This window comes from Myotis yumanensis, unplaced genomic scaffold, assembly GCF_028538775.1.
Source record: "Myotis yumanensis isolate MYYU_CA2020_CCGP unplaced genomic scaffold, mMyoYum1.0.hap1 SCAF_8, whole genome shotgun sequence".
Classification (NCBI taxonomy): Eukaryota; Metazoa; Chordata; class Mammalia; order Chiroptera; family Vespertilionidae; genus Myotis; species Myotis yumanensis.
In genome coordinates, this window is record NW_027223759.1 from 28,725,340 (window position 1) to 29,714,406 (window position 989,067).

A 989,067-nucleotide genomic window follows, 5' to 3' on the forward strand; every position below is an offset into this window, starting at 1 on the left:
TAATTATACAAATAAATATGTAATTAAAAACTGCAATGATTGACAGGAAAGGAAATTACAGGATGCTATAGAACCCTGTAATGAAAGGATTTGATTCTGAGTTTTCACATGTCTTGAAAAAAAAGAAAAAGAAAACATACATCCTGGTGTTTTAGGGGTGGAGAGAGTATTTCGTCTGTTAATCTCAGACAATAAAATACAATATAATAAATAAAATAAAGTGCAAAATCTCATATGATATTGTGCTGAAATCAAACTTCTTGTGCCTTTGCTTTTAAAACTCTATTGCCATCAAAAAGACTTCAAAAATGAAGAGGCAACGATGTTTATTTATAGTGGTTTAGTATGTTAATTTAAAATAAGTTAAAGTGTTTTAAGAGGAATGGAAATAAATCAAAAGTGGTGGATCTTGCCCTAACCGGTTTGGCTCGGTGGATAGAGCGGCAGCCTGCGGACTGAAGGGTCCCAGGTTCGATTCCGGTCAAGGGCATGTACCTGGGTTGCGGGCACATCCCCAGTGGGGAGTGTGCAGGAGGCAGCTGAATCGATGTTTCTCTCTCATTGATATTTCTGACTCTCTATCCCTCTCCCTTCCTCTCTGTAAAAAATCAATAAAATATATTTTTTTAAAAAAGTGGTGGATCTTGCCTAAACAGAGCAACAGCCCTGGACCAGAAAGAATTCAGTGGGTTCTAGTTACCTTCCAACACATCATAGCTGTGCTGTCTTGGCCAATTCTGTAACCTCTCTGAGCCTTGATTTCCTCATCTATAAAGTAACTGTCATAGTCACTTGCAGGGTCCTTCTGAGGGACATCTGAGTGAATGTGCACAAAAGTGCCTTGTGACAGTCAGTATAGAAAGGAGAGTACAGAAAGGAGAGAACCATTGAAAAACATTAACGCCAGTGTGAACCATCCCTCCCTGGGGAATTAGTATTGGCTCCTCCAAAAGACTTCATTAGCTATTTGAAAGATGCCGTTGTGTATTTTTCCTTAAATTGCTTACTAATCATCTCAAACAAAAGCTCCTGCCAATATTATCAGAGTCAATTCCTTAGCACACCACACCACACGTAGTACCCTGAAAAAAACAAACAAAAAAACAACAACTAGCAAATGTTTTCTGTAATAACTAATCATATGTGCACTTGGGATTCAACTTGTACTGATAGAGGGAAATTGCATTGTTTTGAAATATATACTGGCTGGGTTTGTTATTGCTTTTTTTCTCCCCACTATTAGAAGCATATTCAAGGATGATAGAGTAAACCTGAAATTGAAAAGAGTTCAACTTGAGAGAAAATGCCATTTTAATTAGAAGAGTTAGTTATTCTCAACTTGAGTTCATGCCTCAGGAGGCACCATATCTTCACTGTAGAGGCTCCTACATTTGTTAATGATTCACAAAGGGCGTTGCTCAAGACACACAGACTCCAGGACACCTGCCTTGCCAGAAAAACGGGCCATTCCGGGAAATCACGGCCTGGAGGAAACATTTTTAACCAGTCGTGTCAAGAGGAATCACTCCATGTTTACCTTCCGGGATTTCAGTGCGGGACTCCAAAGATGTAGGTGAAATTTTACAAATTCCAATCATCTGCCAAATGTTCCTGAAGACTCTCCTCTGAAATCAGTTCAGCACCCTAAATAACTGTGTTCATTTTTGAACATTTCCATCTCAGTTAAGGGACAGCGATCAAATATAAATCGAGTGTTAGAAAATAAAATGCAGCCACGGCTGGTGTTGCTCAGTTGATTAGGCACCATTCCAAGGTTGTGGGTTCAATCCACAGTAGGGGGTGTGCAGGAGTCAGGCAGCCAATCCATGTCTTCATGTTTCTCTCTCCCTCTCCCTTCCTTTCTCTATAAAAATCTTTTTTTTTTAAAAAAAAAAAAAAGAGAAGACACAATTTTTTAAACAAAATCAAGGAATGGGTTATTTATGACCAAGTTTGAACATGTGCTTAGATAGAATTCCTTATATACTTAATTTGCTCTATTTTTACATAAATAGGAAAGACATAAAGTAGGAAACGCCTCAGCTTTATTAATGCAAACATATTTTATTAAAGAATGAATGCATTTATGCTAAAGAATAGTTTACATGTGTTGGAAAGCAGCAAGCATATCTCCAAGGGGCGGGTTCTCCTCAATATGACTCCATGCTAATTCTACATGCCTTAAACCCAGACCCACACATGGGGGTACATACACAACACAGGTGCATATAGGGACACACAGATACAAAGACCAAACACTAACACTGTTGCTCTCCAGATGCTATTAACTCTCATTTAAGGCTTCTTTCTGTAAGGTACCCCAGTGCCCCTACCATTACCAGGATTAAAAACCAACTTTAATCAATGAGCATTGCCTGGGAAACTAGCCATCTGCTCTCAGCCTTAAATGTTTGTATTTTAACAAATCCTCTCAATTTCATACAATGATGACCCTTGGCATTTTATAACATTGAAAGATCCAAGAAACAGAAATCTCAGCTTTAGTGAGAACTTCTCATGAGAAACAGTGAATGCACTGGCGATCCTGACTCTGAGATGTTCTCGATTTGAAGGTCACTGGGTCAGATTTCTCTTTAGATTAAGTTGAACGTAGACAAGCCAAGTTTAGAGAACTCACTAGAGTGCAAGGTTGAGTGATGGCAGCAAGGCTTCCTTGGTGACACCAAGTCAGATTTGAAGCTTGCCTGGAAGGACTCGTTAGACAGGACCATAAGTTACCACAAATGGGGGTTGAAAGAAAGGACGGCCTGCATGGAGTTTGTTCACTTGCTGATAACTCATTCCCTTTTTCCAAGGTTTCTGTTGTGGTGGTGGTGGTTTTAAACTCCTAGCTGGTTTGACGGTTGATTTCATCTGCTCGGTGATTTTCCTCCCTTTGGGTGTCCTGCAGTGTATGTTGAGAATCCACCCCTGTGTGGATATTGGCATGGGTTAGAAGGGGAACAAGGGTAGATGGGGCAGGAGGAGGGAAGGGTCATTAGTAGTTGCAAGGATTCTAAGAAAATAGATGAAGTGAATACAATAAGAGGGCACTACTTGATATATTTATGTAAATAAAAGCATTATCTTTAACTGTGAATTAACTGCCAACTATCAGACGGTTAGTTGTAAAGCTCAATGAAGGCTGTGCTGATTGGCTTACTGAGGAGAGGATCTGAAACATCGGAGAGGAGTCTCAGGCTCAAATCCACCTGACTTTTCCTTTAGCCCTGCGACTTCCGCACCAGCATCAGTACTCACCCCCCTGCCCCCTTGACTAATGATCCGATAAGTGCATCTAACATTCTTGTTGGGTTTCATAAGGCAAACTGGAATTGTCCATCACATAACAGCCTCAGTGTCTTTGCCTGAGAATGGTGAAAATCAGCATGGAGCTCTCCTACAGGGAGGCACTGGGGAATGAGCAAAGAAAAAGAGAGAGTCTAGCTAGACCTTTCCTCCCCATCCACACTCCCACCCTCCTCACAGTCACAGCAGCAGCAGATTTCAATGTAACGTAATTACTTTAATAATACATTTCTTTAGATTTAGAGTTGCTCTTCTGAATTTTAAAAGCTTGGTCGGCCAATAGTTTGGCAGTCTTTCATCTGAAATTTGAATCATTGCATATTCATATGGTCTGGAATTCCTGGACCAATGCTGCCTTTTCTGAAGCCCCCTAAATTCCTTCAGCCGTCATCGGATTCTAATCCCTGGGAGACCTCCTCAGAGGAGCTGTCCCTGTGGATCCGGCCATCACTCTTCATACTGTGGAAAGTCTTCTTAAAAGCCTCCATCATGGCATGGGCCAGCTTCTTGGCCTCCAGCTTGCTCTCGCACTCAACAGCATGACAGTCCATCTGGTAGGACAGGTCGTCGTTGATCTCCCTGTAGACCCAGGCGAAGATGTTGGGGCTCACGTTGTGGTCGGCAGTGCAGTAAGCGATGCGAGCCACTTGGAAGGTATCCATGTGGACCGTAGCCTCCCCTTTGTGGTCAAGATGATGAAGACACACTTGGAATGGTCGGATTTCCAGAAGGACATTGGCTGGAAAGATATCTTCTCGGGCTAGTGTGTGCTTCTTCCAGAGCTCAATGACTGGCTTTTCTGTGCAGCCTGAAAAAAACTGCATGCCTGTGGTAGGGACTTTACCCAGATAGGTAACCTGCAGAGGAAATAGAGGAAGAAAAAGGGAGAGGTCAATAGTAAAGTCTTTGTGCTAGTTGTTCATTTCAATGTTCTCATTCATGGTGTCACATGGGAAGGTGGAAAGACATTTTTCTGGCTCCCTAAATGTCATAACTGCCATCAGAATTTTTACCTTTCTCCCTAACAAGTGGCCCACTTGGCAAAAATATTGAAATTCTTTAAATATTAGAGTTGGAGTTTAAAAATCTAGTTCTAGAGAACTACTCTCCCTACCCACTTTACAACTCATATTAGAGTAATGATGGTATTTTTTATAATTTGTCATTTCTTTACAATCATACAGGCACTTGAAGTTTATTTTCAACCAAACACAAGCAGAATTTAATGATATAAAGGAGTCATAGGATGGTGCATCTGAAAAAACAAAATCCTTATTAAACATCTCCTAGTCTGGTTCTCTTTCCATATCTGTCAATGTTCACTTTCCCTTTGAGCTTCTTGCTTCTAGCAAATGCCAAGGACACAGGAAAAAAATGTTCTGTTTAAATTATGGCCTAAAACATGATTGGTTTCTTTCCAAGGTAATTTTTGAAAATATATCAATACAGTTGTTTTTCAATCTAAACAGTTTTGGAATAGATGGGCACCATCTGGTTATAGTGATAATAAATGAAAGATCTACAGATGGTTGGAGACTGAGAATGCTTGCTTATCAAATAGCTAGATGGGCAGTACGAAAACAAAAGAAAATAATTCCAAGTGATTCAAATAGTGACTTCTTAAAAACGTGTCTAAGAATACCAATAAGGGATTTTTTTATTCTTTCATTTTTTTATTCATCAAAATAGATAGAACTGCTATCATTATGGAAATGCATAACACTGAAGATATAATTTAAGAAATAATACAAAATAGTATATGATTTGGTGCAAAATTAGTGACACAGATATAAATACTATGGATTTGAGGAAGAAAAGACCAGAAAAAAAGGTCCATAGAAATGGTGAGAAAGGAAATTTTGTCACAGTGATTCCAAATCAATATTGACATTTAGTGGGACTATAAAGGCTACATACAAACATTTTAGCGCACAGAAGTAAAGTAGTTACAACTTCTTGTGCTTTATCTCTTAAACAAGAGTTAATTGGATACTCACTTTAAAAACATAGCTCCTTAGTAAAGAGGCATAAAAGCTGCACATTCTAGAAATATTCAGAACTTATTGATAATAATAAAATCATAATATGCTAATTAGATTGGACAGCTGAACGACCTTCCAGACGTCCTCCAGGATGACCTTCCAGATAAAGCTAGGGTGTCTGCGAGGGCTGAGGCAAGCCACCAAGGCTGCAAGGGCCAAGCCCCTTGTACGAATTTTGTGCATCGGGCCTCTAGTTATACATAATGGCAATATGCCAGGTGGGCATGTGAGAGGGGTAAAGTGAAGATGGGGTGGCCCAAAAATCAATGGAAAGCAAATGGATATTTGTTCAGACGCAGGCAGGGTCAAGATTTAATCTTAGCTCCACGGTTCACCAAGTGGATGGATCATTCTGGACACCACTAGCCCTTTGCACATGCACAGACATCATTATAATCTAAGGAAGACCATGAAAAGGGTGGCAAGGAGTACTACATAGTACCCTGAACATTCAGGGGAAGGAAGTGTGGTTCCCTGCTGGCAGAAGGCCTCAGAGGGAAGGGCCATTGGACTTCAAGGCATCAAAATCCAGATAGAAGCCCAGCAAGTCAAGGTGGTGTGAGAAGGAGGGAGCAGAAAGGCAAGCAAGGGCTGCAGTGGGAAAAGCCCCAGGTGGGCAAAGGGGCTGCTTTGGCCTGACCACACATTAATTAGGTTGTGGCATAAGCCAGAGTAGGGACTTCTTTCCTCTTGATGGAATGCCACTAAAAATCTACAGCCCGAGGAAGGCCTGGATTTGATCAAGGCTGAAAACTTGGAAGACCTGATGATGCCACAAAGAAAGATGTATGGAGAAGGCTGACTAAGAGCAGAATGCTCGGCAAGATGTTGTAGCAACAACCCAGCCCGGAGGCAAAGGTGAACTGAATTACGAGTGTTGGTGGTGGGAAAGGACTGAGGAGACACATGGCAAAGATATTTCAGAGATAAAACTGACAGTATACTGTAGGGGGAAAATAACTCAGAGACTGCAAATGCTCAAGCTCCCCAAAGAGGGCAACTGGTTGAACAGCTCTGTGTCTCTCTGGATTGGAGTCAGATAATAAAGATGGCTTTGTGAGCAAATGCACAACACAGGGTTCTTCAATACCATTTACTAAAAATGTACCTTCTATATGTGGTACTTTGTGATATCTTTATTATTTTTAACAGCTTTATTTTTTACTGACGTGAAAATTCACATCATATAAAACTTAACCATTTTAAAGCATATGATTCAGTAGCATTTAGTAGTCAAAATGTTGTACAACTATCTGCTCTAACTGGCTCCAAGATATTTTCATCACCCCCAAGGCGGCATAGTGCCCATTAAACAATCTTTCTCCATTATCCCGTCTCCCAAGGCCCTGGCAACCACCAATCTGCTTTCTGTCTCTATGGATTCCCTGTTCTTCCTATTTCATATAAGTGGAATCATACAATATGTGGCCTTTCCTGTTGACTTCTTTCACTTGGAATAATGTTTTCAGCATTCATCCAAGTTGTACCTGTATCAGCACCTCACTCATTCCTATGACATCTTTACTTCTGGAAGTTTAAACGCAAGTATTGGGAAAATAAGTTTCAGTGCTTGGAGTAAAAGCATATTCTCTTTTACGCTCCACTGAAACTAGGAATAACTTTATATTTCTACTGAAACTAGGAATAACTTTATATTTCATACAAAAATTCTTCTGATGGAGGAAAACTCCTTTGATTTGCCAATAGGATCACACCTTTATCCCACCTCCCACACACAAGTTTTAAAAATTACAGTGTCTTCTATTGCAATGTAACCAAAGGATGAGCTTTAAAACAACATTAGAAGTGGTAAATGACTCACTCCAACAGGAAGCAATTTCATAGTGGTAAAATTTTGACAACGAAGACAAAATATAATCCTCCCTTATAAATATTTATTACTTAAAAACTAAAGATTTTAAGGGACATAAAGTTTTATTGTTAAAGTGTGCTTTAGAGAAGAGTAGAGCGGGGATTAGTAGCTCAAGAAGTTTATTAGGCAATAATGAAAGCTACAAATAATATGCAGACATTTATAAAAGCAATTTTGAAACACTGAGGTACAACATAATACATAGCTGTAATCTCTTGAAATTAAACTTATTATGGAAGTGTCTTTATTCAGTGGTCCCCTTTCACCATGATCATCTGACCAGCACTCTACACATTAAACCATAAGGTCCTAAGCCCCTACTGACATACATCCTCAACCAAATCAAGCCACACAGACACTGAAGAGTAGTAACAAATATTTGTGTCACAATTCAAGGAAGAAGCACATGGTATATATAGGTTCACTGTGGTTCAGGATCTAATATTATTATCACTAACCCATTTTAAAAGACAAGAACCTTAGGTGAGGTGGTAGCACTGGGAGACATAACTTATACTTCCGAGTGTTGGGATTTCAGGAGTATTTTGATTATTTGCGAAGAAAATTGCTTAGAAAAGACAGCCTGAAAAGACACGTGTTGAATTCCTGGACCATTTTGCTATTAGATGAGAGGCATTTACAACTGATTTCACTTTCAGCCAGTTATTCATTTTTCCCATCTTTGTACTATCAGAGAAATTTTGGATTTATATGAGCATCCAAATATAGTGGGTCTTTCCATAGAATGAACATTTTTTTTGTCTGGTGCTTTTGCCAATGACACTCTTCTTCATGACAATATAGGCATAGGCAGTTCTTTAAAAATGCATTCTGCTTTATAATTGCAGAAAGTAAGAAGCAAAAACCCTAGAAAATTGTCAGGGAAATGGTGTACAAATAATAAAATAATACATGTATATGATATACTATTATATTTTATATAATTTATTTATATTATATCATCTGTTTTCTAAAACAAAAAAATGTAGAATATACTTAAAATGAAATCAAAGAAAATAAAAGTTAATCTCAAGAACTCCAGACTTTTGGAATTTTCCCACAAGTTTTCTGTGCAAAGAGAAGCCTAAATATGTTCTTAAATATGATCCTGAATATTCCATTAGCTTCATCTTGCAGAGTGTTACTAAGCCTGCAGATGGAGGGAAGCTGTAAGTGGATCATGCGATGACTCTGCTCCACGGGGATACTGACAAGGGCCAGCAATCACACCAAATGTTCCCGGGAACCACAACTGAAGTCTGCTCTCAATTTGTAATGAAGGCCACAGAGGTGGTGGTGGACAGACAAGTCCTTCCTACCAGCACAGAATTAGCAAAAATGCCCCCGAAGTGCCGGTTCCCTAGTGACAGCAGCTCCGGCTGCTTGAATGTACAGGGGTCCCCTCACCTCAGGCCTCGCAAGGCTCTTGGCTGAGTCTTCCCTTGATTCCAAGGAGCTAACCCTGCCCAAACCTTTCTAAACAGTCCCAGTAATGAACTGGTTCCTGCAGGATCTGCTCAACACAGAGCAGGAGTCAGAGGGTAGAACTTACGCTGCTGGGTAAACCTTAGTAAGTCAATGAAACTCTTGTTGGTTGCCTTTGTGGAGCAGATAACATTGTCTAAAATCCCATGAGGTTATGTAAATACAACGACATAAAGTCAACAAGTTGAGACTTTTTAAAGACATATAGGAAAAGAATGATCTGACTAGATTTTCCCTAGATATGGAATAAAAATAATTATCTAAATAGTTTCCTTAAAAATGGAATGTGACATGATAAAATGACGTCCCAACATAGCTTCCCCTCAGAAGGATCCCTGGCTTTGCCTGTGCACTTCCCCTCGTCAGTCAATTACTTGCTATCTGTCTGCCCATTTCCTAAATTTCCCACTACTAGTAAATTCTCCAGAGTCTGGCATTAATCCACGTAGCTGCCTATAAGTCACTGAAGAAAAAAGTGAATATATATATACACACTAATAAAAAAGAAACATGCAAATTGGTGTCATTCTGCTATACCCACCAGCCAATTGGAGCAACTATGCAAATTAACCCAACAAAGATGGTGGTTAATTTGCATACACAGGCACAGAGCAAAGACTGAAGGCTCTGGCTAGAGTGAAGACTGAAGACTGAAGAGGCTCAGCTTCTCTGTTGTAGCCACAGAGGAAAAGCCAAGCCTCACTGAGGCTGGACCAAAGGCCTGGGTCCTGGGTGCCAGAGGAAAACCGGTGCCAGCAGCCAGGGCAAGGAAAGCCTATTGCACAAATCTTCATGCTACGGGCTTCTAACTTTATATATATGGTTTAGAAGGAAGATAGTGTATGGCTCTGCTTTTCAAGGGAAATGGAGTAAAAACTTTTTTAAAATTAGTTGTCTCAAGATACCAACGATTTGCTCTTGCTGTGCATGCAGCCGTGCCCTCTGTGGATAAGGGACCACAGAGTACATGTGTCTTTCTGCAGAGAAACCCTAAAATGTAGGTGTTATTCCTGTATCCTCCTATGTCATTGCTGTTTCAGGGACTTACTCTAAAGGTGTTGATAAATCACTTCTGGCCACAGTATTCCTGTGGGGGACTTCTTTGCACACCCTTCTGTGTTCACTTCCTCCTTGTGGGTAAGAACAGAGGACTCAGTATTCAAAGCTGCTTCAGGAGGACCCACCACCAACACAGCTATGCACCCACCGATGTCAGGTTTGGTTAATGAGGATCTTGTTGTCCTGCTCGCCTATGAAAGAGGTGAATGTCTGCTAGGTGAATAAGTCCCTCTTAGCCTCATCCGTAAGAACTGCAATCTTCCATAGCCACAAAGTAGACAAGAAAAAATTGAGTCAAGAAATTGGTCACTAAATATGTCCAAAAGGGTAGACAGATTTTTTTTTTTTAGCTGTCACCTCCCAGGGTGCTGGAACAAGGGGAATTGGAAGATGACAAGAAGACTCTTTAGGAGTAAAAATCAGGTGGAAATATGCAGTAAATACTAGCATCTTTTCTCTGGTTGCAGAAACAGATATTGGGCAAGAAATGTATTAAGAATGAATCATTCTGAGAGAAATCAACAGAGCAAAAAATAAAAGTTTTTCCCCATGTGTCATTCAATGGCATAAACCAATGCCCCAGATGCAGACAATGTGTGAATGTGCTAAACCCAGGCCCAACTAAAGACATTTTTTTTAGAATATTCACAGCATGTGGAGATACATAGAAGCCATGGAACCGTCGGGCGCGCCAGAGTGTCTGCAGCGTTAACAGTGTCAGATCAGGGAAGACCAGTGTCCTGAGAACCTCTCCTTCTGACCCATGAGTTTTCCAATATCCCAGCCAGCTCTCCATTCATGAGTTACCATTCCCTGCTCATGTGTGGCAAACAAACCCTGGTTGCCGAAATGCATCCTTCAAGCTGAGCGGACACCATTCCATTCCTTCCTCTGGGTGGCCAGTCCATATTTCATTCTAACCTGAATCTTTAGGATCTTGACTAGCCTCACCCTAAAAAGGGCAGTCAGATGGAGTGGATAATGATAAGGTCCCCTAAACAAGAATGTGAGGTGAGATGGATGATCACAGACGACCCCAAGCACCTGGTTTCCTGGGAATCTTCCACCTTCCAGGCTGGATAAACCTGGCTTCCAAACCTCATGAGCCCAGCTTTGGTTTGGTTTACTGTGGGGTTTCTCTGGGATGACATGACAGGAACAAAGACTCCGTCAAGGTCTTTCTTAGGATATGAAAGGTCTTGGTGTTCTTTCATTGTCTGTAGGAGACTTCCTTTCCCCATCTGACATAAAATCACATTACATGAACACAGGATGGAGACACCTTAACTGGGCATCCTAATAGCCTTTGGGCTACAAGACAAAACATGAGAGGAAAAAAAAAGAGCGTCTCTTAACCTGGGGTCAAATACTAGAGTCAAGTTCTTTGCTCCCACATTAATTCCCACCTGCACATTTCAGAGGAAGAGGGAAAGACAAAACCCTAAGATTTATGGCCCAGCCTGAATACACTCCTTCTTTGCCCACCACAGAGAAACACAAATTCATTAACACTTTGACAAGTGGAGATGGACCCATATACCAGTCACATAATCCACAATGCAAACACAAGCACAATGCTAATCATGACCTTGAACCTGTATTACATGCTTTAGGCCATGAAGAAGGTATTAAAGGATAAATGTTGGTTACAGTGAAATCCATGAAGTCATTGTGAGAAATATAAAAGTGATAAGTTTTGGGCTTAAAAATTAAATTTCTTTATCTGTACATTCATGTCATAAGTGTTTGTTGAGCACCTACTAAGAATCATGTATCTTAGTGAACAAAATGGACAAAACTCCCTGCTGTCTTGGGGCTTACATTCCAAGTACACTGACGATGCTTAGCACTAAGTTCACAGAACTCAACATTCCAAGAGCAAGGCTGACCTTAGGGAGAAGAGCACACAGAAGCCTCCCTGAGTACTTTCAATGAATCCAGAAAACTTCTCTTGGGTTCAAAAAGGTCTTAACTCTTATATGGCATAAGTAGGACAAAAGTACCCCCAGTTTGGAGTTCATCCCTTGGATCAAGCTGTGTTCAAAGAAGGTTCATTCGTCTTGGTACTCACTGTAGTTTGGCTTTCTGAGATGCTGCTGCAGTAGAAAACCAGGCAGGTGAGGGCTTTAGAAGAGTGCCAAGGGAGAGGGGAAGGCAGATGAGAGCAAGGAAGACATGGAGGTAAGAGATGAAGGCAGACTTGTCTCCCAAACAAAATGGACTGGCAGCAAGAATGCCATTGGTGACTTTACATTTGCCCTGACTGGACAGTTAAGGTAATAGACACCTGCGTTTTCACTCTTAGGATGTTTCCATCTTCTCTTCATTGTAATCTTATAGCAAAATTATAAGTTGTTTCAGGCTGCCCAGGATCTATTCTACCTTTCTTTGGTATCTTCCTTCTTTATTTTGGAGACCTAACTAGCAAATTTTCTCAGGATTTAGACTCAAAGTACTGATATTTATTATATTTAATTAATTATTGATGATTCAAAGGTATATCAGCATTATGGGCTTTTTAGAGCTAAATGGTGACATTCATGCCAATCAACACCTTGTCTGTGGTGCAGTGACGATGATTCTAATATCCAAGGAGATAAGGACATTTGCCCCAAAGAGCAAGACATGGAACACAGGTCCTCCACCCCAAAGCCAAGAACCTTTCCACTACTCCAATTCTTTCCCTGAAGGTTACAATTCTTTCCCTTATTTTTCATTTTTATACCATCTACTTTCTCTTTGGTCATTTCTCCAAGCAAACACCTGAGATCGAGTCCTGGTCAGGGACATGAAAAGGTGTCAGACACTCTACTGGGTCTTGTTAAACACTCTGAAAAGGGTTTGGAGTCAAACCTTTAAAGAGTCCTTAACCTGAGATGTGTTTGCATTGCCCAGAGATTTAAATTCTGATGCTAGCATCAATAATTAAAAGGAGATAAGAATGCATACTTAATATTCAGATATCACATTCCTCAAGAACTTTGAGATGGTGTTTTACAAAGCAAACAATCCCCACTTTAAAGAATAACTCTGAAGAGCAAATATCAAACATGTGCTCAGTTGGCCCCAACTCTGCTCTTGTGGGTCAATTACCAACAGGCCAGACAACATATGATGCAGAATTGCTGTGGGCACCAAACGCCATGCTGGGCAGGGCTTTGCACATTCCTCAACAAAGGCAGCTGAGAGCCTGGAAGGTCAGCATGAGAGGCCTGGCCTCTGCTCAGAGCACACCTGGGCAGATAGCTCTGGGTTCCTACCCTCCAGCCCCCCAGGCTTCTGTGGGTCATTTACAGGAAGCCCAGATGATTCTGAAACAAAACGAGGTGTTGTTGTTTTTTCTCCAAAGTGAGTCATGGGAGCCATTCTAGGGTCTATTTTTTGGCAGATGTACCTGACACTCATCAGTGTAAGAGTGGACCCAACTGCCCTGTGGCCAGACTGGGATGAGGACCAATCGTTACTGTTCCCTATAAGGCTACCCTTCAAAGTCTTCTGCCGAATATCTGCTTGGCCTGGCTTGGTTGGCTAACCAAGAGGCAGCAAGAGAGCCGACTGCCTGGGGAGAACCTGCCTCAAACTTTAACAGCATACTTTTGTTAATCCCAAAGGAGATGGTGATGACCCAGAAAGGCTTACAGACTTCTTCTTAATCCTTTTTTAATAGTAGCAACAATGTTGGCAGTAGAATGCAGATTTTCTAAAGTCCATTATTTTCTGGGACATTTTTACACATATGCCTTTGTTTAGTGATTTGTCTTAAATTCCAGTAACTTTCCTACAGTCACAGATATTGAGAATACTTTTTTATTGTTTAGCAGTTCTTTCCAAGTATTTTCTTGGGTTATGTTTATTGAATCTGTGAAAATATTAATAGAAATATAACTGGGGAATATGTTTTCTTTTTATTATGTAAATGTATACCATGGAGGAAGATAATTACTAAGACCCAATGCCAAGGGATAATTAAGGACCGTTTTTGCACTCTAACCGAGATGAAGGTTGCTTCAACTGTGAAATATAGCATATGTCTCACAATTAGGTGTTTAAGTGACAGATTTATTTCTGTTATTCATACTGTAACTTAGTTCCAATGATGCAGAGTGATTGGAAATGTTGTGTCCCATTTGTGCTTATCAAAGCAGTCCCCATGTGCAATTTGTCCTGTCAAATGGCTCTTAGATGTGTGAAGACAGAAGTGATTTATCTGAAAGGCACCAAAGTGCACTCCTGAAGAAAAAGTCACTTAATAAAAATGACACCGCAATGAAACACACATTCCCTCATCTGGCCCCTTCTGGTGAGCTTGCCCAATGGTCAAACCTGGCACCGTTCCACTCAGTGGCAAAGAACAATTTATTTCTCGACAAGTCTGATCTCTTCCCTACTGCTTTCTAAACAGTAGAGTGTACTGGAAAGAGATAGAAATTCAGCAGATCTCTCTAGGCCCTAAAATGTTCACAACAAGAATATTCTCTCAATGATAAATCACTATCAAACACACTGCTTGAGAGTTATCCTGACAAATGGATTCACGGGGCAAGCAATGTGGCAGGTGAGAAATGTTACCAATTTTTGTCTTTGTAGCACTTTATCAATTCATTTTTCTTAGTGCACATCTCATTAGGAGTAGACCAGTGAAGGCACTAAACATTTAAAAAGAATAATGTTGAAGCAACATTTGCTTGGAGTTAATAAAATAAACACAATAGTCTATTGGCTACAAGTCTACAGCTCTTAACAGAAGGCCAATAGAAGTTTGAAAAGAGAGGTAATATGGAGCTTAACTAAACATGGTATTACCAAGCATTCCAAAGAAATGAAAACTTATGTTCCAACAAAAACCATTATATGAATGTACACAGTAGCTTTATTTGTATTCATCAAAAACTGGAATTAGTTCAGATGTCTTCAATAGGTGAACAGTTAAGTAAACTGAGGTACTAGCATATCCATTCCATGGAATATTGCTCAGCAATAAAAGGAATGAACTATTGACACACCAAACAAGTTGGATGAATTTCCAAAGAATTCTGCTGAGTAAAAAATAAACAACAATAACAAAAAAGATCTAAATTGTTGCATACTATTTTATTCCATTTATGCATCATTTTTGAAATGACAACATTTTGGAAATGGAGAACAAATTAGTGGTTGCCAGGGATTAGGGATGGGAGAGAGGTGGGAGTGGTTATAAAAGGGCAACAGGAGGGGTCAATGTTGTGAAAAACATTTGTAGTATCTGAGTGTTGACTAGATGTGAAAACATGAATTTACACATGTGAAAACTGTATAGAACTAAGTAAAAACATGAAAAAACAAACAAGTAAAACTGGATAATCTTAATAACATTGCAGGAGTGCATAAATGTGATATCCTATATAATAAAAGGCCAATATGCAAATTGTCCCCTTGACCAGGAGTTCGAGCAGAGGGCAAGGCCAGCTGGCCAACCACCCGGGGCCCCACCCCCGGAGCCCCTCCCCCTCCCTCAATCGGGGCAGGCTGGCCAAACTACATCCATCCACAAATTCGTGCCCTGAGCCTCTAGTTATACTATATTTTGCAAAGTGTTATCATTGGAGAAAACAGTGTAAAGTATATATGGGATCTCTCTGCATTATTTCTTAACTACTACATGTGAGTCAATCATCTCAATAAAATTTTAATTAAAAAAGTCATCTCATCTATCTCATTCAGCATTACTTTTCTTTTTTTAAATTTATTTTTATTGATTTCAGAGAGGAAGGGAGAGGGAGAGAGAGATAGAAACATCAATGATGAGAGAGAATCATTGATTGGCTGCCTCTTGCATGCTCCACACTGAGGATAGAGTCCACAACCCAGGCATGTGCCCTTGACCGGAACTGAACCCTGGACTCTTTGGTCCGAAGGCTGACATTCTACTCACTGAGCCAAACCAGCTAGGGCAGCATTATTTTTCTTAAAAAATACCTTTTATTTATAATTATTTATCAAATTTTAAACATATTTAAACATATTCTAATCAATGGGTATGCATACTAATTATAAAGACAATTCAAACAATTAAACTCAAAGATATATGGTCACAGAAAATAATTTTTGAAAATTTCAATTATTCATATTGTTTTCTTGCACAGGAAATATGATAAGGTGGAATGTAAATGATTAAGCAACAGTTCTGAAATCTGTTCTCTCCCTTCATTGGGGAAAGGGGAGGTGACCCAGAAAACAAAGAAATGACCTGGTCTAATCTCCGTTTTAACTTGACCATCTGTTGTTTGCTGGCAGGCAAATCCTGACCTACCGAATGCTTTTTGCAGGATGTACCTGCTTGCCTAGAATTGCTGATGGCCAACAAATCCGAAATCTGTGGAGTTATGGAACATGGCTTCCAGGAAACTGTCTCATACTCTGTGCAACTAAGTATAAAATAAAGATGTTAAAGATTGAAAGGGCTCTCTTCTGCATAACTTACGTAAGTATGTACAGTATTAGGTATCTTCTGTGTTAATGTGGGCGCTAGACCATTTATGATGCTGTGAGAAAGGGCTGAAAGCCACACAGAGGGCCCCGGATGTCACCATGTTTTGCTTGTGCCTTCTGATTATTTGTGTTCCCAAAATTATTAGTAAAGTTTGGTACTAGAATGATATTTCTGATCTGAATATCTAATTATTTGTGTAATCTCCGAGAGTAATCAAGAGAAGACTTTCCAGCATACACTTACATATACTAGGATGACACTGGAGGGGACGGAAGAGTTATTAGAGACCAGGAAGGAAAAGAAAACTCATAAAATGTGATTGTTAAAGAAGAGCTTGTTCATGATGTTTTTAAAAGAGATCCAGTTTGGTTTTTAGATTATATTGACTGTATTGAAAAGATCCATGTAGAAATTGTATTTAAAATACAGTATTTACAATATGATAGAGATTATATCCTTTGCAACTATTTTTTTTATCTTTATTGTTGAGAGTATTACAGCTATCCTCCCCTTCTGAAACATATGATGGAAATATCTTCTGTACAGTTAAAACTGTGATCAAGTAGAATACTGATATATTTTATAGAAAACTAAATGAAACTCATAGACTATGTCTTACCTGACTGATTTTTACTTAAAAGTTCTACTTGTAATTAGAGAAATGAAAAATAGCCTGGCTGGTGTGGCTCGGTGGTTGAGTGTCAACCCATGAACCTGGAGGGCACATGTTCTGGGTTGTGGTGCATACAGGACACAGCCGATCAATGATTCTCTCTCATCATTTATATTTCTATCTCTCTCTCTCCCTCTCCATTCCTCTCTGAAATCAATAAAAACATTTTTAAAAGAAAAAGAAAGTGCATTGAGATACCTATCAGATAGATGAAAATTTAAAAACATGGTACATATTATGTTGACAAGGGTATGGAGAAACAGAAACTCTCACATATTGCTGGTTGGACTGCAAACTGATACTTTTTCCCCCCAAGGGATTTGGCAACATATAACAACACTACGCATGCCTTTTGACCAAGCAATGCCTTGTATGGGAATTTACGCTGAAATACCCTCCAATAATGTGAAAATATACAATCATAAGTTTAATCCATTATGACATGTTTTGTAATTATAAGATATACAGTAAATCTAAATGCTCATACAAAATCAAACAGTTGAATAAATTATAGTACATCCATCTAATGTACTATTACAGCTATGTACAAAAGAATGAGAAAGAGCTTTTGTACTTATATGGAGTGAATGACAGGAATATTATGTGAAAAGAAGCAAAGTGAACAAACACTATCTATTTTATGTAAGCAAAAAGGGGAAGTAAAAACATACATTTTATGTCTGTTCATTTCTGAGAAAAGAAACACAAAAAGAAACCAGAGATTAGTTACCAACAATGAGTGGTTGAGAGTAGGGTTGAAATGAGGGGGGAGGGATGGTGTAGAAGGAATAGAGAAGTGACATTTCTCCAAGTACATCTTTTGTGTAGTTATGACTTGGAATCATACCAACCATATAATGTAATCAAGAGATATGGGGAGAAAAATTCCAAATGGAAAAAAACAAAAAATGAATAAAGCTAACCAAATGCAAAGAAATAACACAACTTCAGCGAAGAGAGGAAAAAAATATCCAAGAAACATTTTAGCAGAGTATTTTGACTATTTGCCCTCAGGTTAAAGACAGAAAGGACTCTAAACCAATATTGAGATTGTTAGTAAGCCTGTTTTCCAAAGTGGTATCTATTTGCAATTCTGAGCCTACTCCATGTGCATTAAAGGATTAAGCTAAAAATAACAATATTGCAAATATTGAAAACCGGGTTCCTCATCGTCAGAGAAGTGCATTACAAATATGAAAAGGAGAAAGTCTAGAAAAAAACCCTGTGGCTTCAGACTGGAATTGGAGTAATCCAAACAAATTATGGTTTTCAACATATGTAGACAGGTAGATATTGACACTGATATAGAGGTGTGATTTTGTATAAATGCATTCATCACTCACAAACATATTTCTTAGGAGTGCCTACTGAGGGACACTGTAAGCAGTGACGTGTCACTAAAGCAAGCATATCTGAAGCCCAAATCCAGTGTTCTAAGTATCAGTCTACATAGCAAGGAACCAGCCCACCCTCCTTGGAGAAACATCATGCTGTAACAGAAAGTAGCAAAGTATTCAAACAATGACAAAAACTTCTCCAGAGGAGAGTCAACTTAAAGGAGTTCTTATTGGCCAAACTGGGGGACAATGTGACAGAGAGTCAGCTTAAAGGAGTTCCTATTGGCCAAACTGGGGGATAACTTGACCATCAAAATAAATAATAATAATGATTAAAACCAACAATAGAAGAAAGAAGCCATGAGTTAATATTGATATAGTTTAAAAACAAATTAATGGAAGGAAAAGTTCTTACAGCAGAATGCAAACCTATAAAGTCATAAAGAGATGATGAGATTAGAAAACCAGCATTTGACAACTACCACAGTAACAGTTGTTTCAGGCAAGAAGAGGTTCCAATGAATGCTAAGACTAGGAACTACAGGTTTGATGAGAAACTGGATATTTATATAGCTTCAAAGTACCTCCCCACAAGATACCTATTAATTACAAATGGGAAGTAATATCTTCAGTGGAGAATCCTAGCAGACACCATTACAGCCAAGTGATAAAGTAGTGTACACTGTGAGGACATACAGACATTTCAGTGACCTCCCTGCCGATCACCTGAACCTAATCATGGAAATGTTGGACACACCCAAATGGAGGTGTGTCCAACATTTCCAAAATATAAGAGACAAAAAGACAGAGAAATAACAAGGATCTTCTCCAGATTAAGACTATTAATAAGGTCTGTGGCTTAGATACTACTATTACATAAATGTTAACTTTCCGATTTTGATAATTATATAAGAGAATATCTTTATATATGAGGATATATATATATATATATATATGAATGAATATATCAGAATGGTAATATAAGAGAATATCCTAGTTTGTAAGAACTATACTCCAATATATAGGGGCATAATGTCTTATCAAGAGAGAGAGAGAGAGAGAGAGAGAGAGAGAGAGAGAGAGAGAGAATGAATAAATAATCAACTAAATACTTGGGGAATATAGGTGAAAGGCACACATGGAAATATTTTATAAGAACATTTCAACATTTTTGTAGCTGAAATTATTTCATACCAGTAAGTCAAAAAGAAGATCAATTAATACATTTGCCCCTGGTTAAATGCTAATTTAAAATAAAAACATTTCTATGAGTATATTTAGTTGACTAAACAATGTTTATATCTTGAAGAGTAAATTTAGTTTTAAGATACATCCAACCAAGGACCTGTTTGTGATCAAAGTCCACCCCCTCAAGATGACTGGATCAATCTATTTTAGTGTCTTATGACACATTCTAGTCTAAGTGTCCTGGTGCACCTATATGCAATAATTGAAGTGGACATATTACAGGTTAAATTATTTTCCATAAGCAAGCAGCAGCTCTTCTGAAATAATACCGCTGGCAATCAAATCTATAATCGCTCAAGAGCTTTAAATGTCACATTTACTTTCTGCTTCCAAATAAAAAACAAGGCATGATGTGAAAGTAATTTTTAATGACTAGCCCATCGCGTTTTTATATTCTTAGTTAAAAGTCATCTTGGAATCATATCGTTTTTGTTTTCTAACTACTGAGCTCTGCCCAAGGAAATATTGTGACTGACCGTGTTGTTACTATTTTAGTATTTATCTCCATACCAGAATTATCACATTGGAAAAAAAAATCCTACAGCATTCTCCTTCTAGATTTAAGAAAGGAGAGTGATGTCAAATATTTAGAAACACAGAAGTACTTAAAATATAGAAGCTTACGTATTGTGGCTTTGAAAGATGTCTGGTTAAAGTCACTACTGATTAATGTATTCTTAAAAGGAGAAAAAAAATGAAAGTTACTTTCTTTTTGAACGTTGGGAAAATAAGAATAAGGAGTGAAGCAGACTCATAGGATAGTTCTGAGATGAATGAGCACTTGAGTCAGAACATTTAGTAAGAGTGCATTTTCACTGGAGCAAAAGTTTCAAATGTTGATGGATTAAGAAAAAGCAAGAAGCTTTTCTGTTATTTTTCAAGAAGCACCTGCTCTGCAGTCAAGAGAGTCTTACTCTCAGCCCCAGTAGGTTGCTACTAGCAGGTGTGCAATCACTGTCCAGGAGACATTGAGAATGCTTCCCTCTGATTTGCCCAGCAAAGAGCCATGGAGGCCATTACCCTAGGTAAGCAGAAGATGTAGCCCAGCAATGCAAGGTGGAGAGCTGTGAACAGCACCAGAAGGGAAGTCTGTGTGGCCAGCAAAGGAGCAACAAGGAAAACATTCAGTCTGTATCCTTTGAATCCCCTTGAAAGGTGACTCTGACTTTCTAAACCCTGGGACTTCATACACCTAAAGCAAAGATAGAGAAACCATGACTCACAAACTCAGACCAGGAAAGCAGACCCCTTTTTAAAATAATAAGTTTTTCATTGTTTTAAGAACTATCTCTTTATTTTTTAAATATATTTTTATTGATTTCGGAGAGGATAGGAGAGGGAGCAAGAGAAACATCAATGATGAGAGAGAATCATTGATCGGCTGCCTCCTGCATGCTTCCAACTGGGGATCAAGCCTGCAACCCGGGCATGTGCCCTTGATTAGAATCAAAACTGGAACCCTTCAGTCTACAGGCTGATGCTCTATCCACTGAGCCAAACTAGCTAGGTCAGAACTATCTCTTTATAAGGGTGAAAATGTCCCTGTAAATCCACTAGATCTTATATAGTACATGGGTCTTGTATATGGACTCTTTGAGTTCTCCCACCATTATTCCAATGGGTTACTGGTATATTCCATGTTCTCACATTCTCTCCATCACAGCCTCACAAGAAGCTGAGATGCTAGATATGATACAATTTCCAAAGACCTACAGGACAACACATAGACCTGCAGGCGGACAAAGTCCCATCACTGACAGAGCTTGTGCTGGTTCATCTCATTCCTCCTCGTTCTACCAGGAAGGTAGTGTGATGGTTCATTTCATGTTACCTGACTGAGCCATGGAGTGTCCAGATACTTATTTCAACATTATTCTGGGCATGCCTGTGAGGGTGTTTCTGGATAAGATGGACATCTGAATCCTTAGACTGAATAAAGCAGATTACCCTGGCCAATGTGGGTGTGTCCCATCCAATTGAAGGCCTGAATAGAATAAAAGGTGGAATAAGGGAGGATTTTTCTGTCTGAATGTCTTTAAACTGGGACATTGGTTTTCACAGCAGATGTCTCGAGCCCACACTGAGACACCTGCCCTGCCTTCCCAGCACTCTCCCTCATGGATTAGCTCTTCTCATCCATCTCCTACCACCTTCTCTGTCAGTCACAGTCTCTGTATCTTATTGTCAAAAGCAGCAAACCCCTACACTGTCATTTAACGTGCCTTAAATTTGTGCAATCCCAGAATTGGCAGATGAGGCTCTTTCTGTGACAGGAAGGCCTGCCTAGAGTGTGCACAGCCCAAATCAAACTTGAAGTCGTTCATCTCTGCCCATTCTTCTTGGCCTGGTGGCAATTCAATGCAATGGTAAAAGGAGAAAAAAGGCTCTTGGAGCACCTCACTGATTCCATCAAATAACCCTCCCACCCTACCAGGAATCATATTGCAGCAAGATAATATTTCCTATTGTAGCCACAGCTACAAGTCTTCCTTGTTGGGACTCAAGAAATGGGAAATGGGATCTTGGAAACTCGGGGATGTAATTCCACATAAATAAAAATCACTTATTCTCCTGTGCAAGCCTCAGAAAATTCTTTTTCTAGGGATATCACAAGAACTCCACTCCCATGAACAACAGGTGGAGATGAAGTCCTCCTCACCCCCGAAAAATATAAGGTATTGTCATTTTGCTGGAATGTGCCAATCACCACATGATCAGAGAAATTCAATGCAAACGCTATATATTGCATTTTTCTATTGTACATCTGATTTTCACTTTAATCAGATTTCAAAGGGATTAGCAATGCAAAAAAGAAAAGAGGCACTACACATAGTAAAGTCTTAGAAGTAGAACTATGAACTATGAAAGCAATGAATATGCACATTTTTTCAATTTTGATGTATATTTTAAAATTGCCTTTTAAAACCATCTTGCCAATTTTTATTCCCAATAGCTACTTATGAGACCCTTTCCACATACCAGACATTTTCAATGATAGCCATCATCATTTTTAACATCTTTCCAAAGTTGACAGATGAAAAATGCTACCCTGTTATTTTTTTATTGCTACTAAGATTAAATTATTTCATATGCTTAATAGAAATCTTTATTTCTTCCTTGGTAGATGACCTGTTGAATTACTCTGCCCCCTTTTTTGTTTCTGCAGAGGGCTGTTCATCTTCTTTCCAATATCTATCTGTCTCTCACTTGGTTTTACATCTCACTCCATTGGTCAATATGTCCAGAACAATGATACCTAATACAAGTGATGATGGCAATCCTGGTCTGCAGCCTGAATTTATTGGAAATGCAGCACAATTCCAGAACATCAGAAACACACCTGTGAGCATATATAAGCAGCCAAATGCATTTCACCAACTTATGAGTTACCTAGTAATCAATTATCAGTAGCTTAGATAACCGATAACCAAGAACTTAGGATACAAGAGGCATGTTTTCATTTCTTTCCCAAGTTTGACAACTTAGAAATCCTGAGATTAATTTTCTAGCACTCAGAAGATCATAAGAAATGTTCTGACTGTATTCATGCTGTTTTAAAATGCAACCAGAGAGGGAAATCAGAAAAAGTCATCTATAACTCTGGGAATAATTTGCTGAATTAGAATCATGATATTGACCAGTCTTTTCTAAGAACACTTAATTCTCTAACAATCAACTTAGTTTATCATGATTTTAGAAAAAAATATATGCACTCAGATGTATAATACATATACATATAAGTATGTATATACACACATTCATATCTACATGAACATAGTTAACCTTGTGCAGTCAAAACTCTATAAATATTGATTGTGGAAGAGAAAAAATATAAAAGAATGCCAAAGCAATAAATAATTTGGCTATAGAACTTCTTCCAAATGACGGCTCCAATTCTTCAAGTTATCTTTCTGTGAATCTCAACAGAAGTGTGTTTTCTGAAGCATTCGGAGACTGTGAAAATGTAGCCAACCATACAAGAGGCACTGCAGCCATGTCTGTGAAATCCTGTTACAGCACAAGGCATCTCCCTTATATGTTACAGTGCAAAAAGAGGGCCATGACTGATGAAAACCCTGGTACCTTCTCCAGCTGTAAAACTATAGCCTCTCAGCAGAGTCCTGAAACCCCACCAGTTCTAAACTGGGAACTCAAGGGCCCGGGATTGCTAGGGCAGCAAATTCATGATGCTCAGGTGAGACAGACTGTGTACATCAGGAGAGTTTTTAAGCTATGCTGAACTGAGTCATGGGTCCTTAACAATATTCCCTTTTAAAAAAAAAATCTGTCTTTCCAAATATTTACATGATAAGTATACTCTCAGTTCACAGCCAAATAAAGGTGGATTTGGAAAAGTCCCAGGAAACTGTGGCCACTCTACATAAATGCTGCATGTATGCTGGTGTGTATTATACAGTATACAGATTTACCTAGACTAACCATGGGATTATGTCCTGATAAAACCATCATAAGTTGAAAATATCTTAAGTCAAAAATGCATTTAATACACCTTTACCTGCCAAACATCATAGGTTCACCTAGCCTACCTTAAACATGCCTAGAACACAATATCCAAAAAAATACCAGCAACACAGTACACTGTAGAGTACTGGCTATAACCCTATAGCTCACTGTAACTGCCCATCATCATGAGAAAATATCACTACTCAGGAAAAGATCAAAATTCACAATTCAAAATACAGTTTCTACTGAACACACATCACTTTCACATCATTGTAAAGTCAAAAAATCATAGTCAAGTCAATGCAAGTCGGGTACTTGTATAAGACTCTTTCAGAGACATACCTACGCTGCCTTTAGCCACCTGGCCATTCAGTGTCTCATCTCCAACTAGCAGTGAAGCTGGATATAAGTCACATAGGCCCACTAATGAACAAGCTATGGCACCATTACTAGTGTGGCATTGGAATCCGTGTCATAATGTCAATCACTGCTCTTCAAATGAAAAGTCTTTGAGAATCTCCTAAGATCTGCTATGAAGAAAATAATCACTTGTTATCCGCCTAGATTAGAACCTGCCAGGCCTGTGATGCCTATAACATAAGAGAAAAGCTTGAACAGAAATTGGCAGAAGGACCAATTGGAAAAAGTGATCTGACTCTAGTATTTCTTAGTTTCTAACTGTCTTTTAGGGTTCTCCACATGCACTTTCAACTGTCAGGAGCATGCTTTAGTCTCCAGCTCCACTGGGCAACAGAGAAATGTGAGCTGAGTCCCACAAGGGCCCCAAATGTTCCTGGCTTAGGATCCTGCTGCTCATCATGTCTGGAGGATCCTGGTTAGTTCCTGCCCTCCACTTCCTACCCCCAAAAGATAGTCTTGCTAAAGTGATTTGACAATATTATAATGTCAAATAGTCAGGAACAGGAATAAACACAATTTATATAGGGAAGCACCTGTGGATCCCAAGGTCACCACTGCTGAGAAGAAAGTACAGGCAGAAGTCATCTTCCCGAGGCTGCTGGAACTGCACACGGAAGTGCACAGACATGTGAAGGTGCCCATGTTTGAGTGTCCCTGTCAGAACTTTTAGGCATGTTTTTAAGGCTGGGGATGGGGACATACGCTCCATTTTACAGATAGTTTTATTCTAGCCAGTATGGTTAGCAATAAGATTCCACTTTTAGTCTGCGCTCCTCTAAAGAGTGAATTAACTATTTCTACTTGCGCCCAAGGCACTTCCTAACTAATTGCTGTTTTAGTTGGAGTTTGGCTTAGAGTTCCTCTTTTTCAACAAATGGAGATCGATAAAGTGCTTGCTGCTTCGAAGACAAATTTGTGTGTTGGGCCATTTTCTCCCCCAGAAGCCATCATAGCTGAAATACATTTACTTGGTTATCCGTTGTCTAATTTGACCTATGGGAAATGCTCATGTCAAGCAGGAAGAAAAAATATTGGCCTGAAAACAACTTGAAGGCTACCCAGCATCTAGTTGACACAAGGGAGAAAGGTATCCAATAATAATTCCAGCAGCTGGTGGCATTTGGATATTGATAGCGGATGAAGAATAAGAAATCACAGAATTTTACTTTAAGCCATCTAAAAAGTTTCCTTTATAGTGGGAACTGTATTCAACAAAAGTATCTAGTACTAAAATCTTTGTCTCAAAATATTTTTATTCTTTTACGTGTGACAAATATAATTATTGTAAAAGCTGTATATCAATAAGCAAACGATTTCAAGTGATATTTTCACCAACTATGATAGGAAGGAATAAAAGCTTGTGCCACAAAAATCTAATGGAACATTCATTAGTAAACATAAATATAATATGACTCCTTCTAGGTAGAACACAGATTCCTACCAATTAAAACATCTGTAGGCATATAAGAAAGTATAAATGTGTAATACACATGTGCCACATTTTGGCTCAAATTATATTAACTTCTCTTTTTCTTGACTGGACATTTGTCATAAAACTGGGATTCTTGTCTGAGTTTCTGTATCCATGAGGGGAAACAGTTTAATTCAAACACCACCAAATCAGGATTTTCAAACACTGTAAACTCAGAAACTATAAATACAGCATGTTGATCAGAGAATGAAAAATAAGCATTTGTTTGTTCAATTTTAAACATTTTCAGAGCATCTGAAATAGGCCAGAGGTTGTTATAGGAATAGAGAGACACATGTGAATAAAATAGACAAAAATCTATGCTTTCTTAAAGAAAGAGAAAACTCTTCCTTCTCATTTGCTGTGGAGCAAACCAGACCTGGTGGCATCTGCCACTCCCAGAGGCTGCAGCAGCCTGAGTGAAAGGTCTCCACAGCGAGCCCAGACAGGAAGGACAGCCTCCACTGCGGCCTCTCTTCCCGCATGCAGTCCAATCACTTCATTTTGTATCAAGGTGAACTTTTTACCTTACAAATTGGAGTATCACATTTGGACATAATATAAAATGTAATTTTGTGGATTATTTACCTTGAGCAGTTGCTCTGATAATGAAATATCAAGCGACTGCTCCCAAGAAATACATTCTTTCTAAGGTTAATAAACCCAACCAAAAAGTCAAGGCAGACCCATGATATAGGTTTCAGGATCTAGGGGAAGGTTTAAGGATTAAGATTCAGAAAAAGTCCTTTGTCTCTATCTCCCACCATTTATGTAATTCTTACTTTAATCATACAAATGAATGGTAACCAAGGATGGGATAATCAAAACTTATATGCATATATGCATAGCCCGTGGACACAGGCAATAGTGCAGTGATGGCCTGGGGTGCAGCAGGGGTTGGGTGGAGGTGGGCAAAATAGGGAGAAAATGGGAGACACCTGTTATTCTGTCAACAATTAAAAATAGATTTAAAAAAGAATCAATAACATTTTTAAAAAGAAGTATATAACGTATGGTTTTATATGCTCACATTGTGGCCATAGGTAACTGAAATACCCTGTCTTTTGTTAAGCATTTATATGCTCACAATGATGTTAGGCAGGGTATAATCAACAAAACAAAAGAGTTTGCAATCAAGTTGGACTTGGCAAACATGAAGTGATTCTAAACAATACAAAGGTAGCAGGTGACTAAGTAATGGTTGTTTGGTACCATCTATATACCCAACAGGAGGTCAGAAGAGACTAAGTTTAACAAGGTTGAAAACTAGCCATGAACAGGGGTTGAATAGGTTAAAAAGGAGAGAGTCCACAGAAGGCTTGGCTGAGAAATTACACATGTGGAGGACAAGAGGTAACCTGACTAAGGCAGGGTTTGGGTTTTAGAGAAAAGTGGCAAGCAATAACAGGTGTGGAAAAGATTACAAAGAACTCGATGAATGGTAAGGATTCACTCTAGATAGAATCAGTGACAGGAAGCCAAGGAAAATTGGGTGGGGGTGAGTCAAATGATGAAAGCAGTATTTATGGACATATTATCTGGTAGAGGTGGTCAAAGTCAACCACAATCTGACCAGGCAGTCACAGAGAAAAATGCTGTGTCTCCATAGAAAAGTAGGCATTTTCTAGATGTTAGAAAAACAGCATTCTGAATTATCAGATTCTGGTTTTATGGGAAGAACTTCACAATTCTGTAGATTGTAAGAAAGTAATAGCAATGTCTAATAATTCTTGTATATTGATGTGGAAATTCTGTCCTGTCCAGAAATGGTTTGAGTGACTTCCCATGCCCCCTTCCACCCCTGCCCAGCAAGGGAAACAATTTTGCTTCCATTTGTACATTCATCTCAATATCCCTCATATAAAATTCCAGTGAACTCTTAATAAAGCAGAAAAGGCTTACTGTACTGTGTACTGTATATAATTCTGAGTGATAGGGCATTTCTACTCATAGATACTGTTTCTTATTCTCAAATGGAATCTTATGGCTATTCTCAGGGACACTTTTCAAATCTCCTAGATCAAGATTAGCCCAAGAATATTGTAAAACTATGAAAACTACAGAGAAAGACCACCCTATGGGAGACTGTCACACTCATGGTCCCAACTAACATTCAAACCCTTTGCCATGTAGGTCTACAATATTGCTGCCTAACCAGCCGCCAAGTTTTGGGTGATTTGTTATGCAGCCATATTGTGGCCATAGGTAACTGAAATACTCTGTCTTTTGTTAAGCATTCTACCTACCTGTCTTTGGCCTCCAAACATATCTTTCTGAAAAGAAAGACTTATTTTGACAATTAATTGGCCTCTCTTTAGGAAAATGGACTCTACAATGCTAAATGTAGCACATGAATAAGGCCTTAGAATAATATAATATACATGAATCTTTTTAAAAAAATAAACATCTATCCTTGACTACAGCCCAGAATCAAATTATTTTCATCTGATTCGCTCCTTTTTTTCCCCTTTCCTAGAAAAATCAACATGTTATCTGATAGTCACAACTTGTTCACATGCTTCCTGCTAAAATCAATTCCAGGGTAATAAATTGCACTGCCAGCATGATTAAAATGAACTCACATCAGTGTCCCTAGTGGTTCATCCTCTCGTACACTCTAATATTAGAGACCCTTATTTCTGGGATGTTCATCACCTGAAAGGAACAAAGGAGAGGTGGAATTGCCTGCTCCCTCTATGACAAAAGAGGAGCTGTTCTTCCCTTAGTAGGAAAAAGAGACAGAGCTGTCCATTCAGCTGAAGGAGGCCAGCTATACTGGACACAGTATTTTTCCAAGATATTTTTTCCCAAATAAAAAGTCATATACACAACTTTAACCTCACAGACAGAGATGATTATTTTTGCTGCCCTCAAGATGTGCTAAACACCACTGTGGCAACACCAGAACCAGGCAAACACCAACAAGCCAGAGGAGCACACAAGTTAATAAAAACACTCATTTTTCATCTTTGGTTCTGTCTAGTGCCCCTTCCTCCTACAAACAAGCTGCTGCTTTTCACTTCATCTAAATAAAGCTAAATACTGAAAACAAAATTAAACCTGAATGAGAAGATGCCCGACACCATGATAGCTAAAATTATCTATGAAAAAAATCAAAATCTAACAAGTAAAATACCTACATATTATATTAGAACTATCACCAGTGAATGAGAGTCCGTTAAAATAATGTTGTAGATTTGGTCAGTTGGTGGAATTGGTCAGCCTTAAGAACTATCTATGGGCCCTGAATTTTCCAGAGGGAGGTTGTGAAGGCACACACAGAATAATGACCTTCTCAAGATGATCACTGCACAGAGAAGGATCATAGCCTTTTCTAAGAGCTGGTAGGAGCAGAAGACATTTTAAATTAGTATTCAAAATGCATTGGAAATGGGACAGCGATATTTTGCTGACCTAAATGTTTACAAAAGAATTAAAAGGCAATTAGAAATTCAAAGCCTTCCTCCCTTCTGAGGCAGATACAATTAGCAAGGTCAATTACGCCTTGGTGAATGGCTATGTGTCCCCATGGTAGAGTTGCCAGAATAAAAATCAATTCCCATGAGCTTGCAAGAACTGCCTCTTTACATGGACACCTGAATACTGGAAAACCACTTCCCAAATCTCTCCATTACATCATCCCCGGATGAATGCACAATAGACTATTGTTGAATGTCTCCTTAGGAAATCAACAAAAACAGAGTCAGCATCTTTGCCCACTGCCTTTAATGTGTTCTATTTCTCTAGTGGAAACTACCACATTCTGAAAAGAAGAAAAATAAATGGGTTCACAGCAGAAACTCTCCAATGCTTTATCCTTCCTTTATCTGTTTTAGTTTCTGGCTGTGGCTAGTCGTTTTTCTAGCAGATAAGTAGTATGATTACTAATTACAGCTCAGGTGTGTGTTAGTGTGGAGAACAGGGATCTCTTCCGGTTAAATGACTGTTCACATTTAGGAATGATGTATACTGGGATGAGGCCTATCAGATCGATGCTGCTGCTAACATGCATCCCAGAACATTTTTAGGGGGTTCTCTCCAGTGCCTATGTGAGAACTATAGTTCTCTGCTAGCCACTCCTCTTCTTCTAACCTTAGAGTCATTGTATTTTCAAAGATGCTTGGGAAGCCCTAACTGGTTTGGCTCAGTGGATAGAGCGTCAGCCTGCGGACTGAAGGGTCCCAGGTTCGATTCCAGTTAAGGGCATATACCTTGGTTGCGGGCACATCCCCATTAGGGAGTGTGCAGGAGGCAGCTAAATTGATGTTTCTCTCTCATCAATGTTTCTAACTCTCTATCCCTCTCCCTTTCTCTCTGTAAAAAATCAATAAAACCTATTTTAAAAAAGATGCTTGGGGAAAAAATGCCAACTCAAAAGATGTGTCTTTTATCTTATTCATTAAGCTAATTAAATTGAAGTAAGTTTAAAAAGGGGGGGATATATAAGGGCAAAGACTAACTGTTTTTCCTGCCATTGACATATCTGTCGACCATGAAATATGCTACAAAGAAAAAAAACTGTTAGTACTGCTTCAAAAATCTATGAAAAGTGATACAGTCAAAAACAAACACAGCACAAAAAGTGTGATAATACTTTAAAATAGGAGAAAATACATGTGAAATTGCCTGTAGGGTAATAATGCTAATGTCTTTCTTCAGTGTCAGTATAATTTTTAAATATAAATTTGAGTTATTTCAAGCTTCCCTAGCTCAAAACAAAATAAAACAAAGGTAACTTAGAACAGGGTTATTCCTCTCCTTGAGGCTAAATTGTGCATTCCTATAGGAGAAGATACAAAGGGAGAAATGGGTAAGAAATAAGGAAATGAATAAGAAACAGAACTGATGAAAATGGTGGGGCTGTGTGTGTGTGGTTGTGTGTGTTTGGTTAAGTTGGTTAAAGCTGTATTATTGGTTTTCAAATTAAAATGAGAACATTTCAGAGAGGATTGGTAAATTATGTCTCATAGTGACTTGAATTCATGTAAAAAATATTCAAATACCTTGACCAACAGGAAATGCATTTCTTAGCTCTCACTCCTTATGATATATGAAACTAACATTTACTGAATACCCAGTTTGTTCTGGGCACCAGGTTAGGGGTTTTCACAATTTAGCACACATGCAAATTTCAGGATCATTATCACCTTCATTTAACAAAGGAGGAAACTGAGTCTCAGAGTTGTCATTTGATTTGTCCTGTCCACAGTCTAAGGCTTGACCCAAGCATTTTGAATCTAATTTCAGTGTGCTTTATACCCAACCATGCTATTTTACTTAAGAAATGAACACTAAATAAAATCAAATGGTCCTAGCTAACAAGTTTACTATGTCCTCTAGGACACTTGACTAACAAGTTTACAATGGCTTCACTTCACATGAGGATTCCAGCAAATATAATTCAATAAACCAACTGCAAAATCTGTTGAATGACATGCTAGTCTCACCTTGTAACATCCCCAAAAGTGAAACTTCCATCATTTAACAGATACTTGCTTAGAGAATACTAAGCACCAAGCATTTTCTCAAGTGCTAGGAATGTAACAGGATGCAGAGTGTCTTGTTTCAAGGAGCTTACAGCCCAGTGGATGATACAGACACACACATACACTTACAATTAGTATGATAGGTGCTGTGCTCCAGGAAACACTGGGCACCATGGGGCTCAGAGGAGGTTCCAAACCTAAACTGAGGGAAACAGGGGTCATCCCAGAGAAAGAGATCAAAAAATCGGTGTGCAAGTGACGTGACAAGGTTTACAATCTATCCTACACTCAGTGGTGCAGCCACTGAAGAGTTTCAAGCAGGCAGACAGCATTCACACTTCTTTTTATCTGAAAAGTATCCTTCTGATTGCAGTGGGGTGAATGGATCCGGAGACTGGCAGCAGGCAGGCAAGGTAAGAGGCTATTGCAATAGTTAGAGTAGAAGAGAGCGGTGATGAAAATTAGGGAGGTGAGGATGAGAAGTTGGTGGGAAGTAAAATCAAGCTGGCTAATGATTGACTAGATGTTGTGGATCATGGCGGTAATGACACAGGGTGAGATGTCCTCTAGGACACTTGACTAAATGTGAGGTACTACCTCTCACAAAAGAAAGAACAACCTAAGGGGAAATGATGAATTCAGTTTTGGATAAGCTGACTTTCTGTAACTAACAGACAGTATAAAGAGAGAACAGGGAGATGGTCTATGCTTCATATAAATAACTAGAGGCCAGATGCACGAAAATTCATGCAAGAGTAGGCCTTCCACTCCCAGCTGCTGGCACCAGCTTCCCTCTGACACCAGGGACCCGGGCTGCTTCCCTCCAGCCCCGGCTTGGTCAGGAAAAACATCTGGAATGATGTCCAGTCTAATTAGCATATTACCCTTTTATTACTATAGATAATGCTTTTTGCCCAGCCTGTGTGGCACAGTGTTTGAACATCAATCTATGAAGCAGGAGGTCATTGTTTGATTCCTGACCAGGGCATGTGCCCAGGTTGTGGGCTTGATCCCCAGTAGGGGGCATGCAGGAGGCAGCTGATTAATGATTCTCTCTCATCATTGATATTTCTAACCCTCTCTCCCTCCCCCTTCTTCTCTGAAATCAATAAAAAATTTAAATTATTATGCTTTTCAAGAAACTCTTTTGAATGACAGTAAGCATTGAACTTTCAACTTTCTCAAAATATGAATAATCAATTGTCTCAGGATTATTTAAATCTGTAAATTCTACAATTTTTGACAAAGAAAAGTTGCCTTTTAAAAGGGATGAGGGTGGGGAGGGTGAAGCTAACTTTTTGATGTTTTTAAACAGCTGCATTGCAACTGCCCATGATCTTTAATGGCTTAAAGTTATTTAGACTATGTCCATTCTCTCTTTGATGAAGATAAATTTTATTTATTTAATCTATTTTTTCTTTCTTTCAATATATATATATATATATATATATATATATATATATAATTCTTTATTGTTGAAAGTATTACATATGTCTCCTTTTCCCCCTATTGACCTCTCCCAATCCACCTCCATCCCCCAGCACAGGCCTTCACCCCCTTATTGTGTGCGTCCATTGATTATACTTATATGAATGCATACAAGTCCTTTGGTTGATCTCTTACCCCCTACCCCCACACACACACTCTCCTGCTTTCCCTCTGAGATACAGCCACTATGGAAAACAATGTGGAGTTTCCTCAAACAATTAAAAATAGAGTTTCTATTTGACCCCACTTCTAGAAATATATCCCAAGAAATCAAAAACAGCAGTCGGAAATAATATATGCACCCCTATGTTCATAGCAGCACAATTTACAATAGCTAAGATTTGGAAACAGCCTAAGTGCCCATCATCAGGTGAGTGGATTAAAAACTGTGGAACATCTACACAATGGAATACTACACTGCTGTAAAAAAGAAGGAACTCTTCCCATTTGCAATAGCGTGGATGGACCTGGAGAGCATTATGCTAAGCAAAATAAGCAGTTGAAGAAAGATAAGTATCACATGATCTCACTCATTTATGGAATACTCGAGGCCTGGTGCACAAAATTTGTGCACTGGGGGATGGGATTCCCTCAGCCCAGCCTCCCCCTCAGTCCGGGAGCCCTCAATGGATGTCCTACTGATGGCCACAGTCTGGCAGCAGAGTCTCAGAGCAGGCGCCCCGTGTGTGTGTGTGTGTGTGTTTGTGTGTGTGTGTGTGTGTGTATGTATGTGTCTTCTGGGGCCTGCCCCCAGCCGCACCACATAAGCTCGGAGCAGTTGCTGTGTGTGTGTGTGTGTGTGTGTGTGTCCCCACTGGGGTTCTGCCCCCAGCCACCCTGGAGGCTCAGAATAGGCACTGTGTGTGTGTGTGTGTGTGTGTGTGTGTGTGTGTGTCTGCTGGGGGCCTGTCCCCAGCCACACCGTGGAAGCTTGGAGCAGGCGCCCCTCTCTGTTGATCTCTCAGGCTCCTGGCCTCCACTACGTGTTGTACTCTCCCTTGAGCTGTGGCCAGGGTGGGGTGCTGCCTGCAGGCCGCCCTTTCCTGCTCTGGGGTCTCCACAGCGACCCAGGATCAGGCCTTGCTGGGTGCTGCCTACAGGCCACACTTTCCTGCTCACCAATCGCTGGATCGCCAGGGCACCCGGGGTCAGGCCCTGCTGAGTGCTGCATGTGGGTGGCACTTTCCTGCTCTCTAATCGCCATGGGGTCCCGGCTGGGGGAGGGGCTTAGGCGGCGCAGGGCTTAGGCAGCACGGGGCTTAGGCAGCACATGGGGGTCCCATATGGGGGCAGGGCTTAGGCAAAGCGGGGATTAGGCGGCACACGGGGGTCCCGGCTGGGGGCGGGGCTTAGGCTGCACGGGGCTTAGGTGGCACATGGGGGTCCTGGCTGGGGGCGGGGCTTAGGCAGCGCAATTGCGCCATCTAAGCCCCACCACCCAGGGCTGCACACAGGGCCCGGATGGCGGCTCGCGCAGTCCAGCCCTGCCTGCACTATGCAAATTAGCCACCATTTTGTTGGCGGCTAATTTGCATATCGTGTTGATTAGCCAATGGGAGGCGTAGCAAAAGTATGGTCAATTACCATCTTTGTCTATTATTAGATAGGATAATGAACAACATAAATGGATAAACAAAAATAGATCCAGAGACATTGAAGCATCAAACAGACCATCAAACCTTATGAAGAGAAATTTTAGAAAGTAATGGGACATAATGATACAAGAATCTTCTAGACTAATTTTTTACTTCTTGGATTAAACACGTAACTAAAAAGAAATAAAGTCTACTTTACTTGGATGCTGATTGCAAAGAGAGCCCATAAAATAATGTAAAGCCAGCATAATGGAAAATGTGTAGGAGTCCTGGAATGCATGGCAATTCCATGTAGTGAGCAGATGGTGACCATGAAAACTGAAAGGCAATGAGCCTAGAGTAGCCTTTTAAGTGAGCTGGGCCCTAGAGACCTATAACCACATGCCAATCACTGGCCCCTTACTGAGAGTTTGTTTTTTACTTTAACAGCTTGCACTGATGAACAGCACATTCCTCATGGTGCTCGGAAGGAAAGACCTTGGCTGAGTGGTATGTACCTGGGACTTTCAGAAACTATTTTCAGTGAAAACTACTCATTTGAGTGCCCTGAAGGGAGATCTTCTGACTGCCAGCAAGAATCCAGGATTCTAGAGTTCCCTTCCTGTGACAAATATTGTTAAGTTACATGACAAGTAATGTTGGTGACTATTTTTCTCACTTTTGTGACCAATTTTGATATTGTACAGAGAGTCCCTAAAAATAAGAAATGGTTGGCATTGTCATGAGCTGCTGGTATCTGCCATCATTATGAATATTAACTCTGTATGTGTTACAATTTCTTAAATCCTTCCCCATTTTACACACACATACACATGCAGTGCACACAAACACACAGCATAGCAATTTCTAAATTTAAAAAAATGAAAACCATAAGGATACTTTTCCAAGGTTTATTGAAGTCATAATATCCTCTTAAGTAATGATTTTTTTCACTATATTTATTTTTAAATGAAAGCTACAAATGGACCTTTTGTGATTTAAAAATGAAAAACAAAGTGAAAGTTAGAAAAAATCAGAGAATTGTGTAAAGGCATGAACCTGGATGTTAAATTCAGCAGCTGCCTTCTTGACCACTTCATAATCTCTTCCAACACGTTTCCAAGAATTCTGCTCCCCTGGTCACATGTATTCACCAGTGGTTGATGAAAGTAATCTGTGTGCTTGACAGTAAGCTATTAATTCAAGTATAGGCCCCAACTATAATATTTCATAAGTACAGAAACAGCATAATTTTCATTTTTTCATGTAACCCAAGAAAATCCACATGATTCACAAGCAAACTTACTACTTCTAACTCCATTGCAGCTGAAGGAAAACAAGCATATAAAACTGTTTTAAGCCACACACACACACACACACACACACACAAATCCTATCTAATAAATAGGGAATATGTTAATTGACCCTCATGTTGTCACAAAGATGGTGGCACCCACAGCCAATAAGGAGGGAATATGCTAATTCTGCCCCACCCTCAAAGATGGCAGTGCCCACAGCCACAAGATAGCTGACAGGGGAGGGCAGTTGGGAGGAACTGGGCCAGCAGGGGAGGGCAGCTGCGGGTGACCAGGCTGGCAGGGGAGGCCAGTTGGGGGGGACCAGACCTACATGGGAGGGAAGTTGGGGGTGACCAGGCTGGCAGGGGAGGGAGTTGGGGGCAACTGGGCCAGCAGGGGAGCAATTAGGCATCGATCAGACTGGCAGGGGAGTGGAGTGGTTCGGGGGTGATCAGGCTGGCAGGCAGAAGGGTTAGGGGCAATCAGGCAGGCAGGCATGCAAGCAGTTCTAGCCAGCAGTCCCAAATTGTGAGGATTGGGCCTAAGCTGGCAGTTGGACATCCCCCGAGGGGTCCCAGATTAGAAAGGGTGCAGGCTGGGCTGAGGGACAACCCCTCCTCCCCCAGTGCATGAATTTTGTGTACCGGGTCTCTAGTTTAAAAATAAACAGCACCACAGACCTGGCGCCAATAAACCAACACTTGGCTTCCCCCAAGTGAGACACAGACCCCGCCACCACCCCAGAGCGACACCCCACCAAATTGCAGCCAACACTGCAATGGTGCAAAATTCAGCCCTCAGTCCAGCCCAGCCTGGAAACAGTCACTGTGGACACTGGGTAATGACATAATGTAGCAATACCTAGCTTCCTCTCACTAGCAACTAGCCTCCTTGGAGTTTCTTCAGCCCAGGAACCCCACTTGCTTTACAGCCAGGTGCAAACATTTTACACTTTAATCAAATGTCTATGAAGTGTTTTCCTGTGCCTCATCTCATTTGATCCTCACAGAAGTCCTGGTGTAGGTAGACAGTAGACTCAGTAGAATCCTATTTTATTTTCATTAGCCAGAAAACAGAGATTTAGAAAGTTTAGAAACTAAACTAAAAAGAAGTAAGAAATGGTGGAACTTGAAAATGACTTCAGGTTTTCTCACTGTGCAGAATATAGTCCAACACTGCTACAATTAAATATTTTACCCTTTGTTCTCCCTGCATGATTTACAATAATAATCTGCTTCATGTTGATATTTACTGCTGTGTTGCTGACAATTACCTGAAAAAGAAGTTGGGGTGCTTCACTGGGCTGGAAAAAGTTTAGCTAAATCATAAAGCAGGTCTAATTAAGCAAGTTTATCTCTATAAAAGGCTAAGTTGACTTGCACATGCAGGATACTTATAAAGCTCTCACTGGTGCCAATTGCATGCGTGTGTTTTGATCTGTCATTGTCGATTGTGAATTTAATTGACACTTCTATTATAGAGAAGCAAACAGCGATATTAAAATATTTCTTCTAATTAATTTCCTTTAAATGTGTATGAATCCATGCACCAGGACATTAGTAAATAAATAAATGCCCCACATTATCATAAGTAAATTATCAAAATGAGCACAATAGGAGCTGGCATATGGTAAAATCCAAGATTCTATTCATTCATTCATTCATCCATCAAATGCCTGATTATGCCACACACTATCTAGGTAATCAAAGCACAAAAATCAAACAGGCCCTGCCTTAGGAGACCTTGTGATCTCTCAGAAAGACTGGTGAATTCCAATTCCATCAGCCACGTGTTGTGTAACAGCAGGGAACTGTTTCCATGGGACTGGAGAAGTCAAAGCAAGCCACTTGGAGCAGGTAACACCTGAGCTGGAATTTGAAGGATACACAGAGGCTAGCCAATGATTTAGAACTGTCACTTCTTGAAAATCATTCTTGATTTTACATGTGGAAGAATGCTCTAGCTCTGCCAGTGTGGCTCAGTTGGTTGGACAGTGGTACTACACCAAAAGGTGGCAGGTTTGATCCCCAATTGGGGCATGTACAGGAGGCAACCTATCGATGTTTCTCTTGTCTTGTCTTGTCTTGTCTTGTCTTGTCTTGTCTTCTCTTCTTTCTCTTCTCTCCCATTCCCTCCCCTCCCCTCCCCTCTCATCCCCTTCCCCCTCCCCTCCCCTTTCTTTCCCCCTCCTCTCTTGCTCTCTCCACTCTACCTAAAATAAAATAAAAATTTTAAAAATGCTCTAAAACACTGGCAAAATACACATGGCCTTGCTATCCTTGAAGTCAGAGGCACTGTGACTGCTTCATTGTGCTGAGTTCTTTTTACAAAGTATGATGATACTTGGGCTCAATTTGAACACATCCAGAACTTCCTGCCCCTGATCCCCTGGTCCTTCAGAGACAAACAATTTGAAAAACAATTAGTTTACATTTGGGGGCTGCATGTATACTAAGGACTCCTTCTTGAATATTAAACAATAATCCCTTCTCCACAAAGGCATCAACTGGCTAAATATCAAGCATGGTTTGCCTGACCCACACGTATTAGGCCCATTAATACCCACAAACCTCTCTATACATGTTCCACTAATTCCATATGAAAGGATTGTGAAGAATAAATAATGGCCCATTATAGAAAGCCCTGTTTTATTTCTAAACATCATTTCTCAATGAATAGAAACATTTCCTCTACCCTCCTCACAAAAGTAATCTAATTTCTCTAACAGCCACAATATTGAAAATTTTCATTTGATATTTTTAAATGGTCAGGATCACTCTATAGCTTTGAGTCTCCATGCATTATACACAAATATACACAAATAATGGTTACATTATTCTCTGGTCTGCGGAATTTGCATTTTCAAAAGTATAATAAGACTAAGTACATCAATATAGCACTAGGAACATAAGGAATCAAATGATGCAACTATTTCATTATGAATCGGGCATTTTTCAATACTTTTAAAAAATCTTTATTGTTGAAAGTATTACATATGTCCCTTTTTCCCCCATTGACCTCTTCTACACTGCATCCATCCCCCACCACAAGCCTTCACCACCCTATTGTCTGTGTCCATGAGTTATACATATATGCATACAACCAAAGGGTTGATCTCTTTCCACCCACCCACTCTCCTCTTCCTCCCTTCTGAGGTTAGACAGTCTGTTCCACATTTCTATGTCTCTGGATCTATTTTGTTCATTAGATTCCACATATGAGTGAGATCATGTGATACTTATCTTTCTCTCATTCAATACTTTTTAAAAGTTTATAAACAATAACTGGCTAAGAAAAAATAATATATAAATGGAAATAGGAGTCTTAAAAGTCTTACAAGTTTTGAAAGTACTCCTCCAATACCTTTTACAAGCTCCTTATTTTCCCAGAAATAAATTACTATAATAAGTTTAGTATCCGAATGTCTACTAACTTTGTACAAGCCCATAAATGTGGGTTCCAGTGTAGAGACAGACTTTCAGGTTCAATGCTGTCTCATGGGGGCTTCCCTTTAAAGTTGCTACATTGAAAACACATATTCTCATGCATTTTGAAGTTGGGCTTCTGCTGTTTCTAAGCTAATGCAATCGCCAAACTTAATGTCAGCTTTGCACACACCTCCAACCCAGAGACAGGAGTTAAATCAGGTGGGAAAGATCATGACAGGGTGCAAAAAGATGTGCTGGGAAAATAAGGAGCTTTAAAAGGCATTGGAGTACTTTCAAACCTGGAATCCAAGCTTAAAAGCTCTCTCCACCATTGCAGCACTATATTACAGGCAGCAGTGCTCAGCAGGGTACTTACACCAAATTACAGGGCCTAAAGTGAGGTTATCATCACAGACTGGGTAATTGCTGCCATCTTTAAGCTGGTGTTTGACTAAATAACTATAAGCAGCTTAAAAGACAATTTCTCACAAAAACTAAGCTTTACCCCAAAATGGGAGGGTTAGATCGGGATGTACTGCACAGCCCTCCTCTACATTGCTGGGGTTTGGGATAAGCATGTGTCCTCACATCACCAATGTTCTCTTGTCTTGAACACAGCCACCACCATACCCTCACGGGAGGCAGAGGATGTGCCCTGTCCTAACGTGTCAACATCCCATAGGAAGTCTAGTCATCACAGGTACGAGAGAACCAGAATCCCACCTTTTAAAGAAATCAGCAAACACTAAGGCAGATCCAAACAAACCTCTGCTGGGTGTAAGCACAATTCAAGTTACCATTACTTGTCCCAAGTTGGTGAATAGATTTTTTTTTTTTTTTATCATTTAAGGCAATTTTGAAGGAAGCCATACATTTGTTCAAAAAGAGGTCTGCAGACCACCTACAATCCAAAGTCAGGAAGGATGCTTAGTTAAACATGCAGATTCAGAAGATCTGACTTTGGGTGGTGTGCACACAATGCAATACAGATGATGTATCAGAATTGTACACTTGAAACCTATATAATCTTATTAACCAATGCCACCCCAATAAATTTAATTTAAATAAATAAGTATTATAACAGCAAAAAAAAAAAAAACACCCCAAAAAACATGGCTTCACTAACCCACAAAAACATGGCTTCGTTAACCCACACCAGACCTCCTGAAGCACAGCTTCTTTGAGTTAAGCCAGGAACCTGAATTTTTCATAAGTTTCCAAGATGAGTCTGCAGTAAATTTTGAGAAGCACTATTCTTTCCTCAGCACCTGATCCCATCTTAATAGTCCCAGTTGTGGCTTCCGCTTCTGAAAATTTTCCGAATCGTCTCCCTGATCCTCAACCACCTTCCCACTGTCAAATCCCACGTCATCTTCCCATTCACTCTCCTGGACCACTTTATTGCCCACTGCAAAACTCTCTGTTTCTTGTTTTGACAGATGACACCATCCTTCTGTTTCTTCCCACCTCTCAGAACCTTCTGCCTTTGATTTCGACTTGTCCTTCCACTGTGGGTGGTCTCTGTGGCTGCATCAGGCTTTTTCTTCACCCTCTTTCCCATTTTTCTTTGTCACCTAAAACTTCTTAACCAAGGAATTCATCCACTTTTGACTTTCTACAACAGTGGTTCTCAACCTTTCTAATGCCGCGACCCTTTAATATAGTTCCTCATGTTGTGGTGACCTCCAACCATAAAATTATTTTCGTTGCTACTTCATAACTGTAATTTTGATACTGTTATGAATCATAATGTAAATATCTGATATGCAGGATGTATTTAGGCGACCCCTGTGAAAGGGTCGTTCAAACCCCAAAGGGGTCGCGACCCACAGGTTGAGAACCGCTGTTCTAGACTTTCACATTGCCAAGTCACAAATGCATATCTCCAATGCATACATACCTTTCCCTTAACTCTAGTCTTGGATCCCAAATGACCTATTTGACATTGACTTGCCCTGATTTATCTGCCATCTCCTCCCACTTTCTGTATGCAAAGTATATTGTAAATCTCTTCTTCCTTAACCCCGTTTCTCCTCTGTTGTAATTGAGAAATGTACATAGGCAACTCTGGGAAAACCCATTCATGAATTTCTCAAAGCAGTATTCTTACTTGACCCAGAGTACCATGCTGAGTGCAACCAGGTACCCAAGAGCCTTAGATCTTGCTCTTGAAGATAACGTTAGAGCAGGAGATGTAACGTGTAACATAAAGACCACATAGATAGTGTAAGACCAGAACAAACACAATGCTATGATTTTTCAGAGGCAAAGTAGCTATAGATCCAACTAGCCCAAGTCATATGGCATGATATCAAATGTGGTAATACTAAACTTAAGTTTTTCCAGGGAGGTAAAACTTGAAAACCTATCTTATTGGCTGGTTGCCAAATTAAATGTGCATTGATATCAGGTCATAACAAATTGTTACTCTTCTTCCCCAAGCTCTTTGCAAAGAAAAAAATTACTTTGCAGAGAAAAATTGGCAAAAATGCTGATGTAAGTGGAGTTTAATAAAAATGCCTTTATAACATTGATTAAACAAAACAAGTAGTGCTAAGTTTCCAAGGTAAAACTGTTTGCAATATCAAGTACCTGTGGGGATAGCTGTTGAAAATATAAAAGCATAAAAATTGAAAATAACAAACAGGAGTTTATTTAATGGACCTAGTTCTATTATTCAAGTTTTTGTAAATCAGAAACAAAAAGAAAGTTATAAACCAAAGCCCAGTTGTGAGGGACAAGAGCACTGTCCCTAGGATCCATTTCAGCCCCAGACAAGCAACTGGGGAACATTTCTTGTCTGTCATGACTGCTATAAGGTTTGTTTTATTCAAAATATTCATTCATTGTCCCAATTTTCCCCTATTTAACAGGACTGTTGAAGGATTAAAGGGTGTTTTTTTCTCAATAAAAATAAACATATCTTCAAATGAACAAAAGATTGGGAAGCTTTAAAAAGGTTTCCTGAAAGCATGTCCTTTTAGTCCCTTTCCTTCCATCGTCACCTGACTTCCATCAAGTTATCTTCTTGGGTTCCATCTTAGTTTTTATCATACGTTCACCAAGTTATCTGTTCGGGCACAGTTACTTCAGGAGCACTTCTGAAACTCAGGTGTGTGCAGGAAGGCTGAGTGCCAGGTGGTTCCTGTCCTACCCTGAAGTTCAATAACTTGGACTTTAAGCATCTCAAGCAGTTTCATTTGAGGAAATGAACAGTGGTGTGGAAGGAAATAAGACGAGACAAATCTTTCTCTGTGTTCTTTCAAGAATCTATAAATCCTGAAGTTGAAAGAACAGTGCCCTGGATCACGTGACTGAATCTCACACTTGTTTCCCAAATGTACTATCAGGGAAGAAAAAAGCAGAAACAGAATTAGATGCTCTGCAGCAGAGCAGTGAGGTCGAAGCCACAGGAAGCAGAGAGAAAGGAGGTGGATGAGGAGCAGTCAGCACAAAAGATGTGAGGTGGGCTCAAGCATGAGGCTGTAGAGGACTCTGCGGGCCAGAGTGAGTGAGGGAGCAGAGATCCAGGTGGCTGTGTAGCCTGAGGACAGGAGAGAGCAAGACAGGACCAGTCATGCCCAGCCTGCATGACTCAGTGGTTGAGTGTTGACCTATGAACCAGGAGGTCAAGGTTTGATTCCTGATCAGGACACATGCCCAGGTTGGGGTGTGGTCCCCAGTGTGGGGTGTGCAGGAGGCAGCCAATCAATTATCTTGTCCCATCATTGATGTTTCTATCTCTCTCCCTCTCCCTTCCTCTCTGAAATCAAATACATACTCATATAATCCTGCTTTTGCCTATTCTTGCAGCCTCATCTTCACCCTGGCTCTCAGGTCCTAACATAGTATGTACATTACCTTGATCCCACCACACCCTTACACACACTGTGAATTCTCATTCTGGCTCTCCCATTCTCCATCCTACCTTTGTGAGTCACTCTGTGGATGCCCTCTCGTCCTGACACTGTCTAGACATCACCTCCTTCAAGGTGCCTGCCCAGCCTTCCCCAAACCCACCAGGTGCAATCAGGTGCTTTGACCTCTGTGTGCATAACTCAAACATGCAGAATTATCTAATTCATATCATCTTCCAGCACCCAGGATCTTCTCAAGGCCAAAATCATATTCTATTCACTTTGCATCTTTCAGCCATGACCATGGTACAGGAATACAGCAGGGACTCAATATTTACTAAATGAACTTTTGATGGTTACATTCAGATAAGTTTACCAATGTTTTATGCGTGTTGTCCCCTGGCAGACCTATACAAACCCCAAAGCTATCGAAAGAGGCAAGACCTGGTTACTATGCTTGAGAAGCTTTATGTCTTGCAGGGAAGAACAAATATGCAAAGGCAGAATAATGATGCAACATAATATGCACAATGCTAACAAATATAACAGATTCAGAATAGTACATGAGAGAAAATGTTGAGACATAACCTGACTATAGTAGAAGTTTTAATCTAAGAAACAGGGAGAAGTAAATTTGGCCAGGAGGCTTTGTGCTGATTTAGCAGCCAGCAGAGCCCCTGAAGAGCCTGGGAGGGGAACAGCACGCTGGGGCAAATAGGATTTTAGCAAGAACCATTTGGCAGCAGCAGGAGGAAACCACTGGAGCAGGGAGAAGGTGCAATGTGAGATCCCCTAAGCTTCTTTGTCCTGAATTACAAAATAAGACTTTCTACTTTGTGAAGCCACCTCATTCCTGCTACTAACGGTGTTTCTGTCATCAAGGGAAGGCATGCTGCAGGAAGTCCAATGCTGGACAGACAAAAGGTTGGTGGTGTCGGCAGAAGGTGGTGCATGTCAGCTAAAAGCAGGAGGATTTGCCAATAGCTCGGGAAAAATACCTTGGATTCTCAAAGCCAGAAGAGACAGGTGAGAGCAAAGGGCCTCAGAAGCCCTTTCAGTCTGTGGTTTCATCTGGCTTTTTGGAGACACTGTGTCATCTCAGCAGTACTTAAGGCAAAGGAGGAAAACACAAAATTAGAAGCTTAGCCTAACAGAAAATGTGCATGAGACCTCAGTATTCTTTAAGGCATTTCAAAATTATATTTCTGCCACGGAGTCAATACCAGTAGTTCCTGAAATGTCAGTATGGATCCCTGAGCAACTGCTCATGTCTGCAATTCCGAGTCTCTTTTGGACTATGCAAGCAAAGACCACGAAGCTGAAATGAGGACTGTTATTTTGAAGAGGAAGAAACAATTCACATCACCGTGAGTTAAAAGAAAAACTTTCTATGCACAGTTAATCTGGTATTTATTGCCCCACGCCTCCTGTAATAAGCAAAATTCTAACTCAGAGATGGACCCCCTGACCTCATTCCCTGTTGCAACTCTAGTGATTCTGTGACATTACAGGACAAAAGGAGTTTTTCCAGTGTCATTAAGGTTACTTATCAGTTGACCTTAAAAAAAGGGAAATTCTCCAGGTGGGTCTAATCACATAAGCCCTTTAGTAGAGAATGTTCTCCCACTGTGGAAGAGCAAATAGAGAGCTTTGAAGCATGAAAAGAATTCCAATGTTGCTGCTGGTTTGAAGACAGAGGGATGTAAGTAATCTCCAGGAGCTGAAGGTGACCCCTGGTTGATAGCCAGAGAGGAAACAAGGACCACAGTCCTACAACCCAAAGAAACTGAACTCTGCCAAAACTTGAATGACCCTGAAGTGAATTCTTCTTCAAATCTTCCAGGTGAGAACCTAGCTCAGCTGCTATTTTGATTTGAGATTTGTAAACCTAAGGCACAGGGCCAGCCAAGTCCACCAGAACTTCTGACCTATTGAACTATGAGATAATTAATGGGTGTTGTTTTAAGCGACAAAGTTTGTGTTTATTTGTTGTAGCAAGAATAGAAAACTAATAGGCCCTCCAAAAATATTATTAAATTGGTGCATATTAATGGATGTGCATGAAGGTCTTTTAACTGAACAAATACATTTATCTCTATGAGATTTCATAAAGCAGGTGAATGGTACAGAAAACAAAAACCGTGAGGTACGAAAAGAAAAGTGCATTGAGGATAGCAAAGATGGAAAAGGTACACAGGAGAAAATGTGGTCCCATAGGCATAATCTTTGCCCTGCTGTTCAGAAAACTCATTCTTTTCCACAGTCCAATTTAATTCCTTATTTTCTGATAATATGGGCCCCATCCAATCCATCATTCGTTCATGCAACATGCATTTGAGTGACTACTTTATACCAAACAATACTGTGATCATATCCACACTGAGTGCAAGGTCATGGAAGCCTACTTTTCTAAGCTGCAATTCATCACTGTTCATGCTGGGGAAAGAAAAATGAAATTCAATGTTACCAGCAAATAGGATGTTAAATCAGATAAAGAAAGAGTTTCAGAGTCTTCCCAAAGACTGAATCAATGTTGGCATAAACACTAGTGTGAATGCAGAGAACTTGAGGCAATCAAAATTAAAATGAAGGTAAATGTTTATTATTTAAAATCATTCAAAATATGTAGGTGTTTTGTCATCCCTTGATGACTGCCAGAAGTGATTCTGCTATGAAAAGATCTCTTGGTCCAACGAAAGTGGAACTGACCCAGGGAGGATATTGGGATCCGAAGATTATCTGTTCAGAGCCAACATGGTTCTTCCAAGCAGAATCACTGCCTATAAGCCCAAGCAAGCTGTCAAAGATTTTTCAATTGCAACACCCTCTGTCACGTGCATTAGCTCAAAAAAGCCAGCATCACATGGGACCTGACACAGGGGCAACCCTCATGGCAAAAAGATGTGAAGGGTTGGCTGGATATTGAAAAAGAAGTTCAACGGCTGCCAGATTTCTATTCTTCATGTTACTCTAGCCAGGGAGTGAAGTTCGGTAACCTACCACATGCTGTCTGTATAATAGGAAACATTTACTTCAGTGAATGATTATAAACAGAAGGCTCTTGAAACAGCTCACTGCCAATCAGACCCTTTAAATATTTACATTCTGCTGACTGACACAGACCCAGTGTTTATTACTGTGGTTGCTCCAAGCAAGCTCCAAGCTAGGTCTACACACAATGAGGGCATTTGGTCATGCCACTGGCGATCTCAGGATTGAGAGGGTACAAAGTCAGACTGAAAGCCAAAGAGTACCCTTCTTCCTGCTATTGGTCATCTCTTGTGTTATTTATCATCATCATTATTTATTAAATGTCCACATGGCCATGGTTGCATACAAAGTGAAAATGTTCTCTTGGCATATCTGTATGGGACATTTTCACTGTTCATCATGCCAATGAATGTGCGTGTGTGGGAAATATCTTCTTTCTAACTGATAATGGTGTTGACAGTTCTCTCTTTTGCCTCCAGGTTAACCTGAAATGATGGAGTTGGCAATAATGATTTCACTCAGCTGGTAGGTTACAGTCATATGAATTGGGACTGTCTCATCCTTGCCTGCCACGATAAATGATTTCTTTTCCTTGCTCCAAATATAATTATGTTCCTGATTAATAGCAAATGAGGAGATGCCGACTCTGAAGCAAGGCTAAGGCAACCAATTCTCAACCGCCACATCTGTTTTATAACTGTTTAAAAAAAAAAAAAGGGTTCTTCTAACTCAGAGAAGAGATGGCAAATCTTTCATCAACAAAGGGTAAGATGGGGACCCAGCGGCAAACTCTGACGTAACATAATGAAACATTGCGTGTTAGATGAAATGCAAAGCATTAAGTTTCAAGCTGCCTTGAGAAAAACACATATTCTCTCTCTGGTGCATTAATGCTGCATAATTCACAGCTAGCAAGCAGTTCATCCCCTCTTAGGATGCAGCCCAAGAAAAATATTGCTGTATTTTCCTTAGTAGTTCAAAGGAGATTGTTCATGCCAGTAGGGAATCAAGTCACCTCTTTCTAAAAAGATGTTTTCTTCTTCCCCTTTCCTCATCGTTTCTGGATTCGAAACATCTCTCTCTCTTTAAAGAATTTAAGACAAAGCTCCCTAACTAGTAAAATGAATTAAAATAATGCACCATATTTTCTCTATAGATAAACTATGATAATTTCATCTATTTTATGTTAACGATACAGACGGCTTAAAAAGATAATGCAATAAGCCTATTGCATACATATTTCTCTCATGCTCACCCTATATATCTTTGTGAGAAACAAAGAATGAGTATTGTCTTGATGCAAATGAAGAAACCTTAATCACACAATTTTGATGTGACTTCCTTGGTCTTTCAGGAAGTTCAGGAAAGATCTTATGGATTGAGTCTAGATTTCTCTGATCTCCAAGGAAGCATAAATGTTTATAGTCAGGAAAGCTATCTCATTCATCTCTGCATTTGTGCCATTAAGCCTGTGCCTTGTACTTTTAAGAGGTACTCAATTGAAATTTGTTAGGTTGAATTAAACGAAGAGAGAGCTGATGGGCCTACCAATCATGGCATTCAAATTCTGAAACATTTAGAAGCTTTAGGATCATGTGACTGACTATTGCGGAAACATCAGCCAAATGGTAAAGTTTCCATGAACAACCATTGCTTAAAATATATGTTTGTGATGTCTTGATAACACATGACCTGTGACATAAATGGAAAAGCAAATTTCACCAATCAACATGCTCCTGAGTCATTCAGTGAGTCTAGATACATTATTTGTCAGACCACAGAATTCCTTCCATATAATTCAGTTGATCTGAATTATACCAAATCGTAGTAATCCAAATGATACTATCAATTGAGTATATTTGAAAATACCAGGGGCATGCGGAGTCCTTCAAATATAGCTTCAGAAAAAATAAATGAAAGGGAAAATTGCCTGTTATTTCTAATACATACAATTATATTCAGATCAACAACATCCTGTATAATAAAAGGCTAATATGCAAATAGACTGAATGGCAGAATGACTGGTCACTATGATGCACACTGACCACCAGGGGGCAGACGTTCAATGCAGGAGCTGCCCCCTGGTGGTCAGTGTACTCCCACAGGGGGATCACCACTCAGCCAGAAGCCCTGAGCCAGGTTCACAGCTGGCGAGCACAGCAGCAGTGGCGGACATCCCCCGAGGTCTCCCAGACTGCGAGAGGATGCAGGCCAGGCTGAGGGACCCCATCCCTCAGTGCACGAATTTCATGCAACAGGCCTCACGTTTAAAATAAGAGCTAATGTTCTATAGCCTCTACAATTCATATACATTTTTGAGCTGCTTAATTATATTTAAATTCAGGACCTATTTAAAAATAGTGGTCATGAGATAAACATATCTTTTTTTTTAAGGATAATTAATTTAGGTGATTCCTTATTTTCTATTAACTTTTGTTTCTACTATTTTTAAAGATTTTGTAAAAGTAAAACAAAGAGAGAATTTAAATGACAGAAACTTCTATTTCACCTACATAAAACAACTAAACTGAAACCTTACTGGAAGTGAGATGTAAGTCTCTACTAAGATTTTGTTGTATCAACCTTGAATAGACTGGGCTCCTTTAGAAAGAAAAGGCAATAATCAAACCATTGTAATAACCTTGACCTCTGGACTTGCATTTCCCTCACATGAGCAATGCTACCATCACATTAATTAAGTAAAAACATAAAGTCTTCCCCAAAGCTTTACACTAGGGAACTCTTCTTGCAGATTTTATTTTATGAAATCTTTAAAGTACTAGGGGGAATATTAATTAACAGCAGCAATGCTAAACATACATGGAATACATAATTAATTACCAAATAGGATGCACTTAATACTTGAAATACTAAAAAGCCAATTCTCCATAATTTGTCTAGGAAAGGAGCTTTTGCTTCTGAAGAAAGGCAATATAGATTGGAGACTGCAGTGGTGATTTCTGTTTTGCCAGCTGGAAAATGTCAGTTGTCAGCAACTAAAAGGTATATTTCTGTGTGGGTTGCAGTGAAACACTCCATGTGGATAACTGGGGGCAGAGGGTAAAAAGAAGGAAAATAAATGAGAGCGAGGAAGACTGAAATTGAGATTGATTGTGGCCTGTGGTACTCTAAGTAAGTAAAATGCCAATTTGGTAGAAACAATTTTGCACCCAAATATGTAACATACGTGAGTAATTCCCACTGCTATTTCCTGGTCAGAGGTCATTATTTAATTTATCCCAGTTAAATCTGATTTCAGCTGTAATTACTGTGCAAAGCTCAAACTTAATCCAGACCCTTCAGTTCAAATCTCCCTACAATGAAGACAATGGCCCCAAATACTAGTAATATTCTTATGCAGTCCCCACTCAGAACATCTGAATGTTAGCCTACTTCTGTGTTCCTCATTGCTATTCATGTCTAGTCACATAAGTTGATTAACTGAGAAATAAAAGCACAGGATCTGTAATAAATGCTCAAGACAAACCTGAAGTCTGTGGAATACAGCCTAATTTAATTACATTTATTTTAACCAACTTTTATTGAATACTTGAATACATTCAAAGCTCTGGTCAGGCTCGAATAAGGTCCTATCACTCCCTATCCTCTCATGACACCTTGAAGGGTGGTAGAGATCACTGTCCAGCTGCTTTTGACTGGGTGTCCTTTCTCCACCTCATGGTAGGAGAGTGGTTTAAAGGGGCAATTACAGGGTCAGTGGCTTGCCACTTCCTCCTTCCTTGATCAATGTTCTTGAACTCAAGAGTACACATAGCCTCCCAAATCCTATTTCTCCAGCCATTCCAGGAGTTTTTGAGTACTCAATTCCCTGCATTAAATCATTTTCCAAGCAAAACAGAGAAAGACTCATAGATAGAGAGCAGGCAGACAGCTCTTGGGTTGTTGGTGGTGGAGGAATTGAGCAAAAAAGAAAAAAAGAGAGAGAACTCATGGACACAGACAACAGTGTGGTGATTGTGGGGGAGGGGAGAGAGCAGTAGAAGAAGGCATAGGGGAGATAAATGGTGATGGAAAAAGTAAAATAGAAAACAAACAAAAAAGCAATCATTGAGGGAAAAATCCTTTTCCACTTAAAATACTTAATGCTTTTTTTTCTGTAATTAATTCTAATTAATACATGAGTGCTATATTTCAGTGAACTAGGGTTGAAATGAAAGCCAGGCAAGAAATGAGAGCAAAAAGTCAGTTGATGTTTTGTCCTCATTCATTTACTCATGCATTCATTTATTCCATGATTCATCCATGCAAATATGTATCAAGCATGTACTATGTGCCAGGCACTGTGTTACTGCCAAATAGCTTTGACTTTTTAAGAAACCAGGATGGTGATGGGAGTAAAAAAGAATTTGAGCATCCATTCATGTTAAACCCTTTTGCTAAGGCCTCTCGGTTGGGTACCAGGTCTGAAAGCTCTGATAACTGGTTGATGCATCTTCATCTCTGTATCCGTTATCTATTCTCTTGGTTATCTACTATAGTTTCTCCTGTGCAACACTTTACACAAAAGAAAGCCCTGTGTAGGACTTTAAAAGAGATTTTTCTTTTCTACATTGATTATCCATAAATAATTCCTTATACTATATATCTAATAACACAAAAATAAACATTCCCATTTAGACACAATTAACATGATATTGTTACTCATTAGGGATATAACAGTCTCTTCATTCTAGAAAATAATTAAGCTATTTTCTAAAAACAAATGTATAAATTCACATAATGATTACTAGCAAGAAGGACATGCAATTTCCTTTTAAGATAATTTATTCAAAGTTAGAGTCACAAAACTCGCTCTGGTAAAAAAGCTGATGTGCTCCAGCCAGTTTGGCTCAGTGGATGGAGCATCGGCCTACAGACTGAGGGGTCCCGGGTTCAGTTCTGGTCAGGGGCACATGCCCAGGTTGTGAGCTCAGTCCCCAGTATGGGGCAGGGCATGCAGGAGGCATTCAATTGGTGATTCCCTCTCATCATTGATGTTTCTATCTCTCCTTCTCTCATCCTTCCTCTCTGAAATCAGTAACAATATCTTTTTTTGAAAAAGCTGATGTGTTATTACATTTTTAGAAAATATCAACAAACTCTACATAATTTATCAGTCACATTAATCGGACAACTTGAACATCAGCCTTGATATTTGCAGTGAGTGGCAATGAACCCATTTACATTTGTCATTGGCACCTGTGAGTAGCAAGCATCTGCTGCCCAGGAATTACCCTTATCCTACTACTTACGCTGCCCTTCATGAATCTTTAACTCCCAGTGCAGACCAATACTGAAGATGCAGAATTTCATATTGCATGTGCACCTCGCCTTGAAAGCCCTATGCCCGTCAAACCTCTTCTTGAAACTAATTCCACCTGCTCGGGGCCATACTGACCTCTTGTTGTTGTGAATGCCTATTGCATTCATAGACAGATCTAACATGTTTACCAACAAGTTCTCTCCTACTTTTTTCAGGTGTGGTTTATAATCCTCAAACTAATGTATTAATATTTAAGCACTTATTTAGCACCTAGTCACCCACCTAAGGGTCTCCACTGCAAGCCAATGGCCCAAGAAGGAAAGACGATACCATGACTAAAAAGGTGTACGTCTAGTAAGGAAGTCAAACAGCCCAGCTCTGGGCATCTGTCTAAAACAAGTGGAAAACAAGGATGAGAAGGGCTTAGGCAATTCAATTTACCATCCAATCCTTATGTTTTCATATTGCTAAAAGGGAAAACATTAATGAGGTGAAACTAGTTAAAAAGAGAGCCATGCCTTCTCTCTCTACTTCCTGTGAACAAATGGCACACTCCCAGTGGTCCAAACTGGGATGACCCAAGAGCGCTGTCCATTGAGTAACATTTCAGCCTTTCTCTTTTCTCCCAGTGCCGACTGGAGCTCCTGAGCTCACAAGCACTTTTAGCCCATGCTTCTGGAATTAACATGGCTCCCAACAGTGCTCTTGGAGATTGCTTAGAGTCATGCCTAAATATGTCCTTAAAAAAATAAAAACCGAAGGCATTGCTCATGACACCATTTCATTTTAAGTAACAGGTTTTAGTGTCTATATATCTTTCTGAAACCTTTTCTCCCTTGTCAAACTCGGTGAGAAGAGTCAAGTCCTGTTTAAACTTTTTTCACTCTCTTATAACCTTGTTTTTGTTCTAATCTCAGTGCCCAACTCCATATCAAGGTTAAAAATTATGCCCAGGGAACACACTGCAGGTCCTCTCCTCATATCAGCCCCCTTCTCATGGTTTGTAATATTCTCTCTCCCCCAATCCTCCTTTCTAAATCCTTTTTCTCCCTCTGCTTTTCTGGTATTTCTTCTCCTTCCTTCCCTGAATTATCTTGTTTTTGCCATGTAATACAAATATCAGAACCACAGTGAATTATAACAAGAAACATTTCTTACCCATCTGCTCATTGGGGTTCAGTGGGATCAATGAATCTCAATTGAACTCAGTCATGTATCTTTATATTAACACACACACACACACACACACTCAGAAAAGAAAGTGAGAAAGATTTTCTTAAATCTAAAAGTGATTATTGGCTACTCCTTTGACCATTATGATCACTGGTCTGGGGATGGTCCCTGAATCCACATTTCTCAGAGCTAATCCAACTCTCATCTGGCCAATCCCACTAATTGGCTTCTCAAGTCTATAAAAAAACAAAAACGGACTCTAATAGAATTGATCTCCAACTCAAGTCTGGGGTCCTGGTTTTCCTGTTTCTATGATTGGGCACCATCATTGGCCTAGTCACCTCAGCATGGCCAAAGGAGAGCATGTGGGTTTGGAGTAATGGGTCCTAGATGTAGCTAAGTATCCACAGTTACTAGCTGTGTGTCCAATAGCCAGACTTTCAGCCTCTTTCAGTCACAATTACTTTATCTGTAACATTTCCTTTCTCAAGGTTGACATAAGCATTACATGAATTGAAATGTATGAAATTCAGTAAATATTAGTTCCTTCCCATATATAAAACTTGGGTTTATCTTTGGTCCAATTAATTACCAACCTTGAAAAAAATCAAGAGCTATCACTCTTGAAGTCTTCTCATCTTTGCATTACACCACATTCTGGGCACTGACTACACCTTAAAGGAACCACTTGTTCTGATAAACTTTGGGTTATTTAATTGTATCTGCTCCATATGATTGCTGTGATGTAACATAAAATGGCAGAAGAATGAAGAGCCTGGTATGAAGTAAACACTCAATAAATGTGAGCTTCTATTCTGGTTTGCTCACATTATCATTATTTGTTGGTATTATGCATGACAAGGCACCTACAAAGTTACTTTTTGCCTCAAACTTTTTCAAGTATTATCCTTTGAAGATTTTAGTTGGGTCATTATTGACTACAGACCAGGTGCTATGTCATACATTATGTTACATGTATTATCTGATCCAAATCCCAGGACATGCTGATGGAAGATAGCATCCTACAGATGAAGTCAGTAACAACTGAGGAATTAAGTAACAAGGCAGACTGTGCTTCCCTTCCCTTTGCTGCTTCAAAGAACAGGGAAGCTACAGGTCCTGTGCTTCCCTAATCCCTAAACTATACAACACAGGAGACCCTGGCTTCCTCTCTTAGAGGCCCATAAATAAATAAAAATTTAGGAAGATTGAGAAGTTAAAGATTTGGTATATTACCACTATCTTGTATTTTTTGCATCTCAAGGCCAAGGTGAGAGAAAAATGGTGGACACAAAGAGATGAAACTTTCAATTCTCTAATGACAGAATTTAAAGTCTCACTGAGGATTACATATCATGGTAGGTAAGTCTCCCTCAAATTATAACATTTAGGGAAAATTGTCCATTTTGCAATTTAGTACAAAGGCTTCATGTCTTCATTTTTATTGCACAAATTTGGAGGGATTTCCCATTAACAAGTTCCTTTTAAATGCATGTTCCTTCAGAAATCCAATTATAGTGCCATTATTGAGGAGTGAGTTAGAAAGTGAAAAGAATCTTGCATAAAATTAACACACCAGTGGTTTTCCTTGCATTGATAAGCAAATTTCTTTTCATATCAGAAACCACTCATTCAGAGATGCTCATTATAGACATTAGAGTCTGTCAGTACATCACACACTGCACACACAGGATGCACCCAGCGTTTTCCCAATTCCAGATAGACCCATCAGTCTTTCACCGAAGGCTCCAGACTAAAAAACGCTTCTTCTGGTTATAAGCATAGTCATAAAACGCCTTTGATTTATCATCATGAAGTTACCACTCACCTTTAAAAATGTGATAATTATAGGCTTTTTCTGATCTACTTGTATCTACTGGATTTGATTTCCAAGTTTTGAATTTGAGAAGAATCAGGCATCTTGCATTGGTACAATGCAAGAGAAAATAAATCATAATATCTTCATATTACATGTGACTTTTAACATAAGAGAAATCTGGAAGCATGCCAAATGATGTGGAGAATACATAAGTACTAGATAAGGATATGTCTATAAGCAAAGTCTATTAGTTTCTTTATAAGCTAACATGTCTAATTATCTATAAGCAAAATAGCCAAATGAGTATTAGAAATTGTTCTACAAGTTTAAGCAGACATTCATTTAGAGGCTGGATCAAAGGGAATATTGTGCTTTTACTAACATATTCTTTTATATTCTCATCTTATTAAGTAAAGGGGTATGTCACTTTTTTGGACATGTCAGCATTAGTCTACATAATCTGTTTGAGAGGCAATATCCCTGCTAAATGAAGTGAAGATAATTTGTAGTCTTCATTTAAAAGAAAGGCTCTTTACTCAGCAATAGTCCCTTATCATATCAACAGTAAAGACATCTTAACCCACCCACTTAAGGTCCATGTCATGGGGCAATTTCACTCAAAGTTGACCACATGACATAAAGAAGGGAGCTTTGCAGTTACACATCTGACTCAAACTGCATTATAGTTCTTGACTTAAGCTTTGGAATTCTTTCTTTCTCTCTCTCCTAGTGGTTCAGCTAGGAGATAAGGATGCATGTGAGGCTCTGTAAAGAGCATCAAATGGGTGATATCAAAAGCACTGAAGTCCTTTGTACTCAAAGCTTTCAGAAATTCAAGTTTAGGTTATATCTCCATGGGAGGAAAATATCATGCATACGTTTGGTCAGAAAAGAAAATAATTTCTGAACCGTGTCTCTTAACCCCTCACTAAGGATCCCTGTAATGAGCCCTTGTACTAATAACCCCACAGTTGGATTTCAAGAAGAGGGTCCTACTTACAAGAAAACATTCAGATGTGCTGTGAAAAATAAACACGTCAAGAATGGAGAACTAAGTAAGAACATATGAAACACACCATAAATCTCCAGCACTGGGGACTCAGCTGTGAAAATAGCTTTGTTCTAATTGGCCTGTGTTTGATTAAAAAATAAAACATCTCTACAAAAACAGCCATGTTTGAAGTCCACCACTGCTACAAGATAAAATGAACCCTTTAAGGACCTTTTAAGATAGAAATACATGAAGTATTTATGGAAACAAAGTTCTGTTGACCGCATGTGTGAAATCTCACTGGATGTTAGACTTACTGGGGAGATCACTTTGTAAATTATATAAATGTCTAACCACTATGCTGTACACCTGAAACTAACATAAAATAATACCAAATGTCAACTGTAATTGACAAATTAAAAATGTTTAAATTTTTTAAAAAGTGCCTTATTGAAGACCTCAAGTTAAAGAAGTTTGACTACTGGAGAACACTGCAGAAGTAACAAGAGCCCCTGTCTTATGTATCACCCAATGTTCTGTTACAAACGAGAATACTGGGCTTCAAATTCATTGAAGAAAGTCAGACTGGATATAAATTAGGGTCTCAAACATTTTGACTAAAAGCCCAAACTATGCTAACATAGCTGTCTCAGGTTGCCTTTGCAGTTATGGGAGAAATATATGCCTTTAATTAGAAGTTGCTAAATTTTTTTCTTTCCCAATTACCTTCACCTAGAGCATGAAAATCAGATACTGCCTGAACACTACAAAGTTTCTGCCTAAGAGAATTCATTTAGTTGACAATGTCAAATACAGTTCTGAAAAAATCAAGTAGCATCTTAAAGTGGGAAGCATCATTAGGGATGGTTTCCAATGAATCGTTAGAGTGACTTGGGCTATATCAAGTCAACCTATAGAAACACCTTCTAATTAACATTTCCCCCTATTAGTAGTATGTATAAATTCTTCTTTCCTTTTTTAACCTAACAAGCCTACAGCTTTCCTCTTTATTCTTATGAACGGGATTTGCAATGAAACCACAATGGTCTGATTCTACAAAAAAAAAAAAAGAAGCAATGGAAGCCCTCACAAGATCTGCATTCAAAAGGCTAAAACTTTGCACCAAGTTGGATGGAAAGTAAGGTTTCTCTGAATCGTTCTGAAACGAGAGCTAGGAATTCTATGAAGTCAAGCTCTTGTCATATCGCCAGGGCTTCTTGGGCCTCTTAAAAAAGACATGAGTTTTGGGTCCAACAGAAGTTTTGCTCAGGGCAAAACCATCCTTCAGGGTCCCTGAAGCATGAACCCATGTTGTATGACATCCAAAGATTGCTCCTGTTGGGGCTGGGACTCAGATCACTCTCACAGGCCAACAGCTAACAATGGCTGGGCTCGGTACAAAACAAAGGGATTCTAATCTCAGCTCAGTCCTTCAGAACAAGGAATAGTGGACAACATTCTCTTCTGGCCCATCACCTCACTTATAAAATGATAGGCGTAGACAGCATTCCTGTTCAGTGTGTTTCACCAACAAGTGCCTCTGTAAAAAGTGAAAAATAAAAAGAGGGTATCATGGGTAAATTAATTAAAACTGTTGTAAAGGGGAACTATTTCTTCATGACAAGACTTCTCAGCACCCTGAAGTAAAAATCTCTGTCCCATGTTCTCAAATATAAGCCATAGTAAAGCATTCTTCAGTAGTTTCCACATGTGAAAGTTTTAAGTGCCCACTGTGTGCCCCAAATATCCTATTTTTTTTTCAGACAACACATTTCCGTTGTGGTTAAACACGTAGTAAATGTTCTTTTCTGAAAATGGTGGGGAAGAAATTGGGATAATAAAATATCCTGAGTAAAATGTAATATGCAAGAGTGAAACTCCGTCTCCATTCACTGTCAGCCACCTTGATCTCATAACTCTTCCTCTTCTGAGATCAAGTTCACTTGCCCTTTCCAAAGCTCCTCTCCTTCACTCCGTCTGAGACAGCAGCTCTCCCACGATCTGAACCACAGGTCTCTTATTCAAAGCGAGTCAGGAGTTAATGGACTATTTTCTTTGGAAGCCTGGGGCAATTTGCTCTCACCGAGCTCATGCTTTTTTCCAGTTTTCTTTATTCCTTTCCCCCAATTGAATCTCATCATCATATTTTGGCTTTCTGCTCCACTGCATTTCTCTGAGGCTAAATGGATGCCGAGGACTTTCTCTCTTTCTGCCAGAACAAACAGCTAGAGGACCAGGTCCTGGCCAGCACACGGTGTTGCTCTGGGGAAGTGGGTGCACGCCCAACACCTTTTAGCAACCAGAACTCTTTCCCAACAACGTTAGCATCGTTCAACCTTGGACACAATTTAAAAGATCAACCTCTACCACCCTCACCCACACGCCAAATCTTGCACGATATAATCATTAAGTTCGAACATAGCTGAGGAATTCTTAGAATATGTGTCTACAAGAGAAAAATATTTTAATTTTAATTCAAAGAGGAGGAGGAGGAGGAGGAAGCGAGGGTAGAAACAGAACCGACTCCCACTTTTTTTCCTGCTTTCCTAAGTATTAGGCAGCAGATGTGGTTTCCACTAACCACCTTACATGGGCAGGTTTGCACCCACTGGCTCTGATGCAAACTATTGTGAGGCAGGAAATCAATACCAGAAGGCAGGGTACCAATAGCTTAACTTATTGCAGGATCCTGAGAATATGGAAGTGAATATTTACAAAGAAAGAGACCCAGAAGTGGGAGAGCTCACATGGTTAGAAACTTGGATGAAGCATATTAATGTAACATGCACTCTCCTTGAACATGACTGTCTGATGTGAGCTAAAATCCAGCCTGAGAGCAAGCGGCGTAGAGAGGCAGACCATTTGAACAGAACTTGACATTCTGAGTTCCTTTCTAGGAGGAATTCAAGAAATCCTTTCATTGCCTAAAATATCAAATTGAAAGAAGTATAAAATGGTTGGAGGAAAGACTTCATTGATCTCATTCACATTTTAAAGTATATAATGATCCCCTTTCTTCTCTATAAAAGTTTTTCTTCTTATACTGTAAAACTAGAACATCATACCCTCATATTTATTTTACACTCTAAACTTAACTTCAATGGCATTGTAATAGTAAGATCATCTATGTTAACAGTTGAATGAAATGCTTATATATGCTGGTTTACAATTTAAAACAGGTTCTGTTTAAAACATCGAACAACATTTTGAGTAAAGGGAATTAGAAAACTACAAAGGAAATGATGACTCCCTAATGATTCAGCACATTTTTTCAGAGGATAAAAACCAGGCTTCTCCATAAAACAACAATGCAACACAGATTAAATTTATAACTTCTGGTACAGGCAACAATTTAATAATATACCACACACACACACACACACACACACACACACACACATATATTCTCTCCTCTTCTATCAACTACTTCTATAGAATTTAGAGAACTCACTCTCCATTGCACATTCATAAAGAGGTAGATCCAAGATCCTCTAACTCCCCAAGATGGTTTAATCCACTAAAAACCCTCAGACTTAGATAAAATCTACCCCAGACCTGCTTTGGCCATAGGCAACTATGAAAATTAGAGGCACAGTTGGAGTCCCTCTCCCAGAAATGATCAGTAACAAAAGGTTCCAACTCAGAGCCCTCCCCCACTCTTTCCTGCTCCTTGGCTAGCCTGACGTCATAAAATAAGGTCTGGCAGCTAGAAAGCCCTTCTTTCTATCAAATACACCACTGCACTATCTATATTCCTCATAGAGCACAGCTGTCTGTTCCTGCTGAATAAATCCTCAAGTTCTCTGTTACCCAAGAGATAGTCTTGTTTTGCACAATCCAACCGGTTGGTGAAATTGGTGAACAAGGGCTTCCTTCCCACATAGAATCTTGGGAAGATGGAGAAAAGGTCTCCACTTTGCTGTGAACACAGGATACTGGTTCGGGATAAAAACCATCACTATGCAGTATCAGCACAAGGTAGCAAATAAAAATAGTTTCTACTTCTAAAAGGACTTTCATGCTTCCAAAAAACAACTTTGCCTCCACCCAGAGAATGCAAAAAGCCAATGCAGGCATGTGTACTAACTGAGCTCTGCAGGACACAACCATGCCCTGGGTGATCAACAACAATAATTCAACAATAGATCAACAGTAACAATTACTAACAGCTAATATATTAGATCTAACTATGGCCCAAACACCATGCAAAATGTTTTGGTGTATTATCCCATTTAAAACCACGATGACACTATGAGGGCAGTCCTATGATCATGTTCATTTTATAATTCAAGGAACAGAGTCCCAGGGAAGCTAAAGTTTGCCTAAGGTCACAAAGATAGTACTTTACAAAGGCAAGAAACCCAGTCCCTGTGATGTCAGATCACCTGCTTCAAATGCCTCCTCTTAGTCTCAAACTGGGTTCACCTAAGACTCGAGGGTTTGTAGGCAGAATAATGGTCTCCCAACAGATAATCACATCTTACTCTCTGGGACCTTTAACACGCCTCTATCATGTAATGTAACATTCACAGCTTCTGGGTTCACAGGTTGCTAACCATGCAACCCCCAAACAGGAAAATTCTCCTGGGTGATCCAGGTGGGCCAGAGGTAACCATAAGGATCCTTCAGTGTATAAGAGGAAAACAGAAAAGTGAGTGTCAGAATGATGTGCTTTGAGAAGGACCTGATGGGCCATTGCTGGCTTTAAAGACCAAGGAAGGGGCCACACACCAAGGGGTGCAGGTGCCCGTACAAGCTGGAAAAGGCAAGGAAGTGGGTTCTTGCCTAGATCCTCCAGAAATGGACACAGCCATGCTGACACCTCCACTTCAGCTCACTGAGAACCATTCAGACCTATAGAACTCTACTATAAAAATGTGTTATTTTAAGCCATTAAGTTTTTAGTAATTTGGCACAGCAGCAGTAAGGAAATAATATAGAGCCTGAGACTCAGTAATTAGGGTCTTGAAGCAAGAAGCTAATTAAGTGGAAGTACCACGTAGGCCCACCAGTAAGGAGGAAGGTAAGACCTTAATGGAGACAGTTCCTCCCCAAACTAGCTCAGAGCTTGCACCTTTCTGCGGGGAAGAGAAACCGAAAACGCATATGAAAAGCTGCGCTGCATTGTTTCCAGTGCTGACTGTAATCAGGCAGCCTGAGGGCTCAGTCATTCTCATCAAACCCCTCTGCCATCCAAATGGAATCCACAGAAAAAGAGCCTGCTGGGTATTTTTCTAGATATATAGCATCTGTCCTGGGAGGCCCCTACCTGACAATCAGAGTCAAAACTGATGCTCAGAATGGGCAAAACCAGGCACAGAGAACTCTGGAAGGACTGAGGCCAGCAAAACGGATTTCCATCTGCCAGGCAGCATGTGATACAGAATGGCTTCCCATGAAGCCTTCAATAAGGGAAAGGAGAAATGTCATCTCTCAGGGACTGGAGCCTCAGGGTTCCTCACTGTTTTATCAGAGATTTTATCCAGTCTCTCAGGACCAAGGAACCCGAGGAAGACGAAGTAACCCACATGTTCAAACGTCAGTTCTGACAGCCAGGTGGGATAAACCTTGTTCATCAGACATCAGATATTAACAGAGCTTAACCCTTAAAATTCCTCACATTAAGGTAGCATGTGCCCCAGAGATGGTAGATTTCGATATGATAACAACAACTCAAGGTGTGGGAGAGACTTCTGGTGTCTACCAACATCCGATCCCCTCTTGGATCTGTGCATTCTGCTGGATGACAGTCACTAGGAACCAGTAGCCAGGTGGGGTCATGTGACTGGCCAATGGAATGGAATGAGGGCAGAGCTGATGCAGGTCACCTTGAGGAGGAGGCACACGGTCCATACTTTTTCTTCCTTTGTCTGTGGGCCAGATGCAAAGGATGCAGGGGAGAAAGCCAAGGCCCCAGGGCAGGGTGAGTAGAATAACCAGATGGCAAGAGCTAAGATTCTGAATCCTGGAGAAGAGCCCCTCATTCATTGAAAGTCCACACTGGACTTTGCTGGGTACAAAAAAAACCAACAAAACAACAAAAAGAAAAACAACAAGGTAGGTTCAATATGTTAAGCAACTGTGGTTTCAAGGCCACTGGTTACAGAAATAGCCTGGACTTACATGCTAGATTTTACAAATCAAGGAACTTCTCCAAGATTGATGGTGCAGCCCTTGCTGAAAGCCTTTCCTGCTCTTGGCTGATCAAAGAAAGCAAGATGGTCTCCTGTATGAGACTGATGTTTCTTAGCAGGCTTTTTATCTCTGTGTTCAAGGAACTCTACCTTAACTGATCTATTTATCTTTTCTACAAGACTCTGAGTTTCTGGAGGCAGCTACCTAACTTATCCCTTCACTTCCTCCTCTGAAGCAATGTTACCAAATGAGTTGGATTCAATCAATGACAAATGAATTAATGAATTTGTATCTCCTGCCACAGGTTCTTGTTTATTTGGTTCAGCCTGTATTATAGACAACCTTTCAATGAAATTGCCTCTGAATGGTCCCTGCACATAAAGGCTATTAAGTAGACTGACAAAGCAACACTGTAAATGTAAGTGTTTGCAAGAAATGTTTCATGTGAGTAGATATGCTATAATACTATTAAGAATAGATGAAGACTTGACATCCTGGTAGAAAATGTAGAGGGTTGTGAAGCTGTGAATAGCCAACTACATGTTTTAGCTGATGTTTTAAAATAAATTGGACTCAAATTAGTCTGAATTTATATGGATATTATTAATGGTGTCACTCACTAGGGATTAAAAACACACTATCTTATGGCAGATCCCCTGTTTCTTTGGACCCATAGTAAATTGTTAATCACCACTGCAAGGTTCTAACTTACAGATACCCAATACAGGCAGTGCTCACTCCGAAATGTCCTGCTGAGATTCTCAGGTTCTCATCTTGTCACTACTGCTTCTAGATATGAAGCCTGGGAGAAGTGACTTCCCCTTCTGAGTTGAATTTCTTACCTCTAAAATGGGCATCATATTAGTATTTAACTCATAGGGATGGAATAAAATGAGATAATCCACATGAAAATTGCATATCATTCTAGGCACAAATAATAGCTATAAGTGAGGGCATGTGGTTTTAGTTGAATTCCCTACTCTGAATTTCTTCACCTCAGAAAATAGAGCAAGGCACAGACACCGATATCCCTCTGGCATCACAGACCCACCACCCTCACAAAGTCCTCTAAGAGTAAACAGAATGTGTGGTAAAACAGTCAGATGGTCCCCACCACCCACAGGATGGTCAAGTCCTGGGTGCATTTTGTAAAGCAAAGATTTTTTTTTAAATTGGCCAATGAGCTTTTGAAACATCTTCATGCAAGAAAGCCCAGATGTAACATGTTATTGCTTAACTTATCTCAGTTTTAGAATAATAGGAAGCAATTTCCATAAGCCCTGTACCCTGGACTCCCATCTGAGCTGGGCCAGTTCACTCCAACAGCAGCACCACGTAGGGAGGCAACAGCCCTCTCTCCCTCCAGAGGGAAGGCTCAACCAGCAACACAGGGGAATAGACAATTCAGCCACACTAAACCCCATCTCTCCCCTCAGGACAGAAGGAAATAGTCCATTTGAACAAGGATTAGGCCAAATCTCCTTTATGATCATATACGGGAAGGAAAAAGAGTCCCTACCTAAATGTGTGGGAGGGGAGGGCCAAGGACTGTGGGCTCTGAGGAAGTGTGTGCTCACCTACTATTGGAAGTGTTCTCGCACTAGTGACTTAAACTGGTACTGCCGGTTCCCCAAGTTACCCAGGACCACACACATGTATGATGCCCAGCACAGTTCCTGGAAACGAGGCCAGGCCTTGAGCTAAATGCATTATGTCCATCATTTAAATCCATCCTCACAAAAGCCCAGTCATACACATATCAAGGGTCGATGTTCCAACCACTGAGCCCAACCTCAGGCTCTTTTTACTTTTAATGAGGCTATTAAAGAATATAAAATTACCGATGTGGTTCATATTATATTTCTACAGAATGGAGCTGCCTTAGTAATGATAAGCCTATGCTTACCATTTCACATGCATTTCCCTATTTAACCATCCCTAAAAAATGGAGACTCTACAAAGCCCCATTTGTCAGATGAAATAACTGAAGCACAAAGGGTGGAAGGACTTTGCTCAAAGCCATAGAGCTAGTGAGAAGTGGAGCCCAAATTTGCTCTAGGCAGACAGAGCCCAATTTATCCTTAAACACCACACTGTACAATGTATTATTTCTTTTTTGTGCAATGGAAATTGTGTATGTTGGATAGATAAGGAAGTGTCTAAAGAAATAAATGGCTGTGCCTTATTTTACTAAATGATCTACTACCGACACATAAATTCAAGTTAATATGTTAGGACCAAATAATTTGAAAACTGAAAGTAGCACCTTTTCCTTGATGATGGAGTATTTCAATAGTAGCAAATCTGGCATAAGATACATACTCTCATCTTTCAAGGCAGCGATTTAGCATCATTTGATTTTGGTTTCGCTCTCAACAGTGAATGGATATCCTATTCCTTTTTGTGGACACAATTAGAGTCTTGGAATTCACTCTATGCAATGGTATTGATTTCTGGAAATTTTGGTTTCAACTGATTCCAGATCCCGAGATGAAGCCTAAAATAACAGCTAACTCCTGTGGCTCAGTGCATGAAGACACAGTGAACCACTCAAGAAGGCACTGAGTTGCCCTCCATGAATTTTCCAGCAGCCACTTGTTAATTCATTTGTTATCCAGCCATTGATTTCAAAGACCAAATTCCCTACCTATCTATTGGCGAATAGCTGAACAATTCATTTCCACCTTCAGGAGACTTTAGAGAAAAGATACAATTAATAATTTACTTCACACCCACCATCTTGCCCCCTATAAAACCAGCTAGCCGAAGAGATAGGTGCTGAAATATGAAACTCACTAGATGCAAGGTGAAATACATCATGTTGTGTACAATCTGCTGACACTGAAAATCTGTACATAGGCGGAATTTTTGATCAATTGAATGATCTTTTCCAACTGCCTTAGAAATACTTTACCTTCCCATTAATCAGTGTTGGCTACTAAGTTCTTATTATCTAAATAATGAATGAGCCACAAATCCAGACTTACAGGCATTCATAATCTGGATTCATAAAAAAATGCCTTCATACTTTCTGGAATGAGATGGAGTAAAAATAATGGAATAGATCAATCGAGATCAGGGTAGACAGCTAGGGAGCTTGGTCAGTCGGTATCAGAAAGGGAGGAGAAAAAGGGGAATAAAGAGGTTGGTTCAGAGGTAGAAAATAGATTATTAAAAAGGGGAAAAGAGTAAGAAATAAACAGGGGCTAATTATCTAAAAGAAAACTTAAAAATGAAGGAATCAATTTGTAATATTCAATAACAGATATCTCAGTCGCAAGGATTAAGTAGAAACTTTGTAAAAATCCTTTGCAGAGGCTTCGTCACATTAAAATCGAGCACATGTTCACTGCTGTTTCTCTGATTATCACGGAAGTGACTCGGAGGGCTGGAACAATGACCAGGCACCTTCCGAACCCCCAAAACACAGGAACAAAGCACCTCCCACTCTGCTCTGTACAGAGTAGTGTTTGCATGAATTATTCTCTTGCACCAACCTCGGTATCTTGGGCCCACGATGGATTCAGGGAATTAGGGTGCAATGGATTGAACAGTATCCCCCCCACAAAAAAAATATGTCCTAACCCCTACCCCCAGTACCTGTGAATATGATCTGATTTGGAAATAGGGTCTCTGCAGATGTAATTAAGGATCTAGAGATAGAAGCATCCTGGATTCTGGGTGTGTCCTAAATCCAGTGACCGGTGACTTTATGAGAGACATGAGAGGGAGATCCAAGACACAGAGGCACACGGTGGGGAAGGCCATGTGAGGGCAGAGGCAGAGACTGAAGTGATGCTGCCACAAGCCAAGAAATTCAGGAGCCACCGGAAGCTGGAAGAGGCAAAGAAGGATTCTCCCTGAAGCCTTGGAGGGAGTGTGGCCTCATGGCCCTATGGACACCTGGATGTCCCCTCTGGCTTCCAGAACTGAGAGAGATAGATTTTTGTTGTTTAAAGCCACCAAGTTTGTAGTACTTACAGGGATTTGGAGGGCCCAGTAGGAGAGGCTTCCTAATCTTAGGATACAAGGATATTCTCCTACAAGGGTATTCTAGTCCTGGGAATGGGAGGCGATGAATTGGTTTGGAAAATGCCACAAAATAACCAGACTCTTTTAGGGAAATTTTACTCAGGAGAATGGTGAGATGGGCCTCCTTTCGATCCAAACCTGACCACCAGGAAAAAGAGCTGAAAGTAATTCTGATGCTTCACATGTTGCCTGTGACATGAACTTGCTGAGACTCCCAAACACCCTGCAGAAGCCGGACAGACAATAATATGAGCTTTGCTCAGATTTCCTATAATCAGCTTATCTGTGGTGCTTTTTGATTTGAGCATTTTGAAACAGAAGGGAGCAATTTTTCTGCAAAAGTCTCAATGGATGTAAATACTGACACACCATCTGAATGCTACTGCCTCGCTGCTCTAACTGTGGTCAATGGACTGGCTGCATCGCTGTCCCTGGGAGCTTATTAGAAATGCACAATCCCAGGTCCCTTGCCAGACCTAGTGAGTCTGAACCTGCATCCTTCAAAGGGGCCCAGGTGTCTGGCTGACACATTAACATTGGAGATGCTCTCCTCCAGAGTATTTACTCGACAACTCTTTCAATGGCCGTGAAATCATGTCATCTTCAAACAAGAGTGACAAGGAATTCATGAAACATGTGCAGGCACACACATAATTGCTTTACCCTCTCAGAAAATATTGTGACTTTGTGACTTTAGCAAGAACTATACACAGTTTTGAAACTAAAAAAAAAAAAGAAAAGAAAAAGTGAAAAAGAATATTTTTACATATTCCATATATTTATTGAGTGCAATATTTTCTAACTGGGTTAGACTCCTGGGAAAGGGCTAGACCCCCAAATCCAAGGGATCAGAGGCAGTACATTTTTAATTATCTTTTCAGCTGTGGCTTTGATCTATTATTAACTCAGAAGAACACAGTGCTCCCACGACAGCTCAGCTGGTGATCACCCTCTCAAGCCACCCCTGAGGAGCACACTGCACAGGATGACAGATGACACCCGCATTGATGAGCAAGAGGTGAGCTCACCCTGCACAAAGCAGAGGCGAGAGGGACACAGACTATTTCAGCACAATGAGGAAGTGCTATAGAGAGAGGCCCTGGGTGCAAATAGAGCCCATGGGGGTGGGGGGAGCAGGGACCACTTCCTGGAGGCAATGCTGTCTATGCAGAGTCTTAAAGAATGAGCCAGAGGAGTCCTGGCAAAGAAGGTAGGGAAAGGCAGTCTAGGGGGAGGGAACAGCATAAGCAAAGACACCAGGGCGTGGAAGAATTCGGGGTTCTGGAAACTGTGGAGCACAGAGTAGAAGTCAGAGAGTGATGGAAATGAAGATGGAGGGGCAGGTAGAGGCCAGTCCCTGGAGAGAGCCATGTGGTCCATGCTAAGGAGCCAGGACACTGCTGTATGACTAACAGCAGCTCCTCTTCCTGCTACTGGTGGTGGGAAATAAAAAGCTTGAATCTGCCTTTCTGGAGAATCTCACAAAGCAGGCTCACTAGTGGAGTAATAAAATGGTATTATTAATATAATATTAGCAAAAATCGGGACACTTCTAAAAGGGACACCTCTTAAATTAAATGTTATGATAAAATATAAGACAGAAAATGTTTAGGTCCTATCATGTGGTTAATTCAGTGAACTAATAATAATAATGATAATTCCTGGAAATGACAGGAAGCTCACTAATACCAACACTTGTAGATCTTGGTGACTATGTAGGAATAAAAGCAGGCAATGGATTTTAATCCTCAAAATCATTTTCTGCTAAAAATTCAAGACAGTCATTGTGGTAATTCAGCAGACAGATCACCTATTTGCGGAGATTCTTTGAACCTTTTGAAAATAAGGCACTGGAGAGGCCTTAGGGGGCATGCACAAACTCAGTTTCTTCAGGCTGCAAAACCCCCTGAGTTCTAACCCAGTCTGCATGTGGGTGTCCACGGAGAGGAGTCAGAAAAACACCCTGGAATTTTCCAGGCGATTAGGAAAGTAGACAAGCCTGTGTGTCAGCCACACACTAGCTGTCATGTGAATGCATTGAAGGCTGTGGTGCCACGTGGGCCCGTCCACAGACAGACTGCATCACTGCCTCCCCCCAGCTGTCTAGCAAGTGCTGCTCCCCATCACAGAAGGCACTGGGCAAGAGACAATGGCTGACTTATGACCTCCTTCTTTACACACACACACACACACACACACACACACACACACACCATCAAAACAAACATAATTGCCCAGATTATTGCAAAAATCTCTTAATAGTTCTCTTGTTTAACCCTGCCTTTCTCCATCCTTCCTTTCTCTGCAGCCAAAGTGTTGACACCCACATCTGTCAGAGCTTTTAAGTAACTTCCCATTATTCTACAACAGAGGTCAAAACCTTCTATAGCATCATCACAGCTCTTCCAGGACTGAGACCAAAGAGAGTCAGTGGCTCTTACCTGCTTAAACCCATTGTTTCCTCCCACTTGCTCTCTCACTTCAAACCTCTCTGTGTTTCAAATATACAAAGATTATTCCTACCTCAGGACCTTTTTTCATACTCATCTTTGCTTAAACTAGCCCTGCCATTCCTGGCCCCCAGCCTCCACCACCTACCACACTCCTACTCGGATTTCTAGTCCTAGGTAAAGGACACTCCTTCAGGAAACTTCGCTGAACTCCCATCCTCAGTTGAGATACCCTGTTAGAGGGCTCATGGTATCCTATACTTGCCTGGCAAGCATTTGCCCTCATTGTAATCACAGATATTGAGTGATTCATGATGCACTGGCCGGCTGTCTCTCTTGACAGACTGAAACTTCTATGAGGCTGGAACAGTTGCTATTTTCTTTATCCCTGTATCTTCAGTGACTCAAACATAGGTTAGCTCATAGTATGCACTCAAAAATGCTTAATGAGTAAGTCAATGAATGGATGCATCAATGAGAAGGGAATCAGAATTGCTCAATTTCTGTTTCTATTTTCTTCTGCATTCAAACCATCCTTTTCACTCTCCCAATGTAGACACCAATTAATGAAAGGAAAAGGAAAGTCTCCCCCATTCAGAATTGGTGATAATAAACAATATTATTTTAGAGGAGCATTAGAATATTAATCTGCATTTCTCCATACCTAAAGGACTTGCTGTTTGTATTTATTCACCTGCCTGTGTACCAGAAGAATGATAAGAGGATGTCATTATTATAACAGGAAAGAAAAAAATCCTAGCTCTGTCACTAAGCAGCTCTGAGACTAAGGGTAAGTCAGTTAATAACTCTATGTCCCAACATTTTTTCTATGAAAGGAGAAGATAATCCTATTGATCCCATATTTTGAGATGATATTATGACATTGCTTTATAATGACAAAGAACAAGGGACAGAAACCACCAGCCATCCTGTGCAAATGAGAAAGGGGTCAAAAGCCACAAAAGTGTCTGCTGGCCTATTCAAACAACATTAACATGTTGCTTGTTTGGGGGAAAGTAGTACACATAAAAGGATTTTAAGTAAAATAAGTCTAGAAGGCAAAATCCCACCGAGAAAAGCAGGATCTCTGCCTATGAAATGCTGTCTTTTTAAGTCAGTAAAATACCAAGATTTGATCAGTGTAACTTTGAAAAGAAAGTATATCTCAGGGGCAAGTCTTGAACAAAAGTATTTAGCCAATTTTATGAAACTACACTTACCTGCTAAAAAAAATTCAATTGGAGCAGACTATTTCTAAGTTGCATTCTAACTTATTACACATAATTCATTCTCTTTACCTGAATTGCCTTTTTCACTCCAAAGGGAATATCGTTTTCAGAGTTTCAATAGTAAGAAATGTCCTTGGACAGGAAGCTTAGAGAATTCATGCAGTCATTTTCTAAAGAACTGAAACTATCATAGAAATGGGTGACATTATTTGCATGTACCCTTCTATAACAAAGCACTTTCATATATCTTACCTCATTTATTTTCACTACCCTTTAAAGTAAGCATTATCTTTTCCATTTTCCAATCAAAAAACCTATGGCTTAGCAGGGGTCCTCAAACTTTTTAAACAGGGGGCCAGTTCACTGTCCCTCAGACCATTGGAGGGCCGGACTATAGTTTTAAAAAAAACTATGAACAAATTCCTATGCACACTGCACATATCTTATTTTGAAGTAATAAAACAAAACTGGAACAAATACAATATTTGTATTTGCATGTGGCCCGAGGGCCGTAGTTTGAGGACCCCTGGCTTAGAGAAACCAATTAATTTCTCTAGAATTATATTGTTAGTACATGGCAAGGCCAAGATCCCCACCAAAGTCTGTGTACTGTGCATTGTACTCATCTCTACAGGAGTAACCTATTATTTATTCAGGATAGTGGCTGAATAATTTAGCACCTTAAAATAGCACCCTAAAATAGTAGTGTTCAGTGGGTGAAAATAATTCAAATGTTATGTTATCTATTTCTTATTTAAAGCTATCACTGATGGAAGCCACTCTTGCTTCCTAAGGCAATGATATAATTTCTCCTTTGGTTTAGCAAAATATAGAGAGAGGCCACTTGGGGACAAGATGAGGTGGCAATGGAACAGTATATACAAGAAAAGGCAATGAGCTTAAACTAATTGGGAAGAAGTAGGAATATAGAGTCTCCTCCCCCTACATTTCCAAATTACTGAGATGGAGTCTCAGCCAGTTATTTTTTAATCTCAGAGGCACAAGATTCCCCACTAACATCTGGGTTATAACTACTGTATAATGCAATTTTCATCACTTCAGAAAGAAACCCCATACCCACACCCCTTAGCCACCCACTCTACCCAACCCCAGGCAAACATTAATCTACTCTCTGTCTCTACAGATTTTCCCATTAAAAAACATTCATATAAATGAAATCATATGATGTATGGTCTTTGTGACTGGCTCTTTCTCATCATTTGATGGATAGTTGGATTGTTGGCTTTTTTTTTTTTTTGGCTATCATGAATAATGCTACTATGAACATCTGTGTATGGTCTTTGGAATTTTTAATTACTTTTGGAATTCTTTCTCTTGTGTGTATATTGCCAAGAGTGGAATTGCTTGGTGACATGATAACACTAATTTAACTTTCTAAGGAACTGCCAGAGTGTTTTTCCAAAGTGGCTGTACCATTTTACATTCTCACCACAGTGTATGAGGGGTTCGCTGTCTCCAAATTCTCACCAACACTTGCTATTACCTGTCTTTTTGTTTCTAGCCATTCTAGTGGGTATGAAGTGGCTATCTTGTGTTATTTTTGATTTGTATGTCCCTGCAATTGACTTTGAGCATCTTTTCATGTTTGTTGACCATTTGTATATATTTGGGGGGATAAATGTCTATTTAAATTATTTGCCCATTTTTTTTAAATTGGGAGTTTGTCTTTTTTATTGAGTTGTAAGATTTATTTATATATTCTAAACACAAACCCCTTGCCAGCTATATGATTTACACAAAGCAGACCAATGCCAGGTAATGAACTTCCCCTAGGGAATGCTACCTTGATAGGTCAGATTGCTGTCAGGCTCTGCTATATGTTAAATAAAACACAGCCAGACTTGATGGTAGCTTGAGAGACTTTCTCTGTGTGAGTTTGATAAATTAAAACCTGGGGCAAAGACAAAGTAAAACTGAAATGTTTGCTCTTCAGTCATCATGCTGAGTTAATTTTATTATTTTCCTTTTGATCTAATTAGTAGTTTGAAAAGAGAAGTTTTGGAGTTTTGTTTTTGGTGGTGGTGGCATTAGATAGATCTTAGCTAATTAATCTCCATAATTATCATCTATCCATCTGCCCTGGCCTTCCCCAATCTTGAATAGCTCCATCTTACTGCTGTGCTGTTCCTTTTGACTGCTCTCGGGCAACTGGCACTTCGCTTTTTGGCAGTAAAGAAAAATTTCTTATACAAATTGTAACAAAATAATAAATTTTTTATGTATAAGAAATTATCTTAATGCTTTACACAGTTACAAACAAGAAAGAACTGAGATTATGTCTGTGGCAGTAAATTCTGATCACATCACCTTTAACTCTCTATGCTTACATGTTTGAAGTCTTTCTCTCATGATTCATATTTGCCTTTAGTCTGTTCAACAGGCCTTGAAAATCTGATTGAGTGAAAATGTCTCACATATGTGGATACATTTCTCATTGAGATTTGACCTTGCTGGTTAAAAGGAAAATCAAAATTTAGGGTCAATGCAGGGAGGGGTGGGGAGACATCTGTAATACTTTCAACAATAAAGATAATTTTTTTAAAAAATCAAAATTTGGTCTGAGCTGTACTTAGGTTTAAAAATGAGGTGACCAAATTAAATATTTTTCATTTCAGAGATTATATTGTGCTGCTTCATAACTGAGTATAAAGTAGAGAGGTGGCCCATAAAACAAAATACCTTTCCAACTGCCTGTTGGCTGAAGATTCCTAAATCAGGAGAAGGATGTAATTTTTTGTGTGTCTCCTATTCTGAGCAACATTTCCAAAACTACTCTTAATGAGACTCCCTCATTTTCTATTGGGTGCCAATTTCATAATTGTGTTTAGAGTTAAATGTCTATATATGTGTGTCTGTTGGGATGGGACATGAAGTAAATATCACTACTATTTACTAATATCTAATTTCTACATTGGTATTCAGGATAATCACACTTTTCTCTCTCTTTTAAGTCAGATTTTGTTATACTAGTAAACCTTGCTCTCACCAATAAAATTAAGCAAAAGGGGCATGTGGTTCTCCATGCTCTATTGCCCATTACTGTGACCTGTGAAATTCCATAGGGAGGAGCCTCCTCAGCCTGGGTCTAAGAGTAAAGATCACACAAATCACAGCCCTTCTTTAATGGGTATGTAATGTAAATAAGAAATAAACCTGCATTGTTTTTTTAGTACTGACACTTGGGGAATGTTTGTTACTGCAGCATAACATTCCATCCTGACTAATACAGGCAGCAAAAATAGCTGTTTCCATTTTCAGTCCAGTTCTTCACACACTTAAAAAAACTCTATTAATTACTGAGGCAACTTGCAATGCAAATAAAACTTGATCTGACCATGCCTTTTGTAACATGAAGAAAACACCAAGAAAAAGCTGCCTAGAAGATAGGTTCTGCTATACTGAAGTGTCTCAGTGGCTCCCCTTTTCCTTCACCTCCTATGCCCTTAAACTATATATCGAAGCCTCATACTTATGAAAATAAAATAAAACATGAAAATAGACAATTTTGCTGAAAATCTCACCCCTTAAATATTAAAATATGGTACATTGAGGATTTACCATAACTGATATGCACACTCCATGCACATTTCTCCATATGCATCATATATGCCTGTGGGAGGCTGGTGTTCACACAGGCAGCTGGCATACCATTGGAGGATTTCTCCATCAAAGTATACAGAGCATATTGAGCAAAATTTAAACTTAGTTTCTTGGCAACAAAGCTCCTGCTAGGTTGTGAAATGGCCATGAACAGCACATTCTTCAGGTGCTATTTAGGGAGCAAGAGAGGATAATCTACCTGTAATGTGTTTACCAGGTCAATTTCCTGCATAGTTACAAAGCCTAATTTCTCCTTACAGCCATTCCGCAAAGATTTTTAAATGTGACTTTAGCACGAGTTTGAAAGCCCCACCACCTGCCAGAGGCAATGGCAAATGTCTCTAAAAAGAAGAAAACAACAAAACTGCAGTAAAGCAAAGAGTTTTCTTTAAAAGATGCTCCTGCCCAAAGTTTCCATCAAATAATGACGACACAGCCCCCTAAGGGAGCTAGGATTTTGGAGAGAGAAAAAGAAAAGAGAAACATATTTGGAGCCAAAGCATCGAGAGTTTTCCCATTGTGTTACATGAAAGAGATGAGTCTGGAGACAATTTAACAAGTTTAAATTACAAGTTGGAGAGTAATAAACTTTGGCTCCTGAGATGCGCAACCAACTGGGAATGGTCTGGCAAGAGAAACTGTGTATTCCACATTTCTCTGCTAAATCCCAGACTCACATGCAACATTTAGCATTTAAGGGAGAACATGCTAATTTATTTATTTTCATGCTAGATTCAGGAACTTGAAGTCACTAAAACGACATCCTAAAATAGAAATAATATTTCTCCTATCATGTAAACATACAGATAAAGGGGTTTTCATGGATACTTTGACTTCAAAACATGATTCAGATGACAGTATGTACAAATATGAACACCAACTTATAAAGAAGCACCGTTCATTTTCTACCTTTGTACATCTGGCTGAGGTGAATTTCTCCACATAGCCCCAGACAAATGGCCACAAGCCAAGTGTCCCCTAGTATTTGCACTTATCTACTTCATTGTTTTATTAGAGCAGGTTACCGACTTCTTTAACTAATATTTAACATTTTAGTGGCTTAACAAAATAAATGTTTATTTTTGTTTATGCAACACTCCAAGGCTAAGCTTCCTGGTCAGACAGTGGTCCTCCAGGCAGAAGGTCACACATCAAGGTTCCCTGGGCTGCGGCCCCACCGTCCTCTCAGGACTTGGAATCTTCCCCATTTGGATGGCAGGAGGAGAAGGAGAAAAGATCATCTGCACATCTGATGGGCCAGGCGTGGAGAGGACTGTAACAATTCTTCCCATAGTTCAGAGGTCAGGACTCAGTCATATGGGACACCTAACTGCCAAGGACACTGGGAAATGTAACCTAGCTCTGTGTCCAAAAGGGAAAGAGACAAGACTGAGTCCTTTACTCTCTTGCTTGCTAAGACATAACCTGTCTGTTTTCTGTTCCATAATATGGTCATAGAAATTCTACCTACTTACTATTACCTTACATTTATTTATTTATTTGTTTGTTTTTCTACTTTTTTAAGGATCCAAAACTGACCAGACTCAAGGATGACTTGATTTAAACAGACTTATAAGTGAATAACATTGTCAGTTTATTTCTATTGAAGATCAGAAGTTAGTCACAAACTAGGACACCCCTGTTACGGACTGAATTTTGTATCCCCCCAAATTTATATGTTGAAATTCCCAATGTGATGGTATGTGTGGGTGAGTCTTTGGGGAGGTAATTAGGTCATGAGGATGGAGCCCTCGTGAATGGGATTAATGCCCTTATAAAAAGGAGCTAGTGAGTGAGTCAGCTATTTCCACCAAGTGTGAACACAGCAAGAAGGCAGCCTCCTATAACCAGAAAGAGGGCTCTCATCAGACACCAAAATGACCAGCACCCTGATCTTGGGTTTCTCAGCCTCCAGAACTGTAAGAAATAAATATCTGTTGTTGATAAGCCACCCTACAGTTCATGATATTTTGTTATAGCAGTCCAAGCAACTTATGACAACCCCTTTCTTGATTCGAAGTGTCTAAAATGCAAAAACAAACAAACAAAAAAGGCCATCAGAAGGTGACATGCTGAGCAGGAGTAAGAGAAAAAGGATGAGCTAGTCTGAAAGTGTGCTTTCTGTGTAGACCATGTGATCAGGATTTCTCAACCTTGGCACTAGTGACATGTTACACTGCACAATTCTTTGTTGTAGGGCTCTCCCATGCATCAAGGATGTTTAACATCTCTGTTCTCTACCCACTAGATGCCAATAACACTTCCCCGGGCCTGGAGACCAAAAATGTCTTTGCCAAAGTATACTTCTCATTTTTGAGGATCTGAAAAAGGTTCTAGATTCTGAAAAAGTATAATGAACTAACACAATCAACTATGTGTCAGAGGCAATGCCTGTCTGAGTGTCTGTCTGTGTGTCTCTATCTCTTGGATAGACTGGGAAAATATTGCCATATACCTGCTCTTCGGCTTCCCTTCATCTAGCCAGCCGTGGGCAAACTACGGCCCACGGGCCGGATCCGGGCCGTTTGAAATGAATAAAACTAAAAAAAAAAAAAAGACCATATCCTTTTATGTAATGATGTTTACTTTGAATTTATATTAGTTCACACAAACACTCCATCCATGCTTTTGTTCCGGCCCTCCGGTCCAGTTTAAGAACCCATTGCGGCCCTCGAGTCAAAAAGTTTGCCCACCCCTGGACTCTAGCCATGGAAACACATCCTCTTCTGTGGACACACGCTTCCTTCAGGGGTGCTGGTGCCACTGATGAGGCCACAAGCTCTTCCTATACAATGAGAGCTGTCATGAGCTCTGTCTCTGTCCCCCATGCCCCCAGGACCTCAGTGTTACACGTTTTGTTAGGGGAGAGATTACTAAGCAAACTTATAATCAAAGGTAAATGGGTTGGAACTTTTACACCAGAGTCCCCCAAACTTCATGTATTCTCAACAGCTAAAGAGGTTTCTGGGGAGGCAGTTAATAGATGTAACATTTGCTTCCTCATCATGGCACTTAAGAAAATACATTCCCTTTAAAATTCCCTCTAAAAACTCAAACAGAAAACTATTTGAAAACCCTGGTCTGAATAGCAGCCCTGCATGTTGTCCCTTTAACCAGATTTAACCAGCTACTATATGGCAGCAATTAGGGAAAGGCTCTCTGACATTGGTGCAACTGTACAAAGTTCTAAAGTAATAGGTATGCTTCATTGCCCTGAAGTTCTCCTCAACTGGGTAATACATTAAGTCATGAATAATTATATTAAATCCCAGCTAGGTGGACAGTATCTATTTATTCCTATCTTGGAATAGTAGCTTATGCAAGCAGCGTTACTAAGAAGCGCATTTCTAACAATGATCTGATTTGTCTTTATTCCCCAAGTTGGTCATGGTTTCTTCCCCAAAAGTATGAGCGGAGGGAACAGAATGAAAGGGAATGCTTCTCTTCCCCATGTCACCCCGTGCAGGGACTGCATGAGCTAATGAGGGAGGTGGCTCCTCAGCACCCACGGCTGGGCTGTGGCGTTCACACTAATTACAATGAAAATCTGCCCAGCTGCCCAGTGGGCTCAAGTAACCATGGCAACCTTCCAGCAACATCACTCACACAAATGACAGCAAAGGAGCAATGGCTGGCTCCGCCCGGAAACTAAAGCTCTCACACAAAGAAGGAGATATTTCTCAAGGACACTTTGCTCTGAAGTTGCCACTGGCACTCCTGCATCTGTTCGGCTTTATCCCCAAAATAAATGTCCCTTCACTTTAGCCGATGGTGTTTAAAGTTGTTAAACATAATACACACGAACCTTAGTTACAACGGGAATGTGAATGAAGCGCTGAGTAACGATGTCATGAGGGCAGGAATAGTTGTCTCTGAGCTGGATTGCCCTCAGCCCATCTGGAACTGCAGACACACATGTGCCCTCGTGTCCCACAGCGGGCAGAACTTTCACAACTAAGTGTGCAAGTCCCAGCAACACGTCCCAGGTTGAGAAGCTGGGAGTCACAGGAAAGGCAGCAAAGTGATACCTGTATGATGTTGACAACAAGGAAGGGAAACTCAACCCCTTTGGGAAATGTCTGTTTTCTATCCTTAAGGAAAATCACATAAAATTCTTTAAAAGAATCATCATTTGGCCCTAGCTGGTTTGGCTCAGTGGATAGAGCATTGATCTGCAGAGTGAAGGTCCTGGGTTCAATTCCAATCAAGGCCACCTGCCCGGGTTGCAGGCTTGATGCCCAGTAGGGGGCATGCAGGAGGCAGCCAATCAATGATTCTCTCTCATCATTCATGTTTCTATCTCTCTCTCCCCTCTCCTTTCATCTCTGAAATCAATATATTTTTTTTAAAAAAAAGAATCATCATTTAAGAAATATCACATGGGAGGTAGTAGAAAGGCGTTTGTTGAGTGCACATGAGGACAGTGGTGATTTGAATAGTCCCTGTAGAATGTGGTCAAGTTAATTAGAGAACCAGTAGGCCTCTTAGGTAATTTCATGGCTCTATTTACAGTTGGTGACTATGAACTTAGAGGGACTTCAAACTTCCCAATCCATTTCTGCCATGTCTCCCATGAGATGGGGTTCCTGGAAGGTTGGATTCAGTTGCATCATTGGCACCTAGCTCAATTCCTGGCACCGGTACACTCTCCTAAATGTCAATGGAACTTAACCAGCAATGGCAAAGTCTGTAATGTCTCAGGCATTCGCTCCCTGGAGCTGCCATATGAAATACCACAAACTGAGTAGCTTCAACAACAGAAGCTTATTGTCCCACAGTTGAGGAACCAGAAGTCTGTGATCAAGGTGTCCACAAGGCCAGGCTAGGGAGGGATCTGTTCCAGGTCTCTCTCCCAGATGCTGGAGTTCCCCTGGCTTGTGGCAGAATAACTCCAACCGTTACAAGGCACTCTCCCTATGTCTATGCCCAAGTTTCCTATTTTTGTAAGGAGACCAGTCTGATTTTATTGGAGCCTCTCCTTACACCAACATAACCTCACCTTAACCTAACTAAGTACACGTATAACAACCCTATTCCAAATGAGGTCATATTCTGAGGTACTGGAGGTGAACACTTCAACATATTAATTTTGGGGAGGGATATAATTCAACCCATAGCACATGGGCATAAATAAACTTTAAATAAATACTAGATCGTTCCATGCAAAAAAAAAAAAATGTGTGTGTGTGTGTGTGTGTGAGAAAAGAGTAAAGAAATCCCATTCACACACAAAAATTACCATGACAGCCAGACTTTAGGAGTGATTTATTTCCTCTGAAACTATAGGTCAGGCCAAATGTCCATTCTCTCAAAGGGTACCAGGAAATACTCATGCCAGGCATTTCACTAATTAATCCCACTTCGCAATTAAAAGCCAAGGTCTCAGGTGTCAGCATTGTTCTGAATAACCCACAAGGGCAATCAAGAAAAATTCAATTCTTTAGGGACTCAATGTTTTCTGAAACAGGCCACAGGACAGCCTCAGTTGAAAGAAGTACTGAGTATTTATCTATCTCAATAATTAATCACTGTCAAACTACTTCTATGAAAGTGGGGGGAAGGTCAGGAGCAAACCCTCTCTGGACGGGTATGGAGCACTCCTGGAAAGAACAATTCCGACACTGGCATCTGTATTGTCCTTGCAGTCAATCCTTGAGTATTAACTTCTGAGTTTCCCAGAAGTCCAGATGGTGCACTATTTTTCATTTACTTATTGGCATTTAGTACACTCGTCTATAAAAAGGTACACAGACTGCTGCTCACTTCTGAGAGAAGAAAGGGTTACAACTGGCTGCAGGAAAGGAAGCACTGATACGCTTATCTCAGAGAAGAAAAGATTAGAAGATGAATATGGCCCTTTCCCATCTTCCTCAAGTCCCGTCTTTAATAATCTGAGGACCACAACACCCTGTACTTCCAAGTACGATGTCATGTTTACTCATGTTTACTATTGACATGTATGCATTTAAAATATACAAATCTGGAACAAAAATGCTAGAAATTCTTAGTGTCTCTCTGATACATACCATTTGAATGTTTTATGAATGAGCTTTTAGGTTCAGGTTACACATTAATGTAAGCTCATTTGTAATTAAATGTTTGATTAAGAGCAGGAATTAACATATTGCACAGAGGCATATAATTTTATGAGACAAACTCTTTAATCCCAAGAAAGATATTCACTACGATAACAAATTATATGACCCATCCAATTCAAAATGTAGCTCAAAAAGATTTTTTGAGTTATCTAAAAATGCACTCATTATTAAATAGAAATATTAAAATGTATGCACTGTACTGTAGAAAATTTTTAACTATTTAGGTAAAAAATGGGGGGATTTTAAATGTACATTAAAAATATACAAAGAGTGAAGATCAAAGCTGGAATTCTGAAAAAAAAAAAGAAATGTTGACAATTTTTGTGATGTGCTTTAGTTTCTATTTTTACAAAACCTGATGACATTTGGGAATGGTGCATTTAATGCATTTTTTTAATAAATTTTGTTTTATTATTTTAAAAATTTTCCTGGTTACCTTGGTAAAATGGGACTGGCTGGTAGCATTCAAACCTCCATGGAGACATTTGTTTTAACTGCCCGATACGATCTCTGTGAATCCATCCAAGGTCTTCAAGTACAATTAAGTTTGCTACTTCAGGAGCTGGATGGCATGCAATGCTCACAGCTGTTTCTAATTGCACCTGGATCCAATAATAACTAAATATTGTTTAAAATACTGGCGGCACCTGCTTAAGAAAAGGCTCAAGATCAGTCATTAAGAGGAGCACTTGCAGGCACAACCCTGCACATGTCAGAACCTGGAGAAAACACAAACAGTTCAGTAGGTGGCACTATTCCCTCAGTCAGAGCTCTCTTGTCACCATGCGTGACTGGAGTGCTCTCTCTGTGGTGATTACCTGTCTTCCTTTCTTCCATGGAATTCTGTGACCTAAATGAGTAGCACCATCCTAACCTCAAACAGATTGCCTGGCTTCTTCTCTTTCAGATACACAGTCCAGATTTTAAAAAAAAAAATCATGCAGATGGTAGGTATAAGAGTAGAAAAACAATCTGATTTCACCTCAAGTCCTCAGATAATTAGGTCATCATTGTGTTATTTGAAAGTAAATTAATTCTTGATACCCATTAGAGACAACCCAGGTGATTTGTCTTCTTTCATTGATATTATCCAATGAGCTAATTTAAAATATTTAAACTGGCCAATAAGCAGGTTTCTCAGCCTGGGCACTACCGACATTTGGCCTAGATAATTCTTCATTGGTGGGGAGGAGAGAACACCATGTGCAATTTGAACATAGAGTAACATTCCCAGCCTCTCCCCTGTAGATGCCAGTAGCACCCCCTAGTGTGACAGCCAAAAATGTCTCCAGACATGGTCAAATGTCTCCTGGGGACACAACAAAATCGTCCTCTTTGAGAGCCCTCAGTCAATGAGTGTTCTTTGGTTATCCTAAAGCAGTGATGGCGAACCTATGACACGCGTGTCAGAGGTGACACGTGAACTCATTTTTTTGGTTGATTTTTCTTTGTTAAATGGCATTTAAATATATAAAATAAATATCAAAAATATAAACCTTTGTTTTACTACGGTTGCAAATATCAAAAAATTTCTATATGTGACACGGCACCAGAGTTAAGTTAGGGTTTTTCAAAATGCTGGTACACCGAGCTCAAAAGGTTCGCCCTCACTGTCCTAAAGACAGACCTCTGGCTTCATGGCCAAGGATGAAGCTAGCCCATTGGCATACTGTCAAATAACAAAGTCTGTTATCCTTTTTATCTGATTCCAAAGGTTGTTGTATGTGCACTGCTGAAAATTTTGAAGCTAAAGAAAGCACAAAGAAGAAAACTAAAAGCCGCCAGTAATTGTCCTGTATTATAAGCCTACTATAATTTTACACATATCACCTTATTTTTCTGCATTAATATGCACACAGGGTATATGTAATAATTATTTGAACTATTAAAATTGGAGAAGCATATAACAGTATTATTTTGTAAAAAGGTCTTTTCATCTCTAAATATATACTCTGTCATGAAAGACAAAATTAAGCGTGATTTTTCACGGCTATATAGTATTCTTTCCAAGAGATATATCATCTTTTAAAACCAATTTCTTATACTAGACTTTTTATGTGACCCCAAAGGTTAATGTAAATTACTTTTGCTATATCCTTGAGATAAATCCCCAGAAAGAGAAATTTAGAGTACTAACCTATTATAGCTCTGCCTTTACACAAAGAGAACAGAAGAAGGAATAAAGAAACAAAGAAGGAAAAATAAAGAGGGGGAAGTAAGGAATAGAAATAAGGGAAAGAGAGAGAAGGGGGAACTATGAAGGGACAGGGAGAAAGGGAGACAAGGAGGTGCAAGAGAGGGAAGGGGGACAATGGGTGGAAGAACTTGGCAGGGTCAAGGGAAGTGAAGTAGTTTCAGTAGAAGCTGATTTAGAAATAAATTTGCTGGCATCTTTCCCACTTTTATTTTCTCTCCATCCTTAGAAGGCTCATGGGTTTGTCCTCTTACAAAGATGACACTACTCATGCCAACCATTCACCTTGCCAAGTGAATATTATTTCAATTTTACAGATGATGTAAGAGACTCAGACCTTACCCAGTTTGGTTCAGTGGATAGAACGTCGGCCTGTGGACCAAAAGGTCCCAGGTTTGATTCTAGTCGAGGGCAGGTACCTTGGTTACAGGCTCCTCCCCAGCCCAGGCCCTGTTAGGGCTCATGCAGGAGGTAACCAATTGATGTGTTTCTCTCACATCAATGATTCTCTCTGTCTTTCCCTCTCTCTTCCACTCTCCCTAAAAATGAATGGGAAAATATCCTCAGGTGAGGATTAACAAAACAAAAAAACAAAGAGAGAGAGAGACTCAGAAGATTAATTTGCTCAATCATAGGTAACTACCTAATTAGAATTTTCTTTTAAGTCCAAAATCCTCTGGCCAGGAAAGGAGTCCAGATTAAGTAGGTGGGTAAAATTCCTAAATATGGTCTTACACATGCATTAGCCTAGAGAGAGGACTAATCACAGATCATCCACATAGCCATTTAGGAAAGGAGGAAAGTCCCTTACTATCTGCCTGATTGAAATTTCTCATCTCAAAGAAGGCACTATTTCTCAGCAGAAAAAGAAATGAGATACAGAAACAGAACACACTATTCTAAACCCTTCATTCACAACCCTTCATTCTAAACCCTCTCATGAGTACAGCAAAGCCTTAATCTCCCACTTGTGCCAAATGAGACATAATCAACCAAATTAACTAGCTACATCATTGGGGTTAGGAGTGAACATCATGAAAAAAAAGTGTTTCGTGCATATATGACTGACTTTGGAAATCATATTTTCTCTTGTCATCTCTCCAGCTTTATTTCTGTATAACTGACATAACATTGTGCAGGTTTCATGTATAAGTGTACTGTGTGTCATGATTTGATAAACATAGATATTGAAAAATGTTTACCACACTAAGCTTGGTTAGCACATCCTGCACCTCACATAATTATCATTTTGTTATTGCTGTTGTTATGGTGAGAGCATTTAAGATATAAACTCATTGCAACTCTCAAGTTTACACTATAACATTATTAAGTAGTCACCATGCAGTACATTATATCTCCAAAACATTCATTTTATAAGTGAAAGTTTGTACCCTCTGACCAACATCTCCCTGTTTCTTCCACACCCAGCTCCTGGTGCCATCAATCTGCTCTATTTCTATGCTTTTTTAAAAATTCCACATATAAGTGACATCATACAGTATCTGTCTTTTCTGTCTGACTTATTTCACGTAGCGTAATATCCTCAAGGTATATTCACATTGACACAAATGGCAGCCATAAAAAGAAGGAAACAACTTAAATTTCTTTCTTTTTATGGCTGAAGAATATTGCATTGATAATAGGTATATACCACATCTTTACCCTTCATCTATCAATGGAAACTTAAGTTGTTTGTATGTCATGGCTATTGTGAATAATGTTGCAATGAAACAGGAGTGCAGGTATCTTTTCATGATAGGGAAGAAGTCATATTTTCTCATAACACTCATAGCCAAATGGCAAACAGACAGGAATGGTTGATGAACCAACACACCTCACAAAACTTAACATTTCATGAGTACTTCATTAGCTCACAATGGGTCAACACCTTGGTCAACTGCCTATTTTCTCTCTGTGTTACAGAAAAAAAGCAATCTAGCCAATGCATCCAGCATTGACTTGCTAGTTACCTACTTATCATGATTTGGACAGTGCTCTCCAATGTGGTTCCTGTTGGGTTCAGGTAATCATCACTTACACTGGAGCTATCTTCTAACCCTGATGGAGATTATTGGGGCTCTGAGTACAGAAAAACCATAGTACATCATAGCTTCAGAATGTCAGCTGTGTGGCCTGAAATTTTTACCCAAATACAGTCTTATGAAAGGGTGTCATATTTCCTGGTAGGACCTGATGCAAAAGTACTCTACAAAGATAATTATAATTACACAAAAACCTCACGCTATAGAAAGACCAGTCTCCAGGATATCCAGTTATTCATAATAACACTGAATTAGAATAGGAGTGAGGGTGGAAGGATGTGCAGGGCATAAAAGCAATTCATTGAGTCCAAAAGTAACCTCAGAGCAGCAAGGAAGACCTGATGCTAAAGATGGGCATGACTCAAGGAGAAAGAAGGGCAATCATATGAAATGCAGAACTCAGATTATTAGACTGTGAGCATCAAGCTCAATTTATGTTTGTTGATTCATTAGTGAAACAAGGTCTGAAAAAGTGTTCAGCAAATATGGAACTCAGTTTCTACGATAGCCCCAACTATCCTTACCTCCTAGTACTCATGCCCTTCTATAATCCTCGCCCTTTGGGTGTGGGCTGGACCTTGTTATGATTGGCTTCTGAGATGTCACTTCCAAGTTTAACTTACAAAAAGACTCTATTTTCTGTGTTTTTCATCCTTTCTTGCTCTCTCCCTTGCTTGTTCTCAGGGAAGCAAACTGCCATGTGGAGAGGCTCTTGCAGCAAGGAACTGAGGAGGTCTCTTGCAGACAGTCAGCAAGCCCTCAGTCCAACCAGCAGTAAGGAACTTAGTGAGCTTGGAAGTGAAACCTCCCTCAGTTGAGCTTTCAGATAAGAATGCAGCCCCAGCCAAAGGCTTGATGGCAGCCGCAGGAAAGATCCTAAGGCAGAGGCAGCCAGCTAAGCCACCATCAGCAACTGTGAGATATAAATGTTTGTTCCATTAAGCCTCCAATTTGGGGGTCATTTTTATGGACCAAGAGATAACTAGTACAATGAAGTTCTCTAACATTTTACTAGAAAATAAAAAGAATCATTTCAGAAATGTAATATTCCTCCCTCTTGTACTTGGCCATATTTTAATGACTCCAAACAAGTTTCCTACATATGAAAATAGCTCCTTCTGCCTCTTTGTGTGAATTACAGATAATGGACTGTTTGCCCTCCACTAAAAAATAAATTAAGGATTGGTAATTTCTCTCTTTGATTTAAATCTATCAGCTGACTAACCTGAACTTCAGGGTATAAATAGACCAAGGAAACTATTAGTACTATCGACCTCCTGAGAAAAATCAGACAAATATTCCCTCAAAATTGTCAGCCCTGCCTTAACTGGAAACCGTACCCTGAAGTAATAGGGAACACTGCAGTGATGAAAAACATGGGGTAGCAGGTGCACATGTCCTGTTCCAGAACTCATCACAGATCTTTATGGTAAACATGTTTCTCTGGGAGAAATGAGCCGTAAACTAAAGTCTATGCAGCAGAAAAATCCAACTCCCTTAAGGCAAATGGCCATTTCCTACTCCGAAGTTTGCTTATGTCATGAAGACAAATGTAGAGAAGATGATGGACTTTTTTTTTACATTTAAGAGCTTTAATAAATTAAGGTCATGATCTTTTTCTTTTAATCACAAACTTTTGCATATGTCATCAATTTCAAGTAAAATAAACTGCACAAGGCAATTCCCTTTTCTGATTCTTCATTTAAAAATAAAAGGAAAAGTTGCTCTCTTTAATACTTGAGGCAGTCCCAGGAACAAAAGAGCAGAGAGAATAGAATGATTTCTGTTCAATTAGATTATGCATATCTGTATGGGTAAGTAGCTTAAATGTGATGTATGCATTTTAATGAAAAGAACTAGGGGCCCTGAGTGCATGGAAGAGAAAGCATTGCCATTTCTCCTTTTATCATTCTTTACCATAAAACATATGTAAGTTAATTTCTAACAGAAAATATGACATTTATCTCTTATGAAAGATCTAAATTTCAAATCAAGGACATTAAATTCAGTGTAATGTTTCCAATTGGGTATTGATGCTTTAAATATAATATCCCCGAATCAAGGCAGAGACATGAACAAAGGCTTGAACTCAATACACTCAAAAATAAATCAATATTCTAGGGTTGAAAGATAATAATAAATAAAATAACAATAAAGACAAGCACATATTTCCATGCAGGAAAGGATGGGATTGGTGGATTTATGTCCAGTGTAGTGGCCTCAATTATGCAGGTAACTGAGGCTTCACAAACAAGCACAAAGACTTATGTGTTCAATAAATGAAGCACTTTGCTTGGCTAATTTATAAATAGATGCACATCAAGGTCACTGAAAGCTGCACTGGATGGGCTTCCTATTGTTCTGTTTGAGAAAGTAGAATAAAGCAAGGAACAGACTTTGTTGGGGCAAAAGTAAACGTATTGGCTGTGCACTACTTGGAGCAGACAAAGCTTTTCCTTTGTGCAGAGACCTCAGGCAAAGGAAGAGAGGCAGATCTCCCTCACGCTTCACTCCACAGAATTCATTGGACCTGTGACCAGAAGAAGTAAGAAACCATGTGCCTGGAGAAAGGTGAACAAGTTCTCAGAATCCTGGGTGACAACTGACAGTAAATGGCCTATTGCCTCCATTGTCACATCAGTGCAGACAGCAGCCCCTGCCCTCTGTCCTGAACCCTCGGAGGGAGGGAGGGAGGAAGGAAACTGGAGGAAACTGTGGTGATGTTCACGTCAGCAGGTGCAAAGACCAGAGGAACCGGTGTACGAGTGTGTACTAAAATACCCCAGCGCTTATAAAAATGTTATCAAACTATGACTGAGTTTTACTAAAGTATACCTGACAGATAAAAATTGTATATATTTAAGGCCTACAATTTGATGCTTTGAGATATATATATATATATGTATATATATAGTGAAATGATCACCACAATGATACTAATTAACATATCCATCACCTCACATAGGTTCTCTTTTTGTATATATACTGAGAACACTTAAGATCTTCCTTTGTAGCCAATTTTAAGTTTCAATACAGTCCTGTAAGATACAGTCACCATGCTGTACAGCTGAACTGCAGAACTTACTCACCTCGCATAAATGAAACTGTGTACCCTTGACCAATATCACCTCATTTTTCCCACCCCCAGGCCCTAGTGACCACCACTGCACTCTGTTTCAATGATTCCGACTATGTTAGATTCCACTTGTAAATGAGGTCGTGCAGTATTTGTCAATTTGTGTCTGGCTGGTTTCACTTAGCATATTGTCCTCCAGGTTCATCCCTCTGGTTGCAAATTTCTCGGGGATTTCTCATGCAGGATTTCTACTGTACCTGTCTATCACCAAAACCCAACAGAAATCCATACTCTTCTAAACAGGTCCCAAGAGCCTCTGGTAAAGTTCCCTGCATATCATCTCCACATTCACTAAAATACCCATTTGACTACTGGGTGATCCTTTAACCAAGACTGGAGAAGAAATGAGTTACCCTACAGACTAAAATCTAATGTTCTACATCGTAACCTCAAAGGATATAATTGTATAAAAGGATTTCCTCCTCAGCAAAGCTATGGTGTTATTTACTGTAGACATTTTCTTATTGGTCTGCAGTGTCCATTTCCCGCCTCTACAAAATTATTTGTTTAGGCTGGGCAGGTAAGCTAAGCCTAACCAATCAGAGGAACTTTATGCTCTTGCTGGACAGATGAGATCCAGGGTATAGAGTAGGAAAGGAAGCAGGAAGTAGAGGAAAAAAAGAGATAAAGAGCAATAACTAGAAATGGGAAGAAAGAGGAAGTATAGAAAAGAGATGGAAGGAAAGAGTAAAATAGAGAAAAAAGAAAAGGGCAAGAAAATAAGCAGGGAGGGGAATACAGCTTCCCTATACCAAACACTCCCTCAGAAAACACAGTTGTTTTTTTAACTTTATTTATTAATTTTTTAGAGAGAGAATAAGGGAGACAAAGAGAGAGAGAAACATCAATTTGTTGTTCCACTTATTTATGCATTCATTGGTTGATTCTTGTATGTGCCCTGACTGGGGATCAAACACACAACTTTGGTGTATTGGTCCGACATGCTAACCAACTGAGCTACTTGACCAGGGTAGAATACACATATTATTAATCTTGCTTCAACATCATTATCAAGGAAGGCACTTAGTCTATCTTTAGCCACACTTCAAAGAAAGAAAAAAGAGTATAGTGTCCCAAACACCTCCTAATTCCCAGGGACAACATAATCATTACTAGTAGATAATGATTCTAGTGCTGAAGCCTAAAGATAAACCACTATGGATTAATGAGCTAAGTGAAGAATCAATTTATCCTGCAAATTCAATGAAAATAACATTCTGCTCCTTTCCTAGACTGGAATTTTCCATATTTCAGATAGTGCTGGTCTGAACATCTTCCTCTTCTAGAAACATGTATTGTGACCTATTGAACTAGAATTTAAAAAACTAAAAAAAATTAAAAAATTAAAAAATATAAAACACTTAAGTCTAAATATCCCAGCATTGAGAAAGTCTCTTGTTCTTCCTGCAAAGAAAATAGTTTTTTAAAAATTTAAAATGTTTTTATTGATTTTAGAGGGAGAGGGAGAAAGAGATAAAAACATTGATGAGAAAGAAATTTCTATTGATCAATTATCTCCTGCATACTACCTATTGGGGATTGAACCCACAATCTGGGCATGTGCCTGACCAGGAATTGAACTGGTAACCTCTTGGTGCATGGGATGACATTCAACCAACTGAGCCACATCAGCCTGGACTGTAACAAAATCTTGATCTACCTGTCTTGTACCATCCCGTGAACAGACTAACAGTAAAATGTCTTTACAGTAATGGACAGCACCTCTGGGTCCTAACAAATAGCAATTGGCCTGGCTAGATGATGACAGAGGAGAATTCTAGCACTATTCATAAGTGTCACAAAAACAAGTTTTAAAGAGAACGAATTAATCTTTCAATGTGGGGTGAGGGGAATAATTTCAGTAGGATCTTTAGCTACAAGGTAGCTTTCTTGTTTCCCAGGATAATAAAATCCATTTGTCCCCATTATTTCCTGAGTAAATTATTTTATGATTCCTGGATTTGGCTGGTGAAGACGGCTAGTGACTCACACACACCAATCTGACTAATGTCTCATTTAGAGAACTCTACGCACAGAAGCCCAGATGTCATTTTTCTTGCCAAGAAATGCATGTATAATATTTTCAATAAAAATAAAGAAAGGAACAGTCAGCACACCAAGGCACACATCTGCACCTGTTGTCAGAGTTGTTTTTTATAATTTCTTGCTGGGTAGTCAGTCAGGAGTTAAAATTCTCAGAGATGTAATAAGAATAGCTATTCATATTTAAGAAAAATGTTTTTGACCTTTTTATGATCTGGGTTATTTATTGCCACTTTAACATCCATTCCTCATTTGCTACCATTTTGTCTATAGTTCATTGACCTTTCCATTTAGACGAAGGGGAGCTATATCTGAATAACAACAGTGTTTTACTTACACAGCTCTACTCTTGTGAAAAGTTCAGAGTATCCTATAAATATCTCTCTATACTTGAGTGTAAGTTAAGGATCACTGTTTCCATCTTGGATAAAGATTTAAAACAAGGAAAGTTCAAACAGCTAAAATTAGCAATTTACAGAGGGTCAAACAATTCAGAGAGGATTTCTGGATAAAGATGGCAAGTTGACCTTAAATATTATCTCTTCTCCAAACCCCACTTAACTGATCATAATGGTCTTTTTTTTTTTTAATCCACACCCGAGGACATGTTTTTCATTAATTTTAGAGAGAAGGGAGAGAGAGAGAAACATCAATGCCAGAGGGAAACATTGATTGGCTCCCTTCCTGGGTATGTGCCCTGACAAGGAGTCGAACCTGCCATCTTTCAGTGCATGGGATGACACTCCAACTGAACCACACCGGGAAGGGGCCGTAACAGTCATTTTTAAGTCTTAAGCACAAAAGGACAAAATTAATGGAAGATAAAACATTAACAAAGATTTGAAACTTTAGAAAACCCAGTAGGTTCACACATCTAAGCCAATTTTATAAAGTTTTATAAAACTGATTATTTTTATCTGATCTCTCTGAGTCACATTTCTTATTTCTCAAATGGTTTCAAAATTGGGGAGAATGTGGGAATTTCACTTAAGTTTTCCTAAAACACCAAGAAATATGAGTCCCCAAACTGAAAAGATCTACCCTGTTCCAGCTGGATAGATTCAGGGGAAAATTCACAAGACACAGAAGTCAATGGGCAGTGCCTTTATGACTTTAAGTTGAAATTACTCCCAGTCTATCTTTCTATACCAGGCCAAACTTTCAAAAAAATGAGGGTAGAATTAAGAAATTTTTAGACATACAAAGACCACAATTTTTACTTCTTGAACATGTACTCCAGCCAAACAAAATGTTTTCTGAAATGTTCCATTTAGAATAGAGTTTCTTACAGATATCTTTCCAGGCAAACTTCTATCCAAAGGAAATATTTTTCTTTAATAATTACTTTTAAAAAGCAATTATAAAAATAGTGTTTGTTCACTGATGACAATTTAGGAAATGCAAAAAATAAGAAAACCAAAAGTTTTACCCATAATCCCACTATCTATACATCACTTCTGTTCAGATTTTAGTGAGAGCCTTCTTTTACAAATGTTGGCATATATTTTAGGAATACTTTATTTTTAAAAAATAGGATTCTAATAACATTTTTTCAACCTGCTTTTTATTCATTTAATGCATTATGAACATTTTCCACATTGGTATAATTTCTACAGCAGAATTTTTAATGACCACACCTTTTCCATAGTGTTATGGAGCAAAAATATTAGATCTCTTTTAGACATTTAGATTGTTTTCCAATTTTTCACTAATAAATCTTTGCTTCTCTCCTAGGTTTTTAAAGGGAGAAGTAGACTAAAGTAGGCAGTGACAACACAAATTTGGAAATACAGGAAGACTGTCTTTGACAGTAGTACAAAGTTAGACTTCAATGCCAAATCTGGTTCCCCAGAGGAAAATGATCATTTTCAGCTGCAGCCTTCATGCTGTGTGGGGCACTAAGAAATACACAGTTTGAAGGTGTCAGGGATCCCCAGATAATTCCTCAATGGGAAAAACAGCTCCACTACCCATCAACCAGGGGAAAGAGTGACCCTTTAAAAAAGTTGGCACTCTTACTCAACAAGCATTCAGGCAGAATAATAATCTACATTCTCAATGCTTTTGTCAGATGAAATAAAGACACTCCCAGTAATTTAAAGATTTTCAGTCATTAAATAACGAAAGTGAGTTCACAAAGGATAAAGAACGTTGCTGAAGCCTAAGCCACCATGGCTCTCAATGGGAAGACGAAAGCATAGAATTCAAAGCCTTAACGGAGGACTCATGGCCAAGAAGTGTACATTATAAGCACAAATAAAATACCCTTCCCTGCAGTAGCATCAGTAGTCTTGTGTCTGGAACATAAATACTAAGACCAATCCTAAAACCTTAATGCTGGGGCTTCATCTGTCCCTGGAGTAATAATCTTTTTCTCTGCTTGACTAGCTTGGTGACTAGAAGAGAGAGGGACGGGCTGAGGACAGTATCAGTGCCTGGCGGAGAGGAAGAACTTAAACATGAGAGGTGGGTTCCAACTTCTTTATATGTAAGTGTCTGTGTGTGTGTGTGCGCGCACGCACGTCTGTCTCACTCCTTCCTCTTTTCACAGCCCATTCCAGACATCTCCAAGTTCACACAGCAAAGGTGCCCTTGGGTTGTTGCCCACTGGTGCGCCCACAGACATCACCAAGTTTGTAAGCATGAACTCAATACCGCTTCTGAAATCATGTTTCTCTTTCTCTGTCCTCACCTTGAACTATGGGCTGGAATGAAAAGCCTGAAAAGGGGGCTTTGGGTTTCTCCAGTGCATGAGAGCACCCTCCGCACCCTACATGTGGCACCTGACCTTTACTCATGACTGCCTGCACAGGGAATCTAGAGAGAGCAGCCTGTCCTCAACCTGAGGCTCATATCATCTAGGGAATAACACCCTCCACAACACCAGGGGAGTGGGTGGGGTTCCAACACTGCAGGAAAGTGTACCCTTTGCTCAGCGTCCTGAGAGAACGCTGCATTTTCCCTCCTGCCACTGCTCTTCCTACTGGGTGGACTTGTCTCTTTCCAGGTCATGAAGCTGAGCTTTTCTGTAGTGGACACTCTTTTGTGTCCCTTTAGCATCTCTTTCCCTCTGGATTTGCAGATTTGAAAGCAAATAGATTTCAATGATTTAAGTCAATTCAAGTTGGGCTTTCTGTTATTTCAACCTAAAGCATCCAAACCCATTATGTTTGTGTCCCTGTCAACACCTGAACATCCTGAGGGTATACAATATATTCTTGTGGGCAAAGAAAGACATAAAAAAAAGGAAATTAGTGAGAGAAGAGGGAAAGAAGTAGGAGAAAGAATGTCAGCAAATTTATAAATGGACAAAGAACAAAAATTGCAGAAAATAAAAGCTTATCTCTTAACAGACATTAGCTCATCTCAACTTTTACCTTCCTAAATTTGTGAGACAGGCAGAGGTAATGTGCTTTGATGTTTACAAAGAAGTCTGAGACAGAATGAAGAGAAAATAAATGAGAAGTACCATCCACTCTGAATTTAGAGGAAAATAACCAATAAAGGCCAGGGTCCTTAATATATTATATAAATATATAACATGTATTCTGTCTTGACATCAAAATCTGAAACTTATTTTGCAGGAAAAAAGTATGTACAATTGGCATAATTGATTCATGCAATGCCCAAAGGACCTACAGCAAGATAGGGCTGCAAAAAATGCATTTGAAAAGCATGACAACATGATATAATTAATGTTTCTTCCTTCTGTTAATGGGTAAAAAAAACTGAGGCTTTGGCCAAAATTAGAAAACATAACTGTATTTCTAATTAAATACATTCCTGACCAAATAAACACAAAGATATAAGTATAGGCAATAGATACAAGAGATGCTAATTCTCAACATATTTGCATTCAAATCAGGAGCTCTTATTATAAGTGAGATTTCTGGAATTCACTTCTAAGCTGGCTGTTTAGCACATGCATGAAATGGTAGCATCTGAGGGTTGCCTGGCAAACCTTCAGCTCAGAAACTTCTCTTCTCGTCCCATGAAACTGTAAACCAACCACATCCTCTCTGAGAGCTAAGGGACTACTACTGTCACTCCTGATTGCAAAGGATCTCAAAAAGAGTAATATAAAAATTGGTATGCTTTAACAATCATGAAGTTCTTTTTGGAAATTAGACTATTTTAAGGTTTCTGCCCTTGCAAATGGGAAGAGGACAGCAGGGCCTAAGACAGGGCTTCTCAGGATGCTAAATCACCTGCCTCACTCAAGAGGAGGTGAGGTTTGGGAACCAGAGCATCATCCCAGGTAAGATCAGGCCCTAAGGCCCTTGCTTCAACATCAGCCCCCTGAGCAGCTATGTAGCAAACCCAATCTAACCCTACAAGTGCCAGCTAGCCCCCACATACCATTCCCCATCCCAGCTCCCACCTGAGGACGTGTACACATTTACACTTACTAGTACATTGCCCTTATCACCCACCATCCTGTGCTTCAAGTCCCCAAGTTCACAGCAGGGTCCAAGCACCACTTCATGTAAATTCATGGTCGGCATTTAAGTGCAAGCTCTGTTCCCATCACTAAGTGGAATGCCTCATCAAAATTTCTGTAAAGAAGGTCCAGAAATCTGCCCCAGGGGTTTCTGATACACACGGGAGTCAGAATCCCTGGCAGTTTGGGGCGGCACACTCACCTTTTTGCACCTACTTGGCTGTAAGTTGCATGACCCACCACACCTACTTTGATTCCTTTCTCCACAATCCCATGTCCACAGTAGGTTTTCAATGACTATTAATTAAATAAGTATTTTCTAAGAAGCTGAAGCTACCTAGGATTGCATTGTGCTGGGCAGGAGAAGGCAGGAATGGCAAGCCATTGTTGCTGCAAAATCAGACACAACATCTCTGATACTGCAAAGGGCTCTTGCAAGGGTTCTGGTGGGAGTGTCTTAATGGGATGCAGTGGGCTGTGCAGTTAAAGAACTCCACCGCAAGGGGAAAAAAAGAGTGGCAGCAATAGAGAAAACACACAAAGCCCCAGCTGCCCACAACATGAATGGCCTGGCCAGGCAATGCCATCAGGACCCATGGAGAATACAGATCAGGGGAGGTGGGTAAGCAGAGAGGAGCCAGGACCTGACCAGGGCTCACCGTAACCCATTTTCAACTCCCCTTTCCTTTGCTTCTTCCTGCCTCTCTCCCTTCCCCAAACCTAAAGGTATGCAAGTAGGGCTTGAGGGACCTTGGGCAAAAAGAGAGACCTAGCCCTGCATGAGGATGGAAGGTGCTGGCCCTGTACACTGGCCCTGCAGCTGGGCCCGGGCTGCACCAAGCTCATTATTCCTGGCAGGCGTGAGCCCGAGAGAGAGGTCCTTGTGCAGCTGGCATTTCGTGAGCTAAGTTATTCGCAAGAACCAGAGAGGAAACACTGCACTTTGTTCCAAGGGACAGTCAGAAAAACTGGGGGAGGTCTGGAGATGCAAACAGAAATATCACGGTTCAAAATCTAGCCTTTTTTGTGTGTTTTGTTTTTTAACAAAAGAATATGACTCTGAACACAAATGCAACACTGTCCTTGAGAGTTAAAAGCTGTAGCTCCAATAGGTTTACAGTCCATTTAAATGTAGGAAGCGCATTATAGTACACAATTTGGACAATGATACATTGGAGGTTTACTGCCATCAAATAAAATCATAAAGCTGGAAAGCAATTCAAGAGGTGTTGCCCCAGATCTCTGATTCAGGTTTACAATTCTCTATGCCTAGACACCCCTCCTCAGGGTTTCTAGAGATGGAGAACTTGTCATTTTTTTTCTAGCCCACGAGGATGTGTTTTTCACCTTGAAGGCAGAGTTTTTTTGTGTCCAGCCGAAATCATCGTGATTTCCCTTTCTCTACCAGCCCCACAACTACACCAGGGCAACCCTCACTCCCTGTGGCCTGTCTTCTGATCTATTGTTTTCAACATCCTTTTAGAGGTGAAATAAATGAGCATGACCTGAGGCAGTAACAGAAAATAAAATGACACCATGAAGCTTAAACCCTATACTCCTTTTCAGAAAAATGATGGCTTTTATTCTACTACCAAATTTCTCTATCTCTTAGAAAGTGTGTATATTTGTGTGTGTGTGTGTGTGTGTGTGTGTGTGTGTGTGTGTCTTTCCTATCTGGATTGGATTGTTAAATCTCCTTACTCTGTAACTGTATTTTCCCCTCCCATTTAAATATAACCTAGACCTTATCAAACTAAACTCTTCTCCTTACACTCATTCCTACTTACTTCATCGTGCTTTTAAGGGACTATTTTCCCCAACTAGAACAGGATATAAAATGACTTAAGGAAATCTCTAAAGGATGTAAAACCCAATCTCATTACTTTTAACTTTAGTGAGTATTGTTACAATTCCTTTATATCATCAAGTCACCAACAGCACTGGATCCAACGTCACCTGCGGCCAGTCTTGGGTATCCACTCTCTCCAGCTGAAAGGGAGTCTCTGGCAACTGCTCTGGGGAAGCTGGAAATTCACCTTAGCACAGTTACCATCTGAAGTCACTCTTTCACCCAGAAGTGGAATCACTGGGTCCTAAGTTCCATTTTTAACTTTTTTTGAGGACCCTCCATACTGTTTTCCATAGTGGCTACACTAATCTGCATTCCCACCAACAATGCACGACAAGAAAATGGTAGGAATATTAGTTGGCCATAAAAAGAATGAAATCTTACCATTTGTGAGAGTACTGGATGGACCTAGAGCAGTGATGGCGAACCTATGACACGCGTGTCAGAGGTGACACGCGAACTCATTTTTTTGGTTGATTTTTCTTTGTTAAATGGCATTTAAATATATTTAAAAATATCAAAAATATAAATCTTTGTTTTACTATGGTTGCAAATATCAAAAAATTTCTATATGTGACACGGCACCAGAGTTAAGTTAGGGTTTTTCAAAATGCTGACACACTGAGCTCAAAAGGTTCGCCATCACTGACCTAGAGGGTATTATGTTCAGTGAAATAGTTTAGTCAGAGAAAGAGAGAAAGACAAATACCATATGATTTCATGTAAGTGTATATGTGGAATCTAAAGAACAAAATAAATGAACAAACAAAATTAAAACAGACACAGATTCAGAGAATAGACTGACGGATGTCAGAGAGAGGGGGGCTGGGAGAAACAGGTGAAAGGATTGAGAACCATAGATTAGTAGTTACAAAATAGTCACGAGGATGTAAAGTACAGCATAATATTATAATAATAATAGAGGCCCAGTGCATGAATTTGTGCACTGGTGAGGTCCAGCTGGCCTGCCCAATGGGGGCCATTGGGGAAGGGCCGACTGGGGTAAGGGGCCGTGGGCTGTTTGCCAGCCAGCCCAGCTTCTGATCAGGGTGGGGAGGGCCCGCTCAGGGGTGGGGCTGGCCAGGGCAAGGGCATTCCGGTCATTCTTACGTTTGGTCAATTGCTTATTACCCTTTTATTATATAGGATTGTAACAACTATGTATGGTGTCAGGTGAGTACTGGAATATTGGGGGGAACACATTGTAAAATATATGATTATCTAACCACTATGCTGTACACCTGAAACTAATGCAAAATAACATGGAATGGAAACTAACTGAAAAATAAAATCACTTTTTTAAATGGATTCATATTACTCGCCGGCCTAAATTCCTCTGATGGTTTCTGATAATAATTAAAACAAAAACTCCTTGCCATGACAATGAGGCTCTTTATAGTCAAACCACCACCCAACCCCACCACTCAGCACAACGTTCTCATCTTCCCAGCCATCCTGGCCCCTTGCTCTCCATTTTAAAGCATGCAAGACCATTTCCACTCTGAGCATCAGCACACCCTGTTCCTTCTGCCACAAAGATTCCTCCACAAATCCTTCAGACTGGCTGTGATGTTTCTTTACCTGTATTTCCTCCTCCCTCCTCTTCCCAGGAGCAGTTAAGCCCCGTGAAAATGCTGTTGGGTGCTGGCACTCCGCCCCCAGTGTCGGGCAGACAGTGAGCACCCACTGAGTCCTGGTGGAGTGAATGGACGTGTGGGAGGTTTTGTGCACATCGCCATCACTCAAGATTGTGGGAGGCTCCAATGTGATCACTGCTGCAAGAACTGGGGAGGGGACAGAAAACTCTGACAGGAACAGTCAGTGGATCTTTGCTTCCCTAACGGGGAAAGCAGTAAGGAGCGTATCTCCAAGGTTATAAAAGAAATCCACGTGCAAACAAGCATTCTCCTGCCCCTCAAAATTCAGAACAAATTTCTGATGACAAAATATGAGTAAAATATTTTCTTTGTTACCTCTACGCTGACTTCTATACTAATCCAAGTTACACACTTAATTTCCAGGGTTTTTTTCCCATGTTGGCATTATAGTTTACATAAACAAAACATGTGTTTAATGCATTCTCAGGCATGAATATTAGTATACATTTTGAGAGCTGAAGCAAAACAAAAATGCAAAATTACCCCCACAGGACTCACAGAGTACAACTGTTGAGAAACTTGTTTTTTTTTTCGCTTGTTAAAATATGTATTATTCAGACAGAAAAGACAAAGGGAGGAACTGTCCTTATAGAAAGAGCTTTCTTGTGAAGTTCCCCAGGGCTATAAACAATATGGCAAGAACACTACTTTTTTTTTTTTTACCTATCCTTAAACTTAGGTCTTTAATGTTCCCCTCAAATTATGAAGAGTGCTATATCCTTAAGAAAAATAAAGCAGGTTATGAATTCATATGACCATCAACCAATCAGCTTATTTTGTTAGTTATTTAACACTTTCATTCTTTAAAACTGTTACCATTGCGAAGCAAGAGTCTTAAAGCTACAGGTCCTTTCCTCTGCCCCACACGAGGGCCTCGAGGGCCACGGGCCACATACCTTGCAGCCGCTGTGAGTCCTGCTCTTCATCAGGGGTGTGGTGGTGCACAGCTCGATGGCCTCGGGCTCATGGAAGATGACGGCTGGGAGAGGCTCCTTTTTCAGTGTTAGGACATTCAGTTTAGACTTCAGCATGGTCTGAAAGTGCTGGAAAGAAGAAAGGGAAAAAAGAGCCAGCTACAGGTAAATTGTGTGGAACAATACGTGGTGCCATTGTCCATAAAACCTAGTAGCAAAATCTTTGTTTCATTCTCTCAGTCGTAATAGAGGAGGCCAAGAGATGCTAGTAAAATGGAGGGGAAACACTGTAAGGACATTGCTGGTGTGAAACTGTGGGAGCCAGCCAGTCCTTGGGCAGACATCATGAGAATGTGGGGTGGTGGTAGTCACCCATGACCTTGCTCTGAGAGGGTCTTCCAAGGTGACATAGACAAAGGAAATCCTGGGGATGTAGTCCAGGCTGAATTTTCTAAAGAAGGGAAGATGCTCCAAAGGGGATGCTAGAGGAGCAATTTGGGGGAAAGTTTGAAGATAATGGAAAAGGAAAAAAAAACTGATGTTAAGAACACAAGACTGCTGCTCTCTGCCTCCGTTCTGCTCTGCCTGGGCTGTGGAGCTCTGGGAAATGTACTACTTCCCTATGAACCACTTTATCTGCTGTCTCAGGCCAGGACTCTAAGGAAATATCCATTCTGTGTGCAACTCCTGTTGGCACTAGTTCTGAAATACGCGCAGAATCCAAGCATATTTCATCACCACTATCTATACAGCCAGTCCAGGCCCCATCTTTGTTTGGTCAGCTTCCAAACTGGTCCCACCACTTCCAGCCTTGCCCCTGTGCAGAGTATAGCCACACAATAGCCAGAGGGATCCTTCTAAAACCGCACATAGGGGACAGTGTCCAAAGCACCTCATTACTTCAACGTCTGAGTCACCCTCTCCTTTTTCTTCTTCATCAGCAAACCAACTTGGCTCTCATTCTCAGTGACCCATGTTTCTCTCCCAGACCACTTTGAAACCCCCAAACCCTACTCCCTCCATTGGACTGGGATCAATGAAGAACAAAGACAGAAACTTCCAGATTAGTATGAATATTCGCAGTACATGTTTTAAAAATACAAATCAATACTCACCAGGAAACAAGGGCAAATCTCTCTCCCATTTAAAAACATGCCAGGCCTGGCAACTTTGTACTATCTTAAAAGGTGGCTGTATCAGTCAGGGTTAAGTCAGAGAGATATAACTAGTAGGAGGTACATATTGAGATTTATGCAAGGAATTGGCTCATGCAATTATAGGGGCTGAGTAGGCAAATGTCAAATCCTTAGGGGATGCTGTCAGGAAGGGTGGGCTGAACTCTTAGGCATGGACCAAAGCTGCCATCCAAGGGTAGCATTTCTTCTTCAGGGAAACCTCAGCTGACCTGCTAAGGTCTTTCGCTTGATTGAATCAAATCCACCCAGTTTATCTTGGAAGTCTCCCTTCCTTCAAATGACTATGGACTTTAATTATATCTGCAAAACGCCTTCACAGCAATGCCAAGATTGGTGTTTGATTGGATAACTAAGCATAGTAGCCTAGCCAAGTTGACACATACAACTGACCATTAGCATGGCAAGTTTATGTTGCAGTAGATACCATGTGGACTAGTAAACTGTTGTAAGCCCATGGGATATTTTATTGAACAAAACAGATTATGCTCCTATGGCATTCATACTCTAGTGGAAGATAACAGACAATAAACTAAAGTACATAAAGTTATAGTGGTGATAACATCATCATAAGACTACTATATCAAGAGAAGGGAATAGACAGTGATTGGTAAATATACATAGTTTGAAGGGCCCTGTGCAAAATGAAAATTCATTGTTACCTCTGTCCTTTCACAGTGGGCAAAAAGGACAAAACCACTAATGAAAAAAAATACTTTTAAAAAAGAAATCATTTTCTCTATTTCCCTTTCAAATATGATCTTACCCTCTCTGCTTAGCTTTTCTAACAAAATTGTCACAAACATTTGCAGTTGTCATTTGGTTTCACAGGCTCCACCTCCTGTGAGCAACCCTTTGAAGCAGCGTCTAGTGCTTTATTGCTGATCCAGTTGTACCTACCCAGTGTCTGGCTGAAAGCAGGTGTTCAGTAAGGGTGTGTGGAGTGAACTGGTGAGCAAATGCATGGCACACACCTGCCCAGCTGGAGGTGCCAAGGTTTAGAAGAGGGAGGTAACTGAGGTTTCACAACTGATTTTGTTGAAGTTGGAATTTGAACTCTATTATCTTCCTATCCCCAATTCAGGGTTTTTAAAATGCTTGTTTATTTCTTTCACCTGACTCCCCAGCCAAGTAACCAAGGGGGCCATATGAATGCCAGTCTGGAACTTTCAGTCCCTCTGTGTGCTGAGTGACTGAACCAATTAGACATGGGGTCCCGTGATAGGGACAGGAAGATGGTCTCAGAACTTCTGGGCAGGGTGGTTGGCCAACCCTTTGAGAAGAGAGTCACTTCTAGTGCCGTCTTGAGGAACTTCCTGTGTAGAAGAGATGCACTTTGAACAGGCTGAGCCTTAATGATAAAGTACCACATCATAATCTGAAGGAAGTATTAAGAATCGCCAGGTTATTCATGTCTGTGATAAAGCCCTCTGAGCTACTGCTAAAATGGCATAAATTCCAAGTCTCAAGGGATAGCCACAGAGTGACCCTGCAATGACACCCAATTTGGTGGCAAACTCTCTTGCAGGGTAACAAAGAGCCAGAGCTATCACCTGCTGCTCGAACTGCATGGCCTTGTGTTTTCTGGGCCTCAGTTCCTTCATCTGTCAACTTTAAAATGCTGTGTTATGTCACATCAAAAATGGTACCGCTTGTTCTTTGCATGGGCACACAAGGGCAATAAGGACAATGCAACTTAAAATATCATAATCCAGTAGAATTATTTTTAAAAAGGTCATAAAAGAGGAACCGAATAGAGGAGCTTGGAAAAGTTACTGCTCCCAAATGAAAGATGCACAGAGTTCCATAAAGAAGATGTGTTATTCATTCTTAAGAAAGAGGAGTGAATAGTGTTGTAGAAAATTAGGGCACTGCCCCAGACAAATTAAACAAAGCTCGGCTTTCTGCATTTGGTGCTGTATGTGTGATCTTAAAATAGAGCCTCTAAATCAAGCCCCATTATGCGGATGGAGTAATGGTCTTGCCCTGTAAAATTTTACAGTTGGGGCTTCCTGCTCCTACTTAGACATTAATCTCTGACACTTTAGCAGGCAAGGATTTACATATTTTACCAATTCAAATCTGGTGGATCTCACCTTTGTATATTGATTGTGTATCCAAAATATAAAGCATCTTTGGAAGGCAAATGCTGCTTCCTCTTTCCCTCAAATAACTGGGTCACTATCCTCACTCAAATTAAAGTGAAGGCATTAAGGTTTTCATCCCTGGTTGCATTTTGAAGGCTGGCTACAATGGTCAGTTTTAACTTGCAAATTACTGAGTCAGTAATGCCCTAATCACACTTCAACAATACTGCAAATGTTCTCCTTAGGAGAACCACAAGGAACAAGTGGGCGAATCAAATTAATGGAGAAGTTCAGGTCCCCATAGAACTGCTAATTTGTACAAGTGTACAAAAACCAGTAGGACTTCCACATTTGTTCATAATCAAATTTCATTTTATTCCTTTGGGGGTATGTAGGAACTCACTTCAGTCGTACTTTCATAACATTTTATAGCGCTTACTTTTTAAAAAGGGATATTCATGCCTCTCACATGAGAAAATTAATAATTTTAATATTGCCCTGACCGGTTTGGCTCAGTGGATAGAGCGTCGGCCTGCGGACTGAAGGGTCCCAGGTTCAATTCGGGTCAAGGGCATGTACCTTGGTTGCGGGCACATCCCCAGTAGGGGGTGTGCAGAAGGCAGCTGATCAATGTTTTTCTCTCATCGATGTTTCTAACTCTCTATCCCTCACCTTTCCTCTCTGTAAAAAATCAATAAAATATATATTTTTAAAAAAATAAAAAAATAAAAATAATTTTAATATTCTTTTGTGACCTTTAGTAAGATCTTTCACGTGTCATTTTTAATGTAAATTCTTAGATTTCTGCTTTTAAATAGCTGTTCTAGCATTTACACACACACACACAAAACATAAAAGTACGAAGTATATTTTTCTGTTAAATAATAGTTCACACTGGAACTGCCTAAAATCTAGCTGAACTAAATCCTATAACTAAGGATATAAAAAAGAAGCCACATCAAGATTGGCAGGAGTGGAGACTCAATGGAATCTTACTCAGCCATAAAAAAGAATGAAATCTTTACATTTGCAACAACATGATGGACCTACAGGAGATTATTCTAAGTGAAATAAGTCAGAGCAAGACAAACACCATATGATTTCATTTATATGGGAATCTAAAAAACAAAACAAACAAACAAAACAGAAACAAACTCACAGATATAGAGAACATTTTGATGGTTGTCAGATGGGAGGGGAGATGAAGGGATGGGTAAAAAAGGAAAAGTGATTAAGATGTACAAATTTCTGGCTATAAATACAGTCACAGGATGTAGAGTACAGCATAGGGAATATAGTCAATGTTATTGTAATAACCATGTATGTTGTCAGATGTGTACTAGCCTTATCAGGGTGATCACTTCAAAGGTTATATAAATGTCTAATCACTATGTTGTAGACCTGAAACTACTATAATATTGTATGTCAACTGTAATTAAAAAATAAGAAATTCTTTTTAAAAAAAACTTTAAAGAGTGAATAAAAGAAAATTTAATTAAGATCAACTTTTATTTCAATATATTTTCTCTTTTTTAAAAATCTTCACTGTTGAAAGAATTACAGATGTCCCCTTTTTCCCCTATTGTCCCTTTCTAGCCTGCACCCACCCACTTCCCCACACTATTGTCTGTGTCCATGGTTTATGTATATATGCATACAAGTTCTTTGGTTAATCTCTTCCCACCCACCCAGCCACCCCTCACCCCCACCCTGCCTTCCCTCTGAGATTCAACAGTCTGTTCCATTCTTCTATGTCTCTGGATCTATTTTGTTCATCAGTTAATTTTATTCATTGGATTCCACATATGAATGAGATCATATGATACTTGTCTTTCTTATTTTGCTTATTTCACTTAGCATAATACTCTCCAGGTTTCTCCATGCTGCCTCAAAGAATTTTTTAGTTTGTTTGCTTTTGTCCTTTTTAGAAAGTGAAACAAGGTTGTTTGAATAGTCTCCCTAAATCTAGCAGGCATATACAAAATTGCACTATTGATTTCTAGGATTAATTTTTTAATTGATCTTGTATTCCAAGAAAAGAAAGACCTACACCAACTTGGCATTTGCCTTATGGCTGCAGATTATCTTAGTAACTGCTTTATTCAAAAAGTTCCAGCTTAATTTAAAAAGCCTAAATCCAGACACTTATAACATTAAAATACTGTCTATATCTATTAAAGTGATAGCTATTATTAAACTAACTGAAAATACTCATGTTCACACACCCATACTTATTCATGCAGTTTTAATTATGGAAGCATTTCTTTTGAATATCACAGATTCTCTCAAGAGATTATGTGGAAGATGCACAAAATAACTCCATGCCCAGTCTATGCAAAAAGCCCCCAGGGCTTGTGAAAGACTCCCTCGGGGGAGTGTGTGTGTGTGTGTGTGTGTGTGTGTGTGTGTGTCTATTCATTTATATTTTTTGTTATTGATCTGAAATACACACACACTTGCTATATTCCTAGTTTAATTTGTTTGTCATCTTCCAATCTTCCAAACAATTTTTCTATATAATAGTTAAACTATTGTAAAACACAGATTGCAAGCCCTCAACTCAAAGGCACATTTGGCCTATAAATGGTTTATATGATTTGCAGAGTTCTTAAATTTAAGAGTATTCGAATATTGGGGTATATATGATTAAAATTTGCATTTTCACTTCTCTTGATAGGTCAAAAGATCTATAAAAGCAACCAACACTCCTGGCAACAATTAGCTCCAGCTGGTCATGCAATTACCCTTATTTACTTAGATATTTTCCTCTGCAATTCATCAGGGTGCCTCTTTCCTCTACTATCAGCATTATTTTCTATACTGAATACAAGTCACTATTTTTTTAAAATAAATCTTTATTATTCAGATTATTACAGTTGTTCCTCTTTTTCCCCCCATAGCTCCCCTCCACCCAGTTCCCACCCCACCCTCTGCCCTTACCCTCCCCCACTGTCCTCATCCATAAGTGTACGATTTTTGTCCAGTCTCTTCCCACACCCCCCACACCCCTTTCCCCCCCGCACCGAGAATTGTCAGTCCATTCCCTTTCTATGCCCCTGATTCTATTATATTTGCCAGTTTACTCTGTTCATCAGATTTTTTATTCACTTGATTTTTAGATTCACTTGTTGATAGATATGTATTTGTTGTTCATAATTTTTATCTTTACCTTTTTCTACTTCCTCTTCTTAAAGAATATCTTTCAGCATTTCATATAATACTGGTTTGGTGGTGATGAATTCCTTTAGCTTTTTCTTATCAGTGAAGCTCTTTATCTGACCTTCAATTCTGAATGATAGCTTTGCTGGATAAAGTAATCTTGGTTGTAGGTTCTTGCTATTCATCACTTTGGATATTTCTTGCCACTCCCTTCTTGCCTGCATAATTTCTGTTGAGAAATCAGCTGACAATCGTATGGGTACTCCCTTGTAGGTAACTGACTGTCTTTCTCTTGCTGCTTTTAAGATTTTCTCTTTGTCTTTTGTCCTTGACATTTTAATTATGATGTGTCTTGGTGTGGTCCTCTTTGGATTCCTTTTGGTTGGGGTTCTCTGCGCTTCCTGGACTTGTAAGTCTATTTCATTCACCAGATAGGGGAAGTTTTCTGTCATTATTTCTTCAAATGGGTTTTCAATATTTTGCTCTCTCTCTTCTTCTGGCACCCCTATAATTCGGATGTTGGTACGACTGAAGTTGTCCCAGAGGCTCCTTACACTATCTTCGTATTTTTGGATTCTTTTTTCTTTTTGCTTTTCCGGTTGGGTGTTTTTTACTTCTTCATATTTCAAATCTTTGACTTGATTCTTGGGATCCTCTTATCTGCTGTTGGATCTCTGTATATTATTCTTTATTTCAGTCAATGTATGCTTAATTTCTAGTTGGTCCTTTTTCATATCCTCCAGGGTCTCACTAAATTTATTGGCGGTTTCTAGAAAATTCTTGAAAAACCTTATGACCATGGTTTTGAACTCTATATCCAGTAGTTTGCTTTCCTCCATTTCTGTCATTTGTGATGTTTCTTTGTCTCCTCATTTTTTATGCTTCCCTGTGTTGATAGAGTGGCTTTCTGTGCTAGGTGTCCTATAGGGCCCAGTGGCTCAGCCTCCCCAATTACCTGGGGTGGACACTCTTGGTGCACCCCTTTGTGGGCTGTGTGCACAGTCTTGTTGTAGTTAAGCCTTGATTGTTGTAGGTATCACTGGGAGGCAGTGACCTCCAGGCCAATTTTCTGTGAGAATCAGCTGTGTCTACAGTGGCAGAACTTCTGTGCTGAAGACACCCTTCTGGGGCAAGACTTGCTTCAGTGGGGCTTTGGTGCTCACTGAGTCTGCCCCCTGAGTGTGTCCCTTATGGATCTGAGGAGTTGTAATCTGGATGGTCCCACTCTGACCACTGGGTACACGGGCTCTTGGATCTCTAAGGAGGTGCTAATTTAGCCTCTGCCTGAGGCTACCCAGCAGGAGGTACAGAGAGATCTGCAGGTTCTTCTTCCTTGTTTGGGTTTTGGAGGTGCCCAGATGAGGCCCAGCTGTGAAGCAATGCAAGCTGCTGTGGGGCTTTGGGCCTTCTTTTGGATGTTCTGGGTCTTTCTGACCCAGCTGCAGTTTGTTAGGTAATTTTCAGATTGCAAAGGGCAGGGCAAAAGCCTCTGCCTCAGCTTGGGTGGGGTGAGGTCTCAGGGAATCAACAGGGTGGAGCAAACAGCTATGGCTGGTCCTCAGTCCTGCCCTAAGAGGCCCCCAGGTGTCAGTGTCTCACGGTAATCGCTGCAAGCACCTCTGAGAAAGCTGCCCTCGAGTTCCACCCACTGCCAGACAGTCCAGTTTCTCCTCGTATGAGTCTGGGTCCCCAGAGACTCGCCCGGAAGTGGAGTCAGGGCTGTCGGGAGCTTGTGCCTCCCTCTGGATTGCAAAAGACACCAGCGTCCTCCGTTGCCAGCTCCTTTCCGCACACGCTTGAGCCTCCGTACCTCTGCACTTCACTTCTGAACCTCCTCTGAGTCTCAGTGTGCTTTTCTCTTTCCTTCTAGTTGTAGAATTTCCACTCAGCCAGCCTTCCTGTGGTTCTGGATGATGTCTGTTTTGTCTTTTAGTTGTATTTTTGAAGTGGTTGTTCGAGGCAGCAATTTCAAGTGTTTACCTATGCCACCATCTTGGTTTCTCCTCCAAGTCACTATTTTTATAGTCATTTCATGCATACCAACTTCCGTTCCATATGCTACTTATTTGATGCTTATAGGTATTTGAATTGTAACCCTGATGTAAAATGACAAATTCTAGGAGATCAGAACAAAAATTTCACCCACTCATGAAAAAAAAGTTATGTACAGTTAAATTTATTCCTGCCACTATTTATTTATTTTTTATTGAATTTATTGGGGTGACTGGTCAATAAAACCATACGGATTTCAAGTTTACAACTCTATAACACATCATCTGCATTCTCATTGTGCACTTACCACCCAAATTCACACCAATATTTAAATTATGAAAATTCAACTAAAAGAGTGTGAGTGAGTGAGTGAATGAGTAACAGAAAGAAGTAACCCAACATGTCTGTCATTCCACACAATTAGAGTGAACCAGGAATTAGGAATTTATTCTGCTCTGTGTAAGGTATTCCCACATGCTCCTGGTGATATATCTTGTTGCACTACATATAATTAAATTGCTAAAGATCAATATTTTTTACTTCCACTTCCAAATGAGATAAAGTAACAGGGATGAAATTGACACATTTATAACAACCAAATAAACTGGGGGGAAATTATGAAACAACAGTTTGTGAGACAATGGGTATCAATCAATGAAAGACAGTGATCACTGAAAGATGAGACAAATGAGGTAGCTGCACAATTGTCCAACTTATGAACTTGAAAGAGTTTGCAGGCTGTGATGCAGAGAGGAGAAATACAGAAAGGACCCAGCAAAGTCCCAGAGTTGAGGAGACAGAGATGAAAGCCTGAGAGACAAAAACAGAGAAGAAATCCACACACAAAGAGAACTCTGGACATCTGCAGAGGGTCTCCTTTAATATTCAGCTGAGTAGTAATCAGAGAATACATGAAAGGAAACTAGCCAGTGGAAAGGTTTGAGATTAGAGTGCTGGTTCACACAGAGTCAGCAATATTACCTGTTCCTACCAGCTAAACTGGAAAAACTCATGAGTCATAGGGCACTGGGGTGAGTACTCACGATGGTCTACTCTCAGTGGTGGGAAATAATTAGCACTGGAATAAGTGCACTCTGCTTCCACCTGCAATTCTTTAAAAGCAGATCCAAAAGGATCAAAAACCTTTGAAATAATTGAACTGAATTCCACACCAAAAAATTCAAAGAATATTTATAGGAATAACGAAAATATCCAGCAACCAACAAGAGTCAAAATGCCTTGCATCTAATAAAAATTCTCCGGAAATGCAAATAAGCAGGAAAATAGAACCTATAATAAAGAGATGAATAAATTAATCAAAACCTACCCAGAACTAACACAGACATTATAATTACCAGGCAATGGCATTAAACTGTATTTCATATATTCCAAAATGTAAGTTGAGATATTTAAGATATAAAAAAGTCCAAATCTAACTACTAAAGATAAAAACTACACTGTCAGATATGAAACACACATTGGGAGCTAATAATAATGGAATTCATTACAGCAAAACAGAATGGTAAACTTGAATACAAAAACAATAGAAATTATTCTAAATTAAACAGAGAGAAAAGAGGGGGGAAATTTATCAATGAGCTAAGGAACAACTTCAAATATCCTCATATATGTATAACTGGAATCCCAGAGAAAAAATAGGGAGAAATAGAAAAAAATATTTGAGGAAATAACAGCTAGATTTTTTTCCAAATCTGAGAAAATTGTAAACCCACAATTACAAGAACATAAACAAGTTCTAAGCACAAGAAATAAGAAGAAAAATACATCAAGGCTCATCATAATCAAATTCCATAATATAATAAAAGGAACAAAGATGGAAATGACAACTGATTTATCACTGAAAAAAATGCAAGTGAGAATACAGTAGTAAAAAAAATAAATTAATTAAAATATAAACCCAGAATTCCACATCCAGGATTCTGGATATAGAATAAAGGTGAAATAAAGACTTTCCAGACATATGAAACTTGAAAGAGTTCATGACCAGCAGACCTTTCCTATGACAAATGTTAAAGGAAGTCAATCAGGCAAAACGAAAGAATGAAAATGTGGATGCAGGCCTTGGTCTGGTAGCTAAGTTGGTTAGAGCATCGCCTTGATACGCCAAGGTTGCAGGTTCAATCTCTAATCAGGGCACATACAAGACACAACCAATGAATGCATAAATAAGTGGAATAACAAACCAATCTCTCTCTCTCTCTCTCTCTCTCTCTCTCTCTTTCTCTCTCTCTCTCTCCCTCCTCCCCCCTTCCTCTCTCCTTCCCTCTAAAAATCAATTTTAAAAAATGAATCCACACAAGAGAATGAAGATTAATATTTAAAATTCGTTGAAAGCTATTTTTAATTTTTAAAATGATAACAATATGGTAGTGATTTTAGCATATATAAAAATAAGATACGCCGAACCGGTTTGGCTCAGTGGATAGAGCGTCGGCCTGCAGACTCAAGGGTCCCAGGTTCGATTCCGGTCAAGGGCATGTACCTTGGTTGTGGGCACATCCCTAGTAGGGGACGTGCAGGAGGCAGCTGATCGATCTCTTTCATCGATGTTTCTAACTCTCTGTCCCTCTTCCTTCTTCTCTGTAAAAAATCAATAAAATATATTTAAAAAAAAAAAGATATATTGCAACATTAATACAAAAGTCAGAAAAGGTAAAATGAAGATGTACTACTGTAAGGATCTGACAATACATGTGACATGGTTTAATATCATTTGAAGATATACTGTGATAACTTAAAGATATATACTATATACACTATAAACCATAAAGTAAGGACTAAAATAACAAACCAAAGAGTTATGCATACTAACAAAAATAAAATGGAATAATAAAATAGAAGGCAGAAATAGAGAAAAAAGTAAACACAAAAAAAGACCAGAAAATAAAATAAAATAATAAAATGATGGATTTAAAATCTGTAAAATTAATCTGAGAGGTATTTTAAAAGCCCCTATTGAAAAGCTGATAGAGTGATATTTATTATAAACAAGACCCAACTCTATGCTGCCTATAAGAAATTCACTCCAAAGTCAAAAAGCAAATAAAAACTGATAGATCACAAGGATAAACAGATGAAAACTACAGATATTGTTGGAGATTTCAATACCACACTCTTGAAAACTGATAGAATGAGTAGACAGAACATCAGCAAGGATAAAGAAGGTTTAATAACACCACCAACCAACTTGACAAAATTAGCATTTACCAGTACAGACCCACTCCACCCCCAAAACTAATAGAATACAAGTGTAAAACATTTACCAAGATAAACCACAGTCTGAGTCATAAAGGAAAAAAAAACACCTCAGTAAATTTAGTATTCAAATTATACAAAGTAACAACAGAAAAATTTCTGTAAATTTTTCAAACATGCAAACTAAGTCACACACTTCTAAATAGCCCATAGATGAAAGAATAAATTAAAAAGTAAAATAGAAAGTTCTTTGAACTGAATGAATACGCAGCATGTCAAAAACAAGATGCCACTAAAACAGTACTTATGGGAAATATTAGAGCACAAATGTCAATATTAGAAGAGAAGGAAATTTTCTATGCAATAAAATCAGCTTTAAACTAAAAAAAAGAAAAATATATGAAACCCAAAGTGAGTAGAAGAAACCAAACAATAAAGTTTGGAGGAGAAACCAATGAAATATAACACAAAATCAACATAATCAATACAATGGTCTATCTTCTAGTTCACTTATTCTTCCTTTGGCTGCATTTAGTTTACTGACAAGCTCATTAAAGGCTTGGCCTCTGCTACTCTGTGGTTGCTGTTCTTTCCCTGGCAGTTTCATTTGATTCTTTCTTACAGTTTCCATTTCTTTGCTGAAATTCCCCATATGTTCATGTACGCTCTCCACTTTTTCCACTAGAACCATTAATATATTAATCAAAATTATTTTCAATTCCACATCTGAGTAATCTCTGAGTCTGGTTCTTTTAATGGCTTCATCTCCTCATAATGAATTGTTTTCCTCTTAATTTTTTTTGTGTGACCAAATAACACATGAGGACACAGAAAAGAGGATAAAAACTAATTTAGCATAAACACACTTTTTAAAAAATGGGGGGAACAAGTCAGATAAAACAATGTAAGATCTGGAAACCAATCACAATGTTATGAGTTTAAGATTCCAAAGACTGTTTCTCACATTCCCTGAGGGGCTACACTCAGTCCCTGAGTTGAGCCCCAAGGGCACCTTCAGGGTCCAATTTGAAATGCTGGGCTTTGTGGTGCCAGGGAATACCCAGCTCATTAGGACACAGCAGATGCATGTTGCAAACACACCTTACATTTACATCCACACACATTTGGTTTTATTTTCATTTCTTTTTTGCTATACAAAATTCCTCTGCAGGACTCTGTTTTGGTTGATATTGGATTGAACATTGTCTTGGCAGGTAGGGAGGAAACTAAAAATAATTTTGTCCTTAGGCTTCAAGTGATCAGGGAGGTGACATGCCAGAGCTCACTTTGATGGGGGCTCACTGGAGAGTGCTGGGCTGCGAAGCCATCCACCGAGGCTTTTCCGAAACTCCTCATGTCGTACCTCTGCCTGCTTTATGCCTGAACTATACCTTGTACAATAATCAGCATTTTCATACCACCTATACCACCTGAATGTACTGTTTATATGTTGACTCTTCTTTGTTTCCCTGACAGGGAGTAATCACTAAATGAATGTCTAATGAGTAAACAAATGATTAAGCGAGTGAAGAAAAACAACATTACTGGAATTAGAAAACAATGGCTACAAACTGAACACACACTGCTCTTATCTGACCTGGCTCCTTTCCAGCCCTTGGTTACATTTCACTACCAGCTCGCAGCAACTAACTGCTCCCGTTCTGAACATCACCTGGGCAATGGACTCTGGTCTAAGAGCACAACCGGACAGACGTCCAGTCTCACTAGTGGGAGGCTGACGACTTCAGACACAGAGACCGTAACTGGTGGCCTCACCAGGGTTCACCAAAACCACACAAATTTCCTTGAAAAGGAAGGCTCTGTGCCTGTACCACAACCGGAAACCCCATGTAGGAGGTGCAGACCACCTCCTAGGCCAGCCTTGCCCAACTGCCACAGCGGCAGAGACTCATTCCCACCGCATCCTGGCAGGGACGGTAGACCGTTTCAATGAGGAAAATGACTCCCTTTACAGCAACAGCCAAACATCTCAAGAAAGACTTCTCTGTCCTCTCCAGTGGTTTAAGAATGGAATGTCCTTCCTAACCTGAGGGAAGCCACAAGTAGATGTCAACTATTACTCACTGCAGCGTACATGAGAAATCAAGCAAAAAGGAAGAAGAAGGGTAGGAGGGGACAACCATTTGAAAAAGGTTATTTTTTTGGTCAAAAATAAAAGAAGAAAAGAAAGTGTACTACACTACTTTCCTAGGGCTGCTATAACCAAGTACCAAAAACTGGGTGGCGAGAAACAACAGAAATTTATTGTCTAATGGTTCTGGCATCTAGAAACCCAAAGTCAAGATGTCAGCAGAGCCATGCTCTCTATGACAATCCTGGAGGAGCTCCCTTGCTTCTTCTGGCTTTTGGTGTCTGCTGGCAACCATTGGCTTTCCTTGGCTTATCGATGTGTCCCTCCAGGCACATGGTTACCTTATCTCTGTGTCTTCACATCATCTCCTCTGTATAAGTCTGTCTCTGGGTCCAAGTGTTCTTTTTCTGTAAGGACTCCGTATTGGATTAGGTCTCAACCTAATGACCTCATTTGAACTTGACTACCTCTGCAAAGACCCCATTTCTAAATAAGGTCATAATCTGAGACACTGGGGGCTAGGACTTCAACATACATGGGAAGCAATTCAGTCCATAACAGAAAAAAAAAGAGGTTCTCACCATGTGGACTCTCCATGTGGTCAGATATTTCACTGGCCACCCATCAATATTGCTTGTTTTCGCTGCACTTGATCCCAGAACACCGTTAAATGCCTCGGGATTAGACAACAAAGCATGTGGGCAGGACCTGGCCTGGACCTGGCTGAGTTCAGCGAGCCTGAATCTGACTCTAGGCTCCTCAGTCACAAACATGTCAATGGTTCACTAAGCAGTCAAGGCCACCACCCGGAACAAATCCACCTTGTGGTTAGTGTGTTTGTTTTCTAAGAGTTCTTGAAGGAAAATAGAACCTGGCACTTGTCAGGTTTCATTACCAGCTATGTCTTACCTGCTCTGACCTCCCTTGAATTAGAACACAATAAAAAACACAGCTCTTAAAATCCTAGTGCTGGTTTAAGCGCCCTTTATTCGTAAATCCTCCCAGTGATTGAGTCAAGGACTCTGCTGGGTATTTAGTGTTGACAGGTTTGTTTCCTGTCTTCATGGAGCTGAACTTCAATGTCAGGGAGACTGACATTGAGAAAGTAAGAATTTCCCCCATTTCAAACAAAGACCATTTATCGCCTTGCTTCTGACCATTTTAGTCATAACGTTCTAAGGAAGCCGACAGCTGATGCTCTGGGTGCCCTGCCCTTAACCCTCAGCGCCCCCACACCCCTGGGCCTCCCATAATTTCCACCATCGGTACCTGCTTCTCTGTGTCTGGGGCTTTTTCCAAAGTCACATATGGAAGCGAAGTGCAGCAGATGAACACCCCTGGGTGGCCTCAATCAATGAATAACAGAGGGTGAGAGTAAAATACCCCAGCTCCTCAGCCCTACAAGTGGCTTAATTCTGAGTTGTGGGGCTGTATTTCTTTTTTAATTTGATGTTGGTTTTGTACATTTCTGAGAATTTCCCCACAGGAGTAAGCTCCACTCACACTTGGTGGCTGGCTTGATAGCACCCCCTCTGGTCGCTTCCTCTCCTTCCCTATCCCCTTTCACTGCTCCCACTAGTGTTTTCTGCCCATTCCTAAAGGCTACTTGCACTTAAATCCTCATCTCAGTGTCTATTTCTGGAAGAACCTAAACTAAGATAAAAATTTCCCCATAGTCCCTTTTAATTCAATTCACTAAGTAATTATTACTGGCATTTATAGATCCATGGTGTATGCACCTAAGAAGCTCTAATAGGTAAGAAAGAGGCATCAGACAACCAGCTTAATATATTGCAGATACACAAATAAAATGGCTACAAGTACATAAAGGGGAACAATTAAGTTTGCTGGGATTGGGTTGGGACAGGCTTTATGGAAGAGAGGATAACAGATCTGAGCTGGAACTCAAGAAGTGTTTCTTAAAGTTTTTTACATTATTGCCCCCAAGGAGCTTTTTTAAACCTTTTTTCCCCTAACTGCCTCCCCAGCCCCATGAAATTTTAATACCACATGTATATGGTATATATGTTTATGTTCTGTGGTACAGCCATTCTCATTGTAATATCTGAGAGTTTTTGCCTCCCACTTCAAGAACCAATTTTTGTCCCCATTGGAAATGCATAAAGAAAAGGAAAAAAAACCACAAAGTGGTTGGGGAGGGTGGTTAATAAAAGTAAATAAATACCTTAAGAAATGCCAAAAAGCAGGAAAGCAAACAGTTTATAGAGACAACGGTAAGCAGTCCAATCTGGTCCATGGTAGATTAAAGATGGCTGCAGGTTTTTGACACCCCTCACCTCAAGAGTAAGGGTCTAGGTCCCTCCTAATTCAAACTTTAAGACCACAGCTGCTGTCACTTGCAACACTGTTTTGGAATCCAGCCACCATGCTGTGAGAAAACTCAACCCCAAGGAGAGGTGCATGTGGAGAAGAAACAGGACAACCCAGATCAGCTCCCAGCTGACCACCAGTACACACTTGCTAGACAGAGGAGTAAGCCACATTGAAGTGGATCCTTCAACCCAGTGGATCTGCCTCAGCTGACCTCACAGAGCCCTATCCCAATTGCAGATATGTGAGCAAAATAAACGGCTCTTATTGTTTTACACAGCTATTATTGGAGGTGACTTGCTATACGGCAATAATTAATCAGAACATGATACTTGTAGACACTACTCAAAGCTACCAAATTTCACAGCAAAGTCATTACAAATTCACACACACGCACACGCACACACACCAGCCTTAACCAGGCCTTACTCATTGCTTTTGACTGTGCTATGTACTAGGAAACTTAAGCAAACATTGGGTAAACAAGTAGTTCTTCAGGGACTGATTCATTATTAGAGTCACAGGTCATACATATATCTATTTTTTTAATTAAAGCTATTCTTTTTATGAGTCAACTAGCTTATCGATACAAAGGATCAGAAGTCTCTGTGAACAACAGCACTGCTGTATTTCCAAGAAGCAGAAAGATAAATACTTTCAAATAAAGAAAATAAACAGCCAGCCCTAAAAGAGTAGTCCCCTCCCTCATCCTAGAGAACAAAAGAATGAGGGACATAGGAAAGGAGTAAATGCACTCCCACTGCCATGCTATACTGATCCCTCTATGAGGATCACTGGTCTTAAACAAATTATCTTTTGATTAAAACAAGACCATTTCTTATCATTGCTTCCACTTACCACCTTCAATCAAAATACTGACTTACCCATGGGCCATACAGTATGAAAGCTACCAAATCTCACAGCAAAATCACTACAAATTCAATCAATATTATGATTCAGAGTTATTAAAAAAGATATTTTTACAGTGCTAACATAAATAACCATGGTATTACAACACTCATGATTCAAGTGACACATATTTCATTCATTTCCTCGCCCAAGACACAAACCTAAATGGGCTTTCCGGTATTTTGCAGCCACAAAGTTAAGTCTGGAAACGCTGGGTGCAATATCTCTCATAAAATTTCCTATTGATGTGAACTGGACTCTCAGGGGGGATTCTGTGATTGCTTAACATGGATTTCACTCTCTCCATGCCTGTTGCCTTCCATCATCTGCTTCAAGTACAACACAGACCCCCTGAACTTATTCCAAAAAGCAATATCAATCAGAGCTACAAATTCAAAACAGGTGCATATTTCTCATGTAAATTTAGAACAACTTTATATTTCCTTAGTTGCGTTCAACATGCTCATAAAATCTGGATTTTTTGCAGTTTGGTCCCAAGTTCCTACAACCTTTTACTTTTGTTAAAGGCAATCACTAAATTAAATTACAAACAAGAAGGATAGAGAAACTTGACTCTCCACCCATGAATGGGCTTGGTAAACAACCTTAGGTCCACATCCAAGGGTACTTAATTGGTTCCATTTGGCTCACAACTCCCCTGTCTTGCCTCAGTTCATACTCACACACCCAGCTGACTCTGCCCTGGGGGCATATAATTTTTCGTTCTTGGATTCAGCACACATTCCCAATACAGTGTGTGCTATACAATGTTTTTATTAGATAAGTAGGCCCCCAGATTTAAAAGCCTGTATTGTAGCAAGTTTAGAAAACTCTTATTGGCCCTGATAGCTCTGATGATACTTCCTAAGGCAAGAGCTTTTCCTCTAACATACAGTCTGCAGATTAGTCATGCCTCACTTCAACAATTCTTGATGGGAGTCTACAGCTACCATGTCATCCGATGACATTAATGTTTTACTCAACCCTATCATGAAAAGGAGGAAGGAATTGTGTAAGACCTAAGCACCCAAATATTTCATGTATATGACAGATGATTTTCATGTGCTTTCTTCCTAATCATGCAGTTAACAAAAAGAAGCAAAATTAGTTATTGTGGGCCAGGAAGAATCCACCAGTAGGTCAAGAACTCATTTAAGAAGCTCCTCTTCTTCCACAAAAGTGAGGGTTTCTTGAATTTGAATCCACCTTTTACTAGATGCATGAACTTGGGAGGTCATTTAACCTCCCAAACTGCAGGATGCTCAACTGTAGATGGGAATAGTGTGGTACCCACACTTCACAAGGCAGCATACGGATTAACTGGGTGAACCCAGCAGGCAGAGCATCCAGCACAGGTCCTGACACAGGGCAGAGCTTGGATGGTAGCCATAACTGTAAGGCAAAATCGTTACTATATAATTAAAGACATTCATTACTAGGATTATTTTCTTCTTTTATCCCTTTGGTTTTTGTTTTGTTTGGGGGTTTTGCTTTTCTCATTCTCTCATTTCTTTGTCATGTTATTTTTCTTTCCTTTCTTATTGAACAATGATTTCAATATTTCTTCTTTCCATATCTGTGAAACACCAGGTGACCTATTTCCATTAGAGACCTATTTATTGATGGATGAATTCTGTAGACTGGTATTTTTGACCTCAGATAAGGAAAGGATTCACATAAAAAGATGTTGAACAGACAGGCTAGGGGGAATGACTACACATTAAATCCCTGACATCTTACTACACCTTCACCACCACCATCATCATTATCTTAAGCGCTATTTTAGGTGTAATGACTCAGAAGATGCTGACAACAACTCTCCGAAGTGGAAACTATAATTAAAACCATTTTGCAGAGCTCAAAACTGAGGAGCAAAGAGGTTAAATAACTTAGCGCATATGTATCCAAAGTCAAAATGCCCAAAAGTGAGCTAGTTGTCTTCTCTCAGGGACCACCCTTCCTCCCACAAACCTTCTCTCTCCAGGGTGCCCACCTCAGCCCAGCATCCATGAAAGGTCAAAGTCAGAGACTAGGGCTGCATTTTTACTTCTCCCTCTTTCTTAAACTGCATATTCACTCAATCAGAATATCTAACCAATTCTTTTGATCAAATCCCACTACTACTATGGTTTTATATTATGAGAAGCTACTTAAGGTGATCAAAAATTTATGTCATGATTCCCCCTTCAGGGTTCTCCATCCTCTGAGAGTGCCCACACAGACCCAAACATCACAGTGGAGGAGGCCATCTCTGGGCCATGACCCTTCTAGCCAAACCAGTGAGCCAATTATCACAAAAGACATCTTGATTAAAAAGTGGTATACAAACGTTTTAGCACATTTGTTTTGATTCATCTTTTTAAAGAAAAATACTGGTAATAATCCTTTGGTTGGTGATATTCTATCTTCTAGTTTTTAATTTATATAATACATACATCTTTCTTTCTTACTCAATCCTCCTTGAAACCATGCCCTAAATTCCATCGTTTGTTCATTTTCTATATACGTGATAAAAACCTTCTGTTCACTTCTTGGGTATATCTATTAATTATTTTTAATTAAATGAATTTTATTACTTATAAAGACATGTGAATTGCTCAAATTGAAATTAATGTTTACCATTTCAGTTTCAACTACAGAGAGTCAAACAATGAGTTTGAGACTATGCATGTCTACACAGCCATTGGAGGAAAGGCTCTCTGGTGGTCTGGAGGCATCAGAAAAAGTCAAAAAGTCATGAAAGAAGAAATGGGAGGGTCCCTGTGCTCTGGGCACAGGAGAGGGAGTGACAGCAGGACACAGGCATTGACAAAGCAAAAAAGTAGAGCCAACTCAGGGTGTGGCTCAATTTGAATTTGCAGAGACTAAGGCCCCAGCCCAAAGCTAGACCCTCTTTGTAAAGGTCAGCTACAAAAACTCTGTCCAAAGAAAGTGCATGTAATCCATTTAACCGCTGGCTCCTTCGCACACACTCCCCTCTGGTTTCCACATGTTTGGAGAGGGTAAAAAAATTCACCCCTCACTTGGTCCCAAGACCTCTAGCAATTCTCTCCACCCCTGAGCTCAATCCTGCCTCTCCTCAGCCTAAGGCTCTGTGCCCCACCCCATTCCCACAGGAAGGTTTGCCAGTCCAGTTTCCCACGAGCCAAGGCAAAGGGAAGGGGATGGACCAGAGGATGGTTGGTTCTCAGGACAGAGCCTGCAGACTGAGACCCTCTGGGCTCCTATCAGCCCCCACTTCGTCTTCAGAGACAGAGCTAATTCAGTTCCATCACTTCTAAGACATTAGCAGAAGTCTGGCTCCGCAGGCTTCGATCCTGTGCCCCATTAGGAAAACGCTTCCCTTCCAAAGCTGTAAGAGCCAACTGTTCAAGGGGAGTGATGAGCAGGAAACACCAAAGGGAGAGACGCTATGGGAGACAAACGACTCAAAAGGAAGCTTGCAATAAGAGACATCCTTTAATTTTTACACCATTTACATACAGATGATAGCATTTCTTTTAAAAAACCAAACCATCCTCATTACTAATCTATCAGAAATTGTGTTTTCCCTTTAATGCAACATTATTATAAAACTCAATCAAGCCAGATTCACAGCTTTTTTTTTTTTTAAGCAAAAGTCAATAGATACAAAGTAAATGCCAGATTTTATCTGGCTTCTGAGAACACAATCTGCTGAACTGAATTAAACAAAGGCAGCTGCGGGTAGGTCATTTGTTTGTCCTGGATTCAGCCCTGAATGGAGCAACACAACGACACCATAGAGGCTGGAGCCTGCTTAACCACAAGGACCTTTGCTCAGAAAGAGCCCAACCTGCTCAGACTCACCTTGTTCCTCTTCTCCTCAGCAGAGCCCCCTCATAGGATGTGCCCATATCTGCTCCAAACACAGGAGCCAAGTCCAAAGGACTGGCTAAACTGCCTCTATTGCTAATAAATGCCAACAACTACCTCCCCATGCACTTAATATACAGGTTGCAAATCTGTAGTCTCCGGTCTTTTAAATCTCTGCTTTATCAGCTTTTGCAGAAAGTTCAAATGACCTAATTTTTTCTAGAACATCATAAAATTATGATTGACATTCATAATAATACGCTGCAGAACATGCATTGAACAGAGGTGCCTGTTGACTCATCCAAGATTAAATTACATTCAATATGATTTCAAGTGTTGTAAATATTGTGGTGTGTTCGCCTTGAGTAATCCATCTAACATGCATAAGCTGTGTGCATACAGAAGGCACTATTTAAGTAAATATTTCCTAATAACTATTTGCTACTATTAGGTTTGCAGTGTGCCAGAATGAAGCTTTAGGGGGAAACAGTCTCAAAAATGTCAATGTAATTGGTAAAAAGACTTTAGCCCTATAGCATGGCAGTTCTCTAAGCGTACATTCCAGACTATCAGCACCACCTGGGAACTCTGTGATTGCAGGTTCAGAAACTGCTATCAGAACCTCTAGGGATGGGGCTGGGTCATCTACCCTCGAGCAGCGCCACCAGGTGATTCTGATATGTGCTAATGTTTGAGAACCACAAGACTAAAGGCAAGCCTCTTAAAGAGTTGTCCCTTGATCAGGGCCTTGAAGATCAGGTGACATAACAGAATGTTAACAGACAAGGCCAAGGACAGAAAGAAGTAAAACCCAGCAGCAAGAAGGGCCATATTATTGGGGAACCAGCAGGTAGTCTAGTTTGGCTGAAACACACTGTACAAAAAGTGAAGAGCAGAAGGTGATGCTGGAAAAATTAGATATGGGTCAGGTTAGAAAAAGTCAATGAGAATTTGGGGAAAGGATATGACAAGACCAACAGTACCTATCAGTAAATATATTTGGATATTAGGTTTGCTACCACATTGTAAATAACAAAAGATGACAGTGAAGCCAGTAAGTTACACTTATCTCCAAGTATTCCTCCATGGAAGGAATCTCCATTGATAATCAAAGGATTCCAATTCATAATTACAATAGCTTTAGCACCTTATATTACATATAGAAGTCACGAACCACTAAACCGCAATAGAGCAGCTCAGAAATGACACTCATTTATTTATTTCTGTAAACATCACTAGAGCTATCTCACACTTATGAGACAAAGACGAGAAATCGAGCTAGCATCACCAATATGAACAGATTACTGTTTTGTAATGAAAATTATTAACCCTCTGAATTTGCCTAGGGCAAGGAGATGAAATGTCATAGTTAAAAGTAACAAAAGAGACTCCCTAAAACAACAGTGGAATGATTTTAGGAAATTTATTTAAAATCTTAGGTACTTAGAAGCCACTCGTCCTCAGCTCCATTTTAAGCATCCAACTCTTGGACCACAATCTCTTATTTCAGTCAACTCCCAAAAGTATATTAGATTCCCATCATCTTCAGCCAGACAGAAACATCAATCCATTCATCTTCCACCTGTTCCCTATGACCCACCCTCTCATATCCTCTCAGCCTTCCTTACCCAGCTTAATATCCAAGGTCAATCATCATAACAAATCCCTTTCATAACCCTTTAATAACCACTTCATCAAACTCACTTGGAAAACCAACCCTGGTAAAGAACCAACTCTCTGCTCAAGTCATGCTGCATGCACAGAGATGCCCATGGTTGGAAAACCCACACAACCAAGCTGGCTGGTGTCACATGCAGTGCATGACCATGAACCCCAGTTCAAGTGGCTCAGCACTGTATCTGCATGTCATGAGGTAGGTGTACTCTCCCACTCACTTATATGACTATTTGATACCTTCCCGTCTCTTCCCCATCCTCCTCCTCAGCTGAGGGTCTCACTTCCTGATATGGGTTGAATTGTGTCCTCCAAAAATATATGTTTGAAGACAAATCTTGTGAGTGTGATTTCATTTGGAAATAAAGTATTTGCATGTGTAATCAAGATAAGGTGAGGTTATACCATATTAGGGTGGGCCCTAATCCAGTGTGTTCTTCTAAGAAAAAGAAAATTCAAGCACACACACACACACACACACAGGAGTATGCTATCACAACCAAGGCAGATTTTGGAGTGATATGTCTAAAGAGCCAAAGAATGCCAAGGATTGACAACAACCATCAGAAGATAAGGAAGGGACATAGAACAGATTCTTTCTCACAATCTTCACAAGGAATCAACCCTGTGAACACCTGGATTTTAGACTTCTGGCCTCCATAACTGTGAGAGAATAAATTTTGGTTGTTTTAAGCCACTGTGATGGTTAATGTGTCAACTTGACCTGGCCATGGGATGCCCACATACTTGGTCCAATACCATTCTGGGTGTTTCTGTGAGAGTGTTTTTAGATGAGATTTATATTTAAATTGGTAGACTTTGAGTAAAGCAAATAGTTGAAGACCTGATTAGAACAAAAAGGTAACCTCTCTAGACAAAGAAGGAATTCCTCCTGTCTGGCTATCTTGACCTAGAACACCGATCTTTTCCTACCTCTGGACTAGAACTGGAACATCAGCTCTCCTTGAGTCCTGAGGCTGCCAGTTTTCTGTATGGAACTTACACCATCAGTTCTGGGGCCTGCGGACTCAATAAAACTACATTGTCTGCTCTCCTGAGCCTCCAGCTTGCCATCCACAGATTCTGGGACTTCTCAGCCTCCATAACAAATCTTTCTATATCTGTATACATTGTATTATTCTGTTTCCCTGGAGATCCTGACTAATACAGCCACCTAGCTTATGGTGCCTTGGTAGGGCAACCCTAGGAAGCCAATACACTTCGTATTCTCTGAGGGAGTTAGGGCACACAGAAGAGAATCTCTCTGTGCTCACATCCCTCAGTGTCTGTCCTCTAAGACCCTTCCTCGCCTCATCTTTCCATAGATGCCCCGCCTATACTCCTCTAAGTATCCCTCATTCATACCATCCCCCACCCCTGACTCAGAGACATCATTCCAGCAAATTTCCCCCCTTACATCATTTATGTTCCCCTATCTAGAAGATCATTGCCATAAGCATTAAACAGGCTATAATTTCCCTTGGCCAAAAATAATTAAATAAAAATCTGTGTTGAACCTACCTCTCCAAAACCCTCCTACAACAGTTATTTCCCCATTTCTGTCATCCCCTTTGCAGCAAAACTCGGTTTTCTAAGTTTTGTTCACCCTCTTTTCTGGTCCCAATTGTTCCAGGCGCTGGGAAACCCATCTGATCAGGCTGTGCCTCCTCACTCCACTGAACTGGCTCAAAAGTATTTGCTGAATAACAAACTGCAACTGTTCCATCACCGGGACTATTTTCACCCTCTCCTTCCTCTGCCTGCTATGTCTATTAGCTTTTAGAACCATAGTTACTTCATCAATCATGATACACACTACAAATAACACATAACAAAATACGAATGACCAAAGCCACACAAGCTGTGTGACTGATATCTTTCAATCTCTCTCTGTTTCCTCATCTCTAAAACAGATACGTTAAAAGTTGATTCTGGCCCTAACTGGTTTGGCTCAGTGGACAGAGCGTCGGCCTGCAGACCGAGGGGTCCGGGTTCGATTCCGGTCAAGGGCATGTACCTGGGTTGCGGGCACATCCCCAGTGGGAGGTGTTCAGGAGGCAGCTGATCAATGTTTCTCTCTCATCGATGTTTCTAACTCTCTATCCCTCTCCCTTCCTCTCTGTAAAAAACCAATAAAATATATTTTAAAAAAAAAAGTTGATTCTGAACTGATTCTGCTCCCATTCATTTCCTGGGGGTCGGTCACAGGCTATCAGTAATGGATCCATGAGGAAAACAGTCAAAGGAGACTTTGAAAGAAAGAAAGGGGGAAGAGGGGAGAGGGAGGGGATGATGGAGAGGGGAGGAAGAGAAGAGCTGAGTGAGGAGGAATGAGAGGAGAGAAAGGAATACAGAAAGGAAGGAAAAGAAGAAAGAAATGGAAGGCAGCACCAGTTGGAACATTGTTCTGTTAAAGAAATATGGGTTTTTATATCCTTATCCTATAACAAAAGATGATCATATGAAATCATTGCTCCTTACATCACCTTGGTCTTTAGAAAGCATATTTTTAAATATTATGTAAAGTCTATTTTCCTTGTATATTGAATTTCAGTTACTGTTATTCTAAAGTGCTCCTCAGAATAGAGAATACATCAAAGGCATACCGAAAAAGTCGAGCTTTGCCACTTTCTCCTCATCACAAAGAGCATCTGCAGAAGTCCTCCCCATACCCAGGAACCCACATGCCCTTTACCTTTATATGGGGCAGCTGGGTGTGGCTGGGAAGGCTGTTCTTGCACAAGGGGACTTCTCAGCCAATGACAGCTGGAGGCTGAAATCCACCAGAAGCCCTGCTCAGCCCTGCACACCCATGAAGCTGCATCAAACCCTGATTCACAGCAACGCGACCTGTGAGCTAGCTGGGGCCATGGACACATGGTCAGTGAGGACACATCTTCATTCAACCATGCAAGTGACATGAATAGTGGCTGCTGCTCTGTGCCAGACATGGTGTGTGGCACCAGGAACACAGAGGGAAATAAGAAACATCAAATGATGGCCGAAACCGGTTTGGCTCAGTGGATAGAGCGTCGGCCTGCGGACTGAAAGGTCCCAGGTTCGATTCCGGTCAAGGGCATGTACCTGGGTTGCGGGCACATCCCCAGTGGGAGATGTGCAGGAGGCAGCTGATCGATGTTTCTCTGTCGTCAATGTTTCTAACTCTCTATCTCTCTCCCTTCCTCTCTGTAAAAAATCAATAAAATATATTTAAAAAAAAAAAAAAAGAAACATCAAATGATGATAGTAAACTCTCGATGATACCACATGGGGCAGAAGGTAAAAGGGCAGAAAAGGGAGGGGCACACAGTTCACTTAGCTTAGCCTGATAAGTGTTTCTAAAATGTACCCCTAGGGTATATGAGATGATTTTAGGTAGTACACAGATACAGCATTATAGTATTCAATCACCTCTCTTGAGCAAGTTATGCCCACTTCAATTCTCTCTTGAATAATATCAGGGAGAAAGTCTCAATGTATCTTAAACACCTTTCTTGAACCCTGATCTTCCTTTTAAGCCCAAAGGTTACTGACTCCAAGCTTAATGCCATCAGAAAGCAATAATATCTGATGGACTTTATCTCACTTTATTTTTATTGTTTTATTGTATTTATGGCAAGTGACATTGCAAGGTTTCCCATGCAAGCTAATGACAAATATTTCTTTTTAAATACATTTATTTCCTAACTAGAGGCCCGATGCACAAAATTTGTGCAAGAGTAGGCCTTTCTTCCCCCGGCTGCCGGCACTGGCTTCCCTCCGGCACCTGGGACCCGGGCTTTCCTCGCAGCCCTGGCTTTGTCTGGAAGGTCGTCCAGAAGGATGTCTGGTCTAATTAGCATATTACGCTTTTATTATTATAGATAAGATATGTCAATTTAATGACAACAGAGAGTAAATATTTCATGGAGCCCACAGTTATGTAAAAATTGTGGAGGTGGCATAGGGATCAAAGTATTGTTAATTGTGTTGTGCTAATAAATAGAGCTGGGCCAGCACTGGGGACATCACAGGCTGCAGGAGGGGCAGGTCCCTGTCTTCTGCCCATGACATTCCCAGCATTTGGCACACTGCCACACATATAACAGATGTCACTAAGTACTGTTCAAATGAATTACAGAAAACAAAGATGCTCACTCCTTGACCTACTATGGGGGAGATGGGCACATAGAGAGAGGATATGAAGTCCTTTCTACTGATTGTGTGGAAGGAGACTTTGGGGGGATTTTTTGTCTATTAAGAGGCAAGAGAAAGAGAGAACGAGAATTTTTTTTACCCACCTACCCAGCACTCATAGTTGACCATTGATGACACTGCATCTAGCTGAACTTGTGCTTCCAGGCATTCCCATGAATGTCCTAGACGTTCAGACTGTCCCTGATTTGTTGTCATGTCTCATGCAAGGACTTACTGTGACCTGGGTTCTTTATGAGCCTACCACTTTCCAAGGGCATGCACTCTCAGTGGAGGCCAGCTCACCCCCAGTGGGCAAAAAAGGGTTTTGGTGGCTAAAAAAAAAAATCTTATTCTGTTTGCATAAAGTGCAGACATAATACAGTACATAAACCATTATGTAATACTAGTGTCCCAGTGCACAGATTCATGCACATTGAAAGGAAATGAATTAGAAGAAATATTTTAATATCACTATTCACATCTTGCTAATGAAAAGAAAATAGGATTCTACTGAGTCTCCTATCTACCTACTCCAGGACTTCTGTGAGGATCAAATGAGATGAGGTCAGGGAAAACGCTTCACAGACATTTGGTTAAAGTGTAAAATGTTTGCACCTGGCTATAAAGCAAGTCAGGTTCCTGGGCTAAAAAAACTCCAAGAATGCTAGTCGCTAGGTAGAGGAAGCTGGGCATTATTACATGACGTCATTACCCAGTGCCCACAGCAACCGTTTCTGGGCTGGGCTGGGCTGTGGGCCGCATTTTGGGCCATAGGGTCTTGGCAGCGTTGGCTGCAATTTGGTGGGGTGTTGCTCTGGGGGGGACGGGGGGGGGCGGGGCCTGTGTCCCACTTGGGGGAAGCCGAGTGTTGGTTTGTCGGCGCCAGGTCCATGGTGCTGTTTATTTTTAAATGGCCAGTGTGCATCCTGGCAGCTCCTGCATTGAGCACCTGCCCCCTGGTGGTCAATGCATGTCATAACTACGGGTCAGATGGACGGACACTTAGCCTTTTATATATATAGATATTAAAATTCACTGGGAAGGGTGTTATTGGGGGGGAATGTCTGAAAAGGCTCCCTAGGGGGGCAATAATGAATAAAAGTTTGAAAAGCTCAAGTAAGTTTTCTCAACCTCAGTACTACTGACATTTGGGCCCCATCATCCTTTGTTGCAGGCTGTCCTGGGGTTGTTAGGTGTTTGGCAGCATACCTGTCCTCCACCCACTAGATAATACTTGAATCTCCCAGTTGTCTCCAGACATTACCAAATATCTCCTGGGACGGGGGCACAATTGCCTCCATTCGAGAACAACTGGCCTAGAGAAAACAGGTGTCAAACTAAAGTAGCCAGCAACTCAGCCACGAGGCCCAGAGCTCTGAGAAGAGGGAGTTTCCAAGGATAAGAACATCCTCTCTCAAGAGAATGGAAGGCAATTCTTAAATAACAAAGATCCTCTCCTGGGAGTCATTTGGCATGGTGCAGAGCCCAGCTCCATTCTAGAGCATCAGTGCTTCAAAGAGATCTTCACAATGAATAAATGTGAGTTCAACAGCTAATATACACCCTGCCACAGAAGCCTAAAAGGCTTAGGTATATTTTTCAATCCACTCAGCAAGTTCATTCATGAGCTTATATTTAGACACTCTTAATACTTCAACTGAAATTAATAGGCTCAGAGCACCAGGGAATGCTATGCAGTCGGTGAATCAGTACTCTTAAATTGGATTAAGATTTTTTAAAGAACTGGTAAGTCAAATGTAAGTAAAATAAATCTCGTCAACTAAAGAGCAGGCTTATGAGAGATAGTCAGGTATATTGTGTTTTAGAAACAGGGGTTTAGGGTATGGATTTAAAATCCAGTTCCACCTTTTACTAGCCATGTGGCTTTAGAAGAGCAAATCAACCTCAAAAATGTAAATGTTAAATGTTTTAAAATTTAAACCTGAAATACCGTATGTGTTATGCTAATAGCAGGTGCTAGCAACTAGCAGAATACCTGATAAATTAAAGTTACCCAATGAATTAATGTATATGGGTGGTTTTCCTTCCTCACTTTCTTCCTTCCTCCCTCCCTCCTTTCCTCCTTCCTTTCTTCCTTCTTTAAATGAGCATGACACACACTGTTTATAGCCATGAATATAAAGAGAAAGAAAAAATATTAGAAAAAAATAGGGAACATAAAAAAAATCCAAACAAAAAATATTTAAAATATAGGAGCGATTTATTTTTTACTAACAATTAAGATGAAGACATAGTTCCTTCTCTCCACAAACAGTTCACCAGTTGTCCCTGCAGCACCTTTCTATCCTTCCTCCAAAGTCCATTTCTATGGCCTATGTGTGAACTGCTGTGGCTTGTAAGTTTCTGTTCATAAGGTGTGTCCCACACTTTCTGATGTGACTTCCTTACAAAATGACTGAAAACCAGAAAAAACATTTGATGTTTCCGTTCTTTCTATTGTCCCAATATATTAACAGAATCAGGATAAATTGTGCTAAAGACTCTTGCAGTCCCTTTGTAAGACTGATTTTGTACTACTTTATAAGTATAACATTTATTTTTATATAATAGAAATATACTCTTGAACTATCACAAATAAAAACATACTTCACAAGCAATTATTCAAAGAACCTTAGAAACAGAATATAGAAGACTACAGATTAAAAAATAAATATTCTACAGAGCAGGTCCCTCATTTCTCTGAGTCTGTTTCCCCATCTGTAAACAGACATTAATAATAATAATAATAATACCTATAATTTACCAGGTTGGTATGGGGATTAAAGTAGATAATGCATTAAAACACTCAGTTCAGTGCCTTGCACATTTACATTCAATAAGTATTCGCTTTTATTACATTGAGATTTATTGTTGTTATTTTTGTTGTTATTTAGGTCAATTCTCTTGTTTTATATCTAAAAAAATATAGAGTATGAAGAGGTCAGGTAATTTTCTCATAGCTACACAGGTTATTAGGAACAAAACCAGAACTTAGACCTACATCTCCCAGCTCCTCATCCATGATGCCTTCTCAATATCCCATTTACTCACAAGACTAAAACTGCATTTAAAAGATTAGCATACGTATCCTATTCTGGTTACCTCTACAATTTAGTGAGTTTCACAATTTAGTTGACCAGGAATTTGGGCAGGTTTCTGCTGGGTGACTGTTATCTTTTAGATCTAGGAGATGCAGACAATGACAGTGACATTCATCCAGTGGATGGGCTAGTGGAGATAGGTCAGTCACATTTGGTGCCATGCCAGGGATGGCTAGAGGGCTGAGTTCATGTGGGACTTTTTGCTAAACCCCTTGCATAAGACTTCTCCAGGACACTCAGGGTAGTCACCCTTCTTACCTGGTGACTCAGAGCCCCCATGTTTCAATATGCCCAGAGGGATGCTGTGGCTACAAGACTTCTACCCCAGCCTCAGAAGTTTCACAAAGTCACTTCCTGCCACATCCTGTTGATCAAATTACCAAAGCCAACCCAGATTTAAGGGAAGTGAAATTAGACTCCAGCTCCCAGTGGCAGAAGTAGCAACTCCCTTCCAGCCATCGTTAGTGATTCCTGTAAATCTATCACAGAGGGTAATATCACCTCTCTTGTGAGTCAAGTCTCCAAGGAGTTACAAAAAAGGGATGTGTTTTGTTATTCATCATGTCATGTGCAAGTGAGTGTTTGTGTATGTGAAGAATGTAGTTACTGTGTAATAAATAAATAGTGTCCACTTAATGAAATCATATTGTAGCCTTAGTGAAAAATGGCCTTTTGAAGTCGTTTCTCCAGAAATAAAAACAAGTACAATTGATGTCAAATAAAATTCGCTCCCAGCAAAATTAAACATTGGTTTCACAAATTGAAAGGGAAGCCATACGTTATCTCCAAAAGGGCTTCCCAAGAGGGCAAGCAATATTGTGAGGAGGCACTGAAGCCGCAAAGAAACACCGTCAAAGGGACTTATTACCTCTATACCTAACGAGAATAATCTCCAGTCCCTTGCCACTGAGCCATGGTCCAGAAAACCTAATGAAAATTCTAGGAGGGAATTAAATGTAATTTATTGTTCTGGGCTTAGAGCAGACCCACAGCTATTCCAACGGTATATTGAACTTTCTGAGATTTTGAAAAACAAATTCAAAATGACCAGTTAATCTCAAGGTCAAACGAAGGGGAAAAAATTACACATACATAAGAAACAACTAAGTAATTGAATTAAAGCAGAAGACCTAAGATTTATTACCAGCTCAATTTTTATAAACTTAGGCATGTCATTAAAAAGAAAAAGAACCCAGCCTTTGAAAAATATCCTAAAAAAAGAGAAAGAGTATATCATTCCAAACACTTAAAGAGGCAGAAAGATGACATCACCTCTAAGAAACAAAGAATTTAAAAACTAAAGAAAATGTGAAGTAAAGTGTGAAATAAGATTACATTAAATAGAGATGTTTCCAATTTAAATTTAAAATTAAAAGGTTTACATTTCATTCTTGGAATGTATATTTAGTAAAACCTTGATTCATTGGTGACATTAACATAATCATTGATTTGTTTTATTTTATAATGTATGCAGAATAGACATAATAGAATATCTATCCTACTATATATTTGTTATTGTGTGTGAGTGGGAGCATATGAAGAATAAAATAAAATAAGTAATAGAAAATAGAATACTGAACAGTAGAATACATTAGAATAAAACAATGAGTACTTATACATGCATTATGAATATATGCATATACACATATGCTATTCATATATACATGTAAATATTATACACACACATATAGACATATACACATGAATAGGTTCAGAATAACAACACCAATAATGTTACTATAGAAAGTTTAGTAAAACAAATGATTACTAAAATATTTTAAGATAGCTTTTCAGATTTTTTTCTGTTTTCTGGTTTACCTCACTAGTAATGGACAGTTAGATGAATGTGTTTTATAGTCATTTGGAATAATTCTTCTCCATGAGGTTAAATCATTAACCTGATAAACAGTTACCTTCTTGTTTAGATTTTGCTTTAAGTTTTTAGAGATCACACATTTTCTTTGCTTTAATATTATCTATAATTATGTAAAAATATTTACATGGCTCCACAAATTTTTTCTATATTTAGAAAATTCTAGTTTCTAACCCTGCCCCTCTACCTGTCCCTCCTTTGCCCACAGTAATCCCATTTTTTAGTTCTTTGGTTTATCTCATATATACATACATATGTATATATATATGTACACAAATATATACTCATACACATATTCATATATGTATACTAGTGCATACTACTATACATATATACACATATATTCACATTTCTCCCTTCCTTTCTTAAACAACAGAATACTATACACAATCCTCCCACTACAGTTATTTTTAACTTGGCAATATGCCTTAGAGATAATTCTTAATTTCTTTTCATAACAGCGTAGAACTGTTACGTGCATAAGAGCTCCATAGCTTATTAAACTGGTTCCTTCCTTATGGATTTTGAGATATTTCCAGCCTTTCGCAAAGAATGGCCCTGGGATTATGTCTTTTTACATTGTCAACCAGAGAATTACAGAATTTTTAAAAATATTTTTACTGAATTTTAGAGAGAGGAAGGGAGAGAGAGAAATATCTATGTGAGAGAGCAACATCGATCAGCTGCCTCCTGCACACCCCATCCTGGGGATCAAGCCCACAACCCGGGCATGTGCCCTGACCAGGAATTGAACCAGCAACCTTTTGGTGCACAGGACAATGCCCAACCAACTTAGCCACACTGGCCAGGTCCAGAGCATTACAGAATTTTGATAAAATAAAGAATCCATACAAGAGTTCATTTATATAGATAGCAAGTTTTGGAATGTATTTCACCCAAATTGCCTTCTCCTCTTATAAGTGCACTAAAAGATACAAACTAGAAGAACTAACAAAATTAAGAATCCAAAGATAGCAAAGGTGTGCTATAAAAGGAATGGTCACTAAAACAATTCAACATTAAGGTTAATCTAAAGATACAGATTGTGATAAAAGTGAAAACTATTTCTTGAATGCAAATATGTATAATGCAAAAATAAGAATTCAGTAATAGCAGTCTAGCCCTATCTGGTTTGGCTCAGTGGACAGAGCATTGGCCTGCGGACTGAGGGGTCCCAGGTTCCATTCTTGTCAAGGGCACATGCCCAAATTGTGGGCTTGACCTCCAGCAGGGGATGTGCAGGAGGTAGCCAATCAATGATTCTTTCTCATTATTGATGTTTCTATCTCTCTCTCCCTCTCACTTCCTCTCTGAAATCAATAAAAGTATATTTTAAAATAACAATAATAGTCTAGATATAAGCCCATTATGTTATATTTTCAAAGACTGAAAAGTTGAGGCAAAGAAGAAAATAGAAGTTTGCTGAATTCCATTTTATACTTGGAGTAACAACATATAATTTCACTGTTAACTTTGATAAGAAAAGAAATATAGGTTAAAATTTTCTAAAACATTCTTCAAAGATAACCTAAAGATCTATATCTTCAAAGATAAAAAGTTATCTGTACCTTCAAAATCACTGGAGAAAACAAAATTAAAAGTAATTAATTAAAATGTACAGTAATAGAAAGCATGTCAAAAAACTCAAAGATGACTGAAATGGTTATGAGTATCAGTTGTAACAATAAATCTAAATTAACTTGTTAAAATTTCTCAGACTGGACTACATAAAACTCAGAGTCATACTGCTTATAAAACTGCCTGCAGAGACAACGCAGGGCAAACTTCCGGTCTGACAGACCTGCTTTAAAAACCTAATTCCACCATGTTTATGCTTTGGGGTTCATTTCCTTTACCCATGTGATGGGATACCTAGCTCCCAAATTTTGTGTGAGGATTAGAAAGGATGTGTGTGGGCTAGAGTTTTCTCTCAGCCAACAACCAGCAAGAAACCAAGGCCCCTAGTTCTTCATCATGCTAGGAAGTGAATGCTGCCAACAACCACATGTGCTCAGAGGCACATCCATCACCACTTGAGTCTCTGAATGAGAATGCAGCCCAGGCAACACCTGAAATTACAGCCTCATGAGACCCTGAGCAGAGAACCCAAGCCATGCCTGGACTCCTGACCCACAGAAACTGTGCTCTGACAGTTGTGAGGAAGGAAGGAAGGAAGGAAGGAAGGAAGGAAGGAAGGAAGGAAGGAAGGAAGGAAGGAAGGAAGGAAGGAAGGAAGGGAGGGAGGGAGGGAGGGAGGGGAGAGAAAAAGAGAGAGGGAAAAGGGAGGGAGGGGGCGAGGAAAGAAGAAATAGAGGTGAGGGTGGGAGGCAGGAAAGAAGAAAAAAAGTTATGTACTTTCCTTAGAGCCAAGTTAGATCTTTTATTGAATCCTTACTAATAGAATATTATAGTATGCAACACTGATACAGTATTACACAAGTGAGTTAAAAATCAAAGAATGAGAAAACAGACAAAAATTAAGATAATATCAATTTTAGAATATAAGACAAAAACACCTATTGTATATTGACAAAAAGCACAATTTTCAATGAAACTAGAATGATTGTGTATCTTTCTGTGTCAAATAATATGCCATCAAAAGACCACAAAATACATTAGAATGCAAGGGGAAAAAATGACAAATATGGCAAGGAGACACTAACAAACCACTTTCAGAAATTGTGGAATCAAGCAGAAAAAAAAGAAGTAACACAAAGAATTTGAATTATATAAATAACAATGTTGATTTAATTGATATAAATCAAAGTTGATAGCCTTTTATGGTACATGGAAACTTTGCAAAAGAATTATAATAAAATTACTAAGGGAATAAAAAGCTTCTTGGACATTATTTCTTTTTTTAAAAACCCCTGGAAAATACATCCACTATCCAGTGAAAAATCATTAGGTATCAATATATTAATCTACCTCTAACAAAATTGAAAAAAGATACATTATGAGAATGTAGCAACATTTAACAACAGTAATTAGGGGTTATACTTTACCTCTCTTATGTAATTTTGTACTATAAGTCATATATATTTTTTCATCACAGATAAAACAAGACTTGCTATTATACATGTCAAATATAACATAAGCAAAATTATAGAAACAATGCACATTTAGTGTTAAACATATCATGGTAGATAGTAAATGATTATAGCCTGGTACCATGACAAGATAAAAATCTCTTACCATATCAGAGGACAATTAATATAATTCAGCTTTTATTTCTGAGATTGTCATAGTGGAGGAATGAGGACATCATGTCTTGCCTAAGCTGTACATTTTCTTTGTAATTCTCCAAACAATGGAATGTTGCTATTTATTAAATAATGTTTCCTTTTATGACTGCTTTATAACCACTTCAAATGATTTTCATTCTTAAAAAAAAAAAAAGACAACTATGAAAAACTCAATTCAACATCTAGTATTATGGCTCAAAATCCAACTTTTTAGAGTGGTGGTAGTACTGAACAACTAAAATGAATTTTTCTGAGTCTTTGGTGCAAATCCAACAATTACAAATAAAGATCCTGAGAGCTTTCATGTTTAAAGTAACAGGAGGCTATAAAATATTGGCACACTGGGAAAGCAATCTCAGCTTTTCAAACAAATATTTCTTGGAAACTATACGCACAAATCCTCCCAAAATGTATTATCCTTCCCATTGTAGTAGAAAGAAAATAACACACATGAGGTTTTTGCATAAAAGATTCAAAATCAATTGGGGATTTATATATGCACCATAAGTAGCTTTCAAACATTCACAAAATGCAAGGCAATAATCTGTTCTCAACATCTGTCCTCAGCAGCGGTCGATATGGTAGGACAATGCTTCAAGGTCTAGTTCAGGAGTATCCAGCAAAGGAGCTGGCCTCTCTACCCACACTCTTTCCAGGGTAATTCCATTCTGCTCCATGGTTTCCAATCCCGTCTATATTCCAATAACTCTCAAACACATATGCTTAGATAAGACCTCTCTGTGATCTAGATTTATACATATACTTGCCTTCTCAATATCTTTAACTTATGTCTGAACCAGTACCCCAAAATTAATATGGCCAAAACAGAGTACACAGTTCTTTCTCCAAAAATATGCCACCATCTCCTCCCCAGAACCCTTCCCATCTCAGGGAATGGTACCACCATTCTCCTATTGGTTTAAGCTAAGAAACACTCTTGACTCCTCTTTTTCTCTGAGAGTCCACTTCTTATTCATTGATAATTCTATTGTATCTATACTCGAAGTAGATCCCAAATCCAACCATTGCTCACCATCTCCCCTGATAAAGCATCACCTCTCCTCTAGACTTAGTGCAACTGCCTCATAACTGGCCTTCCTGCCTCCACATCTGTTTGCTCCAATCCACCCTCCAAAACAACATTTAGACAATGCTCTTTCTGAAAGAATAGATCATAGGTCAACTCTGTGTTTAAGACCCACCTCCAGCTCACCATCATTCCTGGGATGACATTCCAAACTCCCCACCATGGCTGACAAGGTCTAACTCCAGACTCATTTTCCCCTTCCTGCCTGTTCCTCACAATGTTCTAGACACTGTGTCTAAGCTTGTTCCCATCCTAAAGCCCTTGCCCATGCTGTTTCCTCTGCCAGCAGAGTACCTCCTCTAAATATTTATGAGACAACCTCCTTTTCTTTCTTTTTTTTTTTAAATATATTTCATTAATTATTTACAGAGAGGAAGGGAGAGGGATAGAGAGTTAGAAACATCCATGAGAGAGAAACATCAATCAGCTGCCTCCTGCATACCCGCTACTGGGGATGTGCCCGCAACCAAGGTACATGCCCTTGACTGGAATCGAACCTGGGACCCTTCAGTCCGCAGGCCGACGCTCTATCCACTGAGCCAAACCGGTTAGGGCACAACCTCCTTTTCAAGGGGCACCTTCTCACAGAGGTAAAGCAGCCCTCACCAAGTATCACATTACCTTATTTTATCGTCTACACACTACTAGCACTACCTGATGTTAGATCACATAATATTATCATACTACATTATATTACACTTTCAATTCCTGCTGGTATATTTACTATGTGTCTCCCAACATGGAAATTTCATCCCTGGAGAGCAGGATTCTCCATCACAATTCCATTGGGCCCACTGTTCTGGTACCTAGAACAGTGCCTGGCCCATGGCAGACTTAATAATTATGCATTTTTGTGGTTGACTATAATAAAACAACAAAATTAAAATTTTCAAATAACAAGCATACAGATAGTGGAGCAAAAACTAAGGTTAATCAGGATATGCTCTCTTAAACAGGAGTGTTTTGGATTTATAACATCTATACACTAACTCCATGACTGAATTTAAAGAGAGCTGCTTAATGTTCCAAAGAATATATCTGTTTAAGATTAATGGGATATCCAGTATTGGTGGTATAGTGGTGAGCATAGCTTCCTTCTAAGATGAATGGGACATTTCAAATTTAAAATAAGCAAATGTGAAATCTAAAAATATTTTTCCACCAAAACCAATCAATTCTAACAGTATTTCAACAATATTTCAGTAATCTGCAAGTCAGAGCTTGCCTGTATGATGAAACATATAATATGTATCAAAGAAATTTTCTTTTGATATCAAATAGCAAAATAGTTTTACATATACTACATACATACACACACACACACACACACACACACACACACATAATTTTAAGGGAATTATACTGTTACTAACACTTTTAGAAGGTCAACTTGAAACTCAGGCCCAAACTGCTCTCCATTCTGGCAGGTGGCAGAGACTGTACCACGAGGGAGAACTTGGCGAAGGAAATTTGGTTCATTTGTGAAGCTATTTAGCTAAGTGGTCACTCTGTTGCTTCACTCCCCAACTCATCCAGACCCCTGCAGGAAGGAAGTCCACAGCCAGCTATGAAGTTACTATAATTACTTCTATGGTAAGCACAACTGCTTACACCTCCCTTCTTTACATGGGCCAAATAATCAAGTAGATATATACAGACAGTGCTTTGGGGAAAGTTTATCCCAAAGTTTTCTTTTTACCAAAAAAGGCACTGAAAAAATAATAGATGGCTGAATTAAGACCAATATGGGCCCTGTGCCATAATGATGCTGTAAAGAAACTCTCCCCCGTCTGAGGTCTGCCTGATCTGTTGAGGTAGTTGTTGAGAAGCTAGTCTTAATCTCTGTATATTGCATATCCCACTATAGCATAATTATGAGTGACTATATCTCCCTCCTCTACTACACTAGCAGCTCCTCTGGGAAAAGGAAAAGGTTTTTCAACCCAGTATTACCAGAAATAGCACACTGCTTAGCACATGGTAGGCACTCAAGGCATATTTGTCAAATGAATAAAGAATTCAAAACTAGACTGACTGCAAGGCTCAGCATCAAGAAGAATTCAAGACCTCTACTAGGTCTCCTGTTAATCAGCTGCTGTTGCCTCTGATACCAGCCTGAGTTCCAACACCCACCACAGAGCTCCCACTCTGCTATGTGTCTTCTAGCACCTCCTCCTCCTTGCATTTCAACCACGTTGCTTCTTTACCATGACTTAATTTATCTTCACTGTTAGAATGATATGATGCTCCCTGAAACATCTAACGAATTTTTAAATTTCATTCCAGCCATTTCTTTCCTGGCCTGGTGGCTTAATTGGTTAGAACTTCTTCCCATACACCAAAAGGTTGTAGTTTCCATCCCTAGTCATACAACATGGATGGATCTGAAGAACATTATACTAACTGAAGTGAGTCAATCACAAAAAATATAAATACTGGATGATCCCACTTATATACTAGACTGACTGACAAGGCTCAGCATCAAGAAGAATTCAGATGCATTTTACATGTATCATGGTAAAGAAGCAACGTGGTTGAAATGCAAGGAGGAGGAGGTGCTAGAAGACACATAGCAGAGTGGGAGCTCTGTGGTGGGTGTTGGAACTCAGGCTGGTATCAGAGGCAACAGCAGCTGATTAACAGGAGACCTAGTAGAGGTCTTGAATTCTTCTTGATGCTGAGCCTTGTCAGTCAGTCTAGTATATAAGTGGAATCATCCAGTATTTATATTTTTTGTGATTGACTCACTTCAGTTAGTATAATGTTCTTCAGATCCATCCATGTTGTATCAGGTATCAGAATTTCCTTCCTTTTAAAAGCTGAATAATATTCCCTATACAAGTAACACTTTGTTTATCGACCCATCCATCAGTGGACACTTGGGTTGCTTCCATGTTTTAGCTGTTGTGAATAATGCAGCAATAAAGATAGATGCACAAATATCTCTTCAAGACTCTACTTTGAATACTTTGGGGTATATACCCAGAAGTAAAGTTTCTGAATAATTTATAATTCTATTTTTAATTTTTTGAGGAACTGCCATCCTGTTTTTCATAGTGTATCATTTCAACAATATTTGAACATGTATCATTTTACATTCCTACCAACTATGCGCATAGGTTCCCATTTCTCCACCTCCTCAACAACACTTGTTATTTTCTGTTTGGAGTGTTTTTGCTATTGTTTTGTTTTCTGACAGTAGCCATCCTAATGGATATGGGTGCCAGGTATCTCATTATAGTTTTGATTCCATTTCCCTAATGATAAGTCATATTCATCTTTGCTTCAATGGCTTTTTTATCTGACTCTGAAGATGAAAAATGTTTCCTGTCCTAACTAGCCACAGCCATAGTACTGCAGCTCCCACGATATTTTTAGAGCTGTATTTCCCTCCCTGCCACCTGCTATTATGTGAAAAGACAGAAGTGAAGCTAGTTCTTATGTTGTGTGTATCTTTACTCACAGAGAAAAGGAAACAATTGTCAAATATTTTTAAAAGTGAAAAGTGCATCTAATCCCTAAAGAAAAACTACCTATTAATTTCACTGTCTGGGAGCATAGAAAACATGTCTGAGGAATATGAGGTTCTATCACTACTCTGCAAAAAGTCCTCATTACCAAGAAGTTCTAGAAAACTAACGAAGCTACGAATCCAGGGCAGGCATCAATTTGGCTTCTATTCACATCTCTCTTTGAATCTGAAAAGAACTGTTCTTTGAATTCAGGCCAATTACTTCAGTAACATGATTATTTCAGCTATGTCTGCCCTGAGTTATTAATCCCTTATTACCATTATATTCCTATGAAAATGAGTGGCAGATGATGGATTTTGCAAGAGCTGGAAACTTCCAGGGGTATTGGGCTAGGATGGTAAATTGTCTGAAAAGGTTTTTCAGGTTGCTTCTTCTACCAAAGGAATGTAGGTGTTGCACATTCCACCACACCTGGCTCAGTTATGGTATTTGTAGGGTACTTCTGCATCTATAACATTAGCTTAATCTTTCCATAAATGTCACCTGGCCATCAACTTTTATGATGTTTTAAGTGCTACTGACAAAGTGAACAAAATTGTATTCCAAAACTCTGATTTAGTTTGAAAGTAAAAATGGTTTATTCTAATAGTGTTTCAGTTACAATATGATTTCATCACACTGCCTGTGAATTCTATCCATTTACCTTCCTAACTCTAAAAATAACAGGTATATGGTTACAATTAATGTCCTTTATTTGGCCACAAGAACAGTAGTCATGAACTCATTTTGGATTTTAGACACCTTTGAGAATGTACATAAAACTATGAATCATGTCCCCAGGAAAGAAAAATGATCAGAAGCTTTATTTAGAAAACAATTTCAGGGGCTTGTGGTCATTCCTCTATAAGGTCCACACACAGAACCCCTTCTGCACCATAATCCTTTTGGGTGCTGGGTAGGCTAGAGGATTCCTGAGTAGAGAAATGCACCTCCATTTTAACAAAATCCCTGATGATCCTAATGAACACCAGTATTTGAGACCAGTGTCCTTGAGGGTTGCAGACCCTGAGGTAAATAGAGCCAGGTGAAAAACTGATACCAAAGGTAGGGCGTCAGGGTAAAGAGATGGGTTTTTATCTTTTTGAAGAATTGATCTTATTATAATCACATCTATGGAGCAGCTGGGGAAAGAAAATCCTAAAGCCAAGATATGTGAATATAAGAAGAATAAATAGCCACATATTCATAAATAAATAATGTAGGTCCGTATTCACTCCATGCCATATATAGTATGCTGTACTACCATAATTTAGCATTCTAGTAGTGTTCTTACCTTGAAATGCTTAGTGTGCTAACATTTAAGGAATGGAAGTGTGAGCAGTGGAATAAGAAGGAGCCACACATGCAGATGAATCATGCACCAATCTATGTATGGTGGACATACTCAGTCCCATATGCATCCTGCTCAGGCCCCATACATTTTTTTCTCACCCCCAAGTATGGGGAATAATGCCTTTCTCATAGTGGGTGTTCAACATATGCCCTTTGGGTTTAATTTTAATCTGTCTCTGCTAACAACTCTATTTCAAATCCAACCATTTGCCTAATGATAACAAACTTTATTGAGGTCCATTACAGTATTCAAATGGAATTTAATAAAGTTGACAGACCACACTTGTTTTCTTAATTCTATAATAACCCTGATCAATACACACTTGCCTATACTCAGTCCTTTCCAGGGTGATGAACTTCATAAAAGTCAGAAGAGGCCAAGTTTATACATCTGTTGCTTATTGCCAGAGTTGTTGGTTAGGGGTAGAGTTTACATAAAGTATGACATGAAGTATGAGAGCAACTTGTAAAGAACTCCTTAGAAAGATCAGTTTCTTAACTTCAAAATCACATTTACTATACAAAATAATAATAATAATAATAATAATAATATGATGATGATGATGATGATAATGACAAAAAAACAGGTTCATCCACTCCAGTATGATCAGACATGCACTGAGTTAATAATTCATCACATAAAAACATATTTTGAGAGATAATGGACCCCTTGAAGAATTATATAAAACCCAAGGAGCACAAGCTTGTCACATTGTGTCAAGGAGGTCTTGATTCCTAGAAGGCCATTGTGCCCACCATTTTGTTTCACTATCATTCAGTAGGTTTGTCAATCTACCTAGTTCCCTAGGTAGCAGCTTGAGGAAGATAATCCTAAAGCCAAGATATGTGAATATAAGAAGAATAAATAGCCACATATTCCTAAATAAATAATGTAGGTCCATATTCACTCCATGCCATAGATAGTATGCTATACTACTATAATTTAGCACCTTTAATAGTATCCTTACAGAGGGTACAAGGGAGACACGAGGGATGAGGCCACATGGGCTTTCATTCTGTGATACTGAGCAACAGAAAGAACATGAGATCTGGACCCCAATGTTCCGAATGTGAAGCTTGACTCCCTAACTTTATAACCACAGAATAGCCAGGACTTCTGTAAGGAAAAAGTGAATTATGGGTGCTCTCTGGTTAGTAAAGGCAGATCTCACCTTTATTAAAGAAATATTGCTCATTTTTTGCTGACTATATAGGAGCCTAGACATTAATATCCTTTCATTCATATTTGTGGTCTGAAATTTCTCAAATTCCAATTAAAACTTTATAAAAACTTTCTTTGGTATTTAAGTTATTAAGACCCTTTGAATATAAGTCAAGAAAAACTTGACTATACTAATTCTAAAGCAAAGCAAGAAGAAGTTAATATTCTTTATATAAATAGAATAACATTTAACTTTATATTTCTTCTTAAGAGAAAGCCAACATCATCATACATAAAAAGGAAAATGTTTAAAAAGTAGCTAGAATATACATCATCAAATTCCATCATAAACATTTACACTGCAAGCCCTATACATGAACACTCATACACATCACACATATATACTATACACACACGTACACACATATATGTACACATATTTACATCCATCTAAGTATGGGACTATTAGTCATTAGATAATCGTATTTTTCATTTCTTGTACTCTACCTGGCAATAAAAATTAGATTCAATGCTAACTGGATTTCTGTATATTATACATCAAGACAATTTAGAGTTACAAGACCAGCCATAGCAAGCACAGGACTTCGTAAGGTAAATACCACCACTTTAAATCCTCAAGTCAATTCGCAGTAGGGATTTAAGAGATGCAAAAGGCCTGGCAAGAGTATTTATTTCCTTCGAGGAGCCTCTGCAAGCAAACTGTCCATTCAGCGATTCTGCAGGCTACTGTTTCACCATGTGACAGGCCCACTTATTCATAAACAAATCATTAACATTCTTGACATAAATCCATAGTGGACCACTAATCCCAGCTATGATAATGTTTTAGTGCATTTGCTCTGCCCACCATGAATGGGAGTGTTGTTTCCCAGAGCCCATCCCTGACAAATAAGAGACAAATTATGCCCCGTGAGAAAACTTGGAGAATGAACGGCTTACACACCAATTACTGTCTCATTAATAGGCCGATGCGGAAATAGATCCTGTGTGCTTTGGGTGAAATGTAGATTTTTCTTACTCAGACCCAAAAATACAAGTATATACAAAAGCATTTGCCAAGGTGATTTTTGTTGCTCAGGTTCATCAGCAAGCCACACTCTGGGGACATTCCTCATAAAAGCTACTTTACAGTTATTATGTAAAAAAAATAATTATTACTTCCAAGTTATTGTTAGCATAACTACAAAATACAGCAAAGATTCTAACTATAATGACCAATGATTAATGTGGATTTTTATTCAATGTTCATTATATTCTGCCTAAGAGTTATCAGGAAAAGGATCTGAGTCACAGAGAAACAATAATTAGGGCATAAGACACTTACTTAAATTAAACAAACTCTATGATCTGACAAGTCTCTTAAATTAAGTTTAATGGAACTTCCAACAATGATCCTCTTGATGATCAAAAAGCACTGGATACTCACCCATACATAAGAAGTACTCTGCTGTATGTTTTTATGCTCTAAGTTCAATGGACCTAATTCTAGCTCTTTAACCCTGGCGTCATAAATTAAATATATCTAGTGACAACTCCACAAATACAACAAAGCAAACATTTTATTTCCTATATCAGTACCCCTAGTTCTACCTACAGAACTATCTGCTGGGCTGAAGCCCAGGCTTGCGCTCTGACAGCCATCTCTTCACACATTAGCATTGGCAGGAATGAGACTGAGCTTGTTTATTTCTTCCTGAGGTAGCTGTTTATTTCTTCCCATACCTTTGGGGTAACACAGTGCTTCTCAAGTTTTATGTTAGGAATGGCATGGGAACTGTGTTAAAATGCAGATTCTGGGTCAACAGGTGTGGGGTGGCACTTCATCATCTGCATTTCTATCTATCACTTGGGGTTGCTAACACAGCACTTCTTGGTCCACACTTCCAGAAGCAAGGCGGGGGATGGCCAGGTTGGGATTAGGGCTTAGTACATGAAAAGTTTGGTCCGGCTATAGTTGCTCAATGGTTGAGCCATCAACCTATGAACTAGGAGGTCACAGTTTGATTCTGGGGTTGCAGGTTTGATCCCTAGTGTGGAGGAGCATGCAGGATGCAGCTGATCAATGATTTTCTCTCATCATTGATCTTTCTATCTCTCCCTCTCTCTTTTTCTCTAAAATCAATAAAAACTATACTTTAAAAAATAAATTTGGTCCTCTTTAGGCATGAAATGGAAATGCTTCTCTTTAATTTTGCTTTCCCTGTTACTAATATAATTATTAATTTACCATAAATTAGTAAACATAAAAGTTAAAGCCAGGTTTTACATGAATTAATTTAGAAAATACTCACTAGTGGTATAAGCACAGGATGAAATAAAAACACATGAATAGTGCTTTAGCTCAGAGGTCCTCAACAAATATGAGTTCCTTTTCTTGCTATCTTTGATTATCCTCCAAAATTATAAAACAGTCTACCCCTGGCTCCGGCAGAATGAACTCAATCTATAGTAAAATACACAGTTGGGTTTGGACCTGGCTGTGCTGTTAGCTACTGATCCTTGGGCAAATCACCACTCAGGATTTCTCAGATGTGGGTTGTCTGACCTGCCCCAAGTTGGCCATGTAGTCATCACTTGATAACAATTCAGGTGCCTCTGCCTGGTTGGTTCTCATACATCAGGTCTGAGATGGAACCTGGGATCTGTAGTATCAAATAGGTCCTGAGTGATTCTGATCTGAAGTGAGGACTGGAAACCACCGCCTTCATCTTTAGAGCCTCCCCTCTATTATGGCAGGGGTGCCCAACCACCTCCCACTGGGCTCTTAGAACAGGGCTTAGTAAACAGCAAACTGTTACCGGATATGAGGCTGCAGTCACTACCCTCATATAGAGGCTCGGGAATGAACTCACAGTGACTCTCTGGAGCTGGTTCTCCACTGTACCACTGCAGTCATCTCTGGACCGAAAGCAATGGTGAGCTCCAGTTCCTGAGGTTTTCCTCCTTTAGTCACCACCACAAATTGAGTGGTAATGGAGATGGCTTCCCTGAGTCAGAGCTCAGTGAGTGAAACCCCATCAGGGACTTCTGGACTCTGGCTTTCTCGGACATGTCTCTGCAAAGTAGGACAAGTGCCCCGTCACTGCCCAGTGACTCAGTGCATGTCTAGTGCAGGGACCTCAGCCAGCCCTGTGAAGAGTCTTTTAGTCTTTTAGTTGGAATGGCACGATTTTCTCAGGTAACTGCTATGTCTTTAAAAAAAAGAACATTTATTCCTATACGCTGAGTTTAGACATAAAATAGCCCATTTCTAATCACAAATCTTAGATAGAATAGAAAAAGGTGATTACTTTTTATAGAAGCCCCTTCTCTAAATTTTTACTTATTGTCCTTTCTTCCACTTGAGATGACCTCCCAAAAAGTTAGTATCAAAAAAGGATAGGATATGTAAAGACATTGGGAAGATGGGCATTGTAGACTGGAAGGAAGAGTTTGCCACACACACACACAGACAAAAAAAAAAAAAAAAAAAAAACAGAGTGGAAGAAGTAAGAAGACTTCAACACACCTTTCCCAACACAAAATTCAAAGAATGTAGCTTTTTGCCTTATAATGTCTGTATGTGCAGATAATTTATTGGAAAAGTGAGAAAAGGGCCAACATGATACAGCAATATGGCGCCAGAAGCCGGTGGTGACCCGTGGCCAGCCAGGAAGTGAGTCCCCTGCCTCCAGACAGGCCCTGTCTGCCAGCAGCAGCTGTCCCTCCAGGCGGGGCACCTGAAAGCCTGGCGAAAACAGCTAAGGATGGTTAATCACTTTTTCCATTTGCTTTCAGCCAATAGGATTTAATTAAGTATAGTTTAATTAAAATGTAATCACACTTCTGGTGGCTGCAGACATCCTCTGCTGAAAATTTCATTAACTAGTATTTTCTAAAGCCCCTTTCCAAACAAAGCTGCCTTACCATGAAGAAATATTTATTGTGGTGATGTTGTGTTCTCTCCTCAAATGTGGGAGAAGGATGGGAGGGGTGCAGTGAAACTATACAAAGGAGCTTATACGACAAAAATGTATGAATGAAATGAGAAGCTGATTTGGGACAACTATCAATAAATCAGAGAGCCTGGCCGGCATGGCTCAGTGGTTGAGCATCAACCTCTGAACCAGGAGGTCACTGTTGGATTTTCGGTTGGGGCACATGCCAGGTTGTGGCTCGATCCCCAGTGTGGGGTGTGCAGGAGGCAGTCGATCAATGATTCTCTCTCATCACTGATGTTTCTATCTCTCTCTCCCTCTCCCTTCCTCTCTGAAATCAATAAAAATATTTTTTAAAATAATATATAAATAAATCAGAGAGTTTGGCAAAGGAGCATTTGCCAAGTTCAACATTATAGTAATATTTCATTTAGGCAAGTACAGAGAAATGAGGTGTTCTGGTAATCTAATGTCTACCTTCCTTCTGTCCCTCACTCATTTACTCATTCAGTACATTTATGGGCAGGACCTGTTCAGGGGACAATGGTTTAACACCAATGTTCAGTTGACTGTGATGAACAAAAAATCTTTATTTGGGTACTTGTAATTTTCTTAGAGTGTGTGATTAAAATGGAAGTCTTTATTTATCACATTTACTACCGATGTGAATATTAATTACATTACAAGGCTTAAATGAAGACATACCTCCATGGGCCCCTGAGAAATGTGTGATTCTCTGTCCCTAAGCTAAATAGTATCACCCTACATTTTTTATACGCATTTGTGATGGGTCTCAGAAATTAATTTTAATTTTATAGTTTCTCAAGTATATAGTGTCATACTGCTTACTGTGTAACAACCATAGACCTACTTAATTTGTGTTTTACAGTTAAACATTTAGTATGGCCTCTTTTTCTTAGAATTTGCATTTTTGGGGGAGGGGATAAAAAACAAAGAAGAAATACTTGATTAAGAGTTCTAGCTATTTTGTTTCCTTTTTCCTATAACAGTGTGCTTCCCAAGTCATGTTTAAAACAGATTGTCCTCCATGCCCTTGAATCAGGTGTCCTAAAGTTTCTTCTGAAGAAATTTATAATTCCCTTTTAAATGACAACTTTCTGAAATTCTCCTAAAGATTAAGCAGGAAGCCATCACAATAAGATCCTTTACACTTGTCACATATTATGTGATTTCTCTATTTTTCCTTCCTCTGTCAAAAGAAACACCCTGAGTTCCCACAGAGCAGAAAGAAGAAACTCCTATGAGAATGTCACTAAGAACTGAAGACAAGCCTTAAGCAGCTCTCTGTTCCACCTAGAGCTGGAAAGGGGACAAAATTTAGAAGTATCCTTTCCGATGTGTTATTTTAAGTCTATTTCCATGGAAAGATATCCTTGCAAAAATGCTAACAGGAATAGGCCACGAAGATACACCAGAAGGTTTCTTTGTCAAGGGCTGGACGTCATGGTCATTGCTGCCATATGAAGGTTTATAGAGCAGAGTGGGGGCAATGGATTTGGTCAGAAACTAAATGGGGCCATTGACATTTACTTTTCACATAAACCCTGTCAGACAGGTAATTTTATTCCCCTTTTGCATATGAGAAAACTGAGGCTGAGTTACTTGCCTCAAAGCCCCTCCAGGCCATTGGAGGAGATAGAATCAGAAGGCAGGATTTCTACTGGTAACCTCATATCACAGGTATTCTCCTTGCCTTGCTTCCCAGCTGACCACAGTCAAGTGCACACTCACCTCACCCTCGTTCCTTAATACTGAGCTACTTTTCAAAACTTGGTGTCAAAACTAATCCCCTTTGTAACTAATGACGTCAGGGGAAGGGGTTATGTATATACTCTGTAGTTCATGAAATAAAAGAAGTTAACCAAGGAGACTAGAGGGAGAGAGAAAAAATTAAATGAATTAAGGAGTAGGTCAGAGTTGGGCTCCATCCAATCTAAGCTCAGTGAATTACCAACTTTGTAACTTTGGGCAAATAAAGGAAATTAATCTCCTTTATGGCTAAAATGCCCAACTTCCAGTGTGTCTGTGAGTATTAAGTGCATAAATAAGCCACGCTCAGGAACCCAGCATACAGGGGGCAGCCCTCTCCCCATTCTCCACACCTGACCCAACCACAGCCCTCATTCGACTTCTCAGGCTTCCAGCCATTTCCAACATCGTTTCTCTCAAGGAATATGTCTGTCCACAACAACCATATGGCTTTTTTCAATTAGGAAAATTAAATTCAAAGGATCTGAGTCAAACACAAAGGCAAAACTTAGAATCCAGAAAGGTAGAGAAAGTGTTGGTTCAGGGAAGGGCAATTTCCACATCTTAAGCTCCAGGGCCCCCTGCAAGAATAACAAATTGTTCACAATTTTCCTCTAACCACTCTCTCAGTCAATAACATGTTGACTGACATAGTCTATTTTATGTTCAGTATCCCAAAATTCTACAAGCCATATTCACCATGCCTTTGAGAGCAGACACTCTGTTTTCTTTGCATTCTTAGTCCTCAGTACAACAAATACTGGCACTAGTAGGTACAGAACATATTTGTCAATGGAAAAAAACAAAACCATAAATCATATAACGTGTCATCACTTAAGCCAGCCAAGGACCCTTGATCCCAAAATCACTACCAAACATAACTAGACAAAATCTTAAGCCATGTAGAACTTAATGAAGAATATGCCAGAAATACAGGTGTTAAATCATTAAAGTTTGTACTGGAAGAGACTTTTAATTTTATCTTGTCTAAATAGTTTCATTTAAAAGAAAACTGAAATATAGGGGTGAGGTGGTCATAACTATAAACATAAAATGAAAAAAATATATATCTTATGTGATTAGGACTATGCTCCAGACTCTAGGTGTTTTATATGTACAACCAAGTACAATTGGTATTATAAATATCCCCAATGTATAGATGCAGAACAGAGGTTGAAAGAAGCTAAACAATCTGCTCAACAGCATATCTCCAATAGCTAGTAGAGCCCAGAGATTTAAACCCAAGTCATCTGACCCAAGAGTCCACTTTAACAACCATTTCTCTTGACCGAGAACCTGTCCCATGGATTTGCCCACTGAGAGCACCCTGGTGATCTTGTACTCTGGCTGCTCCTGCTGCCCAGAATCCAGTGAGAGTCAGGAAAAGTCAGTCAAAATGTAATTACTTCTTAAGTAAGTATCCATAGGCTAGTGAAGCCTTGGTCTACTAAAAACAAATCTACAAGTATTTACATTTAAAAAAATACAATTCTAGAATCAGATAAAAGGAAGGATTAGGGTATTATTAGAGAACTAGAAGCTTGGTGCACGAATTCATGCACTGGTGGGATCCATCTGGCCCACCCTGATGGGGGCAATTGGGGGCAGGCCGCTAGGGCGAGGGACTGGGGGTGGTTTGCCAGCCGGCCCTGCCCCTGATTGAGGTGGGGGTGCCTGCTCAGAGTGGGGCCGGCTAGGGCAAGGGGCCACAGGCATTCCAGTCATTCTGCTGTTTGGTCAATTTGCATATTATACTTTTATTATATAGGATGATTGAGAAGAAATGGAGGGTTTTTTTATTAAATAGTTTTCCTATCACAGAGACCCACATGCTCCATGTATAAAAGGAAACTGAATTACCAAAGAAGGCCACACAGTGAAATATAAAAGACCCTTTCTCTTTCTCTTAATTTCAATGTCAAATCCCAGAGTCAATCACTCTCAATAGAGTTTGTATTGTGTTGCTTCAGTTGTTTTCTTTTGCATCACTTTCCAGAAATTTTCAATTCCATTAATAAGCATAAAGAGATTTTTCTTCTGTTTCCATTTTTACATAAATGTGATCACACAGAATTAGTGTTTTACAGCTTACCTTTTTATCTTACTATGTGTTGAACATTTTCCCCCTAACAGCAGCACAGCAGTACATCAAATAATGAATCACTCTCTCATTCTTTCTCTCCCTCTCCCTTATTCTCTCTCTCTCTCTGTCTTTCTCTCTCCTCTCTCTCTTGCTCCCTCCCTCTTTCCTCTAAGCTCTTCAGTGTTGCATTAAATCATGGTACCATAAATTTACTATACATGTATTGATATTTAGGTTGTTTCCAGCAGTTTGAGTATATCACTGTAATCATTACAAACAACATAGAGAACCCTTATTTTGGGCAACTGTAAAATGAAAAGGAAACTGCTATATTAAAAGAGTGTGCCTTTTTTCTCTTGATACATATTACCCAAACCCTCCAAAAAGGGATTATAGAAGCAATGTGCACTCCTACAAATAATAATAAGGTATGAAAGTGACTATTATCCTTTAGTCCAACAGCACTGGGTTTTATCTCACTTTGTAACCACCAACTACTCTTATTACCACTACATTTTTCAGTTTCTTAAGTGAATGAGGATGAACATCTTTTTGCATGTTTACTAGAAATTTGTACTTTCTGTGACTCGATTTTTTAAGTCTTTTAGCCATTTTTCTACTAGATCACTGTCGTTTTCATATTGATTGTGAAAGTACTCTGAATATTAACAAAATAGACCCTTCATTGGTCAATTTCTTTCCCTACACTTTCCCCAATGTGCCATTTATCTTTTGGTAGCTCTGCCTTATAGTTTTAAATGCTTAGTTAACCAAGTATACCAGATTACAACATGCTTCTTTATTCTCACAAGGCCACTTGGCCATGAAGGAGCATGGACCAGGCAGGTGCACTGGGCCCTCCTGACATTCAGTGGAGCCCTCAATCATGGCACAATCAGGTGTTGTCATGACAAGATTATGTACACAGACAGGAGCAATCTTGAATTAAAAACAAACTGTGTAGAGCTTACTCCTAGGCAGGGACACATTTTATCATAAGCCCAAATATGTGTATAGACCAGACAGAAACACATTTTATTGTAAAATCAGATTATTAAACTAAAAACTTTAACTTGTACTCACAGTCTCCATATAATGTACGGTGATCCCCAACCTGTTAAAGTGTTATCACAATCAACCCATTGTGCTGCCTTGTTATTATGGTTTCTAAGTAATGACAATATAACCCAAATGAAAGTCATTTGTGGAACACCTGAATCACCTCTATGAGCATAGTCTGAAAACCACTGAACACCAGGAAGTGACTGGACACCACTTTCCGGTGGATGAGACATTGGCTTTAAGAAGAGCTCTCAAAACATGAAATCTTTAAGACTTGGCCTTAGGACCCTGATTGCAGGATTCTAGGCTGCAGAACAAAATACAAAGATAACTTTTTTATGTTGTTTGCTAATCCTCACCTGAGGATATCTTTCCCAGTGATTTTTAGAGAGAGTGGAAGGAAGGAAGGGGGAGGAGGAAAGAGAGAGAAACATCAATGTGAGGCACATCTACTGATTGCCTCCTGCATGAGCCCTGATTAGAGCCAGGGATGGAACCTGCAACCCAGGTATGTGCCCTTGACCAGAAATCGAACTTGTGACCCTTTGGTGCATAGGCCGACGCTCTAACAACTAAGAAACAACAGCCCAGATAACTTTCTCAAAAGGCTAACAGCAAACATACTGTCCCCTCAACATGCTCTGGGACCATGAGTCAGGACAGCTGTGTAGAAGCAGATGCTCATACTCATCTGAAGGTTTCTCCTTCAAGGTCAGGGTATGATAATGCCAGTCAGTTCGCCCAATCCCAACATCCAGCATCCTTGAACCTTATGGGACTCCCAAAATGATGGGCTGGAAAGCAACACAAGGACTCAAGAAAGAAGAATATCCCACCAACAGGATGTCCAGCATGTGAATAACCACACGATCCAGAGAAGAGAGCATAACACTGATAAAGATGCTATGAATTAAAGAGTCATTATTAAGGCCTTTGATTTTGGGCTTTCAAAAAATGTGTGAATAATCTTTGAGTTGGTAAGTTCTTAAAAAGTAGATACTATAACTCTTGCTGCTTAAACTGTTTTTACAAATATTCACTAAATATGATTCTGCTATGAACAAGAGTCAAAGTAAAAACAAACACCTAGCATACCACTTTTCATATGAGGAAACTGATATACACAGAAAGTAGAAGTAACTGACCAAACCCATAAATAATATTATTATTGTCGTTGTCCCTTTAGTTTTCAAAGTTCTATCCTGAAAAGGGAACCCGGAAGTTCCCATTTTAAAAATATTTTTTAATAAAATATTTTTTTACTTAGAATTTTTATTGAGTTATAATTTGCACAGAGTGTAATGTACCGATCTCAAGTACAAATAGATTCAACTTGTAAATAGATAAATAGATAAAAGCACTATTTAACCCGGGCCCAGAAGTCCATATTCAAGTATCCTGGAACAGCCTCCTGGGGACAGAGCTCATTTCTACAGGGAGACCCGTCAGCGCTCTGGGATGACTGCAGAATATACTGTTTGAGGCAGTAAAGAGAAGCCCAAACACTCCATCAAAATGAACAGCTGTACTAGATAAGCTCCAAATTTAATTTATTTTATGCTGATGAAGTGTAGGGGTCTTTGAAAATACAAAGCTCAGCTGTTTAGCATTTGCTTTATTTGTTGGCGCTTTAATTAATGATAGTGCCTTTCTGGAGAGAAAACAGCACATAGAAGAAACACAGTCTGAACTGATCTATTCACAGCCTCTCCTTTGGCCCTGGCTCTGAAGTGAATGAGATTCGCTAATCTCCCTCAGAGTCACAGAAGGGGGAGAAGGCAGCAGGTGGGCAGGTGGCTCCCCCTGAAGATAGGGGGGTTGCCAAAGACAAAATGGGACACAGGCCGAGTGCCGGGCCACTGGGAGGACATCAATGTATGATTGAGGACTGTGGAGAGGAGCCAAGATGATTGGCCTTATAAACAAGACCTTCAAAAGCTTCAAATGATACTGAGGCACCAACATGAAACTACCAATAGTCAATATCCCCAGGTCCTCATAGTCAAATCTCATTGACTCAACAGACTGCAATAATTTCCCATCACCACCAGACAATCTCCTTATCCCAGAGCCTACTAGACATGGCCCTGACTCTGTATCTACAGCTTCATCCTCCACTTCTTCTCAGACACCCTCCAGTCACCCCAAACCTGCCCCTTTTCTAAACATGCCAGGTAGACCTTCACTCCTCCAAGCCCTTCATGTCCAAGATTTGGAATAGAGTGAACAGATTCCATAAACAGAGAAACCTGGGACTCTGGAAGAAGAGAGGAGTGGACATAGGGCCAAAGTCCAAATGCACCAGCCACATTCAGAAATGGGGGAGAAGGAGCCACAGCAACAGATGGAAAGATGGATAGCAGGGATGCAGGCCAAAAAGCCCCACATTTGTCCAATTTATTTTTTTGCTGAACAGACACTCTCTGCATGGATCTTTGTAAAGTCAGATTAACTTATCTTGATCCACACTCCCTTCTCTGTAGCCTCCTTAAAGTCTTTCTTCCTCGATTAAATTCTCATTTTCAAATGTCAGGAGGCGTTAAACTGAAACTGTCTCTTGAAGTCAGTCTCTCACATCAACACACACACACAAGTATCAATCCTCCACCCAAGCTGCCGACATTAGAGAAATGCATTATTCAAGAACTGGACAGGAGACCCTAGGGATCATCTAGCTCAGACCTTTTTGTAGATTTGAAAAAAAAAAATGGAGGGTGCCCTGGTTGGAACATCGTCTGGTACACCAAAAGGTTGCAGGCTTGATCCCCAGTCAGGTACATATGGGAGGCAACCGATTGATGTTTCTTTCTCACATGGCCGTTTCCCTTTCTCTCTCTCTCTCCATTCCCTCTCTCTAAAATCAATAAACATATCCTGGGGTAGGGATAAAGATATCCTATATAATAAAGAGCTAATATGCTAATTAGAACAGATGGCAAATGACCTTCCAAACGACCTTCTGGAACAACCACTGGGCAGGGGATGGGGCCACGGGGCCGTGGGACCATGGGGCCACAAGGCAGTTGGGGCTGTGAGGGCCACGCCCCTTGCATGAATTTCATGCATTGGGCCTCTCATATAAAAATATTTCTCTTCTACAGGAAAACTGAGTCCCAGAAATAGTGAGTGACTTGTATAGAACTAGCAAGTGACAGGGAGCCAGGTAGAAGAGCCCTAGACACAGGGACATCTTTGTCTCACAAAGATTGTATTTCATTCTAACAAAAGGATGGTACAACCAATGAGGAAACTGAGTTACAAAGAGTCACAAGTCAGGACTCCAGTGGCCCACACTCTCCATTGAACCAATAGGCAAGATGAGGTTGGGGATCTGAACCAGGGACTAGAATTCCAATACCCAGGAGGTGGTGGCAGTCAGATGCTATATGAACCCATTGGGCTTGGGTCTTTTCTGTGACCAAGGCTCTACACATTCCATGTCTTTAAACTCAGCATTTTCACTTATCAAACAGCACTACTTCTCCACTAATGCAAATTAATGAGGTGTTGTTACAGGTTTTTTATTCCCCTCGGCGTAAAATTAAAACTAAATAAATAAAAGAGTAATTGGAAAACGCAAATGAGGAAGCCATTTAGTTTCAAACTGTCAATGTTTACACCAATGCTTTACTTCCTACAGTTTTATTATGCCGCTCTGGCTTGATTTTTTTTAACTAAAAATTTAAAAGAAAAACAACCTTTCTTCCTCCAAACTTCACCAGGTTGCTTCAACCCAAAAATATTTTCAAAAATATTCCCAAACTCTCCATCCCACTGCATTGGCAGTGCGGCATGGACTTGTCCCTGTGTGTCATTACTTAACTGCATTATGTATATACATCTGCTAGCCTCATCCAGCTTCAATCTCTCCCAGAGAACAGACATTTTAACTTATATATTTTTGTGAAAGTAGGGTGACCAACTTGTTCTGGTTGGCCCAGGACTTTCCTGTTTGGGGCATTGAAAGTTCTGCATCCTTGGAGTGCCCCTAAGTCCCAGGCAAATGGGACAGATGGTCACTCTATCTCTGAGCCTCCTCAAGCCTTGAGTACTTCAGAATCATGAACATACCTCACCACCTCCCTTTAGCTTCTCACCACATTGTCATCTGGATTTTGTGTCCTCCTCCCCTCACTCCACTCTCCACTGTAACCTGTACTGTCTAAGGTCCAATGACCTAACCCAAGGTCTTCATGGCACTATAGCCTTGTGGTCCCGCAGGCATGTTCAGCTGCACTGTCCATTTAATTCCCTGTTCCATTTCCAATGACCTTCAACTGCTCCTTCTCAACAGCTTCATCAATTCTTTCCAATCATCTCTAAACCTCCAACCCTTCCAGGGTCTTGCCCTCAGCCAGCCTCTTTTTCCTGAGAAACACGTTCCCTAGGCATCCTCCATTCTTCCAACTTCAACTATGCCCAAAAGCCAACCATTCCCTCTCTCCCCAAAGACAAGACTCATGTTCCAACTGTCTATGGATGCTTCATAATGACCTTACTTCCAACACATTCAAAAGGAAACCATCATCTTGCCTCTCATTCCCTTAATAGCTCCCCCATCAAGCAAAAATGTCATCCTCTTTCTCCTCTCTCTCCCACATTCCCACATCTGACACTTGACAAGTGCTGGTAATTCAGCCCCCAACATTCCTCTCTAGTAGCTCCCTCTACTCCTCTCCATCCCACCCTGGCACCCTGATTGAGGCTCTCATCACCTCCTGCCCAAGCAATTCAAAGGCCTCTAAGTGGCTCCTGCCACTCTGAAGCATAAATTTAGTTCTGACATTTTCAGTGGCTTTCCAATGACTCTAACAACAAAGTACAAACGCTTTAGGGCGGTATCTGAAACTTTTTCTGACTTGGCTTCAACTTACCTATCAGTCCAATCTTGGGACACCGCCCTTCACAGTGCCAGAACGCCACGTGCCGGTGCTGAATATCCCACACGCTAACAGGTCTCAGGTGAGTCACTAACCTCCCCCGTGTTACACCCATTATCTTTATTTTGCTGTATTTACTCTCAAAGCTAATCCCTATGTGGACTTTTCTGCAAAGTACAGTATAAATATAATTTTCATTCCTTTTCCAACTAACATCATTAGCATAAAACTTCATTAATATATTGTATAGCTTCTATCATTAATTTGATGTCTATAAAGACCCATCATTTACTGGATCATTTCCCTGTGGTAGGACCTTTGACTTCCATTATTTTTTTTTGTTATAAACATGACCGCAGTGAATATTTTCTAACACATGGCTTTTGCTGTCTTTTTAATAATTGCCTGAGGATAAATTCCCAGGAGTGGGATTGTTGGGTCAAAGGGTGTGGAAATTTTATGATTCTTGATAATTGTTGCCAAATTACTTTTCCAAAGAGGCCATACAAATTCCACTGCCACCACACCAATAATTCTGCATGTTCCCCAGCTTTGGGTCTTAAAAAACAAACAAAAAAGCTGTTATTCATTTGAAACCTATAAATTATTTTATTATTTTAATTTGCATTATTACTTTAATTTGCATTTATTTTATGATTAATAAGCTTAGTTTTTTTCAAACTTGCTTACTAAGCATATTCTAATATTTATTCATACCCTTTATCCACTTATCTACATGGTGTTTCTTATGCCTCAGTTAAATATTTGTTATAAAATTTAACCCTTTTTCATCTTCAATGCAAATATTTTCCCAGTTTGTTTTACTGTTTGCTTTCAGCTACATTATTGTTCATTTTATGGAAATCTAACGGGTTTTCTATAAAATAAACTGCCAATTTCTTCCTCCATGGTGTCCTCCTGGTAAGGATGGAAATTATCCCAAAACCCCACAGTGGTTAATGCCTTGAATCCAGAGTCAGAACGACGAAGGCTCTAGGGCTGCACCACCATCTGCCACAGGTCCACAGGCAGCCTGTGGGGCCTCAGTTTTCTCATCTGTGAAGTGGGGAGTAACCTCCTGCACAAGGCTGTGGGAAGCCTTGAATAATAAAACCCTTATAAAGTCCCTACTCTGCACCTGGCATCCAGTAGGCATGGCCCCTGCAACATTACCCTCTCCATCACACCGTCTCCTAGAGGCTCTTCATACGTTAGCTTTTTTAAAAAATTTTTTTAATTGATTTTCAGAGAGGAAGGGAGAGGGATAGAGAGAGAGAGAAACATCAATGATGAGAGAGAATCACAAATTGGCTACCTCCTACATGCCCCCCACCCCCACTGGGGATGGAGCCCACAGCCTGGGCATGTGCCTTGATTGGGAATTGAACCATGACTTCCTGGTTCATAGGTCAATGCTCAACCACTGAGCCATGCCAGCCAGAACCATACATTAGCTTTTACATCACTCTGGTGCCTACCTGGAATTAATTTTGGTGTTTGATATAGCATATAAATTTTATATTAAGTCTTTGTTTAGAAAGTGCTACTTGTTTATTCAACTACTAATTTCTTTCCTCTGGTTTTTGATTCACATGTTATTTATCCACCTCATTTCTGATGGGCCATTCCTGTTTGTGGGCTTTTCAATACGCGCAAAATGACAACATGATTCATAAGGCAAAATAGATATTTAAGCAGAATATCTGTATAACATGGTTTTCAATTCACTTTACTTTGTTTCTTGGCTTAATATAATTAAACTGTGCTGTTGCCAGCATTTTCTAATTAGCCATATGGTATGCTTGCCTCGCCGATGGATTCAGAATCACAAAACCTGTATTCAAATGCCAGCTCTGAGATGCTGTCTTGCAGCAGGTTCTTTGGCCCAAACCTTTGCTGTTTCTTATTAGTAAAGTGAGGATAATAATACCTAACTTGGTTAACTCCCAAGAACACTGTGAGGGTCTCATGCAATAATGTCAGGAAATGGAAGGCAGGGACATTCTCATCGCTATGTAACCACAGATATGGTTTCCATATCGCTTCAACTTCTGACACATGACAGTCCCTCTCACAGAAGTTAGAGCTAGGATGCCAGAGTCTGACTTGACCGACTATTGGATTTGAGGAGACTTGCATAACTTCCCTGAGCTTCTGTCTTCTTTGTATTAGTGAAATAAAGCCTGTAGTGAGGATGGAATTAGCTAGTGTGCATCTGAGTATTTAATAGCCTGGGCCATTCTCACCCTCTGTGGGTTGTGTCCTTCACCAGCCCTCAGGGTTAGGCAGTGATAAGCATAGGAAGCAACTGGAAAGAGTTATAAAGGTATTATTACCTCTTCTCTCATTCTTCTTGCAGGACCAGGGTGTTCCCAATGGCCACTCTCCCAAGGACAAAGCTCCCATTCAGCAAGGAGAGGCCTGGGCTCCACTGGGCCCTGTTTAGACCCAGAGGCTATAACAGCATCCTGCCATGCTGGTGTTTCATCATCTCGTGCACCCTCTGAACCCTGTCTCCACTTCGCACACAGTCCGTTCTTAAAGTCACCTCAGTTGATCCTTAGCTTGCCATCTGTTTTTTCAGCTGGGACACTTACACAAATCTCAGTTCTTGCTTTAATGGACAAGCAAACCTGTCATAGTACTTCCAGCACCTGGTCTGACAATTAGGTGGCTGAGTCCACATCCCACCTAGGTCTGTGGCCCAGTCATATTTCTCAACTTTCTAGAATTAGTTTAAGGGTTACTTTTAAGAGCTTGAGCATGTCAATACTTTGATTCTGACACACAGAAAGCAAAAGGCACATTGTTGTTGAACCGAAGAGTAATATGAACATTTTAACTTGGAGGATAAACTGACTGGTTGCTGTCACACTTGACAAAACTTAGCACAAGATGACACCTCCCATTCCATGTGACCCCACCCAAGGCTCTAGACCTCCCAGTGCCAGTGAGGTTTCCCATCAGCACATGTGCGTACTGTTCCAACATGGACATCTTCATTCCATCAGGGCTTTGGCCATCAGAGTGTGGCCCCCAGAGCTTGGCCAAAGAACACTGCTGGGATGTTCAGCCACAACCACGTGGATGAGGAAATTAGAGCCAGAGGAGTCCCAGCACTGAAAACTCCCTGGTCTTCTCTAAGACTTCTTTCTCATGAAACTTGCCAGGAATAAAATTAAATCCAAAGTAAACTCACACATTTCAACAACTGGGGCTTCGTGATGGAGGGGTGGAATACTCTTACAGTTTATACAACAGCAGATAACAAGGAGCAAAACTGTCAAGAATGACCCCCTTTAAGGATCACTTTATTCCACTCTTTATTCCAAAGTAGAGCTGACCTGCACAAAAATGGGGTGTTTAAATTTTACTTTTTACATTTGCAATGGTGTCATATTTTCTTAACTATAAAAGAGCATTCTCCAGCATAGAAATTTTTTTTTCAAAGAAATCTGTGCTTAGTCAGAGAAACTGATCTTTGGGCTAACTTTATAAAGCACAAATAAATAAATACAAAATAAAGACAAACACATGAGGAAACAGCCATCTTGCAACATGCATTTTTTATAACCACACTTAACCACAAAAGAGCTTGATCTTTCAAATGTCAACATTGCTCCCCAAAATTATTCAAATAGGTTTAATTATCAAACTTGTGATGCCCAATATGGTAACCACGAACCTGGCCACATATGATTATTTACATTTAAATTTACTAAAGTTTAAATACAATTTAAAAATCAGTTCCTCAGTCACAATAGCCACATTTCCATTGCTCAAGAGCTGCAGGTGGCCAGTAGCTACCACACTAGACAGAATAGATTACTAAACATTTTCATCATCACAGAAAGTCTATCAGTCGGCATTGGGTCAAATGACTTCATTCTATGCACTATGTCCATCTATATATTCACTGATGGCCAAGCAGGAGCAGCAATTACAATTTATTAATGTTGCAGATCCTGTTGGCAAGAGCAATTCCCCACTCCCCTTTACCTCAGCCTTCCTCTTCCAAGGCTTGAAATGCTAAATAGGCTTGGTAGGCTTGCAATACAAAGCCAGCCAATGAGAGGTAAACAGACTCTACTGGGAAACCTTTAATTTCCCTCCAAAAGGTATAGTACCTTTTGTTCCTCCTTCATCTCTAAACATAAATATGATGACTGGAGTCTCAGCAGCCATCTTTCAAAGCATAAGGATGAAGGTCAACATACCAAATTCAATATAACAGGAAGACACAAAGAACCTGCCATTACATGGCACAGTGGAGGAGTTAATCCAACCAATACCAGTAATCACTCATCTCTACACTTGTTACATGGGGAATTGTATTCCTATTTGTTTAAACCAATGTAAAAAGTGTTTCTATTAGAAGCAGTCGTATTCCTGTTAAAATCATCAGTTTACAATGGTGAGGTTCTAGCAATTTAGTACCCTAAGATCTGAAACAACCCAAGTCATTGGAATTGAGTCCAGAACAACCTAACCACAAAGAATACTTATATGTATGTTGACTTTCATGTCAAGGTTCACACATCTTTAAGTAGATAACATAACCACAAAAACTAATTAAAATTTACATTTACTGTTTAATATGTGCATATATCTAACAAATATATACTTATATTTTTTCAAAAGTATGATGAGAAATTACACCTTGAATGGCAATGCCCCAAAGAATTTTAACAAATATCTTTGAGTGTGAATGTAGGATTAAGTTTTCTGCTTTAAAAATGTTTTTTAATGAGCCCATGCTTCTTTTGTGTGCATATATATGTAATTTATAAACACGCAAGAAATGTATGTGGATAGAAATTTTCACTCTTTCATATTTAAGCAAAAAAATGTATCTGATAAAACCATGATGGTAGTTATTTTCCTGAAATAATCTTAAAGATTAATGAAAAGATTCATTTCTACACAGAAGTATCTTCTGTTGGTGCCTGAAATCTCACCACAAGAAGTATCTTTGGCTTTAGCAAAACAGGAGTTTTGAAACCTGTTAAAAATGCATTTCTCCTTGAAGAGAGAACATATTGCTTGTTGGTCCTTTACATTATTTGCTGTGAGAAATACACCTTATCTCCAAGAAACACCACAAAGTCTTTCTAGAGGGCAATAACTTGGAGTCTCATCAAAGTGGAATAACAGAGACATGGTCTGCTGACTTCCCTTTCAACCTTAGCCATCACTATGTTTGTGTGTTTAATAAAGACTGATTCACAGTAGGGGCTGGATAAGGATTTGTGAGTGAATAAATGAATGACCAGGGAATGTTTAAAAGTGATGCATGGTCAGTTTATGATTCATTTTTATATAATTTTCCTCATATCAAAGTGATCCACTATACAGACAACTCAAATTAGGATATCCACAGATTTTCAGGTGATTTTCAGGTGGACATCTTGCATCTACCACCTGGCTTCTCCCATATGTACCTCTTTCTTGCTGGAGCTACAGTTCATCATCAAAATCCCAAAAGTAAGAATCCCTCTTTGCTTCATGTATGCTATATCACGACATGGTGATTCTACAAAGAGCACATTTCAACTTGGCTTAATGCACATGTTTCATTCAATAACTTCATGCTGGTTATCTATTAAGTTTTAGTTAGCCCTTCTATTTACACATATGGTACATATTAAGACTTTCATGAAGACATACGGCTTGCCACGAGAAAGCTCTGTTAAGACATCATGAAGTAAAACCACTGTCTCAGTACACCTGATCATGTGATATTTTTCTGACATTTTAATTCATTGCTTGTACATTTCTCTGAGTAATTGTTTAACCTTGGCCTGGGAAAGGGTGCCAATCTAAAAACAGACTAATCATTTCTAATACATGGTGGTGAAGGAGTTTTAGGTGTAGCTGCAGGTAAACTAAAGGTATCTAGAATTGTTATTTGGTGCCAAAATCAGGTACCACATTGCACTATGCCATCAGGGGGACAAAAGGGGGGGCCACATACTAAGCCTGAGAAACTCAGGGGAGGTCTGCATGGCAGGCCCTACAAACTCAGAGACCAAAAGTAACTATATTGGATGGTCTGAACATAAAAATTCCTAACTAAAAGCAGGTCATAGTGGGTACTCATGTCCTGTGGCTTCCTTGACAAAAGTTAATCTCTATCACAAGTGAGCTGTCTATTGTCTTTTTGCATCTGAGATAACATTCCTTTGAAATTTCAGAGTAATCTCATTGTCCAGACCCCTTAGGACCAAACCTGGACACCAGAGCAGGGACCACAGAACCCCTCTTGTTATCTTGTTCCCCCCATGCATCTCTATGTTCTGTAAATGTTAACTATCCTGTACCCTCAATGTAAAAGAACTCTGTATCTCTCCCATTTTGCTTTTTCTCCAATCCCAGAGATCTCCCTGCTTTGCCTTCTCCTGCCCCCTTAACCTACCACCAATGGATTTCATGCAACCCTCCTAATGCCTTCTCCTTTGATTTCAATGTATAATATAAACAGCAAAACTGCCATTCTCCAGAGCATTATTTTAATCTGTTAAGATTTTGCTTCCTGGCAATTTGCTCAAATAAACTCATAAAGTCTCTATAGGTTTAGATATTTCTTACATCAACAGGAGAAAGAGAGAAAGAAAAATGATGAATTTGGTCAGTGAAGCAGAGACCACTAGGGTTTTAAAGGGCTAAAATTCTTTACTGCAGCCTGTGTTTTGCAATCTAAACCCTTCTTGGTCCTGATTGCACACTCAGATTAGACACCATTCAGATTCAAAGCTTGCTTATCTCTTAAATTGGAAGTTCTGTGAATAACTTCCATAGGATGGTTTGGTATAAAGCCCCCTTAAGTCATCTGGTTTGTCAGCTATACAATTTCAACATTTGTTTCACAAGCTTGAATCCTAATGGAATTTAAATCAACAAGAGAAATGTATTGCTGCCTTTGGGGCTTTAGTAATATCTGCTCATGAAGCCTTGTACGAGTTACCGGGGATGAAAAAGATTGTATTTTCAGTTTTTATATCAAATCACAGTCTTCTTTTCAAAATATAGCTCACTATAAATTGAATATATTTTACACACACAAATACAAACTCTAGAAACATAACTAAATATATAGTTATGGCAGACCTTTCTTGCACTTCCTCCCAGGGCCAGACTGGAAGTAAAACTAATGTGGGGAATATACACCCAGAATTACCAACTGAAGTCCAGCTGAGGAGGATAAATATCAAGGAAGGACAGAAAATACCTGTCGACTGGTAGAAAGGGTGAGGTTGGGAGAGAGGCTAACCCAGCTTTCATGGGTGGCAGGCTGAGAATGAGGAGAGAGTGCTACTGGAGGGTCTTTTCCCGCAGAAGATAGAGGCCTGGAACTCAGGCTGGGATTCACAGCCTGGAGCACCAGAGCCTAGACCAGCAGCTCATGTAACATCCAACCTTGAAAGGCAGCAGGGCTGCTGGCCACTGTGGAGTCTGGAGCCAGTAGACCTGAGCCGATCAGAGCAAAAGTCTGTGTGTGTGTGTGTGTGTGTGTGTGTGTGTGTGTTGGGGGTTTTTTGTGTGTGTTTTTTTAACTCAGAGCACAGGAAGTACATTTATAGCTACTCATTCGAGGCTTTGGTGCAGAGAGGGCAGTGTAGAAGCAAGGTACCTAAGCAGAAGTGTTGAAAAAAAGAGAGAGAGGAAGGTAGAAATGAGTGGAAGAGTATACCATGTTCATGGATTGTAGAATAACATCATTAAAATGTCCATACTACCCAAAGCAATCTATAGATTCAATGCAATCCCTATTAAAATACTAACAGCATACTTCACAGATTAAACAAACCCTCCCAGATTTATCAAGAACCAAAAAAGAGCCTGAATAGCCACAGCAATCTTGAGAAAGAAGAACAAATTTGGAGGGATCACCATATTAAATATCAAGTTATAATACAAAGCCACTGTACTCAAAACAGCCTGGTACTGGCACAAGAACAGGTATATAGACCAATGGAACAGAACAGAAACTCCAGAAATTGACCCAACCCATTGCACTCAATTAATATTTGACAAAGGAGGCAGAGGATACAATGGAGTCAAAACAGTCTCTTGAATAAATGATGTTGGGAAAATTGGCAGGTATGTACAAGAAACTAGACCACCAACTTACACCATACACAAGAATAAATTCAAAATGGGTAAAAGACTTTAATATAAGTTGTGAAACAAAAATCTTGGAAGAGTCTATAGGCAGCAAAATCTCAGACATCTCGTGTAGCAATATGTTTGCAGATACATCTCCTTGGGAAGGGAAATGAAGGAGAAAGTAAACAAAATGAACTACATCAAAATAAAAAGCTTCTGCACAGCAACAGAAACCAACAACAAGATGACAAGGGAGCCCAGTACATGGAAGAACATATTTGGCGATGACACATCTGATAAGGGGTTAATTTCAAAAATATGTAAGGAACTCATACAACTTAACAAAAAGAATACAATCCAATTTAAAAATGGACAAAGGACCTAAATATACACTGTTTGAAAGAAGACATACAGAAGGCCAAGAGACATCTGAAAAAAATGTGGAGAAAAAGGAACCCTAGTACATTGCTGGTGGGAATGCAGACTAGTGCAACCACTATAGAAAACAGTATGGAGTTTCCTAAAAAAATTAAATATGGAACTTCTACTTGACCCAGTGATCCCACTTATAGGAATATATCTAAGAAACCCAAAACACCAATCAGAAAGAATATATGACCCTATGTTCATAGCAGCACAATTTACAATAGCTAAGATCTGGAAACAGCCTAGTGCCCATCAGTATATGAGTGGATTAAAAAGCTGTGGTACATATACACCATGGAATACTATGCAGCTGTAAAAAAAAAAAGGATCTCTTACCATTTGAGACAGCATGGATGGATCTGGAGAGTGTTATGCTAAGTGAAATAAGCTAGTCAGAGAAAGATAAATATCGCATGAACTCACTAAAGAACAAAATAAACTGGTGAGCAAAATAGATATTGAGACATAGAAGCATGGAACAGACTGTTGAATCTCAGAGGGAAGGTGGGATTGGGTGGGTAGGAAGAGATTAACCAAAGAACTTGTGTGCATATATGCATAACCCATAGACACAAACAATAGTGAACAATAGTGTGGTGAAGGCCTGGGGCCGGGGGCGGGGACAAGCTAGAAGGGGTCAATGGGGGGTGGGGGGGGGCGATATACCTGTATTACTTTCAACAATGAAGATAAATTTAAATATATATAAAAGCAAACTCAAAAAGATTCACCCAGCAGCATTGTGCAGGTGGAGCCATATAACACCTTCACTGCTGTGGCATCTCTCTGACTCAGCCTGAGAAAGCTCTCTGCTTTTACGGGCTCAAATCATCTGGCCCAATCTGGATGATCCACGATAATCTCCCTAATTAAGGTTCATAACCTTCATTATATCTGCAAAGTTGCTTTTGCTATGTAATGTGCTGGGCAGAATACTGACTCCCAAAGATGCCCATGACCTAATCCTCAGAAGCTGTCATTGTGTCATAGTAGAGTGCAAGGGGGAATTAAGGCTGCAGGTGGAATTAAGGTTGTCAGTCATGACCTTAAAGTAGGGAGAGTAGCCTGAATTACCCGGTGGGTCCAGTGTAAACACAGGGTTCCTTACTAGGGAAAAAGGGAAGCAGAAGGGTCAGTGTCAGAGTGATGCATTGTGGATAAGACTCGACCTGCTTTGAAGACAAAAAGGAGTCATGAGCCAAGAAATGCAGGCAGTCTCTAGAAGCTAGAAAAGGCAAGGAAACAAATTCTCCTCTTGAGCATCTAGATTCTAGAAGGAAGCCAGCCCTACGAACACCTTAGTTTGAGCCCAGTGAGACCCATTTTGGACTTCTGATCTTCAAAACAGTCAGATAATAACCCTGCGCTTTTAAGCCACTAAAGGTGTGATCATTTATTTCAGAAGCAAGAGGAAACTAACACACAGGACATTCTTCAGTTTCAGGTATTAGAATGTGGACATTTCAGGAGGTGGGGGATGGAGGGCATATACAGATGTGTGCTCATCTCCTTTACTGAACAGCAAACTAACATGATCAGGTAGGCAAGCCTGAAATTATTGATGGCCATGTTATTGTCAAACAAGGACCTATTTTGAACGGCTATTATTATTATTACAACAGATTGAATACTTTGAGTACCTAGCATGGTGTCTGACTTATAACAACCCTCACTAAATATTAATGGTTACTTTTACATTGTTAGTGACTTCAAAGTCCCATTTTCCGCATCCCGGTCATCCAACAGGTCATGCTTTAAGTACTGAAATGCTAGTTGTGATACTGTTAGTTCATACGCTGATCAGCAGCTTCCCCCCTCCCTGGGCCTTCTCCAGGCTTTCCTCCTCCCTCCCACCCTCAAAGCCTTCTCTGTTCCTCTTTACCTCTCAGCTCCTACAGGTCCAGTTCACCCCCGACCCCGCATCATCAAAACATTGATACCTAGGGCAGGAGGAGCCCTGAGAAGTAGTGTGTCTCCCCATTGGAGAAACGAAAAGTAAGATCCAGTTCAGGAGAAGAAATTAATCAAAACGAACACAACTCTACCCAGAGCAGCAGGCAGAGCAGAGGAGCTGCCCAGAGGTTGTGGTCCTGAAAGTTACACTCAGGGGAGCAAAGCAGCAGGCAGTCTGGAAGCAGGCTGCCCAAGTCAGCAGAGACAGCAGCTTCCAGGAGACACAGCGGGAGGGAGGGTGCAGGAGAGCCCACAGCAGCCAGATGGGTATTTCCCAATCTGGTTTTCTATTTCCAGTTGAAATTTCAGATTATTTTCACTGATTTTACCTGACTTTTGAACACTTCTTTTTTCAATGCTGATATTAATCCCTGAAATAGTCACTGGCACACTGATGTCATTTTCCTGACATCAGTTGCAATGACTAGTTTTATATCATTGTTCTTGGGCAAGGGGGTAAGGTCATGACAGGGACACTGGAATCCTGCTAGGGACTTCAAATGGATGGGCTGGAGGCATGAGAGATTAAAATCACTCAAGGAAAGCAGATACTAGCCATTCTAGCTTGAAGTGAGGAAACCTAAACTAGAAGGATCTCTCTGAAAAGAGTCAATGTTATGGCTTCCAGGTACCCTCAGGGCAAGACAAAAAAGGACAGGTGGTTTGCTGGACACAAGAAGCAGCTTGTGGCAAAGTTGGCAAAATACAAGGCATTTCTTCTTTGGGAGTTCTTCAATGGAGCAGAAAACCAAAGCCTGTGTTTTGGAGGAAACGGTATGAACATCATCTTGGAACAACACTCCAGGAGATCTAGCAACAACATATCACCCCAAAGATGACCTGCATGAGGCTGCAAGCAGTTCACTCTATGGTCATTTTAGTAAGGGGTGTCAGCTTTTAAGAAAATTATAGACATGTAGACAGTCACTGAAAGGGTCAATTTGCATATTCACTTTTAGAAAGAGGCCCTCCTTTAGGTTTATGTACCCCCCTAACATAAACTCACCCCAAAGAAAAGCAAGTAACAGAAGGAAGAGCAGGGAGAAGCAGGAAATACCTCATGATGGTAGGCCAAAAAACTCCCAGGGGATTCAGAAGGGCAGGGAGGCCATTCCAGATAGAGAGGTCAGTCGGAGCTTCATGGAGATGGTTCTCCCAGAAGCCCTGCTGTGGCACAGAGCAAAACCACCACTTCCCCTTGACCAACAAACAGCCTCCTCTATCTGAGAAGACCATACTTTTTTGTTGTTGTTAATCCTCACCAGAGGATGTTTTTCCATTGATTTTTAGAGAAAGTGGAAGAGAGGGGAACAGACACAGAGAGAGAAACATCCATGTGAGATAGATATATCAACTGGTTGCCTCCCACACGTGTCCCAAAGAGGGCCGGGGATCAAGCCCACAACCGAGGTACATGCCCTTGACAGGAATTGAACCCGGGACCTCTTCAGTCCATGGGCCAATGCTCTATCCACTGAGCCAAACCAGTTAGAGTGGGAGAAGACCACACTTTTGCACTGAGAGAGCAACTTCAAGGGGGACCTTTCTGGAATGGCAAAAGATGAAGGAGAAGCCAGTAGAGATGGTCAAACTAACTGAATAAACCTTGGTTGTCAGTGGAGAATAGAGGCTGCCACCAGGTCACCTTCACATCCTAGGAGCCTTCAAGGAGCAGCATTCTGTTTGAATAGGTAAGAAAGGGTTCTAGGCGGGAGGAACAGCTTGAGCAAAGATGGGGAAGAAGGAAAGCACGTGATCCTCTTCAAAGAGAAGAAATGGACCAATAGGTTGAATTGGAGGAAAACAAATTATGGAGGACAGATAAGTCCACAGCTATTAATATAGAACACTAGAGGCCCAGTGCACGAAATTCATACGGGGGGCGGGGGGGAGGCAGGGGGAGAGGTTCCGCAGCCCGGCCTGCATCCTCTCGCAATCCAGGACCCCTTGGGGGATGTGAGGCCTAAACCAACAGTCGGACATCCCTCTCAAATCCGGGACGCTGCATGCACCAGTGACCATACTTTTCATACAGGTGAAAGGCATTTTACTATTGTATGGGCAGCTACATTTTTTTTGCCCTGATTATCAAAAGTAGTACATAACATGATCCTTCTGAGGCAGTAGTACTATTTTCCCCATCTTATAGGCGGAAAAACTGAAGCAGAGAGAAGTTAAGTAATTGACTTTGTCACACAGTTATAAGTGTCAGAATCAGGGCTGACTACAAAATGTGCAAGCCAGAGTCCATGCATGTCATTGCTTCATCTTCCTGTTTTTTCAGTGTTAGAGTAGCCTTGCCAGGTTTTAATTTTTAAATCTAAGAGACTGTTCCCAATATATAGGGTAGGGTCCCTAGGCCTGGCCGGTACTCAGGGCCATCTGTGGGGCGACCAGCAGGCAGGGTGATCAGGGTGCCCCCCTGCCAACACCCGCCTTGACTGGCGGCCTGGTGCCACCCACTGGCCAGCCTCATCCCCGCCCCCCCATCACCGCAGCTGGTTGCCTCCCTCAGGGCGGGGCAGGCGGTGGGGGGGGGGGGGCAAACGCGTCTGCCCCCTGGTGTCAGTGCACGTTACAGCGACCGGTTGTACCCTAGATCATTCCACAGTTCAGTCAATTTGCATATTAGGGTTTTATTATATAGAATGAAACAGCAGACTACAGCTTGGGCCATATCAAGTCACCACTTGTTTTAATATATAAAAATCTTTTGCAATACAGTCATGTCCATTCCTTTATGTACTGTCTGTTTTCATATGACATCCGAGTAGAGTTATGGTAGAGAATATTCCATAAAGTCTAATAAACTTCCTGCTCAGCCCTTGTGCACACACAGGCACACACACAGACATATAGCTGACCCCTGATATAGATGATGATGTAATGTTTTTAAAATATTCTAAAACCTCACCCTAACATGAATAAATTAAAGCAAATAGAAGAACTCAGTGGTAGGTCATGTGTAAGTAAGACAATGATCCACTTCAGGAACTAAGAAATCCCTTTACATCCAGAGAATAATAATAATAACTGAACCCAAACTTTTATTCATTCTGAGAACATATTAAAGAGCTTAGGAGAAAATATGCAGTCATCATCACTTCTCAGTGTTGCAGAGAGAACAGCAGACCCATGAAAAGAGCACCACAGTGCTGAATCACTTGGGTGGGAAAGAAGTAAACCAATGTCACATGAACACTTCCACTTACCACTTTTTTTTTCTTTTTCATTTAAGCGTGTCCTCTAAAAATACTGCCATACCAAGTTGACCTAACAAACATTATACTCTAGGTAGCATGCAATTTTGGTTGAAGCTGAAGCATTGAAGGTCAAGCAATTTGCAATGACCCAGTATGTGCATTAAAAAAAAGAACAGTCTTTGAATCTCAGGCAAGTGCAAAGCTGTTCATTTGTTCCATGTGTACGTGATGTGAGAAAGAGGAAAGAAATAGACTAAATACAGAGGGAGAAGAGGAAGGAGAAGGAGAAACATCCATGGATATTCTGCTTAAAATTAAAAGCTCCCTTAACAGAAATAAGAATTTGGAGTATATGTGACATTTTGTAAGTAACTAAATTTGTATGCCCTCCACCCTATTCTCCCCCAAAACACAAAGGCTTTTTTTCTGAATTCTTAAGAATGTCTGATAAACTCTCAATTACTGAAACAAACCATGGAAAGGGGGCCTATGGAATTATTAACACTGCAGTTAATTTATACTGACATTGGAATCAATTTACTCTGACTTACACATAATCAAATTAATCATCCCAATTTTAATTAATGTCCGTCTTTTAGACTCCTCTACTAAATGGAGTCTACATGTTGGGAGGGGTGGAGCTAGCATCAAATTAATTAGTAACTTTGAAGGTTCATTTAAGTTCTTACTTTCATGTTAAAAATTGATGACATTAAGTTTCAACTTAGAGAGCCCTTTCTCTCCATTTAATATAGTTTGTCTTACTTCTTTAAAATATTCTATTTCCTTGATGGTCAAGAAGACAAAAATATCTTGGAGGTAAAATAAATCCCTCAATTACCAGGAATGGAATTTAAAAGCCTGCCTCTAATCATCCAATAAAGTTTTGTGTTTTTTTTAAAGAGAGGCACCATAACTCAGTAGGATACAGACTTCATTCAAGCTTTAATTACTTTCAAAATCATCCAGCTTGATACTCTATTCACTGTTTAAAATGCCAAAACATATCATTGTTCAGTTGATCTTGGAAAGTTTCAAAAAACCACAAACTAGAGCCCAAAGATAAAAGGTCAGTGAATTGGTTACTTCCCGAATGAGATAAGCTTTTGAAAGAAAACAGGCTATAAAAATTTGTTTGTACAGGCCATAAAGTATAAGATTCATCCTACTGATCAAAGTAGCTTTGAATATTAATTTGGGAGAGGGATAAGTCACAAATGAGTAAGAAAGACATGAATTTATCTGCAAAGACATGAACTCTGACTCCACTTCTTGAATTTGCAAATAGGTCTCTAGCTTCACAGGGGAGAGATGGGCAAGGACAGATGGAGATAAGCTCTGTGTGAAGTGTTCACATAGCATTACGAGTGGGTCATGACGTCACTGCTAGTACAAGTCTGACCAGCACCATAATCCTGGCTGTCCTACTACACATCTTGACCTTGGCCAACATCTTCCCTAAACCTGATTCCTTCCTGGAAACAGCCATCACATTAGTACTGACCTCAGGAATATTATAAGAATTGATGGAGCCCATTTGGCGTAGCTCAGTGGTTGAGTGTCAACCTATGAACCAGGAAGTCACGGTTCGATTCACAGTGAGGGCACATGCCAGTGGGGGGTGTGCAGGAGGCAGCTGATCAGTGATTTTCTCTCATCGTTGATGCTTCTTTGATCTCTCTCTACCTGTCCCTTCCTCCCCGAAATCAATAAAAATATATTTTTAAAAAATTATTGGAGATAAGACATGCAAAGGACTTGGCCCAAAGAAAAATGTACTCTAAATATTAAGTCCTATTATTTCTTGGTAATTAGCACTAATTATTTTTATTGCTTAAAATATTCCACTTGGGTCTGGCCGGGTATGGCTCAGTGGTTGAGTGTCAACCCAGGAATCAAGAGGTCACTGGTTCAATTCCCAGTTGGGGCACATGCCCAGGTTGCGGGCTCGATTCCCAGTAGGGGCTGTGCAGGTGGCAGCCGATCAATGATTCTCTCTCATCATTGATGTCTCTCTCTCTCTCCCTCTCCCTTCTTCTCTGAAATCAATAAAAAAAATATTAAATATCTATATATATTCCATTTGGTTTGAAAGGGACTCATTCAACACCCTGCCACTACCACCACCAAGGACTTAAATTTTGTTGTTGAAAAACCAGCAGGGTGGGAAAACTATTCAAAAATGTTTCTTTATTTAGGGTACTGGTTCTCAAACTTGAGTGAGGCTCAGATTCACCAAAAGAGTTTGTTAAAGCACAGATTGCAGGGCCTACTCCCAGAGTTTCAGATTCAGGGTCAGTGGGAGAAGCCAATAATTTGCATTTCCAACAAGTTTCCTAGTGATTGATGGGAAAGGTCTGGAGATCACCAATTAGAGAACCACTACTATATAAGAAGTTTGTGGTTTTTAGTTAGGAATCTTTGGTTTAAAGGGAAAATAAAATGAGAGAGAGAGACAAATAAGACAAACAAGCACAACTTCATCTGTCAATCGATGTTAATGCAATGGGAGCATCAGCGTAGTCCTTGTGGAAACGGAGTAAGTTAGTCATCTAGGGAAGCTATTATTGGACTTAAAAATGGGAAATGAGCACAACAAATAAATATAAATTCAAAACAAATTTTACATGATGATCTTAACCTCAAGCTCCATTTTCTAACATACAAGAAAAGGTCATATTTAGTCAGTAGCAATAAAATTTAACTCAATCCTTCACTAAATTATTTAAAGAAGTTGAAATTTTATTATAACTAGATGGCTTAAGTCATTTAAAATATAGTTCTGGACTACCTTTATGACTTGCTTTTTTATAGCACTAATTTACAACACTTCATTTTTGAACTCCACATAGGAGTACACATAAATACTCATGCAACAGAGACACAACCGATAAGGTTTTCTTGTAATCCAAACCAACCAATATTCCTGGCAGTATTATACTCATAAAGTATGCAATGAGAACTCAAGGTAGGAATTCTACTTTCATCTATATCAAAGCTGTCTAAAGAGACAACACTGAACAATTTAGCCCTGCTGGAAATAACTTCCCCTGGCAACAACCCAAAGGCATTCAACCCTAAAAATATGCTATTAGAAGAAAGAAAAAATAATGTAAGTAAAACTTCATTCACATTTTCATTATTACAGATTTAAAAAAAATCACTTCATCCTGAGATAGCAGGAACATAAAAATGAGGAACAAATAATATCAACTTTCATTCCTGGAGTTAAGTATTTCCAGAAGTGTTTAACAAATAAAACTAATCCCCCCAAGACATTCTGTGAATAAATGATTTATGGTATAAAGAAAAAAAGAGAGAGAAATGCTTGGAAATTGATGAATGTGATAATGTGATGTCCTTTTGTAGAACTCAATTTACCATCAAGTCATAATAAAGTATAGAAACCTGTTTAACTCAAACTAACCTATTCTCAAGTACATGATATAGCTCCCCTGGATACAGAGTTCTAAGTTGACAGAGTATTCTTTTCTTTTAGCACTTAAAAAAGTCATCCCCAATGTCTCCTGATCTCCGTAACTTCTGATGAGAAGTAGTAATAACTCATATCACTGTTTCCCTGTATGTAGATTCTCAGTAAACAGATTGTTTTCCTCTGGCTGTTTTTTTTTATTTTTCTCATTACTCTGATTTTCAGCATTTTGATGACAATTAGCCTAAGTGTAGTTTACTTTGGATTTTTCCTACTTGGGGTTTCCTAAGGTTCTCATCTCTGAAACTTGATGTTTTACAATAAATTTGGGTACTATTTAAACATCATTTATCATTTGTTTTCTGCCCATCTCTTCTCTTTTTGGGACCAAAATGGCAGGTATCTTATACTGTGGAAGTGTCCCCCAAGTTGTTGAGGCTCTGTTAGTTTTTTCAATCTTTTCTTCTTTCTGTGTTCTTCAATTGGATTGTTTTCCATTGATTTGTTTTCCAGTTCACTGACCTGTTCTTCCTACTTCTTCAATCTGCTGTGAAGTCCATATAGCAACATTTTTTAAAATTTTAGATATTTTATTTTTCAGGTCTAGAGTTTCTATTTTATCCTTTTGGACAGTTTCCATTTCTCTATTGACATTTTCTATTTTCTCCCTCATAAATCTTTAGTTCCTTAAACACATTTTTAATAGCTGCTTAAAAGTCTTTTTTTGCTATTCCAACATGCGTCTTTTTAGTGTCTGTTTTTATTTATTCCTTTTTCTCTTGGCTATATGTTTCATTTCCTTTCTTTGTACACTGATCATCTTGGACAATACATTTTAGAACTCTGGATTCTATTGTCATTCTTTGACAAAACTGTTGATTTTTGTTTATAAGTACTACAAAAATCACAAAATGCATAAACCAAGCTTTATTTTTCCCATATGGGCAGAAAAGTTTTAGTGACCAGCTTAAATGACCAAATAAGAACCAAAATACCATACAATTTAGCTGCTGCTATTAATGTAGAATATTTTTTATGTTTTTCAATATTTTTCCCATAGAAGTTATCATTTTATAAGAATCAAATATAAGACTTTTTACATTTAATAAGACATGATTTGATTCCATCTGCACCACTCCTGGAAAATTTGTTAGCCTCTATAAGCATCTGTTTTCTCACCTGTGAAATATTTGCAACAACAAGTACCTCTTAAATATAATAGCAGGTAGAGAGCTACTGCTCAGTAAATAGTTATTTTAAAGGCAGAGTTTTCTGCCTTTGGATCATGAGGTGGAAAAAAATTTAATCCAACAACTAAAATATAGTTTTCTGTTCTGCCTAATTATAGACCAGCTAAAATCAAAACTCACACCACTTTCTATGACTCAGCATACTCCACATAACAACTAGAACGCTATGCCCATAAGCTAAAAGAGTTGTAAGTCCAAAGAGAAAACTTGGGATTCTGTCCCCACACTGGTCCCACCTGAAATCTGTCCATTCTACACAAAACCTGGCTGGCTAAACTCAGCTGCCCAGACTGGGAACCTCATTATCATCCCCCACATTTCCTCTTCTTCCTAACCTGATGTCAATCTATTCTGCCTCTTAATTCACTCAAACCCTCTGCCACCTCCTCACCCCAACAGTTACTGCTTTAGATGACATCTCTATCCCCTTCCACACCATTTCCAACAGCCTCCTCATTTCACTGCTTTTAGTTCCTTTTCTCTGCCACCCCCAGAATGATCTTCCTAAGACCACTCATCTGAGTCCTCTGTCTCCTATAAGCCACCAGTGGTTTCCCAGTGCTTGGAAGATGAAGTCCAGGCTCAGGAGTATCTCATACAAGTCCCTTCCCAATCATGCCACATCAACATTTTAGTTTCTACATTATTTCACTTCGTCCGTCCCCGCCTCCAGCCTCACATGGTGCACTCACTCTGGTTGGGAAGAACCTGAATTCATAGTTCTACACACATTCTTACCCATGCCGAAGGTAGCCTTCTCTACCTAGAAAATCCCTGTTCATTCTTGAATAGCTGACATACCCTCTTCTGTGAAGGATCTCCATCTAGGACAGTCTTCATAACGGTTATCTCATGTACTATAATGACATGTTTACATGTCTGTTGTAGTCTTAAGACTATGAGCTCCCAGAAGACATAAACAACATCCAGCATAGCATCTGGCTTATGTCAGGTGCTTAATAAACACGTACTGAACTAATAAATGACTGCGTGACATTTGAATATTAAAGACCAGAGATGAAAATCAAGAATGAAATAAAATATTTGCCTCACAGAAAATCCCACCACCCAAAGACAGTAATCAAAGAAAACAGGAAACAATGTGGCTTACTATTAAGCTCATTCATCTTTATCTGCATCTCTCCAATAACAAGAGGAATGAAAGTATTTCATTTTGATGAGATCAAGGTCATATCTATACTGGTCAAAGCCCAATTTGGTAACTCTCAACTTTTCCTAGCTCAGACATTTTAGTTATAATGCTTTCTTTTTACATCTTGAAAAGTAAAAAAAAAAAAAAATTAAAGTTCTTAATTGGGCTTTTGTCAAGCAACAATTAATATTGAATGGTTTAATCACAAAACTCATGTTTGGCAGTAGGTCTTGGCAGCAAGCCCCGCGTGTATTTTCTCTGGGACCAAATTACTCATTTCTAATACAAACATAAGAATAAAGCAAAAACCAGCATTGTGTAAACAAAATATGTTTCTTTTTAGTTCTCAACCAAAAATTAGTGCAACCTCATTTAACCACTATTTCAACTGAGATTTGGAGTTTTAATATAAGGCAAAGAAACCAGGATTTATTGTTAGGCACTCAGCATATCCGAAAGAACCTCATACTCAGTAGCCTTTTTTCAGTCACATTTTTAAGCAATAGAGCATCATTTTTTTCCAAATACAGAACCAAATATCCCTGATTCTTATCCTCATCCAAGCAACTGCAACCAGCTGTGAAAACTAGAACTGGAAATCAAGTCTGTCTGCAGGGAGTCCCCTTGAAGCTACCAAGCCTGACTGTTTTCATCAACAAATATTCATGACCCTCATTCCCCAAATTCAAACTCTGCAGACCACCTCATAATTTTTTTTTAAATCAATCCTTCAAAGTCCTTTAATTTTTCTTCATTTTAACTCAATTAAAATTATGTAACTGCTCCTAAGAAGGCTGCTTATCTTCTCTTTTTTGTTTGTATTTTTTTATTCCCCAAATAATGTGTTTAGTACAAATGCAAAAATATCTCTTTCATCCCCATAATCTCAAGATATTGCCTAACCAGTCAAAGCAATTCTCCATTCTTTTAAAATTAAAACCATGCAGTCTTCCTTTCTCATTTCTCCTAGGAGCCTCATTTCCCAGACTTGCTCTCTGAATTCCCATCAGAAGGTTCCTACATAATCCTCCCCAAACCATGCACTGCTGCTGGCAGTATTAGGTATGACATCTGCCATGCCATTAGTCACTTCTGATGCTCAGAGAAATAGGGAAACCATACTGGAGAACTTCAAAGCTCCACAGTCAGAAGTTTCAGGTAATAAAAATGTAATGTTATTTGCTTTGCAACAGTCTAAAATCAAAATCCCACATTGTAGGTCTGACCTGTGACAAAGCCCATCTCTTGCCAGTAGACATGTTTTTCTTTACACTTAAAAAGAGCTGTTCAACCTAATTATGGCATTGGCATCTTCTCCCTGATGACACTCCTAAAAACCCACCTGTTGTTTAAAACTCTTGTGCATGTAAGTCTCCCACACTCCACTTCCTCTGTGCTGTTCAGAACACACTACCTCATGAAGTTTCTCTCTTGGACACATGCCTCTCTCTTCCAAGCAGGGCCAAGATGAAATGATGTTTCTTGCAACACCCCAAGCCTCCTGGTAGTTATAGTTGTCTATCTACTCTCAAGTGCAAGGGAGACAGGCGACTTTGATTTACTTTCCCTAATTTCTCTCATAAACTTTCACCAACAGGAGTAATCCTGGGAGTAAAGAAATGCTGCTCCCTCTAATCAGAATATAGCTTTGCACATTATATAAAATGTTTGACAAATCCTTAAAAATCACCTAACCTACAACACAGAGTACAGGAAAATCAGCATGGGAAGTCTGGGGGAAGGGCATACTGATCCCTGAATTAGCAACTGCTAAAGAATATTTGGACATACTTCCAGGTTACAAAACACTTTGACATATATGATCTCATTTCACATTCAGAAGAACTCTATTATTAGACTCACTTTACTACGTGAGGAACCTGAGGAGCAGAGGTTGGTGTAAGATGCCCAAGGTCATACAGAGATGACCTCGTGGGGCTGGAACTAAATGGAAATTTCCTTATTCGTAGTTCTGCCCAGTTCCCATTATACCAGAAACACTTAGGCCAGGGAAATATTTAAGTCATTCTTATCATGCATCCCCCTACAATTTGGCTTTAGTTCATTTGCTTGTTGATTTCTTTTGATACTTTGTTTTATTTTGCAGACAGAACTGTGACAGGGACTTCTTCAGTTGACCCTAGAAAAATAAGCTATTTGTTCTTTTTTCTATAGGAATAAAATAAAATATATATATATTCCTGATTCCTACCTAAGCTAGTGGGAGTTTAAAGAGCTGGAAGACTTAATTCATGGCAATTCCAAATACAAACCTTTACATTCAAGTGATGACCAGTTATCATCCAGAGTCATAGGAGCCAGGGCACCAGTAATCAATACCTCCCACCAGAAGGGAAGTATGCTTCAAACTACAGTGCCCCCAGGTCGTGAAATAACATTACAATGGGAATTATGCAAGTATACACAATCTTCATTCATGTTACATTTAAAAAATGAATACATTAAAGGAACTAACAGAACACCATGCAATATCCCTACAAGGTCCATTTAGAGTTCCCGAATTTCACTGCACAGGAACACACATACACATAATTGCAGCATTAAGCCCGTTGCTTACATACCAGCCTAACAATAAACAAGCTGGGAGTCAGCTCCTCTATTTATGTTGTGCTGTGGGCACACACACCCTTTTATTATCTGAGGGACCAAAGGCACCGCAAACCTTAGCGGCAATAAATAGTTCCAAAAGAAGAACCATCCGCTGAACAAGTAAAAACATGAGTGGATTCCAGAAAGTACAAAGATTTGCTAAACAAAACTGCCCGGGCAGAAGGATCACTTTAAGAACCTGCTCCGAATCCTTCAACTGAAGTTAAATGTTTTTGACAACTGGCAATCGTTAAAATTTCCCACTTTCTGATTATTCCAAGTGCTTACCTCTGCACATCCGGTCTCCAGCTGGTTCTGTCAGGACAAGAAATCTCCCAAGGAAAGCCTGTTCTCACAGTCTTTTCAGGCCAATTTAGCAAATTTGCAAATGGGAGAAGGTTTGCCGTGACAAGGAAAGAGGAGGGTACTTTCACCAAACCACAAATACTAACCCACCAACTCAAGGACAGCATCCCTATCTCAATAAGAAAATGTCTACTCCAGGAAAACAGAAGGAAGACAAACAGTTTAAAGGCCACAGGATTTCCATAGCTAATGTGTTTATGGGACAAACTGAATATAAAGCTCAGAGAGGAGCACAAATTCAATGGTGATGATTTTTAGAAAGCACAGAGTATCATTTAGGATTAGCTTCAGTTGCAAATGAAAGAAAAGGCAAAATAACAGTGGTTTAAAGAAAACAGACATTTATTTCTTTCTCACAAGAAATGACGTCTGGGTAAGCAGCCTGGGGCTAGTGTGGCAGTTTCCTGGCATCGAGGTCCAACCGCCTGGCTTCCTGCTCCACCATCCTTAGAGCAGGACTCCCTGAGATGGGCTAAAAGAGTCTTCCAACCTCCAGCATTGCATTCTCATTCCCACCAGAACAGAGGAATGGGAGACAGAGAAGCAGGCCTCCTCCCTTTAAGCTCCCATCTGCTTACATCCCACTGGCTACAACTAACTAGCTAGATGGCCATAACTAGCTGCAACGGAACATGAAAATAGCTCACACAAAATAGGCATTTGCCATTGTAAAGATCAACATGCCACAGTTCAAAAGACTTCAAGGCCCTGGGTTCCATGCAACCTTCAAATATTTCAGAATTGCCTACATGAGCCAGCCACTGGGCTCTGCGCTGGGTGCCTGGTGAGGATCAAAACAGAACAGACACTGCCCCAAACCACCAGAAACGTCATTTGTGAACATGCATGCATAATTTGTTTTTCTTTACCATTTTACTTTGAAATAATTTCAAATTTACCAAAACATATCAAGAATAGTTATACCCTTTACCACATAACCACATTTGTTTTTAAATATATTCTTGTTCTCACCATGCATTCACTTTCTCCCTCCTTCCCTTCTCCTTTTCTCCTCCTCTCCCCCTCCTGTCTCTCTCTCTTCTCTCTCTCTCTCTCTCTTCCTCTCTCTTCCTCCTTCCATCTTTCTCTCTCTCCCTTCCCTGTCTCCTCCCTTCTTTTCTCCTTCCATCACATGCATTGGAGAGTAAGGTACAGATGATAGATGTCATTCCCCTTTCATGCCTAGAAACTTCAATTTATATTTCCCAAGAACAAGAACATTCTCTTGAATAATCATAGTAAAACTATGTCACCAACCAACTCAATGAAGTCTTATGTTATTGCAATAATTTTCCTGGTCCAGCATCCAATTCAGGATCTTGCACTGCACTTGGTGGTCATGTCTGGAACAGTGTCCTGGCCTTTCTTCATCCGTCTCAGCATGGGTATCTTTAAGAGCATGCGCCAGTAATTTGGTAAAGTGCTCCTGGACAGGAACACTCTGCAAGTGGTCCTTTCCAGTGCCCCATATCAGGAGGCACAGGATAATGGTTTGCCCCATTCTGGGTGACGCTAAATTTGATTGTTTAAGATGATGCCCATTTGATTTCTATTTTCCTTTTTTCAATTGATAATTTGTGGGGAGATACTTTAAGATGAGGCAAATATCCTGTTCTTCATCAAATATCCACCCATTCCTTTTAGTATTCAGTAATGGTTCTTGCTTGGACCAATTATTATTATGATGGATGCAAAATAGTTATTTTCTAATTTCATCATTTTGCCTTACTTATTAGTTGACATTGTATAATAAAAAAGAGCTTTCTGCCCTAACCGATTTGGCTCAGTGGACAGAGCGTCGGCCTGAGGACTCAAGGGTCCCAGGTTCGATTCCGGTCAAGGGCATGTACCTTGGTTGCGGGCACATACCCAGTAGGGGGTGTGCAGGAGGAAACTGATCGATGTTTCTCTCTCATCGATGTTTCTGGCTCTCTATCCCTCTCCTTTCCTCTCTGTAAAAAATCAATAAAATACATTTTTTTTAAAAAAGAGCTTTCTTTCTTGCCTATTTACTTGTTTTTATATCAGTTTATAATAGTGTGGCCCCATAGATTCTTATTTTATTCAATGATCTATAATCCACAACACTTGTTATTTATTCTGAGGCTCAACATGTACCATATTTGGCCAATGGAAACCAAGCCAGCTTCTGTGTCCTTTTGACATAATCCTTTTAAATTTTTTGAGAACTTCCTTGCTTTGTAGCACAACAAATAATGTGTTGAGTAATCCTGGAGCCCTCCAGGTTTCTCGATGATGCCCAGCTGCAGTTCAGTTTATCCTACCTAAGGAAAAGCAATCTAACAATTTCTCCCATCCGAAACTTCACCATAATCAATTACCAAGAAACAGATGTAACTCTAATAAGATAGTTTCTATATTCCATATTTTAATTAATTATACTTTATTATGAATGGCTCTGACTGTTGATGTCTCTTACATTCCTGAAATTAAGTATAACAAAAATAAGCAGGCAATAACTTGGGTACAAGGTAGATATTTTAACTTAAATGTCAAGGAGACTCAGGACATGTTCCAAAGAGCTAAATATGGTCACATGGAATTGTGCACATCCCTATTAATTGCTGGCTCTAAAGATAAACGCAGAGTCAGTCTCTCTCTCTCTCTCTCTCTCTCTCTCTCTGTCTCAATACAAAAGTCAATGTCTACTCTTAGCATTCTTACTGATTTATAAAGGCATGTATGCCATACTACTCACTTTTCCTTCCACAGAAATTAAGAGAGTTGACAAATAATTATACAATGTCACTCATTTACTGGAGCACTATATAAATAAATATGTTTCATGGGCTTGTATTGTGATCCCAGCTTTATACTCCAGGCATTGGGCTGGGTACAGTGATACATGCAATGAGGAATAAAGACTCAGCCCCTAACTTCTAGGGCTTAAAGACTTATGAGATTGAAGCAGGGGGTCCCGCGGGGGTGAGGCCGACGGAGTCCTAACGAAGCATGCCCGACTCCGGAGATCAGGTTCAGTGACGCAGATGCAAGTTTATTGTGTGAGTGCAGCAACATATATAACATTCCAGACCAATCAGAAGTTTACAACATCCATAGGGCAACCAATAGTAGGAAAGATCAGGGTACTATGTAGGGGCTCTAGGGGGTCTACTCAGGTGGGCGATGCCACTTCCTGGGGTGCCGAGGAAGCTTGTGCAGGCGGAGCGTGCTCACGCCATTGTATCTGCCGCAGCACTGAGATAAATCTCCTGAGCTCTTCCCACATGAGATGAAAGCCCACAAATAATTCTAATAAACACAACAACTAGAATGAGCTAAGGAATATAATTGCAACACAAGAACAAGCTGTGGATCACCAGAAGAAAGGGATGATTGATTGCAATAGGAGATCAGGAAAGGCAGAAGAGGGACGGTTTCCTCTGCTATGGCAGGACTGTGGTCCCCTGGGCAGAGCATGTGGGTAATGAATAATATTTCAACTAAGGAAACAACACAGCAAAGGCATCAAACATCAAAACACTAAAGTGCAGTGAATGGCCCAGGGTTCATGAAAAGATGTAGAGAGAGGTGAAGATGGTGGATGAGTTTGAACCCAAGCATCAAAGCAACTCCTTAGCATCTGATAAGGACACTTCTTCACAAACACTAACCACAAAAGAGAGGAAGGAAAAGGTTCTGCCTAATCACCAACATTTTAATTCATTGGCCTTGTTCCGCACAGTCTTCTCATATCCGATGTGCAAAAGACTGCAGAAAGAGGAGGAAAAAAGCAACAAGAGATATAAACTAAGTAACATTTTCCCAAACAAGAAATTAGCCAAATAGCATCTGTCCAAACAAACATAAAAGTTCTAAACCTCTGAACACTGAGATGAGATTTTTGTTTTCACCACAAAGTCTCTTTTTTTCCCATACTTTTGGCATTCTCAACACATGCCATTGGACAAGATGTTTTTATTGAGAAATGGGCTAGAAAACCATCTGATACCATATCAGACCAGCAACAACTGATCGTTCATGTCAGAGGACTGTGTCAATTTCAAGATAACTGCACCAAACCAATGGGGAAAAGCACCAAGGTTCTAAGGCAAAAGAAGAAACAGAATCTGGGGATATCATCTGCCATTATTATAAAGTTAGCACCTGTAGTTGAGACAATATAATGCCTGCCATTTTCCCCCTTGGCCTTGCTAACAGAACTCTGACTCAATTGGGGGTAAAATGTGCCCAGTTAAATGAAATATTTGTTCTCCCAAGCAACATGTGGCCAGATAGCACAGCCCTCGCCCCTAAGTTGTTAAGATCCTCCTGAGTAGGATGCGAGGGAAAGCTTTCGTTTCCCAACAAAAAGGACCTCATCTTTCACCATGCACCACATCTCAGGATGGAAATTTCCTCCATGATAACAACAATCGACTTTATATTTAACTCCCTGAAACCTTCTTGAGCATGTGGAGTTTCTGTAACCACTTCTTTAGACCCACCTTATAATTTAGTTTGGTTCCTCACCCCAAAATAAAATATCAATAAACATTTGCTGAAAGTAAAGCCTGAGAGAAAGGAACATGAGAAGAAGCACTGAGACCCATTTCAATGAAATTCAGGGTGCTTTAACCCCTCCCCCCCACCCCCCGTACAAAGCATTAATGAAATCCATAGTGTCCAACTCTTTCAAATATCATGATCTCTTTTAAATCCAAAAGATGCTGACCCACACATAGTATTTTGGTAACCAGTAATTGAAAATATGCATAAAGTTTAAAAGCCATGATGAATCATTAATGAGTTTAAATAAATATTTATTTTAATAAAACACACAGGATTGGAAAGGTGGTTGATATATTTGCAAGGTCCATATGTTGGTCTATAGGGTATGTATATATAATGCACATAGGGTTCACACATATCTTGAAATAATTCCATGACCCTCCTGAGTTCTAAGATCCATAGGTCAAGAATTATTAATCCCTAATAAGAGCATTTTAGTTGGGTCTACTCTCCTGTCAGTCACTACCCAGAACCCCAAGGATATGAGTTGTAACAAAACTATGAGTTTGCTTTCTGCTTTGGCCAAATTTAATCTAGTTTTAAATTTTTGAGGCAGGCCTCTGCTCCTATTTAGATTGTGAAGTTTAAAAAACATATTAACACTATAAAATTGTTATGCCGCATAAAAATCCCCCTGAGTTTGAGATGCCCAAAGAAATGCAAGAGATGAGAAATAATTTGCTCTATCACACATTTTTTATTTAGCAGTAGGCATTAATGGCATCAAAGCACAGTTAAATGTCCCACTTAGAGGGTCCAATGATTGAAACAAAAATAAAAGATAAATAGCATCAGATCCTTCACATACCCAAAACAGGTATGTGATAAGTTCCAAGGTAGACTTTTTAAAGTGCAATTTATTCCAGTTCTTGAATCAAAATGACTCCATTTGTTCTCTCAAGAAATGAGTTTTGATGACCATCTAATGGAAAGATAAATGCCCTCTTAATCAAAGCAAAAAAAGGGACAAAAGAAAGATTTTTTTAAATAGCCCCCCAAAAAAGAAATGTCTTTGAAGCAACAGCCAAATTTGTTCTTGTCCAATTCAGCTGTGACTTCAGCCACTGAAAGGAAGATGGGAGAAAAGAGAGGTGGTGATCACCCCTTGGGAAAGCTATAAAAAATGTCTAAAAGACTCCGCAGTTAGCAGGAGAGTTCAAAGAAATTCAGAAATGGAAAGAACTTCACGCTCATTAATTGTGAGGAAATGAGGAAGAGAGAAGCAAGAAGGTTCCATCCCCAGTCAGGGCACATATAAGAATCAACTAGTGAATGCATAAATAAGTGAGACAACAAATTGATGTTTCTCTTTTCCTTCCTTTCTTTCACAAAAAAAAAAAAATTAAGGGGAGAAAACACAGATGTTGCCCCAAAACACAGAGTAAGCATACCTAACATGTAGAGTTGAGATCCTTGCAAGTCAAGTTTTATTTCCAAAAGACTCTCTCCAAGTTTTCATTGAATGCTTGCCCTGTTCCTAGGTACCCTGCCAGCACATGTCCCCTCCTCTTCAGGACACGCACATATCTCACGGGTCAGACTCTGTTCTACAAGGGCATTAAATTACCTTATGAAGAAAAACGCCAGTTCTCTGGGCCAAAGAGTAAAGAGATCAGCAATGAGCTGCACTATTTGCCATTAACACAGCAGAGTCTAAAAACCTACTGTTTTTAGGCTGTATTCTTCATTCTCTAGACCGCCTTGCTTCCAGAAAACCATTGAGCCGTATCATTCAGAAAGTCTGTCAACATGCAAAAAAACAGATATTGGCTGTACTATATATGGGAATATTTAAATATAATTTTAATTTCCCCAAGAGGATTCTCACAGGGGGACTACTAATTTGAATTTTCTTTGGTTGTACAACACTCTCCCAAATTTGCACTTTTGCAAAGCCATTCACTTTCCACAAAGCATGGAGCTCCTAGAGAAAAGACAAGGGGGTAGAATGGGGAAGTGGGGGGACACCCAGCTAACTGATGCCAGATGAACTTTCCTGGATCCAGAGAGCTTTGTTTTGAAGATTTCCGCCTTGCATTAAATCAAGTGGCAAAGCAGGTCCTGAAGACTAACTAGGGAACTACATTCTCTACCCAGAAAGCCAGGACTGCCAAAGTTGGAGGTATTTCACTTTCTGGATTAAAGAACCCACATTGTCCCAGAGTGAACTTAAGGAGACATTCACATTTTTAACCAACAACTACAAATGTTTCTCAAGATCTGAGTCTCAGACAGCCTGAGACTGTGTCTTTTCAGTTACTTTGGCCAAAACAGCTGTTTGTATCCCTGAAACCATTTCTACCCCAGACTTATAGACAACAGAGATTCATTTTATAATGTGTACCAAAATTACCTTATTTATTTTGGATGCAGTAAAAGCATCATTACTTAAAATGGCACTCTCCTTTTTCAGTACAGAAATTTGGCAGGAAGGCAAGAGTGACATCCAAGTTATAAAAACCTTAAGATTTATAGCAGATGCCAAAGTCAGGCTACACCCTTGTAAACAACGAAGACAAAAATCTTTCTCCAAGGATGGGCCAGAACATGGGAGCCGTGAGCCAGGACTATAGGATAATTAGGATTATTTTTGTTCTGTGGCACTTACTAAAGGAAGGGTATGTGCATTAGAAATTCCAAGGAAGAAAAAAATGCTTGGAGACTTTCTTCATTCCCAGTTAAGCAGGCATACTTTTTGCAAGAAAAGTAGACCCATCAGGAGGGACATGTGTGCATCCATGGGTTTCTAGTTGGTGTCTTAGCGATCCTTTAAGCATGACTCCTTTGCTTTTCTCCACACATGTGCTCTGCTCCACACATCACATTTCATGAATCAGAATCTAAATACTGCATATCAATGGGCTCATGGAAAATTCTACCTGCATAGCAATCAGAGTTTGTGGTTGCAAGCGCTGGACACCAATGGCTCACTCGAGCAGAAAAATAAACAAGTGATTGCAGTGACACTGGATTGAAAGGAGGGCAGAAAGACCAACTCCAAAAGGACAGGGATCAAGCAGCTCCTGGGTCTATGCAGCAGGATAAGAGTTTCTTCAGATCACAGTGGTCAGAATGATCGGTTTGGGCTATTTTCAGCCTTTCGTCACCCTGCTCAGGATTCCAACTCCTGAGAAATGTGTCTGATCAATCTAGACATTTAGGACACACATCAACCCCCTAGCTAAAGGAGGACACACTGGTTGACAGTCCCCCCTTAAACTGACTGAAGTTATGCCTCAACTGGAGTGGGGGAAGAATAGTCCCCAAAAGCAAAATCAGGGCGCTGTTACGAGAAGATGGGAAATGAAGCTAGGCAGAAAAAACAACACAGATGTCCACTTCTACTTCTACATAAACACTCTTCGCATTCCTACTGACTTGTTTATTTTTTCAACTTCTAGAGACAACTTTGGCAAAAACAACAACTAATGTTATTGCCCAACAGCCTGTGTTACAATGTCCCACATAAAGAGCCACATGATAATTTCCAGGGTCTTCAAATTAGGGAACAGTTGGGGGCTCCAGATGAGGTGACATACTTTCTTCTATTAGATAATGCAGGCTAAGTAACTTGTTATGTTTCCTTTCTTACTTAGGCTGCTAGGAAGCTCAGAGCTAAAAGCTTCAGGCTCAGTTATGTCAGCTATCCTTAGTCTGGGTTCTCAGGCACAACTAAATGCCTCCCTTCCTGATTCCACTGGTATTTGAAGGTTTTACTTCAGTTTTAGTGTAATGTTTCAATTTTCTATATTTAATTAAAAAGAATTTCAAAGCACTTGAATTTTTTTTCTTACTAACCAAAGCCAACCTCTTCAGAACTAGATAAGCATCTAATGTATCACTGCATTTTCTGAACTTTTATATTGGCCAGGACCTTTGCATTCAGCACCATCTCTCCTTGTTTGCTACTTCAGAGTTAACCTTGTGCAGCAAAAACTATTTCAGATGCATTTCTGGTTGTAAAGGTGCTATAGGAAAAAGTCAGATTAGACTAGATGAGAGAATGAATAGCTAGATTAATAATAGATAGACCTAACTCTGAGTCTGATTATAGGATGCAGTAATTTTTAGAATAGTTATCAATAAAATCCATATAAGTTTTACTGAAAGGAGGTCAGATGGAAGAGCAACAGGCAGCTTTCTCAAACCTACAGCTTAGACAGGCTAACTCAGAGGGATGTGGGAAAGCTGGGGAAACAGGAAGCATAGCTTTGTGCTTTCAGGAGCCAAGCAGATTGGTAGAGTGTGAGAGATCCAACTCATTGTTTGATAGCTCAAGCCACTTTCTGGCGAATTCCATGTACACTTTATGCTAAACATCATCGGAATCCCAAAACTCTCCAGGACATGGCAGAATTAAGTAGCACGGTGGCATTCCTGGCAAGATAATCGAGTGCGGCTGCAGATCTGCTCCCAAATTGACCAGGAAACATGGGCAAAGTACTTTTGAGTCTTTTTTTGGGGGTGGAAATGGGGATTCTTAAATATAAAGGTGTTGCCACCATTACAGACGTCTTTCAGTTGGGTTTCCTGAAAGAGCATTTGAATGGTTCTTTCAGGCTGATAATCTGTAAGGAAAATTTGAAATCCATTAAATTAAAAAACTACTCTCCACCCTGCAAATGTCCCCTTTTTGGGGAAGTAATCTGTCCCAATGTTTGGCAGTTACAATGCCCCAAATGAGCCGATACCCCAACAATGAGAAATTTCACTTGCCTGGCTTGGGCTATCCAGGAAACAGATCTGCATTTAGAGAAAAACTGGCAAAGCCTCCCACCACTGCCTAAAAGCCCTCCCAGATGCTCGAGATCAGAAAACGGGAAAGGCAACGGAACTCTGATTCCTGTGCATGTCTTCCCGGCATCCCCCACTCAAGCCACACAAGCTCCGCAAAAAGTGGGGAAAGAAATTGGGTTCCGGGCAGCTAAAGGTGAGTCATGAGAGTTGTGCCTGGACAGCAATGAATGGTACTGAACAAATAAACTTAGTCGCACAATTGTTTATCACCTTGGCCTTTAAGAGTCAGGAGACCAAGGACCCGGTCCTGATTCCAACGCTACATGAACTTGGGATTCAGTTCTCCCATCAGCCAAGAGAAGGACCTGCCCTAGACTTTGGTCCCAGACTCAAGTTCCCAGCAGGTTATGTGAATTAGTAAGATGTGCTCTGTAAGGCTGGGATGAGCTGGAAGCCAAATCCCATCCCAATGGAACACTGGCTGATCAGTGGTCACTGTGAGAATCCAGGCTCACCGTGCTGAGACCCTCCCATTTTTGGAGATAATCAGCAAGCCCAGATTTTCTTATAAATTCCTTTAATTTTTCAATCCTAAAGACTGATTTGTCAAGTTTTTATATACACTGAAGGGGGCCAAAGGAAACATTTTTCTAAGCTAGAGCCAAACCTCAGACCCACAGTCTGTCAACTTAAAGTTCAGGTTCTGTATTGAAGCGCCCGGAACTGGGGGAAGCTCCTTTACAAGGAACAGATTATCCTCTCTCCAACCTGGAAATTCACGGGGTATCAGCATTGTAAAGGCTATGAGAAGTCCTGCAGTAAGCCAGACTCAGTTTGTTCTACCTAGTGTTTCCCAAACTTATTTAAAGACTGAACCCTTTGTGGCAAGACTAACATGAGCAGCTCACTGAACTGGTGAACACACTTTGGGAAACACCAAACCTCTCTTAGCCGCCTGACTCTAAAATGCTGTGCTGCATTTTACCTAGTTTACCCCTGGATTTGAATTGGGGGAGAAACTAGTATTTACTTGTTCCCGACAAAGTGCCAGATACCTTACTAAGCACTTTGCCTTCCTTATCTCAATCGGCAGTCAGGAGCTAAATGCTGTTACCCTCTTTTTAAAGTTGAGAAAATACAAATCAGAGGCTGAGGTAACCCCTAAGTAATTGACTCAGCCGAAATTTGTATCCATGAGTGCCCAACTAAAAACCCCATGGTCTCTCCACTCTTTGGCAGACTGTGTAAACCACAGGGAGCCTCACTTATAGCCTAAAGAAGCGTTCCCATCGCCTCCCATTTCCTCAAACTGCCCACCCCTGGGCCTTTGGATATGCTCTATTTTTCTCCACAAAGTTTCCACAGTGCTGGCTGTTGGGGAAGAGCCTTTAGATGAAAAGCTCTTCATCTAAAAACATTGTATTTCCAAGAGAGCCAGATAGTCCACCAAAGTGTTCAAAACACTGAGCAGGTGTGAGCGTCCATGCCTTTGCTGGAAGGAACTGGAAGGAAGTATGCATCCACTGCCAACAGCTGCACTGACCATGTGACAGACAGCTAACTTTTGGGGGGCCTGCACACATGCCAGGAGTGTTGCGTGCCTGTGCAACTCCCTCCACCCTGCCATCTCTTCCTCACTTTTTGTCTGCACGTCCTTTACCCCCTCAACTCCCCCATGGCCCCTCTCCCTAGCTTTCTAATCCATCTGCTGTCCCTCACCTCAACCTATTTCATTTCTTTCCTCCACCCTACAAAGCAAATACAGTTAGGAAAAGAGGTTGAGCAACTTACCTGCCCCCCTACATGGGAGTGACCACCCATCCTGGTGGCCAGGAGATGTTCAGTTTACAACTGCTGTTCCTGTTCATTGTTAATAGTATCCCCATCACCTCGACAGGACCTTAGATTGGACAATATGCAAATAATCTCCTTATATATTGACTGAACAAGCCTTATACTTCTTGTCCTTTACTTTAAAAGAGATTAAGTCAAATGCCGCAAATTTTCCTCCTTGAGGGGAAAAACATTTTTAAACTAAAGTTACTTTTGTGAATGCTTCTCAATATGCTCTTTACTAAGGTTTAATGGCCATTGGTAAAGTTGTTGAACCCTATCTAAATTTCTGGTGACCATATTCTTTTAATCCTCATCCGAGGATATGTTTTGTTTTGTTAGATTTTATTTTTAGAGAGAGAGGAAGGGAGAAACATTGATGTGAGAGAGAAACACTGATCAGTTGTTTCCCATATGCGCCCTGATCAGGGATTGAACCCAAAACCTAGGTATGTGCCCTGACCGGGAATGGAACCTATCACCTTTTGGTACATGGACTATGCTTCAAAAAACTGTGCCACGCCAGCCAGGGCCGGTGGTCATATTTGTAAGTGAGAAAGGGGCCATGCTGAGTGAGAAAGGATCAAAAAGGCACAACTTGAACTCCCACTTCCACCCCCTCCTTTAGTCTGGCTTTTGTCTCTTGCTCAACTAGTAGTTTTGCTAAAATCCTCGGGCAAACTGGAATTGACGAAAAATATCATTTCAAGAACTAAATGAAATGTTTGAAAAAGAGAGAACGGAACTCTAAGAAAAATAAAGAATATATTATTTACATTCTGGGTTAGAATTTTAATTTCCAGTTAAAGAAAATGAAAGCTACACAGAATTCACAGACGTGAGGGCAGACACTATGTAGTGTTTAGTTTCCCCAACAGCCAGCACTGTACCTGGCATACGATGAATATTTCACTGACTTTAACAGCTCTATGTAAGTATAGTTGACATATAATAAACTGCATAATTTGAGAGTTTTGACAGATGTAAATCTCATGAAACCATCACCATGATCAAGATGTTGAACATACTCCACACCCACAAAAGTTTTAAGCCCTTTCAAATCCCTTCCTCCCATCCCAGCCCCAGGCAACTCCTACTCTGCTGTCAATCATTTTACATCCCCACCAGCAGCGTCTGAGAATTCTGCTTCCTCCACATCCTCACCAACACTGAGTACAGTCAAAGCCTTTTTAATGGTAGCTATTCTCTAGTTGTCCAGTGCTATCTCATTGTAGTTTTCATTTGCATTTCCCTACTGTCTTATGATGTTGAACAACTTTTCATGTGTTTGCTTCCTAGTCACATACCTCTTTTTCAAATCATTTGCTTATTTTTAAAAAATAATCAGGTTATCTTATTACTGAGTTTTGAGAGTTCTTCATTTAGCCTAGGTACAGGTCCTATATTATAGATATAAGATTTTCAAATATTTCCCCCCAGTCTGTGCCTTATCTTTTCATTATCTTACAAATATGTTTAAAAGAGCAGAACTTTTTAATTTTGATGAAGTTCAATTTACCCAATTTCTCTTTTATTGAATGTGTTTTTGTTATTGTTCTAAAAAATATTTGCCCAAACGAAAGAAACGTTTGGGTGTGATGGATCTGTCCATTATCTTGATAGTTTATTTTTAATATGTTTTTATTGATTTCAGAGAGGAAGGAAAAGGGAGCGAGAGAAAGAGAGAAACATCAATGATGATAGAGAATCATTGATCAGCTGCCTCCTGCACCTCCCCCCGCCACTGGGGATCAAACCCACAAGCAGGGCATGTGCCCTGACTGGGAATCAAACCTCAACCTCCTGGTTCATAGGTTGATGCTCAACCACTGACCCACGCTGGCCAGGCCATTATCTTGATACTTTACACAGATGTATTCAAAGTCACAGGGATTCTCTGCTGTTTTTGTCTAGAAGTTTTATGGGTTTAGATGTTACATGTGCGTCTATGATGCATTTTGAGTGAATGTTTGTATACTGTATGGGTGAGCTGTGGATTGAAATTTTCGGGGTTGTTGGTGCTGTTATTTTGCATATGGATATCCAATCATTCTAGCATCATATTGTTGAAAAAGACTATCCTTTCTCCAGCGAACTATCGTTTTTGCACCTTTGTCAAAATCATATGCTTTTGATCAAAAAGCAGAACTCTCAAAAATGTCCTCAAAAAAGTGTTGCTAAAATTTAAAACATGTATACGCTTTGATTCAGCAGCTCCAATTTTAGCAGTTCTGTCTAAAGAAATACAAGTACAAGGATAAAGCTCAGATCCTTATAACAGTATTATTTAGGGGGGGGGGGGGGAGGAGAAGGAACATAGACATGACCAAAATATTCCCCTAAAGTGAGAGGACTCAATAAATTTCTGTCTAGCTCCACCACAAAATTCTATGTACGTACCAAAAGGAATGATTTGGAGCTACATGTGCTGATCAGAAGAGAGAGTCTTAAAACCTTTTCATGGATAAAAAAAAGTGCAGAGTGATTATATATATATATATATATACACATTCCAAAATGTATACACACACTTAGAATAATTATAAAGGCAGTGTTTATTAACGTATATTTCATTTTTAAACTTGAGTTGTTAAAGTATATATACATTTTTGGGACAGCCTGTATATATTTAATATATAAATATATATAAACATATATATATTTATATATTTATATATTTATATATTTGTTTGTTTATATATACATACACATATATAGAGATAGTGATTATATTATTGGGATATATGAGAAAGCCTAAGTATATATCTATACATTTGTATGTTTGCAAAAACCTGGGAAAGTTTTGGAAAAATAACACCAGACAGATCATATGAGTATCCTTCATGGATAGAATTGAGAATGAGAGAAGGGACAAAGATTATTAACTTCTTTATAGACTTTTAAACTGTCTGATTTGTTACCTTATACCCTAAGCAGATATTATTTTGTATTTTTTAATCAAGTATAAAATAGTAGTCATGACCTCATGTCATGTAACAGATGCACCACTCCATCCATTTCACATCGGTACTACTACTTGGAAAAAATTCTCATTGCTTTTTTTTTTTCTTGGATGGTTGGTCCCAGTAGGGAGAATTATACTGGTGAATGGAGGATACTAAAAAGAACTCCACACTGAGCGTTATGGGTTGAATTTTATCCCTTAAAAATGAATACATACAAGTCTTAGCCCCCAGAATGTGATCTTATTTGGAAAGAGGGTCAATGTGGATGCAATTAATTAAATTAAAATGCGATCCTACTGGAGGAGGGTGGGCCCCAATCTGATATGACTGGTATCTTCCTTATAAAAAGGGGAAATTCGGACACACAGGGAGAATGCCATGAGAAGCCTGGAGTGATGCTGCCACAAGCCAGGGAATGCCAAGGCTGGCCAGCAAACCACCAGAGGCCGGGCGGGAGGCATGGAACAGATCCTCCCCCACAGCCTCAGGAGGAACCAACCCTGCCAACACCTTGATATCAGACATCAGCCTCCAAAACTGTGAGGCTGTTGCTTAAGCCCTCCAGTCTGTGGTGCTTGGTTACAGCAACCCTAGGAAATATGCTGAGCTACCAAGAAGTTAAGTCAAAGCCAACATAGCTACTCACCAGTCCCATGGTCCCAGCCCCTGCTCAGGCTGCAGGGAACATCCACAGAAGATTTAGAAAGTAAACAGCAGTTTCCACCACCCGACATGACAGAGGGCGTGTACAGCAGGATGTCACACACACCTGAGGAAATCCAGCTGTCCTGAGGGGAAGGCATCAAAGCCTGTGGTAGGCAGAAGGGCCTTCGGAAGCTGTGTGTTTATCCTCAGACTCACAATTACAAAGAAACTGAAAGGATTAGGATGGGTCTATTCTTGAGGAAGGAAAACAATTAAGGAGTCCCTCTCTCCTGGCACCTCTCCACTCCTCTCCCTTCCCACACACACAGGCAGTATTCACTCCCTCCCAGGAGGAGAGTAAGAAGTAAAACAGCACTGTAAAACGTGAGCCACTCCACCCTAAGAAATGCGACCCAGAAGAGCTGCTCTGTAGTGACCAGGCTCCTCACCCTCGTTGGGACTGCAAACAGCACCTCCATGGCCACTGCATGAAAAGGGGGCGTTTTCATGACAACTCCTTTTTGTCTTACAAGTGAGTTCCAGAATAGGAACGGGTTCTTCATTAAAAGAACTGATACCGTTACCAAGTGAAAATGAAAACAACACAAAATATTCAACCAGACACAAATAATCAACCAGACACACTCGAAGGCTGACCTGGAGGCGGATCTGAAATGGATTATAAATCAATCTACCCTTTTCATAATTGGGAAGAGCAAACCCCAGCGGCCACCACCCGGAGACCCTGCACAGACTGGCTTGTCTTGAGGATGCACCACCAGCCCTCCCGTGGTCTCGGCCTGTCTGAAAAAGCATCACTGAGATCTGCTTTACATGACTGGCTTTCACATACCAGCCATATATTTCTTTTTTTTTTTTAGACCTCATCCAAGGACATGCTTAGAGAGTGGGAAGGAGAGGGAGAGGGGGATGGGGATGGAGAGGGAGAGAGAAAAATATTGATCAGTTGTTTCCCATGTTCACCTCAATCAGAGATTGAACCTGCAATCCAGGTGTGTGCCCCAATAGGGAATGGAACCCACAACCTTTAGGAGCACAGGGTGACATTCAACCATCTGAGCCACTCCAGCAGGAACCAGCCATAATTTTAATTAACAAAGTTAACTTTTTCTTGAAGCAGGTACAACTGTATTTTCCAGAGACCCTCCATTCGCTGCCTTTTCCTAGGATGTTGACCAGTAGCAGATAAGGCAGAGAGAAGCCATAGTTTAGTTGCTCCCTATTGTCTGTTGTTTATTTTCAAACCCTTGGTAACTAAATTCACACTCAGCATTAAAAAGAGTGCACTACATAAGCACATTCATCATGTCCCAGTGTATAAACTTTAGGCATACCCAGGCCTCAGAAATACAGGGGACACAGCCAAAAGGCAATATGGTTTCATTAGTGTATTTGTTTCCTAGGGCTGTTCTAATAAATTACCACAGATTGGGTGGCTTTACACAACAAAAATGTATTCTCTCGCAGTTCTGAAGGCTAGACGTCAGAATTAAGATGTTGGTAGGGCCGTGCTCCCACCAAAGGCTCTGGGGAAGAATACACCCTTCCCTCTTCTTGCTCCTGGTGGTTGCCAGCAATCCTTGGCATTCGTTGGCCTGTGATAGCATAACTCCATATTCCGGCTCCACCTGCAAATGGCCTCCTGTCCTGTGTCTCCTCTGTGTCCTCAAGTCTCTCACTGAATTTAGGGCTCAGCCTAATCCAATATGACCACATCTTAACTCTATTACATTTGAACAGACTCTCTTTCCAAATAAAGCTACATTCACAGGTAATGGGGTTAGGACTTCAACATACCTTTGGGGGGGACTCCAGTCAACCCACCACAATGAGTAAGACGTGGAGACCAGGGTTTGAATCTGAATCTTGGTCCCTTAGTAACCATATGAGTTATGAAAGCCAAAGGTACAAGTAATTAAAAACCCAACTAGTATACAGGCTTTAACAAGCAGAGGAGATGGTATTTGTCTCACTATTGCAACCTCCTTTATCAAAGTGAGACCTGCCTGCCACAAGTGAAGGAAGGGAGAGGAGGCCCTGGGCCCTAGGGCCTGTTGAAAGAGTCCTCAGGAAGATAAGCAACCCAAGTGCATCTGCATTAACTGAGAGAGCTCGTTGAGACTTCGGCAGCATGGAAATATACCAAAGGCACAAAGCCAGCCTGTGCCTTATCCCTGACACTGTCCTTTCCCAGTTCTTGGCCTGAGGGCTTGGACCTGGTGAACACTCTGATGCTTTATCATTGGTTAGCAGCTAAATTGGGATGAAAACTTTTTTTTTTAATTTACATAAAATGATAGCAACTAATTCCACTAGTTTCCAAGGAGGTCTGTGGACAAACATCTCAAATATTTCTTCTTGCTCTACTTAAACAAAGCCTCCGTTTAGATGTGTGCCCAAGGGGGCTGAGGGAAGCACACTGTAGTCATTGAGGGTTTCTGGACTAGTTTTATTTGCTGACCACTAACGGGTCCCTGAACTGCTGCTATTCGGAGTCAAATAGTCCTGTGGAAGGGCGCCTGAACCCCAGCAGCCTTGGTGCTGTCCAGGGCCACCACTTCCAGGACCCGATTTATAGGACTAATAATTTACATGGTACAATGGAGTCAGCGCTTGGGAAGTGGGCAGGAGAGAGCTAACCTGGAACATCAAAGAAAGTGCAAAAGTTGCCTAAATCACAAGATAATCCAGTAGAGTCAACATTAAGCAATGGGTAAACAAAGGGCAGAGAGTTTTTTTCCAAAGCTAGCATTTTGCAAGTCACTTGGTAGAGATTTTGCTGACAAACTCAGGGAAAGACCCAAATGATAGCATTTCACTTCTGAGAGAAGTAAATTAATGATAACCCCAAGTTGTCTTTACGAACGATAAGGCCCAATGCTTTGTGCTTGCTCAAAGGGATGAAGAAAAACAACAAAATCTAGAATTGATTTAGTGAGAGACCAGTGCCTCTGTACAAGTAGTTATTGCTTATTCCTAAGAAATTGCTCCTGAACTCTCCAACCTCCTCCCTCCCTTTCCCCCATTTTTGGTCTATACGTGGAATGACTACAGACATGATCCAGCTTGATCACCAGCTTTCAAGGTCTCTAGTTTGAACAAATGCTATGTGTTCCACTTGAAGAGATTCTTAAATGGCACTTGGAATTTCAGTATAAGTATGACACCGCAGCTTGCATCCCTCAGAGATTTGGGCTATCAAAAAGAAGGTAGCCCTTGGTCAACATAGGAAAGCACCTCTCTGAGCCAACAAGTCCACCATGGTGCTAATTCTACTTATTAATAACAACAGCATCAACACAGGACACAGGTAGAGCATCCTGCTTTGTGTTAGCCTTCTGTACTACAGAGAAGTGGTGACGAGGTAAGCTCCGGTGACAAACCTCCTGGTCCCATTGTCAGCCCAGTTCACTTCTAGCTGTCTGACCCTGGTCAAATCATTTAAACTCTCTAGCCTTCAGTTTCTTGACCTATAAAATGGGGGATAAAAGTGGTTATGGGAGGTAAATGAGCTGAGTAATTCAAATAAAACTCCAAAGCACAGGCCACACACACAGCATGTGCTCCATAAAAGGGAGCCGCTGCCACTATCTCCCTTGCTCCATGTTCCTTTTGTCCATTTGGTCTGCCTAGAAATGTGTCATATCTGCCAAGGTTTTTCTCTCAGTCTGGGGGGCCAGTTCTAATGGTCTCCAGCTGACGATCTGGATGGTTCTTCTATCTCACTTTTCAGGGGAAAGTAGAAATCCAATTTCCTTATATCTAAGTGAGCTCACACTCTGACATGGATGAGTCTGTCACTTCTTATAGATCCACCCAGCCCAATAATCAAGACAATCAGAATATTCAGAAAAAATTCAAACTTTAAATATTGAGACCAGAGGTAATCTCATCTATTTTTTTTAAATCCATACTTAGCCTTTTTCTATTCAAAAGTGCCCTTTACTTCTCTGAGTAGAGCCTATTTCAATGCTCTCTTTAAAAATGTATAACTTCCCTCAGTCCTTCCAAGAACAAAAGTCTGCTGCTCAGAGGAGAAGGGGGAAGGGAAGAATTCAGATTTCCTTCAGATTTAAAAGTTGGGGTGATCATGTAAACCTTCATATCCCATTTGATCCTATTATATTTTTCATGGCAGAAGCTCGCAGCGAGGGCTCGAGTGGGATGCAGCAGAAGTTTTAACATTCAAGGGAGCAGACGAACTTGCCGCGGTCTGTGTGACTGAATGGGAAATTTCCCAGCTCGGGCCTGCTGGGGTAACAGGTCGCTTTGCCTGGACTGGATTTGGGTCAAACAGCAAATCTTCAAATCAGAAAATACCAGCATGTTTTGTTTGGCAAAAAAGTGGGTATTGATCATGATATTCCTACTGGATCAAAGATGCCATCTGTTCAATGCAAATTAGAGGGTGACCATAGCCTCAGCAAAGTTCTGCCACACTCCCTGGACCACAGACCCTTTGCATGGGCCTCATCAAATAGGAGCTAATAAAACCAAGTAAGAAAAGATGCCGTTCTTTGCTTCCCATGCCTCTTTTGTTTCTAGGTGTCTGAACAATAAATTGACTCCTTAATCCTAACAGGAAGCTCTGGGAAGGCATCCTTGGAGCATTTTCTTCACTCCAGCTCATCTAAATTAGCATGTTTGCATTAAAAATTAATGACAAAAATTAATGAGGTTACATGAGAAGGTCAAGAAGATTTGTATGGGAAGGGTGGGGCTTCGCTAAAGAGCAGGACTCATCATTTATTTCCCTATGGCCACGGAATCTGGGCAATCTAAGGCATCCAGTCCACAGAGGAATCGGAAACCAACGTTCCTATATGGTGGTGCCTTGAGGGCAAAAAGGGGAAGAAAAAATCCCAGACATCAGAGATCGTGACAAAGATAACCACAAGGAATGTAAATAAAATATTATTACAAGCGGCTCACTCACCACCTCACACTCAGCATCTCCCTCCCCCAGAGTGAGAAGTAAAAACATACAAAGTGTGTGTATTTTAAAGAAGTGTCGAGCTGCTCTTTGGGAAGAAGCCATGATTATGAAGAAGTTTTTTTCTCCATGTGGCTCACTTTGATAATCACAAGGCTTGAGACAGTTTTAAGAGCCCCGGGCTGGTTACTAATTTAAATTTGGGGAGCATGAGGTTGAGCCCCATATTGATAAGTACCTTCTAGTGGTGACTTGATCTTAAGTCAGTGATAAGCCCTGTTTACCTCAGCTTTGGAAGCCCACACCCGGGCCCTCTCAACATGACATCTCAAAATGAAACAAATTCATTGCAAACACAAACTGTAACACACCAAACGCTTGCCAAATGGATATGTGTACATTTCACAGAAGAGCCAAGGGACATTTCCAGCAAGCAACGCTCGCCATGCAGAACGCAAGCCAGGGCTCTCTCCTGCCAAGGGTCCGGGGCACACAGGAGTCCATAAAGGAAACAGGCCGGTAGAAATAACTTCAAGGGACAAAATCTGCCAAAGCACTGACCACCGGGTCATAAGAGCCATCTTAAAGAACTGTGCTCTCAGCTCTCTAAGGATGTCCCAGAGCTCCCCACCTCACCTGATGGGGAACCCTCCACCCCCACCCTTGAGTTACCCCTTCTTTAGAACAGAATCCACACCCCAAACTGAAGGAAAAATTCCAATGCACCACTGGTGTCACTGGTGCCACTGCTGAAATCCATTTACATCACCTTTGGCCAACCATTCAGAACCCAGTGTTGACATTCATTCTCTTACTAAGACAATGAGGGTGTTAGAAGATGGTCACTCTCCACTCCATTTCTAAGGCTAAAGGTTCCTTTTCTTGGTTAGTCTGTTTGAGACCCTGGGGGGTGGGCCCGATGGCTCCGGTTCTGTTCCTGGGAGCACCACATGTCTCAGGCCAGAGAGGCGTGGACAGGGGCTGTCGGGCATCGCCTCTGTCAACTGCAGTGGTGCAAGCAGGTGACTCCTCAGTGTGAGAACTCACAGACTAATTTCTCCCAGCCTCTAAGGAGCAGTCTGCAGCTTTGTCTTTTCATTGAGAAACCTTCCAAGCCAGCCAGGGCGCCTGGCCTTCACCGTCCTCACTCTTCAGACACACTCCAACAGTGCTATATTTTACCACTTAAACACTTCTTCAAACTTTACTACGGAACAATGTGGCTCTGAGCCTGCCAAAAGTTTAACTGCAGGACTCCGTGCATTTTATCTGGCCGAGCAGCTGCCCTCCCTCTTGAGAATATGTTCGGGCAAAAGGAAGTCATCAAACCTCAAGTTGGGGCCGTTCTGGGGTCCCAAGGGTCCCCTCTGACAACACAGCTCCCTCTCACTGTGACCTCTTTCCCAATTCCAGAGCTTCAGGATCCAAACGAAAGGGGTCTCAGTAGACAGCTGTGGAAAACTTTGATGGGATGACCCGGGACATATTTATTCCTGGCGGGACCTAACTTCTGATTTTCAAATATCTGGGGGAGCTGAGGTTCAGGGGAGATGAAGGGAGAGCGCCAACGAATGAGGAAGAAAAAGGAATAAGTAGCATACCATGACCAAGCCAAACCAAGCTTGATATTTCCAAATTATTGGCAAATGGATGCTTTCACAAATCATTTGTTCTATCTTTCCTGGAGACAAAAAGAAGAAAAAATGCAAAAATCCTAACCCCAGACCGGTGGAATACAATCTAAAATTGCTGGTCAGAAAGTCCAACCTTATCTATTCCAACAAGCACCCCTAAGCCGAAAGTTGTGATATGTTGCTCAGTATATTGCCCCCTCGCTCCTGCCTGGCACTAGGTTAAGCCCACGGTATCATGCATCTTACATGATATTTTGGGCAAATCCCTGCAAGTGGGCAAAGGCGCCAGCTCGGCTCCTCCGGCCCGCCACCTCCTCCTCCAGGCTGGCCCCTGGCTGCCCCGGTGCCACTTACCTGCAGGCGCTCCGTGGCCGGCTGCCACATCTTCCAGCCCTGGGGTTTGGCAAAGGAGACACCGGCGAGACTCAGTTGATGCGCTTGGGGGCGAGGGGCTGCGGGTCCGCTTTACATCTGGGGTCGGTGTCCCAGGGATGTGTGTCCCGGAGCCGGCCACGGCCGCGGGGTGGGCGAAGGGGGCTTGGAGCAGGAGGAGGCGGCACTGGGCTCAGCAGCCGGCAACTTGTGGGCACGGCTGCGCGCCGGCTGTCCTGGCGCAGCAGCGAGAAGACTGCGCAGCTCCGCCCGGGGCCGCGAGCGCACAGCGGCGGCGGCAACCGCTCCCTCCCCCTCCCCCGCCGCCACCGCGCCTCCGGATCTGCGCGCTCTGAGCATGCCCAGGCCCGCGCCCGCCTGATAGCCCACAGCCTCAGGGGTCTGGGAGCACAGGGCTATGGCCCCCAGATCCCGGGGAGGGGACAGAGGAGAGGCCAGAGCTGCGGGCCCTGCTCCCCGCGGACTGTGGAGGGAAGGACCTAGAGAGCATGCCTTCCTGGAGAAAGAAACCAGAGCCCCCTGGGCTCCCAAGCGTCAGGCAGCAGGGATCTCTGAGCTGCCTGCGACTAGCCTGGCACTGTGCTGGGAGGCAAACTTCCATTCATCCAACTCCAGTTAACTGAGCACCTATTATGCTCCAGTCTCTAAGCTGGGGTCTGAGAACAGGGCCGCACAGAATAGAAGACAGTGCTCCTGGTCCCCTGAACTTCCATTCTATTTGAGGAGGCAGTCCACCAGCCCACCCAGAAAACCTGGAGCCAGTGTTAGGTCAAGTGGTGATGAAAGCTGGAAGAGAAGAAAACAGATTGATGTGGGAAGAAAGGGAGGGGAGAGCTGGTTCCACGGGGCCCTGGACATAGTGAGGGGTGACGTGCCCCCCCAAGACTGGATGAGGAGGACAACCCAAGATCCTCCATTCTTCATCCCTGAGATCTGCCAGGTGCTGCAGGGGGCTCTGGGAACCCCAGATAAACCAGGGGCTACCTTGAGCTCCCAGGCGAATAACCACTTTCCTAAAATGGCCAGGCTCTTCACATCCTCTCCACAACTGGGCAAGACAAGCATTGATATTCCCGCCTACAGATAGAACAAATCAGGCTTGTGGAGTTTAGGTCGCAGTCCAGGTCACACTGCAAGTGGTTCACAGCGCACACTCAGATGACTTCCAGCCAGAGCTCTTGCCATGCAGCTCCAGCTGCTCTGCCCGTGGAAACACCTGGATAAAAAGCAGCCACCTGGGGCTGGGGGATGGGGTGCCCAGCTGCTTCTGGGGGGCTGACGAAGAGTGTGGGAGGAGAAGATGGTGGGACAGAAGTTGAAGGGAAGGAGAACACAGTGTATGGGGTGGGGGCGGGCTCAAGGCTCTCGAGAGGGGTCCTGAGCCTCAGGGCTGGCAGGAAAAGGGTCCCGATGACACACCACAGTGGGACAGGAGCATAGCCTGTGCGCTGTCAAAAATCACTCCCCACGTCCAGAAGGCTCTGTGCATTACACAGAGAGATATCAGAGCCAGAGCACTCCAGAACCCAGCACTCAGCTCATCAGATCTTCCCAGCAGCAAACTGACTGGTTGGGGAGGGAAGGACCTAGAGGGACAGAAACCCATATCTCCCAACGCTGTGCAGCACAAGATCCATGGGGTGGCCCAGAGCGAGTCACCCAGTAGTGCTTCAGTTCCAGACTCCCCCACCCCCCAAGGTGCTCCTTTCCAGGACCCCAGGCAGCTCCTTCAGGACCACACAGTTGTTGGTTGGTGCCACCCACCCAGGCAGGGCCAGGACCCTCAGTGCCCTAGGAGTCCCTCTGGCAAAGGGATGCCACAGAGATGCTTCTGAGAGGCTAGGCTCCATCTCCCCAGTTGGCCACAGGAGTCTTCTGCTTCACTCACACCCATCCAACTCCCCTATACACCCCCAACTCCCCCTCCTGCCTGCAGAACAAGGACTTACTTTCTCAGCTCCTTCCCCAGTCCCTGCCACTTGCGCTGGACCCATCAATTAATCCCTTGTGATGAGGTGTTGGTATGTCAGCCTGCATGGACACACATCTCAGACACTTCTTTTGAGACGATATTTTTACTTCTCCTATAACTCATCCGTCCTGCACACCTCCTACACCTGAAAAATTTCTCATGGAAATAATAGACCTTCCCAACCTCCTAGTTCTCTTTGATCAAATCCCCAAACAGAAGGAGATGCCCTTCATGATGAGAATCTGGTAAATCCAAATGTGCATATTAAAACATTCAGTAAGCTAAAACAGGAATATTTGGTTGCCAGGGACATCTTTAAACTTGAGCTTTGAAACCTTCCTTAGTTGCAGATGCCTCTGTGGAAAAATGATTTTGTTTTAAATAGCAATGGGGTGAGATAACGGGCCTAAATTCACATCCCATTAGAGCGTTAAATCCTGTCTTCTCACCTCCGAGTGTAATTAATTGTGATGACTCAGTAATACAGCTTTTAGTTCAGAGTATGGTACTATTTAAAGGCACTGTCTTGGGCTCTGTAGCTTTCCCTTCCCAGTCCCATGGCAAATCAATTTGGTAACGTAGGGAATGTGTTTAAACTCAAATGATACTGTTGTTTCAATTATCTTTATGCCACGGATCAGAAAACTGGGGGAGGGAGTGAGAGTGAGGGAGGCAGAGTGAAAGTGGAGGCTGATGGAAAGTGACTAAAGGGATGGAACAACCTTCCAGCCATCAGTTTTGCTCCCAAGCTTTCCCATTCAGGAGGAACCTACCCTAGAGGGTGAATGAAATAGAGACATCTACTGGCTAGAGGCAGGACATGCATGCTGATCTCTCCCGGCTGTGTTCTGGGACATCACCTCCTGGTGAGTCTGAAGGTACTGCTTTACAGCATAAACCTATTTTTTCTGAGCAAAGACTCATTCTTGGAAAAAGCAGGAGGTGTTTGGATGCAGTGAGTAGAAATGTTCTGCACATAAATGGGTGCCTAATTTCATGCCCTTAACCCCCCATAATCATCTAAATAGGTCTAATCTTAATAGCATTTCAAGGAAATGACCAAAAAAAAAAAAAAAAAAAAAGAGTGACAAGGCCCAGATGAATTATAAAAATAATGTTTTGTCCAGGGGAATAATTACAACCATCTCTAGAAATCTTTTTTTAAACCAGATTAAATCTCGGCCATGATTCTGGGCCCTAAGGTAAGAAACCTAGATGTCTAAATCAGGAGAAAGGTGAAATACATTGTGGTCCAACATATCAAACAAATATGAACTAGTATGTAGCTATTAAGGAGGATAATTATGAAGCTGTGTTGCAGCTGAAAATACTCATGGTATAATTATAGATTTCTTAAGTAGACTAAAATATGCATAATTTGAATATATGTATAAAATATGTATCAATCTCAGTAAATATCAGAAAGGAGCTAGACAATGGGGAGTGACTCAGGTGGAGTCCCAGCATTCGAATTATTTGAGTGATTGCTTTTAGCAAGTCATCTGCCTCGTGGGACTTCAGATTTGTCATCTGTAAAAAGGGTGATAATATTATTAACATTTAGAATTATTAGGAGTCGTGATGGAGTGAATGTATGCAACAGGCCTGGCACATAGATGGTGTGCAGAAAACATTAGTTTTCATCCTGTTACTTTCCTCCCCCCTTTTGATTATTGAAATTATCAAAGTCTCACAAAGTTGCCCATGTTTCTTGTGATTAAGTAATTTCCATTTGGAATATTTGTGGATTTCACAAATTACCTGCTTTAGTTTCTTAAACAAAAGTGATAAGCCATATTTAAGCTCATTTACCTTTCTAATGTAATCAGATGGCCAGCAACATTTATTATGGTTGCATATTTAGCAGAGCAAGCATGGGAATGTCCTTATGGTATCATTAACTTTATTTCAAAATCACCAAAACAGCTGTAGATGAGCAATATAGAAAAACTTGTGACTGCAATAAACATCTTTCTATAGTGATGGAGCCACTGGCTCTTGTCCATCCCAAGTGATAGGTGTCTATTAGGGTGCTCACATAACCCTTTTCCTCCCTTAAAAGGAAACCTCCACAGTTCACCTGCAAACTTGGTTAAAGGCAAAGAGCACAAGACTGGTTAACGCCCAGGATGCACGTTGCAATTCTTCTATTTTAAACTTCCTTATACCTTCACGCACCTTGGAAACGTGGTAGGTTAATTTCCAAGATGGCCACAAACATCCCTCTCCCCCAGAAGTTCTGCCCTTGCCTATTTCTCTCATCATGAGGTGAAATTTATCTGCACCCTCTGAATCTGTGCAGACCTTGGTTTGTAAATGGGATCCCCATACACAGTGGTCATGGAGAGGCGGAAGAAAGAGGCCGACCGCTCCAGATTGGTAGGTGGCAGGTGTAATAAACATGGGAACTTAACTGCCAAGACAAGTAGATCTCTGCACCCACCCACCAGAACTTTCAGACTTTATATAGAGGCCTTAATGGGGTTCAGTCACACATTCTGACTGGATAGTCTCAACAACACAGTGCTCTCTCTCTCAAAGCTGCATCGTTGAAAACACTCCCACCATGGGGGCAGTGGGCGAAGTGTACCTTCCATGGCATGTTAGGTAGTGGTAGATACCTAATCCATTCAACATCAATAAGTATTAGTCTTTCCCACTAAATTTCACATCCTTTTCAATATTCCCGAACGACTAATTTATCAGAGTCAGCACTAAGTGAATCCTAACAGGTTAACCTAAAGACATAGTTCTCTTTTTGTTTGTTTTTCCCTTGCTTCCCACTTCCCTCCTGCCCACCTCTGTCCTAGTCTCAGATTGTGGACCATGCTTCCAACTCATGCAAGCTACGTTTTCTAGTAAGTCCTTCTGAAAGGAAGATGGGCACTGGATTGTGCTTCAGGTATATAATGATCTAGGTGGCTGTTTTTCTAGCACCATTAGCAGTGAGCATGAAGGTACTTCCTCTGTCACAGCCCTTCTCATTCTCTCTGGGGCACTGTGTGAACGACATCCCGCCATTCTTCCGCAGGGATAAATTCAGCTCCCATTCCAGCGAGAGCCTGGAGAAGTGAGACCAGATATAGGGTGATGATGGGATCTGCCTTCCCCACATTTAGTAGAGACAGAGGCAACAACGTTCTTGGCAAACTGGTTTCTAAGGGTCCTTATCACCCTCTATCATGGCCCTGACTATATGGTTAGCAACATGAGCCCAAATGCATTTTCACTGGGGCTGGTGAGAAGCCACACCTTACGTAGTGGTTCTCAACTTTCTGGCCCTTTAAATACAGTTCCTCATGTTGTGACCCAACCATAAAATTATTTTCGTTGCTACTTCATAACTGTAATGTTGCTACTGTTATGAATCGTAATGTAAATATCTGATATGCAGGATGGTCTTAGGCGACCCCTGTGAAAGGGTCGTTCGACCGCCAAAGGGGTCACGACCCACAGGTTGAGAACCGCTGCCTTACAGTCTCTTCCCACCCACCTCCTCACTTCTCCATTTGAGCTGATTGCACACAAAACCATCTCTCTGGGCACTGCCTTGCCCAAGGTTATGCTCCCTCCCTGGCAGCGACCCACTTCCAATGCCTGGTCAATGTGAGCTGCAAAGACCTCAGTGGGGGGCAGATGTTGGCCATTCTAGCTCCAGGCCTCCTCCTGAACCAGCCGAAGCCTTGGTGGCAGCCACCTCACAGTCACCTTTCTGTTCCTGCCCAAACCTGTGTCTCTTACTTCCTTTCAGATGCTCAAGTTGGGATTTGGGAGCCGGACCACCCACTCACTCGATGACAGTAGATAGAGTACTGATCATCTCTGGAACCCCATAGCAGGGTGATTGTTAACACTTTTACTGGCGATGAACTAAAATGGATACACATGGAGGGGGATGCGCTGACGGGTGCAGTGTCTAAGGCATTAGCCAGGTTAAGGGGAAATAGTAATTATAAGGATTATGGAATCGATGGCTATTGCTGAGTGCTGGATGTGCACTGGAGGAAGACAAAGAAATTCAGTTGCGACTACAGCACAGAAAGAGACACATCTCCTGCAGTGAAATGGTGGGAAAAGCCGAGGGTCAGGACTCAGAGTTAGTTCTATGGGGAGTGGAGCCAGAGAAGATTGAAATCTCTACTCCAGCAAGTGCTGCGCCAAGTTCAGGACCCTGAGGGGAAGGAGTGAGACCCCGAGGACTGGGCTGGGAACACAGATCGATGTACTTGGAAACTTTGAATTCCCATACTCTGTGACCCTTCTGTACCAGGAGAATTGCCGCTCTCTTTGCTCAGGAAAGATGTATTGAACTCTGCTTGGCAAAATAAGTAATGCAATTGATTTCTATAGAGCACCGCATGCAATACAAGCAGATTCACATTCTCTTTTAAGTGCACATGACTATTCACCCATATAAACCATACTTTGCTCCACAGCACAGGTCTTTATATCTTTAAAAGAATTGAAATCATATCGAATATAGTCTCCGACCACAACAGAATTAACTCACACATCAACCACAGAGAAATGCCTAGAAAATTTGGAAATTAAATAACAAATTGTTAAATAATCTGTGGATCAAAGAAGAAATCATCAAGGAAATTTTTTCATATCTTAGCTAAATAATAATAAACATCAGCATATCAAAATTGTTGCACATAGCTAAAGCAATCTTTAGAGAGGAATTTACCATTTTAAATGCTTATATTTAGAAAAGGAGTCTGGAGTCAAAAATCTAAGCCTTAAGGATGTAGGGGGAAAAGTGTGGGATAACTGGTTCTCTCCAACACTGCTGCTTGGGATATACAATGGCACAACATTTCAGAAAACAGTTTGGCAGTTCAGTTTCTTATAAAGTTTCTGATTTGAAAAAGTAATACATGCAGAATTCTTAAAAATTGGAAAATGCAGAATATTATCAGGAAGAACATAACTACTTTACTAATCCAGTCAAGCAAAGAAACCCATTTTAAAAATATTTTGGTGTATTTTTTCAGGCATTTGGATAGTTAAACAGATAGAAATATGATTCCTATCAATATTTACATAGTTCAGCTTATACTATGTCTGCAATTTTGAACCCTGCCCTTTTCCCTTTATGCTACAGGCTAGGCTTGTGTAAATACTTTCAGCTGAAGCACCCCAGAGGGTGAGTGGGCACCGGTCAAACGAACAGCCCCTCTGCTTACACAACTCACCCTGGAGGTCCGAGTTTACCCCTGGACCTCCTGGACCACGGACAAGCCCAGTGCCAGAATTTTAACTTAGGATAATATTTTCCCAATATTATTCTTCCTGTCTTCTCTAAAATGTTTTTGTGCTTATTTCTCATAGCTGAAACGAAAGCCACACTCAATGTGGAAAAGAGTGAAAAACAACACTGAGCACCCCATAAGGTCTCCATTGGTCTGAAATGGAGCCTGGTGCTGGCTGCTGGGTTGGGGGGGTGGAGGTATAATCAGGGCTTGTTTCCCAGCCCAATTGTTCAGAAAAGACACATAAAATGAGGGAGTCACTTCCACCAAGCCTCCTTCCATCTGACCACTTCAGTTTCTCTACTTCTCTTAACTCAGAGGTTTCAAATCATTTTTCATTGGTTGTGAAATCAGTTTAATGAGTCATGGTCAGCATTGTGTGTGTGTGTGTGTGTGTGTGCGCGCGCACACACACGTGTTTGCATGCTTGTGGGTATGTAAATAACACATGATGCAAACTGTATTCTTACTGTGACAGGAAATATCTCCAACACCTTTCCCTCATTCTCTGCACAACTGTTGAAAGGCATCACTTTCAAAAATGTGTCCTATCTGTCAAAGATTTCATATTTTTCTCCAGGTCCCGTACTTCTGACCCCCTGACCACACACACACACACACACACACACACACACACACACACATCTCTACCCCCAGCTTCATTCCTACCTATGATTTTTTAAAATTACATAGAAATAGGGATAAGGTTGGGTGTAGAAGTAGAGATAGAGATAAGCAAAAAACAAACAAACAAACAAACAAATTTTTAAGACAAAAGAAAAAAATAACATAAGAAGGAAATCTACCAAATGGTTGATAATGGTTATCTCTAGATGATGGTTCCGCAGGGAATTTTTTTTTTATCCTCACCCAAGAATATTTTTTTCATTGATTCTTTAAGAGAGTGGAAGGAAGGGAGAGGGGAGAGGGGAGAGGAGATAGGAGAGAGGGAGTGGGAGGGAGGGAGGGAGAGAGAGAGAGAGAGAGAGAGAGAGAGAGAGAGAGAGAGAGACATTGGTGTCAGACAAATGGTTGCCTCCCACACCAAGGTCGGGGATTGAACCTGCAACCAAGGTATGTGCTTTTGAACCTGACACCATTTGGTCTACAGGCTGACACTCTAAGCACTGAGAAAACCAACCAGGGCCAAGCAATTTTCAATCACATTTTTCACTTGTTCTATACTTTTCTCAACTTTCTCTTGCAAGTAAGAACTCTGGCGCCAAAATCAGACAGTCCTGGGTTCAACTATGATTCCAAGAACTCATCAGAAACTAAAATCATAACATGATTCCCACTGCATCTATAGCTAAATACTAATCAATGTTAATAAGCACAATGTTCCATAACTTTTATAAATTTGAATATTTTTATTTAAGGTCATATTCTCTCCCACGGCTAATACATAAACTTTGAGCACTCCATGTATGTTCCCACTGGGAGTGTGACAGTCAACAGAGAGCCACTCTCACTTCCCTTAGGCAACCTACAGTGAGTCAACTTCTTCATCTTCCCTTCTCTGATGTCTAATTTCCAATTCCGCTGAAAGTCAGATTTTAGAACACTGTGTTGAATTAAGGGATATAGTGGCAATGTTTCTATGGTTTGAGTCTCTGATGAGTTATTGAGTTTTTCAATATTAAGTTTCAGGGCTGATATATTTTGCCACAATTTTGATATGTTTTTCCCAGAAAAAAAAAACTCATCAATAATGGCAAGAGTATATAACAAGAAAGCCCTTGCTTTTTTCTACAATATATTTCACATGAATTCATAAGTTCATAAACATCTCTTGTTCCCCAGATCATCAGAACACAGTGATGTCATCATGAAACATAGAAAAGCTTAATCAAGGTCTTCAGACATCCATGAGGCCACCAATGTGTGTAGAGCCCAGTACTGGGCACTAACCCCAGCCCTGCCACTGTGTGACTTTGAGAAAGTTACTTCACTTCTCCTAGTCTCATTTCTCTCATCTGTAAAATAAATGGTGTGGGTTAGTTTACCAAAGCTTTGTTCCAGATTTAAAATTTTATTATTCTGTTATTTGGCTAATGATCCCATTAAATGTGTATAATGTAGGACATCAATAACACTAATGGAATTCTTTAAGACCCATTGGTGCCTGTTTCAAATTTTGTCACCATCATTCAAATCTTTTTTAAGAGCAGGAATAGCTTTGTGATTTGTCCTTTGGGATCCCTAACACCAAATAAGATGGTTAAGGTTGAAACGGGGTGGGGAAGAGTAATAGGAGTGAGGTTAGAAGTTATTTTATATTCTAATATGTTGGTCCAAGGCAGATGAGACATTACTAGAAAAACAGGAAACTTCATCCCATAAACAATGACTCCTCCATGTTTGCTAAGAGCATGGTGGTGGTGGTATTCATTCCAACAGGTTCCCCAGAACTAGCTAATCCCAAATACATGAGCTCATGTGTTTCCCACTGGAATATATATGGAGAGAGCAAGAAAGAGAAATATTACCTATGTATATTTCAAACCATCCTCATATTGAAAAATTAACTGTTGGGTAAGCACAACAGAATTATTATCTATGCTTTAGTTCTATCCCAGTGGTTTTCAAGGTGAAAAATAAAGAAACATGAAAATAATTCCCAGAGTGATAGGGGAAGACTATTATGGAGAAATTCTTTCCTGATGAGGAGAGAAGGAAAATGAGAATTAATATACTAAGGAAAAAATGTTAAAGTAATGCTTACATTGGATTTACTAAAAATAGTGTGTGGACGTTTCCAAATCTTCCACTTCTAACATTCTTATATTAACTTTTCTTTCTTCACTCTGAGACTTTTAAATCAGACCTTGCAAAAAGAATTTGTGGAGGCAGAAAACAGGTGAGAAGGTAGAGGTAGAAAGAAACCTCCAGAACACTTGTGCACAGCTCCTCACTGAATCTTCCCAATGACACTTGGAGGTAGATATTACTAGCTCTGTGTTCAAAGAAATTCATGTTACTCAGACCAGATGTGTAAATGGCTAAAGTAGACCTAGGTACTTGAGTTCTGGCTAGGAAAAGAATTCAGAGCCATGACTCAAACTTGAGGGAGAAGATTTATTAAGCAAGCCAAGAAAAAGTACACTCAAAAAGAAATTTCAAGCAGGTGGCTCAAGGAGCTGCCCTGTGGTGTGGGCTAGAGCTCCTTTAACCCTTGGAGGGGAATTAACTGCTTTCTTCTTAGAGCTGACCTATTGGGGCCTGTCCAGTCATCTTCTGTCCTTGTATGGAAGTGAGTATCTTTCCTTCAGCCCCCTTGTTCTCCTCTAAGGGTGGGGGTCTACCACATGACTGGATACATGCCAGGGGAGAGAAGGTCAGGGGGGAAATCTGACCTGCATGACCAGAGACAATCTTAGGGTGAGGTCCTGATGAACAATACTTATCCCCAAAACTTGCTCTACCAGTTTTACACATTGCTAGGTGTCTGGGACCTTCTGTCCTGGTGACCTTCTGTAACTAGCCCATTATTCTTGCTCTGCTCATGTCTGCCTAACTGACTACCACAGATGGACTCAAAAGACTGGATTGTAGCTTTTTAAGGAGCATGTGCAGAAATGCCTGTGGATGCAAAGGAAGGAAGGACGCATTCCTTCAATCACAGCTGAGTGGGGTAGCTTTACAGCACCTCTGGGAAGAATTCCTCTGCTTACTTTCAATGAGCCGATGAAGCTGGCTGACCTCAACTTTCCTAAATTGCACTCAACAATTATTTTGAAAAATGAACTTCCCATCCCAAGTGAAAAAGCCAAGCAAGAAGAGAAGATGTAAGGCCTGCTCTGGCCAAATCTCCCATCCATGTCACAAGACTTGGCTGACTTGTGACTGTGCCACAGAACCTGGGGTATCACAAAGATGAACTAACTGGGAAGGGTGCCTCTCTTTATTTCACAGGCTGGGTTCTGCAGGTGACATTAATATGCATGTTCTCTCTTTTCCAAAAAAAGAAAAAAGAAAAAGAAAAAAGCTACATTTAAATTGAGTTAATTAAAATAAATGAATAAATAATAAATGGATGGATGTCACATTTTCATCTTATTTCACTTACTTCAGCTTTTTCTAAATCTTTGTTTCACTCCTCAAGCCTTGAATTTCTTTCGATGAAGATGGAAACAAATAACTTGAAAAGACTTAAGATTTTTCACATTTTCTACGTCATTGTCCGAAAGGTCAGTATTTTACACATGTTGTTCTTTTCCTTCAAACACCATAGCATGTCCACGGCATCCCATTATCTAGAATTAGCAGCCATTTACCTGCGATCTGTCTTGTTGAAATGCAGGCTGGCTGTGCCTTTTCCTTTGATGCAAATAACAGCAATTTGTTTCCTTTAAGAAGCATAATATTTTCTTTCATTACCTTGGAGAAAATACTGGTGAAAAGAATGTTTAAAAGTGGTTTGCGGCTGCTCGGCCCAGGCTGATGTCTCAGCAAATAGGCTCTATGGTTTCAGAAGGAAGAAGTGGGGATCAAGAGAGCCAGAGCGGCAAGGAGATGACAATGACTTGTGAGAAAGTGAGATGGGAACAAGCACATCAAACGTGTTCAAACAAAGCCTTGGTGATGATTCTTTAAAGGACATCCAGCCAGGTTTCTGGCAAACACTTCATGGGCTTCCTTTTGTTGTCACCTCAACTGCATCACCACAGTTCCGTGTAATTAGGTATCCTTTAATCCATGTCCTATTGTGCCAAAAACAAAGGGTTTGCATTTCCTTAGATTCACTGAAAAAGGCAGAATGCAGGGAAAGAATTTGGAGAACATATATTCTCATACTGAACAAAAACAGCTGAGGAGATACATTTTCAACCAGCTCAGTAAAGGATTTGCGGCATCCAGGGGTATGAAACATGTGGTGGGTCAGAGAGATCCTAGAATAGGGCCTGGGGCCAACTGAACACTCTGACCCCAATTTCTCCATCAATAAAAATGAGGGGAGTGGATGAATGGCTTTCCAGTTATTATTTCCAAAGGTCATTTTTATCTGCACGTCTCTTGAGGAATATTTGCTTAAAAATATTTCTACACCCACCCCCAAAATAATGGCTTACAAAATAACAACTCATTTGTCTTTTCATTTATTTACTCAAAGACAAATACAACTATTAATCAGAGCTTCTAATCAGCAAGAGATGAACAGGGTTAGCACATCAGGCTGCTAAAATATTTGCCAAAAGCAAATAAGCTTAGCTCAGTTATCCTGCATGATCTGATCATGAGAAAATGTATGGTTTCTGCTAAGTTGTCAGAAAAACTGGAATAAGCTTATGGACTCCCTTTATCACCAAGGCAGACTGCGAAGTCTCGTGACTTTGGGAGAGCTGATTATCCTGTTTCAGCTCCAGCAGGAACTTCTGCAGTTCTGTGATTCTTCCCTTCTTGCCAAATTGGGCAAGACAAAAATATGTAAAAAATATGTTACATTATTGTTATGGTCACAATAATGATCTTTACTATCAATTAGCAACCAATCATTTTTTGCAGAAAGTTCAATGTTAAAAAGAATAACTTTCCTCAGTTTTGATAAGCCTGTTGCATCCATTTCTTTTACAAAGCAAAGGGCAACTCAGAGAGAAACTTGAGCTTCTAAATATTCCTTGGGCTCACCCTTGACTGATCTTTGACATTATAACCAATCATCAAAAATAATGTGTCAAGAAAAAATATATTCATGCAAGATACAGTACTGAGTGACATTGAGCTTTACCATGTAAGTCTTACCTGCTAGAAGTTTATGAACCAAGACAAATAGAATGAAATTTTTGATCAAAAAACTTTCATGCTGTTGATTCACCCCATCATATACCCAATCACCCCAACAATTAAGACAAAATCCAAACTTGATCTGTCAATGAATCTAACTTCAATCTACATCTTCAATCATATCTCCTTCTCTACACAATTCAACTGAACAAATAATCACTGGTACCTTCTTTGTGCCAGACCACGTAATGGACAATAGAGATACCAAGATAAATAAAGCACAGTCCTGCCTGCGAGATGCTCACAGCCCCTTATCTGAAGAGGGAGGCTATTGACACAGATTTAACAGAAAGCACATTAGTGTCTTGTTGGATTGTTATGAGGATTAAATGAGATAACACATATAAAGCGCTTAGCACGGTACTGGGCACAGAGTGACAGCTAGCTAAATGGTATGATTAGTTGTGATAAGTCTCTCTTGAGTGACTTTGTTTTCCCCTATTATCCCCAACCCATACTCTCTCACACTTGTACACATACAACCACCACCACTACCACCACCACCACCACCACCACCACCATGAGACCAATAACCCATTGCCCCATCTTCCAAACAGTACATTGGCAAGTCATTTGGATTCTATTGAATATTTCACAAAGAGATGGGAAAGAGAATTAGCAACAAAATATAAGTTCTCCACCTGACAATTCTGTGCTTCCTCTAAACATGTCCTCTCCAAGACCTGCCACTCCATCTCTCTACCCACCCCACTCACCACTACCCCCAGACAGAACCCAGCCTATTGATCTGAGCTCCAGCCCTCCCTACTCATGGAGGGAAAACAGCCTTATAGTTTAGAGGCTCAGCACCTTAGAAATCACTAGAACTTCTTTGTGTTACAGAAACATGTTCCTTTGCTGTTGTTTTTTGGGGAAGTAGTGGTGGGTTCAGTTTCTCTCCCTTATTAAAATTTTCACCCAACAAGAAGCAGATCTGTTGCAGGCAAGGGGGACTGATATTGCTCTTCTAAGAAAATAAGATTTCCTCTTCACTTTTGGGCTCAAAAACAAGAAGTACCAAATTTGCTTAAAACTGAAAATCTCACCAGACATTCTCTGTAATTGACTGTCAATTGAATCTGGGAGAGCAGAGAAAGGGTCAGGCAATAGGCAATTTTCTCTGATGAATTTCCACCCCTGAACATTATCTTCCAGAAACAAAAGCCCAGCCTTTCCAGCTTGCCCAGGACTCTCTGAACAGTCCTGACCCCTCAGACACGCCCTGGATGCATCTCCACTATGCCAGGACTTCACTCCACTTCCACAGTTTGCTGATGCAGCCAAGCAGAGCCATGTTGCTCAGAGAAGAAAAGAGCATAGTCTTCTTAGAGGCACTCTGTGATTTCTCCTGCAGCTGCATGCTCTCTATCCTCTCTCATTCCATCTCATGGAACCAGGAAGTTACAGCAGTACTACAACATAGCATACAACATAGTTTTATGACAAACCTCCAAATTTCTACAAGCAAAAGCACAAAAGAAAACTTACAGATTGACAAATAATTATAATTGTGGTGATATATGCATCATTTGGGCTTTGTTACTTCTTTTGATAAAACAGAAACAGCCTTCTAGAAGGTGGGCCAGGGGAAGGGTTTGGGGGGTATTAGTAACTGGGCCCCCTGACCTTCAACCAAACTCAGACATTTCCCACTACCATTTGCCTCTGTGCCCTGTATACATGACCCATAACTTAATGCTAGCAAAGGCTGAATCAAATATGCCCAAGACATCTTTTTTTATTTTTTTTCTTTATTGATCCAAGACATCTTTTGATTAGTATTTACTCCTTATCTAGAATCATCAGGTATATAGTAATCTGTTTTTCTATGTTTTTAATTTGATTTGGCTGCTGTGAGACTTACATGTCTTTTCTTAGGTACGGAAAGTTCATGGATTGCATTTTAATGCTGAAATTGCTGTTGCACTAACAGATCCTCCTAGGGGTGTTGGAGAATGCTGGTGAAGAGAGACAGATATCAAGTCATTTCTTTTTCCTGTGTCATCTTAAACTTTTGGAAGAGCAAAGTGAGGATTATTGCTATAGATGTAGTTTCTTCATCTTCATTACAGTATCATCATACATCTGGTGCCTCTATGTGGTTATTCTATTAAATGTGTTTTTACTAAAACTAATAAATTGATACTTTGAGAACTTCTGATCAATGACTATTGGAGTATACAACAATGAAGTCAGAAAATTAAACATGATGATTATTGATCAATTTGGTGAGGGCAAGAGGAAGCATAAGAAATAAGCAAAATACTATGTACCTGGAAAAGACACTAGGTGAGTCATCTATCCATTAAAATGATTCCCAATTTTTATTACTTTTCCCACATTAATACATGTTGGTTGCACCCAGCAAAGTAAAGATGGGTTTTGTCAGAGTCTTTGTTGCTGAAAAAAATTAGAAAGCAATTTCTTTAACAACAAAAATTTGCAAAACTTGAAAATATTTTTGTGACCTTTACACCTAAGGATCATGAGAGCAGCAGAGTTGTGAATGCCAAATAGGGAAGTGAACTGGAGAGCTGGCTTTTTCACCCCACCAAAAAGAGAAATGACCAGATTACTCATATGTGCAGATTCTCCGTTTCCTTTCCAAATGTCATTCCAGAAGTCAGCCTGTTCATTGATCACAATGAGTGGCTCACAGCAGTTCTGGGTAAAGGATATAATAGAATTCTGAACTAATATTGGGACTGCAAATAAGGTAGGCCAAGCACTTTATAGGCTAAGCAAAGTACAGAGACAAATTCACATATTTCTGTTACTACTGTGTGTTTTGAGCAGTCCCTATTAATGCTAGCTCATATCTCCATTCAGGCATGACATATCACTGAGCCCACTCAAGGCAACAGACTGGGATGATAGCGGTGTGAATATAGAAAAATAAAAAGCATAGTCCCTGACCTCAAAAAAAGGGGATGTAGGAAAGAACAGAAGGTCTGAGAGAGGAAGGAAATCTAAGTGGGATACAAAAAGGAAAAGGAGAAGGGGGAAGAAACACAAAGATATAAAGATGGATCTATAAGGAGTTTCCTCCATCAAAAACACAATTTATGAACCTTCCATTTCTTCCTCTAATGACATTTACTTGCCACATATATAAATGGCAGTGAGCACACAATTGCACACCCTTCTCTCATCTAACCCTTTACCCCTTTCTAACTACTGCCCTGTTATTCACTCTCCCTTATTCAAGTGTGAAGGTGAACCTCACCATCTCTAGTTCTCCAAACCTCTTCCCTCACACCCTTTGACAATTAGCCTTTTCCTCCATACCTCCCCCTGAAGGAGTATTTGCCAGTGTTATTGCTAGCTTTTGCTGAATCCAAATGAAATGTTTTAAGTCTTTAATCCTGTTAGCATTATTGATTAACTCCTCTTGGAACTGTCCACATCTTGGCCTTCTGTATCACTAACTTTCTTGGATTAACCCCCCATCATTCTGGCTGTTCTCTTCTTCATTACTTTTGTAGGCTCTCTTTAACCACAACTTCCTTGGTTTCTCTCAGACTTCTGTTCTTAGCTCTCTTCTTCCTTACATAATAGTCACATTTTTGGCTTCAACTTCAACCTAGCTGATTGCTTTCATGCCTTGTACCAACGTCTATATTTCCAGCCAGTCTACGTGAGAAAAGAGCTTGAGGTACATTCAAATCTTGTATCAAACTTAGGAATTATGTACTGCAAACAAAAGCCCTTACAAAACTCAAGATAAAGAATAATTTTGAAGCAAGGTCAGTGCAGGGGATTCGCTGAGTTCCATCTTGTCAATGATCATGAAGATCCAAATGGGCAAGTATTGAGCAGCTGATTCAAGGACACAGCCAAAGGGGCACTGGAGCTCAGGGCCATAGACTATGGAAAAACAGGGAGGAGCTCTGTTATTGTGAACATTGTGTATAGGAAAGGATTGCAGTCATAACTCCAGAGCTAGTCCAACAGCATGAGTGAAAATACTGATAAAATACTTCCTATATTTCCACCTAAGACCAGGGAAACTCAAGGGCATGCTAGTGGAGCAAAAGACCAGAGACATATGATTTATTAGTCAGAGTTAGAGCCTGAGGGGTTAGAAGTTTAGGCAGATCATTAATAGTCTATATCCCTGAAGTTTTAAGTATATAATTTCACATGTATCCTTGTTAAATTTTATCTTACTGGTTTCTTCCTAGAGTTCTAGATGTCAAAAGAATCTTGAATTTCAATTCCTGCATCTGTCATATTAGCTCTTTTGGTTGTGTGCTTTTGTATCATCTGCAAATTTTATGTGGCCTTCTATGTCCTTTTCAAGCAATTGATGAAATGTTGAAATCTGCCCAGCCATGTGACATTTCTCTCAGCATTTCCTCCAGTTGACATCAACACCTTTTAGGAAGTCATTGTTCACCTAGCTATAACTCACCTGACTGTCCCAACATCCAGCTAATAGTTCATTGTTGTGTTTACCAAGCTATCATGAGAGTCTTTGGCAAATGCCTTTTTGAAACCAAAGCAGGCTTTTCTGAAGGTTTCCCCAATTTTTCCTGTTTCACCAATCTAGGAGTATAATTAACAAAGAGGGTGATTATTAGTTTGGCACGACTTTGCTTAATGAGTCACTGCTTCCTCTTCTCTGTGCTCACAAGCCATCTGTTTAATATTCTATTTTAGAAGCTTTCTCTGGAATAAAAATCATATTTGCCAATGTGTAGTTTGCAGAATTCCTCATATTCAAAATTGGAAGAGCATTTGTTCATTACTAGTCTTCTGGCCTTGTTTTCATTCTTGATCAGATGGTTCAAAGATGCCTGATAGTGACTCTGAGCTCATAGAATCCTTATAAAATAAAATCTTTCAAAATTCCTAAATTCTCTTAATATTTTCCCACTTATCTTCAATTTTTCTTGCCAGCTTTTAATGAGATTATAGATAAAACCAGTTTTGTTTCCAGTCTTATTGGAGAAGCTAGCAACGAAAGTGGCTCTCCCTTTTCTTTGTTATTAGTTGGAATCTACCATCTGTCCCAAGCAATTGGTTTTCATCCATCCTATTGGTTCTGAACATACCTTGTATCTTTATTCATTTACTCTGGCCTCCGCTAATTCTGAGCTTTAGTCTCCTGAAATATTCTCACCATGTTCTGGTTGCCCCATCTACTTCTGAAACAAGACCTTTTTAAGTATGGTTGCATTCCAAGGCTTTCTGTGTAGCCACACCAATCCATACTCCTCAACTACTCTGAATGCCACAAATCCCTCTTTAGAGATCTCTTGCTCCCTAAAATAACATAACAGCATGGGTCTAATAGCCATGATCTGTTGAAATTATATATATATATATATATATATATATATATATATATATATTGATTTCAGAGAGGAAGGGAGGGAGAGAGAGAGAGAAAAAAACATCATTGCTGAGAGAGAATCATGGATTGGCTGCCTCCTGCACGCCCCACACTGAGGATTGGGCCCACAACCTAGACATGTTCCCGACCGGGAATCAAACCTGGGGCCTCCTGGTTCATAGGTGGACACTCAACCACTGAGCCATGTCGGGGGGCTGTTGAATCCTCTTGGGTCCTCTTCCATCGAACGAGAGTACCAGACAAACCAGGAATGCACTGGGCCCGTTTGTGCTAGTGAGTGACAAGATAAATAGCAGTCAGGTACCATGCCTAACATGCTCTCCATAGTCTCTTCTCAGACCCTTCCCATTTCACCTCAATCTTGTCTCCAAAATGAAAACATGCAGATTGTTGCTTCCTTCCTTCCAACTTTGTAATTCATTTGCAGGTGGCTCTGCTCATAATAAATCATTAGCCTGAGGAAGGACTTCCATTCGTGTTTTCCAATTGGGATCTTTGACCACTTGTTCTGACTCAAACTAAATTCCTGGCTCACTTGTATGCTGTGCTCTTAAGAACATGGAATCTTGACAGTTTTGTTTTTTTCTCTTTCTCTAGCCAGTATCTTTACCTACCTCACTGACCCACACACATTCCTCTAAATAACATACTTAGTACATTCTGTTTCTACTAACTCAATCTACAGAATAGTCTCAAGTTTATATAAACATTTTAATTTAGCTTTACAGAGCGCCAACCAAATACATTTTATATAAATAATTTAATGCATTATTCTCTGCCTGTTTGGTAGACTTTTCTTCTGTCAATACTATCCCTCGTATCAACTTTGAGCCAGATTGGGACATCTAAGAGAATATATTTTGTAGAATGTTCTTTTTTGAAAACAGACCATTTATTGTGAAAAAGACATATCTATTTGATTATAAGTAATTGCTTTTGCATTTATTTCCTACAAGCCACCATATTGAATGTGGGAAAATGAAAGCATTTTATCTGACTTACCAACTGGGTTTTAGCCATAGCCTCCTGGCCTGCCCTACAGATCTACAGATTATGGACTTGCCAGACCCCTCATTATATTTACACACACACACACACACACACACACACACACACACACTGTCCTATTCGTTCTGGTTCTCAGGAGAACCCTGACTGATACCAATTTTGGTGTACAGTCATAACTCTAGATCTGCAGTGAAAAGATTTTTCTGTCAGTGAAATGATCAATTCCTGAAGAAGATGGTCCAATGCTACACACAAGCACGGATGCAAGGCTGCTTGGAAATCCAGAGCTGAGGAAGGGAGGGAAGAGTAGTCACCAGCAGAGAAAGGTCAGGAGTCCATGAAAAATCCACTTTGAGCTGGATTGGCATCTATCTGGGGAGATAGCCGTGGGAGTCGTGAGACTTCTTTGACGTGTCCTAGTAAAGTCTGGGAAATCCATGTAAGTCAGAGTCAAAACCATCAGAGTTGGGGCCACTCATGAACAAACTTCACGGGGATGATTTGAAGAGGGCAGTTCATGGCTGTGTTCGGAGCTGAAGCAGAATACTCAGAGGCATGGAGAAGTGACTTCAAACCTGGCCAGTCTGGCTCAGTGGATAAAGTGTCAGCTCACACACTGAAGGGTTGCCAGTTTGATTCCCAGTCAAGGGCATGTACCTGGGTTGCGGTTTGATCCCCAGCCCCAGATTCCCTATTTTAATCTTTCTTATATATAGTCATGTCTAATGTACAGCTTGAAGTTCAGGAGGTTATTAATTAATGTGACTTTCTCACATGGATATTTCTCTCTCTCTCTCTCTCTCTCTCTCTCTCTCTCTCTCTCTCTCTCTCCCCCTCCCACTCTCTCTAAAAATCAATGGAAAAAATATCCTTAAGTGAGGATTAACAAAAACAAAAAAAGATGCAACTTCAGGGTGGACTGGCCTCCACAGAGGGGACAGGTAGGGAACTGGGAGCCCAGAGCCAGTGTGGGCATCATGACCCAGTACAGAAAACTATATCTAAATTACAGACACTATCCCTAACTCCTACTCTACTACCTCAGCCTTAATACAGGAGACACTAATACAGACCAAGCCAGATTCTCCATGGTTCAGACTGGGCAGGCTGAGGCTGCTGAAAGCATGTCATAACTCTAACCAGGGGAGCTAAGGCAGGAACTGAGAAAGTTAAGGGATGTTTGATGCTGCACATTTAGCCCAAATTTCCAATGTGTACAGGAACAGAACTAGCTGAGATTGCACAATTTTAGAAATGTCTTCACATTCAAAATTATAATAAAATTTAAAATCATGATTTCTTTTTTTGGCTTGGGATAAACTCATTTCAATGTTTTTCTTCACTGAATTATCATGTTGATAATTCTATTTACTCAACCTTTCCCATTTTTATTTGAGAACTATACAAACATACTTAGCATTTTTTATTCTATTTTCTTCTGCAGATTTTTAAGCAAAAATAACAAATATTCTTGTCTCTCCCTGGATTAACAGTTGAGCTATTTCTCACTCAAGTATTTATTTACTTGTACAGACATTTGTGAACTATCCACTGGTCCATGACACTGCATCTGGTGTTGAGACTGACTCTTACGAAATTGCAAACATTGTCCCTCCCTAACAGATCAAATGTCCCCTATTTATCATTCCCTAATTGTCGTATTAAAATGTATTTTTAAAGCCATTGCTCTTCAGTCCTTAGGAAATGTGGATAACAGATGTCTTTGAATCAGATTATCCCTGATGTTATAAAAATAAACTTTTAAAAATCTTCAACAAGATGCCACATGTCCAGTTGGCATTATACAGGTTTAGCTCTATTAAAACTGACCACCTTCAGAGACTTTCCATTCTCCCCTTTCTTTCATCTCTTTTATCATTTGAGTTTGTACTCAACTTTTTATGGGTCTTTCTAATGCCTTGATGTCTTCCAACATTTTTTACCATTTTCCTTCGCAAATTATTCTGTGTTGAATTATATTGAATATGACACTCCATCACTCTTGAAAATGAAGCTGTACAGTGGAACCGTGGTTCTCAAACTTAATTCGTTCCTAGAAGGCTGATCGAGAAGTGATTTGTTTAAAAATCATTTTTTCCCATTAGAAATAATGTAAGTTGAATTAATTCATTCCAGACCCCAAAATGATTCCCTGTGTGGACGAAAGGGGCCACATGCTGACCTGACAAGCTCAGGAGAGGCCTGCATGGCAGTTTTGCAGACTCGGAGAGCTAAAGTAACCACAAAGGATGGTCTGAAATTAAACTTTAACTAAAAGCAGTTATGGTGAGCAGTTACATCCTAGGACAGTATCTTCTCTGACAAGGTCAACCTTTACGGTAACTGAGCCTGTCTGTCTTTTTGCATCTATGATAACATACCCTTGAAATGTCTGGGTAACTTGTGACTTCCCTGTATCTGGAGCCCCTGGGGTACAACCAGGTGTGCTGGGTCCCAGGACAGATACCACAAATTCCTTCATCATCATGTTAATTGTTCCTGTACCCACCTAAGTATGTGTCCATCATTTTACTTTTTATCCAATCCCAGGGGTTTCCCTGCTTTGCTTTATCCCACCTCCTTAATCTATCACCAATGAATTTCATGTAACCCACCTATGTTCCTCCTTCGATGGAATGTATAAATACAGATGTAACCCCGCCATTCTTCAGAGCACTATCTCAATTCGTTGAGGTTCTGCTTCCTGGCATATGTCGACAGTTTGGCTCAAATAAACTCACAAAAATTCTTTACAGGTTTCAATGGTTTTTTTACGCTAACACCTGTTTTAATCTTTCTTATATACAGCCATGTCTAATGTACAGCTTAACCTATAAACACTGATTAAGTTTATCAAACCACGCCCTCCTAGCCTTAAACAAATCACTTTCTAGGGGTGTCTTTCAGGAGGTCAGGATGCAACCTCTATGCTTTTTCACTTATCACTGCCTCTGAAATGCTGTCACTGGCTAACTGCTTTTTGTTTATTCAAATCAACAATGATTGGGTTTTTTACCTCTTGGATTGCCTGTGATCATTGTTTCTTTCACATCTTTCTCAACACTAGCACTCTTGATGGCCTCTTTATGTTTTGAAATTGTGCTAATAGTTGATTTCACCAGCAACAAAAGCATTCAATCTTTTGTTCGTTGCCTGAGAGATGCCTTTTGTCATGCTGAGGTACCCGCATGAAAGAAGTAGCAGGATGAAAAACAAAGTTTGGTTCAACAACCTCCTAAACTTGGTTAAGAATTGAAATGTTCAAGATGGGAGATGTTAGAGAAACAAGGTTTGACTGGATTTCACTTTGGTCAGTACCTCATGCCTCCTGCTCGTGATTATACTGGACTTTATGGGAGACCTGGCCTTTTCCTGATATGACCCCCACTGCCTTTCTTTTTTTTCTATATATGTATATTTTATTGATATTTTACAGAGAGGGAAGGGGAGAGATAGAGAGTCAGAAACATCGATCAGCTGCCCCCTGCACATCTCCTACTAGGGATGTGCCCGCAACCCAGGTACATGCCCCTGACCGGAATCGAACCCAGGACCCTTCAGTCTGCAGGCTGACACTCTATCCACTGAGCCAAACTGGTTTCGGCCCCCACTGCCTTTCTTAAACCCCTAAGTCAGACTCACCAACACAGATGTAAGCTCATCCACCTTTCCTGTGGCACCCTAAGTGCCTGCCCTGGGAAGGGCCTTCACCTTCCAGCTGGATGAGGTCACAGGGCAACCCAACCCCTGAGTGGAACTTCCCCCTCCCCGCCCCCCCTCCCCCCACACTGTCTTAAGAAGGTTCCCCACCAGCCTGGCTTGCCTGCTCATTTGTTGCCTCACTGGGCCTTGTGTTTCATTCCACAAGCTACCCTTCCTGGTTTGATGGTAATAAATGCCTGCAAATATTTTTATAGTACAAATCCCCAGTAGTTAAGGAGCCTGTAGTATTTTCCTAAATTAAATGGGCACTACTTATTTTATTATAGACTTTGTCATTTCCCCCTTTTCCTAAATTTCATCAAAACCCTCTTCCTTTCAACAAAGGAAGCCGTCCCAGCACCTGGCAGTAAGCCCACCTGGTCCAGAAACAAGCAGTCTTCAGCAGCTTTCAACCACCCAGGGGCTGACTTCCCACTAAACCCACCATTTCTTCTTAGGGACCCAGCAACTCCCCATGCCTTTCTGGGTCCCATTTTCTGAGGAATTTCACCAGTTTTGTCTCTCATTTTAATTTTGAGGTGATCTTGATATCCAAATTTTGTTCTCACTTATTTTAACCACGTTTTGTTTTGTTTTGTTTTTTTGCTTTCTTGGCACAGTCTGTGTATGTACAGGTAAAAATACAGGGAGTGAACATAGGGAAAATATATGCCAGAGTGCTCCTGGGACATAGATTGGCTCACGCTTTGGTTATTGATATCATCAGATGGTGGAATTCCAGGAAGGAAACTTAAAGATCAGCTACATTGTAAGCCTTTTTAGTTTTAATGTAAGATATACATTGCTTAATTTATCTTCAATTGCAACCTGAGATTTCAATACTACTCCCTCAATAACTGAAAGAATAAGCAACCAGAAAATCAGTATGCACAATCTTATCAGGCAACTTGACCTAACTGACATTTATAGAACACTCCTTCCAGTGACAGTAAATACACATTTTTTTCCACAGCCTAAGGAAAATTTACCAATATAGACCATATGCTGACCCATTAAGTAATTCCAAAGAAATTTAAAAGGAATGAAATAATATTATGTGACCACAAAGGACTTAAGTTAGAAATCAATACCAAAGGTTTTCTAAAATGAATCTCAAATTTTATGAAAATTAAACTGTATCAGGGCCAAAGAAGAAATAAATTAATTTAGAAAAAATTTTGAGTTAAGTAAAAGTGCAAACAAATCATATCAAATATTACAAAATATAGTTAAAGCAATGCTTAGAATGAAATTTACAGCTTTGAGTGTTTATATTTAATGGGACAGAGGCCTAAAATCAATGAGCTTAGCTTATATCTTAAGAAAACACAAAAAGACGAGCAAATTAAGCACAAAGAGAAAGAAAAAATAATCAAGATTAAAGAAGCCAATGAACTAGAAAATGGACAAAGGATAGGGAAATACAATTAAACAAAGAAAAATTTTAAGATGAGTGCAACTGATGAGCTTCTACCTAAAGCAGTGGCTCTGTAAACCTTAGTGTATGAGAATGGCCAGGAATGCCTGTCAAAGCACAGATTGCTGGACTCCAACCCTAGAGTTCCTAACTCAGTATGTCTGGAGTGGGAGCCAAGAATGTTCGTTTCTAATACGTTTATAGGTGATCTAATGCTTCTGAGGATTGCATTTCAAGAAGCAGAGTGTATAAAAATGTAATTCCAGTTTGGTCCTGGGAGGAAGTGAGTGTAGCTTCCACCTAATCTTGGATGTCCACATGGGGTTTTTATTGCCACTCAATTCTGACCAGTGGTTTGTTCTTCATTTTCAGTGTCCATCTCCATACCATTGTTTTAAACATGATCCCAGCTTTTGTGAAGTATTTGGAGCAAAAGAATGAGTTCCATATCTTGGGCAGAGTGGAGCAGAGGAAAAGAAAAGCTGTAGAAATTGAGACACATCATCTTGTGAGTCTGACATTTGTCAGATTCTCAGAGTCAGAGGGAACTGTGAGACCGTAAGACTGGAAATCGACAGAAATTTTGGAGAGGGCATTAGCTGACCCTAGTCATGAACTGTAGGCTGGAGTCCATTTTATTTTCATTTCAAAGGACCGCTACATTTTACTGACCATTTGAGCTATGAAATCACTTTGTTTCTAAAGCTCTTGTGTCCTGTACAGAGGCATGTGGTTATATCTATTGCACTGAGTATGCTGGGCATGTTAGAGACAGTCCCTGGACCAGACAGTGAACTTGGGGCCTAATTAATCTTTATTTCTCCAGCACTTTGCATGGGACTTGGCATCAATGAGTCATTCAATAAATGGATGTTGAAATAACCTTTTGCTTCTTATTACAACTAAGACTTCCCCTCATTGATCATATCATAACCCTATTTAACTGTCAACAGTACCCAGATCAAGGTTTGTTTTGGTGCTTCCTCCTCCTGGCTTCCTTATTTCTTTTCACTTACAGATGGTTCTGTGGTTTCACTTCCTGTGTGATTTCTGAACTCTGAGCATGGGACTTGGAGACATGGAGTCCTATCACTTCAGCTTTTGTAACCTTTTTTGGAATGATGAGGTCAGTGCGTGCACTGCACAATTGCTGTGTGGGCACTTAGCAAGTTCTCCCCCTGGAGCCTTGCTGAGAGCCACCATCCTGCTGAATGGCTCTGGCACATGAGAGAGGAGAGAGGACAATGATCTGGGTTGGCAGTGTGTTGTGCTTGCCATGGCCCTGTCTCTTATCTGCTGTGAGACTTTGGGCAAATCATCCGGTCTCCCCCTTCCTCCATCTGCTGGTGGACTTTTTGCTGTATCTCTTGAGTAGCTCAGAGGCCACCAGAGATCCCAGGCTCGTCTTCAGGGTCTCAGTATTGTACATTATTGAAGGCTGACACCTAAGTCTGGCTAAATTTGATTCAGAATTTTTTTTTAATGTGGCATTATTGTACCTGAGTACTAAGAAGAATGCCACACCTTTCACACCTGAGGCCATGAGAATTGTGGCCTCACTCCTCAGCTGGATGGTCCCTGTGCAGGTGGTATCCCCTTCCTGTCCTTTTCATGGGCATGATCTGGGCTTCTGGGCTTCCTTAGTGGGAGTCTTCTCCCAGCACCTAAAGCACATCTGTCATCTGGACATTGACATGGAATGCACAGGCAATGCTCACCTGCCCCACTGGTCATCACCACCTTTTCCAGCACCTCCATTGTGCCTGCCCTTCTGTCATTGCCTTCACCAACACAAGATTTGCAGGAGAACTCAAGTGTGGCTTCAACATAGGATTGTATCCAGTTGTATTTTTATTAAAAGCTTAGTTCTCTAACAGCTGGGATTCCAAAGAGGCCTCATTTTCTCTCTCTGTTCAGTCTTTTTAAAAGGCAAATTCAATCAGAGAGGAATGTTTTTGCCTATATTTAGGATGGGAAATCTTAATACACATAACCTCAGAGGTGGTCATAGAGGAGACTAAATGTTTGTCCTGCTTATGGTTTTTGTTGGTGGTGATTGGTTTGTTATTATTTTTAAATGAGTCAGATTCATTTCAAGAAATAAATAGGGAATGGCTTCTATGCTGTTGTAGGCACTGTGCAAAATATATCAAACATTAATGAATGTCATTAGATAGTGTTCATATTTACTGTCACTAGTACTCATTAATTTCCTGTGCCGGGAAAGGAGCCCTTCAGGGCATCATTGCTGCAGGCTACAGCATCTCTATTCCCAGTGTGAACCAACCCCATGTAATTTGCATCTCTGCATTGGGAGTGGGACAACCCATAACCTTCTTCAACACCATCCTCGGTAGCCCCCCAAAGTTCATAACATTTCTGCCTTCCCGCTAAGCAATGGGGGATCTCATTCAATTCATTAATAAAGTTCAACCAACTTTATTAAGATCCTTCTGTGTACCAAATACTGCACTCATGATAGGAAGCCAGATAAGACATATTCCCTCTCCTTGAAGGAGTTCACAGTTCAGTGGTACAGATAGAAAGATAAGCAAACAATGTAGATTCTGGGTGATGTGTGTAGTAGTAGAAAGATATACAAATGTTGTTCAGGAAGAGGAAGGAGGGGCTTTCTCTGCAGGACTAATGAAGGTCACAGAGAAGGCAATGCCTGGGTTTAAAGGATGAATAGAAGTTTCAGATGCAGGTGTATCAGAGAAAAAGCACTGCTACCTGAGGATCCATCACCTCTCTTCTTCCTCATCCCCACCTTTGCTTTAGTAGGAGACTAGGGTATCAAGGAGGTGGGAAATGTGAAGACAGAATGGCTGAGGGGTTTTATTTGAAAAGGGAGGACACTACTAGCTGTTAGAAAGAATAGATTGAGAAATAGAAAGACTAGAAAGAATAATAAACCCATACCTAGCACTTACCTTGTGCCAGGCATAGCTCTAAGTACTTTGCATATATTAATTCATTGAAATTTTCTCCCCATTTTATAGATGTAGAAAAAAGACTAAGTAACTAAGGAATACTTAGGTTCAAATTAAAAAGTAGAGACTGAAACCCAGGCAGGCTGGCTCCCAATCTGAGAACTGTGAAACTACAAAGTCAGGGGTTATCAGGCCAAGTTTGAGGAATGTTTTCACTGGGAGCTGAGATTGAGAGGAAAGAGGTGAAATTCAAGTGAAAGATACTGAGAGAGATAAATGTACCAGGAGGGTATTTTAAAGAAACATTATATTTTTTGCTCCCACCCCCACCCCCATCAAACTCAGCTTTAGGTTTTTGTTTGTTTGTTTGTTTGTTTGTTGTTTTGTTTTATTAATCCTCACCCAAGGATATTTTTCCATTGATTTTTAGAGAGAGTGGAAGGGAGAGGGAAGAGGAGAGAGAGAGAGAAACATCGATGTGAGAGAGACACATCTATTGGTTGCCTCCCGCACACAACCTGCACATGCCTTTGACTGGGATGCAAACTTGTTACCCTTTGATGCTCAAGCCAATGCTCTAACCACTGACTCATGCTGGCCAGGGCTAGGTATTTTCTTAATAGTCTCTAACAAAGATTAAAATTGCCTCTCATGATTTTGTTTTCTGCGGGGATACTTTTACTTTAAATGTGACTCTGTATTGAGATTAGTACTTGAGGATAAAACAAACTTGTCAGACAGAGGTGGCCAGATTGGGGAGAAAGTGACAAAGGAGCAGGAGAAGGGTATTCCAGGGATGAAAGGACGGCTTGTGCGTGGACATGGGAACAGCCTCTAAGAGGGAACGCATCTGTAACAGACTATGACAGAACTCCTTTCATTTTCAGTCTCTTCCAGATGTCCCAACAAAACCCTATCAGGTACTCATGTGGATCTTGAAGATGTCTCCAGTGACACCTTCTTCATTTTGGTGTCTCTTTTCTCTGCACAAATCCTTGATTCACACAATGGTTGAGCTGAACTGCATTAATTTTCTTTGGAAAACATGGCTCATTCCCAGGCAATACACCAGACGACAACAGACATTTACTTTGTTAGGGATCGGGGAAAGGAAACACAACTTTTTGATATTAAAAGAGCATCGGGGCTTAAATGAAGAACATTTAGACCAGAAACCATGGGGTGAAAATAAAAACTGCAGAGTCAGGGACAGTGGTGGCTGTCGATGTGGGAGTCCATTCAGTTTTCCCGGTGTCAACAGACTGGCCATTCCGAGGATCTGTGTTTCCTCTGTGGACCTGTTTACACATTGGTTTCTGGCAAGGGTGAAGTGGTTGCATACAACCTTCAGGAAAATGCAGACATCACCTCATTCAGTCTCATCAAAAGCAGAACTTGTCCTCCCATTCATCTTTGTCAGACCAGCCGGAGCAGCCAGGCTAGGTCACCCAGACCACCATTTCTCTCCCAGTGGAGCCAAAGATTTTATCCTTCATTCTTCCAATTAGACTTGGGCACATTTTAACCCCTGAGATAGTAACGTTCCATTAAACCTCAGCTTCTCTCTGTGGATCCTTTCTCACTAGGACCAGGAAATCACATGTGCCATTAGGGTAAGTCTGGGGTTGGCTTTTGGGGAACAAGGGAGGCTTAAAGGATACAGCCCCAGCACCCTTTTGTAACCGTCCCTTATTCCATTTGGAGACCCTCTTCTCTTTTTAAAAGTGAGGTTCCTGCCAAAGATTCAGGCTTACAGATTTTCTGCTCCCATTGTGGCCCCATCTCCAGCATTCTCGACTCTACCATCTTTCAGAGGAAGATGATGAAATGCTTTGGGAGAGAGTTCAGTGGGGCTGCTACCAGTCTGCAAGGCAAAGGAGAACTGTTTATCCTATTAGCAAAACCAGCAGAACCTTGCTTCGTTCTCCACTGAAAATTTCCCCAAGGCGCTGAGCAGGCTGTGGCAGACTGTTTTGGAAACTACTACAAGAAGGGATCTGTTCAACGTTATTTACAGTTCAAGAAACCATAGCATTTCCCTGCCAGTTTCCAGACCAGACCAAACTCTACAAAAACAGTCTACCACTCAGCAAATACGGTCAGCTCACGGAAGAGCTGTCTCCAGGCCAGCAGCTCAGCCCTAGTAACAGCCACCGTGGCCCCAAGTGACATGTTCACATCTACAGTCACACTCAGTCTCGATTCTGTGGGGACAGGTAGAAGGGACATGCAGACATAGGATGGTGCGAGAACTGGGACCAACAGGGATCCAAGAAACTGCTGGACCCAGAGTGTGAGAGGCTGACTTAGTCAGGTACAACCTACTCTCCGGTTCTCTGCAGAGTAATAGCACAGGTGATAGAAACTTGCTTTGACTAAAATAACAGTTATGGACATTACATAGATAATTAACCTTACAAACACAGTTTCAAAAGTTTTTAAAAATTTCATTCATATACTGTAAAAAGAATCGGTGGTATTTTTACATGTTGATCAACCCAGAGGGTCTAAAGCAGTGCTTCTCAGAATTGACTGTGTATGTGAATTACCCAAGGATCTTGTTAAATAACAGATTCCAACTGGGAGGACTGGGGTGAAGCCTGAGATTCTGCATTTCAAACCAGCACCCAGGTCATGCGGACAGTGCCATAATGAGTCTAGTAAATTTGGATCTAAGAAATGTAATCGTCTCTCTCCCCCAATGTAGGCAAGGCCATCTCATTATATTTCAGGCTATTTTATTCTACAATCGGCTTTCCTCACTAACTATAGAGAATAAGCATACTTCCAGGTCAACGCCAAAAAAATATAACACCTTCTTTTTACTACTTACACAGAACTCCATCGCTGAAATGCCACAATTTATTTGCCTTGCCTCTTATAGATGAAGAGTCGGCGTGTTTCTAAGTGCAGCCATTTAAAGCCTGCTGCTACTCACCAACTCTGTTACTGAGACAGAAGGAGGAGCCTTAGCTGATCAGCAAGCTCACCTGGGCCTAACGCCAAGCTCTTATTTCTCCAGGTGAGGAAAGGCAATGAGATGTGCCTGCGAATGAAATCATTGAGCCAAGCTCCACAGCACATGGGAGCGTAGCTTCTGTGGTTCCTCAGACATCGCGTGCTTCCTGTAAGAGATCTCACAGGTGAACCAGGGGCCCATGACTTTGTGGATAAAGAGTTCGTCTTTCTTGTCAACTTTATGTGAACATCGTACAGAAAGAAACAATTCCTCATTTTTCTATTAAGACACATACGTGTGTTATAAGAGGAAAACACAATATTCACATGGATATTTAAGATTCAATCATGAGAGCTCAAAAAGGTTTCCTTGCTTGTGACTGGCTGCTTTAGACCCTTTTGGATAGAGCACACACTTCTCTGCATTTAGGGGCAATTTCATGGATAATGTTGAAGATCAGCCATTAACCTGGTTCCATTCCCTCATCTACAGTTGAGAAAAACAGGCTCAAGTGGCTGACTAGCCTATGGTGTCAGATTAACAAAAGCAGGTCATTAAAGGGCTCTAGACCACTAAGATGAAAAAGCACGTGGTATGAAGCTTTGCAAAGCTGAGGACAATTTAGAAGTCACTGTTTTAGCCCAGTGGCTGTCAAACTTTCATGCATATTCAAATAAGAAGAGAAGCTGTTAAAATCTCCAGCGTTCAGGCCCAATCAAAACCAACGAACAGATTTTCTTGGGATGGGACCCAGATATCAGTACTTTCTGAAACTCCCAGATGATTTCTATATTGAGCCTTCAGTGGCAAATCTAGCAAATAAAACGACTACAGACCCAGTCAGATTTGAATTTCAGGTAACTAATCATTTTTAGTATGCTTCCAAATATTGCATAAGACATACTTATACTAAAGATATATTCATTCTTTGTCAAAACTCAAATTTGATTAGGAATCCTGTATTTCACCTGGCCACCTCAAGCCCAGTTTGAGAGCCAAGCTTTAGGGAAAGTCTTTGACTGCAAGGGCTGCCTTCAAGGTCAAGGAGTCAGCTGTCTGTACTGATTGGTAGTCCTCAACCCCAGAGAGGGTCAGTCTCAGACAGGATTCAGGGGTCAGGTGGCTGGCATCTCATGGATCATCAGGGCCCTGGCCTGACACTTGTGACTTTTCTCCAAAGAGAGAAACAAGATGTTATTTAATGCCAACTGAGTGCAGCAGGTGGTAGATATTAACGGTTTGTGATTCTCTGCTGTGTGTAGCTTACAATTTTCCAGAGCAACCTTTCATGTGGTTCTGCACACATAGACACAGAGTAAATACCTTAGCCCGGACCAGACCCTGACAAAGGCTTAAATGCTCCCAGCAGGAACGAGTTCCTTCCCATAAACATCGATTTCCTTCACTCGGGACTAAGAGCAGCTCGGCAGCTTCTGAAAGTGGTATACAGGCTCTTGCTGCAACCCGCCTTCTTCCTACCAGCTTCTTTTCTCCCAAACCTGGTGAACAGTGAACTGAGATACGCTGTCTACTTTTGCAAAAGTCCCTCAGGATTTAAAATGTATCCAAAATAGCAAGAAACAAAATACCTGTATCTCAGTCAGAATAGTTAACACTGAAATGATGAAGAGAGAAAGGCCAGCCGCGGGACCCAGCTGCTTTCTTCCTGGGGCAGGGAGGTCTGGGTGCCAGGTGAAATGCTGACCCGTGGAGTGGGGAGCTCCCTGGGCCAGAGCCTCCAGCTGGTGGCTTGATTTCAGCCATGGACTTGCAGGAGTGGTCCAAGGAAGTGACCCCATAGGCCTGACCTCCCAGACCTCCCAGAGCTCAAGAATTTCCAGAATCACTGGGGATTTGCAAACTATGAACTTACTACAAAGAATGAATCCTGTGAGCTACCAGTTTGTAGAATTGCTAAGGTCCTTATGCACTGATCCCACAGTTCCACAGCAAATGGTTCTTCCCAACACACATTTTTCTATTTTGCTACCAGTTTCTAACCCATAAATGGTACCCATGGAAAATAAGGGGCTTGGTTCTGCATCGTTCAAACCAAGACCAAGTTTCATTCAAACACATCCCAAATCCAAGACAAGCAATGTGTGGGCGAGGGGAGAGAAAAGTGATGACTGGGACTTTCAAAAGAGCACATGGGAAGGAAGTGGGAAGGAACTCTGGCTTTCTTCTTCATGGTGTCCCAGGCTCCCAGCCCAGGGAACGGGCCACTGCCTTGCCAGCCCGGATCTCCAGCCAATGTTCAGAGATTTCAGCCTCCCACCACATACACACACAACCTATTAGCCCTTGTCTTGCCTCCCTCCAAGAGCCCCAGATGGCCTCTGCCAGGATGTCCCTGCGGTCTTGCTCCAAACATGATCAATTATAGCCTAAAACACTCTTGAAGACATTTGTCGCCCCTGAGGTTAAGGCTATGAAATCTCTTTTCTTCACTAAGGTCCCCTCTGATCCTTGAAATCCACAAAATGCTTCCTGGGGCAAAAAGCCCATTTCATTAGGCTGCCTGAGCTCCCTGGAGGTTCTCTGTGGCCACAATGACTCATTTGGCAGCCATCCACCCACAGGCCTCCATGGGCGAGGAGACCATCTGGACATCAGGTATCACATGCATGGTGCCAGGCCACCTTGGCCCTGGTGCTCCTAGAGGGCCTATGAGACAGGCTCTAAGTCCCATGGGTTACAAAGTCTCCTCTGGTTCCACTTGCTACTTAGCTGGTTCATTCACCAAACATTTTCTCAAGCTCCTGAGATATTCTGGACCCTATGCTAAATGAATATGACAGAGTCTCTAAGAGAGAACTCCACTGCAGGAACCTCCATACACTGACCCACAGGCCACATCTGGTGACCTGGCTGAAGGAAATCCTTAAGGAAACAGAGGAAGGTTTATTTATAGAGGTGGTCATTGGAGTTTTACTGACAAAGTGAAAATCTCGAAATCTCTTGTCCAATGAAAAATATATTAGAATTCTCGAAAGTAACTATTTGATCATTTATTATGTAGCATTTTTTCATTCATTTATTTATTCAATAAATAATCACTGAGCACCCACTCTGCCTGTCTGAAGTCCAGGCCCTGAGGAGACAGATGTGAGCAAAGGAGAGAAGGACCTGGCCATCCCACAGCTTATAGTTTAGGGGATGTACACATTTGTGTGTGTATTTGTAAACTTGGTGGTAGTTAGTGTTAGGATAAAACAAAGTAGAGAAAGTGGACAGAGAGTAACAGGGGCTTCTCTTTAGTATGGGTGATGGCTGGTCTCCCTGGGAAATAAATATTTGAACACAGAATTTACTGATTATGTTTAATGAAGGGAAAATGCTTCCGAAATAATGTTAAATTTAAAAATTGGTTAAAAAACAGTAATCAATACGATTCCAGTTTTGTGTTTTATAAAATACTAGAGGCCCAGTGCATGAAATTTGTGCATGGGTAGGGTCCCTAGGCCTGGCCAGCGATCAGGGCCAATTGGGATCTTCTGGCTGCTGGTCAGTGCCTTCCTATATTCTGAACTGCCCCCTGGAGGTCAGTGCACATCATAGTGAGCGAATGAACTCCCAGTCTCCCAGCTGAACTCCAGAGGGGATAATTTGCATATTAGGCTTTTATATATATAGACTAGAGGCCCGGTGCATGAAATTCGTGCACAGGGAGGGTAGGGGGTTATGTCCCTCAGCCCAGCCTACACCCTCTCCAATCTGGGACCCCTCGACTGGACATCCCTCTCACAATCCAAGACTGCTGGCTCCCAACCGCTCGTCTGCCCGCCTGCCTGATTGCCCCTAACTGCTTCTGCCTGCCAGCCTGATCACCCCCTAACCACTCTCCTGTCAGCCTGATCGACACCTAACTGCTCCCCTGCTGGCCTGATTGCCCCTAACTGCCCTTCCCTGCTGGCCTGGTCACCCCCAACTGTCCTCCCCTGCTGGCCCGGTCACCCCTAACTGCCCTCCCTTGCCAGCCTGGTCTCCCCTAGCTGCCCTTCCCTGCAGGCCTGGTCACTCCTAACTGTCTTCCCTTACAGGCCTGGTCTCCCCCAACTGCCCTCCCTTCCCTAACTTCCCTCCCTTGCCAGCGTGGTTGCCTCTAACTGCCCTCCCCTGCAGGCCTAGTCCTCCCCAACTGCCCTCTCCTGCAGGCCTGGTTCCCCCCAACTGCCCTCCCCTGCAGGCCTGGTCACCCCCAACTGCCCTCCTCTGCCAGCCCGGTCACCCCTAACTGCCCTCCCCTGCAGGCCTGATTGCCCCCAACTGCCCTCCCCTGACGGCCATCTTGTGGCAGCCATCTTGTGTCCACATGGGGGCAGCCATCAGGTGGGTTGGAGTGATGGTCAATTTGCATATTACCTCTTTATTATATAGGATATATATGTACACTACACATGCACACACACACACACACTGAATCAAAACCTGGGAAAGCAATGGAATTACCTTGGCACACCCACCCTTTTCTTCCCCCTGACCCTATACACCAAGTCCATCCTTTGGTCTCCCGGCAGGCATCAGACCCTCCAGGAGGCTTGCTTCCCCCCCCCCTTCCCGCCCCCCAATTCTCTTCACACCTGGTTCAAGTTTGACTCTTGCCCTCAGTGAACTGTGAGTCCTTGCAGGGCAGTCTACACCCCTCCTGGCAGAGTGCTTCCTAGAATGACTTTCTTCTTTTGGGGCCCACAGGGGAGCCTAAGGCCCTCTTCTTACCATCATTCTTTAATTTGGTTAATCAATGCTTTCTGCTCAATCTTTGGACACATGCCAACTAAACCTAAATTTACAGGAGGTTTTCCAAAGCTTCTCCTCCCCTCTCTTGCCCCTCCATCTCACTGAGGCTTTTCTGGGGTAGATTTCAAGGAAGCAACTGCTGCCCCCCAGGCACAGCTCCTGCAATGTCACCTTGGCACTTTGTACTTTGCTATTTTTATAAGAGAAAGTTAGCATTTCATTATTTTACTTTTACTTAGTATTTCCTTACAGGTGAATTGATATCTTCACAGGAGAATTCTACCAAACATGTAAAGAAGAATGAGTACCTATCCTTCTCAAACTATCCAAAAAATTGAGAAGGGAGGAATACATCTATACTCATTCTATGAGGCTGGCATTATCCTAATACCAAAACCAGACACCACAAAGAAAGAGAATGACAGGCCCATATTCCTGATGAACATAGATGCCAAAACTCTCAACAAAATACTAGCACACCGAATTCCACAGTACATTAAAAGTATAATACACCATGATCAAGTTGGATTTATACCAGGAATGCAAGTGGTTTGACATCTGCAAAATAATTAGTGTGATTCATCACATTGACAAAACCAAGAATAAAAATCATATGATAATCTCATAGATGCAGAAAAAGCATTTGGCAAAATTGAACATCCACTCATAATAAAAATTCTCAACAAAGTGGAATAGAAGGGACATACCTCAACATAATAAGTCCAAGTCCATATATGACAAGCGTACAGCTAACATCATACTCAATGGTGAAAACCTGAAAGTTTTTCCTCTAAGATCAAGACACAAGACAAGGATGCCCACTTTCACCTGTATTATTTAACATAGTACTGGAAATCCTAGCCACAGCAATTATACAAGAAAAAGAAATAAAAGGCATCCAAGTAGTAAAGAAAGGAATAAAACTGTCACTATTTGTGGATGACATACTGAATATAGAATTTTTTTTGCATTTGTATTTCTTCTGTAAATTGTCAATGTTCTTTCCCCACTATTCTATTGAATGTTAGGACTTTACATACTGACTTTTCTAAACTTTTATATAATAAAACTGTGATCACTGGTCTAAAGACATTCTGATAGGTTAGGCAATGGAAGAAGTCACAAAGGGAAAAATAAAGTATTTGTGTAAAATTTAACATCTGCAACTTAGAGAAAAACCACTGAACAGTTAAAATGCAAATACATTTAGGAAATATATTTGTTGGAAGTAATTTTTTAAGTACTTATGTATCAACTGATGATGGGAAGGGAATTTCTGGACATTTGGACAATAAACAGAAAACACATCCCAAAACTCAAGGTCCCAAAGGGCTACCCCTTTTTACAAAGGAGGAATCTGAGAACCAAGGAGCTGATGAGCCCTACATTCAACCACACAGCTGGGAAGTGACTCCAGGAAGCGACAGTACAGGACAATCACCATGATGAATCACCTCTCCTTGATGAATAAAATGAAATGTCCAAAAGAAGGGGAAGTGGCCCAATAGTAGCTTCTGCATTCCACACGGTCTATGAAACCACAAAACAGGATGCTATGAAAATGCAAAATTGTCCAGTGACTTAAAATGCCTGCTTTGTTGCTGGAGTGGAAATCCACATGGAGAAAAGCCTTGCAATTTTAGAGAAGCCAAGCAGAGTGGACTTTTATTGATGAATAGCTGGTAAAGAACCTTATTGGAAACAGATGGACTGTCTCGCAGGCAGATAGTGGGTAGACACAAAGGATAAGTGCAAGACCGACGCCCTCATCAAGGTCCCTTTGACAAATGTCAAGCTCTGGTCAAGGGTCTGTATGTCTGACTTTGGAGAAGGAGGTCTTTTGTAAGTATACTAGTGTATCTTAAAAATATGACTCTGAAAACAGAAGGTCAGTTTCCTGAAGAACAAGGTCATTTGAACAAATGTCATGGGAATAAAATAGAACTTTCTGGCTAATAAGAAGAAAATGGGCCCCTCTTTGGAGGGATTCTCTGGGGACTTGCTGGATGCTTTGGAATCTACCTGCATGTACACAACATGCCCACTTTTCATTCCCATCCAGGAAGGAGGAAACTTTCTCCTAGAAGTAAGAGCAAAGAGATGCTTTACTTTATGGAGCAAAGGCAAGATGGAAGAGCAATGGTTTCCAGAACTTTTATTTAGTGAGTAACCAAAAAACAAACCCACTTCCAGGGCAAGGCTCAGAGAAGACAAGTGGAGTCAAGTCCAAAGGCACATCTGGTTCAAGATTCCCCCACTCTATCTCATGTCCCCAGTTTAATCAGCCAGCTCCCAATCACCTTAAAGGAACCCCAAAACTCTGAGGCAAACCCAAAATAAGGAGCCTAGCTTCTGCCAATTTCACTTGGTCTACTTCCTTGACATGGAGGGATCAAAAATTAGTTATTTCAGTCTGAGAGCAATATAAACAGAAAAATATATATATTTTTTAATACAAATAAATTCAATATACAATTTATAGATTAAAATTCTGGGATTTTCGGAAAAAAAAAAGAGATCAGGGTTATTTTCTGTCACAATTAGATTTACATGTGCAACTGAGTTGAAAAAATTCTCCTTTGTTGAGCCTAGTCTTTGGCACTTGCAAACTCACTGCAAGTGAGATAGACCTTTAAGAATGCCCTGAGGGCCCCAGTCCCTGAAGGTGAATTGCTCAGTATTAATTTCTGTGTCAATAATTGGGCAAGATCCAACTTGATGAGTAGGGTTTAAAAAGGACAGACAAGGCTGGAACAGAAATAATCGGCAATCATTTGTTTTATTACCTTCTCCTCAAGATAGAAGCCTACCTACTTGGAGCTGACCTGAAGGCCCTGCTTATGGAACAGGCCCAGCCTTGAGCCCACAAAAAGCGGTTTCTGGATTTTCTACTTTCTATACCCTCTGCCCACTTCCTACTCAAAGCTTTCAACACATCCCCTCCCCAACTGCAGTTTCTTGAAGACAATGGATCTGAATCAATATGCTCACCATAAGCTATTAGGACATGGTCCAAAGTTTAGCCCAAAGCAGGCCCAGAACAGATTTTTGTTGAATCCCTCTCCACTGAAGAAGGTCACAGAGCCTATTATTTTTACAAGCATGCCAGGGGTTCCCATAGTGAAGCAAGCTTAGGAAGATCTGATTTTATGCAAACACACTATTTTGGAATAATGAAAATACAGGAATTGGGTAAGGGAGTATTGGGCTGGGAAGAGCTCACTGACACTTTTCAACCACCCAGATGATATGGGGTAGGAGAGGCATAGAAGAGAGTCTCCTAGGATAACAAATAATGGATACTTTTCATAAGTGGGACAAGCATAAAAGGTGGAGTTTCCACCCATAAGGACCATTCCATCTAATCAAGTAAGCATCTCCAGTGGTTCTCAACCTTCTGGCCCTTTAAATACAGTTCCTCATGTTATGACCCAACCATAAAATTATTTTTGTTGCTACTTCATAACTGTAATTTTGCTACTGTTATGAATCATAATGTAAATATCTGATATGCAGGATGGTCTTAGGCGACCCCTGTGAAAGGGTCGTTCAACCGCCAAAGGGGTCGCAACCCACAGGTTGAGAACTGCTGATAAACAAATCAGCAGAGGCTAAAGGAAAAGCTGTTTGGTGCCTTGCAAGCAATGGATCTAGGAGTGAGTCATTCTTAGAAGAAAATAGCTGGAAATCAGTCCTGTCTGTGTTAAGTGCTGATTGCCTTCAAGGAAAGTACAATGAGGAATGGTGTAGAGATCACCGCTTCCTTATGGAGATGATCCAAATAGTTGCAGCTTTTCAAGAAAGGTTGATTCTGCTGAACCCTGAAAATAAGGACTGGGAAAGCACTCAACCCACTTGTACAGCAACCATGAACTTAACCTTAGTGCTTTAGATTTACCCACTACCTCCAAAAAAGACAATTAGACATTTAAAACTATTTGAATTGCAATTCTTATTCTATTATGTAATTCTTTCTCATCACTAGCACCTGAGATTATCTGAGAATTAAGGTAAATTCATTTGTGACACACCTTAAAATTCATGTGAAGAACATGAGTCATGTCCCTAGCTGCCTGATATTTTCCACTTGAATATTAGCCTGTGCTGTAAGCGTTTTGCACTTAATCCCCTGAGTTCAGAGCTGAAGCACTTATAAGTCTTCTGGAAGATGAGTTGTGCTAACATGTTCATGTGGCAAACAAGCAAAGTTCCATAAAGTGATCTCTCCTCATCTCTGTGCAAAACACCTGTATTCTGGGCACTCAGCTGGCCTCAGGATGGTCCATGGAGACAAGGACCCATTAAATATAAGGAGTTACTGTTTATTGAGTACAATGTGCCAGGAGATCTACTGCCCTTCCTTCCAACTACATGAACCCATCTTCTGCTTCCCAATAGCACTGGTGTCCCTCTGACTTTGGGAAAATCATCTTCTAGTCTTCCTGTGCTCCATTTGGCTCATCTGTAGAGTGAGGGTGAAGCAGAATATTTTCCAAACACCCTTCACCTCTCAACCACAGGAAACCTACATCAGTATGAAAAGCTTGACTGTCTCTCTGAAAGTACCCTCTGGGTCAGGGGTCAGGAGCCAGGAGCAATCCAGTAGGGAAATTGAGAGGACAACAGCAAAGGCCCAACATCCCCCTTTCTCTGGGGTAGCCTCACCTCCAAGCACAAAGCTCAGAGCCAACTCTTGTTCTTTGTCTTCTGAATTGATACTCAGAAGGGAGCTTCCCTATAGCCACTACTGTTAAGAGATGTAGACACAACATCCTTGATGAAGCTTATGATATCCAGGAATGTGAGCAATTCCTGCTGTCATGGCCCTCCTCCCCAATAAGGGAAGGGTTTACTGGTCCATGGTAGGCATTTAATAAATACTTGCTGAATGAATTAATTGATGAAGATCTAATGAATTAATGATGGTTAGGTAGATGGATGGATGGGTGAATGGGCTGAATGGATGGGTAGATGGGTGGATGGATAAATAAGGACTATGAGCAGAAGCTCTGATTCCATGTTTTAAAACTGTTTCTATGTCTAAAAAATTGTGGGACCTTGAAAAGCTATTTAAAATATCTGGGACTTAATTTCTTCCTAAGAATGTCAGTCATTAAAGTCTCTACCCTCGTTGGGTTACCGTGAAGATTAAAGCAGATAATCTTCATAAATTGATCAGCAGTTTGGCCAGCACACAATCAGCATTAATAAACATAAGCTATTTTTATTAAAATATTGAGTGCAAGTCATCTTATTACAAAGAAAATCTTTAATCAGTCTAAATCATGAAAGCAAGTCTAGACAAAATTGAAACCTATAGAATTAGCAGCACATTGTTGGCTCTCCACCCCTACACTCATCATGAAGCACCTGTGAGTCACGAGGAGGCGTTTGAGAACACTACTTGTACAATGCACAACACAGCTCCTGTAGATTTGTAATATGAACAGATGGAATAAACTGCATGAGTGAGAGAATAGGTGAACAGATGGGAAAAAATAAAAAGGAATGAGAGATTTTCTAGTTCAGTGGTTCTCAACCAGGGGTGATTTTGCACACCAGGGGATATTTGACAATATCTTGGGACATTTCTGGTTGCCACATACTGGGAGGTACTATTGGCCTCTAGTGGGTAGAGGCCAGGGATGCCCCAACAACACACAGGACAGTCCACTACAAAGAATAATCCAGACCAAAATATCAATAGTACAGAGCTTGAGAAGCCCTGGTCTAGTGAATTGAATTTAAACTCAGCTCCTCCATAGTATGTCTGTGTCTCCCTGTGTGTATATGTGTGCACGTGTGTGTGTGTGTGTGTGTGTGTGTGTGTGTATGTTTGGGTAGATCTGCCTAAAATTCAGCTGATCTAAGGACCACTTTGTATGTCCTTATGTATTTATATGCATCTCACTGCAAGAAAGATCCTGCTATCATGAGTCAAATTGAAATTCCCCATGGGAGTCACATTTCTGAAAGACTGTAAAAGTTGCTTGTTTTCCAATATAAGGAAACCACAGTATCAGAATTTCAAATTGTTAAGGGGCCTTTTGACTTGGGAAAGCTGGAAATCACCTTATTAAAATGTAATTTGGCCATGGAGTATTTTCCACATGGACTAGTTTAATAATAAAAATATTTCAATTTTGTGGACATTTTCTTTAGCAATTTGGAGATTTTCAAATAAGCCAGCAGAAAGATGACAATGCTTGGCTATCTATTGGCCTCTACTGCCACACAGCAGTCTGGGAATGTGTCTGTGGGTTAAATTTTAATCTGCGAATTAGAAAATTTTAAGAGCTAGCATGGAAATTCATTCTTGCAAAACCTCCATTATAAAATTATGGGGTTGCTGATTCAATCCAGAAACTGAGGTCTATAATGCACTAACTGAATTTCATTTCTGCTTGAATTTCTGCAGCATGGTCATCCTGCCCCACCAACATGAGACTTTGAGACTTTGCCTTTCTTCCTGTCCTTGCCACCTGGACCCATTAGGTATAAGGAGTTACTGTTTATTGAGTACAATGTGCCAGGAGATGTGCTGCCCTCCCCCCCCCCCCCCACCACCACTATTATAACTATTGACATGGATAGTTCACATTGACATTATTTTGGAGAACCGCCATTGTTGTATTTTTATTTGTAGAGAATACTATCTGGCTCACAATTACGACATTGTTTTTTCTGAGAGTTTGAGCCCCAGAAATAATGTGTTTTATGTGATTTTAAAAGAACAAGAGACAAGTGTTTCCTTGACTTGGTAACATTTATTCAATATTCCTTGAAATTAGCAAGAATCAGAAGAAGCACATATCAATCAAATACAGCCACAAAAAAAGTCCTCATATAAATAAAGATGCACTATGAGAGATACTCGCTACGGAAGGGGCTGGTACCCTCTTACATTTACTATCTCTTAGCAACGGACATCTCCAACGTAAATGTAACTTGCTCACAATTAAAAAGACCTTGACTTTTGAAAGAAAATATAGATCCAATTCGATTGTAATTGCCTCACTAGGCTCTTCCTTTAAGTACGTTTTCAAGGCCTAGCTTGACGACTGTTACAAAAACGACCAAAAACAAACTCAAAAGAATGTTCCACAAGGTTCAACAAAACAGTGCAGAAATAAGTTACTTACCCATGCACAGAATAAGGCAAAGGCTAATTTCATTCGGGTTAGGAATAGTAAAGGTAACTACTTTCTTTTTCACAAAACAGACATTTCAGACTTCTTTTTAAGTCACAGGGATACTGTACTATGCGTCATTCTCTACGTGTTTCCTAACTCTACTCAGAAAGCCACACTCACACGTTAACTAGTAACTTCTCCTTGATTAGACTATTTCTGTCACAGCCACGGAAATTAATCTGGGTGTCATGATAGGGTCTATCGTGAAAAGACCACACACTACTCGAAGCTTAGGGTTTAGAGGGATGAAAGTACATTAAGACGTAGTCTATGGACTTCTCAAATTCCATGTTTAAAATATGTGTTTCAAACTAAAAGCTGCAGAAAATTAGTTCTTAGATATTCTACCGAAAACTCTTGAGCAGCTAACATTTTAAATTTCTTAAGCTTTTTATTTTCTTAAAAATATTTCAATGAGTGTAGTATCCCATCTTTTTGAAAAATAATCCAAAAAATGACTACAAATCTTTTGTTTTAATCAGTGTGACCAAAGGTTTGTCATCGGGGCTGTAGTCCTCATAGGCGATGGGGGTCACGTCGTACATCGCAGGCCGGGATTTCTTTCCGAACCTATAATCACAGGAGAGAGGACTCTAGTTAGGTACATGTTGGATCTCAAGTCCTATGAAAGGCAAATGGTAAGAATAACTTATATTCAAGAATCAAATGGAACTATAAAAATACCCTAACAAATATATTCTCTAGCAAGTACAGAAATTTAAGACTTCCTCATAGTAACACTGAATGAGTAAAAATATTAATCTTTGGTGCAAGAGGCAAGAAATGGATTCCACAAAACACAGAGTCCAAATTAATGTTGAAGCTTGTAGGTTAAATCTTGGCAAAGCAGTCAGGCGTGACGGCTCTACAATAGGATTTAAAAGAACATATATTGATTTATCTTTTTCTTCTGAGACCTGTAAGGACGTGGAGAGGCAAGTTTATTTTACATTCACTCTGGAGCCTGGAATGCACAGTGACAGGGTGGTCTACCCCAGACCATGGACAGACAGCCCCTCCTGTGAGACTTGCCGGAGGGCTGTGAAGGCTCAGTGGTCTTCTGAGGCCCCAAGACATGGAGAAGGGATGAGGGAGGAAATGACTTCAAATAGGTGTTTGTCCACAAAAATGTGCCATCCAGTCCCACCTACCTATTACTCCCTGACCCCCATGTACACACACACCATTGTTTCTTCCCTGAGCACAAAGCCATTGCCACAACAGATTGGTATATTTCAAAATCTCCTTGACAGCAGGACTGACAAACAGAAGCCCTGGGCGCCAAAATCCAATTTCGGGACTTCCTGAAAAGTCGGTATCAAGATGGTGATGATTACAATACAGCCAATTCAGCTCCTGGGTGGTCTCTTCCCATTCAAGACCTCACCTTCCACCGAAGCCCCTGCAGTGCAGTGGGATTTAAAGGATCTTCCACACGAACCCACTCCCCACCTGCCTTTTATAGAAAACAGGTTTTAACTATTTCAAGTCCACTGGGGCCCATTAGAAATGAAATTTTAAAAGAAGCTAAAATTTTTAAAAGGTGTCGAGGATAAGCACCCTAAGACATCAAGGGCCTACTTTATGGTGGCTTACATGTCATCCCCCTCCCTTTCCTATTTCTTCCTTTGAAAAGTCTGTCTTCTCACGTACAGAGATGAAAAGGAGAATCGCATGGGAAAGGAGAAACATTGTATTTTCATGCGATATTTTCTTTTTAAATGTTTTTCTATCATGTATTCCCATTCATTCAAGATTTACTGGCCTCCAGGAGCACAAAGGCATAAAGTATGCCCGGTGGGTGCCAGGCACATGCAGAGACAGAGAAGCATACTGCCAATGAGAAATCACAGCTATTACTGCAACACTGAAGTCATCAATAAACTCGTGTCTACAATGAGAAGCCTCACCAAAGGTCCAGGATTCTGTGTGCATAAATGTGTACAGCCTGCTGCGGTCTGTGTATCTCACTTGAGTGAGGCCTGCATAATCTGAGACTCGGAAAAGGGACACCAGTGTAAAAGCCAACTGGGTCTTAACACTTTCTCCCAAGTCTGAAAATGTCAGAGAGTACCTAAGGTACAAATATTTGGACAATGTATTTCTCATAAAATAGCCAGCTACACTGGTAATGAGATACCACCAATAATATTAATTTAATTAATTTTAATTGTAAATTTTTGAAGCTATAGAAAAGTATAATGTGGACCAGGGGTTAGCATACTACAGCCTGCAAGCCAGTTGCAGCCTGTTGCCTGTTTTTCAAATAAAGTTTTATTGGAGCACAGTTGTGTCCATCTGTAGTGCCTTTGCGGCTACAAAGGCAGAATTGAGGAGGCACAGAGACCTAAAGACTATATGGCCCACAAAGTGTAGCATTTTACAGCCCTAGATGAAGGCCACAGTCCCCCTCTCCAAAGGATTTAGTGTAGTACTGGCCATGTTAACCATCATGGAAGCACTAACAGAGTCATGGCAACAGTATTATCTGTGTGACAGGCATCTAAACATCATATTTGGTGACAAGTCTTCTGTTCCTTATTTCACTAAAAAAAAACCCAACTAGTTATAAGGCAGATCACAGAGTGCACATTCTTCTAGTTCATATTCCCCTGAAAGTCAACAGCTAAAACAATGCCACAAAGAGTATCAGATGGGTCTGACCTTGAAAAAGGCCCACATCAGGAGATGCTGTTTGAGAGAAAGTGACTGTTTCCTCTCATAGCTCTCTTTTCTTGTTGTTTTCTGGGATCAGGCACTTACAGCTGGTGGAGCAGCGAGCAATTAAATGTGACCAGAACTTGGAGAGTCATGTCATCGCTCCCGCCAGCCAGTCAGTCAGTTATAAACTCTCTCAACCTGAAGGTAAGCAAAGCAGCTACAGAGCTGATGACTCATAGGATAAGAGAGAGGGGCTCCTTCTCAACCCAGCACCAGCACCAATCGATTGCTGACATCACAGTCACCACACACTTCCTCAGTCACTCCTGAATGTCACAGATGACCCACTCAGTTTCGTCCTGTGTGGTTGCTGAGCTACAGTCATTCTTATCCAATGTCACCTCCAGACTAGCGACAGGAAGACAGGCCATGAAATGAACATTAGGCATAGGCTACTGCTGAAGACTAGGAGGAGGGTAATACCACAAGCATTGTGTTTTGTCAGTGCTTTCTAGGGTTTCCAAGAAAAGGGAGCAAAAAGGGCCCACCAGCCAGAGACCCAGCCTGCCTCCAGAGGGCCATGCTGTAGAAACCACAGGTTGTAACAACAAAAACCTTTGGATGGGAAAGTTCCCAGATATGTGGAAGGTACTGTTTTGACTTCAATGGTTTTATTTGCAGTCACTGGTGCATGTAGGAGCTTGTTGGTTAGGAATTCTGCAGTAAATATTTTTGATAAAAATCAGCACCAAATAAGAACCAGGTTTGTAAATGCTTTCAAGTTTATCCTTTCCTTCCAAGAATATTTGGTAAATATCTTCCCAGGGGGCTCTATAATCAGGAAGCCCAGAAAAATCTATTTTAAACTATTCTGAGGCCAAAATAAAATATTCTTCCTCTTGACTGCAAAAGCATCTTACTTAGCTAGGGATCCTCTCACAGTGGAAGAATCCAATTTCTTGGGTCTCCCAGTACACCCCAGTATAAAGTGGTGACATCTGTTCCTTCCTGTTGAACTGAACCCCTCTGGGAACTCTTGAACAACTGAACTTGTCTATTCTCTCCTTTTCACATCTTCTGTCATTCAATGATTGCAGGACACTCACCAAGCTAGTGTCTGAAATGAATCTCTCTCTTAGGCAGATGAAGGCATCTTCCATTAACCGCTAGCCAAGATCATCCATCCATTTCAGACCAAAGTTTAGTAAGATCTCAAATTTTAGTAAGGTCTGCTATGTACCAGGACCCACTGGAGATGAAGTAATTAAAAAAATAAATAAATAAACCTCTGTTCTTGATGCACAAACTAGTGGAAAAATTAGTCAAATAAACAACTGAGATGAGATTTGCAGGGACCGATCTAAGGCAGTGGTTCTCAACCTTCCTAATGCCGCGACCCTTTAATACAGTTCTTCATGTTGTGGTGACCCCCAATTTCATTGTTACAAATTGAACATAATTAAAGCATAGTGATTAATCACAAAAATAATATGTAATTATATATGTGTTTTCCAATGGTCTTAGGCAACCCCTGTGAAAGGGTCATTTGACCCCCAAAGGGGTCTCCACCCACAGGTTGAGAACTGCTGATATAAGGGCTTCCTGGAAGCTATGTTGTCCAGTTGACTCTTAATGGAAGGAGCAAATGACAGGCATCTGTGTAGGGCTTGATATGGGGAGGGATGAACTCTTTTTCCTCATAGTTGTAGAAGGCAGGCTCAGGCTCGTGCAAGTCCCACTAAGAAGCTGTCCTTACCCCGAGGCAAGGGGGCAGATGCTGTCTCCTAACTCCTCTCTTTCACTGGCTCCTCTGCCTGGAAGCTGTGGGCTGGCTTCTGCTTCCATTGACGTGGCAAAATTTCTGTAAGATCTAAGTGTTGGGTTTGGGGGTTTCCTTTTGAAGAAAGCAAACTTTCTGAATTTGTGAGCTTCTTTGCCATTCAGACAGAATTTGGATCTGCTTGTATCAAAACCAATATCAATATACAATGACCCAATCAATGCAGCTAAGAGTACCCTTGAGCCCAAATCTTAAGACACCAAGCTCAGCCCACTTGTTACTGTAGCACTCTGACTTTCTGAATTGTATGCTTTAGCTTGTTTTACCAATTAAAAGAAAAGGCGATATTCTTTAACACACATCTCATTATTATTTTTGTAATAAATATTCTTTGCAAAAGTCAACAACATGTTAGATTAGCGATATTTTTAGTGTTATAATTGATTTGGAGAGGTTAATATGGTGTTATCTGTTTACACAATCCTTTATTATTTGTAAGTTAATTTGATTACCATAACTGTCTTGGAAGGAAGGGTTATTCTTTCTACAGTTGAGGGAACTGTATTGTGGAAGGTTAAATCATCTAAAATCCAGAGTCAGGTAATGGAATAATTGGGCTCAATGAAGTATCTCAGACACCTAAACTCACATTCTTTCTGTGATAGCACACCAAGTCCTTGTCCCTTTCTGAGTCTTCTCTCCAGTAAAGGACACTGTTTTATATAATACAAACTCCATTTTTAAAAATAATTTCTTATTTTTCAATTACATTTGACACACGGTATTATATTAGTTCCAGGTGTACAACCCAGTGACTAAATCCTCTATAATAAAAGGGTAATATGCAAATTGACCCTAATGGCAGAATGACCAGGAATTACTAGTCGCTATGACACACACTTACCACCACGGGGCAGATGTTCAACGCAGGAGCTGACCCCTAGTGATCAGTGCGTTTCCACAGGGTGAGCGACATTCAGCCAGCAGCCGGCTCATGGCTGGCCAACACAGCGGTGGTGGTGGGAGCCTCTCCTGCCTCCGCAACAGCGCTAAGGATGTCCAACTAACAGCATGGGGAGCGGGCCTAAGCCGTTAGTCAGATGTGACATCCCCCGAGGGCTCCCGGGCTGCCAGAGGGATGTCTGACTGCCAGCTTAGGCCCAATTCCCTGGGAGCAGGCCTAAGCCAGCAGGTGGACATCCCCCAAGGGGTCCCAGACTGCAAGAGGGCGCAGGCCGGGCTGAGGGACCCCCCCCCCCCCCCAAAGTGCATGAATTTTTGTGCACTGGGCCTCTAGTATAATATAATTTATTAAGTGATCATTCTGATAAGTCCAGTACCCATCAGATACCATATATAATTATTATAATATTATTGACTATATTCCTTGTGCTGTACTTTATATCCCTGTGACTATTCTGTAACTACCAATTTGTACTTCTTTTTCCCTTCCCTTTTTTTCACCCATCCCCCGTCCCCTTCCCCATCTTGCAATTGTCAAAATGTTCTCTGTATCTATGAGTCTGTTTCTGTTATGCTTGTTTATTTATTTTGTTTTTTAGATTCAACTGTTGATAGATATGTTTTTATTGCCATTTTGTTATTCATATATTTTATCTTTTTTTTCTTCTTCTTTTTAAAAGAAACCCTTTAACATTTTATGTATATGGGTTTGGTGGTGAACTTTTTTAGCTTTATGTTGTCTGAGAAGCTCTTTATCTGCCTTCAATTCTAAATGATAGATTTGCTGGGTACAGTTATCTTGTTAGTAGGTCCTTGCTTTTCATCACTTTGAATAGTTCTTGCCAATCCCATATGGCCTGCAAAATTTCTGTTAAGAAATCAGCTGACAGTCTCATAGGAGCTCCATTTTAGGTAACTAACTGCTTTTCTCTTGCTGCTTTTAATATTCTCTTTTTTTCTTTAGCCCTTAGCATTTAAATTTGATGTATTTTGAATTTGGCCTCTTTGGGTTCATCTTGTTTGTGACCCTCTATGCTTCCTGGCCTTGTATGTCTAGTTCCTTCAGCAGGTAAGGGAAGTTTTCCATCATTATTTTTTCACATAGGTTTCCGTGTGATAGCTGTTAGCCATTTTTAAAAGTAATAAAATGGAATGCTGACTGTTTGGAGAGTAATACAGCTAAAGACATTCCAAAAATAAATCATCTAAAATTTTTCATACTCAGTGATTAAGAATCAGATATTTATCGCACAGATAAACACAAATTGAAGGAATGTACCAAATAAAATCAGAAAGCCAGCAACCAATGAAAAGGGGTTTGCTTATAAAGCAGTCTCATTATCAACCCCAACAATGTTCAATAGCTTCAACAGCACCTTGAACCTAGGTTTATTCTGTGAAACCCTCTTTGTGGGTGTAAAGTCCTATTTACAACATAACCCTGGTCCCAAGAGTACACATGTGAAAGCAGCCAGTCCCTTTCCCCTCCTGCTGCCCACCTGGCGTGCCGTATGGAGGCGATGGCGTTGCTGAACTCGCTGTCGATGCTGCGGCAGTTGTAGAACTCCTCGTAGGCCGGCCTGGAAGAGCCCTGGTACTCGATGCGGCTGATGCGGCAAATCCCCACAATCAGGATGATCAGCATCAGGATGAAGGCGACGCACAGGGCCCCGATGATGATGTAGAGGGAGTGCCGGGGCATGTTGGTGAGACTCTCCGCCATGTGCCCGGACTTCCACTGGAGGTCTGAAGGAAAAAACAAGCAAATAGCCGGAAATAAGTTGTGGCCTTTAGCATGGGAAGGTCTTTCCTGTCCTTGCATGGGTAACTTAAAATGTAAGGGTCATCCTCACTGGGGAGGTTTATTTTCTAAGGATTTTCCAGATCCAGGGCTAATATATAAAGACCTCTTACAAATCATTAAGAAAAACTATGAACATGTCATAGAAAAATGGGCAAAGGATGTAAAAGGAATTCACCAAGGAAATGCATATAGAAAATTATTTAGCTTCATAATTATTTTTTAATTCTATTTTTATTGATTTCAGAGAGGGAGGGAGAGGAAGAGAGAGAGAAAAACATCAATGATGAGAGAGAATCATTGGTCAGCTGCCTCCTGCATGCCCCTGCTGGGGATCAAGCCCACAACCTGGGCATGTGCCCTGACCAGGAATCGAACCTTAACCTCCTGGTTCATAGGTCATTCCTCAACCACTGAGTCACATCAGCCAGGCCATAATTATTTTTTAAATGCAATTACTCTCAGTTCCCAAACATAATTTAAATTTTTGATAACCACAATTGATAACAGTACAGAAATGGGGGCTGTGTAAATTGATATACAACCCTTGTATGGTCTAATGGTTGTGAGTGCAACAGAGAGAAGAGAATTTATGCTGGGGAATTGGTCTCATAGGATACAAAGCCCTGTGTACAAGGATGTTTATCTCAGCATCATAATGTTTAAATGTTAAATTATCAACTATTACACATTTAGAAAAACATTCAGAAAATAGGCCCAGAAACCCATGTACTCACCAAAGTTAATAAGTGTTCATATTTTTCATTTTTACTTTAGTGTTTTTTTTCCAAGGTTTTTTTTTTAAATAAAATGTTACAGATATAGTTAGAATCCCCACTTCCATTCTCTCTCTTCATCCCACAGTAGACAACATAATTTATAAAAGCAAAAACATGGGATGCCCTAGCTGATGTGGCTCAGTTGGTTGGAACATCGTTCCATACACCAAAAGGTGGCAGGTTCAATTCCAGATCAGGGCAAACTCCCAGATTGTAGATCAATCCCCAGTTGGGCTCATGCAGGATGTAACTGATCGATGTTGCTTTCAAATATTGATGTTTCTTTCTCTCTCTTTCTCTCATCTGTCTCTTTCTTCCTTTCTCTAAAAAATCAATTAAAAATGTAAAAAGGTGGGAAACAACCTAAATGTTCAACTCTTAGTGAAATGAAGAGATGTTCATCAAATAGCTAAAGAATTAAAGAAGGTTATCAAGCAGGACTGGTTGTATAGTACAAGCACATGTAAGCTTAAAATGTCTGTCTACATACTAAAAAGCTTAGAAGAATAGAGTGATAATAGGGATGAACATTTGTTGTTTTCTTACTATGGACTAAGCTCTTTGAAAACATCTCATTTAATCATTATAACCACCAGAAGATGTATTACTTTCTCTCCCCATTTAATAGATGTGGCCTAAGATACTGATGTCACTTCCTGGGTGTGTTGTCAAATACAAGTCTTGATATAAGTTCTTGGCCTCTGCCTCGATGTGCTAACAACAGTGATCTCTAGAAGGCAGGGATTTTTATTTCCTTCTTTATACATCTCAGGCATTTATTTCCCAGCTTTTTAATAATGTATTCCTTTTATAATAATTTAAAAAGGAGCGATACATTATTTGAAGAAAGTACCCATGTATTATCTTCCAATGTAACTAGTGGAAAGAGTGTGGGCCTTGGGATCATACCAACCTTGCTTTCAATCATGGCTTCAACATTTACTTGACTTCCCTGAGCCTTGGTTTCCTAATTTATAAGAGGAAAATAGCAACATATACCCCATGGGCTTGAGCTGAGCATAAGTTAGGAAACATGTTTCTAAAAAGTAAGAATGTTCACTGCCAGGCATGTAGTGGTTGGTCCCTATAGAGGAGTGGGTGATGGAAGAAGAAAGGATAAAGTGGCTGGTGCCTCTGAGGCACATGCCCTGAGCTCAGGATTGTTGAGCACTGTCCTGTGCCCTTCCAAAAAGCACCAACCTGTATGCACAGGGAAAAAGTGAAGAATGGAATGTAATCTCAGTGTCTGGCAGAAGTCCTGTTTACAGACCTGCACACAAATGGAATGCTCTGGATAACAGGAGCAGGATTTGAAAGAAAGCTGTAAAAATTTAAAAGGACTATGCAAGACCAAAGAGAAGTTAACTCATGTGAAAAGAAGATGCCTTCTCTGCTCATACCATCACTACCACCTCTCGGCCATCACTTCCAGATTAGGACTCTGGGTACCTGAAAATAGGATTCAGAGATGGATAGGAATGGGCCTGTCTTCCCAGGAAATCCTCAGGACTCTTCTCACTGTTGCCCTCATAGCCTCATCTCAATGACATGGAATCCGAGCGTCAGCTATTCTTTACCTGGAAAAGTTAGTTTGCAGAAGAGCACAAGGACCCCTTTCCCAGAAGCCTAATGGAAAAATGACCCATGCCCCAGGCCTGGAGGGTTCCTGAAAGTTTGAGAAGAATGGGACAACAGAAGAGACAGCTCTTTGTATCCAGATCTTCTGACTCCTGAGCTTTTCACCAACACTCATGCTTGAAGTCTCGCATTGCCATTGGAGCCAGCCTGCCTGAGCTCACAAAGCCTAGGGAGCCATAGGACTGACCATTAGTGCATTCACAGCGCCTTCTGTGCCAAATCACACACAGGCGGATGGACCAGCAGAAATCACTGCAAACAAATGGCCATAATGGAAGAGAGAAGGTGTTTTGTGAAATTTGAACCAAGACTCAATCCTGAAATCGGCAGTCATTGCATTTGGCATTACCTGATGCACACTGAGAGAGACAACTCATTTTTCTGGCTGAAAGAGAAGTGTGACTCACTTGATTTCCAAGTATTTTGACATTCTCTGAAAAAAATCAGTTGTAGGATGGAGTCCAACACTCACAGAGTCTGCTCTAACACCCATTTAGCATCAACACAAAGGCAGCCAGTACTGCTTTCTGCTCCAACTTGGTGGAGGGCTCAGATCTGATTGCTGCAGCAGGGCCACACGGGTTGTGAAATCTTATGGTTGATGCATAACCACATAAATAGTTTACACATCATATTAACTGTGTACACACAGGGAGTGCACAACCAGAAGGCCAGGACAGTGGAAAGACAACTGTACCGCATTATGTGCTCGGCACGTTGTCCCGGGCCTGATGAGCTGCCTAAACTGCTTGTGTTTCTGACCATCGGCTCTGTTTCCCAAAACTCTAAGTTCCAAGTTGATTGGACTTTTAGGAAAACTCAAAATTTCTCCTAAAACCCCTGCTTCCCTCTGCCTCGTCCTTTGCTTTTCCCAACTTTACCTTCATCTAAAGCTTCTCTGATAAGTGAATGTGGCTGCTTCGCACACTAATCAAGTTTGGAGCCAAGGTGGATCTGAATAAATCCAACGCTTGGTCTGAGAGGCAGCAAATCTATCTGCACCAGGTGGCTGCAGCTGCCGACTCCTGGTCCGGGAGTGCTCCTCATAAGTCATTGCTCTGCTGCATCCTGGGAGTCCCACTGCATGAATCATTTACTATAATGGCTACAGCGTGGCTGGGGAAGAATTGCACACCAGCACATGCTGAATGGGATGGTTTCACAGCCCCAGCAGGTGCATGACCAGGAATGTATGCACATGAACTGTTCAGGAAAAATGTCACATGTATGGGTCTGAGGGATAATTTGTGTTTTGGTTTAAATTCAATTTGTTTGACATTTTGTATTTTCCAAAGTGCTTTCACATTTAACATTTTCACTGGTTGAATGCATAAATCCAAGATAGCCTAGTCTCCTATTTCTCACCTGCAGAATATCAGTAATCCAATAGTTTGACCACAGATTCAACTGTTCAGTGTCTATCGTTCAACTGTCGGTCAGCAAGGTTGACTGTAATTCTAACTGTATGAACCTTATAGCTTCTATACAGATGATACAAAACACCACTAAGTAAAAATTTATAGGAATTTTGATTTTTAGACCTTGATTCTAGGAATGCAAACATTTTATAAAAATACACATACACACCCCAAAAATTACGATCAGTTCCAAGGTTGTAAGAATAAGTTGCAGTAACATTTTACCAGGGTTGTTTGTTAATTTCAAGAATTTAGGGTTTTCATTTGCCTCAGAATATATACAGAACACCAGAGTTATTTGAATGATCATTTTTGGGTAATTCTAGATCAACTTTGTTGATCATTTTGATAAATCTGTACGGTCTGCTTGATTATTGCTTCTTATTACTGATGGGGGGCCAGATAGTATATCTACTGGGGCAAATTTCTAAGAAACATAATTAGGGTGAACACTGGCACAGAAGGTTGACATGAAAATGGAACCACTAAAATGGTATTAATTTGCATGTAAATCCTATTGAGGTATCAGGATCTCTAGTGATGGCTGCTGGAAGGGCTGATTCTATTTCACGTGTAGTGCCCTTCACTGTGAGGTCTCAGATTTCAGGATGTGATGAACTCAAGCTGAGATCTGTCTGCTGAGAAGAAGATACTTGTGCTAAAATCTAAGGAAAGAGAGCTCCAGGCATAAGGAACAGCACAGGCCAAGACCCTGAAGACAGGAATAAACCTGATCTGTTCAAGGAAGAGAAAGCGGGACCATGTGGCTGAAGCAGAGTGAGTAAGAAAGGGAAGTGGGTGATGTGACCTCCAGAGGCAGAGGTCAGGCCAATGGAGGCTCATTTACTGCCTTCAACAACTCAGTAGCTTTCCAGACCACATAGCTGTGTGGGCTTCAGATCTCTCTGTTCTGTGTGTATCTGAGCTTTCCTGTTGAGATCTACTGACCTGAACTTGTACCATCCAGACACCCTCTTCGTGGTTTCTGGCCACTTCAGAAGCTCACAGATGCTCAGGGTTAGAAAGAGACCTCTGTGGGTCCATAGCTCACACAGGACTGGAGGCCTCTTAGACCTTCCCTGTCCACTGACAAGCCAGATTCTGCTTGCACACCTGGTCCTTGGATTCCTTCCATTTGATTCAGATCCAATTCTCTAGACCAGGAGTGGGCAATGTCCGGCCGTGGGCCTTATTAGGTCCACAGAATCATTTTGTCTGACCCTGGCAAGGCATTAGGGGTGAGTTAATTAAATGTTTAACCAAATATAGCAGGCTAATTTTTAAGTTGATAAATTTGTATGCCCCGTGAATGATATTATAACTATCCAAATGGCCCTTGGCAGGAAAAAGGTTCTCCACCCCTGCTCTAAACACTGTACACCAGTTCCAGCTATATGTGATCACAACCCTCCCATGCATGTTCTCCACTGTTACACTCAGGCCAAGGGTGAAGTACCCAACACTGGAACCCACAGAGCCTAATCTATGATAAAATTTATTTTAACACGTTGGCTTAATGGGGAGATGCAAATGAGATCAAGTGGAAAGTGCTCTTCTAGGCAAACAAAGAGCCCAAGTGTGGACCAACATGTGTGATGTGCCCCAACACCTTCGGCTGCTCATGGTGGCCCATGCCCTGCAGGTGCATTGGCTAAAAAGACAATTGCAAAGGTTCATCTTCCCAGGAATAGCTCATAGCATAAGAGCTAAATAGTGTAGAATTAAAGGGAAACTAGCATTTATTTAATGTCTACTGCATAGCAGAAATATGCACATATTTGCCTCCTTTAGTCTTCACAGCAACCTTACTATAACCATCTTACAAGTGAGAGAAACGAGGCTCTACGAGATAAATGTGTTTGTATGGGTCACATAGCTAGAATATGAAGCCAGCTTTTGTCCTTTTATTATTTGTGCATGTTTTACTAATGTCATCATCACTGGGAGGAAGTAAAATTTAGATTTTTTTGTAATTACAGGATTGTATTTCAAAACTTCTTGAGGGCATCCTATGTGTTCCTGACTTCTTATTCATACTGTACTATGTATTAATCTTTACAATTAAAATTTTAAAGTTATAAATAGATGTTATTCTGAGAAATGTGTCATTTCATACAATTACCAAATTTCAGAACAAAATGTGGTCCCATTTTATGGATGAGTACACTGAGGCTCGGCACAACTAAGTAAAGCTGCACAATGAGTACCATGGTCAGGGTGAGAAGCAAGGTCCTACTGACCCAGGCCTGCAATCCCTTCCACCAAAGATCCCAGCAGAGTGGACTTAACATCCTACACCAATAATAGTTTTAACATCTTACCCAAATCATAGTGCTCAGCATTTTTACTATTGGAAACTCTTTCTGTCTCTTTCTTCAATAAGAGAGTATTTCTCATCTTCAACAAGGACAGTTGGTCTTAAAACCATTCTGTTTCGGAGCATTTGAGAAAGTTGAAGGAGAGGCCTGAAAATAATTACCTTCTTTCCCTCTCAAGCTCTGAGCCAAGAGCAAAGACAAAGAGTGAGCAGATAAGAGCCCAAAGGGTACCTTCACTATTGGTCAAGTTGATGGAGAATGTTGTCCACATTTGTGAATAACAAGGCTTCCTAACACTGACCACCCCGCACCTTAGACACATACTAAGAATTAGCCATCCAGCCACAGGCCATGTGGACCACCAGTGAGGGGGCTATTCTTAAAGCAGTTACAGCATGGATGACTACAGGCAGCAGAAAGGCCTGCTCAGGAGGGAGACAGACAGACAGGGACAGACAGACAGGGCTCCGTGTAAGTATTTGCCTCCTTCCAAACTCACACAGCAGATAAGCTGTCTTTACCTGATGATGATTAGGCCGGGGGTGAGAGGCCCCAGGAGGGAGCTTTTATGAAAGGTTCAATTGCCTTGACCCATTTAAATAAGAAGAAAGGCAGCTTTCAAAGTTGAATTTTTAGCAGTTTACAAACCAGTGGAAACCCCAATGCCTTGTCAGTTCTCATTTTCACCTCAATCCTAGTAGACATGGTATTTGAATGTATAAAATCTTGATTGTGACATTTTCAAACTTCTGTTAGTTCATCTTTAGAGAACACTTAGCTCAAAATGTTTTTCAGATTTTCTTTTCCACTCATCCTCACTGGATTTTTTTTCTCCAGGCAATTGATGGAACTTAATATGTTTGAAGACACTTGAAGACATAAATGCAAAGTGAATTTACATTTGGTGTGTGTTTTTACATTTTCGACACAGAGCCTCTGTTTTGTGCTGCGATTCTAACGCGTCTCTGTTGAGCGCATTTTTGGCTGTAGCAGCAGCAGTGAACTCTGGATGACATCTGCACATTCTCATCCATGGAAGGGCTGCCTTCAGACTCAGGAAGAAGTGGGAGCAGCAGAATGTGGGGGTGGGGGTGGGGGCAAAAGTGTGACACTGAGATGCGGGCGGCATGGCGACTCAGGCAGCACTGCCTCTGAGAGTGACCGCGCTGGGCACAGTCAGCATCCCTTTCTTGGTGAAAGAAAACTGGAGGTTAAATATAATAGCTGAGAGGCAGAAAAACTTACGGATTTCACAGTTTGCTCCCACCCAGCCATGTGGGCAGTGGCAGGTATAACCATTGGGCTGGTCCAGGCAGGTGCCGGCATGATGGCAGGGGTTACTGTCACATTCATTTATGTCGATGTCACACTCTTCGCCTAAGGAGATAAAGAGAAGTAGCTGTGAGACGATCGGCTGCATCATCCATCGCTTCTCTAGCCAAGTAAAGCTCCAGATCTGAGCCCGGAGTTCATGATCTCCAGCAATGGAGCCCGATTGCTGTTTGTATAAAGTGCAGAACTCTCCCAAATTCTAGTCAGGGGATCTTTTACTTAAATAAAACTTCTTAAAAAAGAAAAAAATAGCCTTGGTAAAAAGACTTTTCTTTAATCTAATGAACTAGTTAACTAAAGCTGATTCCCGTGTCTGAACAAATTTTCCAAAGTTTATTGGGAAAGCAAATTTGGGTTCCTGATTTCATTAAAGAACTCTATTTTGTATTTAGTCAGCCAAATCTTATTTTTCTGAAACTCCAGATAGTTGAGAACTCAAAGTTTATGATTGTTTTGTAGCCAAGTGTTTGAGCGTGAGTCAGGACCTCTAGTTTCTGGATACTTGTAGAGCACAGCTGTGTGCCTAGATTGAGTCAACTATGAAAATTGACTCCAAATTCCAAATTCCTGGATATGTTCCTGGGGTGGACCGAAATGCTCAGGGAGGGCATTAGCCACAAGCGGTGACAGTTGTGAAGTCTGGGTTGACCTAAGTTGGACATAATCTTCCCAGAGCAATGATGGCCCAAAGGAAATTCACAACCACTCCAGACTGTCCTTTCTCCATAATGGAAAATGTGCCCTGGAGTCTCGACCCCACCTAGACCCAACATTTGCCCCCCTCAGGGAGTGCCTGATTTAAACTTATAAACCAGAACATGGGAATATGTCACTGTGATTCAAACACCAATTTACAGGAAATAGCTTATTATTAGCAGTTACAGGAACAAAGCCATCTTCCTGTGAATTAAAGCCATAGGATGAGTCAGTACCAACTGGGTGTGCTTATGAAATTTAAAGGTAACTCATCAAAGCTGAATAAAAGAGGGTAACTCAAATTGAGGCACTCTCTCTTAAAAGTTTGAAAATGAGAAAAAAAATTGTTTTGATATACTCCTTCATTTGTTTAGATAAATGTAAAAAAGCTCTTCTTAGCACTGCGATAGTTGTAGACTAAAAAAATTAGCAAAATCAATATTTTGTCCATTTTCAAAAGGCAATATTTCAGTGTACACTTGGGTAATTACTTCCAGGCTGACTTAATTAGCAACGAAGTGCTTTTCTGTCTGCTATTGGTTTACCTCTCGTTTATAAAACCACCATATGTCACCCACAGCCACTTTAGAGGAGGAATCTCACACTAAAATATTTCACATCTGTTTCATTTCACACTCTTTTCATACCTAGCATATGACTCTTTCATTTTTAAAGTGGAATCTGTCCAACAAAACATTTACTACTTCTAGATCCTACTAAGTTGACTATAATTCAGTAGTGTCTAAGTTGAGTTTGTTTCCTGCAGTAAATATAGTCATTTACATCAATAGAAAAGACATAAAATTGATTTCCTCTTACTAACCTATTTCAAGGGTTTTCTTTTTATTAATGGGGCAATTGCTCTAAGTGAGAAGGGTATAGACTAAACAGTTACAAACAGCATTACAAAGTAGACTAGTAAAAGAAGCATAAATAAGGATGTACTACGAAATATTAAAAGGATGAAATCAAAGGCCTTGACAAATATATGCATCCGTATTACTTTCCAACCATTTAGGAAGACGAGATTAATTGAAGTATCTACTCAACAACAGCTTTCTTTAGCTGGCAATGGGAATACTACATATTCTGAAATAAGATGTTCCATGGTCTTTGCAACAATAGCAGCAGAAAATACCTAACTTCTCCCTACTAATTCCTTAAATTACAGGTAGTCCCAGGGCTGTATGTCCAATCCATCCAGTCCTGCTCTGGTCCCGAGCTTCCCCAGGGAGGTAAATGCCAAATTCAGGACCCAGAGCCACCTTAATGTGTGTATTGGTTCTTAGATCTCTACGGGTCTCTAACACAGTCAGGAGAAATCCAAAACCCCTAGATTTGTCTATTCTTGGCACTCAGTAGATTGGATTTGGGAGGTATAGAGAGCAGCAGGAGAAAATAGGATGGACTCTTTCTACAGACACTTATCAAATATCTAAAATCCAGAAAGAGTCCCGAACCTATTCCAGTCTGACTTTTATCACCACAGTGTTCTTAGAGCTCTACTGGGGATTAGATGACATTAGTTAATGATTTAAACTCCATGCCAGGCAGGGGCCCAAAGAGCTAGCAGCTATTTCCACAGCCCATGTGCTCTGGGAGAACCCTGGAGCGAGGCACAGTGCTCAGAAACCTGTAGATTTACTCTACAGCCTATTTCACAGTCTAACACTCCTATGCTTCTGGTTGAGTCAGTTATCCCCCAGCTGGCTCTCTGATGCCTTCACTGTGTCACATGCTGGTGGTAGGAATATGGAATGATTCTGATGATGGAGCCAGTCAAGAAAAATGTCAACCAGAAGACTCCCAAAGAGGACTGCTCTTCTCTGCCTTACTGAGCTCATGTTTACTGCCCATCAGTCTTATGAGAGGTATTTGAAGAATTATTGTGAATGATGAAGAGCAAGTTTGAGTTCATTTGCATTTTCCCATATTGAGAATATTATATGTTTTTATGCACTTCAACACCCCACCATTCTAGCTCCAAGCAATGTGTATACTAGCTTATTTTACGAGAAAAGTTCTTAGTATATATATTATATCATCTTTTTTTTAATCATATTTGACTTAATAAATCTTTATGCTTTTGCAGGCTTGAGCCAATGACTTTTTCATTGACTTGCTTACTTTTTAAAAAAAAATCTGAGTTGGAGAAAAATCAATTACTTTTAAATTGCTGTTGTGCACGAATAACGTTTGTAAAGAGAATACAAAATGAAGTTTCTACTTCACTAAGGCTGGAAATCACAGTCTGAACTTTAAATCTTTTCAATTGATTTTCAATATACTACTTTCTAAGAGGCAATATGTAGAGTAGGTATCAAATTTGATAGTATTTATGCAAGTTTACAAGTGTACTGTTTGATTTTCTATGCTTTCCTCAGATAAATTAAAATTTTAAAAAGATTTAAAAAATCAAAACTCACTGCTATTAGTAAATCCTTGGGCTAACAAAGCCCACATTGAATGATATCAATGAAAATGATTATAATTGTAATACATATTATTAAGTATATAACTACTATATGCCACTCACTGGACTGGGGGCTTTAACTATGCCTTCATACTTGACAAACATTTTATTCCAGATGAACTGGATCTAAAAAAAAGTATTTGGAACTTCTACCATGATGGAAAAACTGGAACCTGTCTTGACCTCCCACCATAAAAAATTAGACAAGTGGATGAAATATGTATTTTTAAACAATACTTTTAAGACATTGGACAACAGGCAGAGCATGACCGTGACTGCTGAGAGAAGGGAAACGAAACAGCTGAGTACCGCCAGCATCCTGGCTTTCTGCCTGGACCCAATTTAGAACACAATGGTTTCACTGAGCTGCGGAGAACTGGATTTGGTGGAGGCCAAGATAGTTGTAATTTGCAGAACAGACTAACACAGAAGATAAAGCCACTCAGAAAATGAGCATCAGAAATATGCCATGTCCCTTGAGTTAGTTATTGGATGTTGCATATGAGTAAATGAAACTCCATGGGCCTACAAACAAGATGAAGGATGAACAAATCCCAAAGCTCACACAGGACTAGGAGGGATTCAAACTTTCACAAGTCAGAGTGCAGGTATTTTATTGACCAGCCAGTGCATTTGCCTTAGCAGTAGGGTAGGACTATCCCCTGAGTAAAAGCTCATCCTCCTAAATATAAAAATCATCCTTAAAAGGATCAGTCAGATTGCCAAGTAACTTACCTACCTGCCACCAAAAAAGGCAGCTCTCTGAAAAGAAAGACAATAAATCCAATCACTCAACAACTTAACAATGGCCAGCGTTCAACAAAAATTATTAGACATGCAAAGAAGCAGACATATGGAACCCATAACCAGAAAAAAAAATCAGTTCGAAAGGTGGAAATCCAGAAGTAACAGATGATGTTGAGCAAACAAGGAATTTACTCAAAATTTAAAGGAAAACATGAAAGAAATAAGGGTAAAAATGGAAGATATAAAATAACTGAATGGAATTTATAGATATAAAAAATATAATATCAAATTAAAAACAAAATAATATAGAGTGAGAGTAATAGATTAGATGCTGCAGAGTAGAAGATTTATAAACTTGAAAACAGAGCAATAGAAGCTAGAAAAGCTAAATCTCAGGGATAGAAACTCAGTGACCTGGTGTGCAAATTTTAGTAGTCTAACACAGATGTAATAAGAGTTCAAGGACAGGAGGAAGAAGCATAAAATAATATTTGGTGGAATAGTGGCTACATATTTTCCAAATTTGAAGAAAACTATAAAACCAGATCCAAGAAGTGCAACAAATCCTAAGCAGGATAAATATGATCAAAATCACATCAAGGCACATCATAATCAATTTGCTAAAAGCCAGCAGCAAAGGAAAAATTCTAAAAACAGCTAGAGTGATGGAAAAAAGATGGAATGTTGCTCCCAAAAAGATGGAATATTTTCCCTATTCCTCCCACTAAGTACAAGCAAAAGCCCTGGTCATTATGTATAAAACAAATATGAGAAGAATCTGAGAGGTCAAGAGGAAACAGACTGGCTAGGAATCTTGGGACCCAAGAATGGTGATGGTGAGCATCCTGCATTTTCTCTTTGCCTCAAATATTCCAGACTAGGTGCTAGAGAAGCCAGCAGCCTAGAAATGCCAAAAGGTGCAAGGTGGGGTCAGGGGCCAACTATATAACACACTTAGAGATAATCCATGGAACAAAGAGAAAAATCTAAAGGAACTTAAGAACAAACTAACAAAGACATTGAACTGAATTAAATGAAAATACAACATAAAATTTGTGGGACACAGCCATAGAGGTATTGAGGGGATAACTTATAGCACAAAAAATATATACATTAGAAATAAGGAAAATCGGTCACGTAAGGTCCCATCTAAAGATCCTAGAAAGAGAAGAGCAACATAAACCGAAACTGAAAAAGCCATTCTACAAGTTAAAGGTGACATTGGATTGGGTATCTAATTATATCATGATAATTTGCCCAATTCACTCCACTTAGTCAGTGAGAGAACCTTCTGAGCACTAAATAGTTGGCCAAGAGTAAGTTCTGCTAAACCTCGGGTATAAAGAAAGAGCATTTGGTTCCAAGGTAGCAATTCAAAGAGCAGCGGCACCACTGTTCCTTAGTGGTGGAAGTCCACATTTCATCAGCCTCTACAGGTTCTCAGAATACAATCAGTCCTTTTTAAAGGGAAAAATACGGTTCTGTGATTAAATGTAGTTGGAAAATAAACAAAGGCAAATAAGAGTCTTTACTGTGAGACCTCGCAGAGCCTTTTGCCTGCAGACACCCCTTATGAATCTCCACATGGCATGTACCATGTCCCAGGTTTATTTGGCCACAGACACTTTTTCCATGAAGCATCTCATGGGAACAGTGTTCTGTAAAATTCATTAACAGAACAGTTCTCCAAACAACTTGAGGAACTATTCTATGGTCCCTACAGTTTAAAAGATTATCAGGGCTGAATAGAAATAGACATCTGTTGTTTTCAAACATCAATTAATGTGATTTTTTTTAACCTACTACAATGGAAATGCCCTCTGTGGTCAGTATGAGTACCAGGAAGAAATGCCTTGGGGTGGAAAGTGGAGGTGTGGGGGAGCAGAGGGGACTGGGCAGCAGGAGATAGAAGGGAAGAATATTACCAAGAAGAGCCTGGCATGTGCTGTTCATGAATCAGCAGGTAGGGGAGCCCAGTATGAAACTGGAAAGGGCCAGACCACTCAGGTCTTGAAGATCAAGAGCTTTGACCCTCTTCTTAAAAACAATGAAATGCCAATAGGGAATTTTTAAGTAGGGAACAACAAGATTAGACTTTCATTGTATAACATCTCTATAGTGTAGAGAATATATCAGGGTATCAGGAATGGGTGTGGGGAGGGCTGACCTGGTGCAGGCAGGATGTGAAGGCAGCCTGGTGTTGGCTCCATAAAGAACTGAGAGAGTGTAGGAGGTTTTGGGGCTCCTTGATACCTGGATGCAGGTAAGGGGAAGAAGAGGAGGGTACCAAATGATTCCCCAGTTTCTGTCCAGAATAACTTCATGGGGCAGTAATACCATGTAAAGAGCTAGCAAATATTTAAAAGGAAGAAAGGAGCCCTAACCGGTTTGGCTCAGTAGATAGAGCATCGGCCTGCAGACTGAAGGGTCCCAGGTTTGATTCTGGTCAAGGGCATGTACCTTGGTTGCGGGCACATCCCCAGTAGGGGTGTGCAGGAGGCAGCTGATCGATGTTTCTCTCTCATCGATGTTTCAAACTCTCTATCCCTCTCCCTTCCTCTCTATGAAAAGTCAATAAAATATATTTTAAAAAATAATAAAAGGAAGAAAGGAGAAAGAAACCTGTAAGTTTGAGGTGTCTCTGAGGTATGTCTAAGAGTAAATGCTGAGTAGGCAGTTGAAGGTTTGCTAAATATTCTGGAGAAGAGATTGCCTTTTATTTCCCATAAGATACCAAGATAAATTTCAAATAGATTAAACATTTACATGCACTAAATTAGCTCATGCCCGGCCAATTCAGTGATTGGGCTTCGACCTATAAAGCAGGAGGTCATGGTTCAATTCCCAATCAGGGTATATGCCCAGGTTGTGGGCTCAATCTACAGTAGTGGGCAAGCAGGAGGCAGCTCATCAATGATTCTCTCTAATCACTGATGTTTCTATCTTTTTCTCCCTCTCCCTTCCGCTCTGAAATCAATAAAAACTATATTTTTTAAGAAGATTAACTCATGAGTGATTGGAATAATATAGGAGAATATTTATAAAATCTTAATACATAGGATCTTTCCAGCATAAAAAAGGAAAAGTATCAAGATTTAATTATGTAAATTTAAATATGCTATATGAAAAACAAATACTTTATATACATTTAAAAGGCAAATGACAGTGGGAAAATATTTGTAATCTGTGGCAGATAAAATGTAATATACTTACTATGAAGGACTATTTCAAATCAAGAATGAAGATTGACATAAATAGGAAGTTCATAAAAGAAGAAACCAAAATGACCACAAATGTATTTTTAAAGTAGGAATAAAAAACATACAAGTTCAAACAACACTTAAATGGGTTTTGGCCATCAGAATGACAGTCCTCAGTACGGGTGTGAAGACGAAGAAACAGATGCTGTGCATTCTTAATAGGAGAGAATACTGTTACAATGCTTTTTCCTGGAGAACAATATGGAAATATGTAAGTATCCTCCTGCACCCTGTGATCCCATTCCTGGGACATTAGCTCGAGGAATAATCAGATAAGTACACAAAGATGTACATACAAGAATATTCATTACAATATTATTTATAATAGGGAAAAATTCTCAAAAAAAGTTAGCTACCCAAAAGCTGAATTGACAATGGGTTAAAAAAAAAAAAAACATGGTATTTCATATCATGGACTAAAAGACAGCCAGTAAAAATGATAAAACAGAAACACATTTATGATATATATTTTAAGTGAGAAGGAGGTGACATAATATAATATGAGCATTATAATTCCTTTCAAATACATGTGCTTATTGTATCAAGATGTTACCAACAGTTATCTCCTAGCTCCTAGTAGCGCAGTTTTAATAGTGGGTTGTTTTTTTCTATAACACAGTATTTTCTAATTTGTCTTCCTTGCTTTTTAGTATTTGTGGGATAAAAATACCTGGAAAAAATAGGATGCTTCCCCAGTATTATTTTTTCACCCATTGATGAGTATACCCATCTGTGTGTGTTTGTAAGACAGTCTGCAAAACAAAAACATCTATGAGTGATTTTCTGGAGTGACCCTACTCCTCAGTTCCAGGAAAACACAGCATGTGACACAGACAAATATGAAGATAACAGAAGTTGCTTCTCCCACATCTTGACTGTTGACATCTTCCCTAGAAGCACACATGAGACTCCCCAGGGATGGACCCGGGACCCGGATGCTGGGAAATTCTCCAGGGGAGAGGTGAGCATTCAGGGTGCTCTCCAGCCAATGACAACATGGTTTCCTGCATCTTAAAAACGCATTCGCTTCTACAGGCTCCTTCCAGGTCACCCTTTTCCAATTTGCAAACCAGACTGACTCCTGTTGAGCAAAGCTCTGAAAACACAGATTTGCCCTGCCCTCTACATTTTGGGACTCCTGGGCTCTGCTGGCAAAGCAAAGGATGGAATCTTTTCTACCCCAGAAGTTCATGGTTCCTTTTGAGAATATGATGAAGATTTGAGAGCCTCCCTTCAGCAGATGCACATACATTCAACATTTCATAACTGTTTCAGGTTCACAAACTCCCAGAAGCCCATAAGGAGTTATTTAGAAGGAACCCAGGTTAGCGTGGACCCCCTAGTCTAGAAACAACTCTCTCGACTCATAGCTCTGTGGCCACTGTGGCTCCTTTGGAACCTGCCCTTGTCCTCCCCACCTGCTTTTCCCTGGGGCCACCTTCTCTCCTCACTCTCCCCACACCCATAGCATCCCTACCTTCACTAACAGTCAGTCTGGAACCTGGGGTGTCCCAGTACTTCTCACCATCATCACCATCTCTTTTCATTTTTCAAAACCCACTCCTCTATCTTTCAATAAAAATACAAGTTGTGGCTGAATGCAATTGCTACAGAGAATACATGTGATCCTTCCTTCCCTTCTTCCACTAACACAAACCTTTCAGAAGTTGGCATAATGGCTCATGTCTTGTGTTTCACAGCAACAGCACTGTCAGTCTCAGCAAGACTACATGCAAATACTGATTTCAGAAGAGCCTCATTTAATGACAAACAGTGGATTATTTTTAAAAAGACCTTCATCTAAATGCAACGCCCACTTACATTTTGTAGCAAGGCTCCTGGGTTTTATAACAATGGTAATCTCAGGAATTTTGTGGTAAATTTGAAAACCCAGTTCCTGCGTCACTTGCCTATAAATCCTGGTGTGCAGACACACGTGCCATTTAGGCCTTCACTGTCACAGGTGCCTCCGTTCAGACAGCTGACGTTAGCGCAGGGGTCCTTGTAGGCTTCACAGTGAACTCCTGTGGAGAAAGACACAAAAGGGGTGACTGATTAAGGAATCTTCAGCTCCCATGGCCTTTGAAAGCAAAGTGTTTAAACATGCTAGAATGGTATGTAGGCAGATTCCTAGTAGCACGCGTGTGTGTGTGTGTGTGTGTGTGTGTGTGTGTGTGTGAGTGAGAGAGAGAGAGAGAGAGAGAGAGAGAAAGAGAGAGAGAGAGAGAGAGCACATGTCCAGTCTTGACTTTAGGTTATTGTAAAGACATATTTTATGAGAAAATAACAAATGCAATCCCTTCTCTGAGGTCCTACCATAAGTCTTTCACCTGGACTTTCTCTGAGCACATGTCCCCAAGCCTGGGGACCAGAAAGTTAAAGGCCTCAAAGATCAAATTTATCAGGGACCAGTGCTTTCTGCGTCTCCAAAAGAAACAGAAAATAGCCAGGCAGCCTTCATAAGATATCAAGGTAATTGATGACCAGCATCCTGAAGGGAAGAGTTGGATTCAGATATGTAAGTGAGCCTCAGCTACTTTGGGAAACTGTGGGAGAGAGAGGGAGCCCCCTGGTACTCAGTCGGCAAAGACCTCATTAGTTCCCCATGTACTACAGTTAACATGTATGCACATACTACATTCCAGACCTTGCACTGTGCTTTCCACCAGATTTGATCCTCACAGCAACACTATGAGACAAATGCCCTCATTCTGTCCTTCTAGGTGAGGGAACAGAGGAAAGAATTCAGGTCCTAAGGATGCAGGGGAAGGAGCTGGAACTTGAAACCACAGGCAGTCTGCATCTGAGTCTGCTTGCAAAGTAGTTCTCTTAGAGTGAGCACAGAGTGGCATGCACACACACAGAATTCTATGTAACTCAGCGCCCACTTAACAAAAGAGAAGCATTTAAAAAATCATAATGAAAATGGTAAGTTTCCCATTGATATTTAAAAAGGTCTATGTGTGTGTATGCATGCAAATACCCGAAGTGGGACTGAGAGGGAAATGAATTACTTTGATTTTCACGTTATGTGTTTCTATAGTGTTGGAATAACTTTACAATGAGTACCTATCCTATATAATAAAGAGCTAATATGCTAATTAGTCCAGACGGTGAAACGACCTTCCGGAACGACCTTCCAGAATGACCAGTGGGTGGGGCTGAGGGCCATAGGGCTGTGGGACAGCCATGCTGTGAGGGCCGGGGCAGCTGGGGCTGCAAGGGCCGAGCCTCTTGCACAAATTTTGTGCCTCGGACCTCTAGTTGTTTTATAATTTATAAAAAACTAAAAATGTGGCTTTTCCTAAGGCAGGATTTCTGCTGTTGTTTCAGTGGAGTGACAACATGCAGGCCTGGATTAAGCTCCCTCTCTCCCACTCCTCACTCTCTGGAGAGGAAGATAAATTACATGATACTCTGTATAAGAATCTATATAATGATATGCTCTTCCTTCCCGGCAGCATCATGAAGAACAAGCATAAAGCAAATAGTAACTGAATGGTATTTACTTAATTTACTATCCACTCATTACTTAGCTCACATTATAAAAAGGCTGCCACACCCCATGACTCATCATTTAGTCACTGAAATTACTCTTGTTGAGATTTTTCTCTCATTTCTTTTTCAATGCCTTAAGAAGTAGGGCTCAAGAAAGAGAAAAATATATAAGAGAAAATAGAATGAGAACTGCCTCTCTGTATTCACATTAATGACTTACTTGAGTCTGGTAAAGCATTTTAAAATGGATGTCTTTTCATTTCTTTTTATCCATTGCCCCTCATATCCAACCCATGAACAATAGTCTGCCAGATGTTTTCCTAAAGTGCCTTTCAGATCTTTGCTTTATTTTGCTCCCTGCAACCACCACCCCGATCCCATGGCCCTGTGCTCAGTGGGATATGGACCCTCTGAGCCCTGTCCTAGTTCCCTGCCCAGCTCCAGTGACTTGTGGGAGCCTCAGACTTCCAACATCCTTAACAAACCCAGGAGATGCATGTTAATATACAAGCTCAGAGTAATTTAAAGATGAAATTACTTATTAGCATAAAGCTAGTGATTCTTTGAGAGAGAGGGGTGAGGAAAGAGAGAGAGAGAGAGAGAGTGAGAGAGAGAGAGAAATTGAGAGAGAGAGAGAGAGAGAGAGAGAGAGACTACCTCGCCCACCTAAAACTCTGTTTCTATTTCTCACTGATTCCCAAGTAACGCAAAATCAACTGAAAGATCAAAATACAAAAGGGCCCATTCTGCTTCCAAGTGTTTATCAAAAAAAAAAGGATTCACATATTTACAACCTCAGTGTTCCCCTGAGGCTGGTTAATGCGGAACCAGCTGACAAATAAGACTTTCAATTATAATGGGAAATGCAGCCAGGACTAAGGTTCAGAGATGTCTGAAGCCTAGAAAAATTTCCATGAGCAATCAAGGATGATCTTCACTGAGTTTCTAATGGTTGTCAGCTAATCTCACCTGCATGATATTAACATAAATAATACATTAACATAAAAATTACCACATTTTCCAAATAAGGCTGAAGAGCAAAATCTAGGCTAAATATTTAAACATCTTAGCCTTAAAAGCCTTCAATATTACAGATCTGATTAAAACATGCAAGATAATAAGCACTTTCAATGTTTTGTGTGTTTCTGGCAATAATTCTATCCCTTGTTATGTCTCTTTTTCAAGAGATAAGATATTTGGTCACTTGTGACTCAGTGAGAGTTTTCTGGCAGCAAGATGGAACAAAAGCCAATCTTCACAGAAACACGATGACTACGAAGCAAGATGGTCTTCAAGTCCCCAGTGAGCACTCTGGTTACTCACATTTCTATACTCTGAGCCTTGCTAATCCCTATATAAAAATATTTGTCATATTGCTCAGCTTGGCGATTAAAGCTATGAGCTTGAAATCTTAAGAAGAGAGATAAACAGTCATGAACACTGCTGAGCTGAGGCGGCCCCCACTCCTGCCCTTCTCCTGGGGCCCCAGGTCTTGCTTTCCTGAGCTCATCATTCCCCAGGGGTCCCAGGTGCTTGTACAACACGGAGTGTTGGGCATCCTACGTCCTCTGACAAGAACGCCCTCCTTGATCTTTTTTTCCCACGCTTGTCATCACCTGGCACATCCTCACTGTCCAAGGCCAGCTCAAACCTCCTTTGTCCGGAAAGCTGAGCCTGACTCTCCCAAGACTGAGCTCCATTCTCCCACCATCGTGCATTGAGAGCATGCTAAGTTCACGCCGTTACAGAGTTTATTGTGTTAAACCATGGCTTATCTGTTCTTCTGCCTGATCCCGCCCCAAATCTCCGAGGTCCTTTAAAGCAGAGGCCATATCTTAATGCATGGAAGAAATTAAGGGTATACCACCAGAACCCTGTCCTTTCAGGAGGGGCGACGGGCCGTGTACTTTGGCTGACACACAGGTAGGATTGCCAGAGGAGTGAGAAGCGATTCCAAATCCGCCTCAAAAACACCCTATTTTGTCAGGGAAAACCAGGTCCACACTTCAAACCGAGTCTGTGGAATGACACATGCATCAGCCATTGGCAAGGGATGCAGCACGCACTATTACAAAACTTATGTTTAGTCTCAAGTAAAAATAAACTGTAATCCAGTCAAAACTAATAAAAATTCATACTTTTCATATTAAGGAATAGAGAGGCAATGTTTCTGAAAAGATCTCTACTCCAACAGGGTTCTTCATAGAAGTTAATTTTAGAATTAAAATGCACAAAAATTCAAAGAGTCGTGTACCAATTATAAATCTTTGTTGTCATCATGATTAGTCATGATTAAGATTTGAAAACAAAAATCGTTATTTTTATCTCCAGGAACAAAAGCAGGCCAGGTAAAGAAAATTAGATTGAAGTGTTCTTGGAACATATTATTCCCTTTAAACCATTATTTTATATTAAAACTTATTTCCTCCATGAAAACTTTTCTATTTTATCTACCCTCACAGAACTCAACTTTTTCCAAATTATTTCAGAAATTACAATTGACTTCTCAGCCTTAACCTCATTATTCCATGTGTGTTTCAGCCTCAGTTTGCTCTTCTGATTAAATAATAGCCTGAAACAGGAAAAAATCTTGACATTTATTTCTGCATCTATCTCACTACATGAGAGGAGTTAGGTAGACAAAACATCCAGAAATTCTGGTTCCTGGTTACACAGAGGAAATAATTTTAGCCAACAACAAAAATTCTCATCTTTTCAATTATAAATTCTATGGACTTTAAAAATACACAATAATATGATAATCACCAGAGGGAAGGGGAGTCAGGGAGGTAGGAGAGGGTAAAAGGGGATAAATAGTGATGGAAAGAGACTTGACTTGGGGTGGTAAACACACAAAACAATATATAGATGATGTATTGCAGAATTGTATACCTGAAACCTGTATAATTGTATTTACCAATGTCACCCAATCAATTCAATAATCCCATATAATAAAAGCCTAATATGCAAATCAACCAAATGGCGGAAAGACTGGTGGAACGACCGGTCACTATGACATGCACTGACCACCAGGGGGCAGATGCTCAATGCAGGGGCTGCCCCTAGCCCACAGGCCCCAAGCCAGCCAAGGCAGGTGTGGGAGGGGATGGAAGAGGGCCTCCCCCTCCCGATTGCTCTGCCCATCACCCCGCAGAGGGAGGCAACCGGCAGTGGTGGTGGGGTGATGGGGGGGCAGGGCAGGCCAGTGAGCAGGTGGCATCGCCCCCTGATTGCCCCACCTGTTGCCTCCCACAGAGGGAGGTGACCAGCAGCAGTGACAGGGGGCGGGGGGTGGGGGGGCTGGCAAGCAGGGGACGGGGCTGGCGAGCAGACCACCAGGTGGCAGTGGGAGCCCCCGCCCCCCAAAATCACCCGCTGGTAGCCCCACAAGTATGAACAGAAAATTGTAGGTGTACTCAATTATAACTATAAAAATGTAGATATTAGAAAAGGATGAAACAATATAGATGACTATTCCTCTTGTATTCTGTTGTAAAGTAATGAGGTATTTTGAAATTTCTTTTTTTCTAAATTTTTTATTGTTGTTATATTATTTTCACAATTAAAGAACACAGTTTTTTTTCTTTCTAACTTTTGTCACCAAAAATTCCAAATGAGTATATTGTTGTTCATTTAGTTTGTTTTGATAGAAACAAATGGAGCGGTCACTTGACTTTTTGACAATATGAAATTAGGAGTCCCGCATGAACTAGTTGTGAAATGGTTTTGCAGGAAGCGTCAGCATTCTGGTATCTCCGAAAGGAGGTTACTCTGAGTCCCTCTGTGCAGTTTGTTTCTAAAAATTTCATGATCCACAGTGGAAATTTACTGGGAAAATGTTCGAGATGGTTTCCCCTAATTAGTATGTCAAGCAGCAATTTCAATTCAAGTCAAGATAGCTACTTAGCATTTGCTTTGTGCAAGCCACCATATCGAACTCTGCCGAGAATTAAAAAACAACAACAAACAAACGAAACAAAAAAACCTATGTAGGCACTGCCTTTCACTAAATTCTGATTTAGTGTAAAGGAGAAGAAAGTCTGCGGCCAGAAAGAATCGACTACAAAGCTGGCCGTAATTGTCATACAGATACAGAGAAAATGAAGGGAGAGTCCAAGCAGAGAATCTGTTTGGGGATCAACATTTCAGACAGTGGATACAGTCAAAGGATGGAATGAGAGCAAAGAGAAGGAACGAGAATGGGGTCCAGAAGAAAACCCTGGGGACTATTTGTGGTGTCCCAAGGACAAGGACGAGGATGAGGACGAGAACTCAGTGGGGGCTGGGAGTGCAAAGTCCAGGGGGCAGGACTGCACCTGTGGGAGCTGAAGCAGGGACCCAAGCGACCAATGGAGCAAAGGGGCAGGAACACAGTCGGAGTTAGAGGCAGAAAAGGCTTCATGGATTCACTGAAAAGACTCTAGTTAAGTCACCGCTAAATCCATGTTAGCAGGATGGTATGGACAAGCTCCAACTGAGGAGGGTTAAAAAAAAAGATAAAACTTAAGGAAATAGAGGTGCTGTCTATACCAACTCTAAGGAAATTTCATTGAAAAGAGAGACAAAGGGGGGATTACTATATTGAGAGTCAACTTGTGATTTTTAAATCCATATGGAATTTATTTAGAAGTGTGAGAACATTTATTTTTTCTGTTTAGCAGCCCAATTTTTCTAGCACCATTTTTTTTAAATGTCCCATTCATAGCAAGTCCTCTTCAAGAGTCACACATTTTTATATGTCTATTATTATCGACAAGGGTTTTTGGACCATTCCTCAATTTGGGTCAGCTGTCCAATCTTGCACCTGTAACATGGGAATTTATAATAATAAAAGGGTAATATGCTAATTAGACCAGACGTCCTTCTGGACAAGGCCAGAGGGAAGCCCAGGTCCCGGGTGTCTACAGGTGGCCTGAGGGAAGCAGTCCGGGTCCCGGGTGCCAGAGGGAAGCCAGTGCCGGCGGGGGAAGGAAGACCTACTCTTGCACAAATTTAGTGCATCGGGCCTCTAGTGTAATAATAATTGGAGCATTTAAATGGGTTTTAATATCTGGCAGAAGTTCCACTCATTGATTTCCTTTTGCAAAATGTTCTTAGCTATAGTTGCCTGACTTCCTATTAATGCCATTCTTTTTAGACAGTTATCATATTCATTTATTTAATTTTTAAGAGTAAAACTCATCACTTAAAAATGCATATGGAGTTCAGATCCTAACCAGAACTTCGCTGGAGATCCCAACCAGAACTTGGCTGGAGATCCTGGCTAGAGATCCTGGCTAGGCTGCTGATCAACTGAAGGCTGTCTCCGTGTCATTCCTTCTTCGCCGACTCTGTCCACACCTTTGGGGACAACTGGACCCGCTGGGGTTGGACCCCAGCAGAGACACAGGGGTACCTTGGTTACGCCAAGGAGATGCTGACTTGTTAGAATAAACCCCAAGAAAAGGAAAAAAAATGCATATGGAAAATAAGAAGTTAAAGTCCCAAACCTCCCCACCAATACACCACCTATGCAAGTTCTAACTAGTTAGGAACTGAAGCCCACCTATCTAATACTTTCCTAAGTTTATACATACATCTTACATGTAAGTATATATCAGGTGAAATGCTTCCAAAGAGGTAGATGATGTACATTCTTCAAGGAGAGAAAGGCACAGGATCTTGTGACCTCTGTCCTCCCCTCACTCATTCTTCCTCTGAATTGGAGAGCCTGATTTAGCCCTTTCTGCTTCTCATTTAATCCCTTGTACACCACCACCACCGCTGCCCTATCACTCTTACTTTAGATGTCCTATTTATTGCTATTTTCCTAGGGTTTACCTTCCTGTTTCCAGCAGTCTTATTTAAACCTGAACCTAAATGTCTCTATAAATGCACCAAAGTTAAATAATCAATTTACCTGCCCACTGGGACGACATCTTTAACACACGTGTATGTCTTCCAATATTTCCTACCCCCATTCCCTTTAACACATAGATTTGCTTAAAATTATATGAAACTTTAGTGTGGTCATTTCAATTTTTCCTTAATAAGAGGTGTGATAGACATACTTTTGAGTGACCCCTAATGAGTCATGCCTTTGTGTACTCCCCTCCCCTTGAGCATGAGCTTCTAGCCAAAAGCATATTGCAAAAGTTAAGAAATTTTGAAGATGCAGTTAAGGTCCTAATCAGTTGACTTTAAGTTAATCATAAGTGGGCCTGGCCTAATCAGGTGAGACATTAAGAGGGTGCAGGCCTCTCCTAAAGTTAGATACATGAAGCAGCAGAGACTCTCTCTCATAACTGCTGACTTTCAAGAAGCAAGCAGTCATCAATTTGACAGCCACAAGGATATGAATTTGGCCAACAATGCAAGGGGACATGAAAGTTGATCCTTCTTTATTCAAGCCTCAGATGCCAATGCAGCCCAGTCAACCTGTGAGACCCTGAGCAGGGAGTCCATTAAGCCAGGCTTAGATGAACAAAACTGCTAAATAATAAAATGGTGTTGTTTCAAACCATGACCTTGTACTAACTCATTATGCAGCAATACTAATCAGTATAAAGATAAACCTATTTTTCAAATGACTTTTCTTCACCATTGAATTATCATTCACAATCACATCATCTCTTTAAGTTTTTCTCTGCATTTAAAGCAGTCTTCTCAACCCTATTCCTCTTGTTCTCTACCTTCCTCTATCTGGCTATCTTTGTTCTGATTTAGTTACTGAGAATACTTTTAAAATAATTTTCTTAGAGAGGGTGTTACATTTTCTGTATCCTGAAGTGTACCAAATGTCTTTCTTTTGCCCTCAAATATCAATGACCTTTTAACTACCAGTCCTTTCCATTGAAAAGTCTGAAACACTTCTTCACCATTATTTAGTTTCACTACAGAGAAGATCAAAGATGGTTTGATTCTCTGTCTTTTGTATGTAACCTGTATTCCCTGTGAAGACTCTTATAAAAACAACCCTCTTTATCCTTGGATTTAAAAATTCCATCAGGAAATCTCAAATTGTGCATCTTCTCCTTCATTAATCCTCTGGCACTGAGGAAGCCCATACTATGTGAAAATGTCAACGTTCTTCTGCTCATAGACTTCTCCTTCTAGTAATGGGTTCATTCTGGTTTCATATCCTTGTTTCCTTCCTCCTTCTTCTGGAGCGTCCATCACTCAGACGGAAGCAGAGCTCTTGAATCTTTTCTCCACATTTCCTATCTTTCAACTCATGGTTTCTATTTCCTTTTGCTTTTACTTCTATCATGAATTAGTTCCTCCTTTTGCTTTCCTAGATTTAAATTTAATGTTGAGTAGCATACATCAGTCTTTTCACTTCCTCTCTTGAGTGTTTAGTGTTGTTATTATTCCAATTTTGTTTATTTTGTTTATTATTTCCTAGATTTTTCCCCTCTTTGGATTGCTGGTCCAGGCTCCCTGTACTGGCCAGACTGGAAGTTGGCAATGCCAGACAGAGACAGATGACATGGGGGATTCTCCTCCAGTTCTGGACAGGCCAGCCAACAGGGTCCTAAGGCTTGGGGTAGAGGCTTCCCTGTTTGGGTTCTCCAGGTGTGAACAGGAGACCATTCCCTCCTAGCCACACAAAAAAGAAAGGTCAGCCCCACTGTGCAATCCTCCTTGAGAACAGCCAGTATCTACTCAGTCAGAGCCCTCTGCCTCATGGAGTAACGTGTGGCACATTCACGGCATGTATGGCCTCTTCACAGGCTGAGGGGTCCTTTGGGCTGAGCTGGTCATTGAATCCTCCATTCTCCTCAGAACCCTGTCCCCTAACCCTGCTGTATGCAAAAGCGCCCAGCACCTGCATCCTTTTCTTAAGAACCCAAACCCTCAGATGTGTTTGATATCTCCTTCAGGGTCATCCACCTCCTTGAAGCATCCCTAGCAGAGTCAGTAATTGAGAGAAGAGGTCACAGAAAGGTAGAAGGGAAGGAATTTAGAACATACATGGAAGGCTTAATCTTAAGCAGGATGAGGAGCCATGATCATCTAACGTGGAAGAGAATAAGGTTTTAGTGGCTGTGACTGCAGAGAAGTTTGCAGGGCAGGGGCTCTCAATGGGTGGTGCATGGGCCAGCACAGCAACATCACCTGAGAACTTACCAGAAACTCAAATTCTTGGGCCCCACCCTAGGTACACTAAATCAGAAACTCTAGGGGTGAGGCATAGCAATCTATTTTCACAAGCCCACCAGCAAACTCAGATGTAAACTTAAGTTTGAGAACCACTACCATAGAATGTGGAAAATTAGATAAATTTAAAAATGTTTACAAATGATAACCTTTCTTTTATGCCATGAAGATGGAAGTAGGTGATTTACTGTGGGTGAATGATTTACTACGGAGCTTGGGGTAAATGGAAGAAGTTGGGAATACCCATTGAGAAAAATGAAAGGAGGAGGTGAACAAGTCACAGTCTATCAATCTATAGAGACACTAGTCAGTCACTGTGCAATTGTATCTTTTGCTTCTTAGTCACAATGACATGAGCAATACCTCAAAGACGGGAATGTTAGGGGCATATTCAGAATACACCCTAGTAATGACTTTGTCATTTATAATAATGAAACTTGCTTCATAAAATTTTATCATACATCCTTGTCCTTACTTTATCAGCAAGATAAAGGCCAGTAATTTTAAGAGATTTATCCAGGTTCATAAGGAAGTCAGTGGCACGATTGGGATGAGCCACTTAGGTCTCCGGATTCATTGCTCATTTATTCCTCTTCCCGGCACTCCTATTTCCCAGTTCTCTGACAAACCTAGAACTCAGAAGCCATGTGGATAACCCAGCACGTCAGCTCTGTGGAAGTCAGTGGAGTCTATCTCTAAATGGGCATCTCAGGCCAAGAAGCATCAGATCTGCCAAACATAGTGCATAGACTTGGCCCAGCTTCAGCCCTTCTATCCAGGGGTTGGATCAAGTGCATCCCTGTGGCCATCCACAGAGAAGCAACAGGGGCTGCCACACAAGGTTGCCAGGCAGATGGATGGTATCAATCAAGTAAGCAGTGGAGGGAGCAAGAGGTTACGTGAAATGGTTATAAATAGAACCCACGAAAGCATTACAAAAATCTAAACCCACCCCTGAAGTTGTGGCTTAGAGAAATGTGGGCAGCTGCTGATAAACAGACTTTCCTGGCACAGTGCCTTCTGAGGGTGTCTGGGCTCCAATGAAACCACACCATCCACCAACTGTGGCCCGGGGCCCATGGGGAAGGCAGATGCAAGGGCTTCAGGGACCATGCTAGCCAGGCTCATGAGGGATACCATTATCTACCACCTCCCAGGGTGGGAGTGGGGATTTATGAGTTAATGCACAGAAGGACTAAGAACAGAGTCTACACATTAAAAACACTCAGATGGTGTCAAATGTTTTTCCAGAGTGACTTTGACAGGCATACACTCAAATGAACTAACATTTCCCTCCCAACTGAATCATTTCATAAGAATTCACTTATATGCCAATACATGAGATTCCACCTGTCTCCTCCACCCAAAAGCACAACACCCTAACTTTGCCCAGCAAGCACTGAGCTAGCTGCTCCCCTCTCCCACCGTTTCCACAGCCGGGTCCTCAGATCTATGCCTGATGGCCCATTTACTAGCATTCTTTATCCTTGGCTTTTTGCATATTCAACAAAGAGATGAGGATGTAGAAGCAAAGAACAGGGGAGAGATTTTTCAGTTTATTAACAGAAAACCTGAGACTTGCCAATTGGTCTCCTTGGCCCCATAAATCATCCTACCACCACCACTACTTGATTTTTATTTGAAACAATTTGTGCTCCAATGAGAGGTTTATCCATTTAAGTTGAGAAATCTGTGAGGTCATGTACAGCTATTCTGGCACAAGAAGGCCCAAGGGCCACTCACCTTTGTATTCGGCCAGGCACACGCACTCATAGCCATTTACGAGGTCCCTGCAGGTGGCCGCGTTCAGGCACGGGGCAGAGAGGCACTCATTATACTCTTCCTCACAGTAGAGGCCGTGGTAACCTGAGGGACAGAGAGAAAGGACTGCTGTCAAATGTGTCCCATTTCCACCCACTCCGGACCAGCCTGCCAGGGAGGCACCTGAGGATTCACAGGAAAGTGAGGCACAGACGGATGGGATGTAGGAGTGGGTCTCTTGGGGTATAATTGAAATGAAGATTTCTGGGAAGGCTATGAAGAATCTGTTCTCAGCAACCTCCTTCATGATCCCCAGATTAAAAGAGGTTATCTCTGATGCTCCAGATACATACATCAGAACTCACAAGCAGTGGGAAGCGTGTTTTTCTTTTGAAAGTGTATCCTGCTATGCTCTGATTGATGCATGTTTGATCATGAGGAATTGCTTTGTTTGATGAATGAGTGAATTCAAACCAGAGAACAAAATTCCCCAATAAAGTCTTTTCACAGAGACGTAGTCTTGACTCTGCTCGTTTCTCTCGAGAGGAGAATATTCATCAGTAAGTGAAATTATTATTTTCAGCCCAGCCGGCGTGGCTCAGTGGTTGAGCATCGACCCATGAACCAGGAGGTCATGGTTGGATTCCTGGTCAGGGCACATGACCTGGGTTGTGAACTCGATCCCAGTAGGGGGGCATGCAGGAGGCAGTTGATTGATGATTCTCTCTTATCATTGATGTTTATCTCTCTCTCTCTCCCTCTCCCTTACTCTCTAAAATAAAATAAAAAAGAAACTGATCTCTCTTTTTTTTTTTTAATATATTTTATTGATTTTTTACAGAGAGGAAGGGAGAGAGGTAGAGAGTTAGAAACATCGATGAGAGAGACATCGATCAGCTGCCTCCTGCATATCTCCCACCAGGGATGTGCCCGCAACCCAGGTACATGCCCTTGACCGGAATCGAACCCCCCGGGACCTTTCAGTCCGCAGGCCGACGCTCTATCCACCGAGCCAAACCGGCTTCGGCAAGAAACTGATCTCTTGACTGCAACTCTATATTCTTTAAAAAAAAAATAAGAGAAGTTATCCATTTATCCGCCAGATGGTCTCCTTATTACATCATGCTCAGTGGCACTGATGGTTGCTGAATATATGTGTTGTGGCCACAGGGCACTGATAGCAGCAGGACTTCCATCTCCTCTCAAGGATGTAGACCACATTTTTCCTCCAATCAATTCAAAAAATATATCTATCTGAAGAGAATTCTATTAAAGGAGAAAAGGATCAATGTATTTGCTTTGCATTTCAAGTCAGGAAACAAACTCAGCTAAGCAGGCTTAACTGAAATTCCTGAGGAAATGTGGGCTATCTTTTTTGTTGTTGTTTATTTAAAGTTATGATTATCCACATTCTAATATTTTTAATTGTGCTCAAATTTTTAATTCTTAAAAATATAATCTTGAGACCTGACAATTTCTTAATCAAAGATGGTTTCTACCCTCCTAGTTTCAAAACAGGTGTTTATTCCAAAGGACAAGAAGACAACATTCTTTGAGATTCACTCATGAGTGTTATGCTGTTTTTTACTTTCAAAAACATGTGTTACTGCCAATTTGCAATGAAACTGGATCATTTTTGTCTGGCCCTGTCCAAACAATGAAAAACATGTGAGTGCTCTCAAAAATCACCCTGCCTGTGTTGGTTCTGAATCCAGATAAGCAGAAAAAATAAACCCTTGCTCAAGTGGGAACTAGAACCTCTAGCTTATTTTCAGCTTTCCAACTCCTAGCCAACCCTCAAACTCAGAAAGTCCCCTTAGGCCCTGCTGAAGTGTTGAACTGTTTTGCTTCTTGTGCCCATCACAGTAGGTTAAGCTCATATTGGCATTGTTAACCAAGCATTTTTTAAGCATTGGCCATTTGAGTTGCTTTTTGAACTGCTTTCCAAACTTAGGTGGTGATAAAGACTCCTTTGAGGAGACCTTGACCTACTTAAGACAAATAGACCATGGTTCTCAATTCTTCTACCTCCCCCGTTTTGTAATTTTAGGGAAATATTTTGCATTCCTCTTTTTTTCAAAGCTTGGATTTTTTGTTGTTGTTATTAAGCCTCACCTGAGGATATTTTCCCATTAATTTTTAGAGAGTGGAAGGGAGGGGGAAGAGACAGAGAGCGAGAAACACCTATGTGAGGGAGACAGACACATTTATTGGTTGCCTCCGGCATGCACCCCAATCATGCCTGGGGATTGAGCCTTTAACCGAGGTACATGCCCTTGGCCAGAATTGAACCTGGAACCCTTCAGTCCATGGGCTGACACTCTATCCACTGAGCCAAACTGGCTGGGAGCCATTACTCTTCATCAGACTGTTTTCTTCATCTAGATCAGAGTTACTAAATTAACAGCAATTTTGTCCCCCAGAATACTTTGGCAGTTTTTGGATGTATTTTTGATTGCCACAATTAGGAGGGCCATTATAAATGTGTGTGTGTGTGTGTGTGTGTGTGTGTGTGTGTGTGTGTGTAAACATATGTTGGCAAGGATGTGGAGAAACAGGAACCCTGTGCACTGTTGGTGAGAATGTAAAATAGTGCAGCTGCTTTGGAAAACAGTATGTAGAGTCCTCAAAATATTAAAAAAAGAACTACCATATAATCTACAATCCCACTTCTGGGTACTTATCCAAAAGACTTGAAAACAGAATCCCAAAGATATATTTGCATTCCCATGTTCACTGCATCATCATTCACAATAGCCAAGAGGCAGAAACAACCTAAATATCCATCAACAGGCATGTAAATAAAGAAAAAGGGTATATTCATACAATGGGCTATTATTCAGTCTTTGAAAAGAAGGAAATCCTGCCATGCTATAACATGGATGAACCTTGAGGCCATATGCTAAGTGAAATAAGCCAGTCACAGAAGGACAAATACTTCATGATTCTAAAGTAACTGAACTCATAAAAGCAGAGAAAAATGGTGATTGCCAAGGGCTGGGGGAAAGGGAAATTGGGAGTGGATGCTCAATGGGTATAAAGTTTAATTTATGCAAAATGAAAATGTCCTAGAGCTATGTTGTACAACAATGTGCATACAGTTAACAATACTGTACTGTAAACTTAAAATATGCCAACAGGGTAGAGTTCATGTTATAGGATTTTATTATGTGTGTCATGATACATGATTTTATTATGTGTGTTTTCTGGCTTCTCTGTGTGAAGAAATAACCACAAGCAGCATCTTTTCCATTGTATTTGCTCTCCTCGAAGATGTTTTAAAAATCAACTGGGAAGGAGCACATATAACCCTATATGCATTTTGGCCTCTGAATTGAGGTGCTATTTACAGAGACAAAAATCAAAAGAAAATTTCATGAAATCATCTATAAGCATTTTTTGTTTTCGTAAAACAGTATCACTATCTTTTTCTACTAGCAACATGCTAAGCAAATGAGGAAGTTATTTTACAGAGCTAATTAAACTGGTGATGTTTTTATTCCTTGGAGGGGGGGGAAAGATAAAGGTTTTATATGCTAAAACTGTTTCTTCAGAGACAGTAACATTTAAATGTCTTTATGGAAATGTCAAGGCACCCTTTAAACTTTGTGCCAAAGGACCTAAATTCGACTGTTTGAATGAAAAAGGCCATCCTTCCAAAAGAGAAGGATTCTGCAAAAAAAACGAGGCTGCCGCCCCTGCTGGTAATTAATTTGGAAAAACAAATGCGCTCAGGGTAATAGGCCCAGGGTCTAGAAAAATTAACCTAGCCCAAAGAACTTTTAAAAAATAAAATAAAAGATCAGAAGCATGGAATCAGAGTGGCTCTTCCCAGGGCACTGACTTTCATCACCACCACTCTGCTTTGTGCATGACTTCTCCTGAATATTCAGCTCCAATCACTTCCTTACAATTGACAAAACATAGCAAGTGACAGGAGGTGGGAGTGAGACAGAGTGGTCCAGATGGCTGCCATGCTTAGGTTGAGTGAGTGAATGATGCTGCCCTTACCACAAATAGATATGTCCAAAGAAATAACAGGTGTTCAAGTAAGTTGACCAGTTGGACATGTTTAACTTGGGGCCCACTTATGGAGGTCTAGGTGCAGTTGGAAACAAATGGACTCCAATAGCATGGAAGCAGCACTTTGAGAGTTTAGTTGCCTAGAAGTGGTGAAGTTTTCCTAAAAAAAAAAAAAAAAAGAATGGAGAGGAAAGAAGAAGGTCAGATCTACATGGATGGGCAGGAAAAGAACAAGAAGCCAGATCAGGAGAACTGGGCAGGGATGGAGCCAAGGAGAGGAGGAAGACCAAGGAAGGCAATGCCATGGAAGCCAGGAGAGGAAAGGAAACCAAGGAGTCCTAGTTAACAATGTCAAAGGTTCCAGAGAGTGAGAATAACAACTAGATGACAAGACTGAGAGGTCACTGAGACCTTTAAAACCATGGCTCTCAATGCGGGCTGTGCTGCCCTTTTGAGGGTACTTTAGAGATTGGTGGGCTGGTTATTATAGTAATTGAAGGGTTCTACTGAAATTTAGTTGGTTTGGGCCAGAGATATTAAACATTATGTATTGTCAAGATTCCCCTCCACAATAGAAAACACTCTGGCATCCTCACAACTGTGGACGGTCCCATTGGACATCCACATAGGTGAAAACTTTGTGGACCACATTTCAGGTCAAAAACCCAACTGCTTCACATATACACCACAGTTTTTAAGATATATTGAGTTTTCCTAGAATAGAACCACTGGGTATATCAAGAGGAGATTGTACCAAAACGTGTTCACCATTAGGAAAAATCTCTTCGTAAGAGCAACAGAGGAATTTAAGTCACCAAAAAAGCACACCTGTATCAGTAAACAAAATAAAACTCAGATCTTCAGATAATTTTCTGACAATACCATCCAAAGTATCTTCCCCCACCAGTTACTCATCACCACACTCTATTGACTTCCATCATAGCACTTATAACTGCTTGAAATCATATTACTAGCTTAGTACTTTAATTGCTTATTATTTCTCTTCTTCAGCTAGAAAATAAGCTTGAAGGCAGAGGCCATAATTGTGGTCTTCACAGCTGTACCCACAGTATCCAGTACAGAAAAGACACTCAAATAATAGTCACTCAGCACCCAAAATGCCATTGATTAGCTCAACACACATTTAAGATGTGCCTGTGATGTGCCTGGAATGTCCAGGTACCATGGGTACAAAGCTAAATGGCAGAGTCTTTACCTTCAAGGACTTCGAGCAAGTTAGCAGCATCTGCTTCTATCAGGCCTTTTGTGTGTGTTAACTTGTTTAATCCCCATGACAAAATGATAGCCATGACTAACCCAATTTATACATGAGGAATTAAGAGTCAGAGTGGTAAAGAAATGTGCTCCAGGCCACACAGTTGACCCTGTGTGTTCTTCCTACTGTCCTAGGTTGTCCCCCAAATGCATTACCTAGAGTATTAGTTTGGTAGGACCACCATGACCAAACAGTACAGACTGCTGCCTCCAGCTTTCAAGAGGCCCTTGATTTCTATTCTCTCAACACTGTCCCAAGACAACATCATTGAAACATTCATACCAACATAAGAAAGGCTCTGCCCCACCCTGGGTTTACTCCAGAGCTCTTCCTCCCCTCGTCCATCACATCCCACTCTGAAAAATCCAAACCCCATGACTCTGGCTCTAACCAGATGGCTTGCACACTCTGTGTGACAAATTGGGACAAATCATTTTTGTATCACCCTAGGGGCCTCCTTGCACTTCCCACTGCCTCAGGAAAAGCAAGCTAGAAGGACCTTCCAAAAACACTGGTGTGTGTCCAGACCACGCTGCTCACTCCCCTAGCACAGACCTAGTTCAAGGTGAGAGTGAATGTGAAGCATTTGGGGAGTTTTGTTTTGTGGGAGTTTTTTTGCTGTTTCACTTTAAGATCTGCTGAGTGGAGAAAAGGGGAGCATTTTCTTAAAGGCTGTGTTGCAACTCCACAGATGGTTCCCTCATTTCAGGTTGAATAGATAAGTGTGAGAACCCAAGACTCCCTACTTCAAGTCTAGGCTAGTTCCCAGGAAATAAAGTCTTCCAAACACCTCACCCATAGTAGTTAAAGTGGACAAAGAGAAAATAGTGCTATTATAATACTATGATTGTCTGTGAGCTTCCAAATTCTGGCTAAACTCACTGATCGCCACGGAGCCCTTCAGCACTGCAGTGTCCCTGGCAGCACATTCATTTTACTGAACAGAAAGTTTTGCTGCAGAGGAAACTGTGTGTGTGTGTGTGTGTGTGTGTGTGTGTGTGTGTGTGTCCATCGCATTCTCTCTCTTTCCTGGTGTGTTCACAATAGGAATCTTTTTAAGAACAGGGAAAAAATGTACCAGGCATGCCTGCTCAATTTAATCCTATCAAGCATACAGATGCTCTGCTCTAAATTGACCTGTGTACTGAGTGAGATCTTACAGGCTTCTGTGGGATAACTACACTCTCCTGTTACACACACACACACACACACACACACACACACACACACACACACGAGAGACCACCTATGGACATGAGGGAGCTGTGCAAGTGAACACAGAGCATTAGTTGGTATGTGGGGGGTGGTGACTGCTGATATTCCTTCTTTTGCTCCCTAATTTCTTATCCTTTTATTGTGAGGGGCATTGTGGCCAGAGAGGAAATATATGTGAAATGACCCAAATCAGTCAATATTTCCATTGTTGTGGTTCTCATAAATATTACGTTGAAAGGAGAGTAAAATAGAGGCTAAAATAAAGTTTTAGGCTCTCCAACCAAGCCATCTACAAATTTCACCTCCCTCCCTGGACTGCTGAAAGGATGGATAATGGAGAACTGACTCTAAGTCCTATCCCAAGTGTTCAGGCGATGGTTCTCTATTGCTGCAAAGACTGCTGCCTTCACTAGTCACGAGGGAAGGCTGGCGAACCCCTGGGTCTGCTGTTTGCCTCATCCGTTGATTCGTTCTTTAATTCAGCAAACAGTTGTTAAACACCCACAATGTGCGAGGCACTGTACTAATCACTGGGGCTTTAAGGCTGTGCAAAAACAGACATAATGCCTCTACTGGGGCCATTTAAAGGAGAAAGACGCCAAATAATCATCCAATAAATGTAAAATCCCGACTGGATTTGCCTCCAGAACAAGGTTGAGCCACAGGAAAAAAATCAATCTCCTCATACGATTTTTTAGCCTTGTCTTATAAATGTCCTTTTTTTCATGATTCTTTTGGCCACTAGAGGGTGGATTCTACCTATGATCTATACTGGCTAAAAGAAAGGGAAAGAAAAGGTTACTCAAGAGTTTAACACAGATAGATGTATTTAAATATAAAGATTTGTTTTACAAAAGGGAACTATAGGGCATCAGGATGCAAATACATAAAGAAGAAATGTCATTTGCTTTAATAATAAAACTTAACATTCATATATTTGTTTATGGCTTATAAACAAATTCACTTCTAAGCATATCACAGCTGCAGTTAAAATTTTCCATTATAACGAGGTCTATTTTTCTTACTAACTCTATAAAAATTACTTTTAAAAATGCAAATGCTTACAACACCATAACAAAAGCACCCAGATTCAAGATTAAGTATAATGACAAGATAATATTTTACAAGTTGATTTTAAAGATTATTGTGGTATGTGTGTTTACTTATAAATAATAAGTAAGATGCTTTAATGAAATAATCCCATAAACTCAATTGATGAACATGTTTATACATGGGAAACTGGCTTGGTTTATAGTCAAGGTAAGAAGGATGATGAGCATATTTGGAAAAGAAAACATAAGTTAAAGCCCTCACAAAAAATTCAAGAGGAAGGAACACTTCCAAGCTCATTCTATGAAGCCAGCATCACCCTAATACCAAAACCAGGTAAAGACATCACAATGAAAGAGAATTACAGGCCAATATCCCTCATGAACATAGATGCCAAAATCCTCAACAAAATCTTAGCAAATCGGATCCAGCAGTACATCAGAAGGATCATACACCATGACCAAGTAGGATTTATCCCAGAGATGCAAGGATGGTACAACATCCGTAAATCAATAAATGTGATACATCACATAAACAAATTGAAAGAAAAAAACCACATGGTCATATCAATTGATGCAGAAAAAGCATTCGACAAAATCCAACACCCATTTTTGATAAAAACTCTCAGAAAGGTGGGAATAGAAGGATCATACCTCAACATAATAAAAGCCATATATGACAGGCCCACAGCCAACATCATACTCAATGGTCAAAAACTAACACCATTTCCCCTAAGAACAGGAACAAGACAGGGATGCCCACTCTCACCACTCCTGTTCAACATAGTACTGGAAGTATTAGCCATTGCAATTAGGCAAGAAGAAGAAATAAAAGGCATCCAAATTGGAAAAGAGGAAGTAAAACTGTCCTTATTTGCAGATGACATGATATTATACATACAAAACCCTAGAGACTCCATCAAAAAGCTACTAGACTTAATACATGAATTTGGCAATGTAGCAGGATACAAAATTAACCCCAAGAAATCTGAGGCATTTCTATACACCAATAGTGAACTTTCAGAAAGAGAGATTAGAAAAACAATCCCATTTACCATCGCACCAAAAAAATTAAGATACCTAGGAATAAACTTAACTAAAGAGGTTAAAGACCTCTACTCAGAAAACTACAGGATGTTGAAAAAAGAGATAGAGGAAGACATAAACAGATGGAAGAACATACCATGTTCTTGGATTGGTAGAATCAACATCATTAAAATGTCCATACTACCCAAAGCAATCTATAAATTCAACGCACTTCCCATTAAAATACCAATGGCCTTCTTCAAAGATCTAGAACAAACTCTCCAAAAATTCATCTGGAATAAAAAAAGACCCCGAATAGCTGCAGCGATCCTGAGAAAGAACAAAGTAGGTGGGATCTCAATGCCAGATATCAAGCTGTATTACAAAGCCACTGTTCTCAAAACTGCCTGGTACTGGCACAAGAACAGACATATAGACCAGTGGAATAGAATAGAGAGTCCAGAAATTAGCCCGAACCAATATGCTCAATTAATTTTTGACAAAGGAGGCATGAACATACAATGGAGCCAAGATAGTCTCTTCAATAAATGGTGTTGGGAAAATTGGACAGATATATGCAAGAAAATGAAACTAGACCACCAACTTACACCATACACAAGAATAAACTCAAAATGGATAAAGGACTTAAATGTACGACAGGAAACCATAAAAATTCTAGAAGAATACAAAGGCAACAAAATCTCAGACTTATGCCAAAACAATTTCTTCACTGATACAGCTCCTAGGGCAGTTGAAACTAAAGAGAAACTGAACAAATGGGACTACATCAAAATAAAAAGCTTCTGCACAGCAAAAAAAGAAACCATCAACAAAACAACAAGAAAACCCACCTCGTGGGAAAACATATTTGCCAACGTCATATCTGATAAGGGCTTAATCTCCAAAATTTATAGGGAACTCATACAACTTAACAAAAAGAAGATAAACAATCCAATCAAAAAATGGGCAAAGGATCTAAATAGACACCTTTCAAAAGAGGACATTCAGAAAGCCAAGAGACATATGAAAACATGCTCAAAGTCACTAATCATCCGAGAGATGCAAATCAAAACAACAATGAGGTACCATCTCACACCTGTCAGAATGGCCATCATCAACAAATCAACAAACGACAAGTGCTGGAGAGGATGTGGAGAAAAAGGAACACTTGTGCACTGCTGGTGGGAATGCAGACTGGTGCAGCCACTATGGAAGGCAGTATGGAGGTTCCTCAAAAAATTGGAAATGGAACTCCCATTTGACCCTGTGATCCCACTACTAGGAATATATCCCAAGAAACCAGAAACACCAATCAGAAAGGATATATGTAACCAGATGTTCATAGCAGCACAATTCACCATAGCTAAGATCTGGAAACAGCCTAAGTGCCCATCAGTAGATGAATGGATTAGAAAACTGTGGTACATCTACACGATGGAATACTATGCTGCTGTTAAAAAGAAGGAACTCCTACCATTTGCAACATCATGGATGGAACTGGAGAGCATTATGCTAAGTGAAATAAGCCAGTCAATGAAGGAAAAATACCACATGATCTCACTCATTCATGGCTAATAAAGACCATTACAAACTTTTGAACAATAATAGATACAGAGGCAGAGCTGCCTCAAACTGATTGTCAAACTGCAGTGGGAAGGCCAGAGAGAGTTGGGGGGCAGGAGGGAGGGGAGTAAGAGATCAACCGAAGGACTTGTATGCATGCATATAAGCATAACTAATGGACATAAGACACTGGGGGGTAAGGGAGGGTTGGGGTTTGTCAAGGGCGGGGGGGAAAAAAGGACACTTATGTAATACCCTTTGTAATACTTTAAGCGAAAAATAAAATAAAATAAAATAAAATAAAAAATAAAACATTCCTGGTTGGAAAAAAAAAAAAAAAAAGCCCTCACATTCTAGGGATTTTCAGTATAAAATGCATCAACATGGACACAGAGCCCACCACAGGCAACAGAAGAGTATTGGGGCAAAATCAAAGTTTAAGATTCTATTACAGCACTTTGGAGAGAGAGAAAAAAAAGAGTTCTAAAGTATTTCATTCCTTTAATTTATTTTACAAACTATTGGTTAAATCTGATTTTAATTACCCCTTATCCAGTTATCACAATATGTTCTTTTGAGGTGTTTGCCCCCGAAAGGGCTTGTGTTGTATCCATCCCATTAGACCAGTGATGGCGAACCTATGACACGCGTGTCAGAGGTGACACACAAACTCATTTTTTTGGTTGATTTTTCTTTGTTAAATGGCATTTAAATATATAAAATAAATATCAAAAATATAAGTCTTTGTTTTACTCTGGTTGAAAATATCAAAAAATTTCTATATGTGACACGGCACCAGAGTTCAGTTAGGGTCTTTCAAAATGCTGACACACCGAGCTCAAAAGGTTCGCCATCACTGCCCTAGACCAATGGGTCTCACAGTGTGACCTGTGGACAGGTAGCAACAGCATCACCAGGGAACTTGTTAGAAATGCAAGTTCCCAGGCCCTATCTGAGACCTACTGAATCAGAAACTGTGGGCGGGGCGTAAAACTCTGAGATTTAATAACCCTCTACTTCAGTGGTTCTCAACCTTCTGACCCTTTAAATACAGTTCCTCATGTTGTGACCCAACCATAAAATTATTTTTGTTGCTACTTCATAACTGTAATGTTGCTACTGTTATGAATCGTAATGTAAATATCTGATATGCAGGATGGTCTTAGGCGACCCCTGTGGAAGGGCCGTTCGACCGCCAAAGGGGTCATGACCCACAGGTTGAGAACCGCTGCTCTACTTGATTATGGTGCACACTTAAGTTTTAGCTATAGATTAGCAAAGAATGCAACATCTCCCACAACTTCTGATGCAGGGAAATGGTAGCAGTTACCTATGGCAAGTGCTAGATATGGAACGGAAATGTTTGGGTTGTTGTTTTTATAAGAGGGTGGAGAGAGAGATTTGCTGTTCCCCTTATTTATGCATTCATTGGCTGATTCTTCTATGTGCCCTGGCCAGGGATTGAAACCACAACCTTGGTGTATGGGGTTGACACTCTAACCATCTGAGCTACCCAGAGCTGGCATGGGAATGTTTTTAATAGCCATGCCTTCCCCTCAGCATATCAATACACCAAAAGTAAAACAACCCGTCACAGGCAGAGAAATAAACCAACAGTGCAGCACACAAAGGGCCTGCCAGCCAAAGACATATGGACTAAATGAAACTATATTCCTCTTGGTTGGGGTTTGATTAAGGGGAAAAAGAAATGCAAAGAAATCTCAAGATGACAGCAAATGCCAAATAGGAAAAGAAAGGCCAAAATGAGGAAATGTAAGGGTATGGAAGTGACATTTATAATCCTCCCTGTATGACTGCGAGTCATATATTCCTACTCAGAATGAGAAGAAATAAGCTTAAATTCAGATTGGTGAGCACAGTTTTCTTCACTTCCATGATACAGCTTCCTTGACCCACAGGAAGAGCATTCAGCTAAAAGGAACACAATCAGAAAGTGGCAGACAGAACTCACAGAAACACAGAATAGAATGGTGGTGACCAGGGGCTGGCAGTGGGGGAAATGGGGAGAGGTTGGTCAAAGGGTACAAACTTCCAGTTTTAAGATGAGTAAGTTCTGGGGGTCTAATGTACAGAATGGTGATTAGAACTAATAATATTGTATTGCATACTAGAAGACTGCTAAGATTATAATCTTAAATGTTCTCACCACAGAAAACAAATGGTAACTATGAAAATGTTAATACCTCGGTGGTAATCATTTTGCAATATATAAGCATATCAAATCAACATATTATACACCTTAACAATGTTATATGTCAATTATATCTCAATAAAGCTGGAAAATTTTTAATTTTTGAAATAATAGACATTCTACAATAATAATTTTACAAACCAACAATTGAGAAATGTGATCTAACAAAGCTGTGCTGTTTTCTAGTGACAAAAGGCATCCTCATGGATACATAGTTTGGTACCAAAGGACTTGTGTGATGGAAGACAAAACATTGTGATTGGGTCTTTTCCAGACAATTTAGGTGCATGGAATATGCAATGCAGACCATAGATCCCTCCCTCCCCTAGGGCAGGGAGGGTGGGTATTTTCACCCTCATATCACTGGGACATTCAAAGGAACAATGCAAAAGTGCAATCCTCTAACTCCCTATTAATCATTGCCATTCTCAAGGAAATATGCTGAATCCTAAAGATTGTTAAACACCAAACAAAGTTCTCATAGTCACTCAGGAACATTTTTAGAAGCACCTATCTCCCACTTGGCAACCATCCCTAAGGGCTGCAAACTCATAAGGGCTGAAGCTGACTCTTAGTCAGGACTTCAGCTAAAGCTAAAATTAACTACCGGAATTGCACCTTGAGGCAACTGCACAGCAAAGAAAATTTCAAAGTGCAAATAATATGAAGTCAGAACTCAAGTATTCAAGTAAATCCCGGATTCTCATCCTATTGCTTCTACTGAATAAATATTAAAGATGTCTAAAAATAAGACATATATTCATTTAAGAGGTCATAATGCAGTAGAAGATCAAAAGTGTGTGTTTTGTTTGTTGATTTAAGATCCTAGTATAGTATTGCATTAATAATCTAAAGTGGAAAATAAAACTTCCTTGAAATAAGCAGGGATGAGGTTCAGTCTACACAGAATTTTATGAAGTGAGAAAAGCTGTTGACTCACAGAATTCCTTATCACTTGAGTAGCAAGTACAGTGGGGCCTCACCTCTTTTCCCTCAAGCAATTGATGCCTACACACTTTTTGTATTTCAACTTTCCTTCTTCTCCATCTCTCATATTTGTATGTATGTATATGTGTGTGCATGTGTGTGTGCACGTGTGTGTGTATATATAAACTCATTTACATTCTTCACATACTGAAAAAAAAATAGCCACAAATTCTTTGTAGCTCTTCCCTTCAAGAAATGGAGCTATAGGCTTGCCCTGTGACTTGATTATGACAATGAGACAGTAGCAAACATAAAAGAAGAAACATATTTTAAAAGAGTATGTGCTGGGCCCCAACCAACGTAGCTCAGTGGTTGAGTGTCAAGCTATGAACCAGGAGGTCATGGTTCTATTCCCGGTCAGGGTATATGCTTGGGTTGTGGGCTTGATCCCCAGTGTGGGGCCTACAGGAGGCAGCAGATCAATGATTCTCTCTCATCATTGATGTTTCTATCTTTCTCCCTCTCCCTTCCTCTCTGAAATCAATAAAAAAATATTTTTTAAAAGTGTGTGTATTAGGTCTTGTCCTTTCTTACTGCTTTTGGAACCCAGCTTCCATGTGAAGAAGTCCAGACTGGTCTGCTGGATGATGAGAGATGTGTGGCCCAGTTCCCCCATCACTCCAGCCAACTACCAGGCAGGTGAATGAGGCCATCCAGGACCAGCCAGTATCTAGCTGACTACAAAAGTATAAGTGAATATGCCCAACACCACATGGAGCAGAGAAGAGATAGCCCAGTTAAGCCCTGCCTAAATTATCAACCATAGAATTATAAGCAATAAGTGGTCATATCAAGCCACTAAGTTTTGAAGTGGTTTGTTATAGCAAGAACTAACTGATATACAAAGGTTTAATTACAAGAGACAATGCCTAACCTAAAGGAATAAAGCCAAAGACATAAACTTGTAGGCATCAGAGAACTAGAAGGAAAGGTATTCTTAGGGGGATGGTGAATAAAGGAGAGTCATCCCAAAATCATACAGCCAGGCACTGTACATTCCTTGCTTTCAGTTGGCTTACCCAACCTAAAATAAACACTTTAACCAATGACTTGGGACCTTCACTCTGATCTATATCATTAGAAACCATCTGGTAGAGTAAAAAAATGAAACATGGCCCTGGTAATTATCAACATATAACTAAGACTTCAGTCTAAACAGCTAAGGATCTGCCTAGGCAACCCTTATAAAATAAAATGGGGTTTTAAGTGGAACAGTGGAACATTGTATAAGGAGGCCCTTCATTACACATAAAAGGACATGCTGTTCTACAAAATCAATAAGTGCTTTGAAGTGACAATGTCCTGGAACTAAAAAAGAAGTTGCCTTTCAATCCACTCAGGCAAACCTAAGAGCTCTGAATCTTCATTAAAACTGAGGCAATTTTGTAAAACTACTCAGTATATGAAGCAACTTTCATCATGTACTTTCAAATTGAAAATTAATGGCTGTGATTTTAGAAATGGAATAAATGCAGGGCACTGTCCCCAGGTTTTTATACAAATCTGAATCAATGAAGAACTCAAAGCACATTGAAGGCTAGGAGGTCAGAAAAAAGTAGAACATGCAGACAAATCTCATTATTGGTTGTCTAACTGGGACTCAGGGTGCATGTCACCCCCAGTCACAATACAGCTCAGATATCACCTAGAACAGCACATTGTCATAGGGTTCTGAGGCCCATTGACACTGAGCCAGTCCTATGCGAAGGTGTCATGTTGAAAGGGGAGGACATCAGTTATCTCAAGGAAATGAACTAAAAAAAATTACAAAAGTTAAATATGAAGAGGAAACAATATTTCAGGGATGTCACCAGTGCCAAGTAAAAAGAAACAGTACCAAAGGAGTCCATCAATACAATACAATAATCAACATGGGAGGCTTTCAGAGACCCAGGTGGTAATAAAATAAATAATTTTCTAAAAAAGTTCATATTGCTACTAGGCATTAGGGGCTCCAGAGTGGAAAGCACCCATCAAAAAAGACTGCCAACCTGGCCAATGTTTCTCAGTGGTTAGAGCATCTGCCCACACACTGAAGGGTCGTGGGTTCGATTACTAGTCAAGATTCACAAAGTCCATCGTCAGCCTGCAGACTGAAGGGTCCCAGGTTCGATGCCAGCCAAGGGCACATGCCTGGGTTGCGGGCTCGATCCCCAGTGGGGGACATGCAGGAGGCAGCCAATCAATGATTCTCTCTCATCATTGATGTTTCTATCCCGCTCCTTCTCCCTTCCTCTCTGAAACCAATAAAGAAATATATTTTTTCAAAGTCCACCCGGGTCCAAGGTGTGTGCAGCAGGCAACCAATCAATATGTCTCTCTCAGGTCAATCTCTCTCTCTCTCTCTCTCTCTCTCTCTCTCTCTCTCTCTCTCTCCTTCACCCCATTCCCTCCCTCTCTTCTATTCTCTCTAAAAATCAATGGGAAAAATATCAGGTGAGGATTAACAAAAAAAGACAGGGGGGGAGGGGGAGAGAGAGAGAGAGAGAGACTGCCTAAGCTGATTTGTCATGTGGCTGTGTCTGTCTGTATTTGAGTCATAGGAAAAGAAGTTTCTTTAATTGGGTGCATACAGCAGACACCAAGTCAAATGAAATCATAAGTCTCAGTCACAGGTTGCCCTCAGCATCTATTTTGAAGCAGTTGAATCTGCAACGAAACAAAAGCAAAAGTGGGCCCCCTACTGCCAGGCAGTTCAATTTCCTTGGAAGTCAGCATTGCCTCTCTGTGCTGGGAAGTAAGAAACTATTGGTCAAGAGCCACTCTTCGGACCACAACCAAGGCCACTTTTCAAACCTGCCTTTGAGGTGTCCACTTAGACACCCATTTCAGGAGCTGTGCTAAGATAAGAGGAGTCTAGAAGCTTCTTCCTATGATTGGCTCAAGCATAAATAAGCGGCCAGGATATCACACATAACTTGGGGTGCACAACTAGGCTCCTACTAAGTCTAGCCTATTGGTCAAGAGCTTTATTATCAGGCAGACCCAGGTTGCACTGGGGTTTCTATCACCTCCACCTCCTGCAATAGAAATACTATAATCTGGGTTAAGTAAGAGAAAATGTTTGTCAAGGATTTAGCACAGTCTCGATGTAGGAAGTTCTCATAGATGGAAGCTGCTCAGGGCGAAGCCAGCATGGATAAAGTGCATTACCTGCGTCAACAGAGCTATATCAACGTTTTGATGAATCTCAATTTAATGTAGTCATTCGAGGTGGCTATTCAGACAACTACCACTTAGGAATCTGGTGAAATGTTTCATTTTTCAGTCAGCTATTCACTACTGGTGAGTCAGGGTCAGAGTTTGACCCCATTTCCTGTTCACTCTAAGATAACAGAAGCTCCAGATCCCAGCCCAGCTTCATCCTTAACTAGCTCTGGAGTCATGGGTGGAGAAATCCAAATACCTTTTATCCCACTTCACAAGAATTCTAGGGATTTGAGAGCCATCCAGTTAAAGAGCTCTGCCAGGCCTCTGGCACTGAAATATTTATCAGTCACAGGGCCAAGGCAGCGAACAATCCTTTAATCCCATAAGTAGGACCCGGACCCATTATTCAAGAATGCTCACTATGGCCAATTTTCATGGCCATGAAAATTGATCCCACCTTTAGTTCAACTCCAACCTTGAACCTCACAAGAGAAGAATCAGAGCACATATTTAATAATTTCTCAATGGTCTTCCCCAGGAAAAGGGAAGTAAGTATCTGGCATTGGCATCATCCTCTTAGAGATTCTGCAGGGCATGATCACATGCATCATCTCATTTGAGCTTCATTACATTTATCCCCATTAAAAAAAAAAAGAAAGAAAGAAAAAAGAAAAACCAAGGCTAACAGAGGCCAATTGCACGGCTGTTCAGTAATAAAGCTGGGACTTAAGTTCAGCTCTTCTTAACTCTAAGCCCTCTTCTTAGCTTTAAGCCCAGGCCCCTTCCCATTACACCTGGGGAGAAGGCAAGGCATGCCAAATTTCAGGTCTCAATTCCAGATGTGTGAAAAATATTAGCCATGGGATCATAATTTTCAACCACAAAACAAAATAAGAGGCAATGGCTTAGTCACAAAATAGTTCTAAATAAGTCCCCACATGACCTCCATGGCCATGAGCTTAATGAGACTTTCCCAAAGTTAGGCACTGCCTAGTGCTTCAAACAGAGCCATCCTCAGAAATGTTCTGGTTAGTGACAACAGCTGCCATTTCTGACCTTCCTTCCAGGTAAGATGATGTGAAACAATTTGCTCACAGACTATGCTATATCCTGCTGCCAGCAGGTAAATCTCATACCTTTACAAAAACTGTTCAGTCAAGAATGTGTTTCAAACTATTTGAATTTTAAGGGGAAGCCAGGAGCAGTGGGAGCAGAGGGAACAGAAATCCCTTCCAATTAAAGGCAAGTTCATTAACACTTTCATACATATGGATTAGCCATTTAAAGCAAGGTTAAATGAGTGGCCTTGTGAAAAGATTTTTAATGTCAGGAATCTCATAAAAATTCCGTATGCTGCACCAGCCAATGCCCTTGACTCATTACCAGTGTCCTTTGTCCCCTCGGATTAATCCCTCAGGTCACTAGCCTAAACAAGGTGAATATCAGGTCCCCAGTGAGTGCCCCCCCCCCTAATTAGATTCCAAACATAATGGAGAGGAAGAATGATCATGGAAGAGGTCTGAACACCATCAGGATGTAGCATTTCTATGCTTAGGTATCTCAAGTCTTATCTATAGAGAGGGCAGGCAGAGCAATGCTGAAGCTGCAATTGGGTGAAGATGCAGCTGGCCTTCGATTTATTTATGGGAGAAGGCGATGTTTAGTATTTTATTTTTATCTGTACTTAGACAAAATTATGAAATGGTCTTGTTTGTCTCACTTGATCATGGCCTAAGTGACCATGCCTGATGTCAATGTTCTGTGTGATTGCTTATATCCTGATGTCCAACAGGAGACACAATGCCAGGCTCTGAGCACATAACCAACAACCCCAAGGCCTACCTGTGAGTGTCCAACAAGCTCCCAGATATCAGGGGCTGCACTTTAACAATGTGGAGATTTAAACTTTTTCTTAGGGAAAGTACAGATTATGAAGGGTATTGACAGCTGTGGTTAGGTAGACAGGCTTCTACTTGGGATCCTGATGGTGGGCAGATATATTTTGGAATATAACAAAGGAAAGGCCTGGTAACAAGATTAGGATGCAGGGAAAGGAGAAAATATATTCTGCATGAGCTATAACTCTCAAGAAGAATGTGACATGCATGTTAAATGCAAGAATTGTCTCCATTCTAATAAACCTGGTAAAGTTTTCTGGTTAACAAAAGATGACAATTGCCCACTGTAGTTACCCAAGAATCTAAATGCAATTGGCATTCATTAGTGAGCTAGATGTCTTCATATCTTTGCAGTTGTACTTTTTTCTTTATAGCTGTTGAATGGCTATTAAAATCCTGACCATTGAAGTCTTACCTTAGATTCTGTTCTCAGCAGACATTACCAAAGTGCTGATAGTATCAAGTCTACATTAAACAGAAGGCAGCAATGCCAGCTGTGTCTTTAGCCCACACATCCCAGTAATGCAGCCCACATGTAGAGCATATGCAAAAAAATTAGTAAAAAAAACAGTACTTGAAATCAAGCAGTTTCCTTTTTAAAAAATTTCATTTGGAAAAAGTCTAACCTTCCTTTCTTGTATAGCCTGGAAGACCTATTGAGTCCCCAGCCTGTGGTAGAGAAGAATCCGCATGGATTCACAATGGGTAACTTGTCCAAAGTCTAGTCTGTAACAATTCGTGAGCATCTAAGGTTACTCATAAAAATAAAAACTGCTACTTATGTTTCCATGTAAAAATCCTCTAATGCCTATACTTTAAATTCCTTCAATAGTAACTTAAGGCACATTCCATAGTGGCAGGGTTAATTCAACTCAATGAATAAGATTAGAATAACTCAAGTGTATTAGGCAGGGACGAGGACCAGTGAACTCAGACAAACCATCTCCTTCTTCACCCGGGATTCCTTCTGGTATTGGTCATCATCCAAATGGCATCTCCAAATGCCACCATTGTACCAAGAACCCATGAAACACATGGCTGTCACCTACACAGGTGGTGTCATGCTGGCGGGTGACTCCCTACACTGTGGTACTGCCTCCTGTAATGTTTGCAGGCCTCCATGTTCTCAGTATTTCCAGCCTTTGAGAGATTTCAATTTGCTGTATTTTTAGAGTACATGTGGCCTGTCACTTAGCAGCGACACTGAAAGATAACATCTCAGTGATTACACAGTGCTGACGTCTTATTATTTGATATTAAAATCCCATCCAAAATCCCAAGCCTGATAAGCTAAAAGTGAGGTTTGAAAATAAAGCACCTGGCAGATCTGATTGCAGTCACTCAAATGGCATTTTGTTAGCTGGCAACTCATTAGCAAGCTGGCACGGTTTCAACCCGCTGCCTTTCTAGGAATGGGATCCCTGTGCTTTCTATGAAGGTGATCAGGCTGGCCACACTTCAGCTAGATACCCCATTTCACCTGTTCTCACGAGGGCCTTCTGTTATGCAAACTAGTGGGAAAGCAATTACATGCTCCAAAAGATTAAGACTAGAAATTTCACATTCAGAGAACTGTCATTTTCACCTCCTAAAATGTAAATTCTTACCAGATATTAAGATATATTTTTTCACATAATGTCACCTAATGATTGGAGGAAGCAACACCTCAGAAAGGAATGCTATCTCCCAAGTTCAATGAGAGTTCAGATTCCAAAGCTATGAGAGACTGCCTAATAGATGAAGGTATCATGGGATGGAATATATGCTCCTTCAGCTTTTCAAGGCCACTTGGAGGCTGGACACTGGCTAGTAACAAGCTAAATGCTCTGAATGGACATGAATGAAGTTTGAGCAAAGAGCAGCAGGACAGAAAAATGGAACTTAAACAAGAAATACACACACACACACACACCATGGCTTGAGGAGAAATCTCCATGCATGGAAATAAAGGGGAACAGCTCATACTACTCCATGCCAGAAAATGTGCTCCACGCTCTCACACAACAGAAGAACATGGTCACAACTTGTCCCAGGTCTAATCTGGGACCCCAACTGTAATTGAATGGACCAGCAACTAAGATGTTATTCATGAAAATGAAAACTGAAGCCCCAAGATGTCCTGGTAATTTCCTATGGTGACAGTCAATAAGTGGAGATCTCAGAAGGAGGTCCCTCTACCCTCCTCGGCCTCTTCTCCTAGTGTAGAGAGAAAAACCCTAGCAGAATGGTTTCCATTTAGGACCATGTCAGCCTACTCACACAAGCTGAAACCTCTCTTTATGTATTATTGTTAGGCAACATCTTAATAATATTGAAGCATATTAAGTAGCATTTTATATTTAAACTAGAGGCCCAGTGCATGAAATTTGTGCACTGGTAGGGTCCCTAGCAGCTGCCGGCTGCCAGCTGCCAGCCGGGAAATCCCTCCCTTCCCCTGGCCAGGCCCACCTCCAGGTTGAACTCTCAGAAGACCTCCGAGTCAAGGGGACAATTTGATTACTATGCTTTTATTATATGGGATAACTACATTTAAAGGATTAAAAATAAACCAACTAAAATATAAGGGAAATTTTCCCATAGTTAAGAAAGGAAGTCAGAGGAGAAGGAAAGGAGAAAATGAAACAGCCTTTTGGTCTTGTCAAGAGGGCACAGGCCAGGCTGAGGGACCCCTGCCCCACCCTCAGTGCACAAATGTCATGCACTGGGTCTCTAGTTGTTATATAAAAGTTACTAATAAAACACACTTCCTATAGACTGGCATAGCTCAGTGGTTGAGCATCGACCTATGAACCAGCAGGTCATGGTTTGATTCCCAGTCAGGGCACATGCCCAGGTTGCCGGCTCGATCCCCAGTGGGGGATTGTGCAGGAGGCAGCCGATCAATGATTCTCTCTCATCATTGATGCTTCTATCTCTCTCCCTCTCTGAAATCAATAAAAATATATTTAAATAAATAAGTTAATTAATTAATTTTTTTAAAAAAAACCACTTCCTCTTACCCCCAGGAGGAGAAAGATACATACAAAGATAAGAAATATGATGTTTTAAAGATAAGACAAGTGATACTGGGTGATAGCTGGAACTCAAAGGAAGGAAAGCTGATTCATCCCCAGCAGGAGAAGTTTGCAGGTGACATGGGAGAGAAAGGACAGGCATTCATGGGAGAATACTGCATGAGCAGAACCAGGAGTCAAGCAAAACCGGGGAATTGGCCACCCGTGCTGGTGGGTCAGGGACATTTGTGGGGAATCATGCTGGGAGTATTCTAAAGAGCAAGCTAGTGCAAGGATTGAGACCCAGGCAGAAAGGAAGTGGAGGAAAGAAAGTGGGCGGGCACTGTTTTCAGACCACACCAGGAGGCCGATCAGACAAAGACTAACTAGTAACCACTATGACTCTGAGTATCAAAACTCACACAACAACAAAAAAAACACAGGACAATGCAGAACACATTTGGAAAATAAGTGATAGAACTTTTGAACATTCACACAGGGAGCTGCAGTTCCTATAACATACTGTGCATGGAGTAAGAATTTTACTAGAGGATAAAATTCTGAACAGAGAGTATTCTGTTTTTTATGTGCATTAAAACAGAAAAACATATCCCATTAACCTAAGGACCCAGTATTAAAAAATATGCAATACAGCCAAAGCTGTAGAACGACCTTTAATAAAGTGTTTTAAAAATAATTAAGCTGCTATAAGATTAGGCCTGTTTTTAATTTTCTTTATTTTGCTTACTTGTGTGTTGTTTTTTCTACGATCATGAACTGCTCATAAAAAGGGGAAAGGGTATTTTGTAAACCCTGCCAAGAGTAAGTCTACAAAAAAAGTGTGTCATACATGAGTGGAGGTCAATTACATTGACAAGTCAACACTTTCAGCAGGCCAGCATTTGCTCAGATGCAAGAGAGAGTCAGAAGCCTGAGATTGGGGAGTGAAGGACCTGCAGTGATGGCCGGTACCCACCTGGGTCACAGAGGCACTTGTAGCTGGTGCCCACGCTGCGGCAGGTGCCGTGAGCACAGGGGCTGAGCGCACAGAAGTCCACCAGCTGAGCACAGGTGGGGCCCGTGAAGCCAGCGCTGCAGCTGCAGCCGAAGCGCACCCCGTCGGCGTAGCAGGTCCCGTTGTTCTGGCACGGCGATGAGGCACACGGGTCCACTTTCTCTTCGCAGGCGGAGCCGAAGTACCCTGCCAGGAAACACAGACCCAGAGGATGGGTTAAAATTTTTTAGACTGCATTTACACATAACAACTTGTAAACTGAGTACAGAATTCTTTTCCTCGTTGTGGACTGATTAGCCAATTAATACATTAATAGTCTGCAGGTATAAACAAAGGCAGGTACGGCAGGTTTTCTTGGTGTGGGTAATTGGGGGTTAAATTATTACTAAGTCCTGCGCTTCCAGTTTTCTTGCAATACAAAATATGACTGCTCAGATGTATAGACATGCAGGGACATGAACACATTTATATACGCATACATATGTGTGTCTATATATACTATGCAGGGGTGGGGAACCTTTTTCCTATCAATGACCTTTTGGATATTTATAACATCACTCGCTTAATATAATTTACTTACTATAAATTTATGTTGCTATGAAAACAAGCTCCTAGATTTATTGAATTTCAAGTCCTGCCTGTGGTTGCCTTGGCAGGGCCAGACCAAATGATTTTACAAGCCTTATGTGGCCTGCGGGCCAGACGTTCCCTACCCCTGATTAGAAAGATGTCAAAAATATATTAACAGTGATTACCTTCAGGAAAGTGGGATTGGGGTCAGTGCAGGGCTTTCACCTCTTATTTTATACACATTGCTGGGGAAAGATATTCCTCACTTTGCTTTAACAGGTAAAGATATAATACTGAATTTTAAAAATTAAACCCATGTAAAATAACACACAATAAAAAAACCTTTCTCCCATCTTTATTCCTTTGTCCCCCATTCCCTTCTCTAGAAGCAATCACTTTTGGCAGTACTTGGATATATATAAGTTGGCTATTGCACTAAATACACTGTGGTATATCCATACAGTAGGAAATTATTCAGCAATGGAAAGGAACTAAGTTATGACTCATGACATGACATAAATCAACTTCAAAAAATCATGGCTGGTGAAAGAAGCCAGCTACACAACACATAATACATACTTCATTTATAAGAAATGCCCAGAAAAAGCAAGTCTAAAGATATAGAAAGTAAATCAGTGGTTGCCTGGGGCTGGGGTGGGAAGAAGAGTTGACTTCAAATGGCCATGATGAGTCTTTCAGGGTTGATATAAATCCTATCTAATAAAGACAGAATATGCAAATTGACTGTCATTTCACAACAAGGATGGCAGCACCCACAGCCAATAAGGAGGTAATATGCAAATTAATGTGACAAAGATGGTGGTGGCCGCCCGGAGAGAAGGCGGGAGGTGGCTCCCGGCCCTGAAGTGAAGGCGGGAGGCAGTTCCTGGCCCCAATGCGAAGGCGGGAGGCGGCGGCCAGAGCAAAGGCCCGGGCCCTGGGTGCTGGAGAGAAACCGGTGCTGGCAGCCAGGGGAAGGAAGGCCTATACTTGCACGAATCTTCATGCATCAGGCCTCTGGTGTTTTAATATTAGATTGTGGTGATGGTTGCACAACTCCATATATTTATTAAAATGCATTGAACTGTACTCTTAAAATGAATGAAATCTATGATATGTAAATTATACTTCAATAAAGGTTCTAAATTGCATTCATTTTAAATGTGTTTAATTGTATAGGTGATTTTTTATTGTGTGTGTGTGTGTGTGTTTCAGTATTTCTCATTTTTAAAATGTCACATATTTATGTGTGTGGGTCTGTAGGCTTGTGTGTCCATGTAGGTGTTTAACAATGCTTTGGGTAAAATCTATTTTTCTTTTAATATTTTAAGAGAAGTTTAAAAATTAAATGGAGATTATTCAAATTTTAGAAACAAGAGTTAAAGAATTTTACTCATATACAGTTTTTATTCCAATATTCTATTTCATGGTTTTTACCTCCTTTAAATTTATATTTACCCATCTGCATGCAGAACTAGAAATGCTGGTAGCTTCTGTTGCTATTGTTAAGGACATAGGGAATATACACAACAAAAGTTGTCCCCAGACTTAACCATCTGAAGCATCATCCAAAAATTGGCATAATCAACATGGTATTCTTCTGTCCAAAATAGAAAATTCAAAAATTATCTAATGCTATCCAACATTTTATAATGTTTTGGGTAGTTTTTAATTTTAGAAATAATCCTAAGAATGTATCACACAATCAGTTTTAATAACACTTCAATTCTGCCAAGAGTCCCCTTGCAGCCTAGAGTGGAATACAGTTCTATCCTTCATGAAATGTTTTCCATTTCATTCTGATTGCAAAGGAGACACTTAAGCACACCGTTATTACCATAGGACAAATAGAGAAACCAGGGCAAGTCCTGACCCTTTTAATCTACTACTGCCCTGTCCCTGCAACAAGGCAAAATTACTTTCTCCATAAAGTTGTTGTGGGTTCTAAAAAGATATACATCAAAATTCTTAGAACAGCTCCCAGTCCAATGCTGAATGACTGAATAAAAATGGTAATAAGAATAGAAACAGCTGACATCCTCTGGGGGCTCCACATTCATAAACACATTTGAACTCCAAAACACAAAGAGCTCAATATAGGAGAACAAATGGAATACTGCTTTGTGGAATTTATAATAAAAGCGTAATATGCAAATTGACTGAACGGCCAAACAGCAGAACGACTGTCCAGACCACCACACTATGACACGCACTGGCAACAGGCCAGCCAAGGCGGGTGCGATGTGATTGGTCAGGGGGCCCCACCATTGCCCCATGATCGCCCTGCAGAGGGAGGCCCAGGCGGGGTGAACGATCAGGGGGCTCCGCTATCAATCGCCCTAAAGAAAGAGGCCCAGGCTACCCAGCTGGCAGCGCTGCAGTGGGTGGGTGGGGCCTCCTTCTGCGGGGTGATCGGTCATGGGGCTCCCAGTCTGAGAGAGGGTGCAGGCCCGGCTGAGGGATCCCCCCCAGCCCCCGAAGTGGATGATTTTTGTGGACCGGGCCTCTAGTATTGTAATATAAGTAAAAAAAAATAACAATAGCAGTGTTTCTAAAATGACTAAAAGATGGATAAATTAGCCATACTGAAGGAATAATGTATAGTCCTAATTGGAAGCTAACATATTTGAATTAATAATCCCACTTGAAGGTAGAAAATGAAAAACTATTTGATATGTTAACCAAAAGATGCATTGAGAATAACGAAGATAGTGATATTTCTTGTTTGGAATAGTTTATTTCAAGTCATACAAACCTCATATGATGGACATCAGGAAATACTAAAATGAAAATACCAGAGCTCCAGAGAGAAACTCAAACACATGGGAGAAATACCAGCACTGGAGAGCTTTAAAAACAACTCACTGTAATAAGGGGAAGTTTAGAAAAGGATGAAAGATTAAAGGATTAAAATGGAGAATAAACAAAACAGAACTACAAAGGAAATCTCTAAGGAATGCAGGGATAATGCAAAAAAAAAAAAAAAAACACACACACACACTATAATTTACTTAGTTGACTGTTACTTCAAGTTTTATATTTGAACCAGTATTTATATATGCCAGCTGACCATTTATTCTGTAAATAAAAAAGAAATCAACACCCCTGAGATATACACATTACGGAAATCACATATTTAAGACCCAAAGAAAGCACTTCTGGGAGACTTTAAATTGCAAAACAATGGAGTCACTCTATGGAGAAAGCTATCTAGATGTCAGAAGTTTCTGCAAGATTGATAAGGGGGGGTATGGAATAAAGTAACACTGGCATTTTTGCTGACCCTGTAAAGATCATTTATATAGAAGAAACGATATGTGTGGGCACTTAAAACCAAACACGTGATTTCACTGACTTGGCAAATGGTTCCAGTCAGAAATTTAGAAAGTATACCGGATTGCTTCTTGTCCCTTAACCCCCATAGCTAACCAATCAGTGGATAGTAACAGGTTCTATTTCCAAAATAGTTTGTGAATCCGAATGTTTTATATCATCTCACCGCCACTCTACTAGTCAATTATCTTTCCCCTCGTCTATTATAGGTTTCCTCTGGTGAGCATCCCTGTTCTATTTTACCCCTATAACCAATTTCCCAAACAGCAATGAAAACGATTTTCTTCGAACGGAAATACCATCATCGTTTCTCCCTTCCATGGGCAACAAGTCCTACAGGCCTTGACTCAGCTGACCACTCTGAGCCCTCTCTTTCCAGGACCTGGCCATGCTGTCTTCCATGCAGTTCCCAGAAATGACAAGCCATCCCCCACCTGGAGCCTTGAAACATTCCAGTGCCTGGAAGTTCCTGCTCACACAGAGGGCTCCTTTTAATTCTCAGCCTCAGTGCTGGACAGACAGGCTTTCCCTGATCACCCCATTCCAGGTACATATATCTCTTGCTTATTCTGTATCACAGCACTTTCCTGACTTTGTGAGATGTAGTTGTATGTTGGTTTACCAGAAAATAACCAGCTCTCATCCCCAACAAGATCCAAGGCCTCCTAAAGGAGTCACATGGGTTCCTCTCACCCTAGAAGCTCAGCACCCAACAGAGTGGCCACGCAGTCAAAATTTGTGGAATAACTGAGCAGATGAAAAAATGGACGAGTGACAGAGGACATTTTCTAATAGATTTATTCCACAATTTTAAAAAAAAAGTAGATTGAGAAGTATGGGTTAGGTTTGGGGAGTTACAATAAAGGAATATGAAAAGGGTGAATATTAGTTACTATCTGCTCTGATTACAGATAATATAAATAATCAGTGAATCAAGACAGCAGTAGAAAATTTGGTGCCTTGATGAGTTGCAAAGGGAAACAAAAAGAAGGTCTGTAGAATCTTGACTCTCAAAGAATTTAGTCTTCAACAGTGAAGACCAGAAGGACATATTTGCGATGACGCGAGAACAATGTGAGGCCATTTTTTCTTTCTGCAAACACGGAATGATTCCCGCATGAAGTGAGGTTGCAGGGACAGGCCCGGCTGTCAGCAGGGGATCGGTGTGTGTGGCACAGGCTCTGAGAGCAGCAGTGATTGAAAAGAAGGAAGGATTGTTAGGGGTGTGCAGGCCAGGAAAACCTCACAGAGAGCTGGAGTTTGCACTGGGCCTCAAAGAAAGCCCTGGATTTGGTTGGGCAGACAAGGACGAGAAATGATATTGGGATCAGAGAAGAGGTTTTGGCTGATGTTTATGGAAAACGTAATTGGGACCACATTTGTTCCAGTTCTAAGAAAGTAGACAGCTATGCATGATAAAGAGGAGAAGGGGGAATATCCAGGAAAAGCAATTACAAAACCATCAGATGTAAAAGACCCAAGACAATCACATTTAAAATGTGACTTTTAATTTTTAAGAAAATCCATGTGAGAGAGTAAAAACCACTTTAAGAACTTCTTAGCAGAACAAAAGGATGAATTTAGATTTAAGACAGGAAAATGAAAAATAACTAGGAAATAGAGGAATATTAAGTTAACTTCTCCCCAGTTTAGACTAAATATATAAAAGTCAGAAGAAATGAAACCTAAAGTAGATGAATTATATGAACAAAAATAATTGGCTATTAACAGTGGAAATTTAGAGGTTTAGTGAGAAAGTTCTGCTATTTCCTTTGGGCATTCATTTATCTAACATATTTATACATAACATATAATCATTGAGGCCAGGCACTGCTTCAAGACCTTGCATGTTATTGAGGAACTAACTTGTAAAACACTGACCAATCTGTTCCACAGTCTTTACCCGTATTGCTACAAATCGTCCCTCTTCCCTTCTCACCTCAATTACATTAGTAAACACCTGATTTCCTACTTCAGTCTTGACCTCCTCTAATTCACTTTCTATACTGCTTGCAATTAGGGAAAGCAAAACAACACAAATAGATGATATCCAGTAGCCTCAGAATGAAATGCAGACTTAGTGTGGCTTATACGACCATTCGTGATGGGGCCTCTGAGTAGTCCCCTCATTTATGCTCACTTTCCATACTCCTCTTGGCCTTACCGAAATATTGGCTCTCCCCCAAATCATGAACTCTCCGCATCTCCTTGCATTTTTAACACATCTTTCTTTCTACTTAGAATATTCTATGTGGATTATGAATCTTTGTAACTGAGTATATCTACATGAATCTAGAGTGATTGCCTCTCTAACTTTCGACTATCATGTGCCAGCCTTTAACTGGGCATCAGAATGGTTCCCAAAGCAAAGAGCTCAAGGTGAAGGGTAGGACCCAGGCATTCACTAGAAGTGAGCGCTGCTGGCCCTCACTGCTAATGGGAGAAGCAGGCAAACAAAATTCCTTCCAGTGTTTTTATTTAAACCATCTCAGAGAAACTGTGCTGTGGGGAAAGAAAAGGGAGAAGAAACAAAAAAGAAATAAGGGCTCAGTTGTAAATCACAAATTAATGAGCATGTACCAAACATAGAAATAAAATTTTACACACACTTAGTAAGTCTTCATATCCTATTTTGTTTCCAAAAGGTGAAACCACATAGCACTGGGAACTCCAAGGATCTCAGCTGCTAAAATTCCTAAATGAAGTGGTGGTTTAGGGATAAAGCCAAATTTTAAAAGAATAAGAACAGTATTTCATTCAGGCATGGTAATTTTATGAGGACATGTTACATGTTTCTTACGTAAATACATGCAGTTTTATATGGTCCTAAGAGAGGGCTTTCACCAAACTCATACATATCAGGATTCTGGGGGGAAACCAAACAAATCCTAGAACTGGATAACTCATAAATCCTATTGGAGAGCATGCCCACTTCCTGAGCCATACACATTAATCTCAGAGATAATTTTTATGACAAGTGTGACTATTGCCTGTAAATCCCTTTAAGATGGGAAGCATCACCACTGACATGAGTTGAACAAAAGGATTTACATAGCTAAATTACTCAAGGCTATAAAATGTAGAAAAACAAAAAATTGTTTTGGATAAAACTTTGGAGCAGGTTGCAATGGGATTCAACCTTCAGGGCCTTTGGCTCAACATTAAGTTTCAGACCCAGACCTTCCTTAGAGTCGCTTAGAGATTTTAAAACTTTTCTCTATAAACATTACTTGAATAAACAAATGGATTTAATATCTCAGTAAGGGGCTCTCAAGCAGATATATCTAAATTGGAGACTTTTAGGAATGGGGTTCCTTAAAGGTAATAGTCAACCCTCATCATTTTATAAGGAAACAATGTCTGGAAGAGATAAAAATTTTATGACTCACCCAAGGTGATATGATTAATTCTCCATAATCATCATCATCATCATCACTAATATTTATTCAGCACTTACTATTTGCTACTTACAAAGAGTATACTAGTATCACCCCCATTTTTTAAGCGAGGAAAAGGAGCCTCAGAGAAGCAAAGAGCTGTAAAAGGTACATCCAGATATCAAACCCATAGTGTGACCCTAAAGACACATTTGTAACCACTCCACGCTCCTGCTGCATCATCAGAACCAGAATCAGGTCTACTGGCCCCCAGGCCAGAGAAAGACACTAGCTCTCACTTTGGCGATGGATTTTCCAAGTTGTAAGATCTGTAATGTCTGACAGTAAAATCCAATGTGGCATTCTAACAGTTACAGGTCTGAAGGAAAGGAGTCCCTAACTGTATACAATACATGTCTTCATGGCTGCCGTACAAGAGCAGTTACTATAAATGATATGTGTCTATAATCCTCTCAGGAGTTTAGCACTAGAAAATGTCTTTACATTCATGCTTTAAAACAGCAGTCGGCAACCTTTCAGACCTCGTGGATCACCAGTGGTCCACGGACCACGAGTTGGCGATCGCTGCTTTAAAACTCATTGGAGAAATGTCACAGGAAGCTTCATATTCTCACTTTGGTCTTTGATTACCACATGCCTTCTATGGCAGGTAGATTTCAGGAGGATGGATAGATTATATGAGAGGGGCCCTGTGTGATGAGAATGATCACAGGTGCAGAACTGACAATGTTTTCATTTCCATTAATTTATTTTTATTCCTCATTAATTTATGTTATATTCTACTTCTTCAAATCACAGGTCTAGGGAGAGAGGATAAAAATTGAGATGCTGAAGCAAAGATGATGGCTAGACAGTAATATTCAGATTTTATTTATATACAGATTTAAATATATTCATGTATGTAACTACAATGGGCAGTAATGGTAAGTATAAACAATTAGATATCTGCAGAATTAAAACGCACTTAGTTCTCTAACATATATGAGCTTCTCTCCTTCTCAAATCCTGTCCTTCTACATCTCTTTCCTGCACTTCTACAACAGCTCCCAAACTTTTCTCCTTATTCCCATTCTTGTTTCCCTCCAATCTATAATGTTCCAGGATGAAATTTTCAAATTCCCATTAAAATTCATTAATGGTTTGGCCGTTAATATTGATAAAGCAGCTAATATTTATTGAGCTACTTTCTGGTAGCAAGCAAAGCAATAATAACAAAGCATTCTGGGGTTTTAAAGTTCTTGCACAAAAATCCCTTGTGATTCCAGAATGGCCCTGTGAAGGAAGCGGTATCATCACCTCCCACATCTACTAATAAAAGAACTGGGTCGGAGAGGGGGATTAATGATTTTTCAGCAGCCGATGACCCTGAAGCCCACCCCCGGCTATGGCACAGCCTGCAACCAGAGTGGATGGCAACTGTGGAGCGCAGGGTGAGGCGCACTGTGAAGAACTCGGAAGTGTTCTACGGGCAAGTGATGATGGGTGCTGCTGCACGGCCATCAGCCCTTCCAGTGTTTCTAAGTTTTCCCATTTGTTTCAGAGACTCCAGTGGAGGGTGAGGAGCGGGGCTCATCCAGCACATTTAACTCCATCGTCATGCTGACCACAGTCATCACAAACACATCCAGCTACAAAGGAACACACCAAGGCCGGCTGCGACCACCCAGCTCCTGCACCCACTCAGGTGAGCAGGAGCCAGGAGACAGGATTCATCTTTAGCTGATGCTCAGGGCTTCACAACATTAATGAATATGAGACACTGCTGATATGAAACGCTGCCAATCACAGGTGCGGCTACCGGCAGCCCCGAGCCATCGGGTTACTGGGTGGTCAGTGGCCTTTTATCAACACCCACGCAGTACCACTGCCTTCCTGCTACCTCACAGTCAGGGGCAGCTTAGGGTCATTTTGTGCACAGATATGTTTCCTTCCACACTCACACTCCTCATGCACCCTCCACACAGGATGGCATGCTACTCTGTGTGGTTGTCAATGTCACTTCAGTGGATCGGGAGTTTACATGCTGGTTTTAAGAAGTAAAACCTCTAAAACGTGCTATTCTTGCAACATCCAAGATTTCAAGTAGTTCCTTCCATAACATTCCTCCAAGCAGAAACAGAAACAAAACTTCCTCTAAGCACAAAATCATTCCTTGAACACCCGCTTGATAGCTGTGATTACCCGCCTGCTTCTTCACATGAAACTTCACAATGTAGAACTATTTTTACCAATAAAAGTAGGACTGAAGAAGCATTTGAGATCTTACTTCTCAGTAGCTGTCATCAGTTTGGTTAAAATAAACTCTTACAAAACAATTTTTTTAAAACTAGCTCTAAAGCCTTGGCTAGTATGGCTCAGTTGGATGGAACATTGTCCGGCGCACCAAAAGGTTGCCGGTTTGATTCCTAGTTGGGGCACATACCCAGGTTGGGGGTTTGATCCCCGGTTGGAGTGCATATGGGAGGCAACTGATCAACGTTTCTCTCACATTGATGTTTTTTCTCTCTCTCCCTCTCCCTTCCTCTCTCTCTCTAAAATCAATAAAAATAGATTTTTAAAACAATAGCTTTAAAGATGTGGCTTTCCAGGTGACTCGAAATTTCTGAGATGTTATAAAGTTGATTTAAAATCAAAAGCAGGTGAACTTTACCCTGAATATTTTTCATGTGAACTGGTATAAAAAACCAATAATTTAACAAAATATGAATCTTAAGTGAAATTCACCATTAGAAAGAAATTCCATTTTATTATAGTTATACATTTTCAATGTATACATAAAAATCACAGGAATTCCTAGATTATCTCTAATAGTCAAACATAATGTTCAAGCCATTCTAGCACAGAACTAAAAAAATATACTAGTATATAATTCTTTTAAAATAAACAGAACAAAATAGGAAGTTCCCTTGTATAGTGTTTTTCAAAAATTCAAAGTACAAAGCTCATCAAATAAGTTCATGATTTAAAATGGAAAACAAAGGTGCTGCTGGGGCAATAACATTTACCTTCTGGACACTGGCAGGTGAATCCACTGAGATTAGAAATGCACGTTGCTCCGTTTCTGCATGGGTCTAGGATACAATAATCAATCTTGGATTGGCAAAGCTCTCCGGTATAACCTGAACAGAATAAGAAAGGTATTTTACATAATATGTTATGCCAAAGCCACCATGAACCATCCCATGAATTGATGGAGTCAGCTGGTGCCCACCCAACGAAGGCAACAGCCCTGAGCGCACATTTCCCACCAACAGCCCTGTCCAGGTTTCATTCCTCAGGTGAGTGGTTCTCCACGGGTGACTCTTTCCTTGCAGAACATCTGGCAATGTCTAGAGACATTTATTGTCACAGCGATGGGGGTGCTATTGACATCTAGTGGGCAGAGGCCAGGGATGCTGCTAAACATCCTACAATTCACAGGACAGTCGCCAGCAATAGAGCTATCCAGCCCAAAATGTCCCTAATGCGGAGTTAAACATGCTGGTTTAGGTCAATGAGACATTGATCTTTCTGAACAAAAACACTCATTTTGTCCCAGTGCCTCTCATCTTTCATTAAACAGAACCTGGTCCTTTACAAAGCAGGGAAATAGCTCCTTCAGAACATTTTTCAGAATCCTTAGGAATATTTACAACCTCTAGAAAGTTAAAGATCATTTTACAATAAATTATTTGACTACAAAACTTTATTACTAAGGAACTTATAATTGTGATATTCAATGAATAAGTAAAATAATTAGGTCAAAAACAGGTGACCATTGGAAGCACTGATGTCTCCTTATAGGGAATTAATCACAAAGATCTATAGTTTCTTTGAAGAACATTCTAGCAAACAGAAAGGATATAAGAAAAGTTGTGCCTCAGGATATACAGTAAGAATGTCTTTCAAGGACATATGGGATGAATGGAGAAGCTCTAAACTGAGGCTTGGTGCTTTTAGCAACTGACCCTGAGAAATGACATTAGATAAAATCAAGTTTGTATGCTAGTACACCATCAAGGAAATGCATTGAGCTATAAACTTATTCAGTAAGCTCACTACCGGATTACATCTGGTCTGAGGTAGACTTAGAGTATTTAATTCTATACTAGTTTGTATTTAAGTATAAAAATATAAGTTTTAAATCTATCAGTGTTTGGAGAAAATAAAATAGCTAAGTTCCCTGTGAATGTCAGAATGGCTTCGAAGAAAACTACATCCTGGTGATCAGTCTTTTGACTGTTTTCAACATAACAAAAAACCCACCCTACTCCCACCAGCACCCCCATGTCAATATCTATATTGCCTGTACTCTTCCAATGAAGGAAAACCTGGAGTTTAATGGCAAATTGCAGGGGCATCCTCGAAGTTGGCCAAGTGGTCCGATTATTAAAAAACAAGGCAATCGACCAGTGCTTTTCCTAAACTTCTCCTTCTCTGCACAACTGTTGTTGTGTATTATGTTTTCTTCACGACTCTGCTACTGAAATAAAAATAGGCCTCTGCTGTTGCCTTCACTCTGGAGGCAGAATGTAGTGGTTTCTTCAGAAGCTTCCAGGGTGAGAATTGTGCTGAGAGCTATTTTTAACATTCCTATCTTTTAATAGCCTGTCCTGGGCAGTGAGGCCGGCTGTTGGGTTTGTCCTGAGAGCCTGAAGCCCCTGGAGAGCCCACCAGCCCCAGGCCTTGCCCTGGGGGGATCTGAGCAGCCAGGGCCAGGACTCAGCCACTGCTGCTGAGACAGATGCCTAATATTAGCAACTGAAGTAAGAAATAAATAGCAGGGCTCCACGCGCCATCAACACGGTCCATCTCAGAGGCATCCAATATCAAAGTCGGAAGGCAGGAATTATTTAACAGAAAAAAAACGAGTAAGATCTGCTGGCAGGGGGAAAAACAAAGCCATCTGAACAAATGGAAGCATGATTTTAAAAACAAAGGCAAAGAAAAGAAGAGCTAAGAGGCCCACCTGTGAGAAGAAATTAATAAAGTATAAAATGGGACGATGGGATAGGAAAGCATGAGAGAAAGCTGACAGCACAATTAGGAAAATTAATCTCAAGTTTAGAAAAAAAGTAACACATCCAACAAGTACATAGGCAAAAGGCACAGTGGGAAGGACAGAGGTTGGGGAACGAAAGGTCCGGAATGATGACGCACCAATCAGCTGAGTGAGCAGGGCAAAACCATGGCCTTTGCCCTTCATTTCCCTCGGGGTGAAACAGGGGTAATAATACCTGCTCCCTCCAGGGTGGTTGTAAGGATTGAATGAGAGCAACTCCAAGGAGCAGGAGCCGTTCCTATCAAGGGCAGCCTTGAGTCCACAGTGGCTTGCACCACACCTGGCTCAATATTTTTGAATGAATGAATAATTTATGGATTTTAACACTGCCACCAATGTGCCAATATTGTTTGATCTCCGCTTTGAACAGGCAGCTTAGAGCAACGGTTCTCACAGTGTGGTCCCCAACCAGCAGCAGCAGCCTCCCTGGGAACTGGCTACCAATGCAGAGTCCCCAGCAGCACCCAGACCTGGAGAATCGGACTCCGGGAGTGGGGCCCAACAATTTGAGTTTAAGACACCCTCCGGGTGATTATGACACAAAGTACATGCTAAAGTTTGAGTATATGTACATGCTAAAGTTTCTGATCTGGAAAACTAGCAGAAAACAGTTTTTAATAGCAAATATGAATATTAGTCATTAAAGAATTACACATACAATGCAGATAACAGAGGAAAAAGATCAGAGTGAAGGTCAAATAGAATGTATCATGTCAGAAAACCCTCATGGACTGCGCTGTCCACACATGCTGTTTCTTTTCATGAGTAGGAACCTCTAAGGCTCAGTTGCTGTGCCTGCCATTGCATTGTTGGCGGGTTTGCTTCCCTATTCTTTAAGAGCAGGTGTTAGTGATTTTTGTCCCCAGCTCCCAGCACAGAGCCAGGGACACCACAGGTATCCATTACACAGTCATTAACGACTGTCTAAGCACCGTGCTTTGCTATTTTTTAGATAATCCCTTTCATTCTACTTTCCTTAAACCTAAGTAAGAAACTGTGATATTGATATAGGCCAGATAGCTTATGACACCTGAATCTTCTAATCTGGTGGTTACAAAGGGGAAGAGATTTCAAGAACATTCTTTTCATTGAGTAGGTCCTGATGATTCCCTGAGAAACTTAAATCAAAAAGGAAGGAAACCTGAAGTTAATTAAGAAATAGGCCGTGGGACCAACAAGCAAAGGGATTGACTTAAAAATATTCATCAGTTGAATTCTAAGTCTGTATTATAAACCAAACTACAGAGGGGGCAGTCCGTCATTCTTTCAGAAAGAAGGTTTGTGAGTGAAAACTCGGGGGATCTAAAGGAAGTCTGGAAACAGTTCCTGCCTGCAGAGAGCTTGCCCTATGGTGAGGAGAGAACCACGTTCACATGAAAGGAACACATGGTGTGAGCAAAGCAAGGGAATGGCACCGAGTCAGGCACATTCAGGGACAAGGCTGGGCCGACTGAAGTGTTGGGGGACAAAGAGAAAGGCTAGGCTGGGCGCAGGCCCTGACAGGCCTCAAGGGCACGTGCTGAGGCGCTGGGGTTACCACACGTGGTAGTGTCTGTGAAGGTTTCTGAACAGTGTGCGGATGTGAGAAGGCACATTGCAGATTGGTCATCCCCTGTTCTCATCCACTTCAATTTTAGGGGGGAGCTTGAGTCTCCCCTCCCTTCTCCGTGGGAACAGGAGCTCTGGTATAGACCAAATGAGGGAACTCCCGAGGGGCCATCAAAAAATTGGATGTGGGGTAGTGGGCAGAGCCTCGAGGAGAGAAGGAAGAGAAGAAAATTCTAATCTTTCTCCTCTGTCAAGAGGCTATGAATAGGTGCCCTTTACAGATCACCTATTCAATGCCAGTTGGGCATGTATGTATGTATAGATGTGCATTTGTGTGAGTTCATGTGTGTGTGGGCATGTGTTTATGTACATGCTTGTGTGTATATATGTTATATTACATGTTTGTGTGTGGGTATGTATGTGCATGTGTTGTGTGCATGTGTTGTGTGCATGCTTGTGTGTGCAGGTGTGTATATGTGTGGGTTCTCTCGAACTCTTATAAGGTCAATACCATTATTCTATTTCACAGAGAAGTAAACGGTGGCTCAGAGGAGCAAGGTACAGCTGGTGAGTGACTCCACCTAGACTGAAACCCAGGCCTGCAGACTCCAAACCCCACACTCTTTACTCCTCCCTGTGTCTTTTCTTTCCTCTCATCAGGCTTGTTTGAAAAGACTGTGAGAGCCAGCAAGGCCAGCCCTGAGGCAGGAAGAGAAGGCAGGGAGTGTCCTGGTCAGCCTGGATCTCCAGGTCCAGCAGAGGAGAGAAGGACGTGCTGAGGCCCCACGTGGTCCAGTGTGGCTCACCAGTCAGGGAGACCACAGAGCTGAGGGCAGATCTCCGGCTGGAGGAAGTAGCACGGAGCTCAGTGCAGGCAGCCAGCTATGGCCTGACAGTGACAATGACAGCAGCTGACACCTGCTGAGCGCTCGCTCGCTGTGAGCCAGGTACCTCTGTGGGCACTCCACACCCATCAGTTTATTTAACCTTCACAACAGCCACCAGATTGTGATGCTTGGAATTCTGTCACCTATTGCAATTTACCCAGTGAGAGTAATTTCCCCGAAGTCATGAAGAAAATGGGCAGTGAGTGCAGGCTTGGCACTGGCAGCCCACTGGGCTCTCCCAGTTCCGGACTCTGGGTGAGCAAAGCAGCATGGATGGCAGAGAGGGTGGGCAGGCTTTGCACAATCATTCCAGCAGCGGATGACAATGACTCGAATCAGGGCATTGGCCAAGGAAGAGAAAGCAAATGAGGATCATCAGAAATAAAGCAAACCTGGTGGCTATCCAAAGACAGATGAGCTGAGGGCATCCACCTGTGAAGACTGAGCTTCCAACCTGGGTGACGAGGGTGGTGATGGCACCGATAGAAACTGGAGCCCATCAGAAAAGCCAGGCTGGCAGCGTGTGTGGGAGGCGGAGAGGGGAACACAGTGGTCGGGAGATGAGTCTAACGAGGGTTGAGGTGGTAGCAGACGCCCCGTCCAGTAGGAGTGCTGGAGCGGAGGTGACTCGGGCTGGAGGGAGGGTCTGGAAGACATCCACTTAGAGGTGACAGCTCAGAGTGAGTGACTGCTGCTAAGGAGAGCAGTTGGAGAGGGATGGTAAGGACTGAGCTCTGACAATAGAGGGGAAAGGAAGGAGGGGAGGGGCTGGGGAGATCTCAGGAGACAGGACACGGGGCAGTGTCTGTAAGCCAGGTAAGAAATGCTTCCAGAGAGATGACAGTCATGGGCAGGATGAGGAATTAGTGAGGACACCGCCCATGACCTTGGAGAAGCAGTTTCATGATATAAAGAGAAAGAAAGTGCAAGGGTGTGGGTGGAAAACTGTGCATTGGGTGTAGACCACTGTGTGGTGGAGATGAAGAGGATGAGAGAGGAGGAGAAAGAGGTGGACACAGGGAAACAGCAGCAAGGACTCACTACAGTCTTGCTTGTTTGAGGGGCTGAAATTCAGATGAGAGCTGTGAATCCTGTGGACGAGAGGCCAGGGAAGGGTTGGGGAGGGAGATGGAAGACAGCAGGGAGAGGAAGACAGAAAAGGTTGGAAGGGTAAGATCCTGGAGGAGGAGAGAAGGGAGAGCATGTGGAGGGTGGGGTTCACAGCAGCACTATTCACAACCACCAGCAGGTGGAAACAACCCCAATGCCCATCACTGGATGGACGGGTTAATGAACCTGGTGTATCCATACAATGGAATATTATTCAGGTGTAAAAAGGAGCAAATTTCTGACACATGCCACAACATGTGATTACCCATTTTCTTTTGTTCTCTGCCCCAAACATTGGTGAAGGCATTGTAAGCAACACATTCACAGCCAAAGAATTCCATGCCTCCTGCTCCCTTCATCACTCACAAGGAATTCACTAACCTTGAATATGTTGGTAAAACATACTCTGACCCAAAGATGGGCAGAGAAGGAAGTGACCAGAATTCCCGTTTCTCTGTGAGCTTTGTGACCTTGGGCAAGTCCTTCAGCCTCAGAGTCACCATTGCTTCCCACACTCCACATACAGAGACAAGTCCCGAGATTCCTCCCATTCTGAAACTCTGACCTAACCTGCTTTTTAAAAACCACACTCATGACCCGCTAAGGTGCTCCCTTCCTGAGCCAAGTGAGCCTGGGTGTGAGCACGCCCTGCAAATCTGCTCAGGATTTACCTCCAAGAGGAGGCGACCCCTTTCTAACTCACAACGCAAAGGCACCGCGAGGCCATCTGAGCAACACTCGGTGTTTAAACAAGCAAAGCTGGGCAGGAACACTCACTCGTTCCCCTTGCGTCCAAAATAACAAGGTTTTAAAAATAGGCTGAAATCACCAATTAGCTGAACAATGAGGTGCTCTGAAGTTGAAAAATGCTTTGCACGGTGCTGATAATATTTTGGCAGTGGTGACTCTGAACCTGTATCATAGCTATCCTTTTCAGAAAAAAGAAATAGCTCCTTTGAGGAAAAATCATATTCTTCAAATTAGAAGGCTTTTATGAAAATAAATCATAATTTAAAAAGCTAACTTTCAAGTTAATCATTTATTGTGTGTCTGTTACATGCAAGGCACCGGGCTTGGCACTGGCAGGGAGTGGAGAAATAAAGAATAATGCAATATGACGTTGCTGCCCTCAGGATAGCCATGACCTGATGTGGGTGGGAGGCAAAAAACATGTGTGCCATCGGGAGGAGCCCAGGGAGAGTGGGCAGAGGGAGGAGAGGCAAGGGAATCGAGCCTCTATAGCATGACTTGCATTGAATTTCATCTCATTCTAGTCATTCATTCATTCAGGAAATCTTTATTGAGTAACTCTGTGTGCCAGGCTAGGTACTGGAGATACATGTCCACAGAACAGACCACAAGCTTATATTCTCATTTAATACTCATAACCAGCCATGGCGAGAGTTGTTGTAATCTCCTTGCAGAGTGGAAAAAGCAGGCCCAGAGAGATTAGGTATCTTGCCTAAAGAGCCCAGCTAGAAATGGTAGGGATGGAAGCAGGATTTAGATTGCTGGCTCCAGAGGCTGTGGTCAGTGGGACATGCAAGGGTCAGGGCTCCAGGGGAGGTGGTACCGGGTCTCCTGCCTCTGGTGCTTAGTGCTCTTGTAACCTCAGGCAACAAGCAGGGAGGGTCTCCAGGACGCTCATCCTTGTGGTGATGGGAAATAACCCACATTTAAGGTACAATTGTGTGGGATGTATGATTGTCATCTGGGCATCTGGCTCTAGAGCCTGTCCTCTTAAACAATATGCCATAATTTTAAAAAAATCAAAGAGACCTTTCTGATTCTGTTCCTCACATTAATGTTTCTACTAATCTTGTCTTTACAACAGTCTGTAGCTGCTGCTCATTCATTCTCGCATCCTGCCCATGTCCTCTGTACCTCATCCCTGCCAACCACTGTCACTTGAGAAAACTCTTAGATCAATAGAAACTGAGCGGCAGTGACTATCGCCGAATATGCTGCTGCCCTCAGAGTGTTTGATAAATTCTAGCTGCCCTCCCTTGCTTTGTTCCTGTATGTAGTCTTAGAGAGACCTCAGAGCTCATGTAGCCTTTATCACATCCCTGCAAACAGGAGGCTGCCAAGGCTTGGACAAAACCAATAACCTCCTGTTGGCAAAGCCAATAACCTCCTCTTAGATTTTCCTACAGTATTAATGCTGTTGACAATCCCCTTCTTTTTGAAAGTATTGCAAGAAAGTTTTAAAAAAATCAATTACACCTGCTAAAAACTTCCTCCTCAAAATAGAAATTTTACCGACCATATTGTATTATTAATTTTATATTGCATGTACATGTATATGGCATTAATTAACGTTTTACTATCGATCAATGTTTTACTATTTTCTGCTTTCCAATAAATTGTATTAAAAATGAAAACTATAACAGTTTGTTACTTAACCAACTCAACATTCAATGCACCATATTCATTCACAGATTACCCATGACTCAAAAACTTCTATCTGTACTGGCATTTGATGTAGAAATTAAAGCAAAATACCAAAATATTAGCAAATTTGGAGCTGAAGCTTCTTGGCTGGAAATAATATTTTCACTTGCCAAGAAATGTTCTCCTCTCAAGAGAAACGAGCACTGAGTCAAGGCTACGTCTCTGTGAAAATACTTTATTGGGGACTTTTGTTCTCGATTTGAAATCATTCATTCATCAAACAAGGTAATTTCCATGATCAAATGTGCAACAATCAGAGCACAGCAAGATACATTTTTTAAAAGGAAAACATGCTTCCCACTGCTTGTAGATCTGATGTATATCTGGAGCATCAGAGATCAATGAGTTGATGTTAATTAACCTGTACATAGTTCTTCCACAAAGGAAATGTACTTTTCCTATGGAAAATACGTTTTCAACACACTCAGAACTAAATTTAGTGTAAAAATCCTCATTTTGAGCTACCAGTTCCCTTTCTGGACAAAATTGCCTAATATTTCTTCTTTTAAGAAGAGACCTGTTTGAGATAAGGAAGTTGAAAGGCATGGGCTTGAATCGCATAGTTGTACCATGAAAGGACTCAGCACACAGTGTGGCTGCGTGCTCAGAGTATAATAAGATGGTTGAGAATATGGGTTTTGGAGACAGGCAGGAAGATCTGGGTTCAAATCCCAGCCCCAGCAGTTATTGGTGAGACCATGAGAATGTTTACCTCTTCCTAGGCAAAGCTCTAGGGACTAAGTGACCAAATTCTGGCTAATGACATGTGGCGGAAGTGATAAAAGACACCTCTAGGCACTGCTCTCAGAACATCACAGGAGACCCTCCAGATCCCTGAGTGACCACCTGGAGGCAAGTGCCTTCATCAGACTACGACACAGCAGAAATTAACCTTTTCTTAGAAGCCACTGAGATATGGGGATTGGCGTGTTAATGCAGCATAGTCCAGCATTGTCCTGAATAATATTCTTGGCCAAGTTACAAAATTCCCTGTGCCTCAGTTTTCTCAATTGTTAAATTGGTTTAATTAAGGCTTTTAACTCAGAGATTGCTCTACAAACACCCTAAGAAAGTACTTATCACAGCCCTGCCATGTGTTAAACACTCAGTGAACATTACGGGTGTGTGTGTGTGTGTGTGTGTGTGTGTGTGTGTGTGTGTTACAGTGAAAAGCTTATTGAGAGGTAGAGTTAGGAAGGAGAGAAGAGGTGTTTTTCTATAAGATATAGAAACTGACAAAGTATAAACCTGCTTAAGAGACTTGCAGGAATAAGTCAGTCGATGATGAGCAGAGAGAGTTCGGGTCCCAGGGTAACATTTCCTAAAAATCTTCTACCTCTGATTAGGATTAGTTCTGGAGCATGAGGAAGAACAGCAGCTATGTGGGAGAGGTCAATAATCTGTTAAATAAATGGTTTAAAGGGCCTCCACCCTGGAGATACAGTACAAAGTTAGGAGACACACCACAAAATTGTTAAAATGAATGAGGTGGCTCCATATGTACTAATATGGAAGGATAGCTATAGCTCTAATCTACCAGAAAAAAAACGCAACTTATAGAACAATGTGTATACTATAATCACTTGCTAAATACATACAGAAAAATACTCATCCAATCTGCAAGGGAAATAGACACATACACACACACATGCACAGGTCTGGAAATAATATACCAAATTATTATCATACCCCTATGAGATGATAAAGTTTGTGTTAATAGATAAGTAAAGGGCTTTCACTTTTTCATTCATAAACTTCTCTATTGGTAGGTGTTGTTGCTTACAATGAGCATTTACTCTCCCAAGGCCCATTTCATTCCACCCCTCTCTTTACCCCCAACCCCTACCTCAGCCTGAATCCCCACCCAGTAGCAGAAGTTGGCAAGAGAATGAGATAGAAGAGGAAAGATGATGTCAGTTTTGAAGGATGATGTCATGTTGTTTGATAATAAAAAAGGAGTAATTTGGGGCTTGCTTTTAAGCTGCATCAAAACAGTTGCATCAGCGTGTTCACTGGTAAATGCCATTCCTGCTCCTTGAAGGTCTAGAATCAGTCGGCTAAGCTGAAAGTCAGTTAAGATGATTGGCAGAGCACAGAAGTCTGTGGGCACGTTGTCTACCACGATCTCTCATTGTGCTCCAAAGATTTGAAAGTCTCATGTAGTATCCATGAATCCCTTGTACTAATTAAGGAATCCCTTGCCTCATTGTGGAGAAGAGTGTACCAAGAATTCGGTCTAATGAATGTACATGAACAAAAGGAAATTAACATAAGCAGAAAGATTAGGTGGCTTTACGTAACAACCTGGGTAGTTGATACTGAATTTTTCTTATTATTTAGCATAATCAACCAGCACAACGCCAGCCCACACTCAGTGCCTATTTTGCAGAATTGTTTTTGAAACATCCAGGCCTCTATTTGATCAAGAATATCCTCAGCCCAAAACAAAAATGGTGGAATGCTACCATGGAAATGTCAGAAAGCCAGCCAAGAGGCAGAATGTGTATCCCTATGGGAACTTCCTTCTCCTGTTCCCCGATTATATAAAGCACAGACTGATAGAATCAAATGGGACCTTGAAGTCCCCTTGTCCAACAGCCGGACCAAGTATTGTTTAACCACCATTAATTAATAAGCGCGTATGTTCTACAGAGTGATATATAATAATGGTGAGCTCCGGAAACCATACCAGCAAGGCAGACGCAGGTGAAATTGCTCCCATCTTGCTTTTCCTTTGCGTCAACACAGCTCGCGTTGTTCTGGCAGGGTGTCCTCTGGCAGGCATCAAATTCTTCACAGAAAGTCCCCACATATTGCTCATCGCAGTCACAGGAAAAAGTCGCCTAAAACACAAATGCATAGTGTATGTTACTGGAGTCCTCTAAAGCATAGGCTTCGGCTGTGAAACTCAAAGTTGAAAAGCACCACTTCTTTTTTTAATTATACCAACACTGAGTATTTTCACTCAATTCACTCATATCACTTATATCATGATCTGATTAAAATCATAGCTTTAAAAGGGATGCTATATGGCCTGGCTTGTGTGGCTCAATGGTTGAGTGTCGACCTATGAATCAGGAGGTCACAGTTCAATTCTGGGTCAAGGCACATGCTCAGATTGTGGGTTTGATCCCCAGTGGGGGGTGTGCAGGAGGCAGCCCATCAATGATTCTCTCTCATCATTGATGTTTCTCTCTCTCCCTCTCCCTTCCTCTGAAAGCAATAAGAATATATTTTTTAAAAAGAAATGATATGTATATCTATAGTTTAATTTCAAACATTTTTAATGATTCTTTACTCATATTTATTTCAACCATTTTCAATCTTCCTAAAATAGAAGTGGAAAGGATAACTTTATTTTAAGGGGGAAAAAAATCAGTTTTGTTGACTTCACATGAAAATAGCAATTTTGCTAGAGCAGATATATTGTACTACAGTCCTTAAACTAGATGTTACTCCAAGCAAATAAAATCCTGCAGCATAGACAGCTCTTGTGACAAAACATCATCAAATGTCCTCCTCAGACCACCTTCCAGAGCAAGGAATTTACTGAATCAGCCTGTAAATTAGCTTCGATCTATAGCCATGCGGATGACCTCAGTGCAGGGGAAAATACAAGGACTGCAATTCAAGTCACCTGTTGCCTTTGGGGTTTATGATATTCACTTTCTCCTAGTAAAAGACTGTAACTCAGACCCAGAGGACTGAATCTAATGAGAAGGTTCATTTCTGAAAAAGGTGTAAAATCCAAATAAAACAGAGCCTTCCTTCTCTCTCCTTCTTACCACCCTCAGGCGGGTGCAAGTCTACAAGAAATGTAACTGGTTCCAAAGCCTGTGTGAGCAATGCAGATGGTTACTGCAGATTTTCATGAAGAGGGGAGGAAAAGAAGCACAGGAGAGCTGCATAAGCAAATCTTGCTGCTGAAAAAAATCAAAATAAAACAGACAAAAGCACCTTTCCAGCTCTTCCAAGCCCCACACAGCAGGCAGGTGTTCAAATCTCTGTTCCACAGCCCTGTCCGCAGCCCCTCCTGGGCCCGCCCTCTGTCTCCAGATCCCCAGCCTCCTGCCCTTAAACTTGGAGACTCTGTCCTCTTGTGTAGGTATGTTCGCCCAGATCCCCACCCAGTACTTCCCGCCCAAGCACAACAGAATGCCTTCCTTCCTCCTGAAAGCAGCCTTGTCCATTCTTTCATATTTTTTGTCTCTCAATCAAGTTTTAGAGTTCTTGTCCAGTTCTTGATAAATCTATTGCTGTATGTTTAGACTTCTTTGTGGCTCTTGTTAAGGAGATATTTTCTCATCCCTTCCTTGTAATACCCATCACACTAGGCAGTGATTATTAATGACATGGAAAATACTAGAGTTCTGTTACGACATCACCCTGCACTCTCATTACAGGTCAGAGAGTTTTTAGTGGACTTACTTATGTTTTCTAGATAAGACAACTCCACTCCCACCCCAAAGTGCATACCAATTGCAAACAATGATCACATCGCTTTCCCTTCTCCAGTCAGCATGGTTACATTGGTGGCTCTTCCAGAATAATTCTGATTTCAAAGAAATGTTTGTAGAATTTACCACTAAGTAGAATGCTAGATGATTATTAAGTTTTATCAAATGCTATTTTAACTTATATAAAAGATAAGATGATTTTTAGATAGCTTCCTAATTTAAAAATTATCTTTTTTTTTATCTTTAACCTACATATATGTGAGTTGAATATTTACATTTCCATGTAGTGACTCAAACCTGCACTCCTGGAAGGAACACCCACAGAGGTCATTATGCAAAATCACTTTATGATTTCATCATCCTATTGGAGCCGTACTGCTAAAGCCTCCCACCTAACTTGTCCTGTCCCCAAAGGTTCCTTTTCTAAGAAAAACTGTCCCCTGCACAGTGAGGTCACATTTTACCCCATAAGAGGACGGTCCTTGTCACCGTGACTAAACCAGGAGTGGATGCACCATTGACCTCAGCAACCAACCAAGAGACCAGTCAAACATGACATTCAGCTCGCCCCAAACTGCCGGATTTTATATAGGTGTGTTTCCTTTGTTCACTGAATATGTTTTAATTAAAGGAGTATGCCAAATCTGCATAGTCAAGTCTCCTTTAGTTTAAGACTATATTCTTCAATTATATCTTAGAAATCTGAGCAATTGGAATAAAAGCAATGGCTGTTTCTTCTTACATGAGAGCCAAATGTTCTGCCTCCTATTTCTGCCATCTCTCACACCTCTCTGTGGCCAGTGGAGGTTCCCTCTGCATTCCAGCAATAGTTGGCTTTCTGTCTGGTTTTTCACGAAATCCTGAGTGTTTTCCTTTTGTATGCATTTGCATGGACTTTGTGGTTGAAAGCTGGGAGAAGCTACATCAAGGACTATTAGAAAGGCCACCTTTTAAATAGGAAACTGCTTTTCTAGGACTTCCAAGGAACATCTTGTCCTTGTGCACATGTACAACAGAGTACACTGTTGCTATTTGCAGGGGACGTGTCTGGAACCCTTTGTGTATCTGGAGATTTGTGACCACCTTTGATATGTAAACACGGGTGTGCCCAATGCATACAATTCCAAAGTGGGTCTCAGTATCTTAATCAATTACTAGGGGTCATTATTTTCGGCAGCTATCCTATAAAATTTACTTGGTTGGTAGTTAGATGTTCCATACTGCAGATAAATTTATTTGGTTATTTGTGGATTACATTTTACATATAATTTATCTGGTGAATTCCATGTAAACTATGTTGCTTATGAAGGTAAATTATTAAAAGCCACAAATCAAATATCTTTGATTTTGTTTTGATTGATTTAAAGATAAAACAAAAGCCATACATTTTGTTTTACTTTTTTTTAAGCAGGAACCTTGAAAAATTTTTTAAATATATTTTTATTGATTTCAGAGAGGAACGGAGAGGGAGAGAGAGATAGAAACATCAATGATGATAGAGAATCACTGATCAGCTGCCTCCTGCACGCCCCCTAATGGGGATCGAGCCCGCAACCCAGGCATATGCCCTTGACCAGAATCGAACCCACGACCCTTCACTCCACAGGCCGATGCCCTATCCACTGAGCCAAGCCGGCCAGAGCATTAAGAAATTTTTAAGAGACTGTTGAAACAATTGCTATTGACTGAATTAATTCTTAAACTTTTAATTGAATGAGAAAGATGAAGAAAAATGTTTACAGACCCTTGAACATAAAATTTTAGTTAAAATTTTGTGTATTCTGTATGCCATTCATAAAGTTAAACTTCTTCCTAGTCTATTTTCTAACAATAAGGAGCTTTCCCATAAATATTAAAAGGTTTCTTTTTATAGTTCCTAGACTGTTGACTTATAAGAAGCCATGAATATACATTAGGAAAGTATGTTTTTAGCATATTTCTTGTGGAAAACTGTTTGATCACTGAAAGTTATAAACTGTTATACCAAGCTGGAGATATTTAACCCACTGATGGCAATGGCATCGCTGATCTAGTTCAGATTAACTTAACCAGCACAAGAGACAAAACAAACTAACTTCAAATTAGTAGCTTAGCAAAATTACAGAACAGTACTTCCCTGCAAAATTATTGTATATTCATATGTAAAAGTCTATCTCAAGTAAATGAAAAGTGACTCTCAGAGATTAATTTAAAAACCCAATGCAGAATCTCAATTTTCCTCAAGAGCTTGAAGTCAAACATTCCATTTGTACATTAATGAAATGTTTTCAGATCATGGTTAAAAAGCTTACTTTGAAAAGTTCTAGGTGAAAAAAAATGTTAGTCCTCCCTGCATTCATTTATTCACTCACTCAACAAAGCGAGCACTTAACTGTACACCAGGCACTGCTCTAGGAGCTGGAGACACAAATGTGGACAAGACTCTTCCATGTGGAGTCTGCTCCACTGGGAGTGACTGACCACACACAAAATGAACAAGTACTAGGGTAGTAAATTAGGTGATAGTGCTATGGGGAAAAGTAAAGTAGGGGCAGGCAAGAGAAATGGCGAGGGTTGTGGAGGGCATGCTGAGAAGGTGGTAATGGGGCAAAGACCTGACAGAGGTGAGAGGGTGCTCCATGGAGGAGTCCCAGGAAAGACATTCTAGGTAAAGGGGATTGTCACTGAAAAGACGCCAAGAGGGAGCCTAGCCCAGCCAAAAAGAGCCAGAAGGCTAGTGTGGCTGGAATAAAGCAAAGGGCGGGGACAGTTGTGGGACATGAGAGAAGAGGGTAATTGGGGTGAGGCAAAGATCGGCTCAGGGCAGTGCTTCTCAATGGGGGACCACCTCACCCTTCAGGCATTTGGTGATGGATGTCTGGAGACATTTTTTGTTGTCACACTGGGGGCTTGCTACAGGCATCTAGTGACTAGAGATAAGGATGCTGCTAAATATCCCACAATGCACTGAAGAGACCCCAGAACAAGGAATTTTCTGGCACAAATGTAATAGTGCTCAGGTTGAAGACCCTGATAGAGAGCTTTATAAGCCACAGTAAGGATTCCAGCCTGGTGTAAAACGTTGGAAACCATGGTTCATGTGCCCCAAAAGGCCCAATATTATATTGTACATAGTAATGTTGCTTTACATTACATGACCTTGTTTCATTACTATAATTGACTTTATTCTTCTAGCACCCTAATCCTGACTGAAAGTAATCCCACAGTAGTGAGATAAATGGCAGAAGTTGATAGCCATTTATTCAGGCAAACTTTACTTCTTCAATTATCATATTATGTTAGCGCTACCATCTGAGATGATCTTCCAAGTACTTATTCAGCATTATAGCATAACTGGCTCTTACCGGATAATTTAACAGAAGCTGGAGGCCCAATTTTTATGCTTTAATCCCACTCACAAACAGTTTTTGCACCCTACCATATGCCAAGCAGTACTGTGAGTATTAGGGGTGTGGGGAAGGACAGAAGGAGACAGTCTCTGTTCTCATGGAGCTCATGTTCTAGCTTATATCCGAGAGTAACAACAAAGAAATGCATAATACCCTGTCACATAGGGGTAAGTGCTACAAAGAAATGTAAACTGATATAATGAATAGAAATGGTGGGATATAAGTTGACTTTTATCTCAATCTAAGTCTAGTGGGAAGGACCGATGTTTTTGAAGAATTGTACCTACACAGAGCTCAACCCTTCCTCCACATTTTCCAGGTTTTGCTTTACATCTCCTAAACCCAACCATCAGAAAACTGAATCCTGTGCCACAGTCTCTGCTCCCTCTTGCTCCTTCACCGAGTTGAAAGTGAGTTGTTTCCACTGAGTTGCTATTTCACCTTATGCTCTCAACTAAATAGCAAAGGGTCCTGTCCGAAACATCTCTACTAAACCTACTATTGCACTTACTCTGAGGCCATTGATGAGAAAATTATATACCTACATTTTTGTGCCCCATTTATTATAAAGCTCTATCCAAGAAAATGCACTCATTTCAGAGCCAGTAACAATTTTGCTAGTCGTGAGAACCGATGCTTTGTCCTCATGAACAGTGCAGGTCACAGGTCATGTGACTGTCCTTTTTTTTTTTCCTATTTGATTTGGCTGCAGTGAGCTTGCAGTCTGCTCAAGGTTCAACTTTAACAGCTGCATAGGGCTCCGTGACCTATCAATTTCCCCTTTCCAACCCGAAAATGGCTTTCTAACTTATATCTTCTGATGCCAACTTTTGTTCTGTATTTTTATATTTCAATACTCTATAAAATACACAGCCAAATGTATAAATAAATAATTGAAACTCTTTCTCATAGCACACAGGGAGGGCCCTTAATAATCTGGCCCCAACTTACTTTTCTGTCTCATTCTCTATAATTTTCACCTCTCAGTAAAGCCTAATTATTTTGAACAAATCATCCCAGAGAGATAAGTTTTCTGAGGAGCTTTATTTCTATCTTTAAGAATAAGAGTTTATTTTGCTTTGTCCCTTAAACGAACTATACAGAAAATACAGTTATATTTTTCTGCTATCCCAGTGACATCAGTATCAACATAAAATCCCAGCTGACCAGACACTGAATCTCATTGTTCACAGAGCTTACTTACATTCAATTACCTCATTAATCTTCACCACATCTGTCAGGTGGGTATTGTCAGATCCATTTTAAGAGTTGAGAACAGACTTGACAGGAAAAGTCAGATAAATTATTGAAGGTGTCCCAGTAGGCAAGTATAAGGTCAGGCCTTAAAGCCATTACCATCTGATTGTAAGTCCTTTCCCACTCTCAGCTGCATGCCATCCCATCATCACTGTGATGGTCTCTGCATACCATAAAGGCACATGGAGGTGCCCTTCACCCTAACTCTAAAATTACCCCCCCACCACAACTGTAGTATTTTAGATCCTGTTCCAAATATAAGTCATTTTTCTACCTCCCCCCTGCTGTCTGGCTGCCTTCCTTGCCAGCATGATTGCCTGTTCTTAGAGTTCACTGATTCAAATTTCCTGTAGCTTTAAGAATAATACCAAATTTATTCAAATAAGGTGTCAAAATGGAATAAAAATATCCTTCCTGAGGATTGAAAGCTTAATCACTCATGCATAGATTTGGAAACTTCACCAGAACTGGAGATCCTTCACATCTAGGACTTTAGTTACTCATGCATAATAGACGTCGTGTTTGTTGAATGAGGCTGTCTCTTTAATAGAATGCCTACAGGTAGACTATCAGGGGGTCCTGTGCAGGTACAGCATCCTCTTCTCCAACTCCCTTGCTATCTCTAAAGATCTTGTGTTTTGTTAAGATAGCATCTTAGCCCTTCTACATTCTTCAACTACATGTTAATTTTAAAGGGGATACTAGAACAAGGATTAGGAGGACAATCCCAAGCAAAAAGGTGACTAATGAGGCCCAAATACCTCTGAAAATGGGGGAAATTTTTCTTTAAACCACTCCTGGCTAACAGACTTTGTAGGCCAATTTTAATTTCCATTATGGGCCAGTATGGTCCAAACAACATCTGGGCTATTCATAATTAAATGTCTGAACATCTGCAAGGTCAAAACTCTGGCTAATGAGTTGATAATTGTTGAAGCTAAGTGATGCAGGCATGGTGGTTTGCCAAATTAATTTTATATATGTTTAAAGTTTTCTATAATAAAACAATTTGTTGCTTTTATTTTAAAAATCTGGCTAAGTCCCATGAAAGGAAAGATAAAACTTGGAAGCATTAGAATTCCATTTCAGTGTCCTGTGTCTAGCTCCTCCTTCCGGAATCTGCTAGTGCATTCACCGCAGAGATGTTGCAGAGAGCATTGTGTGCACATCGCCCAATCCCCCTATGTGAAGTCCCACTCCAGAAATTTATTTCATATCGAAGTGCCAGGAAAAGCACTGCTCATCCTAAGGGACCCATGAGTTTGCTCCTGTGGGCAACACGAATCACATAACTGAGCACATTTCCCTCGGAACAACCGAATCTACTTAAAGATTCCTACGCAAGGGGAGGCTTGGCTGCCTCTCAGCTTCCCCAGCATGACGGGGTCACAAGCAAGGCACAGCCAGTGCAGACCTCGATGGGGACAGCAATTCCTGCTTATGCTCTAGAGCCTATGGGTAAAAGTGCAGAAGACATCTCAAAACTAGCTCACCATACACTGGCAAGGTCAAGAAGTAGAGTCGGTTTCCTAACTTAGGAAAGCTCTGGAATGTTTTTGCTCCTGGTTAATGAATGAGCTCCAGGTGCAATTGTCCAGGAAGAAAGTGTCCCAAGTAGGGGCTTTCTGTGGCCCCCTTCACCCAGAGCTTATACTGTTCTATGCAGACTTTGGGAAAGGAAGGCCGTGAGGCCCGACCAACTCATGTAACAATGTAGCATCAGTCACATTGTAGCCCCAGTTGTCCCATCACCCCAAATGCATTGACCCTGAACCAGTGGAGACAGAGGCCACAAATGCATCGTTCCAGTATCCTTAGCCAGAGACCTATTACCACAACTCCTAGACAGACATGGGAACCAGACTGGGTAGTCATTCAGGCCTGAAATTACCAAGTTGAAGAACACTAAAATCTAGATAAAAAGCAGTAAGCATAGCATACTCTTTCATTTGATTCTGCATAGGTGAGCTATAACTAAATCAATCCAGCATGCTCTTTTATGCCTTTTGCTAAATCCAGATTACATATTTCAAGAAACAAAAAGAATTAGATGCAAAATTTAAGACATTATATGAAAATTCTATTTATGATGTGAAAGTGATTATGAAAGCCTTTCCCTGAGCCCGGGCCACACTGCCACACCTGGACTCCAGCCATGAAGAAAAATCGTTACCTCTTATTGGGACACAGTGAGCCATCTCAAAGGAAACTGGGTATAAATTACATTTTTCAAATTCTTGCCTATTAACTGGGTCTTTTTCTATTCATTACACATGTAACTTAAACAACATATTTTCATTGCTTATTACCTTATTTTCCCATTAGACAGTAGACATACCATTGTTCTTCTATTTGGGTTCATTAATTGCAAATGTAGCAGCTTATTTTTTTAAAAAAAAGGGCTTAGAAACACGCAGATCATCTAAACATTAAATTCAAGACTTGACATTCATGAATTCGTAGAATTCATTTCTCTGGCTTAAATGTTAAATTCTCAATAATAGAAACAATAATGAATGACAGTCCCACTCTCTGCTTTCAAAGGACATTGAAGTTCACTTTATTACTCAGGGGAGAAAAAAGTAAATGTCTTTCAGGAAATGTTGTAAAGGACTTTCTTCTTAAAAATTGGATGTATGCATGGGAAAAATGGAGATGTTCAAACGCCATTTCCAACCACATTCTGCCAACTTATGTGTTCTCAGCACTCTGAGCATGGCCATAATTAGGCATAAGATTTCCATGCAGTCAGCCTCCATCTTCAAGTCACGGCCATCTGTGTTTGCTACAACATTCCAATCCATTCACAAAAGTCTAGTTTCAACTTTGAAAAAATGAATGTCACTGCAAACTCATCTTTTATTGAATTTCCCTGAAAATAGCCTGATCCCACAAGTAGATGACATATCATTCTAGTTTCTCACTTTAAAATTCCATTATTATACCAAAAGAAAATGGTAAGAAAAAGGCTTTAATAAAATGGGCATTTTGATGCATAAGTTATTGATGAGAAGGAGAATAGAGATCCTTCCCTGCTGGAGCCGGTCCATCCTTGCTGCTTGACACAGTCGCTGCAGGAAAGAAACATCAGCACAGCATATGTTTCAAGGGACCTGGCATATATAGCATATTGTTCTTAATATGTTTGCTCTCCTTAGTGCCATGTGTTTTAACCAAGGTCACCTCTCTGAGAAAGGTTGTTTCCCCAGGTGGGGATTTTTCCCTGAGGTTAGGGAGGGGATACAACCCCTTAATTAAGTGCCAGGCGGGTAGTTAAGCTACATAATCTTTACTCCCTGGATCTCACTTCAAGTGATTCCATGCCATTCTGAAATGGAGATAAGAAACGCCCTAACCTTTGTAATAGAAATTGACAGGATTAAAATCGGCTGGTATAAATAAGATGTAACAAGACAATAAACATCAGAACCTCATCAGTTCCTAACCAGAGTTCCGACCAGAACTTTGGCTGGAGATCCTGGCTAGAGGTCCTGACTAGGCTGCTGATCAACTGAAGGCTGTCTCCGTGTCATTCCTTCTTCGCCAACTCCGTCCACACCTTTGGGGACCCCTGGACCCGCTGGGGTTGGACTCCAGCACTTCCCAACATCTTCCTCAGGTGAACTCAGGTGGAAAACTCATTCTGAATTACATTTCTAAATGTAAAGCCGAGATGAACAACAGTGGTAACTTTCTCTACAAGTAGAAATCCAATGGGGATAGGACAGGGTACAAAACCATCATTTACTGAAGAAAGCCCCATCATATGCCAAGCACCACACAAGGATTCACTTAATCCTCCCAACAGTCTTGCAAAATCAATATTATTTTTCTCTTTCTCTACTGATAGATCAGAGAATTTCGATAGCTTGCTCAAGGTCATACAGAGGCAGAGGCAAGCAGATTTGGTCTCATTGTAAAGACATTCTTACAATTTAAGATATTCAGAAATTCAAAGAATTTAGTTACAAAGTCTGCGAAGCAGAGCTCAAATGACATTCTGAGAAAGGGGATGTGGGGAGCATTCATGCACCGAACAGGGATTTGAAGGGGTTGATCTCCAAAGGTCTCTTCAACTCCTAGGTTTAATGGACCTAAGTCTCAGTCCCATGTGAACCACAAATCCCCAGTGTCATGATCCTGCTTCAAGTGATTCCATGCCATTCTGAAATGCTAAACAACACTGGTGGGCTTCTTTCCTACTCTACCTGTATTCATCTGCTGAAGCTACCACACAAAGCACCACAGACTGAGTGGCTTAAATGACAGAAAGTTATTTTTTCACAATTCTGAAGGCTGGTAACTCCAAAATTAAGGTGCTGGCAGAGTTGGTTTCTTTGACGGCCTCTCACCCTGACTTACAGATGGCTGTCAGCTCACTCTGTGCATGTCTATGTCCTAATCTCTTCTTTTTGGAAGGAACCAGTCATATTGGATGAAAGCCCACCCATAGGACCTCATTTTACCCTTAATCTCCTCTTTACAGGCCCAATCTCCATAAACAATCACATTGTGAGGTGCTGTAGGTTAGGACCTCGGCATATGAATTTTATAGGAATACAATTTAGCCCATAACATCCATCCAGTCCTTCTCTAGCTGTTCCTCCAACTATTTTCAGAGCAGTCTTCCTTACACGTTGTTTTCAGAACTCCACAAATACTTATTTGATGCTTACTATATTCAACTGATTATCCTGGAGGACAAACAATATTCATTGAATAATGGCTGTGTGAGCAGGTTGGCATTGCACATACAGAGGCATATAGCTATAGTTCATGTGCTCTAGGAAACAACAAACTAGTTAGAGAACTAAGTCTGTTATTGTCATCATCACTATTGTCTTCATCGTGAACAATTTATTGAGCATTCAGTAAAGGCCAGGCCCCATTCTAAGGGCTTTGCAAAATGCAGTTATCCTCATTGCTATTGTTATCCCAACTTTATATTTGAGGAAAATTAGATACAGAGAGGGTGATTACATTGACCAAGTTGGGCCAGCTAATTAACTAAAGAGTTGAAAGTTGAGCACAGATCATTTGATTTCAGGACTCGACCTGTACACACACATACACACACACACACACACAAACACACACACACACACTATCAAAAGTGAACCACAGACAACCGTGTAGACCAAGCATGTCAAACTCTCGGGCCACGGCCACATGTGGCCCACTACAAATATTTTTGTGGCCCAGCCGATATAACAGTATGTAAGAAATGTTTTAATAAAAATTTTGTAACTTAATTTTTACACTATCCTCTTATATATAATTATGAATAACGAACTACAACATTCACTAATGACTGATTATTATAATTGTGTTGCATTCATTTCCCTTCCATGCCTTACGTGCAGGCTCACCATTTCTCTCCACTAATACTAATAGCGAATATTTTAGTAGCCGATTGCCATGTCATTAGTCTTGGACTGACTTGTTTGATGTGCGCAACAGGAAATATTTCGCTTTCAGAGAACAAGAGAAATAAGTTTATTTGTGTTAAGCTTATTAATTTGTGTAGTTATACAGTGTCTGGTAAGTTAATGTTCAAGAAAAAAATATTAATTTCTATTAAAATGTTCTATTATTTTATGTTAACAATTACTCATTTATTTCAGACCTTTATATTCAGCATGTCTCCATTTCCATAGAAACCTACATTTCTTCAATGAAAATTGAAGCTTTTATTTTTTTGCTCCCACATAAACTTAAACCTTGTTTATTTGGCCCATGGTAGCCTTTGAGTTTGACATGCTTGGTGTAGACAGCAAGAGGAAACCCTGTATTGCTGGCTCAGATCCTATTCCAGGTTCGTCTACCTCCCTGACTTTGGGCAAATAGTTTATATTATTTATAACTTTGTTTCCTGTTCAACCTCACTTCAATAATAGGCAAAAAATAAAAGGAGATGTGCTATGACTGAAAGATTCTATTATTTATGTTGTGATTTTTAAAATTTAACTGTTGAAAGATCTAAAATGATACAACAGATATTCGACAACACTTATCCCATAGGATTCCCGTCTTCAGCTGGTATTCAGGTCTTCCTCTGGTCATTCATAACTTGAACCTAGATTTACTTTCCCATTGGATCTATACTTCTCCTTTGCCTTAGTCTTCACATCTATTTTCCTCTAAATAGATCATTTTATAGTTTACATACCTTTCTGAATAGTCTGAAGTCCAATCCAAAGAGAGAGATTGTAAATAAACAACAAAGTAAAACATAGAGAGCTGATATAAGGGATCAATTCAGCCTTCTTTACGGAGAGTGAATGCAATTATTCAACCCCTTGTTTTCCTACTGAAATGAGAATATACATATAAATCTAGAATACTGGTATCACAGCTTAAATTCCAAGAGGTTTGTTTTGCTTGACTATACAATCCCTGATACTACTGACTTTGATTAAAGACATTTCTTCAGCATTTGGAGGAGGGGAAAAATGATATCTTTATTTTACCATGAAAGATTTTTATTTATATTATAGAGCCCCTGCTCTGGTCAATGCATTTCTTAATTTATTGAATTTATACTCACACAAATGGAAATAACACCAGCAAAGGAGAGAAGGTCCTATCATTCATTTTAATTAAATCTTATCTCAATAAATGTTTGTTGCTTTCATCATTTTAATATTGAACAAATGGGAGGTTATATCTAATAAATGTGTTTCTACAGGAGATTCAGAAAGGAATCATTATAATTTCCAGACTAAATTAATCCAAATATATAACTCAGAGGTGGCAAAAGGTAAGTTCACAGGCAAGGCGAATCTTGAAATTTTCGGCTCCACCCCAATCCACCAGAGTGGGGAGATAGACAGGAAATGGAGTTAATAACTGAGCATGCCTACATGATGAAGCCTGCACAAAAACCCCAACTGTACAATGGTCCGTGAACTTCCAGTCTGACAAACACAAGGAGGGTGATGTACCCCAACTTCACAAGGACAAAAATTCCTTGACTCAGGACCCTTCCAGACTTCACCCCATGAATTTCCTCATTTGGCTTTTCATCTCTATCCTTTATCATATTCCTTAATAAACAGGTAAATGTAAGACTTTTGTCACTGAGTTCTGTGAGCTCTTCTAACAAATTAATCAAACCCAAGATGAGGTCATGGAACCTCCAATCTATAACCAGTCAATAAGAAGCTCAGATGACAGATAGCCTGGGCTTGCAACTGTCATCTGAAGGGGTAGGGGCAGTCTTGTGGGACAGAGCCCTTAACCTGTGGGATTTGATGCTTTCTCTAGGTAGATACAGTTAGAATTTTGTTAAATTGTTGGATACCTAGCAGGTGTCTGAGAATTGCTGGTTGGTGTGGGGAAAACCTCTACAGATTTGATGACTACAAGTGTCAGAAGTGAAGTGCTCCCTGCAAAGGCAAAGAAACCCACAGAAGAAAGAAACACATAGTAAGGAAGAACTGGGTTTTCTCTACACAGAAAGGTGGAAAACTAAGTTTTTCTTTTAGAAGTTCTTTATTTGGAAAGAAAGGAAAGGCATGTTGAATTCCCTAGAGCTCGGTATCCTCATCAGCAGATGGGATAATGAAATTGTCCATGTCACAGTGCTGTGGGGTGTGGAAGTCCTTGAGCCAGCACAGATCTATCTAAGTGCTAGGGAAAAAACATTAAGCTCACTTCCTCTTTCATGTGCTCAGGTGCTAACAAAGGCTGATATACCTAGTAGCATGGCTGCCATGCACAGCAGTCCTTGGTGCAAAACCAATCTTGAACACATAATTTTTTGCAATTATAATTTTTAGATGCACATGTTAGAAGGAAATAAAGCTCCTATGAGCTGGCCCAAATTTCTGTTTTCTCTGAGGGCCGCATAAATGGACTTCTGCTATGGAATGGGCTCAAGGTCATTTTGTTGCCAGATAAACACTTCTCGTAGAGCTTCTCAGGCGCTAAAATAAAAGTAGTTTTGTTTATTTGGCACAACAGCTGTCTGAGAATGGCTCAAATGCCACCTGCCTCCCCTGTCGTTAAACGAGGGAGACATGAAAACCAAACCAAGGCTCAGATTTGCTGCCAAATTTGATAAATCTCACCTCTCCCAACCCTGGTCCTTGTTCTCATACCCAACACCTCCAGGAGGCACCTGACTTCTAGAATTATCTACTATTCTCTTTCCTACTGAAATCAACCCCTGACTGAACTAAGTTATTCTAGTCTTAATGACAGATAACACCTTAATGGGATACCATTTTAGGGCCATTTGCATTTAAATAGGAAATCATGCTGTAATTACATAGGAATGAAGCTCAAATAGCAGGATTACAGGCATCCTGCCATGCGGATGTGTCAAGGAAATTTGGGATGAAGGAACCTCCCTAAATATCCTTGAATCTTACACCAAGTAGGCACCCCCCAACCCACTGCCTTCTGTCCAAAAGGATGGGCAACTTAATTGTACCAATGTCAAGTCACTTTTATTTTTTCGAAATATTTCTTAAAAGGTGTTTTCGTTCCGAAATAAAGACCTTCAAAACAAAACATTTTTAAAAAATTATCTCCCAGTACTACTGCTCGTTGGTAACTATGGTTTTGTCATTTTTTAGAAGACCCTTTTATTAGTATCCTTCTTGGAGAATAATTATATATTCATGAGTATTACTGGCTACAGTTGATATTTGTCAACAATTTTATTTAACTACAAAATTAAAAATACATTTAGCTGAGAAGTGCTTCAAAACAATAGGTAAGAAGACAAGGCAGTTGATTGCCCATTTCTTTTGTGTTTTTTTTAAATATATTTTATTGCTTTCAGAGAGGAAGGGAGAGGGAAAGAAATATAGAAACATCAATGATGAGAGAGAATCACTGATCCACTAACTGCCTCCTGCATGAGCTCCACTGGGGATTGAGCCCACAACCTGGGCAAGTGCCCTGACTGGGAATTGAACCATGACCTCCTAAGCCAACCAGCTGGTCCTAATTGCCCATTTCTGTGGCCAATAGCCCCAACACTTGTCACAGGATAGATTTTAAAAGCAAAACAGCAACAAACAAAATGTTAGTATATAGAGTATGTGCTATTGAGTTTGATTCAGAAATTCAAGTATCAACTTTCTCCCAACAACTGTCTTTCAAAATTAGAACTCTGAGAAGGAAATTAAACATGAGTCTAGCCCCAGATGATTTCCACTAAAGTCAGTCAAGTTCAGTCATGCAGGCCAGAAGCATTCTTGGGTAGTTCAAAAGAAGATGAGTGGAAGCACTTCCAAGGACAACAGGGCTGGAATGCCAAGGGCAACAGGGCCATTGGAAGGTGGCTCTTGATGGAGGCAACAGAAGCCATTTCCATTGGTTTGTACATCACAAGTGCCACCTATAATTTGTAAAGTTCTTTACAAAATGCTTCTGTGGTAGGCAGTTAGACAGACAGGAGCAGAACAAGGAGATGGGCCAGGTACAGAAGGCCACCAGGGTGGAAAGCCTGGGTGCCTAGCAACAGGCAAAACTGGACATTTAAACCAATCAGAATTTTATGGGGTATATTCTATTAGATTGCACAATGAATTATTCTTATGGTAGAAGATGGAAGTATAATATGATAATAACCTAAATATGGAATCTCATACTTCTTCCATTTTTATTTATTTTAGCAACCTAAAGAAGCCCTAAGACAAAAGTCAACTTTAGCTGCTGCTTCTGATTTTAGATAGCACAACATATTATCTTTTCTAACCCCAAAATCTTCCATGTGTTCAGAGAAACTAAAAATAGAGGAGCAGGCTATGATTGAAAAATCAATGAAAGTAATTCAAGCTTAAAGAAAAGTGACCAGATTCCAGTACAAGTTCCCACAGTCTGTGACCGTGGGCTGTGGGACAGTCACACCCTTAATCTAATCAAACTTCCAACTAGCCATGGCCTTTGCCATTTGTCTTGCTGAAGGTTCTTTTTCCATTCCAGACCCTACAAAACTTCCTGAGCAGATTGCTTCATCATCACTTCAACTGATGCTTTCCTGATATGTAGCTCGTTCTTTTAATATTTTAATGTGCGCTGACCATTAATTCCTCTTGCATCAATGTTTAATTTGCCTGATTTATATAATTTTATTCAACTGTCTGTTACTGACACCATCTGATGGCAACTATCTATTATACTTTGCTTATCAGCACTTAAATATAGACTAAATCAAACCGAGACCAGAGAATACAAAGAAAAAGGCTAAAGGTAAAATGCAATGAAGCAAGCATGTAAAGAAATGGAAATGGTTAGTAGAAAAGAAAAATAAAAAACATGGTAGTGAAGTTAGAAAAGCACTTACTTATTAAATTATAATACGGAAAGAGAATAAAAAGTGAAAAAGTAAATTTTCTAAGTTTTTTCTAGATGTAGACACTAATACCCATGCATAATTATTTGTGGAATGTATAAATGCTACTGTATAAGGTGCCACCAGGATTTCTTCTATTCATGTGCTTCATTTTCCCCTAGTCTCCTGCCAAAATATTGTGACTGTGCTAAAAACAGATGTGTGACAGTTCTGATGTCCTCCGTAATTAATGACCTTTGATTCTGGACAGCTCTGAAACATTCCACATTTGCTGGCCTCTGCTGACTCCTAGAAGGAGTCAGCCCTTGTCCTCTGTGCCCTTCTTTCCACACTCAAGCGTTACATGATATCCCACTGCACATGTCACATAGTCACCTCTGTCTGAGGTTGAGACACAGCTCGAATTTCCTGCCCGGAATCTGGGTGGAAACCAAGTACAGTCATAGAGAGAGGGTGGATTGTGTTCAGGGCAGCAGTCCAAGGGCCTGTGGTAACCTTGCTCCATTTATCCATCACTGCACAGCTGTTGTATTCCAGGGAGAGCTTGCTCGTTCCTTTCTGGAGCCAGATTCTTTTTCCCTTATTGGTTTGGAAATATCCTGCTCAACTGCAGAATTATCATTAAACTACAAAATATCCTCCAGTGTTAAGTTGGAAAGGATTAATGCTCGTGGCTCATAAATGCTTATCTTAGCCTCAAAAATGCCCCTTATGTCAAAGGAAGTGGAGTACAGAATGAGGTCCTTCTTGCTGATGATTAACAGACATGGAGGTTGGGCCAAGTTTCTTGGGATTATTCTTGGAATACAAGAAGAAGGCAATCTGAAGGAAGAAACCCTTACAAGGACTCAGGTCAGTCTGACAGGTGTGGGGTGATGATGGTCCTACCCTTTCCTCACAGAGGTGGTGGGTTCCTGACCAGTTTCCAGTCGAGGCAATATTTGAGTAGCATCTTCCCTGAATCTGCCTTATCTCACATTCCATAGAAATAAACCAAACTTTTAAATGGATGTCAGGCCAAGAATAACCTGGGATTGAGCTGATATCCCAGTGCTCACTTAGCCTGGACCAGTATCAGGTGGCTCAGGTGAACAGAATCAGAGGCAGAGCCATCTCCAGTCCCCAGGAGCTGGACTATGTTATGTCTGCAATGATTTCTTTCCCTATAACCAAGATTGCACAAAGGTGATATGACTTCAGTTTTGATGGGAAAATTAAACGTGTTTTTTTTCCTAAGACATAAAGCACAGAGTATGAGTTTTTAGAAAACAAAATAAAAAATAACAAAAATCTTTCTCTGATCAACATTATTAGTCATTAGGAAAATGTAACTCAAAACTACAACCAGATAACACTGCACGCACACTAGGGTGGCAAAAGTCAGAAGGGAAAGGAAGGGAAGGGAAGGGAAGGGAAGGGAAGGGAAGGGAAGGGAAGGGAAGGGGAGGGGAGGGGAGGGGAGGGGAGGGGAGGGGAGGGGAGGGGAGGGGAGGGGAGGGGAGGGAAGGGGGGGAAAGGAGAAAGGAAAGGAGAAAGGAAAAGAAAGGGAAATGAAAGAAAAGAAAAGAAGAGAAAAGAAAAGAAAAATAGCAAGTGTTGGTGAGTATATGGAGAAGTTTGAATTCCCATGTATCGCTGGTAGGAATGTAAAATGGTTCTTTGGCAACTGTGAGAAACAATTAACATTTCCTCAAAAAGCTAACATAGAATTGCCATATGATCCAGCAATTCCACTCCTTAGGTATACACCCAAAAGGACTGAAAACAGATATTCCAACTAATACTTGTACTCACATGTTCACAGCAGCACTAGTCACACCAGCAAGAGCTAGAAACGTTTCAAATGTCCATCAATCATAAACGGATAAACAAATTATTGTCCATCCACACAATGGAATATTACTCAACCATAAAGAGGAATGAAGTACTGACACACGCTACAACATGAATGGACCTCGAAACATTGTGCTAAGGAAAGGAAGCCAGATGCAAACTGTCATGTATATCATTTATGTGAAACATCAAGAATAGTAAATCCATAGGGACAGAATGCCGAAGGATGTTGCCAGGGGCTGGGGAGGGGATGGGGAGTGACTGCTGAATGGGTACAGCGCTGCCTTTGGGGAGATGAGAACTAGATAGATGTGGTGGTCACATCTGATTGTACTGAATGCCATTGAATTGTTCACCTTAAAATGGGTTAAATTTGTATTAGATGAATTTCACCTCCATTCTTTAAATTGTTTTAATACTCTGTTAAGACTGGTGCCTGACATCTCTTGCCTCAAAGAGGGGAGTTTTGTTCCTTTTTCTGCAGATCTCTGCATCTTCTCTCCTGCAACTCCTTTTGATTCCATCTTCTCTGAACCTTCCTCCATTAACTACACCCCTCCCCTCACCTGTCACATCTGCCAGTTTCTTTCCTTCTGTTTATTTCAATGTGGCACATCTTCTGCTCTAGAAATAAAAACCCTCCTTTTGACCCAGTTGCCCACTCTCTCCCTCCACTCCGTGCCAAACTTATCAAAAGGGCAAGGCATGTTGGTGACCCGAGTCCCTCCTTGCCCCTATGATCTGGCTTCCTGCCCACTACCATCGCTGCCCTCCCAACAGCAAGACCCTGGCTGGATTCTCCCACCTCCTGCCCAGGGAAGCAGCCAATTTTCTGAAAGGCAATCCCTTCATTTCCTTGCTCCTCTTTACTATCTAAAGAGCTTGCAACAATAACCAACGAAAAGGTTGCAGAAGGAAAAATGCCAATTTCACTTAGAATGTCCTTGAAGCAGTAAAATTAAAATGTGATGAAATCTCAAGCCTTACACATCTTTTTAACATTCTGGTAACAAAACGGCGGGGCGGGGGTGGGGAACATAAAGCATTCCTGCTGCTCCCCAAAGCCCAGGGGTTGTCTCAGTAAACACATGCAGTTCTTTGAGTCAGGACCTAAGGATCCCATTTTTCATGGAACACCCTTTCTCCTTGAAAGAAGGACTCACAGGCAAACTAGGCTTCTTCGGAATTGGCCATTCAGCAGACACTTTCTCTCAAATGAACCGAGGAAGATTGCCACTTCAAGGAAAACAACCAGTAGTTATTGTTGTCAGAGATAACATTTGAGCTTTAAAAGCCTTAAAGGAGAAATTAGGATTTTGGAAAACTTTTATCTTTCATTATGAGCTTGACAAACCCCCAATACCTAAAGACAATTTTGATGTGATTGGTGGTGATATTAATCTCGATGTGATTTTTAGGATATTATATAATGAAAGGTATCAACATTTGGAAGCTCTGTAAAAGTCCATTACTTTCCAAATGACCAATCTGTGATGTTATAAAAACCATTCATCAGTAGGAAATCCAAAATGCAGAACAGACCAATGGATTTTAATGTACCAGAGTACAAGAGATCATTGACATGGTTTCAGATTCCACATTCAATTTAACTTTATGAATCTGCCGCTTGTCCAGTTCTCGAGTATTTTCAAGATACTCAATTATCTATCAAGGCTATTAAAACACTTCTCCTCTTTCCAACTGAGAATCTGTATGAGGCTCAATTTTCTTCCTATACTTCAATCAAAATAACACTTCAAAATAGATCACATAGAAAAGCAAAGGTAAAAACCCAGCTCTCTTCTTTGGAGCCAGATATTAAAGAGATTCGTAAAAATGAAAATGGTGTCTTACTTCTCACTAAATTCTTTTTTGCTTTGGAAAATATAGTTACTTTTCATAAAGAAGGTGTCATTTTTGATAATATGTGATGGGTTTATTAATTAAAAGCAATAATAAATATTTAATACCTTAGTTTTAATTTAATGTAATAAATATCAGTAGATGGAGCCCAATAACCAAGAGTTCTTTGGGGACCTCAATGATTTTGTAAAATGCAAGGGAGTCCTAAGACCAAAAAAAATCAGAAAAGCACTGGGCTAAGTGAAGTCAAACATATTTGTAAATAAAAGTGCAAACACCACATCCACTGGAGGAATCTTCACATGAGTCTGTAGCTATCAGCAGCGAATGGGGGCCAAGGTCTAGAGACTGAGGCACAAGGATGGCCAGCAGGGAGCTATTCTGAAAGGGAGGGGAGATCTCTCTAATACCAGGAAGGAACCTGGACTCTGTCTGTCATTAAGACACATTCTGTCCAGTTGGGGGGGAAGTTATGCTGGACAATCCCCTAACACACCACAGGTCATTCTGAATTACCTAACACTCCCACTGGAAGGATAAGCTGCAAAGGCAGGCTGCTTTTAGAAGCTCAGAGGATGTCACAAAGGAAAAGACAAATACCATCATCAAACTAAAGCTCCAAACTGTCAGACTTCAGGGAGACAGATGAGTCCATTTGTACTTTTTGTTATTACTATTTGCACTTTAAAGCCATATTTGAGGTAATTGTCAAAAACAGAAGTCCATGATAGGGAACATTTAAATGATTTCTTTCCCCCTACTAATATGAAAGAAATACCTCAAATGGGCACTGACTAGATATTTAATTAGAGGAAGGCTGCAGAAGTTGATGTTTCAGAGGAGATTTGGGCATCAGGTGAAGGTCAAGTTCAATGATTCCCGATGCCAGTGTTTTGACTTTCAACATCTGGAGATCAGGGAGTCAAGTGGTTTTCCTCCCCTGTGGTTTTTGGGGGTGAAGCTCCATGCCTAACACATAGAGGTGCTCACAGAACGCTGGGTGAGAGAATGGAAATGTGCAGAAATAAATGACTATCCAAGATGAGGAGTAGCATAAACTCCTTTGGTGTGTGTGAGCAAAGCACCGCGATGCTTTCCAGATCCCTAAAGGGGATGCCCTCCTCAGGCAAAGCCATTCAGCTTCATTATTCCCAGCAGCTCATGCTAAATTCATTGAATTATGGACTGAAAAATAGGGCAAAAGGATAAGTATTTTATGGAAAGACAAGGAAAACAGGCCTGCCAAGTTCCAAGTGATGGTTTTTCTTCTCTGAGACATCATTTAATCAGTGCCTTATTTCCATGTTCTAAAAATTATTCATTGCAATCTCAGAATGATAGTTATCTGACTTTGATGCAGAATCATGAGTATGTCTCCTCTTTGTAAAGTCTGAGGGATATAATGAACTGGACCGAACTGTGAGAAAAGGGCTCCACACCTGAGTGCCTAGGATACAGTGAGGCCCTTCTTTGATCTTTTGAGGGGCTTCCTCTGCTACACTCCCCTCCCATTTCTTTCTCACAGTGTTACCAGGTCACAGTCTTTTTGCAAGGTCTCTTGAGGGCGCTTATGTTTGCGCTAATGACAATCAAAAGATAAGCTCTGAGAGAAGTGATGGGTGAGAGAATGCGACATCCATTCCTGCCCTCCGGCGCGCTGCTACTGCCTGAGAGAGGTTCACAGAGGATTCAAACCAACAGAAGGATGACATCAACGATTCCATTGGTTCCGATTATTCTGACCTATTTCCTGTGGAAACGACAGGGAAGGGATTGGCAGCGTTGCTTAAGGAGGTCCTCAGTGGTGACTACAGCGTCCTGGGTCACACTGTCTGTGAGAACCTCAGGACAGAGACTATTTTCCATCCGTCACTTTATCAAATGAAATTCACCATGCCCTTCCCGTATTGAGTTATTTACCAGATAACTCAAATTACATATCAAATTATATATCTAACTCAACACTCGGAGAACTGGTTTCCCATCATATTTTTGTTCTTTTGTTTGTTTTGTTCATTCGGTTCATAGGCACCTTTTCAGCATCATCCATGCGGACAGCACATGCTATTTGTTACAATGGATGCCAAAGGAAGCAGGCGCAGATCACAAGATCAAGGAACTCACCTGCTGAGACTCCCCTGGGAAGCCCAGTGATCCCACATCTGAGTCAGGCCTGTCTCAGGGCTCACAGAACACAGCCCAGCCTGCATCACCAGCACCCTGCCCCCACAAACTTCCAACTCTGTCTCAAAGGCCATGTCATCTCTAACCAAATGTGTATCTCCTGAGCCTTGGCCAGTACCAGGCACATGACAGACAATAACTCTGCAGTGAGGTGAGTACAAATAATAATGGATGTAAAGAAATACAAGCATACATCAATACTCATGTGTCTTATAAGAAAAATAAAATGCAACAGGGTTTTAGAGGAGGGAATCTGCACTGGAGATTAGGGACAGCTTCCGGAAGCAAAAAGAGTTTAAGCTGAGACTGAAGTATAGTTAGGAAGGTGGGAGGGCAGGGGCAGAGAGTGGGGGTAGGGTGGTGTGGCAACTAAGGATTCCAGATGGAGGGAACAGCATGTGGAAAACTATGGAAATCTGAGGGAAGAATGAGATGGGGGTTGAGGGGAGGGAGGGAACACCCCTACAGGGATTGTGAGAGAAGCTCAGGTTGGAAGCTGGAAAGGGTGCTCTTGCACACAGCTGAGGCATGCTCCTCTCTCTGCTCTGGGAATGAAATAGAAAATAAACAAACCTCAGAAATGAGAATTTACTTCAAGCCCTAACAAAGAAGCACATGCTTTTGAAACAGGAAAAAGAATTAAGTAGAGGGGAAGGATAGTATCGCCTGCCCAGGCCACATGGGCTGGAGAACAAGGACAGCAGATGTTAACAAGTTATGAATAAAAAACAACTTCAGGGCAGTGATTTATTTCCTATAAACCAAACCCAGGCAGAAGAACTTGGCCATAGGAAGTCTAGGACTTTCTAGAATTTGAGCCTTTGACTTCTAAGAGCAAGGAAGGAGGTAATAGAAGGTCAGGAATCTTCAAGAGCCCAACATGCTAGTGCTTTTCTCATGTGCAGGCCAACCCCTGGAGACAAAATTAAGATACAGGCTCTAAGGGGAATTATCAAATTCCTTATTTTAAGGAATTTGCCATGATGTCAGTTCAATTCTCTCTCAAAACACAATCTGAATAGTTAGCTCTAATATCTGATCCAAATAGCCTAACAATGATGGATTCCTAAGCTAGCGCTAGAGAGATTTCTAAGGAACCTTTTAAGAATGAGGGCCTGACCCTACTTATCTATCAATATAAATCTGAGCCAACAAATAATATAGTTTGGGGATATGTATTGAACCATTATATCATTTGTCAGCAGTTATCTTTTTTTATTAATTCCACGTGACCTTGAATTTATTAACAGTGAAATCTCTGAATAAAACGATGTTGCATATTTGTGTTATGAAATCAGCAAGAATGGGAAGAGTATAAGCACTATTTCTAATAGCTCTATTTCCAGAATTATGGTCCACAACCTACTTTTGCTTCAGAATCACCATCTGTCTAACAAAAGGCATCATAATCTGAGTGAGGGGCCTGGAATATGACTTTGTGTCAAGGGCCTCAGGCAAATATTAGGCAAAGTAAATTTTAAAACTACTCCTTTAATTCTGTGGGCAAGGAATGCAATTGAGTAGAAAGGGTACAACAATGAATTGGAGAGAAAGTTTTGTAATCGTTAATTTTATATGTCAACTTGGCTGGGCCATGGTGCCTAGATATTTGGTCAAACATTACTCTGGATATTTCTATCAGGGTGTTTTTGAATGATATTTATATTTAAATCAGTGAACTTTGAGTAAAGCAGATTGAACTACATAATGAGGGTGGGCCTCATCCAATCAGTTGCAGGCCTGTATAGAACAAAAGGCTGATCTCCCCAAAGCAAGAGGGGATTCTCCCAGCAGTCTTTGGACTTCATCTGCAACATCAGCTCTTCTTGTCCACCAGTAGGCTGACTTTGGACTTGAACTGAAACTCTTTCCTGAGTCTTCAGCCCACTAGCCTCTCCCCAATCAAATTTTGAACTCACTGAGACTCCACAATGAGTGGATCCAGAATGAGCAAATTCCTTAAAATAAATCATAAATATGTCTCCTATTGCTTCTGTATCTCTGCAAAACCTTGACTAATACACATCTCTTGCTCTTGGGAGACAGGGTCCATGGAACCTAACTGAATCTAAAGAAGACTTAAGGCCCACACCAGCAAAGAGGTCTTTGTGACTCTCTGACACACCTTTCAGATAATTAAGGAATCATCAAATAGGCAACAGCCAACCTTGTTGACAAGATACAAAGAGAAGCAGTGGCCAACAGTCCAAATATTTCATAAAGAAAACATCAGTCAACTGTTATAATAAAAGGAGTTTTTTAAAAGGTAGCTCCCTACCGTGCTATAGTAAAAATTTAAAAAGACCTTCCCAGGATGGGGCCATATCTAAGAACAGCAAGTTTACTTTTATCACAAGTCACCCATCAACTCAGAACTGTGAAGTATCTTCTAGCCAAAGTATACGTGACAGAAAAGAAATGAGCCCCATTACCAAATGAGAGTAGCGTGGAAATAACAGATTTGCTTTTATTTTTATGGATGATCCAATAAAAAGTTACAAAAATGATTAGCAACAGTAAAGAATTAAACTACCATAGAGTTCTTTCTATTTTGCATTGAGTTTAAGGTTAGACCGTATAACTTCTAATTTTTGGAAAGAGTAAAAAGAAACAAACTTGATGATAACAATCTTGTTAGTCAATGACTAGTAAATTATGACAACAATCACAAGAAGCCACTGGAATTCAAGTAGACACAAAAAAGATGAGCCTCCTTTGCATCCCCACTCCTGCCAATGGTAGTTCAAATTCCCCCATCTTTTTATGAACTATATAGGACTGGCTTCCAGATTGTTCTATCCAAGAGAACAAAGTGGGTCTATGAATGGACATGATAATTTCAGCCTAATCATTTGCTTACAGTCACCAGGGATGATTATAATGGCTCAGATTAGATGACTGCCACAATTTCCTTAAATCCACTGAAGGTACATGTGGGCTTTGACTGAATCAACAACAGCAGAGGCTCCATACTCTAGAAGCCACGTGGTGGACATGGGAGGTGGCAGCAGAGGGAGGAGGTGTCATCTCAGGGAGAGGTAAACAGCTATTCAAAGGAGCTGGTGCCCGTAATGAACGTGTTTCCTCTACAGTGATCTGCTAAAATTAGCATGGATTCCTCACTCAAGCTTTTGAGTCATTTTTTCAGTTTTCCAAGTTACCTGCCAGGTGCTAACCACTTCCACAACCTTTTCAATGAGTCATTTCTAAAGCACCAGGCACAGCCTCTGAGCTAGAGCTTTCATGCCAAGGAGACCCAGGTGGGGCCACATGCCGCCAACATGATGCCTCAGGATAATTCGGTGAGTACTTTATGAATGAAAAGTTTCCCCAGAAGTATCATCCATTGTAAGAGAAAGCTCACAAGGAATCTGAACCACATTGTCAGTCCTAAATTCTGAGAACAGCCCTCTGTTCCTGTTTAAGACATTTCTCTTTTGCCAATATGAACATTTGAGGGCTAATCAGGCCCCAGAATCATTCACTGGGAATGTGAATCTGGGGAAGACCCATGTGTCCCCCCTTTTCAGCCTCACTGGGGAGCTCTGACATTCTTCCATGGTTTCCATATCTTTTCTCAAGTTATTGTACTCTAGCCTTGACTGTTGCAGAACATTAGTGTCTTTCCCTTTTCCCCATAAAATAAGTTGATAAATGAAGCTTCCTCTCAAGAAAGAGAAGCATTGGGTCCAAGTTGGCTGAGACAGACAGAAATGGACCCACAGGGAAGGTTCGGTTCAGTAAAGGAAACCTCATACTCCACCTCCTGGCTTTACCCCAGGCTCTCTCCCCTCCCCCAGGGATTTCATATGTGACTTTGGTTTACGTCTGTGTTCCTCTACTAAGATTAAGCAGAAATTATTATTCCACTGCTTTCTTGGGTTCTGACAGCATTCTGCCCCCTCCAGGGGATATCTTACAGAAAAAAAAATGGTATATTTGAGCCATTGCATTACACCTATAATATATCAAAATCATGGGTTTTCTAAGATGGCATGAGCAATATCTTCCAACATCTCTTTTTTCAGTTACCCCATTCCTTCCACTTATCCAAGTTCCCGCCACTGTTACTGAAGGTGCTGGCATTACCACAAGGAGGTGTCACCACAGAAAATTGACCAGTGCTACCCTTAAAATTGCACTAAAACAGCGCTTCTCAACCTGTGGGTCGCAACCCCTTTGGGGGTTGAACAACCCTTTCACAGGGGTCGCCTAAGACCATCAGAAAACACACAGATAATTACATATTGTTTTTGTGATTAATCACTATGCTTTAATTATGTTCAATTTGTAACAATGAAAATACATCCTGCATATCAGATATTTACATTACAATTCATAACAGTAGCAAAATTACAGTTATGAAGTAGCAACGAAAATAATTTTATGGTTGGGGGTCACCACAACATGAGGAACTGTATTAAAGGGTCGCGGCATTAGGAAGATTGAGAACCACTGGTCTAAAACAACTCATACTCTTTTTCTATTGAGGGACCCACTTTACTTAACATGAACTCCAGTGTAAATAGGTGTAGAACTGGGGAGAGGGAAATGGAGGCAAGCATGCTGGACACAGAAACAGTGAGTGCTAAGAGTAGTAGATGTGTCCTTGTGGAACAGGCTCCCTTGTAAGGGTTAGGATTAGGGTCTCTCACTCCTGGCGTTCAGATGGCGCCTGGGGTCCATCTGCCATTGCCTTAAGGGAGCCCTAGACTGATGGCAATTGGCCTCAGTGGCTGCTCTGGTCCTTTTCTGGTCTGACTCCTTTACCCCATCACTAACCAGAAAATGAGAAGGAGAAACTATACTCAGCCCCTGACGCCTGCCCCTTGACCCCTGCCCCTGGGACCTGAACTACGGGGAACAAGACTCAGGTCCCCCACAATATTGACAATGCTAGTCCACAAAGGTCAAAAATAATGTCAGCCTTCTGGTCCCTGCCTCTTCTCCATTCCTTCTCATATTTTCACTTCTGTAACTGTTATTAGCACGAGGAAAATGCAAAATCTAAGGAGGGAATCTACACTAATAAAAGAGAAACATGGTAATTAACATACGACCGCTACCCTTTTCATTGGCTAATCAGTGAGTATATGCAAATTAACTGTCAGCCAAGATGGCGGCCGGCAGCCAGGCACTGAAGCAAGCATGAGGCTTGCTTGCTGCGGACTCCAACGTTCCCCGCCTCACTTGCCGGCCTCTCAGTTGCAACTCTAAGCAACTATGTACTATGTTGCAAATAAGAAGCTAAACAAAACTCCAGAAACCAGCTGGACTGAAAGCCAGGTGGACCGAAACTTTGTATCGATGTTTTCAGCAGCGAGGCCTCAGAGCTAAAGCTGGCCCAGAATAAAAAACAAAAAAGAAAAGAAAACAAGGAGCGGTTGGAAGCTTCAGTCACTCACTTCAGGAAAACAGCCCTCAGCCCCTCACCCAGACTGGCCAGGCACCCCAGTGGGGACCCCCACCCTGATCCAGGACACCCTTCAGGGCAAACCAGGCGGCCCCCACCTGTGCACCAGGCCTCTATCCTATATAGTAAAAGGGTAATATGCCTCCCAGCACCGGGATCAGAGGAGCAGCGAGGCTCCTGGCACTGGGATGAGCATGACAGGGGGCAGCACCCAAACCCCCTGATCACCCTGCGGTTCTGTGTGTGACGGGGGTGGGGCCACAACCTCCCTATCCGCCCTGCTCTGTTCGTGACAGGGGTAGGCACCCCAACTCCCTGATCAGCCCTGCTCTGTGCCTGATGGGGGGAGCTCCCCAACCCCCTGATTGGCCCTGCTCTGTGTGTGACAGGGTGCGGCCCCCCAACCCCCACCCCCCACGGGCCCTGCTCTGTGCCTGATAGGGGGGAGCTCCCCAATCCCCTGATTGCCCTGCGGCTCTGTGTTTGACAGGGTGTAGCACACCAACTCCCTGATCGGCTCTGCTCTGTGGGTGATAGAGGGTGACGCCCCAACCCCCCTCCACGGGCCTTGCTCTGTGTGTGACAGGGTAGAGCCATAACCTCCCCATTGGCCCTGCCCTGAGTGTGACAGGGTGCAGTGCCCCAAACCCCTGATCCGCCCTGCTCTGTGTGTGACAGGGGGCGGTGCCCCAACTCCCCTATCAGCCCTACTCTGTGAGTGACAGGGGGGAGCTCCTCAACCCCCTGATTGGCCCTGCTCTGTGTGTGACAGGGGGCAGCGCCCCAACTCCCTGATCAGCCCTGCCTTGAGTGTGACAGGGGGCGGTGCCCCAACCCCCCTATCGGCCCTACCCTGAGCGTGACTGAAGGTGGCATCGCAACCTCCCGATCCGCCCTGCTCTGTGCATGATGGGGCGGTGCCCCAACTCCCCAATTGGCCCTGCTCTGAGCCTGACGAGGGGCTGCACTTAGGGATTGGGCCTGCCCTGTGCCACCCGGGAGCAGGCCTAAGCCAGCAGGTCGTTATCTCCCGAAGGGTCCCAGACTGCGAGAGGGCACAGGCCGGGCTGGGGGACCCCCCTCCCCCTGCCCCCCGAGTGCACAAATTTTTGTGCACTGGGCCTCTAGTTCTGTAATAACTGGGAAATAAATGACTCTTTGCTTACCTTTCCTTCCTTCCATTTCTCTTTATTCTGCTACCAGGTATGTTGAGGACTTCTCACAAAAACTCTGGTTCTACCAAAGCAAGAAGGGCTAGCACTGTACAAACTCATCATAATTACTTTAGAAATCATATGGAGATTTCTATATCTGTGTGTTGCATACTGGAATATAATTGAAACCAGAAATGTGGGGGGCTTCTTAAAATACATTTATATCAATATATGTTTTCCAGGCTACCGGCGTCCCCTTACCTCTGCTGGCTTCGTGGTGCAGGCCCCTTTTCCTGAGCACTCCAAGTCAGGCGCACGGCTCTCCGCTGGAGCACAGGTGCTGGTCTTCACCACCAGAGTCAAGCGCAAAGCCGCGATGGATTTAGTCACAGAATCATTCACAAAACCTAAAAGGAAATGGGACAAGAGGAAATGTGAATTTTACCAACATTCTTTTTACAAGACTCTGAATTTAGTTTAGGCAGCATTCAAGTCTGGCCAAAAAGATGAAATGCGTTAAGTTAGGGCCCCGTGGTTGGCAAACTGTGGCTCGCGAGCCACATGCGGCTCTTTGGCCCCTTGAATGTGGCTCTTCATAAGCCTTAGGAGTACCCTAATTAAGTTAATAACAATGTGCCTACCTATAAAGTTTAAGTTTAAAAAATTTGGCTCTCAAAAGAAATTTCAATTGTTGTACTGTTGATATTTGGCTCTGTTGACTAATGAGTTTACCGACCACTGAGTTAGGCAAAAGAATAAAGCACACGCAGTAGCCTCATGCCTTTCAGACAGCCACTCCCCCATGAGAAACACCCAAGGCCAACGAAAAGGAGCGACTGCCACTTCGGTCATCCCTTAGACCCGTTGCTCTGCTCCCGCCCTCGCCCTTGGGGGCCGCTCTTTCTCTCAAGTCCATCCCTGCTCTAGCATGTTAGAATTCAACTTCCCTGATTTAAACCCATTTTCTCCCAGGAAGTCACCTGCCTACATCTCCCAACACTCCTGCCTCCTGGTTACCGGGGGTAGTCATAGCACTAAATATACCCCCATTACCAGCCTTCCTGGGCAGACTCTGTGCCTTCACGGGCAGACATGCAATACAGGTTGGTATTCTATGTTGGGTTTATCAGTGAATAGCTTACTTCATCACCAATCTGGCTACACAATATCAATTTAACTTATATGGCTTTAACCAACTAATAATACAGGACCAATGGTAGTTGAATATTGATTGCAGTATCATTGATCCATCATATTTATCATTCCATGATCTTTGTCTAGTATGGCTATTTATAGATAGTAAGTAGAAATAAATAAGGAGTAAATATAGTCTCCAATTGGAATAAAGAAATAAATCCTGTAAGTATTTTGTATCAATGATATAATTATTTTACTAAGAGAGTGTCTTTTTTTCTAATAAGAATATTCACTTATTTATATATAATTTTAAATTTCAAAATAAATCACTTATAATTAACACCTCCATCATCCAGGAGAAGACTCCTGTGTTACCCATAAATAGTGCTCAAGACCAGGTGGTGAAAATGATTCTAGAGCAGCGGTTCTCAACCTTCTGGCCGTTTAAATACAGTTCCTCATGTTGTGACCCAACCATAAAATTGTTTTTATTGCTACTTCATAACTGTAATGTTGCTACTGTTATGAATCATAATGTAAATATCTGATATGCAGGATGGTCTTAGGCGACCCCTGTGAAAGGGTCGTTCGACCGCCAAAGGGGTCGCGACCCACAGGTTGAGAACCGCTGTTCTAGACAGTCATGCCTCTCTGAGCCCCAAAGTTCTCATGTGTTAAGTAAGGATAATGGACCCAAAGTAGGGTGACTATAGAATTTATGATCAAAACTGGGGCTCTTCTCAGATCAAAACAGGGTGCTTTTGAGATTACAATTGGACACAGGCATGAAGTGAGAGGACAGTCTCCTGCTCCTCCTGTCCTGAGGAACATCCAGAGACCAGGAACCTGCAAAGTACAGTCTTACATTAATGCAAGAGATCATTTTAACAGGCAGAAGATGGGTGCAAAACAGAGCAGAAGACTGAATCCAACTCACAAGTGTCAAGGTTATGATGGGAAATGAATGCAAGTCAGAGTGGAGTGGAGACACACCTCAACTCCTAGTTTGGAATTAGGAGGCCAGTGTCTCTTGGTGTCTTGGTAAAGGCTGGTGCTGCAGGCCTGACTCGGGGTGGCATTTTACATCCACAGAGACTAGTTGCTTCCTTCCTAAGATTTCCTATTGAGGACTTTATGGTAAACTGGCTTTAGGACAGAAGAAACAGGATGGTTTAGGCAAAGGTACCTCCTCTGTAGAGTTTTCTACTTCCTCCATCAGGGCCCCGCACTAGATAGAAACCTCATACCTCCTCCCAGCCACCTTCACACGGCCTGCTCGCCTCTACTCTTTAAATGCTTCCATGAAGCCCCCTTTGTCTGGCCTACTCATCTTTCTTCCATCTCCTAGCTCAGATCTCACCTTACTCATGAGCTTCTCCTCAATATCCCAGCCCCCTCTGAGCTCAACCCATCCATCTCAAGTACATACTATCACATACATGTCCCTGATTAGTTTATGTTTTGGGTGGTTTCTTGTTATACCACCTTTACCAAATCTTCCTGATGGCGAGGGACAAGTCAGAGAGGTGGCAAGCAGGAAGTCAGGATACGGGTGTATACAGGGTGTCCCAAAAACATGTATGCATACTTTAACCGATCAACTGATGTTTCCTTTCAGCCAGAGTAAGCTTTGAACAAAAGAAATTCATCCTAAAATGCTTTTGGATTTTAGGGGGGGACACAGGGCATCCCCAAAATTTTGTATACACTTTAACAGCTGATAACTCATTTAATTTTCGCTCCTTTTCAGATTTAACTTATTTGAAATAATAGGTGAAGCCATACTAAGTTTGAACAAAGGAAATTTATTCATTAGACTTTTTATGGGGATACATGAAAGATAAAGTTTACGGGGCAAAACCAGCAACAGTTGACTAACTGAGGGCGCACAAATACCGAACAAAGTGATGCTTGATGTTTGCAATTTCATTGCTTCGGTCCAGTGCCTGGACCATAACAGTCATCAGTTTGAAAACAGGCATTGATAAAAATAAATTATTCATTCTACAGATTCTTTTAAATTTTGAAAATGAACTGTATGTTAATAAACACTGACTTTATAATCATTTCAAGTGTGTATACATTATTGGGGGACACCCTATAAATGAGAGAGTGGCAAAGGCAATTCCTGAAGAGGAGTTTCCAGAATGTTTTGTCATCTAACATGAAGAACAGCAATTATTTGAATGCATAGATCCGTTTCTTAAGGAAATGCTTGCTTATTCATTTGTGATTAGCCTTGATAGGGACACAGAGCCTGGAACAATGTTGGGATGCTACCAGAGTTCTTATTCGAAAAGATATTTTTACACATAAAATAATAGAGGTCAATCAGATATCGGTAATTATAAAGGTGTTTTTCATACCCTTGCTATTATGATTGAAATCTATATCATCTGTCTACTTTCTAAGCATTTAGACCACATAATGCTTTGTAATTCTGTTGAAGAGACCTCCCTCCAAAGATTATTTTTTAAATTTTATTCAGCTATTAAATGTACTTAGCTGGTAGAAATTCGAATGAATGCACAGTTAAAAATATACCTGGTGTAGTTTTCTAGATAATTTGCTTCCATTATCTCAATGACCATTTACTGAGCTCCCATCTATAAACCAGGGGCCATATTAAATGCTAAGGTTACAAAGATGAGTCACCCCTGGTTTCTGCCATACCAACGTTCAGTGCAGAGTAGTGGGCCTTTGATTGTTTTGAAAGCAGAAGCCACATAATTTTTCAGGGGCTTTTTCCAAGTACATGTTTCTGAGCTCCAACACAAATGATTCAGAATCAATAGTCTAGGATGGGCCCCTGGCAGGCATGTTTTCTGAAAAAGACTTCCTAAATAATTCTGACACATGCTTCCAGTTAAGAACCACTGGTCTGGCAGAAAAGCTAATCTAAATCATGCAAGTAATATTATTATTAAGGTAACAACCACCCTGAATCAGAGGCATGTAGGTGAGCCTATGAAAGCACATTTTATTCATCTATTTTTGAAAGTTCTGCCAACTCTGATTATTTAGACAGAATTGATATTCCCTCTTCTTCACAGGTCTCAGAAGTTCTTGGACACAACTCTGATAAAGGTTCCTATATAAGCTTTATTTGCTTAATACAACTGTGAGTATTTTGGCCCTAAAGTCTCTTAGGGCCAAAATTGATTAAAGAAATCAATCTTTGCAATAGTGTGTCACACACTCCTATGTAATTCCTAATTATGTCAACTCATCTCCCAAAGGGAGTCAACAGAATAAGCATGCTATTTTTGGCAATATACTGCTCACACGATGAGATCAGCGCCTGGTGGCTCCTTCCAGGTCAGAGTATAATTTCAGTAAGTTGTTCGCACCTCTCTTTGACCATGTCTAAGGAAAAAGGCTTGGACTTCCTCATCTTGAAAAGTAATACTGTCCAATTTAACTTTCATCAACCTGCAGCTAGGGTAGGGAGTAAAGTAGCCCCTGGGAAATGCCTCATGCCAAAATCAGGAGCTGTGCCCTTTACAAAGGGACAGCAGAAAAAAACAGAGTGAAAAAGAATTCATCTTTTATAAACGAAGTTCTTTGAGGCTGGATTCGTGGTCATTTGAGAGTTGTTGCAAGTCAGTGTGATTTTTTTTTGGACATAGTACTCATACCAATGGACACTTCTAAAACACTTATAAGAAATGCAAAGCAAAGGATCATGATTTCTTTCTTCTTTAATGGTGTGATATCAATATGCACAACATAATTCCTGATCCAGGACTGGATAGAAAAGCTTCCTCACCCTCCCCTGGAGTCTCTGAGGATGACACTCTGGTTCTGTCTGCAGAGACACTTTAGAGTGGGCTTTGGCAACGCCTGCATTTTGTATAGTCTTTTCAAAATCCAAGGCACTGACGTTACACAGGCTATGAATTTGCTCCAACTAAGACTTGATTTAAGTTAAAAGCAAGAAGGGGAAATAAAAGAAGGAGATTTATAAAAGAAAGGAGAGAAAAGAGGAAAGAGAGAAAGGGAGAAAGGAAGACTAGGCCGAGAAAAGGAAAAAGAAAACCAAATCACAGTTAGAAACAGCATGAAACGAAGGAAAGGAAATGCTTACACAGAAAACAAGTGAAGCAGAAATGGAGAAAAGAAAATGAAGGCTTTCCATCAAATGCTTCAGGGACTCTTATACCTTTTATCAAAAGGACATTTTATCTTCTTCTCATTTTCTGGGCCTTATATTCCTCATTGCAACCATAACAAATGTAAAATTAGAGTTCTTTGAAAGTCATTATGAATAAACATTTGTTTAAATCATAACTGTGCACAGTTAGAGTCTATGATTCTGATTATGAGATTGATATACTGAGTCACCCTAAATGGAGAGACCATGCATTCCATGGGGTGAGGTGGGGAAAAGTATAGGGATGGCAGGAGAGTGACCTCATTCATTCAACATTCAGTCATTGTTTATTGAGCTCCAAGCAGGAGGCAGATTTTAGGTTGAACACTGAAAGCTGAGAAAGTGCCAAGGAAAGAGCTGAGGAGGTCAGCATGTCAGATGGATGAGGACATCAGTGTGTCAATGGCCAGCATCTTGATGAGGATAGAGAGGCAGGAGAGACCTGATCACTGGGGGGTCTCATGAACCTTAGTAAAGATTTGGATTCCATGCCAAGTGCAATGGAAATCCACCGAAGGGTTTTAAACGGGGGAATAACACATGACTTATGCTTTTTCAAAGATCACATTTTGGAGGAAGAACCAAGAAGACTTTTGTATGTGGTACAGGAAACAAAGGAAGAAATCACACATAGATAGTATAAACAACTTTGTGGGTGGTGGTGGTAGGCATGTGAATCAAAATTTCCATTGTGAACATATCAAATTTGAGACACTGATGAGACCTCTCCTGAAATGGAGCAGTCAAGTTGGTGGACAGATGTAGGACAGGTGTAGTTATAAATGTTAGGGCAGACGCTTTAAATTTGGGTCTCATCTAAATATAGAGGTATTAAATCAATGGGACACAAATAGTGAACTTAGGGAGAGGAGAGAGAGAGAAAACAGGACCCAGAAACAAGCTTTACTGGCCAACATAAACTTAGTTTTACATAGTTATCAGCCCTTTCAGAATCATACTAGAAAAAATAGCTACAACAGAAATGCCTATATGATTTTTCCATTGTGGGATTGATAAGGAAAGATAAGACTTCTACATCATGAAGAACATAAAGAACTACAAGTGGGAGGCTGGGGGCCATGCAAAGAAAAAGTCTCCAAGACTCTACACAGTTCAACTCAAACTTCAGAAGGAACGAAAGAGAAGAGGGAGGGATGGAGGAGGGAAGATATGGCTTGGGAGACCCCTTCTACTTGCTACGCAACTGGGTGATTTCCCTAATGAGTTTTAAAACTGTAATGAAGGCAAAGTTTCTCCAAAGGTTATCCAGGAATCCGTTAACACTCTGGAGTAACTGGTTATGAGGACAAATAAAAGTTGGGTTTCCTTCTCCCTCCTCTCAATCCTTCTCTCCTCTGCTCACCCCCTCCCCAAACTCACACACAAAGACTCTGCCTGGTCCGCACCCCACACTGTGCTCATTAACACAGTAATAAAATGTTCTGCCATCATTACAGTCCTTTTAAAACAGTGACTTGGCCAAACTCACCTCCCTTGGGGCCAATGAGAAGCTGAAAGCCCTGAGAGGGGTCCAGTCATTATCTCTGGAATGCAGTGGTGTGGTCATACATCAGTTAGAGCAGAGATGGCTGGCTCCAGGCCATTAACTGTTGATTTTACCACTTGTCTTCTTTAATATTAACACTAAAGAGTCTTAAATGGACTCTGTCGTTACTACCTCATTGGGATTAATAGCAAATGAGATTTGCATTTCTCACCTCAGTGGTTGGCTAAAGACCATTTTCTTTCCTGTTAAAGGAAAGCATACATGCAAAATAAAAATTCTGGCTGTAAATACTTCAGCAGTAGGTATTGGAAACAGACTGCCTAGTCTTCCTATTAGGACTGGCGAGTCATCTGGCACAAACCTATAACCTATAAAAACTGTCCATAGTTGGGGTAGTCCCATGGCTGGCATGAGATAGGCATGAGAAGTGTGAAATATCACAGATTCCAGATCCCATTGGAAGGCACACCCCTTCCCCCATGCCCACTGTTTAGAAGGTAGGATGGAGGTTAGTGCAAAGCTTAATAAGTTGGTCAGATCCCTGTGGATTTGTGACTCAATACTTGTGGTTTGGGGAACAAAACTTGAGAAATAAATCATCTTTTGACAATGCCAAGCCAGAGACAAAAGCAAAACAAAACAAAACAAAACACTGAAACAACCTTGAGGCAGGGAGCAAGCCTGAATGTAGACCAAGTTCAGGGCAACATGATATAAAATGAGGCTTACTAATGCACCCCCACTTTGTAAAGAACGCAGCTATCCCCACAGTGCACATATGCAGAATGCTGGCAGATCAGGAGTTAAGGAGAAAAATTAAATGAGCACTAAAAAAGCTGTCGCTACACCAGATACTAACGAATGATGCCTCATTTGCTGAAGAACGTGCCTGGCTACACCAACCCTCCAGGATCTCATTCACAGTCTTTTTACTTTTTCTAACGAATCTTTCTTTAAATTTCCATATAAAAGCTGGATTTTGTTGTTGCTTGCTTGCTTTTAAGTTGTGATGCTTAAGGTAGTAAATTGCTTTTTACAAAATTTTCTCATACAGAATATCTCATTTTCTGGGATGTTTGGGTAAGGTATGGCCAATGATGCTTTTGAATTGAAAGACACAATGGCACATAACAGCAACGGTGCAGATACCTCTACCAATGTCACTCAGCTAAGTCATCAGGTAGGTTACGCCTAGCCAAGTGACTGAAAAGTGCACGTTCAGTACAGTTCAGCCTTGAACAACATGGATTTGACCTGCATGGGTCCACTTACATACAGATATTTTTCAATAAATAGATAGCTGGCCCTCTGTATCCTTGGGTTTCATATCCACAGTTGGGACTCTCTGGATGTGGAAGGCCAACTGTATGCATTGTTCTATGCCATTTTATATAAGGGACTTGAACTTCCTTGGACTTTTATCTCTATGGGGTTTCCTAGAACTAATCCCCCATGAATACCGAGAAACAACCAAAGTTTTAGGGGAGTCAAAAGTTATACACAGATTTTTGACTACATGGAATCAGCATCCGTACCCCTCACATTGTTCATGGGTCAACTATAATATCATTTTCTCTAAATAAAAAGAAATTGTAAAGACAGTGGTAAGATATTATAAAAGAAATATAATCCACTTGCTATCACCTGAATATAGATTGATTTTTTTTCTCAACAAATCTTGCTGTCAGATATAGCAACACCTAAAAACTACTTTCCACTTTTAGCATCTCAGCATCATCCTCTGTCTATTCACCCTGCAGAGAAACTGCAAATTCTATATCAAAACAGAGGCTTAAAATGAATTTAAAAGTTTAGATTGAGAGTTCTTAGGCTGACATTCTATACATTTCCAAAAGAAGTATCTATTCCCACAGTAAACAGTTGCTAGCACAGAGTGCAGTGGTTTTGTTTAATTTTATTATTTTAATTTATTTTTCAATTAGTTTACATTCACTATTATTTTGTATTAGGGAATATAGTCAATAATATTGTAATAAATATGTATGGCATCAGGTGGGTACGAGAAATATCAGAAGGAACGTTTTATAAAGTATATGATTGTCTAGTCACTATGTTGTACACCTGAAGCTAATATTTTAGTTTAATTTTTTTCAAGGTGTTCACTCTACCACACTCCTTCTCCATTAATATTAGACTACATTACTGATCCTAAGTAAGATTTGAGTATTTGAATGTGGGAGTAACTGCTAGTTGGTATCTATTCTTCCCATATCCCTTAATAATAATAGAATTGGGAGTTTTTGCTGGGGATGGGGCCACCAGTGAAAGAGCACGCCTCTTTTCATGGCCTTGGTGCCAGGATGAGTGGCACTGTGAACATTTAAGAAGATGAAGCATGAGCCCCCCACACTCACACTGGCTCACGTGCCACAGTGAATGGTGACAGCCAAGGCAGCCTGCCTGAATGTAGAGACTAAATCTGTGTGTGGAGGACGTGGAGCTGCCCACTTCATCCTGGACCAGCTCCCTTGAGACTGTAACATGAGACACAAATTAACCTGGAACTTGTTTGAGGTCTCTCTATGACACAGCTTACACTGCACACTAACCAACACAGGCCTGCAGAAGATTCATATAAAACTCCTCCTCCTATGCCACATCCCCCTCTGCCACCTGACTCGAAGGAATCATCATCTAGTTACTGCTTAGTGTCCCAAAGTCACAAAATACTAACTCCATCATTTCCCCCTCTCCTTTCTCTTCCTTAGGGACACAAACACTCCTTTAATAGCAGCCATCATCACCATAATCATTATCATCACCACCACCATCACCCCATTATCATAACCCCTATCATCACCACCATCATCATGATTAACACCATCATTGCCCCACCTCCATCATCACTCCCATCCTCATCACCTCTATATCATCAGCAGCAGCAGCAGCACCTCCATCTTCACCATCACTGTTATCACCACCACCAATATCATCCAATTATCATACCCCCTGTCATCACTACCATCATCATGATTAACACCATCATCACCCCACCACCACTCTCATCACTCCCATCCTCATCACCACTATCATCATCATCACTACTATATCATCCTCATCAGCACCCCCATCATCACCATCACCATCACCACCACCACAGCCATCAACATCATCATGATCACCACCATCATCTCCACTGTCATCACCATCATTATCATCACTAACATCAACATAAAAAACCAACACCTGTTTAAAGTGGAACATAATTGGATCTTACACTGGTGTAGGTCCAAGGAAAAGGCTCTGGAAGTACGTCCATCCCCTGAGAAAAATGCAGTGCTGGTATGCAAGCAAGGAGATCATTTAAAGAGTCCTCTAACTTAGCCCCTCTCCTGTCAAGCCTCTGAAATGGAATTTTTAAAAAATTATTGCTAGAATTTTAAAATAATGTTCAAACAGTGTAATGATTATCAGAAGGGGATGGGGAAAGGTGAAAGAGGATATGGGGGGATAAATGGTGAGAGAAGGAGATGACTTAGGGTGGTGAGCACACAATACAGTGTACAGATGATGTGGAATTGTGCACCTGGAACCTGTATAATTTTGTTAACCAGTGTCACCCTAATAAATTCAATAAAAGGTTAAAAATACTGTCCAAACAAAATTATACCATGCATTCATAATAGTATAATTCTTATTATCTGCCACTTTGAACAATTCATGCCTAGGTTCTACTTTAAAAAATGAGGCTCTAGGCTTCACTTAAAGTTATAAAAAGTGTGTGTGCGTGTGTGTGTGTGTGTGTGTTGAATAAATGAGGTATAATGACAATTCATACAATTAAAAGACATTTTTAAAACATATAATAAGCAGTTAATTCAAGAGAGGCACTGGCCAATATAATGCAATATAATAGGCTTAGTGGTATAAAAATATTCAAATTATAAAATCCCTTTTTTAAATAAAACTTACAACTAGGCCTGTCAAATCTCTCTTTATGCCTATTTCTGACCTTAGGTAATCTCCATTTAGAAAAAAAGAAGCCCTTCCTCATTGCTTATGAAAACTACATCCTAATTGGACATATTTTTAATGCCAGTTCCCATTGGTAGAACATGAAAATTAATTTGCACTTTTCTTTGAAATTTTGTTGGCTCACTATTAGTGAAAATTCTTCATTTATTTAATCTCATTTTCAATGTCTACTTGTCACCTTTTCATAATCAGTTGGAATTGTATCACTTGATCTTCCATTAGTACATTTTCAACTCATCAAGTACTAGTCAATCAATTGCTAAATTCCTGTAGAATTCAAATACAATTGCCCACCACTTCCAGTTCTTAATACCCAATGAATGCATCCTGATTAACGGCATTACTATGAATGCAAAATAATTCATCATTTCTCTGTGTTGATGTGAGGGTAATGGGAGATTATAAACGCTCAGCTAATTGGGCTATGGATGACTTTATAAACATTAGGCAGTCAGAGAATTGGGCCTTCCAAGGAGCTAACATGAAAAGCTGTTGATTAACATGTTTACCTTCCTGGCTGTTGCAAGCATTGTGAAAATGATTTGTCAATTGCCTTTGTTCTATGACATCTCTTTGTTTCAAAATCTCACATTTAAGTGGCCACCGACAAGACTGTCTGGTAACTTCAAGGTCATATGAAAGACACTGCCTGAATTTACAAGTGTTTGCTGAGGTTTCTAATTTGAGATGCATGTGCTTCTTCAATTATGCATAACACCTTTCTTTTTCAGAGCAGGTATTTATGGCACTAAAAATAGAAGCAGCCAATGCACTGCAATGAATCCCCAGGGGTGCGCCATGATTGGAGAGAGAACAACTGGGAGGTGTGGGGAGGTGGACTGGGATTCAGCCTGATTGGTCAGGCTATTTCTAGCTCATATTAGCATTCTCATCACTAGCACAGTCATACCCTGGGCCTCAGTCCTCAAGATGCTCAGGGGTAGCCTTACCCATCTGCTCCACTTTCTAGAGCTTCAGAAAAGACCCCAACCACTCAGCCCCTCTCCGATCTGGCTCACAAATGCCTAGAAATGGGCAGTGAGTCAGAATTGCCTATAGATTACATCATAAACTGCTATATAGGCTCTAACCTGACCCAGTGAATCTGAATCTCTGGGGGTGTGACCACCAACACCGGTGGGTTCACCAATGCCCTAGGTGTGTGACAGCCAGGCAGAGAAGCAGCTGTAAGGATGACTTCTTTTCTGCCAAGTTAAAATGCGTATGTTTCTGAAGGGACCTGACATAGGAGGAATATGTTTGTCAGCTCCTTCCCCTCAACAGTTCCCCATTGCCACCAGAATCTTAATGTGGCCTCCACAGCCAGGCAGGACCGGCCCAGGCTACTTCCCCACCACCACCACCTCTCCACCTCTCTCACCCTTGTTTTAGTTCCTCCAATATTATGACATTGTGTACTCTGTCTAGCCACAGGGCCTTTGCACATGCAGTTCTATCCTTCTGCCTGTAAGGGTTTCGTTATTCCCTAGTTAATATCTCAGCCTAATCATCTTTCTTCAAGAGAGTGATTTCCCCTGCCCCAAGGATATGTCAGGTTTTTATTATCAACTAAATCATAGCACAGTGTGCTTATCACAGTTGTAGTTTTCTATTTATTTGCAGAATTATTTATTACCTATCAACCCACTAAAACATAAGATTCATGAGGGCAAAGATTTTGTTTAATTTTGTTATTGCTCTATGGTCAACACCAAACAGGTGCCTGGCTCACAGTAGGTGCTCAATAAATTTGGGGGGGGGGGGGTGGGGAACAAGTGACCTGCATGTGGTACCAGCAAATATGAGGGAACAGGAAGGACAAGGTAGCGAAGAGAAACAAGGAACCCATAAAAGAAAGCTGGTGGTGACAGGAACAAACTTCCCTGGCCTTCTGCTCAAGCTGACAGCCTCGGTGGAGGACAGAGCAGCTTCAATCTCAGCCAGGAGCTTCCCTGAACACAGAGACCCAAACCAACTTCGGTGGCAAGCCTCATTATAAACCATGCCCTTCCCCAGGCCACGAACAACACCGCCAGTGCTGCTTCCGGGGCTTATCAAGAAAGAATGAATTACAGATTGTCCCTGTTCCCAATCCATTCCCTCCCCAAATTAAATGCTTTAATTCAGTTGACTGTCAGCTCAGTGGGGTGAGAGGGTTTCCTTTATCTGACCAAGACAGATTTCATTTATGCTCCAGTCTTTACGAAAGTCCTGGGACCGCTATCTGATCATCGATTCTTTCTGTAATAGTCAATGTAGCAAATTAAAAATTCTATCTGACTCCCTTGCAACCTTTATGGTCCTAAATCCCGATGTGACATTGCATGAACAGGCTGCCTTACTATGGAAAATCTAATGGGAATCTCTGTGTGTAAGGCAGAGGTCCAAAACCAAAACTAAAGGAACTTTTGTTCACATTGAAACAAAGAAAAAAATTATCAACCACTTCAAGTGCTCTTGGTCTTCCCAGCTTCCATCTCTAGTGCTCATTGCAGGCCACTGCCTTGGTCCAAGGGCTGCTTGCCCTCCACCCCCAGAGCGGGTCCTGGCTCCCCAGGATGAAATGCAAACTTTGGAATTAGGCTTGTTTGTAAAAGCCAATCACACTTTACTATTTGAAATTAACTGCTTCTTAAAATACAACTGTCACATTATTACAAAATTAATTTGTGAATTTGCTGATTGTTTTTTATTTATGAACTAATGGCCCAGTGCACAGATTCGTGCACATTAAAAGGAAATTAATTAGAAGAAATCGCTATCTGCCCTTTCTCTATAATAGAAGTGTCAGAGATGAAAGAAAATTAGTAAAATGTATATGGAAATAATATATAAATTGATTAACAAACAATAACAACATGATATAACAACAACAAAGACATGACATAAAAAAACAAAAACATGATATAAAAACAACATTGACAAAAACAATGACTGATAAATTGATTAAACTTATTCTAACACTGAGGCCAGTGTCAGATGGGGACAAATCAATTCTTGGAATCAGAATAACCTCTCCTCCGCAGATTCTCTTAATACTTCAGCTTCGATTATGTTAGGTCACAATCTTTTGATAATAAATCTAGTACCATTACAAAGACCCCATTTACTATTAAGATTTCTCAGTAGCATGATGATTGCACCCACTTTCAATTCTAATTTATGACATGGCATTCCCGAAGGAGTAATACTTTTATGAAATTCGATGGGAAAATTTTCCTTTGTGGCTTCAACTGTTGAATCTAGTATTATTGTCGATTATACTGTCATCTCTGAGTCTTAATGCAATATATGTTCCCCAGCCTTTTTCACCATGGGGGAAAAGAATAGGACACGTCATTGCATCTAATGTAGGAAACAGATACTGATTTGTTTCATTTTAGTGGCGTTCGGATTATTGGGATCTGGTTTACAATGAATGAGCAAGTCCCTTTCAAAAGGAGGTCCTCCATCTTCGTTTCTGAATATGACGGCAACTTCGGTTACACGGGGATAATTATATCTCCCCGGATCACTATTATGATCATATTTAATTCCCATTGTTACTTCCATGGGACGTCGCCTTCCTCTTTCAGCTTCAGAATGTCAACAAAAACAACCAAATTCATGATCAACAATGACAGATAGAAACACATGCGTGCAATTGGCGCCAGCGAGATAGATAGATAGATAGATAGATAGATAGATAATCATGCATGGATGAGTAAACTTAGCCTTATATATATATAGAACAATCTTGCTTAATTAGACCGGCTTTCTGATGTAGCTAAACCTTTTCTAGCCCAGTGAAGCACCCCAACTTCTCTTTCAGGCAATTGTCAGCAACACAGCAGTAAATATCAACACGAAGCACATTATTATTGTAGATCACGCAGGGAGAACAAAGGGTAAAGTATTTAACTGCAACAGTGTTTGACTATATTCTGTGCAGTGAGAAAACCTGAAGTCATTTTCAAGGTCCACCATTTCTGACTTTTCAGGCGGGTCAAGTTTCTAAGCTTTCTAAATCTGTTTTCCAGCTAATGAAAACAGGATTCCACCAAGTATCCTATCTACCTACTCCAGGACTTCTGTGAGGATCAAATAAGATGAGGCATGGGAAAACGCTTCACAGACATTTGGTTACAGTGTAAAGTGTTTCCACCTGAGGCTAGCCGTCGCTAGTGAGAGGAAGCCAGGTGTTGATTTCCCCAACCCCTTCTCTACCTGCTCCTTCTCTCCTGACAGGTTCCTTCTTCCCAGCAGCTTCAATTCTAACCTTCACGTAGAAGACTTCAACTCTCAATCTCCAGCGATAGCCTCCCTCCCGAATGAGGTTCAGCTCTTCATAGACATCTGAGTGCCCCCACCCTTGTCACAGACAGCTGTTCTTTCCAACTCAGTATATTCCTGTTAATAATACTTCCCAACTTGAATCCCTGATATCAGTCACTTTTGACTCTGCCTTCTATTTCCGCTATTTTCCTGACATTCAATCATGTCTGGAAAAGCTACCTTCACAGTGTCCCTAGGACCCATTGTCCTGCTTTCTGCAGCCAGTCCCAGTTGATTTTTTGTAACATATTTTTATTGATTTCAGAGAGGAAGGGAGAAAAAGAGAGATGAAACATCAATGATGACAGAGGATCATTGATCAGCTGCCTCCTGCACGCCCCCTACTGGGGATCAAGCCCACAACCCCGGCATGTGCCCTAACCAGGAATCGAACTGTGACCTCCTGGTTCTTAGGTTGATGCTCAACCACTGAGCCATACCAACTGGGCTCTCCCAGTTGATTTTGACCCTCTGTTTTCACCACCAAAAGCTACTCCACAGTTTTCACCATATTATAAACTACTGTCATAACTGCCTTCTAGCTAAACCCCTTCACACAGTATGTAACCCCCTTTACAGCTAGCTCCTACCTTCTGTATTTTTCTAATTTTCCATGGCTTATTTATTGAAATCTACTGCTCCAGCCAAATTGCTCTATTATTTGGAAACACGTGCACTCTCCCTCCTACATCATTGCTCTTACCACTGCTCTCACCCTGTATAGGCATACCTAGTCTTCAGTTCAAGGCCAAGTTCAGAGTATACCTCAAGTCTAAAGCCTCAACTTTCCCCTTGGTGATTATTCTTCTCTTCTGAATTCATAGAGCCCTAAATTAACTATATAGTTCATTTGATACTTAATATATGCTCCTTTATCTTCTCATTTACCATCTCATGTGCAACATCATCTCCAAATTATATCTAACAAGAGAAAAAATTATTTATTATAGGAATGTGTAGAATCTTCCTCTTATTTCAGCTTCTAAGGGGAGTTCCCAGGCAAGTTCCTGGTAGTGGAAAACCCAGGTAATGGACAAGACAGAGAGAAAAACTGAAAACAAACAACAGAGGGGCTACACTGATATACCGACTAATGAGTTGAAAGAGCAGTAAGAGAAAGAAAGAAAATGCCTTAAAGGCTGTTGGGCTGAGATTTGGGGGAGGAGATGATGACAGTGGAAGAGAGAATTTCCCAAAGTGCCAAGCACATAGTTTCTTAATACTAGTGAGGAGGAGGTAAGATTGACAAGACTTTAAGGCATAATAGGAATGCATCTATCCCACTCTTATTCATGTTCCCTCAAAAAGATGAATAAAGATTTCAAGAGTGTTAATTCATTATTCAGCTACTAGACTGTATTTATTTAAATGTGACTTCATGAACAAGACAGTCGTGGGACATGATTTATCTCGGTTACATAATGAGTATGTCCTGTCTGCCTGAAGGTGGAGATCTCTCAAAGCCAAGACTTTTGACCTTTTATTCCTGTGTGCCCCTAGTACTTAGCCTAGTGTCCTACACAGAGCCATTAATCAATAAATGTTTATTGATAATAAACAGGGATGTAGAGAGATGACCAAGAGCTTATTTTATTAACACGGTAGCATTCCAGAGGCTGTCATTTGTTATTAGTGATGTAGCCAAACAGTCTTTGTCAGTATATTTATTTAAGGATATTTCCATTTGTCTACCAAGCAAATATCACTTTTGCAGGTCAAACTCACAATTACAGCATTAAAACAGGACAGCCAGGAGAGTGTCACTGACTGATTAAGGGAGCATGTGAACACCAAAAATATCCTGGCATTCAAACCCAAAATGTCAGAGAAAGCATCAGGCAGGAGAAGGCAAGAGAGTCTTTTTGAAATGCAATCCTAATTATTTATATTCTTCACCCAAAACCACAATTTCTTCCTGATGACATGCCCTACTTTGGTCCAGTTACTTGCTGCTTTGAGTTTTTTACCCAAAATCTTTAAGAAAAGCAATCACAACTACCAAGACTTTGTGTCAAAATCAAATGATCATCTCGAAAGCCTCCCTGATAGGTTACCAAAAAACTCGTCCATTCTGGAAAATCCTTTGCCCCATCCTCCTGGAATATATCTGACCCCATAAAAAGTCTCTGATAAATGCAACTTAAATATCTACCTTCAGGATATTGAAGTGGGGAAACAAAAGGATCTATGAGAAGGAGAGGTCGTCTCTAGAACACAAATGTTCTTTTGCAGAACATTAAGTGGGAGAAATGTCACTAAAGCATGACCAATCTTGGGGACCTTGAGAGCAACAGACACTTGCCCATATGCCACCCTCTCTCATCATTTTACAATTGTGCTGATGTGCAAAATGCAATGATATGATAAACCATTCTATTCACCATGACTCTAAACGCCATAGTGTGATGCAACCACTTTAAATATCTTTTGTTTAAAGAGACTTGAACTGTCCTTTTTCTGGAGACTGTTAATCACAGTCTTGAGGGGCTCCCTACAAGTTTCGGACTGTTAAGTTGCTAAGAGGTGTATGCAAATTTCCAATTGAATTTGGTTAACAGCACCTAGCTTAAAGTCCATGGAAGGGGAGCAATGTGCACTGTCAAAGATAAACTGGTTGTCACAGGTGAAAACTGAAAAAAAGTTAAGAACAATTTGGAAATTTGTGTCAAATTTGTCATTAAAATATATGAACCTTTTGATTCAGTAAATTCCACATCTAGGAATTTAACCCAAATAAATCATCATTATAGATACAACGATAAGGTTATAATAATGTTTGAAATTCTGTCTGAAGAGGCAAAAAAAAAAAAAAAAAGGAAGGACCTAATTGTTTAACAACAGCATATTGAATATAGTACATTGATTCAATGGAACACTACACAATTGTTGAGAAGAGTACTATGGGTTTATATTTATTAATGCAAAAGAATGTCAGTGATACATTAAATGAAAAAAGAAAATAACCAGACAGTGCACAAATGTGTTCTCCATTCAAAAAAGTGTATCATTTATATTATAGAGTAAATTTTAAAATTACCTTCTAGTAAAAAAAAACCATAGTTCTGGGGTTTATATATTTAGCCCTGAGGATCAATCAACTTCTCTCTCTCTCCTCTATTTCATTCTCCTTCCTTACCTCCCCTCTCTCTCCTTTCCTCTGCCCCACCCTTAGAAAGAAGAAAGAGAAAAGATGCTATTGAGGAGCAGAAATTTGGCTGTAAAAAAAACAATTAAAGAAATTATTTTCTTAGTTGAAATCTATACTGAAAAGCTTTCAGCAAACTGGCAAAGCCCTGGGAAGGTTTGTTCTAAGTTAAAAGAAGCAGGAAAAGTTTTAAAGAAATATTCCAATCAAATTCTGTAGATAACATGGGTTGAAATTCACTAGTATTGGTTAAGTAATAAGGTATTTCTTTCCAGAGCTAACAATATTCCCAGCCAGTGTAGCTAAGTGGTTGAGAATTGACCCATGAACCAGGAAGTCACAGTTTGATTCCCAGTAAGGGCACATGCCCAGATTGCAGGCTCGATCCCCAGTAGGGGTGTGCAGGAGGCAGCCAATTGATGATTCTCTCTCATCATTAATGTTTCTATCTCTCTCTCTCCCTCTCTTTTCTTCTCTCTGAAATCAATAAAACATATTTTTTAAAAAGCAGCTAACAATAAATTCTTTTAAATGTCAAAATAATTTTCCTTATCATTTCACTTTTCCATATCAATCTATAAGCAAAATGTGCCATCTTTATCCTATATAATAAAATGGTAATATGCAAATTGACCTCACACAAGATGGCCACCCCTATGTGGTCAAAGATGGCCACCACAATATAGCCAGCAGGGGAGGGCAGTTGTGGGCGATCAGGCCAGCAGGGAAGGGCAGTTAGGGGCAACCAGGACAGCAGAGGAGGGCAGTTGGGGGCGACTGAGCCTGCAGGGGAAAGAGGGTAGTTGGGGGGAACCAGGCCTGCACAGAGGGCAGCAAGGGGCGACCAGGCTGGGAGGGTGAGGAGGGCAGTTGGGGGGAAAACAGGCCTGCAGGGGAGGGCAGTTGGAGGCAACTGGGCTGGCAAGGAAGGGCAGTTTGGGGTGACTGGGTTGGCAAGGGAGGGCAGTTGGGGCAACCAGGCCAGAAGGGGAGGGCAGTTGGGGGCAACTGGGATGGCAGGGGAGCAGTTAGGCGTCAATCATGCTGGCAGGGGAGTGGTTAGGAGTGATCAAGCAGGCAGGCGAGCGGTTGGGAGCCAGCAGTCCTGGATTGTGAGAGGGATGTCTGAGGGGTCCCAGATTGGAAAGGGTGCAGGCTGGACTGAGGGACATCCCCTTCCTGTACATGAATTTCATACATTGGGCCTCTAGTTTTTTTTAAATAAAGGGCAGAGAGGGAGAAAACAAGAAAATGAGGCAGAATGGTGAGGGAGAGAGAATTTATAATTATAAAGACATACCTTGAGTTTGCTTCTCAAAACCAAGCAAACCCCTTTAACCAATGAATCAGGCACAATTTCCAGGAGAACTGCCTGCCACCTTTTCGTTCTCTTAAATTATGAAACTGGTGCTCAAATCTACAGAAGCACCTTAGTAACTTACACTCATGGACGCCGACTAATTTTACTCTATATGTTTGTCCTTTACTTCTAAAGAACTAATCGACAAATACTATTGATTAGTTCCTAGGATTTGCACAAATTATGGTGTGTGAAAGAATGACCTGAGTAGCTTGTAAAAGATTCTGCTGGATCTGATAGACCAGCAACCCATCTTTCTACGAAGCCTAATTCCAAGGACTACCTTGAAGGGTAGGTAAAACATTTCATTCATCTTGGCTCACCCGCCCCAGCTCAATCGCAGCCTGAGCAACCAACACTCAGTGAGACCCAGCTCAGTTTAGACTGTCAACTATAGGGACCAGGTGTGTCCGTAATGGAATCCATCTTTCTTATCAATGCTTAATTTATCACCACAATTAATAGGAACCAATAAATAAATGATGCTGACAATGACAATATTTAGAAAGACAGGAGTAAAATCGTAAAGTACAAGGCAAACTAATTTTAAAATCCTAATATACATTACCAATAATAAAAGATCCCAAGAAGAATGATTCTGATTGCTAATAATATAGAAATGTGGTTTCAATTTAAGTAAAATTTAATTTAATAGAAATCTTCCTACTAGGCAAATGTGAGCTATAAGAATGTTATCTACATTATGCTGTTCAGGGCAGCCTTGTCCTTCCTCGGCTTTTGTTCTCTCCCAACTATTACTTTTTATTTGAACATTTCCAACTCTTGTTTCCTCTATTGCAGGGAGTTCAATACACCATATTCAACTGTGGTTTTAAGATGATCAGTAAAGGTGAAACATTTGCATTTTTTGTTCAAGCTTAAGCTTTTGGCAAAGATGTTAATGTTTCTATAGCTGGTAGCAATTCCAAACTTTCTTTGACTATTTTACCCCTGACCTCTGAGTAAGATATCTTAAAGGACAAAATGCAAAATGTAGCATTCCCAAAAGAATGATGGAAAGTTTCTTTCTTTCCTTTTCTTTTCTTTTTAATTTGACCCTCTAAAATACTTTTAATGTAATAAAAGGAAAGAAAGTTTAAATGTCACAGAGGTGGGTTGTGAAACTCTACAAAGAATTCTAAAGATTGACATTTGCAGCTGGAAATTTTCTTCACGTGGCATTTACTGAGCAGGTAACCGTTACTTATGAACAGAATTTAATCACTCAGGTAGCTACCATGTGGCCACCATGGTAGAAGGACCTGTGATATGGTCGCTTCTCTCAAATCTTACAGTCTAATTAAAGATGTAAAATCAGCACACACAAAAACACACAAAAAGAGCATAGGGAACATTCGGAAGCTAAGTTGTGTGATGCTGGCTGTAAATGGGTTATCAGGGAGAAGTGTAGCTTACACAGCTGTTAAAGCAAAGGTTTATAGAAGACTTGTAAGAAGGGGAAGGAGTCAGAGCTGGGGGAAATGATGCCAGCTGTGCAGAGAAGAACAAACAGGAAACCTGCAGGGCTGAGGTTGAGTGAGCATCGAGGAATGGTGACCAGCAATCTCGACCACCAGGTTCAGAGGCAGGGACAATGTAGGCCCGCTCCGGGCTGGCGTCAGTCTGTAAAAGCTGGCCATGGTCCAAAGCAGAAGTCCTAGGGGTGTCATGAAGACCCAAACCAGCTCAGCCTTATTACCTCAAGGAAAGGAAACTCTTCCCTTCATTGTACCTGCTAAAGTACCGTTTTGTTCTTCTCTGCTTCTCTGGAGAAGAAAATAAAGAGAATGCACTGCTTTATAAATTATTTTGCATGACAAGAATCTGTTTAAACTAATAACTTAGAATCAAGGAAATTTCAAGCACTCAGCGGCTCCCCGGAGGCACCCAAGAGGCATGCACAGACTAGGGATGTCTCTAATCCAGGTAAGACATCAGCTACAAAGACCAGGAAGTCACTGATTTCTGGAGGTGGGTGGCTAATTTAGTAGCTATAATCCTGAAGAAGTGATCCCAGGTCCTAAAGGATGTTCCTATGGGTTGCACCACTCACTCTTTTGATCTAAGGTATTAAGAGCCGTTTTAGTGGGTCATAAATGGTCTGGACTACACATAAAAATGCACTTACTTTTACAATATAAATGAGACGTAAAAGTGTACTAAAAACTATAAGGAAAAAAATGGTATAAGTGTCATGAAAGTAAGATAAAACAGTGGGTTGTGAGCAAGAGAACAGGATAAGGTAAGAGAGAGAGACAGATACAAGCAGCTAGACTAGTGGTCGGCAAACCGCGGCTCACGAGCCACATTCGGCTCTTTGGCCCCTTGAGTGTGGCTCTTCCACAAAATTCCATGTGCAGGCATGTATGTACAGTGCAATTGAAACTTCTTGGCCTGTGTGCAGAAGTTGGTTTTCGGCCTGGGCGAGTCTACTTTGAAGAAGTGGCGTTATAAGAAGTGGGGGTACATTCGCTAAGGTTGACCCCTCAGATTGAGGACATTTTTAGCAAAGGCCAGCTTAGGAGTACCCTAATTAAGTTAATAATAATGTACCTACCTATATAGTTTAAGTTTAAAAAATTTGGCTCTCAAAAGAAATTTCAATCGTTGTACTGTTGATATTTGGCTCTGTTGACTAATGAGTTTGCCAACCACTGAGCTAGACCATGAAAAATGAAGGGAGAGAGGAACAGGCTGGATCACGGTGAAAATCATTTCAAAGAAGAAAAAAGAGATAAAATATCAGACTGAGGTAGCAACCAATAAGGACCATAAAAGAGAAAAGTGTGAAAGGAAAAATGGAGCATTTCTGAGCAAGTAGGCAGGTGGGCAGTGTGGGTAAAGCAGACATCCCCACTTGGGTTTGCTGATCAAATGGAGAACCAGCCATGAGAACGGTCCAGGGTCATCTGTGTGTTTTTGTAAAAACTTTTAAGAGTTTAAGGATAGCTGAGAATCCATGTAAGGCAGCATCTTTGGCTGGCAGTTTTCCTCCTAAACCACTCCAAATGCAGAGAGTTTGTTGAGGCGTTGAAGAGGAATCGATTTGGGGGTTAGAGGCATGGGAATGATGGGGTGAGGCAGGGTGAGGGTCCAGGTTGGGATGGGACAGGCAGCAGGTGACAGAGCAGAGGTCCACCATGTAGATGTGAGGGGAAATATGCCTAAGGGCAGGTGATAAGAGGACTCCAATGGGGCTTTCGCCCCAAGGAAATGGGGACCTCCAACAGCTTCTAACCAGAGGCCACACACCAGAGGGCTGGTTTTTCCTTCACCCTGAGATCATCCATCACAGCAGTGTTTCCAAGCAACCACAGGTTTTAAAAAATTTTCCTTTACCAAGACAAGCAGGCTACAACTGTGTTTCATGGAAAGGCAACAGGACAATGAATCTTTCTTATTTGAAAATACAAACTATTGAGCCACTGAGTCACTCGGGGAGCTAACAAGCACCTAGAATGCCTCCCATGGAGCAGACAATGCTAAACAAAGGTTAATTTTGTTATTTACCTCCAAAACTCTGCATAAAGCAAATGACATATCTGGAAGAGACAGGTTTAGGAAAAAGAAGGACTAATTAAGGAGAAAGCAGAAGAGTTAAAATGGATGCACAGAAAAAAAAAAGAGCCAGATGCTTGGTAAAATGTTTTATCACCTCTTTCTTTCTATGAAACTGTAAGTATTCATAAGGCAGTGATCATGAAGGAAAGCTAAAAACATTAAGTGTCGTAGCACTGAAAGAGGTCAAATGTAAGTATACTGTCATCGTCTGGACTGAGTAGAAGTTTAACATTAGGATCTCAGCAACAAACTTTAAAAAGCAATATTTGTGTAAAGCTGGTGACAGCAGCCAAAGACACAGAAGGGACTCCTCTGCTCTGTTGCACAGAAACATTCAAATACTTTGGTCTTCAGGTATGTACATGGAATCTATTGACAGTAAGGGGCTGGGGGAGAGAGGAGACAGTTGTTCCTGAAAGTGAATTCACAGTTATTTCCAAAGAGGAGCAGTAGTGACTGAACACAGCAGCACAACGCTAGGGCATCCCCTGCGGCGTGGAAGCTTTCTCCCACTGCCCTCACATCGATTTGTTCATCTGTCAGATGAATGCCTTTGTCCTCTTCAAAGTAGTCTTTTGGCTCTTCACTGAAATGTATTCATGTTACAGAGCCCTGTGTTGTAAAAATGAATTATTTTTAAGAAGTTGCTTTATATAAAAAAAAAAAGTTAAACAGAAAGAGCATTAAACACATGTCAATGGAGTAAGCACAGGGCTTCCACAATGATTACAAAAGAGAAATCTTGCTTCTTTAAGATGAAAAGATTCTGTAAGAAGCAGCAGCTGGCCATGTGTGGGTGTGAGGCAATTTGCCACTGTGAGAAACCTGGCCGCTCTGCCTCGGAAAGAGCCGTGCACACTGTCTGCTACCTTTACAGAGAATCACACTACAGACTGTGAGCTCTGTCCAAGCCACATCAAACACTCAGAAAGCTCTAGTTAAGGAAACGTAAAAGATATCAGATCACAAATTTGCAAAATGGAAAATAATGGGTTAGAGAAAGAAAGGTTGTTACTCAGAATCACTGTCTTCTCATCCTAAAGTGTAATTTTTGAGAATGTAGTGTAATTTAGTGATTAACATTTCACATATATTATCACTATATCAAAGTACATTTTTTTAAATTACTCCTCAAAGAACAACACATTTCAAAGATATGAAAGAAATTACTCCTCAAAGAACAACACATTTCAAAGATATTTTTCCCCATGAAATCTGTTGTTAGCAAATGAATTCAATGCCTCCAGTTGCCCACAATCCTTGGAGAAAGCCGCCAGAAGAGCTGGGAATCAGAAGCTGATATTCAGAGCACTGAGCACCGAAGGTCACACCCCTGAGACCCTTTGGCCAGGGCTGGGATATAGTCTCAGGAATCCAGGGCCCACGCGCCTCCCACATTGAGCCACCTTGGAAATAATACCTTCAACAGCAATTTTGATTATAAGCAGAACCTCACCTAAAATGAAGGGAACAGTGTTGGTGGCTAGAATACAGATTATCCTGGAAAACTCCTTGTACACAGTCTCTACACACCAAACTGAGACACGGTGCTGGGTGGGAGGTTTCCATAACTCACCGATGAAGTGGTTGGGCCCCAAGGCGAGCATCTCCTCCAAGAGGACCAGGCCCCCGGGAGCCTGGAGGAGGGTCACGCTCCGGCCGTCGATGAGGGAGCACTGCTGAAATCCCGTGGCCGTGACCTTCCACAGCAAAATCAGCGAGGCCGTAGCATCTTGCCGAATTCTGAAAACAGGAGCGGTGTAAATGGGAGTCCCATCCAGAAAAACTCACCACAGAACCAGTTCATCAGATTAAAAATAAACATAGAGACGACGTGTACATCCACAGAGGTATGGGGACATGGATGAAACCATCTTATAAACAAGCACCCACTTTGTGCCCACCCATGGCTGTCATTTCCCACGTTTGTTAGAAATGTCTGCCTCCTACTTGATCAAAAATAGACCACAAAATCACTAACAGGTAACTCACCTTTGGGTCACAGTTTTCATCAATAATAAAGAAGTATGTTGAGTTCTTTTTAGAGACAATGCCTTCCATTTCCACACAATAGAAAGGGTCCTGCTGGAATGCATCCAAACAGCCACCTGAGGTGTGCTATTAAAATGAGCACCACCCAGGCTTCAGGTCTCCCCTGGCTTTTTCTTGTTTTCAGGATAAAACCCAAAGAATGAGATGCCATGGATGCTAATCAACCTCAGCCTCAGTTTTCCTCTCAAATCTGTCACCTCTTTCCTTGCAACTCAGCGATCAGACAACAGGACTGCTGTCTCTTCCCCAAGTAGGTCCCGGCCCAGCTCCCAGCCTTCACCTCCTCCTCCACCTGGGAGGTGAGTCATCTTCAAGGCTTAGCCCCCACATCCCCTCTTCTCTGAGACCTTCTCTGACCACCTTCCTGCCACCTTTTCTTCCCTGGGTTTCTACCTGGGGGAGAAGAGCTGCCCCTCCCCGGCACAGAGCCCACCTCGCAGCAGGGTGCTCAGGAAAGGGCTGATGAATGACTGAAGTCATGAATAACGCCAAGTGCGAGGGGTCAGTAACCCTCACAAGAGAATTCAGGGCACCCAGAGATCAGTCAGCCCTCAGGCCTGGGTCAGACTCTGCTATTCTGCCCAGCTTTTCAGCCTAAGAGAGTCTTGGTTTGTTGGGGGGCGGGGGAAGCATTTAAAAGGAGAGAAAATTAGAACTATTCGAAAAGGTTTATGAAAGTAAGATAACATGACCTAGACCAACGGGTTTCAACCAGCATGCCGCAAGAATTTTTAAAACATGCAATACCTGACTATTTAATAAGGGGCCCTGACTTCTTTTCCCTTAGACTGTCAAGTAAAAGAGTGACAACAGTCAACACAACAACAGCCATCCAGTGTGAGTGAATTAAAATTATACCTTTTTATTTTTTTGTCCAATTGACAAAAAATATATTTTGTTGGTGTGTTGAAGATCGTTAGTGATTAGTTTATAAGTGCCATAAGATGAAAAAGGTTGAAAATCGCTGTTAGAGAAGAAAGGGCTGGGGGATGGTTTCATAAATTAATGAACCTTATTTCCCTAAAACCAGCTCAGGCCCATGAGGGTTTCCTCTGTATTAAAAGCAATGAAACACTTAGGACCGGGGTCCCCCTGCTGGTAGAACTCAAAGCTGCCTCAGAGCCACACCTTTCCCGCTCAGGGGACTTCTTCCCTGTGCCCAGAGTTCACTGCCCTTCCTGGCTCTTCCCCTTCCTTCCCGACCAGACTGGGTCAAGGCTGGGGGGAGGGGGTGCAGGGGCAATGTAACAAAGCCCCTCTTCCAAAGAGTTCTCAGGGACTATTGTAGAGAAACAAAGCCCCTCTTCCAAAGAGTTCTCAGGGACTATTGTAGAGAAGATAGGTGGGCAGAACAGCCCTGGATAAATGGGAGAGGTCTGCATGCCCGCTGCTCCCTTAAAAGGAGGTTAAGCAGGGCCACGGGTCCCTCACTCTTCTAAAGTCCCTGGAGACTGGACAGCGAAGGACCATTGGTTGCATGGGAGTGGTAGGGTAGAGAGGGGTGGTAGTTAATAGCAACAGAGAAGGTCAGGGAGCAGGAATTGTCAGACAGGACTAGGACCCTCTAACCCAGCTCACCCTCAGCCCCCAGCAAGGCACAGCACCTGGCACCCTGCAGGTACTCAGCGAACCTGCTTCCCTGTGCCTGGCCCCCACCCCCACCGGTGACAGTGGGCAGCACCTAATCTGAAAGAGCTCAAGTTTAAAACAAAACAAAAATGCTCTCTTCTGGGCTGTTTGTTTTAAAAGAGAATATTATAATGTTCAGATTTTAAATTTGGGGTAAATTATGCATAATAGTTTAACCAATGGTCCATTAAAATCTTAAGAGGTCAAAGAATTTTGGAAGCGAAAATCATCTGGGAAGTGAAGAGTCTGGCCATGGACCTTACCTAAGGCCTCGGGGTTTCTCATCTCACACCTGACTCATCCAGACCAGTCCCACAAGTCGGTGTCTCCATCCCTGCAGGTAACTCACTCTACAGTCTTCCCTGAAACAAACAGCACCCACGTCTACACATGAATCTCCATGCATAATTCTCACTGGATGGACCATTTACAGACCGGTAACATGGAGAGACACAGCCTCACAGCCAGTCACAGTACCAGCCTTAACCGTTTTTCGCTGAGAATTTCCTTACTTGACTGAGGCGTTCTGTGGCACTTCAAAGGACACCAGCCGGCCACCTGCAGAGCTGTTGGAACTGGCATTCCCACAGGCAATATCGGGGATCACCTGGGAAAAAGAACAAAGAGGTTGGGGTTCACAGCACAAGATGATGCTATAAAGCAGTGGTTCTCAACCTTCCTAATGCCGCGACCCTTTAATACAGTTCCTCATGTTGTGATGACCCCCAACCATAAAATTATTTTCGTTGCTACTTCATAACTGTAATTTTGCTACTGTTATGAATCGCAATGTAAATATCTGATATGCAGGATGTATTTTCATTGTTACAAATTGAACATAATTAAAGCAGAGTGATTAATCACAAAAACAATATGTAATTATATATGTGTTTTCCGACGGTCTTAGGCGACCCCTGTGAAAGGGTCGTTTGACCCCCAAAGGGATCGTGACCCACAGGTTGAGAACCACTGCTATAAAGCAAAATTCCATGAGGTGCATCCCTCCGTTCCTTACGGTGATGCTGGGCTGGGGACAAAGGACAAGTGAAAGCTTAGCAACTCAAGAGAAAATGAAAGCTTTGCCATTTGAGTTTCTGAAATGCGAAAGTTTTCCTGGGAAGAGCCTACCCATTGCGGTTATTGGGGAAATAATATAGGATATCCCAGGGAGGGGCTCAGGGTTCGCTGGCTGCTCTTTCATTTAACAAGAGTCACTGGCCTCTGCTGTATGTTCAGTCTGGGGGTTCCCGAGGGATTAAAAGCTTAGAGAACAAGGAAGTGGCCTTGAAGGACCAGCTTACACACGGCGGTATAAACCTTCACCACTAGGAGAGTGAGCCCTTAAGCAAACAATAGGCAAGAAGAATCTGGTCTGGATGACCCTGCTCGTGCGGAGATGGGTCTCAGGAGCCCACACGAAGGCCAGGTAACCGAGGAGCTGCCCTTTTCTCCTGTGGACTATATCTTCATTTTTTAAGTAATATATTCCCAAAGTGTTATACTGATGTATATGAAAAAGGAGCTGGTGGAGGGAGGGGAAGGGAGAATGTGCTCATCAGAAAGCATATTGTGAACACCTGAGCTGTGTCCACTGAGGTGCTTCTGACCAATTCATTCATTTGTTATTCCTCATACCATGATCACTGTCTTCCTCCACGAAAGTCAAAATAAAAGGGTATTAAAAGTACCCATCATCACTGAATTAACTGAGAACAATACAGAAATTCTCAGTACTTTCACCCCACCTGACACTTAGAACTTACTGCCCAGAAGGCTGGATACTCAAATGCTACCAATAAAATCCACCATGCATATACAAAGACGCGAGTCCAACTTGTTAAATTTGTGTAACAGACAACTGTTCCATACATTTTAGTCCCCTAGGGCTCCAAATAGCCTCGGGTTCCCAAGCACCATCACTTCATGGAAAAGGGAAGGTCTTCCTCTAGCCACACTTTTCACCTGTTTCTTGAACAGCCTCAGAAATAACAGCAGGACAGGAAGACGAGGCTTTTCTTTTGCACATTTACCAGCTGTCGGACAGTATGTCTTTAAATAAATAGATTGAAATGGCTGGTTGGGAAGAAATTTTCACTAAAGGACACTTCCTCATAAATGTGAATCCAAAGCTACTTCACATTCAAGAAGTGAGTCATTCAGCAAAGAAGTATTGAAAAAACTTCAAAGCACTTATTAAAAGACTGAAAACCAGAACAAGTCCGCCAGTTTTTAGGGAGGCGAAGAACACTGCCCTGCAGTCTGAACGTGGCCTTCATAAATCGTGTGGCAATGAAAAAAAGTGGGTCAGCTGGTTATAATTACCTACGAAAATGAAAGAAGAAATGGTGCCTTACCGCTTTTTATAAAAAGGAAAATTTCTAGACACACTCCTTCACTCTAAAAGTGCTATGCAAAGATCTATGTGTTGTTGTTTTCATTTAAGCTACAAAACCTGTAATAAAATACGACCCCACACAAACCCATATGGATGTCATATAAAGTATAAAATATGGAATGAAATTACACTATCGTTGTCACCTCAAATTCATGATTTTGACTTGTCCCCAAATTCTTCCAGCTAGCAAATTTATATTTTATGTCAACTCTTAGAGGTGTGCTGAACATTTTGTATTTTATATAATGAGCCTTTTGATGAACTTGAAAATACAATAAGCCAAACCTAGACTGGCCAAGGTTCAGTAAGTAGAATTTTCTATTGCCAAACTAAATACAACTTGCAAATTTTATTTTCAAATGCGTTCTCAAAATATTTTAAATCTATGATAGCTTTTTCTTCTCTAAATCCCACTGAAGGGCTGCAAGTCACCAAAAATAGAACCCAAACAATAACAAGCAAACCAAGAAAAAATTGAACATAACATTCCATGAGTAAAATTGGGTCCGCAATGGCGGGTCTTGGTTACATGCATGTTTATGACTCTTCATTACTATTTGCCCCAAAATAAGATTATCTCACAGAAATGTATATGGATTTTGTTCCCCAGAATAATTACATTCCTTTTCTTTTCTTGATTCCTCTTTTTAAGCGCACAAAACAATCACAATCCAAACGTCTCATCTGTGTAATCAAGAGAGATTTCCCAAACAAGCGCAGACGGGAATGAGATTGGACACATTGTTTTGTTCACTGAGAGACTTAAAAGTTTTCCATTTTTTGTTGCTATAATTAGAACTACTGGAATTATTTTAACCTTACTAATGTCTTGAGTAAAAACCTATGCAGCAAAACATTCTCACCTCCACTTGATCCCATTTCATTTCTACAACTTTCTGCCCTGTTTTCGGCTGCCATGTGGGCAGGGTCACGGTTGCCTGAGAGCGAGGCAGGGTGGCATCGGGCTCCTGGGTAGCAGCGACTGGCTCAAGCTGTCTAGGTGCCATGGACTCAGTCCAGCCGGAGGCCTGGAGGCTGGGAGGCGCCTGTTCACAGTGTGGACCTTCATAGCCTTCCGTGCAAATGCAGAGGTAGCCACCACTGCTGCTGCTGCAGTTGCCATGGTGACAAGGGTTGCTGGCACAGGGATCCGCAGCAATCTGAAACGAGACCATAAATGGGTCAATTATTCCCTCATAAGAAAAGTGGTGCCATCGCTGGGAAATTAGCTCGGTGTGTCAGCGCTGCTGCTCCCGTGGAAACGCTATTCCTGGGGAATGCATTGTCCTTAACTACTTGTGATGTTGCGGGCAGCCTCCCAAGGTCATCCCAACGTTAACCTTTCCACAGGTAACAGGCATCCCCCAAGGATATATACATGGTGGGGAAGAGCCTTCAAACCAAGGCCCTATGTAACGTTGAATTCAGGAACACGTTATTTAGAGTAATTTTCTAAGGCAAAAATAGTTAAAATTGAGGCTTATTAAGAAAATGTCAACTTTAATACTTGTAGCTGCGTGTCATGACAAATAAAAGTAGAGCTCTAAAGTGAAATCCTTTTGCACATCCTGGACCATCACAAGACTGCCTCATGCCCAGTTTCTCTCTCCTAAAGATGCGCTTACCTCGGTCTCCATTTTCCTACCTGATGAACAGAGCTTTTTAAGATGCTGTTTTTTAATTACAGGTTCCAAAATGATGAGTGTGCACCACCACTGCAAGCTACTAGAGAGCATGGTGGTGAAGCACATTAAGCAGAATCTTATAGAAGTTCCTAGCTCATCACTTTGGATGGTGATTACAGAAGATAAAATCCACTTGCATGTCTTTAAGTTGTGTTCCTGCTCTACATGTCTATCCAGAGGCCTTTGCTGACCTCTGAATGGCCTCTTGTTATTACCTGATGATGCTACAAAACAATGAGAAATGAAACAACGTTTCTCTGGAGACCCTCCAAGGTTCAGAAGTGTTCTCCACACTTATTCCATTAGCATTTGCTTGGAAAGTTAGACTCTATCTGATGCTCCCCTGGCTTCTCAGGTCTGATCACAAAATAGAACTCAGCAAAGTACAGACCACAGAGAAATGGAACCCCAATTTCTCCTATAGAAATGGTTCAAACATAATTCTGCACGAAAAAACAGCTACTCGTTATGCTAATTACCCTCATCAAACAATGTCCAACAAACTCCTTAAAGAATATTAAGGAATTTTGAATTGAATAAAATGAAGCTCAAAAATACTGCATTGTCGATTCCCTGCTATCAATTAGCAATCCCTTCACAGAATATCAGAAAAGAGTAGGTGGAGTGGTATCTGAAGAGAATATTTAAACTATAAATGATTTTAAATATCTAAAATCTTTATCAACTCCTTCCAGGTAGGCAAAGCCCTCCCTGATCTGACACCTTCATACCCTGGTGTCCTCTCTTCCCATGTGTTCCTTCTCCCTGGAACTGTCCCCACCCTGTTTTCTTTCTGTCCTTGGACTATGCCAAGGTCATTCCCGCCTCAGGGCCTTTGCACCTACTATGCTCTCTTCCTGGAATGCTTTCCTCCCAGACTCTGCATGGCTCTCCACCTCATTTCACAAAGTGAAAGTCCAGTTGTGGAGGTCACTACTGCCAGTGGATCCCACTAATTTTGAACTATAAGCGGTAAATAACCAAACTATCAAAATGCATGGGGCAAAAATATCATAATTAATAGATTTGACTTTGGGGATACCCAATATTTAACAGGCAATCTTTTCTCGGCTATAATTTCTAGCTTCTAATGACGGTGGAGAGGGGGAATGATTAAGACTTTGTTATTTCAGCTATAAAAAAAAAGAGTAAGGAGAAAGCCCTGGGGTTAATGATTTTCTGCTTACAGCTACCCAACAAGCTCATTTATTAAATGTTGTACATTTGTTGCATCAGATTAATTCATCTATTTAAGGTAAATATTTTCACACCATAGAAGTGACCTGACTAACATGCATTCCCCACATATTAAGTGAAGGGTTGGGGTAGGACACCCCAAGGCCCCCTCCCTCCTAGGATTTCACATTCTGTTGATAGCCACTCAGGTTTCACTGACACTGTTTTCAGAAAGTCCAGGGAAGCACAGCGCTAACCTGAGACCAGCCCCCACCCCCTCACTTATACCCACGCTCAGTGGGCAGTCAGCCAGGGAAACAGGGGCATGTCTGCGGAGTCCAAACCCAGTGCCGCCCAGGAGGACCAGCAATCACAGATAGAGCACGTCACGTGACCCAGGCCGCACAGGTCACCGAGGGACACAGGGATGCGTGGCATTTAGAGAGCAGTAGGCAGTAAGATGTAAACACGGAAGAGAAATAACTGAGGGGCATTTGTGTGGGGTCTGAAGAAATAAGTAGGATGGCCACTGTTTTAGCAATTTTTCTGAGCAGCAGATCAATTCAGGAACTTTTCACTACAGATTTTGATACAGATATTGTTATCGTAGGAAGAAGTTACCTTGTTAAGCAAGGAACAAAAGAGCAGTAAAGCAGGATTTCTCAGGCTAGGCACTCCTGACTCTTCGGGCTGGATAGTTCTTTGCTGGGAGGGTTGCCCTGTGCACAGTGGGTGTTTAGTAGCATCCCTCATCTCTACTTGCCAGATGCCAGTAGAAGTCCTCCCTTCAGCAATGACAGATGTGACAACCAAAAAGTTCTGTAGACATTGCCTATGCCCCTGAGGCAAAATCACCCCTTAAAGGAACAGACTGATAATATCCCTCCATCAAAATGTTTTAAAAATCCATCTGACTCCAGAAATGAAATAAAAAGGCAGCAACATGATGAAAGCAAAAAAATGGTACTGTATATTACAATGGATGAAATCCTTTATGATATCCATTCCTGGATGTCACTAACAGAGAGACACCTCGGTAAAAATGGCAAAGAAATAAACAAGCAACATGCAGAATGGTTTGCACACAATCGTGCCGTTTTTAATATTATTGTTAAATACACACATAAAACCATGTGTCTATTTGTGTGTATGTAAACACACATATAAATTTTAAAAGCAGAATGGACCATGGTTTTAATCATTTGGGCAGTAGAATCAATTAAGGAACCTTTAAAACTACATATTCCCCAGCTCCAAGCTATTCATTGAAACTCCGAAGGCGAGGCCTAGAAACCTGTATCTTTCAGCATCCCTGGACTCTGATGCTCTGGTCCAAACACCACAATTGAGAGCTTCTCAGTATAAACCAGGGATGGCAAACTCGGCCAACTCCAGCCTGTTTCTGTAGATAAAGTTTCACTGGGATCTGGCCATGGCCCTCTGTGTAGGTTTCCACTCACCACCTCAGCAGATGAGTAACAGCCACGGAGGCTATCTGGCCCACAAGGCCACTGGAGTACGTATTATCTGGCCCTTGAATTTTTGCGTTTTTTTTTAATATATTGTATTGATTTTTTACAGAGAGGAAGGGAGAGGCATAGAGAGTTAGAAACATCGATGAGAGAGAAACATCGATCAGCTGCCTCCTGCACACTCCCTACTGGGGATGTGCCCGCAACCAAGGTACATGCCCTTGACTGGAATCGAACCTGGGACCCTTGAATCCACAGGCTGACACTCTATCCACTGAGCCAAATTGGTTAGGGCCATCCCTTGAGTTTTATCTGGCCCTGATCCAGACCATACCGACTTTGGGTTCACAAAAGGAAGAAACAGGTAGGTGGGCTCATCTGGGTAAACTACAAAGACAACAAGTTAAAACAGGGGCTTGATCATGTTGGTAGCAATTACTACTATTTCTTCTCTCCACCCAAGTCCCTTACTGGGATGGCATATCCTAAGTGATTAAATCACAGAAAGGACTTTTCACAGTACAACTTAATGCAGAGAAGGGACCAGCCGCACTTTGGATCGTAATTATGTGCAGAAACGTGACATTAAATCTTGGCACTCTGAAAGGAATGCTTGGGTAGATAACACACTAGGAAGTGAAATCTCTATAAAGGGTCACACTCCTTCATTGGAGGAAATGTGGAAATCCTGTCCCTATCCTCCCACCCATGGACAGCTCACTGCAGAGGCCAATATTATTTTTAAATACACATCCAACCTCGGATGTCGGCTGCCCAGCCAATGCCTGAGGCGCAGGCAAGCCTCGGATACCGGCTGCCCAGCCACCCAGGGCGGGCCCAAGGTGCAGGCAAGCCTCAGATGGCGGCTGCCCAGCTGCCCAGGGCCACCGAAGGCTCAGGTAACCAGGGCCGGCCAAGGCTTGCGCTGCCAGCAGTGGCAGCAGCAGAGGTGTGATGGGGCGTCGCCTTCCCCTGATGGCCGGGTCGCCTCCCACCCCTGAAGGCTCCTGGACTGTGAGAGGGGGCAGGCCAGGCTGAGGGACCCCCCCGCCCCAATGCATGAATTTTCATGCACAGGGCCTCCAGTGTATTATAAAATTATATCCCTAAAACCTATGTAATTTTATTAACCAATGTTATCCCAATGAATTCAATTTAAAAAAATGTTACATGACTCAGCCATGTTTTCATGGTGCAAGCTTAGGACCAGCTAGATGCACAGCCAAAGATTGTCCTCTTATGGAGTGCTGGATCCACTGATAAGACTTGAAGGGATTCAGTTCTTGTCCAATATAACTTTTCTATTATCTGACATTTCACCATTATCATTTCAGTTCTTGGGAAAAGTACTGAAGAGGCACTGAAAAGATCTTGGAGTCTCACATTAGGTATTACTATCTAGAAAACATTCTCTCTCTCGCTGTCTAAACTCCAGCTTCTTTATCTGTCAAAATGCACAACTTTTCTCTCTAAGAGTGGTTATCAGGGTAAAAACCAAAGAAAAGAAATAGCAGGACTGTCTACATCTGCCAGCTAGAAGGGGGACCACAGCACAGATGACTCCCAAATTTGTGGAGTTCAGGGTTTCGAGAAAAATAGTAATGAGCAATTGTTACCCTGAAGTGCTATGACACAGTAGAGAAAACTGGGGTCCCACTCCCATTTGTGGGTGATCCTGGCCAAGCAAGGATGTTTCCTGGCACTCAGTCTCAACTGTAAAAGGCAAGAATGGGACTAGGGAGCTCCAATGTCCTTTCAATGCCTAATATTCTCAGTCCAAATAGAAATTGCACTGGTTAGAAACTGTTCCTGCTAAAAAGCAAATGAACAATGTTGGGGTCCAACTATCACAGTGCTTTAATCTGAAAAAGGATATATCTCCTACTTTGTTCAGTAATGATCCTAACTATATTCCAACTCCAACTGCTTACCCACTAGGAGTAAAGATGTGAGGAAGGGGGTAGTCACTATAGTGTTTATGCCAGTAGTAGACTGGGCCAAGAAATGCATCCTATGAATTGTTTTTTCCAAATCCAAATAATAATAAAAATGCTCATTCACTTCACTGGATCAGGGACGCTATGTCATAGTGAAATACACATTCTCATGTTTTAATATTTCTTCCCTTCTGTATTAGGGACTCTGGTCTACTTGAAAATTATTCCAAGACTAATTTGGACAGTCATTTTTCCCCTCAATTCTCAGTCAATTTTCTTAAAACCAGCCTGTCCTAATTTTTGCATGTGGGTTGAGTCACATTTGTAAGTGGGTTAAAAGGAAATTACAAGCAGAGTTCAAACTCTTGGCGATGAAATGAATCCATTAAAAATAAACATGTCCAATTATTTTTCTACTTTTTCATGGCATCTCTTTACATTTGGAAATTACCCTGAAATTGCAGTGCCTTTGCTTCAGTCTGGCTAACACACATGCCAATAGTCATACTGATGAATCTTTAAGCCCTGTTCAGTTGCAGATGTATCAAGAATTGAATAACTTTTCTTCAAAAACCTGGCAAACCCTTTGTGTTCTGGTTTCTATATTCACTAAATTCCCAGAGATAACACTCAACTGCATTTACTGGCATAGGCACACCAGCCTCAGATGAAATGCTTTTCTTTCTTTTTTTCTTTTAGTCATTCAAAGACAAGTTTCTTGAATCAGAAACTTATAGAACAATCTCAATGCCAACAATCGTGTCTTGCCTCTCATCAGAGACACTCATACATCCTAGCAAACGCTCTTTACAAACCAGCAATGCCATGAATACAGGAGATATACCAACACTTACTTCCCTGCCCACTCAGGAAAAGAAGCCTACAGCAAACTGGGAATTAAACTTTCTAGATTAAGATTATACAGGCATCTCAACTGATGCAGGAAAAGTGTCTTATTAAATTCAACATCCATTTAGAGTGAAGATTTTTGGCAAATAGGAAGAGAAGTGACCTTCTTTAATTTGATAAAGAGTATCTACAAAAAAAAAATTTTTTAAACATACAGGATATGGAATACTTATTAGTGAAATGTTGAAAAGTTTCTCCCTGAAACTGAAAACAAAGCAAGGATGTTTGCATCACCGCTTCCATTGAACATTGCACTACAGGTCCTAGCCCATGCAAGAAGACAGGAATGAAAAGAAGATGTAAGGACCGAGTAGGGACAAAAACTGTCATGATTCACAGGCTATATGGTTATGGCTTGCAGATAAATTATGAGAATAAGGAATTTCAGCAATTTTGACACCGGTCAAAATTTCTTGAAAAGGACAAACAATTGCATCTCCATGTTTCAAAAACAAACAAATAAAAATTTAAAAAGCTGCTGTTTGCAATATATCAAAGAAATCAAATACCTAGGAATAAATCAATTGAAAGAAGTGTATGAACTCAACAAAAAGTTCAGTAAAATAGTAAAATAATATTGAGAGAAATTAAAGAAGATATATATAAATGGAGGAATTATAAAACTCAAAGATTCCAATTTCCCCAGAACTATTTACAGATTTCATGCAATTGCAACAAAAATCACAAGAATTATTTTTGTTGTTGTTGTTCTTCTTCTTGAATAAAATGTCTCCAAATAGCCCAGATGCTCCTGAATAAGAACAATGTAGGAGGGCTTGCTCCATAAAGAATCAGGAATTTTAAAGCTGCAGTAACTAGGACAATGGCATAGAGAGCCAAGAACTAGAAAACTAGAATGGTCATATATACACACATCATTTCTGAAATAGAGCAGTGCAGTAAATATAGTCTTTTCAATAAATTGATATCCATGTGTGTGTGAGGATATTAAGCTTGACTCCTCCCTCACTCTATATATAAAAATAGAATTTCCTTTCTTAAATACATTTATTTTTAAAAATGGTTAATCTCTACATCTAGCAATGATATGGTGAAGGAAGTACTCACAGGATCAGTATAACCTTTATGCAAAAGGTCTGGCAGTGTATCTGGAAATACACGGATGAATGGCAAAAGGTCAAAGATTAGTGATTAGTGGGGTAACAGGTGAATAAACCCACTTGATCACAGTGAGATCAGAGCCATGAAATATGTATACAGCTGCTATGAAAACAGAGAGTTGGGGCCCTGAACTTGCCAAGGCAATTCAGGAAGTTTTCCTATGTAAAGTAATCCTCAAAGATCAAGGAGGAGCTACCAAAGGAAAGAAGAGCAGGAGAGGAAGCTCCTGCCAGAGAGAACAGCAAGTGCGAAGACCCCGGGGTATTAAAGAGGGTGGCATATTGAGAGAATTATAAATAGTTCTACTTAACTGGCAAATGGGCCACGAGTCAGGGAGTTTTCAAAGTACGTTTGATGAAACAGTTGGAGATTGGTTCATAGCATGTGATGCTAAAGAGTTTGACTTTGGCTCTGAAAGCAAGTCAATAATGAAATGTAAGCAGGAATATGACAGATGAAACATTTTAGAGACAGACTCCTAGCAACGAGATATATTAGGAAACCACTGGAATTATCCAGGTGAGGAATGATTGGGCCATATCTAAAGTTGGGTCAACAAAGACAGAAATGTGATGGCAGGCTGGAGAGTCATAGGATTGGGAGACTATCTGGGTAAGGTGAAAAAGTTGCTATGCATAGTAACTCCTGGGTTTTTGACTTGGACAACCAGGTAAATAAAGAGTAGGGTCACTCGTTGAAATACGGGATTCAGAAAGAAAAACAAGTTGAGAAGGGGCAGGACGCCATGGTTTTTTATTTGGGGCAGGAAGACTTTAGGTATCTAAGAAACACTGAATAGGCAATGACCTTAAATCACTATAAACACAGATCTGGCGCTCAGGGGAAATGAATGAGCTGGGCTCCTGCTTTGAAAATCACCAGTGTATTGGGGGCCAGGGGCCAGAAGGGTGACCGTGCATATACAGAAGATCATTGGGGCCGAGGCATCAGAGAGGTTGGGAGGGGTCAGCTAAAGGGGTTAGGAAACATGAGTGCGGAGGAGAAAAAAAAGGAGGATTTAGGAAAGAGATAAAATGTGTGAGGGCCATAAGCACCAGGGCCCTTATATGCCCTAACTCATTTGCTCTTACCAGCTCAGTCCCATAAATATGACCCTAACTTTATCCAGAAGGAACTAAGGCTCAGGAAGGGTAAGTAGCTGATCCACAGTCTCATGTGGCAGAAATATGCACCCAAGACTGAGTGACTCCTTCACTATTTTCCACAACATCTCTTCTTTTATGTCATGAGGTCAAGGAGTGGTTTCTGGGAGGAGAGTAGCTCACTGCCATCGGATACCAGAGGAAAGAAACCCAATTACTGGAGAGTGGGCCCAGATTTGGCACTGGTCACCCAGACCTGGGCAATTTGAGCAGCTTCAGGGTCCGTCCACCTTCCAGCGGATCAGGAAGCATTAGAGATGACACTCAGGATACAGTGGGAGAGGAGAACCCTGGGTTCAATCAGCTGTGGGGGGGCCTCAGGTTAAACAGACCCTAAACCCTGGGTGGCTCATCGGGCCTTTGAAAGAATCTGGACCGAGCTCACTCGGCTTAGTAAGAGAAGGTGTCTGCCCAGAGATCCCCAGTTTCTGGTTTTGTGCAAGGTTCCAGTGTTGCACACGTGGAATCCGAGAGGCCTGAAGGTAGGTCTAGGACAGTGATGGCGAACCTTTTGAGCTCGGCTTGTCAGCATTTTGAAAAACCCTAACTTAACTCTGGTGCCATGTCACATATAGACATTTTTTTATATTGGCAACCATAGTAAAACAAAGATGTATATTTTTGATATTTATTTTATATATTTAAATGCCATTTAACAAAGAAAAATCAACCAAAAAAATGAGTTCACGTGTCACCTCTGACATGCGTGTCATAGGTTCGCCATCACTGGTCTAGGATAATGGAGCCCACAGGAATATGGAACCTTAGAAGGCTCTGCTAGGTAAAGAGCTGGAAAAGCCAGATTTTCTGCCCTCAGACACCCCCACCCTGGGTAACCATGGCTTTTAGAGCAAGTATCTACTCTATGAACCACATGCTAACCAAGTTTCAGAGCAAAGTCTGAGCAAATGGAGCTACTCCGCCCAGACAACAGGAGAGAGCAGCATACACAGGCTGTGTGAGGTGCCCAGACCAGGAGAGCAGAGGTGAAGGGGCGCGGGGGCTCAGTGCAGGCTGCCACACAGCAGGGAGAGGAGGTGGACCGGTGGCATCCGTCCTGAGAAGAGCTAGTTCATTAATGTCTTCAAAGCTGGGGCTGAAACTGTCCACACATGTGAAAGGTGGGGCTACACCTTTCTGGGTAACATTTCCCACCAGTCAAATGAAAAAGGGCATTTTTTGTTTATGTCCTCTAAAAATAAACAACTACTTTTCTAGGAAATGTCTGCCATCTGCCAACTCTAGAACTAGTGACACAATCTGAGTGAGTAGGCAGGTAACTGCCCTGGTGAAGATTGCCAAGAATAGCACCCACTGCACCCCTATTTTGAAAGTTTTCTGCACCTAGAGGCCCTCCTCCTGGAAGCAATGATGAAACTAACTTGCCTTTGCTCAAAAGTCACCTCAAAGCTCCTTCCTGACTTTTCTCCCAGACGGTGGAGCAGTAGGCAGACTCCACAGACTTTTCAGAGCTCAGCGGCCACAGAGGCCCACAGGAGGCCAGGGAAGCCAGCAGGAGGCCAGGGAAGCCAGTGAGAACCCAAATACAGCAGCCCCTACATATTTTTATGGATTTGGCCTCCATCCTAGAAGCTTTGGGACACCAACCAAACATGTTAAATCAAGGTAGGGACTCCTACTTTCTTTCTTTCTTTTTTTTTAAATATATTTTATTAAATTTTTTTTTTTTTATTTTTTTTTTTTTTACAGAGAGGAAGGGAGAGGGATAGAGAGTTAGAAACATCGATGAGAGAGAAACATTGATCAGCTGCCTCCTGCACACCCCCTACTGGGGATGAGCCTGCAACCAAGGTACATGCCCCTGACCGGAATCAAACCCGGGACCTTTCAGTCCGCAGGCCAACGCTCTATCCACTGAGCCAAACCAGCTAGGGCAGGACTCCTACTTTCAAAAGAGCTTTCCACTCTTGTTGGGGCCCCCAAACGTAATCTCCAAATATAAAAATGTGTTGATTTCTTTATTACTTAAAATAGGTAGAAATGACACCGGTGTGAGGCAGCGGGGAGCTGCAAAACTAGGCACAGAGTTGGCACTCGATTACATTTACTGTCTGAAACAGGGAAAGGGCATCGCTTCCTGTCAGACTATTCTTCACTCTCTGCTCCGAGCATTTCCGAGGCAGGGTGCTCTTTATCAGCCAGGCTTGGTAGCCGAGAGTCCTTAGGAAAAGTTGGGCAAGGGCTCTACGGGTGCCGTGAAATGAGGTGAACGCAGGGAAACCAGAGCCACGGTCCTCAGGAAAGACTGCTGCTCTAAGCTGGACAGTGCTTCATGTGCTGGTGTACCTGCATGGCCTCCTAACTTCTTTACTGTGTTTTTCTCTCTGCAGGCACAAAATTTCCCCTGCTCTCTTTTCAGCTTTTCTAACCTTAAGTTGAAGCAGCTGCTCTAATTTTAATACCCATCTGCTCCCGGAAATGAGGACAAGAATCAGTGACTTGGTGGAGAAATCTAAAATCTTCATGTTGTTCAACCTCATTTACCTAGAGATGAGCCTTCTAGAACCAGCCAGCTTCATGTAGACCACTTCACCAAGAAAAAGAAAAAATTAAAAGCTAAAAAGTACAATTCAAGCCACCAAAAGAGCAGGCTCTGGACATCCAGCAGCAATTGCTGTTTCTTAATCAACAAAAGCCAAAGACCGCCAATTGCACGCATGCTGAGATTAGTCATCTCCATGCATGGCAGGAAAGAGGCTCTCTAATTGGCTAACAATATCTAGGAAAAGACCAGGTATTGCTCCATGAGGAAGCTAACTGGACTTTTAAAAAATTATAAAAGACAGAGGGAACAAAGGGAAAAATAAACAATAAAGGAATAGAAAAACAGGACTGAACGTGGAGGTCATTATAAGACCCTGCCAACTATAAAGAACCACAGGGTATGTGAAAGGGCGAGGGCTAGGCCCTCCACCTTGCCCCAGGGTAAAGGCTACGCCCTCAATCTTGCCCCAGGGTAAGGGCTACGTCCACCATCTTACCTTGGCCACGTGCTTGGCAAGGAGCTTCTTCCCGGAAGTCTAAGACTCTGCTAGCCACACCCAGGAACAAGACATCGACTTGCGCCTGGCCAATCGGCAGAGCACAGTCCTTTCTCCTCCCCTTACTCCAACCCCCGCTTTAAAACCCGTCTCTAGGCGGGGTTCTCTCTCTCAGCCACTTGGTTTGCCGTTGTGTCGGTGAGTCTGGTGGACGGGGAGCTCAAGCTAGCTTGATATACAGATTCTTTGCTTTTGCATCAGATTGGCTGGCTCCCTGATGTGGTTTCTTGGGGATCTTGAAATCTGGGCATAACAGTATGAAGCACAGAAACAAGAATGGTCAGCAACAGAGACTATAGTCTCTGCCGTCTGGGAGTTAAAACAGAGAGTGGACGGACGAGGGATGGAAAACCACCCCACCTTAATTCTGCAGCCCTGTGGACACAAGATAGCTCTGTAGGGAAGCAGAAGCAAGAACATTTTGGCTGCACTTCAGTGCACTAAGACACAGAGGGGTTTCCTGCCCCATGATGAGCTTAACCTTAAATCAGTAGAGAGCCGCTGCCTGGATAATTGTGTCTACAAAGCAGTACAACAAAGGTACTGCAGCTTGAAGATACTCTACAATACTGATCATCCACAATTTTTCTTTAAAAACACAAATATTTAGCATTTCCAATTAAGACATGAAATTAGAAGGGTGGAAAAATTATCAGTAATTAAGAATTAAGCATTTTTAGGACACTAATTTTTGAGCACAGAGCATCATCTGATCTGTTTTAGAAGGTTGATGAAACCAATCGCATTTAATATTGCTTGCCAAGTTGGACTCTGAGAATTAACTTAGTGTATAAAGATTATAGACACCATAACTTTTCTTGCATGTGTAAATGCTGTAGGCAGGCAGAAAATAAAAGCTTTATTGAAGGAAAATTTCATTATTCAGAACTTTAATTATAACACATTGAACTGATGAGCAGGACCTTCTCCAGCTAAAACCATGTAACAATTTTAGATAAAATAGAAAATGCTTTGATTCAAAAGTGAGCTTTAAAATGGGATGGGGGTAGTCCGGCCAGTGTGTTTGGGGTGGGGGAGTCCGGCCAGTTTGTATTTTCATTGTTACAAATTGAACATAATTAAAGCATAGTGATTAATCCCCAGTGGGGAGCCCTAACTGGTTTGGCTCAGTGGATGGAGCGTAGGCCTGCTGACTGGGGGGTCCCGGGTTCCATTCCGGTCAAGGGCATGTACCTTGGTTGCGGGCATGTACCTTGGGGTGTGCAAGAGGCAGCTGATCGATGTTTCTCTCTCATCGATGTTCCTAACTCTCTGTCCCTCTCCCTTCCTCTCTGTAAAAAATCAATAAAATATATTTAAAAAATAAAATAAAATAAAATGCGGTGGGGGAGTCCAGCCAGTGTGTTGAGTGTCAACCCAAGAACCAAGAGGTCGCTGGTTTGATTCCCAGTCAGGGCATGTGCCTGGGTTGTGGGCTTGATCCCCAGTGGGGGGCGTGCAGGAGGCAGCTGATCAATGATTCTCTCTCTCATTGATATATTTCTCTCTCTCTCTCTCTCTCTCTCTCTCTCTCGCCCTTCCCCTCTCTCTAAAAAACAATTTTTAAAAAAACATTAAAAAAATGTTTAAAATGTGGAGGGAGAGGGGAATCCTTGAGTTTCAGAAATGATAAGAGTAGAGATCTCACAACCAAAGCCATTAGCAGATGCCACTGTATTAACCACAGGGGTTATGGACCTGGAAATAAAACCTACGAGCTGGAGGTCTGAGTTCTAGAAACCACGTGCAGATGGGAAATGTGGCCTTGAGCACAGGAGAAGAGAGAGGCCTATTAACTGAGACCAAACATAATGCCTCTTAGAGCCACCTGTCTGTTTAAAAAGAGATAAATCTAGCAGTAGGCCTGGAGAAACAGCAGAAAGAATGACATCCCTATAGGACAGTGGTTCTCAACCTTCCTAATGCCGCGACCCTTTAATACAGTTCCTCATGTTGTGGTGACCCCCAACCATAAAATTATTTTCGTTGCTACTTCATAACTGTAATTTTGCTACTGTTATGAATCGCAATGTAAATATCTGATATGCAGGATGTATTTTCATTGTTACAAATTGAACATAATTAAAGCATAATGATTAATCACAAAAACAATATGTAATTATATATGTGTTTTCCGATGGTCTTAGGCGACCCCTGTGAAAGGGTCGTTGGACCCCCAAAGGGGTCTCGACCCACAGGTTGAGAACCACTGCTCTAGGATCTCCAGATGAAAAAGGAGTTGCTCATGAGTAATGAGAACCTTCCATATGAATACCCCATGTAATCAGCAACATCCCCTTGAGGTAGAAATCCTGGGATCAGAAATGAACATTAAAAACTTGTGCAGGACTAGGGGAGTGACGGAGTGATGCTTTCACAATACAGAGCACATGAGACACTTCGACACTTACCGCAATGAGCTCGCAATAGAAAATTACAAACTGCACAAGTGTACACACATGGACACTTACCGCAATGAGCTCACGATAGAAAATTACAAACTGCACAAGTGTACACACATGGACACTTACCGCAATGAGCTCGCAATAGAAAATTACAAACTGCACAAGGAAACAAACCACCATCAACATGTAGAACTACGGGGAAAGAGTCATTTCCCCTGCTGTGTGAATATACATTTATATATTTTAAGGTAAAATAAGATGTTTAAAATATGTTTGAAATTTTTTTATGATTCTGCACTTAAATTAAGTTCTTTGAATAACTACCTGATTAACTATCCTAATACCTTTGATAAGAGGGCTTCTAATTAAAAATAGAACTACAGCCCGGTGGCATGGCTCAGTGGTTGCACGTTGACCTATGAACCAGGAGGTCACGGTTAGATTCCTGGTCAGGACATATGCCAGGGTTGCGGGCTCAATATCTAGCGTGGGGCGTGCAGGAGGCAGCCGATCAATGGTTCTCTCTTATTGGTATTTCTCTCTCTCTCTCTCTCTCTCTCTCTCTCTCTCTCTCTCTCTCTCTCTCTCCCTTCCTCTCTGAAATCAATAAAAATACATTTAAAAAAAAATAGAGCTACCATATGATCCAGCAATTCCACTTCTGGGGGAGTGTGGGACAAAATGGATGAAGGGGGTCCATAGGTACAAACTTCTAGTGATAAAACAGGTACATCATGGGAATGTAACGTACAGCATGGTGACTACAGTTAATAACACTGTATTGCATATTTGACAGTTTCTAAGAGAGTAGATCTTAAAAGTTCTCAGGACAAGAAAAAAAATTTTGTAACTATGGATGGTGATGAATGTTAACTAGACATTATGGTGATCATCTTACAATGTATACAAAAATCAAATCATTATGCTGTACGCCTGAAACTAATATAATGTTACATGTCAATTATACTTCAGTAAAAAAAAATAATTTTAAAAAATGTCCCAGAGAGAGATTTACTCTAAAGGAAAAGGTGTCTGGTAGGGCAGCCACTGCCAGCAAGGGTGGCTCAGGTCAGGGACAGCAGGTTCTGGATGTAGGATACCCGAGCTGTCCACAAGGGGGCCACTGGGCAAGCTGCCCTCTGAAGGTTCCAGCCAGGGAGCTGTGGGCCTGACACTGAATGGAACATTCTGGGCTCACTCTCCTTTGCATATTCGCAAGAATGGCCTGGACAAGGGGTCTGCCAGCATCGACATGCTCAGCCCAGATTCTGTTTTGTCCAATATTGGGCACAGTGAGCTCCAAACCAGTTATGTTTGGTCTTTTGTGCTAACCTCTAGATCCTATGAATAATTCTATGGATTTGTTTTATCACATCTATGCACATGTAGAGGAAACACTGGGTGAATTGATAAAAAAAAAAAACTTTAGTGGTAATTCAAATTCTATTACATTGAGTTATAAAGCAAGAATCTAGTCCAACATACAAACATATTTTAGACCAAAATGTGTTTGCATATTTAAGACAAAAGTACTACCGACTTGCTGAAATAAAACACTGGCTGAGCTCCATTTAGAATTCAGTCACATTTGTGTCCTTGCTACAACATTTGCATTGCAAACTGCCTGACATGTGATCCGGTTATCAGTACCTCTATTGTCTCCAACTCTACAGGGAAGGATTTGGGCAACAAAGCCATTAAAAAATCTAATTTTGCTGAGCACAATATAGATTAATAGCCAGCTCATTCTATAAATATTGCTCCCAAAAACAGAAGTTTTGCTGGCAAAGGGAAGACATAAAATCCAACAATATTATCAATTATGGCCACAGCATGTTTAGTGTCTGACAATCGGGAATACTGTTGTAAAAAGCGAAATCAAGCATTCAAGTATATGACCGCAAAAGAGGCCGATCACCTGTATTACAGTCACAGCACTCAGTTTGTGAGCCACAACACACTCTGGGTACTGTGTAGAAAATAAAACTGATGGTAGACATTCTCAAGTACTGAACGAGTATTCGTAGCAGGCCTTTAAGCATTATAAACAGTGTTTCTAAACCTAAACATAATCCTGTTAGGCAAGTATGGTCGATTCCACTTCATAGGTGAGAAATCTGAGACTCAGAGAAGGTAACACACCCCACAGACATAATATATGGTACAGTGAAGAGTTAAGCCCAGGTTGTTCCTACTACAGTTTGCCTTTACAGAACAATAGAGAGCTACTAAGTTTTCTGGGAGTTTTTTTCTTTCAATCACTCACCTTTCAGGAAGGACAGTCTGAGTAGGTGAACCAGAGCACGCATTTGGAAACAAATGACAACACCTACTATTAAGTCTGAAAATCATTAGTCTTCATTTCGGCCACTCTTCGCAATCGCTGAGCCTTAAATCCCTAATTATACATGCTAATTGAAGGGCTTTATGGCACAGACAAAGCTAGACAGGCGTAAAGGACTTGGAGATTTGTATTTGAAGATGAGTATCTGGGAATTTGAGACACATCAGGAAACAAATAAACAAACCAAAAAAAAAACATGAAACCCAACTAGATGGAAGGTCAGAGTTTTCCCGACCTGCCCGGCCTCTCCAAGTCCTCTGCCCTGAGAGAGAGAGGCCAGCTCCTTCTCAGACTACTTCTGGCCGATTCTCTGTCCTTTTCCTAACCTCTTTCTAGACCAGAGGTGGGCAAACTTTTTGACTCGAGGGCCACAATGGGTTCTTAAACTGGACCGGAGGGCCGGAACAAAAGCATGGATGGAGTGTTTGTGTGAACTAATATAAATTCAAAGTAAACATCATTACATAAAAGGGTACGGTCTTTTTTTTTTTTAGTTTTATTCATTTCAAACGGGCCAGATCCGGCCCTCGGGCCGTAGTTTGCCCACAGCTGTTCTAGACTCTCCCACGGGACATTTCATTGACAGAGCACAGTTTCCTGGGGTGGAGAGGTAGCTCTGTAGACCCAAAAGACGTTTTTGCCGTTTTCTTGGGCTTGACCAGGGTTATCTCTCAGCTAGAGGAGGAGGCAAAGGACAGAGCTAAGAGCCTGCACTGGGGGCCTGGGGGCCTGGGGGCCTGGGGGCCTGGGGGCCTGGGGCCCAGCCCCACCACCTCTGCTGACTGGACAGTACGATTATGTAGGTGGGAGGATGTGGCGTAGGTTTCTCTAGCCATGATGTGTCAACCTGCCCTGGAAAGTCCTGAATATGACTGATAGGTGCTAACACCCCAGCACAACCATCATGGAGATATCAAGAAATGAAAAGCATGCATTTCAACCTCATGCTAATTTCAAAATATGCTAATTCAAGAAATAGGAAATCCTTTATCCCATTAGATCTTATTCATCGAGCTCAATATAAGCTTTATGACAGATAAAAATCAGAATAAGGCCCTGACCAGTTGGCTCAGTGAACAGAGCATCAGCCTGCAGACTGAAGGGTGCCAGGTTCAATTTCAGTCAAGGGCATGTACCTTGGTTGCGGGCACATCCCCAGTAGGCAGTGTGCAGGAGGCAGCTGATCGATGTTTCTCTCTCATCGATGTTTCTAACTCTCTATCCCTCTCCCTTCCTCTCTATAAAAAAAATCAATAATATATATATATTAAATCAGAACAGGGGGAATGGTAAATTTAAAAAGAAAACAAAAAGCTCTTTTTCTTGATCCTGTAACAATAAATTTGCATTCTAAAAGAGTGATTATGGCATAGTTACAGTTTCAGGATCTAGATCCAATTTATTCAAATAATTGCAACCTATTTATATAAAACTATTTTAAAAACTGATTTGCTTACCATTTGAATTAAAACTTTGTCACCTGTGGCAATTATTGGAAATAAGTTCCTCATAATTTAGATAATGAAAAATTAACTGCAATGTTTTAAATTGCTTTGCTTAGCTACAACCACTCTCAACAATGTGCAGCCCTCTGAAAGGGGCTGCTGAAGACAGACCCCCTCAGACACATTAGTAGTATGACCCTCTACTTCCATTTTTAACCAAAAAAAGTTTGAATTTTTTTTCTACTGATACCATTATAATAACCTGGTTATTACTTAGCAGGAAAGGAGTAAAGAGATACTAGATAATATAGGCATGACATGTATATAGCTTGGAAATTTAACACTTTCCAAGTCTGTTTCCCACTGATCTATGGAGGAAGGGATGGACAAAGGCAGCTGGGACGCATGCTCAGTGAGGTCTGAGTGACAAGGTCTGAGTTTCAGTCACCTGGAAACAAGTCAGTGGCCAGTATAGGCAATGGCCACTGCAAGGCAAGAAACCTGAATATTTAAACTCCCAGACAAAGGAGCCCTCTCTCTTGGCTCTTGGCTGTCTCACACACACACTGAGCTCCAGCTCTCTCTCTGCAGGGGGCACGGAGCCATGTGGGACCCACATAATGAACTAATGGACTTTAATTAGCCTGATGCTCTGCCAGCCCCAATTCCACTATGGAGTGGAAGCTCGGGACACTGGCCCTGCTTTAGCGGCACCTCTTTCAGGACTGGAGTCAGGGACATGGGACTTTACAACGAGGAATGAAACTCCACACAAATGAAGACTTTCACCACATCTCATTCTCCCGGGTCTAAGGATATTGTAGGGACCCCGCTCCCACGGGTAACAGAGAAGTTCGATTCTCCCGGTCACACTACCATTGTAAGTAATTTATTTCTACACTTCAGAGAGAAGCCAGAGAAAAAGAATGTGTTATAAACATGAAAAGGGGCCCAGATCCGAAATCCAGTTCCTACTCCTCTGGTCTTGGACAAGTCACCGGGCTCCTAGGTGTGGTTTCTGCATCTCTCAAGTGGAGATAACCCCACTTTTCCTGCATGAGGCAGAGCTGCACCCATGACCTTCAGAGGCCACTAACCTTATACTGCAATAGACATAGAACACATGCAAAAAGATCATGACATTTTTTTAAATCATATGTCCTACTGGCCAGAAAATAGTGAATCCAAAATTCTTCACAATTTTTGGAGGCAGTTGGAAATATTTAATACTGTTATATAAAAAGCTTCATGGTGTGAAAGCCCAAAGGAGAAAACATTTTCAGTCTATAAAGGAGACAGCACACAGCAAAACCAATTTATTTAGGCAAGAGTTTCTACCAGTTCCTCCCTGAGGAAAATATAATCATGTAAAATGGAACCATAGTAAATATTTTTTTAATGTGCTTTACATGTGATTTCAAAATGTCAGCTCAGTAATTCTCAATGCAACCTCTGTTGTCTTCATGAAGACCCATTTCCATGGGTGCTCCCATCACATGAAAAAGTAGTCCACCACCTATCAGCTGGTGTCCAAAACAGGACACACACCCGGGCTCATTGAATGCAGACTTAATTCTTCTGCCCAGCACCAGGTTCCAGTTGCCTTTCAAATTTTTATGCTGCATGTTTTATAAGCTCTTGGTGAACAGACTAAGGTTAACACAATTAGTAAATATGCTTAATTTAGTAATTTGGAAGTATACCAATTCAGTAACTGTCATACAAACTAAATGATATGACATTCCCCTTTTTAAATTATTTTGTGTTTTTGTTTTAACATCTCTTAAAGGTCTCCCAGTCCAATCCAAATTAAATATAATAAGTCACCTACCTAGCATATGCCATGGACAAAGCCAAAAATCCTAACATAATTTAGAATTCATTAAACAACCATGCATTATACTCACAGATAAAGCTTTTGATTATAATATTTTATTCTCATTTTGAAGACAAACCTAACAAAATTAGTTCTCAATGACCTTCAGAGGCCACTAACCTTATACTTCAATAGACATATAACACATGCAAAAAGATCATGACATTTTTTTTCAAATCATATGTCCTACTGGCCAGAAAATAGTGGATCCAAAATTCTTTACAATTTTTGGAGGCGGTTGGAAATATTTAATGTTGTTATATAAATTAGAAGCAAAATAAATTAGAAGCAACATATTAGAAAGAGAAATTCCTATTGCAGGCTGGTCAGTGACATTGGCACAAAGTGATACCTGGCGTGGGAAGAAGCAAAAATCTATAAAAGGAAAAAACATGGACTCCACAGATTGAACATCCAAGGCCACAGGGTGGAGAGGCAATATCCCATGCCTTCCCATCACTTGGGGATCATTGTGGTTACTGAACAATCCATAATTAATGCTTAAAGAATGCCCTTGAGTCAATAAAAAGGCTAAATTATGTTCTGTATTCTCCACTGACATATACAGCTCACTGAGGTCCATTCCTTAAAAATGACTACAAAGAATAGCAGAATCCAAAGAGTCATGTTCAGACATCAGAAAACTCATTCCAAATGTCTTATCGTGTGCTAGGTAAATGAGCTGAAACTGTATTTCTAAATAATTAAATAATGGTGGATTTAATATTACTATAATGATTTCTTGTCTGATTATTTTTCAATCTAGTATTTCATTATATTATTTTATGAAATACCTGAAATGCATGAATGCATGTCTAACAGACATTTGCCTGTAAATAAAAATATCTAGCTGCCTCAACTTGAAACCAGAAAATGTAAAGGAAAAAAGTTAAAAATATAAATGTATATATTTATAAACTTTATTCTGTAGGAAAAACATGAGAATACCTTCAGGATCCTCCCCAAGCATAAATAATAATTAAGGGTAATAATAACAGCAGCTACTATTGCTCCATGCCAACCACCATGTCAAGAATTTTACCTACTTTTCCTTTTTATTTTAATATATTTTATTGATTTTTTACAGAGAGGAAGGGAGAGGGATAGAGAGTTAGAAACATCGATGAGAGAGAAACATCGATCAGCTGCCTCCTGTACACTCCTCATTGGGGATGTGCCCACAACCAAGGTACATGCCCTTGACTGGAATCAAACCTGGGACCCTTGAGTCCGCAGGCCGACGCTCTATCCACTAAGCCAAACCAGTAAGGGCCCTACTTTTCCTTTGAGAATGACACAATTAGCCCAATTTATCTATCTACACTAATAAAAGAGAAACATGGTAATTAGTGTACGACCGCTACCCTTCCCATTGGCTAATCAGCATATCCTTATGCAAATTAACTGTCAGCCAAGATGGCGGCCGGCAGCCAGGCAGCTGGAAGCGAACATGAGGCTTGCTTGCTCCCGTGACTGCAGACTCCAACGTCCCCCGCCTGACTTGCCGGCCTCTGAGCTGGCAGTTTGAAACATTCTAACAAATATAGGCTGGGATCTCAGAGCTGAAGTTATACATTGTTTCGATTACAGAACGGCAAACAAACCAGCAGCGGAAGCCTCAGAGCTAGAGCCAGAGCTAAAGCTGGCCCAGAAGAAAAAAAAAAAAAGAAAAAAAGGAGTGGTTGGGAGCTTTAGTCAACAACCACCAGCCTGAAAGCAGTCCTCAGCCCCTCACCCAGACTGGCCAGGCACCCCAGTGGGGACCCCCACCCTGATCCAGGACACCCTTCAGGGCAAACCAGCCAGCCCCCAGGCCTCTATCCTACATAGTAAAAGGGTAATATGCCTCCCAGCACTGGGATCAGCGGAGCCGAGAGGTCTCCTGGCACCGGATCAGCATGACAGGGTGCAGCGCCCAAACCCCCTGATCGCCCTGCGGCTCTGTGTGTGACAGGGGGTGGCGTCCCAACCCCCCCCCTCCATGGGCCCTGCTCTGTCTGTGACAGGGTAGAGCCATAACCTCCCCATCGGCCCTGCCCTGAGTGTGATAGTGGTGGCGCCCCAACCCCCTGATCCGCCCTGCTCTGTGTGTGACAGGGGGCGGTGCCCTAACTCCCCTATCGGCCCTACTCTGTGCGTGACGGGGGAGCTCCCCAACCCCCTGATAGGCCCTGCTCTGTGCGTGACGGGGGGGGGGGGGGGGGGGGGGCAGTGCCCCAACCCCCTGATTGGACCTGCTCTGTGAGTGACAGGGGGCAGCGCCCCAACCCCCTGATCCGCCCTGCTCTGTGTGTGACAGGGGGCGGTGCCCTAACTCCCCTATCGGCCCTACTCTGCGTGACAGGGGAGCTCACCAACCCCCTGATAGGCCCTGCTCTGTGCGTGACGGGGGCGGGGGGGGGGGGCAGTGCCCCAACCCCCTGATTGGCCCTGCTCTGTGAGTGACAGGGGGCAGCGCCCCAACCCCCTGATTGGCCCTGCTCTGTGCATCACAGGGGGTGGTGCCGCAACCTCACCGTTGACCCTGCCTTGAGTGTGATAGTGGGCGGTGCCCCAACCCCCCAATCAGCCCTACCCTGAGCGTGACTGAGGGTGGCCTCGCAACCTCCCAATCCGCCCTGCTCTGTGCATGACAGGGGGCAGCGCTCCAACTCCCCAATCAGCCCTGTTCTGAGCCTGACCATGGGCTGCACTTAGGGATTGGGCCTGCCCTCTGCCACCCAGGAGCAGGCCTAAGCCAGCAGGTCGTTATCTCCCGAGGGGTCCCAGACTGCGAGAGGGCACAGGCCGGGCTGAGGGACCCCCCCTTCCCCCCCCGAGTGCACAAATTTTTGTGCACCGGGCCTCTAGTATATATATAAAAGCCTATGCAAACTGTCAACCGGTCGCTATGACACACACTCACCACCAGGGGGAAGACACTCAACACAGGAGCTGCCCCCTGGTGGTCAGTGCACTCCCACAGCTGAAGTGCCGCTCAGCTGACCAATGGGCACCGGGCGCCAGACGCCAGGCTCAGGACTGGAGAGCACAGCTGCAGCAGTGCGAGCCTCTCCTGCAGACACTCCCCCTTTGTGCCGCTCCCCCATCTGCACCAGGACCGGGATTGGGACCAGCATCGGGACTGACTGGGTGCAAGCCTGCAACCGCTTCTCAGTCATGGGCATGTGGGTATCACCCTAAAACAGGAGCACAGAGACCCCAACGGAGCGGCAGCGAGCCTACTGAGTGGTGGCAGCAGGTGCAGTGGGGCCGGATGAGCAGGAGCAGCTCAGCGCCCAGCCCAGGCTTGGGCTGCTCCCCGGCCACCTGCTGCTTCGTGCACTACTACATCCCTCGGGGGATGTTGGATGGCGGTTTCAGTCTGATCCCCACAAGCCACACCCAGCGACACGACTGGTGCACAAATCTGTACACCGGGCCTCTAGTCTACATATAAGGAAATTGAGACTTAGAAAGGTTCAGTAACTTGCCCAAGGTTTCAGAATGGATAAGTGATAAAGCCACAAATAGAAGCCAGGTCTCATTCTCAAAAACCATCCTCTTAAAGAGCGTGGAATGAATCAATGACAGAGGGGAAACAGGTGGCAGGTGACAGTGGGGGAGGAAAACGATATAAAGTAGTCAAAAGGAAGAAAAATAGGAGTCCTGTCAGCATCACAGAGACCACAGGTGTATAAGATCAGAGTACAGTATCTAAGTCATGTTCATAATGTGAAACAAGAAAAACATAGTAACAGCTAACATATGTTGTGGACTTAGTGTGCACTAGGCACTTGACATATATTAACTCATTTAATCCTCCAAATGTACCTATAAAAAAGATACTATCATCATCCCCTTTTAGATGAAGAAACCGAGACCAAATGGATTGACCAGTTGCCAAAGGAACACAGTTACAAGCGGAACAACAAAATCTGAATCCAGTAAGTCTTGCCCCAGAGCCTGAGACCTTAACTATGCAATTCCAACATACCCGTTACATTGTCCATGATTCATGCAATGACAAGCAAGTGTGGGACACCATTTAGAACTGATACTAACAAAGAATGCTTTGACTGGTTAAGAAGGCAAGCTTCGTTTATCTGGAAATTTCACTTTCATAAATATAATTATTTCTCAACAATGTTAAGTCACTTGGTTTTTACAGTTGAAGCCCCCAACTCTTTTCCACTGTTCTGAAAATTCCAAATGTTCTTGTCTTCATGAAGATTCAAAACACACTTTCTAAGAAAATTAAATACACCCAAAGCTTCCTAAAATACATTGAAAAATGAAAAAAATTAAATGTCCATTAACCACTTAAGGAATGTCTCCGCACCTCACACTGATGGCATGATATATGATTTCTATAATGCCATGAGGGAAAGAAGGGCGCCTTTCATCAGCTTCATAAAATATCACACAGCTGTGAGTTTTCATAACTAAGGCATTAGTGATAATGATAATCTATAGTCACGCTACTCCCATATTGCAACTGAAACAATATATAATAGGTAGTTCACACACATACCCAAACATATTTAAATCCTTTCCTCAAAAGTTTTAGTCAAAATAAACATCGAAGTGACTTTGAGATTAGCTAAAACTTTAATTAGGTAAAAAATAAACCTTCTCCACCTCAATTTGCAATAATGTTCCTCATAAATGAGCAATTTGATCATTTCTGATCGGTCCATTCAGCCTTTGGAGGTCCCCATAATTTTCAATGACTTGATTTTCAGCAGGAAATCACTCACAAAGGACAAGCTGAATTTGTGCTCACTCAAAGGAAAACTCCACCAGGATACAATCAAAGCCCCAGGAGAGCCCAGTGGAAGCAAAACCACCCCAGGTCCTCGAAGGCATGAAGGCCACAGCTGGTGGAGATGGGGTAGTGTAAGAGCTATGACTGAAACAATTACAGGTAGTGTACCGAGCTTCCGCATGCAGTTCCCTGAATGAGCAAAAAGATGAATGGAGACTAGATGCCGATCATGGTTTCAAATGCACTGCTCAGCCTACCCTGTCCTTCAGCATCTTTGAAGAAAATGTAATATAAAAAGAGGAATTATTGATAATAATTTTATATTGGTCATTGGCAATGAACAAAGCTACTTCTCAGAGGCCTAATCACTAGGTGGTCTGCCATGCAGGTTTCTTAGAAATGACAGCAAGAGTGCCAAACAGACTGTGTTTGCTTCTTCTTCATTTGACAGGTTAATCTCATTCAAAAGAGCAGAATCAAGTTGTGCACGAGAGAATTGGCCCAGCTTTTGAAATCTGTCAACCTTGGGCTCAAGTCCTGCCCTGGATCCTTCCTAGCTATGTAATGCCAGGCAAGTGTCCTATCTTTCTAAGCCTTAAATTGTAGCTAACCCTAGAACTGAGCTCACAAAGGTGCTTGGGATTGCATAAGAGAATGCACAAAAGGCACTGAGCAGGATGCCAGGCACAGTAAACACTTAAGCATGCCAGCCAACTTTCACATTATTTTGAATCCAAGAATGCCTGGATTCAATGGCAATGAGTGTATGAATAAGTAAATTGACTTTGTTTTCTATTCTCTCCTCCCATAGGTAATCCTCAGCCTGCATTGTTGTTCTATCCTCTCCATTGTCTGTGAACAAGGAAAAGCCCTGTGAGTAAGACCAAGTAATTAAGGGTTCTTTTATCATTATGAAATTGAGAGGAAGGGGGAAATCACCAAGGTGAAGTTTCTTCACACCTGAGGAAGCAGACTGATAAAGCCAACATGGAATTCACTGGGACTGTTTCTGCACTGCAGTGACTCGGACGGACACCTCTCAGCATGTGGTTGTGGGACAGGACCACCTGCACCTCCTGGGCCTGCTGGGGGTATGAGAAGGGCATTGCTCCCAAGAGATGTCCCCAACAGAAAGAACAATGGAAAAGGAACAAAATCAGGAAGCAATTAAGGAACTGTAAACAGAAGGGTTGAGTAAAACCAGACAACATTATCACTTATTTTTTTCACATCTCTTTTGGCTCAAATTATTTTCATATCAGAATTATAATTATGGATATCGCTACAATCCACGCATTGGCCACACAGTGGACTCTCTCCTTACCCCAACCAGTTACATGTCATCCACTGAGCTTCAGCCATCAGCACCCCTTTCAATAAGGGCTTATGTCAATCACTTCACTGTGTGTGATGAAATGAAGTACCTGCACTTCTATACATTGCTGGGTGCATGATGGGTGTCTTCTGTAGACACGTGCTATTTTCTTTAGCTTTCCTGGCAGAGATCCCTGCCTAATCCTGGGAGAAGCACCAACCTCATACTTTGATGGGCATCAGTCCCTTAAGAAGTGTCATGGGTTCTACTGTGTTCCCCAAAAATTCCCATGTTGAAGCCCCAACACCCAGGACCTCAGAATGTAACCATATTTAGAGAACAAGGTCTTTTAAAAAGGAGATGAAGTTAAAATGAGATTGTTAAGGTTGGGCCCTAATCCAGTAGGACTGGTGTCCTCAAAGAGAGGAAGAACGCCAGAGATGTGCACACACAGAGGCAACACGAGGTGGGGACACAGTCAGGGGTCTCAGCAGAAACCAAACCTGCCAACACCCTTAATCTTGGACTTAGACTCCAGAACTGCAAGAAATAAATTTCTGATTTTTTTATTTTTATTGAATTGATTGGGGTGATGTTGGTTAATAAAATGACACAGGTTTCAGGTATACAATTCTACAATACGTCACCTGTATAGTACATTGTGTGTTCACCACCCCAAGTCAAGTCTCCTTCCATCACCATTTATCCCCCCCTTTACCATTTTCTACCTGGATAACAAAGCTCTGGTACATTTACACAATAGAATTCTAAATTTCTGATTTTTAAGCTCTCCAATCTGGTATTTTGTTGTGGCCTAGCAGACAAGAAGTTCCTATGAGTTTCCAAGGATAAAACAAAGTCCTCAATGACCACATAACTAAGTGCTTTTACTGTTTTAATATTACAGATATTAAAACAAAAGTGGTAACTGTAAATATGCGTGACATCAGAATTTATTGCAATGACTTAGTTTTTTTTTTTTTTTCAAAGTAGTCACCGATCTATGGGTTTCTTAGTGAAATAACTTTCTAATGTGTCTTCAGTGTTTTAAGTGTCAGTGAGACTGAAGGGGTTGTTGCGGGAGGCTGGTTGTCAGACAGTTGTTCTCCCTGAGCACCTGGTCAAGAGGTGGATCAGGAAAATGAAGCAGCAGAGAAGGAAGTAAGAATGTGACAAAAAGGAAAACACAAGTAAGTTGAAGTGAAGTTAGGAAAGAGAAAAAGGCAGGAAAAGGAAGTGAAACATGAGAGACCTCAGAGGTTCCTAAATTCTGTGATAACAGCTCTGATCTCTCCTTGATGGAAGGGAGAAATTCTGCAGCAAAGAAATGTCTCGTCTAGGACAACCCCTCCCAGAAAAATAGTACAGGCATCTAAGTCATTTCTCTCTTCAGTGACAATTTACAAGGTTTTCCTCTTTGCACTAAAAAGTGTCTCTGGAATGATATAATTATTTCAAGCTAAATATGGCTTTAAGAGACTTTCTAAACTTTTCCCTATAGTGAAAAATATATAATCATGTCTTTCCATACCTCTAGCAAATTAATAGAGCACAAACTGATCCCTGTCTTAAATAAGTAGCTTGCCCCGATTTCCACAAGATCAGGTATGTTTGCCTGCATGCAATCAGCAGTTTCTGCAGGTACTAAAATAACCTTAAATCCCTTTTCTCTCTGCATTTCTTAGGCTGTGACATCCAGCCCTCACTTCCAGGAGCTTTGAGAAAGCCACAGCAGAACTACCTAACACCTTTGCATTCCTGCACATTTCCGGAGGCTATACAAAATTATCATTTCAGACCATGCCCCTTCATTTTATTCCTGCTGAGGTTGGCTCCACATACTCTGAGACTCCAATTTCTATTTCTTCTTTTTTAGTTGTTTCATCAGATTTCCAATATATAAGCAAGTACTTGTATATGAGGCTAAGAATCCACTATAATTTTATTTTCTTATATTGGGGATAAACAAGACCATATGATAAGTTTTCTAGGATAATGGCATTTCTTTAAAATAGACCCCTAAGCCCAAGGCAAAATAGAAATTGCAACCCAACCATCAAAAATCATATAAAGCAAATTCAGAAAATTCTGCTTCCCCAAAGTGGTTCTCCTTTATTTTATTGTCATGAAAAATCAATGAGAGCTGGGAGGGGGTGGGGGAGTGAGGGAGAGTGGACAGAATATGAACAATTGAATTCAGACTGAGATCAGCTCTTATTCCTCCAAATTTCCCTCTCTCCTCCTTCTAATCCCAAACTTTCTCTTCTCATTTCCTGTTTTTCTCTTATTACCACCTTCCTCCAAGGTCACTGTCTTCCCCTTCCCAATCCAGCCTCCGCCACAGCTCAGTCACGGCCAGATGGAGTACAAAGGCCAAGGTCATTGGGTTATGTCAAAGGCTAGAAGACAAAAGAGATTGGGGGGTAGGGGGAGAGGAGCTCAAGAGCCAGGGGAAACTGCCTCTGTAGGTTTCAACACAGAATCCACTCAGAGCCTCTTCTCCAAAAGCTGGCAGGTTGTAAGTCCATTTGTTATTAGTAGGAAACACAAATTATTGAAACAATGAATCTGAATTTGAATCAAGAGGAGAGCCCTGTGGAGTATGGCAGGAAAGTTGCCCCAAGTACATCAACAAGTTCAGTACGGTTTGGAAGCAGGAATGCAAAAAGCAAAACTGAAGACAAGCAAAAGAACTCCAGATTGCGTAGACTGGCAAAAGAGAGCTGAGACATCGCAGGAGGCAGAAGGCTCGCAGGCACGGGCAAACCGGAGGGCTGTCTACTCTGTAACTCTGATGACACTGGTTGGACCAGAAGTTTCTGTTTAATCCAAAGGCTGAGAGGAAATGTTGATAGAGGAATACATCAGGCTATTCAAACCATTACATTCAACTCCATAAAACTGATCAGAAGTTCATATATATTTTGTGAACTAAGCAAAATGCTATCTACAGATGGGCTTTTTCAATTACATGAACAGGAGAGTTAGACAAAGCACAAATTTAATCATTTTTCTATTTGCTTGTACAACCATGATTTAATGCTTTTTCTTTAGACCTTTCAGAAATTCAAACACATCACCAAAAGCAGTTACAAAGAATCAAGCAATTACAGAGCATCAATGTGACTTTTATTGTAAAAGCCTAATGATAAGGAAGGACCATGTTGAAACTATAAAAACAAGTAGCATTTCCCTGCCTAGGAAATACCAGCTTTCCACACATGGAGGTAAATCAGTAAATCCATACAGTCAACACATAGCAGGCACTGTTATTAGATAATTTAATTGATTAAGCATGATGTTGGACTTGCTCCAAGTTGTTTTTTCACTTTAAGTAAATATTGAGAAATTTGAGTATTGAAAATGTCTTTGAATGTTGCACATACAATATTTTCTCCATGTTAATAAAAAAAAGAACATGTAGAAATGTCCATCTGAGAAGAAAGGAATACTTACCCAACTCAAGTCCCTTTTTAAAAATATGAGAGTTCTGCCCGCCGGCATGGCTCAGTGATTGAGCATCAACCCATGAACCAGGAGGTAAGGATTTGATTCCCCGTCAGGGCACATGCCTGTGTTGCGGACTCGATCCCCAGTGTGGGGTGTGCAGGAGGCAATGATCATTGATTTTTCTGTCTCTTTCTCCCTCTCTCTTCCTCCTTAAAATCAATAAAAATGTTTTAAAAAATTACAGCAGGTCACCTAAATTGAATGGGTCCATTTATTTCACGACTTTAGACATAATAAGTTTGGTTTTTTTAAATAGGAGAATAGCATACAAATATATTTACTATATATTTTCTGTGACATGCCAGCATTCATAAGGAATGAAGAACTGGAGAAATAGTTGGACCAGGGTATTTCTGTGCTGGGTTTGAGGAAGAGCAAACACTCATGCAGGAATAGGACACAGGAAGGAGTAGAAGTATAGTCCACTGGGGGAAACTTAGCAAATCCTGTTTGTTGGGATTCTTCATGGCATCCCTTTGCCTTTGGAGATAAAGACGCTCGTCTCCTCTGGGTGTAGAGAGAAAACCTCTTTCCTGAGGATTTCATAACCTGTTTCAGGACAGAAGGGCAAAAGGTCAGAGTGACCTCTGTCCTGCCATTACCTTGAACTCCTTCCGCTAAAAATATTCAGTATGTCCATGTCCCATATTTCAGGGCAGTGTGTCCTGAGCCCCATCAGAGGGAAATCCTCAAGCATGGACCCTGCGGTTCCAGTGCGGAAAATGTTTCAATAGCCTCAGAGGATGAGGGAGAGTCCTCTACAGAAAATGGAAGGAACACTAGGATGAGAAAATTCAGTTTGTAATCTTCATGAAACAACCCGTTCAGTGCATCCATCACTTGATAGTAAAGACAGTAGTGAAAAGGAATGAGAACTTTTCACGGTGGACGATGCTAACTCTGTCCTCCCGGGTGTACACCCTTTTCTTCCCACACGTTCTTCTTAGAAAAGAGCTTCGAATGAGCCTGGGACTGCCTTCAACTCGTTCTCATCTCGACTGTATCTTCATGACTTGACCAGTTTCTCCGTAGTTCCCTGCGTCGGTGAAGGATTTCCTATTTTCCTGCGCGTTGGGCCATTTCAGTTGGTAGGAACATGAGTGAAAATAAAAGTTTAATGCACGTTTGAGTCAAAATCCTCTGTGGAAGTAAATTTAATCTTTAAAAAAAATTTTTTTTTCTCACTTTCCACAAACTGTTAGCAATACTCATTTAGAAGCTAGAAGCCGTCTCAAATATACTATCGTTTTGAACTTTTATTTTTTCAATTGAGCTACAATTGACCTAGAACATTATAGTAGTTTCAGATGCACAACACGATGGGATACTTGTATAGGTTGGAAAATGATCACCACAGTAAGTCTAATTAACATCTGTCCCCGGGGAAAACAGATTTTGGTTAATAAAGCCCTTTCCTCATTTTAATAAAAGCTTGGCCATTTGTCACCTAACCTTCTAGCCTTCTGGTATGATACCAGTTCTGGAGGACAGCAGTTCTTAACTATTTGAAGCAAATTAACAATGAACAATACCCATGAGGAAACAAGGACACACAGATTGCACAAATAAAGCCAGGGTCGATCAGAATGCCCTGTGGAGGAAGAAAGGTCTGACTAACAGGTGATGCTTTAGAAGTGGCACTTGTTCACTGAAAAAAGCAAGGCACTTGGGAAAGCAAGCTGGGACCAGACAGAAGACAGAAGGAGAAAATGAGAGCCATTCTGGAAGCCACTCGGGGAGGAGAGGCAGTCTCTCACCAGCCGGGAAATGAGAGAAGAACTGAGGGAAGTGGAGGGAAGCCGGTGGGAGGGGGATACGCAGCAGCGACTTGGAGCGGTCAGATGTTGCGGCCACAGAGGCACCGTGGAGGTGGTGAGATGTGGCAGACTGTGAGATGGCACAACAATAGCTGGCATCCTGCATCCACTTCTGCCTCTTTCCCACCAGCAGGTGGAATGTGCATAGTGAATGTGGCTGGGCTCCTGGCTGCTGTGACTCACAGAGGGGAGCACAAGCGACCTAACCGCCGTTCTGGGAAGGCTTTCCCCTGGCGGGTCGCTACTGCTTCCTGCCTCTGGGAAGGCAGCCACCATGTTTGAAGTGAAACTACCCAGAAACCACTGAGGGAAGCCTACGCCGCACTGTGCTGCCCCGGAGCAGGAGACATCAAGGTGAGAGGTGCACGGGGCAGGGGACAGAGCCCGCGGCTCACGGAGCACCACACTGAAGAGGAAAGGAGCCATCTGAGCAGTGAATCCTCAGCCCAGACGCTCTGCTGACACCTCGGGGCAGAGACAGAGACAAACTCCTCAGCAGAGCCCACTGAAGTCGCAGCCCGAAAAACCCTGAGCAAAAAAATGGCAGTTTTAAGCAGCTAAATTTTGGAGCAAGTTGTTACACAGAAGTAGATCCCCAAAACACGGAGATCTAGTAACAAATTAAGTGTCATAGAAAAGCAATTTTCAACTGATTTTGAACTGCTGGATCTTTTTTTCCCCCTCTCATTTTTAAAATTGAATTTATTGGATCAGAAGAATCCAAAAATTTGAAACACAAAAACCCAGAGCTGCTCTGATTTGGGGGGACAGGGTGGCAGGAGGCCCAGGAGCTCTGGGCTGTAAAGCCGTATGAAGACAGAGCTGATGAGTTCTGAACATTAACTCCACAAAAGGACATGAAACGCTCACACAAGTCCTGACCATGACCCACCTTCCCAAGGCAGCATCTGGATGCAGGTGCAAAGCTCTGAATCTTTGCCTCTGCGGCCAGGGGCAACCTGGTTCCCATGAGCTGGAACCAGAACATAAAAAAAGGTACCTTCTTTCCCTGTCCCAGGGTCTGACCACGGATGTTTCCATCTCCCATTGTGCATGCTTCCTCTAACATATTTTCAAATAATCTTAACAGGTATTTAAAAGACGCCAGCAACCTCTCACCCTGCAACCCACTTCCTCTTCCTTCCCCTTACTTTTTTTTTTAATCTCAGAAAAGGAACAGACGTTTAAAAAAAATTGTTTTGCGTGGTTTTGTATAGCACTTAGTTGGCTGATTAGACTCTAAATCCAAACTCTTGAGATTTCTGTCTTAATTTTGCCAGTCACTAGCTGGGCCACTATCCCTCTGTTTTCTAAGCTGTAAAATGAATGTAATCATAGAGCCCTGCTCATAGAATTGGTTTCACACTTAAATGATTAATATGTGATAGTCAGGGTTCAATAAATGTTAAGTCATGATTATTATCCCAACTAAAACTCGTAGCTTTCTTAATAATATTCTAGTATGGAGGGATTTATGGCTAATACCTGACATGTACCATCAATAATGATGCTTAAGCTCATTTCAAGTACAAGGCTCATTACATATTAATATTAGCCTTATGAAGGCTCTCTTTAGCTCTCTTTAACTTTTACTAAAGTGGCTTAACAGCACTGCGATCACCAAACGGAGGCCTCACTAGAAAGAAATACTAAGGAGAGCTTTCTGAATCACAGCCCGCATTAGGGTCAGTCAAGTTAACAACTCCAAGGTGCCGGCTTGAATGAGGTGGCCCTTAAAGGGCCCTTGAGCAACACGTGGAACTAGCGTATCAAAGAGGCAGAGAGCCACGGTGCTCTGATCCTCCCAAAATGAGTCTTCTCAAATCGGAAGACTTGTAAGTGGCAAAACACATGTCTGCTGAATATCACAGTGTTGATTCATTTGCCCTGTATCATGGCAAAGCTGAGAAAAAGAAGTTCAGGTTTAAAAAGTCTGAGTTGGTCACATGGGGACTGCACCCAGAAATGCAGCAGAGTCACATTCTGAATGCCTAGCTCTCCATGGACCACACCTATAGGGTCCTTCTCTCTGACATGTCCATCTTTAAAGCAATGTTTGTTGCCGTTTCTTCTTGATCACATGTAGTACGTGTGTGCATTTTTGGAAAGGGTGATCAAAAAGTATTCAACATGACATTACAAGGTTATGATAGCCCAGAAAACATGTCTCAAGGTCAGAGATTTCGAAATGTGTGTCTCTTTTAGCAATCTCATTTATGAGCACAATCTATCATTCCTAATCAATTTCCAATGTTTATTTTGGCAAAGTCTGTTCATCTTCTATTTTAATAGGTCACCACATAAAACGCAAATTGATCTTAAACAGAATTTATTCATTCATTCAATAACAACTACACCAGGCAACACTACACAACTCATGGGAAATAGGTTCTCTGACCAGATGGTTAAAATATGTCTCCCTTACTTGTTACACATAAATCACAAAGCTAATACATAATTGAACAAAGACTTTTTATTGCTAGCACCTTATTTTCATACCTGCAGGGAAAAATCACTTGAAGCCATTGGCTTGCCTGGAAAAGATCATCTAATTTGTGAACCAGGCTTATCCCAGGGCCCGCATCTGGTGGCCATGGAGCATCCCAACCATCTCCTTGTCCCCAGCGCTTCCTTGGGGCAGGAGCTTCTTTGGGAGCCAATGCGGGCACTTAGAAGAACATATCCTTCAACTCATAAACTCTGCCTTCTACTCTCCATTCTGACCCCCAACTCCCTTGGAAGTTGCTACTTAAATATGGAAAAGAAGGTCTGGAGGAAGACACTTCAAAACACTGATAGGCCTTTCTTGGGGAGCAAATGGATAGGAAGGGAGGAAATGCAGGGATTCTTTATGCACTTCTATGTATGGAGTATTACTGTTTTCATAACAACAATATTTAAAGAACTTCCTGGGATCTGATTTTCTCACCTTAAAGATGACAAGACCAGACCATAAACTGAAAGATATGAAGACATCACTTCAAGCTCTTAAATTCTTTGGCACCGGAAATGAATCCTACACAGCTACTTACCAACACTTCCATTTCCACATCTTAGTAAAGGACAAAGGGGGGAAAAAGGGAAGTAAGTTGCTTAATCTCCCAATGCCCCAGTTTCCCCATCTTCAAAAGGGGAAGAGCGACAGAATCAACTTCAAAGGGTGATTTTAAGAATTAAATTAACTAAGAAAAGTAAGTGACAACTGTAAGACATCAAATGCCTGCTAAAATTATTTTTATTATTATTATTATTATTGATTTTATATCAACCAACATAATATTTCTGCCAGTATTGTTCCTAACCCTACTAGAATAAGTGCTATAGAACATTTCGAGCTAATATATGGTATCAAAATATATAGCTATGATTAAATATATCTCTTTGACTAAAATGTTAGCACCAAAGGCAATGTCACTAAACACAAGACAATGCTTTTTAACTGATAAGGATAAAATTCAAACAGTGTATTATTTCAGTAGCAATGTAGTATTAAGGAAAGACTGCCAACATCCAGGGGGTCTGGAAAGAGCGTTCCAAATGAAGGCTGTGCAAATTCAAAGTTACTCATGCTTTCTACTACCATCTTACAAATCAGTGAGTAAGAGACTCTGGCACATGCGATCTAAAGCTAAATACACACTAACTATACTACATCGCTTGCATACTAAACATCCAGCAGCTAACAGAGCAGATCAAATAAGCAAATCACTTCAAGAACTCAATTCCACAAACAATTACCAAGGCTCATCTCCCTGATAAAGGACTAGTAAATGTCTGTACCGCCAAAACTAATGTGTAGGTTTCACTTATTCACAATCAAAACTCAAACAGGACTTTTTGGGGTATAGAGTAGGGACAACTCAGTGGACAATTATAATTTTCATATAAAAAGGGGGAGGATAAGAACATTAAAAAAAAGTTCTGCAAGAATTACAAAGCAGCACTATTTAAGTAGTGTCTTAATACAAGTCCAGAGAATTGAAAAATAAATATCAATCCATAAAGGTGTAAATTAGGAAACAAACCAGAATTTGCCACAAAGTGTTAACATTTTTTTAATCTAAAACAATAAGAAAAATAGTAGGTCTAAGTACAAATGACCTAAAAAGAGAATTTCACGGTGATGGAAGATTATTTAACTTTGGATAGTGGGAACACAGTGCAATATACAGATCTTATAACATAGAAATCCACACCTGAAACCTATGTGATTCTATTAGCCAATGTCACACATACACACATGCATACATACATAGGGAGGGAATTCACAAAATATAAACTCTAAAAAGTGACCTACCATAGGGAAATGTTTAAGCCTACCAGTAGTTAAAAATGCAAATTGAAACAACATGTCCTCTTTCCCTATTAAATTAGCAAAAATAAATTAATTAATAATCATTGCTGTTCAGAATGTCAGCAAGAGTTCAGTGAAACGGCTCTTCTCAACACTGTTCACCTATCACACTGTAAATTGGAAAAAGCTCTCAGGAAACCTACGAGGGAGTAAGTGAACATATGGCATAATATAGCTTCAATTTAATATGGGAAAAGCTATTAGTTCCAAGTTGAATATCAAAAATAGTAAATTTGAAGAAAACAATGTGTGACATAAGAGAACTGGTTAGGCCAGGTATGGTATGTAGAATGTTGCAACCATTAAAATCATAAACTCTCTAAAACAATATAGAAAAATGTAAATAATGGCAGGATATAAAATTTAATGTAGACCATGATTACAACTTTAATTAATTTTTTGAATAAATATGAATAGAGGATGTTTGCAAAAATTATAATAATTCAAGTTGTGGATTTTTTGGTTTTTTGGCCAAATTTTGTATGAAGTGATGATATTATTTCACTTTGTAAGGAGGAAATTGAGAGGCAGGAAGTAAAATGTCTCTAGTTACACACAGAAAGAGGCAGACCAAGAATGGAACTCAAGTCTTCTCCCTCCAGTCAAATTCATTCCACTCTCACCAAACCACTATAGCTTACTTGATAAATTTGGAGAAATGATTTTTCTCAAGCAGTTTGGTTGTATTCAGGCTCATTTGGAAGTGTTACAATTTTACTAGAAACATGTACCCAAAAAAGAGGAAAACAGTAAAGCAGTACATTTTATAATGATATAATTACATTTATTTTTGGTGAATTACTTTCTCTTTCAAACTTATAAAGAGAACCCACTTTTTCTGCAAGAAAACAAACTGGCATTTACTGCCATTTCACAGTCTGGATAGAAAGGGGAACCGGGGAATTGACCGCCTTTTCTGTTCTGGTGGCTCCACAAGGCTGCCTGCCCAAAGGAGTCTGTCATCACCATGGCAACCTGGCACAGCATCCTTCGGGGAAGCTGGGAGGAGGGGCCTGCCTCCCTCATCAGGCTCACACTGGCCCTTCTGTTCATCCAGTTCCTTCACTTGAAATGCCTTTTTGCCTTCTAACAGTGGAAACCCTCCTCCCCCCAAATACTTTGTCCTCCACCAGGTCTTCCCCATAACTTTCACAAACAGCAGCGACCCTCTTCTTTGAACCACGTTTTATAACAATGGATTGTCAGCTGAGTTTCATCTCAAGTCCAATGTGGCAGTGGCAGTGGCAGTGTTGAAAAGGATTCTGTGCCAAGTTAATCATCCTTTTTGAAAAGGGCAGCTATACCAATCATTAAAACTGTAAAACACTTCTGTTCTTCCATACTGCCCGAACACCCAGGGCTTCCCCTTTAACCTCCCACCCCACGCTCACTGCCCTGGACACCTTGGCTTTTCCCCTCTTACCCCTTTTATCTCACACAAACTGAGCAACTAAGGGGTTGATGCCTGGAGCAGCAGGGGACCTCCAGCCTTCTGGCCAGTGTGGGCTCTGATTGGTCCAAGAATACCAGATGTGAAGTGTTTGGACCATAACCCCTTTCTCTGGAGACACTGTGGTTCAGCAGGAAAAAAACTCCCACGTTGGTTAACAATGTCTGCCAAGAGTCTAGAATGGGGAGAGGGCAGACCTGCTGAAAGATGCACAATCTATTGAACCAACTGTCCATTTTAACTAATCAGATCTTGACCCTTTAATTTCCTACTTAAAATGCCCCTAAAAGCACCATCTCCTTGAATGCTCTGTGAAATAACTATATTAATAATAACAATAGCAGAAACAATACTTTTTATGGTATTTACCACGCAGTGGGCACTGTTCTGTGCACTTTACATGTATTAGCTTACTTAACTGTCCAAAAACACCCTAAGGTTTGTTCTATGGAAAAATATTTTTAAATTATATATTTATTTTATATTTGTATTTTATTTAAATAACATTTTCCAAAGCGGGAAACTGAGGTTCAGAGAGGTTAAGTAATTTGGCCTTGGTTACACAAGTCAAAAAGGCAGAGTCGGGATTTGAACCCGGGCAGCTGACTCCAGAGACCGCATTCCTCCATGACACTATAATTCCTCCCGGGCATTGTTTGCTGAAACAAATTGGTTGCACCTGCATATCAAACTTGGCATTTTCCTGAGTGAAGCAAAATGAAAACAGCTTCCTGACTAATCGCCGAGCTACACCTCGCACGGCTCTCCCCAGACAGAACAGCTGTGCTCAGCCCCTCAGAACCCCTGAGTCAGCAGTGCCCTGTGCTCCCAAACCTGGTCCCAAGCCAGGCAGGTGGACAGAGCTGCCCAGTCATAGGAAAGACCATTCCCACTGGACCAGGAGATAAACAAAAGCCACCCCCAGAAGAGCAGGAAGGAAAGAAACAAGAACAGGGAATGCTCAGTAGGGAAGACAGAATGAATCAGTAGAGAGTCACAGAATGAGGAAGAACCTATTCAAGCCCTGACTTTTACAGACAAGAACAACAGTATTGTGACTACCAGAGACAAATGGGGGTAGGGGAGGTAGAAGAGGGTAAAGGGTGGATAAATGGTGATGGAAAGAGACTTGACTTGGGGTGGTGAATATATAATACAATATACAGATGATATATTATAGAATTGTATGCCTGAAACCTATATAATTTTTATTAACCAATGTTATCTCAAGGAAACTGAGACCCAGAGAGGGGATTGGGCTTGTCCAAGAGCACAATTAATGATAAAACTAATTAAATTCAAATTTCCCCATCTCTAGGCCAACACTCCCAACATCATGCTGCATGAAGACAGCTAAAAATGTATGAAGGGATGACTTGACAGAAAGTACTACCTGTTCTCCCAAATCTGCTTTGCTCCTCTCCCCAGCACACCAACAGACTATGTTTCCCAGCCTCCTTTGCAGCTGGGTGTGCTCATGTGACTGAGGGGTAGCCAATGGAAGGGAAGCTTGTCCATGCTCAGTCTCCTTCCTGCTGAACACAATGAAAACCCCTGTATGATGTTGGATAAGGTTGCAGAGCTATCTTTAACCTGGTCCCTGAATGACTAAGTAGAGCAGATACCTTTGGGAGGGGGGGAAAAGTAATCATCATCACCTGGAACTGACCTGAACTATCATTACTATATGGGTGAGAAATAAACTTTCCACAGACAACAGTATTGTGATTATCAGAGAGAAATGGGGGGAAAGTCTCTTTCCATAAAGGTGATGGAAAGAGACTTAACCTGGGCTGCTGAACAAACAATACAATATACAGAATATGTATTATAGAATCGTACACCTGAAACCTATATAATTTTTATTAACCAATGTTATCCCAATAAATTCAATGAAAAAAAAAGAAACTTTTGAGAGATACCATTACATGTTTTTACATGTTTGACTTAATTTGTTACTGCACCCATCTCACCCTAATTAAGGAAAAGTTCCAGTTGATCTTCTCTGACCTAGCCCTGAAAACACACACACACACACTTGCCAATCATCTATATATAAAAGGCTAATATGCAAAGTGTCCCCACAGGAGTTCAACCAGGAGCCAGGAGTTCTATCGCTCACTATGACATGTGCTGACCACCAGGAAGTGGCTGGAAGGCCCTGACCAGCAGCCAGAGGAAGGCCCCAGCTGGCAGCCAGAAGGCTCCAATCAGCCCTGATTGCTGGCCAGGTCTAGAGACCCTACCCATGCACAACTTTCATGCACTGGGCTTCTAGTCTAATTTATAAAATGGTAATATAATGTTTACCCAACCCCATCAGTTTAAAATTATTGAATCAAGAATTTAAAGTTACAAAACATAACAAGCCTCCCTTTGTTTTGTTTTATTTGACAATTAACTCATTAACTATTAGTTCGTTTGATATTAAACATGCTTTATTCTTTACTCTTGGCCCATAGTGATGTGCTGGGGCCAGCTCATATCTGCATGCTGATTGTGAAATTTTCAGGAATTTTTTGAGACAGCTGTTAAATACAGCCATTACTAAAAGTTAAATTAAACAAACTTACAATTAAATAAACTACATTAAAAACAAAGGTAATACATACTCAAGCCCCACCTCTTCCTAATTATTTTACCACATTTTATTATCATCTATGCTCTTGAAGTTCTTTACAACTATGGAATTTGTATGATGGAAATTCTATGTACAGGCACACTAGTGTTCAAGGACATCACCTTGGTAGCTTAAACTCAACAATAGAGGGAGTATTTACACCATAGAAATTGGTAAATGATACAAATCAGGGCTTTTTTCCCCCCTTTAAACTCAGTTGTTAAATATTTACCCTGCTCTTAAGAAATAAAATCATGCTTGAACATCATTCTTTCAATTATTTTAAACAAGCATGGAGGCATTTGGCCTTAGGTTAACACAGAAATATGTCCATTTTTAATTTGTACACTTAATTTCAAAAATGACTAAATTGCTTTAAGAAAATTATTTAATGTTCTTATTACCACAAAAATAATTAGGATTAATGCCACATAAGATATATTAGTGGAAATTTAACCTCATTATCTATTTTCTATTCAGAGGATACCTTTGCTAATCAGGGTTTCTCTTCCTTAAATTACGGGCAATCCTTTAAAACCCAAAAATTGACATAATGGGGTGGGGGGTGATTGCAGTGGTTTATAGTTCAATTCTTTCCAACTGATCTATAGATTCCAAACAATCCTAGTCAAAATCCTAGCAGCCTTTTTTTTAATAGATATTGAAAAAACAAATTCTAAAATGTATATGAAAATCTACACAAGACTAAAAGAACCAATTGATTTGGGGGGGGGGGAGGAAAACAAAGTTAGAGAATTTACATTATTTGATTTCAAAACTAAAGTACAGTACAGACTACCTATAATAATCAAGGCAGTATAGTATTGACCTAAAGGGGGATAAATAGATCAATAAAACACACAATGCAGAAATAGACACAAACATCTGGTCAATTGATTTTTAGCAAAGGTGTCAAGGTACTTTAATAGAAAAATAATACTCTTTTCAACAAATGGTGCAGGGCAATTAGATGTCCATACGGAAGACATCTCCTTGGTGATGCCTCAGCTCTTTTCAGGCTGCACATTTTGATATGCAATGTGCATGAGCGGAAGGGCAGAAAGAGAGGCTTTTAAAGATGTCCATCTTCCCACGTGATATGAATTTAATTTCAATCAGAATATGTAGGGATATTTTCTGTTCTAATTATTTCAATACACTGATCAAATGCAGGGTTTATTTATCTACTGGAACCTGCTAAACCAGTGGCCAAAAGGCTAAAATAAAATAAAAATACTAATATGACAACTGATCCCCCACAGTGTACTGTGTTGCCAGCATTTGGGGGATATTGTGTTCTGAGCATGTTTAAGGTAGGCTAGGCGAAGCTTTGATGTTCAGGAGGTGAAGCTATAATGTTCAGTAGGCAAAGATGGTGAGGTGTATTAAATGCATTTCCCCTGTATGATATTTTCAGTTTATGATGAGTTCATCAGGATGTAGCCCCATAGTAAGTCAAGGAGCACAGTCATTTCTTTGAAACAAACTACCAGAGACTATCTGATAGTGCAGATAAAGTAATCTAATTTAATCCACTTCACAGATTAAGAAAATAAACACCAAAGCAATTAAGTCACTAATCCAAAGAAACGAAAACCACAAGGCCACGTCTCCAGGCTTCAGCCCAGGGGTTTCTCAGAGTGTGTCTGTGACCACCTGGATCCACCTGCAGAACAGCCACCTGGGGAATCCCTGTGACACGTGGGTACCTGGGCCCATCCCTGCCTTCTGAAAGGCAATAACAAAGAATGCCAAACCCAAGAGAAAAAACATGAATATGTTTCCCTGAAACATTTACATTTTTCTTTTACTAAAAACTGGAAAATAACATCAAATTCTGCATTTCCGTGAAGAAAGAAAGTTGGTCTCCTCTTTGCTACTCAGCTCCCCCTGGTGGAATATTGGTTTTTATGACACACCCAGTGAAATCTGACACCAGAGGCTTGGCCAGCTTTCCACATACCAAGATAAAAGAGGTCAGAGCTTCAGGACAGAAAAGAGAAAGAGACTAATCAGAAAAGTGCGGAAAAAAGAAGAAATATGCTTTCTTTAAAATCTTACTTCTATCACATGTTAGGTTTTTATTGTATTAAACATAGTGCATACATTATATTAAAATGCTAACTCTATTAAATTACTAACTTGTCTTTAAATGAATGTTCTTAGTATTGGAAATAAGCTGAAAAGTACCCAAGACAGTTTGTGTAGCTTTCATAGAAATCACTAACATTTCCTTAAAGTCTGTTCCTCCAAACCCAAAATTATTTGCATATTTGCCTCAAGAACAATTTACCTAAGAGGATGTCCTTCTTCTCTAACAAGGAGAAAGCTATTTCCACAGAGTTTTTGCAAGATTTTACGAAGTGCATCCATCCCTGTGCACATGCCCAGGTTACGGGTTCAATCCCCAGTGTAGGGCATGCAGGAGGCAGCCAATCAATGAGTCTTCTCTCATCAGTGATGTTTCTATGTCTCTCCCTCTCCCTTCCTCTCTGAAACCAATAAAAAATATATTTTTTTAAAAACTAATATCAAAGGCTGACTATAAACATACTTTGGAAAGTTTATACATGTAGATGCTTATCAGTATTACGTATTAAAATATGGTATCTTCCATAGGAGGGAAAGCATTAGGTATGTGACAACATTACTTCCAAATGAATTATATTCAGTGATATGTGGTATTTAGCGGCCAACTCTGAAAAACAACTTCCCACTTTATAGCATTTCCAGTTTCTACAGTGTAAATACACCCACCATATCTGATATTTAGCCACCAATGTGATGTCACTGAAACCAAGTTGGGAAGAGGTGCACAGGGTCAACTCTCACAGTCCCAGCCGGCTCTGCCACATCTTGATCTTAGCTAAGAGCATCAATGGAATTATACCAGGACCACAGAAATTGAGATCATCACAGGAGGGTTATATTTGTATCCTACAATGTGACGACTGGAAATTTCCAATACCTGGGGTCATTATACTTTATACATACTGAAGGAGAGTTGCCCTTAACTCTTCCCTTTCTGCTTTCTTCTCAGGTCTTCTCTCTTTAAAAAAAAATTTTTTTTATTGATTTCAGAGAGGAAGGGAGATAGAGATAGAAACATCAATGATGAGAGAGAATCATTGATCGGCTGCCTCCTGCACACCTCACACTTGGGATCAAACTCCCAACCCAGGCATGTACCCTGACCAGAATCGAACTGTGCTCAACCACTGACCTACACCGGCGGGGCTCTTTTTTTTTTTTTAAGGTCTTCTCTTAAGAAAGGGCACCAAAATCAATAGTTTAACTCCCAAGTGAACCCTACTACACCCCACACAGCAAATTTAACTGCTGTCTACCCTCCCAAACATCCTGGGCAGGAGATTCCATCAGCTGGAGATGCAACTCTTTACCTGGGCTCCCACTCCTAGTGGGGAAAAATGCAAGTAGCCCCCACTAAGCTACCTGCTGTTACTCACACCAGAGTGTGAATGAAGCATCTGTGCCCAGGTTTTGAAAACAGCTCACAGGAGACAGCAGGAAGAGTACCAGCTCTGCAGCATCAGCCAATTCCTTTTATGTACAAATTACCCAAAGTCATTTCTGTTGCTTGCAGCTGAAGGACTTATGGGCACAAACCCATTGTAGATGACAGGATAGACAGGAGTAAAAGCATCTTCATCGTCTGTTCTCCTGAGGTACTCAGAGGACACCTGAGTGTCTTCTCCCAAGCTCTGGCTAAGAGAACTCTCTTTTATTCCCCCTGCAGGGTCTCAAGATATTACCTGGGTCTCAGAGAAAATAGAATTGCAGGAGGGAAAGTAGCCTTTGGGAGCTGGGGGCAGAGACGGACCTGAGCAGTTCTCAGTCCAATCTCAAGTGGAGAGCCCCTTCCTAGGCTGCTCTCTGGGGACTATTTTAGGTAACTCAGCAAGAGGCAAATAAGAATGAAGACAGAACATTTTAACAGGATACATCCAGACAGAGGATTAGTACAACTTTAGCCACGGGGACCTCAAGGACCTTCTGTAGGTGACATCTCAGAGTAAGTCCCTGAGTTTCACACAGGATCGATCACAAGGAAGCAAGGAGCAATCGAAAAAAGCCTAGACAAAAAGCAGCATGCAAGTTAGCAGGATCCATCAAAACAATCCAAGTGTCCAAGTGCCAACAACCACAGTGCTTTTAGATTCAACCATAAAGGAGTGATGGGGGCAATTAAATCAGACACCCTGGTGGGAAAGAGAGAATCAGCGGGGAACGGAATGAATTTGTCTCAATTAGAAGAAGAAAATGACAGGCATTTGACATCCTAGCTATTACTGGTCATCACTGTAGCATTTCCAAAAAGAAAAACTGTACTCAGAAGAGATTCACTTAATGGTAGAATCAAAGAGCTAGAAGGAACATCAAAAGAAAAATGGAGCCCCACCCCCTGCAGTCAAGAACAGTTGGAAATTAAATCACTGAGAAAGGCAGCAGGAAAACTGAGTGAAGCATGAGGTTTTGAACCAGGAAAACCCGGGTTCAGACTCCAGTCAGCCATGACTGGCTAGGTCAGCGGATCAGGCTTCTTAACCTCTCCAAGCCCTCCTCCTCTTGTTTTTTTTTAATATATATATTTCATTGATTTTTTACAGAGAGGAAGGGAGAGGGATAGAGAGTTAGAAACATTGATGAGAGAGAAGCATCGATCAGCTGCCTCCTGCACACCTCCTACTGGGGATGTGCCCGCAACCAAGGTACATACGCTTGACCAGATCGAACCTGGGACCCTTCAGTCCCCAGGCCAATGCTCTATCCAGTGAGCAACACCGGCTAGGGCATCCTCTTGTTTTTCATCTGTGAAATGGGTAAGACCACCTCCGTGCAGATTTATCCTGCAGAATAAGTGAGATGACATGCAAAACCAACCAACGTGAAGTTCTCAATGTGAAACAGCGAGTACACCAGATGCGGCGTGTACCAGGACCTCACAGAGGGACATGAACCATGAACCACATGCACATCAATCTACAGTAATAAATCTCTTCACTATTAGGGTCAAGAGGGATGTGGAAGAAAAGAAGAGCAGTAGTTGGTATAAAATGCCATCAGGTAAGCGTGGATGAGGTGCCACGGAGAAGGGACCTGCCTGCGACCCTCCAGCATCCCAATGACAGGAGGATGTGTCAGGCAGGAAGCAGCATGTGAGAGACAGTAGCTGTCCTGAGCTCAGAGTGAGTGCAAAAAAAACACACACACACAATTTTTTCATCCTCGCATCTTGTGTGTTTTAGGTGTGAAAACACAGTAATCAGCGTTGAGCTTTCAGCATGTCTAAAAATAGCTCTTCACCTGCTGCTGCGCTTTCTCCATTGGCTACGAAGGCTGTCGTTTGTGTCAGCGTTCGTTCGGAAAGGAGCCTGTGAAGGCCTCTCGGGTTGTGCAGAAGGGCGGGAGGAGGATGTTAATGAGTGGGGTGGCCGTGATTAGCACAATTGCTCACACAGATCTTGCTTCTCCCGGAATCTGTTGGAGCTCTGATCTGCCAGCTCGGGCACTCGCATGTTAATGTGGACCTGCCTCTGAGTGGGCACAGCAGTGAGCATTTCCAGTAAGCTGGGTTTCCGTTAGCTCCCCCAGTCTTTCCCACTGCGCTCTGAAAACCCGGCGCTTCTCTTCGCGTGTAACATAGGACCTGAGAAGCACTCAGATCCCGGGTCAGAGGTTTCGGAAAAAAGTCATCTGCCAGCCATGACCGGTTTGGCTCAGTGGATAGAGCGTCGGCCTGGGAACTCAAGGGTCCCAGGTTCAATTCCAGTCAAGGGCATGTACCTTGGATGCGGGCACATCCCCAGTAGGCGGTATGCAGGAGGCAGCTGATCGATGTTTCTCTCTCATCGATGTTTCTCTAACTCTCTACCCCTCTCCCTTCTTCTCTGTAAAAAATCAATAAAATTTTTTTTTTAAAGTCATCTGCCATTTTTGGCTTTGGGAGGCAATGCCCCTACTGCTGACAGGTGCCTCCCAGTCTTGCTGGAGCACCTTCCAGGGAGAGCGGTGGGAAAGGGTCAGCTCCCTTGGGCTAACCCCATGGGAGCAAATTCAGGTTTTTGTTCTAGTGGAGTCACAAGTCATTGGCCCCAAGCCAGCCAGGAGCTCACTGCTTCTCCTGAGCCATTTGCAATGAAACTAAGAAGTAAACACATGCTTTACTCTCCAGTTATTTTTCTCTGTGGCTGGCTCCTGTCTTCAGCACCGCGTGTTCCTTTCATAGATACTATATAACCAGGCCACGATAGATTTGAGACCATTGTGACTATTGCCAACAGCTCCCTGCCCAACCCCAATTTCTTGCTCCTTTCCCACTGTACCTGAGCGGTTCAAATTGATGAGAAAAATATTAATTGAGGCTCATTTTGCATTAAATTACCTAGCAAACCGCCCGTCACTGAGGAGGAGACAATGGAGCTGGTATTGAGCTTCCATAAATCCATCTCCTGAGGCTGTGACTTCCTTCCCTTTCCATGCTGAATCTTCACATTTACAATCACACCTGTGCTTCATAACTACACCCTCTAGTTATTCGAAGGAGAAATGTACAACATGGGAAAAAACATGGGGGTAAAAACTGGCTAACGGCCAAAACCCTTGGTGTGCATAGCCATGATGCAAAATTCAAAAAAAAAAAAAACACACAAAAATCATACAGAAGCTTCACAAGCTTGTCTTTAATCCATACTTAGAGGGCGATTAGGCAAAAGGTGTGGGAGGGGGTTGGTCTTATTTCAATATGTGTTTATGACAAAGGTGAAATAACGCCTATGGAGAAAAGCAGTAATTTTGGAAATCCCACCCAGAAGGCACATTTGTGTCTGGTTTGTTGCCAGTGGCTGTGGCAGTTGAACCCTTTCCCAAGATGGTCCTAACTTCCGACTCTCTGGCCCCTGAGTACTGCTGAGCTGCCGTGTCAGACAAGACCCAGATTTTAGATTAGAACAGAAGGTTCCAGTGCCTGCAACAAGACCAAGGAGTTCTTAGTTACAGAAACTACCATCAAGATTTCACATCTTTAAGGTCAAATCAAATGTCCTAGGGAGCCACCTGAGGCTCTTCCCGAACACATCACTGAGGTCGCATTAACCAAAACACTAACATGTTACTTCTCACAAGTGAACAGTTGAATTTTGATCCAACTAGAAGGGTTGACTCTATGGTCTTATACTCTCCTTGGGGGGAGCGGGGGCAACCTACATAAAAACGTACCAAATGCATCATTAAAATCACAGCAGGCAATTTGTAGAAAATCTTTCAGATATTGGTACTGAGATAAATTTTAAAAAATGAAAAATTTACTGACATAGCTTTTAAAACATTGCCATACACAAGAAATTTCCCCAGGAGTGCGGAGGCAAATAGGCAGTTCAGAAGGTCCAAATGAATAAGATAAAGGACATATGATTCACAGCAAATAGCACATTTAGTGAATATTTTTGTTCCTTAAAAAAAATTACTTGGTTTTCTTTGAGTGTGTAAAAAGAACTAAAAGGTGTACTGTAGTGGATTGCATGGTGGCTCCTCAAAAATGATATATACCCATGTCCCACATCCTAGAACCTATAAATTGTGACCTTATCTGGAAAATGGCATGTTTGCAAATGTAATTAAATTAAAGACCTGGAGATGAGATCATCTGGATTAAGTTGGGTCCTAAATCTAATGATAAGTCCTGGGAAGGGAAGGGGAAGGGAAGAGGAGCAGAGGGGAGGGGAGTTAGACACACAAATACAGGAAAGACCAGGAGAAGACTCATGTGATGATGAAGGCAGAGATTAAGTGATGAGGCCACAAGCCAAGGAACCCCAAGAACCACCACTTTCTGGAAAAGGCAAAGAAGGATCCTTTCCCAGAGTGTTTGGAGGGAGCTGGCTCTGCCCACACCTGGATTCCAACTTCTGGCCTCCAGAACTGTAAGAGAATAAATTTCTATTGTTTTAAACCACCCAGGTTGTGGTGATTTGTTACTACAGCCCTAGGAAATTAATACAGACACCTTGGCCAGTAACAAAGTTACTGTGAAAGATTTCCTATGCCTGGGAAGCAGACGCTTTCAGATTAAAGAGACCAAGGCCGATTATTATAAAAAATAAACCAGGTTCTGTCAATTATTCACTGTGTGACCTTGGATATGTTTCTTAACCTCTCTGTGCCTCAGTGTCATCTCCATAAAGGTGGGCAATAGAAACAAACCCTACCTCACAGTGTTGTTGGGAATAAATGAGATCATCCCTATGAAAATGCATGCTACAGGGGCAGGCAAATGGTGAGATATATTCCCTACAACCAAGCATGGGCTGAGCTCCAACTCACTGCCAACCTCAATGCAAGTGTTGGGGATTCACAAATGAATAAGAGGAAAGCTCACTGCTGACGGCATCTAGCTCTTTGAACCTGTTCTTCTCAGTAAACTTCTTGCCAATAATTAAAATAATTTCAGTGCCTATATCCACACTTCTATTTATAATACTTGAAATTATCTGCTTCATTCTCTCTGTCACACCTAAACACTTATCCATTAATTCTCGCAGGTGGAGTATAATTTCAGCAAATGTGTTTTTGAGATATCTTGATGTCCTGAAGGTACGAAATTATAATGCAATTCATTTACTTTCAGAAACACATGAAGGCAATGATTTTCAATTTCAACATTACATTAAATAAGTAACAAAATAAGTCATTATGATACGAAATATATTTATCCCCATGATGTTCTGTGGCAGTTAACTAGTAACAGCTAACAGCCATTCAAATGTTTGATTAATACCTACTATGTGACAAGATAATAGTATATAAGACCTAGATGACTCATTTTTTAAAAAAATATAACCTCCTTCAACATAGCTCTGTGTCCAAACTCTCAAAGTGATTTCTCCATGCCTGAGAGCTGAAATACTTGCCTGGGTTAGAAAAGCAGCCATACACAGGTCACCAGCATCTCTCCTAAACTCAGAGTAGGGGAGAAATGCAATGCAATGATGGCATCAGGATTGCTACTCCCTCATTTTGAGGGCTGCCTGCTGTATTAGTCTGAGTTCTCCAGAGAATCAGAACCAACAGGATAGAGATACGTGCAAGAGGAAGTTTATTATAGGCATTGGCTCATGTGATTATGGTGGTGTAGGGGGTCCCACATCTGCCGTCTGCAAGCTGGAGACCGAGGAAAGCCAGTGGAGTAATTCAGTCTGTGGATAAAGGCCTGAGAATCAGGGAGCCCGGTGTGTAAGCCTGAGTCCAAATGGGGGACAATAGTGTAAGTTCTGGTCCAAGACTGAAGGCCCAAGAACCAGGAGCATGGACAGATGTCTGACGGTGGGAGAAGGTGGATGTCCCAGCTCAAGCAGAGAGCAAGCTCACCCTTCTGTCTACCTGTTTGCTCTGCTCAGGCCCTCGGTGGGTGGGATGGTGCCCACCGACACTGGTGAGGTCATCTTCTTTACTTGGTTACTGATTCAAGTGCCAATCTCTCACAGTCACCCAGAAATACTGCTTTGCCAGATACATAGGCATCCCTTAGCCCAGTCAAGTCAACACATGAAATTAATGATCACACCTACATTACAAGGGAACTTCATGAGTGATGAAAACCTGTTCTTCCTGATAGGCCTCAGAAACATTTAAAATTTTCCCAAGCCAATCATTTGGGAAAAAGGGGAAACAGTGAATTAAACTTGAATTAAACAGAATGCTTCTAAAATCAGACACAGGCAGCCCATTGGCTAAAGTTCTAGAAAGATCTGTATGGTTGGGAGGAACATTCGGGTTGTCTACATGGTCTGGTAAACCTAGCCTCTACAAGCACACACTGTCGATGTGGAGGTGTCTGAATTTACTCAGTTTCCCATACTCTGGTTCTCTCACTTGACTGTATGACCTTGACATACATGAATGTTACCCAGGTGTCTGCTCAAACAGTTTTTATTTTGCCTGAAGTCGGCAGAAGCCAGGACATCCAACTGGCACGACTGGTCCCATTTGCCCTGGTTGAGGATGCAAGCAGCCCGAGTGTCTTGGATTTGGGCATCAATGAACATGCCCTTCCCCATGAAGAGTCTCGGGGACACCATTACAACAGCAGCATCTTTATATGGCTCTGCCCAACCCAGGTAGGACCTCCCCCTAGTCACTTCCTGCCTGAATGGTCTTCCAATGACTCACTTAAAAATGAAGAGTTCACCCTTCTGCCGCGGGCGCCATCGAGGAGCTACAGCCGTGGATCTGTGTTACCCCGTGGCCATGGACCTCATCAAGTGCCACAGGTGACTGAGCGTGAGCATGCTGAGGTGCAGCTGCTGCCAGGGTGCCTCACCAAGCACTCCAAGTTCATGGGGGGGGGGGGGGGGGTGATCCAAGAGGTGTGTGGCTTTGCCCCCTTGAGAGGTGTACCATGGAGCTATGCAAAGTCTTAGACCAGAGGACCCTGATGTTAATAAAGGATTCATGGAACAGTCTGACAGCTGTCAGAGGGGTCGGGGAGGGGAGAACAGATGAAAGAAGGTGAAGGAATTAACCAAAGAACATACACGCATCACCCATAGACTCAGACAACAGCGTGGAAATGGCCAGAGGGAAGGGAGGCTAGGGGGCCGGGGCTGGGTGGAAGTGGGCATAAGGCGATAAAAGGGGACATTTGCAATAGTGTTAACAATTAAAAAAAGAAAAGAAAAGAAAAGAATAAATATTTGTACAAAAGAAAGAAAGAGGTGAAGACACACATCTGTAGCCAAAAGGGAGAGGAGCTGAGCAATGTCTTTGAGCCGTGAGGAAGGCAGCAGGCAAGAAGGACGGAGCCATCCCCTCTGTGTGTAATAAAACCTGTTCAGAAAAAATAGATGAACTACCATTCTTCCAGCATGAATTCATTCATTCATACAATGGGCCTGTTATTTAGGGGTATTTTGCAGGGGGAAGGGTGTTTTTAATTTCCAACTGCCCATCCCAAAGACCATGGGTAAATAGGTGTATTTTACTCCCTGATCTGAATGACAACCAGTTCAAAGAATCAGTGCCCAGACTCCAAAACTCTATTCAGAAAATATCTTGCCTTGGTCCCCTCTTTTTCCAGATTTAGGAACCATAAGAAACATTCTGGATGATTTCTGAGGCTACCAAGGTCGGAAAAAAAATAGGCATAACTTTTCTAGTTCAAATTATAAGACATAACATTAAATTTTAAATTATAATGAAAGGTTTAAAAAATAGACCTAAAAAAATAGAGGTTACAAAATTAGCCAGCTTTCTATTGAAAGAAATGTGACACTTTTTTTTTTTTTAACATCCCACTTTTCCGCATCTGCATTTTGTCCTGAAGGATGCAATGACCTACATAGATGTGACACTGTCATTCTCAGAATTCTGCAGCAGCCAGACCTGGCAGTCATTGATGAAGAGGGCCACAGCTGCACACGCACCTGCAGCTTCCGAGCTAAACAAGAGGCTGTCTTTGTCCTAGACAAGGATGGGGTGTCCTTGCAAGGTCACTGAAATGAGACTTGAGGAAACACAGGCAATGCACAGAGGAATTGATTTTTGAAGTCATTAATCTTTTTGTAAAATAAGTAAATTTATTTCTTCTAATACTTACCAAAGACCCACCTACAAATTACTAATAATTTCAAAAAGATTCTGAAAGCTCTAACAACTTGCAAAAAGGATAGCTTCCCACTCCATTTGGTTGCAAGTCCCCAATGCCTCACATCCACAAGCATTTGATATTTATATAAGACTGAAACATTTGAGCTAATCTAACCTCACCACAATATAAATATTTCGAATTAGTAGTTTGGACCTGGGCTGCCAAAGATTGTATGACCTTGAGTAAGTCAGTACTTCTCTGAGTCTCAATTTTTCTCCCACTAAGCTCTGGTCTCAATAAGCATTTTTTAAACAACCACTTTGTGAGTCTAATGTAAGTTATGGATTATCTCCACATAAACACTGAAGTAGGTGATCAATCTGATAATATTCAAAAGCAGGCACAGCTCTCAAGTTAAAAAACAACTGGTCCAAAGGATCTATGGCTGAAATGTTACTGTTGTTAAGTACTATATGTGATTGTATGTTACATATTATGTATGTTACTGTATTATATTATACTAGAGGCCCAGTGCACAAAATTTGTGTACGGGTGGGGCCCCTAGGCCTGGCCGGCGATCAGGGCTGATCAGGTTCCCTGCCACCATGCGGTTCCCCGCCTCCCCACTTCCCTCCCCTTCCCTCATCACCCTCATCCACCGCCACCCCCTCCCCCATTCCCTGGTTCCCCGGGCAATAGGGACCTGCTGGCCAGGGGGAGGAACCGGGAGGTTGGCCAGCAGGCTCCATGGGGGATCTGGGCCTGTGGGCTGGGGAAAGCTCCTGCATTGACCGTCTGCCCCCTGATGGTCAGTGCACATCATAGTGACCGGTTGTTCCGGTAGTTCTGTCATAACGGTCACTTAGGCTTTTATATATATAGATACTATTATTCTACTAATAGAATTACTATATTATGATTACTATATTATGCCTGCATCTTACTGTTTATTAAACCTGTGCTTGTTTATTAGGAACAGACACAGCCAGGGCTCAAACAAAGTAGTGGGGCTGTGCTCTGACCCATCTTTTGGTATAGCTGACATTTTTTACTTACTTATTTAATGGGCTATAAACTTGCTCTTTAAGTGACTGAGAATTTGGCCTCACATTTGCACGACCCTTTCTCAAGCCTGGTGGGAAAGTGGTCCCATTACAGACATGGATGGACAAAAGTCACCTGAACCTGTGATGCAACTGGTACATGTGATGCTAATAAATTTATGTACATACTAGAGGCCTGGTGCATGAAATTCATGCACTCTGGAGGGGACCCTCAGCCCGGCCTGCACCCTCTTGCAGTTCAGGAGCCCTCGGGGGATGTCCAACTGATGGCTTAGGCCCGCTCCCCAGGCCTAAGCCATCAGTTGGACATCTTTAGCACTGCCGCAGAGACAGGAGAGGCTCCCACCACTGCTGCTGTGCTTTCCAGCCATGAGCCTGGCTTCTGGCTGAGCAGCGCTCCCCCTGTGGGAGCTCACTGACCACCAGGGGGCAGCTCCTGAGTTAAGCATCTGCCTCCTGGCGGTGAGTGCACATCATAGCAACCAGTGGTTCTGCCATCAGGCCAAAAACAGCTCTCCAACATTCCCTAAGGGGTCCCAGATTGCGAGAGGGCACAGGTCAGGACAAGGGACCCCAATGATGCATGATCGGGGCCGGGGAGGGACATGGAAGGACCGCAGGAGGGCCCCAGGGCGTGTCTGGCCCATCTCACTCAGTCCCAATCGGCCAGACCCCAGCAGCAAGCTAACCTACCAGCCAGAGCATCTGCCCCCTGGTGGTCAGTGCACATCATAGCGAGTGGCTGAGTGGCCTTAGCATATCATTAGCATATTATTCTTTGATTGGTTGAATGGCCAACTGGACAACCAGACACTTAGCATATTAGGCTTTTATTATATAGGATAGTGGTTTGTAAACTGGTCCCTCTACACAGAGGACAAGGAGAAACCCAAGACAGAGACAGACCACTCCAGACAGGTAGATAGCAGGTGCAATAAATATGGGAACTTACATACAAGGCTTGTCTTGGACAGATGCAAGATGAATAGATCTCCACATCATTCCACCAGAATCTGAAAAGTTTATATAGAGGCCTAAATGGAGTTCAGTCATGCATTCAGCCCAGATGGTCTCAACAACACTTTATCTCTCAAAGCTGTATCCTTGAAATGGCTCTGGCTATGGGGACAGTGGGCGTGATGTACACTCCAGACAACACACAAGGACAGAGGAGGGATAAGGAGCCTCCAGCTCTTGGGTCAACCAACGGTCATATCCTCTCATTGACCTCCACCAAAAATATCTCTGAAGCTATGCCTAGGATAATTAGCAAACAGTTCAAATGTTCTGTCCTCTAATTAGTTGGGAATGGAGAGAAGGTGGTACATCTATAACCTTGACCTTGGGAAACTCTAAACCTATGTTAAGCAATTTCCAGAAACTCAGTCCCAAAGAGGAGAATGTGTCTTAAAGCTGTGTGTGAAGTTTGTTGAAGACTGCAGCCTGTCAGAAGAAATTCCACTATATTAAGTAAAAATAATTTAAATTAAGAGGAAATAAAAAACAAGCTAGCATGGGGATACTGCTGGAAACCCTAATTATTTTATTTATTGCTTTTCTCCAACCCAGAACCTCTTCATCACCCCATCTTCACCCAGCTCAAATGGAATTTCTATAAGGGAAGGGACTTTTATGTGCTGTGTTTATTGACGAACCCTAAGCATGGAGAATATTGCCATGAACAGTAAATACTTCTTGAAAGAATGAGGCAAAGTTCTTAATTCACACTAAAGACATAGTGGCTATGACGGTGGTTATGAGTAGCAGGTCATAATTATATATATCCATAGTTACCTAGGTTTTATAACCAGGTAGAAAATGGAAATTGTCTTGCCAAATATCCTGTATATCAGCCTAGAAAAAAACAACAACAACTTGTCACTCAGTACAGGGTTCATTGCAGTAGAATAGGACATGCTGAGCCTTTATGTAGAACCCAAGAACCATTACAAAATGAACTCTAAAGTTCTAAGATCATAAACTGTGACAAGCAGAAAATGAGATCCAATTTTAGCTAGCCACTCAGAATTAAACTCTTTATGGACTGCCCAAAGAAAGATGACCAAGACTGTGGTCCGCAGTCAAACATGAAATATCAAAGAGACTGAAGAGACTTTATAGGTAAGACAACTGTGAAAAGGAACCACATGTTAAGAAAACAAATATTTGATTTACAATGCTGGATAAAGTCAAACCAAAAGTAACCTTCAAATCACAGCAACTAACCTAAGATAACAGGAGTATAAACATGCTTTTTAATTCAATGTTTACATGGAACCTTCAGATGCCATCATTCCACAGTGACCCCTTTGAGAAAGTGGACATGCCTCCGCCCACCCCCACCCCCACCCCCCCACACACACACACACACAGGATTTATTAGAATTAGGAATTGCGGTGAGAATTAATAGAGAAATGACACTCCGTGGCTGTGTCCTCATGATGCCAATACCAAAAGCTAGAAATGGAAAAACTGGCTTTTCTTGTCCATGACATCAACTTAATTTGTTTGACTGATGTTTAAATTCCATTAATACTTGATTTAGTATCCTAAAGGTATAGCCAAAGACTTGTAGTAACCTATAGCACTAAATGTGGTCATATTTATGTCAATTTTATAAGAGCATACTACCCCCAAGATGTAGTCCCATTTGTTTATGAGAACAGCACAATGTCATTAGAGGACCTGGGACAGAACCTTCAGAGTCAGCACAGCAAAGATGGCCCAGCCACGTTGCCCAGTGGAGATGCAGGCTGTCCTTGGTTCACTGACTCTGCAGCCAGGAGAGAATACTTTATCACAGACAAAGGTAGGCCCAAGGAGAAGAATAAGTTACCCTATGGAGTACTCTATCTACCCAATACTGTCCTAAGGGTTTCATAGGTCATCCTATATAATAAAAGGCTAATATGCAAATCAACTGAACAGCGGAATGACTGGTTGCTATGATACACACTGACCACCGGGGGCAGGCGCTCAACACAGATGCTTCCCCCTGGTGGTCAGTGTGCTCCCACAAGGGGAGCTCCCCTCAGCCAGAAGCTGGATTCACAGCTGGGGAGTGCAGGGGCAGTGGCGGGAGCTTCTCCCACCTCTGCAGCAGTTGGACATCCCCCGAGGGCTCCTGGACTGCAAGAGGGTGCAGGCCAGGCTGAGGGACACCCCCCCTCCAGTGCACGAATTTCATGCACCGGGCCTCTAGTTACTAATAATGCTGCTCCCATTTTACAGATGAGGAAACAGATAAAGAAGCAAAATAACCTGCTTAAGGTGACCCAGCTAGGAAGTGGCAGAGCCAAGACATGGATGCAGGGGGCCTGGGTCCAAAGGCCATGTTCTCACACTACACACATGGACCCTAAGGAAGGGAGCAAACACCCATTTTGTCTTCTCCCCCACCTCAGAATCTAGAACCAGCCCAGCCTCTTGAAAAACCAAGGATAATACAGAATTCTCTGGCCTCTGCCATTCTGACAGGTGTGAAGTGGTACCTCATTGTTTTAATTTGCATCTCTGATAATTAGTGAGGTTGAGCATTTTTTCATATGTCTCTTGGCCATTTGTATGTCCTCTTTGGAGAAGTGTCTATTCAGGTCATCTGCCCTTTTTTTAATTGTCTTCCTTTTGTTGAGTGTTATGAGTACTTTATATATTTTGGAAATTAACCCCTTATCAGATGTATCATTGGCAAATATGTTCTTCCATACAGTGGGTTCCCTTCTCATTTTTATGCTGGTTTATTTTGCTGTGCAGAAGATTTTTAGCTTCATGTAGTCCCATTTGTTTATTTTTTCCTTTCTCTTGCCCTAGGTGATGTTTCTGTGAAAATTCTGCCTACATGAGATGTCTGAGATTTTGCTGCCTAGGGTTTTTTCCTAGGATTTTTATGGTTTACGACTTACATTTAAGATTTTTATCCATTTTGAGTTCATTCTTATGTATGGTGTAAGTTGGTGGTCTAGTTTCATTTTTTTGCATGTACCTGTCCAATTTTCCTAACACCATTTATTTATTGAAAAGACTGTCTTGACTCCATTTTATGCTCTTGCCTCCTTTGTAAAATATTGAGTGTAATGGCTTGGGTTCTCTATTCCGTCCCATTGATCTATATGCCTGTTCTTATGCCAGTCCCAGGCTATTTTGATTACAGTGGCTTTATAGTATAGCTTGATATCCAGTATTGTGATCCCTCCAACTTTGTTATTCTTTCTCAAGATTGCTCAGGCTACTCGGGATCTTTTTTGGTTCCATATGAATTTTTGGAATTTTTTTCTAGATCTGTGAAATATACTGTTGGTATTTTAATAGGGATTGCATTGAATCTATAAATTGCTTTGGGCAGTATGGACATTTTAATGTTAATTCTACCAATCCTTAAATACAGTATATTCTTCCTCTTGTTTATATGTTTTTCTATCTCTTTTTTCAATGTCCTGTAGTTTTCTGAGAACAGGTCTTTTACCTCCTTGGTTAAGTTTATTCTTAAGTATCTTACTTTTTTTGTTGCAATGGTAAATGGGATTGTTTTTTCAATTTCTCTTTCTGACAGTTCATTATTGGTGTGTAAAGGAATTAATCATTTTATAGAGGAGTTAAGCTTTAAGAAGAGTGTTGGCACACCAACAAATACAATTGGGTTTTTAATTTTTTTCCTGGGATTACAGGAAACAAAAGGATAGGTGTCCAACATTTCTTTGGCAACACACAATGGTAAGCTTCCACCCACTGCTACCTGAACTCCACAGTAGATCTGTCTTGTAGTCTACATGCAGCACAGGCTGGTCACTGGTGCCTATTTGAAATACAATTTCACCCATAACGTGGTCTCAAACAATAAATTACCAAGAGATTCCACCAGAGTTGGAGACATAAAAATATCTCCATTTTGCCCTCTATATTCAAGAGGAATCTGACATGCAAGGAAAGTCCTTGAAATTAACTGGCATCGTACCAGTAATTGCTTCATTACCCCTGCTCACATTTCAACTCCTGACTTGCATTGATTTTGAGGACACTCATAAAATCTTGGGCATTTGTCCTTTTTTCACTGCAAAGATTTCTATTTGATACTGATTTGTTCTAAACTGAATAGGAATTTCCTTACAGTCTATACTTAAAGTATACTTTGAATAAGTAATTTCCCTAACCTCACCAGTCAAAGAAAAATTGCTAAAATAAATACAGTTATCACTGAGGGCCATTTTGCACACATTGGTAGGACGCAAGCACCATCCAGGACCTCAAGAATGGTGACGCCAAGACCTGAGCCCAAGCAGGTGAGTCCCCTGAGAAGGGCCCCACTCTAGAAGCAATATAAAAAAAACTGTCCAAAAACACCAGTTAGTTATGCTCATCACTGACCTCTAGGTGAGTAAATAGAAGAACAGAAAAGTTCAATAACTTGGCTTTAAGCTGAAGATAAAGGAGCTAGGTTTTGATCCTAAAGTCCTTGATAAGTCTATGTCAAAATGCCTTCCTTCCAAAGACTCAACCTCCAAAGTGAAAACAAGGCATTCTGCAAAAACTTCTGTACTCCTTAATCTGGGCAGAAGAAAAGGCATTCTTGAAGCATGCAAGCCTGAGGTCATAGTGGATGCAACAACAAGGCACTGGTCCTGGGTCAGGTGCCTGCTTTCTCTCTCTCACCAGCTGCTTGATATCAAGTCATTCTTCCTCAGTGTAATAATATGTTAAATTCTTTAGCTTTAATTTCTCTTTAGCTCTAGTAAGATATAATTCTAAATTTCTAAAGAAGTGAAAAGGAAAATTAAATTGGATCCTGTGCAAAAATATATATGTATCGATTCCACTGAGCCAACTTTAGTGTTCTTTATCACGAGAAGTAGTAGAACAACCCCCTTTAGTCACAAGCAGCTTCAGGCCTAGCCCTTTAACTTATGGAGAAGCCCTAAGAACTACTTGACCCAACCACATGTTCTCATGCAATGTGAACCTCATGAAGGCTAATTGCCTCTTGCAATAAACATAACAGCTGAGGCTCATGCCCAGCAGATCTGATTGAAAGCCTGTGAAAACTAAAAATGAAGCCATCACAAAATGACCAATGTGGAGATGCTAAGAAAAGTCATCAAAGTAAGAGAATAAATTCAAGACAGCAAATCTTGCCAAATGTAAGGCACCAATTAAAGAAGGATCCAAAAGAAAATCATGGCATCAGGGGATTATAAGAAGGCCAGTCATTGTTCCAAAGGTGGATCACCAATTCCACTAATGTTCAATCCAAATGGAAGACAGAGCTGGCCATCCTCATAGGTCTACAAAGGGCTGAGGAAATGAGCAAGCAACCAAAAACAGAGATTTATAATGCCCAGTAACACTAACATTTTTAAATGATGAATTTATTCTATTGGAAAATATAATGTTGGGAGGATACATAATCAGCAGTGTAATTACAAATATATTTAAGTATAAATTAAATGTTAGCTCGAATAGTTAGAATGCAATATTAAAGCAATAACAAAGAATGCCAAAATGTCAGTGTTTAATATTTTCACCATCCTCGGTATTAAATATAGTCTACCAAAGCAATGCCTCGCTGGATTCAAGGTGAAACCAAAATAGAGCTCATATAAATTTCTGACACTGTTAGTTCTGGGATCATCCTTGACACAGAGTTGACTGAGAGTCAAAAAATGCTCTAGGTCTTTCCTCTCTTTAACATCATAGCTCAGAGTTCTTTCCTTCTCAGTCTCAGTAAATCTAGCCTTCAGCAGGAGTACCTGAATTTCTGCAACCTCTTATCAGCTCATCTTTCCATTCTAATCTTGACTCAGTTCCAATCATTATGCATGTCAGGTAAGTATTCCCCCATCACACTTTCATCTTATCCCACCTCTATTCAAAACCTAAATTTCTCAGAAGTCACTTAACCTAGCTCCAAATGGACTTGGTCTCCAAACCCAGACTCCCAGACCCACCCTGTCTTCCCTTAGCAAATGTTTCCTATCTTCTTTCCCATTACTCCTCATGAGAACCAAACTGCTCACCTTATGACTCCTAAAGTCCCACCTTTCACCTCGGTTCCTAATGCCCTTTAATTATGTTATGTTCTCTTCCCTTCCTCATTCAAAACCCCTCCTCCTTTACCTGATCTTCTCTCCCTAACCATGACTGGTGATCCCAGTCATGAAAACTGGGGAAGTTCTAGAACAAATCATTGGTCTCCCTCCCACCCCCATTTCCAAATGCAATCTGATATGGGCCATCATAAAAAGTGCAGTTGCCATAGAACAAGCCCCCCCCTCCCCGCCCCCAATTAGTGTATCAGTAACTCAAAGACAGGAAACAAAGAATATATGTGAAGAAGTGGGAATCATATTTTAAAAAACTTGGAAAAGTTTCTACAACTGAGCACAAAAATTATCTCTGAGCTTCATAACAACCAAGGCAAAGGATGAAACATGATATCTAAATTGTCTTCATCTGACTTTAATCATATGAATTCATCAGTAGAGATACAATTTCCCCAGCTCTTAACAAAAAAGGAAATTTCCATGTGTGTCATTATTTTAAAGGCATTTAACATAATAGATAATATCCTCAACAGATGTTTTACAGAAAGTACAAACCCATCTAGCCATTTCTTACCATGACTCTCAATAAAAACTGAGTGTAATATTAACCTATCAATCAATACAATCCTGTTGGGAGCTAGAAGAATATAGTCCAGGTGTAGAGCTTTGTGGCCTGCGAGCTGGTGCCGAAATAACTCCCTCTGATATTGGTGGTTCTGAATGAAGTTAGATATCAGCTGATTCCATATTGAAGCCACCTGAAAGGAACTGACTGAATGCTATTCCTCCAAGGCTGAAGCCAGAAAAGGTCTTTTTTGCCAGGAAAATATGAGTTGTCCTGACAGAGGGCCACTAGATACAGACACACCATAAGAGATGTCTAATGGTTAAACTGAGAATGTCTCTAAAATAGCTCTGTATTGTGTCAAATGTGGTAACAAGTAGTCAGCTGCCCATGACTTCTCTTCTGCATCAAAGACAAGGAAGAGATACAGTGGGCAGGATGATCCACGCATCCACTCTGTCATAAACAGCCTGGATAATGACTCCTGTTCAATATTTCTTTTCCTCAGGACTAAGCATCCAGAGGGGCCCACCAGGATTCACTGGCAACAAAATGCCCATCTGGGTGACTAATGAGTTGAAAGCATTGTACAGAACTACACATCAAGATGCAGAAATGCATCTGCCCAAAATAGCATTTTGGTTTGACCACTCTGTGAAGTAACACACAGAAAAGGAAGTAAAGGAGGGAGGGAGGAGGAGGAGGAGGAGGAGAAGGAGAAGCAGCAACAGCAATGTATAAGGCTACAGAGAGTTTCTGACAAACCAATGCCTTTGGGAATGCTGAGCAGAATATTTTCATCAAAAAGTTAATGGGAGCAAACAGACAGCTGTAATGACTATTATATAAATTGCCGATGGTCATGTGTGCCTAGTGATGCTGATGTTCACCGGTACTTCTACTCTTTACGTTTCTTAGGTTTTATGCTTGCAGAATTTGGGACACAGTTATACCATAGTATGTGCCCCAATAAATGACATCATTTAAGAGCTGTGTGTCCCTTATACTTATTACTAACCTCAGTACATTTTCTGACAGGGATGTTGCATTTTAAAGTGAAAACTGAGATATGTCCATATAACTTAACTTGACAAGACTATATTAAATTTGTAATAAAACAGAGAACATAAAATTTTAATATAATAATGAAGGAGGAGGAAGAGAAGGAGAAGGAAGGAAGGAAGGAAGGAAGGAAGGAAGGAAGGAAGGAAAGAAGGAAGGAAGGGAGGAAGGAAGGAAGGAGTGAACAACAGTAGAATGTGATGTCTCAAATAGTTATGGTAACAACAAGCTCTATCTACCCTCTACTTGGAGTGTGAACAGACCCATTTGTTAATTTGACCATGGAGGGGCCCATTGGATAGTATATGTCAGCAACCATGCTTTCTGGGGTTGATGCACTCAGATTGTATGTCATATTGTAACTGACAAAATAGATATGCAGTAACATTGAGAGTTTTTGAAGCCCAAGACTGCCAAATGGTGCCCCTTACTTCATCCAGACTTAGCACAAATTAAAGAATTGAGAGAACTTTGAGGTCACATTCTCATAATTTAGTCCACCAGCCTTTGGACACAAAGCTCTCAGGACCAGAAGGAGCCACTGAAGGTCTCCGCTCCTGTCCTCCAACATAACCTTGGTTTCCAGGTTTCAAGAACAGCTCTCTGTCCTCCTGCCCCTGTTTCAGGCCTAGAGCAATAAAGGCACTGTTGTTAGCTAGGGACTGCAGCATCTCTTCTGGGTTTTTCTATGCCCCGCCCAGTCCTGAGTAAATAGTTCCTTTGTTAAACTCTTCTTCTCAAATTATACAAAAAAGTTGACCACGTCATCTGTTTTCTGAATGCAAGCCCGACTGGTCCAGAACTCTTGCTCTTATGAACTAAAGAGTGGCACAGCACAGATTCCTCTACCACCTTTGAGTTCTGCTCTCCAGGGAACTGTTCACGAGGGCTGTAACTTCATTTGGTCTTTATTCATTCACTAATCTCCAAAAAACCATGAGCTCTAATAGTGACAGCACTAGCTCTATTTGGTGGTGAGAGTAACCCCTGGGGTCCTGCTTTCATGGACCTTACAATTCACCTACAACATTGGATTTTATTTGGCCAACGTTTATCAAGAAGCCAGAAGGAGTGTCTATTTCCAAACCACTGCGACCTAATGCGGAATGCAAAGGTGACTTCTGTCTTCACTCATCACCTGATGAAAATAGGGTGCTGGAAGGTGCCTCCTGAAAGGAAGCCAGCTAGGAAATGGAGGGCATTCATTTCAGCATTAGTCATCTACCCACAAAGGTCATCTTTTATCTAAAAGTCACCTTGTTCCAGAGGGTGTAAATCCTGTTACTTTGTTCAAAACACAGGCAGCAAGTGCATCTGGGAATTGTTGACACAGAGGCTGACATGTGTGTGCTCATGTTGAGGGAGAAGGAGCCAGGGATACCTGCTAATAAGTCTAACTTTGAAAGTAATCCACTGAAGAGTAAGGCGTATGCCACATTCGACAACATAAGCCACCAAAACCAAGTCCTCCCATAAGGACAAATCAAAAAGTCTGTAAAGGAGCCATATTGGTTTCACAGGACCAGTCTTAAGTGCTGTAGCTGAGGTCAGCATGAGCTGACATGGACCCAACTCCATTCCTTGACTCCTTTTCAGGAATTCCCACTCTCTGCCACCCTCCATGCCCACCGCTGCCAGGCACTGTCAGCTCTGACCCTGGGCCCGCGTCCTTTGGTTCAATTCAGAGAGTCTGTGAACAGGGAACTTCTCTAAGCTGTCAAGTTTACAGCTCATTACTGTCCAGAAGATGGCCGGACTTAAAGGCAGCACAACGCACAAAGGATGGGCAAAAGTGGATCACTGGGGGGCATAGGCTTTCCTAATTTCTCATCACTCAGCTGTCCAGTGGTTCTCAACCTGTGGGTCGTGACCCCTTTGGGGGTTGAACGACCCTTTCACAGGGGTCGCCTAAGACCATCGGAAAGCACATATATAATTACATATTGTTTTTGTGATTAATTACTCTGCTTTAATTATGTTCAATTTGTAACAATGAAATTGGGGGTCATCACAACATGAGGAACTGTATTAAAGGGTCGCAGCATTAAGAAGGTTGAGAACCACTGTTCTAGGCTAATTGCTGAGAAACAACCTTGTTATCTTACCAAAGGGATGGCACTCAAGTGCTACCTCCTTTGTCTCAGCTCCCACTTCAAAAAGGAAATGACCAACAGACTACTGTTCTGGCCACCATGTGGCTATATCTCCTCTTTACTCTTTTATAGCCTCGGTTGGGATGGGAGTAACATGGCCAGACACAGTTCCCAGGGCCTTTGACCAGCCTGCTCATGGCCAGGGAGGTCTAGGTGTGTCAGAGAGCTGTGAACTCCATCTCCCAGGAGGGGCCAGCAAGACTTTCCAGGAAGCACAGCTGGGATTGCAGGGATGTCTCGGGAGTCACCAAATGAAGGAAGCAGAAGTTCTCTGCTGGTAGTACTGCTGCTGCTTTGAAATCCCCATGTCCCATGCTCTCTGGGACCATCACAGAGATGGCCTCAGACCCAGGGCCCTTGGCTCTTTAAAAGAGTTGGCTGGGCTGGTAATATGGGAGATCTCTGGACCTGCACTCAGAAGGTCCAGGCTGCAGCCCCATCACCTACTGTGAGACCCCAGGCCAGTTACTCACCTTTCTGAGCCACAATCCTTTCCATGGGTATATTTCCCTGCTTCAAAAGCTTGTTATGAAGATTAAATGCTTCTGAAAATATGTCTGACATTTTTCAGATTAATGATCATTTGATAAGGTTATATGAGCATGAAAAAAGTCACGTAGTAATATATGCTGAATGGTTTGACACCAATTCTTTAGATCCTACATGAAAGTGCTGCTGTGATTTTTGAGTGGCTCATGTTTGCTACAACAAAGGACAGTTCTTTTAGGTCACCGTCCCTTCCCTGTTTGCAGCGACTTCAACAAAGTCCTCCTCACTAAGCAGTGAAATTGCATGAGATAATTTTGCACAGGACCTACAGCCACTTATCCACAAAGGGCACTCCTGAGATGCTTCTGATTTCCAAGTCACTTGTGTGCATGATTATGAAGAACTGGGGGGAGTCTGCTGATGGTGCCCCTGGGCCTGGGGTAGGAGATGGCACTGGGTCTATTTCTTTTTTTTTTCTCATTGCCTTTGATCATTTTTATTCAAAATTAGCTGTCCAAAGTGATTTGACCGTTATGGAATTGGGTCTATTTCTTTTGCAGATGTCACTGCCAGGATGGACTTGAAATTCTCCTGCAGAAATGTTGCTGCTCCATTTCATGAATGATCATAGAGCTGTGTAAAATGGAAAGGACACGTTGCACATTCCCCTCCCCCTAATGTAGTGTGGGCTGCCCTGTTTATAATAACTTACAGCCTGCAGATACACCTGCTCTGATCCAGGTGGGTATACAGGGATGAGTCTCACTTCTGGTTCTTGAGTATGATTTCCTGTGAAACCTCAATGTTGCCCACTTAGTATGTAGTGGTACCTACAGAATTCTTGTTCTTCCCTAATCCAGTTCCTCAATGCAACCTCTGGTGGTTACTAAAAATTCTTTGCTCCCTCGTGCCTCAGTCTTGCCCGGCGCTCACACCTGCTGCCAGCACTGGCCCTGCTTGCACCCACTGCCAGCACCGGAGCCGCCACTCACACCCGCTGCCAGCACCGGCCCCAATTGCTTCGCACCATCAGCAGGTGCAAGTGGGGTTGGCACCATCAGCACATGGGAGCAGGAGCAGGGCTGCCAGCAGACAGGGGAGGGGCAAGGCAGGGGTGCAGAGGATAGGCCAAGACCCGTCCCTGTGCCCACCACAGCCTTGTGGCCCACAGTTCCTTTCAAGGTGCACAAATTTGTGCACTGGGCCCCTAGTATTATTATAAAAGAAGTGTATAGATTTGCAGCTTCACTTGTGCAAACTTTCTCTTTGGAACATCTCTCTCTCTACTATCCTATCCTACTCCTTTTTTTAGATAGAAAACAGAATTACAATCATTTGCTATAGCTTTAAGCATTGTCTGACAGCTCAAAACAGTCATCTTAAGAGACATAACAGCACTTCATCAACAGCACCTTGCCGTCTACTTGTTCATCTAAGCAGAAATGTCAAGCTCTGCGAAACCCACTAAAGCCTTGTTGCACATGTCTAACAGTCCACCTGGTATTTAATAACATTTTGCAACTCCTGTCTTCACATTTACTTTAGTCTTTTCTGTGTTTGCTTTCTGTCATTCACTCTAAACTGAGTTTTATTACATGGCAAGTAAATATGTTGACCGTGTGTCCATCCCAACATCTTTCACATCAAACTTGAGGCCAACTCCATCATTCTTTGGGAGCACAGTCCCAAGACCTCTCACATGAAAAATGGAGTGATTCACGTCCACTCCAGAGGGCAGGATGTACTGCTGCATATAATTATACTAGAGGCCCGGTGCACAAAAATTTGTGCACTGGGGGGGAGGGGGTCCCCCAGCCCGGCCTGTGCCCTCTCACAGTCTTGGACCCCTCGGGAGATAACGACCTGCTGGCTTAGGCCTGCTCCCGGGTGGCAGAGGGCAGGCCCAATCCCTAGGTGCAGCCCCTGGTCAGGCTCAGAGCAGAGCCGATTGGGGAGTTGAGGCGCCGCCCCAACATGCACAGAGCAGGGCAGATCGGGAGGTTGTGATGCCACCCTCAGTCACGCTCAGGGTAGGGCCGACTGGGGGGTTGGGGCACCGCCCCCGTCACACTCAAGACAGGGTCGATGGAGAGGTTGCGGCGCCACCCCCTGTCACGCACAGAGCAGGGCCAATCAGGGGGTTGGGGCGCTGCCCCCTGTCACTCACAGAGCAGGGCCAATCAGGGGGTTGGGGCGCCGCCCCCTGTCATGAACAGAGCAGGGCAGATAAGGAGGTTGGGGCCCCGCCCCCTGTCACACACAGAGCCGCAGAGCGATCAGGGGGTTTGGGCGCTGCCCCCTGTCACGCTGATCCTGGTGCCGGGAGCCTCGCTGCTCTGCTGATCCCGGTGCTGGGAGGCATATTACCCTTTTACTATATAGAATAGAGGCCTGGTGCATGGGTAGGGGCTGGCTGGTTTGCCCTGAAGGGTGTCCTGGATCAGGGTGGGGGTCCCCACTGGGGTGCCTGGCCAGTCTGGGTGAGGGGCTGAGGGCTGTTTTCCGGCTGGCAAGTGACTGAAGCTCCCAACCTCTCCTTGTTTTCTTTTTTTTTTTTATTCTGGGCCAGCTTTAGCTCTGAGGCCTCACTGCTGAAAACATCGATATAATGTTGCGGTCCAGCTGGCTTTCAGTCCGGCTGGTTTCTGGGGTTTTGTTTAGCTTCTTATTTGCAACATAGAACATAGTTGCTTAGAGTTGCAGCTGAGAGGCCAGCAAGTTAGGCGGGGAACGTTGGAGTCCGCAGTCCCTGGAGCAAGCAAGCCTCATGTTCGCTTCCAGCTGCCTGGCTGCCGGCCGCCATCTTGGCTGACAGTTAATTTGCATAAGGATATGCTGATTAGCCAATGGGAAGGGTAGCGGTCGTACGCTAATTACCATGTTTCTCTTTTATTAGTGTAGATGCAGTGAAAACTATCTGACTCATTTGAAAAAAAGGCTATAAAAGTTAGGTCTCTCCCAACTGCAAAGAATCAGAAGGCATCTGATTCAAACTGACATAAACATAAAGTAATGATTCTGGATTCATTCACGAAACCCTAAAATGCTAGAATAAGGAGACACCCTCAACAACTCAAAATGTACAACAAATTAAAGGAAGTCAAATGTTCACAAATAGTAATAATGGTATAAAACTCATTTGTCTCAAGATATGGCTCCAGGTCTGAAAGGGAAAGGATATAGAAAGAGTCTGGACACATTACTATGCCACTGAGTCATGAATGGCTTCTCAGAAAGACCTAGCCTGTAAATCTGCATCAGGGAAGAAAGCTTCCTTCCCATGGTACATTTCTGGGGCCCCCACTGGCCCACTCCTATGTTAAATGGACCCTGGGTCTCACTCTTGTTGGTGATTCCTACAAAGCAGACTGGACACACCTGGTAATTAGTAATTAGGAACCAGAGAAGAACCAGTGACCCCCAAATGTCCATGTAGTTACTAATTCTGTCCTTCCTCAGAAATACAGGTATCGCTCAGTGAAGAATTTGATGAGCTGGCAACTTGGTCCCTGTAGGGAGCAGTTCTAGGGTCAAGCCTAGGGCTGACCTGTGGCAGGGCCACAAACAAGTCCCAGCCTGGAGGGCAGAGCTCTCCTAGCATAATTAAGCCTGACCTTGTAGCCCTCCCTAATTCCTTCCTAAATAGCTAATGGGCTGTGGGAGGTGCAGCAAGTGTTGCCAAAACAAGAACATTTGTATACCTGTTAATCTACCCTTGTTTTAATCAGACTATAAAATAAAGTATTGGCTTGCAGGCTGGATCTTTCTGTGCTCTCATCCAGGCATGGGAGATCCGCTGAGCCCCAGCTGTGTTCTCTTTGTCTTCTTTAATCCTTCACTGCCCCTCTTCAGGTTCACTCTTGGCCATGCTGGCGTGGCACACGTAGTGCCCAACGTGGGGCCTGAGTACAGGGGAACTACAATTGCAAGGTGAAAGGATGCTCCAGTGAAACACATGCAGAAAGCAAAAGGTAAGGTAAGGAGCGCAGTTTAGTAATAGCAGGTCCCAGCATTAAAATGCCCAACGTCAGCCTAGAGCATGAATTGCCCCACCAAAGGCAAACAAGCAAGCTCAACATGCCCTTTTGAGCAATATCATGTATTAGTGGCTGCAAAATTAAAGAATCAGGGGACCCACTTACTTTTTAAGCTGTTTGACAAAACTAACATTTGACTTTTCATATAGTTTATCTTTCTCAACAATATTAATTCTCTTGAAAGTAATGGTCACATAAATTCCACTTTCAACAAGTATCTCATTTGGAGAATGTGCAGAGAACAGGTGACAGGTCAAAAGGTGTGTATATCCACTTAACTCCTACTCTACACTAGGGCACTGTGTTAGTAGCTAAAGATACATTGATAAAGATTATTCATGGTCCCTCTCTTATGAGGAGGCTAGCTTTAGTGGAGGGTGGAAGTGAGGAGATCAAACAATTACCATAGAATTGGATAAAATACTAAGCCACAATATGATAAGGTCTCAAAAGGAGAGGTATATGTAGTGGTGTGCTGATAAAAGTTTAACAACCAGCTCTATGGGGAAGAGGGAAGTTTGATTTATAGCTTCTGCTAATTCCCATGGTGCAAACACCCACACCATGGCGGATTTCATATACCAACATAACATCAAGTGACTTGCAAAATTCCTGAAAATTAACAATAAACTCTCAGAGACTGGTAAAAGCCAGCTGCAGAAAACCACTGATAAAACTCTAAAAGGAAAATGACCTAGACAAGGATATAGACTGATTGAGAGACAATAGACCCTCCCCAAAGTTCTAACACTAAGTTATGGATCCCAAACGTCCCATCTCTGGCACCATAAAAGCCTAATAGTAGACTGGATGCACCTGGTAATTAATAATAACTAGAGAAGAACCATTGCCTCCCAGATTGTCACTGTCAGGGGTAAAGTGATAGGACAAGGTCATTCTTTATCAACCCTGGTGTTACTCCCTTAAATCTGTTATGTTCTAGAAGAAGGAGTTTGGCCCCTCCTAGAAGAAATCACCACACTGACAAATCAGGTATTCTGTAGAAAGTGTGATTTATAGCTTCCCTGACATAGGAAATCCCTTCCTACTAAGAGCAAAAACCACCATCAACATTTTCGGTTGTTTTTTAAGGAAATTCTACATCCTTTACTAAGTTACCCAGCCCATTCCTGAGTCCTGCAGAAGCCAAGCAACTCCACTCAAGCAGAATGAGAAAGACTTAGCAAGGGTCTTCTAGGAAACACTATTCTTTCCAATTTTTGAATCCTTATCCCAAGTCCTCATTCAAATTCAGGGGAGTTCATTAACTAGGTTATGGAGTATTACACCTCCACTAAAAATCATGCATCATGTAATCCTATATAATAAAAGGCTAATATGCAAATAGACCGAACAGCTGAACAACTGATCACTATGTCGCTCATTGACCACCAGGGGGCAGAAGCTCAATGCAGGAGCTGCTCCCTAGTGTTCAGTGCGCTCCCACAGGGGGAGCACCACTCAGCCAGAAGCCAGGATCACAATTGGCGAAAACAGCAGCAGTGGCAGGAACCTCTCCCACCTCTACAGCAGCGCTAAGGATGTCTGACTGACAGCTTAGGCCCACTCCCTACAGAGAGCTGGAGATCCCCCAAGGGCTCCTGGACTGTGAGAGGGTGCAGGCCAGGCTGAGGGACCTTCCTCCAGTGCACAAATTTTGTGCACTGGGCCTCTAGTACATTTATAATTACCTATTCCTTAATTTAGTAAATGTCATCTCAAGAAACTGGAAATATCCCTGGCTGGTTTGGCTAAGTGGATAGAGCATTAGACTGAGGACTGGAGGGTTCCAGGTTTGATTCCAGTCAAGGGCACATGCTCAGGTTGCAGGCTCGATCCCCAGTAGGGAGAGTGCAGGAGGCAGCCAATCAATGATACTACTCTCTCATCATTGATGTTTCTTTCTCTCCCTCTCCCTTCCTCTCTAAAATCAATAAAAATTAAAATAAATAAAAAAGAAACTGGAAACTGGCACAACAGATTGCCAGATGCTATGCACATATTCTAGAGAAAACTATATTAAAGAGACATAGAAATCATTCAAAATGTGAGGGAGACAAGGGGTGGGGAGATGGCACATGAGAAGGGAAGAGAGAGTTCCAACAATTTCTAACCGAAAGGCCACAGATGAAGGCTACACTGCATTGAGGATCATAATGACATCTGAACAGGTGAGAATATATTTCAAGACTAGTTTACAAATTTATCCCACACCCTTCCCCACAAACCCAGTATAAAATTCAGCAGACTATAGACTGATATTTGCTAAGAAACCTTATACATAAGATTTTTAATTTAAAACTTGGTTAGAATTTATTCAGCTCCTAAGAACTTTGGCATAATATATTCTAACTAGAGGCCCGGTGCATGACATTTGTGCACTGGGGGGGGGGGGGGGGGGGGGGGCAGGGTCCCTTCAGCCCGGCCTGCACCCTTTAGCAGTCCTGGAGCTCTCAGGGGATGTCCAACTGATGGCTGATGGCCACCACAGCTACACTTGCCAGCCATCAGCCCCGGCTTGTGGCTGAGCAGCGCTCCCCCATGGGAGCATACTGACCACCAGGGGGAAGTTCATGTGTTGAGTGTCTGCCCCCTAGTGGTCAGTGCGCATCATAGTGACCGGTTGTTCCAAAGTTCGGTTGATTTGCATATTACCCTTTTATTATATTGGATTACTGTAAATAAAGACAATTTTCATTGGTCTGATAAATTTTCTTATCTAACTGTAGTGAAAAATTTCACTGAGGTTTAAAATACCCATGAATTTTCTACTAATCTTATTTCTTAATTCTTCTTACTGATATAATCAGCTAAGTAAGTGATATTGTAAAAGTTACACCTGTCACTTTATCTCAAAGCCACAAAGCAAGACAGAGAAGAGAGTGAAAGAACTAGAGCAGCGGTTCTCAACCTGTGGGTCACGACCCCTTTGGCGGTCGAACGACCCTTTCACAGGAGTCGCCTAAGACCATCCTGCATATCAGATATTTACATTATGATTCATAACAGTAGCAACATTACAGTTATGAAGTAGCAACGAAAATAATTTTATGGTTGGATCACAACATGAGGCACTGTATTTAAAGGGCCAGGAGGTTGAGAACCACTGAACTAGAGGGTAATGAAAACAAAGGTCAACCTCAATGAAAGGTCAAGACCAGGGTTAGCAAGCAGGATGGAAGAGTGGCTGTAAATGTTATTGCTCTCCATAACAATGAACTACAAAACTGAAAAGATGGCCTACAATTTCCAGGCAGACTGGGGAAATACATTTATTTGGTGAGATAGGTAATTATCTAACATCTTAACTGTATAGCATGAAGTCTGACTCTTATCGTAGGTAAACAAATACAAAAAAATATAAATAAGCCAGACTGACAACGATGAAATTACAGATTCATGAGCAAATAAATAAAGTGGTTACTGGCTTAACGTACTACACTTGGGGATAGTTTGTGTCTCAACAATAGATAACCAAAACAATGGCCAGTGAATCCCAGGACCCAAATCATCCTCCATTCATCAGTGGAGTGGGGAGGAGGGGAGAAAAACTCCCTGGTGTCCTTAGAATAAAATAAAAATTTGACCACAATATATAAAACTTACATTATCTGGCCACACTCTATCTCTTCCCTAATTTTATCTATTACAGGAGCTTCCCCTACAAAGAGAGATGCTTTTCTTGCTCTATTTTACAGAGGAGAAAACTGAGGCTGAGTGAGTTTAAGTTGCCCAGAGAGTTACACTGGGACCTAACTCCAAGCATACTGCCCCCGACCCAATTTCTCTGGGCCACGATCTGCAGTATAACAAAAAACAAGCCTCCTATCAAATCTGATCTTCACGATCATGACCTACTTACAGCCCACAGTTCACCACAAATCAAAGCCGTGTGGGCTATTTTTCAACGGAAACTAATTTAAAATAATTTATTTTTTGAAGAATTCTAATGAGAATTCACAGTTAAGGATAATTTAGATGAAAGCTGTTCTCCTGACCTAGTAAAGATAAAGAGACTGAGCATATGGTTTGGCATAAATGTGATTTTCTAGAATGCAATCTGGATAATCACTGAATTATTATAATCATTCTGGGGCTTGTTTTTATCTTTGTTGATTTGTTCCTATCCACCGGGACCACGGTTGTATAATAATAACATAACAAGTTTAGAGCACTCTGGTCTTCAGTTGCTTAGCAACCCACAGTTCTGAAGAAAATGGAGGATAAAGGGTCCATTGGCAAAATAATGCCAACCGCAATTCAACAGTTATTTAAAAGTTTTAAATTATTTAAAACTATTCTGTCTGAATAAAGTATGCAAATGAATACTTCACAGGATCAGTCATTATTTTTATTTCTATCATACCCTGAATTTGAAGTTGGAGCCTATCACTGAGTGAATGACACAAATGTACTAACTTGAACAAAATATGATGAGAGCAGTATTTAACTTGGCTATTTCAGAGTGTCATTTTTCCATAGCAAAACTCTTAATGTTGTTAGAAAAAAATAAGTGAAAAAAATGCATGTATATTACAAAGACAGTGCCCCTCTGGCCATGCCTGTCCAATAAATGTCAGCTGTCACTGTCATCATCATCATCACCATCACCAAAGAGGAATGGACAAACTAGTTGTGCAGAGAATTTAACAAGTAACATACATTCCACAAAGAGCACTTCCCATTCATTTCAGTGATTGTAAATGTAAAAGTCAGGTTACGTGCTCTTCATTTATTCAACAACTGGTCACTGAACAACTCCGGATGCCAGGCACTATACCAGGCTCAGAGCAAACACTCCTAGTAGACATGGCGACCAAGTATACAAATGTGCAATTATAAGTCATAACAAGAACTGAGGAGGAAGCAAGCAGAAGTCTGAGATCAGTATGGGGTGGTCAGTGGACTCTTTCGGGAGCTGATAGTTAATGGATGTATGAAGGATGCAGTGGCGCTGGCCATGGCCGAGCCAAGGAAAGAGAAGCTTCAGGGGAACTTCATGTGCAAAGGGCCTGTGGCAGAAAAGAGCCTATATGTTTGTGTTGTGAGTCTCTCCCCAGATGGGAGGGAGGTACATGGTAAGCTGGGGTAAGAGGGAGGTTGGAGAGGGAGATGGACCTGTGTCCTCACAAAATTAGTAAGTATGCCAAAAGTGCTGGAGCCTCCAGAAGTCACATTTTATCAGGAAAATACACCCACATTTTCCTTCCCCACAAAGTGGAGGACCTCTTGTGGGGAAGTTACTGTCTTGCCCATCATTCCCACCCCACCATCACCTTCCCCACGGTGCTGAGCCAGCTGTCATCAGCGGCACCACACCCCCACCTGGGTGCAGAGAGGGGAGGTCCTGGGATGCTGCCTCGGGAGTGGTCCATGAGAGACTTCCCTCTGGGCCAGCCTGGCCTGGCCTGGGCCAGGGGCAGGTAGAAATTCAAATAAACCAACACAGGCAAACCCCAGAGACATTCCTCTCTGGCGCCTCATCCTGACCCTCATTTGGCCCAACCTGTGTTTATTCAGGGACCAGCAGACCCTTCTAGCCACCTACCAAGAAACCTTGCTCAGGCCTGCCTCCTGCTGGCCCCCTCCCCCCTGAGCTTCAGACCCCACTCAGTCTGCACCTCAGCACCCACTCAGCCAGAGAACAAATCCCTCTATGGAGAGTGATGATTGTTGATGGCTTAATGCCATGTTCTCGCCTGACAGTCCAGTCACACCAACATATTAGGGAGGAGCATCCTTCATGGACTTTATCATCAACTCCCTTTGAATCACATTGAAATGTGTACAAACTACAAATTAAACCAATTTTTAAAAATAATTTAAAGGCACCGGGTCCAATTGTTTTCAATGCCACTCTGTCATGGGATAAAGTGTTTTTCCTTCCAGCTTTATTCTGTGCATCTTGCCCTAATTGTGAGTATAACACTGGTTCACATTAGCCTTTTTTTCTTTTCATTTAACATCGTAAGCACTAAGTTGTCTTTTAAAATGGCTTACAATGGTCTGGTAAAATTCTATCAGAACTAGACTTATTGTGGGGATCACTGCACAGTGTGTACAAATATTAAATCATTGTGTTGTGCATCTGAAACTAATATAATATTGTATTCTCATTATATCTCAATTTAAAAATCTATCATTGAATAATGCAATTCTTTAGACAGCCTCCTACTAATGTGATATTTAGATGCTTCCCAATTTTGGACTATTATAAATAATGTTATGATGACCATCTTTGTTTATAAAATTTTGTTCAAATTTCCACTACTTTCTATGGACAAACTCCTAAAAAGAGTATTAAAGAGTCAAAAATGTTAATGTTCTTCCTCCCGATTGTCTAATTGCTTTCCAGAAAAATATACCAGTTTTCACACCCAGCATCACTTTAAGTGTCCATATTTCACTTCATGGGGTATGTTTTTAATGGGATTTAAATTTATTTTACTGTCACAATATTTTAATATCAGTCACTGCCAAATTCAGTCATAAGGCTGATAGAATGATTTCACATAATACTTATGAATCTGGCACAGCTTTGGGCCATAATGATCTCCAGATGGATTCTCAGTCAACTTTATCGTTTCTTATGACAGTTTTCCAGTCCTGTTAATACGGCTGGTATATAAAATTGACCAGCAAGAGTTTGGTTAATTTTAGTTGTGATGTAAAATCCATGCCAACCCTCTACAGTGGTAAATTCACATCAGCAAACACATGGGCTGGGAACCTTTCATCTCTCATTAACACACGTAAACAGTGGTTGTCCTTAACAATTTCACCAGAATAGTACAATCTGGGTGTTGAGAGGACCTCCGATGTCAGGGTACACAGATGGGCCCTCCTGGAGAAGCCTGGTCCTGTCCATACAAGCGCAGCCGTGGGAAGTCGCCTTGAAACCCAAACTTCTCTCCAATGATTATGGATGTCCACACTGGCACTTAATCCCACCCACCCTGAAGCAACCATCAGATGGGCCCCTGGCATTCATGCAAAATTGAATTTTTGCGGCCTTGGCAGCATTGAACAGGCCACTGTCCTCCTGTTTAATTATGGAAATGTGTGGAGAGGAAGTTTCTCCAGCATCGACTTGAAAATGGAGATGCAGCAGAATGTGGGTTGTTGCCTCAGCCAGACACATCCTGCAGGGACCAGCCTGGGGCTTTTGGGATCCTATGTCTGTAGTTTGTGGCAGGTGCCACTAGATGGTAGACTCGGTTCTCCTTAAGATCTTGACCTTCCAGGCAGCAAGGGGAATCCTTAATGAAATATCATATTTCTAGGACTATGACCTTTAATAACACATGAGAGAATTTAATCTAAAAGGCTGGCTCCTAGGAGATATTAGATAGTGTGTGTCACCTGAGCACATATTTAAAATAGATTCAAGAATCTAGGTTCAGCAAATATACTTGTAGCCTGTGATGCCTCTAGTCCCACGAATCCTCCCTGCCTTGCCCCTTCCCTCCTGAGCCCTGGATTAAAGATACCCTTCCCCACCACCCACCTTGTTTCTACCAAAGCCACAGAACAGGTGACTTTGGCAGAGCCATGACTTTCCAACAGTAAAAAGATTAGAGCTATTTCTCCTGTTAAAAGTCCTTTAAATATGTGCAATGTTTAAAATATTTTAAAGCGTGCTTCTTCCCACAAGTTATCTTAGCCTTACAGTGTACTGATGGAAAAGAAGCAAGATGACAGTATTCATATCAACATATTAGAAGCACTGGAGATGCAACCTGGCAGAGTTCAGAACCAAAAAAAAAAAAAAGGTTGGACCCACTGAACTCAAATTGGATTTGGATGAAGAGGAAATGTCACCACCTACTAGTAGGAAAATCCCTTAGCACCTCCTGCATCCTAAAAGCATATACACGTACATGCATACTCTCTTTTTAAAAAAACACACATGTTTTTATTGATAGGGAAAGAGGGAGAGAGAGATAGAAATATCAATGATGAGAGGGAATCATTGATTGGCTGCCGCCTGCACGCCCCACACTGGGGATCAAGCCCGCAACCTGGGCATGTGCCCTGACCAGGAATCAAACTGTAATCTCTTGGTTCATAGGTCAATGCTCAACCACTGAGCCACATCAGCTGGGCCATGCATACTTCCTTTTAATTGGGGGAGTGGAGAGGGACACACCAAAGGCCCTCTTGCTCCAGGGAACAAATTTAAGAGCTCCTCCCATTGAAATGATCACAGTTTCAAAGGGACCTCAGAGAACCTGAAAGCAAATCTTCTATCACTAAGATGATGTTAAATAAGTCCCAGAAAGGTTAGATGACATGCCCAAGGTTCTATGGTGAGCAAATGACATAGTCTGTCCTCCTAATTCCCCATCTAGAACTTTTTCCAGCATACCATCCTGGCACCAAGACTTAAAGTTTGTTCTTTCATTCAGAGGCAGGATTCCTGAAGGCAACAGGCTTTGGCAAGTGTAATTGGAGTAATTATACGTGAAGGCTGTGGTTATTTCTCTTCTGTGGGTCATTGTAGTCTCAGAATGTTTACAAGTAATTCTTCCAAATGGTCAACCCCTATGTTAAAGTTTCTTTTCCACACTCAGATATCAAACAAGTAGTCAACCATGCAGCCAACTCACTCCAGTAATTTCCCCAAGGAAACATATACAAGACAAGAATGTGTCATGTTTATTAATCATTTGTCAAGTTCTATAGGAAATAATGCAAAGAGGGAATTACCAGTGAAAACCCAACTGATCTGACTCAGGCAACATAAGAAATACCTTGCCTTCTCTCTAGCAACAAAAACTAAAATTTGGAACACAATAAAGCAATGGATCCAGTCTCCAGTCTTGAGGGAGATCATTACTAGTCATGTAGGCCCTAGAAAATGCTTCATTTATACTCTAATATTGGTCTTATGACACATCTTAATTCACCAATTAGAGGCCAGAACTGCACTCAGCAATGAGAATAGTGAACCATAAATCACATATTCAGGATTTAGTCTGAAGACAACTGACCTTTCACTATAATGATTCTCATTTAAATTCAACACAAGGGGGACAGAGACAAAAACAAAAGTCATCTTCACTAATTTATTCCTCTGCAGAGAAAAATGAGGAAAAATAAACTGCTTGTCCAATTGCTTTTAGAGGGCCCAGTCTAAAAGAACCAGGAAAGGTACATCCTTAGATGCCTTGTAGGAAATACGTCAGCTGATTGTACAAATATTTGAGTCCATTTCCTACAGACTTTAAAGCAAAATGCACAGGGAAATTCATTTTCCTGTAAATCGGGAAAGTTCCTTCCTACAGAGACAAAAAGGTACTGTGAACAGAAAGGAGATGGCAGACAACTGGTCAGACTGTGCCTGCATGGCTGTGGCCTTCATAGCACCCACAAGAGATACACTCTATTAGGTCTAATTCAGAGACGAGGGAAATGAGGCTCAGAGATGTTAAGTAACTTACTCAAGGCCACAGAACCAAGATCCAAATCCCTGGGTCCAGTGAGTGACAGGACTGGATAAATGATGTAGAATTCCACAGACCAGAGAAATATGAGGACAGGATAGTAATCAAACCAGCAGTTTAGCTTTGATCATTACCGACCATCACCACCCACCCTGCACAGGTAAGTCTTACGTTTTCTTGAGCAGGCCAACATTAGTGGAAGAAACCAAATCAAGCTCTTCAATCAAGAAAGAAGAGGGGTCCTAGTCGGTTTGGCTCAGTGGATAGAGAGTTGACCTGCGGACTAAAGTGTCCCATGGTCGATTCTGATCAAGGGCACATGCCGGGTTGCAGGCTCAATCCCCAGTAGGGGGCATTCAGGAGGCAGCCAATCAATGATTCTCTCTCATCACTGATATTTCTATCTCTCTCTCCCTCTCCCTTCCTCTCTGAAATCAATAAAGATATTGGAAGGAAGGAAGGAAGGAAGGAAGGAAGGAAGGAAGGAAGGAAGTTAATATTCCAGAAGTGGGAAGGGAGTCTGATTTCTCATAGAAAGGAAAAAATAACACACCAATAGCTTGTGTGACCTACACAAGTAACCTGGGCCAGTGGTCTAGGCCATAGCTGCCCATCAGATCACCTGGTGGGGCGGGAGGGGGTGCCTTTGTTAACATGCTGTTCAGACATCACCCCCAGAGAGTCTGCTGTAATGGGTCTGGAGTAGGGTCCAGACATCTGCATTTTTCAAGCTCACAAGGAGCTCACCTAATATGTTGCCAGGGTGAGAACCACTAATGGAGGGGGATGGGATGTTTTCTGCCCTTTTCCTACAAAGCAAAGCATGTCTTGCAGAGGTCTACTTCACAGTCCTGGAGAATGGCAGGACCATTGCTCTTCTATAATCTGAGTAGCTTTGGACAAGACATTCATCCTCCTGGAGCCTGCTCTCCCATCTACCTAATAACAACAGGGCTAGGAGAACACACCTAATTCATCTGGGTTTGCTTAGTGTCAGGGCCTGGATGGAACCAGCATTGGGTAAAACCTTTACGGCTGAATTGAGCACTACATATTCACCCATTCAACAAACACTGATACTATCAACTATGGGCATGCCCTGTTCCAAGCACTTGGGTTATACCGTGAAAACACAAAGATTCCTGCCCTTGGGGAGCTTAAGTTCCAGCAAGAGGGGGACAGACTATAAACAAGCAACCCAATGAAAATCTCAATCATGCAGTAGGTAGAAGGTGACAAGCGTTATGGAAAAATAAGTAAAATAACAGGGTTCTTCCCACAGATGCATGTTTGTGTGTGTGCCTATTTGTACAGCTTGAAATTACTATTTTATTTCTTTTTTTCTTTTTTTTTTTTTATATATATTTTATTGATTTTTTACAGAGAGGAAGGGAGAGAGATAGAGAGTTAGAAACATCAACGAGAGAGAAACATCGATCAGCCGCCTCCTGCACATCTCCCACCGGGGATGTGCCCGCAACCCAGGTACATGCCCTTGACCGGAATCGAACCCGGGACCTTTCAGTCCGCAGGCCGACGCTCTATCCACTGAGCCAAAGCGGTTTCGGCTACTATTTTATTTCTGACTGCAAGTTTTACCACGTTTGTTAAGCCTTGTGATATGGCGAAGTTTCCTTTTATCAATGTCCATTTGTTAAGAATAGATGCATGACACTTGATTTTGCATCAGTCAAGTTTCATGTCTTGTTTTTTAACATCAATTTTAGAATTTTTTTTCCCCTCTAATTAGAATTCAGGGCCTGCTAAAGATGGGAGCCTGATAGCCACCCATATTTGGAGTTAGGACCCTCTTAATGGTAAGGTGTTACCCTTTAGAACCCTATGTTGTAATGTGCATTATTCTACCTTTTTAAGGTAAAATATTACCCCATTGGGTGTATGTATATGCCACATTTTGTTTATTCATTCATCCATCAATGGGCACTTCAGTTGTTTCTACCTTTTGGCTATTGTAAATACTGCTGCTATAAGTATGGGTATGCCAATATCTTGCCTTCATGTCTTTTGGGCTTATACTGAGAAGTGGAATTGCTGGGTCATATGATAATTTTGTTTAATTTTTTGAGAAATTGCCTTATTTTCCACAGCAGATACACCATTTTGCATTTCCCAACAGCAATGCACAAAGGTCCCAGGTTCTCTACATCCTCACAAATATTTGCTATTTTGTTGTTTGTTTTAATAATATTCATCCTAATGGAAATTCATTGGTTTTGATTTGCATTTCCCTAATGACTAGTGATTTTGAGTATCTTTTCATATGCTTATTGTCCATTCATATCTTCTTTAGAGAAATGTCTATTCAAGTCCTTTGCCCATTTTTGAATTGGGTTGTTTTTGTGTCACTGAGTTTTAGGAGTTCTTTATATATTCTGGATATCAATCTCTTATCTGATATATAATTTGCAGATATTTCTCCCATTCTAAGGTTACCTTTTCATTCTGTTGATACTTTCCTTTTATACAAAAGATTTTAATTTTGATGAAGTCCAATTATTTTTTCTTTGGTTGCCTATGCTTTGATGTCATACCCAAAATCATAGCTAAATCAAATATCATGAAGTTTTCTCCCTATGTTTTCTTCTAGGAGTTTTAAGTTTTAGCTCTTACATTTATGTCTTTGGTTCATTTTGAGTTAATTTTCCTGTATGGTGTGAGATAAGGATCCAACTTCATATTTTTTGACTGTGGATGTCCAGTTTTCCTAGCACCATTTTTGTTGAACCACTTTCCTTTTAAAACAGTTCCTGGAGAGACCAAGATGGCGGCGTAGGTAAACACCGGAGACCGCTGCCGCAAACAACCATTTCAAAAATACAACTAAAAGACTGAACGGACATCACCCAGAACCACAGGAAGGCTGGCTGAAGAGAGACTCTACAACTAGAAGGAAAGAGAACAGCAAATCGAGGCTCAGAGGCGGCGCAGTGTGGAAAATACAAAGGTACCGAGGTGCGCGCGCAAAGCAGGCTGGTGGCTGAGGGCGCGGTTGTCCTTTTCTGCCAGGAGTGAGTCTCAGACTCTGGGCTCCAGATCCGGGCGAGTCTCTAGGGACCCAGACTCAAACGGGAGAAGCGGGATTATCCGGCATCAGTTGGGACCTGAGGGCAGCTTTCTCTCCGAGGTTTGCAGTGGCTGCCGGGGTTCTGAGAAGCAGAGCCTCTGGGAACGGGACTGAGCGTGGCCATAACTGCTCCCTCCGCCCGCCCTGTTGATCCCGCCCCGCCCAAAACCTGCGCACAGCCATTTGCCGATTGCCTCAGGCAAAGGCTGGATTAGCGCCTCCCCAGAAGGCAGACGTTTTCCACACAGCTGATTTCCACAGCCAGCCGGCCTGGTGGTCAAACCCCTCTAGTGTTAACTACAACAATTAAGGCTTGGCTAGAACAAGACTGCGCACAGAGACCACAAGGGGGTGCACCAAGAAAGCATAAAAGATGCGGAGACAAAAAAACATGACAGAAATGGAGGATATGGAGCTAAGAATCGCAATTTTGAGGGCTTGCCATAAATTTGTGCAGAGCCTCACGAAAACTAATGAGACCCTCGATGCTACGATAAAGAAATTAGAAAGTAAGCATACACGGACTGAAATAAAGAATATTATACCCAATAGCAGACCAGAGGAGTACAATAATCAAACCAAAGATTCGACAAAAAACACCCAATTGGAAAAGCAAAATGAAAAAAGAATCCGAAAGTGTGAAGATAGTGTAAGGAGCCTCTGGGACAGCTTTAAGCGGTCTAATATCAGAGTCATTGGAGTGCCAGAAGATGAGAGACAGCAAGATATTGAAAACCTATTTCAAGAAATAATGGCAGAAAACTTCCCCCACCTGGTGAAAGAAATGGACTTACAGGTCCAAGAAGCGCAGAGAACCCCAAACAAAAGGAATCCAAAGAGGACCACACCAAGACACATCATCATTAAAATGCCAAGAGCAAAAGACAAAGAGAAAATCTTAAAAGCAGCAAGAGAAAGAGGCTCAATTACCTACAAGGGAATACCCATACGACTGTCAGCTGATTTCTCAACAGAAACTTTGCAGGCCAGAAGGGAATGGCAAGAAATATTCAAAGTGCTGAATACCAAGAACCTACAACCAAGATTACTTTATCCAGCAAAGCTATCATTCAGAATTGAAGGTCAGATAAAGAGCTTCACAGATAAGGAAAAGCTAAAGGAGTTCATCACCGCCAAACCAGTATTATATGAAATGCTGAAAGGTATCCTTTAAGAAGAGGAAGAAGAAGAAAAAGGTAAAGATACAAATTATGAACAACAAACATGCATCTATCAACAAATGAATCTAAGAATCAAGTGAATAAATAACCCGATGTACAGAATGAACTGGTGATTATAATAGAATCAGGGACATAGAAAGGGAATGGACTGACTATTCTTGGGGGGAAGAGGGGTGTGGGAGATGCGGGAAGTGACTGGACAAAAAGCATGCACCTATGGATGAACACAGTGGGTGGGGAGTGAGGGTGGAGGGTGGGGTGGGAGCTGGAAGGAGGGGAGTTATGGGGGGAAAAAAGAGGAACAAATGTAATAATCTGAACAATAAAGATTTAATTTAAAAAAAAAAAAAAAAAAAAAAAACAGTTCCTAATATCCATCTGCCCTGGGCTCAAAACATGGGACATATTAAAGGTTAGTGCTATAGTGGGAGTCCCAGGGGCAGGTCTTTGAAGAATTCAAGCATGCCTGGTCAGTCTGAAAGGATTCCCCCTCTGCTAAAGCTCACAAGATGACTAGGATCTGGGTAGTGGTGATCCTGCAAGTCTCCTGGCTAGCACCAAAGCAAATCAGAGGACTACAGCATGGTGGTGAGCAGCACAAATTGTTTTGGTTTAATGCTCAGCTCCCATTTACTGTGTGACTTTGGTCAAATTACTTAACCTTTCTGTTCTCCATTTTCACTTTCTATACATTATGCAAGGCTATCCAGTTCATAACTGGTGGCACAGAGCTTGAGAAAGGTCTTTGGCATCTGGTAGGGTGGCCTTCAGATACCCTATGCAGTCCCCTTCTCTTAGGCTCTGGCATCCAACAAGCACATTCAATCCATCATAAGGAAAAATGAAGGCTCCCCAGTAATCACTGTGGGTTGCAATACCATCTGACTCCTTTGTTAAGGAACCAGCTCGTGTGGGTTTATGTAGGGCGCTTATATTGCTAGTTTTTAATGAGCTCAGTACAAATGATAAATTCTAGTTGGCTGGGGAGTGGGACCCCTGCGCGAAAGGATAGCCAAAGCAGGGCTGAGGCCTAGAGATCATTTGTTGCTTTGCAACCATCATAGGCTACAGTACTTGGCAACTACAAATGAGCCTTGTTAATGTCCTCAGGGATTGGGATTTGGGCAGTGTTGTCTAGAAAGCAGGGGAAACTGGCTGTTTTGTAGGCTTAGTATGGTCCCTAATGCACAAACCCTCCCCGCAAATGAACAAACAAACAAAAACAAGCCACCTTCAGGGAGCTGGCAGTTCTGGAAACTGGATAGTTTATGGCCCAGAGAAGCTCAAAAAATGGAATCTTCAGGTCAAGGGCTCATCAACATGAACCTCTGCTTACCACCCACCCCTCAATTTCCATTCTGTGGAACCTCCCAGGCCTGCTTGAAAGCAAAGCTCTTCTAGGCATTCAAAACATGTACAGTGTTCACTGAAGGTGAGGGAAGCAAGGGGAACCTCACGTAAAATCCAACTGGAATTTTTAACAGGTGTCAGCATCATTTTGAATATCATCTTTAACACTATTAAAGTTGAACATAATCATCACAATTTCTCTCCTTAAAAAGGAAAAAGAAAAGTGACTTCCCTTTCAATCAATATAGCCCCCACCCTAACCGCCATTCGACCCTGCCTTTGTAAAAGAAAAATCTAATAATATTAAATTTACTTCTCTCCAGCTGAGAGTTTATTTTAAGCCTCATAGAAATGTTAGTATCAGTTCTCATTTCTCTCTCTCATTATTTCTCTCACTATGAGGCTTTTATTTTATCTTTTAAAATATGTTTTTATTGATTTCAGAGAGAGGAAAGGAAGGGGAGAAAGAAATAGAAACATCAATGATGAGAGAGAATCATTGATCAGCTGCTTCCTGCATGCCCCACACTGGGGATCGACCCGGGCATGTACCATGACCTCTTGGTTCATAAGTCGATGCTCAACCACTGAATCATGCTGGCTGGGCAACATTGGCCAATTTTAAAGATGAAAATGGAGATAGAGGACCATAAAATCTCTGGTCAGAAGAAATGAGGTTGCTCCCAAGGGGAAAACTCCTAAAAATACAATATGGAGACTAAAGCATAAGGGAAATTTGCATTTTGCTGACTATTAAGATGAGCCTTTTTCTGCCCAAACCTGGATGAAGAATGCTTTTTGAAATCATACCATTAACCACCAAAAACTTTCAAGAAATACTCCATTATCCAATAGCGTTATTAAAATTAACTTGGTGACTCTAAAAAAAAATACTAAAGAACCCATGCCAATTATTAAAAAAATAAAAAAAGGTGCTGAGTAGGTCTTTTACAAAAATAAATGAAGAACCTTATTAAATGGTTATAGTGTTCCAAACTCAGAAAAAGTCAAAATAAATTACAAGCATTTAAATATGATTTAGAAAATCTATGCCAACCCTTCTTAAAATAGTCATAAAGTGGGGCTATATTTAATTGTACATTCTAAAGAGCAGATAGAATCAGTGCTATCAATACAAATCTTGGCCAAAACGGAATTCTTCAAAAGCAAACTCCTGGCTCAAATCAGGTAATTCTCAAAGCACTGTAAAGCATAGTATTGGCATCCAACATTAGAGCTTGAATTAAAATGTATCAACCATCTCATTGATGAGTTTGACTAAATAAGAATAAAAAATTATAAGCTTCTAAAGGGCAAAACAATGAGTATAAGCAGAGTCAAAAGAAAAAAGATAAATCAAGAAAAACCATTTACAATACAAAGGACAAAGGGATGACTTTCTTCATTAACAAATGAGCAGCCCAAACGAAGATTAGGCAACAGTAAGAACACGCAATTCCAAAGAAATATTCTCCCCCTTTTATAATTTCAAAAATGCAAAGAGAACCAATCATGTACCATGTTTTAGCTATCAATTAACACACAAAAGTAAATTAAAATCTGGAATACCAGAACTGACAAAAATGTGGGTGAACAGGCATTATTTTATGCTGTTAGTAAAGGTGCCAAAATATTCAGTCTTTTTAAATGGCAATTAAGCAAAATTTATTAGAATGATTAATGTATGTAACTTTTAATATACATATATACACACATATATATCATTGTATATATATATGTGAGATATAAGTATATCAGTGATCATTGCAACATGGAAAAAACAATGTGCTTCAGTAGGACTGACAACATAAATACATAATGGGATACTATTCAGCCATCAAAAAGAATGGGTTTAAAAAAAAAAAAAAAAGAATGGGTTTATTCTCTGTTTTAAGACATGGTAATATGTTCAAATAGATTAAGAAAAAAGTTGCAGCCCTAGTTGGTTTGGCTCAGTGGAGTGTCGGCCTGCAGACTAAAGGGTCCCAGGTTCAATTCTGGCTAAGGGCATATGCCCCAGTTGCGGGCTCAATCCTCCCCGCCGCCCCAGTAGAGGGCATGCAGGAGGCAGCCAATCAATGATTCGCTCATCATTGATGTTTCTCTCTCTATCTCTCTCTCCCTTCCTCTCTGAAATCAATAAATATATATGTACATTTTTTTTTTTAAAAAGAAAACATAAGTGGAAAAAAAGTTGCAGAACAGTATGCATAGAATGATCTAATTTGAACATAAAATACTTGCATGGATATATGAGTATTTAGATATGTTTCATATATGTTTATATGTACAGAGAAAACTGTAAAGCTACACACCAAAATGTGAACAATAAATAGTGCACAGGCATGAGATGAGCAGACAAGGTGGAGAGAGGATAACATAAGTTTATGAATGAACTGCCTCCACTATATTTTCACAGGTTTTTAATGCCTTATAACAGTTTGACTGTTGCCCTTAAAAAGGCCCATAAAGCCTTAGCCGATTTGGCTTAGTGAATAGAGTGTTAGCCCATGGACTGAAAGGTCCCGGGTTCGATTCCAATCAAGGGCATGTACCTACCTCAATTGCAGGCTCAATCCCCAACCCTGGTTGGGGTGTGTGTGGGAGGCAACCAATCCATGTGTCTCTCTCTCATCGATGTTTCTCACTCTCTGTCTCTCCCCCACCCTTCCACTCTCTCTAAAAATCAATGGAAAATATCCTCAGGTGAGGATTTAAAAAAAAAAAAAAAAATGTAAAAAAAATTTTTAAAGACCCATGCGGGAATGTTTATGACACCTTTTTCTTTTCTTTTCTTTTCTTTTTAAAATATATTTTATTGATTTTTTACAGAGAGGAAGGGAGAGGGATAGAGAGTTAGAAACATCGATGGGATAGAAACATCGATCAGCTGCCTCCTGCACACTCCCACTGGGGATGTGCCCGCAACCAAGGTACATGCCCTTGACCAGAATCAAACCTGGGGCCTTTCAGTCCGCAGGCTGACGCTCTATCCACTGAGCCAAACCGGTTAGGGCGACACCTTTTTCATACTCACTAAAAGCTGGAAACCCAAATGGCATTATTTGGAGAAAGGATAAGCAAATGGTGGTATATCCATGCAATGGAATACTACTCAGCAATGAAAAGAAATTTTGACCACATGGATCAATCTTAAAGGTGTTACACTAAGTAGATGAAGCTCTGATGTTGTGTGATTTTATTTATATGATATTCCTGGAAAAGCCAAAATCAGAAATGAGACTGGCAGCAGCCAGGGGCTGGGGCAAGGGTTTACTATAAAAGGGGCACAAGGAAATTTGTGAAAGTGACGAGCTGTTCTGTATCTTAATCGTGACTGTTACACAACGGTATGACAAACTCATAGAACAGAATGCTTTTAAGAGTAAATTTTACTGTATATAAATTAAACTTTATTTTTTTTTAAGAACCTAAAAGTCCTTTGTCTAAGGAACTGTAGGGGAGGTCATTTTGAAGTTAGAGAGTTTGGTTTTCTTTTCACGGTTCCTATATAATGTCATTCCTCTCTAACATAATATACTGAAGAGATGCTGAACAGTTTTCCTATTCTAATGCATTCCATTTTGTTTAAAAATTAAAGATGGGCTTTTGCTCCACATAATATACTTCAGAACTCTGCCCTGGATGCTTTGGGGAAGCGGCCAGCTTCCTTATGGGGTAGATGTCCTGCAGTCACGGGGCTGAGTTCCCTGGATTCCAGGGGCTACATCCTTTTCCTGCTGGGATCACTATCCCACGAATGCCTTTCATAGAGGAGTTTCAACCTGCCTCTGAAACCCAGAAGTAGTTACAAACACTCCTTTAAATGAATCAAGAGCACAAGTAAGTGTGAGCTTTGAAATTCTAAGGCTGCACTGTTGGCAGAAGATAGCAGACAAGTTCGCTTTTCAGGCTCCTTTCTTTGAAGTCTGCTTATTTCATTGCTCCAATGCTCACTCTTTTTCAAAAGCCCCGTGCCTTTTCTCTCTGTTTAAGGAAGAAAACCTTAATTACACACACCTGAAACACCCCTACACACACCAAAACCGCCAGAACTGGGGCCGCCACCCCTCCTTCCTCTGCTGGTTCCCTGGGCTCACCCTGGAGTCAGAACCAGGGAGCATTCAGAGGTGAGTGCTGCACAGTGACAGCAAACACTCGGCACTCAAAGCCACACCCCGGGGGCCCAGACCGCAACCCCATCACCGAGCTTCCGGGACCCCAGGTGAGGTTCCTTAGCCACAAAGTGGAGAACCGCATCCACCTTTATAAAAACGGCAGTCGGTGCGTGCAGAGGGCCAACTCTGCGCCAGGGCCTCTACTAGCCCCTCATTTTAATCCTTCCCACGACTAGATTTATGGGTGAGAAATTGGGCTTAAGATCGCTGACAAGCTTGCAACACCTGAGCGGGAATTTTAAAATCTCTAAACTCACACTCAAACCTTCACCTTGGCTGAAGCTCCCAGATGATTCTAATCAGCCTCCAGGTGGGACACCAGTGCAGGGGGAGGGGACAGGGTGGAAATATCAAGAAATTCTATTCACAAAACTTGGCTGGTGCTGCTGGGTTTTCTGTTTGACAGGCAAGATCCTGTAGTCCCTGCCTCGGGGTTAAGCACTGTGACCACAGCTGCCACTCAATGGGTAAGAGGCTCTAAAAATACAACTCGGACATTCTGCTTCCTGAGTCCAATACCCTTCACTTCAGACTGGTTCTTCTTCCTGCTTGATGCTTGTGACGTGAGGGCATAATCAAAACCATTTTGGATGGCACCGTGTCCCATGAGAAGCTTAAGCAAAGAAGCTAAAGGCAGAAATGCACTTCTGTCAGGTGGCCAAGCTGAGAAATGTGAACTCTCCTCAGAATGCACCACATCAACAAAAGAGGAAAAGCACTTCATTTGAATAACACCACGAAAAGCAATGGTTTTCTTTCAGTAAAATTGTTCCAAGGATTTTGACCAGGCTTTTTTCATTCATTTCAAAGGAAAACTTGAAGTCACTGAGAATTTTCAGAGAAATTATTTATGTCACAATTGAGAGAACTACACATTTATCAAAATTTTAATACAATGAAATTTTCATTTTTAAAACTTAGATTGCAGCATACTCATCCTAGTAGGGAGAAAAAGCTGAGTCTGTTCATTGAAGAAAAACAGTCAGACACTGAATAACTGCTGTCATCGTATTTCGTACAGGAAGTATACCCTTTTCTTAGTATGCCTTGTATTTATGCAGCATCTTACTTTTTTCCCCAAAAAAATGCTTTAAAATTCATTCTCCCATACTTCATTATGCTTACTGAAAAAAATTTACTATGTTCCTATTTATGAACTGCATCTTTTCTATAAAAAAATAAGACAAGCAGTATTAGTTCATCTTAGAGATATGAACAGCGAGCTTCAAGGATGTTCAGTGACTTTCCCAAGGTCACAAAGAGTTGATAGAAAGGCCAGAGAAAGAAGCAATGTTTTTTGCTATCTCAGCTCATATTGGACATTTTGCATATATTACAATGCAAATTTGTGTGGTGTGTGTGTGTGTGTTTTCAAAAAGCCCAGTAAGACTGATGCTGTGCAAAGAATTAGAATTCTTTGTTGTTGTTTGTTAGCAAACTTCAATCTAAGATGGTTTCATCTGAGGAGTGGTTGTGGTTGGGTGGATGTGGGCAAAGAGGGGAGGAAATTTGGGACATCTATAATAGTGTTAGCAATAAAAAAAAACCTGAGAAAACTAAAAAAATATATTAATAAAATATAAAATGGATGCATCTGAAGTATGCATCCATTGTTGTAAGTTAGCACGTTAAATCAGAAGAAAGGATTATAGAACCAGCTTAGTGAGTGAAATTAACTTGCATAAAAAGCAGCTACACATTCCCCTTTTTTTCCAAGTGCAGAAGTTGACACATTTTCATTATAATCCCAAAGGATAAGACTCATAGGGAACATGAAATGAAAAAACAAACAGGTGTCTGCTGGCTTCGAGTAGCTGGCAAAGAATTATTTCATTAAAATAAAAAAAGTTTTACAATCAAAATAATACCAATTAAATAATCCCTACTTTGGATGGATGGCCCAATAGAAGTGAAGCATTCCTGTGCCACTCCCTAGAAAAGAAAAATTGGCCTAGCAGCTGCCACCTCTGGTATCTGTTTCCCCAAATGAGCCGGAAAGGCAAGAAGAGCAGCCTTAATTTTTAAAAAGTTGACATTTTCTCAAATCCATCGTATATATTCACAATTCTTTTCTTTATTGTCCATCTCCATATTATCATGCAACCAGGACCCAGAATTCTAACTCGGAGATGTGATTGGTAAGTGGCATAAGGGGGGATTTGCTGTGTCTTTGTCACTCCTGTGGCATTTTACTGTAACTGAGCACAGCCATAAAATCGCAATGTTTTCTAGCAAAATCAGACTCAGGAATCACTCCTGCCCTTTTTACTGATAAAACACACAGAGGTGCTGGCTCTCAGTTAAGGTCACAAAGGTACAAATGACAGGGCCAGGGCGGGACTTCACCTCAGCCCACTTTATTCCACAGCTCTCCATCCAGCCAGCTGCCTGGTTCAAATCCCAGCTCTCCCACTTACTAGCAGTGTGACCTTGGACCAGTCATTCCACTTTTCTGCATTTCATCTATAAAATGGGATGTCACAGCACCCAGCTCACAGGGCACTGCGAGAATTGGTGAGTTACATCTGTAAAGCCCATGGCAAGTGCTTGAGAAAAGTTAGCAACCACCACCACCACCATCATCATCATCTCTATAGCTTAGCTTTCCATATGGAATCCATTGAACCCTCGTGATTTACTATGTTTAAATGTGTTAGAGCAGCAATTTTCAACCAGTGTGCTGCAGAATTTTTAAAACATACAATACCTGACTATTTAGCCAGGGACACTGACCTCTTTTCCCTTAGATTGTCAAATAAAAAAGTGACAACAGCCAACACAACAATATCCATCCAGTGTGGATGAATCAAAATTATAGCTATTTTTTGTCCGAATGGCAAAAATATATATTTTTGGTGTGCTGCAGAAGTTTAGTAATTGAAGTATATGTGCTATGAGATGAAAATGGTTGAAAATCACTGTGTTAGTGAACTTAGAATAGATATGTTTTTAATGTTGTATGATTTTAGGGTAGTATCAAGCCATGAGATCTTGAATTAGCCACTCAGTCAAAATGAGCTTCAATTTCTCCATGTGACAGCAGAGCAGGATGATACTTGCTCCACCTACCTCACACAGTTAGGTGATGAGCAAAGATAAAAAGAAAGAAAAGAGGCGGCAGCGATGGAGGCACCACACAGGTGTTCAGTGATTTAGAACAATGAATGCAATCCTCCCCAAAACCCTGTTGTGGACACCCCACCAAGACAGGACAGGCACCCACTTAAATTTCGGTTTGGATGTCAAGAATGAAAGTGCCACGCAAACACCAGCAGGGTATGGAAAGGTTCCTTGCTCTCATATGAGGTTTTCTGGGGAGAGCAGGCAGCTCCCAGACAGGAGAGAGCAGAGAACGAGACTGTGTGTGTGGAGGGGGGAGCTTCGGGGAGGGGACAGTACAGCCTGGCCTGGGGCTTACATAGCATGAACCTTTCACCAGCACCAAAGGAAAGCGTTCCTAGGCTTTTTGTATCAGCTTGCCTAGACGCAGGGCAGAAGGGAAAGAGGGAGGGGCTAGGCTTAAATGCTGTCACAGTCAAGCATCAAAAAAACAGAATCAGACTCCCTCCTTATTACAAACTCTGGGAGATAGATCCCATCTTGGAGATGAGGAAACAGGACTCAGTTTGTGTAGATCACCTGTCACAGCAGGTTTAACTTTAGCCCTTCAACTTCAAACCTAAGCCTCCTCCTTTCACCCCCGTTTCAAGATCCTGTGAGTTCCCGTCAACCAGGTGAGAGCAGAAGCACTGCCTGGCCCCACCTGCTTGCCCAGCACCAGTCAGCCAACCATAGAAAAGCTGAAGACAGCTGTGATCCATTTTAAGCCCAATTAGTGGTTTATGATCACCTTTACTTTCTCCAAAGAAGAAACAAAGAAAGGGGAGGGGGCAAGGAAAGATAGAAGAAGGATGGATGGAAGGAAGGAAGGAAGGGAGGAAGGGAGGAAGAGAGGAAGGAAGGAAGGAAGGAAGGAAGGAAGGAAGGAAGGAAGGAAGGAAGGAAGGAAGGAAGGGAATGAAAGAAGATTTCAGAGTTTGGTTCTAATGTTTCCATTGCTAACACTATTGTCCTTGAAGCTGGGGGAAAGGTGACACTGCTTAAAGGATTCTCTTCACATACAGGTAAAATTCCATTTCCAGTTTATCCAATGAACGTTAGGTTCTATTGCAGCAGTCACACTCTTAGCAATGGCTAGCATCCATTTCTCTTATCTGTAATTGAGTTCATGTAGGATTTTTTTCTCTGCTTAATGTCTTTATTGAGATTGCTCTTATTTCCCCCATAAAAAACCTAAGTCTCGAGCATTACTGCAAAATCATGAACGATTAAATTAAAATGAGCAGGAATCAATTTTTCATGGCTTATAAGGCTCTGAATCACCTCCGTTGAAGTTCTTCTGGGTAACCAAGCCAGATCAGGTTCCAAATTTGCTAAGCTTTCCTGTTAGAATTACAGTTACTTCAGCTCTCTCTTCAACTCAGAACACCCTGTTCTGCTTCTCCTCAGGTGGGCAGCCTTCACCAGCTAAGATGGCCTCAAATGGGAGCTATACAGGCAACCGGATCTGTTTTGAACCAGCTGGTTCTGCAATATTTATGTATTAGTTCATGACTCTTTTCTGAATGAATTGCATTACATATCAAACCACTACTTAGCACAGAAAATATTTATGCTTCTCTGTTGGCCATACTTAGGAAGCACTAAAGAGGTCTTTGCCTTTCTTGAAGATTTCTTAGATCTATTTTTAGAGTCACAGAAACAAATCTCAGAGTTGAGTGAAATTCCCAATGGCCAGTCTTTCTTCCCACTTACTGGAGCTGCTGTGTACTCTAACCTTCCTCCTGTCTATCACACTGAATCCTCTTTCAAGGATAGAATTCAGACATGAAAATATAACATTTGAGAGAAGCATTCAAGGCAACTTATTCCTTAGGAAACATAATGTAAGTCATCGATCAATATGGGAAATTGGTAAGAAAGATTTTGTCCTAATGATTAAAATGGCTTCAACAGGCATTTCCCCAAAGAGTCATCTTGCTCCCCCCACCCAGCTACTGCAGATGGTCATAGCACACCCTTTCATCATCATCATCATCATCATCATCATCATCCCTTTTGAGGGAATTATAGCTTATTGGAACCAGTTAACAAAGAAGAAGAGCACAATACTGGCTGGGGAGGAGGGGTGGGGAGGAGATAAATTCAGGTGGATAATTTGCTATTAACATAAAGAAATAGCAAAAATTCTGGCTGTCAAGGTCAAGTTTTTCAATCCCATTTACCCCTCTATTTTAAAAAGTAAAGCCTATCATATCACATCTTATCATAGCATGTGTGGACTTTCTTCCCTGCAGAAATAAGAGTGCATTTGAGCCTTCTCAAAGTAACTCTTGGAGCACTGTATCAAATGTATGTGAAACAAACTCCTCCATTCCAAATGTAAGAAAGAAAGCATTTGATTCCAAATACATTCCATATTCATTTGGCTTAATCTAATCATTTTGGATAGATTCGTTATTAGCCCTGATCTAGAAGAGACTTGGGGATATTCTACACACAGTACTACCAGCATTGAAAAATGTTGATGTTAATAGGTTAATTGGTTCCACCGAGCTTTCGCGTGCTTGTAATCCAGCCTCATCTATTATTTTCTGCCAAATTCTCTTGAAAGTCCAAATCCCCAGGCAGCAGCTGGCCATCCCTCTCACAACCCCCGCTTCCTCGAAGCTTTCCAGTGCCCTGATTACGCCCTGGCTGCCGGCCCCTCCAGGAGCGTCCAGCCCGGAGGGCGGCACGACACGCGCCAAGCCCCTCGAATGCCCCAGACGGTTCCGACACCCCGTCCTAAGCTCAGGAAGGGCCGGTCGCAGGCCGCGGGGAGGCGGCTGCCCTCTGTGAGCGCTGGCTGCACGTCAGGGCCTTCAAGGGTGGAGGAGAAAGTGCCGACCACCGGGCACGGAGCCCGCCATCACCTGCCTCCTCCCAAACCCCTCGTCCTCGGCACACGCGGGGTCCAGCGGGACAGGGAGCAGGGGTCACCTGGACCTTGGACTCTCCGCCGGGGACGCTCGGAGCTGGGTCCTCGGGGCGGCCGCCGCCGGCACCCAGACACACTCGCGGAGAGTGGCCCAGCCCGGGCCGGAGGGGCGCGCCACTTGGTGACCAATGGCCGTAGCAGGAGTACCGGGGCGAGGGTGGCGGCCCGGCCCTGGAGCGGCGCGCCCCGAGCGCCCCAGGATGGCCCGGCCAGAGAACCCGGTGGGCAGGGAAGTGGCACTTGCAAGGTCAGCCAGGGGTCCGCGTCTGTGCAGACCGAGAGGCCGATCCATCCCCTGCCCCGAGCGGGAAAAACTATTGTCCGGCAAGCTGAAGCCCGGCGCGGGGCCCCGCTCGCGGCCGGCGAGGAGAGGCTGCGGGTCCCGGGCCGGCGCCCCGCCCCGCGCCCGCCACGTTCACTCACCTGGCAGTTGGTGCCGGAGACCCCGGCGGGACAGGTGCAGATATAGCTGGTCTCGCCGGCGGGAGCCGGGGACTGAGGGCCCGGCGCGGGGCGCAGAGTGCAGACGCCCCCGTTCCGGCAGGGCTGCGCGGCGCACGGCCCCGGGACGGGCAGGGGCACGGCGGGCACCGGGCTGGCCAGGCAGTCGCCGCGGGGCCCCGCGCCGAGCAGCAGGAGCAGCAGGAGCAGCGGGGCCGGCGCGGGCAGCAGCTGCGCACGGGGCGCCGGGGCGCGGCGGGGCGGCATGGCTGACCGAGTGGGCGCGGAGCGGAGCCGGAGCCGGAGCCGGAGCCGGAGCTGGGGCCGGAGCTGGGGCGCGGTGGCGGCGGCGGCTGCGGGAGCGGTGGCGGCGGCGAGGGCTGCTCCGCGGGGCCTGGCGCCTCCTGCAGCTGCGGGGACCGTGGTTCCCGGGCAACGACGGGCGGGGCTTGTGGGGCGGGGCAAACGGAGGCGGGGCGCCGGGCGGCAAGGGAGGAAAGGGGCGTGGGGACCCTTCCTAAGCTAGGAGTTGGGGCGGGAAGAGCTTAAGGCCTCCCTGGGCCCCTAGGTGTGAGGGTGCGGTCAGAGGCGCGGGTGTGTCCACCGGTGGTGGCGCTGGCCTGGCCAGAGCCGGGCGGTGCTCGGGCAGGAAAGGGGCTGAAGGGGTCAAAGCCGGCCGAGGGCAGGACTTTGCCGGCCTCCAGCTGCTGAGCGCCCCCAACGGGCCGGGCAGGGGCAGGAATGTCGCGCCGCGAAGGGCAGGGCGGCCCGGGCTGGCAACCGCCACCCGCTGCCTCTTGGCGCAGAATCTAGGAGACCTCTGCAGGGACTGGCCTCACCTCATTCCCGGGGCTACTCCCCTCCCACAATTCTCTCCCGCAGACACCCCACGCCGCACACCGCCCAAGCCCAGAGCCCCCACACCCGCTCATCAGCCGGGCTCCCTGGGAAGTGACCTTGTGTCCGCTTAGCCGCCCTGGGGCCCTTGTCCTTGGTGCTGACCGCGGAGTCTCCCTTCTCGCGAGCCCGGCCTTGCTCGCCACTCAGCAATGTCTGACTGTGGCTTGTGGACGCTGAAAAAGGCCTCGGAATCGGTGTCAAATCCTGTCGTTGCACAGAGGAGGAAACTGAGGCCCGGACGGGCTGGACTGGAACCCAGTGGGTCACTTGGCTCCCAGCCCAGAACTCTGCGAGTCTCCCAAAAGAGTTGCTCAGAAGTGCAGGTTTGCAAAGGCCCTGCCAGGATTCCCTAGTACTACAGGGCTCTACAGAAGAGGAACATTCACCGTGACCCACTTGGGGCGGGGCGGGGCAGGGCGGGGCGGGGCGCCGGGTTAGGGACTCCTCTAAACGCCCGGGTTAGCCTCATTCTTGCTTTGACAACCACGGAGGTCAAGCTCTGCTGAGTAAACGCAGCTCGATTTGTCTCTGACACCCGACCTTTGCCAGCCTCTACTAGGCATAGGCTCTCAGGTACTTGCTTTTTGAAGATGGCCACGTGAGAAAGCAAAATGTCTCTTGGCTTGACAGTTTGGGCAAATTTTTTAGGGCACACAAAAATGGTTTCGTAAAACCTGGGCAAATGAGCAAGCAGAGATGCCGCATGACCCCATGCATGCAAAATCTCCAGTGGAAACAGGAGACGCACTGTCCACCCTCTCCCAGCCCTGCTCGACACAGGAGCCAATGTCAGGGGTTTGTGCTTTAGTTTAGGAGACACCTGAAATTCCTGTGGCCATTGCAAGAGGTCGCTGAAACCCAGAAGGGTCTGCATGCAGCAGGGGGAACTCATCTCTCCAGGTGGGTCCAAACGGGTTTTTACGTTTTCCCTCACACCTGCTGCCTTTTATCTCGGGACCTCCTCTTTTTTAGAAAATCCTAATTTTGTGCCACGCCAGCACCCTCTGCTGGTACTAGCCTCATCATTCAGGTGTTCTTCCACTTTCTGTGCCCCTGGAGTATGCATTCTTTCTTGGCACTAATTTCTCTCACCTTAAGTCCTGGAATAATGGACTAGTGCTCATTCCCTCACATCAACACACACCTCTGAAGCAAAGGGAAGTATAAGAAAAGTTGTGAGCTCATTAAAATCACAATTAAGTTTTTGTTTGCCTAGCAATCCCCTTATGAATGGATTTCATATCATTTCAAAATGTGGAAGAACAGAGGTTTTATTTTATGAAGGCCAATTTCTGAATTTTGAAGATAACATTCAGCTTTTTTTAAGTGTCCTACCTTTCATCTTAAAAAGGCATATTATGGAAGAGACAATACAAGACCATTTCATTGTTCTCCAAGCTGGAAAGAAAGGCTACATGTCTTGCCCCTTTCTTCTAGGTGGAGCCATGCAATTAGTTCTAGACAACAGAACATGGCATTGTGTGCCCTGGCCCCAAACACCCCATACTAAATACCAGGTGACCACTGTGATGGTTGCTGTGATCACTCTCAGAGAAGTGGGTCCTTCTGTGGTTCTGAAGGCTGATTTGGTACTTGGCTGACAGACTCCCAAATACTCATCTAAAGACTCCAACTAATATATGACCTTGACATTTTAACAGAAGTTATTAAAATAATGTTGGATCTATGTTTAAATAAAACCTAAAAATTCAGTTGTCCAGGCCTTTGGTTCATGCTGTTACAAATTTACAGAACATAAAATCTGCACCCAAAACCATCTCATTTCTTTTTTTTATAGAGACTCTACATTAATAAGGGAAAGATATCCAAATAATGAGTCTTGATTTCAGCAAAGAATGTGATAGAGTTTCTCACAGTCACCTTCTGGGGAAAGTGGACTTGCAGCCCTTTAACAAGTGTAGTCTGAACATGCTAGTCAGGGGACCACTTCTAGGTTAGATGAAAATTTTAGGAAAATGCCAGAGTCTCGAAATTTGACAGCTAATACAATTCATAACAGCAGCAAAATGTAACATTATCTCAATCAGTAAAAATGCTGAGCTAAAGTAACTACAGCAGAATATGAGGTGAATGATAGTGCCTTTGGCCTTACTGCTATTTACCAATATTGCTACCTCTCCTTCTTCCAGGAACTTCTCTATAGGACTCCCTTTTGAAGTGAGGTGAGGTCATATGACTTCATCATTTCCAGGTGGACTCCTTTAAAATACAGTGCATGACTCATGTGACCATGGTAACCAGCAAGATCCCAAGAGGTGGAGGCTCCTTCAGCCTGGCTCTGAGGGAAGATAACCTGGTGAAGCAATGGGAACCTGCAATGGACATATGGCATGAGTGAGACATAAACTGTTGTAGTTTTAAGCCACTGAGTCCCAGCGATATGAAATAACTGTAGGTCACACACCAGTGAGTGGCAGGGCAGATGTGGTTGTTCCCTATGAGCAATGCAGAGTGACCTGCTAGCTTAGGTGTGGTAGTCCTGGGGGATAGACAGCCTGATCCAATTAAGGATCCCAAGTCCTTTAGATTGAATGGAACAGAACATTTTCAAGAAACAGTTTGGCTCGTCTCTCTTCATGGATCTACTCCACAGTTATAACTCAACTGAGTTATACTATAGGATGTTATAGAAATGTTACAAACCAATGCAATATAATTGTCTTTATTTTTTGTGTTTTGTCACAACAGATGACATCTTCCCAGTACAGCACAGGTTCATAGACACTAGGCATACAGGAACCACTGGTCTCAATGAGCAATGCTCTTCTTACCAGTGAGGGTCTCACATTCTGTGATATTCAGAGCATCCTGTGGAAGTGCTGGCCTGGATGCATCATGGGTGATCCGTAGACTTAGAATATCATATTTAGAACAGAATGCAAAGGATACCTGATATGATCTCCTGGGCTTTGAAATAAATCCAAACTGGAACATTTACATGGGGGCGTAAGTCACCTTCAGCTTACCTGGAGTTCCACAGCCATAATACATGCATCTAGCAATGATTTAGCACTCATCTCCCCCAAAGCATCTAAGTTGTCTGTGGCCATTGACAAATCGGTCCCTATGCCTCTCTCTGCACCCAAATCTGCCTGTAGATAGTGACCAGTATTACTGCTGCCCCTTTCTACATTCAGTTACCCTTTAAGGATATAAGGGAACATTCCTTCCCCCTGAAGAAGGTGGGCCTGAATGCTGGGTTGCAGCAGGAGTCAACTTAAAAGAAAAAGTTAGTCACACAATCCAGAGGGAAGAAACACAATGCTGGGTGATAATTTTCTGCCATAGAGAACAGCACCAAACAGCCTACGCTGATCAGAATAGTCATATCAGAACCCATGATGGTGTTAAAGAAATTACTCAGCGTCCTTAACCTTGAGATGCCACATATTATGGAGGTAGAAATCCCTGTGTTGAATGAGATCGTCTAGAAGGTTGACCCATGAGCTGGATCTAGGCAAGTGGAAGCTCCTAACCTCCTGTCCTTTAATTGGAATGTGTTCATCCAGAACACTGTTCCCAAAGCCAGAGCTGTTTCAAGGACATAGCCTGGAGAAAGTAAGGTATTATTGAGACCATCTAGACTGAATATTGAAGGAACCCCATACAGGCCTCTATGTAAACTTTTAACATTCTGGCGGGATGATGCAGCAATCTACTCATCTTGTGGTCTTCCAAGATGAGCCTTGTATGTAGGTTTCAGTGTTTATTACACCTCTTACCCACTCACCTGGAGCGGTCTGCCTCTTTCTTTGGTCTCTCCTTGCCCTCCAGGTATGGGGGCCAGTTTCACATTTCACCAGGGAAGCTCCAGAATGCTCATTGTGAACCAGAACCTTGCTTTATAGAGCTCTTGGGAGAAGTAAGTGGGATGATAGTGGTGATACATAGTGTATATACAATGTACCTGGCACTAATATGAGTATATTTTACATATTATATCATTTAATCCTAATGCCAGAGATAGCAACTATGACTTCTGTCCAATTAAAAAAGACAAAATTAAGGTACAGTGAGGTTAAATAAAAAATAAAAAAAACCTAGTCACTCAGCTTCCAAGTACTAGATTGATAGATAGATAGATAGATGATAGATAGATAAGAGACTGACCCCAACCCTCGGTTCCAGAAGCGGTCAGGTGACCTAGGCCTGAGCATTCCTCTGGTGATAGAGATCAGTTCAGAGAAGGTCATATGACCCTAGTCACATTCTCGTTTTTATAAAGTGTATAAACCACTGATAGCTCAACAAAGCTACACACACACACACACACACACACACACACAAAGATCTTTAAATATTCACAAAATTATCTAGCAAATGAGTAAACATTAATATATAATAACCATGTGAGGTTTATTCCCAAAATAAAAGTATGATTAAATGTCAGAAAAGCTATTCACCTATATTAATAGATTTAGGAAGAAAAATCCTATGATCTTCTTTATAAATGCTGGAAAGGCATTTGATAAAATTCAATATGCATTCTTGATAAAATTCTTAATAAAATGAGAAAAGATAGTATTTCCTTGTTATAATACTAGAGACCCGTTGCAGGAAGATTCCTGCAAGAATAGGGCTTCCTGCGGCCAGAGCGAAGCAGAGAAGGGAGCAGAACCCGCCTCCGCCGCCCGCTTGCTTCTCCACAGCTTCACTCCCTTCTGCAGTGCTTGGCTTCCTTCTATATTGTCTTTAGTCTTCACTCCATGCCTGTGTATGCAAATTAACCGCCATATTTGTTGGGTTAATTTGCATGTTCATCTGATTGGTTGGTGGGCATAGTGGAGTGACACCAATTTGCATGTTTCTCTTTTATTAGTATAGATAATATAGACTGAGTGGCCAGATTATTATGACCACCTGACATTTATAGGAAAATTATCTATAACTTTGCACTGAAGTTGCTAGAGGGCCAGACCATTATAAATAGGGAAGCAGGTAATATGATTCCATACCTAGAGAACCCAATTAGAATTATATTGCAGACAATAAGAGAATTCCATATATCTGGGTATGAAATAAATACACAGAATCAAAACACTTCATATCTATAAATAGCAAGCAGGTAAAAGATATGGACATGAGGAATTCTCATTTATATTAGGAACAAAAAAAGAAAGCCTAGTAATAAATAATATGAAATAGCTACTAAAGAAGACATTGAAATATTACTGACAAACACAAAATAAACATGAAGAAATAGAAATGCATCACATGACCTTGGAGAGGAAGTCTTAACATCATAAAATAGAAATGTCCTTACACTAATCCATTAATTTAACACAATAAGTACATTTACCAATAAGATTTCAGACAATAAGATTAGACAAGTTGATTTTAAACTTCACATAGAAAAATAAACAACCTAGGAGAACCAGGAAACTTTGAAACAAGAAGGCAATGAGGTGGGACTAACTCTATGAGGTATTAAAACCTAACACAAAACTACAATAATTGCAACATTAAATGGACAGACAAATATATGGAACAGACGAGGGAGTTTAGAGAAAGAACTAAATATCTGTGAAAATTTAGTATATGCTGAGAGCTGGATGAATTGCTCAATACATTGAAGCAACTGAGTTACCACCACATGAAAAAAAAAAAATAGTGTCGAATCCATCCCTCACAACTTACACCTAAATAAACTCCAAATGGATCAAATGCAACCCCAAAAAAGAAGCCATAAAAGCACAGCAAGAAACCAATGCAGAATATTTTTACAATCTTAGAGTGTGACACATGTTCATAGCCACTGAAAAAAGATCAAAACATTTGTCAGCATAACATTCCAAAATTTCACATGGCAAAAATCACCATATGCAAAGTGAAAACACTGAGATAAACATTTGAAACTTTCATCAAAATCAAAGGACTAATTTCTATGTTTAAAGCAGCACTTCCCCAGAAAGCATTCTACAGGACACTGGTTCCTTTGGATATTAGCAGGCTGGCTGGATAAATACTCACAAGTGATCATTTTTATTCTTCACAGCAGGTATGTGCATTTATATATTTTTAAAATATATAGCATTATTGATTTCAGAGAGGAAGAGAGAGGGAGAGAGAGATAGAAACATCAATGATGAGAGAGATTCATTGAATGGCTGCCTGTTGCATGTCCCACACTGGGGATGAAGCCCCCAGCCTAGGCATGTGCCCTGACCAGGAATTGAACCATGACCTCCTGGTTCATAGGTCAATACTCAACCACTGAACCACACCAGCCTGGCTGTGCATTTATAATTTAATAGCTATTGTCAGGTTGACCTTTTTAGAGATTCTACCAATTCACATTCCCACCAGGAATGTGTAGGACTCCCTGTTTTCCTTCCCATCATAAGGTTTTATTAAACTTTTTATCTTTGAAAATCTAATAAGTGGGAAAGATAGCTCAGTGTAGTTTCCTTTTTCTTTTTTTCTTTTTTTTTTTTTAATGGGCACAGTGATGTTCTACCCAATCCTCAGTGTAGTTTTCAAGTATATTTCTCATCCAGAGTTAAAGTGAGCAACTTTTTATGTATTTTGGAGACATTGGTATTTTCTTTTATTTGTTTTGTTAATCCTCCCCTGAGGATACTTTCCCCATTGCTTTTCAGAGAGAGAGTAGAAGGGTGGGAAAGAGGGAGAGAAACATGATTGGTTGCCTACCTCACTCGCCCTGACTAGGGACAGGGAGCTAACTCGAAACCAAGGTATGTGCCCTTGACCAGAAATCAAACTGGTGCGAGAGGGCGAGAGGGCGGCTTTGGGCTGTTGGAAACCGAACCTAGGATCTCCAGCCAGAACTTGGCTGGAGATTCTAACCAGAACTTGGCTGGAGAACTTGGGTAGACTAGAGATCCTGGCTAGGCTGCTGATCAACTGAACGCTGTCTCCGGGTCATTCCTTCTTCACCGACTCTGTCCACACCTTTGGGAACCCACAAGAAAATGAGTTTAAATATTCCTCTCCTCATCATGTTCTATAACATACTCTATTCGTAATTAATATACTAAATGTAGATTCTGAGGGAAATTCCCCGATATACAGATATTGGAACCCTGATCTAACTAAACCTAAAGCCCTCGTCAAATGGAGAGACTTGCTTACAGGAATCTGGAAGGGACCTGATGTAGTTTTAACCTGGGGGAGAGGATATGCTTGTATATTTCCACAGGACGCCGACTCACCTGTGTGGATTCCAGACCATCTAGTCCGACCTTATGTCTCACCGCCCTCCGTCTCTGCCTCATCCTAGCACACCTGACCAGTGCCTGTCTGCAGCAGATGTGCAGCCCTGAGCTGGAACCACCTGTCCATTGGGAGGATCACATGTGCCTCCTTTTTGTCTGTCCATATGTCCCAGCTTTGCCCCACATCTCCTTTCCTTTTTCTTTCTTTTTTTAAATCTGACTACTTGTTTGCTGGTTCCTTGGCCTTTCTCCTTTTCTCCTGAACACAGCCTTTTCTAGAATCTCCCTACTCTACTGTTCCAGGAAGGGCACCTCCCTTCTCTGCCTTGATTAGGGAGTGTCTGGTATATGGCCCATGTGTGGAGTTGTCTTGTGCCAAGAGCCTGACATCCTGGGCTGAGAAAGCCCTGTCCTGGGACTCTCCTTTGTCCAGTATTGGCCCCTCTTTTTTTTTTTTTTTTTTTTTGGTTGAATTTTTTTTTTATTGCTAAAAGTATTACAAAGGGTATTACATATGTGTCCTCCCCACCCTCACCCCCCCCCCCCCCCCGCCCTTGACAATCCCCTGGCCTCCCTTACCCCCCAGTGTCTTATGTCCAATAGTTATGCTTATATGCATGCATACAAGTCCTTCAGTTGATCTCTTACCCCCCTCCCTCCTGCCCCCCAACCCTCCCTGGCCTTCCCGCTGCAGTTCGACAGTCAGTTTGAGGCAGCTCCGCCTCTGTATCTATTATTGTTCAAAAGTTTGTAATGGTCTTTATCATCCATGAATGAGTGAGATTATGTGGTATTTTTCCTTCATTGACTGCCTTATTTCACTTAGCATAATGCTCTCCATTTCCATCCATGCTGTTGCAAATGGTAAGAGTTCCTTCTTTTTTACAGCAGCATAGTATTCCATCGTGTAGATGTACCATAGTTTTCTAATCCATTCATCTACTGATGGGCACTTAGGCTGTTTCCAGATCTTAGCTATGGTGAATTGTGCTGCTATGAACATATAGGTGCACATATCCTTTCTGATTGGTGTTTCTGGTTTCTTGGGATATATTCCTAGAAGTGGGATCATGGGGTCAAATGGGAGTTCCATTTTTAGTCTTTTGAGAAAACTCCATACTGTTCTCTACAGTGGCTGCACCAGTCTGCATTCCCACCAGCAGTGCACGAGTGTTCCTTTTTCTCCACATCCTCTCCAGCACTTGTCATTTGTTGATTTGTTGATGATAGCCATTCTGACAGGTGTGAGATGGTACCTCATTGTTGTTTTGATTTGCATCTCTCGGATGATTAGTGACTTTGAGCATGTTTTCATATGTCTCTTGGCTTTCTGAATGTCCTCTTTTGAAAGGTGTCTATTTAGATCCTTTGCCCATTTTTCGATTGGATTGTTTATCTTCTTTTTGTTAAGTTGTATGAGTTCCCTATAAATTTTGGAGATTAGGCCCTTATCAGATATGACGTTGGCAAATATGTTTTCCCACGCAGTGGGTTTTCTTGTTGTTTTGTTGATGGTTTCTTTTGCTGTGCAGAAGCTTTTTATTTTGATGTAGTCCCATTTGTTCATTTTCTCTTTAGTTTCAACTACCCTAGGAGCTGTATCAGTAAAGAAATTGCTTCGGCATATGTCTGAGATTTTGTTGCCTTTGGATTCTTCTAGAATTTTTATGGTTTCCTGTCGTACATTTAAGTCCTTTGTCCATTTTGAGTTTATTCTTGTGTATGGTATAAGTTGGTGATCTAGTTTCATTTTCTTGCATATATCTGTCCAATTTTCCCAACACCATTTATTGAAGAGACTATCTTGGCTCCATTGTATGTTCTTGCCTCCTTTGTCAAATATTAATTGAGCATATTGGTTCGGGCTAATTTCTGGACTCTCTATTCTATTCCATTGATCTATATGTCTGTTCTTGTGCCAGTACCAGGCAGTTTTGAGAACAGTGGCTTTGTAATACAGCTTGATATCTGGCATTGAGATCCCACCTGCTTTGTTCTTCCTCAGGATTGCTGCAGCTATTCGGGGTCTTTTTTTATTCCAGATGAATTTTTGGAGAGTTCGTTATAGATCTTTGAAGTAGGCCATTGGTATTTCAACAGTATTGGCCCCTCTTGACCTTGTGTCAAGAGGGACCTCCTTCTTACAGTCCATTTGCCCACAGCTGTTGCCTGGGCTTTCTGTTCACGCTGAAGTTGAGGCCTCGTGGTGGCTGGTGCCATGGATCTGTCTCTTGCCCAATGGCGTGAGCTCCTTCCCCCCCTCCCCTCCCCGAGAAGAAACCTGGGTTCCCCAAGAGATGTGACCAGAGCCTGGGCCCCGCCAGCAGGCGAGAGGAGCCCAAGGCAGGTGCTGGGCGTGGAGGCCACAGGGGCATAGGCTACCAAGGAGACAGAACTGAACCTCTTGTGGGGGGGCACTGCCCCTCCCTCATTCACAACCTCACATCACCCTTGGCCCCAGAGGATGGCTGGTTAGCCAGAGACGGGTAAGATTCCTCAGGGAAGGAACAACCTAAGACAGGCACAGTCGCAGAGGTGCCATCAGGAGACAACTTGGGGGCAAACAGAGGTGGGGCACAGACCCTCACCGCCCACCCAACTTTGCAGAGTCCTGAACCCTCACCCCTTCTGAGGGAGGTCTCCTGTCCCCATGGCTGCTTTGCTTCCCACGTCCAGCTCAGATCGGGACCCAGGTAAAGACAGAGACTGGCTGACAGCAGCTGCCCTCTCACTGCAACAGGACTTGTTTCCCATTTCTACCTTGGACCACAGGGAAAGGGGCAGCTGAAGGAAAGGGCTGTGTCAGGATGCTGCCTTCTTCCCTTTCTTCTCCCTCTTTTTTCTAAACACTTCCATGCCTTGTAGTTCTTTTGCTTTCTCTTCTTTTTCTCTCTACTACCCTCCATCTTCCATATCAGCCGACCCAGAGGGCACAGATGACTCCTCCCCACCATCAAGCACGGCCCTGATGGACCCTTTAGTGCAGCCCTTCAACTTGCTGACGCTTTGGGAAGCCCATAGCCAATGACTCCACCCGCTAGCCAGATTATTAAGGACAACCAAACCCCCAACTTGAGGAGGGCTGAAATCCCTTGACTGAAGAGGCCAGCAACCTTCTACAGAAACAAGGCTCCTTGCGCACTCCATCCACTATGTTTATAGCTATGCTCGCTATCATTGCTTGTCAGTCTTCTTTCGAGTCTTAAACAACCCAATCAGAGGTGGCCGCTAATTTACATGTGCTATCATTTAAAAAATAAAAAAGGGGGAATTTGCCAGAAGCCGGTCCATCCTTGCTACTTGACACAGTCGCTGCAGGAAAGAAACATCTGCACAGCATATGTTTCAAGGGACCTGGCGTATATGGCATACTGTTCTTAATATGTTTGCTCACCTTCTTGGAGCTATGTGTTTTAACCAAGGTCACCTCTCTGAGAAAGGTTGTTTCCCCAGGTAGGGATTTTTCCCTGAAGTTAGGGAGGGAATAAAACCCCTTAACTAAGTGCCAGGTGGGTAGTTAATCACTTCAACTACGAACAATCCCTGGAATGGAGATAAGAAACGCCCTAACCTTTGGAATAGAAATTGATAGGATTAAAATCAACTGGTATAAATACAGATGTAACAAGACAATAAAAGACAGAACTCGGCTCGAGATCCTAGACAGAACTTGGCTGGAGATCCTAACCAGAACTTGGCTAGACTAGAGATCCTGGCTAGGCTGCTGATCAACTGAACGTTGTCTCCCTGTCATTCCTTCTTCGCTGACTCTGTCCACACCTTTGGGAACCCCTGGACCTGCTAGGGCTGGACCCCAACACCGAACCTCGGCTGGGAGGTTCCTGCATGCGGGCTGGGCCCCTCCGGGCTCCAGGCCTTTGACCTGCCGGATGCCCCGGTGGCCGGTGGGCCCGTCCAGACTCCAGGCCTCTGCCCCCGGGCGCCTGCCCTGCTGGGGGAGCAGGTCGGCCATGGCGACGCCGGCAGCGCTGGAGCGCTGGGTGCAGGACGAGCTGCACGCGGTGCTGGGGCTGAGCGAGAAGCACCTGGCGCAGTTCCTTATCGGCTCCGCGCAGCGCTGCAGCTCGGCCGAGGAGTTTGTGCAGCGCCTGCGCGACACCAACACCCTGGACCTCGGTGGGCCTGTGGGGGACTTCGCCCTGCGACTCTGGAGCAAGGTGCCTCGGGAGGCGGTGGTGGAGAAGCCAGCCCGGGCAGCCGAGCGAGAGGTCCGAGCCCTGCTGGAGAAGAACTGATCGTATAAGTTGCTGGAAGACAGTGAGGAGAGCAGTGAGGAGAGTGTGGGTAGGGCTGGGAGCCATCTCCAGAAGAAGCGTAAAAGGCGGAAACACCTCAGGAAGAAACGCCAGGAGGAGGAGGAAGAGGAAGAAGAAGAGGATTCTGCGAGAGGGAAGAAGACACGGGGGAGCCGACAACAGCCAGAAAAGCCAGAGTTGGAGGATGAATGGGAGCGGACAGAGCGAAAGCACCTCCAGGACCGGGAGGAGCGCGACAACTTCGCCGACCGGGTTCGGCAGCGGGACAAGGATCGGACTCGCAATGTCCTGGAGCGGTCAGACAAGAAGGCTTATGAAGAGGCGCAGAAGCGCCTCAAGATGGCTGAGGAAGACTGGAAGGCCATGGTCCCTGAGCTGCGGAAGAAGTCCCGCCGCGAGTACCTGGCCAAGCGGGAGCGAGAGAAGCTGGAGGACCTGGAGGCCAAGCTGGCGAATGAGGAGTTCCTTTTTGGGGACGTGGAGCTGAGCCAGCATGAGCGGCGAGAGCTCAAATACAAGCGGCGAGTGAGGGACCTGGCCCGGGAGTACCGGGCAACCGGTGAGCAGGAGAAGCTGGAGGCCACCAATCGCTACCACATACCCGAGGAGACGCGAGGACAGCCAGCGCGAGCTGTGGATCTGGTGGAGGAGGAATCCGGCGCCCCCGGGGAGGAGCAGCGGCGCTGGGAGCAGGCCCGGCTGGGGGCCGCTGCCCTGACATTTGGGGCCCGAGATGCTGCCTCCCAGGAGCCCAAGTACCAGCTGGTACTCGAGGAAGATCGGGCCACTCAGCTGCAGGGCGATGAGGAGCCCGCAGCTCCGCCCTCTCCCACCCAGGCCCAGCAGCAGGAGTGCATCCAGGCCGTGCGCCGCAGCCTCCCCGTGTTCCCCTTCCGCGAGGAGCTCCTGGCTGCCATTGCGAGTCACCAGGTCATCATCGAGGGCGAGACAGGCTCGGGGAAGACCACCCAGATCCCGCAGTATCTCTTTGAGGAGGGTTATACAAAGAAGGGTCTGAAGATCGCCTGCACCCAGCCCAGGAGAGTGGCCGCCATGAGTGTGGCCGCCCGAGTTGCTCGGGAGATGGGCGTGAAGCTGGGGAATGAGGTGGGCTACAGCATCCGCTTTGAGGACTGCACGTCAGAGCGGACGGTCCTCGGCTATATGACCGACGGCATGCTGCTCCGCGAGTTCCTCTCGGAGCCCGACCTGGCGAGCTACAGTGTGGTGATGGTGGATGAGGCTCACGAGCGGACCTTGCACACGGACATTCTCTTTGGATTGATCAAAGATGTGGCTCGCTTCCGACCTGAGCTCAAGGTCCTGGTGGCTTCGGCCACACTGAACACTGTCCGCTTTTCCACCTTCTTTGATGACGCCCCCGTCTTCCGGATCCCTGGACGCCGGTTTCCAGTTGACATCTTCTATACCAAGGCTCCGGAGGCCGACTACCTGGAAGCCTGTGTCGTGTCTGTGCTGCAGATCCACGTGACACAGCCCCCCGGGGACATCCTGGTGTTCCTGACGGGACAGGAGGAGATCGAGGCTGCCTGCGAGATGCTCCAGGACCGCTCCGTCGCCTGGGCTCCAAGATCCGGGAGCTGCTGGTGCTGCCCATCTACGCCAACCTGCCCTACGACATGCAGGCCCGCATCTTCCAGCCCACGCCCCCCGGGGCACGCAAGGTGGTTGTGGCAACCAACATTGCCGAGACTTCACTCTCCATCGAGGGCATCATTTACGTGCTGGATCCAGGGTTCTGTAAGCAGAAGAGCTACAACCCTCGCACGGGCATGGAGTCACTCACGGTCACACCCTGCAGCAAGGCCTCAGCCAATCAGCTAGCGGGCCGGGCTGGCCGGGTGGCTGCCGGGAAGTGCTTCCTCCTGTACACCGCCTGGGCCTATCACACTCAGTGGGCTGAGAGTGGTTACTCTTCCCAGTGGTGCTATGAGAACTTTGTCCAGTTCAGATCGATGCGCCGAGCCCGGGATGTGCGAGAGCAGCTGGAGGGGCTCTTGGAGCGGGTAGAAGTTGGCCTCAGTTCCTGCCAGGGGGACTATATCCGTGTCCGCAAGGCCGTCACTGCCGGTTACTTTTACCACACAGCACGGTTGGCTCGCGGCGGCTACCGCACAGTGAAACAGCAGCAGACAGTGTTCATTCACCCCAACTCCTCCCTCTTTGAGGAACAGCCTCGCTGGCTGCTCTACCATGAACTTGTTTTGACCACCAAGAAGTTCATGCGACAGGTATTGGAGACTGAGAGCAGTTGGCTTCTGGAGGTGGCACCTCACTATTATAAAGCCAAGGAGCTAGAAGATCCCCATGCCAAGAAAATGCCCCAAAAAACAGGCAAGACACGTGAAGAGCTAGGGTAAAGAGAAGAAATGTAAACAGAACACGACATCAGCTCCATCTTCTCCACGTTATTTATATCCATTAATAAAGTAGTTTTGGAATAAAGCTTGTGGGAACTTTTGTAAGCTAAAAAAAAAATAAAAAAATAAAAAATAAATCGAACTGGTGACCCTCCAATGCGCAGGCCGGTGCTCGAACCACTTAGCAACACTGGCCAGTGCTGTATTTTCTCTGTGTGTACTCACTGTTCCAAGAACCAAAACCATCCACTTTCCTACATGGCTTGGAGAAGAGATGGAAACTACCCCCCACCGATGCACACATACACAGCCTACTGTGTACAGCCTAGATTCCACGTTAACATGACTCACTATTCCTCTGTCTTCCCTCGCATCACAGGCCGCTTTTACCCAGGCGAAAATTCATTATTATTCATTATTCATTACAGAAACTTCTCAAAAGACCCATCAACTCTTTAATAAAAATCACCAAGAGTTTACGCCCTATAACTCTTTGCCTCAAAATACTCACCTTTCTGCTCCCACCAATCCGAATCCTAGCAGACCCTGATTCTTACCCAAAACTCATCAAACCCCTGCATTCGAAGGTCTACCTTCAACTAAATGGATTCCCAGCAGACTCCAGCTTTGCCTTTCCCTTCTGAGACCTTCTAGGCTCTGTGAGCAATAAACTCAGTCTCAGAGGAGCCACTGTCTGGGTTACTATTGTTAATAGTTTCTTTCTTATTGATTTGTAGGAGCTGGTTCATGCAACTGAGATAAAACTAACCAGCTGCAGGAACCTGAGAAGAAGGAACTAGAAAGAAGCAGGGTGGTGGGCCATGAAAGGGAGCTTAGATATTTTTTTCCCAGTGGGGAAGCAAGGGGGTGATTCAGTTGAATCACATGATGAGATGATCACTGTGACTCACTGTGGATGCATGGGCTTCAGAGGGTAGAGGAGGAAAGTGATGGCAGGTAGTTTGATTCAGGGTGGTAGGGTTTGACATGGAGAGAAGAGGTCAAATTTGGGATGTATCTGGGGGAGGGGGGGTAGAAGCAACAACAGATACACTGGGTATGATGGAGAGAGAGGAGTCAAAGAGGACCCCTTAGATTTGGGTCCTGAACAAATGGATAAATGGAGTTGCCATCCCCTGCCATGCTGAGGAAAGGAAGGGAGGGCGATGTGGGATAGGGGGAAGGGCGTGGGTGTGGTGGAGGGAGAGAAGTGGTCACTTCAGTCAGGGGAGAGGGGTCGGTTTACAGGCAGGGGTGAGTGACAGGTGAATAGTGCTGAGCAAAATAAGGGACCAGAGTGATTCAATAGAGATGGGAGTGCTGCTGGAGAGTAACTTATATTTTAAACTCTGTATATAAAGCAGTTTGTTAGCTACTTCCAATTATTTTATCAGTATAAATAAACTTGACACCCAAATTGTTATTTTCAACCCACAAAAGCCTTTTATTTTATTTGGTACATGTCGCACATTCCTATCAGACATTTCCCAAAATAGTGCCACTGAAGAAATCCAGAAAATAGGCTTAACTGCTCTCCAAATAAAATCAGCAACTCAGAAAACAGTTTGTGCATGTTCCATTTTTGCTGACCAGCCACAGAAGAAAGCAGCTTTGTTTTATGAAATCTAATTAAATCACTAGGAAAAGCGAAAGACTTAGTAACAGGCAGAAGTTTTCCCCTGTAGATACTGGGCTGCTGTGTCACTCTGTCTTGTGATTAACTGAGGCATTGGGTCGGCGTCACCAGCAAATGTCATCACAGTACCGTGTGACCTTCTCTGCGTCAGAGGGCAATCTGCAGTCGGAGCATCCTTCAAAGAACAGGCTACGACAATTAAAGGACATTTGTGTCCCTGAGCCATACCAACTGCAATCGTTTATTTCACCATTAAGCCAATTTATTTAGATGCAGATGGCACAGACTGATTAAAAACTACTCAGTAGCCAATATTCCATTGGCTGCTGAGATGAGAATTAATAGACACAAGCCAGATAACATTCATATACTCCCGACAGCTCCTCAGGGGAACTGTGCTGAGTCATTTTCCTGATTGTAACAATTAGCCCAGGTGAGCCTATCCCCCCACCCCCACCCCTTCTACTGCAAACTGCTTAAATTGTGAATTTCATGTCTTTGACGACACTGCATTATAAAGCATTAGATCATTTTAGATCATTGTCTTGGTTATCAACTATGGTGAATTTTAGAAATCAAAGATTTAGGGATGCTCACCACAGAATCCAGGGATCACAGGATTATTTTTCCATTTCAGGAAGAATAGATTTTTTGATGCTGACTCATACTTACATTCTGGGAATAAGTCCCAAAGGACCATCGATGAAGCCAAATGCTTCAGAACTGTGTGGTCAGAGCGGGGCTTGGGGTAGTAGCAGTGTGGTCAGAGGGGACGTGAGTGGCCCACCAGCTGCAGAGCCTAGAGCTACAGGTGAGCCAACAAGCAGCATCCGGGGACAAACAATCCGACTAAAGAGTCAGCACAAAGGAGCTGGGCAAGGGGCAGAGTCCAGGTGCAGGGAATGGAAGGGAACCAGGGACACCAGTGGAAACAAGACAAACAGCCAGACAAACAGGTGGGTCTATCACACTTCTGAACATTCTACTAAGGCACAGCGTTTGCATTCTCTCTAGCAGAGCCATGCATGGATAAGGCAAGGTGGCTCTGACCCAGACTGGGGCCTTTGCTGGGCAGGAAATTTCCCTTTTTTATTTAAATGTACTTTTTTTCATATATCTTTATTGATTTCAGAGAGGAAGAGAGAAGGAGAGAGAGATATAAACATTAATGATGAGAGAGAATCATGGATTGGCTGCCTCGGGCCCACAACCCAGGCATGTGCCCTTGACCAGAATTCAACCAGGGATCCTTCAGTCTACAGGCCGACACTCTATCCACTGAGCCAAACCGGCTAGGGCTAAATGTAATTTCTAAGAACACAGTATAATGTGTGTGATGGCCATTCCAAAAGAATGAGTTCTCCTTGAGGGCTGAGTACAGAGAAAATTCACTTCTAAATGTTGAGCTTTCTCACAAAGAGATTAGCAACAAGTTCACCACAGGAGTCCTGAATTGATGGAAACCAGGATTTGATAACTTTTAGTAAGTCAATCAATAACATTTATCCATTAAAAATGAAAATTCCAATGGTAAGGCACAGTCTTGCAAAACTAGAGGAAGATTTAATAAAGAAGGTATTCAAAGGACCAATGAATACATGAAAAGATGCTCATCTGCATTAGTCATCAGGGAAATTAAGATTAAAACCAAAATGATATTACACATCTACTGAAATGGCTAAAATTGAAAAGACTGACAATGAAAAGGTAGCAAGGACTCAGAGCAGTGGGGACTTGCAAACACTGCTGGTGGAGTGTAAATTGGTAAACCACTTTGGACAACTCTTTGGTGCTATCTCCCAATGTCAAACATAACATACCCTAGAAGTTGGCAATTTCACTCCAAGGTTTTACTCTCATCCAAGAAAAATGTGGGTCAAAAGCACCAACAGAGATGAACTAAGATATTCTTAGCAGATCTATTGGTAACAGCCCCAAACTGAAAACAGCCCAGATGTTTGTCAAGAGGTGGACAGATGAACCAATTATGGTGATGGCATACACTGAAGTATGATACCGCAATAAAAACGAACAAATTATAACTCTGTGCAACAACATGGTTGAATGTCACCAAATACTGAAAAAAAAAATTAATGGCTAATGTTACAAGGCAGGACAAGGGGTATCTCTGGGGAAAGAGAGGAGGGGGGGGGGGGGGCAATACCAGCACTCTGGGATGCTTGGTGATGCTCCATTTAAAAAAAATATTTTTACTGATTTCAGTGAGAGGAATGGAGACGGAGAGAAACATCAATGATGAGAATGAATCATCGATCGGCTGCCTCCTGCATGTCCCACACTGGGGATTAAGGCCACATATGCCCTGGGCATATGTCCTGACTGTGAATCAAACCCATGACGTCCTGGTTCAAAGGTCGATGTTCAACCACTGAGCCACGCTGACCATGTTGGGCTTTTTTTTTTTTAATTTAATTTTTACATGGGTCATGGTTACATAGGTGTATGAGAATTCATGGAGCTACTCCCCCTTATGATTTCTAAACTTCACTATGTGTTTCTTTTACTCCAATAATAACTTTTAAGTTTAAAAAAATAGGAGGTAATCCATATTCAGAAGTTTGCAGGGAAGCCCCAGTGACCAGTGACCCTTCCCCCGCCACATACACACCTATACCCAATGCTTCCCACTTTGTTGAGCTGAGTCTTCAAAACCAATCACTAGATTCATTTCTCTGACCTGTTTCTATAGGCAGCATTCACTAATTCACAAATTATGGAGGGCCTGTTGTGGGCCAGGCACTGTGGGGAATGCAAAGATGAATGAGACAGGCTTGTGAATTCCCTGGGAGTTCAGAGCCTATGGAAGCAGAACTGCTTGCTAATTCCAAACCTGACTGAACACTCCACACACATCTTCTCATCTAACTCACATCTTCTCATTTCCTTCTCTCAGAACCTCAGTCCGTAGGTCGTGGCAGGGCTCATCAAGCCCAATTCCTATGACCTGTGGAGCAGAGGTCTGCCCTGTGCACCAGGCCTGGCAAGGTGTCATGTTACCATGGTAACTCCTGCTAATACACAGCAGGCATCACTAATCAACCACAATCCTTCCCCTCATAGCACGTTTGACAATTCTAATAAGACCAGGACCAGCCCATGGGGTGCCATTTATCTGCTATTCTTTTTTTTTTTTTTAAGTTTTTTAAAAATGTATTTTTATTGATTTCAGAGAGGAAGGGCGAGGGATAGAGAGTTAGAAACATCAATGATGAGAGAGAACCATTAATTAGCTGCCTCCTGCATGCCCCCTCGAGCCTGCAACCCTGGCATGTGCCATTGGCTGGAATCAAATCTGGGACCCTTCAGTCCACATGCCACTGCTCTATCCACTGAGCCAAACCAGCTAGGGCTATCTGCTATTCTTGAGTCTATAGCAGATCCCTTTGCAACCACTGTCCCTCTTCATTTGAAAACATCACTGGGAAGAGTTGAAGGCTATTCCCAGTCATTTACCTCTGGCTGTGAATGAAGTTGAGGCTTATCTTGGAGGCATGCACAGAGCCAAAAGCACACATTCAATGCAGATCTAGGGGGTTAAAGAAAAATGGTTAAGCCCTGCAGGAAACTTGCTTATAGCACTATTTTGCTTCAAGTAGAACTAGCCTTGGTGATAAAAGGTAAACTGATAAATTAAGCCTCCTGGAAATTAGGGGCACTGGATCCCCAGTGGGATTTCAGTTCACAAAATGTGCTTCCAACTCAACTCCTGGTCTCAGCAGAACTCTCAAATGAGAGGATTTATCAACACACTTTATTGGTGCCCCACACAATCATCCATCCTCCATTATTAATCTTGGTGGCAGTGACCCGACCCCATCTGCGTTAATCTGTCCTTGGTTGGGCAAGTGGCTGCTTCCTTCCTCCAATGACTCACACAATTGCTCTGCTCCCAGAAAGAAAGGCCTCACTGGGGGCAGTTGCTAAATCAGAGCACTTGGTCCATCAGTAAAGAGTAAAGATGTCTCCGGTCAGTGTGGGACTCGGTAGTTCTTTTGTTTCATTGTCATATAAAAGGGGAAAATACTTTTTTTTTAAATATATATTTTATTGATTTTTTACAGAGAGAAAGGGAGAGGGATAGAGAGTTAGAAACATCGATCAGCTGCCTCCTCCACACCCCCTACTTGGTATATGCCCGCAACCAAGGTACATGCCCTTGACTGGAATCAAACCTGGGACCCTTGAGTCCGCAGCCCGATGCTCTATCCACTGAGCCAAACCGGTTAGGGCGGAAAATACTTTTGAAAATAATAAATTTTAAACGCTTCAAGCTCTTACTACTTCACTTTAAGTGTGATTTGCTATATTTTGCAGGCTTCTAATTCACTCAGAGAATTACAAAATTTCTAGCCAGAAGTACCTTTGGGTAGCAATTCCACATTTTTTTCACTGACACTAAAGCAGAAAAAGGGACCCACTCAGAGAGACACAAGACCAGGAAGACCGCTTCCTGCCTTCCAACCTCCAGTCCAGGAGCAGCCCTGTCTATCCCCTGGCCTCTTCCGTGATTTTCTAAGCAAGAATAAACACACATGTGCACACACACACACACACACACACACACACACATCACCCATCATCCCTGACCCATAGGGATGGACTTTTCAGGAAATTAGGGAAATAGAAGAGCTCTCTCTTTAGTGCCTCCATCGTCCTTGGCCCTCTGCTCTCTCACTAACCCCCATCACCACTATGATGAAGTTCTCATTCAGGGTTAAGAAAAGAGGTAATTTGATGAATTCCAACTATCTCTCCGGTGGTTATGTGTATTTTTAGAAAGAAGTCAGGTAGGGTTACTTACACACACACACACACACACACACACACACACACACACAAGTCTATTACCAAATTTCTGTAGAAACATTTCTGAAATGGTGGAGGAAGGACCTCTGAAAATCCACTCCTCCACAAAACAAGTGAGAACACTGACTGCAGCCTGTGGCACCTGAGGGACACCCGTTCAAGAAAACCTGCTGAATCTCGGTGAGAACCCTGAGCTCTGTGCTGGAGCTTGCCTTAGTCGCCCCCACTTCCCCCAGCTCCATAGGAGCCTTGAAAACAACAGCCCCCCAAATATGGGAGTTGTGAAAGTCAGTCAGCCTAGCAGCCCCTTGAGGGAGAAAAATGGGCCTGGAGCTCCCCCAAAGCCTATCCCCAGAGCACTGTCACTATGTGACCTGTTGGGCAGACTCCCCAAAACTCTCTTCTTCAGTTTATTATTATATAACCTTACTCAGAGCTCACTCCATTTAAACAACCCTCTTCCTAGAGCATTTGTAAACAAACAAACAATACGTGTCAATTGTTTGAAATTGCAGCTACCTGAGGTAGTAAAACAACTTGGGGCTGACCAAAAAACTGAAAAGAAAAAGCTGGGGAATGAGATATCTACAGGAGGCTTGGAAAAGCTCTGATATATTCCTGGGAAACAAGAAGACAGCGTACATTCGCAGGGCTGTGTACATGCCCAGGGAAGACCTGAAAAGTCCCTATCTTTCATCTCTGGCTGACTTCGAAGCTCTGCACAAGCCAACAGTGAAGGCTAAGGCAGAGTTGTAAACCACCTGCGCGCGGACACACACACACACACACTTATGGTCCCCCAGCAAAGAATCAGGCATTTACTGCTTCATGCATTTAAAGAAATCAATGTCCAATCATTAGTTGTCCATCAAACTAGTGAAGCAGAGACCAATGGACACATGATAAAAAATACAGACTGCACAAAATTAGTCCCAAAAAGTCACTAAATGAACAGCAATAAACCCTGGGAGGGGAAATATGATTCCCAGAATTGCTGCATTCTATTATAAAAGATACCCAATTTCCACCAGAAACATTACAAAACAGGCAAAGAAACAAAAGTGTGTTTTAAACACAGTGGGGGAAGTAGCAAAGAGAAACCTAGACAAAGATTTCTTTTGGACTTACTAAACAAAGATTTTTAAAGGCCTCTAATAAACAGGTTCAAAGAATTGAAAGAAACTATCAAAAATTAAAGGCATGATAAGAATGTTTCAACAACTAGAGGTTATCAGTAATGTGATATTAAATGAAGAATGAAGATCTCCTTTGAATAACTTAGCCTTCCACCTTAGGAAACTGGGAAAAGAAGTGCAGTCTAAATGCAAAGCAAGCAGAAGGAAGGAAATAGTAAAGCTTAGAATGGAAACAATAGTCACTGTGTGTTATCTCTGGGAAAGTGAGCCCCTGAGAGGAGACAGCCATCTTCACAGGCGATGTGAAAGGGCGTTGATAGCATGTTTCTGAGCCAAGAGTTTGAGGTGTTTGGTTTCTACAGAGTATCACTGTTGCAAAGGGCCTTGGGCAAGTGATGGGACAGACAAGTAATATGAGATAAACACCTACTGTCATTTCCTGTGCCCAGAGGCAAGGTCCAGACTCCAAGTTTTGACAGTTCTAAGAGGGTCAAACCTCAGATTGTCCTGCCTGTGTCCTGCCCCCCAATCCCCAGTCACTTTCACCTCTGGTAATTATAAGAGACACTTTCCCATCCTTTGCAAAACCGTCCACAAGAGGCTGGATCAGCAGCGACAAGGAGAGAAAAGACCCTTGACAGAGAGAGCTCTGGACCTGCAGTGACCGTAGCAAAGGTTGAGAAGGATCCCAGGAACACATGGCAAGAAGGGAGAGGCATGCGGCTGGCAGTCTCCAGTCCTGCATACTAAGTGAGGAGTCCCAGGCTGGGACAGCCCATTCTCCACACGTGGTCCCTGGGAGCGTGACCCCAAAACCTCTGAACCAAGAGTACACAAGTATTTGTATGATTCACTGCCCAAGGGAATGTACAGATGGAAACATCAGGCTGAAACAGACTGAGAGGTAACATCTATCACATGTTCAATATCAATTAAAATGATGACACAACAGCCAAGAAAGTGAATACAATCTCAGGCTCCATGGACGTAAGTAAACTGTCTGCAACAAGAGAGCATCTCCCTGTGGTCTGACAGCCGGAGGGCACAGAACTCCTTGCCCCAGTCTAAGCACCACCATATGAAGAGGGCACACAAATAAATGACAAGATGGTAGGTACTTGAGGGAGACTGAGTAACACTGGCATTGTCAAAGGAATAGGGTGGGAAGGTCACTGGGAATTTAAGAAAAATGTAGGAAGTATAGCTAGAGAAGAAAAATATTAGCATGGGGAAGTCAGTCGTAGAAATGAGATCGTATCCCAAATATTTTAAGAGCTACCACGTGGAAAGAGGATTAGATGCTATTTAGGATGATTGATTACAAAAGGCTATACTAGAATGTGAGTCACCAGGGGAGTGGAGGCAGATTTCAACTCCACACCAAGATGAGCTTTTCTGCCTAGAAATGTCCTCTTGCTTTTGGCATAATTTAGCCTCAACATTAATTAAAAGCCATTTAGACAAGAAACCAATATTTGCTATTCCCTTGGATAGTAGCTTCAAAAAGATTTCTGTGAAATTACTGATAATAATCTCAGGGAGAAATGGGAGAATAGAGAAAAAAATTCCCTAGGAAGAATCATATTCTACAAACCACCCAATTTTCCAATGATTAAAAAAAAAAAGAGCAAAGACGTCTAGGAAGTGTTTTGGTGACTAGATTCAAAATCAAATGTGGAAATTAAACATAAATTCTATTCCAGCAAAAGTTCCTATGAAAATGGGGAGAAACTTAGTAATTTGCGTTTCTAAAGGATGGATTGAGAAACAGGAGGGTCCATGGGTGAAGAGCAGGATCCTAACAGAGGACCCTGGAAAAGAGATTTTTGTGTTGAATGGGAGGGGCGAGGGATAACTCTAATGCCCCCTAATCTGAGCTTTCCAGGTATTCAGGGAGGAAAGCAAGCCCAGGCTGGGCTCAGAGTCTTGGCTCAGCCACTTACCAGACACACAATCAGGTCCCTGACCTTTCTTGACTTCTTTCTCCATCTGAAACATGAGGAAGCTGGACCAGGTGATTGTTAAGAACTTGGCTAGCTCTGGATGGTAGACTTCAGACAGAGTTTGAGAACAGAGGCCTATTCCATCCATACACTTTCTGCATTCGTTTATCAATTAAACTTGATTCCTGAGACAACTGCTGTACTGGCAATCATAGGAATATTTTCTAAGCGAGCAAATAAACCAGGATAAAATAAAATTTTATATGAACACTCTTACACACAAATTCAAAATTGATGTCACCCAAAAAGGGAGTAAGACCCAGTCATCCAGTTAATGGCACCAACCTGAAACTACAAAGGTAACCAAACCCTTTAATTGAGTAACTTTTTAAAAAAGCTATATGTGCTTCACAGCAATTTTTATCACCTGCACAAGGAGAAAAGAAATGCCTCTGAATAATTAAATACACTGTTGAAATATTAAATACCTCCTACAGGCAGTGAAGTGATCTATTTATCTGGTGTAATTCTCTCTCCTGGTACTACCTGCATCTATTCATGCTCCATGAACACAAGGTCAGTGACCTTTTAACAGAGGAGGATCACAGGTCGAAGCTTCCTCTCACCTGCCTGGCTGCTGCCTGGATCCAGGTGGAAGCAGGCAGTGGATGGTTAGGAGACAAATTGACAAGGCTGGAGAACTCTTGATTCCAATTCTGCAAGGACCTGAACAAAGGGACCGGAGAAGTGGCTCTGCCCTCTATTTTTTTCTATTAAGTTCAAAATATTTATTTTCCTCTTCTAACTTTCCCCCCTCTCTCTTCTTTCTCTCTCTTTCTTAGAGAGAAAACAGAGGACACATTGATCAGTTGCCTCCCACAAGTGCCTGCAAGGGTATGTGCCCTGACTGGTAATTGAACCCACCACCTTTTAGTGCCCAGGACGAAGCTCCAATCAACTGAGCCACCTGGCCAGGGCTTTCAAGTTTCAATGAACCCTTAAGTGAGGCTATTTCCCTTTTCACTGGTAGAAAAAAAAATAATGTATTCATTTTAAAACTCAAGAGATACCAAAAATATTAAGGTCAATGGCTCTGATGAATTTGCAACACTTCAGTACCATTCAGGTAGTAGGGCCTGTTACTCTGTGCTTCTGTGGCTGTGAATTTATTTTTCTCCTTATTGTTTTATATACACACATGCACATGCATACACACACAGAGAGAAAGTACCTGATACATACGGTTGCCTTTTCACCTCAGGATGCCTGATGCCACTTACTAGCTCGGGGACATGGCAAATCACTATAAGTCTCCTAACCTCAGACTTATAGATAAAGCAGGATAAAAATAGTCTGGCTAAGTAATTTTTACCTTTCTCTTCTTATTTTGTGCCTGCTCATAAGTTCTGCAAAGTTGTAATTTGTTATTAACTACGACTGGCTGAGTATAACATTTGAATACTTTCCAAAGCTGCACACATGAACATTCAGCCAGGGGACAACACAGTGATATTTCAAAGTATGACAGGGCATTCTGCATTGTCACCACCACTAAAGGAAGCCACTGCCATCAGAGCCAGGAGCCAGGAAAGCCCTGTGCTCTACAATAGCCAGGAACAATGTGCCAACCAAAATGCCCATATGCCTTTGTCAAGAAATACTGGAAGACATTTAAAAGAATCACACCCAAGACTGTAAAAACATTAAAACATACCCCTAGGATGACAAATGCAGAGAATAAGAGTCATGACTAGCTAGGAATAGGCCAGGGCTCTTCCTGCTCCACCACCTTTTTTATCTGTGTGTGTGTCAAATAATCTTTAATGGAAACATTTTCCATTGTAGTTCTTAACTAGCCGGACATTCCACAGCACCACTGTTGATATCATCTATGATGTCACGAGGGTGGCAGCCATCAACATTGCAGCCCACAGACTGGGCAGTCCCCAGGATCTCTTTAATGGTTCCAAAGAGATCTCTAGCTAACAATCGGTGCCGCATCTGTCAGGCAATGCTGACAATCTTACCAAAAGTGATATTTCCACTTAATGTTTAATGTTTAGTGCTTAATTTTTTTTTTCCTTCTGTCTCTTGGAAGGCTCTTGATGATCAGGGCAGAGGCAAGAAGGCACTACCTCAGTCTGGGTTTGTCTGTTCTGAACGGTCAGTTTCACTGTAATCCTCAGACCCTTCCAATTATTGGTTGCTTTGGTGATGTCATCACCAACCTTTTTCAGAGACAGGCCCAGGGAGCCAATCTGGGGCTCAGGGAAGACGTGGCACCCACTTCCACACCACGGCACCTCAGGTATACAACTTTGATTTCGTTGGGGTTGAACTTTGGCACCATGGTGGAGGCAGCTGGTGTCAGATGAACCCGGATTGGGGGCAACTGAAGAAAGTTGCATCTGACCCTCCTGCAGGTCGAAAGCTGAAAACTCCACATGTATTGACGGAGCCTTTACACAGCTCTGCACAAGTTCTCACCACGCTGGATTCTAAGAGCTGGATACTCTATTTTACTGAAGTGACTGATCAGGACACACCTTGGGAACAGAACAGAACTGGCTGGATAAACAGGTCTAACAGAGGCCTCAACCCCCTCACTGAGAAGGGAACACCAAACGGAGCACATGGGGCTTTCCTCCCATCACTTTTAGACAATCATTTCAAACAAGCTGCTTCGTTATGGCATCCACCCATGTAACAACCAGTCAATGCAAATAGGCCTGTTCCTTAAGCAATCTCAAAAATGTATTTTTATTGATTTTAGAAAGGGAGGGGGGATAGAGACGTCAATGATGAGACTCATTGATTGGGTGCCTCCTGCACACCCCTGCTGGGGATCCAGCCAACCTGGGCATGTGCCCTGACTGGGAATCGAACTGTGACCTCCTGGTTTTTAGGTAAATGTTCAATCACTGTACCACACCAGCAGGGCAATAATGCAAATTCTTAATCTAATGTCCCTAGTGAATGCATCTTAGTCACATAGAGGACACTAAAATCTCTCCCTGAAACCTGAATTGCCAGAGTGCCATCACCCACAAGTGCCTGGGCCATGAAGCCACAACAGTATTTGAGATATAACACTTAGCTGTCTATCAAGGTTGCCCAAGTCCCAAGGCCAATTCTTGGAGACCTAATATGGATTTGGGGTTTCTGGGGCCTGCCTGCTGACTTGGGAGTTCCTTGCATAGGTAGGATGGCATTAGTTCAGGGTGGGAACATATGCCAGATAACCTTGAGGTTACTAATCTGGCCGAGGACAAGAGGAAGGAACTTGTAGGTTCCACAGTAAGCATGTAAGTTATGATAGCTATAATTAAATGGCCACATATCCTCCTACCAAATGCACAGTCTCAAGGGACACTGTGCTTTCTACTGGAATACTGGCCAGCAACTGCCACTAACATGTAAACTTCTGTATACCCCATTCACATGCCAATATCGATTCATATCATTGCATCAACTAAAAACGAGCTTTTCAGCTCCCACACAAATTGGCAACATTGCAAGGATGACAAACTTTATGTACATGCCTATCTTATATGGGCTTGGCTTCAGCAGTCCCTTTCATCTGTGAAAGTCACTTTACAGACCAAGAGAAAAGTATGCTTTTATCCTTAGGCAGTTATACAAAGAAAATACATAAGAATGTATGTGTGGCCCCAGCTGGTGTGGCTTGATTGGTTGGGTATCTTCCTGTGCAACAGGTTGCCAGTTTGATTTCCCTCAGGGCACGTACCAGGATTGTGGGCTTGATCCCCAAAAGGGGGTGTGCAGGAGGCAACTGATCGATCAATGTTATGCTCTCACATTGATGTTTCTCTCTACCCCTTCTTCTCTCTAAAAATCAACAAACTATTCATTTTAGATCATGTGTGTATGCATGCATATACATGTATGGTGGGTATCTGTATACATATATGTATATATTTCATTGGTTCTCTTAAAAAGAGTAACTCCACCCCCCCCAAATAAACACCCCTAAATTTAATAATCACTCAAAAAAAAATCTACCTCCTTGCTTTTCTAAGTCAATTCCACTCTGTTCCAGTGATACAGACTGCTCTGGAGCAGCCGGTCATGAATGCTAGGGCTCTGCTACTATCTCTGCACACTGACAGGCACATCCCAACCCCAAAGGCATCACTTCACGGGACTATCTTGTACATGAGTATAAACCTCTCCACTAACAAGTAAGCGTTAGGGTCATCTCTCTGAATATATTTGTCTTCTACAACTTTTTCCATAATCTGATTAGGTTATAGGCACTTAGCAAAACAGGAAGCTTTCCAAAAGCCACCCATACAAGCATACCACTGCTCAGAACCCTCTAGTTGTGCATGATTTAATAAAACTGACCATATAGGATAACGCTGTTTATTAAAAATATATCCAGGGAGAAGGAAGTCAGTGCATTTATGCAATTTTACATACACATCTGTAGTTTGAGGTTCCATTATTCCAACAGTTCATATAAATCACTGTTTCAGATCAGAGAGAAAAAAATGCTTTACACAGATCAGCAATTGGTTATAGGTTTGGTCATGAGTAGGCTTGTTGTAAAAATAAAACCACCTCTTCCAGTATTAAAGAATGTTTCCTTTATGCAGGCAAGTCTTTAGAGTTAAGAACTTTTCCTTGCACAAGAATTTACTTCAAGTTCCTGGAAAACAGCCAACCCTCCATTTTCTAGAAATATAAATGCTATATTCTGTCTGGGATCTTTTTCTTTTGAGTTAACAAAGGAAGCATTTTCAGTGATCTGACACTAGTTACCCTTGAGCTGGTATGCCAGCTCCTGCCATGGCAGACCTAAGACCCATACAAGAGCATTTCTCAGAGAGTTAGAAATACAGAGTATGACATTTCCAAACAACATTCTTATTACAGTAGGGAAAAACGGGTCATAAAATCCAGACTAAGATAAATGGATGAAAAGTTTGATCATCTTTGCTAAAGGATGGACACTAGCATCCAGAATACCCTCAAAGGACGTGGTTTCTGAATGCACTAACATGTCTTTCCCCTGCAAGTCTCCTTAACTGCCCCCCCCCCCCCGCCCCCTTGGAGTATCAGCAACATCGCCATTTCCTGAGTTTGTACTCACTGACAAAAATCGGGAGCACAGAGCACAGCCTCAAAACCTGATGAAGCACAGGGAAGACAAACCTCCAATTTGCTGGCGAGAATCCTTTCTGTGGAAAACCAAGACTTGAACCTAATTTCTTATATGCAGAAGTTGGGGCTTCGTCACTCAGCCTTAGGGACTTTATACACAGGTGGCCCTAATGAAGTTCTGGAGTGACTAGTCACAGCCTTCTGGAGTTCTGTACTGAAGTGTTGTCCAATGCAGAAAAGAGGGACCTGGGGTACTACCTTCTTTATAAACTGTGAAGATGAGAGGAAGTTTATCAATATAAACACAGGAAACCAGAGCTGAGGAACAGGAAGAGAGAAATCTGTACCCTTATGCGTGGCTGTGTTTAAGGTTTCTGCTAAATTAGGCTAAAGTATCTACAACTTTCTCCATGTCTGTCCCCAATTAGACTACCTAGACCTTACAATTCCCTTTGGGAGGGAGGGGGGGATGGGGATGTAATTACATGTAACTCCCTCTCCCTTCCTTCTTAAAAAGAAAGTTAAAAATATAGAAAGCAGATTAAACCAGTCAATGTCGAACACACCATGACATACTTGGCGTTAGCTGCCCAACATCTGACTGACTCCATCTCAGCAAAATTAAAGGACAACAGAATATTAGGACACTATCCAACTGTTTACGCATACGAGGATATCTAAAAATTAGTGCTTGTTGATAGGATTACTAAGCAAATAAATTTAAGGCATAACTGGAGAAACAGCAAATGAAATAGAATACATTTTCCCTACGATGCAATATTAAGGCCTCTGCCAAGGGAGACTGCTTTACAGTGGGGAAGTCTTCCTGCTCCTAACCAACCAATGGTTGCTGAGGAAAGTGTAGGCTAAAGACTGAGTGTTTAAACAGATAATTACTGACTCTTAAACACTCAAGCTCCAGAACTGGATTAAAAAACCATCATAAGTACTGGTTAGACAGTCAATCAATGAGGGCAAATCTGCCAGGGCCACAACATGAAAATGTCAAATACAGATATTTTAGGAGACATTACTTTGTTTATACACAGGTCTAAATGTTAACAACAGAACCCTGATTTAAAAAAACAAAATGCTATGTTCACGCAAAAATCTTTGTGCTTAGTTTGTAAAAAGGTATCAGAACAGTTGAAAACAAATCGGTTCATTTGTTAACCTAGTGCTGCTTGGTTAAACGGCTTAGTTCCTATGCTCTATCAGAACTGCAGAAATGCCACCCCTTCCCCCATGTCAAGGTACAGCTGCTCTCACCTGTCAGAGCCTCTGCAGGGACCAGGGAGACAGGCCCCTGAGCAGCTCTTACAGCTCCTCACACTTCACAGAGGTCACTGCCCGAGCTCAGTGTGAAGAATGCGGAATGTGGGGATGAGCACCCACTAGGGGATGCTCCATGTAAGGACATTTAAGTGGAAACGTCATCAAAATAAAACAAACCACTGTTTCTTTTCAGTGGTAGAATAGGGAACAAAGGGGTTTCTACATCAATTAAATAAAACTTTGGAACAGTAAGTAAAACAAAAAAATTTTGATTTCTCAAAAGTTCAATTAAAAAAAAAAAAGACCATCTCTTTTTCAAAAAATTTGAATTATGGAAATTCTCTCAAATTTATGCAACAGGCTTAATTTTGACCTTAGGAAGGAGTCTCCTCCCATTTTCTCTCCACATTTTATGTTCTTCAAGTTGCTATTATAAAATCTTTGAAAAGCAAAATCAGCCATGACGCGGAATCATGGAGATGTAACAATTTACTTCAGAAATACATCTATACAAATTATGCATACAGCACAGAACTATAAACAAAAAGGTGAAGCAAACATTATTTATTTTCAGGTAGAAACATTAGCCTGATGAATTATTGCAGATTTGAGAAATCAGCACATAGAACTACTGGACAGAGCATTGCTTACAGGTGCTTTTATCTGTGTGGAGACAAAGGCTGAACTGTTTGTCCCAAGTTATCGTTGTGGGGGGGGGGGGGGGGCGCGGGTGGAAGAAAGACAGACTATGAACAAAAACTTAAAACAAGAACATGGGAGAAAAAAATTATTTTACTCCAAAAGGGAATTAAAACTGCTTGTTTTCTTTAAAACTTTACATCAATTCAAAATGCTCTGGCCATAGAATAATACATACTGGATGGCCCAAGCTGTACACTTTGTAACCTACACAAGAGAAATGAATGAATGAGCCTTCCTTGCCTCTGCTCCAGGGCTGTGGCTGCTGGAATCACCATGTAAACATTCCTAGTGTGTCACTGGTAGGAAGCCAGCAAGTAATACCCTACAACTATATTAAAACTAAGCTCTAAGAAAAGTCCACCCAGTTACAAAGGCTGAATTATATTGACAGTATAGGTCAAGTTTTGACTTTTAAATTATATCTTAATTCAGAGAACATGGAACAACAAAAGCCCATGGCTAATGAAAATGTAACAATTGAGTGTCATATACAAAAAAACTGTGTGAACTGCACAGACAATGCATGAATGGGGAGAGAAAATTAGAGGGAAGTGAAAAGCACACAGAGCTAACCTACTGAAGTATTTGTCAAATAAGCATGAGCTTTAATTTCTGTACTTATGTACAAGAGTTATCTTTGGAGGAAACAATACTGCAGACTTAGCTAGATGGATACACACAGCCCAGAATTAAACTGCACAGCGACATTTATTGTTTCAGCCTGGAAAAACATCCCCTTTTTCAAATTTCACACAGCAAAGCAAGTTAAAAACTTCACTCATCAAATAAATGATAATTTAAACAAGAACTTGCTAAAGAAACCTCATCACAACAATGGTTTAGGGCCTGATCACTTTAAGTCCATGGGGCCATTAATGAATATCAACCAAGTGTCTCTTTTATCATCTGCAAGCCGTTTTTCCTACAACAAGAAGGAGTAACATGTTTCCTTGACTCAGGTGATACATTTAGAAAAGAAATCATGATTTGTTTTCTTTTGCTGTAACAGGCAGACACTGCATTCCTCGGTGTAATCAGGAAAGATGGAATGATTGCTGCCCTTCTCTTGCGGCTATTAACAGTTTTTCCCGCATTATCTCAAGGCTTGAATAGTCCGGCAACTTAAGATAGTTCACACAAGTCATTACGGAGGGCAAGAAGTCATCTGGGTTTTCTGTCGATTCGAATGTCTTCCGAACAATTGTCAAGGGTGGGTTCAAACTCCGGAAGCCTAATTTAGAGGGAAGGAAGAGAGACCAAGGACTCAGTAAGTGTACAGGATGCAAACAACCAGCTTAGAGAACACTTTCTTAGCCATGAGAGGCGTCAGACTGAAATGATAGGCATGCCTTTTTTATGCTACGACTATCAGAAAACATTACACTGCTTTGCTGTATAGTATTACCACACACACGAGGTACTATTTCTTCCTTGGCGATTAAACCTACATATTCAATATACATTTAGTGCATGGAACCTGGCATCTGCTTTATTTACTATAAAAAGTCATTGCATAACATAAAGGCAAACAGTTTCCTATGTCTTCTAACTTTTAAAAGAGTACCAACTCATACCTATATAAGTATGTTAGGACTCAACTTTGAACGTTCACACTTCAGAATACCTTCTCATCTAAGATCATAATGTACAAATGTCAAAAGCAGCATTTACAGTGTATAGTAATCCTATTTCAATGTGTTTAAGATAAATCTCTACGAGTTTTCCTGCCAGTTATATCTGTTAATGAATTACCTCACAAACCAAAAATTGAGAAATATTACCATACTGGAATAACTACGAGGCACTGTAAATCAAATAAAGAATATCCCGCTATTGGTACTGAAGTGTACACACACACACACACACACACACACACACACACACACACACACACACAGTTATAGCTAGCATCAACAGTGTACCCACCTCCAACAGGCAATCTCGGGCTACCTGTCACAAACTGGAGAAATAACCTCTGCTGCTCATTATCAAAACTACTGAGAATCTCAAACAAAAACTTCACAGCCCGACTGCAACAGAAATAATTATTATTATTTCATATTAAAATACAGATTTGAATCACAACACATTGCCAACTCTCACAATAAGCTAGAGACTGTCAAATTTAAGTATGACTACATATGAATTCACATTACAATGAACCCTGAAATCAAATTTGCTTCTGCTGTTATAGCTAGAATTCAAGTGGAATGTTACTGTTATAATAATTAAGATTTGTGTGGGACTGTTCAGATATCCCTGTTTTACTATAAATATCAGAAAACCTCCTTTAATATGTAGACAAATTAGAAAATACCCCCCTTTTGAAAAGCTAAAGGAGTTCATCACCACTAAACCAGTATTATACGAAATGCTGAAAGGTATCCTTTAAGAAGAGGAAGAAGAAAAAGGTAAAGATACAAATTGTGAACAACAAACATGCATCTATCAACAAGTGAATCTAAGAATCAAGTGAATAAATAATCTGATGTACAGAATGAACTGGTGATTATAATGAATCAGGGACATAGAAAGGGAATGGACTGACTATTCTTGCGGGGGGGGGGGGGGGGGGGGCAAGGGGAATGGGAGATGCGCGAAGAGACTGGACAAAAATCGTGCACCTATGGATGAGGACAGTGGGTGGGGAGTGAGGGCGGAGGGTGGGGCGGGAACTGGGAGGAGGGGAATTATGGGGGGGGGAAAAAAAAGAGGAACAAATGTAATCTGAACAATAAAGATTTGATAAAAAAAAAAAAAAAGAAAGAAAATACCCCCCCCTTTTATTGTTTACAATATATACATACTCAGACTACCAAATTCTAAGCTATAAATTGAACCCCTGGCAGACCCCAGCGTTCACCTGTCATGAGTGTAACCGTGATCTGGCCTGCAGCATTCCATCAGTATCTTTGTATCCCAAGTGTCTGCTTTACTGCCACACAGGAGTTGATCCAGCTGTGCATTTAAATAAGGGTAAAGAATTACTCAAGATAATAGCTGTATAACAGATTGAAGTGCATACAATATATTTCATAGTATGCCGAAAAGGTCTGAATGTATTAAGAGTATAATTTTTATATCAAAGACTTCTGCTAAGGACCTCTTTAGATACTGTGCTCTTCTAATGCATTTACACATTCAATTTCCCCTTCTGTTGCACATTAATAGGAATTCTGCCCATTTGTCGGGATTTAGAGTTCTAGAGAAGGCTTTAATTTCAAACAAAACATCTGAAACAAACACTTGATTTAAGTTTTCCTAACTCTTCTCAGTTCTTTAGAAGCTTTAACGTGATAACCTACTTCTAACCAAGTAGATCTTTATAAATCCTGGCTTTTGGAATCACAAGGGTACTCAATAAGGGAAGCCAAGAGATAGACTACTGAGCTGGAGAGCAGTGGGAGAAGTAAGTTAAAATGAGACATAGCAAATCGGTAGTTTTTCACATTTTGTAAAGAGTTGCACGTCTATGCCATACAGTTGTTTAGGGCTATATGGGGACCCACCTATCCATTACAGAATGATTGTTAGAAAGCAAAAAATGCCTTTGTGTCCTTGGAAAATCTTAACATCAGTTTCAAATCAAACCATCTTTCCTTTAGTTTAACTGCCCATTTGCAGAATGAGTATATACTTTTGAGAAAATCCAATTTAGGACATATGAAATTTAATATTGACTACCTGTCACTGTCAGGTACTTCATGTATCCTGTTCAGTGAGACAGAGATTATCTTAATTTTATAGACAAGGCAGTCAGATTAGGTACAATTACTTGGATACGGTCACACAGCTAGGCAGTGAGGAACAGGACTCAAATATAGGAGCAACACTTGCTGTTTTCAAGTCCAGGTGACACTTGGTGCTTTAAAGTGCTAGGGATGCCACATGCTTCAATAGTTACCAAACCCAAGTGGACATAAAAATAATGAGATTAAAATGCTGTTATTCAAAGATTTCCAGATTCAGCCAGCAACAAATGTGTATTCTAAAGCTAGTATTTAAAAAAAATTAAAAAGGTTTGCGAACTGGGGAAACCTAACATCTTCTGGACTGGTTCTACGACATTTCATGTAGTCTGAGATTCATGTTGCATTTTAAGATGGCTAGAAAAACTATGCATAAAGTCATATTTTCCATTCTCAAAAGTATTCTCTGAATTTGGCAATTAATAAATTAATTAATAAACACTTCCTTAAAATTTCAAGGACTAACTTGATTCTTGAAACCAAGTCTCATCTAATCCAGGAAGTGTAGTTAATAAAAAATAACAACAAACAAACACAGTGTGACCTCCTCAGTATGATTCATTATTCTGGACCCATGGCTCTCCCTGCTAACTACAGCAGTACAGACACCTAAGTCCCACGCCCCATCAAGCATCCAGGTCTCAGTTGACAATGATACTATGCTTACTCAATCACACATGGACCCCACTCCCTTATATTTAATATTTATATTACACTGAATATTTATATAGTTCATATATGTTATTTATACAGTATAAAATGTTATATTTGATGTTCAATATTTTTCCTTGCTCAGGAAATGGCTTTATCTTTCTCAAAAATCCACCTCTTGCTCCCAACCCTCTTTTTGTTTGCAACAGTGGAGTCTTCGACTAAATAGCACAGAAATACCCCACTAAGGTAATTAAGGCACAGAACTAGAAATGAACATTTATTTTAGATATAAGATACTCACCTCTTCTGGGTAGAAGTACTGAAGATGACTGAGTGGGAAGACTGATTCAAATCCATCTCTGAATGAATCAAACTGCCTGGAAACGCCTTCATTTAGTGCCCAGAATATAACAAGCTGCAAAAGAGAAAAATCTTTTACAAACTATGACAAGATTTCAAATCTTTTTCCGTGACAAAGTACAGTGAAACATTACTTTAAAAAAAAAAATGGACAAGTAACAATTACTGTTGTTTTAAATGTGAAATTTTTAGTTTTATATCCTGTTAAGTTCTTAGAACCCAACCCTTTGCTAAGTATGTGCACATAGCAAAAGCCACACTATAGAAATGCAGTCACATAAAATTGAAGGGTAACAAAAAGCATCTGTAATTGGCCCAACATTATCTAGTCATCAATCACTTTGACTAACCTATTTGTTCAGAAATAGAGGACATATTCAGATAAAAATAAAAACATTATTATAAATTATTTTCAGAGAACCTTAATCTGGATGTTAATGCTTCATTTAATAGTAAATTGAAAGAAAAGCAGCAGGTAAATAGTATTTAAGATTCTCTACTATCGTGTGTCTGTCTGTCTCTCTCTCTCTCTCAAACTGGTGAAGAAACCAGAGCTAAAAATTTTCACAGGTTCTATCTAAAATCCCACACTTAAGTTAGTGGAAGAGTTAGGTCTAGGTGGAGGGTAATATTTCATCTTGAACACAATGCTCTTTCCACTCAATGTCTAGAAAAACAAAAAAAAACTTTTCAAAAAGTAGCAATAAAGACCTCATGGGTTGTAATTTAAAACATAATTTGTATTCAATATAAAATTATTTTTCCTTAATTCAGCTTATAAAGTAAGGACCATGAATTGGCAATTTGAAAAGCCTCATCAAACCCACAAATGTGTGTGTGTGTGTGTGTGTTAGAGGCAATTTTTATCTGGCGTGATAGTGATTTAGTCACAAGGGATGGCTCCTTTTCAGTGATTTCTACTCAAACTGACAAAATGTGAAATGTGATCTTCTAAGATAGTATTTAAGCTTAAGAATAGCAAACTCAAGATTGTATACGGCATTGCGAAATATCCAATATATCCTCTCATAGAACAAAGAAAGCTAAGGCTGAAAAAGTCAACTTCATGCAGTGATCCCACAGGTCAAAGGTCTCAAACTAGTCCGTGCAGGCAGCTAGCTGGCACCTTGTGCTTTAGTGGACTGGCCCCTTCCCTCTCCTTCAGAGCAGTAGCCACAGGCAAAGTTCTGCATCACCACAGATGGTCTTCTCCCCAAAGGACGCCGCGATTACATACCCTTAGATACTCTTCTAGATTATAGATAGTGACGGGTATATCTTTTCCTCCTTTCTTCAGTTCGATGTTGGGAAACCCTGGCAGAGTGAAATCCAATCCCAGATCTTCAACTGAGCAGCCATTCATAGTCAAAGTTTCTAATGCATATCGCAGACTCTCTTTGGTCTACACAAAAGGGAAGGGGGTTGTCAAGTACCGTCACTCACTTAATTATGTTTTTGTGTTTATAAAATAAAAGACATGCTAACACATTTTATGGGTTCTTTTAGCCTTAGCCTATTTTTTCTTCTTTTGTCATAATCTACACATGACCAAGTCACTGAGATAAAGGAAATAATCTTAAACACTTCCGATTCCAACTGTTTTTATATGAGAAACAAGATCTCGAGTGTTCCTTCATAATGAGATGCTTGCTACTCAATTTGATCATATTCAAATCAAATTTCTCAAAAAGGCCAAGATACTATGCATAATGGTCTACTTAAGAGTGTGGCTCTGGAGTCAAACTTTTCATAAATTCTTGGCAAATCTTAATGAATTCAATATATGTATATAGCCAATACTGAGTAATACAATATAGTTAGGAAATTATAAATTCAAGTAAGTACAAACAATGCACTATCTAGTAATAAAAATATTTTTTCTCTGCAAAGTCCAAGTCTAGAGAATACCTTGTAAATTCTTAATCAGGACTAGAATAACAAATATATATTCATATAATAGCACTACAGTGAAAAAAGATTCCAACAAAGAAAAATCAAGTCGCCGAAACCGGTTTGGCTCAGTGGATGGAGCGTTGGCCTGCGGACTGGGGGGTCCCGGGTTCGATTCCGGTCAAGGGCATGTACCTGGGTTGCGGGCACATCCCTAGTGGGAGATGTGCAGGAGGCAGCTAATTGATGTTTCTCTCTCATCAATGTTTCTAACTCTCTATCTCTCTCCCTTCCTCTCTGTAAAAAAAAAATCAATAAAATATTTTTTTTTTAAAAAAAGAGAAAAATCAAGTCACACTCTTATAAAAAATGTTAAAAGCAGTTTGTATTATTCACTTTTTAAGTGCTTAAGATTATATGGTTATGTTTCATAAAAATATAAAAAAATTTTTTTAGATTAAGCATGAAAGACCAACAGGCAAAACTACAAATTCTATCTGAAAATGAAGGTATCCACTACAGGAGAAAGAAGGCAAATGGGTTTCTGGATTGGAGATGCCTCTGAGTGCAGAAAATTAGTCATTTTAAACAGACTGATTATTAAATCATTTTTTAAGACATTTGACACTATGGGTTCCAGATCAAGCAGCCTGGGCTTAAATTCCAGCTTTCACATTCTGGGTATGTGACCTTGGGCAGCACGTTACTCAACCTACCTGCCTTGGGTTTCTCACGTGTAAAACTGGGATAACAGAAATACCTAAGTCTCACAGTGTTGTTGTGGATTAAATAAATTAACATATGTAAGGCACCTGGAACATGCCATGATTTTACTTTCTTTCCTTGCTTCTATCCCTGGGCCATTATTATTATTATTTTTTTAAATATATTTTATTGATTTTTTACAGAGAGGAAGGGAGAGGGATAGAGAGTTAGAAACATCAATGAGAGAGAAACATCGATCAGCTGCCTCCTGCACACTCCCCACTGGGGATGTGCCGGCAACCAAGGTACATGCCCTTGGCAGGAATCGAACCCGGGAACCTTGAGTCCGCAGGCCGACACTCTATCCACTGAGCCAAACCGGTCAGGGCCTTGGGCCATTATTTACCTAAAAGATAATCGATCCTAAATAAGACTATAGTAGTTTAAAACTTACAAAGTTGCTAACTGTAAACCTAAGTGGTTCTAAAAATCTGAAAACAGATATTGTATTGAAAATATGGACTTGGCAAAGATCTGGCTATTTCCCTTAATAAGCTTATTTCTCCAAAATCACCAACAACTACCAATTAATATGGGAGCTAAGATGAATTCCCTTACAAATCATCCTCCCTGACACAAAGGCATTCTAAAACCCCCAACTGTCTACTGTAAGCTCCTCTCCATTTTATTAAGAGACTAGAGGCCTGATGCACAAAATTCGTGCACTGGGGGTGGGGGGTGGTCCCTCAGTCCAGACTGTACTCTCTCCAATCTGGGACCCCTAGGGGGATGTTCGACTGCCTGACTGCTGGTTTAGGCCCGATCCCACAGGGCCTAAACTAGCAGTCAGACATCCCTCACTATCCGGGACTGCTGGCTCCCAACCACTCGCCTGCCTGATTGCCCCTACTGCTTCTGCCTGCCAGCCTGATCACCCCCTAACCCAGTGGTTCTCAACCTTCTGGCCCTTTAAATACAGTTCCTCTTGTTGTGACCCAACCATAAAATTATTTTTGTTGCTACTTCATAACTGTAATGTTGCTACTGTTATGAATTATAACGTAAATATCTGATACGCAGGATGGTCTTAGGCGACCCTGTGAAAGGGTCGTTCGACCGCCAAAGGGGTTGCGACCCACAGGTTGAGAACCACTGCCCTAACCACTCCTCTGCCACAGCCTGATCAATGCCTAACTGCTCTCCCCTGCTGGCCTGATTGCCCCTAACTGCCTCTGCCTCGGTCCCCCACCACCATGGTTTTGTCTGGAAAGAAGTCGGGTGCCGGAAAATGGCCAATCGACCCGGTCTTATTAGCATATTACCCTTTTATTAATATAGATATGACACTTTCACTCTATAGAATCTCTTCTCCATTCTTAATGGGAGTTGATTTAACTTTGGTCCATGTTACCTGCACAATATAAGCTATCTGAGTCTGTGCCATTTTTTAAAAATATAACTTTGCCTTCTTCTAATGTCAGATACAGAACCACTACTAACCTCAGACTGAATTAAATGACTTTTTAGTAAAAAATATCAATTAATGATATAAAACTCAAGATTACCCATGAAATCTAAAAGAAACTTCAATATGTGTTACCAAAATATAGCATACAGCCACTATGATTTTTAAAGATATCATCCTGAAATCTCTCTAGAAACAAATGGACTGTTCCTAAATTCAGCCACATTTCAGGAAAAAAAAACAATCAATCTGTCCTAAGAACAGTTTTATTGATTCAAATGCTTACTAAAAGAATTCAGCCTGACATAGTATCTGCCCAGATATATAACACCCATATAAAATTTAACAAGCAAGAGCCTTTGATTTCAGTTAGGAGTGTATTTTATTTGCTAATCAAGCCTTTTACTCAGCAACTGCTGTTATTATAGGCCCTCTTACTCATTATAAAATCACATTTCAGTTGTGATAAAAAATTAAAGTCTTCTAAAATAACATAACTGTGTCAAATACAAACCACTTAACAAAGACCTCATCTTTCTACAATAAGAAACTGATCCATTTGGAGGTTTCCTCATCTTGTAAGCCTACCTGGGATTTATCTTGTTCAAGTCTTTTCTTTTGTCTGACAACGTCTTCTAGGTGATACACTGATCTGGCTACCACTGGGTCAATGTCAAACAAATCGTGTGACGTCAGTGAAGTTTCTTGCCGTAGCATCCACTTATAAAAGGGTAAGCCAAGGGGAAGGTCCACCTGAAAGGAATATGCAAAATATTATTTTTAAATATATTTTACTGATTTTTTACAGAGAGGAAGGGAAAGGGATAGAGAGTTAGAAACATCAATGAGAGAGAAACATCGATCAGCTGCCTCCTGCACACTCCCTACTGGGGATGTGCCCGCAACCAAGGTACATGCCCTTGACCGGAATCGAAACCTGAGACCCTTGAGTCTGCAGGCTGACGCTCTATCCACTGAGCCAAACCAGTTAGGGCAAATATGCAAAATATTTTAAGTCACAGCTTCTAGAATTGTCTCAGTTCTATAACTGACATGTCAAGAGGTCATTTAAATAGGTCAAATAATCCTCAGAGGAAAACAGTCCGTAGTAAGGACTATTTCCCTTATTTTATAAAAAGAGTCCCCATTTATTTATTTATTTTTAAAATATATTTTATTGATTTTTTACAGAGAGGAAGGGAGAGGGATAGAGAGTTAGAAACATCGATGAGAGAGAAACATCGATCAGCTGCCTCCTGCACATCTCCCACTGGGGATGTGCCCGCAACCCAGGTACATGCCCTTGACCGGAATCGAACCTGGGACCTTTCAGTCCCCAGGCCGACACTCTACCCACTGAGCCAAACCGGTTTCGGCAAGTCCCCATTTAAATTCAATCTGGGGCCCTGATATTATGAAATTTTAAAAATACTTAAGTATTCTATTTAAACAATGACCCTATAAACTAATTTTTCAATGATGGACATATAGTCTCCATAAGGGCTCAATATCAAGCGATGTTTAGAGGAAAGAGTTAAAAGGACCAACTAATTATCATTAAAAGAAAATAAAATGGAACTTCTAAAATAACTGATGAACAGCCCATTCTTCAGTTACAGTGAAATTGTAAGCTTGTGAATTTGACATCAAATGAAAATGTCTTCCACATACAAAGTAGCTTATAAAATGTGAAAAGAGGAAATGGAGGAAAGTCTAGAAATATTCAAACCTCTGTGAATACTGATTTCCTTAGATTATTTTCATTCTAGCTCTCTACTGGCAAATTACTGTAGGTTTAATTACATACTCATGCTTTCCTACTGAATTGAAACTATGATATCAAATATTTCAGAAATATATCATTAAAACCATGCCTGATTCTGAGCCTCTGCTTCTAGCAGAACATGGGCCACAGATTGGCATTTGGACATCACCTGGGAGCTGGTATGAGAATGTAGAATCTTGGGCCTCACCCTTGAACTACTGAATCAGAATTGGCTTTTGTAACAAAATCCCCAAGTAATTCATATGCACATTAAAGTTTGTATAGCACTATTTTAAAAATACAGCATTAAGCACATGGGATTAGGCACTTTCATAAAACACAGGCACACAAAAATTTATAGAAAAGCAAATAAACTTACCAATCTGAAATCCATAATAGCCTTGGCCATTAATTTTCCTAAGAAGCGAAACTTCATCTTAACCTTTGCAATATGAGCTGGCTTTGCTGTCCTACCAAAGGGAAGCGCAAACAGGCCCTGGAGGTTTTGAATATACTTGGTCCCTTCTTGGCTTCCTGTAAATGAACAAGTGACCAGACTTTACATACTCTCTCCCAAAACAAGACAAAACAAAAACTGGTAACTCAGAACATTTAAGAAATGCAATATTCTCAAAATCAGAAAGATCATGTAATTAAGTCCTCTAGAGCTGGAAGGGCCTCCCTTAACTGATACATAAGAAAAAGGCTAAAATAAATTAAGGTCAGAGAGAATGGTCCTCTACTACAAATTAAATATATTTAATGAATTGTAAGGGCCCTTTACCTGATCTGAGTAACACAAATTGACTAACTCAGATTAATATTACCTTTTGGATTGCTGAGAGTAACTTCTTCACCTCTCCAAAGACCCAAGTCAGCTCTCTGTAGTTCCTGAGATACAAGTGCATAAAACTCCAGTGTAGGCCCAAGACCTGTACCAACCTACAGAAGAATAAAAGTAGAACAATTTCAAATTTTAGAATTTGCACTGCCCCCTTTTTTTTTAACCTGCAAACCTCTTGGAAATGTGGATACTAACAGGTGCTATTTATCAGGACGCAGTAGAGATTATTTCTCCAGCTGTCCTGACTGTATTTCTTCAGTCTTGATCATCTAGAACAGTGGTTCTCAACCTTGGCTGCACATTAGAATCACCTGGGAATCTTTTTTAAAATCCCGATTTCTGGGCCTCATCCTCGGGAAATTGTTTCTTTGTTATGGGGTGGGGCCACATTAGTAACAAAGAAACAGAATTTCGGGAGGGTGAGGCCCAAGATTCTACATTTCTGGAGGGAAATTATGAGCCCATAAGGGCTCAATATCAAGCGATGTTTAGAGGAAAGAGTTAAAAGAACCAACTAATTATCATTAAAAGAAAATTGATGGCCAAGGCTATTATGGATTTCAGATTGGTAAGTTTATTTGCTTTTCTATAAATTTTTGTGTGCCTGTGTTTTATGAAAGTGCCTAATCCCATGTGCTAATGCTGTATTTTTAAAATAGTGCTATACAAACTTTAATGTGCATATGAATTACTTGAGGATTTTGTTACAAAAGCCAATTCTGATTCAGTAGTTCAAGGGTGAGGCCCAAGATTCTACATTCTCAGAAATCAGGATTTTAAAAAGATTCCCAGGTGATTCTAATGTGCAGCCAAGGTTGAGAACCACTGATCTAGAATAAGAGCTAGCATCCCTTTCTAATTTCCTACTCCCTATGGCCCAAACTTAGCCTCAGAGAGTACATCAGTGCTTCTCAAGCCCATGGTGTACTGGGATCTTCTGAAAGCTGTTTAACATGCACACATGGGGGGTAGGCATGCCCGGAAGACTCTAATTTAGTAGGTGGGTCATTTCAAGCCTGGGCATTGGTATCCTGAAACAAGCTCCAAGAAACTATATGGTCTGAGTTTGTATTCTGAGAAAAAGTAGCTATAGACCTTACCCTCAGGGACTAAGGCAGCAGTTCTCAATCTGTGGGTTGCGACCCCTTTTGGCGGTTGAACAACCCTTTCACAGGGGTCGCCTAAGACCATCCTGCATATCAGATATTTACATTACGATTCATAACAGTAGCAACATTACAGTTATGAAGTAGCAATGAAAGTAATTTTATGGTTGGGTCACAACATGAGGAACTGTATTTAAAGGGCCAGAAGGTTGAGAACCACTGGACTAAGGCATGGTCTGCATATGGCTGTCTCTCATTCTCTCTTTGGTGAATGGCAACTCTGAAACCAGCTTAAATGTCATCTCTTTAGGAAAAGCCTCCTTATATGCCCAGTTACTTTGCTCCTTTTCTTAGGATTTACATTTCAGCTACTAAGTACTTACCATATTTCACTGTCAGCATTTCATTATATGCCTGTATATCGCACCCAAGGGTAACTTTAACAAGTTAACTGCCACGATATTTTGAGTTTAATTAACATGCTAAGCACCTTGTCAGTCACCGGTGACTGACACTATACTTTCCATCCGGAAGACAAAACAGGCTGGGCGCTTAATGTGTTAAAAAAGGTCCGCTGCTTGCGTCTATAGACGCTTATGGCATACAAATGGTTAATTCACCTCTGTATCCTCTACAGTGCCGGAGCACACACTAGCCTTTAGCAGCGGTTTGTTAAATAAACACAAATAAGGGGAGGTCTGAATCCATACCAACACACACTGGGCTAACTTAGCCTCAGAAAGTACACCAGTGCTTCTCAAGCCCATGGTGCACTGGGATCTCCTGAGAGCTGTTTAACATGCACATGGGGGGTAGGTGCATCCTAAAGACTCTGATTTAGTAGGTGGTCTTGTTTTGATCCTGGACACTGGTATCTTGAAACAAGCCCCAGAGATAACTGTACAGTCAGCTGTAAATGAACATGCCTCCTCCATGAGATACATGAGCCTGGGGCAATGTTCAGCCTAGATATTCCTTCATGTTCTATGAAGGTCCTACCAGCTCAGACAATAAGCTAAATATGCAGCTAAGGACAAGTTAATACCAAAGTCTATAGGCTAAATCTAACCACTGTCCCGTCAAGAAGGCTGTATTTCATGTGTACGGTATTTGCAACTAATGGGCACTATTTTACCACTAGAGGCCTGGTGCACGAAATTCATGCATGGGTACAAGCATAACCAATGGACATAAGACACTGGGGGGTAGGGGAGGCCGGGAGAATGTCAAAGGGGGTGGGGGGGGGGGAGAGACATATGTAATACTCCTTGTAATACTTTAAGCAATAAAACAAAATTAAAAAAAAAAAAAAAGAAATTTATGCATGGGTAGGATCCCTAGGCCTGGCCTATGATCAGGGCTGATCTGTGGGGTGACTGGTGGAGCGATCAGGGGCTCCCACTGGCACCCGCCTTGGCTGGCCTGGCGCTGCAGGCTTGCCACCCATCACTGCCAGTTGGGGCCTGCGGGCTGGGGGCAGTTCCTGTGTTGAGCATTTGCCCCTGGTGGTCAGTGCACATCATAGCAACTAGTTGTTCAAACTTTCGGTCAATTTGCATATTAGGCTTTTATTACACAGGATTATCACGGTTACTTTTAAAAAGTATCCAAATTAGTTTAAAAGATTAGGTGCAGTCCACCAAAGGTATAACTCAACTTTCCAAACTGATCTGTTGGGACCTGGTGACATGTTCCTAATCCCCCCATCCCTTTGTTAGTTTCCCACAGCAGTGAAAGGTATCAGCATTCAGCCCACACTCCAATCCAAACCTGGGAGCCATCTGTGGCTCTTCTCAGTCTTACTCTCTACATTGCAACCAATCATTAAACACTAAGCTTGCCCCACCTTCAAAACATATAAACTGTTACCACCAATATCTCATCTGGTTTCTGCACCAGCATTCTTGGCATTTCACAGCCTATACTCACAGTGCTAAGAGAGAGCCTTACAAAACATAGTTTTGTATCATTCTTCCACACCCTCTGAGGCTTCCCATCTCACTCACAGCAAAAGCTTAGGTTAAAAAAACTGCCCACGTGTCCTATGATCCCTCCTCCCACCCTCCAGCCACAGTCATCTGCCACCAGGAAGGAATGTTGCCTCAGGGCTTTTGCATGTCTGTTCTTTTGCTAGAGATATTCTTCTCTTCAAATGTCACCTTAGAACACCCTGTCCCCTCCCCATCATGCTCCATCTTCCTATTTTCCTTTCTTTTTCTTCATCTCATAGCCATGTGTATGAGTGTGTGTGTGTGTACTGACCTCCCCAAACTAAAAGAAAAGTCCCATGATGGTAGGGACTTTGTACATTTTGTTCTCCACTGGGTCTTGGAGGAAAGAAAGGAGGGGAAAGAGGAGAGAGAAGCAAAGAGAGAAATGAATAAAACTGCAGTAATACCTGAGATGGTGCTTTAAAGTCAGTTCTTTCTCCCTTTAGCCTACTATTCCTATGCTAAGTAGAAATCACAGATCAAATCAGTCTATTTCCTTTATCCAAATACTGTTATTTCCATAGGTAAAACAGACATCTTAAAATATTAAATGACATGAAACACTCAAATGTATATCAACTGGTGATGAAACATACTATGAATGGTCTATTACTATTACTCAGCAATAAAAGGAAACAACAGCATGGATGAATCTCAAAAGCATTATACTAAGTGAGAGAAGAGTAACAAAAATGGTTACATGCTGTATAATTCCATTTATTATGACTGTAAAAAAGGACAAAACTACAGGGGCAGGGAAAGGGGATAAAGAGCAAGGCACTGACTATAAAGTGGTCCAAGAAAATATTTTGTGATGGTGGTTGTATTTTTTTCTTGATCATGATGTAGTAGTGATTACAGACTGTATACCTGTCAACTCTTACAATTGTACATCCTAAAAATGTACATTTATTATACACAAATAATATCTTAGTAAACCTGTTTTTTTAAAAAATTTCCAGATGTCAGGTAATTCCCAATTATCTTTTAGAATTTCACAGGACCAAGAAACTCTAATGACAATCTTATCAAGGACACAAATCATGCTCAAAACTGTCCCGACTCAAAAACTCACCTCATTTTCATACTGAATTTCTAACATGGCCCGTGAGCTGCCAAGATCCTGCATCACAGACTCAGCTTGTTTCAGCAGTTCTTCTCTGTTCACAGTACGCTACAAGATAAAGTACAAAAGTGAGGAAAATAAGTACACATTACACTTTAATAAACAGGTGCTATTTCTTAAAGTGCAAAAAAAATTAACTAAACTGCTAAAAAACTATTTTTTTACAAAGCATACCTCAGAAAAGGTTAAGAAGTAGCTGCACTACTATAAACATCGACAGCATTCCTGGCATACATACATGAAGAAAAGTTAGATGTAAGTGTAATTTTTATCTTGAGCCCATGGCAAGTTCAGAAAATTCAAGTTGGAGAAGGATCTCTGAAACATTGCCAAACATCAAAGCAATTCAGGGCTGCATTAACTTAACATATCCCTGGGTACACTTAAAGATAGGCAGATGAGGAAGAAATAGGAATGGAGGTGATAGGTGAGCTGGAAACCTACTACTGGCCCTGACCTGCAGAGATCCGACAAACTCTACTGCAAACATCTACTAATGAGATTCATGAGGACGAGGAAGGTTTTGGCAGATCTCCAAAGTCTACCAGCACAATTTTTATGGAATCCTAATGACACCTATCAAGATAGGAGTAGCGAGTGTTGTTTTTTTCTTTTAAAGTATAATGTTTTTGGTTTTGTTTTGCTTCTCATTCCTTCCACTTCTCTTCTTCTGTCATTACTAATGGCTCTTATGAGACTTTTGGAGATAAATGTTTTGAGAAGACAGACTCGCATAAGAATCCTCAGCAAGAAAAGAGGTAGGAGAGAAGTTTTAAGTAAAAGGCAGTGTAGTGGCATAAGTGTAGGACTGGGTCTCAGATGCAAATGGCTTAGAGCTGTGTGTTTTAGGGCTATGAATGTGGAACCATATTAGAAGCACAGGAAGATGAAGTCAACAACACAGGGGGCTAACTGGTCTATGGACATAAAATTTATCAAGGATTTTGTTTCAGTTTCTTCTAATTGGAGTAATTTGCTAAGGGAATGAAGTAGAGCTGATTAATTCTACCTACCGCATAGGGATCAATTATAAAAATGAAAACCTAACATGCTAAGTGTCTGACCCTTTGACTAGTCGCTTAGTTTGCTGCACAGTGGTTCTCAACCTTCTGGCCCTTTAAATATAGTTCCTCATGTTGTGACCCAACCATAAAATTATTTTCGTTGCTACTTCATAACTGTAATGTTGCTACTGTTATGAATCGTAATGTAAATATCTGATATGCAGGATGGTCTTAGGTGACCCCTGTGAAAGGGTTGTTCGACCGCCAAAGGGGTCACGGCCCACAGGTTGAGAACCACTGTGCTAGAGTCTGGCGGATAGGGACTGGGCGAGACGGGCTGGACATGCCCTGGAGCCCTCCCACGGTCCCTCCCCGACCCCGATTGATCGTGCACCATTGGGGTCCCTCAGCCTGGCCTGTGCCCTCTCGCAATCTGGGACCCTTCAGGGGATGGAGAGGCGGTTTTGGCCCAATCACTGTAGGCCAGGCCGAGGGACCCCATGGGTGCATGAATCCATGCACAGGGCCTCTAGTCAATTATAAAAGGGGGGCTAATTTGAGTTCCTAATTTAGAAAGGAAGAAAGCCTCAGCAAGAAAAGAAAAGATTTTTTTCTTGGCACAAGAGTTATGAAGACTAAAAGATAAAAGAACTACAGAAATTATTTCAGAAACTGAGAAAAAGAACTCTAACTGGAGATTGAAAAAGAATCACAAATAGCACAGTTCCAAGAGACTAACAGGAAAACATGGATAAAAGATGATTACAAAAGATAAGCAAAGAGAGGACTGTGACTAAGGCAGCCCTCTAAACCAATAGGTAAAATTAGATGTACCATATTTCTAGTTTTCCCATTATTTTGAAACGCTCAGTTTGATTTATCTTTAAAAATTGGTGGAGAAACTTACTTTTTTTCTATCCAATCTAGGTGCAACTCTGCTATCTTGAGAATCAGACTGGTTGATTTCTGGGTTGGTATCAAGTAATCTTTGCATTGCTCGGTCCCGATCAAATGCAGTTACATAAAAAAGCATTTGCCGGGTATCAAAAGGGAAGAAAAATGGGCTGTAAAAAGATGTGATATAACTTTATTATCTGAATTAGAATCAGAAACCATAAAAAACCCTGTATTAGAAACAAGTTTTAATATGATACAGAATAATTGTAAATATGACCAATAAAAATGGTCTAAGTAAACTAATTTTGAAGAACTTCCTTAATTCTTGTATGAAATTTGTTAAGTGATCACATAATAATACATTAAGTAGCCTTTCATTGTGAAATCTGAAATTCAATCATTAAAATTCTTATGTTTGAAATTGAAATCAAGTCTATTCAAGATTGTCTATAATATACCCAAAGACCTTTAGGAAGTATAACATGACTAGTGAAAGCTAAATTTTAAAATCTGATCAACACTTCACAAGTTAGTGACCCACCCCATTCCATATACACACAAATACTGGTGGCTTTATCAGTTCATGATTTTCCTCTTAGCTTTAGCATTTCTAAGTCACTAAAAGATGCAAATGGCAGCTGCAGTAACAGAGGTTCTACTTGCCTCCTGATGTATGATTTTGACAGAGCTACCAGAGCACTTCCTGTGATGACATGAATGTTCAGTATTTGTATCTGCCTAATACAGGTAGATATGTGAGCATGTGGCTAGTGTGACTAAAAACATAAATTTCTAATTTTATTTAACTTTAGTTAATCTAGATGTAAATACCCACATGTGGTAGTGGCTATTATACTGACAATGCAGATCTATAGTTTCTAAGAATATAGGTGTGGACCCAAGCAGGATCAGAGAATCACTCAATTCCACTTTTGGAATCTGATTTTATCGTGGCAGAGGATTTGAATCTCCTCAGTCAAATATCCTTGTGTACTTTTCTATTTCATATAGGTAGACATATACAATCAGTAGATCTAGTACTAGTTCCAGCTTGCCTAGTCTGTTTGGATGCTAAAGCTACACTAGTAAGCAAGCTGTGATCAAATATGACAATGTTATTAAACACATTAAACAGGTTCACTAAACACTGTTTCTGTAACAAAATATAAAGACCAATACAATGATAACCCTCCCAAGGCCACCATTATAGAAGTGGTAGTCTTACCAGGTTTTTCCTAGTTCAGTAAGCCATGTTGGGATATTTCCTGTCATGATTACTAAAGGATCTTGAAGCTGCCTGTTTGCTTTTGCTGTCAACTTACTGTTATTAAATTCACCAGTTGGAATAATCTCCTTGCACAGTGCATTCTGCAAAATGTTTAAGAAAAAAGTCAATATGTAGTAAAACAGGACTATATTCACTATCTCTTCCCCAAATATGTATACGAAGTGCCCAGATTTCACTTGTTTTCAAAATACAATATACAGCTTCTCATTGTTGTGTCCTAACACAAATGAGAATTTCTGTAATGCATAGCTGAAACTCAACCCCCACATGCCATGAGTACTGGCTCAATCACTGATGTGGGAGCTAATACTTTATGCAAGGCCAACTCCTTCATTCTTCCCTACATTATGTAAATATCAAAGGCCGCATTCAACTTTCACCCAACTCTTTACTTAACATACATCTTAACTTAGATAAATGAACTCTGGGTTAAATGTACATAAAGAATTTTAACTATAATAAAAGTATGTTCAATTTCATGCTGTAGCTTAACTTCACTGGGCCAGGATCTCTGCATTTAACTGAGTCACTGTTTCTGTTTCTAGTACAACAGGAAATTCATAAATTACTAGACAGAAACTATGAGATAACATGTAATGAATAACACATCACAGAAAACTTCAGTAATACTCACATCATACAAGTAATACCAGTATCGACTAATGGCATGTAAAACTCTTAAAAGAAGAATCACATCTAATGATGGATCTTCAAAAGTTATATTTTCAGGTGGTGTAGGTATGAGGTAAACTTCTAAAGGATTTGATACTGATGGGCACACTCCATCTAGAGGGCAAAAGATCAAAGTAAAGTATTATAGTTAGAAAGGCCAAGCTAATGGAGCCAGTGTCATCTTATCATGCCTAAAAACAGTACTTGTAAATTGTTAAGATTTAATGCTTGGAACTTATTGGTAGAGAATTGATAGCTTGAACTTTTTTTTTTAAACCTTATACATAATTCATCCAGGTTTATGAAATTTATACTTTCCTTCCCATACCCAAATAAACATCATAAAGGAGAAAAACTAACTTGTTTGCATTTCTTTATACCAGAAATAATAACTAACAATAAAACAGCCAGAGAGGAGTAAAGACAAAATGTTTGAATTTAAATTCAGTTATAGAAACTGCCTGTATATTTCAGATTTGGTTATTTAATCCAAGGCTTATGACAGGGTAGACTGTGACAGATTCCAAGTAGGAATTGTGATTCCTCTATTCTTATATCTCACCAAGTAGCATGAAAATAAAAATAAATGAGGGATTGACACTGTTGCCATTTGCTTTAACTGAGCAAAAGAATTAAAAATCACAACACTATCATTGTATAAAAAAGGCGAATTTTAGCACCAAAAACAAAAAAACAAACATTTCAAAACAAAGACCCCTTTAAAAAGAATAAACTTGGCTTTATGGAAAAAAAAATTCCTACAATGCCCTTATTTATGTAAACCAGGAAAATTTCATCAACTGACACCAGTGTTTGGAAATCCCTGATAAAGGCAGTCCCCATGGAATGAGAATGTGGACAAATGCTAAAGCATTACCATCATATAAAAGAGAGGGGAAGGAAACCAGCAAAATCAAACGAGAAGAAAATGCTGTAAAGAAAAAGAAGTCCTTTAGGAGATGCTATTACACTCTACTGGCAAAATTTTTTATTCCTTCTACATTACTGGATTATACTATCATAATGAATGCCAATAAAAATTAAGGGCCAATCTGCCAATGATCAGTTTCTTCTTTAGAGAATGTGTTCTGTTACTGAATTTGTCTAGCCTTCATGCAAACATGAGTTCTTCATGGAAAGAATATGAGTTTTTCCCAACTTTCTTTCCAAATTTAATTTTGCAGATATTTACGTTTTCATGCTCTAGACTTTAAAGTCAAGGGTTCAATTAAAAACCGTCAAATGTTGGTAGTAACTTCATTTTTTTCTAAGTTATTATACTCAAAGATTTTACTACTCCTAGATAGAAATAAATCACTCCTTTAAAACTATGAAGACAGGAAGATACTGACCCACGGCAGTTTTCCCTTCATATTACAACTTACCATGCCATAACTCATCGTGCTTTTTTGCATTTCTAGGGGAAGTTTTTGTTGGAGCTGTTTGGGCTCTTCCTCTTTTACCACCAACACAATCTTTATTACTTTCTTCATCCTCTCTCACAGGTTTGTACCTAAAGTGACAGGGGTACAGTTAAACCAAAAGCAGATTATAAAACTGCAAATTATTTTACAAGGCCAAAGTGTAAGCCACAGATACTAGAGTTACCAAAGAACTCTGTGAGATCTATCCTCGCTCTCCCTACTTACAGACTCAGAAAATTACCAGTGGGACTGCTTCCTAGAAGAGAACACCAGCTTAGGAATTCTGAGAAGAACAGCTCTCTTTAAATGTAAGTAGCAGACATTCACAAACAAGACAAAGTTGCATCCAAATGTTTCTCAAGATTCAGAGATGCCCCGATTTCTAATAGCTAAAGGAACATCTTACAAAAATGTTTGTCTTATTTAAAGACTGGAAATAAATCTAGAAAAGTAGATATATAAACTATAATTATATCCAAGAATATATTTTGTATCTAGTTGACTTAATGAGGAAGATAAATATACACACTCATGCACCCACAGGTGCTCACACACAAGGTAAGATATTTGAAGAGGCTTTTAATGATGAAATGTAGGATTTAGGGTCCCCTCTCCTTATGCAAGTCAGCCATTAGAACCAATTCCAAAATACACGAATAGTGTCAAAGTTGGAGAAAACAAACAAAATCATTTTGAGATTTACCATATTGTATGAGTCTTCGTCCAAATACCAGCTCTTCCTAGAGGATTGCTCTCATCATCAGTAGATTCCCTTTCATCTTCAGCCTGTATACTGAACTGCCGTACTGCCTGATACACAGTCATGTTATACGGTAGCAAATGTTCTCCAATGTAAAATTGTAGCCTGTGTCTTACATTTCCTGAATTTAAGAACTGAGCAGCCTGAAAGAAGCAAAACAGAATCTATTTAACCTATAGGCCCTGAACATTATGCATGACAACATGGTGGGAATAGTACCTTACCAGAGATTCATCTATTTCCTCATCAGAGCCATCATCATCACTGTCTTCATCGTCTTCTCTTACTCTTCCATAACCTAAAAACCCAAGAAGGTTGTTCAACTCCTAGCAAATTTTACACGACAAAGAAAAGCCTGTATTTACGTTTAAGCTAATATAGTCTTAGAAACACACTTTGATCTACAAAGCAGAAACATCTAAGAAAAGTGTCAAATACAAACTGTCATTTCTACTATATTCCAACAAGAAAAATTAACTCATCACTCAAGTAAGCAGTCAACCTCTACTATGTTGAACACATTTCTATATACTACACATAAAATAAATGACGGGAACACAAGTTCTTGATGCTAGGTTTTAATAGAAACAGCAATAAGAAGGGAAATAATTTTAACTCCTTAATTTTATCCCAAAAGTACATACAAACACACAATATACATTATGAAGAGTACCTCTAACTACAAGATATCTCTCAATTGCTTGTACCAAAGCCAGGGGGTCAATCTTGACAGGTCCACCCTTCCACTGCTTCACATTTGCACAGTCTGGATGTCTCTGTAACTGGCATTTTAACTGGTGTGTGTTGAAAAATTTTAAAGCCTGTGATCCTCTGTTAAGAGAAAAGCTCAAGATAATTTGTGAAAAAAAGTTATTCTATTATTTTCAAAATCAACAAAATTAATTCAAATAAAAGCAAGATAACAGAAACTCTGCATTTTCTTAAGGCACAAAGTAAACACCAGCAATTCAAGACATTTATTATAAAATGACAAATAAAATGATGTCTGCTATAAAATCACTTTTAAAACTTTACTGTTGGCACACACACTTATATTAGTTTCAGGTGTACAAATTTTGCTATATTCTTTTGAAAGAAGTAATTCAATAGCTACACCAGTCTAAATCTGGTAAGGCTATTTAACTGCTCATTTCAGAAAAGGGCTGGCAGGAGTAAGATAACAGATAAGCTTAAAATATGGTTATCTACTAGGTTCCGTAAAGCATGTAAATAGGAGTTATGGGAAAGAATATTCAGTACAGTGGGGCCTTGACTTACGAGTGTCCTGACTAATAAGTTTTTCGAGATACGAGCCGTCTCTCGGCCGATTTTTTGCTTTGAGTTGCGAGCTAAAATTCGGGTTACGAGCCAGCTTCAGATACCCCACCACTAATTGGCGCAGCAAACATCACAGTGATCGCCACAACATCAGCCCAGCATCACGTGTCTCACTCGTTCACTTTAATGATTTGACATACGAGTAATTTGAGTTACGAGCTCTGTCATGGAACGAATTAAACTCGTAAGTAAAGGCCCCACTGTATATTGATATATAAATATGTACATACTTATTTAATAGTATATAAATTTGGATAAAAATGAAAAGCTTCATGGTTTTCTCAGCATAGTGGGAAACATCCCCTCATTTTATAAAATACTCCAGTATGGCATAATGATCAAAACTGAGTATCAGCCCTAGCTGGTTTGGCTTGGTGGATGGAGTGTCGGCCTGCGGACTGAAGGGTCCCAGGTTTGATTCTGGTCATGGGCAAGTGCCTGGGTTGCGGGCTCGATCCCCAGTGGGGGTCATACAAGAGGCAGCCAATCAATGATTCTCTCTCATCATTGTTGTTTCTATTTCTGTACCTCTCCCTTCCTCTCTGAAATCAATAAAAAATAAATAAATAAAATAAAAACCTAAATATCACACTCTACATTAATTTTCAAAGTAAAAAACCTAAATATCAGACTCTATATTAAATTTCAAAGTAAAAAACAACCTAGTCCACATTGATCACTTTATCTACTCAAGATGCACAGTTTTAATTCAATCAAAAATTTGAATGTTTTATAAACACAGCAGATTGTGTATTTTAAGAATTAAAAAAACTAACTTCATATTTACCAGGCTTCTAGTTATAATATTCTAGGAAGCTTATAACTTCATATAAAACAAAACAATTAACTCCTACAATAATTCTTTCTACAGTATCTCATGAATCCTATAAAACTACTATATTATTGAAAAAACAAGTTTTATTTAAAACAGCAAAACTTCAAAATAAACACTTACTTGTTAAAACCCATCACAATACAAAGTTATAAGCACCCACATTACATATAAAATCACATTACTGCACAGAAACGTAAATGTTTTATTTTCCAGATCCACAAAATTCTTGAAGCATTATAAAGTATGTCAATTTATGGAAAACAGATTGCAAGTTGCCAATAGTGACTGAATTATATATTTCTAAACCATTATGTTTAAGAAACAGTGTGATTTTAAAGATAAACAGTATTTTATTTACTTTTTAGACTATTCAATTTCTTTAGTAATAATAGCTAAATGCTCTTTAGGCAGATGAAGATGTTACCAGACCTCTTGCCACTTTACCTCAACAAGATTAATTAAGCGCAGTCAAAGGAAAAGGGCACACTCAGGCGATGATCCTTACCTGCCTCCTGTCCCATTCCCACTGGGGAAGTCATGCACTTTGACTGGAAACTGTTCCATCTGGCTGAGGCAGTTGTTCATCTTGTGAACTAATGCCAACAAAGGTGCATTACCGACTGGTTCTACTCTTCCAATGGGCTCTTCTCCAGGAAGCTAAAGATATAAATAAACCAATAGGTTAAACAAGGCCTCTTGAACAGGGAACACTCTTCAACAGGAAACTTTAACAGGCAGTTTTACAAAGGGAAACCATCTATTCTCTTTTATTGTTTCATTTGGTGGCAAAATCTGACTCAGACAGACATGAGACTGTATTTTTTTAGTAGAAATATTCATGCTTTGCCACAGAAATATTTACTGTATCTGGAGTGATATTTAGAATCTACTGGGGACATCAGGTAATATATGGTTCATGTATTATATTGTAGAACTCCTAAAACCCAGAAAGCACCAAGGAATTTCAGGAAAGAGATGACATCTGTATAAAATCTTAAGTGTGGGAGAAATCCAATATTGCTACACATCTAATGACTCTCTAATAAATAACAAGTTAAAGTAATATAAGTAATGCTCAAATCCTCACAAATTAGAAAGGCATGGTAAGGAGTTGCACTCACACACAGGAGAGCTATCCTTGGCCCTACTACACAGATGAGCCAGAGAAACTTCCCTAGAGATGCCTTGTCTTAAGCAGTTGTAAACCAGTAGTGTAAAATCAAGTTTCCAAGAATAGTTATTCTCTAGCTCTCAGCTACTGAGGGTAAAGAAAGAGGAGCTACTCTGAATTCTGGCCTTATAATCCACATTGTAAATATGACTAAGCACTTTTGAATGGAATTTTTTAAATACAGATGGTCCCCAACCTAAGACGGTTTGACTAACAATTTTTCAACTTTACAATGGTGCGAGAGTGACAAGAATTCAGTAGAAACCGTACTTCGTTCTAAGCATGGTCAAGGTAGGCTATGCTGAAGTATGATGTTCGGCAGGGGTGAAACTATGATGTATTAAATAACTTTTTGACTTAAAATATTTGCAACTTACAATGGGTTAATTGGATTGTGACCCCATCCTACGTCAAGAAGCATTTGCTATGTTTTATATACAAAGTGGAAATATATATATGTCTACCTTATGGTTATAGCTACACTATGTCTACTGTATCTATCTATCTATCTATCTATCTATCTATCTATCTATCTATCTATCACCTATCTCAAACTCCAATAAGTTTGGAAACAAATATTGAGAATAAAATGCATTCACAGAGGAGAGACAACAATTAATGGGTTGTCCTGCAGAAAAAAAACCCAAAGACTCAAGATACACTGACCAGGGAAACTTTGGCACTGGCTTCATTAAATCCCTATTGTTGTTTTACTGCTTACTTCATATATAAAAAAACAAGGATTCCAACTGTGTACAAGCAAACTAGAAACTTTACCTGAATATCTTGACCAAAACCTACTGGAAATTACTACTGGGATGAAAAGATACATAAGTGAACAGTGATTCTTATAATAAGATTCATGCAAACATTATTAGATAACTTACTGGGGAAGAAAAAAACACATGAAGAAATCTCTTTAATCTGATCTCTCTGGTCACAGCATCCTTTTCACTTTTAGATGTCAAATATAGCAACAGCTGCTTCACAAATCCACTATGTTGGATTTCAAATGATGAAACATCTGACTCTGAGACTATGCTACGGATTTCTACAAGGCACTCAGCTCCACCATCCACCTGAAAGAGTCAGAAACAGTATTTCTATATTGATTTCAATAGCCCTTACCGAATGCATAATTTACATTTCCCAAATGAAACTGAATTCATCCTCAATACCATACAAAAAAAGGGAGGGGCCTGGTGCACTCTTGGTAGATCCTCGGAAAACATTCACAAAAGTTTAAATATTTCAAAACAAAAAACTAGTATTCATACTACCATAAAAAGAAAAACCTTCACAATTCAACAACAACAGAAGATGAGAATTCAAATTAAGGAATAAAGAGCTATAATATAATAGAAAAATAAAAGAACACAAGGTAGGGCTTTAAATTTTTTTAAAAAAATATATTTCACTGATTTTTTACAGAGAGGAAGGGAGAGGGATAGAGAGCCAGAAACATCGATGAGAGAGAAACATCGATCAGCTGCCTCCTGCACATCTCCCACTGGGGATGTGTCCGCAACCAAGGTACATGTCCTTGACCGGAATCGAACCTGGGACCTTCTAGTCTGCAGGCCGCCGCTCTATCCACTGAGCCAAACCGGTTAGGGCAGGGCTTTAAACTAATACATTTAAAATCTGAATAAAATGGTAAATTTCTTGAAAAACATGTACTACTCAAATTGTTCAAAATACATAAAAAAAGTGAAAAGATGAAGAATCAGATGAAATATAAAAGGTTTAATAAACCTGAACCCTTTCTAACTACTATTAGAATCCAGATGAAGGGGTTAAGGAGTGTCCTATCAACTCAAATGCCTGTAAACTAAAGAGGTTTTAGAGAGACATTTCTAAAGTCTCTTCATTTGTCAATAAATATGGAATGTCACAAAAAAAGGTCAAAGATGAGATTTCTATAGTACATTTAATGATGAAATAATGAAGCATAAAAGCAAGTGATTAAGTTAAAGAATGTCAATGCTAAGATAGCACATATCTAGCTAAAAAGTCTATCTATTAGGATTAAATTGGCGGAAAGCTAGAGTTATAAACAAGAAAAAAAAAACAGCAAGACAGAGAGTGCTGGAAGATACTGAAAAGGGGCCAGCAGGATGCACTGGATACAATACCTGGAGGTTGAGTTGTTCAGTTGCAGCACAAAGTCTCTGAAGGACATTCAATGCAGGGTTGCTACCATCCATGTTTTCAGAACTGAAATAACGCTCAACAAATTTGTGTGCCTGATCCTTAATCCAACCTTTAATTTTTTCTCTGCAAGAAGGAAAAGGAGATATAGCTCAGTGTACACAGAAAGAATTTCAATTATAACTTCTGGTCAAAGGCAAATAACTGCTACATATAAAACCTTTTTTGGCCAAGGTTCTAGACTAATAAATTCAGACTTCACATTAGCCAAATTAAGTTTCATTTTGAAGATATACCTAGAGAAGTGCACACATGCATGAAGAGTAAACCAAAGTTCTAACTTCTTGGGACTCTACAAGGTAGCAGTTTCCTAGGCATTCAGCTGAGAGCGATTTTACATGACTACTTTCTAAGATACAGACATATCTGCATTTCCTTTACTTGTGTTCTCTGGAGAGCTGAAGTAGAGCCCTATAGACCAGAAACAAGTCCTGGTTAGTTACATGATTAACTACAACAACTGACACCTTGCTGTCTAAATTACAAATTCAAATAGCTTCAGAAATATATTTGCTCTATTATTTTTACTAACTGAAATTCTGAAAAACAACTACTACCAACCAAACAAACCAATCAACCAAACAAAAAGAGACTGTTTTCCAATGACATTTCACATTTTAAAATTTCTTACTTGCAGAGGAAGTAATCCTTTGTTGGTATGCTACATCCAGAGCCAACAAAATAAAACAATTCTCAAGGGCTTTAAAGACATAATTCTTAAAAGCCATAAACTGGTATAAACAGGTTAGCTGGTAGTTTTCTAAGTTCCTAAAAAACCCTCTACTCTAAGATCCTTAAGTTCCATTGTAAAGGGGAGAAGTGGGGTGTCATAAAAATACGTGTATGAACACTTCCTCAAAAAAGTCAATTTTCCAGTACCTGGATCAAAACTGAGAAACAGATTCCTTGGGGAACATAATTTGTTTGGTTTTGAAAATACATGAGTCCCAGCAGCTAGATCAAAGACAAGTATCACACGATCTCACTTATATGTGAAATCTAATGAACAAAATAAAATAAAAAAATAGGTCCAGAAACATGGAAGCATGCAACAGACTTAGAATCCTCAGAGGGAAGGGGTGTGGCGGTGGGGAGAGGAGATATCAATTAAACAAATTACATGAATATTAGAGGCCTGGTACGCAAATTTGTGCACCGCTGGGGTCCCTTGGCCTGGCCTGTGGGGATCGGGCTGAAACCAGCTCTCTGACATCCCCCCGAGGGATCCCAGATTGCAAGAGGGTGCAGGCCAGGCCGAGGGACCCCACCGTTGCACAATTGGGGTCAGGGAAGGACCAATCGGCCAGACCCCAGCAACAGGCTAATCTACCAATCGGAGCGTCTGCCCCCTGGTGGTCAGTGTGTGTCACAGTGACTGGTCAAACAGTCAGACACTTAGCATATTAAGCTTTCATTATATAGAACAGGCATAACCCATGGACACAGACAACAGTTAGGGTGAATGCCTGGGGAGGGGATGGGAGTGGGAAAGGGGGTCAATGGGGGGAAAAAAGGGAATATCTATAACACTTTATACAATAAAGACAAAATTTTAAAAATAGAAAAAAAAAACAAAGTATTAAAAATCCATTTGATCTAGTGTGTTGTCTAGGATCGCTGTTTCCCTGTTGATTTTTTTGTCTAGAAGATCTTTAAAATGTAACACTGGAACTCAAGACAAAGCCAGGCACAGGACTTAAAAACTGAGAAAATACTACATTCTTGAACTATGCCACTTCTGAGCACATATTAAAGGTCTGTGTCCAAGTTTCATCTCCATACAATAAATGTGCTGTTTTTCTAATCAAAGAATAGAATATAGATCTTCCCCACTTCACCTATTATTGGATATGGTGTCCTTTGAAGCGGCCCTGGCAAGACCACTGACTCCTGCAGTTCGTGCTGGTTCAATGTTGCTGTTGGACTGTGCACTTAACCTTCCCCATGTTTTTGGGTTCAAGCTTGCCAGGAAAGAAGATTTAGGTGACTGAGTAGTGGTGGGGCTTTTAGCTATGAAAAGAAGAGAGAATGATAGTTAAATTATTTTACAATAACTGACAAAAACCAACTGAATTTTAAGGTTCTCATTCTTTTATTTTTCAGTATTTTCTATTTTAGAGAGAGGGAGGGAGAGAGGAATGGAGGGAGAGGGAGAGATGGAGAGAGATCAACTGAATTTATTGTTCCACTTATTTATATATTCATTGGTTGATTCTTAAATGTGCCCTGATGGGTATCAAATCCACAATCTTGGTGTTTCGGGACTACATTCTAACCAACTCACCTACCCAGCCAGAGCAAGATTCTCATTCTTAATAGATTAGCCAAAAGAACTAAGAACACTGGGTATTCAGGAGACTTCCAAACTATCAGCAGTTTTGTTTTGAAATATATGTTTATTGATTTCAGAGAGAAAGGGAAAGGAAGAGAGATAGAAACATCAATGATGAGAATCATTGATCGGCTGCTTCCTGCACACCTCCTACTAGGAATCGAGCCCACAACCTGGGCAGGTGCAGTGATTGGGAATCGAACTGTGACCTCGTGGCTCATAGGTCAACACTCAATCACCGAACCACACTGGCTGGGCTATCAGCAGTTTTAATAGGATACTTAAACTATATCTTTAACTACTACCATTTCCCTTTTACCTACCCGTAGTTTCATCAAAGGAATTACCTTGATTGTCTACTTTTTCATCATCTCTTGGAGGTGAATACTTTGGCCTTCTTGGCCCTCGTTTTGGCAGTCGTTTTCTCTTTAGAACATCACTTAACCGACTATCACATGGGAAAATATGAGATAAGTTTAGCAATTACCATGATTTCTTATCATCACTCATTGAAAAGCAAGCTAAAATGGCAGAAATAGGGAGTTAATAAATATTGCCACAACAGGGTATCTTCCATTTGATTATTTAATGCTGACTCTGTGTCTGTTATGTTCTAGAGGTACAGAACACAGAAAATAATTAATTCAGAAAATAGCTAGCTGTTTATATAAACTATTAAAAATAAAACAAAATAGGATACCTAATTCTGTGTTAAAATGTAGTACATATAGAAAAGTACATAAAACAAGTATACAATGTGAAGAACCAGTATTAAAAAGAACTATGCAATCATAAACAAAAAGAGTGTGTTAAATCTGAGTACAATAATTCTTCCCATACAACAATAAAGGCTTAACTACAACAAGACTGCGCATAAAGACCACTGGGGGTGTACCAAGAAAGTGTAAAAAATGCGGAGACAAAGAAACAGGACAAAACTATCAAGGGAGGATATTGAGTTCAGAACCACACTTTTGAGGTCTCTCAAGAGGCTTCTAGAGTCTGTCGATAAACTTGATGAGATGTACAGGAAATCTAATGAGAGCCTCGATGGTGTGATAAAGGACCATCTAGAAAGTAAGCATACACTGACTGAAATAAAGAATATTATACAGACTCCCAACAACAGACCAAAGGAGGGCAAGAATCAAGTCAAAGATTTGAAATGCGAAGAAGCAAAAAACACCCAACCGGAAAAGCAAAATGAAAAAAGAACCCCAAAATACGAAGATAGTGTAAGGAGCCTCTGGGACAGCTTCAAACGTACCAACATCAGAATTATAGGGGTACCAGAAGATGAGAGAGAGCAAGATATTGAAAACCTATTTGAAGAAATAATGACAGAAAACTTCCCCCACCTGGTGAAAGAAATAGACTTACAGGTCCAGGAAGCGCAGAGAACCCCAAACAAAAGGAATCCAAAGAGGACCACACCAAGACACATCATAATTAAAATGCCAAGAGCAAAAGACAAAGAGAGAATCTTAAAAGCAGCAAGAGAAAGAAAGTCAGTTACCTACAAGGGAGTACCCATACGACTGTCAGCTGATTTCTCAACAGAAACTTTGCAGGCCAGAAGGGAATGGCAAGAAATATTCAAAGTGATGAATACCAAGAACCTGCAACCAAGATTACTTTATCCAGCAAAGCTATCATTCAGAATTGAAGGTCAGATAAAAGAGCTTCACAGATAAGGAAAAGCTAAAGGAGTTCATCACCACCAAACCAGTATTATATGAAATGCTGAAAGGTATCCTTTAAGAAGAGGAAGAAGAAGAAAAAGGTAAAGATACAAATTATGAACAACAAATATGCATCTATCAACAAGTGAATCTAAGAATCAAGTGAATAAATAACCTGATGTACAGAATGAACTGGTGATTATAATAGAATCAGGGACATAGAAAGGGAATGGACTGACTATTCTTGGGGGGAAAAGGGGTGTGGGAGATGCGGGAAGAGACTGGACAAAAATCGTGCACCTATGGATGAGGACAGTGGGTGGGGAGTGAGGGCGGAGGGTGGGGTGGGAGCTGGAAGGAGGGGAGTTATGGGGGGAAAAAAAGAGGAACAAATGTAATAATCTGAACAATAAAGATTTAATTTAAAAAAAACAAATAAGGAAAAAAAAAATACAACTAAAAGACGGAACAGACATCACCCAGAACCACAGGAAGGCTGGCTGAGGAGAGACTCTTCAACTAGAAGGAAAGAGAACAGCATACTGAGGCTCAGAGGAGGTGCAGTGTGGAAAATATAAAGGTACCGAGGTGCGCGCACAAAGCGGGCTGGTGGCTGAGGGCGCGGTTGTTGTTTTCAATCAGGAGGGAGTCTCAGACTCTGAGCTCCAGATCTGGTCAAGTCTCTAGGGACTCAGACGCAAATGGGAGAAGGGGGATTGTCTGGCATCAGTTGAAACGTGAGGGCAGCTTTCTCTCCGAGGTTTGCAGCCGTTGCTGGGGTTCTGAGAAGCAGAGCCTCTGGGAACGGGACTGAAAGCAGCCATAACTGCTCCCTCCTCGGCCCTGTTGATCCCCTGGGACCCGCCCCGCCCAAGCCCTGGGCAGAGCCATTTGCAGGATCGCCTCAGGCAAAGGCTAGATTAGCACCTCTCCAGAGGACAGAAGTTTTTCCACAGCTGATTCTCACAGCCAGTCGGCCTGGTGGTCAAATCCCTCTAGTATTAACTACAACAATCAAGGCTCAACTAGAACAAGACTGCGCACAAAGACCACAAGGGGGTGCACAAAATAAATAAATAAATAAATAAATTCTTCCCTAACCTAAATGACAACAAGTACCAACTCTAAGTAATAATATTATAAAAATACTTTCCAATATTACCTAAAAAATTTCATGGTGTGCAATGGCAATAACATTCTAAATCATGTATTTACAAATACTTTAGTAATTTAAAAAATAACCACACAAAATTACCTAAATAAATCTAGCAAGTGATAATACAAATAAACCTGTTTTGAATTAGAATATATTAAACAGAATATATATAGCATTTGTGTGTTATTTTCACTATTCTTAACAACATTAGAAATAGTTTGAAATATCTCTTGGAATAACAAGTTACATGCAACAGAAAAGATGAAAAGATATTCTGGTTCAGTTGGTCTGTGACCCAAATAAAACTGGCAAAATTGAAAAATTCTTCCAACATCTGCCATGTCCATCAAAAACAAAACAGGACAAGAGAACTTTCAAAGAAGAAACTTAACATGATTGAACAATTCCCCCTTTAAAAATTTACATGAACTTTACATTTGAAACTGTATTAGAAGGGAATGGAACCACTTAACTCTGAAGGAATTTTAAGAGAAATAGTATTTCCTCTTTCTTCAGAATTATCAACTGTTAGAACCTATAATAATCAAGTCTAATTCCTTAATTTAAATGGCTCAGAAATACTGCATTTGTCTGAAATGTATCATATTTCACCATGTACCTATGATATCTCAGGCGCTATGCCTGTGCTATATAGTAAAACCCTGCATAATTTAAGATTTACTGCAGCTGCTAGGGAGAGAGAGTGGAGCTGGGGAGGAAGTAGGAAGGCAGGCAAGGCTGTGAGGGAAAATGAGAACAGGAAAGTGAAAGGGCTCCCAGTATTCTCCAGATCCAATGTGCTTAAATTGGGCCCATAATATGGGTACCACCCAAGCTCAGGGGCTTCCTAAGGTGACAGCAATTGTGCCAGAGGTCCCAATCTGTGCCCCCAAGTCCCAGATTTGCCAAAATTCATATTTAAACTAAAGTAGACAACTGCCACCAGGTGGCGCCAAAAGCAGCTGGAATCCTGAATGGGCTAGTTTCACTGGACAATGTCATCTTGCATTTTACAAGATTAAATATTTAGACCCCACTTATCATATATTTTAGCAAGATCTACTTTTCACCGAAAAAGGAGTAAAAAGGAGCATTACACCCTGAATACATCCTGAATTTCAGAACTGAGTTTGGTTCATCATGCACCACTCGTACAGCAATAATAAATTTCTAACATCAAAGAAACAAAAACATTTTTAGAGTGTGATTCATTTCAACACAACAAAATTAAAACCAATATGAGGATCTGGTAATGTTCTTAATAGCACAGTAGAAAAAAGGAACTATAAACAGATAAAAAGGTAGAAGCAGATAATTTTCTTTATGTATGCTGTATGTAACACAGTAATTCAAGATTATCGAATCAGAAATGAGGACTCAATCCTACATCTGTAAAATAAGTATGTGACACCGTTATTTAATTTCCCTGAGCCTTAGTTCCCTTCTATATCAATGGAAATGGACCACGTATCTCTTGTGGTTCCCAAACATGGCTCAATATAACAAGGTTTCCAAAAAATGTTCATTTTTCTTCTCATTCCCATTAAACATCTAACAAAATACAGATGAAAAAATATAGTGTGCACTCTCTCTAACAAATTATTCCCTGTGTGAGTCTCAGCCACCAGGGCAGAGTTAAAGGCAAAGAGCACAGACGTGACCACACGACTCTAACTTACCCTTGAGGGCTCAGATCTAAAGAATCATCTCTGCTGTGTTGCAAGCTGGGGGATCCCAAGTCAGCTGCAGCGTTAGTGGCAGCCGTGGCTGTTCCACTGTTGACTGACGTTGTGGACCCCAAGGATCCTGACCCATTTGTACATGCCTTTGGTGGACTTGTCAGCAAAGACTCCGATTCTGCTAAGTGTTTTACTTGATGCATTACACCTACGTAGTAATAGGAATTAAAACAAGTCAGTTTTAATCATGATCGACTCCCTGCCATTACTAAACCCATTGATGCTAACACTGATTTATAGGGAATGAATAAAAAGTACCTGGCAAATGGGGATGGGGGTGTCTAGATGCCAGGATTTACAACTTGACTCCATTTAGAAAAGTAGTAGGCAAATTCAGAATTAAAGAAAAATATTTATATTGAATGTCTTCTAATATTCAAAAAGCAAACACAGGAAATTTAATAGGGTCACAAGTAAAGTCCCACTAGAACAGGGGTGTGCAAACTTTTTGACTTGAAGGCCACAATGGGTTCTTAAACTGGACCGGAGGGCCGGAACAAAAGCATGGATGGAGTGTTTGTGTGAACTAATACAAATTCAAAGTAAACATCATTACATAAAAGGGTACGGTCTTTTTTTTTTTTTTAGTTTTATTCATTTCAAACGGGCCGGATCCGGCCCGCAGGCCGTAGTTTGCCCACGGCTGCACTAGAAATTTAAAATAAGTAATAATCAATTAGAGAAACAAAGTGCACCTGTGGGGCTTGATCAGAAAGGGAGTAAAAGAACTACAATCATTAGTTAAATTCAAATGCTACAATGAGACAAGCTCTCAGTAACACTGCTGCCAAAAGTAGACCACCAGCTATGGAAAGGTGAAGAAGATTTTCACACCCTTGGAAGTGTATAGGAAAGCTAAACAGTAACTTATATGGCAGGGGTTATATCCAGGCTAGGATCATGGGAAGATGTACATGGGGGATGGTCCAAGAACAATAAAATTGTATGCAATGTTGTGTGTCTCAATGCATGTGAGTGCATGCTCACATATTCACATTTTTCTGCGGAAAGAGTCCAGAGCTTTCCATCACATTCTTAAAAAAAAAAAAAGGATGTCCAAATTAATTCAAACTTCAGGCATTCATTTCACAAATACTTGTGACAATCATATGCTAGACTCTGGGTACTAAAGAAATAGTATGGCCATGGATATAAAAAATGAACTCAGGGCACTTACCGACTAATGGGAAAGACATAATTTGCAAGATATTACAAATAAAGAATAAACTGCTTATGAGAGGAAAAATATGGTGCTGTTGCAACATAAAATAGGGGGATTTTACAGACGTAAAGAAAGATCTTCATAAATAAGTGATATATAAGGGAAACCTCAAAGAACGGTGGATGCAAAGCACTAGAAACAATCAAGATTCCCCAATAAACATGATATATATATATGCTATTGGGGGAAGAAGACTCAATATAATGGCATAATTGATCATATCAAAGTAAAACAAAAATCACCCTGGAAAAAATAGTCTAATTCTGATATACTTCCAAGTCAGAAAAGTAGAACTGAAAAGCAAACAACAACAAAAATATAGAACACCAAAAACACAATACAGATTGCAAAATACAGGATAACCTAAAGCTAAAAACAAAAACACACGCCAAATGTTTATGTGAGCATGGAAAACATCAATTTGTACATACTCCTGATTTGTTAACTATAGATATTATCTCTGGGAAGTGGAGCGAGTCTACCTTCTATTTCATGTTAATATGTGGCATTGGACTTTTTGTCTATTGCATTCTTAAGATGTGAATATTAATCCAGCAAAGGTGCTCAAAAAATAGAAAATAGATCATATGCAGAAAGAACCAGGATTGTTGGTAAGATAGAAAACAAAGCTAAAGATTACTTGAGGGGGAAATACCATTATTTTCTGTACCCTCACACAAGACTAAAGTATCCTAAAAGACCAAAAGAGCCATCAAGAGATTTCTGTTGATGAGAAAGAACTTCTTTGAATATCTTGGCAGGTTATAAAAGGATAAAACCTGAATGAGTGACACAGCTTCATCTATGAGGTCTTCAAAAAGAAAATGGAAAAGTATCATGTCTCCTGGGCTGATTTCAACATTTAAATTCCTCCAATTAGAGGAATGGACTAATTGCATTCTGAAGATTCCAACTGGAGTAGTGCCTTAAAATATTCCAATAACTATACAATGAAGTATAAAATATTCCCTTTACAACTGTTCTGATCTGTTAAAATACTATTCAGACTAAAAAAATAATCATAAATGACATTACCTTCTCTTCTGAAGTAAACACTAAAAATATCAGGTAACTTCTGCATTAAGATTTCTGCCATCTGAAGGGCTCCAACTACTATCTTCAGGTCTTGACTTGATAGCATGGAAGCAATGTGGCTAAAAAAAATCCAAAAAAACACATTTGTACATAAAACATGTCTGAATTTGGCAAGTATTTTTGGTCATACTACTTTAAATTGGGGAGAAAAATATTTTAATTATGAAACTAGTCTACTAAAACAAAAACTTTTCTTAAAAGCTCAACTTTTGTTTTTATTATAGTGTGTAATAATATTAAAGTGTAATTAAAACAAAGGGCTCAAGATACTCCAAATACACATTTTTTTCTATATTACACATATACTTTAAAGATTTCAGAAATTACTTGTAGAAACTTGAATTTCTAAAATGTTTTCACTATTTTCATGAACACACCTTGAGACAGCATGATTTTTTAGGACGTCCTTCAGAAGTTCGGCATCAGCAAAATAAATTATCCTAAGAATTGCTCTAAGGCACTTATGTCTGACCGCAGGTCCTGCTGAGGAACTATACACTTCATAAAGAACACCAAATAAAGTCTTAATAAAAGACTTAGCCAGTTCCGGATCCTCTTTCATAAGCTGTGCTCGAGCATCATCTTTCTTTAACTCTGAATATCCACCTGTTATAAAACATGTTCAATCCTATAGTTACAGATTTCAGAAACAAACAATATTTAAAGCATTCATGCCTATGTAAGTATTTGAAATGCTAAAACATTTCTAATTATAAAACAAATCAACCCATCTAATGTGATGAACTGGGGTCTAGAAAGATACCAACGGGATCATGAAGACAAAATTTAGCCAGCTAGAAAAATTACTCACCCTTTTGGCCAGCTGAAGAGAACAAGGCACCAATATACTATGCCTGTTATTTCACTAAGTATGTTTAACAAAAGACTGGGATTATTTCAGCATAAAACAACTAAACTACCGGTAAGAAATAAATAGTGAATATTTAGTTAGAAGATACAGAAAAACAAGGTAATCTGTCAGTTTGCTTAGAGGGAATAAGGTATAGATAAAAGGTAACTGATGAAAAGTAAGCTCAAGACCAAAGGGTTGGCAAAGAATGGTCCAGAGACCCAATCTTGCCCATCACCTATTTTTGAAAATAAAATTTTACTGGAACACAAGCATGTAGATTTGCTAATATAACTGTATATGCTGTTTTAGAGCTACAATAGCAATGTTAAGTACAGGGACTATATGGCCTGCAAAGTTTAAAATATTTACTATCTGGCCCTTTTTAGATAAAGTTTGCTGACCCTCTGTACTCTAAGCTAGTGCTTTAAAAGCAATGGATTAAATCCCTGAGAGGAATAAATGTCAGAAATCTGGAGGGGGGGGGGGGGCGTCACAGTTGTCTATTCTTCATTCGTTAAAAAGAGAATTTTGGTGGAAAGATATAGAATCAAAGATTGGAAAGAACTAACCTGACAGGTGTGGGTGGATCTAAAGGTAGATTAGGGAAACAGAATCAGATAAAATCAAAACAACACCAAACAAAAAAAACCTAAACAGGACAATTCCGATCAGATGCCAGGATACTGCAAGTCACATAAGTAAAAAGATCATAGGGAAGATACCAGTTAAGAAATATTGGCTTATTTGTCAAGTAAAGCACATGATAAAAACAACAACAAATTAATTACTTAAGTTTAATAAAGGCACTTACTAGTGTTAGTATTGGCTAAGGGGTTAGGTTTTCTCTGAATGGCACGTGCTGTTCCCGTGTCCTCATTGATTTGCTGCATAGAATTAAAATCAATAGTATAAACTCGTCCCAGAGTGGACAAGCTTATCTCATCCTCACCGACCTGATGGGCTGCCTGAGAGCAAAGAGAGAGAAACCTTGAATATAACCATGGAGAACTTTATTAACTTAAGACACAGTGGGGACCCTCCATAAATGCTAACTTAAATTTAATAGTGTGGATGACAAAACTCAATTAAAATCATTCTCAATTAAACATAAATATATACCACAGCCCTATCAGGTTCCCCAAGACATAAAAACAGATAAAAATCTTGATGAAGAATCCAGTCATGTAGAATCACTGACATGAAGACACCATTTGTATTAAGAAAGCTCCTAAAACATTGCTGATAGAAAAAAAATGTGTTATCCATAAATATTATCCAGACTAGAACTAGTATCTAGTTCTTAGGTTATAAAGTTATTTACATCATAAATTCTTAACCCACTGAAATCCTACTTTAAACAAAATGATTCTATAAAATTATCCTTAAGTAAACAAGACTTTCCATTTAAATGATGCTCTAAGACACAACTCGAATTAACAGAGTAATCCTGATGCCTAGGAGTTGCAGGCATTACAGTACATTTGTATACTAAGACAGTCTGATTCACACTGTCTGCTGGATTTTAGACAGCCTACTAAGTGACAAAATATTCATTCTTATAACAGTTCAAACTATGGAATTTCTATGTTGAATGGAAGGCAAGACACTTAGGAAATACAAGATAGAAAGTTAACAGTGAAGATGCAATCACTGGAAAAATGCTAAAAAGAATGCTTAGAATTAGAGAACAGGACCTCCTTATACACTAAGGCTAACAATACATAAAAGAGCAGTCAGTCATACTTAACTTCCTCATAAAAGCTAGCTCTGAATTTAGATATTTTTATAAGAACTTTTGATTTTGCAACATGTCATTAGTTTCAAAGTTTTAAAAAAATCCTTTTTTAGAAACCAACTGGAAGATATCTTTAAAGAATGTTTAAGGGTGATGTTCTAAAAATTCAAATGTCAGTTTGAAATTAGAAATTATATTGACACTTAAAGGAATCACATATTGACAATCACATATTTGAGATGCATCGCATCTCAAATAATGCAGTTACCAACACTTCCTAAATGAGGGCAAATTTTTCCTGACCTGAGAAATTTTTGAAATATTTCAGTGCAAACATAATGAAAGTATGAAAATAAGAATAAAATCCCACATAAAACCTCACAAAAAAAAATCTCTGTAGTTTGGTTTATTTCTTTCCTATGTATTTATTATTCCTCTTTTCTCTTATTTTGCTTGTTTCCCAAAAGAGTCACATAATTCTGAATATTGTTTTCATTTATATCCCATATTATGCCATAAAATTTATCCCATTACTGTCTGGTTTATATATGAACCTATTCATGTGTCAGAGTTTATTAATCAATCACCTAGAGATAGATATTTAAATTTGTTTCCACATTTTTGCTCTTAAAAATACTGAGAAACATCTATTTTTATGTAAATCTCTACTTTTGAGAGACTTCTTTTGGATAGAAGATAAAATTCCTTTCTGAGGACTTCAGTTCTAATCTTCTAGCTGGACACCTAGAAATATATAGCCTAACTCTTCAAATGTTTCCTTTCAGAAATGAGGAAACTATGGAACAAAGAACTTAAATTACTTGCTCCAAGTCAATCAGGTAGTTAGCAGCAGAAGCAGGACTACAACATCATGTTTTCTGACCTGAACAGAAATGAGGACCTTCTTCTCAGGAGACAAAATGAGAAAATCTTGAGTTAATTCAAAATTGAGCATGTTTAAGCACACATATTCACCCTCCCCACTCCATCCCTACACCCTCTCTCCACCAAAATAGACACATTTAAACAGTACAATGAAACTACTACCTCAATGATTCGGCTGTCAATCCTGTTATAGGGATGCCAAAGGCCCCGGTCATCACGCCACTGCCATATCGCACCATCTGTGTTCTGAGCATTTCCCTTCTTCAGCATGGTATCAACTGCAAAAATGCCTTCTTTTGGTAAACATGGCATAAGTTCACTGGGGGGAAAAAGTGCAATTATTTTAATAGCTTCTCAAAATATTAGTAAAGATTAGGCCTCTAAAGTAAAACACCCTCTTATAAAAGCACAGTGATCATTAGCTCGATCTTTACCAAATCAGAGATGTCAGTTCATAGAGTTCTTGAGGACTGCGTGGAACAAGATCAATCTGCTCCTGACAACTTCCGTTGGAGGCACCACACAGGAGGAAGTGAAGTGTTTCTGCGATGTCTGTAAAACCAACAACAAAATACAAAAGCCTGTGAAACTAGTTATATTACCTACTTTATTTTTTATTGACTTTATTGAGTTACTTACACAGGTTAATAAAATTATATAGGTTCCAAGTGTACAATTCTATAATGCATCATCTGTATATTGCTTTGTGTGTTCACCATCCCAAGTCAAATTATCTTTCCATCACCATTTATCAGCCTTTTAAACCACTTTTACCTCCCCCACCCCCTTTTCCCTCTAGTAATCACCATTATGTTGTCTGTGCCTATGATTTCCCCTCCTTGTTTCCTTCACTTATTTCGCCTAGTCCACTAAGCCCCCTCCCCTCTGACAGCTGTCAGTCTGTTTTCTGTATCTATGAATATGTTTCTATTTTGTTCATTAGATAATATTACCTACTTTAAAAGGCAATCATTCCCTAGGAGGGAAAAATTATTTTCTTCTTGAGCAATATACTACTGAAGTTAAAGTAAAAGATCCAAATGAGGTATAACAAATACTTAAGAAAATTTTCTAAAAATTGTAAATTTCTTTCTGAGGACTTCAGTTTGAGTTCTAATCTTCTAGCTGGACACCTAATCACAAATCCACCCAGAAACTTTAGGAATCTTTTATTACTTTCTTTGAGGAACACAGTGCTTTGTACAAAAGTACACTCAATGTGTTCTAACCCTCAATTTAAGTATTTTGTATACTTGTCTTCAATTCAAATAAACTGAAAATGTGTGGCAAATAGGATAAAACAAAGCAATTAAAAACATCTGAATCTTACCATATTTTGTGATTAGGAAAGACATTTTCTTATCTAACATTAAGCATGCCATAAAAGGACAAAATCATTAAAATTATCCTCTACCACAGATTTCCATTCCCAGGAGACACCATTTTATGGAAGAATTTGCATGAGCCAGTTTAATATACAGTGTGAATGGAGAGTTCTCAGCCTCCACAAGGTTTAGTCACTCTTAACAGCAACAACCTTAAAATAGGCTGGCTTTTTGTTGGTTGTGGTGTGTGCATTTGTATACATACTACATACAGGACAAAATATATATAAACATTTCAGTGAAATGTTTTGCCAGTAATCAGTAAGATCTGTTGTTAAGGAAAGTATTCACCATTGATTTGGGCAGAGAGGTAATCTCTGCCTCTTAGAAATTTCACAAATAGTAAAGAAAATGTTTAAACTTTTCTTAAAAAGGTCATTTTGCCAACTTCCCAAAGAAACGTGAATACATGGCAATATCACACAAGGATTCTTTACTTTTTTAAAGAAGATCAGATTCATGTTTTCATTGTTTTATTGTTATAGAAAGAAAATATATCTAGCAGCCCCTATAGTATGAAGGTGTGGTAAACTTCCTGAAGTATGCAAAAGAGGTGAAAATATTCATCATATTAAAAGAAAAAAAATCCATATTTAAACAAACAAAAGTCAGGCAGCAATTTCCCAAACCAGTATTTAGGGAAATGCTGTGCCCCATAGTAACAAGAGACAATCTGTACTCAAACTTTAGAAAATGGTAGGCTAGGTAAAATTCAAAGAACTCCTAGGGATTTTAATAAGTGAAGTATATTGTGACTACATCAAAAAAAGGAGCTATTTAAACTTTTCCCAGACTTATCTAGGCAGAGAGCACTTTGCTCATAGCAAAAGAAAAACAGTGCTCCTGGAATGCCAAGTTTGGGGATGTATCAATGATTTAAGAGGAATATTATCAGTAAATCACCCAGCAACACTACTTTTCTGAAAAATTATGTGCCAATGCACTAATTCACAAGTAATGAAACTAAAAATAGAACTTAGTTTCCCTTCAAAAAGCAGTTTAAATTATACTACTTAGTAAATTATACAACTCAACAGTCTATCTGAGGCAGTGGGATCAAGGGCTCTTTTATTAGTGCATATCACCCCTACCTCCCAAGGTAACACCTTCAGAGATTAGAACTATGAATATGAAGTTACCCACAACTATAGGTGTTTCATACAAATATGACCAATACTCTACAAGCAATAATCAAATATATTTTTTAAATTCTGTTATCTTCACACATTAACTTGTAAAATCTAAGGGTTAAGAAAGTGAGAGCAAATTGCAATAGCAGTGCAATAAAACTTTATTTCCTACATACTGAGTGGGGATGGGAAAGGCTCAGAAATACTAAAGTAACAAACATCAGTGACATTCATCTGTATAACTTGCAACTTTTTCGGGGAGAATAAAAGCATTCTGTAATCAGATGAACTGCTAGAAAATCTAATAAATATTACATAATTGATACTGTACAGATCTTAAGCCCTGGAACCACAAGGAAAATTTTTTATTATATTATATACTTTAAAAATCGTATGTAGCCCTAGCCAGTTTGGCTCAGTGGATAGAGCGTCGGCCTGCGGACTCAGGGGTCCCGGGTTCGATTCTGGTCAAGGGCATGTACCTTGGTTGCGGGCACATCCCCAGTGGGGGGTGTGCAGGAGGCAGCTGATCGATGTATCTCTCTCATCGATGTTTCTAACTCTCTATCCCTCTCCCTTCCTCTCTGTAAAAAATCAATAAAATATATATTTAAAAAAAAAATCATATGTAGAAAGCATTGATACATTGTCTTAACACAATTAGACAATATTTTTCTTCCTTTATTATACAGTCCCTATGACATTAGCAATCTTTTACTTGCTCGACTTATGTTGACTTTACTTATTAGATTTTTTTTTTAAAGCCACTTCTCCTGCTTAAAGTAGAATAATAAAATACCACTTACTTTGCTTCATAAGTTGAACAGCTAAAGTTGGACAGTTGGAACACATCAGAGAAAACATGCGAACCACCATTATGAACATCCCAGAACTTAAAATTGGTGGAGTTACAACCAACAGCTGTTGAACATTTGTAAGCAGATCTTTGGAGGCAACCTGCTGGAGTAAATTCTTCAAACATAAGGGGAAAAAAAAGAAATTGTCATATTGTGATTCAGCAATGCAAGGACTTTATGAAAATAACACCAAGAACTAAATGCTCACCTCTTCGTGTTGAAAATTGTCCACTAGACGTGCAAAACAAAGGCAAGTACTTTCTACTGACTTTTTGTCCTAATTTTTAATAAAGAAAAATAAAGTTTATTAATATACAACATTCTCATTGTCATGCATCACTACCTTATCTTCTTCCTAACCCAAAACTCTTGAAGGCTGGCTGAAAATGCAATGAGCCTAAGCAAAGTACAAAGAATAATATGATTTTAAAGTAAAGAGAATCCTACTGATAGAAACTCTCTCCTCCATTAAGGCCCCAATTGATAAAAGCAAATATACAGTAAAGGAGGAACAACTTTTATACTTTTGTAATTTTATTTTATTTATTTAACTCATTTGTGTTTTTATTTGTGGGAGGTTGAGGAAGAGGACAAGGGTCAGATCATCTGTGCATCACATATGGATAAACCTTTATTATATGACTCCATAGTGTACTTCTACAATTTTAATATCTAAACATTATAATAAAAAATCCTATCATCCTAAAAAGCATTCCCAGTAGAAATATTTAAAACATGCATGCACTAAAAAGTTAAAAATGTGTGTGAACCAGGTTTATTGATAATGTGAAAAACTAGTTATAGATTTTATATTCACGTTAACAACAATCGGAAAATACTATTAGAGTGGCTTTATTGAGAAAACATCTTAAATAAGTGACATAAGAACTAAAGAAACAATTTAATGACAAGTGTGAAAGAACTTGTTTTTCCTAATAGATGGGCTTACAATGTGATAACTAAGCTTACTTGTGTGAAAGTGAGAGAATTCTGGTATTACAAAAGCTCTACACCTACTTCGCTGTCACTACTTAAGTCTATAAAAAGTGCTACAATAGTGGCCAACTTTTTAACTTCTCTGACTGTCATGCCTACTTCCAAAATAAGACCTGAAATCACAGCTACCTAAAGAACATATTTCTCTGTTCTAACCCCATAAGTTATCTCAGCCTAGTAAGTTTTTAAAAATGAATGGTACTACTTGTGTCTTGATCACCTTAGAAGAGAAGCACTCCAGAGTGATCCAATAATCATTATTATAGCAATCATACTTTAAAACATTTATATTAAAAGGAAATACAATTTCTCTACAACCTTGAGTTGAAAGTTAACTCATGATCTGTCCTCCACCGCAGTCTCTGTAAGCCTCAATTCTCATACTGCATCATCAGGTCTATTGATTCTATCTGCTAAATAACTGCTCCTGTTCTTCTCCCCAGAGAGCCTCAGTCTACATTTTCCATTTCATCTCCGTTCAGGACATGTCTAGTCTCTATCCTAATCTTGTCCCCCAAGTCTTGTCTCAAATGCCTTCCAGGAAAGAGTAATCTTTCCAAAAGGAAATTCTGATCATATCACATAGTAAACACTCAATTTTTGCTAAAATAACAAATTCATCCCTTAAAGTAAAATAGTTGAAGATATCAAGCATATCAAATACTGTTCATTTGCGTAAATCTACCAACATTTATAAAATACTTAATATGGTAAGTGAAACTGGGTTAACACAGGAAAAAAATCACAGATCAGACAACATTTCTTATTTATACATCCAGTTGATAGATTTAAAACCCGGCTAAAATTAACATTTAAAAAACGTAATAAAAATGTGTCTGACACACAAAGTAGGTTCTATTTTACCTGGTGGGTTAGCCTTTGGGTAAGCAATGGGAGGGAATCTGCCACAAAATGAAATTCATCCGGCGTGATGCTCTGGCAGCAATTGGCTGCAATTGCTAGTGCATTTCTTTGGGCATTTATACTGAAGAACTCTAGATACAGCAAGCAGTCTGCCAAACCACCCTAAAATATAGAAAACTGTTAAAGTGAAGAAATACTCTTCATGAGCAATTAAAAAGCCTAATATCTTACAGAGATTACAATCTAGGAGCTGCTACAAATGTGAGTGTAAAATCCAACATTAAATGAAATATAGTGCTTTGGTAACAACACTTACCGCTTGTAGAATGGCTTTACTGTGTCTACGTGATAACATCTCCAAGGCGGTCAAGGCCTGCTCTGCCACATCAATACACTGAATTACTTGCAGCTGGAAACATAAAAAATAGGTAACCTAATGTTATCATTCAAATTATTTCTAGTCACTTAACCACAGTATTTTCTTTAATTTCCATCAATCTACACGGCTACTAATGTGAAATCCATCATAGGAAACCAGCTTAAGCTATAACATACAGCCAAAACAGCTTCCAACGACTTTGCTGTCTTAAGACAGAAAAATGTTTTATATGACCTTGAGCAAGGCAGTTTGTCTATTTCAGCTTTCTCAGCTATAAAATGAGGGTATAAATAGCTATAACCTCACTGAGATGTTTTCTAAAAATAATAAAATTAGTTTTTATCAAGTGCTTTAAGTTCTTCTCTGATAGATTTTAATGTGGTAATTGTCATTATTAAAAATTATAAACCTTAGTTGATTTTATAATATTTTATTAATATCAACTTTAAAATACTGCTCTGAAATGCTTTTTTGGAATCTTAGCTAAAAATATATTTTAGCTAGATAATGAATACAAACTGTGGCCTCACAATGTGAGGTACTACTTTAGAATTCAGAAGTCATGAGTCCTCAACTTGGTTCCTCTACCCCTGCTTTTGAACAGACTGGGCAAAAGTAGGATTACCTTTTCTAAAAAGACAGGAATTGCATCTACGACAACAGCAGATGATCGAGGAAGGGCTTCCATCATGTATGTTAAGGCTCGACAAGCATGGTTCATCTTGAAAACAAGAAGGCATTTTTTTATTAAACAAAACAAACAAAAACAACAACCTCAAAATACAAAATCTGAAGTATTTTTAAAAATTCAGGACATACTTACAATATCAAAATTATGCTCCATCTGCAATAATGTTATCTGTTAAAAGATTTTATGACAAAGTATTAGAAGCTATCTATATTCTTAGAGAAAAGTCCTAGAGGAAGTATCGCTTCCTCTACACTTCAACTGAAATAGAAAAGTATTACTCAAGACTTTTACCATATAAAAATAATATCAAGTTAAAAACCTAGCATGCAGACCAGCTGGTGTGGCTCAATGGTTGAGCATCAACCTATGAACCAGGAGGTCAAAGTTTAATTCCCTGTCAGGGCACATGCCCCGGGTTGCTGGCTTGATCCCCAGTGTGGGGCATGCAAGAGGCAGCATGACATTTGTTAAATAAAAATTGTCAGTACAGATTCAGGGCCATAGCTTAAACTCTAGGGTTTGAACACAATATTGATCATTATCAGAAACTATGCACTAAAACATAAATTAATATATTTATTCTACAAATGCAGGAAGGAGTCTAAATATATTATTATTTTAGTTTCTCTTGTGGAAAAGACCTTAAGGAGATTTCAACCACATTTTTCAAAGGAGAGAATACAAAACTGCTAGGTGCCTATACTCTTATTCTCCTGAAGCAGCCAAGCTACCAAAAAATTTCCTACTTGGGGAAACAGATCATTCATTATTGTCTAGTTCAATAGAAAGTCTTAAATGTACTGAATTTAAACTATAAAGTACCCTACAAATACATGCATAACTATAATAACAGACATCACATATTCTAATACAATAATCATTTAATAAGAGTGACTTTTCAGATCTCAATTACACTGGGCACAGAATGAATACACATACACATACACACACACACACACACACACACACACACACACACACCCAGAGGTTCTGATAACTTTTTTTATAAAGCACCCACTCCATTTCAGGGGTTATCAGCACACTCTATGTCTCAAATCACCTACAATCAATCAGTCACTTCAAATACTCTAAATTGAAAGAGGCTGTCACATTAACAGAAAAAGTATAAATTCTCCAATACTTAAGTTGCGTTGACCATGTTTGGGGAGAATTACTATAGATTTATTCTATTCTACCAAAAAATGAAATACAGCTTCACAAGTGCATGATAATGTGTGTGTGTATACACATTATCATATACTATATAAAAATATATATTTTTAACTTCCAATATGTTATATCTATACACACACACACAATATTCACAATATATAAATATATATTCACAATATTCAACTGTGATAAAAGATAAACTTGGACAACTCATTAACAACAGTCATTCTTTTTTTTTTTTTTTTTTTTTTTTTTTAAATATATTTTATTGATTTTCCACAGAGAGGAAGGGAGAGAGATAGAGAGCCAGAAACATCGATGAGAGAGAAACATCGATCAGCTGCCTCCTGCACATCTCCCACCGGGGATGTGCCCGCAACCCAGGCACATGCCCCTGACCGGAATCGAACCTGGGACCCTTCAGTCCGCAGGCCGACGCTCCATCCACTGAGCCAAACCGGTTTCGGCAACAACAGTCATTCTTAATAGCATGAGCTGACTCATGTAGGTCTAGTAAGCATTTAAATCTAATCAAGAGTTAACAAATTAAGTAAAGTTGACTGTGTCAACATTTCTACCTAGATTTTATAGCTTCTTTATTTAACTAATAAAAACTGCATTTTTAACAGTAGACAGTAAAAGGTAAACCTAGTTCTTTGTTGCTATGTATTTTTTAATGAACACCAGCAAAACAAGAAAGTTTAATTTGGGAAACAGAAGCCAGCTACTGAAGAAATCTGTAATTTGAGAATGAAAATTAGCATAGGCCAAATGTAAAAAGAAGTACAAAGACTAATAATACTGTTTTCTTGAAATATTCAGGAATCAACATGCAAAGCTTTATTAGAGGGGAACTGGTAAGATTTAAGTGTTAGCTTTTATTTATCCAGATATGACTGGCTACAGGCAAAAAAATTAATTTAATCTTTATAAGCTCTGGCCAGAGCCCAGTCACCCAACAACTAAAAATAGGCAAAACAAAAAACAACAACAAAAAAACCATGTCACCTTAGAGTTGACTGGTCTTCATTCAGCTCTCTCCTTAACACTCAGCTTACCCATAATTTGATAATGTAACCAAATGGAACAATCTGATATGTCAACCAGAATTTCATGTTTGTCAACGTTATTAGATATGTAAAAAAACTTACATATTTTTAACTTCCAATATGCTATGAATGTATTCATGATGTTCATTTTAGTCTTTGTTAGTTCTTTATTCAGATTTAAATTTTAGGCAACTTCCTTAATCTTGGACTAAGAAAATTTACCAAGCTACCATTTAAAAGACATTATGCTCAAGAGACTATCCCTTCCTTTTTCATATTAAAAAATTAAGCAATTAAGTTTAATAAATCTAAATATCAACTCATAATTGTGTTGAAAAATTATTACAAGATTTTTAAAAATTGTTTTTCAATAGTGGGTATTGTTTTTGTTTTTTTTTTCCTTTTGGTTTTGTTTAACAAAAAAACTTTTTAAGCTAGAAGGATCCACGTAGTGTTCTGGCTTGAGGGCTCTGCCATGCACACAAATCATCAAACGTAAAACATGTATGGTCCACAAAGACAATCCACAAGTGAACTGCTTGTTACTGCCTCATGTATCACAGGGATATAAAAGAAAGCATGTAAATTTTGGTATAGTAAGTCAAGAGGCCAACAATTTAAAGGTAGTCATTTAATTATCAAAAATATTTACCAGACATCATTAGCTATCACTCACAATATCTGTAAGCATGAAATAAAAGCACTAAGCCACACTCTACTGACTCTTAATTCTGTTGTGTTTTAAAATTCATAATGAAAATAATCATACTTTCAGTAAAATACTGGAAGCATAGAGGACAACTGAGGTAAAACAAGGGGGAAAACTCTCTTACCAAAGCTGGAACGACACTCTTGACAGGAAACCCTCCCAGTGTCTCCTCATTTCCCATGACCAGTAATTGACACATTTCAATAACTGCCTGGAGTTGCTGGCTTTCATCACTTGCTTGCAGTCCTTGCAGAAGCTGCTGGGCCTTAGAACCTTCACAGAGGGGGTGGGGGGGAAAAGATTTTTAAACATTTAAGAAAATTATTACTAGGTAAAAGATGTGACTCTACATGGTAGCTGGCTGCTTATCTTCTTTGCCTCCCAAATGAAGACTAAGTCTATATCAGGGTTAAGACAAGCTGCTGGTAATTCAAGATAATTAAAATGGTTGAATTTACTATGCCTTAAAGTGATTTCACAGTTATGTATATATTTCTGTCTTAATATTTACCTATTTAAATGAGAGAAGCTGATTGTTTTTTTAATGGGCTAAAATAAAAAATATCCATATGACAAATTGTTACGGTTAACATATCCGCTATATATATATAACTATATATAGGGTGACCCCAAAAAATGTGTACACACACTTTGAATAACTATAAAGGTGATATTTATTAAAATACATTTCATTTTCAAAGCTGAGCTACCAGCTGTTAAAGTGTGTATCCATTTTTGGGGATATATATATGAAATATATAGTGAGCAAACATTTTCCGCAATAATAAAAGCCTGCTAAACAATAATGTCCAGGCTTCAAAGAAAATGTCATATACTTCTAAATATCTGCATCAGAATGGAATCCAATTAACAGTGAAAGAGTAAGAAAATAAAGACAACAAAACAATGCATCTAACAAAAGAGAATGGCAAGAACGAGAAAGTATTTCCTAAAAACAAAAAACAGCAAATGAAGGACTTTTTTCACTTCCTCTCATTTCATTTGCAGATGCTATCAGAGTAGTTTAGAGAACTACTTTAAAGGCTCAATTCCATTGTCTAAACAACTGAAAAATGCTAAGACTCACAGGAAGATGAGCTGTCAAAAAGCTGAACAAGAAACTCAAAAATAGTCTCCAAATATGTTACAAATTTTTGTGGACACCCTCCTTATAATTATGATTAATGTAATCAATGATCACCAATTTATACCTCATGTTACTTTTCAAGCCCTTTCTCTTCTTACACCTTGTCAGCTTATTCTTTTTGTACTGGATTTTTTTCACTCCTATATTATTAAGTATTAAAATGAGGAGAAATATGTTTGGAAAATGCCAATAAATGTGGAATTCATATAAAAACCAAAGGTTTTTATTTCAATAAAATTTCATTGTATTCCTGGAAGGCATAAGCCTCTCAAAGAGACACAGATGATCCTTGCAAGGTTTGTTTTCTATATTATTTAAGATTGTGGCTAATAAATAAGTACTACTGCCTTCCTACATTTGCCATAATTAAGAGTCCATCTAAAAATATATTGCAAGAAAGCCAACTTCAAAGAAATACCATCTTTAAAATTTCAAAATAATATCAGTGCTAGTTAGAGCAGGCTAATTTTTGTGTTGAAATAATGTGGAAAGAAAAACAAAATGAGGGGAATGTAACTAGTGAAAACAAAAAATTCTCAGTTGTGCCTACATTCATTTTTAAAGAATGAAATAGTTCATATAAAGTATGCCCTAATAGCACAACTATCTGAAAAAATCCAAACTGATGCATATGCCATTGGATATCTTATAAACATTTTGAGGTTAGAATTTTAAGGACATAGGTCATTTTGGCATGATCAAAATCATAATCAATATCCCCCAGAGGATATTATGCTAAGTGAAATAAGTTAGAGAAAGATAAATACCATATGATTTCACTTTTATGTGGAATCCAAAAAACAAAATGAAGAAAGCAGAAATAAACTTTTAGATACAGAGAACAAACTGATAGTTGCCAGGTGGTAGGGTGGTTGAGAGGCTGGATAAAAAAAAGGTGAAGAGATTAAGAAATACAAATTGGCAGTTACAAAATAGTTCTAGGTATGTAAAGTACAGAGCTTAGGGAATATAGTCGATAATATCATAATAACTATATATGGTGTCAGGTGAATGCCAAGACTAATCAGGAGAATCACTTTGCAAGTTACATAAATGTATATAGCCACTATGCTGTACACCTGAAACTAAAATAATACTGAATATCAAATAAAATTAAAAATAAATGTTAAGAGACTCAGGAACCACTCAGGAGTCTATGGACCACATTTTGGAACCATTATCAGAGATCAAGGGTTGGTTGGCAAATATTTTCCATAAAGAGCCATATTCTGCTTTCTGCTCGTTTTTGTAAAGCTTATGAACTAAAAATGATTCATGCCTTTTTAAATAGCTGAAAAGGTTAAGAGTAATATTTTGTGACATGTAAAATTAAATGAATATGAATTTCAGCATCCAGAAATAAAGTTGTATAGGAATAGAGACAAGCAAATCTGTTTACGTATTGTCTGTGTCTGCTTTCATGCCACAGTGTCAGAGGTGAAGAGTTGCAACAGAGACTCTATGGCAGCCGTGGGCAAACTACGGCCCGTTTGAAATGAATAAAACTAAAAAAAAAAGACCGTACCCTTTTATATAATGATGTTTACTTTGAATTTATATTAGTTCACACAAACACTCCATCCATGCTTTTGTTCCGGCTCTCCGGTCCAGATTAAGAACCCATTGTGGCCCTCGAGTCAAAAAGTTTGCCCACCCCTGCTCTATGGTCTACAAAGGCCAATATATTTACTATCTGGCCTTTTACAGAAAATATAAGAAAAGATAGGTAAAATGAGTAACATAATTAGAATCTATAATAAAAACCATTTAACTTTTTAAAACTGAAAAACATAATATAAAAAATTTAAAACTCACTGATAAGTTTCCAAGAAGATTAAAGACAGCAGAAAAAAGAATTGGTGTATTTGAAAGCTGGCCAAATAGAAAGTTTTCAAACTGGGTAAAAGAAAAAAATTCTTATAAAAACAACAATAAAATGGAGTCAAGAGACATGTTGAGTGAGTCCAAATTTGAATATATGTATGATTTTGATACTCCCAGAAGGAATGAAGGAGAATATTTGAAGAGATAGTGAGACAGGAGAAATATTTGACAAGATGATGGCAAAGAATTTTCCAAAACTGATGAAAGATATCAACTCACAGACTCAAAGGTTAAGTGAAACCCAAACAGATGAAAATGAAAACAATATCACATAGACCTATATAGTCAAACTACTAAAAATTAATTAAGTTTTGAAAAAGCAAATCTTAAAAGCCAGAGGAAAAGGACATTGCCTTGGAAGGGCAGCAGTAAGACTTTGAAAGAGAAACCAGGGAAACCAGATGACATTACAAGTGCTGAAGATTTTACAACTGGGGGAAATATCTTTGAGAAATCCAAACAAATGCAAAGAGAAATTATTACTACAAATCATTCACTACAAGGAAAAATATTATTCAAGCTAAAGGGAAACAAATTCTAGAAGAAAAAAAATGCAGGAAGGAATTAAAATGGCACATATATTGACAAACATAAAAGAATATGGATGTTCTAAAATAACAATTATGTCTTACTGTGTTTATAACACATGTATATGTAAAACAAATTGTAACAATAGCATTAAGGATTGCAGGAAGTAAAGAGTTAAATTTTCGTAAGCTTCTTAAACTGTCTATATATGATAGGCTATATTTGGTAGGCTATATAAACCAAGGATATGAATTATCATCTCTAGGGTAACTACTAAAAGAAGTATATAAGGATATATAATTAACAAGTTAGCAAAAGAAAAAAAAAATGACACCACATTTTTTATACATGACAGGTAGGAATGCAAAAATAGTAAAACTCCAAAAGAGGGTGATTTACAACATCTGCCAAATGTTATATGCATTTACCTTTTTACACAGCAATCTCCCTTTCAGAAATCTATCCTACAGATAACACAGAGAAAAATAGGAAATAACCCAAATTATTTAGCCAGTTCAAAAGGAAACTGGCTAAGTAAACTGTAGCACCAAGGTGCTTTAAAAAAGGAAAAAAAATTATTTCTCTTGCAATCTACATATGCAACTATGAAGAGTGACACCAAAATATGTTGTTAAAAGCAAGGTAAAGTGTGCAAAGTTTACCACCTTTATCTAAGAAAGGCAATATGGAGGAGAGAAACCAAGATGGCGGCATAGGTAAACACTGGAAATTGCTGCCTCGCACAACCACTTCAAAAATACAACTAAAAGACAAAACGAACATCATCCAGAACCACAGGAAGGCTGGCTGAGTGGAAATTCGACAACTAGAAGGAAAGAGAAAAGCACACTGAGACTCAGAGGAGATGCAGAAGTAAAGTGCAGAGGTACAGAGGTGCACTCAGAAAGGGTTGGCAACTGAGGATGCGGTTGTGTTTTTCAACTGGGAGGGAGTCACAAGCCCCCGACTGCTCTGAACTCCAGTTCCGGGCGAGTCTCTGGGGACCCAGACTCATACGGGGAGAAACTGGACTGTCTGGCATCGAGTAAAACTCGAGGGCGGCTTTCTCTCAGAGGCGCTTGCAGATTACCGACCTGGGGCCTCTTAGGGCAGGGCTCAGGATCAGCCATAGCTGTTTGCTCCACCCTACTGGTTCCCTGAGACCCCGCCCCACCCAAGCTGTGGGCAGAGGCTTTTGCATATGAATGGTCTGGCCCTTTGCAATCTAAAATTACCTAACAAACGGCAGCCGGGTCGGAGAGAACCAGAACATCCAAAAGAAGGCTCAAGGCCCCACAGCAGCTTGCAATGCTTCACAGCTGGGCCTCATCTGGGCACCTCCAAAACCCAAACAAGGAAGAGGCATCTGCAGTTCTCTCCGTAGCTCCTGCTGGGTAGCCTCAGACAGAGGCTAAATTAGCACCTCCTTAGAGATTCAAGAGCAGTGTATCCGGTGGTCAGAGGGGGACCATCCAGATTACAACTCCTCAGATCCATAAGGGACACACTCAGGGGGCAGACTCAGTGAGCACCAAAGCCCCCACTGAAGCAAGTCTTGCCCCATAAGGGTGTCTCCAGCACAGAAGTTCTTCTACCATAGACATAGTTGATTCTCACAGTCAATTAGCCTGGAGGTCAATTCCTCCCAGTGATACCTACAACAATCAAGACTTAACTACAACAATACTGTGCACAAAGCCCACAAAGGGGTGCACCAAGAGTGTCCACCTCAGGTAATTGGGGAGGCTGAGCCACTGGGCCCTATAGGACACCTAACACCCAAAGCTACTCTATCAACACAGGGAAGCAGCCAAAATGCGGAGACAAAGAAACAGGTCACAAATGACAGAAATGGAGGAAAGCAAACTACTGGATATAGAGTTCAAAACCACGGTTATAAGGTTTTTCAAGAATTTTCTAGAAACCGCAGATAAATTTAGTGAGATCCTTGATAAATCTAGTAAGACCTTCGAGGATATGAAAAAGGACCAACTAGAAATTAAGCATACACTGACTGAAATAAAGAATATTGTACAGAGATCCAACAGCAGACTAGAGTATCGCAAGAATCAAGTCAAAGATTTGAAATATGAAGAAGCAAAAAACACCCAACTGGAAAAGCAAAAGAATACAAAAATGTGAAGATAGTGTAAGGAGCCTCTGGGACAACTTCAAGCATACCAACATCCGAATTATGGGAGTGCCAGAAGAAGAGAGAGAGCAAAATATTGAAAACCTATTTGAAGAAATAATGACAGAAAACTTCCCCTACCTGGTGAAAGAAATAGACTTATAAGTCCAGGAAACGCAGAGAACCCAAAACAAAAGGAATCCAAAGAGGACCACACCAAGACACATCATAATTAAAATGCCAAGAGCAAAAGACAAAGAGAGAATCTTAAAAGCAGCAAGAGAAAAAGTTAGCTACCTACAAGGGAGTACCCATACGAATGTCAGCTGATTTCTCAACAGAAACTATGCAGGCCAGAAGGGAATGGCAAGAAATATTCAAAGTGATGAATGCCAAGAACCTACAACCAAGATTACTTTATCCAGCAAAGCTATCATTCAGAATTGAAGGTCAGATAAAGAGCTTCACAGATAAGAAAAAGCTAAAGGAGTTCATCAGCACCAAACCAGTATTATATGAAATGCTGAAAGGTATCCTTTAAGAAGCGGAAGAAGAAAAAGGTAAAAGATAAAAATTATAAACAACAAATACATATCTATCAACAAGTGAATCTAAAAATCAAGTGAATAAATAATCTGATGAACAGAATAAACTGGTGAATATAATAGAATCAGGGGCACAGAAAGGAAGTGGACTGACAATTCTCGGGGGGAAAGGGGTGTGGGGGTGCGGGTAGAGACTGGAAAAAATCGTACACCTATGGATGAGGACAGTGGGGTGGGTAAGGGAAGAGGGTGGGGTGGGAACTGGGTAGAGGGGAGCTTAGGGGGTAAAAGAGAGGAACAACTGTAATAATATGAACAATAAAGATTTAATTTAAAAATATAAAAATAAAAAAAAAAGAAAGGCAGTATGTATGAAATATCTAACAAGAATTTATTTATTTCTCAAGTAAATATCAGAAGAATAAGTCATTAAATTAACCAAGGTTATTTGTGTGGGAGGAGGAAACAGAGCAAAGGGACATTAAGCAAAGAAGCGACTATGTCATTATCATTAGGAACTGGAACTTCTGGCATTGGAGAAAGAAGATATAAGATAAAGTTAATTAAAACCCGGTAGGTGTAAGTTTGCATCGGCAGCATTAGTATGAACTCAATTTTTATTTACTATTTTTTAAAGTTTTTATTGACTTTTTAGAGAGAGAGGAAGGAAGAAAGAGAGACAGAAACATCGATGAGACAAAAACATCAACCACTGCCTCCTGCACATCTCCTACTAGGGACTGAGTCCAAAACCCGGGCATGTACCCTGACCGAGAATCAAACCAACGACCTCTTGGTGCATGGGATTATGCTCAACAAACTGAGCCACACTGGCTGGTCATAATTTTTATTTTAAAAGATAAAATGCAACTACTTACTAGGTTTGTCCATTAAAAGTGTCTAATAACAATGATCAAAACAGTAGCAATGAATGAATATGCCTCTCCAGACTGTGGGCTCCAAATACCATTTCATATTAAAAAAATCAGGGTTCTCTGAAGAAATGTTTGATTTCATGAATGGGGGTGTGTGGTGGAGGTGGTGGAGGAAAGAGCTAAACTTCTCACATCAGAAAGCAAGGTAGTTATGAAAAATAGCCTTAGCCTGGCCAGCATGGCTCAGTGGCTGAGCAATAATCTATGAACTATGAGGTCATGATTAGATTTTCGGCCAGGGAATATGCCCAGGATGTGGGCTGGATCCCCAGTGTGGGGTGTGCAGAAAGTGCCGAGCAATGATTCTCTCTCATCATTGATGTTTCTATCTATCTCTCCCTCTCCCTTCCTCTCTGAAATCAATTAAAAACATATATTTAAAGAGAGCTAAAGATAGTATTCTATACCATAAAAAACTTAACTGGATTTATAATTATGCATAAGTTATTCTGAGTTACAAAGTGAGACTTTAAAAATCGCCACTGTCATGCCATACATGACAAGATTTCTGGATTATAATACGTTAATTTGATGACTATGACTGGTAATTGTACTGAGAAATCTTTCCTCCAAGGCTCATATTACAACTGTCTCTATTATATTGTAAAAAAACTCAAGATTTAAATATATGCAAATCGTGCCATCAAATGCTGTAATAATCAATGTAATCATCTGAGATTCTTTACTCTTCTATAACTCAAATAAATAAGAGTCAGTCTGGCTGGCATAGCTCAGTGGTTGAGCATCGACCTATAAACCAGGAGGTCAGAGTTCAATTCCCAGATAGAGCATATGCCCAGGTTGTGAGCTGGGTCCTCAGTGTGGGGGCATGCAGGAGGCAGCCAATCCAATGACTCTCATCATTGATGTCTCTCTCTCTTTCCCTTCCTCTCTGAAATCAATAAAAATATATTAAAACAAAACAAAGAGTCAATCTTGCTATAAATTTTGGTTTTCTAATGATTCCAATTCAGTAATCAAAAGTATAGAAGAAAAACCTTAGAGTTTCTATATTTAAAAGAAAAATGTACAAAAGCTCTATTTTTAAAACAGGTTAAAGTTCATGAGAACTTCCTTACATTAATAGGTAAGCAATAAAAACAGCACTCAACTAATTATTAAAGGATTGGTGGGGGTTGGGGAAGGAGAACGAATTTAAAAGTATTTACTTACTAGCTCCACTTCCAATTGTTCTGTGGAAAAGTTGTGACATCCGAGGACCAAGAGGGCCAAACAGGTGTGGAGGAAGACCCCTGGCCTCTAACAGAGCTAAAGAGAAAGAGGCAGGAGTAGTTGAGTTAATTGACGCAACTAATCCTATCTAAAAATTTGAAGCAACTGATTCACCTCACATAACTGATTTGGACAATGTTACCTTCCATGTTGAACTTTAAAAGAAGCTACATTAAACGTTCAAGACCACTCTCATATTAATTATACTAAGATCTGTTACTTCAAGGTTTCTTAAGGCTTTATGGCAATATTAAATATCAGTATACCAGCAGGAATGATAAGAGTGGTCCAAGAAAAACTCAAAGTAAATATTTATTTTGAAGAAATTGTATGGTAAACACCCTTGCACTGTTCTTCTTCTGATATGGGTCATGACAACCTCTAATCTAAAAACATGAAAAATTAGCCCTAGCTGGTTTGGCTCAGTGGATAGAGTGTCAGCCTGTGAACTAAGGATCCCAGGTTCGATTCTGGTCAAGGGCACATGCCTGGGTTGTAGGCAAAATCCTCAGTAGGGGAAGTGCAGGAAGCAGCCGATCAATGATTTTCTCTCATCATTGATGTTTCCACCTCTCTCTCCCTCTCCTTTCCTCTCTGCAATCAATAAAAATATATTTTAAACAATAATAAGTAAATAAAATAAAAACATGAAAAATTATTTTCATCAGTTCCAAAAAGATAAGAAACCTGTGTTCATGAGAGTTCTAGTCAAGGAGAGATTATTGTAAGTTCCTTCAGAAATTGAAAAGCAATCTGAAACTGATTATAAATAACATTTTTCTTATAAGCCTCACACTGGAAATCAGCCATCTCAAGATGATAAAAACATATACTCATCCACTTGTAAAGAGCATATATATAAAGCTGCTTTTAAAAAAGCACTAACACCATTAAAATAGCTGGAGCTTATGTACACATTTTACATCTGTTTGGAAATAGGTGATCAAGAATACAAAAGATCATGGCATAAAAGTAGCATACTGGATGCGTTATTAGGTACCAGAGAATAATATATTAAGCTACCCTGCCCTAGACAGTTTGGCTCAGTGGATAGAGCATCTGCCTGCAGAATGAAGGATCCTGGGTTCAATTCTGGTCAAGAGCACATGCCTGGGATGCGGGCTGAATCCCCAATAGGGGGTGTGCAGGAGGCAGCCGATCAATGAGTCTCTCTTCAGCACTGATTTTTCTATCTCTCTCTCCCTCTCTGATATCAATAAAAATATATTTTAAAAAAACAGCTACCCCCTTTCACAATCTTCCTTAATTTATTACCAGCTACACATGCAAACATAATGAAGAAAAATTTAAAATATTCAAAATAAATATAAGATTTTGTCTAGTTAAACAGATAAAATGAGGAGCCAGGAATCATTTTCTAATTCCAAATCATCAAATCACCACTAAATAAGGAGCTTTTTTTTAAGTACATGCATTGCTAGATTATGTTTAAAGAAACTTATCTCAATTAATTTTAACAAAGAATAGCAGTATAGACAGCCCATAATAATGGTTTCTTATAAGCTCTAAACTGTCTTTACCTTGTAATCGTCCCATCTCAGAGTCATCTGATTCACTCTCCCCAGAAGTGGTCATGCCCACAGCCCCTGCAACAGAACTAGAGGCTTCAAAGAGGGGAAAAAAAAGGCAAGGGTTAAAAGAGGAATATTTAAACTCATTACGTTTGGTTTATCTTTAGAAAGAAAAAGGAATGAGACCATGAGTGGGGGGGGGGGGGGGGGGGTTATGGGGGATGTGACCTCATCAATACCTTAATCAATAAAGAAATACCTTTGTTCATGTAATACCTTCATCAATACAAAAATTAAGATTAAAAAAAATTCAAAACAAATAAATAAATAAAAAGAAAGAGGAGTGCCCTGCAGGTGTGGCTCAGTGGTTGAACCAGGAGTTCGAGGTTCAATTCCTGGTCAGGGCACATGCCCAGGTTGTGTGCTCGATTCTCAGTCTGGGCGATACAGAAAGCAGCCGATGGGTATCTCTCTCTCTCCCTTACTCTCTCTCAGCATGTCCTTGGGTGAGGATTCAAAATAAATGCTTCAAATGAAGGGAGTCTTGTACCAACTGTGTAAGAGCTGTCTGAGAATGGATACTTGCCGAAAGATGCTGAGTTAACATCATCGATTTATACTCTACACTAACTTAGAGGGTTTCAAATACTGAGAAAATAAAGCACATTACATGGTAGTACACTTGAAATTCAAAAATAAAAATTTTTAAAAAGCACATTACTCAGAAAAACTCAATATTAAGCTAATAAGTAATTCACCTTTTTCTCCAAAACTACTGTAGTATGCTGGCAGAATTCCTGTAGAATCCACCAGGGATCCAGCCTCCAAAGTGTACTGAAGCTAGTACTGTTCTAATACCAGTGAACATGCCACATGCATCTTTTACATAAACTTGGAAAATACCTAAATCACACTGTGGTTTCAAATATGAGTGACAATGAAAACACAGGTGAATGTTTAAGAACCTAATACCGTGGTCGGCAAACTGTGGCTCGCGAGCGACATGCAGCTCTTTGGCTCCTTAAGTGTCGCTCTTCCTAAGCCTTAGGAGCACCCTAATTAAGTTAATAACAATGTACCTAACTATATAGTTTAAGTTTAAAAAATTTGGCTCTCCAAAGAAATTTCAATTGTTGTACTGTTGATATTTGGTTCTGTTGACTAATGAGTTTGCCGACCACTGACCTAATCCCTTGAAGCTTTTATCCTCTTAGGTAAATATACCATGGAAGAACATTTTACACTCCACCCCGCTATTATAGCCTCCAATTATATCCATGTGAAATGAACAACCTCTTATACCTTAAGGAGCAGAATGCCACAGCCATTATAAATATGCACTTCTTTTCTAAGATCTGGATTTGAGAGTCACACATCCTAGTTTGTAAACTCAGGGCAAGCTTAAGCATTATATGCATCAAGTTTGCCTCATTTGTAAAATGAGGGTAACAGCACTCACACCTCAGCAGGTTGTTTAGAATTTTCAATGAAAATATATGTAAAGTGCTTAATTCTGTGTCTGTAATAGAGTGTACATACCATAACTACTAGCTATTATAATTACTGTAATGAGTCTACTTTAACAACACACTCAGCAGCTCCATTTCTGTCATCCATATGGGAATTGCCCCACTTCCATGTTCAGATTTGAAATAAACATTGAAACATTGGGAAGGATAGGCTGTGTATCATAAAAAGCTTAAATGAGTTGCATATGAAATGGATTATTTTCCCTAAATCTACCATTTTAATTCTTCAGGAAAACTATTTGAAAATAAGGTAGAGGAAAAAGTCTCCTCCTATCAAAAGTGAGGCTGTCAGTTCTGTCAGTTCACCAAGTAATTTATCATACATAACTAGGAAAGACCATTGGGAAAATGTTAAGCTGGACAGAAAGCTGGGAACAAAAGGCATAAAACATGGATAAGTAGTGGGCAAACCAGAACCTTCCTGGCAAATGAGGACATGTGATCAACCACAGACATTAAACAAACACCAACCAACTAGCACATATTCTAATATTAAACAACAGTATATGAAAGGGCTTTGTTCAAAAGCATATGCTTAAACCAATGTGTTATCTTCCTGATTTAATGGCCTCATATCCATACATTTATGATGAACTGTAACATTTTAAATCATATCTTAATGCTAGTGAGAAATATTGATGACAAGTAATATTTTAAAACATGTTAACATAACTAGCTAGGAAGTATTATCCTTCTTTTGGTATTGGTAAAGAATACATATTTAAAGCTGAAGGATGGAGGTGGCTTAACTTTTGCTATGCTAAGATATCAAGAACAAAAATAAGAAGCCCATAAAAAACAGGAGATATATGTAATATTATCAACAATAAAAAGTACATTTAAAAATGAAAAAAGCCCATAAAAGTATAAATAGTATTCTTGAAGTTGCTTAGATTCAATACTTATTGAATAATAATAATACTTATTATTTTTTAGGAATTTCAACATTCTAAATTAAAACTGAAGCAAATTAAGGCATGTCCTTACAGTTTTATAATGAATTTAAATTTTTTCATACAATCATTGGGCAACTACTATATGTGGTCATTAATATAAGAAGCTAAAGCAGAAAGAGACTAACTCCCTTCTGAATATAATTAGTACAAATTTGGATTTTGGAAAGAATTAACAACAACCAAATCCAACTTATCAAGAAATCAAACCTATAAAATGAAACAAAACAGGACAAAAAGGTCATTTGATAATAAATATCTAGTATACTTCTGTCCCCTTTTTCATTATATTTGATATACCTAATAAGTAATTTATCTCCAAATAAACCTGTAAGTTACATAAAAGCATTTTAGGGCTAAGAGGTGCCACTACCTGCAGCTCCTTGGGGGGTTTCATCTGTCCGTGCAGCTGAAGAATTTACCGTCTCCTGGTTGCTCTCAGGATCTGCCATTTTCTCCTGTCGACGAGCTTCAGCTGCTCCTCTTTTGCCCAGGCCAGAGCCTCGCCGACTACAACAGAAAAATGCCATCAGAGGCAGCACTTCCAGCGATCAAGAGCAATGAACACACAGCACAAAGCTCGAATGCATGGAGCATGAAGCCAGTTTCTTCTTTTTACATAAAAATTGTTGCAGAAAAACACTATGGGTAACAAGCAAGATGTTATATATTTAAAAGCCTTCCAAAATAATATTACTTTTATAATATAAACTTTTGTGTTGTCATCCTTACAGAAAGAAATGCTTTTTAAACACTTCCAAATAAATGAAAACGTGACTCCTGCGGAAAGAATTCAATTTATTTATAATAGCTCCCTACTTCCAAGGTAAATAGTAGGTCAATATACAGACTGTCAGATTGATACCTGACAAAGGGGGGAGGGAAGGAGGAAAGAAGATGGGGGAAATTCCCATCACCTAAGTTTCAGATTTCATAAATCAAAAAATAATTATCTTAAAAATGGACAATAGCTTCACCCTTTAAAATAAAGATTTAAATATGTAATATTTATAACTAAGATGAAATTTGGGAAGACACTTGTTTAGGATTAAAGCACAGTATAAGATAGTGAAAAAAGAATGATCAGCCTGGCCTGTGTGGCTCAATGGTTGAGAATTAACCAATGTACTAAGAGGTCACCAGTTTGATTCCCGGTCAGGGCACATGGCCGGGTTTCGGGCTGAATCCCCAGTATAGGACATGCAGGAGGCAGTCTATTGATCTTAATGTTTCTCTCTGCCTCTCCCTTCCTCTTTCTAAAAGTTAGTAAAAACATTTATTTATTTTTTTAAAGAATGATCAGTCATTTCTCATGAAGCAAAGTATACTTTATTAATGATGACTTTTTTTCTATTTTAAAAGAAAATCAGGTAGAAGTCAAAGACTTTCCCAGCTTACTACACCTTGATATGGTTCAAACAGCAGTCAAGCTACAGAGACATTAGATCAGTGGTTCTCAACCTTGGCTCCACATGAGAATCACTTGGGAATCTTTTTAAAATCCCGATTTCTGGGCCTCATCCTCTGGAAATTCTGTTTCTTTGTTACTAATGTTGTGGCCTCAGCCCATAACAAAGAAACAGAATTTCCGGAGGATGAGGCCTAGAAATCAGGATTTTAAAAAGATTCCCAGGTGATTCTAATGTGCAGCCAAGGTTGAGAACCACTGCATTAGATGCTGCCTAGTAAGGAACCAGAACGAAGCACACATGTAAAGGAGGCTGTGAATTACCAAAAAATAGAAGAGTTTTTTCTTCCAATTAGTAAAGCAATGCATTCTAAACAGGAATTTATTTGGTTAATCTTTCCTACATGGTAAAACAGCTCATTCCAAACTCAATTTGCCAAGCTACAAAGTGGGATTCAAATTAATTTATTTATTTGACATTTAATTTGCACCAACCATGTGATGCACATTGTGCTGAACACTATGATTGCTGCCCTCCAGAAGTGTTAGTCTAAACAGAGACAAAGACACCACTGTAAAAAAGCAATTAGTTGCAGAATCTCAACTAATTCTGAAAAAGTTTGAGATGAAGAGCATCCCAGGCAGGTGGCTAGAATGTGCAATACCATATCTAAAAAACAACGTATAGCCGAAACCGGTTTGGCTCAGTGGATAGAGCGTCGGCCTGAGGACTGAAAGGTCCCGGGTTTGATTCCGGTCAAGGGCATGTACCTGGGTTGCGGACACATCCCCAGTGGGAGATGTGCAGGAGGCAGCTGATCGATGTTTCTCTCTCATCGATGTTTCTAACTCTCTATCTCTCTCCCTTCCTCTCTGTAAAAAATCAATAAAAAATATTAAAAATAAAAATAAAAAAATAAAAATAAAAAACAACATATATAACCTTAATGTAAAAATACTTCATTGATTTTTTTTAAAAGCTAACCATTATCTGAACCTTCAGTGAGTTGTAATTTTTTTGCAACTGGGGGAGGGTCTTACCTTCAACTTGAAAAAACATAGTATCTACACAGTATAATACTACAGTGAAGCAATAATAAAACAAGGGCTGCCTGTACTGCCTAGAAACCTCAAAAGCAAATAGGTGTACTGATTCCAGATATTTCAAACAATCCAGACAGAACTAGAAAATGGAAAAGCAGAGATTAAAGTGGTCAGGGTTCTTTTCTTATGACTTACAGGAAACAAGTCATACTGTTTCCTTATGTCACTATTGTACTCACTGCCAACAGCAAAGTCCACTGCTTTAGAGAAGAACTAAAGAAGTGCTAAAACCTTTTTAAACCTTTCTACCAACCTGAGTTAGAAAAGAGAAGACAAACTAAAATCAGGTGCTCCATCACTGGCTTTTGGCACATTTAGTAAAGAGAACAAAGTGAATGTAAATGAAAGAAAAAGCCTACATGGCTGTGAATAGTGAGCAGTACAAGAGCACTTGACCAACTGACGACCAAGCCTGAAAATGTGGGAATAGAGTCCTCCAGCTCTGCAGTCAATGACGTGGTTCTTTCTCCACCAGGTCTGAGATCTGAGCCCCAGTCAACCCAGTCACAGCAGACGTTTCTGCAGGATTTTTTTCTGAGCACCTTGAAGATGAGCATCCGGACCCCACCCACACTCCTGAGGCTGGCAAGAAGGAGCCTGCTGAGAAACCAGGCTGCGGCCATCACAGCTCTGGAGTACTTGCCCGCTGAGTTCTTCAAACTACTGTTCATTCAGGCCTGCCATGGGAGAATGCGGAAGCCCCTGAAGGTTTTGGTGCAAGCCTGGCCCTTCCCTGTCCTCCCTCTGGGGAGCTTGATGAGGCTGCCTCCAGTCATGGTCTTAAAAGCGGTGTTGGAGGGCTTGACGGTCTGCTTGCCCAAGAGGTTCGCCCTAGGAGGTGGAAACTGTGGGTGCTGGATTTAAGGAACAAGGATGTCAACCTCTGGAGAATGTGGTATGGACACCACACCCAGGAGTGCTCTCAGACAGGACTAGTGGCTGGCCACTGCTCCAGCCCCAACATGGAGCACCCCTTGGCTCCCTTGGAGGTGTTCCTAGACCTTGACTTCAGTGAAATGGACGGGGTTAAGTTTTTCATGTACATCATCCAATGGGCCCAGCAGAGAAAAGGGTTGGTACACCTGTGCTGCAAGACGCTGAGGTTTTTCGAATTGCCCTTCCAGAGGGCCAGGAAGGTCCTGGATAGGGTACAGCTGGACTGCATCCAGGAGGTGCAAGTGGACTGCACCTGGGACCTGCCCACCCTGGGGACATTTGCTCTCTACCTGGGTCAGATAAGTAACCTGCAGAGTCTCGCTCTCTGCCATATCAAGGTGTTAGCTGAGGGGGAGGACGAACAGGAAGAGGAGCAAGAGGAACAGAAGGAAAAGAAGCAGGCCTTGGAGGAGGAATATTTGTGGGAGAAGAAGGAAGAGGAGCAGGAGTGGAAAAGGGAGGAGCAGGAGGAGCAGGGATACTTTTCCCAATTCCTCTCTCAGATGCTCAGGCTGCAGCACCTCAAGAAGTTCTACTTGGACTCTCCCCTCCTTCCTCCAAGGCCGTCTGGACCAGATGCTCAGGTACCTGCAGACCCCCTTGGACAAACTCTCCATATGGCGCTGCTGGCAGCTGACGCAATCAGACCTGACACACCTGTTCCAGTGCCCAAACCTCAGGCAGCTGAAGTCCCTGCGTCTGTATGGCGCCAACCTCACTGATTTTAGTCCTGAACCCCTCCAAGCTCTGCTGGAGGCAGTGGCACCCACCCTCCAGGACCTGTGCCTAGATAACTGTGGGATGGTGGACTTCCCAAGTTGAGGCCATCCTGCCTGTCCTGAGCCGCTGTTACCAGCTCAGGGACTTCACCATCACTGAAAACCCCCCCTCAGTGGCCACCATAAAGAAGCTGCTGCACTACACAGCCAGGCTGCGCAGTTTAGAGCGCGAGTTGTACCCCGTCCCTCTGGAGTGTTACAGGACCCACGAGACTGTGGACCAGGAGACAGTTGCCCTGACCCAGGCTGAGCTCACGGAGACACTGAGGGAGTTAGGACAACCCAGGACCATCAATCTTGACATCAAGTACTTTAGCTCTGGGGACTTCTGTGACGTGGCATTTTCTTGACATGGAGCCTGTGATGTGCCCCTGCTCACCAAGTGCACCTAACAAGGGCTTCCTTCTGGGCCCCTGGAACCTGAAACCTCAGACTGGGGTGCAGTATGCGGGGCCACTCACGTTTCATGTTCATGCTCAGTGTGAATGGGGAAAGGGAGGGACCCAGCCCGGGTACAGGATTGCAGGGACAAAGGTTGGGGAGTTCATGGGACCTCAAAGGCAAAGTGTCCTACTATCAGAAACATGCATCTGGTTTGCTTGGGGAGGGGTCGGGGATTTGGGTTCGAGGTGCATCTGTGGGAGTTAATCCTCGGGTGGATGGTTGGAAAGGAATGATCAGAAATAAAGACAATTTCAAAGGCCAAAAAAAAGAAAAAAAAAAAAAAGAAAGAAAGAAAAAGAAAATGTGGGAATAAAATTGTCAGAAAAAGATTTTTAACTTTAACCTAAAATTCCCCATCAGTTAATAAAAGTATGTAAAAATAAATAAATAAAAATAAATATGTGAAATAAGTAATACACTTATCACAACAAAGGTAGTTGATCTTCTGAAAATGAGCTCCAAAACAGTAACTGGGAGATGGGAATTAAAGACATGAAAAAATACAAACAATATATTTTTTCCTTGCCAGGTAGGTGTTGTATACAAAATGAAGTACATCTCTCCCACTCACCCATTAAACTCAATAACCTGTGGCAACACTTTTAGAAACTAATTAGGCAATATTACATCCATTAAAACAGGCATTCCTGCCCTAACCGGTTTGGCTCAGCGGATAGAGCATCCACTTGTGGACTCAAGGGTCCCAGGTTCGATTCCGGTCAAGGGCATGTACCTTGGTTGTGGGCACATCTCCAGTGGGGAGTGTGCAGGAGGCAACTGATCGGTGTTTCTCTCTCATCGATGTTTCTAGGTCTCTATCCCTCTCCCTTCCTCTCTGTAAAAAATCAATAAAATATATTTTTAAAAAAACAGGCATCCCTTTGATCCATTAATCACACTACTGGAAAATTCAGCTACCTTTAAGAAAATAACCCAAATCTGCATTAAGATGTTCACTAGAGATTTATTTGGTTGACTAGAACTTCGAAGACAATCAAATGTCCGACTACTTGGCAATAACTATGAAAACAATGTAGCAATGAAGGAAAATGTAAAGGATAAAAGTGTTATAAAAAAACTAGTATAATGACAACAGACCCCATGCGTGCCCAATGCAGATACCACCCAGACCATCATGAAGCGAAGCGAAAGCCAGTGGGACCCCAAACGCCTGCAGCTGACACCTGCAGGACCAACCCATGGGGGAAGGGAGTATAGCTCAGAACAGGGACAGACAATCAAGGCATGAGACTCAAGGAAGACCTCTCTGGGCTAAGGAGTCCCAACCACTGGACTAGTAGGGGCTTCAACCTCTCAGACCTCAATCAGATTGCACAGGGCCAGAAAGGGATAGCTGACTCACATTAACCTGCACTAGAGAAGCTCCCAGGAGGCCCAGGATAGACACACGAAGTGAGCAGATCCAACAATATCAGAGCAAAATTAAGCGAGCTCCACAAATAGCAGACCCAAAGGTTTTTGAGTATGTGTGAATAAATTTGATTTGTTGTTTGGGTTTTTTCTTCCATATCTCTAATTTCTCTTTCCTTTGATTCTACTCTATGTCAGTCTATTCTTATTGTTATTATTAATTTTTCTTATTTTCTTTTTTTCTGTTTTACTTTTCCTATCTATATCTTAATATACCCATTATTACTACATTTTAAATTCATCATTATTTCATTTGTTTTCTGTTTCCTCTTCTTTTCCTCTTATACCAGTGATGGTGAACCTATGACACGCGTGTCAGAGGTGACATACGAACTCATTTTTTTGGTTGATTTTTCTTTGTTAAATGGCATTTAAATATATAAAATAAATATCAAAAATATAAATCTTTGCTTTACTATGGTTGAAAATATAAAAAAAATTCTATATGTGACACAGCACCAGAGTTAAGTTAGGGTTTTTCAAAAGGCTGACACGCTGAGCTCAAAAGGTTCGCCATTACTGTCCTATACTAACTAGTTCTTTTAGCTTCCTCCTTGCTTCAATAAAGCCAATTTTTCATCTTCTTTTTTCCTCCCTTTTTCTTTATATCCCCTCTAAGTCTTTGGTTGTGTCTTTTAGTATTCTTTTTTTTTATCTCCCTTATTTGCTGAATCTAATGAATTGACCAACAAAATAAGATCTGAAGCATGGAGGCATGGAACAGATTGACATACCTTTATGTGGGGAAGGGGAGACAAGAAGAGATAAACCAAAGAACTTATATGCATAGCCCATGGACACCGGCAATAGGATAGTGAAGACCAGGGGGTCAGGTGGAGGGGGGGCTGTGAAGAAAGGAGTAAAGGGGTGGTGGTGGGGAATGGGAGATATCTGTAATACTAGCAACAATAAAATATATCGTGTATAATAAAAGGCTAACACGCAAATGATTGTGATGCCCTCATGCCGTAACGACCGATCAACAGGAGGCTGCGTGTGCAGCAGGCACGGGTGAGTGGGGCTGCGTGCACGGCGAGGCCGGGGGATGTGAGGCTGCAACCCCCGCTGTTATTGTTTATTTATTAATAAATGTATATTATTTTCATATACATTTTACTAATTTTCTTTCATCTCTGACACTTCTATTATAGAGAAAGGGCAAATAGCAACATTAAAATATTTCCTCTAATTCCTTTTTAATGTGCACGAACTTCGTGTACCGGGTCACTAGTGTATATATATAAAAATGAATATATGCATTTTATTATATACAATAAAATAAACAGCACCTTTTTTTAAAAAAAAGCTAGTATAATTAAAGCTTAGCAAAAACATGTAAACAAATATTGGGGTAGAATGCATGAAAACAGCCGGTTGGTGTGTTCAGTGGTTGAGCATCGACCTATGAACCAGGAAGTCGTGGTTCAATTCCCAGTTAGGGCACATGCCCTGGTTATGGGCTGGATCCCCAGGATTGGGCATGCAGGAGGCAGCTGGTCAATGATTCTCTCTCATCATTGATGTTTCTATCTCTCTCTCTCTCCCTCTCCTTCTCCTTCTCCCTTCCTCTCTAAAACCGATAAAAATATATTTTAAAAAAATTCATAAAAATAGTGAAAAATTTCTTTATTCAATATTCAAGTGAAACTTTTAATAATTTTATAAATCTTACAAAGTTAATGATTTTGAGGAAAAAATCATAGACCCATCTACCCTCCTTTATAGAGGTAACAAATTCTAAAACACAGATAATGAACTAATCATAAACTGGAAAAACCCAAGTTATTACCTGGCACTAGCACAGGAGCCCGTGGTCTTTTGGCGTGTGCTCCGCCTCAAACTGGGGAGCTCAGCAGGTGGGGATTCACTGCGCTTCTTGGTAGATTTTCTTAAACCTATATATATGAAATGCAAAAGTAAAATTTTAAAGGGAGAAGTTCTCTTAAAATAAAAATTCTTCATCGTCCTGGTTCAAAGACCATAGAATCTTCCCATGGCCTCTCTAGCAGTCTGCCAGGTTTATTTAGAGAGTTTGCCTTTACTTAGCCTTTTCAAACTAGGAGAGTTCCTACCACATCTCTATTCATCCACTACTTTTCTCCACTAACTAAAGTCAAGAGGTTTTGTTGTTTTTTTGTATATACTACATATTCCAGAACTTTATTAAATATCATTTATCACTTGTTTTTTATCCTCACCCGAGAATATTTTTCCATTGATATTTTTTTTTTTTTCTAGAGAGAGAGTGGAGGCAAGGGGAAGAGGGGAAAGAGAAACATCCATGTAAGAGAGACACATATCCATCAGTAGCATCCTCCTGTTGCCTCCTCCATGTGCCCTGACCAGGGTGGGGGATGGAGCCTACAACTGAGGTACATGTCCCTGACCTGGAACCGAACCCCCCTCTTCCATCCTTGGGCTGATGTTCTAACCACTTAGAAACCAGCCAGGGTCCATTATCACTTTATTACACAGTCTTTACACTGTCCCATTTCACCTAGTTTACATACAGTTCATAAATAAGGCTATGAGAGAACAAAATGCTTTCTTTTCTTTACACCAGCGGTTGCCAACTAGAGGATCGAAAGGTTGGTGACCACTGCTATATACTATCCTATCAGCAAGGAATATCAACTTAAACTAAAGTTATGGAATGTCCAATTTACAGAATATTGTACAATTGGAGGGATAGAGGGAAAATGAATCAAGTACACGTTATTTTGGATGCTAATACCTTTATAGGTATTAAGTTCTAAAAAGGTGTAACATTTAAGTAAAGTATATTACTATTTATGAACTGGCCTGTGGGATCAGGCTAAAACCAGCTCTCCGACATCCCCCAAGGAGTCCCGGATTGCGAGAGGGTGCATGCCAGGCCAAGGAACCCCACCAGTGCACGATCGGGGCCAGGAAGGGACACAGGAGGTTGGCCAGCTGGGGAGGGACGATGGGAGGGCCCCAGAGCGTGTCCAGCCCGTCTCACTCATTCCCGATCGGTCAGACCCCAGCAGCAAGCTAACCTACCGGTCAGAGCATCTGCCCCCTGGTGGTCAGTGCATGTCATAGTGACTGGTCGACCGGTCGACTGTCTGCCCCTGGTGGTCAGTGCACATCATAGCGAGCAGTTGAGCGGCCTTAGCATATCATTAGCATATTATGCTTTGATTGGTTGAACAGATGACCAAACACTTAGCATATTAGGCTTTTATTATACAGGATGGGGAAGCCATCAGAGCATCCATCTACTCTTCCCCAACGATGTTATCATATAACATACTGTGCAGTGTGCTCTATTCAAACAAAGACCTCCAACACTGAATGGCCTACAAAGTCAACAAGCATATCTCCTTTAGAACTGTGGCATCATCTTAAATCAGTGGTTCTCAACCTTCCTAATGCCGCGACCCTTTAATACAGTTCCTCATGTTGTGATGACCCCCAATTTCATTGTTACAAATTGAACATAATTAAAGCATAGTGATTAATCACAAAAACAATATGTAATTATATGTGTTTTCTGATGGTCTTAGGCGACCCCTGTGAAAGGGTCGTTTGACCCCCAAAGGGGTAGTGACCCACAGGTTGAGAACCGCTGTCTTAAATAGATGTTAACTTTTCAAAACAATTGTACAACAATAATTCTCCAGATCCCAGGAAGTTTTTTTGTTTTACTTTTTATTCTTTTTACCGTTTCACTGCTTTAAAGTGAAAGATAAGAAATTCTTTACTCTTGATTTAGACTTTTAATTTATAACTTCAGTTTACTCACTTGGGATGGTACTTGTAGTAGAGGCCTGGTGCACGAAAATTCGTGCACTCAAGGGGGTTCCTCAGCCTGGCCTGCACCCTCTCGCAGTACGGGACCCCTTGGGGGATGTCCAACTGACAGCTTAGGCCTGCTTCCTAGGGGATCGGGTCTAAGTTGGCAGTCAGACATCCCTCTGGCAGCCCAGGAGCCCGCAGGGAGCAGGCCTAACCTGTTAGTCAGACACCTTAGCACCACCACGGAGGCGGGAGAGGTTCCCACCACTGCCACTGTGCTGGTCAGTCATGAGCCGGCTTCTGGCTGAGTGGCACTCCCCCTGTGGAAGCACACTGACCACCAGGGGGCAACTCCTGTGTTGAGCATTTGTCCCCTGGTAGTTCCACTGTTAGAGTCAATTTGCATATGACCCTTTTATTATATAGGAGGATAATGAAAGTTGCCAAGTGAAAAGCAAGCTACTCAAGAATCTTTAATGACAGGCCAGTGTTGCTCAGTGGTTGAGCATAGACCCATGCACCAAGAGATCACTGGTTTGATTCCTGGTCAGGACACCTGCCCTGGTTGCAGGCTCCATCCACAGTAGGGGGCGTAGGGAGGCAGCCCATCATGTTTCTCTCTCATCCATGATTCTATCTTCCTCCCTTCCCCTCTCTCTAAGAAATCCATGAAAATATAAATATTTTATTTTTAATATATTTTATTGATTTTTTACAGAGAGGAAGGGAGAGGGATAGAGAGTTAGAAACATCGATGAGAGAGAAACATCGATCAGCTGCCTCCTGCACACTCCCCATTGGGTATGTGCCCGCAACCAAGGTACATGCCCTTGACCAGAATCGAACCTGGGACCCTTGAATCCGCAGGCCGACGCTCTATCCACTGAGCCAAACTGGTTAGGGCATAAATATCTTTTAAAATACATTTTTACTGATTTCAGAGAGGAAGGGAGAAGAATAGCTTAATATATTCAGGTATTTAGAATCACTATTTTTTAATGTTAAAAAAATCAGAAATTATTTTTAATATTTCAGGAAATATTAAATTATACCTATCTGAATTGTGTGACTAAGCAGTAATACAGTAAAAAAACATACAATTCAGAGAGAGAAAAAACAAGAGTGCACATTACATTAAAACACTGAAAAACAAAGTGCTATAAAGCAAGTTAAAAACCCTGTATTACTGTCATTAACTTAATTCATATAATACTAAAGCGTTTTTACACATGGCATAATACAGTAATGGACAAGCACAAAATTTGACATCTATTTAGTGGCATTCAAAATAAAATACTCAACTTAATACTCAACCGTGGGCTACTACTGCTCTAATGCTAATTTGAGGTTGACAGTATACTTTTTGACCAAACTTATTTTACACGTCACTACTCATGAACTATTTTATTTCATACTTTGGTGTTTAACTTTATTTTAAACAACTTCAAATATAATTTCCAATATGACAAAAGGTACTTGGTTTGAATATATGGGGTTCAATGAGTCTGACAAATGTATTCACCCATAAAACACCACAATTAAGACAATTATAACCAACATTTCCATGTTCGTTCATGCCCCTTGCAGTTAATCTCCCTAGCACATCAGGCTCTGGCACCCACTGATTTGCTATTTTGTTGCTATTGCCTATTACGGAATTTTATATAAATGGAATCATACAGTGTTTTGGAGATAAATTCATGTTGTACCTTTTAGTCCATTCCTTCCATTCCTTTTTTACTGTGGAGTGGTATGGTACGGTATTTCTTCACATATGTGCACAAACTCTTTATCCATCCTTGGAGTTAAATATTTATAACTGATGTTATAATCATACCACAATGTAAAATGACTGTTAGGCTAATTGACATAACTCCATGTAGTCCCATAAACTAGGAGAAATAGCCCCAAACATTTGTCTGGAAAGCAATTCCATGGTAAAGGAGCTGTTACATATAGTCCTCTCCAGTGGAAAAGAGGTATCACTATTTATAACATTACCCAAGTCTATGATGGGAAATAAAACTAGCTTTTACATACTCTGCTCTTCAAAAACTACAACAGGGAAACATCTCAGAAGTTGTGAAGACTGGTAATTAGAAACTTATCAGGATTTCTAAATAAATTAAGTCAATTCTTGGAAGAACTATATAAATTCTTGGAAAAAGGAAAGTTAAAGATAAAACAGTTGGGTAAATCAAGTACTTCCTAGAAACGTGAATGTGAAATGTGGGTTTTTTTTTTACCATTCAGCAAATTGATGCTGCCAGAATATACTATCTTATATCTTCACAGTTTTAGATTGGCTATGGAATTTTTCATAAAAGCAATTTCAGGTATAAAGTTATGATAATTCTTATTTTTCACACACAAAAATATTAACTGACTTGCCTAGAAGTGCATAACTACACAATTCCCAAGTTTATTCTGAAGCAGAACAGTATACTATTTGTTCAATATACTTCTGGAAAAGTGTTAAAACTTTGATTTTTGGTTCCTTTAGAAACCTTTAGGTAATATGTTTGTATAGCAAAAGAAAAAACTATAAAACTCTCTCTATAAAAATAAAGTATTTTTATACAGTTAAAATATGTTTCCTTCATTCTACTGGTCAAGTAAGGAGTATTTTAATAGAAGAGAAAACATGATAAGTATAAACCTACAACTTATTGAAAACCAATTAAGATGCAGATGGATGGGAACACACACAATTTCAATCAATCTATCTCTATTTTTCTCTCTCTCTCCCAGGCTCTGTAATGCAGAAAAACTGTATTGATCACTTATTTTTATGATGCCACACTGAGAAGCAACCAGAATATCACTGCTCATAATAATATTCTTATCCACAATGCCTTGTATAATTAAGTTATGTATAAATGTAGACATATTACTTTTATCAAAGATCCTTGACCTTATTATATTGGTATATGAATATATGAATTTGTTCCTACAAATATATTCCAATAATCATCTTTTTAATTCTCACCCAAGAATGTGTTTTCTAATTGATTTTTAGGGAGGGAGGAAGAGAAGAGAGAGAAACATTGATCAGTTGCCTCCCACACTTGCCCCGTCCAGGGATGGAATCCACATTCTAGGTATGTGCCTACACCGGGAATCGAACCCTCAACCTGCTGGTATAGAAGACAATGTTCCAATCAACTGAACCACCCGGCCAGGGCTATTCCTGTGGTTATTTTTCTTTCAGTTAAAGGTGAAACTGGCAGTATTATTCTCTTAAAAGTCCTAACTGATATTTTCTTCTACAATATAGGTATGTCTTATTGTTTTTTCTTTTGAACAAGTATTCCTAGCCTCAAACTGATTTACTCAAAATCCAGGGCTTCATCTTTTTAAAAAATTAGTCCTTTATAAAGTGTGATATCTGAAATGTAAAATAAGTAAACCTCTCATGTATCCAACTAAAAACTTGGATTTTTAAATATAAGAATTAAAAAAAAATAAACAGAGGGCCTTAGAAATTTTATCTTCTGGACCCTCATTAGTGTCAAAGGAGTTAAGATGTTCTTGGGTACCTTCTATTTGCAACTGATTTTTCTTTTCTACTTCAAAATTTTAAAAGTATTTCTCATTACAAAACTGAAATGATCCCGATTTTGTCATTTTTGCAGAAGAAATGAGCAAATAGTAATATGATTACTACTTCACTACCAGAGTCACCAAAGGTGGAATTATTCCAATCCTTGGAAAGGTAAGGTTTTCACTGTTAATTGTGTTAAGTTACTTTAAAAGTAGCAAAATACAACTGGGTGATACATAGTCACTGTCATACTTCGTTTTTTCTACTTATAATTCTTACATGATCTGTTTAGGTATATACACATAAAAGAACTAACACAAAATCCCACAATAAAAATATAGCCTCCCCAATAATAAAGTATTTTAGCAATGTAATAATTAAGTAAACTTTCCAATTTCCTAAAGATTCCTTTGTTCCGTATAAGGAGTCAAAGTAAACATAAATATCAATCTACAGACAGTACTCGGCGTATGTCATTTTGTGGTTATGTTGCCTTCTCCCATTTATTGATATATAAAAAAAAGTTCCGTTATTTCAACATATGTGCTTTATGTTTTTTATTATTTATTTACCACAAGTAAAGGTCAGGAATTGTTATCTTTCTTTTAAGTGTATTTTAATGTTTCACTTCACTACTGCTGTGTATGTGCTCCATGTGAGTGACGTAAGTGCTTACGCAGGTGCAACACGCGGTAGGAACAGATCTCCGACGTAACCCGAGGACTGTGTGTGTGTGTGTGTGTGTGTGTGTGCGCGCGCGTGCGCGCGCACGCCTAAGCGACCAAATGACCAGTCACTATGATGCGCACTGACCACCAGGGGGAAGACACTCAATGCAGGAGCTGCCCCCTGGTGGTCAGTACTCACCCACAGCAGGAGCACTGCTCAGCTGACCAACCCATCCCGGTGGCCCACCAGCCTGGCGGCAGCCACTCATTCCCTCAATAGTCCTGCAGGTCCAATCTCTGGAGAACTGGCCAGGCACCTATGGACCAGTACCACTGGCCTCCTGGAAGTCGGCCTCGGGGACCGCAGCTGCTTTCCCTCCATAGATGGTCAGTGAGGAAGAAACAATATGAAAGCGGCTCCCAGGTGGCTCCAGACAACAGGTGCAAATGTTAGCAGGACGGATCTGGATTCCAGGCCAGCAAGGGCATCCCACCGTCCATCAGGAGGGCCGATCACGTCCTGGCCTCCCCTATCCCCTTCGTGACCTCACCTGTGCACAAATTTGTGCACCAGGCCTCTAGTGTATTTAATAAAGTTGTTTGGAGGGAAAAACTGACCTAACACCTTTATTCAGTGTCTAACTACTTTCAAATACATGAATGTTTTTATTCTCCAACTTATACATTAACTTTAAAGTGACATTAAAAGATGACCAAGTAGACATGTTATATTATGCCCAGCAACCCTATTCTGAGCACCCTGCCTGGTTTTTTTGTTTTGTTTTTAATTCTCTGGGGAGCTATCTCCTTCCCCTTCTCCACGTGGTACTGATGAACTGTCAATCACAGTATACTCCCACTATATCAGTGGAACTCAAATTGGCCAGACTATTTCAATCATTTCCAATTACAACTTTACAACCACCATTCCCTCTCCTCTCCACCAGTGATTCATTCAGGATAGGCATGTGACCCAAAGAGAAATAAGAAACTTTCTTACAGGCTGATATATAAATGACTAGATTCTTTGTGGGAAGGCTTGGAATGAATAGGACTGTCTTCATTTCAGCACCTAGACCCAAACAAGCCTGAAGCTAGTCAATCTCTTGGCTTTACCAGTCATGTAAGCCGATTTCCATTTAATGGTATGAGTATCTATCACATAAGCCCAAATCTTCTGACCAAAAGTCATTACTGCATTAAAATGTCTACTCTAGAGTAAGTGTCAACAAACTTGAGACTATGAGTCAAATCCAGCTGGCAGCCTGTTTTTGTATAGCCCAAAAACTAAAAGTGATTTTTACGTTTTTAAGAGTTAAAATGAAAGATATGACAAAGACGTATGTGGCCAGCAAAGCCTAAAATATTTACTACACGGGCCTTTACAAAAAAATGCTTACTGACATGGACTGTGAGTAGAAAAAGAACAGTATAAGCACTCACCTAAATTTTTAAAATCTGTCAAAAAATTTTTAAAAATTCTCCAAAATAAAAACTAATCCCTTTTGCTTTAAAAAGAAAAAAAACACACAAAAAAACAAAACCTGAGCTAATTAATATCTTAGTAATAAAAGTTTTAGCACTAATTTTTCTAGAATATTAAATATCTTGATTTTTCTTTATTGTTTTTGCAATATTCCTGCAAATAGTAAATATATCTCTATTTAAAAATGGAGTAGAAAAACCAATATTAAGGCCCATAAACCAATATCTTAAACAAGAGTAAATGTTCAGAAAAATCACTACAATTCAATTACATATTCAGCTGGTCAAGGTATGACTGTGATTGACCTTTCCCATTTTTTTATTTTTATAAATTAACACTAGCAATTACTTATATCGATTTATTTATATGTCAAATTTATTTCAAAGAGTTTTCAGAACCACTCCTTTTCCTTCATAAAAGGAAGGAAGAGAGCACCAAGTAACATGTCTAGTAGCATGCATGAGTTCAATTTAGAATCATTTAATAAGGCCATTTTGCTACTGGAAAAATTGGACCCAATAAAGAGAATTAATTAACAATGTGTATAGTCTCAGTAACTAGTTCTTGACTATTCAGCCAGCACAGAATCGTAATAACGTGGTATAACTAGGTATTGTTGTGTCTATTTTCAAGTTTATACATCTTTATTAATGGTTACTTTGCTAAAATAAATTCACAAAATAAAAAGTAACCTATTACATAAAAAGGGTTCTTAGATGTTTAAAGTCAGTTAGTAGCAATAAAAGAAAAATTTTGCAAATGACAATGAGCTAAATCCCAAATGAAATTTTCTAAGCCAAATTTTTATTTCCTAGTCAATGCACAGCAATTTCACGCACCTAGCTGGCAATATGAATTTAAAGCATTAGAAATGTGCGAAGATACAGTGGGGTCTTGACTTACGAGTTTAATTCGTTCCATGACGGAGCTTGTAACTCAAATTACTTGTATGTCAAATCTTAAAGTGAACGAGTGAGACACGTGATGCTGGGCTGATGGTGTGGCATTCACTGTGACGTTCGCTGCGCCAACTAGCGGTGGGGTATCTGAAGTTGGCTCGTAACCTGAATTTTAGCTCGCAACTCAAAGCAAAAAATCGGCCAAAAAACTCGTTAGTCGGGACACTTGTAAGTCAAGGCCCCACTGTATTCACCTAAGCATTAGTATCGTTTGAAATGAGAAACTGGAAAAGAGCTAAATCTCTAATAAGAAATGATTAAATAAACATAAGAATAATAAAAACTGCAGGAACACAAAGTTAGTTAATGAAGTTGTGAATAAATTGGCATTTTTTATACTGCTAGTGGGAATGTAAATTCATGTTTCTACGGACAATTTAAAATATACAAAAATATTTTTAAAAATCGGGTTGGTGACCTAACAAGGAAATGATGTAAATTACAAAGCTATTGTCAATTTAAAAATTTAGAAGAATATAAATGCCCATTAGTTGGGAATGTGCTAAATTAAGGTACATCTACATAGCCATTAAAAATGACAGAATTTATAGTTTTTATAAAGGAAAAAGTCTATTAATGACAGTTTAAGCAGATAAAGCACTTTGATTTCTTTATATCTAAAACATGGATACTACTTCATTCTGCCATCGTGAGGATGAAAGTTATAACAGACCCACAGACACCAACGCTTAGTGTCGCCCACAATAAGCTCATGCTTTTGAAAAGTATATACATAGAAAAGTGTCTACCTCCTGGGCAAAGACAGAAGATTGAACACAAGCATTCACTTCTATCCTCTCATGAAATGCCACTAAAACAGTTAAAAGAATCTGAAGTATAGGAAGAATGGAAGAGACTATTATCACAACACAATTTTAGAAGATGAAAAACAGAAATTCCAGTGCTAAATCTCTGGGAAATCCAGAAATCTGAAGGTGGAAAACTAAGATAAACTACCAATTAGAATGATACTCAGATTCCCACAAAGGTTAGGAATTGATGGACAAACTTAGAAGTTAAAACTGAAGATTGGTTGATAGGCTGTTTATGAAGCAGTCAGATTCCCCCAAGCCCCTCCACTACTTGCATAGCTGCATAACTGTCCCTCTCCTAACGTAGCAAAACATAAGGCCTTTACTCTTTAGAAAGTACAAAATAAAAAAATTCTCAATTAAAGCACCACACCACCAACTGGGAAGGGGAGGGGCAGATAAACAGACACACTGGATGACATATCTATGGCCTTTTTCCAAGTCTCTTATCCAGTTCAGCCCCCAGAACTCTAGCAGTTAGGCCTTCACCTCCAGGCAAGAGTCTGAAAGAATCTTTCCTGTGGAATTTTACCAAAAAAAAAAAGATCTAAAAATAAGGATGGAGGAGATTTTGCAACAAATAGCCCAACCAAATCTTATCTACATGCTCAAAGCTCACAAATTAGATTTTTGGACCCCTTGCACTGAGTATGAGGAAACAAGGACTTGTCAGAATCTGAGAAAAATTCTAGTCAAAAACAAACCAAAACTTCACATACCCCATAAAAAAACTCATAAGAGTACTGTATAAGAAAGGAACACTCATGTCCTCAAAGAAGAAATGTATCCTATATAATAAAAGCCTAATATGCTAAGTGTCCAGTCACCCATTCAACCAATCAGAGTAATATGGTAATGATATGCTAAGGCCACTCAACCGCTCTCTATGATGTGCACTGACCACCAGGGGGCAGACGCTCTGACCGGTAGGTTAGCTGGCTGCTGGGGTCCAGCCGGTTGGGACTGAGGGAGATGGGCCGGACACGCCCTGGAGCCCTCCCGCGATCCCTCCCTGGCTGGCCAACCTCCCATGTCCTTCCCTGGTCCAGATCATGCACTGGTAGGGTCCCTTGGAGAGCTGGTTTCGGTTCGATCCCATAGGCCAGGCCAATGGACCCCTAGTCCATAATAAAAAAGGAAACGAGAATAAAATAAGCTTTAGAAAATAAAAACAAAATAGCAAACATGAAAAAAAAAAAGTCAAAGAAAGTTTGGAAGAAGTTATTGAAATCTTTCAGAAAGTAGAACAAAAAAGGAAAGCAAGTTAAGATCAGAGCAGAACCTTCTAAGACAGCGGTTCTCAACCTGTGGGTCGCGACCCCTTTGGGGGTCAAACGACCCTTTCACAGGGGTCACCTAAGACCATCGGAAAACACATATATAATTACATATTGTTTTTGTGATTAATCACTATGCTTTAATTATGTTCAATTTGTAACAATGAAATTGGGGGTCACCACAACATGAGGAACTATATTAAAGGGTCGCGGCATTAGGAAGGTTGAGAACCACTGTTCTAAGAGGACAATCACCAAAAATAATAGATCCAAAGAGAAAAGAAACAATAAGGGGATCAGCCATCCTGGTTTGCCTAAGATTTAGTAACTTTAAGGCTAAAAATCCTGAGGAAATCCAGACCCAAGGAAAAACAAGACTTCTGGTCACTCTAACAGGAATAAAAATAAACCCACAGCTATGACAATATCATGACATTTCTAAATAACAGAGATAAAGATCTGCAAGCTTATAGAAAAATGGGACACAGGAATCAGAATATCTATAGTTACTGAAAGCTAAAAGGTAATGCAATTCTTCAAAGTTTTGAAGGAAAATTATTTCCAACCCAGAACTCTATATTCAATGGTCAAACAACTATCAAGGTTATTTATTTATTTTCAGACATTCAAAATCTTCAAAAATTAAAAAGCTTTTTAAGTTTTCATAAGCACTTCTTCATAAAAAGCAAGTCAAAGGTATGTCACACCAAAATGAAGCAGTAAACCAAGAAAGATGATGTGGAAGCTGGAAAAAGGAGAGAGTGAAGAAAATCCTGAGGCTAAAAGCAATGTAACTAGGCATAAAAGAGCAGTCATCCAGAGGCCATTTTTCTTCAGGAACTGAAACAGATACATGTAGACAGCTTAAGAAAAGATTTAGACAATGGCATAGTTTGGAGTTCAGTTCACCAAAAAAAAAAAAAAAAAAAAAAAAGGGAAGAAAGAAAAACTAATTATTAAATTCAAGAAAAACAAAAATGTGTAAGAAAGGAAAAGTTCCTACATGGCTCTGTAAATAGCATTTATGTATCCATACAAAGACTGAGCATCATTCATGACTGGGAAAATGAGATGTACGAGTTTAGTGGATGAAGAGGTGGTGTAAATTTTCCATAAAGGACATGAAATAGTGCTCACACTGAAAAAAAATCAAGTAGACCTCTTGAGCACATAATTTAGAGACTAAAATAAGAACCAAAATAATCAGCTACAGGGAAGGGCAATGTGGCAGAAAGACTGTTTTAAATAATAAATCTTATATAATGACTTTAAAATGCATTTAAGCATTGAAAAAAATTAAGCAGGATACACACATACAAGGAAAGAGGTAGTCCTCAGTGATCAAATTAAGTGATTTTGTATTTTTCTTCGTTGTACATTTTGGTATTGTCTGAATTAGTCTAACATTTTATGGATAGAAGTGTCAAAAATATTACAGAATACAGAAGCTGGAATATAAAATAGCAGTTTTCACTAACTTACATGTAAGTTTAGTAAAGTGTACTTTGGTTAAACTAATTCTTATTCTAATCTGACATACAAAAATACATAGGTTTTTTTTTTAATTTGGCAACCCATTTTCTAAAGTTTAATATATTCTTAAGAAATCATTGGTAATTTTTCAAAGCAGTTGCATATTAGAACTATTAAACTTTTCAGTTAAAATTATTTTAACAGCTGCCTTCTAATATAGAAAAATTTTAATATTCAACCCTTTCCTTTTAAGGTTATTACCCAACACCTCGGGAGACTAAAAGATAATTCACCTTTGTAAAATCAGTAGGGATGACCCTACAAGATCCAATTAGGTAAAACCAAGGGTTTGACTTTTAAGTTCTTCTGTCTTGCTCAACTCATTCTAATTTACTCCCCTGATGCTAGAGGTGGAATGCACCATATGCCTCAGACAGTCGGTAAGAGTCCTAAACCAAGCAGAATTACCTTCCCAGAATCGGCATCTGCCTGGGTTTTGGCTAGTTCTAATAATGGCCACAGACTGCATGCAAGTCACCAAGAAAGTTTGAAACTCAAGATTCAAATAAGCTGGTAACTACTGCTGACTATGTTATTAATAATGTGCACATGATGTCCACTTTAAATAATAGAAGGGAAACTAGTTCTATAAATAGGCACACCAGAGTAGAAATATAATACCTTTAAATTTTTCTGTAAAAAAACCTCCACAATTACCCGAATTTTGATCACAAATTTCCTCTGGCGTATTTCTATGCCATCCATCACTTTCTACTATTCAGATATACACATTTTGAAAGTCAAATTACTTCAAAATTACATTAATTTAAAAAGGTAGATTAGCAAAATATATTTTGAAGCCAAATGAACATATTTTTAAATATTATATTTAAAATATAAAAAAGAAAGATCATTTGTATCATTATACTGCCCCATTGGTTTTACATTTATGCTAAGTAAATTTTTAAGAATGTCTGTTTGCTTAAACACATAGCAAGAATAATTTCCTAATGTACATAAGTATGTTCCACGGAACACTGCTATCTCCCAAAGTAATATAGGTGAACAGATAAATGTATAAAATTCTGAGTTAAGCAGAAGTTACTGTAAGATTTCTAACCTGAATCTCCTTGAGTGATATTTGATCATGGGGAAATGGGTTTCACAAAACATCATATAAATACTGTTATTCCTGCAATTTGGAAAAAATCTGCTTTACCATGAAGCTTTACTGACCAATCTTATCTTAGAATGAACCTTTACCTGAGGAAATATCACATTCTAATTTAACAGATTCACAGATTCTTAACAGAGGAAGAAAACAAATAATCTACCCAATTTGAAATGCTCTATATATTGTACGAAGTGTAGGTCCCATCCACTTTTTAGGTAATTTACAGATTCTGTTTCCCTGAAAGATACTAATCAGAAATCTCAACTTCTATCCATTATATCTAATTCTGTCCCCTGGGTTAATGTTTTAAGTGAAAAAAAAAAACACCCTGATTCATACAAAAGCACTTCAAATATACTGCAGTAACTCTCATGCACCATTATCTGTTTATATGGTGCTTTAATTTTATAAAACTCTTTCAAATACATTCTTTTATTTATGCTTCACAAAAATGAATACTACCATTTTTTCAAATAAGATTAGGGATTAGGTTGCCAATTATTTGTCCAGCCTCACAAAACTAGGAGATAACAACTTCAAATCAGGGTCTTCCAAATCTAAGGAGAGAGACATTTAAAACTGACAAATGACAAGTATATATCAATCCCTTATTCTCAAAATGCTACTCTGAATATGTTTTCTCTCTTAAGATACTCAACTTCAGCTGTGCACCCTAAATTTAGTGATGCAACTTATGTACTAAGCACTATGCTAAGTCTGCTCACATGATTTATTCCTCAAATAGCTATTGTGCCTATTTTACAATGAAAAGGTTACAAACTTTGCATAGTCACCAGGTGAAAAAATGGCAGAACTAGGGTTTAAACTCAGGATTTTTAGCCGTATATTAAGAGCTCTCTGTCCCCAAAATAACATTACTTAAAACCCAGAGATTCCCCTAAGATACCACACTTTGCTCCTATGGTCTTTCATAAAATTACCAAGTACTGCCAATTCTCTTGCAGTACTGCTTCTTACATTAACTCTTTCCTGAAGTGACACATTCAATCCTGTCTAAAATTCACCCTGCCCATCTGACTTCAGGAAACCTTCCTAGATTTAGCTCACCCAATCTACTCAATCCTTTGAGTCCTATTCATATGGCCTGGATTTAACTCTTGCTTCTATCACTTCTTAGTTCTGTGTCCTTCGATAAGTAATTCGACAAATGACACTGAGTTTCCTTACCTGTAATATGGGAATAATAGTACCTGCCACACAGGGAAGATGAGGAGTAAATGAAATGATTCATGTAAAGTCTTTAAAAGTTGTCAGACACTTGTAAGCAAATTAAATATTTCCTATTATTTTTAGTAATGTTTTTCACTATTTGAAAAGAAGCAAATAAGTAGTGAATGGGATGATATGAATCCCTGATTCACATGGTGTCCATTCCTAAAGATTAATCAATACCAGTAAAGAAGAATCAGATAAAATCTTATATCCTCTGAGATCTTAACATCTCTTAATGAGCCAAAGATGCTGCAAACATGGAGAACTAACATGGGTGAAAAATAAATGGCACAGCAAGGAAAGCAACAGTTTCAAAGTCACACATTCTGCCTTCGAATCCTAGCTCTGCCACTTAAAATATGTAACGCAGGCAAGTTATTTCACCTTCTTGGAATAAATTTTCATTAATAAGTATTGCAAAGCTTAACTTTTTAAAATTAGTTATGACTGCATATGTAAAATACCTGGCACTTATTAGATGCTAAACACATACTGGTTCCCTTCTCTTGTTTCAACAGCTTAGACTATAATTAGAGCTTACAACTAGGACAGTGGCAGTGAAAATGTACAAGCTTTATTAGTGACCACAGAACACACAGATTTTTAATCCACCAAGTCAGTCTGTGACCATGTGTAGAGTTAGACTATCTAGACGGGTTTTATTATGGCACAGGGCAGTGTCAAAACTCTGAGTGCTTCCTGACTGAGAGCAACTTCACAATCAAAGAAATACCACTGAGTAGCCAGCCACTGGCAGGGTTGAGCTTCCAGTTAAAAATCATGTTAAGAAGCTTCTCTCTAAAACAAGAAAGCTGGTCACTGAGAAGAATCAACATGATACTCAACAACAATCTGCTCTCACCCAGGCCTGGATCTTCCTAGAAATAAATGTTGAAAAAGATGAGCTCTTCAAGTGAAGCAGACTGGATGACAGGAAAGTGAGGAGTGAATTCCATGAAACTCATTGTAAACTCAACCTGGTCCATTGTCTATTAAGATCAGAGGTACTACAATGAGGACATGAACATACACAGACACACACGCCAACACAGATGCACACATGCTTCTATTTAAAAGCAGAGAGGGAAGAGGTATAAAAGCCGAGACAGATAATGGCAATTGTCAAGAAAACCTTGGCAGGTCCAATGGGCAGTTGCCCTTCCTTTTTTAACCCAGCCCTTTATTTCCTTTTGACTTCAAGATACTAATCTTGATCTTAATCCAACGCTTGTACCTTCAAATTCAAAAGGTTTTATACAGATGTAAAACAAAATTCTACAATCTAAGAGAAAAAGATGTTACTTACCTTTACAATAGCCCTATGATACAGGTTAAACATAAGATTTTATTTTGTACCTACTACGATTCTTGTCAAAGTTTAGGTAATAATGAATCAACTGAAAGTAGTCATAGGTTGTAGGGTTAAATAAAGCTAACATTTAGTTCTAATTCAATATTAGGTTAGGCTGATTCAATGCTAGCTAAACTTTGAGAAGAGTTTAGCTAGTAAACACTATATAAAATCTTCTAATAACCAAAACAAAATTATAGCCCTATGAAAATGTGGATCTGAAATTTTCTGAGGACTCAAAAGGAGAAAAGATGGTCAAAACCAAGCTTCTGGTTAAAAATTAAAAAAATTAAATGCTTAAAAATTGTAGATAAGCACAGTATTATTCTGTGTGTTTTTTAGATTTCTCAAAATAGAAAAACGAACACTTTAGCATTACAATAAATGCACAATTGAAAAGGCTCATCAACAGTTCTAATGAAATGAACATCTGGCTTCCTGAAGACTTTTAGAAAAAAAGAGAGGAAGAATGTACCTCAAGATCCCTTTCTCCCATCTAGTTTGAGCTTTACTTGAATATATTATTCTCAAACATTAGTTCTTTCTACTCCAATATAAGTTTCAAAAGGGCAATATTCTTTTCCATTTACTTAGGACCCAGAGCCTCAGTGCATGAAAATAAGAAGTATTCACCTTTAGACTAAACTCCTTCAAAGCCATAAAATATTACATGTGAATGAATTTTAATTATATGGTGCATTTATTCTAATAAGTTAACTCAGTATTTCCATACATCAAGAATGTACAATACCAAAAAAAAAAAACAAAAACCAACACACATGCAAAAACACACGTGATGCTTAATCCTGGTCAATAGCAACTCGTAACTAGAATAATTTTGTGTTTGGTTATAGAAAAAAATGCAACTTGATGTCTCACCCTGATATTGGTAAGTAGCAGATGCTATAAAGATAAGGATATAACACTAAAACATGTTAATAAGTCAGCATTTGCATTTGTCTGGATAAAATTAAAAGTGGTATCAATTATTATGTACTGTTGTGTAGACACCGGTATGGTAATAAATCTAAGACTGCCTCAGACTAGAAACAAAACACCTGGCTATCTTGAAAGCATGGTCACTTTGACAAACCAAGAGAAATTTTCTTAATTAAAAAAAGCAGCTCTTTCCGTAAACTTACTTGCTAATTTGGCCTGTAATCCAGAAGGTCCAGGTTTTGATGTCTCTGACTTAGAAGACCCTGGAAGAGACAGTTTTGTTTTAGGAAGGCTAACTTTAGGGCTGAAACGCGCAGCCCAATCAAATTTTGAAGAGCCACCAGTTTTACTCTGTTCCTTTTCCCTGCTACTTCTTCTGGGACTGGGACTGGATGCTGAACGGGAACGCCTGGCCTTGTTCTGGTCTTTTCCTTGTTTCACCCTGGCACCTGGTGGTACAGTGGAGGAAGCCGAGGCTACAGCAGAAGATGAGGAGGAAGTAGAGGCAGCAGAAGAAGAATCAGTGATGGTGCTACACCCAGCTTTGGCTGAGGCGGCTGATTTTGAAGCCAGCTTGGTAGGTTTTGCAGATCTCTCTTCGGCACCAGTTGACTCAGACACAGAACCACTCTTTATACAAGAACTCTCTGTCCTCTTTCTTTTCTGACTCCGTGAACTACCAGTGCCCCCACTCTTTCTGGTATGAGCCTTGCTTGTTGATGGCAATTGTGCAGATTTCAGTTGTTGCTCCTGGTCTAAATGTCTCTTTTTTGACTTACTATGTGACTTATTTGTTTCTGAGAGCGATTCAGAATGCTGAAGTGCTTTTGGTTTTTTTGCAGAGCTAGGAGAATTGGTCCTGTTGTAGTCTGGACTAGCACTGCGTTTCACTCCTCGAGAATTGTCTTTCTTAGGCACCTGCCCCGTTTTCTGCCTTTCTGAAGTATTGGCTCTGTCTGGATCCTCTGGTTGTGGAACTATGACAGCAGATGATGAACTGCAGCTTCTAAGAGGTTAGATAAGAAGAGAGTTAATATCAGCCTGCCATATAAAATTTATTAAATTCTCAAATCTATGGAAACAAGTGCTAAAATAAGCACAAATATTTTTCTAAGCCCAATAATAAACATAGCTTTTCCAATGGCTCAAAATTGGCGGGGGGGGGCGACAAATCGAGCTTGACTTTGGATTGTAAAAGTATTAAAAGATCAGGTTAATTCTCTAGCCCAAAGATCAGGTTTATTCTTTAGCCCAAAGATTACTGACACTAACACTCCTAATCAAAAAACAAGAACTCAGGTTACGAGAAAAAGAATGCTTTTTCAGGACCAGTTGAAACTAGAATATTGGTGCTCTATTTACAAAGAAAACTACTTTATTCAAGCTTAAAATAAGCAAGCATTAAATTACACTTTCAAAATGAAGATTAGAGGTTGTTGTATTGTAGTATCATCGAATCTTTACAGATATATTTCATCCCAAAGGCTCCTACCAATTAGATCTTAAGAAATCATTGACCTATGGCTCTAACAATGAAAAACTAAGGAAAATGGCACAATGCATTTCAGAAGCCTATAATGATTTGTTAAGAAAAAGGGGAACCTCCTATCTCTCTCTAAGCAAGAAAAAGTGCATTGTCCAGCATCGACATCACTGCAAAGTTGATGAAAAAACCATTAATGCAAAAGTTATACTTAGAGAATAATGAAATATATATCATAACATTTTGGCATAATCTAGTAAGTTTTAATATTATGCAATGATTCATATGCAAATAACTCTGCTTTGAGAATGTATAAGCCATGTGAAGATTTACCTTTTAGAAAGGTGTCCCCTTGACAGTTCAGTAGTATTAGACTGCACTTTGGGTGCCTTAGAATTAGATTTTCTACTCTCAGGAGGGCTATATCCCTTATGTTTTGCCTGCCCTAAATGTGACCTGTCAGCAGAAAATCAAAACAGAAATCTATCAGGAAAATGAGATGCAAATACAATAGTGAAAGTCAAATTATTTTTTCAAAAAAATCCTCCCAATTTTTCATTATTGACCCTACCCCTTTCCCAAATATTTACATTAAATTATTATTCTATCAAATAATTTGGCAAAAAAACCGCCTTTTAGTACCAACTCCCTGAATACCCAAGAGTTAAGATTTCTTATTACAAGTTGTCATAATTGCATAGCAGCATTATAGTTGCTCAAGCCATAATAAATTTTTCAGCAATTTTACTGTAGACATTCAAATATGCTCAATTTTTAAAAAGCAAACCCGGATTTTAGATCTAAACACTACTTTTAATAGCCAATGTAACTATAATAGCATAAAAGGTTTATAGAAATAGCAATCTGTGATCCCTACAATGTTAATGATATCCAATTTGTACATTATAATTCAGGTTAGCATGTAACTGCATAAGAGTAAATCAATTCTCAAGTTGATTTTACACAGAAAATCATCAGAAGCAACTAAAGAGTAAATAAACTTACATGAAATCAATAGTGATATCTGCTAAGAATTTATAGCACTTATCAACAGAAAGTACACCCAAAACCAAATCTGAGAAAGAGATAAAGAATGTACAACAGCCCAGCCGGTGTGGCTCAGTGGTGGAATGTCAACCCATGAACCAGGAGGTCAGGGTTTGATTTCCGGTCAGGGCACATGCTCAGGTTGCAGGCTTGATCCCCCAGTAAGGGGTGTGCAGGAAGCAGCAGATCAATGATTCTCATCATTGATGTTTCTATCACTCTCTCCCCCTCTGAAATAAAATAAAAAAATATTTTTAATAAAAAAGAGGGGGGGGAAAAGTATTTATAACAAAATAATCCAAACACATTCTAAAGATTCCATCACTGATAAATGATTTGAGTTGTACAGGGTAGGACAAAGGAGGTTTACAGTTACACATACAGGAAACAGAGTTTATTGGCGTATTACTATTTCTTAATTATTGTATTATTTTCCACACAAAAAAACTGTAAATATCCTTTTGCCCCACCCTGTATTTATAATAAACCAAATCCTTATGTCAGCATTATTTTAAGAGCAAGTTTGAGGGACATAAGAGTTTTCAGTAGTTAGTTTTTTAATCCTGCCAATAGTTATATCAAACTTATTAAGCAAAGGAAGCATGCATTAATATATAGCCAGAAAAGCCGGTGCTATAAAGGTAAGATGTTAACATAGCAGATGCAATTTATGTAATTCACAACCAACATCCATGTAAATAATATATAACATAAAGAGCATATTCTAATGAGAATAACAAAGTTTCATTAATACCAAAGCTGTTTACCATGTTTAAAAAATTTTTTTAAAGGCTTTCATTCTGAACAAAATCTCAAAGGAGCTTAGACATAAGCCACTGAAAACCCCACACAAAAATTCTAATTTAACCTGTAAGGGTGCCATACAGTTCTTAATATATCATACAAGTTCCACCATCTCTTCAAGAATATTTAGATGTAAGGTTTCTCATCTCAGTATTTTTATTTTTTCTTCAATTTTTCCAGAATCCAATACTGGATTCTTGAAAGAATATATGAAATTTAGCTTGTCAATGAAAGGAAGTATTTCTTGGATCCATAATATCATTTTCATTTTAAGGTTCTAATCTATGACAGATTATAGATCAGCTTCTTAAAAACTCTAGATTAGTTTTTCAAGTGTCTTAGTCTTCACTTTAGGAATGATTTTTTTTTAAGGTATATATTTTCTCTGGGTATAGCTAACTGAACCTTGTGAGATTTTGATAGATTGTAAATTACTCTTTATTTTTCCTAGATATTATTCTACTGCAAACCAAAATGTTGCTTTATCCCATGAGTTTCTTATTAGAGATTTAATTTCTAGGAATTGCTTTTGTTTTTATTATATTTCTAGTAATAAACCTAAGAGTTGTTGTTTTTTTAATGAGATTGAGAAAATTTTTAAATAATTTGTTATTTTTTTAAAAGGAAGGTATAATGTTCCATTTTCAGGGTATACAATTTAATATCCATGGGACAACATGTCATTCAGGTTCTCCACACATCCTGATTTTCATAGTTTGCTAACAGAGCAATCTAACTGAATTACAATTTCTTCTTCAGTTATAAAATTTAAAATATTCCTTGACATATTTTTATTATAATTTATAAGTCATATAAAAAGAACAACAACACATTATCACCCTCACTGGGTAGAGCGTCTTCCCAACATACCAAGGTTGTGAGCTTGATCCCCAGTCAGGGCACATATAAGACTAAGTCAATGAATGCATAAATAAGTAGAATAACAAATTGATATTTCTCTCTCTCAAATCATTAAATACAAAATTAAAAAACAAAACAAAAATGCTATTTATTCAAAGCTAGGCAATTTTGTAATAATGTATAGACAGTTAAATATTCAAATGTCAATCCTAAAAAACAGTCACAGTATATCCCTAGTATATCTCAGAAATAATATTCATTTTCTTTGTCAACAGAAATCGACCAGCATCAACCGAACGCTGATTCTAGTAGAGGTAGCAGTTCCCCTGTCTTTAACCCAAATAAATTGTTCTCTGGTCTTAAAACACATCTAACTATATATTCATCCAAATCTCTTTCTGCATTTTTCATGTTCTTACTAACATGCTACTTCAGTGAACTAAATAATTTAGCAGGTGAACCCTCAATATCAGAATACCAAAAAAAAGTTAACAATACAAATCATCTTAGAAACTGAGGATCTTAAGATTCTTCCTTTCCTGAAACTATTTTAAGTGGAGGAGCCTTTGGACCAAAGGGTCACGGGTTTGATTCTGGTCAAGGTCATGTACCTTGGTTGCAGACTCATCCCCTGCCTGGGCCCTGGTCTGGGCTAGTGCAGGAGGTAACCAACCAATGTGTTTCTCTCACATCAATGTTTCTCTTTGTCTTTCCCTCTCTCTTCCACTCTCCCTAAAAACCAATGGAAAAATATCCTCGGGTGAAGATTAATAAAAAAAAATAAAAAAAAAATGACATTCTGAGGAGTGGTTAAAAAATGTATCTTAAAATATTATAAAGTATTGATCATCATTACTGTCCTGCCTATTGTTTAGTACAGCCTTAATACATTTTCTTTAAAGAATAGTAAATACTTTCAGCTTTGTGGGAGATACTATATACCAAAAAAACACACAAACAAACAAAAACAGGTATAAACAATACATAAATAAATGGGCATGGCACATTCCACTCAAATTTATTTATAAATAGACAATAGGCTAGATTTGGCCCAGGGGTCAGTTTCCCAACCCTTGGCTTACCACAAGAGGAAGAGGCAATCAGATGGAACCTTAAAGTAACAATACGAGCCTTCCAAAGTGAGGCTCTATTTTATTATACTCATTTGTAAATAATTAATGCTCAAAATACTGTAAGTAAATCTCCATTAAATAATACCAGATCTAGACTAGCCAATTAAAAAATCACAGTATTCAGCACTACATGAACTTCAATGCCTCCTTGTAGCTCATTTTACCAACTCTCATTTATCAAACCTTAATGCTAAACATTGTTATTTAAATGTATAATCTGTTTTAAGATCTAGTAAAATTTACATCCACTATGAATCAAATTTGCAAGAACAGCACAGTACAATTCATGACAAATTGTTTAGTAGCACAAGAATGAGTCCATTTAGTAAATTATAGCCCAAGGTTAGGTGGGTGGATGGGTGTGGGTGTGTGTGGTTCAGGAAATTCTATATGGTCATTGCATAGGGGTTCCTAAAAAAACTCATGTTCTGAAAAGTCACCCACTAAAAATAACTAGGCTAATGGTAAAAATAAGATTGGACACAGACTACTCAATCCTATGCTATTTTCATAAGTCCCAACAAAAACATCATAAATTTTAAGAAAATGTTAAATCTCTACGAACATTTGCACCAATAATCACAGTTGGTCTACTCTTTGGAGTCTTATTTTTGTACTTTCTCCTATAAGTGTAAACTTCCAAAGATGTTTTCTTTTAAAACCAGCTTCAACAAAATTAAAAATAATTTCTGGGGAGGCTTTCCTTCTTGACAATTTCTTTCTTTTATAAATACAGGGGTAAATGTTTTTGAGCTTTCTGAAAGTGTTTAAAATAGTGCAAAGTACAGCGGTTCTGCAAATCACTGACTAGCTTTTTCTTGTACTAAATTATTTATTCAAAGCATTTCTGCAATATTTTCAGATTTTCCACAAGATCTTATAAATTATTACCAAATATTTTTCTTTAATTCAAAAGCCTACATACCTTTCAGTTCATATATTAGCACTGTAGGGAAAACTGTCTGTGAACCAACAGTACTTCCATGTTATAGTGACAATATTTTCCTATTCATCAAGTGTATGTGGGTTCACTCACATTAAAAAAACCCCACATTACAACAGAACAGGATATAATCAATTCTGGGTTATTTGTTTCAAGATTAACTTCATTTGAAAACAAGTTTCCAATGTCACTGGTTCACGTTTAGGCAAATCATAGTGAATGACCCTTTTCATATTTTAATTTACTTTTACAGGTATTTAGTAAAATCCTAGACAGTTCTAACCATTTTAAAACATTTCTCATTCAGAGGACATCTAAAAGAGGCCAGTTAGTTGGTTAGAGCATTGTCCTATGGACCAAAAGGCTGAGGGTTCAAGTCCTGGTCCAGGCACATACAAGAGGCAACCAATCGATGTTTGTTTTTCTCTCTTTCTCTTTCTCAAAATATCAATATGCTCAGGTAAGGATTAAAAAAAAAAAAAAAAGCACATAGGGAAAATGAGAAAAGTGGCTAGTAACAAGTAGTTAATTCCTTACATTCAAGTCTTAAATTGTGTTTGAAATTAATTTCTATTCCAGATATATTCACAACTCAAATACAACTACATATTACCAAATATAAATTATTTGGAGCTTAACTACACCTTCAAATTTGTTTTATAATCGAACTAGAAGCCCAGTGCACGAAATTCATGCACAAGGCTGCAGCAGGAACCCCTCAGCCCAGCCTGCACCCTCTCCAATCAGGGACCCCTTGGGGGATGTCCATCTGCCTAAATCAGCAGTCAGACATCCCTCTCACAATCCTGGACAGCTGGCTCCTAATCGCTCACCTACCCACCTGCCTGGTTGCAGCCAACTGCTCCCCACTGCCGGCCTGGTTGCCCCTAACTGCCCCCCACTGCTGGCCTGGTCGCTCCTAATTGCCCCCCACCTTGCCAGCCTAGTTGCCCCCAACTCCCCCTCTGCCAACCTGATTGCTCCCAATTGAACCCCCCCACCCCCCGCCTGCCTGGTTGCCTCTTACTATCCCCCCTGTCGGCCTGTTGGCCCCCAACTACCCCCTCTGCCAGCCTGGTCACCCCACACAGCCTGCTTGTTTAGTCATTTGGTTGTCCCTCACTAACGCGCCTGCCAGCCTGGTTGCCCCACGCAGCCTGCTTTTCAGCTGTTTGGTTGTCCCTCACTAACCCCTCTGCTGGTCTGGTCACAGGCAGCCATCTTGTGAGGGAGTGACATCAATTTGCATATTACCTCTTTATTATATAGGATATTATATAGGATGTGCTCAACTTTCACTGTTCCTTCTTAGACCGCCATGCCACAACCACTCACAATTTAACACTACACTATAAATCTTGCCTTGCAGACCCAAGACCTAATGGGTCAGAATAACCTTCTCAGCATTACCAAGGCAGTGTTGAACACCTACAACTTATGATCAAAGCAACAAGTGACACAGAAGAATGAGTAATAAAATCCAAACTCTGGTAGTAACTAATGCTTCCACACATTATGATTTTAAGTAGAGAAGAATACAATTGATGTACAATCTGCTTCACAACTGCTTCTTCAGCCTTCAGAGCCCAGATCAATGAGATCATCTTCTAGAAATGTTTCTCACCCGAGTCTAACAATCACCTACATGCCCATTTTCCCTACTGAGTTGAAACTGCTTGTAACAAAGGCTATTCTACTCTCATTTCTATAACTACCATCTAGCACAGTGCTTACTAGCATAGCGTTCAACAAATAGATAAACACAATCTTTTTTTTTTTTTTTTAATATATTTTATTGATTTTTTACAGAGAGGAAGGGAGAGAGATAGAGAGCTAGAAACATCGATGAGAGAGAAACATCGACCAGCTGCCTCCTGCACATCCCCCACTGGGGATGTGCCCGCAACCCAGGTACATGCCCTTGACCGGAATCGAACCCGGGACCCCCCAGTCCGCAGGCCGACGCTCTATCCACTGAGCCAAACCGGTTTCGGCGATAAACACAATCTTTACTGGGTCTGTATTACATTATGGTTAAGACTCAACTAGAAAGCCAAAAGAGGCTTTATTAAAATAATGCAAAGAATAAAATAAAATAATGCATGGATATATCTAGAACCAAAAGAGCTAAATAAGCCTAAAGAAGGCAAAAGTCAACATAGCTCTAAAGGAACTAAAGAACTGAAACTTGTCAGAACTTTAATACAAACATACTCTCTTAGTAGATTTGCTTTTCTCTGCCTGTCCACCTTCTTCCATAAGGCAGAAGATATGCAGTTGGCAATTTCAGATTCACATCTTCCCTTTGCGACCAGAATAGAAAAAGTTTCCAGTTTTTCCAAGCTTGGATCATGTGATCACCCTAGTCCCATCACTGAGCTCAGAAAGATGGAAGACAACAGATTCTTCCAGCTCTAGCCAAAGAGTAGGCAATGGGTAGCCAGGAAACGAGTAAGGTCATGTTGAAAAAGAGTAACTGCCATTCGAAATGCATTCCGTGAAGAATTGAGGGGGATCATTCCACAAAGAGGGTTACTATTATAAGAAGAGGGGCTACTATCTGCTAAACAAATTAAAAAATCAGTTCACTTATCTACTGGTACAAAGGGAGATTAACATTTGAAAACTTACTAGTACAAAGGCATCAAAAAGTATTCTCACTCAGATCTCACTCCTTAAATCTATTTTCCCTATGTTTAACACCTCATTACTATAGAAGTAACAATAATGCAATTAGAAGTAACAATAAATGCAATTTTTCCTTATAAATATAATTAAATTAGTAGGAATATGCAAAATGGAGATAACACAAATAGAATGGTGAGAAAAGCATTCCTTTTCCTGATGGTAGATTGAAGAAAAAAAAAAATGTATGTAAAACAAATTAACCATAAAAACTCCCTTTGACCAAAGAAATTGCATGTCACGGAATCTACCTCCTTAAGAGATACCTGAAATACAAACATTTAAGCATAAGCAAAAACTTTGCCCACTACAACCATCTACCTATCCAAAAACTGTAATCATGGAAAATATTTATACTGTGACCATGTGTAAACAATTAACTAAAAAATTCACAACATGAGAAAATGTTTATTAGAATATGGATTTTTTTTTTAAAGCAGGATCCAAAACTACGTTTAAAGTAATCACCTACATGCTAACTTTCCAGAGATAAAAATCAAAATGTTAACATAGACTTATCTCTGGATAATATTTATTTTCTGTTTGCGTTTTTCTGTATCCCATATAACCTTTGAAGCAAAATATAAATCTGTTTTTTTCTGTCTAATTAATGCTGGTTAAAAGTTTCACTCCTCTGACATTAACAAAAAGCTATAACATACAGATCTCATAACTGAGTTTATACTCAGTAATAATTATTTAAAATTACAAATTTTTTAATGGGGGTAAGAATGTAGGTAGATTGGATTCAATCATTGCATCATATCATTAAAAAATTTGACAGATTACAATAAAGCATAAAAATGGAACCATAACAGAACTGAGAAGAAATTTTACTTTTGGGATGAAGAAGGCAAAGGAAGATAAGAAACAAAGAGTTGACAGACTTGATTATCTAATTTTTAAAACTTCTATAAATTAAATCATAATAAGTAATAAAACTAGAAAAAGTATTTGCCCATGTCAATAGGTTGATAGTCTTTCTATAAAGGGCTCTAATAAAAGAACAAGAGAATTAAAACAGACAAAGTACAGTAACAGGCAACTCATATAATATAAGTAAAAATGGCCAACATGTGGGAATATCTTCAACTCTATAGTAACCAAGTAAATAGGAGCTTTAACCGAAAGAATCCTTTTTTCCACAAATCTTTATTAAAAATGGTATGCTGTTTTGATTAGGATATGGAGAGAAATATGCACTCTAAAAAAGTAGAAGTATAAATTGGTTCACAATAAAAATAAAAGACAAATAAAGCAGTCTGATCTTTGTGAAAGACAAGTTAGCAATTTAAGCTTCAGAATCTTCATAACCTTAGGTTCTGTAAACCCATTTATGGAATTTCACTTGATGAAATCAGAGCCATAGTCAAATGGGATAGGCACAGCAATGTATTTCACAGAAAAAAATTGGGGTGCAGGGAGGGCGGTGGGGGGGGGGGGGGGTTGAGGGAGAAAAAACCAGAGGCCCAAATTTAAATCATGGGCTTTCGTATCACAGAAAATCATGGAGTAAAAATAGAGTAGACAACTGAAACCTGCATAATTGTGTTAACCAGTGTCACCCCAATAAATTCAATAAAAAGGAAAAAACAAATAAGAGTAGAAATATTGAACACCATTATCTCTGGGTGGTCAAATTAAATGTATTTTTTAAATTTTCCTGAAGCTTCTCAATTTTCTGTTCTTAATATGCTATGTTTTTATTAAAAAAAAAGTATCAAAGAAGAAACTTAACACTATAGCAATCTTAACCAAAGTTGCTATAGAATTGAATTCAATCCCACCACTGCCATTTGCGAAAAACAAGAAAAAGCACATGATATAATGAAAATGCTACTGCATGGCCAAGAGGGAGGAGGAGCCTACAAATACCTGTACTAGAAGTGGAAAAGGCTAGAAGTATCCCTGAGAGCAAGCCAACAGAGAAGCAGTGGAAGGGAGTGATTTCCTAAAGAAAAAGAGAACAGAAAAGAGAGGAACAGATCAGCTATAGCCCAAAAAATTATGGAAAAAGGGAAAAGAAAAAATGACAAAAGAGGAGTAAGATGTCTAATTCAATTATGGAAAGAAATGAAGGATGGGTGAAAAAGAGCAGAGGGAATAATCAGGAGATTAATATATCCCAAAGATCCAACTTTCTTTTATCTTAATGATGAAAAACTCTTCTACAAAAAAAAAAAAAAAAAAAAAAAAGTAAGTGACCTTCATTTACGGAAGGGCAGGTGAGGTCACAGTAAGAAAGCTACAAAAAGAAGACAGCTTAATGCAAATTTGGAATAAAACAGAATGGATCAAAAATAAATGGATCAAAAAATTCTACCAGGGAAAAACTGCTACTTAACTTTTAAACTGGATAAGTTAATACTCTTCAATTATAATTTCTTCACACACCTTCCTCTAAGCCCTTCATCATATGAATCAGGTGGTTTGTGCAGTAAAAACTGACATAATGAAAAGAATCGCTGACTTTAGAGTCAAGAGGTCAGTAATCATCAGGTCCTGGACTCTACATACTGGGTGAAATTGAGCAAGCTACCATATTTATTGCACAGGGATTACATATTTAGCACAGAGTTCCTGTGAGTCTCCAATGAAAGATAAGTTTAAAATATATTTTAACTTAAAATACTCCTCACCAGTGCTATTATAGTAGATGCTGTTATTTATTACCATTTTTAAATCACTATCACGGTAAATATATTTACAAGACCAAGTCTACTGTTTTTAGGAAACAAAAGCCACAGTAACAGCATTTTACTTAGGAGAGCTAAGCTACAGGAGTCAGAGAAAGAAAATGAAGCTATAGTTACAATTGCTCTCTCCCAATTAATCCCAATTCCCTCACTCCCCAAAATCATGAAATTTCTTAAAGGTTAGAAAATTTCCAGTAGAGCAACACTCTAATGGGACTTCAAAAGTCAGTCTAGGGTTTGATGAAAGGTCCCTTCTAGTTCTGAGATTCTATTTTGAGCAAAAGAATCAAGCTGTCCAAGAAGGCACAATGAATTCTAATTTTGCATTCTTAGTTAATTGATAAAATTTTTGGCTAAATATCTAAATTTCTATACCCTGATCATTATTTTACTAATAGAAAAATATGTATATTCAATTACTAAATTATGGTATAGCCACACAATTGAACATAAAGACTTCAAAGTCACGTTTTAAAAAATGTTTAAAGATATAGGAAATGATACATGTAACAGGTTTTTAAAAAATGAATAGGCCCTCTTTTGTGTAGCATTTTTGTGGGGAAGTGTTTTTTGAAGACATGTAAAGGTTGAAATTGTGAAAACTGAAATGGTCTACATTACTGAACGAGCGATGCTAACGCTATAAAAACCCTAATTATAATTTTACTTTGCTTTATATTCTTTGGCATGTTTTCTGACATTCCAAACATTTCTCATGAAATGCCCAGGAATTCACAATTCAAAGAAATCGCATTTTAAAATTTATTCTTTTCCTTCACAATTGAGCTTATTGACTTAAAGCACATGAACTAGAGTGAAAGATATGTCATTCTATAAATTTAATTGAGTTCCATTTTGATTACAACTTTATGTAAACCAACGCATCTTTAAACACTAGTATTAACCACTTCCATTTGTTTCAGACTCATATTTTCAAAATATAAAATACAATATTGAAATAATTTTATATAACAATGATGTGTGGAAAAGATAGTGTGCCAAAACATCACTGTGAATTTTAGAAGCAATGTACAGCCTAAAATGTTTATCAGTCATGTGCAAGAGTCCAAATTAACCTGAGGATGTGTATAAAAACTAAAGTTGTTCAAAAGATACAAGTTACTTATGAGCACATAGATGAAAAACTAAGGAGATTTATGCCAGTAAAACAGTGGTTACAAGTAGATTGTGGAGCTATATTTTTCTTTACACTTTTTTATATTTTCTAAATTCTCTAAAATAAATATGCAACATTTTTATAATGGGGCAGTGATATTATTTAATCAACAGGACAAATAACGTGTGGCTGCTCCTGAATCTAAAAAAAAACCCCCAAAAACCAAACACAGACACAAAAAAATTTCAGAACAGAACTCTGTAGTAAGCATTCTGCTAAGAGCTTAACAAACTACAATAATGAAGTTAACCAATAACCCTGTGAAATAGGTGTTCCCATTGTGTTGACCAAAAAAATTGAGGTTTCCTGAAGATTTAACAACGAACACACAGCTATGTAATGGCAGAGGCAGAAATTGCATGTAAAGCTATATAGCCCAAAGTCCACATGCTCAATCACTGAAATAACCTGATGTCAGAAGTGTCTCAGTTTATTCTTTGCATTTTAACATTTAAAAACATTTTTTATAACTTACAGGACAATATATACATGGTAATGCCTAAAAATGTTGAACTCAGCCATTATTTATTGCAAGCTAAACATGATTATTCCATGGACTGGAAAAGGCGGTTTTGCAAGTAAAGTTCTGAATCTTATACATAAAATGACAGTCTTTGGCTAGATAGAACAGGGAATTTTACATTCAAGAGAACACATCTGATTCTTCACGTTACCTGCTATACAACCACCACTCCAACTAGAAAGACCAGCTGAACACCAGACCACTAAGAAAATGATGAGCACCAATGTGCTAACAAAGTCAGACTGCTTCACCAGCCTGTCAGCAACCATGTTGTCAAGACAATGAGAAAAGATATCAAGCTAGATAACAAAACTCTACATGTTAAAACAAATGAAAGTTCCATTCAATGAAGTAAATCAAGCCAAGACATACATAAAGGAACCACAAAGGGTTGAAAGATGTGTTGTAGCATGTGTTTAGGGAAGTGAAGAGCAAGCAAACATGATATTCTATATATTAACCACCCTTAAATTAGATTTTTGATAATGTCAATGACAAAGAACTCTTATTTCGAGCCTGGCATATTTGGGGAATAATTAAAGAACTGCTTTGAATTCCAGTTTTGTGTTTCTTGGCTCAAAAATTAGAGAGAAATTACCCATTTGTAGTGAACCAATGAGGTTTTGGTCCTCATAATGAGGTTTTAAAAATATTTTCTTTTATTCCCAATTCCTTTTAAATACTATTTAATACATACCTTCCTCCTATCGAATCGTCTTGTGGTTGGGCCCCGGCAGTGTTCCTCTGTGAACGTCGCAGTGACCCCCCTGGATTGTTATTAGGCCGGTTGGACATTGGCACCTCTCTCTTGAAGGGACATACCCTTTCTAGACACTACCATTCACTAAAAGAAAAAAAAAAAGAGAAAAAATATCAGTTATACATGGTATAACACTGAAGAAAAAAGGGACACCAAAGATGAAGGGGAAATTTTATGTAAACAATTTGGTTGTATAGTCTTCACAAATGTTGCACTGTCTTATTAAACTAAGACTGATTGACTAGTATGTTATAAAATGTCAGAAATATACCAAATTTGAGGCATGAGGTCCAAAACACAGCAAATAAAATTAAGATTTCTCATGAAATGCCCAGGAATTCACAATTCAAAGAAAATAGTACAAGTAGAAATCTGTTTCCACATTTTTAACACTATGTAGAAAATGGCATTGCACCTAAAGTCAGGACACCTTGGCTCAAATCCTGTGATAGAACAGGCATGAAAGGAGTCTATCTTTGTACAAGCCCCAACTTCTGGCCTCAGAGTCCTCAGCCATGAAAGAAAAAACATGTCATGCCTACCTCTCAGTATTACGGTGATTAACAAATCATAAATACAAAGGAAACCATAAAACTATCGTATTTTAATGGAGAAATAAAGAGAAAACAGCTCAAGTATAGTAAATTGAGAAATAGTCCCTAATTTCAACATCAGCGGTGCTAGCTATGCACTTGGACTACAGACTTAATCTCTAGATTTCGTTTGCTTATTCTGTAAAATCAGTATATTACCTACCTCACAGTTTTTAGCATCAAGAAATTGTAAACATAGTTCATAAGTTTAACAAGTTAGCTCAAAGCACAGCTGTTAATCAATTTGAATTTTCTTTCTGTAAGAAATTTAATTATTATATAGAAAAAATGCTGATACTCAAAGAAAATCAGTTTAACTAAAAAAACAACAACAACAGGCTAATATTACCATCACAAAAAGAATTATGATTGTATAAGTCAAATGTCACAATTTTTCTTAAGCCTCAAGTTCTTAATTACTTCTGTGTACAGGGGAGGGAAGAGAAAGACCATATGACATTAGAGAAACTGGTGCAAACAGAATGCAATGAAGAGAATGCAAACTATTCATAACTAAATCTATCATAAGATTTTTGTTTTTAGAGATTCCACGCACTGTAATGGGAAAGTAGGTTTTCTTTTAAGTTACATGTTGACCCAATTTAGTAGAAAGATTTTTTTTCTGTCATACATGCCCACATCATTAATATATTAAATAAGCTTGGGTCATAAAGTTCAAATTACTAGTGTAATTACTATCAATTTTAGAAAGGAAAAAAAAAAGAGGAAATACTATGCAAACATTAAGAGGGAGAGAAAAATGATTAAATTTACATGTACCGATATAGGAAGATCTTCCCAAGATATGTTAGGAGGAAACAGTATACCCTCCTCCCGCCAATCTGTGTATATGTATATTAAAAAGGCTTATATATTTATCTTTATATGTTGTCTATTGATGGAAGGATTCATAAAACAGACTTTGTTAATACTAACTGCCTTCAAGAAAGAAAACTGGGGGGTCTAAAGTTTGAGATAAAAGGAGTCATTTTGCTATTTACCCTTTGGGTGCTATAAGGTAGATGACTCTAGCACAGTAGTTACAATAGTAGAGCTCTGGAGTTAAACTATCTCTGGCTGAGTTCAAATCCTGATTCCAACACCAATAACTTCTATGTCCTTATGTACATGGATGGGCAAATGTAGGTTTACGTAAACGCTTATTCTTGTATTTTATAGTTATAACCTGCATGTCTTTTTCCATAAACCTATTTTTGCCCGCCCCTGTATATACTTTTTTCTGCTTCAGTCTATCAAATGGGGATAAAGAACTTAACCTCATAGAGCAAATGTGAGCATTAAAGGAGAAAACGCATGCAAACCACTAACACAGTCCCTAACATATAGCACGAGCTCAGTACGCATTAACTATGATTGCTATTATAAACATTTATTCAGAAGAATAAAAATACTTGTGTTAAAATAAAATTGGGGGCGGGGAGAAATTCACCATAAAAAACACTGCCAACCTGAGTTTTATATTCTGGGAATATAGTTTAAAAAGTGAATTTTGTTCTAAATACATAGTGTTTCATTAAATTATAAATGCCTGGCCTCTGCCCATTCTGATTCTGTGGGTACAGAAACTGGAGACATATTTTAAAAGAGCTCACTAGAGAACAATTGTACCCAATTAAAGAATTAAATAAAATGCCAGTCTATTTCAGAACTTATCCAAGAAGTTTTACTATTTCAAACACCATTTAAGTGCTATTTCACTTGGACCCTAAATAGCATGGATATAAGAGAAGAGCATTTTACTGCTGTTTTCATTTTGAAAAGCAAAGGGTTGGTATATCTCACCTGCCTACTTCCTGCCATTAAATGTCTACTGTATGTCCTGGGGTGTTAAGTTGTTAAGTTGTCATTCAAATGAATATAAGTCATGCTGGTTAATTTCACCTGCAATTACCAAAATAACCTTAATAATGCTCCCAATATCTTCAGAGCTTTTCAACCAGCACCATTACCAACCAACAGTCCATCCTATATAATAAAAGGGTAATATGCAAATAGACCGAACGGTGGAATGACTGGTCGCTATGGGACGTGTTGACCACCAGGGGGCAGACCCTCAAAACTGGAGCGGCCCCCTGGTGGTCAATGCGCTCCCACAAGGGGAGCACCGCTCAGCCACAAGTTGGGCTGACGGCTGGCGAGCGCAGCGGTCCACCTCCGCGGCAGTGCTGATGTCTGACTGCAGCTTAGGCCTGTTCCCCGCGGGGAGCGGGGCCCAAGCCATCAGTTGGACATCCCCCGAGGGCTCCCAGACTGCTAAAAAGCACAGGCCGGGATGAGGAACAACCCTCTCCTCCCCAAGTGCACAGATGTCATGCACTGGGCCTCTAGTTAGGGAATAATTCTGGAGATTTAAGAAAGTGTGGCAAGACAGTTATTCATCAAAGTGCTACCTGATTTTAAAGCATAAGCTGATCTTTAAAGAAGGATGCCAGACTTGGTTAAACTTTGAAATGTGAATTCCAAAAATGTAGATATAAGATTAAAGTATGATACATATAGGGTCTCCCCCTCTGCCAGGTATCAACAAATCCAGAGCTGCAAGGGACCCTTGAGGATGATCAAGTTCAACCCCTTACATAACAGACAAATCCAAATGAAGCAAGTCATGTGTTGAAGAACCAGTCCTGTGAATCCTGACCTATCCTCTCCAAAGATCACAACTACCTCAACTCAACCAAAATTTGACTTCCCTTTGGCTCCATATAAGAACCAAAAGTTTGCAACATACAATGATTTCATTCTTATTATATGAATACTAGTGGCCCAATGCACCAATTTGTGCACGTTGAAAGGAAATTAGAAGAAATATTTTAATATTGCTATTCGCCCTTTCTCTATAATAGAAGTGTCAACCAAATTCACGATTGACAATGACAGATCAAAACACACTTGCGATTGGTGCCAGCAAGAGCTTTATATGTACTGCACATGTATGCGTCAACTTAGCCTTTTATATATATTGAATAAACTTGCTTAATTAGACTTGCTTTCTGATTTAGATAAACTTTTTCCAGCCCAGTGAAGCATCCCAAATTCTCTCTCAGGTAATTGTCAGCAACACAGCAACAAATATCAACACGAAGCAGATTATAATTGTAGATCACCCAAGAACAAAGGGTAGGATATTTAACTGCAGCCGTGTTTGACTATACTCTGCGCAGTGAGAAAACCTGAAGTCATTTTCAAGGTCCACCATTTCTTACTTCTTTTCAGAAAGGTCAAGTTTCTAAGCTTTCTAAATCTTCGTTTTCTGGCTAATGAAAAGAAAATAGGATTCCCACCAAGTCTCCTATCTACCTACTCCAGGGCTACTGTGAGGATCAAATGAGATGAGGCACAGGAAAGCGCTTCACAGACATTTGGTTAAAGTGTGAAATGTTTCCACCTGGCTATAAAGTAAGTCGTGTTCCTCAGCTGAAGAAACTGCAAGGAGGCTAGTTGCTAGGGAGAGGAAGCCGGGAGTTGCTACATGATGTCATTACCTGGCGCCCACTGCCACCATTTCTGGGTTGAGCTGGCCTGTAGGCTGCATTTTGTGCCATGGGGTCTTGGCAGTGTCGGCTGCAATTTGGTTGGGTATTGCTCTGGGGTGGTGGTGGGGCCTGTGTCCCACTTGGGGGAAGCCGAGTGTTGCTTTGTGGGCACCAAGTCTGCGGTGCCTTTTCTCTGTAAATGGCCAATGCGCGTCATAGCAGCTCCTGTGTTGAGCATCTGCCCCCTGGTGGTCAGTGCGCATCATAGTGACCGGTCGGACGGACACTTAGCATATTAGCCTTTTATATATATATATATATATATATATATATATATATATATATATATATAGTCAGTACTATATATATATAGTACTGACAAATTACTTATGCCTACCATATTTTATTTTTAAAACACATGCACAGTAATATAAAAACCATACTGCTACAATTTGTGCTTTAATAACCTGAAACAAATAGGTTATTTGTTATTAAGACTCCATCCTAATAGACTATCTCATAATGCTGATACTAGAAGTTTTAAGTCCAGCTTTTAATAATCCTATATAATAAAGAGCTAATATGCAAATAGTCACCATGCCATCATGCCGTAACGGCTCAGACACTCAACACTGGGGAGAGAGAAATGGGGACCAGCCAGGTACAAATGAACTCGCAAGCGAGGAATGGGGACCAGCCAGGCTGCATCCTGGGAGAGGGACAAGCTGACGCTCTGCGGTCCTGGGTGCCAGTGGATGCACCTGGGGCCTGGGAGAGGAACAAGCCACCTGCCTCGTGGTCCCGGGTGCTTGCAGCCGGCCAGAGGGAGGGAAGCCCGGGTCCCAGGTGCAGAGTGAGGCAGAGGTGGTTAGGGGTGATCAGGCCAGCAGGAAAGCAGTTAAGGGCAATTGGGCCGGTAGTGGAGTAGTTAGGGGCCATCAGGCAGGCAGGCAGAGGTGGTTAGGGGCAATCAGGAAGGCAGGCAGAGGGGTTAGGGGCAATCAGGCAAGCGAGTGATTAGGAGCCAGTGGTCCCAGATTGCAAGAAGCAGTCAGACATCCCCCGAGGGGTCCCGGACTAGAGAGGGTGCAGGCCGGCCTGAGGCCCCCTGACCCCCCCTGGCACAAATTTCATGCACCGGGCCTCTAGTACTGACTATAAAATCCTGAAATATATTACTCTTCTAATTATGAATACACCTTCACTTCTGTGAAAATAATCACCAAGGTTTTTCACATAAAAGCTTGATATTAAGTCCTAAGTCACTGAATTAAAAAAAAAAAAAAATAGGCAAGGATGACTGCCCGGGGGCACAAAGAACTTACATGAGAGAAGAATCCATAAACTAAAGTGCCAAATCCACACCTGATGTGGTTACCTTATTTCTGTAAGAGGAAATTCTCATCCAGAGTGAATTGCTCCACAGCACAGATCTATTTAGGGACATGCCTTACAGCTGAACCCAGCTCTCCAGAATGCCAGTGCATAGTATACTTTCCATCATGCCATTCTGCTCCAAAACATGAATTTAATCACTTTCTCTTTACTGATCTGTTTACACCTAACCATTTAACAGTGGAAAAAGAATAGAACTGACCCACCAGAGTCTAAACCCCGAGTAACTTTTACACTATACATTCATTTACACAGAGCATATTAAAAACTAGAGTACCTACAGCAAGCACTTGATCTTTCAAGTGTCACCTGACACTTAACTAAATTCAGCACTGGACACACAAATTGATGCCAACACCCACATTTTATAATTGTAATTATGCCTTGAGAATCTACCTTAGATGCCATCTGGCAAGGGTCAGTGAGATTAATTTTGGCATTATTCTCACAAAGTGTATTATTCTCTTGAGTAGTAAGCCAAGCAATTAACTCCATACAATTTGTACTGTTAACTCTCTCAGAAACGTCCTTTTTCAATAGAACTTGAGGTTCACAGTTGTTTAACACATTAACTAGCACATAATAGGTACTCCAATATCTCTTGAATATAAGCACTTGATTCAAAAGATTTTTTTATTTAACCCAAATACTTATTGCAAGCCTAAATAAGGAGACAACAGCGTAAAGGCTCTCTCCCTCCCCGCTCCCTGAAATCAAGGAAAATAAACACTTAAAAATTCAAAATAGCCTGGCCTGGGTGGCTCAGTGGTTGAGTGTCCATCCATGAACCAAGAGGCCTTGGGATCGATTTCCAGGCAGGATACATGTCCAGTCAGGGCACATGTTCAGGTTTCAGGCTCCATCCCAACAGGGGGCCCTATAGGAGGCAGCGGATCAATGTTTCACTGTCATCTATGTTTCTATCTCTCTATCCCTCTCTCTTCCTCTTTAAAAATCAATAAAAACATTTACAATTTTTAAAAATAAAACTTCACTTATCATGAAACTACAGAAAAGCTGGCAATACCCTAAATCATAAAAGAAAATTTGCCAGATGCAATAAAATCTGCACCAAAAACAGGAAAGAGGCAAAGACCAAGGAATTTTTTAAAAAGAAAACAGTAAGAAGATAATCTTGAAGGTTCCTATCAATGACTTGTTCCTTGTAAAAAAGTCAGAACTATGGAGTGAAGGCAACAAAAGATCAGAATACCTACAGAATGAGAGGAAGAGAAGCAGTAAGAGAAACAGCAACTCCAAAATTAAACCAGCTAGGCAAACAACTCCTAAAGCACCAAGCAAAAGTTATCACAATGGCTTTCTGAAAAGATGATCTTTTCTGCTCAAAGGGAAAAAAATAACCAAAAGCAAAATTAAAAATTTAACTACAGGGCAGAGGAAGTAATTAAAATTGAATAGATGTCTTAAACAACTAAGTGAAGAAAACAGAGAACATTTACACTAATAAAAGACAAAGATACTAATTGACCATACCTTTGCTATGCCCATCAGCCAATCAGAAGAGTATGCAAATTAACCCAACAAAGATGGCCGTTAAATTTGCATACTGCAGGCGGGGCGGCACAGTGGGAGCCGCCCCCTGCCCCACTGCCATCTGCGACCCAGCATGGGATCCAGGCCTGCCATCTGCGACTGGGGGAGATGGGGCAGACACCGCGGGATTGGGCATGCCATCTGCCACCCAGGGAGGAGGCCTAAGCCAGCAGGTGGTTATCTCCCGAGGATTCCCAGACTGTGAGAGGGCACAGGTTGGGCTGAGGGACCCCTTCCCCCACCCTGCCAGTGCACAAATTTTTGTGCACCGGGCCTCTAGTGTTTAATAAAATAGAAGAAAAAAAATACTATTGCACAATTTTAAAAACAAGTTATAAAACTGGAAGAAGACAACCTTAAGAGTTTTATTTAACTCTACAATGAGAAGAAAAATGCTATCTGCACTAAAAATGAAACTATTTGTCAATATTTTTGTTAAGCAAAATGCTGGGCAAAGAATATGATGTAGCTACATATTCTGTATGTGTAAATAATCACTGGTTTAAATATTGTCAATAGAGAATACATTATAAAATATTTAAATAAGAACAGGATCCTTTGAGGCCTTTTACATTTTGTATCATGTACATATTTCCATATTCAAAAATATCTTTACACAATTATGTATATTGTAATTTTAACACTAGAAGATGACAGTGGATAAAAATAACCAGAAAAAAAAAAAATCAATCAGCAACAGATTGTTTTCTCATTTTCATTTTTTAAATTGTATGGTCTAATTACTAAAAACTGGAGAAAAACTTAAAAACTGATTACTTTGCCTAAAACATAAGACTACAGAGAATGATATACTGAATTAGCCAAAGATCTTGTGTCCATGACTGGCACCTAACATCTAATTTGTAGAACACTGTAATTAATGATCAATTAATTAATCACATATGACCCTGCCCCGACCAATCACTTCTAAAACACAGATCAACTCATTCCCAAATATAAATTGTCTTATAGCTCATATAATACTTCAGGATACTAACTATACTTCATATTTTTTTCTCTCTTCTTAAGATCTTAAGGACTAGAGTGAGCAACTTTTTAGCCCAGGTGCCGAAGATGGTTCATAGACCCAGTCTTAACACGTCTCAATCTTGTTGGCTACCATAATTAGCCAGTCAGTGAGGACAGAGGTCAGCTTATCACTAGCATTTTTAGTACATCCTCTTAAAGATGTTCTTTTCTAACTACCCAGGAATAAAAAGACAAGCGGGAACAGTTATTAAACTAGATAAGGGAATTTCAACCTTTTTCATCTCATAGCACACATTAATTACTAAAATTCTGCAGCACACCGAAAAATATACTTTTGGCTGGTTTAATTCATTCACACTGGACGGCTACTGTTGTGTTGATTATTGTCATTTTTTTATCTGACAATCTAAGGGGGAAAAGTCAGTGCTCCTGACTAAATGTCAAGTATTACAGGTTTTAAAAATTCTTACAGCACACCGGTTGAAAATCACTGGACTAGATGGTCTCTAAAACACAATTCAGCTCTAAAGTCTATATAATACTAATATAACCTAATACTTATGCCTCCTGCACTCCCCCTACCAGGGATCAAGCTCACAACTCAGGCATGTGCCCTGAATGGAAAATTGAACCAGCAACCCTTTGGTGCTTCGGAGGATGTCCAACCAACTGAGCCACACCAGCCAGGGCTTACACGGAATGCTTTTTAAAATTCTTCTTTATGAAGATCTCATAGGACTTATCAAAAGGGAAGAGCTATTGAGAGAGAGGAGAAATTGACTTGTAAATGCCTCTCCTGTACCAAGGGACAGAGAGATGCCTGCTGGCTAAGAAATCAGTTATTCAAAGTAAAATTACAAAATATCCTGTAGAAGACAGAAAGGTGCTACCTACAAAAAAAAAAAAAGAAAGTTTCTACCTATAGACAAAAACAATTTTATGTTTGGTAAATGACCTTTAGAGCACAGGAATACACATAGGCATCGTTTTCAGAATATTTTCTTCAATGCATTTTTCTTGTCACTGCTGTGAACTCCATAATAAAATCAAAGGGGTGCACGATCGGGGCTAGGGAACAACATCGGAGGTTGACCAGCCTGGGAGGGACCACGGGAGGGCTCCAGGACATGTCCAGCCTGTCTCGCTCAGTCCCAGTTGGCTGGACCCCAGCAGCAAGCTAACCTACCTGTCAGAGCGTCTCCCCCCTGGTGGTCAGTGCACATCATAGCGAGTGGTTCAGCGGCCTGAGCATATCATTAGCATATTATGCTTTGATTGGTTGAACGAATAACCAGACACTTAGCATATTAGGCTTTTATTATATAGGATAGAATATCACCGAAAAAGTTTCCTTGTGCTCTTCCCAATTCTAAAACCACTGTTCTGTTTCTCATGAGACATTAGTTTTACTTATTCCACCAATTCATATGAATGGAGCCACAGAGTATAAACTCCTTTGTATAAAGCTTCTTTGACTCAGTATTATACCATGAGATTCATTCATATGGATGAGACCTATGAAAGTAATGGAAGAAAGCAAACTGCTGGATATACAATTCAAAACCACTGTTATAAGGTTACTCAAGAATCTTAATGAGAATGACAAAAAATGGAAAAGGACCAGTCGGAAATTAAGCATACACTGACTGAAATAAAGAATAATATACAGGGATTCAACACTAGATTAGAGGGTCCCAGAATGAAATCAATGATTTGAAATACGAGGAAGCAAAAAACACCCAACCAGAAGAGCAAAAGAAAAAAGAATCCAAAAATATAAAGATAGTGTAAGGAGCCTCTGGGACAACTTCAAGCGTACCAACACCCGAATTATGGGGGCGCCAGAAGAAGAGAGTGAGCAAGACATTGAAAACCTATTTGAAGAAATAATGACAGAAAACTTCCCCTACCTGGTGAAAGAAATAGACTTATAAGTCCAGGAAGTACAGAGAACCCCAAACAAGAGGAATCCAAAGAGGACCACACCAAGACACATCATAATTAAAATGCCTAGGGAAAAAGACAAAGAAGAGAATCTTAAAAGCAGCAAGAGAAAAACAGTTATCTACAAGGGAGTACCCACATGACTGTCAGCTGATTTCTCAACACAAACTATGCAGGCCAGAAGGGAGTGGCAAGAAATATTCAAAGTGATGAATACCAAGAACCTACAACCAAGAATACTCTACCCAGCAAAGCTATCATTTAGAATTGAAGGTTAGACAAAGAGCTTCACAGACAAGAAAAAGCTAAAGGAGTTCATCACCACCAAACCAGTATTATTCGCAATGCTGAAGGGTATTCTTTAAGAAGAGGAGGAAGAAGAAAAAGGTAAAGATAAAAATTATGAACAAAGTGGCAACAAATACATATCTATCAACACATGAATCTAAAATCAAGTGAATAAAAAATAATGATGAACAGAATAAACTGGTGAATATAATAGAATCAGGGGCATAGAAAGAAAGTGGACTGACATTTCTCAGGGGGAAGGGGATGAGGAGGGTGCTGGAAGAGATTGGACAAAAATCTTACACCTATGGATGAGGGGGGGGGGTTTAAGGGCATGGGGTGGGGTAGGAACCAGGTGGAGGGGAGCTATGGGAGGAAAAAAAGAGGAACAACTGTAATAATCTGAACAATAAAGATTTATTTAAAAAAAGAAGGATCTATTTATTGAAGCTACCTTTGGAAATCGCCTATCTATAGATACTATTAAAAATATATCTAAATGTCCAATTCTTTGTCCAAAAAATGAGCACATTCATAAATTAAATGAAGAAATTTTGGATATACTCAATGGGAGATTTTCACACCTACTAGTATTTGAGTGATGATTCCATGGATTCAATGGATGATGCCGAAAAGGAAAATTTTCCCATCGAATTTCTTAATAATATTACTCCTTTGGGAATGCTGTGTCATAAATTAAAATTGAAAGTAGGTGTAATCATTATACTACTGAGAAATCTTCATAGTAAATGGGGTCTTTGTAATGGTACTAACTTATCATAAGATTGCGACCTAACATAATTGAAGCGTAAGTATTACCAGGATCTGTGGAAATGTTATTCTGATTCCAAAAATTGATTTATCCCCGTCTAACACTGGTCTCCCATTTAAATTAATTCGAAGACAGTTTCCTGTGGTGCCAGCATTTGCATGACTATTAATAAATCACAAGGACAAACTCTAGACAGAGTCGGAATATTCCTACCTGAACCCATTTTCAAACATGGTCAGTTATATGTTGCTTTCTCTTATGTTTGAAGAGCATGTGACGTTAAAGTTGTAAATACTTTATCACAAGGGAAACTAGTCAAGCACTCTGAAAGTGTTTTTACTCAATGTGGCATACAGGGAGATATTAGAATAAGTTTCATCAATTTATCAGTCATTGTTGTTTTTATATCATGTTTTTATATGTCTTTGTTATTGTTATACCATGTTATTGTTTATTTATTAATCAATTTATATATTATTTTCATATACATTTTACTAATTTCCTTCATCTCTGACACTTATTACAGAGAAAAGGCGAATAGCAATATTAAAACATTTCTTCTAGTTAATTTCCTTACAATGTGCACGAATCTGTGCACCAGACTACTAGTGTCATAATAAAACTACAAATACCAAAGCTAGAGACAATTTTATATGCAAAGAGAGGGAGCTCATTATTGTTTGCCAGGCTATAAGCAGCAATAATGGAAGCCAGAAGACAGTGGAATTATAGGTGCCAATCAAAATTTTACATCAAATAAAAGTTATCAAAAGTTATCTCTAAGAATATAGTTTTTGTCAGATAAAATCTGATAGTTTTTCCAGATACAGTTTTAAGATGCTAGAAGAAATAAAGATGATAAGATAAAAAATAAAGATGTGTAAATAAACATTAACTATAAATTATACTATTTAGTAAGATTTAAAAAACTGATTGAAGTAAAATGACATCAATATCTTGAAGTCAAGGAGCTTGGTAAACCGAGTTACAATTCTAAGGTCTTTGTATTTTCCACAAGTAAAGGTAGCAATGAATGATAGACCTTGTTAGATATCCTGTTCTAGTTTCTAAGATAACCATTCAAAGACTAGAATCATACCTCTATTAAAAATAATAAATTCAAATGAAAGCAACAAATTAGAAAATGGTAAATTTCAATCTTTAAGATTATCAAACCAGATTTTTAAAACACTTCAACTACAAGAGACAGATCTAAAACACAGGAACACAGAAAGAAAAATATAAAAAAATAGCATGTAAACACTAGACAAAAGAGAAGGGGTTCTGCCACACCTCCAAAACAGGGCAGTTAAGTTTCTCCTGGGGGGAAAAATCACAAAACCAGCAAGAATAAATTAGAAGTGACAAGTGGGTTAAGGAAGATTCCAACTTGTGCTGTGCAGAGATACCATCTAGCCCTGACCCTCTTATGAAAGACAACTCCGAAGTGAGCAGATAGTGGTGATGTTAGACTGGTTAAGATGCATGTAAGATTTAAAGGAACTCTGGGAGGTTCAGACCAATGAAAGAGCAAACTACAAACAGAGTGAAAGGTGACAGATTACTACTTTAAGTACTATTATAGAAGAGCAACTCAAGCCCTGAGCCAGGCAATATACCTCCCAGAAGTGGAAAAATGACTTTGCCCAGGAGAAAAGGGAGCCCTTAGGAATGGGAGGCAAAGGGGGCATTTCACAGAAAACAGCTTCCGAAAGGCCTAGGGATATGAAGAAAGGAACAAATGAACAGGAAATAATTGGATATATCTGAGAAGAAAGCCTGAAAACACCTTAATCAAAATGACAAAAGACACCCCCAATACATAATCCACACCTAACTCTTTCAGCCAAATTGCATACCAAACATAATAATGAAGAAAGTGCTAATAGGTCTTTTAAAATAAATATTCCATATAAACTTTTAATAAGATAATGGATAGAAGTTTATAAGAGCCAATCACAAATTTAATTTTTACCTATTAGGTGGACTTCTTTTTGATATTTATATGGAATATAAAAAAGAACTGGTAATGTGCTCCCTGACAAGTAGAACCACCACTCTGAGTTTGGTTCTGAAGTGAATTTGGCATCTTCCAAAAATTCCTATCCAGCCTTCTTCAAGTGACACTGTCAAAGCCAACAAATAAGTATATTTTGTAGTTAACAAGATGTTTAAAGTCAAATAATTTTAAGGAGGAACAGTAAGTCAAACTGACAAGGAATGAACCCTCCTAGGAGAAATACAGAGAGTTTCCTTTTGTAGTCCAATTAGACAAAACAGGCAAGATTTTTATTTTAATTTTTTTTATTGGTAAGATTTTAACTAATGGGAAACAGCACATCAAAATGTAATTGTCAATTCTAAAACTTAACCTAAAAGTTTATAGAATCCACCTAGTACTGGGTTTCTTTCTGGAGTGCTGAAAATGTTCTAAAATGCAAAACTCTGAATATACTAAACACTATACAGTTTAAATGCCAACAAATAATGTGTGATATGCCAGATTCTTTCTTCCAATACCTATTGGGAGATATTACAAGTGACACTTTAAAGACAAATAATCATCTGTTAAGAATGGTAACTCCTAAATATAATAGAGTGCATTTTTTCATGCAGTTACTAAACCTCAGTGATAATCTAATTTCTTTAGTACTAACACCACATCTTACTCTTCTCTATTCTAAAGTAATGACAGCTTCACCCTAGCTGGTTTGGCTCAGTGGATAGAGCGTCCGCCTGGGGACTGAAGGGTCCTGGGTTTGATTCCCGCCAAGGGCACATGCCTGGGTTGCAGGCTCGATCCCCACTAGGGTGTGTGCAGGAGGCAGCCAATCAATGATTCTCGTTGATGTTTCTAGCTCTCCCTCTCCCATCCTCTCTGAAATCAATACAAATCTATTTTAAAAAATCAAAAATGACAGCTTCTCCACAATCCTCACACTGGTTAGAATGTCAATAGCTTTCTGTTTATCAACACTGCCATTAAATATAAAAATAAAATAAAAACCGCAAGTATTTACATAGGAACTAACAGACATTTACTGTTATATTCCACATACCTAATGTTGGATGAAGCTAAACACTATGGCTTTTTCTAAAGCACACAAAATAGCACTAATTAAGTCCAACATGGATACTGTCACTCATCTGTTCCAAAACACCTTCTTCTAGGACTCACAAAATGCTGCAATCCAAAAGTACCAGTTTACCTTTTAACAAAACTTTTCTTTTCAATTACGGTTTACTTTCAATATTATTTTGTATTGGTTTCAGGTGTATAGCAGAGTGGTTAAGCAATCATATACCTTTCAGCAATCTCCCGTATTTCCAGTACCCACCTGGCACCATACATAGTTATTACAATATTATTGACTATATTTCCTATGCTGCACTTTACATCCCTATTGGTAGTTTTGTAACTGTCAATTTGTAGTTCTTAATCCCTTCACCTCTTTCTCCTAGTCTTCCAACCTCCCTCCCCTCTCTGGCAACCACCAGTCTGTTCTCTGTGTCTATGAATTTGTTTTAATTCTGGTTGTTCATCTATTTTCTTCTTTAGATTCCACATCTAAGTAAAATCATATATTTGACTTTCTCTAATTTACTTCACTGAGCATAATACCCTCTAGGTCCATCCATGCTATTGCAAATGGTAAGATTTCATTCTTTGTTATGGTCAAGTAATATTTCATTGGGTATACTATGTACCACTGCTTTTTTTTATTTACTTATCTATTGATGGGCACTTGGTTTGCTTCCATATCTTGGCTATTGTAAATAATGCTGCAGTGAACATAGGAGTGCATATACTCTTCTGAATTAGTGTTTGGGGTTTCTTCAGGTAAATACCCAGAAGTAAAATGGCTGGCTCATAAGGCAGATCCATTTTTAATTTTTTGTGAAACCTCCATATTGTTTTCCATAGTGGCTGCACCAATCTGCATTCCCACCAAAATGCACAAGGATTCCCTTTTCTCCACATCCTAGCCAATACTTGTCATTTGTGGGTTCATTGGTCGCTGTTCTGACAGGTGTGATGGATCTTTTTAAAAGAACCTAAAGACTGAGGAATAGATATCGAGATAGTTATGTAGACCAGAAAAAAATGTATTCAATCAACACATTTGCATTCCAACCGTGCAAAAGGGACTGATGCATCTTATAAATCAAAACTACTGCTTTAAGAAAACTTTGAAATGTGTTTAACTAGCAAGTTAAAAAAATCAAGTTAATCATAGCAAACAATTCACATTTTCAGTCTCTCCCCCCGCAGAATTTTTATTTTACTGAGGAGACAAACAGCAAATACTATTAGACAGTACAATGAGGAAAATTAAGCAATATGGAAGGAGTGTAAAGAAGGGGAAGAAAATAGAAGATACTGTTCCCTACCCAAATTCCATGTACCCCACCTCTCTTCCCTGTTAAAAGAATCCTGCCCTAAAGGAGATACAAATCCCATCACTGCTGAGGAAGCAGGCTACTCCCCTGGCCCTAGGAGATGAATCATGATGGGCCTAAAGCCAGTATTTTTTCTCAAAACTACAAACTTATAGTCTTGAAATCAATTTGGATCAGGGGTTCATAATGAGTTCATGAACTTGGACCTCTAGTTAAATTTAGCATTCCCTTCTATTAAGAATAAACAACAAACCACAACATTACTGCCAGTACCTTTGACAATGCACCAAGAAAAATCACAGATATTATCATATCACAATGCAATTGTCGAGGATACCTCAAAATATCATTTACACCATCACTACTTTGAACAGTTGCGAGATCATGTTATTAAGTACTAACAAAGGAATGTATTGCTATATTACAACAAACTAGTTTAACAGTTTGAAAGCTAGATTTCAACATTCTGATATACTTGGGATTTTGACTTATGCATTTATTTTATGAATTTAAAAATACTATTTTGAGGATCCATAGCTTCATACTACTAAAGGGTCCACACTACAAAAAAAGGTTAATGAGGTCATAACCAGAAGTTTCAAATGAAATAGAGAACAGAAAATAGCAGCAAACATCATGATTAAACATTGTTTGTGAAATGAGTTACACACATATATCTACTAATACACTGGTGATACAAAATAGGGCATCTCTTACGGATTGTAGATCAAAAGAATTTAAAAGGCAGTGGTCTAAACCTGTATTTGTACAAACATACCATTATACTTTATTTTATTTTTGCCAGAAGTATGACCTACTTCTCCCTAATAAGAGGTATGGTAAGGTATTCTAGGCATCCTATAGAAATACTTTTGCATTTAGCATTTAAAAAGACATCATTTTCTCCTCCTTCCAGTCTCAAATGATAGGCATACTGACTTCAAGCCAGTATGATGGTTTCCAAGAGAAGCACTTGCTAAAAATGGCAGAGGTAAAACAGACACAGAGCTCAGTCCTCACAGGGATCATCCTGCAGCTGAACCACACTATATGAGGAAAAATAACCCTCAATTTGTTGAAGGCCCTGTTAGTCAAGTTTTCTATTACTTACAGGTGAAATGTTACTATCAGATGAAGGAACTATTATGGAGAGAGCAATCAATTAAGACCTCTTTGAGAGGTAATACCTGAGCCTCATGCAAGAGGAGATAGTCATGTAAGATCTAGAAGAGCATTCCAGGCAGCAAGAGCCAGTAAAAGGATAAAGTAGGAGATGACATTAGAGAGCCAGACCACATAGGACCTATAAGTCATAAGGAGCCTTCCAACTCTTCCCATGGACTGCCACAAGCACGTGAATATCCCTCTCATAATACATTCCCCAAATTAGTACAAAAGATAAAAGAGGGAGACACCTCATTAAAAAACTTTGCTATAACAAGAGTCAGGAACAAAGCATTACAGTGCATTCACCTCACTCTGACAAGTTAACAAGTGTACAATGATTGGTAAAGAACTACATGGGGGAAAAATGTGTTTACTGTATTAACCTTTTTCCAGATTTTTACCACATATATTTATTTAAAACAAAATAAAGCTTTCATTGACTTAAAACAGAAAACAAATTTATCATCTAACAATTTAAAAAATGACCTTGAAAGTGGGCAAAGAGAATATGGGATATTCCTTACAATACTTTCATAACATTTTTATAAGTCTGAAATTCTATCAAAAAGATATCAAAAAACATAAGCCAAAATACTAGTATACCCTACACTGATCTTACTTATTTGAAACTATAAGTAGTAGGCTGACCCACTTCTCATTTGGAGTGTATCTTCAATAAACCCCATTTTGCTTTACTTAAAAAATAAGATAAATGCAGCAAGCAGTTGCTGAAACCAAGATAATTTCTTCCCTTGCAACATAATTATACTAGCCCTTAAAACAGAAATAATGGCAGAATTTTTAGAACTACTGCTTTAGTAAATTCTTGACTTTACACTCCATGGAACTACAGAGTAAGCCATTCCTAACGTTAAAACTCTCCTAATATAGAAGCTTCCCAAATTCCTTACTACCGAATTAAACATTTAAATAAACTCAGCAGGCATCCTGAAAAAGTTTTATGTTTCTCTAAATATGGTAAACTCTCAAAAGTTAATTGTGCAATTATGAATTAAATGTTTAGTAACAAGAAACAAAGCATAAAGCTAAATGTAAATAAACACAGGAATGAAGTAGAAGCCCACCCCACAAGAGAGAAATGCTGCTATTATGGCAAACATTATGTTTACTGATTCCTTAGCGGATCTAAGCAATATAAATTATCATTTAGAACATCTGCTACAACGAAGATCCCAAGTGATGGTCTATTATCTCTTCAGTAATTCCTCTCAGTAGAACTTAAGTTTGTGTAATGAGAAGATACTGAGGTGGGGGTGGGGGGGCGGTCAGGGGGGTGGGGAGTGGCACGGCCTTATATACAGGCAGCTGAAAGGTAATACTAGATGGTTAGAAGAGGCAGAAGCAGATTATCTTACAGTGCACTACACCAAAGGCTGAAATTCCCCAAGTCTTACTTCATAGCAGCAACTGGAATAGCAAAACTTTTTCAAAAGACAGGGTGAAGAAGAGAGTAAAAAAGATGAATTCAGCAATTAACAGAAGAATATTTTGAGCCCAAAATGTGGAAACCAACACTAAGTTCCTAATGACAGTTGAGAAATATTCAGCAAAGAGGTCTGATCACAAAGTTCATAACTACTGAGTCTTCCCAAAGTTCAGACTACTTGTTGCCATCTACTGGGAGAAGGGCACAAATGCTTTTGGATCTGGGAAGGAGGGGCAGAGATAGGTCAAATTTTCTTTAGAGACTAAGCATTTTTCTCTAGGTGGGTAGAAGAAATGAAAATATCTGCTTCATAAAGACAAAAAAGGAAGCTGCCTAACTGTCTTGTAGAAAAACAGGCACTCTTGCCTACTATAGCAGTAAAATACACACTTCACAAATATTTTTATTCTAAAATCCACAAAACCCCCCAAATTTTGGCCTATACAAATAGCCTTCACAGGTATTAAACCATAATCTTGCACTAATAGTTAGCATCTCTGCTATCTCCACATAAGGAAAAATCAAATTAATTCAGACTGTAGTCAGCAAATCTACAAGAACACACTAGAAAACAAAAGCTACCAAAGAAAGGTAAATATGGTTACCAGACCCCTGAATATTATTCTTTATTTTCCCTTCAACCACCATCTAGCCTTACTTCTTATTTTTAAAGTCCTGTTGTGCATACTTCCAAAAAAGTGAAAGGGATAACAAACAGTCTACTATGACATCAAACAGAATTAAAATATTTAACTTGATTAAACTGGGTAGTATTGATTTGCATTTTTAAAAGTGCCTAAGTACTTATCACAATTCAATTTTGCTTTAAACATTTTTCACTGCATTAGATGCTAAGCAAAAAGTTGTTCCTATAAATAAGAATGACAAATTACTGTGTGACTCACAAAAAATCATGTATTATCAAACAATACTCAAAATTTAAAAAATAAACTTCTGAATACAGTTGAATGTGTTAAGATGAAATGATTGCCAGCTTCTTCTAAAGCAAGCATGTCAAACTCAAAGGCTAACATGGGCCAAATAAACAAGGTTTAAGTTTATGTGGGCCAAAAAAACCCAAAAGCTTCAATTTTCATAGAAACGCAGGTTTATTTAGATAGAGACATGTTAAATACAAAGGGATGAAATAAGTAAGTAATCGTAAACATAACATAGAACGTTTTAATAAAAATTAATTTTCGCCGAAACCGGTTTGGCTCAGCGGACAGAGTGTCAGCCTGCGGACTGAAAGGTCCAAGGTTCGATTCCGGTCAAGGGCATGTACCTGGGTTGCAGGCACATCCCCAGTGGGAGATGTGCAGGAGGCAGCTGATCGATGTTTCTCTCTCATCTATGTTTCTAACTCTCTCTCCCTCTCCCTTCCTCTCTGTAAAAAGTCAATAAAATATATTTTTTAAAAAAACAACATTACTTACATACCGTTTTATTGGTGGGGCTACATAAATATACCTTGTGGGCCACATGCAGCCCACGAGTTTGACATGCTGGCTCTAAAGCAGTGGTTGGTTCTCAACCTTCCTAATGTCTCGACCCTTTAGTACAGTTCCTCATGTTGTGGTGTCCCCCAATTTCATTGTTACAAATTAAACATAATCAAAGCATAGTGATTAATCACAAAAACAATATTTAATTATATATGTGTTTTCTGATGGTCTTAGGCGACCCCTGTGAAAGGGTTGTTCGATCCCAAAGGGTTGGGACCCACAGGTTGAGAACCGCTGCTCTAAAGGAAAAATTCTATGGCCCTAACTGGTCCCAGGTTTGATTCCAGTGCACATATAAGATTGTGGCTTGATCCCAGCCCTGGTCAGGGCACATACGGGAGGCAACCAATCCATGTGTCTCTCTCACATTGATGTTTCTCTGTCTCTCCCCCTCCTTTCCGCTCTAAAAAAATCAATGGAAAAATATCCTCGGGTGAGGATTAACAACAAAAAACGAAAAAAAAAAAAAAATTTGTGACCAACCTGAGGAGCAACAGGATTCATTAGACCCTTAACCAACTTCTCCTTACTGAGCAAAACTACTTTAACTATTACACAGGAAAACTGAACAAGAAGTTTAACCTCCACTGCTCGTATAGCCCCAAAACTTACAAAAAACCTTATCTGCAGTCCAAAAAGAGAAGCAGTGCATGAAAAGATAAATAAGATCTAAAAGCACTTTTGTTTTTCTTTTCAGTTCATTTATAAATTAAATGTATTTACACCTTTTTCATGTCTTTGCTTATTCAGGAATCAACAATAAATTTAACCGTCTGTTAAATCTAATTTCTTAATCTCTCATTTAAGGACCTCAATAATCTCAGCCCACATATTCTACTACTTCATCAATATGGACCCTATATTCCAGAGAGCCAGTGTATCTTACCATTAGACCTTCACCACAATTACATCTTTAAGCTCCCATTCTTCTATAGCTACCCAAACAATCAGGACCAGTTCAAGTCCCTCCTCTCCCCATGAAGCATTCCTCAGAAACTTCAACCCAGTACTGAATATTTCTCTAAATTTCTGAGTACCCACTGTATAAAACTCAACTTTGTATTTCTTTTACATGTTGTGTTCTATTGTCATTAATTTGAATTCATCTTCAATAAAGTACATTTCAACATAATAGGTTTCATTTTATGTCTCTTATTTCTCCTCAGGATAGATCTTTTATAGAACCAGAAATAAACACAAGTTGCTGATGAAATCTCTGTATAGCGAAGTTGCTTCCAACAATTCAGTAAAGCCAAACAAAACTCATACCCTAATTCATGTTTTTTAATTTAGATTCTCATTATCAGGTTTTCTAAATGCAGGAAGCCTGCATTTAGAATACCTTCAGAATACTTCTCTATATACAGTTTCCAAGTAAGTAAGTAAGTACATGATTATCAAGTAAATGAAACATTAACAGAACCCAGAGGACAAGAACTAGGTCTTAAGTCCCCTTCGTATTCCTCCCAACACAGTCACAGTACACAGTAAGCACTTAATATGTATTTCATCTACTAATAAACGTAAGTCCCAAAAGCTAAATCTGGGGTAACTAAGTTACTGAAAGTCTAGTGCCTTAACAATCCCGAAGTAGCTGATTTTAATGAGCCTAATTCTGACAAATTTATATTCTAGGATCCAACCTCAGCTACCAAACCCTGAAAACGTAAAATAAGCAAGCTGACTTAGTAAACTAAGGCAAATGATGCTAATATTATTTCCCAATATAGTTTCTCAATGTGTCACCAAAACAAAGTCTAACACTTACCACATACAATGAGTTTATGTTAGGAGCCTTGTGTCAGCCACTGTGGGGATAGAAAAATGAGACCTCTACCCCAAGAAGCCAAAGATCTAGTAGAGAAGATGTAAACAATTAACAATAAGACAAACTGTGGATGACGTAAGTGGGACAAATAAAATGTCATAGAAAGGAGTAGAAGGGAGAAGAGTGAAGAATAAAAATTTTACAGAAGCTACTGGAAGAAAATGTGTATTATGTAGCAATAAGAGATATAAGATGGTGGAGGGGTTTTAATCCAGACAATCAAAACCAGGTGTGCTGCAGTTCCTGGGTATGTTCAGAGAGGAACAAGCAGCTCAATCTGACTGCATACAGCCAAGGTACAAAACAAACAGGATTACCAAATACTGAGGCCATAACAGAAGTTGCAGCATTTTCATATATTTACTATTTATAAGGCAACTAACTATAAGCACTTGATTTTCAGTAATTTTTTTAAAGGAGGTGGGGGGGGGCCCTCCATATGATCTCCATGAACCTGCTCTCTAAGGACACAAAGCATCTTAAATTACAACTCAACAGTGAATTTTAGATCGGCTATCTGTAAAAACTCACTTTGGGTTTCCAAGGCATCATACATGCTTACCAGTAGAAGGACTTCAAAATGAGTTAATTTGACCTTAAGAAGATGACACAAGGTAGATCTATTTATTCAGAATGCCACCCACAGGTGGCATGAGTAATAGTTTTGAAGTCAGGGTAGAAAATTCAATGGTTATGACAGCCAACGAGTTGATTAACATACAAAATGAAATGCTGTTAATTTCAAGTCTTGAAGACTTGTTGACAGACCATTCAGCTTATAAATAGCCTTCAAAATCCTGTATGGGTAATGACATCACATTTATAAAAACAAATAAGGAACAAAGAGAATAAACTGAAATGATGTATAAAACTCAATTTTATAATTAATAAGTATGCACATTGCATAAAAATATATTTAGGTGCCCAATGTCACATTTAAATGATCAGCTAATATATGTAAAAAAAAAGACAATATAAAATGGCTTGCCCAATTTTTTTTAATATGTATGATTTAAAGCAACTTGCAGTCTCTAAAATATATACCAATAGATTAAAAGTAAAACTACTGGAGACTTTTTAGCATTAACAATAATCCAAAATAATTATCAAAACAAATAGGACATTAAATCATTACAATATATTTTCACTTATAGTATTTTATTCTCACAATGCTTACTCCTTCAATAAACATTTAAAGAGTTTGTATTATGAGCCAGGCACTGAAAGGAATTCATAATCGGCTATGGAATATTATTGTATACTCAAATATTTTTGATGTATGATGTATGTTTGATAAGATGATGGTCAATACTGCAACTGAACCAGTGGAGAAAGAATCATGTATTCCAATCCATCTTTATAACCTAATTTCCTAAATACAGTGTTGAGCACATAAATGACAATTAATTCTAGGTTAGGTGGCAATAAACCACATTTTTCAGATGAGGCACTTGAAACTCACAATTATTTGCCCAAGGACACAAAGATAAAAAAGACACAATCAGGACTGGAACCCAAGTCTTTTACCTTCTTCACATCAGATACTCCTTTGAACAGTGCTGTTCAGTAAAGAACAGAGTAGCAGCTTGTTTACTCTAGGCTACTAAAATGGCTTTTTAAATCAAGTATAACCATAGAACTGTCTATGTCCAGCAGCTTCTGCACACTCAAGACAAAACAGGTGAGTCTGAATAACAGACAGGTACCTTTTTCTTCTGTCCAATCCAATTTAATGAAACTATAAAACCCACAACTGAAATCTAAAAGGCCTGAGATAACTGGTTTGGCTCAGTGGATAGATCATCGGCCTGAGAACTGAAGGGTCCCAGGTTCGATTCCAGTCAAGGGCATGCATGTACCTTGGTTTCGGGCACATCCCCAGTAGGGGGGTGTGCAGGAGGCAGCTGATCGATGTTTCTCTCTCATTGATGTTTCTAACTCTCTATCCCTCTCCCTTCCTCTCTATAAAAAAGCAATAAAACATATTAAAAGACCTGAGATAAACTATTAAGCGCCTGAGACATATCAGTCTAGGTCAGTGGTTGGCAAACTCATTAGTCAACAGAGCCAAATATCAACAGTACAACGATTGAAATTTCTTTTGAGAGCCAAATTTTTTAAACTTAAACTATATAGGTAAGTACACTGTTATTAAGTTAATTAGGGTACTCCTAAGCTGGCCTTTGCAAAAAACGTCCTCAATCTAAGGGGTCGACCTCAGCAAACATACCCCCACTTCTTCTAATGCCACTTCTTCAAAATAGACTTGCCCAGGCTGAAAACTGACTTCTGCACATGGGCCACAAAGTTTCAATTGCACTGTACGTGCGCGCCTGCACGTGGTATTTTGTGGAAGAGCCCCACTCAAGGGGCCAAAGAGCCGCATGTGGCTTGCGAGCCGCGGTTTGCCAACCACTGGTCTAGGTTGTCAACCTTTCAGACCTCATGGACCAACCAGTGGTCCGCCAACCACTGGTTGGTGACCGGTGAGAAACAACTTATTTTCCCAATAACCTAAAATTATCAATAAATTAGGATATTAGATTTAAAGAACTGCATTTTAAAAAATTAAATTTACTGGGATAACATTGGTTAATAGCATTATATAAGTTTCAGGTGTACTAGGGAACTGCATTTTTAAAAATCCAGGACACTAGCCAAATTAAATTTTACTTAAATCAAAATCAAGAGACTGGTTCAGCAGCAAGCCCCCAGTATGTACAAAGTAAACTAGCAGACAAGGTAGAGATTATAAAGAATAATGGCTAAGGTTTTATGTTTTTGAAAAATCGGTAACAGCTATTTGAACTATACACATGCACTATAAAAAAATAGACAAACATGAAGCTATTACATGTTAATGTTAAGAACTACAAACACCAAGATTATATAACAATCTACAAGTTATATTTATTGTGTATTACCCACCAAATTCTTATTCCAGCACTCTATCTAGGCACTCTGATGTCACAGTAGTCAGGAAGATTTGAAGAGGCTGTGATCACTAAACCAAACAGCACCTGAGGAATCTGTTAGGACCAAGATCCTTTCTAAGCAGGAAGACTGACTACACAGTAGGCAAGGCCAGGCTAACTTTTTATTGGTTTGGCGTGGAAAGGAAAATAGGTATTATTTTCAATTGAGTTTATGAGTGCCCCTTCATGAAGAACACGGTGATATTTTTACCCTCAGGAAGCCTATAATCCAGGCATGGAAAGAAAAGCAAAGTGCTTAGAAACCCACACCTGAAACCTATTATGTTCATGTTGACCAATGTCACCCCAATAAATTTAATTTAAAAAAAAAAAAACAACTAGAAAAAGCAACATACCAACAAATTTGGCACTATAAACCCAAAACGAAGCATACCTAGACAACCAAGAAATAAAATAAAAAGTCTTAAGAAAGTGATTTGAAGGGTGAGTTGAAATGAACCTGAAACAATTTAAATGAGGGAAATGTGCAGGTCAGGCTGGCAGTAGCAAGAGCTTGAGTGAAGGTGAGAAGCAACAAGCTGGTCACATTTTAAACTTGAGTACATCTAGTTAAAAAGAAGAAAAAAATAAAAGGGCAATTGTTACCACATTTGCTCAAAAAGATTCCCACCCATCCATTTAAAATTAAAATAAAAAACCTCCCTAGACTCTCTATAAAAAAAAAGATTGAGATTCAGAAATGTTCCTTAATTGTAGTCTCCATTAGAAAGTTTCAGAAGAGCCACAAACCAAGATTAGGTACATATTTTGTCAATAATTAAAATGTAAAAAATGACAAGTGTTGGCGAGGATGTGGAGAAAATGAACTCTAGTGCAGTTGGTGGGAATGCAGACTGGTGCAGCCACTATGGAAAGCAACATGGAGTTACCTCAAAAACTTAAAAACAACTGCCTTATGACCCAGCAATTCCACTTCTGGGAGTATATCCAGAGAAACCCAAAACTAATTCAAAATACAGTCACTCCCATGTTCACTGCAGCATTATTTACAATAACCAAGATTTGGAAGCAGCCCAAGTGCCCCTCAGTAGAAAGATGAGTGAATAAAAAAAGCTGTGGTACATTTACACAATGGACTACTACTCCGCCGGAAAAAAAAGGAAATCTTACCTTTTCTGACACCATGGATTGCCTTAGAGAGTACTATGCTAAGTGAAATATACCAGTCAGAGAAAGACAAGTAAGTACCATATGATTTCACTTATATGTGAATCTAATGAACAAAATAACAAAACAGAAACTGACAGCTGTCAGAGGGGGGACTGGGGAAGCTGGGTGAAAAAGATGAAGGGATTAAGAAAGAAAGAAAATTCCGACAATAAATTAACAATAATAAAAATGTAAAGAAATTTTTCTAAAGAGGGTTAACAAATTTATTCAGTAGGGCTGTATGGTGAAAAATTACCTAGCATGTTGATGCAAAACAAAAATTACTTCAACAGATAGAAATCGGGCGCAAGTTCCACTACTAATTTAGCAGCAATTTAAAATTATAAAGTGCTGTAACTTCTTATCTTCAAACTACCATCAACCTCCCCCAATCACCACCACTGATAAGAAACTTTTATTCTTTTCATTTTCTATTGATTTTTCAGACAGGGAGAGGGAGGGGAAAGATGGGGAGAGAAACACCGGTGCCTCCTCTCCTGAATAGGGGTTGAACCTGCCACCTTTTGGTACACAGGATATGCCTAACAACTGAACACACTGGCCAGGGCAGAAACTGTTGTTTTTCTTAATGACCTCAAAATAACTAATGTAATTTTCTTAAAATAATATCTTACACTTATTTAGCTGTTTGTCGTTTTTCACAGCCATTATATTCACTGAGTCTCACAACCACCCAGCGAGGTACCCGGTTTTACAGATAAAGTACTGTAGACCAGATAAGGTAAGTGAATAGCTCAAGGTCACACAGGTACCTACTATTAAGGTATGAATTCCTAAACCAGTATGTGTCTGTTAGGATGAAGTCTTTAAAATAGGATAATAAAACCTTATGGAGATAACATAAATTCAGTAATCTTAAAGTTAGAATGGAATGGTAAACATTACTTCAAATTTACTTGGGAAAAAACATTTATTTTACCCTGGCCCAGCATCCCCTTCATTTAAAAAATATAATTATTTTAGTTTAGCACCTTCTAGAACTCTAACTGCCAAAAATATTTTAAAACTTTTAGAAAGTAAATGAAAAACTAAAATAAAAAGTCTGTTTATGGACACAAACTAAATAGTAAATGTCAGCTGAGCAGATTTGTCACTCAAACTCCTGAAAAACTGGGGAGCAAATGGAAAAAATGATAATCTTAATTACAGTTATTCAATTCTTACGGATACTGGCACATTCATAGAAAGGCAGTTATGGAAAAAGCCCACAAACCCCAATCATGTTAATATGCTCTCTTAAGCATAAAATAAAAAATAAAAAAACTCCCTAAACAATCTCACAAAGATGTTATAAAAGCCACATTAATTCAATATTCCTGGGGCTGAATATGGAGCAGGGAGTTTCAAAAACATTAGAAACTGTTTATTCCAAAATTCGCACTTAAAATTAACCTCCTTGCATGAGGTGAATATTAAAATAAGCCTCACTAACATCCATTGTAATTTATTGTCCCTAAACGTCTGATAATTCCACTCCTCAACCCTGTGTCCCTTCTCCAAGCCCCTATCCCTCGTGTACATGCGACACACAGGCCTCATATATAGGCCTCTTGCCTTTTTCTCTAACAACTAGGACCTTTGTTCCAACACTCGGTTTTTCACCCCAGTCAATAGCTCTTTCAACTTTCTATCCCGTATATATTTTTTGTTTTGTTTTTAGAGAGGAGATTCTGAGCCTCAACTTCACGGGTCTTTAAAAAATGAAATGTGAAAAATATCTAAAGAGATTGGAAGGGACTTGAAAGTTACAGGCACCACTAAAGGGCCTACAAAACAGAGTAAAGCCCGGGGATCGGGTGATTTGGCAGCCCAGGCAGAGTCAGGAACGCCAACTAGGGAGGGAGACAGCAGGGGCGCAGGGGGAAGTCCACTCAGGACGATTCACTGCTTTTAAACGCCCCCCCACCCCCAAGCACACACGGATGTTTACACACTGGTACAGTCCCTCCTCCCCTCAACTAACGAGGCAATTAAACTGTACCCACCGACGGGCACGCTGCTGAGGCTAACCCTCCGCCAGACAAAACGGCCTTATCGCCGACCAATCTGCAAGGGTTTAGGAGCAGCCCCTTCCGTCCCCCTCACCACACGGGGGCACCGACTCCCGCCCGCCCCTCCGCAGGAGTTTCAATGTCTAACTTATTCCCCCCCCCCCCCCCCCCCCCGTTGGCGTGTGTTTTTAAATCGTCATTAGTTTCTCCAAGAAATTTAGGCTTTCCCTTATTCTGAGGAAAGCAGCGACCCGGAGGCCAGGGTTTGGGGTTTCACTACCTTCGTTATTTGAACTCCCCTCTCACTTGTTTCTGAGGTAGAAACCCACTCACTGTGGAGAAGGGCGGAGGAGAAAGAGGGGAACTGAATGGACAAACGGTATAATACGTTTTATGTAACCCATATATAAATAAATTAATCGCCCGAGTCGCTTTGAATGCTAATACGAACGGAGTGACAATTGGTCCATCTCGCCCCCCGGACCCCCTCCCCCCAATTCCCGTTCTGGTCTTTTTACAAGGATGCTCCGCTCCCCTCAGCCAAGTTTCTGGGCCTCTTTTCATGCCACCCCTCCCCCCCCCCTCCCCCCCCCGCATGCCCAGGCCCGTCTCGTCGTCAACCTCCCTCAGCGTCAACTTCCCACGACTAACACTGCCCAGCGCGGACCCCGTCCACGGCCCCGCCCGCCCTCAACCGTCCCCCCGGGCAGCAAACCCCTTACTGCGGTCGAAAGTCCCTCAGGCCTCTCCCTCCTCTGACCCTCGCGGGCCACAACTGTTGTCACTCGAGCTGCTCCCTAGTTTCCATTTCCGGGACGTCCCTGGCCCTGGAGCCTCCCCTCACCCGGTTTCCGGGCCCCCATCCCATTTCCGGGGAACCCTCACGGTCTTCACACCTCCCACCTGCACTTCCGGCCCCCCACTTTCTCTCTTCCTAGACGCCCTCCAAGCTCCCAAGCCCACTTCCGGCCCCCCGGCCCCCTCAGAGCTCAAAAAAAAAAAACACGCACGCCTCACCCCGGTTCCGTCAAGAGCCCTCCTCATTGCGGGGTACCGGAGGGGGGAACCCAGCGACCCCCCCCCCAGCTCCCGCCCAGTCCAGGTTCCTCCGGACGCGGTCTCCCTCGAGCGCCTCGCCAGTCAACCCCCCAGCCCGGTCCTTCCGCGGCCCTGCCGCCGCCGGGAGCAGGCCGAGCGGGGGCCGATTCGCGGCGATGACACAACCGGGCTTCCTGGGACTTTCTGTTCCAGCTCCTCCCCACCGTCACCTCCCCCCAATCCCTCAGCACATCCCCCTCCCCCCAGGCCGGACCCCACCGCTCGCAACTGCGCCCCAGTTACCTAGTTGGGCCCCAAAGTCTCCGGTCCGGACTCGGTGGCGCGGCAGTAACTTCCACTCGCTCCCCCGCCCCCCCCAGACAGCGGCAGCGGCGGCGGCAGCTCCTCGGGTCCCTTCAATTATCAGCTGAGCCGCAGCACCGCGGCGGCGTGCGCCTCCGCCTGCGCCGCCTCCCTCCCCTCCCGTTCCAACACCCTCAGGGAACTACTTTGCCCTCCGCCGGCGCTGACGGGCTGGTCCGCGGGCCCGGCCCCGCTGCCTACTCGCGGCCCATCACATCGCCCCTCCCTACCCTAACGCCTGGATCAACTTCCCGGCGGCCTGCGACCTCCTCCCGATCCCTTCGAGGGACCAGGAAGGGAAATGTGAAGCTTATTCGATATCCCTCCGCCGGGGTCACCCCCGCCCCTCCGTGGTAGCAGGAACTAATTCCCTTTCGGGTCACCGGAGGCCTGAGGTGGAAAGTTCACCGGTCAGAGTGCCTTTAGACCCTGGAAAAAGGGACCATCACCTCAAGTTAAAAACCCCTTGCCAGCTCAAAAAAAGAAGAGTTCGATTTAAAGTAGGGCTTTGGCCTCATGACCCCAACCAAGCCCCGCCTCTTCCTGGTTGTCTTAGCGACGACGGTGGCGTCCCAAGATGGCGTCGTGGCTGCCGGAGATTCTGTTCGAAATTGTAGGACAAGGCAAAGCGCCGAGCAAAGACCACTACCAGATGTTGATCACCCGCTCCCAGGCAAGTGCGAACCGCGGTTTACCCTCTCGACTAACTACCTGTCCGCCCCGAGGGAGCCCGGAACGCCAGCCGCGCTGGGCCGAGAGTGGCTGGGGCCCGCCGGAAGCGCCCGGTCCCGGCTCCCAGCCGGCAGATTTCCCTCGTCACCTCGGCCTCCTCAGTCGGCCCGGCGGCCCGCGGGTCCCTTCCCAATCCCCGCCCGGCTTGGCCCAGGGCGAGCTTTCTCTGCCTCCGCACCACGCCGCGCTCTCCCTCCCTGCGACCGAGGGTTCCTACCCGTCGAGTTCTCTCCGCGCGAAGAGAAAAACAGGCGTCCCGGGCTTGCGTGCCGCCTCACCTCAGCGTGGGAAGGAGGGAAAGAAAGACTCATCCAAGTGTCCCAAGGAGGAGCCGGCAGGGGAGGGGGAAAGGGGCCGGTCTCTTTCCCTGGGTAGAACTTAATCCTGGGGGATTTTTTAAAAATCTCCTTGTGGCCTTCACGTGTGCCACGGTCCCATCGTAACTTCCTTATTTCTAGTAGAAACTGACCCTCACGAGCGTCGCCCTTACCTTTTGGGAGCCTTACTCTTCCATGGAAAGTGCAGGGGGTGGTACCAAAATGTTTCGGCTGCTCTGCGCGTCAGCCCCACCCATCGTGACATCTGCTCCACAACAATAAGGCCGGGGCTGGTGTTCTCGCTGTGGTCCCGCGGCCGCCGGCCTGTTTTTGTGTTACCTGAGCTGCTGAGGGGGCTTTGGAAGGACCCACTGTGCCCAGGAAATGCAGGGCTTGATCGGGGCCTCCACGCAACACGTTTCTGATTCCCGGCGGAGCTTACGCCTGTCACGGAGAGAGAGGTTCATGCACCTTGCACTAGACTAGAGGGTATTCCTATAAAATGACATTTAGGACTTTGTATGTATTTGCTTTGGTGTAGATAATGAATATTTCATCAGGGTTTTTTTTTTTTTCCATGAGCCCTTAAATAAACTAGGCAGAGAATGGGTGTTTTTTTTTTTATACCTTCAAAAGCACCTTTTAAAACAGAAGTAATACATATTTTGATTTTTTAAATCTAAAATGTATAGATATTTCAGGCATAATATTAATATTCCCACGTGAGAGCCTGCCAATATTAAATTTTAAGTTAAACCTTTTTTTAGGGAATTTTACACATGGAATTGGAATTTCTTAATTTTTGAAATTTATTTATTTTGTAGTTTTTAGGAATGACTCTTTTCCATTCGCTTTAAGATGTATGATCCTAACTATTCTTATCTTCCTGACATGAGTGATTGGGACCAGTAATATCTTCTTACCCTATTCCTACTTCATTTTTTATTTTAATCTACCTTAAGTAAGAATGTTCTAATTTTTATTTTATAGTCTTTCCCATAATATGTCTTCTTAAAAATATTTTTGAGTAATTATTTTTCTCAGTGGTCTGGTATTACAAGTGCACTATACTCTAACATTGTAAGCCTCAGCAAGTTGAATACTTGTCTACCGTTTTGTTTTAGGAAATGAACCGTAGGAGTGGTCCTGACGTTAGTTTTCCCCAAGAATGCGTCTGTTGTTGACATTCTTCAGACTTTGCTCTCTACTGTAACTTGGGCACTTTAACTACTGTGTTTTATGAAATCTTTCCCTCCCCAACCAAATATTCTTAAACTTTTTTCTTTCTCCTTTTTTTTTTTTTTTACAGATCAAAAACTCTCCTTTATTTTAGGCCCTATTTCTATGAGTTGCTTGTATATAAAATTCTTTCCAGGGGTGATCCATTTTCTTTTTTAAGCAAATTGAATATATTCACTACAGTTCTACCAGTGAGAGTTAATCTCAAATCTGATTAATTTACTCTCTTTTTAAAGTAAAATTTATTGTAAAAAATAGTAAGCTAAAAAAGGTTTTTCAGTCAGCTGTCTTGAGAATATGCTATTTTCTAACCGCAAAGTAATTTTTCTCAATCTCGACACAGGAAACCAAACATCCACTAAGAGGTGGTCTGACATAAATAAGTACTAAAAGACTAGAATTAAAATGTGCTTTATAAGATGGACTATTTTCTGGAGTAAATTTCTAAAACTTATTCTTGTATATTTTTTATCTTACTTTCTGCCTTTATTCCCCCAAATGTTGTATTTTATCCAAAATATGCACTAGGTTTAGATGGATACTTCTTTCACTCAGATTCCCTTTTTTATACATTTTTTACTGCTTTCATTTTTATTGGCTTTAAATCCAAATAATTGCACATATGACATGGATTTGAAGGCATACCACCATTGGCAAAGTGTAGAATATAAAATGTACACAAATATTTCCTTTGCCTTCTTGCTTACACAGTAACATTAAAAGCTTTTCTAAGGCTTACAAAGGCATTTCCAGTTAACGACTTGATGCCATGTTTTTGTTTGGGTTCTGTTTTGTTTTGTTTTTAACAAGGGACTTTATAGAATGCAGCTTGAGGTCAAGTCTGATCTTTATAATGATGATTGAAGGTTTAAAAAAATCAGTGCACTGCTTTCTAAATCAAAGATCCAATTCTTACTTTAGTTTTATGTATATATGTATATATATTTGGATTCTTTTTTTAAAAAAACTAGTACTTCATAAAAGTTAAGGCCGGGAAGAATCTTGAATTTTATTTAGGCCAGGGATATTACACCCTTAGCTTCTTAAAAAATTCTTAAGTTGTGTTCCTGGATGAAGAGTCTTTCCTTAATTTTTATCAGCAATTTGGCATTTACTATGGGGATGCAAAATATAAGAAGATTCCTGCCTTCCAAGAATTTATTGTTCATTCAACAAATATGTATTGAACACCTTTTATAGGCTAGGTACTGTTCTAGATACTGAGAAACATCAGTGAACTAAACCAAGTACCTCCTCTCATGAAGGTTATAATACAGTGGGGATAATATAGTCAGTCATTTGATTTATATAAACACTTAAACAGTTTAACTTTTGTATCTTTTTTTGACATCCAAAAGAAAATTGACAAGTTAATGAATAGCACAAACATTTTTAAATCTGTGAGTCCAGAGGAAGCAAAAATCATTTTAGAGTGGGTGGTCCAGGAGGTTCCTATTACAAGTATTTTTGCTTTTGAAAGTCTGTCTTCTTAAAATGGAAGTGTAGTCAGAGTTAGTGGCTTAGGTTTAATGTGACAAATACTGAAAACTGCTAGAAATAGTACCCATACCCTAAATAGATGAGAATTGTCAGACGTGGCCTCCTCCAGCTAGTAACCCAGGTGGTTGTCCCAAGAGCAACATCATGTTCTCTACAGCAGCTAAAAGAAGGGAGAATTAAGTAGTAGATTAGTCTGATTTTATCTTTCTAAAGCCTACTCAAAACTTCAAAAACATACCTGAAGCTAATGTCATCTGAAAAAAAATCCAAAAGCTCACTCTCCCAAAATATTTTTGGCATGCTTTAGAATTGTAACACTGACAAACTGAGATTGAATGTGAGCCTGTGACAACAAACTGTTATCTCAGTGACTCCTGAAAAGGGAATTAAAGAAAACTAGACTTGGTGACTGTTGTTTGAGAGACTTTGCCACAAAGTCATTTGCCATTTCAAGCCACTGACCAGTTTTAAAGATTTAAAATTTAAGAACAGTCTAATGAAAATGTTAATACCTGGACATGTTGTCCCAGCAAATCCATATCTAGGATTTTATATTCAAAAATGCTTTCACATGTGTACAAGGATATGTGAGCAAGAATGTTCACCAAAGTAAAATAATTGTAAAAACATCTTTTCTACAGAAAAATATGCAACCTTTTAAAGTGATGTGATGGATCTCTGATTATTCAGTAGAACAAGTAAAATTGTAATCAAGAAAAGCAAGTTGCTGGATTAAACATCGTATAATCCTGTTTAAAAAACAACTGCAGTTTTATTTTGTTTAAAATAAATGTTGGAGGGAAAAGCTGGAGTGATTCACTCTTAGAGATTGCTTTCACTTTCTTCATTGCAAATTTCTGAAAGATCTGATTTTTTCTACAATGAGCATTTATGTTTATAATCAGAGAAAAGCAATAAAAAATTAAAATGGTTAACTCTTACTCAGACAAGTTGCCCTACTCTGTGCAACAGTTTCACCAGCACCACCTCCCACATTAAATGATGGGCAGCATTAATAATTTGTCACCAAAGATGCTGCTGTGGTTTTTCTGTGTTTTTTTTTTGGTTGGGGGGGTGTAAATCTAATTCTATGAATTTAGAGGGGGTGCAAATGAGTTCATGATTACTTGGGAAGTTTTAAGGAGATGTTAGTGTCTAAAAACTTCTGACCTTTGATTTTTGCTTTTGTTTTCGTTTTTAATGTAGGTAATAATTATTTTTGAGAAACGAAAGGTTTGCCCTCTCTTGCCATGCTGGTTGTAAGATAATACAACATGTTTTTGTAATGAGTTACAAAAACATGTGGAGGGTAAAACAAGGCAAAGGTGGTATAGTGAATAGATTTACTTGCCCTCCAATAAAGCTTAGAGAACAGAATGTCTCAAGTAAATTGAAATCATATTAAGAAGACACCAGATTGCAGATTTTGAGAGCTGCATGGGATGCAGTCAACTTGTTATTGTGATGGTGTTTCCCCAGGGAACCCAGGAACCCCTAAATTATGCTCTGTTGTAGGCCTGTCCCCCACATAAGGTCCTCGGAGTCAAATACATGGAGAAAATAAAGCTTCCTCTTTCCTTATCCCTAATGGAACCCTCCCTCTGATGGAACTGAATGATTCTGCAGACTTAAGAGCTACCTCAGACTTCAAAGCTACCTGGCCCATTCTGCCCAGTGGCTACCAGCCATAGCGCACCTGCTTCTTTTAAAGCCCAAAGTCATGTATTTTACCCTTCCACTTTTTATGGCTTGACTTACCCTCCTCTTTTTCAGCTGTCTTTCTCCCCCAACCCCTTGTTTTTCCCTCTATCGTTAAAAGATAGGCTTTTCCCTTCTTCACTGCATTTTAGAACTTTCAGCCCCACCCTGCTCAAGGAAGGTTTTGGTTTTCCCTGCTGCTCTTTCTGACAGCAGCACCTGCTGTAAACACCCTTCCCTGCCCTACAGGTTTGGCCAGGTGTTTATCCTTCTTCATTACTCTTCTATTCCTCATACCTGACACACTTCAGAAAAATAATTCCCAATCTGACACTCCAGGATGTGCCCCCATGAGAGTTGTGAAAACGTTTTTAATCCACAATTTCAATTCCTTTTAATTTTTTCAAGTGGCATGTGGCACTTTTTGGAGGAGAAGGGTAAAATAATACAAATAATGTGATTAAACTCTTAAAAGTAACAATATTCAGTACTTTACCATATTATCAACGAGTCATCGAGTGGCTCTTAAGTCCTCATTTCAAAATTACATGACGACTCCACATAGCTCTAGCATCATCTATTTCCAGGTAAATCATTCATTCAGCACCTATTCAATCTGGGCAGTTAATTTGTGTTCACCCTGCATTGACACAGATTTACCTCCTAATTATATGGGGCAGTAGAGCACTTAATTGGGAGTCACTGAGTCATGGATCCTTTTAGTCCTGCTAATCTGCAAGCTCTTGACCTGGGGCAAGGCACTTAATTTGTCTAGGCCCAGTTGCCTCATCAACATAATAAGGTTACTAGTCTAAGAGATCACTAAGGTTTATTCCATCTCTAAAATGCTATTTCACATGAAAGTAGTGTTTTACCTGGGAGAAAGCCCTGGATTTTTTTTTTTTTTTTTTTTCAGGAAAATTGCATTTGTATCAAAGATTCTGTATTACTAGCTAGACGTATGGTCTGGTGTAAATCTTCATCTCTAAAATGAACAGTTCAACCCTTGGCCACTTCCCAGATTTGGTGAAAACCAAATGTATATAAAAAAGCACTCTAGCCCTGACCAGGTGGCTCAGTTGGTTGAGGTATCCTCCCTTACACCAAAAGGGTTGCAGGTTCGATCCCCAGTCTGGGCGCATGCATGCTCGTGCTCCCTCCCCCCCCTCCCCCTTCTCTCTTTCATCAATAAACATACTTTTAAAAATTTTTTTAAAGCACTCTAAACCAGTGTTTCTCTAAGAGATGTTTCATGATCGAATAAGTTTAGAAAATCCAGGATTAAACACCATTCTATTTGCTTCTCCAGAATTTTTAAGAGCCTTTAAAATCCTATTGCGCAATATGAAATCTCCAAGAGGAGATAGTAGCATGGAGGTTTTCCTACAGGCATGTGACTACGGAACCCGTTTTTCTCTGAGCATCTCAAAAACTGAGATTCTGTGCAATGTTCTTTGCAAAATACCCAGTAGTGTGCCTGGTATATGGCAGCAAATACTGAAAAATGTTTAAGGATTTATATTGCATTGTCTTCTTCCAATGACAAATTAGTCAAACTTAACATTAAAATGAAAATGTTTGTAGTAGCTGTTAGTTATCTCACAACTATGTTATTTTATTTATTTTTACAATCAGCTTATATTTCCACAAAAATACCTATTGATGTTTTGATTGGGATTATAATGAAATGTGTAGATCTATTTGTGGCCAAATAACATCTTTATTATCAAGTTTCAAATCCACAAATATATACTTACTTTTAGAATTTTTTAGTTATTCAATTTTGCTCAATGATTTCTCATAGAGTAGAAATCTTACATATATTTGTTAGATTTCTAGGTGTTTGACCTCATTGTTCTATTTTAAATTAAATTCCTTTTTAAAGTTTTATTTTCTGTTTGTAACTAGTAACAAAAACAATTGATTTTTTTTTCTGGTAAATTTCCTTTTATCTAGAACCTTTATCAATATCTAGTGATCTTGCCAAAAGTCAGTTGCTAATTCTAATAATTTATCATTCTTTTAGATTTTTGGATATATTCATGTCACCTCTGAATAATGACACATATTTCTCCTTCTGAATCCTCATGTCTTCTTTATCCTTGCCTTATTCCATTGGCTAAGATTTTCACTAAAATATTGAAAAGCAATGATGCAAGACATTCTTTTCTTATTCCTGGACTTATGAGGAAGGCTTTTCATATTTTGCCATAAAGTATAATATTTGCTGTATGTTTATAAAAATCAACATTTCCTTTTATTTCAAATTTTCTAAAAGTTTATTTTGGATGGATAGTGAATTTGATTTAAAAAAACAAAAACAAAAAATGATCATCTATAACAATAAAAGCTTAATATGCTAATTAGACCGGACATCCTTTGGACGAAGCCAGTGGCCAGAGCGAAGTCTGGGTCCCGGGTGCCTGCTGGTGGCCAGAGGGAAGCCCGGGTCCTGGGTGCCACAGGGAAGCTGGTGCCAGCAGCCAGGGAAAGGAAGGCCTACTCTTGCACGAATTTTGTGCATTGGGCCTCTAGTTTAGTTATATATTAAAATTTAAATTTGTAGTTTTTGTCTGAATAATTCTTCAGATCAAATATCTTGACTCCAGGACCACCACCATGCTCATCATACCTTAAGTAATACCCACCACTTTCCCATTCTGTCACTGTACACTTGGGCCCAATCATCTGGGTCACTTCTTGTTAGCCTCCCTATATCCAAGTCCTTTCCCTCCTTTGAGTCTTATCTAAAACTAGAGGCCCGGTGCACAAAATTCATGCACGGGTGGGGTCCGTAGACCTGGCCGGCGATTAGGGCTTATCGGGGCCATCTCGTCCAGTCCTGATTGGGGCCAGGCCAGCCGGGTCGTGCCGACTGCCAGCTGGAGCCTGCCAGCACCTGATGGCCAGGGCCTGTTGGATGGGGGAAGGGGTGGGAGAGGTTGGCTGGCCATGGGAGGTTGGCTGTGGGAGTGCACTGATCACCAGGGGGCAGCTCCTGCATTAAACATATGGCCGCTGGTGGTCAGTGCACATCATAATGAATGGTCAACCGGTTGTTTCAATCATTACGGTCATTTGGTCCTAATGGTCACTTAGGCTTTTATATATATATATCCTCGACATAAAATAAAACAAGCGCTATCACGCTGTTTGGGTCTTTTCATACTCATTTAGAGAAAGCGCGGTTGTGCTGTTTGGGATTCTTCGACAGTGTTTTTTCAATACCCCCTGGGACTCAAACGAATCGTATGTTTTCTCGACATAAAATCTCAGCAGCGCAATTGCGCTGCTTGGGACTCAAACGGTTAAATATATACATATATATATATATATATATACATATATATATATATATATATGCCCATTTGACATTTCAAGTCAATGAGGAAATATAGAACCACTCAATAATTATAGTGACAATTCACAATCAAAATTGTCACAAAATTTTAAAAATTACCTAAATCTCTCTCTCTCTCATGCTATATATTGAAAAGTTTCATATGGATTGAAGAACTAAGTGCTGTACACACAGACATACACTGTGAAAGTGCCATAAGAAATAAAAGAATATTGTTTTAATTTGGAGGTAGATTCTATGCAAGACTCTGAATCTGGAACCCACATACATTTAAATAAAATTTTGTTTCATAAATGATACTTAAAACACACTTAATAAATTACCTGAGAGAAAATGTTAACCACATATTTACTAGGCAAAGCATTAATATACTCTGTATTAAAAAGTTATCTATATAAAACCCTAATATGCAAATAGACCAAATGGCGGGACAACCGAACAACCGGTCACTATGATGTGCACTGACCACCAGGGCGCATGCATGGAACATGGAGGCGTTGGCCATGGCGGGATGGTGAGTGGGGGCGCCAGACCAAGGTGGGGCACCACTCACTCATCAGGGTGAGCCTCTGGTGGTTACTGAAAATTCTTTGCTCCTGCATGGCGCTTGCACCTACTGCCAGCACTGGCCCCGCTTGCACCCACTGCCAGCGCCATCAGCGTGTGGGAGCAGCCAGCAGAGAGAGGACTGGGGGATATGGCAGGAGGAGCCAGGGTGGAGGTGCGGAGGATGGGCTGAGACCCGCCCCTGTGTCCACCACAGCCTCACGGCCCACAGTTCCTTTCAAGGTGCACAAATTCGTGCACTGGGCCCATAGTTAATATATAAAGTAATAAGGTAAATAGTCTCATAGAAAAATAAGCAAAGACTATGGATAGTTACTGAAGAAATACATATGACAGCCCTGGCAGGTGTGGCTCAATGCTAGAGCATCAGCTGGCACACCAAAGGGTCACAGATTTGATTCCTGGTCAAGGGCATGTACCTAGGTTGCAGGTTTGTTCCCCAGCCTTGGTCGAGGCACGTGCGGTATGTGACCAATCGATGTGTGTCTCTCACCTCTCTCTTTCCATCCCTCATCCCTCCCTTCAACTCTCTCTTTAAAAAAAAAACAAAATGGCCGAAACCGGTTTGGCTCGGTGGATAGAGCGTCGGCCTGCGGACTGAAAGGTCCCAGGTTCGATTCCGGTCAAGGGCATGTACCTGGGTTGCGGGCACATCCCCAGTGGGAGTGTGCAGGAGGCAGCTGGTCGATGTTTCTCTCTCATCGATGTTTCTAACTCTCTATCTCTCTCCCTTCCTCTCTGTAAAAAATCAATAAAATATATTTAAAAAAAAAAAACAAACAAAAAAAAACAAATGGGAAAAATATCCTCAGGTGAGGATTAACCAAAAAAAAAAAGGCAGAAATACACATGACTAATAAACTTATGAAAAGATGATTCACCTTACTAGTGATCAAGGAAATATAATTTAAAGCCACAAGATGCACTTTTTTTTCACTGGCAAAAATTGAAACCATCCAGGTTGACAAGGCTGAGAGAGAAAGGGCTTCATGAAGTGTTTGCTCACCAAGTCCTGGACCATGCCGACAACAAAGACTACAGCAAGGGGATTGGACAGTGGAGATCTGAGCCATCTGGTGAGAGCATTGGAAGGTATCCTACCTAGGTCCAAGAAGACTTCATGAGGCCTAGATGTGAGCTGAGATGAAGATGAAGAGCTAGGGACAGTCATGTGAGCCAAGGATGTGTGAGCCCAGCACTTGTTTCAGGGGTGAGTGATAAATCATGTACTAGTGCAGGAAGTACTAGGAAAGCTTGGTGTCCATACCACTGAGGAGTAGCCAGGGAGCAGATCAGGAAGTGTAAATCAAGAATTAAGACTTGCTCCAGCCAATCAGTGGTTTTCAAATTACCCTTTGGTTTTACAAATAAATGGACCAGTGAGGTTCCACAAGCATTTTATTCAAATCTCCTCTTTGGGAATATTTTCCACTAATTTGGAAGTTGTAACACAAAGGAAATACCTAAACGTTCACATGTTTTATGTATCAAATTTTAACGCCTTGTGCTTCCAAAATCTAGATGCACATGTTTTGGTGCAGGTCACAGAGGAAAGCATCTGTCATCACTGTGAATACAGTAGAATTTCTCACAAATGTGTCATTGTTTGGGAAGGCCGAGCTATGATCAACCCTGTTTGGATTCGTGCCTGTACAAGGCAGGTACAGTCAGATAGAGAAAGCCTGAAGATCAGGAGAAGCTCAGATGCACCATCTCAGGACAGATCACGGAACCTGAGAGTTCCCCCCAAAACACATTGACCACCTTGTGCTAATGACATCAAGCTAGAGAGTTAACACACAGTAAGCAATTTTCAATGCTTTTTGTCTGAACTTGGTATTTGTGATAAGAACACAGAATTTGGTAGATATTGGTAATTCAACTCTAAAATGAAAGTCTTAATTAACTACTCTCACATGTTTGGATCTCCTGGATCCTCTGAATTGAAGAGTATCCTAAAAGCAGTAATTAAAACAAAATGATTTTAATTTACTCAATACATGTTTGAATGCTTTCTACTAATGGGTGCTACTGGGTGCTGTGCAAACACTAAGGATACAGAAGGGAGCAAAAGCACATGTTCTCTGCCCTCCTGGAGCTGGATGCTGAGCAAATAAGCACGTAAGCTGAACTAAAATGTGAACCAAATGAGATGTCAACCATGGTAAGTGCTGTCAAGGAGAAACACACAAGTGCTCAAGGATGTGGCCTGGTCGGGGAGGTCGAGGAAGGCTCTCCAGAGGAACTGAGGCTTGATCTGCCATCTGGAAGACTGGAAAGAAGGCCCGTGCAGCTGGAGTGCAGAGACCAGGATAGCGAGGCCAAGCAGGCTTCTTAGAACATAATCGGGAGCTTTGTCCTGATACTGAGAGAACCAGAGCCATTGATTTTTAAGAGGATGAAGTGACTGGAATACTAAATTCCAATGATTGTGAGATACACTTTTTTTTTTACCTCTTATCCCCAGAATCAAATTTAATTAGCATTTTTTTCTGTGCTATTCAGAAAATAACGTACAGTTGATGGCATGTTAGAGTTAGTGAAATGTGGTAATCAGGTTTGCATTTTTAAAGGATAAGTCTGGATAAAATGTCAACAGATTTATGACTATCTGCATGGGTCAGGGTTTTCTTTTTATTATAATAAAATGCAGATATTGACTACTAATGTTGAATAACACTAATATTCATTTTCATCTATATTTCACTGCCTAATTTCAAAGGTCTCTTTATCAGAATAGTTTCTTTGCTCTGGTCAACTTATAATAACTAAATATTATTATTCTGAACTTACGAAAAGTCTGTCTTCAAAAAAATAGATAAATATAAATTGATATAGATAGACATAAATAGATACAGATAAAATCTATACAGATTTCCCTTCATAAAAGGATTCTGCAATGAAAAACTAAAAGTTTGAAAACTACTGTTCAAGGTAATAGGGATCCACAGCAGACTTTTGGGAGAATGACATGAGTGGAGCTGTGGGACAGAACAGACTCCGGTACAGCAATGTGGAAGACATGAGGGAGTGGAAGAAGTTTCTGTGGAGAGGAGATGCACAAGTGAAATGATCTTGTTTCTTATTTTAAAAACTGTCCATAATACTTTTTACCTCCTAATAATGTTTTAAGGATTTTATGAAGTAAATATACAAGTTATTGACAATTCTTCCCGACCTTACATTTTTATTCTGGTAAGTTCTTTTAGTTCCGAAATGAGTCTCCTCTCTAAAACTATTAAAAGGTCTCTTTGGCATTTCTTTTTAAGGGAGAGTTTGGCATTCAACAGGACAAAACTTGTTTATGCATTCCATACCCTTTTGTGCCAGACGGTCTCGGTGACTGCCTCCAGCTCCTCCACGGCTCTCTTCCACATACATGGTCATTACTTCCTGCAGTTACTCAAGATTCTCTCTTCCTTAAAGACCTGGCCATCGGAGCCTTCCCAAAGCTCCTCAAAAGACACTCTTAAAGGAGCTAAGTGTCAAATATATGGTGACAGAAGAAGGTTTGACTTTGGGTGGTGGACACACAATGCAATAAACAGATGATGTATCATATAATTGTATACTTGAAACCTGTATAATTTTATTAACCAATGTCATCCCAATAAATTCAATAAAAATAAATAAATAAAATTAAAAATACCGAGTCTTACCTCTGCCTAAAATGCTTTTTTCCTTTTCAAAAAAAGGGGCTGTGAGGCCATCATAGTGCTGGATGTATTTTTAGTGCTTTTGTATTTTGCTTACTGTATCAATTTTATTTTTCCCAAGTAGTAGACCTTATTAAAGTAGCGACTAAAAAAGATTTTAAAATAAATGAAATATAAATTATTCCTCAATATTACCTTTAAATACTTATTTTTTTACTTTTTTTTTTTTTTTTACTTTTTGCAGTTAGTAACCCAAAGACTGCTTTATGAATAACATAACTAAGAATATTTCGTAAACACAGGGAACACATCCTCATCATAGGTACTTACTGCAGTGTTACATGCCTTATGTGTAAGGTTTGTGCATTTGGAATAATTCTGCCATGATGGTTAGTTGTGTATCTGATTTGTGGAGAAATTGTCTATACAACCCATGTAGGTATGTGTTATGAGTTGAACTATGTCTTCCCCCAAAAATGTTGTTTAAGTTCTAACCCCCAGTATCTCAGATTGTGGCCTTATGTAGAAACAGGGTTATTGCAGATATTATTAAGATGATAGCATACTGGAATAAGTGGGCCCCCTATTCCAGTGACTGGTATCTTTATAAGAAGATGGAAATGTGAATACATACACAGGTCATGTGATGACCTATGGCCACTGTGATTTGGAGAACCCAATCCAAACCAATTAGATGCTGAAACTGTTGAGAATGGAGCATTCCCTTTACTCTGAACTTACAGTGATGTGAGCTACCAGCAGCCATCTTGTTTCTACCAGGGAGCTGTAAGCTTGTCACCACCAGGGACAACCTGCCAACACAGAGGTACAGAGAGATCGGATCTTTGTGGCGTTGTTTGCTGTTTCTGGGGCCAACTGGGCCTACGGCTATGCATGCCAATAAGGTTCTTTTCTTTCACTCCAACCAGGTTGACAGGGTTTTCCATCACCTAAAACTGGAAACGCCCTAACTGGTGCAAGGCAGAGGGCCACCCTGATAGAATTAGCAGTGGCTGGGATGGCAGGCCAGATGTCAAATGCAGAACAAAATGGGTTCAAGGAAGGTCAGGCCCAGTGATAGGAGCTGTGGGTGATACAGGCAGTTTGAAGTTCAGCCTCTCCAATATAAATAAAGATGTGAAAGACAAGGTTAAAAGTGTTTGAGTTCATAAATCATGGTGGCTATTGTTATAAGACAAAACCAAACACAAACAGTAGCCTGGGAGTAGATATGTGATACATTCAAGAGCCGTGGCCCATTGGCAACTTTGCTGGCTACCATGGCTGTATGTATGGACCTGGACAAACTGCTGATGTGACCATCTCCCCAGATCTGCTTGTAAAAACTGCATGAGGTTATGTGTATTGAAAAAAGGCACCGAGCCCGGCCAGCATGACTCAGTGGTTTAGCATAGATCTATGAACCAGAAGGTCACAGTTCGATTCCTGGTCAGGGCATATACCTGGGTTGCAGCTCGATCCGTTCAAGAGGCAGCTGATCAATGATTCTCTATCATCATTAACGTTTCTAACTCTCCCTCTTTCTTACTCTTTGAAATCAATAAAAATAAGTTAGAAAAAGAAAAAAAAGGCACCTTAATACAAAAAATGTGTTCACTAAATTAAAATGTTCCCACCTTTCTTAAAAACTGCCTGCCTCTCCCATATTCTCCACACTAGAAACCAGTAGTGTTTGAGGAATCAAAGAAAAACAAAAATATAGCTCGCAAACAAAGCAGAATTCATGTAAATGTTCTAGGCAAGTTTACATTTCACATTAAAATGCATTTATTTAACAGTTTCACTTATGACTTTCCAGTTGTTTTATAGATATTAATTTTTACAGTATCCAAACTAGAAAGATAGTATCACTTCTTTAAACATGGGGATATCAAATGAGTTGTTTAAGGCAAAAAGAATTATTTTATTAGTACCTAAAATTCTAGACCATGTTAACTATTTTAAATATAAGAGAAAAAACTAAATTTCTGATAGAAGCAGTAAAACTGGTGTGTGTGTTTTTTAAGCATAAGAAAAGTAAGAGTTTTATTGGTTTATTCTGAAAAAAAACCCTAAAGATTTAGGGATTTCTGAACTATAGCTTATAACAAGGTTTAGCTAAAGCTCATTGATTATTTTTTAGGAGAAATGTAATTGCAAGAAATGAGGATGAATATGGTTTATTACTGTTCTAATTTAGATGAGAAAAAGTCAGCAATATTGGCAAAGCCACAAATTGTATGGAGGGTGCAGAGAAGAGGCAGGAAGATAGCAGTGTGGTAAAAAGAATTTGTAAATAGGTCATAGCCAATACTACCAGTAACATGGTAGTTAATTAAATGCATGGATTCTATTAGCAGATCCCACTATTTACTGGTTGTTGGACCACATAGGCAAGTTACTTTCCTCTACCTTAGTTTTTCCATCTTAAAAAATGGGTGTAATGATACCTCAAAAGGTTGTGAGAAATAAATGAGCTAATACTAGTAAATATAAGCAACGTAGAACAATGCTTGGTGTATAGTAAGTGCTATGTGTGTTTATTGTTATTAATGAGGTTGGTTGCTTGGAAGTGGACAGATTTTGTACTAGAATAGTACTTATTTTTAAGTTGATTAAAATGTATTCCTTTAAAAAAAAAAAAAATCTCAGAGTGAAGAACAAACAGCATCTGACAGGACCAAAAGCTTACTTCAGAATCCATCATCTTGCCCCTTAAAGTCAGATTCCCTTCCAGACTTGGCTCTTCACCTTTCTGCTCTCAAGCTGCTGATTCCTCCCTCTCCTTGACTTTGCCCTTTCCTCCCTCATGTCCAGTTGGAAATCAAGTCTTGTCCCCCCTTCCTTTAAACTCAGGTTCATCCTTCCCTCCTTCCCCTTTGCTCCCTCATTGCCTCTTACCGGTCTTGCTGTGTCTCCCAGTTGGTCTCCACACCTTGAGTCCTCCTCCTTCCTGCCCACCACCGCCCACAGGTGAATCTTCCAAAATTCTGAGAGGGGACAATACAGTCGATCCTAATTACCCACGGATTCCATGCCTGTGAATTTGCTCACTAAAATTTACTTGGAACCCCAAGATCAATATACTCCTGGTGCTTTCCCAGTCATTCATGGACATCTGCAAAGCAGAAAAACGATTGTGTCCACCCACTGGCATGTCCCCAGCTGATATGGAACAAGGCCACCATCTGCCTTCTTAGTTTAGCTCTCATCTGAAAACAAGTGTCCTTTTTGTGGTCTATTTAGTGCCATATTATCCTCATTTTTGTGGGGGTTTTTTTGTTGGTGGTTTCGCTGTTTAAAATGGCCTCCATGCATAGTGCTAAAGTGCTGTCTAGTGTCCTAAGTACAAGAAGGCTGCCATGTGCCTTATGGAGAAAATACATGTGTTAGCTTCATTCAGGCTTGAGTTATACTGCTGTTGGCTATGAGTTCAATGTTAATGAATCAATATATGCTGAACGAAGTATCTTTAAAATGAAACACATAAAGCAAGGTTATGTATTGGTCAGTTGATGAAAATGTGACCAGAGGCTGGCAGGAACCTACCTCTGTGTTTCCCGAGGGCAGTGATTCGGTATTGGATAATTCAGCATTGGTGGAGACTTTTTTTAGAACCTAATCACATGAATAATGAGAATCCTGTACACATATACATTCATAGACTCAGGATATGTGGTGCTCCATTTCACTATGGGGTATTGATCGACACAATCTGGCCCCTTTTCCCTCTCCTAACTTGTCTCCTAATACTCTGACACAAGTCTCTGTTACAACCAAATTGACAATCTTTCTTTCTGCCCATAATTCATTTCAACCTTTGCCCCTCCCCACTCCTTTCACCCTCACTCCACTGGGGAGCAGTCACAAGGATGAGCATGTGAGCCAGGTCTGTGCAATCATGAATCCCCCTGCCTCTAGGCCAGGACATGTGTGGGTAGTTGACACAGTCTAGACCAGCCGTGGGCAAACTACGGCCGCGGGCCGGATTCGGCCCGTTTGAAATGAATAAAACTAAAAAAAAAAAAAAAAAAAAGACCATACCCTTTTATGTAATGATGTTTACTTTGAATTTATATTAGTTCACACAAACACTCCATCCATGCTTTTGTTCCAGCCCTCCGGTCCAGTTTAAGAACCCATTGTGGCCCTCGAGTCAAAAAGTTTGCCCACCCCTGGTCTAGACTCTGCAGTCTAGTAGACCAATACAATCATTCCCTGAGATTTTTTTACCCTCAAAGAGAGTTTCTCATTTTCTGGTGGGTCCTCAGGCTGGGTGATTAGGCCTAGAATTTCCAGCTGCCAGTTCCCCACTGCAAAAGGGACATGCATCTGCCATAGAAGATAATGAGGCCAACGGCAGAGGAGTGGAAACAGGGAAAGAGAAAGAGCTGATAATCTGGTGCTGTCACTTTGCACCCCTGTTATGCTTGAGGCCACCCACAACACTGTCTTTCCAAATTATACAACCCAACACTACTGCTTTCTTAATAAAATACTCGGTATGATCTGTCTCTTGAGACCAGGAGCTCTGAATAATACACTCAGACACTTTGAACTCTCTTGAATTCACTCTTGCTCTAAAGCACAACTTTCTCCCTAATGTGGATTTCTTTTGGTCCAAAATGTAGTGGACCTGGATTTTCTTCTATCTTTTCTTTCCTTAAGACTATTCCTGGGATAGAGTGTGAAACAGCAAACTGGGAATTGGGAATATGAACAGGAAGTAAAACAAGAGTAGAACTTTTGCAGTGTAGCCCCAGGAGGGAGAAAGGAAGTATAGACAGGTAACAGAGGCCTTAGAATTGCACTTCCATGGACGATGTATGACCCAAGGGGTTCAGTCAGGTCTCAGTGCTCTGCTGCATGTAAGGTATGCTGTGAGCTAAGCCTCTGCAATCTTGATTATGTGGGGCCTATCCTCACACAGGCATCCTCTCTTGAACTTGAATAATGTCACCTCTGTCCTTCAGTCTCCTTATTCTACCCCTCCACTTGGAACACTTCGTCCCCAATCTTGGCAATTTCTAGGAAGTGAAGTGGATAGTAGGAAGAATTCTAGGCAGTGGGCATCCATTTTAGCAGTCACTGAATTACTATACTACAGTTGTGAAACCAGAAATGATATGTTGAAATGTGAGGGATAGTCATGGGCCTGGCATGAGGATGCTGAAGAAGAGGTGGGTGAGGGCCACTGTCTGGAGGTCTTCGTATGTCACTCCAGGGATTTTGGCTATGGAGAACTTTAATGGACTTTAAGTCGGGGGCGGGGGGCGGGGAGAATCACATTCATAGTAGCATTTTGTTAAGAGGCCGTTGACTGCCATTTTAAAGGTAGAGAGCTTCTTATAAGATTTTATCATGATCTTCAAGAGCACAGTGGCGAGGAAGACAATAGTTGTTGAGAAAGTGAATTGGCTTTGGTCACAAAGCCAATGTTTTGTAATGAAAGAGTGGTAAGAGTCTAGCTAGAATGACTCAACTAGTGCCACCAAGATAAGGAATTTAGGAAGAGGAAGAGGTAAGTTTGTGAGAGATGATGATGAAATCAACTTTTTGTAGTAAAGGTCCTGGTAAATTACCCAGCTGGGTATGCATAGTCTGCTAGATACTTTACTAGGACTCTGGAGATCAAAAGTGAAAAATAAAGATTTGACTCACTTGGCAGCATTTAAAGCTCTGGATGAGATTACCTAGGGCTGTGGTCGGCAAACTGCAGCTCGCGAGGCACATGTGGCTCTTCCTAAGCCTTAGGAGTACCCTAATTAAGTTAATAACAATATACCTACCTATATAGTTTAAATTTAAAAAATTTGGCTCTCAAAAGAAATTTCAGTCGTTGTACTGTTGATATTTGGCTCTGTTGACTAATGAGTTTGCCGACCACTGACCTAGGGAGACAAGAGACATCAGCAAAGAACAGAGTTTTAACACTGAAGCACAAGTCAAGGCAGAGGAACATTTGTGTCTCCATGTTTGCATCTTCTTTTTACTTTTGAGGGAGAAAAGTATATATCAGTGGCATAAACGACACAGATTATTTGAGGATGAGTTAAATATTTTTCCTTGTCAGTAATGAAAAGCATGTGCAGTGGGAATAATCTGATGGAACAAAGTTGGTAGAGGTATGAAAAATGGCTCCTCTTGTGTGATGTTGACAAGAGTGTAAATTAGTGCATCCTTCATAGAAACATTAATTGTCCCCAATATTGATTTTCCTTTGTCCTTAGTGAAAGGTTACCTGACTTTTAGCTGAACATATATATGGGCATCCCAGAAAAAACAAAAAAACAAAAAGACCTACATTTCTCAGTCTCCCCTGTAGCTAGGTGTAGCCACATGACCAAATTCTGTCCAATCCTGACCAGTATGCTTCCCAAAAACAGTTCAGCAACACAGTCAAGTAATATGGTCATCCTTTACCCTGGCATCCCAAGTCAGGAATTTTACCCCAGGAGATAATTACACAAATTTGAAAAGACACATAAATAATATTCATCACAGCTTTGTTTATATAACCAAAAAGGAGGGTGGAGAAACTAAAAGTCCTTCAATAGAACTTGGTTAGGTAAATTATGTATACCTCTGTATAAAGGAGCACTGTAAAGCCATCAAAATGATGATGCTATATTTAGACATCACAGGAATAGATGTCTATGACATGGAATGAAAGAAGAGATTACAAATGAGCATGTTTATTATCCCATTCACGTAAAACTAGAAAGCATGCACTCATATGTACAGACATACAAATCTATAAATATATAGACTGAAAAATGTTTGGAGAACATCTGTAAAAATACTCTTTAATGACTAAAAATGAAATTTTAGATTTGCGGTGTTTTTGTTTTTTCCTCCCCCCCCTTCCCTCACTCCCAGGCTCTTTTATCATTACTTGAACTGTTTACTATCAGCTTTATCATTGTTATTAAAAACTGTAAAGCCTTTCTAACATTTTAAATATTCTCTTTAAAAAATTAACATGATTAAGAAAGTAATGTGAAGAATTTTGCCTGGTTACTGTTCAGGAAAAGGTGTGGCCATTGTTGTTGAAAGTCAAATACATGAAATACACTCCAGGAAAACTGACTCACCTTTCAGTGGTAGTCCACAGTAGGTGGAGACATCCTACTTGGCAGATTTTTTAATGTTTTGTTTTGTTAATCCTAACCCAAGGATATTTTTTCCATTGATTTTTAGAGAGAATGGAAAGGAGGAGTAGAGAGAAAGAGAGGGAAACGGTTATGTTATGTGACAGTCACATGGATTGGTTGCCTCCCACACGCACCTGGACCAAGCCAGGTATCGAACCTGCAACCCAGGTTCATACCCTTTACCAGGAATCGAATAAAGACCCTTCAGTCCATGGGGTGATACGCTAACCACTGAGTACCAGCCACAGCTAAACTTTTTTGAATGGAAAAATAATTGGAACTTAAATGATCACCTTAGTGGGTGATATATTTCAATTTTTCATTTTATTTTTTATTGATCTGAGGAGTTGGGTGGGGAAAGGAAATACATGGTTTCAGAGTAAACCAGTAGTTTAGGACTCCTGGTTTTTAGTTTTTATTTAGATATATATATTCACAGTAATTATGAAGAGATCTAGCAAGATACTTATTTATATACATAGTATACAAACTAGTTAATGTCACTGATATTTTGAGTTTTTAAAGATGGGCTACTACCCCAAGGTAACTCTTTGCAGTCTATGTCCCCACCCCAATCTCAGGTCATGTATTATTATTTTGTTTTATTTTAATATTTGTGTTGCAAAAAGCTCAATTTATTTACAAAGAAATTGCATTTATACAATTCATAGCACTAAAATAGAAATAAAATTGTGGGGTACCTTGAAGAGGTAAGGCTAATTATAATCTACTAGAGGCCCAGTGCACAAAAATTTGTGCACTCTGGGGGAGGGGGTCCCTCTGCCCAGCCTGTGCCCTCTCCCAGTCTGGGACCTCTCGGGGGATGTCCACCTGCTGGCTTAGGCCTGCTCCCTGGGGGACCGGGCCTAAGCTGCAATCAGACATCCCTCTGGCATCCCGGGAGCCCTCGGGGGATGTCCACTTGCCAGCGGGGAACAGGCCTAAGCTGCAGTAGGACATCTTTAGCACTGCTGAGGAGGCGGGAGAGGCTCCTGCCACCACCACTGTGCCGTAGCAGGGGGGTGGTTAATTTGCATGTTTCTCTTTTATTATATAGGATTTATTTATAGACCTGTGTACGATAGTATTTCCCAATTTTAACATTCCAAAACATTTAATTTACTCCCACCCCTTTTGTTCTCATTTGAAGGATTGCCTGCCAGTTTGACTGTAAATAGCCTGAAGCCTAACCTGCAATGTTTTCAGCCTTTTGAGGAGTTTAGTATATTTTCTCTTTTATGGCCATCTTCGTAATACTGCATGAAAATCCCTTCATTTTTATCATATTGATTTGCCCAGCATCTGCACCTACTTATCATTTCAAAAAAGAAACACAGCAGGCAGCTATTATTTAGCCCCCTTTTTAGCCCCTTGTCTGCTGTAAAGTCAGAAGATGTGGCTGAATTGCAGTTTTAATTTTTAAATGTATTTAATATGATTATTAAAATACTAAATTTCACTTAATAGAAAATAGTCTGTTCATTCATAGAAAAGTGCTTTTGTGGTCTCCTATATAATAAAAGGCTAATATGCAAATAGAACAAATGGCGGAACAACTGAACAACCGGTCGCTAGGATGTGTTTTGACCAACAGGGGGCATGCTCGGAACATGGGAGGTGTCGGCCGCAGTGGGATGGTGGAGCAGGTGAGCGGAGGTGCCAGACCAAGGCGGGGCGCCAGTCACTCATCAGGGTGAGCCACTGATGTTTACTGAAAATTCTTTGCTTCTGCATGCCATGGTCCCACCTGGCCTTCACACCTGCTGCCAGCACCACCCCGCTCGCACCTGCTGTTGGCGCCAGAGCCACCACTTGCATCCACTGCCACCACCAGCCCCACTCGCATCCGCAGCTGGCGCTGGAGCTGCCACTCGCACCTGCTGCTCGCACCTGCTGCCAGCACCTGGCGCCGCTCCCGATCGCTTAGCACCATCAATGGGTGTGAGCAGAGGCTGCTGGCCCAAATCGCCCCTGAGGGCTTGTCCACCTCCCCCCTGCTTCTGAGGGGCGATTGGGGCAGCAGCCTCCACTCGCACCCCCTGACAGTACCGAGCGATTGGGACCGGCACCGGGTGCTGGCAGTGGGTGTGAGCGATGGCTCCAGCACCAGCTGTGGGTGCAAGTGGAACCAGCTCTGGCAGTGGGTGTAAGCAGCAGCTGTGGTGTGGTCAGTGGGTGCAAGCAGGGCTGGCGGTGTCAGTGCGTGGGAGCAGCGGGAGCAGGGCTGCCAGCAAAGAGGGGACTGGGGGCTGCAGCAGGAGGGGATGGGCGGGGGCACAGAGGATGGGCCGAGACCTTCCCCTGTGCCCACCACAGCCTTGTGGCCCACAGTTCCTTTCAAGGTGCATGAATTTGTGCTCTGGTTCCCTAGTCTTCTATACCAGTGGTCAGCAAACTGCAGCTCGCTAGCCACATGCGGCTCTTTGGCCCCTTGAGTGTGTCTCTTCCACAAAATACCGCGTGCAGGCGCGCATACAGTGCAATTGAAACTTCATGGCCCATACGCAGAAGTCGGTTTTCGGCCTGGATGAGTCTGTTTTGAAGAAGTACTGTTGATATTTGGCTCTGTTGACTAATGAGTTTGCTGACCACTGTTCTATACTAATAAAAGCATAATATGCTAATTAGACCAGGCAGCCAAATGACATTCCAGACGTCCTTCCAGACAAAGCTGCGGGGGCTGAGGCAGAGGCGGTTAGGGGCAATCAGGCAGGCCGGCAGAGGGGTTAGGGGCAATCAGACAGGCAGGCAGAGTGGTTAGGGGTGATCAGGCAGGTAGGCAGGCGAGCAGTTAGGAGCCAGTGGTCCCGAATTGTGAAAGGGATGTCCGACTGCTGATTTAGGCCCAATCTCGCCCCAGGATCGGGCCTAAATCGGCAGTCAGACATCCCCCCCCCGAGGGGTCCTGGATTGCAAGAGGGTGCAGGCCGTGCTGAGGGAACCCCCTTCCATGCACTAATTTCATGCACCGGGCCTCTAGTCCTATCTAATAAAGAGGGAATATGCTAATTGACCCCCACCATCGCAAAGATGGTGGTGCCCACAGCCAATAAGGAGGGAATATACTAATTGACTGACACACCCTCAAAGATGGCAGCGCCCAGTCCCCTCAGACCCGCCGGGGTGGCAGGCATGCAGCAAGGCCGGGCCCACCTGGGGGCGGGCCTGGCCTTATCATGTGCCTGCCTCCGGAGTCCCCCAGTCCCCTCAGCCCCCCAGCCACCCAGTGCCAGCCCGAGGCACAGGCAAGCCTAGGATGGCGGCTGCCCAGCCGACACGTGAGGTGTAGGCAAGCCTCAGATGTCAGCTGCCCAGCTGCCCAGGGCCAGCCTGAAGCACAGGCAAGCCTTGGATGGTGGCTGCCCAGCTGCCCAGGGCCACCCCAGTCTCAGGTAACCAGGGCCAGCCGAGGCTTGCGCTGCCAGCAGTGGCAGCAGCAGAGGTGTGGTGGGGTGTCACCTTCCCCTGATTGCTGGGTTACCTCCTGCCCCTGAGGGCTCCTGGACTGTGGGAGGGGTTAGGCCGGGGTGAGGGACTCCCCTCCAGTGAATGAATTTTCATGCACCGGCCCTCTAGTCTATAATAATAAAAGGGTAATATGCTAATTAGACCGGACGTCTTCCAGACATCATTCCGGGTGTTCTTCCTGATGAAGCTGGGGCCCTAGGTAAGCCAGCCCGGGTCCTGGGTGCCCACGGTGGCCCAAGGGAAGCTATCCGGGTCCCAGGTGGCGGGGGGAAGCCAGTGCCGGCAGCTGGGGGAAGGAAGGCCTACTCTTGCATGAATTTTCATGCATTGGGCCTCTAGTTTTCATAATAATAAGGATTTCTCAGCTGTTTAGATTGCTTGCTATCTTTAGTTTACTCTTTTTTTTTAAATTAAAATAAATACATAAGTGCATAATGACTATACATACAAATATATATTTAAATAGAAATAAATTAATGTAAATCTAATGTTTATATAAATCTATAAATATAAATTAAAATATAAGTATTATTTACATAAATAAATTTTTCTATCTTCCAAAGTATAGATTTCTATAGTTTTTATCCCACATATTGATGAGTTCTAATACCTGTAAAACTTACTATCATTTTCAACAATATAGTCTACTGGAAAAGAATCTCTGACCTTTTTTTTTATTATTTTCTTGATTGATTAAGGTATTACATATGTGTCCTTATCCCACCATTGCCTCCCCTCCCCCCGCTTATGCCCTCACACCCCTGGTCTCTGTGTCCACTGGTTAGGCTTATATGCATGCATACAAGTCCTTTGGTTGATCTCTCCTCCTTACCCCCACCCTACTCTACCTTCCCTCTGAGGTTTGATGGTCTGATCAATGCTTCTCTGTCTCTGGATCTGTTTTTATTCATCAGTTTATGTTGTTCATTATATTCCACAAATGAGTGAGATCATGTGATATTTATCTTTCTCTGACTTGCTTATTTCGCTTAGCATAATGCTCTCCAGGTCCATCCATGCTATTCCAAATGGTAGGAGTTCCTTTTTACAGCAGCATAGTATTCCATCATGTAGATGTACCACAGTTTTTGAATCCACTCATCTGCTGATGGGCACTTAGGCTGTTTCCAAATCTTAGGTATTGTAAGTTGTGCTGCTGTGAACAGAGGGGTCTATATATCCTTTTTGATTGCTGTTTCTAGTTTCTTGGGTTATATTCTTAGAAGTGGGATCACTGGGTCAAATGGGAGTTCCATTTTAGTTTTTTGAGGAAACTCCACACTGCTCGCCACAGTGGCTGCACCAGTCTGCATTCCCACCAGCAGTGCACGAGGGTTTCTTTTTCTCCACATCCTCTCCAGCACTTGTCATTTGTTGATATATTAATGATAGCCATTCTGACAGGTGTGAGATGGCACCTCATTGTTTTGATTTGCATCTCTCAGATGATTAGTGACTTTGAGCATGTTTTCATATGTCTCTTGGCCTTCCTTATGTCCTCTTTCGAAAAGTATCTATTTAGGTCTGTTGCCCGTTTTTTGATTGGGTTGTTTATTTTCCTTTTATTAAGTTGTATGAGTTCCCTGTAAATGTTGGAGATTAAACCCTTCTTGGAGATAACATTGGCAAATATGTTCTCCCATGCAGTGGGCTTTCTTATTGTTTTGTTGATGGTTTCTTTTGCTGTGCAATAGCTTTTTATTTTGATGTAGTCCCATTTGTTTATTTTCTCCTTAGTCTCCATTGCCATAGGTCACAGAGGTCGGCAAACTGCGGCTCGCGAGCCACATGTGGCTCTTTGGCCCCTTGAGTTGGCTCTTCCACAAAATACCGACTTTTGCACATGGGCCACGAAGTTTCAATCGCACTGTACGTGCACGCCTGCATGTGGTATTTTGTGGAAGAGCCACACTCAAGGGGCCAAAAAGCCGCATGTGGCTCGTGAGCCGCAGTTTGCCGACCACTGCCTGGGAGCTGTATCAGTGAAGATATTGTTACGACATATGTCTGAGATTTTGCTGCCTGTGGATTCCTCTAAGATTTTTATGGTTTCCCGTCTTACGTTTAAGTCCTTTATCCATTTTGAATTTATTTTTGTGTATGGTGTAAGTTGGTGGTCTAGTTTAATTTTTTTTTGCATGTATCTGTTCAATTTTCCCAGCACCATTTATTGAAGAGACTGTCTTGACTCCATTGTATGCTCTTGCCTCCTTTGTCAAATATTAATTGAGCATAGTGGTTTGGGTCGATTTCTGGGTTCTGTACTCTATTCCATTGGTCTATATGTCTGTTCTGTGCCAGTACCAGGCAGTTTTGAGAACTGTGGCTTTGTAATACAGCTTGATATCTAGTATTGAGATCCCTCCTACTTGTTCTTCTTTCTCAGGATTGCTGCAGCTACTCGGGGTCTTTTTTTTTATTCCAGTTGAATTTTTGGAGAGTTCATTCTTCTCTGACCTTTCTTGATTTCATTTCAGCCATTTACTGGATGTGTGCCCTTGGATAAGTCAACGTATTAATTTATTCAGCAAGCACTCTGTGCCTTTCACTATGGGCATTCTGCAAGGTTTTTTTTTTTTTTTTTTTTTTTTTTACAAAAGCCTTTAAGTCTTGGAGATTGCTTTGGAGGCTAGTGGTGGTTACTAAAAAGTTAACAAGTACTTATAGTTCAGTGGGCTACCTCCCCCCCTGAATAAAACTCTCCAGATACCCTGAAGTTCAGTGGGATGTGGGCCATAGAAGGCTCTACTGGATGTGAAGAAGGGCTTCTGGGCCATCCTATGCAAATGCAGGGAGATGTTACAAGGCAAGGAATCTTTGGAGGGCTTCAGCCTTGGGAATCTGGGAATATTCTGGAAAGAAGATGAAGCCAGGGAAGGTATCAAATGCTACAGAGGAGTTTAGTGAAACAAAGATGGGTGTGCCCTTAGGTGTGGAAGTTGGGAGGATCCTAGTAACATCTGCAAGATGGATTCAGTAACATGATGAGTGTGAATGAAATGAGGAAATAAAAGCAAGGAAAATTGATGATTTTTCCAAGAGACTTGTTTATAAAGGGAAAGATCAGAACAGGCTCAAGTTGTGGGGAAAGCATGGTCAAAGAATTGTTATTGTTAGAAAGGACAGGTTTAAGCATGTTTAAAGCTAAGAGAAGGAGCTAATGGAAAGGGAGAAGATGACATAGCATCTTGCTTGGAAGGACTACATGGGGCATACTGAGTGAACAGCAAAGCAGTGTACCAGCTCCTGTATCTCACCATCTGATTCTGAAGGGCTCAAATGACACCTGCCAGGACCACCCTACTTAAAATGGAACCCCACCCCCAAGGCAGCACTCCCTATCTTCTCTTCCTAATTTATTTTTCTTCACATTTATGAGGTTCTAACACTCTCTGAAATATATTTATTTGTTTTGTTTATTGTTCATCTTCCTCCCCATAGAATGTAATTTCCATGGGGGCAGGGATTTGTCTGTTTATCTAAATTAGAACAATGCAATGCTCTGTGTGCTTCTGGAATGTGGAATGAATGAAATGCTATCACTTCTCAGTACATCAATCACACCCCCATCAAATGGAAGTAAACAACTCATCCAATGCCAAATATTATGATTTGTGGATTAGCAGCCTTAGAATTATAAACACCACTGCTCCCCTACATTATGGACATTGAAAAGTTAAAGCTTTTTGTCATTCCAGAAAGGCAATATGTTGAACACTCGTAACAGATTTAGAGGTTTTGGGGTCAGATAGATGTGGACCAAACCCCACTGAGTAATGAATGAGTTAAGACAAGTTTTTCTAAACTTCATTGAGTCTTAGTTTATTCCTCTGTAAAATAAATAATGTCAGGGTTGCTGTAAAGAATAAAGCACTAAAGCAGAGTGCCTGGTAGGCACTTGATAAGATCTGTTATTATTTTACCATTATCATTTTTGGGAGCTGTATCAGTGTGCTATGGCAGCCATAACAAAATACCACAGCCGGGGGCAGGGGCTTAAACAATAGAAATTTATGTTCTCACAGTTTTGAAAATTGAAAGTCCAACATCAAGGTGGTGGCAGATTTGATTTTTTCTCCTGAGGTCTCTCTCCTTGGCTTGCAGATGGCCACCCTTTCACTGTGTCCTCCCAGGGTCTTTCCTCTGTGCATGTGCATCTTGTAAGGATACCATTCATATTGGATTAGGGCTCCACCTTTATGACTTCATTGAACCTTAATTATCTATTTAAAGGCCCTATATCCAAATACAGTCTCATCGTGGGTTAAGCTTCAGTGTAGAATTTGGGCATGGGGGGAACACAATTCAGTCCATAACAGAAGCTAAAGAAGGTTTTGAAAAAGTATATCCAATTTTGATATATTTAATAATTAAGAAATATTTAATTCCCAGCAACAAAAGTGCTTTACTGGTTGTTCTTTTGACTAGCAGATAAGCCCTGAAAAGGGCATAGATGTAACTATTTGGTAGCAGGTGTTCATTTTACAAACAAAAAGAAAAGAAACCCGAAGGAAGAGGGAAACATTCCTGAGAGAAGGCACAGAAATAAAACTATGATGTGGCCCCTTACTGACTGGTAAGGCTCTTCCTAAAGCTGCATTTGAAGAGAGCAGTGATAGAGAATGGGTAAGTAACAAGGTGGGATATAACCAGCTCCCACCAAGAAACTTGAGGGAAATTTTTAAAATAAATTTTGTACCAGAGTTAAAGCGCATACACCTTTGAGTTGTAAATAGTAATTTTATGAAGAAGCAGTTTACAGGATTAGAGGCAAATGTGCTCTGTGAAGTAAAAGCACAGATACTTGGGCCTTCCTACCTGCTTAGTCACTTTCTTGCCCATATCCAGAAAGGTTTTGGAGAGAGGGTTCTGGGTTGTTTGATTAATTTTTTGTTTATGTTTTTTTCTGGGCATTGTTCCAGAAGATATACTAATGCAAAATAAAAAAGCTCCACTTCTATCTGTGTTCAGAGCTGCTTGTTTTTCTTCCTTTCTTTTCCTTTTTTCTTTTTTTTCTTTTTTTATCTTATTTGTAGAATACTTGAATTTCTTTGAGATATTTTAGTATTCCGATCTGGCAGACACACTTAGTGTTTTGGGGTCAGGCTTCTGCAGAGCGTGTGTTAGAACTGACTGGCATGGCCCTGTCTCCACTGACCTTCTGCACTTGGGAATGGTCTCACCATCTGCAAACTTTGAACATTGTGGGTGTCATCAGGTTCTTCAGCTGGAGCCGCAAGAGTGGGTCTGTGTGCTTCTTCCAAATTGATAGAACTACATCTGTGTTCTTGACCTGTTATGTTATCAAATTCCAGTAATGATTTTATAGGAAAGGAAAATAAAGATGTATGTAGTACTCAAAGCATGTTTTATTCCATTGTAATCATCCCAGAAGCTATGAGCATATGAGCAGGCAGGCAGAGATTATGAGACCTGCCCCAGGTCACCCTGCTAGGTCCATGCGGGCACAAAACACCTGCTTGGTTCTCTGAAGCCACATTTGTGTCTTCACACTGTAGGACCACAGTCAGTGACATCCCATCCACTTAGACGTGTATACTAGTATGTTTTCTCCTCTTAACTGTTTATGTGACTTCCTCCCACCCACTAACTCAATATTTATGTAGGATTTTTGTCCTCATTACTTTTGGAAACATTTTTTAAAATTTCACATTTGTTTATTCATGAACCTTTACTTCATCAGCAAATCTTGAACATACCCTTAGTCCATAGTATATTGTATTCATTATTTGCTCAAAATCTAACATTTAATTTTGCAAAACATACTTTTGTTTTTGAAATTTTCACTTAATATAAAATTTCTTGTATTGATCAGGTCTCTCAAAATATATTATTCTTATTTAATTTTATTATTTTTTAAAAATTAAGTATAGTTGGCATATAGTGTTCTTTTGGAAAGATTTTTATCACCAGAATATATAGTTTTCTTACTTATTCTCCTTCCTTGATGTAAAATCTTATGCTAATTTTGCTTTCAGGAAACCTGCCTAATGTGAGATTGTTTCTGAGGTGTAGTAGCCAAGACTTTATCCTGTATAAGAAAAGCCTAATATGCTAAGTGTCCAGTTGTCTGGTTGGCCATTCAACCAATCAAAGTGTAATATGCTAATGATACTCTAAGGCCACTCAACTGCTTGCTATGATGTGCACTGACCACCAGGGGGGCAGACAGGCAACTGGTTGACCAGCCATTATGACATTCACTGACCACCAGGGGGCAGATGCTCCAACCAGTAGGTTAGCGTGCTGCCGGGGTCTGGCCGATCAGGACTGAATGAGATGGGCTGGACATGCCCTGGAGCCCTCCACTGGTCCCTCCTCAGCTGGCCAACCTCCCGCATCTCTCCCCGGTCCCAATCGTGCACTGGTTGGGTCCCTTGGCCTGGCCTGTGCCCCCTCTCTCCCGAGTGCATGAATTCATGTACCAGGCCTCTGGTGTATGATAAAGAGAAAATGACAGTGATCATGAATTCTGTAGGACCTCCAATTTTATTTATTGTAACAATATTATTTGATAAAGAAGATTGCTTAAAGTTATATTTCTGGATGTCAAGACCTAAGAGGGGAAGCAAACTAGTAGCTACCATTTCTGTAATTAGTTATTAAGTTAAAATAACAGCATCTAATCTAATGCTGATTCCAAGATCTCAGCCAGAGAATAAGGATGGTGTTAAAAGCATGCATAGTCATTCTTAGTGAGGTGCTATCCCTGGTTCTTGTACCATTTTCTAAAATGAAAATGCTATTATTTATTATTTTTAAAGTACTATGTTTTTTCTAAAATCTTATAGTATTGCTTTTTGCATTTATCATATTGGTCCATCTAAATTTTAATTTTGAATGTAGCTGGAAATAGGAGTTTAAGTTCACTTCTTTCAGATGGATGGCTTATCATGGTAACACTATATGAAATAAATCATCCTTTTCTTCCCATCTGTAATTTATTAGATCATGCTAAATTTCTTCCATAGCTTTTGTACCACAATGATGTGAGTTCCAGTTTCCCCAAATTCTTGCTAACAGAGTTATATTTTCTTATATGGCTGGATATTTTGGTTGTTTCTAGTTTGGAACTATTATGACTAAACTGCTTTAAACATTTTCATACAGATCTTGGGAGACTTTGCCAGGCAAAAGTTTTTTATATTTATATAGTCAAATTTATCAATCTTCTCTTTTATGATTTTTAGATTTTTGAATCATAATTAGAAAGATAAAATAATTCACCATTTTTTCCCCTTCTAGTACTTGTGTGGATTTATTTTTTTTACATCAGATCTTTGAGCTATTTGGACTTTATCCTTATGTAAGGATATCAATTTTCCTTTTCCAAATGGTTACCCAGTGGTCTTCAAATTCCTAAATCAATCTTTTGAAAATTTTTATATTTATTGTTGAAAGTATTTCTCCCCCCTTGACACCCTCCCTTCTTCCTGCCCTCTCCCCACCTTCACCGCACTGTTGTCTTTGTTCATGGTTTACTAAATCAGTCTTTTAAATATGATGTAAAATAAATAAATAAATAAATAAATAAAATGATGTAAGAAACTCTATTGTACAATTCTATGTAGTTATTTATAATTTATTACAAATATTTTTAATTTATTACAAGTCTTTCTGTTTATTACTAATATTTAACTCAAGTTAGAAATTAGCCCTCGCCAGGTTAGCTCAGTGGATAGAGCATTGACCTTTAGACTGAAGGGTCTGGGGTTCAATTCCCGTCAAGGGCACATACCTAGGTTGCAGGCTCCTCCCCAGCCCGGGACCTGGTCTGGAGGCAACCAATTGTTGTGTTTCTCTCACATTGATATTTCTCTCTGTCTTTCCCTTTCTCTTACACTCTCCCTAAAAACCAATGGAAAAATATCCTCAGGTAAGGATTAAAAATAAATAAATAAAAATAAAGTTAGAAATTAAAAACATTATATATATATATATAATCTTTACTGATTTCAGAGAGGAAGGGAGAGGGAGAGATAGAAACATCAATGATGAGGGAGAATCATTGATCGGCTGCCTCCTGCATGCCCCCTAATGGGGATGGAGCCCACAACACGGGCATGTGCCCTTGGACAGAATTGAACCCGGGACCCTTCAGTCTGCAGGCCAACGCTCTATCCACTGAGCCAAACCAGCTAGGGCTAAAAGCCTATTTTTTAAACCTTCAAATACAATTTACCAACCTAGTAAATTTAATTATAAAACAAGTAATTTTGCACTAAAATTAAAAACAGTCATTTTCATTATTTGTAATGTTTTAGACTTTTTATATTTAACAAATTTTAAACCCTTAAACATTTAAGCACTGTTTACAAAGTTAATCAAATTATCTAAATATTGTACATTAAAGTCACAAAACTTATAAATCTAATTAAATTATCTTAAATTTTAATACAATTTATAGCTTGATTAAATCCTCAAGAATTTCAACCTATATCACAGATTTAATATATTTGGTTTTCTCAGGCATTTTTATTTTATTTTTTGTTATTTGTTTTGTGTGGGTTTTTTTTTCTTAAGCATTTCTAAAATCTAAAGAAACATAATTACAAATCTAACAAAATCAGTTAAGTGTTTAAAAAACTGTAATGAATATGTAGATCAAACTCTTTAAACTTTCAAACATCTTAAAATCGTAAATGTAATATATTTCTACATTTAAATATTGACTACCAATTTAATCGTTTTCATTATCCTATGTACTTAAAGTAAAATAACAAATATAGTATGTCAAATTATCTGTAGCATTTTAAACATCTTAAGAATACAGCTGAAAAGTGCAACTTCTAGTTAAAGAACTATTACATACCTTCCCTCCCTCTGGCAATACTACTCAAATGACAATTACAGGGTTTTTCTGAAGCATAAACCAACAAAAACAAAGAGAATAGGAAAGGCAACAATTTTGTATGTTAGAAAGCAGATAACCTACTGGTAGCTGATTTAACAGCCCTGAGAAAGCTGAATCCTAAACTAGGGAATCAAGAAGCAATCAGATTTGCACCCTGGAACCTCAGAGCAGGGTGGCTCAGGGATGGGTGGAAATAGATTCTTTGGAAAGGGAGGGTGAAGAAGGACCTGAAAACTGTAGGAAAGGTTGAAATTGTGTTGATGTGGTTAGAATCACCTTCTTCTTCAGCCCCTCTCATCTGCACAACCAGCAGCAGGTTTGCCTCACCCTCAGGAGAAGATTGGAAGCTTGATCTGTGGAGGGATAAGATAGGTATCTATGGATGCAGGAACCCAAACCACTGGGGACAGAGGGACTCGATGCTGATTATGGCCAGGGATAAAGTGAAAATTTACATACCGAACCGGGAGACTCACTGTGACTTCTGCACAGAACACTGCAGGAACCGGGATTATACCCTCTAGGCAGAAAGGTCCTGCTCTGGGGAATCAGACTAGGCCAAGAAAAGAGATCGAAAGATATTAATAGCCAGAATCCTTCAACCAAAGAGCACCTGCAGACAGGTATATAGTGAGACCCTCCTCTGGACAAGCCCTGCTCAAGTTCCCAGAGCTTCCAATCAGCTTCCTAGCACCCCATTCCTGAGTACACATGGACAGCTAAGAAGTAAATAAAGACAATGCACAAAGACAAAGCAAACTATTTATTAGTAACTAGAGGCCTAGTGCACGGATTCGTGCAGTGATGCGGTCCGTCAGCCTGGCCTGCACCCTCTCACAATCCAGGACCCCTGGGGGAGATTAGTAGTGTTCGAAGAGGCAGGTGGCCGGGGAGGAACCCCAGGCCGGGTGCCATTCCACTCCCGCTCACCCCAGCCCTGCTGCGCCTGCCTCCCCTGCTGCTTGGTAGCTCACTGCCACAGAGATAAGGAGAGGCTCCTGCTGCCACAACTGCACTCACCAGCTGTGAGCCCGGCATCTGGCATCCGGCAGTCAGCTGAGCAGTGCTCCCGCTGTGGGAGCGCACTGACCACCAGGGGGCAGTTCCTACATTGAGCATCAGCCCCCTCGTGGTCAGTGCGCATCATAGCGACCGGTCGTTCGGCCATTCAGTTGCTTAGGCATATATATATATGCCTAAGAAGGATAAAAAGAGATATTGTATCCATAAAACAACAGCACACAAGAAAAAAATAACATCCAGAAAATTTAAAAGGGCTTCTAGTAAAAACTATGATAGGAAAAATTAAAAACTCAGTAGAAGGGTTGGAAGAAGAAATTGAGAAAATCACCTAGAGAAAAAGAGCCAAAAGTAAGAGATGGACAATTCAAGAAAAAGAATAACATTTAAAAATTAGACCAGAGGTGCCTCATTAGCACAGTAGATAGTGCATCAGCCTCATAAAAATTAGGCCAGGAGGACCAAAATCTGAAAAAGAGAAGTTCCAGAACAAAAGTATATGAAAAACTGTCCTTAATATTAAGTGTATGTCCCCAGATTAAAAGCTCTCACAAGTGTACTGCATAATAAATGACAAAAGAATCATACCAGGTATCTCGAGAAAACTCCATTTGGGAGCAGAAACCACACTGTTATTTTACCAGGGTCAATTCATGATAAAGAATTGTTAACTAATAGAAGATGGTTAACAACCTACGAGGGGTATAAGGGGACTCTAAAGGGTGCAGAAGTAGCAGTGGCAAAAAGCAGCTTATTCCCTGTATGCTGTGGGTGATGGACAGTAATAACTAGGATATCCATTCTCTTTCTCCCCAATGAGATTGAGATTCATATTTCTTTGGAGAAGGTGTGACTACTGCAGGAACAAGAGAGAGAGCCAGAGCTGGTCTGTAGCAGCAACTGCCAGTAGAGAATGCATGTTTGAGGGCACATCTGGAGGTCATCTGCACTGCCCACTGGCTCCCACACTGAATAATAGTAACAGAGGACCAGACCCTGAAAGAGAATATGCACATTTTCAGACCTGGGATCCTCCCTCCAGAGACCATTACTTCCTAGAAATCTGTTGAAGGATATACTCACCCAAACCGAAGAATGCGCTTGATTAAAACTATTCCTAAATTTAAGCACTAATTATTTACATTATCCTATGTATTTAAATTAAAATGACAAATATAGTGTGGCAGATCTCTATGCAGAGGAGAGAGGCTTCTAAACAAAAGGGGCTCATCTAGGAAGGGCAAGTGGGAAAATGAATGTTGGGTGGCAACCAACAAGGTCTGACACCAATTCCTAATCAAATCCACTGTTTGAAGTTTATTAATTTGACTCTCCAAGGGCAACTTCATTTTTGAATTACTGAAGGAAAGAAACATTTCAATGTCATCAGTTCTTCATTATTAAAATTTTCAGTTTATTCCATTCTCATTTTAGCCTCAGTCTTATCTTTACCATCATTAATAATGTTGCTTTTATTCTTAATGTGTAAAAATTAGTATATTCTATAGTAAAACTTTTTGTAGCTGAAAATCCAAGTTTTGCTATGTTTAGACAAATTGAACCAAACATGGATGCATAGAGGAACACATATTTGATGTTATAAATTTACACCCAAAACATATCTTAAGTGTTTATAGTTTAAATAGGTGGCAAAATAAAAGAAATTGTCTTCATAATTCCTTTAAAAAATACCATCTTTCTACCTTTTGGAATACCAGTACTGTGTGATCCTCTGAGTAATATCTAAAGGTGAAATTATATGCTGTTTGTCCTTGAGGTTCTTGCTTTTACATTTCTCAGTAAGATGTTCAGATCACAAAATACTTCCTCACCTAAGGATACAGGATCTCTCTCAATCGCACTCAGTGAAATCCCCTAATGATATATGATTTCCAAAATAGGGAGAAATTGGATCTGATAGAATAACAATACCCTCTCTGCAGGAGAAAGCAGAGGCAGTTGTGGGCTAAGTTATAAACCTCTTATACAGATGCTCAGAAAGATTCAGGATGCCCCATTTAGTGTGTGGAATCTGGCATGTTACCCTAAGCCTTTAGAAGCAACTTTGTTTATAAACCGGACAGAAGGATGCATCTTCTTAATTATACCATTGAGGAAATACTTTGAGTATAAAAATGCAATTCTTAATGGTGACTGATGATTAGAAAAGTCAAATTCCAAGTCTGAGTGAAAAGCTGAAACAAATATCTTTGGAGAATATGATTCAGACCTTGATGAAGTATCATTGAATAGTGTTAGATAATTTATGAGAAAAAACCCACATGATTCTGATCTCTTGGCATTTGGGGCTGAGTTTGTTGTTTTGAATATGAAGTGAGTGAGCAAGGGGGAAAAGGAGAAAAAGAGAGGCAAGGACCTATCTCTATGGAGCATACTCCATTTATCTGCCATCACACTGGCCACTTCGGATTTATCTCACGTCATCTCTGCAAACTTAGGTGAGGTGGGCATCATCCTTTGCATTTTGGACATGGGGAAACTGAGGCCAAAGAGATTAAAGAAATTTGCCTAAAGTAAATGACAGAGACCATGGTTTAAGCCAGAACTAACACTTTTTCTGTCCCAGTAGCAGGGTTTTTCAGCTGGGGCTAGGTGCAGGACGATCACAGTCTCAGACCAGGGGTAAGGGTGTGCATTGTCTAAAATACTCGCTGCCCAACTGGGCCCGCTTTTTCCCAGTGCCCCCTTTAGGGTTGCCTGGTGATTCACTGCTGTCCTGATGGGGAAAAGGGCCTAACCTTTAGGGACCTTCACTAGGTGAACAATAAATGCCTTGTAATCTTGCCCTAATAATTTGTGCAGGAGAGATGTTGAGGGATTAATCAGAAAACTTGTACCTCTCCTTTATAACAAGCTCAATTTTCAAGTTTATTAAAAAGATTTAGTGGAAGTATATAAGAAATCTAAAAATATGATAAGTATCAATAAATTGTTTAAAGAATTCTACCACTGGTCACATGATTTCTATCAAGACACCAAATGATGGTGTGCATCCTACAATGAGGCTGATTGCCCACCCTTCGTGGAGAGGGTATGAGGCAGAGAACTCAACTTGCAAAGTCAGATGCTGCCTGGATGAGAAAAGCTGTTCCAGTTAGTTATCTAACCCATCCATGGTGGGTTCTTCATCCATAAAAAGGCAGTGTGCTTTGCTCACAGGTGGTTAGGAGATAAGTGAAACCTGGGGAGAGCACAGTGAAGCCCACGATCCAGCCAATCTAACCAGTCTTGTAAAAACCATGGGTAGCTCCTCTGTAGCTTTTCTTTCAGGCATGTTCATTAACAGACATTCATAGTTAATCAGAACAAGATGTTTAAAACGGTATTTATAGACTTCAAGGTTTTCAAAATAGCGATAGATGTATAACAACTTTGTATATACATATATATGAATTAAAATGAGCTAATACCATAATAGCACTCAATTGACAAATATTTGGGGGATACATCTGAACTCAGCTTCCTTCAAGGTGCATATCCTGTGAGACAGTAGCATTGATTGCCAAGCTGATGCCCCTCCTCCCTGCATATGTAAACATTTCCCTTCCTATCTTTGGATTGGTGTGTGTATTCTTGAATTTTTAAGCAAATGATTATTCATGTTATTCTATGTTATTTTTTTTTTACAAATTATTTTGTTGGGTGCATTCCAGCATCTAAATGTGCTGTAATTACTTAACTAGTCCCAACTATTTGACCCTTAGTTTGGTTCTGATTTGTCATTACCATAATTAACCTATGACAAACATTCTTATGTAAAAAACATTGTACACATCTCTGATAAATTCCTTAGGATAAACTCTTACAAATAGAATGTCTGGGTCAAAGGGCATGGATAACCTTAAAATTTTTGACTTGCCAAACTAACTCACATTCCTCTCAATGATTATTAAGGGCCCCATTTTCCTTCTCACCAACATTGAGTTTTACCACTTCAAAAAAAAAAAAAAATCTTTACCAATCTTAAACAGTAAGTGGTAGAAAACACCTGTCTCCTACTTTGTTCTGGTAAGTACAGTATGGGGAAGGTAATCAAGTCTTGACAAGACCAAGTTGTGATTCTGAAGATGAGGTTTCTGTGGACTGCTCTAGAGTTAGAGTATGAAGGTTATTTACAAAGAAAGCTTCTAGCCTCAGAACAGACTCTTCGTGTATGAATCATGAGTGAGGAGACTTGGATTCTGGTTCTAGCTAGTCAGGTTTCTTCAGGCTACTTCTGTATTCTCGCAATTTACCTTAAATTCCTCAGAGGAGCCAGCAGGATGCTTATCTATGTGGGTAAGTCAGCTTGAATCTGTGCTTTGGAATCTACCCTCCAGAGGCTATAATGCGGGCACTTCAGAAATGGCCTTCTAAATAAAACAGTACCAGAGGGTTAATTCATTAGTATAAGAAATGTCAGAAATAATTTTTCATTGATGAGATGAATGATGTGCGAGATAGGAAGCTGACAAGATTGTACAAGTGTGTCTCTGCCTCTTTTTTTTTTTTGAGCAACATAAATGAGTTTGGTAACTTAATGTTTCTGGAATAGTGCCCTGTCTAGAACTCCATTTGTTCCCGACTCCTCCACTTAATCAGGCATTTAGTTGCTTGATTTGGCTAGAACAGTGGTTCTCAACCTTGGCTGCACATTAGAATCACCTGGGAATCTTTTTAAAATCCTGATTTCCAGGCCTCATCCTCCGGAAATTCTGTTTCTTTGTTATGGGGTGGGGCCACAACATTAGTAACAAAGAAACAATTTCCGGAGGATGAGGCCTGGAAATCAGGATTTTAAAAAGATTCCCAGGTGATTCTAATGTGCAGCCAAGGTTGAGAACCACTGGGCTAGAAGGGTAGCTGATTATGTCATTATAATACAGGTGCACTTGCCTCAGATAGAAACTTTCCTGGGAAGGTTCCCACAGAGTGCAAAATAAGACAGTGAGGGAGGACTCCACTGAGCTTCCAGAAACATGTTTTGGACTCTAGTGGTGCCTGCCTGGTGATAAATATCTTTCCTGTGGCAGAATTCAACCCCAGACTTGCTTTCATTATAACATAACACCAGGGAGTAAGGTTGTGGGGAAGGAGACCTATCATTTCTAACCTCACTTCTGAAACTTTTTGCTCATCTGTGTGTGTTGCAGAAGGAATAAATTATTTGCCTTCCCAATTAGTTCTAAAAGTTCTAGATGATGTGGTAAAAGAACTTAGCATTTGATTCAGGTTGCCTGGCATTATTATTCAATAGAAAGGAACTGTTATTTATAATATTTAATATTAATTTTAATGATGCTTAATAGAAAGTGAATGAAAAGGAAATTGAAGTGCAGAGAGAATAAATAAGTTTGAGAGGCCTTTCTTACTCCAAAATTCACGTTCTTTCTACTGTAATACTTGAATACCCCTCTGATATGAACTGAATTGTGTCCCCCCAAAATTTCTAAGTTGAAGCCCTAACCCCCAATGCAACTGTATTTGGGGATAGGACCTTTGAATAGATAATTAAGGTTCAATGAAGCCATAAAGGTGGAGCCCTAATCCAATCTGAATGGTGTCCTTATAAGAAAAGACACCAGGGATGCACATGCACAGAGGAAAGGCCTTGGGAGGACACAGCAAGAGGGCGTTTGGCCTCAGGAGAAGAAACCAAACCTGTCACCACTTTGATGTTGGACTTCTAACCTCCAGAACTATGAGATCATAAATTTCTGTTGTTTAAGTCCCCCATTCTGTGGTGCAGTCAGGTTTCTTCAGGCTACTTCTGTATTCTCGCAATTTACCTTAAATTCCTCAGAGGAGCCAGCAGGATGCTTATCTATGTGGGTAAGTCAGCTTGAATCTGTGCTTTGTAATGGCAGCCTTATTGACTGATACACCCTCACCTTTGTGAGATGGGGCAGAAAGATGCTTAAGAGGGCAATTGTGGTGAGGTTTCTGCTCAGGAAAATCAAAAGTGACAGGCTAAGGGATTTTCTGAAAAGAATCAGCCACCACAATTTTGTGAGATTATGGAGTTTTGTAACTTAACACATGTTTTTGTGTGTGTGTGTGTGTGTGTGTGTGTGTGTGTGTTTTTATCTCCTTTAGTAAATAGAACCAAATCTAAATGAAAATCACCCTTTAATTCATTCAAAAAGTATTTATTGAGGACCTACTTTCTATCAGGCAAGGTACTAGGTAAGATGGTATCAAAGGTCTCTACCCTCTGGAGCAGTGGTTCTCAACCTTCCTAATGCTGCGACCCTTTAATACAGTTCCTCATGTTGTGGTGACCCCCAATTTCATTGTTACAAATTGAACATAATTAAAGCATAGTGATTAATCACAAAAACAATATGTAATTATATATGTGTTTTCCGATGGTCTTAGGCGACCCCTGTGAAAGGGTCGTTCAACCTCCAAAGGGGTCACGACCCACAGGTTGAGAACCGCTGCTCTGGAGAGTTATCTTTCAGACATCACGGAAGGGCGGGGGGGGGGGGGGCGGCGGGGGGGGGGGGGGCTAGTAGGGGAAAAGGGCACAGGCTAATAGGGCAGAGGGAGACAGCCCCAGGAGAGGAAAGCTGGAGAGGAGCCTGGGCCCACAGGCAAGGGGAAAGGAGTGGGGAGAAAGTAAGAGGCTGGGCAGTTCAAAGCCTGGGAAACAGTGGTAGAAAACTAGTAGAGACTAAGGCAGTGGCTCAAGAGGGTTCACCCAGGACCAGGGAGGACCCTGGGAGTGCTGCGTGGGTCGGGATGGGGGAGAGGAAACTGTAAATAAAAAGAGGTCCATGCCAGGGCTGCTGTGACTCAGATTGAGCATTGACCTATGAACCAGGAGCTCACAGTTTGATTCCTGGTCAGGGCACATGCCTGTGTTGCAGGCTGATCCCCAGTAGGGGGCGTGCAGGAGGCAACCAATCAATGATTCTCATCATTGATGTCTCTATCTCTCTCTCCCCCTCCCTTCCTCTCTGAAATCAATAAAAAAAAAATACTTTTTTTTTTAAAAAATAGGCCCCATAGCAAATTTTCACCTGCTTAACAATTTTGCCTGAAGCCAAGCAACTTATATGTATTGTCTCCTGAATCATCTTCCCTGGTAGCCCTAGTGCAGAAATAGTTTGACTTGTTGCTCAAGTTGATGGGAGTTTTGTCATCTTAATTAACTACCCAGTTCCATTACAGGTTGGAAAATGTGAGGTAAGTTGAAAAAGTTCAAGGGGCTTCTTATTAGGCCTGGTAGTTGACACTGCCATGAAGTCAACATAGAGCTTCAGTGCAGTCCATAACCATGAAAATGAAGTTTGCTTCAGATAAATCAAAATGCTTATAGAAGTCAAATGGACTATCAGCAGATCCATTACCAAGAAGTGTCTTGTGCAGTGACCCTTTCATGCATCAAACAATGCTTCGTGGTGCTTTCCTGGCCCTGTTCCTGTAACTGTCCCTCTCTAGGGGAACAGTATTCCCTCACCTTGTCTGTCTTGTAGACAGGAAGGGAGGCAGAGGGAGGAGCAATGATTTTGGAATTGGCTCCCCAGGTTAGAGAATCTGTGTTCTCAGAGATCTTCAAGAAACAGTCATTTGGCTCTGAGTGATTTTAACATTGATTGACTTGATAGATTTTTAAGATTCCCTCTAGCACTTTGACTTTGTGACCCTGACGACTAGGAAAATGTTCACTGATGCACAGACCTCACTTCTCATTTCATGTGATGCCATATTGCCAAGTTATAGCTGATGTTGGACACAGGCTTTGTGCCCACCAGAGTGATTGTTACCAGATCATAGCTGTTGGTATTTACATCAGTTTTAATTCAGATCACCTTCTATTCAATCACAGGTCATCTTTAGATGGTGGAAGATTTCTCTAAGGAGTGGGTATCAATCAACAAAACCTGGAGAAGTAAAAGAATCTCATGAAGACTTCCGAGAGAATTCACATCTTCAGAGTAAGGAAGGGAGCATGCTTATTGCTGTTAAGTTCCCTTTAGTGATTAATTTGGCAGAGAAGGATCAAAGATATCATCATTTGAAATATCGATGTCATTCTGTACTTAATTCAGTACAGTAGATATAGTAGAATATTGGATTCTTACAGCAACTATTTATAAAATGCATTATTGGCTTAAAAAGAACCATGTTGGAGAAAGACTGTCCACGTTTCATGAATAAAAATCAGTCCAGGCCTTCCTTCCTTATTTAATAAGAGGTATGTGCTTATAAAATAAAGTACGAAACACTTTCGATTTTCAAGTTTAGATCCATTTTATTTTCTAAGCCCTGTGGTACCTAACCCAGAACTAAATGTTTAGTAGTGCTGAATATTCATCAGCAGACCATGTGATTTTCAGACTGACTTCCACAAAACCCAGAGATGGGGGTTGGGCAGGACAGATTGGAGGTGATTGTTTTCTAAATAGAGGTTTAAGGGCCAAGTCCTCACCTGCCTCTTGCTTGCCCCAGGCACCTTCAACACCCCTACCCACCCGTACCTCCCCCACCCCACCCCTAGATAAGATAATGAGGGGAGAGTGACAGGGTGACATCAGGTTCAGGATAACCACTTGTGTGTTTCCTGATCCTGGAGGAATGGGCAATAAAGTGGGAATTTAAGGGTCAGACTGAAGCCTGCCCCACTCCCTCTAACCCTCCTTTCTGTAGAGAAGAGTGGAGGGATTCAGTCAAGGAGTGCACCCACACTGGCTTTTAAAATTGTAGTTTGGAGAGCAGCTAATTTCAGGGCTACCTGGGGGCCTTTCCCCAGGAGTGGGGCTGAGATACCAAATTAAACTGCCCTGGTGAGTTCAAAAGCTCCCATTTCTCACTTTTTAGACCTACAGCATCCCAGCAGAGGGGAGACCTCCAAACCACACTGCTATTCGCCCTTCCTCTCTTGGTTCTCAGGGAACCCCTCAGAAAGGCCTCTCTGCAGCAGAAGGAAGGGTGCACTGTGGCACAGAGCAGGATCAGGGGCTCTGCATCCACCCAGCATGGTGTGTAATCAGCTCTTAATCATTGGTTGCTGCTGTTGTTAAGAAAATGATGTTTGCCGAGGTTTCTATCCCATCTTTTGTCATAGTTCCAAGATCTCCCCACCAAAATTTTCTCATCCAAAATAATTAGTTTAAATCCTACACATTGGTGACATGTCTAGAAATCTGGGTTAGTCTTGGTGGCATCCTTGGCAAACGACCTGACCTGTGTCACTCTTGCTTCCTTGGCTTCTCAGTAGCACTTAGCTTGAGCTGATATTTTCTTCCCTGACTTCCAGGGCATCTCGATAGGTTGGGTCAAGGCTCTGGCTTTAAATGCCAACTGTAAATAAACAAGCCCCTCATCTCCAGCCTGTACCTCTCCCAGAACTCCACACTCAGAAATATATCTAGCTGCCCTCTCAACATCTTCACTTAAATATGTAGTAGCCTCTCAAATGTAACATGTCCAAAATAGTTCCTGATGGTCCCCTAAAACCCTCCCAGAAAATGTCAGCCAAAGATTCTATAGTTACCCTTGGTTCCATTCTCTTACATGCTAGATTGAATCCATCGATATAACTAGAACCCAAACTGTGGTGACCCCAATGATGCCCACCAACCAATATTCACACTTTTGTGTAATCCCCTCCTACACTGTATCTAGATCAGTTGTGCAACCAACAGAACTTGGCAGAAGTGATGGTATGTCACTTTCAAGGTTAAGTTATAAATGACACTACAAAATCGGCCTTTTCTCTCTTTTCTCCATTTCTCTCTCCCTTTCATCACTTGATCTGGGGGAAGCCAGCTACCATGTCTGAGGCAGCTCTGTGGATAGGTCCATGTGGTGAAGAACTGAGGCCTTCATTCAACAGCTATGTGCATGAGTTTTTTTTTAATAAGAGGGTCTTCCAGCCTTAGGCCTCAGATGATGCAACCCGTGATGCCTTGACTGTAACCTCATGAGAGGCAAAACCCGAACCAGAACCATCCAATTAAGCCACTTCTAGATTCCTGAACCTCAGAAACTGTGAGGTAATATTTATTATCTCTGTTGTGTTAAGCCAGTAAACTTTGGGGTAATTTGTGAACAACAATAAATAACTAATACACAAATGAATGCTTCTAACCATCTCCACTTCTGGTCCAACCAAGGACAACCTCTCTCCCAGATCATTGAACCAGCCTTCCATCTGGTCTCACTCTTTCCACTCTTGCCCCACAGTACTTTGTTCTCAGCACAGCAGCCATTATTTCAACGTTTATTTATAAAACTAGAAGCCTGGTGCACAAAAATTTGTGCACTCGGGTGGGTCCCTCAGCCCGGCCTGTGCCCTCTCGCAGTCGGGGGCCCCTTCCCCTGGCTGCTGGCACCAGTTTTTCTCCGGCGCCCAGAACCCAGGCCTTTGCTCTTCGCCGGGAGGGGCCGGCGCAGTGGGCGAGGGGCTTAGCTCCTCACTCGCCGAGCGCGGGCCCCGGGGACGTGGCGGAGGCCAGCGCGGCAGGCTTCCCTCTTTGCTCTTCGCTCGCCACGCTGGCCTTCGCTCGCTGCTCCTGCCCGGGGCCAGCCGGCTTCGCTCCGTTGCTTGGCGCCTACGTATGCAAATTAACCGCCATCTTTCTTGGCAGTTAGCCCCCATCTTTCTTGGCAGTTAATTTGCATATCGCCCTGATTAGCCAATGGGAAGCATAGCGAAGGTATGGTCAATTACCCTTTTTGTCTTTTATTAGATAGGATGAGACTTTGTTAATATATTGGTGTCACAATATTTCAATTTTGAGTAATTTAAAACCTTTGCAGGACATTTGATCCTGTCTAAAATGTCCATACTTAGAAACTGTCCCTGGGTTCACATAGCCCATAATGCTTTATTCTACCTTTGGTTTATGGGATTAATACCTTAAAAATACTATCATATTTCATTGGCCCAATAATTGGGTTGTGGCTATATTGCCAGTAACCCTTCTTGCCTGGGTAGGCTGGCTGGTAATGGCCTGTGGGATTAGGCAGTTGGGTTGGGGTTTGAATCTTTCAGGAGAACTGGATTTATATAAACTATGAACCAAATGTCTCCTGACATTTTGGACAAGACTGAATGTCCACTCATCATTCAAAACTTATATAAAATGCCTGTAACTTCACAATATTCACAAATTTCCCCCTCATCCCCTCAAAGCTGCTGTATTAATTATACTCTATCCACCAGGATACAGGAGTTTTTTTATACCTTTGCCATCACTAATTAGATATTGCTATCTTTCTTCATCCTTTCCAGTCAAATAGTGAAATCAATATCTTGTCTAATTAGCATTATCCTGATAATGAGTAAGTTGAGCCTCCTGTCATGTTTAATTGCCATTTATATTCTTTCTGTAATTTGCCTGTTTGTATTCTTTGTCCATTTGTCTGTGAATTTTGAATTTTTTTTTCTTTCTAAGACCTTTAACAATCGGAGGAAATGTCTATAGATTTTCCTCCCAAGTTAAATAAATAGGAACAATCAGGAAATTAGCTGTTGGAAACTTTAAAAATTTTTAGTTTAAGGTAAAAATGTGCCAATATAAACTCTATTGAAAGTGCTGATTCATGGCTTGAGATTGAATCCAACTTAAAAATAAGTTGTTTTCCAACTTATGTTCATTTTAAAGTTGGTTGTCCATTTTAAAGTTGGTTGCTTAGACCTTTTAATGAGTTCTAAGTGGTGGTTAAGTATTTAGGGTAATCCACAAAAATCCCTGTGATAAAACCAAATGACAACAACTATACTTTCTGAACCAAATGACGAAGGTTTCTTATTTTGGGTATTGCATGTGAAAGGAAATGTGGGAGATAATCATTTTGATGTTAAAGTTTTTTAATTCCTTTGGGCATTTAGATGATTGTGGGGAGAATTTGACTGAATGTTTGAAATGAAAACTATAATGAAAAATTGATAACACTAATAAACATGAATGTCCTGAAATACTGAGTTCTAGATCCTAGGAATATGGTTACAGCAGGAATAGAAATTGGGAAAGACAGTTCTTACCTTCTTTCCAGCCTGGGCCAACCCCATGTATGGATCCGTAATCCATTTTCTCTAGGTCCTTTCTCCAGCCTTCTATCTCAGCCTTGGACCTCCAGTTTCTCCTGCCTAGCCACCACCTCTGACTCTGCTCCTCTGATCAGTCACTCCTGGTCTTCAGCCTGGATTCTTGGAGTTTCTGCAGACCTGGGGACAGTCTGTGAATGGAGGGTGGAATGGGAGAGTGTTAGGGGCAGAAGCACTACAGGACAACATGGAGCCAGATTCCTGTATATCCTCCCAGAAATGGTCTGTGCATATATACAACACATGTTAACACGAAAAGAAGAATCTTATGTCTTGTGTTCTATACTTTGACCTTTCTAAGTTTTTAAGTTTGAAATATCTTACACCTACAAAACAGAACATAAAGTAATACCCAACACCACTAACCGAAAATGTTAACATTAGTCACATTTACTTAATTTTATCCAAATTATAAGATGTGTTGGTGAAGTTGCTCAGAATATCCTCTTCTTTCTATGTCTGTAGTATCAGTAGTGATGTTTTCTTTTTAATTCCTTGATCATGGTAATTTGTGCACCGCCCCCCTTTTTGTCTTGATGAATCTTGTTGAGAAGTTATTCATTTTATTAATTTTTTCAAAGAACTACTGATTTTCTCCATTTTAGTTGTTGATTTCTGCTCTTACCTTTATTATTATTTCCTTCCTACCACTTTCTTTAGGTCTGATTTGTTGTTCTCTTTCTAGTTTCCTGAGATGGAAGCTTAATCATTGTTTTTAGCCATCTCCCCCCACCAAATGTTCTTTAATTGCTTCTGTATCTGTATTAGGTAAGTTTTGATAAATTGTATCTGTAGTCTCATTCACATTAAAATATTTTCTAAATTTCATTTTGATTTCTTCTTTGACTCATAAATTATTTTAAAACATTCTGTTTAATTTCCAGGGAGTTGGGATTTTTTTATTACTTTCCCTTCCCCCAACTTCTGGCTTAATTGCATGTGATCAGAGAATCTACTCTGAAGGGTTTTAATTTTGTGTCATCCTTTCTCGGGGTCATATTAATTTTCTCTTTATCATCCCAGTTTTATTATACATGCTGCTGAAGTGAGCACTGTATTTATTAATATCTTTTAAAAAGTTACATATACAGTCAGATTTCTACCTCTTACCTATTTCCCCTTTATTCTCTCCTAGTAACTATTCTAAAAAGTTGGTATCATTTCTAAACATATTTATTATACATAGTTACAACTATATATAAATAATACATACTATTTTATGCTTAAAATTTAACATAAATGGTATCATACTATATAGTTTTTTATTTTATCAATCTACATTGTTTTTGAGATTTATCTATGTTGATATATGTGGATCTAATTCATTTATTTTAATGGTCAATGATATTCTATTCCATTATAAACCATAGTTTAGTCAATCATTCCCCCTACTGAGGGTAGTTGGGTATACTAGTTTAGAAGTATTAAATCTGCCTGGTGAATTATTTCTTTTATCAATAAGTAATAGTCTTTCTTATCACCAATACTGAATTTTACTTTAAAGTATATCTTGTCTGCTAGTAATATGTTTTCTTTTGGTTTGAATTGGTTTTTTTCTATACTTTTACTTGTACTTTTCCATATCATTGTCTTAGCATGTCTCTAGTAAATAGCATATAAGCAGAAATACTTGTGTGTATGCATGTGTTATTTACCTGAGAGTCTTTTACCTTGCCTGATTAGTTCATTTACATTGATTATGATTACCACTATGCCAGTAATTTCTATCGTCTTATTTTGTGTTTTTATCTTTTTTTTAATATATATTTTTATTGATTTAAGAGAGGAAGGGAGAAGGATAGAAAGATAGGAATATCAATGATGAGAGAGAATCATCAATGGACTGCCTCCTGCCTGCCCCCCATTGGGGATTGAGCCCACAATCTGGGCATGTGCCCTTGACTGGAATTGAACCCGGGACCCTTCAGTCCACAGGCTGATGCTCTATCCACTGAGCTAAACCGGCTAGGGCTATGCTTTTATCTTATCATACTTTTTCTTTGCTTTTTTTGTTTGGCTCCCATTTTCTCCTTTTTTTTTGTTTTCTTTATTCTATTTTTTCCGCTTAAGACAGAGTTGGCATTTGCCCCTACCTTGCACTTGTGGCTGTGTGACCCACTTTTTCTCAGTAAGATGTGAGCTAAGTTCTTTTATACAGCTCCCCAGAAGGGCCCTTCTGACAGGGACAGGCCCAGGCTCCATGGACATTTTTGTTCATTGCCCTGCCCCTTTCACCTGCCACACCCTGGTTGATGTCTTGGTACAGGAACCATGTTAGCATGCCCCCCAAGGATGAGAGCCACATCCTAGAATGTGAAACAGAGATAAAAGGACCCTGGGACATTAATAACTTAATAGAGCTCTGGCAGCAGTCTGTGCGGCCTACCTTCAGAATCTAACTGTGTGAGGGAGAAAGAAAAATCCTAGTTGGTAAGCCACCTTAAACTGAGTTTTCAGAGAACCAATTTCCAACTGACTATAGAGCAACTATTTTGGAAGTTATATTTTTTTCTCCCTTCCCTTCTCCCTTTCTCCTTTTATCCGTCCTTCTTCCCCATCTCCCTCCCTTCTTTTCTAGATTTTAAAAAATTACACTGGTAATATGGGGTTATTATAGTGGTAAACAAAAGCCTTCACAGCTGAAAGCTTTTCTAAAAGAAAGGGTTTGTTGATCCTTATGCCAGCCAGAAAAAGGACCAGGTCCTGGGGTGTGCAGCCTAACCCACAGCCAGATGGAGAAGACTACAAGTCTGCCATCTTGGCATTGACTGGCTCTTTTCTGCATTAAGTTTGGGGAAGAAAGATGAAAAGTTGTTTTGAAAGAATTTACGTTGGCTATAGATAAAGGGGTGGGAGAAGGTGAAGCAAGCGAGTTCTGGGACAGGTGCAGAGCCTGGAAGGAAGAAATGTTGGCTCTTTTGTATTGGTTTCGGGCAACAGTCTGGAAAGTTAATGCATAGCAAGATGCTGTGGCACTAATGGTCAGCTATTCTCTCTGGATAATCTCTGAAATAGCCACCTGGAAGTTAGCTCAAAGTTTCAGCATACACTCAGGAATGTAAGCAGTCTTTTGTTGGTTTTGCCCTGTAGTTGTTAACTCATTAACCTCTCTGTCTCTTCCTACCATCCTCTGGTCTGCCGTAATTTATTTATTTTATTTTTATTTTTATTTTTTTTTATTTTTGGTCTGCTGTAATTTAATTTAGGACATCGCAGAATTTTTTTTTCTTGTCAGTAGAAAGATTAGAAAATACAGACAAACAAAAAAGTAAAAGTCTCCCTCCAGATTTAACCACTGTAAAATTTGAATATGTATCCTTCCAAACATGTTTTCCTATTTATTAGCTATTTTTTGGTTATTCAGGGAGCTTGGGTTAAAAAAACACCCCACTTCCCCTTATATTGAACATGTGAGGTAGATGATTATATTGGTTGATTCTTTGTGAACTGTTTCCTAATTTGGAAATCACAAAAACGGTGTGAAAAATATTGGGCAAAACTTACCACAATTTTCATGAAATATTCATCTATCTTTCTCTTTGCCTCTATTTTTTTCCTACTGTGTAAAGATAAGAGTAAAAAGAAGGTAAAGCGGGCCCTGGCTGGTGTGGTTCAACTGGGTGAGCGTCATCCCAGGCACCAAAAGGGTTACTGGTCCGATGTCTGCTCAGGGCACATTCCGGGTTGCAGGCTTGACCCGAGGTAGGGGACATGTAGGAAGCAGCCTATCAATGCTGTGCTCTCACATGTCGATAGATGTTTCTTTCTTCTTCCTCCCTCTCTCTCTAACAATCAATAAACTATTTTCTTTTTTTAAACAAAGAAGGTAAAATGAAACGAAGAAACTTTGGTGGAGAAGCTACAAATAACAAGAGAATAATAATTAAACAAAATTAAGAGATATATATTTCAGACCCATCTGAGGATAGAAGAGGCGGCAGAAAAACTACATGAACCAGCATCTGTGCCCAGTCGGGAGGTTGTGAGGGTGGGGATGATGATGTTGCTGAGACTGGTTAAGTCAGATGTCTGGTCTGGAATTTATGCTGATGAGATCAAGGGGATGCAGTCCATCACTATGTTATACACTGAGTGTCCCTAAAAGGTTCTGACCCTCGGGCAGGGGTAGCAATGGGAAACAATCGCCTCCAAATGCAGGCCACTGGGCCCACAGGCAGCTTGGTGAAAGTAGGAATGACTCAGCATAATATAATGGCACTCTCAGGGAAAAAGTGCCCCAAAGCCTATAACTTACTGATAACGATCAAGTTTTTTGTGACTGCACATGATAATCATCTTGGTTTGTTGTTTTCTTTGAATTACAGTTCAAATTGCCTTGGTATTCGGTGCAAGAATATTGGACTATGTCTTCAATTTGTGTGAAGGTAAAATTGACTTCCTTGAGCGGCTCTCAGACAATTTGCTCATGAATATCATTTCTTATCTGGGCATTGAAGATATTGCCAGCCTTTCTCTCACATCACACAGATTTTCAAAGGTAATGGTCATATATTTTGTGTCCATAGAGAATTTTTCTTGTGCTTTGTCAAAGTTGTTTTTCTGTATTTTTAAAAGTATGGCAGTGATTTATTGCTTGCATTTATTTCAGCAAGCATGTGTTGAATATTTACTTTAAAATTTTTGTAGAAATATGTTTTCATTGATTTTAGAGAGAGGAAGGGAGAGATAGAGAGAGATAGAAACATCAATGATGAGAGAAAATCATCGATTGGCTATCTCCTGAATGCCCCCTATTGGGCCTGAAACCCAGGAATGTGCCCTGACCTAGAATCTAACCAATGCATGCGATAATGCTCAACCAACCGAGCCACACTGGCCAGATCTCTTAAGTTCTTTATTTTATTTCAGTCTCAAAAAACTGTATGGTATAGATCCTATTTTTCATTCTTACTTTAGGGATAAGGAAGCTACGAATCAGCATGATTAACTTGTCCAGGGTCCTACAGCCAGTGAAGGGCAGAATTGAGATCCCCAGGCGTTCTGTCAGCCAGTCAGTGGGCCAGTGTCATAAACTTTCCACTATGAAACATATGCAGTCAGCAAGTGGTCACCGAGTTCCTGCTGTGGGCCAGGCACTGTGCTGGGTGCTAGGGACTTGAAGGTGGTAAGATTGACATGGTCCCTGCATTCAAGGAGCTTACACCTGAATGAGGGTCAGAGGCAGTACACAATGAACTGTCTGGACAGTGATGGCTGTGATGAGTGCTCAGGGGACTGGCACGGGGTCCTATGAGACATAATTGACTTGGAGCTTCCCTGAAGAAGGGACATTTACCTGACTGGTAGGGGTTAGCTAGGCTGAGTGGGAAGTAGCCTGGTTAGGCAGAGGGAGCTGTGTGCCAGAGACCCTGAATAGTGAAGAACAGAATAAGGCCAGTGCTGCTAGAGCAGAGACGAAGCTGGAGAGGCTTTTGGAGGGTAGAGCTGAGGGGGGATGGGGCAGATGACAGGGATGTGGTCAGGTGCTGTTTTAATGGATCCTGTTGAAAACGAGAGCTGCAAGGTCACCTTTATGAGACAGAAAGGTGTCTAGGCCAGACCTGACTGTGCAGCAATGGGCCTGTCTTGGAAGCATAAAGATAAACGTGGAGACACAGTGTGTGGATTCAGAGGTGGAAGGGGGCCCTAGCCCAGAAGAGCCTGTGGTGCCATCCCATGATCAAGATAAGAAGTTTCCACTTAGCAAACTTCATGCCACCAGCGATCAGGACCTTCCAGCTGCCAGTCCTTGATCTGACTGTGTTGACCAAGTCACAGAGCCTCCATGGACAAGTTCCCGTAGGTCTGGTGCGCTGGCTGTTTATATTTCTCAGGGCAAACCACTCCTCTGGGAGCCTGGCTAATAGAAGCAAACCCCTGAAAGGCGAACCCTGGGATTGTGGTAAGCTCACTAAGCTAATGCTGCCGTGGGAACCTGCCAGGGGGCCTGCTGGCGGGCTCCAGTGGCACCGGGCATTGATACTCTGCTGTTTCTGCAAACTGCAGCAGAGTAGACCTGAGGAAACCCTCTACAGCTAGATGAGAAGGCCAAGGCACAGACAGGAGGGACAGTCATGACTAGTATATAAACATGTTCATGTTGATCATGACTCAGGAACACTGAGGAAGAAAACCTCTCCTCCGTCACGTTTTGGCTATGGAGAAACAGACTTTCCTCGTGCCTTTGACCTTGATTCCCAAGTCTGGCCACCTGGAAGAAGCACCCAGGGAGCGGTGGAACTGGTGATGCCCAGCCCTGAGGGCCTGATTCCGCAGGGCTGAGGTGGGCCCAGCATCTGTGTTCTTCACATCTTTTCTTGTGTTTACAGTAACTGGAATCTAAGAATCTGGTCCAAGAATTTGACCCATGGATATTAAAGTTGTACAGATAAAATATCTCAGATTCTAAAAGGCTGGAAGCTCGGGGTGGGAGAGGGATTTTCCTGTCTTTACTGTGTACAGGCCGACATGTGCGTTTTAAGTCCACAGGAGGCCAGAGAGCTAGGTTCTGTTCTTAGCTCAACCACTTCCCGTCACGAGCCTTTGGCAGCTGTACCCTTATCCTCTCTGAGCTTTAATTTCCCCATTTGTAAAAGGAGAGGTTTTAAGGAGATAAGCCCTAGGATTCCTTTCAAACTTATGTATATTAAGTTTATAGCTTATGTATGTTAAATTCACCCGCCACCACGAGGGGGCGCCAAGCCCACAGTTTGCTTTGCTTGGAATCAAAGTAACTGGAACCATAGTCAGGATACATACCTCGTGTTTTGCAACCTGGCATCTACCAAATAAAAAAGCCCCAGGGTTTGGTAGTCTTAGATGGGGGTATTTTATGACGAACTTATAATACAAAACAAAACTATAAATGTTTTCAGTATAAAATGAGTCAAATGAAATTATGCTGGTGGAAATTTCAGCTCTCTTGAGAATTCTTTCTCTTCTCCCAAAACCTCATAGTTTTCTCCCATGAAATGTGTTTACTGGAAACAGCATAGTCATCTATACTAGTATTAAAGTTTAAAACCTTTTAAATACATATTTTATTGATTTTTTACAGAGAGGAAGGGAGAGGGATAGAGAGTTAGAAACATCGATCAGCTGCCTCCTGCACACCCCAAACTGGGGATGTGCCTGCAACCAAGGTACATGCCCTTTACTGGAATCGAACCTGGGACCTTTCAGTCCGCAGGCCAATGCTCTATCCACTGAGCCAAACTGGCTAGGGCAAAAGTTTAAAACCTTTTAAAGGAACAGATCTGTTTTGTTTTTAATATTTTGACACTTTCTAACTTTTTCCTTTGCTGTTTATATTTAGAATATATTGTAATCTTAGTAGAGAAACTAGACCTTGAATAACTGTTGAAGATGGATTAAGATAATGCACAACCTGCCTAACATCAAAATGTTTGTGGGCCATCACTATCCTATATTCAGTGTTGCTGTTTATGTGAAAATAATAGTTTTTACTCTAATATTTATGCAGAAAGGATCTTAAGTGATTATGCTTTTTTATACTATTCATTTCTGTTTGTCAATCATTCTTTTCTTTTATTAGAGTACTTTTACAGTAGCATGAAATATGAAAGTTAAGAATATTGGCTGCTTTCTACTTAGAAATGAGTGTAATTTGAGTCAGCATGGAAGGACCTGGAGAGTATTATGCTAAGTGAAATAAGCCAGTCAGAGAAAGACAAGTATCACATGATCTCACTCATATGTGGAGTCTAATATACAAAATAAACTGTTGAACAAAATATATCCAGAGACAGAAGCATGGAACAGACTGTGGAATCTCAGAGGGAAGGTGGAGGTGGGTAGATGGTGGAGGAAGAGATCAACCAGAGAACTTGTATGAATATATGAATAACCTATGGACATAGACAATATGGTAGTGGAGGCCTGGAGCAGGGGGTGCGGAGTGGGGGTGGTCTATAAGGGGTCAATGGGAGAAAAAAAGGGACATATGTAATACTTCCAACAACAAAGATTTTAAAAAAGAGAAAAGAATTGAGTGTAATGGAGTCAAGAAATAGAGATAAACACTTACACAATTTGTTCCTTAAGGGCTAGAAGCAGTACAGGAAGAAGTTAGGGCCCCAGGGAGCAAAGCAGGACAGAGGGAGGGATTGCTGTGGATTGCTTTGCTCAACACTCATTTAACTCTATTACACTAGATGGAGTTGCCTCTGTGTACTGTAGAGGTTAGAAAGATAAAAACTGCCTTTGCAACTAGTGTGTGGGATATAGCTTACTCTTTGTCAAGTAGACCCACCTGCTTGGAAGAGTCTTGGCAGGGAGACATGAACGAGGTGAGTCGGGGCTGCCAAGTAAGTATAAATGGAGCTCTGCCTTCAGGATTTGGGTATGGTAGGTAAGGTATCAGGAAAGCTCCTTATTAATAGTGTGTTAGTAGCAGGGGACTGGTGAGAGGTGTTGCCATAACTAATGGTGCCACCTGAAAAAGTCCTGCTATTAGGAAATCTTGGGTAAATGGAAGCTGAATTGTGGCAACTTTGATGTTGGAAGGAGGGAAAATGGTCATGTGCAGCTATTGGGCCAGAGGGGTCTTGTCTGTCTTTAACCTCATGGCCCCTGGTTAAAGCCCAAGGCTGTAGAAGAGTGTCTCAGAGGAAGTTGTTTCCAGAGAACGGCTCACTTTGCCAGGTGCATGGGGCAATGACATCTGTGCAGAGGACTTGGAGCAAAACTTGTGGTACCAGGAAGGAGTAGGTTTCCATGTGCCTGCTGGCAATCTCTGAGGGCTGCTTGGTCATTTTGATGAAGTTCAACACTGAGTAGCATGCAGGGGACTGAGCTGTCAGCTGTGCAAGCCCAGGGGAGAGATGGCTTGAGCAAGGGCTTAAAATAGATGCAGCTTGGCCAGCGTGGCTTAGAGGTTAAGCGTTGACCTATGAACCAGGAGGTCACGGTTTGATTCCCGGTCAGGGCACATGCCCTGGTTGTGGGCTCAATCCCCAGTAGGGACGTGCAGGAAGCAGCAAGCAGCCGATCAATGATTCTCTCTCATCATTGATGTTTCTATCTCTCGCTCCCTCTTTCTTCCTCTCTGATATCAATAAAAAAAAAATTTAAGAAAAGAGATGCAAATTTAGCTGCTCTCTATTAATTCATTCTAATGCAATGCTGGGTGGCAGATCAGTTGACTATACCATTATCAGCCTCTGCTATGTGGCTAATTAGAAATTAGCTAAGTAATGTTGTTTTCGAACTACATAGAACTATCTTGCATTCTGCATCTGTAATGACATCAGGATTTATTTAATTAATCAAATATTGCTTTGTCCTTTAGATCTTTGTGCACTTGCCTCTTTCCTCAGTAGGAAGTTTCTGGATGCAGGAGCTATGCCTGGCACCTCTTCATGCACATGCAGTGTTTCTTCCCATGTCTCACAGGCAACAGGACGTGGGTAGTGACCTCATGAGTGAGTGTATGACTTGCACTAAACCCACACGAGTTGTGACCCACTTCTGACTTTTTCCTCCCACAGCTGTGCACGTCTGACGAACTGTGGGTGCCAATAATTGAGGCCTCTAGTGAAATCACCCCTGCCATGAAGGCTCTGGCCCAGGACCAGGGTTGGAGACAAAAGTTCTTCATTCGAAAGTTACATCTCCACAAGAAGCAAAATCAAAAAAGCCAGGCAGGCGGTCAATGATAGGGATGTTGAGACATGGCTACGTTTTTCTGCTGTGTCCATATCCCTTCTCTTTCCTTGCATTGAAAACTAGGAGGCATTGCTGGTTCAAGGAGTCATCTGAAAAGCACAAAGTACTTACTCACAGATGCAGCAAACCCCACTCTGCAGGGCCTTGCCTGAACCACAGTCCTTCCGGTGAAGGTGAAGGTGAAGGTGAAATCATGGCCTGCACAAGGGCTGAAAGACAGGAAGCCCACCAGTGATGTCTTCCCTATCCTCCAACACCCAAAGTAAAAAAGGCTGCTTCTGCAATAAATGGCTACCAGTGGATTTTTTATTACATATCTGTTTCATCTAGGCATTGGAAAAGGGAACCACGCTTTTGAATTCTTTGCTGATGGTATGTCATCTGAATCCATTCATGGAGCAGGGGCCACGTATCGCCAGAGGGGCAATTGGCCTGGGTGGCACTCCCGTGAGTGCCACTGTCTTCCCAACTCTGCTCCTTGTAGTTTGCATTCAGGACCTGGCCCTGTGGGCCCGGGATGCTGGGCATCATCTCGCCATGCAGACAACCCCTGCCCTGGCCCTGGGGTATGGCCATGCAGACAACCCACGACCAGGCCAGGCATGCTCCTTGCAGATCTTGTCTAGAGCTCAGCCTCCCAGGACTTCACATTGCCAAATAAACCTGTAAATATTTCCTAGAGGGATGTGTTTCCCAAAGAATGTGGACAGTTACCACTTATAACTGTGATTTTTAAGAACACAAGCTGTGGGTAACTGTGTAAAAACCTGTGGTTTGTATTCGTTTAACTTGGCAGAGGAATAAAAACACTACAGTTTTAGGGGAGGGAATGCCACCTTGCTGAGATGGGTTATTTAAAAATAGCTTTCTTCCTGCGCTCTCGTGAGGTTTAAGTCCCCCAGTGAACTATAGCAGTGGATAATCTCATGACTCCTTTCAGGTTACAGAACAAAGTAGCTTTCAACCTCCCATCACCTTTCTAACCTCGTTTCTTCATTCCTGCAGCCTCCACTTTGCTACCTAGAAAACAATGACATATGTAGCCCTCTACTCCACATCCTCCATGTCAGAGGGACTCCCCTGATGCAGTGGGACCTCCCCAGTCGTGCAGAAGAGGTGAACTGCTGGCTGTCCTCCTCCTAGATTTTTCTAGAATGGTTTCATAGCTATGGCTTAGTGACAGATATATATATATATTTTTTAATCTTCACTCAAGGATATTTTTCCACTGATTTTTAGGGAGAGTGGAAGAGAGAAGGAAAGACAGAAACACTGATGTGAAAGAAACACTTCGGTTGTTTGCCTCCTGCATGCACCCCGATCAGGGCCTGGCCGGGGAGGAGCCTGCAACCAAGTTGACTGGAATCGAACTCAGGACTCTGGTCTGAAGCCGATGCTCTATCCACTGAGCAAACTAGCTAGGGCTTTTTTTTTTCTTTTTAACTAAACCTGTGTTAATAGCAAATCAGATTTTAACCCCCATTCATGTATACCCTTAACACTTGGTCATAGATTTCCGGGGACATCTGTGAAATCAAATGTCAGATGCTGCCTTGCAGGTGAGGAGCCTGTCAAAGTCATGTCTGGATTTAGTCCAAGCACAGAGCAAAGATCTAATTGGCGAGAGACCCAGGCCTTGTTCTCTGCTCAGGAGTGGTCCTGCCAGGTGTAGGGTGACTGGCAGGTGGGCAGAGGACACCTACTTCTGCACGGCTCCTGCTACCTACTGGTATTTCTCCCTGAAGTTCCTTCACTTTTGGCCAGGTTTTCGGTGACAGAACACAGGTCAGTACCATGTGTGTGCAGCATTTATGTGGATGTACAATTTGGTATGTCAACATAACTGTATGAATATAAAATCACAACTCATTTGTTGCATTGATGCAAAATGTCAACAGCTCAAAAATGTCATGGATTGTGTTTTATCAACTAACAGATTCTAAAAGCTTATGGGTGTGCATAATGTAGATTCAACAGGAATCAGTGAGAACACACATTTGGCCACTAGAAAACTTTTAGTATCTGTATATAATACTGTAACATAAAAATAGATGCTAAAGGTAAGTAATTAAAATGTTATTAATGTGTTGATCATTGTTAAAGAATAGGTTTAAAACATAGATTACTAGATTATTAAGGTATAATTATTTGCCTTAATAATTTGGGTGCCTTATTACCTGGCAATCATTATTTTTGCCAAAACATGAACAATATCATCGACCTAAAATCCTGCATCCTCTGGCGTGGAAATATTTGCCCTCCCCCCTCCTCCTTTCCTTGTTAGATCCTCATGACAAGCCATCAAGTGAAAATATGGCGATGCTTTGCCTCTCTGTCTCTATTGACAGCTTTCATGGGGATGGATAAATCTGCTTTGTTTATGACACACCACTTCAGAGTGAAATGCCACAGCATTTTATAATCTTGCTCTTTCTCATCTTTCCAGTGAAAAGTGTTTCTACTGTTATCATTTACCATTGTAACTACCAAAGTAAAATATTGATTTTTTTAATGTTTTATATGCTTTAAAGTTAGAACAATTTATTAACGACAAATGTGAATATTTAATTTATAAACTAAAAAAATAAATATATTTTACCTAATATCAATTTCTATTACTGCTTTTTTGGCTTATTATGTGCATTAAACCTTGGTTATATGGGATGCAAAATATTTTATTTTACCGAGTAGGCCCATGAATTTGGGTGAGATGATGATTGGGGCAGGGGTAGGGACAAATCACGAGTCACCATTTGTCATTGTTTTCCAAGCTCCTTTTACATGGTGGTCATCAGCCCTCATTTATTCCCCCAAATAAACTTACAAGATGCTGAAGAATATTGTAAACATAAAACACTTGTGCAGCGTAGTTTTTTGATCTGAGTTTTACGGTAATGACCTTTATCTCCAGTTTGTGTTAAGGAAATATTATGAGAGAGGGTCCAGGTTTTTCAACTTTGAACAGTTGATTTCGACTTGAAATGTGTATCTTTAACTGGATGCAAAACATTATATAGACAAGGTACCACCATACCAAAGAAAAATGTGCATCCGCAGTTAAAAACAAATGTCTATATTGTCATTTTACAAAGTACAATTATTGTCTTAGCTTTCCTGTTATTGTTTTCAAGTGAGATCATTTACACAATGGGATATCATGAGTTTGCCCTTGAGACATGGGACCTCTAGGGCTGGGAGCTACAGAGCAGGACTCCCAGTTTCCTGCTTATCACGTTCCCTCAAGCGCAGATCTCTATTCAGAAAAGTTGTTTTCAGCTGGGAAATCTGTTCTGTCCATCCAAAAACTGTTAGGATCATAGATCCATGGTCAAGACAAGTTGGAACACCCTTAGAAATAATAGCAGTTTCCATTTGAGTGTATACTGAGTACCAAGAAATAAACAGGCAGTAATCAATTTAATTCTTACAGAAAGCCTTGAAGGTAAGTGATATTATTTCTCTCTTATAGATGAGGGGTAAATAAACTATGGCATAGGTCAAATTTGATCAGCTGCCTATTTCTGTATATTGGGCCACAGTTCATGTTTATGTTCACAGATCATGTTCACACAATGACAGAGGGAGTCACAATATAGACTGTATGGCCTGCAAAGCTGAAATTATTCTGAGAGGACAAGTTAACTTTCCCAACAAGTGGTAAAGTTGAGATTCAGATCAATAGCTACCATCTCTATGTTCTTAACCACAAAAGCACCACGTCTCCTTTCACAGCCAACACCACTTTTGACCAGTGGGACTTGAAAAGGTGATGGGATTTGTCCAAGGTCACATTTGAAATAACACGGGAGAGGGCCTAGGACATAATATAAAAGACCATTCTAATCTAGTCGACCAGAGAATATTCTAAGCATTTTTCTTTTCTTTTTTTAAAATTTACTTTTATTTCAGAGAGAGAAGGAGAGGGAGAGATAGAGCCCAATCGGTTTGGCTCAGTGATTGAGCATCAACCTATGGACCAGGAGGTATGGATTCCCAATCAGGGCACATGCCCAGGTTTCAGCTCGATCCCCAGTAGGGGGATCATTGATGTTTCTATCTCTCCCTTCCTGTATGAAATTAATAAAACATCAATGATGAGAGAGAATCATGTGCCCTGACAAGGAATCCAACTGCCACCTCTTGGTTCATAAGTCGACGCTCAACCTCAGCCACACTGGCTGGGCAGAATATTCCAAGCTTCGATGAACTAAATTAGTGCCCATTTTTCTATAAAGTATCTTAAATTCATTTAAATAATGAGCATCTTCAAGATGCTCATATGCTCTTAGAAAAATCTAAGTAAAGGATTGAGTAAAGGAATTGAATATGGTTCGCTGGTTCTTGCCCAGACTCAGTCCTCTCTTCTTCCTGCCACTGTCCTCCACTACCTTGTCTGACAATGGAAGAGGCTCTCAGTGCCACTCAGACCCTCTCTGCTTCTGATTGTTGGTCCGCACAGTTCATTTGTAATACCCTTAGTGCACTGCCAGTGGTCTCTGCTCCCCCGCCATGGCTCAGCTCCCCCCTCCTTGGCGACAAATGCTGCTGCTTCTCAGTCTTTGCAGTTCAGCATCAGCATTCTTCTCCTACCTCGCTGTTCTCTGAACATTTTGATGTTGGAGACCTCCAGGTCACATAAGCCACACCATTATTATATTTAAGGGTGGATCATGAGCTTTTAAAAGGGAGTTTAGCTTAGCCATAACTGCACCATCTGAGCCTAAAGATGCTGAAAAAGTTGGCATTGAAATCTTAAAACAAAACATGACTCAAAAGGTATCTTTTCCTTGACTTTCTGAAGTCAAAATTGTACCTTTTCGGTATCTCTTAAAGTGTGGCATTTTGAGAGCAATCATTCAGAGTTCACAGAAAAAAGGAATTGAATATTTTAAATGTGGATGTGATGAGCTCATTAAATGCCAAAAATTGATCATTAAAGCTTTTCAGACCAGCAATGCAAAAGCACTGAAGTACTCAGTAGGGTAAGAGACTGCACTGGATTGCCTGCAGAAAGGCAGACAGGCCCACAGCTGACACTGCTGAATGCGTGTGTGCTGGGTAGAGTGTCAGCAAAAGACATCACAGAGGTATCACTTTCTAATGACTCAGTGTCTTATCAAGGTAAAGATTTAGCTGAAGACATGAGGCTGAGTTAATATCTGCAGATCTTTACTTTTGTCTTCCAAACAGACAAATCAGTAGATGTGTTTGGATTCATCGTTTTCTTGTATTCATTATCACACCAACTAATCAAAACTCCTCTCACGTGAATGCTTGGAACAGTCAACGTACTGAATACCATTATTCATTCTCATGGTTGCAAAAGCAACCGTGGGTCAAACCCTGGTGCATTAGTGTGAGCCAAAGCAGTGACAACATGTTCTGGAGGTCATGTTTTTCACTGCCATGTGCTTGCAGTCAAATAATGGCAAGATTTACTTAACGACGTCCTGGTGAAACAGTAAAAATCACTGAATTCTATTCAGTCTTTACCTGAATCCACATCTTCTTTTTCATATTCCTTGTGGCAAACGGGGAGTCCATATGCACATAGCTCATCTGCTTCTAATCCAAGCCCAATGGTCTTGATGATAAGCACTTGTGTACCTGAGGTGCAGCCTGAACTGCTTTTTTCATGAAATGCCATGTTTGTTTGTTTGGCAGACACGTTACTGAAAAGGAGACTGTCACTTCAAGGAAAATAACTGCAGTAGTTGTTGCCAATGGTAATATTTAAGCTTTCAAAAGGAAATTAGAATTTTGGAAAATGTATATCACCCTCCATGAGAAATAATTGAGAAATAATTCACATACCATACAATTTATCCCTTTAAAGTGGTTTAGATATATTCACAAATTGGTGCAATCATCACCATTATCTGGTTCCAGAACATTTTCATCACCCCTAAAAGATACCCCATGCCCATTAGCAATCACTCCCCATTCCTGTCTCCTCTTGGCCTCTGACAACCACTAATATACTTTCTCTATGCATTTGTCTATTCTGAACATCTCTAATAATAAAAGTGTAATATGCTAATTAGACTGGACATCCTTCCGGACGAAGCCGCGGTGGTGGGGGCCGAGGCAGAGGTGGTTAGGGGTGATCAGGCAGGCAGGTGAGCAGTTAGGGGTGACCAGGCAGGCAGGCAGAGTAGATAGGGGTAATCAAGCAAGCAAGCAAGTGATTAGGGGCGATCAGGCAGGCAGGCAAGCAGTTAGGAGCCAGCGGTCTCGGATTGAAAGGGGGATGTCTGACTGCCAGTTTAGGCCTGATCTCTCCCAGGATCGGGCCTAAATTGGCAGTTGAACATCCCCCAAGAGGTCCTGGATTGTGAGAGGGTGCAGGCCGGGCTGAGGGACCCCCCACCCCTGTGCATGAATTTCGTGCATCGAGCCTCTAGTTTCACATAAATGGAATCACACAAAAATCAAGTGATGTTTTAAAATATTGTATGAAATACGAAAACATTCGGAAGATCTAAGAACTCAGTGAACCAATATTTTCCAAATGACTTAAGCATTATGTTACAAAATCACAAATAGGTAAAAGATCTATTCAAAATGTGAGACAGATCAATAGATATTAATGTAACATTTTACCAAAAGTTCACTGATACTATATTGGATTCCACACTGAAAGTAACCTTTAAGAAATACTTGTTGAAAACACACACACAATTATTTGGAAGGACTTAAAAATATCCCACCCCTTTCCAACTACATACAAGTATGAGGCTGAATTTTCTTCATACATGTCAATCAAAACTACACATTACAACAGAATGAATGCAGAAGAAATAAGAATCTAGTTGTCTTTTATTATGCCAGAGATTAAAGAAATTTGTAAAAATGTAAAACAATACCACTATTCTTACTAAATATCTTTGGGGAAAACATGGTTACTTTTCATAAACATGGGTTTATATTAACACAGTAGGCTCATTATTATTATTTTAAAGTTAATACATAAATATGGAAACATTTTCTGTTCCGCTTTCTAATATAGTAAATATCAATAAAATACAGCCTACAAAAACAACATATCTTTGGGTCTTCATTGTGTTTTAGGAATACAAAAGGGATCTGAGACTCAAGAGTTTGAGACCCCTAGTCTAGCCTTGGTAGTCTATTTTTCAGTTGACAAGTAGACACACTGATGATAGTTCTTCAGTCATCTTACTGAACCCCTATGTATTCTGTTATATTATTAATTACAGTTTCATCTGAACAGGTTACCAGTCAACTTTCCCTTAGCTTAGTTATCACTTTGTCACTTGTAGTTCTGTGCAACAGCAGCTTACTTCTGCATGCTCGCTAGACACAGGCACAGGCAACAGCCTGCCTTGTTCTTATGGAAGCCCGATTTACATTTGCTGATTGAAAAACTACCATGGAAGCAGAAAGATGTAGTAGAATAAAAATATTATACACTATGAGTGCTCTGAATATAGTAATTGGCCAGGATATTGTATAAAAGCAAATAATCGATGAGAGAGAGTCAAGACAAGTATTTGAAATTGATTGGAATGTTTTACTTGTAAATATGTTGATGATGTATCTCCAATCTTAGTGCACATAAGAATTGACTGATAAGCTTATTTAAAAGGCAGGTTTATTGGCCCCATCCCCCAAGATTCCAATTTACTAGGTTTTAAGTAGCCTCAAGAATCTGCATTTAAAATAATATTGGCTATAAGTTTTAAATCGAAAGAGCATAATGTGCATAAGGAAAAAAGTCAGACCTGCCCAAGTCCCTAAACTTTGCTCACCAGAGCCAACCACTATTCATGTTTTCTTGTGTCTCCTTCCAGAAATGTTCCATACATATAGAGGCCCTGTGAGTAACTTTCTTTTGTTGTTAACAAAGTACAATTGTGAGTACATTATCTTGCTTTTTTCTTTTGGCAGTCTATCTTGGATATTATTTTTCTATTTTATATATGGATATATCTTTAAAACAATATTTGCATAAGTACCATATTTTATTTAACAGTTCCCTGATGATGGACAATAAAAATGTTTACAGTCTTTCATATAACAAACAATAAATAATAAAAAAATTCTGTTCATCTGTCTTTGTCCATGTGTAGGAAAATATTTTAGAAATGCATTCTTTAGATTAAGAGGTGTGTGCATTTTAAATTTAATAGCTGGACTTGGCACTTCGGACACCCTGGACGATTCTCTCCAGGTGGTTTTATGACCACACCTAATAAAAACTTCCAAGGGGGAAAAACGAAACAGATAGTCATCAGTTACACTTTAGGAGTTTTCCTTTTAAGGTAAAAAAATTAGAGATTTTATACAAAAACTCACTGACCATCTTTAAACAGGACAACATTTATTTAGTTGTACATAAATTAAAATTACTTGGATACATGAGGGGAAAACTACGAAGCACAAATACACAATTAACCTTTTATAATATCTTCAAAGAACTGTAAATAATAACATTTTAAACAGGAAATAATACATGTGCTATAATTCTTTATAGCATTCTCTATTATTCTGTTGTCAACGTGAATATTGCAGGCAGATTTTACCCTATTTTTGTAAAATGAGAACTTCTGTGTGGTAGAAACCACCACTTCCTTAAAAACAGTCAGTCAACAAACAACGGTACAAACTGAAGGTGAGCAGGTTTAACTTAGACATGATACTGAAGCCGGGTCATTGGATAAAAGTTGATATTTATGATTGCATAACCAGCAGTGTGAGCATCAAAATGCATTGGCTAGAGCACCATTCAAAATCTTGAACACTGCCTCTTGTTAATTTGGTGTTGTCAGAACATGAAAGTAATGAAGTTCTGTGGTCAGTTTTAAAACACATGTTTTTCCATCTAACCATCCTAGTTTTGTCATATATAGGTTGAGAGAGAGAGAGAGAGAGAGAGAGAGAGAGAGAGAGAGAAAGAGCATTGCCTCAGCATTTCATATTACATTTATCAAAATAGAGAGCTGAGTTCGTTAATAGCAGCCAAAGCTGTAATGGTACTAAATAGGTCATTGTGTTGAACAAAGTGGAGTGTGTCATGCCATTTATTAACTAAACTAATTTACAGGCAATTCTCGAATCATTGGAGGTAACATTGAGTGTGTGTATACTAGCCATGCTCTTGTTTCTCCTTTTCATTAGCTGCCTTTTATTATTATTGTTATTTTGGGGGCCCCTCTCACTGCGCAACCCCTCCCACTAGGCATCAGGGCAGAAAATACTGAAGATGAAACAAAGAGGAAACTTATCTCTGTGCAATTACATGTCAACAGCTCTGAAGTGTTTCATAGAGTAAGACACTGAAACCATTAGCCAAATTAGGCAGGGGGTAGCATTCTGTGTTTCTAATTACTAGTATCATTCCTGCCTCTAATTACCAAGGAAACTGAGAATGGTCTGTACTTACTCTAGATAAATTTGACCCAAGACACTGGGCAATGATATTAGAGGATTTTTGTGTGTGATGAGCAAATTGTGAGTAGAAATTTAAACAGTTCTAAAATATGTGTAAACAAGTAAGGCAGCCAGAAATTTCAAAATGATTCTGGGAAGAACATTCTGCAATCTGAAAAATCTTTGGCTTAGAAAAATAGAGCTCTCAGATAAAAGAAGAGAATTTGATGTCATGGATCACAGTTATCTTCTGTAGGAAATAGTTCAGGAAACTGTTTTTAAACTGTGTATAGCTCAGCCACTGGAGAGGGGCTGTTTGCTACCACTACTCCAAGGTCAGGTGCACAGACACCCACACCAAGGCGGTTCTGTTTATTAGCCTCACAACCTCAGAGTCTTATATTCTGGATTTGTAACACATTTTACAAATTATTTAACTACCAACTTCATATCAACCCGCAATTAGTTCTCTATTTTATTTACTGAGCACGAGAACTCAGAAAAAAAATTTGTTTAAAATGTATTTTATTGATTTTTTACAGAGAGGAAGGGAGAGGGATAGAAAGTTAGAAACATCGATCAGCTGCCTCCTGCACACCTCCTACTGGGGATGTGCCCGCAACCAAGGTACATGCCCTTGACAGGAATTGAACCTGGGACCTTTCAGTCCACAGGCTGACGCTCTATCCACTGAGCCAAACCATTAGGGCAAGAAAAAATTTTTATAGGCCCCAGATAGTGTTCATAAACAAAGAGGAGGATGATATGAACTAAAGTGCTTGAATCATAGCCCTTGATTAAGAAGTTTTGAGTACAAATACAACTTTCACTAAGGAAATTGTTATTTAGGTTTTGTCTTAAGATTCCGTGTATAACTTGATCTTACTGGATTAGGATTGATGGCAAATGCTTTTCTTGGAGGAAGATTGAGAAATTGTACTCCCAAGCGGCAGAATTCTTTCATAAAAATAGACATTTTTCTTTAATTGTACTATATGTATAACCTTTGAAATTACAGCCTGTATTTATTTTACAGTGAAAGATCAATGGCTTCCTGTAACAATGAATTTCTGAAACCTAGTCATATTCTTGTGCTTAAAACCCATTTATCTGTGAGCTTCCCAGAAGCATTTAGATATTTTATTGTCACTTTACACAGTGCAGGCAGACCTCAGAGATATTGCGGGTTTGGTTCCAGACCACTGCAGCAAAGTGAGAGTCACAATAAAGCAAGTTGCAACCCTTTTGCTGGTGGTGGTGGTGGGGGGGCGGGGGGGGGGTCTTGCCTTCGATTTGTAAAAAACACAATATCTGTGAAAAGCAATAAAGTGAAGCGCAATATAATGAGGTCTGCCAGTAGTTGGGCTGAAAAGCTTTTATTCCTTGTCTCTGTTTTAAAAAGCTGTATCTAAAACCCTAGTCCCAGTGGATGGCGAGAGAAAACGGTTTTTATGAGGGCATTTCTACCAATTACTAATAGGCTGTCTTTGAAGGACATTGTCACCCCTACAACGCGTGAAGTCCTTAATACCATTCATCGCTTCTCCCCAAGTGGAAGAAGGCAGTGCTGCTCTTACATGAAGCAATGACGATTGCATTTACAAATGACAGTGCCAGTGACCGTACAAAAGCGTTTTCCCATGATATGTCATTGGCTCCTCACAGCGACCAGGCGAGGTAGGCGAGAACCACAAGGAAATCTCACATGAAACATCATGTGACACTACACCTGTGTGCCACCCATGCATTTCTTTCTGGATTGTTCTATAATCTGAATACATGGTTGAATGAGTAAAAAGAGGATTCCTACCAGGTAAAGTAAACCACATATATAGAAGGAAAAATCATATTTTTGTGTGATGTCGTAGATCCACCCTACAAAACAAAAAAGAATATATTCAGTGTAATATAGTTGCTAAATTAAAGTCAACAACACAAAGCAAGCACTTATTGTGACTATAAGTATGTCTATAATATATGTGTATGTCATTAATGCCTAAAACTTTTCCTCTAGCCCTTTTTATGTCTGGGCTGTATGAACCAAAGTCCCCAGTATCTGGGGATGAGTGCATTATCTTCTAAGCCCTGGGGACACTTTTTAAAGCACTGTAACAGTAGCCTGGGGAACCCATGCTGGAGAATTCTTCTGCTCATAGCCCTCGGGATAATTCTCAGGCAGGCACAAAGCCAGCAATGAAAAAATGAATCTAGTGATTTTGGTTTTTTACAAATATAAATACAAATCTTTTCCAAAATCTTCAAAACAGTTTTGAAGAAATTTCTAGTGTATATCAAGAGGCTTACAAGAAGTCAGTTGGGCTTTCTGTCATTCTGAAGTGTATGAGGGTAAGTATCTATTTCAGAAAGAATTACATTTCCCAGGTTCTACAAAATTCATATTTACAGCTATAAAACTTTATACTTACGAAAATTTAAGTTGCCAAATAGATAGCCTTAAATGCCAATTAAATTATCAGTTCCTTTTAAATAATACTCTAATATTGTAATCTAATACTTTCGGGTAATAATTTTACTGGTCACTCTATAAAATACTACAGTATTTCATTGATTCTAAGATATCATGAATTACATTATTTATTCCTACCTTATGTATCAATAAGAAAGACATATCCTTGTCAATTAAAATATGACTCAATGTTTTGTAGGACTTTGTAAAATGCATTCTGATTTTAGAGATGTTAAACATGAAAAACAGTCTCAGAAACTATAATATGTTTCTTTCCCTTCAGTGATTAATTATAAGAGTCAGTCACATGCCATGGTCCCCACATAGCCAACAATGCAAACAGAGGATTAAGCCACACACAAAAATTTTATTTATGGTAAAAATGTAAGCATAAGCATTTGTCTTTTCCATTTCAAGTGCATTCATTAGCAAAGGCATCAGAAAAATATAAGTGATTTAATGACCAAACACAGCATTTCATGGCCACATTTCAAAATATGTTTTAAAAATATATATTACTGTCAAATGAATGCATATATGCAACTTAACCTTCTCCCACCAACAAATAACTGCACAAAGGTAACTGTTAAAGGAGGAGCCAGCACCTCCGACTTCCTGGTAGTTCTCCATATCATGTTGTTTACTGTATCTAGTGCACAGTGGATGTGCCTGGATCAGTCATGATAGTCATAAAGAAAAACAAACACTAACAGCATTAAAAATTATAATTTTTAACCACCCCAAAGCTATGAATTCTGGATATACTTTAAAAGTTAACCAAGTTTTGAGTTTGTCATTTGATTAAAAAAAAGAAAATATCAGACTCTTTCCATGTGGCTTTGTAAAATGCTCTATCGTCTTAATCTCCAATTTGAGACAAGAAGAACAGAAAATATTAGACAAATAATATGCAAATAATGACTCTGCCTCAGAACTAAATCAGAAAGGCGCACTGACATATGAACAAAACAAAACAAAACAAAACAAACAAACAAAAAATTCTGCTCAGTGTCACCACTTGGCCACCGTGGACCACTGTGAATCATGACCAATGAATGAGTCCTTTGCAGATAACGCAGAGAAGGCTGTACATGTATATGGAGTATACACACAACGGGACTATCCATAAGCGACCATTTAAAAACATCAATAACTGTAAATGAGGTTCTCATACTCCACTCATCCCAGAGGAAAGATGACCTTGTAATTTTAATAGTTAAATCTTCACTTTTCATATGATCAACTGACAGAGTAGAAAATGATGGCTCTAGACAACAAACACTGATAGCTGCAAGGAGTTGCTGAAATACCTTTGCTGCTTAGCACAGACCTCAAAATAGGACAAAATCCTAACTGGCTGGAAAATTAATTTGTTTTTAGTTCAGATGATTTACTTTTTGGGTGAGTGGTTAATCTAAGTTCCAAGGCTCCATGATGTGTTCTTCCCACCGCTCTCCCTTACTGCCCTGAGCTGACCACGAGCACAAGCCATACTAAATATTTTGAAGTTTCAAACACATTTATCTTGGCTCCTCCTCTGCACATGTACTATTTATTCCCCCTTCTGGAGGGTATAATAATAAACACTATCACCCTTGGAACATCCTCACACCTCCTTCCCACCACACCAGGCCCCCTCTTGTCTCTGCAGACTACAGAAAACGTCTGCTAAGTATCCTATATAATAAAAGCCTAATATGCTAAGTGTCTGGTCAACCGGTCAGCCGTTCAACCAATCAATGCATAATATGCTAATGATATATACTAAGGCCACTCAACCACTCACTATCATATGCACTGACCACCAGGGGGCAGACGTTCCAACTGGTAGGTTAGCTTGCTGCTGGGGTCTGGCCCAATTGGGACTGAGTGAGATGGGCCAGCCACGCCCTGGAGCCCTCCCGTGGTCCCTCTCTGGCTGACCAACTTCCTGCGTCCCTCCCCAGCCCCAATTGTGCACCGCTGGGGTCCCTTGGCCTGGCCTGTGCCCTCTTGCAATCCGGGACCCCAGTATTTAAAAGTTACTTTTTTAAAAAGTACACCCAACTTCACCAAACAACAATACAAATTGGAGGAATAGTCCCCAATTTTATGTTCGATTAATCCCATAGGTTTCTCCAATCTACCTTTAAGATTTCTTTTTAAATGACTCTGGATTCTTTTATCTTTCTTTGGCACCTCTAGTTTGCACTCAACTCAGTTCTGAGTCAGATGTAAAGCAAGTCACGAGATGCTGTACTTGACCACGTGCTTTGACCCAGCACATGTGGACAAAACTCTTCACAAACCAGAGGTTTCAGACAAGCTGTCCTTCCATCTCTACCTACAGGTCTAATCCTGGTTCCTTGGTTTGCAGCCTGGAATGCTTGGCAACTCTGGCTCCAACCATCAATTCAAATCAACAGCTTCAAAGTAAAATCTGGTTCCCTATAAAATTACATTTCCTTTTCATTTGAGTCTGTCGAATGATGAATGACAGCTGTTTTTCTTACTTATTAAATGTTTTCCCAGCTTTTGGTGGAAAACATTGCAAATTGTTGTTAGGTGTTATATTTCAAGCAATTGGAGGAAATATGTGTAGCTTCTTGGTCAGTCAAATCTGTTGGCTACATTTTACACTGGAAAAATTTAGAAAAGTATCTATTATTATTACATCTTTAAAGGAGAAGAACTGAATGCCCAGCAATATTATAAATGAATTAGACCAAGAAATTCATGCTGCTAAGTGACATGGTGAAAATATCTGTTCAATGTCTTTGATTATACATTCTTCTCCTTAATGGAAATGTGTGATTGCTACTAAATTGTACCAGAATTTTTGATGCCAGTAGAAACTGCTTTGCAAAATGAAAAACACATTCATTTCCAAACCCATTTTTAAAAGGTGATGTGAACAGTAATTTACCTTGTAGCAAATCCAGCTAAGTAATTTCTAGCCCACCTGAAACTTCTAGCAAGATTTTAATGTTATTGAATCACTCATATTGCCAGTCACTTCTAAACTACAATGCATAAAGGCTGGGCTTGCATCTCACTGCAGGGTTGGCTTCTTGGCCAGGAAAGTCAATGACTTAGACACAATGTGGTTAGCCAGTGATGTGTTCAGCGTTCCTTAGTGCATGGGTTCAGTGGAAGGAGAAGAAACAAACAAAAAGAAGCAAAGTCCTCTTTAGGCTGCTGGCCTAGAGATGCACATCATAGCATTGATTTTAGAGTCTCCATAGCAGCATTTGACGCACCTTCATAGAAGGTTCTGAACCATTAATACACGGTTTCTGCCATCGTGGTGTCACATTCATCTAGAGTCCACTTCTAGGGAGGAACCTTGAAGCAGGTAGAGATAACGCCTGATGACTAAAGACTGGGTATAACTAACTCCCTGGCTTCTTCTCCATTTTTTAATAATATATGAAGCCTTTTTAAAGATTTTAATCTTTATTGATTAGAGAGAAAGAGAGATATCGATTGGTTGCCTCCTGTATCTACCCCAACTGGGGATTGAACCCCTAACCTGGGTATGTGCTCTGACCAAGAATCAAACACACCACCTCTGGTGTATGGGACGATACTCCAACCAACTTAGCCACCCCGACCAGGAAACTCTGCCTGTCTTCTAGTTGCAATTCCTTTTTCTTTCACTCAAGAAAGTGCACTAGAATTCAAATGTGTGAGGACATAATCATAGGAATAGAACAAGGAAACCAAGCTGGCAAATTTTGGTGCTTTAAATAACGTTGATCATGAATTACTTATGCAGCACCTCACAGCTGTGTTGTGATGCTGCTCTTGAAATCTGGCGGTCAGTATAAAAATAATCCCAGACTGACCATTGGAAGCAGAAAGTACCTGTGGATCATGCAAAGGACCATCAATGACAGATTCCATTTCCACATACACTATATATGAAGGACTTCCAACAAGAGGGTAGGCGAGTCACAAAAACCCTGTCCCCTTAATGGATATTTCAGTCTAACATCTCTGGAAAGTACCATTGGTTGACTGATCCAACACCCAATCCCAATTCTTTTCTCTTTTCCTTCTTCTTGTACAAAGGCTAAAAAGAAACTACTCCAATTCTCAGTCCCCCTAGAAGCTTAGACTAGCTGTGCGACACAGTTCTGGCCAATTAGATATAAGTAGAAGTCTGCTGGAATTGAGTCTTTCCTTCCTCCCTCTTTCATATTTAAACGAGAATGTTGTGGAGGAGCCCTATCATTTAGTCCCACTATCATCTAGTCCCAGGACTCTAGATTTCTGGTTACATGACACAATTAAATCTCTGTTTAAGCTACCATCGGCAGGGTGTTCTCTTATGGCCAAAGGCTTCCCTAACTGATAGAGAATTCTGTACAATGAGATCAATGAGCAAGTTCAGACTATTCAGCTGACAATAGTTTGTCGCCTAGAAATACTGTGTCTGCGTCTGTGCATAGGCAGAGAGGAGGAGCAGCCTGATCCAGGAGATTCTGTAGATAGCCTTCAAATTTCCTAACGTGATTCTTGGGCCTTAACCTTAGTCACCCAGTTGCCAGTGCTATTAGCCATGCAGCCAAAATTCATGACTTCTTATACTTCAAATTCTGATGGGGACTTAAATATGGGTGTGTCACCATAAGCCTTCCACCAGTGGGTTCCTAGGACAGGCAATAACTACAGGATATATACAAAGAGGGGGAAGGAAGGGATGGGGAAGGTTTTGTCCTGTACCCATGGGTTCCCCATCCACTGGGAAGAGGTATTCCTGCAGAGGATGTGAGCAGGGACATGTGAACAGTTGAGGCTCTACCGGGTTAGTTTATAGCACTGCTTACAACCTCTGGCAGCTATGATAATTGCCACCAGCCCTGGCCTGGTCACCATGATAGCCATCTCTGGACATTTGGCCCCAGTCCCTGACTTACATCCTTAGACAGAGGGTAGACCCTGTCATCTTTCCCCAGTACCTGGCCTCTTGGAGATTGAGTCTATCTTCCCAACCCTTATGTGCCTTCCCACAAAGTATAAACTCTCCCCATTAGAGGCTGCAGAGAGGTACTTGGCCTGGCATAGGACTTCTGGTATGCCCATTGCAAAAAGCAAACTTTCTGTTGAACTGAGGTGAATACATGTGAGAGAACTTATCTTAGATGTCTGGCAACTAAGCCTGAGGTAAGCAGAATGCTCCAACTCTCCCCAAACGCCCAAGTCTCAATCCCTGGAACCTGTGAATGTTACCTTACGTGACAAAGGGGATTTTGCTGATGCAATTATGTTAAAGGCTTTGAGGTGGGGGATTATCCTGGATGATCTGGTGGACCCAGTGTAATCATGGGTGTCTTCATAAGTAAAAGAAGGAGGTAGGAGAGTCAGAATCAGAGAGAGATGAGAAGATGTTGCGCTGCTGGCTTAGAGGTTGGAAGAAGGGTCCAGGGGCCAAAAAAGCAGGCAGCCTCCAGAAGCTGTATAAGGCAAGGAAACAGATTCCTCCTTAGTTCTGCTGACACCTTGATTTTAACCCATTGTGATCCAATTTAGCCTGACCTCTACAACTGTAAGATCATAAATCTGTACTGTTCGAAGCCACTACGTTCAAGGCAATTTATTACAGCAGCAATAGAAAATTACTACAGGGCTAGATCCAGCCCATAGATGTGTTCTGTTGGATTTACAGTCTTTTGAAAATCTGGAAATGTCACCTAAGTGTCCCAGTCTTAGTTTCTCTTGGGGGACCTTCCCCCACCTCCCCCCAACAACAGAAGATCAGACAATAGTTCTGGTGACAGAAATCAGCTGGAGCTGGGGAGAGGCTGCCCGCTTCAGTCCTGGCGGGGCTTTGCACTATCCTGTTGTCTATCCACTTGACCACTGGCAGCTTACTTTGTAGATAAGGATCAAAAGTTCATGTGCATTCTACATGAAAGAATGACCTTTACCTTGCTAAAATGTATAAGTGAGAAATTTGGGGGCAGGAATGAAAAGGAGTAAGAGGCATGTACACAAATGGAAACTTCCTTCTTATTTACCTTGGACTTCATAACATCGATGAGAACACAACCTAATACTCTACATGCACTCTAAGCTTTAAAACCTTGTATGGTTGCCTGACCAGAGTGGCTCAGTGGTTGAGTCGACCTATGAACCAGGAGGTCTGGGTTCGATTCCCCATCAGGGCACATGCCTGGGTTGTGGGCTCGATCACCAGTAGGGGGCATGCAGGAGGCATGATGATTCTCTCTCATCGTTGATGTTTCTATCTCTCTCTCCCTCTACCTTCCTCTCCGAAATCAATAAAAAAATAAAAGTAAAATAAAATAAAATAACCTTGTGCAATTACCTGCAAACGGTGGTCCCAGCAATGCAGAGATGCCGTTAGCACAGATGATGATGCCATAGGCATTGGCCAAGTGCTCAATCCCCACCAAGTCTTCAGTCACTACGGGCATCAGGGAGAAGTAACCGCTGGAAAAGCCTATCAGAGCGCAGATGACGGCCAGGCTGGCATACGTGTGCATCAGTGGCAGAAGGAAAATACTGAGCACAAGGGTGAGGTTGGCCATCAGGAAGACATTCCAGACGCTGATGCAGGGCAAGTCCGCCACGATGCCCAGGATCACTTTTCCAAAGATATGAACTATTGCTATAATTGACGTCAGAGGGAAAACGTCGTTTTGCTCTGATAAATTATACAAATTGACTATTTCTGGGAGGTGAATGAAAGGGATGACAAAGCTGCTGTACGCAAACAGAGCCCAGAAAATAAAGGCTACAAACACCCTATTAGTAAAGAGTGAGGCTGCCCCAAAATAGCCGGAGTACCATTCCTGGAAGCCCTTCCTGACCCTGAGGGTCAGCTGGCTCACCATCTTCAGCATCCGAAAGGCGCACATGTTCTTCCTGTGCCCGGCCTCCTCGGGGCACGCCTGGTCTGCAAGGTCACCCAGGGTCTCCTCGCGCCCGGGACTGCCCTCCTTTTCGTCTGCTCTGCCCAGCTGTCCACTGGACTTAACCGATTCCGTGGATTGGGCAGGGGGGACTTGCGGATCTCTCCCTGCTGGGTCCTTCCCCTCCTTTCCAGGAGAGAGGGGCCTCATGAGCGCCCCGCAAACACACAGGTTTAAGGAGACGGCGCCTTGGATGAACATCGCGTTCCGCCACCCATACTCCGCGCACAGGTATTTCAGCAAGACCGTCATGAGGAAGGTGCCAAAGCCGGTCCCCGTGGTGCTGAGGCCCTGGGCAAGGGCGCGCCTTTTCTGAAAGTATCTGCCCACCATGACCACGGCCGGCAGGTAGGCCATCCCGCTCCCAAAGCCTGCATGGTTGAAAGGGGAAGAAAAAGCACACAGCTCAACATAAATGGCCATCTCCAGAATTGGCAGCATTTGAAGATCATCTGCATTGCATTTTCCTTGTCTCTATTCTATTTAAAGACACCAACTAATACTTGTTAAAAAATAGCTCAATGAGTAAGTACCAAGAGGGTCATCCCCAAAGTTTCTAGCCCATCAGTTCCCCCAACAGGCTTTGCAATACAAGTTATTTTGATAATAGAATAAGATCAACTCTCATATCAGAATGTAAGCTCTGGAGCAGGGCTGTGAATTTACTGTCATCCCTGGTACTGTCTCTTACTGCCCGGGACACACATGGTGTGCTTAGTGATTTGCTGAAAGAATGCATGGCTTCTGAGGGCTCCTGTGTCAGGGCTAAATGTACAAAGTACCCAGGAAAGTGTTTACAGGGGATGAAGATCACCTTCAGGCAATATGCAAAAGCCTCAGGAAGGGGCCAATCTGTTCACAAATTAATTGGAAGAATAAAAGGAATTATAATGTGCCCATAAATATACACACTTGAGGTCAAAGCCACCTAACACTTATTTGTATCTCTGATTTTGAATTGTATTGTCTCTTTCTTAGAAAATAGGCACAGTTTGTGATTTGCACTGACAAAATTACAATGCTGGTGGGGGATGTTTGTGTTGGGGCAAGTGGTTTGGGGAACTCTCTACTTTCTCCTCAGTTTCGCTGTGGACCTAAAACTGCTCTACAAAATGAAGCATTTTAAAAAATAAACAAAATGAAATGAAAATACTGGCCAAATGAATTGAAAATAGAGGTTATGGGTTTTATGCTCAAGTTCTAGGTACAGACAGGGAAACCATAATCCCCACTTCAATGACCATGGGGCCCCATTTGGACCTCCCAACATTAGGATGGCAGTGTCCTATATAATAAAAGGCTAATATGCAAATCGAACGAACAGTGGAATGACCAGTCGCTATGATGCACACTGACCACCAGGGGGCAGATACTCAATGCAGGAGCTGCCCCCTGGTGGTCAGTGGGCTCCCACAGGGGGAGAACCGCTCAGCCACAAGCCAGTCTGACGGCTGGCGAGAGCAGCCGTGGTGGTGGGAGCCTCTCCCATCTCCGTGGCAAAACTAAGGATGTCCCACTGACAATGCAGGTCCACTCCCCAGTCGGACATCCCCCAAGGGCTCCTGGACTGTGAGAGGGCGCAGGCCGGGCTAAGGGACCCCCGCCTGAATGAGTGAATTTTGTGCACTGGGCCTCTAGTATAGTATAAAACAGACTCTAACCAACATCACATGCCAAGGTTGAAGACTCTCCAGTTCAGCATCATTTAAGAGTTTCAGAATTACTTGAATTTGGAAGGAGACCAGAGCAATCATACATGAAAATACAATAAAAATTACCAGTAATTGAGTGCCCATGATAGACCAGTTGCTTTACAGGTTTTATCTGATTTAATTTTCACAATAACTCTGAAAGCTAGCTGTGGTTATAAAAGGGGGTGTTGAACCTCATAGAGCAGTAATGGCGAACCTATAACATGCTTGTCAGAGGTGACACGCGAACTCATTTTTTTGGTTGATTTTTCTTTGTTAAATGGCATTTAAATATATAAAATAAATATGAAAAATATAAGTCTTTGTTTTACTATGGTTGCAAATATAAAAAAATTTCTATATGTGACACGGCACCAGAGTTAAGTTAGGGTTTTTCAAAATGCTGACATGCCGAGCTCAAAAGGTTCACCATCACTGTCCTAGAGATTAAGTACTTTCCCAAGACCCCTTAGCTGGTAATTGAAGAATCCAGTTGGAATTCAGACCCAATGTCAGAGCCTTTCTCCTGCCCATGCTGCCTCTCACCCTACACTGCTCATCCCCTAGCAGCCAGTAGGTAGCTGCAGAAGGATTTTGATTATTTGTGTGCATTGCTTATAACCTGACCTCTTCTCCACTTTTGCTAGACTACAAGCTCCATGAAGGCAGGGATGTGTTTGGTTCACTGATGGGCCTGGAGCCTCTCTCAAGAGTGCTCTGTGTGTCTAGAACAATACCTGGCATTGTTATAACAAAAAAAAAAGTGAAATAAAGTTCTATGGGAAGATAAAGAGTCGCATTTAAAAATAATAGCTACCTTTTTCATTGGAGATTAATTTTATACTTCCACAGTTAAGGTACAAAAATCTCAGCTGCAAAATAAGTGTATCAGTGGTCACTATGGAAAAAAATTATTTGTTAAAGAACCAAGAAATTATTTGATATTAAATATTGTGGCACAGAATTATTGTCCTCCTCCATGTTTTGAAAGCAAATCCTGAATATGTCATTTTCATGTGCAAAGATTTTTAGTATAAGTCTCTAAGTATTTATTATGATTCAACAATGTAATCTTATCATTATCTATCTGAAAAATGAGCAATTCTTAATATCATGAAATATCCAGAAGGTTTCCATACTTACATTTGTCTCATAAATGAGTATATTCTTTAAAAACTTAATTGGTTAAGTCAGGACCTAGTAAGACCTACACATTGCTATTTGTTGATTAGTATTTTAAGCTTCTTCCATAATTAGCACAATTATTACATGAGCTTATAGGACAGGACTTGGGATGGTTATTCTGGCTCAAGCCATGCATCAGTCAAAGCTCTGCAAATGACCTGCCCTGTGAAGGACCCTGGAACAATTATTCACCGCACTTAGGTTTAGAGGATGGACTTATAGCCCAAGAGGTGGTGGAGGAAGGAGGCTCAGAAGGGAGAGAACATCCTGTGGTTCCAGGTCTATGTGGTGGGAGAAAAGGTGTCTTCAGAGCCAGGTGTAAGACAAGGGAGCTCTAGCAAAATTGAAGAAATTTGTCCAGACTCCCTTGGCTAAGTAAAATTGCTCAAACAGACATTAATTTTCTGCTTAATAAGAGAACACTCCCACGCAATTTTAATTGCCTAGGTGTTAAAAATAAAAATGCAGCCAAACTCAGTGGTTACTGGCTCGATCCTGAGTAGGGGGCGTGCAGGAGGCAGCCCATCGATGTTCCTCTCTCATCGATGTTTCTATCTGTCTCTCCCTCTCCCTTCCTCTCTTTCTAAAAACAATAAAAACATATATATATATATTTTTAAAAAGATACAAAAAAATCTGTCTGAAATGCTTTTAGGAATGAAGGATACCAACAAAGTTTCTTTCAAACACAAACTGTACAGCGATATAAATATATATCAATCACGTGCCTTTTGCAGTATATTTTTACATCTAACTTTTTTCTTATAAAGGGGCTAGATTACCAAGCAGCTTCAACATGCCCCACTAATGACAGCCCAACAGCATTTGGCTCATTTTAATCTAACTGATTTAGTTAATTTTTTCACTTAACTACAGTTATATATATGTGTGTGTGTGGAGGGCGGGGAGGTGGGTGAATGTATTTTCAGAGACTCTTTCTTTGGGTTTTTCCTGTATAAAAAATGGGAGCAATAAAGTGTCTCAAGAAATACTTTTCTTTCAAAGCCTTCTAATTTTCTTCCTACTTCTTTGGATCTATAAACATTCATTGAATAAATAAATGGATGAACGAATGAATAAATAAATAAATAAATAGATATTTGAGGATCAATAAGCAATTAACTGCAAGAATAAAATTCCATTTAAACAAAGAATGTGACAGAAATCTCTAAATGATGAGAATAAGTCTCAAGTCCTGGTTATTAGAATCAAGTCAAGTCCATATAACCAAACACCACCAGATCAATTTCACAGGGGGGCCCACGTGTCTGCCCAGAGATCCCAGTGTGTCTCAGTCTCAGCAGAAAGAGTGTTTATCTCCTTACCTATAATACAAAAGTCCCGTTCGAGCTCTATTCATTGGACTGTTATGAGGAAAAGTTTCTAAAAAAAGTCTGTAGTCAAAAAGAAAGTCAGCTGGATCTGGTTCATTTAAGAACAACTGTATCAGAAAGAAACTACTTCTTATCCGTGTGAATTCTGCTACCTGTTGATAAAGGAAATTATGGCTGGGAAGATATTTGTCTGAACAAATATGCAAACCGTGCCGCTCGGCAGCCAATTTTTACCTCTCCACTGGGGACTACCACTCTAACTGTGCTCTAGATTTGCTTCTTAGGTCTCTACATGTAGATGGGTTTTGCTGCTATGTCATTAATTTGAACAGGGCTGAAAGCCAAAATTGATTATTCTGTGATTCATGCTTAATTCTGCAGTTTTTAAATGAGAATGTTATTAATTTCCTGAATATTTCACCTACATCTGTATTTTTACCCCCCCTTTCCTGTACTTATAAGAGAAAGCATAGCACTTAGAACCAGGTATGGAGTGAGTGCCCTGACTGGTGTTGCTCAATGGGTTGACACCAAAGGGTCGTGGGTTCATCTCCTGGGTCCAGTTGGGGTGTTTCTTTCTTCCTCCCTTCCTCCTTTCCTCCCTCCCTCTCTCAATCCCTTCCTCCTTTCCTCTCTTTATAAAAAAAATTCTATTAGACCAAGTACAGTTGTGAGGTTGTTCTGGCATACTTAAGGCATATTTAATATATTAAAAAGTATTTCCTGGAGGATAAAATGGAGGAGGGGGGGCAATGGAGGAGACAGAAAGACAAAATACTTCACTGCACAATAAATTCATTGCCAAAATGCCCAATCAAAACATTTAACGTCAAATTAAAATAAAATCGATATGCTTACCAGCTGTCACTCCGAAGGTAATAAAGAGATAATGAACGTTGGCAGCATAGGCACTCAGTACCCAGCCCAGCGAGTTCACAAGTCCTCCGATGATCGCTGTCCCACGGCAGCCACAGGTGTTAATGAACAAGCCGATGAAAGGTCCTGCCGCAGAACATGGACAAGGGAATTGTCTAAAAGCATTTTATTTCTCTGCTTGCTTAGTAAACCCTCATATAAAAGCAAAGAATAAAACTTTTCTAGGTCTGTTAAATAAAACACCCCCACTGCTTTATGTATGTATTTTTTTTTTTTAGCAAAAGAAAATAACCAAATTTAATACATACATATGTATGGGAATCCCGCATATACGAGAGAGTCAGAGACCCCACCTGACATGAGAGGTTCAGACAGAAAGGGGAATCTAGGGATATGACATTCTGAGTAGGGGTGAGGTAATGCACCTCGGGGACTTCAAAGGGTCAAACCCCATGGCTTTATACGAAAAAAGGCTTCTCGCATGCAAAGATGGGTTTTAATAATTTCACTGTGAGCACAAGGTTCTAGGTGTTCAAGGAAGGTAGACCTGAAATAGATACATTGGCTCATTCTCTTAACACAGCAGAAGCCCTAAACTGATGTGGGGGCTCTATCCAGCCTGTCATTGCATTTTGTTTATCCCAAACAACAAGAAACTCTTAGCTGACTGTGTACCCAAATATGTTTTTAAAATGTGTTGAATAATTGGTCACATTTTAAATGAAGAGAATTTAAAAAAAAGTTCAGTGGCCGCACATTGTCTTCCCACACAGCTCAAATCAGCTGGAGCTGTGCAGTAGCTGGTCCCTTTAGCTGCATCACACCCGCTCTAGTTTGCCGCAGTCTCCACCTTCCCCTTAGTTTCATATCTGGCCTCCTGCTCTCCTTTACATGAACTGTTTGGCTTCTGTGCACATTTCAGTTTTTGACTCCAGACCTAAAGGGAGTACAGGAAGGGGGTTCTCAGGACTCCCAGGCTTCAGGCAAAGAACCTATAGCCTGTTGTCATGAGGACACCAGATGCAAGCCACGCTGAAAAGGCCTCCTCAGACTGGACCCATCAGGCTAGGCATTTATCACACCATGTGGAGATTCAGGAAAACACTCGTTACACAAGATGTCCCATGCTCACATTCTGATTGCTTACTTTAATATGATGCTCTAGTTTTTGTCAACCCTCTTTGTTTTCTTCCTGATTTTGTGGTAATTTCGGATGTCACTGAAGCCTAATGCTTGTCTTGTAATCAATGATTCCTTGTCCATATAGCAATCTAGATTTTAGCAATACAGTGCAGTATGAAGCCATACTCAACATTCAGTAAGATGGCATATTTTAAACATCATCTTATTTTTTTATCATTATTATCTTACATAGTTTCATAACTGTACTCAGGTGGGACTATGCAGGTTAAAAACTTGTTGAACTCTAAGGAGCTTCCCCTTTTAGCCCAAACTAAAAAACGCCCTGTGGAGTTCTATCTATATTCATGTGCATATCTGGGTACACAGTCAGCGAAGAGTTTTTGTTGTTGTTTTGATCTAATGGTTTTGAGAGGGCCTAATTCTAAAAATTATGAAGGTAAAGACTTATTCACTTAAGCCTATCACATTACAGAAAATAATTTAGTAGATAAATCTTTTAGAATAGATTTAATATAGTAAATATATTCTAGATAAATATACTTTTATAGGTATTATACAATAAGCACATTATACAAATGTGTAAACTAAGCATATTGATAAACATCTGGGGGAATTATTGAGAACAACTGAAATTCAAAGTTGAAGATATTTCTTTACAAATATTTTTATTTTTCTAAACCCGTGGTCATTTCACTACTTGAATCCAAAATGAACAGCTAAAAAGAGAAAAATGCATGACTCATGGCTTTGCTGTTAATAGGCCTTTTAGGATCTGAAAGGCCAACAGATCACAGTGCAGTAGCCTGAACATGTTTTCTACATTACAGGAAGGCCCAGAAGCAAGTATTTCTGCCTGCTTATGAAACTTGCATGAAGAAAGCATTTGAAGAAAAAGGGGGAGAAATTCCCAAGTGCAGATATTCCTGTCTACAGGAATATTACATATCAAAAAGCAATGTGAATTGCTTTACTGATAGGAACGTTAGTTAATAACGGTGTCTGGCTTTTGGTTCATCAACTCTCGCCCCATTCAAGCTGGAGCTTCAGTCAGTCATTTGTGATTTGCAGACGGGCAAAGTCAGACCCAGAAATGCCATGAGTGACTCCTCCACAGTTACAAACTATAGGTACGCCAGGCCCAAGCATTCTAACTGTTCTGTTTTCTAACCATTGCTTATTGATGGCCAGCGGTATCTCCAAGCTTGAACTGCTATTTCAACAAGATGAGAAGAACTCCCCACACGGTCTAAGGAGAGGGGGAGAAGATTGAGACACAGTCCTTTGGCTATGATCCCCACTTTTGTAGAGGAATTCAGTGTTTTGGAATGAGATTATTCATCATCAGACTTTCTCTTCTCCAGAAGGAAATCGGGATCTCAGCCCATTTCCCACACAATAAAGTATTATGTTGCTGCAGGGAACACCTTGAGGAAGTCATGATTTCTTGCCCATCCCAGCATCTTGTAGGTTAAAAACAGTTCAGGTGAGGACAGAAACAATCTGAAGTGAGTCTTGGCATACAATCATGGATGAGGTTAGATATGAACTCCTGGTCTCTTGGACTAACCACCCCTCACGGCAATAGGCGTTAGGAGCCTCTAAATCAGTGGCTGTCTGCCTTAGCTGAACATTGGAGTCACTTAGGAGCTTTAAAAAAAGAAAACACCTCCCTCCCCCCAAACCCTGACGCTCGGGTCTCATCCCATGATCCTGAAGTAATGGTCCAGGTGCAGCCCTAGCATTATGGTTATTAAAAGTGCCCGGGGGCTCTGATGTGCAGCCAGGACTGACACCCACTGCTCTACATCTGCTTAGCAAGTCAGTGACCTTGTGCAGCCCACAGAGTCCCCTAATGACATGGCTTCCACCAAGAATTATTCTGAGAGCCATCACTAAGTCTGCTGGAAATCCGAATAAGGTGTTAAAAATTGTTAAAAAGTGGAACCTTCTGCAGAAACTGGCAAAATCCATGCTAGCAAAGAATGAAAAACAAGAATGAAATTATTGAATTTCCCATGTGCAACTCACTGCCCAACAGAGAGATGGCTTTCAAGTTTGTAACATAATTCATATTTTTTTAATTTAAAAGAGATAACCCAATTGTGTTTATAGGGATTAGAAAGTAAAAACAATTTGTATTTATCTACTTCAGATATATTTTCAGTTCTCATTCGACATTGTGGCAGGCAGAGTGGTATAGTGGACACCATTTTGGAGTCCGGTGGACCAGGTTTAAAGCTGGTCCCACACTTACTGGCTGATCAACCTTAGGTAAGTTACTTAATGTCTCTGAGTATTGCATGTTCTTCCTGTCAGGTGGGGATGATGGGCTGGCCTCCAGTATTGCTGCTGGATCAAATGAGATCATGTACATAATATTGGTGTGGCATGTAGTAAGTGCTAAATAAAGGGGGCTGTTCTTGATGGCTTCTGGCTTGAAAAAATACTCAAAGCATCTGCAGCTCCCCTGTATCAGGCAGCTCTAGACAATGAACAGCTATTTAGGGTTATGATAGATAGAATAAAAGACCTTTCATTGATATAACTATGAGCCTTGCTGTGTTATGATTTCTGAGCCCCACAGCAAAAGATGTTTTTTAGGTACCTTTTCTGTAGAAAGGTTAGTTTACAATCTAAAGTTCCATTGTCTGGACTTCAGTGATTCTGGGCTCTCAAACAGAATTCTGAATATAGTTATCTCCCAATTAAACTGAAGATAACAAACACATTTCACCATCATTACGAGTTAAGTGTTGTTATTTTGAGGATCAATTTCAAAACTATATTCAGTCATTTCAGGACTAGTTTCCATTGCTTAAGACAGCCTTATCAGGTATTTTGGAAAATGCTGTGATATATGCCCTGACTTTTTGCTGAGTCTTCTTTTTTTGTTGTAAACACACACTTCCTAGATAGAATCTATAAGTACTTTGTTCAATCTCTTAAAATTTTATTTTAAAAAAGGTAACAAACAAACAAACAAACAAACAAACAAAACCACCCAGGATTTTAAGTATTCTAGAAGAACAATTTTCTTTTACTGACTTATTGAGAAGGTATATTTACTACATCCAACACAAAACCAGCACATTCCCTACATCACAGTAAAACTTGCATTTTTTGTATGACAAATAGTCCTAGTTTTAGCCCAACACAGGGTTGAAGAAGTCAGGTCATCAATGTTATAGGCAAACATGATTTCTTTACATTCCTCTCACATACATAATGATGCCCTTATTTAATTTTAAAACTAGGTCAGTATTAATTCTCTTTGATACACACACACACATCCCACCCATATCTTGGGAAATAACAGTTTGTCCTTGTTTTTTCTCATTAGTATTATTACTGTATTAATATAATGTGTATTGCCCAAAATAGCATTAATTGAGAGCCAGCCAAGATCAACAAATCTCTGAGTTGAATTCAAACAATTACTTGCTAATGTAGAAACCACTGAAAAGTCACAGACTCCCATCAAACACACATATGCTTGTCATACACATATTCTCACAAAACCAGAAAAAGATTTGAGGCCATTTATGTTTCTGGTATAAAATATATCACAAATATTTTAAATTAAAAAAAAACTCACATAAAATGATGGTTGCTTCTTTCAAGTGGAGCAAGTGAACATTAGGGTATAGTGTAGATTGTTAGAATTAAATGAGATAATGTAAAGGAAAGCACCTGGTATATAATAAGTACTTCTTGAATATTAGTTGACAGTGAAAGTTGTTTAGTTCCCAAAATGAAACACATTAGCTATAATAACAGATTACATTTATAATAACTTTCTGGTTTAGTATTTCCAATTGGATAAAAATTGGTTTCATAGATTGCTGTATGGGTAGGCTTAACTAGAAAATGCAAGATTATATTACTATTGCTCCCTATTTGCTATATCAGTAACTTTCCTAAAAATAGTTTAATAGATTTTCCAATAGCATATGATAAATTTCAAATTAATTAGAACTCTGAAATAAGATTGTTAGTTGACTTTTATAGTGTTTTCTCTAAAATTTTTATCTTTTGTAAATATTAATAAGTGTTAAATGAACAGATATTTGTAATGATATATAATTGTGTTACAACAGTTAAGAAAACAGAGCTTAGGGCAAAAGAGAGTTTTAAAAATAATCAATTTAAAAAATACTCCAAGTGTTTATATTCTATGACTCCACTTACATAAGGTACTTAGAGTAATCAAATTCATAAAGACTGAAAATAGAATGGGGGTAGCCAGGGACTGGGGGAGGAGGAATAGGGAGTTACTGTTCAATGGATACAGAGTTTCAGTTTGGGAAGATGAAAAAAGTTCTGGAGATGGAGGGTGGTGATGAATGTACTCAACAGCATTAAACTGTTTACCTAAAAATGGTTAAAATGGTAAACTTTATATTATGTACATTTTGCTACAATAAATAGTAACATCACTAACATTACTGTTTCAACAATATAAAACATTGCTTATGGTGGGGAATTGTCATTTTTTAACTATTCAGTTTTACAACAGGCGACAGGAGAACATACCCACAATCAAGGTGATGCCCATGCTGAGGGAGCTGACCCATGCGGTCAGGCCGCGGCTCTGATGGAATTCTTCAAGCCATTCCACATTGAGGACCCCCAGGGCCATCTGGGAACCCATGATGAGGATGTGCACGAAGAAAGAGGAAAGGACCATCATCCAAGCCCATCCGCCATCAATGTTTGGGTGGGGTTTAAGTGTCTTCTTGTCTTTGGGGACATCTTCAAAATCATACCCAATATCTTCATGACTTGTATACATTTTCCAAGATTTTCTGAAATACATATGATAAATCATTTTATTGAATGTCAAAACAAACAAACAAAAATCTTCATCTTCTTTGGACAGCTCTACCTCCTCATCATAACCAAAGTGGCCCCATCATCCTATCAGACCTTCAGATGAATCTTTGTCATCATGCAGATTTGGGAACACTTCTCACTTTTTCTCAGGACCAAGTGCTTTTATGAAAGTTGTTTGACCTTTAGAGTCACTCTATATGTAAGTATTATAATCCCTATTTTAAATATATGAAAATAGAGAAAGGAGGCAACTTTCCCAAAGTCTCATAGGTAATAAGCAGTGTGGTCAGACAGGAAATGAAGGTTTGAACCCAGCTATTTCTGACTCTAAAGCTCATTCCTAAGTCCCTTATTGGGATGGATGAAAAGGTATCAGAGAAAGAAGACGCCTGGCCTTAGGCAGCGTTGCAGAGTAGCTTCACCTTGGTGGAGCCCTGGCATACATTCTGGTTCTCATTTTGTGGATCTAAGTGCTCAATAGAGCCAGAATGGATTAACCTCAGGGGGACTGACTTGTTTGTACCCAACTCAGGAGAGATTTACAAAGTAGAAGCCAATTAACTATCTTACAATGGGAGATACAGCTTTCTAATGTTGGTGATTTGTGCTTTGCCTAGATACATCTCTCAAGATGTTCAAACAAGAGGAAGGAGGCTGGATGGAGCTGGGAGGGGGTGATGCTAAGTCAGGGAGAACTCTGGTGTTTTATTTTTTTAGGATGAGAATTAAGGGGGTGCATAAGAACGGAGGATCAGGAGCAAAAGAAGGAGAGGATGACTAGTCTTGGAGGTGGTGGGACCAGAGGGTTAATCTTGATCAGGGGGAGAAACCTATCCTCCTCTGAGACTAGAGAAAGTAGAGGCGGGCCGAGATAAGATTGTGAGTAGAGGATAGAGAGTTACACCTACTAGTCTAAATTTTTTGGTGAAGTAGGATGTTTAGGTCATTGGCTGAGATTGAGGAGGATGGTGGTTATGAAAAGGCCTCAATGTTCAGGATAATGGAAGAGACTGTTGCCTACTACATATGGAAATGATTGTTGGGCAGTTCCAAATGGAGCTGAGTCTTGCAGGGCACCATTGCAAGGCCACAGGTAGTGGAGCACCAAGCACAGAACAGCAGGAGCACTCTGCCCCAAAAACAAGCAATTAGGTGGAGTATCATCCATAGAGAACTTTAAAACAACAATTGGCTCAAAGCTGCTCTGCTTTTTTATGATCAATATGTGCCAGCAGTGCCCTAGCTGGTTTGGCTCAGTGGATAGAAGCATCGGACTGAAGGGTCCCAGGTTGGATTCCGGTTAAGGGCACATGCCCAGGTTGTGGGCTTGATCCCCAGTAGGGGGCGTGTAGGAGGCAGCCGATCAATGATTCTCTGTCATCATTGATGTTTCTATCTCTCTCTCCCTCTCCCTTCCTCTCTGAAATAAATAAAAATATATTTTAAAAAATATGTGTCAGCAATTCTAGACAATGTCGCTAATAAAATACTCCTCTCCAAAAAAATCTTTTGCTGGTCAAAGTTCCAAACAGTTATGTTTCAATATTATGCATCTGTAAGCTTCAAATTAGGATGCTTTATTACTCATCCTTTCTTAAACATTGTATTCTACATGGAAATTATTTCATGGAACCGCTGGTTACGCAGTTGAGCCCTGGCACAGGTGTGGCCCAGTTACACACACTTGTTTTGAGAGTAAATTCCTAAGAGTGCAGAGTTGTTGGAGCTCACCTCGGCTCAATCCGGGTCTGCGGTCCCTGCATTGCCACATGTCACTGCAGGACATTTGAGTGAACTGTAACAGCAGTTACTGTGGAGATGAAGACCAGAACTCGAGTTACTTCACCATTCTGCCGCTCTACTAATATATGCCCACCTGGAGATTTTATTTTTGTTGAAAATTTAAAATAGCAAAACAGAGTTCAAGAGTGAGAGGTGAAAAACTTTGGTTTGGAAATTAAAATTTGGAGTCAATACATGAAATGGTTTGCGCAATTTGAATAATGTCTTGAAAGCGAAATCTATTCTTTTTTTCACAATCTATACTAATAAAAGCCTATGTGATCGCCACGCCCTCATGCTGTGATGCCCTCATGCTGCAACTAACTATCACCAGGAGGCTGCATGTGCAGCAGGCACAGGCGGGTGGGCGGGGCTGCGTGAGCTGTGAGGTGCAGGGATGGGCAGGGACTTGACGCTGCGTCCCTGGTGGAGCGGATGGCAGCTGCCACTGCCCAGGGCCGGCTCCAGACTCAGGCAAGCCGCTGCCCAGGGCTGGCCAGAGGCTCAGGCAAGCTGCCGGTGGTGGGCTGGCCCAAGGCTCAGGCAACAAGGGCCTGGCCGAGGCTCAGCCAGCCTCGCTGCCAGCAGTGGCAGCAGCAGAGGCGATATGGGGGCATCGCCTTCCACTGATCACCGGGTTGCCTCCTGCAGAGGGAGGCCAGAGGCAGCAGCAGCGAGGGGGTGATGGTGCCTTCCCCTGATAAGCCGATCGCCTCTGGCATAGGGAAGCCAGACTGCGGCTTAGGCCCACTCCCTGGGCTGAGGGACCTCCCCCCTCAGTGCACAAATTTTCATGCACCAGGCCTCTAGTTAATTTATAACAGAAGAACAAATAAAATCATAATTATTACAGACCATTACAAATCATTATTGCTGAAAAATCATTTTGTGGCAATGAAGGATGATGGTATAAAAATGATCCCAAATACACTGGGAACACCTCCAACTGTGGGAATGCCCAGGTGTGTACTGACGTGAATGGGGAGGACAGAGAAGCAGACTCTGAACTGCAGAGCCTCTTTCTGTATGCTCCTAATCACTCCTAAGAATTGTTTTCACCTTTTTAAAGGTCACATGACCTGCAAAATCAAAAATACTTACTTTCCGACTCTTTATAGCAGGGGTGGGGAACGTCCAGCCCTCGGATGGTATAAGGCCTGCAAAATCATTTGGCCTGGCCTTGCCAAGGCAACCGCAGGACTCAAAATTCAATAAATCTAGGAGCTTTTTTTATAGCAGCATAAACTTGTATTAAGTGAATTATATTAAGTGAGTGATGTTATAAATATCCAAATGGCCCTTGATAGATAAAGGTCCCCCACCCATGCTTTGCAGGAAAAGTTTGCTGATCCATGCACTATAGCATTGGTTCTGGTTAGCAGTTTGTCAGGGAGACATAGGCTCCAGGAAACCAGGATGCCTGTGGAAGAGCAATGTCATGGATCTGTCTTGGGGCTCATCTTGATTTTTCTTGTCTCTCATACCTCATTCTTGTTATTATTGTTTTTATCTTTTAAATGATTCTATCTCTTAAATAGTTGTCCAGTTCTCAATTGCCACACTTCCTGCTCTCAGCCACAGTCCTTTCCACTTCCCCATTATCCAGACTGCAGGGAGTAATAAAATGCTGTCTTGCCATATAATTTTCTCACCTCGTCAAATTATCTTTAGGATTAACTCCCCCCCTCCCCCTGCCCCCAACACACAAACACACACTCACACACACACCTTGGTGTGGCTGCCCAAGGCTGCCAGGTTCTCCTCCTGCACATCTGCCCACCCCCACCCCAGCCTGGTCCCTCCTCCTATCCCCTGACCTTAGCATTTTGCTGTCCAGCCCTGTGAAGCACCTGCAGCTCCCCACACTTGGCACAGTCTCTTTTTTTAAAAAAAAAATATATATATATATATATATATATTTTTTTATTGAGTTCAGACAGGAATGGAGAGGGAGAGAGAAACAGAAACATCAATGATGAGAGAAAATCATTGATTGGATACCTCCTGCCCACCCCTTACAGGGGATCAAGCTCACAACCCAGGCATGTGCCCTGACCTGGAATCGAACCTGGGACCCTTCAGTCCCCAGGCCGATGCTCTATCCACTGAGCCAAACTGGCTAAGGTGGCACAGTCTCTTTTAAGCTTTTGTGTATGCCTTTCTCTTCTTTCCTGTTTCGGGAACATACTTCTCTTTTTCTAACCTCCTGGTCCTCTTCTGCTTATGTTTCAAAATTCAACTAAATTATAACAGTGAACCCAGAAATAGTAAGAAAAAATCCTCCGCAAACATGTCAAATATCCAATATTAGACAGAGTAGGTGTTAAGTAAATCAGTCATGGTATAGCCGTGCAAAGCAAGTCCACCATCAAAAATCAAATCACACTGAACTCTGAAGACATAGAAAGTGTGAATTATATGTGGGGGCCACAAAATGGGACACATGTCATGATCCCTTTGTTGTTAAAAATATGTATTTATAGGAAAGAAGACTGGAGTGAAACAAAGAAAAATGATGGTCATTATTGTTTGGATGACAGTCTTACAAATAATTTTTGCTCTTTTTAAAAAAATCTCATTGGTAAAAAAAAAAATAACAACTAAGTAAATATATATTAACTTTATAAGAAACTAAAGGTCCCTTTATCTTTTAAACACCATCTGGATCAGCTTCTTACCTCCATAGATTAGTGACTAAATTGTAAAAGAGGGGGGAAACAGAAGAAAGACAATTAATCCAAGAGCCACTTTCCTTGGGAAGTCCAGTCTGTGTTGGACTCTAGGCTTGTGTGTGTGTCTGCTACCACCCTTCTCTTCCCCAACGAGAGAATAGCCTGCCTAAAGATAGAAAGGGACGGAGCAGCCTTTCAATCCAGAACTCATAGCCCAGGAAATTGCTGCACTGTCAGAAAGCCAAGAGGATGAACCTAGAAAGGGTCCTGAGGGTATTTGGTGGTTGTCCTCCCTCAGTCCCTGCTAGCTGTATGTAGAATCCAAAGGGGCCAGAAAGAGCAGCTGGACAACGGGAATGACTGGCCTCTATATATAAAAGACTAATATGCTAAGTGTCTGTCCGATTGGTAGCTATGATGTGCACTGATCACCAAGGGGCAGACGCTCAACGCTGCCGGGCTGCAGTGACTTGGCAGCAGCGGTTCTCGGGTGACACACCCTGAAACCAGAGAGGGGGGAGCCCAATTCCTCATGGGGCTGCACGATTCCACCTTTGGCTGGCCGTGAGTTATGTTGTTGCTGGGGCACTGTCGGCCCCAAATCTGGTTTACTGCACACTTGCATTTATTCCACACCCTGTACTACAGCAACTTTGCAGAGTGCTCTCTCACACTCTGGGACTCCTCGGGGGATGTCGGAAAGCCAATTGCAGCCCAATCCCTGCAGGCAAGGCCGAGGGACCCCACTTGCTGGAGGGACCCTCCCCCCTCACTCCACAGCCGCCCTTCAAGCCACGGCACCACCCCAGGTGCAGCTGGCTGGGGAGGAACCAAAGCAGGTTAACTCCAGGGCGTGTCCAGTCTGTCTTGCCCAGTCCCACCTCACCAGCCACTTTCTAATTAATTTCCTTTCAATGTGCACAAATCCGTGCACTGGGTCACTAGTATAAGTAATAACATCATTTAGAATCAGTGGGACAATGTTCAGCTGTTTCATAAGATAAAACAGTACTACTTGGCATTTTCCTAAAGTCCATCTACATAAGAAACACTTTTGAAATAGTAATACAAAGGTTACAGTTTTTCAACCCATGAGTTGAAATAATCATTTCCTTTTTCTTTTTAAATATATTTTTATTGATTTAAAAGAGGAAGGGAGAGGGAGAAAGAGGCAGAAACATCAATGATAAGAGAGAATCATTGATTGGCTGCCTCCTGCATGCCCTCTACTGGGAATTGAGCCTGCAACCTTGGCATGTGCTCTTGACTGGAATTGAACCTGGGACCCTTCAGTCCGTAGGATGATGCTCTATCCACTGAGCCAAACCAGCTAGGGCAATACTCATTTTCTTAAGCAATGTTAAGAACTTCACAGTCTTACTGAGTTATTTATTTTATGGGTGAAGAGATGCAGTTGTCATTGAACTGTTCTTGATATTTCCAGTTTATTTGTCATAAGTAAAGATGTTGAATAGCATTTAATGGACTGGTTTTATTTAAGAGGCACAGCCGTGCATGTAGACTTTAGTGTCAGATGGAGAGGCTGCTGGAGGTGGGGGTGGGTAAACAAAGTTCTGTCAGGTCCTCAGGAGGTCCCTGAAGATCTACCAGAGCCATCTGCGTTTCACACCTAAGTCTCTCTAAAAGTAATTCCTGTTTTGACGAATCACAGCCAACTTATTGTCCAACCAGGTTCACTAAAAAAACAAAAGTCAAGCCCTGGCCAGTGCCTCAGTTGGTTGGAGTGTTGTCCCCTACACCGAAAGGTTGTGGATTCATGCCTGGTCAGGGCACATGCCCAGGTTGCAGGTTCCTTCCCCGGTGGGGTGCATGCAGGAGGCAGTGGATAGGTGTTTTGCTCTTACATGGATGTTCTCTCTCCCTCTCCCTTCCTCTCTCTCTAAAATTAATTTAAAAAGTTCCTTTTAAAAAAAACAAACAAATAAAAAAGCCCAAAAGTCAACAGAAGAAAAAATGCCTGTCTATTCCACCAAGTTTGCTTAAGCATGCTAGCATTTCTATAATGAAGAGTTAGAAAGAGTTGTTTGCATGTTATGATCCTCCTGTGCACCTGGAGAAAAAGGGAGAATTAGGAGAGGGCTCTGGACCACTCTGCCCCAGGCTCCAAGTCTTTCTTCACCTTAAGGCCTTCAAGGCTCCCTCCAGCCCTTTCCACGTTCTGACACACATGTAAAATGACAACATGCATGTGGCACACGGGGATAAATGGAGGCACGGAAATGTGGGTCTTCCACTAAGGGTCAATCTATAATAAATATATTACCCATTCTAAGCTCCCCTGTTGGAAGATCAGCATATAACATTAGGACTTCACACTGAAGAAGGTGAAGGAAGCAAATGGAAAGATACTATTGGGACCAATAGTCAACCTTCCATTCTCCCCAAATGTGAGTTCATGAACGATGAAAAAGAACTCATAAATGGGGGAAATGAAGTAACACATCAGAGATTAAAAAGGAATTAAATTTCCACAGCTCTGGTACCAGAGCACCTCCCATAAGCAAGTGGTTCATTTTTAATTTGGCTATTGTGATGATGTGAGCATGCGGTGAGCTCATTATAAATAAGAGGCAAAGAGGAAAGTGCCAAGTTAAAATTAAAATGACAATGTTCTGCAAACGTGGATGGAGCATGTTGGCAGCAGGTTCTTTATTAGATCCCAGCTGAGGCAGAGGGTCCACCTGTAACTTGCTCTGTAGAAACTTTGCCTGTAGACCTGGCGGCCCAGGAACTGTTGTGCCTTCAAATGGGGCACTTGAGGCCAACAGGCTGAATAGACTGGAGCAACCAAAGCTGGTGCTGAGCTTGTGTGGAGAAGACAGCGCAGGAGGAACCGGAGGGACCCCCGGCTGGGGAAAATAGGCAGATAAATGCCTTCTATGGGCCAGGGACTGCGCTGGGTGGCTTCTCCACCATGATCTTGTCCAGTTGGTATTAATGTCCCATTTCACAGATGAGGAGACTGAGGCTATTTGTCAAATGGAGGCGATGAAGTTTAGAGAGGTCAAACTAAGCTAGCAGGAACTGGAACCCAACCTGGAACCCAGGCCTGCCGGATTCCAAAGCTTATTTTACACCCCGCCCCGGTTCTTGTCTCCCGCCGCCCCTTCACTCTCACGCTCACACTAAACCACAAAGAAGCCAGACAAGGGGAAAAGGAATCTTTCTAATCGCCACTAATAACCCACACTCATCCTTGTTAAGAGGCTGAATCAACTTTTCCACGATAAGAAAACGGCTTAACGGGTAAGCAGAGTTGAGATCCTAAAACAACGTCTATGGCCTGGGCGGCATTTGGCTTTGAAATGCCCCCCCCCCGCCCCCCCCCCGGGTCTCTCGCCTCATTTTAATCCCCCTTTTCCTCCCTGGGAGCCTTGATCGGCACCGCTATGGGGGTGAGGGGACCAGCATCTGCACTCCTTGAGCGGCACCCAGCCTCGGCGCCCCCTCCGAGCGCCCTCCCGCCGCCCCTGGCCCCCTCCCGGGCACTCTGTTATCCGCCCCCCCCCCCCCCTCGAGGTGCCCAGAGACCCCTCATCTCCTGGCGCGCTCGGAACCCGCCAGCTCCATCGGAAAGCGGCGCGGATCGCAGTCCCGGCGGGCTGGGCACCCCCGAATGTCCCCTAGCCTCAGTCCCCGGTCTCCCCTCTTCGCTTCGCGACTAGCGGTTCGAGTCCCAAACTGGAAGCTGTGAGAGAAGACGGGGAACGGGACCGGGCGCGAGGCAGAGCCGAGTGTAGGTTCCGAGGGGCGCCGTGCCCCTGGACGGTGCGCGCGGGCCCGTGGCCACCGGGAGAGCGGGGCGCGCATCCTCTTGCTCCGCCCTGGACCGCAGGTTACCCCGCCGCCCAGGTGGCCTCGCCAGCAGCCCGGGACGCTTCCTCCCCCACCCACCCTCTGCCCAAAGGCTGCCTGGGCGCGACCACCGCACTTCGAGCAGCCCTGCCCTCGACCTCTAGGCAGCCGTTCCCGACGCTGCCCAGGGTCTGCGCCGCCTCTTCCCGAGGGTCTCCGGGGTGCCACCCACAGCCCCCAATTCCAAGATGCCCCCAGGGCCTCTCCATCTCCCGGGCCCGCGGCGCCGCGCGGCCTCGGGATACTCACCGCCCAGGGCGCGCAGGGCTGCGGCCTCACTGGGCTCCCGGCCCGGATCCCTGGACTTGCTGTTTCCCTCGGAGCCCCCTGAACTGCTGGGCGTAGAGATTTGTTGCAGTGTCGCCTATCATCCTGGATTTGTGGGTGCCTGCGGCTCGGCGCTCCACCCGGCTCCGTGCGCTGGCTCCGTGCGCTCAGCGTGGGGCTCCGGGCTCCTCTGTCGCTTGATATCGAGCCAGGTGAGCGTCTGGGGAAGCTTTGAGCTCGAGGCCTCCGTCTTTAAAAAGGGTCCTTTGGAGGGAACCCGAACCTAACCTGAGCTCCCTTCCAATCAGTGCAATTTCAAATCTCCAGGCTCGTTCATTCCTGTACCGGCTAATTCTGGTTTGGCAGAAAAAAATTGCAGTCTCCTCACGTGCACACTCTTGTGGCCGGTCGTAGATTATAGCTTTGGCTGAGGCTCGCTAATGGCTCTGCACATTTTTATTACTGAAGGCGAGGGAGGACCTGAAACCGAACCCAAGATGCAGGTGAGAACAGGAGTATCTTCCATTGCTCTGAGATAGGAGACCCGTGATGCAAAAGACCCCCACCCAACTCTGGGCCACAAAATATGGCAGTTTGTAGGTGCAAGAGGAGGGCAGGACTGGCAGTATTCTTGGCCAAAGAGGACTGAAAAATCCCTTCTCCTTTGTCCCATGCTGGGTCCCACAGCTCCCTGCTTTTCCTCCAGTATCTGACGGTTTGTCGTTCCTTACCTTTGTTCATGGGCACCAGATACAAATTTCATTTCCACGTATGACTACCCTGTTCCCAACACAATGATTTGCCCATGGAAAAATTTTAATACCTGTGAGGTGAATGTTGGAATAAAGAAAGCCAGGACTATTTTACTGTAGTAGTTTCCTATTGCTGGTTGGTGTAATAAATTATCACAAACTCAGTGGCTGAAAACAGCACCGATTTATTATCTTGCAGTTCTGGAGGTTAGAAGTCTGAAATAGGTTCTAGCTGGCTAACCTCACGGTGTTGGCAGGGTTGTGTTCCTCCTGGCAGCTCAGGCAAGAGCCACCAGCTCCTTGGCTCATGGCCACTTCCTCTGTCTTCAAAGCCAGCAGTGTTACATCATTGTGTGCCTTTCCCCTATAGTCACACCACCTTCTGTCTCTCCTGTTCTCCCTCTTCCACTTTGAAAGGCTCTTGGGATTACACTGGGCCTACCCCTGGTTATTGGGTTATTGGATAATCCAAATAATCTCCCTGTTTTAAGGTCAGCTGATTAGCAATCTTAATTCCACCTGTGACCTTAATTTCCCTTTGCCATGTAAGGTAACAGACAGGATGCAGGGATTAGGCTGTGGCCATCTTTGAGAGACTGTTATTCTATCCACCCACAATTTCTTTCTTTCTTCCTTTCTTGTTTCTTCTTCTTTTTTTTTTTGCAAGAAAGAATAGTCACATGCATTTCACATCGCCACTTCTTATTTCAAATCTTGATTAAAAAATAATTGAGAACACTGAGAAATTGTGGCTAAGTGAGGACATTTTGATGAGGCACTGGGCTTATGGGTACAAATGTTTTACGTTTGCTCATCAGAACATGAGCAATTAGGTGCTTAGTGTTCTCTTGGGCTGTCCTCCAATACCACTCATTTCAGCAAGGCTTTTGACGGCAAGTCAAGATTGGGGTTCCTGGCAGACATCTCAAATTCAGATGATTCATTTTGTTTTAAAAGAGGTGTGTAAGGCTTTTAAGTCTGTTCCCCCCACCCCCAGAAACCTAATAGATTTATTGAGGGATAATTTATATAGTATGAACTGCACATATTTAAATCTACAATTTGATGAGTTTTAGCATAAGTCTGTGGAACCATCACTTCAAATAACTCCAGAATTTTCCTTGTACCCTTTGTAATTCAGTCCTCGCTCCTCCACATCCCCAGGTAACCTCTCATCTGCTATCTGTAAAGCTTCTACCCTGAAAGGTACTTCACATCTAAAATGCCTCTCAGGAGGCTTTTCTCCTCCCCAGCTTTACTGAGATGTAATTCACAAATGAAATTGCATACATTTGAAGTATACAATGTGATGACTTGATACACATATACATTGTGAAATGACTACCACAATCAGGTTGATTAACACATTCATCACTTCACATAGTTACCTTTAAAGAAATACATTTTTATTGATTTCAGAGAGGAAGGGAGAGGGAGAGAGAGAAACATCAATGATGAGAAAGAATCATTGATCGGCTGTCTCCTGCACACATCCCACAGGGGATCAAGCCCAAAACCCAGGTATGTGCCCTGACTGGGAATTGAACCCAGGGGGGGAACTCTTGATTCGTGGGCTGACACTCAATTGCCAAGCCACACCATCCAGGCTAGTTACCTTTTTTAGTGGTGAGAACGCTTAAGGCCTACTCTCAGCAAATTTCAAGAATACAATACAGTATTGTTAACTATAGTTACCATGCTATACATTATATCCCCAGAACTTATAACTGGAAGTTTGTACCCTTTGACCTACATCCCTCCATTTCCCCCATCCCTCAGCCCCTGGCAACCACCATTGTATTCTCTGTTTTTATGAGTTTGATTTTTGTTTTTAGATTCTACATATGAGTGAGATCATGCAGTCATCTCTGTCTAACTCGTTTCACTTAACATAATGTCTTACAATTTCATCCATGTTGTCACAAAAGGCAGGATATTCTTCTTCTTTTGGAGCTGAATAATATTCTATTGTATTCAGATACCACATTTTCATTAGCCACAGATCCATTGACAGGCATTTAGTTGCTTCCATATCTTGGCTTTGTAAATAATGCTGCAATAAACATGGCGTGCAAGTGTATCTTCAAGATCCCGATTTTCCTTTCCTGTTAAAGGCTGTTCTGATAAATAATTTGTTTCATCTGTGCTACAACACAAACAAGTCTTGACATTATAATGATAAGTAAAAGAGGTTAGTGTTATGACCACACAGTGCATAATTCCATTTATAGGAGATGTCCAGAATAGGGACATCTATAGAGACAGAAGTAGATTGGTGGTTGCCTAGGGCAGCGGATATTGGGCAGAGAATAGAGACTGCTAATGGGCATAGCACTTGTTTCGGAGATGGAAATGCTCTAAAGGTGATTTTAGCAATGGGTTGTGCAAGTCTGTGAATATCCTAAAATTATTAAATTGTAAAAATACAGACCAAAACTAAACCAAAATCCAAATTTAAAATCTCCCCAAACTGACAAGTAGACCATAAATGAGCCAATCCTGAGTCTGGGTTATCATCTAAGTGTAATGCTGAGTCTACTTCTATGTGCCTGAAGTCCAAGATACAGTGAATCTTCCTTAAGCAATAATTTTTATGCAGTCATACTAGTATAATGCATACACATAGAAGAGCCTACCTATTTTAAAGTTTATCAGCCTATTTGCTGCTTCGTGGTACCTGCAACCTCCTCATTTGTCTTGCTGCCTGGACATACCTCTCAGATAGGCAGGCTGCAACAGAGCCCTCAAGTTTTCCTGAACATCTGCGGCATGAGATCCTATGGGAAGGCCATTACTTTTCAATAGGGGTATTCTAAGCAAGATCATGAGAGAAATCCCAGCACTTCAGATTTGAATTTTCTTCCTGGTATAGGACCTCCCCAGATTTTATCTCAAAGCACACAACACTACTGCCCCTAGGAGTTTCAGACCTACATTTACCAGGAATTCAAATTCAAAGAACAGATCAAGGTGATTAGATACAAAGCAAACTCAGAGACATGTTTCTGTCTTTACATTAGTCTTCAAGTTTTTTTACATTTTCCTTTCTGATAACCAGTATCCTCATGATTTCATAAGAGTAGAAGGTCTAAAAATGCCAGTTCTGTTACTAATTTGGAAATTAAACACTTTTTCACACATGAGTCTTAAAGAAATAAGGCTTGGTTCATGGGGGTTGTATTATAGTTTTGTTGATTAATATTATATATTATTTGTTTAACTTTTATGAAATCAGTGATGGTATTAGCAAATCATTAAAACTTTTTTTCTGCAGCTATAGATTTTTCTTCTTCTTTAAAAAACATTTTTTATTGATTTTAGAGAGGAAGAGAGAGTGAGAGAGAAATAGAAATATTAATGATGAGAGAGAATCATTATCAGCTGCCTCCTGCATGCCTTCCAGTGAAGACTGAGCCCATGACCCTGACCAGGTAAACAGGTCGATGCTGAACCACTGAGTGACACCAGCCAGACTAGATTTTTCTTCTTTTATTTAATATTCATTTTCTTGCCCTAACCGGTTTGGCTCAGTGGATAGAGCGTCGGCCTGTGGACTGAAAGGTCCCAGGTTCGATTCTGGTCAAGGGCATGTACCTTGGTTGTGGGCACATCCCCAGTGGGGGGTATGCAGGAGGCAGCTGATCAATGTTTCTCTCTCATTGATGTTTCTGACTATCTCTCTCCCTTTCTCTCTGTAAAAAAAATCAATAAAATATATTTAAAAATATTGATTTTCTTGAAAAGTTTCATGTAGATAAAATATTATTTTAAATGCTCTCAGGTTATTCAGTAATGGAAATGCCTGGTGAATCTTTCTGAGACTAGAAAAATCCTCATGTACTGATATATTTATATACTAAATATGTTTTATAGGTTAGGATTTAAATTTTATTATTTCTCTTAAACTATACTATTTTTAACATATTTTGAGTGTCCAAAAATGGATCATTGGCATTAAACATCCATGCTCAATACTCAAAAGTCAACTGCACATCATATGCTTTGAGAATGTCAATAATAAATAGGATAAATTTGGGACTCCATGAATATGGGTGCGAAATATCTAGCACTTCCTCTTGTTAGGTGTGACCACAGTGTGGCCTTCTTTGCAATAACAAATGTTTCTAATGCAACCAGTTGAAGATATGAGATGTGGGTGCTGCAAATCTAAGGGGAAAAAAAGACTTTGGTTGGAGTACTTGAACCATTCTCTTCTTGTGGGACAGGTTATATCTGGTAAAATTAATACAGGGTATTGTGAGATGATGTATAGTTTAAGGGAGACTTAGTAGACAGTTTCTTTTACTTTACACAGGAGGAAGACAGTTCTCTTTTCTATGATCATTTTTGATGGATTTTGTATACTTCTACCCTGTACCTTTAAGACAAGCATAGGAAACCTATTAGCCAGAGCTCAATCAGAATGAGCTGTAGTTCTTCAGCCCTGTTATAACAGTATTCTTGAACCTCTGCTCTGTCTTGCCCTTGACTTTGGACTTCCTCCATTCTGTTTGCTACCTCACTCCTGTTGACTTGGCCTTGTGACTCAGGTCCCTAATTTTTCTCTTCACCTTGATAGCAAATCTTCCAGCGCCAGGCTGTTTTTGTAACATTGTTCACCAGGCCAGTTTTCTGTCTGGGTCTACCCTAGCTCCTTTGTAAGAGAAGATCAGATTATTTCAATGTATTGTGAAGGTTGAGGCCAGCATTAGGAAACTATTAGGATTGTGTAAACAGTGATTATGAAAATCAAGGAGCTGGCCTCTTCTCTTCCTGGTTGTGAAGCCGCAGAGCCTCTATGACAGAGGCCGAGAACACACAGTGCTTAGGTGTTCAGGTTGTGAGGGCAGTCATATTTGAGCTGGAAGCCCAGCTTCTTCCCTCTGTATCTATGTGACCTGGGCATGAGCCCTAGCGTGGGTCTGATGACAGTTCTCATCAAAGGTTTATTGTGAGAATTAACTAAGATAATGCATAGGAAGCACCATACTTGGCATGTAATGAGGGAACTTGTTTCTAAAGTAGCAGTAATGGTGTCATCCAAATCCATTCCACTTGGGAGAAAAAATTGCCTTACACCAGAGTCTGTTTGAGAGGCAGCATACATTAGTGGTTGAAAACATGCACCCTGGAGCTTCGTGGCCTGGATTCAAATATGAAGTTTCACCACTTATTTCACCTCTTAATGAGGTCACTAAGCATTTCTGATTTCAATGTCATCTTCTGTAAAATCGGAAGTAGAAGAAAAAGAGGAGAAGGAGGAGGAGAAAGAGGAAGCAAGTGTTATAAAGTTCTGTAGGCTGAGAGGAGTGAGGGGAGGGTTGCTGTGTTCTTTTGTACATTTAGGTTGGTCTTGACAAATGATGGAGTTGCTTTTCATTTCTACTTATTATAGGACACTTACTTTTAAAATAACACTTAAGTGAAATGCTGAGTTCATGTAAGAAAATTATCAGTAAATAATTGTTCAGGCAGATGCTATGCAAACAACTGACATTTGTCTGGCACTTGTTACTTTTAGGTCGTGTTAATGCTCAGCCTTGGCTGAACGTTAGAATCACCTGGGGAGTTTTCAAAATTCCAGATGGTCAAACCATACTCCAGTCCAACTGCATCAGAACAATGTGCCAAGCAACTGCCCACCCCCACCCCACAGGGGATTTGTTTTCTGGAGAAATTGAACTACAAAGTGTTCACACTCAGCTATCAGGCAGGACACAAGGTGTGGCTACGGATCAGACCTTGAGCTGGAAGACTGAGTGAAGTCTGCTCATTGGACAGAGACCCCCCCCCCAGCACTTTTCACCTGTCCAGACACCATCAATCTGGCTTATAGTTCTCAAACAGGAGACTGGAAGATCCTTTCTTGAAGAAATCGACTAGGTCTAAAAAGAGTAATTTGCCAATAATGATGTTTTAAGGATGCCCAATGAAAAAGTTGCCTCTCTACCCAATCATAACCAGCAAAACTTGCCCTTTGGCACATTCTTCCTTGCCCATGAGTTTCTAGTCAGCTTTCCAACAAAGGACTATAGGAAGAAAGTCCAAATATATGCACACTAAGTTAATTGCATTCTAAGAAGTTGGTTACAGCAGTGGAATTGAGGGATGGTCCAATCATGAATTAAGTAGGTCATACAACAGTAGTAGCTGGCAGGTGGTACCACTCACCTGGCCCATCACTGGTGTCTGCTGGCTAAGAATTATCAGTGTGCTGACGGTGAGCCTGGCACTGAGCTATCTCTGATGAGAAATGAGATGTTTTACAGGATTCATGCCCATGCTATGCAGGGCATGCTCTGTAGAAACTGGTGTAGGAATGAACTCATGACCTAAACCATGCTAGTCACCCCCGTCCCAGCTCTTTGGCTGTACCTGTTGGGAAAGAGGCATTCTCTGCTGGACTTGCAAAGCTGGTAGGACCCAAGCCTGAGACTGTCACGGGGCGGGGGGGGGAGGGGGGGAGGGCATTTCTTGCTATCTCATGGAGCACAGGGGGTGCACTATCTAAGGTTAAAGTTAGCACAAATAGAAGAGAGCCAAGAGTTGGAAAAGCTAGGAAATGATGCCTTCATTTAAGCCATTGAGCCCAGCCATTCTTCCCAGAATCTTCCCATGCTTTTCTATTACATGAACCAAAATGTGCTCTTGAGCCAGTTTGAATTGAGATTCATCCCTTGCAAGTGTGAGGATCCTGAATCACATATGGCCCATGTGCCTTGTATTATGATGGTGTCCATGGCTCTCATGTGTGATTGATTTTCAGTGGCCCCAGGCCCAGAGTGGCCTTCAGTAATCAACAGGGCACGCTTGAAAGAGTCACACTCCTTGCTGTTGGGTATGTGAGAAGGTCCCTCTCTGATCCCAGGGACCTGGGAGAACATCTTCTGGTTTGCCGCTCTTGTCCTCTCTACTCTGTCTCTGGAAATCAGACCTTCTCTATTTGCCAACAACAAAATAATTGCTGTGGGAAAACATCTTTTCACGTGTTCAGTCCAGAACCAAGGCTCACCCTCTTCTTTTTCCAGAAAAGCTCCACGTTGGGGATTAAAAGGGTGTGCCTATCTTGAAGTTTGCCTCTGAGCATTTTAATCAGCAGCAGTGAGAAGCACAAGGAGGATGAGATTTGCAGGGAGACCTTTCTTGAACAGGGTAAGCAAAAGAAAGTCTCAGTATGACCCCCTGAGGTTCAGAATTCAAATGACATGTATGAACAGAGAAAGTGTAGAGCAAAGTTGTCAAGGAAATTAAGAGTCGTTGGAGGGCAACTCACTCTGAATTCTGTGGCCCACCTTTCCCTCCCTGTTGTTCCTTTCTAGGCAGTGTCTCGCTCATTAAGTCACTGAAGTCAATTTGTCCTCTAATCGTGTCCAACTGGCTCTCTTACACCATTTACCTTAGACTATTGGAAATTATATTCCTCATCCTCTGGCCAAACTGCCACCTCCTGAGTCCTCAGTGTCTTCATTGCCATAATTCATTTCAGAAGTAAGTCTCAGATCATGTTACACCCCTGTGGACTCAGGTCTTCCACTTGAAGCACCCACACCCCATCTCCTCCTCTCCCAACCTCAACCCCCAACATATAGTCCTTGGGACTCTGCATGTCCTGGGCTCCAGCCAGACCGAATCCTCCTTCCCTTAATCACCCCAGTCTCTGCATAGGGCCTTACAGTTTTCTACCTGTGTGCCTTTTGTCATATAATTCCCTTTGCCTGTGATGCCCTTCTCTCCTTTCTATACTTCAAGGACACCTTGACTCTATTCTGTCACTCAGCAGAGATGTTCTTGATAACCCTTGAACTAATCTGTCGACATAAGACGTAAGAACATCCAAACCTATAGAGAATTTTAATAAGAATTTATTTGAACCAAACTGAAGACAATTGCCAGGGAGCAATATCTCAAATACATCAGAAGATAATAGTTTTGCAGCTTCTTTTATGCCCTTGTTGGGGGAGGGGAGACAGGGTACAAGTAGACCAGTAAACAGATGACCTAACTTCAGATAGTGATGAAAGCAGAGAAATGATAAGTGAAAACACAACAAGATGGGACTTGGAGGCTTTGAGATATATTTTGATCACACTTAAATGACACAAGTTACAGACGTCTTGCCTATTTTCAAGGGTCAAAAACATTTTGCAAAGATGAATAGATGAATGAACAATGAGTTATGACATTTTCCCAAGGGCTGTGTTTATTTTAATTGATTCTGTAATCTTATCTTATGATTCAGTGGATTTTAGGTATCTGACAGAAGGTAGGTGAGAGAAGGATATTTTGAGACAGGACTTTTTCTGTGCTTCCCCTCCTCCTTCATTTCATGTGCTGTGATTTCAGGTCAAGTATGAGTTTTGATGAGGTGGTCCTCAAATTCAGACATTTAATTCTGACCTAGTCTCACATCCCAGCTCACTGTGAGATGTTTTGCTCTCACATTGATGTTTCTCTCTTCTTCTCCCTCTCCCTTCCTCTCTCCGTAAAAATCAATAAAAACATTAAAAACTTTTCTCCCTTAAAAATCACCTTCCTTGCCAAAACCAGTTTGGCTCAGTGGATAGAGCGTCGGCCTGCGGACTGAAAGGTCCCAGATTCGATTCTGGTCAAGGGCATGTACCTTGGTTGTGAGCACATCCCCAGTAGGAGATATGCAGGAGGCGGCTGATCGATGTTTCTCTCTCATTGATGTTTCTAACTCTCTATCTTTCTCCCTTCCTCTCTGTAAAAAATCAATAAAATATATTTTTAAAAAATAAAAAATAAAATAAAATAAAGTAAAAATCACCTTCCGAGGATTTTATTATAGGAGAAGCATTTTGTTATTGGATGAAGGTATTAAAAGCATGAGCTGTCTCTTAGTGGAACGGAGGCATCACAGGGAATGATGCCTGAACAGACACCCACAGGTGAAGGAGGCCTAGGCCAGGGTGAGGGTGCAGGGAGCAGGGGTGAGATAAAGGAGTCACAGAGACAAGCTTAGTCCATGTGATTTGTCCAAAACTCTTTCCCAGTCCATTTTGAGGACAGCAAGGCTAAGGTTCATCGGGTATTTACAGAATGACCATGCAGAGTATCAACATGTTGACACATTTCTATCATGGTTGGTAAATAGGAAAACAGCTGCTTCCTGGCTCCACTACAAACTCTCAGTCCTTGCCAAGTCTGGGTAACTGGTGGGTAACTGTCTTACCAGATATGGCATATTTTGAATATCACTCCCGGGACACTTAAGAATGCTTCAAGAACTGGCTATTATTCTATATTATGTATTTAGACATTTAAAATTACTGAGTTAAACCATTTGCTACCAATTCACACTTTCTGAGTGTCTGCTATGTGTAAACATCCTGATGAGGTCTACATGCTGGGCCAGACAGAACACAGGAGAGGCCCATGTGCCCTCTCAAGGACTCACTGCATCCCACAAAAGCCCAGGTGCTTGCATGTGTCATTCTCTTGTTTCCCCACAGTGAAGAGAAACAGGAAGAGGGAACACAAAAAATGATACTGTGAAAGCCCAGACAAGGTCTTCCCTCCACTGTCCGGGGATCTGGTGGGGCTCTGGTCCAGCAGAGCCACTTAGTAGGAAGCTGGGAAGCAGGTGTCATGAAGTTTTCCCCCCTGGAGGTCTGGAGATCCAGAGCCACTGCAGTGGAAGCATAAAATCATCAAAGGACTTAACCCCCAAGAGAGGCCAGTGAGACTGATTTCTCAGGGTCTAGTGATGACTGAGGCTTTCTCTCTCTCTCTCTCTCTCTCTCTCTCTCTCTCTCTCTCTCTGTGTGTGTGTGTTTGTGTGTCAGGGGGAGGGAAGGTGGCTGTGAGGCAGAGTCTATAGGATGGTGGTGCCTGACATGACAGTAGAAATGGGCCAGCATGACTCAGTTATGGCTCCCTCCTGCCCTGAACTCTGTTTTCCCTAAAGTGCCCAGCTCTCCTTGGATGAGCTCTACAAAATGTACTCAGTTCAGAATGTCATAAAATGAAGGTAATAGGTGGAAAGAATGAAAAAAGAGTCAAAGGGGGAAAAAAATACACCATTGAAGTTCTTTCAATGTTTTTCCTTGCTATTAGCCCTTTGAAAACTTGTTTTACTCTTAGAGAGCTGGTGCTCCTTGTTGAACAGGGGCCCTTACTCTAGGGACTGGCAGACATCAGGTTTCAACTTGCCTCATTATGGAGATGAGAAAATTGGCCTTTCCTCTGCTCTTGCTATGAACATGTTTTAATGTTGTTCATTTTAATACATGGAATTTGAAACAAGTAGAACTCTCTGGGTTCTGGCTCTCCATCTGTTGATGGGGGTGGGCCAGTAGAGAGATGGGCTCTAATAGAAGCTGGCCATATAGGGACCCCCTCTGACTTCAGGTCACCTACATGCTGAAGGTCAAGGAGGTCCAGAGTTTGCAGCAGCCCTTGCCCCTCCTCTGTACACTAACCTCTCCATGACCATCCCTGGGCCTACCGGTACCCATTCTCATGGACCTGGATATAAAACTAATTCCAGGCTCAAGTTCAAACTGTTAAAAAACCACTTTTGGAAGTGTAGGCATTTTGAAGGTTAATTTATCAAAGAATCTGAGGGTTGAAAAAAATGCTGGAGATTATCTAAGCCAGAGGTCATCAAACTGGGCCAAATCCAGCTTGACCCCCATTTTTGGGAAATCAAGTTTTGTTGAAATACAACACCCACTTATTTATAAGTGTTTTTGTGCTATAAAGTAGCAACAATGGCAGAATTGAGCAGTTGTGACAGAGAGCATGTGGCCATAAAGCCAAAAATATTTACTATTTATTTACTCCTTTTCATACAGTTTGACAAACTTCAACCAACCAAACCCTGTTCACCTCCCCTACATGTGACCAATTTTGATTTATTTTACAATTTTTATTGTTGAAAGTATTACATATGTTCCCTCCCCCCCCATTGACCCCCTCCAGCCTGTCCCCACCCCCAGCCCCAGGCCTTCACCACCTTATTGTCTGTGTCCATGGATTATGCATATAATGCATACAAAGCATGTGACCAATTTTTGAACAGCAGCTGTGATAGGGAGCTACTTCTTAATGCTCACTTTCTAACTCACTAGTTCTTTGTTTCAAGAAGATTCTTTTTTAAAATACACATATTTTTATTGATTTTCAGAGAGGAAGGGAGAGACAGAGAAAGATAGGAACATAAATGATGAGAATCATAGATCTACTACCTCCTGCACACCTCACACTGGGGATCAAGTCAGCAACCCAGGCATGTGCCCTGACCAGGAATTGAACCATGACCTCCTGGCTCATAGGTCGATGCTCAACCACTGAGCCACACTGGCTGGGCAGAAGGTTCCTTTTTAAGCCACATTAGCTCTCTTGGTTTTCTTTTTGCTGTCACTTTCTTGGAAGACTAACAAGGCAGATAATTCCAAAGAGCTCATCATTTCTAATGGTAGAAGTACAAACACTTTTACAGAAAAGAGAGTTGGTGAAAAAGAAAGCAACTTTAGAAGTTTTCAAACCATATGACATAGCTATTTGCCTTTTTTCTACCCACTTGGAAAGTCCACTCTTGAAAATTTTGGGACTGAATCATACCAACCTTTGGAAGTGGAAGCAACCACAAACCAACATTCCCTTTCCAGCCCTTTGAAGGGGTCCCATCATGGCTGTGATCCACATATATGGAGAGTGTGAAATAAAAGAGAAATAATTATGCAAGGGAAAAAAAGTGTCTGGGATTTTGTAATTTCAGGTTTTCACTCACATACTATTCCTTTTACTATTGCTGCATCGCAAATCACCCCCAAACTTAGTGGCTTAAAATAATCATTTAATTTTGCTTGTAATTTAGTGGGCCGGGAACTCGGGAAGGGCTCAGGTGGGCAGTTCTGGTTTGACGCTTCTCATAGGGACAGTCAGATGTCAGCCAGGCTGGACATGCTAGATGGCACAGTCACATGGCCGACTACTGATATTGCCTGACAGCCGGGCTCTCAGCTGGCACCTCCACTGGCCTCTCCAGTTTGGCAGCCTCAGCTTAATTGGACTCACATGGCAGCTTGGAGTTCCAAGTTCTAGTGTTCCAGAACACGGTGGAGATGTTCTCTATTGATTGCAGAGGTCATAAGCCCACCAGGATTGGGTGGGCATGTAGTCCATCTTTCTTTCTTCTTCTTCTTTTTTTTTTTTTTAATTTTTAATTGATTTTTAGAGAGAGAGAGGATGGAAGAGGGAGAGATACCAGTAAAGCAGATCAATCTGCAACCCAGGCATGTGTCCTGATCGAGAATCAAACCAGCAAACCAACTGAGCCACAGCAGCCAGGACTGTAGTCCACCTTTCAAGGGCAGGAGTGACAAAATCACGTGTAGAAGAGCAGGTGGGATGGAAGTATTGTTGAAGCCATCTTTGATAAATGCAACTTACCACTGGTATTTTCCTGGAATGCCATTCCATGCTTCTTCAGGAGCCGTGCCACATCCAGAATATGACCCATGAGGGAGAAGCTTTATTATTTTTTCCTTTTAAAGAATATTTATTTGTTAAATTGTTTGGAATGACATTGGTCAACATGAACATATAGGTTTCAGGTGTGAGTTTCTATGTTACAAGATCTGTATATTGCACTGTGTGCCCACTACCCAAAGTCAAATCTTCTCTTGTCGCCCTGGCCGGTTTGGCTCAGTGGATAGAGTGTCAGCCTGCAGACTCAAGGGTGCTGGGTTTGATTCCGGTCAAGGGCATGTACCTTGGTTGCGGGCACATCCTCACTGGGGGATGTGCAGGGGGAAGCTGATCAATGTTTCTCTCTCATCGATGTTTCTAGCTCTCTATCCCCCTCCCTTCCTCTCTGTAAAAAAATCAATAAAATATATTTTTAAAAAAATCTTCTCTTGTCACCTTATATTAGGACCCCCTTCTCCCTGATCCCTTTCCCTCTAGCAACCACCACACTGCTGTTTGTGTTCATGAGTTTCAGTTTTATATCCCACATAAGAGTGAAATCATATGGTTCTTAGCTTTTTCTGACTAACTTATTTCACTTAGCATAATGTTCTCAAGGTCCCTTCATGTTGTTGCAACATGGCACTATTTCATCCTTTCTTATGGCTGAGTACTATTTCATTGTGTATATGTACCACATCTTTATCCAGTCCTCTATCGCAGGACACTTTGGTTGTTTCCGTGTCTTGGCCACCGTGAATAATGCTGCAATGAATACAGGGGTGCATATATCTTTGTGAATACACGATTTCGAGTTTTTTAGGTATATACCCAAGAGAGGGATTGGTAGGTCATATGGTAGCTCTATTCTTAATTTTTGAGGAATCATTGTTTTCCATAGTGGTTGTACCAGTCTACATTCCCACCATCATGAATGAGAGTTGAGGGAGGAACTTTTTTTTTTCTTTAATTAAATCTTTATTGTTCAGATTATTACATTGGTTCCTCTTTTTTCCCCCCATAACTCCCCTCCACCCAGTTCCCACCCGACCCTGTGCCCTCACTCCCCACCCACTGTCCTCATCCATAGGTGCACGATTATTGTCCAATCTCTTCACTCACCCCCACAACCCTTTCCCCGCCAAGAATAGTCAGTCCATTCCCTTTCTATGTCCCTGATTCTATTATAATCACCAGTTCATACTGTTCATCAGATTATTTATTCACTTGATTTTTAGATTCACTTGTTGATAGATGTGTATTTGTTGTTCATAATTTGTATCTTTACCTTTTTCTTCTTCTTCCTCTTCTTAAAGGATACCTTTCAGCATTTCATATAATACTGGTTTGGTGGTGATGAACTCCTTTAGCTTTTCCTTATCTGTGAAGCTCTTTATCTGACCTTCAATTCTGAATGATAGCTTTGCTGGATAAAGTAATCTTGGTTGTAGGTTCTTGCTATTCATCACTTTGAATATTTCTTGCCATCCCCTTCTGGCCTGCAAAGTTTCTGTTGAGAAATCAGCTGACAGTCGTATGGGTACTCCCTTGTAGGTAACTGACTTTCTTTCTCTTGCTGCTTTTAGGATTCTCTCTTTGTCTTTTGCTCTCGGCATTTTAATTATGATGTGTCTTAGTGTGGTCCTCTTTGGATTCCTTTTGTTTGGGGTTCTATGTGCTTCCTGGACTTGGAAGTCTATTTCTTTCACCAGGTAGGGGAAGTTTTCTGCCATTATTTCTTCAAATAGGTTTTCAATATCTTTCTCTCTCTCTTCTTCTGGCACCCCTATAATTCTAATGTTGGTATGCTTGAAGCTGTCCCAGAGGCTCCTTACACTATCTTCGTATTTTTGTATTCTTTTTTTCATTTTGCTTTTCCAGTTGGGTGTTTTTTGCTTCTTCATATTTCAAATCTTTGACTTGATTCTTGGGATCCTCTAGTCTGCTGTTGGATCTCTGTATATTATTCTTTATTTCAGTCAGTGTATGCTTAATTTCTAGTTGGTCCTTTTTCATATCCTCGAGGGTCTCACTAAATTTATTGGCGGTTTCTAGAAAATTCTTGAAAAACCTTATAACCGTGGTTTTGAACTCTATATCCAGTATTTTGCTTTCCTCCATTTCTGTCATTTGTGATCTGTTTCTTTGTCTCTGCATTTTGGCTGCTTCCCTGTGTTGATAGAGTGGCTTTGTGTGCTAGGTGTCCTATAGGGCCCAGTGGCTCAGCCTCCCCAATTACCTGAGGTGGACACTCTTGGTGCAGCCCTTTGTGGGCTGTGTGCACAGTCTTGTTGTAGTTAAGCCTTGATTGTTGTTGGTATCACTGGGAGGAACTGACCTCCAGGCCAATTGTCTGTGAGAATCAGCTGTGTCTACAGTGGGAGAACTTCTGTGCTGAAGACACCCTTATGGGGCAAGACTTGCTTCAGTGGGGGCTTTGGTGCTCACTGAGTCTGCCCCCTGAGTGTGTCCCTTATGGATCTGAGGAGTTGTAATCTGGATGGTCCCAATCTGACCACTGGGTACACGGGCTCTTGGATCTCTAAGGAGGTGCTAATTTAGCTTCTGTCTGAGGCTACCCAGCAGGAGGTACAGAGAGATTTGCAGATTCCTCTTCCTTGTTTGGGTTTTAGAGGTGCCCAGATGAGGCCCAACTGTGAAGCAATGAAGCTGCTGTGGGCCTTGAGTCTTCTTTTTGATGTTCTGGGTCTCTCTGACCCAGCTGCAGTTTGATAGGTAATTTTAGGTCTCAAAGGTCAGCCCATTCATATGCAAAAGCCTCTGCGCACAGCTTGGGTGGGGCGGGGTCTCAGGGAATCAACAGGGCGGAGCAAACAGCTATGGCTGGTCCTCAGCCCTGCCCGGAGAAGCCCCAGGTCTCAATGTCCCGAGGTAATCGCTGCAAGCACCTCTGAGAGAAAGCCGCCCTTGAGTTCCACATGCTGCCAGACAGTCCAGTTTTTCCCTGTATGAGTCTGGGTGTCCAGAGACTCGCCCGGAACTGGAGTTCAGAACCATAGGGAGATTGAGACTCCCTTCCGATTGAAAAAGACACTGGCATCCTCCGTTGCCAGCCCTTTCCGCATGCTCCTCCATACCTCTGCACTTTACTTCCGCACCTCCTCAGTCTCAGTGTGTTTTTCTCTTTTCTTCTAGTTGTAGAATTTCCACTCAGCCAGACTTCCTATGGTTCTGGATGATGTTCGTTTTGTCTTTTAGTTGTATTTTTGAAGTGGTTGTGCGAGGCAGCAATTTCAGGTGTTTACCTATGCCGCCATCTTGGTTTCTCCTCGGGTTTGATAATCTTGACACTATATCAGGTAATTGCTTCCTGGAGCTGTCATATGGACGGAATTGATGAATGGCTCTTATGTGCTCTGTGACGTGGTCTAAGATAAACAGTCTCTTGACAGAATCTAAATACACACCAGTCCTCCTGCCAACAATCATCCATTACTAGTTGCCACCAGAATTCTTTCCCTCTTTTTGAAATGGTCTAAAATCCACTTCAGCTCTCCCGCTGTAAGGCACAGAGCATCCTTCACAACATCACTGTGTATTCACGGCCCCAACTTTCCTCACCCACTGCCCCTTCCCTGCAGCTCAAAGGCAGGTTTCAGATCGTTGCCTCTCAGTAGTTGTGGGGCAGGGATTTTTTAATGCTTTTCAGCCCACAAATACCTGTACATCACGGGAATGCCCACCTGAGTTCCTAAATCTGGGCTGCTTTTGGAACTTCTGCAGTCTGCCTATGGAACCCCATTTTGGCCATTTTATCTTAGCCACATTTTGTCCCTGGGGTATTTACCCTTGCTCTAGTAGACTACAAAGTGTAGACACACTCTTGTTGTTGTGTTTGGCTAGATCCTGCCTGGAGCCCTGAAAAGAGGCCCCTGCTGCTTAAGGTGGGATCTGTAGATGGCAGCATTGGCCTCACCTCGGAGCTTATTAGAACTGGAGACTCAGACCTCCTGCAGCAGAATCTGCATTTGAACTCAATCCCCAGCCAATGAGCACAAAAGTGTGAGAAGCACTGGTGTAAAATACATATTGGCGTTGTCTTTGACAGGTGCAAAGGTGCTATTGAGACTCCTGTACCTGTGAGTCACAGCCCAGGATCATCTGGTTTACCAAGTACAGCAGGCAGGTGGGTTTTGGGAGCCTGAGGACCATCCTCCAACAAAGAATAGCAGATGCTGGCAGCTTGGAGGAAAGGCATGCAACTAGGATAAATGGAGAGATCAGAGGGAGTGTGGGCAGAGCATAGATTCCACCTGCCATACTTCTCAGAGGAGCAGACTGGATCTAATTTGATCTTATCCATAATATGATTTTATCCATAATTGCTCAATGCTAACCTCCTCTGAGAGGAAGTGAAACACGTAAAACACCCTCTTCACTAGCAGCCAGCTTACCAGCCTTAAAACAATTGTGACCAGGTTGCAGGAACAGGGAGAGACAGACGACGTTAGCAAAGCTAATTTCTTTCTCAAAAAGTAAGTAACCTGTTGCTAAAAATTTTTACTAAGCTGGTGATGTGTGAATGTGCATAGGTACTTAATTGTGTTTTAGAAAATGGTGAATGTAAGTTTTGAGGAAGTAAATGTTCTCTGCTTTTCTTCTTTTGTGGGAATCTCCCCAAATTACAAAAATAAGTTTCAATAATAATGTATTTGATTTTTTAAAAAATTAGATTTATTGAGGTATAATTTATATACTGAAAAAATAACCCTTTGAAGCATATAGTTCTCTGAGTTTTAACAAATGTTTATAGTTGTACAGTCATCACTACAACCAAGACATAGAACAATTCCATCAAAACAAGAAGTTCCCTTCCATCTCTCTGTGCCTTTCTCTTCCCCATGCCTAACTCTTGGCAACCACTGGTCTGATTTCTGTCTCTACAGTTTTGCCTTTCCAGAATATCATGTAAATGAAATTACTCACTTGGCATATTTCATGTCTGGTTTCTTTCACTTGGCATAATACTTTTGAGATTTACCCATATTATGCACAACAGTGGGTATTAATATAGCGTAACCATTCATTTTTATTACTAAGTAGTAATCTTGGTATGACTATAGCGAGATTTGTTTATCCAGTCACCAAACATTGGGATGATTTCCACTTTTGGGCTATTATGCATATTGCAGCTGTGAATATTTGTGTACAAGTTTTTGTGTGGATATATGTTTTCATTCTCTTGGGCATATATCTTAGAATGAAATTGCTAGGTCATATAGTAACTTTTTAAAAAAGATTTCTCTTTAGTTAAAACCTACTTATACCTATATTTTACTTTTGAGATATAAAAATAAGCAAGTGCTTCAATTTAAAATGGGAAAAGATTGTCAGTGGAAATTCAGAAGAGGAAACACACAATAAGCAAATAAATATATGAAAATTAAACACTACAGCACTCTATACATTTTTTTTAATAGGAATTAAACAGCAATAGGACATAGACAGAGACTTTATTTGTGTTGAAACTTTATGTGTTGAGGGTTCTGGGCTGGGAGTTTTTTGGGCACTCTCATGCTCTGTTGGTTGGCATATATTTCAAATAATCTTTGGGAGGGCCTTTGGCAATATGAGTCAAAAACCTTTTAAGTAATACATAATCTGACTCAGTAATTTTACATTAGGAATCTATCTTAGGGAAATTAGTATGTTCTCTAATATTTAGGTGACTAGATGCAGAATGGTTTATATAATATGGAAAAACCCAGAAACAATGTAAATGCCCCACAATAGGGCATTTAATGAGTAATTTAATGTCTGTCCTTAGATTACTCTGAAACAATTAATAATTTTGTGAAAGTGTATTCATCTTGAAAAGGAAGGGTGGTTATGATGTATTTTTATTTTTTATTTATTTTATTTTTATTTTTTATTTTTTTTAAAATATATTTTATTGATTTTTTTACAGAGAGGAAGGGAGAGAGATAGAGAGTTAGAAACATCGATGAGAGAGAAACATCGATCAGCCACCTCCTGCACATCTACTGGGGATGTGCCCGCAACCCAGATACATGCCCTTGACCGGAATCGAACCTGGGACCCTTCAGTCCGCAGGCCGACGCTCTATCCACTGAGCCAAACCGGTTTCAGCATGATGTATTTTTAAATAGGAAATTATAGCCCTGGCTGGCTTGGCTCAGTGGATAGAGCGTCAGCCTGCGGACTAAAGGGTCCCAGGATCGATTCTGGCCAAGGGCACATGCCTGGGTTGTGGGCTCGATCCCCAGTGGGGGGCATGCAGGAGGCAGCTGATCAATGATTCTCTTTCATCATTGATGTTTCTATCTCTCTCTCCTCCCTTCCTCTCTGAAATCAATAAAGAAATATATTTTCATAAATGAATAAATAGGAAATTATAAACAGTATGTACATTTTTAAATAAAAATAACTACATGAGTCATTTAGGATGCATCTAGTTATAAGTAATAAAGCACTCAATTTATACTGACTTCAACAAGCAAATTTTTTGGTTCATATAACTAGAAGCTCCAGAAGTAAGACAGATATTGGTGTTAATTTAATTTAGCAGCTCAGAATGTTCTTTAACTGAATTTCTTTTTATATCTCTTTTTGCCTTCTGCACCATCTGCTTTCACCTGAAAGTGATTTTTCTTGTCATGGCAAGATGGCCACCAATAGCTCCCAGAGCCATTTTGTTCAAACCCAGAGGAGTGTCTCTCCTCCAGCCTTTAGCAGGAATCCTAGGCTTCCCTCTGGTTGGATCATCTTGATCATGTGCTTTTCTGAGCAATGAGGGGAATGCTTTGTATTGCTTGGGTTAGGTCTGAGTTAGGTGCTGGTCCTTAAAATAAGCATTATGTCAAGGTCATATGATTATTGAAATTTTGTTTAGTCAAATCAGGAACTAGGCAGAACTGGGGATAAGGTTAATCCCTATAAAGTTGCACGAATGTTCCACACTGGTGTGGGGTGGAATGGATGTTGAGAGCTCATCCTCAGATTCACCTCACCACAGAAAAAAGCCGGACGGATGTTCAACAAACTGTTAACTGTAGTTACTTTCAGGTGATGAAATTATAAGGAATTTTGAATTTTCTTTGTTATGCTTATCTGTATTTTACATTTTTGACAACAAACATATTACTTTGATAACTTCAAAAAGAAACAAAGGCTATAAATATGAGGAAAAGCTGGTGTGTAATATTTATAATTAGTAGCTTGAGGGAGTTAAAGCAGACATGTTGGTCAACAGGAACTATGAGTTTTCAGAATGATACCAACTGTGTTTTGCAGAAGTTTCTAACTTCCTTTCTCTTGCTTCTGTTATGAAACTGTGGCCATTTCCTATAGGAGTAATCTGAGATCTTTGAAAGTTAGTTTGGCTTAAAACCATTGGTTGCAATGGCTTGAATGTTTCCCTTATGTTAGGGTGGGGAAACCTTTTTGCTTTCTCTAGAGACATTTTTTCCTTGTCACCTTTAAATGCCATCAAGTGGGTCCCAACCCCAGAAGGGTGCAGAGAACATGCCTCTCTTTGTAGAGGGTCACTGTGTACAGAAGGGGAGGCGCTGGACCCCGGGTTCTCCCGCTTCCTTCTTGGAGAGAAGACCCTAAGTGCTCTTTCAGGAAGTGGCTGTCTCTGAGGTCCGGCAGCTCTCAATGCAGTGAATCACAGTGTGACACTGGCTGCAGGCACCACTGAAGGGGCCCCCGCTCTGAAGGCTCATGGTCCTGGGAGAATGTGAAATGAGGCAAGTCTCTTGATTCACTTTTACTACCTGCTGGGCATTGGGAGTTCTTCCTGGGATTCACAAAGAAACTCCTGCTGCTCTCCCACAAACTTTCTCCTGGGAAAGATAACTCATTTTTTTTTCTTTCATTGGCAGGAAAGATCTCCACTGGGAAAGTAAGGTAAGGATTTTTCATGTCAATCTAGATATCTCATTTCTCACTTTTATTTCTGTATGAAACTGGTTCTCAGTGTTACAGTTTCAGAAATTTGATTTTATCTGATGGTGCCCTTCTGGAATTATTCTATTGTGATGGTAAGCAATAAATTGGCATCTTAGTTTCATAATGAGAGGCACACTTACCAAAAAGCTCAGAATGCTCCACTCTGTCTCGGTAGGAAAATATGTGGGAGAGGAAATGAAGCTAGAAGGTGGACACTGGGTGGTCTAAGGAGCCAGTCTGTGTTTCTACTGGTAATATCATTCACACCCCACCAGAATGTAACCTTCACTCAAGTGTGAACATTTTTGTCTTGTTTGATGTATCCACAGCATGCAGGACAGTTAGAGCCACTCAACACATCCTAATATATAAAAAGTCAGGGGCCGTCATAACCAAAACAACCGAATGGATGACTGAACATCAGGCTGTGTGGGGCGACCAGACCAGCAGAGGGGTTAGTGAGGGATGACCAAATGACTGAACAGCAGGCTGCATGGGGCAACCAGGCTGGCACGGGGGCAGTTGGGGGCAACCAAGCCAGTGGGGGGGGGGGCAGTGAGGGGCAACCAGGCTGGTGGGGGGGGGCAGTTAGGGGTGACCAGGCCAGCAGAGGGGGGGCAGTTGGGGGCAACCAGGCCAGCAGGGGGGCAGCAAGGGGCAGTTGGGGGTGACCAGGTAGGCAAGGGGGGCAGTTGGGGGAGACCAGGCTGGCGGGGGGGGGGCAGTAGGGAGCAACCAGGCCATGGGGGGGGGGGCAGCCAGGCCTGCAGAGGGGGCAGTTGGGGGCAACCAGGCTGGCAGGGAGGGCATTAAGGGGCAACCAGGACAGTGGGGGGCAGTTAGGGCAGACCAGGGGGGCAGAGGGGGAAGTTGGGGGCAACCAAACCAATAGGAGGGGCAGTTAGGGGCGATCAGGCTGGCAGGCAGAAGTGGTTAGGAGTGATCAGGCTGGCAAGGGGGGAAGTTAGGGGTGATCAGGCAGGCAGGTGAGCAGTTAGGAGCCAGTGGTCCCTAGGGGTCCTGGATTGGAGAGAGTGCAGGCTGGGCTTAGGGGACCCCCTCCACATGCATGAATTTCGTACACCGGGCCTTTAGTATGTGATGAATAAACCAATGGAAGGCCAGCTCATTGGATGAATGAATTGTTATTATTTTCTATTGTCACTGTCCTCTGCAAAGTTTTCCCTAAATTTTCTAGGAATATTAGACTCCTTCCTTTGGGTTTCCATGGTACTTTGAATTAAAGCACTTTACTTATATTATTGAAACTATTTACATATCTATCTTGTTTAAATGACTGTGAGCTCCACAAATGTAGGGATTCTGCCTTTTTTTCACTTAATTAACTGGAGACACTTCATAGTACTCTGACACATAGTAGATATTCATTGAATAAAATAATAATACTGTGGAAACCTCCTGAATATCTCTTAGCTAATGGGATCTACTGGTTCAGTGGATCAGGATATTCCACTCAACAGGACCTGTTTCTCTTCAATGTTGGTAATGCATTATTAACTTAATACTCATTGCTTCCAAGTGAACAAGCATCTTTTATTTTCAACTGTCATTTCAATATCTCTCTGTTGAACCTACAAATACACTGAAAGGTTTCCATGGATTACATTTCCAGGATCAAATTAGTCACCTGATGTTATACAATGAAGCACCGTACTTAATCTCATCAGCAAACCATCTCCACATCTAAGGGTAGGATGCATTATTTCCAGGAGGGCCACCTTGACATAGCCTGGGTTATGTGATTTCCTACAGCTCTGGTCACAAAAACTGAAGTCTCCAGCCTGGTCCCCACTCACTCTGGCTCATCTCTGTTATCACCTGTGGTTCTCTGTCTGGAAGTTGCACTTGCCTTCTGAGCAGGTGTTATTTCTGTGGGGGCCTCGAAATGTATGGCACCAGCCTGACAACTCTGAAAAAGCAAATGGTTTCATTTGGACCCCCATCCTGGATCATCCAGAAATAATATTTGATGTTTTAAGACTAGGAATTTAGGAAGTCAAGACATAGACTAAGTGGCAAACACACATTTAAGATCAGGACAGACTGAGAGTCTGAAGCAAGGTAAATCTTCAAGTTATGTAAAATTGGTGATAACCAGGGACTAGTGATGTGAGCCTCTTTCTTTGGCAGAGTTTGCTGTAGCCAAGAATTCTATATTCTCTACTCTTTTGTGTGGCCTGACCCAGTGGATGTGAGTGGTCAAGGAGGTGGTGAAAAGGAATTCTATTGGAAGGTTCTTTGTGTGCTGGAGCAAGTCTCACTAGTTCAGAGTGATACTGCCATGCATTTGTTGGGCACACACCACTGGGGTTTATATGTTTTCACCTGATTAAGGCCCAGCCTCACCTCCCAGGAGGCCTTGCACCCTGCACTTGTGTTGTTGTCGGATTCATCCAGTTGTGTCCTACACTGAGAATCCCTGTGATGACATCTCATTTGTTCTTTAATGGGGTAGTTTATCCATACGTCTGCATCCTGTTGGCGTTGAAAACCTCTTAGTCATTTGGGTAAATCCCAACATTGGCCAGTAGCTTGATCTAGCTAACTGTCCCCTTCAAACATGTGTTTGCTTAAATTAGAAAAGTCCTTGTCTGTTTTCCTTTTTTAGGTGTTATCTGCAAGTTTCCATGAATAGATTTGCCCTCATTTCCTACCCACAGTACCAGCCTTTGTTATTTATTGATTTATTTACTTACTTGCTTATTTCAGTGTGGTTTTCTAGAGGGGCGTCTTTACCCTCCTCTGTGATTCTCAAGCAGCTTTACTAAACTTTTTGGTGTCCTTGCTTCTTCCAGGAAGCTTCTGCTAACTCCATGTCTGTACTTCCTGGGACTTATCTCAACCTTGCCACTCTGGTTTTCCATGCAAGAAAAGGAACACTTTCCCCAGATCCTCTTCTTGGAAAAAGAACGCACCTTTCTCTAACCAAAGATTTGTGGTTTGTATACATTTTCTCCAATTCACAATATATAAAATTGATCTATGTTTTTGCCATCTTATAAACTATACCCTTGTTCATTCCTCTCCCACTTCCAAATCAATAAAGCAAACTTTTTGAGAACAGAAGCCATATATCATTCATCTTTGTTAGGCCCAGCATTTAGCACAGTGCCTGACATATGTGAGTAGGTACACAGTATGCTTATTAAATGAATGAATGAGTGAAGGAATGTATAAATGAAACAATAAGGATATGGGCATGAATTTTAAAATCCTGATTAAAGAGTTTTGGATCACTCAAAAGTGGTTTAATGATAATTTAGCTAGGGTTTTCAAAGTTAATAATTTTCTTTGTCACCAATACTTAGAAAGTGAGGTCTTTTGAAAAAATACAAAAATGGAGTTACAAATAATGTTTGCAAAAATAACAGTAGTGACAATAATATATTTTCTATTGGGGAATAAGTCCATTAAATGAGAAGATAAATATAATGGTCATATTTACCGATAATCACAAGGATGAATATTGAAGCAGCCATTTTCCCTATAAATATGATTCAAAATTCTATACCCATTCTATAAAACAAATATAAATGATACTGAAATTAAGAACTTTAATAACTTGGCATGGTGGACTTTGCTATGAAAAAATACAATTCCATCCAAATGGGAATAGAGAATTTGATGTGATAGGTGTGCTTATATCTCTGCCAAAGGACCTTTATACATAGGTTCTGGCAATAGGGAGAAAACATATATAATTAAGTAAAAGTTCAAGTTAATAACCTATAAACCGTGACCTCCTGGTTTGTAGGTTGATGCTCAACCACTGAGCCACTCCAGCTGGGCAACACAGGGATATTTAACCAAGCAATGTATAGTGTCTGTAGATTTCAAAACTAAAGGAGTTCTTTTTCATTAGTGAAACAAATCATAGCATATAAAAAAAGGTTAGTAAGAAGAGCTGTCATTAAATTGCACCTTAATTTGGGAAATAGAATTAAACTGACAGAAGTTTACAATAATCCTCAATGCTGAGTCAGAGAGAAAGAAACCAAAGTACTTATTGGAATCTGTGACTTCTGCTTTGCCAAGACTGTACTGATGATGAAGCATTTGGTTTATGGCTGAAGCCAGGTGCAGTCTGTGAGACAGAGAGGGTATGTCTTGTTGTTTAGGATAGGGCAACTGTCTTAACTGCAATGAAAGAAAACCATTGGCTCTAAAGTAGAGGATTGCCTACTAGCAAAACACAAAACTCACCATTTGGCTGCTATGTATTATTATTGTAAGCTTTAATAATGTTAAAGTCATATGCAGGTAAAATAACTTTTCACTAGCTTAGGAATTGCAGTCATGCAACATTAAAATAGCTAGAGAACAAAATAAACTGAACAAAATAGAAACAGAGGCATGGATACATGGATCAGACTGACAGCTGTCAGAGGGGCAGGGGGGACTGGATGAAAGAAGGTGAAGGGATTAGTCAAAGAACATATAGGCATAACCCATAGACACAGACAACAGTATGGTGATGGACAAAGGGAAGGGGGTTGGGAGCTGGGTGGGGGTGGGCAAAGGGGGAGAAAATGGGGACATATGTAATAGTGTCAACAATTAAAAGAAAACCTGGAAAAAAATGGCTTCAGCACATTTCAAAAGTAAATGCTACATGAAGAGATCTTGTTAGAGAAAAACCAACCGACCAAAGATAAAAATACCTCTCAGATTCTGGGTAATAGGATTGGCAATGAATCATTTTCTCAGCAGCAGAATGATGGCTGTTTGTTCTTTGTGGTTTACAGATATCAGATTGACCTTTGGCATTCTGGAGAGATAGGGAGGAAGAGAGAATCCATCTGTTTACTACCTGCTAGGTAACTGTCAGAGGATTCAGGAATGTGTAAACTCCATGACATCAAAGACTTGGTGTGTGTTATTACTCTGTGTCTCCAGCTCTTAGATTCATGCTGGGGCACAGAGGTAGTTGGAATTTACCAAATGTTCCTCTCTGCTACTTCTGTTCCTTGGTTAGTCCCATGCCAATGCAGCAAGCTCCATCCCAGTAGAATTGAATGACTGTTTTATTCTAATCAGTGTGCCAAAATTTCATATAAAGTCGTTGTTTAAGTTTCTATGGTTCAGACAAAATGTTATGTTACATATGACACCATTATAGTTAGTGAGTATGGACCAGTCTCTTCCTGAAATCCTGGGATGGCTCCTGTGCCTTATTTCTACCTGCAGTTAGGACAGTGAAGTGCGTCATGAATTTGTGCCAGCTTTCTTTACACAGATGTCATTGTTACTGCAATCAGTTGGGTCAGACACATGTATCATGATCTAACTCATAAAATGAAAAAAGCTCTGTCACTATTCTTATGAGCTACCTTCTTTCCAATACTGTCTTCTTAAATATTTACTCATATTGCAGGTTTGTGAATTTGTATCACTCTGCCCAGGACCATGGCAGCCTGCTGTTTTAAAATCTCAAGGTGTTCAGTGAATGTGCGTGTGTACATTGCTTTTTAACATGCGTTTTTGAGAACTGAGTAGTTTAGAAAAGGGCATGCTTCTATTAAAGCAAAACAGTGGGTCTTTAGATTCAGGAATCCTACGAGTACTTAAAAGAATGTAGATAAAAATTTTGTTCACAAAAAATTGGAAGACAAAGCTGGAGGATTTCCCTTGTATAAAAAAAGTCAGGTTAACACTCAAAAAGTTAACTGCCTGGGAAAGCACTCATTAGAAAAACGTGTAATTTTTCTGTCTTCAGAAGTCACCGGATATACCTCCAGAGGCTGTGTAACCTCACCCAGCTCTGGGCTGTGTAACCTCACTTAGCTCTCTGCATCTCCTCTGAGAGACTCTTCTAGATGCTTAACAATCAAGGCTAATACTTAGAAAGTGCTTGTTCTTGTGGTCAAATGCCTGGTGCTCAGGAAGCACAGGTTCCTCCCTCCCTTCCTTCCCCCTCTGAGGAGAAAAACAGAGGAGATCCCCGAGGCTTCACCTACTGAAGTGATTTTTTAAAATAACCAAGTGCAGTGCCAATTAGACCAAAGGAAAAGCCATGTTTAAAGAGAAGGGGGCATGTTTATTGTGGGAGAGAAGGTCTGGTCTTTCAGAGAAGGTTTAAGAGCCATTCTGGATATGTCTACTTCTCATTGGCCTCTGCCAGCAGCCACTGAGCACTTGAAATCATTTCTGAAGTTTGTTCTGAGCTCACGAGTTCTTCTCATTGGGGGCAAGTCAGACACTGGCCCTGATGGTGGCAGTCACTGCCTGACGGACTGTGAGTGTCCGGGAAGGGAAGGTCCTTCTCCCTTTCAGAGATCAAAGATCTTTCCTTCTTCAGAAATTCCCAGGTGTAGGTATTGGGTGGATTCTAATAGGACCCATGTGAAGCCATTCTCAGATGCCAGGAATAAGGAGGTAGCTGGCAACTGCTTTTCCTGCTGTATCAGGATGCTAGAGCTGCCATAACAAATGCCACAGATGGGTAGCTTAAACAAGAGAAAAGTGGAGGCTAGAAGTCCAAGATCAAGGTGCTGGCAGGGTTGGTTTCTCTGTGGCCACACTCTTTGGTTTGCTTGTAGGTGATCTTTCTCTTGCTACCTCATTATATGGTCTTTTCTCTGTGCACACACATCTCTTGGAGGGTCTCTCTCTGTATATCCTTATGTCCTCTTCTCACAAGGACACAAGGGCACTGGTCCGATTGGATTCCCACCTCCACCACCTCTCATGGCCTCATTTTACCTTAATCACCTCTTTGAAGACTCTATCTCCAAATCCAGTCACACTTGGAGGTTCTGGGGTTAGAGATTCAAAATATGGATTTGGTGAGGACATAAATCAGATCATACCACCTTTTCTCTCTCTTTTTAAAAAGAATTTGATTCACACACTTTAATATGGTAGGTACTGTTAGGGAAAAAAAACTCAACAGATAACAATAACAAAATGGCATCTCAGAAATCAGAAGAGCTAGGTTTGAAGCCAGACTTCACCATCACCCAGCAACTCCCTGAGAAATATGAAGAGCCCTTCACAACCTTTAAATATTGGCCTTCACTGACATGGGGGGCACCTGGCCCAGGGCTATAGAAAGAGTGGGCCCTGGGGTTGGACTGCTTGGTGCAAATTCCAGTATCACTGTCATGAGCTAATTAACTCTGGCCAAGTTACTTCCTTTCTCTATCAGTCTTTTCTGAAAAATGTGAATAATGATAGTGCCTACTTTATAGGCTTAGTGTTCATATTAAAGAAGTCAGCCCCCACTAGAGTCACCTCAATGAACAATCAATACATGCTATCTACTAATATATTTTGCCTGCCACCATTAGGGCCAGTGTCATAACCTCTCTACATATGCTCCCTTCCAGGCCCCCCACTCAGGTTAACACCCATCCAATACTCTCTTGACTTTCTTCTGAAGTGGGGTATTTGTTCAGGAATGGTTGCTTTGTGAACCCTCAGAGGCGAGAGAAGCGGGAAATTCTCCCAGCTCAGTGACCAGATCTCATGATGAGGCCAAGGGGGCAGTTACTTCTCCAGGAAAGGGATCTGCCTTAATCGGCCTGAACTGCCTGACCAGAGGGGCACAGGATGGAGAGGAAGCATGGGGCCCCCACAAATTCATCAGCAAAGCCAATGCCACTAACACCATCTTTGAATACAGACATGAGGATAAACCAACACCAATCAAAAAAGAAAAACAAAGGTTACATATTTGGAGTTTGCTATACCAAGGGAGGCAGCCATCATCACTTAGGTTTTGATGGAGACTGCAAGTTAAACAGAGAGTGGGAAAGCTTTCTGGTTGGAAAAGGGAAGGATCCAGGTTTCCTCCAATTGGCAGCTATGGTCCTGGGGAAGTTCTAGGTGGTCAACTAGAAGTGGGTGTCCTATGTGACTGGTTAGGGGTACATATTTGGCTTTCTCTGGTTCGTCCTCAATTGGAAGCAGGGACAAAAATTAAGGATGAGACCCAGTCCTGCCCTTTGCACACGTCAGCTTCTTTTGGTTTTTTTTTTTTTTTTTCAGACAGTGGTGGTGGCTGGTTCTGATTTGTCAGGGCAGTTGTGGATATAGTGTAATTTTTTGCTGAAATCTCTTAGCACCAGAGTTTTATTTAAAAGCTGAAGCCAAAGTAACATTTTGGGCTAGAAGAAAACAGGTATTCCCCATTTTAGAATTTCAGAAGAAGAAAAAGGCTTTTAGAACTGTCCTTATGTGGAATGAATAGATGAGGGCTTATTATATGGTTTTGGTTGCCATGAGCTCTTGATATGCAAATATACCTCTGAAAAGACATTTAGATTTGGAGACTGAGAGATTTTTTGTGGCTGCATGATCCTGAATACATTACTGATCTTTCTGAGGTCTCATAAATAAAGGGAAGGCAATGATACTAGCCCTCATTGATTTGTAGATTTGCAGCCCTCCTGGAGAGTTCATGTGTACAAAAAGTATTCTGAGCCACCCACTATGCTAGCAATGCCTTCGTTGTGCAAATCTGTCATTGGCCCAGCTGCTTGCTTTGCAGACCTCTTATCAAGTGCCACTAGGCAAGCAAGGGTGGGCATCTCATGTTGGCTCTTAACCTATAGAATCTGCTACTCCAAATTTTAATCATACAGGGCCTACAAAATAAATTTTAAACCTTGGATTGGTATCAAAGCCCTCGGTCTATCCTTAGTCTTCTAAACCAGCCATCACTCCACCCAAACCAATCTGTTCATTGTTCCCTGAACATACTGGGTATGGTCCCATCTTGGCTCCCATGGCTTTCTGCTGCCTGGAATCTGAACCTCACCTCTTCCCTCCCCAACTCACCCTTGACCCTGCTTTGCTCTGGTTTTCATTCTTGAAGGGTCAATGCTAGTCACACTTTCTCCAAGAAGCTTTCTCTCACTGCCTCAGTGATCCCTCTATTTCTAAACAACCCTCCCATAGCACACTTAGCTTCCTCATGCTTTTGGTAAATGAGTAATAATAGATATGATGTTTTTGGTTATAATCTAATTACATTGTATTCTGCATCTTCACTAGATAGGAGCTTCTGTATGGCAGCAAGGGTGTACCTTTAAAAATATATTTTTATGATTTCAGAGAGGAAGGGAGAGAGAAAGAGAGAGATAGAAACATCAATGATGAGAGAGAATTATTGATCGGCTGCCTCCTGGATGACCCCCTGGGTATTGTGCTCGAAACCCGGGCACATGCCCTGACCAGCAATCAAATCATGGCCACCTTGTACCTAGGTCGATGCTCAACCACTGAGCCACACTGGCCAGGAAGCGTTTTCCCACTTTTAACCTTACCATTGAGGATTATATGTTGTGTGTTTCATGGCTCAATGAAGATTGGTTGAGTGAAATAAAATGATGAACAAGGTGCCACATTGATTAGTGTGTTTAACATATTGGAAAACCAGAGAAAGTATTTCTTGCTTGATCTCAATAAATAGTTCCTTGAAAGCACTTCAGATCAGGAGGGAGAGAGGTTGGTAGTTTCATCTTTATTATAGCTGCAGCTGCAGTAATTCATGGGGGAAGGAACAGCCTTTAGAATTTTATTCTAAAGGAAGCACAATGACAGTCACTCATGCTCAGTGTAGGGTTTCAAGTCTTAGAACACAGATAGGCCAAGCCCAGCTCATTGCTATCAGGGAGGTGTTGCCAAATAAAGTGGACAGGTGTGTGTGGGGCAGGGCGGGGGGCAGGGGGAGGTGCAGATGAGCCCCACCAGGTGCAGGGAAGTCATTTCAAGCAAGAATCCAGCTGGGATGCTATTGCTGATGACAGATTCTGGGCAGAATGGTGTGTGGAGAGCAAGACTGAATAATGAGGAATATAGTCCATCAACTGAGCCAGTCCTGCAACACTGAGCCCAGGAGTGGGCGTTGTTGGGAGACCCAAGGAGACAAGGAGGCCTCCACCATTGTAGAGCCTGCTAGCTGTGACCACCCTAAGTTGGGGCTTAGACGCTAGGTTTCAGGTCCTGACAGGGGGCCTGGCAGAATGAGGTAGACACTGTCCTAGAGAGCTTAGGGTTCTATTTATGGCTCCAGCATGGGAATAAGATACTATATCTGGGGTAGGGGTGGAGGCAATCTTGTGCTCAAGAGTAAGGTAAAAACCCAGATACTCCAGGTCCAAGTTTAGAGTTGGCCTCTGAGGATGTGAGTGAGGATGACTGTAGATATAAAGAGAAAGGATGTGGAGCTTGATGATGCTGTATGGCTGTGATGTAAGGACCAGAGAAGTGTGGTGATTTCAATGTCCAGTCACATTTCTTGTTAGCAGTTGATCTAGGCTTAGAGCTCAGTTCATGTGATGCCCCCAGTCCAATGGTAGAGTGCTTATTTCAGCTTACCAAGGTTTTCAGTGGGGTCCTCTGTTTCCATGGTGGTGCCCTGAGGCCAGTTACAGGGGTGTACTCTGGGAGTGAGCGATTAGAAGGAGGCATTCAATGTGCACAGATTGCACTTTTCTGTTTATTATTGAGGGATTCTTATGTAAGATTTAAAAAATATATTTTTATTGATTTCAGAGAGGAAGGGAGAGGGAAAGAGTGATAGGAACATTAATGATGAGAGAGAATCCTTGACTGGCTGCCTCCTGAACCCACACTGGGGTTTGAGCCCGAAACCTGGAATGTGCCCTGACTGGGAATCGAACCCTGACCTCATAGTTCATAGGTCTAAGCTCAACCACTGAGCCACGCTGGCCAGACTTGTGTAAGATTTTGATTGAAAAATCCACAGCTAAAAAAAGTTTGATAGTGAGTTTGACAATGACAGTTACAATTTGTATCCCTCTCTGAAGAGTTGGAGGGTAGAGAAAAATAGATGCCTGGAGCTCAACAGCATGACAATGTAAAAAAAAAAAAATCCATCAGCATAGGAAAAATTCTCCACAAAGGGTGACAATACAATAGGCAGAAAAAATAGTGTGCCTTCACCAAGGCATCCTGTAAGGAGCTATGACATTTTAGATTCTCAGGAAGTTGCAATAGTTGTGTCTCCATTGTGATATGACCTTTAGAAAATCAATAAAATTTATTGTACCTTTTCAGGGTCCATTTTATATACTTTGAACTCTAGAGGCCAGAATAAAACCATCTGAGCTAGTTCAAGTAATATATGGGTGTGTTATATCTTTAGAACCCAAGGACAGAAAATGCAGAGCATCTCAGTGGAATCAGAAATCAAGATCCTTCTCTTTGTTGTGCAAGGGCTTTTATGGCCTCTAAGGGGCTGCATGTTCCCTTGTCTCAGCTTCTCTCCTATCTCTCCCTTTCTCTTTCTTCTACTCATCTATACTCCATAATGACTGGCAGGTCACTTATATGACATTACATTTGGATTATATTCTCTATGTGAAAATCCTTGGGTCAAATTTTTCAGAGACAGACATTAACTCAGCACAGTTTACGGAATGATTTTCTATAAGTGATATCTCTACTTAAGGTCCAATTAAGTTGATGGAGGAAGATATGATGTTGTAGGTCATGAGGAAGCAGGCAGCAAGGCTATGGTAGGCTCCTAACCTTGGATGGAGTGCAGGTGGGGAAGCAACAGATGATTTCTCTACAACAGACTGCCACAGAGACAACAAAGATACTGTACTTTGGGAGGTTCCCCAGGCTGCCACAAAGTGTACCATTCATTGTTGTGCATGCTTGAGAAGATTTTAGAGGCTACCAGGCTACCACACAGCTCTTACCATTTTAGTAGTCATAGTCCATCAGCAATCCTGAGATACCAGCATTTCCTTAGACGGTCAGTCTTCCAGCTTCTTCACAATAGAAACAATATTCTTACAAATGGGGTCTAGTTGTCTAGTCAAATGACATTAGCCAAAGAAGACCTCAGGGGATGTATTCATTTGGCTTTACATTAGACATAAACTTCCTTGTAGTGGTTGAGAGAATGGGCTCTGTAGTTCTACCAAATGCAGATCCTGGCCCTACTGGGCAATAATCACACAGCCTAGAGCAGGTTAGTTAGCCTCTCCAAGTCCCCAGTTGCCGTTTGTGAAAACTACATGGTGGAAAAGAAAACATCCTCCAGGGTTTGTGAGGAATATGCCCTGGGAACAATTTTGATCCCTAGAAATTACTCAGTAAATATTCCCCAGGATTGTAATCATTATTGTTAATCTCCCTTTCATGTCTTATAGACCCAAATGAATTCAAGTCTCCACATCAATGACCTTCTCTGTCTTCTTCACAGCTCTTGTCCTCACTTCTTCCCCAGATCTTTGCAAGTACAAAGTGTTAACAAGGACTTGTTAATCAATTCACTTCAGCAGTGTTGTGCTTTATGCTTTGAACTTAAATCATTCTTACAATCAAAGATGGGAAAGAGGATGCATAAGGAGTAGAACCTTGACCTGATTTTGTGTAATTTGATGAGTATAGAGAGCATGTCTTTCAAATCCTCCTGTTAGATGATTTGAATGTATGCCTCTCTCCTGAAATAAAGAGAAGGCCCCTGATGATTTCTCCAGTTTATTGGTCCATGTCAATAAGATCTAAGATTGTCATCCTCTATACTGAAAAACATGCAATCTGTCCCTTGAGACTGTGCACAAGATCAGAGACTGGAAAACCACAGGAGATGCTTTGAGCTAGATTCACTCTTGTTCTTCTCTCTTGCAGGAGCCAAGTTGCCCTGATGATCATGAACTTGTCTTCTGAGCACTGCAACATCTCAGATTGGCTGAGGCTCGAAGCAACAGTGAAGGCCTCTGTGTACGTGGTCACTTTCTCTTTTGCCACATTCATCACGATCATCATCATCGCAATAGTGTCACAGAATTCAAAACTTAGGAAAGAGGTCCGATACATCTTCCTTTGCCACCATCTGCTGTGCATCTCATCCTACTGTGGCCTGGGAATGGTTTTCCAAGGGATGCGGGCCCTGGTGGCCAACAGCCCCGTGCTGATGTGCTGGTTGGTGTTTGGGGCCCAGATAAGTTTTGGAGAAGGGATCCTCTTTACTCTAGCCTTGATGGCTGTCAACACTTACCTGGTCATTTGTTGGCCATTGAAATCTCTGTCCTTTGTAGATTCAGTTAAGTATAGAATCCTGGCTGGGATTTGGATAGTGATTATACTCAAGAATGTTTGTTTATTCATCATAGAGGGCACCAACTCCACTTCGGTTGCTGTTTTAAAGTTAGAGCCCCTTTGCCCCGTGATTTTTAATGGTACTCCTGCCAGAGCCATTGGCATGATTTTCTTTCTCCTTCCTCTAGCTATAATTCTTATAAGTTACTCTCTAATATATCAAGAAGGCAAACGTGCTGGCCATTTTAATAGGTCAAATATCAAAGCAAGGAAAACAGTCCTAATTCATTTTTTGCAGATCGCCTTACATGTAGTACCAACCCTGATAATTATAGGTTTGGGAAAGATGTGTGGGGTGTTTTTCTTTGCTTTAAATCTGGTGCTTTTTGGAGTCTTTTCATTTGCCCAGTGTTTTAACCCTCTGATCTATGGGCTCTGGAATACTGAGCTGCAAAGCAGATTATGTCATTGGATATGTTGTCAACTGCGGTATAGTAGTCACACAACGAACAGCAGAGGGCAAGTTTAAACAAAAACTCAGCCATTTTGGGTCATTAACCCTAGTCCTAGTGGACCATCAGCTAGGGTGAAGGACTTGCTTTTTACTCAACCTAACATTGGTGCATTGACTTGATATTGAAAATAATATTAGTAAGTCATAGCTTCATCTGACTTACAAACTTTGCTGCTGCATACACTGATCTGTCCTCAGAGAAATCGTTTTTATGTCTTTAATTTTAAACCCAGATCAACATTTTAGCAGCATGCCTTCTTGCATTGCAGTAGTTGAGCAACTTTTGAGAATGCTCCTGTTTTTAGAGACTGAGAAATAGTCCATAGTTGATATGAAGGGAAGAAGTTTGGCTGTTCCCCTTACGGTAATTAGGGATAAGTTATAATAGAGCAGCAACAAAATAACAGTGACTTTAAAAAGTTAGAGGTTATTATTTTTTCTTATGTAAAAGAAATCTGGAGGTACACAATCCACACCTATGTGGCAAATTGTTCTCAGGGCATATTCTCTTTTCCTTTGACATGATCTGCATATTACCTCATGACCCCAGATGGCTGTCAGTGCTATCATCACACTCTCACTCCAACCAACAGGAAAGAGCAAGGGGCAAAGAAGAGTCAGTACTCTCATTCTGAAGACACTTTCTAGGAGTTACAGAAAACATTTTTTCTTACATTATACTGGCCAAAATTTAGTCATATGGCTATGGGAAAGTCATATGGCTTTAGGGGAGAGTGGGGAGAAATTTTAGCTTGTAGTAGTGCCTCCAACTACCCAGTTAAATAGGGTTCTTAATACTAAGAAAGAAAGGAAGAATTGATATCAGGAAGCAAAACTATCCCAGGAGTCATTTTCTCAATAAAATTAAGTATAAAGGAATACAATGGATGCATTATGATTGTCACAAAAATATATTCTGCCTTTCAACATGATATACAAATACAGTGTTAGCTGTTCAGGATTCCAGGAAACTTTGTGTCATGTCAACACCTCTCAAAGAGAATGGCATCAATAAAGAGAACACTGAACTGGTTTAAATAGAATTAACATGTTATTTAAATCTAAGAAAGTTTGAGGCAGCAGTATGGCATAAATTCTTTCAGATAAGTTTATATATGAAATTTCTTTACATGAGACATCCATCTGTGAATCAGTCAGGATTCATTTCTAGAAAAAGGAATTACCACTTTAGGTATTTAAACACAAAGGAGCTAATACAGGAATTAGATGCTCACAAAGTCACTGGAAGGGTTGGAGGCTTGGAAGTCAGGGCCACCATTGATTGATGTCAAGAGTCATCTACTGCAGCTGTGATCTGGAGGTCAAGCAGCTGCTTCCACCATGGCCCCTGCTGCCTCGTGCCACTCATAGCTCTGTGATTTTGTTTGCCAAAATAAACAGCAACAGGAAGACATTCCATCCTCCAATTCTTACTTGATTTCCTCTAATTGGTGGAACATACCTGACATCCAGACTCTAAGAGCTAAGTAGTCTGGGAAATGTAGTTACCCCAAAAGGAGTGTGACATGAAGATTGAATGAGGTCCATCATTACAATATTTAGCTTCATTTACAGGTAACAACAACCACAAACTATGATGACAACAAAGAAAATAGATACCATGTATTGGGCAATTATTATGCTCCTGTCACGATGTAAGCCATTTTATATACACTACTTAGAGGCCCAGTGCACGGATTGTGCATGGGTGGGGTCCCTTGGCCTGGCTGGCCTTTGGGGCTGATTGGAGCTGTCTCACCCAGTCCCTATTGGGGCAACCAAGGCCAGCAGGCCCTGAGGGGTGTGTGTGTGGTGGGGAGTGGGGGGTGGGGGGGGTGGGGAGGAGGGACTGCAGGATGTTAGCCGGCCAAGGCGTTGGGGTGATGGGGACCATGGGAGCCTGGCTGTGGGAGTGCACTGACCACCAGGGGGCAGCTCCTGCGTTGCGCATCTGCCCCCTGGTGGTCAGTGCATGTCATAGTGACTGGTTGACCAGTTCAATCATTTGGTCATAACGGTCGCTTAGGCTTTTATATATGTACTAGAGGCCCGGTGCACGAAATTCATGCACTGGGGGATAGGGTTCCCTCAACCAAGCCTGCCCCTCAGTCTGGGAGCCCTCAGTGGATGTCCTACTGATGGCCACAGTCTGGCAGCAGAGGCTCGGTGCAGCCGTCCCCATGTGTGTGTGTGTGTGTGTGTGTGTGTGTGTGTCTGCTGGGGGCCTGTCCCCAGCCCCGCCACATAGGCTCCGAGCAGTTGCCGGGTGTGTGTGCCCACTGGTGGTCTGCTCCCAACCACATTGGAAGCTCAGAGTAGGCGCTGTGTGTGTGTGTGTGTGTGTGTGCGTCTGCTGGAGGCCTACCACCAGCCACACCCTGAAGGCTTCAAGCAGGTGCCCCTCTCTGTTGATCACTCAGGCTCCTGGCCTCCACTGCATGTTGTACTCTCCCCTGAGCTGTGGCCAGGGTGGGGCGCCCTTCCCTACTGTGGGATCCCCAGGACTACCTAGGGAAAGGCACACAGGGGGGCTGGCTGCAGGCCGCCCTTTCCTGCTCCGTGATCACTGCTGCATCCCAGGGGCAGGTGCACACAGGGGCTGGCTACAGACCGCCCTTTCCTGCTTCGTGATTGCTGCTGCATCCCACGGGCAGTCGCACACAGGGGCTGGCTGCAGGCCGCCCTTTCCTGCTTCGTGATTGCTGCTGTGATCCCACGGGCAGGTGCACACAGGGGAATGCGGGTCCAGGGCAATCCGCCAGCCCCGGTCTGCCAGCGGGAGCGGTTTTGGGGTGATCACCTGCACTCACGGGTTGGGGGCGTGACTGCGGGCAGATGCCGCAGCCACCCCGCCAGCCCCGGTCTGCCCGAGGAAATGCGGGTCCCTGGCAACCCGCCAGCCCCAGTCTGCCAGCGGGAGAGGCTTGGGTGCAATCAGGCGGGTTGGGGCGTGAGTGCGGGCGATTGCAGCAGCCGCCTCCCTAGCCCTAGTCTGCTGGGGGAGCAGGTTGGGGGCCTCTGCCTCCCCAGCCTTTGTCTGCTGGCAGCAGGGGGTCTGGGGGGCGTGACTTCGGGCGGAAGCTGAAGCCGCCAGGCCAATCCCGGTCTGCTGGTGGGAGAGCCGGTTGGGGTCTTGGCCAGTAGGGGACAGCTGCGGTCATGCCTCGTCAGCCCTGGGTTGGGTCGCCCACCATCCAGGTCACAGATAGCAGGCCTGGATGGCGGAGGGGCGGGCAAGATGGCGCTGCCCCATCCTGCCGGTAATATGCAAATTAGCCGCCATCTTGGTTGGCGGTTAACCGCTATCTTTGCTGACAGCTAATTTGCATATTGCCCATGATTAGCCAATGGGAAGGGTAGCGGTCGTACGCCAATTACCATGTTTCTCTTTTATTAGTGTAGATATAGATGCCAAATCCTCATAACAATTTTATATGCAGATATTACTATTCCTGACTTAGAGATGAAAAATGCTGAGGCTTAGAAAAGCCTTGCAGGAGCTTAGAAAGCCAGGACCTTCCCTTTAAGACAGGACTTGACCCAGGGTGATCATTTCATCATTACTAAGAGCTGGACCAATTGCTGGGGAAATTTGAGCCTTGCTTCTTCACTTTGCTTTGGGTGCAGACACCTGGCTTGTGGAAAAGAGCCTTTTCTCACCTTTTGCTTTGACTATATTCTCCCATCCTTAGTACCCGACCCCCATTATTTTTATTTATTTATTTATTTATTTATTTTAAAAAGCTATTCTTTTAATTTTTATTTAATTTATTGGGGTGACATTGGTTAATAAAATTACATAAGTTTCACTTGTACAGTTCTCTAATATGTTATCTGTATATTGTATTGTGTTTTCACCACCCAAAGTCAGGTCTCCTTCTGTCACCATTTACCCCTCCCCCCTTTACTCTCTTCTGTATCCCCTCACCTCCCTTTCCCTCTGGTAATCAGCATACTGTTGTCTGTGTCTATGAGTTTTGTGTTGTTTTTTCTTTTGCTTAATTTCTTTACTTTTTTCACCCAGTCCCCCAACTCCCCTCCCCTCTGACAACTGTCAATCTGTTTTCTGTATCTATGAATCTGTTTCTATTTTGTTAATTAGATTCCACATATTAGTATAGTGAGATGACATGGTACTTGTCTTTCTCTGGCTGACTTATTTCACTTAACATCATGCTCTCCAGGTCCATCCATGCTGTCGCAAAAGTTAAGATTTCCTTCATTTTTACTGTCAAGTAGTAGTCTATTGTGTAAATGTACCACAGCTTTTTTTTATCCTCTCATTTACTGAAGGGCACTTGAGCTGCTTCCAAATCTTGGCTATTGTAAATAACACTGCAATGAAATAGTGGTGAAGACCCCTGTTGTATTTAGATTCTAGTGGCTTCTGTGTCATGTGTAGACTCCACTTTGACTTTAAGTTCTTGTCTTCTCTGTTCAGTCTAAGGCTTCCCTCTTCCTCCAACCCCAACTCTGAGAATTCAAAAAATCACCTTCTCTTTTCTAATGTGCAAGTCTTCTCCAGGGTGGGCACCAGGGCTTATTACCTTTGTCTCCCTGGTAGACATCAGGCACTTGACAAAAGATGAAAAGGACTCATTAGTCCATAAGACATGCCTTTCTACAAACTCCCTTTTCCTAAAACTCAAGCTGTTTGTTATTGTTGTTGTTGTTGTTGTTGTTTTGTTAATCCTCACTCGAGGATATTTTTCCATTGATTTTTAGAGAGAGTGGAAGGGAGAGGAAGAGACAGGGAGAAACATTGATGTGAGAAAGACACATTGATTGGTTTCCTCCTGCACGCACCCTGACCAGGGTGGGGAAACTTGTGACCAAGGTACATGCCCTTGACAGGAATCAAACCCGGGGCCCTTCAGTCCTTGGGCTGATGCTCTATCCACTAAGCCAAACCAGGTAGGGCTGTCTCTTTGTTTGTGTTGAAATTTTAAGTAATCTGAGATTGGGAGAATGTCTCAAAAATTACCAAGCTTAACTCAGTTAAAATTGTGTAGATCTAATATACACAATTTAATTTATTCTTAAAACTTTTTTTATCCTTAAAACTTAAGCTCTATTTTCTGATATCAAAAGGTAACTTCTACTGATAACATTATTTGAGTATCAGAATGGTAGTTTTTCTTTTCAAAAGCAAATTATTAATTTTAAAAACAATTTTTAAAAATTGAGAATGTATAATATAAAATTCAAAAGGTTCAAAATTATATTTACTGAAAAGTATGTCTTTCTCCTCCCCATTTTTCCAAGTCTCCAGTTCTTCTCTCTTTTTTTAAAATAAGTTTTTATTGATTTTTAAGAGAAAGGAAGTGGGAGATAGAAACATCGAAGAGAAACATCAATATCCATGGGCTCTGTCTCCTACATGCACCCTGCTGGAGATGGAGCACGAAACCCAGGCATGTGCCCTGATTGGAATTAAAGCAGTGACCTTTTGGTGCCTGGTTCAATGTTCAACCACTGAGCCACACCAGACGGGCTCCAGTTCTCTTTTGACAGTCAACAACTGTTACTGGTTTCCTGTGTTTTCCTCAAGTAATTATCTCAAACTAGTAAGAAAGATCTATAAACTATTGAGAATTTTTCATTTGTGAGATAATTTTGGCTTTGATATCCTGAACTTGGATTGGGAAGTTGTTTAAATTTGATATTTAGAATAATTAATAATTTATGTCATGAATGACATCATTAATAATCTATGTTCTGATGTGAAAATCCTTTGTACCCCTAGAGAACCATAAACTTGGGCAAGATGCAGGAGAGAAGGGGAGAGACGAAGAGGGGCCTAAAGTAACTGACAATTAGTTGCAAGTTCTTATAAAATGTTATTTTCCCTCATAGAAATGGTGCAATGATATTGAATTTAAAGTCAGAAAGGGTTTGGTGGAAATGTTCAGAGAAGACATATTTCTAAAAAAATAAATCACCTAAGGGAAAAAGTGTGAATTATCTCAACATTTATAAGTTTTTAAAAACATTTTATCCACTCTAATTGCAACTATTATCTCTGTATGAAACTATTTCTGGCTTTTATGTAGATATGCCATATAAACGCATGTTGACTAACTAAGAATGAACTTGGGCAAAATCCCTAAAAGCAAGAACAGAAAAGTAGTTCATAGTATCCATCCTAAGAAAATGTTGAATGAATCCAGGCTATTGTTTAGAGAACACTGCTCATACACCCTGGCAGGCTAGGGGAAAGGAGGCCAGAGTGTTCTTATGAGCCGAGAAGACCTGTGGGAAGGACCTGGCCTTGGGGTTGTTGGAAAAGGCTTCATACCGAAGGGGAGGGGCTGTCAGCAGGAGGAGGCTGGAGGTTACCATTGGCTGCAGAGGCTGAAAATGGGATGAGAAGTAGCTAGCCAGAGAGGCTCACTTTGACTGAGGACCCCACACCATGGTATAGAAGAGAAAGAATCACCATTGGGAATCTGCTCCACCTAGAAGATGCAAACATCATATTACATCTGCCTTCAGCAAGGATGATCTTTCCTGCTCCTTATATCTCCTCCCAGCCTTTATCTCTCTAACCCTGGAGGAGTCACAGGCAATCTGGGGTAGAGTGCAGTGATTAGAAACTTTAATTCCATCTGCAATCTTAAATCCCCCTTATAATGTAGCTTAATATATCCATAGGTTCCAGGGATTAGGGCCTCTTTGTGGGATAGGGGGTGTTATTCTGCTTATCATGTTTGATAGAATGAGATTGTTCTTTGGAGCTGAAAATAACCAAAGGACTTTTTAAAATTTGAGACAAGACAAAATACAAATCTAAACCAAAATGAGATAACACTTCACACCCATTCGAATGGCTATAAATATATATATTCGGAAGATATATATATCCCCAGAAAAATAGCAAGTTAAAGAGGATGTGAAAGAAATTGGAACCTTTGTGAGACTGTAAAATGGTGCAATTGCTAAAGAAAACAGTATGATGTTTTCTAAAAAAATTAAAAATAGAACTACCATATAATCTCAGATTCCTATTTCTGAGTATATATCCAAAAGAATTGCAAACAGAGTCTAGATGAGATATTTGTATATACATGTTCATAGCAGCACGATTCACAATAGTCAAGAGGTAAAAGCACCCCAAATTATCAATGGATGAATAGATAAACAAAATGTAGTTTATTTTTACAATAGACTATTATTCAGCCTTCAAAAGGAAGGAAATCCTATCACGGTCTACTTGAATGAACCTTGAGAACATTATGCTAAGTGAAATAAGCAAGTCTCACAAAAACAAATGCTGTCTGACTCCACTTACATAAGGTATCTAAAGTAGGCCAATTCATAGAAACAAAAAACAGGATGGTGGTCACCAAGGGCTGAGGGGAGGGGGAAAATGGGAGTTGTTTAATGGCTATAGTTTCAGATGAACACTTTTTTCAGATGAAAATGTTCTGGAGGTCTGTTTCACAACAATGTGAATATCCTATATAATAAAAAGGTTAGTATGCAAATTGTCTCCTTGACTGGGAATTTGACCAGGGCGCAGGGCTGGCCGGCCAACTGCCCTCAGCCCCTCCCCCCCAGCCAGCCTGGCCCAATTGTCCCGAACAGGATGGGCTGGCCGGACCCCACCCATGCACAAATTCTAGTATTTAACATAATTGAGCTGTACACTTAAAAATGGTTGAGATGTCATATTCTATGTAGGGTTATTTTTGGTCACAATTAAAAAAGAAAAGAGCAAGAGACAAAAGTATGGGGTTCAAGATCTCACCCAAGTTTTTATCGGAGGACAGGTAAAGCTGAATCTACAAATGGGGTTTGAATGGACCTGGGGGAAAGAAGAAAGTTGTTTCCTACTCACATCCTATCATGTTCTGCTATTTCAATGTCGTGGCTAGCAAGGCCAGTATTCATTATTAAGGTTTGTTAAATGAGGTCACATGGGTGGGGCCCTAATCCAATTTGACAGCAGAGGGAGACATCAGGGATGAACATGCAGAGGAAAGACCATGTGAGGATACAGCCAGAAGGCAGAGTCAGCAAGCCAGGAAGCGAGAGCTCTTACCAGAAACCAATTCTCCCAATACTTCTAGTCTCCAGAATTGTGAGAAATAAACTTATGTTGTTTAAGCCACCCAGTCTGTGGTATTTTCTTAAGACAATCCTGGCAGGCTAATAACACCGGTTTTCTGAGTCTCACTTTTTTCAATTATTACAATGCTCTTGGGACTCATCCATGTTGTTGCATTTATCAGTAGTTTGTTATTTTTCATTGCTGAGTAGTATTCCATTGCATGAATATACTATAGTTTGTTTAATGATTCACCTGTTGATGGACATTTGAGTTACTTTCAGCTTTTGACCATTACAAATAAAAGCTACTACGAACATCCTGTGTAAGTCTTTGTATGGACTTATATGTTTTTCATTTTACTACCTAGGAGAGGGTTGCTGGATCAAATGATAAGCATAGGTTTAATTTTATAAAAACTACCCGACTATTCTTCAATATGGCTGTACCATTTTGCATTTCCATTAGCCATGTATGAGATTTCTAGTTGCTCAGCATCCTTGCCTACTCTTCGTATTGTTAGTCTTTTAACTTTTAGCTGTGGTAATAGGTATGCAATGCTGTCTCACTGGGGCTTTCCTTTGTATTTTCCTGATGACTAGTGATGTTGCACATCTTTTTATGTGCTTAATTTGCCATGTGTATATCTTATTTGATGAAGTGTCTGTTCAAATCTTCCGTCCCCCCCACTTAAAAAAATTTGGGGTCTTCTGATTTCTGAATTATTGAGTTATAAGTTTTAATATATATATTCTGGATTCAAGTACTTCATCAGATATGTGTTTTGTAGATATTTTCTTCTGGTCTTGGCTTGGTTCTTTAAATTTTATTTATTTTTTATTTTTTTATTTTTTTTTGGTCTCAGGTAAGGAATTTTATTTATTAATTCTTTCTCCTCTCACAACCCAAGGAGCCCCTGCCACCCAGGGAGCAGCCACTGAACATCTCAACATCTACATATGTCAGCGAGATCAAACATGGGTAGGCAAAGAAACCCCCAAAGGAAAGAAAAGGAGGACTCGCCAGAAAAGCAGCTAAGTGAGACAGAGATATGCAACATGACAGAAAAAGAATTCAGAATAAGGTTCCTAGAGTACATGCACCACATGTTCAAGAAGCAAGAAGAAACAGATGAAAAACTCAACTACTTATGCAAGAAGCTAGAAGAAACAGATGAAAAAATCAACAACTTAAGTAAGTCCCAAGAAGAAATGAAGAGTGACATAGCTTCAATAAAAAACTCCATTGAAAGTATCAACAGTAGACTGGGAGAAGCGGAGGACCGAATTAGTGAATTAGAAGACAAGGAAGCAAAACACACTCAAACTGTACGGCAAATGGAGAAAAAAATTAAAAGACAGGAGGAGAGCCTAAGGGAGCTTTGGGACAACATGAAACGAAACAACATACGAATAATAGGGGTGCCAGAACAACAGAAAGATGAACATGGATTAGAAAACCTATTCGAAGAAATAATATCAGAAAACTTCCCTGAGGTGGGGAAGAAAAAAGTCACACAAGCCCAGAGAGTCCCAAACAAGGTGAACCCGAAAAGACCCACACCAAGACACATCATAATTACCATGGCAAATGTTCAGGATAAAGAGAGAATCTTACAGGCTGCAAGAGAGAGACGGAAAGTAATTCTTTCTCCTCTCTATTTCTTTTTTTTTTTTTAATTAAATCTTCATTGTTCAGATTACATTTGTTCCTCTTTCCCCCCCCCCCAACTCCCCTCCTCCCAGTTCCTGCCCCACCCTCCGCCCTCACTCCCCACCCACTGTCCTCATCCATAGGTGCACGATTTTTGTCCAGTTTCTTCCCGCATCTCCCACTCCCCTTTCCCCCCCAAGAATAGTCAGTCCATTCCCTTTCTATGTCCCTGATTCATTATGATCACCAGTTCATTCTGTACATCAGATTATTTATTCACTTGATTCTTAGATTCACTTGTTGATAGATGTTTGTTGTTCATAATTTGTATCTTTACCTTTTTCTTCTTCTTCCTCTTCTTAAAGGATACCTTTCAGCATTTCGTATAATACTGGTTTGGTGGTGATGAACTCCTTTCTTTAGCTTTTCCTTATCTGTGAAGCTCTTTATCTGACCTTCAATTCTGAATGATAGCTTTGCTGGATAAAGTAATCTTGGTTGTAGGTTCTTGGTATTCATCACTTTGAATATTTCTTGCCATCCCCTTCTGGCCTGCAAAGTTTCTGTTGAGAAATCAGCTGACAGACGTATGGGTATTCCCTTGTAGGTAATTGAGTCTCTTTCTCTTGCTGCTTTTAAGATTCTCTCTTTGTCTTTTGCTCTTGGCATTTTAATTATGATGTGCCTTGGTGTGGTCCTCTTTGTATTCCTTTTGTTTGGGGTTCTCTGTGCTTCTTGGACCTGTAAGTCCATTTCTTTCACCAGGTGGGGGAAGTTTTCTGTCATTATTTCTTGAAATAGGTTTTCAATATCTTGCTGTCTCTCATCTTCTGGTAGCTCTATAATTCTGATGTTGGTGCATTTGAAACTGTCCCAGAGGCTCCTTACACTATCTTCGTACTTTCGGATTCTTTTTTCATTTTGCTTTTCCAGTTGGGTGTTTTTTGCTTCTTCGTATTTCAAATCTTTGACTTAATTCTTGCGCTCCTCTGGTCTGCTGTTGGGTGTCTGTATAATATTCTTTAATATATATATTCTGCATTCAAGTACTTCATCAGATATGTGTTTTGTAGATATTTTCTTCTGGTCTTGGCTTGGTTCTTTAAATTTCATTTTCTTAAAAGTATCTTCAAAGAACAGATGGTTTTAATTTTAATGAAGTTCAATTTATCCAAAATTTTCCCTTGCAGTTTATGTTTTTTATGTCTTATCTTAGAAATTTAACTCAAGCTCTCTTTATTAGTTTTCTGTTATTCTCATCACAAATGACCACCAATTTAGTGTCAGAAGACAACACAAATTTATTATTTAACAGTTCTATAGGTCAGAATAGATGAAGAGGAAAAGTGGGTTCTTTGGTTGGTTTCTCAGCTCTGGTTTCTCTCAAGGCCCAAACCAAGGTGTTGGTTCTCTGGGTTCATATTGAGAACCTTGAGAAGAACCTACTTCCAAGGTCATTCAGATTGTTGTCAGAATCCTTTTTCTTGCGGTTGTATGACCGAGGTCTCCATTTCCTTGTGGGGGCTGCCCCTCACTCCTGGAGGCCTCTCTCTGATTCTTGAATGTGGGTCCCTTACTCTTAGAGCCAATAAAAGCACATGGGATCCTTCTCATGCTTGGAAACTCTAATTTTTCCCTCTGCCACAGATGGAGAAAGTTCTCTGTTTTTAAGGGGTCATAAGCTTAGATTAGGCCCACTTGGATAATTCAGAGTACTTTCCATATTTTATTTTATTTTTAAAAATAGAGAGTGGACATCTTTGGGAATTCTTTGCATATGATATCTAATTGTTCTAGAACAACTTGTTGAACAAGTTAGGTGTTTGATTTCTATCATGATGAGAAATTATGATTTTCATAGTTTCTGAACAAACAGAACCATGACTCATGCTTCATAATTGTTATTGCTGATTTCATGGAAAATCCTATCACATTTTTGGCATTTACAAAACATCTTCTTTTCTGGGAATTTTTAGGAGTGGGGCATGTGAAACTCCATTTCCGTCCTCACTTTCTACACACATCCAACATTCCAGATGGCCAAGGAATCCATAACTTAGTGGCCAATTCTATATTTATGCTACTTAAAGGCAGAGCGAGCAAATCATGGGCCAGCTCTTTGGCTGCTTACAAGTTTCTGCCTCTTGTCTGGATTGTCACTGAGGCTGGACCTTGGGATGGATCAAGAATTTCCACCCTGGGAGCTGGGGGAGGGATGGGGTGAGAAGTGAGGCAGGAATGATGCCTTGCTGTGAATGTCTCTGAGAAAAACATCACCCCTCTTTTAAAAAAGAGTTTCCCACAGTAAAAACTGTATCTAGGAAAATAAAGAACAGAAGGTGGCCAGTCTCAGAAATTCTACCCTCCCAGCTTTCCTTAGTCCCCAGTTGGCTCACTCCCTGAGAAGATGGTCTCCTCTGGGCTGGGAGTGGTCACTGTTCTCTTTGAGGATCCCCCTGCCTGACCTTAGCCAGGGTCATGGATCTGGTCAGCCTGTCAGGAGCTGGTTACCTGTTCTGTAGTGGGGCCAAAGCATGAAGCATGATGGGACCTCAGCTCCACAGGCACAGAAGGGCAGGAGGGTAAGGAGGACCTGGGACAACTCAGGTCAAGGGCAAGGAACTCTCACTTATCTCAGGCAATGGCAATGACTTAGCTTTATGAGCGGCCACTGTGTGCCAAGCACTTTGTATATGTGATTAGATGAAATGACACTTCTTCCCTTCTGAGAAACTAGGATAATTGATTTGGGGCTGGGCACCCTGCGTTATCTGTCAGTGAAAGAAAACTTTATATACTCCAGGGCCAAGGGCAGGTGTTCTTTCAGCAGAATAAAGCCCAAGCCAGGCTGAGTAGTTCTCAAGAAATAACTTGTGAAATAGACCATGTTAGTTAAGTGGAAGAAACCTAGGTTGAAGGACTCAGCTAAATAGAACTATAAATCTTTCCTGGGGATCAGGAGCAGGAGTCAGAAGGAAATTAATTCTTCAGGGTAAGGTGTGCTTTGGTTTTAGATTATTTGGGGAGTGAAGTGGGAGCCCACCACTATACACCCTTTCCTCCCTCCCTTGGGTACAGTGTTCCTTCTCTCCAACCCCCCACTTCACCCCCTAAAAAGCAGAACAGTGGGAATTATTCTTTGAAGCACTTAGAGGAAAAGGGGTTGTTCTGCTAGGGACATTCCTTTCCCCTCCTGGTACTGGGTCCCTGGAAGGTGGGTGTTCCCAGTGCTTCTTTCAAGGTGTGGCTGTCGCTGCTTCACTGCCAGCTTGGGGCCTCTGGTCCTCAGCTCTGGGCCCCTCCTGTCTTCACTTTGTGTTTCTCCATGCAGCCACTGCAGGAAAGCATTTCGGTCTGGACCTGTCAATAGTCTGGCTCCCATGATGTTTACAACTGCCTGTAGCCTGAATATAATGGGGGTGCCTGGCAGCCAGCTCAGGGCGATTTCACATTGAAATAGAATACCAGCTCATCATCCAAAATAGCTTCAGCACGAGCACCTAAAGGAAACATCTCAAGTCTCTCAAGATTGGCTCCTAGCAAAGCATCTGGAAGATCCTCTCCACTCACCCATCACTGAAGTCCTGTTGACAGCTGCTCAATAATAGTCTTTTTTTCCTCTCATATGCTCACTCCGCACCCCCCCCCCCCCCCCCGCCCCAAACCTGGCCCACACCGCTGCTTTTCCTCTTAGTCTTCCCTATCTCCTTACTCTCAACTCCTTTCTCTTCCCAGAAGCCTTAAATTTGTTCCCTTGTCAAAAGGTTAAGTCAGACAAAAGACCAATCTTATCTTAGTGCAATGGATGCCAAGCCTAACAGTTCCCAAAAAGGGTCCTCTGGCAAACTTGTTAAAAACACCGCTTCCCGGGCATCAAACCTAGAGATTTTTATCCAGGGTTGGGAATCCCAGAATCTGCATTTAAACAAGCTCCCTGGTGATTCTGAAGTGGTTGACCATTTTGTAGGGAAGCAGGATTCCACCCCAAAATATGTCTCTTTGGCATGAGGATTCTTTTAGGCTGATTATTTTTAGGAAACAAAAGGCTCTGGAAGAACTTCTCATCTCCTCCTTAACTGCCTAGAACGAATTTAGATGGAGGGCCTGTTTTAGGAAGGAGCTATCACCAGAAATAACTACAAAGAATGTGTGGGCTAGGTGTGGTGGGCTTGGGGTTGGGCAGGGCTTGGAGATCTAATTCCTTTCTGTGTCCCATTGTCTCTGCAGGGCAGGGCAAACATTTATTTACCAACATTTGCCCTTCCCATCTTCCTCTGCATTGCCTTCCTCCCCCAAGTCCCAGCCCCTACCCCCTTCTCCTTAGTTCAGAATGGCATATAAGCCTCAATTACATGACTGTCTGTGGGATCCCATAATCTTATGGAGCCTCCTTATGTACAAAGTTAAGTTTGTTTTTTCTCCTGTTAATCTCTCTTGTCAGTTTAATTATTAGACCCTGAAGGGCAGAGGAGAAAGTTTTCCTCCTCAACAAGTTTGATGGGAAGCAGACAGATGTGCAACCATCTCAGAGGACCCCTCTATAAACATCATCTTGTCAGGTTTACTTTATTAGGACCAAAGACCCTTCTGGCAGTGAGGACCTGATCCTTGGCCTGCAGCATCCTGGAGAGCAGGTCATGTTCTTGCAAATGGGAGGGTCAGTAATTCAGGTCTGAGTGAGCTGTTGGCCATCTCCACGTGGCTGAGCCTACCACGTGTCCACAACCTGTTTGATGAAAAACTAGACTGCACGGCCCTCTTTCCCCCGCACATTGATGAATGCACCTCAGTTGTTGCATTATGCTAGCTGTGAGGTCCCAAGCTTGTGATACAGAAGGTACCTCTGCAAAGGGGAGGCAGGGATTCATAGGTGGAGGGGAAGAGATCAACCAAAGAACTTGTATATATATATGCATAACCTATGGACACAGACAATAGCGGAGTGGAGGCCTGGGGTGCGGGGTTGGGATGAGCTATAAGGAGTTAAAGGGAGAAAAAAGGGGTCACAGGTAATACTTTCAACAATAAAGATTTAAAAATTAATTAATTTAAGAAAAAGAAGGGACCTCTGGCCTCTGTCCCAGTAAGAAAATCCTCGCTTAAAGTTTTTCCAGACATAAGCACATGCCTAACCATGACAGTCCAACTGGTTACTCTTAGCCAACCTGATCTGGTTTTTGGTTGGTGCTCCTGTTGCTGGATGGTCAATCACAGAGTCATTGAGAGCAGGTTGCCCCCCTTAAAAGCCCTCTCTACTTCCTTCTAGTTCCCACTTTCACTATCTTTACTTCCTTTCTGTCTCTGGAGCGGGTCCACACTGCCCTCTGGTGGCGGAACAGCATTGCACAGTTGCCTGCAGAAGTCCATCATGCAGCTAATCTCGGAGCCTGACTCTGCCCGAGCCTGGAAAGCACCCGAGACAAGTAGTACTCAGCCCAGAATCTGATTGCCAATGAAGTCTACCTCTCCTGAGGGCAGATGTATTTGACCAGGGGACCACACCTTCCCAGCTCCTAAAAATGTGTTTTCCAAGGTTGAATTTTGGTGTCAGCTGGAGGGGGGGATAGATTCTTACATAGAATTCCTTCAGGCATTTTTCTGCAAAGCTTTTCTTTGTTCCATTTTTGCAGCTTTAACATTGCAAGCTTCAGGGAACCATTGTTGAGTCATTTATAATCTCTTGTCTCACAACTTGGATGGAGGCAGCCCTGAGTTGACCTGGGCTCTCAGCAGCCCTGGCCAGTGCAGGAGGGAAGGAATAAAACCCAGCTGGATCAGGAAGAGAGAAATAGCCTGGGTACAGGACTAGAAGAGATTCCTAGGGAGAGGCAACTGGCATTGTCTGCCAGGCTGTCACTTACACTGGTTTCATTAAGAGACATTAGTGTGTAAGGAGGTGTGCATCAGAACTGGGTGGGCCTGGGCAGCAGGAGACCCAAAGAGGGTGGCCTGAGCCTACAGCTCATAGGGAGTGGGGGAAGGCCAGCTGAACTCAGCAGAATAAACCAAACCCTGCTCTTGGGGGTGGAAATAGTTTGAAAACCAGAAAAGCAGTACATACAGCAATAAAAGGGAACCAAAGAAAGAGACGGTCTCAGAGATAGGGGTCTTGGTTGTCATGGCAACCAGACTGCTAGTGGTTGAGACTTCCCACTTAAAAGAAATAAATGACTCTTTAGTGTTTTTATTTTTATTTTTTAGTGATAAAGCAATCAAGACCCATGATGGGGGGAAGGAGGGGGAGGGAAGGAGGGAGGGAGGGAGGGAGAGAGAGAGAGAGAGAGAGAGAGAGAGAGAGTTACTTTAGCTTACCAGTGCCAGGATGAAAGGGTCACAAATGGATACAAGATCATGTAGACCACAGCAATTCTGCCCACTGGGAACCAGTAGGGTGGGAGATCTTTTATCATAACACTCTAGGGAGAGAAAGCTTTAGTGCTCCCATTAGAAGAATTCGGAAATCCAAAGATAATCCCAAGAGAATTATTATCTCTAGGACCCACCATTTTCTTTCATAATGGCACCAGGAGTGGCAGTCTTTAAGGCCATATTTGCCGTCTTCTTATATAATAAAAGAAATTCTGTTTCATTATATGCTTTTCTTAAGTGCTCAAACTGCCTCTGCCCTTTTCTGGATCATAGGTGAAGTCAGTCCATGTCACACTTCACATTATTGTGGAAACACTTGTAAATAGGACCTAGGAGATGTCTATACATTTTCAATTTATCATCCTGTGGCACTAGGCACCTCCACGGAAGCTCCAGCACACTATCCCTTCAGTTCCTCACTGGGAGACTGGGAGATCCTATTGGACAGCCCTGCCTGGTTATGGGGGAGAGACGGGCTGTGGAGGTGTCACTCATTCTTTGGATTGGTCAGCTTGGGCTGCCCTAACAAACCCACAGACTGGGTGGCTTCCACAACAGACCAAGGTGCCAGCTGATTCAGTTACTGGTGAGTGCTCTCCGGGCTTGCAGATGGCCACCTGCTTGCTGCGTCCTCACATGGCCTTTCCTCTGTGCCTGTGTGGAGAGACATCTCTGCTGCCTCTTTCTCCTCTTACAAGGGCACAAATTTGACACAAATCAGGCCTTACCTTTTGGACCTCATTTAATCTTTTTTTCCCCCTCTTTCTTTTCAAGATTTTCCAATATTGCTGGCAACATGGGAGAGCAGTAGGTCATCCATAATTGGGTAGAAAGATAAAGATTACATGGGGAGGTAGGCAAAAGGGATAAGAACAGGTATAATGGTTACAGGTTACAGGCAATGTGGGCTTGGGGGTGCAAAGGACAGGCAACTGACCTCATTTCACCTTTAAATGTCTTCTTATAGGCCCTCTCTCCAAATATAGTCACATTGGGGATTAGGGCTTCAACCTATGAATTTGGGGGGGGGGGGGGACCCAACTCAGTCCATAAAAATCCTCCATTGACATTAAATAAGAATGAAAACTCGGAAACACAGATCAGGACAACTTTGTAAGTTGCAATGACCTTTTTCTATTTTTGTGTTGAGAAAAGGAAAGTATTGTGATGAAAAGCTTATATCCTTTGAGGCTTGGTTAATAGATAGCAATTTGCATTATTAAAATGCTGAAAAAATCATCCAGTTTAAAATATTGACATAGAATTACAATCGTTTTAAGTTAGTATATTTAAGTCTCATACTAATGACCTAAGAGGAGGAGTGCTTTCTGGAACTTTCTTCTTCTTTTTTTAATGATAAATAGGGAGGACAGAGAATAGGTAGTCAGCATATGGATAACAGATGTTCTTGAAAGTGAGCCCAGAATAAATGGATCACAAAGATTTAATGGAACTGAAAAAAGAACCAGTTATGTATATTGAAAGGGCTCAGTGTGCCAAGCAAGATCAATGGTAGCAATATTACACTGAATCCTATCCTGTCAAAAATAACTAAAGACATAGCTACAGAGGTAAAGGGGAAAATCCTATACATTTCCAAACACTAACAAAGAGATAGAATTCTGGCTGACCTCAGACTTGAGGGTTGTAGAACAAAATGCCCCAAGGCAGTGGAACAAAGTCTAAGTCAACTCTGAAGGTCAGAAATTGTGATAAGATATACACTGAGTGGCCAGATTATTATGACCACCCATCAGTACAATGAAGTGAATTAGTTATGCAAATAATAATAATAAAACCGTGAGAGTATTTGCTTAGGAAGTTTTCAATATTCAGTATTTTTGGAAGTGTCAATGAAGTACTGATGGGGTGGTCATAATAATCTGGCTGGTCATAATAATCTGGCCACTCAGTGTATATTGTAGTACAATACATGGTTAATGATGAAAACAATAGAGGGCGTTCTGTGTATGCAAAGAAAGCATACCACCCATGTATTCTTCTTTAAAAATTACTTAAAAATATAATTCAGTTGACTGAAAGATGGAACAAAAATGAAGTATGGAAAAGTCATGCAAGAAAAGACCAGTGGGGAAACTTGAACTGTAAAAGCAGAAATACATCACTATTATTTTCATGACTATGGATTATGATATAACACAAAATTTGATGTTACCAAATAAATAACTGATGTAATAAAAATAACAAAATAATGACATATAATATAATTAAATACAATTAAAATAATTAAGTAGAGTAAAAAATACAAATGTTAGTAATATAATGAATAGCAAATAGACAGGAATTAGGGAGCTGACAGGTACAAGAGGGATACACACTTTAGTTTAAACATGTGGCACATTAAAGGTATTTTATTTTTGGCTCTGGCATTTAAAACAAACATTACAATGCACTTGGAAAACTTTCAGGTAAGTACTAGAAGAACTAAAAACTGTTACAATGCTTCTAGAATAGAAGATAAAAATAAAGAAATATAGGCCAAAAAAGAGAGAGAAAGTATTCAAAATGGAAAAAATAAAATGAGACTTAAATAAGGCCGACTATAAAAAAAACAAATGCAATGGATTACTTCTTAGAAAAATATAAAAGTTAAACTGATTTAAAAAAGCAATAGAATATCTGAATAGTCTAATCACCATGAAAAAAAAACCACAGAGAAAACAGTCATAGTTCCTCTCTAAAGGACTCTAGACTATATAATTTTATGACTTTAAAACACTATATGTTATTCCAGAACATAAAAAATGGTAGAAAGTCTTATGAGTTATTTTACCAAGTAAAGATAATCCTATGCCTAACTATGGCAAAATACAAAAATTTATAGACCAATCTCATTTATAAATACAAATGTGAAATCCTAAAAAAAATACTATCTGCAATAGTATACTAAATATGTAACAAACAAAAATAGATTCCATACAAACTTAGAGTTTAACTTAATAAATTTTTCATAGTGGTATGAGTGTACAAAAGCCCAGAATATGAAAAAATTTATAGGTTAAGAGCCCCAGGCTCTCCAATGAATAGATGGCAAGGAATAAAGTTGGCAAATTTACAGAATAGAAAGGGACTTAAGAGACAGAGTAGCCAAATGCAGTGTGTGGAACTTGTTTGAATCTTGATTGAAACAAATCAATTGTAAAAAGATTTATAAGAAATGGGGAGAATGTGAACCATGATGGCTATTTAATGGTATTAAAGAAGTATTCAATTTTTTAAGTGTGAGGTATAATTTTTTAGTTGCAAAAAAAAAATACTAAAAGGAGGTGGAAGGTGTGATGATGCTATGAAGGGCCTGGATTTGAATCAAGGGGACAACTGATCACCTCCCAGACTCACTGGCAATCTAAGGATGACCAAGGTCACATCATCTGAATCCTGAAGTGGAGGTGCCTCAGCCCTTCCAGAATGGGGTCAAGGAGGAGCCTGGAGACTGTTCTCACTGGCTTCATGAAAAATAAGCACTTCTTTGAGATCCTTTTCAAATTTTGCCTCTAAATCCAGTCCTATCTGACCCAAAGCAGAAGCCTGAAAGAGAAAACAGCAAATGCACAGATATGAAGAGAGAAATAAAGAAATATAGGCAAAAATAATATGAAAGTATTCAAAATGGAAAGAATAAAATAAGACTTAAATAAGGCCATCTCTAAAAAACAAATGCGATGGATTACTTCTAGAAGAGATCTTTCCCTGGGCCTCCCCTAAAATCTTCTCCCTTAAAATCCTTAGGAAGGAGGACCCAGTGCGCTCTCCCTTCCAGGAGCTTGCACAACCCGTGCCTTTCCTTTCTGTCCCCCTCCTCTCCCCTCCCCCAGGCACCTTACCAATTGCTTTCTCACTCCTTAGCTCCAAGGGCCCCTCCTTTATCTCTAGAACATGTTTCCTAAACCCATTTCTTTCAGGATTACTTCTTCTACCTCTATGATTTACCATTTATAAAGTTTCTCTTACAGTTTGGACCTTGGCTCTGAATTCTTTCCTAGCCAGAACCCAAGTACCCAGGATGCTGAACCCAGGTTTGGTCTGACCCCACCAGTCAGACACCTGATGCTGTTCCCGCTGCCTACAACCTAAGGACATCGGATTAGGACCATTCAGTCACTCCAGCACTCAGGCAGAATGGGTGGGGAGATGCTGCTGCTACACTGAAATGGATGAGACTCTGCCTGGTTGGTAACTTGGACCTGACAGGTGGTCTGCACTGAAGAGCTGATTCTGATCACTGCGAAGCCAAAGATTGGTGTTACATACTGGTAGGTAAAGTAAAGGCATTTCTTGAAAGCCCACTCTTTGAAGGAAAGATGAACCTCCTGTTCTCCAAGGCTAAGACTGTCAGGCGTGAAGGCATTCCCAGGTCCACTCTGCTACCTCCAGCTCCATGTATAGACACAATTTGTGGCTTGTGAACATGCTGAATTGTGGCATGCAGGAGGGAGGGAGGCTGGGTGAAGGTGAGAATCTTCCTTAGCTACCTCCCCAAAAATGTCTGTATAAGTTAGAGTAAAAACCAGGAGATACTCAAGAAACCAAAGTTAATGATGTCTTGGGGTGGGGGGAGGGGTAGAAGGGATCAATTGGGAAAAAAGGGGGGACATATATAATACTTTCAACAATAAAGATTTAAATTGAAAAATACTCCAACTAATTGTCTCTCCCTCCAAAGGAAGGTGGAAGACAATAAGAGCTGAGGACAATTTTGGATGATGTTTAAGTTCACTGGGAAATTTGGGTGTCGTAAGTCCAAACATGCGCATCCTGGAAGTTTAATTTATTTCATCTTGTTTAATTAACTCATCTATTTCTATATTCCTGGGGCATGAAGAATAATGGAAACATAAATTGCCCTTCTTCTCAGTTTGAACAAGGAGGCTGGGGGAAATGGACTGTCTCAGTGGGAGCAGCCTGCCAATCTGGGAACTGAGGTGAATTTTTTTCAGGCACCATTTACAAGGATCCTTCTTCCCTGTCCTGCGTGTGGCTCTTTTTGACATTCAGCCCTGTAATCCTCGTCTTCTGAGAACAATTCTTGCAAAATCTTGTCATCCCAGAAATTAGGGGAAAGTAGAATGCCGTAGACCAATTCCAGCATGTCATAATTTCAAGGGTTTCATCAAAAGGTTGATGAGACTTGGGGACTCAACAGGGTTGAGTCACACATGTAGTCACCTGTTGGGAATGGCTAAAGGCATTTCCCCAAACCTGAATAGGAAACTGATTGTGGCTGCCAGACAGTTAAAGGGCATCTTAATCTACATGTTATTGCCTCCTACTGACCAAACACCTGTACAGCCGTAGGCTATTCCCCAAACTGACAATGGTTCTGTACCCTTTGAAACCTTACCCTTTGAGGTCTATTATCTCCACCTTGCCTTAGGACAAATTGTGTTAGTAAAAGCAAGGGTCTTAGACAAGGAGGTACTCTTCAGTTCCTTTAGCTGAAGGTCCTCTGACCCCCAATGCCTTTCAAAATTATATCTCATCTCCAGACTCTTTATTAGTCTCTGGATTTCTATGTCATGTACACGCAGCCCCTTTTCCAGTTTCCTGAACCCTTCTTGATGCTGGGACATGAACCCCAGCATAAATGGACACCCAAAGTGGGACAAGAGCACCAACAATAAATGGCATCCCAAACTGGGGCTTTCTGAACCCTGGAAACACCAACAATAGTAGAAAGGATGTGAGAAGGAAGCAGGACATGTCCTTTCTACTTCACCTTGTAAAAAGTTTTATGGTTGTGAAAGATCAGGCGTATGTCCCGTACAAACCATTCCACTGTATACACTTTCTCAGTCAGCCTTTCCTTCACCAAGTCCAACCACATGGCTTCCTTAAAGGGCTCGCCATAATCTCGAATCTAGGGACAAAGTCATCAAAGGCATGGTGTCAGCACAGCCATCATGACAGGATGGATCCAACTTAAATATAAGGCAAGTCTTTATTTCCAGGGTAATGATAATACCATCTGACACCTAGATGCCAGGCTTTGTTCTGAGAACTGCCATGGTAATAACATGCCACAACAACCCTATGAGATAGGTACTATAATACCTACCATTTTACAGATGAGGAAACTGAGGGAGGGAGAGGTTAAGTAACTTATCTAAGATGTCACAGCAAAAAAGTGGTAGAGCTGGGACTTAAACCCATAGTTTGGCTCCTGAGTTTGAGCTCTTAATCTGTAAACTATCCTTAAGAAAGACATTGCCCTGAAGAGACAGTAAAACTAGGACCCAAGGGAGATGAAGCTAGAATAGTGGGGTGGAGTTGGTCCCACTCCAGCACCTGCAGCTAAAGGTTCTGCTCCCTGCAGACAGTAGCCTCTGCAGGACCCATATTCCGGGTTTCCAGACTGAGTTTTTCACCAGAGAGATGACTGGAGGATGAGAATCATCCAATGTGACACTTACATTACTTGGGATCTTTGCAAAAAAGGCACTTTGTGGATGACAGTAGGTCTTCAAGAGGAGGAACTCACATTTCTGTAAAACATCAAGGGGGTTTTAAAGGGAAGTGCAGCAGGTAGACAGTGGAGAGAGCCTGTGTCCAGACAAGCATGCATGTGCAGGCAGACACACAGGCCCTCCAACCATATTTGTCAAAGTGTCCTGAAGTGGGTTCAATTCTGTTCAGACTCCATTTTTGGGCACTGAATTATGGTCCTCTGAAGCCAGATACCCTTAGGTGCCTGTCCCCTGAGCCTGTGATTGTTGACTTCTCACATGTGAGCAGAAAGGAGAGATCTTGGGGTTTGAATCTGACTCACCAGCTGCTCCTCAGGCCCCATCTGCCTTGTCAGGACCTCAGATCCCCTGAGATACTGCTGACTTCCTGAAGACTCCTTCATCCTGCAGAAGGTGCAACTCCATGGGCTCCTGGGAGGTTCGGCATAGGTGAGCAAGGCAAGACCTCAGCAACAGCCACCATTCCTACGGCTGCCACTGTTCCTCCTTGCAGGAGTGGCTGGTGGGCACAGCCAAAGCTTGAAGGGGACACTTCCCAGTCTCCAAGACCCCTAGGTGGGGTGTGACCTAATGACCCTCCTCCCATGGAGGGTAGCAACTGGGGGTCAGTAGATGGAAAGTGGTGTCAGGGTGAGTGGTGGGCTCCCCTTTCCCTGTCTGAGCTGCTGGAGCACAAGGAGCCCTGAGTGTCGGAGGCTGGGCCTTAACCCCTGGGGGTCTTGGGCCTCATTAGCCCGTTGAGAATGTAGCAAAATGAGGGAACCAGGCCATGTTTCCTGCCTTTTCTGAATAAGCACAGAACACAGACCACTGGCATTTCCCATCTCCATCCCCCTTGGACAGGAGTCTGTGCTGCAAACCTAGGAGAGGACATCTCCCTGGGGCAGTGGCAGCCTAGCCTCACAGACACAGGCTGTCACCGACACCAGAGGGGACAGAGGATGTGCCCCATCAGGTTGCTCTGAGCACACCTATGCCCACCATGCTCATGGGGCCTGCTCTTCCCTCTGGAACTGAGGGACAAGAGGCAAAACCTGGAAGAAGGTGTGCATGAGGCTGCTGTGTCTCACTAACCTTTTAGCTTCCATGGGTGGGATGTGACAGTCCTCATGAAAGGCTCGTGGACAGGCGTCACAGCAGAGCAGCTGTCCCTCTCTGCAGCACACCTCACATTCATTCGAGTTTTCCCACTGGAAGAGGAGATAATGTGGGCACGCCTGGCATCAGCAAGATCCGCTGAGCACTAACACTGTGGGGCTCTGGGACACACTGTCCTTGCCTGTCCCAGAAGGGACTGGGAGGTCATGGAAGCCTTTTCTACACAGTATGGTTTGAGGACCAGTGGCCTTAGCGTTGTCAGGGGGCTGGTTAGAAACACAGACCTACTGAATCAAACCTGCATTCTAAAGGATCCCAGGTGGTTGGTATGTGAAATTTGAGAAGACACGGCTGTAGGCAACTCCCTCCTTTTACAAGTCTGGGAAGACAAAATGCTTTGATTCCTGTAGACTCAAAGCAACTTAGTACCTGAGCCAGACTGGCACTCAGGCCTACCTGGGGTCAGAGCTGTTCCCACCTGCTGGGTGCCATCCCAGGCAAGCCTGTGGACCACTCAGAACTGTCCCTAAGGCCATGGCTGACAGACAGAAGGACACAAAGAGCTGCTGTGCAAGGGTCATTGTGTGGGCTTGAGACTCATATGGATTTTTCTTCTGGCTTTAAAATGGGATCCAGTAAATTCTGCAAATGATTTAGGTGAGGAACCCCATCTTCACTGCCGAGTAAAGCACTGGTTCTGCTACTGGTGTCCCCCTCCCCCTTCCCCTCTCCCCCCCAGACAGACAGCATGGGCTCCACATGGACAAGAGACCACTTTCTGTGTGCTGAAGGTAGGAGCCAGGAAGTGGCATTCATCCTTCTGTGCCCATCTGTGGCATTGTCCCCCACCCCCCCAGACAGATTGTGGTGGGTAAAAAGGTGGGAAACAGATCACTAGGAGCTGGAGGAAAGGATCCAAGGAGCTGGAACAGGCCACCACCCTCAACTATCCACAACACAAGCATGAGGACCTGGGTAAAGGCTTAGCGAGGGAAATGTTTTTCCATTCTTAACACTGGTCACTCAGCCAGAGTGAAAATTCCCTTTGATTTGGGGATGGTGTTCATCTCTCTTGTAACTGAAAGGAGGCTTCTCAGCAGCTCCCTCCATTGACTGGGCCCCAGGACTTCATTAAAGAGGGATCCCTCCACCCTGAAGTCCGGTGGATCTTTCTGGCCTTCCCATCTTGAATTCTCCAGTCTGCTTTTCTTTGTCCTTGGGGTTGATATTCCATGGCCATTCTTGCCCTCTGACTGGATGCCTGGCCTGCTATGGAGCAGGGTACAGATTTCAAGGTAGCCTAGACCTACCCACTCTTCCTAGTTAAGACTCTAATTGGATCCAGAGTCCTGAGCCACCAGTACCCTCCCATCCCCATATACTCTGAAGTGAAATTGTTTCAAGCACACATGATATGATATAAAAATAACAGAGAAAGGACATACAATTCCTCAACCCCCTGATCTCTAAAAAGAGTCTGACTCTGGTTTTGTGATGACCACTGACAGTTTCAAGCCCCACCCTCCCTCTTACCCTCTTGCCACATCTGCACAAGTTGATAAGAAAGCAATGGGTTTATAAAGATAATATATATTTTTAAAGCTATGGGTTCCTTCTCTCAGCCCTAGTAGAAAGTCCAAACCATATAGGCCCTGCCCCAGCAAGAGAATTCTCACCCTATTGCTAACTGTCCTCCTCAGCCCCACACTACATTCCCTTATAGTAGTAACTATTGCCTGTACACTAGGCCCTTGGAGATGGAGGCTCTCACAAGCTCTGAGCCAGGACTCTGCATCAACCACCCATTTTGGGAAGCCACAAAACACGTTTGCAATATCGGCATCAGGTGTCTTGATGGTACACACGTACAGAGTTCCACACCAGTGGGACTCAGTCTACTGCAGAACAACAGTGATGTCTAGAGTGATGGGGCCGGGGAAAGGCCTGTGTTAGTCTATTTGAAGTCAGAACTAGACTTCATTCTCATTATCCCAATGTGGCTCCTTCTAGGTGGGATGGAAGGTCGGATCAAGTGAACTCCTGGCTATCATGCGCTGACATGTGGCACTACGTACGAGTAAGAAGAAACTATAATGTTGGGGCCATGAATTAATGATCTGGATTTTAAATATCTTTATTGTTGTTGTTTTTCTGGTTACAAAAATTTCCACATGTACATAAATGTGTAATATGGAAAGCAAATTTCTCGTATAATCCTGTCCCATAATAGCTAGTTCTTTTAGATTTTTTAAAGGAATAGGCTTACATATTTACATAAACAAAACATAGTACTACAAGTTTGAGTTTCCAAAGGCTTTCCTGACCTCAAAACCTGTGTGTGGTTTTCCATTGACTGAAGAATGAATCTTCACCTATGCTTTTAAAAAATACCATTCTGTAGGTGTCTTAGGTTATTTTATAATACTGATGGACATTTGTAGTTTTCCCTAATTTTTTTTTTTGCTATTACAATGAGCATCCTATACATATCAAGGTGTTTCAAATCAGTATGGAAAAGACAGCTTATACAAGAAATGGCATTGGGGGACCATTGTTTCACACACTTAGAATGGAGCCAGCCAAGGGCCAAGCTAGCCTACAGGGCAAGATGGGAGTGACACCATTGCCTCTGCTGTAGGCTCAGATCTAATGAGAAGCCCATGAATGGGACTTGTGTCTGGAGGAAGGCATGTAAGCAAGTAAAGAAGGCTAAGGAAAAGCCTTCTGGTATAGCCAATAGACTGCCATTTTCACCTGGAGGAGGCTCTGCAGACACAAAGCTTAGTTCAAACACATTCTTCCATTCTGATGCACTTGATAAAAAGTATGTTGAGTTAGGATGACTTAGTGTTCAATCAAGGATCATCATCTTTCCTTTTCTGTTCTTATCTATTTCAACACCATATTTACTTTTCAAACTAGAGCACTCAATTTCTAACACCCTGTGTTTGCCATCATCCAAATATCCAGATCTTTGTTTACAACATATACATCATCAGCTCTTGTCCTGATCTTTATTCTAAAGAGTTATTTGCCCCCCTCTCTCAAATCAGCCATGAAAATAATGTTGGCATGTACAGGTATCAGAACACTAAAACAGTCAACATGAAGACGCAGTGTCTAAATGTGAAGGTCACTCAGAGCTGGGAAACTCCAGGATTCAAGGATGAGCCTTTGAACATGAAAAGTTGGCAACTTGGTGATTAAAAATGTGGTAGCAATTCACTTTCTATTTACCTCTCTCTTGAGACTTATTCTTGAAGGACAGAACAAAAGTCCTTTCTGAAAGAGAGAAGAGGTCAATGAATTAGGTTATTCTGGATACTTTTCTTTTGTAATTATCAAAGTTTTCACTTTCTAGTGAATGTTTGTACCTGGACATCCTACTGGGTCTCAAATCCTAGGTGTCTAAAAGAAAAATGAGCTCCTTTCTCCAATCAGTTCTTCTTCTGGACTTGATAAAATCACTTTCCCTATTACTCAAATCTAAGACCTGTCAGTCTTTTTTTTCTCAGTCCCTTCCCCACCCACTTCTTTTCATTTGCATTTCTTCCTCTTTAGATAAAATCCTATGGTTTCATCCCCGTGATAATTTCTGAGTGTAATTGAGAGGCTTTGTGTTGGGATCACTAGGACCCTAGTGTGTTGCTCACAGGATGGAATAGTATGCTGGGAAGTACAGAGGAGAGACTGACCATGGACAGAATGGCCTGGAAACATTTCAATGAGGGGTCAAGATGGAACAGTGTCTTGAGGAGCGTTTAGCGGGTGGAGGACACTGGGAAGCTATGGTTGAGGTCTGTTTTCATCCAGTTTCCTTCTAGCCAACCCTACCTAATACCACCAAGGAAAGCTACTTAAATCTCTCCTGACTTCAAAACCCTTTGCTTGCACTTAAAGTTCTTCACTATCAGCACCAATCTGCATTTTTAGCTTTATCACACACACCTTTTTTTCTACTAAGGTTTACCTCTTTCTCAATCATGTTGTGGAATCCTAATGGGAATTTCTTCACACTTCTGTTATTGACATTTCCCTCATCCTTCAAGGAATTAAACCCATCACCTATCTGCCCCTTGTCCTTATAATACCTCCATCAGCCGTTGTAGGGTCTGTCCTTTGCAACGCACATTCCGCTTCCAGTCCTTTGATTTTGTTCCTCTTCCTTTAATTTCAAATTCTCTTGGTGTGAACCAAACTCCCTCCTCATTCTGAATGCACTTCTCTGAGGATCCTATAAAACAAAAACAGCCCATCCCACCATCTACTTCCATCCTCTGAATTCACCCTAAACTCCAACCCCCAGATTGTGGTGTTCTACCTTTCTGGGTTCAGGGAGACTCCCTGGGAGGCAGAACCAGTAGCAGACTGAAGGAAGCCCTAAAACCTGCCTGAGTGGTGAGGGGTTGGGAGAGAATTGGCATTTTATGTGACACCTTCATGTGGCAAGGACATGGTGATCAGTGTCCTAGGGTCCATGGATGGATGACGCCTTTGGGGGAGTGGCTGCCAGGTGTACCACAGCAAGGAAAAAGTTTGAAAATTCCTTTTTAACAAACACTTTCCCCCCTTTTTTCTGCAGCCTGTTTTGCAGGGTTCATTTCCTGAACAATTACACACCTGGGTACATTCCTCCCTTCTTGTGATTCCTTGGTTAGGGCAGGGGTCAGGAACCTTTTTTCTGCCAAGGACCATTTGGATATTTATGACACCATTCAAGGGCCATACAAAATTATCAACTTAAAAGTTAGCCTGCTAGCCCTAACCGGTTTGGCTCAGTGGATAGAGCATTGGCCTGCGGACTCAAGGGTCCCAGGTTCGATTCCGGTCAAGGGCATGTACCTGGGTTGTGGGCACATCCCCAGTAGGGAGTGTGCAGGAGGCAGCTGATCGATGTTTCTCTCTCATCGATGTTTCTAACTCCCTATTCCTCTCCCTTCCTCTCTGTGAAAAATCAATAAAATATATTTTTAAAAAAAGTTAGCCTGCTTTTTTGGTCAATCACTTAATTAATTCAGCCATAATGCCTTGGTAGGGCCAGACCAAATGATTTTTCAGGCCTTATATGGCCTGCGGTCTGGACAACCCCCACTCCTGGTCTAGGGGTTCCAAAGAGCAGAAGATCAAGGAACTCACCTTTTTCCATTTTCTCCTTATGTAAAATCCCTGTCTCCCCACCACAGGTCACAGGAAGTGTAGGAGACTGAAAATCCACAGTATCATCTTCGGGTTTTTCTGAAAGTGGACGAAGAGCACAGTTCGTTACTCAATCCTTATTCTCTCTCTCTCTCATGAATCCTCCTTTCCATGAGCATAAGCAGCACACCTTCCTTTACCTGGTGCAGGCAGCTCACTGAATCATGGGGACCTTGTGTCCCCAGTACTTCGGAAACGACAACCCTGCTGCTAAGGGAGGGAAACAACTTTCTGAAGTGTTCCCCCAAATCTTGTGTCTGGCTCAGCCTTCCTCACTTATTTCAGCAAACAAGGCCTTTAAGGGTGGAACCCTGCCTGGAGCGCTCCAATGTGGATTGGGTCACCATTAGTAACTGTGAGCCAACAGGAGGAGCCTGCTATGAAGTGAGCAATTAAAAAACACAGAGAAAGCACTGTGGAGGAAATGAAAAGAAAAGCCTCACAGAGAGAAGGAAGAGCAGAATGGGAAAAAAAAGAAAAACCAAAACAATTAACAATGGGAAGACTAACTCCAGGAATTCTTACAGAACATAGGGAAAGGGCACTAGGTGAAAATTATATAGAAAGACAATACCTGGGGAAAGATCTGGGAGCTTTACGATCAGCACACACATTGTACTGTTTATTTTCACAACAATCTGTGAAACAGGGAAGGCAACAATGATTCCCATTTTATAGGTGGGAGGCAGACTTAGATCTAGAGAGAATTCCTGGTGGTCACCACATTTTATGAGGGGCAGCTGGCTTTGGGATCCAGACAAACCGTCTAGTCTAATGCTCTTCCCATGCCATCCAAAGGGCCTCATCAAGACTCCCTAATATAATTAGAATTGATAACAGTACAGGGACACTGTTAACTCAGAAGGCAGAGCCAGGGTGGAAATGTTAAGGAGGCAGGAGAAGCTGATGCTGGTGGATAACTGTCAGTGTTTGCCTGGATTCTTGCCTACACTAGTGTTTTCTAAAAAGACCAGGGATTTTTTTTTTCTTTAAAAAATGAAGAACTTGAAATTTGAACACCTAGGTTTTTAGCTCATGCAAGTTTTTTTCTGTTCTAATTAACTGTAAAATGAGTTGAATCATACTTACTTGATGGTTAAATGATAAAATGTAGAGCAAAGTGATTTGACAATTGTAAAGTGATGCACACACTTATATTGTTGTCAGGGCCTCTGTATAAGGTTGTGTGGGCTGTGCACTAAGCAAGGATTCCACCTTGGAGCGGGGATCTGATTTGCATCCAAGGCAGAATCCATCTGTACACTTCCTACAGCAAGCTTCCAGCAGAGGGCAGAAGAGGCCGTGGCTTCAGGAATCAGTTCTGAGAGGCCTGGGGAACGTGACTGAGGAAGGAGCACCCTTTTCTAGTTCACAGGGGCATCATATGGGTAAATGGAGGCCCTGATGTTGTTGGTATTCATCCTTGATGAGGAAGAATGATTAAGGTTTTGATGACTTGACAGTTACTTAAGCATAAAATGTGTGAGGCCCAGGGGAAAGAGCAAGACTGACCCACTTACTGACTTCATTTGACTTTCGCACAGTGAACAGAACCTACACAGACGGTTAATTACAGTTGTGATAAGTACCAGAGAGAAAAAAATACAGGAAGCCCTCCTCCTGCCTGCAGGGTGGAGAATGCTCTAGTCAAGGTGAGGCCTGAGGATGTATAGCAAAGGGAGGAATGGGGATGAGGGAGCGTGTGTGTGTGTATGTGTGTGTGTTGGGGGGGGGGGGGGGGGGGGGAGGGGAGGCGCACACCGAGCAGGCCATGAACAGCAGGGACAAAGGAACCTATGTGTTGAGAAATCAGGCTGGTGGCCACCCAAGGGGTGTGGGTAGGGATTGGATTATGTTCTGTTTCTTGACTTGGTGCTGGGCACACATGGTCTCTTGCTTTGTGTTAATTCCTCAAGCTGTTCAGGTATGGTGCATGCATTTGTCCTTAAACACATCACACCAGTGCTACTCAGCATGTGGCCTGTGATGAGACAGGGGCTTGACCAGGATAGAAATCAGTGCACTGCTGCCTCCACTGGGTAGGTCTGGCCACAGAAACAGTGTATTCAGTATCACAGTTGGTTCACAAGCTCTGCAGACCTGCAACAAACAGGCTTGTAGGTGGCACCAGTCTGTAGACTCCACTTTGGATAGCACCTGCTATACTTTAATAATAAGTTAATGGGATGAAAAAGACCAATGTTGTTTGTGCCAGAGAAGAAGGAGAGAGAGACAAGAAAGAATGTTGAAGAAGTAAGTTATAAAAGCAGAAGAAAAGTGAGTATAGGAAGATGAGGAGAAGAGAAAGGAGGAGGAGGAGGGGAGGACAGGCCACCCAGGAGGCACAAGAGTTCAGAGGGACAGAAGCAAACCAGAGCCTGACCCACAGAGACCAGACCTGCACTCCTGACTAACTCAGGAAGAGAAAATCGGTCCCACCAGAAATGAGAACTCGCTCGGCTTTGCTTAGATTAGGGTTTTCACCAATTCCTAGAATGAAGAAAGTAGACATTTATATTAAACTGGACTTATGTGTTCGGTCATTTTTCCTTATCATTTTGGGTCTCTATAGGTACTGTGTTGAAGAGTGGTTGCCAGGGTACAACGTGGACAGATTGGGTGGGCAGCGGGGCAGCACTCCTTACGTCATTTACTGGGAGTGTGTCACCTGTGGCACCTAGTTGGAGTGGAGAAGAGACCTAGGAGGAGGAGGAGGACAAGGACAGCGGGAGGGAATGCAGAGGAGAGGGAGAATGGAGCTTTCAGCAGCAGGCCTGGGCCCTGGGGCACCTGAGGGCAAGTCTCTGCCTCGCTTACTTACCCTTTTGGGGAATATTTTTCTGACAACTTATTGTTGAACTTGAACAGACATCCTTTTTTCTTTTCTTTTCTAAAAAAAAAAAAAGTCAATTATAATTGGAAACATACATTTAGATGCTTTATATGTCAACTACATCGAAGTAATATTTCTTATCTTTATTCCAGTTCAGAGAAAGACAGATATGAATTCTTATGAAAGGAAAATCATAGCACTGACCAAGTAAAAATAGGAAGCTCATGTTAATAGGTAGGAAGGCTAAAATATTATAGAAGTCAACATGTCAGATTATTATATATAGTAATATGTATAATAATGTGTATATATACATTTAATACAAATACTAGGAGTTAATAAAGGATTAGCCTTTTACATATTATATAGGAAGGGCTTTTTAAGGCAGAAGTACAGGGCATAAAGCAGTGATTCTCAGTGCTGGGTGATTTTGCCATCCAGGGGCTATATGGCATGTTGGGACTTTTTTTTGTTGTTGTCATGACTGGGAGGCAAGTGCTACTTGCCTCTGATTGGTAGAGGCCAAGAACACCAACTTTGTAAAACTCTGGCATGAACCATACTGGAAAAGATAAACTGATTTGTCTAACTCAAATTTAAAGAAGGTTTCTATAACCAAAAATTTCTTAAGTTAGAAGACAAAAACAAAATAAGAAAAATTGCAATAACAAACTGTTAATTTGATTAAACAACAACAACAAAAAGAATATTCTTAAACAAAAAGGCATATATGAACAGGTGATCCTTAAAAGAAAAAATTCGAATAAAAATTTTATTAAAATATAGGTTCTGGTCATTTAAGATCATCCCAAACTTCAGTGGTTTATTTATAGGTGTTATCAAACTACAGCCTGAGGGCCAAATTGGCTCAATGTTTGTTTCTGTAAATAAAGTTTTATTGGAACACAGCCAGGTCCATTTGTTTATATATATTTATTTCTGGTGGCTTTTGTGCTACAATGACAGTGTTGAGTAGCTGCAAAGAGACTGTAAGACCAGCAAAGCCTAAACTATTTATTATTAGTCCCTTTTTAGAATAAGTTTGGTAAACACTGGTTTAGAAAAACACAGGTTTACTTCTCCCTCATGCTGTTTATTGGTCACAAGTTAGATGAGGTCCCACGCCATTGACACTCACGGAGCCTGGGACAGAGATGCCTCTGTCTAGAACAGCGGTTCTCAACCTGTGGGTCGAGACCCCTTTGGTGGTCGAATGACCCTTTCACAGGGGTCGCCTAAGACCATCCTGCAAATCAGATATTTACATTACGATTCATAACAGTAGTAACATTACAATTATGAAGTAGCAACGAAAATAATTTTATGGTTGGGTCACAACATGAGGAACTGTATTTAAAGGGCCAGAAGGTTGGGAGCCACTGGTCTAGAACATCGTCGGCCCCATGGCAGAGAACGACAACACAGGGCTCCTGAAGCTTTGGTTTGGAAGTGACCCTCTCACTTATGCCCACACTTCTTTGTCATGTCAAGTCACATGGCCATCCCTGAGTACACAGAGCAGGGATATATAATCTTCTGAAATATTGATGAGCAGTAATACAACCTGTCACAGCATGTTTAACCACATGCACGGTGCAAAGAAATTCAAAGAGAAACATTGGTGGAATATCATTCCATGCTTTTCATTTGTCAAACACAGAAAAGTTTTATTATTTCTAGTAGTGATGAAGGTGTAGGGGAGACACCTTCATCATATTTCGTTAATGGGAGCCTAAAGTGGCAATTATTTGGCCATCACTATATGCTCATTTAAAATATGCAGACTCATTGACCAATTGACTTCACTTTTAGAAATCCACTAGTAAGAAATACTACTGAGAATGTGTCCACTTTAAGGATTGGTGACACTCTCCTCGCTGGGTCACCCTACATCAGAGAGGAGCCCCAGACTCAGTGGAGCAGTGGTGACTCTACCAATAGAAATGTTAACAGTAGACACTGGAAAGTGGTCATGTGAGTCCAGAGAGCACAGCTGAGGTCAACTGCACCCAGGGGATACACTTACTTCTTCCAACAACCACTCAAACCAACAGATCTTTGCTCTATCTTTATGCCCTTCTTGTCTACACTGCTTTCTTCTTCTCATATTAACTTTTCATGTCCACCTAACCTTGTGCCTGCTGCATGAGAAACCCTCCCACCCTGAGCCTTCAAATGATAGATTCTGTCACCAGCCTTACCCTCAGGTCCAGATGTTTGGGCACATTCAGTCCTTGCCTTTTGGGCCCTTGTCATCACCCTTGAGTTTTCGGTTGAGTTATTCTTCTTTTGAGTTGCCTGATCCACCATTTGAGGCACAGGTGAGGTGGTTCCTGGGCCAAATAGTGATTTGTGAGTAGTTTCCATTGGGGTCCCTAATGAAAGCTCCTCTTTCCCCTGTTAGTGACCTTTCTTCTGATGCTCCCTGTCTCCACGCTGGCAGGAAATCCTGCATCCCTATACCTTACTTTATCTTACTGTTTTTCTATTTTACTTGGAAATTAAAAAAGTTGAATAATGAAGTAATAAAGATATACTAAATTATTAACGTTTAAGTTAGGCCTTTTGTTTTCAAATTTATAGCCTGGTTTTTCAAGACTTGAAGAATATATATAGAGAGATTATTATAAGCTTTAGATATAAAATATTTCTTAGCCAAAACTCAAGGCCAGAAATCATAAAGGTAAAAGACAGATATGACCATTAAAAAATTTAAAAATGTCCACACTTCAGAAAACATCCCCACAATATTAAAAAAAATTGCAATATAGTAAAATATAGAGGGTTAATATCCTTAATGACCAAAATCATCAACAAACAGAAGGATATTCAGCTTTTTCCCCTCCAAGGACAGTGATTACAATGAGCATAACAGTAGCCATGGTGAGAATGAATTAACATGCACTCGTTCACCAGCGCATGCCAACATCATCAGTTGCTTGTGCCCAGTTATACTATTATTTTTGTGTTTATGATGAGATGTTCCCTTCCCAATTTTCCCAGAAAAGTCATGTGAGAAGCATGGAGATTGGGACTTAAGAAAAAACTTGATCTAAGGCTTGGGCACTTCCAATAAAGTACCAACAATATGCTTAGTGCATGAATTCTCAGTAGTGGTGATGCTGCCCCAAAATTGATTCCTGGGGGGAAAATCTTACTCTTTTTTATGTGTAAGGCATAAATAAATATATGCAGTCCCTAAATCAATATAGAATATCTTTGTGAAATTAAAATGTCATGGGGTGTGTGTTCTTGATTAGGTAAAAAAACACATGCAAGTGGGCTCCCTAGGGCAGTGATAATGAAAAGAGGGCTGAGAAATGCTTGCTTAGAATAAAACAGTTCTGAATCTGGGCTCCAGAGACCACACTCTGAGACTTACAGTCCCTCATCTGTACCTTGTGTGATTCTTGGTGGCGTGCTGGGTGGGTCCTGGGGACTCTTTGTTTCATTCATATCTGAAGTGTCATCACTGACCTCTCAAAAAAAATGGCATTCTGTTCAGATCTCAGTAAACATGCCCTAGAAAGTCTCATGGGGAATCTCGCAGAGATCCAGGGAGGAAACTTGCACACCCTGCAGCTGAAGGCTGGAGGTTGCATGTCTTCTAGAGCCTCCATGGTGCCCTCCTGTGTGTCCATCACTGGGTGTCTCCCACTCAGGGCAGCAGGACATCCAATGAGAGAGCAGTCATCTGAACTCCTGGACCAGAGGCTCAAAGTGAGGTCATGAACCCCTGAGGGGTCCTGGAAACCCTTTTAGGAGATTTTTGAGGTCAAAACTGTTTTCATAATAAGGTGTCCTTTGTCTTTGTCACTATGGAGATCTCTCTACACATGGATCAAGAATTGCTGGTGCCTTAGGACAAATCAAAGCAGTGTCTCCAAACCATAGGAGTGGTTACTGTGGGAGTGGTCATTGCACTCTCACTGTCACTCACCAGGAAAAAAAAAAAAAAGCCAGTTTGAAGAATGTTCTTGATGAGGCAGTAAAAACTATTAATTTTATTAAATTTCTATCCTTGAGTACACATCCTTTTAATAGTCTTTGTGCCCTAAGTCCCAGCTGGGGTCAGCTATACCCTGTAATCACAGCTGTTTCTTTAACAAAAACTCCTCAGATGTAACCGGTATTTGTGCCCTCTCTGGTGCTCCTGTCACACCTCATCGTCTTTCCCTGCATTGCTCCCTCCTTCTCATATTAACTTCTCATGTCCACCTAACCCTGTGCCTACTGCACAAGAGACTCACACTGAGCTTCCAAATGACAGATTCTGTCACCAGTCTTACCCTCAGGTCCAGACGTCTGGGCACATTCAGTCCTTGTCTTTTGGGTCCTTTTTACCACCTTTGAGTTCCTGGTTGAGTCATCCTTCCTTTGAGTCACCTGATCCACCATTTGGAGCTTCTCTTGGATTCTTTGACCAGGTGAGGCTGTTCCTGTGCCAAATAGGGATTTGTGAGTAGTTTCCATTGGGATCCCCTCTGAGTGACCTTCCTTCTTATGCCTCTAGCTCCGAAATGTTGAGATCTCTGTACCTGTGTGCCTCACTTTTCTCCTGCTATTTCTCTGTAATTATATATTTTTTCTTGTGTGTGCCTTACTTCCCTTCCCCCACCCCCAAATTCACCACCTGATCTCACTCTTTGTAGAACCTATTGAAATCACCCAGAGAAATGTGGGAGAATCCCAGAGCAGTGGGGCTTATTTCCTGGCTCCTGTGTCTGAGTTACAGCTGCCACAAGGAGGTGGCCACATTTGAGTAAAAATGGCCTGGTGGTTCGTTTCAGCAGAGGAGGGGCCTTCTAAAGTTGTTTCCCCAGGGCCCTGTGTGGTATGGGAGAGATGGGGGTGGGGGGAGGGGTGTCTGTGCAGGGTGAGTCTGCCTCTTTGTTGAAAGAGATCACAATTTTCATTGACTGTGGACTTTAGAACCTGATCCCCAGTACAGCAAGGATATCTCTTTGAAAGCCAGGGGGACAGTATATGCCCTCTCCTGGAAGATGGACAGATGAACTTTTTTTTTTTTTTTTTTTTTTTTAACATTCAAGTGCCACTTATGGAAGAAGCAGGAGTGGCTAAAAGTTGGAGAAGAGGTACCCAGGGAATTCAACCATGACAGTTACTGAGTATTTATCCAAAAGACACTGGGGCCACCTAAAAGAGCCTAACAGTTTCCTTTAACATGTTTTTGCGACATGTTTTCCCCCTGTCACAAACGGGGGGTTTCAGAGAAGTGAGAACTGTTACCAAAAAGAAAGACTACCACCTTTTTTGCATGCCAGAGTACAGCATGTATATTTTTAGTAGGACTATCTGTGTTATTTTCTCTCTCAAAATTTGGTGTCTTTTTTCAGGTGTTATTAGTATTTTTAATAAATATGATTAACTGCAAAGTAAATAAAATAGGAACAAAGCCAAATCTGGAAGGGCCTGGCGTCTTCTTAGCAGAGGGAAGTCTCAGTAGGGAACTTACCCAAACAGAACAGCTTAACACAAGCCTTGGAAGCTCCCCATTTCTAACAAGGCCACTCTGACTGGGGAGTGTGTGCTGTTGCATAGTCACATAGATGTTCCTGCCTCAGTCCCACAAACCTTTAGAGCATTATGAGAGTGGATGCCTCGGTATTGGGATGCTGGCCAGAGGGCATGCAAACCATCCATGCCTGCTCTAAACTAGGGATAACAAGAAAGGATGATATGGGTTTTATTTCTGTGCTGTGAGATTTTCCTCCAATAACTCTTAGTTTATACCAAGATCACATACTGATAGTGGTACCTGTGACTCTGCATAGCATAATAATAAATCACAAACCATCTTTTGTCAGATCATCTTTCAAATTATGGGATATAGGAAATATGGTTTCTTTCATTTTTTTTTCATTCAGGTAATACTTAATGTCATATTTGTGCCTGGAGATTACTATCTAGCTTAGAAGAGACATATTACTTAAGTAGTAATTACAGTGGAGTATGTGAAATCTTCCCAAAGGGCCAGTGCTGAGTGCTATAGGAACATGCGATGGGACCACCTTGTCTAATTTAGCATCAGAGAACACCTTGAAGTAGACATTGAAGCCAACACCAGTGATGAACAGGAGACAGGCAAACATTTACAGGAAGTAGTGTAGGGTCAGAATGTAGCATTCAAAGAGAGGAGCATGTACCAAGGATCAAAGAGGAGAGAAATGAAATGGGAGGAATCAGAGTGTCACCTGTGGTTTTGAGTGGGAAAAGATGGAGTTAAAGAGGAAGAGAAGGGTTGGATTGGAGAGAGCATTGTCAATCACACTAGGAACTATGAGCATTATTCTAAAAGCAATAAGAGGTCATGGATAAGTTGTAAGCATGGGAATGAAGCCATCAGATGTTAGTGTAGCAAAGAGGAGACAGAATCAATAGAACTTGTCAATATACTAAGGTAGATAATCAGGTAGTCAAGGATGGCTTACTTTTTGGCTTGGCAACTGGGTAACTAATTTCAAGTTAAATAAACTTCAAATTCCTCCCAATGGCCTATGAGGGCCACATGATCTGGCCCCTCTCTACCCTCACTTTGTACCACCTTCTCCTTTCTTCATCATAACCCAGGTCAAAAGGGATGAGACCAGAACTTGGAGACACCTCTAAGTAAAAGACAAGGACACCTAGGGTTTCTATGGCTCTTGGAAAGACACATTTAATTCCAAAAAATTAGGGTATGGACCCAGGATGCTGTCCTAGTCCTGTATATAAACAGCAAACCCATCATTCTCCATTCCTTGTCTATGGAATGTAATCTGCCACTCACATAGAAAGATTCCATCAGCTCTTTTCTTGTTGCCTGTGGGTATGCACATGGGGGAAATACGCTGCAATGTTAGTCTGTGTGTTGAGCTGCTGATTATCAATAAAAAATTCTTTTCCCTGACCCAGGTGACTTGTGTTTCTGCAGTAGTCATATATCTAAAGAATATGACTATGCAAGTGGGGTAACATCTCATCCTGTCACAGTTCTTGGCAAAGCACATATTGGGCACAACTGCATTCAGGGGTCCTCAAACTACAGCCCGCGGGCCACATGCAAATACAAATATTGTATTTGTTCCTTTACTTCAAAATAAGATATGTGCAGGGTGCATAGGAATTTGTTCATAGTTGTTTTTTTTTTTTAACTATAGTCCGGCCCTCCAACGGTCTGAGGGACAGTGAACTGGCCCCCTGTTTAAAAAGTTTGAGGACCCCTGGAGATGGTTAGCACAGATCTTGAAATGGACAGGTAAAAAACTGAATTATAAAATCTCCTCCCAAATATATTGTATCCTTTCTCAGCAATGGCACCACCATTCACCCAGACATTCAAGCCAGAAATTGAAGAGCAAGCCTTGAGATCACTGTCTTTTTCATCCTCAGTTTCCAGTTTATCAAGTCCTATCAACTCAACCTCCAAACTGACTTTGAATTGGTCCTCCTCTCTCAGTCTTCACTGCTTGATCTGAATCCAGGTTACTATCAACTCTCATGACATCTGCTCTCCAAATGGTTTCCTTATTTCCATTCTTTTCTATTTCCAATTCATTCTTTACACAGCACCCAAATCAGTCTTGTCAAGTTTAAAATTGGATAGGGTCATTCACTGATTAGATATGTCAATGGCTTCACATTACATTTAGAATACAATTCACCTTCCCACACCTTGACCTACAAGCATGAGCTGCCTCCAGCCTCCAGCCTCCTCTTCTACTGTCATCTTACCTTTTGAAAGTCTTTTTTTCTGTTGTCTCTTTTTAGGAACTGACCACATACTTCTTCTTCTTGTTTTCTTTCCTAATAAGACAGAATACATATAATCTTTTATAGCTACACACATAGATCTCCCATTGTCTTTGTCAACAATTCTCAGCTTTTATGTTTAGTCTTCAAATGACAATAGCTAGGTGGTCATTGGTGACCTTAGGTATGCTGTTTCGTGGAGTAATGGCAGAGAAGAAATTCTAAAGTGGCAGAGGCAGGAGAGACATGAAGAAAAGGAGACAATGAGTCCAGGTAATGCATTTCTAGAAGCTTTGTTGTGAACTGGAGGGAAGGGCTATGGAGGCAAGTGAAGTGAGATGGGGATCAAGAGAAATTTCCTTTATGAGTGGGATAGGCATGGGCATTGGTTAGGATGCAGATCCTTGTGAGAGGTTGATGGTGAATTCCACTGTCAGGCGAGGTTGAAGGATTGCCTTGGAGATAAGGAGGGAACCAGAGAGGAGGAAATTCCCACTTTATAGGTTTCTATGAATTAGGAGGAAAATTAATCTCTTGAGGAAAAAAAAAGTAGGCATCAATAAGGGCAGAAGTTTGAAAAAAAGAACTCAGAGTTTGAAAGGATCACACAGGAAGTGGGATTGTCTCAAGGTGTGGAGGGATCATTTAGCTGAAATCGTGAAGACACAGTGGGTGTAGTCTGCTCTGCTGTGTGCCTCTTCCCAGCAGTGCCTGTTTTTAGATGCAGTGTGCAGAAAGCAGTAATAGGCTCCTTCAAGACCTACCAGAGAGTTCTAGGAAAAGACAGAGAGTCAAGGCAGGTTAAGTATCTGCCATAGGTTACTGAAATGGTGGCTCTTGGATTCCAAGCTGGTATGAAGGGGTGTGAGGAAAGGCAGATGATGGACTGAACAAGGGAAAGGCCAGTGGACTGGTCATCCCAATGAGGTTGAAGAACAGCTACAGAGGGAACACATTGTAGGAAGAAATCAGGGAAGGATATTTTATTTTATTTTTTTAATATATTTTATTGATTTTTTACAGAGAGGAAGAGAGAGGGATAGAGAGTTAGAAACATTGATGAGAGCGAAACATCGATCAGCTGCCTCTTGCACACCTCCTACTGGGGATGTGCTCGCAACCAAGGTACATGCCCTTGGCCGGAATCGAACCTGGGACCTTTTAGTCCGCACGCTGATGCTCTATCTACTGAGCCAAACTGGTTAGGGCAGGGAAGGATATTTTAAAATTAATTTTTTAAGATTGTGCTGAGAAGGGGAAATCAGAGGTTGAATGATTATTGTAGAAGGAGCAAACTCAAGGATTTGGTGTCAAAAAAGGAATTATTTAATTATTGGGAAGTTGAGCCAGGTTTGAGTGGTGAAAGGGCCTGTGGATAGTCTTAGGGTGCAGAAGGCAAAGAATTGGTGGAGGAAAAATAATTGAAAATTATCAGATGCAGGATTAAAGAAATCAGAGTATTGGATGGGCCTGTTATTCATATATTAGAGGCCTGGTGCATGAAATTCATGCATGGGGGGCTGGGGGGGAAGGTGTCCCTCAGCCCAGCCAGCACCCTCTCCAATCTGGGACCCCTCAGGGGATGTCCGACTGCCGGTTTAGGCCCTGTGGGATCAGGCCTAAACCGGCAGTCAGACATCGCTCTCACAATCCGGGACTGCTGGCTCCCAACCCCTCGCCTGCCTGCCTGCCTGATTGCCCCTAACTGCTTCTGCCTGCCAGCTTGATCACCGCCTAACCACTCCCCTGCCAGCCTGATTGATGCCTAACTGCACCTCTGCCAGCCCGATTGCCCCCAACTTCCCTCTCTTGCTGGCCCGGTTGCCTCCACTGTCCTCCATGCCAGCCTGGTCTCCCCTAACTGCCCTCCCCTGCAGGTCTGGTCCCCCCCAACTGCCCTCCCTTGCTAGCCTGGTTGCCCCTAACTGCCCTTCCCTGCTGGCCATCTTGTGGTGGCCATCTTGTGACCACATGGGGGCGGCCATCTTGTGCAAGGGCACGATGGTCAATTTGCATATTACCTCTGTATTATATAGGATACATTGAAGGTGTCCAGGATGATGGCAAGACTTGAAATAGAAAAACTCTTAAGTCAGCTTTGAGTTCTGCTGGGGAGTGGAGGGGAAGTCCAGGGATGATACTGATGAAGTAGTGAATAATTCACTGAATGGTTAAACCTCAACAAAGGGGATGGGGCAGCAAGGGGCTGGCTGGGAACAGTGTAGAGCAAGGTGTGACATACAGCCTGCCTTGCACATTGAGGTGAGTGACAGCACAGAGAATATGAAGCCATGTCTTAAGAGAAAGCAGTGCGCTCTTGGGAAACCACCTTTCAGTTAAAGGAGGTGTGGACTAAACCTCTATGAAGTTGTGGATATAGGAGAGCTTGGTGATTGCAGAATAGGCAATTTCAAGGGGTGTATATTATAATGGCTCTAAATGCCTTCTGCTTTTCCTATCATTTAATGAAGGCCTCAAAGGAAGAGGCAGTGAAAAGGAATTGGAGAAACAAATAGTACTGAGTGTCATGACTACAATCACAGAGAGAGTGCTCATGACAAGATCCAATCAGAAAAACAGGATGCACCTTCACATTCCCCCTCCTGATGCCTATAAGAGGAGGGCAATCCTTACCTTTCTTGATGAGAGGTGTGCTGGCTGCCTCCTGAGGCTCTGCTGGCTCATTTGATTCAGGAGAATCATTTCTTAACGCTGATAAGGGAAACACAATTCATTTCAGAGGTCAGATGGGCTAAAGAGAAAGTGCTGAAGGAGCTCAATGTGAGAACAAGGGGATGGAGGACATGTGTGGCCCAGGGCTGGGGACCTGCTAGTCTATAGGGTTTCCTGGCTCTGCCCGGAGTCAATCAAACTTGTGGTTATTGTGACTTGCGTGACTATCACAGAACCAGAGAGCAATTGCTCGCAGAGGAGGGCTCAGTTTGGCCCATTGGTTGGATACCCCTTACTCAATGGAAGATGAGTACAGGCACTCTCAGTAGCCCTCACTCAGGGAATGAGGCTGACAGCAGTGGAAGCGGTGACCTTGAATTCTGGCAACCACAGTGAAGGTGAATGTCTGCCATATGAAAAGTATATGTTATTGCTTAGACTTCTATGAATGGATATTTTTAACCTGCTCTACCTGATTATTTCCCCTTAAGAAATAGTGAAGGAGGCTAAGTGCCTTATATATATCAGCAGAAGAAAACAGGAGCCAGGAGGTACTTGCTAGCGCTTATTAACACCAAATAAATACAACTGCTCTTAGTTTCTGCTGCACTAAGAAAGATAGAAGGGCTCAAAGCCATCACAGACAGAGGCCCATCTCAAGAAAGCTGTCACCTTTTTGTTTTCACAAGCCTATGACATCCATCTCAAATTCTGGCCTATTTAGGAACAGGTAACTGGGGCAGGTGGCAAGCAGTCGCTAGAGCCTTTAAACAATTTGTTGCATTTAAAACTATTTAAATAATATTAACTTTTAAAATCCAGAAATGTTGAGGGTTGACAGTGATTGTTTCCCACAGTTAGGGTGGGGACTGGGAAGGAGGGCCATCCATGTCTGGGGCACTGATTCAGTGTTCGGTCCACACAGTGGTTTTGCTTGCTTTGCATTTTGATGGAGCAGTTTTGAGCCTTGCCTTATTTAAATGGCCTCAGAGGGTGGCTGAGTCAAGCAGTCCTGCCCTGGCTCAGTGCTTCGTGCTTTCCCCGGTGTTCCTGCCACAACCCCTCTGAAAGAGGAATGTTTTCCCTTTGCAGACCCCTTAGTGGTGTTTGAGTTTAGGTCCAGTGGGTATTAGGAGGGCTCCCATCCCTTGTCATTGGTGTCCCCTTCCCAGCCCACCTTGCCTTCCCCAGGGACTCTATCTCCCTCTAGGACAGTGATGGCGAACCTATGACACGCGTGTCAGAGGTGACACGCAAACTCATTTTTTTGGTTGATTTTTCTTTGTTAAATGGAATTTAAATATATAAAATAAATATCAAAAATATAAATCTTTGTTTTACTATGGTTGCAAATATCAAAAAATTCTATATGTGACACGGCACCAGAGTTAAGTTAGGGTTTTTCAAAATGCTGACACGCCGAGCTCAAAAGGTTCACCATCACTGCCCTAGGAGCTCAGGTCTCCTGTCTGCCCAAGCCTCCAAGGGCTGGGTGAGCAGCCAGGAGCTGCACCGTGATGGTGGTCAGGAGCAGTGAAGAGAGCCCTGTCTCTAGAAGGTTCAAATGGCTTCTCCTCTTCACAGACATAAAAACTAAGGTGGACTTAAGTTGCCTAAATCAAAATTACCTGGCTCGGGGGCTGAGGGAGCCTGGGGCATCTCTTGAGCATCTTCTTTATCTTTTGCTTGAGGGGTCGGGTGGTCACTGGACACTGAGCAGAAGAAGAAAAGAAATTTCAGATGCCAGGACCAGCAAGCAGGGATCAGAGATGGAGGAAAAAGAACAATCTATTCTATCAGGAGAAAACGATGGGGCCTGGACTGAACACCAAGGCCTAGTGAGGGTGAGGCAGAGTGGGAGAGTGAGCCATCATTTGCTTTCAATGGCTACTTATTAATTTAATTATGGTACTTATTTTTTTCTTTGAAAAATCTAGAATATGGAATCTTACATTGTTATTCACTCTATGATGTTGTTAACCTTAATCATATATTAAATATATATATATTAGAGGTGTAGAGGAAACATTATTTGGACCAAAGAGGACCCCTAATTCTCAAAATTCATGACAGCTACCATTTCTGGCAGCACCTAAAATATACCATGGTATATTTGACAAACTCCAACTCCTTTATAATGATGCTTTGCTGTTGATAAGTGACACAGTCTCAGAAACTAAATCAGGTCCAGCAGACCTTTCAACATGTTATCGTCTTTTCTAATAATTTTAATACCACTACTCTTAGAATTCAAACCACATGAAAATGAATACAGTTGAAACTGAAAAGCCTGTAATCAATCAGAGGGTGGGCAATCAGGTGAGGGTGGTGGATGTGAGTCTTGCCCAAGTTACTTTTCAATCAGAACAGTGTGTTTGAGTGTTGGTTGGACAGGGCTGTTGGACATCACAGAATCACACTGGTTGTGGCAGCGACGCTGAAAGTGGTCCTGTGCCAAGTCGCTGCATTGGTTCCCCTCTGTCTTTTTCTTTGTCATACACAGTTCTTTCTCTCAGGGTTCCTACCACCAGCCTCCTGGTTGGCAAGTGCGTATCCTCCCTTCACAGCTACCTTGAGCTAAACTAAGCCATCCTCAAGTACATTACCTTGCACAGTAGCAGGGGGAGTGCTGGGCACCTGTTGTGAGTCTTCTTTAGCATTTATGTGGGATGTCAAGTTGGCTGTTGAAGAGAGGAAGGAAAATCATTACAGGTTAGATGGACAGGGTGTGGGGAAGGGGAGTGAAGGGTAAAAATGCCTGGGGTATATGGAGCACCAAGGTCTAAGGGCAGAGGGTTGGGCTGTTCCAGGGATGGAAGCAGGGCTCTGGGCTCCCCACCCAGGCCCTTCACAGTGTACATAACCCATCTTAGAAAAGGCTGTATATAGGAGGTGGGTGTATGGAAGGGGCAGATTAACACAAAGGTGGGACCTTGGGGTTGTAGACATGGCCACAGGCACCCAGGCTGGTGAAGTCCAGGTGTTGGACTGAATCTGTATCTCACCTGGAGTAGTCCTTCCTTCTTGGATGTCTCTTGGAAGAGCCTTGGCAGGGCCAGCAGAGCTGGGTGGCTTGTCCAGGACCTTATTGCTGTGCTGTGGGATTGCACTGGGCTGATTGACTCTGGGCACAGGGGTCGGGCATCTCAGTGAGGGGCGCTGGGGTGCAGGCAGTGGCAGCAGGTTCTGATGGGGGCTTCTACCTCTTGAGTTGGTTGGGACTTCAAAGACAGTCACTGTGGCTCCTCTCCATCCTCCACAGGAAGCGACAACTGGAATTGTAAAGGCGCACACATCAGCACCCTAGAGACTCAGAATTATGTGGGAAAGGGATTTCTTTACACACATGACTTCCAATAGGTTGGGGGACATAGAGGTATTCATTCTCCCCCCATGTGCAGAGAATTGATTTATCGTCATCGCAGTCCATTTGTGGCCTCTTTTTAATTTATGAATTTGAGCAGTGCTATACTAACTGTATCTAGCCTCGATCTATCAACAAAGTAGTTTCACACACGAAGTTGAGTTTCACTTTGTCCCCAGGAATTTAAATTTTTTAGATTTTCCTTAATTTTGCCTTCAGAATTTAGACAATTATGAACAATGCTTTAATTGAATAGATTCCCCTGTTTTAATAAATAAGCATATCATACTTCCCTATAGCAATTAAGATAAAATATGAATTTCTTTTCATAGTGTTTCTTGTTTCTGCAGACTCAGCTTCTCTGCCTCCTCACCTTGTACCCTGTGGTCTGGCCACACCCAACTTCCTTTCCATCCCTAGTACCCCAGGCCCATGACTTTTCCCAGGCTGTTCCCTGGCATGGCCAATGGTGGTTTTCTCTTATGATTCTTCTCCATCATTTATTTCAGAAGTAAAGTTGTTTCAATCAGTGAACAGAAAAAGGCAAGTAAGGTAGGATTTTGGAGAGGGACCCAGAAAAAAAATCACAGAGTAATAGATCAAGAAGGAGGTTTGAGCTCAGCTAGGTCAGGGGGGCAAGCCTGACTGTCAGACTTGCTTGGCATGGCCTTTGAGAACAACATTTCTCCCAGAAATGCCCCAATGCTGCCAGGAGCATGGGCCACATGCCTACCTAAAGGGTGACTTTTCTCTTTTGAGGCCCCTTGAGCCCAAGGTTTCATTTCCCCCTTTGGGAAGGAGGCTTTGAATGGAAAAGTGTTGGAGAGCTCTCAGGATAGCACTCTGCTGGTCTCTCCCCTGCTGTTCTCAGATAAGTGAACCTTGTGTTTCTCCTCAAACCTGAAACAGTTTTACCATCTGCTCCTTTTTCTTCTTTTTTTCAGATCTCTATCACCATTCTTTTTTTCTACTCCTTTATTTATTCAGTTCTTTCTCCCTCTAAGTGTCTTCATGCTCCATGTCTTTCTCATATCCTCTTTCTGCCTCTGTGTCCACAATTCCCCTTCCTTTCTTCTCCCCTCCAGTGTCACACTCTGCCTCCCAGCTATCCACTTTAGTGGAGTGATTAACATTCCAGGCCCTGGTATTAGGAGATACAGGTAGGACTTCTGGCTCTGCTCTTAACAGACAAGTAACGTTGGGAAAGTTACTTTTACTTAGAGTATTAATTTCCTTATATGTTATACTAGAGGCCTGATGCACAAAGACTTGTGCAAGAATAGGCTTTCCTTCCCCTGGCTGCCAGCACCTCCTGCACTCCGGCCTGGAGCCTCCTTCCACCTCTCGCCTTGTCACATCAATTTGCATATTCCCTCCTTATTGGCTGTGGGTGCCTCCATCTTTGTCTCGGAGTTACAGTCAATTTGCATGTTCCATCTTTATTAGATAGGATGGTGATAATTGTGACTCCACAGGATTATTTTAAATATGATATGAAATAATCATATGAAGTGCCTGGGATATTGCCTGGCACATACTAAGCACTCAAAAAGGAAACAATACCACCAACAAAGGATATACTTATTATTATCTCTCCTTACCCATTACTCTTCCTCTCTTGCTCTCCTTATCCTTCCGTCAGAAAGGGTCTCTGGAACTTTGCATTTCCTCATTTTATGCATTCCTTAGAGACTGTCCAGTATGCTAATCGGTACAATTTTCCCAAATTCTTAGAACAGGTCAGACAAAAACATATGTGCCCTCTAGAAAGTCATCTTAGAGAATCAGGGCTAGAGGCTACTCTTGCTGCCATATCTGTGAGAGAGCATGGCCCACACCTTCCCAAAGAAAAAGTGGGCAATTAAAGTGCCTCTTTTACATGGGCTCACATGCCTGTCTGGGGCTGGAAAACAACCCAAACTTTTAGCATAGCAACCCCCCTCATGCTTCTATAGCCCCAGAGGTATTTAAGAGGCATCATACCATTTCTGAAGCTTCTTTGAATTGCCACCAGGTTGGGGTATTCACGTAGATTGATCTGACTGAACAACATTTCCAGAAATGACAGATTAAATGGCTCCTCCATTTTGGTGAGAATGTTGTATACCACTTTGGATACAGGGACCATATTTCTACAGGCTTCCATAGACTCCTTAAGAAACAGAATGAAGGATTATTATACATGATTATAAAGATAGAGGTTTGTTATATATTTGTGGTTTTCTAAGTTGTAATAGAGCTATTTTGCTCTTTTAAGAAGGAATTTAATGCAAAATGTATAGTCAAACTCCTAATGTAGAAAAATCACAGTTTTACCTGTTTACTTAGGAACTTCATATATACTTTGATAATCATAGAAATAAATAATTTAGCCTTCTTTAAAATAAGTCTGTTTTGTAAACCTTATTTTAGGTTTATTTGAGGGAATAGAGAAATTTTAAGAAAGGAAAGTGGAGTCAAAGACTGTTATGGTATAATTCCATTCTCTAAGGCTCTGGGCAGGACACTTCAGGATTGACCCAGTGGTCAGTAACTAGTTGTTATTCTGTTGATTTTTGTTAGCCTGTGTTCTCTCTTTGCCTCTTGGACTTGAGATGGCCCAAATAGGTTCTAGCCATAGGGAAATGACTCAGAGAATTCTTCTTGATGAGAGGATGGCTAAGAAGACAAATATGGCAAGAGAGAATTGATTGTAAAATGTTTATGGAGCACCTACTAGTCTAGTCCTTGTGTACAAAGCAATGGAGAAGATTAACATGGTGCTCTCTTATTGGGGGAGGGGCACTGTCAGGCAAAGAGCATCCTATATAATAAAAGGCTAATATGCAAATTGTTCCCTCAACTGGGAGTTTGACTGGGAGTTCGACCAGGGGACAGGGCAGGCTGGCCAAACACCTGCAACCCCTCCCCTGGCCAACCCCACCCCTGATCGGCCCCCCCCACTCTGATAGGGGCAGACCTGCCAGAAACCACCTGTGCACAAATTCGTGTACTGGGCCTCTAGTTAAATAATAAACACAAATTAAATAAATATCCAATTATTGTTGAGAGAAATTTTATTAAGGGAAATCATAGGAAGAATAATGAGGGGGGTCTTAGTTAGGAGTAGGTCAAGGAGACATCTCTGAGAAGTGACAGCTGGGCTATGATCTAGAGAGGGCTTAGAGCCAACCAGGCCAATACTGGGGGAGAGGGTTCTATCACTGCTAACACTTCCCTAGGCTCAGGAATTGCTTTAAACACCCTAAATTATATGAAAAGAATGCCATTTTTATACACATAGACATATCCCATTGCCTGCCTTTTTTTCACATTAGAATGGACCATGGGTGCCATGCTCTTAGGAATTAAAATGGTGCCATTAGTAGGATAAATGGTGTCACCTCCCTCCAAAGATATGTCCACTTGAAACCTGTGAATGTGATCTTGTTTTTTAAAAAAAGGTATTTTCTGATATAATTAAGGATCATTTTGGATTAGGTGGGCCCTAAGTCACAATGGCAAGTGTTCTTAGAAGAGAGAGAGAGGAAGGGAGAAGACACACAAACAAATAAAGTGATGTAGAGATGGAAGCAGTGATTAGATGTTTTTATAAGTCAAGAATACCAAACATTGCTGATACCACCAGAAGAAAGTCAGGGAACAGACTCCCTCAGAAAGTCTAGAAAAAAATCAACCTTGGCAACACCTTGATTTTCAATTTCTGGCCTCCAGAACTGTGGGAAAATACATTAAAAAAATTTTTTTTGATTTAGTAATTTTTTTGGAGAGAGAGAAAGAGAGAGAAAAACATTGACTTGTTGTTGAACTTATTTATGTATTCACTGGTTGATTCTTGTATGTTCCCTGACTAGGGATTGAACCCCCACCCTTGGTATATCAGGACAATGCTCCAATTAACTGAGTTACTCAGCCAGAGCCATTATTTCTTTTAAGTCACCTGGTTTGAGATCACCCAGATATCCTCTTTTTCTGCCAATGAACATTTGAGTCCAGGCCTTCTAAACTCTAGAAATCCGGTGTGTGTGTGTGTGTGTGTGTGTGTGTGTGTGTGTGTGTGTGTTGGTTTGGGACTTCAACAATTGGGCTCTTGGTGAGAACTGGGCTGCTATGTGAACGTGGTCAACATGACTCACCATGTACATTTTCTCAGAGATGAAGGATTTGTCTCGGAGGCCTTCCAAGAAGGGAAATGGCTTGCATATGGCATAGGAGATCTCCAGCTTCTGGAAGATGAAGTGCTGGCGAAGAGTTTCTTTTAAGTCTCGGGTGATGTTGAACATCCTATGGAAGGGGCAGAAGAAAAAAAAAAGGGGAAGCAAAGACATTGTGGAGCTTGGGAAGCTGCCCTCTGTGTTTAGTGAGCATTCTGGCCCCAAAGGCATCCCTGAGCAGTCTGCGCTTTGCATTAACATCTGCCTCAAAGACTGGTTATAGGACAACACCCAGCAATAATGGAGGCTAAAGGTGACCAGCGACATGACTCTGAAACCCCAAAGGAGCTGCTGGTTAAACATCGGGCCGGTATTAAAAATAGCTAATATTAATTGAGAGCTTCCAGTGTGCCAGATTTTAAGGGTTTCCCGTGAAGTGACTTATTTGACCTTCACAAAACCTTTGACTACTATGATCGCAGCCATTTTTATTGTCAAGGACACTGAGACATAGAGGGGTTTAATAACTCACCCTAAGTTGTGTAACCTGGAAGTGGAACAGGTGAATAAATCCTGACTTTCTGGTTCCTGGCTGCCAGTCATAAGCACTATGGTCTGTGGCTACATTGAGCTGAGTTAAGATCTCCTAGACTGCAGCTTAAGGCACACACAAGCCATGCTTATGTAAAAGGGATGGCCCCAGACAGGCAAAAAGATGGAAACAAGATAAATGTTAGATTAGAAACTTTAATAAATCACCTACAATCTTCAACACACAAATAGGCAAAACATAAATAAAAACACAAAGAATATAAAAGACATAATTAGTTAAGGTGATTTGACTGATTTATGTATCAATTTCATATCTTAGACATGTGCCTTTTCCCATGCCCATGCCACATTTATAAAATTCACCATTTGTAGGTCATGAGAAAATAGTAAGTTTAATTGGCAGGAAATTGACAGATGACATTTCCTGACAAATTGTCAAGAAGAGGGAGACATTGACAAAATATTTATTAATCTAGAGATATTTAAAAAACAAAATGAACAGAGATCCCATTTTTCCAACTCCACTTTATATCCAAGAGAAAATGGAACTGTATTTCCCAGGATTTAATCCCAGTGGCAGATTGAGTACCTCGTCTCTCTCTTTCTTCATTCTCAAATCCTTTAAGTTGACAGAAAAAAAGATATTATAAAAAAGAAAATCCAGAACAGTACTAGAAAACAAGAAAACATGCCAGGGGTGAGGGGCAAAGGGGGTAGGGTGGGCCTCTATAATTGTGAAGAAATCCTGGAAGATAGAAAACAAATGGGAAAGAAATCTCTGATCCACGACATGCATGAGGGAAGGATATTGTAAAGAGCACAGAGCTAGAGAAAGTCAGAATGAACACAGGACATGCTAAGAAGAGGAAGGGGCTCTGGGATTAGGACGACTAATTATACAACAGCTTTCAGAACAGAACACTCCCTTGGTTCCTCTTAAAACAAGTGCTTTCTGTGATTGTTCAATTACAGTTGACATTCATTATTATATTAGTTTTCAGGGTTCAGTATAGTGGTTAGATATTTATATAATTAATGAAGTGACCCCCCTCATTCCTTGTCTGTTATGATTTCCAGGGATGAAGCACAGAGAGGTTAAGTATCCTGCCCAAGGTATTCGGTGGCAAAGGAGAGCTCATCTGACCAAAGCCCCATTTCTCGCCAGCACCTGATGCCACATCTCATCTATGAGTGCTCAGATTTTTATTATGTGAAGAAGTCTTAAAAATGAGCAAATAAAAGACAAACATCCACGTAGAAAAAAAGCAAAAGACATAAACAGGCACTTATATAATTGTGCAATAAATACAATAAAAAACAGGGTAACTCACTAGTAGTCAGAACAGTGCAAATAAAGACAACTTAATAATAAGTTTGCCTCTCAAATGGACCACGATAGAAAATAATAGCACCAATCACAGACTTTCCTGGTGGAAGCTGAAGGCTAACTTAGTAATCATGGCCAAATGTCCTAAAATATGTGCTCCCTTGAGTCCCAGATTCCACTTCTAGGAATTTATTTCAGGTAAATAATTATGGATATGCTTGAAGAAAAACTATAAGGAGTTTACGATATACCACGGAGGAAATGAAATGTGCCCTCCTCATTTCCTCCTTTCTCCCTCCTTCCCAACTACCTCGAGTCACTGGCACAGTGGATAATTAATGAGTTGCCATTTGGGGCAGAGTGCAGGATCACAGAGCGTGGATGAGCACGGTGGCGAGCAAATCTTGTCTCACCCACAACCACAGGCTAGAATTTAGGGAAGAAAGAGTTGAGGTGTGTGTGTGCTGCCCTTCTGTCCGTCCCCCTGTCCAGTAGTCTCCTATTAAATCCCACACACTCTCTATCTCCTTGGAAAACACAGTTTTACAGAGAGTGAGCAGCACAGTTTACGCAGTGGAGTTTCATCCTGCAGCTGCTGCCAGGAAATGAAACTTAAAAGCCCAATCACCCAAAACGAACAAAGCAGCTAAGTGAACAACCCACCTGGATGTTGGGTTTTCCACCGGCTCCTTCCCTTCTGTGGTGCAGGGGCCAGCCAGCGGTCGCTCCTGGAAGACTGGAAGACAAGCAGGGAGATACCAGCGGGTGAGGCAGGAAGTCTGTGCTTGGCACAGGCAGCAGGGAGGGCCTGGCTTCCCAGGAAAGAAAAGTGAAAGTATCGTGAGCAGTTTGTGCAAGAAGCTGAAGGCTGAACTTGCAGCTTCACTCCACCCCCAGAAACTGGTGAGATTACGAGGGTACCTGGGGTTGCTGCTAGTGGTGGTGGGGTGTTCCCCATCCAGTCCAGTCTGGGAGGGGGAGCAGAGGGGAGGAGATGTAGGGGTCCAACCCCAGGGTCCTGGGGATCTGAGAAGCCATGGGGGGTCTGCTTCCCTACCCACCTCTATTTCCCATGACTTGTCTTTCTCTACTTTTTGGGTAATGAAAATGTTCTACAACTGGATTGTGGTGATGGTGATAGTCACACAACTGAGTACATTTACTGGAAACCATCAAAGTTTAAAAAAACAAACAAGAAATTAAAGGGGAAGTGAGGCAGCTCAGAAATGCTTATAACACACTATATAACCCTGAGCATTGGGGCTGTCCCCAGCCCGGTGTCCTAACACTGGCCTTACCTCCTCCAGTCCCAGGCTCCCTGCTCTGCTAGGCCAGCCGTCCCTTTTCTTTCTCAAGCCACCTCAGCAAGGGGAAGGGACAAATGCCAAGCACACTTAGTCCCCATACAAAGTTACTGCCTCACCTCAGAACAACTTTGATTCCTTTGAATTAGGCTCCCCTGCCTTCTTTCCTTTGGGTAAACGAGTGGCCCCCTGTCTTCCTCCTAGATCTGGCCATGCTCCTCCTCCCCGGAACTGAGGAACTGAGAACGCCCTCAGAGGTTGGGGGGAGGGACAGACGCGGCAGACAGGACAGACGCTGATCGGCCTTTTCACTTTTCTTTTACCCTTTGGGTGCCGCGCCTGAAAGATCCTTCAATGGACAGCTGTTCTCCCTAGAGCTGTGGGAAGACAGTCAGGGAAAGCCTAACCGAGGGCGATCCTAGGCCAGCGCCATGGCCCAGCGGGGCCAGCAGATGGCAGGTGGAGACTGTGATCTCAACTGCAGGTCAGTCCTGGTGTCTTCTGTCCTTCATTTCTGGTAAGGTGGGCATCTACTCTTGTTACTTCTGTCTACCCAGCCTCATTCTACAGGTATGCAAGAGAAGGAGATTACAAATGAGCATATTCGGTTTTTAAAATTAAAGTGGGAAAATTTAAGGCCACATAACTCACATATTTCCTTTTCTCACATCCCGAACCCTCTCATTTTCCCCATGCCTCCTCTATCCCCACCCCAGCTCTGTCCAAAAAAGGTCTTTTTAGAAAAATTAACATCCCAGTCAAATGCCTGAGTGTTGTCAAACTTTTTCCAGTTTCCAGGTAGTTGGGAACCAGTTTTATTTGGAGCCCGAGAGTCGATCTAGTGCCTCTGAACATTGATAAGAGGAACTGAAAATAGGTGGTGCCCAACAGGGACTAATATAATCACGCGGGGAGCATGTGTTGCTTTTTTTCTTTTAATTCTAGGATGTAATACCCATCTGGTTAGAGAAGGAAGCAAATATTCTTTTAAAATGCACGATTAAAAAATAATTTTAAAAATGCAAGATAAATACATCAATATGTTCTTGTTGGTAAAAACTAAATGTATAATTTATGGAAACTCATGCAGTGTGGTGGGTCCTGAACACCCAGCACAATCTCTCCTGGCAGCAGAGAGCATGTCCTGACCACCACTCCTCCACCTGCTCCCATGACATTTGAAGATGAGTGAGTAGAGCTAGTAGTCCAGTCAGCCTTTGGCCTTCAGGCAGGAAAAGAAAGGCACTGAGAAGTGAGGTCAGGGGTAATGCTGGCCTCATAAAATCATTGAGGAGGTGTTGCCCCTGCTTCCATTTTCTGGAAGAGATTGTAGTTGAGATGGTTTGGTGGAATTCACTAGTGATACCATCTGGACCTGGTGCTTTCTTTTGGAGAGGGGCTATTAATTATTGATCCAATTCCTTTAACAGATATAGGCCTATTCAGATGATCTGTTTTTTTCTGTTGAGTTTTGGTAGTGTGTGTCTTTTAAGGAATTTGTCCATTTCATTTTTTACCAAATTTGTAGACATAGTTGTCCATATTATTTCTGAATTATCCTTTTAATATCCATGGGATGAATAGTGATTTATTTGTTTCTGTTATTAATAATTTTCCTTCTCTGTTTTTCTGTGTTAGCCTGGCTAGAAGTTTGTCAATTTTATTGAATTTTTTTTCTAAAAAATTATCTTTTGGTTTTATTGATTTTCTCTAATGTTTTCCTGTTTTCAATTTCATTGAGTTCTACTCAAACTTTTATGATTCCTTTTCTACTGCTTCCATTAAGCTTATATTTCACTTTTCCCCCCTTTAGTTTCTTTAGGTGGTACACTTTAAGTTGTCCCAGAGACTCCTTACACTGTCCTTATTTTTTTGGAATGTATTTTTTCTTTTTGTTGTTCTGATTGGGTGTTTTTTGCTTCCTTATATTCCAAATCACTGTTTTGATTATTCACTTCATCTACTGTACTGTTGATTTCCTGTAAATTAATCTTCATTTCAGTTAGTTGGGGGGAGGGACAGACACGACAGACACTGAGTCATTTGTGATTGATTCTTTCTTATGGTTTGCATGTCCTTTTTTATGCTGTTGAAGTTCTCTCTAAGTTCATATACACTTTCCCTAAGATCATTGAGCATCCTTTTAACCAGTGTTTTGAACTCTGCATCTAGTAGATTGCTTGCCTCCATTTTGTTTAGTACTTTTTCTGGAGTTTTGTTCTGTCCTTTCATTTTGGACGTGTTTCTTTGTGTCCTTATTTTAGCAGTTCTGTGTTTGTTTCTATGTATTAGGTAGAGCTGCTATGTCTCCTGAGCTTGATAGAGTGGCCTAATTTAGTAGTTGTCCTATAGGGTCCAGGGACACAACCTCCAGGTTCACCTGAGCTGGGCCTCCAGGTGCAACCCCATTGTGGGCTGTGTACCACGTCCTGTTGTAGTTGAACCTTTATTGCTGTTGATACATCAATGAGAGAGATTTACCCCCAGGCTGATCGGTTTCAAGGACTAGCTGCAACCGTTGTGGATGATCAGCTGTGCAGGGCTCTGGTGCTTGCTGAATCCATCCCTTGAGTGTGTCAATAGTGGGTGGTAGTTCAATGTGGTTTGAAGCTGCCGACTAAATGTACTGGCTCTGGGGTCACCTGGCATAGCTACATAAAGGTCTGCAGATGTTTGCTAGTTGTGCTGGTCTTGGAGGTGCCCAGGAGAGACCAAGCTATGAACTAAAGCTGGCTGCCACTAGTGCTGGGCCTAGGGCAACTTAACAAGAGGTACTGGGCACATGGAAGCCAGGTGCTGCTTGTTTGGGAAAGTTTAAGAAAGTCTGAAGCATAAGCCAAGACAGGCCATTGGTATGGAAAAGCTCCTGGAAACAGCTTTGGTAGGCTCAGAGGTTGGGTAGGGCAGGATCTCAGGAAATCACCAGGATGGGGGAAATGGTGACTGACAGCTCTGTGGGGTAGGTCTCAGAAAAAGTAGCCACCTAATTGTTATCTGCCACATGTGGATGGGACCAGCCCATTCTGCATTTCTGCCCCCTCCTACTAGTCTCAATATGGCTTCTTCTTTAATTCCCTAGTTGTAGGACTTCCATTTAGTTAGATTTCAGGTGGTTCTGAATGATGATTGTTCTGTATAGTTTAGTTGTAATTTTGATGTGGTTGTAAAAGGATGCTAGTTCTGTATACCAATGCCACCATCTTGACTGGAAGTCAATGCTACTTTTAAAATTGTATACACATTAAGGATTGCCAACCTTTATCCTATAAAATAAAAGCCTAATATGCCAAGTGTCTGGTCGACTGGTCGGCTGTTCAACCAATCAGAGTGTAATATGCTAATGATATGCTAAAGCCGCTCAACTGCTCACTATGACGTGCACTGACCATCAGGGGGCAGATGCTTCAACTGGTAGGTTAGCTGGCTGCTGGGGTCTGGCTGATTGGTACTGAGGGAGATGGGCCAGACATTCCCTGGAGCCCTCCTGTAGTCCCTCCCCGGCTGGCCAACCTCCCGCGTCTCTCCCTGGCCCTGATCGTGCACTGGTGGGGTCCCTTAGCCTGGCCTGTGCCTCTTGCAATCTGGGATCCCTTAGGGGATGTTGGAGAGCCAGTTTTGGCCAGATCCCAAAGGCCAGGCTGAGGGATCTCCCTGATGCATGAATTCTTGCACCATGCCTCTAGTCCTAATATATAAAAAGCCAGGGACTGTCACGACTGAAACAACTGGACAGACAACCGAACCACAGCCTGCATGGGCAACCAAGGCCGGCAGGGAGGTTAGTGAGGGATGGCCAAATGACTGAATAGCAGGCTACTTGGGGCAACCAGGCCAGCAGGGGCAGCAATTGGGTGCGACCAGGTCGGCAAGGGGGGAAGTTAGGGGTAGCAGGCTGGCAGGCAGAGGCAGTTAGGGTTGATCAGGCTGTCAGGGGGGGCAGTTAGGGGTGATCAGGCAGGCAGGCAGGTGAGCAGTTAGGAGCCAGTGGTCCTGGATTGTGAGAAGGATGTCCAACTGCCAGTTTAGGCTGTCGGACATCCCCCAAGAAGTCCTGGATTGGAGAGGGTGTAGGCTGGGCTGAGGGGGACCACCCCCCCACCCCCATGCACAAATTTTATGCACCGGGCCTCTAGACATTATATAATGCCCTTCCTATCTCTGACAATTATACTTGTTCTGAAGTCTGCTTAGTCTGAAATTAATATAGCTACTACAGATTTCCTTTGATTAATGTTGGCATGGTATATCTTTCTTCATCCCTTCACTTTTAACCTATCTGTGTTTTTGTATTTAAAGTGACTTGCTTATAAACAGCATATAGTTGGATGTTGTCTTTTTTCTCTGTCAAAGTCTATGTTTTAATCAGTATATTTAGACCATTCACATTTAAAGTGATTATTCATGTTGTTGGATTAATACCTATAATTTTATAACTGTTTCCTATTCATTGTATTTGTTTCTATTTGTTTTTCCCTTTTTTGTTTTTGTTTTAATTGAGCATTTTATGATTCCATTTTCTCATCTTTCAGCATATCAATTATACTTCATTTAAAACATTTTTATTGCTTTCCCTAGAGTTTGCAATAAATATTTACAACTAGCTATATCCATTTTAAATATAGTGTACTGCTTCATGGTTAGTGCATGTATCTTATAATAGGATGTAACAAATCCGTCCCTCCTGTCCTTTATAACACTACTACCAGTCATTTCACTTATTCATATGCTGTAATCACATATCTGTTATTACTTTGAACAAACAGTTATCTATTAGATCAGTTTGTAATAGGAAAAAATTATTGTACCTACATTAATTTCTTTCTAAGAGTCTTCCTTTCTTTATGTAGATCTGAGTTTCTGATCCATATAATTTTTCTTCTGCCTATAGAACTTTCTAAAAAAACTTATTTTTGAGTATTTCTTCAAGAAAAGAATTACCTCAGTGCTTGTTTGAGAAAATATTTCTCTACCACTTTGAAGGTTAATTTCAAAGAATAAAAATTTTTAGATTGGTGTTGTTTTTTCATCACCTCAACTATTTATTTTCACTTTCTTGCACAGCTTCTGATGAGAAATCTGATGTAAGTTTTATCCTTGTTCTTCCATAGATAAGATTTTTTTCTCCTCATCCTTTTGGATTCTTTTAATAATTTTCTTTGTCTTTGCCTTCTGCAGTTTGAATATGAAAAGACTTGGTATAGATTATTTGGCATTTATCCAGTTTGATATTTACTGAGGTTCCTGACTCTGCGGTTTGTTGTCTATCATTAAATTTGAAAAAAAATTAGCAATTACTACTTGAACCATTTCTTCTGATTTCTCTTTTATCCCCTAGTATCCAACTTACACACCTATTATACTTTTTTAGATTGTTTCATCATTCTTAGATAGTGTGTTTTGTCCCCCCCTCCTTATATTTTTTCTCTTTGTCTTTTATTTTGAGAAGTTTCCATTGGCATATCTCTAACTCACTGATTCATTCCTTGGTCATGTCTAATCTGCTGATGAGCCCATCAAGGGCCTTCTTTTTTTCTGTTGTAGTATTTTTGATTCCTAGCATTTTCTTTTTTTATTATATCTTTGAGTTTCCATCTCTTTGCTTACTTCACCCTCTGCTCTTGCATGTTTTTTGCTTTTTCCATTAAAGCTCTTAACATTTTAATTAGTCATAGTTATTTTAAATTCTTGTTTGATAATTTGAAAACCTTTCATCTCTGAGTCTGGTTTTGATGATTTCTTTGTCTTTTCAGACTTTTGCATGCCTTATAATTTTTTTGAAAGCAAGATGTGATGTATCAGGTAATAGGAACTAAGGCAAATAAGTGACTAATTTGAGGTTTTATGTTAATTTGGCTAGCAAATGGGTCATGGTTAATATTTGTTTCAACTATCAGAGGCAGAGGCTTCAAAGTCTTCCAGTGTTCTTGTTGTTGTCTCTCCTACTTTTTAAAATTTTTATTCTCTGGGAACTCTTTCTTAAATCTGGCCTTGCAGCCTTTTCAGCTATAATCCAGTTATTTACTGGAACCCTATTGGTGTAGCAGTAAGGTATTGGGAGGGAAAGCATTCTATAATGTTATGATTAAATCTCAGTGTTTTAGTGGAATTGTGTCCCTGGACTGTACATTTTAGAATGATTTCATAACTGTATCCCTTTACCATGCATCATTTGGATGATACTGAAAGTCTAGAAAGGTCTTAATTTTGGAAACTGCCCTTCCCCCAGGTCAGATAAGTCTGGGTAAAGTGTTTTCCCTGGAGAGTAGGCCTTTGTTATGGAGAATGCTCTGGTTGTTTCAAAGGTTTTGTTTTCTCATCCTCATGCCAGAAACTCAGGGGATTTTTCTTAGCACTTCGCCAAGAATAACTGGTGAGGTTCCTGGGGGTAAAACTGACAAAAGGTTCTCACTGTCATATAAGTCAATAGTCAGTCTCCAGCAATTCATCAAACTTACCATTTAAGTGTTTCTTTGGTTTATGGATCTAGTTACTTCTGGTTCAGGCAGCTGATATTTTATGTGATTCTCCAAATTTGCATTCAATACAGATTTGGGGTGGCAGTTTGCCCTGTGACCTGGATTTTCTGCTAGGTACATGACAAGTCATTGATTTTTAGTTTGTTGACTTTTTCTTTCCATGAGGATGAAAGCGATGGCTTCCAAAGTATTTGCATGTCAGGGCTGAAACCAAAAGGCTAGTGTACTTTTAAAATCTCAATATGTTTAGTTTTTTTCTTTAAAAACATATTCTTTTTGTTTTAAAATTTGATCTTGTTGTAATATGATTTTACAGCCAGAACATGTAACTGTTAATTTTCTCCATATTATTTATTTCACTTAATTCAAGGCCAAATAATTGATATAAATATATTTTTCTAATTTGTGAAACATATCCTGTGTGTGTGTGCGTGTGTGTGTGTGTGTAAACACTTTAGGAGTTAAGGATAGAATGTAAAGTGGTTTTTAATCACCATGAAAAATTTGTCTATTCATGGTCTTAAATTTTACTTTGAAAATATAAATATTGTTAATTTTGCTTTCAATCTTGTTTGCATTTGTCTAATGTTACTTGCCCATCTTTTTCAGTTTAAAATTTTTAATGTCACTTTGTTTTTGTTGCATCTTTTCTAGTTATATTCTATTTTGGCCATTGTACCTTAAGATGGTAATTTAATCTATTTTTAATGACATATATCTCCCTGCTTATAAATGTTTTGCACTTTTTATATCTTATGCTTCTTTGTTTTTTTTCTGATTAAAAACAATAGAGTATATTTTCTTCACTATTTTTGTTGTTGTTGTTAATCCTCACCTGAGGATATTTTTCCATTGATTTTTAGAGAAAGTGGAAGGGAGGGGAGAGACAGAGAGAGACACATTGATTAGTTGCCTCCCCCACGCACCCCAAGCACTCCGACTGTGGCTAAGGATTGAGCCTGCAACTGAGATACCTATCCCTGACCAGAATCTAACATTGATCCTTCAGTCTGCAGGCTGATGCTCTATCCACTGAGACAAATCAGCTAGGGCTTCTTTACTTTTATTTTTTGTAAGATTTATAGTCTCATTTTTGGTGCTATTTGTTACCCTTAAGTTTTCTAATTAATTCTCAGATATATATTTCTCTAATTGATAGCATCAAATGTGAACCATAGCATTTGAGTTTACTATGGTTTGAAATAAGTCATTTAACTGAATTTTTTAATTGCCCCAATCAATTAAAATTTTTAAATATAATCTGATGTTTTACATTAAAATTATTATGATTTTACTATTATATTCTCTCTTTCTAAAACAGTGCTTCTCAAATTCTTTGGATTCAAGATCCCTGTGTATACTTCCATATCACTGAGAGCCCTAAGGAGCTAGCTTTTGTTCATGTGGGTTATAACCACTGATATTTACCACATAGAAATTAAAACTTTGAACACTTAAAACATATTTATTTATTCATTAAAAATAGTAATGAACTCATTACCTGCTAACATAAATAACATATTTTATGAAAATGGCACATTTTTTGAAAGTATGTTTTTCAAAATAAAATAAATTTTATTTAAAAGATAGCAATGTTTTACACTTTTACAAGTCTCTTTAGTAGCTAGTTCAGTGGAAGACAGATTTTACTGTCTGCTTCTGAATTCAATCTGTTGTGTTATCATAGGCCATGTATTCTCTGGAAAATTCCACTTGACATTTGTCAGAGTGTGAGAGACAAGAAGGGTAAATATAGGGTAAATATATATTTGTATTATTGTGAAAACAGGTTTTTTTTAATCCTCATCCAAGGATATTTTCCATTGATTTTTTACAGAGAGTGGAAGAGAGAGGGAAAGACAGAGAGAAATATTGATATGAGAGAAACACATCTATTGGTTGCCTTCTGCACGAGCTTGGACCAGGGTCAGGGAGGAGCCTGCAACCAAGGTACATGCCCTTGACCAGAATTGAACCCAGGACCCTTCTGTTCACAGGTGGATGCTCTATCCACTGAACTATACCAGATAGGGCTGAAAACAGTTTTTACTTTGATGACACGTGAAAGGGTCTTGCACAGTCCCAGGATATTGTCAATGTAAGAATGTGCAAGGCTATACAGACCTATTAGAGTTTATTTGACCCAAATTGAGGACATGCCCAGAAGCAAGCTCTTAACTAATTAATAAAATTCTCACAGAATGGCAGTTTTGCAGCCTTCATTTATTTTTGTACATTTGAAATCAAAGGAGGAAGAAGAGTGCATGATGTCCATTGTTGATAGATTAAGGAGACAGAGAAAGCAAGACGGGAAATCCAAATGATTGAGTAAAATGTAAAATGGAGAGATATACTTCTTTTACTTTGGTGGATGTAAGATAGTTAACATTTAACATTTACAGTGAATGAGGGTGGTATACAGGCAACAAGACCATTTGCTCTCTTGAGTAGTTATACCTCTAAGCATACATTTAAATGTACTTTTTAATGTAGTTATTCCTCTTAGGGATCTGAAAAGAGTATTATTCTCGTATTTCAAAGGTATGTTAACCTTTGAACACAGAAACAATGGACAGGGCTTGCTTAAGGCAAAGATAAACTTTTTAGTAAAGAAATTATATGTCTTGGGCATGACTATGCACCATGATTTGCCCAGTAGGAATTTATGTTCAGATCACCCTGTGAGGTGGCTTTCCTTAGAACCCTCCCCACCCCTTTTTGATTGTTCACAGTTTTTAAATTTTTATAACCTTTTTTGTTTTATATTTGTATTAGTCACAATTTTCTGAGAAAGAGAGAGAGAGAGAGAGAGAGAGAGAGAGAGAGAGAGAAAGATTTGAAATATGTATTACAAGGAGTTGGCTCACACAATATGGAGGCTGGCAAATCCAAAATATTCAGTGTGGGTCAGTAGAGCTGTTAGTGCATTTCGATCTGAAAGCAGTCTGCTGGAGGATTTCTTCTTACCCAGGGAGGCTGGTCTTTTGGTTCTATTCATGCTTTCAACTGATTGGATGAGGCCAACCCACATTAGGGAGGACAAACTGCTTATACAAAGTTTACCAACTTAAATGTTAGTCTTGTCCCCAAATACTCTCCTAGTTGACATGTAAAATCAACCATTATTGCCGCAACCTGTTGCAGAAAGGGTTCAGAAAGCTGGAGAAGGGGCTGCGACATAAATGAAGAGACTAGACAAGAAATATAAATTTGGAAGACATTGGGGGAAGCCAGTAGAGAAGCCTCTATTAGAGAAGCTCACTGAATCTCTGGACCCATGGCTTTTTATTTACTGGAATACACATTTGCCCTTTAGCAAAGCAAACACACATCAATGGTAAGGTTTGGTAAACAATAAAGGATTATCAGGTTAGGGGAATTACCTTCAGCTGTTCAGCCAGCTGCAGATAATAATATGCAGATTTTCATCTCTGCTGAATATCAAAGTCCCAAGGTCCATCAGCCTTCTGAAGGACTTCTTGCATAATTATGACCTGCTGGTCTTAGCCTCCAGCACATTACAATATCATATTAATTTCTGTAAAAAGTTTAACTTTTAAAAAATTCCTTGTCTTCTGTAGAGGGTTTGGGTGAAAGTCTTTTTGTAGTAGTTTTGATTGGCACAGGGTGAACTCTTTCACTTTTCTATATACAAGTCTCTCTTAAGCTCAGTGCTTTCTTCTATTGCACCTTTGATTATTCTCTAAATAAGTAAATTCCATTTATTCTGGTCTCTTCACAAGAACACTATTTTACATGTGTTGGCTCTCCATTAACTATCTTTCAAGTCTAAAATCTTCTAGCCTACCACAAGCCTCCTAGAAACCCAATGTCTAGGGAGGTAAGATATCAACCAAAGGACTTGTATGCATGCATATAAGCATAACCAATGGACATAGATTAGGGGGATGAGGGCATGTGCTGGGGGGTGGGGGTGGGTGGGAGTGGCCAGGGAGAGGTCGATGGGGGAAAAAGGAGACATATGTAATACTTTCAACAATAAATAATTTAAATTTAAAAATAAAAAAGAAACCCAATGTCTATTTTTACATCGTGTCTTTGTTTCTCAGGGACCAGAGCCCAGAGGACCAGAATCCAGAGGAGCAGGTTTTCTATGAGTTCATTTTTAGGCTCTTCAAGGAAAATAAGGTGGAGATTGCAAGTGCAATAACGAAGCCATTTCCTTTTCTTATGGGCCTCCGAGACCGTGGCTTTATCTCTGAACGGATGTATAATGTAAGTGAAGGGGCTTTCCTCCTGATAAACAGCCCCTCACTGTATTATTAGAAAATTTGGGACGCGATGGACAGGCTAAGGGGCTCCCTGTGAGTGTGGACCTTCATCATCTTATACTTTAGGAGATGACAGGAGAAGCAGCACCACAGAAAGCATTCCCTCTCCTGTAGTAAGTGTTGGTGGAGGGGCATGGGATGGAGATTTGGCAGGATTGGAATGGGAATGCTCCATAGGTACAGAGAATCTTAGTTTTATTGAAGAAAAGCCTTCTCTCTGTTTGTGAATTTTCTTTGCCCTTTGGCCAGGTCCAGAGCAGGGAAGAGTGGTTGTCTGGTTTCCTGGAAACTTCAGGCCAATGGAGGGCAGTGAGGTATTGTCTAGACACCAAAATAGCCACTCATTACGTCAGGCCAACTCTTGAAGCATTCTGGCAAGACTCTTAGAGCCCCCACAGAATATTCCATTTGAAACCACTTTTGTTCTTCAAAATAGCTCTCTCAAGTGTACACCAATGTTAGAGAATCAGGTTCACAAAAATAAGTGTATTTTTCTAGTGGGGAATATTTAAAGAGTCATCTAAATGTATGTGACATTCTAATATTTTCCAAGAGAACAAATAGTTTATTTATAATATGAATATTCTCTAACCTGTAAATGCATATTTATAAAATTGTCCTTTCAATATTTTTCAGCGTTTTCAAGAAGCTTGTAGAAATCTGGTCCCCATGGAGAGAGTGGCATATAATGTTCTCAGTGAACTGGAGAAGAAATTTGACATGACAGTTCTGAATGCCTTGTTCAGCACAGTTAACCTGAAGGCTTATCCTGATTTACTTGAGATTTTCAGAAGCTTCCAAAATGGTAATTATAATTTTCAATGAATTTTGGGGATTCAAGTCCATTTCATTCACTGATTCATTTATTCATCCACTCTTCATTAATATCTGACAGTTGTCCTGGTTGGGTAGTTCAGTTGCTTAGTACGTCATCCCAATATACCAAGGTTATGGGTTCCATCCCTGGGCAGAGAACATACAAAAATCAACCAATGGAACAACAAGTCTCTCTCTCTCTCTCTCTCTCTCTCTCTCTCTCTCTATATATATATATATATATATATATATATATATATATATATTTGATAATTATTTTGAGTAACTACTACACGGTAAGCATAAGTTGAAGAAAACACATACCTGTGTTCTCATGGAGCTCACACATAGTGGGGTGACAAAGGTTAACCAAGAAATCCCATAAATGATTCCTCAGTCATGGCTTGAATTTGGTGTTAAAAACCACAGTATTTGAGTCTCTACTGTATGGGCAGAAGATATGAATTATGCTCCTTTATAAGAAAGAAGGAAACCCTCTCTGATATTTTCAGAAATGTTAAAAAATGAAAAGGTTTCCTTTGTATTAGAAAAGTTGTACTTAAATTCAGACCTTTACTAACTTCTCAAAACAAAGATTGGAGAAGTCACAAGAGTCCATCAGCACATACCCATACATAGGGAGGGGCAGCATGTGAAAAGCTACAAAATGCAAAAGAAACTTAAAGTATTCTCTGGCTAAATAAATAGAACATAGGAAAGAGTGTTAGGAGGCTAATTCTGAAAAGGAAAGTTGGAAAGAATTTTTGAGGGTCCAACACTCTGTGCCAAGGAAAGAAATAAAGAGGTAATGAAGATTTTTAAAGAGAAAAAGTAAAAGAAGTCAGTATAAAGAATGGATGTGTTGATTTGTGGAAGCCATATCTTGATAATAAGAACCACCTCATTTTCACACTATGATATATCTCAGTCAGAGAAAGGATTGAAGAAATCAAATACTTTGTTACAAATTTTAAGCATGTCCCTGGATCATGGGTATATAAACAAAATGGCAGTTTCCTTTACTCCCTACATCTTAGGGTGTGTAATTCTTTCCATGGATTGTGGGGTTACCACTACCTTGGCCCCAGCACCCACATCACACATGTAAGTTCCTGGGGTTCTCTAGCAGGGATATGGCTACACTGCTCACTGCCTGGCCCAGTGCAGCTGCCCACTTGCCCCCAGAGTAGGTTGCTGCTGGTACCTCCCAGGCCCAGATGTACATGGGAGCTGTGGGTCTTCAGCCCAAACCCCAAGCTTTTAGAAGGGTGGCGTGCAGGTGTAGAGAAGACCCCTCATTTTTGAAATGCCTGTGCTTGGGGTCTCCCTTTATGTTCTCTAGACCCTACAGCATTTATATGGCATGTCCTCCTCCAGACTTTGCTTGGACATGAAGTCAACATGTCCTTGGTGTGGCAAATGCATCTGTTGTTCTGGTAGGAAATTTCCACCTTCATCCCCTCACTAGGGCCCTGATCCCCCAGTGGGGTTTGTACCTAGAAAGTCTGCTCCAGTCACCTGTCCTTCTAGGCCAGCATCTTTCTGTATTTCTTGGGTGTTTTTCTTCATGTCTTGGAAGTCTTGCTTTTTTTCATCTGTTTTCTGAGTTATCTCAGCATACATCTTTGAAGTGCAGTGCCTGGACTGGTTTCTTGAACTTCTTGTTACCACTTCCTGGGTCACTGGCACAGCTGTGCTATATTCACTTCCGGTTTGTGCCTCTCAGAAAATATTCATTCCTGCCCTGACCAGGTGGCTCAGTTTGTCGGAGCATCATCCTGTACAACAAAAAGTTTATGGGCTCAATCCCAATTGAGCACATAAGGAAGGCAACCTAACTATGTTTCTCTCTCACATCAGTGTTTGATGTTTCTCTCTCTCTCTCTCTTTCTCTCAAAATTAATAGAAAGATAACCTCAGGTGAAAATTAATAATAATTAGAAAAGAAAAATATTATTCTTATTTGTGCCTTAGAGAAAGTATCTTCCTTTTGTTTCCTGGATTCCTCCCACTCATTCCACCGTGGGGAAGTTCTAGTTTCTTTTTAGTTTTATGTCTCTTTCTTTGTAACCAGATAATCTTCTCTGTCCCAAGATCTCCTTCCTTCCTTCCTTCCTTCCTTCCTTCCTTCCTTCCTTCCTTCCTCCCTCCCTCCCTCCCTCCCTCCCTCCCTCCCTCCCTCCCTCCCTCCCTTCCTTCTTTCCTTCCTTCCTTCCTTCCTTCCTTCCTTCCTTCCTTCCTTCCTTCCTTCCTTCCTTCTTTCCTTCCTTCCTTTTAAATTCTCTATCCTTAAAGATGTAGGGGCTTTTTTTTTTTAAAGTAGGTCTATTTCACTATAAACATTACATTTCTCCTAAGGAAATACCTGTGCTTCTTCTCTATTCCTAATGTATGTAGAATTTACAAAACACATTATTTATTTTAAATTGGCTTTCACCATTCTATGATTATTCTGAAGGGGTTTAACCCTGATTTACAACTTGTCCACTGTCCATCATTTTTAAACCTTGAGAGGTGCATCTCTGTGTGGAACAGCTATAGGATTCCAGGAACAACATAAAATCACAGGTTGTGTGATACCCACAAAATCCCAGGGTTCCCTGAGAGCTGAAAGATTCCCTCTGAATTACTGGAGTCCAGAATGTACTTGGATGTGCAACTGTGAGATGCATCCCCTGGTCACTGCCAGAGACCTATAATTGCCTTTTCTTTCCTCTTCTCAGTGCTTCATGATATATTCCATGACCAAGCTACTGATGATGAAGAAACAACACGGATGCTCAACTGCCAACAAAGCTATGAACAAGGTAATTATGACTTGATAGAAACATGTTTTCTCATCTACTAAGAGGAAAGGAGATCACAGATCAGGAGACTGCATTCCTGAGGGGAGAGTATACCCTGGGGAAGGGATGCAGAAGGAGATTGGAAGCCAGAGCAGTGGTGTATTGTATGGATTCCCAATTAACCAACCAGACGTGGAATCCAATAATATTTCAGACAGAAGTAACAACTAAGAAGTTGGAACATACACTCAAGAGAGATCTTACTCTGAACAAAAGGCAGAATTAAGGGAAGAACTGACTGCAGTATTTGTGAGTTAGGAATTCAGTGGATCTGGGAAGGAGTAAGGGTTTGGTCCTTTGTAACATGTCCAAATAAGAAGGCTTTGGTATGTCAAAAGAAGCTACTGTTGTAAATATGCCTAATAATATAGGAAAATAGAGGAAGAGAGTGAGTAGTAATTGTGTGTAGAAGAGAAAGTAGAAGGAGTTGTGCCGTGTAGAAAAGAAGAGAGGAAAAAGGAAAGGAGTAAAAAGGGGAGAAGAGAATAAAGGGCAGTAAGAATTTTAACAATGATGGTAGTAACAGCACTTAACTTTTATGGACCACTAGGTATAAGGTCAGCACTTCATATGGATCAACTCGTTTAATGCTCACATATGAATTATGTACAATTGTAACCAATAACCACCAATTCTAACTTTTTAATCACCCTTTCATTTGTATTATTACTAATAATTAATCATTAAATTATAATGCATAAGACATTAATACTGAAAATTATTAATGTCACTATAGCAAAGTCACTATAGCCCAGATATATCTTTATATGTAGCATCTCTCTTAATCCTCATAACAATGCTATCATAGGGGGCTCATTATTCCTATTTTTCAGGAGAAGAAGTGAAATGTGAGGGAGGATAGTTAGTGCTGTGTGCATGTCAGATAAATAGGAATTGGGCTATCTAGGACTCAGACCTTCCTCTCCACACTGATTGAGAGCAAAGAATCTGAGACCCCAGTGCCAGGCTTAAATCTTGGCTGTACCATTTGCTTACTTGGGCAAGTTACTTAATTTCTGTGTTCGAATAGCCTCACCTGTAAATCTGTATCTGTATCTAAAATAATATTGTTGTAAGAATTAAATGACTTATTTTACACAAAGCACTTAGTCATTTTTGGCACAAAGGAGCCCAATAATTCATGGCACAAAGTAATTGCTCTGTGTTTACTACTGTTATTATAATGTATACCTGACTGCAACAACTAGATATTTAGTCAGTGCTCTACACTTTGAGATTTCTTTTCTCAGACACCCACTGAAGAAAAAATTATTTTTCAGGCTAGAGTAGCAGTGAGTGAAACAGCTTTAAAGCCCAAGAAAAGGTCATTCTTAGGCCAAATGGTCTACAATAAATTTATTTATTTGTTAAATGTTGATATTTTCCCTTGGAAATAGTCAATGTAAGAAAAACCATAAGAATATAGTCAGCTTTGCCATTTAATATGTATTCTTTAATTTGGATGGACACCTCAGGTATTATTCATTTTTAACTGTATTAATATATTTATATAAAATTTGGATTTATTTTAATAATCATACTTATTTTGAATACAGACAAATTTCTAAGAGTATAAAGTGTACATTAAAAAGTACAAAATATATCAAAAGTATGCTTAGAGAGTCATCTACTACTAGGGTAGGGGAAAGGAGAATGGGGTGGTGGAGGGATTAGTAGTAGATATTAGTAGAGTAAAAGAGGTTTAGAGAAAACAAATTCTTCAATACTCCTAATGTGATCCAGCTGAAGCCCTACCTGGAGCTGGAATCTCAGAGTATCTCAGTGATGGACAGCAAATGAGTATAAAGGAAGAAGATTCATCTCATGACCTAAATACTTCAATACAAACCCAGGAAATGACAAATGAACCTGCCCAAGAATCTCAACAGATAGGTAAGGTTGACTCAGTCCAACATTCACCTGGATGATTTTGAGTGAATCTAGTACATATGGGGAGAGGGAAAGGGCTGTGTCATCTACGTTAATAAAAGAGAAAGATGCAAACTGACCATACCTTCACGATGCCCACAAGCCAATCAGGAGTAGTGGGTTAACAAAGATGGTGGGTTAATTTGCATATGCAGGCACCAATTGGCTGGGGGCGGGGTGGGATGCTTGCATTGTTGCCATGGCAACGATGCAGATGTCCCACACTGCCCCAGCTGCTCCGGGCCTCTGGGCAGTGTGGGAAGGCAGAGGAACAAAGGCAGAAAGGTGGCTCTGGGCCTCTGGTCAGTGTGGGAAGGCAGAAAGGTGGCTCCAGGCCCAAACAAAGGCAGAAAGGCAGCTGGGGCTCTAGTGAAGGCGGTTCCAGCAGCCAGGGGAAGGAAGACCCGTTCTTGCACAAATCTTCGTGCATTGAGCCTCTAGTGTGGTTATAATTCAGAAAGGAGGTCCCAAGGACCCTGAAATAGGGCAGAAGAGTAGTCCAGAGTCTAATGTAAGGAGATGTATTTACCAAAAATGTCTCCAGTTTATATGGGAAAGGAGAGAGGAGGAAAAGCACAAAGAGACAGAAAAGGTAGGATGCTCAAATAGCATAGAGGGAGCTGAAAGGGAAAAACTAGAGACAAAGGGGAAAGAGTTGGAAGCCTCCTTGGGGAAGACAGAGGCAAAAACACAAAGTGATAGGAGTGCCAAGGATAGAGAAGCCCTCATAACTAAGGATGCACAAATTGTTTCTCAGGCAGAGGCAGCAATGGGAGCCTGACTAGAACTAAAATTGTGAGAAATGGAGAAAAGTAGAATGAGCTGTAAAAAGACTGAAAAGAAGCAGAGCAAACATGGAAAAATGAACCTTCACTCCTATTTCACACCATTCACAAAAGATAATTCATGTTGGATCACAAATCTAAAAGTCAAGGCTAAAACTATGAAGCTTCTACAACAGTGATAGCAAACCTATGACACCCGTGTCAGAGGTGACACGCAAACTCATTTTTTTGGTTGATTTTTCTTTGTTAAATGGCATTTAAATATATAAAATAAATATCAAAAATATAAGTCTTTGTTTTACTATGGTTGCAAATATCAAAAAATTTCTATATGTGACACGGCACCAGAGCTAAGTTAGGGTTTTTCTTTTTTTTTTCTTTTTTTTTTTTTTTTAAATTTTTAAAATATATTTTATTGATTTTTGACAGAGAGGAAGGGAGAGAGATAGAGAGCTAGAAACATCGATGAGAGAGAAACATCGATCAGCTGCCTCCTGCACACTCCCCACTGGGGATGTGCCCACAACCCAGGTACATGCCCTTGACCGGAATCGAACCCAGGACCTTTCAGTCCGCAGGCTGACGCTCTATCCACTGAGCCAAACCGGTTTCGGCAAAGTTAGGGTTTTTCAAAATGCTGACACGCCGAGCTCAAAAGGTTTGCCATCACTGTTCTAGAAGAAAACACAGGAGAGTATCTTTGCAACTTAACTAGACAAAATTTTGTTATACAGGACACAAAAGACATGGGTTGTAAAATAAAAACTTGGTAAATTGGACTTCATCAAGACTAAAAACTTTTGCTATCCAAAGACATCATTAAAAAAAAGAAAGGCATGTTGAGAGAATGAGAAAATATGTACAATGTACATACCTGACAAAAGGTTTTACCCGGAATATTTAAAAAACTCCTATGAACAAATAATAAAAAGACACACCACTAATTCAAAAAATAGGCCAAAGACTTGAACAGACACTTTATGCAGAAGCTATAACATGACCAACAAGAACATAAAGTATACTATGTCATTAATCATTAGGTAAGTGCAAATTTAAAACCACAACAAACTATAATTTATTCACCAGAAATGTTAAAGTTAAATAGACTGAAAACACCACATGTTGGTGAGAATAAGAAGCAATTCAAACTATACTCACAGTTACATTTATTACAGGAAAAAGATACATTAAAATTAGCCAACAATTAGTCTGGGAGGCCTCCAAAGGGTTCCAACTTCAAAGCTTCCATTTTTCTCAAGATGCATTACCCACATGACATTGATGTGTAACCATGCACACAGAAGATTGCCAACAATATTCCATGCATATTATCAATTCAGGAAGCTCACCCACAGTTTGGTATTCAGAGTTTTTATTAGGGCTTTATTATATAAGTACTAGAGGCCCGGTGCACAAAATTTGTGTACTCGGGGGGGGGAAGGGTCCCTCAGCCCGGCTTGTGCCCTCTCACAGTCTGGGAGCCCTCAGGGGATTTCCAACTGCTGCAGAAGAGGGAGAGGCTCCTGCCACCGCCACTGTGCTCACCAGCTGTGAGCCCGGCTTCCAGCTGAGTGGCGCTCCCCCTGTGGGAACGCACTGACCACCATGGGGCAGCTCCTGCATTGAGCGTCTGCCTCCTGGTGGTCAGTGCACATCATAGTGACCGGTCATTCTGCCGTCAGGCCAAAACAGGCTCTCTGACATCCCCCAAGGAGTCCCGGAGTGCGAGAGGGCACAGGCCAGACCGAGGGACCCCACTGGTGCATGATCAGGCCCAGGGAGGGATGTGGAAGTTTGGCTAGCCGGGGAGGGACTGTGGGAGGGCTCCAGGGCATGTCTGGCCCATCTCGCTCAGTCAGGACACCAGCAGCAAGCTAACCTACCAGTCAGAGTGTCTGCCCCCTGGTGGTCAGTGCATGTCATAGCGAGCAGTTGAGCGGCTTTAGCATATCGTTAGCATATTACACTTTGATAGGTTGAATGACTAATCTGACAACCAGGCACTTAGCATATTATTATATAGGATGATTGATTGAATTGGGGTTGAATTGAATCTTTAGCCCCCACCTCACTTCACATGGTTAGTCTTTCTAATGTGGCCAACCCACACAGAAAATCTATCTAGTATGGCTGGCCCTACCCTTAGTCATCTTATTAACATAAACTATCAGGTGTGGTCCAAGGAGCCCACTATGAATAACAAAGATACTTCTGTCTGTCACTTGGGAATTTCCAAGGGTTTAGAAGTTACCTCCAAGAGCCAGGACAAAGAACCAGACCACTCTTTTGGCAAGGCTTGTTCTTTACAGCATAGGGTCCTTTCTCCTTCACCCCCACCCTGCTTCATTTATTTAATTATTTACCTTTTTATTGAATTCATTGGGGTTTCATTGGTTAATAAAATTACATAGGTTTCATGTGTACAATTCTATGCAACATTATCTGTATATTTGTATTGTGTGTTCACCACCCCAACTCAAGTCTTCGTCCATCACCATTTATCCCCCTATACCCTTTTTTACCTCCACCCACCCCCTGAAATGTTCCAAATGTAGACTGTGATGTTGGTTACACAACTGTTTTTCGATCAAGTAGTGTGCATCTTAGTGAAAAAGGGGAACACGGCTCTGTTGGGTGTAGTCTTTGGTGCTTGAACATTAGAGTTCAGCTTGAGCACACAGAGGTCTCTTCTCTGATCACTGTGTCCTGTCATTTTCTTGTTACTCTCTTCAGTGTGCTGTGAACACTCACCTGTCCAAATGAATAATGCAAGAGGGTTAGAAGATAGACCCAGCTTGCTGCCACATGATGGACAAGGTAACTATCATTTAACTTATCAATTCAGTATTAAATCTTTGTTTTCTTGACCTCATGGAAGCAAAGATGACATTTTATTTCCTATTCTAGGCCTGTGCCAGTCCCACTTTTCCTATAAGTCCTTATCTGCCCACAGATGTGAGAGAGACCAGGAGAAAAGGAATCTGAGCTTCTGAGTAGACAGAGTATCTGTTGATGAAATACATAAAAAGAGAAATTAGAAAAGGTAGACAGACAGCAATATATGACAAATTACATGAATGGATCCAGTTTTTTAAAGAGAACATGCAATTCTACCATTCCAGGTTGGGATGGGGATAATTTTCAGTTAACTTCCCAGAACAATCTAGAGTACCTTTGAAATAATGTGACATGTCAATTTCACATGGGAAACCCTCATTATGCAACTGTCCAGTTGGAGGTCCCTGGTTTTGTAGTCACAGTCCAAGAGGAGACTTTTGGAGATGATGAGAGAAGGGAACCTGGAGGATTAAATCACATGGAGAGACAAAAGTTAAAACAGTATTGGCAGACAGAAAGTCAAGGTAAAGTCATAGATAGATGAAAAAGGAAAAAGTATAAGACACCATAGAACAGATAAGCAAAAAAAAAAAAAATTGTTCAATGATAAGAGATCAAAATTGAGAGAAAAACATCTAGAAAGGGAGAGATGGAGAAGAAAAGAAATACTAAGAAATAGGAAAGTTGGGGAGAAGTACAAAGGCAACACGTGGAAAAGGAATGAAAGGAAAATGAATGGAAAATATGTTGAGAGTGAAAGAGGATAATGGAAAGAGAGGCACAGACTAGGACAGTGATGGCGAACCTTTTGAACTCGGCGTGTCAGCATTTTGAAAAACTCTAACTTAACTCTGGTGCCATATCACATATAGAAATTTTTTGATATTTGCAACCATAGTAAAACAAAGATTTACATTTTTGATATTTATTTTATATATTTAAATGCCATTTAACAAAGAAAAATCAACCAAAAAAAAGTTCGCGTGTCACCTCTGACACGCGTGTCATAGGTTCGCCATCACTGGACTAGGACATAGTAGGTTTGAGGTATAAGCATCTTTGGGTACAGGAGTCGACCACATTAGCTGTGAGGTTTCAGATGGAACTGTCCTTAATTATCAAAGTTGCCCTTGCAAAATACTCAGATTGCAACTGGCTTTTTCTGAATATTCCAAACCTCCACCCAGGTTATCTCAGATTCCATTTACCCATGGACCTGAGGACCAGGGATTTGATAGAGATCTGCACTTGAATTTTTTCAAGAACCTTAAATGAGGCAATTCTAGACCTGAAAGCACATAGACTAATAAAGAGGAATTTTATTTAAAAGAAATATGAGAAAAGAAAAATGTGAAAGTTTTACAGATAGAGGAATGGAACGTTATTTTTAATGTTGATTTATGGAGTGACAAAATGGCTTTGCCGGCACTCAAAGCTTCTCACTTACTATTTTTTTGAGATGTTAAGAGTTATAAGGTATGACTGTAAGCCTAATCTAATCATAAACACTAAATGACTGCTGTAGCCTCAAAATAACAAGTAAGGCTTCCCACTAATTCCAATGATACAGCCTTTATGCAAAATATTTCTAAAACTTCAGTTTTCAAATTCCTGATGAATTCTCTCCCTTTCATAATTTAGTTGATTTAAAGTGGAAAATTGATTCAGAATAATAGCATTGATGAAAAGGGGGACAGTTTTTGCTCATTTAAAGTACAGAAGTGAGTTCTCTCTTATCCATGTTTCTCTCTCTCTCCCTCTCCTTTTCTTTTTTAAAAATCAATCTTTATTGTTGAGATTATTATAGATGTCCCTCTTTTTTTCCTCCCATAGCTTCCCTCCACCCAGTTCCCACCCCACCCCAGGCCCTCGCCACCTATTGTCTTGTCCATAAGTAATGCATACATGCATATAAGATCTTTGTCTAATCTCTTCTCACACACCCCCTACAGTCCTTTTCCTCTGAGAATCATCAGTCTGTTTCATTTCCATGCCCCTGATTCTATTCCATTCACCAGTTTATTCTGTTCATCAGATTTTTTATTCATTTAATTTTTAGATTAACTTGTTGACAGAAATGTATTTGTTGTCACTTTATTGTTCATATTATTTATCTTTACCTTTTTCTTCTTCTTCCTTCAGCATTTCATATAATACTGGTTTGGTGGTGATGAACGCCTTTAGCTTTTTCTTGTCTGTGAAACTGTTTATCTGACCTTCAATTCCAAATGATACCTTTGCTGGGTAGAATATTTTTGGTTGAAGATTCTTGCTATTCATCACTTTGAATATTTATTGCCACTCCTTTCTGGCTTGCATAGTTTCTGTAGAGAAATCACTGACAGTTGTATGGGCACTCCTTTGTAGGTAACTAACTGTTTTTCTCTTGCAGCTTTTAAGATTTTCTCTTTGTCTTTTACCCTGGGCATTTTAATTATGATGTATCTTGGTGTGGTCCTCTTTGGATTCCTCTTGTTTGGGGTTCTCTGTACTTCCTGGACGTGTTAATCTATTTCTTTCACCAGGTAGGGGAAGTTTTCTGTCATTATTTCTTCAAATAGGTTGTCAGTATCTTGCTCTCTCTCTTCTGGCACCCCTATAATTCAGATGTTGGTACACTTGAAGTTCACACTATCTTCATATATTTGGATTCTTTTTGCTCTTCTATTTGGGTGTTTTTTGCTTCCTCTTATTTCAAATTATTGATTTGATTCTCAGGATCCTCTAATCTTCTGTTGAATCTCTGTATATTATTCTTTATTTCGGTCAGTGTATGCTTAATTTCTGACTGGTCCTTTTCCTTTTTTTTTTTTTTTGAATTCTCATTAAGATCCTTGAAAGTCTCACTAAGTTCCTCAGAGGTTTCTAGAAGATTCTTGAGTAACCTTATAACAATGGATTTTGAATTCTATATCCAGTAGTTTGCTTTCTTCCATTTCTTTTATTTGTGACATGTTTCTTTGTCTCTGCATTTTGGCTGCTTCCCTGTGTTTGTTTCTGTGTATTGGGTAGCTGCTAAGTCTCCTTGAGTTGATAGAGTGGCCCTGTGTAGTAGGTGTCCTATAGACCCAGTGGCTCAGCCTCCCCAATCACCTGAGGTAGACACTCTTGGTGCACTCCTTTGTGGGCTGTGTGCACAGTTTTGTTGTAGTTGAGCTTTGATTGCTGTTGGTGTTACTGGGAGGAATTGACTTCCAGGCCAGTTGGCTGTGGGGACCAGCTGCAATTACAGAGGGAGAGCTGCTGTGCAGGAGTCACCCTTATGGAGCAGGACTTGCTTCAGTGGGGCTTTGGTGCTCACTGAGTCTGCCCCTTGAGTGTGTTGCTTATGGATGTGAAGAGTTGTAATCTGGTATGGTCTCACACTGACCACTGGTTCACTGGCTCTTGGGTCTCCAGGGAGATGTAAAGTCAGCTACTGCCTGGGGCCATTCAGCAGGAGCTACAGAGAGATCTGCAGATTCCTCCTCTTTGTATCGGGTTTGGAAGTGGCCGGATGAGACCCAGCTGTGAAGCAAGGCAGGCTGGTGCTGTTGCTGGTTTTTGGGCCTTTTATTGATAGGTTTTGGGCTCCCTGACCCAGTTGCAGCTTGTTTAACAGGTTTTTTTGCTTGAGCAAGGACAGTCCATTCATATACAAAAGCCACTGCTCACAGCTGGGGTGGGGTTGTAAATTGGGTAGGGTGGGGTCTCAGGGAATCACCAGGGCAGAGCAAACAGAAATGGCTGCCAGTCAGCCATGCATCAGAAAGGTCCCAGCATGGGAACAATGACCGCTTTGAGCACTTCCTCCTGGAAGAAGGCCACCCCCAAGTTCCTGTCTAGACAGTCCAGTTTCTCCCCATATGTGTCTGGGTCCCCTAGAGCCTCGCCCAGCACTGGAGCTCAGAGGAAGTGGGAACTTGTAAATTCAGTTCACTCAGCCCCAATTCACACTGGTTTTTACAGTCCGTAGTTCTTAAGGATGGTAGGGACTTCTTTCCCCAGTTCTGGGACCCTGGGCTGGGGCTCTGGTGTGGGGCTGGGATCCCTCGCTCCTCCAGGCAGCCTCTGCAGAGGTCATCTCCTCCGATTAAAGAAGCAGCACACCTGGGTGTCAGACCAACCTGTTCCACGCCTCCGCACCTCCAGCCAGTCTCAGTGTACTTTCTTCTTTACCTCTCTAGTTGTAATGCTTCCACTCAGCCAGCTTTCCCGTGGTTCTGGATGATAGTTGTTCTGTATTTTAGTTGTAATTTTGATGTGGTTGTGGGAGGCAGCAAGTGCAAGTGTTTACCTATGCCGCCATCTTTGTTCTTCCTCACTCCCTCTCCTTCTCTCTCTCTCTCTCTCTCTCTCTCTCTTTCTCTCTCCCTTTAAAATCAATAAAACATGAAATAATAAAGTACAGAAGTAAAACATACAAAATAAGACTGATTTTTATGACTAACTCAGAAATTCCAAAATATGAATTTGAATAGCAGCATTGCTGGCTTAAGGATCTAGCAAAGGAACTGAATCTGACAAAATAAAAGTCTGGCCCTAACCAGTTTGCCTCAGTGGATAGAGTGTCAGCTTGTGGACTGAAGGGTCCCAGGTTCGATTCCAGTCAAGGGCATGTACCTTGGTTGCGGGCACATCCCCAGTGGGGAGTGCGCAGGAGGTAGCTGATCGATGTTTCTCTCTCATCAATGTTTCTAACTCTCTATCCCTCTCCTTCCTCTCTGTAAAAAACCAATAAAATATTTTTAAAAGTCTGGTATTTATGTTTTAAAATTCTCTTGTATAGTCAGACTCTAAACAAAGCAATATATTAGGTTCTCATATTTTAGGAATATATATTTTTTTCTGCAGCTGTCAGGATTTATTAAAAGAGTTCTCTTTGTAACATTTATTAGTGCACATGATTCCATAGCAAAGATCTGAGCCCTGACCTAAGCCCTGCTCAGCATTCTTCTCTCAGTAAGGGATCATTATGGTCCCATGGTTTTTCAAACCTAGGAGTCACCATGATTGCTCTTGCCCTCAAGTACATGCCCGTGTCCCGCTTAACCTAGTCATTTGATTTTCAGAATATCTCCCACCTGTCCTTCTCTCACATCCCCATGCACAAGTCACTAATCCAGATCTGAGTCATGGTTCTCAGAACAGCAGCCACCTGCTCATCTCCTCTTTCTAATCTTGCTCCCACGAAATAAGTTCTTTACATTTTAGCTAGAGAGAACATTTGAAAATAAAAATTAGATTGTATTATTTTTGTATTTACCTTGTTAATAGATGAAGATTAAGTAAGTATTTCAGCGGCATCCAGAGTCATCTACAATGAGCCACTGCCTATTTCCCCAGCCTCATTACTTGCCTCCTACACTATTCAACATAGCAAAAACCTTCTTTCCAAATCATTTTAATTGTTAAATTTTTCTTTCATTTCTGAGCCTTCTCATATGTCTTTTAAAACAGTCTTTTTGTTCCACTACCATCCAATTACCCTTTCTAGTCTGGTTAAAACTTGTTTAAAACAGACTCTCTCAGAGAAGACTTTATTTTATTTTATTTTTTAGAGAGAGAGAGAGAAAGGTAGAAAGAACAATTGCGAGACAAAGGGTAGGAGAGAAAGAGCAGTATCACAGAAAGCAAGAGACAAAAGGAGCAGAGGAAAGGAGAGAAAGACACCAAGAGGAAGAGAAGCTCCAAGAGACACCAGCAGAAAGAAACAGGCAGATCTTGATAAAACGTACAGAATAAAATAGGAAGGGAAGATAAAGAAAATGAGAACTTTTCCCCATAATGAGTGAGTCAGTCTCAATCTGTAGGAAAACTACTGAAGCAAAGTTAACCTTTAGGTTGGGTAATTTTGCAGAATGGGGCATTCCAGATTATCAACCTTCTTGGTTTTCTTGTTATTTTCTTGTGGTGATTCCTTCTTGGTCATAAATTGAGATGCCAGTGGGATTTCAATTCTTTCTGAAGAGGACAGAAAGGCCTGTTGTGTAACCTGTGATGGAGAAGAGCCCCAGGAAGCTTTGAGCTCCCCACAGAGACATGAACCAGGTAAGAAAGGGGAAATTGGCAGCTCTGGGCTGCAGGTGGCTAACTTCAGAAGTGGCATTTCCTGATGCGTCAAATTGTGAACACACTCCACTGTTAAAAGATTCAGTGTGCCAAAAACTTCATGAGTCATATTAATGTTTCTAAATGTATATTCCAGTGCAAATATGTAAAGAAAGAAGGTGCTTTTTATATCTATTAATACTAAAGACTTGAATTTATACCTACCCATCCTTTCTCTTCACTACAGAATAAAAACTAAGTATTATTTTCTTTGTTTATAATGTTACTAGAGGCCTGGGGCATGAATTCATGCACCGGTGGGCTCCCTCGGCCTGGCCTGTGGAATCAGGCTGAAACCGGCTCTCTGACATCCCCTGAGTGGTCCCGGATTGTGAGAGGGCACAAGCCAGGCCAAGGGACCCCACTGGTGCATGATTGGGGCTGGGGAGGGACACAGGAGGTTGGCCAGCTGGGGAGGGACTACAAGAGGGCTCCAGGGTGTGTCTGGCCCATCTCCCTCAGTCCTGATTAGCCAGACCCCAGCAGCAAGCTAACCTATCGGTTGGAGCATCTGCCCCCTGGTCATCAGTGCATGTCATAGCAACTGATCAGTTGGTCAACTGTCTTCCCCATGGTGGTCAGTACACATCATAGGGAGCGGTTGAGCAGCCTTAGCATATCAGTAGCATATTACACTCTGATTGGTTGAATGGACGACCAGACAACTGGACAGTTAGCATATTAGACTTTTATTATATAGGATTATTTTGTGCCTAACTTTGGAAAACCCTCAAAGGAAACATGGTCCTTCAGATCAATTGCCCTCAAATCGAAATTATAATTTTTATCAAAAGTTTTGGATTATGTTATTTAATTTTTCAAAGAATTTTGGCAAACAAGATGTCATTTTATCTGAAACATAGAAGGGCCTTTTACTATTTCAAATTAGTCAAGCAAGTTGGTGGACCAGAATCCTTGATGACTCCATGTGGTTATGGTCATGTGGGGCTGACAAAGGGTCAGGGCAACCAGGGTCATCTGTGCTGAGTTCATTTAGGAGAACCATAAGGTCTGCAGGTACCAAGGGAGTGAAACAGAGCCTGATGCAAGGAGACTGTCATTCAACAAGTATATTTTGTTGGCAAGAACAGGGAAAAGCAGAAAGAGATGGTAGGAAGGAACTTGCCATGAGGGTTGCAAGAGAGCTAAAAAGAAAAAGGGAGCCATGAGCTGGAAAAGTGATAAAGAGCAATGAAGAAATAAAGGACTGAGAGGAAAGCCAGAAAGTCAAGGAGGTGAGCAATCCTTCATGGTGCAGAAACAAAGTGTGTGGTGACAGAAAATGAGGTGACTGAGGGAAAACACAAAGGAAAAGAGGTAAAGTAAGGCTATAGGAGCAACTGTACCTTTTGCCCAAGGAGAAGCTCACCTGAGTGCTGAACACCAGAATTCGGCTGAGCTCTCTGAGTCTATGCCCAGGTCACCATGACTGGTTGGTCATTTCCGTGTTTCTCTTCAGTTTCCTGTGAGCACGAAGCTCTCCAAAGGACTAGAGGAGGTGATTCTGAAGAGATACCAAAACTGCTTCCAGTCAATAGGGGAGGTAATCATGCTGTAAATGACTAAATACCTCACTATATTTGTTTGACTTTCTATATACAAGGGAAGCTTCCCTTCCTTCTCTCAAACATAAACTCATACTTTTTCTCTTTCTCTCTGGTTGCTCTCCCTGGGCATGTGCAGGCAAGGAGGAAAGGAGGAGTAAGCACCTTAATGAAGGGTCTCCTGGAAGGACAATTGAAGAGCAGAAAATAATAAATGTGTAGATTTGTGGAATCCAATGGAGTTGTCTAATTAAGCTGAATTTGATCTAAATGTATATGAAATCTAAATACTACCAGTTTAGAGTTTGGGAAGAAAGAGAATTTTAAACTCACTCTTTAGGGATTGAATGGAAATAATGAAATAGTATGTATAGGAAAAACAAAGAGGAAGTGAGTTAAAAGAATAAGTAGAAATACAATGGAGCAAAAAGCTGAAGAATATCATGGAGGAAGAAGACAGAAATGCAGAGATGGTAGAAGTCAGGGATAGAAAGTTATAGTCAAAGGGATCCACAAATAGCCTCGTCGTGCAGATGCAGCAATGTGTAGAAATAGGGTCAGAGGGATAAAAAAGAGGAGAAAGGGGAAACGGGCCTAGCAAAGTGCTCAGGGGTGCAGAGCAAAGCTTGTTTGGTGCAACATACTTTTATCCCCAAGGAGCAGTTCTCCCACACTCTGAACATCAGAGCTCTGATGCACTCTGGACATGACCACGTCAAGGTAGAGTTCAGGTGACTCTCAATTGTTCATCATGGTCCTGTTTCTCTCTTTAGTGCCCTTGGAACTTGTTGATCTACAAATGGATGAAAGAGGAGAAATAGAAGAAATGCCCAAGTTACTGCCTTATGATGGAGATGGTAATTAGTACTTAAATGCTCTATTTTGTAATTAAAGCTTGACTTTCTTGTCATTATAGAGCAGTGGTTCCCAACGTGGGGCACACGCCCCACAGGGGGGCAATTTTATTTTTAAGGGGGGCAATTTGAGAGTGAGTTATTAACAGTGGATTTTTTGCATTTCTTATGGTTCTTGGGGCCTCATATACAGTATATAAATATATATTGTGACATTTTTATGCATTTCAGTTCTCTATTATATGTTTTTAAACTTTATTTGCTATTTTTTCATATCACTTCATATTATTTTTTTAAACAATTTCTTAGTGATTTCTTCCTCAGTACTTCAACTTTCTTTTTGTTCTTTTATTTTTCTCTTTCATGGATGCCATGTTTTTTGGAAGCTTGTTTAGACCAAGTTAATGGACTTTTAGATTTCCTCCATGTGAATATGAGTTCACTTTTTGAATAATAAGAATCATAGGTCACAGGAGAGGCAGCAGGACTTTACAGATGCTTAGGTAGCACATGGCCAAAAAAAATGGTGGGGAACCACTGGTATAGAGAAAGACCAATTCTTTCTTCTCCTTTCCTGCCTCTCCTGCTATCACTTCAAAACTTTGGGTAAAAAGCCAGGAATTTTGATTTTTTGACTACTCTTTCTCATCTGAGCCTTTGCACATATGTAGCTCTGTGTCTGGAACCAGTGTTTGTTTGTTTTGCCCCACTATGCTTTCCATTCTGTTCACTAATTTGATAAATTTATGTGGAAATTACATACTATCTCAAAGATGCCTTTTCTGACTGATAGTTCTGGAAAGCTGCAGAATCAGACAGGAAAAAGACATAACACACGGCTTAGGGAAGCAGGAAGGAAAAAAAGGAGGTGGGAGCAGACATGGTAAAAGAAACAAATTGGGACAAAGAGAAGTGCCAAGAGATTCCATCAGCAAGAATCAGAGGTAGAAATAGAAGAAGCAGAGACAGGTGAAAATGAGAAAGAACAGGTGTGGAAGACAAGGATGCAAGGTTTCTGACAGTCTCCATCAGATTATTGGATTGTGCAAGACCTTTAATCTTACAAAACCTAAGACACAGACACACAAATTATTGTAACTCTATTTTATGGACAAGGGAATAAAGCACAGAAAGTCATGCAGGTCAGTTTTTAAGGTCAAAGTAGAAAAGGAAGAGTGGCACAAGAGTTCCTGGTGTGTCACTGAGGGTGACAGTTTAAGGAAGCCTGCAGGTGTTCAGGGCAGGTCAGAAGAGAATCAGGAAGTCTAGGAATTCTGCAGGTTCCCATGTAGTACACCCAGATTCCAATGTAAGACCTTAATTAAGGAAAAAATAATAATATTATTGGGTAGGGAAGGGAAACCCCTGAGAGAGCATATAGGAATGCTCCAACCACCTGGGCTCAGAGAGATCTGGAATCAGAGAGATAGAAAACATAATTGAAGAAATGACATGCTATCCCTGAAAAAACAAAAGCCAAAAACTAGACCTAAAAAGAAGAGATGGAGAGAAAAAGCTGACTATCAAAACAATGCACAGTGAGAAAACAGGAATGCATGGATGCAAAGCTGTAGGAAGGACCAGAATCAGAGAGAAGGAGGTGTCATATGATGGCAAAAAAGCAGAACAAGATGGCATGGCTCTCAGGACCCGTGTTTGGGGCAGACTCACCACATCCTCATCATGGTGGGCAAAAACACCCTGAGGTCCATTTCTGATCACCCTCCAGGGTCCATCATGTTCTTGTTTCTCTGCAGTGACATGTGATCCCAAAGCTTCAGAAATGACGAATGAAGGAGAAGTACAGAAGGTGCTCAGCCTACAACCTGCTGAGGGAGAAGGTAATTATGATTTAAATTCCCAGCTTCCTCAATGTATCTTTGTCTTCTGGTCAGCAGGGGGAAAAAATCTCCCCTTTTCCCAACCTCCCATCTTCGTCCTCATTTTCACATTCATACAGATGGGGCTGCTTTGCTTTCTCCAAACTAGGAGAGAGACAAAGAGTAAAGGTGAGCTCAGCTACTGGGAGGAGTGGGGATCCCTTCATGGAGAACAGAGAAAGACAGAATATGCCAAAGGCAGGCTGGGGCCTTTGCCTGGACAATTTTATTAAATGCAGGCAAAATGAAGATAGCAGCAGGTTATGGCAAATTAGGTAAGGAGATCATTTTCAGCCTACTTCTGGAAATACCAGGAACACAGAAATAAGTTTTGTGAATGATTGAGAGGCTTGCAATTTTAAAAGGCTCTTTAGACTGTTAGGATAGAACTGATTAGGGAAGGCTCCCTGGCATTGTGGTCCATGTGAAATGGAAGAATTTTTGTCAGTTTGGGAGAAGGGACCTGTGAGAATGAGGAAAATATATAAAACTAGAGGCCCAGTGCATGAATTTCATGCACGGGGGGAGGGGGTGTGTGTCCCTCAGCCCAGCCTGCACCCTCTCCAACCTGGGACCTAAACCAGCAGTCGGACATCCCTCTCACAATCCTGGACTGCTGGCTCCCAACTGTTCGCCTGCCTCCCTGCCTGCCTGAGTGCCCCTAACTGCATCTGCCTGCCAGCCTGATCACCCCCTAACCACTCCCCTGCCAACCTGATCAATGCCTAACTGCTCCCCTGCCATACCAATTGCCCCTAACTTCCCTCCCCTGCCTGCCTAGTCACCCCTAACTGCCCTTCCCCACCAGCCTGGTCGCCCCTAACTGTCCTCCCCTGCAGGCCTGGTTGCCCCCAACTGCTCTCCTCTTCAGGCCTGGTCCCCCCCAACTGCCCTCCCCTGCCATCCATCTTGTGATGGCCATCTTGTGTCCACATGGGGGCAGCCATCTTGTGTGTTGGAATGATGGTCAATTTGTATATTACCTGTTTATTAGATAGGATAATGGGAATTTTTACAGGCATCCAGACTCAGAGATAGAAAAGAAGAAAGTGGCAGACAAAGTAGAAAGGGTATAATTTCAATAAAGAAATGAGATACAGAGATTAAAAACCAGAAAAATTACATAGAGAGGCTAATAAATACCCAAAATAATAATAAAGTAATGTGGAAGGAAGCACAAAGGGAACTATGTGAGAGGAAGAGTTCTATCAAAATAGTTTTAGAATCAACAAAGAGTGAAAACTGCTGTATATGGAAGAAAGGAGAGGAGTTGGGATCCTATAAGGCTCAAGTACAAGTCACTAAACAGAAGCATCTGCCAGTAAAAGTGGGCATCTCAGTAGTGAGTTTTCAGATTAAGGTCTCCCCAGATAGAGTAGTTCCCATAACATACTCAGAATAATGCTCTTCTCCCTGGCATCCTCAGCTACTCTCCAGTAAAAGAATGTGTCTGAAGAGTATGTCTGATAAGCAGACCTTTCTCCCAAGGTCATCAATCTATGAACTGATGGCATTTATCCCAAGACCTTGTCCATTTGTATGTCTTTCAGGAACTGACACTTCCAAGATTGAAACCAACATTTTATTTTGTGAGACAGAAACTCCTCCTTCTCCAGGGTTGGATTCCTCTCCTCCTTACCTGGCTCACATCTGGGTGTGGAGTTCCCCATTTCTCTTGCTCCCAGCCCACCCATTTTCTTCACTTTAGCATGATTGCTATTTGCAAGATGTAAATCAGATCATATTATTTTCCCACATAAACCTGGTGACCTTTGTTTCCCTTGGATTAAATCAGTTCTCCTTCTTCCTGGGCATTTCTTTGCCTTCCATTCATCATGGAGCTCCAACTTATGACTTCTGCCTCATCTCCAATGAAAGTATAAATATTTTCAGTTATTGCAATGCTCTGATCTTTCTTTTATATGTGGGCCTTTGAACAACTCTTCCTTTTGTTGGGTGGTACTGTTTGGCTTATTCTGTTCCTTATCCCATTCCCTGATCAGGTTATATTATACTATTTCAAGGATGCCTTTCCTGAAAGGGAGTGAGACAGAGATAAGTGAGATGAGAAAAGTCAACAAAAAGCAGTGTCAGGAGCTCAAGAGAAAAAGAGATAGGAGCAGGGGAAACAGAAACACATCATGAACAATTAGAAGCATCTAGTGACACTGGCAGCAGGAAACAGGGTGGAGACAGAAACAATGTGCAAAGGCAATGGGGCTGGGAAAGAAGTAGAAGATTAGATGCACTGAAGGGAGGAAGCCAGTGGATGGTTCTCAGCCTCTGGGGACAGTGATAGAGGAGGGCCAATCTTCAAGATAGGTGAATGCAAAGGACAGACCAGGATGGTCTAGGACATGGACAGTCCCAGTTAGGGGATACCTGAGCTTCCTACATGTTCACTATGAGTTTAATTGCCATGATTCCCCCTGGTTGTATATGGAGACCTCTGATGAAGTTCAATTCTTTCTGCAGAGGACAGCATTGCCTCTTGGGAGCCCTGTGATGGAGAAGAGATCGAGGAAAACTTGAGCTCCCCACCCAGATGTGAGCCAGGTAAGGAAGGGGGCATTGCTAGCCCTTGGCTGTAGGGTGTCAGGAGGCTGAATCCAGAGCTGAACAGGAGGACTCTTAGTGTTAGAATAGGTGTGTTACCTATTCATTTTGTGGTAGATGAATACCAAGGAAAGATAGCACTTTTCACTTTCTTTATTCTTATTGATACTAAAGACTCAATACTGTGATTTTAACCCTGCCCACCTTTATTTTCTATATAAAGTATTAAAATGTAGTGTTTATTTAGTGATTAATAATAATATTTGTATGTTGCTGTAACCTTGGGTAGGCTTCAAAAGAAACATGGTTCTGAGATCTGCTTGTTAAAAACAACAACCAATGAGTCTCAAGATCAAATTTGTTTTTCTTCCTCATATTCTTCATAAAATTATTGTATTACATATCACTTCTTTCTTTCAAAGTACTTGGGCAAATGTGACTTCCTCACAAACTTTAGGACTTAGTCAGGGAAGCTGTTACTGTCCCTCCTTAGAGATAAGGAAATGGGATACTTGTTTCCCCCAAGATCAAAGTAGGAGGATAAGCAGAGACCCATGTCCCAAGTATTTCACTACAGATGATGGCTGTGGGAGGCTGGTGGGGGTTAATGTGGTGACACAGTCAGATTCCAAAGGGGAACTTGCAGGCTCCCAGGGAAAGAACAAGACTTGATGCCGAGACACTTCTACTTCACAAATAAAGCATGTCAGTAGGGAGGGAAGAAATCCAGACAGTGAGCCAAGGACCAGATTCTGGTGTAGGGATTGGAGAGACCTGGGAGAATAGAACTAGAGAAAATAAGCTGAAAAGAAGAGATCAAGATCACCATTGAGGAAAAAAGAAGATAGAAAAGCAACGAGATAGAAGTCAGTGGGAGCAGAGCTCACAAAATCAAAGATGCACAAATATACCCCTCGTGCAGAGGAGAAATGTCTGGAGACAGGTCTATAGGTAACTGAGAAGCAGAGAGCAGGAAAGGGAGGTGAATGAGATGGGAACAGAGGCAGACCAGGGCTTGATTGGATCTCAGGCGAGGTCCTTGGAGCAGCTGTCCCATTTTCTCCTGGTTGTGAGACCTCTGAGGGAGTTCAACTCTTTCTGCAGTGGGCAATAATGCCTCTTGGGAGCCCTGTGATGGAGAAGAGCTTGAGGAAGACTTGAGCTCCCCACCCAGATGTGAGCCAGGTAAGGAAGGGGAGATTGTTTCCCATTGAAACCCAAAGTCACTGTCTGTGAAGTTTTGTCATTTATTAAGATACTAGAGGCCCAGTGCACTCGGGGGCGGGGGGGGGGGGGGGGGAGGGAGGGGAAGGTGGGGGCCTTCAGCCCGGCCTGTGCCCTCTCGCAGTCTGGGACCCCTCGGGAGATAACGACCTGCTGGCTTAGGCCTGCTCCCGGGTGGCAGAGGGCAGGCCCAATCCCTAGGTGCAGCCCCTGGTCAGGCTCAGAGCAGGGCTGATTGGGGAGTTGGGGCGCGGCCCCCTGTCATGCACAGACAGAGGAGGGCGGATTGGGAGGTTGCGATACCACCCTCAGTCATGCTCAGGGTATGGCTGATTGGGGGGTTGGGGCACTGCCCCCTATCACACTCAAGGCAGGGTCGATGGGGAGGTTGCGGCACCACCCCGTCACACACAGCACAGGGCCAATCGGGGGTTGGGCGCTGCCCCCTGTCATGCACAGAGCAGGGCCCATCAGGGGGTTGGGGAGCTCCCCCCTGTCATGCACAGAGTAGGGCCGATAGGGGAGTTAGGGCACCGCCCTCTATCACCCACAGAGCAGGACCGATCAGGGGGTTGGGGCGCCGCCACTGTCACACTCAGGGCAGGGCCGATGGGGAGGTTATGGCTCTACCCTGTCACACACAGAGCAGGGCCGATCAGGGGGTTGGGACGCCACACCCTGTCACACACAGAGCCACAGGGCGATCAGGGGGTTTGGGCGCTGACCCGTCACACTGATCCGGTGCCAGGAGGTCTCGTGGCTCCGCTGATCCCGGTGCTGGGAGGCATATTACCCTTTTACTATATAGGATAGAGGCCTGGCAGCCAGCTGGTTTGCCCTGAAGGGTGTCCTGGATCAGGGTGGGGGTCCCCACTGAGATGCCTGGCCAGTCTGGCTGAGGGGATGATGGCTGTTTGCAGCTGGTCACACACCCTTCAGGGTGGGGGTCCCCACTGGGGTGCCTGGCCAGCCTGGGTGAGGGGATCATGGCAGTTTGCAGCTGGTCACACACCCTTCAGGGTGGGGGTCCCCACTGGGGTGCCTGGCCAGTCTGGGTGAGGGGCTGAGGGCTTCTTTCAGGCTGGCGGTTGTTGATTGAAGCTCCCAACGGCTCCTTTTTTTTTATTTTATTCTGGGCCAGCTTTAGCTCTGGCTCTAGCTCTGAGAGCAGGTATCTGGTTTGTTTCGGTTCTATAATCGAAACAATGTATAACTCCAGCTCTGAGATCCCGGCCTATATTTGTTAGAATGTTTCAAACTGCCAGCTCAGAGGCGGGCAAGTGAGGCGGGGAACGTTGGAGTCTGCAGTCCCTGGAGCAAGCAAGCCTCATGTTCGCTTCCAGCTGCCTGGCTGCCGGCCGCCATCTTGGCTGACAGTTAATTTGCATAAGGATATGCTGATTAGCCAATGGGAAGGGTAGCGGTCGTACGCCAATTACCATGTTTCTCTTTTATTAGTGTAGACTAGAGGCCTGATGCATGAAAATTTGTGCACTCGGCGGGAGGCGGGTGGGGTTTTCCCTCAGCCCGGCCTGTACCCTGTTGCAGTCCAGGACCCCTCGGGGGATGTCCACCTGCCATCTTAGGCCCGCTCCCCGGGGGATGGGGCCTAAGCTGGCAGTCAGACATCCCTCTGGCAGCCTGGGAGCCCTCAGGGGATGTCCTACTATGGCTTAGGGCCTTTCCCCTAAGCCACAGTCAGACATCCTTAGTGCTGCCAAGGAGGTGGGAGAGGCTCCCACCACCACAGCTGCGCTTGCAGCCATCAGCCTGGCTGGTGGCTGAGCAGAGCTCCCCCTGTGGGAGTGCACTGACCACCAGGGGGCAGCTTATGTGTTGAGCGTCTGCCCTTGGTGGTCAGTGCGTGTCATAGCAATTGGTCGTTCCGCTGTTAGGGTCAATTTGCATATTACCCTTTTATTATATAGGATGTGCCACAGTTAGAATCACAGTGAGAGTACAAAAAGGAAGTGGAGTTCTGCCAGTGGGAGATAGTAGCTTTGGCAAAGACAAGCTCATGACAAATAGCAAGGAGGCCACAACATTCAATCATAAGTGTGAATGGTGTCCTGCATGTAAATGGAGTACTGAGCTCATCTACCAAGCAGAGATTTAAAAAGAGATATATGGTCAATCATATGATAATAATTGACCTCAGATTATGTGTTAAACAAAATTATTTTCTTTACCATTTGACAGAATGTCAAGTGCCTTCATGAAAAGTTTGGTGAGCGAATCAAGACAAAATGACCAGATATCTTTGTACAAATTGACTACTGTCTAATGGACCTATACCCGTTAATTAGTCCTTGGACTGGCTTGGATAAGGGACTTATCAGGTCTATGACTCCTTCCATTTGCTTTGGATCATTTCTAATATTCAAGAAGCACAGGAAAATAAAGAACAAATACATGTGAAATAGACTTTTTACAAATAGACAAGAGAGAGTAAATGAAATAGTAAAAGAATAAGCACATTACCGAAAAATTTGCTAAATGGTACACCTCCAAAGCAAATTTCCAACTAATTACTTTGCATCTAATTGCATACACATCATTAAATAATAAGATAAATTCAGGAATAAGAGCTCATGAAACTGCTTAGAGCTCAAGTAGTTGTTGAGACTGAGGATTTACCCCTATTGGTTCAAGGGTGCCGCAGGGCCTTTCTAAGCAGAAGTCTTTAAGGTGATCTTGGTGGGATCTCCACTGTGAAGGGATTGTCTATATACAATATCTGAAGCTAAAAGAGGGACTTATTTCTTGCTTAACAAGGCACATAGTAGGAGGAGGCAGTGTACTTATTGGACACTGTTTCTTCAAAAATGGAAACTATTGATTTTATGTGGAGTTTTGGGAAACTTGTAGTTCAGGGACTGCAGAGTTTCAGAAATAGGAGTGATTATAAACAGACTAGCATTTAGCCATAGATTCAGGCTTTCTGGAGTGTGGTTGTTGCTAATTGGCTGATTTTCAATTAGTGTAAGGCTGCAACTGATGTGGTTGGTGATGTAAGCAGTCATTAGTCAATTGGCATGAGTTTAAAAGTGGTTCTGGTAGATACTTATACAACTTTCAAAGAACAGTTAGTTTTTTCCTGAAAAAATATAATCTTTATTTCTCTTAAGGCTGCAAGTAGAAAAATAAAAGTACAGGAAGCAGAATAAGGCGTAAAAGATAGGAAAATCATGGCTCTGCGGGATCTCAAGTGTGATTATTGGAGCAGGTATATTTTTTCTGAGGAAGCAGCTCATCTTAGCTCAGAATATTAGTGTGCTGCATGAGAGCACCAGGAACTCTTCCCTAATCACTATCTCAGGATTTATAAACTGTAAATTTCTTATTTTTCTTTAGTATCTGGTGAACTAGAAGCTCCCCAAATGGGTAGAGAAGGAGAATCTGAAGAGCTTACCTCTAGCCCACTACCCTGTGATGGACAAGGTAAGCATGATTTAAAGAAACAGAGTTCTGATAAAGAGAAATGACAAGAGAGAAAAATAGGAGATTTAAAGGAAGAATCAAATATAGGGTGGATCAATGGAAGATTTTGAAGGAATCAGTAGAAAATGGGGATCAACAAATTTACATAAAAGAAGGTCCTAGGGCAAATGAAAGGTCTTCATAAATCACAATTTTGTTCCAGGAGCAGAGCTACCAACAGGTGGAAATGATAAGTATGCCTGTGTTATGTGCTTCTCAAACGATATGCCAGGAAGTCTGGAAGCAAGGACTGAAAGTAGTGAAGCATGTGACACAATAAGTAAGACTGTCCAAAGGTCAAGTCATGAGGGTAGATCTACAGGCAACATAGACCCCAGGTAGAGTGTGACAGGTATTACAGTCCATCCCACTATCCTGTTCTCGGCATTTTCTCAACCTGCCCCTTTTGGGGACAGCATGGAGGCAAAACATGCATGTCTCATTATAAACGGGACAAGCCCTGTTGACTTTACATAGCTGATTATAGTAGAACTAGAAGCCCATTGCACAAAAATTCGTGCAATAGGCCTTCCTTCCCCTGGCTGCCGGCACCAGTTTTCCTCTGGCACCCGGGACCCAGGCCTTTGGTCCGGCTGCAGCGGAGAAGCCAAGCCTCTTTAGTCTTCAGTCTTCAGTCTGGTAGAAGCCTTCAGTCTTCACTCTGTGCCCGCATATGCAAATTAATCACCATCTTTGTTGGGTTAATTTGCATACTCATTCAATTGGCTGGTGGGCATAGCAGAGTGACACCAATTTGCATGTTTCTCTTTTATTAGTGTAGATTACACTCTTAAAATGACTGTATCTAGTTTACTACATTAGTATATTAGTAATAGATTTTGTATTTATAGAGTGATTTCCATCCCAGTCCCACCCGGAATCCAAAAAAAGGGATACTATCTTCTGCTAGTAGATAATAGTGTCATTTTTTTTTTTCACAACCCTAGAAAGACCTTAAAGATAACTGATCCTGCCATTTAATTGTCAGTAGGAAAGACTTCAGATCAACTGCTCTTAACCCAGCACATATTTTTGATGGATGTACTCCAGCATGTCACTAATTTATATATTGTTTTCCTACAAACTTTTGTACATAAGATGTTATTTAATTCTCACAAAAATATCTTTAGACCTAGTCAGAATTGGATAACTGGTTCTGTCCCTGAATTAATTGAAGTACAGAGATGCTTCAATTAAGAAGTATCTTAATTGAGTTTTTCAAGATCCTATTGAGAACTAAAGGAAGACCGTGGGCCCATCCTGGACTCCTACTTCTCAATTCAGAAGATTTTTAGTCCCTTTAGAAGGAAGAGAAGAATGATAGTCCAAACATCTTTAAAAACTCAAGCCTTCTGTAGTATGAATGACCCTAGGATCGTCAACTTTTAGTTATTAACTTATTTCCTTACATCAACCTCTTATTTTCTAGATAATGTGGATCTTGGAAACAGCTCTACTTTGGGAAAACCCAAGAGGAAAAGAAGTAAGAACGCATTACATTTTACTTGATTTTGATGTTAAAATGAGCTTTTTAATGCCAGAGTTTTATATTACTACTAGAGGCCCAATGATAAAATTCGTGCAAGAGTAGGCTGCTGGCACTGGCTTCCCTCTGGCACCTGGGACCCCGGCTTCCTTCACAGCCCTGGCTTTGTCCAGAAGGTCATCCGGAAGGATGTTTGGTCTAATTAGCATATTATGCTTTTATTATTATAGATTTACAATAATAAGTGATAATAAAAATAAGTGATAATAATATGATAGTTATTCAAACCTGTTTATATCCTAATCTCTAGAACATATAATGTGTTTTCTTCCATGGAAAAAGGGATTTTATGCATATAATAAAGCTAGGGTCATTGAAAGGGGAGGATATCCTGGGTATTTGGGTGCCACCAATATCATCAATGAGCTTTAGAGTGAAGAACTGTTCTCAGATATGGCGAGAGGAAGATAGTCACAGAGAGATTCAATCTTTGTGAAGATGGAGAAGCAGAACAAGGAATATGGGTTATATGTAGAAGTTGTAAGAGTCATGGGAATAGCTTTTCCTCTATCACCTCCAGAAAGAAATGAGAGCCCACTGAAACCTTTATTTTAGCCCTTTCAATCTAGACCCTTGTCAGACTTCTAACTGACATATCTGTAAGATAATAAATCTGAATTGTTTTAAGCCACTAAATTTGTGGTTATTTGTATGGCAACAATAGATGAGCAATATAAATCTTGGTTATTATACAGCTATAACACATTCCTAAAAAGGTGGAAGTGGCTTAGGAATTGAGCAATGGACAGAGAGAAATTGGGCAATGAGAAGAATTTTAAGTAGAATGATAGAAACTGTCTACATGGTCTGGAGCAGCTTGTTAGTAGAAATGTGCAAAGACTACTAGTGAGGACTCAGAAGGAGGTGAAGAACATGGGAGAGAAAGCCTATATTGTCTTAGAGAATACATAAGTCACGCTGAACAGATGTTAGTAGAAATAAGGAAGTTAAAGGCGTGGTTGGTGAAGACTGAGAAGGAAACAACATGTTTTGGGAAACTGGAGAAAGAGGATTCTTATTAAGTAAAGGCAGAGAGCTTAGTGAAATTCTTCCTAAAGATATGTGGAAAGCAAAACTTTTTGGGTGTACAGCTAAGGACATTAGTAAGCAAGTGATAAAGACTCAGCTGTTTTGTTTGTTTTTATTTCTTAGAGTAAAATATGTGAGGAAAGAGATAAACCCATAGAAGAACTACTCAACAGCAACATCATAAAATTAGGACTTGATGATCTGAACAATTCTTAGCTTATTCAGGTTGCAAAAGATGCTAAAATTAGAAGATCCACTGTCAGGAAAGTGTGCTTTGTAGAAGTGATCAAGAATATGGCTTAATAACTTTTTGCTGATGCCTCAGAAATAACAAAAGATCAGAATATTCATTCACATAAAAGGTTCTTGGAAGAAATTAAATGTGTGATTCACAAGTCCCCCCAAGCCATCTTAGCAGAGATTGAAAAATAGATATGTAATTATGTAGGAAAGATCTGTGGAGGAGCTCTTGTCTATGGAACAATTCTCCATGACATACATGGAGATCTATAAGGTTCTTGAGAATTATTTACCGACATAAACAAAACTCTCTGTCTAATTCCTAGAACCTGTAATATGGTTCTTTACATGGTAAAAGAGAGTTTTAGGAATTTTTAGACAGGGAGGTTATCTTGGATTATCTTGGTAGCCCCAATCAAATCACATGGGTTCTTACAATGAGAAGACTTTTCCTGCTGTGCAGAGAAGGATATGTACACATGAAATAATTAGAGCTACAATCACCTGGCTTTGAAGATGCCTACAGGGGATAATGAATGAAGAAATTGGAAGCTGAAAAAAAAAAGGATTATTCTTCATAGCCTTCAGAAATGAACAAAGCCCTGTGGACACCTAGATTTTAGCCCAGTGAGATTTGTGTTACATTTCTGACCTTCAGATCCATGAAATAATAAATTTGTGTTGTTTAAAGCCACACATTTTATGATAATTTATTACAGCAACCATGACAACTAATACCTTTTGTAAAATAAACAAACAAAAAAGAATATTTCACCTTTATATGTTAGATTGCATCTTTTTAAATAGCAATTGGTATTTTCAAATGCTCACATCTTTGCATGTGTTTTTAATTGTAAAACATGAACTTTGTAAGTGTGGCATATATATTTCTAGATTTTTCTATGCATATATGAACACATTTAGAATTATATCATATATCTTAAAAATCTATTGCTACTGTTAATTTCCCTTACTTTAAATGAGTATATCATGTACAAGACATTATAAACATTTAACATATTGCCAACTTACCTTTAAAAATTTTTCGAGATAAATTTACAATGAAATGTAATAAAGTTGGGAATATCATTTGATGTGTTCTGACAGATTCATTGTCCTATGTAATCCAAATCCTATCAAGATACAGAACATGACCTTTACCCTGGAAAGGGCCCTTCTGCCTTTTTGGTATATCCTTAACCCTCACTCATAAAATGCAATGACCTATTCTTATTTTTTCATGATAACTTAATTTGGCTTGTTTTCAAACTTTGAATAAATAAGGTTTTAGAGCATATTCTCTTTTGGTGCAGTGTTGCACTCAGCATAATGTTCTTTGAGTTTAACCACATTGCTGAATGTATCAGTAGCTTTTTCCTTTTGATTGCAGTTAATGAACATTGTATGAATATACCAAACATTGTGTATATATTCTCCTATGATGAAGAGCACATGTGTGCCAGTTTGGGGCTAATATGAAAAAGCTGCAATGAACATTCTTCTGGAAGTCTTTCTGTGGCTCCATGCCTTCATATCTCATATAAATTTCTAGAAATAAATTTTATGAGACATGGTATAGGTACATCAGTCTTTTGTCCCCAAAACCCAAGTTGGGGCTATACAGCACACAAAAATGGTGCCAAGCTGAGAAATAGAATGCTTCAGGAACTGTTTCTACCGGTCAGAAACCCTTGCCTTAAAAGGAGGCTGTTAGTAAACCTGCTCAAACCTTATCCCTCAGGGAGACATTATTTATAAGCAGATCTCCTCTGAAGGGAGAAGGAAAACTTTACTATCCCAGAATATTTCTAATGAGGGAGATGTTCTCTATTTTATACTGATCAGGAAACGAATCTGCCCTCTGATCTTGATGGCCACATTAGATACTCAGAAGCATGTGGAAATGCCACCCCAAGAATTACCTCCGAACAAATCCACCTCACCCAGAAAACTCGAGCAAATTTCCCCATGAAGACACCACTCACAAACCACTTCAATTATTCTGACCAATGGGGATAGGGCTAAATTCAGTTGATTTGTTTCTTGCACCATTTAACATATTTCATAAACCATAAATGCTGTAGGTCTCTATTGACCACCCTAATCTGCAGTTCACCATGTTTGCATGAGGGAGGCAAGTGAGTTCCTGGCTTTCTCTTAAGAAGTATCATCTCAAGGGCACACACAGTGACCTGGAAGGGAAGCTTTTATAGTTATTGAGCCCCCTAGTGTGATGCACACCACCAGGAGGAAGATGGACAGTGTGGGTCCTGGCTGTAAGCCTTATAGTTCCCAGTTCCATTTACTTGTCTAGTCATTGATGTTCAGAGGGGCTCTGCATGGATGTACCGATGCAGGGGCCAGCCCTGTTTTCTTGTGTCTGGAGCTGAATGGCAGGCTCAGCATCTCCGTGGTGGGAGAGCTGGACCATGCACATGGTCCTGGAAGAAGGAGTCAGGACAATTCTGAAGAATAGATATTATTAATGCCTCTCCCTCCCTCTAATGTCTTAAGTTGTATGGTGTTCCTTCCTCAGATGCCTGGATCTTTGCTCTTCCTTCAGTGCCACAAAATCTGTGTGTACCATTCCAGTGGCTTTAACTTCATCTTTCTTTCCCAATCATCTTTAATTGTCACTCAGACCTTTTTTACAGAAGGACCGGATACAAGTAGAAAAAGACATTTTCATAAGGTGTAACCAGAATTAAATCTGCCTCCCGTAGACACTCCAAGGCTGGTTGGGGAAAGAGGGAAACATCATCCCCAGGGATGTTAGAACAGAATCCTGGATTTTTAGAATTGGTCTATTTAACAGCATTTATCCCTCACTGCTTTTGTCCTGATCATGATGCAGACAGGAGTTGATCCTTTTCTGGAAACAGCTGTCTTCAGTGACCAAAGAGCCTTACAGAATTGTGTAGACAGGAGGAGTTGAGGAATGTTAAGTCAGACAATCAGTGCTTTGGGAGTAGTTTTTGATAAAGGGCATACCATTGTCAGACTCAGATGGTCCAGCCGTCCGGGTTCATGACACCCATGAGTTCCCAGGGTCACAATGGTGTGGCCAGAATCAGTTCTTTGTAAGTTGAAGTGTACACTGTGTTGATGTACCACTTATAGCCCCAAGAGGGGTTTGAGGCCAGATCAGTGTGTCAGGAGAAGGCAGAGCAAAGCCCCTTGTGATGTGGCTCCCTGACCATGGGATGAACTGTCCAACGTTAGCAGGAATCATGAGCCTGGCACACAGCTGCAGTCCCTGATCATAATCATGGTGTCAGCCTGTCAGCAGGTACTTAGGCATCTCCATGAGGGGTCCAGACTGGTCTGTCAGCACCACAAGTTCATTTCTACAGTCATGCCTGAGAGAAAGGCATCTTAACTTTGCCAGCCTGTTGCTTTCCACTTGGCCGACAAAACATCTAGGCCACGTGCAGAGAAGCCCAGTTGTCTGAGTGCTGCCCACCAGAGGAGTGACCAAATTTGCTTTTGGTTCTGCAAAGTTGGCTCTGAGGCCAAGCAGCCACAGTAGCTTAGTGGACACTGGCTGTCAGCTCAGCCAGGCATTAAGGCACCAGGCCCAGCTACCAGGGGGATCTTGCTGAATTGAGGACCCTGCAAGGCCAATGTTTGCTTCAGGCTGTGAAGGAGAATAGAAAGCCTAGGTGCCATTGGGCAACATCCCCACATTCTTGAATATACCATTTCCACTTGAAGAGCAAGGCTTTCAGGCCTTTCTTACACTGTAAATCCTAGAGTTGAGTTGACCCACCTCAAAATGGGAATCTCGGGAAAGAGAGTTACAGGCCTTTCTCCATGGATTTTTACTTTCAGCAGTAAATACCTAGTAGCTGGCTGTTATGATATTATTAATAATAATAACAAGACACAATCTCTACCCAGCACCAATGGTCTTCTCACATTCACATGTTTTCATGTCATTCACGAGAAAGCAAAATCACAATCACACAAAACCTGCTGTGGGTCTTCAAGTTCTCCAGGAGCTTTAGGCACTAGATTAAATATAAGTGAGAGGATCTGCTTTATACCTGTAAGAGCTCAGAGATTATTTTATGAACACTCCACTTGGAAATCTAGACCATTTCTTTGCCTTCTAGCCCAGTATATGATCCATGATATTATTTAAGGATATAATAATGAGTATGCTTCCCCATTGTACATTTGAATCAACACTTGAAAAGGAAAATATTGCTATCTTACTGTAGTTGTCTGTCTAAGGCATCAGCAGGAGTTTATTTTCTAACTTTAAAGAATAATTTTAAATGAAGGTCATCTCTTATTGTCTTCTGAGTCCTTGCAGCATAAAATATAACTCCATAATCAACCTTGCACTGCTACACTGGTAGTTAAGAATTTTATCCCATTTTTTTTGTGGACCAAAGTCTGAAAAAAGTACTCGAACATGACTGAACTATGAGGCTTTGAGAATTATATTCATGGTCTGAATAATTAACTTTACTCTCTTCCTTTTTGAAGAAAAAAAGAAAGGGCATTCCTGGTTTAGAATCAAAAGGAAACGGCAGAGAAACATACATCAAGAAGGTAAGTAAGCAAAATGAAGTAGTCACACCTTTTGAGTTTAGTGAGGCACTGCTTATTGTATCCTTGCATCCTGAAGCTTCCTGAGGGTCACGCTCATTTTCCAGATACTATGTCAGGTGGGATATAGGCCAAGACACTGTAACAAAGAGGCCTGAAAATGCAGTGGATTCAACTAAATGGTTTATTTCTCATACATGTATGTAATCCACCAGAGCTAAATGATCTAGGGCGAATAGAGAGACACTGCCATCCTCACTACATGGCTTCTTTCTGGGTCAAGACATTTTTATTAAGTTAGAAAGATGTTCCAAAGAAGGCTAAATGAAGAAAGCAGACTGTATGTGTGGTGTACATGTGGTAAACAGTATATAGATATAAACATATATATATATATATATAAATATATATATATTTATTTATATATATATATATATATATATATATAGAGAGAGAGAGAGAGAGAGAGAGAGAGAAGCAAAGATATAGATATATAGAAGAATCAATGACAATTCATCCATAAAAATATATGCGGTGATTACATTTGGTCATTGAAATATAAGTAATGTTTATTTTTTTTGTTTGTGTTTTAAGCTATATGTGCATATTCATAATAATAAACACACTCAACTATTGTAATGAAAAAATATTACTCAAATAGTAACATATGCAAAGAAAAAGTCTAAAGGGATGCTTTGAACAAGTTAATTGTGGTTATTCCCAGATAGTGATGTTTCATACTATTTCTATTTTCTAATTTTTCAATAATGTATATGCATTACTTCTGATCAGATCCCTGAGAGCTTGTTTATTTCTGTAGTTATTGTGGTAAGGGACTCCTTTCTTCTAGACAATAAGGGTGAGACCTTATTTTCTGGATGACTGACAATTTTGAATCAGTAGAACTATGTAAGATTTTAAAATCCAATTAAAACTCATTAATTTTCACCAACCTAAATATCTTATGTTCTTAACAATTTTCATGGCTGCTTTGTTGGTGAATGTATGCAATTTTTGTTTGGAATGAAAGGAAAAAGGTTGAATCCATTTTTTTAAAAATTTCTTTATTGATTAAGGTATTACATATGTGTCCTTATCCCCTCATTACCCTCCATTTCCTCCACTCATGCCCTCACCCCCCTGTTGTCTGTGTCCATTGGTTAGGCTTATATGCATGCATACACGTCCTTTTGTTGATCTACCCCCCTTACCCCCACCCTCCCCTACCTTCCCTCTAAAGTTTGATGGTCTGATCAATGTTTCTCTGTCTCTGGATCTGTTTTTGTTCATCAGTTTATGTTCATTATATTCCATAAATGAGTGAGATCATGTGATATTTATCTTTCTCTGACTAGCTTATTTCACTTAGCATAATGCTCTCCAGTTCCATCCATGCTGTTGCAAATGGTAAGAACTCTTCCTTTTTTACCGCAGTGTAGTATTCCATTGTGTAGATGTACCACAGTTTTTGAATCCACTCATATGCTGATGGGCACTTAGGCTGTTTCCAAATCTTAGCTATGGTGAATTCTGCTGCTATGAACATAGGGGTGTATATATCCTTTCTGATTGGTGTTTCTAGTTTCTTGGGATATATTCCTAGAAGTAGGATCACTGGGTCAAATGGGAGTTCCATTTTTAGTTTTTTTTAGGAAACTCAGTACTGTCTTCCATAGTGGCTGCACCAGTCTGCATTCCCACCAACAGTGCACGAGTGTTCCTTTTTCTCCGCATCCTCTCCAGCACTTGTCATTTGTTGATGTGTTGATAATAGCCATTCTGACAGGTGTGAAATGGTACCACATTGTCGTTTTGATTTGCATCTCTCAGATGAATAGCTGAAGCAATCCTGAGAAAGAAGAACAAAGTAGGTGGGATCTCAATACCAGATATCAAGCTGTATTACAAAGCCACTATTCTCAAAACAGCCTGGCACTGGCACAAGAACAGACATGTAGATCAATGGAATAGAATAGAGAATCTAGAAATTGACCCAAGTCACTATGCTCAATTAATATTTGACAAAGGAGGCGTGAACATTCGATGGAGTCAAGACAGTCTGTTCAATAAATGATGTTGGGAAAATTGGACAGATACATGCAAAAAAAATGAAACTAGACCACCAACTTATACCATACACAAAAATAAACTCAAAATGGATAAAGGACTTAAACATAAGATGGGAAACCATAAAAATACTAGAGGAATCCACAACCAGCAAAATCTTAGACATATGTCGAAGCAATTTCTTCACTGATACTGCTCCTAGGGCAATGGAAACTAGGAAAAATAAACAAATGGGACTATATCAAAATAAAAAGCTTTTGCACTACAAAACAACAAGAAAGCCCACTGCATGGGAAAACATATTTGCCAATGTTATCACCGATAAGAGTTTGTTTTTTTAATAATTTTTTTGGATCTGTTTTTGTTCACCAGTTTATGTTGTTCATTATATTCCATAAATGAGTGAGATCATGTGTTGTTTATCTTTCTCTGACTGGCTTATTTCACTTAGCATAATGCTTTCCAGTTCCATCCATACTGTTGCAAATGGTAAGAATTCTTTTTTTTTTTTTTTACCACAGTGTAGTATTCCATTGTGTAGATGTACCACAGTTTTTTAATCCTCTCCTCCAACATTTACAGAGAACTCATACAACTTAACAAAAGGAAGATAAACAACCCAATAAAAAAATGGGCAAGGGACCTAAATAGATACTTTTCGAAAGAAGACAGAAGGAAGGCCAAGAGACATATGAAAATATGCTCGAAGTCACTAATCATCCGAGAGATGAATCCATTTTAAAATTAGTTATTTCTAAATACCAAATATTGGGATTTAATCATTATAACATTTCATTTAAGTGTCATGTTTCATTTAAGTGTACAAATGAGTAGAAAAAATTCTAAACCACTTCTTTCCAAAGTACAATGAAAGCTTGCATGTAATTTAAAATGGTCTCTTCTAAAAGGAGAGAATACTCTGGAAACCTAAGACCCTTTACCATCAATTTGCTTTCTTGTCTGAATGTAGAGTGAAGGTGTTGAGAATTGAATCCAGGATTCCCACACTTGCTTTTGGCCTCATATCAGCTGCTGTTTTACCCAACTCTGTATTTTCCTTGCCTATCCCAACAAAGCTGTTGGCCAGTTGGTCTTGAGTAGAAAGAAGGTGGGAATGAATCTGCAGGATCCTGTCAAGATTAGGCAAAGATAAACTTTGTGTCACTCTTCTTTGCACTATGTATTGGTCTATACAATATTTGCTAAGGTTTTGAGGAACATAGATTCTCCTTAACTTTTTACTAGTCAAGCTTATCAGTCAATCTGAGAGCCACAAAACCTAAAAAGCAAGCCCAGTGTTGCAAATTGTTTGTGTTTATATTGTAGCTCTTATCTGCCCAGAGCCTATAAGTTTTTTTCCTCTGAGTTTTATCTGCTTTTTATAGAAATTCTTTTACCTTACATCACTGGCTTATTGAAGTGACTGGCCTTGGTGAATTGTTTACAGCAGTTAGACAAAATAGTCTGGAAAATAATTCTTCATGGGGTCTATATGACCCCACCCAGAGCCAACAGATGGTGGTCAATGGATGGTAAGCATTGAACACAGAAAGAAGAGAATGAATTTGTTTCCCTGCCTTAGAAAATAAGACACGTTTGAATGACAGCAGACATTGAAATGTCCATTCACAGCCAGCCAATTAACTTACAAAATAGAGGAAAATTCTCTGCTGCAACATCTATTAAGTCAATCCTTAATTGTTATTTGAAAGTAAGATTTTTGGAGAACCCAATTCTACCCATTACTCTTCATTAGACTTCTTGTTGGTTGTAGACAAAATTCCATATTTGAAAAAGAACAAAAGATCTGCACAAAAGTTCAATTAACTTTACTGGAACAGTTATTTATTGTCATTTTCCAAGAATATTTATATTCACTTCTTCAGCACAGAATAATAGTCTTTCATTCATACAGGATGGAGCAAAAGTATGTTTACAGTTGTGAGTATGTGAAACAGTTTATTCTTGTATTACTAGTATTTATTAATTACTGCATTATTTTCCACATGAACAACTGTAAATCTACAAAGGAAATGTAAGGGAATTGGACAACCAGCCTGGTTATTTTATTTTTAAAGACAATACTTATCACCAAGTAATATTAAGTCAGGATTTAGCATGGAAGTATCCCAAATATCTTTTCTGGAAGTGCACAGTGGAAGTAAAATCCCCTTCATTGAGTAAGAGTTATGGAGTTGCTAAATGGAGAATTATTTTGTCTGCACAGGATGATAGAAGAAAGATAAAGTAGTGATATTTCATAAATAGTTAATTGGATGGCAGAACATTGTTGAATACTTTCAATGAACAACAGAGTTGTATAGTATGTAATCCATCATATGTAAAGGTGATGCAAGTCTAAATATAAAAAAGCTAAAACTAATGGCCATCTGCATTTGTTTTGAGGCAACCAAGATAAGCTGTGGCTGCTAGCAATGGGCTTTTGATGTCTGTCATGTATTGAACTAATACCCCTAGAGCAAGGCCTATTTTCTTATGTACATATAAAATAAAAGGATTGTGATAATATGAGGGATCCAGTGTAGATGGCTATTGAGGGAATATTTTGAGAGTATGAAGGTATTTTCAATTTGTGCATTACATGAGAGTAGCTCTAAGATATTTGATGTAGTTAAATGTAGGAACACTATTACAGAAAAGTTTTATATCCATTGTCTTCAATACCAAGTTAATTCTATATTTCCCCTTACTTGTTTTTTAGTAATTGTTTTAGGTAATTTTGGATACTCTGTAACATTTCTTTATATAATGTTTTTCTTTAGCCAATAGATTATGGCTTATTTTCAAAGGGTAAGGCTGTAACTTATTAGCTGGCTTTAAATGTGGTTGGCAATGTAAGCAGTCATTGGTCAATTGGCATGAGTTTAAAAGTGGTTCTGGTATCAGTAGAGGAGTGGATAAAAAAGTTGTGGTACATTTACACCATGGAATACTATGCAGCTGTAAAAAAGAAGAATATCTTACCCTTTGAGAGAGCATGGAGGGAATGTGGAGAGTATTATGCTAAGTGAAATAAACTGGTCAGAGAAAGACAAGTATCACATGATCTCACTCATATGTGGAATCTAATGAACAAAATAAACTGATGAACCAAATAGATCCAGAGCCATAGAAGCATGGAAGCATGAGACTGTTGAATCTCAGAGGAAAGGTGGTGGTGGGTGGGTGGGAAAAGATCAACCAAAGAACTTATATACATATATACATAACTCATAGACACAGATAAGCATGTGATGAAAGCTTGGGGTAGAGGATGGGGAGGGCTAGAAGGGGTCAATAGGAAAAGAAAGGGGACATATGTAATACTTTCAACAATAAAGATAAAAATATGTGAATGGAGATTAAATGTAAACATGGCCTAGGCTAAATAAAATACAAAAAGGATTTCTTAAACAAATGAATAAAAGTGGTTCTAGTATTTTCAAAGAACAGTTTTTTTCCTGGAAGAATACAATATTTTTATTTATTCTTAGGGCTACAAGTAGAAAAAATAAAATTCGAGGAAGCAGAATGAGGTGCAAAAGATGGGATAAGCATGGCTCTGTCAGAACTCAGGTGTGATTATTAGAGCAGATGTATTTTTCGAAGGAAAGAGCTCGTCTTAGCTCAGAATATCAGTGTGCTGCATAAGAGCACCAGAAACAATTCCCTAATCACTGTCTCAGGATCCATAAACAGTAAATTTCTTGTTTTTCTTTAGTATCTGGTGAACTAGAAGCTCCCCAAATGGGTAGAGAAGAAGAATCTGAAGAGCTTAACTCTATCCCACTACCCAGTGATGGACAAGGTAAGCAGAATTCTGATAAAGAGAAAAAGACAAGAGAAGAAAAAAGGAAGACTCAAAGGAAGAGTCAGATGTAGAGAGGATTAATGTTATATTTCAGAGGAAGAAGTAGCAAAACAGAAATTCACAAGGGTACCAAATATAGAATCACTGGGGCATAGGAAAAGAGCCTTCATAACTTACAATTCTGTTCCAGGAGCAGAGCTGCCAACACGTGGAAATGAGAGGTGTTCCTGTGTTATGTGCTTCATAAATTATGATTTGGGCCCAGAATCAGAGCTACCAGCACATAAAAGTAGTAAGTGTTCCTGCATTGTGCATCTCTCAAAATATGTGCCAGGAGGCCCAGAAGCAAGGGCTGAAGGTAGCCAAAGTAAGGCACTACACAAGGGTCATGGCGTGAGGGTGAATCCATAGTTACCCAGGACCCCAGGTAGAGTGGAGCAGGTGGTCCAGTCCATCCAACTCCCCTGTTCTCTGCATTTTTTTCTCGACCTGACCCTTTAGGAAAAAGCAGGGAGGCAAGAGATAATTATAATATCATATTTAACAGGATGGGTCCTATTGACTATTATGGATGATATAGTAGAAATACACTCTTAAAATGGCAATATATAGTTTGCTACATTGGTATATTAGTAATAATACCTTGAATTTATGGAGCTATTTTCACTGCTGTCACACCCAATGTTTTATGGAACCCATAAAAACAAGGTGTACTTCTGCCAGTAGATAATAGTGTCATTTTTTCCACAACCTTAGAAAGACCTCAAAGACAGCTGATCCTGCCACTTAATTGTCAGGAAGGAAGACGTCAGATCAACTTCGATTAACCCAGCACATATTTTTGTTGGATGTTCTCTGCATGTCACCAATTTACACATTTTTTTTTCCTACAAACATTTGCACATAAGATGTTATTTGGTCTTCACAAAAATCTTAAGACCTAGATAGGATAGGACACCTGTTCTTATCCGTGAATGAATTAAAGTTCGTAGGTATTGAAGAGTTTTTTAAGAGTCCCATTGAGTAAAAAAAGAAGGAAGCTCCCAGGCCCATCCAGGACTCCTACTTCTCAATTCAGGAGATATTTAGTTCCTTTAGAAAGAAGAGAAAAATGATAATCCAAACAACTTTATAAACTCAAGCCTTCAGTAGTATGGATCATCATAGGATTTGATAACTTTTAGCTATTAACATCTGTTTTCTTACATCAACCTCTTTTTTCAGATACTGTGGATCTTGGAAACAACTCTACTTTGGGACAACTCAAGAGGAAAAGAAGTAAGAGTGCATAAGATTTTACTGGATTTTGATGTTAAATTGAGGTTATTAATGCCAGAGTTTCAATTACCATAATAGTAAGTGATAATAATATGATGATCCCTTAAATATGTGCATTTCCTAATCTTTGGAACCTCTAATGTGTTTTCTTCCATGGCAAAAAGGATTTTACAGATATAACAAAACCAGAGACCTTGAAAGGGGAGTTTATGTTAGATATCTGTGTGCCACCAGTATAATCAATTGGCCTTAAAAATTGGAGAACAGAGGGAGAAGGAGGAGTAACTCTGGAAGATATAAAGAACTACATTATTGTTGGCTCTGAAGATGGAGGAAATGAAAAAGATATGGGTGACTTGTAGAAGCTAAAAAGTCACAGAAATAGCTTTTCCTTCACAGCCTCCTGAAAGGAATAAAGGCCTATGTTTTAGCCCAGAGAGACCCTTATCAGACTTCTAACCAACATATCTGTAAGATAATAAGTTTGCATTGTTTTAAGCCACTAAATTTGTATTCATTTGTTATGGCAGCTATAGAAGAGCAATACAGATTTTGGTTATTGGAAGTGGGGTGCAGCTATAACACATCTCTGAAAAGCCAATTTTAGAATTGGCTTAGGAATTGGGCAGTGGGAAGAATTTTAAGTAGAATGATAGAGAATGTCTTCATGGCCTGTAGCAGTTTGTTAGTAGAAATGTGGATGCCAAAGACATAAATCATGGCAGAAAGCTTAGCAAAGTTTAGTCTGTAGACATGTGGAAAGTAGGCCTTTCTGTGTATATATGAGGAAATTTCTAAACCAAATGATGAAGGTGAAACTGGTTTCATTTCACAGCTTAAAGTAAAATGGTAGAGGAAAGAAATAAATAGAGGGAAGAACAGCTAAACAAAAGAAATCAGGACTTGATGATTGGAAAATTCTCAGCCTATTCAGGTTGCAAAAGATGCTAAGATTAAGGGAGCCACTGTCAGGAGAGTGTGCTCTGAAGAATGAATAAGAATCTGGCCTAATGAATTTCTGCATATGCCTCAGAAGTAGCAAAAGGCCTGGGTATTCAGTCACATAAAAGGTGCTTTGAAGAGATTAAGTATGTGACTCACAGTAGAAGTAAAACACAGATATATAATTATATAGGAAAGATCTGTGTAGGAGCCTCTTTTTAATGGAGTAAAGCCCTATGATATACATGAGAGATTCTTAAGAATTTTATACCAACAGAAACAGAACTCTCCATGTCTAATCCCTGGAACCTATAATCTGTTTCTTTACATGGAGAAAGAGAGTTTGAGGATGTGATTAGGGATCATAAAATGGGGAGATTATTCTGGATTATTTAGGTGGCCCCAGTAAATTCACAGGCGTCCTTAAAATCAGAAAACGTTTCCAGCTGTGAAGAGAAGGATGTGTACCCATGAAATAATCAGAGATTCAATGCACTTGGTTTTAAAGATGCAGACAATGAACCAAGAAATGTGAGCAGTTTCAGGAGCTAGAAAAGATAAAGATTATCCCTGATAGCCTCCAGGAAGGAACAAAGCCTGTGGACACCTTGATTTAGCTCAGTGAGTTGTGTCAGTTTCTGAATCCAGCACCAATAGACAATTAATATGGTTAGATCACATATTTTAAAATAGCAATTTATACTTTTCATTATAACATAATTTGGCTGGTTTTAAAACTATTTTATTGAAAAGTTTATTTTTACTCAGAGTAATTTTTTTCTCAGCATAGTATTTTTGAGTTTTATCCACTTTGTTGAATGTACCAGTAGCTTTTTTTCTTTTTTATTGTAAAGTAGTGCACATTGTATGAATATACTCAATTTTGTGTATATATTCTTCTATTGATGGACATCACAGGTGTGTCTGTTTTTGACTAATATGAGAAGGCTGCAATGAACATCCTTGTAGAAGTCTTTCTGTGGCTCCATGCCTGCCCACCTCTTGCATAATTTCCTAGGAATGAAATTGCTGGGATATGGGATAAATACAAACCCATGTAGGGGTTATGCAGCACATAGAGGCTGTGCCGAACTGAAGAATAAAATGCTTCAGAAACTGTTCTTATCTATCAAAAACCCCCAGTCTTAGAAGGGGTTTAATAAACCTGTTGGTAAACCTGCTCAAAACTTACCCCTGAAGGAACATTATCTTATTAGCTGGAACTTAAGCAAATTTCGTCTGAGGTGAGGAGAGAGACTTCACTATCCTGGAATACTTCTAGGGAGGGAGATATTCTCTGGTTTTATACTGGTCAGGAAACAAATCTGCCCTCTGACCTGGAGGGCTACTTATCTCTGCTTTCCAAGGCAGTTTTTGAAACATCCTTGAAAAGATATGCTGAGGCATGTAGAAATGCCATGGAGAATTGCCTTTGCATGTATCTGTTCCGTTTTCCCAACATCATTTATTGAGGAGACTGCCTTTTCCCCACTGTATAGTCTTTCCTCCTTTGTCATAGATTAATTGACCATATAAGTGTGGGTTTATTTCTACCTAAGCAATTTACAGATTCAATGCAATCCCTATCAAAATGGCATATTTCATAGATCTAGAACAAATAATCTTAAAATTTATATAAAACCAGAAAAGACCCTGAATAGCTAAAGCAATCTTGAGAAAAAGAAAACGAAGTTGCAGATATAATGTTCCCTGATTTCAAACTATACTACAAAGCTATGGTAATCAAAACAGCATGGCACTAGCATAAAAACAGACACATAGATCTGTGGGACAGCAGAGACATTTCAGTAATAAACCCATGCTTACATGTGATTTATTTTTCATTGTCAAATAAAGGTAATATCCTACAGTCTCCCAAGTCCACACACAGTAACTCCATAAACAACCTCATGTTGCCACACTGGTAATTAAGAATTTTGCTTCATTTTTGTGGATCAAACTTTGAAAAAAATATTTGAACACTACTGACCTATGAGGCTTTGAGAATTATATTCATGGTTCTGCATAATTAACTTTGTTCTCTTCTTTTTTGAAGGAAAAAAGAAAGGGTATTCCTGGACAAGAATTAAAAGAAAATGGCCGAGAAACATAAATCGAAAAGGTAAGTGGGCAAGTGAGGCAGTCACACCTTTTGAGTTTACTAAGGCACTGCTTATTGTATCCTTGTATCCTGCAATCTCCTGAGGGCCATGATAGTTTCCCAGCTACTATATCAGGTAGAATATAGGCTAAGACACTGTAACAAAGAGGTCTAAAAATTCAGTGACTTCAACAAAATGGTTTATTTCTGATACATGTATGTAATCCACCAGAGCTAAATGATCTGGGGCTAATAGGAAGACACTGTCATCCTCACTTTGTGATTTCTTTACTGGGTCAAGACATTTTTATTAATTTAGAAAGATGTTCTAAAGAAGGCTGAATGATGAAAGCAGACTGCATGTATGTGTATGTATACATACTATAAAAATATATACATATAAGCATATATCTGTGCCAATATGTTTTATATATGTATAAATGCTTACTTATATTAGTACATATTATCAATCTCTATAGAGAAACATAGATATAGATATATAGAAAAGTCAATGAAAGTTCATCCATAAAATGCAGCAGTTTTATTTGGTCATTAGTGATATTTATATTTTATTTGTGTTTTTAAAATGTATGTGTGCATATTAATAATAGTAAACACATTCAACTTTTGTAATACAAAAGTATTATTTTATTAGTGACATGTGAAAAGAGAAAAGCCATAGATGCAGATGTTCACTTCCACTTGGCAGTGACTACAGAAATGCCCAAAGGACCAAAGAGAAGTGAACAGACATAGTCTGTTGCCATATAAAGGGTATATATAACGCACAAATTATTTAGCTGCTCTTCTCCTGTTACACAGTCACTGGTTGCATATTGCAGGTGGCCCAGAGTAGTGGTCAAAAGTCCGTGTCCTCTGTTTTGACTGTCTGGGCTTGTGCCAGTCACTTGATGACTTTTGCTTCAGTTTCCTCATCTGTAAATCAAGAGAGTGAATTAGGCCAACCATCATTCTCAGTTCATCCTAGTTCTAATAGTCTGCCTATCTTAAAATTGGAACATGGATAAGCTATCCATGTTCCCATCAAGGCTCTAAAACGTTGGCTGAAAGGGTGGGGTTAACTACACATCCTTCGTGAGTTAGTTCATTTGAAAAGCTTTCATTCTTTTGTGGAATCAGGTCTCTAGCCCTCAACCCCCATACAATTTTCAGATTATTATAGAGTTTCTGGAGCTCCTTTTTCATCTTTGGAGAAAGTTGACGTGAGGAAAAAGTAAGGCAAAGCAGATAACACATATACTAGTAGACACCATCTTCATTAAATTATCCCATTATTATCCTCTCTGCTCACTGAGTCAGAGCTCAAACAGGGAGATACAAATACAGTCTTTCACTTAGTCTTTAGCTACCTAACTGCAACTGTATGTCTCATTGTAAGAATGTAAAGAGTGTAAGAATCAGGAGGGCTGACTGGATTGGGAGTTATGACAGTTTATTGAAGCCCTATCTTTCTGCTAAGGCATTCTGATTGTGTGGGATTTGAAGGTAGAAGCGGACACTCTGTGGTTATGTACTAAAAATGCCACTTAGAAGACAGATTTTGACTCCAGAAATCTGTTGAATAAAGTTTCTTAAGTACCCCTATGTGTTTCTAGAAACAGCCTCAACATAGGAAGAGGGGTCCATGTGCAATTGGAAATGATAGAGAAAGAAGGAATCTTCTGTTTCAGGGTCAAGAAGGCACAGAGATGAAAGTGTGGATTTTTCCTCTGAAATACTTCCTGTGACCTGTGGTGAGGTGAAAGGGATGTTACATAAGAAGAAATTAAAACAAGGTGGGTTTCACGGTCTCATTTACAGCTCTGATGTGAAGGAATGACAAGAAGTCATAGAATTACCCATCATTCAAGGAATTGAGCACCCACTGTGGCTTGAGAGAAGGAGGAAGGGATCCCAAAGATGATATTTTCACACTTTAAGAAACCATAGATTTCTTAAATGGCAGTGACTACAGAAATACCCAAAGAACCAAAAAGAAGTGAATCTAATCTAATAAAAGAGAAACATGCAAATTGACTGTACCTTCGCTATGCCCCAAGCCATGCCCACCAGCCAATCAGAGCGACTATATGCAAATTAACCCAACCAAGATGGCGGCCAGCAGCCACGGAGCTGGAGCAAGCAGAAGGCTTGGTTCCCGGCGATGAAGGAAGCCAAGCTTCCTGCCTGCCTGGCAGCTCTGAGCTTCACTCAATGCAACAAAGTTTCAATTATAGAAGATAAATAAACCCCAGATACCTGCTTCCAGCCAGCCTCCACTGGGAGCTTGAATGGCTGGGGGCCATGGCAAGTCTGCAAACATCCATCAGCCCCTCACTCAGGCTGGCCACACCCTCATGGGGTGAGGGTCCCTGCTGGGGGGCTTCACCAGCCTGCAAACAGCTATCAACCCCTCACCCAGGCTGGCCAGGCACCCCAGAAGGACCCCCACCCTGATCCGGGACACACTTCAGGGCAAACCAGCTGGCCCCCACCCATGCACCAGGCCTCTATCCTATATGATAAAAGGGTAATATGCAAATTGACCCTAACAGCAGAAGGACTGGGAATGACTGGTCACTATGACACACACTGACTACCAGGGGGCAGACGCTCAATGCAGGAGCTGCCCCCTGGTGGTCAGTGTGCTCCTATAGGGGGTGCTCTGCTCAGCCACAAGCCAGGCTGACTGCTGCCAGTACAGCGGCGGTGGTGGGAGCCTCTCCCGCCTCCTCAGCAGAGCTAAGGATGTCCGACTGCAGCTTAGGCCTGCTCCCCGCTGGCAAGTGGACATCCCCCGAGGGCTCCGGGCTGCCAGAGGGATGTCTGACTTCCAGCTTAGGCCTAATCCCCTAAGGAGTGGGCCTAAGCCAGCAGATGGTTATCCCTCGAGGGGTCCCAGGGATCCCTCGAGGGGTCCCCCCCACTAGTGAACAAATTTTTGTGCACTGGGCCTCTAGTCAGAAATAAAAGGAAGAGGCTCTCAGCTTTCACCTTCATATCCTTTCTTGCTTCTGGATCATAATCACAAGGGCAGGGTGTTTGATGTAGTGAGAAGATGACAGAATTTAGAATCAGAAAACCCTAGTCCCAGCCTCAGCTATGCCAAAAGTGAATGATCCATCTAAGTAGAGAAGGGGACTTTTCTTGACTCTGAAATACTTCATCTAAAAATAGATGATCTGCTTCATGGTATAGCTATAAGGAATTATTTCACATAATTGATGTATAATATTTAAATAGCTTTCCTGATATAATTCATAAATCATACAATTCACCACTTAGAGTGTACAATTCATTGTTGAGTTTTGTTTGTATATTCATAGGATTGTGAATTTACAATCTAACTTTAGAACTTTTTTGCCCCCCACTAAAGAAAACCCCATGTCTCTCAGTAGTCAAGGCCCATTTCTACCTCACCCCATCACCCAGCCATAAGCAATCATTAACTTTTTTTCTGTTATGTAAATCGGCATATTCTAGGTATTTCATACAATGGAATCATATCATATGAGTCCTTTTGTGACTGGTTCGTTCACTTAGCATGATGTTTTCAAAGTTCATTCATATGATAGCATGAATAGTACTTATTACTTTTTATTATCAAATAATATGATATTGCATGGTATGACTATACTTTTTGTTATCTCTTCATCAGTTTGGGTTATTTCCATTCTTTGGGATTATGTATAATGCTGTTTTAAAAATCTATGTGCAAGTTTTTGTTTGAACACATGTTTTTAATTCTTTTGGATATATACCCAGGAGGGAAATTATTGGTTCATATGGTAATTTTATGTTTAACATATTGAGAAAACACTAAAATATTTTCTATAGTGGCTGCACTATTTTATATTCCCACCAGCAAGGTATGAGGGTTCCAATTTCTCTTTCTTTTTGCCAATACTTGTAATTGTCTGATTTTTAAATTATGGCCCTACTAGTGGATGTGAAGTGATATCTCATTGTGGATTTGATTTGCATTTCTCTAATGGCTGTTAATGTTTAGCATATGATTATATTTTATATATAATTTAAAATTTCCACTGAATACATGTCACAATTGTTTTTATCATCAGCTGTTCATGAATTCAGGGATGAAAAAACTCAGTGCTCAATAATGACATTAAATTGGATGAAGCATGTTGAAATCAAGGACACAGATGTTTCTGTGGTGCCATTCTGAGCTGAGATCTCAGTCCACCCAAAAGTTCTGCCTCCACATTGACCCAGGGCCATCAGAGAGTCTGGCCTGTTCTCTATTCCCAGAATTCAACAGCACATTGAAATCCCCTCATTGTTCAGAATGAGAGGATTCTTGGGGGATTCCTTATAGGTGATTTTGGAATCCTTTTATAATGTTGATTTTGATGGTAACAATCACTTTTTTGTTGTACAAAAGATAAAGAAATGTGTGCCCAAAGCAGGAAATCTCCTGGGAGGGAACTTAAAGGCTGGGTTTGGGGATTCTGAAGTCTGAGAGGGGAGAACAGACTCTTCTGCTAGTGATCTTGAGTCCATATTGGGTGACTCCAGTTCCAGTGTGGTGGGAGGCAAGTGTCTGAGTTATGAGGACAAAAGGCCCAGAATCAATTTATTCTGGTCTTATAGGATCCACCATGAAGTGCATACAGGATGAGGATGGAAATTGGTTCACTCCCAGAGAATTTGAAATCAAAGGAGGCCGTGCAGGATGGAAGAGCTGGAAGCACAGCATGCGCTGCAGTAGGAGAACCCTAAAATGGCTGATTGAGGTATTCCAGTGACAGGAGCTTGGATGTGGTTTTCCTGGTTGCACCCTAAGATAGGTCACTTTTTGTTCACCAAATATATGTTGAGTTATAGCCCCCGACTTTATGCTTACCCCACACTCATACCTTAGTACAAGGCAGCACATTGATTAGAGGTTCTTTCGGGATAGATGCAGGATCGTGGAGGAGGGAAAAGTCATCCTGACTCAGGTGCTTGCAGACAACTTTAGGCACTGAAAAAAGGAGACAGTTTATGGCCAAACAAGTGGTTAGAAGGCACTCCAGAGAAAGAATGGTGTGAAAACCAGAACCATGACTACTGTGGCTCCATGGATTGAGGTAGATTGATTATGTGTGATATGGCATAATCCATCAATTTGTGGAGGGATTTCATGCCAGGCTAAGGAGTTCAAAGTCATAGCATATACAATGCAGAACCAGGGAATCTCCTGAGCTATGAAATGACATGTTTAAAAAACAGTATCTCAGACAACTTGGGGCTTGGAAATGACTTCATTGTCTTTCAGCCCAAGAAGCCTATAATCAACCTACAATGCTCAGCTCCACTGTTACCCCTCTCTGAATATTCCCTGACTGACCTGCCTTGTCATCCCTTCCTTGGGCTCCCTAACCCCACTATTAAGGCCCTTCTCATATTATTTAAAACTTATCATTCCATGAATTCTCTTTATCTCTCTAGATCCCTCTAGGGTTTGTACATATTTGTGTGTTCAACATTGTCCAGAGTGTCTGACATCTTGTAGGTGTGGGATACATATGTATTGGTTGAATAGCCCTGGGGATGCAATTTTGAATGGAACTTGTGGGAATAGAAAGGAGTTGAAAAGTATCAAAGGGATTGTGAAGGAAAACCTCTTAAAACATAGGGGAAAAGCACAAGATCAAGGAAAAAGGTTCTAAAGGTGATTTTTCTGGGTACTGTTGATGAATTTTAGAAGAACAGGTGAGGAGAGGGAGATGGTGTATCATTTAGACACCTTGGTTTTAACTGACAGTGTGATATCAAGGTAGAAATATTTGGGAGGGGGTTGGAAATGCCAGACTCACAAACCAGACCCACAGGCTTATCATATACTTGGATCTTTTTATTTTTCAGAGAGGATTTCTATGTAATCCCCCAGTGATATACAGAAGGAGAAAAAAGGTAATGATTATCCTTCCTTTATCTCCTGGGCTGGAGATAAAGGCTGAGGCTCTCTGAATCCAGAAAGGAAGGACATCAAGTCATTCCAATGTATATGCCCAAGCAATGTAAGTCTGGTAGGTGGTAGTTAGTTACCTCTGAAATGTCACCAGCTGACATCTTAGGATTTGAATGGAGAGGAGAGGAGGGTGACCTTCAGGAAGAAGAGCTGCAACACTGGGGCCCTTGAGCACATTTTTTTTCTCTATAGCTACACCTTAGAAGAGTTTCAAAGGGTGGTGGAATTCTTCTCTGGGACATTTGCATGGATTCCATGAATCTGGGCTCTGAGGTTGCTGGAGGCTGTTAGCTTGATACTTTCATTGCAGCTACTCTGTTGGGGTTATACTTATAAATATGGAGAAGAAGGCCTGAGGGCCTCTCAAAGTAAGAGAACCAGAAGAGTTCTCCCAATTTCATCTGTGGAGACCAGGGCCAGACAACCTACATAACTTCACAAAGGCCCACCTTGAGTCTGAGAGCCAGAGGATATAACTAGATTGGACTAAGTGGTGGTACTTTGGCACTTTTTATTCCTTGTAGATATATTTATGAAATAATGGATACATTGTGAATTGAATCCCTCAAAAGATAGCTGTTTAAGTAAGTTATGGATGAAAACATCATATTCAGCATTGTCACCCAATCTTCCTCTCTTTGTAGCGGAGAATCTCGCAGTCTCATGACAATACCTTAGTTGACCCATATGTAAGTACTAACTCTAACCTGTAACCCTAGAATAATTTAGACCTTTTCCCTTGGTACATTATCCCTGTCACTACTGCCTTTCCTTGATGCTTGCTCATACTCAGTTAGAACATATCCCTGTGTGTGATGAGCAGAGAACAGCAAATGGTCTGGAGTTGAGTGTCTCAGCATGAAAGCGTTCTTTTCATTTGTTTGGAGGATACTTTGTTTTCTTATTAGCATGGAAGGTAGAGCTCTAGACCACTGGAGAAGGGATTTTAAGTGGAAATGGGCAGGGCTGGCCTGCCGATTAAGGGTAAGGTGCAAATTTGACATAGTAGCATTTTAAAGAAGGCAGAGGGAAGGGAAAAAATCACAAATATTCACTCCATGGTGCAGGCAGAACTAAGATGGTTTCATGCATCAGACAGAAAGAATAGGCCAGACAAAGCTAGTGAGTTTAAGGTATGCATCCTGTTATGAGTTCTGCAGAAAAATGTACTCAGGGAAAGTGAGTCCTTTACAGAGGCCCTGCATCCAACCTCAAGGGAGCCATTAAGGTGCTGAGCTGGTGTTTAGGAATAAAACCATCACCGCTTAGCGAATCATGGGCATTTTTACTCAAATTGATACCATATGCCAAACTGCTTTAAGGTCTGCAAAATTATAGAAGATTCTGCTCCCTAAGCTATCTCATACATTGATTTCTGTCATTTCAACAAGATGAGTATTTTAAAAAGACTTGCCCTTGCACAACTCCAGTGGGCAGCACTCGATAGGATATGATGCAGTAACATATATATATGCCTTATATGCAAAGTGTCCCCTTGGGAGTTTGGCCAGGAGACTGGGAGTTTGATCGCTCACTGTAATGTGCACTGAACACCAGGGGGCAGTGTGAAACATGGCAGGCAACCAGCAGTGGGGTGCTGAGAGAGCAAGGGAAGGAGGAGGCAGGGAGGTGGGGGGAACCTGATTGGCCCTGATCACTGGCCAAGCGTAGGGACCCTACCTGTGCACAAATTTTGTGCACTGGGCCTCTAGTTGATATATGACATTCAACAGAGGAGGGATAGTCAAATAGATTTACATACACTTTACCTCCAAAGCAATACTCCAACAAGATTTAGATCTTATCCACATTGATTTTGACTCTCAGCCAACTGAGGGAGTGTTCAATCATGTCAACAGCCCTGGAGTCCAGTGTTTGTGCGGCTTATTTGGGATGGATGTCGACACAGAAGGTCAGGCCACACTGCTCACAGCCAAAGGAGGAGAGGGCAAGAGTACCCTCACCCCTGTTAATATCTTTCATGGGATAAACATTACAGGCCAATTCAACATTGACTTAAAATCTCCCCATGTCTTAGTAACTAGACTCTGCTCAGGCTAAATCTCCAGGTTGCACACTGGAATCATTTGAAGACCTGGATTTCCCCCAAAGGAAATCTGGTTTAATTGATCTGTGCTATAAATTGGACATTAGGATTAAGTCCCAGATGATTCAGATACACAAAATTATCCATTTTGTGACTCAAAGAAGAATACCAATGCCGGTGCCCCACTCAGACAAACTGATTCATAACCTTTGGTGTTGGGAACAGGACATCTTATGCACTCTCCTTAGAAGATTCTATTGTGTAGCTGGGCAAAGAACCAGAGAGATACATCTTGAACGAGGATTGTAAATGCAAGATTCTTAAACATTGTTTATGTTTATCATTTTCTTGTTCTTTCGGAGAGAGGGGTCTTCACTTTTGGAGAATGATGCTGGTAATCTGTGAGTGTCTGCACAGATAAGAAGAAAAATAGTCCAAGCCTCCCTGCTAAAGCATTTCAGTGCTCACTGGGGATATGTATCAGGACGCCCACCCCCTCCAGAACACTTAATGGGAGCTCTTGGCAAGATATTCCTTGGGGCTAGCACTTTCTCATATATGGCCATTTTTAAGAACAAAAGAAATGGCTATGATCCCACTTCAGCCAACACAGATATTTTCAACCAAAAGCCTAGAAAACAACTCAAATAATTGTGAATTAATGTCTTTTCATCTTTGATTACTTCCCGCATTAAGAAACTTTTTCCATCTTATCAAATTCTCAATACGTTATCCTTTTCCATTGTCGACCCAATATATTATGTCATTGTGGTGTAGGCAAATAGACTTAACAGTATTTCAGGAACTTGTTTTATCTGCATGGTAATTAAATGATTCAGATCCCATGAATCATCCCCTTGTTTTGTTGTCTGTGTTTCTGTATTAGAATCTCTGGTTTTATAGGAAAAGCTTTTCTGGCCTGGCACACAGATCCTTCCTCCTGAACTTCACTGCAGATACAGTTCTTTCTTCTGAAACCTCCAATCCATGCTGTTCCTTCACATCTCAGGGAGAAGCACATAAGGGTCTGTGAAGATTCACACTGAGGCAATGAGTGCTAGATACTTACAGTGCTGGTCTTCAAGGTCTCACTGGAGATATGAACATTGTTTTACCTTCTAGCTAGGAAATTCAGACGTATGTGAGATCTGCCGGTATGGAGGAAAGCTATTCTGCTGTGATACTTGTTCGAGATCTTTTCATGAGGACTGTCACCTCCCACCTGTGGACATTGAGAGGTTTGTGAGATGCAGCCCCATCTCTCTTTAGGGACCCTTCCTCCTGCCATGCACAATCCCCCAGCATAGTTCCTCCTTGTGTTCTGATGGGGAAAGAGCAGGATCAGAGGTACAGGATCCAGCATTATTACCCCGGGAACTGTTTAAAGATGCTGTCAGCTGGAGGCTAATGTTTCCCTTTCTTTTCTGGGAGGCTGAGGCTGGTGGCTGAGGCTGGTGGCTGGGTGCTTTGCCTAAATACTGCCAATTGCCCTTACCAGAACTTTCCCAGCATGGAATACTGTCTATGGGAGTGAAAATGTCAGCTGTTTGTGTTCTGTGCTTTTTTAGAAAAATCAGGAAACATGGACAGGTTCCCTTATTTCACCACCTTTTCAACTGACTGATGAAGGCGTAAGGTCCCCATGGGTTAAGGCCCAGTCTCCAACATTTGAGCTTGGTGGGCAGAGCTCTTTGTGCTCCCAGAAGCTCAGATGGGGAAAGAGAGTTCACCACTCACCCTAACACCACCTTCCACCCACTTACCCCCTGCTGCTACCCTTGATGGGAGGAGGGTTATTGGCTCAGACCGCACCTAGGGGTTCTTGGAGTATCCCCTTCATCTGCTGGCTGTGTCCATTGGTCATTCCTGAAAGGAGGAACAGTGGAAGCTGTAGGAATGGTGGCTGTTTCTGAGGTCTTGCCTTGCTCACTTATGCCCGACCTCTCAGGAGCCCGTGGAGTTGCATCTTCTGCAGGATGAAGGAGTCTTCAGGAAGTCAGCAGTGTCTCAGAGAATCTGAGGTCCTGGCGAGGCAGATGGGGCCCGAGGAGCAGCTGGTGAGTCAGATTTAAACCCCAAGACCTTTCCTTTCAGCTCACATGTGAGAAGTCGAGTCATTGGGTAAGGGGTGGGGTGCCAAAGGGTGTCAGCTCTTCTGACTGTGCCTCTCACCAGACCTTGTTTGCAGAAAAATAATAATTCCGCCATTGCATAATTCTTGGAGAGCAATAGTTGTTTGAGGAAACTTCCAGAAGATCCTTAAGCAATCTTATAACCATTGTTTTAATCTCTGTATCTAGTAGTATGCTTGCTTACATTTCATTTAGTTCTTTTTTCTGGAGATTTCTTTGTTCTTTTATTTGTGACATGTTTCTTTGTTTCTGCATTTTGGCTGCTTCCCTGTGTTGATAGAGTGGCCTTGTGTAGTAGGTGTCCTATAGGGCCCAGTGGCTCAGCCTCCCCAGTCACCTGAGCTGGGCACTCTAGGTGTATCCATGTGTGGGCTATGGGCACAGTCTTGCTGTAGTTGAGCCTTGATTGCTGTTGACATCACTAGGAGGAGTTGACCTCAGGCCAATTGGCTGTGAGGACCAGCTGTGACTACAGCGGAAGAGCTGCTGTGCAGGAGATACCCCTATGGAGCAGAACTTGCTTCAGTGGGACTTTATTGAGTTTACCCCTTGAGTGTGTTGCTCATGGATGTGTAAAGTAATCTGGCCTGTTATAAAGCTGTCTACTGAGTGCACTGGCTCTGGGGCCTCCTGGGAGGTGTAAAGTCAGCCATTGCCTATGGCCACCTAGCAGGAACTACAGAGTAATCTGCAGATGGCTGCTGCTTGTATTGTGCTTGGAAATGCCCAGACAAAGCCAAGCTGTCTAGGGCCTCTTATTGATAGGTATGGGGCATACTGATGCCAGTGCTATTTTTTTTGATAAATTTTAGCTAAGTCTGAAGACTAAACCAAAAAGGCCATTCATATAGAAAAGCTGCTGCAAACAGCTTGAGTGGGGCTGCAAATTGAATGGGGCAGGATCTCAGGAATCACCAGGGTGGAGCAAACAATATGAGCCATGTTATGGATAATCGGATATGGCTGCCCAGCAGTTCTTCAATGGGGGAGGTCTCAGCATAGGAACAATGACCCCTGTGAGCACCCCTGTCTGGGAGAAAGATGCCCCCAAGTTCTTGCTCCAGTGTCAGACAAACTGGTTCTTCCCCATATGTCCCTGGTACTGGAGCTTAAAAGGAATGAGTCCGAGTATGTTTGTGCCCTGGTTCTTTAAGAGGAGCTGCCTGAGTATCCAGTAGCCTCTGTGTTACTCAGCCATAATCCCCACTTGTTTTTACAGCCTGAAGTTATTGAAACTTCTCTTCCCAGCACTGGAATCCTGGTGTGGGGCTGGGACCCCCTTGCTCCTCACAGAACACCTCTGCAGCTGAGATATTTTTCCTGAGTAAAAACATGCCACCTATGGGTGTTGGACCAGCCAGTTCTGTGATTCTACCCCTCTTATCAGTCTAAATGTGCTTTCTTCTTTATTTCTCCAGTTGTAGGACTTCCATTCAGCCAGCTTTCAGGTGGTTCTCAATTATGGTTGTTTTGTATCATAGTTGTAATTTTGATGTGGTTGTGGGAGGTGGAGAGTATCAGAGTTTATCTATGCTGCCATCTTGGTTCTCTCTCTCCAAGCTGCTTTTCATTTACATCTTCCTTCTTTTGTAGAAATGTGAGTTCCTTCTCTTGAAAGTCTATTGCGATTCAGAGAGCACGTTTTTTTCGAAGATTCCATATTATTATTATGTAAGTAACAACAACAAAAAACCATAATTACAGGCTGCCCTGGTGTTACCTGACCCTGACATGGGCTCTTGTGGGATTTGTGATATGAAGCCCACAGGAGGGATAGTGCGAGCTGCCATTATCTTTACCTGGCATTTCTGCTGGACTTTAGGGGAATCCACAGAAGACAGATTTTGAATTGTGTCAGTAATTGTCTCAATGGTATTTTTCCCCACCAGATTAAAGAGACTTCTCAACATCTAAAGGAACCCATGTGGTTGGACAAGATCAAGAAGAGGCTAATTAAGCTGGGCTACCCCCAAGTGGAAGGATTTGTGAAGGACATGCGCCTCATCTTTCAGAACCACAGGGCGTCTTATAAGGTAAGTGGCTCTCCCTGCTTCCATTTCCTTTTCTTTCAGTTGAGTCACTCTGCCCTCATTTCCTGGTTCTTGGAAATTTTAGAGTTTCCCTCACCTTTTATGATGAGCCTGTATAAGCAAGGGTTCAGGAAATGAGTGGGTTTTTAAATTGAAGATTTAGGCTCATCAGGGAGAGTAACGGTGAGTCAGGAGGTGTCCCTGCATCCAGACTCCAGGTCCCTGAGAGCTCACCCTCCTCAGAAAAGGCAACAAGTGTCCAGTGAGAAGAGTCTCTTCCTCCCTGTTCCAAACCCAAGGAGAAGAAGATTGAGTCCTAAAGTCATGTTATTCTTATCTATCTCAAATATACTCAATCAAACCTCTTAGAAATCTCAAATTCCAGAGTCCTTTACATATGAATGGACCTGTACTTAACAGGGATCACCAGAGGGAATAGAAGTGACAATATGAAAGGAAGATTGTACTTAGATATCTGTAATATTTGATTGTTACAAAGAACACGGATTATTCGACAACCCAAACTAATAAGTGAGAGTCCCTACATGTGGTCATGATTTCCCATTTCTGTCTAGTTAATAAGAATTAATTATGCACTTAGGACACAGAATTTACTCTTAGCCACAAGAGTTTTTTATTTTAACCTGGTTAATGTAACTTAGGTGTTTAAGGAAGTTATTCTTTTTTTTTTTTTTTATTTTTTTTATTTTTTTATTTTTATTTTTTTTTTTTTTATTTTTCGCTTAAAGTATTACAAAGGGTATTACATAAGTGTCCTTCCCCCCCCCCCCCCCCCCGCCCTTGACAAACCCCTACCTTCCCTTACCCCCCAGTGTCTTATGTCCATTAGTTATGCTTATATGCATGCATACAAGTCCTTCGGTTGATCTCTTACTCCCCTCCCTCCTGCCCCCCAACTCTCTCTGGCCTTCCCACTGCAGTTTGACAATCAGTTTGAGGCAGCTCTGCCTCTGTATCTATTATTGTTCAAAAGTTTGTAATGGTCTTTATTATCCATGAATGAGTGAGATCATGTGGTATTTTTCCTTCATTGACTGGCTTGTTTCACTTAGCATTATGCTCTCCAGTTCCATTAAGGAAGTTATTCTTGAATGCAATGTTTCTAAACACTGATAATGAGTGGCATTACTTTTGTTGTTATTTATCTTTTTTCCAGTACAATGACTTTGGCCTAATGGGACTTAGACTGGAGGCAGAATTTGAGAAGAATTTCAAGGAAGTGTTTGCTATTCAGGAAACAAATGAGAGCAGTTCACTTGTGTAGCGGATACTGTTGGGACCCTGGAAAATCCCCTCATCCTCTAAATTGCTGTGAGGGTTGGCTGCCAATCCATCTCTCCCTGAGTAATATTACATTGAGTGCAATAAATGGAGCCAGCATTGCATGGAGGTTATATTGGTGGAAGTGGAGTTCTTGAGGTGCCATGAGGAAAAGAATTTCCTGAGGCCCCCATGGGAGGATGGGGTTTCATGGAAAGCTTCTTTGATGATGTAAAATTAAGGGGGTTTCCCTCCAAGGTCCCATCTTCATCTGTCTCACCATGCAAGAAGTCCAATCTTGCCTTCAGTATGGCTTGATTTAAGGCCAGTGTCCATAAGTTCTGTTCCATATTAAAATACAGTCTAGTCCATTCCAGCATCTGGTTAGCTTAGCTTGTGTTCTCAGCTCCAGTCCAGGGGTTGTCATGGCCCATGGCCATGTGGCTGCTTAAGGAGAGGAAACAGACAGTTGCATAGGCAAGTGTGGGACATGGAACAAGAGAGAACCAGAGTAAAGAAGAGAGAAGGACCTGTCTGGGGATTTTACCCTTCCAAGATTTTGTGCACTTGCCGTGGCTCCACCCTTCCAGCCAATGATCTTTTTCCTGGGCTAGATGGCAGGCAAGCACCTTCTCTACATCACCCTGACTTCACTGTGCATGCACCCATCTCCCCCATTGTTCTATCCCTTCCTCCGGTAATCTGCAGGGAATGGACTGGGGGTTTCCTAGGGAGCATGAAGCTGTAGCTTCCTAGTGAAGCTGCCCAGATAACCATGCTTATAATGTCTAGCCTCCCCTTTGCTCTCTTACTATTACTAATATTGACAAACTAGCTAATTTCAACAACAGTTACACCTCCTTGGCCTTGGGTCTAGCTTCAACGAGTGGCATGATTCATGCTCCCCACTGGAATTAGGTTGGAGCTAGTCCAAGCTGTGACCACATCCTTGCTTAGCTTTTCCATCAGTAAATATTGTTTCCCTTCCACTCCTCCATCTGAGAGAATTATCACAATAAACCATTTACTTAAGGGACTTCATTTCGGGTTCTGCTTCTAGGGAACTTAACATAATAATCCTAGCAAGAAGGCCCTAAGAGTGGCATTTGTGAGTTGGATCACTGTCTAGCCAGAGAGTAACAGGAAGAATATTGATAGTTTCTGTAATAGTGTCATTGACAAAATTTTATCTGTAAGAAACTGGATGATATAGAGGGAAAGAGGTATGCCAACTGATACAGTTCTATGGCATTTATAATAATAACTATAAGAAGGACTTAAATGTAAGACGGGAAACCATAAAAATCCTATAAAACTCCATAGGCAGTGAAATAGCAGACATATGTTGTAGCAATATCTTTATAGACACAGCTCCTAGGGCAATGGAGACTAAGGAGAAAATAAACAAATGGGACTACATCAAAATAAAAAGCTTCTGCACAGCAAAAGAAACTATCAACAAAACTACAAGAAAGCCCACTGCATGGGAGAACATATTTGCTAAAGATATTTCAGATAAGGGTTTAATCTTCAAAATTTATAGAGAACTTATACAACTTAAGGAAGATAAATGATCCAATAAAAAAATGGGCAAAGGATCTAAATAGACACTTTTCAAAAGAGGACATACAGAAGGCCCAGAGACATATGAAAATATGCTCAAAGTCACTAATCATCTGAGAGATGCAAATCAAAACAACAATGAGATACCATCTCACACCTGTCAAAATGGCTATCATCAACAAATCAACAAACTATAAGTGCTTGTAAGGATGTGGAGGAAAAGGAACTCTCTTGCACTGCTGGTGGGGGTGCAGCTACTGTGGAAGACAGTATGGAGTTTCCTCAAAAAGTTAAAAATGGAACTCCCATTTGACCCAGTAATCCCACTTCTAGGACTATATCCCAAGAAACCAGAAACACCAATCAATAAGGATATATGTACCCCTCTGTTCATAGCAGCACAAATTACAATAGCTACGATTTGGAAACAGCCTAAGTGCCCATCAGCAGATGAATGGATTAAAAAACTGTGGTACATCTACACAATGGAATACTATGCCGCTATAAAAAAGAAGGAACTTTTCCATTTACAACAGCATGGATGGAACTGGAGAGCATTATGCTAAGTGAAATAAGCTAGTTGGAGACAGATAAATATCACATGATCTCACTCATATGTGGGATATAATGAGCAACATAATTTGATGAATACGAATAGATCCAGAGACCAATGATAGGGTAGGGGGGCTAGACAGCAACCAAAGGACTTGTATGCATGCATATTAGCATAACCAATGAACACAGACACTGGGGTGATGGGGACTTGCCCATGGTGGGAATGGCTGGGAGGGGATGGGGGCAGGGTCAATTGGGGAAAAAGGAGATATATGTAAAACTTTAGACAATAATAAAATAAAATAAAATAACTATAAGAAGAGTGTATTTTGTCTGGCTGGTGTGGCTCAGTGGTTGAGCATTAAACCACGAACCAGGAGGTCACAGTTTGATTACTGGTCAGGTACATGCCCAGGTTGCAGGCTGGATCCACAGTAGGGGGTGTGCAGGAGGAAGCCAATTGATGATTCTTTTTCATCATTGATGTTTCTACATCTCTATCTCCCTTTCCTTTCTTCTGAAATCAATAAAACATTAAAAAGAAAAGAACTGTGGATTTTGGTGCCTATTGCTACGTGTGATGAATGTATTGAAAAGAGTACATGATAGACTTAAATCCATTAGTCACCACCTAAAACAAAGAGATCCTCATACATGCAGCTGGAAGGCAATAGTTCTAGGCCTGAAACAGGCCCTAATTTTGAGAATGACAGAACTTCAGAGAATACTGAATTCTAAGCCCAGTTGGGCCTCTATTCCAGTCAGGGCCCTGATATAGGATTGAAACCCTGAAGCTCAGAATTGGGAATTCTAAGAAGTTGTACACGAGAGCTCTGAACTCCAGGTACCTCTGAACCCACTCACATGCAAAAGAGTCCCCTGCCCTTTGTTGCAAGACAGAACCCCTACCCAGCCTCGCTTCTTGCTTGAATAGAGAATATGCAGAATCCTCACAGCATGACCCAATAGGCAAGTCCTGGGAGGGGCAGCTAGGTGAGGAGAGGGTTTCTATTCCTTTTTAAAAAATTAAATTTATTGGGATAACATTGGTCAACATGAACACATAGGTTTCAGGTGTGGATTTGTATGTTACAAAATCTTTATCTTGTACCATGTCCCCACCACCCAAAGTCAAATCTTCTGTTACCATATGTTAGGACCCCCTTCTCCTCCCATCCCCTTCCCTCTGGGCAACCACTACATTGCAGTTTGTGTTCATAAGTTTCAGTTTTATATCCCACATATGAGAGAAATTATATGGTTCTTAGCTTTTTCTGACTGACTTATTTCATTTAGCACAGCGGTTCTCAACCTGTGGGTCGAGACCCCTTTGGCGGCTGAACGACCCTTTCGCAGGGGTCACCTAAGACCATCCTGCATATCAGATATTTACATTACGATTCATAACAGTAGCAACATTACAGTTATGAAGTAGCAACGAAAATAATTTTATGGTTGGGTCACAACATGAGGAACTGTATTTAAAGGGCCAGAAGGTTGAGAACCACTGATAAGCATAATGTTTTCAAGATCCATCCATGTTGTTGCAAATGGCACTACTTCATTCTTTCTTATGGCTGAGTAGTATTCCACTGCATATGTGTACCACACCTTTATCCAGTCCTCTATCACAGGACACTTTGGTTGTTTCCATGTCTTTGCCATCGTGAATAATGTTGCAATGAACACAGGGGTGCATATATCTTTGTGAATACAAGATTTTGAGGTTTTCAGGTATATACCCAAGAAAGGGATTGCTGGACCGTATGGTAGCTCTATTTTTAATTTTTTGAGGAATCTCCAGTCTACATTCCCACCAGCAGTGAATGAGGGCTCCTTTTTTCCCATCATCTCTCCAACATTTATTTTGCTTGTCTTATTGATAATGGCCACTCTAACAGATGTGAGGGGGTATCTCATTGTAGTTTTGATTAATGTTTCCAACTATTCTTTTAATTTCTTAAAGAACTTTATCAAAGTTCATCTCCTCAAAGAGAGCCTGGCTGCCCTGGCTGGCTCAATGGCCAATATCATGATGAACAGTCCCTCCACTGGTGCACACCACAGGAAGAAGTCATCTGCTAAAAGAAAACCGGGTGCTATTAGGGAAGGGGCAGAGGTTGGATGGCCAAGGAAAACATGCCTGATCGATGGAACCTATCTAGAGGACCCTCATAGGTGAACCTAGAAGCCTAACAGGAAGGATGGGGCAGTCCCAGGCCAGTCAGAGGGGCCACAGAGCCTGGGGATTCCTTAATAGAACTGTGGTCCTATTGTCCTGTGCTATGGAGATAAAGGCTGAGTTGGTCATCATGCTAGTAGGTAGGATTTCCACCCCACTCCACTAGATGGCCTAGGGCAAGGAAGGCTACTAAGCCTGTCATTTGCTCAGTCCCATTTACCTGGACTCAGATATCAGCTGCTTCCTATGATGCTAGGGAGCTCAGCTGTGGTCTTACCTGGGACAGTGTGGCTGCAGGAGGACCTGGAGCTCCCAAGGTCCAGGGGCTCTGGGTAACCACCCCTTAGCCTGAACCTCCCAGAGTGGCTTCTCTGGGCATCAGCACATGCCCTGCTCTGCTTTGCTGGAGAGAAGTGCCTTCTGTCTGGGAGGAGGGGCCAGGGATTCTCCTGTTCCCTCTGTGTAATCTGGGTGGGTAGACATCCCTGTGAGGATAATATTCAGAGAACAGCTGGCTGAGGCTTCTGGATCATGAACAAAGGCAGCCCACTGAGGAGGGAAGTCCCATCTCAGAAGCAGTCAGTACAAGGTATTTCTTGTTTATTATCACCCAGCTGGGTGAGCTGCCACAGGCTTGCATGAGATGGTAAAAATTTGGTAAAAAAGTCCACTTTCTTCCTGGTCACCTGAGCCAGGGAAGAAGGCAAGGGTTCCCAGGCTTTTTGGGGAGGGAAATTTCAGAAAGAAGAAAATCACGGGAAGAATCACAAATTCTGTGTATAAACTCTCCCCAAGTTTCCTTTATCTGAGTTCCAAACCAACTGACAGGCAAAAAGTGAGACAGAGATGGGGTTAAAAAATATCAGTTTTGTTACCCAGCCAGCCTGGCTCAGTGGTTGAGTGTCAACCAAGGAACCAAAAGGTCCCTGGTTTGGTTTCCAGTCAGGGTACTGCCAGGGTTGCAGGCTCCATCCCCAGGAGGGGGCGTGCAGGAGACAGCCAATCAATGATTCTCTCTCATCATTGATGTTTCTATCTCTCCCTTCCTCTCTAAAATCAATAAAAATATATTTTTACAAAAATCAGCTATCTTCCTGATAAAAGCGGGATTAGGGGACATGGTTTAGATGGTGCTAAAAAAGAATTCCTAAGTCTGAACCCCAGAACGGGGCTTAGCCTCAAGTCCCAAGGCTGCTCACATATATTAATCACACACATTCCCCATACCCAGGCCGCTGTCTCTGTGCACTGGAGCTCAGAGGAGCACAGAGCCCTGGCCCCTCCAGCAGGAAGAGTCCAGGGAGACCCACCAAGGAGCAGACTCACCTTCACAGAACTCCCAGCCTCAGTGCCTCCCCAGGAAGAAGGGAGGGCAGGGAGACCAGGAGTCCTGCTGACTAATAGGCCACCTCCCAGAAGGGGACATCGGTGTGGGGCCTGAGTGCTCCCACTTGAGTCCCAGGTGCCCCTCCTCTCCATTTCTGCATTGGCAGAGGTGCCAGCTCTTTATCCTGGCCCAGTGGCTGCTGCTGCTACTGCTGCCGCTTCCTCCTGCCCCTAAATTCTCAGGTCCGGGACACTGCCTCCTCTCAGTGATAAACCCTGTCCCCAGAGGGTCTCCCAGGCTGGAGACTCAGCCCGCTAGTGACAACTGAATGAAAGCTGGAAGCCCATCCCCTGGGTGTTTTCTCCACCCCCTGTCCCTCCTCAGTCACTGCCTCTCCTGCTCTCCAGGTTTCCAAGCCCCTAGCTCAGGTACTTCCTTACAACAGAAACATCTCTGTTGTCAGTGCCCCTTGTTACCCTGGACAATGTCCCAGGCCCTCACTTCTTCCTTCCATATCAGTCCAGCAGATTGTCAGGGTTTCAACCTACTTCTGAAGATGGTCTCATCACATTCCTAACTGGGTGTGTCTGACATTGTTTTCTGGACAAAAATCTTTGCTTTCTCCACAGAGGCCTCCAGTTCCCATAGAAACTACTGCTGTTTGCAGAGTGGGGTGCTGCCTGGCTCTCTCTGGCTCCACAGGAATGTGTCCTTCCCTTGGCCAGGGCAGCTTCAGTGCAGGGTATCCACCCAGGAGGCTGGCCCCTATGGATTCCCTAGCCAGTTGACTGCGATCAGACCCCAATTCATGTGATATCGGTGACTCTAAGCTAACCCACGAAAAGCTGGCACATTTATGCCAACACCCAAGCCTAGTCAGCCTGCTGCCTAGGGACAGAGGATAGAGGGGACACTAGAAAAGGCTGATGTTGTTGGTGTCAAATTCTTCGGGGCCCCAAGCACCCTGGAGGTCGGGAACAGAAGACAGCTGTGCTCAGCAAAGGGCACCGGGCACCTGTCAGAGTCTCGGACTTGAGGCCGGAGGCTCCACTCCCTGCGAGCCCAGATGCCGCTCCAGCCTTCAAGCAAAGACACAGAAGAGATGGAAGCAGATGGTGATTCAGCTGCCGAGATGAACGGAGAGGAAGAAGAGAGTGAGGAGGAACGAAGTGGCAGCCAGACCGAGTCCGAGGAGAGCTCAGAGATGGACGATGAAGACTACGAACAGCGCCGCAGCGAGTGTGCCAATGAGATGCTGGACCTGGAGAAGCAGTTCTCGGAGCTAAAGGAGTTGTTCAGGGAACGACTGAGTCAGCTGCAGGTTCAGCTGGAGGAAGTGGGGGCTGAGAGAGCACCCGAATACACAGAGCCCCTGGGGGGGGGGCTGCAGCGGAGCCTCAAGATTCTCATTCAGGTGGCAGGGATCTACAAGGGCTTCTGTCTGGACATGATCAGGAATAAGTATGAGTGTGAGCTGAAGGGAGCTAAGCAGCACCTGGAGAGTGAGAAGCTGCTGCTCTATGACATGCTGCAGGGGGAGCTGCAGGAGCGGATCCAGAGGCTGGAGGAGGACCGCCAGAGCCTGGACATCAGCTCAGAGTGGCGGGATGACAAACTGCACACCAGAGGCAGCCCAAGGACCTGGGACTCGCTGCCTCCCAGCAAGAGGAAGAAGGCACCCCTTGTTTCTGGCCCTTACATCGTGTACATGCTGCAGGAGATCGACATCCTGGAGGACTGGACAGCTATCAAAAAGGACCCTGACCCTGCAATTCACAGCCAGCGGGGCCCCTTGGAGCAACAGGCACCAAAACCCGGATTTACATTTTCCTACTGCAGCCAGGCAGACGGACAAGCCCTCGGGGTCTTTCCAGCCCGCTCTCCAGTGCTGCTCTGAGCACTCCCCTCCAGCCCTCACTGGTCTGGACTCCTGCTCTGCTCAGGGCTGGTACAGCTGTGGCCCAAGCTGTCCTAGCCTGGCAAGACTGAGTCCCTCATCCCCAACAGCCCCTCCCTTCCCCTGCCGAAGTCCGCCCCCTAGGTCCCTCCCTGACAAAGAAGATCTGCCTCGTCTTAAGCTAAATCACATCCTTCCTGCTGACCTTGGACCTGGCTCACCACTCAACGAGCCAGCGTGTTGGCCCACTTTGTGGGAACTCTGAACCAGAAGTTCTGTTGCGGGGGGGGTGGGGGGGGGGTGGGGGGGGGGTGGGGGGGGGGGGTGGAGCGGGGGGCTGTCCTGGCTCTTGCCGTGCTGAGAAGGCGGGCTCCCCAGGTCTTCTCAAGGCAGTCCTTGGTGCCTGCCTCCCACACTGCGGGGACGGGAATTAAAGCATTTCCTGGGTAAAAAAAAAAAAAAATTAGTCAGCTTACCAGTCCCTCTACCCGCCAAGTGAAAGAGGAGGCAGGGCAGGAAGAGAGAGATCCCCTATGTGCACAGAACTTGGGTCACACTGAGACCCTGTGCTCTTGTTAAAAATATTTTTCTCATCAGTGTATGCAATCTGTCCAGATTTGATGTTTGCTCCTTTGGGAGAAAAGAAAAAACACATGGAGAGAGGGTAGAACCTTCCTCTGTGTGTTAAATGAAACAGGGCGAGAACCCTTATTTACAGCCAGAGGAAGTCGGGAAGTCGGGCTCAGGGGAACAATTGTGGAAACCATCGCTCTCAAGAATGTTGCTTCTCCAGTCCTGTTTCTGAACAGTGAGACCTAAAGAGTTAGGTCTCTGCACCCTCTTAGAAAGTTGCAGCAGGTGAGGACAGTGGGATTCACAGGTGTTTTTCATGTTTTTGCACAAGCAAGGGGACTCCTGGGGGTTGGTCCTGCTCCTCCCCTGGGGTCCTCCTCCCCTGGCCTCCAGGGCCCTCCTGTCCCTCCTTGTCCTTCACTCCTATTGCCACATGTCCTGATGGCTGAGGAACCCCCCCCCCCCATCCCCCCACCCTCCTAGGCTGAGGAAGAGGGAGAGATTGTCTGAAAACACTCAAAAAGTTACTTTCACTTCTCATTTCCCGGTTTGGGTGGAACCTTCCCTGGGTGAGTTCACTCACTTCCTGCTCAGGGATCAGGAGCCACAGCAGACCCAGGCTGGGGAGACTGGAAGGATTAGCGGTTCAGGCAGTGCCCAGGGCAGGACGATGGCCAGTGGGGGCAGCGACCTCAGCACCAGGTCAGTCTCTGTCTCCCTTCCTTTAACTTTCTGTCTGGCTGTGCTGCTGCTTTAGTGTGTGTTACTAGACACTCGTCTAAACCTTGACATTCATCCATTTTACAAGGACGCTGACGTGCAATGTAATAAAATGTAATGAAGTGAAGGAATTGGATCTTTAAACTGCAGAGGGACAGCTGCTGGTGTAAGTGTAGCTGCCACAACCCACAGGCCTCTTGTCTTACAGCTCCTGCTCAGCTGTGGGCCATCTGGACTGGGCTGTCGTTTCTGATGCTTTGAGGCAGTGATTTGTTATTTTCTTATGACCTTTGAACCTTCTCATTTACCTCAGGCCTGCTATGGCCATCTTAAGATGACCGGCAGGGGAGGGCAGTTGGGGGTGACCAGGCCATCAGGGGAGGGCAGTTGGGGGCTATCAGGCTGGCAGGGGAACAGTTAGGGGGCGATCAGGCTGGCAGGCAGAAGCGGTTAGGGGTAATCAGGCAGGCAGGCAGGCAGGCAGGCAAGCAGTTAGGAGCCAGCAGTCCCGGATTGTGAGAGGGATGTCCGACTGCCAGTTTAAACCGGCAGTTGGACATCCCCCGTGGGGTCCCAGATTGGAGAGGATGTAGGCAGGGTTGAGGGACACACCCCACATACACTGTGCACTAATTTCGTGTACTGGGCCTCTAGTATCATATAATGTTGTATCTTATTTTAGTATTTATATCAATACATTCATTTTCTTATCCTAATACATTATCTAAAACATATAAATATGTATATATTATATATATGTAAATTGTGGTAATGGTAGGCATTACTGTTTTTTTATGTGAATGGCCTCATCATTTTAGTGGTTACTGTTGTGTTTGTCATTTTGGGAGATTTTATATCAGGTCAGCTTCCATCTATTTCATATAATGTTTCTAAAAATTGCTGCTAGGCATTTCCAATTTTCTTTTGAATTAATTTATGGATATAACTAAATACTCTTTCTGCTTTTGTTTATTTATTTTAATTTTTTAAAAATAAATATTTATTGTTGAAAGTATTACATATGTTCCTTTTTCCCCCCATTGCCCTCTCCCATACACCACCCAAGCCTTCACCACCCTGTTGTCTGTGACTATGGGTTATTCATATATGAATATGAGTTCACTGGTTGTTCTCCGCCCGCCCCCCTTCCTCCTCCAACCTCCTGTGCCTTCCCTCTGAGATTTGATATTCTGTTTGATGTTTCTATGTCTCTGGGTCTATTTGTGTTCATCAGTTTATGTTGTTCATTAGATTCCACAATGAAATACCACTGAATAATAAGAGGAACAAACTTCCAGTCACCCAACAACATGAATGATGAGCAAAAGAACTCAGACATATAAGCATACATGATGTATTATTCCATTTATGAAATGTAGTCATAAGTGACAGGAAAGTATGATGATAAAAAGAAGAGCAATGTTTGCAACAGAGAGGTTGCTTGGCTCCAGGTGGTCAGGATGCAAGTTGAGGGATGAAGGGGACATTTCCCCATTCTTCATTTTTCAAATGGTACATCAGTGTTCAGCACCATGTGTCCCTTTTACTCCACCACCTTCAAGATTCCACAGGGCAAACTGGTTGCCTTCATGACTGCAGGGAGCAACCTTTACTTTCAGTAACAATTATGCTCCTCTGACCATTTTTTGTTGAAATCTCTCATTTACTCATTGCCCCCTGCCATTCTATTTGTCATTGTGAAGCCAATTTTTTAATTATCATTTTAGTGGCATTTTAATAAGAGAGAAACACAAATGATTTCTCTCCTATCATTAAACAAGAAATTGTTGTTTTATAGAATTTTACAAAATAATGTGACATTATTATTCCCTGATGCATATTGGGTACTGGAAAGAGCCAATAATTTTCTTCTGGTTCCAAAAAGGAAGCTTATGAGTCTTCATGATTTAGGAATACAAAATGCCTATTAAAACATTATTGTTAGCCCAGCCGACATGGCTCAGTGGTTGTGCATCCACCTATGAATCAGAAGGTCAAGGTTCAATTCTCGTTCAGGGCACACGCCTGGGTTTCAGGCTCAATCCCCAGTAGGAGGGCATGCAGGAGGCAGCCAATTAATGATTCTCACTCATCATTGATGTTCCTGTTTCTCTCTCCCTCTCTCTTCCTCTTTGAAATCAATAAAAAATATACTTAAAAAACAAAACATTATTACCAAGGAAATAAACTATTCAACTAAGAAGCAGAATTACAGACTCAGGTTTACAATTACTTTCACAGGAAACAGCAGCCACTTCTGAAATTAAGATGTCTAAAAAGATTCATTTTATACAACAATAGCACAGACAGATATATATTAACATAAAGCAGAAATTCCAGGAAAAATTATTGATATTCATGTGAAATTCCAGTTTATGCTTTATCATATAATTATTAAACCACTTCTTATCATTTATGAACTAGTTTTATTTTTTTTATTCTTTTTTAAAAAAAATATTATAATAAGTATTACAAACGGTATTACATATGTGTCCTTCCCGCCCACCCCCCCCCCCCGCCCTTGACAATCCCCTGCCCTCCCTTACCCCCCAGTGTCTTATGTCCATTAGTTATGCTTATATGCATGCATACAAGTCCTTCGGTTGATCTCTTACTCCCCTCCATTCTGCCCCCCAACCCTCTCTGGCCTTCCCACTGCAGTTTGACAATCAGTTTGAGGCAGCTCTGCCTCTGTATCTATTATTGTTCAAAAGTTTGTAATGGTCTTTATTATCCATGAATGAGTGAGATCATGTGGTATTTTTCCTTCATTGACTGGCTTATTTCACTTAGCATAATGCTCTCCAGTTCCATCCATGCTGTTGCAAATGGTAAGAGTTCTTTCTTTTTTACAGCAGCATAGTATTCCATCCTGTAGATGTACCACAGTTTTCTAATCCATTCATCTACTGATGGGCACTTAGGCTGTTTCCAGATCTTAGCTATGGTGAATTGTGCTGCTATGAACATAGGGGTACATATATCCTTTCTGATTGGTGTTTCTGGTTTCTTGGGATATATTCCTAGAAGTGGGATCACAGGGTCAAATGGGAGTTCCATTTCCAGCTTTTTGAGGAAACTCCATACTGTCTTCCATAGTGGCTGCACCAGTCTGCATTCCCACCAGCAGTGCACAAGTGTTCCTTTTTCTCCACATCCTCTCCAGCACTTGTCGTTTGTTGATTTGTTGATGATAGGCATTCTGACAGGTGTGAGATGGTACCTCATTGTTGTTTTGATTTGCATCTCTCCGATGATTAGTGACTTTGAGCATGTTTTCATATGTCTCTTGGCTTTCTGGATGTCCTCTTTTGAAAGGTGTCTATTTAGATCCTTTTCCCATTTTTTGATTGGATTGTTTATCTTCTTTTTGTTAAGTTGTATGAGTTCCCTATTAATTTTGGGGATTAGGCCCTTATCAGATATGACGTTGGCAAATATGTTTTCCCACGCAGTGGGTTTTCTTGTTGTTTTGTTGATGATTTCTTTTGCTGTGCAGAAGCTTTTTATTTTGATGTAGTCCCATTTGTTCATTTTCTCTTTAGTTTCAACTGCTCTAGGAGCTGTATCAGTGAAGAAATTGCTTTGGCATATGTCTGAGATTTTGTTGCCTTTGGATTCTTCTAGAATTTTTATGGTTTCCTGTCGTACATTTAAGTCCTTTATCCATTTTGAGTTTATTCTTGTGTATGGTGTAAGTTGGTGGTCTAGTTTCATTTTCTTGCATATATCTGTCCAATTTTCCCAACACCATTTATTGAAGAGACTATCTTGGCTCCATTGTATGTTCTTGCCTCCTTTGTCAAATATTAATTGAGCACATTGGTTCGGGCTAATTTCTGGACTCTCTATTCTATTCCACTGATCTATATGTCTGTTCTTGTGCCAGTACCAGGCAGTTTTGAGAACAGTGGCTTTGTAATACAGCTTGATATCTGGCATTGAGATCCCACCTACTTTGTTCTTTCTCAGGATCGCTGCAGCTATTCGGGGTCTTTTTTTATTCCAGATGAATTTTTGGAGAGTTCGTTCTAGATCTTTGAAGTAGGCCATTGGTATTTTAATGGGAAGTGCGTTGAATGTATAGATTGCTTTGGGTAGTATGGACATTTTAATGATGTTGATTCTACCAATCCAAGAAAATGGTATGTTCTTCCATCTCTTTATGTGTTCCTCTATCTCTTTTTTCAACGTCCTGTAGTTTTCTGAGTAGAGGTCTTTTACCTCTTTAGTTAAGTTTATTCCAAGGTATATTACTTTTTTTGGTGTGATGGTAAATGGGATTGTTTTTATAATCTCTCTTTCTGCAAGTTCACTATTGGTGTATAGAAATGCCTCAGATTTCTTGGGGTTAATTTTGTATCCTGCCACATTGCCAAATTCATGTAGTAAGTCTAGTAGTTTTTTGATGGAGTCTCTAGGGTTTTGTATGTATAATATCATGTCGTCTGCAAATAAGGACAGTTTTACTTCCTCTTTTCCAATTTGGATGCCTTTTATTTCTTCTTCTTGCCTAATTGCAATGGCTAATACTTCCAGTACTATGTTGAACAGGAGTGGTGAGAGTGGGCATCCCTGTCTTGTTCCTGTTCTTAGGGGAAATGGTGTTAGTTTTTGTCCATTGAGTATGATGTTGGCTGTGGGCCTGTCATATATGGCTTTTATTATGTTGAGGTATGATCCTTCTATTCCCACCTTGCTGACAGTTTTTATCAAAAATGGGTGTTGGATTTTGTCGAATGCTTTTTCTGCATCAATTGATATGACCATGTGGTTTTTTTCTTTCAATTTGTTTATGTGATGTATTACGTTTATTGATTTACGGCTGTTGTACCATCCTTGCATCCCTGGGATAAATCCTACTTGGTCATGGTGTATGATCCTTCTGATGTACTGTTGGATCTGATTTGCTAAGATTTTGTTGAGGATTTTGGCATCTATGTTCATGAGGGATATTGGCCTGTAATTCTCTTTCATTGTGTTGTCTTTACCTGGTTTTGGTATTAGGGTGATGCTGGCTTCATAGAATGAGCTTGAAAGTGTTCCTTCCTTTTGAACTTTTTGTAGTAGTCTGAGGAGGATAGGTTTTAGTTCTTCCTTGAAAGTTTGGTAAAACTCCCCTGAGAAGCCATCTGGTCCTGGGCTTTTGTTTGCTGGGAGCTTTTTGATGACTGCTTCAATTTCTTCCATAGTTATTGGCCTATTGAGATTTTTAGATTCTTCCTGATTGAGTTTTAGAATGTTGTATTTTTCTAGGAATTTGTCCATTTCCTCCAGGTTGTCTAGTTTGTTGGAGTAGAGTTGTTCGTAGTATTGTTTAATAATCATTTGTATTTCTGTGGGGTCTGTTGTTATTTCGCCTCTATCGTTTCTGATTTGGTTTATTTGGGATCTCTCTCTTTGCTTCTTGGTGAGCCTGGCTAGAGGTTTGTCAATCTTGTTTATCCTTTCAAAGAACCAGCTCTTGGTTTCATTGATTTTCTGTATTGTTTTTTTGGTCTCTATGTCATTTATTTCTGCTCTAATCTTTATTATCTCCTTCCTTCTGCTCACTCTGGGGTTTTCTTGTTGCTCTCTTTCTAATTCTTTGAGTTGAAGAGTTAGATGATTTACTACCATTTTTTCTTGTTTTTTGAGATAGGCCTGTAGAGCTATAAACTTCCCTCTCAGGACTGCTTTCATTGTGTCCCAGAGGTTTTGGATTGTTGTGTTTTCATTGTCATTAGTGTCCAGGATGTTTTTAATTTCTTCTTTGATGTCATCGGTAACCCAATCAATATTTAATAACAAGCTATTCAGCTTCCAAGTGTTTGAGTATTTTGGGTTGTTTTTATTGTAGTTTATTTCTAACATTATGCCCTCGTGGTCTGAGAAGAAGCTTTTTATGATTTCAATCTTCTTGAATTTGTGGAGACTTTGCTTGTGACCCAATATGTGGTCTATTTTTGAATATGTCCCATGAGCACCTGAGAGGAATGTACATTCCGCGGCTTTGGGGTGAAGTGTTCTGAAGATGTCAATTAAGTCCATCTGATCTAGTGAGTCATTTAGGATTGCTGTTTCTTTGCTGATTGTTTGTCTAGCGGACGTGACCAGTGATGTCAGTAGTGTATTAAAGTCCCCTACTATGATTGTATTGTTATCGATCTCTCCTTTGATATCTTCCAGGAGTTTTTTTTATGAATTTGGGTGCTCCTGCATTGGGTGCATATATGTTTACCAGGGTTATATCTTCTTGTTGTATTGACCCCTTTAGTATTATGAAGTGGCCTTCCTTATCTTTTGTTATGGCCTTCACTTTGAGATGTATTTTGTCCGATATAAGTACTGCTACCCCAGCCTTCTTTTCCTTTCCATTTGCGTGAAAGATATTTTTCCATCCCTTCACTTTCAGTCTGTGTGAGTCCCTTCTAATGAGGTGGGTCTCTTGTAGACAGCAGATGTATGGGTCATGTTTTTTTATCCATTCAGCCACTCGATGTCTTTTGGTTGGAGCATTTAGTCCATTTACATTTAAAGTTATTATTGAAAGGTACTTGTTTGTAGCCATTTCTTTTTTTGTGTGTGGCTGTTTTCTTTCTGAGCTTTTTATTTCTTCTTTTTACACCAGTCCCTCTAGCATTTCTTGCATTGCTGGCTTGGTGGTGATAAACTCCCTTAGCCTTTTTGTCTGTGAAGCTTCTTATTTCCCCTTCAATTTTGAATGATAGCCTTGCTGGGTAGAGTATTCTTGGATTCAGTCCTTTGCTTTGCATCACTTTGTAGATTTCCGTCCATTCTTTTCTGGCCTGATGTGTTTCTGTTGAGAAATCATTTGATAATCTAATGGGAAACCCCTTGTATGTAACTTTCCGTCTCTCTCTTGCAGCCTGTAAGATTCTCTCTTTGTCCTGAACATTTGCCATGGTAATTATGATGTGTCTTGGTGTGGGTCTTTTCGGGTTCACCTTGTTTGGGACTCTCTGGGCTTGTGTGACTTTTTTCTTCCCCACCTCATGGAAGTTTTCTGATATTATTTCTTCGAATAGGTTTTCTAATCCATGTTCATCTTTCTGTTGTTCTGGCACCCCTATTATTCGTAAGTTGTTTCATTTCATGTTGTCCCAAAGCTCCCTTAGGCTTTCCTCCTGTTTTTTAATTTTTTTCTCCAATTGCAGTACAGTTTGAGTGTGTTTTGCTTCCTTGTCTTCTAATTCACTAATTCGGTCCTCCGCTTCTCCTAGTCTACTGTTGATACTTTCAATGGTGTTTTTTATTGCAGCTATGTCGCTCTTCATTTCTTCTTGGGACTTACTTAAGTTGTTGATTTTTTCATCTGTTTCCTCTAGCTTCTTGCATATGGTATTGATTTTTTCCTCCGTCCGGTGCATGTACTCTAGGACCCTTATTCTGAATTCTTTTTCCATCATGTTGCATGCCTCTGTCTCACTTAGCTGCTTTTCTGGCGAGTCCTCCTTTTCTTTCCTTTGGGGGTTTCTTTGTCTACCCATGTTTGATCTCACTGACATATCTAGTTGTTGAGTCGTTCAGTGGCTGCTCCCTGGGTGGCAGTGGCTCCTCGGGCTGTGGTTGCTCCTTGGGCGGTTGTGGTAGCAGTGGCTCCTCCGTTGATAGCAGGGCCTCTGGTGGGTGCTGTTCACAGCTGTGGTGGCTCTTCTGGCTGGTGGAGGGAGGCTTCACACACAGTAACTGTTCCCCAGACAGAGCGTGTGGTGATCAGGAGGCCACTGTTGCTTGAATCTGCTGCATTGATTTAAAGGCACAAAATACAACACAACAAGGCACAACATACCAGGCACTGAACACGAATGCATTTATGATATTACTAACCCCAAATAAAGGTGGCCCCCGAGCTAAAGAGTTAGGAGATAAGGAAGAAAGAAGAGAGAAAGGTAGAAGAGAAAAAAGAAAGAAAGAAAAAAAGAAAAAAAAAAGGAGTGCAAAAATGAAATTGGGAAAGGGGAGCGAAAAAAAGAAGAGGAGAAAAAAAAAGTAAGAGAGAAAAGAGAATGAAGTATAAGAGGGAAAGAGACTATTTATATGAGGAGAAAACTCCTATAGAACCGCCACTAATACCAACAAATTACAGCAACAGATTCCTGGAGACGAATACAAACTACAAACAACCAATAATATCAAGCGACACAAGGGAAAACAGAAGCACAGAAATAACTGTGGGGGGGGGGGGCGGGGGGCAGAAAAATAAAAAGAATAAGCAAACTAACCTCACAAACAATCCTAGAAAAACCCCCAATATACTCGTCAATCAAGCAAACAACAACAAAACAATAGAGAGAGAAAAGAAGAAGAAGAAGAAAAAAATTTGGATAATGAAGGAAGATAAGGGAAAGGTGTATAAGGATTTAGAGCAGGGGAATGGACATAGGATATATAAGTAGGGTGAAATTTTGACAGGGGGTAAAAAGAATAGGGAAAATCTAAAGCTGGAGTAGGGTAAGAGAAACAGGACAACAAAAGGGAAAAAATAGGGAGGAGGGTTTAGCACAGAGGCAAAGTGAGGTAGAGAAGAATGTTGCTAAAGGAATGATGAAAATAGAATGGAGAAAATTAGTCCTAAAATAAAATAAAGACAAAATAAAATGACACTTTAAAAAATGGTAAAATGGTAGCGGTAATAATACTAGTTAAAAATAAAAATGTAGTAGTTGAAAGGGTAAAATCAGGTGATGGGGAAGAAGAAAAAAAAATGTTTTTGTAGTTAAAAGGTGAAAAAGTAATTAAAAAAATAAAAATAAAAATGTGCAGTAATGCAGGTGCTTCAGATCTTCTACTCTTCTTTTTGGCATGCCTGGAATTCAGGAGAATGGTGAATTTCCCTCTGATACACTGTTCTTCCGTGTTGTAAGCCACAGTCCTGATTTTAAGGCAGGCTGTGTTGGTTCCCCTTACTGCCTTATCTGTATTTACAGAAGAGTCAGTTCCTGGCTCTGCCTCTGGGTGGCAGCGTGTCTGGATTGACCTCCGAGGCTTTAAGTCCTCTCTGACCAGGAGTTCTCTATTGTACCTGAACCAGCTCCACCCAGAGCTGGCTCCCCAGGCGCCACTCCCAGCTCTGTTTCCCAGGCTCCCCAAAAATAATCTTCCCCTACAAGCTCTGCTAGCGACCCCAACTGGGCAATCACATGCACTGGGATCAACAATCAAATTCACAGATTTAAGAGGAAGTGTGTAAACAAGAGCCTGGGAAGCTGTGCGAACTCGCAGGGCTCCACCTTCCAGAACTGCGCGGAGTCTCTGCGCGCGCTCTGGCCCCTGGCACCAAGTAGCCGGCCACCTGGGAAAATCTGAGGTTGCCCCTTTGCATCCAGTCCAACTATGGGCTTATTTATAGTGTTACCTTCTGCCAGCAGCCCTGCAGGAGCCCTCCCCACTTGCGGGTCACGCTGGCCTCTATGGGCGTGGATTTTGGGGGGGCGCAGATTTCCTCCCGCGCATGCACGCGCGTTCCTCGCTCCAACCTGAATTACAAACCGCACCTTTGGGGGAGGTCTAACCTTTCCGTGGAGGGAAGCAGGTCTCCTCTGAGTTCATGTAGTCACGCTGCTTGAGAGCCGTTGCCTCCGGGTTAGTAGCCGATCTCTGGATGCGGATAACAGCTACTCAAGATGGTGCGGTCTCGCTGCTGAGCTGGCGCCCAGGGGGAGGTTTCAGCCTCAATCTCTAACCATCCCCATTTTCTAGGAGTTCTCTGTCTTTCCTGGCTGCAGACTGTCTCTCAGCTAAATCTTCTCTGCTTGTTTGGGCTGTATGTTACCCATTTCAGCTGCTCGCCCTTATCTGCTCCGGGACAAAGCACCAACACGTCTGTCTAAGCCTCTGCCATTTTTTCCTTCCTCTATGAACTAGTTTTAAAATTCAGAATGCTATTCCTCTAAACTGATGTAGATCAGGGAGGAGCACCATGTTTTTATCTTTTTGAAATTTATTTTCTCTTAGTTGTTAATTAAGACACATTTTTAAGCTTACATTTGTTATACCATTGTTTCTTATTCCTCTGTGGATGACCTGTTTAGTCCATCTCACTTTTGCACAAATTAAAACATTTTGATAAAAAATTGCAATATGTTTGGTACAAAATCACTTTACAGTGGCTTTGATCATGACAGGCTTGCATTTCACAAAACTACTATGTCTTTCTAATCCGCCATGCTTCATTTTACTACAGTTTTGTCTATTGCTTCCATTCTATTTGTTCTAATCTTTACTCAGGACCACTTATTTTAATTATGTTGGTACTTCACAGCCTATCTTTCCTTCATATATAAAATGTTACAGCATATCAAAACCTTGATGGCCATTTTATCATGTATCCCTTCTCCCTAGGATGTCTGCAGAAGATGAGAACATAGAAAACAAAAGTATCAATGACATTGCACTCAAATACTTCAAAAAATATAAGGTGGAGATTTCAGATGCAATAAAAACAACATTTCCTTTCCTTGAACTTCTCCGTGACCATGAATTCATCACCAATGAAATGTATGAAGTAAGTGAGGTTTATTATGTCACAATCTGATAAAACAACCCCAAACTAAGTTATACTTTGATATCCTGGAATTGAACGTCAGAGCATAACTGGGCAACTGAGGAGTTGCCTGTGAGTGGAGACCTTCCCAAGTACTGCTATTAAGTGTTCCTGTAAGGTGGAAAGAGAGAAGAGAAGCAGTCATTACTGGAGATAGTCCTGATTCTGACTGAAGGAACGGGCTCCATGGGGCCCCCCTTGGAGCTGGAAGAAAAGCACTGGAGATAGGCTGGATCTGAAGTGGGTGTACAATGCCTTCTAGAAATTATATATACAGTATAATATAAACTAGGAATTAAACATAATATTAATGAATGGGTGAATAAGTTGAATGACTTCATTTAATAAAATAATAATTGACATAACATTTTATTTCAGTGAACATCAATTTAAATACTTAATACAGAGAAAATTAAGATCCACAGAGAATCAATGTGGGACAAATTTGAAAGTAGATGCTTGCTATTCTTTCAACAACAGTTTTCAGTTTCCTTTCTGTTTTTTCCCCTTTTCTTTTGGTATTTCTGGAGTCTTAGAATTTAGGTTAATTTTAGCGAAAGACGTAGGTGGAGATATAGAGATGCAAGTCTTCACTTTCCCTATGCATAGGCTTTCTCTATGGCAAAGTTCACAGGAGCTTCCAGGCCAAGTCAGTCCTGGGGAAGGGACAAAGATTGTCCAGTCAATAGAATAGCAGCTCATCACCCACTAAGTCTATTCCTAAAATATTTAGCCAGGCCCTGAAAGGGCTACATATTACTTAACTTGAAACTATTTTTGTTCTTCCTAATGGTGCCTTATTCCATCTCATATAAACAAGGGTGAGGAGCTCAGATTCACAAATGAGTGCTTTCTAGGAGGAAGGATTTAGTTGTTCCACTTAGTAGCCACACAAATATAGATAAATTCTAAACCTGTATATGAGAAGATACCTATGTTGGGAAATTATTATGCATTAACAATAAAATCAAATTCTAGGGCTCTTCTGTAACTTGGAAATCTGTACTTATGTTTTCTTCATTCACTATTTTTAAGGAGTCTCAAGAATCTTTTAAAAAAAAGTGTCCTGTACATGTAATCATATATAACGTTCTCTGTGAACTGGAGAAGAAATTTGACATGTCTCTTCTGAGAGCACTATTCAGCAAGACCATCATGAAGAATTACCCCGATTTATTTCGAATTTATAAAATATTCTACAAAGGTAATTAGGTTTATTATCTACCGTTTTGTGTCCAGGGCCAATTTATTCGCACAGGTATGCATTGAGTGTCTACCATGTGTCACACAAGGTGCTTGGCAGTGTGGATGTAGCAGTTAAGAAAAGACATATAATGAGCCTCTCAAAGTTTATGATATAATGGCTAGAATACAAACACCCAGCAGCAAATCTGCTTTAACTAGGCATTTAGAGTCACAGGACTACCAGAGCCATAGGGATATCAGATTTACTTAGAAGAACACATGACGAGAAACACAGCATCCCAAAGGGCAGCACCAGTTGCTTCTCTTCTATGGGACCATTTGCAAAGTTCCACACAGCAGTCCACAAAGTTGAATACAACCTGCCTCAAGTGATGGCTTAGATATGGGTGCTGGATCCACCCTGATTTAGCTACAGCATGCACAGGGGTGTCAATATCTCATGGAACAACTCTGTGGTCATAACTTTTAGAGATGGCTCAAGGAACAGCTGAGTTACAACAGTCACCACGTTGAAGGAAGACAAAAAATGGATTATAGTTAACATCTAGTCCCTCCCAGGCCACATGAAATTTACCTACCTGCAGTCACTGGTCATTTTTAACTCTAAGCTCAGTGTTGGCCTATTAACACAGAAGAAAGGCCACCTACATCAGGTTTCCAGAGTAGTGAGCAAGGTCAAATTTGCTCTTCAGGAAGTAGGAATGGTCTTATTAACTGATTCTCTACAAGAGGTGTGATCAACAATCAAATAATCAAAACACCAATTACTCTGCCAGAGATGGTTTTTGATACTATACAATATTACTGATTTAATTCTCTACTTTTTCCCTGAAAAGGCATGATTTCATATTTTTTATTGGTTCTCAGTAAAGATGTCCTCCAATAATTTTTGTTTGACTTGCCTAGAAAAGAATTTTTTTAATATATATATATATTTTTTATTGATTTTTTACAGAGAGGAAGGGAGAGAGATAGAGAGTAAGAAACATCGATGAGAGAGAAACATCAATCAGCTGCCTCCTGCACACCCGCTACTGGGGATGTGCCCGCAACCCAGGTACATGCCCTTGACCGGAACGAACCTGGGACCTTTCAGTCCGCAGGCCGACGCTCTATCCACTGAGCCAAACCGGTTTCGGCGTAGAAAAATTTTTTATTCTACATACTTTTGGTTTCAAAAAGATCTCCAAGTAACTCTGGAGAATCGAAAAGAAAAAAATGATATGAACTGAGGAATGTAGTGCCATATGAGCAAGCGTAAAGTGTTAAAGAGTCCATGTGTCTGCAGAACAAGGACAAATTAGATTAATCTCAGAGTGAGAAGCAGATTGTGGGAGTTTATTCAAATGGGATAAGTATAAAAGAAGATTTTAGAAAGCCTGGCTTCAAAAATTAAGTAATTTGATGTTATTTACCCCACAGTAAAGAGAGAGTACAGGTTTATACGGTTAATAATTACAGGATTATTGCCCCAGGAGGTACCCCTGCCATCAGCCCTTAGACATATTGTCTAACTGCTTCCCTCTATCTCTTCCCCGGGTGCCTCCAGAGACTTACAGCAAGGATTACTGGTGTATTACCTTCCTCCATATGTTTGTTGAGCTACCTACATGCAGGGGCCCAAGGCTGGTGCTGTGTTCTCCTTTTTTTGGGTAACCTTCCAAGATCCCTGCTCCAGGTATCTTGGGATGTCTGCTTGTGCCATAATATTCAAACCCTGCTTTCATCTTCAAAGAGTGCCTTTCCTTTGTCCTGGGATCTGGGTGCCCCTGGGAAATCTTTCTAATTGGCTCCCATGTCCTCTGATTTGTCTCTTTGGGAAGCACTTATCCTCCATGACTCAGTTAAACCAAAACCTTCTCTTGTCCAGCCACATTTTTAAAGATTTGGAATTTTATCCTCTTTTATACACATAAACCTCTTTGTTTTCCTCACAAGGAAAGCCCTCTATTTTTCTTTACTGTTAAAACAGTTAAGTAAACTCATTTCAAAATAAGTAGCACATTATTTATTTTGATATATGCTTTCCTGGCCAGCTGAAATTTTTTACGTGAGTAACAAGCTCATGATGCTGCCACAACTCTTTTATCTTGAAATTCAAGTGGCTCCTTTCAGTGTGGGAAGTATAAGAGCTACTTAATGTTTTCTCTTCATTCTGTCCCAGGAATGAAGAGGAAACATTACCAACAGGATTGGGACCCACTGAGTACTGAGTGACCCAAGGGTTGGAAATTCCTAACTGTGTAATTTCAGATGACTCTTGTTCCATAAAGCTCTCTAATTATCTTCTTTTCTTGCCCTCTCTTCAGCCATACCAGACATAGAATTCCTCCTAGAAAATGATGGAGAAGAATATGAGGAGAGGCCTAATGACCAACTAAGTCTGGAACAAGGTAGTTGCAAACAGATAGAAACTGATTCTCTTCTGCTAAGAGGAAATGAGAATGGGAAGTGGGCCTGAGTCTTGAGTGGAGTTTGGGAATCAGGGAAGACCTGTTCAAGAGCATAGAAAAGGCAGGGAGGGCTGTTTGTATGAGAGTCTGACCAGGGGCTGATCCTGAAGAAGGAGCTCTGACAAGAGATCCTAGGCCCAATAACCAAGACAGAGGAATGGGAACCCAGTGTGTCAGAAAATCAGATTAAAAGATGATGCTGACCTGGAGGTAACTGATTTAGAGAGACCCTGCAGGAGAAGATGAGTGTGGAGCTGTGAAGGGCTAAGAACTTTGGTCCCAAGGTCAACATCAGAGGAGATATTCTGGATGATGGAGAAGAAGGGACTGATTTAAATGTGGGAGATGCTGTTCAAGAGCAGAAATAGTCAAGGAGACGGGCAGCCATATAGGGAGGGAAGAGAGGAAGTGGTAAGATGTGCAGGAGGGGATGTGGGTATTTTGAGAGACAAAAGGAGGGGAAATGGAAGAGATGAAAAAGGGTTAAAGGACACAATAACAACAACCATATTATTAAGAGCTCACTTATAGACCATTTACTCTGGCAGTTGTGAGCTTAGAGCTCACAGCTGCCTTTGGGGAGAAGTATCAACCTCTGTTCATTTGTAGAAAAGGGGACTGAAATCTCAGAGGCCCTGTATGTAATGGGCTTGGGGTCGAAGAAGTAAGATGAATCCAGGCTTTCTGAACCTAGAACTTGTGTGCTTAACCCTATACACATTTAGATAACCTCATGGAAAAGACAGAATTATGAGTCAAAAGAAGGGAAACATGTGCAGAGAGAAAGATACAGAAAGAAGAATATCAGGAGCTAGAGGAAACATAGGAGAAGTAGATATTGAATCTCATAAAAAGGCCAACAAGACAGAGAAACAGACATGTATATGGAGGGTGTGGTGTGAAGGAGGCTTGGACAAGGAGACATGACTTCGTAGGAAGTCAGATAAGTCTATCAATCAGGAGTATACCTGGCAACAGAAACAGATTCCATATGGCCGTGGGTGACAACAAAAGCCATCTCTGGTTTCTGAGTGGCTTGTGGATGATCTCAGTGAGATGGCCTGGCTGAGGACAGAGGGCAGCTGATGGCAAGAGTTGGGTGGGATCCTCCAGGTCCAGATGGGCTCTGTATTGATACCTGGGGGAAGGGATCTTGAACTCCAACTTTATAAAGACTAAATTGGATTAGGGGAGAATGGCATAGCCCATATTTTAATTAATGAAATAAACTTTTCATTTCTTCCCCCAGGAACTGGTGGTAGTTCATATCAAAGACTGACATGGTTAGGCCCAGATGCCTGGAATTACAATGGTCTGTTCCTGTTGACTGTTCTGTGACCCTTTGTTGTTCTTGTCTCGTCTGGCAGGTGCTACGGTGCGGGAGGGGGGAGCAAGGGGGATGCTTCTTTTTAGTACTAATTGCCCAGAATAGTCAGTGTTTGCATTGGCAATTTCTCCAAGGATTTAGATAACAGAGTTTTCATTTTTTCTGGTTGCCTGGGAGGGTCGCTCCTTTCATACTCCTGAAATGCACTGGCTGCCAGCTTCTGACAGCCTAGGCCTGGACGTAATGCCCATGCACCTGGCTTCATAGTTTTCTGTCTCTGTCTTGCTTGCATCTGGCTGCAGCCTTGTTTTGACATTATGTTCAGTGATGGCCAACACTGCCATGAGAGTGGTTGGGTAGTGGTGATGAGTGTGTTCCCCCTAGACCAGGATCTCTCACCTGTTGGGTCCCTCACACAGGACCATGGATGCCATGTGCCTCCTGAGCAAACCCTCTCCCATCATCTCTGGGGCAGCAGGCCTGAAGCCGCTCTAAAAACACTATAGGAGTCATTATCATGTAGCTGGCACGGGGATGTGTTATTTAAGAAAAGATGTTCTAAATTAATAATACATTTTTATAAAAGAAAAAAAAAAACCTTCAGAATGTTTTGAAAGCACCACTATAATTTTAGCTATTAACATTTAGGAAAAAAAGTTAATATTTAAGAATATAAAATATCTAACATGCATCAATCCATATTCTTAGCAGTTCACTTACAAGGGTAGCTGGTGGGTATGGGGAGCTGTGAAAGGAAGGAATAATGATGAATAATGATCAGAGAAGGGATTCAGTGTGTGTGTGCACAGGTATTAGGTGTGGGGGGAGGAGAAAATGATATTATAACTCTAAAGATGCACAACAAACCACCAATAAATGTGTTAAGTGTCTGTCTCAGCTGGGACAGTTGACTGTGACCAGCACAGGTAAGGGAAAAGCTACACCTCAGGCCCCTTCCCCAAGAGGAGGCTCCATGGAACTGTAGATGTGGCACAAAACATGCACCAGGGCTCAGGTTCTATGTTAATCATGGGAATGACTATTGAAATCATTTTACATAAATTATTTTGCTTAGAAAAATAGCACTAAATGAAAAAAATCTAAGCTGCTCTGAAAAAATATTTATCTTTTCATGCTCTATTGAGGTTGATGGAAACAGGGTAGGGTGGGTTGATGGAATAAAAAACGGGCAGGGGAGTTTCACCATGGAAAAGGAGGTATGCTGGTCCTGGGTGGTTTACTCGGGTATTCATTCCTTATGGGTTCCTGGTCTGCTCTGCCCTCTATCTCTGGCCACAGACTCTTCAGACTTGTTTGTCATCTCCCTTGCTACTGCTTCCTGCTGAGCTTCTAACCTGGGTGGTACCAGCAAGAGAGAGGAGGGGCGGGGGGAGCAAGAGAGAAGCATGGTATTTCCCCATCACAGTCTTGGGCAACAATTCTGGCATTGGCCACATCTCCCATGACTCTACCTCCCACCAACCAGTCCAGCCATGGTTCAGCTTCCACCTAGCCAGTAACCTTAACACATGAGCTTACCTTAGATCCCTCCCATAGCTTCCTGTTGACTATTCTTTGGGTTGCCAAATTCCTGCATTTGGAATTGTCAGCTCTACCATCAGCTATATAACTAATCCCCTGGATTAAATTCTCTCTGATCCAAAAGCTTAGAGAGCTTTGTATTTTCCTGTCTAGATACAGCCCCACCTGAATGTGGACCCTTAGAGCACCACCATGACACACAAGAGATAAATGCAACTGAAACAGATACAACCAGCGACAATGAGGATGCACTAAAAAGCCAACAAGCAAATGAACAATGTGCCCAAGAGTCTAAGACAGCAGGTAAGACTGAGTGGCTGGGTTTGATGAGTGTGGAGGAGAACTGGCAGGTGGAGGGATTTGGTATTGTGGGTTAAGGCACAGGGAAGACTATGGTGATGATTGAATGCTAGAAAGACAAATGTAAAGAAAGACAAAATAGATGTAGAAAAGGCATTCACAGTTCACAGGAATAATTAAGAAACAGAAATAGAGAAGAAGAAAATAGAAAACTTAACAGAGAATGGATAAACTGAAAAAATCCAGGAGGGCCACATGCAAGGAGGATCTCACTCTCAGGACCTTCTTGTGTCCTGGGCACTGACAGTACTTCACCCTAGACCTATTAAGGTCTAGAAAAGAATTAAGAAGAGAGAAAAATGCAGAGGGCAATAATAGCAATAAATAGAAAAAATAGGGGGAGATACAAAGAGAACTATGTCGAGAAGGAGTAAAGGACAATGAATGAAGACCTGGCAGAGAGTGAACCAGGTAGAGAGAGAGGGCCAAGCATTGTCTGATTTGAGAATTACCACAAAGAAGGCACAAAGAGATGTTCCTAACATCATTAAGAAGGAAATGTGTCCACAAAATAAAAATGGCCCTGGAACCCACTCAGATAAAAATAGGCCTCTCCCCTGGACAGTAAAACATGTACAATTAAGAGAGGCACAAATTGCCCGGCATTGTGACTCAGTGTCCACCCAGGAACCAAGAGGTCTCCGGTTCCATTCCAAGTCAGGACACATGCCCAGGTTGATGGTTGGATCCCCAATAGGGGTGTGTTCAGGAGGCAGCTAGTCAATTATGTTTCTCTTGCATTGATGCTTCTACTTCTCTATCCCTTTCCCTCCCCCCTCTCTAAAAATCAATAAAAACATTAAAAAGAAGAGAGACACAAAGAAAGGACAGAGTTGAGGAGCAAGAAAGGACAGCAGTGGGGGAGCTTTCCTCTGCAGTGGAATTAGAGGGAGAAGGGCTTGTTGATTGTCATGAGGGTGCTCACTCCCTTAGGGAAGGCAAATGAAATTCTTCATTTATTACAATTTTGTCCAGGAGCAGAGCTACTCCACCATGGAAACCAAACCAACTCCTGCTCTGTAAACCCAATGGGTATGAAGAAGGAAAAGTCATTTTTATATTCAGGAGTTGAATGTGAAGCCCAAGCAAGGACTGACTGTAACCAGGCGTCTGACGTAATAGGTAAGGCTGACTGAAAGAATGTGTGATGTAAAACCCAGTTCCAGGCAAGGGTCTGGGACGTGTCATCAGGGCCCATGGAGACAGTCCTGGTGACCTTGGTTAGAGGTAGAAAGGGGAAGGAACAAGTGCCTTATACTTTGAGATCATCAGAAAAATGTCCCTAGTAATTGGAAAAAATATCCAAAACAGAAATGGGAACTTTAAATATTGATATAAGAGAGTATATTTCTATATTCAAAGAGAGGAAGGTATTGCAGTAAGGTTTAAAGAAAAGGGAATATTTCAGAGAGACAAACTATTCATGAAAGGATATGAAAAAAACCCCCACCCAAACGAAGACAAGGAAAGGCATAAAGAGATACCTTTGCCAGAAACAGGCATATTTAGCAAAAATGAATTGAACCAAGAGACTTTGCTTGGGGAGATGTGCAATTGATGCAGTGTGCAAACCAATAAATTAAATTTAAAATGATAATAAATAAAAATATTAAAAATATATAATTTGATGCCATTTCTAAAGTTTGGCTTTATATATGTATACTTCTCTCTGAAATATCTTTCTAGCTTAGTAAATATTTAGATATGTTTGAAATGATGCAAAGAAAGAAAGAAAGAGGTAGACTGAGGGTGAAGATAATAGATAGAAAGAGAATGGAGATAAGAGGTAAAGTGAAGATCTGAGTTGAGGTAGAATGTGGATGGGAATAGCAGGTTGAGCAAGTGGGGGGGACACATGTAGAAAAGTGCTGCAGGATGGGCAAAGCAGCCCTCTGTGCATGAACTTCAACACTTTCTGAATAGGACCTGGAGCAACCTGCAGGTCACGCACATCAGGCACAGACCAGAGGGACCTGAGTTAACTTGGCTTCTAGGTCTTCCTAGTAATCTCATGAATGGTTTCCAAAAGGGGGCTATGTGGAAGAAAAAAACAACACTAGGTGTTTTTTTTCTCTTCTAATATTTGCAGTGATCAACAGTCAGGACTTTGAAGAATTTACTGATGAAGATGAGCCTCCCATTGGTTCCACCTCAGCATTGAAAAGGAAGCCAGGTGAGGAGGTGGGAGCTCAAGGCTTGGGATGCAGGAAACTCAATTAAGAGGCATTGTTTCTGGATGCATCAATTCTGAGTTCATCCTATACCACAGAGCCTGTTTATCCTGTAATCCCATTCTCTATGTTTATTTTACCTGACCTTTGGCACAAGCAAGGTAATAAATCATTATATTTATATTTATAAAATATGTGGCCTATTAATCCATAGGTCTTTTAAATCAGCCAATGCACCCATCTATTGATTATATACTAGTAATAAGCTAGAGAAGTAGTGAATTTACTTTAAAACTAATACTGTGACTATAAAGTGTTGAGTTTATAGAGTGATTTCTACAGAGAAGAGAAAGCTAAATATTTCTTTATTGGAAGGTCATATTGTCATCTAATCACAAAGTTTGTATAGTGTCAAGGGTCACTTCCACTAGCTCTCCTGTGTTAGCAGAAATGGATAAGGTGTTTTCAAACCCAAAATGTTGTTTTTTAGAGAGTTCTCCAGCAAGTCAGGACATATAGAATGACTTTTCTTTTTTTTAAATATATTTTATTGATTTTTCACAGAGAGGAAGGGAGAGATAGAGAGTTAGAAACATCGGTCAGCTGCCTCCTGCACATCCCCTACTGGGGAGGTGTCCGCAACCCAGGTACATGCCCTTGACCGGAACCGAACCTGGGACCTTTCAGTCCGCAGGCCGATGCTCTATCCACTGAGCCAAACTGGTTCCGGCTAGAATGACTTTTCAAAGTATCTTTGCAAATAGTGGGTTACCTTTTCCTTTACAACAGCCTTGAGGCATGAGCAAGATGGCCATTATTACTCTTATTTCTAGATGAGAAAACAAAATCATTTAAATGTTTCAAATCTTACACAGAGTCTCATGGAGAAAGGGAAAGACAAGACTAGCTTCTCGGATTTTGTGTTATTTCCTTTGTAAATCTGGAACTCAAACAGTAATCAAAATGTTGTTTCCTCAAACCTGTGTATAGCATGAGTGGTCAGCAGATTTGCAGCACTTTAGTGTACAAAGTGGTGATTGCTTTTCCCTTCCTACTTTCCCAGAGGTATTAGAAACATGTCTTTTGAGCTAAACTCACTAGGAAAAGAGCAAAACACAAATAAAGATGTTACCTAGTTTTGATGTTACAACAAAACAATATTGTAAATAATTCTTTTATTCTAATAGTTCTGAATATCTATGAATGTAAAACATTAAGTTTTCTTCAGTTTATAGAGAGTGCACATTGTGTCTTGAGGCTTATTGTAGGCAAAGTGCTCTGAAAAGTGGTCCCAAAATAGGGCCATGGCTCAGACACCAGAGATTATTTCAAAAGGCACAAGTGGGTAGAAGAGGCTCCCTACCAACAAGTTTCTCAACATGATATTTCCAAGGTCTCCCCACAAAGAAACAGCAGATGAAGGAAGTGTGAAATGGCTATAGAAGGGTAAGAGGTAGAACAGAGAGAAGTGTAGGAAGGAAAAGTTCAAACGGAGCACAGGGGTTCTTTGTGATTGTCTTGTCTCTTCTATGGGGACATGAAATAGAGCATCACTAACCTACAAGGCAGGTGATATAAAGGGACAGACCAGGTGACCTGTGTGCAGGCCATGGTATACATGGGTTTTAAAAAAAAATTTTAAGCTGTATTAAGAAATTCTATGCTGCATTGGTTCCCTGGTCACACAGTGAGACACCTAAGAATCCTACTCTTTAGGACTTGATCCCTTAGACTCTAAGGCTTAGAATCAAACAGAGAGGAGAGAAGCAAGAATACACCTGTTCATATCTATAAACTGTAGTAGATAAGATTGTATTTCTGGACAGATATCCAGAGTCTAAATCCGGAGCTCTGTTTTCATAATGAATCTTTTTCAGAGGTTCTCTATAAGCATTGATTAATTACTTCTGGGATACCATTTTAAACATTTAGCTATTTCAATTGTATTGAAATATAGGAGGAGGCAAGAGGCATTAGAAGTGGTTGTTTGACTGGATGGGCACAATCAATTGATATATTGAAAAAGAAGCAATAATGCCCTACTAAATAACAGTCGTTTTTACTAAACACTATCATTTATTAATACCAAAGAGTTTTTATTCTATAAAGCAGAGTGAGCACAATATTTCACTGTTGACAATAGTGTCATTAATACAAAACTTAGAATATCTTCAAAGTATAATTTGTGCTACCATTAATTACTTCTGGAAAAAATGGTTTAGACCAACTACTTTCAAACTTAAATGATACTTAAGTGGTTGACTTAGATTTTGATTTGTCACAGGGCTTTTGTGAAAAAGTTCATTTTTCACATAAACCTTAATAGAGAGATAGGGTACAAAGGTTATCCCAGCATTCATAGTGGAAGAAACTGGAGATGATAATGTTTGAGGGTCATTTACAAATTCACATGGAATGTAAATGGGAGCACCAGGCAGGAGCCCAGGATTATGGTGCTCAGGGGAGCATTAGAACTGGGTTCAAGTGAGAGGAAGAGGAATATAATCATCTCCACATTGACATTATCACAAACCCTATCTGCTGTGTGAGTTGTCATAAACTCTGTAAGACCACTGCAAACAAAAACAGTTCTCTCCCTTTTACTATATAGAGTCCATGGATTTCAGAAAATCACCTACCTGTGGAAAAATACTTTGCAAAACAGGTAAGAGCAAGCAAATAAGAACTTTTCATGGTGACACCTGAATAGTGTTTACTATAAAAGATACATTCTAATTTTTGCTTCTTCATTTATAGCAAAATAAATATTTGTGTTAATATAAGATAGTTCATATTATAACTTTTGTATTAGTTAGGCTAATGGCTGTGACAAATAAACCTAAACAGGCCAATCACTCAAACACAATATGATTTCAATATTTTTATCAAGTAAACTTTCCAAACAATTTCAGAAAGGGGGCACGGGTGGGTGAGAAAGGAACTTTATTTCACAAAGTCATTCTGGGAAGCAGACAACTGAGAGATCTGCCCTCTTCAATTCCAGATTTCTAAGACCACCTTGGGAAAGAAGCAGAGCTAAAATATAATACAATACAGACATGAACACAAATCCATAAGCTACATGTAAAAGAAGAAATTGAATGTAGTACATAATACAAGGACCAAAAGAAAACAGAGAAACTTTGGCCAGAGTGGCTCAGTTGGCTGAGCATCCTCCCATGCACCCAGAGGTTGCTGGTTTGATTCCCCATCAGGGCACATGCCAGGGTTGTGGGCTCCAAGCCCAATAGGGGTGTGGCAGGAGGCAGCTGATCCATGATGTTCCTCTCTCATTAATGTTTATATATTCCTATTCTCTCTCTCTCTCTCTCTCTCTCTCTCTCTCTCTCTCTCTTTCTCTTTCTCTCTCTCAACCAATAAAAATATGCTGTTGTTGTTTTTAAGAGAGGAACAGAGAACGGACAGGGTGAGCAGCAGATGGGGGAGCTTTCCCCTTCAGTGGAATTACAGGGAAAAGGGCTTGCTGATTGTTTGAGGGTGCTTAATCCCTTAGGGAGGCAAATGAAATTCTTCATTTATTACAATTCTATCCAGGAGCAGAGCAACTCCACCAGGAAAACCAAAACACCTCCTGCTCTGTAAACCCAATGGGTATAAAGAAGGAAAAGTCATTTTTATATTCAGGAGTTGAATGTGAAGCCCAAGCAAGGACTGACTGTAACCAGGCGTCTGACGTAATAGGTAAGGCTGACTGAACGAATGTGTGATGTGAATCCCCGTACCAGACAAGGGTCTGGGACATGTCATCAGGGCCCTTGGATATAGTAATGGTGGCCTGGGTTAGAGGTAGAAAGTGGAGGGAACAAGGGCCTTATGCAGCGAGGTCAACAGAAACACGTCCCCAGTAATTGGAAAAATATCAAAAAACAGACATGGTAAATTTAAGTGTTGATATCAGAGTGTATGATTCTATATGCAAATAGAGGAAGGTATGGGAATAGAGAAAATTTTCAGAAAATCAAGATGTTCATAAAAGGAGATGAGAAAAACACACACACAAAGAGAAGGAGAGGAAAAAAGAGATACTTTTGCCAGAAATCAGCATAATTGCCAAAAATGAGCTGAACCAAGAGACTTCATTTGGGGTGATGGGTGATTGATGTCGTGTGGAAATGATGTCTTATTCATTTGTACACTTGAATCCTATAAAGTTTGGTGAACTAATATTATGCCAATAAATTGAGTTAAATATAAAAATAATAAATACACTAAAATTAACAGTATATAATTTGATGCCATTTTTAAAAGATAGGCTTTATGTAGGTATACTTCTCTTTGATCCCTCTATCTAGCTTAATAAATATTTAGATATGCTTGGAATGAATCAAAGAAAGAGATAGAATGAGGGTGGAGATATCAGAGAGTGGAGGTAAGAGATAGAGTGAAGATGGGAGTTGAAATAAATGGGCATGGGGATAGCAGGTATAGTGAGGGTAGGCATAGAAATGTGCTTCAGGTTGGGCAAAGCTGTGCTCTGTGCATGAACTTCACAACCTTCCGGGTAGGGCCTGGAACAACCCGAAGCTCACACACATCGGCCACACACCAGAGGGACCTGGGTTAACTTAGCTTCTATGTCTTCCTACTGCTCCCATGAAGGGGTTTCCACTCAGTGGTCTCCATGGCCCCACCCCAAGACACTGCGTGCTTTTTTCTTCTTTGTGCAGTGATCGACAGTCAGGACTTTGCAGAATTTACTGATGAAGATGGATCTTCTGAAGCTTCCACCACAGCATTGAAAAGGAAACCAGGTAAGGAGGTGGGAACTCAAGGCTTGGGGTGCAGGAACCTCAACTAAGAGGCACTGTTTCCTGAGGCATCAATTCTGAGTTCATCCTATACCACGGACCCAGTTTATCCTGGAATCCCATTCTCTGTGTTTATTTTACCTGACCTTTTGGGATGTGCAAGGTAATAAATCATTATATTTATATTTATAAAATATGTGGCCTATTAATCCATAGGTCCTATAAATAAAACAATACACCCATCTATTGATTATATACTAGTAATAGGCTAACAAAGTAGTGAGTTTATTTTAAAACTAATACTGTGACTATAAAGTGTTGGGTTTCTACAGTGATTTCTACAGAGAAGAGAAAGCTAAATATTTCTTTATTATAAGGTCATATTGTCATCTAATCACAAAGTTTGAATAGTGTTGAGGGTCAATTCCTCCAGCTCTCCTGTGTTAGCAGAAATGGATAAGGTGTTTTAAAACCCAAAATGTTGTTTTTAAGAGAGTTCTCCAGCAAGTTAAGACATATAGAATGACTTTTCAAAGTATCTTTGCAAATAGTGGGTTACCTTTTCCTTTACAACAGCCCTAAGGAGTTAGCAAGATGGCCATTATTACTCTTGTTTCTAGATGAAAAAACAAAATCATATAAATGTTTCAAATCTTACACAGAGTCTCATGGAGAAAGGGAAAGACAAGACTAGCTTCCCAGATTTCGTGTTATTTCCTTTGTAAATCTGGAACTCAAAATAGTTATCAAAATGTTGTTTCCTCAATCCTGTGTATAGCGTGAGTGGTCATCAGATCTGTAGCACATTAGTGTACAAAGTGGTGATTGCTTTTCCCTTCCTACTTTCCCAGAGGCATTAGAAACATGTCTTTTGAGCTAAACCCACTAGGAAAAGAACAAAACACAAATAAAGATGTTACCTAGTCTCGATGTTACAAGAAGACAATATTGTAAATACTACTTTTATTCTAATAGTTCTTAATATCTATGAATGTAGAACATAAGTTTCCTTCAGTTAATTGAGAGTGCATATTGTGACCTGAGGCTTAGTGTAGGCAAAGTGTTCTGAAAGGTGGCCCCAAAATAGGGCCATGGCTCAGACACCAGAGATTATTTCAAGGGGCACCATGGGGTAGAAGAGGCTCCCTACCAACAAGCCTTTGAACACGAGATTTCCAAGGTCTCCCCACAAAGAAACAGCAGATGAAGGAATTGTGAAATGGCTATAGAAGGGTAAGAGGTAGAACAAAGAGAAGTGTAGGAAGGTAAAGTTCAAACGGAGCACAGGGGCTCTTTGTGATGGGCTTGTCTCTGCTATGGGGACATGAAATAGAGCATCACTAACCTACAAGGCAGGTGACTTAAAGAGACAAACAAGGTGTCCTGTTTGCAGGCCATGGCATACATGGATTTTCAAGATTTTTCAAGTTGTATTAGGGAATTCCATGTTACATAAATTCCCTGGGCACTCACTGAGACATCCAAGAATCCTATTACTGGTGCAGTGATCAATAAACTAGATTCCTTAGAATCAAATAAAGGAAGAGAGTCTCATGACTCTAAACCGTATCAGATAAGATTGTATTTCTGGACAAATATCCGGAGTCTAAATCTGGAGCTCTGTTTTCATGATGAAACTTACTCTAATGTTCTTTATATTCATTGATTCATTATTTTGGGAATACCATTTTAAGCATTTATCTTTATCAATTCTATTGCTAAATAAGAGGAGGCAAGGGTCAATCTAAATCAGTGGTTCTCAACTTTCTGGCCCTTTAAATACAGTTCCTCATGTTGTGACATAACCATACAATTATTTTCGTTGCTACTTCATAACTGTAATGTTGCTACTGTTATGAATCAAGTAAATATCTGATATGCAGGATGGTCTTAGGCGACCCCTGTAAAAAGGTTGTTCAACTGCCAAAAGGGTCGCAACCCACAGATTGAGAACCACTGTTCTAAATGGTTGTTTGACTGGATAGCATAATCAATTGATATATTGAAAATGTAGCAATTCTATACTATTAAATAATAATCTTTTTTACTATACACTATCATATGTTAATGCTAAAGAATTTATATTCTATAAAGCAAAGTGAGCACAATATTTCAATAACTGTTGACAATAGTGTCATTAATAGAAACCTTCGAATGTCTTTGAAGTATATTTTGTGCTAATATTAATTATTAATGGGAAAAATGGTTTAGACCAACTACTTTCAAAAACATATGATACTTAAGCGATTGACTTACATTTTGATTTTTTACATGCTTTTGTGAATTAAATTTCACTTCTTTCACAAAACCTTAACAGGGAAATAAGGTAAGTAGGCTATCCCATCATTGTAGAATAGGAGACAATAATGTTTGAGGGTCATTTACAAATTTACGTGAAAAGTAAATGGGAGGACCAGACAGGACCCCAGCATTATGGTGCTCAGGGGAGCATCAGAACAGGGTTCAAGTGTGAGAAATAGGAATATAATCATCTCAACATTCACATTATCACAAACCCTATCTGGTGTGTGAGTTGTTACAGACTCTGTAAGACCACTGCAAACGACTACTGTTCTCTCTCTTTTACTTTATAGAGTCTGTGGATTTCAGAAAATCACCTACATCTGGACAAATACTTTGCAAAACAGGTAAGAGCAAGCAAATAAAAACTTTCAATGGGTATAAATGAACACTATTTTCTACAAAAGATTCATTCTGATTTTTGTTTCTTTGTTTATAGTAAAATAAAAATTTGTGTTAATATAAGATAGTTCATATTTTAACTTTTGGTTAGGTTAATGGCTGTGAAAAATAAATCTAAAGAGGCCAATCACTCAAACACTATGCAATTTCAATATTTTTATCAAGTAAATTTTCCAAGCACTTTTAGAAAAGGGAAGTGGGGGGGCGGGGAGATAGGAACTTTATTTCACAGTCATTCTGGGAAGCATACAAATGAGAGATCTGCCCTCTTCAATTCCAGATTTCTAAGACCACCTTGGGAAAGAAGCAGAGCTAAAATATAATACAATACAGACATGAACACAAATCCATAAGCTACATGTAAAAGAAGAAATTGAATGTAGTACATAATACAAGGACCAAAAGAAAACAGAGAAACTTTGGCCAGAGTGGCTCAGTTGGCTGAGCATCCTCCCATGCACCCAGAGGTTGCTGGTTTGATTCCCCATCAGGGCACATGCCAGGGTTGTGGGCTCCAAGCCCAATAGGGGTGTAGCAGGAGGCAGCTGATCCATGATATGATGTTCCTCTCTCATTAATGTTTATATATTCCTATTCTCTCTCTCTCTCTCTCTTTCTCTTTCTCTCAATCAATAAAAATATGCTGTTGTTGTTTTCAAGAGAGGAACAGAGAACGGACAGGGTGAGCAGCAGATGGGGGAGCTTTCCCCTTCAGTGGAATTACAGGGAGAAGGGCTTGCTGATTGTTTGAGGGTGCTTAATCCCTTAGGGAGGCAAATGAAATTCTTCATTTATTACAATTCTATCCAGGAGCAGAGCTACTCCACCAGGAAAACCAAAACACCTCCTGCTCTGTAAACCCAATGGGTATAAAGAAGGAAAAGTCATTTTTATATTCAGGAGTTGAATGTGAAGCCCAAGCAAGGACTGACTGTAACCAGGCGTCTGACGTAATAGGTAAGGCTGACTGAACGAATGTGTGATGTGAATCCCCGTACCAGACAAGGGTCTGGGACATGTCATCAGGGCCCTTGGATATAGTAATGGTGGCCTGGGTTAGAGGTAGAAAGTGGAGGGAACAAGGGCCTTATGCAGCGAGGTCAACAGAAACACGTCCCCAGTAATTGGAAAAATATCAAAAACAGACATGGTAAATTTAAGTGTTGATATCAGAGTGTATGATTCTATATGCAAATAGAGGAAGGTATTGGGGTAGAGAAAATTTTCAGAAAATCAAGATGTTCATAAAAGGAGATGAGAAAAACACACACACAAAGAGAAGGAGAGGAAAAAAGAGATACTTTTGCCAGAAATCAGCATAATTGCCAAAAATGAGCTGAACCAAGAGACTTCATTTGGGGTGATGGATGATTGATGCAGTGTGCAAATGATGTATTATTCAGTTGTACACTTAAATAATATACAGTTCTCTGATGCAATGTCATCCCAATAAATTGAATTAAATATAAATATGATAAATACATTAAAAAATTAACAATATATTATTTGATGCCATTTTTAAAAGATAGGCTTTATGTGGTATACTTCCCTTTGATCCATCTTTCCAGCTTAAATATTTAGATATATTTGGAATAAATAAAAGAAAGAAAGAGATAGAATGAGGGTGGATATATTAGAGAGTGGAGGTAAGAGATAGAGTGAAGATGGGAGTTGAAATAAATGGGCATGGGGATAGCAGGTATAGTGAGGGTAGGCATAGAAGTGTGCTTCAGGTTGGGCAAAGCTGTGCTCTGTGCATGAACTTCACAACCTTCCAGGTAGGGCCTGGAACAACACTAAGGTCACACACATCGGCCACACACCAGAGGTACCTGAGTTAACTTAGCTTCTATGTCTTCCTACTGCTCCCATGAAGGGGTTTCCACTCAGTGGTCTCCATGGCCCCACCCCAAGACACTGCGTGCTTTTTTCTTCTTTGTGCAGTGATCGACAGTCAGGACTTTGCAGAATTTACTGATGAAGATGGATCTTCTGAAGCTTCCACCACAGCATTGAAAAGGAAGCCAGGTAAGGAGGTGGGAACTCAAGGCTTGGGGTGCAGGAACCTCAACTAAGAGGCACTGTTTCCTGAGGCATCAATTCTGAGTTCATCCTATACCACGGACCCAGTTTATCCTGGAATCCCATTCTCTGTGTTATTTTACCTGACCTTTTGGGATGTGCAAGGTAATAAATCATTATATTTATATTTATAAAATATGTGGCCTATTAATCCATAGGTTCTATAAATCAACCAATGCACCCATCTATTGATTATATACTAGTAATCGGCTAGTGAAGTAGTGAATTTATTTTAAAACTAATACTGTGACTGTAAAGTGTTGGGTTTCTACAGTGATTTCTACAGAGAAGAGAAAGCTAAATATTTCTTTATTGAAAGGTCATATTGTCATCTAATCACAAAGTTTGAGTGGTGTTGAGGGTCAATTCCTCCAGCCCTCCTGTGTTAGCAGAAATGGATAAGGTGTTTTGAAACCCAAAATGTTGTTTTTAAGAGAGTTCTCCAGCAAGTCATGACATATAGAATGCCTTTGTAAATCTGGAACTCAAAACAGTTATCAAAATTTTGTTTCCTCAATTCTGTGTATAGCATGAGTGGTCATCAGATCTGCAGCACTTTAGTGTACAAAGTGGTGATTGCTTTCCCCTTCCTACTTTCCCAGAAGGATTAGAAACATGTCTTTTGAGCTAAACCCACTAGGAAAAGAGCAAAACACAAATAAAGATGTTACCTATTCTTGATGTTACAACAAGACAACATTTTAAATAATACTTTTATTCTAATAGTTCTCAATATCTATCAATGTAAAACTTAACTTTCTTCAGATTATAGAGAGTGCATATTGTGACTTGTGGCTTATTGTAGGCAAAGTGCTCTGAAAAGTGGTCCCAAAGTAGGGCCATGGCTCAGACACCAGAGATTATTTCAAGGGGCACCATGGGGTAGAAGAGGCTCCCTACCAACAAGCCTTTGAACACGAGATTTCCAAGGACTCCCCACAAAGAAACAGCAGATGAAGGAATTGTGAAATGGCTATAGAAGGGTTAGAGGTAGAACAGAGAGAAGTGTAGGAAGGTAAAGTTCAAACGGAGCACAGGGGCTCTTTGCGATGGGCTTGTCTCTGCTATGGGGACATGAAATAGAGCATCACTAACCTACAAGGCAGGTGACTTAAAGGACAAACCAGGTGACCTGTTTTCAGGCCATGGTATACTTGAATTTTCAAGATATTTCAAGTTGTATTAGGGAATTCCATTCTACATCAATTCTTTAGGCACACACTGAGATAGCTAAGATTCCTATTTCTTGTGCAATGATCAATAAACTAGATTCCTTAGAATCAAATAAAGGAAGAGAGTCCCAAGAAACCACCTTTCATGACTCTAAACTGTATCAGATAAGATTGGATTTCTGGACAAATATCTGGAGTCTAATTTTGGAGCTCTGTTTTCATGATGCATGTCTTTCTGAAGTTCTTTATATTCATTGATTCATTACTTCTGGGATGCCATTTTAAGCGTTTAGCTTTATTAATCCTATTGCTAAATAGGAGGATGCAAGGATCATTCTAAATGTTCATTTGATTGGATGAGCATAATCAATTGATATATTGAAAATGTAGCAATAATATACTAGTAAATAATAGTCTTTTTTACTATGCACTATCATATGTTAATGCTAAAGAGTTTATGTTCTATAAAGCGGAGTGAGCACAATATTTCCCTAACTGTTGACAATAGTGTCATTAATAGGAACTTTCTAATGTCTTCGAAGTATATTTTGTGCTAATATTAATTATTAATGGGAAAAATGGTTTAGAACAACTACTTTCAAACTCAAATGATACTTAAATGATTGACTTACATTTTGATTTTTCACATGCTTTTGTGAGTTAAATTTCACTTCTTTCACAAAACCTTAACAGGGAAATAAGGTAAGTCTGTTAACCCATCATTGTAATGTAGGAGATGATGTTTGAGAGTCATTTACAAATTCACATGGAAAGTAAATGGGAGCACCAGGCAGGAGCCCAGCATTATGGTGCTCAGGGGAGCATCAGAACTGGGTTCAAGTGAGAGGAAGAGGAATATGATCATCTCAACATTGACATTATCACAAACCCTATCTGCTGTGTGAGTTGTCATAGACTCTGTAAGACCACTGCAAACAAATACTGCTGTTCTCTCTCTTTTACTTTATAGAGTCCATGGATTTCAGAAAATCACCTACATCTGGAAAAATACTTTGCAAAACAGGTAAGAGCAAGTAAATAAGAACTTTTAATGGTTATAAATGAACAAGTGTTTTGGTTTTTTTATACAAAAGATTCATTTTAATTTTTTGCTACTTCCTTTATAGGAAAAACAAATTTGTTTCAGTTTAAGATATTTTATATTTTAACTCTTGTGTTACTTAGGCTAATGGCTATTACAAATAACCCTAAAAGGTCAATAAATCATTCAAACACAAAACAATTTCATAATTTTTTCTCAAGCAAACATTCCAAAAGTTTTTAAATGGGAGAGGGACTCTATTTAACAAAGGCATTCTGCGAAGCATACAAATGAGAGATCTGCCTTCTTCAATACCAGATTTCTAAGACCACCTTGGGAAAGAAGCAGAACTAAAATATAATATAATTACAGGCATGAACAGAAATCCATAAGCTACATGTAAAAGAAGAAGGAGAATGTAGTGCAAAATACAGAGTGCCAAAAAACACACAGAGAGAAACCCTGGGTGTTGTGGCTCAGTTGGCTTAGCAGCCTGCCATGCATGCAGAAATCTTTGGTTTGATTTCCCATCGGGGCACTTGCCAAGGGTTGCAGATTTTGTCCCCATTAAGATTGTGTTTAGGAGGCAGCTGATCCATGATGTTCTTCTCTCATAGATGTTTCTCTCCCTCTCCCATGCACACTCTCTCTATAGTCAATAAGAAAATATATTTTTTAAAAGAAAGAAATCAGAGAAGCCCAGTGAGAATGAAATATCTTAGTTCAGACTCAGGGGACAGTGAGGGATAAAATATTAACCTACAGTTCATGAGAGTGCAAAAGGCAGATCATGTAGGTCTGAGAAATGGACATTCTAAACCTGGGTTTTCAGAGCTTCCCACACTTTTTACTCTTTCAGTTACTATGTCATACACTGAGATCTTTAAGAAATATTTGTTCCTTCCGCAGGGAGAAGTATTGAAGATTCTTCAGGATTCTGTGCAGAGAAGAAGCCACGAGTAACCTGTAGCTCTGCAGTGAGAAACCCTAAAGTGTCTTCAGGATTCAGTGCAAAGAATAAGCCCCCAGGACCCTGTAGCTCTGCAGTGAGAAACCCTAAAGTATCTTCAGGATTCAGTGCACAGGCTAAGCCCCCAGGAGACTGTAGCTCTGCAGTGGGAAACCCTGAAGTATCTTCAGGATTCAGTGCAAAGAATAAGCCCCCAGGACCCTGTAGCTCTGCAGTGAGAAACCCTGAAGTATCTTCAGGATTCAGTGCAAAGAATAAGCCCCCAGGACCCTGTAGCTCTGCAGTGAGAAACCCTGAAGTGTCTGCAGGATTCAGTGCAAAGAATAAGCCCCCAGGACCCTGTAGCTCTACAGTGAGAAACCCTAAAGTGTCTGCAGGATTCAGTGCAAAGAATAAGCCCCCAGGACCCTGTAGCTCTGCAGTGAGAAACCCTGAAGTGTCTGCAGGATTCAGTGCAAAGAATAAGCCCCCAGGACCCTGTAGCTCTACAGTGAGAAAACCTAAAGTGTCTTCAGGATTCAGTGCACAGAATAAGCCACCAGGATCCTGTAGCTCTGCAGTGAGAAGTCTTGAAGGTTCTTCAGGATTTGCCACACAGAATAAGCCCCTGGGAGCCTGTAGCTCTGCACTGAGAATTGGTCCTGATGAGAAGGGTAAGGACTGCCGTTGCTGGGCTTTAGGACATCAGGAGTCTGAGCTCAGAGCTCCTGTTTCTCTGAACACACACCAAGGCCTGGGAGCCTATTACTGCCTTGATCTCATGCCATTTTTAAAAAAATTTATTTTATTGTTCAAAGTATTACATATATTCCTCTTTTTTTCCCTCTTTACCCCCTCAATTTTTAAACCCCCTATAGAAAACTGTAGAGAACAAAATAAACTAACAAACAAAATAGGAATTGACCCATAGATTCAGAGAACAGACAGTTGTCAGATGGGAGTTGGGGTTGAGGGACTGGGTGATAAGGGTAAGAAAATTAAGCAAAGGGGAAAAAACCCCTCATACATTGACACAGACAGCAGTATTGTGGTTAACAGCAGGAAGATGGAGTAGGGGAGGGACAAGAGGGTAAAGAGGAGGGAATGGTGATGGAAGGAGACTTGACTTGGGGTGGTGGACATAACAATTCAATATACAGATGATGCACTGTAGCACTGTATACTTGAGACCTGTATAATTTTATTAACCAATGTCACCTCAATAAATTAAATAAAATTAAATAAGTAAAATTACAAAGAAAGAAATCACTCTAAATTGAAGCTTAAGATAGCTCTAGTTGAATGGCAGTGTGTCTTACTCCTGAGTTTAGACATAAAATTTCCCAATGTGATGGATTACATAGTGATATCCACCTACTCACACCTATTCTGTATAAAGTGAGAGTCAGCTATTGGTTAAATTTTTCACAATCCTGTTAAAAATTAAATAGACTCTAATTATTGATAGAAGAAAAAGCTTCTGGCTATTACTATCAAATCCATTTATAGCTTCTGACAATGATCCCCAACATAACATCGGTCTTAATAGTGATACTAGAGTCCTAGTGCATAAAATTTGTGCACTGGGTGGGGGTAGGGGGTCCCTCAGCTCAGCCTGCTTCTTCTCACAGTCCGAGATCTCTCTCATAGTCTGGGACCCCCTCACTCTTTACCACCCACCTGCTCGCTGCTACTTACAGCTCAGCTCGCTGCTCCTTAGCGCTGCTGGAAGCAGGACAGGCTCCCACCACCACCACTGCACTCGCCAGCCATGAACCCCAACATTCCACCGATTCTTTCAACGTTTGGTCAATTTGCATATTAGGGTTTTATTATATAGGATTTAAATGTCTTTGCAAACAAGATATCTATTTATGCTTACAACAACCAAAATGTTAGGCCAGATAACTGTATAAGATTCACAACTCTTTTGGTTAAGGCTTTGTTTTCCTTTACTTCCAAATCCTGTGAACATTGAAAACAAGTCTGTTTAGGGAAGCCAACCTGAAAAGACCTAAGAGCAAATGTAATAAATAGCTTTCTTTGCTACACAAGTTTTGTTCAAATATTTTTGTTTTTACTCTAAAATAAAAAATAATATGTTGGGATTGTAGATGATACTTATTAAACATTCTGCATTTGGTGGGTTGGGCTAAATGGTATAAAAGGTAAATGGCACAAGTGCAATGCAAGTGTATTTTTATGCAAATAAAAGGATAAAGTAATTCCACTATTCTTTGAGGGCCTAGATGAGGAGACTCTGACATCTCATAAAAACTTAAGACCTAGCCCTGACCAGTTTGGCTCAGTGGAGAGAGCGTCAGCCTGCGGACTGAAGGGTCCCGGGTTCAATCCCGGTCAAGGGCATGTACCTTGGTTGCAGGCACATCCCCAGTGGGGGTTGTGCAGGAGGCAGCTGATCGGTCTTTCTCTCTCATTGATGCTTCTAACTCTCTATCCTCTCCCTTCCTCTGTGTAAAAAAAATTCAATAAAATATATTTAAAAAAAAACAACTTAAGACCTGGACAGGATAGGATAACTGTTCCTATCCCTACATAAAATGAAGTACTAAGGTATTCAAGGTGTTTTTCAAAGTCCTATTGAGAAATAAAGGAAGACTCATGGCCAATCCTGGACTCCTCAATTTAATAGGTTTTTAGTTTCTTCAGAAGAAAGAGAGAATCAATAAATGAAACACCCTTATAAACTTAAGGCTTCTGCACTATAAATCATGCTAGGATCTGCAACCTCTATTTATTTATTTCTATTTTCTCACTACCACCTATTTTTTTTTTTTAGGTACTGTGCATCTTGGGAAAAAATCTACTTTAGAAAAAGCTAAGAGGAAAAAAAGTAAGAGTGAATAGATTTTGCTTGTTTTTGATGTAAAAATTAGTTTTTAAATACCAGACTTTCATCACTATTATTATTTATAATATTGTGGTAGGTAGAATGATGGCTTCTCCAAGATGTCCATGCCCTAATCCCTGGAACCTACAATCTGTTATCTTACATGGCAAATGGACTTTGCAGATTTAACTCTACTAGGGACCTTAAAATGAGGGAGATTATCTTGGATACTCTGGGCGGCCCCAATATACTCCCCTAATCCTTAAAATGTGGAGAACCTTTCTTGGCTATGGAGAGAGAGATAAGTGACTATGGAAGAATGGTCAGAGAGATGCAATATTGCTGGCTCTGAAGATGGAAGAAGGGAATAGGATATGTGGGTGGCCTTAAGAAACAGAAAAATCAAGGAAACAGATTGTCCCCTGCAATCTCTAGAAAGGAATGAAAGTCTGTTACAAACTTGATTTTAGCCCAGTGAGGCCATTCATAATTCTGACATTAATTGTAAGATGATGAATTGTGTTGCTTTAAGCCCACTATTTATAGTAAATTATTATGGCAGCAATGTGAAAATAATACAGACTTTGGTCCTTAAAAGTGGGTTATGGCTCTAAAACATTCCTAAAAATGTGGCAATGGCTTTGGGCAGTGGGTAGAGGCTGGAAGAATTTTAAGTAGAATGATTGAGCAAAAATAGAAGCCTAGATTGCCTTGAGCAGTTTGTAGAAATGTGGATGCTGAAGACCTAGGGAGGACTCAGAAGGAGGAAAGACATGGAAGAGAACATCTATGTTGTCTCAGAGAATTCATAAATCATCCTGAACAGCACAAGTATGTACGAACATGAAGGTTAAAGGTGTGACTGGTGAGGGCACAGAAGGAAATAAAGGATATGTTTTTGGAAACGTGAGGAAGAGGATTCTTATTATATAGTGACAGAAAGTGGAGCAAAATCCTGTCCTGCAGATATATGGAAAGCAGAACTTTCTGGATATACACTAAGGAGGTTTCTAGGTGATGAAGGTGCAGCTGGTTTTTGTTTTGCTATTTAAAGTAAAATTTCAGAAGAACAAAATAAACTGAGGGGAGGAGAACTGCTCAACAAAAAGAAATCAGGACTTGATGATTTGGATTGTCTTAGCTTACTCCAGCTACAAAAGATGCTAAAATTGAGATTCTCTGTCAGGTTAAGTGTGCTCTGTAGAATAACCAAGAGTGTGGCTGAACAACTTTTTGCTAGAGCCTCGGAAACAGCAAAAGATCAAAATATTTAGTCACAGAAATGTTCTTTGATGAGACTAAGCATGAAACTCATAGATCTCCTCAGCCATCTCAGCTGAACTAAATATAGATATGTGCCGAAACCGGTTTGGCTCAGTGGATGGAGCGTCGGCCTGCGGACTGAAGGGTCCCAGGTTCGATCCCGGTCAAGGGCATGTACGTTGGTTGCAGGCACACCCCCAGTGGGAGGTGTGCAGGGGGCAGCTGGTCGATGTTTCTCTCTCATCGATGTTTCCAACTCTCTATCCCTCTCCCTTCCTCTCTGTAAAAAAATCAATAAAATATATTTAAAAAAAATAAAATAAAATATAGGTATGTGATTATATAGGCAACATCTGTGGAGGAGCCTCTTGTCTAATGCAGCAAATCCCCATGACATACATGGGAGACCTATAAGGTTCTTGAGAATTTTATACCAAGAGAAACAGAGATGTCCATGTCTAGTCCCTGGAGCCTCTAATCTGTCTCTTTAGATGGTGAAAGAGAGTTTGAAAATGGGATTAAGGTAATGAAATGGGGCGATTATCCTGGATAATCTGGGTGGCCCCAGTCAAATCATGTAGATGCTTAAAATCAGAAAAACTCTCCTGCTGTGCAGAGAGGGCTTTGTGTCTATGGAATAATGATCAGAGAGATGTAATATCGCTGTGTTTGAAGATGAAAGCAGGAGGCAATGAGTCCAGAAATGTGGGCAGCACTTAGAGCTGGAAAAGGTAAAACAAAAAACAGCAAAAAAAGATTTTTTTCTTACTATAGCCTCCAGAAAAGAACAAAGCCCTGTGGGCACCTTGATTTTAGGCCAGTGAGACTCCAGACAGACCTTTAGAATTATAAGATAAAAACCTGTGTTGCTTTAGGTTACAAAGTTTTTGGGAATTTATTACAGCCACAACAGAAAACTACCACCTTTCATAAGATTAAAAAAGAGAGAGAGAGAATATTCTACCTTTATATGATTACTTTACATCTTTCAAATCAGCAATTTATATGTTTTTAAATGCTCACATCTTGGTTGCTTTTCAATTTTAAAATCTATGAACTTTGTGGACTTTGTTGGATATCTTCTCAGATTGTTTTCTGCCCAGGTATTAACATATTTAGAATTATATTATTTATCTGATTTAATCTATTCATACTGTTACATTTTCCTTATTTTGATCAGTATATCAAGCATACATTTTGCCAATTTAACCGTAGATACTTTCATTTCATTCCTGTTTTAATTTGCATTACTATAATTTTGTAGTGTAGTTGAGCATTTCTCATTGGTTATTGGTCATTTGTTGCTCTTCTACAAATGCCTGGTATCTGTCTTACCAGTGTTGCTGCTATGTTGGTCATTTTTTAACCATGCTGTCCAAGAATAGTTATGTTAATATATTACATGTTGAATTTTGAAAATGTATATTGTTAATATTTTGTCTCATTTAATGTTAATTTTTAGGTTTTTAATTGTATGTTTTTATCCTAGAGAAGTTTGAAAAGAGCCATAATAGAGAAGTGTGTAGACAGGAGGAGACGAGGTCATAGAGTTAGACAATCAGAGCATTGGATGTAGCTTTTGATAAAGAACACACTATTGTCAGACAACAATAGTCCAGCTAACCATGCAATTTGAAGATTACTCTAAAGTTACCTGAGCTCCACTTTCAGCTTTGGAGAAAGCTGATGTGGAGAAGAAATCAGGTAAAGCAACAGAACGCAAATATCAGGCAGACCCATCTCCCCTTAGGTTACCCCATCATTATCCTCTCTGCCACTGAGTCAGAGCTCAAACAGGAGCTGCATGCACAGTGTTTGACTTTGTCTCCAGCTACCTAACTGCAGTGGAAGAGCATAGCTGGAGAGCTTCTTGCAGAACATGACAGCAGCTGTATGTTTCATTGTCATGTAAAAATCAAGGGGACTGACTGGATTGGGAGTTAAGACATTTTTTTTTGTTGGTGTTGTTAATCCTTACACAAGGATATTTTCCCATTGATTTTTAGAGAGAGTGGAAAGGAGGGAGGAGGAGGCAGAGAGATAGGTAGAAACATTGATGTTAGAGAGACAAATTGATTTGTTGCCTCCAGCGAGTACCACAACTGGGGCCTGGATGAACCTGCAACCCAGGTATGTGCCCTTGACCAGGAGTCAAACCTGAGACCTTTCAGTTCACAGGCCAGCGCTCTACCACTGAAGGACACTGGCCAAGGTGGGAAAGACAATTTTATTGATGCCTGGTATCTCTGGTAAAGCATTCTGTTTGGTGTGAGATTTGAGAGGTAAAATCTCTAGTTATGTATCAAAAATGCCACTGAAAGAAAGACTTTGAAACTCTGGAGATCTGTGGAATAAAGTTTTCTAAGTAGTACCCCTATGTTTTTATAGAAATAAACCCAACATGGGAGGAAGTTGTACATGTACAATTGTAAAATGAAATAGACTGAAGAATATTCTCTTTTAGGGTCAAGAAAGCACAAAGAAGAAAATGCGAATTTTCACTCTGAAATATTACCAGTGACCTGTGGGAAGATAGAAGGCATGTTATATGTTAAGAAGTTCGAACAAGGTGAGTTTTATGGTCTACTTTAATTTATAATACCTATATGAAGGAATCATATATAGTAACGGAATTACCCATTGTTCAAGGAATTGAGGCCCCACTGTGGCCTGAAAGAAGGAAGGGATCCCTAAGATGATATTTTTATACTTTTAAGAAATGGTGCTTATTAAGTGCTCACTCCCACATGGAAGTGCCCATGAGAATACCCAAAGAACCAAAGAGAAGTGCAGCAGCATCAGTCTATGGGAGGAAAATATTTCATATTTTACTTTTCATCAGGTGTAAAAGAAAAGAGGCCTTCAGTGCCCACCTTCATATCCTATACTCTTCCTAGATAATCATCACAGGATAAGGGGGTTTGATATAGTGAGAACACCACAGAATTTAGAATCAGAAAATCTAAGGCCTGGCCTCAACTATGCCAAGAGTGACTGAGTAAAGAATACTTCCACCTGGCCAGTGTTGCTCAGGGTTTGAGCATTGATTTATGAACCAGGAAGTCATGGTTGGATTCCAGATCAGAGCACATGCCTGGGTTGCAGGCTCGATCGCAAGTGTGGGTCATGCAGGAGACAGCCAATCAATGATTCTCTCTCATTATTGATGTTTCTATCTCTCCCTCTTCCTTTCTCTCTAAAATCAATAATATATTTTTTAAAAAGAACAGTTCCTGAGCCTGAAATTTCTAATCTAAAAATGGGATAATAATTTAAAAAACCTGCCTCATGGTGTAACTTTGAGAGTTAATTTACATCATAAATACAAAATGTTTTGCGATTTTTAAATTATAAAGCTTTGCAATTATTGTCTATTATAATAAACTCTATATGAGATTCCTCTTAATATGGCAGTGAACACCAATTAACATAAATGTTTGAATCATAACTATTTTTTAAACAACTTTCCTGAGATATAACTCATATATCACACAATTCACCACTTGCAGTGTAGAATTCATTGTTGGGATTTTTGTTTGTTTCTTTCTTTTGTATTTATAAGATTATGCAACCATTATCAAAATCTAATTTTAGAACACTTTTTGTCCCCCACTAAAGGAATCACCACGTCTCGCAGTAGTCAATGCCCATTCCAACCTCACCCCACCACTCAACCCTAAGCAACCATTAAGAAAGGAGACAAGTTTTATCAGTATTATTCTGATCTATAAACTGGACTATTCTAAGCATTTCATATCAATTAACTCAGGTAACATGTGCCTTTCTGTGACTGGTTCTTTCACACAATATGATGTTTTCAAGGTTCATACATGTAGTAACATCCTACATAATAAAAGGCTAATATGCAAATCGACCAAATGGCATAACAACCAGTCACTATGATGCACACTGACCACCAGAGGTCAGACGCTCAATGCAGGAACTGTCCCCTGGTGGTCAGTGCACTGCCACAGGGGGAGCAACGTTCAGCCAGGAGCCAGGCTCACATCTGGCGAGCACAGTGATGGTGGCAGGAGCCTCTCCCACCTCTGTGGCAGTGCTAAGGATGTCCAACTGCTGGTTTAGGCCCATGGGGAGTGCACTGACCACCCATGAGGAGCAGGCTTAAGCCATTAGTCGAACATCTTCTGAGGGCTCCCGGACTGTGAGAGGGCACAGGCCGGGCTGAGGGATTGCCCCCAACCCAAGTGCTAGAATTTCATGCACTGGGCCTCTATTTTATTATATTCCCTTCTTTTTACTGCCAAATAACATAATATTCCATGGTATACATAGGCCATATTTTGTTTATCTATTTATTAGTTGGAGTTTTGCTACTCTTTTGCTATTATAAATAGTGCTGTTTTGAACATTCATGTGAATTTTTTGTGTGAACATATATTTTCAATTCTTTTGGGAATATACCAAGAAGTGGAATTGCTGGGTTATATGGTAATTCTATGTTGTACTTATAGAGGAAAAACTAAATTATTTTCCATAGTACTTCACCAGTTTATATTCCCACTAGCAAAGTCTCAGGGCTCCAATTTCTCTACATTCTCACCAACACTGGTTATTATCTGTCTTTCTTATTACAGCCATCCTAGTGCATATAATGTAGTACCTTATTGTGGTTTTGATTTCCACTTCTCTAATGACTAATGTTACAACTATCTTTTATGTATAACAATTTTCTACTGAATGATATTTCACAATTATTTTAATGTCCATTAATTCAGGGATGAAAAAATCTTTTCTCAATAATGACCTTAAACTTAGATGTAAAAATGGTGTAATACAGGGCACAGATGTTGCCACGGTGCCATTTTGAGCAGCAGAGACCTCACCTGAGATCTCAGTCCAACTTGAGTTTCTGCTTCCACACTGACACAGGGTCATCAGAGAGTCTGGCCTGTCCTCTATCTCCAGAATTCAATGACAAGTTGAAATCCTCTCATTGTTCAGAATCACTTCTTTTCCTTGTAGATAATTTTGGAATATTTTTATAATGTTGATTTTGATGCTAAAAGTCACGTATTTTTTGTTGCACAACTGTCAAAGAAATGTGTGCACAAAGCAGGAAATCTCATTGGAGGGGACTTACAGGCTGGGTTTGGGGATTCTGAAGTCTGAGAGGGGAAGCCAGATTCTCCTGCTAGTGATCTTGAGCCTAAATTGGGTGACTCTAGATCCAGTGTGATGGGAGGCCAATGTCTGAGTTCTGAGGACAAAGAGATTTCACAATTAACTTGTCTGGATCTTATAGGAACCAAAAGAAAATGTATAAGAAGCCAGGATGGAAATTGGTTCAACCCTAAGGAATTTGAAGAGAAAGCGGGCTACGGAACCTCAAAAAGTTGTTGGAAGACCCGTGTGCGCAGCAATGGGAATACCCTAAAATCGCTGATGAAGGTATTCCAGTGATGAAGAGGGGATATGCCTTTTTTTTTGTTTTAGTCAAAGATAAGGTCACCATTTTCTCACCAAATATATGTTGAGTTATGGCTAGAGCTCTGAGGCTCCTGACTTTATCTTTTTCCTTGGGAAAGTTGCCTGACCCTCAGACCTCAGTATAAGGCATCAATTTGTTACATCAATTTTTCAAATGGGATCTGTTGGGGTAGATGCAGGAGCCTGAAGAAGAGATAGGTCATTCTGACTCAGGTGCTTGCTGACAACTTTAGGCACTGAAAGAAAGGAGACAGTCCACAAGTGGGCATAAGGAAATCCAAAGAAAGAATGGTGGGAAAACCAGAACCACGACTAATGTGGCTCTATGGGTTGAGAAAGACGGATTATGTATGATATGGCATAATCCATCCATTGGGATTATTTGTGGAGTGATTTAATGCCAGGTTAAAGAGTTTAAACTAACTCATAGTATATACAATGCAGAATCAGGGAGTCTCCTGAGGTGTGAAATAACATCTTTAAAACAGTATTTCAGACAACCTAGGGCCTGGAAATGACTTCACTATAGTGAACCTACAATGCTCAGCTCCAGTGTCACCCGTCTCTGAAAATTCCCTGACTCACCTGCTTTGTTATCTTTTCCCTGGGTTCCCTGACCCCACTGTTAAGGCCCTTCCTTTCATGCAATCCCTTGTTTTCGTAGACCCCCCTAGGGTTTGTACATCTTTGTGTGCTCAACATTGTCCAGAATGTCTGACACCCTGTAGGTGTGTTGGTTGAATAGCCTCGGTGTGAGGACATAAGCTTGAATGGCACTAGTGTGAATGGAAAGGAGGTGAGAGGTGTCAAAGAGATTGTGAAGGAAAACCTCTTAAAACTTAGGAAAAAGGCACAAGAGTAAGGAAAAAGTTTTTATGGGTGAACTGATGAATTCTAGAATAAGTACAGGTGAGGAGAAGGAGATGGTGTCTCATTTAGACATCTTGGTTTGAGCTTACAGTGAGTGGTACATCCAATAAGAAACATTTATGAGGTTTAAATGCCAGACTCACAAAACATAAACACAGGCTAACCATATACTTGCATCTTTTTATCTTTCAGAAGGGACGACTACCTACACCTCCAGCAGAACGTAGCAGGTCAAAAAAGGTGATTATTAGTTTATGCAAGATCTTACTACATAACTGATTTTATTTTGGTTTCTCAAATGTGTGATTACCATTGAATTTCTTCTTCTAGTCCCCCCAGCCATTTTTTTTTGTATGTGCCTTCACTTTGAACATTAGGTTGTATACAAGGTCATCTGTGAAGGTAAAACATTTGAGATTAGGATAATACAGATTCATCACAATAACCTCATCGAACAGTGTTAGCTATAGATACAGATGTTGTAAGGGCGTCAAATGTGAAGCAAACATAATTATGGAATTCATTAGAAAATGTCTTAATAAGGTCATAGGGTCATCTTGAACTCTATCTCAGATTTTGTTCATATTTTTATATCCTCTTCCATTATTTAATAAAATATACACACAGTTATAAAATTCTTTCTCAGTTGGAAATTATTTGCCCTTCATGGTGGCGCTGTGAGGGAGAAGTCTCTTGGGAGATTGATGTATCTTACATGACGGGCTGACCTGGAAAATTGTTTACTTTGATGCACCCCTTTGCTTCCACTTCAGAGGCTATGCAGGCCTCCTTTCTACTTATGAAAGTGATTTATCCCTCTATGGAAGATGGCTATGGAGGCAACATACAAAATACATAACGAGCAGTGCAGATTTAGCAGCAAATGATAGTTTTTTCCAGACTGAGTGTGGATAAGAACTTGAGAAGGAGGGGAAAGTGAGAAGTGCCATTCTCATACAATTCAAGTAGAAAGGCTGTCCAAGGCTTTCGCTGAATAAGTTGCATATAGCTGTCCACTGGGACTTCATATAACACTGGAAATGTAAGGTCCAGGCCTTTACATTATCTGCTGTTCTCGGTCTTTCAAACTACCAGTCCTTGGGACATTTCACCCACTGGGTTTACTGAAGATAAAATATTTTTAACATACTTTAAATATCAGGGTCTCTACTGTTCTCCATGTTTCTACAGTTACTCAATCTGGATTACCTAAAAGAGCTAGCAACTTCCAACTCACAGGTTCTATCCTTATCAATGGGTATAACACTGAGCAGCTATAAGGTTCAGTTGCCCCTATATTTTGCATCTCCTTGATCAAGAACCAAAATGATCCAAAGTGATATATCTCAGGACCCATTACTACCTCAGTGGATCCTCTTTGCCTCCCAGAACTTTTCTTGCTAATGGAGCCTCCAGTTTCTGGAAACTTCAGTGTTGCACTTGGCACCACACAATACATCCCTGTCTTCTGATGAAGGTCAATTGTGCTTTCTTATGACAGCTGCTGTGTTGTCAAATAACCTGAAATACTCAGGCAAATAATCATTTATTATATCCTAATATTAGCTTAAGAGATAGCATATAATATCTTTTCCTAAATGAAACAATAATTATTTATTTACTCATTCAACATACAATTATTGAGTGCATAAATAATGTCCAATGTCCATTGAAGAAGATTGAAATAGTATCCCTGACCTTAAGGATTGCTTCAACTTTGTTGTCTACCATGGAAGAATAACTACTAGGAAGCAGAAGATTCTATGCTACTCAGAGAGGCAGACAGTGACATGACCATTTCTCAAGTCATTTTCCAGTGGCTCAGTCTTGTCTATGACTTCTCTTCCCTGGGTGAAGATAAAAGCTGAAGCTTCCTGAAAGGAAAGAGGCCAAGTCATTCTAATGAATATACAAAAGTAATGTAAGTGTAATACCTGGTAGTCAGTTTTCTGTGAAAAGTCAATCAGGTGCAATCTTGGGATTTGGATAAAAGGGAAGATGAGGATAAAAGAAGACTTGTAGTACTAAGGGCCTTGGATTCATTTTAACTTTGGGCAGTGCCCCAGAAGAGCCATAGGAGGTAGTGGAGTTATCTCTGGAGTACTCTGAATGACAGATGGTTATGCAGAGGGTCATGTCATACTACTCATGGTCAAGATTCCATGGGGACGAGAAGGCAGCTCTTCCAGCATGAGTACCCTCACTCTTGTTAATAGTCTTTTCTAGGATAGACATTACAAGCCAATTCAACATTGCCTTACAATATCTTATGCATTGATAGCCACACTTGTTCAGTCTAAATCTCAACTCAAGTTGCATACTGCAATCACCTGAAGACCTTTGAAAAATAACATTGCCTGAATCCCACTCTAGACAAAATTTTGATTAAATCATTCTGAGTTATGACTTGGACAATAGAATTTTTAAAATGTCTCCAGATGATTTTGATACACAAGTTACTCAGTCTATGACTTAAGGAGAATACCAATGCCTGTGCCTCAAACCAGCCTAATTAATTTAGAGTCTCTGATGTTGGGACCAGGAATTTAGTATTTTACATACTATCCTCAGATAATTCAAATAGGCAGCCAAGCTAAGAAACAAAAAGCTGAAGAGTAAATGGTTCTAAACTTGATTAAAGATTAGGGATGCGAGATTCTTATGCATTAGTTGTATATGTTATTTCCTTGTTTTTGGAAGAGGGTCACTACTTTCTGGAGGATGATGATGATCTGTGCATCCCTCCAGTGAGGAGAAGGAAAATGGCACTAGGTCTTGATGCTAGAGCAGTCTCAGTCCCCATTGAGGCTGTGACTCAGTATTCTCCCAGAACACAGAGTGGGAGCTCTTGGCAAGACATTCTCTGTTTTGATCTTTCTCATATATGGCCATTTTTAAAAGCAAAATAAATGACCAGACTCTAACTTTGCCAAACACAAGAATTTTTGCCCCAAAGTCCAGATCAATATTCAAAATAACTGTTAATTAATAACTTCTCATTTTTACTACTTTCTCCGCAAAGCGAGATTAAGTAACTATGCTTCAAATTACTCTGTCATTTGCTTCAGGAAAGACATTTCTGATCTTTGTGTGTTGCTAACTGAGATATAATAGAGACTTTGAGAAACAGACCACTTTTCTCTGTATTAAGGTGGATCTATTCATTAGGGTCTCAGCATCCCTGTATGCAGTGGAACCTATAGGAACAATGGAACTAGCAAAAGATGCTTAAAAATTACTGTGAAGAGTGGGCATAGAGAAGATTTGGGATATGAGTGAGAGTATAGACCCAGGATGGATTCTCAGATTTGTGGTCAAAGGTTAATGTTTTATGAAATGGAAGCACTAAGAATGGACATGTAGTGGGTGTGAGGACAGATGCATATATGAGGTTTAGATTGGATGAGTTTGGGGTGTTCTTTAAATCCCCAGGAGGAAACACTGAGTGAGCATAAAGATGTGCACAAATGCAGAAGACAGGCTGGACATCTGGGAGCTGGAGACATAGCGATGTAACTGTAGCTTTGAGCGTGATTTGGTGGAAACCTGAGGGATTCTGTCTAAATGTTGGAGGAAGAGAAGGATGAGAAATGAAAGAGATACAGCATCGAGGCTGATAGAGTGATGGCACAGGCCACACATGTTTGGAGAAAGGAGAAATAGTTAGAGCAGAGAAAGGCAGAAGCTGCCATCCCTCTCTCTTCCTGCTCCTCAATGTCCCTCTTTCCCTCCACCCAGCACTCATCAGTGGGTGGGCCACACCCCAAGCCAATCTCATTTGTGTTAACTCAGATGGTCACAAGATAGGTCCATGGCATAGACAGGATCTTTCTATCTGGGACAGAGATACCCCCAAGATGTTTTCAAGATGTCTTGAGTCTCTCAGGAGGCAGGAATGGACAAATAAAGTTTATTTTTTAATGTTTATTTTATTTTTTTCAAATAATTTCTGATAGTTTCTGATTCATATATGTTCTTCCAGGTTCACAAAATGTTGTGCATTCTAGATTCTCATAGCATTGGCTTCTGGGGTCTCACGGGCAATACATTGTTTTACCTTCTAGCTGAGAAGTTCAGAAGTATGTAAGATCTGCTGCCGTGAAGGAAATCTCTTCTGCTGTATTACTTGTTTGAGCTTCTTTCATGGGGACTGTCACCTCCCACCTGTGGAAACTGAGAGGTTTGTGAGATGCAGCCCCGGCTCCCTTTAGGGACTTTTCCTACTGTCACCCACACTCCCCCTGCAGAGTTCCTCCTTGTGTCCAGATGGGGAAGAAGCAGGGTTGAAGGTGTGGTGTCCAATGGTATGATCCTGGGATCTGTTTAAAGACCCGTGAGCTGGAGGGTAATGTTTTCCTTTTACCTATGGAAGGCTGAGGCCGTTAGCTGGGTCTTTGCCTACATACCACTACTGTCCTTTCCAGAACTTTCTCAGCGCAGATTCCTGTTCACAGGAGTGGAAATGACAGTGGTTTATGTCCTGTACTTATTCAGAAATGGCAGGAAACATGGACTTTTTGCCATGTTTTCAACTGGTTTATTGAGGCCCAAGAGCCCAAGGGTTAAGGCCTAATCTCTGGCACTCAGGCCTGGTGGGCAGGGCTCCTTGTGCTCCCAGCAGCTCAGAAAGGGAAAGGAGAGCCCACCACTCACTCTGACACCAACCTCTACCCCCTCAATTCCTGCCGCTACCCTTGATGGGAGGAGGGTCATTGGCTCAGACCCCACATGTAGGTCTTGGGGACTCTAGGGAGTATCCCCTTCATTCTCAGGTTGTGCCCATTAGCCACTCGTGAAAAGAAAATAGTGGCAGCCATAGGGACAGTGGCTGTTTCTGGGGATTTGCCTTGCTCACCTATGCCGAACCTCTCAGGAGCCCGTGGAGGTGCACCTTGTGCAGGGTGAAGGAGTGTTCAGGAAGTCAGCAGTCTGCCAGGGAATCTGAGGTCCTGGTGAGGCTAATGGGGCCTGAGTCGCAGCTGGTGAGTCAAATTCAAACCCCAAGATCGCTCCTTTCTGCTTGCATGTGAGAAGTCAACAGTCATAGGGTGGGAGGAGGGCACCAAAGGGAGTCTGCTCTTCTGACCAGATCTCAACCATGCTGAACACTCACCAGAACCTGTTTGCAGAAAAGAAAAAAAATCAGCCATTACATGTCTATTTCCTAGAGCCATGCATGTTTGAGGAAACTTCTGGGAAACTAGTGTGGCCATGGCTCTGCTTTGCATGCATATGGGCTCATGCTCTCTAAGCTGATTTTCATTCAAATCCTTCTTCTCTTGTAGAAATGTGAGTTCCTCCTCTTGATGCTCTATTGCCATTCAGAGAGCAATGGTTTTCCGAATATTCAACGTGATAACTATGTGAGTAACAATAACAAAACATTATTACAGGCCTCCATAATGTTGTCTGACCTTGACATGGGCTCTTGTGGGATTGGTGATCTGCAAGGCATGGGAGTGAGAACACGAGATGCTGTTTTTCTCACTATGTATTTCAGCTGGATTTTATAGGAATCCACAGAAGGCAGACATTGTACTGTATCAGAAATCCTCTCAATATTATTTTTTCATCAGAGAATCGAGAATTTTCAATGCATGGCAGATTTTTTGGTGCTGGATGAAATCAAGAAGAAGCTAATTGAGCGGCGTTACCTCAATGTGATGGAGTTTATGCAGGATGTGCGCCGCATCTTTTTGGTACACAGGGCATCTAAAAAGGTAAGTGGGTTTCCCTGTTTCTATTTCATTTTCTTTCCATCGAGTCATTTTGCTCTCATTTTTTAGAGTAGGGAAATTTTTATAGTTTATCCCATCCTATCATAAGTCTATAGAAGCAAGGGATCCAAAAGTGAGTGAAATTTATAATTCAAGATAGAGTATCACAGGCCCCTGAGAGCTCATTCCTCTCCTCAAAGGCAAGAGGTGCCCATTGAGAACACTGTGTCCTCCCTGCTCCAAACAAACCAATAAGAGAATTGCATCCTAAAGTTATATTGTGTTTCTTATCTCTCTTCAAATATTCCCAAACTTCTCAGAAATTTCAAACTCCAAGTTCCTTTGCATGTAAATTAATATATAGTTAACAGACAGGAATATAAGTGACAACGTGAAAGAAAGATAACTAATTATACTGAGACATCTGTGATATTTGGTTGTTACACAGACCTTAGATTACTTTTCCAATTATCACTAACGTAGACAACCCAAACCAAATGAGTAAGAGTCCCCAAGTATGGTAATGATTTTTCATTTTTGCCTAGATAACAGTAAATAATCATGCACTTAGGACAAAGAAATTACTCTTAGCTACATGAGTTTTTAATCTTAACCTGGTTAATGTAATTTAGGGTTTTAGGCAAAAGTTCTGATCATACTCAAATTGTAAGGTATCTAATGACACTGATAATAAATGTCATTATTTTTTTCTTTTTTCTTTTCAGTGCAATAACTTTTGCTGGGGAATTAGACAGGAGGAGAAATTTGAGCTGAATTTCAAGCAAGTGTTTGCTGTTCAGGAAACAGAACAAGAACATACTACAAAATTAAATTAGAAAACAATGTTCAGAAAACAAAACAAGAACATACAACAAAATTAAATTAGAAAACAAAATTGTAAGTTCAATAAAGAAGAAGAAACTATGTCACATACAACGGAGCCCCCACAAGACTATCAGAAAATTACTCGACAGACATTTTGCAGATCAAGAGAGATTGGATGATATATTGAAAATATTGAAAAAAAATAATTGTTAAGGAAGATTAGTACTCAGCAAAGCTGTCCTATAGAATTAAAGGAGAAATAGACCCATCAAAGGGAACTTGAGAAAGTTCATTACCACTAGAACTGCTTTATAAGAAGTGCTAACGGATGTTTTTCAAGCTAAAATAAAAGGAAAGTAATTAACATTGCAAAAACATGACCTGAACTCTCAACTATACACAGTTGGGTGCCCTTTCTTCCTTTGTTACGGACACTGGGGATTTAGAGCAGGTAGGAGGCAGAGGGAAGGTTGTGGCCCAAATCCCTTGGGAAGAGATGGCTGCCTAGACATGTCCTTGAAACAAAATACCAGATTCAAAAACCATAACTCAACCTCCTTCTTTAACAAAGAAAAATATACTCTTCAGCTTTTTGGCAACAACTTTTATATCTCATATGTATAAATGGTTTTTAAGTATTAACTCCAACTGAAATTCTAAAATAAACCATGTCTTTTCTAGGCATATTACTTGTTCTGTTATTTTTGTTTATGAAACAAGCCCACTCTAAGTAGGTGTGTGTGTGTGCTCTTGTGACCACAGAAGTACATAATGTACCTAGCACGGCTTATGTATTTCCTAACGGACGTGCCTCTGATGCCTCTTATGTATCTCTCTTGGTTGGCAGGGACTCAGGGGTACAGCAGCCATTGCCATTTAAGAAGCCAGAAGCAGGCTGGGCTTGGGAATGGGCAGGGTTGGTCTGCATCTAGTGGGGATGGAGAGTTCTGTTTCTGATCTGCGGAGTGAGCTCCTACCCAAACCATTGCTTCCAGAGAACAAAAACTGGGTGAACCTGGAAGTAGAGCGAACCTCACAAGCAGCTAGCCTCAAATTCTATGTATAAACTCTTCGCAAGTATCCTGACATGAGTTCTAAAACAATTGCCAGGCAGAAGGTGAGACAGATGGGGATCAAAATACCATCATTTTTTCCTGATAAAAGCAGGATCAGGGGACACGGTTTAGATGGTACCAAAAAAGAATTCCTAAGTCTGAACCCCAGAAAGGGGCTTAGCTTCAAGGTTTCAGGCTGCTCCAGTCAACCACACGTATTCCCCCATCCCCAGGCCACTGTCCCTTGCACTGGAGCTCAGAGGAGCACAGAGCCCTGGCCTCTCCAGCAGGATGAGCCCAGGGAGACCCACCAAGGAGCAGACTCACCTTCACAGAACTACCAGCCTCAGCTTCTCCCCAGGAAGAAGGGAGGGCGGGGGGCGGGGGTGCAAAGATGTGAAAGCCCAGTGCAGGCTGAGTATTTACATCTGTACTTTCAGTTTCTGCTCTGCTGACTGATGGGCCCCCTCTCAGAAGGGGACATTGGTGTGGGGCCTGAGTGCTCCCACTTGGGTCCCAGCTGTCTCTCCTCTCCATTTCTGCATCCGCAGAGGTGCCAGGTCTTCACCCTCTGGGCCAGTGGCTGCTGATGCTGCTGCCAACACTCAGCATGATGGTGTCCTAGGCAGCCTATTGCTCAGGGATGAGGAGAGACAGGGGACACTAGAAAAGGCTGGTGTCAAATTCTGTCTGGTCCCCAAGCACCATGGAGGATGGGAGCAGAGGATAGCTGTGCTCAGCAGAGGCTCTGCTTACTAGTTCTTCTACCTCCCAAGTGAGACAGGAGGCAGGGTAGGGAGAGAGAGATCCCCCCTGTGTGCAGAACTTGGGACACACTGAGACCCTGAGCTCTTGTTTAAAAAAAATGTTCTCATCAGTGTATGCAATCTGTCCAGATTTGATGTTTACTTCTTTGAGAGAAAAGAAAAGACATACATCGAGAGAGGGTAGAACCTTCCTCTCTGTGTTAAATGAAATAGGGTGAGAACCCTTATTTACAGCCAGAGGAAGTGGGGCTCAGGGGAACAAATGTGGAAACCATCGCTCTCAAGAATGTTGCTTCTCCAGTCCTGTTTCTGAACAGTGAGACCTAAAGAGTTAGGTCTCTGCACCCTCTTAGAAAGTTGCAGCAGGCGAGGACAGGGATTCACAGGGATTTTCATGTTTTTGCACAAGCAAGGAGACTCCTGGGGGTTGGTCCTGCTCCTCCCCTGGGGTCCTCCTCTCCTCCTGTTCCTCCTTGTTCTCTATTACTACTGCTACATGTCCTGATGGCAAAGGAACTCGCGCCCCCCCCCCCCTCCCCCGCACCCCCTTCCTTTCTGGCTGCAGGAGGAGGGAGACAGTGTGACTTTCACTTCTCATTTCCCGGTTTGGGTGGAACCCTCCCTGGGTGAGTTCACTCACTTCCTGCTCAGGGATCAGCAGCCACAGCAGACCCAGGCTGGGGAGACTGGAAGGATCAGAGGTCCAGGCAGTGCCCAGGGCAGGACGATGGCCAGTGGCAGCAGCGACCTCAGCACCAGGTCAGTCTCTGTCTCCCTTCCTTTAACTTTCTGTCTGGCTGTGCTGCTGCTTTAGTGTGTGTTATTAGACACTCGTCTAAACCTTGACGTCCGTCCTGCTTTATAGGAACACTGGTGTCCAATGTAATGGAATATAGGAATACCAGTGAGGGAATTGGATCTTTAAACTGCAGAGGGACAGCTGCTGGTGTGAGTGCAGCTGCCACAACCCACAGGACTCTTGTCTTATAGCTACTGCTCAGCTCGAAGCCCATCTGGACTCCGCTGTCGTTTCTGATACTTTGAGACAGTGACTTGTTATTTTCTCATGATGTCTGAACCCTCTCGTTTCCCTCAGGCCCCCTCTGCTTTCACCTAGGTTGTTTCAAAGAGAGTACGTTAGAAAGTATAAAATTTGGGGTGCCTTGGTCTCATACCTGACCTGGGGAGGGGCCAGCCTGGGCTTATTCCCAAATCGGTCTAGGGGTGTGGGTTCTTCCCCCAGGGATCTTGATTGACTGGAGTAAAAGGAAGAGGGAGGACAAAGATGTGAAAGCCGAGTGCGGGGCTGAGTATTTACATCTGTACTTTCAGTTTCTGCTCTGTAATGCATTATACCTCTGACAAGGAAAAGGCTATTGATCCTGTCTTTCTCTAGTAATGGGTCAGTAAATAACATTACTTAATATGTTTAATTGGATGTCTTTTTAATACAAAAGAAATGCATTACACAGTCTTGATCATAAAGTTTTGAATGACATGGATGTATGTAGAGGGAAAAATCCTATTTCACCAACCCACCCCACTGCAGCTTCCAATCCTGGTCCTGTTGAGTGTTATGAAGAGAGAGGCATAGTATTTTATGTCTCTCTCTGCATTTACACATATAACTTATTTTCCTATGGAAAACATTTCTGTCTTATATTTTTATGATAAGATTACATTGTATATACCATTCTGCATTTTACATTTAAAAATTAATATTAAAATTATTAGACGTCTTTTCATGTTAGTAAACATATGGATCCACCTCACTCTTAACAGTTGCACATTACTCCATGGAACTGATATTTAAACCATTTATGTTCTTTTCAGTTGTTCACTGTTACCAAAAAACTGCGATAAATAACAATTATATATTTATGTTTTTGCATATATACAAGTATTTGTCTTGTGTCAAAATCCAAAAGGTGAAATTGTTGAGGCAAAGGGTACTAATATTTAATTGTTTATGGATCCTACCAAATTTCCTTCCTAGTGGCTGAACCACTATATTCTCCTACCACTAGCTGATGAACCATCTCTCCACCCAGACTTCACAGAGGTGCTAGATCAGTGGTTCTCAACCTTCCTAATGCCGCAAGACTTTAATACAGTTCCTCATGTTGTGGTGACCCCAACCATAAAATTACTTTCGTTGCTATTTTATAACTGTAATTTTGCTACTGTTATGAATCATAATGTAAATATCTGATATGCAGGATATATTTTCATTGTTACAAATTGAATATAATTAAAGCATAGTGATTAATCACAAAAACAATATGTAATTATATATGTGTTTTCTGATCGTCTTAGGCGACCAGTGTGAAAGGGTCATTCAACCCCTAAAGGGGTCATGACCCACAGGTTGAGAACCGCTGTGCTAGATAAAGGGATGCATCCTATTCATTTGCATTCTCAGAATACATGGGCAGTTGAACCTGGTTTTGTGTCTCTTGACCATTTAAATTGCCTGGTCTCTCATTGCTGGTTTATTTTTGACCAATGTAATCAATTGAGGTGATTATCTTTTCTGTAACGATACGGGAGAGTTTGCTATGTAGTTTGAATTTTATAAATAAACTTCTTTATAAATATACTTCCTTTTAACTGTTTTATGGTGACTTCTATCTTATTAAAGCTTTTAAATTTAGAGTAAAAAATTATTATAGTACTGATTTTATAAGATAGATGCACCCTTGTTATTACAAATAAATAAAAGTGACGAAGACAGTTACTGGTGAATTCCACACACACTGTCTTTTACCACAGTTCTCCTGTTCTTAAGGTGGCAGATTCAATTCTACCTTTACTTCAGGGAAACTTTCTTTTCTACTATCTTCAAAAATGTATATATATATATATATATATATATATATTTTAAATTTGGGGGCAAAACTTTTCTTCCATTGGTGCAACTTTAACCTTCACAACTTTATATGTCTCTAATAAATCATCGCTTTAGGATTTCACTTTGTTTTCATAATGGTTATCTCAAACCTTTCTTCTATGACAATTACTTAATTTTTAATAGTTATTGTGGTTTCTTGTTATTACTACATTTTTTAAAATGTTGATTGTGTTAGTTTCTTTATTCCCCAGCCAGAGCCCACTACCTGTATCAAGTCCAGATAGTCAGCCTCTAGCTGTGTCCAGAATTGATACAGCTTCCTCAGGGCAAAATGACTTCCCAGCTTTCAATAACACTCCGTGTTCTCTATACCTCATCATAATTGTTGCCATTTCTGAATGGTGAGCCTTCAGGTAATTCTACCCTGTTTTTCAGGGACACTTGACATGGTTTCTTTAGCTTCTTGGCCTTAAAAACTTGACTGCATATCCTGAGGGGGGAACTGACTGTGTTGGGGTGCTTCACTCCAGCCTTGCATGACCATCACAATCTTATCTGTCTTCCTTGCTCTCAGCAGAAGTCCTTGTCCTTGACCAAGCCCAGATTCTCATTCTCTGCTTTGTAACTAGTTTTTTTCATTTTCTTTTTAAAAATTTTTTTTATTGATTTCAGAGAGAAAGGGAGAGGGAGCGAGAGATAGAAACATCAATGATGAGAAAGAATCATTGATTGGCTGCCTCCTACACAATCGGGGATTAAGCCTCAACCTGGGCATATGCCCTAACCTGACCATAAATCAAACTGTGACCTCCTGATTCATAGGTTGATGCTTAATCACTGAGTCACCACAGCCGGGCTTAATTTTAATGGTGTCTTTTAAAGCACAAAAGTTTAAATATTTTTTTATTCTACTTTATCAAGCTTTTGGTCTTATAGCTATCTTTTTGTCTAACCAAAGTCACAAAGATTTTATTATGTATATATATATTTATCATATAGATATATAATATATATATTTTTGTCAGTAATATTTGTCATTAATTATATATATAATAATATAATTAATATTATATTATTATATATATAATTATTATATATAATTAATATATAATATATAATTAATTATATATTAATTATATATATATTAATTAATATATATTAATATATATATTAATTCTCACCCAAGGATATTTTTCCATTGATTTTTAGAGAGAGTGGGAGAGGGAAAGATGGAGAGAAATATTGATGTGAGAGAAGAACATTGATTGGTTGCCTCCTGCACCTGCCCGACCAGGGCTCAGACTGGGGCGGAGCCCGCAACTGAGATATATGCCCTTGAGCCAAACCAGCTAGGGCAATGACACTTTTTAAAAATATAGGAGAGCTCTAGCTGGTTTGGATCAGTGGATAGAGCATCATCCTGTAGCCTGAAGGGTCCCAGGTTTGATTCTGGTCAAAGGTATGTACCTTAGTTGCAGGCTTGATCCCGTTCCTGGTCAGGGCACATGGAGGAGGCAACCAATCTATATGTCTCTCTCACATTGATATTTCTCTCTGTCTCCCGCTCCATTCCACTCTCTAAATATCAATGGAAAAATGTCCTTGGGTGAGGATTAAAAAAATAAAAATAAAGCTTTATTATTTTCACTTTTGTATAGGACCAGCTACAGCAATTTATGTTCACACCAGCAATGAATGCCTACTTCTCTGAATCTTCCCCCTTGCTGCATTGTCCCTTATGAAATCATTTTTGCCAGTCTAGTGGATGATAAGTGGTTCCTCATTGATGTTTTAGTTTGCATGTATTCATGTATTTGTTGGACATTTTAATTTTCTTTTCTCTAAGTGACTGTTCAGGTCCATTTTCATTGGGGTTATATGTCATATTTCGTAAACAGACTGAAATCTTTATATATTAGATATATTAAGCCTTAGACATGTGTGCTGAAAATATTTTCCTACATTTTTTTAATCTCACTGATTTTTAATATTTAAAACTATTAAGTCTTCCTCTACTCTTGTAATACTTTTATTTGCTTGACTTAGATATTTGTTCTGTCATATAAGTTAATGAATTATGATAGCCAGTTTCAGTGGTATTACACATGTCAGAAGGATAGCCCTAACTGGTTTGGCTCAGCGGATAGAGCTTCGGACTGAGGACTGAAGGGTCCCAGGTTTGATTCTGGTCAAGGGCATGTACCTTGGTTGCAGGCACATCCCCAGTAGGGAGTGTGCAGGAGGCAGCTGATCGATATTTCTCTCTCATTGATGTTTTTAACTCTCTATTCCTCTCCCTTCCTCTCTGTAAAAAATCAATAAAATATAAGTTTAAAAAAAAAGTCAGAAGGATTGACATTTTTAAATTGCTATGTTTTCCTAATTGGAGGTAACTTCTACATTTCCATTTATTTATATCTTGTTTAATTTCCTTCAATAAGACATTATAGTTTCTTTCATATAGGTTCATAACTTTTAGATGTTTATAAGTATACTAGTGGCCTGGTGCATGAAATTCATGCACATTAAAAGGGAATTAATTAGAGGAAATATTTTTTTTTAGAGGAAATATTTTAATATTGCTATTTGCCCTTTCTCTATAATAGAAGTATCAGAGATGAAAGAAAATTAGTAAAATGTACATGAAAATCTCCCTCCTGTCAGAGTCTGGGGCATGCCACGGGACCCAGAGTCAAGTGCCTGCCCAAATGCGCGCACCTCGAAATCACACCAGACCCAGACCCAGCCGACCCCACCCTTGTCAAGCCCTGCTGGGTGGGGGGGTGTAGCTTTAGGTCCCCTGTCAAGCTCTACCAGGCGGGGGGTGTGGCCTCAGGTCCTTGCTGATCTGTCATTAAGGCATCATGGTGTGACAACTATTTGCATATTAGCCTCTTATTATGATGATATATGTGTATTTACTATTGTGTTTGAAGTATTATTTCTTTTCAATATATGTTGTGCATATAATATCTGTTAGTTTTATGTACCTGTTTTGATTTTTATTCAGGCTCCTCAGCAAATTCCTTTTCTAGTACTTAGGGAATTTAGTTAGGCCTCAATAATTTCTCCATATATAATCATCCTTACTAATAAAAGCCTAAGTAGCTACGCACACAGTGGGTGCACGCAGGTGGGGGGACTGGGCTTGACGATGTGTGCACAGCATGAAGCCTGCCTGGGAGGCAGGTCCCCAGGCTCTGTGAGGTGAGGCCTGCCTTGAGGTCCTGCCTTCTCTTGGCTCTGTGTGGTGAGGCTCAGTGTGGCGTGGAGGTGGGATCCCAACTCCAGCCTACCTCTTTAGGGCAATCCATCAAGGAGCCCCGGATGGGTGGGTGGGGCCTACTTCTTTGGGGCGATCAATCGCGGGGCTCCTGCACTGTGACAGGGCACAGGCCAGGCTGGGGAACCCCACCCCCAGCGCACGAATTCCGTGCACCAGGCCTCTAGTCTATATATATAAAAAGGCAGTGACCGTGATGACCAAAATGACCTGTTTGACCTGTCACCATGCTGTGCTAGTATAGATGCATAGACACAGGTAAAGTCTATGAGTGCACTAAGAATTAACAAGAGAAATGCTTGCCTTTACGGAGCTCGCACTGTAAGGTTAGGTCATGTATGAGAATTCAAATTTGCCACCAGCACAGACCTGAGGTGCCATTTCTCAGAACAGCCAGAGATACACCCAGTAGCAGACTGGGGCGTGACTGAAGGGCTGGTGAGGAGATGAAGGCAGGGCCATTCTGGATTTTCCAGAGGAGCCAATGGCTGCCTAGGAGGCAGAGATTTTGATGCTGACTGGCATAAAAACTGACCAATCAGAACAAAATCTGGGTGAACTGCGAAGGCAGAACCTAAGGTGGGGGCTGAGGAGGGGTTTTAAGGACAACTACTGTTTGGTGTAAGGTGTAAGAAAGTGGTTCAATTTTTTAATGACCAGTTTGGCAGTATAGTGCATATAGCTGGCTATCTTCCAAATATCCGACTTCCTTACAGACAAAGCCATGGTGGTGGGGGTCGAGGCAGTGAGGGGTGATCAGGCGGGCAGGAGAGGGCAGTTGGGGTTGAGATCAGGCTGGCAGGGGGTTAGAGGCAATTAAAATGTTTCCATAAAACATTGCAGATATGTTTTAGACAAAATAACTTTACAATGGCTTTGATCATGACAGGCTTGCATTTTTCAATAATATTATGTCTTTCTAATTTGCTATGCTTCATTTTATTACAGTTTTGTCTATTTCTTCCATTCTATTTGTTCTAACCTTTACTCAAGACCACTTATTTTAATTATGTTGGTTCTTCACAGCCTATCTATCCTTCATATATTAAATGTTACTGCATATCAAAACCTTGATGGCCATTTTATAATGGTATCCCTTCTCCCTAGTATGTCTGCAGAAGATGAGAACATAGAAAACAAACGTATCAGTGACATTGCACTCAAATACTTCAAAAAATATAAGGTGGAGATTTCAGGTGCAATAAAAACAACATTTCCTTTCCTTGAACTTCTCCGTGACCATGAATTCATCACCAATGAAATGTATGAAGTAAGTGAGGTTTATTATGTCATAATCTGATAAAACAACCCCAAACTAAGTTATACTTTGATATCCTGGAATTAAACGTCAGAGCATAACTGGGCAACTGAGGAGTTACCTGTGAGTGGAGACCTTCCCAAGGACTGTTATTAAGTGTTCCTGTAAGGTGGAAAGAGAGAAGAGAAGCAGTCATTACTGGAGATAGTCCTGATTCTGACTGAAGGAACAGGCTCTGTGGTGCCTCCTTGGAGCTGGGAGAAAAGCACTGGAGATAGGCTGGATCTGAAGTGGGTGTACAATACCTTCTAGAAATTATATATACAGTATAATATAAACTAGGAATTAAACATAATATTAATGAATGGGTGAATAAGTTGAATGACTTCATTTAATAAAATAATAATTGACATAACATTTTATTTCAGTGAACATCAATTTAAATACTTAATACAGAGAAAATTAAGATCCACAGAGAATCAATGTGGGACAAATTTGAAAGTAGATGCTTGCTATTCTTTCAACAACAGTTTCCTTTCTGTTTTTCCCCTTTTCTTTTGGTATTTCTGGAGTCTTAGAATTTAGGTTAATTTTAGCGGAAGACGTAGGTGAAGATATAGAGATGCAAGTCTTCACTTTCCCTATGCATAGGCTTTCTCTATGGCAAAGTTTACAGGAGCTTCCAGGCCAAGTCAGTCCTGGGGAAGGGACAAGGGTTGTTCAATCAATAGAATAGTATCTCATCACCCACTAAGTCTATTCCTAAAACATTTAGCCAGGCCCTGAAAGGGCTACATATTACTTCACTTGAAACTATTTTTGTTCTTCCTAATGGCGCCTTATTCCATCTCATGTAAAAAAGGGCGAGGAGCTCAGATTTACAAATGGGTGTTTTCCAGGAGGAAGGATTTAGTTGTTCCACTTAGTAGCCACACAAAATTAGAGAAATTCTAAAACTGTATATGAGAAGATACCTATGTTGGGAAATTATAATACATTAACAATAACATTGCTTCTAGGGCTCTTCTGTAACTTGGAAGTCTGTATTTATGTTTTCCCCTTCCACCATTTTTAAGAAATCTCAAGAATCTTTTAAAAAACGGTTTGCTGTACATGAAGTCATATACGATGTTCTCTGTGAACTGGAGAAGAAATTTGACATGTCTCTTCTGGGAACACTGTTCAGCAGGACCATCACGAGGAATTACCCCGATTTACTTCGCATTTATAGAATATTCAACAAAGGTAATTAGGTTTATTACCTACATTTTTATGTCCAGGGCCAATTTATTCCCACAGGTATGTATTGAGTGTCTACCATGTGTCACACAAGGTGCTTGGCAGTCTGGATGTAGCAGTTAAGAAAACAAACATATCATGAGTCTCTCAATGCTTATGATATAATGGCTAGAGTATAGACACCCACCTAAAGGTCTGTTTTCTTAGGCACTTAGAGTCACAAGACTACCAGGGGCACAGGGACATCTGATTTACTTAGAAGGACAAGTGACAGGAAACACAACATCTCAGAAAGATATTATCAGTTGCTCCTCTCCTATGGGACCATTTGCAAGTTTCCATACAACAGTCCACTAAGTTGACTATAACCCACCTCAAGTAACAGCTTAGATATGGGTGGAGGATCTGCCCTGATTTAGCCTCATAGTGCCCAGGGGAGTCACTATCTCGTGGAACAACTCTGTAGTCATAATTTTCAGAGATTGCTCAATGGACAGTTGAGTTACAAGAGTTGCTATGTTGAATGAAAACAAAAAATGGATTATAGTTCACATCTACATCCTCCCAGGCCACATGCAATTTACCCACCTACAGTCACTGGTCATTTTTAACTCTAAGCTTAGTAGTGTTGGCCTACTAACTCAGAAGAAAGAATACCATCATCAGGTTTCCAGATTAATGAGCAAGAAAATTAACTCAAGTTCAAATTTGCTCTTGAAGAAGTAGAAATGTTTTTATTAACTCATTCTTCACAAGAGGTGTGATCAACAATTAAATAATCAGCCCTAACCTGTTTGGCTCAGTGGATAGCGCATCGGCCTGCGGAATCAAGGGTCCCAGGTTCGATTCCGGTCAAGGGCATGTACCTTGGTTGCGGGCACATCCCCAGTGGGGAGATGTGCAGAAGGCAGCTGATCGATGTTTCTCTCTCATCAATGTTTCTAACTCTTTATCCTCTCCCTTCCTCTCTGTAAAAAATCAATAAAATATATTTAAAAAACAACAATCAAATAATCAAAAAAACAATTGCTCTGCCAGAGATGGTTTTTGATACTGTACAATACGTCTGGTTTGATTCTCTACTTTTTCCCTGAGAGGCATGATTTCTTTTCTTTTTCTTTTTTTTCTTGGTTCTTAGTAAAGAAGTTGTCCTCCAATAATTTTTGTTTGACTTGCCTAGAAAATTTTTTTATTCTATATATTTTTGGTCTCAAAAAGATTTCCATGCAATGCTGGAGAATTGGAAAGAAAAATGATATGAACTGAGGAATGTGATGATACGGGAGCAAGCATAAAGCGTTAAAGGGTCTGTGTATCTGCAGAACTAGGACAAATTATATTAATCTCAGAGAGAGAAGCAGATTGTGGGAGTTTATTCAAATGGGACAAGAATAAAAAAAAAGATTTTGGAAAGTCTGGCTTCAAAAATTAAAAAATTAATGTTATTTACCACACAATAAAGAGGTAGTACAGGTTTATAAGTACAGCTTTTTTGCCCTAGGACAGTGATGGCGAACCTATGACACGTGTGTCAGAGGTGACACGTGAACTCATTTTTTTGGTTGATTTTTCTTTGTTAAATGTCATTTAAATATATAAAATAAATATCAAAAATATACAACTTTGTTTTACTATGGTTGCAAAGATAAAAAAATTTCTATATGTGACACGGCACCAGAGTTAAATTAGAGTTTTTCAAAATGCTGACATGCTGAGCTCAAAAGGTTCGCCATCACTGCCCTAGGAGGTACCTGTGCCATCAGCCCTGAAGCATGTTGGCTAACTGCTTCCCTCCATCTCTTCCCCAGGCATCCTCCAGAGACCTGCACCAAGGACTATTGGTGTATTACCTTCCTCCATATGTTTGCTGGGCTACTTACATACAGGGGCCATGGGCTGGTGCTATGTTCTCCCTCTTTTGGCAGCCTTCCCAGGTCCCTGGTCCAGGCCTCTTGGGATGTCCTCCTGTGCCACAAAATTCAGTCCCTGCTTGCAGCTTCAAGGAGTGTCCTTCCTTTGTCCTGGGATCTCAGTCTGTCCAGTTGTTCCCATGTGCTCTGGCTTCTCTCTTTGGGAAGCAGTCATCCTCCCTGACTCAACTGAGCCAAAACCTTCTCTTATCCAGGCACATTTTTAAAGATTTGGAATTTTGTCCTCTTTTATACACATAAACCTCTATAGGGTCTTTGTTTTCCTCCCAAGGAAATCCCTGTTTTTCCTCTATGGTTAGAACAATTCAGCGAACACATTTCAAAATAAGCAGTATATTATTTATTTATTTATGTTGGCCTTTTTAAAAAAAAATTGTTTTATTGCTTAAAGTATTACAAAGAGTATTACATATGTCTCCTTTTTTTCCTGCCATTAACAATCCCCCAGCCTCCCCTACCCCCCAGTGTCTTATGTCCATTGGTTATTAAGCAGTATATTATTTATTTTGATATATGCTTTCCCGGCCAGCTGAAATATTTTACATGAGTAACAAGTCCACGATGCTGCCACAGCTCCTTTATCCTGACATTCAAGTGGTTCCTTTCTATGTGGGAAGCATAAGAGCTCCTTTGTTGGTTTTTCTCTTTCTGTCTCACGAATGAAGAGAGAACATTACCAATAGGAATGGGACCCACTGAGCACTGAGTGATCCAAGGAGTGGAAAATCCTAAACATGTAATTTCAGATGATTCCTATTCCATGAAGATCTCTAATTGTCTTCTTCTCTTGCCCTCTCTTCAGTGATACCAGAAATAGAATTCCTCTTAGAAAGTGATGGAGAAGAAATCGAGGAGAGGCCTAATGATCAACTAAGCCTGGAACAAGGTGATTGCAAACAGATAGAAACTGATTCTCTTCTGCTAAGAGGAAAGGAGAATAGGAAGTGGGCCTGAGTCCTGCGTGGAGTTTGGGAATTAGGGAAGACCTGTTGAAGAGCCTAGAAAAGGAAGGGAGGGCTGTTTGTATGAGAGTCTGACCAGGGGCTGATCCTAGAGGAAGAGCTATGACAAGATACCATTATCCCAATAACCAAGATAGAGGATTAGGAACCCAGTGTGTCAAGAAACCAGATTTAAAGACGATGCTAACCTGGAAGTAATTATGGTTTAGAGAGATCCTGCTGGAGAAGATTCCCTATGGCTGTGGGTGACAAGATGAATGTGAAGCTGTGAAGGGCTAAGAACTATGGGCCTAAGGTCAACATTACAGAAGAGATCCTGGATGATGACAAAGGGACTGATTTAAATGTGGGAGATGCTGTTCAGGAGCAGGAATATTCAAGGAGATGGGCAGTCATAGGGAGAGAAGAGAGGAAGTGATGAGATATGCAAGAGGGGATGTGGGTATTTTGAGAGATGAAGAAAAAGGGGAAATTAAAGGCAAGGAAAAGGATTCAAGGACACAGTAACAACAACCATATTACTAAGAACTCACTTATAGACAATTTACTCTGGCAGTTGTGGGCTTAGTGCTCACAGCTGCCCTTGGGGGAAAGTATCACTTTCTGTCCATTTGCAGAAAAGGAGACTGAAATCTTCGAGGCCATGTATGTAGTTGGCCTGAGGTCAAATGAGCAAGACGAACCAGGCATTCTGAATCCAGGGTCTGTGTGCCTAACCCTATACACAGCCAGATTATTTCACGGAAAAGAAAGAAACATGAGTCAAAAGTAGGGAACTATGCAGAGAGAATTATACAGAAACAAGAACATCAGGAACTGGAGGAAGTACAGGAGAATCAGACTTGAACCTCATATAAATCCAACAAGACAGAGAAACAGACATGCTTAGGGAGGGTGTGGTGTGAAGTGGGGTGGGACAAGGAGACATGACTTTGTAGGAAGTCAGGTAAAGTCACCAGTCGGGGTAGTGCTGACAACAAAAACAGGTTCCCTAAGTCATGGGTGACAACAAAAGCCATCTCTGGTTTCTGAGTGGCTTGTGGATGATCTCAGTGAGATGGCCTGGCTGAGGACAGAGGGCAACTGATGGCAAGAGATGAGTACGATCCTCCTGGTCCAGATGGGCTCTGTATTGATACCTGGGGGAGGGGATCTTGAACTCCTACTTTATAAAAGGTAAATGAGATTAGGGGAGAATGTCACAGCCTATACTTCAATTTTTGAAATAAACCTCTCATTTCTTCTCACAGGAACTGGTGATACTTCTTATCAAAGAGTGATGTGGTTAGGCCCAGATGCCTGTAATTACAAAGGTCTGTTCCTGTTTACTGTTATATGACCCTTTGCTTCCTTGTCCCATCTGGCAGGTGCTGTGGTAGGAGGGCTGCTTCTTTTTAGAACTAATTGCCCAGAATAGTCAGTCTTTGCATTGGCAATTTCGCCAAGGATTTGTAGATAACAGAGTCTTCATTTTTCTGGTTGCCTGGGAGAGTCGCTCCTTCCATACTCCTGAAATGCACTTGCTGCCAGCTTCTGGCAGCCTGGACCTGGAACTAATGCCAATGCACTTGGCTTCACAGTTTTCTGCCTCTGTCTTGCTTGAATCTGGCTGCAGCCTTGCTTTCACATCACAACTAATGGTGGCCAGCACTGCAGTGAGGGTGATGGGGTAAGGATGATGAATGTGTTCCCCCTAGGTCAAGGTCTCTCACCTGTTGGGTCCCTCACACAGGACCATGGATGCCATGTGCTTCCTAAGCAAACCCTCTCCCATCATCTCTGAGGCAGCAGGTTTGGAGCTGCTATAAAAACAACATAAAAGTCATTATTACATAGTTTATACTGGGATGTCTTATTTAAGAAAGGATGTTCTAAATTAGTAATACATTTTTATAAAAGAAAAAATCTTTCAGAATGATTTTGAAAGCACCATTGTATTTTAGCAAATCACATTTTGTCAAAAAAGTGAATAAGAATATAAAATATCTAACATGCGTCAATCCATATTCTTAGCAGTTCATCTACCACAGCAGCTGATGGGAATAGGAGAGTTGAGAGGAAAGAATCGGAATGAGTAATGAGCAGAGAAGGGCTTCAATGTGTGTGTTTGTGTGTGTGTGTGTGTGTCTGTGCGCGCGCGCAGGGTGTTGATTTTTGGGGGAGGAGGAGGTGATATTATAACCCAAATGATGCACAGCAAACCACCAATAAATGTGCGGAAGAGCCTGACTCAGTTGGGACAGTTGACTGTGACCAGCACAGGCCAGGGAAGGACTGTGCTTCATGCCCCACCCCCAAGAGGAGGCTCCAAGAAACTGTGGATGTGGCACAAACCATGCACCAGGGCCAAGGTTCTATGTTAAAATTGTGGGAATTAATATTTAAATAATAGTTATATAAATTACTTTGCTTAGAAAAACAGTACTATATGGAAAAATCCAAGCTGCAATGAAAAATATTTATCTATTAATACACTAGTGAGGTTTCTGGGAACAGAGTAGGGTGGGTCGATGGAATAAAACATGAGCAGAGGAGGCTCACCTTGGAGAAGCACTTGGTCCTGGGTGGTTTACTCAGGGATTCATTCCTTATGGGTTTCTGCTCTGCTCTGCCCTCTATCTCTGGCCACAGACTATGTGTACTTGCTTGTCATCTCCCTTGCTACTGCTTCCTGCTGAGCTCCTCACCTGGGTGATACCAGCAAGAGAGTAGATGTGGGGGAGAGAGCAAGAGAGAAGCATGGTATTTCCCCATCACAGTCTTGGGCAACAATTCTGGCATTGGCTACACCTCCCATGACTCTACCTCCCACCACCCAGTCCAGCCATGGTCGACCTTCTACCTATCCAGTGACACATGCACTCACCCTAGATCGCTCCCATAGCTTCCTGTTGACTATTCTTTGGGTTGCCAAATTCCTGCATTTGGAATTGTCAGCTCTACCATCAGCTGTATAACTAATCCCCTGGATTAAATTCCCTCTGATCCAAAAGCTTAGAGAGCTTTGTATTTTCCTGTTAGATTCTAATTGATGCAGGGAGTAACTAAAATATCTATGAATCTAAACGTGGTCTAGATACAGCCCAGCCTGAACGTAGACTCTTAGAGCTCCGCCATGACACACCAGAGATAAATGCAACTGAAACAGGTACAACCATTGACAATGAGGATGCACTAAAAAGCCAACAAGCAAATGAACAACGTTCCCAAGAGTCTAAGACAGCAGGTAAGACTGAGTGGCTGGGTTTGATGAGTGTGGAGGGGAACTGGCAGGTGGAGGGATTTGGTATTGTGGGTTAAGGCACAGGGAAGACTATGGTGATGATTGAGTGCTAAAAAAACAAATATAAAGAAAGACAAACTAGATGTAGAAAAGGCATTCACAGTTCACAGGAATAATTAAGAAATAGAAATAGAAAAGAAGAGCGTAGAAAACATACTAGTAACAAAGAATGGATAAACTGAAAAATCAGGTGGGTAGCAAGTCCCCATCTATGGTGAGGCCTGGAGAACCTGGGTCACATGCAAGGAGGATCTCACTCTTGGCAGCTTCTTGTATCGTGCACAGCTACAGTGCTTCCCCCTAGACCAGGGGTGGACAAACTTTTTGACTCGAGGGCCACAATGGGTTCTTACTGGACCAGAGGGCCAGAACAAAAGCATGGATGGAGTGTTTGTGTGAACTAATATAAATTCAAAGTAAACATCATTACATAAAAGGGTACGGTCTTTTTTTTTTAGTTTTATTCATTTCCAACGGGCCGGATCCGGCCCATGGGCTGTAGTTTGCCCATGGCTGCCCTAGACTCTGCTGGGCCATGGAGACACTGATAAAAAACTACAGAGAGAAAGGGAGTAGGAAGAGAGAAAAATGCGGAGGGAAATAATAACAATAAATAGAAAAAAATTGGGGGAGACACAAAGACAATTATGTTGAGAATAAATAAAGGACAATGACTGAAGAATGGTCATCTATGTCTGATTTGAGAAGTCATCACAAAGAAGGCATAAAGGGTTGTTCCCAACACCATTAAGAAGTAAAGATGTCCACAAAATAAATTTTTAAAAAAAGGCCCTGGAACCCATTCAGATAAAAATAGGCCTTTTTTTTCCCAGAAAGTAAAACATCCAAAAGTAAGAGAGGCACAGAGAGCCTGGCTGGTGTGGCTAAGTGGTTGAGAGTCAACTCAGGAACCAAGAGGTCATCAGTTTCATTTCCAGCCAGGCACATGCCCACTAGGGGTGTGTGCAGGAGGCAGCTGATCCATGATGTTGCTCTCTCATCGATGTTTCTCTCTATCCCTCTCCCTACCACTCTCTCTAAAAATCAATAATTTTTTTTTTTTTTTTAAAAGAGAGGCACAAAGAAAGGACAGGGTTGAGCAGCAAGAAAGGACAGGGCTGGGGGAGTTTTCCTCTGCAGTGGAATTACAGGAAGAAGGGCTTATTGATTGTCATGAGGGTGCTCACTTCCTTAGGGGAGGCTAATGAAATTCTTCATTTATTACAATTTTATCCAGGAGCAGAGCTACTCCACCAAGAAAACAAAACCAGTTCCTGCTCTGTAGACCCAGTGCATATAAAGGAGGAAAAGCCATGTTTAAATTCAGGAGTTAAATCTGAAGCCCAAGCAAGGACTGACTGTAACCAAGTGTCTGACAGTATAGGTAAGGCTGGCTGAAAGAATGTGTGATGTGAATCCCGGAACCAGGCAAGGGTCTGGGATATGTCATCAGGGCTCATGGAGACAGTCCTGGTGACCTTGGTTAGAGGTAGAAAGGGGAGGGAACAAGTGCCTTATGCAGGGATTCAGCAGGAAAATGTCCCCAGTAATTGAGAAAAAATATCAAAAACAGAAATGATAGATGTAAAAACTGATATCAGAGAGTGTATTTCTATATTCAGAGAGAGGAAGATATTGGGGTAAGAGTTAAAGAAAAAGGAAAAATTTCAGAGAGCCAAGATATTCATGAAAGGAGATCAATAAAAACATTTACAGAAAGACAAAGAGGGGTATAAAGAGATACCTTTGCCAGAAATCAGCATAATTAGCAAAATGAACTGAACCAAGAGACTTTGCTTGGGGTAATGGGTGATTGACGCAGTGTGCAAATGATGTTTCATTGAGTGGTACACTTGAAACCTATACGATTTTGTCAACGAGTATCACCCCAATAAATTAAATTAAAAATAAAATTAATAAATAAATAAAAATATATAATTTGATGCCATTTTTAAAATTTAAGGCTTTATGTATGTATACTTCTCTCTGATCCATCTTTCTAGCTAATAAATATTCAGACATGTTTGGAATGATACAAAGAAAGAATGAAAAAGAAGAGGTAAAATGAGGGTGGAAACAATAGGTATAAAGAGAGTGGAGGTAAGAGATAGAGAGAAGATGGGAGTTGAGGTAGAATGGGGGTGGGAATAGCAGGCAGAGTGAGAGTGGGGGTAAGAAAAGTGCTTCAGGTTACACAAAGCAGTTCTCTGTGCATGAACTTCACCATCTTTTTGGTAGGTTCTGAAGCAACCTGCAGGTCATGCACATCAGGCACAGACCAAAGGGATCTGAGTTAACTTAGCTTCTAGGTCTTCCTAGTGATCTCATGTAGGGCTCTCCACTCAGTGGACTCATGGCCCCACCCTGGGACATTAGAGGTTGTTTCTCCTTTGTGCAGCGATCAACAGGAAGGACTTCACTGAAGGAGATGGACCCTCCAAAGCTCCCACCTCAGCATTGAAAAGGAAAACTGGTAAGGAGGTGGGAACTCAGGGCTTGGGGTGCAGGAACCTCAATTAAGAGCTACAGTTTCCTGAAGCATCAATTCTGAGTTCATCCTATACCACGGATCTAGTTTATCTTGGAATCCCATTCTCTGTGTTTATTTTACTTGACCTTTTGGGATGTGCAAGTTAATAAGAAATTATTATATTTATATTTTTTAAACATGAGGTCTATTAATTCATAGGTATTGTTAATTAACCTATGCACCCATCTATTGATTATATAGTAGAAATAGGCTAGCAAATTAGTGAATTTATTTCAAAACTAATTCTATGACTATAAATTGTTGGATTTAAGCAGTGATTTCTATAGAGAAGAGAAAGCTAAATATTTCTTTATTGGAAGGTCATATTGCCATCTAATCACAAAGTTTGAATAGTGTCAAGGGTCACTTTTATCAGCTCTCCTGTGTTAGAAATGGATAAGGTGTTTTGAAACCCAAATTGTTGATTTTTAGAGAGTTTTCCAGCAGTTCATGACATATAGAATGACTTTTCAAAATACCTTTGCAAATAGTGTCTTACTTTTTTTCTTTACAACAGCCCTGAGGAGTGAGCAGGATGGCCATTGTTACTCTTGTTTCTAAATGAGAAAACAAAATCACATAAATGTTTCGAGGTCTTCCACAAAGTCTCATGGAGATAAAGGGAAAAGAAAAGACCAGCTTCCTGGATTCTGGGTTATTTCCTTTGTAAAGCTGGAGCTCAGCGTAGTTATCAAAATGCTGTTTCCTCAATCCTATGTGTAGCATGAGTAGTCATAAAATCTGCAGGTCTTTAGAGCACAAAGTGGTGATTGATTTTCCCTTTCTTCTTTCTCAGAGTATAGTAGAAACATGTCTATTTAGGAAAACCCACTAGGAAATGACCCCCCCCCCCCCCAAAAAAAAAGATATTACCTTGTCTTGAAGTTACAACAGAACACTATTATAAATAATATTTTTGTTCTAAAAGTTCTCTATATTTATTAATGTAAAATGTAAGTTTCCTTCCATTTTTAGAGAGTGTACATTCTGACTTGTGGCTTAGCGTAGGCAAAGTGCTCTGAAAGGTGGTCCCAAAATGGATCTACCGCTCAAACACAAGAGAAGATTATTTCAAGGAGCACCAGGAGGTAGAAGTGGCTCTCTACCAACATTCTTCTTAAAACAAGATTTCCAAGGTCTCCCCACAAAGAAACAGCAGGTGAAGGAATTGTGAAATGACAATAGAAGGGGTAAGAGGTAGAAGAGAGAGAAGTGAAAGAAAGTAAGATTCAAGCAGAGCACAGGCGCTCTTTACCAGTGACTTTCTGCTCTGGGGATAGTGAATGGGAGCATCACGAACCTACAAGGCAGGCGACTTAAAGGGATGGACCAGGTGCCCTGTGTGCAGGCCATGGTATACATGGGTTTTGATGATTTTTCAAGTTGTATTAGGGAATTATTAGGGAATTCCATGCTCCATCGATTCCTTGGTCTCATACTGAGACACCTAAAGAATCCTATTCCTTTTTCAATGATCAATAAATTAGATCCCTTAGAATCAAGCAAAGGAGGAGAGACCCAAGAAGCCACCTGTTTATAACTCTAAATTGTATCAGATAAGATTATATTTCTGGACAAATATCCAGAGTCTAAATCCAGAGCTCTGTTTTTTGGATGAATCTTTTTTCTGAAGTTCTCTATATGTATTGACTCATTACTTCTTGGATACAATTTTAAGCATTTAACTTTTTCAATCCTATTGGGAAATTGTAGGAAGCAGGAGGCATTATAAGTGGTTGTTCAACTGGATAAATGTATTCAATATTGAAAATGTATCAATAATACACTAGTAAATAACAGCCATTTTTACTATGCACTGTCATATCTATTAATGCTAAAGTGTTCATATTCTATAGACCATAGTGAGTGAGCATAGTATTTCACTATCTGTTGATAATATTGTCATTACTGCAAAACTTAGATCGTCTTCAAAGAATAATCTGTGCTAATATTAATTACTAATAGAAAAAATAGTTGAGACCAACTACTCTCAAACTTAAATGATACTTAAACTATTGACTTACAGTTTGATTTTTCACAGGGCTTTTGTGAATACAAGTTCATTTTGTCTTCACAAAAAAATTAACAGGGAGATAGGGTAAGTAGGTTATCCCAGCATTAACAGTGGAGGAAAATGGAGATAATGTTTGAGGGTCATTTATTAATTCACATGGAAAGTAAAATGGAGAGCCAGGCAGGAGCCCAGCATTATGACCCTGAGCACTAGAACTGGGTACAATTGCGAGAAAGAGAAAAATGATAATCTCAACACTGAAATTATCACAAACCCTACCTGTTGTGTGAGTTGCAATAGACTATGTAAGACCACTGCAAACAAATACTGTTCTCTCTCTTTTACTTTATAGAGTCCATTGATTTCATAAAATCACCTACATCTAGAAAAATACTTTGCAAAGCAGGTAAGAGCAAGCAAATAAGAACTTTTCATGGTTACAAATGAACAGGATTTTTGCTTTGTTTTTACAAAAGGTTCTATTTTTTTTCTTAATACCTTTATACTAAAATACAAATTTGCTTTAATTTAATATTGTTCATATTTTAACTTTTGGTTTGTAATGGCTGGGACAATTAAACCTAAAGAGGTCAATCACTCAAACTCAATACAGTTTCAATTTTTTTCTCAAGTAAATACTCCAAAGGGTTCTAGAAGGTGAAGGAGGGAGGAACTCTATTTCACAAAGTCATTCTAGGAAGAAGCCAAATGAGAGATCTGCCTTCTTCAATTCCAGATTTCTAAGACCACCTTGGAAAAGAAGCAGAGCTAAAATATAATACAATTACAGACATGAACACAAATCCATAAGCTATGTGTAAAAGAAGAAAGAGAATGCAGTGCAAAATACAGAGGGCCAAAAAAAAAAAAAAAACAACAACAGAGAAGCCCTGCTAGTGTGGCTCAGTTTGGTCAGCATCCTCCCTTGCACCCAGAAGTCACTGGTTTGATTCCGTATTGGGGGACATGTTAGGGTTGAAGGGCCCATGCCCAGTAGGGGTGTGTGCAAGAGGCAGCTGATCCATGATGTTGCTCTCTCATTGATGTTTCTCTCTATCCCTCTCCCTACCACTCTCTAAAAATCAATAAAAAAAAATTTTTATAAAGAGAGGCACAAAGAAAGGACAGGGTTGAGCAGCAAAAAGGGACAGGGCTGGGGGAGCTTTCCTCTGCAGTGGAATTACAGGAAGAAGGGCTTATTGATTGTCATGAGGGTGCTCACTCCCTTAGGGGAGGCTAATGAAATTCTTCATTTATTACAATTTTGTCCAGGAGCAGAGCTACTCCACCAGGGAAACAAAACCAGTTCCTGCTCTGTAGACCCAGTGCATATAAAGGAGGAAAAGCCATGTTTAAATTCGGGAGTTAAATCTGAAGCCCAAGCAAGGACTGACTGTAACCAAGTGTCTGACAGTATAGGTAAGGCTGGCTGAAAGAATGTGTGATGTGAATCCCGGAACCAGGCAAGGGTCTGGGATATGTCATCAGGGCTCATGGAGACAGTCCTGGTGACCTTGGTTAGAGGTAGAAAGGGGAGGGAACAAGTGCCTTATGCAGGGATTCAGCAGAAAAATGTCCCCAGTAATTGGGAAAAAATATCAAAAACAGAAATGGTAGATGTAAAAGTTGATATCAGAGAGTGTATTTCTATATTCAGAGAGAGGAAGATATTGGGGTAAGAGTTAAAGAAAAAGGAAAAATTTCAGAGAGCTAAGATATTCATGAAAGGAGATTAATAAAAACATACACAGAAAGACAAGGAGAGGTATAAAGAGATACCTTTGCCAGAAACCAGCATAATTAGCAAAAATGAGCTAAACTAAGAGACTTTGCTTGGGGTAATGGGTGATTGATGCAGTGTGCAAATGATGTTTTATTGCATTGTACACTTGAAACTTACATGGTTTTGTCAACGAGAATCACCTCAATAACTTAAATCTACGCTAATAAAAGACAAAGATGATTACTGACTGTACCTTTGCTACACCCAAGCCACGCCCACCAGCCAATCAGAGCTACTATATGCAAATTAACCTAACAAAGATGGTGGCTGGCAGCCATGGAGCTGGAGCAAGCAGAAGGCTTGGTTGCCCTGGCGATGAAGGAAGCCAAACTTCCCGCTTTCCTGACTGGCTGTGGCCTCCACAAAAGGCAACAAAGTTTCAATTATAGAAGCCAAATAAATCCCAAATACCTGCTTCCAACCAGCCTCCACTGGGAGCTTGGGTGGCTGGGGGCTGTGGCCAGCCTGCAAACAGCCATCAGCCCCTCACCCAGGCTGGTCAGGCACCCCAGCGAGGATCCCCATTTTGAAGGGGCTGTGGCCAGCCTGCAAACAGCCATCAGCCCCTCACCCTGACTGGCCAGGCAACCCAGCAGGACCCCTGAAGCGGGTGTGGCCAGTCTGAAAACGGCCCTCAGCCCCTCACCCTGGCCAGCGCGACACCCACCCTGATCCAGAACACCTATCAGGGCAAACCAGACAGCCCCCACCCATGCACCAGGCCTCTAGCCTATATAATAAAAGGGTAATATGCAAATTGACCCTAACAGCAGAGTGACTGGGAATCACTGGTCACTATGACACACACTGACCACCAGGAGGCAGGCGCTCAAGGCAGGAGCTGTCCCCTGGTGGTCAGTGTGCTCCCACAGGGGGAGCTCTGCTCAGCCACAAGCCAGGCTGAAGGCTGCCAGTACAGCTGTGGTGGTGGGAGCCTCTCCCCCCTCCTCAGCAGTGTTAAGGTTTTCTGACTGCAGCTAGGCCTGCTTCCCACTGGCAATTGGACATCTCCTGAGGGCTCCCAGGCTGCTAGAGGGATGTCTGACTGCCAGCTTAGGCCCAATCCCCCAGGAGCTGGCCTAAGCCAGCAGGTGGTCATTCCCAGAGGGGTCCCAGACTGCGAGAGGGCACTGGCCGGGCTGAGGGACCCTCCCAAGTGCACAAATTTTTGTGCACTGGGCCTCTAGTTAAAAATAAAATTGATAAATAAAAATATTAAAAAAATATAATTTGATATCATTTTTAAAATTTAGGCTTTATGTATGTACTAGAGGCCCAGTGCACGAAATTTGTGCACAGGAGTGGGGGTCCTCCAGCACAGCCTGCACCCTCTCCAATCCATGATACCTCTCATAATCCAGAACCATTGGCTCCTAACCACTCACTGTTCTGCCTGCCTGATGCCCCTAACTGCTTCCCTGCTGGCCTGATGGCCCTAACTGCTCTCCCCTGCTGGCCTGATCCCCCTAACTGCCTATGTGCTCTCCTTTCCTCTCTGCACCCTGCAGACCCCCGGCGCAGGTGTGCTGAGAGGTCTCTGCTGCGGCCCCGCTCCCGTCCTGATTGGTCGTTATGTGATGGCATCCTGACCAATTTGCATATCCCTCTATTATTAGAATAGATACTTCTCTGATCCATTTTTCCAGCTAATAAATATTTAAACATGTTTAGAATGATACAAAGAAAGAATGAAAAAAAGAGGTAGAATGAGGGTGGAGATAATAGATAAAAGAGAGTGGAGGTAAGAGATAGAGTGAAGATGGGAGCTGAGGTAGAATGGGGGTGGGGATAGCAGGCAGAGTGAGAGTGGGGGTAAGAAAAGTGCTTCAGGTTGGGAAAAGCTGCCCACTATGCATGAACTTCACCACCTTATTGGTAGGACCTGGAGCAACCTGCAGGTCACACACATCAGGCACAGACTAGAGCAGTGATGGCGAACCTATGACACGTGTGTCAGAGGTGACACGCGAACACATTTTTTTGGTTGATTTTTCTTTGTTAAATGGCATTTAAATATATAAAGTAAATATCAAAAGTATAAGTCTTTGTTTTACGATGGTTGCAAATATCAAAAAATTTCTATATGTGACACGGCACCAGAGTTAAGTTAGGGTTTTTCAAAATGCTGACACACCGAGCTCAAAAGTTTTGCCATCACTGGACTAGAGGGACCTGAGTTAACTTAGCTTCTAGGTATTCCTAGTGGTCTCCTGTACTGGGGAGAGGGGTGAAGGAACTCTGTTTCACAAAATCATTCTGTGAAGAAGCCAATTAAAAGACCTGCCTTCTTCAATTTCAAATTTCTAAGACCACCTTGGGAAAGAAGCAGAGCTAAAATATAATACAATTACAGACATGAACACAAATCCATAAGCTATGTATGTGTAAAAGAAGAAAGAGAATGCAGTGCAAAATACAGAGGGCCAAAAAAAAAAACAAAAAACACCCAAAAACAACAGAGAAGCCCTGCTAGTGTGTGGCTCAGTTTGGTCAGCATCCTCCCATGCACCCAGACTTCTTAAGACCAGGTCTGTTCCTATCCCTCATAAACTGAAATACTAAGGTGTTTTTCAAAGTCCTATTGAGAAATAAAGGAAGATGCATGGCCAATCCTGGATTTCTACTTCTTAATTCTGAAGTTTTTAGTTTCTTTGGAACAAAGAGAGAATCAATAGATGAAAGATCCTTATAAACTAAAGCCTTCTGTACTATAAATCATGCTAAGATCTGCAACTTTTATTTATTTATTTCTAATTTCTCACTACTACCTTTTTTTTTTAGATACTGTGAATCTTGGAAACAAATCTACTTTAGAAAAAGCTGAGAGGAAAAAAAGTAAGAGTGAATAAGATTTTGTTTGCTTTTGATGTAGAAATTAGTTTTTAAATACCAGAGTTTCATCATTATTATTATTTATAATATTGTGGTAGGTAGAATGATGGTGTCTCAAGGATGTCCGTGCCCTAATCCCTGAAACATGTAATCTGTTATCTTACATGGCAAGTGAACTTTGCAGATTTAATTCTACTAGGGACCTTAAAATGAGGGAGATTATCTTGGATACTCTGGGTGGACCCAATATACTTCCCTAATCCTTAAAATTCGGATAACTTTTCTTGGCTATGGAGAGAGGGATAAGTGACTATGGAAGAATGGTCAGAGAGATGCAATATTGCTGGCTCTGAAGATGGAAGAAGGGAATAGGATATGTGGGTGACCTTAAGAAGCAGAAACATCAAGGAAAAGTTGTCCCCTACAGCCTCCAGAAAGGAATGAAAGTCAGTTACAAACTTGATTTTAGCCCAGTGAGGCCATTCATAATTCTGACATTAATTGTAAGATGATGAATTGTGTTGCTTTAAGCCCACTATTTATAGTAAATTGTTATGGCAGCAATATGAAAATAATACAGACTTTGGTTCTTAAAAGTGGGTTATGGCTCTAAAACATTCCTAAAAATGTGGCAATGGCTTTGGGCAGTGGGTAGAGGCTGGAAGAATTTTAAGTAGAATGATTGGAAAAAAAAAAAGCCTAGATTGCCTTGAGCAGTTTGTAGAAATGTGGATGCTGAAGACCTAGGGAGGACTCAGAAGGAGGAAAGACATGGAAGAGAACATCTATGTTGTCTCAGAGAATTCATAAATCATCCTGGACAGCACAAGTATGTACAAACATGAAGGTTAAAGGTGTGACTGGTGAGGGCTCAGAAGGGAATAAAGAATATGTATTTGGAAACGTGAGGAAGAGGATTCTTATTATATAGTCACAGAAAGTGGAGCGGAATCCTGTCCTGCAGATATATGGAAAGCAAAACTTTCTGGATATACACTAAGGAGGTTTCTAGGTGATGAAGATGCAGCTGGTTTTGTTTTGCTGCTTAAAGTAAAATGTGAGAAGAACAAAATAAGCTGAGGGGAGGAGAACTGCTCAACAAAAAGAAATCAAGACTTGATGATTTGGATTGTCTTAGCTTACTCTGGCTACAAAAGATGCTAAAATTGAGATTCTCTGTCAGGTTAAGTGTGCTCTGTAGAATAACCAAGAGTGTGGCTGAGCAAATTTTTGCTAGAGCCTCGGAAGCAGCGAAAGATCAGAATATTTAGTCACAGAAAGGTTCTTTGATGAGACTAAGCATGAAACTCATAGATCTCCTCAGCCATCTCAGCTGAAGTAAAATATAGATATGTGATTATATAGGCAACATCTGTGGAGGAGCCTCTTGTCTAATGCAGCAAATCCCCATGACATACATGGGAGACCTATAAGGTTCTTGAGAATTTTATACCAAGAGAAACAGAGATGTCCATGTCTAGTCCCTGGAGCCTCTAATCTGTCTCTTTAGATGGTGAAAGAGAGTTTGAAAATGGGGTTAAGGTAATGAAATGGGGCGATTATCCTGGATAATCTGGGTGGCCCCAGTCAAATCATGTAGATGCTTAAAATCAGAAAAACTCTCCTGCTGTGCAGAGAGGGCTTTGTGTCTATGGAATAATGATCAGAGATGTAAACTGGCTGTGTTTGAAGATGGAAGCAGAAGGCAATGAGTCAAGAAATGTGGGCAGCACTTAGAGCTGGAAAAGGTTAAAAAAAAAAAAGGATTCTTTCTTACTATAGCCTCCAGAAAAGAACAAAGCCCTGTGGGCACTTTAACGTGAAGCCAGTGAAACTTAGTTCGGACCTTTAGAACTGCAAGATAAAAACCTGTGTTACTTTAAGTTGCAAAGTTTTGAGGAATTTATTACAGACACAACAGAGAACTACCACCTTTCATAAGATTAAAAAAAAAGAGAGAGAATATTTTACTTTTATATGGTTACTTTACATCTTTCAAATAGGCAATTTATATTTTTTAAATGCTCACATTTTTGTTGCTTTTTAAATTTTAAAATCTATGAACTTTATAGACTTTGTTGGGTATCTTTTCAGATTTTGCCTGCCCATGTATTAACATATTTAGAATTACATTACTTATCTGAGTTAATCTATTCCTAGTGTTACATTGCCCTTATTTTAATCAGTATATCAAGCACACATTTTGCCAATTTAAGAGTAGATACTTTTATTTTATTCCTGTTTTAATTTGCATTACTATAATTTTTTAGTGTAGTTGAGCATTTCTCACTGGTTATTGGTCATCTGTTACTCTTCTACAAATGCTTGGTATCTGTCTTATCTGTGTTGCTGTTATGTTGGTCATACTGTCCAAGAATAGGTATGTTAATATATTACATGTTGAATTTTGAAAATGTATATTGTTAATATTTTGTCTCATTTAATGTTAACTTTTAGGTTTTTAATTGTATGTTTTTTCCTAGAGAAGTTTGAAAATTTTAGATAGCTAAATCTGTCAGGGTTTTCCTTTATGGCTTTACATAAAATTTATACAAAGGTTTTAAAGATTTTATATTTGGTTCTAGAATATTTGAAAGTAGGTAAAAGTGGTTAATACATTTAACAACCTTTTTCTTCATAAGTTGGAATGCCCTTTATATGTCTTTTCTTTCCTGTATTCATGGATCTGTGTCTGCACTCTACACTGAAGAGCTACACTAGGGCGGTTTCCTTCTGGAAGGAAGACTCAGGGCATTTGTGAATCCCAGATATAATTATGCCTCTCTATCTCCCATACTTCCTAGGTGTTTCCTCCTCAGGTGCCTGCATCTTTGCTCTTCCTTCACTGCTAAAAACCATTCCACTGGCTGCAACTTCATCTTTCTCTCTAATAATCATTTGTGACTCAGACTTTTCATGCAGAAGGGTCAGATACAAGCAGGGCAAAGGCATTTCCAAAGAATATAAACAAATCCTCTACCCGTGGTCGGCAAACTGTGGCTTGCGAGCCACATGCGGCTCTTTGGCCCCTTGAGTGTGGCTCTTCCTAAGCCTTAGGAGTACCCTAATTAAGTTAATAACAATGTACCTACCTATATATTTTAAGTTAAAAAAATTTGGCTCTCAAAAGAAATTTCAATCGTTGTACTGTTGATATTTGGCTCTGTTGACTAATGAGTTTACCAACCACTGCTAGGCACTCCGAAGCATGGGAAAGAATGAAGCATCCTTACCAACAGAACAGAACTCAGATTTTCAGAATTGACCTAATACAATGCCATTAATCCCCAATCACTTTTGTCCTAATCACAATGCAGGAAAGAGCTGACCCCTTTCTTCCTTCCTTGGGGACAACAGCCTTCAATGACCAAAGAGCCATATTAGAGAAGTGTGGACAAGAGGAGATGAGGTCATAGAGTTTGATGATCAGAGCATTGGATGTAGCTTTTGATAAAGGGCACACCATTGTCAGACAGCAGTAGTCCAGCTAGCCATGCAATTTGAAGATTGTTCTAGAGTTTCCTGAGCTCCTCTTTCAGCTTTGGAGAAAGCTGATGAGGAGAAAAAATGAGGTAAAGCAAGAGAACACAAATATCAAGTAGACACCCTCTCCATTAGGTTACCCATCATTATCCTCTCTGCCACTGAGTCAGAGCTCAAACAGGAGCTGCATGCACAGTGTTTGACTTTGTCTCCACTACCTAACTGCAGTGGAAGAGCATAGCTGGAGAGCTTCTTGCAGAACATGACAGCAGCTGTATGTTTCATTGTCATGTAAGAATCAAGGGGGCTGACTGGATTGGAAGTTAAAACAGTTATATTGAAGCCAGTCTCTGCTAAAGCATTCTAATTGTATGAGGTTTCAGAGGTGAGATCAAGATGTACATCTTTCATTATGCAACAAAAATACCACTGAAAGAAAAACTGAGAAACTCTGGAGATTTGTGAAATAAAATTTCCTAAGAACCTCTGTCTTTATAGAAACAACCTCAACATGGGAGGACGTTTTACGTGTGCAATTTTAAAATGAGACACAATAAAGAAACTTCTCTTTCAGAGATAAGAAAGCCCACAGATGGGACTGTGGATTTTGATGCTGAAATACTTCCAGTGATCTGTGGAGAAATGGTGGGCATGTTAATTAAGAGAAAATTTGAACGAGGTAGGTTTCAAGGTTTACTTTAATCTGCAACCACTATGTGAGGGAATCACAAAAAGTAATGGAATACCCTGATCATTCAAGAAATTTGGGTCCCAGTTTTGTCTTGAGAAGAGGTAGGGTCCACAAGATGATATTTTTACACTTTAAGAAATGGTTCATAAGTTCTCACTTCCACATGGAAGTGTCCATGAGAATGCCCAAGGAACCAAAGACAAGTGCAGAAATGTCAGTCTGTGGATGGAAAATATTGCACATTTTACTTTGAATCAGCCTCCACCTTCATATCCTATACCCCTTCTGGAAACCATCATCAGGATATATGTTTAATGTAGTGAAAAGTTCACAAAATTTAGAACCAGAAAAATGTGAATCCCAGCTTCAGCTCTGCCAAGAGTGACTGAATAAAGAATGGGACCTCTCTGAGCCTGATACTTCTCATCTAAGAAATGGATAATAATTAAAAACCTGCCTCATGGTGTGACTTTGAGAGTTAATTTACATATTGACTATAAAATGTGTTGTGATTTTTAACATAAAGCTTTCCAATAATTGTCTATTATGATAAACTTCATATCAGATTAATATTCTTTTGTGAACAATTAATATAAATAAATGTTTGCATCATAACTATTTTTAAATAGCTTTACTGAGCTATAACTCACATATCATATAATTCACCTCTTAGAGTGTAGAATTCACTGTTGAGTTTTTTGTTTGCTTGGCTTATTCACAAGATTATAAAACCATCATCACAATCTAATTTTAGAACCTTTTTGTCCCCTACTAAAGGAAACACCATGTCTCTCAGTAGTCAATACCCATTCCGCCTCACCCCACTACCCAGCCCTAAGCAACCATTAATCTATTTTATGATCTATAAACTGGCCTAGTCTAAGCATTTCACATCAATAGACTCATGTGACATGTGCTTTTCTTTGACTGGTTCTTTCACACAGCATGATGTATTCAAGGTTCATACATATAGTACCACATTTAGTATATTTCATTTTTTTATTGTCAAATACTATAATAGTCCATGGTATGGATATACAATATTGCATTTATCTAAAGTTTGGGTTTTCTCTCTCTTTAGCTATCATGAATAATGCTGTTTTGTGTAAAGTTTTTGGTGAACATATATTTTTAATTATTTTTGCTATATACTCTGGAGTGGAATTGCAGGATACATGGCAATTCCATGTTGCATTTGTTAAGGGGAAAAAACAAACTATTTTTCACAGTAATGCACCAGTTTATATGCTCATCAGTGAAATCTGAGGGCTCCAATTTCTCTGCATTCTCATCAATACTTGTTATTATCGGTCTTTTTCATTACCGCCATCCGAGTGAGTGTGATGTAATATCTCAATGAGGTTTTGATTTCCTTTGCTCTAATGAATAATGTTGTTAAGTGTAACACTATCTTTTATACACAAGTTAAATTTTCTACTGAAAATATTTCATATTATTTTAAAGTCAGCTACCCATGATTTCAGGGATAGAAAAGTATCTGCTCAATAAAGCCAATGAACTGGAAGAAAATTGCTGTAATACAGGACACAGATGTTTCTTTGAAGCCATTGTGAGAAACAGGGCCAGGACTTGAGATTTCAATCCAAATCAAGAAATCCCCTGGGATGGGACTCACAAGGCTGGGTTTGGGTATTCTCAAGTATGAAATGTGAGGCCAGACTTTTCTGCTAGTGATCTTGTACCCAAATTGGGTGGCTTCAGATGCAATGTAGTGGGAAGTCAGTGTCTGAGCTCTGAGGACAATGAGGTTTCAGATTCAACTTACCCCGGTCTTACAGGATCCACGGTGAAGTGTATAAGAAGCCAGGATGGAAATTGGTTCACCCTACAAGAATTTGAACTTAAAGGAGGCGTCAAAAATGCTAACTGGAAAACGAGTGTGCGCTGCAATGGAAGAACCCTAAAATGGCTGATGGAGGTATTACAGTGACAGGAGCTTGGAAGTGATTTTCCTGGTTATACTCTAAGATAGGTCACTTTTTGTCCACCAAATATAGGTTGACTGACAACTACCACCCCAATCCCTGACATTATGCTTGTCCCACACTCATAACTTAATACAAGGCAGTGCATTGATTTGTCAAAGAGGCTCTGTTGCGGTAGATAGAGGGAAAGGTCATTCTGACTCAGGTGTTTGCAGACAACTTTAGGCACTGAAAGAAAGGAGACAGTCTATGGCCAAACAAGTGTGCAGAAGGCACTCCAGAGAAAGAATGGTGCAAAAACCAGAACCACAACTAATGTGGCCCCGTGGATTGAAGTAGATAGTGTGTTACACAGCATAATCCATCAATTGGGGTTGTTTGTGGAAGGATTTATTGCCAGGCTATGGAGTTTAAACTCATACCATAGACAATGCAGAACCATGAAGGTGTCCTGAGATGGGAAGTGACATATTTAAAACAGTATCTCAGACAGCATGGGGCCTGGAAATGACTTCACTGTCTTTCAGCCCAAGAAACCTGTAGTCAAACTACAATCCTCAGCTCCAATGTCACCCTCTCTGAATATTCCCTGACTGACCTGCCTTGTAATCCCTTCCCTGCGTCCCTGGACCCCAATATTAAGGCCCTTCTCACAGTTTTATACTTGTCCTTCCATGCAATCCCTTATTCTCCTAGATCCTTCTAGTTTTATACATCTTTGTGGAACCAGCATTGTTCAGAGTGTCTATACCCTGTAGGTATGGGATACATGTGTAATGACTGAATAGCCTGGTGTGAGGACATAAGTTTGAGTGGCACTCGTGGAAATAGAAAGGAGGTGAGAGGTGTCAAAGAGATTGTGAATGAAAGGCTCTTAAAACTTAGGGAAAAAGCACAAGAGCAAGGAAAAAGGTTCTGACGATGACTTTCTGGGTACCATTGATTGTGTATGCCTAGAATCTCCTTCCTCCAGTAGTTAATCTTCTTCTAGAAAGAAGAAGAACAGGTGAGTAGAGGGAGATGGTGTCTCATTCAGATGCCTTGGTTTGAGCTGACAGTGGGACATCAAGTGGAATATTTGGGAGGAGGTTGCAATGCCAGACTCACAAAACATAAACACAGGCTAACCATACTCTTGGATCTTTTTATCTTTCAGGAAAATCTTCTACCTCAACCTCCAAGAATATATGGCAAGATAAAAACGGTGATTATTACTTAATACAAGTGCTTATTACATAACTACTTTTATATGTACAGCATCTTTTTATGGTTTCTCAGTTTTGTATTTAACATTGTTTCCTCTTCTCCTCTCCTCTGTCTTTATTTTATTTAATTAAGTTATTCATCTTGCAAGTGCCTTCAGATTTGTTACATTGAACATTAGGTTGTATGCAAGGTCACCTTTGAATGGTAAACCATTTGAGATGAGAATAATAAGAAGCCATCTCATAGCTGAGTTTTAGCTATAGTTGCAGATGTTGTCAGGGAGTCCAAGTTGTAAAAGCAAACATAATTATGGAATACATAAAGACATTTCTTAATGAGGTCACAGACTCATCTTTAAATCAGCACAGATTTTTTTCGTAAAGGTTATTGTATTCTAACTTTAATGAAATTGATGGAGCAAAAATTTGCTCACCATCATCCAGAAGAACCTGATCTAGTACAGAGTCTATATTGGGACATAAACAAAACCATGTACTATTCCATAAGATGGGCAACTCGAAGCACATTTCTCTTCTAATTTTTTACATCATCTTCCATCCTTCTATAAAATATACACACAGACATATGGAATACTTTCTCAAGCAGAAATTACTGGAAATTTTCATGAGGATGGTGTTGTTGGAGAAGGAGCTTTTGGGAGACTGAGGGTCTGACCTGGAAATTGTTTACTTTAATGCCACCCCTTTGGTTCTACTCGGGGGCTGTGCAGGCCACCTGTCTCTCCATGAAAGTGATTTCTCCCTCTATGGAAGAAGGCTATCAAGGCAACAAACAAAATACATAATGGGCAGATTCAAGACAAAGTGATGAATTCTCCAATACTGAGTGTGAATGAGAGCTTGAAAAGGAGGGGAAGGTGAAAATTTCAGAACAGGTTGCACATAGCTGGCTACTGAGACTTTATCTTCCAGAAATGTGAAGTCTAGGCCTTTACATTAACTGAAATTCTGGTTCTTTTGAACTACCAGTCCTTGGGACATTTTACCCACTGGGTTTATTGAAGATAAATTGTTGTTTGACATATTCAGTGACTACTTTAAACAGCAGTATCTCCACCATTCTCCATGTACTATCTAAAGTTACTCAATATGGAGTATCTAAAAGAGCTAGTACTCAACTTCCAATGCACAGGTTCTATCTTTATCCATGGGTGCAATACTTTGCAGCAACAAGGTTCAATTGCCCCTATATTTTGTGTCTCCTTGATCAAGAACAGAAATGACCCAAAGTGACAGATCTCAGGACCCATTACTACCTCTGTAGGTCCTCTTTGCCTCCAAGAACTTGTCTTGTTGATAAAGCCTCCTGGTTTCTGGAAATTTAAATGTCACTCATGACACCACTCAACAGCTTCCTGTCTCCTGATGAGGGCCACCTGTACTTTCTGGTGACAGCTTCTGTGTTGTCAAATAACTTGATATACACTGCCAAACAATCATTTATCATATGTTAATATTTACTAAAGAGATAGCATGTAATCTCTTTTCCTAAGTGAAACAATACTCATTTATTTACTCATTCAACATATAAATATTGAGTGCATAAAAATGCCCAATTTCCATTGAAGAACATTAAAATAATATCCCTGACCTTAGTATTGTTTCAACTTCATTGTCTACCATGGAAGATTAACTACTGGAGGAAGGGGATTCTAGGCTTACACTAAAGCAATGAAAGTGTAGTACCTGGTAGTCAGCTTCCTGTGAAAAGTCAGTGAGGTGCCATCTTGGGATTTGGATCACAGGGAGATAAGGATAGTCTTCTGGAAGAGGAATTGTAATATCATGTGTGTTGAATTATTTTAACTTTTGGGTGGTGTCCCAGAAGAGCTATAGGAGGTGGTAGAGTTATCTATGTGGTACTGTATGGTTCCCAGAACCCTGAATGATAGATGGTCATGTCATACTACCCATGGTGAAGAGTCTGTAGGTAGAAAACAACTGTTTCAGCATGAGTGGCCTCACTCTTATTAATAGTCTTTCGTATGATAGATATTACAGGCCAATTCATCAAAATGTCTTCAGATGATTTTGATACACAAGTTACTCATTCTATAACTTAGGGAGAATACCAATGCCTGTGCCTCAAATCAGAAAAATTGATTCAGAATCTCTGATGTTGGGACCAGGAATTTAGTATTTTATATACTCTCCTTGACAATTCAAATGTGCAGCTGGGCTAAGAAACAAAGAGCCTCAGAGAAAAGGGTTCTAAAATAGATTAAAAATTATGGATGCAAGATTCTTATGCACTGCTTATATTTGTTATTTCTTTGTTCTGAAGAGAGGGTCAGCACTTTCTGAAGAATGATGATGGTAATCTGTGAATCCCTATAGAGAGGAGAAGGAAAATGGCCCCAGGTCTCCATGCTAGAGCAGTCTCATATTGCACTGGGGATGTGATTCAGGATTCCCTGGAACACTGAATGGGAGCTGTTGGCAAGATGCTCCTTGAGCCTTGAACTTTCTCATATATGGTCATTTAATACAAATATATATATTATTGATTTCAGAGAGGAAGGGAAAAGGAGAGAGAGAGAAACATCAATGGTGAGAGAGAATCATTGATAGACTGCCTCCTGCACTCACCAGACTGGGGATTGAGCCCGCAACCTGGGCATGTGCCTTGTCCAGGAATCGAACTGTGACTACCTGGTTCATAGGTCGACACAACCACAGAGCCACACCGGCCAGGCTCACATATGGCCACTTTTAAAAGCAAAAGAAATGACCAGAATTTTGTTTCCCCAAGATAAAAATTTCCATCCAAAAGTCCAGAACAAGACTCAAAATAACTTTTAGCAACTTTTCATCTTTTATTACTTTCTGCACAAAGAGAAATAACATAGCTGTGTTCCAAATTACTGTGTCCATTTGCTAAAAGGACATTTCTGATATTTGTGTGTTATTAACCGAGATATGATACAGACTGAGAAAGAGACCACTTTTTGTTATGTATTAGGGTTGGAAGCATTTTTTAGGGTCTCAGCAGACCTGTGCTCAGTGAACCTTAGAGGGATGACAGAACTAACAAAGTAAGCTTAGCAACTACTGTGAGGAGGATTGGGTATAGATAGAATTTTGGATACTAGTGAGAGTATAGAGCAAGAAAGGATTCTCAGGTTTGTGGTGGAAGGTGTATGTTTTATAAAATGAAAGTGCTAGGAAAGAACATGTAGTGGGTGTGAGGACAGAATACATTAAGTTTTCCCTGGATGAGTTTGGGTTGTGCTTTCATGGCTCAGGAGGAGGTGATGGGTGAGCATAGGGATGTGCACAAATGCAGAAGACAGGCTAAACATTTGGGAGCTGGAGACATAGCGATGTAACTGCAGTTTTGAGAGTGATTCAATGGTTACCTGAGAGATTCTGTCTAAATGTTGGAGGAAGAGAAGGACGAGAAATGAAAGATATACAGCAGTGAGACTGATAGAGTGATGGCATGCGCCACACATGTTTAGAGAAAGGAGAAATGGTCATGGCAGAGAAAGCTGGACGCTGTCATCCCTGCCTCCTCCTGCTCCTCAATGGACCGCTTTTGCTCCACCCAGCACTCATCAATGGGTGGCCAGTCCCCAAGCCAGTCTCATTTGTGTCACTTCAGATGGTCACAAGAGGGTAGGAATTTCTCCAATAGGCCATGGGATAGACAGGATGTTTCTATCTGGTACAGAACAGCCTTCAAGATGTTTGCAAGCTGTCTGGAATCTCTCAGAAGGCAGACCCAGGAAAGCAACCAGGAGCAAACATAGTTATTGATTCATAGGTAAATGTTGCTTTTCATTTTTGAAAAAAAGAGAGGGAAAAGTGGTTTTCTGTTTTAATCACGAGGGATGCATATCCACCCAACAGTTTGGGGGATGGCAAATAACAGCATCTGTTACCTGACAGATGGATTGACAGGTGTTTATTAGTCACATATACACTCCCAGGTTGAGAAAAGAGGGCAGTGCCAGCCATGCAAGCCTCACCAAGGTTGCCCTCAGGAACGGAGGGAGCAACCAGGGGCTGTGGAGGGTGAGGTGTGCCCTGGTTTCCTTGGGAGATTGTAGCTGGCTTGTTTGAACAATTCTGTGGGTGGCAGGGCACTGAAACCTGTTATTCTAGGATGAGCAGGGTTATAAAAGCTCCCCTGGAAAAGGTCCCACAGCTAAACAATGCTCCTTGCCAGGGGACCATGTGTACTCTGCCCATCCTGGACTATCAGGTTTCACTGCCCTGTCAGCCACAGAAGCTCTGGTTTTACAGCAAAACCTTTCCTAATCACAAAGGCCACTCCTCCTGAACTTTACCACAGACCAAGAGTTTTTTTTTTTCTGAAACCTCCATTCCATGCAGTTGGCTCACAGCTCAGGGAGAAGCACATAACTGTCCATGAAGGTTTGGACAAAGATAATGAGATTCAAATTCCCACAGTGCTGGTCTTCAGGGTCTCACTGGGGTTACAGACATTGTTTTATCTTCTAGCTGGAAAACGCAGAGAAATGCATGATCTGCTGGGAAGAAGGAAAGTTCATCTACTGCTGTGTTTGTCTGAAGGGATTTCATGGGGACTGTCACCTCCCAACTGTGGAACCTCAGAGGTTTGTGAGATGCAGCCCCCTTTCCTTTCAGAGACCTTCCTCCTGCCATGCACACTCCCCCTGCAGAGTTTCTCCTTGTGTTCTGATGGGGAAAGAGCAGGGCCAGGGCTACATAGTTCAACAATATGATGTGGGGAGCTGTTAAAAATGCTATCAGTAGGAAGATACTGTTCTCTTCTCACCTCTAGGAGGCTGAAGTCTGTAGCTGGATGCTTCGCCTACATACCACTACTGTCCTTTCCAGAACTATCCACCACAGACTCCTGTTCACAAGAGTGCAAATGCCAGTTGTTTGTGTTCTGTGTGTATTCAGAACAGACAGTAAATAAGGACAGTTTCCCTTATTTTGGCATGTTCTCAACAGGTTAGTGGAGGCACAAGGCCTCCAGGGGTTAAGGCCCACACTCTGACATTCAGACATGAAGGCAGGACTCTTTGTGCTCTCAGAAGCTCAAACGAGGAAAGGGGAGCCCAACACTCACCTTGACACCATCTTCCACCCAATAAACCTCTTCTGCTACTCTAGGGACCAGGGTTACCACATGAGAGTCCTGGAAAATCTGGGAGTTGTCCCCTCATTCCCTGGCTGTGCCCATCAGCCATTCCTGAAAGGAGAACATTGGCAGCTGTGGAACTAAGGTGTTTCTAAGCTTGCCTTGCTCACTTACTTCTGATATCTCAGGATCCCTTGGAGATGTACCTTCTGCACAATAGAATTGTCTTCACGAAGTCAGCAGCAGTGCAACAGTGAATCTGAAGTCCTGGCGAGACAGATGGGGTCAGAAGAGAAGTCGGTGAGTTGTATTTGACCCAAGACATCTCCCTTCTGCTCACATGAGAAGTCAAACAGTCATGGGTGAAGGGAAGGGTGTCAAAGGGTGTCTGCTCTTCTGACCATTCCTCAAACACACTGAAAACGCACCAGAACCTGCTCACAGAAAACAAAACAAAAAAAACAACAACTCAGCTATTACATGTTAGTGTCCAAGAGCAATCCCTGTTTGGGGAAACTTCTAGACGATTACAGTGTTCATGCTTCTGTCTAGACATGCATATGGGCTCACTCTTGCCAAGCTGCTTTTCATTCACAGTCTCTTTCTTTGCAGAAATGTGAATTCCTACTCCTAAAGGCCTATTGCCATTTCGAGACCAACGTTTTTCCGAATATTCCACATGAAAATTATGTGAGTAACAACGACAAACCATGTATAGGCCCCATAATGTTACCCCACCTTGACACAGACACTGTGGAATCTGTGATCTGAAGCCCATGGGAGGGGGAGCATGAGCTGCTTTTACCTTTACCTTGTATTTCCTCTAGATTTTATGGGAATCCACAGAATGTAGACATTGAACTTTGTCAGTAATGCTCCTATTGATATATTTTTCATCAGTTTCAAAAGGCTTCTCAATGCCTAGAGACACTTAGGAGATTGGATGAAATCAAGAATAGTCTAAATAAAGGATGTTATGCCCAAGTGGAGGGGTTTGTGCTTGATATGAACAACATCTATCAAGATCCTAAGGTAAGAGGCTCTACCTACATCCATTTCATTTTCTACTCATTGAGTCACTCTGCCTGCATTTCCTGGTACTGGGAGATTTTAGAGTTTCCCTCATCCTATGACAAGCCTATACAAGCAAGGATTCAGGAAGTGACTGGGTTTTTAAATTGAGGATTTAAGCTCACCAGAGAGAACAACAGTGAATAAGGAGTTGTCCCTGCAACCAGACTCCAGGCCCCTGAGAGCTCATTCCTCTCCTCAAAGGTGACCATTGAGAACAGTGGTGTCCTCCCTGTTTCAAACCTAAGGAGTTAATTGCTTCCTAAAGTCATGCTATCCTTCTGACCTCTTCCCAAATATACTCAAACAGAACTCTCAGAGATCCCAAGCTGCAGATTCCTTTGCATGTAAATGAACCATATACAGTAACATATCACCAGAGGGGAATAGAATTGACAATATAAAAGGAATATCATTGATTGTACATCTGTAATATTTGATTATTACTAAGGCCTTAGATGACTTTTCTAACTTTCACTAAAAGAAACAAACCAAAGCCAATGACTAAGAATCATCAGCGTAGTAATGATTTCCCATGTCTGTCTAAACAACAAGGCTTAATCATGCTCTTAGGAAACAAACTCTTAGATGCTTGAGTTTCTAAACTTAACCTGGTTAATGTAACTTAGGTGTTTAAGACAAGAGCCCTGATCATTTTCAGTTGTAAGTTGTCTAATGACATGACATTGAGCATCATTATGTTTGTCTGTTTTTTTTCTCCAGCAAAATGACTCAGACCTACTAAAGGAGGAATTTAAGAAGAATTTCAAACAAGTCTTTGCTATTCAGAAAGCAAATCAGAACAGTTCACTGGTGTAGTGGATGCTGTTGATACCCTGGAAAATCCCACTTTCAGGCAGATTTCTCATCCCCCCCGCTGTTATGAGTGTTGGCTGCTGATGCCACCGCTCCCCAATGTATTGCTTTGTGCCAAATGGAGGCAGAGTCACTTGAAGGCTACATCTCTTTGTGCTGGGGGTTCGTTCCCAGCACCAAGTCTGAACTAACCATGTGAAGTGATTCATGTTCCTGCACTCCCCAGAGACTACCTAGAGCTAGTCTCCAGCTATGCCCATTTAAAATAGTCCTTGTTTAACATTTCCCACCATGGTATCCTGCTTCCCTTATCCCTTTTCCTCATGAGAGAATTCTCACAATAAACCATTTAATGATTTTATCTCAGGCTTTGCTTTTAGGAAACCCAACATCACCTAATCATCTTAGCAAGCCAACCCTAAGCATGGAGTTCTGAGTTGGATCACTGTCTAGCCATATGGTAACAGGTAGAATATTGATAGGTCCTGGGGTACTAAAACAGTGCAGTTGCATAAACATTCACCTGTAGGGGAAGAGGTACTGATGCAATTGTCTAGCATTTAAAAAGAAAAAAATAGTAACTATAAGAACTGTATGATTATGTGGCTATTTCTTTTTTAAAAACTATTTTAAATTTGCTTTTATTGATTCCAGAGAGAGGAGGGGAGAGGGAAAGGGACAGAAAAGTCAATTATGAGAAAGAATAATTGATCTTCTGCCTTCTGCACACCCTCTATTGGGGATCAAGCACTCAACCTTGGCATGTGCTGTGACCAGGAATCAAACCCTGACCTTCTGGTTCATGGGTTGATGCTCAACCACTGAACAACACCATCATGGCTAGATGGCTATTTCTAAGTTCCATTAAAGTATTTTAAAAAGTGCATGACAGGTTTATATATATTAATTACCACCTGCAACTGTAAGGTAAACAGTGGAAGGCTTGGTGCAGGCCCTAATTTTAAGAATGACAGAACTTCTGCCCACCCAGAATGTCTCAGTTGGTTAAGCACTGTCCTATGTAGAGAAAGGTTTGCCAGTTCCATTCCCTGTCAGGGCACATACCTGGGTTATGGCGATCCCAGATCAGGGAGTATATGGGAGGCAACTGATCAATGTCTCTCTCTCTCTCTCTCTATAGCTGTTTCTATCTCTATCTCTTTCTCTGTCTAAGCATGTGCTCAGGTGAGGATTATATCTTTAAAAAGTGATAGAAATTCAGAGAAGACTGAATTCTAAGCTAATGGTGGCCTCTTGTGCCAAAGTCAAATCCCTGATAAAGAAAGCATGAAGACCTGAAACTCAGAGTGGGGCTTTCTAAGTAGATGCACCTGAGAACTCTGAACTCTAGATCCTTCTGAACCCACTGTCCTGCAAAAGAGACCCCTGTTCCTGTTTGTAGACAGACTTTTGCCCTATCCACCGCTTTGTCTGAATGAAGATTATGCAGAGTTCTCTCAGAAAGATCAAACTAGGAATCTTCTAGATGAGCCTGCTAGCTGAAGAGATGGTTTACTCCAATAGAGCTGCAGGTCTGGCCAACATGTACTAAGAGGTGCCAGGAGATTGTGTGGGAGTGGATCCTGGAAAAACAATGTTAGAATGTGAAACATGATGGGAGGATGCTGATACAGGCACACTCTCCTGGGCCACAGAGTTTAATTTAATTAGCCTGGCAAGGTCCAAGGGCAATGATTCTAATATGCTCCTGGGTGGCTCTTAGAGGCTTGCTATAGCACAGTGCACACTAGATGAAGTGGAATAAGAAATATCAGACTTACCATAGCCAGTTTTGCTTGGTGGACAGAGACCGTTGGCCTAAGGACTGAAAGGTTCCTGGTTCAATTCCAACCAAGGGCACATGCCCGGGTTCTGGGTTCCTTTCCCAGTAGGGGGCATGCAGGAGGCAGCCAATCAATGATTCTCTCTCATTATTGATGTTTCTATCTCTCTATCCTTCTCTTTTCCTGTCTGAAATCAATAAAAATATATTTTTTAAAAAGGAAGTCTGCCAGGCCAACAATTATAAAAGAGATCCAAAAGCCTTAGAAAGATGTCATGACTTCACTCTGTACAACTGGAATTCCATCCATGGGGTTACTGTGTCCTCAGATGCCTCAAAGACACCACCTTAACAAGGCAATAAAGGATGAACTGTTGAGACGGCAGCTGCATTCTTGAAATGCTCAGTCCAGACTATCCTATGTAGGTTGGAGTAATGAAGGAATGATTTACAGAGCTGGATTCCCTAACAAATGAAATGATAGGACTCCAGAATAACTGAAGCTAAGAGGCAGCATTAACTGTCACAGCAGGATGAGTAATTTGTGTAATGGGCAACAAGCTTAGAATCATAACCAGGGACCCTGGCTCATAGATGTCTAAGAAATTAGCTACTAGAAGATGCTGTTCTTACAGGCAAGACACATGAGCAGTTAACAAGGATATTACTTTATATATGTCATCAAAAGAGATTATAAATAGATGATCAGATGGTTGAAATATTACTTCAATGAAGAGTCAACATTCCTTTCACACCTTCCAGACCTTAGCCAATTCTTGACTCAGAAGCTGTTGATGGCAGTTCTTACAAGAAAGGACTGTGCAAATGTATACCAGAATAATTCCCTGAATTTTTCACCACAGGCACATATGGCCATTTATTCAACTAACATATATGCAAAACAAAGAAAACTCACAGAAATTTTAAGGGTTATTGATGCAGTATACGAGTTGATACCTTGGGACCCAAGACACCATAATGGCCCCTGTTAGAGTATATGGAGGTAAGGTAATGTCTATCTAATGGTGAATCCACTCAATCTACAAATTTCCCAAGCTCCTAAGTGTATAATCAGGACACACAAACAGGTGTGTTTTTTTTTACCATTCATTTCTTAATATATAAAATAACAATGACTCTCCTAGGAGAGACCAAATGGAAGACTCTGAAACAGAACTTTTCCATGGTGAACACAGTAGGTTAAAAGCAGTATTGTATTTCTGAGGAAGGAGGGAATGACAGAGGTTGGTGCCATCTGCTATGGTTGAAGTATGAAAGGGTTATAATCCCCTTTACATCTTGATATGATTCAGTAGTCTGGCTTAGGAAAAAGCTAGATGATTCCTGGCTTCTAGATAACTACTAGAAACTTAAGCAAAGGTGGGGCTTATAGACCTGTAAAGTTTGGAAGAAGACGTTGCTGACTTATATGCACTCATACCAACACAAGGAATCAAGGATCACGAAGATTCAGGTGAACAGTACACTGAAAAAAGCAAAAATGACTGTACTCTAATAACTACCCCTAAAGAAATTAGATATATAAATTATCTGAAAAACATTTCAGAATAATCCTCTGAAAGAAGTTCAGTGAACTACAAGACACTATATACAGACAAATCAATAAAATTTGGGGCGGAGAGGAGGTGGAGAACAAAATGAAAAGTTCACCAAAAAGACAAGAAACTATAAAAGTGTCCTCAAGCTGAAGAATACAATAACTGAACTGAATAATTTAATAGAGAGCATTAACAGCAGATGCAGTCAAATAGAAGAAAAAAATCAGTGAACTAAAAGATAGGTTATTTAAAAGTATTTATTCAGAGAAGGAAAGAAGAGTGAAGAATGCCTACAGGATTTATAAGACATTATTAAGAAAATCATATACTCATAATAGGAATTTCAAAGGACAAAAGTTAAGAAATGGACAGAAAGTCTATTTAAAACAATAATGGTTAAAAACTTCCCATGTTTGAGAGCTGCTTGAGACTAGGATCCTGGCCTCAGTACCACCCAGTCTGGTCTCAAATGCAAACCGGGACCCTATAGCCACTGTGGACAGAGACCTGTGACCACAGCTGCACACCCACAGACACCAGGAATCCAGACATCTGGCTGCGGCTTTCTGTGAGTCACAGAGCCCATCCCCCTCCCTGCCGGCTAGCAGCAAGGCCATAGGAACTGCTAGACCCTCCCCTTGCACAGGGCTGCAGCACCGCTACAGGAATTTGAGCCTGGGCATGCATGGACACTGGGAATCTGTTCTCCGCAATGCAATCGGGCGACCAAACCCCACGCCAAAGCAGGGCTGGCAGTGCCACCTGACTTCGATTCTGGGTAAGCACACACGGAAGTCTGTTTTCTGCAGCACAGGAGTGCACCTCCTGCTGACACAGTGCTACTGTGAAACCTAGTCCCCCAAGTAGACCTGGGACCCAGATTCTCCACGCGAGAGGCAGCATTGAGCACCAATGACTTGACTCTGTTTCTCATCACATGCGCATGGGATCACGGATTTCCAGTGCATTCACACTAAGAGCCATTGGCTCCAATTCTTGGTGCATGCACACACAGGGACCCTGATTCTCTGCTTGAGGCCACACCAAGCAACAAAGACTCTGATACTCGATTCTTGGTGCAGACACAGGGGAACTCTGACTCCTGGCATGTGCTAGGAGACTTTGATTTTTGGCACATGCCAGAAGGGTCTCTGTTTCAGTGCAGTGCAGGTGGGTCCCTCGTTCTCGGTGTGCGCACCAGGCCACATTGAGTGCCAGTGACTCTGATCCTGGGCAAGCGTGGCTCCCACCAACCCATGGCAGCTACACTTCTTGGTGTTGGAGCTCTTCAGTGACACTTGGGTTGTGCAAAGCTCCCAATGCACACAGCCCAGGACCATGCAACTAGAAGTTTGAACCTTCTGGTGATAGTCAGAATGGGGAGATGACACAATCCCCAGAGCTAAAAAAGGAAATAAGTGAAATGGAAGCATGCAACACGACAGAAAAAGAATTCAGAGTAATGGTCATACAGTTCATACACTGGATGGATGAGAATATCAACAACTATGCAAAAATCAGGAAGAAATCAAAAGTGATATAGCTACAATCAGAAACACCATGGGAGGTTTCAATAGTAGACTGAAAAAAGCAGAGGACCAAATTAGTGAGTTAGAAGATAAGTTAGAGAAACAAACTCAATCTGAACAGCAACTGGAGAAAAAAATAAAAAGCAGGAGGAGAACCTAAGGGAGCTTTGGGACAACATGAAACAAAGTAACATACATATAATATGGCTGCCAGAAGGACAAGAAGAGCAGTAAGGATTAGAAAATCTATTTGAAGAAATAATGACAGATATGGGGAAGAAAAAAGTTACACAAGTACAGAGAGTCCCAAGCAAGATGAATCCCAAAAGACCCACACCAAGACATGTCATCATTACAATGGCAAATGTTAATGTCAAAGAGAGACTCTTAAAGACTGCAAGAGAGAGACAGAGAGTTATCTACAAAGGATACCCCATCATATTATCAAATGATTTCTCAACAGAAACACATCAAGCTAGAAGGGAATGGAAGAAGGCATACAAAGTGATGCAAAGCAAAGGATTGAATCCAAGAATACTCTATTCAACAAGACTATCAATCAAAATTGAAGGGGAAACCAGGAGCTTTGCAGAAAAAAAAGGCTAAGGCAGTTTATCACTATCAAGCCAGCAATGCAAGAAATGCTAAAAGGAATGCTATAAAAAGAAGAAATAGAAATGGAAGAAGGAACACAGGCATAAAGTACAGAAATGGCTACAAACAAGTACCTATCAATAATAACATTAAATGTAAATGAATTAAATGCTCCGATCAAAAGACTTCGAGTGAGTGAATGGATAAGAAAACATGTCCCATATATATGCTGTCTACAGGAGACCTACTTCAGAACAAGGGACTCACACAGACTGAAAGTGAAGGGATGAAAAAATATCTATCAGGAAAATGGAAATGAAAAAAAGACCTGGGTAGCAATACTTATATCTGACAAAATAGACCTGAAAGTGAAGACCATAACAAGAGGCAATAAAGGCCGCTTCATAATTCTAAAGGGATTAATAAAACAAGAGGCTATAACTCTGGTAAATATTTATTCACCCAATGCATGAGCACCCAAATACATAAAAAAGCTTCTGGAACATATCAGGGGAGAGATTGACAGCAACACAATCATAGTAGGAGACTTTAATACCCCATTAACATCACTGGATAAATTCTCTAGACAAAAAAATGAGCAAAGAAACATCAATCCTAAATTACTCACTAGACCAGAGGACTTAATTGACATCTTCAGAATATTTCACCCCAAAGCTATGGAATATACGTTCTTCTCAAGTGCACATGGGACATGTTCAAAGATAGACCACATACTAGGTCACAGGCAAAGTCTCTCTAAAGTGAAGAGGATTGAAATTATATCAAACATCTCAGATCACAATGGCATAAAATTAGAAATCAACTACAGTAAAAACAATCACAAAAATTCAAACACTTGGAGGCTGAATAGCACACTATTAAACAACTAGAAGCCCGGTGAACAAAAATTTGTGCACTTGGTGGGGGGGGCGGTCCCTCAGCCTGGCCTGTGCCCTCTTGCAGTCTGAGACCCCTTGGGGGATGTCCACCTGCTGTCTTAGGATCACTCCCCAGGGGATTGGGCCTAAGCTGGCAGTCAGACATCCCTCTGGTAGCCCAGCAGCCCTCGGGGTATGTCCACTTGCCAGCAGGGAGCAGGCCTAAACTGCAATTGGACATCCTTAGTGCTGCTGAGGAGGCGGGAGAGGTTCCTGCCACCACCGCTGTGCTGGCAGCTGGCAGCCTGGCTTGTGGCTGAGCAGAGCTCCCCCTGTGGGAGCATGCTGAACACCAGGGGGCAGCTCCTGCATTGAGTATCTGCCCCCTGGTTGTCAGTGTGTGTCATAGTGACCAGTCATTTCCAGCCGTTCTGCTGTTAGGGTCAATTTGCATATTGCCCTTTTATTATATAGGATAGAGGCCTGGTGCACAGGTGGGAGCCAGCTGGTTTGCCCTGAAAGGTGTCCCGGATCAGGGTGGGGGTATGTTGGGGTGCCTGGTCAGCCTGGGTGAGGGGCTGAGGGCCATTTTCAGGCTGGTCAAACCCCACATTGGGGACCCTCACCACATGGGGGTGTGGCCAGCCTGGGTGAGGAGCTGAGGGCCATTTTCAGGCCGCCCACAGCCCCTTCAAGGTGGGGGAGTTTTGCTGGGGTGCCTGGCCAGCCTGGGTGATGGGCTGATGGCCATTTTCAGGCTGACCATGCCCCCCGGTGACCCAAGCTCCCAGCATCTCCTTTTTTTCTTTTTTTTCCTGGGATTTATTTATCTTCTATAATTGAAACTTTGTAGCCTTGAGCAGAGCCCAGGTCCAGCTGGAAGCCTGGGTTGCCCCTGGCAATCCAGGCTCTCAGCCCCTCCTTGAGTGGAGGCCATAGCTGGCTGGAAGCAGGTATCTGGGATTTATTTATCTTTTATAATTGAAGCTTTGTAGCCTTGAGCGGAGCCCAGGGTCGGCAAGGGCAGGTGGGAAGCTTGGATTCCTCCATTGCCAGGGGCAACACAAGCATCCTGCTTGCTCCAGCTCCATGGCCACTGCCATCTTAGCTGGGTTAATTTGCATACTCGTTCCTGGTGGGCATGGCTTGAGCATAGCAGAGGGGTGGTTAATTTGCATGTTTCTCTTTTATTATATAGGATTAGTGGGTTACCAAAGAGATCAAAGTAGAAATAAAACACACCCTGGAAACAAATGACAATGAAAACACAACAATCTAAAATCTTTAGGACACAGTGAAAGCAGTCATGAGAGGGAAATTCATAGTATTACAGACCTACCTCAAAAAAAAAAAACACACAACAACAAAAAAAAACAAGAAGAAAAACTGGTAACAAACCATCAAACTCTGCAACTTGAAGAATTAGAAAAAGAGCAACAAGAAAAGCCCAGTGTGATCAGAAGGAAGGAAATAATAAAGATCAGAGCGGAAATAAATGACATAGAGACAAAAAACAATACAAAAAATCAATGAAACCAAGAGCTGGTTCTTAGAAAGGATAAACAAGATTGATGAACCTCTAGCCAGGCTCACCAAGAAGCAAAAAGAAAGGACCCAAATAAACAAAATCAGAAACAAAAGAGATAAAATAACAACAGAACCCACAGAAATATGAAGAATCATAAAAAAATACTATGCACAATTCCAACAAACTAGTCAACCTAGAAGAAATGGAAATGGACATATTTCTAAAAAAATGCGACCATCCCAAACTCAATCAGGAGGAATAAAAAAAAATCTGAATAGACCGATAACTATGGAGGAAATTAAAGCAGTAATAAAAAACTTCCAACAAACAAAAGCCCTGGACCAGACAGCTTCCCAGGGGAGTTTTATCAAACATTCAAAGAAGAAATAAAATCTATCTTCCTCAGACTATTCAAAAAAATTCCAGAGGAAGGAGCACTTCCAAACTCTTTCTACGAAGCCAGCATTACCCTAATCCCAAAACCAGATAAAGATAATACAAAGAAAGAGAATTACAGGCCAATATCCCTCATGAACATAGATGCCAAAATCCTCAACAAAATTCTAGCAAATTGAATCGAGCAATACAATAGAAAGATCATATACCATGACCAAGTAGGCCTTATCCCAGGTATGCAAGGGTGGTCCAACATCTACAAATCAAAAAATGTGATACATCACATAAACAAACTGAGAGATAAAAAACCATATAATCGTATCAATTGATGCAGAAAAAGCATTTGACAAAATCCAACACCCTTTCTTGATAAAAACTCTCAGCAAGGTGGGAATAGAAGGATCATACCTCAACATAATAAAAGCCATAAATGACAAACACACAGCCAACATCATACTCAATGGGCAAAAACTAAAACCATCTCCCCTGAGAACAGGAACAAGACAGGGATGCCCACTATCCTCACTCCTCTTTGACATAGTACTGGAAGTACTAGATATTGTAATCAGACAAGAAGGAGAAATAAAAGGCATCTAAATTGGAAAGGAAAAAGTAAAACTGTCCTATTCGCAAATCACATGATATTGTACATAGAAAACCCCAAAGACTCCATCAAAAACTACTAGACTTAATAAATGAATTCGGCATTGTAGCAGGATAAAAATTAACACCCAGAAGTCTATGGCTTTTCTATACACCAATAATGAACTCACAGAAAGAGAAATTAAAAGAGCAATCCTACTTAGCTTTGAAACAACAAAAATTAAGATACCTAGGAATAAACTTAACCAAGGAGACAAAGGACCTGTACTCGAAAAACTACAGGACACTGAAAAAAGAGATAGAGGAAGATATAAACAGATGGAAGAACATACTCTGTTCATGGATTGATAGAATCAACACATTAAAATGTCCATACTACCCAAAGCAATCTATAAATTCAATGCAATCCCCAATAAAATACCAATGGCATACTTCAGAGTCCTAGAACAAATTGCCAAAAATTCATCTGTAATAAAAAAAGACCCTAATAGCTACAGCAATCTTGAGAAAGAAGAACAATGTTGGAGGGATAACAATACCAGATATCAAGCTATACTACAAAGCCACCGTCCTCAAAACTGCCTGGTACTGGCACAAGAACAGACATATAGACCAGTGGAACAGAACAGAGAACCCAGAGAACGACACAAGCCAGAATGCTCAATTAATATTTGACAAA

The 989,067-nt window shown here is 40.8% G+C and overlaps 10 protein-coding genes and 2 pseudogenes across 44 annotated transcripts; 7 read left to right on the forward strand and 5 right to left on the reverse strand.

Annotated features, from left to right (window-relative positions):
* Nucleotides 1-2,025: 2,025 nt before the first annotated feature.
* On the reverse strand, nt 2,026-197,197 carry PID1 (phosphotyrosine interaction domain containing 1). 2 transcript variants are annotated; one of them, XM_070422315.1, is made up of 4 exons: nt 197,112-197,139; nt 196,946-196,960; nt 97,043-97,189; nt 2,026-4,166 (listed from the first exon to the last, which is right to left on the reverse strand). In XM_070422315.1, the coding sequence occupies exons 3-4, from the start codon at nt 97,175-97,177 to the stop codon at nt 3,690-3,692; spliced, it is 612 nt and encodes a 203-aa protein (XP_070278416.1). In that variant the 5' UTR covers nt 97,178-97,189; nt 196,946-196,960; nt 197,112-197,139; the 3' UTR covers nt 2,026-3,689. The 2 variants fall into 2 exon arrangements, with proteins under 2 accessions (XP_070278416.1, XP_070278415.1); XM_070422314.1 differs by having other exon boundaries at nt 196,946-197,197.
* Nucleotides 197,198-238,832: 41,635 nt separating this feature from the next.
* On the reverse strand, nt 238,833-470,959 carry DNER (delta/notch like EGF repeat containing). The gene is made up of 13 exons (XM_070422316.1): nt 470,546-470,959; nt 377,290-377,586; nt 374,544-374,638; nt 371,927-372,093; nt 347,439-347,584; nt 318,008-318,161; nt 307,284-307,397; nt 296,939-297,163; nt 274,553-274,675; nt 263,083-263,196; nt 253,910-254,041; nt 246,210-246,456; nt 238,833-239,876 (listed from the first exon to the last, which is right to left on the reverse strand). Exons 1-13 carry the CDS (start codon nt 470,828-470,830, stop codon nt 239,765-239,767), a joined length of 2,211 nt encoding a protein of 736 aa, XP_070278417.1. The 5' UTR covers nt 470,831-470,959; the 3' UTR covers nt 238,833-239,764.
* An 11,671-nt stretch (nt 470,960-482,630) lies between these two features.
* Nucleotides 482,631-485,317, forward strand: LOC139015575 (pre-mRNA-splicing factor ATP-dependent RNA helicase DHX16 pseudogene; annotated as a pseudogene).
* A 16,493-nt stretch (nt 485,318-501,810) lies between these two features.
* On the reverse strand, nt 501,811-632,417 carry TRIP12 (thyroid hormone receptor interactor 12). Of its 18 annotated transcripts, none has more exons than XM_070422330.1 (43): nt 631,336-631,467; nt 602,397-602,543; nt 590,164-590,286; nt 588,698-589,353; nt 588,551-588,610; nt 571,459-571,564; nt 563,941-564,077; nt 561,095-561,178; nt 559,494-559,589; nt 551,275-551,423; nt 548,352-548,387; nt 548,154-548,249; nt 547,466-547,558; nt 547,150-547,311; nt 545,498-545,566; nt 545,239-545,404; nt 542,352-542,469; nt 542,080-542,236; nt 540,109-540,262; nt 538,822-539,050; nt 538,385-538,503; nt 536,068-536,275; nt 531,898-531,998; nt 531,057-531,228; nt 529,143-529,284; nt 527,895-528,086; nt 526,342-526,493; nt 524,337-524,494; nt 523,888-523,961; nt 523,607-523,806; nt 522,865-522,992; nt 521,442-521,593; nt 520,745-520,887; nt 519,530-519,686; nt 517,568-517,666; nt 513,379-513,493; nt 512,931-513,085; nt 511,375-511,539; nt 507,964-508,128; nt 506,668-506,781; nt 504,827-504,921; nt 503,890-503,993; nt 501,811-503,194 (listed from the first exon to the last, which is right to left on the reverse strand). In XM_070422330.1, exons 2-43 carry the CDS (start codon nt 602,492-602,494, stop codon nt 502,998-503,000), a joined length of 6,096 nt encoding a protein of 2,031 aa, XP_070278431.1. In that variant the 5' UTR covers nt 602,495-602,543; nt 631,336-631,467; the 3' UTR covers nt 501,811-502,997. The 18 variants fall into 18 exon arrangements, with proteins under 18 accessions (XP_070278431.1, XP_070278430.1, XP_070278421.1 ...); XM_070422329.1 differs by having other exon boundaries at nt 524,337-524,509; nt 542,077-542,236; XM_070422320.1 differs by lacking the exon at nt 631,336-631,467 and adding an exon at nt 632,345-632,417 and having other exon boundaries at nt 524,337-524,509; nt 542,077-542,236; nt 588,551-589,353.
* On the forward strand, nt 631,764-689,451 carry FBXO36 (F-box protein 36). Its single transcript, XM_070422345.1, has 4 exons — nt 631,764-632,068; nt 672,817-672,925; nt 681,369-681,541; nt 686,553-689,451. Exons 1-4 carry the CDS (start codon nt 631,973-631,975, stop codon nt 686,718-686,720), a joined length of 546 nt encoding a protein of 181 aa, XP_070278446.1. The 5' UTR covers nt 631,764-631,972; the 3' UTR covers nt 686,721-689,451.
* Nucleotides 689,452-694,180: 4,729 nt separating this feature from the next.
* Nucleotides 694,181-725,619, reverse strand: SLC16A14 (solute carrier family 16 member 14). 2 transcript variants are annotated; one of them, XM_070422337.1, is made up of 6 exons: nt 725,152-725,619; nt 718,304-718,382; nt 716,273-716,544; nt 710,579-710,722; nt 704,904-705,881; nt 694,181-697,998 (listed from the first exon to the last, which is right to left on the reverse strand). In XM_070422337.1, the coding sequence occupies exons 2-6, from the start codon at nt 718,333-718,335 to the stop codon at nt 697,847-697,849; spliced, it is 1,578 nt and encodes a 525-aa protein (XP_070278438.1). In that variant the 5' UTR covers nt 718,336-718,382; nt 725,152-725,619; the 3' UTR covers nt 694,181-697,846. The 2 variants fall into 2 exon arrangements, with proteins under 2 accessions (XP_070278438.1, XP_070278439.1); XM_070422338.1 differs by lacking the exon at nt 718,304-718,382.
* LOC139015083 (proteinase-activated receptor 1-like) lies at nt 724,190-761,369 on the forward strand. 5 transcript variants are annotated; one of them, XM_070422340.1, is made up of 4 exons: nt 724,190-724,293; nt 746,225-746,249; nt 749,108-749,250; nt 758,925-761,369. In XM_070422340.1, the coding sequence occupies exons 3-4, from the start codon at nt 749,126-749,128 to the stop codon at nt 759,862-759,864; spliced, it is 1,065 nt and encodes a 354-aa protein (XP_070278441.1). In that variant the 5' UTR covers nt 724,190-724,293; nt 746,225-746,249; nt 749,108-749,125; the 3' UTR covers nt 759,865-761,369. The 5 variants fall into 5 exon arrangements, with proteins under 5 accessions (XP_070278441.1, XP_070278443.1, XP_070278442.1 ...); XM_070422341.1 differs by lacking the exon at nt 724,190-724,293 and adding an exon at nt 742,775-742,852; XM_070422339.1 differs by lacking the exon at nt 724,190-724,293 and adding an exon at nt 746,027-746,089.
* A 16,849-nt stretch (nt 761,370-778,218) lies between these two features.
* On the reverse strand, nt 778,219-812,881 carry SP110 (SP110 nuclear body protein). 4 transcript variants are annotated; one of them, XM_070422355.1, is made up of 20 exons: nt 812,779-812,881; nt 812,019-812,091; nt 809,459-809,606; nt 807,306-807,474; nt 804,964-805,230; nt 804,565-804,639; nt 803,587-803,670; nt 801,920-801,997; nt 799,268-799,339; nt 795,823-795,972; nt 793,735-793,866; nt 791,522-791,590; nt 788,641-788,739; nt 787,596-787,738; nt 786,742-786,786; nt 783,481-783,596; nt 782,709-782,817; nt 782,353-782,424; nt 781,659-781,799; nt 778,219-779,470 (listed from the first exon to the last, which is right to left on the reverse strand). In XM_070422355.1, exons 3-20 carry the CDS (start codon nt 809,603-809,605, stop codon nt 779,357-779,359), a joined length of 2,082 nt encoding a protein of 693 aa, XP_070278456.1. In that variant the 5' UTR covers nt 809,606; nt 812,019-812,091; nt 812,779-812,881; the 3' UTR covers nt 778,219-779,356. The 4 variants fall into 4 exon arrangements, 3 of the variants coding, with proteins under 3 accessions (XP_070278456.1, XP_070278457.1, XP_070278458.1); XM_070422356.1 differs by having other exon boundaries at nt 778,220-779,470; nt 812,019-812,163; nt 812,779-812,864; XM_070422357.1 differs by lacking the exon at nt 781,659-781,799 and having other exon boundaries at nt 778,220-779,470.
* On the forward strand, nt 812,091-881,433 carry SP140 (SP140 nuclear body protein). Of its 5 annotated transcripts, XM_070422350.1 has the most exons (30): nt 812,091-812,258; nt 813,006-813,143; nt 823,206-823,371; nt 824,064-824,232; nt 826,967-827,050; nt 828,833-828,982; nt 832,537-832,620; nt 838,561-838,671; nt 840,191-840,274; nt 841,049-841,132; nt 842,887-842,970; nt 845,485-845,565; nt 846,670-846,750; nt 850,144-850,230; nt 850,433-850,549; nt 851,699-851,752; nt 857,579-857,644; nt 863,430-863,516; nt 863,710-863,811; nt 864,744-864,797; nt 867,796-867,861; nt 869,532-869,636; nt 872,452-872,594; nt 873,709-873,756; nt 874,459-874,503; nt 876,984-877,099; nt 877,810-877,918; nt 879,587-879,664; nt 879,883-880,026; nt 881,201-881,433. In XM_070422350.1, exons 2-30 carry the CDS (start codon nt 813,091-813,093, stop codon nt 881,306-881,308), a joined length of 2,760 nt encoding a protein of 919 aa, XP_070278451.1. In that variant the 5' UTR covers nt 812,091-812,258; nt 813,006-813,090; the 3' UTR covers nt 881,309-881,433. The 5 variants fall into 5 exon arrangements, with proteins under 5 accessions (XP_070278451.1, XP_070278452.1, XP_070278450.1 ...); XM_070422349.1 differs by lacking the exon at nt 812,091-812,258 and having other exon boundaries at nt 812,961-813,143; XM_070422351.1 differs by lacking the exons at nt 812,091-812,258; nt 846,670-846,750 and having other exon boundaries at nt 812,960-813,143.
* Nucleotides 881,434-887,726: 6,293 nt separating this feature from the next.
* On the forward strand, nt 887,727-888,828 carry LOC139015456 (breast cancer metastasis-suppressor 1 pseudogene; annotated as a pseudogene).
* A 1,175-nt stretch (nt 888,829-890,003) lies between these two features.
* On the forward strand, nt 890,004-940,095 carry LOC139015085 (nuclear body protein SP140-like). Of its 4 annotated transcripts, XM_070422346.1 has the most exons (25): nt 890,004-890,103; nt 900,466-900,628; nt 901,703-901,871; nt 904,183-904,266; nt 905,576-905,638; nt 907,349-907,498; nt 908,531-908,677; nt 909,645-909,728; nt 912,338-912,391; nt 913,282-913,428; nt 914,415-914,498; nt 917,090-917,143; nt 918,009-918,155; nt 919,143-919,226; nt 921,423-921,476; nt 922,404-923,117; nt 925,244-925,297; nt 929,022-929,126; nt 931,824-931,969; nt 933,071-933,118; nt 936,943-937,058; nt 937,752-937,860; nt 938,164-938,241; nt 938,455-938,598; nt 939,321-940,095. In XM_070422346.1, the coding sequence occupies exons 1-25, from the start codon at nt 890,072-890,074 to the stop codon at nt 939,429-939,431; spliced, it is 3,141 nt and encodes a 1,046-aa protein (XP_070278447.1). In that variant the 5' UTR covers nt 890,004-890,071; the 3' UTR covers nt 939,432-940,095. The 4 variants fall into 4 exon arrangements, 3 of the variants coding, with proteins under 3 accessions (XP_070278447.1, XP_070278448.1, XP_070278449.1); XM_070422347.1 differs by lacking the exon at nt 925,244-925,297; XR_011472404.1 differs by lacking the exons at nt 937,752-937,860; nt 939,321-940,095 and having other exon boundaries at nt 938,455-938,544.
* A 1,779-nt stretch (nt 940,096-941,874) lies between these two features.
* Nucleotides 941,875-979,879, forward strand: LOC139015088 (nuclear body protein SP140-like protein). Of its 2 annotated transcripts, XM_070422358.1 has the most exons (19): nt 941,876-942,001; nt 948,484-948,646; nt 949,711-949,879; nt 952,607-952,690; nt 954,017-954,079; nt 955,843-955,992; nt 957,287-957,433; nt 958,448-958,522; nt 960,946-960,999; nt 961,866-962,012; nt 965,158-965,211; nt 969,266-969,370; nt 971,182-971,321; nt 972,485-972,532; nt 977,022-977,137; nt 977,820-977,931; nt 978,244-978,321; nt 978,532-978,663; nt 979,426-979,879. In XM_070422358.1, exons 1-19 carry the CDS (start codon nt 941,970-941,972, stop codon nt 979,519-979,521), a joined length of 1,965 nt encoding a protein of 654 aa, XP_070278459.1. In that variant the 5' UTR covers nt 941,876-941,969; the 3' UTR covers nt 979,522-979,879. The 2 variants fall into 2 exon arrangements, with proteins under 2 accessions (XP_070278460.1, XP_070278459.1); XM_070422359.1 differs by lacking the exon at nt 958,448-958,522 and having other exon boundaries at nt 941,875-942,001.
* The last annotated feature ends 9,188 nt before the right edge of the window (nt 979,880-989,067 follow it).

Bases quoted from the DNA above. Each gene is read 5' to 3' on its own strand.
- PID1 (XM_070422314.1), bottom strand. From the start codon at position 196,975: ATGTGGCAGCCGGCCACGGAGCGCCTGCAG. The intron at 97,190-196,945 runs GTAAGTGGCACC...TCTTCTTTCCAG, and splicing joins CGGCCACGGAGCGCCTGCAG to CACTTTCAGACCATGCTGAA. The intron at 4,167-97,042 runs GTATGTGGCCCG...TTTCCTCTGCAG, and splicing joins GGACTCACAGCGGCTGCAAG to GTTACCTATCTGGGTAAAGT.
- SP140 (XM_070422350.1), top strand. From the start codon at position 813,091: ATGGCCCAGCGGGGCCAGCAGATGGCAGGTGGAGACTGTGATCTCAAC. The intron at 857,645-863,429 runs GTAAGTAAGCAA...GTTTTTCTTTAG, and splicing joins GAGAAACATACATCAAGAAG to TATCTGGTGAACTAGAAGCT. The intron at 879,665-879,882 runs GTAAGTAACAAC...TTTCCCCACCAG, and splicing joins AGATTCCATATTATTATTAT to ATTAAAGAGACTTCTCAACA.
- LOC139015083 (XM_070422339.1), top strand. From the start codon at position 746,064: ATGGTCCTGGGAGAATGTGAAATGAG. The intron at 746,090-746,224 runs GCAAGTCTCTTG...TTTCATTGGCAG, and splicing joins CTGGGAGAATGTGAAATGAG to GAAAGATCTCCACTGGGAAA. The intron at 746,250-749,107 runs GTAAGGATTTTT...TGCTTCTTCCAG, and splicing joins ATCTCCACTGGGAAAGTAAG to GAAGCTTCTGCTAACTCCAT.
- LOC139015088 (XM_070422358.1), top strand. From the start codon at position 941,970: ATGGCCAGTGGCAGCAGCGACCTCAGCACCAG. The intron at 949,880-952,606 runs GTAATTAGGTTT...CCCTCTCTTCAG, and splicing joins TTATAGAATATTCAACAAAG to TGATACCAGAAATAGAATTC. The intron at 969,371-971,181 runs GTAGGTTTCAAG...CCGGTCTTACAG, and splicing joins TAAGAGAAAATTTGAACGAG to GATCCACGGTGAAGTGTATA.
- TRIP12 (XM_070422320.1), bottom strand. From the start codon at position 602,494: ATGTCCAACCGGCCTAATAACAATCCAGGGGGGTCACTGCGACGTTCA. The intron at 545,405-545,497 runs GTGAGCATTTAG...TTATGTTTGAAG, and splicing joins ACAATTTTCAACACGAAGAG to AATTTACTCCAGCAGGTTGC. The intron at 526,494-527,894 runs GTAAGTTATCTA...TTATATCTTTAG, and splicing joins ATGTGTTTTTTTCTTCCCCA to CTTCCTGGAGAAGAGCCCAT.
- SLC16A14 (XM_070422337.1), bottom strand. From the start codon at position 718,335: ATGCAGGGACCGCAGACCCGGATTGAGCCGAG. The intron at 705,882-710,578 runs GTAAGCATATCG...TCAACCATGCAG, and splicing joins TACCTTCGGAGTGACAGCTG to GCTTTGGGAGCGGGATGGCC. The intron at 697,999-704,903 runs GTAATTGCACAA...TTTGTTTTGTAG, and splicing joins GCTGGGACCACCGTTTGCAG to GGTGGATCTACGACATCACA.
- SP110 (XM_070422355.1), bottom strand. From the start codon at position 809,605: ATGTTCAACATCACCCGAGACTTAAAAGAAACTCTTCGCCAGCACTTC. The intron at 799,340-801,919 runs GTAAGGATTGCC...CTGTCTTATTAG, and splicing joins CACACCTCTCATCAAGAAAG to GAAAGAAAACAAGAAGAAGA. The intron at 787,739-788,640 runs GTGAGTTCCTTG...TTTGTTTTATAG, and splicing joins TAAGGAGAAAATGGAAAAAG to GATCCTCAGAGAAGTGCATT.
- LOC139015085 (XM_070422346.1), top strand. From the start codon at position 890,072: ATGGCCAGTGGGGGCAGCGACCTCAGCACCAG. The intron at 909,729-912,337 runs GTGAGGAGGTGG...TTTACTATATAG, and splicing joins AGCATTGAAAAGGAAGCCAG to AGTCCATGGATTTCAGAAAA. The intron at 917,144-918,008 runs GTAAGAGCAAGC...AATTCTATCCAG, and splicing joins ACAAATACTTTGCAAAACAG to GAGCAGAGCTACTCCACCAG.
- FBXO36 (XM_070422345.1), top strand. From the start codon at position 631,973: ATGGCGTCGTGGCTGCCGGAGATTCTGTTCGAAATTGTAGGACAAGGC. The intron at 672,926-681,368 runs GTAAGGAAGGGA...TTTGAATTACAG, and splicing joins AGAGAATTCACATCTTCAGA to TTCAAATTGCCTTGGTATTC. The intron at 681,542-686,552 runs GTAATGGTCATA...TTCCTCCCACAG, and splicing joins CATCACACAGATTTTCAAAG to CTGTGCACGTCTGACGAACT.
- DNER (XM_070422316.1), bottom strand. From the start codon at position 470,830: ATGCCGCCCCGCCGCGCCCCGGCGCCCCGTGCGCAGCTGCTGCCCGCG. The intron at 372,094-374,543 runs GTAAGGAAATTC...TCCTGTTTTCAG, and splicing joins CCACAGAACGCCTCAGTCAA to AATTCGGCAAGATGCTACGG. The intron at 246,457-253,909 runs GTAAGTTTTTCT...TTTTTCCTTCAG, and splicing joins GGGAGCAAACTGTGAAATCC to ACCTCCAGTGGAAGTCCGGG.